This window comes from Balaenoptera ricei, chromosome 1 (assembly GCF_028023285.1).
Source record: "Balaenoptera ricei isolate mBalRic1 chromosome 1, mBalRic1.hap2, whole genome shotgun sequence".
Taxonomy (NCBI): domain Eukaryota; kingdom Metazoa; phylum Chordata; class Mammalia; order Artiodactyla; family Balaenopteridae; genus Balaenoptera; species Balaenoptera ricei.
In genome coordinates, this window is record NC_082639.1 from 133,693,686 (window position 1) to 134,847,118 (window position 1,153,433).

The window sequence follows — 1,153,433 nt, forward strand, 5'->3', positions numbered from 1 at the left end:
TGCTGATGTGGAAGTCAGGTTCCTTCCTGTGGTCTGCTGCCGCAGCAGTGAAGCAGGGGGAGCGTGCCTGGAGCACCTGTCATCGTCAGCTGGGGGCTCAACACACACATGACCTCATCCTCGGATGAGAGAACAAACCTGTACTGTCCAATAGGGTAGCCACTAGCCACATGTGGCTACTTAAACATAAATTCATCAAAATTAAATATAAAATTCAGTTCCTTGCACTAGCCACATGTCAAGTGCTCAATAGCTACATGTGGCTGGCGGCTACCATACTGGGTGTTACAGATACAGAGCATGACTGTCGTTACAGAAAATTCTATTACCGCTGGAACAGAGGTTAAGTGACTAGTCTAGGGTCACACAGCCAGTTAAGCATAGAATCAAGGAGGGAAAATGGTGGGAAGGGGTACCCCTTGAGGTAGTTTTATTTCTGATTGTTTCTGGGCAAGTTCCAGGATATTTTTTCTGTTTATTCATGTGTTCAAAATATTAAGTACCTACTGTGTGAGCTGGACACTGTTCTAGGGACATATTATTTTTTATTATCTTTTTATTTTTTTGGCTTTGTTAAATCTTGGTCATGAGTCAATTTATTTATTTATTTGTTTATTTTTAACATCTTTATTGGAGTATAATTGCTTTACAATGGTGTGTTAGTTTCTGCTTTATAACAAAGTGAATCAGTTATACATATACTTATGTCCCCATATCTCTTCCCTCTTGCATCTCCCTCCCTACCACCCTCCTTATCCCACCCCTCTAGGTGGTCACAAAGCCCCGAGCTGATCTCCCTGTGCTATGTGGCTGCTTCCCACTAGCTATCTATTTTACGTTTGGTAGTGTACATATGTCCATGCCACTCTCTCACTTTGTCCCAGCTTACCCTTCCCCCTCCCCGTATCCTCAAGTCCATTCTCTAGTAGGTCTGCATCTTTATTCCCATCTTGCCCCTAGATTCTTCTGATCTTTTTTTTCTTTTTTTTTAGATTCCATATATATGTGTTAGCATACGGTATTTATTTTTCTCTTTCTGATTTACTTCACTCTGTATGACAGTCTCTAGGTCCATCCACCTCACTACAAATAACTCAGTTTTGTTCCTTTTTATGGCTGAGTAATATTCCATTGTATATATGTGCCACATCTTCTTTATCCGTTCATCTGTTGATAGACACTTAGGTTGCTTCCATGTCCTGGCTACTGTAAATAGAGCTGCAATGAACATTTTTGTACATGACTCTTTTTGAATTATGGTTTTCTCAGGGTATATGCCCAGTAGTGGGATTGCTGGGTCGTATGGTAGTTCTATTTTTAGTTTTTTAAGGAACCTCCACACTGTTCTCCATAGTGGCTGTATCAATTTACATTCCCACCAACAGTGCAAGAGGGTTTAGGGACATATTACTGAACAAAACAATCGCTGCCCCCATGGAATTTACACTCCAGTGGGGGAAGACTGAGAAAAGGTGTATATAATTTAAAAACAACGAATTATATGTTAGGAGATGTTAAATGTAATGGAAAAGACATTTAAAAATAATAAGACAGGGTAAGAGAGATTAGAAGTGGCAGAGGAAGAAGCAGGTGAGTTGCAATTTTAAATAGGGTGGTCTGGGTAGACCTCATTAGGAAGGCGATATTTGAGTAAAACCTTGAAGACAGTGGTGGAGTTAGGTGTGTGGACATCAGAGCAGAGCGAAGAGCCAGTGCAAAGGCTTTAAGACAAAGGTGTATCCAGAGGAGGAGAAGGGGCCAGTGGGGCTTGGCTGGAGTAGAGTGAATCAGGGGCCATTAGTAGATGAAATCACAGGTGGTGGAGGAAGGAGGTAGATCACATGGGGCTGTGTAAGGACTTTGAATGAGCTGGGAAGGCCTGGAGGATGTCCAGAAAAGGAGACACGCGCTCTGCCTGTTTGTGTGGAGGACAGGCTGTACGAGGGGAGGGAACAGAATCATTTCAGAGGCTACTGTAGTAATCCAGGAAAAAGACAATGATAATTTGGACAAGTCATAGTTGGGATGGTGAGAAAGGTGGTCAGATTCTAGATATATATATTTGAAGATAGAACCAATAAAAGTTTCTGATGGATTGGATGAGGGGTTGTGAGAGAGAAGAGTAAAGGATGACCCCAAGATTTTTGGTCTGAGCAACTGGAGGGATGGAGTTTCCATCAGCTTCAAGACGAGTAGATTTGGAGTGTCTGAGGGGGTGGGATGGGAAGACTCAGAAATTCTATTCTTGCTCGCTTGATATGCCTAACAGACATTTAAATGGAGAAGTCAAGTGGGCAAATGAATGTATGAATCTGGAGTTCAGGAGCAGTCTGGGCTGGAGATATAAATTTGAGGCATTGTCAGCATAGAGATGGCATTTAAAGCCATGATGCTGGACGAGATCACCAGATGAATGAGTAGATAAACCCTAAAGTGAGCCCTGGGGTGCTACAATCTTAAGAGATTGGGGCTATGTGATGGTTAATTTTATGTGTCAACTTGGTTGGACCAAGGGGTGCCCAGATTAAACATTATTTCTAGATGCGTCTGTGAGGGTGTGTCTGGATGAGGTTAGCATTTGAATTGGTGGACTCAGTAAAGTAGATCACCCTCCGCAGTAGGGGTGGGCATCATACAATCCATTTAGGGCCTGAAAAGAACAAAAAGGTGGAGGAAGGAGGAGTTCACCCATTTTGCTCCCTGCTGGCCTGTTTGAACTGGGACATGGGTCTTCTACCCTGCTCTGAGATTTACACCATTGGTTCCCCTAGTTTTCAGCCCTTTGAACTTGGACCAGCTTTCCTGGGTCTCCAGCTTGCAGGTGGCAGACAGTGGGACTTCTCCACAATTGCATGAGCCAATTCCTCAAAATAAATCTCTTTTTATATCTGAATCTGTATTTATACTTATATATCTCCTATTGGTTCTATTTCTCTGGAGAACCCTGACTAATACAGACTAAAAGGAAGAACCAGCAGAACAAACAAAGAAAAACCAAGAAGGAGAAATCCATAATGGAGGAGGAGTTTAATGTCCTGGAAGCTAAGTGAAGAGTTTCCTTCTCCCTTCTGTTCCTCCTTCCGTCACCCTCTTCTTCCATCCTGAAGCCAGAAGCAGTAGCTGGCGGAGGGAAAGAAAAGGAAACATGGGCAGGGCTGTGCAAGCAGGGTTGGCCTTACCTATGTGTGTGCTGTGACCACTCATCTCACCACCCAAAAGTGTCTCCTCATCTTCCACTTTTCATTCAACACCTGGCAGCTACATGTCCTCAGAAGGGTGAATGACTTCATGTACTCTGACTTCTGGGTTTTCTAGTTTTTAAGAATTTGCTACCAGTGGAGTAGAGTGGTAATACCCAGTTATGGGCTGAACTGTCTCCCCGCCACTTCATATGTTAAAGTCCTAACCCCCAGTACCTTAGAATGTGACTGTCTTTGGAGCTAGACCTTTAAAGAGGTATTTAAATTTAGGTAAAGAGGTAATTAAATTCCTTAGGTCTGCTTACCTGAGGTTATGGCTTATGAAATTCATACTTGTGACAGCAAATAAGAACCAAAATAGAGCTAGGGTGAAAGAGGGTAAGTTGGAGAAAAGATGAAAAGATTGTTCCAGAAGGACTAAAATCACCAAGAGATGGGCGTAGGAAGGTATGGATTCCACTGTTTGCCTGCTGTCATCGTGGGCAACACCTCAAAACCAGGCATAATCCTCTCAGTTACACACACACACACACAACTTTAGCAGCCTATAATCATACCTCCCAACCCAAAGGAATTATCTGGTGGTTGGAATCTGTTCTCTTCAGCAAAGTATCCCACAAAGTTCAAGGAGAATATTGTGTAAGATTATTTTATTTCACGGGGCAAAGTTGCTGTAATATCCAACTGGATCCCACCTGAAGCATTAGAAGCCAACTATAGTAAACACATTTTATATATGTTCAGCGCTGCCGCAATAGCTGTTCCTCCGCCTTTAGGAGTGCTGCTTGTTATTATAGCTCATGGTAACCAGGCAACATGCAAGAGCAGGCGATGCATGGAACAGGTTCCACGTGGGGAAACATGCTTTTACCAAACTATTCTCCAAACATATGTTATTTAGCCATTGAGGGCCATTTATTAAAAGCTTTGTGGTTTTCATGAAGCAACTACTACGCATTATAGCTTTTGCCTCAAATCACCAGAAAACTTAAACTATTTTGGTTAAATATCCCTTTAAAAGCTGACAGAAGAAAAGAATATCTATTATAACGTGGAACCATCTAAATCCCCAGACTGTTATTCCTGCCCAGTTGGACATGGTGACCATGCACATTCTTCTGGGTTAATGCAAGCTTGGAAAGCCAGAAAAGCTGCATGGGCATGGGCTGGCTGGCTGGCTTTCCCCTCAGGAACCCTGAACATCATTTCCTTCTGCCTTTTCTGCTAGCGCTTGGCGGCTTTTCACATCTGGGAGAGCCTGATGTCATAGGTGACCATGTTGAAGTTGTCCCAGGCAAAGAGCTTCTTCTCCAGGGGGTTGTAGTCGATCATGCTGCTGTATTTGTAGCGGTTCTTGAACGGGACCGCCAGGGCCTTGCTGCTACCGGTGCCGGTGTCGTATGCGAAGTTGACGGTAGCATCAGGCAGTGAATAGCTGCTGATGGTATACAAGGTGCTGCAGATGATGAAGGCGTTGGCGACCGACTGCTTACGGATGTTAGTCTCCCAGGTTTGTTCCAGCTCCAGATTCTCTGGGTTCAGCTTGGAGAGGACAATGGCGCCTTTGGCCGCCTCGGTGCTGTAGATGACCCAGAGGCCTGTCTCATCTACTGCCAGGTCGATGTCTGTGTAGCCGCCCCAGGAATAGGGGAACTGCCCGTGGTAGCCGGCTCCAGGGATTTCCTTCTCAGCCTTCAGCGTCTCGGTGCGCAGCTCGTACCTGATCACCGTTCTGGACTCCTCCCCCTGGAAGTAGAGGCTGCCCCCGTACACCACGGCGCCTGTGCTTTCCAGCGGCCTGGGCAGCACATGCACCTTGGAAGGGTAGCCCCGCAGGAATTGGCTGATGAGGTCATACTCAAAAACCTGGCGGACGTCTGTGCCCACTGTGTCGATTCTCCACGTGGTCTCCTGGGTATAGGGGTAGGCGGCCTTGGGGTCTCTCATCCACACGCCGTACTTGCCCGTGAGTGTTTCAGCTGTTCTCAGAGTGACAGGTTCTCCTACCCAAATGAGTTCTCCACATCCTGGTGAATTAAAACAAACACCAGGTAGCCACCATCTTTCCACAATGTGGAATCATGGCAGAGCCGGTAGAAGTGAGAACCCCAGAGACAGACCGTCTGGGTTTAAACCGGGCTTTGCCACGCATCACCTTATTTTGTCACTTATTGTGACTTTCAATAAGTTACTTTGCTCTCTGAGAGATTCAGTTTTCTGATTTGTAAGGGGAGATAAGAGTAGTGTTTTGGGTAGTAGAGCTGTGGTAAGTTTTAAATGTAATTATACACGTTAAGTGCTCAGTATAGAGTAAATGCCCAGAAAATATTCTGTGATCACTATGTGATATCAAAGTACAGTTGACCCTTGAACAACATGGGTTTAACAGTATGGGTCCACTTATACGTGGATTTTTTTCAATAAATACTTCTACTCGGTATCGGTTGTACAGATGAAGGCTGCACAGGTGGTTTCACACTGTATTTGTAATATTTGACTTAAGCTGGGCATCGTCTCGTGATGTTCATTGCATTACTCTTTATGACTTTCATGTCTGATTTATTTCATTATTATAAAAAATGAGACAATAATCAAGTCATTATAATAATCTCTATAAAACAAGTTTTTCAAGCCCTTCCCCAATGGACCACATACTGCAGCCATCATTTTAATATAATAAAATCTGAATATGATTTTTTAAATGAAGAGTTGGTCGAAAACTTAAATTTGATTGAATCACAGTAAACCTCTGTATTTTAATGGTCATCTCAATTTCCTTACAGAAAGTGGGAACGCTTTGTTGCCCATATCTCAGAGAATCATATTTTGAATATCTCAAAACTCTCCATCCTCATGCCTGCCCTTCTGTACTAGCAATAAGTGTCAACAACATGGAGAGTCACTGTCTCTGAAAGACACAGTCTTTGTCTTAAAGTCAGGCTTTCAGGGAACACCTTACAGAGGGTCAATTGTGCTTTTCCTAAATACCCAAAATTCAGAAAAGATACCTTTAGTAACAGACGCTATGCTGGGATGGTCCATGGTGTCTGTCTGGCCCCAAGATAAAGATATGAAGGATCTACTGAAAAAGTGTTGTTTTTCAGGTGCAATCAATTCTATATGACAACCAAGTGGGTGAAACCAACACATCTCTCATCTTCCCTCGGTGCAGCCCCGTCCCCTTCCCAAGTGTAGGTGATAAGATACAGAGCTTTGCTAGAGAAAGGCTGACTTCCTGCCAGTGTGCCCTGGAAAGGGAGCAGAAAGGGGGTTCTGTTCCTCTTCCCCTTTCCTGCCTCTGCTCCCAGGGAGGTTATTTGTCCACCCCCCCCTCCCCCATAGTGGGCTGAGCAACTCTGAATGCAGAGCTAGACACAGATAAAGACCACCTTGGTACAGAAGAGGAGAAATTTAACTCCATACCAGTGCCTCCCTCTTCACTCCTGGGATGACCAGATGGACTCTCCTTCAAGATTCGGGAAGCAGGAACCTCAGTTAACTCTGACTTCAATTCCTGAAAGTCCACGTTCTCCAAATTCCATTTAGAAACTATAGTAAAAGAAAGAGGCAAAACTGTACTGTGAGGAAAAAGGCCTAAGGATAGACTACGTTGAGAATGGGATTTAAATAGGCTTCCAAAGATATTAGGGTGTTTGAGATTTGTTTTAAGATAATAAATGGGGTTCAGGGAGGGGGAGGGACAATGAAACAAGACTGGGCTGTGCTGACAACTGTTGGAGCTGGGTGATGGATATGTTAGGGTTTGTATTATTCTCTCTACTTCTGTGAATGTTTGAAAAATTCCATAATAAAAAGCTCACAAATAATAAATTGCATAGCAATGTGCCTAGCACAGAGTAGAGTATTCAAAATAAAGTAAGCTTGTACGAAATTAAAATAATTCCCACTAGAAGGTCTGATTTATGAGTAGGTGAGGTGTGATGCAGGGATATTGCGAAAATCCTTAGCATTTTCTGGGATGCCAGAAATTCAACAATTAACAATTCTCTGCCTGACTTAGGTGTGTTTTTCTCCTGTCATAATGCAAATGTTCCCATAAGAAGTAACATATTAAGATTTAACATGCTCAGCTGAAATATTGTCAGATCCCTTTCCAAGACCATTTTAGACAAGGAAGAGAATGTGCAGGATTCCTACAGGAATTTGGGGGACAGTTTGAGCCAAGGAGAAGGGAAGAGGTGCGGATGACATTGGTTAGACGTTAAGTCATCACAGTGTATCGCACATTGCTACTTTGACTTAGGATTATGGCATACAGCAGCCCTTGAATACAAGGAAAAAGCACAGCCACAGGAGCAGCTGTTTTAATAGGCAGGTTGGATTATGGTTCAGGTATGGTGAGGCCAACAGATCAGGAGACAATGGCCATTAAAAAGATAGCTCTTTATACTCACTGATCCCTAGAGGAGGGGGGACACCACCTCATAGAGGGCCACACGGTGAAGCACCAGGGTTCATCAGGAGGGAGGGGGAACATGGGTGAGAGCTTTATTTTGATTTCCAGGGGAAGGAATGAGTGAGGCAGGGTAAGCAGGTTTAGGATTGGCTACTTTGAATAATTTCTGCAGGCTCTGAAGCGTAGGAGCTGTCTCTAGTTGTCTGGTACCTGGCCCCCATTGATCAGGGCAGGGAAATAGTGGCCCTGAGCGTGAGACCCCGATGGAGGAGGGGGTGGGGTGTAGGCTCCGAATTGGTTCATTTGCATATGAAAGGTGTGCTTACAGGTGAGTCATTTACTATCTTTAAGAATTGGCTAACCCTCTGAGGGGCAGTCCCTCCTGTTATCAGCAAGACCCAGGTGTCAAAGCATCAGAATAAAAAGATATGCTTAAAACACTGGCCTTTTCTCTTGCTGAACTTCTCAGGCAGTCTGACCTGGCCCCCAGCCCAGCAGAATAGCAGGGAGGGCAGTCAGGGCAATGCCTGAGGCTGGGCTCCCACCCAGCCCAGAAAGTCAGGAAGACATTCTCTGTCTTTCATCACTTGTTAGCTTAACTCTTCTAAATTTACCTCTCAGGCTATGGAACTCTTAACCCTCCTGGACGTGCCACATTTCATCAATCTTAAGCCACACATTCTTTCACATTTTCACATGTCTGGAATCAAGGTACCCTCTTATAGTTGCTGGTATTCAGCTTAGATGAACTACAGTACTAGAAAAAGCTTCTCCCTGTAAGGAGGTAGGGAAAGCATCCAGCTAAGAAGCCCTAAGGCTTGGGCTGGGCCAGGGTGCTGGGGGGTGGCCTTCAGGTGTATCTCCTCCACCTCCGCTCCCGATCCCACAGTAGTCTCCACCCCTGCCTTTCATGCAGCTGTTCAGCTGGCCTCCAGGAGAGTGTGACTGCCCTGGAGGGGGTGCGTGCTCACACCCTGGGACGTTCCTCAGTCTAGACGGGGCCGGGTGACCAGTTATGAACTCTAAGCCAAAACGTGTAGCCAACTGAGGTCATCCTAGATATGCACTCCAAACTCCAGGGGTAATTGGGAGTACCCCTAGGGATGTGGAAGGTCTTCAGTGTCCGCAGCCTTGGGAAGCTGTTTATCCATCCTGTCAGCCAGCCCCTCTGGAACACCTATTAAGTGTAAGACTAGATGCGGAGAAAAAAAGGCGAATAAGTTACAGTTGGTCCATGGTTCCCTTTAGGAATGGATAATCTGGCAAAGTCCTCTTGGCCAGGAAGTAACATGGGTTCATTCCAGGCTACTTTGGGAACCAGGATCGGTTGGACCATCCAAATGGTTGCTGGAAAGTCCTGGGAAGTTAATTTGGTGCCTTGAATCTCCTTCTCCCTGTCTGGAGGGCTGTGGAGATGAGGAAACTCCTCTGTTCTTCCCTCTAAAAATTGCCTTGACCTAGGAGGGTACCCAAGGCAGAGGCCGATCTACTAGGTCAGAGGTAGGTTCCCTAGACCAGACCAGTCTGGGACCTGCGTGGGCAGCGTGGGAGAGGAACGGGGTGCCCAAGGTCCCCTGTTCTTCTGTGCTGCCAGGAATAGGTAAGTGTGAGGAAGCCCCTTCCTTTACGAGGGGCTGACAGAGCTGTCTTCAACCGTCCCTGCCTCCTGAAGCCAGGTCTCTGCCTTCTGTCTGCCTCTCCCAACCACTTGACGTGTCTCTTAGGCCTAAAACACAAGGAGAGAGCCCTGACTCCTGGCTGTCTGAAGGCAACCCCACCCACCCCCGCCTTGCCTACCCAACCTCTGACACTGAGCAGAGGCTCATGCAATGTGGCCGTTTCTCAAAGTCATGTCACTGAACGAGTTCCCTGAGGTGAGTTGTTTTCCTTTCCTTTGTACCTTTCCTTAGTTAGTTTCAGGGAACTAAGATGCCACATGCTGGTGTGGAAATGCCCTCTCGGGAATTCCCTGGTGGTCCAGTGGTTAAGACTCTGCACTTTCAATGCAGGAGGCCCAGGTTTGATCCCTGGTCGGGGAACTAAGATCCCCGCAAGCCACATGGTGCAGCCAAAAGAAAAAAGAAGAAAGAAAGGAAAGTGCCCTCTTTAGCCACAGGGAATAAAAAAAAAAGTGAGGGGGAAACAAACCCAAACAGGCATTTTCTCAGGTAACTTCATTGAAGACATCTAAAGTACTGGCACTGAAATACTGAAAAACAGCTTCTTTGTGAAAAGAGATGATTAACAGGTATTTATGGCTCTTTCTACATTTCAAAGCAGTTTTATATAAATTATTTATGTGATCTGGTGCCTTCACAAGTTTTAGAGAAATAGAATAAAACTTTAGAACTGCAGTCTGCCCCTAATTTAACTATTGCCACCACTTACTAAGTGCCTCCTGTGAGCCAGGTCCTGTGCTAGGCTTTTGCTATCATTACCTCTATTCCACATAACAGTCCTAAGAGGCAACGTTATGATCTTCGTTTTGCAGAAGAGGAAACCGAGGCTCAGAGAGGTTAAGTTACTTGCCCAAGGTCACACAGCTGGTAAGTGATGGGACTAGGACTTGAACCCACGTGTGCCACAGTCATGGCAGTTGTGAACCTTTCCACCCTGTGGTGGGGATGTGGGTGAGTTATAAATGTACTGCCCGTCAGTGCTGAATGCACCCTTCCATAGATGCTCTCTCAAAAAAAGAGACATTTCTCCTTTAAAGTGAGTATGATGTTAGGCTTTCTCAGTAGAGGGCGCTAGAGGGACAGAGTGGGGGGTGCCAGTCTCCTGCAGTGTCCCGCAGGGGCTGGGCTGGCAGCAGCAGTGTGAGGACATCTGGTGGAGCTCTGCCTCAGGCACTTGCCAAGGACGTGGTTCTTCTGTGACCTCGCAGCCTCAGCCTGGCCATGACGTTTCCACGACCCTCTCAACACCGCACCCAGAGTCCTTGCATGGGGACCCCCGTGCTCTGCAGACCTCTGCAAGCCCCTACGCTGGCTCTGCAGGGCTCCTGCAGCCTTTCCCAGACTCAAGAGGTGTCCATTCCACCTCCAGCCTGGGCTAACCGGCCAGCGTCTCTGCTGTCTGATGGGCTCAACCCCACCTTCCTCAATGATGTCGGAACCCATTCCAAGTTTGTCCTTCCTCTGTACCCTCCCTCAGCCCTAGGGTGCCATGTGGGGCTTATTTTATCTCATAGTTGCTATTTCATCAGTTAATTCTTTATATTGAACATCCCTGACTTAACCTGCTATGTGGTATCTGTCTCCTGCTTGAACTGAGACTGCTACCAGAGGCTCTACACTGCTCGGCACTTTAGGGGGTGACCCACTCCTGGAGCTGACTCCGATTCCAGTGGGTGGCTCATGCACACACAGCTCCCAGGCGGTTTACCCAGAGAGACGTCTTCCCGTCAGCTCTTCCTCCCCTACACGTGCCTGGCTGGTGCCCAGTTCCTTTCCTGGTCCCACCAAGGTCCTCAGGGCTCTAACCAGGGGGTCTTTCTCCCTGGCCCCCTAACCCCCAAACCCTTTGCAAGAACCACACCTCATGTGCTTTCTTTGGAGTAAACAAGAATCACAATAAAACATAAGGTCAGGGAATGGCTTCCGAATGACTGTAAGGCCAGTTCTCAGTTGGCAGGTGGGATGGTTAGATTGCAAATCTGCTGGGTGCTGCTTGGCTGTGTCAGCCAGGAACACCTGGCAACGGTCAGATTCCCAGAGTAGAGTCGCCTGGCGTGAGAAGCAAAGCCTGTGGGAGAGGATGCAGAGCCCAAAGGCAGGGAAGCCGTTGCGTGAAGGGGCCTGGCCGCGCCAGAAGTCATAGTTTCCTAATTCAGTCCTGCCATGTACCAGCTGTGTGACTTTGGGCAATTACTCAATTTCTCTGAGCCTCAGAATTCTTAGCTCAAACTATAAATGAAATGATCCTCAGTAAAAATGTAACAAAACTAAAATTTCTCTGGAATGTTTCAAAATCACTCAAATTTCATTCTGAACGTGGGAGAAAAACAAAAAGAGGTTATGAAAAGATTAAGGACTGTATTGTGTCAGACAGCTAAAAATTTTTAGGGCTTTTGTTTGTTTCTATGAAAATTCAGTCCTTCTGCGGTTGAGAAGTTCATGTCTATTACAAAATTTTGGAAATATTTTCTTCATGCTCTGTCCTATTTATATACTTATATTTAGATATATAAGCAAATGACATTGTAATGATTTTTGTAGTTATTTTCTATCACTGCCTGAAAAGTTAGGTCAGTATTATATACATGAAGAGGATGAAGAAAAAGAAGGGTGCCAACATAATCACAGGTTGTCATGAATACTCTAGAAGGTGAAGATTAGCTAGCAGACTACTGTCCTGGGTGCTGCTCTAACATATACTGAATCAATGCGTGTCACAGAAATGATATGTACACGTCGACATTTTGATCTATAAATGACTTTTTTTTTCTTTTTTTTTGGCTGCACTGGGTCTTCGTTGCTGTGCGCGGGCTTTCTCTAGTTGTGGTGAGCGGGGGCTACTCTTCATTGCAGTGCGCAGGCTTCTCATTGCAGTGGCTTCTCTTGTTGCAGAGCACAGGGGCTCTAGGCACGCAGGCTTCAGTAGTTGCAGCACGCGGGCTCAGTAGTTGCAGCACGCGGGCTCAGTAGTTGCGGCACGTGGGCCCAGTAGTTGTGGCGTGCAGGCTCTAGAGCACGCGGGCTTCAGTAGTTGTGGCGCACAGGCTTAGTTGCTCCACGGCATGTGGAATCTTCCCAGACCAGGGATCGAACCCCTGTCTCCTGCTTTGGCAGATGAATTCTTAACCACTGCGCCACCAGGGAAGTCCCTATAAATGACATTTTTAAACAATAGTGGAGCTCAAGCAAAAGAAGCCCTTCGTAGCTATAATCCATTTACTGGGTGGTCACTCTGTGCCAGGCACTGTGCTGGATGCTTTCCTGCGTTACTTCTAATTGGGGGGATTATTCTCCCCATCCTATGGGTGAGGAAGTGAAATCTGCAGCACTTGTGTTGAGCAACTCTGGTGCCCCTCCCTGCATATCTTGCCCACCTTTTTCTAGCCATTGGTGTGTCATCCTCTGTAAGAACCAGCCTGGTACTCACATCTGTGGATCAGGGAAGTGCGATATACCCCATGGGATGATCCTTGGCCAAAAGAGTATTGAATCTGGGAAGGAATGCTCCCTTTCTCTGTTGCATTCTACACAGCTTCTCAGAAGTCTTGGTGGGGTACAGCCTTTGCTGCCCACCATGGGGACCAGTTGGAGAAGGGCCCTCCCCCACTGCCCCGTGCTGGTTCTCTTTCCTTCCCTGTCACGCTCTCCCCTGTCCCCAATTCTCCTCCCTGGGATTGTGGTCCATACAAACACTGCACACAAGCCCTCATCCCAGGTTCTGTTCTTTGAGAGTCCAAAGCAGGTGAGAAATAAAGGGGAAGGTGGAATTTCTCTTGTGACTTATAAGCAACTCTAGTTTCTCTTTTGGTAATCTGTATTTCTATTTATTTAAAAGATTTAAAAGATTATTTAAAAGATTTCTAGACATTTCACTACAGAATTATTACTACAACATTTTATATGCATATATTATTTCAACTCACACACACATACACGTATAAACAAGTGACTTCCATGATTCTAAGGACATTTTTTTTCTATGTAATACTTACACAATAAAGAAGATGGTGGTGACAATTCGAATTACAGATGGAGTCAGGAAAAGTCCACCTCCTCAGGCCTTTCCTCTGCCAACTTGGCCTCACTAAGCCCTCAGTTCCACACCCTCCATCTCTCAGTTATTGCCTCTCCTGCCTAAAGTACACCCACACCTGAATCCCAGCCGCACCAAACACCCCTTTACTCTCAAATCTAGGACCTTGAAGCACATCTTTTGTTCTAAGCGTTCTTTCCCTGACATTTAAATGTAACTTTTCTGTCTTTCATCTTTAGGTTCTATAAACCAGAGGTCACGTCAGGGTCCTGAAGACCCACTGAACCTCGGGGGAGGGGCCTGAATTCTAGTCCCGGCTCTGCCACTAGAGGGCTGGTGACTGGGAACCTCTGAGCAACCTCTCTGGGCCTAAGTTCCACATCTGCACAAATGAGCCAGAGGCATCAGATGCTCTCGAGGCCCCCTTTCCAGCTATACATTCTTGTACTAATGTAATTTCCTGCTCACGATAAACCCACTGCTAGGAAAGAGCTTCCAAGTCTGTAGTTCACTATAATGGGCTGTTGTCTTTATTCCAAAAGTAGAGCAGCTGGAAAGGACAAAAAGAAATATAAAATCAGGGCTTCCCTGGTGGCACAGTGGTTAAGAATCCACCTTCCAGTGCAGGGGACACGGGTTCAAGCCCTGATCCGGGAAGATCCCACATGCCACGGAGCAACTTAGCCCGTGCGCCACAACTACTGAGCCTGCGCCCTAGAGCCCGCGAGCCACAACTACTGATCCCACGTGCCACAACTACTGAAGCCCGTGTGCCTAGAGCCTGTGCTCCGCAACAAGAGAAGCCACCGCAATGAGAAGCCCGCGCACTGCAATGAGAAGCCTGTGCACTGCAATGAGAAGCCCGCGCACCGCAATGAGAAGCCCGCGCACCGCAATGAAGATACAATGCAGCCAAAAATAAATAAATAAAACAAATAAATTTAAAAATATATATATATAAAATCAGAGAACATGTTGAATAAATTCCCAAAGACTTGTTAAGTGACCACAAGACAATAAAAAAAATGTTTCCTCTATTTTTTCTCACACACACACACACACACACACACACACACACTCTGTCTCTCTGTCTCTCTCTCTCTCTGTGTGTCTCTCTCTCAGGGGTTTTGTTCATTCAGTTAACAGTCTGAAATACGTAATGCCTCATAACAATTCTATTAATAATGATTCTTTCATTTGTGCTCAAAGACTCAAGTTCAACAAGTCTCAGCACCATCACTGATAAGCTGTTCAACCTGGGGTCCCTTGGCATCTTGTGACCTTACTTCCCTTCATTGTAAAATTTAGAATTGGATCTCTTCCAACTCTATCAATACAGGATTTTTAAAAATCCTTTATACCTTAGAGTCCTTTCATTTGAACCCTACAAAAATCGTTATTCACAACAGGAATTTTCATTGCCACGTTATGGATGAGAAACCAAGGTGCAGAGACTAAACGACTTGCCCGAGGTCACACCAGGCATGGACCCTTGGGTTTTCTGGTCTCACATCTGTGCAGATTTTGCCTTTCATGCAGAGAGCCTCTTTAGAAGATAATTTCCCTTCATTTTATTTTGAAGATTTTCAAAGCTTTTGAAAAGTTGACAGAACAGTACAATAAATCCCCCATGTGTCGTTCACTTAGATTCACCAACTGCTAATATTTTGTCACATTTGTATCATTTTTCTTTCTCTCACTCTTTATATATTCACAGTCTTTGCAAATCATTTGAAAGTAAATTGTGGACATTCTGATGCCTCATCCCTAAGTGCTTGAGTATGTATCTCCTTAGAACACGGATAGTCTTCATAACCACAATACCATAGCTCACCCAAGAAACTGAACACGAATCCAATAACACAACCTGATAAGAAGTCTATATTCAAATTTCCTCAAGGATCCCAAACCTGTCCCTGTAGCTTTGCCCCCCTGGATGCAGGGACCACTGCAGCATCATGTACTGCCTTTGGTCACTACATCTCTACAGTCTCCTCTAATCGAAAACAAGGCCCCCACCCCCAGCTCCCTTTATTTTTCTTTCTTGATGTTGACATCTTTGAAGAGCCCAGACTAATTGTCCCCTAACTGGATTTGCTTGCTTGTTCCCTCATGATTGGAAAACTTTTTAAACAGTGAATATTTGGGAGCAGAGTTTCACAAAAAGTGACACAAATACTGTCTTCCCAACTACTGGGAAGAGTGTCCCTCCTCCCCCAGTGTACACTTATGGACTCACCTGGCAGGGACCAGGATGAACAGAATGACATCTCAGGTAGCAAAAGCCACTTCAAAGTGACTTAAAAGCAGAGGTTCTCAGATTGGACCAAGAGCAGGAAAATTTCCAAAACAACATATTGAGGGAACCCACACTGGGTTGCTGCCTCTTTATTTTGCCAAGGAAGGACACTTAAAAAAAAAAACCCTACCACCTATCATCATTTCATAAATCTATTGTCATTTCATAAACAGAGGTCATTTTAACAACAAAAGGTAAGCGTCAACAATCTCTGAACAAAGATTCACAAAAGGACAGTTTTCTAAAAAGGATAGTTGGCAACTTTCTACTGATCCTATATATTTGCATCTCACCTGGTCCTTATATCTCTCATTTTGCTATGGATTGTCAAAACTGTCATGGGTAGGCACAAGACCTCAGAACCGGGGCTTCCCTGGTGGCGCAGTGGTTAAGAATCCGCCTGCCAATGCAGGGGACACGGGTTCGAGCCCTGGTCCGGGAAGATCCCACACGCCGCGGAGCAACTAAGCCCGTGCGCCACAACTACTGAGCCTGCACTCTAGAGCCTGCGAGCCACAACTACTGAAGCCCTTGTGCCACAACTACTGAAGCCTGCGCACCTAAAGCCCGTGGTCTGTAACAAGAGAAGCCACCGCAGTGAGAAGCCTGCCCACCACAACTAGAGAAAAACCCACATGCAGCAACGAAAACCCAACGCAGCCAAAAAATAAAAAATTAAAAAAAAAAGATCTCAGAACCACGAACCTCAACAGAACTCTTGGGACCTAACTCACTAGCAACATGTGAAAGTGATTGCTTTGCCCTCCTTAATTTGTCTGACTCACGCTAGATGCGTGGTCTCCAGGAGAAAGGAGAGGACAGGAAGGACAGGCCTGGCCACCTGTAACAGGTTTCCGTGAGCCGTGCCACCTTCACCCCACGGTGTTACCTTCCTTGGAGCCTGGTGGCACGTCCTCAGAGGTGCTGCGGGCCTGGGGACACTGGCCCCTCCTCAGGCGTGCTACCTCCTTGCTACTGCTTTCCAACCTCCTGGCCAGATCCCCGTTCTCTGCCTGCAGTCGTCTCTTCTCCTCCTCCAGAGCTGACTTGTCACGGACCAGGTCTCTGTAGGCTAACTCCAGCTCCCTCTGCAGCCCCTCCTGGGTGTCCCAGGGCGCGGCAGCCTGGCCCGAGGTCAGGCGGTGGAGGAGGGCCTCCAGGGAGCTGAGCCGGGCTTCGGTGGACTCCAGGGCCGCGCGCTGTTCGCTGCTGTCCCTCTGCAGGTCCTGGATGGCTGACATGGCCTGGCCCTGCTCGGGGCAGCTGGACTCATTGGGGCTGGCCACGCTGAAGGTGTACTGGCATCGGCCACTCCGGTCGTTGGCCTTCCGGAACTGGGCTGTCCTGGCACCCACACCCCATACCAGACAGGCCAGCAGCAGCAGCTGGACGGCTGGCATCTCGGGCCTGCAGTGGCAGCAAGGTGCACAGAAGCCCTCAGAGCAGCGGCTCCACGAGGCTCCCTCTGGAACTCTCCCCTGCGCTGAGAGGTGTCTGGCTGGGTGGCCCGGCTGATTCCTGCCCCGGCTGCACAGAGGTTTATATATACTGGGGGAGGCAGCCCTGCGTGGGGGGAGGATGATGTGGCCACGTGAGGCTGGGTGAGGCCGTGCACAAGGGGGGGCTGTTTTCACACTGCCAGCAAGAGTCTTAGAAAATGATCTTCCAGAAGTCTGTTTTGAATTTCTTTTGAAAAAGAATGTCCCACTTTATGCACCCCACATCCCCATAACAGTCTCTATATCCCCACCCTGTTTTCCCACATACGCTCACACATACCCACCTCATCCAGCATGACTACTCGTGTGGCAATTTCAACAAGGATTTATTTCTAGTTCCTATTTCCATTACTCTGCAAACTTTATTGAGAACCTGCTCTGTGTCAGGCACTGTTCTAGAAAACGGGGATACAGCCATACCTAAGACACAGTCCCTTTGTCCCTGTAGCAGTGACAGAGATGAATAACAGCCAGGTGGGATACAAGGGCAGCATGCCGCCAGGCTTAAGGGAGCAGCAATGCTTTAAAAGCAGTCAGAAGCAGAATTCTTCCCCTGCCCCTCCCTTTAAAACAAATGTGGGTGTATCTTTGGGAGGACGCTCTGATTCTAGTCTTGCATCTCAGGCACCAATGTCAGTGCTAGCCTCTAGACTAGTTCTCACCACGTGTGTGCACGTGCATGCAAATGCCATTGATCTCACTGATGAAATCTGTGGAAGCCTCCTCAGGAAGATGTTTTTAAATGTATAAAATATATAGGATTGCCAAGAAAATATATATTGAAATACTACTATCAAAAAAAATTTTTAATTGAAATATACATGTCCTTTTTATTAACGTCTTAAAAACAAGGTCTAGCAGGGGGGTATCTAATTTCAAAGTAGTTTTGCCCGTAAATACTATTGCATGCTAATTGCAACAACTGTAATGAAATGTAAAATGTCTGTGATCTCTATTGGTGGTGACAAACTCACCGGTACTGCTAACACAACTTTGGATTTATGGCTAGATCCATACGGAAGGAAATGTTAAACCCAAATTTTACTTCAAAAGTGGTAAAAATAAAGATGTAATTTTTTTCCATCCAAATTCATGAGCTTTCTGGACCCTAGGTTAATAATCCCTGCTTTACATTAATAAATCTAAAGAGGAAAAAAAACCCAGCAAATATGCCAAGAAGAGGTCCACGCAAATCAGAACGTGTGCAGCAGCCTCATAGATAACTTTTAAAATAACATTTGCATTTAAGCAATTGATGTTGTCTGATACCAATAACATCTTCAGTATTTCTGAAGTAAATATAATATTTCAGATGTGCCCTGGCAGACTCTGCTCGAGATTGAGAAAATACATTTTGCTCTAAAGATTCTATTCTTATTTGATTGGTTCTAAAGTTAGACTTGCACTTGAGACACTTACAAGTGGGTGTCTGTTTACTGCTGACTAAAGGGTACTAGTCTCAGTTCCTGAATCAGATAATAAACATTACCAAAATGATTTTTTAAAATATCTTATAGTCAGCAAGAACCGATTCAAATCTGTTTGGCTTTACTCTTAGGAATGTTCTCTTTCTGTTAAAAGGACTAAGATCGTTCCTGGGCTGCCGACTCCATGGAGGAAAAGAGTTCTGGATAAAGAGAAACGTAAGTAATTTTACTGCCTTCAGTTTGCTCAGGATAACTCTGCTTGTAAAGGAAGAACACAGGACTAGAAATCAGGTTTTCTGACTTCCCTTGAATTGATTTCCTTTTTGTGATACAGCACTCACTGCCTCAGATAATCCAGGAGCACACAATCTGTATCTCCCGGGGCTTTTCCAGTCAGTTCCCAATGCCCTTTAGTGAATTTTTGTCTTTTTTCACCCACACTTTATCCCTCTCTTTTGCTTTATCTCCCCTAAGCTGCAGGCCAGTCACTGTTGAGCTGTGTGGGTGCCGGTCAGGGGTGAAGAGTTTAACAATCCCTGGCATTTTTTGCTTGGACCAACCCAGTTTTTGATTGCCAGGCAAAAGCAATCATTCTCAACGTTCTTCATGGTTCCTGGCAAATGCCACTGTGCTTAGGGAAAGAAATGTGGCTGTTGGGTTCATTGACCTTTTCTCTATCACTGTGGTTCACTGTCCCGTCTTCCCCCTGGAGCCGGATATGATAAGGACTGACCAGGCCCTCACATTCTGCCTTCCTCCCCTGGCCCACCATCACGACCCCTACTGCACCTCACTGCCAGAGCTCTGTCTGCTTCCCATCTCCCTCTCAAAGCCCTCATGGAACACTCGAGCCACCAGGGCACTTACAGATGAGAAAGGAGAGGGACTTGCCCAAGGTCACACAGCCAATGAGTGGCAGAACCGGAAAGAAAACTGAGGTCTCCAGATTCCAAGGTTTTCCATCTTCTCGCCTAAGCCTAATCCACCCAAGGGCCCACTAATTGCCCAGAACACATGAAAGACTCTAGTCACTTCTTCAAGGAATCACCGCTCTAGGAAATGAGCTAGCTTCCTATATTCCCACTAAATAAAGGCCTTCAGTGAAGCAAACCCATGCATACCCTTGAGGTTTCACAGCTGATTTCACAAAACTGCATCCTTTCATGAAATAGAGTTATTTTCCTAAAAGCAGAGAAAAGGGCTCACTAGAAGACACAGGAAACTTTCCAGCCCCGTGAACAGCAATAAACATCTGGTCGGCTTCCTCCTGCCCTTTTCACCCTTCTGCCTTTCACCACCCTCTCTGCGCCAGCGCCCGACTCCCCGCAGTCTCCACCTCCTGGAGCCCTGGACGTGGAGACCCCTTTCCCTCTGACGAAACCCTGTTCACTCCAGATTCGCCGTTAGACTCTGTGTTCCAGTTGCATTTCCTTTCCGGAGCCTGGAGCCAGGGAGTCTCCAGCTCAGAGGCCGGAAAGGCGTGTGTCTGGCCATCCACAGAGCTAGGTTTGTGGCCGGAGCAGGCACGGAAGGTGCTGGCCTGGGGCCTCCGTGCAAGATGGGGGCAGCAGGGGGCACGAGGGAGCGGCATGCTTAAGGAGCATCTGTTACATAATTCTTTTCGAGGTTGTGTTTATTTCCGTTCTTTTAGCCTGGGGTTTAAGCTGGTTGGCTCCTGGTTTTCTTCTGCAGTTCTTCCACGAGAAACTGGAACCTTCATGAGGGTGGAGCTGGGACCGCTTGGCTCACCATCTTGTCCCCAGGGTCGGGCTGATATAAGCGCTCAATACATTTTCAATGGATTCGTGGATGGGTACATAATTCAAGCAGAAATAGAACACCAAAGAGCCCTCAGGCATGAGAGTAAAGCCATGGATGGTGCCATCTTCTGGGCTGCTCAGGACCCTCTGGGCGCCACCCTGGGGTCTGCCAGCAGGGCTCTCCCAGCTGGAGAGGAAGCCCTTGCTGGGGGCACACTCCTCTCTCCCAAACGCACACACATAGCCTCAACTGGGATTATTTTATGTATGCCTTTATTTCACTACGGATAAGGAGGCTTACTACAAAACCTCCTTGTTTACCATTAAAATGGTAACTTACTACCATGAAAATGAGGACCAGGGAAGGGACTGATGAGACGCAGTCTTAACCGGGGAGCTCAAGGCACCATTCTCCACCCCGCGGCTTTCCTCTGTTTCCCGGGTGGTTCATCATTGAAGTGATTCATTATTAAGCACCTATTGTGTGCTAAGGGCTGTGGTGCACACAGGAATATGTAGGAGGTGGACCCCATCCTCAAGACTCTCTCAGGCTGTAACGCTGGGTGAGGCTGGGGGAGTAACCTAAGTGCTGGAGAAGCCTAGGGGAGGTGGGTGTCCCTCGTGAACGGAGGTGCTTCACAGGGGAGATGCATCTGTAAAGGGACCTAAAGAGATGACATGTTAACAATCGCTCAGGCCCTCGGGTTGTGACTGGTTATAGGTCTGCCTTGGGTTCTTTCAGTGTACCTTGTGTCTAACGACAAGGCATGCGGAATCACTTTCAGATTAAACATGTCTATTTCCTCTCTGGCTGCCTCCCACCACCCTTTGACCCAGAGCAGGAAGCCAGGGGTGGGTGGGATCTTAAACCACTGAGCCCTGCACATTCTATTCCATCCAGCGCTTGTCCAGGGGTTGTCCAGTGCTGTCCGGATGGGAGCTGGTCCTGGGCACTGGGGCATCCTCTCCCTATTGAGAGAGAGAGAGACTTACAAGGGCAGGACCCAGCAGCTGCAGCTACAAAGTATAGCCCAGGAGCTTGTCCCTGCCTGGAGAGGAAGGCTTTATTGAGGCCTGAATGTGTATAGGGACAGCCCTCGTGGCAATTCTGAGAGCTCCAAATGTCATGCTAGCATCTAGATAGTGTCAAACCACACTTAAATTATCACAATAACATTGTTGGCAATTTTCATCCTACAGATTCTACCACTAGTGCCATGAACATCCCATGAAGCCTTATTATATGGCATGTTAAGCTGGTTTTCTTCCAGCTGTTGTTAATGGGTAGGATTTCTATAGGGGATTGGGGGGTGGGATATGGAGATATGAAAGGAAGGACAGAAAGAAAAAGTGAGACACTTTCGAAAGACCAAACAATAGCCCAGTTTGAAAAAGAGCATCAGGCCTGTGTTACAAGGGCTGTGATAGATCAGGGTAGAAGAACTAGGCTTGGGAAGACAGTGATTTCTAATGATTTCTAACCAATCAGAAGCTGGATACAGTATTCTTGTATGCCTGACTTTACAAAATTGTTAGCCTTGTCTAAATTAATTATATGCCACATATTTGTATTTATTTTTTATTTAGAATAATTAAAATTAGTTCTCTTTTGAGAGTTTCTTGAGATTTCTTAAGAAAACTGGACTTTTAAAAAAGATTTAGGGTCCCTGCCATCAGACCTTGCTGGTTTGAATACACTCAGTGTTCTAGGTGTCTATAAACAGTCTTTTGTTTTACTCTCTGCTCTTTTATCTTTCCCTTGAAAGCCTGACTTAACCCAGTCAATTGTTTGTGTCTCCTGATACAGGGAGATGTTATGACCATGTTTAACTACCTCATCACCTTCTGATATGAAAACCTATCCCGTCCCCATTTGCTTCCTGCATTTGGAGAATTTTGTTGTCCTTTTCTTGCCCTACATTCCTGAGCTCGCCTCCTCGCAGTGATACTGTCTGTGTTTGTTTTGTTTTGTTTTTTAAATAAGGATCCACTTTGGGATCTGATCAGATCATGCTTTTTATGTTTTTCCCATTTTTCCTTCAAGTTTCCATGGAAGTTCCTTCCTAAGGAACAGGTACTTAATTATCAATTTGGAAATGTCTTTTTCTGAGCTGTTTTCCTTACTCATTGACTATCGATTCTCATCATTTTTTTTTTCCTGAAGTTAAAAACAAGGGAAAACTTCATTTTCCATTATTATTTGCTCTCCTGGAATTTTCACATGGACAAGTCTCATAATGGGTCGTGTTTGGTTTCTTAGCTCCGCCTTAATGGACTTACCTTATGGAATCTCATTCTTCCTGAAGGTCAGCTTCTGTCAGGAGGAGCATCAGACACTAAAAACAAGAGCAGATATAGCCTGAGCACTTCCCTGGAGCTGACACTCCTTGTTCAATTCTTTATCACTCAGCCAAAGACATATACCTGAATAAGGGCCGAAAAGTTTACAGGACACTTTCACATACCTCGTTTTATTTAACCTCTCACAATAACCCTGAGGTAAGCTGGGCAGAGTTCATAATTCCTCTTTTACAAATGAAGAAACTGTGGATCAGAGTTAAACTGTGGATTAACTGATTCATTCAAGATCATAGAGCTGGTAAATGGGACTAGGACCTGAATACTAGCCTTCCCACTCCATCCAATTTCTAAATTTAATGGTGTTGCGGGGAAGACCTCAAGAATGAACTTTACAAACGCTCTTCAGATGTTTCCCCTCTACCCATTCTATTGACTGGCAACTTGAAGACTGGATTTGCCCAAACATATACGGGGACATCTGCTTTGGGTTCACTCCATAGAGTGGGATTGTGTGTCCTACACTGTGTAGGCCAGAGCGGAAGCATGAGCAGCTGGTCTGTGGCCTGCGATGTTCCCGGGGAGTGCTGGACTAACCCTGAGGGCAATCCAAGACTCCTCCAGAGGCTGCGTGAGGGCTGAGGGTATAACTCTTCCTGAGGTTGAGCACAGAAGTTCTCCTGTTTTAGTTTCAAGGTACAGATTCCCATTCAAGTTTCCTCAAGGAGAAAAGAAAAGGGTGTGTGTGAGGGGAGTGGTGGGTAGGAAAGCAGAATATGAGAAGTGTTCTCCTAAGTTGAAACTGAAACTGACCTTTTGAAAAATGACCAGGTGAACTATTTTCCCTGCTTCTCAAGAGCTGCGAAATCTTACTCATGGTGGCTCTGCTTCTCAATGTGTCAGCTCTGTTCTCTACTTTACCAGTATCTTCCTGCTGACTTCAGCTTTCATCTGGTCCCCCATGGTCAGCCCAGGCCTGAGCCTACCTCCTAGCACAGGGCCTTTCAGCTCTGCTTACTGACTCAGTCTGTTTCCCAGGCCACGTTCTTTATTTATTTATTTATTCATTTATAATTAATTAATTTATTTCTGGCTGCATTGGGTCTTCGTTGCTGCGTGCGGGCTTTCTCTAGTTGCGGCGAGCAAGGGCTTCTCTTGTTGCGGAGCGCGGGCTCTAGGTGCCCGGGCTTCAGTAGTTGTGGCATGCAGGCTCAGTAGTTGTGGTGCTCGGGCTCTAGAGCACAGGCTCAGTAGTTGTGGCCCACGGGCTTAGTTGCTCCGTGGCATGTGGGATCTTCCCTGAGCAGGACTCGAACCTGTGTCCCCTGCATTGGCAGGCGGATTCTTAACCACTGTGCCACCAGGAAAGTCCCCCAGACCATGTTCTTGAGAGATTTGATTGGCTGAGCTCATTCATTCAAGCCGACCACACCAGTTGGACGTTATCCAGTAGCCCATCGAAGTTCTGCCCTTGGGACAGAAACTCAACTTCAATCCATTTAATTATGTGTTTTTTCTTTTTTTTTTTTTTTGCGGGGGGTTGGGGATCAGGGGACTATTTAGAATAGAAAAGCCAGGGAGGGGGAAGGGTAAGCTGGGACGAAGTGAGAGAGTGGCATGGACATATATACTCTACCAAATGTAAAATAGATAGCTAGTGGGAAGCAGCCACATAGCACAGAGAGATCAGCTCCAGCTTTGTGACCACCTAGAGGGGTGGGATAAGGAGGGTGGGAGGGAGACGCAAGAGGGAGGAGATATGGGGATATATGTATATGTATAGCTGATTCACTTTGTTATACAGCAGAAACTAACACACCGTTGTAATGCAATTATACTCCAATAAAGATGTTAAAAAAAAAAAAAAGAAAAGCCTACTGGCAAAAAAAGATTCCCTTAGAAGGAGATGTGAGTTGGTGAGAGATAGCTAGCAACTCTAGTTCGGTGCCCCCAAAGTAATATCTTCCTCACCGTGTTTAGGCAACATTTATTACCATGGAAGGAAACATGGTGGGACATTCATCTAATAAATATTCTAGGGACTTCTAGTCCTGTGTGCGCAGGACTGTGCTAGGCATGGGACAGATATTTCAAAGTTAGGGGTTAAGGGGAAAACAGAGACAACTTCCTGATGACTTAGACTTCTCTTCTCACTCACATAGAGGGAAAAAAAACTGGGTACACAATAGCCAATAGTAAGAGTATAGGTAACAAACTTTTATGGGTTTTGGGGGCCTCTACTTATCATTTACATTTTTCTGTAGGAAAATGCTGAGTTCTCATGGCTGGCATCAAAGAAGAAAAACATGCTTCTTTTTTATTTTATTTTTAATTTTTATTTTATTGAAGTATAGTCGATTTATAATGTATTAGTTTCAGGTGCACAGCACAGTGATTCAGTTTTTTTATATATATAAAGCTATATATATATGGCTTCTCATACGCTAAAAGTTTATAAATTATTGATGGAGCATAATCCACTTGTGATCTTTGGGGTGGAGTCAAGGTGGTTCTTGATCTACTGTTAATTAAATAAATGGTCGGTACTCGGTGGAGGGGTGATGAGGGTTGCAGAGAGCCCCATGCCACAAGAGCAATACAATGGACTGAGCTTGGTGTGTAAAAACACATGAGCAGGGGGCTTCCCTGGTGGCAGCAGTGGTTAAGAATCCGCCTGCCAATGCAGGGGACACGGGTTCGAGCCCTGGTCCGGGAAGATCCCACATGCCGCGGGGCAACTAAGCCCATGTGTCACAACTACTGAGCCTGTGCTCTAGAGCCCGCGAGCCACAACTACTGAAGCCCGCGCACCTACAGCCCATGCTCTGCAACAAGAGAAGCCACCGCAACGAGAAGCCCGCGCACCGCAACGAAGAGTAGCCCCCGCTCGCCGCAACTAGAGAAAGTCTGTGTGCAGCAGCGAAGACCCAATGCAGCCAAAAATAAAATAATAATAATAATAATAAATTAATAAATTAAAAAACAAACACATGAGCAAAAACTGTGGGCTTTTGAGAACGTTTATAAATAGGTAAAATATTGCCTTATTTCTCTGAATAGTACCTCTGTATGTAAACATATTTTTACATTTACCAACTCATTTTTGTTTTGAACCTTATGACCATCCTGAGAGATAAGTGCCATTAACCCCATCTTACAAAGGAGGAAACTGTGGAAATTGACTTGTCAATCCATGAATGGGTTACAGAGTCTAACACCACCCTCCCCCCAGCACCACGGCATCTCCCATATTCTCCCATGCTTCTGCTCACCCCCTGTTCCACCTCATGGAAATCATATAAAAGTTAAACAAACAAACAAAAAAGTTAAACAATTTTAGCCCTGATCTATATTAAATTTATACTGATTTTTTTCCTGGCAGGTAATTAGCATAAACTTTACTTTCACAGAAAAGCAGAATGTTTTCAATAGACAATGATAAAAAGTTATTGAAATATTCCCATTGTATTGCTTTTAGTCTAAGAGTGGAAGATTAATAATCAACCTGAACTTGTTTTAAGTGATTATTAAATAACTTATCTTAAAATTTTTTTAAGCTTCTTCCAACCTTTTTATTTATTCCTTATATTTCTGCTCTTTAGGAGTCAGTATAGTACAGCAAAAAGAAGATGGGACCTAGATATCTCCACCTGGTCTGTTCACTCCTTGTGTCCCTGGGGCTCTGGTCAAATGGTCATACCTCAGTCTCTCTGGATTTAAAATGCTTCAGAAAAAGCTCTTGTGAAAATCAGATGCCAAATTAGACCGAGAACCTTTAGAGCATGGCATCAGGATTTTTAATGCTCGTTATTACTCATCTGTACCTCTAGTGGAGCAAAGGGACTCCATAAGGATGAAAGTTTCTCCTGAATTCTTGTTATGAGACTGGATGATACAAGGGTTAAGAATCATTTCCTGATAAAATGGCCCAGATCACACACTAGGTGCAATCATCCTTTCAACCACCCTATTAGATGCTTAGTAATTTCCCCACATGACTTTTGAATAAATTCAGTTTCTGAGTCTCAGAGAAAAACGCATTGGTAAGTATGGGAGCTGGAATGTGCACCCCACTCTTCCCCAGGGCCTGGGCTCCCTGAGTGACCGGTTTGTTCTGCCTTAGTTGAGTGAAGTTAAGTAAGCTTACCAGTCGATAATTTCTCAGTGTGACATGTATTAAAGAGAGGGATTTCATTACGGGAACGCTTTCAACCATTCATTTCCTTTCTGAATTCTTTTATTCCACTGGGAACAGAAAATATCTCTTCCCTGCCGATCCGTTAAATCCATGTAACAAATTTCAGTAAGCATGATTCAAAGGGTTTTTAATTAAGAAACTATTACAATATATTTTATTTTTAAAGATGGAACTGTGATCTGCCACCAGCAAAACTGAGTGATGAAAGAATGCCACGGAGGCAGACACACACATTCATTTAAAGTTGGCAGTTTGGGTTTAAGGGAGAACAGTTTGTCCTTTAAAAACCCAGTGCTGCTAGGTTATATCCAACGTTCCGGGGAGGGAGGAGGGGGATGCAAAAGAAAGAGCTATCTTCCTGTGGCTTTTTGCCCTAGGTAAAAGTGAAAAAATATCGAATGCGGCAAATCAGGAAAGGACCTTATGTCAAAGACCCCTGAGCATCCTGCTGGGAATTATGTGTCTTGCAGGTTATCTGTAGCTGTATTTCAGGTCCAGTGAGCTTCCTAAACAAGCTCCCAATCAGGCAACTTTTCCACAAAATCTAGCTAGCCCATGGTCAGGGAAGGCAGAATGATTTTACTATTAGCACCAGGAAGACTGAATAAAAAGGTAAATCTGCTAAAAACAAAAACAAAGAAAAAATAGAACCAAGAACATAGTGCAGCCAAGTCAAATATAACTTTGCTTTTCTTCTTTTTTTAAAGATTTTATATTCTTTTCTATCATTACAGCACTTAATGTTGATTCTGCACTCTTTCTGGAATATTGCTTCACTCTTATAGCAACACTGATCTTCCCTGGGTCTCCTGTGCCCCTCTGATTATTTCTCCTATATCTTAGCTGGGTTCTTTCCTTCCTTCTGCTCTATATCTATGGATATAGATTGCAAGTTATAACGCACTTTATATTTTAGGTAATAATTATATCTAACCACGCATTGAGTGCCTGCTACATTCCAGACATTGTGCTGTGTACTTTACGTGCATTATCTGTTTTTGTTTTTTTGTTTTTGTTTTGTTTTTGGGGCCACGTTGTGCAGCATGTGGGATCTTAGTTCCCTGACCGGAGATCGAACCCGCATCCCCCCATATTGGAAGCACGGAGTCTTAACCACTGGACCTCCGGGAAGTCCCTTTTTTGTTTTATTTTGTTTTGCATTATCTGTTTTAACCTCACTGAGTGCAGTCCTGCAAGGCAGGTGTTCACATCCCCAACTTATTGGCGAGGCAGCTGAGGTTCAGAGATGACAAGAAATTTGCCCAAGGTAGACACACCTAGAAAGTTGTGGAGCCAAGATTCAGAACAATGACCCTCTGGCTCTTAACCGCCTGTCCTTCCCCTATGCCTATTGCTCTGAGAACATCATTTCCTGAGCTAGGAATTCTCATTCCACTTCCCTAGATGAGAAGTGTTGGAAACAAATGCTGATTATGATTTGAGGAGGTAGAGCCCCACATTTATCATCATAAATGGCCCTGGGCTGTGGTCAGGTGGACGGGATTGACTCTGCCTTCACCTAGGCTCTGTGTATGCGGCTAGGGGCAAGGGGCGGGGGATATGAAGAGAAAAGAATTAACTGAACAGGTGAAGAAAATAAGAGGTAATATCTAAGGTCTTTTTTTTAAGATGGAAAAAAAGCTTGATGTGTTTATACGCTAAAGCGAAAGCGCCAACAGAGCAGAAGGGTAAGTACTGATGATAATAACAGCTGACACTTATTAAACATAGCCGTGTGCCAGGGACCACGCTAAGCACTTTAGCAGGATTACATCACGAATCTTTCACAACACGCTTATAAAGTAGGTACTATCATTATCATGACATTTTACAGCTGAGAAATGCGAGGCTTTGTCCAAGATCACCCAATGAGGGTGATTTAAATAAAGGGGATCTGAGCTGCGATGTTCAGGAATGCAGAGGTAAGCTGCCTTTCCTGGTATGCAAGCCAAGCTTCTGTTTAAGGAGCACCCAGTAAGTACCAAGACTTTATTTACATTACTATGACACTTAATGATATCCCTCAGCGTAGGTAGATAAATACCTCAACCGCAATCCCGTATTAAAGTGAGAAAGCTGAGTCTCTGTGGCTACAGACTTGTTCAAAGTCTTCATCTTTTCTCTTTAAACACCCTGTAAAGAATGATGGTAAATGTGGGGCTCTACCTCCTCAAATCATAATCAGCATTTGTTTCCAACACTTCTCATCTAGGGAAGTGGAATGAGAATTCCTAGCTCAGGAAATGATGTTCTCGGAGCAATAGTTTAGGATCGTTTGGCTATACCACCCTCCTAAAGAGGTTTGACTCAGCTGTTGGGATTGAGACGATACTGGCAATCGATCTTTGCTTTTGACAGTGGAATTCTTTTTTTTGTTTTAATTTATTGTAGCGAGGTATAGTTGATTTACACTGTTGCGTTAATTTCTACTGTACAGCAAAGTGATTCATTTATATATATATATATATATATATATATATATATGCTTTTTCATCTTCTTTTCCATTATGGTTTATCACAGGACATTGAATATAGGTCCCTGTGCTACACAGTAGGACCTTGTTGTTTATCCATCCTATATATACTAGTTTGCATCTGCTAATCCCAAACTCCCAGTCCTTTCTTCCCCCAAACCCCTCTCCCTTGGCAACCACAAGTCTGTTCTCTGTGTCTGTGAGTCTGTCTCTGTTTTGTAGACAGGTTCGTTTGTGTCATATTTTAGATTCCACATATAAGTGATACCATATGATATTTGTCTTTCTCTGACTGACTTACTTCACTTAGTTTGATAATCTCCAGGTCCATCCACATTGCTGCAAATGGCATTATTTCACTCTTTTTTATGGCTGAGTAGTATTCCATTGTATATATGTACCACATCTTCTTTATCCATTCATCTGACAATGGAATTCATAATCTTACTTTTAATGATACAGGTATGGTACTGTTTACAACACTCATTTCACTGAATAAGGCAACTGATTTTATTTCTTTTCTAAAAATTGCAATGCACAGTATACTTTGGTTTAATCATAAAAGGTTTCTGAAAATAATCAATCAGTAGTAAATAACTGAAAAAAGGTTGAAAGAGTATAAGAAATATAATATAAACTTTTGATGAGTGAGAAGCTTAGAGAGAGAAAAATGATCCCAAATAAAGACAGTCTGTATGCTATTAATTCTATATTTAATTGACCAGCAACTAGTATCTGAAATGTTTATGTTGGTTCCCATTTTCCAAAGCACAATCCCATATACACCTCATTTGTCCTTGGCAACAGTATAGTCAGTTAGAATACTTTTATTTACATGTAACAGGAAACTTGGCCTAAATAGATGGAGGTTGTTTTTCTCATTTAACGAGAGGCTGGGACGTGGCATTCTGGAACTGGTGTGGGGCCCAACAGTGTCATCAAGGACACATGTTCCTTCTACCTCCCACTTCACCATTCTGATAAGAATGTTGGCCTCTCACCCTCATAATGTGACAGTTGCTCCAGGCATCACATCATTGTTTAAGTCTGGAAGAAGGAGTAAGGAAAGGAGCAGGTACCAGGAACAACTTTGCTTTTATTAGAAAAGCAAAAACTTTCCCAAAGGACCTTTCATTGGCCAGAACTGTGTCACTCAGCCGTCCTTGCTGCAAAGGAGAGTGGGAAAGCAACTATTTAGCTTTTCCAGGTCGTCTATAGTGAAGGTGAGCAAGAGTGAAGCATTTTGACAAGGAAGTCTGGTTAGCTGACCAATAGTGTGGACCACATAGGATTCTTTACAGATGGGAAAGCTAGTGTGCATGCTAATCACTCAGTCACAAAGAGGCAGAGCTGGGGCACAAACTAAGGTGCCCTGATTCCAGCACCCATGTAATTTCCACTGTGCTATTCAGCCTCTCTAAATTCCTCTCAGGAAGAAGACAATACTTAAAAGTGTAGAGCAATGGGGATATATACGAAACAGATCAACTTTAAACCAGTAGCTTTATATCAGTATATCATATGATACCTTTATCATTGTTGTTTAATAAACATCATTATTATTCCATTTTTCTAAATGTGTATAACAACTAAGTTTTAAAGATATTGATTGGAGCATTGTTTGTAACAGCAAAACACTGCAGGGAAAGGCTTAATTTTCAACAATAGAGGATTGGTTGAAAAAAGCATATACCATAAAGTAGAACAGTCAGAAATAAAGTTTCAGAAGAATATTAGTATTTACAATATTTTATTAAATGAAATAAATAAATTATAAAACTGTATATACAATGTGACCCTAAGTTTATAAACCTATTTTTATATATAAAAGCTAGACATATATAGCAAAATGTTCATAGTGATTATATTTAGGTGATGAGATTACATGATACTGTGGTTTTCATCTTTGTATTTTTTTTAATATAATTTAATTTTTAAAAGTCAAGCTATTGAGTGTGACTCACTATGTTGTACACCTGAAACTTATATAATATTGTAAATCAACTATACCTCAATTTTAAAAAGATTTTAGACTTAAAAAAAAAGTCAGGCTGTTGAAGTATAATTTACATACAATAAAATTTACTCTTTTATGTGAGTTTTGACAAATATATTGTTATGTATCCAACACTACAATCAAAATATAGAATATTTCCTTTGCTCCCCAAAAGTCCCCTTGTGCCCTTTTGTGGTTAATCCCTTTTTCCTTTTCATTGGCTGTTGGCAACCACTGATCTGATTTGTGTCCCTATAGATTTGCCTTTTCAAGAATGTCATAAAAGTGAAAATATGTGACACACAGTCTTTTGTTTTTGGCTTCTATCAATTGGCATGAATGCTTTTGAGATCATCCATGTTGCTTCATGTATCAGAAGTTCATTCCTTGTTACTGCTGAGTAGTATTCCACAGTACAGATGTACCATTATATGTTTATCCTTTTACCACTTGATAGACACTTGGGTTGTTTTCAATTCTAGACTAATAGTAATGTATTAATTTACTAGAGCTGCCATAACAAAAGTACCACAAACTGGGTGGCTTAAACAACAGAAGTGTATTGTCTAACAGTGTAAGAATGACAAGAGAGAAAGAAATCTACCAACTCAAGGAAATGAAAGGAAGCTTGAGTCTGTTTCCTGAGAAGCCTTCTAAGAAACTGAAACTGTCTTTCACCTTGCACAGATCTGAGGGTTGAATTGATACTACCTGAATGGTCCAGAAACCCCCAAGGTGAGAAATAATATAAAAAATGGATCCCTGATAATACTCTTGGAATGCTTGGCAGAAATGTTGTGAAACCGGAAAGCAACTTCTATGGGGTTCCCACAGGAAAAAATATCCCTACTAAAGATAATTTACCAGTAGAAATGTATCAAACAAGGCAGACCCCATTAGGCCCACTGCAGGTGCCTGCCTAGGTTGTGTGTTGCACACAGCAGGGGCACATGCACGGTGATGAGAACGAAGCTCCTGGAGTTATGTGTTGTGGTGGCCCTGGAAGCCATCTACCACCAGCAAGAACCAGCAGGCACTGCAGCAGGGGCAGGAAAGCCCAAGAACTTCAGTTGTTGAACTTCAACTTCAACAACAAACGTCTTAACTAAAAATATGTCTTAAAAAAACAGGTATTGTAAAAATAATTAAAGGCTTGAAAGAAAGACTTGAAATCCTAAGAAAATAGCAAGATACTATTTTTTCAAAGAAGAGGCAGATTTGAAAAATAAATATAACTTCTAAAAATGACAAATATGGTTAAACTAAAACCTGAAATATATAGGTTAAACAGCAATTAGATATAGATGAAAAGAAAACTGATGAGCTGGAAAGCAAATTGGAAGATATTCCAAGATGGCACTGCAGAGAAATAAAGAGATAGAAAATAGGACAGAAATTAAGGGGCTTGGGAAGAGATGACGTGTTCTTTGAAGATGTGGCTTCTCAGTAATTTTTTCTTGATAGAGAAGAGACTATTACAAGGCAATGTTTCTTTAGTTTTCTCCATTTGGGGAACTAAGAAAAGAAAACACAGAGAAAAAGTCTTAAGAAAAAATCTGGACTTTAGGAATATCAGGATGCAACCCCATGAAAGAGTCTTTTATTAGAGGATTAGAATTAATAGCAAGGTGATTAAATGAAGAATATAGTTGCTGTGAAGGCAGACGTAATTAGGACAGGCAGAAGCTATGTTTAGGTATTTGATTTCCAAACTCTAAATGGAAGAAGTTTAAAAAAATCTTTATGGGAGAATGGGAGAAATAATAGTTAAATGGTGATATTTCATGCTTGGGTTTAATGTGAGAAGAGAGCCTAACTTGTACCTTGGTGAATATATTTCTGTGTCTTACTCCAAATATTTATTTATATTAGGCAAAATAGTTGTGCAGGAAGTGGGAAAGTTATGCTCATATTTGTACTTTTTGTTGTTAAATCACCCTGATTACTTCAATCACATCTGGAGCAAGTTTACAACTGGGGACCACTGCCAAATACAAGGATCCAATATTTCTGTGGAAATGTCAACTATAATCACAAGCAGAACACCAAGAAGGAAATCATCAATCTCTTTAGAGCTGACTTGTATTTTCAATTATTACAGTACAAGTATCTGATCACAATTTCCTTTAAGAAATAATATAAACTACTGATGAATGGACAAAGGCAGGAGATACTGAGGACTAGATAGAGGTTGAAGGTCTTTAGTAAGAAACAACCTGTTTACAAACATAGGACAGAGCTGCTTTTGGAAGTCATCAAGCAACAGTGGCCTTCAACTAGGCTTTCTTGGAAACTAAGGAAGGAAGAAATCATTCCAAATTTTAAAAGTAGATTGGTAAAAATTTTAGCGACATGTTTCTGGGAAAGCTATTTTCTCTTCCCCTAAACTCCCCTCTTAAGTAGGGCATACTGTTCAGAATTCAAAAGCTGCTGGCCAAGTTTCTAGGATAAACAAGACTTTGTGGCTCTAAAATGATCCCTAACTTGAAAGTTGATTTAATTTGGAAACAGGGGTGAAGGGAGAGGAAGAGGAGTTCTTAAATGAAAAGGAATATGGAATTTAAAAATAAGTAATGCTTCGATTTTGTTCCTGGCACCAGTATTTCTCCAGGCAATTTTGGGCATGTATTATAAAATCGAAGCCAATTTGGCTAAGCCCAGAGCTGGCTGTACACCTGAAGGAATCTCAAGTGTGAAAGCCATCAAGAAGTGGGACTCGGGCTATGGGTATAGAGATGAGTTTTAGAAGAGAACATAAGCTTTTCGGGAAAGCAGGATAATGTAAACTTTGGGGGAAATTAAGCTTTTTAGGAAAGCCAGGGGAAAACTGACCCTACTTAAGATAAAGAATAAGAAAAATGTTCCACAGAATAAGTTAGATCGACGAATATGAGCTTAAGTACCAGAAATGAGGGACTTCCCTGGCAGTCCAATGGTTGGGACTTCACCTTCCAGTGCGGGGAGTACGGGTTCGATCCCCGCTTGGGGAGCTAAGATCCCACATGCCTTGCGGCCCAAAAATCAAAACATGAAACAGAAGAATATTGTAACAAATTCAATAAAGACTTTAAAAATGGTCCACATCAAAAAAATCTTTAAAAAAAAGTACCAGAAATGAAAGAAAACGATTGGCTTTTTTGGTTGTTGTTATTGTTGGCTGATATTGTTGTTGTTGTTTGCCTGAAATAGAGGGTTTTAAAACTTTTCTTTTAATTCTGCCTTTACAATGATGAAAACGCCCTTTGATTAAAGAAAAGATGAGAAATAAGTGTTTCATCTTAAAGGATAGTAAACAGGTTCAGTTTAGTGCTTGTCAGCAAGATGGAAGGTTAAACAGAAAAAGTTACAAAACAATGATATTTTTCCAGTTTTTTTAAAAAAAATAAAAGAAGTCATTGTTCATTGAGCTAGTAACATTTTTTAATTAACAAAATTATATTTTTTATAAGGCTAAAAAACCTACTTTTTTTTGCTCTTCAGTTTATGGAGATATAAAGAACTTCGACTAGTTTTAAATGCTTTGAAATGTAGTTCTGATGATTGCAGCAAGGTGGAAAAATTGATGATGTTTTAAAAGTTGTATAATTTGATGTAAAAGAGTCAATGGTAACCTAAGATTTTCTTAATGGTGCATTGTTTCCAAACCCTATAAAAGATTAGTTTATCTTAGGGTTTATCAACCTCAGCACTCTTGACATTTTGAGCCAGATAATTCGTGGATGTGGGGGGCTGTTTGTGTATTCCAGAATATTTAGCAGCAACCCTGGCCTCCCCCAGCTAGACTCCAATAGCATCCCCCACCCCAAATTATGACAACCAAAAACGTCTCCAGATATTGACAAATGTCCTGGGGTTGGGGGAGGGTGTAAAATCACCTCCAGTTGTGAACCACTGGTTTGTTTTAATAGTGTTAGGATAATCCACTTAATATTCACCTTCTAATTACAGTAGAAATAATGTAGGCTTATTTTCTTAGTTGATATCCTCAACAATAGAGTGGTTTTTGGGGGTTTGCTTTTTTTTTTTGAATTTTAGAATTTTATTTATTTTTTTATACAGCAGGTTCTTATTAGTTATCCATTTTATACATATTAGTGTATATATGTCAATCCCAATCTCCCAATTCATCACACCATCACCCCCCTGCCACCACTTTCCCCCTTGGTGTCCATACGTTTGTTCTCTACATCTGTGTCTCTATTTCTGCCTTGCAAACCAGTTCATCTGTACCATTTTATTAGGTTCCACATATATGCGATACTATATGATATTTGTTTTTCTCTTTCTGACTTACTCTGTATGAAAGTCTCTAGATCCACCCACGTCTCTACAAATGACCAAATTTCGTTCCTCTTTATGGCTGAGTAATATTTTGCCCAATTCATCACACAACCACCACCACCCCCCGGTGGCTTTCCCCCCTTGGTGTCCATACATTTGTTCTCTACATCTGTGTCTCAATTTCTGCCCTGAAAACTGGTTCATCTGTACTATTTTTCTAGGTTCCACATATATGCGTTAATATACGATATTTGTTTATCTCTTTCTGACTTACTTCACTCTGTATGACAGTCTCTAGATCCATCCACGTCTCAACAAATGACCCAATTTCATTCCTTTTTATGGCTGAGTAATATTCCATTGTATATATGTACCACATCTTCTTTATCCATTCGTCTGTCGATGGGCATTTAGGTTGCTTCCATGACCTGGCTATTGTAAATAGTGCTGCAATGAACGTTGGGGTGCATGTGTCTTTTTGAATTATGGTTTTCTCTGGGTGTATGCTCAGTAGTGGGATTGCTGGATCATATGGTAATTCTAATTTTAGTTTTTAAAGGAATCTCCATACTGTTCTCCATAGAGGCTGTATCCATTTACATTTCCACCAACAGTGCAAGAGGGTTCCCTTTTCTCCACACCCTCTCCAGCATTTGTTGTTTGTAGATTTTCTGATGATGCCCGTTCTAACCGGTGTGAGGTGATACCTCATTGTAGTTTTAATTTGCATTTCTCGAATAATTAGTGATGTTGAGCAGCTTTTCATGTGCTTCTTGGACATCTGTATGTCTTCTTTGGAGAAATGTCTATTTAGGTCTTCTGTCCATTTTTGCGCTGGGTTGTTTGTTTTTTTAATATTGAGCTGCGTGAGCTGTTTATATATTTTGGAGATTAATCCTTTGTCTGTTGATTCGTTTGCAAATATTTTCTCCCATTCTGAGGGTTGTCTTTTTGTATTGTTTGTAGTTTCCTTTGCTTTGCAAAAGCTTTTAAGTTTCATTAGGTCCCATTTGCTTATTTTTGTTTTTATTTCCATTACTCTAGGAGGTGGATCAAAAAAGATCTTGCTGTGGCTTATGTCAAAGAGTGTTCTTCCTATGTTTTCCTCTAAGAGTTTTATAGTGTCTAGTCTTACATCTAGATCTCTAATCCATTTTGAGTTTATTTTTGTGTATGGTGTTAGGGAGTGTTCTAATTTCATTCTTTTACATGTAGCTGTCCAGTTTTCCCAGCACCACTTACTGAAGAGAATGTCTTTTCTCCATTGAATATCCTTGCCTCTTTTGTCACAGATTAGTTGACCATAGGTGTGTGGGTTTATCTCTGGGCTTTCTATCTTGTTCCATTGATCTATGTTTCTGTTTTTGTGCCAGTACCATATTGTCTTGATTACTGTAGCTTTGTAGTATAGTCTGAAGTCAGGGAGTCTGATTCCTCCAGCTCCGTTTTTTTCCCTCAAGACTGCTTTGGCTATTCGGGGTCTTTTGTGTCTCCATAAAAATTTCATGATTTTTTGTTCTAGTTCTGTAAAAAATGCCATTGGTAATTTGATAGGGATTGCATTGAATCTGTAGATTGCTTTGGGTAGTATAGTCATTTTCACAATATTGATTCTTCCAATCCAAGAACATGGTATATCTCTCCATCTGTTGGTATAATCTTTAATTTCTTTCATTAGTGTCTTATAGTTTTCTGCATACAGGTCTTTTGTCTCCCTAGGTAGGTTTATTCCTAGGTATTTTATTCTTTTTGTTGCAATGGTAAATGGGAGTGTTTCCTTAATTTCTCTTTCAGATTTTTCATCATTAGTGTATAGGAATGCAAGACATTTCTGTGCATTAATTTTGTATCCTGCAACTTTATAAAATTCACTGATTAGCTCTAGTAGTTTTCTGGTGGCATATTTAGGATTCTCTATCATGACATCTGCAAACAGTGACAGTTTTACTTCTTCTTTTCCAATTTGTATTCCTTTTATTTCTTTTTCTTCTCTGATTTCCGTGGCTAGGACTTCCAAAACTATGTTTAATAATAATGGTGAGAGTGGAAATCCTTGTCTTGTTCCTGATCTTAGAGGAAATGCTTTCAGTTTTTCACCATTGAGAATGATGTTTGCTGTGGGTTTGTCATACATGGCTTTTATTATGTTGAGGTAGGTTCCCTCTATGCCCACTTTCTGGAGAGTTTTTATCATAAATGAGTGTTGAATTTTATCAAAAGCTTTTCTGAATCTATTGAGATGATCATATGGTTTTTCTTCTTCAATTTGTTAATATGGTGTATCACATTGGTTTGTGTATATTGAAGAATCCTTGCATCCCTGGGATAAATCCCACTTGATCATGGTGTGTGATCCTTTTAGTATGTTGTTGGATTCTGTTTGCTAGTATTTTGTTGAGGATTTTTGCATCTATATTCATCAGTGATATTGGTCTGTAATTTTCTTTTTCTGTAGTGTCTTTGTCTGGTTTTGGCATCAGGGTGATGGTGGCCTCATAGAATGAGTTTGGGAGTGTTCCTTATTCCGCAGTTTTTTGGAAGAGTTTGAGAAAGATGGCTGTTAGCTCCTCTCTAAATGTTTGATAGAATTCACCTGTGAAGCCATCTGGTCCTGGACTTTTGTTTGTTGGAAGATTTTTAATCACAGTTTCAATTTCATGACTTGTGATTGGTCTGTTCATATTTTCTATTTCTTCCTGGTTCAGTCTTGGAAGGTTATACGTTTCTAAGAATTTGTCCATTTCTTCCAGGTTGTCCATTTTATTGGCATAGAGTTGCTTGTAGTAGTCTCTTAGGTTGCTGTGTATGTCTGTGGTTTCTGTTGTAACTTCTCCTTTTTCATTTCTAATTTTATTGATTTGAGTCCTCTCCCTCTTTTTTTTGATGAGTCTGGCAAATGGTGTATCAATTTTGTTTATCTTCTCAAGAACCAGCTTTTAGTTTTATTGATCTTGCTATTGTTTTCTTTGTTTCTATTTCATTTATTTCTGCTCTGATCTTTATGATTTCTTTCCTTCTGCTGACTTTGGGTTTTGTTTGTTCTTCTCTCTCTAGTTCCTTTAGGTGTAAGGTTAGATTGTTTATTTGAGATTTTTCTTGTTTCTTGAGGTACGCTTGTATAGCTATAAACTTCCCTCTTAGAACTGCTTTTGCTGCATCCCATAGGTTTTGGGTCATCATGTTTTCATTGTCATTTGTCTCTAGGTATTTTTTTATTACCTCTTTGTTTTCTTCAGTGATCTCTTGGTTATTTAGTAACGTATTGTTTAGCCTCCATGTGTTTGTGTTTTGTTTTGTTTTTCCCTGTAATTCATTTCTAATCTCATAGCATTGTGGTCAGAAAAGATGCTTGATATGATTTCAATTTTCTTAAATTTACTGAGGCTTGATTTGTGACCCAAGATGTGATCTATCCTGGAGAATATTCCGTGTGCACTTGAAAGAAAGTGTAATCTGCTGTTTTTGGATAGAATGTTCTATAAATATCAATTAAATCTATCTGGCCTATTGTGTCATTTAACGCTTCTGTTTCCTTATTTATTTTCATTTTGAATGATCTGTCCATTGGTGTAAGTGAGGTGTTAAAGTCCCCCACTATGATTGTGTTACTGTCAATTTCCTCTTTTATAGCTGTTAGCAGTTGCCTTATGTACTGAGGTGCTCCTATGTTGGGTGCATATATATTTATAATTGTTATATCTTCTTCTTGGATTGATCCCTTGATCATTACGTAGTGTCCCTCCTTGTCTCTTGTAACATTCTTTATTTTAAAGTCTATTTTATCTGATATGAGTATAGCTACTCCAGCTTTCTTTTGATTTCCATTTGCATGGAATATCTTTTTCCATCCCCTCACTTTCAGTCTGCATGTGTCCCTAGGTTTGAAGTGGGTCTCTTGTAGACAGCATATATATGGGTCTTGTTTTTGTATCCATTCAGTAAGCCTGTGTCTTCTGGTTGAAGCATTTAATCCATTCACTTTTAAGGTAATTATCGATATGTATATTCCTATGACCATTTTCTTAATTGTTTTGGGTTTGTTTTTGTCGGTCCTTTTCTTCTCTTGTGTTTCCCACTTAGAGAAGTTTCTTTAGCATTTGTTGTAGAGCTGGTTTGGTGGTGCTGAATTCTCTTAGCTTTTGCTTGTCTGTAAAGCTGTTGATTTCTCCATCTAATCCGAATGAGATCCTTGCTGGGTAGAGTAATCTTGGTTGTAGGTTCTTCCCTTTCATCACTTTAAGTATATCATGCCACTTCCTTCTGGCTTGTAGAGTTTCTGTTGAGAAATCAGCTGTTAACCTTATGGGAGTTCCCTTGTATGTTATTTGTCATTTTTCCCTTGCTGCTTTCAATAATTTTTGTTTGTCTTTAATTTTTGCCAATTTGATTACTATGTGTCTCAGCGTGCTTCTCCTTTGGTTTATCCTGTATGGGACTCTCTGCACTTCCTGGACTTGGGTGGCTATTTCCTTTCCCATGTTAGGGAAGTTTTCGACTATAATCTCTTCAAATATTTTCTCTGGTCCTTTCTCTCTCTCTCCTCCTTCTGGGACCCCTATAATGTGAATGTTGTTGCATTTAATGTTGTCCCAGAAGTTTCTTAGGCTGTCTTCATTTCTTTTCATCCCTTTTCTTTATTCTGTTCCATGGCAGTGAATTCCACAATTCTATCTTCCAGGTCACTTATCCATTCTTCTGCCTTAGTTATTCTATTGTTTCCTTTTAGTGTATTTTTCATTTCAGTTATTGTATTGTTCATCTCTGTTTGCTTGTTCTTTAATTCTTCTAGGTGTTTGTTCTTTAATTCTTCTAGGTCTTTGTTAAACATTTCTTGCATCTTCTCCATCTTTACCTCCATTCTTTTTCTGAGGTCCTGGATCATCTTCACTATTATTATTATTCTGAATTCTTTTTCTGGAATGTTTCCTATCTCCACTTCATTTAGTTGTTTTTCTGTGGTTTTGTCTTGTTCCTTCATCTGGTACATAGCCCTCTGCCTTTTCATCTTGTCTATCTTTCTGTGAATGTGGTTTTTGTTCCACAGGCTGCAGGATTTTAGTTCTTCTTGCTTCTGCTGTCTGCCCTCTGCAACAATAGAGTGTTTGTGACAAAGTGACTAATGTTGAGATGATGCATATAAAGCACCTAGATTGTGCCTGGCATTGCTTGAGTGTTTCAAAACATTAGTGATGATAATGATAGCTCTGAAGATGACAGAAAGAGAGAAGGGAGGGGAGGAGGGAGAAGGGGGGAGAAAAGGGAGAGTGAGAGGATGATGAAGACAGGGTATATGCTGTACTTTCCATGCTCGGAAATGTGTGACTCTCATGTGGCACTGGGTCAGAACCTGTTACCAGGAAGAAGATAGTGGAAAGTAGGGTAGTCAGGTGGGGATAAAAGGTTGTGTTTTTCATCAAAATATTGGTGTTCCTTTTTACAGTGATCTCTAAGGGTTATTCCTTTACACACAGGGCATTTTCTGGTCCCAATTAATATTGACTTGGCTTTGGGGTGGGGGTGGGAATCAGACAAGTCAGATTTATTTCCAGGACCGATTGAGGGAAAGTAGATGTTATTGGTCACTGAGTCAGTAACGCTTTAAACTTCCTCCTAGTGTACTTAGATCTATTGATGTCCACACCCATTTTGTAAATAGATTCAAAAAACATTTATTGGATGTAAAACACTCAATAAATGCTCATTGCATGCATTTTCATTAACTTTACTGCAGCGGAGAATCTTCTGACACAAACGTTGCCCTGTGGATTTAAAGCCAGGATAGGAGATTCAGAAAATGTAAGCGAGTTAAGTGAGTTAAGCTAGTTAAGTGAGTAGGTGAGTCTGGGATTAGCGTCACATGTGAGCACAGGCCTTCCTCGTCACAGGCCCACAGCTCTTTCTGCCACCCCACAGCTGCTCTTCATGACTGTGTGCTTAAAACTCAGCACAGGCAGCCACACAACTCCTGAGAGCCGGCGGAGGGCAAAATCTCTCCTCACGCCTCTCTGGTCTCTCTCCTTTCCTCTATCCCTCCTCTTCAGGCCCTGACGCCTCTAGGTAAAATCCTGCTGCTCACCTGTCCTGCTCGAGGGAGACAGAGGTCAAGAGTAGGTGTGGAGTTCCACTTGGGGTCACCGCTGCACTGAGGTACAGCCCTTCAGAGAGTTCTAATCGAGGTGGCTCCACCCTGCCTTTGCACCAATCACAGAGAGGAAAAGGGACCCTCCGGGTGGCAGTAGGACCTTGCTCTCTGGCCAGGCTGATATCAGCCGCTGCGTAGATGTGAGTACAACTGTATTGATTTGAAATTGTTGACATATTTCCTTCTCTTTGGTAAATAGCTGTTGCCCTGAGCCCTTGAGGGTCCCGCCCTGGTCCTGGGCTCAGTCTTCCTTAATATTTTAAAATATTTTGAATATTACCTTGCTGAGTCTAGTGCTTTTAATGTTTTTAGCTAATGACTGAGTTCTATTAAGAAATAATTTCATTGAGCTTACAGGTGGAAGCCAAGGTGAGTGGAGTATTAAGAGGACAAATTTGCCAATCCCATGGGATAAATGGCTAGTTTCTAATGGGTATTGATTTCAGAGGAGCTGGGTAGAAATATGGCAGTAAGTTCCCTGCACCTTGACATGATGATCATCACCACTTCTCATCCTTGTTCCAAAGGGAAAGGCGAGTGGAGAAACGAGAAAGAGGAAAGTGCTGGGCACAGAGTAGCATTGAACACATATTTGTGACTGAACAAATAATTGAATACAGGACTGCATGACAAGTAGAAGCACCATCTCAGGATACTTGTTTTTATGAGGGTTAAACAAGATAATCAATGCAACAAATGTGAAGCACTTGCTCTATGTCAGGTTTGGGCTAAAATACAAAGTTGAGTCCAACCAAAGACTATTAATTAAGAGGGGAAAGTAAGGTTGAGAAATGAGAAAATGTATGCAGCAAGGAATTGATGGGCCAGAGAAAGGTCTGGTATTTTAAAGGATATGAAAGATAATGAGCAGAGAATAAAATCAGCAACAGGGTTCAGACATTAAAAAAAAAAAAATTCACATGATGCTGGTATTAGCAGAACAACCCAGCTCTGTGAGATAATTCTCTCACTATACTCGATCTTACTAAACTTACACTACTGAGCTCAACTTGGGCCCCATATTTAGGATAGACATTGAGAACGTGTAAATGCTCCAAGGGAGAGTGGCCGATGAGCAGGGTCAGCTCGATGCGCATGTGACAAGTGCGCTCACACTGGGCGCTTTTAGGGCACTGCACTTGGTTAAAAGCCCTGTCACTGTCTTGAAATTCTAGTAATCTTATCTTTGAACTTGTGTTTTGTAAGTGAAGTCCGATGGGGCCGAGGAGGTAGGTGCGTGCTCACATCCCCGAGCCTTGCCGGGCCTCCACAGTCAGCATCTGTGGCCGCTACCTGGCAACTGTGACGCACTTACCTTGTACTTGCTTTGAGTATCGCCGAACTCCCATGAATCATGGGCCCCCTAGATCCTGTGCCGTGTTCCATATCAACACGTCCACAGCAGCAGGGGTGCCAGCAGCCACAAGAGCCCACCCTTTCCATCAAAACCAGACCTTGCTTCCAACGCAGAAAGAAGGTAATGGCATTCAAAGAAACAGGAACGACCTAGGAACCCTATCGTATCCTTTCTTTCTTGGGTAACTTCGCCGTATGAGCCAAGTGTTTATGCTGGAAATGATGATCTAGAAGAGAAGGGAAACATAGGGCAACTCATAGCTCCTTTTCCTTTCTTACTCATCATCAGGTAGAGAGTGTTGATAGAAAGTGCACATATCAAGAAGTGAAACAAAACGTTTTGTGCAGCATTTTCACTGTTCTGATAAAAATGAAACCTATGCACTGATGAGTTACAAAATACAAAATGTAATATTGGTGATTCTGCACACAAGATAAAAGCTCTTATCATTTGCATTTAAAACTGGCATTGCATAAATAGTAGGATTCGTTCTGACAGTTGAAATTTAAATTTTTCTTTCCCTAGAATGGTAATTACCCCTACTGGGCTTTTTAAAAAGTATTATTTTTTTAAATTGTGGTAAAACACACAACATAAAATTTACTGTCTTAACCATTTTTAAGTGCACGCTTCAGGGGCATTAAGTACTTTCACGCTGTGAACACCCACCACCATCCATCTCCAGAACACTTTTTGTCTCACAAAACTGAAATTCTCTGTCCACTGAACAATAACTCCCCATTGTTCCCTCCTTCTAGCCCCTGGCAACCACCATCTACTTTCTGACTGTATGAATTTTGCTACTATAGGCAATTCATATAAACAGAATCATACAATATCTGTTCTTTTGTGACTGGCTTATTTCACTTAACATAATGTCCCCAAGGTTCAGCCATATTGTAGCATATGACAAGATTTCCTTCCTTTTTAAGGCTGAATAGCTTTAATGGCTGAATGCCATTGTATGTACACACCACGTCATCTTTATCCACTCATCGGTTAACGGACACGTGGGTTGCTTCCACCTCTTGGCTATTGTGAATAATGCTGCTATGAACATGGGTGTACACAGACCAGTTCAAGTTCCTGCTTTCAATTTTTTTGGGTACATTCCAAGAAGTAGAATTGCTAGATCATATGCTAATTCTATTTTTAATTTTTTGAGGAACTGCCATAATATTTTCCGTGGTTGCTGTACCAATTTACATTCCCACCAACAGTGCACAATGTTTCCTTGCCAATACTTGTTATTTTCTCTTTTTTGATAGTAGCCATCCTAATAGGAGTAGGCTGGTGTCTCATTGGGGTTTTGGTTTTCATTTCCCTAATGGTTATTGACGCTGACCCTGTTATGTTTTATAAATAATAAAATATTTTTAAAGGAGGAAGTTTATGTATTAGTACTTTAATGTCACTTTCTCTCTGCTTTTTGAACACACATTTTCATTTTGCATTGGTTCTGAAAATTATGTAGATAAGAAATTATGCTGATAAGAAAGAAAATGAGCTGGGTAGAAACTTAATCTGAGTTTATGAAATCTCTTTGCAAGGAGATGTTGATCACCTGTTGCCCATCACTCTTGACTGTGGAAATAGAGAAAAAAGCCTTAGTGAAAGTTTTAGAGATTTATTCATAAAGGAAAACCGCCTAACACAGGTGATGCAGCTTGATGTAAAGGATCCAGTGGTTGGTTTCACGCTGGATTTCAGCTTTGGCTCTGTCACGCATCACCTGTGCAAGTGCTGGGTTAATTGTTAAATCTCTCTCTGTGCCTTGATCGGCCAGGCAGGGCAGTGGGGGCAGATCCTGAGATGGGCCAGCATTGTGTTGTACAGCACTTGCCTTGTCTGAGGCTCTTGCATAGCTTTCAAGCAAGCAAGAGTGAAGGAAGAAAGGGAGATTTATCTGTCAACAAGGGGGATTGGGCCATTTCTGCAGGCCCAGAAAGTTTGGGGATCTGAGGATTCAAGTTTCTCAAGTGCATCCAAGCAAGTATTCCCATCCCAAGTCTCTAGGCCCTATTCCTTCTCTACCAGGGCACTTCTTTGGTATAGACCTGCCTAGGCTAAGGAGTCATCCTTCTTTGAAGTTCTGTCACCTCTTATGGTTAAGTCCTGGGCCTGGTCTCCAGCTCTCTGTTCTTTAGGCTCAGGAAATGAAGATCTCTTTAAATACTTCCAAGGAGACTCTGATTCTCACATTTTGCTTTAAATTAATGATTGATTGCCCTGCACCTGTCGTTTTCCTTTTCAAAGCTATGGAGGGTTTTTGGCAGTAGGCACCCTATTCCAAGGTCCTTATAAATACTCCGTTCCTCTCAAATGCCAGAGATATTGCATGAATTTATGCATCCCCTCTACCTGTATCACTCCCTCTCCACCAGAGGGGAACATTTTAGCAATTGCACTGCTACTGCATGTCAGGAACTATCAATACCCCGCCTACCACCAGTGATGAGATCCATATTGCCCTCCAATCAGTGGGTGATCTAATTCCAGAATCTCATCCTTAGAACTTGTTTTCTAGGACCACTCCTGGTACCAACCATTTTAATTGGGTCCCTTAGAAACAGCTGGGCCCAGGGATTCAGGCCCATTTGTTTTGCTGAGGGAGTGCTTTTCAGGAGAAAAGCTGCACCATGATAAGGGATGCAGGATAAGGAAAGCTAAGCAAGGATGTAGTTCTGGGTAAAGTCTAGTCTCTGCTGAGCCAAAAGGGTGTGTGTGTGTGTGTGTGTATGTGTGTGTGTGTGTGTGTGTGTGTGTGTGTGTGTAGCTCTGAAGCATATATCACAACATAAAGTTTCTCACCTTCAGACACGGAGTCGGCCTTCTGAACCCCAGTATGAGTCAGTCATTGGCTCCAGGGTACCCTTAGGGATAGGGCATAACCTCCAGGTGAGGCAGTGCCCAGTGGCTGAGGCAGTTCTCCCAGAGAAGGGGGCAACTGTGAGCCATTAGCAGCTACCATTTACAATAGCTGAGGAATGGGATCTGGGCATCAGATGTACTTTCCACACTACTTTTGGATGGTGACCGGTATGGACTATATCACTAGGGCTCCTTGCCATCTGCTTTCTAGTTGGGTAAAAAAAAACCTGGGAGCCCTAGCACTGGATCCCACAGAAAATGGAATGAGGTCAAGGTATTTATGCACTTGGCTTCCTCCCTGTAAGATCATCTTAGGCTGGCTACATCCCTTGACCAAGTCAAGACAGCCCTGTCCATGTGACTTTTTCCTTCCAGGTTCCTTCCAGGTAACCTCTCCCTTCCCTCATCTCTTCAAACCTGGGTGTTGCCCTACCCCTTCTAGTTCCTTTAAGCCCCATCCATATTTTGTCAACAATCTCTTTATTAAACATTCCTTGAATTATTTTGAGTGTGTTGTGACCTGTGGAGACTAATGCAGTATGCCACCATGGCAGCAATTGATGGGATCAGGAAGATAAAAAGTTTACTTTTGACTCAGGTACACAGAGTATCTATCCAAGGTTTCTGAGTAGAAGAGTGAAATAATCTGATTTTTTTTGAACGTTCAATTTTCTCTTAGTTGCCTGTACCATGTAGGTTTTCCAGTAATTCTTTTCAAGAAAAGAGACAAGAATGTTATATTTTCTGAGCCCTCATATTTCTGAGTATGCATGTGTGTTTGTGGTTTTCATGCATAAGTGATAACTGACTGGGTATTAAAATTCTTGAGTCACAGTTCTAGCCTCCCAACTGTGTAGATGCCTTTCTAGGATTCTAGAATTTAGTGTAAGAGAAGACAGAGATGAGCTTTATTTTTGCTTCCTTGTAGGTATCCCATTTTTCCTGCCTCAATAGTTACAGGATTTTCCCCTTAAACTTATGGTTATATACTCTGCCACAGGTTATCTTAATGTGTCTTTTCTTATATTTGACAATACCTGTATGTCCTATAGGACTTTTTAAAAGTTTTTTTGATTGATTGATTTGATGATGGCTTCTGGTCCACTCTTTTTAGATTTCTTACACAAGAATATTATGTAATTATTAGTAATCTTCTTTTTTCCTCTCCAAGATCTATCATTACCCTCTCCATTTACATTTTTGGTCTTTTTCCTCTGTGTTCTGTGCCAGCTTTTTTGGCCTCTCTTCCATTCCTCTGATTTTCTTCAGTCAATTCTGCTCCTTACTGCTTCAGTGAAGGGTTTGATAACTGCATTGGAATTTGTTTCCTGGCACTCCTTACTTATTTAACTTGCTCCCCTTTTAGCTGATCTAACTGTCTTTATAACTCCTTAACTGTTTTATCTGTGACTTTCTGAATTATGGAGGCCATGATGCCTAGGTACGCTAAAAATTTAGTTCTTGCAGTACATCATTTTCAAAATTATGGTTGTCTTTTGCTTCAGGATAATTGACTCATTCATTCATCTATTGTAGTGAGTACCTTGGGATACATCAGAACAAAAGAGACAAAAATCTCTTTTCTCGTGAAGCTTACATTTGGATGAGAAGAGAAAGACAATAAACAAAAGGCATAATTAATTAGATAACTACAGAATGTTAGAAAGGCTAAATGTTCTGGGAAAATAGAGATGGTAAGTGGACTAGATAGTGCACTCGGGGAGACTTCATTGAGAAGGTGAAACTTGATCAAAGACTTGAAAGATGCCTGGGAATTGTTCATGCCGCTCTCTGAGGAAGAGCTTTTCAGATAGGCACACAGCAAGTGCAAGACCCTTAAGACAGGAGCATGCCTGGTGTGTCTGAGGAATAGTGAGGAGGCCAGTGAGGCTGCAGCACGGTGAATAAAGGAAAGAAGACAGGCAAAGAGGTCAGAAAGGTAACCTGGGGATACATCCTGAGAGTTTTTGGGTTTTACCCTAGAGGGTTTTGAATCTTACCCTAAAGAAGATAGAAAGTCTTTGGACAGCTTTGAGCAAAGGCATGATCTGATTACATTTTGAAAGAATCTTTTCCACCATTCTATTGAGAACAAGTTAAGGGGAGAAAAGGAAAAGTAGAATATGGAGAACAGTTAGAAAACCATTGCAGTATTCCAGGTGAGAGATGGCAGTAGCTAAGGACCAGATGGTCACAGTGGAGGTAATAGAACTGGTCAGATTTCAGATATATTTTATAGGTAGAACCAGAAGGATTTTCTGACAAATTAAATGTGAGTTGTGAAAGAAATTAAGGAGTCAATATAGCTCCATGATTTTGGGGCTAAGCAATTGGAGGGATTCAGTTGTCATCAACTAAAATGGGAGAAAATGCTTGTGGAGTAAGTCTGGGGGAGCAGATTGGAATTTTGTTTTAGATGTGCTAAATTTGAAATGAAGAATAATGAGAACGTCACATCGAATATTTATTTACTTTTCATTGAAATATAGTAGATTTACAACATATTCGTTTCAGGTGTACAACATAGTGATTCAAAATTTTTATAGATTACATTACATTAAAAGTTATTTTAAAATATTGGCTATATTCCTTGTGCCGTACAATATATCCTGGTACCTTATTTTATACACGGTAGTTTGTACCTCTTAATCTCCTACCCTATCTGTCCTTCCCCCATTCCCTTTCCCCACTGGTAACCACTAGTTTGTCTTTATATCTGTGAGTCTGTCTTCCTTTTTTGTTACATTCACTAGTTTGTTGTATTTTTTAGATTCCACATATAAGAATATCATACAGTATTTGTCTTTCTCTGTCTGACTTATTTCACTTAGCATAATGCTGTCCAGGTCCATCTATGTTGTTGCAAATGGGAAAATTTCTTTTTATGGCTGAGTAGTATTCCATTGTATATACATCACATCATCTTTATTCATTCATCTGTTGATAGACAGGTTGTTTTCATATCTTAGTTATTGTAAATAATGATGCTATGAACATTGGGGTGCATGTATCTTTTCAAATTAGTGTTTTTCTTTTCTTTGGATATATAACCAGGAGCAGAATTACTGGATAACATGGTAGTTCTATTTTTAGTTTTTTGAGAAACCTTCATACTGTTTTCCATAGTGACTGTACCAATTTACATTCTAACCAGCAGTGCACGAGGGTTCCATTTTCTCCACATCTTCTCCAACATTTGTTATTTGTAGTCATTTTGATAGCCATTCTGACAGGTGTGAGGTGATAGCTCATTTGGTTTTGATTTGCATTTCTCTGATTAGCGATGTTGAGCATATTTTCATGTGCCTGTTGGCCATTTGTATGTCTTCTTTGGAAAAATGTCTATTCAGGTCTTCTACTCATTTTGTAATCAGATTGTTTGTTTTTATGACATTGAGTTATGTGAGCTATATATTTATATATATATATATATATATATATATATATATATATATAAAATTTATTTTTCATGGAAAGGCATTTTATTTTAAATATAGCAGTGTGTACATGTCAATCCCAAACTCCCTCCCAATCTATTCCTCCCCCCACCCACCCTTCCCCCCTGGTAACCATAAGGTTGTTCTCTAAGTCTGTGAGTCTGTTTCTGTTTTGTAAATAAGTTCATTTGTATCATTTTTTTAGATTCCACATATAAGCAATATCATATGATATTTGTCTTTCTCTGTCTGACTTACTTCACTTAGTATGATAATCTCCAGGTCCATCCATGTTGCTGCAAATGACATTTCTTTCTTTTTAATGGCTGAGTAATATTCCATTGTATAGATGTACCACATCTTCTTTATCCATTCATCTGTTGATGGATGTTTACATTGCTTCCATGTCTTGGCTATTGTAAACAGTGCTGCAATGAACATTGGGGTGCATGTATCCTTTTGAACCATGTTTTTCTCTGGATATATGCCCAAGAGTGGGATTGCTGGATCATATGGTAGCTCTATTTTTAGTTTTTTAAGGAACCTCCATACTGTTCTCCATAGTGGCTGTATCAATTTACATTCCTACCAACAGTGTAGGAGGGTTCCCCTTTCTCCACAACCTCTCCAGCATTTATTGTTTGCAGATTTTTTGATGATGATCATTCTGACTGGTGTGAGGTGATATCTCATTGTACTTCTAATTTGCATTTCTCTAATAGCTAGTTAGCAATGTTGAGCATCTTTTCATGTGCCTCTTGGCCATCTGTATGTCTTCTTTGGAGAAATGTCTCTTTAGATCTTCTGCCAATTTTTTTGATTGGATTATTTGGTTTTTTTAAATATTGAGCTGAATGAGCTGTTTGTAAATTTTGGAGACTACTCCCTTGTCAATTGCATCGTTTGCAAATATTTTCTCCCATTCTGTGGGTTGTCTTTTTGTTTTGTTTATGGTTTCCTTTGCTGTGCAAAAGCTTTTGAGTTTAATTAGGTCCCATTTGTTTATTTTTGGGAGATGATCAAAAAAGATATTACTGCGTTTATGTCAAAGAGTGTTCTGCCTATGTTTTCCTCTAAGAGTTTTGTACTATCTGGTCTTACATTTAGGCTTTTAATCCATTTTGAGTTTATTTTTGTGTATGGTGTTAAAGAATGTTCTGATTTCATTTTTTTTACATGTAGCTGTCCAGTTTTCCCAGCCACTTATCGAAGAGACTGTCTTTCCTCCATTTCATAGTCTTGCCTCCTTTGTCATAGATTAATTGGCCATAGGTGCATGGGTTTATTTCTGGGCTTTCTATCCTGTACCATTGATCTATATTTCTGTTTTTGTGACAGTACCGTACTGTTTTTTTTTTTTTTAATTTATTTATTTATGGCTGTGTTGGGTCTTCGTTTCTGTGTGAGGGCTTTCTCTAGTTGTGGCAAGTGGGGTCCACTCTTCATCGCGGTGCGCGGGCCTCTCACTATCGCGGCCTCCCTTGTTGCGGAGCACAGGCTCCAGACGCACAGGCTCAGTAATTGTGGCTCATGGGCCCAGTTGCTCTGCGGCATGTGGGATCTTCCCAGACCAGGGCTCGAACCCGTGTCCCCTGCATTGGCAGGCATATTCTCAACCACTGCGCCACCAGGGAAGCCCCTACCGTACTGTTTTGATGACTGTAGCTTTGTAATATAGTCTAAAGTCAGGGTGCCTGATTCCTCCAGCTCCATTTTTCTTTCTCAAGATTTCTTTGGCTATTCAGGGTCTTTTGTGTCTCCATACAAATTTAAAAATTTTTTGTTACAGTTATGTGAAAAATGCCATTGGTAATTTGATAGGGATTGCACTCAATCTGTAGATTGCCTTGGGAATATGGTCATTTTAACCATATTAATTCTTCCAATCCATGAACACGATACATCTTTCCAACTGTCTGTGTCATCTTCAATTTCTTTCATCATTGTCTTATAGTTTTCCAAGGAGGTTTTTACCTCCTTAGATTTATTCCTAGGTATGTTACTCTTTTTGATGTGATGGTAAATGGAATTGTTTCTTAATTTCTTTCTAATAGTTTTTGTTAGTATATAGAAATGTGACAGATTTTTGTATGTTTATTTTGTATCCTTCAACTTTATTGAATTTATTGAGCTCTAGTAGTTTTTTGTGGCGTCTTTAGGATTTTCTATGTATGGGGTCATGTCATCTGCAAACAGTGACAACTTTACTTCTTCCTTTCCAATTTGGATTCCTTTTATTTCTTCTCTGACTGCTGTGGCTAGCGTTTCCAATTCTATGTTGAATAAAAGTGGCAAGAGTGGGCATCCTTGTCTTGTTCCTGATCTTAGAAGAAATGCTTTCAGCTTTTCATAATTGAGTATGTTTGTTCTGGGCTTATCATATATGGCCTTTATTATGTTGAGGTATGTTCCCTCTGTCCCACTTGTTGAGAGTATGAAAACTCTTTATAATTTATGTTTGTGATAAAACATAAATGGATGTTGAATTTTGTAAAAAGCTTTTTTTGCATCTATTGAAATGATCACATGGTTTTTCTTCTTCAGTTTGTTAATGTGGTTTATCACATTGATTTTGTGAATATTAAAAAATCCTTCAGGGGCTTCCCTGGTGGCGCAGTGGTTGAGAATCTGCCTGCCAATGCAGGGGACGCGGGTTCGAGCCCCGGTCTGGGAACATCCCACATGCCACGGAGCAACTAGGCCCGTGAGCCACAACTACTGAGCCTGCGCGTCTGGATCCTGTGCTCCCAACAAGAGAGGCCATGATAGTGAGAGGCCCGCGCACCATGATGAAGAGTGGCCCCTGCTTGCCACAACTAGAGAAAGCCCTTGCACAGAAACGAAGACCCAACACAGCCAAAAATAAATAAATTAAAAAAAAAAAAAATCCTTCAGATGTAGAGAACAAATGCATGGATACCAAGGGGGAAAGGCAGGGGGGTGGGATGAATTGGCAGATTGGGATTGATATATATACACAATTGATACTATGTATAAAATAGATAACTAATGAGAACCTACTGTATAGCACAGGAAACTCTACTCAATGCTCTGTGTTGACCTAAATGGGAAGGAAATCCAAAAAAGAGGGGATATATGTATACGTACTGCTGATTCACTTTGCTGTACAGTAGAAACTAACACAATATTGTAAAGCAACTATACTCCAATAAAAAATTTTTTTAAAAAGAAAAAAATTGGCCCATGGGGAAAAAAATTAAAAATAAATAAATAAATAAAATAAAAAATCCTTGCATCCCTGGGATAAATCTCACTTGATCATGGTTATGATCCTTTTAATATATTGTTGAATTTGGTTTGCTAATATTTGGTTGAGGATTCCTGCATCTATGTTCATGAGTGATATTGGCCTGAAATTGTGTGTGTGTGATATCTTTGTGTGGTTTTGGTATCAGGGTGATTCTGGCCTCAAAGAATGAGTTCAGAAGTGTTCCTTCCTCTGCAATTTTTTAAATAGTTTGAGAAGGATAGGTGTTAACTATTTTCTAAATGTTTGGTAGAATTCAGCTGTGAAGGTGTCTGGGCCTGGACTTTTGCTTGTTGGGAGTTTTAAAATTACTGATTCAATTTCATTACTGGTAATTGGTCTGTTCATATTTTCTATTTCTTCCTGGTTCAGTCTTGGGAGATTGTACCTTTCTAAGAATTTGTCCATTTCTTCTAGGTTGTCCATTTTACTGGCATATAATTGTTTGTAGTAATCTCTTATGATCCTTTTGTATTTCTGAAGTATATGTTGTAACTTCTCCTTTTTCACTTCCAATTTTATTGATTTGGGCCCTCCCTCTTTTTTTCTTGATGAGTCTGGCTAAAGGTTTATCAATTTTATCTTTTCAAAGAACCAACTCTTAGTTTCATTGATCTTTTCTATTGCTTTTTAAAATTTCTATTTCATTTATTTCTGCTCTGCTCTTTATGATTTCTTTCCTTTTACCAACTTTGGGTTTTGTTCTTCTTTTTCTAGTTCCTTTAGTTGTAAGGTTAGGTTTTTTACTTGAGGATTTTCTTGTTTCCTGAGGTATGCTTATATCACTATAAAATTCCCTCTTAGAACTGCTTTTGCTGTGTCCCATAGGTTTTGAATCATTGTGTTGTTCTATTTATCTCCAGGTATTTTTAAATTTTCTTCAATGATCCATTGGTTGTTTAGTAGAATATTGTTTAGCCTCCATGTGTTTGTGCTTTTTGCAGTTTTTATCTTGTAGTTGATTTCCAGTTTCATTGTGTTGTGATCAGTAAAGATGCTTGATATGATTTCAATTTTTAAAATTTACTAAGACTTGTTTTGTGGCCTAACATGTACTTTATCCTGGCGAATGTTCCATGTACATTGAAAAGAATGTGTGTTCTGCTGCTTTTGGATATAGTATTCTCTCTCTATATCTATTAAGTTCATTTAGTCTAATGTGTCATTTAAGACCAGTGTTTTCTTATTTTTGTCTAGATGATCTGTTCATTGATGTAAGTGGCGTGTTAAAGTCCCCTGCTGTTACTGTGTTTTACTGTCAATTTCCCCCTTTATGTCTGTTAATATTTGCTTTATGTATTTAGGTGCTCCTATGTTGAATGCATATATATTTACAATTGTTACATCTTCTTCTTGGATTGACCTTTGGTCATTATGTACTGTCCTTCTTTGTCTCTTGTTACAGTCTTTGTTTTAAAGTCTATTTTGTTTGGTATAAGTACTGCTACCTCAGCTTTCTTTTGATTTCCACTTGCATGGAATACCATTTTCCATCCCCTGACTTTCAGTCTGTATCTTTAGATCAGAAATGAGTCTCTTGTAGACAGCATATATATGGGTCTTTTTTTTTTTTTTCATCCGTTCAGCCACTCTGTCTTTTGATTGGAGCATTTAGTCCCTTTCCATTTACAGTAATTATTGATAGGTATGTACTTATTGCCATTTTGTTAATTGTTTTGGGGTTGTTTTTCTAGTTATTTTTGTTCCTTTCTTTTGTTCTCTTCCCTTTTGATTTGATGACTATTTTTAGGGTTTATGTTTTGATTCCTTCTTCTTTCTTGCATGTGTATGTAGTATAGATTTTTGGTGTGTCATTACCATGAGGTTTATATATAGCAACCTATATATATGTGATTATTTTAAGTTGTTGATATCTTAATTTTAAATGCATTTTAACAACCTTGCATTTTTATCCCCCTCCCCACCACGATTACTCTTTTTGATACCATATTTTACATCTTTTTGTTTTGTGTATCCCTTAACTATTTATTGCAGCCATAGATGATTTTACTAATTTTGTCTTTAACTTTCCTACTTAGCTTTGCACATGGTTGATTCACTCACTACCTTTACTGTATATTTGCTTTTACCAAAGAGTTTTCTCCTTCTGTAATTTTCAGGTTTCTAGCTGTAGCCTTTTCTTTTTTGCTCAGAGAAATCCCTTTAACATTTCTCGTAAAGCTGAGCTCTTTTAGCTTTTGTTTGTCTGTAAAACCTTTGCTCTCTTTATCAAATCCAAATGAAAGCCTTGATGGGTAGAGTATTCTTAGTTGTAGGTTTTTCCCTTTCATCACTTTAAATTTATTGTACCACTCCCTTCTGGCCTGCAGAGTTTCTGGTGAAAAGCCAGCTGATTGCCTAATAGGAGTTCCCTTGTATGTAACTTGTTGCTTTTCCCTTACTGCTTAATATTTTCTCTTTATATTTAATTTTGCCATTTTAATTACAATGTGTCCTGGCATTAATTTCTTTGGGTTGATCCTTTCGGGACTCTGTGCTTCCTATACTTGGATGTCTGTTTCCTTTCCCAGGTTAGGGAAGTTTTCAGCTATTATGTCTTCAAATATGTTCTCTGCCCCTTTCTCTCCCTTCTCCTCTGGGATCCTTATAATGCAAGTGTTAGTACACTTGATGCTGTCTCAGAGGTCTCTTAAATTATTCTCATTTCTTTTTATTCTTTTTTTTTTCCTTTGTTAAGCTTCAGTGGTTTCCACTACTCTATCTTCCAGCTCACTGGTCCGTTTCTCTATATCATCATCTAATCTGTTGATTCTGTCTAGTGTGTCTTTTACTTTGGATATTGTATTCTTCAGCTTTGCTTGGTTCTTCTTTATATCTTCTAAATCTGTTAAACTTCTTACTGTCTTCATCCATTCTTCTCCCAAGTTCTTTGATCATCTTTCCAGTCAATACCTTGAACTCTTTATCAGGTAGATTGCCTTTAAACTTCACTTAGTGCTTCTTCCGGGGTTTTATCCTCTTCCTTAGTTTGGAACATGTTCCTCTACTGCCTCATTTTGCCTAATTTGCTGTTATTTCTATGAGTTTGTATCACCTTGGATAAGTGGCCTTTTGTAGATGATGTCCTGTGCATTCCAGCAGCGGACTCCCCTCTGGTCACCAGAGCTGTATGCTCTGGAGGTGCCCCCTCTGTGGGCTGCATGGATCCTTTTATTGTGGCGGGCTGACTACTGTGGGTGGTCTGGTAGGCATGGCTGGCTCCCAGTCCAGTAGGTTGCAGGCCCTGCCTTGTGCAGAGGGTGCAGCTACTGGTTGGGCCAGGTCACAGGGTGGCTGGCTGTGGAACCCTGGGTGGTGGGCAGGGCTAGTGCTGGCCTGCTGGTGGACAGAGCTAGGTTCTGAAGTAGGTAGTTGCAGGGCCAGGGTTCCCAGATCTAGTGTCATCCTGCTGGTGGTTGGGGCTGGTTCCTGACATGGCTAGGTGTGGGTTCTGGTGTGTCTCAAAGCTGGTACTGGCCCACTGGTGAGTAGGGCTGGATCCTGGGGCAGCTGGCTGAGGGGTCCAATGTGTCTTGGAGCTGGTATTGGCCTGATGGTGGGTGGGGCTGCAGCCTAGGGAGTCCTCAGGCTGGTGCTGGTGATGGCGTTCCTGTGGCTAGTGACAGCTCACTGGTGGGCAGAACCAGGTCCCGGGGTCTCTGGCTGCGGGACCTTGGAAGTCCCGGTGGTACTGCCAATGCACTGTGTGTAGGGCTGGATCCTGGACCCTCTGGTGGACAGGACTGTGTCCTAGACAGGCTGTGGCCTCAGGGGTTCTTAAGGTTGTCTCCTGCTGGTAGGTGGGGCTGTGTCCCCACACGGCTAGTTGCTTGGCCTGAGGTGTCCCAGTACTGGTGCCAACAGGCTGGTGGGTAAGGCCAGGTCCCAGTGCTAATAAGCTAGAGGAAAGATACCAAAATGGTGCTTGCCAGCACCAGTGTCCACATGGTAGAACAAGCTGCCAAAAGTGGCTGCCACCAGCATCTCTGTCCCCAGGGTGAGCTCCAGTTGCCTCCTACCTCTCTAGGAGGTTCTCCAAGACCAGCAGTTGGGTCTGACCCAGACTCCTTTCAAATTACTTCTTCTGCCCTGGATCCCAGAGCATGTGAGATTTTTGTGTGTGCTCTTTAAGAGTGGAGCCTCTATTTCCCACAGCCCTCTGGTTCTCCCAAATGTAAGCCCTACTGACCTTCAAAGCCAAGAATCTAGAGGCTCATCTTCCTGGTGTAGGATGCCCAGGCTGGGGAGCCAATATGGGGCTCAGACCCATTACTCCTTGGGAAGAACCTCTACAATTGTAACTATCCTCTCATTTGTGGGTCACCTACCCAGGGGCGTGGGTCTTAACCATACTGCAACTCTACCTCTCCTACCCATCACATTGTGGTTCCTTCTTTATATCTTTAGTTGTAGATGATCTTTTCTGCTAGATCCATAGTTACTCTGTAAATAGTTGTGATTTTGGTGTGCCCATAAGTGGAGGTGAGCTCAGGGTCTTCCTACTCTGCCATCTTGGCCAAGGTCCTCTAGAATATTGAATAAAGTCCGTATTCAGAAGTCAAGCAGGAGACATAAACTTGGGATTTGTCAGCACATAAATGTTATTTCAAATTATAAGAAGATTAGATAAGATTACCAAAGGGGATGTGTGTGGAGATGTGTGATTCAGACCAAGACCTGAATCCCGGAGCAGTCCAATGTTGAGCTGGGGAGAAGAGGAGCAACCAATGAGGTAAGAACATCTTCTAAAGGCATCTTCTAAAGGCATTCATTCTCAACATGAAAAGACAATTTCTTGTGTATTTTCTAATTGTAGTATATACACATTTAGATGTAGGTAGTGTGGGCAACAATGCTGACAGGCCATTAAGCATGTTTAAGATTGTTCTGATGAGAAATTTCCTTTTTTTTTCTTCTCAGTTTGTACATGTATAATCATTTCCAGGATACTCACATGCTACACAGAATTGAAAGATGCCCAATTTTGCTATTAAAAAAATGAAGTTATAATTTTCTAGTGCAGAGTGACTGCACAGGAAGACTATCATAAGCAATATACCAAAGCGCTAACAGAAGGTATTTCTGTATTTGATGTGTACTAATTACCCTTCCTCCATTTTAGATAATGTTCCATTTTCAACATTGAACTTTTCTTTAGTTAAGAAATCCCCAAGTTTATAAAACCTGAGGGCAATTTCCAGTGAGCTTTATCAGGATAGAGGGGCCAAAAGAAAGACCACAGGTATTACTGGGTTATAATCAGCAGGAGGAACTAATTAATCAGCATTATCATGAAACTGCTGCAGGGCAATAGGTTTCAGTAATTAAACATAAATCACGAGGGTATCTTGCAGGCATTATAAAAATAGTGACCTGATTTCACTGGGTATCAACCAGTATTTACAAAGCTACTTGAATTTTTCTGTTGCTCTGCATTGCTGTTAAATAATGAGAGTTCTGATGGTGCCGAAACTTCATTTTTCAAGTGCAGGATGATCCGAGCTGAATAAGAAAAAGAATGATTAAGGGAGGGCAGGAAGGTAGGCCTGGCATCAATTTGAACAAATTTTTCTTTTTCTGAAGGCTCATGTCTCCAAGGTTATGATAATAAAGTCATAAACATGCCAGCCACTTTAAGGGTCTCAGGATTAATGAAGACCAAGAAAGATGAAATGATAAACTGTGAGCCAAGCCACCATTAGTGCAAAGCTCTAACAGAGTAACATATCCGCCACCAGTATTCTCAGCAGCAATATATTTAAATACAAAGAGAACTACGTATACATGATATTGTCATATAAATATTTCCTTTATTTTTCATGGTTAAAAATTTTTAAAATTTTATTTTCTTTCTTTATTTAAAAGCATACTTTATTAAAGAAACAAACACTGGAAATGTGGATTCTTTTTGAGAAATAATCTTCCTCTTCACTGATTGATAGATATGAAGAAACCAGATTTCTATACCAACTAATGGAAAATTAACCACTGGTGAGTCTAGTTCCAATCCCAAATCAAGGACACACATGTTTGTTAGTACTGATTCTGTCCACTCAGTTGAAACATTCCCATTCCTGAACTAGATTAGCTACTGAAATTCTAAAAATGCTCATTTTCCTGGGTATCCTCTTTTGTCAAAGGGTTTAGTATTTATTATGTTTGTTATTTACAGTAATTGACATTTACGAAAAGTGGAGAGACCAGAGAAAACACTCCATAGTATGTAAGACCTTTATCTCTTTCTTTTTAAATGTTCTTAGTAGACTGTAATACTAAGCAATTATATTTAGATCTTCATGACTTGAAGGTGTCTTGAATATCTCTTAATCTGCTTTTTCCCTTCAAATTTCTTTCCATTCTAAAGAGAACATTTTTTCATCTTAGTACTAATCCTGTAGAATTTAAAAAAAAAAACAAAAAATGAAGATTCTATGTTTCACACATTTTGAATTAAAATTACCAAAGCAATAAACCCTATAAGGATCATTTTTTTTCTTATTTAAATACTGGTACTTTCTATTAACCCTGTTTCAAATTTAGAGTTATATATACATTGTGAAGATGTCCATGTACACAAGTTTCTGCAGAACCTCCAATTTTATTATAAAACTTCTTCCTCACACACATTAGAGAACTATGTATGTTCACTTTCACATGGTTAAACAACCCAAGAAGGCTGGCATATTTTAAAGTTAACAACACTTTTTATCATTATAAAAACAGACTGAGATTAATGGTGACCCTAGCATTTGGTTACTCTGACTGACGGATTAGCTAGGCTCCTGACTTTTTATATTCATTACTGTTGGCTAATTTGACACTGGATTGTACATATCACATGCATTTTCCAGGAGATAAAGAGGGAATACAAAACCCACAAATTCTAAGCAGATGATTTTGCTACTTTTAGCACTTCTGGTAAAAGGGCTATTTGAAGTTAAAGAGGAAAGCTATTAACAAAAAGAAAAGTAGGGGACAAGTTACCTGTGGATTTCATTTACTCACATTTGGACTGGTCCTCCTTATTGGAGGCTAACTGAAAACAGACCAGACCATGACTTCTAGCTTTATGTTGGTCACTTTCAAATACTCCAATGACACTCTCCAATAATTTTATTATCTCCAGTTTTATGATGCCATACTAGGCCTTTCACACTGTTTATATTTCCCATTTCCATAATCCAAATGCCAAAAAATTACTACACGTTCCCTTATACAGTCAAAAATAGGTTTACTGGAATGTTGTTAGTTATAGCTGAAGGCAGCAACATTTACAACATTTAGCTTTTGTTACACCCATAAACGTGTGAAAATTGCTTGCAAAGCAATTGTAATATGAGAAGAATCTTGCAAATATCAATGGAATGGTTACACACGTGTTTCGGCATAATGATTTGGTACTCTACAGAGGCTCCCTGACCACCAGCCTGACCCCCACCTTGATGCAACAAATGCAAGTCCTTATGCCATTAAAATAACAGTATGAAATATCATTATCAGTGTTTAACTATATATACAAATAATGAACTGGCAAGTATCTAGTTTCAAATTAGACCCTTGGAATATGGCAAAATCGAGGCTGGTTATCTTTGCCTTAAACATAATTATTAAAAGCACACTTTGTTGGAAGGGAAGAAGATAATGGGACATTCTCAATGCTCCAATTTGAAGTGACACTTGCCTCTTAATTTCTTGAAAAAGAAGCTTTGAAAGTTATATACATGGGTTTCATTTAAATTATGCAGCAGTCTTTTATTATTATTGTCCCAGATTTTGTTTAATGAAGATCTGTCATCAAATCAAGTATGGTATTTCACAACTATAAGAACTGTAAGAGAAAAAAATGAAAAAGAAACATCAAAATCAGATTCATATGCTATGTTAGAAACAATACTCCTAAATGTAGCTGTGTCCATTTTGAAACTAGTGTCCATTTTGAAAATAGTTAATGAGGACAACTTTTATCTGAAATGATAGATAACAAATGGGAATAGAGAAGCAAAAATATGAAACAACCTAAATGTCTAACATTAGCATTTTGATCAAATAGATTAATACATAACCATAGCATAAAGCAGCTAAAATACTTTTTAAATATTTAATAACATGGGAAAATATTTACAATATATTTATTAGAAAATATACATATGATCTTAAGTTTTTGAAAAACATGTTTATATATTAATAGGAAAAGACTTAAAGTATATACAATAGTTATATTAATAGTAGCTATCTCTGTGTGGTAAGAGAACAGTTGGATTTTATTTTCTTCTTTATGTTATTCAACATTCCATTGGTTGATTCTTGGTACTGGCAGTAGTTATGTTCTATAAAGTCACCACAAACACTGAATGAGTAAACACTGAACCACTGCTCTGAGGGGAAACACAGGCTTAAATCCCTGCCAGCCTCTGGCTACAACATTTTTGACAACCAATCCATACATAATCTTGTTTTACATGTTTCTGTGTAAAGACACCTTATTTACTATACACTGTTGGCTTATTAACACTCAACTCCTGGCCAACAGTGCTGTCACTCACGCCTGAACAAAGCTCATCTAACACGTGTATTTCCTCCACAAGACACATCACAGCCTTGCTGTGCTCAGCAACACTAGCCAGCACTGCAGCACCAGTATACTTGGGGGCCTTTTTAAACAGAAAAAGCATCAACAAGACACACAAAAATGTGAGAAACTGTGCACTAACATTCGCTTCTCTGACCGCATCTGCCAATGACTCCGAAAGCATTGGGGTAACTGATCAATGTTAGCTAGTAGGTGAATTCACAAACACAGAATCCACAAATGATGAGAACTGACTTTTTCTTTAGAACAAAATCTTTTTTTCTGTTTAAAAAGAGTATCACCATGGAATTTTTCAAATGGTCATTCTGAGATACTTTCCAAATCTTTATAAAAATCCCTGTAAATATAGATAAAGAAGCTTTGGAGAAAAGGAGGTATTAAAAATGATCTGACCAGAGAAAGACAAATATATGATATCACTTGTATGTGGAATCTAAAAAGTAATACATATGAATCCATATACAAAACAGAAACAGACTCACAGTCATAGAAAACAAACTTCTGGTTATCAAAGAGGAAAGGGGAGGGGGGAGGGATAGATTAGGAATACGGGATTAACAGAAACAAACTACTATACATAAAATAGATAAGCAACAAGGACCTACTATATAGCACAGGGAACTGTATTCAATATCTTGTAATAACCTATAATGGAAAATAATCTGAAATAATATATAACTGAATCACTTTGCTATATACCTGAAACAAACACAACAATGTAAATCAACTACACTAAAAAAAATTTTTTTTGAATGATCTGACTTTAAAAAGAATATTAAGGGGAAAAAAAAGGAAGGGCAAGAGTTATGTTTCAATGACTGAAATGAAGCTCAAATCCAAAACAAAAATTATCATCTGGAGAATTTATCTGGATTTTCCTTCAAACACAATATTATGAAATGCAAGCTGCCATACCTAAAAGTTAGAAATAAATAGGAAATGAGTGTTATGGTCCTGAGCGTAACAGTAGCCATATTTGGCCTCAAACAAATCACTTAGCTCTGCCTTTGCAGGGGTAGGGGTGGAGGGTAGGACAGAGGTTCTCTTTGAGAATCTGATGAAAGATATACTCTCACCATAAAACTGTACATATGCATATTCACATAAAATTTTACATACAATTTATGTGCATTTTCAGAGAGCTACAGATTCTAGGTTAAGAGCTCCTTACTGGAGTCAGAAGTCATTACTCAATCCTGACATTAGTCATACTAGGTCAACTGAATATAAATTAAAAAGGAAATTTAAATGAACTTCAAAACAAATGACACCCCCTCCAAATTAATAATCCAGTAAATACTTACTGATAATCACAAACAAAACGATAACAGCAACCAAAGCCATGATAGCTTTTATCTACAACACACAAAAAGGCATAAGAAAGATTAATGTCTGACTTGTTAATAAAGACTATCTGTTGTGCTGTTTACCACATTACACTAACTCATCATTGGACAGGCTCATTCCTTGAAAGGTTTCCAAAATTTTTCTCATATGAACTTCTGACTATTTGCATCTTTTTGTAATAATCAGAGTTCCCCAAATTTGAGGGTTTTGGCTTGCCTAGATTTTATTGTTTAAGGCTGAAGAGTAAACAGTAATAATCAAAGCCTTTATGGGCCTGATCTTTTTTGTCTATGATTTCTCACACATTTCTAATCTAAAACCAGGAAAAGAACAATATTTTATCAACTCTGTTCAGAAGTGTCAGGATATTATGAATAAGATTGGCATCCAATACAGATGGTTCAATATATATAGTATAAGGCAGCATTTTTTATAGCACTTATTCTCAAAGTATATTAGAATTCTGTTAGTTTTTGCTCCCCTTACTTTCTTCTTAGCATTTTTATCTTCATTTTGAGGAATATAATTTAGATTTTTCGTGAAGAACCTCATTTAATAAATAACTTGCCTAAGAGCATTCTGTGTGTCAGTTTCACAGTTGAGAGGCGAAACCTTAAGATTAGTCCTTAGCTAGTTAATATTTTAGGTCTACATCACCTCTCTCCATAAAATTGTCACATTCCTCATCTAATCCTAAAATGCATAAATTATAAATTGATTTGATTTTCCTGATGAATTCAACTGAGTCTTGTTTTCACCAAACATTTTCATAGATAATTGATTAAAGATGGTTCATTCAGAAAAAAGATACCCAGTTATTATAAACACATAGAACCCTCTGATGAATATCACAAACAGCAACTAGAAGTAGCTAATGAAATGTTTCTAAAATAAAACTACTGGCTGCATTTTAGTGGCATTACATTCATGACAAGAACAAAGTGACCAAGAGAATACATGGATGCTTTCCAATTTGAATACCAGGTGCCTATTAAAATTATTAATTATGATAAACAAAAAATGTAGAAAGTACTTTACACTGTAAAGTAGTTTAGTGACCAAGTAATCCAGAGAATATATGGAAGCTCTGCATCTTTTTTTTAAGCTGAAAACATTTCTAAAGTAATTTGGAATTTTACAATAGCTTTTCAACTTTACCAAAAATATATCTTAATTTGCCCTGTTAATTTGTGCTAGGCTTAACATTTAGAAGATTTAAATGGAAATATCAATACCAATTTTAAAACACTTAAATAAACGGAGTTTCTAACACTGGCCAGGAAACGTTTACAACCAAAAATGGCAGTAACGTATTCATGCATGTCCAAAGCTCTCTTCTTCCAAACAACATGGACAAAAATCTGTTTCTCATTAAACACATAAGAGCCTCAGAGCCCCATAAGATACTTAAGAGAGGTCTCACTGATTCTCTCTCCCCACCCATTGGATAATTCTGTTCACTTACTTATTTTTAAAGTCAGGTTTATTAAAATATACTTTACATACAATAAAATTCACCCTCTTAAAGTTCATTTTGATGTGTTTTGACATACATACAGTTGTCAACCATCACCTTCATAGTCGAACATAAGACATTTTCATCACTCAAAAAGTTCCCTCATGCCCTGCTGTAGTCAATCTCCACCCCTCCATCCTTAGCCACTGGCAAGCTCTGATCTCTTTTCTGTCCCCATATCCCTTTCCTTAGCTCTTCCCAAATAATCATTATGAAGTTAATCCAGAAAATGGTAGTGATAATAGAGACTATTTAAAAATATAAATTAAAAATAGAATTCAATTTCTCCCCTTAAAAGCATACTATTCCTTTGATGTGGACCCCGTAAAGTACAAAACGAAACTCTAGATATAGCTAAAAAAAAGCTAGGCAAAATGCACATTATCATTTTGTTAATGGCCACATGAATGAGTCATGTGGGGAGAGGAGGTAGCTCATGGACCTTTTGTTCTTCCAAACTAGTCCGCAGGATAGAAAATTTCTATAGAAATAGAAAATTTATTCATTAAAGAAAAACAGAAAATTTAAATTCTACATAAAGGAGCAATGAAACTTGTTTCTTTCCCTAAGTTCTATTTCTGAAAGTAAGAGGATTCAACAGGTAAACAAAAATAAGCAAATCCAAGGCAACTCTTGAAAGAAATCCTTAGCATATGTCAACATCAAGTTTTGAAAGTTATTGCTAAACTTGAAAATGAGAGACTAAAAACAATGTGGTATATCTAAGGTTTTCAACAAAGCCAAAAATGATACACAGTATCAGGAGGAAAAAGTAAAGATCTGCTCATATGACATGAAATTTGCTATAAAATCTTAAGGGAAACATTTTTCTGTTTGATATATAGTAGCCATACTTGATTTAAGCAGTAAATTCATTTCCATAAAATGTTTTTCGGGAATATATTAGCATATAATGATTCCCATTTTTTTCCTTGTTACAAATTTTTCTTTTATATCTTATTTCTCCTATACAAGTACTAACCAGGTCTGACCCTGCTTAGCTTCTGAGATCAGGCAGGTTGAGGGTGGTATGGCATAAGACTGTATCTTATTTCTCTGGAATAATGAGGGACAGTGGGATTTTCTTTTTAGCCCCATTTGCCATATGGATTCTGACACATTAAACTGCTTTTATTTTTTTCCCCGTCCAACAGAAAATTATATTTTTCTCTGGCTTGCTTTCTGTCTTTTAAATATCTCTATGTAATGCTATAGGTTGCTCCAAAAAGGTAGTAAAAATAAATTACAAGTTAATATTTCTTACAAGATAAATCTAGAGGAAGCTAAATTATTAATAAAATGTGGATTACTCTCTACGAAGAAATCCATGAAAACATCCTTTTAGGCACTGCTTGATTCCTTTAGTTATTTCTGACCCATAAGATATTAATTCAACAAATATTTACTGAGTTCCACCATGTCCCAGCTTCAGAAGATATAATAATAAGCAAGACAGTTGTAGTCCCGTTCCCCACAGAGCTTATCACCTAGAGGCCCTTTTTTCTTCACGTCTTTGAATACCACTGGATATGCTGACGGACCTATCCAATATCTTCCAATTTACTTACTTTGCATCCACGCCACCACATTTGCCTTCGAAGTTGTTTGGATCTGTTGCTAAAAGCAGTTGCATTATCCGATAAGCTTTCTATATCACATAGAGGATGGAGAGAAGGATTAATCGACATAACAGCATTCTTTTATCTAGTCACACAAAGACAAGAAAACATTAATTTCTACTTCTGCAAATCTATTCCCTTTTAAGCATGAAAACAACATCTTTCCTTTCCTCTACCCACAAACTCTGGCATTCTGTATTCTAAAAAAAAAACCAAAAAGTAAAAAATGGCTGCAGGTCAGTTTGCTCAATCCACTTTTACAATAAGAGTAAGAGAAGTCTTCCCAGGGCCTCAATGCTTTCAACTAAACTTATGAATTCTGGTAGAAATACTCTTTAAAAATTCAAATACTTGGCACAACTATAGAAAAAAAAAATTTACACACGGAGAAGGCTAGATTCTTAGAAGATATCAAAAGTGACTGATTTTGAAGCAAAACAATATATTTTAAAAGTGTTTAAATAAGTTTTTTGGTTAAAAAAGTCTGTCAAGGATTAATCAGATATTCATTCAGCCATTCATCATCTAAAAAATATGTGAGTGCCTAATAAGTGCCATGAACTAAGAACAGAGACTAACATTTGTCAGTAAAAAAATGTTACTAAGTCATCAGAGAAAGCATAAGATAAAAATATTAGATATGTGTGAAATAAGTTTGAAAAGAAGTGATTAGACCTATCCTCCTTGAGATCAGGAGAAATACAAAGCACATCAACGTAACAGGACAAAAGAAAAAAATAATCTAACTCTTCAACAATGAATTTTTAATCTTCCCATTCTCAACTGATCAATTAAAGAAATAATACAACAATAAGATGATTCAAAGCAAAGGGAGCTACATACAACTCAGTAACAAAAAAGCCATCAACCCAATCGAAAACTGGGCAGAAGACTTAAATAGACATTTCTCCAAAGAAGACATACAGATGGCCAACAGGCACATGAAAAGATGGTCAACATTTCTAATGATTAGAGAAATGCAAATCAAAACTACAATGAGGTACCACCTTGTATTGGTCAGAATGGCCATCATTAAAAAGTCTACAAATGACAAATGCTTAAGAGGGTGTGAAGAAAAGGGAATCCTCCTACACTGTTGGTGGGAATGTAAATTGTGCAGCCACTGTGGAAAACAGTATGGACGTTCCTCAAAAAACTAAAAATAGAGTTGCCATATGATCCTGCAATCCCACTTCTGGGCATGTATCTGGAGAAAACTATAATTCAAAAAGATACATGCACCCCAATGTTCACTGCAGCACTATTTCCAATAGCCAAGACGTAGAAACTACTTAAATGTTCATCAACAGATGAATGGATAAAGAAGATGTGGAACATATTACAATGGAATACTACTCTGCCAGAAAAAAGAGTGAAATAAGGCCATTTAAAGCAACATGGATGGACCTAAAGATTATCATACTAAGTGAAGTAAGTCAGAAAGAGAAAGACAAATATCATAGGATATCACTTACATTTGGAATCTAAAATATGACACAAATGAACATATCTACAAAACAGAAACACTCACAGACACAGGGAACAGACTTGTGGTAGCCAAGGGTGGGGGGTGGTGGGGTGGGGGAAAGGATGGATTGGGAGTTTGGGATTAGCAGATGCAAACTATTATACACTGAATGAATAAACAACAAGGTCCTACTGTATAGCACAGGGAATTATATTCAATATCCTGTGATAAACCATAATGGAAAAGAATATGAAACAGAATATATATATATGTGTAACTGAATCACTTTGCTGTACAGTGGAAATGAACACAACATTGTAAATCAACTATACTTGAATAAAATAAATTGTATATTAAAAAAACAAAGTAAAGGGAGCTAAAGTTAAAAACATTAAAACCATAAATGCCATTTTTCCTAAGTCAAGATTCCTCAACTTTGGCTAGAAAAATGGGAGAACTATCAAAACACAGATTAATAACATCAAGAATTATATGAAGTATCTGTACCTGATTTGTCCTGTAGTTCATCTAGTCTCTCCCCTCTTTCTATTACCTTTGTAATATTTTCTTGCATGACATCAATGACTTCATCCACCTGATTCTGAACACTAGTTTAAAAAAAAAGATTAAAAAATAGTGCATTCTTCTTTTGAGAATTTTACAGTTTTTGAGACTTTCATTAGACATGATAGAAAACAGCAAGTTCTCAGAATTATTCAACTCTAAAATGTTTAAGTTTAAGGCTTGTAGCAACAGTCCTTCCATTTGTGGGCTTGATTACTCAGGCAATTAAAAGACAACATGATACAAATAAAGTAATATTTAACTCATAGTTTATTCTTAACCCTGTTTCTTCAAATTAAATATACTGTCAGAATGCTCAGTAACTACAGAACTTAGTCAAATAGCTTGACTCTAAATAATCCGTTTCATTTTCTTTTCAATAGGCCATTGAGGCATCACAGAGACACAGCTATAAGCTACTTTTGCTATACGTATAGTTCACACACTAAGGCTAACAAGAGTTTGCCCAGGTATGTTAGAAGCCTAGGAAAAATATTGAGTTTCCAAAATGGAAAGGTACAGTATGCTCTAGGACACGAAGGCTCAGTGGGTATAACTCTTCACAGCTCATCAGTTTCCTCTTAAACAGGGTTTAAAACAATGAGCAACACTTGGGAGGGTTTTGAAGCACCCACGAAGGAGCAAAGAGGAAACATTTTTGGTTGTTCTTCAAAATGAAAATATGATTTTCTTCTTTATATCAGGTGATGAGAGCCTGTTCCAACCAAACTTCAGACTGTTCAATGAAGATTTTTTTTTTAAATAAATTTATTTATTTATTTATTTATGGCTGCGTTGGGTCTCTGTTGGTGCGCGCGGGCTTTCTCTAGTTGCGGCGAGCGGGGGCTACTCTTCGTTGTGGTGCGCAGGCTTCTCATTGCAGTGGCTTCTCCTGTTGCAGAGCATGGGCTCTAGGTGCGTGGGCTCAGTAGTTGTGGCGCAGGGGCTTAGGTGCTCTGTGGCATGTGGGATCTTCCCGGACCAGGGCTCGAACCCATGTCCCCTGCATTGGCAGGCGGATTCTTAACCACTGCACCACCAGGGAAGTCCCATGTTCAATGAAGATTTAAACTAAATTCAAAAATGTAATAATTGGACCTCAGCTGCCTACTCTCACTCAGAAGTTACCCCCAGAGTACATAAACATAGAAATGATTAAATGTCTAGTTTTCCTCTGTTGCTTCATTTGACAAATGTCTAGTTTTCCCCTGTTGCTTCAATCATTTGACAAAATGTTACCTTAAATTAGTTTATGGAATAAGTCATGCCAGAGAAATATTTAAAAGGAGAAATAAAATGAACTCACAGTTCTTATAATTCAAAAACTGTTTAAAATATAAAAACTGTTTAAAGTGGATTACTAGCAACTATAAGTAGATATATGTTTTAATAAGGATATGCAAGTGTTCCTTCTAGTCGGGGAAGTGTATCATTTATCAAATATCACCTAGGAAGCTTTTAAAAAAATTTCACAATACACATCTCCTCACTGCCCCTCTACTCTATAGTGAGTTGGGAGTAAGGCAGGACATGTGTAATTTTGAAAAAGAGTTCTATCCCTTCCCTGTCACGAAGCTATATCTTCAAAAAGTTTGCTTTAAAAACAAAATGAAGGCCCATTTAGACACATACGGGTTCAGAAGAAGCATCCTCAGATTCAAGTAGAATTACTATGTTTGATGATAGTCACCCCCCCTCCCATGTTAAAAGCACCCACTGATTATCCACACATAGACTTCAGGGTTCATCACAGCTTCCTAGAGTTCTGTGCCTCTCACACAGTATTCTACTAAAGGGTATAAAACTGAAGCACAACTAAAGTGGGACATGGAGAATTGCCTTCTGCCCACACAGATCTGAAAGAGCCCCCACGTGTCTAAGAGGTCTTGTTGCAACTCCTAAGCAGACAGCTAAAGATGTAAAATCTTATACAAGAACAATGGCACAAATACTTAAGCAATTTATTCAATAAATAATTAAGAAGAGCTTACTATGTACTGTTCTAGGCACTAGGAAAACAATACTGAACGAAGCAGACAATAATTCCGGCTCTCATGGAACGTATGCTTAAATGTGCAATGAATGCACTTCATTAACCTTCAGAGTTGTTTTAACAGTCTGTGTCTAACCCATTACTCTATATTATTTACAGCATTTAACACTAAGTGAAAGTATTTATTTATTTACACGCTTATTTCCTGTCTCTCCCCACTAGAAGGTAAGTTCAACAAATGCAGAGACGTTGCCTACTTTGTTCACTTTTGTAGCCCCAGTACCTGTAACATTGCTTGGGAAAGAGTATGCACTTAATACTTAACAGCTGAATAAGGGAACAGTTTGGGTATAAGTCCTGCAAAGCACATCCAGCTACTTGAGAAAGAGTTATAAGGCAGATATAAGAATGTAGAGGTCTCCATTTAACTATAATGGAAGCAGAGCTATTGTTTATCAAGGGCCAATCTTGAAATTCCTAGGTAGTTACTTTCCATCGTATGCAAGAGATAATGGCCTAAAGTAAGGCGCAACACGGTGGACATGGACAGAATGTACGGCAGCTCCTACACATAATCAGATTATAGCTATTATGGATATTAACATACCTATACTACGTGTGATTTTAAAACAAAACCAAAATAACTGAAGGAATCGTTATGGTCCCAGAATCCCTATAAGCAAAAGACTCCATGGATAATACAGGCAGATTAATTGGAATAGAATTCATAAAATTCCAGATTAAGTCTTACTAGATTATGATAAACCTAGGGGTATTACCTCAACAACATGACACACATGTAATCTCTATGGCTAATGGAAACCACCCAACATTTTAATTTTTCCTGCCAAGTGATTAATAAATGATTGTTACTTTCTCCTTCACATATTACTATCCACTGGTATAACCCTCTTAATCCAGCTACTGTATAACTCTCATTCAATCTTAAAATAACGGAAAATCTCATGACTGTGCTTCTATATTTCAAGATATTTTCATGCCCAGAACACAACTCTTATGGAAAAAAAAAGAGAAGAAAATCATCTACTTATTTACTTTAATATAAAGGATAATTTTTAAAAAAACAAGTGGAAAGGGACCTCCCTGGTGGTCCAGTGGTTAAGACTCCACGCTCCCAATGCAGGGGGCCCGGGTTTGATCCCTGGTCAGGGAACTAGATCCCGCATGCCGCAACTAAGAGCCCGCATGCCACAACCAAAGATCCAGCAAGTTGCAACTAAAGATCCTGCATGCGACACTGAAGATCCCAAGTGACGCAACTGAGACCTGGCACAGCCAAATAAATAAATAAATAATTTTTTAAGAAGTGAAAACATATTTCCCCATGATTTTTTACATTTTCATAGCAGTTACAATACTTTGATTTCTATTTGTATTTTATGTTGGTCTTATCCTCACTATTATACTGTAAATGCCTTAAAAACAGAGATTGTCCCACTCATCTGTTTCCCAGGTCATGTGAAATGTGCCTGGTAGAAAATAGGCATTCAACAAATATTTTCTGATCTCAATTAAGTATTTCATTTATTCAAAAATATTTATTAAGGAGTTATTATTATGCTATGCATTGAGGATACTGATGTGAATGTTTTGACCCTCAGCAAGATTACAGTCTAGTGGGGAACACTGGTAGCTAGGATTGTATTACCATATGTCAAGTGCCATAATGGAAGGAAGCACATGGTATCAGTCGTGCAGCCTAGATGAATCCAGCCTGGACCAGAGATGGCATCAAGATCCTGGTGCTGAGTTTTGAGAGGTTAAGAGTGAATTGGGCAGAGTAAAAAAGGTGATGGATGGTGGGAAAGTTCTAGGCTAAAGGAATAAGAGGAGGGGATATTTCAGGAACCAATGATTACCTGGATATGGGTGATGGAGTTGGGGCAAGAAAAGGGCAGAGAACTTCTAGATTTATAATTTGAGCAACTGAGTAGATGTAGATGATGGTCATTAACTGAAAGAGAAAATTAAGGACTCAAAGAAAAAGCAAGTTTTTGAAGGAGGGGGTGGAGATTTATATCATTTCCTGTTAGAGTCATACAGTAGAAGAAAGGACACAAGAGAGAACATACCCAGGAAAATATCAAGACATGTAGAGAAAAGACATTTTAACATTGTTTTAAATCCTCCTTAGAGTCTGACAGCACTTGTGTTCCTGAGATGTCTCTATTCTAATTATCACCACTACAGGGAAGCCGCGTGGTGTAGTGTAGAGAGGCCAGGCTCTGGACACAGATCTGGGTTTGCAATTCAGTGTTATCACTTACTACGTATGTGGCTTTGCAAGTCATTTTGCAAGCCTCTTTGAGCCTCATATGTTCTCACCTTTGAAATGAAGATGATAATCTTTCCCTTATGAGAATTAGATGTGACAAGTGTGTTTTTTTTTTTAAAGGTTAATTCTTTTTTTTTTTTTATTAATTAATTAATTTATTTATTTATGGCTGTGTTGGGTCTTCGTTTCTGTGCGAGGGCTTTCCCTAGTTGCGGCAAGCGGGGGCCACTCTTCATCGTGGTGTGCGGGCCTCTCATTATCGCGGCCTCTCTTGTTGCGGAGCACAGGCTCCAGACGCGCAGGCTCAGTAATTGCGGCTCACGGGCCCAGTCGCTCCGCGGCATGTGCGATCTTCCCAGACCAGGGCTCGAACCCGTGTGCCCTGCACTGGCAGGCAGATTCTCAACCACTGCGCCACCAGGGAAGCCCGACAAGTGTGTTTTAAACACTTAGCACGGTTCCTAACGCTTAGCATGTGTTTAATGTCAGTGTTCTTCCATTAAGGAAAAAAGAAGCTCATGCTCTGCAACACACACTCATCCGTTATTTTATAAAGAAAATATTTATTTTCACTGTTAACACCCCCATCTTGTGGCCTCTTAAGGTACTGTTGACAAAAAAAGTTTTAAATGTATGCTGTATTTTTGCAAGTATATATAAATATATATATATGCACATATATATACATATATATGTAGTATATATGCTGTATTTTTATAATTATATATATATGTATATATGTACATATATACATATATATATGTATATATGTACATATATACATATGTATATATGTACATATATACATATATATATGTATATATGTGTATCTGTTCATCATGGAACATTCCTTGGGGGAATAAAGTTAAACTTGTTGGACCAAGGCTATAGATAGGAGATTTCCTACCTGGGGCAGAGAATGTCTACAATTCGCTGGAGTGGCATTTATAATGCTACTATTTAATTTAAAAGCAAAGGAAACATTCCAAAGAGAATCACAAATTTTTTATATAGGCATGTGACTATTTAAAATCTTTCCCAGGGCTTCCCTGGTGGTGCAGTGGTTGGGAATCTGCCTGCTAATGCGGGGGACACGGGTTCGAGCCCTGGTCTGGGAAGATCCCACATGCCGCGGAGCAGCTAGGCCCGTGAGCCACAATTACTGAGCCTGCGCGTCTGGAGCCTGTGCTCCGCAACAAGAGAGGCCGCGATAGTGAGAGGCCTGCGCGCCGCGATGAAGAGTGACCCCCACTTGCCACAACTAGAGAAAGCCCTCGCACAGAAACGAAGACCCAACACAGCCATAAATAAAATAAATAAATTAATAAAAAATAATAATAATAAAGAAAAAAATTAAAAAAAAAAAAATCTTTCCCAAAAATCTTCCCTGAAAAGTGACATTGGAATACTAAAGAACCCATTAAAAGGACCTACTGTATCAGCACAGGGAACTATATTCAATATCTTGTAACAACCTATAAAGGAAAAGAATCTGAAAAAGAATATATATGTGTATAACTGAATCACTCTGCTGTACACCTGAAATTAAACATTGTAAATCAACTTATACTTCGATTAAAAAAAAAAAAGTGACACTGGGCATTTCTGTGGGAGTAATGTTATCAACATGTCAATCAAATGCAGACAAAGCAACAATGTTGCTGATCCACACATCACAAAAACACCCTGTATGGAGACGTCACACACTAGGCGGTGACAGCACACCTTAAAGAAACTCACCAGTGCTCGCAGTTTTAGTTACTAAACAAATGCCAGGAATCTGTTCTTGGGCAAGTAGCGTGGCAGGTTGTGCTCCACCATTTGGGGCCACTTTGGGCACACGCCTGAGTCGTACCCTGGTTAGAGAAGCACTCATGGGGTTGTGCCAAGGGTTAATTTGTGTGTTTTGATGACTGACCACCTTCTGAGTATGTATAATAAGCCTTCAGCTCTAGAGTAAGAGCCATTACACTTCCTCAACAGTGCCTTAACTGTTCTAAAATTCTGTGATCACCAACGTTATTATGGTAATTTAATATGCACATATACACATTCACGTGCATGTGTGCTTGGCACTTACTAACACAGACATATCCTGCAATGCCCACTCTGTACAACTGGCACTGGTTTTGGGGTTCAGCTGGAAAGTCATACTCAAAAGACTCACTGGGCCACACTCAGTACCAGGCTCACTCTGCAGAAGGATGTCAGACAGGAAATGAAGCACATTGGCAGGGAAAAAACAGGTATGTCATCAGTGGAGTCCTCTTCTCCAGTGGCAGCTGAGGTATATATGTGGGTGGATAGAAAAGTCACTCTGGCTCAGAGAAGGGCAACGGCTCTGCCATGACATCCTCGCAACCTTGAATGCCTTGTGATCCTTCCAAAGATGAGGATGAGTGGCTTCTGAGGCCACCTCCCACTCACCTCCCCATCTCCCCTAGGAGACTGTCATGAGACAGTTTCTTATCACCTCCCAGGTTCTGATGACATATAAGACTTTCTGCAGGATATATCTGCAGACTATAAAACCACTTAGCTGCAGGCTAGAATTGGCTCCTTTGTAATAGGGCATCTCACTATTCATACTGCAGCCACCTGGACCCTTCTATTTTGGTATCATCATTTTTGGTGTTTAGGACAAGAACCCAGGGAGCTGGCACCTTTGGCTACTCTTCCTTTGACAATCTGTGTAAGTAATAAACTGTCTGAATCTAAGTGGCTCATTGTATCTTTACTGGCTGAATCAGACACTTGAAGCAGCAGAGACTCTCTCTTCTGCTGGCCCTGAAGCAGCAAGCACTGTGGGTTGTACAGCTGCAAGGAAGTGCATCCTGCCAACAACTACCTGAGCTTGGTCAGGAGCTTCAGATGAGATCAAAGCCCTGGCGACACCTCAATTTCGGCCTCGTGAGACCCTGCAGAGGGCCCACCTAAGCAGTGACTGAATGCCTGACCCAAGGAAAATGTGAGATGATGAATGTTTGCTGTTTCAGGCTGCTAGGTTCAGGGTAACTTGTTACACAGCAAAAGAAAATGAAAACATCCCATTTAGTACTCAAACCAATTTGGTGGTACCTTGATTCTGTATTACAGAATCCGTTAGCTAGGATCAGGCTAAGTGTGGACCTATTTCTTCACACCAACCACTACCTGACTAAAGCCCAAGTATCTAATCAATAACTTTTTTCTTTTTTAAACTGTGGTTTATTATTTATTTATTTATTTTTGCCACATCGCACAGCATGCGGGATCTTAGTTCCCCCAACAGGGATCGAACCCGTGCTTCCTGCAGTGGAAGCGTGGAGTCTTACTGGACCACCAGGAAAGTCCCTCATCAATAACTTGATACCCCATTACAGTACCCTTCCCACTATGTGCCATCTATATCCAGACTTAGGGTAGCAACTACCCCTCCTTAGATCCTGAACCTGGGCCATTCAGTTTATCTTCCAGTTTACCTTTTATAGCTCGGTAAGTTTCCAGGCCTATTTCACTGCTCCATTCATTCCTTCTCCCTTCTTGCCAGGACTCATATGATTGTAATATTAGATACATTCACTACAGCATTATCCACCATCTACCATCAACAATATATACAGAAAAGCTCTAAACTGAAAATTAATGAGCCATAAAACTTAGATCAATAAATGGATTAGGATAAGTAATAGATATGAACAAATTCTGGAAGTATATAAATAAGATACTGTACTTCAGAAAACTAAATCTATTATATTACTTTTATTATCATGCTGAAAATGGGAATCAAGCTATAGATTTAAAACCAAAATAGACCTTGAGATTATGCTAAATAAATGAATTTGATATATAATAATTAAATTAAGAAAACCAACAACCAGGAATTGCATCTCCTTAGCTATAAGAGGTAACTTTGTGAAAATGAAAAGAATGACTGGGTTTTTACAACCTAGTAGTATTAGTCTACATCAAGGCTCAGCAAATTTTTCTGTGAAGGGCCAAACAGATAATAGAGAGTTTAGATTTTGTGGGCCATAAGGTCTCTGTCACAACTACTCAAATCTGTCACTGTAGTTTGAAAGCAGCCAATAGATAACAGGAATGGCTGTGTTTCAATAAAACTTTACAAAAACAGGTGGCAGCCAGATTTGGCTCATATGCTGTAGTTTGCCAACCCCTGGTCCTTGTAGAAATATGATAATCATTTAAACAAATGAGTGTCTCACAAACTTACTGCTTGATTTTTTCATTTCTAGGTCCAAATCTTGGTCCAGATGGTCCCCTTCTGAAAACAAAACACCAAGTACATATTAATGAGAGTATTAAAACAAACACCAAAACAGAAAACACACACACTTGCTGAATTCTAAACATGGATCATTTATCATAAGGAACCACATATTACTGGTACTAATGGAACCTAATGATATTTAATCATGTCTGTACTGCATTGGTACTTAGTGCGGGCCATCACAACCTAATTCTTCTGAATGTTATCACTTTTAATATAATTCTTAGTTATACACAGGTAGTTTTAATCATTAAACTCTGAAATACCATAACAACTAAAGTGCCAGTGACTATGAATAACTTTATGATCAATTATAGAACACTAGAAGTCCAACTACCTTGAATTTAGGCTCTAATGAAATGCTGGTTTGGGGGATGGATGTAGAGAAAAATCCATTCAAAACACTAAAACTTTTCAAGTATGTTTTTTGATTACTCATCTTAAAACTTAGCAACATAACTAAAAGGAAATGTTAAGAGTCTACGAAAATATTAACATTTTTCAAATTATTATCTCTCCATTATAGTCGAGTGTTGTATTATTTAAACCAATCCATTTTAATACTCTGAAAATTAAAATTTTTGGATGTTTTAAGTAATTTTCCATCTTCTGATGATAGAAAATAAGGTATAAACCATAAAACTCAAAAAAGAATAGGTTCTGTACCAATTAAACACTAATTTCCCATTTCCCCCTCCTCCCAGCCCTTGGCAACCACCATTCTACTTTGTGTCTCTATGAATTTGATTACTCTAGGTGCCTCAGATAAGAAGACTCATGTAAAATGTATCCTTTTGTGACCAGCTTCTTTCACTTAGCATAATTAATGTCTTCAAGGTTCATCCATGTTGTAGCATGTGTCAGAATTTCCTTCCTTTTTAATACTGAGTACTATACCATTGTATGTACATACCATATTTTGTTTATCCATCTCTCCAACTGACGGACACTTGGGTTACTTCCACCTTTTGGCAGTTATGAATAATCCTGCTATGAACAGGATTATTGTTCATAATAATCAACAGGTGTTGATTAATTTTTAGAAAATTACTTCAGAAATTTTATTAGCTTTGTCTCCCTTTCGTAGAACCACAGGGTGTGGTAGTGTGCCGGTTTTGTCGTCAGGCCCTTTGGAAGATGTACAGCATTATTTGGGAGTGAACCTCCAGTGTACAGTTAGCCTGAAAAGTTTTTGTTTCTCACGTACATTCGGGTGATCACTTGTTTAGCCAAAGCATCTGACCTTTTCAATACTGAGTCCTTTGTTGACAGGTAGCTGTTGCTCTAGTCTAAGGCTTCTCAATGTAATTGGCACTATGAGCAATTAGCTTTTTGACTCTGGAAACCTTGTTACCTGTAGGAAATTAGCTTCCCACTTCATCTGACTTTCCTGCCAAAAATGATACTATTTCCTGTTATTGGATTGATTTCCATCCTGCAGGCTCTTTTTGCCAATTGCTTCATGGCTGTCAATTACTTTTTAAATGTTTTATACAATGTTTTTTATTTGGAAAAAAAAAAAGCCTCTATAAAAAACTCCACAACATTATAGCAAAGTGGGAGGTAAATGTTTCCTCCCAGGCATGCCCTTCAGGAGGCATGAGCCTCCAGAGAAAACTCCTGCAACAATATGTCATCCTTCCTGACTTTGAAAATAAAACCGAGGCCCTTTCTAATCAAAACTGCAAAGGATTGACCAGGTTAATTAATTCTGACAGAGCATCAAGGCAATCCAACAGGGAAAAGATAATCTTTCCATCAAATGGTGGTGGAACAGTTGGATAGCCATATGCTCCCCGGCCCCCCCAAAATGATCCTTCACCCTTAACTCAACCATATATAAAAAAATTAACTTATAATAGATTATAGACCTAAATGTTAAAAGTCAAAACAATAAAACTTTTGAAAGAAAACAAAGAAGAAAATCTTAGAACCTCTGGGTTTGGCAAAGATTTCTTAAATAAACAAAAACAATGAAAGGAAAAATTTAATAAACTAATTTCATCAAAATCAAAACTCTGCTCTTCAAAAGATACAGTTATGAAAATGAAAAGATTAAATTACAGACTGGGAGTAAATATCTGTAAAACATATATCTGACAAAGAACTTGTATCTTGAATATATAAAAAACTCACAACTTAATAGGAAGACAAACTTAGAAACGGGCAAAAGATTTTTAACATGTACATCATCAAAGAAGATATAAGGGGCTTCCCTGGTGGTGCAGTGGTTAAGAATCCGCCTGCCAATGCAGGGGACACGGGTTCAAGCCCTGGCCCGGGAAGATCCCACATGCCACGGAGCAACTAGGCCCCCGTGAGCCACAACTACTAAGCCTGTGCTCTAGAGCCCACGAGCCATAACTACTGAGCCCACATGCCACAACTACTGGATCCTGCAAGCCTAGTGCCCATGCTCCACAACAAGAGAAGCCACCGAAACAGCAAAGAGTAGCCTCCGCTCGCCGCAACTAGAGAATGCCCACGCACAGCAACGAAGACCCAACACAGCCAAAAATAAATAAATAAAATAAATAAATTTTTTAAAAAGAAGATATAAGGATGGCAAATACACACAAAAGAAGATGTTCAGCATAATTTGTAATTACGGAAATGCAAATTAAAACCATAATGGAATACCACTATACACCCACAAGAGTGGCTAAAGTTAAAAGACTGACCATATGCAGTGCTGATGAGGATCTGGAGCAACTAGAACCCCCATACAGTACTGGTAGGAGTATAAAGTGGTACACAACTTTGGGAAACAGCTGTAAACATACACCAGCCATTCCACTCCTATTTACCCAAGAGAAATGAAAGCATAAGTCCACACAAAACCTGTACATGCGTGTTTATAGCAGCTTTATTTGTAATAGCTAAAAACTAGAAACACCCAAATATCCATCAATAAGTGAATGGGTGAATGAATTGCAGTATGTTCATACGGTGGACCACTACTCAGAAATAAAAAGAAACAAACTATTCATGCATGCGACAACATGGGTGAATTTCAAAATAATTATGCAAAGTGAACGAAGCCAGTAAAAAAAAGAGGCATACTGTATGATTCCACTTCCAAAAAAAAATCTAGACAATACAAACTACAGTGATAGAAAGCAGATCAGTGGCTGCCTGGGACTGGGAGAGTGACAGATTACCAAGAGGTTTGAGGAAACTTTTGAGGTGATGGCTATGTTCATTATTTGAATTTCATGATGATTTCACAGGTGTACAGTGGATATGTCAAAACTCTTATTGTACACTTTATATGTATTTTATTGTATGTCAGTTACACCTCAATAAAGCTGTAAAAAAAAAAAACAAAAAACTTACAGAAAAAAGTCCTCTTCTTCATCTGAATCATCTTCCAAAAGATTTCTCTGTCAAAAAAAGAAAAAGACTTGAGTTTTTAGATTCCAAGGGGCTTACAAACTGTCAGGGGCAGAGTAATGAAACAAGTTCTATCCTGGTGAAATTTCTTAAGTCCAAGCTTCCAGACACAGGGAAGAGTAATTACAGGTGCTTCACTGGAAGCTAAAAGATATGGAACCACACTGCAGACTTTCCAAGAAAATGCTTATAAGCCCGGAATCCTTTGACTGACCACAAGGTAGAGAGGTCACCGAAGCTGGCGTGGGAGTGAGGGATGCAGGCAATCAGGGAGGGGCAAGTCCTTCCTCCTCCCCCTGCCTTCCAGTCTCTCTCTATCAGCAGAACCTAAGAAGCAGCTGGGGGCAAAGGAGAAGTGTAGCTGCAGAGTCCAACTGTAGCATCGGAGAGAAGAGTATAGAAGGTAGGTTTGGAGCTGACAGACAAGGGTTTATGAACTGGCACAGTCCACCTAACAGCTACTCGGCCTACGAATAGTCCTCTACACTTATTTGAACTTCCAAACAAAGACAACTTTATACTTTTCCCTTGTAAGATACAACTGTTTTTCTTAAAATGAGGAATGTCTCACCTTCTCCCCAAAAGGGGAAGATATAAAGTTCCAAAAGGAGGCTGAAGAAGAGCAAAAACCAGACCTTTTCAGCATGCAAGAACTCCAACAGTACACAACTTGTAGGCCGAATAACGGCTCCCCATAGATGTCGACATCCTAATCCCCGAAACCTGTGAATATGTTTCCTTGAATGGTAAAAGGAAGTTTGCAGAAATTATTAAATCAAGGATCTTGAGGTGGGAAGATCAATATAGTGGGCCCAAAGTCATCACAAGAGTACTTAAAAAAGAGAGAGGCAGAAGTGTGTGTGTGTGTGTGTGTGTGTGTGTGTGTGTGTGTGAGTGTGTGTGAGAGAGAGAGAGAGAGAGAGAGAGGTTGGAAGATGTCACCCTGCTGGATTTAAAGATATAGGAAGGGACATGAGCAAAGAGGTCAGGCAACCTCTAAAAGTTGGGAAAGGCAAGGAAAGAGGCTTCTTCCCTATAGCCTCCAGAAGGAACAAGGCCCTGCCAGTGCCTTGATTTTAGCCCAGCAAGATCCATTTTGGACTTCTGGTCACCAGAACTATAAGATAATAAATTTGTGTTGTTTTAAGTTTGTGGTAATTTGTTAAAGCAGGAAGCAAATACAACACCCATTTACCTTTTCTGAAGAAACTACTCAAGGAATTACACCAGCTAAAAAGAAAATTAAATCAGAACAAAGATCTTAAGATGGAGATTGATATACTCAGTACATCTAATAAAATGTGTGGTCAAATCTAAATGGAAGATGATTGTGAACTATAACTTACAGTTATGGAAAGAGAAAAATGCATAATATAAAGAAAAATTCTAAGAGAATCTAACACTTTTCTCACCAAGCCCACCAGCAGGAAGTGGAGAGTAAAGTGAGGGAGTTAGAAGCAAAGTAACACACTCATCTTGGTGGGGAGAGGAGTGGAGAAGTGGGAGGAGCCTGGAATGAAAAAGTAGTGTGGAGGGGCATCGTTTTGGGCATGTTGAGAGAGAACACAGATTTAAACATTATTGTTAACATATAAAGTTAATTAAAAAGAGAGAGGGAAAGAGGAAGAAAGGGAGGAAATTTTTAACTGCCTAGTGGTCCTGGGGGCAGGGAAAAAGTGAGGAAAAATAATCAATCTAGCTAAAGAAGTTAGGGAAAAGAGGGAACACATAAGAAATACAATGGATATCATTATCTCTATATATTATAATAAATAATACACAAAGAGTAAGAAAATGAAAAGAGGATGTGTTCAATATTCATTTAACAAATATGTTTGAGCATCTTCTATGTACTAGGCACTGTTCTAAGTACCAAGCATCAGCTTTGGACAAGACAGACAAGGTCTGAGCTCTTACAGAAAAACACCTGACGGTGATGAATGTTATGCAGAGAATTAAAACAGTGATGGGATAAAAAGTGACAGGGTGACTAAGTAAGATTAGGCTGTCAAGGAAAATCATTCTTAAAAGGTGAAATTTAGGCTGAGATCCAAACAATAACAAAGAGCCAACCAAAGATCAGGGTGAAGAGCATTCACTGCCAGCAGAGGGACTAGCAAGTGCAGAAAAAGTCCAAATATATCAGTTACCTTAATAAATGTGAATGGTTTGAATGCTCCTCCTAAAAGTAAAAACTATACATGATTAGAGTTCAAAAAAATTGCAGCCAGCCAATATCTGTTTATAAGAAATTTACCTAAGATAAATGTTAAATAAAGGATGAAAAAAAAAAGAGAGATGAAAGATATATCAGCACATTCTAACAAAAAGAATGTTAGAGTTAGCGAAAGTAATATAAAGAGATTATTTTAGGACAAGCATTAAACAATGAAATAAGATTTTACAATGACAAAATGCACAATCCACCAAGATTTAACAGCAATGAATGTTTATATGTAACAATATAGTTTCAAAACACATAAAGCAAAAGCTGCTCAAATTATAAGAAGAAATGGATACATTCAAAAATCATAGGAAAGCTTTAACATATCCTTCAGAAATGGAGAAACCAGGAAGACAAAAAAATAAATAATCTAGAACCGTGTACTCAGCAAATGTTATTTTCAAATATACAAGAAATGAATAAGCAATAAAAGAATTTTAATAAATAGCCCAAACTAGAAATTACACAGGTCACATTCTCTGGGCATAATGCAATGGAAATTAAAACAAATAAAAGGAAATTTTAAAACACTCTTCTGTTAAAATGTTAAAAGGTAAATGCAAACTTAACAAACTATTTAGAAATGAATGACACTGGGAACATTACAAAACAAAATCTGTAGAATGGTCACAGCAGTACTTAAAGGAAAATGTGACCTTAAATCCATTTATTTATGAAATTACAAAGACTGAAAACATATAAAATAAGTATTTAACTATTAAGATGAGTAAATTACTCCTAAGTCACAAACAACCCCAGAATCTGTAAAAAAAAAAAATTCATGAATTTGATTACATAAAAATTTAAAACATAAAGAACATACAACATCATACACAAGGTTAAATGGCAAGTAACAGGCTGGGAAAGAAATCTGCAACATACTTTCAGACTAAAGGGTCTGGTATATACAGAGACTAAAGGGTCTCTCTTATATAAAGATCGCTGACAAACTAGTAAGAAAAAGACACATTATAGAAAAATCATCAAAGCAGAGAAATAGACAATTCCTAACAGAAAAAGAAATGGCCAATGACCACATGAAAACGTGTTCACAGTCAATAATACTCAGGAAGATACTTCCTTCAACAAATATTTCTAGCTAATAAGTAACAATCATTACATTTACGATACAGTTTATTTGCCTTAGAGGATGATGATACTAAAGTGTGTTTATTATAGTTACCCAATGAGAAACACAATGAAAACAAAGGTCTTTATACTTATTCACTGAACAAACACAAGAGCTAGGGATACATTATCAAAAAAGGGTAATGAGATACAATGAGATGTCATTTCACACCCACTAGGCAGATAATAACAAGTGTTGGTGACGAGAAATTGGTGGTGAGGAGAAATGTGGAGAAATTAGAACTCTCATACACAGCTGGACAGGAATGTAAAAATTGTGCAGCCACTCTGGAAAACAGTTTGGCAATTCTTCAAAAGGTTGAACATAGAGTTACTATAATACCCAGTAATTCTACTCCTAGGTATTTACCCAAGAGAAATGAAAACATATGTAATGAAATGAAATGAAAATAAAAACCTGTATGTGAACATTCATAGCAGTGGTATTCATAATATCCAAAAAGTGTAAATAATCCTAAATGTCTATCAACTGATGAATGAATAAAGAAAGTGTAGTATATTCATATAATGTAATACTATTCAGCAATAAAAAAGAATGAAGTACTGATATATACTACAATATGGATGAACTTTGAAAACATTATGCTAAGAAGCCATTTACAAAAGACAACATAGTGTATGCTTCCATTTATATAAAATGTCCAGAATAGACAAAACTATAGATTTGTGGTTGCCTAGGGCTGAAGGGATGAGGAGAACGGGGGATGATTGCTAAAAAGTACAGAGTTTCTTCTTGGAATGATGAAAGTGTCCTAAAATTGATTGTGGTGATGGTTGCACAATTCGGTACTAAATACTAGTTACTAAAATCCACTGAATTGTACACTTTTAATGAGTGAATTGTATGGCATGTGAATTATATCTCAATAAAGCTGTTATCAAAAAAGTGTTATAGGAAAGAGGAACACAATTTTTTAAAGTTTTATAAAAGTAATTTATAAATTCTTAGAACCAGTTATCAAATTTCATGATCTGATAAACATTCAAAAGGAGGACTCTATTTAAACAGCCAATTTTTTTTTTCAATTCTGCTATCTAATATCCTATTTTTACAATAAATTGCAGTAGTATTCAACCAACAATGTAAAAAGAAAGTGCCATAGTTATGGTCTTAGAAGTAGAACTGATTGAAACTGTATATTTTATATTTTTGAGTAAATAAAGCTTATTTTAAAAAGTTTACTAGCAGTTAGTCTATTGGTGGATTGTATCCCCCGTCAAGCAAAACAAAAACAGACACTGCATAAAGAGTCAGAATAAAGGGATGACAAATGATTCCTGTACTGTATTTCAAGATACTTCTAAATCATAAGATGTTGGACAGAGGTTCTAAGGTTGTGTAAAAAAGGAGCATGTAAAATGAAGTCAAACAGACTATCTGCTGTTTAAGGGCAGAGACCATGCCCTCTAGTTTTTAGCACAATGCCTAGCACATAGTAGGTAGTCAATAAACATCTGTTGCATGAATCAGAAAACAAAGGAATGGCAAGAAGATAGGAAGTGAGGGAGGGCTTTAGGTTGCTGGATGAAAAAGAATAGCTCTAATTCCTTCCCTCAATAAATACTTATTGATTACTTATTCTAAAAGTAGCCTATCTACAATATTCATATCAATGCTATCTTCCAAAATGCTGCATAATTTCTATATTTATACAATCCTGCACAGAATGTTCTGAAATAAACTAAAAATTGAACATTATATAAAAGCTACTCTGGACTCTGTGGCAACTGCAGGACCAGAATCCTTTATCTGCAATTCCAAAATCTAAAAAGTCCTGAAAACCAAGAGATTTTACAAGCTTTGGAGTCAAAACTCATTTGGAGGAAAATCTTACCTGAATTGATGTTAGCTAATTTATATACTTAATTAGAATAATCAGACATTCCACTGAGAAATATTAATATGTTTGGAGGTGCTGCTCTAGACCCCCAAAAGGCTCTTGTATAATGTGCACTAACTAGCTTTGTAAAATCTGAAAAATTCTGAGGAACTCCAACCACATTTGGCTCCAGAGTCCTAAATAAGATATTGTGTATTTGTACAAAATTCCCTTTGAAAGACTAGAAAGAAGCTGGGAACATAATTTGGTCAATAATGGAAATAGAACTTGGTTGAGTCCCCATCTAAGTAACATATATTTTTTAATGTTTACTATGAAGAAAATAAATAGGACTCGAATATAGCCATAAATATTAGATTAGTCTAAAACAAATTATTTACAAAGGAAAGAAAAGATATTTTGAATCTTTCTTTTTTAAAGATTAAGATTCTGAACTTACCCTTTCACTTTTCACAGAACCAGTGACATCATCATCATTTAGATGGCGCTTAAACTTGGGAGGCATCTCTTTTAATGAAGAAGTACTCTTCTACTTCTCAGCAGAATAAGTCTTCACCACCTTAAAGAGAAAATAAATTTCATCAGATTTGAGACTTTGGGGTATAAGCTAAAGTACTGAAAACAGTGTACAAGGCCCTATATGGTGGGGCCCCTCCACTTCTCTGACTTCAACAGCTCCCTCTCACCTGCTCCACTCCAGTGACCCTGGCCTCCATGCTAGGCCTCAATACACAACAATTATTAAAAAGAGAAAATGGAGGTAACTTTTAGAGAACACGTGGGGGAAATTAGCAAAAATATTATAAAAGAGCAGCTTGTATAGGAGAGGGGGAAAATTAGGAGGTTGTCCCCTTGCAAATGAGACATCAAGTGCCTAAAGATTTTAACTTGGAGTCAGAAGACGGCAGAACACTTCGAATTCTCTCACTTTTAGGGAGTTGCTTAAACAATGATTCTGTTTCCTCATCTGTAAAACAGTGATTTCTAGGCTTCTGCATGGAGTTGGGATGGTCAAATCAGATTAATACATACATGCAAAAACATTCTGTCAATTACAACGCCCTGTTCTAACGCATAACACTAGGTGCTCCAAGAAAAGGGGTAAGTTTGGAAAGTACTGGGTTAAACAAAGCCAGGTTTTTTGGTTTTGTTTTTTTTGTTTGCTACAGAACGTCTCACAGTCTTTTACGTACTAATTTGCATTATGATTTTCCAGGAAAATGCTTGAATATGCAATATATTCAAAATTTTCTTGAGAAAAAGCTAACATGCAAATACGAGTTTTCAGTATCTTGGACTAGAAGATGGATGAAAAATAAGAATAGCTAAAGTGTACTGAATGTTTTACTATGTGTCAGGCACTATGCTCGGCGACTTACACACATTTTCTTTTACTCTTTACAACACTCCTTCGAAGTAAGCACAAAGAAACTAAGAGAAAACTAAGGCTTGGTAAAAGATAAGTAACTAATACTGTGAGTCACTCTACTGATTGAAATATCAGAAACATAGGCCTAAATTATTAATGGCTGTGCATGATCAATTTTAATATTTATCCAATTAGTTGTCTATCAGGTTATACAGTTCTGTTCTAGAAAGACCACTTTCCCTGTAACAACCCAGCAGTCCTCTTTCCCTTTCCACAAGAAGAACCTCTAAGATTTTTAAGTATAATTAGACATTTGTTGGTTAATATCATACACTTAAAAAAGAATAAACAAGCCCAGAGTCCAGTTTCATAAACAAAATAAAGTAAAATTTTAAGTTGACTTGCCATCAAAACAAATTGATACACTTTTCTTTGATAAGAAATAATTTTCCAAACCAGAAACTTAACCACTTGTAACAAAAACCAAATACTTGCTACCTAAGTAACAGCTCTAGAGCTCTTCATTCTACAATATTTCTGTCACGTATATCTGGCATCTGACCCATTTTACTCCTCATACTTTGATTTCAGAATAATTCATTCATGCAGAAATGTTACAGAATGCATGGAGAAACAGATGACAAAGGAAGCAACCGAAGAACTAGAGCTTTTAATTATACCTGTATTTTATTTATATTTTAAACCCTACAAAGGGGCTGCTTCAATATCCAAAAGCAAATAACAGGGCGACTTACATAACATCTTTAGGAAATATACAGTAAAGCTACAAGTTTAATGATGAGCAAACCCAAATTCAGGTCCCATAATCCAAGAATCAGCTTCATGAAGGCAAGAAATCACTGTCTGACAAACATAAAAGCCATCAGCAAAGCAGCAGGCAGATTAATTAACTGTGCTTCATCAAGCACAGGGTAAATGATGATATTTGCACCAAATGACTAGTAGAAATAAACAACGCTCAGAAATTAGATTTATACATATTCTACCTAAGAGTTCTCCTGTACAAAATACATATGAATTCAGGTGTTTGGGTCTAGGTATATATGTAAATAAGAGAACCTTCATGATGTAATTCAACATCACCAATACATTTTTAAAATGTCACATCACCATACGCTTCTTATGCCATCATACGTTTACAATTTCATATATGTATTTTTTGAAGAGGCAATACGTTCTGTATTCAATGGCTTTACAAGTAATAAACTTCTAACCTGTTGTTTAGCAAATGTTGGCTTCTTTTTTGCTTTATGCAAACAACAAGCACACCAAACCCCCTAGTATTTCATTTCACAAAAAGCTTGCATCTGGGCAGAGGCTTCCCTTTTCCCAGCCTGCGTTCCCTTTCTGACTCCTCTTCCTCATCTCTCATCAGCAGTCTTGGTTGGTGCAGTTTCACGGAAATAAGTGACTTGGATGGACACAGCCTGGAGATGTTATTCACAAAACCTGTCAAAGTGTAATGATTCACCTCACCTTCCGGTCATTATAAACACAGCAGGGTTGGTGCTCTCTCTCCCAAGCCTTTTAATGGTGAAACAAATCCATCCCTCCAGCAAGCAGCTCCGCTCACCGCCCCCCCCCCACCCCAACTGTCGCACCAGGCCACGTCCCCCGACATCTCCTAACTCTAGTCCTTTCTGCCCCAAGATCCCCACTCGCAGTCCGGGCTGCCTCCCACTCTTCTCCAATCTTCCCCAGCCCCGCCACTGTTCTCTTCCCATTTCCCCAGAGCACCCTACAGTTCCCATTCTTCTCCCCCTTAACCGCTCCCCATCGCACACCCCAGTCCTGGTCGCCCTTCCTCAGGGAACCCCCGGTCCGACCCCAGCCTTTTCCCACTCTGGGCTCCCTCCACTACCCCCGAGGCCGGTCCCCCTGCCCGACGCGGACGTTGGGGGCGGCGGGGCAGGGACTTCGTCTCCGTTTCCTTCCTCCGCACATCAGCCCTTCCCGTCGGGAACAGGCGGGCGGCCGTACCTGAGTCTCCCGGGGAGCTCCGGGCAGCTCTCCGGGGCGGGCAGCACTGGGCGGGCGGAGGAAGGAGTGGGAAGCGGAGGAAGAAAGCGGGGAGGGGGGAAAACAGTGGGCGCGGACCCGGCGCCTACCGCTCCGCCGCAGCTGCACCCCCGCTCATCGAGCCGATCGGCGCTCCGCAGCCTGGCGCCAGGCGGAGGGAGCGGGTCCAGGCCGCGGAGATCGTCGAGGGAGTCGATCCCCCCCTCCGCTCTCTACCTAGAGGCCCTAGCGGACGCGAACTTTGGATCTCCGGGATGATTTTGTGCTTTAAGGGAGGAACAACAGCCGCGGGCTCCCGAGGTCCCAAGCCGAGGTCGGAAGTTCAGGGGAGGTGGAGGAAGCCCTGAGAAGTCACGCAGGGTGGGGCGCCTCAGGGCTTGCTGGGGTTGATGAGGCCTTAATAAGGTAGTGCTTTGTGCCTGGTCTATCCCCCGGCCTAAGGAAGCCTAGCAGAAAAACGAGGATGGCTCGAAGCCTGACGACCGGCTTCGGCTCTTCTTGGGCCTTTCCTGAAGTAAGGAGATGTGTGTGATCCCTTGTTTATAGCATCAGAGTTAGACTTGGAGAGAGATCTTCAGGGTTACTAATCCAGTCTCTTTATTTTAGACATCAGGAATCTCTCGTCCAAAGAGATTTACTTGACGTTGCAAAGCTAGTTGGACAGGTTTGGGACGAGGACTCAGTGTTCTTTCCCCTGTATGCTGTAGAGTTCTAACCTAAAATAACTGGGTCCAGACACCAGGCAGACACCAGAGCCTTCAGGTTTCAGGCGGGAATTCACTCTTGCACGTCCATTCCACTGTTCTCTTGACGCCGCCTACCTCCCCTCCCCCCAAGTTAGTAGCATATTTAAGCCTGCAGTGGCTGGGCATAGTAATCCAAAACAATTCCAGTTTCGTTTTTGCTTTCTCTTGTTTGTCTTATTTATCCATTCCTCCCACACACGCCCCAGCTGGATTGTTTTATCATTTTTTTTCCTATCAATTTTTCTGCTACACGTCATTTTTACTAAATATCTTTGGGTCCTTTGTTTAATACAGTGTTTTGATTTAGTGCATATTTAAGCCAAACAAACACTAATTGAAAGATACATTGGCTAGGGCAATGACTCTCAAGTTAATTACGTAGAGTTGAACCACCTGGAAAGCTTTAGAAACGGATGCCCCGCCCTACTCTGAGATTCTGATTTAATTGGCCTGGGATGTTGAGAAACAGTAAGCCGTAGGTTGTCAATTGAAGCTTCTGAAAGCCTGATGTTAGACTCGCTCATCATCTGTGAGTCCACTACTCGGATCCAGGCTGACTTGGACTGAAATAGTCCACCTGGAAGGGAAGTTGCTTATAGTATGTTTCTCTGCTTGGGCATGATGATGAGACTACCCATCCACAGATAACCCAGAAGTTTTTTGGTTTTTGTTTTCCTGTCCACAGTTGACTTTATATCCGCATATCTGCTTGCTATGGGTGCTTCCCTGCATTGGTGCCTTAGCCAGTTAGAGCTTTAGCCAGTTACAGCCTCTGCCCTTCTTACAGAACAACTTAAGGCAATATGATTATTGACCTGTACTGGCATGTCATTGCATAGCTTGTATGAATGAACCATTCTTTTTGGGTTTTTTAACCATAGTTCTTTAGTTCTGCCAAATATTTTGGTATAATTGGTTTGGGGAGGGCTAATGCAAGCCCCACCCTTTAATCACCTGAACAAAGTCTCTTTGACTATCCCCAACATTTCTGAAAGCTTAGAAAATGACCTTTTACAGTTAATATGAATCAGATATACCAGTTATCCTGAAAGAATATAAATAGCACTGGACTTAAAGTCAGAATGGGGTTCCAGTCTCACCAATTTGAATTATTTGATTTTCTCCTACCCTATTTTCTCTCTTTTTTTTTTTTTTAATTTGTTTATTTATTTATTTTTGGCTGTGTTGGGTCTTCGTTTCTATGCAAGGGCTCTCTCTAGTTGCGGCAAGCGGGGGCCACTCTTCATCGCGGTGCGCGGGCCTCTCACTATCGCGGTCTCTCTTGTTGCGGAGCACGGGCTCCAGACGCGCAGGCTCAGTAGTTGTGGCTCACGGGCCTAGTTGCTCCACGGCATGTGGGATCTTCCCAGACCAGGGCTCTAACCCGTGTCCCCTGCATTGGCAGGCAGATTCTCAACCACTGCGCCACCAGGGAAGCCCCCTATTTTCTCTTTATTAAGCTCCAATTATTCAGCTGTTGGTCCTCTAATTTTCTTATTTCTCGTTCAATTTTAGACCTTCACCCTTAGTGGGGCCTAATATCCTCCTCGCCAGAGATCCTTTGTTCTTTCTTTTCCGAGATCCTTTCTTCAAGGACTAAATCTCTGGACTTCTTCTGGGATGCAGAAGGGAATCTGAGCATCTGATTGATTCTTAAATAGGCTTTCTATTATTCCTTCTGTTTTTAGCCCACACCATGCTCAGAGTTATCTGGTGCTTTCAATTCCCTTATGTGGGGTTTAGCTGTGTGAATTAGGTTGCTTCATGACCTGCTTAGAATTCCTGTTTCTCAAGTTGGCTAAGATAATTGCCACTAATTCATATACTTTGCAGGTTTCAATATTTTGTTGCTATTATCTTCTCTCCCATGAGGCAGAAAAAAAATACAAATCAGTTATAAGCCTGTGAACAATTGTTCAGCATCAGTCAAAATGTAAATCAAAATAAACAATGAAATGCCATTTTTAATCTGTCAATGACTGGGAAGGAAGGAGTTAAGCAGCAGATCTACAATCAGTTCTCTCCCTTTAGAGGGAAATACTCCTAGGAGAGCAGGCAAGCATGCAAATCTTAAAAGTATGGTAATAACAGACTTCCTGGCTACAAACTAGTATTTACTAGCAGGAGAGTTTGTATCTATGGAATTCCTTTAGCAAGATGTCCTTGGGCTGGGATTGATTATAGAGACCAATTGTTGATCAGTTAATTTAAAAAGTCAGTTAAAGCAATAGGTCATAAAAATGGCAGATATACTTTAACTTTTTAATTTTTAACTCAAATGTGTAATTATACATTCACTCACTAATCTTTGAAGTAGGGCCAAGACCTTTTATCTGAGCATGAATCTGTTTGTTGGAGCACCTCATTGTCTTTATTATAAATTACTTTGTTTAAATTTTCTTTTTCTTCAAAGCAGAGCAAGAACTTAAAGACACATTTGAAGCAATTTGAGTGCCAAGTCAATCTAGATTTTGTACAATTTTTTTCCAAAGTTTTACAGATTTTTCTTACCCATATCTAGTTCTATAGTAATTTATTTGTTGTTCACCTTCATCAATTTAGTTTTCATGGAAACAACTTTTTATTGGTATTTCATTGGTTTGAATATTTAAATTCCATAAGTATAAGAGGCATAAATATTTTAGGTTACAAATACAAATTGACTCTTTTTTTTTTTTTTAATTTTATTTATTTATTTATTTTTGGCTGCGTTGGGTCTTCGTTTCTGTGCGAGGGCTTTCTCCAGTTGCGGCAAGCGGGGGCCACTCTTCATCGCGGTGCGCGGGCCTCTCACTATCGCGGCCTCTCTTGTTGCGGAGCACAGGCTCCAGATGCGCAGGCTCAGTAGTCGTGGCCCACGGGCCCAGCTGATCCGCGGCATGTGGGATCCTCCCAGACGAGGGCTCGAACCCGTGTCGCCTGCATTGGCAGGCAGACTCTCAACCACTGCGCCACCAGGGAAGCCCCCAAATTGACTCTTGATAAGCATACAGCTCAACTGTTTTGGTGAGGAAGTACACAGGTGTATCATATAGCTAACCTGTTAGCCTCTAACCTGTTAGTGCTCAGAGGGCCTTGGTGTTATGTAAATATAGTTAGCTTGTTTTACTTTTGATTTTGAAAGAATCTCAAACTTACCAAAGAATACATACAAAGAACTCTTGCAAACACTTTATTCAGATTCACTGGTTAACATTTTCTGATGCCCTGCTCCACTCCTAATTGAATTTCATGGCTCACAGTGTGAATAATACTGAAAGAGTTCAGCCCAGTCTCTCTCTCCTAGTAGATGAAGGAACAGAGGGCCAGAGAGTATACTCGACTTAACTCAAGGGGGTTGTTAACATTTCACTTCATTTGCTTTATTCTCTCCCCGCCTAATTATTTAAAAGTTACATACATCATGCGTCCTTACCCCTAAATACTTCAGTGGCTATTCCTAAGAACAAGAATATTCTCTTCATAACTATGATTCAATTTTCAAATTCAGAAAATTTAACATTGTTACAATACGATTTTCTAATAAAGCTTCCATATTCAAAGTTTGCCAATAGTGCCAGTTGTGTCCTTTGTGGCAACAGTGAGTACAGTTCACAGAGAGGATGTACAGTAATGAGTAACAGAGCAAGTGGGTTAAGTGGAGTCTGGTTTTTAAAGATAGACTACTGTAGTTTAATTTTTGTTAAAAAATATGTAATAAAATGTCCCCTATGCTTTCCTCATGGAATATTAGATCTAACATTATAAGATGGACTCATAGTGATGCTTTGTTCCTCTCCTAACTTCTTGTTTATTGATGTGACATGTTATAAGCATTTTATCTCGGAGAAGTTGCCGCCCACAAAGATGGCAACGACAGAGACCTGTGTAGTAATATGCTCTAATTGTATTATAAATTTATTTGCTACTTCTCTGAAAGTTAAACATGGCTACCACTTATTAAATGCCCATTTTGTTAAACACTGTGTTCAGTGATTAGCAGATGTTATTTCAGCACAACAACCCTCTGATAACAAGTATCATTTTTCTCATTTTATCAATGTGGAAACCAAGGTTTTGAGATGAATTATGTAATTTGTCCAAGGTAAGAGTATGGTAAAATTGGGCACATCAGTAAATATTGCAGAACTATAAGTTTAAATTAAGATGAGATAAATATTTTATTGAAATGGGCTGCATGCTTTGCCCTTAAAATAGAAATTAGACAATTTATTCTTAAAGCATGGTAAAGGTGGAATCTGTCAGGCTTATTGTCTTGTGATGATCTTATATGACTAAGGAGGCTTTAGTCTGTTGAAGGTCAAACACAACTTTAATTTCTTGCTGAAGATAGTAATATTAATCTTGGGTGTTATGTCAAAGTGAATAAATTGGTCCATCAGCTATGTGACAAGTATTCTGTTAAAGTCTGGGGATATAAAGATGGTAAACAGTGTTTTCTGTCCTCCAAGAACTCACATTCTTACATAGAAACACAAGACTAAGCAACTATTGAAAATTGAGTAAAGTTAATTATAGATTCAAGTGAACAATGGAATATATACTTATATATACACACACATATATGGATATCTTAGCAAACAGAATTGCCTAAGGTGAACTGTAATATCAAAACTGAATTACTTGTAGGAGTTTAACAGTAAATTAAAACCACAAATGGAATCAAGTAGACATGCTGATACACCTCAGGACAAGCAAGAGGAGGAATCCATTACTATTCCCAGGTACGAAGAGGCAAGAGGAGGGTCAACAGAGCAAAGCAAGAGCCACAGTTGTAGGAGAGGGCCTATCTGGCAGGAGCCATGGTCCTAGATAGAGGAATCTTAGCCATTGCTAAGACAGCTCTGACCTATTCTCCTCCTACTTCTCTTGCCAACTAAGTGAACCCCATGGAAAGACAAAAGGAAGGTGATAAAGTCTGCCCTTTCCCTTAAATGCACTTTTCTTTGGGGAAAGTGTTTTAGCATTCCCAGAGCATGGGAATCCTCAACTTCAACTATTATCTCTATGAAGAAGAATCCAAAGAAGAGTGTATATAAGGAAAAAAAGCAGAATTTAGGAGAATGTCTGTGTTTAGGGGTGAGAGGATGAGGAGCAGTTAATAAGAAGTGGTCAGAGCAGTACACAGAAAAACAGTAGAGACAGGACAGTGTAAAAGAAGAAGGAGGAATGGTCATTAGCAACAAAAACTTCAGAGAAATTGGAGGTGGGGAGGGAGGGGGAGGGGGGAGGGGTGGGGGGAATGAAGGCTAGAAAAAGCCATCAGATTTGTTGACTCACAGAGCACTATTGATCTTCAGGAAGTGTTTCAGTAACATTGTGGAAGTGGAAGCCATATTGTAAGAGTTGATTTTTAAGGGAAATGCAGATTATATATTCCTCTTTCAAGAAATTCAGTTGTAAAGAGAAGTTGCAACTCAAAGCAGCAATAGGGTTAAGGTACCATCAGAAATAACCATGCTATATTTAGGAATGGGGAATAAGGAGCCAGTGTGAGAATGAGATTGAAAATGCAAATCAAAAAAAGAAAAAACGCCAACGGACATTGGAATGATATCTCTGAAGAGGTGGGGGATCAGGGTTGGAGAGTAGCAGAGGGGAGTTCTGGGCAAGATGGAGAGAGAATACCTTCTTGGAGGCAAGGGGGAAAGAAGTGACTGATGATGAAGATATAGAGATTTTGAAATGGAAAAGAGAGAATTTAAGGAAACTCATAGACTCAAAATGATCAGTAAAAGGCAAGCAAGGTCTTATGTGAAGGGTCAAGAAAGCAGTGTTGGAGTTGGAAGCTTAAAGAAAATGGAGACGGTTTGGAATAGCTGCTTTAACAATGGTGAAATGGTGAACAAAAGGAAATTCTCAGCAGCTGTGAAGATCCAGGCTAGAATCGCGATTTTGACTGCTCCTTTAAATCAAGGACTCTCTATCTTAGATTCCTTCTTATCCTCCGTGGTACCTTGCACAGAGCAAGCACACAATAAATATTTATTGATGATTCTAATTTTTAAAGTTTGCTTTTGAATGAGAAGAAAAGACAAGAGAAAAAAGAAAATAAGGGAAGTGAAAGCATGAGAGAATGTTTTATATTGCCAGTGTGTGGGAATCCTAGAAGCACTTTGCCTGCTTACTGACCTTCGCAAAAGTCACTTACTTTCAATAGTACTGGTTTCATTTCCCAGGCAGCAAAAGAATGAGTAATCTCTGCCTCCTTATTGTCTTCCAAGGATATCACAAGCTCTTAGTAAAATAATATTTACATATTCTTTTGTTCACCTTATAAACATGATAATATACAATTTCTCCATTTTTAAAGATTTCCTGCTCTTTTCTCTGTACTGTTTTATTATTATTAAAAGTTGGCTAGCGAGAGTTTGGCCTATTGCCGTTGATTTTCTTTTGGCATTTCAAGAAAATAGAAGTGAGAAAAAAGAGTATGAAAAATGAAAATTTGTGACTTACAAAAATAAAATGAAGAAATGAAAGGAAACAGGCAATTTGATTACAAGTCTTATTAGTCAATATCACAGTCTTTAAGTAAATAAATGTTTATGTTGGGATTCCATAGTCATTTCACCTTATCAGTTTACCTGAAGTGCACTTTAATTCCATAATCTGGACTTCCCTGGTGGCACAGTGGTTAAGAATCTGCCTGCCAATGCAGGGGACACGGGTTCAAGCCCTGGTCCGGGAAGATCCCACGTGCCGCGGAGCAACTAAGCCCGCGTGCCACAACTACTAAGCCTGGGCTCTAAAGCCTGCGAGCCACAACTACTGAAGCCCGCGTGCCTAGAGCCTGTGCTCCACAACAAGAGAAGTCACCGCAATGAGAGGCACGCGCACTGCAACAAAGAGTAGCCCCTGCTCTCTGCAACTAGAGAAAGCCAGCGTGCAGCAATGAAGACCCAGTGCAGCCAAAAATAAATTTTTTAAGAATTTCATAATCTATTTCTAGGAGGCACTCTCTCTTTGTATTTTACTCATAAAGTGTAAACAAGCAAAATGCTTTAATTTTAAAAAAACGTTAACTGGAAAACACCTAAGTCATCCATAGCTTGCTATATCATATTCAGTTTTTCCCTATGTTGTAGTAGATCATGTCTCTTTTAATAATTAATAATAGAACAGTTTTCCTTCTGGCTCTGGTTATGTTGTTGTTATTTTGAGTTTATTAAGCATCCAACTCTCCCCCACTTTAAAAGAAAAACAATGATTTAACCAGAAAACTTCATAGCATCTTTTCTGTGACTCTAAATTCATCATGTTAGCTTACATTACAGTGAATGCCTCAATGTCCGGCAGGTCCAGGTCTGAAACATGGCATATGAGATTAACTATGGGAAATCTATCTGGCCTCAAGCTCAATGACAATCATCCCTACGGAATAATTTTAAGAAAAGTTTTTGGCAATCACCGTGCTGCCTTTCTCCCTCAGTCCTTTATAGATAAATAACAAGTTTTGCAACTATTTTCTAAAATGTTGTGGTAGTAAATTTAATAATGGACCTGTGCTTAGAATTATTTTGAGAGAATTCTTGAGGAAGTTTTCGTGACCAAAGAACTCATCATTATGTTTTGAAACTTGTTTACTGCAGCACAGTTCTGAGAGTATACTCTTGAAGAAAAATGTGTGTTTACATTTTAAAACTTTTTCTTTTTTTTTAAATGTGTGCGCAAATCCTTTTGAGTCTGTACTAGATCTCAGGGTTCCGGCACTGACGCAGGGCTCCAGAGATGCGACTGAGTCACATCCCGAGCCAGTGTCAGCATCTATGTGCACAGACATATTTCCCTACCTGCTCTTGATTTCCAGGCTACTCTTGATTTCAGTTATTGTATTTTTTGGTTCCAGAATTTCCATTAAAAATAGATCCTAATTCTCTGGGGAAATTCTCTATCTTTTTATCATATTTTTAAAATATTTTAATCAAAGTCCTTGTCTGCTAATCTAATACCCAAATTACTGGTCTCTATTATCTATTTTTTTTTCTTGAATTTTGGTGATATGACTCTTATCTCTTGGTATACCTAATAGTTTTTGATATTCATTCGATATTGACTATTGAATATAAAATAACCAAGCATTAAAAATTGAGTAGAGGGAATTCCCTGGCCATCCAGTGGTTAGGACTGCGCTTTCACTGCCAAGGGTGTGGGTTCAATCCCTGATGGGAGAACTAAGATCCCACAAGCTGCACGGTGTAGCCAAAAAAAGCAAAAGAAAAAAAAATTGAGTATAAATTATTGAGTATAAGAAAGAACATCTAAATTGCTGTATATTGAAAGAAATAATATGTATATATCTAGTATTTAGAAGAAAAAGATATTTTTATTGATGACCAAGGGTTAACATTTTTATTAAGTACATAAATTAAATCTTCTCTATCTCTTCAACAGATAATTTTGGAATAAAAATACAAAATACTCAGGAAAAAAAAAAAAAGAAAGAACATCTATGTGATGTTATTCCTCTCCAAAGTGGAATCACTCTCATCTCTGCTGGATAGATAAAGATGCTAAGCAGAAAGCTTCTGATAAACAGTGATTTTCTCATCCTAACCTCCCACCCCAAGTAGCTTCAGAATTCAGCAAAATTTTGTGGGGAAGCCATCTGTGTCGCTCAGTTATTCACTCTTCCCTTCTCCCTGAAATCCTGGCTCTCCAAGATTTCAGCTTTGTCTCTTCAGTCCTGTGAGAACCTGTGAAAATGTAAGTGCTTTGTTTTGTCCCCCAGCAATGACCCTTGACCCAGGCAAAGCCCAGATGCTCAGCATCTTGCCTTGTACCTAGAATCTATAAGCACCTCCAGCTGGCAAAGGAAAAAGCTCACCATTTTGCAGTTCCTCCTCTGGAATCTTGGGCCCTCTAGTCTTGTTGCTCCAACAGCTCTTGGATTGCTTTATAGAGATGCTTTTGGTACTTATCTGGCTTTTCCATTTATTCCTAGAGGGAGAATTGGTGTGGCTCAATTTACTCCATCAGACCTGAAAGTAGAACTATATTCAAGCTACTCTTAAACTACTATAAAGAGATAGGCTCACTTGCCATGACTACACAAGAAAATGGGAGGGAGGGGTTTCTGAAAGGGAGAGTTTCTTAAGTCCTCCCACATACAAGCAGGTAGGTAGAGTGCATTACTTATTATAGGCTCAGGCTGGGAGATGAGCCAGAGTGAGAAGATCCTGGTTTCTTCAGGCAATGAAGGCACATTCAGTCAGCATTGTTTATTCAGAAACACTTGGGTCAGCTCCCCTTTGGCCACATATTACAGAGTTGGTAGAAAGAAAAGTAGGGTCTCCTTTTACTTTATATTTCTCTTTATATATAGGCTGTATCTAAACCTTTTTATGCATGATATATACACATTTATCATTCCTATTTTCCTTTATTATGGCAGTGAATTATTTTTCATTTTTAATCTCTTTTTTTAAGCAAAGAAATGATCACATCCTCTGTTCACACTCATTTCAAAGCCTATAACACAATCCATAAAGTTGGTCTCAGAGTCACAGTCACACTTCACTGACATCGCAAATCACAAGGGCTCCATTATCATAGTTCCCTGCTTTAGGTTCTATGGTCACAAGTGACATGTGAGCAGTTATTTAGAAGGAATGAAATTATGTCCTCAAAATACCTTGAATAGATACATTTCAAACTTTCTTCAGAGGATGAAAAAAAAGTGAAATAATAAATCTTTCCCTAACAACGTTTTTTAAAAATGTAGTCAAGTTTTCTCTGTGGACTAAGCCGGCCTCTCTGGTTTATCCTTTACATAATTATAGATTTAAGGCAGCACCAAAAGTACAGGAAAAATTCTCGTGACCATGAAGCATCCTTCATGGCCCTCCTATTAAGTGACAGGCACTGTGCATACACATTATGTACCAAGAACCTTGGCAATCTAGTGAAATCTAGGAACCTCTTATTAAAATAATATCTCTAAATGCATCAAAATACAATATACAGAATTACAAAGGAAGGAAATTTATAATGCTATAAAATAAAAGAAAATTTGTGATACACTAAGATATATGCTTCTTTATTAACTCATTAAATAAAATCTAGTGTCAGGCCTAACATCTACCATGATTTTGAATTAGTAATGAGCATAAACAATATTTCAGGATATCTATGGTTGTAATGTGATATGAAAATCTTAGTGATTCCTATCATTAGAACTGCTGAGGGTTTTGGGGGGATCTATTTATAGTTGAAGAAAATGCTAATATCTGTTAGAGATTACTGAAAATAAAGATGTAATTTCTTTCCCATCCAAGTTCACAGACCCTCTGAATTCTATCCATGGTCTTCAAGGGTCCCCTGATTTAAGTATTTCATCCTCTTCGCCAAAGAGTGGATGGCCCCAAGGATACTGGGAGGTTTCTTTCTTTTTTTTTTTTATTTATTTTTTGGTTGCTTTGGGTCTTCGTTGCTGTGTGCAGGCTTCCTCTAGTTGCAGTGAGCGGGGGCTACTCTTCGTTGTGGTGCGTGGGCTTCTCATTGCGGTGGCTCCTCTTGTTGCAGAGCATGGGCTCTAGGCGTGCAGGCTTCAGTAGTTGTGGCTTGCGGGCTCTACAGCGCAGGCTCAGTAGTTGTGGTGCACGGGCTTAGTTGCTCCGCGGCATGTGGGATCTTCCCGTACCAGGGCTTGAACCCGTGTCCCCTGCATTGGCAGGCGGATTCTTAACCACTGCACCACCAGGGAAGCCCTGGGAGGTTTCTGAGCAAAGAACAAATAATTGTTTCTCACCTATGTATCCTGGCATGGAAGTTTGCTCTTCCGGATTAGAATATTTTTGCTTATTAACACGCTCATAGCTCTGCCTTGCCCAAAGTCCTTGCACCATTCCTGAAAACCTTGGAGTTGGATTGAATTTTAAAGGTCATCTGGTACAATCAAAATGTCCTGCCCTAAAAATAAATGTTGAGTTCTTATTATGTATCAGGTCCTGTGCCATATATGTTACTGCACCTGATTCTCACAGCAACCCCATGGGGCAGATGTTATTAGTTCTAGTTTACATAGACTCATTTGTTTATTCAGAAAAAAGTATATTGAACATCTATTGTTTATCTGTTACTAAACTAGGTGTGTGATTTAAATACAGACACAGTTGCTGTCCTCAGACTATCATATAGCAGGAAAGAAAGGCAGAAATAAATTACATAATTACATAAGTGTTTTGTTAAAAGAACAAACAAGTGGCTGAGAATGAGATTCAAGGGGAACCTATTTCAAAAGATAGGGTTGTCAAGGGAGATCTCTCTGAGTAGGTAGCATTTAAGTTGAAACTAGACGTATGAGAGAAACCAGTCATGCAAAAAGCAAGAGAAAGAGTATTCCAGGCCGAGAGAATAGCAGGAGCAAAGGTTGTTAGGCAGGAATATTTGGCTTTTTTTTTTTTTAATTTTTGGCTGCGCCATGCATCATGCAGGATCTTATTTCCCCAACCAGGGGTCATACCCATACCCCCTGCAGTGGAAGCAAGGAATCTTATCCACTGGACTGCCAGGGAAGTCCCAAGTTTGGCATTTTTAAAAACAATTTTTAAATTGTGGTAGAAAATATATAACTTAAAATTTATCATCTTAACCATTTTAAAGTGCATAGTTCTGTAGTGTTAACTACATTCGCATTATTGTGCAACAGATCTCTAGAACTTTTTCATGTTGTAAAACTCAAACTCTGTACCCATTGAACAACTCCCCTGTTTCCATTCTCCCAAACCTCTGGCAGTGACAACTCGACTTTGTTTCTATGCATTTGACTACTTCAGATACCTTATATGAGTGGAATCATACAACATTTGTCTTTTTGTGACTGGCTTATTTCACGTAGCACAATATCATCAAGGTTCATCCATGTTGTAGCACATGTTAGAATTTCTTTTTTAAAAAGGCTAATATTCTATAGTGTATGTATACACCACATTTTCTTTATCCATTCATCCATCAGTGGATATTTGGTTTCCTCCACCTCCTCGCTATTGTGAATAGTGCTGCTATGAACATGAGTGTGCAAACCTTTTGGAGATATTGCTTTCAGTTCTTTGGGATATATACCCAGAAGTGGAATAGCTGGATCATATGGTAATTCTATCTTTAATTTTTTTCAAGGAACCTCCATACTGTCCTCCATAGTGGCTGCACCAATTTACATTCCCACCAACAGTGCACGAGGGTTCCAAAGTCTCCACATCCTCAGTAACACTTGTGAGGGCCCAGGCTGCTCAAGCCCTGCTGAAGAGGCACACACTGCACAGATACATGAGGCAAAGTTCAGGGTGACCAGGGATCTAGAACAGGGCAAGGGTCTAGAGATACCAGGTCATGGAAGCGGCATATGCCTAATCCCAAATCCTAATTTACCCGATGGGGAATATTCCCCCTGAAGACAGAGCTCGAGGTGACTTGACTGCCTTGGAAGGGAAGGAGGCCTGGGCTGACTGGCTAGAGTATCATCCAATAAGAGACACCTGGGAGTCCTGGTTGCTAGAGAGGCTCAGAACCCACCAGGCACCAAGTCCAAATGGGGACTGACTGTCGCCAGTTTAAAGCTGCCACGTCATAACGATTTTCAGGGGTTGGGCTCCTTCCACACTGGAGGCTATGCAGGTAGTGGGGACTGGCCAGAGAGAGCACCACAGACCTGGAAGGCCCTGCGGGCCCAAGGCCAGTTGGCTGAGTGCGTACTGGGCATGCTTGCGCCACCCAGGTCAGGGTAGCCGTGTTACCATGGCTGTTAGCCTTGAGCGCTAACCCTCCCCCTTCCTTGAGGTAACTAAGCTACGGAGCAGTGGTATCCTTGTCTTACAGAAAACCACCAGAAGAGAAAAACAAGAGCCTGCCAGAAGTGGTTAGAACCAGCTAGGCCCAAGATGGCAGAAAACCTGACCTGCAGAAGACCTTGAGCCTCATTATAATACATTAGCATGCTAAATAACACACCCATCAGCTCCATGACAGTTGCCATGGCAACTGCCAGAAGAGCCCATACAAGGACTGAAAAGGGGCGTTGTCCCAATTCCGAGCATACCCCACGCCTGTTCTCAGATAAGTCATGAATATTCCTCCCTCTCTTTACTCTATTCCCTTCCTTTTACCTTGATGCTCCTATATATCTGGTATCTCAACCCAAGTTGGGTTAAGAAGTTGATTTGTGAACTAGGTTCCCGCCTCTCCATTCTCTGGCCACTGAATAATGTTGTGCTTTTTCAGTCACACCACAGGTTTTGTTATTGGCCGTGCAAATCCGAATGGAAAAAGAACCTTCGAGGCAGGGGGCTTTGGCTGGGCTAGGGCCCAGGTGGAGCTCCATACGACCAGTTCGGTAACATCCAGGAATCTGGAACAAGGCAGGTGTCAGGAGAGGCAGGTCACAGGAGTAGAGTCTTGAGGGTACAAGTCATCTGCCTAATTCCAAGCCCTAAGCTACACAAATATGCATATCCCCCAAGGTAGAGCTAGAGGAATCTGGTCTTACCAGGGCGTGGTTGGGCTGGCTAGCCAGAGTATCCGCCAATAAGACACCCTTGGGAACTATGATTTCTGGAGAAGCCCAGGACCCTGTCAGGCAGCACATCCAAATGAGGACTGACTGTCACCAGTTTAAAGCTGCCACCTCAGAACGATTTTCAGGTGGTGGGCTCCCTTTACCCTGGGGGTTATGCATGTGGTTGAGAACTGGCCTGAGTTTTACAGGTCTGGAGGGCCCTGGCTGCCCAAGGCCAGCTGGAAGTGTACGTGCTGGGCATCATCATTCAGCAAGATCAGCTTGGCCAGGAGCCTGGAACAGGGCAAGTGACAGGAGAGGCCAGGATATTAACCTCTTATCAGACGTATAACTTGCAAATACTCACTCCCATCCCACAGGTTCCCTTTTCATTCTGTTTATTGTTTCCTTTGATGCACAGAAGTTTGATGTAGTCAAACTGATGTATATATTTGCTTTTATTTTCTTCTTCTGTCTGCGTTGGGTCCTCATTGCTGTGTGCGGGCTTTCTCTAGTTGTGGCGAGGGGGGGCTACTCTTTGTTGCGGTGTGCGGGCTTCTCATTGCGGTGGCCTCTCTTATTGCGGAGCACGGGCTCTAGGTGCCTGGGCTTGCAGGCTCAGTAGTTGTGGCTCGTGGCCTCTAGAGCGCAGGTTCAGTAGTTGTGGTGCACGGGCTTAGTTGCTCCGCGGCATGTGGGATCTTGCCAGATCAGGGCTAGAACCCGTGTCTCCTGCATTGACGGGCAGATTCTTAACCACTGCGCCACCAGGGAAGTCCTATATTTGCTTTTGTTGCCTGTGTTTTTGGTGTCATATCCAAGAAGTCATTGTCAAATCCAATGTCATGAAGCTTTCCTCCAATGTTTTCCTCCAGGAGCTTAATAGTATTAGGTCTTAACTCAAAATGGATTAAAGACGTAAACTTTATTTTTGTATTGATATATGGTGAGGATAGGGGTCCGATTTCATTCTTTTGCATATGGATATCCAGTTTTCCCAATACCAAGGAGTTTGGTATTTTTGAGGATGATGGAGTAGGCCAGTGTGTCTGGAGCTTGGTAAACAGAGAGTGGTAGAAGAGGAGATCGGAGATGTAGGCAGGGTCTGGGTCATGAAAGAACTTTATAGAACATGGGAAGAGTCTAGATTTCATCCTCAATGCATTGTGAATCCACTGAAGAGTAACATAAACAGATCTATGCTTTAAAATTCTTATTTTATTATTTTTTTAAATTTATTTTTTTGGCTGCTTTGCACGGCATGTGGGATCTTAGTTCCTTGACCAGGGATTGAACCTGTGCCCCCTGCAGTGGAAGCACAGAGTCTTAACCACTGGACTGCCAGGGAAGTCCCTATACTTTTAAATGATCATTGTTTTCCTCAAAAAGTTAAACATAGAGTTATCATATGATCCAGCAATTCCACTGCTAGATATATATCCTAGATAACTGAAAACACACATTCATACAAAAACTTGTACATGAATGTTCATAGCAACATTATTCATAATAGCCAAAACGTGTCAACAACACAAATGTTCATCTATCAATGAATAGATATACCACATTTTGTTTATCCATACAATGAAATATGATTCGGCAAGTAAATGGAATGAAGTACTGTTACATGCTACAACGTGGATGAACCTTGAAAACATACTAAGTGAAAGAAGCCAGTCATAAAAGACCACATACTATGTGATTCCTTTTTAATGAAATCTCCAGAATAGGAAATCTACTGAAACAGTAGATTAATGATTGCAAGATGGTGGAAATATTTTGGAATTAGTGGTGATGGTTGCATTGCATTGTGAGTGTACTAAAACACACTAAAGTATACATGTTTAAATGGTGAATTTTGTTATGTGAAATATGTCTCATTGGAAAAAAAGCTACATATTTTTATAAATCACTCTGGCTGCTGTGCAGTAAATGGATTAAGGCTGGGCGAGAGCAAAGGAGGCCATTAGGTGAAGGAACAGAAAGTTAGAAGTTTGACAAAATTCACATACTGAGAAACTGCTAGATCTTTCTGATTCCAAATCCCATGTTCTTAACCTCTCTACTACATAGTTTCCTATTAAATGACAGGGGTTTAAATTTAGCCAAGGGTTCCCTTTCCTGCCACCTCTCTCCAGAAGTGCCCACACCACATTTCCTGAGGACTTTTTTCTGTTGTTTTCACACATCAGAACCGCTGCTCGGATGAAATTTCCACATACTGGTGGAAACTTTTTCCTTCTTTGTATCAGACCAATGAGCATAAAAGTACACTGTTCAAAGATGAAGTGCATTAAGAACAGTAAAAAGTTTGGCACGATCATTTGAGATGCTTCTTAGGGGAAGACCTTCCTTGCATTCTCATGGCAAGAAAAGTGCTTTAGTTTTAGAGAAGGATTACATATAACTTTTTTGTTGGACTAAAGGGAATTTTGTTCTCCTGGTTTCTTTGAAGTTCTCTGGATCTGAATGTTAAAAAAATACCTTAGGTGGATCACTTAAGAACTTTTTATTTATTAAATGCTGTTTTAAAGATCCCTTTTTTTGGTGGTAGAAAAATATTTTGTTATGGACTGGGGACAGAGAGCATCCAATAAGATGGGATACGTGAGTTGTTCGTGGTAGATGTGCTGAGTACTACAGTTTGATTAAAAAAAAACAACTTGTTTTCCAAGCGTTTTTTCTTTTCCTGCAAAATAAATGAAATTTAGAATAACATTATGGAGAACATATTTTAATGGTTTAACCTTGTAATCTTTCCCAGTATCCAGGCTGCAAAATACAAAGATGGGATCCAAAAGGAGGGCTTTGTGAGCCTCCCCCTGTAGGGGTCCAATGCACCAGGCACAGGCCATTGTCTTTGACAGCATTCCCTCATCTTTCCTGGCTTTCTAGTTTTCCAAATGTTATTGCCAACTGGCCTTAAAGGTAAACAACTTGCCATGTATACTATGCCCTTTGCTTTCCCCCCATAAAAGTGGACATAAATCCTTTGTAGTCCGTGTATATCAGAAAACTAGTACACTTACAGAGGTCTTCAGTGATAGAGTAGGAAACTACCAAGCAAAGTAAGTCCTGGGAATCAAGTATAATACCCAGAGGCAGGCATGGCTGAATTCACTCAGTCATGTATAACTTTTTAATTTATTTTTAAACAATTGGAGTTTTGCCTTAGTTGTGTGTGTGTGTGTGTGTGTGTGTGTGTATGTCTCCATCCCATGAATTCAAAGTAATATATGAGAAAATTCTTGGCAAATTGCAAGTGATATACAAACTAAAAAAATACTATTATGATTATCCCAATCTTAGGAATCCAATGTCAGCTAAAGAATGACTTCAGGTCAACAAAGGTTGATGCCAGCTAATAAAATGGTACAACATTATCCTAGGATGTCATGTGTTTCTTCCACTGTTCCAAGACATAGGAGACCATTTATTTCTTAAGTTCTCAAAGGTGGAAAACAAACCCATTTGCAAAGGAGACTTCCAGTGTGAAATAGTTTCCAGCATTATACAAGCCACTCCCTGTACACCAAGGAGAGATTCCCTTTAAACAGTTTTATATCCCACTCATGAAGCCTTTTCATGTCTTGGACTACTAACTCCAACTGGATACCAGTGACAGAATTTGAGAAGGGTATGAGCCCTGGGATAGGCATGCAGGGTGAGGAGACTAGCTTTTAGCTCTGGCTCTGGGTTTTACTAGTGTGGTGACCTCTAAATTCCTCATAGCAACAGTTCTACAAATGACACCCTGTTTCTTTCTATAGATGATTTCCCCAGTCATCCAGAGGCCCAGGTGGAAGTCATCGTGTGCCCCTCAATCTTTTATACCCTATATACAATCAGTCAACAAATGCTTCAGTTCTTCCTAAGAACATCTCTCACATTATCAGTTCTTTTCAACTGTAACAAACCTGGTTCTCCATTGGCTTCTTGTGGCCGAACAAGTTTAATCCAAATGCTCGGAATAGAAGAATTCTATTCTTCTCAAAACCTGACCTTCACTTTAGTTTCTAGCTTTATCTTCTGTTGCTCCCCTCCCACTGTAACCTTCTGCCCAGCGATACAGTCCCTCTCCTGTTTATGCTGTGTATTAGTTTCCTGTTGCCACTGCAGCAAATTACCAAAAACTTATTAACTTAAACAATACCAATTTATTATCTTACAGTTCTGGAGGTCAGAAGCCTGACAGGATCAACTAAAATCAAGGTGTCCACAGGGCTGTGTTCCCTCACAGGCTCTAGAAAAGAATTCTTTCCCTTGACTTTTCCAGCCTCTAGAAGCACTTACCTTGGCTCATGGCCCCCTCCCCCATCATCAAAGCCAGCATCTCTGAGTCAGTCCTTCTCTTGCTGCCCCCTCTCTGGTTCTCCCTTTTCTGCCTCCCTCTTCTACTTTTAAGGACCCTTGTGATTATATTGGGCCCACCTGTATAAACTAGACTAATCTCCCTATTTTCTTTATTTTTTTCTTTTTTCTTTTGGCTGTGTCGAGTCTTAGTTGAGGCATGGGGGATCTTTCATTGCAGTGCGGGCTTTTCATCGTGGCGCGTGGGCTTCTCTCTAGTTGTGGTGTGTGGGTTTTCTCTCTCTAGTTGTGGCGCGTGGGTTTTCTCTCTCTAGTTGTGGCGCACAGGCTCCAGAGCGCATGGGCTCTGTAGTTTGCAGCACGCAGGCTCTCTCATTGGGGTACACGAGATCAGTAGTTGTGGTGCATGGGCTTTGTTGCCCCGCAGCATGTGGGATCTTAGTTCCCTGACCAGGGATTGAACCCATGTCCCCTGCATTGGAAGGCAGATTCTTTACCACTGGACCACCAGGGAAGTCCCTAATTTCCCTATTTTAATGTTAGCTGATTAACAACCTTAATTCGCCTTTGCCAAGCAACCTAACATATTGACAAATTCTGGCGATTAGGACATGGGCATTTTTGGGAGGACATTATTCTGCCTGCCACATGCTCTCTCCTATCCTCTGACCTCCAAGTTGTCAGAAATGCTTTTAATTATCTATTCCTCATTTTGCAGTCATCTTAGCAACAATAATTAATTGAATATTATTACCAAAAAACTTATGTTTCATTTAAGTAAGACTAACTGAAAATTATATATTCAGAGGTCTGGATTTATATTTTTAGGAAAAAAAACCTCACAATATTGAATGGCTTTATCTAAGCTCAGTTTGCACTTTAAATCATACTGGTTCAAAAAGATATATGCAACTCAGTGTTCATAGCTGCATTATTTACAATTGCCAAGATATGGAAGCAACCTAAGTGTCCATCAACAGATGAATGGATAAAGAAGATGTGGTATCCACATACAGTGGAATACTACTCAGCCATAAAAAGAATGAAATTTTGCCATTTGCAACAAAGTGGATGGACTTGGAGGGCATTATGCTAAGTGAAATAAGTCAGACAGAGAAAGATAGATACTGTATGATATCACTTATATGTGGAATCTAAAAAGTACAGCAAACTAGTGAATATATATAACAAAAAAGAAGCAGACTCACAGATAGAGAGAACAACCTAGTGGTTACCAGTCGAGAGAGGGAGGAAGGGCAATATAGGGGTAGGGGATTAAGAGGTACAAACTATTATGTATAAAATAAGCTACAGGGATATATTGTATAACACAGGGAATATAGGCAATATTTTACAATAACCATAAAAGGAGTATAACTTTAAAAAGTTGTGAATCACTGTATTTTACACCTGTAACATATAATATTGTACAACTATACTTCAATCTTAAAAAAATCATACTAGTAACCACTTGGAGGATCCTAATAAAACACAAAGGATTTTAATATTTAATTGGCTTAAATTAATGAATGATACTAATGATAACATACCTATTAATTATATTTCATAGGCAAAACTTGAGAGAAATGTTTCAATTATGGGTATTTTAAAAGACAGAGTCTAATGTTATATCTAAAGTATTTCTGCATTAGTCATTCATACACTTTTAGGAAACTTCCCTACATGTTTTATTTTAAAGTGCTCTGGTTGGTACTGCTTTCTTAGGCTTAGAGAAGCAAGCAGGCACAGATGGAGATAGGTGAGTTACTTACCCTCTTGGTCTGAGACATAGTGCAAACAATAATTGTATTTTTAGGGCATCACATAAGGGGCTGGAGCTTGGGCTGTGATCAAAATCACTTCTTACTACCTTTTCCAATATCACTTCCTTATCAGAAAGGACAATAAAGACAGAGGGAAAAGAAGCAGCCAAAGGTTCCTGAAGAGATCTCCAGAGGGAGAAAATACTTCTTGGTTCTTACCTATGTCATCCTGATGCTACTGAAACAAGTTCAGGTGTGCAGTATTTACTGAAGTAATCAGATTACAGAATCTTTTAAAATCTTTTTGTCCCTTCCTCAGGAAAGCCTTCTCTGGTGACCCCCCATATCAGAAGATGTCTCAAAGATATCTGCTCTTGTGGACTCTTATATTTCTCCTTCACAGCACTTATCACAAACCCTCATTACAGATTCTTTTTTGTAATTGTTTGCTGTGTGCTTTCCATATGATTGTCTTGCTTACCACTGCATTCTTAGCTTTCACCATAGTGATTGGCTCATACTAGTCCCTTTAAATGTTTGATGAATTGAATCAGTCCTTGAGGGGAGAAGGCAGAGGCTGTGTTGTTTTGTTTCTTTGGTATTGGGGAGCACTTCAAGCACAGTGTCCTCTGCTCTCAATAAGTGCTCTCTGAAAGAACACACATCACATCCATTAGGAATGCTGCGTAATGTCATAGCTGGAGCCACTCAGAGGCTCCTTCCAGCTCACCTTATCTTGGGTAGAGAGGAAATAATGTGAACTCAGCAAGTGGTACATGAAAATAGATTTTCTTTGAGGTTCTTGTAGAGGGCTTTTAGATTAACCTTTTAAAATTGTGGAGTTGGAACCATATCCATTTTGGCTTATCTCTTAATTATATTTTAAAACAGTAATTCTCAAAGTGTGGTCCCTGGGCCAACATCGTTGTTATCACCAGGGAACTTGTTAGAAATGCAAATCCTTGGGCTTCACTATAGACCTGGTGAATCAGAAACTCTGGGGCTAGAGCTCAGCAATCTGTGTTTTTATAAGTCTTCCAGGTGATTCTGATGCATGCCAAAGTTTGAGAACTACTGTTTTAAACCAAAGTTCAAGTTCAGTTTAATCGATTTAACTAGTAAGAGAGTGTGCTTGGCTATCTATGCCAGTGAGGTCTAAAATAGCCCAGACTACAGAAGCTCAATTCCAAGCCTACCTGCCTTCCTTCAGACAGGATGACAAGAGCACAGCCATTTTGGAAAAGGACCAGGGAACCGCCTTGGGCAAACAGAACTTGCAAGCTAAAGAACAAAGGCCCAGAGGGCCTGCGTCCCAAAGACAAAAACCAGGCTTGAAGGAATAAAAAATTAACTTTATCTCTGTTACACTAAGGAGTATACGTAGTTGCCACAAGACAAGAAGCTCAACTATAAATTTTAACCATATCTATTCCTGTGCTTTCTTACAGAAAATTCTCATGCATTTCTTTCTCCTCGGAGAAGCACTCTCTATTCCTGATAGCCACCATGGAGCCACCTGTTGCTGATCAAAGAAGTTTGATTATTTCTGAAAATTATCAGTGATCATGAGACAAACCCTCCGTTTTGTTATACGGTAGGTCCACTACATACGAACCTTCAAGTTGCGAACTTTCAGAGACGCAAACGTGCGTTCCATCAACGTCAGCTATGAGTGAAATTGCAGCTTTCCCTCCATCTCCTATTGCCGACGATCCTTCAGCTCTACCACCTCCCACCTCCTCCAGTCAGTAAATCTTCTTGCCTGTTCACTCGATGCCAGCCCCTGTATGACAGCTGTTGTACTGTACTACTGTACTTTTCAAGGTACTGTACTATAAGATTAAAAATGTTTTCTTTATTTTTGTTTGTTTTTTAATGTATCATTTGTGTGAAAAGTATTATAAACCTGTTACAGTAAGTACTATATAGCTGATTGCATTAGTTCGGTACCTAGGCTAACTTTGTTGGACTTAAACGAACAAATTGGACTTACAAACGCGTTCTCAGAATGGAACTCCTTCGTATGGAGGGGGCTTACTGTAAAATCAACTTGCCCCTTCTATTCTGAGAGCTGGTGCTTTTTTTTTTTGCGCCATCCTTCTTATGTTCAAGCTATCTCTTTAAATAAAAAGCTTTGCTTGCCTAAGAGTCTTGCGGAGGTGATATTCATTTCTATGGGCTGTCCAAGAATCTGGAAAGAGCCCATAACATCCTCAGTCTGTAAATTCCTCCTGCAGTTTATAATGCTGTGAAAAGCCCAATGATGCACATATTTTAAAACAGTGCCATTCACAGGAACTTCCTTAGGGTGTTTGGATAAGATGAGCATCTAAAAACATAGTACGTTCATTAAATACATAAAATAAGCTGTAGTAACTACTTTTAATGGTTTTTTATTTTATTTATTTATTTATTTTTGGCTGCATTGGGTCTTCGTTGCTGCACGCGGGCTTTCTCTAGTTGCGGTGAGCCGGGGCTACTCTTCGCTGCGGTGCACCGGCTTCTCATTGCACTGGCTTTTCTCTTGCTGCAGAGCACAGGCTCTAGGCCCTCCGGCTTTAGTAGTTGCAGCATGCAGGCTCAGTAGTCGTGGCGCACAGGTTTAGCTGCTCCTCGGCATGTGGGATCTTCCGGGACCAGGGCTCGAACCTGTCTCCCCTGCATTGGCAGACGGATTCTTAACCACTGCGCCACCAGGGAAGTCCCAAGTAACTACTTTTAGATGACATCCGAATGACAACCTGAGGAGGCCAATTACCAAAATGAGCCTTAAGTTTTGTGCACTGTGCTTTGAGGGAAGGAGAAAGAGGGAGAGGACGCACTTCTGAATAACTGATTGTTATTCTTTTCCCCTGAATTTCCATGTTGTTACATTATTAATAGTGAAACCCTGGGAATTCTCTGGCAGTCCACTGGTTAGGACTAGGCGCTCTCACTGCTGGGGCACCAGCTTCAATCCCTGTTTGGGAAACTAAGATCCTGCAAGCTGAGCACAGCCAAGTGCTACTTTCCTCCAAATTAAACCTGAATTGTACAAGTAAAGTGGTTAAAGTAACGCAGGGGTGGGGCGGGAGATGCAGAAGATACAGCTGGGTTGGGCAGTTTTCTTCTGCTATGCACTGGCTCTACTCATCCCTTGCCTCACTTCCTTCTAATCTACAAGTTTTTCTTTTCCGAGGCCCCCCTCCTCCAGTGTGCCCACCGCCGTCAGCGCTCAGCCCTTACGTGTCTCGTGATCAGAATGGGAGCTCAGAGACGAAAGGAACAAACAGCCTGGGACCCGGGAGCTCTCTTCCAAGGCTGGAAAGCCCAGAGCTGAGAAGGCTGCCCCCGCTCGGTGCTCCGACGCAAGCCTGGGACCGGGACACCCCGGCTCCCGCCCTGCCTCCGGCCCGTGGCCCCGCCCCGCGCCGCTCCGGCTCACGTAAATTAAAGCGCGGCGCCTGCGAAGAAGCCGCCGGCGTGAGGCGAGCGCGTTGCAGCCAATGACGTGCCAGGACGAAAATCACTGACCAATGAACTGCTGCGATGGGCTGGGCAGCCAACCAATCGCGAAGCCTCGCACCCGGATATGATTGCCGATTCTGAAACCGAGCTCTGAAGAAGTGTGAGGGCCTCCCCACATGGGTCTGGGGCTTTGGGGTGGAACAGGGGGTGAGCGTTTATTAGGTTCAGTGCCTTGCGTGTGCGGCGGGCGTGTAAAGGTCATCCCTTTGGGTTTTGAGTGGGGGACAAGTCAATGTGGCTGTTTGTCCGTTGTAAGAATTCCCGCTGCGGTGTCCCAGAACCAGCGCGTGGGGAAACCCCTCGGATGGTACCGCACAGGGAGTAGGAGAGTCTTGAAGACGCAGCTCGAGCAGTGGGAATATGGATCTCTTACCTAAAAGCCCTAAGGAGTTTGGCTCCATTGACTATTGGGAGAAGTTCTTCCAGCAGCGGGGAAAGATAGCTTTCGAGTGGTATGGAACCTACCTGGAACTGTGCGGGTTGCTGCACAAGTATATCAAGCCCAGGGAAAAGGTAAGCGCGGCCGGGCAGCCCTGTGTGTGCCCTGGAAGGTAGGAACTGATAACAGAAATCCTGCACTTGGTAGACGGTGACAGGCGTGGGGGCCCTAAACGGGCCCATGTTTTCAGGATTCCATACAACATTCTAGCTAAAACGTAATTACAAAGTATCCTTTTAAAGGTTTTCAGATAACAGAGCTTCCACCCCCAGATCATTCTTGAATTAATAACCTCACTGGAAGAATGACTTCTTTAGTAGTGCAAGCTAGACATCTCCTCCTAGTGAGGGAAGTGTGCTTTTCTGTCACTGTGCATCCCCGTGGAGCTGGCAGCACCCGTGGCTTTACTGATAAATGAATCTGTTAACAAATAGTTGTTGTGGGCCCACTGACTTTCAGGCACTGTGTTCAGCCCTTAAGCCACACAAGCATTAAGATATAAATCCTGGGCACATTCCAGAAGTGAAAAGTGCCAAGTACAGTAATAGGAGGTTTGATAGAGGTGGAAGTAGGGAAGGAAGAAGGGTAGAAAACGAAGATTGGAGGAGGAAGCTTTCAGAGCCAAACCTTATGCTGGGTGCTGTGTGTGTGTGTGTGTTTGCTCAGTCACTGAGTTCTCGAGATAAACCTTGAGGTGAGTGGTAATACACGAACTCTACAGATGAGGAAACTGAGGCTCTGAGAGCCAGTTTCTTGCCCAAGATCATACATGTAGTAAGTGGTCGTGTGGGGATTTAAACTTAGATCCACCTAGCTCCAAAGCTTATGCACTTGTCATTGTACAATGCTTTTCCAGAGATGGTGACATCAGGGCAGAATTTTGAAGGATCAATGGGAGATTCCTCCACAGAGAGGGAGGCAACAACCTGTGTTTTAAGTTTGGCTTCAGAAAATAGCACAATATCATGAGTTGGAGCCAAAGGCATGAGTGGAATAGGATTATGCCAGACCTAGGTTTTCAACAGTAAAACAAATAGGAGATTTCAGTTATAACTACTGTATTTGGATTCTGTGACTTCCTATCAATTCTTGAATAATAAATTCTTGATTCAGAGAAAAGAACAACCATGATTAGTTTGTTCCTGCAATTGATTAATAAACGCTTGATTCAGAGAAAAGAACAACGCCGGTTAGTTTGTTTCTGCATAACTTGCATTGTTATAGCGGAATGTGGTTTGTTACTACTGAGTTCTTCTAACCAGTGGTGTTTCAAGATGGAGCCTAGAATCAACTTTGTAGTGGTGCTTTCTCATGGCATAGCATCTTTGCCCTCTGAAGACATACAGCAGCCAGGGTGAGACTTGATTCCTTGAAGTGTCTGAAGCTCATTCCTTTGCCTTGATCACCTCCATCTTGTTTTCTTTCCCCCTAGGTGCTGGTGATTGGGTGTGGTAACTCAGAGCTAAGCGAGCAGCTGTATGATGTGGGCTATCAGGATATAGTGAACATTGACATCAGTGAGGTCGTCATCAAGCAAATGAAGGAACGCAATGCCAGCCGACGGCCCCAGATGAGCTTCTTGAAGATGGACATGACACAGATGGAGTTTCCCGATGCCTCATTCCAGGTGGTGTTGGACAAGGGCACCCTGGACGCCGTCCTGACAGATGAGGAGGAGAAGACCCTGCAGCAGGTGGACAGGATGCTGGCTGAGGTTGGCCGTGTCCTGCAGGTGGGCGGTCGCTACCTCTGCATCTCCCTGGCTCAGGCTCACGTCCTGAAGAAAGCAGTGGGTCACTTCTCTCGGGAGGGGTGGATGGTGAGGGTGCACCAGGTGGCCAACAGCCAAGACCAGCTGTTGGAAGCAGAGCCTCGGTTCTCCTTGCCTGTCTTTGCCTTCATCATGACCAAGTTCAGGCCGGTCCCTGGCTCTGCCCTTCAGATCTTTGAGCTGTGTGCTCAGGAGCAGGGCAAGCCTGTGCGGCTGGAGAGTGCCGAGCGGCTGGCTGAGGCGGTGCGGGAGCGGCAGCAGTATGTCTGGCTGTGCAGCCAGCTGTACCGCAAGGCCGGGCTGGGGAATGTGTCTCTGGACTTGTGCAGTGGGGACACGGGGGAGCCACGCTACACCCTCCACGTGGTGGACAGCCCCACTGTGAAACCATCGCGGGACAGTCATTTTGCCATTTTCATCAGTGAGTTGGGATTGCTCCCTCTCTTCCCTGGAGGGGGCTGGCTTACAGGGGCTGGGGCTGGGGCTTTGGTGGATGGGTATGCCTTGGCTGGTTTTATCTTGCAGGGGGCGGTGCTTGAAGAGGTTAGACTGGCCAGGGCATGAGGAAGGGGGAGCTGCCTGCTTGGATTTGAGGTTTATTTCTTCTCATCTTCCATTGCAAAGGTTTGAAGTAATATAGATGCATTTAGGCAGGTCACGCATTTGTAGAGATGTTAGTCACTTTGTAACAAGGAGTAGTGGAAGCAACGGGAGTCCCAGCCTTGTAGCCTGTAAGCTGTGTGACCTGGGGAAGTTTCTGTGCGTCTCTGCTGAATTCAGAGACAGTACAGAGTAGTAGCTAAAAAAGTGAGCTCTGGAACCAGACTATTTAGTTTCCAGTCCTGGCTCAGTCACTTCCTGGTGGTATTGGACAAGTTAGTGTTCTTTCTGTGCCTCAGTTTCTTCATCTATAAAGTGAGATCTTAACTGTGTAATTGTGAGGAGTGTAAAAGCTCTTTGAATGGTGCCTGGCACATGATAAGTTTTACAAATGTTAGTGTTATTATTGAAAGGGGTAAATGATACCAGATTCACCTTAGTAATGATCAAAAGAGATAGTATGAGGAAATGCTCTCAAAAGTAGAATATTCTAGACAAACGTGAGGTGGTGATACATCATGCTGGTAATTTGTTTCCTGACATCGAATCCATTTTTCCAAGTATTTCCTTATCCTAACTGTGCACCTGTGAGAACTAATAGCACAGCGGATACGAGCATGGAGTCTGGGGCTGGACTGCCTGGGGTTGAGCCCTAGCTTCGCCAGTTACGAGCTGTGTGAACTTGGGCAAATAATGTAACTTCTGTGTCTTAATTTCCTCATTTATAAAATGGGAATAATAATAATACTCCCTGCATCTTGGGCTATTGTGAGGATTTGATTAGTTTCTGTTTGTAAACTGCTTGGAATAATGCCTGGCATGTAAGAAGTGTTAGCATTATTGCTATTTTTCTTGCACTAGGTACTTGCCTCCCTCCCCTTACATACACGCTCACACTTCTTTTCCACGCTGGGTCCTGCCATGGGTCTGATGGCAGCTTTGCTGTGGACATTGTTGACTGGGGATTGATAGCCCCTCAGTAGGTCACAGTTGGAAGGGTTGCTGGGCTTGGGGTAGGGGCTGGCTCTCTGCCACGTGGGGCATATTGGTTGTGGGCTTGAACTTTTCCCAGGACTCCCTGTCAACAAATGCCTCTTTCCAGTCCCCCAGGGTCGGGAGACCGAGTGGCTCTTTGGCATGGAGGAGGGCCGGAAGCAGCTGGCAGCCAGTGCGGGCTTCAGGAGGCTGATCACAGTGGCCCTTCACCGAGGTCAGCAGTACGAAGGCATGGACAGCATCCAGGCCGAGCTGTCGGCCAGAGTCATGGAGCTGGCCCCGGCCGGGATGCCCGCCCAGCAGCAGGTAACAAAGCTTTGGTAGCAGCCTTCAGGGTCTCTGGGGAAGTCATATTAGTAGCCAGGAAGGCAGAGGTATCTTGGCAGAAGCTAGGACTAGGGTCTGTGACCCTAGTCTGTTCCTGGAGGGCATGTCAGCAGCTAAGAGCTAAGTGAGCAGAAGTTATGTTCCAGGCAGTGAGTGGAAGGTGAGCGGTTGCCCTTATTGAGACCCCCAGTAGCATCTGTGCCTGTGGGGCCACTCGGATGGCATGAAGGAAGTGCTCTCCACCTTGCAAGCTGCAGCTCTTCACACTGCAGCTTACTCAGGCTGTATTTCTCCTAACTCACTTTGCGCAGGATTTCCTTGGCCATTTTGCTTTTTAGAACCATCATTATGTGAGGTAGAATGGGAAAGGGCCAAAAGAGCTCAGCTTAATTTTCAGGATATTAACATTCCTGGTCTGATGTTCCACTGGGAAGGAAACTGAAGGTTTTTGCCAAAATGGTGATATGGTATTATCATTTGACGCTATCTTTCTTGTACTATCCTGGTCACAAGAGAGGGTAATTGATAGGTGACTTTATTGCAAGGACTTTATAGAAGGGAGTTTATCCTTCTTGATAGATGGGAAAGACAAGGTACCTGGAAGCTTGATGCTGTAGTAACAGAACTGAAAAGAAGAACCCAGGCTCCTGGGTTCCCAGCCTGTGGCTCTGCCCACTAGGCTGACTTGTGCTTACAGATGAATATGTATTTGATGCTTTCTGGAAGACTTTGGGGTTGGTGTCCCCTCAGAGAGACCCAGATCCTGTGGGGAGGTTCATTTGTGAATTTCTCTCAACAGTGCCTACATCTCCGCAAAGTCAGGAGTCCCTCATGATTATTAAATACTCTTCTAAGTCTTTAAAAAGAAATAAATGTGAAGATTGGGAAGGGAATGGAAAAGTTTAGGGGAAAAATGTATTTTTTCCTCCTAATTTTTTCTTCTGTTTAGAAGAATGCAGAAAAAAGTTGAGAATAACTGGGGGAAGAGAGACACTTCGCCAAATTTGGAGTGGTTGCTTTCCCCATGGATTTTGATATCTTTATCCCTATTCAGATTCCTTCTCTCATGACTCTAGTCCCTTTGTGAGGCTTCCTTTTAGCTTTCATTGTCTTGGACTATTGAAAGTCCTTTTAAGGATTACTGTTGAGAAACTCATATTTTTCTTGTGGAGAACCAACTGCATTTCACGAATGGTTTGGGGAATCTTTAGTTGTTCAGTTGGTTTTCAGAAAGAGAAAGGTCAGTTAAACCTTTTGAGATCTAGTCAAGTGCCCCAGAAGAGTACTTTAACAAAATGGCAAATCTTCGGAGTTGTTGCTGCTCAGAACCGTGGTGCGGGGATTCTTCACATACACACAAAGGGAAGGGATTATAATTTCTCGTATTTCTCAGTTGAGCTGGTGTTTTCACCACATCTCTGCTGTTCCTTCAGGTACCCTTCCTGTCTGTGGGTGGGGACATCGGGGTCCGGACTGTTCAGCACCAAGACTGCAGCCCTTTGAGTGGCGACTACGTCATCGAGGATGTGCAGGGGGATGACAAGCGCTACTTTCGGCGGCTGATCTTCCTCAGCAACAGGAACGTGGTGCAGTCAGAAGCCAGGCTGCTGAAGGATGTGTCTCACAGAGGTGAGGCGTCGTGGGCACAGTGGTGGGGCCCACGTGGACGTGGTATGGACAATTTGGGGTGGTCAGAAAGACCTGGGAGCTTGGCGGAGCTGTAGGACAGACCCGGATACCTGTGACCAGAGGAACACGGCTCTGTGGGTTGTCCTCTTATCATCTGGGCTCTTAGGGTGTGAGTGGCGATGAACAGAAGGGAGGTCAATGTTCTGTTCTTGAGCAAAGCCTGACTCTGCAGTGATAAGGAGCAGGGGTGGTGGTTTATCAGACAAATGTGATAATCACTTTAATGCCTGCAGTTCAAAGACCACGTGTTTTACAAGTTGCTCCATATACGTCTGTATATTAATTCAGTAATATTAATTCAGTAGGCCTGCCCTCGTCCATGGGGCCACCTCCTAGCACCTGTTTTAGAGGGTTGTACAGTTGGTGGGTGCCCTGGAGGTCACCTAGTCTGGTAGAACTTTCTGCAGTGAAGGAAATGTTTAATACCCAGTTAGCTGCCCAGGGTGGCAGCCATGAACCATATGTGGCTACCGAGCACTAGGAACATGGCCGGTGTGACTAAGGAACTGAATCTTTAATCTTTTTTCTGATGTAAGTTCTTAATTCTGATGAACTGACATTTAAGTTTAAATGGCCACAAGTGGCCCATGGCTACAGGCTTTGACAGGGTAGATCTCTACCATGTTCTCTCTTTTTAAAAAAATTAATTAATTAATTAATTAATATTTGGCTGCGTCGGGTCTTCGTTGCTGTGCATGGGCTTTCTCTAGCTGTGGCGAGCGGGGACTACTCTTTGTTGTGGTGCCTGGGCTTCTCATTGCGGTGGCCTCTCGTTGCAGAGCACGGGCTCTAGGTGCGTGGGCTTCAATAGTTGTGGCTCGCGGGCTCTAGAGCGCAGGCTCAGTAGTTGTGGCACACGGGCTTAGTTGCTCTGCAGCATGTGGGATCTTCCCGGACCAGGGATCAAACCCGTGTCCCCTGCATTGGCAGGCGGATTCTTAACCACTGCACCACCAGGGAAGCCCCCCACCATGTTCTCTTTTAAGTCGTCTCCCACGTGCTGCTCAGAAACACCCACTAATGGGGAGAGCAATCGTTTGTTTATTTTCTCGGGGCATTATATGTTTGTATTATAAAAGTAATACTTACTCATTGTAATCAATCACAGATCACACGTATAGAGTAGAAAAATGTTCTTCCCCACCCCTTCTCCAGTATAACTTCCCTTTAGAGGCACAGAGAGTCAGGCTTGGAATCTGAAATTGGCTCTCCTGATTGCCGGTCGTTCCCTTTGCCTGATGATGCTGTCCTGTTGGCAAGGCCATCTGGAAGGAGGGCAAAAAGAGAGAATTCAGAACCTCATGAGGTCATGGGTTTGCCCACAGCTCAGGATCAGGTTATTCTCAGCAGGATGGTCTCCTCTTGAGGGGTGTCCCCTGGTCATGTGCACCCATATTTGTTGGGTTCCTGTGCTGTCATTGGGTCACTTGGGCTGCAGGTTGGTTCAGTTTCATCTCACTGAAAGCTCAGTAAAAGTGCTTCAAAGAACGTTTTGCCCTCCGATTTGGGTTTTGGGTTTTTTCCCCACTGTTGTCAAGACTTCTTAGTATCACTTAATTCCTTTTTTTTTTTTTTTTAACTTTTTTTTTTTTTTAATTTATTTTATTTTTTATTTTTTTATGGCTGTGTTGGGTCTTCGTTTCTGTGCGAGGGCTTTCTCTAGTTGCGGCAAGTGGGGGCCACTCTTCATCGCGGTGCGCGGGCCTCTCATTACCACGGCCTCTCTTGTTGCAGAGCACAGGCTCCAGACGCGCAGGCTCAGTAACTGTGGCTCACGGGCCTAGTTGCCCCGCGGCATGTGGGATCTTCCCAGACCAGGGCTCGAACCTGTATCCCCTGCATTGGCAGGCAGATTCTCAACCACTGCGCCACCAGGGAAGCCCCTATCACTTAATTCTTATGGGAATGATTTCCCTCATGGAAGTATTGGTGAGCAAAGAGGAGAATGTGTTAAAAAGCAACTTAACATCTCTGAAAAGCACACTGCCACTTACACTTCAGTGCCCAACGGTACAGCTGGTCCCTAGGAAAACCCCAGAGCCATCTGTTCACTCTATCCTGGAGCAGTTGAGGGAGTAGGTAGAGGGAGAGTAGAGGGGCCTTTTGTATGATTTCCCCCCTTCTGTGAACATTTGTGATGTCCTTGTCCAGTGGGGTGGTATGAATTACTGTCTGTGTGATGTAGTAGAAAGATGATAGCTGCTGCAGACAGGTAGTCCCAGGTTCAAATCCTGGCTGCATTGCCTACTGATTTGGGCCTAATTAATAACTCTTCAGATCTTCAGTTTTTCCATCTGCCAAGAATTGGAATAAGAGCATTGATATAGGATTGTTTCAAAGCTACAAGAGTAAAAGTCCTAGTATAGTAATTGGCATAGAGGAGGTAGTTGGAAACTGAGTCCTTTTTCCCCTAAAAGAACTGATGAATAAACTTCTCACCTGTTAGTGGCTTTATATTTCCCAGAGGAGAGGTACTAGTACTCCTCACTTGAGTTTTCCCAGTGTTCTGAGTTTTGGGGTGTTTCTTTGCCACTTCCCTTTTCTGACTCTCTGGTGTATGTTAAATGTTTAACAACCATCTCTTTGGGGAAAAAAGCCATGATATGCACTGTTGCCAATTTCTGTGGCATAAAAATGGCCACCATGGCCAGATTTCAAGCCACCAACATGTCAACCAGTTCACAAAATGTCTGCATATTTCACAATTGGGTTCTCAAGTCTCATCAAACCAGTTGCAGCACACTGCTGCTGGTGTGCCTTACTTTCCAAGGAGTAGTGTACCACGCATGTGACTTTATTCATCTCTGTCTGTGATCTAGCCCAGAAGAAACGGAAAAAAGACAGGAAGAAGCAGCGGCCTGCTGATACTCCAGAGGACCCCCCTGCAGCCCCGGGGCAGGCCATTGATAAGAGTTACCTGTGCTGTGAACACCACAAAGCCATGATTGCCGGCCTTGCCCTGCTGAGAAACCCGGAGCTGCTCCTAGGTGAGGGGGTCGCCACTGCCTTCCACAGGAGGGAACATGTAAGATCACGGAGGTAATCAGTGTCAGCTGCCTTGCAGTTTAAGAACCATGATTATAGACCAACAGATGCACATATAGTCATGTCTGTCTTATTCCCAACCATCTTCTACATTCATGAACATCCAAATAACTTTTCCTTCAAACTCAAATTGTTTGAAACAGCTACATGTGCTGATACCTAAATTTTTTTCCTCTTCCTTTATTTTAAAAATCAGTGTAAAATAAACTATACTTCAGTTTAAAAAGTTAGTGTGTAAAATACATTCAGTGAGATCTGTAAAGTGTACAGATCTTAAGTTGTTCAGCTTGATGAATTTTTGCACATGCATTTACCCATGTAACCAGATGGAATATTTAAAAATCACATCTCTGGAGAAATATACCTGTGCACTTTAGGAGAATTTCTGGCTTTTCAGTGATGCATTATTTGAGTACTAGATGCAATTCTATGTTGAATTTCTACTTTAAAAAGAAAAACCATAGTATAGATAGTACAGTCATAGCCTTATCACTAATAATAGGTTTGGATCTGACCACAGTAGCAAAAAATGTCCATGATTCTGTCTACTCTTTTTTTTTTTTTTTAAACATCTTTATTGAAGTATAATTGCTTTACAATGGTGTGTTAGTTTCTGCTTTATAACAAAGTCTGTCTACTCTTGTAACTGTCTTCACCCAAAGTCCCTAAGTATGTCTTATTGGAACACGCTGTACATTTGATCTATCTTGGTGTTGATGTATGTCCCTAGAGTCTCAGTTCTTCCATTTAATCCTCAGGGTCTGTCTCCTTTTGGTGATTCTTTCTTGTTTCTTACCTTCCCTTCATCCCCTGTGGTTGCTGTGGTTTTTCTGTGCTTGTGTGTAGGATTTGGGCCTTTGTTTTCCTGTGGTTTCTGGAACTTGGGTGGATGGCCCTTGCTTGGTGGCTGTGTCTGAGAAGGCAGTGTGGCCTTTGAGTTGAAAGCTGAGCAGAGGGCATCACATCTACACTCCCTGTGATCGTAAACCAGATGTTGGCCATTGTCCCTCCCGTTTCCTAGAGGGGTTTAGTAATGCTTATGGTGGGGGTTATTGCTATAATGTCAGCTGAGTGCTTTGGGATCTTTAAGGGGCCATGATAATAATACACTGGTTCATTCTTCTGGATCTAGTAAAGGAAGGATTGTGAGGCCAGGGTTGAGTATTCAGATGTTAAATTGACTCCCGAGTTTCTAGAAAGAGACAAGGGAGGCCAGGTCTCTACTAAATCTTGTGTCCCCTGGGCAGCACCAACAATCTGACTCCCTCTTTTGCCCTCCCCAAGTGTGGTGCAAAGCTTTACAGTGAGCAGGTGGTAAAGCGATGCTTTTATTCTTTATTACAGAGACCCCACTGGGATTGTTGGTGGTAGGCCTGGGTGGGGGCAGCCTCCCCCTTTTTGTCCACGACCATTTCCCGAAGTCCTGCATCGATGCTGTGGAGATCGACCCCTCCATGTTGCAAGTGGCCACTCAGTGGTTTGGCTTCTCCCAGAGCGACCGTATGAAGGTCCACATCGCGGATGGCCTGGACTATATTAGCAGCCTGGAAGAAGAAGAAGGTACTGCTACTGGAGAATTTGGAGGGTTGTTGAGGGAGGATTGATCCCAGGTCGTCAGGCCTGCAGGAGCCTCTAGAACTCACCTCTGAGAGGGCAGCATCAGCATCATCCCAGTCTTTCACCAGTTCGTTTGTTCATTCATTTGTTGACAGCTATTCAATAAATATAGAGTGTCCACCACATGCTCAGTACTCTTAGGGGTTGGGCTGTGGCAACAAGCAAAACAGACCGTTTCCTGCACTAATGACACTAACAAACGAGTGGGCTTCCCTTCTGAATCTCTTCTGACCCTGTAACCTTGCCACTTTCTCATCATCCCAAGAAACCCAGAATCTGTATCTGAGTGAGGAAAAGGGGAAGAAACGTTGGGGGTGTGTGTTGGGAAGTTGTTTTGTAAATCTTTCAGCTAGAGGTGAAGCCAGAAACAGAGCAAAACAGCATTCATGTAGATGAGTGGTTCTAAACCTCAGGGACAATGTCCGCAGGCACTTTTTTGTTGTAACCATTAGGTACGGGTGTTTCTGGCATCTAGTGGGTAGAGACCCAGGAGGCTGCTCAACATCCTACAATGCACAGGACAGCCACTGATGATAAAGAATTATCTAGCCCAAATGTCAATAGTGCTGAGGTTAAACCATGATGCAGGTGTTAGTGGGAATTCCAGTAGCCCTGCTGCTACTGGAATTAAGGCTCAATTTTGCTATAATAATTTGTATCCCAGACTTGGACAAAAGGCATATTAATGTTTTACAATAGCTCCCCTGATCCTTCTGCAGCTTAATATATAGGCTTCTGATGACTGATGCTTTGCAGAACATGAGCCCCTCAGGGAGAAGTCAGTTAGGTTGGTTCAGTCCTACGTGAACCTGGGGAGCCCAGGCCACACACCCTTCCCGGTCTGCTCATTCTGTAATAGATGCTCTGGTTCTCGCTGGGTTAGAGTATCTTCCAGGAAGGGTGTGGCAAAACAGGATGCCTGGGGTAAGTGTTTTGGTGCTGGGATGGACAGATGCTGTCTTATGTAATTGCAAACTGAACTTAATTCTATCAGAGTTTCACAGGTTCACTCTGAGGCTGGGACCAGTCTGGGGGCCCAGGGCTGATACATGTGAAGCACTGAAAACAGTGCCAGGCATGTGGTAGGTACTCAATCCATGATGTGCTGCTGTTGTTATCACCTCAAGTCAGTTTTGAACAGCCCTGGCCTTCGTCTTAACAGCAACCTTTCGGATTGTTGGGGGGCTCAGTGCCACAAATGTGGGCCTTGGTTGTCCTTGGACTTTGATGAGCCAACATGTTCTGCTCTTGAAGAAACCAAAATCAGGTCTGTGCTATGAACAGTGATGGACATGTGTAGTCCTAAGTAAATATGTATTTATTAAATAATCATTAGCACTGTCTCAAAGTTTGCCCAAAACAAATCATTAGTATCGCAGGCCTACCCCTTGTAAAAACTAACATTATAGTAAGGAGTGGATCAGATTCATGGTCAGTTCTTTCTCACCCATTGAGCGAAATCAATTCTTTCTTGAGCCAGTAATTGTTCAAGCAACTAGAAAAGATATGCTAACTTTAATTTGAGAACATTTTCTCCTAGGAGGCAACATATGCTGTTTCCAGAGTTAAGTTAAAGTTACCATTTGCAGGGTCAGCCCTTAAAAGCAGAGGCAGCTCAGCTGTTTTGTCTAGATCAACGGTTCTCAACTCTGACTATATTTTGAATCACGTGGGGAGCTTAAGAAAAGTACACCAGAGGCTTCGCATCTCCCCTCCCATCTGTTCCTCGCCACCCCAGGGTTTTAACTCTGTTGATTAGGAGTGGAGCCCAGGTTCTCTGAATCTTCAGAATTTTCCCATTTGACTCTAATGTTCTGTCAGGATTGAAAATCACTGGTATAGATGGACCCTTAACCAAGCAGTAATCCTGCTAGAGTGGACCCCAGTAATGTGTGTGTGTGGAAAGGGCTTTAAGATGTGGAGGAAGAAGATGAGATGCAGGCCCCATCGTAGACGTGGAGTACTCACAGCAGGACGCTGATGACATGCCTCCTCTGGACTGTGACGCTAGTGCCCTCATAAGCAGACCACACCCTCCGTGTCATCCTTGTGACTTAGCCACCTGTGCCCACCACAGGTCACGGAGGAGATGTGGTGGAGGAATGTAAATGGCGTTATTGTATCCAGCAGAGACAGAGACTCGTTTGCTTCTCTTTCCCAGCACGACCTCACTACGATGTCATAATGTTTGATGTGGACAGTAAGGACCCAACCCTGGGAATGAGTTGTCCACCCCCAGCGTTTGTGGCCCAACCTTTCCTGCAGAAGGTCAAAAGCATCTTGACTCCTGAAGGTATGAAGAACAGAAGGTTGGGGAGGGAGAAGGGATGGGCCCTTTAAGGACATTTTTCTTTTTAATGAAAAATGCACGTATCATAAGTACCTTGTGCCTTGATCGGTTTCCCCAAATTGAACATATTCATTTACCAGCACCAAACACCGAACATTTCCAGTGCCCCAGAAGTCCACCTCTTACCTCCTTTCAGTAACTTGTCCTCTCAAGGATAACCACTATCTTCACTTCTATCAGCACAGCTTAGTTTTGCCCATACGGAATGTTCTCTGTTTCTTTCACTCAGCATGATGTTTGTGAAATTCACCCATTGTGTTGTGTTGACACTGGGTGATACACAATTTATTTCTCCATTCTGCTTTTGGCATTTGGGTTGTTTCCTGTTTGGGGCTTTTATAAGAAGTGTTGCCATTAACGTTCTAGTAGATGCCTTTTGGTGAAATGTGTGTGCAGGTCTGTTGGGCATAGATGTAGGGCTATAATTGCTGGATCACAGATTATGCATATGTTCAGTTTTTGTAGATGCTGCCACACAGTTACAAAGTAGTCGCAGCAATTCACATCCCCACCAGCATGGTGGTGCTAGTGACCATTTGAATTCTTCCCACATGCCCTGGACTGGGCAGTATGTGATTTCATCTTCATAGCAGCCTGTTTTCAGATGAGGAAACTGAGATAGAGACTTGCCAAGGTGACACAAGATAAGAGCTAAGGCTCCAACCCTGATCCTTGTGACTTGAAAGCTGGAGCTCTTAATGCTTATGTTCACTGCCTCCCAGGTATTTTGATTTGGCTGAGGTACTGTGGTGAACAGTTGATTTAGAACCCTGAATTGTCACAAGTGAAGGCATGTGATATATATGTCAAGAACATAATCTCTCTGTGGAATTGCTGCATTCTTACTTGGGGGTATTAATTACTTCTTTCTCAAAGCAATCCTTTGTGAAACTGGAGCATGGAGAATGGTAACATTTGTTAGCAGCACAAAAGAGCAAGAAGTTAGCTTGAAGCTTTCTCATGGTTCACACATCCCTCATGCTTTTCTCTTCCTGCCTTTGTATGCTGTGTGTTCTCTGCAAAGTCACTGCTGCTGTAGGTGTGTTCCTTGGTCCACCAGCCTCCCTGGGACAGGAATGGCTCTATTCTTCAGAGCTGAACCTTGTCTCCAACGTGTCCCCTGAACCACAGTCATTCTGACCCTTTCCTCCCCACCCTACAGGTGTCTTTATCCTCAACCTCGTGTGCCGAGACCTAGGGCTAAAGGACTCAGTGCTGGCTGGGCTCAAGGTGGTGTTCCCCCTCCTATATGTCCGGCGAATTGAGGGTGAAGTAAACGAGATCCTGTTCTGTCAGCCGCACCCTGAGCGGAAACTTGCCACGCCAGAGCTGCTGGAAATGGCCCAGGCCTTGGAGCAAACCCTGAGGAAGCCTGGAAAGGGCTGGGATGACACGTACGTCCTGTCAGACATGCTCAAAACTGTGAAGATTGTTTGATTGTCAGGACCAGGCAGTCCTCTCAGCTTCCTGCCAGACTGAGCTTGGGCTCCTGGCCTACCAGAGATTGAAGAAATATAATGCACAATACTTTTTAAGCCTTGTATTTTTCTTAGTTTCATACTCACCTGCATGCGACCTCCAGCTTGGTGAGGTTGCCTGAAGATCTGGGAAAATAAAAAAGTCCTTTCCATCGTGTCTTCTTCAGTACTGCTTGGGTTGATTGCCTTTGCTTCCTTTACTGTGTCCTTGAGTAGGAGTCCTTGCTGGAGCCCCCATCAGGTGTGATGCCTTAACAAGCATGCCCCAAGCTTCTTAGGACTGGAGACAATCAAATGTGATTGCTGGTTTGCTTTGCTTTCTCCTTCTCTTGGTCCTAAAGGAACAATCTCAAGTGAGATAGCAGAACATTCTGTGCCAAAAGACTATAAATAGAGTAGGATCATTTAAGAGAACATCTATGCTGTCTCCCTACAGGTGGAACAGCTGCTGACACGGTCCCAAGTTTTTTTGTTTTTGTTTTTGTTTTTTTTTTATTTTTGGCTGTGTTGGGTCTTCCTTGTGGCGAGCGGAGGCTACTCTTCGTTGCCGTGTGCGGGCTTCTCATTGCAGTGGCTTCTCCCGTTGTAGAGCGCGGGCTCTAGGCGTGTGGGCTTCAGTAGTTGTGGCACATGGGCTCAGTAGTTGTGGCTCGCGGGCTCTGGAGCGTAGGCTCAGTAGCTGTGGCACACAGGCTCAGTTGCTCCGTGGCATGTGAGATCTTCCTGGACCAGGGCTCGAACCCGTGACCCCTGCCTTGGCAGATGGATTCTCAACCACTGTGCCACCAGGGAAGCCCAATGGTCCCAAGTTTTAAGAATCTGCTAACCCACTCCTCTGCTTAACAACTTTCCTCGTAGGCTAAGCCATCTGTTCTGTTCCAGTGGAGGGAGTGGATGTAACTGGCCCCATGACTGCATGTGTCAGAGACTTAGCAGGCTGAAGTCTCCAGTATTGGTTTACTCACATTTACTGAGTGGCAGCTACATGCCAGACCCACTGTAAAGAGCTGTAGTGGAAGTAAAGATGTCTAAGAATTGCCCAAAACCACAAATTAGTGATAAAAATTAACATGTTCCAGGAACTTTTCTAAGTAATTCAATACACTGTCTCATTTGATCTGAGATAAAGGATAGTTAAACCAAAACTGCATCTAACCCCAAATCTCACTTGGCCAGAAGTATCAATCTTACCTACTGAAACTGTTATGCCAGCAGTTCGGAAATTGGCTGGAATTTCACCTCTCCTAATAGTAGTAAGCCAAGGCTGACTTAATGAGGAGCACCATGGAAAATCCACCACCCCATCGCCTCTCTCCACAGACCCTTAAAATGAACTCTAACCTCTTGAGGTGAAGCATATTTCAAAACTAGGTTGTCATCCTTCCAAAAGTTGCAGCCCATTGAGGAGAAGGCTGTGTGTGCAGAGTAATGATTTTAGATGGTATCCATTAGAAACACTAGGTCTTCTTCAGGGGAGGGCCTTCCCTGGAACTGTGTAGAGGGAAGGTTATCTCTTAGCATGCCCTGCACCCCAAGGACCTCAGCTTGGGAATCCTCCATTGTTTTCTAATTTGTTAACTTATAATGCAGTGTTAGGATAGGTTATAGAGGCACAGGGTCTGAGTTGGAGGATCTAGTGCTGTGCAGACTTTGAAACAGCATACGTGGTGGCATAGCCAAGCTAGAGAATTACCAGAATGCTGACAAGGTCTCAACTGTGTCCCTTACGAGGAGTAGTTGAAGGAATTAGGTTCACTGGAGAGAAGCCTTTGGATGTAGGAAGAGGCACTCAGGGGTGATGATAATTGTCTTAAAATTTTTGAAAGACTGTGGGTATGTAAGAAGAGTGAGGTTGGTCACACGTGCCTCCAAAGGCTGAAGAAAGACCAATGGGCAGAAATTACAGTTGGGCAGCTTTCAGCTTAATTTCCTACAAAGAGGTTTGTGCTGATGGAGACCATTGTGTTTACGAGGACACATGGCGATTCAGGCTTTTATACTCAAACCCTAGTCTAACTGCTCGGTGTGCTCACTTGTGAGGAAAGGGTTTTGTGTGTACATGGCAATGCCATTGGCCTGTATACTATCTTTCCTACTGGAGAACTATTAACTTTTTCTTTTTTTGGGGGGGGGTGGGGGATTTCATTTTATTTCATATTTTTAAAAACTGAGGTGTAGGGCTTCCCTGGTGGTGCAGTGGTTAAGAATCCGCCTGCCAATGCAGGGGACGTGGGTTCAAGCCCTGGTCTGGGAAGATCCCACATGCCCGCAGAGCAACTAAGCCCGTGCGCCACAACTACTGAGCCTCTGCCCTAGAACCCACGAGCCACAACTACTGAAGCCTGTGCACCTAGAGCCTGTGATCTGCAACGAGAGAAGCCACCACAATGAGAAGCCCGCGCACCGCAATGAAGTGTAGCCCCGGCTCACCGCAACTAGAGAAAGCCTGCATGCAGCAACAAAGACTTAACGCAGCCAAAAATAAAATAAAGTAAATAAATTAAAAAAAAAAAAAACTGAGGTGTAATTGACACAACATTATATTAGTTTCAGGTGTACAACACAGTGATTCAATTGTATATATTGTGAAATGATCACAGTATGCTATTCACTTTTGCATTGATGACAGGCAAATGGCTCTTCATGAGAATTTTGCCTGACTTCAGGCGTATGAACTCTGGAGGATAGGGGAGCTTGTAAAGTCATATTCCTTCCAGACCAGGCAAGTAACAAAAGTGTGAAGTGAGCCAGGTGTGAAACAGAAAGGCTAGGTTAAAGCCTGCCGTAAACCAGAGAATATATGCCCTGTAGAAAGGCAGCAGCTCTTCTTCCAGCGGAGAGTTGTTCTGCAGGAGTGCTAGATTTTTTTAAGAGAAGCCAGAAATCCCAAGTGGATGTGTGTGTGTGTGTGTGTGTGAATATTAAAGTGTTAGCCAATCAGAACACCTCTTCAAGCCATATTCAACCAGTTGGCCAGTCATCTTCCACTACAGGGCACAGCCTTCAGAGCACTTGAGAATCTGGCATACACCCAGGCTCCAAATGAGCATGAAACAAGGAACGAGCTGATAGCTACCAATCTCAAAAGTCTGGAAAAGTTCCATCTTGTGTTATGACTTAACATTTTCCGTAATGGCTACTCTTGAGTGGGGATTGTCCCACCACCTTTGGGATAGTGTACAATTTATCTTCCCAGGACTGTCAGAGAACTGAATGAAAATATATCACATGACCCACCCCCCACCACCAAGGCACATTCTGCAACAATGTAGAACTGGTGAGACTGGTTATTGCTCCTCCCCCTTCCCCCTAACACCAGTTTTTCACTGTGTGTCTCCAATCTGCCTTCATGGCTCAGCTCGCCAACTGGGCTGCTGCTTGAGTCCATCTTCTTACAGGTAGACCAGTAGTTCTCAGCTGCATGTTGGCGTCATCTGATATGATAGGCAAAATAATGGTCCCCAAAGATGTCCACATCCTAATCCCAGCAACCTGTGAATATGTTACATTACATGGCAGAGGGGAATTAAGGTAGCAGAAGGAGTTGAGGTTGCTAACCAGCTGACTCTAAGATATGGAGATTATCCTAGAGTATCCAGGTGGGCCCAACATAATCACGAGAGTCTTTAAATGTGGGAGAGAGGCAGAACAGCCAATGTCAGAGTGATGTGATGTGAGAAAGACTTGACTGGCTTTGAAGACGGAAGGAACTCAGGCAGCCTCTAAAAGCTGGAAAAGGTAAGAAAACCGTTTCTCCGATAGAGCCTCAGTAAGGCATGCACATCAGCCAATAACTTAATTGTAGCCCAGTGAAATTTCTGACTTCTGCACTATAGACATATATAATGTTTGTGTTTTTTGAGCTACTAAGTTTGTGGTAAATTGTGACAGCAGCAATAGAAAGCTAATATACAGGGGAAATATGTGTGTGATAAGAACTTTTAAAATCTCATTTGGCAACTTTCAAATATGCAATACAGTATTATTAACTCTGGTCACCATGTTGTACATTACATCCCCATGACCTGCTTTTTTTTTGGTTGCATTGGGTCTTCGTTGCTGTGCGCAGGCTTTCTCTAGTTGCTGTGAGCAGGAGCTACACTTTGTTGTGGTGGGCGGGCTTCTTATTGTGGTGACTTCTCTTGTTGTGGAGCACAGGCTCTAGGCGCGTGGGCTTCAGTAGTTGTGGCATGCAGGCTCAGTAGTCGTGGCTCGCGGGCTCTAGAGTGCAGGCTCAGTAGTTGTGGCTCACAGGCTTAGTTGCTCCTCAGCATGTGGGATCTTCCCGGACCAGGCTCGATCCCATGTCCCCTCATTGGCAGGTGGATTTTTAACCACTATACCACAAGTGAAGTCCCAAGACCTGCTTATTTTTTAACTGGAAGTTTACATCCTTTGACCCCCATTTTACCACCACTGCCACCAACCCCCCCTCTTCCCCTGTCCCTCTGCCTTTGGCATCCACCAGTCTGCCCTCTGTATCTACGAGTTAGGTTTTCCTTTTTTTTAGATTGCACATATAAGTGAGATTATATGGTGTTTATCTTTCTTTGCCTGACTTTTAGCTTGGCATAATGCCCTCAAGTTCCATCCTTGTTGCTGCAAATGGCACTACTTCATTCTTTTTTTTTTTTTAATGTCTGAATGATATTCAATTGTGTGTGTGTGTGTGTGTGTATGTATCTCACATCTTCTTTATCCATTCATTCATCTGTGAACACTTAGGTCGTTTCCATATTTTAGTTATTATAAATAACGCTGCAGTGGACATGGTGGTGCATATATTTTTGAGTTAGTGTTTTCATTTTCTTCAGATAAGTACCCAGAAGTGGAATTGCTGAATTGTATGGTAGTTCTATTTTAATTTTTTTGAGGAACCTCCATACTGTTTTCCATAATGGCTGAACCAATTCACATTCCCACCAACAGTGCACTACCTGGGAAATTTTAAAAAATACTTAGGCCTGGAAATTTCCTGGCAGTCCAGTGGTTAGGACTCGGCGCTTTCACTGCCGTGGCCCAGGTTCCATCCCCAGTCAGGGAACTAAGATCCTGAAAGCTGTGCGTTGCAGCCAAACAAAACAAAACAAACAAAAAACCAAAAAAACTTAGGCCTGGGCCTAAGTTAAATCAGAGATTCTGATTTAATTGGTCTGGGATTCAGCCTATGCATCAGAATTTTAAAAAGCTTTCTAGGTGATAATGTTGTGCAGCCAAAGTTGAGGCCCAATGAGGGAGAGGTTCTATGGTAGCTGTGTTATTGTAACTGAAAGTGGGGTCCGGCTGCTCACTGCTCAAAAGCCAGTAAAGAGGCAAGGTTGGTGGAAAGGAAAGTTTGCTTTATTTTGGATTCCGGCAACTGGGTGGCGGGGTGGGGATGGGGGTAGGGTGGACACCTGTCCAAAGGCCGACTCTCCCCCACTGACAATCAGTGGGCAGGGCTTTTATAGACGGAGGGAGGGAGCTATATGTAGAAATAGCACAGTCAGCTCTGACAGTCATCTTGAAATTGGTCATCGGTAGTCTGGCCAGTGTTGTCTTGATTGTTTTAGGTACAGTTAATCTTCAGTTCCAGGGTCAGTTTGTTCCCATTTCCTTGAGGCCAATTCTCAGAATTGTGGCAGCTTATGTCTTGGCTAAAGTATGGTCATCATGTAGTTAACTTCTTCCACCTAATGGGGGTTTCAGTATCTGCAAGACAGCTCACAGGATATGGCTCAGAATATTATCTATAGCCCTTGAGAAGGAGCTAAAGGTCCTTGACTTTACTTAATGACTAAACTATTATTATGTGGTCTCTTTTGACTGTTTTCCTTTGTTTCTGCATTTTCTCACTTCTCTGATTAAACTTATTCTTTGGCTAAAGTTTTTCCACAGACAAAAGGCAGGCGAAGGACATGGTTTGTGGGGTGGGACACCATAGGGTCCTGCTCTGTTTCATTATGAGATGGGGGGGGGGGGGAAGGAGCTGTTATTCCCATCAGTGAATATCAGTTTAGTTCTGAGATGCAAGCAGCAACAGTCGCTTGATAATTGGAATATGCCCTCCCACTTTGTCTAGGAAAAACACACTGTGTTTGCCTTTACTCACAGAATACTCTGATATCAGATGTGTGGGTTCTTTTTCCTCCACACTGAGCAATTCTCCAACTCTCTCTGGCACCAACTAGGGGTCATACAATTCAATTCAAATCTGACACTCTCTTTCTGGGGTTAGTGCAGACCACACAAGACTGCCCCCCAACCCAGCTTCAGACGCCAGTCTCCCCACTGCAAGTCCAGGTTGTTGCCTGTGCTTCTGACCAAGTGGCTGTAAATCCGAGGTTCCCATGACCCTCTCAGGTTTGATAATTTGTCAGAGTGGCTCACAGAACTCGGGAGAACAGTTTACTTAGATTACCAGTTTATTATAAAAGGATACAGCTCAGAACAGCCAGATAGAAGAAGTACATGGCAAGGTATGTGGGAAGGGGTGTGGAGCTTCCATGTCTTCTCTGGGCATGCCACCCTCCTTGTACCTCCATGTGTTCACCCACCCGAAAGCTCTCAAAACCCTGTGCTTGTGGGAGCTTTATGGAGGCTTTATCATGTAGACATGATTGATTATTAACTCAATGTCCAGCCCTTCTCCCTTCCCCAGAGAATGGGGGTGGGTGGTAGGGATGAAAGCCCCTAGATCCTAATCATGGTTTTGCGAGCGACCCAGGTTCTTGGACTCTTTAATCAATAGAAATTGATGAGAGGCCAGATGAGGAATTCAGGCAAGGCTTTACTGGGACTAGTGCTGCGGCATGAGGGAGAGAGAACAGGTAACAGGTGCCCTTGCTTGCTCCCTGTGGCGGGGCGCTGGGGCAAGTCGCTCCCTTAAAGGGGGCGAGGTCGGGGCAGATCCGTGGGTGGGGCCGGAGGGGTGGCTTAGGAGGTCTCCCCACCTCCTTGGTGGTGCTGTGTGCAGACATCATGTGCAGTACCCTGCTTTTGCTCCTGGCACCTCAGAAGTGGCAGCTGGGTTTTGGTCTTTTTTGTATCTTGTTAATAATTTGCCCCAACTGCTCATGCAAGCAGTTGTTTTTAGTCCCTTATAGTTTCTTTGTAGTCTGTTGCTTGAGGAGACGTTTGTCCAGGTGAAAGCACTGCAGTTAAGGGTCCCAGGTCTCAGCCTGTCTCAGCTTGGTCTTTCTGATGGCCAGCTTTCATCCAGGAGCCTACCAAGAGTGACCACTTAGAACAAAAGATGTTCTGCAGGAGTTTTAGGAGCTCTATGTCAGGAACTGGGGTCAGACACCCATACATACATAATTATTTCGCACACCTATGCGCTGGTGCACACACCAGCCACCTGCCCTTTGAGTGGACGGCAGCAGGGTGGGGAGGTCAGCTTGTGGTATGGGGTGATCTCCTCTGTGGAGCACAGTGGACACACTCTCGCCATAACTGGGCCCTGGTGTGCATCCTAAGGACTGCTCAGTGAAGGCCAAATACTTCAGCAGAGTAAATCACAGGTAATCCACTTTCCCTCTTGTGGCTTGGCTTGCCATTTCATTTCTACAAATTTGTCAATAAGTAATGGTCAGTACAAAGCAGAATTCTTTGTTTTTTTAAAAATATTCAACAGGCATTTTTTTGAGAGTGTGTTATGTGCCAGACACCATGCTTGTGTTGAGGATAGATGGAGGAAAGAGAGACAATTCCTGCTGTTACAGGACTCACTGACAAATTGCAACACCTGGATGAGTTCTGGAACCACCACCCCTCCCCCCATGTTAATTGTGAGGAATGCACAGAAGATGGTCAGGTGTTTGCTAAGAGTCTTCTTAGATCCTTGTTAGAACAGACAGGAAAGGGTCAAGTCTCAATAAAAAATGGCTCCCTTAAAGTGACTGAAGGTGTGACGAACTGTTTTGTTTTTCTGGCTCAGGTCTGAGCTGGTTCCTATGCTTCCCGGTAGATGGCACTAGAAAACGCATTTAAGTACTGGGGTGTCTACAAAATTTCCTTGGGAGAGGCAGAAAGAACTCTTTCAATGACTTGTTTCACCTGAACCATGTTTCCTGCTTTTTTCTCTCATGTCTGAGGACAGACTCCTTTTTTCTCTCTCTTTACCCAGTATCCTACCCCCTCTGCTCTTTCGTCATCATTATTTTGTCCTTCCCATGAATATAAAAAGAGTATACTTTTTCTCCAGTCGAGGACGTCTGTTTATAATGGTTTGCCTCACATCCCTGATTTTAGAAACAATGTCTGGAAGTAGAGCAATGGGATAATTCTAATAGAGCTTAAAGCTAGGAAGCATATAAGAAAGAAAAATGTAACAACATGCATCTGGGCCTGAGTCAAATTTTCTGTCAGATGTAAGTCATTTCTATCATAGTAAATTAGAAGATAAGAGAAAGGTTGGTAAAAGTAAAATTTGATTGCAATAATGGATTTTGATATTTTTTTCATGTAAGCCTGCCTGTAGTGGGTTGAACAGTGGCTCCCAAAAAGAAATATCCAAGTCTTAACCCCTGGAACCTACACATGTGATCTTATTCAGAAAAGGGTCTTTGCAGTTGTAGTTAAGAATCTCGAGATGAGATCATTCTGGATTGGGGCAGTTCTAAATCCTATGACAAGGCCTTAGAATAGATGGGGAAACAGACTGAGACGGGGGAGACACACAGGGTAGGAGGCCATGTGAGGACCGAGGCAGATTGGAGAGATGTAACCACAAACCAAGGGATGCCAAGGGTCACTAACAGCCACCAAAAGCAAGGAAAGAGGCATGAAACCATTCTCCCTCAGCCTCCAGAAGGAACCAACAATGCCGACACCTTGATTGAGGACGTCTGGCTCATAACTGTGAGAGGAAGAATTTCTGTAGTTTTAGCCACCTAGTTTGTGGTCATTTGTTTTGGCAGCCTCAGTAAATGCATACCACTGCCTTGTCCACGCCACCCCACAGAACCAGAGGTTGTATGGTCTCTGGGCAACGTGCTACCCACAGGTGTGTTTAGTTTAGCCCTCACAGGACAGTTTATATAAAATCTGGATTTCTGGCTTCTTTGGAAAACTTAGAAGCTCTGGCGATGCCAGGCTCACATTCACACTTGGCTAGAACTGGTAAACATCTGTCCATTTTAGATCAATCATATTTGCTGCAGTCCCCACTGCTCCCTATCTGCCTCCTTCATGCATTTGTTACACACCTGGTCCCGTAGGCATTTGAAGCTGTAGATTCTATATATGCATCAGGATTGGTAGGTTAAAAGACCCAATCCTCTCCTTTAGAATAAGAGGAAAGAAGCCCCTGATTTTGCAGTCAGTAGTTATGGAGGGTTTTTATAAAGCAGAACAGTGTAAGAGGTAGTTCTGAAATCTGGTTGCTTAATGAAACTACCTGGAGACCATTTTCCATATACAGATTCTGGACCGTATCCCAGACCAACTGCATCAGAATCTTGGATATATGTGTGGGGTGGTAGAGGAGGACAGGGGCGGAGACTAGGAATCTGCATTTTTAAAAGCTCCCAAGTGATTCTGATAATAAACAGGCCATAGAACGGCTGCTACAGGATATTATCTTCTAGGACTAAAAAATGGAGTGTGAATTTCTTATCCCACTGGAGATCTTTGAAGCATGTTGTTTTTAAAAAGTCTTTTCTCAATAAAATTGGAATGATTTGCAATATTTTGCAGAGCTAAGGGTTTGAATTTGTTAAATTCTTTGTATTTAAGTATCTACAAACGAAAAGTGGCCAAACAAGGTAGTTCCTTTTAATAAGAGCAGAGAAACAAACAGCTAATTAATATTATAGTGATATATTTTATCCAGGCAATATATTCATAAAACCTTTTTTCTCTCTGTTTTGGTCATGAGTGGGAACAAGCTGAGAAGATGCTCCACTGAAACAGGTATTTCCAGCTTCTCTTCTTTAATAAAAGGCCTGGATCTCTACGAGTCTCCTGGGGTGGCTCGTAGACCATCTGAAGGAATGAATAAGGAAATACCAGGGTATTTAAAGGAAGTCGTTACTACAGTTTTGATCAAGGAAGGTTACATGCATTTGGCGATTCTCCAAAGCATTGCATACAAATTCAACTCACAAATATCTTATTAAATGATTCTTTTATTCGATAAACATTGAGTGCCTACTATGTGCCAGGCACTGTTCTATTGCACTAGAAATACTGCAGTGAATAAAAGTAAAAATAAAAGTCCCTATTCTCACGAGCCTTATATTTGATGATGAAAACTAAAAAGAGAGCTTTGTTAATATGTGGCAGGTGCTTTTCATAGAAAGCATGTTTGTTATATGGATTATATTAATTTATTAATTTTAAAGGCACCTATGCCAACATGTCCTGCAGAGAACCCAAGCTGACCTCTCCCTGAATGACAATAGTTCACAGAAGCCACCAAGTGCAATTTTCAAGCTTAATTTCTCTCAGCAATGTTTTATAACTTTTAATCCACAATTATTGTACACCTTTTTCACATATCTGTCTAAATACTTTATAATTTTAATGCTATTGTAAATTGATCCTGTGCAGAAATGGGGAGGATGCCTGTCTTTCTCCTGTTCTCAGCTGTATTTCTTCATCTTCTTAAACAATGCTGCTGGGGTCCAGGCCAGGCCTTTCAGGGGCTCATCAGCTTCTGCCTGGAATGCCCTCAGGTGGCACCAGCTTCGCCCTCACAGACCTACTCTCCCCTCACAAGCAAAGCAATGTCTGCAGCCTTGAGCTCCACACCTTTATCAGCCGTACTCAGGTTCCTCAGTATCCTCTTTATTGACGTTATTCTGGGACCTATACTAGACTGGGGAGCCAGAAGTCACCACGCAGGCACACAAGAACAGAAATAGAAACTTTGATCTTTTCCTTAATATCTTCCTCCTTTCAGCGTTTATCAAGCACTAGCCACATACCAAACACTATGCTGGGGCAGTAGGGTACCAAAATCAAGAACTTTACATTTTGATAAGCTACCAAATTGGGTTAGATTGCCAAAGGTGATGGCCCTGGGAGGTGAGGGTGGAGAGGAATGAAGGTAGGCTGGCCTTTCTCACTGCCTGGCTCTCTGGGGGCATTGCAGATACAGAGCTGCCATCTTAGGAAGACTGAAAGCAAAGGTTACTGAGCAGTTTAGCTTTTCAGAAATTGTTTCTGCCCTTTTTCTGGTGAGAGAAGAGCTCCCCTAGCCAGGAATTAAGATCCTATTAGTTCATAGCTGTAAAACATAGTTAACATAAAGAAAACTAACATTTACTTATCACCTACTATGTGGAGGCTACCATACAAATATTGTATAATTTTTAAGAAGTAGCTTTATTGAGGTATGATTGACAAACAAACTGCACATGTGTAACTTATCATACACTGATAAGTTTTAAAATTTGTATATACCCATGAAACAATCAAGACATCACCGTCAAGAACTTCTGTCTCTTTGTAATCCCTTGGTCCTATTTCTTCCCACCCCAAGTCTCATCTTCAAGCAACCAATGGTCTGTTTTCTGTCACTATAGATTAGCTTACATTTTCTAGAATTTTATATTATCAGAGTCATGCAGTATGTACTCTTTTTTGTTTGACTACTTTCACTCAGCATACTTTGAGATTCATCATATTGTTGTGTGTATCAATAGTTAATTCATTTTCATTAGTGAAGGATATTCCACTGTTTGGATATACCACAATATCCGTTCATCTGTTGATTAATTTTTCTTTTTTTGGCTGTGCTGTGTGACTTGCGGGATCTTAGTTCCCCAACCAGGGCTTGAACCCGTGTCCCCTGCATTGGCAGGCAGATTCTTAACCACTGCGCCACCAGGGAAGTCTAGTGCTATTGTAAATAGTGTTTAAAATTTTCAATTTCAGATTGTTTGTTGCCAGCATATGGAAATACAAGGCCAATATACAAAAGTCAATGTATCCTGAAACTTTGCTAAACTCATTTACTCTAGTATCAATAGCTTTTTTCCCCCCCAGATTCCACAGGATTTTCTTCATAGACAGTCATGTCACCCTGAGTAAAGGGCTTTATTTCTTCCTTTCCAATTTTAAATTTTTATGTGTTTTTATTGCCTTATTGGACTGGCTAGAATCTCCAGTACAATACTGAACAGAATAAGAGCAGACGTCCTTACGTTGTTCATAGTTAGGGGAAAGCATTCTGTCTTTCACCATTATGTATGATGTTGGCTGTAAGTTTCTCATAGATACCCTTTATCAGGTTGAGGAATTTGCCTTCTACTCAAGTTTACTGAGATTTAAAAAAAAAATCATAAATGGATGTTGGATTTCATCAAATACTTTTTCATGATTTCTTTTCCTTTTTGGTCTGTTAATATGGTGAATTATATTAGTTGATTTAAAAAAAAAAAAAAAACCAACCTTGCATTTCTGGGATAAAGCCCACTTGATTGTGATGAATTATCCTCTTAAAATATTGTTTGACTGGTTTTGCTAAAATTTTCTTAAGAATTTTTACATTGCTGTTCATGAAAAATATGAGTTAATAATTTTCCTTTCTTGAAATGTCTTTGCTGGTTTTGGTTTCAGTGTAATGCTCATTTTGTAGAATGAATTAGGAAATACTCCCTCCTTTCTAATTATCTGGAAGCATTTGTGCAGAATTGGAATTCTTTCTTCCTTTAGTACACCTCACTGGTGAATTCGTCTGGGTCTGGAATTTCCTCTGTGGAAGGGTTTTTAACTACAAATTAATTCCATTTTTTGGATAGATACAGGGATATTCAGGCTTCAAAAAAAGTTCTTGAGTGAGCTTTGGTAGTTTCTGTCTTTAAAGGAATTTCTCTCCCCTACTTTGGTGACTCCAATTACATATATCTTAGGATTCTTGAGATTGTTCTACAGCTCAATGATGCTCTATTTATTTATTTTTTTCATTCTCTTTCTCTGTTTTATTTTTGATAATTTCTATTGCTAGATCTTCAAATTCACTTATTTTTTTTCTGCAATGTTTAATCTGCCATTAATCCCATCCATTGTATTTTTCATCTCAGATACTGTGGTTTTCATCTCTCAAAGTTTGATTTGGGTCTTTTTATATCACACGTATCTCAAACATATTTAATGTTCCTCTAAGTTCTTAAATGTGTGAAATGCAGTTATAATGATTGTTTTAATGTCCTTTTCTACTAATTGTATCAGCTGTCTTTTTTTGTGGTTGATTTTGGTTGACTTTTTTTCTCCTCATTATGGGTTGTGTTTCTTTGCTTCTCTGAGTGCTTGTTAATATTTGATTGGATGCTGCAGCTTGTGAATTTTATGTTTTTTGAGTGCTGGGTATATATGTATACTTATAAATATTCTTAAGCTTTGTTTCAGGACATAGTTAAGTTACTTGGGAACAGTGTGATACTTTTGTGTTGCTTTTAAGCTTTGTTAATCAGAAACACAGAAGTGTTTAGTGTAAGGTTGATTTTTGCCTTACTTTGAGGCAAAATCCTTCTGAATACTCTATCTAATGCCCCAGAAATTATGAAGTTTTCAACTCAGGATGAAAGAACTATTCCAGATCCTGTGTGTACTCTGGGTATTATTTTCCCTAATCTTTACAGTCCTTTACTGAATACTTGAAGGGACCCTCTGCCTTGCAAACTCTGGCCACTTGATCTCTCTGGAGTCTCATCTGTGTGTCTTCAGCTCAGAGTTGACTGGGCTTCATGTTGATTCCATGGCCTGGGAACTCTCTTATGGCAGTAAGCTGGCTCAGTCGTAGGACTCACATCACTTATTTACCATCAGTCTCGAGCAGATGAGCCGGCGGGCAGGCTGGCCCCAGCTGCGGCTGGAGTATTCCTTGGCAGGGACTTTGTCTTTTATTGCCTGATGTCCAATGTCTTGAAAATAGTTGTTTTATATATTTTGTCTTGTATTTCAGTTGTTGAAAGTGGGAGGTAAAATTTGGTCCCTATTACTCCATTTTAGCGGAAATGGAAATTACTTAATCCTAATAACTTCATTTTACAATGAGTATTTTTTTATCTCTATTTTTCATGCAAGAAAATTTTGGTTCAGAGAGATTTCATTCTAAGCTAATTAAAGGTAAACCAAGGGCTTAAATCCAGGTGTTTCTTTCCAAAGTCGGTTCTTTTCACTGTGTTAGGCTCATGGTGTTGTCTGAATGGCAGTCAGCGCTTGGTTTTAGCTCAGTTTCTGACTTCAATGATATACATGATCTTAGTCAAGTCAAGCAAATTTTCTATGTCAGGGAACTCAAGGGAACCTTTCGATTGCTTTGTTCCAAGGCTACTCTTTAGGCCCTGACTGACTTCTCTTCTTATAGGCCACATATTTTCAGCCTGGTTTTCTGTTCCTTTTAAAGCAATGACCCTACTTGTAAAGTTATTTTCCTTTAAAACTCCTTGCTCCCCCAAGTGCTTAGTGCAGAGCCTTGCACACAAAAAGGTCCTCAATTAATGCTTATTGAGTGAGTAAATAAATGGGTGCATGCATGATTGACTGAAGAGAAGGGTGCTGTCCCCTTCCTTGCCTTCTCCTAAAAACCACAGCAGGAGGGTCCCAGGCCCCTGCGCTTCCTGGACACCACTGGAATCACATTAACATCAGCAGTTCCCAGCGTCTGGTTCCACTTGGTCAAGCAGGCCCTTTAGCTCTCTTGAAACTCTTCCCCCCCACGCAGTAACAGTATTTCTGAATTTTTAAGAGTTCATGAAGGTATGACTACCAAGTATTTTGAACTGTTGGGGAAAAAAGGCACTAACTATAGTTACATAAACAGAAGGTGGTAATTTTTTTTGTTCCGTCAACTTAAAAACCAAAGTGAAATTCTGATTGTACTGGTTTCGGGCTGTAAATGTCACCTGTCAGCAAGAAAGTCATGAAATTCATAAAAGGACACTTTTCTTCCTAAGATCCCTCTGGCTTAAATAGCTCCTGCTGACCAGGTGATGGGATGAGTCAAAGCCCCTTTCTGTCACGCTTGGCCATTACCAGGAGCACTTGCCTCCTAGGAGGTCTTTTGCAGCCCAGTGGGCTATGGAACAAACAGGAGGGGCCAGAATACAAAATTCTGCTCAACAGCCCCACACGTGACTTCGTCCTTCAGGCATGGTGACATCCCCATGTATTGTTTGATTCCACAAAATGGTTAGTCTCAGACGCTGGCTTTTAGGACCCTTGGGAATCCAGTTAAATTTAACCGCTGTTTATGGAGCATATGCTGTGTGCCCAGCTCGGTGCTCTTTTTTTTTTTTTTTTTTTTTTTTTTTTTTTCACACACACACTGTATTTTATTTTTACAAGAGATAAATCGACTGACACCAAGCATTGTACATGGATGACCACAACAAAAGCAACAATGATTGCAATTACCAAACGTGAAACACACTCATACTATGTCATAGTATTGACATTCAGTCCAGTAATCCTCCACTGTAACAGCTCCTTTACTTTGCAGTGAAAATTGATTTGTATATTCTTTGCCTCTGAGTCCTTGTGGAATTTTTTTTTTTTTTTTTTTAAATTCAGACAGAAAGTCACAAAAATTATACTCATCCTCATCAGTTCACTCAGTCCCATGTAATTAATTTTTTTTTTCGTCTTGATCTTTTGTTAGCACTTTTATGAGTTCATCAGTTTTTCATTAGAGTTCTGAAAATGCTTATTCATTCAGTTCAGCAGTACAGTCCATTACCAGAAACCTGTACTTGTCAGAGTCTTTTCCATGTATTTCTTGAAGATGAAACCCTTTTATAGGAACATATTTGCAAAATCATCAGAGTACACCCAGAACTGTCTGTAAATGACAAAAGACTTAAAAATGACCACGGTTAAAGATTTGATGACAGTTCATAATAATGCAGTTGACAAGAAAATTAGTTATTTCTGAGATATACATTTTAAAGTAATAACTAGGATTATTACTTATAACATTATACCAGAACATATAAGATTTTTAGAAATTTCATGTAATGTCTGAAACATTTATATTAACATATTTCCATACATATTTCCATACAAGTACAAATATAAGATTTTTAGTAATTTCATGTAATGTCTGAAACATTTATATTAACATATTTCCATACATATTTCCATACAAATACAAATATGATTTTTACAAATTTCATGTAATGTCTGAAACATTTATATTAACATATTTCCATACATATTTCCATACAAATACAAATATAAGATTTTTAGAAATTTCATGTAATGTCTGAAACATTTATATTAACATATTTCCATACAAATAACCCAATGAAAGTTTAGTATTAGTTGTTTTGTTTGTTTTTTTATACTGCAGGTTCTTATTAGGCATCAGTTTTATACACATCAGTGTATACATGTCAATCCCAATCGCCCAATTCAGCACACCACCATCCCCACCCCACCGCAGTTTTCCCCCCTTGGTGTCCATATGTCCATTCTCTACATCTGTGTCTCAACTTCTGCCCTGCAAACTGGCTCATCTGTACCATTTTTCTAGGTTCCGCATACATGCATTAATATACGATATTTGTTTTTCTCTTTCTGACTTACCCCACTCCTTATGACAGTCTCTAGATCCATCCACGTCTCAACAAATGACTCAATTTCGTTCCTTTTTATGGCTGAGCAATATTCCATTGTATATATGTACCACATCTTCTCTATCCATTCGTCTGTCGATGGGCATTTAGGTTGCTTCCATGACCTGGCTATTGTAAATAGTGCTGCAATGAACATTCGGGTGCATGTGTCTTTTTGAATTACGGTTTTCTCTGGGTATATGCCCAGTAGTGGGACCGCTGGGCCACATGGCAATTCTATTTCTAGTCTCCTAAGGAACCTCCATATTGTTCTCCATAGTGGCTGTATCAATTCACATTCCCACCAACAGTGCAAGAGGGTTCCCTTTTCACCACACCCTCTCCAGCATTTGTTGTTTGTAGATTTTCTGATGATGCCCATTCTAACAGGAGTGAGGTGATACCTCATTGTAGTTTTGATCTGCATTTCTCTAATAATTAGTGATGTTGAGCATCTTTTCATGTGCTTCGTGGCCATCTGTATGTCTTCTTTGGAGAAATGTCTATCTAGGTCTTCTGCCCATTTTTGGATTGGGGTGTTTGTTTCTTTGATATTGAGCTGAATGAGCTGTTTATATATTTTGGAGATTAATCCTTTGTCCGTTGATTCATTTGCAAATATTTTCTCCCATTCTGAGCGTTGTCCTTTCGTCTTGTCTATGGTTTCCTTTGCTGTGCAAAAGCTTTGAAGTTTCATTAGGTCCCACTTGTTTATTTTTGTTTTTATTTCCATTACTCTAGGAGGTGGATCAAAAAAGATCTTGCTGTGATTTATGTCAAAGAGTGTTCTTCCCATGCTTTCCTCCAAGAGTTTTATAGTGTCCAGTCTTATATTTAGGTCTCTAATCCATTTTGAGTTCATTTTTGTGTATGGTGCCAGGGAGTATTCCAATTTCACTCTTTTACATGTAGCTGTCCAGTTTTCCCAGCACCACCCATTGAAGAGACTGTCTTTTCTCCATTGTATATCTTTGCCTCCTTTGTCATAGATTAGTTGACCATAGGTGCGTGGGTTAATGTCTGGGCTTTCTATCTTGTTCCATTGATCTATGTTTCTGTCTTTGTGCCAGTACCACACTGCCTTGATCACTGTAGCTTTGTAGTATAGTCTGAAGTCAGGGAGTCTGATTCCTCCAGCTCCATTTTTTTGCCTCAAGACTGCTTTGCCTATTCGGGGTCCCCCGTGTCTCCATACAAATTTTAAGATGATTTGTTCTAGCTCAGTAAAAAATGCCATTGGTAATTTGATAGGGATTGCACCGAATCTGTAGATTGCTTTGGGCAGTATACTCATTTCCACAATGTTGATTCTTCCAATCCAAGAACATGGTACATCTCTCCATCTGTTGGCACCATCCTCAATTTCTTTCATCAGTGTCCTACAGTCCTCCGCACACAGGTCTTTTGTCTCCCTAGGCAGGACCACTCCCAGGTATTTTACTCCCTCCGCTGCAATGGTAAACGGGAGTGTTTCCACAATTTCTCTTTCAGATCCTTCATCACCAGTGCATAGGAATGCAAGAGACCTCCGCGCACCAACCTTGCACCCTGCAACCTCACCACACTCATTAATCAGCTCCAGCAGTTCTCTGGCGGCAGTTCTAGGATTCTCTATGTATAGTACCATGTCATCCGCAAACAGCGACAGTTTTACTTCTTCTTTTCCAATTTGTATTCCCTTTATTTCTTTTTCTTCTCTGATTGCCGTGGCCAGGACTTCCAAAACTATGTTGAATAATAGTGGTGAGAGTGGACATCCCCGTCTCGTTCCCGATCCTAGAGGAAATGCTTCCAGTTCCTCACCATTGAGAATGATGTTTGCCGTGGGTTTGTCATATATGGCCTCCATTATGCCGAGGTAGGTTCCCTCCATGCCCACTTTCTGGAGAGTTTTTATCAGAAATGGGTGTTGAATTTTGTCAAAAGCTTTTTCTGCATCCATTGAGATGATCATATGGTTTTTATTCTTCAATTTGTTAATATGGTGTATCACATTGATTGATTTGCGTACATTGAAGAATCCCTGCATCCCCGGGATAAATCCCACCTGATCGTGGTGTACGACCCTTCCAATGTGTTGTTGGATTCCCCTTGCCAGTACCCTGCCGAGGATTCCTGCATCCATATTCATCAGTGACATTGGTCTGTAATTTTCTTTTTTTGTAGTGTCTTTGTCTGGTTTCGGTACCAGGGCGATGGTGGCCCCACAGAATGAGCCCGGGAGTGTTCCTTCCTCTGCAATTTTTTGGAAGAGTTTGAGAAGGATGGGTGTCAGCTCCTCTCCAAATGTTTGACAGAACTCACCTGTGAAGCCGTCCGGTCCTGGACTCCTGCCCGTTGGAAGACTTTCAATCACAGTTTCAATTTCACTACTTGTGACTGGTCTGTTCATATTTTCTACCTCTTCCTGGTTCAGTCCCGGAAGGTTATACCTCTCCAAGAATCTGTCCATTTCTTCCAGGTTGTCCACCCTACTGGCATAAAGTTGCTTGCAGTAGTCTCCCAGGATGCCTTGTATTTCTGCAGTGTCCGTTGTAACTTCTCCCCTTTCATTTCTGATTTTATTGATTTGAGTCCTCTCCCTCCCCTTCCTGATGAGTCTGGCCAATGGCCCATCAATTTTGCTTATCCTCTCAAAGAACCAACTCCCAGTCCCATTGATCTTTGCTATTGTTCTCTTTGTTTCTATCCCATTTATTTCTGCTCTGATCTTTATGATTTCCTTCCCTCCGCCAACCCTGGGTCTTGTTTGTTCTTCTTTCTCTAGTTTCTTTAAGTGTAAGGTTAGATTGTTTACTTGAGCTTTTTCTTGTTTCTTTAGGTAGGCTTGTATAGCCACAAACTTCCCTCCTAGAACTGCTTCTGCTGCATCCCATAGGCTCTGGGTCGTTGTGTTCTCACTGTCATCTGTCTCCAGGCACTTTTTGATTTCCTCTTTGATTTCTTCAGTGATCTCTTGGTTATTTAGTAACGTATTGTTTAGCCTCCATGTGTTTGTCCTTTCTACGTTTTTTTCCCTGTAATTCATTTCTAATCTCATAGCGTTGTGGTCAGAAAAGACGCTTGATATGATTTCAATTCTCTTAAACCCACCGAGGCTTGATTTGTGACCCAAGATGTGATCTATCTTGGAGAATGTTCCGTGCGCACTTGAGAAGAACGTGTAATCTGCTGTTTTTGGATGGAATGTCCGATATATATCAATTAAATCCATCTGGTCCACTGCGTCATTCAAAGCTTCTGTTTCCCCATTCATCCTCACCCTGGATGATCCGTCCATCGGTGTAAGTGAGGTGCCAAAGTCCCCCACTACTACTGTGTTACTGTCGATTTCCTCTTTTATAGCTGTTAGCAGTTGCCTTATGTATTGAGGTGCTCCCACGCTGGGTGCATATATATTTATAATTGTTATATCTTCTTCTTGGATTGACCCCCGGATCACCATGCAGTGTCCTTCCTTGTCTCCCGCAACATTCCCCATTCCAAAGTCTATTTTATCCGACATGAGTATAGCCACTCCAGCCTTCCCCTGATTCCCATCTGCATGGAACATCTCCCTCCATCCCCTCACTCTCAGTCTGCATGTGTCCCCAGGTCTAAAGTGGGTCTCCTGTAGACAGCATATACACGGGTCCCGTCTTTGTATCCATTCAGCCAGTCCACGTCCCTTGGCCGGGGCATTCAATCCATTCACGTTCAAGGTAATAATCGATATGCATGTTCCCATGACCACTTTCCTAATTGTTTTGGGTTTGTTTTTGTAGGTCCTTTTCTTCTCCTGTGTTTCCCACCCAGAGAAGTTCCCTTAGCATTTGTTGTAGAGCTGGTTTGGTGGTGCTGAATTCTCTTAGCTTTTGCTTGTCTGTAAAGCTTTTGATTTCTCCATCAAATCTAAACGAGATCCCTGCCGGGTAGAGCAATCTTGGTTGTAGGTTCTTCCCCCTCATCACTTCAAGTATATCCTGCCACTCCCTTCTGGCCTGCAGAGTTTCCGCTGAGAAATCAGCTGTTAACCCTATGGGAGTTCCCTTGCATGTCATTTGTCGTTCCTCCCCCGCTGCTTTCAATAATTTTTCTTTGTCTTTAATTTTTGCCACTTTGATTACTATGTGTCTCGGCGTGTTTCTCCTTGGGTTCATCCTGCATGGGACTCTCTGCGCTTCCCGGACCCGGGTGGCCATTTCCTTTCCCACGCTAGGGAAGTCTCCGACCATAATCTCCTCAAACATCTTCTCTGGTCCCTTCTCTCTCTCTTCTCCCTCTGGGACCCCTACAATGCGAACGTTGTTGCGTTTAATGTTGTCCCAGAGGTCCCCTAGGCTGTCCTCATTTCTTTCCATTCCTTTCTCTCCACTCTGTTCTGCAGCAGTGAACTCCATCATTCCGTCCTCCAGGTCACCCATCCGTTCCTCCGCCTCAGCTATTCTGCCATTGATTCCTTCCAGTGTAGTTTTCATTTCAGTTATTGTATTGGTCATCTCTGTTTGTTCGCTCCTTAATTCTCCCAGGTCCTTGTTAATCACCTCTTGCATCTTCTCAATCTTTGCCTCCATTCTTATTCCGAGGTCCTGGATCATCCTCACCATCATTACTCTGAACTCTTCCTCCGGAAGGTTGCCTATCTCCACTTCACTTAGTTGTTTTTCTGGGGTTTTATCTTGTTCCTTCATCTGGGACATAGCCCTCTGCCTTTTCATCTTCTCTATCTTTCTGTAACTGTGGTTTTTGGTCCACAGGCTGCAGGATTATAGCTTTCCCTGCTTCTGTTGTCTGCCCTCTGGTGGTTGAGGCTATCTAAGAGGCTTGATGGGAGGCTCTGGTGGTGGGTAGAGCTGACTGTTGCTGTGGCGGTCAGAGCTCAGTAAAACCTTAATCCACTTGACTGTTGATGGGTGGGGCTGGGTTCCCTCCCTGTTGCTGTGGCGGTCAGAGCTCAGTAAAACCTTAATCCACTTGACTGTTGATGGGTGGGGCTGGGTTCCCTCCCTGTTGGCTGTTTTGCCTGAGGCAACCCAACACTGGAGCCTACCCGTGCTCTTTGGTGGGGTTAATGGCAGACTCTGGGAGGGCTCACGCCAAGGAGAACTTCCCAGAACCTCTGCTGCCAGTGTCCTTATCCCCACGGTGAAACAGAGCCACCACTCGCCTCTGCAGGAGACCCCCCAACACCAGCAGGTAGGTCTGGTTCAGTCTCCCCCAGGCTCACTGCTCCTTCCCCTGGGTCCTGATGCACACATTACTTTGTGTGTGCCCTCCAAGAGTGGGATCTCTGTTTCCCCCAGTCCCGTCAAAGTCCTGCAATCCAATTCCCACTAGCCTTCAAAGTCTGATTCTCTAGGAATTCCTCCTCCCGTTGCCTGACCCCCAGGTTGGGAAGCCTGACGTGGGGCTCAGAACCTTTACTCCAGTGGGTGGACTTCTGTGGTATAAGTGTTCGCCAGTCTGTGAGTCACCCACCCAGCAGTTATGGGGTTTGATTTTACTCTGATTGCGCCCCTCCTACCGTCTCACTGTGGCTTCTCCTCTGTCCTTGGACGTGGGGTATCCTCCTTGGTGAAGTCCAGGGTCTTCCTGTCAATGATTGTCCAGCAGCCAGTTGTGATTCTGGTGCTCTCGCAAGAGGGAGTGACAGCACGTCCTTCTACTCCGCCATCTTGGTTAATCTCCCCAGCTCGGTGCTCTTATCGAAGTGATCTTGAGCTTTCTGTTTGGCAGATATCTCACTCCTTAATCCTTCACTCTGAAGAGAGAACACTGAGAAGTAACACGTTGGGGCCTGGGAGGATCAGCTCTGCAAAGAGACTGGTAGCTCTGATAGATTAAGGGTCTCTGATGGTTATAGAAATGCCCAGAAAATTCTCTGCCATTTCTGATCCCAGCCCCCTACTTATTCCCATCCCCTGCAAGGCTTGAATATGCTACAGTGTTTGGAAATTAGTTCAGGTAAGTCCAATGAAATATATACTATGATATAGGTGCTTCAATTTGTGTTTTAATTGCTTATTAAAATTCATACTTAAAAGTGGATATTTTATATATGTTAGTCATACCTACATGTTTATTCATTTTGTCTTTATAGTTATTTGAGATAGGTGCTAGCATTTTCTCCATTTTCCTCAGATGTGGAAACTGAAAAGGGTTAAGGTATTTACCAAACAAGTTAGAAACTGAAATTTAATTAAAATTTGATCAGCTGATTCTAGTTCCAATGCTCTTCTCGCTATACCCCTTCCTCTCAGAGGGACCTCTATGGGCCAATAACATTTGTTTTAGATCTTGAATTTACCTGTTAGTGCTTTTTCTTCTACCTATGCTGCTCACTACTGACTTTAGTGTTAGATAAACCTTATTTTAAATCCTGGATTTATCACTTAAAAGCTTTGTGACTTTGGGCAAACCACTTAACTTCTCTCAGTTTCTTTAGGATAAAAGCACCTGGCTTTCAGGGTGGTTGTTTGGAATATTCTGAGAGATTATGTATATAAATGCCTGGCACACTAAATACACTGGGAGTAACCATTACTAGCCATACAGCTCCCATTTCTTTCACAATGCATCCTCTCATTGCTCTTGAAGCTTCATTCCATAAAACCTTCCCTTATTATTTCAGACCTCATGAATCTATCTCTTCTGAGTTACTTCATCATTTACAACCTCTGTTGTTCAATTTGGCAATTAATTATTGTTTTATATTCTTAATCTTAGTCCCTGACTAGTTTGGAAGCTTTGGGGAGCCATTGGGCTAGGTCTGAGATCTCTGTATAGTCTATGGTATTGAATACATTCTAGGTGTGCAGTAAATACTTGATGGAGTGCGATGGCTTAGATTCTTTGGGGAGTAAGTGTTGTGGTCACAGTAGAAAGCAGAAGGCAGGCTATCCCAGTGCCACTGGCTTGTACTAACATGTCCAGCTCATATTGTTGTAGAGACTGAGAGGATAAAGGCAGCCTTCATATGTCCAAGCATACCTGTTTGTAGCAAGACTGGTGATTTTGGTTATGTATTGCCTCTCCAGGTTGCCCGACACATAGTGACCTATGAACTGAGTCAAGGTGGCAATGAGACCAAACCACAAGTCTCAGAGCATAGACTTTGAGTCTTACATCCATTCTGACTACCTTTGGGTCCTTGAGCAAGTTTTATCAGCCCTCTGAATCTGTTTGCTCATTTTAAAAATGGGGATAATGGTCCTTTGCAGGGCTGTTGTAAAGATAAAATGAGCTTTATTAAGTGCAAGGATTTAGTAAATGGTAATGTGCTATAAAATCTTTTAAAAATTATTTTTATTAAGAAGGATTTGGATCCTTGTTTTTACTATTTTAAAAAGGCAGAGAAGGGTAAAATGAAGTGAATAAAAGGAGACCTAACTTGTTTCCCAAATTGTGCTTATCTAGAGTCAAGGAAAAAAGGTGAGTGAGACAATTTTGGTGAAGGGCACCTGAGGATACTAGCAAGTTTATAAGCCAAGTGCAGAAAAGTGTCCTAATCAGAAAAAAGGCTTGCTTTTTCAGAGTCCTAGAATACTGAGGGAGCTAAGATGGTTTTGGGGATGTGGGATGGAAGAGCAAGAAACAGGTATGACCTTGAGGGTCAGAGCTAGAGAAAGAGCCCATGGAAGGAGTAGAATCTGTGCTAATTCAAGGGTCCACGTGCCAATGATTAGCTATTTACCTAGCATATATACACCAGGCACTGTGGTAAGTATTTTTCAGGCTGTATCTCATTTAATCTTCGCAACAACCTCTGGGTAGCCGATACTGCTATCCCTGCTTTACTGGTGAAGAAACAAAAGCTTTAGAGGAGTTAAATCATCACAAGATCAGCTCTTGTTCTGCCTGACTGCAGATCTTAACTCTCAACCAATATGTCCTACTCTCTTGAAACCTGTGAACTTACGTTTCCACTTAGTTTGTTTCCCTCCAAATATTTTACTTTGGAGTAAAAACTACTTCTGTATGTGAACACACCAGGGTATGTGGTATTGTGATCTGGGTTAGGAGGTTATTGCCCTGGAGAAGAGGAAGTGGAGAAAGACCACAATCCTAGCGACAGACAGACACACACACCTCATGTTCATTGATTCTCTGGTCATCATGGAAGCAAAAATTTACAAATTTACAAAGACAAAGGAAGCAAAAATTTACAAAGGTAATCTGATGGAAACCCAGATTAGCAGAGAGCAGGGGGAGGGTGGTAAATTTTGGATTGGGGACTGCCCTGCAAGAGCCCCATTTCTTCTCAGCTGTGTGGGTCAAGATCACAAGCTGTTCCCTAAAGCACATTCACCTCTTCCTGGAACAGTGCTTATTTCCAGAGCTCTGTAGGGCTTCTTATACATCCTGACCATCTCCTGGGATGTGACCCTAATAATTCATTCTTCATACTGCTTATTAACTGAACATGACAGCATAGTTGAATACGATGGGCCTGGGAGAGAAAAGATTTTTTTAATAGCTAAAAGAATCATTTAATCTCAATATGAAAAAGATTTCTCAATTTATGCCTCAAATCTTTTCTTTTTTTTTTTTTTTAATAAATGGAGAGGTATCTTTATTTATTTATTTTTGGCTGTGTTGGGTCTTCGTTTCTGTGCGAGGGCTTTCTCTAGTTGCGGCAAGCGGGGGCCTCTCTTCATCGCGGTGCGCGGGCCTCTCACTATCGTGGTCTCTCTCGTTGTGGAGCACAGGCTCCAGACGCGCAGGCTCAGTAGTTGTGGCTCACGGGCCTAGTTGCTCCGCGGCATATGGGATCCTCCTAGACCAGGGCTCGAACCCGCGTTCCCTGCATTAGCAGGCAAATTCTCAACCACTGTGCCACCAGGGAAGCCCACAAATCTTTTCTTGAGTCACCTCTTTATGGCTATCAACTGTACCAGGTACAGAGATGAATAAGAAACAGCCCCTAAGTCTAATATAAAAATGTAAATGTGATACACTGTGATTATTCCTAGAATAGAAGTTCCAGCAATTAAAGCCTCCCTCAATTAGAATAGATTACAAAGTAAAGTCATGAGCTTTCCTGTTTCTGGAAGTTTCATGCAGAGGCTGGATAACCACCTGGTCATGACTGGATTCTTGCATAGGATGGGGACATGGACTACATGACCTGAAAATATTCTCTTCCTGGGGTGCTAAGACTATTATTTCACGCAGCAGCTACAATGTTGTGGTAGTTCTGGCATTAAGGCAGAAGCAGCGTGGCAGATATTCCTGGTTGCCTCCCCCCAATTTATTCTCTCTTTCCTAACTAAGAGAAATCCAAGTTTGTCCCAATTATGCCCAGCTTAAGCTACTCAGTTTGCCACTAGGGGTGGCCTTGTTACATAGTTCTGACAGTGAGATGCAAGATCAAGTCACCAAGTGGGGCTTCTGAGAAACCTTGTTAAACGAGACTGAGTCATCTGATAAGAGCCTTTTCAGCTTTTACATTTTGCCTTTTGTCCCCTCTCCAACTTTTATTTTCTGCTAGCAACATGGCTATGATGTCTAGAGGTGGAATAGCCATTTTGTGACAAAAACCACTTTGCTAAAGATAGACAGAAAAAGAAGAGAAACCTGTGTCTCTGGTGCCATCCTATATACTCTTTACCAGCCTCGATTCCACACATGGGAAATTTTTGTCAAAGGAAAAAATAAACCACTATTTAGTTAAATCACTGTAATTGAATTTCTGCTAATTGCAGCCAAATACACTCTTAACTGATATATACAATATAGTGAAAAACATTATCTGGGTTCAAATTTCCTTTTCATCATTATTATCTATGAGACATAAGGCAAGTTACATGGATCTCATGAAATGTCAATCTTATCTTTAACTGACATGAATAATACATATCTTACAAGGCTTTTGGAAAGATTAAATGAGACAATATGAATGAAGTTGTCCAGCACATTGCCTGGTACACAGAAGGACCTCAATAGATGTTTCTTTGATTTTTGTAGTTGAATATCTCCCTAAATGTGGTCCTTGAGACCACTGAGAAAAGATGCTCATTTTATTGATGGGCAGAATCCATAGGGATGCACAAGATGATCCACTGATGTGTGAAAAGAAAATATTAGAAATTCTATTTAGATTTATTTGTATCTTTTTAACATTTCTATTTTGAGTGCATTTTATCTTATAAGTACAGAAACACATGATCTAACTTATAAATTAAAAAATTAAATGCCTGAAGTGCATAATAAAAAAAGGTTTGGAGACTACTGCAACATTACTTGGGTTGCTTGTTTAGAAAAGGAAAATTTCTGGGCCATTAATTACCATGAGGTGACTGCTTTCACGTGGTATGAACAAAAAGCAGTGGGAGCACAGGGGAAGAGTATCTAGGTCTGTTTGGGAGAGGCAAGGACAGCTTCCAGAAAAGGCATCACATGAGCCAAAGGATGAGGAATTTGCCAAGAAAGAAAAGTATGTTCTAGGCAGAAGATTCAGCTGGGCAAAACTTCAGAGCAGGAGAGAGCTGGAGGGTTCTAGAAACTTAGAGTGCTTTGGTTTTTTCTGTATCAATGTGGTGGGATGGTCAGGAGATGTGCCTGGGACCCAACCATGCCATGCAAATGTTTAGGTTTCATACTCTTAGCAATTGGGAGCCATGGAAGGATTTGAGGCAGAGAGACACCGTTAGATTTGTGTGTTAGATCACTCTAGGAGCAGAATGGAGAATAGATTTGAGGGGACATCAGCCTAGAGAGAAAAAGACCAGTGAGAAAGCCAGTGTTTTTGACCAGGTACGAGATGATGAGGGTCATTGAGGGAGCTGGTAATGGGAGTGGAGAGGAAGGGATGGATTTGAAAGATAATAAGAGGTTCACATGAATAAGACATGATATATCTTTGTGATATACTGGATATGAGCGGTGAGGGAGACATGTTTTTTGCTAAAGTAATTAGGTGAATGGAAGGGCCATATCCCCAAAATAGGATGTTGAAGGAGGAGGCATTCTGCTGCTTCTGCCACTAACTGTCTGAACTTCACAAGTTACTTGACCTTTTCAAGTCTCATTTCTCTTCATCCATAAAATGAAATTGTTATGACTATTAGATATAATGGTATGTAGGAGGTACTCCATCCATGAAGGCTAACAATAACATCTTTCAGATGTTAAGATGCATAATATTTTATTTTCCCAAGTAATACATATGCTTTAGCATAGTAAAAAAATGCATGCATGCATCTTCAGAAAGTCTTGAATTGTGTGTGTTTGTATAGTTGTATTCACTTATATTTGCATAAAGGAACAGAGAAAGGATATACAACAGACTTAAATACCTAAAGGATGGAGATGGGAGTATGGGATGGGGGGAGGGAGGATGGGAAGATGAACATAGACATGGGAACAAGATTTTAAAATGTGCACCCTTTTATATTGTCCTAATTTTGAACCATGACTGTATTTTAAAACATTAAATAAAAAAATTAGAATGATAAACAACAAGGTCTTAATGTATAGCACAGGGAACTATATTCAATATCCTGTGATAAACCATAATGGAAAAGAATATAAAAAAAGAATGTGTATATGTGTATAACTGAGTCACTTTGCTGTACAGTAGAGATTGGCACAGCATTGTAAATCAACTATACTTCAATAAAAAAAAAAATCCTGGGTGACTTAAACGGTGTGAATTTCAGGCATGTGTCCAATGGGTTCCATCAAAAGTCCTGGGGCTATTACACCTCTCTGCCTTTACAAAACCCACCTCTTTTCTGGAATTTTCCTCCTAACCTCCTCCCACCCCCAACTTCCCTTCTACCTTGGTTGACTTATTTTTTCCTTCCTTTCCTTACTTTCTGCTCCTCTTCCACCCTCCCCTCCTTCTTTCTTTCTAAAATATACACATATATCACCTATTCTGGTCTCTTAATCGCAATTATTAAGTAATAAGCAGAAATCCTTCAGCTATGAGGTTGACATAAACAAGGGCAAAAATTCACCTTTGCATAATACCAGAGCCAAAGGGAAACCAGAAGCCTTAAAAGAAATTCAGAAGCTGTTTCTCTAATTAGACTGTGAGCTCTTGGAAAGCAGAGACTCTTGTCTTTTCTACCTTTGTGGCTCCAGTACCTTGCACAGTGGCTGGTACACAGTAGGTGCTCAGTAAATGAGTGCTAAACTCAATTGAAAAAAATCTAATAGGGCATGTCCTTCCTTCTCTTAAGAATTTTTGTCTGGAGGTGAAGAACTCTGAATTTTGAAAATTAAATGATGCTATATACACAGAAGCAGGAAAATGGTTAAGAGCGCGAAACTGAGGGGCAGGTAGACCTGGGCTCAAATTCCTTTTTTACAAATAACTATGTGACCTTGGCTAAATCACTTAACTTCTCTGAACCTGTTTTCATCTGTAAAACGTGTACGCCTGGGTACGCACACACACGCACACCAGTTTCAGATGGTTAGTAAGGCAGTTGCATGGGATAACCAAAGTAAAGGCCTTAGCACAATGCCTGGCACCTAGTAATTGCTCAGTGTTGTTTCATTGAACGTGTTATTGCTGAACATGATATCTAGTTACTATAACAAAATTTCTGCAAGGTTAGATCAATGGTACAGGTCTCAAACTTACGAAAACTGAAAGAGCCTCAACTAAGAGGAGCTGAGGAGGAGAGATTGGATTAGAAGCCTGTCAGCAGAGGGTACTTGCATCCTTAAATTGAGTTCCTTGCTGAAGCTATAACTGGACGACAAGAGAGACCAGGCTTGGAGTCATGGATTTTGTGCACGACAAAATGATTAGAACAAAGTGCAGTGTTGGCTGGTGGCCTCATGCTTGTTATCTCAGAAGTGCAGACCTTGTGCACCTCTGATTCATTTACAGCAATGTGCTTTTTTTGTGGGTGGGGTGGAAAGAGGAGGGATGACAGAAGGATATTGGAGGAATCATGGGAGAGAATATTTGAGGACAGAACCAAATAGACCAAGATTCCTGTGCTTTTTAACTCATTGATTGCCAGGAACCTGGCTGAGGCAGAGCATTGGTTTATTCAGCTTTTATGCAGCTCAGCAGCCTGTTAACAATATGTGTCTGAGTCACAGGAGGTCAAGTGACTGCAGCTTCTCTGATGAGTCATTGTCTTGCTTCCACTAATGTCCTGGTGGCTGGGGCTGACTTGTTTACTGAGAGCAAGCTACAGCTGTCTGCAGGTACAGACTCACTTGTGCTCCAGACCTCACCAGAAGAGCCAACAGGCTTGATTCCAGAGCTTCTGCACTCCTGGAAGGTCCTGATGTGGAACAGGTGGTAGGGGCAACCCTATGTGATGTGATAATGCTCCTCCCTTTGATTTGATATTGTAGTGAGCAAGATTGGGAACCCAAAGGATGGAGCAAGAGGTAGAAGGTGTGAATAGCACCAATTACATCACTCAGGATCCTAGCAAGACAGATGACACGTTCACACTGGGCAATTGAGGAACACTTAATAGAAAGACTATTTACAAGGTGTGGGCTGGGTTCAGGGAAACAACAAGGGATGGTGCAGTGTCTCTTGGAAAGCAAGAGTGGGGAGCCATTACTAGGCTGAAGAAGCAAGGAGAGGGAGTGGTTACTGGAGTTGGGAGGGAGGAAAAGTATGGAGAGGGTCACCTGAGAGGAGCTGTGGCCATCATTTAAGGGTCACAGTCGACTTCTGGTCAACCAAGAGGAAGGGAGCAAGAGGAATAAATACCCAAACTTACTCTCTTTCCACTCTCCCTTCTTAGATCCTTCCACTGGCCAACTCTAACTGGAAGCCAGTGAGCAAGGGGGCTATTGATATAGGTCACAGAGGTCAGCCTCCTGGGGAAGGGGGTGGGTGGAAAAGGGAGATAGAGGATCTGGGGGGCAAACAGAAAATATTTAGTACAACTTCCTGCCTAGACATGTTACTTTCCTCTCTGGTTCTCAGTTTTGTTCATCAGTAAAATGGGGAAATCACTCTACCTACTGTGTTTTGAGAATGGAATGAAATAATGTGGGTAAAATGTTTTGAAAAACCCCAAAGCGTTTTTGTGAATGTTGAGCATGAAGCTGCTGAGTAGCTGCTACGTTTCAAGGAAGAAAATGTCATAGTGACCAGAGTAAATTCCTTGCTTCCAAGTTGGTTTACCAGCCCTTTAAAAAAAAATTTTGTGTTTTATATTGGAGAATAGCTGATTAACAATGTTGTGTTAGTTTTAATTGTACAGAAAAGTGATTCAGTTACACATATACATGTATGTATTCTTTTTTGAATTCTTTTCCCATTTAGGTTATTACAGAATATTGAGCAGAGTTCTCTGTGCTATATAGTAGGTCCTTGTTGGTTATCTATTTTAAATGCAGCAGTGTGTACATGTCAATCTCAAACTCCCAATCTATCCCTCCACCCTTCCCCCTGGTAACCGTAAGTTCGTCTCTAAGTCTGTGAGTCTGTTTCTATTTTGTAAATAAGATCATTTGTATAATTCTTTTTTGATTCCGCATATGTGATATCATATGATATTTGTCTTTCTCTGTCTGACTTACTTCACTTAGTATGATCATCTCCAGGTCCAACCCAGTTGCTGCAAATGGCATTGTTTCATTCTTTTTAATGGCACCAGCCCTTCTTGAGACCCTACTAAATATATAGCCCACACCTGAGGCTGAACATGGGAAAGATGGGTGCGCTATAAAAAAAGGTGATGACAGATACAAGGCATAGCCACTTCTCCCTCAAAAGCCTGTACTATAGTTAGAAAGATATGAAGGTGTGTGTTCATGTGTGTATACTCCTTTATCTACATATGAAATGTATAGAATAGAAAGACAGGATGATACTATGTCTATCACGTGAATACACACACATGCACAAAATAATACAGTCACTTATGCAAAATGAAGCAATACAGTTAGGAATGATTAGAGCTGGTTAGGGACAGTCAGGAAGGTATTCAGAAGAATGGAGTTTGAGTTGGAAACTGGATCTTGAGGTGCCAGCCTTTGGCCTGTCCAGGTTGGTGAGTTATTATTCTCCTTCCATGTTTAGAAATAGACCTTTTCAAAAAGAGGATGAAATATTTGAGTCCTTTCAACTTACATCTTTGTTTCCTCTTTTTATCTCCAATGTCAGGCATGGTATTCTGAAGGTCCTCAAGAAATGTTTGTTAACTGAACCAGTAAAAAAGATCTGGCACTTGTGCTGTTTTATTAAGTGAGAGAAGAGAATATATATGATAACAGTGTCTCTTTTCAGCACTGGTCTCTATGAGAATTCTTCCAAGGGTGTTTAAAAAAAACCACTGCATGCAAAAAGAAGCCACAGTGAGTGAGCTTAGCATATGCGTTTGATAAGTGATTTGCATATGATTACTGTGTGCATAGATTGCAATCTTGGAAATTTCCAGACAGAAAATGACTGCTCTCTGGGAGATGTTTAGTTTATTAAGAGCCTGTGACATGCCAGACATGTTTCTCTTCTTCATTTCTGGGACTCAGTAGAAAGAGATGAGTAAGGGTGGTGATAGTCTCCTCAAATAATTGTCAGGTTATTGCAAAGCTTAAAAACAGTGGTTAGCCCTCAAGCACTTGTCCCATAAATGTTACTAGTCAAGGACTCAGGATGTAGCAATGTGACAGAGTGTTAAAGTAACATTATACAAACTTCTTTGAGCAAATATCAATGGAAATGATACTGGTGTGGGACTGCTCAGAAACACTGCTATGAACTCAGAAATCACTGGCTCTGAGCCCATGGGGCACAACCCAGAGAACAGAGCCCTGGAGCCATGCCAAGGCTTCTTGAGCTTTGAGATGTGTCTGTAGCAGGTAGGAGCTCTTGAAACAGGCTGAATATTGTGGAATAAAAGCACAGCCTGCCCTTCCTATCATCTCCCTGAAGAAGAAAGAGGAGAACATCACCCACTCAGAAGCTTGAGGGCCACAGAGGATGTTTGTTTCAACCCCTGCTTTCCCCCAGGCTCAGGGCTGCGGGGGTGTGAGGCTGGTGTCAGGCTTCCGATGACCAAAGAACCACTTGTGCCACACCTCAACCTAAACACAAGACTGCCAAGCCCTGGTAAAGGACCACAAATGATGAGGAGTATATATGCCTAGGTGGGCCCTGTCTGTTGAATTTTTTTTCCATTTATTTTTATTGAGGTAAAACACACATAAGATAGAATTAACCATTTTAAATTGTACAGTTCAGTGGCTTTTCGTACATTCACATGCTGTGTAACCATCACCACAATCTAGTTTCAAGACATTTTCAACATCCTAAAAAAACACCCCATGCCCATTAAGCTGTCATTCCCCATTTCCCCCTTTGCCCAGTCCCTGATAACTGCCAATCTGGGTTTGGTCTCTATGGAGTTATCTATTCTGGATATTTCATATAAATGGAATCCACAATATGTGGCCTTTTATGTCTGGCTTCTTGTTCACTTAGCATAAAGTTTTCGAGGGTCATCCATGGTGTGGCATATATCAGTACCTCATTCATTTTTATGGCTAAATAATATTCCATTGTATGAAGATACCATATTGTGTTTATCCACTCATCAGCTGATGGAAATTTGGGTTGTTATTACCTTTTGGCTATTGTGAATAATGCTGCTATGAAATTCGTGTACCAGGTTTTTTTTGAATACCTATTTTCAGTTTTAGGGGGCTATATACCTAGCAGTAGAAATGCTTGCTGAGCAATATGATAATTCTGTGTTTAGCTTATTGAGGAAACAGCAAACTGTTTTCCATAGCAGCAGCACCATTTTATATTCCCACCAGCAGTGTAGGAGGGTTCCAGTTTCTCCACATCTTCACCAACACTTATTTCCCATTTAAAGAAAGGGCTTTAGCCATCTTAGTGTGTGGTTCTGATTTGCATTTCCGTAGTGACTCATAATACTGGGCATCTTTTCATTCCCGGTTTCGTTTTAACTCAATGGAAATAGTCTAAAGCTATAAGTTTCTGCCCTTGAGGGGATCTGTAGTATAATGTAGATGGTAAACTCTCATGTGTAGATTTGTTTAGCTATCTTTGAGTCATGTGGAGTAGGCTACTATGGATGAGTTGTAAGGTCTTTCCAGATATGACCATTATCTTTAGCAGAGCTAGAGATTTCTTCATTTCCACTTCTCTGTAGTTTCCTGCCTCTGTGTTTTAATAACTGGATCTTACCATTCCTCTGTGAGTCCTCAAATGCAATCTGCAATTGCACTGATTTTGAGTTGTTGTAACTGGTCTTGAGTATTCTGAGATTGGGACATATTTTTTTAAATTTTTATTTTATATCGGAGCATAGTTGATTAACAGTGTTGTGTTAGTTTCAGGTGTACAGCAAAGTGATTCAGTTACACATATACATGTATCTATTCTTTTAAAAATTTATTTCCCATTTAGGTTATTACAGAATATTGAGCGGAGTTCCCCATGCTATATAGTAGGTCCTTGTTGGTTATCTATTTTAAATATAGTAGTGTGTACATGTCAATCGAGACTGGGACATACTAAGAATATATAGTGAGATCACATTCCTCCTTCTTATTTGGGTATTATTTGTTCAACAGAAATGTTCTCTTCTTCCTAGTAGGACTGCAGATAAATACAGGATATCCTGTTTTGTTTTATAATTTACCTGAATCTGGCAACTCTACTTACTGGGCACTTAGTTGGACTACACTTCTCAGTGTTCCTTGCACTTGGGGGTGGCCATGGGACTGAGTTCTACCAGTGTAATGTTTGTAGAAGTGATGTGCCATTTCTAGGACCAGCCCATAAAAACCTCCCATGTGTGCTCCTGCATGATTTTTCCTTTTTGTAATTGGCTAGAATGGAGAAAACTTCTAGGGTGACTTTGGAAACTGCATGTTGAATTTAGGAGAGCTACTGTTAGACTGACTGCATAGAGGAAGACCACCCCATAACTTATTCACTTTTCTGCACTATGTGAGCAAAAAATAAATTTTTATTGTATTTGGACTATTATGCATTTTGGGATCTATTATATTTGTTATATGAATAGTTTACTTAACCAATAAATATATGCAGGGGATTAAGTAATTTTATTGGTGACTAAATTGCTAGAGAAAGAGAGAACTTAGTATGGAACAGCTAACTGAATAATATGGGAATTATTTATAACTTCCAAAAGCAGTGCCATAAAAGTGTGCCAGTAGGCTCTTGCTGTGTAATCATTGACTCTAGAACAGTGGCTTAAGAGAACAAGTCATTTTATTATCTCTCAGGTTCTGTGGGTCAGGAATTTGGGAAGGGCTCAGCTGATCAGGATATTATTTATACTGGAGTTCAATTCAATCGGTATTTAATGTGGAAACTCATCTTATGGAAGCCATGATTTGTGCTGTGGAGGGAAGTCAGAAAAGTAGATGGCATGATTCTGACCATCAGGAAGCTTGCAATACTATCAGACTTGCCCACATGGATAGGTACAAAATAATATAGAACGCCTAATTAACGTGTTAAAAATCATTCATTCAGCAAATTCTTGGGGGGCAGAGTCAAGATGGCATACTAGGAGGACACGGAATTGGCGTCTCCTCAAAACTAGGGCACCTACCATGCACCAATGTGAGACCGCGGACATCTAAGGGGACGGGAGGAACCCCCAGCGACTGGGTAGGATGTGGGGCGTGGGGGGAATGAAGGGGGAGGAGAAGTGGAGGTGGGACAGGACTGGTGCCCCTGAGGGGCAGCTGGGGGAGGGGAACGGATCCCACAGCCCGAAGGGGGAAATTGGGGAACCATTGGGAGGGCAGAGGATCAAAAGGGAGTGTGGCCAGGTTTCCCCTGCCCACTTGGGCCCCTGGAGCCTGCTGAGATCCCGGGCCTGATCCTCTGCCCACCTAGGCCCCCTCCAGCCACGTGGGTCCTGAGGGAGTGGGAAGGAGGGAAGGGGGAGCAAAAGTAAAGGCCGGACCTCCGGGACCCGGACCCCTGAGGGGTGGCTGGGGGAGGGGAGGAGTTCCTACACCCAGCGGGACCCACCCATGGTTAGGGGTCAAGAGGCAACACGGGAGACCCTGGGGGAGATGGTGGGGGAGGGGTGCGAAGGAACGGAAGGGAATGCGGCCAGCACTTTCCCTGTCTACATAGGCACCGGGGAGCCTGTTTGGCTCCAGGGCCTAATCCTCTGCCCTCGGAGCCTCCCTCCTGCCTGGCAGAGCCCAAGCCCCGCCCCTACACCCCCACCCAGGGCCCTACCTCCAAACTCCGGAACTCCACACTCCAGAGGCCCTCCTTTCCATGTGCTGCCTCTCCCCTTCCTCACAGGTCCTAAGTAGAGGCCCCGCCCCACACTTGAACGTCACCACCCCACCTGCCTAGATCCTGCCCCACGCTAAATCCGTCCCTGCCCAAGTTCCACCCCCACCTAAACTCTGCCCCCATAACTAAGGCTTTTTTTTTTTTTTCCTCTTTTAGATTGGGGTTCTGTTTTACCTTGTTGATTCATTGTTGATTCTTTTAGATTTTTATTTTTCCTAATCTTTTATTTTTCTAGTTTTATTTTATTCTTTATACTTTGTTATTGTTCTCTACTTTTGGTTTCCTCCCCCGCCCCCCCCCCTTTTTATTCTTTATTCTGTTGTGTTTTATTTTACCTTGTTGCAGTTGTTTCAATTATAGTTTTATTTTTCCTAATATATTTCTTATCTTTCTAATTTTATTTTGTTTTTTATTTGACATTGTACTGCTCCTTTTTTTCCTTACTTCCTTCCTTTTTTATTTTTCACTGCGCCACAAAGCTTGTGGGGTCTTGGTTCCCAGGATGGAGGTTGGGCCCGAGCTCCTGTGGTGGGAACTCCAAGTCCAAACTGCTGGACTAACAGAGAACCTCAGACCCCAGGGAATATCAATCGAAGTGAGGTCTCCTGGAGGTTCTCATCTCGGCACCAAACCCAGCTCTATCCACTGCCTGCAAACTCCAGTGCTGGACATCTCAGGCCAAACAACCAGTAAGACAGGAATACAGCACCACCCATCCAAAAAAAAAAATGAAATGACAAAAAAATGTCACAGATGAAGAAGCAAGGTAAAAAACTACATGACCAAATAAATGAACATGAAATAGGCAACCTACCTGAAAAAGAATTCAGAGTAATGATAGTAAAGATGATCCAAAATCTCAGAAACAGAATAGAGAAAATACAAGAAACATTTAACAAGGATCTAGAAGAACCAAAGAGCAAACAAACAGTGTTGAACAACACAATTAGTGAAATTAAAAATAGTCTAGAACGAATCAATAATAGAATAAATGAGGCAGAAGAACGGATAAGTGATGTGGAAGATAAAATGGTGGAATAACTGCCGGAGAGCACAATAAAGAAAAAAGCTTGAAAAGAATTGAGGACAGTCTCAGAGACCCCTGGGACAACATTAAACGCACCAACATTCGAATTATAGGGGTCCCAGAAGAAGAAGAGAAAAAGAAAGGGTCTGAGAAAATATTTGAGGAGATTAGAGTCAAACTTCCCTAACGTGGAAAAGAAAATAATCAAGTCCAGGAAGCACAGAGAGTACCATACGAGATAAACCCAAAGAGAAACATGCAAAGACACATATTAATCAAACTATCAAAAATTAAATACAAAGAAAAAATATTAAAAGCAGCAAGGGAAAAGCAACAAATAACATACAAGGGAATCCCCATAAGGTTAACGACTGATCTTTCAGCAGAAACTCTGCAAGCCAGAAGGGAGTGGCAGGACATATTTAAAGTGATGAAAGGGAAAAACCTACACCCAAGATTACTCTACCCAGCAAGGATCTCATTCAGATTCGACAGAGAAATTAAAACCTTTACAGAAAAGCAAAAGCTAAGAGAATTCAGCATCACCAAACCAGCTTTACAACAAATGCTAAAGGAGCTTCTTTAGGCAGGAAACACAAGAGAAGGAAAAGATCTACGAAAACAATTAAGAAAATGGTAATAGGAACATACATATCAATAATTACCTTAAATGTAAGTGGATTGAATGCTCCAACCAAAAGACATAGACTGGCTGAATGGATACAAAAACAAGACCTGTATATATGCTATCTACAAGAGACCCACTTCAGACCTAGGGACACATACAGATTGAAAGTGAGGGGATGGAAAAAGATATTCCATGCAAATGGAAATCAAAAGAAAGCTGGAGTAGCAATTCTTAAATCAGACAAAATGGACTTTAAAATAAAGACTATTACAAGAGACAAAGGAAACGACATAGTGATCAAGGGATCAATCCAAGAAGAAGATATAACAATTGTAAATATTTATGCACCCAACATAGGAGCACCTCAGTACATAAGCAAATGCTAACAGCCATAAAAGGGGAAACAGACAGTAACACAATCATAGTAGGGGACTTTAACACCCCACTTTCACCAATGGACAGATCATCCAAACAGAAAATTAATAAGGAAACACAAGCTTTAAATGACACATTAAACAAGATGGACTTAATTGATATTTATAGGACATTCCATCCCAAAACAACAGAATACACTTTAAGTGCTCATGGAACATTCTCCAGGATAGACTGTACCTTGGGTCACAAATCAAGCTATGGTAAATTTAAGAAAATTGAAATCATTTCAAGTATCTTTTCCAACCACAATGCTATGAGACTAGATATCAATTACAGGAAAAAATCTGTAAAAAATACAAACACATGGATGCTGAACAATACGCTACTAAATAACCAAGAGATCACTGAAGGAATCAAAGAGGAAATCAAAAAATACCTAGAAACAAATGAGGATGAAAACACAACAATCCAAAACACAACAATCCAAAACCTATGGGATGCAGCAAAAGCAGTTCTAAGAGGGAGGTTTATAGTAACATAATCCTACCTCAAGAAACAAGAAAAATCTCAAATAAACAACCTAACCTGACACCTAAAGCAATTAGAGAAAGAAAAACAAAAAAACCCCAAAGCTAGCAGAAGGAAAGAAATCATAAAGATCAGATCAGAAATAAATGAAAAAGAAATGAAGGAAACAATGCAAAGATGAATAAAACCTAAGGGCTAGTTCTTTGACAAGATAAACAAAATTGATAAACCATTAGCCAAACTCATCAAGAAAAAAAGGGAGAAGACTCAAATTAACAGACTTAGAAATGAAAAAGAAGTAACAACTGACATTGCAGAAATACAAAGGATCATGAGAGATTACTACAGGCAACTATATGCCAATAAAATGGGCAACCTGGAAGAAATGGACAGATTCTTAGAAAAGCACAACCTTCCAAGACTGACCGAGGAAGAAATAGAAAATATAAACAGACCAATCACAAGCACTGAAATTGAAACTGTGATTAAAAATCTTCCAACAAACAAAAGCCCAGGACCAGATGGCTTCACGGGAGAATTCTATCAAACATTTAGGAAGAGCTAACACCTATCCTTCTCAAACTCTTCCAAAATATAGCAGAGGGAGGATCACTCCCAAACTCATTCTATGAGGCCACCATCACCCTGATACCAAAACCAGACAAAGATGTCACAAAAAAAAACTACAGGCCAATATCTCTGATGAACATAGATGCAAAAATCCTCAACAAAATACTAGCAAATAGAATCCAACAGCACATTAAAAGGATCATATACCATGATCAAATGGAGTTTATCCCAGGAATGCAAAGATTCTTCAGTATACACAAATCAATCAATGTGATACACCATATTAACAAATTGAAGGATAAAAACCATATGATAATCTCAATAGATGCAGAAAAAACTTTTGACAAAATTCAACACCCATTTATGATAAAAACTCTCCAGAAAGTAGGCATAGAGAGAACCTACCTCAACATAATAAAGGCCATATATGACAAACCCAACAGCCAATGTCATTCTCAATGGTGAAAAACTGAAGCCATTTCCTCTAAGATCAGGAATAAGACAAGGTTGCCCCCTCTTGCCACTATTATTCAACACAGTTTTGGAAGTTTTAGCTTTGGCAATCGGAGAAGAAGAAATAGAAGATATCCAAATTGGAAAAGAAGAAGTAACACTCTCACTGTTCGCAAATGACGTGATACTATACATAGAGAATCCTAAAGATGCTACCAGAAATGTACTAGAGCCAATCAATGAATTTCGTAGAGTAGCAGGATACAAAATTAATGCACAGAATTCTCTTGCATTTCTATACACTAATGATGAAAAATCTGAAAGAGAAATTAAGGGAACACTCCCATTTACCACTGCAACAAAAAGAATAAAATACCTAGGAGTAAACCTACCTAGGGAGACAAAAGACCTGTTTGCAGAAAACTATAAGACACTGATGAAAGAAATTAAAGATGATACAAATAGATGGAGAGATATACCATGTTCTTGGATTGGAAGAATCAACACTGTGAAAATGACTATACTACCCAAAGTAATCTACAGATTCAGTGCAATCCCTATCAAACTACCAATGGCATTTTTCACAGAACTAGAACAAAAAATTTCACAATTTGTATGGAAACACAAAAGACCCCAAAAGTCAAAGCAATCTTAAGAAAGAGAAATGGAGCTGGAGGAATCAGGCTCCCTGATCAGACTATACTACAAAGCTACAGTAATCAAGATAGTATGGTACTGGTGCAAAGACAGAAATGTAGATCAATGGAACAGGATAGAAAGCCCAGAGGTAAACCCACGCACATATCATCACCTTATCTTTGATAAAGGAGGCAAGTGTATACAATGGAGAAAAGACAGCCTCTTCAGTAAGTGGTGCTGGGAAAACTGGTCAACTACATGTAAAAGAATGAAATTTAAAAAAAAAAAAAGAAATTAGAATACTCCCTAATACCATACAGAAAATAAACTCAAAATGGATTAAAGACTTAAATGTAAGGCCAGACACTATAAAACTCTTAGAGGAAAATATAAGCAGAACACTCTATGACATAAATCACAGCAAGATCCTTTTTGACCCATCTCCTAGAGAAATGGTAATTAAAAAAAAATAAACAAATAGGACCTAATGAAACTTCAAAGCTTTTGCACAGCAAAGGAAACCATAAGACGAAAAGACAACCCTCAGAATGGGAGAAAATCTTTGCAAATGAAGCAATTGACAAAGGATTAATCTCCAAAATATATAAGCAGCTCAATTATCAAAACAAACAACCCAATTCAAAAATGGGCAGAAGATCTAAATAGATATTTCTCCAAAGAAGATATACAGATTGCCAACAAACACATGAAAGGATGCTCAACATCTCTAATCATTAGAGAAATGCAAATCAAAACTACAATGAGGTATCACTTCACACCACTCAGAATGGCCATCATCAAAAAGTCTATAAACAATAAATCCCAGAGAGGGTGTGGAGAAAAGGGAACACTCTTGCACTGTTGGTGTGAATGTAAATTGATACAGCCACTATGGAAAACAGTATGGAGGTTCCTTAAAAAACTAAAAATAGAAGTACTGTACCACCCAGCAATCCCACTACTGGGCATATACCCTGAGAAAACCATAATTCAAAAAGAGTCATGTACCACAATGTTCATTGTAGCACTATTTACAATAGCCAGGACATGGAAGCAACCTAAGTGCCCATTGACAGATGATGGATAAAGAAGATGTGGCACATATATTCGATGGAATATTACTCAGCCATAAAAAGAAATGAAATTGAGTTATTTGTAGTGAGGTGGATGGACCTAGAGTCTGTCATACAGAGTGAAGTAAGTCAGAAAGAGAAAAACAAATACTGTATGGTGAGGCACATATATGGAATCTAAAAAGAAAAAAAGGTTCTGATGAACCTAGGGGCAGGGCAGGAATAAAGATGCAGACGTAGAGAATGGACTTGAGGACACGGGGAGGGGGGAGGGTAAGCTGGGACGAAGTGAGAGAGTAGCATTAACATATATATACGCTACCAAATGTAAAATAGATAGCTAGTGGGAAGCAGCCGCATAGCACAGGGACATGAGCTCTGTGCTTTGAGACCACCTAGGGGGGTGGGATAGGGAGCGTGGGAGGGAGACGCAAGAGGGAGGAGATATGGGGATATACATATGCATATAGCTGATTCACTTTGTTGTACAGCAGAAACTAACACAACACTGTAAAGCAATTATACTGCAATACAGATGTTAAAAAAATACTTAAGCATCTACTAAGCACAAGGCACTCTACTAGGAACTGGGTATATAACTGTGAACAAGATAGACAAATTCCTTTCTTCATGGAGCTTACTTTCAGCTGTGTGTGTGTGTAAAACAGCTAACAAACAACTTAAAAAGTTAGTTATGTAGGATATTAGAAGATACATGCGATGGAGAAAAATAAAAGAGGAAAGAATAGAAATTGTCTGTGAGGGAGTATAATTTTAGGTGCAATGGTCAGGTAAAGTAACATTTGAGCGCAGACTTAGAAAGAAGTGAGAGGATGAGCCTCGGGACCATTTGAATTAAGAGTGTTTCAAGCAGAGGGAAGAGCAAGTGAAAACCCCCACAAAGGAATGTTTTGGGTGTTTTCAAGGAGCAGCCAGGAAGTCTGTGGCTGTAGCAAAGTGGGTGAAGGGGATAGTTGGAGATAAAGGCAGCGGGGAAGCGGGATGGGGGTTGGGGATCAGTAACAAAGGGCCTTTTAGTATGAGTAAGATGGGAAACGGGTGGAGAGGTTTTTGACTAAAGGGGTGACATGATGGGATTTATGTTTAAAAAGCATCACTTTGGCTGCTACATTGGGAATAAGTAGGAGGGTCAGGATAGAAGTAAGGAGGCCAGATAGGAAGCTGTTGTAATAATCTAGGTACTAGATGGTGGTGGCTTAGACCAGGGTGTAACAGCAAAGACGGTGAGAAGTAGTCAGGTTCTAGATCTATTTTGAAGGTAGAGCCAATAGGATTTCTTGATGGACTGATTATATGGTGTGAGAGAAAGACAGAAGTCAAGAATAACCATGATTTTTTGGTGTACTCAGCTGGAAGGAGGGAGCTGCCACTAACTGAAATAGGTAAGAAAAAAATAATTATATGCTGATGGAATGATCCAATAGAGAACTTAATGATGCAGTAAAGAAGAGAGAATCGTTGTAACTGAATAAAAGAGTAGAATCTAGTGTGTATGTGGAGATTCTGTCTTAGGAGTTTCAATAGTCCATCTATTAAAAAAAAAAAAAAAGTAGGGAAGGCAGAATATATGGCCGAGAAATAGTATATAATTCATCATTTGAGAATGAGGGTGAGAAGAGACCTGGAGGTCTGAGGAGAAAGGAGAAAATATGAAGTTGTCATCTAGGAGAGTGAGAGAGTGAATGGACTATGGAAAGGCAATAGGATTGCCAGGTCTATTTGAGGTTCAGTGATATTAACTTAAAGTGGTTCCTTATCAACATGATGGTGCTTTTTTTTTTTCTAGCCACATTCTGCTTCTCAGGTGCAGGCACAGAATAGGAGGAGAGTTGGATTTTCCCAGGGCTGGGTTTTGCTATGTGTTATAAATTGAGAGAGAAGCAAGAGGGTGGAGGGCATAAGTAAGATAGTGTTTATAATGACAAATCACAGCATTTAAACAGGATGAGGGAAGTGAGGACATGATGGGGTGAGGAACAGTGAACAGATGGTAGAATTAATTGATTGTAGGCCCTAGTGGGGCTGACAGATTATTGCAGGTAGATACTATAGAGAGTGACCTGGAAAGAGAAGTGGATGGAGGTCTGACTGTGGGATGTTTGAATCTGAGATTATGGGTGACTGTAGATTTTGGTAATGATAAGGACTAGGGGTTGGCCCAGGGGAGATGGACTGAGATAGAATAGAAGACAAAATCATTGGAGGGGGGAGGATGGAAGAACAAAGAGAACAGTGTTGAAAGTATCATCAACATGGAACTGAAATTACTGAGAATTAAGACAAGCATGTTGTTAGAGTGGCAGTGGCAGTGGCCTTGAAACAGGGAGAATGACCAAGAAGTTGGTAGATGTCTACAGCAAGGTGGGGGGTGATAATATACTGAGATATAGATTCAAAACTGGAAAATTTTAGGGAAAGGGAAAGAGAATGATTTAGAAACAGCAATGAGGAGCACGGAGTATACCTACCTCACTTTTAGTCTTAAGAATTTAGGACACATGAAGGAGACAACAGCTACCACTAGAGACTACTCCAGTAGTCTGCAGACAGGGTCCTCAAGGAAGAACCAGGTTTCTGTTAGTAACTTTGGAGAAAAGTTGAGGATAGAAGAGAATTTACTGCTAATAGACTGTGGGGTGCAGAGGGCACAGTGGAGGGGGTTCAGCAGTAGGGGGGAAATGGAGATAGGAGAGATGACCAGACTGATGAAAATAACAGGCCCCATATTTAATGCAGAGATTATTAATGATAGTATGAGAAAGTTCTTTCCCTTGTCTGCTTCTGACTGACTGTTTCCATGAACTAGGGCTCTGCCTGCAGCAGGTAGTGTGTGTCCTAGTTCTCTCCTGTCTAAAATGGATCTAACTTTTGGAACAGAGAGGAGAAGCAGATAATAAAAGAGCCCTCAGCCAACAAGGCAAGATTAGACATAACTGTCCATCAACTCTCTAACTGATTGCCCTAAAAGAGACCTCTCTGATTTTCTTGTTCTGTTTGGATCAAGACATCTGGATAGGACAGAAAAATCTTTGAAGAGCCCATCCCGGTTGCATGAAAGACTTGGCAATGGGAAATTTTTCCATTCCATTGCGGTGTCTAGCCCCTTTGGATTGTGAGAGAAATTGTGTCAGTGGATGGAGGACCAACACTGCAGCCAGATCCTTCTCTAACTAGCCACTGTTGAAAATTGATTTTAAAAGGACAAAGAAGGAAAAAAGAAAAAAATTGTATTAGTATAGGTGATAAATGGCTCATCTGAAACATATGCACACTCATTCACAGAAAGCATAATTGTTTTCTTGCTGCTGCCATGGCCTCCTTGGCAGAGCTGTTGTTTTGCAGATGTCAGCAGCCTGAAGGGACTCTCTCAGTGTGAGTGTGTGTGTGAAAAATTCCTGTCCTGCAGTAAGATATAAGTAGAGCATGCCCTAATGGAATCAGAGGCATTGTACACTGAGTTTGGGATTCAGTCTTCCCAGTTGAATTTTTATTTTTCAGAACATATTTCTTCAGCAATAAGGTGTTTTCTGGAAATTTTTACCAATAAAAAGAGATAAATTGCATAAAAGGGAGATGGGGTCAAAACTGCCTATTACCTTTTATGTGATTTTCTTTCTATTCTCTCAGCACATATCAGCCAGCATTTATACTCCTAAAATGTATGAGAGAATGGAAGAAAAGAGAAAAAAAAAATTTCCTCCAGCTACTCTAAAAGGAGAAGTTTTTGAAGGTCTTATAGGGCTGTACAGAGAAGATTTTATCCTAGTGACTGGTGCATGGAATAGTGAAGTGGTGGTAAAATCAAGGGTCTACTGTTTTGAAGCTTTTTTCAGGTTCAGCTCTGAGACCTCAGGGTACTGACTTCTCACAATGAGTTGCTCTTTGGCAGACTTGATACAGGACTAATTCTTAGATCTGCAAATGTTTTTCAAAGACAAATGAGGGTGCTAGCTGGGAAGGAGGGTCAGCAGGCTGAGGGAAACAGTGTAGAGTGGGAGTCCTGCTTGAATGGTCACCAAGGAAAGTAAAAAGGAGGCTTCCACAGGGAGTGGGAATTTTTGGAGATCCTTGGTTCCAGAGATACTGGGTTCCTTTGCCTAATTTTGACTGAGAATCTGAAAATTATACTTGTGTCATTGGCTACCTTGATTCTATTAATACTTAAAGCTCTTTTCAGCTATACATGGAGTACACAAAAGTTGTAAAGGAATTAAGCTTAATTGTAATTGCTCCATCAAAGTCAATCTTGGCTCACTTTTGCCACCTCTTAACTCGCTGCTTCCTGGATGTTCTTACCTATTTGTGAAAACTCATTTTGCTTTCCATTACTTTGTCATGCTTGATTCCTAGTGAATTGTTACTTTCACCTACACTTTCTGTTTGGTTATTTCTGGGCTCTTCCTAAGAATGAACTCTTCAACAATTCTTATTTACTAGATGAAAGAATCCTAAAATTGATGAGATCCATGAATAGTAAGATTCTTGAAGATATTTTCTCACATAGATCTTTATCACATAAATCATTTAAAAATTAGTTAATTAAAAACCTTTTGGTTATTAATAAAACATATTACAATCCCTGTGTAGGTTTGGGTAAGTATAAATAAAACGTCTAATAGTCATTTGGTACTGTGCAGTTTCTAGAATGTTTTAGTGTTCATTATTTATTTGATTTCACAACGGTTCTGTGCATTAAGAGGAATGGACATAATATACCCATTTTATAGGTGAAATTAAGGGCTAGGATAGTGAATCACACAGCCAGCAGGAACTTGAATCCCAGTCTGCTGACTTAAGGTCACGGCAGTTGAAATAATTTATGTAAAGATAAAACCTGCTTTTGGTCACAAACAATACTGTGCATTTTAAAATATTTATTTTTAAATTTTTTATACAATTTTATTTTATTTTATTTATTTTTTATTTTTTTTTTGGCTGCACCCTGCAGCATGTGGGATCTTCCCTGACCAGGGAACGAACCTGCGCCCCCTGCAGTGGAAGCACAGAGTCTTAACCACTGGACCACCAGGGAAGTCCCTATATAATTTTAAAGGTTACACTCCATTTACAGTTATTACAAAATATTGCCTATATTCCCTGTGTTGTACAATACACACCCAGTAGTTTAGGCCTCCCATTCTCCCACCTCCTATATTGCCCCTGTCCTCCTCCCTACTGGTAACCATTAGTTTGTTCTCTAGGTCTGTGAGTCTGCTTCTTTTTTGTTATGTTCACTAGTTTGTTGCACTTTTAAGATTCCACATATAAGTTTACCATGTATTTTTCAATCTCAATATTAGGTTGGCAAATGCAGGCACTATGTTTTCCTGGGTTCAAGGTTTTCCCACAGGGATCCATGTATGGCCCCTTGAAGCATATCAGAGAGCATCTCTGGTAGTTCTTAGCTGTGTGGCATTGGCCAAGCCTCCTAATCTCTCCAATTTCTGTTTCCTTGATGGAAGAGGGAATGGTGTTGCTATCTGACTGTTGGTTATTACTTCAAAGGTAGCTGTGTTGATCTAATGAAATAACTGATGTGAAAATGGTTTGAGGCTATAAAGCAGTAATAAAAGCTCTCAGTGTTATTCGTCACCACCGTCTTTGGCCAAAGGTCCAGGAGGGAGGGGGTTCAGTTGGGTGTCAAGTGTATGATCATGGATGTACTTTTCTGAGATTTATACTTCTCCTGTAAAATAAAAGAGAGGAGACCCGGTGAATCAGGCAAAGCTGTCTTAGGGCACTCTCACTGTGGTGTGTGTATGAGGTCCTCCCCATTCTTGTCCCCTTGCCCCAGTCCCAGACCCCACTTTCTAAGCTGGCACTGCTGTAATGTAATCTTTTCTAAGAGATAGTTGATAATGGCTTAAGGTAATTTTTTCTCTTTTCCAAGTGATGTTTTCCCATTAACATAATACTCAGAGATCCCATAAGAATAACTCTACATTGGCAGAATTGTAGAGTCATTACAAGCTTCTTGGGGAAGGGATTAGGTATATTTTTATTTTGGATTGTGGCTGACTATTACTTAGGTTGTCCCCAGACTGAGACTATCATACTTTGTATTACCATTTTCATGTATTACCATTGCATAAATGCCAGAGGCCATTTATTTTTATTGCAGTATAATATTAAGTGTACAGTTTAATGAGTATTGACAAACATATACAACTACATAACTACCACCACAGTCAAGACATAGTTTCCATGTGCCCTAGTCCCCCATCCCCATCCTCAGCTCCAGACTGCCTTCTGTCAATGCAGATTGTCTAGAATGTCATATAAATGTATTCATATGAGATGTAATATTCTATGTCTGGCTTGTTGATTCCATAGATTATGGCCTATGCTTTAAGTAAACAAAATTCAGTACATGTAACTACTTTCCTACAGCTGTGAATAGTCTGCCGTTTTGTGTACTGAATGAACTCTTGGCTAATGATAGTCCATGTGATCATGGTGGCCTGGGCATCTCACATTTTTGCTGTTTAAATCAGACAGAAATATTTCCCAGTTAAAAATCTTAGTTATAGTTAGCTAGTTATCCACTGCCATTGAGTGGCAAAGTTTTGGGGATAGGGAAGCTTGAGGACTCTCCTGCTTCTATTTGCAAAGGTCTTTTAACCTTACATTATGCAACACTTTTGTCTTTGATAAGCTGGTGTGTATGTAAACCAATTACGGGTCAATCAAATGGCATTTATTCAACTTTTAATTTTTTTAACTCTTCTTAACATTTTTAAAATTTACTTTTGGCTGCGTTGGGTCTTCGTTGCTGTGCGCGCGCTTCCTCTAGTTGCGGTGAGCGGGGGCTACTCTTCCTCGCGGTGCAGAGGCTTCTCATTGAGGTGGCTTCTCTTCTTGTGGAGCACGGGCTGTAGGCGCTTGGGCGTCAGTAGTTGTGCCTCTCGGGCTCTAGAGCACAGGCTCAGTAGTTGTGGCGCATGGGCTTAGTTGCTTCTCGGCACCCTGGACCAGGGATCGAACCCGTGTTCCCTGCATTGGCAGGCGGATTCTTAACCACTGGGCCGCCAGGGATAGTCCCTATTCATCTTTTTAAATTGTAAGAGTAATACATGCTCATTGTAGAAAATTTGAGAAATAAAAGGAAAAGGACAGTAATTTTTTCCCCATACTTTCTCATAGGGAATAACATTAAATTTCTGGGTATATTTCTTTCCAGTTCTTTTTCTTAGACGTGGCCTTTTCTGTAGATATGGTAATGTTTTATATAAAAGTTTGTACCCTGCTCTTTAAATTTAATATTTCATTCTTAGCATTTCTTTGTGTCATTAAAAAGTCTTCATAAACATTTTAAATGGCCATTTATAGCTTACCAAATAGATATTATTTTATTATAATTCTATATATATACATATATGTGTGTGTGTATATACATATATATACAGAGAGAGATTTACAATTCAATAAATGAGAATTAAGAAGCATTAGAGGGACCTTCACCTTTAAAAGGAGTCCTATGTGATATCTAACTTTAGTATATATGGATTATGTTTACAGGAGAACACAGTATTATACCTACTTGATAGAAAGAAGCACAAACTGGCTGTTAAATCAGACTTAAGTGATATAGAGAGTTCTCCTTAACCCTTCTCTCTTAATACTTTACACTTGCCTACTGTTATTTCTGCTCTGCATGTGTGTAGATTTATCCATGCTTCCATGAGACTACTGGTGAGTTTCCATCTGTCGGATCTCAAATTGACAGAAGTCATACGGAGTGGTGCTTCCAGAGTTATTTTGCTTCTGATGACAGCTGATGAAAAATATGGACAATAAAACTGGGAGTCTTTGCCCTCTCACCACCACCCTCCCCCCTACCCCAGACTAAAGGAGAGAAGCCCTGAGAGGCATAAGTGTCAACTACAATGGCTACAGTATTGAAAGTCTGTATATCTATATTGGATGTTCACAGGGTTTACAGAATTCAAAAGATGCCCACAGACAAGATGATTTGCAGTAAGATCTAGAGTCTATCCACGAGATAACCTTTAGAGAAAGAACTGAAGGCCTTGAATAGGTCTTAAATAGTACACAGAGTAAGAATATTGTTTAGGCAGTGATGCTTACAATGGACAACATGACAAATGCTTAAGTTTTTTTTAAAGATTTTTTGATGTGGACCATTTAAAAAAATTTTGCATTGAATTTATTACAATATTGCTTCAGTTTTATGTTTTGGTTCTTTGGCCCCTAAGGCATGTGGGATCTTAGCTCCCTGACGGAGAATCGAACCCGCACCCCCTGTACTGGAAGGCAAAGTCTTAACCACTGGACCGCCAGGAAAGTCCCATTGCTTAAGTTTTTATTCAGTTCTGCTTCATAAATATTTATTGACCACCAAGCTAGGCACTGTGAGAAATATATGGAATATGACTTTGCAGTAATCTGACTGGTTTTAAAAAAATGAATTCTTGAATCCATATATTCAAGTATGTGCTGTTCTTTGAGAGGTTAAACATTTTTCTAGGGATGTTCTTACCACTTCAAAATTTTCTAACTCCTCTCTTAGAGCTTTCCTTCAAGCCTGTAGCATATTTAAAAAAAAAAAAAATCTAACTATCCATATAATATGTGTATACCTGTGTATATAGATATATATTCTTAAAATTAGCCAAAAGTTATTCGGTGCTAAGTCCTATGAATGAGGTAGGAGATCAATGTGGATAACATTCTGTTCATCTAAAACGATGTGTGACTGAGTTTGAACTTTGGGGTAAGGTTCATCAATTTCAAAGGAGTTCCTCTGATATTGTATGAAGTGTGGAGGTATTGCAGTAAGTTTGTTGCTTCTCAAAATGACCCTGAAGGAAAACATTCATTTAAATAGAAGAACTCTGAAGTGTTTATAAAAAGTTCTAATTTCTTAGCTAGAGAGCCACGCCTAAAAAAGGCTGTTAACCTTTGCAATCTTCTGCCTTGCTAGGAAGATGGTGTGGAAACAAGTGTAATAGTTAGAGAGCAAGAGTTGGCATTAATTACTGGTGTTGAAATAGGGCTGAGATGATCGTGTGATACAGTCAGGAAGCTGGGGTGCCTGACGAGGCTCCCCTTTTCAGCTTTGCATTCACTCTCAAAGGTGTAGGTTGTCTTCCTGTCAAAATTTTCCCCCTGCTTTTTGCTTTCAAGTTTTCCCTTGTTAGTTGTTTTATCCAAAGTAATTTATGAGCAAATGGTGTCAAGTGTGTCTCTGTGTGTTTAATTTGTCTTGATTCCATGTTACTGTAGGATTGATTCTGGAAATGGGAAGTAAAGAAGGAAAGCAATTAACAAGACTAGTTCAGGATGATTTCTTGAAGGAGGTGGGTGGGACTGACTTTTCCTAAGTTCTAGAGAATCGAGATGACAGGCATTGCTTCAGTGCACATGAAATTCAAATTTATCTAAGGATGATACATTCTCTAATGCATGGTAGCACTGTCTCCTAGAGTGGAGTGCAAGATACTCGAGGCAAGGATGAGTGCTTCTGAATCTTTTATATTCCTCACAGCACATAGCCGAGTGCAGGACAGACTCATTAAGGCTCACCTCAAGAGTCACCTCTTTTCTGAAACTTCCATGACCCTCTCCAGACAGAACTGTTACTCTCAGATTTCTATCTCGTGTTCCTTTAAACAAACCCTGTGTCTTAGCTTGGGCTGCCATAACAAAATACCATAGGCTGGGTGGCTTAAACAACAGAAATCTATTTTCTCAAAATTCTGGAGGTTGGAAGTCCAAGATTAAGGTGCTGACTGATTCAGTTCCTGGTGAGGATCCTCTTCCTGGCTTGTAGATGGCTGTCTTCTCACTGTGTCCTCACATGGCAGAAAGAGAAAGAGAGCAAGCTCTCTAGTGTCTCCTCTTAGAAGGACACTGATCCTATTGGATCAAGGCTCCACTCTTATGACCTTATTTAATTTTACTTACTTCTTTACTCCAAATACAGCTACACTGGGGGTTAGGGCTTCAACATATGGATTTTGAGCAGACAATTCAGTCCATCGCACCCTTAGAACACTTATTACATTGTGTTGTAATAATTTATGTCTGTCTGCAATAGACTATGGTCGTCTTAGGTGCCAAGCACTGTGCTAGGCACTGAGAATCACAAAGATGGATCTTGCCTTCAAGGAGCTTGTCATTAGTTGTATTAGCTTTCTATGGCTGCTATAACAAATTACCACAAACATGGTGGTTCAAAACAACACAAATTTATTATCTTACAGTTCTGTTGGTTAAAAGTCCAACACTAGTCTCACTGGGCTAAAACCAAGGTGTTGGCAGGGCTGTGGTCCTTTTGGAGGCTCTCGGGGATAAGGATTATCTGTTTCCTGCCTTTTCCAGCTCCTTGAGGCTGCATTCCTTGGCTTGTGGTCCCCGCTTTCTCCATCTTCAAAGCCAGCAAAGTTGCATCTCTATAACTACTCTTCTGTAGTCATGTCTCCCTCTGACATAGCTGGTAAAGGTTCTCTTTTCTTAAACTGGGCCCATCCAGATAATCCAGCATAATCTCCCCATTCAAAGCTATTTAATTTAATCACATCTGTAAAGTCTCATTTGCCATGTCAGGTAAGATGTTCATAGGTTCTAGGGATTAGAATGTGGACATAATTTGGGGGGGGGCATTATTCTGCCTACTATGTTAGTGGAAGAGAAAGATGTAAATTAGAGACTCAATGCAACATGTCAAGTGCAATGTGAAGATCTATTCAGGGTGCCTATACATGAGAAGCATAGAAGGTGGCTGTTCAACCAATCACAGTAAAAATGAGGCACTGACAGCAAAAATGAGGAGGAGGAGATGGGTTCCAGGGAGGTAGAAAGGGCATGATTTGGGAACCAACTTGAGGTAGGGGATGAGGGAGAAAGAGAGAAAGGGAGTTAGAATGACTTCCAGATTCTGGACTGGGACTGGGTGGGACTCTTTGTAGCTGAGCCTCAGAAATTAACTAGAATGAGGACACAAGTATCTTAGGACTTCTCTCTGCTCCTCTCTTTCTGTATTTTTAAAATTTTCTCTCTCTGAAGACCAGCATCTTTTGCATCTCCCTTCTGTAGATGAAAACATTACTAACCATAGTTCCATAGTTCTCTCTTTCTCTCTCTGAATTCTGTAGTACTTGGAAAGGGCTCTGATTGATACAGCTTGAGTCAGTGTTCCCCTAGTGCATGAGGCTGTGGCCACGGCACAGTTAGTTGCCCTAATGCCATTTTATTGTCATGACTGCTCTGGCTTCAACCATATGGTAGATGGAGGAGTGATTCTTAGAAAAAGCAGACATTGCTGTCTGTTGAGCAGACATCCCACTTACCTTGGAGAAGATGATGTGTTCTGTTTTGTCTTTCTCTTCTTTTTTTTTTTTAAAGTTGAAGTATAATTTACAGTGAAATGCACAGATCTTAAATGTTTAGTTTGATGAGTTTTGGTAAATGTATACTCACACTCAAATCAAGATATAGAACGTTTCCATCACCTCCACAAGTCTCTCATGCCTCTAGCAGTCAATCCCCACTCCTCAAAGGGAACCACTGCTCTGACTTCTGTCACTGTAGAATAGTTTTGCCTGTTCCAGAACTTCACATAAGTGGAATCATACAATACGTACTTTGGCTTCTTTCATTCAACATGATACATCTGAGATTCAACTAAGTTGTCGCTGTATCAGAATCCACTCCTCTTTGTTGCTGAGAATCTATCATTGAATGCACATATCACACTTGTTTATTCATTCACCTTTTGATGGACATTTGGGTTCTTGGTTTTTTGGTTATAATGGACATTTTTATACAAGTATTTTTATGGTTGGAAATTTATAGCATTAAGTGTTGAGACTAGAAAAGATGAGTTCAGATTTGAATAAATTAAGTCAGAAGTGAGGATAAATTAATTCAGACAGTGAGGTCTAGGACCAACGGGAATATAGTCTAAGGCCCAGAAGAGAGAGGTGGGCTAGTTATTTAGATTCTGTAGTCCCTAGCCATTATGTGTAGTTAAAGCCATGGGAAGTCCTCAGGTAGACTAAAAGGTCCATGAATTAAATCCTGAGGAGTATCAGTATTTGAAAAGAGGATCCCTCTAAGGAGGCTAAGGGAAGCATGCATTTATCCTTTGTGTCGCCATCACAAGGCACAGGACCCAACGTACAGTCTCTTCTCAGTTCGCTAAATTTAAGAGAATGGGTGCAGAGTGCATGGTTATTGATAGAGCCTGTAGAAGGAGATTAGGAGGAGAAATGGCATGAGGAGTCGCAAAGGACAGAATGAGCTTGGTAGATTGAAGAGGAGTGGTGCGGGGTAAGCACGACGGACTCCACCTTTCTTTAGATGGGGCCGGGAGGACCAAGCCGTTAAAGTTGAACGATTAAGCAGGGTCAGACTACGCAGGGCCTGTAAATGGATGTCAGATTGAAGAATTTAGACTCCAAAAGGCCGGCTACCCCAGGAAGAGCCAGGGTTCTGGAGTGGGGCGTGAGAACGAGATATTTCCTTCTGGGAGGTGCACTCTGGAGGCGGTGCACTGGTTGGAGGCAGCCGAGGTGCTGCCGCTGGCGACAGTGCTGTCTTGTTACCGGCGGTAGGGCTTTCCACTGGACTTTGGCTTTGTAGCCACTGAAAGGGAACAGTGCCGCCGGCTGCTGCTGATTCTATGCCATTCCCTGACCAAGTGCTGTAACTCTGCTCCTGAGCCTTGAAATCAGACGACAGAGGCGGTGGCATCTGGCCGCAGCTGGGAGGCAGTGCGTGCGCGCCGCTCTGGGATGTCAGGCTGGGAATACTAGGGCAAAGCAGACGCCCAGCGCGCCGCGGGCGGGGCGGTCGCGGGGCCAGGCCACGCCCCCGCTCGCCTGCGCAGGCGCGCTTTGGGGCCGTTGCTGTCAGGAGCGCACTAGAGGCCGGACGGTGGCGGGATCCGACGTCTGACTGGACCCGGCTGACTGAACTGAGCGCGGCAGCGGCGGCGAGGGCTGCGCGGCCCCGGCTCCCCGCCAGGTCGCAGAGACTAGCAGGGTCTAGCGGGCAGCCGGCGGCGCAGGCACAATGGGGAACCGGGAGATGGAGGAGCTGATCCCTCTGGTGAACCGTCTGCAGGACGCCTTCTCCTCGTTGGGACAGAGCTGTCTGCTGGAGCTGCCGCAGATCGCCGTGGTGGGCGGCCAGAGTGCCGGCAAGAGCTCGGTGCTCGAGAACTTCGTGGGCAGGTGAGCGTGCAGGGCGCGGGGGTGGGGCGGTGGGGGTGGGGGCGACCCCACTCCGGGCCGTTCGAGCGTGGATGGCGGGAGCGCGAGGCTGGACCAGGAGCTGCGGCGGAACGCAGGGAAGAGCAGAGGTGTCTGTGAGGCGGGCGGGGTCGTCCCGGCTCCGGGCATCCTCTGTCCCTCCCCGCCTGGCGGCCCCCCTGTCTGCCTTTCATCCTGCTATACAAAGCCATTTCCTCCTGGTCCTCCGGTCTGGGAGTCGGGGGAGGGGTCCGCCCCGGCATCGACTTCCCCCGCCCGATGTGCGCCAGCCCCGGGCAGCCTGGGTGCGTCGCGCGCCCGGGAGCTTCGCAGTCCCCCTCTCTGTTTTCCCAGCTCAATATCCTCCTCCTTTTCTAGTCAGCCTCCCGGAGGCTCTCGGCAAGGCTGTGGGGTTTATTTCCCCGCCCCTCCCCCCCTCCCCCCTTGGAGATGCTTTCCTTCTCGCCCTGATTCTCGGCTCCTGTCAGCTGTCTACTGTTCGAGACAGTCGTCGCCTGCCCCTAGCAGGGGAGGCGGGGTGCGAGGAGAAAGAAATCGTTTGTTGTGGTGAGGCTTTAAGCCGCGACGCTTCCCCACCATTCTCCTCTCTAGAAGTCGAAGAATAAAAGGTGGTGTGTTCGCGTGTGCGCCTATTCACAGATCCAGGCATATGTCAGAGAAACCGAGGCACAGACTCTGAGGGGGTGGGGTGGACGTGGACTTGTGTTGTCCAGGTGCCATGTCATTCCTGCATCATCTCGGAAGGGATGAGCATCTTTCTCGCACTCTCTCTGCGCCCCCTCCCCCAGCATCATCTTCGGTTCCCTAAGCTTTTATTTGTCCTGCCAGCCTTCAAGTTAACACGCTGAATCTAAATTATAGTTACGGGTTTCGTAGTTACTCTTTAATTCAGAAAAAGCTAAAGAATTAATTTTTAAATTGGGAATCAGCATTTTTTCCATTGAGCAATTCATGAGAGATTAAGTTACCTTAACGGCCTTGCCTGAGCAGTGTAGACATTTGCTAAGAAAAGCCCATTAGAAAGCATTATGAAAGCCGAAATCTGTTTCCTAGCAGTAAACCAGGTAGAAACGTACAACGGCCGAGAGAGTGGGCCAGAGAGGGTACAATACAGAGATTGTACTTTACTCTTTTTATTTGGGATTCAGGAAGTTCCTGTTTTTTGTTTTTTTTTTTGTTTTTTTCTTCTCTTTTTGTTAGTGTTTGGTGATGTGTAAAATTTAGATATTCCCATATCTCCTTTGGGAATGCTAGTATCCATAAAGTGTATATTCTTTTCTCTCAGATGATACTCTTAGGGTTTTTTTTGTTTTTTGTTTTTCCTGTTGAACTAGAAAGCTAAGAAACCTAACTAAAAAAAGTAAAATTGCTGATAGTTGGCTGGTATCTTTGACTAAGTCACTTAATCACTTTGCTTGGTTTTATCATTAATTTGAGTGATGAGAATAGTGATGGTAAAGCATTTTGCCTACGTCATCATAGACTTATGGTGAAGTGATGGATGAATATGTGATTCAAAACATGTACACAGAACAGCCACATACTTAAGGGTTTTACACTCTTTGATTTATTGCCAATGAAATTCACTAAATTTAAAGTATCTATAGGGAAGGTGAGGTTTGATGACAACGTATTTTTGGGTTTTCAAACTCCCGAGCATTTAACAGGATGCCTTACTTGTCATTTAGCTACTTTTGTTTTTTAAACAAATACTTAAAGATTAAAATTGTAAGTAATTCAAATGCAGTGGCCATATTTTATGCATCTTTCATATATTTAGTTGAATGAGTCTGTTTTATAAATGCACTTTTTGTGGCAAGAGCTTTTGAAGCTAATGTCAATTTTATGCATGTATCTTAATTCTGTTCTTCAGATTTTCAAATCCTGAATATATTCATTAATGCTGTAATAAAATTGTAAACATTTTTCCTCACTAGCTATCCTCTTTTCAAATGAGAATTTTAAAAAATCTGGAAGAGTAAAATATTGTAGCTTGAACATTTTTTATGATAGCATGAAAAATAGGGATGTCATTTACCAGAATACATTAGTAATTTATTATACTTTTTAAAGCTTTACCAATAATTAATTACTGTAAGAATGTCAAGTCAAAGAAAAGGATGGACATAAGGGGAAAAACTCATTTAGTAAATATAGCAATGCTTTATTATCTGTAGAGATGACACCTGCCAGCAGAGCTTATATATTAGGAGAAAATTAATTAAAAAGGTCATTTGACTTTAATAAAGGTTTTGGTCATTGAATTATTGAGGAATCTAATTTCTAATTATAAACCAACCTTAGGGAAAAAGGAGTTCTCTAATTTGTTAGGAGATTCATCCTAGGTGGAAAAAACTACTCATATTCTACTATAACCTTTTATTTTTTTATTATCCAGAAATTTTCCAATAAAGATAAGGTTCTTTTCTTTAAGAATGAAACGTTCCTCTTTTACATGTAGCTGTTTTCATTTTAAGACTCTGACCTCTGTGCAGTTATTGAACGCAGTCATAAAATAAGGGGTCATTACTTGTGTAAATTAAGCATTTGCTCATCATTTAAGCTGGTCTTCAAAATAATGATGCATTTTCTCCTTAATATTTAACATTCCATGTTTAGTGGACTAAACAGCTCTTCTCCTCTCAGTTTGTTTGTTTATATTGATTTTTTTGACACCACTGAGTGAAGTTGGATGTGAATGTGTTACTTCATTTAACTGTAGCTCTAAAATCCAATTTTGGGGGTGACAAGTTTGAGATTATTATGAATAAAATGAATCATGAATGAACTACTTGTTTGTGATTTTTCTTGCTGAAGTGATGAATTTACATATTAGTGTAATATAGTGTGAGTAACCAGATTGTTCTTTTGCGTGTTCAGATGAGATATAATGCTCTCAGTGAGAGGCAGCTTAAGGTCTAATGAATAGAAGCTGAGACTCATGGTCTGAATATAGGGGTTCACTAGATGGCTTGGGGTCTGCCCATTGGTCTGGTTTGTGTACAGAAGAATTTATTCAACTACTTTTACACCACCCCCCCTTTATTTTTTTAACAGTGCAGTGAGATGTTGATGATGATAATGGTCAACATTTATGGAGTACTTGTTATGCATCAGGTACTATTCTAGATGCTTTTACATGGAAAATCTTATTGAATTCTCATAAACCCCTGAAGAGGAGGGTACTCTTAAGAGTTCTGTTTTATAGAAGAGGAAATTGAGATTTAGAGACTTTGAGTAACTTGCTGAAGGCAAATTTAACATAAAAACAGTGGAGCTAGGATTCAACTTGAGGTATCTGGGCTCTATACTTGTGCTCTAAAACCTCTGTGCTGTATTGAACCCCCTCCATATTGAGATTTACCAGTTCCTCTGATAAATATTTTTAACTTTTTTCTTTGATCACACTTAAAATCACCACCTAAAATAATAAGAAACTGCTATGTTAATAATTTCATTCATATTTATTTATGTATGTCTATCTTGCCTCATTTCACGGAGGATTTGAGGCAACCCCTTAGGCAGAAGCAACATTAGTTAAAAGATAAGTTTTTTTCTTTACTATATTAGACATTCTTGAAGGGAGCTCTAGGATATAACTGGGTTATTTATTTAAGTGTGTGTTGATAGGGAATATAACTTGTTTATAGAGGTGTTAAGTGAGAACTGTACTAGTTGCTAAGGTGTAAATGTTTTTTAATGACATACTTGTTAGAAACATTAGTTCTTCAATGCTTATTATATAGGCAGAGGATTCACATTATTTTCTTCTAGCCTAAATGGTAAATAGACTTTCAATTTTGCACAAGTAGAATAGGTTTTTTGACTAACGGGGTCAAATAAAGGATAAAGTAACTATGTTGAGGGGAGTACATTTCAATGTGGAAATGTCATATAAGGTTTATTTACTTAGTTGTGAGGTTTCTGAAGATGGGTATGTTGATTATCAAATTAGAGTCGTTTCGCAGGAGAACCTTAAAAGTGAGCCATTTGATGCTATTGTTGAATGGACGTGACCAGATAATTTTTCAAAAATCCAAAGTCATTTATATGTCTTAGATGGATACTAATTTATTCTTAAATCCTTTGACTGATTTCAAGAGAGTATTAAAAATTGAGGAGGTAAGAGTTCTCTAATTGCAAATAAGATTAGGCACAGAGCATGCATATTAGTAAACTTCTTAATTCAGAAATAGGTTTGTATTGAGGGAAAAGATTTTTAAAAATATGCAAGCATCTGAATTAGTGAATATTTTTCAACAAATGACTTCCAAATATTAAAGTTATTAGATAAATGGGTGCTAACAATTAAAATGTGATAATTGTTGAAAATCATACTTCATGGTTCTCAAGGGTCTATTTAACTGAAGTGTCAGAAACATAAACTTTGTTTCATCCAACAATGAATTGCTAAAACCTGAAATTACAAAGATATTTTTGCTGAATTCACATTATGTAATATACTTTTAGGTTATCACAAATTCAATTGGTAGGATTTAATTATAACAATCAACTTAATTATTAATAATTCGTTAGAAGCAATATACCTAGGTGAACTGGACTTCATAGGATATCTCTGTTTTGAAATTTACTTATGATTAAGAGATATCAAAAAAATGCACTCCATTAACTTCTTTAAGAATGAAGTTGGGCAGGCATCATCCAAAACTTTGGAGGAATGGAAACTTAGTAGTTAGCTATTCTAGAAGGTAGGCTATTGGGTTCTTTACCAATGGGACATATATTTAGTATATTAATGTTTGTCTTAGGTAGTAAGTACTTGGTGCTAGGGCTAATAAGTGCAGTTAAATTATGCTGTTTTACTTATTATGACTAATTTTAAGAGAGGACTGCAAGCAGCTAAAAGAAATAGATGATTTTTTTTCTCTTCCACCAGAGCCAAGTCAAGAGAACTCTGAGCTAATGTACTATATAGAACAATTCAATTTATTTTCTATATGGCCAAAGTTTTGCCCATCTCTAAGTCTGCTTTGGTTTTTCTCACACTCAGCATTCATTTAAAAATACTAAAGGATTATGTTATAGTAAACACATTTTTATAAAGTGGAAGGAAGAAGGAGGCCAATATTTGCTTCGCCTTACTTTGTTGCAGGCATGGATTCTGTTATACACATTCCGTGTCTTCTGTAGCTTGTTTTCACATCCCCATGTTAATAAGGGAGGAAACTCAGGGTTAGAGAGACAAGTAATTTGTACAAGGTCACATGGCTAGCAAGTGCCAAGCTGGGATTTAGCCTTGGATATGACTCGTATTGATACTCTTGAGAAATGTGGGCAAGGAAAGTCAATGAGCATGTATTACTGAGTTCTAAGTATACTGGGTAAGAATGTAGAAGGAAGTATAAATGTATAGGAGCTGATGTATATATAAAAAGAGAACGGACAGCATAAGCTATGAGACCACAACTTTCAAAGAGTTTGTAAAATGAATGCAGTTGGGTATAATGCAAACTAAATGGGACAAAATAATTTATACTATGTCACTTTATTTTTGTGAAAAAGAAAACAACTCTGAAAAACTACAATTCTGAAAATGAATTGTGATATAGTGGAAAGTAGACAGTATTTGAGATTTTGGTGTCATTTGGCAGCCGGTATCATTTTAGCTCAAGGCTGCATGTACTGAAGTATCGATGTCAAAGCAGGGAGTTTGTGATCTGTGTCTCAGTGTCTGACTTGACAACAAGGCATTGAATTTAGACTGTCACTTAATCACAAAGAGACACTGTATGTTGGAGAGGGCCTGAGAGAAGAGTAGCAGGAAAGAAAAGAGTTTGGAGAGATTAAAAATATAACTGGATGCATTGAGATAGGTGGGATAGATCAGACTCACTAAGGATCTTTAAGGCACTAATACTTAAGGGAGATGGAATTCTATTCTTTAAGAATAAGGCATTTAGTTAAAGTAGTGGAGTAAGTGGAAGACAAAATGTCAGAGGAAATGTTCTAAAGGCAAACCTGAGAATAGAATGTATGTAGAAAGAGAGGAGGGTAAAGGCAAAGGGAAGGTTGATACTAAATGATTTGTATTATTGCATTAAACACTGTTCCAGAAAATTAGAAGGTTTATTAATACCAGGTTGGCAATTTGGGCGTTTTTTTGGTCATAGCTGGCTTAGCTTTTTTTAAATCAGTAGTGAGGACTGGCTTTTCACTAGGTTCTGTAAGAAACTTTCTCCTGGTTTAATTTTTGTCACTTCTTGGAGCTGCATTAGGATGCAGAGAAACAAGAGATTTGCCCAAGGTCAGAAATAGAATCACAGTTGAGTTTGGAACTTGGTGTTCAGAACTGGGAGCCCCATGGCAGTTCATCATTTTCTCTTCCTCCTCTTATTGTTTTAAAGTACCTCCCTCTCATCCTTGCCACCTCCTTTTCCCATTCCCTTCCATTGGACCACTCTTTCCTCCTCCTTGATACTCCCCTCCATTACTTTTCTTGATGGTGGACCAGCAATGATTTTTTCCCCCCCATACACAATAGGGTAAAGAGACAGGGAACAGGATTTTTCTCAGGCTTAGACCAGGTAATTTGGCTGAGATAATATATTCTAGAGTAAATTGTAACTTTTAGGAAACAGATGGGCCCAGGAAAAGACTACATGAAATAGTGGATGTTTTCACACAATATTAATATTTTCACACCAGGTGGGCATATCTAGAAAGTTGTGCCTGGGTTGGTCACTGATTGACCTTGCTTAAACCGAGGAAAGCTTCTGAAAAGTTGTGTATGAATAAGTAATATAAATGGAAAGGTTACTATTTAAAGAAATGGGTGAGATTTTTTGTAAATTAAAATATATATTTGGGGCTTCCCTGGTGGCACAGTGGTTAAGAATCTGCCTGCCAATGCAGGCGACATGGGTTTGAGCCCTGGTCCGGGAAGATCCCACATGCCACGGAGCAACTATGCCTGTGTGCCACAGCTACTGAGCCTGCACTCTAGAGCCCGTGAGCCACAACTGCTGAGCCCGTGTGCCACAACTACTGAAGCCCGCGTGCCTAGAGCCTGTGCTCTGCAACAAGAGAAGCCACCACAATGAGAAGCCCACGCACTGCAACAAAGAGTAGCCCCTGCTCGCCGCAACTAGAGAAAGCCCATGTGCAGCAACGAAGACCCAAAGCAGCCAAAAATAAAAATAAATAAATAAATTTATAAAAAACAAAACAAGTGAGCATGCTTTAAAAAAATAATAAATAAGATATATATTTGGGTAGCAAATCCTTACCTTTCAGTTTGCTGTTTCATATTCTTTGTGTTTGTATTCTTTGGGTGAGGCCCATCAATGTCATAGAAATTATTTTAACAGTTTCAACAAGTATTAACGTTGCGTTAAATTCTTAATGTTAATAAGAAAGGCAAGATAATTGTTGAGGAAAAGGATGACTTATTTGGTCCATGAATTTTATGAATGATACAGGATTGCTTTAGATTTTGTTTTTCTTCTAACATCCCTGCTGAAGATTCTCTATTTCCAGGAGTTTAAAGTGTGTGTGTCTCAGTGCTTCCTTGTGACAGTGTCTTATTTTCATTTCCCAGAGCTTCAAGGTCATGATATCCCCGGGAATAACACATACATACCTATTAGAATTTAGTAGGGCTTCTGAAGGACCTCATTGTCTATCATTTCCCTGGCTTGAAATTGAAAAGACTAATTCATTTAAATAAGTAATTTGATGGGTACCTAATCTTACTTAAGATATTTGTTTTCTTAGATCCTCAAAAAGCCAATATTTGAAAAGGAGTCATCATATTCTGGTGATAGAGTGCCGGCTTTGCTGATAGGTGTGTCCGTCCCACCGCTGACTCTATACTGGATACACACATGGCTCCTCAGCGAGGCATTGAACTTCACTGGGACTTAATTTCCTCATTTGCATTATAGGGACAATAATACAGACTTCATTGTTTTATGTGCGTGTGAATTCCAAGTAAGATGATGTAAAGCGTATGGTCCATAAGAAGCATTTAATAAATGATTGCTGTGATACTGTGATTTATAAGAAAAATATATATTTTGTCATTCACATGACCAAAATATCAATATAATTCTCAAATATATTTGGTCTTCATTCACAATTCCTGGCTCACAGCTCCAAAAACCCTTGGAATTTCCTAAGTGTTGAAGGTGATAAAGGTGTCTTTTGTTAGGTTAATGAGGTGACTTTTGGAAAGCACCCAAGGATAAGGGCCGGTTGCCAGTGGAACCAACCACATGATTAGAGGGTTGGAACTTTGTCTCCTGCCTCACCCCCAACCTCTAGGGAGGGGAGAGGGGCTTCAAGTTGAATCAGTTGCCAGTGGCTAATGATTTAATCAATCATAACTGTAATGAAGCCTCCATAAAAAACCCCAAAAGAACAGGGTTCAGAGAGCTTCTGGGTTGGCAAACACGTGGAGATTTGGGGAGAGTGGTGTACCTGGAGAAGGCATGGAAGCTCCTCACCCTTTCCCCGTACCTTGTCCTGTATGTCTCTTCCATATGGCTGTTCCTGATTTATATATATCTTTTTATAATAAACCAGTAGTATAATAAGTAAAATGCTTCTCTGAGTTCTCTGAACTGCTCTAGCAAGTTGACTGAGTCAAGGAGGAGGTCATGGGAACATCCAATCTATAGCTGGTGGGTTAGAAACACAGCTAACAACCGGGGCTTGTGATTGGTGCCTGAAGTTGCAGGAGAGGGCGGTCTTGTGGAACTGAGCTGTCAACCTGTGAAATCTGATGCTTTCTCCAGGTAGATAGTGTCAGAATTGAGTTGAGCTGTAGGATACCTGGCTGGTGTCCGGAGTACTGCTTATTGTCGGTGTGGAAAACCACCTCCCCATGCTGGAATTGCTACCAGAACCCCTTTAATGGTTATTAGCTTTAGTCTTTTATCTAGAATGGATGTTTTCTAACTATTTTAAAAATAACAGTAAATTTAGGAGACAGGATAGATAGTAGTGTGTAATGTGCCTGGTCTATGATAATGCAATCAATAAATGATAGCTATTAGTTTAAGTTTTTTATCTAGACTGGGCATTTTCTGAAACAAAAGCAAATTTAAGAGAGAATAGATAGTAATGTGTATTTGCAAATTCTTTTTTGTGCATGTGGGAAAAATCACAGCTGCATCAAAATACTAACTTTTAGATCAGACTAACTTAAAGTATATTTGGACCTTTTTAAAAGAAAGCATTTCCCACATTTTGCATCACCCGAGGGTATTTTTTTTTCTTTAAACAGATATATACAACATAAATCCCGTTTGTATACTCTTCCCTCCCAAGAGTTCCAAAGTACTTTTCATTTATTCTTTTATTAATCCTAACAATATCCCTGAGAGCATAGTAAAGGCATGTTTTATTAACTTCAATTTAGAAATGTGGAAGATTGAACTAGAAGTTAAGTGACATGCTAGGGTTTAAATGGCAAATACCAGAGATAATGAACATAGTAGAATTAATAACATAGAGATAATAGAATTAAAATGAATTTTGCTGAAATTATTTTCATATGTTCTCCTAGAGAATGAATTTTAAGCAAAGTATTTGATTCTGTGATATGGAATAAACCATTCTTAGCATATCTTTATCTTTTGGAAATGTTAGATGAAGTTGTAGGCAAAGATGGAAGTAGAAGTGGGAAAAACAACTGAGAGAGTCTGATTGGAGAAGCAGGACGACTTAGCAAGAATATGAGCTAAGGCCAAGGAACAGAAATGATCTACAGACAAGGGATCAGGAGGTAAGATAGAAAAATAATAGTGGCTGGTGCTATTAGACCTTAGAGAAGTATCAAAATTCTTGCAGTAGGTGTTGAACTAATACCCAGTGACTCTATTTTCTTTTTTTCTTTTCTTTTTTTTTTATAAATGGCAAATATAATTGGACTTCAGTAAGATGATTAACAGCAGGATTCGCAGTGTTTGAGAATCAATTGAAATATGACTTTATAGCTACTTTTTAAAATTTATTTTTATTTATTTATTTATTTTTAGCTGTGTTGGGTCTTTGTTTCGTGCGAGGGCTTTCTCTAGTTGCGGCAAGCGGGGGCCACTCTTCATCGCGGCGCGCGGGCCTCTCACTATCGCGGCCCCTCCCGTTGCGGGGCACAGGCTCCAGACGCGCAGGCTCAGTAGTTGTGGCTCACGGGACCAGTTGCTCCGCAGCATGTGGGATCTTCCCAGACCAGGGCTCGAACCCGTGTACCCTGCATTAGCAGGCGGATTCTCAACCACTGCACCACCAGGGAAGCCCTCTTTTTTTTTTTTTTTTAATGGCTCACGGGCTTAGTTGCTCCGTGGCATGTGGGATCTTCCCAGACTAGGGATTGAACCTGTGTCCCCTGCATTGGCAGGCAGATTCTTAACCACTGCACCACCAGGGAAGTCCCCCAATGACTCTGTTTTAAATGGAAAGTTTCATATCCTGACTTGATTGACATTTCCACAATTGTTAACCTCCAATTTTAGCTCTGAGCTAGTTAACTGATTCCATTTGGTATTACATTATCTTTGTGTTGCTAGCTTTGCCTCAGAAGCTTTGTGTAAGAATAGCTTTGGGTTATCCAGAGGAGGCTTAGAGCTTTGTGTGTATGTGTGTCTGTTTCTGTTACATAGTTAATAAAACTGAGGTCCATTCTTTTCATATATTTAAAGGAGGAGAAAAGATTTGAAGAAAGAACACAGTGGAATCTTACTGCTGAGGGAGTTAGGAGTATTTGTGAGTTATCTAGTTTGAGGTGGATTTGATTTACACCCACGGTGGGTGTCCCCTGGATGTTTGTTAAAGAAATACCGTGGATAAGCTGAGGCAACATGGCAGAAAGCAAGGAGAGCTAGGATTAGTTTGGTCTTTACTGTCACCCACTGGTCTTCCGCAACTCTCCCTGTCTGATTTAGAGCCCCTCTTCAGTGGTCCTCGTTCATACTTCACTGCACAGGGATCTTACTGTACAGTTGGTTGCCTTGTCTCTCTGTCCAAGTGTTTGCAGCTTCCATGAAGTCAGGAGCTGTGTTTCATTGGTCATTTTCCATAACACGATGCTGGCATATAGCAGGATCTAAATGAATGAACTAACTACGTGATTCTATACATTTATCCAAGCTGAAGCATACGTTCTTCATCAATAAATTGGTTGAGGATGGGGTGGATGTTGGACTGGATCCAAGGTTTTCAAACTGTGGGTGTGACCTACTAGTGGGATGTGATATCAGTTTAGTGGGTTGCAACAGCCTTAAAAAAGTATCAGAGTACCTTCCAGGCAGTGATGATAAGCACTGTATGGTGAATCTTTTGTATTAGTTGTATATTTGTATATGTTTACCATGCTGCAGTATAAAATGTATTTCTTACTATGGTTGTCCTCAAAATTGTTGAATGCCTCTGGACTAGATTAATGTTACCTCTAGTCATTTATTTAATTATTGTATATTTCAGTGGTAGGATGTATTATGGAAGGCAAAATTCACACTATACTATACTATTTCTCTAGGTGAGTTAAAATGAAGATAATTTTAATATTTTAATTTTGTTAAATTGACTGTCTTTTTTTGTTTTGACTATCTTTTAATTGAAAAAGGAATATGTTTATGTGATAAAAACTCAGACATTTCAAGAGTGCGTATAGTAGAAATAGTAAAAATTGTCTTTCTCTCACTGAGGTTTCTTATTTATTAAGATGTTTCGTTTAACCTGCATGTCTGACAAATTATTTCTGAGTTTATATTTTCTTTATATTACATTTATTTGATTTTTGAGGGCAGAGAGAGTTTAATAAACTTGTTTGGTTGTAGGTAGATGATTAAACCAGTTGTGAAAGAATACGTTTGAAAATTCTAATAGCAGGTGGATTTGTTCACTCACTGAGTCATTTACAGTCATATTTTGAGAGTCCACTCCATGCCAGAAACTGTGTGAGGCTCTATGTGTATAGCAGCTCCTTCAAAGAACTTGGTGACCCAGAAGGGTACAGGATTGATACGCACCATGCTGTTGTTATCAGGGTAACCAGGCTAACAATTTTTATGCAAGGCATTTGTTAGAAAGTAGTTGGCTGGGTCAGGATGATGTCTCTAAATATCTGAGGAGCTGTTAATTGGAGATTGACTGTATGTCCCTGGAAGACTGAATTAGAACAAATGGGTGAAAGTTATAGGCAGGCGGATTTAAACTTAACGTAAGGGAGACTGCTCAACAGAACAGTTAAGAAATGGAATGAATTGCCTGTGAAGCAGTAAGTATTCCATCACCAGAAGGATAGAGGCTGGGGATTAAAGACTGACTGGCTTCTTGGCATGGTGTAGAAGGGAGGCAGGTGGAGCCTCTGAAGGTTCTTGACTTTGAAGATTCTTGCTATCACATAACAACAGTTATGTGTTTATGATTATTATTGGAAATGGAAGTTTAGATAGAATTTGGGTGTCTTTAGAGGTACAGAGTGGTCTGAATGCTTAAAGGAAAATATCACATCTCTTTGGAGAGTCCAGGAAAGATTTCATCAGAGAGGTAGGGTTTGAGATGAGCAGGAGAGTATAAGAATTTGATAAGTTGAGATGGGGCCAAAAGTCACAGATTGCAGCCTTTTCTGACCTCTCGATGACTTAGGGATGGTTCCCTAAGTTTAGTTCCATGCTGTCTAGCTCTTCAAGGTTTCTGACTGACTTATTGTAGTTTGTGGTCCCTGAGGCAGACTGCAAACTCCTACTGGTATTCCCAGTATAATATAGTATCTTGCACAATTCTGTTTTATGTACTTAATTTTTATTGAATTTTCACTAAGAAAACTGTTGACCCGACTTAAGATGGGTTGGTACTGGGCATAAAGATCATGGCTTTTAGAAATACTTCTATTTGACACTTATGAGATAATATTGACTGTGTTTGAACTAATGCTCTTAGCTTGATAAACTAATACTTGTAGCCCATGTGCCTTAGTTTCTGAGTTATCCTTTCTCTCACCTGTACTTCTCTACAATTTTTACTTATTTAAAAAAATTTTTAATTAAAGTATAGTTGATTTACAGTGTTGCATTAGTTTCAGGTGTACAGCATAGTGATTCTTTTTTTTCAGGTTATATTCCATTATAGGTTATTATAAGATATTAGATGTAATTCCCTTCCATTTTTTTAATGATATAAATCTACTTATGATTCTCCTGTTTTAACGTCTGCCCTCTTCAGCTGTGTTAGCTTAGCTCTTTCCTTCTCTCACTATCTTTCCAACTTTTACTATCTGAACTCTTGTTCTCTGAACCCAGGAACCAAGTAGATTTGAATTACAAGGAATAATTAATACGTGAAAGAATGGTCCATCTCAACATTTCCCAAAGCAAGTATATAGATATGTGTGTGTATGATTTACCTGAGGAACTTGTCAAAATATGGGTTCCTGGGCTCCACTCATGGAGACTGACTCAGTGGGTCTGGAGTTAAACCAGAGTAATCAGTGTTTTTCCAAAAGCTCTTCTGGTCCTCCTGATAAGCAGCCAGATTTGGGAGCTACTAATCACTACTTTCACAGCTCCTATTATTTCTGCAGCTGTGGATAAGGAAAGAAATGTGTCTTCATTTCCCATCAGTACACTGAAACTGCCCTTGCCAAGGTCACTGATGATCTCCAAACAGCTTAATTTACTTTCTAAGTATTTCTGAAGTTAATCACCTATGTATGCTTAATTCCTACTACCAGTGATGCTTAATTACTACAACTGTTTACTGAGTTCAAGTTATCATCATTCATCTTCTGGACTATAGCAATATACTTAATGCCTTCCCCATCTGTAACCCTTCAATCTAACTTCCACACAGCCATGGCATGATTGATATGAAATTAAAATTAAATGGTGTCACTATCTTGGTGAAAACTTTTCAGCTTTTAATGCCAATAGCATAAAATTTAAGCTTCTTGGCATGGCATAAAAGGCCCTGAATGGCCCAGCTTCTCCAGGTTATCTGTTGTGCTTTAACTGAACTGTGATTCATGCCCTACACACATTTACCATGTGTTTCACATTTCTTTGCCTTTTTCATATGGACCCCTTTATAAGAATGGTATTATAATCTTGGAAGAGCAAAAACAAACACAACAAAGTTGGAGGACCCACACTTTCCAATTCTAGAACTTACTACAAAACTGCAGTAATCAAAACAGTATAGTACTGGCATAAGGATAGACATATAGATCAATGGAATAGAATTGAGGGTCTGGGAATAAACTATTACATTTATGGTCAATTGATTTCTGACAAGAATGCCAAGACAATTCAGTGCAGGGTGGGAAGAGTAGCCTTTTTAACAAATGGTGCTGGGGCAACAGGATACCCACATGCAAAAGAATTTGGAATGCTATCTCAAACCATATACAAAAACTAACTAAAAATGTATTGAAGACCTAAATGCAAAAGCTAAAACAATAAAACTCTTAGAGTTTTAGAGCAAAACACAAGTGTAGATCTTGATGACTTTAGATTCAGCAGTGGTTTCTTAGCTATGACACTGGAAGTACAAGTGACCAAAAAAAAAGATAACTTGGACTTCATCAAAATTAAAAACTATTGTGCTTTGAAGGACACTACTAAGAACATGAAAAGATAACCCAGAGAATGGGAGACTTTTTTTTTTTTTTTTTTTGCAAAGCATGCATCTGATAAAGGACTAGTATCCAGAATATATAAGGAACTCTTATAACTTAATAAAAAGACAAATAACCCAATTTAAAAATGGGCAAAGGATTTGAATAGATATTTCTCCAGTGAATATATACAAATTACCAATAAACACATGAAAAGATGCTCGGTGTCATTAACTATTAGGGAAATGCAAATCAAAACAGCGATGAGATATCACTTCACATGCACTAAGATGGGTATGATTAAAAGAAAAAGATGAACATTAACAAGTTTCAATGAGGATATGGAGAAATTGGATTCCTCATACATTTCTGATGGGAGTGTAAAATTGTGAAGCCACTTTGGAAAACAATTTTTCAGTTTCTTAAAAAGTTAAATATAGTTATAATATCCAGCAATTCCACTCCTATGCATACACTGACAAGAATGAAAACCTAAGTATACACAATAACCTGTACATGAATGTTTATAGCAGCATTATTCATAATAGCCAAAAGGTAGAAATAGCCCAAATACACATCAGTTGATGAATGGATAAACAAAATATGATATATCCATAAATGAAACTTTATTCAGCCATAAAAAGGAATAGAGTACTGATACATGCTACAATGTGGATGAACCTTGAAAACATTATGCTAAGTGAAAGAAGCCAGACACAAAAGACCACATATCATATTCCATTTATATGAAATGTCCGGAATAGGCAAATCCATAGGGACAGAAAGCAGATTAGTGGTTGCCAGGAGCTAAGGCAGGGTATGGAAATGGAGAATGACTGCTAGTGGGTATGGGGTTTCTTTTGGGGGTGATGAAAATGTTCTGGGATTAGATAGCATTGATGGTTGTAAAATATTGTGAATATGTTAAAAATGACTGAATTGTACACTTCCAAAGGGTGAATTTTATGGTACGTGAATTATATCTCAATTAAAAGAAAACCTTAGGGATTAGATTAAATCACTTCAGGAGAGGATATGTGAAAGAGGGGAAAAAGAAGAGAAGCAGAAGAAAGGCACCCTGCAAAGGGAGCCAAGGAGAGACCAAAGATGTAGCAGGTAAATCAAGAGGCTGTTTGCTAGCCTTAGGCGGTAATGCTAGCAATGGGGAGTGGCAGATGAAGTTTCGCTCGCTCACTGCTGCTCACCTCCTGCTGTGCGGTCCCGGTTGGGTACCCCTGTATTAGAGCATTTTTGTTTGCTAGTGGGAATGATCGAGGAGAAGACATAGATGATACAGGGAAGAAAGACAGGAGGGAGGGTCAGGAAAGCCTTGGGAAAATGCAGGGGGATGGAATCCAGAGGTTCTGTGGTGGAAAGCCTCTTATAAGAGGAGGAGGGGCACCTCATCCATTGGAACTAAAGGATAAAGAAGTTGGTGCATAGAGTTGATAGGGGGAGGATAGGGAAGTTCCAATTTGATAAGATGACAGCATTAGCTGATGGTAGAGTGGGAAGGAGAGGAAGGAATAGAAAGAAGAAAGGAAAACGTAGGCACAGAATATCTGAGGGAATGGGAGTGTGAATTCAGTAGAGAAGTATATTCAAAATGTATATGAAATTGTCCTTTTCATAAGTCAAAAACAAGTGGATTTTCTAAAATGCAAGTTTTGTCAAGTTACTCTACTGTTAAAATCTGTTACCGAGCTTTTTAGCATGATACACTGTTTGGCTCATGATCTGCCGGCTGCCTCTGTCCATTCTCCTCTCCTGCTGCTCCTCCCATTCACCGTGGTGTTTAGTCCTGCTGAACTACTTAGAGTTCCTAGAAAAAGCATCAAGGCCTTTCATGTCTCCATGGCTTAACACATATTCCTATCTACCTGGAAAGCTCTTTGGGTTCCCTTTTGCCTGCCTAACTCGACTTACCTTTCAAGATACAGCTTTCATCTCTTCTTGGAAGCCTTCACTAAACTCACAGGTAGAAGATATTCACTAAATGTATGTTGAAAGACTGGAGGTTCTTAGAGCTCTGTGGAACTGATGATGAGCTCTTTGAGTACAGAAGAATTATCCAGAAAGGCAGTGTTGTGTGTACAAAAAGCCAAGGGCTCTTGAACTTTTGTGGCTTTCTAACTTTGCATTTGCAAAGTCTTCATTTTCAAAGTCTAAAAAGTCTAAATGTCTAGGACATGGGACATAGACTCCTCAATAAATGAGCTTTAAAAATAGTGCTTAAGCAAAGAGTTACATGTAGCAAAACATGCCCAAGAGATGGTCTCCATGCAAGGATCACAAGGACATTTGCTTTATTTAAAATGCTGCATTTTTTGGCATAACATTTAAGACAGATTTTGAAAGACCTATGACTGAAAGCTGTTTTTCCAAAAGGTAATGTTTCTTCAGAATGACTTGTAGGTTCCCTGGTTTGGACCCATGGATGGGTGAATGGAGGAATACATTTGGCGTAGAAGGAAAATATGTATATTTGGACCTACCCTGCATATTTTCCATTAAGGTCTCCAGCTGCTTGAGCATTAAGGAGTTGTGCCAGTGAGGAGGACAGGACCTGGTAACTGGTTGAAAGGAGCTAACAGAGCTTATGATAAGGCTTGCCAGGGGAGAGGACAAACTCCTAGTTGTCCATAGAACAGACAGGACTTGTGGAAACATAGTGTTAAGTGGAGGCCCCTGAGCTTGGAAAAGGGACTTTTCTATTAGGCTGGAACCAAGAAAAGCACAAAGAGATCACAGCTAATATACATAATATACATGTATAAACACCTCCATTTGGAATGGGGTACAACATTTATTGTTGAGTCGTCACTGTGTGGCTTGTTTATTCAGTATCTTCTCTCTTTAAAAAATGGTATATAAATTGAATATTTGTAAATAGTGTTTTCTTAACACTTTGCATTACTATATTAGAGATGCTTTAATTTTCAGATTTTGCTTGCCAAAAGTTTCTAATTCTTGCTTGAAAAATGTTTCTTAGCATGTAGCTTGGATTTTTAGAGTGAGAATCTTTGCGAGGCTAAATTGTTTTATAATGAAATTGATCATTCCTTAATTTCCCTTTTAAAACACAGATGTTTAAAATCTAGCAAGTTTTCTTAATTGGAGAGAAACATTTCCTTAATTTATAAGAAGTTAGTTATCATCTCTGCAAATAAAACCATTTTATTTTTTTTTTATTTTTTAATTTAAAAAATTTTTTTTTATTTTTATTATTTTTTTTAGAAATTCACGTTCTTTTATTTATTTATTTATTTATTTATTTATTTATTTATTTATGACTGTGTTGAGTCTTCGTTTCTGTGCGAGGGCTTTCTCTAGTTGTGGCAAGTGGGGACCACTCTTCATCGCGGTGCGCGGGCCTCTCACCATCGCGGCCTCTCTTGTTGCGGAGCACAGGCTCCAGACGCGCAGGCTCAGTAGTTGTGGCTCACGGGCCCGTGGCATGTGGGATCTTCCCAGACCAGGGCTCGAACCCGTGTCCCCTGCATTGGCAGGCAGATTCTCAACCACTGCGCCACCAGGGAAGCCCTTTATTTTTTTAAAACATCTTTATTGAAGTATAATTGCCTTACAATGGTGTGTTAGCTTCTGCTTTATAACAAAGTGAATCAGTTATACACATACAATATGTTCCCATATCTCTTCCCTCTTGCATCTCCCTCCCTCCCACCCTCCCTATCCCACCCCTCTAGGTGGTCACAAAGCACCGAGCTGATCTCCCTGTGCTATGTGGCTGCTTCCCACTAGCTATCTATTTTACATTTGGTACTGTATATATGTCCATGACACTCTCTTATCCTGTCACATCTCACCCCACCCCCTCCCCATATCCTCAAGTCCATTCTCTAGTAGGTCTGTGTCTTTATTCCCATCTTGCCACTAGGTTCTTCATGGCCGTTTTTTTTTTTTTTTTCCTTAGATTCCGTATATATGTGTTAGCATACTGTATTTCTTTTTCTCTTTCTGACTTACTTCACTCTGTATGACAGACTCTAACTCCATCCACCTCACCACAGATAACTCAATTTCGTTTCTTTTCATGGTCGAGTAATATTCCATTGTATATATGTGCCACATCTTCTTTATCCATTCATCTGTCGATGGACATTTAGGTTGCTTCCATGTCCTGGCTATTGTAAATAGAGCTGCAATGAACATTTTGGTACATGACTCTTTTTGAACTATGGTTTTCTCAGGGTATATGCCCAGTAGTGGGATTGCTGGGTCATATGGTAGTTCTATTTGTAGTTTTTTAAGGAACCTCCATACTGTTCTCCATAGTGGCTGTATCAATTTACATTCCCACCAACAGTGCAAGAGTGTTCCCTTTCCTCCACACCCTCTCCAGCATTTATTGTTTCTAGATTTTTTGATGATGGCCATTCTGATCGGTGTGAGATGATATCTCATTGTAGTTTTGATTTGCATTTCTCTAATGATTAATGATGTTGAGCATTCTTTCATGTGTCTGTTGGCAATCTGTATATCTTCTTTGGAGAAATGTCTATTTAGGTCTTCTGCCCATTTTTGGATTGGGTTGTTCGTTTTTTTGTTATTGAGCTGCATGAGCTGCTTGTAGATCTTGGAGATTAATCCTTTGTCAGTTGCTTCATTTGCAAATATTTTCTCCCATTCTGAGGGTTGTGTTTTGGTCTTGTTTATGGTTTCCTTTGCTGTGCAAAAGCTTTTAAGTTTCATTAGGTCCCATTTGTTTATTTGTGTTCTTATTTCCATTTCTCTGGGAGCTGGGTCAAAAAGAATCTTGCTGTGATGTATGTCATAAAGTGTTCTGCCTATGTTTTCCTCTAAGAGTTTGATAGTGTCTGGCCTTACACTTAGGTCTTTAATCCATTTTGAGTTTATTTTTGTGCATGGTGTCAGGGAGTGTTCTAATTTCATACTTTTACATATATCTGTCCAATTTTCCCAGCACCACTTATTGAAGAGGCTGTCTTTTCTCCACTGTATATGCTTGCCTCCTTTATCAAAGATAAGGTGACCATATGTGTGTGGGTTTATCTCCGGGCTTTCTATCCTGTTCCATTGATCTATATTTCTGTTTTTGTGCCAGTACCAAACTGTCTTGATTACTGAAGCTTTGTAATATAGTCTGAAGTCAGGGAGCCTGATTCCCCCAGGTCCATTTTTCGTTCTCAAGATTGCTTTGGCTATTCGGGGTCTTTTGTGTTTCCATACAAATTGTGAAATTTTTTGTTCTAGTTCTGTGAAAAATGCCAGTGGTAGTTTGATAGGGATTGCATTGAATCTGTAGATTGCTTTGGGTAGTAGAGTCATTTTCACAATGTTGATTCTTCCAATCCAGGAACATGGTATATCTCTCCATCTATTTGTATCATCTTTAATTTCTTTCATCAGTGTCTTATAATTTTCTGCATACAGGTCTTTTGTCTCCTTAGGTAGGTTTATTCCTAGATATTTTATTCTTTTTGTTGCAATGGTAAACGGGAGTGTTTTCTTAATTTCACTTTCAGATTTTTCGTCATTAGTGTATAGAAATGCAAGAGATTTCTGTGCATTAATTTTGTATCCTGCTACTTTACCAAATTCATTGATTAGCTCTAGGAGTTTTCTGGTAGCATCTTTAGGATTCTCTATGTATAGTATCATGTCATCTGCAAATAGTGACAGCTTTACTTCTTCTTTTCCGATTTGGATTCCTTTTATTTCTTTGTCTTCTCTGATTGCTGTGGCTAACACTTCCAAAACTATGTTGAATAATAGTGGTGAGAGTGGGCAACCTTGTCTTGTTCCTGATCTTAGTGGAAATGGTTTCAGTTTTTCACCATTGAGGACAATGTTGGCTGTGGGTTGGTCATATATGGCCTTTATTATGTTGAGGGAAGTTCCCTCTATGCCTACTTTCTGCAGGGCTTTTATCATAAATGGGTGTTGAATTTTGTCGAAAGCTTTCTCTGCATCTATTGAGATGATCATATGGTTTTTCCCCTTCAATTTGTTAATATGGTGTATCACATTGATTGATTTGCGTATATTGAAGAATCCTTGCATTCCTGGGATAAACCCCACTTGATCATGGTGTATGATTCTTTTAATGTGCTGTCGGATTCTGTTTGCTAGTATTTTGTTGAGGATTTTTGCATCTATGTTCATCAGTGATATTGGCCTGTAGTTTTCTTTCTCTGTGACATCTTTGTCTGGTTTTGGTATCAGGGTGATGGTGGCCTCGTAGAATGAGTTTGGGAGTGTTCCTCCCTCTGCAATATTTTGGAAGAGTTTGAGAAGGATAGGTGTTAGCTCTTCTCTAAATGTTTGATAGAATTCACCTGTGAAGCCATCTGGTCCTGGGCTTTTGTTTGTTGGAAGGTTTTTAATCACAGTTTCAATTTCAGTGCTTGTGATTGGTCTGTTCATATTTTCTATTTCATCCTGGTTCAGTCTCAGCAGTTTGTGCATTTCTAAGAATCTGTCCATTTCTTCCAGGTTGTCCATTTTATTGGCATAGAGTTGCTTGTAGTAATCTCTCATGATCTTTTGTATTTCTGCAGTGTCAGTGGTTACTTCTCCTTTTTCATTTCTAATTCTATTGATCTGAGTCTTCTCCCTTTTTCTCTTGATGAGTCTGGCTAATGGTTTATCAATTTTGTTTATCTTCTCAAAGAACCAGCTTTTAGTTTCATTGATTTTTGCTATTGTTTCCTTCATTTCTTTTTCATTTATTTCTGACCTGATCTTTATAATTTCTTTCCTTCTGCTGGCTTTGGGGTTTTTTTGTTCTTCTTTCTCTAATTGCTTTAGGTGCAAGGTTAGGTTGTTTATTCGAGATGTTTCCTGTTTCTTGAGGTAGGCTTGTATTGCTATAAACTTCCCTCTTAGCACTGCTTTTGCTGTGTCCCATAGGTTTTGGGTCATCGTATCTCCATTGTCATTTGTTTCTAGGTATTTTTTGATTTCCCCTTTGATTTCTTCAGTGATCACTTCGTTATTAAGTAGTGTATTGTGTAGCCTCCATGTGTTTGTATTTTTTACAGATCTTTTCCTGTAATTGATATCTAGTCTCATAGCGTTGTGGTCGGAAAAGATACTTGATACGATTTCAATTTTCTTAAATTTACCAAGGCTTGATTTGTGACCCAAGATAAGATCTATCCTGGAGAATGTTCCATGAGCACTTGAGAAAAATGTGTATTCTGTTGTTTTTGGGTGGAATGTCCTATAAATATCAATTAAGTCCATCTTGTTTAATGTATCATTTAAAGCTTGTGTTTCCTTATTTATTTTCATTTTGGATGATCTGTCCATTGGTGAAAGTGGGGTGTTAAAGTCCCCTACTATGATTGTGTTGCTGTCGATTTCCCCTTTTATGGCTGTTAGTATTTGCCTTATGTATTGAGGTGCTCCTATGTTGGGTGCATAAATATTTACAATTGTTATACCTTCCTCTTGGATCGATCCCTTGATCATTATATAGTGTCCTTCTTTGTCTCTTGTAATAGTCTTTATTTTAAAGTCTATTTTGTCTGATATGAGAATTGCTACTCCAGCTTTCTTTTGATTTCCATTTGCATGGAATATCTTTTTCCATCCCCTCACCTTCAGTCTGTATGTGTCTCTAGGTCTGAAGTGGGTCTCTTGTAGACAGCATATATATGGGTCTTGTTTTTGTACCCATTCAGCCAGCCTGTGTCTTTTGGTGGGAGCATTTAATCCATTTACATTCAAGGTAATTATCGATATGTATGTTCCTATTCCCATTTTCTTAAATGTTTTGGGTTTGTTATTGTAGGTGTTTTCCTTCTCTTGTGTTTCTTGCCTAGAGAAGTTCCTTTAGCATTTGTTGTAAAGCTGGTTTGGTGGTGCTGAACTCTCTCAGCTTTTGCTTGTCTGTAAAGGTTTTAATTTCTCCATCGAATCTGAATGAGATCCTTGCTGGGTAGAGTAACCTTGGTTGTAGGTTTTTCTCCTTCATCACTTTAAGTATATCCTGCCACTCCCTTCTGGCTTGCAGAGTTTCTGCTGAAAGATCAGATGTTAACCTTATGGGGATTCCCTTGTGTGTTATTTGTTGTTTTTCCCTTGCTGCCTTTAATATGTTTTCCTTATATTTAATTTTTGACAGTTTGATTAATATGTGTCTTGGCGTGTTTCTCCTTGGGTTTATCCTGTATGGGACTCTCTGTGCTTCCAGGACTTGATTAACTATTTCCTTTCCCATATTAAGGAAGTTTTCAACTATAATCTCTTCAAATATTTTCTCAGTCCCTTTCTTTTTCTCTTCTTCTTCTGGGACCCCTATAATTCGAATGTTGGTGCGTTTAATGTTGTCCCAGAGGTCTCTGAGACTGTCCTCTGTTCTTTTCATTCTTTTTTCTTTATCCTGCTCTGTATTAGTTATTTCCACCATTTTATCTTCCAGGTCACTTATCCTTTCTTCTGCCTCAGTTATTCTGCTATTGATCCCATCTAGAGTATTTTTAATTTCATTTATTGTGTTTTTCATCATTGCTTGGTTCCTCTTTAGTTCTTCTACGTCCTTGTTAAATGTTTCTTGCATTTTGTCTATTCTGTTTCCAAGATTTTGGATCATCCTTACTATCATTATTCTGAATTCTTTTTCAGGTAGACTACCTATTTCCTCTTCATTTGTTAAGTCTAGTGTGTTTTGACCCTGCTCCTTCATCTGCTGTGTGTTTTTCTGTCGTCTCATTTTGCTTATCTTACTGTGTTTGGGGTCTCCTTTTCACAGGGTGCAGGTTTGTAGTTCCCGTTGTTTTTGGTATCTGTCCCCAGTGGCTAAGGTTGGTTCAGTGGGTTGTGTAGGCTTCCTGGTGGAGGGAACTAGTGCCTGAGCTCTGGTGGATGAGGCTGGATCTTGTCTTTCTGGTGGGCACGTCCACGTCTGGTGGTGTATTTTGGGGTGTCTGTGGCCTTATTATGATTTTAGGCAGCCTCTCTGCTAATGGATGGGGCTGTGTTCCTGTCTTGCTAGTTGTTTGGCATAGGGTGTTCAGCACTGTAGCTTGCTGGTCATTGAGTGATGCTGGGTCTTGATGTTGAGATGGAGATCTCTGAGAGATTTTTGCCGTTTGGTATTACGTGGAGCTGGGAGGTCTCTTGTGGACCAGTGTCCTGAAGTTGGCTCTCCCACCTCAGAGGCACGGCCCTGATGCCTGGCTGGAGCACCAAGAGCCTTTCGTCCACACGGCTCAGAGTAAAAGGGAGAAAAAATAGAAAGAAAGAAAGAAAGAGGCTATAATATAGTGAAGTAAAATAAAGCTATTATAAAGCAAAGCTATACAGACAAAATCTCACCCAGAAGCATACACATATACACTCACAAAAAAAGGAGAAGGGGAAAAATTAATATATCCTGCTCCCAAAGTCCACCTCCTGAATTTGGGATGATTCGTTGTCTCTTCAGGTATTCAACAGATGCAGGCACATCAAGTTGTTTATGGAGCTTTAATCCGCTGCTTCTGAGGCTGCTGGGAGAGATTTCCCTTTCTCTTCTTTGTTCATACAGCTCCCAGGGTTCAGCTTTGGATTTGGACCCGCCTCTGCATGTAGGTCGCCTGAGGGCGTCTGTTCCCCGCCCAGACAGGACGGGGTTAAAGGAGCAGCTGCTTCGGGGGCTCTGGCTCACCCAGGCCGCGGGGAGGGAGGGGTACAGAGGAGGCGGGGCGAGCCTGCGGCGGCAGAGGCCGGCGTGACGTTGCAGCAGCCTGAGGTGCGCAGTGCGTTCTCCCGGGGAAGTTGTCCCTGGATCACGGGAGCCTGGCCGTGGCGGGCTGCACAGGCTCCTGGGAGGGGCGGTGTGGAGAGTGACCTGTGCTCACACACAGGCTTTTTGGAGGCGGCAGCAGCAGCCCCAGCGTCTCACGCCCATCTCTGGGGTCCGCGCTGATGGCCGCGGCTCGCGCCCTTTTCTGGAGTTCGTTTAGGCGGCGCTCTGAATCCCCTCTCCTTGCGCGCCGCGAAACAAAGAGGCAAGAAAAAGTCTCTTGCCTCTTCGGCAGCTGCAGACCTTTTCCCGGTCTCCCTCCCAGCCAGCTGTGGTGCGCTAACCCCTTCAGGCTCTGTTCACGCCGCCAGCCCCAGTCCTTTCCCTGAGATCCAACCGAAGCCGAGCCTCAGCTCCCAGCCCCGCCCGCCCCGGCGGGGGAGCAGACAAGCCTCTCGGGCTGGTGAGCGCTGCTCGGCGCCGAGCCTCTGTGCGGGAATCTCTCCGTTTTTCCCTCTGCGCCCCTGTTGCTGTGGGGTCCGAGCTGATAGCTGCGGCTCGCGCCTGTCTCTGAAGTTCGTTTAGGCGGCGCTCTGAATCCCCTCTCCTCGCGCACCAGGAAACAGAGAGGGAAGAAAAAGTCTCTTGCCTCTTCGGCAGCTGCAGACTTTTTCCCCAGACTCCCTCCCTGCTAGCTGTGGTGCACTAACCCCTTCAGGCTGTGTTCACGCCGCCAACCCCAGTCCTCTCCCTGCGATCCAACCGAAGCCCGAGCCTCAGCTCCCAGCCCCGCCCGCCCCGGCGGGGGAGCAGACAAGCCTCTCGGGCTGGTGAGTGCTGGTCGGCACCGCTCCTCCGTGCGGGAACCTCTCCGCTTTGCCCTCCGCACCCCTGTGGCTGCGCTCTCCTCCGTGGCTCCGAAGCTTCCCCCCTCTGCCACCCGCAGTCTCTGCCCGCGAAGGGGCTTCCTAGTGCGTGGAAATCTTTCCTCCTTCACAGCTCCCTCCCACTGGTGCAGGTGCCGTCCCTATTCTTTTGTCTCTGTTATTTCTTTTTTCTTTTGCCCTACCCAAGTACGGGGGGAGTTTCTTGCCTTTTTGGAGGTCGGACGTTTTCTGCCAGCGTTCAGTGGGTGTTCTGTAGGAGCAGTTCCACGTGTAGATGTATTTCTACTGTATCTGTGGGAAGGAAGGTGATCTCCACGTCTTACTCTTCCGCCATCTTCTCTCCTCCTCCTCTAATATCTAAAACCATTTTAAATTTAGATTTATTTATATCCTGTTTTTCCACAGAGGATTTGAGGTGGCTTCCTATATTCATTCGTTTATTTCAACAAATATTTATAGAGATATTGGACACATAAAATGAAACAATAAAGATTAGAAGTGAAGAAGCAGGACAAAAAAAAAGTAACTACGGTAAGACCAAAGAATGGAGAATAGAAAATTTTCAAACATAAAAATTATCATAATAGTGGACTTGAACGCATGTAAACAGCCTGGTAGTCAGGGGCAAAAGCGAAATATGATCACTTAGTTTTATTACCAGAAAGGAGGAAGAAACATTCATATTCACAGAGTTTCCTCTAGAGCTAAGGCAAGAGCAATTTCTCATATTTTATAACAACCTGTAGTAGCTTCCTCCCTCTGTGATCTCATTCATTATCAGGGTTCAGCTTGGCAGGTGACTTTGGAATCTTGAGCCTGGATCCCATTCCCATATTGTGGATGCATGCTGAAATTTCAACTTAAATGCTCATACTTTCACTAATAGATTCATCATCTTCCCCGGATAGCTCATTTCTTATGTGTATTAATGGACTTCTCTTCTCTTAATCAACAAGCCTTAAATCTTTCATATTTTCTTAAACTCTCCACTCCCCACACCAACGAAATGTGGGGTTTCTACTTCAGGGTGCCTTTGTACTCTCTCGGTGCTTTTCCACTTCTGTTGCTGTTGTCTCAGTTCCGAACTTATTTTCCTCTTGCCTGCTCTGTTACAATAGCTTGTTTAATAGCCTCAGTTCTTCCAGTGTCAACCCCTGTCTATATCATCGTAAATACTCTTGCCAGAGTTCTCTTAAAGCACAACTCTAATCATCATCAGCTCCTTTTTTCCAACATAATAAAATCCTAACTCCTTGGCATGACATTTAAAGCTTTCCATGATCTGGTCACCAACTACTTTCCAGTATAATCTTCCATTCCTCTCACACACTGTAGGTACCATTCTCTGGAACATTCCTTGTGCAAATTTCTTTCCCTTGTGTCATTACCCATACTGTTTCCTCAATCGAGAGTGCTTTTGCTCTTCCTATTCCTCCCATTTTAATTCAATTTATAAAAGCTTTCCTGAGTCTTTGCCATAAACAAAGGATTGTGCTAGCTATTGTGGATTCAGAGATGAGAATGGTTACCCTTTCCCTCACAGATCTCACAACTGTATTCAGAGGAATTAGTAAATTGAAGTTTACATACTGTTTCCTCTATGAAGCCTTTCTAATTTCCTAGCTTAAATTGATTTTACTTTCTTTCATGTTTTTTTAAAGACCTTACTTACATTTTTTATTTTTCATTTTCATTTTCTTTTTAAAATTTTTCTACAGTTTTTAAAGATTACTTTCCATTTATAGTTATTACAAAATATTGGCTGTATTCCCTGTGTTGTATAATAGATCCTTGAACCTATCTTATACCCAATAGTTTGTTCCTCTCACTTCCCTACCCCTGTTGCCCGCCTCGCCCCCTCCTGCCCCTGCACTGGTAACCACTAATTCGTACCCTGTATCTCTCACTTATATATTTTAAATAGGCCTTATGGATATTCCAATTATTATTTTATATGCCCCATTATAAGCTCCTATGAATCACATTACCTGCATCCTTAGGTCCCTATGCATGCCATATTATAACTTTCACACAGTAAGTGTTCAGTAACTATTTTCAGGGCTGCATACATGGTCAATTGACTGAGATGTTACATAGATCCTAAGAAGTAGGTATCATTGTCTGTCAAAACACTCACAGAATGTATTTTAGGGGTCTGGTTTGAAAAGTTGCTTTTAGGCCTTATCTTAAAAGCTTTGGTGCGTGTAAGTTCTAATAAAGCCCAAACATTTAAAAAGTTTTCCGCTATGTGTGTAACCACACATGGAGCGCAGCCTTTGAAGTCAGCAGGAAATCTACACAGCATGTGGAGAAGAGCCTGAAATGGTTTGGGCAGGGATAGGAGTCAGACTTTCAGGGCAGGCCTCCCCAAAGGACAAATGAGCTGAAGATCAGGCTTGGAACAGATTTGAAGCAAACTTGTATTCACATGAGATGTGATGGCTTTTGAAATTTGATATAACTCTGATTAGTTTGCTGTGGAAATGGTTACTGGTTAAGTAATTGAAGAATACCCCTCTCCCTGCCCCTACCATGATTACTTTATTTCATTAAAAAAACCCCTATATTTTATTTTATTTTTTAAACATTTATTTTATTTTATTTTTTATGTAAAAAATTTTTTTGGCAGCACTGCACGGCATGCGAGATCTTAGTTCCCTGACCAGGGGTGGAACCCGTGCCCCCTGCAGTGCAAGCAAGGGGTCCTAACCACTGGACCGCCAGGGAAGTCCCCTAAAAAACCTATATTTTAATATGGCTGTTCATACTTTGAACCTCAAATATTTGGAATATAGAAGTCACATCTGTGCTAGGCTATAATAGGTCACATCCATGGTTCATCTAGTCCATGATTCTTCTGCTAATAGATACTCAAGTAACATGCCATGGAGGGACGCTGGGCACATGGTCTCACTTTCATATATTAATCTTAAACTAAGGTTAAATGCACCCAAAGTATTTTTCGTATCCTTGTCGTATTATATTTTTTCTGCATTTCCTTTGAATTTACTTTTATTTAAACCGAACTTCTTCTTGGAATAATGTATACTTCATATTTATAATCCACTTTGGAAATTATTAACAGGCCCCAAATTTACATGCTTGAGTGTTGAAAGGAATTCTTATCATCCCAGTATTTGGCATTTGTGGGTTCTACTTCAGTGGTACCTTTGATCATATATCGCATGTTTATATATTTACCATATCTTATCTATCAAAGATGCCACAATTTTAAGATGCATCATTATTTTATATAAGCTAAGAAAGAAAAAAAATCCACTGCCATTTAAATACATGCTTTCTTATATTTTATAGTTATTGGAAAAGCTCTCAGACTTTAGAAATAGATTTTTATCATATGCCATTCTTATGTACACTTAAGTTGTAAGATGTTAATAAAATAAATTGGTTAATTATTCCCCAAACTTCTTCACATTGGGTCCAACTCATGAATTACTCTTCAGTGCATGACCGATGATTGTGTTTTTCCACCCAATATCATCCCCTATACTGTTAAAGAGTGTTCGTGGTGAAGCGTTTCTGTAAAAAGTACTTCTTGATTGAATAAGAATAGTGTTATTTTCTAAGAGACAGGATCTTTTAGAGCTGATCAGTTTTAGAATTCTTTGGTTCACGACCTGGGACCCACCCTCCATGGTGAGAGTGTCAAGTGGCATCCTGAGCACAGCTCGTGGCATGCCAGGCGTCCGTCTTCTCTCTGGTCTGCCCAGGCCAAGGGGCAGAAACTGAAACGCCCTGAAGAACTTGGTGCCAAGCCAAGTGATTTTTCCTGTTTTCAACCCTGACACTGTAGTCTGCGCATTGCGTGAACGAGTGGAAAATTTTGAGCAAAAAATGGCTTCTTGCCAGATCTATTTGAAATACTCAAATCCACCTATTTAATGGCATCTTCATAGACATGCATAACTGAGTTAGAGATGTCACAACTTAGGCAATTCTTCAGGCAGAAAGAAAGGAGAATTAGCTCTCTTCTGGAGAATTAGCTCTCTTCTAAGTCAGTGCTTCTTGGCAACTCAGGCTTGCTTTATGAAGCAAGGAGTAGCCTCTGTCTATTGAAAAACATAATTTTTTGTTTTCTCTCTTTCATTGATAGAGCAATTGCCATATGAGAAGAAAGAAAAGAAGCTTCTTGGTGTCCTTTATATAATTTATCAGACTACAGTTGCAGGGGCTAATTATTCTTGCATGTGCTTTTTTTAAGGATGTGTATTTGAACATCATATGTTTGGTCTTTTGGAGAAAACCATTTTGTGAATGAATGCTTTTGGGCACAAGCTATTGCTTTCCCCTCTGAATTAAGGTATGTGAAAACACCTGGCACATAGCCCAAGTGCTATTTCCTTTGCACTCCCCCATCTGGTACTATCCTCCACATGCCCAAGGAACTGTCATCTGCTTACTCACTGCTTGGCCACGTAGGATCTTAGCAGAGTTCAAGTTTCCCAAGATCTACAGTGTGTGATTTTCACTCTTGCCCGAGTTTGTTTCTTCAGAGGCATTTCCTCATAAGGGAAGGCAGGTAGTTATATCTGTCATATGTAGTTAACTGTTGAATTCTGCTGCTTCATTCTAGAATTCCTCTTCTCTAGTTTATACTAACCACGTTTTTCCTGTACCCATATCCACAAAGAAACTTAAGCTCTTGACCTGAAATTTTCTGGTTGTTTATTTTCTCTTTTTCCATTTACTTAATTATAAATGGATTCATGTCATGACTGATAATCATTAGTTCTCACTGAGATATGATGCTGGGTTATTATCACTAAAATATTTTACTGCTGTACCTTATTTTTATTGTTTGAGAAATTAAAACTAATGCTTATAGGTGATAAATGTTTCATGCTACCTCAAGACAGAAATCAACTTATTACCAATTACTTTCAGTTTAATTTAACCTTCAGCTTGTTAAAGGTGGGAATTGGTAACTTTTACATGGACTCCAGTTAATTTTTTTTAATTGAAATATAGTTGATTTACAATGTTGTGTTAGTTTCTGATGTATAGCAAAGTGATTGTTATACATGTGTATATGTATTCTTTTTCATATTCTTTTCCATTATGGTTTATTACAGGACATTACAGTTCCCTGTGCTATATAGTAGGACCTTGTTGTTTATCTATTTTATATATAGTAGTTTTTATCTGCTAAATTCAAGTTAATTTTTTAATATGGGAAGTTCTGACGTGTCCTATAATTTTAGTTGCAGCAGCTCATATCTGATATTCAGCTTCCTTCACTAGTCATTTGGATCATAAAGCCGTAATTAGGCACCATTGGTGGGAGCTACTGGAAGTGCAGATGTAGTGCCTAGGAAGATATAAATATGCATTGAAGAACTAACCTTGCAGTCAGGGTTCTGATGGCTTGCTTTAGGACCTATTTCAATACTTTTACATTTGCTATTATTATGTTTTCCATTATTATGAAAATATTAAATAATAATATCTGTTTGAAATGAATTGCCCCTTGTATTCCTTACTGGTTTAAAGTAAAATTGGTGACACATATAATTTTTATGGACTCTTACTATATCCTCATTATTAAGAAGACATGACTGAAAATAAATATTAGGTGAGACCAGTTGAAAAATAATGTATTTATACTTTCATTGTGAACTAGCTGATGATCAGGGAGTCTTTTACTCATTTGGGACTTGTAAACTTTTGAAGTCTCTCATGCATTGTTCACTGTTCTGCAGAAGGTTGGTGCTAGTTGCCTGAAATGAGAAGTGAAGAATTGATCTTCAGCAAAATGATTTCTGTTGAACACTTGCTATATGCCAATTATTTTGCAGAACAGAATATGCATCAAAAAGAGATAAAGAATGGTAGCTGCACTCAAAATTATATGCTAAAAGTCAAAAGTTTGCACCGGATATTGTCATAAGTAGTGGGGCAGAGAGGGCTATTTGGGGTGGAGGGAGGTCAGGGAAGAACCAGTGTCCATTGTTTAGAAATGGAGTGATACAGTACACAATCATGTATGTGCTCACCACTTTGTGCTCAATGCCTAGAGTCACAAGAACAGACAGATACATTGCTGTTAGGGATCTGATTTTATCAAATGCTGAACAATTTTTCATAAATTTCCAAAAAACAAAGTATAATACAATCTTCTCTCAATTTACATGCTAGTTTTATTCTGAGAAAATTCCATGCGTTACCTAAATTCTTGTTTATATGTAAAACAGAATTAGGCTTCAGCTCAGATAACTTCACCTACATGGATGTGTAGCAAAAGATTAGAAAATTATGCAGGATGCCGGGTAGTTGTTCAGTGTACAGAACTCTCCCCAAAATTCAGGATGGTTAACATTCCTGGTTCTGCAGTCACTGTGAAACATCTTCATGAATTTCCAAATTGCACTCCCTTGACAACCAGTGCCCTAGTGTAGTATCAGTGACTATGTAACTTATATGTCCTAATTTCCCTTTTTTGTTTAAATATTTGGTTGTTGTTGTTTTGCTTGTTTTTATCTGCCGAAGAGAACGTTTAAACTGTAATCCTCTAGTAAGTCAGAGGTCATGTATTAATTAAATGTTTTCTCCAGAAAGATAGATTCTGTGGATTTTAGAAGTAGTAAATTCTTTATTCCATTGAATTTAGCCAACATTTGCTAAGCTAGGTACCATACAAGTCTGGGCTATGGCTTCTGCTCTCACATGGCTGGCTAATAGCCCATCAGGAAAGTCAGTGTGACACGGAGTGTGTGGAGAATTTGAGAAATGATAAAGCCTTGTAGAGGATTGAGGGAAGGTCAGGGGAAATGACAGAGACTGTCACATTTGAGTTAGGTCTTAAGGAATAAGTGTAATTTTAATAGGATTTTAGGAGTGTACTACTTTGTAACAGAAAGTTGAATTTGACATGACCTTTCAAGTCATATTACTTATACAGACTTTGCAATGAATTACCAAATGCCAAGTATTTCTTGAGGTGATAAAGTATCCCCCAGTTTCTACTTTTTTTTCTTTTTGCAGTTAACTTTTTTACTGTTTGTCTTTACATCTTTGTATCTTGATCTTCCCAGCTGTTTTTTGAGGATAGAAACTATGCCTTATACTTCACTGGATCTCCCATAGTGCTGAGGACAGAGTAGCCACTCAGTGAATATTGGAACTTAGATATTGTCAAAATAATTTATGTAGGAATGAAGGGATTATTCTTAGTTGGGAACTTTTTCGGTTTATTTTCCTATTAGCATTTCCTAGGAAAAGTGAAGTCAAGATGTTAATAATTGGGACAGTAGGAGGACAGCCTAGCCTCCACCAATCTTGGCATGCTGAGCAGGCCCCAGTTGTACTCTGTCTCAGTTTGTAGAACCATGTTGTTTTTATCCTAGTCTCTTTCTTCAGATAAGAGAAAATTTGGAAAACTAATATCTGCTCCGGAATTTTATAGAAATTGCCACTCAGGAGGTCTCTTTATGAATATTCATGTCTCATTCAGGTCTAATTTGGACAAGATGTTCTTTCTCACTTTGGAGTCAGTTGACGAGTAAGAATTATAGATATATTTTTTAATAGTTTAGATAAATTTGATAATATTTGTAAAGCATGTTATAAACTGGAAAGTGTTACAGAAATTCTGCTGCTGCTGTTATTAAGATTGAGGGAGGAATATAATCATAGCAAGAAGGAGCAAAATAGTTGTATAATTACTTTTAGAGTCTGAGTCTTGTGTTTGCCATAATTTGTGAAGACACTTGATAAACTTTGTTGACTCACGTTTTATTGTTGTACTTATTGGATGTATTTGGATATTTAAAGATATAATGGTGTAGTCCTTTAAGGAATCAAGTTGAATCATACTTCAAGATGAGGAGATCTTGAATGAGCTTCACTTGCTGTGAAGTTACTTAATCTCTGTAGGTGAAACATTTCTCATAAGTAAAATGGTATGTATTTCCCCAGCCTGTTATGAGTTTCTTTAATGGGTATGAAGGGCACAGCTTGGTGCCTGGCCTGTGATAGGTTCTCCATTTCCATAAATGTTTGCTATAGAATATTACTATTATTAAAAAGTTATTTAAAATCCCAAACTCAACAGATATTTGTTGAACACCTACTATGTGTCAGGCAGTATTTTAAGAACTAGAGAACAAAGCCAGTGAAGGAATCAAAGATTACTGTTCTCTAGGAACTCACATTCTAACTGCAGAGATGGATAAGCAACTGGCATAATAAATAAGTAAATTATATGGTATGTTATGGGATGGTTAGGACTATGGACCTAAGTAAAGGTAAAGCGTGGTACAGAGGATCAGTACTGTTCAGGGGGAAGAGACGAAGACTTGGAGATGACAGCATTAATTGTGTCTCCAGAGTCGAGAATTGGTATTGCAAATAACAAAATAACTTATTTAAGTTGGGAGAGATTGGTCCCAAGCAAAGAATAGGTAGTTTTGGGAGTGAGAAGCCGACATCTCTTGAAGAAGTATTCAGCCCCTTTGTTCTAAAGAACAGCTGTTACTCTCTAGAAGCTGTGGAAATGCCTGATGTTCTTAACTATTAGGCTTAAAACCTGTGAAAAGTTACATACTTTTTCTTTTCCTTTCTCCAGAAAGTAAAAAAAAAAAAAATTCTTTTATCTTTCCTTCAATGACAATAAAATAAGCATTCCTAATAGTATTATTAAATCTTTCCTTTAGGAGCTGTTTCCTTTACTTCCTAAAGGATTTTGCTCTAATCCAAACCAGAGGCACGTTTATGTTAAACCTCTCCTTATACGACATTATTACTGTGTTTTCAAAAGTAAGAATGTTTCTGTTTTTCTCCTGAATGTCACTTGACTACAGGAAAGAAATGTGAGAAGGCCTCTTACCGCAGCTAAAGTAGCTATTAAAGTACATTATTTAGTACTTTATGGTAGGCAGTTCTTTTTCTGGAACTCATTTGAAAACTTAATGTAATGTGAACTCAGTTTTTTCAATTCCTAATCAGATGTCAGTTTTTCTATTATATTTTAAAATTATATGTCACATCCATACACATATATGCAAACATATGTATTTTTCATATATCTAGATATGCAGGTATAAACTTAGATGCCATAAATATATGTGTATATATCGTGTATAGATATGTATATATACACATAAGCATATTTTAGTAATTAAGTGAATTTGATTAATCTCTTAATTGTTTGAAAGAATTGGGGAAACCATCAGTTTTTATAATTAAAAGTTCCTTAAAATTAAATTAATTGTGGAATTTGTACAAGTCAAAATAATTTAATGTTTCAGTGGTGTCTGTGATAGTTCTTACGTTTCGATGTTGCAATGAGAAGGTATACAGTGGTATAATAGATAATAGAGGATTTTCAAAAATAATTTAAGAACTCCATGCTTTTAGCATCAAAATATGCTACTCAAATAGTTCATTACTTGTCAAATGCACATATATAATTAGTGAGCCTGGATGACTTGCTACTCTTGCATTTATTCAGCAATTTCTAGAGTTCATGATTGCTTTTTCTAAATTGTATGTACTAAAGCTACTAAAAAAAGCAGTGTTATTCCATTGGAATAAGCATGCACTTGTACCTTTTCCTGCTTGGCTGAAGGACTAACAGTGTCTCTTTTTGAAGACAAGTTGGAACATAGGATGTAAAAATGACTCTTGTGTAAGTTATGGCTGGACTCTGAAGGAGTAAACCAAGTATTTACTGGCAGTATAGTGTTGTGTGGTGTTTAAGAGCATTGATCTGAACCTGAACACTGGATTTAAATCCTGTCTTGCCACTTACTAGGTGGCCAGTCTTGGTCAAGTTGCTTAACCTTCTGGGCTTTAGTGTCCTCATCTGTGAAATAAGAATAATAGTAACTACCTTCTAGGATCATTTTGAAGATTAAATGAGTTGGTATTTGTAAAGCACTTAGGATATTTTGTTACATAAATATAAAAATAGATATCACAGTAAGTAAAAAAAAACGAGTCTTCATCTTTTAAAGAAATATACTTAAATCTTTACTGATAAAATGGTGCGGTATCTGGGATTTGCTTCAAAGTAATCTGGTAGGAGAGTGGGACATGGGAGTGAGAGAGAAAAGGGATGAATCAAGATTGTTTATGTGTTGATAATTGTTGAAGTGGAATTTAGGTATGTGGATTTATTACACTACTCTTTCTAACATAAGCTTGGAATTTCCCAAATAAAAAGTCAAAACAACAAAAAAGTGCAGTTTGCCCCTTCCCATTTTCTTTTTCTTTCTTTCTTTTCTTTCCTCCCTTCCTCCCTACCTTCCTTCCTCCCTTCCTCCCTCCCTCCCTCCCTCCCTTCCTTCCTTCCTTCCTTCCTCTCTTTCTCTCTCCCCCTTTGCTTTTTTATTTTTTTCTGGAAATATATATATTTTTTAACATCTTTATTGGAGTATAATTGCTTTACAATGGTGTGTTAGTTTCTGCTGTATAACAAAGTGAATCAGCTATACATATACATATATCCCCATATCTCCTCCCTCTTGCATCTCCCTCCCACCCTCCCTATCCCACCCCTCTAAGTGGACACAAAGCACCGAGTTGATCTCCCTGTGCTATGCAGCTGCTTCCCACTAGCTATCTACTTTGTAATTGGTAGGGTATATATGTCCATGCCACGCTCTCACTTAACCTTCCCCCTCCCCGTGACCTCAAGTCCATTTTCTATGTCTGCGTCTTTATTCCTATCCTGCCCCTAGGTTCTTCAGAACCTTTTTTTTTTTTTTAAGATTTCATATATGTGTGTTAGCATATGGTATTTGTTTTTCTCTTTCTGACTTACTTCACTCTCCATGACAGTCTCTAGGTACATCCACCTCACTACAAATAACTCAATTTTGTTTCTTTTTATGGCTGAATAATATTCCGTTGTATATATGTGCCACATCTTCTTTATCCATTCATCTGTCGATGGGCATATAGGTTGCTTCCATGACCTGGCGATGGTAAATAGTGCTGCAATGAGCATTAAGGTGCATGACTCTTTTGGAATTATGGTTTTCTCAGAGTATATGCCCAGTAGTGGGATTGCTGGGTCGTATGGTAGTTCTATTTTTAGTTTTTTAAGGAACTTCCATACTGTTCTCCATAGTGGCTGTATCAATTTACATTCCCACCAACAGTGCAAGAGGGTTCCCTTTTCTCCACACCCTCTCCAGCATTTATTGTTTGTAGATTTTTTTGATGATGGCCATTCTGACCGGTGTGAGGTGATACCTCATTGTAGTTTTGATTTGCATTTCTCTAATGATTAGTGATGTTGAACGTCCTTTCATGTGTTTGTTGGCTACCTGTATATCTTCTTTGGAGAAATGTCTATTTAGGTCTTCTGCCCATTTTTGGATTGGGTTGCTTGTTTTTTTGATGTTGACCTGCATGAGCTGCTTGTATATTTTGGAGATTAATCCTTTGTCAATTGCTTCATTGGCAAATATTTTCTCCCATTCTGAGGGTTGTCTTTTCATCTTGTTTATGGTTTCCTTTGCTGTGCAAAAGCTTTTAAGTTTCATTAGATCCCATTTGTTTGTTTTTGTTTTTATTTCCATTTCTCTAGGAAGTGGGTCAAAAAGGATCTTGCTGTGATTTATGTCACAGAGTGTTTTGCCTATGTTTTCCTCTAAGAATTTGATAGTGTCTGGCCTTACATTTAGGTCTTTAATCCATTGAGTTTATTTTTGTGTATGGTGTTACGGAGTATTCTAATTTCATTCTTTTACATGTAGCTGTCCAGTTTTCCCAGTACCACTTATTGAAGAGGTTGTCTTTTCTCCATTGTATATTCTTGTCTCCTTTTTCAAAGATAAGGTGACTATATGTGCGTGGGTTTATCTCTGGGCTTTCTATCCTGTTCCATTGATCTATATTTCTGTTTTTGTGCCAGTACCATACTGTCTTGATTACTGTAGCTTTCTATATAGTCTGAAGTCAGGGAGCCTGATTCCTCAAGCTCCGTATTTCTTTCTCAAGTTTGCTTTGGCTATTCGGGATCTTTTGTGTTTCCATGCAAATTGTGAATTTTTTTGATCTAGTTCTGTGAAAAATGCCATTGGTAGTTTGATGGGGATTGCATTGAATCTGTAGATTGCTTTGGGTAGTACAGTCATTTTCACAATGTTGATTCTTCTAATCCAAGAACATGATATATCTCTCCATCTGTTTGTATCATCTTTAATTTCTTTCATCAGTGTCTTATAGTTTTCTGCATACAGGTCTTTTGTCTCCTTAGATAAGTTTATTCCTAGGTATTTTATTCTATTTGCTGCAATGGTAAATGGAAGTGTTTCCTTAATTTCTCTTTCAGATTTTTCATCATTAGTGTATAGGAATGCAAGAGATTTCTGTGCATTAATATTGTATCCTGCTACTTTACCAAATTCATTGATTAACTCCAGTAGTTTTCTGGTAGCATCTTTAGGATTCTCTATGTATATTATCATGTCATCTGCAAACAGTGATAGTTTTACTTCTTCTTTTCCGATTTGGATTCTTTTTATTTCTTTTTCTTCTCTGATTGCTGTGGCTAAAACTTCCAAAACTATGTTGAATAATAGTAGTGAGAGTGGACAGCCTTGTCTTCTTCCTGATCTTAGTGGCAATGGTTTCAGTTTTTCACCATTGAGAATGATGTTGGCTGTGGGTTTGTCATATATGGCCTTTATTATGTTGAGGTAGGTTCCCTCTGTGCCTACTTTCTGGAGAGTTTTATCATAAATGGGTGTTGAATTTTCTCAAAAGCTCTTTCTGCATCTATTGAGATGAAAATATAGTCTTTCTCCTTCAATTTGTTAATATGGATTATCACATTGATTTGCATATATTGAAGAATCCTTGCATTCCTGGGATATACCCCACTTGATCATGGTGTATGATCCTTTTAATGTGCTGTTGGATTATGTTTCCTAGTATTTTGTTGAGGATTTTTGCATCTATATTCATCAGTGATATTGGCCTGTAGTTTTCTTTATTTGTGACGTCTTTGTCTGGTTTTGGTGTCAGGGTGATGGCAGCCTCGTAGAATGAGTTTGGGAGTGTTCCTCCCTCTGCAATATTTTGGAAGAGTTTGAGAAGGATAGGTGTTAGCTCTTCTCTAAATGTTTGATAGAATTCTCCTGTGAAGCCATCTGGTCCTGGGCTTTTGTTTGTTGGAGGATTTTTAATCACAGTTTCAATTTCAGTGCTTGTGATTGGTCTGTTTATATTTCCTATTTCTTCCTCATTCAGTCTTGGAAGGTTGTGCTTTTCTAAGAATTTGTCCACTTCTTCCAGGTTGTCCGTTTTCTTGGCATAGAGTTGCTTGTAGTAATCTCTCATGATCCTTTGTATTTCTGCAGTGTCAGTTGTTACTTCTCATTTTTCATTTCTAGTTCTATTTTTTTTTTTTTTTTTAAAGTAGAGGGAAGGATTTTTTATTTATTTATTTTTGGCTGTGTTGGGTCTTCGTTTCTGTGTGAGGGCTTCCTCTAGTTGTGGCAAGCGGGGGCCACTCTTCATCATGGTGCGCGGGCCTCTCACTATCGTGACCTCTCTTGTTGCGGAGCACAAGCTCCAGATGCGCAGGCTCAGTAGTTGTGGCGCACGGGCCTAGTCGCTCCGCGGCATGTGGGATCTTCCCAGACCAGGGCTCAAACCCGTGTCCCCTGCATTGGCAGGCAGACTCTCATCCCCTGCGCCACCAGGGAAGCCCTCTAGTTCTATTGATTTGACTCTTCTCCCTTTTTTTCTTGATGAGTCTGGCTAATGTTTTATCAATTTTATTTATCTTCTCAAAGAACCAGCCCTTAGTTTTATTGATCTTTGCATTGTTTCCTTCGTTTCTTTTTCATTTATTTCTTATCTGATCTTTATTATTTCTTTCCTTCTGCTAACTTTTGGGTTTTTTTTGTTCTTCTTTCTCTAATTGCTTTAGGTTGTTTATTTGAGATTTTTCTTGTTTGTTGAGGTAGGATGGTGTTACTATAAACTTCCCTTTTAGAACTGCTTTTGCTGCATCCCATAGGTTATGGATTGTTGTGTTTTCATTGTCATTTGTTTCTAGGTAATTTTTGATTTCCTTTTAGATTTCTTCAGTGATCACTTGCTTATTTAGTAGTGTATGTTTAGCCTCCATGTGTTTGTATTTTTTACAGACTTTTTCCTGTAATTGATATCTAGTCTCATAGCGCTGCGGTCGGAAAAGATACTTGATATGATTTCAATTTCCTTAAATTTACCAATACTTGATTTATGACCCGAGATATGATCTATTCTGGAGAATGTTCCGTGAGCACTTGAGAAGAAAGTGTATTCTATGGTTTTTGGATGGAATGTCCTTTAAATATCAATTAAGTCCATCTTCTTTAATGTGTCATTTAAAGCTTATGTTTCCTTATTTATTTTCATTTTGGATGATCTGTCCATTGGTGAAAGTGAGGTGTTAAAGTCCCCTACTATGATTGTGTTACTGTCTATTTCCCCTTTTGTGGCTGTTAGCATTTGCCTTATGTATTGAGGTGCTTGTATGTTGGGTGCATAAATAATTACAATTGTTATATCTTCTTCTTGGCTTGATCCCTTGATCATTATGTAGTGTCCTTCTTTGTCTTGTAATCGTTTTTATTTTAAAGTCTATTTTGTCTGTTATGAGAATTGTTACTTCAGCTTTCTTTTGATTTCCATTTGCATGGAATATCTTTTTCCATCCCCTCACTTTCGGTCTGTATGTGTCCCTAGGTCTGAAGTGGGTCTCTTGTAGACAGCATATATACAGGTCTTGTTTTTGTATCCATTCAGCTGGTCTATGCCTTTTGGTTGGAGCATTTAATCTGTTTACATATAAGGTAATTATCAATATGTATGTTCCTATGACCATTTTCTCAATTGTTTTGGGTTTGTTATTGTAGGTCTTTTCCTTCTCTTGTGTTTCCTGCCTAGAGAAGTTCCTTTAGCATTTGTTGTAAAGCTGGTTTGGTGGTAGTAAATTCTCTTAGCTTTTGCTTGTCTGTAAATGTTTTAATTTCTCTGTCAAAGCTGAATGAGATCCTTGCTGGGTAGAGTAATCTTGGTTGTAGGTTTTTCCCTTTCATCACTTTAAATATGTCCTGCCACTCCCTTCTGGCTTGCAGAGTTTCTGCTGAAAGATCAGCTGTTAACCTTATGGGGATTCCCGTGTATGTCATTTGTTGCTCTTCCCTTGCTGCTTTTAGTATTTTTTCTTTGTATTTAATTTTTGATAGTTTGATTAATATTTGTCTTGGCTTGTTTCTCCTTGGATTTATCCTGTATGGGACTCTCTGTGCTTCCTGGACTTGGTTGACTATTTCCTTTCCCATATTAGGGAAGTTTTCAACTATAATGTCTTCAAATATTTTCTCAGTCCCTTTCTTTTTCTTTTCTTCTTCTGGGACCCCTATAATTTGAATGTTGGTGCATTTTATGTTGTCCCAGAGGTCTCTGAGACTGTCCTCAATTCTTTTCATTCTTTATTGTTTATTTTCCTCTGCGGTAGTTATTTCCACTATTTTATCTTCTAGGTCTCTTATCCCTTTTTCTGCATCAGTTATTCTGCTATTGATTCCTTCTAGAGAATTTTAAATTTCATTTATTGTGTGTTCATCTTTGTTTATTTGCTCTTTAGTTCTTCTAGGTCCCTGTTAAACGTTTCTTGTATTTTCTCCATTCTATTTCCAAGATTTTGGATCATCTTTACTATCATTACTCTGAATTCTTTTTCAGGTAGACTGCCTATTTCCTCTTCATCTTTGGTCTAGTGGGTTTTTACCTTGCTCCTTCATCTGCTGTGTATTTCTCTGTTCTTCTCATTTTGCTTAACTTACTGTGTTTGAGGTCTCCTTTTTTGCAGGCTGTAGGTTCGTAGTTCCCATTGTTTTTGGTGTTTTCCCCCAATGGGTAAGGTTTGTTCAGTGGGTTGTGTAGGCTTCCTGGTGGAGGGGAGTGGTGCCTGTGTTCTGGTGGATGAGGTTGAATCTTGTCCTTCTGGTGGGCAGTACTGCATCCGGTGATGTGTTTTGGTCTGTCTGTGAACTTATGATTTTAGGCAGCCTCTCTGCTAATGGGTGGGGTTGTGTTTCCGTCTTGCTAGTTTTTTGGCATAGAGTATCCAGCACTGTAGCTTGCTGGTCGTTGAGTGGAGATGGATCTTAGGGTTTAGATGGAGATCTCTGGGAGAGCTTTTGCAGTTTGATATTACCTGGGGCTGGGAGGTCTCTGGTGGACCAATGTCCTGAACTCGGCCCTCCCACCTCAGAAGCTCAGGCCTGACACCTGGCCGGAGCACCAAGACCCTGACAGCCACACGACCCAGAAGAAAAGGGAGAAAAAAGAAAGAAAGAAAGAGAGAGAGAGAGGGAGAGAAAGGAAGGAAGGAAGGAAGAAAGAGAGGAAGAAAGGAAATAAAATAATGTTATCAAAATTAAAAAAATATTATTAAAAATAAAAAAAGTAAAAAGTAATATAAAAAGAAAGAAAGAAGAGAGAAACCAAACCAAAACACAAATCCACAAATGATAACAAGTGCCAAAAAGTATACCAAAAAAACAAACAAAACAAACAAAACAAAAAGCAGGACAGACAGAATCCTAGGACAAATGGTAAAAGCAAAGCTATACTGACAAAATCACACAGAGAGGCCTACACATACAGTCAGAAAAAAGAGAATAAGGAAAAAAGAATATATCTATATATATAAAAAAAAGGAAGAGAGCAACCAAATCAATAAACACATCTACCAATGATAATAAGCTCTAAATACTAAACTAAGATAAACATAAAACCAGAAACCAATTAGATGCAGAAAGCAAACCCCAAGTCTACAGTTGCTCCCAACGTCCACTGCCTCAATTTTGGGATGATTCATTGTTCAGGTATTCCAGAGATGCAGGGTACATCAAGTTGATCGTGGAGATTTAATCTGCTGCTCCTGAGGCTGCTGGGAGAAATTTCCCTTTCTCTTCTTTGTTTGCACAGCTCCTGGGGCTCACCTTTGGATTTGGCCCCGCCTCTGCATGTAGGTCGCCTGAGGGTGTCTGTTCCCTGCCCAGACAGGACAGGGTTAAAGGAGAAGCTGATTAGGGAGCTCTGGCTCACTCAGGCCAAGGGTAGGGAGGGGTACGGAATGTGAGGCGAGCCTGTGGCGGCAGAGGCCAGCATGACGTTGCAGTAGCCTTGAGGTACGCCATGTGTTCTCCCGGAGAAGTTGTCCCTGGATAACAGGACCCTGGCAGTGGCAGGCTGCACAGGCTTCCAGGACGGGAGGTGTGAATAGTGACCTGTGCTTGCACACAGGCTTCTTGGTGGCTGCAGCAGCAGCCTTAGCATTTCATGCCCGTCTCTGGTGTCTGCGCTGATATCTGTGCTGATAGCCATGGCTCATGCCCATCTCTGGAGCTTGTTTAGGCGGTGCTCTGAATCCCCTCTCCTCATGCACCCGGAAACAATGGTCTCTTGCCACTTAGGCAGTTCCAGACTTTTTCCTGGACTTCCTCCCAGCTAGCTGTGGCGCACTAGTCCCCTTCAGGCTGTGTTCACAGAGCCAACCCCAGTCCTCTCCCTGAGATCTGACCTCAGAAGCCTGAGCCTCAGCTCCCAGCCCCCACCTGCCCTGGTGGGTGAGCAGACAAGCCTCTCAGGCTGGTGAGTGCTGGTCGGCACTGATCCTCTGTGTGGGAATCTCTCCGCTTTGCCCTCTGCACCCCTGTTGCTGCGCTCTCCTCCGTGGCTCTGAAGCTTCCCCCCTGTCTCCGCCAGTGAAGGGTCTTCCTAGTGTGGGGAAACTTTTCCTCCTTCAGAGTTCCCTCCCAGAAGTGCAGGTCTCATCCATATTCTTTTGTCTCTGTTTTTCCTTTTTTCTTTTGCCCTACCCATGTACGTGGGGAGTTTCTTGATTTGGGGGAAGTCTGAGGTCTTCCGCCAGCTTTCAGTAGGTGTTCTGTAGGAGTTGTTCCACATGTAGATGTATTTTTGATGTATTTGTGGGCAGGAAGGTGATCTCCACGTCTTACTCCTCCACCATCTTGAACGTCCCCTCTCTCCCCCTTTCTTTTTTTTTCTTCCTTCCTTTCCCTCCCTCCCTCCCTCCCTCCCTCCCTTCGTTCCTTCCTTCGTTCGTTCCTTCCTTCCTTCCTCCCTTCCCTCCCTCCCTCCATCCCTCCCTCCCTCCCTCCCTTTCTCCCTTCTTTCTTTCCTTCCTCCACCCCTCCTTGCCTCCCTATTCCTTATCACTCCTTGTCCAAATCTGGCATACTATTTCTGTCTTTTTTGGTGTAGTTCAAATGCCACCTAGTATGAAGCCCTCCTTGATAACCCCAGCCACATACCATCTCTTCTCTTCTTTCTAATGTAGCCCCTGGGCCTTTCTTAGGCCCTCCTGTATGCTGTATGGCTCTGGGATTATTCCCATGTGTGACTTTTTCTTCTTCTAGCCTTAAACTCCATGGGGGCTAGAATAATCATTTAATTCCCATAGCAAACACCTGACACTTCACACCTTGTAGAACAAATGGCCTTTGTTGACTGTAATTGAGAAGGAGTGTAAAAAACTTTGTGTCACTCTTGTTACTAAAATACTATGTTTCTGAATGAAAGATTATTATTAAGATTGGATAATGGTAGTTCTTAATAGAAATACTTGTGGCTTTATATTATTTTTACTGTTTGGGGTATTTCCTTTTATCTTTTCCAGGATTTCATTTGGAAAATTAATGTTGTTTTAGGTTATTAGCTAAGTTACAGAAATAAATATTCATCTAATTCTAGAATATTGGGATTCTGAATATGTGTGATACTTGTTTTCCATTTTATAGTTATGGAAAGTAAGATTTTCATTTGTGGACCCACATTATTTTTTCTGCTTATAGACTTTAATGATTCAAAGAAGAGTCTAGTACGAAATTGGAAAAAGTTAATGTTGAAAACCTAAATCACAGAACTTTGTTTTGCTTCTGGATAGGCCCTGCAATCATAGAAATAAAATAAGCATAATTTTAGTCACCCAACTCTTGCCTGTAACGCAGGTAAGGTTTTCTTTAGAGGTGTATTCCTGAAACACCATATGTAAAATACATTTTGCTAAATGGTATATTTTAACTTATATTTTAAACCCAAAGATTTTATGTCTATTAGACAGTTGTAACTAGAATCATTTTTATAAAGCAAAGACTGTTTTAAAGCAAAGAATTATAATTAATCTTATAAACAAGTTTGCTTGTTTGTAAGTTGAACTTACCCCAGGTGAAGATTCCATTCATCTTAGCCTTTTCTTTACAATAAATCTTTCTTGCTGAATATATTGCCACATAGTGAAATTGGGCTACCTTGAGTTTCACTTCAGTCTCCTTTCCATTTACATCCTCTATAGAGATGCTAATCAGTGAAATAGTTAAAAGATGATGCTAACAGCAAAAGGAAGCACTAAAGGACACGGGCAGTCCAAAAACTAAACAATCAAGTTTCTAAAAAAAAATGAAGTGAGGTTATATTGCCTAACAGCATTATTGCCTTGATTTTCTCACTTGCAGTGGAAATTAAAGAGTCTCTGACTTTGATTTTCTCCACTCCCTGCTGCATTGCCACCCCAGTGACATGTTCTCATTAACCCAGTTTCTTGACCTTTAGCTACTGCACTGAAGAATTCAAATTCGCAAGAATTGAATTGCCTCATTCATATCTGCAAGGTTCGAATCATGGTTAAGTTTTAGGCGGGGTGTCTGATGAACAGGCTGCAAGTGAGAGTGGGTGTTCTTTAGTGAGGATCTGTGCTTGCTAAGCTGTATTGTTTCATTCACTCATTTGCTCATTTAGCTTTTCCGTAGCACTAAGGACAGTGATTCTCAGTGTAGTCATTGTGACACATCATGCTATCTCTGGCTGACTAATGAGGTTCTGAGACAATTTAAAAATAGATTTTTCACTTAAAAATATGCCACATGAAGTTATTAAGAAGAATGAAGGAGTAGGTATTGAAGATAAGATGTCCAACAACTCCTACAAAGAAGGATTACTAACCGTTTGCCTAAGCTTTAATGAATTTTTTTCTTTTGCTTTTCACATAGATTAAACAAAAGAGGGTGAGAACTTTTCTCCCTCATACTTTCTTGGGAATAGGGACCTTGTTCCCTATTCTGCTGAATCCTTCGTTGTCAATTAATAAAATGCTTTGCACAAATTGAATAATCAGGAAATATTAATTTAAAATTCCTTTACTTTTTTTGGTAGTTGGGAAAAACTCAAATCTGTTGGCAAGTTGATAGGACTGTGGGAATTTATTTATGAAAAATGCTTGCAACTGAAGCGGACTTCTCTCCTATACTAAACGTGCTTCTGGTAAAAGGATCTGCTGAACCACCCGTTTCTCCCATGAACTGGAGAAGAGACTTGTGTTAAGTGACAGAGGTGAAAGTAAGCACCATTTATTCCACTGCTTTTCTGCATAGGTGTGAACCCAGACTGGACAATTCATCATCCAGGGGAGAGCCAGGTGGCCATGGCTTTATTTCTTTTATATTATAGTTTTGCATGGAAAGGCATGTCATTAGTACTTCAGGGGAAGAAGAGTATTGCATTGATCCCTAGAGGTACTTGGTACTGTTGGGACCTTTCATCAGGCAGATTCTGTCTACCTCAGTGAGTGTATTTCTGACCTTTGAGGTCAAGTTCTTTTTTTTTTTTTAATAGAAAAAACATTAATATGTGGAAAAACAGAAATAACCTGAGGAAATTATCCATCTGATCAGATCCTCTGTCATTCTGGGAAATTTTACTATTACAACCTTTATAGAAATTTGCTACGATTTTAACATGGAGCCTCCTATATTTTCTGTCAGGGTGTTTCTAGTTGTACAATAAGGTAAATAGATTTCTGGCTAATACATTTAATTTTATCTGTAACATTCTCATAGTTCAATCTGCTGCCCCCAAATCAAAACTAATGTACTTTTGGCTTATCTACTAGTTTGAATCACCTGTATCATTCTGCCCATACTCAGTTGCTAACATGCATTCAGGGTCTGATGTATGAAAGGCACCGTTTTAGTTGTTCAACAAAGCAAGAGTTGGAAGTAGTTAGAAAGTCCTTTCTTTACTACAGTTTTCAAACATCAAATCCTAATGAGTTTGAATGAAAAATGACTCACTGTGTTGAGTAGCTGTGTTTTTAAAATCTAGGGTTTTTTGTTGTTGTTGTTACTGCTCAGAGAAGAGAATGAAGAATTATATGATGTATGCAATTAGTGCTGTCCACTTTAGATTACTTTGGATATTTGAAAGCATGAAAGTGTTCAGACAGGTGTTGCAGTTGCAGGTAATGGAAACTACTAGCTATATAAGCAAAAAAAAAAAATAAAGTATCTGCCAAGGGAATTGCTACCTTTAATAAGTTTAGGAAGCTGGGGACACAGGAGGTCTCTATGCCAACTTCTGGTTTGACCACTTTAGTCACAACCAAGAGTCATGAAGCACCTGTTGTCTTCTGGGACATTCTACCTTAGCTGTGATTCACAATCAGATTGCTGCCTGAACTGTTAGCTTCAAAGCTGTCTGCTGCCTGCTAGATCTATACCAGCAAAAAAACACCTTGAGTGCTTCTTCTCTCCCACTTAACTTGATTCTGAATTCAGGTCTTACGGAAGTGCATCTAATGGTGAAACCTAACTTGCATTGAGAATGCTAGTTACAAGGGATTCTGGAAAACAAAAACTTTGGCATTCTAGCTTCTGTGATGTAGGAAGGCAGAGAAGGAGACTGGAACAGAAGTTGAGCTAGCTGGTTGCTGTCTCTACCATAAATGCTCTTGTGTTATTCCCTGTGACTTCTAGAAAATAATCTTAAATTTAGAATTTGACTGATTAAATAAGGGAAACGATTTTCAGATATAGACCTTGTATTTTGTATTTAGGTCTTCATGTAGATTTTTTAAATAGATTTTTTGTTTTTATAATCTAAGTCTTCAGAAGAGTATCTAGTAATCAGCAGTTACATGGTCAGATGTGTCAGCTGTAATCGTTCAAATATCTATAGGTGTAGTTATAGTTTGTATTCCATATGTCTTCTCTTTAGAACTTGGCTATTTTTTGAAATTGAACTTTTCCCACTGGTGCTCATGCTAGTGCATTTAATTGAGATTATTTTTTGCCATAGAGAGCATTAAGTAGAGCAAATGGAGCATAAACAGTGTTAGTTTACTAACTTCTTTAATTTTGTGATCATGATATTGAATATACATTAAGTATAGTGTAGAATATACTTAAGATAGAGCTCCTTCTTTCAGGAACTTAACATTTAAGGACATGGACAACGTATAATGCTTTTTAACCTGAAAATTCTTTCCAGTTTTGTCTTTTCACATAGAACTAAGCAGAGGGACTGAGGGGGTGTGGTTTTCAGCTCTACTTGGGAATATTTACATGACTGGTAAATTTTCAGATGAGATAATAGGAGATTCCAGGCAGAGGGCCAGGCCGAGCCAGAAGTGGCACCATAGAGCCAAGCAGGGCCTGAAAGAGCTGGAGAGTCTGGATGAAGGCCATGGGTGAATTATTATTCTGCGTATGTCGTTGAAATGGCAGCATTCTCCATACAGTATAGATATGCAAATACCAGCACCCAGAGAGCCCCACTTTGATGTGTTGCCAAGCTCCTTTGGCCTCTAGTGGGTGCTGAGTGGGAGAGATTCCAGCCTCAGTCAAAACATCTGTTAGGAGAACAACAGGATTAATTTCGGAATTTGTCCATCTCCTACCTCAGTTTCTCCAAGGAGACAGTTTTGTTATTTGACCTGAATGTTACATAATGTTTTAGGAACCAAATCTTAGAATTTTCTATGAAACAATAAATTTGCAATACCAATCAAATATTATTTCTCTTTAAATAGATTCTTTTCCGGGTCTAGAATTATTATTTTTGACTTTATTTTGAAATAATTTCAAACATAGAAAAATTGCAAGAATAATATAAAAAACTCCTGCATAACCTTCACCCAGATTGACCAATTTTTAATGTTTTGCACACACACACACACGTCTGTGTGTGTGTGTGTGTATGTCTTTTCCTGTACCATTTGAGAGTTAGTGGAGATATCATGCCCCTTTACTCCTAAACACTTCTGTGTATATTGCCTAAGAACAAGGACATTCTCTTATATAACCACGTGGATATATAGTCCCTATTCAAAATTTATCAACTGTCCCAATAATATTCTTTAGATCAGCGGTCCCTAACCTTTTTGGCACCAGGGACCGGTTTCGTGGAAGACAATTTTTACACAGACTGGGGCGGGGGATGGTTTCGGGATGATTCAAGTGCATTACATTTATTGTGCACTTTATTTCCATTATTATTACATTGTAATATATAATGAAATAATTCTACACCTCACCATAATGCAGAATCTGTGGGAGCCCTGAGCTTGTTTTCCTGCAACTAGATGGTCCCATCTGGGGCTGATTGATGGGAGACAGTGGCACCCGAGGTGTGTTGCTTAAGTCCAGTCTATTCCGTCATCTTGTTTTGGTGGCTGTCACTGCAGAAAACCCTGTTTCACAAAGATAGGATGTTGGAAATGGAAGCAGGCTTTTCAGTGCTTTTGTGGCAATCTCAGGATATCCTGCCTTGACTTTAATCCAGAACATATGGAGATTTGAAGTTGTCTCAAACATACATTTAAGGCCACCGTCATTTGCGATCTCAAGCAGTTGATCCTCTTCTAGCACAGACAAAGTCGATTCACCTGGCTTATTCACAAATGGGTCGCGGATCCATTCCTTCCCAGTTCTGGGGTCTTTTGTAGTTGGGAAGTAATGCTCAAACTCTTTTGAAAGCTGAGATAGGTGATCGTGCACCAGGTGGGAGAAAGAAGGCCCTGGCTCAGTCTCTTTCAAAATCTCTGCCAATGTTTGAAACGTGTCAGAAATCCCAATGTTCCCTCATCACCCCCATAATTCCAGTTTGGCTTTGAATGCAGCCACATTATCTGCCGACTTGAACACAGTTGTCGTTCTCCCCTGAAGTGACAGATTGAGTTTGTTGAGCAGGTTGAATATATCACACAAGTAAGCAAGTTTTGTGACCTATTCTGTGTCACTGAAATGTGCTGCCAGTGGTGACTGTTTTTCTAAAAGAAATCTCTGGAGCGGCTCGTGTAACTCAAAAACTCTGGCCAGTGATCTACGTTTAGAAAGACATCTCACTTCTGTGCATAAGAGAAGTGCGTGCTCTATGTCCATGAAGAGCTGCACGAACAGACTTTAGTTAAAGGGATGTACTTTAATGTGGTTGGTAATTTTAATCATGTCCTGCAAAACACTGTTAAGTTCAGGTGACATTTTTCAGCTAGCCAGCATTTCTTTATGGATGACACAGTGCATAGAAGCGACCTCTTTGACCCAAGTAGTGAAACCAGAAAGCCATCCAGTCATGGCAGCTGCTCTGTCCATGCATATACGACACAAAGTGACTAATTCAGTTTTCCTGATAAGTAATCATTCAAAGACTTGAATAGTTCTGCAGTTGTGGTGTTGGTTGGCAGCAAAAATGCACATAACATATCCCCATGCGCATCCTGAAAAATTTATCGCACAGAAACAAGCATTGTTGCCTTGCTGTCAACATCAGTAGACTCATCAACCTGGATTGCGTACCACAGTGACTCATTAATCCTCTCTAACAATTGTGCCTCAATATCCTCTGCTATTTCATCAATTCTCCTAGTTATGGTGCTAGCAGAAAGAGGAACACGTACCACCTTTAAACTGCAGCCTCTCCTAAAAGTTCACGATAACTATCCTTAATAGCAGGCAGGATCAACTCTTCGCCAATAGTAAAGGGCTTCTTACCTTTAACAATGCAGGTAGCCACTAAGAATTATACTCTCAGTGCAGACACATTTGATGAAATGGTAGCCTTCAATAATTGATTCTGTTCTTCGTGTTCACATTGTTTTCTTTTGAAAAACTCCAAAGGCTTGTCTTTTATTTTTATTTATTTATTTTATTTTTAAATTTTTTAAATTTTTATTTATTTATTTATTTATTTACTTATGGCTGTGTTGGGTCTTCGTTTCTGTGCGAGGGCTTTCTCTAGTTGTGGCAAGCGGGGGCCACTCTTCGTCGCGGTGCGCGGGCCTCTCACTATCGTGGCCTCTCTTGCTGCAGAGCACAGGCTCCAGACGCGCAGGCTCAGTAGTTGTGGCTCACGGGCCTAGTTGCTCCGCAGCATGTGGGATCTTCCCAGACCAGGGCTCGAGCCCGTGTCCCCTGCATTGGCAGGCAGATTCTCAACCACTGCGCCACCAGGGAAGCCCCTCAAAGGCTTGTCTTTTAATGCAGGATGCTTGGTCTCCATGTGGTGAAGCAGTTTTGAAGGTTTCATGGCTTCCTTGGATAGCCGGTCTCCACATATTGTATAAAGTGGGCTTGGAGAAGGTGAATCACCTGTTGCAATGAACCCTTAATTTAAGTAAGACTCTTGGTATTCTCTTTTAAATGCAGCTTTCTTTCTGTTGGCAGTCTTAGAGTCTTTTGCTGTCTCATCATTGGGTCTGTCCCCCTTTTCAAAGAAACTTTCCAGTGACGTTTGTTTTTTACTCATTTTGGCTAGGGTTAGCTTGTGGGCTTACCAAAACTGTGATTGAGACAAGTGCACAGTATGGGAGAGAGGCGCAGACAGAGGTGGTAAATAAAATAATGGGTGAAAATATAAAATAAAATAAAATAATGGGCGGGGCACGTGCAGACTAAAATAAGGGTTGGATTCTGGCTTAAAGCCTGCCACCAGATGCAGCTGTACAATTGAAGTACATCAACTCACTTGCCACTATAAAGCCTGCCATCAAATGCAGCTTAATTGTCACTTGCCTCTCACAGGTAGGGTTTTGATATGAGTCTGCAAGCAATTGATTTATTATGGTCTCTGGGCAGTCAGACCTCTCTGCTAATGATAATCTGTATTTGCAGCCACTCCCCAGTGCTAGCATCACTGACTCAGCTCCACCTCAGATCATCAGGCATTAGATTCTCATAAGCAGAGCGCAACCTAGATCCCTCGCTGCGCAGTTCACCGTAGGGTTCACGCTCCTATGAGAATCTAATGCCGCCGCTGATCTGACAGGAGGTGGAGCTCAGGGGTAATGCAAGTGATGGGGAGCAGCTGTAAATACAGATGAAGCTTCACTTGCTTACCCGCCGCTCACCTCCTGCTGTGTGGTCCGGTTCCTAACAGGCCATGGACTGGTACCGGTCCATGGCCCGGGGGTTGGGAACCCTGCTTTAGAGCGTATTTCCCCTTGACCAAGCATCCAAGTCAAGATCACATACTGCATTTAGTTGTCATGTCTTTCTAATCTCCTTTAATCTGGAACATTTCCCTAGCCTTTCCTTTTCTTTCATGACACATATTGCTGAAGAGTATAAGCCAGTTGTCTTATAGACTAACCATTAATTTTGGCTTGTATGATTCAATTTTTAAAAAATAAATGACTTTATATTTTAATTTGAAAAACATAGAAATATATGAGAAAGAAAACATTCACCTATGATCCTGCTATCCAAGGATACAGTTGACATTGACATATTTCCTTTCTTCCCCTATGAATATATTTTTCTGCGTTATTGAGATCATTCTGTATATGTGATTTTTGTAGCTGATTTTATGAGAATTTTCCACCTTATTAAATGCTCATTGAAAGCATAATTTTAGTAGCTTCCTTGTATTCCTTATTACAGATACACTAACATATATTTAAATATTCTTTTATTGTTGGACATTTAAATTGTTTCAGAAGCTCAGGGCATTCCCAGTCTGACTTTTGAGTAAGGTTTGCTTTCTCCCAATGTGCCAATGTACCTGTCTGTTCAGAGTGTCACACCATCTGCAGTGACAGTGTATTGTCATTTTCTCAGTCTGCCTGTTGGGAGATCACAGGGAGTTGAATATAGCTGAGTCAAACAAATGTTCAACTTGGATGCATCTTCAAGGTCTTGTCTTATTCCAGTCCTGAAGAAGCTTCTTGGGCTCTGAGAGACAGAGCTTCTGGCTAAAAGAAGACTCCAGTTTTTCAGTGGAAACAGCAGCCCATGGATTCCACTTTGGTTCTGGTGTTCCCTTTGGGGATTTGTATCAACGATGAAAGAAGCAGAGGTTGGTTGAGTCTGTCACCTCCTGAAACGTTTTTTTTTTTTTTCTTCAGAATAAAGAATATGCATCATCTCTTCTGTGATTCTTTTCTTGATGCTCCTGTCCAGCCTTCCACACTGGACCCAGCAGGGTTAATCACCCTCAGCTCTGAGTTATCCATGAATCTTGTCCTTAGGTCTGTTACTGTAGCCCTCATACTGTATTGTGTACAAGACTGGCTTCCCCACAAAGCTTTGAGTTTTTTATCAGTTAGACTTTGCCCTGCAATGAACTACCCTAAAACTTAGTGGCTTAGAACGGCAGCCATTAATGTAGCTCATGATTCTGTGGAATCAGCAGTTTGGGCTGTGCTCAGCAGGGCTCAGCTGATTTTTGCTAGGATGGACTCTTATGGATGGCCACTGGTTCAGCTGGGGGCTGGCTGATTGCTGACTGGAGCACCTCAGTTATTCTCTTGGGGTTTCTCATTCTTAAACAAGCTACTTGGGCTTGTTGACTCATGGCCACAGTGTTCCCAAGAGCATTAAGAGGGCAAACCCTGAGGTGCAAGAACTTTTCAAATTTCTGCTTCTGGTACATTTGCTACTGTCCCATTGTCCAAAGCAAGTCATATGGCTGACCCCAGAGTGACTGTGGGAGGGCACTATAAAAGGGTGTAGATATGTCAACAAATGGGGCCATTTCTACAGTCAATCCACTACAAGTTCCTTGATGTCAGGGTTGAATTTACACATCTTTCTACGCTTAGCTTGTATCATGCGTTTGGCACAAGTTAGGTGCTTGGGAAATGTTGAACTGATCTGTATAGTTACCTGACTCCTTTAGCATCTCCCCAAATTCTAGGGTACAGTGAGAGCATTAAGGCAATGCTCTGGGGTGCCAAGCTTTAGGAGATTCTGCTTCTGGCTATTGATCAGTTAGTTGATAAGGAAAGTCTAAGGAGAGAAGATGGGTAAACACTTGGTATTTTTTTTAAAAATCAGATTTTTAGTGGAATCCTAATAACCTTCTTTATCTCCTACACAAAACCTGCATACTTTTATAGTTATCTTGTACCCGTATCTTTCTTAAAAGAATGCCCTTGATGTTCATTTTAATCTGATTTTATTCTGTAAAACTATTAGGGAGAGAGCATACAGCTGTGTTTAGACTGTATCCTCTAGAGTCAAGGCCTATGAAGAATCCTTGAAATTTCAAATAACTAGGAAGAGTACCTCCCTTAGTTATATGCAGTGGGGACCTCTGTCATAGCCCTCAAACTTTAGAGGGTCTTACTGTCTTTCCTCTGGCTTTATGGGGCTAGGAGTTGGAGGGGTCAAGGATGTGCCAGGGGGGCACATGCTCACCTAGAGATTGTACCCTTCCTCCTTCTAAATTATGTTCCAGGTAACTCAGACTCCAAAATTTTCTGCCTAAATGGCCTTAAGTTGCTTTCAGGACCTGTGTGGGCCTCTTTGCTTTTCTCCTAAAGGCACACCACACCAATGTGTTCCCCTTAGGTGCAAGAGATGTCCAAGGAGTAGCATTTGCACAGCAGGGGTTAGGGAGAAGATGGATCTTGGACTTTGGGTTGGGGTACCCATAACCTTGCTTTGGAGGATTCTGAGGGTATGGGTTGGAACTGGGAGTATGATGAGATGTTGACAGGCCCTAGGCTAGGGGCCACTTTGCCTTGGACTGCAAAGGTTGTGGGTTGTCTGATCAGGAATCTTGAAAGGCTGTTTGTTGACAGTAGTGGAATATTCCAGGGGAGCAAGAGCTGGGCTGGTCTCTTTGGTTTGTTTGTTTTTTTTGTTTTAATTGAAGTATAGTTGATGTACAGTATTACATATTAGCAGTGTACAATATAGTGATTCATAATTTTTAAAGGTTATATTCTATTTATAGTTATTATAAAATATTGACTATATTCCCTGTGTTGTATAATATATCCTTATTACAACTTATTTTATACATAGTAGTTTGTACCTCTTAATCCCTTACCCCTATATAGCCCTTCCCCCCTTCCCTCTCCCCACTGGTAACCACTAGTTTGTTTTCTATATCTATTATTTGGCTTTTTTTTTTTTTAATATTCATTAGTTTGTTGTATTTTTTAGATTCCACATGTAAGTGATATACAGTATTTGCCTTTCTCTGACTTATTTCATTTAGCATAATGTCCTCCTAGTCCATCCATGTTGCTGGAAATGGCAAAATTTCATTGTTTTTTATGGCTGAGTAGTATTCCACCTGTTCTTTATCCATTCATCTGTTGATGGACACTTAGGTTGCTTTCATATCTTGGCAATTGTAAATAGTGCTACTATGACATCAGGGTGCATGTATCTTTTCAAATTAGTGTTTTCTTTTTTTTTTTTTTTTCTTTAGAATGCATACCCAGGAGTGGAATTGCTGGGTCAAATCACAGTTCTATTTTTAGTTTATTAAGAAACCTCCATACTGTTTTCCACAGTGGCTGCATAGACTTGTCTTTTTTGAATTCTGGGAGTTTTGCTAAAAATCAAATGACTTCTGGAATATAATGAGCTAAACACTGCTAAATAGCTGCTTAACCTACTACGTTTTATGGCAGTAAGTGAATTTGTTTCTTCTTTTGTGAGATTATGAGCTGAAAGTTTGGTTCCTGTTAATATATGACAAAATTATGAGATTATATTCTTTCTTTTAGGAAAACTGTCAAGTTGTTAAGCTACTTTTCCTTGATCAATAATAAAATCTTTTGAGGTCTAAGTGATTACTGTGTAAAGTAATCATTACATCATTACGGTAAAATGATGCCTTTTTTTGTCCTCCCCTCCCCCCTGCTCTTTTTTCTTTTTTTTTTTTCTTCAAAATCCCCATGCTCAGTCACTCCCTGCCTGGAAAATTACCTTTGCCTTTGTTATTTACCTTATGATTTTAGGAATTTAGAATGGTGTAGGAGTCTTAACAGAAGAGTTGGAATCAAAGCTCATTGTTTTCTGGCTATGGCTTGAATATGAAATAAGAAAGGGCAAACATAAAAGTTTTAATCTTTAAAATGTGAAGATTAGGTTAAGTCATTAGTGGTGAACATATGCCTAGTAATTTCATTTACAAGGCATTTGATTAATGACTCTACTATAAACATTTCTTCAGATTCACATAGCTCTCTTAAAGCCAAATTATTTTTGCAAGTTAGCACACAGAGTTATCATCTTTTCTGGCTTAATGTTTGAAAGAGTCATTATATACTTTCTTACTAGAAAGTTATTTCCTATTGGTTATAGTAGAATTATATTTTAGTGTGTTGTGATTGGATAGTAATGTATTATCATCAAATAAAAGGGCAAGAGAAGGTAGATTTATCAGACAATTGAATTACTGGAGATGTAATTGCTGTGAGGGAAAACCCAATTGCCTGTGGGTTGTAGACAGAGTGCTTCCTGTTTTCTGCTGGAGAACTAGAATTGATTAGATTCAGGCCAATAGACTTGTGCTGATATTCATAGAATCACAGAATTATAGAGATAGGATTTTAGAAATCATCTAATCCAATACCCTCATTTAAAAAATAAGGATATTGAGGTGAAAGTTCTCTTGTTCAAGGTCACACTGTAGTCAGAACCCAAGGACCATAACCCTGAGCTAGTGACCATTACTTCTAAATACAGAGATTGTCTGCTCTTTGTTCATATTAGGTATACATTCTGGAGGCGAAGTCTTTTTAAAAAATTGTTTATTATTTAAAAGATTTTCTATAATTTTCACAGATGCATGAACAATTAAGCCAGTTCTTAGCCTGTTTTTACAAGTTCTTTGGTTTGCCTTTATTATTGCCAGAGTTATTATTGCAAAAGCATTCCATTCTTTAAGGATCCTTTCCCAGTGATTTGTGGGACCCATAAAAAATGGTAAACCTTACATTTTTTGTTGTGTTTTATTTACTTTATTAAATAGGTAATTCTTTCACAAATCTCTGTTGTGTTTAAATATTTCTTTGATAATTTATAAACACATTTATGCAACCCACATATGTGTAAATGTGCATGCAACCCATCAATATTAGAAAAGATTTGGGATTTATTTCATTCACTGTTAATTTATTATAACCAAATAGTTAAGTTATTTTAAAGCATCATCTGATATATAGTTTTCTTTTCATTGTGTTTTATTTCTCAATAGGAACATATGGAACCTTCAGGATATGTGTAAAACAATCCTTAAAATCTGATTGAATTTTGGAAGTCAAAAAGGATTTTGATTCCATTATGCTCTCTGTAACCTGTCTTGTTTTATTCTTTACCCCAATCTCCCAGGTCATCCCACCATGCCCCCCCCCCCGCCCACTTTCCCCCCTTGGTGTCCATACGTTTGTTCTCTACATCTGTGTCTCTTTTTCTGCCTTGCAAACCGGTTCATCTGTACCATTTTTTCTAGATTCCACACATATGCGTTAATATACGATACTTGTTTTTCTCTTTCTGACTTACTTCATTCTGTATGACAGTCTCTAGATTCATCCACGTCTCTACAAATGACCCAATTTTGTTCCTTTTTATGGCTGAGTAATATTCCATTGTATACATGTACCACATCTTCTTTATCCATTCGTCGGTCGATGGGCATTTAGGTTGCTTCCGTGACCTGGCTATTGTAAATAGTGCTGCAATGAACATTGGGGTGCATGTGTCTTTTTGAATTATGGTTTTCTCTGGGTATATGCCCAGTAGTGGGATTGCTGGGTCACATGGTAATTCTATTTTTAGTTTTTTAAGGAACCTCCATACTGTTCTCCATAGTGGCTGTATCCATTTACATTCCCACCAACAGTGCAAGAGTGTTCCATTTTCTCCACACCCTCACCAGCATTTGTTGTTTGTAGATTTTCTGATGATGCCCATTCTAACTGGTGTGAGGTGATACCTCCTTATAGTTTTGATTTGCATTTCTCTAATAATAATTATGTTGAGCAGCTTTTCATGTGCCTCTTGGCCATCTGTATGTCTTCTTTGGAGAGATGTCTATTTAGGTCTTCTGCCCATTTTTTGATTGGGTTGTTTGTTTTTTTTAATATTGAGTTGCATGAGCTGTTTATATATTTTGGAGATTAAGCCTTTGTCCATTGATTCATTTGCAAATATTTTCTCCTATTCTGAGGGTTACCTTTTTGTCTTGTTTACAGTTTCCTTTGCTGTGCAAAAGCTTTTAAGTTTCATTAGGTCCCATTTGTTTATTTTTGTTTTTATTTCCATTACTCTAGGAGGTAGGTCAAAAAAGATCTTGCTGTGATTTATGTCAAAGTGTGTTCTTCCTATGTTTCCTCTAAGAGTTTTACAGTGTCTGGTCTTACATTTAGGTCTTTAATCCATTTTGAGTTTATTTTTGTGTATAATGTTAGGGAGTGTTCTAATTTCATTCTTTTACATATAGCTGTCCAAGTTTCCCAGCACCACTTATTGAAGAGACTGTCTTTTCTCCATTGTATATCCTTGCCTCCTTTGTCATAGATTAGTTGACCATAGGTGCGTGGGTTTCTCTCTGGGCTTTCTTTCCTGTTCCATTGATCTATATTTCTGTTTCTGTGCCAGTACCATATTGTCTTGATTACTGTAGCTTTGTAGTATAGTCTGAAGTCAGGGAACCTGATTCCTCCAGCTCCGTTTTTTTCCCTCAAGATTGCTTTGGCTATTTGGAATCTTTTGTGTCTCCATACAAATTTTAAGATTTTTTTTCTAGTTCTGTAAAAAATGCCATTGGTAGTTTGATAGGGATTGCATTGAATCTGTAGATTGCTTTGGGTAGTATAGTCATTGTCACAATATGGATTTTTCCAATTCAAGAACATGGTATATCTCTCCATCTGTTTGTGTCATCTTTGATTTCTTTGATCAGTGTCTTATAGTTTTCTGAGTACAGGGCTTTTACCTCTTTAGGTAGGTTTATTCCTAGGTATTTTATTCTTTTTGTTGCAGTAGTGAATGGAGTTGTTTCTTTAATTTCTCTTTCTGATCTTTTGTTGTTAGTGTATAGGAATGCAAGAGATTTCTGTGCATGAATTTTGTATCCTGCAACTTTACCAAATTCATTGATTAGCTCTAGTAGTTTTCTGGTGGCATCTTTAGGATTATCCATTTATAGTATCATGTCATCTGCAAACACTGATGGTTTTACTTCTTCTTTTCCAATTTGTATTCCTTTTATTTCTTTTTCTTCTCTGATTGCTGTGGCTAGGACTTCCAAAACTATGTTGAATAATAGTGGTGAGAGTGGACATCCTTGTCTTGTTCCTGATCTTAGAGGAAATGCTTTCAGTTTTTCACCATTGAGACTGATGTTTTCTGTGGGTTTCTCTTATATGGCCTTTATGATTTTGAGGGAGGTTCCCTCTATGCCTACTTCCTGGAGAGTTTTTATCATAAAGGGGTGTTGAAAGCTTTTTGTCAGAAGCTTTTTCTGCATCTATTGAGATGATCATATGGTTTTTATTCTTCAGTTTGTTAATATGGTGTATCACATTGATTGATTTGCATGTATTGAAGAATGCTTGCATTCCTGGGAAAAATTTCCCTTGATCATGGTGTATGATCCTTTTAATATGTTGTTGGATTCTGTTTGGTAGTATTTTGTTGAGGATTTTTGCATCTATATTCATCAGTGATATTGGTCTGTAATTTTCTTTTTTGTAGTGTCTCTGGTTTTGGTATCAGGGTGATGGTGGCCTTGTAGAATGAGTTTGGGAGTATTCCTTCCTCTGCAATTTTTTGGAAGAGTTTGAGAAGGATGGATGTTAGTTCTTCTCTAAATGTTTGGTAGAATTCACCTGTGAAGCCGTCTGGTCCTGGACTTTATTTGTTGGAAGATTTTTTTTTTTTAATTTTTATTTACTTAATTATTTATTTTTGGCTGCGTTTGGTCTTCATTGCTGCACGAGGGCTTTTCTCTAGTTGTGGCGAGCAGGGGCTACTGTTCGTTGTGGTGAGTGGGCTTCTCATTGTGATGGCTTCTCTTATTGTGGAGCACAGACTCTATGCTCATGGGCTTCAGTAGTTGTGGCACACGGGCTCAGTAGTTGTGGCTCATGGGCTCTAGAGCGCAGGTTCAGTAATTGTGGTGCACGGACTTAGTTGCTCCGCGGCATGTGGGATCTTCCTGGACCAGGGCTCAAACCCGTGTCCCCTGCATTGGCAGGCGGATTCTTAACCACTCCGCTGCCAGGGAAGCCCCTGTTGGAAGATTTTTAATCACAGTTTCAATTCCATTACTTGTGATTGGTCTGTTCGTATTTTCTATTTCATTTTGGTTCAGCCTTGGAAGGTTATACCTTTCTAAGAATTTGTCCATTTCTTCCAGGTTGTCTGTTTTATTGGCATAGAGTTACGTGTAGTAGTCTCTTATGATGCTTTGTATTTCTGCGGTGTCCGTTTTACGTTCTCCTTTTGCGTTTCTAATTTTATTGATTTGAGTCCTCTCCCTCTTTTTCTTGATGAGTCTGTCTAAAGGTTTATCAATTTTGTTTAACTTGTCAAAGAACCAGCTTTTAGTTTTATCGATCTTTGCTATTGTTTTCTTTGTTTCTATTTCATTTACTTCTGCTCTGATCTTTATGAGTTCTTTCCTTCTACTAACTTTGGGTTTTGTTTGTTCTTTTTTCTGTAGTTGCTTTAGGTGTAAGGTTAGATTGTTTGAGATGTTTCTTGTTTTCTGAGGTAGGATTGTATTGGTATAAACTTCCATCTTAGAACTGCTTTTGCTGCGTCCGTAGGTTTTGGATCATCGTGTTTTCATTGTCATTTGTCTCTAGGTGTCTTTTGATTTCCTCTTTGATTTCTTCAGTGATCTCTTGGTTATTTAGTAATGTATTGTTTATCTCCATGTGTTTGTGTTTTTTTGCGTTTTTTTCCCTGTAATTGATTTCTAATCTCATAGCGTTGTGGTTGGAAAAGATGCTTGATATGATTTCAATATTCTTAAATTTACCGAGGCTTGATTTGTGACCAAGATGTGATCTATCCTGGAGAATGTTCTGTGTGCACTTGAGAAGAAAGTGTAATCTGCTGTTTTTGGATGGAATGTCCTATAAATATTAATGAAATCTCTCTGGTCTATTGTGTCATTTAAAGCTTGTGTTTCCTTATTAATTTTCTGTCTGGATGATCTGTCCATTGGTTTAAGTGAGGTGTTAAAGTCCCTCACTATTATTTTGTTACTGGCGATTTCCTCCTCTATAGCTGTTAGCATTTGCCTTACATATTGAGGTGCTACTATGTTGGGTGAATATATATTTATAATTGTTATATCTTCTTGGATTGATCCCTTGATCATTCTGTAGTGTCCTTCCTTGTCTCTTGTAAGATTTTTTATTTTAAAGTCTATTTTATCTGATATGAGAATTGCTACTCCAGCTTTCTTTTGATTTCCATTTGCGTGGAATATCTTTTTCCATCCCCTCACTTTCAGTCTGTATGTGTCCCTAGGTCTGAAGTGTGTCTCTTGAAGACAGCATATATATGGGTCTTGTTTTTGTATTCATTCAGCGAGCCTTTGTCTTTTGTTTGGAGCATTTAATTCAGTCACATTTAAGGTAATTATCGATATGTATGTTCCTATGACCATTTTCTTAATTGTTTTGTATTTGTTTTCGTAGGTCCTTTTCTTCTCTTGTGCTTCCCACTTAGAGAAGTTCCTTTAGCCTTTGTTGTAGAGCTGGTTTGGTGCTACTGAGTTGTCTTAGCTTTTGCTTGTCTGTAAAGCTGTTGATTTCTCCATCGAATCTGAATGAGATCCTTGCCAGGTAGAGTAATCTTGGTTGTAGGTTCTTCCCTTTCATCACTTTAAATATATCGTGCCACTCCCTTCTGGCTTGTAGAGTTTCGCTGAGTAATCAGCTGTTAACCTTATGGTAGTTCCCTTTTATGTTATTTGTTTTTTTTCCTTTGTTGCTTTCTGTAATTTTTCTTTGTCTTTAATTTTTGTCAGTTTGCTTACTCTGTGTCTTGGTGTGTTTCTCCTTTGGTTTATCCTGCCTGGGACTCTCTGCCTTTCCTGGACTTGGGTGGCTATTTTCTTTCCCATGTTAGGGAAGTTTTTGACTATAATCTCTTCAGATATTTTCTTGGGTCGTTTCTCTCTTCTCCTTTGGGACCCCTATAATGCAAATGTTAGTGTGTTTAATTTTGTCTCAGAGGTCTCTTAAGCTGTCTTCATTTCTTTTCATTCTTTATTCTGTTCCATGGTAGTGAATTCCACCATTCTGTCTTCCAGGTCACTTATCCGTTCTTCTGCCTCAGTTATTCTGCTATTGATTCCTTCTAGTGTATTTTTCATTTCAGTTATTGTATTGTTCATCTCTGTTTGTTTGTTCTTTAATTCTTCTAGGTGTTCTTTAATTCTTCTAGGTGTTTATTCTTTAATTCTTCTATGTCTTTGTTAAACATTTCTTGCATCTTCTCGATCTTTGCCTCCCTTCTTTTTCTGAGGTCCTGGATCATCTTCATTATCATTATTCTGAATTCTTTTTCTGGAAGGTTGCCTGTCTCCACTTCATTTAGTTGTTTTTCTGTGGTTTTATCTTGTTCCTTCATCTGGTACCTAGTCCTCTGCCTTTTCATTTTGTCTATCTTTCTGTGAATGTCAACCTGTCTAGTATTTTAATACCCATATAGTCAAGAAGTTCTTGGTTATCTCCTACTTAAAGATTTTTCTTTTCTTCCTTAGTTTTCATTTTTTTCTTATTCTATTTCTATAGCTGGAAATCAACTAGTTATTGTTATGTATTAAGAATTTAGAGGAATTTTTGGTTCTCTTTATGAGTAGAAAAATCATTTGTTCGTGAAGTGTGAAAAATTAGTAACATTATATTTGCAATAGAGTTTTGAAGCCACTTCCCAGGGCTCTACAGTGAAATGATAGTGGAGCTGGGAATAAAACCAAGGTTGTATGAAATTCATTTTTTTTTTTTTTTTTAGAGAGAGGAGGAAATAATGTCATTTCCCCAGAGAACAAACTCTGTAGCTAGTAGAAACAATGAAAAGATTTCTTAATATAGGTTATAAAACTGGTATAGATGCAAGAAATAGTAGTGATGGGGAACTTCTAGCATCCTTATGTTGGCTGGAAGTCTAATTCTGCTAAATGAAGAGTAAGGCAGCATAATGGAAAGGACCCTGAAATAGGTTCCAATTTCCTTTTGCTTGGCTGAAGGACCTTGAGTAAATCATTTAACAGTTTCTGTCCTTGGAACGTTAACACCTTTCTTTCTAAACTTCTAAGGTTATTATGAACATCATATATGGTAAAGCTCGTGAAAGTAGTGAAAACATTACTGTACAGGTGTGAGTTAGCATAAAGCCAAAACATCTGATGCATTCGTCTCTCGTATTACCAACAGTGTCATCTCTTTGAAGGTGGAAGAAGCAGTGTAGAGAATTGCCATTCTGTGTCTTTTAATGACTGATAATGTATTGGTGATATGGCCTTAAAGGGAATTCTGGGAAAGATGACCTTATTAGACTTTATAATGTCAAGGCAAGACACTACTGGGTATAATTTTTTAAAAATAGATTTTAAGAAATTTATAGAAAAAGTAAATATTTTAGAAGGAACTGTGACTCATGAAGATGGTTCTTAATAAAAAATGAAATTCTAATGATTTATTTGTAAATGATTTAAACAAGAGAGGAAGGTGTATGGGCAAGATGGTTTATCTTAACAAAGCCAGTGATATAGACAACTCTCTGAGCACAAAGAGTATGGAAAATATACCAAATATTAAGGGAGGGGAATGTAACTAAGGAAAAATACAAGCATAGAATTTATTTAAAATGAAATTGGTTACTTTCCTGTAGTAGAATTGGCTTTAAAATATGCATTTAACAGAACATATTTCAAAGTTAAAACAATGGCTATTGGCTACTCCTTAACTCTCTGACTAGAAAAGAATTCATAAGAAGGTTTAGACAGGATAGTGTCATTTAAGCTTAAACTGAGAATTAGCTGAAGTTTATGAAAAGATTAGAGCAAACAAACAAAAATAGACTAAAGATAGGAAAATGGGCTCTTTGTTTTTTAAAGGTTAAAGCTCCTTCCAGATGATAGAGAAGGGGATAAGGCCACTTATTAGGGAGGCTGGAAAGCCTCCTTAAAGCTATTCTTTACTGCAAACATTTTAACAGAGACTGAGCATTTACCAGGGATAGTTGTAGAAGAAGGGGAAAGATTTGGGTTTAAATGTCTTTATTTCTAGCATTACTACTTAATGTGTTCAGTGTAGTTGCATGGATGTCTAGATGTGTTGTCATCATCCTGATCTGAGTTTAAGCCTCATTTTGTGTTCTTCTAATTAGGATTAACCAGTCATTTGTAGTGCAGATTTGTAGTGATATTGAGTGCTGAGAACTAGGGTATATGGAAAAATTGAGAAAAACTACAAGTGTACCAACCTCTATTATCCAAACCACCCCTGATTATTTACAGTAGGCTCAGTGAATCAAAGGATGCTCTTGGGTACAATTCTTCAAAAAACTATTCTCAAACAGTGTGGGATCTAACAAGTTGAGGGCCAAAGAAAGAACATTAAGGGTACTTTATAGCTTGCCTGGGGACCCCTAATCAAACCCCTCTTCCAAAGCTGATATGTAGTGCCTTAAAATGAGCTGTTTACTTGGCTGTGCTTCCTCGTTTACATTTTGTGTTCAAATTCTTTACAGCTCATGTCAAAAGAGAAGAATGGAGCCTGGGCAGCAACCCCTTTTGTGAGGACATATTTAAAACTTAGTTTGATATTGTACTGTAAGAAGGATGCTAAAAATAATGATCATAGTGGATCTGTTTTCCAGTTTTATTTTAAGATTTGGCTTTTTAAAACTATCTTCAGTCTTAAATGGAAGTACATATTCTGTGAATTTATATATAAGTAGCATTTCTAGCCAAGTAGAAAAAATGACTAGTTTGTTCATTTTCCTAGAAAACTAACAGATGCTTTCCTAGAGATAAAGTGTAATTAAATTTATTTATAGTTGAGTTGGTAACTTTTCTATAGTAAAATTGGCTTTACAATATGCATTTAACAGAACATATTTAAAAGTTAGAACAATGGCTACCAGCTACTCCCCGAGCCTCTCATATTAAAAAGAATTCATATGAAGTTTTAGATGTCAGTTGAATTAACTTATAAGCAACGTCCAGTGGGGAAAGAAATCATTAAACTGGCCCTTTTTTCTTTTGACACTGCTACTGCAAAATAAGTTTGAGAATTATAAAGGTGACATAGTTTATGCTAGAATAGTAATAATAACTTCCAATTCTGTATGTGTGTGTGGAGGGGAAGGGCGTGTATAACTCTATCTAGAAGGACATCTTTTTGGTCTTGATTTTTAGATACCAATCACATCAGCAAAAAATAAAGTCATTAATCTTGAATTGAAGGTAAAATAACAATGGATGTGGTTTCTAAGAGTCACTCCATGTGGTTATTATCAGAGAAGTCTGATTTTAAAAATTTATTGGGGGCTTCCCTGGTGGTGCAGTGGTTAAGAATCCGCCTGCCAATTCAGGGGACATGGGTTCGAGCCCTGGTCCGGGAAGATCCCACATGCTGTGGAGCAACTAAGCCCATGCTCCACAACTACTGAGCCTGCACTCTAGAGCCCTCGTGCCACAACTGCTGAGCTCACGTGCCACAACTACTGAAGCCCACACGCCTAGAGCCCATGCTCTGCAACAAGAGAAGCCACTGCAATGAGAAGCCTGTGCACCGCAACGAAGAGTAGCCCCTACTTGATGCAACTAAAGAAAGCCCACGTGCAGCAACGAAAACCTAATGAAGACAAAAATAATTAAATTAATTAATTAAAAAACCCCAGTAATTCTTTAAAAAAAAATAAAAATGTATTTCTGAAAATTTTCCCATATAATTGACTTTATATGGTTTTTGCAACCAAATTGTGCTGAGATGGCCAACAGCCCACAGAGAGGAAGAGCATCAAAGTGAAAAGGCCACAGTCGTCAAAACGTCAGATCTGAGTTTCCCATTTAGAAAGCTGGAAGTGGCTGATGTCAATGGATAGTATTAAAGATGGGGCTGGAGGCGTAAATTTGGTAATCATATGCAGTAAATATCTCATCTCTTCCCTAATTATTTTTAAATAAACTTTTAATTTTAGAATGGTTTTACATTTATAGAAATATTGCAGAGATAGTAAAGAGAATTCTCATATACCCCATACTCAGTTTCTCCTATTATTAAAATTTTACATTAGTATGGTATGTTATAATTAACAAACCAAGATTGATATAATTTTTATTATTTAAAGTCTGTATTCTATTCAGATTTCCTTGGTTTTTACCTCATGGTCTTTTCTATTCCAGGATCCCATGCAAGGTAGCATTCTGCATTTAGTCATCGTGTCTGTTTAGGCTCTTCTTGACTTTCACAGTTTATCAGACTTTCCTTGTTTTTGATGATATTGACAATTTTGAGGAGTACTGATCAAGTATTTGGTAGAATGTCTCTTAATTGGGATTTGTCTGATGTTTTTATCCTGGGGTTATGTGTTTTTGGGAGAAAGACTACAGAGGGAAATTGCCTTTTTCATCACATCATGTCAAGGGCACACACTATCAACATGACTTATTACCGTTGATGTTGACCATTATCACCTGAGGTAGTGTTTCCCTTTCCGTACTGTCCTCTTTGGAAAGAAGTCACTTTGTACAGCCTGCACTTAAGAAGTGGGAATTTTATTCCACTTCCCTGAGGGTGGATTCTTTACATAAATTACTAGGAATTCTCCTGCATGGCAGATTGGTTTGTTCTCTGTTTATTTCTTCACCCAACCATTTACTTATATCAGTTGGACTCATGGATATTTATTTTATACTTTGGGTTACAAGCCAATACTATCAATACTTTATTTTTCTGTTCAAACTGTTCCCTTGGGAGCTCTTTCAGTTGGTTTCAATGTCCCCTTTACCCATCATTTGTTCCATCTTGTGTGTGTGTGTGTGTGTGTGTGTGTGTGTGTGTGTTCTGAGCATTTCCTTACTTTCTGTCGCTGTAAAATGCTCCAGGATCATCTTTTATATTTCATGTGCTAGTCTCAGAATCAGCTATTTCTCCAAGGAACCCTGAAGAATGGTATTAGGAACCAAGATCTGATGTTAGTTGTGCTCATTGTTACTGGGATATAGTTGCTTCTAGGCCTTCTCAGCTGACAGAACAAGGAAATATATATGTGTATACTAACCCATGTATATACACATAAATATAAATATTTCTGTATGCGACCATCTGTACCTATGTTAAACTAAACATGAGTTCATACTCATGTCTTCACTCTAATCCATTACCATATGGATAATTTACCCTCTTCCTCTTGCTTATTTGTAACTTCCCCATTCCAACAGTGAGAACTTTGGCTCCCACCTTTCATTTATTTACTTATTTTAAGTTATCATGAATATATCCCCAAATCTTAAATATATAGTTATATTTTACATACTTGGTAAACACTGTGACAAAACTCCTGTAATTTTTCTGAAAAATGGCAATTTCCCTCTGTAGTCTTTCTCCCCAAAACACATAACCCCATGATAAAAACATCAGACAAATCCATTCTACCAAATACTTGACCAGTACTCCTCAAAATTGTTAATATCATCCAAAACAAGGAAAGTCTGATAAACTGTCATAGTTATATTATACATGTGTAAAAATATCAGAATTTTTAACTTGTACCCTCAGGGGTAACAGCTTTACCAGCCATAGTACAGTGGTTATATACAGTTCCTTTTGTCTTACGTCTTGCAGATATCACTCATTTCCAAAGTTATTTAGGTAAGTACCCTACCCTGTCAGTGAGTAGTTTCATACAGTTAGAACAATTTGTAAGAACAATTTGTAATACAGTTAGATTGTTTTGTCATACTCTTCATTCCATTTTGGAATCCTCTGATGTCTTTAATGATTTTTTTTTTAGTTGCATACATTAAGGTTCACTTTTTTGTGCTGTAAAGTTTTGTAAGTTTTTTTTTTTAATTTAATTAATTAATTAATTAATTAATTTTTTGGCTGTGTTGGGTCTTCATTGCTGCGCATGGGATTTCTCTAATTGCGGCAAGCAGGGGCTACTCTTTGTTGTGGTGTGCGGGCTTCTCATTGTGGTGGCTTCTCTTGTTGCAGAGCACAGGCTCTAGGTATGCGAGCTTCAGTAGTTGCAGCACACGGGCTCAGTGGTTGTGGCTCGTGGGCTCTAGAGCACAGGCTCAGTAGTTGTGGCGCATGGGCTTAGTTGCTTTGCGGCATGTGGGATCTTCCCGGACCAGGGCTTAAACCCATGTCCCCTGCATTGGCAGGCGGATTCTCAACCACTGCACCACCAGGGAAGCCCCAAAGTTTTGTAAGTTTTGACAGTACATAGTGTCATGTATTCACCACTGCAGTGTCGTATACCCCAAATTATTTTTAATTGTTTAATATTTGATCATTTTTGACTAAAAAATTCCAGCAATTTGGGGTGATTCAATAATCTAATATCACTTGAAATGTAAGCCAGTGATTATTTACAGTTACATGAAATAGCTGAAGCTTTCAATTAAGTTTTAAGTTATCATAAAGATATACCATAATCTTAAACATATAGTTATATTTTACATACTGGGTAAACACTATGATAAAACTCCTGTAATTTGTCTGATAAAAGTTATGTTAAATGGTTACATTCCTTAATTCTCTCCAAATATTTGCATTTTCAAAGAAGAGTACATACTACTTCAAATTTATCCTATTGAGTGTTAGACTTTTAGGCAGTGTTAACGACTTGACTTAAAAACTTGTAGGCAGGGCTTCCCTGGTGGTGCAGTGGTTGAGAATCCGCCTGCCAATGCAGGGGACACGGGTTCGAGTCCGGGTCTGGGAAGACCCCACATGCCGCGGAGCAACTGGGCCCGTGAGCCACAACTACTGAGCCTGCGCGTCCGGAGCCTGTGCTCCGCAACAAGAGAGGCCGCGATAGTGAGAGGCCCGCGCACCGCGGTGAAGAGTGGCCCCCGCTCGCCGCAACTAGAGAAAGCCCTTGCACAGAAACGAAGACCCAACACAGCCAAAAATAAATAAATAAATAAATAAAATTTTTAAAAAAAACAAAAAAACAAAAAAAACACTTGTAGGCAGGGTAGGGAAATCTTGCTCTCTAGTGCCAACCTCCCTTAATTATAACTTAATGTATTGCTTCTTACTTCATTTTTGAAACGTCCTAGAGTCGTAGATGTTTGGGACCATCTTAAAGTTATCCTCAAGCCACAACATCTGTGTGAAACAGGATTACATTTCTTCATTCAACAAATATGTTTTTGAGCATCTTTTATATGTGTGATATTGTGTTAGGGGCAGCGTTCCAAACTGTAGATCAGCCACCTTCTGGGTGGCTAAAATGCTCTTGGAACCAGTGGCTTCCAGACTGCTAAATTTCAAGAGACAGTTAAAGAAAAACGGCATGGATGTAGAGTTGCCATCTTTTTATTTTGTGAAGCTTGGACATTAAAAATGAACAAACAAACAAGACTTTGATCAGGCAGGATTTGTTTTGCCTCTTCTGAATGTCAAATTTAAATTTCATATTATGTTCTTTTCTCTAATTAATAAAAGCTTTTCACCCTAATCCACTTTTATTTGAAGGCTTTTTTCTTAAACAACTTCAGCTATTATACTACTCTACAGATGTCAACGGTAGACCTTCAATGAAAAGAACAGATGTCAGAAATTTGGCAGTTGTGAATAATCATGTCTATCTCTTGTCAATATTTTGATTCTAAGTAAGGGAAATGCTGTGGAGAACTGCTGCTTTGGTTAGAAACCTAGATTAGCACATGCTGTTCCATAGTGAATACTTAATAATATCTGCTAACTGAATGAAATAATGAACCTTCTCAAATCGTCTCATTCATTACGTGGAGATACAGAATCTAGCATCTGACAAGAACTTCCTTTGCTGTAACAATCTGGCATTTTCTACATTTTATAGGTGAACATAATAAAAACAAAATATTTGCCCTAATTGGCCTAATTCTATTTGGTAGAATTTAGCCTTGGTTTTTCTGACTTTGTCTTAATCTCTTGATAATAAGAAATCATTTTAAAATTAGTACATTTCTCATTCTCATTTTCATTTTGAACCTAGTTTCACAAGTAAACATTTCATGACATGACAAGACAGCATTCTGTGGATTTAGTGGTCCTACAAAATCTTGTACCATCACTTCCAAGACCTAATAAGGCTGAAATAAAAAAATTGTTTTAAGTCCATAGGATATAAATAAAAATTGAATATATTTATGAAGATATAAAGATTTATAAAATTTAATCAAGAGATGACCGCTTCATTCTCTGAAACTAGTTTTTCTCTCTTAAAGAAATATGTTCATTAAAGAATATTTAGAAAACACAGATTACATGATAAGAAAACAAAAATCACCTATAGTCAACTGAAAGTTAGCCATAACGTTTTGGCATAGACTTAGCTTATATTGTACTGTTATGTCATATGATTTAAAAATGTAATTTATATGTTTTTATTTTATGTAGAGAATGAATTTTTTTCATGTTATTAACTTCTGTTATTCTATAATAATTAATAGTATTCCGTTGTGTGATAGGTCCCTCTTTTTGGATGTTTGTATTATTTCCAATCACAGTTTCACGTTAATTCGACAGGAGATTATGCTGTTGACTTTTTAGGAGAAAGGGATGATGAGTTGTATTTGAAACTAAAGTGAAGTTGTGGGACAGCAATGCCCTTAAGTGCTTGGAATCACTGCTATGGAATTTGGTCTGCTTGCTTCCCTAGCTGGGCTGCAGGCCTGCTGAGGCCTGTTTGCTGTTAGCCAGCTGAGAGGGCAGTGGCCTCAGTTGTGTCAGCAGGAACAGAGCGGGCTTCATCTCTGCTCTTTGTCTCAGATTTGGTGCTGGTGTGTTGTCCCTGCTGCTGCCATGTGATGGCTCGTAAGCAGCACTATACACAGGATCTGTAACTCCTTTTGAAAGCTCTATTGTGAGATGCTGCTGAGTTTTAATGCAGAGGAGGTTTTTGCTAGCGTGTTGCTTTTGGTTTCTTTCAAATGTGAATGTGCCTTCCTCTAAAGAATCCTAAGTAAGGAAAGCACCTAAAAGATGAATTAAATTATCCTTCCCTTCAAGCCTCCTATGGTAGAATGGTAATGTAACAGAAAAGTAAGTACTCATATTTCTTTCTCTATTTTGCATTGCAGTTAATCACTATGAGAGAAGTGAGAAGAGAGTGGGGGTGGGAATCAGGGAAGGTTTCATAAATGAAATGATATTTGAATGGGGTGATGAAGAATGGGTACGGTTTTTGAGAGTAGAAACAGATAACAAGAAGCACAGAAATGTGGATAGTGAAAGTTACTCAGGGTTTTTTTTTTTTTTTAATTCATTCATAAAACATTAATTCAGGGCCTATGATGTACCAGGAATTATACTAAACGTTGGTTACACAAGGATGAATTAGATATGGTTTCTACTTTCTAGCAGTTGAAGTGTGGTTGGGAAGGTGGAAAATATATAAGCATATATAGTTGGCTCTATAATATAGGTTTCTACAAATAATATGGAGTTCAGAGTAGGGATATCATAGCCCAGCTTAGGCAAAGTAACAAAATGTCTTGGAGGGCTGATACCTGAGCTGAGTCTTGAAGGACCTATAGGCAAGGGGGGGAGGGTACTCCAGGTAGAGGAAACTGCATGTGCAAAAGCAAGGATGCAAGAAAGAAGATGGAATCTACAGGACACTACAAGAAGTCCCGTGTACAGCAAAAGAAGATACTGCAAAGTGGAGGAGGATTGGCAATAAGTAATTTATGAGGGCTTGAGTTAAGACAGATGGGGAGAGGGACTTCCCTGGTGGTCCAGTGGTTAAGACTTCGCCTTTCAATGCAGGGGATATGGGTTCGATCCCTTGTCGGGGAGCTAAGATCCCACATCCCTCACGGCCAAAAAACCAAAACATAAAACAGAAGCAATATTGTAACAAATTCAATAAAGACTTTAAAAATCAAAAAAAAAAGACAGATGGGGAGAAAATCAAGGATGACTTCCCAGTTTTTTACTTGGTTGATTGGTTGGTGGTGCCATTCACTGTTACAGGAGATAAACAAGGAGAAGTAGATTAGGACATCACTGTGCTTGGATTGGGACATGTTGAGTTTGGGGTGCTTGTGATATACAAGTAGAAGTCTGGAGCTCAGAAGAGAGATTGAGACGGCAGATACTTGACTGGGAACCATTAGTAGGGAGTGGATGAAACCACTGAGGGAGAACATGTAGAGTGAGAAGAGGGCTGATAAAAACCCAGAAAGGACTAGACAGTGGAAGACACTGAGATGGAGAAGAGGTTGGAGTAAAACCAGGAGGGAATGGAATGAGGGAAATTAGCTGAGAAAGCGTCAGGAAAGGAGAAGTGAGAAGAGGAGAGGATGAGAGGAGAAGAAAAGAGAGGAGAGGAGAGAGAGGTCAGCGATATCAAGTGTTCCTGAAAGAAGAAGGAAGATAAATTCTGGGAGTCCCATTGTTTTTAGAAATAAGAAGGTCATAGTGATCTTGATGAAGGCAGCTTTAAGGGTGAAGTAGAAGACTGACTTGAATTTCAGTGTTTGAGGCACACATTAGAGGTCAAGGAGGCATGCTTTTATTTTATTTTATTTATTTTTGGCTGCACTGGGTCTTCGTTGCTGTGCGTGGGCTTTCTCTAGTTGCAACGAGCGGGGGCTACTCTTCTTTGAGGTGCACGTGCTTCTCATTGCGGTAGCTTCTCTTGTTGTGGAGCACGGGCTCAAGGCGTGCGGGCTTCAGTAGTTGTGGTGCACAGGCTTAGTTGCTCTGTGGCATGTGGGATCTTCCCGGACCAGGGCTCGAACCCGTGTCCCCTACACTGGCAGGCGGATTCTTTTTTTATTATTATTTAGTTATTTATTTATTTTTGGCTGTGTTGGGTCTTCGTTTCTGTGCGAGGGCTTTCTCCAGTTGTGGCAAGCAGGGGCCACTCTTAATCGCGGTGCGCGGGCCTGTCACTATCGTGGCCTCCCTTGTTGCGGAGCACAGGCTCCAGACGCGCAGGCTCAGTAGTTGTGACTCATGGGCCTAGTTGCTCCGCGGCATGTGGGATCTTCCCAGACCAGGGCTCGAACCCGCGTCCCCTGCATCGGCAGGCAGATTCTCAACCACTGCGCCACCAGGGAAGCCAGAGGCATGATTTTAGAATCCTCTTTTAAGAAACTTGGTTGTAGAGGGAGTGGTAAGAGGTAAGAGCAGGTGGGAGGGGATGAGTGAAGCAAGGACGGAGAGAGATGGTGGTATTAGTTTGCTTGTTTTTTCCCCGAAGATGGAAAACTGGAATATTTTTATAAGAACCACTTGAGAGGGGAGGTTGAAAATGCAGGAGAGTCTGAGAGGATGTAAATTGCTGGAGAGAGGTCTCCAAGGAGGAAGGAGGGAAGGGGGTTATGAGCACAAATGCATAATTGTACGGAGATCTTTCTTTCAAAGATGTCTGAGTGATGTTAAAGGTACACATACTATCACACAGACTTTATTCTAAGTGGGCCTTAACTCTCTCTGTGTGTTTGTAGTGTTAGCCTATTTCAAAGGCTTTACTATTTTATGTCCCCCCCAACCAAAAAAGTATGAGATTAGCCATTTAGTCTTCCCTGTCATCCCGATATTCTTCCTCTCTCTAGTTTAACCTATGATCTAAACCATTTTCCCCCCTAATATCTACTGAGTGACCTCTGTAAAAAGTAAAGAATAAAATTTCTTGACATATTCCTCTCGACCTATTAGGGACATGCTCTTCTCAAGTGGTGGTGGTCCCTGGAGAGAGAACTTCATGGGTAAGCCAACTTCTTTGGGAGACAGTTCTTTTAGAAGAAGTACAGGACTGGAAATCATGTTCCAGCCCCAATTCTGTCATTAGTGAGCTCCTGTGATAGCGTATGAGTCCCTTAACCCCTCTTTGTCTCTTTTCTCACTTGTAACAGGTGAGTACTAAGTGCCATTGTACTTACCTCCTGTACTGTTGAGAGAACTAATATATGTATATTATTAATGCTTTGAAATGTATAGAACGCAGTGCATATGAAAGATGATATTATCATAGTTGTACCTTACCTGGCCAGAATTCAGAAATCCAAAAATTCATTGGTCCCTAGTAATGACAGTTTAACGACATCGTGCATTATGTGGTAGAAAGCATTTTCACATCCTTGGTTTTCCATGTAACCCTGAAAGAAGACAGCTGTAAAGGGACAAGAGGTGAATTAAATAGGCTCTGCGTAGCCATAGTGATGTAGCAATGTTCTTCTAGATTACCCTCAGGTGAGCAATGCAGGCTGTTGCCCAGAACCCACTCACTTCCACACAACTCTCACAGGCTGGGTTTTCTGACATCTACACTCATTATGGAGTAGGAGTGGCAGACTAGGAACTAGGAGGAAAGGAATGGTTAAGAGCAGGCAGACTTATGGCAGGGAGATGTGGTACCTACCCTAAAATACCTCTTAAGGGAACAGTAATAATAATAAAAGCTCACAATTTGTGCAGGATTATCAGGCCTTTTAAAGATTTAATGTAGGCATAGCTATGCTTTAGCATAATACAATTGTTGATGTTTAAAATGGGGACTTTATAAAAGAAATATTTAAATACTTGATATACTGTATGCTAAGAATGCCAAGAAGAAAATATCAACTATATGTATAGTTTTTCATTAAAATAAAATTTTGACAGTTAAAGTGCCAGCTGGGGCCTTTCCCAAAAGGTCTCACTCTTCTATTTGTAGGATGCCCATGAGTTACTGCTTCTTAAATAAATTGCTGAGAGATAGAGCTGGTATCTATCTCTCATGTAGATGGTAGATGGTGTACAAAACCTGATGATAGATGAAGGGAGCTTCATATCATCAGTTCAAGCTTATATTTCCATAGCACATTTTAAAAAACATTTTAAGTCTGTAGTGCTCCATGGGATCATAAAAAGGTTAATCCATACTCAGGATTTTTCAAGAATAAAATAACCTTACCCCAGACTATATTCTGACCCTGGAGAACACATTATCAGCTTTGGAGTAGCAATTATTCATCTTTCTAATTCTGAGATATAGTGTTCTTTTATTTAATATCTTTAATTGAAATAGTAACCTATAATAGAAATTATTAAACATCAAATATGAAAGTTTCATTATATTTCTTTTACCAGTTAAATGAGTATTTTAATTATCCTTTGAGAATTGCCAGTGATCAAAATCAGACTTCTGTAAAAGGAAAGTAAAAACATTTATTATTGAATTGTGGTAGCCCTGTTGACACTCAGGAAGGACAAACCTTGAAACCTTCTAAGATCCAAAATTCCTGCCGTGAGAAATGTTTTTGTCTTTTATAAGCAAGAGTCTGAAATCTGGACAATGGCCTAAAATCAAAGTAATGACCTGGAATGTTGTTGATTCAGAAGAAATGTGTTCAGGAGTGATAATCTTTGTTAAAAAGGAGAGACTATTTTTTAAATTGATCAAAGGCTTACATTTCTCATTATTTTACTAACAGTTGTTTCAGTGAACATTTGCTACTGTCTACACATTGAAGTTGACTTGTTGAACATTCGATAAGCTTGAGACAAAGTTGTTGTGTCAGAAGCAACATATTTTGGTGACTGACTTATCTACTGGTAGTGACAGGTTGTTAGGTGTTTGTCAGGGATTGGACATATAAAAGTACCTTTAGTGGTTAAAAACTACTTGTATTTTTCTGTTCTCTGAGTGGAAATTTTCTACAGCAGTTACGTTAAGAAAAGCCTTTTTAAAAAAATACTTTTGATTTTATTGAAAAAGTTTAAAAATCAGTAAATACGAAGACTTTTACAACAAATGCCAGTGTACTCATCACCCAAAATTAGTAAGTTATTAATATTTTGTCTTTACAGATATGAATGACATTACAAATATGATAGAAATAAATATTACATGTATGGTAATGTCTTCTTTGTTTCTTCAGCTCCATAGCCCAGAACTAATCACCAACTTAAATTTGGTGTTTATCCTTCAAGGCTGTCTTTACACTTTTACTCCATATATGTGTTTGTAAACAAAATATAGAATTGTTTTGTATGCTTAAAAAATCTACATAAAAGCTATCATTCTGCACCTTTTTTTTGACTGAACATTACTTTGTTGAAAGCTATCCATGTTGATTCTTACAAATCTTGTTTATTCATTTTAATTGCTGTGTATTGTATTCCACTGTATGAATAAACCACAACCTACTCTAAGAAAAGGGTTGAACTGGGGTGAAAATGGGGTGATACCATAAGGAGAAGTTCTAATTGAGAGAAACAAGATAAAAAAATTATTATTGATTTCTTCTTTGTACTTGATGCTATCTTTCTGAATTTAATTTTTCTGGAGGTAACTTTTTTCGTTTAAATTTATGCTCCAAGGTAGATGTTGACAATAATACTGACTTAATTTTTTTTACTTTTCATGCTATAGTTTTTAGAGATTTTTCCCAAGCGCTATCTTATATATTAATACATGACAGGACTAATTGGAGGAAGGCAAGTATACTATTGCTATTTAACTTGTTTAGTAACTTGTTTAAGGTAAAAGGGGTTTAGTAACTTGTTTAAGGCCCTAGAGCTAGTGTCAGGACAAAACACTTTCTTCCTTGTAACCCATTGTCCTTTTCTTTTTTTTTTTTTTAAATCAAATTAAATTAATTTATTTTTTATACAGCAGGTTCTTATTAGTTATCTATTTTATACATATTAGTGTATATATGTCAATCTCAAGCTCCCAATTCATTCCACCACCTCCATTGTCCTTTATTTGTAGCACATTGTTAATGTGGGGATTGATGAGGAAGGTATTTTGGTTGGAGGTTTTAATTGAGCTTGGAATTTGAAAATTTAACTTGTAGACTTGTCACTTTTGGAAAAGCGGGCTTAAGTAACCTTAAATTAAAAAGATAATAGCTAAAAATTCTACATTATGTCTTACACACTTTAAAATTTTGCTTAAAAACTATTTAAATGAAACTAAAAATAGAGCTACCATATGACCCAGCAGTTCCACTCCTGGGTATATAGCCAAAAAACCCCAAAAAACCCACCAATTCGAAAAGATATATGCACCCCAATGTTCATAGCAGCATTGTTTACAATTGCCAAGATATGGAAGCAACCTAAGTGTCCATCAACAGATGAATGGATAAAGAAGATGTGGTATATATATACAATGGAGTACTGCTCAGCCATAAAAAAGAGTGAAATAATGCCATTTGCAGCAACATGGATGGACTTGGAGGGTGTTATGCTAAGTAAAGTAAGTCAGAGAAAGACAAGTACTGTATGATATTACTTATATGTGGAATCTAAAAAAATACAACAAACTAGTGGATATAATAAAAAAGAAGCAGACTCACAGATATGGAGAACAAACTAGTGGTTATCAGTTGAGAGAGGGAAGAGGGAGGATTAAGTAGTACAAACTAGCATGTATAAGATAAGCTACGAGGATATATTGTACAACATGGGAATTATAGCCAATATTTTATAATAACTATAAATGGAGTATAAACTTTAAAAATTGTGAATCACTATATTGTGCACCTGTAACTTATATAATATTGTACATCAACTATTCTCCAATAAAAAAATTAAAAAAAACCAAACTATTTAAAATGGTCTATTAAGGGCAAAATCATCATAGAACTAGAATTCATTATCCACTAGATATGGGTTCATAGGCCCTGCATTTATTATAACTAACTAGTGCTTAGTAGAGGAATAATTCTGGAGAATATTTTATTGACCAAGTTTAGAATCTGTCAGAGACACAGATTTGATTTACACTTATAGATAATGTGACTATATTTTAATGCTGGGGTTAAAGGATAATCCTTATATCTATTCTATAAGTTTTGTAACATATGTTGCATCTAGCTATACTTTAAGGGACAGATTGGTTTGTGATATGTCAAAAATGTGGATTTATGTAATAGCTAAAATATATCCAGAATATATATGAGTGCGAACTGTGGCAATTATACTAGGTGCCTGTGATCTAGTTGGAGAAGGATGACAACGTTACTTATATATATGTTAATAGGGCAACTTATCAAGAATTCACTGTAGCATGGTAGAGAGAAACACAACTTCGTTGTTTGTTCTGCAGCATTAAGAGAAGCATGCATTCTATCCTTAGGAATGGGAGACTATTTACTCCATTCCTAAAGATGGAATTCTTATTCCCAAGGAAGGTAAACATGCTCTTGGATGGTCCTAGAATTCATGGTGCAGGCTTTTAGGACCATCTTGTGTCTAAAGTCTTTGAAAGGACAACTGAATCCTATTATTGTTGAAAGAGATTGGGAAAGAAATGCTAGTTGTCTTTAAAAGATTTGCTGATCCTCTTCCAGGGAAGAAAGAAATTTCCAGGGAGTGGGAATCAGAGGTGGTCCATTTTTGTGGGCAGTTGAAGCTGGTACTCTAGTTGAAGCAGTTCCTTGGAGGTTCCAAAGTGGGTATGGTTATGTGGGTGCTAGGGAGGACTGAGCACTGAGACAACTTTCACATCCATAGTGAAGGTCCTCGTGCCTAACGTGGCATAGAGTAAGCAATGGATGCTACCAACGGAGCTAAGTCACCTTTAACAGGACCATGAGGGTTTACAATGAGCATTTCCGGGAGGGGGTGTTCACCATGGGCCACTGACTACAGGCCTTGCCTTCATTTTTCTTCACTGCATCACCTTTCGGGTCTTTTGGCCTCACCGCTCGGCTTGTGGAATTTTAGTTCCCCCACCAGGGATCGAACCTAGCCCTGGCAGTGAAAGTGCTGAGTCCTAACCACTGGACTGCCAGGGAATTCCCAGCGTCACCTTTAGGGTCTGATACAACTTAAGGGGTGAGGGAAGAAAGAGCCTTTAAACATGTCAGATTTCTCACTGACATGGCTGAATCATGTCCTTGAAGTCTGAACTGATTTGAATATGAAAAAAACAAAAAGAGGGACTTCCCTGGTGGCGCAGTGGTTAAGAATCCGCCTGCCAATGTAAGGGACACGGGTTCGAGCCCTGTTCCGGGAAGATCCCACATGCTGCAGAGCAACTAAGCCATGCGCCACAACTACTGAGCCTGTGCTCTAGAGCCCACGAGCCACAACTACTGAGCCTGTGTGCTTAGGGCCCATGCTCCACACCAAGAGAAGCCACCGCAATGAGAAAACCTGCGCACTGCAACAAAGAGCAGCCCCCGCTCGCCACAACTAGAGAAAGCCCGCGCAGCAACGAAGACCCAGTGCAGCCAAAAATAAATAAATAAATTTATTAAAAACAAAAAGGTGATATTTCTTGCATCTCTAGTGTAGTGGAGCAGTTCATAGCTTTATATGCATATGAATGTGCACATGAATATATATATGCATCTGTTTCATACCTCCCTGGCATTTATGCATCCATTCTGAAAGGTCTTCTTCCCTTGTTTCACCACCTGGAAAATGCTTACTCATCATTCAAAATTCATGTCAAATACCACTTCTTTTTGAATAAGCAGAGAGTAGGGAGTCTAAAAATAATTCTTGGCTTCCTAATTTGCAATACAGAGATAATGCCTGCCTTGATTAAATCACAGACTGGTTGTGAGATTTTTATTAAATGACATAGTAAAGAGACAGAAGATATTAAAGACTGAGGGAGCCATACAAAAGCATGGAGTAGAGGAATTTGGTGTGCATAGAGGCAGGGCTCTAGGGAGACCTGTCTTGATGGAGCTGAAGATTTATTTTTAATTTTTTTTAATCTCTGGGTGTATGTGGTTGGGAGGAGAATAACCAAAAAAATACTTAGTGTGAGACTGGATTTAGGGGAGGATCTTGAAAATCAGGAAGAGGACTTTTAATACAATGAGGTGGTTATCAGGAAACATTTTCTTAATAGATGAGGGAGTATTTCAAGTCAATTTAGCTTGGGAGTGTTACACAAAATTTATTTTATTGAAGGATGAAGAGCCTGGAGAGACAAGAAAATCAATGTGGATACAAGTAGATTGTGAGGACAAAAATCATGAATAGGTTTAAAAGCACAACCTCAAGACTGAAAATATAATGGGCTGCTTTTGAAGTGGAGAGTTTTAAATTGTAGGAGGTGACTCACCTTCTAAATTTATTGGTAGAGTATGATTTCAGGGTGTGATGGTTTAATGAAGGATGGATGTACTAGACTGAATTCCCTGGGGGAAGGGACTGTTACTGGATTGTTCTATCTTTTCACAGTGCTGGCAACATCATAGCTTTCAAAGATTAGCTGAAGAAATGAAGTAACTTGTCAAACATTAGTAAGATATTTTTAGCTGTAGTTCAATTGTACTTTGTAAAAATAAATATCTTAATTCCTTCTTTAAGACAGTTTCTTTTTAAATAACCGTTCCCAATTTCAAAGACCAAGAAGCTACTCTTCGTGTTCCACCATTAGGTCAGTCTTATGAAATGATGAACCTGAGTGTCAAGAAACTTTTGCACAAAATCCAGGGTCTGACATGATTCTGAATCTACTATTTTGGTTTTTTAATAAAAATGCACTGTGTTATTATGATTTATAAGAAATATGCACTTGGTCATTCAGATAACCAAAATATATTTCTCATATATATTTTGTCATCATCCACAGTTTCTGGTTCACAGCTTCCAAAACCCTAGGAATTTCCTAAGTGATGAGAGCCTTAAAGGTACCTTTTGTTAGATTAATGAGGTGACTTTTGGACCCCACCTAAGGATGGGGGCTGATTGCTAGGGAAACTGACCAAGTCATAGGGGATTGGAAACTTTAGTTCTACCCACCTGACCTCTGGGGTGGGGAGGGAGCAGGAGATTGGATCAATCACCAGTGGCCAAGTATTTAATCAATCATGACTATATAATGAAGCCTCCACAAAAACCCAAAAGGACAGGGTTCAGAGAGCTTCCAGGTTGGTGAATACCTGGAGGTTTGGGGAGAGTAGTATACCTGGTGAGGGCATGGAAGCTCCGTGCCCTTTCTCCATACCTTGCCCTATGCATCTCTTCCATTTGGCTGTTCCTGAGTTATATCTTTTTATAACAAATCAGTAATCTAGTAAGTAAAATGTTTCTCTGAGTTCTGTGAGCCCCTGTAGCAAATTAATTGAACCCAAGGAGAAGGTTGCGGGAACCTCTAATTTATAGCCAGTTGGTCAGAAGTACAAGTAACAACTTGGACTTGTGACTGGCATCTGAAACCAATACCATGTTGCAATGTTAGAACCCCCAATCTCTAGCCCCATAAGTCAGAAGCGCAGGTAATAACCTGGGCTTGCAATTGGCATCTGAAGTGGTAGGGAGATGGGGGCAGTCTTATAGGACTGAACTCTTAACTTGTGGAATCTTATGTGATCTCTGGGTAGATAGTATCAGAATTCAGTTGAATTCTTGGGAACTCTGCTCATGTCAGAATTGTCATTAGTGTGGGGAGCCCCTCACCCATGCCATACACATTGGAAATTGAGTTTCAGAACACCAAAAGATGCACTAATCTTTCATATTTTATGGATATCCACTTTATTTTGGAAACTTATTTTTATTAAAAATTCTTCCAGGAAATGTCCATCAGATGTGACTTCCTGGGCCTTCTGTATTTTAAATATGTCTCTAACAAGTAATAATAATAGGAAGAAAAAGAGCTCACATTTATTGAAGTTCTGCTATGTGCTCTATGCATATTATTTAATCCTTTCAACAATGCTTTAGAGTATATGATTCTATTTTTATTTTATAGACCTCCACCCTGAGATTTAGAGAGCTGATAGCCAAGGTAATATAGACTTAATGAGCAGTAGAGCTGCTATTTGAACCCAAGTCTTTTTTGGAAACAAAGTTTGTCTGTGTCCCACCACATTGTGCTGCAAGGCAGAAATAATTCCAGGCAGGCTCTGTTTTAAACATACCCAGAATCTGACCACCTCTCACCACCTTCACTGTTACCATCCTGGTTGAATGCTCCATGATGTTTTGCTTCTTTTATTCTAACATTTTGTGTTTTCCATACTTCTCTCTATGGACTCTAGTTTATTCTTAATAGCTGAAGTGATCCTTTAAAATAAGTCAGATCAGTAGTTCCTGATTTCACATTTCTCCCTCTGACCTAATCTCTGATTCCTTTGCTCATTCCTTTCTAGCATGATCTGCACAGCTAATTCACTCCACCCCTTCAAGTCATTTTCTCATTGAGGCCTACCCTGACCGACTACTTAAAACTGCAACCCCAATGGGACTTAATATACAATAATCTAGGATTTTCAAGCTCTTGATAAAGTTCTTAAAACTCTAAAATTCTTTGCTTCAGTGTTAAACAATAACTTTTTTAATGTTGAAATACAGAATTGGAATGTATGTAAATTACCACAAACATACATAGTCTTAAGTAGAATAGTGAAGATGCACCTAGTGTTTTTCAAACATTGTCTATATCTCTTTGTAAGAGATACATTTTACATTGTGACCCAGTGGATGTTTATAAAATTGAAACAAAAGTATTATGAAATACTTAACATTTCTACATGTAATATACTGGGATATTTTCTATTGAATTATATTCCTTTCCATTATAAAAAGTATGTTGGTTATGATTTATAAAATTGATTTCATTACCTACTTATCGTCAGATCCCATAGTGTAAAAAATATTGGCTTATTGCATCTCAAATCTCATTGACTCAGGAGATAAGATATGAATCTTGAGCACTGACTTCATGAAAATATAAACTGTAGAGAGTGACAGCTGAAACTTCACTTTAGTTTTGAGTTATTGGCATGTGACTATTAGTGAATATTTATGATATTCACATTAACAAAAGTAATAGATTTAGTTGCATAAATATGTAATTAAATGATTTAAAGTGCTTCTATTTTGTTAATATTGTGTGCTAATGTTAGAACTCTTGTGCTACATGCTACTTTCCATCGAGTGAATCAAGAGATTTCGTTCTATCTTTTCTTCCCTCACTTCCAAATCTCAGTATTTTCATTTTCAGTTGATTGGCATTTATTTTTCTACCTATATTGATATTAAAAACTAACAATGAGGAAAAATATTAATAATGAAAAAATATTGATAATTTATGCTCCATTAAAGTATTACAACAATAATTCATAAATACATAACCCTACATAGCCTATCACACATTAAATTTTTTAGCATCTTATTTCTGAGGATAGAAAGCATTTAATAGGTATTATCTCTGTAATATTTTCTGATATAGTATATTCTCTAAATTTAAAATTTCCTAATATGATCTTTATTAAAAGTAAGAAACCCATATTCCAAGCTGTCTTTAATCATTGTCATCTTCCATGCAATGCTCCAGCCACAATAAATTATTTAGCCAATCCGTTTCTTCCTTTCTTTCTTCCTCTCTTCTTGCCTGCCTTCCTTCCTCCCTTTTGTCCTTTCCTCTAATAGTTTTGGGTACCTGCTATGTTCCATGCATGGTAGTAGGGAGAAAATAAAAGATATAATCCTTTGCCTTCGTTGGATTTAAACTGGATACAAATATCCCCAGTTGTGGAAGTGAAAACAGGAAGCCTTAGAAAGATTGCTTAGAAAGCCACTGATGGGATTAGATTCTGTGTATGTTGATTTACTTCTAACATCAGAGACTGATAGAGCATTGGAAGTGGCAGAGGTGTTCGCAGACATTAGTTCAGTCCTCACATTTTAAAGATGTTCTAGAAAACTGAGTCTCTTATAGATTAAATGATGTGTTGAAGTCACAGCTGGAACCTAAGCTGGGTTTTTGACCAGTGCTCTTTTATACCACCTCCTCTCTTTTTTGTGATATTGTCTACCCAGATCCCATGTTGTCATATACTTTTATATGTGGTTTGTGCTGTTAAAGATCTCTTTTCATAATGCACACACTGAACTATAGACTTTTACCATTATTGGTTTTGTTACTTGAAATTATAATTGGAACTATTAGAGATACATCTGTGGAAAGGCAATGAAAGGGGGCCATTAAGTGCTAATAAATGCCTCTCCTTATGAGAATGGAAATCTTTTCTAAGTATTTGAGCTCTTTTCACTGGTGCTCTTAAGTGGCTAGAAATAAAACTTGCAACACGCTTGTGGAATACTCTAGATGCCAGGGGATTCATTTCATTCTGTATTTGAATTGAGCACATTGTAGTTGGAGAATGTTTGTTGGTTTAAGCTTTCATTCCATGTTTTGCATTAACCTTTATTGTGGAAAACAGTAGAACAATATTGAGAGCTCTTAGAGAATAGTCTTTAGATAGCTGATGAGTTTCCAGGAAGCAGCTGAAAAGGTTAAAGTTATAGGTGTTTATTTTGATATATTTTCCTTTTCATATTACCCAAAACTTTTCAGTATGACAAACTGAATCTAGTTTACCCTAAATTCACATGCCTATGGCTAGCAAAAGATCATCAAAGATACTTGTTGCTATGGATATATATATATATATATATATATATATATATATATATATATATGTTCTGAAACAAATTTGGGTAATTAATTACTAAATAGATTTCAGGATAACTTACTACTACTATTTTTGCTAAAAATAATGATAATGATGATGATGGTTATAATGATAGCAGCTAACATTTTTGACCACTTACTATGTGCTAAGTGTTACTATAAGTACTTCAATCTTCCTGTCTATGATTTCAAAATGCAGAATCCTCTGAAAATTAAATATTTTTGTAATTCATTTGGCAAAACTTATATTGACCTAAACTCATTTACTGACAAACTTTACCTGACTGATGTGAGGTTTTTCACAGTTTGTCTTTATCTCTGTTAGTGTGAATATTCATTTGTTTTGCTATAGATATACTAGTAGCAAATATGTGTTAGATATATTAGCCTGTTTGATTTCAGGGTGCTGCTTCAGATTTCATTACACAATGTAAGTTTCATGCATGATTTTACCATTCTCAAATCAGAAAAAAATTAAAAAAAATTTTAAATTGAAGTATAGTTGAGTTACATTGTTGTGTTAGTTTCTGGTATACAGTGAAGTGATTCAGTTATACATATATATATTCTTTTTCATATTTTCCATTATGGTTTATTACAGGATATTGAATATAGTTCCCTGGGCTATACAGTAGGACCTTGTTTTTTTAATCTATTTTATATATAGTAGTTTGTATCTGCTTATCCCAAACTCCTACCACCCCCTTTCCCCTTTAGTAACCATAAATTTGTTTTCTGTGTCTGGGAGTCTGTTTCTCAAATCAGAAAAAAATTGAGTTGCATTATCATATTTGGCCAACAGCAGGTAAAGGGTTGTATTATCTCCACCCCCACCCCAACTTACAGATGAGGAAACTGAGCCAGTTAGCAGTGGATTTTGAATTTAAACCCAGGCATTTTAGTGCTAGAATCTGTGCTCTTAACCACCATGCTATACTGCCTTAAAAATAAGTCTTTAAAAGCATTTCACAGACATAATTATTATATTATTTATCTAATAAAACTCCAGTAAAGATAAATTCAGACTTGAAAATAATTACTCCATTTATATCTCTCTGTTCTGCTTCCTATGTTAAATGCTATCTTAAACATTTATTTTTTTAGTAGATTCTGTCAGATTTGATTGTTTTTTTTTTGTTTTTTGTTTTTTTTGATTGATTGATTAATTGATTGATTGCTATGTTGGGTCTTCGTTTCTGTGCGAGGGCTTTCTCTAGTTGCGGCAAGCGGGGGCCACTCTTCATCGCGGTGCGCGGGCCTCTCACTATCGTGGCTTCTGTTGTTGTGGAGCACAGGCTCCAGACGCGCAGGCTCAGTAGTTGTGGCTCATGGGCCTAGTTGCTCCGTGGCATGTGGGATCTTCCCAGACCAGGGCTCGAACCCGTGTGCCCTGCATTAGCAGGCAGATTCTCAACCACTGCACCACCAGGAAAGCCCAGATTTGATTGTTTTATCTTCAACCTAATGGTCTGTTCTCCTTTGGACTTCTTAAATTTTCAAAAGCGTGTGTGCTCGTTTTTTAAAGCATGCTGGAGGACTTCCGTGGTGGCGCAGTGGTTAAGAGTCTGCCTGCCAATGCAGGGGACATGGGTTCAAGCCCTGGTCCGGGAAGATCCCACATGCCACAGAGCAACTAAGCCCGTGTGCCACAACTACTGAGCCTGCGCTCTAGAGCCCGTGAGCCACAACTACTGAGCCCACGTGCCACAACTGCTGAAGCTTGTGCATATAGAGCCCGTGCTCCGCAACAAGAGAAACCACTGCAATGAGAAACACGTGCACTGCAACGAAGAGTAGCCCCCGCTCGCTTTCTCTGCAACTAGAGAAAGCCTGTGCGCAGCAACAAAGACCCAACGGAGCCAAAATTAATTAATTAATTAATTAAAAAATTAAGCTTGCTGGGTCTTACAAGAAAGAGGAAACATTGCTGCTGAGACAAATGATACTTTGAGGTGCTTTATACTCTAAATAAAGAAGGAAGCCACCAAGCAGTTTAGTATAGCAAATAATTTGGACAGTAAAAAAAGTGGTCACCTTAGTTACACACTCTCAGTTTACTGATTGTTGATGGACATGTAGTTTACATATTATTCTTGACATATACAAATGAACAATATGGTCTAATGGGTATACTCAGAGAAGAGTAGATAGAGAAAATAATTCTTAAGTTTATTCATTAATATGCCTTCTTTAGTCAGCAGAGTTTTTTGAATAGTAAGAAGGAATTTATTGAACTCTGTTAAGTGTTTCCACTGGCTACTTTTAGTACATTTCAGGACTTGGAGCTATTAAAAGTATTTTTCCTAAACTTTCATTGGGAATATAGTTTCAAAGGTAACTTCTAAGATAAGAAATAACTAAACATTTATTATGTGTGTATTTTAAATATATATATTCCTGTTTATATATATATAATCATCTATTAGATATTGAGTACTTTTCTTTTTCCTTAGTTCTTTGATCTTTAAAATTTTCGTAATCAATGATATAGGATGACAGGAAAAAGTCAATTAAACAGACAAGAAAAAACACATTTCAGGTAAGAAAATAAAACAATAGAACACATACATGATACCTATATCTTTAATTATGAATGTGTATTTATTTTTTAAAAGTCACCCCTTAAAATTTATCTTCCCAATAAATTTAATTTTCATTCCTAGAATGCTGACTTTATGTGTTTACCAAGTCACCACTGAGCACGTTCTTTGTGCCAGGTGCTATGCCAAACACTGGCGTTTAGAAATGAGGTTCCTGTCGTAGGGAGCTTGTCTAGGAGAGGGGATGTGACTGGGGTTCGTGGTACTTTGCAGTAAAGAGGAGGGGCATCTAAATATACTGTCATATCAGGAAATACTTGCCATGCATAGGAAGCTCTGCCAACATTCTATCTTTAAGGGTGAGATGGGTAAAGAAAGGTGCATTGGGTAAGGGCTTCTGTGGTAGAGGAGTCAACACAGGGGTCTGAAATCAGTGTGAAGTCACTTGAGAACCATATGTTCTGTTAATAAAAGATTTGTGAGGGAGAATAATGGATGAAGCTTCTAGAGTGTTAGGGAGGAACTGGATTCAAGGATCCACTTAAAGCTGTCCTTGACAATTGGAAATCTTGTTCCCATTGACAAAAACACTATATGGTGTGGCTGTGGCTCTCTGTTTTGTTTTAGTGGAGAAAATGACCTATACTTTTGGGATAATTTTTTCTTCCAGTGTCTCAGAAAAAGTGAAAACAGAGAGTACAGTATTGGCTAGGGAAGTTTCTACCCTAATTCATACTTTCCTTCCATCCCCCTGCCAAGGAACCTGTAATACACATTCAGGACCAAGGACAGTAATTGGGCCACATTTCTCCAAGTTATGCCTTAGTAGGGGAGGGGTTGTAGTGGGCTGCCTAGACCAGCCTTGCCCTAGTCATTGGATAAGTGTTCTCTCGCCCTTGTTTCTCACTGAGTGTGGTCTTCCACACATGGGCCTTTCCTAGCCATTGTGGTGTCAAAGTACAGAGGTCTGAGGTTCATGAATGGGCTTCATGGAAAAAGGGGCACGGGACGCCTTTCAGTTTCTTTGATAGCCAGGCTTTAGGCCTGCCTCTTAACTTAGCCAAATGAGGGTTACATATGATCCAGCCCATGTTTTCAGGGTTGTGAAGGGAATATATTGGGGTTTGAGGCAAAGGCTGTCTGACCTTGTCCTTTCCACACATCTCTCTTAAAAACCCTGCAGGAAGGGGTGCCAACAGAACTGAATGTTTAGCACCCTGGGTTCTCTTATTTTTCTTTGATCTGTAGTACATATTTTCAATGGGGGTGAGATTGCCCCTGAGGGGGCAAAAATTGATTCTTGGGGATCAAAAAAAACTTACTCTTTTTATGTATAAAGCATAGATGTACATGCAGTACATATACTATAGTACAGCTGTGGTATTAAATTTAATGGGAGGAAATTAATGCAGAAAGTGTCTAATAAGGCTTCTTGTGTGCACAGTAGTAAATAAGAAAGTTGAGAAACATGTCTAAACCATGCTGTCTCTCTTTTTCTTTCTCATTCTATTTGTTAGGCAGTACAAGGCTGGTTCAGTGACTCATAATGCCATCACTATTCTGGACTCTGTCTTTTTTTGCTCTGCCATTCTTAGTGCATAGCTTTCTTCTTCAAGGTTGCCTTGTGATGTAAGATGGTTGCTGCAGCTCTGCTATCATGTATAACTGAGAGGGAGAAGAAAGAGGAGGGTAGGGCCAAAGGTACACATCAGCTAAATTAGATCCTTTCAAAGGAACTATCTGTGATGTCACTCAGCAACCTCTAATTATATCTTACTGACTAAAATATAATTGTGTGGACACCCCATTTGTAAGGGAGGCTGTGAAGTGTAGGTTTATTTATTTATTTACCTATTTAAGTTGGGCACATTGCCATTCTCAACAAAATTGGGATTCTGTTAATGAGAAATAACTGGCAAATGGATATTGGGTAGGCAACTAACAGTCTCTTTAGTTATCCCTTTGTCATTCATTTGCACGGCAGCTACCCAGGGTAAGGTATAATCTGTGATTTGAAGTAGAATGACAGCTAAGTGCCTCTACTTGATGCTGGGACTTATTAATCTGGTGCTTTAAATTCTTGAACTGACTTTGTAAATAAGTAAATAAAGTGGATTACATATGAAGGCATTCAATTTTTGAGAGCATTTCCTAGTGGGAGAACACATGGTATTTGTAAACTGAGAACTGGCTTCTTCCTTCAGTTTACAGATCTCTGACTCAGAAACTTTTGCATTTTGAATATTGCAATGGGAACCATTAATTACTGGTTAATTATATTTAATGAAAACATATTGCTTAGAAATTCTGAGTTTTGTGAATGAAAGGTAAATATTGAAATTTCTTAGATGTTAGTAAAAAAAATAAAAGCACTGTGTTTCTTGCGTTTGGATTTGCAACTATGTTTTTCAAACAAAATGATGGTGGTATTTATTGAATACCACAAATTATAGAGTAAATGATAGCCCCAAAATGTGATCTTTTACAAATCAGTAAATGCTAATATTCTTACTGTGTGCCAAGAATTTAGGGGAAAAAGGAAACTCTGGTGGAAAATTTCCAGTTAAATGTGTGGATTTTGGCATAATTACTTCCTTCAGCAATTAAAGTGGCATTGTAATGACTGGCAAAGCTTGAGATTAGGGCATGCAAACACAAAGCCATTTTAACAGTGCCATTGTGTTCAGTGTGTGGAATACATGACCTCAGTCCTTCTTGGGGCAGGGAGTAAACAGTATTTGGCAGTGACCTGTCTATCTGTTTCTCTTTCCTGTTTCTCTCCGTCTTTTTCCTCTTTTTCTTTCTCTCTTTAAAATTGAGTTATCATTTTGAAGGACTGTGAGATAATAATCCTACAGGGACTGTTTTGGAACACATAAAATTACATTTTGAGGATAATTTTTAGAAGAGACTTCTCTGTTTTTAAGGAATGATTTTTAAAAGTATATTGGCTCTTGGATTTTAAAAAATATTGTTTCCTTCAAATTCTATTCTGTGTCTTCAGACATTCAGTAATATTTGCCTCCCTGATGTTCTGTATTGTGTACTTTGGTGAATACTGTTAGCTCTTAAACATTCATAATAAAAATATTAATTTCAGTGACCTCAGCAAATTACTGGTAAATCAGAAGTTATCTTGCCTGTTCTTTCTGCCCATGTAAAATGCCACTTAGTTGTCTGCCTGTTGAGAATCAGATATGGGCATGTTTTCCTTCCATGTTTTGAATATATGGGGCAATGAGAAAACATCCTGAGAGAGTAGGTGGCAAGTGTTAAAAATAATACCTGGGCACTGAAGGAGACACTGGGAGGAACACGGGGATGAGGGAGCAGATGTGTAAATAGACCAGTATGACAAGTGTGTGTTGAGAGTTTAGGTAGAGGCATGTACAGGGGGATTTCAAAGAAGGTATACAGGGGGATATTCTCAGAGAAGGTGATATGGAGCTGAGTATTGAAGATTAAGTAGGAGTTGACTAGATGGAGAAGTAGGGGGAGAGCATCCCATGAGGGAAGCATGGAATATGCCAAGGAATGTGCCTGAGAGCACAGGTGAACACTGAAACTTCCACTAGGAGACATACTTTTTTTGTTGTTGTTTACAGTTTGGATTTCATGCTAAAGACAGTGGGGAGTCATTTAATGATTTAGAGTCTGGGAATGATGTGATGGGACTTATGTTCCTCTTGAGGTTGGATTGGAGGGTGCTCAAATTGGATGCAGGGAAATTAATTGGGAGATTATTGTGGTAGTCTGTATGAGAGTTGGAGGCACCTGGAACGGGGATTGAAATAGAGAAGAGAGGATGCATTTAAGGGATATTAAGGTAGAATCAGCAGGACTTGGTGGCCATTGTGGAGCGTGAAGACAGAGGAAGATGGTGGATGGATGATTTCCATGTACTTGGTTTGGCTGACATGTATGGATGCTGATGATGTGGATTGTGATTGAGAATAAAGGAGGAGAAACATGTTGGATAGATGATAATGAGTTGAATTGTAGAGACTGGTTTTGAGACATCTAAGTGGAGATGTCTAAGAGGCTAGTGTGACTTTGGGATACCTCTGACTTCTGGTATTTAACTTATTGCTCTGGGGACTCCTTCTCAATCTCTTCGTTAGTGCTACTTCTTTCAGGTGCTCTTTAAGTATTGGTATTTTCCAGACTCCATATTCATCACTCTTCTCCACTCTGTTCCTACTCATCTGTTCTCTTGGCTTCAACAACCTGCTCCAATAAAGACTCACAAATTATTATCTCTACACAGGACCTTTATCCTAAGTTCCAGTTGCTCAGTCTAACTATGTACTTGTCTTAATCTAGATATTATCTAGGTATCTAAAGGTCAACATATCCTCATCTTCTCCCATTTTTTTTTTTACAGTGTAGCATAGTCTAATGCTCAAGAGCACAGATGCTAGAGTCACACTTTCTAGGTTTGAGTCCTAGATCTGTCACTAGCTTTGTGACTTTGAGAAAATTATGTAGCCTTTCTGTGCCTCAGTGTCCCCATCGGTGAAGTGAGAATAACAATAGTATCTACCTCATAGGGTTGTTATGAAGATCAAATGAAAATGATGCCTGGCACATGGTAGATACTATATATATATCAGCTATAATCAGATCTTTCTGTATTTCCTATTCTGGTCAGTGGCACCACTATTCAATCAGCTTCCCAAACCAGAAATATCCTGGTGGCTATTAACTCCTTCATATCATTTCATTCCACATCAAAGTGATCATTAAGTCCTGTCAGTTGTCCATTCTCTCTGTTGTCTTCTCTCCATCTTCACTATCACTGCCTTGAATAACCTTTATCATCTTCTTCCTCAGTGACCTAGACAGGTTAGTGACTAGTCTCCCTGTCTTTTGTTTTCCCTTTTCAACATTCTCTGTAGAGTCCGCCAGTGAACTGTAAATCTGATCACTGAAAACTCTTCAGTGCTCTCCTGTTTTCATAGGAAGAAAAAAATACAAGTGAAGCCTCTAAGGTCTCCTCCTGCCTCCTTCTCCAGAGACTTCTCCACCTCATTCTGACCTTTCTTTAATATTTACAGTTCCATAATGTTCTGTGTTACGTAGCTCTCCCATGTCTTTACACATTCCCTGTGGATCCCCTGTGGAATGCCTCCTTATCTCATGTCTCTCTGAAATTGTTTCTGGCTGGTCCCCCAAGCAGAATAGATTATTCCCTGCTTTGCATCGATACTTCAACTTGTGTGGAGCTTAACCATAGAGTCTGTCATGCTTACTGTAGTCATTTGCATTTCGTTTCCCACTCCCCTCCCCAAGACTAAGATGATTTGGCTTTGAATGGATCAGCTACATGAATTAACTTATTGGAGGGTATGAGTTATACCTCTTGGCTTCAGTCAAGGGCAGATGTTAGACATTTATTTACTGAACAGATCACCTGGTTAGTCATCATTACATCTATATTGAACAAAAGCGTGTCCATAGTTTATTTGCTGCTAAGGGGGAAAATTCCTTTTAGCTTTGCTGATACAGCCATTGCTCTCTTTTTAGGCTTCCAAAGATCAATCATTTCCTAATTGAGCAGTGATAATATTTCTTGATAACTAAGTTTCTGGAAAAGCCAATAAGAAATGTTATCAAGGTGGTTCTTAGACCATAGCATGGGAACTGTTCTCTCCTTTTTGTTCAGGAATCAGGAAACCATGAAAAAGCATTGACTTTTTTTCTGAAGACTAGCAGTTAAGACTGTGTAGATTAATGCTTTATTGAGGTGGGTTGAGAGAGAAGAAAGACATTTGAATCGTAGCTGCTATGTGGCATAGAGAGGGAAGCACTACTCCTGCCTTAAAATCTGTACAGTCCAATCATAAATGAGGCATTCAGGCTAAAGAAGGGAGTCAATTTAATACTGCTTAGTCTCCAGATTACTCTTCTCGCTCTACCTTGAAGGTCCATTTTTCAGGAAAATGGCACACAAATTTAAATCCACAGTAATACTAAAGGCACAGTCTTTTTTTCTGCATTAATTTAGCAAAGTAATTTTTCTGTAAGATGTACCTACAGGAGAACCAACCACCTATTGCACAGAAAATAATAAAATTCAAATGGATGGTTGTACTTAATGGCTAATGAATTATTCATGATTGTTTGTATCAGTGCCTTGGCTCCCTGTTGATGGAGGCAGGAAAAAGGAACTGAGCTTTCCAAACCAGTGCAGCTGGTCAATATCAAGGGGACAGTTCAGGTGGGATCTGAGCCTCCTCACCTCCAAATTTCATTCATGAAATGTTAAAAATTGTCAAGGCTTTTTTTTTTTTTTTAACACGAGAGGATGCTAAAATATCAGGGAAAACACCCTGTGGTTGTATTGTAGCAATAATAATAGTACTACTTTTTTTCTGTGGTGCTTTGGTTTTTAAAAATTTCCCATGTGTTGCATTTCCTTTAATTCATAGGATTTTCTCAATTTAGCAGAAAAAGAAACTGAGGTTTAGAGAATTTTGCCCATTCAGTGGCAGAACTGGGGTTCAATGAGAGGTCCTCTGTGTTTCCTTTGAGGGCTCACCCCCTTAGCTCTCACAGCAGGGGTGTGCTGGGCATATGGTTTTCATGCTGCTGGGTCATCAGAATGACATGAATCTTCCGGGTGCCAGATGAGTCACTCAGTCTTCAGAAGAGAGAAATTTCTCTCTTGTGCTTTGTGGCATTCAGATACTCCTGTGAAGTCAGAAGAGACTTCAAAATAGCAGGATTTGGTTACCAAATCTTTTGACTTTTGGTGAAAATGTATGTGTTGGAGGTAGGACTGGGGAGAGCCATGAAGGGGATACTTGAATACGTTTATTACTCTTAAAGCAAAGTTCTGTTTGCTTAATAAAAATGTAGAGAAAAGTGTTAGCTATATCTGTCGGCTTACATTTTAGCCAAACACATGATAATTATTTGTTATTTAAGATGTTTGATACCTTCTGTTTTGCTTTGATAATGTTCAAATGATTGTTACTAAATCTACATTATAAATATATGGTCACAAGCATGAGTTGAAGCAGATCCCAGCATGAAGGTATTAAGTAACTAAACCTCCTTTCTTCCTTCTTCCTTCTCTCCTTCTTTATTTTCTACATCTTTTTCTTAAAGAAGATATTTTATTGATTTGTTAAATGCCATTATTTAGACATTTAAGACATGTATATTTATCTTTGGCATCTATACATCCTAAAACCTCATTCAGTGGCCCTAATAACTCAAACAGATGGCCTCCAGCTCTTTGCTCTGGAGTTTTGTTTCATTTTCCCTTTACCTGTTTTGATTCTCAGATTAACTTTTCCTTTTTAGGTCTAGGCACAGAGTAGATGCTCTCCTTGTTTTTTTTTAAAGTGATTACTGAAAACATCCAAACTAACAAATATTCTAATACAGTTCCTGAAGAATATTAAGAGTATCTGATTGCATGTATTTGGATGTTTTTAAAAAGAGAGTGTTTGTCTCTCTCATTTCTGAACTCTAGTGTAATTTACCTGCTCCCTTCTTAATGGTTTTCTTTGTGCATGTATGTCTTTATCTTCCCATTAGATTTTGTACTCGTGGTGTCTAACTAGTGCAGGCCCATGCCCACAGCATCTTCTTAGCACTTCTTAGTTTTTCAGTGAATTTTTTTGATAAGTAAATAATATTATTTATTCAGGTGGCATTTTTTAAGAGCAAAAACAAGTCTGTAATTTCACTATTCTCTATTTTAGTTACATATAGTGACATTCCAAATGAAACTTAGTCCTTGGAGTCAAGGAGTAAAATCATTAACTTAGCTAAGAGGCTGTCAGAATTTACACTAGCACTTGCAAAATAAATTAGTTATAAGTAGGGAAATTTTGCTTAATTTTATCTCTGTAACTCTCTATTTCAAAGTATTAGTGGAGCTAAAGCCTTGGATTTTGCAGCATTCTCACTGACCTTTACCAATTGTATAAGCTGTTGTTTACTGAAATCCCATCTGTGTTGAAGCTGTGTTCTGTCAATTTTCCTACAAAACTCATAGTATATCCCATGCCATTATTATCCAGTAAATCGTTAAGTAACATTTCCTAACTTGAGGCCAGTGGTTCTCAAACTGTAACAGGGAAGAGCTAAATTGGACTCCATGTTTGATCTGTTTCTTTGACTTTAACCTTTGCTTTTCGTTGTTTTTGTTATTATAATCATACATAATGGGCTCCCTCAGGTAACCTTGCCCCTCTGCCTGAATGTTAAACCAAAGTGCCTTTGTACATCCTGACCGTGTCCACCTGTGGATGGCTGCAAGAAAGAAGAAATTAACACATCCACTCCGGGAGGCCGGCCATTCCAGGTGATATTTGCAAAACTTATGGCCATTTTACTTTACTTCCTCATCACCTCTCCCTCTCCGATTCTATGAAAGAAACTGGCATCCAGACCCAGATAAGATAGTTTTTCAGAGACACTAGTCCGCCATCTTCTTTGTCTGCAGGATTTCTGAATAAAGTTGCTATTCCTTGCCTCAACACCTCATCTGTTCACTAGCCTGTTGTGCGGCATGCAGAGCGAGCTTGGACTCGATAAAAAAACCATGGTGAACATCAGAATCCTCGGGAGTCTGTTAAGAGTATAGATGCCACATCTGTCCCCGAACATTTTGAATCTGTAGGTTCAGAATGGATCCTGGGTGTCTGTGGTTATAACACTTTCTGGTGGTCCTGGAAACACTTTTTGGGAAACATTGCCATTGAGTCAGAAATTTATTTTGAATGGAATTCTGTGATTTTTAAAATGATGATGCTTCTAAAAGTTGTGAGTCATTCTAAATGTCTTTAAAAACAGTGTTATAGGTATGTTTATGAATTCTCTTTGACATTGCAGAATCAGTACTGATTTATGTGGCATTATAGATGTAATTATAAAATACTTTCTTTGCAGTTTTATTGGTTTAGTGTATATTAACATGCCATTTTAAACACAATATTTATTTGAAAAATCTCCTTTTTTATAAGCTCCTATCTATCGGGAATGAGAAAAGACAAAAATCAAATTGCAGTATTTTTTCTGCTGTTAATTTCTACATATGCAATATTTATCTCCGCTTAATCCCACATTTTGTGTGTGACCTTTTATTGGAGAAAAAATTTAGGTATTTAGAAGATACAATCTAATGTGCCTTTATTACCTCTTATAATGGTCTGTATTTCATGGTGTTAATATTGATCTTGAAGCTGGATGGAGTGATGAATTTTTTAATTACCAAAGAGTTTAAGGATTAAGTTCCACAGCAAATATTTTTGTTAAGTCCTTGTTCTCTGAAAATAAAAATGAATTGACAATACACAGTAGTTTAATGCAAACTTTTATTAATTCCAGCTAAATGAATGAATTACATATTCCAGTGAGGTCATTATGATAATGCACGTGGGTTAATATTCAGTATAAGGACCCTTCCCCACCCCCCCTTTTTTATTTTGCAAATGTCTCTTTTATAAGATGGGTCTAGCATTCTTTAGATATGTGATGCATTGAAAGGTTGAGAATTAGAATTTCTGTGGAACTTCATTTGTAAATTTATAGGTGATCAGAATTCCTTAATATACCTTAATCTATTCCTTCTTTTTTTTTTAGGGACTTTCTCCCTCGAGGGTCCGGCATTGTAACGAGAAGGCCTCTTGTGCTGCAGCTTGTTACTTCCAAAGCAGGTAATGAATGAGGATGTTTGCCACATAGATGAGTGTATCCCATGGTACCTGTTGTCTCCACTCCTGGCTGTTGGATTGTAGCAACAGAAACGTTTTCGTGATCACTCTGCTATGGGTAGCTGCCTATATTTCTCTCCAAAATGCCCTCTTCTTCATTGCTTTTTAAATTCCCTTTATTACATTAAATGGAAAGTCTCATTTCTCATTGTAATATATTTATAATTTTACAGTGTGGCATAACCACTAATACCCCTGGTATACTTCCTTCCTTCCTGTGTGTGTGTGTGTGTGTGTGTGTGTCTGGGAATTTTTAAAAAGTAATTTAACATCCATCTAATACCTGTATGCATATTGTCGACTGAAAAAAAAAAACCCACGCAACCTAAAAGTTGAAAGTTGTGTTTTATTCGGTGGGAATTTTTAGGATTTAAAGCCCAGGAGGCAGCATCTCAGGTAACCCTGAGAGACCTGCTCCGAGGAGGCAATGGGGGAGCTAGGATATATAGGAGTTTTGCAACAAAGGGCAGGTAGTAGGAACAAAAGATTACTGTTAATAAAAGAAAACTAGATATCTCAAGGAATTTATCACTTTTCTGAGACTGGGAAGATGCAACAGTCTGGGCTCAATGAAATCATTTCTTTGATATGCACCTCGGCTATCTGGGGTCAGTATCTTGTATTTTCACATCCTGAGTTTCCATCTGGGCTCACCAGCTCACCCTCCCGTGGTGGCTGCAATCACTGATAACTGTGACATCCTTTGTTTACTGATATGGCAGGCAATATTCCATTTATCAATATGTATAGTGTATGTGTATCTATATCTATGTTTATATCCATATCTGGATCTATATCTAATGTGCTGTTTTTGGCCCTCTCCTTAACACCATGGTAATTTTTTAGGCAAATGAGCTTTATTTTCATTTTTGTTTCTCAGTAACTGGTGATGTGGAATTTTTTGTGTGCGTTTATTTGGTATTTGTATTTCTTCTTTTGTGAATTGGCTGTTTTTTTTTTTATCTTTGCCCATTGCTTTTTGAGGATTTTACTACTTTTCCTAACAATTTCTTTGAATGCTTAAGACTGAAACACTTGTAAAGTTCATGCTTCATAATTTGCAAAAACAATGTCATGGAGGTTTACCCTTATGTTTTCTTCTAATAATTTTACAGTTTTGATTTTACATTTAGACCTTTGATCCATTTTGAGTTAATTTTTATAAGTGGTACAAAGTAAGAGTTCAACTTCATTTTTTGCATGTGTATATCCAATTGTCCCAGCACCATTTTTAGAAAAGACTATTCTTTCTCCACTGTATGTTTTTTGGCACCTTCATTGAAAATCAATTGGCCATAGATACATGGGTTTATTTCTGGACTCCCAAGTCTATTCAGTTGTTCTATATCTCTGTATTTGTGCCTGTACCATACTCTCTTAATTACCCTTGCTTTGTACTTGAAATTCAGAAGTATGAGTTTTTCTACTTTGTTCTTCCTTTTCAAGGTTGTTTTGGCTATCCTGAGTCCTTTAAAATTCTATGTGAATTTGAGAATCAGTTTGTTTTATCCCAGGAATGCAAGATTGATTTAATATCTGAAAATCAAGTAACGTATCATATCAACAGAATGAAAACAAAAATCACAGGATTGTCTCAATAGACTTAGAATGAACATTTAAGAAAATCCCATACTCCATCATGAAACACTCAGCAAACTAGGAATAGAAGGGCACTTCCTCAACTTAATAAAGGACATGTATGAAAAACTCACAGCTAACAGCATACTTAATGGTGAAAGACGGAATGCTTTCCCTCTAATATTGGGAATAAGACAAGGATGTCCACTGTTGTCACTTCTATTCAGTGTTGTACTAGAGGTTCTAGCCAGCGCAGTTGGGCAAGAGAAAAAAAATAAAAGACATCCATATTGGAGAGGATAGAGTAAAATTATCTCTGTTTGCATATGATATGATCAAGTACATAAAAATTCCTAAGGAAGTCACTAAACAACTATTAGAATTAATAAATGAACTCCACAAGGTTACAGGATACCACATAAAGATACAAAAATCAATTGTAATTTTATACACTTGCAATGCACAATCAAAAACTTGCAGTAAGAAAACAATTCTATTTACAATAGCATCATAAAGAATACACTACTTAGGAATAAATTTAACAAGAAGAGCAAACCTTATACTATGAAAACTACAAACTATTATTTAGATAATTTGAAAAACATCCTATATTCACTGATTGGAAGACTTAATGTAAGTTGGCAATACTTCCCAAATTGATAGGTAGAGTCAATGCAATCCTTATCACAATTCAGCTCACTTTTTGGGTAGAAATTGTAGACATTTTAAACCATTTCTTAATGTAAAAAAATCGAAGTTTGATCCAAAGGAATGGACTTGAATAATGTCATTTGGAAAAAGTAAATTGCTTACAAATCTACAATGTACCAGATACTATTTGAAGCTCTGGAGATATAGCAGTGACTAGGACAAAGTCTCTGCCCTTCTGGTGATTTATAGTCTGGTTATATCATTTTTAATGTATAGAAGGTTTACTCTTTATGGTTATAAAGTCTATACATTTACATTTAACAAAAAGTAAATATTTAGCATAATTTTTTCCTTTCCATACTTTAAAAATTTTTTAGCGTTTAGGTCCGAAATTTATTTTCATATATGAAGAAATAATTTTTTCCCCAGTCTCCTTTATCTTATATTCCACTCTTAGTGCAATCTATTTCTGAATATCTTTTTTGTTTTAATGTGCCAACACTATAGTGTTGCACCATGCGGCATATGGGATCTTAGTTCCCTGACTCGCACCTCCTGCAGTGGAAGCGCAGAGTCTTAACCACTGGACTGCCAGGGAAGTCCCTACAGTGTTTTACTTTAAACAGGTTTATAATTTACTTTAATATCTATCTATCAGGGCTATAGTCCTCCCCCCATTATTTACTGATTTATTTATTTATTTATAATTTTAATTATTTTTTTTAATTTGAAGAGTTTGAATAACAAAATTTTATTTGCCCAAAACTGATACAGGCTTCTTCTACCTTTTAGGCATTCCCAGTTTGGGAGCTTTTTTTTTTAACATAATTATTGGAGTAAAATTGCTTTACAATGTTGAGTTAGTTTCTGCTGTATAACAAAGTGAATCAGCTATATGTATACATATATCCCCATATCTCCTCCCTCTTGCGTCTCCCTCCCACCCGCCCTATCCCACCACTTTAGGTGGTCACAAGGCACAGAGGTGATCTCCCTGTGCTATGCGGCTGCTTCCCACTAGCTATCTATTTTAAATTTGGTAGTGTGTATATGTCCATGCCACTCTCTCACGTCATCCCAGCTTACCCTTCCCTTTACCTGTGTCCTCAAGTCCATTCTCTACATCTGTGTCTTTATTCGTGTCCTGCCCCTACGTTCTTCAGAACCCCCCCTTTTTTTTTTTTTTTGATTCCATATATAGGTGTTAGTATACGGTATTTGTTTTTCTCTTTCTGACTTACTTCACACTGTATGACAGACTCTAGGTCCATCCACCTCACTACAAATAACTCAATTTCGTTTCCTTTTATGGCTGAGTAATATTCCATTGTATATATGTGCCACATCTTCTTTATCCATTCATCTGTCGATGGGCATATAGGTTGCTTCCATGTCCTGGCTATTGTAAATAGAGCTGGAATGAACATTGTGGTACATGACTCTTTTTGAATTATGGTTTTCTCAGGGTATATGCCCAGTAGTGGGATTGCTGGGTCGTATGGTAGTTCTATTTTTAGTTTTTTAAGGAACTTCCATACTGTTCTCCATAGTGGCTGTGTCAATTTACATTCCCCCCAACAGTGCAAGAGGGTTCCCTTTTCTCCACACCCTCTCCAGCATTTATTGTTTGTAGATTTTTGATGATGACCATTCTGACCAGTGTGAGGTGATACCTCATTGTAGTTTTGATTTGCATTTCTCTAATGATTAGAGATGTTGAGCATCCTTTCATGTGTTTGTTGGCAATCTGTATATCTTCTTTGGAGAAATGTCTATTTAGGTTTTCTGCCTATTTTTGGATTAGGTTGTTATTTTTTGATAATTGAGCTGCATGAGCTGCTTGTATATTTTGGAGATTAATCCTTTGTCAGTTGCTTCATTTGCAAATATTTTCTCCCATTCTGAGGGTTGTCGTTTCATCTTGTTTATGGTTTCCTTTGCTGTGCAAAAGCTTTTAAGTTTCATTAGGTCCCATTTGTTTATTTTTGTTTTTATTTCCATTACTCTAGGAGGTGGATCAAAAAAGATCTTGCTGTGATTGATGTCAAAGAGCGTTCTTCCTATGTTTTCCTCTAAGAGTTTTATAGTGTCCGGTCTTACATTTATGTCTCGAATCCATTTTGAGTTTATTTTTGTGTATGGTGTTAGAAAGTGTTCTAATTTCATTCTTTTACATGTAGCTGTTCAGTTTTCCCAGCACCACTTATTGAAGAGGCTGTCTTTTCTCCATTGTATATTCTTGCCTCCTTTATGAAACATAAGGTGACCATATGTGTGTGGGTTTATCTCTGGGCTTTCTACCCTGTTCCACTGATATATATTTCTGTTTTTGTGTCAGTACCATACTAACTTGATTACTGTAGCTTTGTAGTATAGTCTGAAGTCAGGGAGCCAAGATTGCTTTGGATATTTGGGGTCTTTTGTGTTTCCATACAAATTGTGAAGTTTTTTGTTCTAGTTCTGTGAAAAATACCATTGGTAATCTGATAGGGATTGCATTGAATCTGTAGATAACTTTGGGTAGTACAGTCATTTTCACAATGTTGATTCTTCCAATCCAAGAATGTGGTATATCTCTCCATCTGTTTGTATCATCTTTAATTTCTTTCATCAGTGTCTTATAGTTTTCTGCATACACGACTTTTGTCTCCTTAGGTAGGTTTATTCCTAGGTATTATATTCTTTTTGTTTCAGTGGTAAATGGGAGTGTTTCCTTAATTTCTCTTTCAGATTTTTCATCATTAGTGTATAGGAATGCAAGAGATTTCTGTGCATTAATTTTGTATCCTGCTACTTTACCAAATTTACTGATTAGCTCTAGTAGTTTTCTGGTAGCATCTTTAGGATCCTCTATGTGTAGCATCATGTCATCTGCAAACAGTGACAGTTTTACTTCTCCCTTTCCGAGTAGGATTCCTTTTATTTCTTTTTCTTCTCTGATTGCTGAGGCTAAAAGTTCCAAAACCATGTTGAATAATAGTGGTGAGAGTGGGCAACCTTGTCTTCTTCCTGATCTTAGTGAAAATGGTTTCAGTTTTTCACCATTGAGATCCATGTTGGCTGTGGGTTTGTCATATATGGCCTTTATAATGTTGAGGTAAATTTCCTCTATGCCTACTTTCTGGAGGATTTTTATCATAAATGGGTGTTGAATTTTGTTGAAAGCTTTTTCTGCATCTATTGAGATGATCATATGGTTTTTATCCTTCAGTTTGTTAATATGGTTTATCACATTGATTGATTTGCGTATATTGAAGAATCTTTGCATTCCTGGGATAAACCCCACTTGGTCATGGTGTATGACCCTTTTAATGTGATATTGGATTCTGTTTGCTAGTATTTTGTTGAGGATTTTTGCATCTCTGTTCCTCAGTGATATTGGCCTGTAGTTTTCTTTTTTTGTGACATCTTTGCCTGGTTTTGGTATCACGGTGATGGTGGCCTCGTAGAATGAGTTTGGGAGTGTTCCTCCCTCTGCTATATTTTGGAAGAGTTTGAGAAGGATGGGTGTTAGCTCTTCTCTAAATGTTTGATAGAATTCGCCTTTGAAGCCATCTGGTCCTGGGCTTTTGTTTGTTGGAAGATTTTTAATCACAGTTTCAATTTCAGTGCTTGTGATTGGTCTGTTTATATTTTCTATTTCTTCGTGTTTCAGTCTCGGAAGGTTATGCTTTTCTAAGAATTTGTCCATTTCTTCCAGGTTGTCCATTTTATTGGCATAGAGTTGCTTGTAGTAATCTCTAATGATCCTTTGTATTTCTGCAGTGTCAGTTGTTACTTCTTTTTCATTTCTCAGTCTGTTAATTTGAGTCTTCTCCCTTTTTTTCTTGATGAGTCTGGCTAATTGTTTATCAATTTTGTTTATCTTCTCAAAGAACCAACCCTTAGTTTTATTGATCTTTGCATTGTTTCCTTCATTTCTTTTTCATTTATTTCTGATCTGATCTGTATGATTTCTTTCCTTCTGCTAACTTTTGGGTATTTTTTGTTCTTCTTTCTCTAATTGCTTTAGGTGTCAGGTTAGGTTGTTTATTTGACATTTTTCTTGTTTCTTGAGGTAGGATTGTATTACTATAAACTACCTCTTAGAACTGCTTTTGCTGCATCCCATAGCTTTTGGATTGTTGTGTTTTCATTCTCATTTGTTTCTAGGTATTTTTTGATTTCCTCTTTGATTTCTTCAGTGATCTCTTGGTTACTTAGTAGCGTATTGTTTAACATTCATGTGTTTGTATTTTTTACAGATTTTTTCCTGTAATTGATATCTAGTCTCATAGCATTGTGGTTGGAAAAGATACTTGATATGATTTCAATTTTCTTAAATTTACCACGGCTTGATTTGTGACCCAAGATATGGTCTATCCTGGAGAATGTTCCATGAGCACTTGAGAAGAATGTGTATTCTATTGTTTTTGGATGGAATGTCCTATCAATATAAATTAAGTCCATCTTGTTTAATGTGTCATTTAAAGCTTGTGTTTCCTTATCAATTTTCATTTTGGATGATCTGTCCATTGGTGAAAGTGGGGTGTTACTGTCGATTTCCCCTTTTATGGCTGTTAACATTTGCCTTATGTATTGAGGTTCTCCTATGTTGGGTGCATAAATATTTACAATTGTTATATCTTCTTCTAGGATTCATCCCCTGATCATTATGTAGTGTCCTGTTTTGTCTCTTGTAATAGTCTTTATTTTAAAGTCTATTTTGTCTGAGATGAGAATTGCTACTCCAGCTTTCTTTTGATTTCCATTTTCATGGAATATCTTTTTCCATCCCCCCACTTTCAGTCTGTATGTGTCCCTAGGTCTGAAGTGGGTCTCTTGTAGACAGCACATATATGAGTCTTGTTTTTTTTTTTTAATTAATCAATTTATTTTGATTTTATATTTGGCTGTGTTGGGTCTTCGTTTCTGTGCGAGGGCTTTCTCCAGTTGCGGCTAGCGGGGACACTCTTCATCGCGGTGCGCGGGCCTCTCACCGTCGCGGCCTCTCCCATTGCGGAGCATAGGCTCCAGACGCGCAGGCTCAGTAGTTGTGGCTCACGGGCTTAGTCGCTCCGCGGCATGTGGGATATTCCCAAACCAGGGCTCGAACCCGTGTCCCCTGCATTGGCAGGCAGATTCTTAACCACTGCGCCACCAGGGAAGCCCCGGGTCTTGTTTTTGTATCTATGCAGCCAGTCTATGTCATTTGGTTGGAGCATTTAATCCATTTACATTTAAGGCAGTTATCAATATGTATGTACCTATTACCATTTTCTTAATTGTTTTGGGTTTGTTATTGTAGGTCTTTTCCTTCTCTTGTGTTTCCTGCCTAGAGAAGTTCCTTTAGCTTTTTTTGCAAAGCTGGTCTAGGTTTTGCTTGTCTGTAAAGGTTTTTATTTCTCCGTCGAATCTGAATGAGATCCTTGCTGGGTAGAGTAATCTTGGTTGTAGGTTTTTCCCTTTCATCACTTTAAATATGTCCTGCCACTCCCTTCTGGCTTGCAGAGTTTCTGCTGAGAAATCAGCTGTTATCCTTATGGGGATTCCCTTGTATGTTATTTGTTGCTTTTCCCTTGGTGCTTTTAATATTTTTTCTTTGTGTTTAATTTTTGATAGTTTGATTAATATGTGTCTTGCCATGTAAATCTCCTTGGATTTATCCTGTATGGGACTCTCTGTGCTTCCTGGACATGATTATCTATTCCCTTTCCCATATTAGGGAAGTTTTCAACTATAATCTCTTCAAATATTTTCTCAGTCCCTTTCTTTTTCTCTTCTTCTTCTGGGACCCCTATAATTCGAATGTTGGTGCATTTAATGTTGTCCCAGAAGTCTCTGAGACTGTCCTCAATTCTTTTCATTCTCTTTTCTTTATTCTGCTCTGAGGTAATTATTTCCACTATTTTATCTTCCAGGCCACTTATCCATTCTTCTGCCTCAGTTATTCTGCTATGGATTCCTTCTAGAGAATTTTTAATTTCATTTATTGTGTTATTCATCATTGTTTGTTTGCTCTTTAGTTCTTCTAGGTCCGACTAAAATGCCAGATCCTCAAATCTACACATGTATGGATGCACTGTTGATAGTTTTCTATTCCCATAATTTATTTTTATTTAGGGTTTCTTTTCTATTTGTGTCAAAGTTTAGAATAATTTTGTAAAGACAAAACCATTGCCACTAGAATTATTTTAACTTCAATAGATTCATTAGAGAATAATCAATATCTTTAAAATATTATTATTTTTTTCCAATACAGAGACCATGCTATATTCTTTCCTTTACTCACATTTTCTTTTACTTTGATAAAATTCTTGATGGTCTTTGTACAGTGTCCATACATTTCTAGTTAGGGTGTTCATATTTATTTTTGTTCTTGTAGTTTGAATATGTTTTTTTTTTTCCATTATATTGTCTGACTCCTAATTGCTGATCTATGTAAAAGCTGCTATTTTTAATTTTAATTCTTAAATTAACCATCTTACTCTATGTTTGACAGATTAAACTATTTTAAATTGATTCTCTTGGGTATATTAGTTATATAGTAATTTTATTTGCATTTCTTAATTTATTCAACAAATACTTATGCAAATATTGGGATGGCTGAGAGAAGAGACTTATTGACCAGAATATTAATAAGCTCTGTTGCAGTGGGGGCTTTTTGTTGAGTATTGACATGGGAAAGATGTTCTTACACATTGAGCTCCTTTGAGAAGGAACATCACATGCTTCTTCCTTATACCCTTTTGTCAACAGTCTCCCAATCTTGTCCCTTCTAAGCCCCTGACCGTTCTTTCACTACTTTCCATTAATCAGTGAGGATCATACCTCATGCCCCTCCTCTCTCTTCATGTGAAGTGGACTAGAAATTCTCCTCTCAGGGAAAACTTACTATCCCGACAGTCCTTCAGGAACCTCAAAATGGGGCTTTTGCATTTCAGTACTCTACTCTAATTGATGCCAGCTAAGAATTGCCACCCTCCTTTTTTTTTTACCCTAAAGGTACACTGTTCACAGGGAAGTCTGGGGTATGACTATAGGCTTGGGTTGATGGATAGCTAACAAAATGGCAAAAAGAAGCAAGGGGGGATATATGTCACTGTTCATGCAATTTACTTGTGCCTTCATTATCCTAACTGGGATAAGTTCCATAAATACTACTTTCTTTTGATAGATGCATTCATTCAACCAATGTTTATTGAGTGATTCCTGTGTACCAGGCAAATATCCCTGTCATCATGGAGGTTATGTTCTTGTGGAGAAACCAACAGGAAGTGTAAAAAAAAGCAAAACAAACACACAGCAGGTTAGGGGATGAAGAAGGTGGACATTCAAGCCGTGATGATATTTGTGTAGGCATAGGGACGTTAGATGATTCTAAGGTGGGAGCTGCTTATTTGTTTGAAGTTTAACAGGGAGACCAGTAGGTCTGGAGGTGGAGTGAGTGAGGAAGGGGAGTAGGAGATGGGGTAAGGAGAGACGATGTTCCTGAAACAGGGAAAAAGCTCATTTGGTAGGGTCTTGTGGGCTAGGGACCTCAAAAGGGGACATGATAGGAGGATTAGGACCTTAAAGTAGGTGTCATTGAATGTAAGAGAAAGAAATGATAGAGTGATTCAGAGATTGAAAAGTGGTAGGATAATTTCTTTACTCATGAAGAGGGTGAAGGGATACCTCTTTTGTTGCAACCAAATGGAAAGTGGAAAATATGGGGGAAACTGCAGATAAGTCTGTACTTGTAGTGGATTCCTTGTTTGATGACTTTATTTTCTCTAGGAGAAGTAGGAGACAAAGTATTTGCTGATAATGATTATCTTTTTATTTCCATTAGTATGTCTTTCATTTCTCTTTAATGCCCTATTACATTGATCAAGACTTCCAGAACCATGTTTTGCTCCTTTGATGAAAATGCCTCTTGTGTTAAATTATGCATATGCTATTTGCTATTTGTTTTTCCTGGTAAGGAACTATTTTATTCCTAATTTTGAAAAGATTTTAAAATCTAATAAATAGGTATATAATTTTATTGAATGCATTTAGGCATTTATTGAGATTATCTTTTAAAAAACTCAAATATGTTCACCCTTACCTTTATAGATTTCTTATTTAAGCATCCTTGCATTCCCAAGATATACTTGATTATAGTACCTTATTCTTTTACTGTACTGTTAAAGTAATTTCACTAATTTATTTAGGTTATTTACATTTCTTTCTATACACATCTATCTTGTAGGTGTTATAGAGTTATCAAGTGAAAGCTATACTAGTCAGCATAAAATAAATTGAGCAACACTCTCTCTGTCTTTTGACTTTCTTCTGTTAGCTTTGGATACTCTTAAAAATGCATTTTGGTTTCTGTTTCCGATTAAGGAGGGCTGCTAGCCTGGCTTATTACAAAGGATTATGCCTTCACCTCAGGAGTTCAGCAGCCATGAGTAGTAAGAGCCTGGGCAAGGTTAGACTTGAGGCTGTGGTTGCACTGGGTCCTGAGGCCTGGGTGTCATGCACATGGGGAATATTCAAAACCATGTAGATGCTTAGTGTTCTAATGCAGAGATTTTCCTGCCATAACTCTAGAAACTTTTATAAAAGGATTGCTAGCCCAGGACAGTGACTATGGAGAAAAGTATAATAATAATTTGCTGCCATTTTTTTGAGCATTAATTATGTATCAGCACTATGCACTTTGAAGATACTTTTTAAAAAATTTATTATTATTATTATGTTTCTTTAATTTTTTTTATGTTTGACTGCACTGGGTCTTTATTGCTGCGTGCGGGCTTTCTCTAGTTGTGGTGAGCGGGTTTCTCATTTCTGTGGCTTCTCTTGTTGTGGAGCACAGGCTCTAGGTGCGCAGGCTTCAGTAGTTGTGGCATGCAGCCTCAGTAGTTGTGGCTCGCGGGCTCTAGAGAGCAGGCTCAGTAGTTGTGGCACACGGGCTTAGTTGCTCCGTGACATGTGGGATCTTCCCGGACCAGGGCTCGAACCCGTGTCACTTGCATTGGCAGGTGGATTCTTAACCACTGCACCACTAGGGAAGTCCCTGAAGATACTTTTATTTAACCTTTACAAGAAACTTCTGAGATACATATCATGATTCCCATTTTAGAAAAAGAGCCCCAGCAAGGTTAATCTGTTTGTCCAAGGCTACACTGTTGGTAGGAGTGGGGGTTGTTATTAGTATCTTCCTGACCCTGTTAATATTGCATTTTTAAAATAAGAAACTCGAACTGCTTGATTTATATTTTCAGGACACACTTTATATTTTTATAGGGTATTTTTTAATGTAAAGGAGCATAAATATATGAATAATAAATATAGAAATTGGTTAATTCACAATTATCATCTAATTTCCAACATAACGCCCATATAGTAATATTTAACTGTTTGTCTCCACCTGCTGTTTTATTAGTTGCTAAACCAAGTCAAAAATTAATTATAGGCGCTATGCCTTATTCTACGTAATTTGTTTTAGGACATTTAGTACTTGTCACAGAGGGCATTCCAAGAAATCACTCAGTATTGTGAGAAAGGTGAGCAAAATCACCACCTCTATTTTATTAACAGTTTTAAGTGATATCATGGTAGTTTGGTTTCAGAGAGAGGTATTTCTGTAGGTATGGCTTGGAAGGGCAAGACTTGGACAAAGCATTGGTAAGGTGTTGGGTGAGGACTGCAGTGTCAAGAGCAAGGAAGTAGGGAGAAGGTCTTCATAACAGAAGAAGACAGTTTTCAGTGCCTGGGGGTTCCCTCTGGTGCCGTGCTGAAACTGGGTTACGCCAGCTCCCACAATCAGGCTGTGCACCTGTCTTCCCATCTCTGTAATCAGTGACATCATGGTGGTAGCTTGAAGTTGGTCATGGTGGGAATATTTACAGTACAGAAATGGTCAAATGCTACAAATCAGGACTTTTTCCTCCCTACGGTGCCAGCTATTAAACATTTACCAGCATACCACTGGTTTCCTTCTTTTCAACACCTGCTCTTACTGTTTACTGGTTAAATGACATGTCAGACTGAGAAAGCAAGTGTCTGAGTGTAATACTTTGATGAACTACTGAGTATACTGAAAGTGTCACTACTTTAAGAAATTATCCATTTGGAGTTTGATATGCCCTCTGAAGGAGAGGTGTTTTTTTAAGACATCAGAATCCAAGTCATTCTCTGCATTAAAAGTTACTGTTAAGGACTGATACAAGTAAAGCCTGTAGGTCATGGTTAAGGACGAGTGATTTTGTCTCCTGGAGAACTTTTCTGTTAAAATATTTCTCTAAATGCTGTTATATTCCCTCACTCTCCTTTATTTCAATGACAATAATGTAAGAAAAGAAGGTATTAAAAATCAGAAATTACAAAATGGATACATTAAAGGTAATTGTTCAAATTACTGAAGTATTCTTTTTTTTGTGGAAAATTTCCTTGGCACTTCTATGTGTGTCAAGTATAATAATTCATCAAAATTTGATTTACCACCTTTGTATTGCATCTGCTGCACAATATAACATGTGTCCTTGTTTTAAAAACTGCCCAAGACTTGTAATTTATTAAAAACTTATTACTATTCAGTATTTTGGGTCCTTGGTTAGAGTTGCTATAAATAAGCATTTTAATAAAGATGCTCAGTAACAGAAAATTTGTTTCCAAGGCACCACATAACTAACAGGATGAGGTGGAGACACAAAGTTCAGGCAGCAGGTCTGAGAAGCGTCAGGAAGGCTTGAAGGTGGAGAATCACTGTGTTCTGAGTGATGGGCTGCACAATGGAGTCCATCTTCAGGTCAGCATGGAGAGTACTGTGAGTCCCGGTGGAACTGAGCCAAAGGGTGTTTCAGGAGACTGTTTCCTACTACAATAGCCAGGGAATAATTAATTCTAGAGAAAAATGTCAACTTTTCACAGGTGAGGTATTTTAAAGAAGTTCATACATTAGTTCGACTTTAAATCCTGATTTATGTACAGTGACCAGGCCTTGTTTTCTAGTTTCATAAATTAGACTGACACATACTTAGTGGAAAAGTTCAAGTACTGTTTTGAATAACAACACTGAAAATATTTTAAAACTACCTCTCATTTTGTTTTGCATTTAAATATCTGTATTTAATTAAGGTTGATTATTTTAGCATAAGATAGTCTGTTTTTGCAGAGGGTGAAATGTTTATTTTTTTTTCATCATAACAAGTTAACCACATGGTGAAAACAAACGTGATTCTGAAAACATTCTTTCTTAACTACAGCTTTGACCTTGTTCTGCTCCAGTGCTGGTTCCCTGTTGCTTTCCATATAAAGTACAGGTTACCACAAAAAGTGCAGACTCATAGTTTAAAGTCCCTTGAATATAGTTACTCTTAAATTTTAATGTGCACAAAATACCGTGAGGATTGCTGAGCGTCACCCTCAGAGGTTTTGATTCAGTAGGTCTGGGGTGGGGCCCAGGGTTCTGCATTTTAAAGAACTACTGCAGAATGCTTCTAAAGCTGTTGGTCTTTGAGTTACACTTTGAGAAACAATTATAACAATTTCATCTACTTATTTTCCTGTTGTTATCTTTTGTTTCTCCAAATACCTTTCCTGCTTCCTTTTAATAGGATCTTTTTGTTGAGGAATTACCTACTGTTCTTTAAAAAGTTGTCTAAATATTTGGTCATGGAGTCTTTCTGTAGGTCTAAGCTCTGTGCTTTGAATATAACAGGCATTCATTCAATGCTGTATTGTATTCTCCTCCTGCTGTCTGGGCATCTAGCTCAGACACCAGCACATCTGGCCCTGGTATTTTAAGAGCCCCAGGATCTTCAAAGACTATCAGAGGTTGAGGTTCTAAGAACGCCAAGTTTTGTTGTTAACATAACTGACTTTCCTTCCAGGTGTAAATGTAGAAATGTAAGAACCATCCAGGAGAAATCTCCACTCATTCCTTGGAGCTGGGGTCCTCCTACTTGATTTCTGATAAGCCCAGGAATTCCCACTGACCCCATGGAATGTCACATAGTTATCAAGCACATAATCTTAATTCTGGAAAATGTAACTATCAAAAATAAATTAGAAATATTTGGTGGGGGAGTTGGACAGAGGGGGGTTGTTAAGTTTTCCAAGAAGTTTGAGGATCACTGGCATAGAGGGATCAAAGGGTTTCACCTTTCTGGAGGATGCTTTGGGTTACTATTCCATGAATATTGGACATAATATAATAAATGAGCTTCCAGAAGTCCTAGGTCGAAGAACATTCTTATTAAATGGATAGAGATGTAGAGGCTATAAACATGTATTAGAGTAGGGCTGTGTTGAAATATTCCCAAATTTATAACCTATTTCATAGGCCAGATGGTTCTCTTTCAGGGTTCCTATAAACTTTATTTTTGAGAAGGAAATAAGGTAGTTAGTGCTGTTTAGGACTTTCAACAAGACCTACTTTAAATCTGGTTTGGTTGTTCTTTCAATATTTGTGTAACTCAAGAAATCAAACTTGTCCTTATATGTGGTTATTGGAATTCCACTGTGAATTACTGGTTATATTCAAAATTTTTTTCTGTTTTCGTTTCTCTTTCTTTGCTGACAACACTCTGAAACTGTTATTTTCTACCAATTTTCTCATTACCCTTTTTTTCTCAGTTTAAATATTGGCTATATGTTTATTAATAGACTTAGAATTTCTAGTAGCTCAGTTATGTACCTTCCAAAACAAAGTTGAGAAATTTTCACTCAACTCTCAAAATTTAGAGAAAAGTCAAAGAGCTATTCTAAGCAAGCCTGACCCAAATTTTATTTCTACACGGTTAGATGACTGCCTTTTAACAACACATACATTTCCATTTATGAAGAAAATAAGTAAATAAAAGGTATTACATATTTCTCCTCAAAGAAAATGAAGGAATAATACATTTCAATAGAATTACTACTCCTGATTGTGAGGCTAAGAAGACTTTTGAGTTGGCAATAATTTGTTGTTTTTTAGGTCTCTATTCTATTTTAGAGAGAAGGTATTGAGGCTTTTATATGCCTTGAGTTTCCAAACCAAAAACTATAGTCCTCTAACCTTAGACTCTTTTGGTCCATTTAATATTTACTCTAGGCTTATGTCTGCTTAAAGTGTTTAGATAGAAGAGAGACATCAGGTTTCCTAATTTGGGGGCTTTTCTCTCTTTTTATTTCTCTCCTTGCTCCCATTTTTTAAAAAATGGGTTTTCTTGAAATAATTGACATTGAAGAGAACCAAGAGGTAAACTGTAGAGTTGTTAATACCTGTTTAAATCTGAGAGGAGGGGGTATGATGTTTTTTAATAGAAAGAAAACGAATAGACTTGTTTTACATCATGACCATGGCTATAGCCAACTAATAATTATTACTTATCCGCCCCTTCCTGCTCTCATTTTTTCCCTTTGGGTTTCTGACGATAGTAATCTTAGATCAAGGATGTCCTCTGTATTTGCATTTGTTAGGTGAGTCAAGTAGTTTAGAATGCATTTTCTCTGCCTTCTCCTCCTCCGTGGGGCTTGTTTTACCCTTCCTGCTGCCACAGCCTGCATCCTCCTCTCTGTGTAACATTGACTTCAGTAGTCACTTGACCCTGCTACTGTTGAATGGTATGGTCTCCAACTGGAAGAGACTGGTTGTTCTGTTGTCTGAACAGCATAGGAACAGATCATAGTTGAGCTACTCTGCTGGTTTATAAGATGCTTTTGTACTAACTGAAGGTGTTTATTTTGCAAAATGAACTAAATTCACATTAAGTACTTTTCAATTAATGGTGTTGGTTTAATTTTAACAATCTCCTGCAAGTCTGGTGGAATTTCTTCTCATTTTTTTCCCCAAAGTGTATTTGTTTTGTAAATTTTTATCTTCATGTTTTTGCAGTTATTCATTCATTCATGTGTTCATTAAACAGATTTTAATGGCCACAGTGTGCCACACAGAGAAGTTGCCAGTTTGTGTCCTGCACACGATGTTTCTTCAATTGTTTTACTGTTATTCTCGTCTTGATTACTGTTTAAAGAAACTGATTTTTTAATATCTGTATAAGTAATACAGTGGATGGAATTGTCTTTCTCACTTTAGTTTTTTTTTTTTTTTGGCTGCGTTGGGTCTTCGTTGCTGCACGGGCTTTCTCTAGTTGTGGCGAGCGGGAGCTACTCTTTGTTGTGGTGAGTGGGCTTCTCGTTGCGGTGGCTTCTCTTGATGCGGAGCATGGCCCTAGGTGCGTGGGCTTCAGTAGTTGTGGCGCGTGGGCTTCAGTAGTTGTGGCACGCAGGCTCAGTAGTGGCTTGCAGGCTCTAGAGCACAGGCTCAGTAGTGTGGTGCACCGGCTTAGTTGCTCCGCGGCATGTGGGCTCTTCCCGGATCAGGGCTTGAACCTGTGTCCCCTGCTTTGGCAGGCGGATTCTTAACCATTGCGCCACCAGGGAAGCTCTATTGCGTCTTTTTCAAAAAGGATGATGCAAAATTGGAAAAAAACATCCAATTATTTGCATTTTTTCGTTCATAGGGTTTTATTTAGGTAAGAATTTATTAAATAGATAATATACAGCAGAGATATATGGATGAAAGATAAACAGTTCAGAAATAGAAGAATTAACCATTAGAAAAAGTGTTAAAATTTGGTAAGGGGACAAATTCAAATGTTTCTTAAAGGAGGATTTCAGAAAATGAATTTTTTCAACCCATACTTTATTATTAAAGTCAATTTCTTAAAGATCTTAGTGAGTAATTATGAGAGGCTATTTCAAAGATTTAAAATTCATGGTATATATTTATTCAGCAATGGAGGAGTACAGGGAGTAGACAGTAGAAGCAAAGAGAATGAACTGGTAGAAGTTGGATCGGTGGCCTAAGAGTTTTTTTTTTTTTTTTTTCATGTTTAAAAACTACTAAAAAGTACATTTCTAAAATAATTTTCATTTTCATTTTGCTCTGAAACAAGGGGATAAGATTGGGAACAATGGGAGTTGGCAGTGGAATAGTCTGCTATTAAACTTTTCCAGTGTATTTTTCATTTGAGTTATTGTGTTTTTCATCTTTAGAAGCTCTTAAAAATATTTTCCATTTCTCTCCTCATCAACTTCATGGTTTCTTCACTCTTCTTGAACATATGGAATACCTCTTTGTAATTTCTGTTTCTGTTCCTCTTGATTGAATTTTATCCTGGTTATGCGTCATATTTTCATGCTTTGTTCATGCTTGGTAATCTTGACTAGATATTGGACATTGTGAATTTCATGTTGTGCTGGATATTGTTTTAGTAATTTTGGACTTTGTTCTCATGTGCAGTTAACAGGCATCCATTTGATCTTCTTGAGGCTTACTTTTAAAATTTGTTAGGATGGCTTCAGAGCAGCCTTTAGTCAAGGGCAAACTTGACCTCATTATTGACTCTATTTGAAGTCCCAGATATTAGTAGGCATTTCCACTCTTGCTCATTGGAACACCAACTACTCCATGCATTTTGTGAGCTCTGGATATCATTCCTTCTGCTCCTTTCTAGTGGTTCTTTCCTCCAGCCTAGGTACTGTCCTTACATGTGTTCACTGATCGGTACTTGGGGGACTCCTCTAAGGGTCTCTGGAACATTCTCTCTGTTTAGCCCCCTTCTCATCAGTATTTCACTCCACAAAATTCTAGCTGCCTTGGCCTCCTTGAAGTCTGAGTTCTGTCTTTTTATCTTAGTGAGACCATTGAAGTCTGTTTGGGTTCTTCCTCTCTGTGCTGTGGTCTCCAGGCAATGCCCTGGAGCAACTGAAGCACTCACCTTGTTGATTTCCCTACTCGCAGGAATTACTGTCTTGATTGCCTGTTGTCCAATGTCTGAACATTGTTCTTTCATATATTTGATCATATTTTCTAATTGTTTAAGGTGGGAGAGTAAATCTGAATCCTGATACTCTATCATGGCCGGAAGTGGAGGTGAGACTCAGTTAACCATTAACCCTGCTTGTTAACGATCAGCATTGAGATCACATTGGTTTTCACTGCTTATGAAAACATTGCCAGGGTTATTTTTGAGCATTCGTTTATGGCTCTGAGGTCATGAAGAAAATCTTACAATTATACCTCCCAGATAAAGAGTTTACCTCAAACTGTTTACTTCACCTGTCCTCTTTTTTGTTGTTGTTGTTGTAATATGTCTCCCAATTATGGAAGCTACCAAAGAAATACAGAATATCAAATGAGTGAAGCATTTTCTCCCAAGTTAAAAACACCAGTTTTGCTAGAATCTTGATGATGCCTCTGAGCTATTTATAAGGATGTAAAATCCATATATTTTTAGGTAACAGAGGGAATTTTTACCAGGCTGCAAGGTAGATGTGTTAGCAAGGGCTTTGAATTGAGAAAGGACTTGGATTTATAATTGTCATGTTTAGAACCTCACCTTAAAATTTACCTCCATTAGACTCTGAAGATGGTTACCACTAATATGGCTGTGTTTGTCAGGGGAGAGGTCAATCTTAGTAGAATATCATCAGGACTATTTATTGGTACTTGCTTTATCAGCTCTTGGCTGTTGAAAAGACGATCCCAAAGTTGGTCTCCTAAGGAATAATGGCATGACTAGTAGGGAAGCTAAATTAGTTCATGAGGCCTCTCCTCGCTCTAAGGATTATACATCTACCTAAAATAGGTGGCCTTGCTTCAATTATTCTAACTATAGTGGGAGTTAAATGTTAGATGATACCAAGACTAAGAACCTCACAAGGGTAGTTGTTTAAACACGTTACATAAATGTGTGGTGCACATCTATAATTTTAAGTTAAAATTAAATTATTTTAACTAAATACCTTTAGCTAATTAACCAAGAAAGAGATTATTAGAGAGATGAGAAAGCAAGTGAATAGCCCCTTACTTAAGGGCCATCTTGTGTAGGCTATTGATACCTGGGGTTCCCACCCGTGTATTTCCACAGGCTTGAGGGAGATTAGGGGCACTCTGCTAAACTAATGCTGATTGATAAGCATCCTTTCCGTGCTGACTTGTTGGCTAGATAATAAGGTAATTGTGAACTTGTGACAAATGTGTGAGTGAATATGAATACTGTGCAGTTCAGTGAACTATCCATTACATGTCCATTTCAGTTGGTGGCAGTGGTGGGATTACTCTGATGGCAGCATAGTGGTAGACAGGTGGGGTTTGTAGTTCTTGGGGTTTGTGGATCAGGGGGCTGCATTTGGATTGAGCCTTCATTTCTTCCCCTTATGCCTCCAGCCTTATTCTCAGCTCAAGAGTTGTAGTTGGTAGGAGTTTTGTGTGTGTGTCTGCTATACTGTCCTTAGGTTAATATCTTATGGCAAGTTTTGGGTATGTGTATGTTGGGGAAAGGGGTGTGCATTATCCATCAAGGTTTCTAATTTGACTGGGCCTACATATTTTTAAAAAGTACTACTCATAGCTTAAGTGTTTTTAATTTCATTATAACAGGCTGAGAAAAATCAGTTTTTCATAGCAAATACTGGAGCTTTTTTATTTGACTTAGAAGTTTTATCAATAATAATTTTAGGTATATTAATAATAATTACTTTCCTTACTGTTTATGTAGAATTTCAAAATTTATCTAAGATAAAATAATAAAGTATTTAAGCAAATTAAATTTGTTTCCTTTGGCTCCAAACTGCCATATCTACATTCATTTTTACTCCTTACATTCATTTTTACTCCTTATGTTATCTCATCTCTCCCAGATCCCTGAGGTTTCAAATCCTATTAGCACCTGGAAAGCCTTTCCAAGAGCATCTGATAAGTTCACTTACGCTCAGATACAAGTAACTGATACAGTTTAAAGTGTTAATATCCCAAAGGTCTTTGCATTTTAACAGAAAAAAAATGAGAAGCCTTACGTTATAGAAATTAATCTCTACCAGCGGAATTTTCTGTTGGGAAGGGTTTTTGTTTGTTTGTTTTTAATCTATAGGGGCTTTTTCAAGCTCTTAAAACCACACCAGTTAGGTGACTGTAGCTGTGCTTCTCCCCAAGGTTAGCACCCTAAGGTAATTCCATCTTCAGTTAGTTCGGAATGCTTTATAAATTATTTCTAATCTTTAAAACATTCCACTTGTAGTGAACAGACAGTATTTGAATATGCTTGACAGGTGATGAAACAAATACAACATTTCAGGGAAGTAAAATAGCGTATTTGAAAATACTTGGAAAAGTGTTAACACATTATACAGACATACATTTTTATTGGTAAAATGTTTCAGCCCTGACAATTTAAGCAGTGTCACTAAATTTTTAATCAAGGTACTAATTTATAATGGATAAGGAAAGTAGGAGAAGTAAATACTGAGATGTTTTAAGAGTGAGCTGGGTTAAGAACTCTTATATTTCTTTATTTGAGTGCCTAAGTTAAACCATCATTTTTGTTTTTTAGAGTTCTGGGTGTTTGGGCATGGAAGGGTAATATGATAGACTGTCAAATGACCAACGCCAAGATGAAAATGTCCACCTTATATATATATATAAGCTCACATCTGAATGAGCTTCTCATTGATCTGATTACTTTTAGAAAAGGGAAGGCAGCTCTTCTCTGATAACATGGGGAATTGAAAGAAGTGCTGCCAAGGAAAACAGCTACTACATGTTACTGGTTCTGCTGGAACTCCTGTTAACATACGTCCTAAAAAAGATGAGTTTCCTGAAGGAGCCAAATTCCTAAATGGTAATCCGACCAAACACTATAAGTAACTCTTGTGGTTAAAACAGAATCCAGATAGAGGAAGTACTAAGGTCAAGATTTGTAAACTACAACTAAATTATGAAAACTATTCTGCTTCCTAGTATTCAAGCATTCAAGAGCTCTGAAAAAATGCAGTATTATGTGACTTCCTCAATTATGTAATTTGTTTAGGCATATTGGTTAGGAAGTGAAAATATAGCTACCTCACTTAGATTTTATCTGTTTTTTTGTATTAAAGAGAATATTCTTATTTTATTTGCAAAAGAGAAAAGCATCAAAGTTACTAAAAACTCAAATCATGTTATTTTTGTAATTAAAGGGAAATCTCAAGAATTTACTATTTCATGAAATAAATAGCTGCTGCATTTATAAAATGATATTAATATGGGAAGTTGTAGAATATATTTTAAATATTGTAAGATATTACTAATTGTACTAGTAACGGAAGAACATTATCCTACCAATATTTGGTCCTAGTTTTAGCTAAATGTGTGAATAGAAATGTTAGATGTGCTTCTCCATCCAGCAACAAAGACCAGTAATTTACCAAGGGTTGGGTGGTGAGAGTGGAACTGCCAGTGAAAGCATAAGGAGGGATGGCAAATAAGCACATGAAAAGATGCTCAACATCATTAGTCACTAGGGAAATGGAAATTAAAACCAGATGGAGGTATCACTATTTTAGACACCTATTAGAATGTCTAAAATTAAAAAGACTGGCCATACGAAGTGTTGACTAGCATGTAAAGAATTGGAACTCTCGTGCTTTGTTGGTATCTAATGTAAAATGGTGCAACCACTTTGGAAAACAGTTTGGCACTTTCTTTAAAAGTTAAACACACACCTACCTGTATGATCAGCCAATCCACTCCTAGGTATTCACTCAAGAGAAACTGATGCATTTGTCTTTACAAAGACTTGTACACAAATAGCCAAATAATGGAAACAATCCAAGTTGGGTTCATCAACAGGTGAATGGATAAACAAATTGTGGAATGACCATACAATGGGATACAACTCAGCAATAAAAGGGAATAAACAATGGATACACTCAGCAACATGGATGAATCTCCAAATAATTATGCAGAGTGAAAAAAGCCAGACCAAAATAGTACATATTATATGATTCTACAATTCTAGAAAATGGAGACTAATCTATAGTGACAGAAAGCACAGCAGTGGTTTTGGGGGGAAAGTGGGCCGAAAGAAGGGATTACAATGAGGAAATTTGGGGGGAGATGGATATGTTCTTTATCTTGATTAAAGTGATGGTTTCATAGGCGTATACATGTGTCAAAACATTGAATTGTATACTGTAAATATATGTGGTTTATTGTTGTGATTGTTAATTTTATGTCATCCTTACTGGGCTAAGGGATGCCTAGATAGCTGGTAAAACATTATTTCTGGGTGTGTCTGTGAGAGTGTCTCCCGAAGAGAGAAGATTAGCTTTTGAACTGATAGACTGAGTAAAGAAAATCACCCTCACCAGTGTGGATGGGAATTCCCCCTTCCCCCGCATTTCTCAGGCCTTTGGGCTTGCACTGCAACTCAACTACCAGCTTTCCTGGCCTCCGGCTTGCAGATGGGTCTTTTCAGCCTACATAATTGTGTGAGCCAATCACTCAAAATGAATCTCTTTCTATGTATCTGTATCCTACTGGTTCTGTGTCTCTGGAGAACCTTGACTAATACAATTGTATATCAATTATACCTCAGTAAAGCTGTTAAAAATATTATATGTCCATCTACCCAACTGCTGTCAATCTGTGGCTTAGTCATGTACAGAAACTGCTGCTTATTTGGGGGATGGGGGACGGAGGGTATGCCATGCCATCCTACTCATGCTTGGGATTCTATACACGGTTTCCCAGAAATGCTAGGTAATAACACAATGTGACTAATCACATACATACTTTCCTAAGGTTAAATTTTCTTTAAGATATTGTAAACTCTACTAGTCCCATATTTGCTGAGTCCTTAGTTCAAACAATGAGACTTGGTGGTTGCTTTATTGGTTGTAATGATCCTGGTGATTGATCTTCTTTCTTGTTTTTGTTTTGTTTTTTTCACTTAAAACATGATAGCTACTTTGATAGAACTCACATTTTGACCTCAAGGCAGGCAAATCTTTGTATCTCTACCTCTTTTGATGAATGTAGGACTTGGTGCCTACTTGGTTATAAGTGGTGAAGTACCGAAATAGAAACCGAACCTGGAAATATTTTACATGCAATGCTTTGCATTATAAAAGCCTTCTTTGTCATCTGTTTGCATTTCTGTTCCCGAAGTATGCTTATATTTGGCAAAAGCATTCTGATTCTCTGAAGTTTTAATTTATTTTTAAAGAAATGTGCTTCTGAATAATCATATTTCTGAAGAGGCAGATTTTCTGCTAAGGCAGCAAAACTTGGTGCAAGAAAATGTATTGCTGATTTGTTGTGTGACCTTGGTCAATGCATAGCACTGTGGTCTTTAGTTTTCTGTTCTTTGAAATATACGTGGTGTTCAAAGCATAGTACTGTAAGCTGACATTGTGAATTTCTAAGCAGTAGTTTCCCAATGTAGTCTCTCTTTCATTGCTAGGTTGTGCATTTTTCACTCAGAAAGTGTCTTTTCTTTCTCATATACCATGTTGTACCATATAGAGATGACTTGGATGGTAATGGCAGTGATGACTAACTAGAAAGAGGACATTAAAATAATCAAAATGTTAATGTCCTCTGAAAGTTAGTATACAAAAATCAAGATTTCCATACTCATTTAAAAGATTAAAAAATATGTTCTGTGCTCCCCATGTCAACTAGAACTTTTGTTTGTTTGATACATCACCACATAATTCTTGTACAGTTTTCCCAGTACTTGCAAGGCCTCATGGACATATGATTCAAGTAAAGCCATAGCTTCTGTAGTGGGAGACACAGGGCAGAATTGACAATTCAGTGATAAGCTGTGCGGTTGTGACTCTCAATGCAAAAGGAGTTCAAACTGGTTTGAGTCATTAGAGAAGGTGCTTTGATCTGATGTATATTTCAGACAAATGGAGGGTAAGCTGGGGAGAGGCAGAATTAAAATTAGGCCTTGAGGGTGGATTACACAGGAGTCAGTGAGCAGACGTCTCCATTCATGATGGTAATGAGCCTGACTTGGCAGAGTGAGGCCAGGTTAGGGAGAACACTGAAAACTTGATAGAGGAGTTCGGAATTTCATGGTTAAAGACAAAGCCATTGTAGATTTCTGAGCAGGGAAATATAATATGTGAAAAAAAAAACATTGTAAGAATCTTATCTTGAAGACTGCAGCAATACAAGTTCAAGTGATAGAGGTGCTGACAAGGCAGTGGACAATTGTTTTACCTAAAATATAAATAGATTATTTAGAATTGTTTAGGTTCCTGGATATTGATCTTTCTCCCCAAAGCCTTCAGAGTTTGTTTCTATCTTTCCAGTCTCATTTTCTTCTGTGTTGTTCAGTCAATCCTCTATTTTAGCAACAGTGAGCACAGCATTTCTCAGGCTGTTCTTTCTGACTGGAATTCCTTCTGTCACCCTCTCTTTCTGATGCACTTTTGTCTCCTGGTAAGCTTCAGCTCTGATGCCACCTCTTCTATCACCCTTCTCTAACATCATCCTTCCCTTAATTATTTTTGCTTTTCCTTATGTGCCGTAGCACTTACAGAGTCTACTCTAACAATACTGATCACATTGTTCCGTAACTTAGTGTTTATCTGGCTCTCTTATCTAGTAATCAGTGAACTTCTTGAGGGCAGAGGCCACTATATTTGTATACCAAGCACCTAAGTGTAACTCCAGTAAAATGGTAGGCATTTGTTTAAATGCTTCTTGAATGAATGAATTGGTCCCTCTACATCTCCACTGAACGTTGAATTTGAGGTCTTGTGAGATCCTACCCAGTATAAACTTTAGTGGGTGAAAATACAGTGGAAGTTTATGTTCTATGAAAACTTAATGACATGAAATTTAGTACATGAAACTTAAATAGGTTGATCAGTAAATTTATTGGTTATTTTGAAGAGAGTTATTTTACAATGTGAATCACCAGATAACTTATTCGGTTACTACTTTGCTGCTATAGAAAGCAAAGGACTTTCTATGACTGGACTGTAATACATTTCTATATTTCAAATTATGATTCTTTTCTCTTAGGGAGTTATAATTTCTATTTCTCGTTATTAATAGCACTGATTTAACTGCCAGCATATGAATAAAACACTCTCCTTTTTACTTTGTTTTATTCTCTCATTCAGAGAGGTAGTTATTATGGCTTCTGGTAAGAAATGGCTGATGATTCTAGGCATTTACATAATGGTTCTTTTTTTGGAGAGAAGGTTTTCAGAGCTTTAAAACATTCAAATTCCAATTAAGTAAAAATTGCCATATAAGAAATGGTCTGCTTATTTAATTTGTATTATATGCGGATAGCTACAGGACTAACATATTTGTGCCTTCACACTCATATCTAGTTCCTGAAGATGTATTTCTTTCAAACATCACATCCTAGCTGACTGTTATAGTTGCTATTATCGACAGATCGCAAACTTGGCTGTTATTTTTTCCTTTGTAATTAATGCCATATTTACACCTTCAATTATAATAATTAGCTATGGTTTTAGAAGTTTAGGCAAATTATCTTGCCCTTTCAATGATACCAGTTATCTGAGCTTTAAATAGATGAGCCCCACCCCCACCCCTCCCGTGCCCACAGCCAGTGCTGCAGCCACAGCCACCCTGGTCCAGGCTCCGCACTGGGGATGACCTCGTCGATCGCCGTGGTGGAGCGTGCAGCTGGAGCATTTGGGGAATGTGGAGATGGAGACCCAACTGCCGCACGCCAGGACCTGCTGAGCTTCTGCCGCCGCTCAGTCCATACCTTCAATATGGCAGAGGAGTAAGACGTGGAGATCACCTCCCTCCCCACAAATACATCAGAAATACATCTACATGTGGAACAGCTCCTAAGAACACATACTGAACGCTGGCAGAAGACCTCAGACCTCCCAAAAGGCAAGAAACTCCCCACGTACCTGGGTAGGGCAAAAGAAAAAAGAAAAAACAGAGACAAAATAATAGGGACGGGACCTGCACCTCTGGGAGGGAGCTGTGAAGGAGGAAAAGCTTCCACACACTAGGAAAGCCCTTCATTGGCAGAGACGGGGGGATGGGCGGAGGGGGGAAGCTTTGGAGCCACGGAGGAGAGTGCAGCAACAGGGGTGCAGAGGGCAAAGCAGAGAGATTCCCGCACAGAGGATTGGTGCCGACCAGCACTCACCAGCCCGAGAGGCTTGTCTGCTCACCCGGCGGGGTGGGTGGGGGCTGGGAGCTGAAGCTCGGGCTTTGGAGGTCGGATCCCAGGGAGAGGACTGGGGTTGGCTGCGTGAACACAGCCTGAAGGGGGCTAGTGTGCCACAGTTAGCTGGGAGGGTGTCTGGGAAAATGTCTGGACCTGCCTAAGAGACAAGAGACCATTATTTCGGGGTGCGTGTGGAGAGGAGACTCAGAGCACTACCTAAACGAGATTCAGAGGTGGGCACAAGCCATGGCTATCAGCATGGACCCCAGAGACGGGCCTGAGATGCTAAGGCTGCTGCTGCAGCTACCAAGATGCCTGTGTGCAAGCACACGTCACTATCCACACCTCCCCTCCCGGGAGCCTGTGCAGCCCTCCACTGCCAGGGTCCCGTGATCCAGGGACAACCTCCCCGGGAGAACACACGGTGTACCTCAGGCTGGTGCAACATCACGCCGGGCTCTGCCGCCACAGGCTCGCCCCGCATTCCGTACCCCCCCCCCCCCCCCCCCCCCCGGCCTGAGTGAGCCAGAGTCCCTTAATCAGCTGCTCCTTTAACCCCATCCTATCTGGGCGGGGGAAAAAAGACTCCCTCAGGCGACCTACGCGCAGAGGTGGGGCCAAATCCAAAGCTCGACACCAGGAGCTGTGCGAACAGATAAGAGAAAGGGAAATTTCTCCCAGCAGCCTCTCAGGAGCAGTGGATTAAATCTCCACAATCAACTTGATGTACCCTACATCTGTGGAATACCTGAATAGACCACAAATCTTCCTAAAATTTAGGCGGTGGACTTTGGAAGCAACTGTAGACTTGGGGTTTGCTTTCTGCACCGAATTTCTTTCTGGTTTTATGTTTATCTTAGTTTAGTGTTTAGAGCTTATTACAATTGGTAGATTTGTTTATTGATATGGTTGCCCTCTTCCTTTTTAAAACTATATATATACATATATATTTTTTCCTTTTTCACTTTTTGTGAGTGTGTATGTGGAGGCTTCTTTGTGTGATCTTGTCTGTATAGCTTTGCTTTTGCCATTTGTCCTACGGTTCTGTCTGTCTGGTTTTTTTTTTTTTTAGTATAGTTTTTAGCACTTTTTATCATTGGTGGATTTGTTTATTGGTTTGGTTACTCTCTTCTTTCTTTCTTTAATGACTTTAAAATTTTTTTATTTTTAATAATTTTTTTAATTTTAATAACTTTATTTTATTATTTTTTTCTATCTTTCTTTCTTTTTCTCCCTTTTCTTCTGAGTTGTGTGGCTCACAGGGTTTTCGTGCTCCGGCCGGGTGTCAGGCCTGTGCCTCTGAGGTGGGAGAGCCAAGTTCAGGACATTGGTCCAGCAGAGACCTCCCAGATCCACGTAATATCAAATGGTGAAAGTTCTCCCAGAGGTCTCCATCTCAGTGCTTAACACAGCTCCACTCAACGACCAGCAAGCTACAGTGCTGGACACCCTATGACAAACAACTAGCAAGACAGGGACACAACCCCACCCATTAGCATATAGGGTGCCTAAAATCATAATAAGGTCACAGACACCCCAAAACACACCACCAGACGTGGTCCTGCCCACCAGAAAGACAAGATCCAACCTCATCCACCAGAACACAGGCACCAGTCCCCTCCACAACCCACTGAACCAACCTTACCCACTGGGGGAAGACACCAGAAAAAAACGGGACCTATGAACCTGCAGCCTGTGAAAAGGAGACCTCAAACACAGTAAGTTAAGCAAAATGAGAAGACAGAAAAATACACAGCAGATGAAGGAGCAAGGTAAAAACCCACTAGACCAAAGAAATGAAGAGGAAATAGGCAGTCTACCTGAAATATAATTCAGAGTAATTATAGTAAAGATGATCCAAAATCTTGGAAATAGAATGGAGAAAATACAAGAAACATTTAACAAGGACCTAGAAGAACTAAAGAGCAAACAAACAATGATGAACAACACAATTAATGAAATTAAAAATTCTCTAGAAGGAATCAATAGCAGAATAACTGAGGCAGAATAAGGGATAAGAGACCTAGAAGATAAAATAGTGGAAATAACTACCGCAGAGGAAAATAAACAATAAAGAATGAAAAGAATTGAGGACAGTCTCAGAGACTTCTGGGACAACATTAAATGCACCAACATTTGAATTATAGGGGTCCCAGAAGAAGAAGAGAAAAAGAAAGGGACTGAGAAAATATTTGAAGAGATTATAGTTGAAAACTTCCCTAATATGGGAAAGGAAATAGTCAATCAAGTCCAGGAAGTGCAGAGTCCCATACAGGATAAATCCAAGGAGAAACACGCCAAGACACATATTAATCAAACTATCAAAAACTAAATACAAAGAAAAAGTATTAAAAGCAGCAAGGGAAAACAAAAAATAACATACAAGGGAACCCCCATAAGGTTAACAGCTGATCTTTCAGCAGAAACTATGCAAGCCAGAAGGGAGTTGCAGGACATATTTAAAGTGATGAAAGGGAAAAACCTACAACCAAGATTACTCTACCCAGCAAGGATCTCATTCAGATTTGACAGAGAAATTAAAACCTTTACAGACAAGCAAAAGCTAAGAGAACTCAGCACCACCAAACCAGCTTTACAACAAATGCTAAAGGAACTTCTCTAGGCAGGAAATACAAGAGAAGGAAAAGACCTGCAATAACAAACCCAAAGCAGGTAAGAAAAGGGTAATAAGAACATACATATCGATAACTACCTTAAATGTAAATGGATTAAATGCTCCAATGAAAAGACATAGACTGGCTGAATGGGTACAAAAACAAGACCCGTATATATGCTGTCTACAAGAGACCCATTTCAGACCTAGGGACACATACAGACTGAAAGTGAGGGGATGGAAAAAGATATTCCATGCAAATGGAAATCAAAAGAAAGCTGGAGTAGCAATTCTCATCTCAGACCAAATAAACTTTAAAGACTATTACAAGAGACAAAGAAGGACACTGCATAATGATCAAGGGATCGATCCAAGAGAAGATATAACAATTGTAAATATTTATGCACCCAACATAGGAGCACCTTAATACATAAGGCAAATGCTAACAGCCATAAAGAGGGAAATGAACAGTAACACAATCATAGTAGGGGAGTTTAACACCCTGCTTTCACCAATGGACAGATCATCCAAAATGAAAATAAATAAGGAAACACAAGCTTTAAATGATACATTAAACAAGATGGACTTAATTGATATTGATAGAACATTCCATCCAAAAACAACAGAATACACTATCTTCTCAAGTGCTCATGGAACATTCTCCAGGATAGATCATATCTTGGGTCACAAATCAAGCCTCAGTAAATTTTAAAAAATTGAAATTGTATCAAGTATCCTTTCCGACCACAACGCTATGAGACTAGATATCAATTACCGGAAAAAATCTGTAAAAAATACAAACACATGGAGGCTAAATAATACACTACTAAATAACCAAGAGATCACTGAAGAAATCAGAGAGGAAATTAAAAATACCTTGAAACAAATCACAATGAAAACACGACCACCCAAAACTATGGGACGCAGCAAAAGCAGTTCCAAGAGGGAAGTTTATAGCAATACAATCCTACCTCAAGAAACAAGAAATATCTGAAATAAAAAAACCTAACCTTACACCTAAGGCAATTAGAGAAAGAAGAACAAAAAAACCCCAACGTTAGTGGAAGGAAAGAAATCATAAAGATCAGATCAGAAAAAATGAAAAAGAAATGAAGGAAACAATAACAAAGATCAATAAAACTAAAGGCTGTTTCTCTGAGAAGATAAACAGAATTGATACAACATTAGCCAGTGTCATCAATGAAAAAATGGAGAAGACTTAAATCAATAGAATTAGAAATGAAAAAGGAGAAGTAACAACTGACACTTCAGAAATACAAAGGCTCATGAGAGATTACTACAAGCAACTCTATGCCAATAAAATGGACAACCTGGAAGAAATGGACAAATTCTTAGGAAAGCACAACCTTCCAAGACTGAACCAGGAAGAAATAGAAAATATAAACAGACCAATCACAAGTACTGAAATTGAGATTGTGATTAAAAATCTTCCAATCAACAAAAGCCCAGGACCAGATGGCTTCACAGGCAAATTCTATCAAACATTTAGAGAAGAGCGAACACCTATCCCTCTCAAACTCTTCCAAAATATAGCAGAGGGAGGAACACTCCCAAACTCGTTCTACCAGGCCACCATCACCCTGACACCAAAACCAGACAAAAATGTCACAAAGAAAGAAAACCACAGGGCAATATCACTGATGATCATAGATGCAAAAATCCTCAACAAAATACTAGCAAACAGAATCCAACATCACATTAAAGGCATCATACACCATGATCAAGTGGGGTTTATCCCAGGAATGCAAGGATTCTTCAATATATGCAAATCAATCAATTTGATAAAACATATTAAGAAATTGAAGGATAAAAACCATATGATCATCTCAATAGGTGCAGAAAAAGCCTTTGACAAAATTCAACACCCATTTATGATAAAAACCCTCTAGAAAGTAGGCATAGAAGGAAGTTACCTCAACATAATAAAGGTCATATATGACAAACCCACAGCCAACAACGTTCTCAGTGGTGAGAAACTGAAATCATTTTCTCTAAGATCAGGAAAAAGACAAGGTTATCCACTCTCACCACTATTATTCAACATAGTTTTGGAAGTTTTAGCAATAGCAATCAGAGGCGAAAAAGAAATAAAAGGAATCCAAATCAAAAAGAGGAAGTAAGGCTGTCACTGTTTGTAGATGACATGATACTATACATAGAGAATACTAAAAATGCTACCAGAAAACTGCTAGAGCTAATCAATGAATTTGGTAAAGTAGCAGGATACAAAATTAATGCACAGAAATCTCTTGCATTCCTATACACTAATGATGAAAAATCTGAAAGAGAAATTAAGGAAACACTCCCATTTACCATTGCAACAAAAAGAATAAAATACCTAGGAACAAACCTACCTAAGGAGACGACCTGTATGCAGAAAACTATAAGACACTGATGAAAGAAATTAAAGATGATACAAAGGGATGGAGAGATATACCACATTCTTGGATTGCAAAAATCAACATTGTGAAAATGATGATACTACCCAGAGCAATCCACAGATTCAGTGCAATCCCTATCAAACTACCACTGGCATTTTTCACAGAACTAGAACAGAAAATTTCACGATTTGTATGTAAACAGAAAAGACCCAGAGTAGCCAAAGCAATCTTGAGAAAGAAAAACGGAGCTGGAGGAATCAGCCTCCCTGACAAAGCTACAGTAATCAAGACAGTATGGTACTGGCACAAAAACAGAAATATAGATCAATGGAACAGGATAGAAAGCCCAGAGATAAACCCACACACATATGGTCACCTTATGTTTGATAAAGGAGGCAAGAATATACAATGGAGAAAAGACAGCCTCTTCAATAAGTGGTGCTGGGAAAACTGGATAGCTACATGGGAAAGAATGAAATTAGAACACTCCCAAAGACCATACTCAAAAATAAACTCAAAATGGATTAAAGACCTAAATGTAAGGCCAGACACTATAAAACTCTTAGAGGAAAACATACGCAGAACACTCTATGAGTTAAATCACAGCAAGATCCTTTTTGCCCCACCTTCTAGAGAAATGGAAATAAAAACAAAAGTAAACAAATGGGACCTAATAAAACTTAAAAGCTTTTGCATAGCAAAGGAAAAAATAAACACAATTAAATGACAATCCTCAGAAAGGGAGAAAATATTTGCAAATGAAGCAACTGACAAAGGATTAATCTCCAAACTTTACAAGCAGCTTATGCACCTCAATATCAAAAAAACAAACAACCGAATCCAAAAATGGGCAGAACACCTAAATAAACATTTCTCCAAAGAAGAGATACATATTGCCAACAAACACATGAAAGGATGCTCAGCATCACTCATCATTAAAGAAATGCAAATCAAAACTACCATAAGGTAAAGACGCAGACCTAGTAGAGAGTGTGCTTGGGGACGTGGGGTGGGGGAAGGGTAAGTTGGGACAGAGTGAGAGAGTGGCATGGACATATATACACTACCAGGTGTAAAAGTGATAGCTGGTGGGAAGCAGCCGCATAGCTCAGGGAGATCACCTCGGTGCTTTGTGTCCACCTGGTGGGGTGAGATAGGGAGTGTGGGAGGGAGGGAGGCTCAAGAGGGAAGAGACATGGGGATATATGTATATGTATAGCTGATTCACTTTGTTTTAAAGCAGAAACTAAGATACCATTTTAAAGTGATTTTACTCCAATAAAGATGTAAGAAAAAAAAGTACATGAAAATTTAGGGAAGCATTCAGTACATCCTATGCTCAATTCTTTATTATTATTTACAATACCTTTCTGCTTCCTTATTTTTCTTAAATTTTAGCTAGAGGAATGCTAATAGCCAGCAATGATCCCAAGAATATGTAGCTTTGTAAGAAATGTATTTGGAATAAAAAGCATTGAATCCCCTTTAAGCTTTTAATTTTCTTTACGAAGGTATGGGATGTGGGGTTGGGTTTCCTCATTATTATGGACAGTATCCTTTTTCATATGTTCCAGTTTTCCAGGAAAGCTGATGAAGCATGACATCCCAAACTGCAGGCAATACTGCATGCAGGCTTTACCCAGCACATAACTCAGAGACAGTTGCCCCTCATGTTCTGGACATAAACCTGCAATTAATGCACTTTTAGATCACTTAAGTTTTGGGGCAGGGATATTTTATTATTGACTTATATTGAACTTGCAGTCCACTATAACTGCCAAATCTTTCGTTCTTGTACTTTGCTTGGATCCTCTTCTGGTGTTATTGATTTAAAAGGAGGATTTTACATTTATTATGATAGTAAATTTCTTTTGTTAAATTTCAGTGATGATTCCAGCCTACTGAGATAGTTTTGGGTTCTGATTCTCTTTTCCAATTTGGTTACAACTCCTCCTTTGTCATTGTAATAAACTTATCATCTAACCTTTCCCAAATCACTGGAGGGAACAATGCTTGTCAGAACAGGCTCTAGGACCTTATGAAGTAGCCAAAGACCTTGCTCCCCCTCACACATTTCTTAACCATCTTTGACTTCTGGGTGCCTACTAATATTCCTTGATGACAAAATGGAAAATGAAATCCTCTTAGGATAACAAAGTGACTGCCAACCCTAATGCTCTTAAATCACTTCGCTGCTTAGTACTCTCACCGTCGAAATGCAGTTCCCTCTGGAGGCAGTGACATTTTATATCTGATCACCTTTCATTTCAATTAGCATGCTTGCTCATTCCCACAAGGAGAGGTTTAGTCCTTAGTGACAAGTCCAGAAGATTCTAAATCACACCAGTGGAAAACACCACCAGAAGAAGAAGAATTTTTAATGAAAATGTATTTTCATACTGTGACATTTCAAGTAGGACAACCAGAACTGAGGAAACTGGGGCAACACTTTGTTATGTGATTTTTCCTGAGATCGCTAAAAATATGTTCTCGGTGGAGAATTAATGAATTATAGTGATTTGATGCCAAGCAGTTCTGTTTTAATTAGGGATATTTAGCTTACTAGTAAAATGTTACCACAATTTGAAGGTAGAGAAGTTCTGTTAGAACAGCTTAAATTGATATTCTCTTTTTTTAAAACACTGGCTCAGCATGTTAAAATAAAAATTTGAATACATATATGGATAGTACTACTATGTAATAGCAAACTTCAACTTGTAGTTGCAGCTGGGTGGGCTCTTAGCTCTACTCTCTTTTGAGTCAGTGAGTTGCTGAATAAGTGTTATATCTTAGCCAGGGAGAAGTTACCATAAATGTACTGTTTGCATGAATGAATGGCTTAATGGCATGAAAGTTATGCACAGCTGAACTTTAGAAAATTTGACAAATATCCATTTATATATAAAACATGATAAATCAGACCATTTCAAAAATAATATAATTTTCTAAAATAAGATCCTAACTTTCTTATACAGAACAATTATAAAATAAATCATTTTTTCAATATATGCTGAGTGTATTGTATGCTTCCGGCTCTGTGACAGATACAAAGGAGACACAGATGAATATGAGATAGTCTTGGACCCATAGGAGCTCAGAGACTTAAATAGCACAAATGGCCAATAAAATGATAAAGCTACTATCATAACCATAACAATAACCATAACTATAACTGTATCTCATGTGACACCACAAAGACATAATCTCATTTTATTGTGCTTCACAGATGTTGTGTTTTTTCAAATTGAAAGTTTGTGGTAACCCTGTGTCAAGCAAGTCTTTCAGGCCCGTTTTTCTAACAGCATTTGCTCATTTTGTGTCTCTGTGCTACATTTTGGTAATTCTCACAATATTTCAAACTTTTTCATTATTACTTATTTGTTATGGTGATCTATGATCAGTGATCTTTGATGTTACTATTATACTTGTTTTCGGGCACTACAAACAGTGCCCAAAGATGGTGAACTTAATAGATAAAAGTTGTGTGTGTTCTGACTGCTCTGCTGATTGGCCGTTCCCCCATCTCTCTCTCCTCGGACCTCTATATCCCCTGAGACACAAAAATATTGAAGTTAACCCAATTAATAACCCTACAGTGGCCTCTAAATGTTCAAGTGAAGGAAGAATTACATGTCTTTCATTTTAAATCAAAAGCTAGAAATGATTAAGTTTAGTGAGGAAGGTATGTTGAAAGCCAAGATAAGCCAAAAGCTAGGCTTCTTGTGCCAAACAGCAAAGGTGTGAATGCAAAGGAAAAGTTCTTGAAAGAAATTTAAAGTGTTACTCCATTGAACACACGAATACGAAAGTGAAACAGCCTTATTGCTGTTTGTATGGAGAAAGTTTCAGTGGTCTGGATAGAAGTTTAAACCAACCACAACATTCCCTTAAGCCAAATCCTAATCCAGAGAAAGACTCTAACTCTCTTTGATTCCGTGAAGACTGAGAGAGGTGAGGAAGCAGCAGAAGAAAAGTTTGAAGCTAGCAGAGGTTGGTTCATGAGGGTTAAGGAAAGAAGACATCTCCATGAAAGTGCAAGTTTAAGCAGTAAGTGCTGATGTAGAAGCTGCAGCAAGTTATTCAGAAGATCTATTTAAGACAATTAATGAAGGTGGCTACACTAAATGGATTTCAGTGTAGACAAAACAGCCTTCTATTAGAAAGAGATGCCATCTAAGACTTTCATAGCTCTTAGAGAGAAGTCAATGCCTGACTTCAAATCTTCAAAGGATAAGCTGACTCTATTGTTAGGGGCTAATGCATCTGGTGACTTTAAGTTGAAGCTAGTGAACCCATGGACAATGGAGAACCCCCAACATGTCAGAACCAGGGGATAGTGTAGTCAGCTTTACATACTAAATGGATAGCTTTGATGATGAGGAGGAGGGTGGATAGTACAGGACAAGACTCAGAGCATGACTCTGGAGTAAGCTGCCCAGGTGACACAAGACAAGAGCTTCCCTTACTTGGCATTGGTAAAAGGATTTAGAATGGAGTGAATAAATTTTTAGAAAGTAAAGTGTGATAGATATACCTATCTTACATATCTTTTAAGTTTGTTTGTAGGCAACATATAGTTTCTATTAATATTATAAATTATATATTTTCAAAATTATGTTTTCTGATTGACTCTCATGGTGAAATATTATGTAGGAATAAAACTAGTGAAATGTAGCCATATGCATTAACATGAATGAATCTTAGAAGCATAATGTTGAGTGAATAAAGCAAGTCCCAGGTCAAATGACCTCATTTTTATAAAGCTCAAAAACAAGCAAAACTAAATATTGAGGTGTTGTTTAGAGTTGCATATATGTGTTATCAATCAATATAGAAAAGGAAATATTAAAGACAAAATTAAGGATGATTGTTACCTCTTACAGAGGGGGAGGTGAGGGAAAGGATATGGAATGCGGAAGTACATACGTTGATGGAATGGTACTGGACAGTTCTGGTTCTTGTATGGGAGGTGGATTTAAGGATTCTGGTTTTATTACTATTAGTCATTATATGTATGCCATCCACTACCTATGTATTCTTTTGTATTATGAAATATTACATTACAAAATAATAAAGGAAAAAATAGATGTACAGGTAGAAATAAGAGCAAGAAATCCAAATTTCTAGCTTGGATTACTGGATCAATGATGGTGACATCAAGTAAACAGATAAAACTGACAGTTTATTCAGGGAAAATTGTAAGCTGAGGTGCTTGAAGCACATTCAAGCAGATGGATATTCAAGCCTGCAGTTTGGGGGAGAAATCTAGGCTAGAAATGTAGATTTAGAAGTCATACAGTTGTTTTTCAAACCAAAAAGTGGATAAAATTACCCAGGAGGAATGAGAAAAATAGTGAGTAAGAAGGGTGTACAAGGGAACACCAGCATTTAAGTGTCAGGAGGAAAAGAAACCCATGCAGAGAAGGAATGGTTAGAAAGACAGGAAGAAAACCTAGAGAGGACATCATGGAGGAAGCCAGTGGGGTAGAGTTTCATGAAAGAGGAGTGATTATCAGTGTCGGGTACAGCTGGGCTATTTATTAAAGTGAAGCCTGGAGTTGAGAGCCTCTGCTGACCTTAGTGAGTTCTGTTTCAGAGCAGTGGGGGCAAAAACCAACTGCAGTGGAGGGACATTGGGTACAGAGGGTATAGAGGAATGTTTGCAGAAATATGAGTGTACTCAGTGGAATTCTTTCTCCCCAAATTCACGTCAACCTCAGATTGTGATCATATTTCAAAATACGGTCTTTGCAGATGTAATCAAGTTAAGGTGAGGAATCAAACACTGGATTAGAATGGGTCCTAATCCAATGACTTGCGTCCTTACATGACGAGAGAAATTTGGTTACAGACACACAGGGAGAATGTCATGTGACAACAGCAGCAGAGATGGGAATGATGCAGCCACAAGCTAAGAATGCCAAGGACTAGGCAAGAAATGGTATACCTGATTTAGATAAAAAATAACTGTTTTTTCACCAGTTTACATGTCTGTTTTCAAAACGTTGTTGTGGGGACTTCATATATCACAATAATTAAGAAATATGTTGTATCTTTTCTTATAGTATGTTTCTGTATAACACCGTTAATGAGTCATATGTGCCTGTAAGAACCTGGAAAAATATATTTTTAGCTTCAAAAAAAAAGTTATGGAACAAATTCTCCTCTGGAGCCTTCAGAGAGAGCATAGCTGTGCTGACTTTTGGACTTATATACTACAGAACTGGAATCACAAAATTTTTCTTGTTTTAAGCCACCCAGTTTGTGATACTTTGTTACAGCAGCCTTAGGAAAGAAATACAATAAGTGATAGCTAGAGTGTTATCTAGCTAAGGGACCTCTGCTTTTTATAGGATGGATGAGACTTGCATATTTTCAGAATAAGTGGAGTCAGGAGAGTGGGAAAAGATACAGATAAAGGAGGGGTGGGAAATGCTTGGTGGAGCCCTGTCCTGGAGGCCTCAAGAGGACAAGGGGTCAAGGGTCCAGGTGAAGAGTTGACTCTGAAGTGTAAACTGTACTCTGTGACCAGAAGAATGAAGGCAGGGTTGAGTGAGGCAAAAATACACTGATAATACTAAATGCTGGTGAGGATGTGGAGCAACAAGAACTCTCATAATTGCTGGTGGGAGTACAAAATGGTACAGACACTTTGGAAGACAATTTAGCAGTTTCTTACATAACTAAACATACTTTTACCATACGATCTAGCAATTACAATATTTGGTATTTACTCAAAGGAGTAAAAAAATTATGTTCACACAAAACCCTGCACATTATATTTATAACAGCTTTATTCATAATTGCCAAAACTTGGAAGCAACCAAGATAGGTGAATGGATAAATAAACTGAGGCACATCCAGATGATGGATTATTCAGTGCTAAAAAGAAATGAGCTATCAAGTCATGAAAAAACATGGAGGAAACTTAAATGCATATTACTAAGTGAATGAAGCCAATCTGAAAAGGTTACATACTATCTGATTTTAACTATAACTTCCGGAAAAGGCAAAACTATGGAGACAGTAAAAAGATCAGTGATTGCCAAGCGTTGTGGGGAGGGGAGGGATGAATATAGGGAGAGCACAGAGGGTTTTTAGAGTGGTGAAACTATTCTGTGTGTTACTATAATGATGGATACATGTCATTGTACATTTGTCCAAATCCATAGAATGTACACATCAAGAGTGAATCCTAATGTAAACTATGGACTGTGGGTGATTATGATGTGCTAACGTAGGTTCATTGATTGTAATAAATTACCATTCTGTTGGGGGTGTCAATAGTGAAGGAAGTTGTGTGTTTGTGGGGATGGGAGGTATAGGGAAACACCTTGTATTTTCCATTTAATTTTTCTCTGAACATAAAACTGCTCTAAAAAATAAGGTTTCTTTTTAAAAAGTGGTTAAAATGATAAATTTTATGTTATGTATATTTCATCACACATAAACCAAACCTTAAAAGTACAAAAGAGATTTTTTTCAAAGCTGTTTACTTTATTAAGAATCCCTTGATTCATGGTATTTTATCACATAATTAAAAACTGTACTTTGTATTTTAGGGTATGTGTTATTTTAAGTGTAACCAGTAAGAGTTGAATAAGCAGGACACAAGAGGAGCCAAAAGGCCTCGTCTCGCTTGGTCCCCTCAATGATTTCTCTTCCTTGGGAACCTCCATTGTGGTGCCCTTTGGAGGAAGAAGTCTCTTGTTTTTCTGACCATCTGGTCCACACAGACACTCCCTGTTGGAGTCTTTGCCCTCTCAAGTGGCCCTCGTGAACAACAGTAAAATGTCTCTTGGGCTGCTACTTTCCCCCTGTGGCCACATGTGATCCATGGGAAACGTTAAAGCATCCTGTCCTTTGCCCTGTCACTGTGGCTGTGCAGTCTGGATAGTCTACTAACCACAGGCTTGAGCTTTCCCTGGCTTGGCCAGGCACTAGGTTCTTAAAATGTTCTTCACTAAGTGTGAGATATGGAAGAGGGCATCTTCCCACCCTGCCCCTCATGGCAAAAACGTGGGACATGGGGTGCTTGGCCATTAATTTCTTCAAAGAAATCTCTTCGCAAATGCACACTTATTCTCATCCTTTTATTGTTATATTTTTGGAGACATTAAGGGGACCCAAGAGGTATAAAAAAATCATATCTGAGTCATATCCTATGACATTTCTTCCTATGGTGTTGATCTCATACCTGAAGGTTTCCACTGTAACTAAAATACTCTTCCATGAGGTTGCAGCAACTTGGTATGGTGAAATGAACTAGAGACCAGGGATGAAATAACTTGAGGTCTCGTATATCCACCATTTTTTTGGTTTTGTGACTCTATAAGGAAATCATTTAAGCTTTTTGATGATCACTTTCCATAAAATGGTTTTGAAGATTGAATGACTTAATGCACCTGGAGGTGCTTTGAACATTATACATGTGCTAGACACATGCAAAATGCACTGTTGTTAGGTCAGAAGACTTTCTCTGCTATGGAGGCTTCTGATGAACATGATTCTGTGATCATGAAACTCAGAACTACGTTTTTTTCTTCTGATACTAAAAATGTTAGTCTCAAGGGACTCTTATAGTTGTAGTGGAAGTCCATTCTTATGTTACATTTGTTTACTAAGCTATGCTGAGGAAAAATGGGAGTTGATTTAAATATTGTTTTAATTTTTCTATTGGAACACATAAATGATTACTATATCAATGTAAATTTGAAGTACCAAATGCAAAATTATGTTGTATTGTCCAAGTGTGAACGTTGGTGTTTGCAACTGGTACTATTAGGGACATGTCTCAGATTCTGCCTGCATTTGGGTCATTTAGCTTTGATGGAGAAAAGTAGTATTTCTAGTTATACAGAAATAGTAATAACAATTATTATTATCATTATTTTACAACCTACATTTATATGGCACTTAGCATGTACATGCTTACCATGGCAATTATGTAAGTATGTACATGCTTACCAGGCACTTATGTAAGTGCTTTGCATATATGGACTTATGTTCACAACAGTCCTGTGGGGTAGCTGATATTATTATTAGTCCCATTTTACATAGTAGAAATTGAGGCACAAAGAAGTTACAGTTCACCCAGGATAATAGTACCTACTTTCAGTGTTGTTGTGGGTAGTTACATGAGATAATGTGTCTGTCTGTGAATAAAAGCTTGGTGTATGATACTCAGTCATTTTTAATTTATTCTAAGGGTCAAAAGTTACTAATTACACAAGTCCATGTGATTTTGAGACTTGCACTTGGGCAAAACCACAGATTTATGCTAAATAAATGAAAATAAGCAACTTGTCTTATTTACCCTATGTGGTTCCTTTCCATGGGAAACGTTCAAGCATCCTGTCCTTTGCCCTGTCACTGTGGCTGTGCAGTCTGGATCGTCTACTAACCACAGGCTTGAGCTTTCCCTGGCCTGGCCAGGCACTAGGCCTTATTTCTTATTTCTATTTTCACTTTATATATGGATTACTTTGAAGCCCAAACAACCCATTATATCTTGAAATAATTTTTTAAAGGAATCCAGTAACAAACTCAGAACTATTAAAGAATAATAAAGGTGAGATCATATATATTAAAAATTTTAAGGGTAACTCTTTTGGTAAACCTTGACCTGTTAGCTTTTATGAGATAGTATTATTAGTAGTATTAGTATTATCATTTTACTTGGGAGGAAACTGAGGCACAGAGAAGTTACAGTTTAGCTGGGATAATAATACCTATTTCCTAGGATTATTGTGGGTATTAACAGGAGTTAATGTGTGTTAATTTATGTCCTGACTTATGCAATAGATATGTCTTAAAATATGGGTATAAAATAAGTTTTTGCATTCAAATTCTATTTTAAATGTGATAAATGAAAAGATTTTTGGTAAGATGTATAATTACCCTCCAACTTATCTTTGAGGGTGAGTATGAATTTTTATATGCAATGCACTTCCATCTCATACAGGCACAGCATTCTAAATCAGCTTTTAAGACCATGATGTGTTATGGTCAAAAATCACCACTAGGACTACAAAGTACAGTGTATATATATATATATATATATATATATTGCCACAACTATCGTCTCTAACTTTTCACTGCTCAGTGCTTATCAGTGGCCTTCAATTAGTTCTTTAATATCTTCTTTGAGGATGTTAGCAAGAAAGAATCCAGTAGCTGTTTTCAGAATTATCAGTTTGTTTTCTGAGGAAACTTCTTTCCTCAACAGGTCATAAAAATCAAATGAAGAGCATGTCAAATTTCAGCTACTACTTTTATGTTGCTCATTTGGAAAAATAATAACCATAATAATAACCTACATTTTTTACATTCATAGTATGGAATGGACACTGTGCTAAATGCTTTATGTGCATCACCTCATTTAGCATTTACCCACAAAGAGGGGTGCATTCTGTCTCCTGCACTCCTCCATAAATGCTTTATGCTTTCATTCATTCATTTCTCAAATTATATATATATATATATATATATATATGTGTGTGTGTATATATATATATTTTTCTTTGCCGTGCATGCGGCATGCAGGATCTTAGTTCCCCGACCAGGGATCGAACCTGTGCCCCCTTCGGTGTAAGCATGGAGTCTTAACCACTGGACCACCAGGGAAGTCCCTCAAATATATTTTTTATTTTTTTATTTTATTTTTAAAATTTATTTATTTATTTGGCTGTGTTGGGTCTTAGTTGCGGCATGTGGGATCTTCGTTGTGGCACACGTGATGTTTCGTGTGGTGCGCCGGCTTCTCTCTAGTTGTGGTGTGTGGGCCCTAGAGCGCGCAGGCTCAGTAGTGCGGCACTAGGACTTAGTTGCCTGCAGCATGTGGGATCTTAGTTCCCCGACCAGGGATCAAACCCGCATCCCCTGCATTGGAAGGAGGATTCTTAACCACTGGACCACCAGGGAAGTCCCTCAAATATATTTTTTAAATTGGATATTTCTTGTTATTTTCCTGGCTGGTTCATCCTCAACTCCCTTTGCTTTTCCACCTTGGTGCTTTTGTTATCATTTGTTTGTAGTTTTAAATGTTCTCTTTGCTTTCCCTCAGTTCTATCTATTCTCCTAAATTTAGCTCATACTCAAGTCTTTCCATAAATCCACCCCAGCCTAAAAAGACCCCCACCCTTTCTAAATCCACATGACAACAAGGTGCACCATTTATTTGTCAGTTACTCATGATGGTGTTTTCTATTCTGGAATCTTATTTAAATCTTGTGCTTAATTTTCACAAGTTTGTCTTCTTTCTCCAACTTGGGTAAGTTCTTCAAGATTGTGAATTATAGCTTATCACTTTGTGTCTCCTGTAGTAGTAGTTGCTTAATAAGTAGATTTTCGCCAGAAACTCAACTCCCAGTTGAAAGGATATATTATATTATAGAATGGAAAACCATCTCAATTCTGTCACCTAAGAAGCACAGTGTGTAATTGAAGGCTTGCTCACTAAGGGAATAAAAAACCTTATCACAAAAGCACAGGTTTTTGGGAGACTGAAAATATAATATTTTTCTGGTGTTAAATTTCTCACTAAAATGAAGTCCAGAGAGCAATAACATACTCTCAAGAGTCTTATCCAGAGCTTGTCTCTATAACTGATTAGACTGGAAGGGGAGGAGATGGCTCATAAAAAGATTCTAAAGAGATGCTGAGAAAAAGATTTTGCTCCATAATGTCGATTCATACTGAATGAGAAAAAAAAAATACTGGAAGTTCTAAAATACTGAAAGAGACATTCTAGGCCTCATGTGTTTTTGAAAAATACTGAATAATAATTAAGGTTTAACTTGGAATTATTAATTCATTCACTCATTTATTTTTTTAATCATTCCTGTATCTTTAAGGAATGTTAAGTTGAAGAAGTAAGTGAAACAGTCCCTACTCTCTTAGCACTTTCATTATAGTATTGGAGATAAGACATATAAATAAATAGTTCCTGTGTTGTGGAATGTGTAATACATGTTATATGACTATTTTTAAATGTGTTACTTTGGATAGAGAATCTTTAAGTTTCTTTCTACCTGTAAAATTACATTCACAGAGGAGAAAAACATTCCTTACAGTCAGTGAAGTGATCAAAGGAAGTTTTTGGTGGAAATGATCTTTGAGCAGGACCTTGTTAGGTAATATTTTGATAGGCACATATTATAATCATGATACAAATCATCTATTGAGTGTTTGCTATGAAGGAGTCAGTATATTAGATGCTTTAAACACATATTCCTGTGAGGAAGAGGGTACTGCAGAGTTATCTATGAATATCCTGAAATTATACTGAAAATTCTGTGTATATGTAAGTTTGTACATTTTTATGGGGAAAGGTTCCAGAGCTTCCAGAAACACGAACCATGGTAGAGAGAGTAGCACATGTGATTCCTGGACTTTGAGAAATGCACACATAAGTGGGTGGCAGGTGGAAAGAAGGAACTACTGAGGACAAAGAAGCTGTGAAAGGCTAAGAATTGGATGCTCCTAGGAGGGGAGAGCTTGAAGTAGTAAGAAGCAGTTAGTCTGGGATGGTTAACAGATTGTCCTCAGGAGTCAGAATGTCTGGATTTAAATTCTGGACTGCCATCTCCTAGCTGTGTGACCTCAGGCAACCTATTTATCCTCTCTGAAACCAAGACCTCTGCTATTTAGATTAGCTGTTACATATTTACTTAAAATTTCTTTGGTTATTTTTTAAAAAAATTTTATTGGAGTATAGTTGATTTACCATGTTGTGTTACTTTTTGCTGTACAGCAAAGTGAATCAGTTATACATATACATATATCCACTCTTTTTTAGATTCTTTCCCCATATAGTTCCCTGTGCTATAAAGTAGGTCCTTATTAGTTATCTATTTTATAAATAGTACTGTGTATATGTCAGTCCCAATCTCCCAATTTATCCCTCCCACCCCCTTCTCCTCTAGTAACCATAAGATTGGTTTCTCATCTGTAACTCTATTTCCATTTTGTAAATAAGTTCATTTGTAGACTTTTTTTAAATTCTACATGTAAGCGATATCATGCGATATTTGTCCTTCTCTGACTTGCTTCATTCATTATGACAATCTCTAGATTCAGCCATGTTGCTGCAAATGGCATTATTTCATTCTTTTTATGGCTGAGTAATATTCTATTGCATATATGTACCACATATTCTTTAACCATTCTTCTGTCGATGGACATTTAGGTTGCTTCCATGTCCTGGCTATTGTAAATAGTGCTGCAGTGAACACTGGGGTGCATGTATCCTTTCGAATTATGGTTTTCTCCAGGTGTATGCCCAGTAGTGGTATTGCTGGATCATATGGTAGCTCTATTTTTAGTTTTTTAGGAGCCTCCATAGTGGCTGCACCAATTTACATTCCCACCAACAGTGCAGGAGGGTTCCCTTTTTTCCACACCCTTTCCAGCATTTATTGTTTGTAGATTACTTGATGATCTTTGGTTATTTTTTAAATTAAGGGCTTACTATGTGTTAAATGCCTTCATTCATTTATTCTTTGATATGTGTATGTAAATGTGTATGATGTATTCTTTGATGTATGTATTGAAAAATATAAATTTGTTGAGACCATGTAACTAGTCATTGGGAGAGTAGTCACTGGGAGAACTTTTATGAAAGAAGCAGACATGGCCATGCTCTTGTCCTCACAGCAACCTATGAATGAGATACCATTTACAGAGGAGGGAGCTGGGGATCGGGCAATGTAAATGACTTTCCAAGGCACGAGATAAAGAAATGGAGAACCTTCAAACTCAGGTCTGATTCCAAAGTTTTAAACACTCATGTTCTCAGCTATAGAATATTGCACAGTGTGGCTGACTTTGCAAGAATGTTAACAAGGGGAAACCTACCTTAAGGATGATTTACGTGTAGATTTTGTGGTTGAAAGAGGAAGGATGCAGATATTTTGCATGGGCTCATCTAATGTTATGAAACTACTAAGGGGGTTATCAAGTAATAGGCCATATTTTCAAATCAGTTTTTAGTATGATGACACATTTGGATGATCCAGTGGTTAATACATTGTTATTGAGATTACACTCTTCATTGTGATCCATGTGATATATTCATATCTGAGGACCCTCTAAAATGAGTTCACTTGCTTTCCAAGCAAGGTGATTTTTTTCTCATATGTTTTTTTACTGATCATCCTTTTTTCAACTGTTAGAATTTTATCTATTTTGCAAAAGTAATTGGTTGCTTCTATGTTTGAGCCCCTTTTCAAGGAGGTGAGTGTCCTTGTGAGAGAATTTTCTATTTATTAAGTTCCTACTGAGATAATTGATGACTACTGCAGCTAAGCATTAATTTACAAGCAAATTGAGTTGGCAAAAACCATAGTACTGAGTTTCAGATGAGAACTTTATTTTGTTTTTCTTTATAGGTACATTTCTTTTAGCATCATTTAAACTGAAACACATAATGCATTGGGTTTTGCTAAGTGTTGGGTGTTCTTATGAGAATCCCTTGGGATTAAATAAAAAATTATTTAAGGGGGGCCTTAAAAATATTTTAAATTTATTTATCTCCATTTAGATAATTCAAACACTAATTGACCAGTTCTATTAATTGAGTTTTCTTCATACTAGGGGCAATTTTTAGTTTTCTCCCTTCCTCCCTCCCTCTTTCCTTTCTCCCCTTTTTAAGTTTTCAAGAAGTGGTTAGATTGGCTCTATTGTCTGAGTCATAGAATAATTTTTGCAATTTATGATGCAAAGACCTTTTGTCAGAAGAGTGAGTTTGCATTTTAGTTTTTTTTTTTTTTAATAGTAACTTTTTTTTTTTTTTTTAGATATGGCAATTTATTATTTATTTTTATTTATTTATGGCTGTGTTGGGTCTTCGTTTCTGTGCGAGGGCTTTCTCTAGTTGTGGCAAGCGGGGGCCACTCTTCATCGCAGTGCGCGGGCCTCTCACTATCGCAGCCTCTCTTGTTGCGGAGCACAGGCTCCAGACGCACAGGCTCAGTAATTGTGGCACACGGGCCCAGTTGCTCCACGGCATGTGGGATCTTCCCAGACCAGGGCTCGAACCCGTGTCCCCTGCATTGGCAGGCAGATTCTCAACCACTGCGCCACCAGGGAAGCCCTGCATTTTAGTTTTATGCAATCAATTTTGAATATTATGCCCAAGAATTCTCATACATTCATAATTTTTCATGTATTCAGACTTTTGTTGCAAAAATATGTACTCTCATTACCAAGCTATCCCATACTGACTCTGACTGCTTAGTGATTGGGCCACAGTTGATAATAAATATTTTTGTATGACGCTCTGCAGCACTGAAGTGATTTGCTCTAATGAGACAATTTAGAGGAGACGTACCTCTCATTTATAAGAATATGTACTTTTGTTAAAATTTGTGCATTTAGCAGAGTAGGCATTCATGGGAAAATTCTTATGCTTTTAACTAAACATGCTGTGTGTGTGTGTATATGTGTGTGTATGTGCAAGCTTGAGCCAGAGGAGAAAATTATTCTTTAGTAATACTGTAAAGAATGCTGTAGATAAAGATGAAAAAAATTAAATTGTCTTGTAGAAATTGACAAGCTGATTCTAAAATTCCTAGGAAATGCAAAGGACCCAGAATAGCTAAAACAACTTTAAAATATAATAACAAAGTTGTTGAATGAACACTACCTGATTTTAAGACTTGTTACAAAGCTACAATAATCAAGATAGTGTGGCATTGATATAAATATAGTCAAATAGACCAATGGAACAGAACAGAGTTCAAAAATAGACCTACAGATATATAGACAACTGATTTTTGATAAAAGTGGAAAGACTATTCAATGGAGAAAGGGTAGTATTTTCAACAAACAGTTTTGGAAAAATTGAATATTCATGTGTAAAAAATGAACTTCTATTTATATCTTTCACCACCTACAGAAGTTAAGTTGGCTCTGTTTCTAACTGATAATGACCTTCATGAAGACATTTGAGGAGCTTACCAAATACATTAAGATATTGTTAAAATATTTAGATGGAATAGTGTTGCTGACAAATTGTGTGTAGAAGCTCACACTCATAGAAAAAAAATATTTTGTCCAGCTGCAAATATATCCAGCAATGAAGATTGTAATTTGATATTTTGAGAATTTTTTTAGTTACATATTTATACACTTGTAATTCTGATATGATTACTACTTAAATTTCATTTATAAACTTCATTTCTTGTGTATAAGATTCTATGGGAAAATATTTTCATTTTGCAAATTTTAGACTTTCTGTTATATTATTTATATAGCAGTCTGATTACTTGAACTTTCATGACAAAGTCTAGTGATTTCACTTTAATCACAGATTTTTACTTGGCATATCACCTTATTTTTGTCTTCTTAAAACAAGAAATAACATTGAAATGTTTGCTGTTTCTGAAATTGTACATTCATTACTCTTTAATAATACTGTAATAACTCACTTATTTGGAAACCTCTTTTCAGTTTCTAAACTTAGCTGATTATCAGGAGGAAGTAAAAAGAGTCTTGGGCAGCCAAAACTAATATTACAAAGACTATGACCTAAAGTTCATATTTTCAGGGTTGTGGCCTTACTCTGGGCAATTCCAGTCTTAATTTAGAGTCAGACCATACATACTAGGTTATTGAACTTCTCAGTCTAGAATAAAATATAACGCTGCAGGTTAGAATAGGAATATGTCTTAAAAACAGAAGAAGAGACACAATAAAAAAAAAGCATACAAAAGATAAAACAATTTTTAAGTTAGCAAAGTAATCGATAGCAAAACCTTTGAAATAACAAGAAATATTTAAATTATGTATAGAACATTGTTTAAGGATACAGGAAACTATATAATACATACTCAATTTCTAAAAATGCCAATAGTCACTTGCTAGTATTTACCTTGCCCTTTCAACAGCTTTTAACATTATTAATTATTCTCTCCTTAAAACATACACTATTCTTTTAGCTTCCATGATGCCAAATACTCCTAGTTTTTGTTCTATCTCTTTGGCCAACTCTCTCTGTCTCTTTTGCTGATGCATTATCTTCTACCTGGCCTTTAAAGTTTGCACCTACCCAAGGCTCCTTTCTGTGTCATTTCGTATTCTCCCTTAGGGAATCTCTTCTACGCCATGACTTCAGTTACAACTCATGCACCTATGAATCTCACATTTATAGCTCCCGGGCTAAACTCCAGACATGTATTTCCAGCTGACTGCTTGAATCTCTACCTGGATATTTCAATGATATCAAACTCAACATGTCAAAAGCCGTATATTTATGATCACTTTCTTCTCAATACCCACAAACCTCAAGTGTCCGCCAGTGTTTATTTGTTGATTCATTCACTCATTTACTCATTCGTTTATTTGCTCTTTAATTCAAAGTATATATATTGAATGCCCAGTAGGTGCAATTCATCGTTTTAGGTACTGGGAGTACAGCAGATAATGTTCCTGTTCTCATAGAGCTTATATTCCAGTAGGTGAAGACAGGCAATAAAAAACAAATAAAATCTTCACATAATGATTATGTGCACAGAAGAAAGTAAATTAGATGATGTGATAGAGTGTGACTGAGCTGCTACTTTTCTTTGCCTGATCGAGGAAGGCTTTCTAAATTAGAGAAGATATATTGGATGAGAAGTAAATGACAGGATGGAGCCACACATGCAGAGATCTGGATGAAGGACATTCCAGAAGAGGAGCACCTTGTAGGGGGACCCTGGGGTGGGGACGATGTTGCAGCTAAAGTGTTTTGAGCACAGAGGGTAGAAATAGTGTTACAGATAGAGGTACACAGGGTTCAGACTGTCTAGGACTTTGTAGGCTGGGGAGAGTAATTTGGATATTTCTGACTGATCTGGAAAATCAGTAAAATTTTTTAAAAAGGAAGAGACATGATCTGACATATGTTTTAGAAAGATCTCTCTAGCTGCCATGTGGAGAATGGATTCAGTGGAGCGAGAGTGGAATCAGGAAGACCAGTTGGGATGCTTTTACGGTAGTCCAGGTAACAGGTGGCGTCAGCTTAGAAGGAGGATGGCCACAGTGGAGGCAGTGAGAAGATGACTGGGAGAGAGCGGAGGAAAAGAATGATGCAGAAATAGCTGTTTTTTGATTTGAGGACCTGATTCAATGGTAGTATCAATAATTGAGATGTGGAAGACAGGAGGACGAGGAAGTGTGGATGATGAGAGGGGAAGGCAATGGGGGATTAAAAGTTTGGTTTTGGACATGTTAATATTGAGATCTATTAGACATCCAAGTGGAAATGTCAATTAAACATTAGAATGCTTGAGACATGAATTTGGGGATATATATATATGATATATATATATTTGATACATATATCACGTGTGTGTATATATATATACTTTTTTAAAGGCCAATAGATTATATAAGAGAGGATAGGATATCCACCTAGAGAGAGAGAGATGACAAAGAGAATAAGAAGGTCTAGGAGGAAGTCTAGCTGCACTCCAATATTTAGAAGTGGTGAAGAAAAGGAACAATGAGCAAAGGATATGGTGAAGGAGCCATAAGAGAGGAAGAAGAAAAAGTCAGGAAAGTTGGAATAATGGGAGTCAGTAGAAGAGAATGTTTCAAGGAAGAGGAGGAAAATCATGTCAGATGCTGCTGAGACTTAATTAACCACTTTGCAATTTTTGGCCAAGTGCTTGACCTGCTTCCTATTTGGTTTCAGTATTTGGAATATAGTTTATCTCTCAATTGTGGTTTTTTTTTTTTTTTTTTTTTTGGTGGAATGGTCTTTTTTTTTAAAACATCCTTATTGGAGTATAATTGCTTTACAATGTTGTGTTAGTTTCTGCTGTATAACAAAGTGAATCAGCTATGCGTAAACATATATCCCCATATCCCCTCCCTCTTGTGTCTCCCTCCCACCCTCCCTATCCCACCCCTCTAGGTGGTCACAAAGCACGGAGCTGATCTCCCTGTGCTATGCAGCTGCTTCCCGCTAGCTATCTATTTTACATTTGGTAGTGTATATAGAGAGAGTCCAGGCCACTCTCTCACTTCGTCCCAGCTTACCCTTCCCTCTCCCCATGACCTCAAGTCCATTCTCTACGTCTGCGTCTTTATTCCTGTCCTGCCCCTAGGTTCCTCAGAACACTTTTTAAAAAAATTAATTAATTAATCAATTAATTAATTTATGGCTGCATTGGGTCTTCGTTGCTGCGCCTGGCTTTTTCTTGTTGTGGTGAGTGCGGGCCACGCTTCGTTGTGCTGCGAGGGTTTCTCATCGTGGTGGTTTCTCTTGTTGCAGAGCATGGGCTCCAGCTCAGGGGCTTCAGTAGTTGTGGATCGTGGGCTCTAGAGAGCAGGCTCAGTAGTTTTGGCACACGGGCTTAGATGCTTCACTGAATGTGAGATCTTCCAGGACCAGGGATCGAACCTGTGTCCCCTGCATTAGCAGGCAGATTCTTAACTGCTGTGCCACCAGGGTAGTCCCAGTAGTGTATTGTTTAACCTCTATTTGTTTGTAGTTTTTACAGATTTTTTTCCTGTAATTGATATCTAGTCTCATAGCATTGTGGTCAGAAAAGATACTTGATACTATTTCAATTTTCTTAAATTTATGAAGGCTTGATTTGTGACCCAAGATATGATCTATCCTGCAGAATGTTCCATGAGCACTTGAGAAGAAAGTGTGTTCTGTTGATTTTGGATGGAATGTCCTATCAATATCAATTAAGTCCATCTTGTTTAATGTATCATTTAAAGCTTGTGTTTCCTTATTTATTTTTCATTTTGGATGATCTGTCCATTGGTGAAAGTGGGGTGTTAAAGTCCCCTACTATGATTGTGTTACTGTTGATTTCCCCTTTTATGGCTGTTAGCATTTACCTTATGTATTGAGGTGCTCCTATGTTGGGTGCATAAATGTTTACAATTGTTATACCTTCTTCCTGGATTGATCCCTTGATCATTATGTAGTCTCCTTCTTTGTCTCTTGTAATAATCTTTGTTTTAAGGTCTATTTTGTCTGATATGAGAATTGCTACTCCAGCTTTCTTTTGATTTCCATTTGCATGGAATATCTTTTTTCCATCCCCTCACTTTCAGTCTGTATGTGTCCCTAGGTCTGAAATGGGTCTCTTGTAGACAGCATATATACGGGTCTTGTTTTTGTATCCATTCAGCCAGTCTATGTCTTTTCACTGGAGCATTTAATCCATTTACATTTAAGGTAGTTATCAATATGTATGTTCCTACTACCCTTTTCTTACTTGTTTTGGGTTTGTTATTGTAGGTCTTTTCCTTCTCTTACGTTTCCTGCCTAGAGAAGTTCCTTTAACATTTGTTGTAAAGCTGGTTTGGTGGTGCTGAATTCTCTTAGCTTTTGCTTGTCTGTAAAGGTTTTAATTTCTCTGTCGAATCTGAATGAGATCCTTGCTGGCTAGAGTAATCTTGGGTGTAGATTTTTCCCTTTCATCACTTTAAATATGTCCTGCCACTCCCTCCTGGCTTGCAGAGTTTCTGCTGAAAGATCAGCTGTTAACGTTATGTGCATTCCCTTGTACGTTATTTGTTGTTTTTCCCTTGTGGCTTTTAATATTTTTTCTTTGTATTTAATTTTTCATAATTTGATTAATATGTGTCTTGGTGTGTTTCTCCTTGGATTTATCCTGTATGGGACTCTCTGTGCTTCCTGGACTTGATTGACTATTTCCTTTTCCATAATAGGGAAGTTTTCAACTATAATCTCTTCAAATATTTTCTCAGTCCCTTTCTATTTCTCTTCTTCTTCTGGGACCCCTATAATTCGAATGTTGGTGCATTTAATATTTTCCCAGAGGTCTCTGAGACTGTTCTCAATTCTTTTCATTCTTTTTTCTTTATTCTGCTCTGTGGTAGTTACTTCCACTATTTTATCTTCCAGGTCACTTATCCATTCTTCTGCCTCAGTTATCCTGCTATTGATTCCTTCTAGAGAATTTTTAATTTCATTTATTGTGTTGTTCATCATTGTTTGTTTGCTCTTTAGTTCTTCTAGGTCTTTGTTAAACGTTTCTTGTATTTTCTCCATTCTATTTCCAAGATTTTGGATCATCTTTACTATCATTACTGTGAATTCTTTTTCAGGTAGACTGCCTATTTCTTCTTCGTTTGTTTGGTCTGGTGGGTCTTTACGTTGCTCCTTCATCTGCTGTGTGTTTCTCTGTCTTCTCATTTTGCTTATCTTACAGTGTTTGGGGTCTCCTTTTCGCAGGCTGCAGGTTTGTAGTTCCCGTTGTTTTTGGTGTCTGCCCCCAGTGGGTAAGGTTTGTTCAGTGGGTTGTGTAGGCTTCCTGGTGCAGGGGACTGGTGCCTGTGTTCTGGTGGATGAGGCTGGATCTTGTCTTTCTTATAGGCAGGACCACGTCCAGTGGTGTGTTTTGGGGTGTCTGTGACCTTATTATGATTTTAGGCATCCTTTCTGCTAATGAGTGGGGTTGTGTTCCTGTCTTGCTTGTTGTTTGGCATAGGGTGTCCAGCACTGTAGTTTGCTGGTCATTGAGTGGAGCTGAGTCTTAGCATTGAGATGGAGATCTCTGGGAGAGCTTTTGCTGTTTGATATTATGTGGAGCCGGGAAGTCTCTGGTGGGCGAGACTCGTTCAGGAGATCCTGAACTCAGATCTCCCACCTCAGAGGCACACGCCTGGCACCCAGCTGGAGCACCAAGACCCTGTGAGCCACACAGCTCAGAAGAAACGGGAGAAAAAAGGAAAGAAAGAAAAAAAAATAAAATGAAATACAGTTATTAAAATAAAAAATAAAAAAAATTATTAAAACCTAAAAAAATTAAAAAGTAATAAATAAAAAAGAAAGAAGAGAGCAATGAAACCAAAAAACTAATCTACCAATAACAGACAGAACCCTGGAACAAATGGTAAAAGGAAAGCTATACAGACAAAATCACACAAAGAAGCATACACATACACACTCACAAAAAGGGAAAAAGGAAAATAATATATATATATATATATATATATACATAAAAAAAAAAGGAAGAGAGCAACCAAATCAATAAACAAATCTACCAATGGTAATAAACTCTAAATATTAAACTAAGATAAACATAAAACCAGAAACAAGTTAGATGTAGAAAGCAAACCCCAAGTCTACAGTTCCTTTCAAAGTCCACTGCCTAAATTCTGGGATGATTCATTGTCTATTCAAGTATTCCAGAGATGCAGGGTACATCAAGTTGATTGTGGAGATTTAATCTGCTGCTCCTGAGGCTGCTGGGAGAAATTTCCCTTTCCCTTTGCTCGCACAGCTCTTGGGGTTCAGTGTTGGATTTGGACCCGCCTCTACGTGTAGGTCGCCTGAGGGCGTCTGTTCTTCGCTCAGACAGGATGGGGTTAAAGTAGCAGCTGATTTGGGGTCTCTGGCTCACTCAGGCCGGGGGAGGGAGGGGTACGGAATGCGGGGTGAGCCTGTGGCGGCAGAGGCCGGTGTGATGTTGCACCAGCCTGAGGCGCGCCTTGTGTTTTCCTGGGGAAGTTGCCCCTGGATTATGGGACCCTGGCAGTGGCGGGCTGCACAGGCCCCCAGGAGGGGAGGTGTGTATAGTGACCTGTGCTCGCACACAGGCTTCTTGGTGGCTGCAGCAGCAGCCTTAGCGTCTCAGGCCTGTCTCTGGGGTCTGCACTGATAGCCGCGGCTCGTGCCCGTCTCTGGAGCTCCTTTAAGCTGCCCTCTAAATCCCCTCTCCTCACGCACCAGGAGACAAAGAGGCAAGAAAAAGTCTCTTGTCTCTTCGGCAGCTCCAGACCTTTTCCTGGACTCCCTCCTGGCTAGCTGTGGCGCACTAGCCCCTTCAGGCTGTGTTCACGCCGCTAACCCCAGTCCTCTCCCTGGGATCCGACCGAAGCCCGAGCCTCAGCTCCCAGCCCCCGCCCATCCCGGCGGGTGAGCAGACAAGCCTCTCAGGCTGGTGAGTGCTGGTCGGCACCGATCCTCTGTGCGAGAATCTCTCCGCTTTGCCCTCCGCACCCCTGTGGCTGCGCTCTCCTCCACGGCTCCGAAGCTTCCCCCCTCCGCCACCCGCAGTCTCCGCCCATGAAGGGGCTTCCTAGTGTGTGGAAACCTTTCCTCCTTCACAGCTCCCTCCCACTGGTGCAGGTCCCTTCGCTATTCTTTGTCTCTTTTTTTTTTTCTTTTGCCCTACCTAGGTATGTGGGGGAGTTTCTTGCCTTTTGGGAGGTCTGAGGTCTTCTGCCAGCATTCAGTAGGTGTTCTGTAGGAGCTGTTCCACATGTAGGTGTATTTCTGATGTATTTGTGGGGAGGAAGGTCCACATCTTACTCCTCTGCCATCTTGAAGGTCCTCTTTCTCAATTGTGTTTTATGTGGAAACAAAGGTTATGAAATAGAGTTAATTTTTGTTATACTTTTTGAGCTCCTTCTGAAAAAATATGGAACTAAATTGAGCTATGTAAGTATTAAAGCTGCTGATTCTCTGATTGTTATTTTGGGCACTTGTGGTAGAATTCCATACAATTTCCTATTGCTGGATGGATTTCTGCCAAATGTTAGTCCTGGTCTCATATGCCAGCACTGTTCTGTGGCCACTTAATCCTCACCTGTAGGGTTAGCCTCACCCAGGCTTTAGACCCAGCCCAACTCTTAGGCAAGCAACCTGTATAGGCCATTGTTGAGAAGTAAATATCAAGGAAGTACTATTATTAATCTCTCTTTGCCGAGGCGTATGTGGGTGGCTTTGGCTTTGTTTCCTGTGAAAAAGGCTCTACCCCCCATTTCATGACTGAATTTTCACCTTGTTTTTTTGCCTTGGACCATCTGGCTCACTTGGGTCCGGAGTTCTGTTTTGGCCTCCTCCTCTGCCTCAGGAGTACCAGAGCCCTGATGCTAACCCCTAGTTTCTGCAGCTGGTCTCTGATACCTGCCTAGCACCCACCTTTTGTCTGCTATGAAACCTTGGCCCTTCTTATCCCCACCCTATTGTTCTTTACCCTCTGACTGGGACCTCTACCTTTCACCCACTGTTGGACTCCCTCAGGTTAATTGTTTGTTTCTTTAGATTTCTTCTTTTTTTTTGATTACTAAACTTTCCCTGTTTACCTTAGGACACAGTTGACTTCTGCTGTATATCTGGGTCTGTATAATTCATATCTAACTTGCCTTGTTGCTTACTTAACCACCGTTCCAGGCTCTTGCCTTCAATTTGGAATGACTTGAAGGCTTTCTGGAAGCATTTTTCCAAATTGCTCAATGGTATGTAAAGAGGACTTCTTTAAAGACGAAGGAAGAAATCTACAGGTGTTCTTTTCTCTAAATATGATAGGCATTAGGGAAACACAGATGAGTAAAATGCAGCCTTTGCCTTTAAGGAAATATGTTTTTAAATGTAGTCATACTAGATCGTCTTTACAGCCAGTGGATTCAGCTAGTTGCATTGAAAACCATTCCCTGTTTATGTGTCCAATGTACTCCATTTTCATTGGAGCCCCGTGCTTAAAAACATTGCTATTAAAACATTTTAGAAATAAAACTCCAGCTAAAGTATTGAGGACCCTAGTTCTTAGAATTGACAGGGGGTTATATGCCTGTGCTCCATAATAATTCCTTTCTACTTAACCTTGATTAATTGAAACATATGAATGTTTTTCCCCATTGGAAGGGGCATATTGGAAATATTTAAATTCTTATGGTCATGCTGTGCTTTTCACAGATGATTGGAATTCTGCCCAGGCACAAACCATATCATCCTTCCCCCAAACAATTTGTCAGCTGTTTAACCTAGTGTAATTTGTTTTTCATGATCAGCAGAAATGACAGTGCTAAAATGCTTTATAGGGAAATAAAAATAAAATAGAATGATAGCTCTGATTTTTTTTAATATCCTCTTTTTTCTCCCAAATCATTCTTTGATATAAAAATGTATCTTAACCTTTGCTTTAATACTGGGAAAACAGGAAAGATTTTTTAAACTAGAGTCTTATTTTGTGAAACTGAAAACGTACTATGAATTTCAGCAAGATAGGTTATACTGACACACAAAAGAATTTCATGGACGCATTATTAGGATTTCATTGCTTATATACACATAGCCTTAACCTTTATATGAGCTTGTGGCTAAGAAATTTAATCACTCTCCATTCAGACTGAACTTGGGCTGAAGCCTGGAATTGTTTGAGAAAGAGATCATTCCATGTGCCCAACTACCAAGCATTTAGAATGAAAGGAACACTGAGAACATGCCAAGAGAGCTTGTGCCACTGGAAACTGTACTTTTCTATGAGAAAGAATTTATCTCAGGACCGTAGATGAGATTTGTTAGACCTTTAGACATATTAATTTACAACAGCATAAAAGTCTTAGAAGATACACACTTATAAGCTCTTAAAAAGTCTAACTATTGATTGGCTGGTGCAGCATGTTCTGTAGGGTTTGGCTTAGGTGTTAGAGTTTCCTTCATCCCCAAACTCATGTGAACATTCTTCAGACGTGAGTATAGTAAATGATTCATTGTTCTTGTGATAATCCTTTACAAGATTTTCATTTATAATTGTATTTTTGGACAGCAGGGAAGTAAAGCTGTGACCTTTAAATTCTGCACTGCTAATCAAGATTTATTCAGGGATTGTGTGATGATAAGCTGATTGATGATCCTCCTCAATAGCAATTAGGGGCAATTGTTCAAAAACATGTATGCCACCTCTGCTGTCCACCTCTTTATAGTCTGCTTGCTAGAGAGCTGGGATCCCATAACAGGAGTGGCTTATCTTGTTGCTAGGAGGACTCATCTTATTGACAATATAATCCTGTAGCTGTGAATTCTGAATTGTAGTTATGGTTGCCATGTTTTTCTAATAAGAAAGTAGGATATGTGGTCTGACAATTATCACTGTACTGTTAGAGATGAAGGGAACATAGACCTATGAGTCTCTGGACCTGGGTAGAGGACGGACTACAGGTAGCTCCCTTCTGACAATTTAGATTAGGTTTTCCCTGAATTTTATATCCTGTAGGATGAATTATTTCCCAGGAAGCTCTTTGAGACCCATAGAAATAGGGATTTTGTGGTTCCTGCCCATTAGTCCTTCTGATATGCTGGGCAGGTCTGAATCCCAGTGATGGACATAGTTGAGACCCAAGTTGACATTCCTGCTATGGTTACTCTTAGGTCATTTAGGATCACTCTATGTGTGTGCATGAGTGTGTGTGTGTGTGTGGTATTTTGTGGTAAAAATAATAGTCTTTGTAGGGTTTAAGCAGTGAGAATACAGAACTGGTTTTTACAGGCGTAAAATGACTCGACAAAATGATAAATCCCCACTCTCACCTGATGAATTTCACATGCTCCCACCACCATCAATTCTACCTACTTGTGTCGTCCGTCAGTACTCATTATTCTGTTTCCTTCCTGTTCCTGTGGATGAACTGGCATGTTCCTTTCTAGTGCTTCCTATCCCCTCTTCCTTGAGACATCACTTCAGCACTTGTCCCTTCTCACTTCTGCACCATCAGCTTTTTCTCAGGACTGGATTAATACCATCAGCCTATGAACAGGCTATTAGTTTGCCCATCTTTATAAACCCTCCCTTGACTTCATAACCCTCTCCAGATGCCCTCTCACTTCTTTCCTGTCCTTTACAACACAACTTTTTAAAAGAATTGTCTGCAGCCAGTCTCCACTTCCTCTCCTCCCATTCTCTCTAAAGTCTATTCCAATCAAACTATCACCCACCCTACTCCACTCTAACAGCCCTTTTCAACATCCTGAATGACCCTCAAGTTGCCCAATTTTATGATTTGTTCTTAGTTCTCATCTTACCTGACATGTTGACAGTATTTGATGGAGTGAAAAGTCTCCTTTCATGAAACATTCTCTTTAACTGGCTTTGGGTCACCTTTCTCTCTGCGTTTTTTCTCCTATCTTGTTGACCACTCGGGCTTACTCTCCATTTCCCGACCTCTAAACATTGGAAAACCTGGGGCCCAGTGCTCTGACCTCTTCCTTATCTGTCTCTCACTTAGTGATCTCATCTACTTGCCTAACTTTAATGAATTCCAAATATATATAAATCTAGCTTGGACTTCTCCCTAGATGAAAGACTCACAGATCCAGCCCCAAGGCATTCTTGTGCTAATTAGAAAAGGCTAACCTTTCCTCAAGCCCTTGACTGCCATCTTCTGTAAAAATTTCAGAATAGATATACACTTATCAGATGAGATGAATGCGAATTGTGTGTCTTTCAGCTGCGTGATTCTCAACCATTAGCGGCAGTTTTGTTTCTCCATGTGGGTGGTGTGTAGTAGGCATAACAAGCTTAATAGGTCCCAAACTGAACTTTTTAATTTAATTTTACTGGAGTATAGTTGATTTATAATGTTGTGTTAGTTTCAGGTGTACAGCAAAGTGATTCGGTTATACATATACATATATTCATTCTTTTTTTAGATTCTTTTCTCATATAGGTAATCACAGAATATTGAGTAGAGATCCCTGTGCTATACAGTAGGACCTTGTTGGTTATCTGTCTTATATATAGTAGTGTGTATATGTTCATCCCAAGCTTCTGATTTATCCCTCCCCCCTACCCACACGTTTTCCCTTTGGTAACCATAAGTTTGTTATCGATATCTGTAAGTCTGTTTCTGTTTTGTAAATAAGTTCATTTGTATCTTTTTAAAAGTTAGATTCCACATATGAGTGATATCATATGATATTTGTCTTTCTCTGTCTGACTTACTTCACTTAGTATGATAATAGGTCCATCCATGTTGCTGTAAATGGCATTATTTCATTCTTTTTTATGGCTGAGTAATATTCCATTGTATATATGTACCACATCTTCTTTATCCATTCCTCTGTCGATGGACATTTAGGTTGCTTCTGTGTCTTGGCTATTGGAAATAGTGCTGCAATGAACATTGGGATGCATGTATCTTTTCAAATTAAGGTTTTCTCCGGATATATGCCCAGGAGTGGGCTTGCTAGATCATATGGTAACTCTGTTTTTAGTTTCTTAAGGAACCTCCATACTGTTCTCCATAGTGGCTGTACCAATTTGCATTCCTACCAACAGTGTAGGAGGGTTCCCTTTTCTCCACACCCTCTCCAGCATTTATTGTTTGTAGATTTTTTGATGATGGCCATTCTGACTGGTGTAAGGTGATACCTCATTGAAGTTTTGATTTGCATTTCTCTGATAATTAGTGATGTTGAGCATGTTTTCATGTGCTTTTTAGCCATCTGTATGTCTTCTTTGGAGAAATGTCTATTAAGGTCTTCTGCCCATTTTTTATTGGGTTGCCAAACTGATCTCTTGATCCCCAACCCCATCTCCCCAACATCTTCCTTTCTGTCAGTCTTTTCTACTTCAAAATTCTTCTCATTGCTGAGGTCAGCCTCCTTGAAGTTATTCTTAACTCCTTTCTTTCTCCCATACCTCTCCTTTAATCCATCAGCAAATCCCGCTGGTTTTTCCTTCAAACTTAATTAGAATGTAACCACTTCTCACCACTCCCACCCAGGTCCAAGCCTCATCATCTCACCTTTATTATTCTGTTAGCCAGCTTCTTCTCTTATACCTCGCTTTCTGTTCTTAACACAACAGTACAGTTCTTTATTTAAAACCTAGGTCACCTCATGTTTTCCCTCTACCCAAAATGCTTCAAGTGCTCTACCATTCATTTAGAGTAAAAATCAAAGCCCTTAAAATGACCCACAGGCCCTGTACCATCCAGGTCTGTACCACAGCTCTGACCTCATCTCCTGCCTCTCTCCCCCACGCTCTGTGCTCCAGGCACGTTGGCCTCCTTGCTCTTCCTCCAATATGCCAAGCATAGTCTGCTTCAGGCAGTCTACTGGGATCCTCTTATGTAAAGCATGGCTTCTTGAGTCTTTGCTCAAATGTTACTTTATCACATCAGAGAAGCCTTCCTTGACTGACATATATAACAAAGCAACCTCCCTTCCCCAGTATTTAATATCCCCTGTATTCAATTTTCTCCATAGCATTTATAATCTGGCACACACACACTGTTTACTATTTTATCTCACTGGAATTTAAGCTTCATGAGGCTAGAGACTATTTTGTTCACTTTACTATATCCCCAACTTCTAAAACAGTGCCTGAGAAGTAGTAGAAGCTCAGTAAATACATCCCTAAATCTCTTTGTGGAACCCTATCCCTAAAAAGACACAGAGGTTTGAGATGGTACTGCACAATTCCAATCTCTCAATTCCAAGATAAAAGCATGTTCAGAAGTCCAGGAATGAATTTAAATCTAATTTGAAAATTGCATTGATTTTACAGCTTTCTGGAAGGGCATTGGTTTCCTACAGAGAAAGCAAGTAGGCGCCATCTAGTGGCAACAAGAGAAGTACACATTTGTGTTACTTGAATTATTGATTAGTAACATAATTGAAAATGTAGTCCCTGATCCAGAAGCTTTTTAATTCTATGAACGTAATAATTACGATAGCCAAAAGTTCTCAGATTTGCAATTTCCACAGAACATGTTGAATTGAAAAGTACTGTTTATTATAAATTATTTATGGCTCATGTTTACTTACTAAGTTTTGTTTGTTTATTTTTTAGGATCTGACATCCATTGTTCCTCTTTATTTTTCTTATTGTTTTATCCTCTACTTATCTTTAAACTCTTACATGGTACTGGCCTAGCCACTGAGTGGGTAAATAAAATAAAGGCTCTATCGTCTAAGAATTTATAATCTAATAAAAACAGCACCAATGAGGGTAAATATGTGAAAGAAAATGCCAAATGATGCAGTGGTCTCTTCAGGCCAGACTTCTGAAGCCTATTGAAGCTTAATTGCTGTGTATACTTCCACCATTGATGCATGAGCCACATCTTGTAGTTGTCTCCCTGTTGGCCTTGCCATATAGTGGGTGAAGGTTAAATATTTATGGTGGGGAATCATAGAAAGACTACCAATAATTGTCTCAGCTGCTACCTGGCCCAAGATATTTAGCCTTAGTCTACATTTGGTGGAGCAGTTCTTCAGCTAGTTGTTAGAGAAATTGAAGTATTTGTTAAGACTTGTTCCCTTGTTAAAATTATCATAAAATTTTTAGGTCTAATAGTATCAGTTTCCTTTTTTGAGTTGTGTTGTTTATCATATACTTGATATCTCTGGAAGCAGATATAGAAATTGGTAGCACAACAGTTTGAAGATGTTACTGAAATTTCGAAAAAAACTAATATTCTGTTATTATATAGTTACTTTAGAGTTTTTCCTTCTGCCTACAGATACTGATTATAATTATTATTATTTTTTAGATTGCAGGTAAATAGTTTCTTTGTAATATCCTATCTTTTTTTTTCTTGAGAAAATATCTTTTTAATTAAAGAAATTGGTGTGGTATTTTGAATAGTATATTTTAAAGCTAAAACATTCCATATATTATTTCTTTTTAAAGAATAAAGCAAACGTTGTTTCTAAATCTTCTTGCCTTCTGAAGCTATATTTATATAATTTAGCATTCCATCGTGATAAAGTGGTGATATTGAAAAAGGACATTCTAATAGGATTAGTAAGTAGGCTTTTTGTATACCCTACCTCTAATTTCTTTGACAATTGGTTGCTATTATTTGTTTCATCATTTGGAGAGCCAGAATTCTCTTTATTTAGTAGGCTAGGTGGTTTAAAGACTGCTTATAATACTTAATTGCTTATCTGAAAATTAGCAAATTTACCAGCCTTAGCATTTGAACTGTTTAATATTTCTAAAGTATTAACTGTGCTTTTTGGTAACTACTGTGTTCTCTCATTGTGATGGCTGAAGAGGCAATACTGGATACTTTGACTTGTAATTAAAGAGGCATTATTTCCTTATTATTGCAAGAGTACATGAATTTTAGGTTGTATTAATTTGTCTTTTGTAGAATATGCAGAATTTCTACATTGCAAAGGAAAAAAAATTACAGATTTTGATGAAGTTCGCCATGAGATTGAAGCAGAAACAGATCGAGTAACCGGAATGAATAAAGGAATTTCCTCCATACCCATTAATTTACGAGTCTATTCCCCACATGGTAAGTAAAATAACAAAATTCCAAATTCTTGTCCTCAAAAATTTTTACTATATTAATTAACATACAGTATTTATAGAAGATGGTTTTTTTCTCTGAAAAAATACCGAGTTTCTAGGATTGTGCTTAGATACTTCAGTAAATGGTATGATCCAAACAGCTCATAAAATTATTTATGGGGAGACAGGAGGAGATAACTTTTAAAAGAGAATTGAGTAAGTCATTTAAAAAAGTTTTCTTTATGTTTATCTTAAACTTTTAGAATTCCGAAGAGGTATGCATGAAAACTTCCGTTTTTAATATCTTCAGTTTTTGCAAAAATCTTAGAGGTGCATGGTACTATGGTTGAGTTATCCTTAATGAATTTTCTTTCAGTCCTATGTATTCCTCTTTAATCTCTTCCTGAGGAATCAACTGTGATTTTTTTTTTTTTTCCCCAGACTGTCAGCAGAAACTTGTCAGATAACCAGTTCTTGGTGTGTGATACAGAATAGCCTCCATTCTGACTAAGATTTTAGTGGGGCAGATTTTAATCTCCTATCTTCTACCCAGCTCTGTTGCTTTTGAAATGGACCATGAGTGACATAAGCTCAATTACGACTTCCCAAGAGGACTTGGTGCCAACAACGTAGCGTGCAGAGAGAACGATAGCCAGGTCGGGACTGGAGTCACTGACTCGGTAGTTTCCTGGGCTCCCAAAATGGTGCTCCATGAGTCTGGCTGTATAGCCTGCACACTAACCTCATGGCACCATGAATGGCTAACGGCTTTCCTATAGGTTAAGTGGCTAACACTCTGTAAATAATGTATGATGTTTTTAAAGGGAAGGGCAAACCTTACCCAGAGAATTTTTACACCATTTGAAGGCAATGTACAAGACTGGCAGACAGCATATTCACTTACTGTTCAGTGTTTGAATTATAGCCCCCAGTTACAAATGTGACAGCTCTCTGAGAAAACTATTAGGTATGCAAATCAGTGCTTCTTAAATTATGTTAAAATGATCATTTGGCCTAGCACAATCATATTATAAAAATAGAGAAAACTTGAAAAGCCATTTTGAATTCTATCCTTTTTATTCTATGCACATGAGTTGAAGTTCTTCAGATACACAATACGTAAAGCTCAGGTTGTTTTATTTCTACTAAAGTGACACATGAGTCTGCATTGCTGATATCTTTCAGCATTGACGGTATATGTAAAACCTTTTTTTTTTTTTTCCTTTCCACAGTGTTAAATCTAACCCTTATCGACCTGCCTGGAATTACTAAAGTGCCCGTGGGAGATCAGCCACCAGATATTGAGTACCAGATCAGAGAAATGATTATGCAGTTCATCACACGGGAGAACTGTCTGATTTTGGCTGTTACCCCAGCCAACACCGATCTTGCAAACTCAGATGCACTGAAACTAGCTAAAGAAGTTGATCCTCAAGGTGAGTGTATGACCCATAAGATGAAAGGGAATTAGTTTAAAATGTCAAGAGTTTGGGTATATTTCAAGGTAACACAAATTCTCACAAGTTGATTTTATTATTAATTAAATTAGCCATTATTAATATTGTTAGCTCTTTCATATTTAAGATGCTGAAATAAATATAACTGGGGAATATAGTCTAAACCTATATAAATAAATGTAAGATTAACTGCGATCTAGGAAAATAGACATTTCTAATTGTTATGAACTACTTATTTTAACAGCTAATAAAAGAAATTTCTGAAACAGAATTCAGATTTCCCCTTAGTTTTTATGAGTTATCTGAATATACTCCCAATAAAAGATCTTTCCTGTTTTTGTTTGTTTTTCATTAAAATAGGAAGCTCTTTTAATGCATGTAAGATATTATTTAGTTTATAATATTTGACTTAAATCTCTGCTTTCATAATATATATTTGTTACTGGCATTTCGGAATCCAAAAAAGTCCCTTATTTATACTGATGTTTGACTTTTTCTTTCTCTGAGCTGAGTAATAATTTATGTTCAGGGACCCCAATGATGGGTCTTTGTGTGTGTCTGTTTAAAGAAATTATGAATGGTGCTCAGTGATGTGTCCCTTCAAGATGCAGATGCGTCTTCTCCAATTCTAGGAATTCTTTTTTTTAAAAAATAATTAATTGCCCCATTTTCTCTGGTCTCTTTTTCTGGAATTCTTATTATTGACATCCTAGAACTCCTGGATTAATCCTCTTTTTTTTTAAAAAAAATCTCAGTTATCATCTGTTTGTCTCTTTGTTCTACTCTTTGCAATTTTTACTCAACTTTTAGCTCCTCTAATTAATTTTTCATTTCTGATATCATTTAAAAGTTCCAACAACATTTTCTTATTTTGTGAATTATATTTTTATTTTTTAAAATAGCATCATGCTCTTGGCTTCTCAAGTGCAGTACCTTCTCTAAAGATTTTAATGAGAGCTTTTTGAGGTTTCCTTTTTGTAATCTAGAATGTCTCTGAGTTCATTTTTTTCTGGTTGTTTGTTTTGGTCATTATCTTTGATGTTAGAGACCTTTTTCAAATGACTGGTGATCTTTTGCTGCTCTCGTAGATTTAAGAGTAGAGCACTAAAAAGATGATGGAAGGTCTGCCTGTGCTTGAAAGGGATTTATTGACTAATGGGCTTTTCCATAGGGTGATTGGGCTGGGACCTGGCCATTTTGTGGGGAGACTTCCTCAGCTGCTATTAGATTCTGCAAGTATTTTCTCTTGAGCTGACTTGGTATAAGCCTGATGTCCAGTGGTCTCAGAGCTACATGGAAGAATTGAGTTGGTGGGGGAAGGTGGTGTGATTCTCACTATTCAGCATGTAGACTTTTCATTAATCCCTCTGCTTTCATAATGGCATTCCTGAAGGTCTTCTTGAGTCCAAAGTCCCTCTAGTTCATCCTCTTCTGAAAGTAAATCTTCAGTATTCTGCTGAGGTCAAGGAGGAGTAACTGTGTGGGTGTGCAAGATGGGAAAAAGAGTCTGGCAGCCTAACAGTAAACCATATAAACTTTCAGCCAGTTCTTCTATTTTCAGCTCCTCTTAAACTAACTTTGGTGCCTTCAGTTCTTGAACCTTTTCAGAGTTCTGCAGTAGTGACTGGTTTTCTTCTTCTTGGCTTCTTCCAACATACCTGAGATTGGGGTTTGAAACAAAGCAGGTGGAAGTTCCAGATGGCTACATGGGGACCATCACCAGGACTCCTTCATCAGCATCAGTGGCTTGGGAGAGCCAGATTATGGATTGGGGCTGGAGTCTAGTTATAAAAATGATACTAAAACACCCCTGTCTCAGAAGCCTTCTTGTTCTGAAGGAGAAAAAAAACAGGTTATCTGATTGGAACAGAGATAACACTTCCATCAATGGATTCTAGTGAGTGCAGCACAATCACATCCCTGAGAAGTCCACACTTACTTTAGATGAAACTTCATGGAGGAGTACAAATGATATCCCCAGTCTGTCTGCCACAAATCTGTATCCAGAAAGTTAAATGAGACTTTTGTTTTTGCTATAGACCTGGCTTATTTTACAAGCTTATTTTTATTAGCTGCCACTTAGAAATTGCCATGTGAATGTTCATGAATTTACCCCAAATGAGCCTCATTTCTTGCGGCTCATTTTAACTCCTGCTTTGTCAAAGATAGGCCCTCGTTACCCCAATTTTTTATATCCTGTAAATGGTAGTCCTAAGAACAGATTTTTGAAAGTTTGCAGATAATTCACAGGGAACTTTGCAAATAATGGATAATTTTACAGAAATAGAGAAAATATTCAATGCCACTGTATGCTACTTTGTCTACTCTTGCATGGTGATCGCTAAGGAGGACAAATTCATTGCCTGAAGACTCATAAGTGCAATTCTTGGGTTAGTTACTAGAAGTTCCTGGCTAACCTCAGGGTTTATTATTTGTTTTTGAATCCTAGTTTCAATTCTGAAACTTCTGAACACTGTCGTACTTGAGAACCCTCAGGTTTGCATGGTGATTAGGTCTCCACCAGAGACCCACTTTTGTGTGCTGCTATCCTGAGGCTTTGTCTGGTCCTGGACATCACTGAAGCTCCAAAGGAAGAGGGTGAATTCTTGCCCAAACCAATAGGGTTCACATTTATAGTAAAAGAATTAAAATAGAGAAAAAAAGAAGCTGTAGGACTCAATGCAACTTGAGCTTAGAATATGAGATATAGAGACATGGTATATTGGGGTTGACAAATAGATACCTTTATTTACTCTCTGCACCCTCCCAGTCATTCTGTGGGAAGACTGAATCATTCTAATATCTGATTCAGAGGTCTAGTTTTTCTTATAATTACAGCTTTGGTAAAAAAGCAGTAACATCAACTTTGGTTAGTTAGGTATGTGTTGCTTAACTTCTACATGTTTGTGAGTTTCCCAAATTTCTTTCTGCTATTGATTTCTAATTTCATTCCATTGGATTGGAGAACATACTTTGCATTATTTTAATCCTTTCAAATTTATTGAGACTTGTTTTATGGCCTAACATGTGGTCTATCCTGGAGAATGTTCCATGTGCATTTGAGAAGAATGTATTTTTTGCTGTTGTTGAGTAGAGTGTTCTATAGATGCTTTTTAGTTCTATTTGGTTTATAATGCTGTTCAAATATCGCTGCCTTCTTGGTCCTCTGTCTGGTTCTTCTATTATTGAAAATGAGATATTGAAGTCTCCCATTATTTTTGATAAATTGTCTATTTCTCCCTTCAATTGTGTTGGGTTTTGCTTTATGTATTTTAGGACTCTGTTGTTAGGTATATTTATACTTGTTATGTCTTCTTGATGGTTTGACCTTTTGATCATTATAAAATGTTCTTTTTTGTCTCTAGTAACGATTTTTGTCTTAAATTCTATTTTGTTTGATATTGTGTAGCCACTGCAACTCTCTTTTTGTTACTATTTCCTTGGTATCTCTTTCCATTCTTTACTTTCAACCTATTTGTGTCTTTGAATATAAAATGTGTCTCCTGTAGATAGCACGTAGTTGGATCAATTTTTAAAAAGCCCTTTCTACCAATATCTGCCTTTTGATTGGAGTGTTAGTCCATTTCCATGTAATTACTGAAAGATAGAATTTATGACTTTCATTTTGCTATTTTATGTATGTAAGTCTTTTTGTTTCTCTATTTCTTTATTATTGCCTTGTTTTTTGTTAAAAATGTATTTTCTAGTGTACCATTTTAATTACCTTGTCATTTATTTTAATATTTTAAAGTTATTTTCTTAGTGGTTGCCATAGAATTACAATTAACCTCTTAATTTATAACCTCTTAATTTATAATCTGGTTCAGATCAATACCAACTTAATTTCAATAGTATACAAAATTTTTGCTTCCATATAGCTCCAGTTCCTCCCTTTCCTTTGTGCTATTATTGTTCTACAAATTACCTTTATACATCACAAGCCCATCAACACAGACATAATTACTGCTTTATGTAGTTCTCTTTTAAATCAGATAGGAGAAAAAAAGTTACACACAAACACAAATACATTATATTTTTTTACATTTACTTATGTACATTTGTCCCTTGGTATCTGTGGGGGATGGCTCTAGGACCCTCAGTGGATACACACCCAAATCTGCACATGCTCAAGTCCCTTATATAAAATGACATGATATTTTCATGTAACCTATGCACATCCTCCCATATACTTCAAATCATCTCTAGATTATTTATAATACCTAATACAATGTAAATGCTATGTAAATAGTTTCTGGTGTTTGGCAAATTCAAGTTTTGCTTTTGGCAACATTATGGGATTGTTTTGGGAATATTTTTGATCCACAGTTGGTTAACTCCATGGATGCAGAAACTGTGGATATGGAGGATCAACTGTAGTTACCTTTACCAGTGTTCTTTATTTCTTTGTGTGAATTTGAGTTACTGTCTAGTGTCCTTTCATTTCAGCCTGAAGGACTTCAGTTAGTATTTCTTGTAGGGTAAATTTGCTAGAAAGGGATTCTTTCAATTTTTATTTATCTGGGACTCTCTTAATTTCTCCTTAATTTTTGAAGGAAAATTCTTAGCTGATAGTCTTTATTTCACCACTTTGAGCATGCTATCTCAACTGCCTTCTGACCTCTGTAGTTTTCTGATGAGAAATCAGCTGTTAATCTCACTGAGGATCCCTTGAACATCATGAATCTCTTCTCTCTTGTTGCTTTATAGATTTTCTCTTTGTCTTTGTCTTTTGAAAGTTTGATTATGATGTTTATAGATGTGGATCTCTTTGATTTTTTTATCCTTCTTGGAGTTTGTTGAACTTTTTGGATGTGTAGATTGATAGTTTTCATCAAATTTTGGACATTTTCAGCCATTATTTCTTTAACTATTCTTTCTTCCCCTTTCTTTTCTTTCTGAGATTCCCATTAAATGTATGTTGGTACACTTGATATGCTCCTTTATTTTCTTTATTCTTTTTTCTTTCTGATTCTCAGATGAGAGGAACAGTCTCAACTGACCTGTCTTAAGATTTGCTGATTCTTTTTTCTGCTTGTTCAGATCTGCTGTTGAACATTTCTAGGGAATTTTTTATTCCTATTATTTTAATTTTCACCTCCAGAATTTATTTTTTAAAAATAATTTCTATATCTTTATTGACATTCTATAGTTGGTAAAAAATCATTCTCTTACTTTTTTAGTTATTTAGATATGGCTTCCTTTAGCTCTTTGAAGATATTTAAAATAGCTGATTTAAAGTCTTTGTCTAGTAAGTTCAATTTCTGGACTTTCTCAGAGACAGTTTCTACTGCATGCTTATTTTCCTGTGTATGAGGCATACTTTCTTCGCACATCTTGTAATATTTTGTTGAAAGCGGAAAATGTTAAGTAATATAATGTGGCACCACTCAAAATCAGATTCCTCTCCTCCCCCAGTGTTTGTTTTTGTTGTTGGTTGTTGTTGTTGTTGCTACTTGTTTGCTTAGTAATTTTCCTGAGCTAATTCTGTAAGGTCTGTATTCTTTGTTATTTGTGGTCATTAAAGTCTTTACTCAGTTTTCTCATTGATCAGCTAGTTATTAGACAGAGATTTTCTTAAATGCTCAGAGCCAAGTAGTCTCCCAGCATTTGCTGAAGGATTTGATGTGCATTTTGGAATATGCCTTCAGTGCTCAAGCAGTTTATAACTCTGCCTTAGTCTTCACTTCCTGCTTGTGTAGATCCTTAAGGATAGCTAGAGGTGAGAGTTTAGGGCCTTCTGAGATCTTTCCTGAGAATGTACACAGCCCCAGGCATGCATGTGGCCTTCTAGATTCTAGATTGTACAAAATTCACAGGCCCTTATGGCCATCTCATTCCCCCAATTTTTCTTTTTTTTGGTCGTCCTCTTTTTTTCCCCCAACTGTTATTGCTGCCTGAGGCAGCTGTTATGTTAAACAATTGCCACTGATTGTTTTCCACATGCTTCCTGGGGGAAAAGGCTATTTGCACTGAGTAAGCTCTGAGTTGGGCCAAATAAAGAAAGCTCTATGAATGGGTATTTTTAGAGAACTACTAGACAGGTTAAATAATTACAATTCTCTGGAAGTGGTACTTTTGGTGTATTCCAACCCCATTCTTTCCCTTCCAGTAGCTGCTGGCTGCTATTTTTTGCTGTGATTGTGGGATTTTTGGTTTTTAAGACTACTGCAGAGCTAAGGAGAGGGGAATGGGAATAGGGAAAGTCCAAACACCACAAATCTCTCTGTTATTCCTGAGATCCAGTGATTTTGTTGAATAAATGCCCCTCACATTGTTGTAAACCTTCGGTTAATTTTGAGAGTTCTGAAAAAGTTGATTTTGACAACTATTGCCAGTATTCTTGTTGCTTTTATGGAGGAATGGCCTTTTCAGAGGTTCTATTCCACCATTCCGTATTCCATTCCAATATTCTTTATCCTAATCCTATATAACTTTAATAATCAGGACATTTTCATATAAAAGACATCTGAATTGAGATGATGAGGATAATCTGGTTGTGATATCTGTCACCCTGTTAGTCTTCAGGATTGATTTGGCTGGCTTGAAAGTGACCTGTTCTCATCACTTCATGTACATTCTTCCTGAAGTTTTGCCCTTAGCTAAAGAGGATTACCTATTTAGATAATAGAGGACCATTCTTTATTCAAGGTATCTGGATTATAATCTTATCCACCAAGGTACATAATTATATAGTTTTCTGAGAAGTGGTCTATTTTAGGCAGTAGCTACTTTGCACTAAATTAAGCCTATTTGACATAGATGGGCCATTTTCACCTTAGCAGGACTTGGGTATATTCGAATATGTACTTGGGAAGGAAGTTTATGTTGATAAGTTAATTATAAATTATTTGCATAATGATCTTAAAAGTTAAAGCTTTTACAAAATAAATGTTACTAAAATGCTGGGATAGAGTTATACATTTTTTATATTAAAATAAGATTCATGATGAATTATTCTCCCAGTGTATGTAGAATGTCACAAATTTGTAGGTAGACAAAGGTTGAGCTTATCTTTTGAATTATTTGTGAAAAATGTTTTTCTGACTAAATGAGGATTTTCAGTAAAACTTCAAGGGGAATGGCTATGCAATTTAAAAGGTCAAACTCCTAATCATCAGAATTATTTAATGTTTTACAAATATTTTTCCCAGTATAGTGGTCTTAAATTTTCGAAGTACTCTTACGTACTTTGGTTTTAGTTTCACCAGAATACTTTGAGGTTGGCTGCGTTGAGGTCGTATTTTGGGATGAGGAAATTTGTTCAGGTGATGTACACAGTGTTGAATAACATGCCTGCAACCACACAGTGCATTTGTGATAGCCCCTTCCTCCTCATCTAGTGATTTTTCTACTTCATCAGACCATTCTTCAATTAATTGCTTTATTAAATGGTATAGATGAAAGAACACAGGATTTGGAAACTGATCTATCACTTCATGATTGTATATTCTTGGGCAAGTTATTTAACTTTTTCGAACTTTATTACCTCAATTCTAAAATGACATGAAATTATAATAAACTTCAAAATGTTGCTATGATAATTAAATAAGGTAAATTTGTCTGTAAAGACAACTCAAACTCTAAATGGCTAGCCAAATGCTAGCAATTATTTTCCTCTTGAAAATATTCACAGTATACTACTTTGTTATTTTATTTTTTGTACATCATTTATAGTATTAATAAACCTATAAAACAATCAGTAGCATTCTCTAATCCAAACTGCTGCCTACACTAATGTGAATTAATAAGGCTTGATAACAGAATTGTAATAGAATTATTTTGAATATTTTAATAGTGTGTCATAAAAATTAAAATAATTTCAGATTCACCTGCAAATTGCTAGATTAACTGTAGGTAAAAGAAGACCTTAGCTGGGTTGAGGCTGGGATAGGGTTGAAGGAGGGTTGTCCTTAGCTTGGCTTGATGTGTTTAAGGCATTGTGCCAGCTGCTACTCACAGATACAGATTAAGAGGGCCAGACTAGGATTCTTACCATGGAGACTGCATTGATTTCTCTAAGGAACATTTCCTCCAGCTATTTAGAAGTTCTAACCAGGTGCATTAAGAATTCAATCACTGCCTTTGTTAGTTAATCCACTAATTTGTTATTCAGCAGACATTTATCAGGCATCTATTGAGCCAGGCAAAGTGCTTGTGGTCCTTAGCGTTAATTCTATATGCTGGACCACCTAATAGGATCCTAGGCTAGGTAGATACACACTACATATTTCTGATTATTTTTGTGACTTTCCACTACTTAAAAAAAATATGCTGTTTGCATGGCATCTTGTCTTATGTGTGAAGTCATAAAAGTCCCCAGAAAAAGTTTTACAGAGCATCTGCTTTATGAAATGAACATTTTCATATTTTAGGGGATGTGATTTGGCTCACAACATATATTAATTCAAGTGAAATGCGTTGTGTAATAACACTGTGTGTCATAAGTTATAACCACAAGTATCCTGTCAGGTAGGTGGCATTGCCCAGTTTTATATAAGAGGAACTGAGCTCAGAGAAGCTATGGAACTTGCTCACGGTTAGACAGCTGGTGAGTAGCAGAAGCATGATATGAGCCTACCTATCTCTGAGACCAGTAGATGTAGTCTACCACTGTATCGTCTATCTTTCTCACACCAACTGTGTTTTAAACACTTTGTTCAGTGATAATCATGAACACATTAGATTTTTATAAAATTTGAGTAATACCTGCTTGATAAAGTAGTTTTATGGTACTAAGTATGGTGAAGCATTGTTAAAGTTATGTTGAATTAGGTTTTGCTTCATAATTCTTCTCTTTAAGGCAGAGATTTATTAAAATATCTCTGTATCAATCTGTATAAGAAACAGACTCATTGACAAACTTAAGGATTGAACGTTTAGAGGAAATATTGTAAATGCTGGCTAAATAATTGGTTTGGAAGAGTTCATGTTTACATTCTCACCTGAATGCTTCTTTATTATTTCACAAAAGCACTCAGTGAATATTATCTTCAACTGGTTTAATGTGATTTTTACTTTTCATATCAGTTTTCAATATGGCTACATTGCTTTAACTAATTTTAAAAGATCATTGTAGTTGCTTGTTCATTTATTCAACAAGTAGTTAATTAGCAACTACTATATGCTGGACACCACTTTGAGCAGCATGAATACAGTGGAACAAAGCAAATCTTGGTTACGCAATTCACATTCTAATGGGGGAAACAGCCAAGATGTCTGATAAATGATTATTTTAATGTCCAGTAGTGATAAGTGCTATGAAGAAAAATAAAATAGTATAAGGGAAGAGAGAGTGATGGTCCATGGCAGCAGCATATGAGCAGAGAACTGTTAAGTGAGGGAACAAGCCCTGTGACTATCTGGAGGTGCAGCATTCCAGGTAAAGGGGACAGGAAGCACAAAGGACTGGGAGAACTGGCTTGACCTGTTAAGGAAGAGCAAGGAGGCCATTGAGGATGGAGCTCAGTGAGAGGAAGAGAAGTACTTTCTGCAATCAGAGAGGTAGGCGGGCCCAGATCAAGTGGGGCCTTCTAGGCCGTGACAGAGACTTTGTATTTCGTTCAAAGTGTGATGAGCAGCCGCTGGAACATTTTGCGTGTAGAGAGACAAGATCTGATTTATGTTTTCATAGATCAGTCTGGCTGCTGTGAGAAGAAATGACTAAAAGAGGGGCATGAGTATAAACAAGGAGATCAGTTGGATTACTCCTTCAAAGAGGTCCAGTGGGGAGAGGGATGATGTGGCTTAGAATAAGAGAGTAATGGTGCAGAGGGAAGAAGCTGTCAGACTCAAGATATATTTTGAAAGTAGAGCTGATAGTTTACTGATGACTTGCTGTGAGTAAAAGAAAGGAGTCAAAGTTGACTCCAAGGGTTTTAATGGTGATGCCATTTACTGGGATTGGGAATATTAGGAGAGAAACATGGTTGGGGGAATCAAGTGTTCCCTTTTGGACATATAAAATTTGAGATGTTTATTAGTCACCTAAGTAGTGGTGTTAGAGACTGGAATTCAAGGGAGAGTTTTAAGCTGGAGTTATGAATCTGGGAGATATCAGCCTAGAGGTGGTGTACTGATTGCTGACCTTGATAAGAAGGGTTTGGTAGGAAAGTCTCCTAGGAGAAGGTTCAAAGGAGACTTGGATGTGAGGAAGTGGAGACAGAATACAGACAGCTTTCTCAGGATTCACAGTAGAGGGAAGCAGAAAAATGGGACACTAGTTGTTTAAGATCAGAGAACGTTTTTGAAGGATGGGCGATATTCATACCATGTTTGTGTGTTGATGAGAATGGACCAGAAGAGAGAGAAAATTGTTAAAGAAGAATAGAGATGGGATAAATATAGGAGAAGCAGGATAAAGACAGGATAAATATATGAGAAAAATCCTTGATTAAGGGGAGTGGGAATGTTACATGGGGCACCTGTGGGAGTCCTTGCAATAGATAGAAGCGAATTAGATTGTTCTCCATTTTAAGAGTACAAAAGGCAGAGGATATGGATACAGAAGAGGTTAGCTGGTTAGATTGATTGGTGGAGAGATAGCTTTCAACATATTGAGTTTATTTATGATGGTGTAATATCCACCTATCCTGATAGGTTCTAATGGTCATATAATAAAGACGCCATGTTTACACTGCTGTTCAACATGACTAGAAGTGACACTAGTATCTTTGTGTTTTATGGATACTGTTATACCCTCACTGAGCAGTTCATCATAAAGAGGCACTCACATTTTCTGTATAAAAGCAGAAGAGTCAGTCCCAGCAGTGGTATTGATTTATTACTTGAGCATGAGTTCATTACCCATGAAGACTCTCACTGTGCCTTTTATCTTCTAGGCACAGCAGTATTTTAGCATTACCCATTAAGCTTGTTGTCTACAATAGAGGGGTGTTTAAAAGCCTCACTAGGGAGGCAAATGTGTCTGGAAATTCCTTTCATGGTGATTTATTTCACAGCAAACAAATTTCATTTCTAAATCTAGCATGACCAGAGGTCTTCCGGAAGTATAAAAAACACTCCAAGAGGAGTGTTAGACCTCTGGTTGGGAAAAAGGGCACCATTTTCTCTTGAGATGAAATCTGTGAATTGGTGAGAATTTACCAGGAGGCTGGAGGCAGACTTCCTTATTTGTTTTGTGGAGGTGTGTCCAACCTACCTCCTCAAGGTTTTGCCTTTCCACAAGTCTCCATATTCAATCTGGAAAAAGTTAGTTCATATGTCATGTAAGCTGATGCTCATTGACCTTTGGCAACACTTAGCAGTTGCCAAAGCACTTTACTTTTCTATCTGGTCATGGAGGTGCTGGAGGTGCTGTTAAGTTAAACAGAAGCTTCAAGCATCCAGGCGTTAAGTCAGCATTCAGAATATGATGAATATGTTTATAAAATGCAAATGTAGGAGCAATCCATGGAGAAAACCTATTTTCCAGTCAGTGTCTCTTTCTCTGCAGCTATTCTTTTTTCCTAATTGGATTCTCGTTTTACCTTGAAATTCTTAGCTTAAATATTTGATCATATTAAAAACAATTAATACAGTTGTCCCTCAGTGCCCCTGGGGGATTGATTCCAAGAGGCCCTGCAGATACCAAAATCCATGGATGTTCAAGTTCCTTATATAAAATGGCATAATGCAATGAATACAGTTCACGCTCCTCACCTGCAGGTTTTGCATCAGCAGATACGGAGGGTCGACTGTAGATATTAAGTAATTAAATCAAGAGTGCAAATCCTACCTGATATTAATTGAATCAATTAATATTTGTGAAGCTATCTGATTCTTTAAGAAGAAATAACCTAGTGTGTTTACTCATACAAGGCATGTTTTGACTTCTTAAGGGATATGTTTTTGAGCTTATTTTTAGCATGAGTGAGACTCTTAAAATCAATTAGTTTTGGTTTTTTTTCAAATGGTGGAAATGCTAGGAACAAAGGCTAAAACCAAAATATTTCTGGTCTTTGAAAAAGTTGTTTTACATTCTTTCTGTTCAATCAATCATTCTTTTAAATTAAACATCTACTATGTACTAAGCTTGAACAAGGAATACATTAGATATCTGCTCTAAAGAAAGCAGGGACCACAGATATACATGACCTTACAATCCTGTGTGATCAGAACTTTGATAGGAGGTGTATGGAATATATCATCATAATATTATACTCTGAAGTCTGAGAATTACAGATGCATATTTAAAATTCATATTGCTATTTTACATTTGTACTTGAATTTCAAGAGTTTCATGTGTATACAATTCGAATAAGTTTGTTAAATCTTATGTTAGAAATCAGCCTCTTTGCAAAGAGAGTAGTTCGTCTGAAGATTGATTAATAGGCTTGCCCAAGTGTAGAGAAGAACTTCCATTTGAGCTTTAAAAAGTATGTTGAGTCTTAGAATTATATTTAAGATTATATCTAGATTTATATGTCATATATAAATCACATCTAGATTTATGTATGTCATATAAAGTATGTTGAATCTTAGAATTGGAAACATGACAACAAAAAAATTCATCTTAATAGGCTTTAAAAAGAATTTTTTAAAAAGTGTGTACTTCTTGATATGCTATTTTTGTTGGGAAAAATAAAATAACCTTGATTATGAAATTCACTGTGAAAGAGAGAAAGAGTATAGATTTAGGACTTGAATATGGATATAAATAAATAAATAAATTTAATTCTTTTAAAAAACAGGAATAAAAGAGAAAAACGTGAAGACGTTGGTAACAGTGAATGTTCTATTAAAATGGAACTTGTTATTGTCATCAAGATTGTATCAGTACGAAAGGCCACTAAGATGTGGATTACTAAAACTGATACGTTCATTCCTTTTGCCACTGGGGGTCACTGTAAAGACGTTGCTTGAACAAGTCTAAAATTTACTTTTGTGGCGTTTGAATGTAGAAATTTAAATGTGAAAAAGAAACACTATTTATTAGAAAGACTAAAAATATATATAAGAAAGAAATAAGACATATTCTCTTGTTCCCTAAATTGCATATTACTGATCTGAATCTTAAGACTTCTGTTTATATTGATATATGTATAAGTGTTGCATTGCTATTCAAAGTGGAAGTGTTTAAAGTTACTTTAGCATTATAGAATAATTGTATTCTCATGTGTTTCTTGTTTCAAAATTCAAAGATATTTAAAACACAAGTGATAGTTACCTATGCAATTAAATCTTACTCCTGAATTCTGATATGACCATAAGCTTCTAACATTCCCATTAACGTAGATAGAAACATATTCTATAATCCTTCTCCAGAATATCTGTACAAACCAAATCTATATATTTATTTCGTTGACATTATAAATAAAAATATCATTAAAACAAAACAAAACTCTTCTAAATTTCTATAAGACCCTCATTTTCCATGGCTTTCAGAATCTCTCTCTCCTTCCCTCCAGCTCTATCTTCCTTTCCTTTTTCTTCTCTCTGTTCTTCATCTAACATTTCTTGAGTGCTTGTTATGATCCTTGAATAGAAGGAGAATTATTTCTTCCACTGAGACGAGAGTGAAGTAGGAAATTTAGTACATGCAGATAGAGGTTCATCTGTAGATATCTGGAGAGGCATTTGAAGAATTTATTGACTATTGACATAGGTTTTTTTCTCTTAAGTAAGAAGCAAGGCTATAGGCTGAGAAGGAACTGGGAGTCAGGGTGAGGGTGGGGGGACAGTAAGGAGGATAGGAGAGAAGGGAGTTGTGTAAGATGTTTGAGGAGAAAAGTATTTTGGACAGCCACTGTGGGGAAAGAGAGAAGGAGAAAGTGGGCAACACTGAAGGACTCCATTGAGGCCAGAGCCATCTGCACCAAGGGTTCAGGATTTTATGATTCCCAGGAACACTCAGCAGCGAAGGATTTTGAGAGGAAAATACTTGGATTGCTTTTGGGTCAGAATTCTGTGGGATCCATTGGATGGAAGGCAAAAGAGTTGAGGATATTGGAAAAATAATAGTTAGAAAGATGAACTGTGAAATCCTTGGAGGAAGGGAAGAAAGGGAAGCCAAAAGGGACCCATAAGTTTTGGGGAAAATGGGATGGTTCAGGGATGAGGTTCCAGATAAGACTGAAGAATATCAATGCATTATTCATAGTAGGTGAGTAAAGGAATTGGAAGAATAGGAGTTTGTGGTTAGAGACTAGAATATTAGAGTTTATAATTTACAGTTGGAACAAGTTCAGATAATAAATGTCCAGGATGTGGTCATGGGAGGAAATTGCTAAAATGACATGCAGGTGAAAATCATTGAATAGAAGAGCTCAAGAAACTAAATACATGAAGAGAAATGAATACATCGTCCTCACATACACTGATGCTGCGTGGATAATGGTGGAACTAAGGGTGGTGAAGAAGACCCTGATGCTGAAACCTGCAATAAAGAGGGTGTGTCTGTGTGTGTGTGTTTGTGTCTGAGTGTTGAAGATGGGTGTCTGGGTATTTGGTAGATGACGGCAACAAGGAGGAACAGAAGGTGCTATAACCAGATGGTGTAAGGCTCCAAAGCAATATTTTATATGAAGGTGGAAGATTTTGGTTTGGAACAGAACTGAGGAGTAAGAACATTAACCTTCATTCTCTTTTCTTCCACCAGAGGGGCATGAAGGAAAGAACTAGATGAAGGCAAGGAGGTGAGAGCTATTGTTTAGACCAGAGCATGAGTGTGTTGGGAGTAATATGGTGACAATAAAGACAGTTCCAGGTGGCGTAGTGCAAAGGATTGGCAGAAAGGCAGCAAGGAGAGGAAGCGGGAAGCATGTTGAAATGAAAGTACAAGCTTTTCTGCTGAAATAACCAGGAAACATTCTAAAGAAATGTTGCCTTAATAAAGAAAGTACACTAATAAAAGCATAAGACATACAAAAATTACATTTTAAAACAGTACAGCCTAGTGGTTAATAGCACAAACTCTGGAGCCACACTGCCTGGGCTTGAATCCTGGCTCTACCACTTACTAGCTGTGTGATCTTGGGCAAATTTCTTAATCTTTACATACCTCAGTTTCCTCATCTGTAAAATGGGGATAATAATACTACCTTCCTTATAAGATTGTTATGAAATTAAATGAGTTAATATCTGCATAGTATTTAGAAAAGTGCCTGACACTTAATAAGCTCCGTAAAAGTACTACATAAAATTAACATACTTCGTTGGTTAGAAAGTAGGTTTGTGGCTGTTGAGTTTCAGACTAACAAAGTTATTTTTCCTGCAGGAATTTCTGTGATAAAAGCCAATAGTTGCTGTATTTTCAGGAAGTTTATAGCTGTTAAACTGAAGTCTTACTCAGCAAAGTTAACCCTTGCTTTCTACTTCCTTCTTGCTTGTCTCTTCTTAGGGTTGCCAACATTATCACTTGTCTAATGCTCCTTACACAGTCATGTGTTGTCACATTTATAACCCATGATGATGCACAAAGCCAGAGCCAGTTGGATTACCTATACAGTTGTGTGCATGGGGTGTGTGTGTGTGAAACAGTTTCTGGTGATGGTGCCTATAGTGATCTATATAATGCAAATCATGTTCCCTATTTAGTAGGTCCCAGTGGAGCTGATGGACTTAATAGAAACTTTTGCTGTAGGAGAAATTCCTGTTCAGATGAAGGACAGATGACCTGAGAAGCTTGGATTCGATTTGGGAGTGAAGGATGACATTAAAAGAGATCTGGTGCTATCAACTAGTTCCAAGTTAACCAACTGGAACTTCAGTTAAAAGTGTTTCCACGCTATTGCCAACAGAGTCCCAATGGTGTTCTGAACCAGACCATTTTGTAGTCAGCAGTCTGAGCTGTCTGTTCAGGATTTCAAATAGTTTGCTGAGGGCTATGAGTGGAGCATTATTAGTTACTGTCTGCAGTTAAAACCCCTGTATGAGAAAGGTAAGAGTGGGAAATATATAACAGTCCCAGGTCTACGACAGTGATGGAATCCTACTGGGCAGGCATTGTGAAGACTTCCTAGCCTGGCAGTGAAAGAAGTTTACTGATTAAATCCTAAGTGTACTTTCTGGGAGGAACTCCCTTGTCCGCTGTCCATTGTTCTCCCAGGGCTCCACCTTCTGGGAGTTTCTTCCTTGTCCATTATCCTCTAAGACATATCTGAAGTGGAAATGAGGGATTATAACCTTCTCGGGAGATGCATAGCTTTCACAGCCTGTTGTCTACTTGTAAAAACTTGGGGTCATAAAGGTTTTAAGACTCAAACTATCAAAGGCTTTTTCAGGGCAGGCTTTTTGTTTCTTTGGGAATACAATTTCTTAAAAAACTCATTAAGCCTTAACTATCTGCTTCTAGTTAATTCCATGTACAAACAACTACACCAAAAGCTTTTACCTAGACCTAGATCTTAAATCTGTTTTTTTGTTTCCTTGCCACCAATACTCTTTCCCCACCCGTCTTTTCTCTCTTTCAACTTATTACGGTTATCTTCAGGCTACCTGAGACTATTGGCTTGGGTAGGGAGGTATGTATTTTAAGTGTAAAGTCTGATGAGTTTTGATGAACATATACACTCATGCAACTACCGTTACAACCAAGATAAAGAACATTTCCATCACCTATAAAAGCTCCCTTGTGTTCCTTTCTAGTCAATCCCACCCTGGTCCCCTAGTCCTGGCACCAGGAAACCACTGATCTGCTTTTTGTCACCATCTGTTATATTTGTCTTTAGAGTTCTATGTAAAATAGAATCATCCAGTAAGTACTCTTGGTGCCTGGGTACTTCTGCTCAGCATAATGTTTTTGAGATTCATCCATGCTGCTGCATGTTTTGGTTCATTCTTTTAAATTGGTGAATAGTATTTCACTGTGTGGCTATGCCACATTTTGTTGATTCATTTACCTGTTGATGGAACTTTAGTTTTCTCCAGTTTTGGGTGATAACAGATAAAGCTGCCATAAATATTTATGTACAAGTTTTATATGTTTTCATTTCACTTGGAAAAATAAGAGTGGAATTGCTGGACTATTCACAATAGCCAAGACATGGAAACAACCTAAATGTCCATCGACAGCTGAATGCATAAAGAAGACGTGGTACATATATGCAATGGAACACTACTCAGCCATAAAAAGAATGAAATAATGCCATTTACAGCAACATGGATGGACCTAGAGATTATCATACTAAGTGAAGTAAGTCAGAAAGAGAAAGACAAATACCATATAATATCACTTATATGTGGAATCTAAAATATGACACAAATGAACCTACCTACAAAACAGAAACAGACTTACGGACATAACAGACTTGTGGTTGCCAAGGGGGAGGGGGTTGAGGGAAGGGTGGAGTGGGAGGTTGGGGTTAGCAGATGTAAGCTATTATATATAGAATGGATGAACAACAAGGTCCTACTGTAGAGCACAGGGAACTATATTCAATATCCTGTGATAAACCATGATGGAAAAGAATATTAAAAAGGAATGTATACATATATATAACTGAATCACTTTGCTGTACAGCAGAAATTAACACAACATTGTAAATCAATTATACTTCAATTAAAAAAAAAAGTGGAATTGCTGGGTAAGTGTACGTTTAATATTTTTAAGAAACCACTACAAATTTTATTCCCAGCGCCAATACGTGAGTGTTTCAGTTGCTCCACGTGCTCACCAACACTTGGTATTATTAGTTCTATTTTAATTGTAGTCATTGTAATGTCTGTGTAGTGGTATTGATTTGCATTTCCCTTATGACTCATGGTGCTGAGCACCATTTCATGTCCTAATAGGCCATTTGTAAATTTTCTTTTGTGAAGTGTCTGCCTATTTTAAACTGTCTTCTTAGTATTAAGTTCTGAAGCTTAAGAAAAATGCTGATGCAAATATTTTATTATGTAATGTAAATATTTTCTCTCAGTCTATATCCTTTCTATATCTTTTAAAGAGCAAGTTTTAATTTTGATGATGTATAATTTTAATTTTTAAAATATGATCCACATTTTTTTATCCTCTCTAAGAAATCTTTGCCTAATCCAAGTGTGCAAAGATTTTTGTCCTATGTTTTCTTCTAGAAGTTTTGTAGTTTCAGGTTTTTTTTTTTTTTAATTTTTATTACTATTCAGAAAAGCTTAATCTAAATGAGGCACCAATTAACTTTTGACCCAGTAAGAAAAGATGCAATAAAAAAATAGTAAAACTAGGACAAAATCAAATACACGAAGCACTTACATACATAAGTAACATTGAAAAGCAAGCTAATTGTAAAATGTCTCAATATTCTACTATTACATTATAAAGTCACAACTAATATAAATCTAAAAAATGTAGCTGGATCATTTTTCTTTTTTTTTAAAATTTTTGAATTTTATTTATTTTTTTATACAGCAGGTTCTTATTAGTCATCAATTTTATACACATCAGTGTATACATGTCAATCCCAATCACCCAATTCAGCACACCACCATCCCCACCCCACCGCAGTTTTCCCTGCTTGGTGTCCATATGTTTGTTCTCTACATCTGAGTCTCAATTTCTGCCCTGCAAACCGGTTCATCTGTACCATTTTTCTAGTTTCCACATATATGCGTTAATATACGATACTTGTTATTCTCTTTCTGACTTACTTCACGCTGTATGACAGTCTCTAAATCCACCCACGTCTCAACAAATGACCCAATTTCATTCCTTTTTATGGCTGAGTAATATTCCATTGTATATATGTACCATGCCTTCTTTATCCATTCGTCTGTCAATGGGCATTTAGGTTGCTTCCATGACCTGGCTATTGTAAATGGTGCTGCAATGAGCATTAAGGTGCATGACTCTTTTTGAATTACGGTTTTCTCTGGGTATATGCCCAGTAGTGGGATTGCTGGATCATATGGTAATTCTATTTTTAGTTTTTTAAGGAACCTCCATACTGTTCTCCGTAGTGGCTGTATCAATTTACATTCCCACCAACAGTGCAAGAGGGTTCCCTTTTCTCCACACCCTCTCCAGCATTTGTTGTTTGTAGATTTTCTGATAATGCCCATTCTAACTAGTGTGAGGTGATACCTCATTGTAGTTTTGATTTGCATTTCTCTAACAATTAGTGATGTTGAGCAGCTTTTCATGTGCTTCTTGGCCATCTGTGTGTCTTCTTTGGAGAAATGTCTATTTAGGTCTTCTGCCCATTTTTGGATTGGGTTGTTTATTTTTTTAATATTGAGCTGCATGAGCTGTTTATATATTTTGGAGATTAATCCTTTGTCTGTTGATTCATTTGCAAATATTTTCTCCCATTCTGAGGGTTGCCTTTTCGTCTTGTTTATGGTTTCCTTTGCTGTGCAAAAGCTTTTACGTTTCATTAGGTCCCATTTGTTTATTTTTGTTTTTATTTCCATTACTCTAGGAGGTGGATCAAAAAGATCTTGCCGTGATTTAGGTAAAAGAGTGTTCTTCCTATGTTTTCCTCTAAGAGTTTTATAGTGTCCGGTCTTACATTTAGGTCTCTAATCCATTTTGAGTTTATTTTTGTGTATGGTGTTAGAGAGTGTTCTAATTTCATTCTTTTACATGTAGCTGTCCAGTTTTCCCAGCACCACTTATTGAAGAGACTGTCTTTTCTCCATTGTATATCTTTGCCTCCTTTGTCATAGATTAGTTGACCATCGGTGTGTGGGTTTCTCTCTGGGCTTTCTATCTTGTTCCATTGATCTATGTTTCTGTTTTTGTGCCAGTACCATATTGTATTGATTACTGTGGCTTTGTAGTATAGTCTGAAGTCAGGGAGTCTGATTCCTCCAGCTCCGTTTTTTTCCCTCAAGACTGCTTTGGCTATTCGGGGTCTTTTGTTTCTCCATACAAATTTTAAGATTTTTTGTTCTAGTTCTGTAAAAAATGGCATTGGTAATTTGATAGGGATTGCATTGAATCTGTAGATTGCTTTGGGTAGTATAGTCATTTTCACAATATTGATTCTTCCAATCCAAGGACATGGTATATCTCTCCATCTGTTGGTATCATCTTTAATTTCTTTCATCAGTGTCTTATACTTTTCTGCATGCAGGTCTTTTGTCTCCCTAGGTAGGTTTATTCCTAGGTATTTTATTCTTTTTGTTGCAATGGTAAATGAGAGTGTTTCCTTAATTTCTCTTTCAGATTTTCATCATTAGTGTATTGGAAGGCAAGAGATTTCTGTGCATTAATTTTGTATCCTGCAACTTTACCAGATTCATTGATTAGCTCTAGTAGTTTTCAGGTGGCATCTTTAGGATTCTCTATGTATAATATCATGTCATCTGCAAACAGTGAGAGTTTTACTTCTTCTTTTCCAATTTGTATTCCTTTTATTTCTTTTTCTTCTCTGATTGCCGTGGGTAGGACTTCCAAAGCTGTGTTGAATAATAGTGGCAAGAGTGGACATTCTTGTCTTGTTCCTGATCTTAGAGGAAATTCTTTCAATTTTTCACCATTGAGAATGATGTTTGCTTTGCATTTGTCGTATATGGCCTTTATTATGTTGAGGTAGGTTCCCTCTATGCCCACTTTCTGGAGAGTTTTTATCATAAATGGGTGTTGAATTTTGTCAAAAGCTTTTCCTGCATCTGTTGAGATGATCATATGGTTTTTATTCTTCAATTTGTTAATATGGTGTATCACATTGATTGATTTGCGTATATTGAAGAATTCTTACATCCCTGGGATAAATCCCACTTGATCACGGTGTATGATCCTTTTAATGTGTTGTTGGATTCTGTTTGCTAGTATTTTGTTGAGGATTTTTGCATCTATATTTATCAGTGATATTGGTCTGTAATTTTCTTTTTTTGTAGTATCTTTGTCTGGTTTTGGTATCAGGGTGATGGTGGCCTCATAGAATGAGTTTGGGAGTGTTCCTTCCTCTGCAAGTTTTTGGAAGATTTTGAGAAGGATGGGTGTTAGCTCTTCTCTAAATGTTTGATGGAATTCACCTGTGAAGCCATCTGGTTCTGGACTTTTGTTTGTTGGAAGGTTTTTTTTTTTTTTAAATTTTATTTATTTATTTATTTATTTATGGCTGTGCTGTGTTGGGTCTTCGTTTCTGTGCGAGGGCTTTCTCTAGTTGCGGCGAGCGGGGGCCACTCTTCATCGCGGTGCGCGGGCCTCTCACTATCGTGGCCTCTCTTGTTGCGGAGCACAGGCTCCAGACGCACAGGCTCAGTAGTTGTGGCTCACGGGCCCAGTCGCTCCATGGCATGTGGGATCTTCCCAGACCAGGGCTCAAACCCGTGTCCCCTGCATTGGAAGGCAGATTCTCAACCACTGCGCCACCAGGGAAGCCCTGTTGGAAGGTTTTTAATCAGTTTCCGTTGCATTACTTGTGGTTAGTCTGTTCATATTTTCTATTTCTTCCTGGTTCAGTCTTGGAAGGTTATACCTTTCTAAGAATTTTTCCATTTTTTCCAGGTTGTCCATTTTATTGGCATAGAGGTGCTTGTAGTCTCTTAGGATGCTTTGTATTTTTGTGGTGTCTGTTGTAACTTCTCCTTTTTCATTTCTAATTGTATTGATTTGAGTCCTCTCCCTCTTTTTCTTGATGAGTCTGGCTAATGGCTTATCAATTTTTTTTTAACATCTTTATTGGAGTATAATTGCTTTACAATGGTGTGTTAGTTTCTGCTTTATAACAAAGTGAATCAGTTATACATATACATATGTCCCCATATCTCTTCCCTCTTGCATCTCCCTCCCTCCCACGCTCCCTATCCCACCCCTCTAGGTGGTCACAAAGCACCGAGCTGATCTCCCTGTGCTATGCGGCTGCTTCCCACTATCTAGCTATTTTACGTTTGGTAGAGTATATATGTCCATGCCACTCTCTCACTTTGTCCCAGCTTACCGTTCCCCCTCCCTGTATCCTCAACTCCATTCTCTAGTAGGTATTCATCTTTATCCCCATCTTGCCCCTAGGTTCTTCATGACCTGGCTTATCAATTTTGTTTATCTTCTCAAAAAACCAGCTTTTAGTTTTATTGATCTTTGCTATTGTTTTCTTTGTTTCTATTTTATTTATTTCTGCTTTGATCTTTATGATTTCTTTCCTTCTGCTAACTTTGGGTTTGTTTGTTCTGCTTTCTCTGTTTCCTTTAGGTGTAAGGTTATATTATTTATTTGAGATTTTTCTTGTTTCCTGAGGTAGGGTTTTATAACTATAAACTTCCCTCTTAGAACTGCTTTTGCTGCATCCCATAGGTTTTGGATCATCGTGTTTTCATTGTCATTTGTTACTCTAGGTATTTTTTGATTTCCTCTTTGATTTTTTCAGCAATCTCTTGGTTATTTAGTAACGTATTGTTTAGCCTCCATGTGTTTGTGTTTTGTTTTGTTTTTCCCTGTAATTCATTTCTAATCTCATAGCGTTGTGGCCAGAAAAGATGCTTGATATGATTTCAATTTTCTTAAATTTACTGAGGCTTGATTTGTGACCCAAGATGTGATCTATCCTGGAGAATATTCCGTGTGCACTTGAAAGAAAGTGTAATCTGCTGTTTTTGGATAGAATGTTCTATAAATATCAATTAAATCTATCTGGCCTATTGTGTCATTTAAAGCTTCTGTTTCCTTATTTATTTTCATTTTGAATGATCTGTCCATTGGTGTAAGTGAGGTGTTAAAGTCCCCCACTATGATTGTGTTACTGTCAATTTCCTCTTTTATAGCTGTTAGCAGTTGCCTTATGTACTGAGGTGCTCCTATGTTGGGTGCATATATATTTATAATTGTTATATCTTCTTCTTGGATTGATCCCTTGATCATTACGTAGTGTCCCTCCTTGTCTCTTGTAACATTCTTTATTTTAAAGTCTATTTTATCTGATATGAGTTTTGCTGCTCCAGCTTTCTTTTGATTTCCATTTGCATGCAATATCTTTTTCCATCCCCTCACTTTCAGTCTGTATGTGTCCCTAGGTCTGAAGTGGGTCTCTTGTAGACAGCATATATATGGGTCTTGTTTTTGTATCCATTCAGCAAGCCTGTGTCTTTTGGTTGGAGCATTTAACCCATTCACGTTTATGGTAATTATCGATATGTTTGTTCCCATGACCATTTTCTTAATTGTCTTGGGTTTGTTTTTGTAGGTCCTTTTCTTCTCTTGTGTTTCCCACTTAGAGAATTTCCTTTAGCATTTGTTGTAGAGCTGGTTTGGTGGTGCTGAATTCTCTTAGCTTTTGCTTGTCTGTAAAGCTTTTGATTTCTCCCTCGAATCTGAATGAGATCCTTGCCGGGTAGAGTAATCTTGGTAGTTTTAGGTTTTAATTTTAGTCTGTGATCCTTTTTTTGTGCGTGCGAAGATCATGTAAAGTAATGGAGGGTCAGAGTTCATTATTTCCCATGTGGATATGCAATTGTTCCTGCACCATTTATATTGGACAGGCTTTCCTTTCTCCACTGATTTTCATTGGCATCTTTGTCATAAATCCAGTTGCTTGTGTGTGTAATCTATAACACTGACTCTGTTCTGTCCCATCGATTTATTATGTCTATCCCTGTGCCGGTACTACACTATCTTATTTACTGTAGCTTTATAATAAGGCTTGAGATCAGATAATGCACGTTTTATTCATCATTGCTTTGGTTATAATAGGTACTTAGTCTTTTCATTTGAATTTTTTAATCAGCTTGTCAGTTTCTACAAAAAAAATTGGGAGTTTGTTTGGTATAACATTAAATCTAAGAGCTTGTGCTGTCTAATATGCTAGCCATACATGTGGCTATTAAAATTAAAGTTAAAATTAATTAAAACAAAATGAAATAAATTAATTTCTCAGTCACACCTCATTTTCAGTGCTCAATAATCACAAGTTGCTAATGGCCTCTGTTTTGGAAAGCTCACGTATAAGACATTTCCATTACTGCAAGATGTTCTATTGAATAATGCTGCTTTAGATCAATTTGCAGAGAACTGACTTAATAGTATTGAATGCCTCAGACAACGAACATGGCTCCCCCCCCCCCCCATTTATTTAGGTCTTCTCTGCAGTGTATTATAGTTTTCAGCATACATGTCTTGCATATATTTCATCAAACTTGTCCTTATGCATTTTATGATTTGGGATGCTTTTGTAAATATTATTAAGAATTTTTTTGTTTTCCAATTTTTTTATTGGCAGTATACAGATGTGTACAATTTATTTTTGTATTTTGACCTTATATTCTGTGATATCAATTAATCCCTTATTTGTTCTGATAGCGTTTTGTAGATTCTTTGAAATATTCTACATATACAATCTTGTTCTCTGTGAATAAAGACAGTTTTACTCTTTTCTTTATAACCTTATGCATTTGAATTATCATTCTTGCTTGGTTTCACTGGCTAGGATCTCCAGTAAAATGTTGAGTTAAAGAGTGAGAGTAGGTAATTTTATTGACCTTTTCAAAGAATCAGCATTTGGTTTAATTGATTTTCTGTATTCTATTTCATTTATTTCTACTCTGTTATTTCCTTACTTCTACTTACTTTGGATTTAATATTCTTTCTCTAGTTTCTTAAGGTTGTAGCTTAGATCATTGCTTTTAAAGCTTTCTTATTTAGTAATAGTAATATTTTAAAGCTATACATTTTCTTCTGAGTACTTAATTAGCTGTGTACTATAAATTTTGATAAGTTGTGTTTTTATTTTATTCAGTTTAAAATATTTTAAACCTTCCCTGTGACTTCCTTTTTGACCCAGTGTACTCTAGAAATATGTTTTAATTTCGTAATATGTTTGCATTTTCCAGATAACTTTCTGATATTAATTTTGCTGTGATTTTTTTAAATAAATTTATTTTTTAAAATTTATTTATTTTTGACTGCATTGGGTCTTTGTTGCTGTGCATGGGCTTTCTCTAGTTGTGGTGAGTGGGGACTGCTCTTCGTTGCAGTGTGTGGGCTTCTCAGTGAGGTGGCTTCTTTTATTGCGGAGCATGGGCTCTAGGTGCACAGGCTTCAGTAGTTGTGGCATGTGGGCTCTAGAGCGCAGCCTCAGTAGTTGTGGCGCACGGGCTTAGTTGCTCTGCGGTATGTGGGATCTTCCCGGACCAAGGATTGAACCAGTGTTCCCTGCATTGGCAGATGGATTCTTAATCACTGGGCCACCAGGGAAGTCCCTGGTATGATTTTATTCCTTGTAAATATTGAGATTTGTTTGTTGGTACCACATATGGTCCATTTTGATGTATGACCAGTGTGCATTTGGAAGGACTGTATTCTAATGTTGTTGAGTATCTTGTTCTATAGATGTCATATAGATATCTGCACATATTCTTATTTGCTTTTTACAGGCATATCTTGAGATATTGCGGATTCAGTTTCAGACCACTGCATAAAACAAATATTGCAATAAAGCAAGTGACACAATTCTTTAGTTTCCCAATGCATATAAGAGTTATGTTTATACTACACTGTAGTCTATTAAGTGTGCAGTAGCATGTCCAAAAATGTATATACCTTAATTTTAAAATTCTTTATTGCTTTATCATTCTAAGTGAAGTAAGTCAGACAGAGAAAGACAAATATCGTATGATATCACTTATATGTGAAATCTAAAATATATGATACAAATGAACTTTTTTACAAAACAGAAACAGACTTACAGACATCGGTAAGCATAAATTTGTTTTCAAAGGGGAAAGGTAGGGGGAGGGATAAATTAGGAGTTTGGGATTAACATATACACACTACTGTATATAAAATAGATAATCAACAAGGGCCTACTGTATAGCACAGGGAACCCTACTCAATATTCTATAATAACCTATATGGAAAAGAATCTGAAAAAGAATGAATATATGTATATGTATAACTGAATCACTTTACTGTACACCTGAAACTAACACATTATAAATCAACTATAATATAAAATAAAAATTAAATTTAAAAAAATACTCCATTGATAAAAATGCTAACCATCATCTGACAACACAGGGTTGCCACAAACCTTTAATTTGCAAAAAGTGCAATATCTGCAAAGTGCAATGAAGCAAAGCACAGTAATACGAGGTATGCCTGTATTTACACATTTTCTTTTATATCCTTGAACAGTTTGGGCATGTTTTTAATAGTTATTTTAATGTTAGCTGTGAATTCCAAGTTTCTAAGTGAGACACAATTGACTGCTTTCCCCCCTGCCCCCTGATTGTGGTCACATTTTCCATCTTTGTGTATCTGGTGATTATTGTTTGAATGCTGGATATTTTGAACTTTACTTTGCTGAGTTCTGAGTTTTACTGTATTATTTTAAAATGTGTTGGACTTTGTTTTAGCAGGTAGTTAAATTACTTGCAAATCCGTTAGGTTTTTTTGAGTCCCCTTTTTAGTTTTTTTTTTTTTAACAACTTTATTGGAGTATAATTACTTTAAAATGGTGTCCTAGTTTCTGCTGTATGACAAAGTGAATCAGCTGTACTTACACATATATACCATATTTCCTCCCTGTTGCATCTCCCTCCCAACAGCCCTATCCCACCCCTCTACGTGGACACAAAGAACCGATCTGATCTCCCTGTGCTATGGGGCTGCTTCGCACTACCTATCTGTTTTACATTTGGTAGTGTATATATGTCCATGCCACTCTCTCATTTCACCAGCTTAACCTTCCCCCTCTCCATGTCCTCAAGTCCATTCTGTACGTCTGTGTCTTTTTTCCTGTCCTGCCCCTAGGTTCTTCATGACTATTTTTTTGTTTGTTTTTTAGATTCCATATATATGTGTTAGAATACGGTATTTGTTTTACTTTTTCTGACTTACTTCACTCTGTATGACAGTCTCTAGGTCCATCCACCTCAATGCAAATAACTCAATTTCATTTCCTTTTATGGCTGAGTAATATTCCATTGTATATATGTGCCACATCTTCTTTATCCATTCATCTGTTGATGGACACTTAGGTTGCTTCCATGTCCTGGCTAGTGTAAATAGAGCTGCAGTGCACATTGTGGTACATGACTGTTTTTGAATTATGGTTTTCTCAGGGTATATGCCCAGTAGCGGGACTGCTGGGTTGTATGGTAGTTCTATTTTTAGTTTTTTAAGGAATCTCCATACTGTTCTCCATAGTAGCTATATCAGTTTACATTCCCACCAACAGTGCAAGAGTGTTCCCTTTTCTCCACACCCTTTCCACCATTTATTGTTTATAAACTTTTTGATGATGCCGATTCTAACCGGTGTGAGGTGATACCACATTGTAGTTTTGATTTGCATTTCTCTAATGATGAGTGATGTTGAGCATCCTTTCATGGGTTTGTTGGCAATTTGTATATCATCTTTGGAGAAATGTTTATTTAGGTCTTTTGCCTATTTTTGGACTGGGTTGTTTGCTTTTTTGATATTGAGCTGCATGAGCTGCTTGTATATTTTGGAGATTAATCCTTTGTCAATTGCTTCATTGGCAAATATTTTCTCCCATTCTGAGGGTTCTCTTTTCATCTTGTTTATGGTTTCCTTTGCTGTGCAGAAGCTTTTAAGTTTCATTAGGTCCCATTTGTTAATTTTTGGTTTTATTTCCATTACTCTAGGAGGTGGATCAAAAAGATCTTGCTGTGATTTGTGTCAAAGAGTGTTCTTCCTATGTTTTCCTCTAAGGGTTTGATAATGTCTGGCCTTACATTTAGGTCTTTAATCCATTTTGAGTTTATTTTTGTGTATGGTGTTAGGGAGTGTTCTAATTTCATTATTTTACATGTAGCTGTCCAGTTTTCCCAGCACCACTTATTGAAGAGGCTGTCTTTTCTCCACTGTATATTCTTGCCTCCTTTATCAAAGATAAGGTGACCATATGTGCATGGGTTTATCTCTGGGCTTTCTACCCTGTTCCATTGATCTGTACTTCTGTTTTTGTGCCAGTACCACACTGTCTTGATTACTGTAGTTTTGTAGTGTAGTCTGAAGTCAGGGAGCCTGATTCCTCCAGCTCTGTTTTTCTTTCTCAAGTTTCCTTTGGCTATTCGGGGTCTTTTGTGTTTCCATACAAATAGTGAAATTTTTTGTTCTAGTTCTGTGAAAAATGCCATTGGTAGTTTGATAGGGATTGCATTGAATCTGTAGATTGCTTTGGGAAGTATAGTTGTTTTCACAATGTTGATTCTTCCAATCCAAGAACATGGTATATCTCTCCATCTGTTTGTATCATCTTTAATTTCTTCCATCAGTGTCATAGTTTTCTACATACAGGTCTTTTGTCTCCTTAGGTACGTTTATTCCTAGGTATTTTATTCTTTATGTTGTTGTGGTTTATTCCTAGGTATTTTATTCTTTAGGTTGCCGTGGTAAATGGGAGTGTTTCCTTAATTTCTCTTTCAGATTTTTCATCATAAGTGTATAGGAATGCAAGAGATTTCTGTGCATTAATTTTGTATTCTGCTACTTTACCAAATTCATTGATTAGCTCTAGCAGTTTTCTGTTAGCATCTTTAGGATTCTCTATGTATAGTATCATGTCATCTGCAAACAGTGACAGCCTTACTTCTTCTTTTCCAATTTGGATTCCTTTTATTTCTTTTTCTTCTCTGATTGCTGTGGCTAAAACTTCCAAAGTTATGTTGAAAATAGTGGTGAGAGTGGACAACCTTGTCTTGCTCCTGATCTTAGAGAAAATGGTTGCAGTTTTTCAGCATTGAGAATGATGTTGGCTGTGGGTTTGTCATATATGGCCTTTATTATGTTGAGGTGAGTTCCCTCTATGCCTACTTTCTGGAGGGTTTTTCTGATAAATTGGTGTTGAATTTTGTCGAAAGCTTTTTCTGCATCTATTGAGATGATCATATGGTTTTTATCCTTCAATTTGTTAATATGGTGTATCACATTGATTGATTTGCATATATTGAAGAATCCTTGGATTCCTGGGATAATCCCCCCTTCATCATGGTGTATGATCCTTTTAATATGCTGTTGGATTCTGTTTGCTAGTATTTTGTTGAGGATTTTTACATTTATATTCATTAGTGATATTGGGCTGTAGTTTTCTTTCTTTGTGACATCTTTGTCTGGTTTTGGAATCAGGGTGATGGTGGCCTCGTAGAAAGAGTTTGGGAGGGTTCCTCCCTCTGCTATATTTTGGAAGAGTTTGAGAAGGATAAGTGTTAGCTCTTCTGTAAATGTTTGCTAGAATTCTCCTGTGAAGCCATCTGGTCCTGGACTTTTGTTTGTTGGAAGATTTTTAATCACAGTTTCAACTTAAGTGCTTGTGATTGGTCTGTTTATATTTTCTGTTTCTTCCTGGTTCAGTCTCAGAAGGTTGTGCTTTCTAAGAATTTGTCCAGGGCTTCCCTGGTGGCGCAGTGGTTGAGAATCTGCCTGCTAATGCAGGGGACACGGGTTCGAGCCCTGGTCTGGGAAGATCCCACATGCCACGGAGCAGCTGGGCCCGTGAGCCACAACTATTGAGCCTGCGCGTCTGGAGCCTGTGCCCCGCGGCGGGAGGGGCCGCGATAGTGAGAGGCCCGCGCACCGCGATGAAGAGCGGTCCCCGCACCGCGATGAAGAGTGGCCCCCACTTGCCTCAACTAGAGAAAGCCCTCGCATGAACCGAAGACCCAACACAGCCAAAAAAATAAAATAAAAATAAATAAAGTAGCTATAAAAAAGAAAAGTGCTTTAAGAATTTGTCCATTTCTTCCAGGTTGTCCATTTTATTGGCATATATTGCTTGTAGTAATCTCTCATGATCCTTTGTATTTTTGCAGTGTCAGTTGTTACTTTTTCATTTCTAATTCTATTGATTTGAGTCTTCTCCCTTTTTTTCTTCATGAGTCTGGCTAACAGTTGATCAATTTTGTTTTTCTTCTCAGAGAACTGGCCATTAGTTTTATTGATCTTTGTTATCCTTTTTTTCATTTATTTCTGATCTGATTTTATGATTTCTTTCCTTCTGCTAACTTTGGGTTGTTTTTTGTTCTTCTTTCTCTAATTGCTTTAGGTGTAAGGTTAGTTTGTTTATTTGAGATGTTTTATGTTTCTTTAGGTAGGATTGTATTGCTATATACTTCCCTCTTAGAACTGCTTTTGCTGCATCCCATAGGTTTTGGGCCATTGTGTTTACATTGTCATTTGTTTCTAGGTATTTTTTGATTTCCTCTTTGATTTCTTTAGTGATCTCTTGGTTATTTAGTAGCATATTGCTTAGCCTCCATGTGTTTGTATTGTTTACAGATTTTTTTTCCTGTAATTGATATCTAGTCTCATAGCATTGTGGTCGGAAAAGATACTTGATACAATATCAATATTATTAAATTTACAAATGCTTGATTTGTGACCCAAGATATGAGCTCTCCTGGAGAATGTTCCATGAGGACTTGAGAAGAAAGTGTATTCTGTTTTTTTGGGATGGAATGTCCTATAAATATCAATTAAGTCCATCTTGTTTAATGTGTCATTTAAAGCTTCTGTTTCCTTATTTATTTTCATTTTGGATGATCTGTCATTGGTGAAAGTGTGCTGTTAAACTTCCCATCTATTATTGTGTTACTGTCGATTTCCCCTTTTATGGCTGTTATCATTTGCCTTATGTATTGAGGTGCTCCTATGTTGGGTGCATAAATATTTGCAATTGTTATATCTTCTTCTTGGATTGATCCCTTGGTCATTATGTAGTGTCCTTCTTTGTCTCGTGTAATAACCTTTATTTTAAAGTCTATTTTGTGTGATATGAGAATTGCTACTCCAGCTTTCTTTTGATTTCCATTCGCATGGAATACCTTTTTCCATCCCCTCACTTTCAGTCTGTTTGTGTCCCTAGGTCTGAAGTGGATCTCTTGGAGAAAGCATATATACGTGTCTTGTTTTTGTATCCATTCAGCCAGTCTGTGTCTTTTGGTTGGAGCATTTAATCCATTAACATTTAAGGTAGTTATCAGTATGTATGTTCCTATTACCATTTTTGTAATTGTTTTGGGTTTTTTATTGTAGATCTTTTCCTTCTCTGTGTTTCCTGCCTAGAGAAGTTCCTTTAGCATTTGTTGTAGAGCTGGTTTGGTGGTGCTGAATTCTCTTAGCTTTTGCTGATTTGTAAAGGTTTTAATTTCTCTGTTGAATTTGAATGACATCCTTGCTGGGTAGAGTAATGTTGGGTGTAGCTTTTCCCCTTTCATCACTTTAAATATGTCCTGCCACTCCCTTCTGGCTTGCAGAGTTTCTGCTGAAAGATCAGCAGTTAACCTTATGGGGATTCCCTTGTATGTTATTTGTTGGTTTTCCATTGTTGCTTTTAATATTTTTTCATTGTATTATTTTTTGATAGTTTGATTAATATGTGTCTCAGTGTGTTTCTCCTTGGATTTATCCTGTATGGGACCCTCTGTACTTTCTGGACTTGATTAACTATTCCCTTTCCCATATTAGGGAAGTTTTCAACTATAGTCTCTTCAGATATTTTCTCAGTCCCTTCCTTTTTCTCTTCTTTTTCTGGGACCCCTATAGTTCGAATGTTCGTGCATTTAACGTTGTTCCAGAGGTCTCTGAGACTGTCCTCAATTCTTTTCATTCTTTTTTCTTTATTCTGGTCTGTGGTAGTTATTTCCACTATTTTATCTTCCTGGTCACTTATCCGTTCTTCTGCCTCAGTTATTCTGCTGTTGATTCCTTCTAGAGAATTTAAAATTTCATTTATTGTGTTGTTCATCATTGTTTGTTTGCTCTTTAGTTCTTCTAGGTCTTTGTTAAACGTTTCTTATATTTTCTCCATTCTATTTCCAAGATTTTGGATCATCTTTACTATCATTACTGTGAATTCTTTTTCATGTAGACTGCCTATTTCATCTTCATTTGTTTGGTCTGATGGGTTTTTACCTTGCTTCTTCATCTGCTGTGTGTTTCTCTGTCTTCTCATTTTGCTTAACTTACTGTGTTTGGGGTCTCCTTTTCACAGGCTGCAGGTTCATAGTTCCCATTGTTTTTGGTGTCTGCCACCAGTGGGTAAGGTTAATTCAGTGGGTTATGTAGGCTTCCTGGTAGAGGGGACTGGTGCCTGTGTTCTGGTGGATGAGACTGGATATTGTCTTTCTGGTGGGCAGGACAACCTCTGGTTTTGTGTTTTGGGGTGCCTGTGACCTTATTATGATTTTAGGCAGCCTCTCTGCTAATGAGTGGGCTTGTGTTCCTTTCTTGCTAGTTGTTTGGCATAGGGTGTCCAGCACTGTATCTTGCTGGTCGTTGAGTGGAGCTGGGTCTTAGCGTTGAGATGGAGACCTCTGGGAGAGCTTTTGCCATTTGATATTACATGGGTCTGGGAGGCCTCTGGTGGTCCAATGTCCTGAGCTCAGCTCTCCTACTTCAGAAGCTCAGGCCTGACACCAGCCGGAGCACGAAGACCCTGTCAGCCACACGGCTCAGAAGAGAAGGGTGAAAATAAAAGAAATAAAGAAAGGAAAATATAAAATTAAAAAGTTATTAAAATTAATAATATTATTAATAATTTAAAAAAATTAATAAAAAAAGAAAGAAAGAAAGAAGAGAGCAACCAAACCAAAAAACAAATCCACCAATCATAACAGGTGCTAAAAACTGTACAAAAAAAAAAAAAAAAAAATGGAGAGACCGAACCCTAGGACAAATGGTAAAAGCACAGCTATAAAGACAAAATCACACAAAGAAGCATACACATACACACTCACAAAAAGAGAAAAAGGAAAATAATATATTTATCTATATATAAAAAAAAAGGAAGAGAGCAACCAAATCAATAAACAAATCTATCAATGGTAATAAACTCTAAATATTAAACTAAGATAAATATAAAACCAGAAACAAATTAGATGAAGAAAGCAAACCCCAAGTCTACAGTTGCTTCCAAAGTCCACCACCTAAATTTTGGGAAGATTCATTGTCTATTCAGGTATTCCAGAGATACAGGGTACATCAATTTGATTGTGGAGATTTAATCCACTGCTCCTGAGGCTGCTGGGGGAGATTTCCCTTTCTCTTCTTTGTTCGCACAGCTCCCGGGGTTCAGCTTTGGATTTGGCCCCGCCTCTGTGTGTAGGTTGCCTGAGGGCATTTGTTCTTCGTTCAGACAGGATGAGGTTAAAGTAACAGCTGATTCAGGGGCTCTGGCTCACTCAGGCCAGGGGAGGAGGGAGGAGTACAGAATGTGGGACGAGCCTGTGGTGGCAGAGGTGGGCGTGACATTGCAGCAACCTGAGGCGCACTGTGTGTTCTCCCGGGGAAGTTGTCTCTGGATCATGGGACCCTGGCAGTGGCGGGTTGCACAGGATCCTGGGAGGGGAGGTGTGGATAGTGACCTGTGCTTGCACACAGGCTTCTTGGTGGCTGCAGTAGCAGCCTTAGCATCTCATGTCCGTCTCTGGTGTCCGCCCTGGTAGCTGCCACTTGCGCCCGTCTCTGGAGTTCGTTTAGGTGGTGCTCTGAATCCCCTCTCCTTGCACACCCCAAAACAATGGTCTCTTGACTTTTAGGCAATTCCAGACTTTTTCCAGGACTCTCTCCTGGCCAGCTGTGGTGCACTAGCCCCCTTCAGGCTGTGTTCACACAGCCAACCTTAGTCCTCTCCCTGCCATCTGAACTCCCAAGCCCAAGCCTCAACTCCCAGACCCCACCTGCTCCGGTGGATGAGCAGACAAACCTCTCAGGCTGGTGAGTGCTGGTCGGCACCGATCCTCTGTGCAGGAATCTCTCTGCCCTGCCCTCTGCACCCCTGTTGCTGCACTCTCCTCCATGGCTCTGAAGCTTCCCCCCCACCACTCCCTGTCTCCGCCAGTGAAGGGGCTTCCTAGTGTGTGGAAACTTTTCCTCCTTCACAGCTCCCTCCCAGAGGTGCAGGTCTTGTCCCTATTCTTTTGTCTCTGTTTCTCCTTTTTTCTTTTGCCTTACCCAGGTACTTGGGGAGTTTCTTGCCTTTTAGGAGGTCTGAGGTCTTCTGTCAGCATTCAGTAGTTGTTCTGTAGGAGTTGTTCCACATGTAGATGTATTTTTGATGTATTTGTGGGCAGGAAGGTGGTCTCCATGTCTTACTCCTCCACCATCTTGAAGGTACAACCCACTCCACCCCAGTTAGCTATTTACCAGTCCTGCTCCAAACTGTCAAGGGCTTGAAAAACAAGGAAAGCCTGAGAAACTGTCACAGCCAAGAGAACCCAAGGAGACAGGATGATCCACTGTAATGTGGCCTCCTGGAAGGGGTCAGTTCTGGAGGCTGCAAGTCCCCAGTCAGTGGGCCATCAGGGTTGGTTTCTGATAAAAGCTTTCTTCCTGGCGTTCAGATGGCTGCCTTGCTGTGTTCTCACATAGTGGAGAGGGCCTTTTTATGTTTTTTTAAAGGATGGGTCTGCTGTAACCTTTACTGAAGTTCGATCCTTTTGGTATCTTTAATTCAACAGGTTTCTCCCCTCTGGCTGGTGGGACTTAATGATTCCCAGTCCTACGTGAGCTCTGGGAATTGTTTGGTTTAGCGCTCCCTGGAAGTTGTTTTTTGCCTAGCCTTGTGGATTTTTACCTTAGCCATGCATGCATTCAAAGACTGGGGGAGACCCCTATGCACATTTGTAGACCTCTTTCTATTCATAGCTCCCTTTTATCTGGCACACGATCCTGTAAATTCTAGCAGCCTTGGCCTCCTTGAAATCCAATCTATGTCTCTTCAACTAAGCAGGACTGCTGGAATCTCTTTGGATTTTTCCTCCTTGCGTTGTTGTCCAGAAATTGCCTCCAAGTAGTAATTGAATGATTGTATGACTTATTTTGTTGTTTCTCTTCTTTCAAGCATCATAGTCCTGTACAACCTATGATTTCATGTCTGAAAACAATTGTTTTATATATTTTATCAGTTTTCTAGTTTACAGCAGAAATGTGTGTCTGAACCCTATTATGCTTTTAATCTAGAAAGAGAAATTACTGAGCTACTTTGCTTAACTGAAATTCTTAGTGGACGTTCGCTGCTCAGAGCCTTTTCAGTCTATTTTCTTACTTGAGTTACAAGAACAGTTGGCTTTTTCAACCATTAAAAGACCCAGATTTCTAGCTTCTCTCTAATCCTTTCTATTTCTGCTTGCAAAATGATAAGTTTCTTTTGTGAACTCATCTCTTTCTTAAATACCTTGCTTTAAGCAGCAAGGAACAATCAAGACAAATTAACATCCAGGCCCTTTTCAATAGCTTCTCCTTTCAGTAGGCACTTAGTCTGCCTTACAACTTATCACATGCGGTAGGTTTACAAAATACACAGCTACTGTATAACATGAATCTTCATCTTTCCATGTTGCAATACTTGTTTCCTTACTACCCAATCTTGCTAAGCCAGGTTTTCATTATGGCAGCTCTCTTCTTCAGAGTACCATTGTTTGTACTGATATACAGTAATAAATAGACTGAAACATGTAGTGGTGCAAACAGTAGAAATGTCTATGTTGAGTTGATTTTCAGGGTAGTGTGGGATAGTGTGGTGTTTCTTGTCTATGACATCATTCATAGATGCCCAGATACTTATATTTGTCACCCATAGCGACTTAAGGACTTATTATGGTTAGATCCAGCAAGTGGAAGGTGAAAGAGCTGGCAGGAGAACACGTGGGAAGTTATACAGACCAAGCCTAGAAGTGGCACATATCACTTCACCCACTTCCACTGTCTAGAACTCAGTACAGGCAGATTATAAGGGAGATTGTGACTCATTTGTAAGGGAGATTTGAAAATATAGTTAAGCTGTGTGCCAAGGAAGAGGAAGAAAATGGATTTGGGTGGAGAAAAAGCAGGGAGATTTAAGTATACAGGAGTCCCCCTAATACATGGGGTATATGTCCCAAGACCCCCAGGAGATGCCTGAAACCGTGGAAAGTACTAAACCCTATATATACTATGTTTTTTCCCTATACATACATACTCGAGGTGTGACAGGAAAACTAACAGGAATTTCTTTTTCCATCACAGTTTCAATAGAAGATTGATTTTTACCATTGATCTTTGCAACCTCAGCTTATGATTTTTTTCTTTCCTTATTAAGTTGAGAACTTGTGCCTTTTCAATTAAAGGAAGCACTTTACAGCTTCTCTTTGGCATATCCAAATTGCCCTCATCACTACTCTTATGCTTTGGGGTCATTATTAAGTGAAATAAAGGTTACTTGAACACAAGCATTAAGATACTGTGACAGTCGATCTGATAACCAAGAGGGCTACTAGGTAACTAATGGGTAGATACGCTGGACAAAGGGATGATTAACATCCAGGGTGATGGGGCAAGATGGTGGGAGATTTCATCACGTTACTCAGAATGGTGCTCAATTTAAAACTTATAAAGTGTTTAGTTCTGGAATTTTTCATTTAAGATTTTTGGACAACAGTTGACCTCTGGTAAATGAAATCATAGAAAGTGAAACTGCAGATGGGGGTGGGAACTACTGTATGTGGATTCTTTTTCTTTTGTTCCTTCATGCCTTAGTCTATTTTGGAGTACAGATTCTCAGTGAAAGAACCACTCTATACCTAAATTTTCTTATCTTTGGAGTAATTCTTTTTCCTTTCCCTTTCTTATATCCTGTCTCCCTTTGCCCTCTCTTTCTCCTCTCCCTTCCTTCCACAAATATTAAATCTTTCAAGCACTGCACTAGATTGTGGGTATAAATCGGTGAGCAAGATAGTCTCTGTTACCATAGCAACAGTAATTTTTATGTTTTCTATTATTTACTTAATATTTTACCTAGTACCACATGCAGTAATATTACCGGATGACTTTGAAAATGAGAACTGTGTTATTCAGAACTGTTGGAAAGTAACAAGAAAATAATGTTAATGGAAGACTTATAGGAAAAAAAGATGAAACTATTCCTATTCATCACTGATTGCTTTCAGAAGTAAAATATTCCATAATCTTTGCCAAACAGAAAGAACAGCATTTACTTCAAACCACCCCCCACTCAAATACCACCAAAGCCCAAAACAACAACAAAAAAGATGCATTAGCTGAAGGACATCTAATTTCCTAAGTCTGTTTTTAATTTTGCTGTATACATGTTTACACTAATTCTTCATTGATTTTGTTTTTCATTGCTGCCGTTTCAGTGTACACAGTGTTCCAGATTACCTTTCTGGCAACTGCTAATGTGGTTCGTGGCTTGGTTTTGTCCCATTTCTTAATTAGATGAAACAACACACTACTTACAATTCAGTTGCCTATATAAATGGAAGAAATGGCAGTGTTCTTATAGGAAAATCACTGTATTGACAACAAACCTAGGTAACATGGTAGAATGGTATCATATTTCTTTTTTGGAATTTGTATTTCAATTCTTGTCTAAACCTAAGAAAAGTAAACATGCTTTTTACTCATTTATTCATTTGATAAATAAACATTTGAGTTCCCACTCTGTGTTTGGCACCTATATGAATTGCTTGGAATACGTAGATTAGATGTTGTCCTTATTCTTGAAGAGATCATGGCTTAGACAGACAAATAAGCAGATTCCTAATGTCATATAAGCACTATGATTTCAGTGTATGCAGAGAGCTCTGAAGTCACAGAGAAAAGGTTCCAAACTTAAACTTGTGGGAGCCTGATTAAGGACCTGCAGGAGAGGCCTATAAAGTATTTTGAAGGATGAGTAGGAAATAACCAAAAAAAGAAGAGAGGGAAGGATATTTGAAACTGAGAGGGATAGCATTGTGAAGGTGAAGAGGCAAGAATGCATGATCACATGGAGAGCTACAACTTATTGAGTGTGACAGGAGCTTAGGACTGGAGTAGAGTGGAAGTAGTAGTGAGAAACAAAATTGGTGAGATCACAATTTTCATTTATTGAGTGGTTTTTATGTACCAAATACTTTACATGTGTTATGTTATTTAATTGTCTTTAATTCATAGACTTTAGTTTTTAGAGCAATTTTACATATTCACAGAAAAACTGAGTAGAAGGTACAGTTTCCATCTATGTCCTGTCCCCATACATGCATAACCTCTCCAACTATTAATATCCCCCACTAGACTGGTACATTTGTTACAATTGATGAACCTACATTGACGCTCAAAGTTCAGAGTTGACATTAGGGTTCACTCTTGGTGGTGTACACCCTATGGGTTTGGACAAATGTATAATGACATGTATCCATCATTGTAATATCATACAGAATAGTTTTCACTGCCCTAAGAACTTCTGTGCCCCACCTTTTCATTCCTGCCTCCCCTAACCACTGGCATCCACTAATCTTTTTATTGTCTCCATAGTTTTACCTTTTCCAGAATGTCATATTGTTGGAATCATACACCATAAAGCCTTTTCAGATTGTCTTCTTTCACTTAGTAATATGAATTTAAGGTTACTCCATGTTTTTTCATGGTTTGATAGCTCATTTCTTTTTCGCACTAAATAATATTCCATTGTCTGGATGTATCACAGTTCATTTATCCATTCACCTACTGATGGACATCTTGGTTGCTTTGAAGTTTGGCAATTATAAGTAAAGCTGCTATGAACATCTCTATGCAAGTTTTTGTATGGGCATGTTTTCAGCTCCTTTGGGTAAATATGAAAGAGTACAATTACTGAATCATATGGTAAGATTATGTTTAGTTTTGTAAGAAACTCCCAAACCATCTTCCAAAGTGGCTGTACCATTTTACATTCCCACCAGCAGTGAATGAGAGTTGCTCACATTCTCCCCATTCTTGCCTGCATTTGGTATTGTCAGTGTTTTGGATTTTGGCCATTCTAATAGGTGTGCAGTGATTTCTTACTGTTGTTTTAATTTGCAACTCCTTAATGCAGTTGCAGACCTGACTGCAACTGTAATGGACCTGAAGACCTGTTCAGGTCTTTCACCCATTTTTAAATCAAGTTGTTTCTTTCTCCCCCTGTCTAAAGCACAGAGAGATTTTTCTCAGATAGTCACTGTGAGAACCTGGTTGAGCTCCTAGAAGCAAAACTCACAAAAGTATGGGTACCCTCTATGACTGGGTCCCCCTGGAGTTTTTAACTCTTAGACTGCCCACACTGAGCTTCCAGCAACTCATCAATTACAGTTTAGGTTTTTCTGCCTAGGCCCTGGTTCCCGCAGAGTTTTCTGCTTTTGTGTTTCTGCTCCACTAAGTTGTGATTCTTTGTATTCACCTATCTGTCTTTCCAAATTTGGGGGACAGTGGTTTGCTCTGTGGCTTCACTTCTCTGATGAATCTCAGAAGCGTTGTTAATTTTTCAGTTGTTCACTTGTTAGGACACAGTGGTAACTTCCAAGCCCCTTACATGGTGGACCAGAAACCAGAAGTCCTATTATGTAATTTTAAAACATAGGTTTGTTATTTCCTCATTTTATTGATGAGTTAGAGTGAACATGTAACTTATTCTTCTGTTTGAAGTCATTCGAGAGTTAAAGGGAATGCTGTTAATAATTATCCCAGACATCAAATGTAAACTGTGATGATTACCTTTTTGACGTGGTTACACCTGATGAGGAAACTAATGTCTTGGAGCTAACAAGGGAAACCGATGGGACTTGAATCCAAACAGTCCAATCCTTGACTCAATGCTGTTAGATCTATGCTATATATAAGAATCAGATTTTTGAAGTGCCTTGTATGTTTTTTCTAGGTCTTTGTCAGGACTTGTCAGTACTCATCATTGTGGCTATTCTTTACTGAAGAGAAACATAATTGAAACACAGTATCACACATTATTTATTAGCTCTTAATGTATTATTTTATATTTTCCTTTTAGTTGGAGGGCAAGAATTTTATTACATTACTTTTTACTTTACATACTACTCTACATAACCTCTTCTGAATCTGGAAGTTGTTCTTCTTCCCAGAATTCTGGACTTGAAAGAGACATCTAGTTAAACCTTTAGTTCTGTAGATAAACAGGCCCAGATGATGTAAATAACTTGCCAAATAACACAGCTAATCACTTGTGGAATCTAGCTAAGAATTGAGAGGCAGAAAAATATAGTGATTAAAAATGGAATTAGGTTGCCTGCCTTCTACACCCTACAGCCTGCAAGCCTTTGGGCAAGTGTATTTTTCCTTTCCAAGTCTCACTTTGAGGAAAGTGTAATTGAGAAATAATAGTACCTATCTCACAGAGTTGTTTCAAGTCTATGTCTGGCACATAATCAGGACTCAACAAACGGTCTCTATTATTATTTTTATCTGAGTCTTTATATTTCCAGTGAAATGCTTTTAAAAACATGCTGCCTTTGAATCTCTTCAGGCAATGTCTTTTTGAGATCTAATAGCGTAGGTCTTGAGTCTGCCAGCAGGCATTCATTGATTATTTAAGTTGCCTACTTGTATAACTAAGAGTGAAAAAGAAAATAATTCCATTGGCCATTTCTGGGACACCACTAAGCATAGACTTTTCTGCCTTTTCAGAAATAGGGAGTAGTAAAGAAAATAGTTTTAAAATTTAACTCTTATTTTTATTAATGTTATAAATGTACATCACTTCAGAAAAACCAGTCTCTAAGGCTTTTAATAAAAACTTTTAGTCCCTTGCCCACTCCTCCTGACTCTGGATTACTGATTTCCAGAGACTACCACTTTCAACCCTTTTAACTTTCTTTTGTTATTTACCTCCATATTTAAGGATTTGGCTGTCTCCCATACCCACATATACTTACACACACATATATACACTTACCTCCCCAATTCTACTAATATAACTATATCATATTTTGCTAAATGAATATTTATGATTCTAAAAATATTATTGACAACTGAACCATGTGTTAAATTGTGATTAAATTTCCTTACTTGAGTGATACTGCTGTCTTTGAGGTTGATAGTTGTCTCTTTTTTTGTTTGCACCAGTGCATTCCCAGCCTCTCCTACAGAAGTCTAAATCTCTTAATACCTTCAAAAGCATTAGGCTTTAAGTATCCTATCACTTTCATTTTATTTTCTTGGTGGGGGAATATATCTCTTCAGTAATCTTTGTCCTCTTATTCTAAGAGATACTGACTGCTCTCCTGGCCTTAAACTGGGATCTACACCATCCTAAAAATTCCCTTCTTTTTCTGGTTAGATTGGATTCCCTGCTTCCTGGATTTCCTGTCTACGTCTTTGTTAGTTTGTTCCCATGTTTGATGGAACACATCTTTTAGTAATTGTCCCTCCCCCCCCCAACAAAGAAAAAAGGAGAAAGGGAGGTAAAATATTTTGAGATTTTGCATGTCTGAAAATATCTTTTCCTACTGTCATATTTATTGGTAGTTTAGAATTCTAGTCTAGAAATTATCTTTCTCTCAGAATTTTGAAAACATTGCTCTGCGGGTTTTTAGTTTCCAGTTTGCTGCTGGGAAGATTGATGCTGTAATGATTCTTAAAACTTTTTTTTTTTAATAGCTGTTTTTTAACTTCTACGGGAGCTCTTTAGGATATTTTATTTGTTCCCAGTATTATGAAATCTTATACTTATATGCCATATTGTGTGTGTGTATGTGTGTGTATGTTTTTCATATTGTGTTGGGCACTTGATGGGTTCATTCAATCCCTAAATTCGTCTTTCACTTATAGGACATCTTATTGAATAGTATGTCCCCACATCCCCAACTGTTTCTGTTTGTCATTCTCTCTCTTATTGGAATGCCAATCATTCAGATGTTGTATCTTCCGAATCATTTCTCTAGTTTTAAAAAAGTTTTTCCTTTCCAATTATTTACTTCTTTTTCTTTTGTTTTCTGGAGGGCTTCCTAACTTTGTATTCCAACATTATTATTTCTGCTCTCATATTTTTAATTATTGAAAATTCTTTTTGTTTGTTCAAAAATTTCCTTTTATGGCATTCTATTTTTGTCCCATGAATGCTATGAGCTCTCCTTTCTGTCTGAGGATATTAATACAAGTAATAGTTTTCTTCTGTATTTTGCATTATCTTTGTTTTCTTTAAGTTCAGCTTTATAATGTTTATTTGTTTTGGTCTCATATTATTGAATCTCCTTGGCTGTCCATTCATATTTAAAGGTGAAATATTATCAGGTGGTTGGAGTTCTGTGTAGGTGTTCTTGAATTATGGAATGATAGACTTCACAGCAGAATGATTTATTAGACTATTTTAATTATTGTTCTTTTGAGTATCAATATATATGTTTTTCTCTTGGAATGGTTAGTATCCCCAGACCATTGTTCCAGTCTCTTGCTTGGGGGGTTAAAGTCTGCCAGCCATCTCTTTCTTGAAGTCAAATTAAGGAACTGGCCTGGGGAGGGGGTCCCTGCCATTCTCTATGTAGAATTTTACTTAATCATCCTCTTTTAATACCAGATCCATCCAAACTGGGCCAGGTGCCCGTGAGTTCAGAGTTTTTTTTCTAGTTCAATCTTTCCAGAGAGTAAACCTGCACTGTCCTGCCAGGAAGGACCAGGGCAGCTCCTAGCTATGTTACCCAAGGAAATCTGACTGCTTCCATCCAGTACTTCTATTTTCAGCTTCAGCTGCTACCACTACTCTCCATAGTTTTCAGAGCTTTCTGTCCCCCAGGTCTTGAATCTTACTGAGATGCTGTGATGTAAATTATTTAGTTTCTGGGCATCTCCTGTTGTTGGCTTTCTTGGATGCAGTTTTCCTCTTTCTCTGATATGTTAAGTTGGTTAGCAGTCATACAGCTAGATTTACAATTTCAAAAATTTTCTGCATTCCTTTCCCATTTTCTTTGACTTTCTTGGTTTAAGCCTTTTAAATTAAAAAAAAAATTATTTTTTTACCACAATAAGCAGTATATTGGTTAAAAGCATGGACTCTGGAACAAAACTGCCCAGATCCACTTCTTATATGACCTTGGGAAAGTTATTTAATCTCTCTCTGCCTTAGTTTCCTCATCTTAAAAAATTAGTAGTTAGAGTACTTTTTAAGATTAAATAATTTCCAATGCTTTACTTTACAGATGAGGGAGCTGAGACCCAGAGAATTAATTGACTTGCCTTGAGACTAGAATCCAAGGCTCAGAATTCCTATTTCAGGCTTCTTTATATTAAGTCATATTTCCTTTTCTGTGAGTTTATTTTGGGGGATGATGGTATCCTATATGTAGTTTTCTTCTTTTTATGTTTTTGACCTCAGGTACTCAGAAATGGATCAATAATAAGCTCTGGTTTATGACACACCCATATCATTGGTCCATGTGTAGCGTATTTTTTTGTTTTTAATAATGTGATACATAAAAAATTAAAACATCCATATTGTGTGCAATCCCTGGGAGGAAAATTTAAATGTATCATTTCCATGTATGCAGAGTACAAAAATAAACTCATACATTTAAAAGTACTTTGGTGAAGCAGCTATTTGTTTTTTTCTCTCCTGAATCAAGAGTTATCTTATGGATGGGTGGTTTGCAACTCTCTGCCTCAACCCGTTGACATTCACCAGACTGGGGTAGTAGTGGATTAGAAAACAAAGTAAGATGGAGAGGAACAGGGAAAGAACCAGGATATGAGTGCTTTGCAATTAGCATTGAGACATATATGTCTCTGAAACTTGTTAGTATTCTGCAAATTGTGTAATGTGGGGTTTGTTTGTGATGCAGGTCTAAGAACCATTGGAGTCATCACCAAACTGGATCTTATGGATGAGGGAACGGATGCCAGGGATGTCCTAGAGAATAAGCTGCTGCCGCTTCGCAGGGGTAATGTACTGAGTCCTGTACAGGACTTCCTTTGATGATGTGGCAGAGAAACAACTGGGAAAACAATGGGAAGCTGGATTTTAGTGCCTCCACAGTTGTGAGGAATGGATTGATGATTAGTTAAACATTTTACGGAATGGCATGGTGTTCCCAAATGATGTATTAAAAATTATCCAAAGGGAGAAGTATTCCTTCAAATAATAAGAAAACGGGAAAAGGAAGATGTTTGAAGGGAGGGTATAAATATCCATCCTAGACTGCATACATGTATACTGTTTAAGTCTGAATTATTTACTTGCCTGCTATATGACAAAACTGCTTAGAGATTTACTCTATTTAAATGCACAGATCTTTTAAGGACAAAGGACATTATTTTGTTAATGCTAAAAAAATCAACATTAGCCAAATCATCCAGCCGTTGTTAAATACTGATATCTCAAACTGAGTTTTGTAAAGAGATCTATTCTTCAGGCCCTGAAATAATTTTGTTTTTCTTATTCAGCCTCTTCAAAGCTTTAAAATTTCCCCAGAATAAATCAAAGGTGTCCCAACTCCATAGGTGTGTGTTTTGTTTTAGGTTACGTGGGGGTGGTAAACAGGAGCCAGAAGGACATAGATGGGAAGAAGGATATAAAGGCTGCCACGTTGGCAGAAAGGAAATTTTTTCTCTCACACCCGGCTTACAGACATATTGCTGATCGGATGGGGACCCCACACCTTCAGAAGGTCCTTAATCAGGTAAAGATGTTTTCTTCAAGCAAAAAGAACAATGATAAAATATGTAAATGACTATTGGAATCCATATTCCTTACTTTTATACTCTTTTTCTAAACTAAGACATTTAGCATAATGATAGAAATTAAAAAGATGAATACTTGGATCCAGACTGTTACCATTCTAAGTGACCAGACTCCACCTTAATATTATTGAAAAAATAGCACACAAAGCAGAAATACATATTTATTTGGAACAGTGAGCAGGGGAATACATTTTAGCACATGTTTGCTCATAATATATAGTTATCTTAAGGAGTTAAACTTGTATATCTCTGAAAAGTCAGTCTCTTGGCATCTGTTTTTGAAATATCAGTCTGTGATGGTTAGGTTAAATTTTCTGTATGGTTTTGTTTAGGATTGATTTGTTCCTTAATTTACAATCTTGAAAATACATAAGCAATTATTGATCTACATTCCTCTAAGAAGCTTTTCCAGATAATCCCTTTCCCTGTGACAGATAGAATTAGGCCCTCTGCCTCCCCTCATCCCACGCACGTACACATTTCTTGCATAAAAATTCAGCAGGCTTGGCCACATATTTTCCTGCCCTTAGTAGAGTTAAGTGTCATTGTCATTGAGTGTAGAGCTCCCACCCCAAGTTTTGATCACATTGACTCAGTGAGCAGCTTTTCTCACAAGAAGCACTCTGGAGGGGAGCTTCAAGATAGTGGAAGAGTAAGACGTGGAGATCACCTTCCTCCCCACAAACACATCAGAAATACATCTACATGTGGAACAACTCCTACAGAACACCTACTGAATGCTGGCAGAAGACCTCAGGCCTCCCAAAAGGCAAGAAACTCCCCACATACCTGGGTAGGGCAAAAGAAAAAAGAAAAAACAGAGACAAAAGAATAGGGACAGGACCTGCCCCGGTCGGAGGGAGCTGTGAAGGAGGAAAGGTTTCCACACACTAGGAAGCCCCTTCGCGGGCGGAGATTGCAGGTGGCGGGGGGTGGGGGGAAGCTTTGGAGCCATGGAGGAGAGCGCACCAACAGGGGTGCGGAGGGCAAAGCGGAGAGATTCCCGCACAGAGGATCGGTGCCAACCAGCACTCAGCAGCCCAAGAGGCTTGTCTGCTCACCCGCTGGGACGGGCGGGGGTTGGGAGCCGAGGCTCGGGCTTCGGAGGTTGGATCCCAGGGAGCGGACTGGGGTTGGTGGCGTGAACACAGCCTGAAGGGGGCTAGTGCACCACAGCTAGCCGGGAGGGAGTCCGGGAAGAAGTCTGGACCTGCCGAAGAGGCAAGAGACTTTTTCTTGCCTCTTTGTTTCCTGGTGTGCGAGGAGAGGGGATTAAGAGCACAGCTTAAAGGAGCTCCAGAGAGGGGTGCGAGCCGTGGCTATCAGCGCGGACCCCAGAGACGAGCATGAGACGCTAAGGCTGCTGCTGCCACCACCAAGAAGCCTGTGTGCAAGCACAGGTCATTATCCACACTGCCCCTCCCGGGAGCCTGTGCCGCCTGCCACTGCCAGGGTCCCGTGATCCAGGGACAACTTCCCCGGGAGAACGCACAGCGCGCCTCAGGCTGGTGCAACGCCACGCTGGCCTCTGCCGCCACAGGCTTGCCCCACATCCGTACCCCTGCCTCCCCCCCGGCCTGAGTGAGCCAGAGCCCCCGAATCAGCTGCTACTTTAACCCCATCCTGTTTGAGTGAAGAACAGACGCCCTCAGGCGACCTACACACAGAGGCGGGTCCAAATCCATCGCTGAACCCCAAGATCTGTGCGAAAAAGAAGAGAAAGGGAAATTTTTCCCAGCAGCCTCAGGAGCAGCGGATTAAATCTCCACAATCAACTTGATGTACTCTGCATCTGTGGAATACCTGAATAGGCAACAAGTCATCCCAAACTGAGGAAGTGGAGTTTGGGAGCAACGATATTTATATTTTTTTTCCCTTTTTCTCTTTTTGGGAGTGTGTATGTGTATGCTTCTGTGTGTGATTTTGTCTGTATAGCTTTGCTTTTACCATTTATCCTAGGGTTCTGTCTGTCCGTTTATTTTGTGTGTTTTTTTTTTAGTATAGTTTTTAGCACTTGTTATCATTGGTGGATTTGTTTTTTGGTTTGGTTGCTCTCTTCTTTCTTTCTTTCTTTTTCTTTTTTATTATTACTTAAAAATTTTTTTTAATAATTATTTTTTATTTTTTATTTTAATACCTTTATTTTATTTTATTTTATCTTCTTCTTTCTTTCTTTCTTTTTTTCCTCCCTTTTATTCTGAGCCGTGTGGTTGACAGGCTCTTGGCGCTCCAGCCAGGTGTCAGGGCTGTGCCTCTGAGGTGGGAGAGCCAAGTTCAGGACATTGGTCCACAAGAGACCTCCCAACTCCACGTAATATCAAACGGGGAAAATCTCCCAGAGATCTCCATCGCAATGCCAAGACCCAGCTCCACTCAATGACCAGCAAGCTACAGTGCTGGACACCCTATGCCAAACAACTAGCAATACAGGAACACAACCCCATCCATTAGTAGAGAGGCTGCCTAAAATCATAATAAGGCCACACACACCCCAAAACACACCACCAGACGTGGACCTGCCCACCAGAAAGACAAGATCCAGGCTCATCCACCAGAACACAGGCACTACTCCCCTCCAACAGGAAGCTTACAGAACACACTGAACCAACCTTAGCCACTGGGGACAGACACCAAATACAATGGGGAACTACGAACCTGCAGCCTGTGAAAAGGAGACCCCAAACACAGTAAGATAAGCAAAATGAGACGACAGAAAAACACACAGCGGATGAAGGAGCAAGGCAAAAACCCACCAGACCTAACAAATGAAGAGGAAATAGGCAGTTTACCTGAAAAAGAATTCAGAATAATGGTAGTAAAGATGATCCAAAATCTTGGAAATAGAATGGAGAAAATACAAGAAACGTTTAACAAAGACCTTAAAGAACTAAAGAGCAAACAAACAGTGATGAACAACACAATAAATGAAATTAAAAATTCTCTAGAAGGAATTAATAGCTGAATAACTGAGCAGAAGAACGGATAAGTGACCAGGAAGATAAAATAGTGGAAATAACTACTGCAGAGCAGAATAAAGAAAAAAGAATGAAAAGAAATGAGGACAGTCTCAGACACCTCTGGGACAACATTAAATGCACCAATATTCGAATTATAGGGGTCCCAGAAAAAGAAGAGAAAAAGAAAGGAACTGGGAAAATATTTGAAGATTATAGTTGAAAACTTCCCTAATATGGGAAAGGAAATAGTTAATCGAGTCCAGGAAGCACAGAGAATCCCATACAGGCTAAATCCAAGGAGAAACACGCCAAGACACATATTAATCAAACTATCAAAAATTAAATACAAAGAAAAAATATTAAAAGCAGTGAGGGAAAAACAACAAATAACACACAAGGGAATCCCCATAAGGTTAACAGCTGATCTTTCAGCAGAAACACTGCAAGCCAGAAGGGAGTGGCAGGACATATTTAAAGTGATGAAGGAGAAAAACCTACAACCAAGATTACTCTACCCAGCAAGGATCTCATTCAGATTTGATGGAGAAATTAAAACTTTACAGACAAGCAAAGCTAAGAGAATTCAGCACCACCAAACCAGCTTTACAACAAATGCTAAAGGAACTTCTCTAGGCAGGAAACACAAGAGAAGGAAAAGACTTACAATAACAAACCCAAAACAATTAAGAATATGGTAATAGGAACATACATATCGATAACTACCTTAAATGTAAATGGATTAAATACTCCAACCAAAAGACATAGACAGGCTAAATGGATACAAAAACAAGACCCGTATATATGCTGTCTACAAGAGACCCACCTCAGACCTAGGGACACATACAGACTGAAAGTGAGGGGATGGAAAAAGATATTGCATGCAAATGGAAATCAAAAGAAAGCTGGAGTAGCAATTCTCATATCAGACAAAATAGACCTTAAAACAAAGATTATTACAAGAGACAAAGAAGGTCACTACATAATGATCAAGGGATCAATCCAAGAAGAAGATATAACAATTGTAAATATTTATGCACCCAACATAGGAGCACCTCAATACATAAGGCAAATGCTAACAGCCATAAAAGGGGAAATCAACAGTAACACAAAATAATACTAGGGGACTTTAACACCACACTTTCACCAACAGACAGATCATCCAAAATGAAAATAAATAAGGAAACACAAGCTTTAAATGATACATTAAACAAGATGGACTTAATTGATATTTATAGGACATTCCATCCAAAAAACAACAGAATACGCATTCTTCTCAAGTGCTCATGGAACATTCTCCAGGAGAGACCATATCTTGGGTCACAAATCAAGCCTTGGTAAATTTAAGAAAATTGAAATCATATCAAGTATCTTTTCCAACCACAACACTGTGAGACTAGACATCAATTAAAGGAAAAAATCTGTAAAAAATACAAACACATGGAGGCTAAACAATACACTACTTAATAACCAAGAGATCACTGAAGAAATCAGAGGAAATCAAAAAATACCTAGACACAAATGACAATGAAAACACGATGATCCAAAATGCAGCAAAAGCAGTTCTAAGAGGGAAGTTGTTAGCAATACATTTCTACCTCAAGAAACAAGAAACATCTCAAATAAACAACCTAACCTTACACCTAAAGCAATTAGAGAAAGAAGAACAAAAAAGCCCCAAAGTTAGCAGAGGAAAGAAATCATAAAGATCAGATCAGAAATAAATGAAAAAGAAATGAAGGAAATGATAGCAAAGATCAATAAAACTAAAGGCTGGTTCTTTGAGAAGATAAACCAGATTGATAAACCATTAGCCAGACTCATGAAGAAAAAAAGGGAGAAGACTCAAATCGATAGAATTAGAAATGAAAAAGAAGTAACAACTGACACTGCAGAAATACAAAAGATACTGAGAGATTACTACAGGCAACTCTATGCCAATAAAATGGACAACCTGGAAGAAATGGACAAATTCTTAGAAATGCACTACCTTCCGAGACTGAAAAAGGAAGAAATAGAAAACATGAACAGACCAATCACAAGCACTGAAATTGAAACTGTGATTAAAAATCGTCCTACAAACAAAAGCCCAGGACCAGATGGCTTGACAGGGAAATTCTATCAATCATTTAGAGAAGAGCTAACACCTATCCTTCTCAAACTCTTCCAAAATAAAGCAGGGGGAGAAACACTCCCAAACTCATTCTACGAGGCCACCATCACCCTGATACCAAAACCAGACAAAGATGTCACAAAGAAAGAAAACTATAGGCCAATATCACTAATGAAGATAGATGCAAAAATCCTCAACAAAATACTAGCAAACGGAATCCAGCAGCACACTAAAAGGATCATACACCATGATCAAGTGGGGTTTATCCCAGTAATACAAGGATTCTTCAATGTACGCAAATCAATCAATGTGATAAACCATATTAACAAATTGAAGGAGAAAAACCATATGATCATCTCAATAGATGCAGAGAAAGCTTTTGACAGAATTCAACACCCATTTATGATAAAAAACCCTCCAGAAAGTAGGCATAGAGGGAACTCACCTCAACATAATAAACGCCATATATGACAAACCCACAGCCAACATCGTCCTCAATGGTGCAAAACTGAAACCATTTCCACTAAGATCAGGAACAAGACAAGGTTGCCCACTCTCACCACTATTATTCAACATAGTTTTGGAAGTTTTACCCACAGCAATCAGAGAAGAAGAAGTAATATAAGGAATCCAAATGGGAAAAAAGGAAGTAAAGCTGTCACTGTTTGCAGATGCCTTGATACTATACATAGAGAATCCTAAAGATGCTACCAGAAAACTACTAGAGCTAATCAATGAATTTGGTAAAGTAGCAGGATACAAAATTAATGCACAGAAATCTCTTGCATTGCTATACACTAATGCTGAAAAATCTGAAAGTGAAATTAAGAAAACACTCCCATTTACCACTGCAACAAAAAGAATAAAATATCTAGGAATAAACCTCCTAAGGAGACAAAAGACCCGTATGCAGAAAATTATAAGACACTGTTGAAAGAAATTAAAGATGATAAAATAGATGGAGAGATATACCATGTTCTTGGATTGGAAGAATCAACATTGTGCAAATGACTGTACTACTCAAAGCAATCTACAGATTCAATGCAATCCCTATCAAACTACCACTGGCATTTTTCACAGAACTAGAACAAAAAATGTCACAATTTGTATGGAAACACAAAAGACCCCCAATAGCCAAAGGAATCTTGAGAAAGAAAAACGGAGCTGGAGGAATCAGGCTCCCTGACTTCAGACTATACTACAAAGCTACAGTAATCAAGACAGTATGGTACTGGCACAAAAACAGAAACATAGGTCAATGGAACAGGATAGTAAAGCCCAGAGATAAACCCACGCACATATGGTCACCTTATCTTTGATAAAAGAGGCAAGAATGTACAGTGGAGAAAAGACAGCCACTTCAATAAGTGGTGCTGGGAAAACTGGATAGCTACATGTAAAAGAATGAAATTAGAACACTCCCTAACACCATACACACAAAAAAACTCAAATTGGATTAAAGACCTAAATGTAAGGCCAGACACTATCAAAGTCTTAGAGGAAAACATAGGCAGAACACTGTATGACATAAATCACAGCAAGATCCTTTTTGACCCACCTCCTAGAGAAATGGAAATAAAAACAAAAATAAACAAATGGGACCTAATGAAACTTGAAAGCTTTTGCACACAAAGGAAACCATAAACAAGATGAAAAGAGAACCCTCAGAATGGGAGAAAATATTTGCAAATGAAGCAACTGACAAAGGATTAATCTCCAGAATTTACAAGCAGCTCATGCAGGTCAATATCAAAAACAAACAAACAAACAAACAACCCATTCCAAAAAAGGGCAGAAGACCTTAATAGACATTTCTCCAAAGAAGATATACAGATTGCCAACAAACACATGAAAGAATGCTCAACATCACTAATCATTAGAGAAATGCAACTCAAAACTACAAAGAGATATCATCTCACACCAGTGAGAATGGCCATCATCAAAAAATCTACAAACAATAAATGCTGGAGAGGGTGTGGAGAAAAGGGAACCCTCTTGCACTTTTGGTGGGAATGTAAATTGATACAGCCACTATGGAGAACAGTGTGGAGTTTCCTTAAAAAACTAAAAACAGAAATACCATACGACCTAGCAATCCCACTACTGGGCATATACCCTGAGAAAAATGTTCATTGCAGCTCTATTTACAATAGCCAGAACATGGAGGCAACCTAAGTGTCAATCAACAGATGAATGGATAAAGAAGATGTGGCACATATATACAATGGAATATTATTCAGCCATAAAAGGAAACGAAATTGAGTTATTTGTCGTGAGGTGGATGGACCTAGAGTCTGTTATACAGAGTGAAGTAAGTCAGAAAGAGAAAAACAAATACCATATGCTAACACATATATATGGAATCTAAAAAAAAAAAAAAAAAAAGGTCATGAAGAACCTAGGGGCAAGACGGGAATAAAGACACAGACGTACTAGAGAATGGACTTGAGGATACGGGGAGGGGGAACGGTAAGCTGGGACAAAGTGAGAGAGTGGAATGGACATATATACACTACCAAACGTAAAATAGATAGGTAGTGGAAAGCAGCCGCATAGCACAGGGAGATCAGCTCGGTGCTTTGTGACCATCTAGAGTGGTGGGATGGGGGGCTGGGAGGGAGGGAGGGAGGGAGACGCAATGGGGAAGAGATATGGGGACATATGTATATGTATAACTGATTCACTTTGTTATAAAGCAGAAACTAACACAGCATTGTAAAGCATTTATACTCCAATTAAGATTAAAAAAAAACACTCTGTAACTTTTATCTATGAACTTAAATCAGTCAAGTAATTATCGAAAGTTCTGATTGTTCCCTCCTAGAAGGTGTCAGTAGAGGCTATCGCAGTAATAGGCTGCTTGTTACATTATACCCGAACCATTTGGGCAAAACAATTGAAGAAGTTTTAGAAAATAAAAAACAGTGGTGCACTTCTATTTCAAGCGACATAGTACTTCTATTTTAATGTGAAATTTGTACTTTTAAATTAAGGGTAGATGAGTATTTGGAAGCCATGAAGCAGTGATAGTTGTGTCATTTAAAAATTATGAACATGTTTTAGAGAAGGAACACTGGTTTGTCATACAAGAACCATGATAGTCTATCAATATATTTAGCTCTGGTAAAATTCTTTTTTGATTACTGCTTTCATGCCTGTATTGGTTTAAGAAAAAAAATGTTAGAGAAATATCACTAAGATGATTAGAAAGATAAAGTTAGAAATAAATTAAGTTGTGAATACTGGATGGATATGATTGACCATTTGGTTACTACAGGTGACCCCTAAATTATGGCATAACTGATTCTGGTTGACTGAAAATTGAATAAATGTTATACTGAAGATCTTTCATTTCCTAGATAATCCGTTTCTCTGTTGCTTCAAGGACCTTCATACTGTGTTTGAAATTAAGATAATTTTATTGCTGATTTAATGTGCACCAACACCTCTGACCCTGAGCCAGTTACTATAGCAAAAACTGGAAGAGAACAGGACAGTTTTGAGGAATAGAAAGGAATATTATTATGGCTGGAGTGCAGAGAATGAGGGAATGAGTTGTAAGAGATGAATTTGGAGATGTAAGCAGTGGCTGGATCCTACAGTGTTTGTAGGCCAAGTTAAGGATTTTGGCTCTTATCCTAAGAGCAGTGGGGAGTCAGTTGCTTAAGGAATCTGAGAAGGTGAATAACACAGTCATATCTGTGGGTTAGAAAGGATTATGGTGGTTGCAGATAGGAAGATCAACAGTAGAGATGAGAGGACCACTTAGGAGTCAAAGTGAGAAACGATGGTAGCTTGGTCTCGGTTAGGGCCAGTGGAGATGGGAAAAGAAAGCAGATTTGAGAAATGTTTTGGAAAATTGAGAACTTGGTGGTAGATTAGCTCTGGTGGGTGATGGAGAGGTAAAGTCAAGGATAACTCCCAAGTTCCCAGGTTGTTATGAAGTCATCAAAATGGAGAACCCTGAAGGGAATATTAGGTACTTTTTTTCAGACATGCTGAGGTTGATGCTTCCAAGAGGAGAAGTCAGGCAGGTGGTCTAATACTTATACCCTCACCAAAGATAAGAAGTCTGGTCTTTAGATAACATGTCCATAGCCACAGGTGTTTGAATATTTATTGAAACCATGGATGAAATGATTGCCTTAGTAGAGAACAGACAGTGACCAAAGAAGAGGTGTAGGACCCACATTTGAGGAATATCAATATTTACAGGTCTGGCAGAGGAGAACAACTTGGCAAAGGAGATGGAGACGGTATTCAGAAAGGTTAGGAGAAAAATGACAGGAGCTGGGGTCATGAAAGCTAAGGAAAGAAGTGTTTTAGAAAGCTAGGAGTGGTCCACAGTATTGCTTTGCTATTGAGATATATGAGAAACAAATGGTAGAAACCAAGTATTTTGATTATTTACCACTCACATGGCAGTCAGGTGGCTATTGGTTTCTCGTGGTTACTGTTACTCTTAGATTTGGGGGTTTGTGTCTTGTGGAATTGCTACTGGGAATGCAGTCTTCTCCCTTCTTTTGTTTTCTGCTTCAGAGCCATAATGGCAGCACATGCCAGGGGAATAACATGATAAGTCATAACTGTGGACAAGGGTATAATATAGTATGAACTATTGACAATTAAATAACTATAGATTTGTTGAATAGATATATCCAGGTAACCTCAGATGAACATAAAAATGATTTAAAATGGTTCTTCAGTCAGTCTGGGTCTATTTATTCCCCTTACTTTAAATTTATTATTCTTTTTCCTACATTTCTATGAAGTTGATATTCTTTCTCTTGATTCTGAGTTTATTCCTTAAGCAGTTCAAGAAGATGATCTATTTTTTTTCCTTTTAATTCAGACTTTCCTTAATTACACTGTAATAGAAAGAACATCAGGCAGAGAGCTAACCAGCCTGGGTTTATATCCCACCTTTGTTCTCAATTAATTGTGTCCCTCTTAGAAAATCTCTGGGAGAATTTTTTATCAGACTGAGCTTGTGGTGCCAGCAGATGACTTCAGTGGAAATGCCAAGCAGGTGGTTAGGTAGAGATATCAACAAGAAAGCTTATGAGCAGCCTGTTGAGGGTGTAAGCCAGTGACTAACCACAGTTGGACTGGGGCCTAAAGGTGGAGGTGAGAGGAAACACCTGCCTGAGCTATAAAATGGAGAGGAACTTAACAGCTGACAGGTACCTCTGAGCTCCACCAGTGGTAAGACATTTGGTCCTGAGAACTCAGGCAGCACCTGTAACTCTCCATTTCCTTCATTTGTACCACATTCTAACTTAAGGTTCCTTTTGACAAGGTAGCTGATCTGACAAATCAATCCATGTTAAGGTGTTATTAGGCAGCTTCATTAGTAACATTAGCTGCCTTTTAACAGGGTATCCCAGACGTAAAAAGACTGTCCAAGCAAGTGACTTTAGCTGAAGGAATTTTGAGCTTCGCCGTAGGGCAGTGGATGAGAGTTGGAGTTATCTGTCTACACAGTCAGTCTCACATGTATGTATGGCTTTTTAAGGTTTTGAATGACCTGGAAAACAGTGAAGGGCGATTTTTGTCTTCTGAGTTGATCTTCAATCTGTTGTATGAGTGCATGATTTTGTTTGTTTTATTTAGCAACTTACCAACCACATTCGAGACACCCTACCTAACTTCAGGAACAAACTGCAGGGACAGTTGCTGTCCATAGAACACGAAGTAGAAGCCTATAAAAACTTCAAGCCAGAAGACCCCACCAGGAAGACCAAAGCATTGCTGCAGTGAGTTACCTTTCCCTTCTCTTGTTCAGCATTTTAAACTAACTCTTCAGTTTTCTTTTTCCTTAGTCTATTTGTCATGCCATTTTCTAGGTTTTTTCATAAAAGTAAAGTATATGAGTGAGGCTTTGTATATGTCATACAATGAGCCTTGAATCTTTGTTTTGTAAAAAAATAATTGTTGATATTAATTCTATTATTATAAATTTAACCAATGCCCAATCCTATGCCCAATTTTATATTGTGTTTTTATAATTGGATTCAGTAAATGAGCAAAACCAACAGTGATAACTCGGCAGGGTTTTTTTGCCCTTAGTCTTTAGAAGTGGGCTAAGTTCCTGTAGAAAAGCAACTGTTTCTATTGTTGTCACTTGTAGTTATTATCTTTTTATTTCAGTCATTTCATATCATCTATCTGTGTGTATTTTTCAATGCAATGAGAACCAAGGATTTAATTTTTAAAAAAGTACACACAGTAAGAACACATTTAAATTATTTTCCTTTTTGGTAATGATTTTAATGTAGCCCTTTAGAAACACAAATGTGAAAACTGCCAAGTATCTTTTTACTCCTTCATGATCTTGCTGTCTTGTCCTTGGGTTATTAGATTTATCCCTGAGGGTTCTTGGGTTAGGATAGCAGAGTTGTTGGAGAATTGCCAGCCCCTTATGTCTTTTATCCTCATTCCTTCTTTCAGCCCCTTTCAGCCTCATCTATTCTTTTATCCCTGTGCCGCAAATTGCCTCTCTCTCCACCAGAAGACCCCCACTGACCAGCTTACATTCCAAGACATCTGAAGTCCATCTCTAAAGATGATGCTTGTCACTTCTTATGGCCCCTTTCTCCCTCTGCAGTCCTGTAATCAAAATACCCTTAATCTGGCATTTAAAATGCACAACATAATTCCTTTTATTTGTGGGGAAATTTCTAAATGTTCAAATTAAGTAACATATTAAATGCATTATCTTATATTCCTCCATTTAAAAAAATAATAAGATCATATGGTGGAAAGAATTTTTTTTCTTGGATTCATCTCTTTCCTAGTTTATCTTTTCTTTTCATTCTTGGCTTTGGTTAAGCTCCTATAAAACTCTCTAAGTTACAGAGAAAGGAAAGCTATTTCTGTTTAGACCCTAGGTCATCATCCTAACACCCAACTGAAACTATTCTCTTTGCAAAGACTGGATCTTGCCTCTGTAATTCTGTTGGACTCAGGTTACAATTTTCCACAGCTGGATTCTTCCCTTGTTAGGGAGCTGATTCAGCTCTTTCTTTCCTTTTTTCCTTCTTTCCTTCCTTCCTGCCTTCCTCCCTTCCTCCCTCACCCCCTTTCTTCATTACTTCCTTCTTGCCTTGCTCTCATCTCTGTGTATCCTATTTGATGACTGGCTCTGTGCTAACTACTGGGAATTCAATAGTGAATAAGATTTTAACCCTCAAAAAGCGGCCACAGTAGAGCAGTGGAAACAGACATATAAACAACTGTGTTAAAATCTGATAAATGCTACATTTCTGGTAAGAATAAAATGTTAAGGGAACCCGGGTAAAGAGCACTTACATGTGAGGAAAAGTGTGAATTCACAGAGAAAAAGATACTTGAATGAGACCCTGAAGTATGGGAGGAGTTTGTCAGGTGGAAGAAGGAGGTCAAGAGAAGAGTGTGAACTTCGGTACGGCTTGTTCTAGTGGGCCAGGTGGCTGGGCTGTAGGATACAGGGAATGGAGGTGAATTTTCAAAAGTTTCCCAATGTTTCATACCTTTCCAGGTGTTTAAAGTTAGATTAATATTAGCATACACATGAACATAGCTACATCTAATTATATTCTAAGTTTTCTGGCCTAAATATTTGCAGTTACTTTTAATTCATCCATGATTTTGATGAAAGAGAATAAAAGATTCAAGTTTTAGGTGGTTTGGGTTTTTTTTCCTAATCTAACAGATTTTGAATTTGAAAGTGTTCCAGTATGTCAAAATTAGAGTTTCTAAACCTACTAATCACAAATACAAGTAGTCATTTTTTCTCTATAATATATTTCTTTGTTTTTTACCAACTGCCTTGAGGTAATTCATTCCTTCATTGAACTTATTGAGTACCTCTTGTATGACAGGCAGGGGGAAATAAATAAAATGCATGGTCCTTGCCCTTTGGAGAGAGACTGATAGATGCACGATGGTGATGTACTCTGCTAAGTGCTATGCTGAAAATATTCTGAGAAAGCCAAGGAGGGGCCCTTCATCTGGGTGGCAATGAGTGGTGGTGGGGAATAGGGCTGTGGATCATGGAAAGTTTCCTGTAAAAACTAATGCTTGAACTGAGTCTTGAAGGACAGATAAAAATTAGCCAGACAAAGAAGCACAAGGCAGAGCAGAAAGGAAAACAAGTATAAAAGCACAGAGATTTGGTACATGTGGGGAACTGCAAATAGCTTCTTTATGGTTGGCTTGGAAGGTGAGTGGGGATGAGAAGTAAGAGATGGGGCCTCCAGGGCCAGACCATGGAGAATCTTAGGTGATGGGGTAAGGTGTTTTAATTTTATTAAATTCTGAGGAGTCATTGGAAAACAAGGCTAGACCTAGTTGTAGAGGGGCATGGGTGGGGAGTCAGAAATTTATATTGTTCTGGCAGAATGAGGTCTGTGATGCTGGGCCCAGGGAAGAGAGTAGCTCATGAAGTATGAGGGGGCTCAGCTGGAGCAGTTGGAACACTAGGTGATTGTAATGTCACAGGAGTTGTGGCTCATTTGACCATTATATATAAGGTTTTATTGCTTAACTTTAATTCTTAATTTAAGTATTTTAAAATACCATTTTATGGTTGTAACTAAATGGGCGAATGCATTTAATGACACAGATATTTAAAATATATTTTATTTTATTTATTTTATTTTTTTATTTTTTTTTCTACTTGTGGGTATGTATTCAAAAGAGTTGAAAGCAAAGACTTGAACAGGTATTTGTACATTCATAGGAACATTATTCACAATAGCCAAAGATGGAAATAACACAAATGTTCACTGATGTATGAATGGATAAACAAAACATGAGGGGGTTTTTTGTATATGCATTCAATGGAGTATGCTTCAGCCCTAAAAATTAAGGAACTTCTGACACATGCTACAACATGATGAACCTTAAAGATATTACGCTGAGTGAAATAAGCCAGACACAAAAGGACAAATACTGTATGATTCCATTCATATGAGGCACCTAGAAGAGTCAAATTCGTAGAGACAGAAAGTAGAATGGTGGTTGCCAGGGGTAGGGGGAGAGGAGAATGGGGAGTTATTTTTTAATAGATACCGAATCTCACTTTAGGAAGGTGAAAAAGTTCTGGAGATGGATGGTGGTGATAGTTTCACAACAGTGTGAATGTCCTTAATGCCACTGAACTATACACCTAAAAGTAATTAAAATGTTAAATGTTATGTATATTTTACAAAAACAAACAAACCAACCAAAAATCCTTCCAAAGCAGAAACCTGATCTTCTCAATCCTCTGCTTAGGATCTTTTAATGATTTCTGTTTACAGTTAGCATGGGCTGCAAGGCCCTGCATTACCTGGCTGATGTTTACTTTGCCAGCCTCATTTTGGGAAGGAAGAAAGGGAGGTAGGGAGGGATAAAGGGAGGAATCAGAGCTGAGATTCAATCCAGGTCTCCTGACTCTCAATGATATAGTCTGTCTACTGTAATTACCTGCCTCTTATATTTGTAAGTTAAACTTTATCAGCTAATTAACACCTTAGACCAAATAATTTAGCAAATTGTTTTCCAATGTGATACCTTGCTGAGAATCCAGTCCTTACCTACATATGATAACTTTTTCATGAAGAAAGATATCCTGAGCAGGTAGCACTGGAAAGTAAAAGCAGAGAGGGGAACTGCAGTCAGTTCTGATTTGTTCTGACTGGGGAAGCAGGGAAAGCTTTACAGAGGAAGGGCTATTAGAACTCAGCAAAGCTTTAAGAAGAAGTAGAATTTCCATGGGTAAAGGATGGTAAAAAGGACACTGAAGGCAGAGGACAGCCAGAGCAAAGACAAGGAAAAATGCATGAGTGGAGAATGCCTGGGAACAGTCAGGTAGATGGAAGGGTGGAGCAGATGGAGTGTAGACTGGAGGGGTGGGAGATGAAGCTGGGGAGGCAGTTCAGGACCTAAAAGGGAGAAGGGAACTCAAAGCCATGATAAGGAAACTGGACTTTAAAAAGAAAAGGAGAGGGGGTCACTGCAGTGTAGAATCACAGCCAAGGAACCCCAGGAGTTTTTGGTGGAGAGAAAGGGAAAGGGCAACGTCATGGGCCAAGTACCTGCATCTGAGCATGTGGGGACTTAGGATGGGGAAGAAAGAGGAAGGTCTCTTCCGGACCTATGCTCAGACAGGGAAATTAAGAGGAGAGGACCAGAGACAGACGCTAGACAACTGTGGTACTGTTTGATGAACTCTAAAGAGTGTAGTTTGCACAGGAAACTATATTAAATATCTTGTGATAAACCATAATAGAAAAGAATGTGTATATATGTATAACTGAATCACTTTGCTGTACAGCAGAAATTAACACAACATTGTAAATCAACTATACTTCAATAGAACAATTTTTTTAAAAAAGAGTGTAGTTCAAACCTAGAATCAAGAGACCTTAATGAAAAAAGTAACAGAGGTGGGTGGATCCTAGAGGGTTTTTGGTTGTTGTTGTTGTTGTTGTTGTTTTTTTAGAAATTTCATGTAATGTCTGAAACATTTATATTAACATATTTCCATACAAATAACCCAAAGAAAATTTAGTATTAGTTGTTTTGTTTGTTTGTTTTTTTATACTGCAGGTTCTTATTAGTCATCAATTTTATACACATCAGTGTATGCATGTCAATCCCAATCGTCCAATTCAGCACACCACCATCCCCACCCCACCGCGGTTTTCCCCCCTTCGTGTCCACACGTTTGTTCTCTACATCTGTGTCTCAGCATCTGCCCTGCAAACCGGTTCATCTGTACCATTTTTCTAGGTTCCACATACATGCGTTAATATACGATATTTGCTTTTCTCTTTCTGACTTACTTCACTCTGTATGACAGTCTCTAGATCCATCCACGTCTCAAAAAATGACTCAATTTCATTCCTTTTTATGGCTGAGTAATACTCCACTGTATATATGTACCACAACTTCTTTATCCATTAGGCTGTCGATGGGCATTTAGGTTGCGTCCATGACACAGCTATTGTAAATAGTGCTGTAATGAACATTGGGGTGCATGTGTCTTTTTGAATTATGGTTTTCTCTGGGTATATGCCCAGTAGTGGGATTGCTGGATCATATGGTAATTCTATTTTTAGTTTTTTAAGGAACCTCCATACTGTTCTCAATAGTGGCTGTATCCATTTACATTCCCACCAACAGTGCAAGAGGGTTCCCTTTTCTCCACACCCTCTCCAGCATTTGTTGTTTTTCTGATGATGCCCATTCTAACTGGTGTGAGGTGATGCCTCATTGTAGTTTTGATTTGCATTTCTCTAATAATTAGTGATGTTGAGCAGCTTTTCATGTGCTTCTTGGCCATCTGTATGTCTTCTTTGGAGAAATGTCTATTTAGGTCTTCTGCCCATTTTTGGATTGGGTTGTTTGTTTCTTTAATGTTGAGCTGCATGAGCTGTTTATATATTTTGGAGATTAATCCTTTGTCCGTTGATTCGTTTGCGAATATTTTCTCCCATTCTGAGCGTTGTCTTTTCGTCTTGTTTATGGTTTCCTTTGCTGTGCAAAAGACTTTAAGTTTCATTAGGTCCCATTTGTTTATTTTTGTTTTTATTTCCATTACTCTAGGAGGTGGATCAAAAAAGATCTTGCTGTGGTTTATGTCATAGAGTGTTCTTCCTATGTTTTCCTCTAAGAGTTTTATAGTGTCCGGTCTTACATTTAGGTCTCGAATCCATTTTGAGTTTATTTTTGTGTATGGTGTTAGGGAGTGTTCTAATTTCATTCTCTTACATGTAGCTGCCCAGTTTTCCTAGCACCACTTATTGAAGAGACTGTCTTTTCTCCATTGTATATCTTTGCCTCCTCTGTCATAGATTAGTTGACCATAGGTGCGTGGGTTTATCTCTGGGCTTTCTATCTTGTTCCATTGATCTATGTTTCTGTTTTTGTGCCAGTACCATATTGTCTTGATTACTGTAGCTTTGTAGTATAGTCTGAAGTCAGGGAGTCTGATTCCTCCAGCTCCTTTTTTTCCCCTCAAGAGTGCTTTGGCTATTTGAGGTCTTTTGTGTCTCCATACAAATTTTGAGATGATTTGTTCTAGTTCTGTAAAAAATGCCATTGGTAGTTTGATACGGATTGCATTGAATCTGTAGATTGCTTTGGGTAGTATAGTCATTGTCATAATATGGATTTTTCCAATCCAAGAACATGGTATATTTCTCCATCTGTTTGTGTCATCTTTGATTACTTTGATCAGTGTCTTATTGTTTTCTGAGTACAGGGCTTTTACCTTTTTAGGTAGGTTTATTCCTAGGTATTTTATTCTTTTTGTTGCAGTGGTAAATGGGAGTGTTTCCATAATTTCTCTTTCAGATTTTTCATCATTAGTGTATAGGAATGCAAGAGATTTCTGTGCATTAATTTTGTGTCCTGCAACTTTACCAAATTCATTGATTAGCTCTAGTAGTTTTCTGGTGGCATCTTTAGGATTTTCTGTGTATAGTATCATGTCATCTGCAAACAGTGAGAGTTTTACTTCTTCTTTTCCAATTTGTATTCCTTTTATTTCTTTTTCTTCTCTGATTGCCATGGCTAGGACTTCCAAAACTATGTTGAATAATAGTGGTGAGAGTGGACATCGTTGTCTCATTCCTGATCTTAGGGGAAATGCTTTCGTTTTTCACCGTTGAGAATGAAGTTTGCTGTGGGTTTGTCATATATGGCCTTTATTATGTTGAGGAAAGTTCCCTCTATTCCCACTTTCTGGAGAGTTTTTATCATAAATGGGTGTTGAATTTTGTCAAAAGCTTTTTCTGCATCTGTTGAGATGATCATATGGTTTTTCTCCTTCAATTTGTTAATACAGTGTAGCACACTGATTGATTTGCGTATATTGAAGAATCCTTGCATCCCTGGGATAAATCCCACTTGATCATGGTGTATGATCCTTTTAATGTGTTGTTGGATTCTGTTTGCTAGTATTTTGTGGAGGATTTTTGCATCTATATTCATCAGTGATATTGGTCTGTAATTTTCTTTTTTTGTAGTATCTTTGTCTGGTTTTGGTATCAGGGTGATGGTGGCCTCGTAGAATGAGTTTGGGAGGGTTCCTCCCTCTGCTATAGTTTGGAAGAGTTTGAGAAGGATGGGTGTTAGCTCTTCTCTAAATGTTTGATAGAATTCACCTGTGAAACCATCTGGTCCTGGACTTTTGTTTGTTGGAAGATTTTTAATCACAGTTTCAATTTCATGACTTGTGATTGGTCTGTTTATATTTTCTGTTTCTTCCTGGTTCAGTCTTGGAAGGTTATACCTTTCTAAGAATTTGTCCATTTCTTCCAGGTTGTCCATTTTATTGGCATAGAGTTGCTTGTAGGTAGTCTCTTAGGATGCTTTGTATTTCTGCAGTGTCTGTTGTAACTTCTCCTTTTTCATTTCTAATTTTATTGATTTGAGTCCTCTCCCTCTTTTTCTTGATGAGTCTGGCTAATGGCTTATCAATTTTGTTTATCTTCTCAAAGAACCAGCTTTTAGTTTTATTGATCTTTGCTATTGTTTTCTTTGTTTCTATTTCATTTATTTCCGCTCTGATCTTTATGATGTCTTTCCTTCTGCTAACTTTGGGTTTTGTTTGTTCTTCTTTCTCTAGTTGCTTTAGGTGTAAGGTTAGATCGTTTACTTGAGATTTTTCTTGTTTCTTTAGGTAGGCTTGTATAGCTATAAACTTCCCTCTTAGAACTGCTATTGCTGCATCCCATAGGTTTTGGATCGTCGTGTTTTCATTGTCATTTGTCTGTAGGTATTTTTTGATTTCTTCAGTGATCTCTTGGTTATTTAGTAACGTATTGTTTAGCCTCCATGTGTTTGTGTTTTTTACGTTTTTTCCCCTGTAATTGATTTCTAATCTCATAGCATTGTGGTCAGAAAAGATGCTTGATATGATTTCAATTTTCTTAAATTTAATGAGGCTTGATTTGTGACCTAAGATGTGATCTATCCTGGAGAATGTTCCGTGCACACTTGAGAAGAAAGTGTAATCTGCTGTTTTTGGATGGAATGTCCTATAAATATCAATTAAATCTATCTGGTCCATTGTGTCATTTAAAGCTTCTGTTTCCTTATTTATTTTCATTTTGGATGATCTGTCCATTGGTGTAAGTGAGGTGTTAAAGTCCCCCACTATTATTGTGTTACTGTCGATTTCCTCTTTTATAGCTGTTAGCAGTTGCCTTATGTATTGAAGTGCTCCTATGTTGGGTGCATATATATTTATAATTGTTATATCTTCTTCTTGGATTGATCCCTTGATCATTCTGTAGTGTCCTTCCTTGTCTCTTGTAAGATTTTTTACTTTAAAGTCTATTTTATCTGATATGAGTATAGCTACTCCAGCTTTCTTTTGATTTCCATTTGCATGCAATATCTTTTTCCATCCCCTCACTTTCAGTCTGTATGTGTCCCTAGGTCTAAAGTGGGTCTCTTGTAGACAGCATATATATGGGTCTTGTTTTTGTATCCATTCAGCAAGCCTGTGTCTTTTGGTTGGAGCATTTAACCCATTCACGTTTAAGGTAATTATCGATATGTATGTTCCTATGACGATTTTCTTAATTGTTTTGGGTTTGTTTTTGTAGGTTCTTTTCTTCTCTTGTGTTTCCCACTTAGAGAAGTTCCTTTAGCATTTGTTGTAGAGCTGGTTTGGTGGTGCTGAATTCTCTTAGCTTTTGCTTGTCTGTAAAGCTTTTGATTTCTCCATCAAATCTAAATGAGATCCTTGCCAGGTAGAGTAATCTTGGTTGTAGGTTCTTCCCTTTTATCACTTTAAGTATATCATGCCACTCCCTTCTGGCTTGTAGAGTTTCAGCTGAGAAATCAGCTGTTAACCTTATGGGAGTTCCCTTGTATGTTATTTGTCGTTTTTCCCTTTCTGCTTTCAATAATTTTTCTTTGTCTTTAATTTTTGCCAATTTGATTACTATGTGTCTCGGCGTGTTTCTCCTTGGGTTTATCCTGCCTGGGACTCTCTGCGCTTCCTGGACTTGGGTGGCTATTTCCTTTCCCATGTTAGGGGGGTTTTCGACTATAATCTCTTCAAATATTTTCTCTGGTCCTTTCTCTCTCTCTTCTCCTTCTGGCACCCCTATAATGCAAATGTTGTTGCGTTTAATGTTGTCCCAGAGGTCTCTTAGGCTGTCTTCATTTCTTTTCATTCTTTTTTCTTTAGTCTGTTACGCAGCAGTGAATACCACCATTCTGTCTTCCAGGTCACTTATCTGTTCTTCTGCCTCAGTTATTCTGCTATTGATTCCTTCTAGTGTAGTTTTCATTTCAGTTATTATATTGGTCATCTCTGTTTGTTTGTTCTTTAATTCTTGTAGGTCTTTATTAATCATTTCTTGCATCTTCTAGATCTTTGCCTCCATTCTTTCTCTGAGGTCCTGGATCATCTTCACTATCATTATTCTGAATTCTTTTTCTGGAAGGTTGCCTATCTCCACTTCATTTAGTTGCTTTTCTGTGGTTTTATCTTGTTCCTTCCTCTGGTACATAGCTCTCTGTCTTTTCATCTTGTCTGTCTTTCTATGAATGTGGTTTTTGTTCCACAGGCTGCAGGATTGTATTCTTCTTGCTTCTGCTGTCTGCCCTCTGGTGGATGAGGCTATCTAAGAGGCTTGATGGGAGGGACTGGTGGTGGGTAGAGCTGACTGTTGCTCTGGTGGGCAGAGCTCAGTAAAACTTTAATCCACTTGACTGTTGCTGGGTGGGGCTGAGTTCCCTCCCTGTTGGTTGTTTGGCCTGAGGTGACCCAACACTGGAGCCTACCTGTGCTCTTTGGTGGGGCTAATGACAGACTCTGGGAGGGCTCACGCCAAGGAGTACTTCCCAGAACTTCTGCTGCCAGTGTCCTTCTCCCCATGATGAGCCACAGCCACCCCCCACCTCTGCAGGAGACCCTCCAATACTAGCAGGTAGGTCTGGTTCAGTCTCCCCTGGGGTCACTGCACCTTTCCCTGGGTCCCGATGCACACACTACTTTGTGTGTGCCCTCCAAGAGTGGAGTCTCTGTTTCCCCCAGTCCTGTCGAAGTCCTGCAATCAATTCCCACTAGGCTTCAAAGTCTGATTCTCTAGGAATTCCTCCTCCTGTTGCTGGACCCCCAGGTTGGGAAGCCTGATGTGGGGTTCAGAACCTTCACTCCAGTCGGTAGACTTCTGTGGTATAAGTGTTATCCAGTCTGTGAGTCACCCACCCAGCCATTATGGGATTTGATTTTACTGTGATTGTGCCCCTCCTACGGTCTCATTGTGGCTTCTCCTTGTCTTTACATGTGGGGTATGTTTTCTGCTGAGTTCCAGTGTCTTCCTGTCAATGATTGTCCAGCAGCTAGTTGTGATTCTGGTGTTCTCGCAAGAGGGAGTGAGAGCACATCCTTCTACTCCTCCATCTTGGTTCCTTACTTTTAAAATATATATTTTAAATTAAGTGTCTGAAATAAATCTTAATAACGTGTATTTCCTATAGTTATATTTTCAGTAATGAATAGAGTGCAATGTTAATTCTGCCAGTAGGTGCCGCTAAGAACACCAGGAAAAGAATTGCTAACCATAGCAAATTAAAATGAAAAATGTGAAACCTCGTAACTTTAACTTGAATTTATTTCTCTTTCACAATTATAGGATGGTTCAGCAATTTGCTGTGGACTTTGAGAAGAGAATTGAAGGGTCAGGGGATCAAGTAGATACCCTGGAGCTCTCAGGGGGTGCTAAAATCAATCGTATTTTCCATGAACGTTTTCCTTTTGAGATAGTAAAGGTTTGTACCAAATGTTATTTTTCCTTTTGTTTCATTTCATTTCTATATTCTGTTCTACATAACTTTTCATAAAATGTTATGTGAGTGGTAAGTGGTTTTCTTTAAACAAAAGCCTCCATACTCAGATAATGAGATTTAGGAGAGAAGTTATTTTCTTACTGATGGTTCTGATTTTATTTAATGGGATCTAATGACATTTCAATAATTCAACAATGACAAATTGGTTTATTTGTTGTCTAATTAATTTAAAAATATTTCTTGAGTACCTACTGTGTACCAGTGATCTACATGCCAGGGATCAAGACAGAGATACTGTCTGGTGGGGAAAGACAGAAAATTAACAAATAAAAAAGGAAAAAAATATCAGGTATTATTATGTAACATAATATGAGAGAGAGGGGAGTTGCATAAGCCACTTTTTTTTTGGTCAAGCATAAGAGCTAACATTTATTTAAAAATTTTTTATGGAATATCAATTTATTGGATTATATAAGGTGAAAAAAATTAAAGACTAAGAATCAGAAACTGTTCACATAAGAAAGGTAATTGAAAAAGTAGAATATAAGTGTAAGCACATTGGAATTAACATTTTGTGAAAAATACAAATGATAAAACTTGGTAGATAACTCAGGCACTACCGAGAAACAATTGTCCGTAGTCCCCCATTGGCTAAGCCAGTTTTGATGGAATATTCAGGCAAGGTCTCTCTGACTATGGGGCCTTTAAAGCATGACCTGAATGGCATGAAGAGGTCACCTGTAAGTATCTGGAGGAAGAAGGTTGTTCAAGGCAGGAAGCCAAGGACAAAGCCCTAGAGCAAGCACCTGTACAGCAGGTGAGGAACAGCTGAGGCTGGGGTAGAGCTGATGAACGGGTGGGGGGGAAGAAAATGAATTCAGAGGAAGGAAGTGCCCAGTTTATGCAGGGCTTTCTAGGTTGCTGTGAAGTGTTTACGTTTAACAATGGAAAGTTGGGGGAGAGTTTTAAGGATTTGGTTGGTGACCGGATTTGGTTGGTGATTTTAAAAGAACACTGTGTGGGTTGGATTGTAAAGGGGCAAGAGTGGACTGAGGGAGACAAGGTGAGTTAAAAAGTAGGCCAGAGCAGGGGTGGATCCACTTTCTGTAGGGCCTGAAGCCTATACAATTTTGGGGACCCCCTTGAAGAAGAAGAATATAAAATTATAAACTCAGACACGGGTCTTGGAAGGAGCTTATGCAAGGGAGAAGTCCTGAAACTTAAACTTCTTTAGCTTTATAGTAAAAATGCCTCAGAAGAGAGGCTTGAGAGAAGTGGATGGATTTGTGATTTTGGAGGTAGAGTCAATGGGGGTTGGATTGATATGGGAGATGCAAAAAAGAGAAGATTCAAGATGACTTCCAAGATTTTGGCTTGCACAATTGAGCAAATGTTAGTGCCCGTCAGATGAGGGGAACTGAGGAAAAGTTCAGTGTGGAAGTATGAATCAAGAGTTTTGTTTTGGATATGTTCAGCTTGAAATGCCCAATAGGCATCTAGGTAATTATAGGGACTATGTTACTCGCCTCACATACAGAGGTGGGTGCTTATTTCCTGATGTGGGAGGCAGATGGGTAAATAGACAGTTTCATTAAAATGTGCTAGGTAAAGTGACAAACTTCAGCGCAGGGTGCTATGGAAACAAGGCCCACGGACATGAATCCCAGCCCGACTGTGTAAAGGAGCCTGGCTTCTGAGCTGACTTAAGAAGGATGAGCAGCTAGTTAAGCAGGAAGAGGTGGGATTAGTCACGGGAGAGGTTGTTCCAGACAGAAAGGGAGGAATGGTAAAGGCTGAGCTGTAGAACTAAAGCAGTTCATTGCTCTATGGCATAAAGTGTGAGGGGGAAAATGGACAGATAATGAGGCTGGAGAGGCCAAATCTCAAAAGTTAGGGGCTGAATCAAATGTTCTCTTGATGTCCCTTCCAGGTCTAAGCTCTATGACACTTTGACCCTACTTCCAAATAAATTTAAGATACCTAAAACTTATGGGAAATTTTTATACAGTAGTCTATCCTGTGTTGGATTGGCAAAATATTATTAATTTCCTCTTTTAAAGAGGCTTTGAACTCAGGTGGTTAAAATGGCCAGGGAGAAAAGACAGCCATTGTTAATCTCAGCACAGCTGGACTGCCGTTGTACATCAGGTGACACTTATTTATGCATTCATATGTGAATACATTTACTATATTCATCAAAAGAATGAAGAATTATATATTCAAATGAATAGCCAGATTTATGTCCAGAAGTCATCCTTTATGTACAGCACTCCTTATCTATAATAGAGTTAAAATCCGCTGCACTAAATCTCCCAGAAATCCCTAATGTTCTGTGTTGCCTTGAACTTTATATAAACGGATGTTTTGACCATCTGGGTTTAGGTTAGGAAAGACATGAGTCTTTATTAATAACGGAGTCAAGTTATTCTCATATTTTAATATTCAACGATATTATTATTCAAAGGAATTAAGTGTCATAACTGTGGCTCATTTTGCATCTGCAGATGGAGTTCAATGAGAAAGAACTGCGAAGAGAAATAAGCTATGCAATCAAAAACATACATGGTATCAGGCAAGTGCTTCACATTTTCCTTGTCTTCAGTTCAAGCTACTAAAAAATGTTAATGTTTATGAATGGCTAGTGAAGTAGCCTTTTCATCATCTGAGCAGAGTAGAATATAGAGGTGGGAGTAAGAAATAGGAAATCCTCATTTGGATTCAATGGTAATTTCTACTATTGGCATACTGTCTGTTTACAATTAAAAAAACAAAAACCCTTTCTGCCCTCACAGCACTGTGCTCTGAACAATCAGGGATTTACTGATGAACAAGACCTTGTTCTTCAGGGCTCTGTATTTCAGGGACAGAGGCCAGACTTGCTCATAAGTGATCATTACTTACACAGAAACCAAATAGATTAATTTTGGCTGGATTTATGGAGCAAGATTGGGAAAGATTAATGAAGGTGGTTACTTTAGAGTCACACCTTGCCTATTTTGAGAACAAGAATGATTTCAACAAGCAAAGGTGTCTGTGTGGATACATGTGCTTGTGTGTGTGTGTGTGTGTGTGTGTCCGTTTGTGTGTGTATGGGGTAGGTGGCAATGCAATGAGATGTGAGAGGAGGGAGATTGTTGAGGCTGGAGGAGAAAAGAGGGGGCTTAAAGTAGAGGGAGTAATGTGAGCAAAGGCATGGAGGTGGCAAAGGGCAGCACGTATTCGTGGAGCAGGAAGCCATACATTTGGACTGGAGTTAGGAATGTAGACAGGAGAGCGGAGGGACATGAGGCTGGGAGGAGAACTTGTACCTGAATTCACCCTTGTATGAAGTGGGATTATTTTCATTTACTTTCATTACAGAAATAAATGATAAAAAAAAAATGAATTGATAAAAATAATTGATAAAAAAATAAATGGATTTAAAACAAACATTTCTTGAGTTCATGTATAGAGGGCTAAATACAATGTAATGGAGCATATGTTAAACTGAGGCGTCCTGAATTCAAGGTAAGAAGACAGGTTGCCTACTTCATGATCATCTTACATGAAGGAGGGGTCCCCAGTCCATTGGCCGGTTGTATCTCAGCTTTTGCCACAGGGCCAACTTTAGACTATTTTGGGAACAGAGGCTGAGAGAGCAAAACTTGACCCTGCGTGTATGTGTGATGGGTGATTTTCCAAAGGAGTTATGACATTTGAATTATCTATCCTTACAAAATTTAGAAAATCTCCTCTACAAGTCTCAAATAGTATGGGCAAATATGCATTCACACAGTGAAAAGGAGACAACATCTATAACCACATCCAATGTCTTTTTCTTAACCTTCAACAGGATTTCTAGTTCCCTATTAATTCTATTCCCTGTCCCTCAAATCCAGAATACATTTGGTACAGAAACTATGTCTTGCTCTTTAGCTGGGCAGAGCTAGTATGTGAACATACCGATTTGATAAATGCAGTAGAACCAAATTACGTTTTGCGGGGGGGTGGGTCATAAAGTATTTTACTTAATCAAATACAGTAGTTTTACTTGGCTTTTAAAACTCCTTACCAGTTACATTTTCGTTGAATGTAACTGCAAAAGCTCAGTAATTCAGGATTGTAGGTTTCTGATTTACGTGCATACCAACAGAAGAGATTGGTTGTTACTATTATTCTGGAATTCATTTGCCTATAAGATGATAAGAAGTGCACAGTGTCCTGAGTATAAGACATGTTAATGGTGTGATTATTTATGCCCTTAAATACACTTAATTTGAAGAGTTTTGTTCCCAACTGATTCTGTTAGATATTTGAATAATAGAAACCATCTTTGCCCACTGGGGACCCACCTGATGGTCCTTCTTCGTTCTGCTAACACTGAGTGCCAGTGATGAGCAAGGGATCCCTCCTTGTGGGGAAAACAAAGATAAAGACAATAACGACTCTCCCTACCAGTGTAGTAACAGGACTAAAATATGTGCTCAGACTACTGTAGTGCAAAGTAGGACGCTGGGATTCAGAGAAGGAAGACCTAGTCAGCGGCAGGACTGGAGGAGGAGAGCTGTAGGAAGTGGTTATTTTTGGTCCGGTCTTTGAAGCACAGGTGGGATTTGGACAGGCTGAAATTGTGGGAAAGGTGAACTGAACATCATAGATGAAGGAAAAGACATAAAATATTAGTATGAATATGTTTGTGGAAAAGCAAATGGTCTGGTTTGGCTGAAACATAGCGTGCATCAAAGAAAGGAGGAAAATAACCTCAAAGGAAGATTAGGGACAGACGGGAAAATTTTTAACGTCAGACTAAACAACGTGGATTTTATTCTGTATCCAAAGTGGAGAAATTACAATTACAATATAGTATGATTACTACAGTACAATTAGAAATGGAGGTGGGCACAGGGTGCTAAGTAAATAAGAAGGGACATAGAATAAGGCTGCTAAAATGGAAGTGTTAAAGAAATCTCCCAAAAGAGGTACCATAAAATTGAGTGTTTCAGGAAGAGAAGGTAACCAAATAAGGGGGAGGGAGGAGGGTCTAGGATGGGGAGGATCAACCACCAACATCTGGAGCCTGCACGTCTTTGGGCATGGCATATGTCAGAGTTCAGGATCCCTGTTATTGTAGCTTTTCTCCATTGACCTTTTGTTTAAATATGAGTAATCATTTTTTACTTTTTTATGAAACACACACACATGCACACACATACCTGCTTTCCTGAGCTTCTGTACAGCATGAGAAAAGCATTGTTATGACATCAGTTTTAATTAATTCCATCCAAATGAAAAGATACTTGCTACTTTGGTTATCAGTTTTCATTTTTGTAAATTCACAATTTAGGCATTCTGGGCTCCAAGATAGTTCCACTTAACTGCCTTCCTTTTCCTTCAGCACCCCAGGACCTCAAACTGGGAACCACTGAGCTCACTATAATACAGCTCTCCTGGAAATAATATGTTGTGTACTCCAGGAATGCTACTATTTCAGTGTTCAGAAAGTGAAGATCATTTTCTACTCCATGAAGAAGAAGAGAGGATTGCTTTTGGAATACTTTAGAAATAGAAATGTAAATTTAGGACACCATTTCTGTTGTAGCATTCCTTTGTATTGCTGTGAACCAGTGAGTTGAGACAAATGACAGTTAAATATTGAAGGTCACATTATGAGCCTTGAAAACGTTTTGGGAACTGTTTTTAGGTAATGTTAATCATCTATAGAATGTATTAAGGATATTATTACAAATGATACTGTGGATAGAATAAATCACTATGTAACTTTTAAACTAGGCTTTTTGTATGCTTTAAGTAGCATGTCAATTAAAACGTTTTTAAAAAGAGTATTGAATATCATTCAATTTAAAATATCTAACGTGCTGCTTTCTTTCTTACATTCAGGACAGGGTTGTTTACTCCAGACATGGCATTCGAAGCAATAGTCAAAAAACAAATTGTAAAGCTGAAAGGGCCTTCCTTGAAGAGTGTAGATCTGGTAATACAAGAATTAATCAACACTGTCAAGAAGTGTACCAAAAAAGTAAGTTTGAATTATGTAACTTTGCAACCAGTAACTACTTGGTTTACCCATCTTTCCTACCCTGCTACATGACTCTCTTTCCCTGACCCTCCACTTTGTCATAGAAGGTTGAGTGTTTGCTCAAGGGGAAGGATTGTGAAAAGTACTGAGTGGGAATTGGTTTCATGATAGATGGGCATATTGACTTCTATCACCCCATTCGAAATAGGGTTGTTCTCTTAATCAGGTAAACATCACTTTAGAACAATTAAGTGAATGCCCTAAACCAATTTTTCCTGTGGTTCATGGATGGGAGTAATTGTTAGGGGAAGGGAATCAGTAATATTGTTTGTAACAAAAAGGTAATTCTTCTAAATTTTAAATGAATTCCACTTGAACCTGGATGTTCTGGGAAGGGGCATTGTGGTATAGTAGTTAAGAGCCCAGCCTCTGAGGTCCAGTTATCTAGATTCAAATCCTGGCTCTGCTATTTACTTGCTGTGTGACCTTGAGCATCATACTTAATCTTTATATTTTTGTTAATTTCTATTTGAAATGGGGATGATGATGATGATGATGATGATATCACCTCAGTGAGGATTAAACAAGACGATGACTGAAACCCATGAGGCACTTAACACATTGATTAAACATAGTAAGTGCTCAGTAAATGGTGGCTAATCTATAAATGGCCATTTTTAGTAGCACCCAATATTCTCCACCTTGTAATATTTATTGTAATATTTATTGATGGAGAGTAGTGGGCAAGAGACTTCCCAATCTGGGGGCTCTTCACTGAGGAACATGGAGGAATTGTGCTGGATTCCATCCATTCCACAGGGACATGAAAGGGGTACCCTGTACTGGAAAATGTAAGAAGGGAATTACTGATGGTGTTAGGATAGGGTAGACCTAGCCCTATGGCAGTTACTATTGTTACTTTATTTCTTGAAAGTATATATACTTCCGATTTTGTTAATTTTGTTACCCTTCCCTTTCTGTATGGTTACTATGAGTAACATTCCTGAAAAACCAGTGAAAAGAAAGAGAGAATGAATATTAGTGTTGGTTCCCAGTTACCTTGCAGAAAAACTCAGATGAAGGAAAGATATAAGTAGTGAAAGAGGAAAGGAAGCTAAATTTAGGAATTCAGGATTGTCAATGCTAAAAGAAAAGGAGTTAAGTGGAACTAGCTTGGGGCCCAGAAGTGGCTCTGGAGCTTCAGATCCCTTCTCTAGACTTCTTACTATTCTTCTACCTTGTTCCTTAAAGTTCTATTTTCTCTTCTCTAAAACAGGAAAAGCCATAGGCATTAAGGGACTGAGGAAAGGGAAAAGAATGCACATGGGGAAGAAAAAAATGTCTTTATGCCAGCTCTTCATTTGGAAACTTGAAGCCATTTAATAATACTTCACGTCCCTCCTGTCCTTGCCTATACCTCAAAATACAGTTAGTCTTGTCACCTGTATATTGGCCTCCTCTTAAGTGACTTGCTGAACTAACTGAAACTGCATTCTCTATTTAATCACATGGATTGCCGCCCTCAGCATATAGATGTCTTCTTCAGCCAAAAGCTTTAGGTTGCCCATGCATTCCTGCTTCCACCAGTTAAGTGGTCTTCTTTCCAATGGCCAGTTGTGCTGTGTTTGTCCTCAAACCTGTTTAGCCAGTTTTCCTTCTTATTTTAATTATGTAGTTTAAGTGAAGAGTAAATAAATTGATCAAATGCAGGAAAGACTTTGAATTTTGTTTCCATAAAAATCCAGCTTTGGAATGACTTAATAAAGGTTAGCTACAAAAGCTTTGCAATTGATTAGGTGTAGGTAGGACAAGGCTAAAAGTATATGGGGGGTGGGCGGTGATAAAAATCTAGATGGGCTGTGCATTCAGATGATTTCCCGAGTGTCTTTATGTTTCCCCTCCACTTTAAAGAAAGCAAAACTGGAAATCACAGATGAAGGATGTGGTTTATGTAAGACAGAAGATGCATAACTCCAATCAGCAGATCCATATGCAGAGAACAGGCCTTGGCCTCACATCAAAAGATTGGCACATGTGTGTACATTTATGTTTTAAGTTATATAAAGTGTTTATGGTATGTATGAATCTTTTTTTTTTTTTTTTTATCACTTCCCATTGTATCCAGCTTACTGGAAAACCAACAGTTGGTGCCGATGGCATGGGACGAGACAGCTTCTTCCTGGACACTTTCTGGCTTTTATTCTTTGCTCTCCGCCCTTTGAACCTCCTTTTCCATTAAGCTCTCTAGACCAGTGGTGGTTGTATATTTGTACTATCGTCTCAAAACATTTTATATGTTGCCTTAAATATAACCTAGCTTTCTCCCTGAGATTATTGTTTACCCTTCAGCTCCCTTCACTGAAGGATATTTATTGGCCCAAACTCAAAGAATCTAAGGGCCTGGATCAGGCATGACATTTGTGTACTTCTCCATTTGTGACTTCCAAACATTATTCCTTCACCTTCCTATAAAAAGTCTTCCATTAAGGCCCGGGTGTTACCAGCTCTGCCACCCTTCTCTCTTCTATTCACTGTCACCATCAGGTCCTGGTCACTGCCTTGTATTCATCAAGATATTTAGAACTTGGCTTACATTTTTCCTCTCCATCCTAAGTTCACCTTCAACTTGGATGACTTTAGTAGAGGTCATGTCCAACACCCAGTAGCTGCCGCTCTTGGAGATCTTTGGCTGCAGTGGTTCTCCACTCATTCCACACTAGCATCACACTCCTTGTGACCGCTTCCAGCCCCTGTCATGGTGGACAAATGTTCTACCAAAAGATTCTTCAGAAATTTAAAACGCTAAATCTAGGATTTTCAGAACACTGATTACCCCCTTCTACCCTCTTTTAGCTTTTGAGTCAGTTGGAAAATTAGTAGGAAAGCGTAAAGGAGAATTGAAATTTAGTATCTGCTTTGCTGCTGATAAATCTAGATTGGAAAACATGGCTGGGATTTCCTGCTGAAGTGGGAGCCTCCCGTTACTTCCTCTTCCAGCCGTTAACCTCAGAGCCCACAGTGGCGGAGAGAGTGAGATGTGCACCCAGAAGGAGCACAGCGTGTTTTGGCTAAGCTCACACCTACGGGCCTCTGCAGTGAGCAGTGATGTAGTGCGCCTGCTCTACGAAGCAGGGAGCTGTGAGCCAACACAGGTCAGGGGCTCACAGGTCTCCTTTTGTCTTTTCTTTTTTTTTCTTTCCTGCGAGGTGACGAAAATGACAAGGGCTTCTCCCGTAGTACTTTCTCAAGAGAGAAGAAATGTTGGTGGAAGTTCCTACTTTATGAGTGAGGTGTGAAGGGTGCTGGGGAAGAGGAAGGGAGAGAGCAGTTCTTCTCTATACCTAAATTCTGCCACAGGTTCCAGCCCTTCCAGCTCTCTCAATCCTTTACTCTCCCTATAACCAGTCTTTAAACTCAAAGAGACCTTCAGAGCTTTGGCTTCTGGTTTTTTTTTTTTTTTTCCTTAGCTACCTGTCTCTTCCTGATTTTATTATATTTCCTGACCATTGTATCAGTCTGGGTCCAATCAGAAGAGAGAGAACAACTCTTAAGTTGTTAAGTTAAGAGTTGTTAAGTTAAGAGAACAACTGAATATAGGGGTAGAAGCTGTAAGGAGCAGATGCTAAGGTACCACCTTTAGGGGAACATCCAGGAAAGAGGGCCCCTGACCAAGGCTAAGACTGGGACTTCCTTGAAGTGGGCCTGGATGTGGCTCACCGGGTGGCAGAAAAGTTGCCGTAGTGTCATGCTGCGGTGAAATCTGCCCTCTGGAGCATGCTGGGAGGGAAAGGGTGTCCACGGGGAGGTGTCTCCTTGGAGACACTCTGCTGCAAACTGTTCACGGTAGGGGCAGTGGCTGCCTTGTACTGCAGTAGCCTGCTTCAGCCTGCCTTTTCCTCCCTCAGTGTCTCTCCAGGCCCCGCCTCTCCTGACAAAACTTCACTTGGTGTCAGCCAGCAAAGGAAAAATACTTAGAGGGCCCAGGATTATTTTCACAGAGGGGGCAAGAAGGTTGAATTTGGAGCTGAGAGGCAATAAATTGACAAGCAGTACATTTACCTTTAACTTTCTGATCTGTTACTTTAATTCCTCTTGGATTAACTTTGCCACCTGTTAAAACTCTAAGGCTGGTCAAATTTACTATTTGTCTTTTATCCCCCTTTCCCCCAGGTTGCTGAAGAGCTTGGAGACAACCTGTGTGGATTAGGGCCACATCATATACCCATTGTCTTCAGCATCTCATTAGTTAGTGACTTGCAGTGCTCTCCACCATAGTGATGTTAAACTTATAACACTGTTTTTAAGGTGCTTTGCGCATCACTTTCAGTAATGATTTCACAGAGAAAATAGAGGCCATAAATGGGAACATTAATTTCTAGCCCCCAAACCTATGTGTATTCCCAGCCATGCCCATCCTTCTCTCTGTCTCTGTTGAAGTATTAATCCTGACCAGGGCTGGGCTTCTACCTGTACTCTCACCTACTTAAGGAACTTACTCTTTGGATCCCTCTGTTTCCTGAATCATCACCTTCTCCATCACATTTTAAAATAAGTCAATGTATAAATATATTTATGTCTCTCCTGACTTATAAGTAACAAAAACCTGTCTTCTGCCCTATTCCTCTCCTTTTCTTCATAGCCAACCTTCTTGGGGAAAAAAGTAGTTTGTGCTTGCTATATCTTTACTGTCTCATCTCCAGTTAATTCCTTAACCCTCTGATGTTTGGCTTCCACCCACCAGTCTATTGAAATAATTATGGTAAAGGTTAACCAGAGACTCGATTGCCAAATTGAATGGACACTCTTATTCCCGATATTGAATTCCACTCTCTTTTTGAAGCTGACACCTCTCTTTCTTGGATTCTCCTCCATCTTTCTCATGATTCTTCTTCCATCTCCTTCAAGAGCTTATCCACATTTGCCTGCCTCTAAACACTGGAGTCCCCCAGAATTTGCTCCTGGTTTCCTTCTCTTCTCTCTCCTTTCTCCCTGGCAGATCATATCTCCCATAGTTCAACTATCACTTAAAACATTGTTGATTCCCAAATCTGTACCGCCAGCTCAAGCTTCTTAACTGAAACTGTCTACTCTACAGTCTACTGCAACTACCTTCTCTTCTTACTTAAGGCTCTAAACAGTTTTTTTTTTTCCCCCCAAACTAAATTACTACAGTGACCTCCTAACTGATCTTACTGCTTCTAGACTGGTCATCTTCAAATTCATCCTCCTCACTGTTGGCAAAATGGCCCTTCTATAATACGCACTCATATTTTTTGCCTGTTCCCTCAAAATTATTCAGTGGCTCCTTATACCTTAAGAAAGTTCAAATCATTTATGATTGTGTTTAGTTTTCACCATCTGATCCCTGAATAACTCTCCAGCTACATCCGTTGTCACTTTTTGCTTGCTTCAGCCCTTCTAAGTGATTTGCACTATTCACAAAGATTTTTTGTGCCTTTAATATTTGTATATGTGATTTTGTTTGTTTAGAGAGTCTCCTTAAGATACAGCTCAGTCATCGTTTTTCCTAAAGGGCCTCTGTAAGCCCTTTCTTGGTCTCCATTCTCACTCCCTTCTTAGTGCTTTAATTGTAACCCTGTGTTTACTTCTATCATAACAATTATGATACTGCATTGCAATTTGTTTGTAATTTATTTGTTTAGGTGAATGCCTCCTCTTGCTGATGATAAGCTCCTTTTAAAAAAGAGCTGTCTTTTATCTTCTTTGACATCTAACCCAGTGACTGACTTCTCTACGTGAGATATTCTATAAATACTTATTAATAATTTAGATATTTTAAAGTTATCCTGATGGTAAAGAAATCTGTACTTGGTTTAAAAAGAATATTTTAATCACTCCTTTTTAAAAAAATTTTTCTTTTATATTGGAGTATAGTTTCAGGTGTACAGCAGAGTGATTCAGTTGTACATATATATGTATCTATTCTTTTTCAAATTCTTTTCCCATTTAGGTTATTGTGGAATATTGAGCAGAGTTTCCTGTGCTATACAGTAGGTCCTTGTTTGTTATCTACTTTAAATATAGCGGTGTGTACATGTCAATCCCAAACTCCCAATCTATCCCTGCCCCCCATTCTTTTTCTGAGATCTTGGATCATCTTCACTATCATTACTCTGAATTCTTTTTCCAGTAGATTGCCTATCTCCACTTCACTTAGTTGTTCTTCTGGGGTTTTATCTTGTTCCTTTATCTGGGACATATTCCTCTGCCATCTCATTTTGTCTAACTTTCTGTGATTGCAGTTTCTTTTCCACAGGCTGCAAGATGGTAGTTCTTCTTGCTTCTGCTGTCTGCCCTCTGGTGGATGAAGCTGTCTAAGAGGCTTGTGCAGGCTTCCTGATAGGAGGGACTGGTTCCTGCCCACTGGTGCGTGGATCTGGGTCTTGTCCCTCTGGTGGGCAGGGCTGTGCTCAGGAAGACTTTAAGCAGCCTGTCTGCTGATAGGTGGGGCTGTGTTCCTGCCCTGTTGGTTGTTTGGCCTGAGGCATCCCAGCACTGTTGGGAGGGGATAGGTCTTGGGGAGGAAGTGGTGGCCTCCAATGAGTGTGAAGTGGGCTCACACCAATGAGTACTCACCAGAATTGCTGCTGCCAGTGTCTTTGTCCCTGCAGTGAGCCACAGCCACCCTCCACCTCCATAGGAGACCCTCCAATATTAGCGGGTAGGTCTGGCCCAGTCTCTTATGAGGTCACTGCTTTTTTCCCCTGGGTCCTGGTGCACATGAGACCTTGTGTGCACCCTCCAAGAGTGGAGTTTCTGTTTCCCCCAGTTCTGTGGAATTCCTGTGATCAAACCCTGCTGGCCTTCAAAGCCAGATTCTCTGGGGGCTCCTCCTCCCATTGCCAGACCCCCAGGCTGGGAAGCCTGACTTGGGGCTCAGGACTTTCACTCCTGTGGGAGAACTTCTGTGGTATAATTATTTTCCAGTTTGTGGGTCGCCCACCCTGCGGGTATGGAATTTGATTTTATTGCTATTGCGCCCCTCCTACCGTCTCATTGTGGCTTCTTCTTTGTCTTTGGATGTAGGATATCTTTTTTGGTAGTTTTCAGCTTTTTTTTTTTTTTTTTTGTCAAGGTTGTTCAGTAGTTAGTTGTGTTTTTGTAAGAAGGGGTGAGCTCACGTCCTTCTACACCACCACCTTGCCACTTCCTCTAGTCCCTCCTTTTAAAATGATAAAATTTGGACAGGTTTTCTTTCAGGTATCTATCCTTTTCCTTACTCCTCAATTTGATGTTCTTGATATTTGGCCTTATTATGTCTACCTTCAATTGTTTTTTTACCTTAAAACTGGTCTAATTAAAGTCTTTTGTAAAGCAAAATAATCCTAATTAAAGTTGAGTATGCCAGGACTTAATTACTTGACCCCTTTTGAACACAACCCATAGATAAGGTGACCATATAATTTATTGTCCAACACAGATTTGAGATTAAAAGGGGGAGCTATCAGTACTTTCACTGGAATAATATGAGTAAACCAAGACTGCTCCAGGCAATCTGAAGTGTATAGTTACTCTCACTGTATTGTGAATATATATATATATGTATATGTGAATATATATATATAAACTTAAAACAATATTTTCACTTACAGTTGCTCATGTTGAATTTCTTATGTGTAAAATACTTAACTTTTCTTTTCCTTAAGCCACATAAATAAACATCAATGAAACACATGGGATTTATATGTGTTCAGATAACAAGGCACAAAGCTAACCTGGGGGAATGCACTTCTTCTCGGATGTTTTCTCACTGTGGTCTCTGGGGCACTGGAGGACAAGACAGGGACATTAGAGTTTTATGAGCTATTTGGCTTCACTCCAGGGACATCTCAACTTTGGAAGTTTTCTGGTGGGCATCATCTTTCAGCTGCTTTTCTCTACTGCCTCTTCTCCAGTGCTTCATTGCAGGGTCCTGAGCTTTTTTGCAGGAAGCACTGAGAGGAACATCTTGTTTTTTTAAGCACAGTTTAGCAACTGTGCCATTTATTGGCCTCTTGGGAAGCCACATTCTTGGATCACCATCGTACCAATTAATTGATTTTTTTCCCCCTGCTTAGAAAAAAGAAAAAAACGCTTTGCAAGGAAATAAAAAAGATACATTAGTTGGTTATTAGAAACACCGGGAAAGATTTTTCATTAAAAAGAGCTGTTAGAAGAAATGCTGAGTTTTGTGGCATGTTAGGTAAGTAGATATCTGACCCTGAATACACGTAACTAAGCAGTGAATCCAAAGACCTTACCACAGCTTCCAAGGCCCTGCACGATCTTGCTCCTTTTCATTTCTAAACTCCTCCCCATCTCCCTCCCCACAGTCCACTCCAGCTACACTGGTTTCCTTGTTTCTTCAACAGGTCAAGGAGATGTGGTGCAGGGCCTTTGCATTTCTCATTCTCAGTGTTGGAAATGCTCTGCCTCGAGATATCTGCATGGGTCACATCCTAGCTTCTTTCAGGTCTTTGCTCAAATGCCACATAATCAGAGTCTTCCTCTGACTTTTCTGTCAGCAATTGCACATGCTTCCTTCGAACACACACACACACATATCATTCTTCATCTACTTACCAAATTTGTCTTTCTTTGTGGCACATACGACCACATGAATTATACTACATATGTCTTTTATTTTTGTTGTGATTGTTGGACAGTAGAGGGACTTGGAGAATGTAAGCTCCATGAGAGTAGGGACTTGGTTTGTTAAGCTCATTACTCTATTTATAACCCCTGAACATCCAGGTTTTCAATAATAATTACTGAATGAATAATTGAATACATGAATCATGTCTCATCGACTTGGCAGGTGATTTTCCGTTTGGCTAAAGTAGTCATTTCAGTAACTTCCATGAAAGCTTGTAGGATGAAAGAGAATATACAAAACATCATGCTCAAATAGGATTTTCTTTTAGGTCTGGATAGATCTGCTCTGGTTTTCACCCTGTACATAAAGACTTGCATTTCATCTCTTCTAATGGTTGGCTGTCCAGTCAAACACTCTGTGCTGTGCTTCGCATACAGCAGATGCCTCACGTAATGGGCCATGGTACTCAGGTTTCAAATCAGGCTGGGTATTAAAGTTTGAATCATTTGTTGGATTTTATATGAAATTCAGTCCTGGGACTTGACTAAAAGTCAAGAGATAGTAATCTCACCTTTTAATCTCACAATTCATTAAAGGATTCATGATCTTTGCAATTAATTCTTAATTTATAATTTACCCTGGCCCCTGCTTTTCCTCTTACTTTCTGCATGATTTTTCTTGTTCCATTTTAACTGCTTAATAATGTCTACCAGAGATAAATGTGGAAAGAGTGGTGATGAAAACCTGGTTATTGTCTTCAGGGATTGTTTTGACCCAGCACCAACGCCCTCCTGCCGTCCTGTTTGGATGTTTTCTGATTACTTAATGAGATTATGGCTCTTCTGACTACCTTTCAGCTTTATTTCACTTAAGGTTGGGCTTTTTGTTTTAATTCCTTAGCATCTGCTAAATAACACTAGCATTCTCTTCATTTCTTTGTTTAGAAGAAATAATAAGGTCAGATATGTAATGGAGAACATATCAACTTACCATATATGTTCTTCCTTCACAGAGCTCAACATTTCTCCCATCATTTGTAGAAAATATTTGAGGTTTGGGATTTGCCCACTTGGAGAAGGAGGGCTAACAGTATTTCTTTCTCTCTGACTACTTTACCCAAGGCCACCCGGGTGGGATCTGGCATCCTTCCCCTTTTTACCAACTTCACTTAGATCTTCCTAGACTTCCTATATGCCACTCCTAAAATATAGAATCCTCAATAAAGAATTTTCCCACTTACGCTTGTGAAGTTTCTTGACCTGTTTTACTAGAATTGTTTCTCATTTTTGATCACTTTTGTAAATATGAATACTTCTGTTTTTCCTTTTTTCATAACAAATGTGTTGTGCCCAAATAAATATTCTCTCATCTCCTGAATAAATCCACCATTATGCTACACACAAATTAAAAATCACTAAGGGTTTTAGGGGCAGATTTTAACTCACATAAATAGAATAAAATTATTGCATGCTTTTATAAGCAGTGAAATCATTATGGCTACCGAGTTTGTAGTGCGTGGCCAACACTGGACGGTTTATAGCATTTTGATCAAAATAGAGCCCATATCTTTAGGTCAGCCAAACCATCAACTCAAGTCATGCACATAAAAGAAATTTTATTCTGGTTTTAGTTCATTTTCTCAGTGGTGTTTGCAATGGAACTGTGAACAGGTGGTTACCTAAGAACCTGAGTCTTTGCTTAAGGCATTGAACTAGTTACTCTTGAAGGTATAGAGTCTTGCCTGGTCTTGTGCCTGTTCCAAGAGAAACCTAATAGTATGGCTCTCATGATCTGATTAATCAATGGTTAATGCATTTTGTAAGTGTATAATTTATTTTTATTGAGGAGAAATGTCTTTCAAGTGATTTTTTTTCCTCTAGGGAAAAATGTGCTCCATACTTAAAATTAAATTTTTATATTGACGTCCCATCAAAATAATTAAACACTACCCTAAATAATACTTAAAATATTGGATTTTATTAAAACATGTTTTTGTATTTAAAAAAATGATGGTGCTACTTTGTCTCAGAACAAGTATAAAGTTTTCTCTTAAAATTATATATTTAAAGTTTTGATTCCTAAATACATGTATATTGTATTATTACTCCATTTAATCTTCCTTATTATTTAAGAATATTCAACATAATTTTCACATAAGCTATTTAGAAGTAATTTATCATTTAGTAGATGTTCAGCTTTGTCTGGAAGTTTTGCTGTCATTGTTTAAGCATCAAATCTTCTGAGACCTTCTCAGAGCAGATTTAGCCACTTACTTCTTTGTGTTTCTCCTTGATTTTTGTGAAATATTTCTCTCGTATAACAATTTATCTGTATAGTCAACCTGCCATTCAAGACTGTGAGGTTTCCGATATCAGGTACTTTGACATAAACTGAGCTCAGAGCTGGCCTATAGTGGTGCCCAAAGAATGTTTGTTAAATGAATGACTGATTTGAAATAAATTTAAGAATATAAAATTATTATATCCAATAGCAAAGCCTTAATTCCTTAAGCCTGTATAAATCAATTTGCAGAATATTTAAATAATTAATAGAAGAATAAAAATCTAATGATGGTGATTTCTAGGTCAATATTATTTTGGCACACGTGATTAAAATTTTGATGACTTTGACAAAAAATTGTGTTCTTACCATGGTAAGCTTTTAGTTCAACATCCAGAGCAAAAGAGATTGAAAATTATAATGACTTAAGTGGTTGAGAAAACTGATTGCACCTTAAGTAAGAGACATAGAAGAGAGGCAAGGGATTGAAGTGAGCAATCAGCTGAGTATCTGTTAAAGCTAAGTAGAACATCATGCAAACTGAGCAGGGACTCTGCTGAATGAGGTAATGAAATGAGTGGCAGAAAGCCTACTCAGAAGTCATTCTGAATGTCAGTAGGACTTTTTTTTTTGCCTTCTTCCTATATGTATTATGAAGAATTGGGACTGGAGCATTACATTTGGGAGCCAGCAATTAAAACCATCATTTTGATTTTTATACCCCCACAACATTTTTTACACTCCTACAAACCTTTTAAGATCAACCAGTTGGAAACTGTACTGGCTTCATTACTGCCTTTCAGTAATGCCTAGATCTTTCCTGCTTACTGTCCCCTTCAATATTTCTCTGAGGGCAGTTCTTCTAGTGTGTTCTCTTTCTATTTTATCCCACTTACAATTTAGGCTCATTTACATCCAGTTTTCTCAGTTGTAGATACAAAATTATGGCTCTGGCGTGTTCCTTTCCTGATGAAGTTGAGCTTGGAAAGATCAGGAGGTACACACAAAAAAATCAATCCTCCTGCCAAGGGCAGTAGATTGGAGTGTTCTTAGATGTTTCTACTTCATGGGATACTCTTATCATTTTGGCCTTTCCTTGACTTATTGATGTCTGCATACTAGTCTGGGGTCCTTCAGCTATCAAGTATTTAGTTTCTGAATAAATATTTATATTGCCACTCTTTGGTGTTTTAGAAATAATCTGCTATAATCCATTTTGTAAATGCTATTGGCATTCCCATCCTATTTAGTAGACCGCTATTGCTTGTGTAGTCACTTGTCTGCAGGAGTGTGGTTCTATGTTATTGTGGCTATCATCAAAAGCAAGTATGCAATGATAGCTTGGGGTACACTGTGAGTGCAGAGGAGGAACAGTTGCTCTGGTGGCCTAGTGCAGGCTAGTGGTTTGTGCCAGATGTGCCACCTAGGTTTGCATTAGTCAAGAAGAAGGACAAGTATTCATCAGCTATCCCCTCCATACTTAGAAACTTTTTATAGGCCTCACAAAAATAACTTGCAGTATTCTCAGAGTATAAAAGCGCTTCCAGAATGATAGAACTGTCCCTGAAGAATGTTTCCGAAACTCAAAATGGAAGCTTCATTTGTGTCTTGAAGTTATTCATGAAGTAAGCCCCTAAATGAGCACAGATCTCAGAATTCAGCTAGGGGTCTCAGTAAAGGGGTGATGGTTTGGTGATCTCATGAACAGACACTGGGCTGTGAATTTTGAGGTGACCAAGGCCGCCAGGTTTCTATGCTCTAATGATGTTGTTATAAAAGTACTCTAGGACTTCCCTGGTGGCGCAGTGGTTAAGAATCTGCCTGCCAATGCAGGGGACACGGGTTTGAGCCCTGGTCCGGGGGGATCCCACATGCTGTAGAGCAACTAAGCCCGTGCGCCACAACTACGGAGCCTGCGCTCTAGAGCCCGTGAGCCACAAGTACTGAGCACGTGTGCCACAACTACCGAAGCCCGAGTGCCTAGAGCCTGTGCTCCGTAACAAGAGAAGCCACTGCAATGAGAAGCCTGCGCACCACAATGAAGAGTAGCCCCCTCTCGCCCCAACTAGAGAAAGCCCGTGCACAGCAACGAAGACCCAATGTAGCCAAAAATAAATTAATTAATTTAAAAAAAAAAGTATGTTCGTTGTGGAAAAATTTGGAAAATGCAGACGTATATAGAAAAAAATTAAAATTATGCATAAGCCCATCATTCAAAGAGGTTGTTGCTAATTAACATTTTGTAGTATTTGTGTAGATTCTTTTCTGTTCACAGACAGCAGACCTACAGCATTAGGTGATTTAACATTTATATGTGATTTGTAATCACAACGGTTCCATGAAGTAGTGCAGTTTGTTGTCTTGCTAAGACACTGATGTGCATCATGCATGCTATAAAGTAGGTGTGCACAGTGACCCCAATGACCATGGAGCAATCACACCTCAGGGAGGCCTAGCATACAAGGTAGGGGAAATATTATGTGCTACAGTATTACTCAAGAATTTTGGAGTTTTTAAGGTCTTTGGCTATATCCTCAAAGGCTATCAAGTGTTTATGGTGGCCTGTGGCTATGAGTGTGTGTGTATGCTTGTGTGTAATCACATTTTATATTTAGTAGCCTGATTTTCTTCACCCAGTGTCATATTATAGATACTTTAGCATGTTATTAGATATTATTTATAAATTAGTATTATATCAAATATTAGCTATTATTTGGAATGGCTTATTACATCCCATTAGTGGACCTACCTTAATTTATTTAACATCATTGGATACTTAGGTGGCTTATAGAGTTATGTCTATTTGTCTTATTGTTGCTATTACAAGTAACGCTGTGATGAATTTCCTTATTATTTTAGCTCAGAATCCCATGAAGTAATTAGACTGACGTGTGTGTGTCTTTAAAATTTTTGAAACATATTGCCAAATTGCTTAACAGACAGATTATTCTCATTGACGTCCCTTCAGCAAGTTTAAACTGTGCTAGTCTCAGTACACCTTCACCTGCATTAAGTCTTATAAAAATGATTACAGTAACTTGACAACATAGTAGTTACTATCTTTCTTGGCATTACTCTGTGAAGTTTAATATTTCTCTTATTGACCATTAAATTTCTTTTTAAATTAAATCACGTTTTTTGCCTGTTTTTATGTGAGATGTTAGTGTTAATCTTATTAATTTGCAAGTGCTTTATATAATAAATGGAATTAATCTTTGCCTGTCATAAACCATGAATTTGCCCACTTTTTTCCATTTCTATTGCTGCCGTCCCAGTCCAAGTCCCATTATTTTCCATCTGAATTGCTTCAGAAGCCAAAATTCCTAACAGGTCTACAAGGATCAAGCCCCTGTTTACCATTCTAGCTTTGCCTAAAGACCATCCCCTTGCTGTCTGCACTGACCTTCCTTTACTTCTTTGACCACTCATTGTCTCTGTCCTCCAGTGCCTTCCCACATGTTCCTGTGCTTGGCAAGCTCCCTTCTCCCCACAGCCGTTCCACACAACTTTACCCGACTAAGCCCCGTTTTTAGGTTAGGCTTCCTTGAACATTTGTATTGATAGCATCCTTTTCTTTTTCTTCCTTACACTGAAAACAACTATAATTCATTCATTTTTGCAAACTAAATTTTGGACAATTACCTGTATAATTGAGATGGGATAAGTGATTGACATGCATTATTTCTGCAGTTTTGCCAAAAATATATAAAAACACATCTGTTAGGGTGGAATTTTAAAAAATGATCTCTGTGGTTCATGGAATGTGAATCATCCTCAAAAAGTGATGGACAAGATCATGAACTCTGGAGTCTGAGGGCTTGGGTAGGAATCCTGGACCCACCGATTTTGAACTGTGCAGTCTGGGACAAGTTACTTAACCTCTCTGCGCTTTGCTTTCCTCCTCTGTAAAATGAGGTTAATAATCGGATCTGTCTTTTATGATTGTTGTGAATTTCGAATGAGGTAATTCATGTGGTGCTTAGCACACAACCTGGAACATGGTAAGCACTATATAAATATTAGTCATTATCCTCCTTTTCATCCTCATTTCTATCTTCTTCATCTTTGAACTTTATTAAGTGCTAACTCTGTACAGCATAGAGCTGGATGGTATCTGGGTTTCTGTTTTCTTTGCAGGGAATTTCTCTGCTGGTTTTGAAGTGTTTCTTCTCAGATAATGTAGTTACTTCTGATTGTAGTTTGTGCAGTCTTTTCTGTCACTCTGCCATTCTTCTTTAGGATATTTCACTTCTGCTTCCAGAATGGTACTGCATGTCTTCTGGAATACAACATAACTTATTTTTGTTTCTTTTTTGGCAGTATAAATATTTGAGTATTAACACTCAGATCTGTTTTTCTTGACAGCTGGCAAACTTCCCCAGACTCTGCGAGGAAACGGAAAGGATTGTTGCTAACCACATTCGTGAGCGAGAAGGGAAGACAAAGGACCAGGTGAGGAGAGGCCTTCCCTGGTGGGCAGGGTCCTTGTGGGAAGTGGAAGATCTCCCCAGGGTTGTTTGGTGGTCTCCAACAGTCGGCGTATCCCTGAATGGAAAAAAAAGAGCTGAGAACACCACCACATATGTTTATTTTTACTTATTTATGAATTTTATACATGTTGCTATATAAGTAGTGTAGTGTTGCTATACTAACATCTTGTGTATGTTAAAAATATAAACATATATAAAGACCTTAGAAGGATAACATTTAAAAAGCAATAATAGGAGTTCCATTATTTTTTTCAATACTTCATGAATCATCATGTGTACGCTTAGCATGTACACACCCCACTTTGAAAACCACTAATCCAGAAACATATCACATTTTTTCTTTAAGATAGGGCCCACAGATGGGCACCAGGATATTCATAAATTGCTAAAATGTTTTGCAAAATGTTTAGTTTTTTAATTTTTTTTCTTGAGGAGAATGGATAAAGCTATTCATCAGCTTATCCATGGAATCTATGACTAAAAAAATAAAAACATTTAAGAACAGCTCTTTTAAGCATTTCTAACTATTTTGTAAATACATATGGTTTGTAAGGAGTGGCTTTGAAATTGTCTTCGAATCTTGGCTAACTATGAATGAACGATTATTTTCAAGTGAGAATAATTCATTGAAAAAAGTTAAGGACTACATGAAAGTAATTAAAGCTTCTTAAATTTAGGTGGATGTTTTCTTAGTTACTTATAAAACATTATAATGGGAAACACAAAGGTTTTCAGATGCTCTTCAGTTCCAGGACACAGCTGCGAGTGTGACAGCATGGAGAGGACACTGGACTCAAGCCATGTGTTCACCACAGAATAACAGCATGTTCTTGAGCAAATCACTTCTCGGGACTGTTGTTTTCTCATGTACAACGTTGAAATGTTGGTCTGTATGATCTCTGAAGTCCTCTATAAGTTAGAATTCCAAGATTTTGTGGTTCTTAGGTGAATTGGGAAGAAGGAGAGAAAGAACTGGGGAAAAGGAGGAAGGCAGAATAGGAGAGAGAGAGGTAGAGACAAACCACAGGGAGAGAGACACATGCAACATGTGTCAGAGGGTATTGTAGGGTTGGGGTGGGCGTGGAAGGAGAAAGCGAAGAGACAGAGGAATGGAGGCCCAGCAGGTTGGGATATTTGTGAGTGACTCTGGTAACCACCTGCTGCTCTCTGCTCGAGCTTTGGGATTCATTGCTGCTACTTTTTATCATCGTGTTTTGAAAGTTAACAAACGATTATTCATAGTTTTCACTTATTTTGCAACTTTCTCACTCTTGGAGTAGTCACAATAGCCAAAAGTGGAGAAAGTAGGCTTTGTGACTTAGTAGAGATAAACAAATCAATGTTAACTCATGAGCCAGTGAAATCAAGCCTGGGTCCAGGTATACAACCCAAGACCAGAAGTTCCCCCACAAACCTAATGTCACAGCTCCTGCTGGACCAAGAAAACGAGTTCTGTTATCAACTGTACTCCTGACCTTAAGTAAATAAGATAACCATTTAAATTTGTGTCTTTATTCTATGCAGTTCAAATGATAATACATCCTACTTAACTCTTAGGGATCCTGTGTAAAAACAATATTGAGGAAAAAACTGTACAATTATTATCTTAATTATCTTTGTGTTCATATCTAAATCAGTTAACTTCTTCATGTTTCATGTTTCAGAGTTTTTGTTTTACTGAAATGACACACTCAAACTTTTCATTGTCATTAAGATTGTGGGCTCCAGGGACTTCCTGGTGGTCCAGTGGTAAAGAATCCGCCTTCCAATGCAGGGGACGCGGGTTCCACGCACCGTAATGAAAGATCCCACATGCGTCAACGAAGATCCCGTGTGCCACAACTAAGACCCGATGCAGCCAAAAAAAATAAGGAAAAAAATTATTAAAAAAGAAAAAAGAAAAAAGATTGTGGGCTCTGGGTTCAGACTGCCTGAGTTCGAATCCAAGCTCTATCATTTGCTTTCTGTGTAAATGAACAAGTTATTTATTACTTTTACTCTTCAGTTTCCTCATCGGAAAGTGGAATAATAATGGTAGTTAACTCACAGGTATTTTGTGAGGATGAAATGAAGTAATCCAGATATAGTTCTTAGTTCTTCATTAATTTTAGTTGTTTTTGTTATTCCTAAAGAGCTATGACACATAGTAGACATGAGAAAGAATTGCCTTTTCTGTTTTCAAGGGAGACTGTCTTCCATCTGTACCTCGGATGTAGTGATTAATTCATTCCCCAAGTGGGAGTTAAGGGAGGGAGCGAACATCTCTCTCCTAAGTGACCATCTCAGGTGGCCTGGTTTGACAGTTAATCAACTGCCCGAAGAAGCTGGTGCCTGCCACTGCTAATATGGACTTGTGTGGCATAGTAAAAACGTGCATGTTTTTGGTAACGTGAACATGTCAGTTTGCATAGATTTCACATTTGAGTTCTGAACTCCGTGCTGCTTTAGGCCATATGGTACTTCTGAAGTCACTGGTCAGAGAGTGACCCATTTCCTTAGACCTCTGTACCAGTACTGCTTTGAGGTATTCTTGCAGTTTTTTAAAAAAATGGAATTATTACCAACCTCTGCTCTGGAAACTTTGTGTGTAGGGGAAATTCTTCAGAATTAAAAATATGAAAAACCATAAATCTGTCTGAACTTTTTTCTAAAACAAAGGTTTTTTGAGCTTCGGTGTGTGCCTGCTGTTATTCCAGGTGCTTCCATACATGTAATTGCATGTTGAAATGGTTGGCTTTGTGGGTGATTACTGCTACCAGGGGTAGCTTTACATTTCTTCAACTAAATTTTTAATAACTGTGGGTGAGAAAGGCAGTGAGAAACTCTGAGAGAGTGAAAAAAAGAGAAAAAATGTACTATTTTCCTTTTCATCCCCCACATGCGACCTGGCTCTTTTCCTAGGATGAAAACAGACTCCCAGTTTCCAGGAATATGAATGAGAACAGCCATAGTTGTTATTTTTCTTCCACTTTTCCCCTGTACTGCAGTCCAAGTTAATGTGGGTGAACGTCCAAGATATTCATGACAACCTTTGGCAATGTTGAGAATTATGTAGATATTTTGTTCTTTATGGTGGCGACTACTAATTTGTGCTTGAATATTATGTTTATTGATCCAAGCTCCTAGCCAAATGGATTTGGGGTATAAAATTTAATAGAATCTGGATTTATTGTAGGGAGAATAGTGGCAATGCCACAGATAATCTAATAGTGATGACTCCTCCTAACTCTTCAGTTTTCTTCATTAAGAGAAGAAAAAATAATATTATCTGATGATATGAAAGTTTTCATACAAGTATGATATTGTTGACCCAGTTAGCACCTGGGCATTGACTTTATGTTGGTAGTGAGGATGGGTTTGGGGTGATTCATTTAGTCTTTTTTTCGGTAGGGCTCCTTGGGGCTCACAGCAAGATTTGGTCAGATGACCAACTGAGATTAGCCACAAAAGCAAAGCCTCAGAGACCATAGCATTGGGTAATGAGTGAGAAACAATAATACTTGGCCATGTACTAATTATATGGGAATAAATTTCTCCCTTTAAAATAAACTATTCTTCAAGACTGGTAGATCGTCATAGAATTTACAGCCACAAATATTTCTCAGGCACCTGTTGTGTGTATCATGCTAGGTTCTGGGGATAAAGTGGTGAACAAGATAAATATAATCTCTGCTTCCATGGAGCTTACAGTCTTGCAGGGAAGCAAAACATCAAACAAAATATAATATAAATAATTAATTACATTTGTGATAAACACCACAAAGAAAAAGTATAGGGTATAATACATAAAAATATAATCATGATTTATAGACTATATGAGAGTAATAGCATGATCCAACTTGGTCTTGGGTGAGGGTGTGGGGTGAGGATCAGGGAAGGCTTTCCTGAGGATGCACCTCCTGGGGGACATTATATAGACTGTGCCAATGAACTGTTAGCACGAATGCTTCGATGCACTCAGATGTCACCTTCAGTGAAGCCTATTGATCTCAAGGAGGCTTTCTATTTATTTGTATATTGCCTTTTTGAGTTGGTTGATGAGATACTTCTCCTACTTGCCTATAGGGAGCCTAAAGAGATAGAAGAGGAGAGGAAAAACAAGAGATGATATTGCTATTTTGTGGCTAACATATGGTGTCTACAGGAGCAGGAAGCTCTAAGCAGCTCCTGCATGGCCTTCTTGCCACATGTATTTTTATACATGTGTCCTTTTGAACATTACACCTACGTTTTAGAGGAATAGAATAATTCTAGGTTCTGTGTTAAGTTGGCTCTGTGTTAAGTAAGCATGTTAAGTACATGCTTATAAACTATAATGCTGTTGTCTTCATGTGGGACTCAGACTTTTCACATAGATCTTTTGTTTCTGAGTTTAGAGTAAAAATGAGAGTCTAATGAAAAAAGTTAATGCAACTTTTCATTCTAACTGAAGCATCCTTTTTAAAATTAAATAAAGATAAATGATTTGTAGGCTATTACCGAACTTAGTGTTTGAGAATATTTAAGATGGGTTTTCACTGAAGTGATTCTCTTGGACTTATAGGTATTGCTGTTGATCGACATCCAAGTCTCCTACATCAACACCAACCACGAAGATTTCATTGGCTTCGCAAAGTACGTGAAATCCTTGATTGTCACATGCATTCCTCCTGCTGATTTGTCTCAAATACACATGTGAATTTCTACAACAACCCCAGCATTCTGTGTCAGGATTAACTCTGAGTCAACCTACTGAGGAGATCTGAGCCTCGTGGCCATGGGGCCATGTTCTCTGAATAAAGGAGTTGGCTTCTTTATCGTACAGCATGGGAAATCATATGTAGCTCAGATACTCCTTGTTTTTGGATGATGATCTGCAGTTTGTACTTGAGCTCCCATAGATAAGCAGTAACAGATGCACATTTAAAATATGTTAGGGAACAATTTCTCACATAAATTTGAAATACCCAGTGCAATTCACAGGATACAAGCTATTTGGCCATCCCTAAATCAGACTATAGTGGCCTATTTTTTTTAAAAAAACTGTCCTTTGTGAACTTAGATGTAATCTTTTTGGATGAACATTCTCTTTTCTATGAAGTATATATACTTTATATAAGCTTGTCTATATATTGCTATTCTATCATACATGTGTTCTGTTATATTCTAATATTCTATTGCTATATTCACAGATATTGTCAGGTAAACATTATGCTTAAGTATTCAAGGTTGGTTATTTATTGTGTGACATTTTCAAGACCCTGAATTTACCATTTTTTCCTGCCCTTTAGTGGAATCAGTTTTTCATTGCTTTTAAAGAATTTTGATTCTAACTCTAAAATATACCTGTGGCATGTAAGTGGTTCCAACCTCAAGTATATAAAATATAGTTTATTTTATATAAAAAATAAAGTAAAGACGCCTATGTACTGTTACTTTACTATGTATTCAAGAATAGGGACAAATAAAAAATGAAACACAAGAAAATGTAAAACTAGACTGACTTAGTTTTACATTTTGACTTAGAAGAAACAGATATTTAGATCATGTGACCTAAACTAAACAGTGGCCTGAGGAATTTATAGGCATGTTTTAGAGAGGAAAGGCCCAATTATTCAACAGAAAATTGTCTCATTCTGAACATGGCCTAACAAATAGTGTATACACATTTTGCATCCAGCAGTTATTACTATTGTGTGGTACACTAGTTTTTGGTTTTGGTACATTAGTTTTTTCAACTGTTTCCTGTCTGTGACTTATGTGTAAAATTGTTAGAACTCAGTGATTAATATGTTCCTTTAGACAGTTGTCTTTTTTTAGCTGCATTGCCCGCTCCAACTTCTAGATAGGGATTTACTCCACAGCCACTTCACACAGACCTGCTCCCCTATCTTCTTGCCCCCATGGCTCTCATCATCTGTACTGCTCATTTCCCTCTGCAAAAGCACCAGTGGCAAGAAACCTAGACTCTGGTGTGTCTTCTTGTCCCTAGGCCTGGAAGGGTGGACCTGAGAATTTCTACCTGGTTTTCTGTGTAGTCAGTGAAATCCTTGTGACCTGTTCCAAGCTCTGCTCTAGTTGCTATGGGGGAAAGAAAAAGAAAAGGAAAAAAAAATTGTCTTTTAGGAGCTTGCCTAATAATTGAAAAGTATAGAGAAATGCAGGTAAAAATTTAAACTGATGCATTCTCCATTTACTTCACTTGCTTCTTTGAGGAATTTAAAAGAAAAAGAAATCCTTGAGTCATTTGAAATAACCAGGAATACTTCCTTTCATGCTGATTTTTATTGGTTACAAATGCCAGTTTGATTTTTATAAAAATGTAGCAGATGCAGATATAAACTTGACACCATAACTTAAAAGTGAAAAGGATATTGCAGCACTGTCCTGTTATGGTATCCTGATTCAAGGAGGAGACAGAGAAAAAAATCATAATCAGTTTGGAAGGATTCAAGTTTTGAACATGTTTTGTAACCAGCACTAAATTTAAATTTCACCCCTATACTCTGCTTGAAACATTTTCCCCCTAGATTATCCTTTTACTTATTTTTAAAGATAAATGGTCCAGAGTTTATGTTCTCCAGTAAATTTTAATATTTTCTACCTCAGAAGCTGTTGAACTAAAGTATTATGTTGACTAGATTTTCAAAGGCGTATAATTTTGCAAATGAAAATGCTTCAATTACAGCCTTTTGGTACAGTCTCTCTGTAATCCAGGTGACAGTCCCATTTTTCCAGCAGTGAGATAGATTGTGAACCTTTATGATGTTAGGGGACTAAAAAGAATCATTGTTCAAACTGCTTTAGAAACCCAGTAACTTTGCACATTTCTCATCTAATTTAAACTGCACACCTAAACTTCCTTTTGAAGGACTGGTCTGGGAGTCAGCAGCCTGAATTCTTTTTCCAGGGTTTGCCACTGATGAGGTTTGGGTTTTGGCCACTTAGTCTCTCTGTATCTCAGTTTATTGCTCTGTCAAATGGAATAATAAAAAATCCCTGTCTTGTATACTTTTCAGGATTGTCGGAAGATCAAATTAATGAAGTTATGTGACAGTGCCTTTGAAAATTGTGGTGCAGTCTGTAAAAGTGAGAAAGTACCATATGTACACACTCACACACACACTCACACACACACACACAGAGGAACTTGATTCTACGAGATGTACCATTTTACTTCATTTATGACGTTTTTAATGACTGGAGTATGATTGCCACTGAAAGACTTTTTTAGTTGCTGATGTTATCTCCAGATGTAATATTTTGCACTGAGACTCAGAGGTAAATGTTCTTTCTGTTTGTATGCTGAGTTGGAGTGCATTTCAATGTGACATGGGATAATTATGATGATGAAGAAGTGTTCATTTCAAAATTACTTTGAGGAGTTGTGGTATTTTTTGTGCTTTTAAAAATTAAAAAAATATGGTTGTAGCTATAAATTTTGAAGTTGGCAGGAATGCTGTTTCCATCAAGGAAGAAAAGCCATATTTGAAGACAATTATGTAAGTATTTTTAAGTTCTGAAGATAGAAAATTAAAGTCTAGAGTTGAGGAAAATAAGCATTAGTTTCATGAGATTTTTAGAGATTTACCAAAAGAGGAGGACCACCCCTCAGATTTATAGGATGGTGATGTATAGAGTATTTTACACATGTAGTTTGTTTTTCAACTGGGATGACTTTTTGTTCTAAAAATTACCAAAAAGAAAGGAAAACAAATTGCTAAAATTAGATTAATGGAAAGTGATGTCTCAGAGTAGTGTTCAGAACAACTCAAAATTCTTTCTGCTATAGAATTTATTCTGCCGTGTTGAATATGTGAAACTTTTTTTTCATCTCCCAGTTATTTGTTAAACATGGACCGTAAAATATGTACCATGTGTAATGTGTCCAAGTAAGCGCTGCTGTAGACTTGCTTTGGAATTTCTTAATTTCTGAAGGCTTGATTTTTCAATTGTAATATAGTTTCTGAACCTAAAAGTTTAGTATTTCAGAAGGAAATGTCAACTTTCCTCAGGACTTAAGGATTTTAATTTGTCATTCTTCCCTGGTGAAAAAAAAACCCCAACATTCTATTTTTCTTAACACAACATAATTAGTTTTTGTTATTTAAGAAAATGCGCTCTTCCAATTAATTATTCTTCATTCACTTCCTCTCTTTCTCAGTAATCCTGTTGTCTGAACAGAAAGGCAAGCTTGTTAGCTGAATGCCGTGGGGAGTGAACTTTCAAATTCTTGTGCTCTTCTCCATTTTCATGGGCACAGTTTGCCTTCTGAGTTACTAAGATTTTTGCAGTCCGGTGGTTTAAGAAACATGGGCTCCAGATACACACCGTTAGAATAACATCTCTATGCCACAAACAGCAGACCGAGGTCTGTTTTTCAATCTGCTGAGTAGGTCTCCCCACCTGTTTTCTCACAGTTGAAATGATAGTGTGCAGATTTCAGTTCTTGTTATGTGAGCACCATGAAAATTCTAAGGGTGGTAGCATTCATTATATCTCTTTCCTGATCCTCTGGAATGTCTCTGTTACCATTCATTTTACTAAAGGCAGTATATGTGAACCTTGGCACCAAATTCCAAAACAATCTTGGTCTTTACCTTTACATTCTTTTTTATGTGTCCCTAATACATAATCATATTCCATTGTAATGGTGTATCTAGTTCCTATTCTTACATGAGAATGTTCTCTTTCTTGCGGAATTAAAACTTAGGTATTAGATTATAGCAAGATCCTTATTTGCCAATTTAGGAATTAAATGCTTGGTTGCCTACCGGGACTGGTAGAAATATAGATTTGAACAACTTGCAAGGACATCGTTAGTATCATCTATTTAAATAAGTTATAAATTCTAATGTTTCAAGCACTGTTTTAAAAATAAGTGGACTTCCACTTTTCTCTTTCATTCTCAAATCTGTTATTTTGAACTTTATCTTCATCCTTAAAATGAGTCTTAGGAGATGAGTCATCTTTGTTTTATAGGCCCCCAAGTTCTCTAGGGTTTTCTTGCGTAATATTTAGCCTGAGACTTCACTAAAGATCCTGCAGGGGCAGTCGACATCATGTAGTTTTCTTCTTCCTTTGGCTTCAATCTGATTGGATGGAGCCAAGCCTACATGTGATAAGTTGCACTCTTGGGACTCTCAGCAACTGTTTATAATCTTCTTGGGGTAATATAAAAGAACATTCTAAAAGAGATTCTTTACTCCAGAGCAGTGCTGTCTAATAGAACTTTCTGAGATGATGGAAATATTTTATAACCTATGCTGTCCAATACAGTAGCCACTAGCTACATGTGACTATTGAGTAGCTGAAATGTGGCTAGTAAAGCAGAAGAAATGAAAATTAAATTTTAATTAATTAAAAATTTAATTTAAACAGCCACTTCTGGCTACCAGCGACTGTATTGGACAGCACAGTTCTAGAATATGGTGAATCCAGCTGATTGCTCTGGGTCCTTTAGCAGGCTATACTTTATTGACAGCTTGGTGGTAACCTACAGTGGTGGCTTCAAGAAGAGAAAAAAGAGGTAACTCTGTTAGCTGCTTCTAAACAAACCCCAGGGCTCAGGAATATACAGTCAGCTTTTTAAACGCTCTGTCACTAAAGTATAAAGGATAGACTTTTCCCTTCCACTGCCTTAGTCTGTATGTTGCCACTTTTCTAGTAATTCCTCCATCATAGCACAACTGACATTTCTTTTAATTTCAAGTCTCCTCTACAAACTAAACATAGTAGTAGAGGGAGAGGTACACTCTGACATTTGCCATGGAATCTGCATCTCTGAGGGACTCTATTTTCTTGATTCGTTTGAGCCCTCTTTGGTTTGACTTAGAGTCGGTACTCCTCTTTCTTCTTTCTCACTTCTCTTTTACTTTTTGGCTCACCTTAGTCTTGTTTCCACCACACCACTCTACTGAGACTGCTTTTGGCCAGGAGCGAACAGTTAATTCAATGGACAACTCTGAGTCCTTTGTTTGACATCATTAACCACTCCTTGTTGAAGAGACCTATCCTATCCCTTTGCTGAAATAACTCTCCATTGTCTCCTGGCTTTCCTCTTTCTGCTCTAGCCACTTCTTCTCATTTTTATTTTGGAGCTCTTTATCCTCTGATCATGGCTTAAGAACTGCTTTTTATCAGTATTCTTCTGTAGACCCTTTTCTTTTCTCACTCACTGCACTATCCCTGTCCAACAGTGTTACCCACTGCAGTGGTTTCAGTTACCAGCTTTATCTGATGCCTCTAAATCTAGATCTCCATTCCAGAACTTTTTCTTGGACTGTTACCATATTCAGCTACATACTGGGAATCTCTACTTGTATATCCTAGGGAAGCCTCAACCCAATATTCCCAAGTTAAACTCATCATCTGATTTTATAATTCATGCCTCCTCCATTGTTCCCACTCTCTGTGGGTGGTAACTCCCAGTTGCTCAAACCAGAAACCTGAGTGTCATTCTTTACTCCTTGTTCCCCTCACCTTTGTTTCTTTCCATCTTTAACAGGTCCATATGATTCTACCTCTATAATATTTTTGGAATTTTTTCTATTTCTTCCTATCATCATTGCTACTAATAAAGTTAGTCTTCTCTTGGGTGGGTTGCTACAGTGGTCTCCTTGCCCCCTTGTCATGTTCTTTCTAATTCCTTCTAGAATTCTTATTACTTTCAGAATAAAGTCTAAACTCATTAGCATGGTTTCCAAGGCCCTGTAGAATCTTGTCTTTTGCTTACCTCTTCAGCCTATTCTATTGTTACTATTCCTCTCTATCCCACCCCCTAGCTCTGTGCTGTAGCCAGACTGGCCACTTTTGGATTCCTAAATGTACCATACTCTTGCTGCAGCACATGTCTGTGGCACACTTCTTCAAATTATTTAAATTTCCTATTGCAGATAAACATTAAGAATCTGGTTGTATATAACCCTGGCATCAAAATACAATTCCATAAATATTTCTTAAGAAACTACTGTAAACTGTAAACACTGCGAGGTAATGTCAGTGGTGAGAGAGGTAGAGATAACTGATTAATGCCACACACCGTTGGCCATCAAGCAGCAGACCTTGTTGGAGGGGAGTTAGAGGCCTGCGTATAACACAGTCCTGTTTATAGAATACAGGCACAGACTAAGAGCTAGCGGAGTTCATGGGAAGGAGAGATAACTGGAGGTTTCTGAGAAGGCATAATTCAGAAATGGTACTTGCTTTGATTTTGAAGGCTGGGCAGGACTCCAACAGTCAGAGGGAGGGGATCAAGGCTGGCTGCTTCCTGTCTTCCCTGGTTCAGAGTTGATACTGCCTATTTCAGGGAGGTAATATTTAATAAAATACTTCTTTGATCATGCCATTTTCTGGCTTAGAATCTTTGAATACTTTCTGCTGCCTTCACTATAATGACCAAATTCTCCATAATTGGCCCTAACATAGAGTTATTGTACTAAGTGGCTTTTAAGGTCATTTATTGAATACAAACCTGAGTCTATGGTCATACAATTTTTCCCATAATAGTTTTACTTTCCACAACTTCCCTACATGCCCTAGCTTTCTACCTCCTGGCTTTGCTTATACTACCCCATTCTCTTGGAATGCAGTTGATTTTCTTCCTCTATTAAAATTTTACTTTTCTTCAAGTTTTCTATGAAAATCTCAGATCAAATCAAACCAAAATGATCTTTCTTTTCTCTGAACATTCAGAGTAATTACTATGTACAGGATTTGTCTGATAAATGGTCACACATACCCCTTGGCACATTCTTATGTTATTATAATCTTATTGCATATGCACATGGACATGGATAGACACAAATATGCAGAAAAAATTTTTGAGCTAAGAGGTAACATGGATTATTTTTCTTTGAATGTCATTCAATGTGCTCTTATTTTTATAAAAATTTAAACCTTTTGTTATATAATTTCAAAATCATTATGTCTCAGAGCATTAAACTAATTAAACCTAATTTGGTTTTATGTGTTTTAATGTTCTGGCGAACTCTTCAGCAGTGACTTGTGTGTAGTAGGAATTTTATATGATTAATAACGTACACACAGATAATAAGATATGGGGTTAATTATATCCCACATTTGAAACAGAAGCGCTTTTTTGGCTTTCTGTTACAACCTTAAATATTTATTCTTTTAGAGCTTATTCCTTTGTTATTTGTGTTTTGTGTATGTATGTCACTACCCACACTAGATAAATTGTAGGCTCTCTTTACAAGGACCATACCTTATACATGTTTATATGTTCCACAGAGTTTCTTTCAGATAGTTGGTGCCCTAACAGTTTTGACTTATGTCAAATTAAAACATTATATATAGGTGTGTTTTACAATATTGCAGAGATAACCAGTTAAGGACCTATTACCAAGAATACCTCCAAAGACTCAAATTAACTTGCAAGTCCTTACATGGTTTTCTGTGAATACATTTTTAAATAAGTATTTTGAAATACTTTCAGTTCAGTTATCATTGCATTCCTAAGAGTTATGATAAAGGATGTTTTCTATCTAGGCAGATTATTTTTTATTATGTTACTTATGGAGTAAATTTAAGTACCTAAATACGTCATTAAAAGCAGTATCTTTGGATTTATGGGGCCAGTTGCTGCAAAAAAGATTATTTTTTAGGTGAAAAGTAAAGGTAATTTAGTATTTGTTCTAACACTAATATTTGAGATTGGCTTATAAAATAAATCTATTTTTTCCCTGCATATTCTTACAAGTGGTAGATCCTAAATATGCATTATTTAGTAGATGAAAATTCTGTCAGTGGAAAATCTCTTCACCTAGTGGATTTCACAAGCATCTGAGAGTAACTTTGCATCTCAAGGAATCTTAGATGTAAAAGAAACTTAAGAAACAGTGCCCCAGCACTTGTCTCTGTCTCTCTGACTCTTAGCGCGCACACACACACACACACACACACACACACACACACACACACACACACACTTTATAGCCAAGAAAGCCAAGAAACTAAGGTCCATTTAGGTCATACTCTTTGCCTAAGGTAGCACAAGGAGTCATCAACAATCTCTGTGTTTTTTGCTTTATATTCAGTTTCTTTTCTCTTATATGATTTTAAGGGGACCTATACATAATTTGAGGGTCCCCAGTAGTTCACCTACTTAAAAGTAAACACCTGTAAGTCTGCCATAGTTCGAAGTTACCACTACTAGTCAGTGATTTATTTTAAAATAGCTCCTGTTAAAAAAAAAAAAAAACCTCTAAAACACAAGTATGATGCTTGGGAGAGATGGTCATATCCATGAAGAAGGCATGATCACATTATAATAGTAGTTTTCCCATTTCTTCCTAGAAGAGAGGAAAGCCTGGAGGACCCTGGAGAAAGAAAGCATGGGATCTGAAGCCCCAGGAAGAGTAGTACTTTAGGCACACTTTGTGCATCAGGGCATGGTGGGCAGCCAGAGGGCAGTGTGGTCTCATCAGACCCCTGGCCACAGACACAACCTTCACCTCATTCACAACCTCACCACAAAAACCTGAATAATGTAGATTTGGATTATACAGAGAAAAGGTTGGAGAGATGAATTTCATAGTAATTAAGGGAATTAAGCATTTAACTAAAGACTAGAAAAATAATAAGAACTGAGGAGAGAAGAAAAGCTAAACTCTGAGATTAGCAAATTGAAAAAGAAAGAGACACAAAATATCTTTAGTAATGAAATACAGTGTGGCCTTTCAACACCCACCTCTTCCCCATCCTCAGTTGAAGGTAGTATATAGTTTTTTTATGAGTTTGAAGGGAAGCAGCTTAAATACATCATGGGAGATTATAAAAGATTGCCATTTTGAGCAACTGTTCTAAGTGTGGCATTGATTTCTGATGTGCTGCTGAGCTATAATATCCCACTACTTTAAACAGTTGATTGATAACCTTAATCTGTCTTTTCTCTGTTTTAGACTATTTCATTAATCTCCAAAACAGCTTCTGTAAACAACTAAACAATCAGTTAGAGGGTTCAGTATTGCTAGTCTTTTCAGAATAACCAAAATGAGTTGTATTTTCTTATATTGATATATGTTTACTCATGGACTCACCAAAAGAAAGCCTTCAGTCTTTTGAGAGATAGAGTAACATATTGCCTAATCTTGAGATTTCTGGGGTTAAATTGTTGGGGTGATATCTGGCTCTTATCCCCTCTATGCTCGTGTTATAATGGTATCAGCCTCATTGGATTTCTCATTCAACAGATATTTGTTGAAGCCAACTATGTGCCAGGTAGTTTCTACGCACTGGGGTTATAGCAGCAAATGAAACAGGCAAAAACCCCTGCTCACAAGGAGCTTTCATTCTAATGGAGGGAGGCAGATAATAAACACACAAAAAATCAGTAAACTATATAGTCTGTTTGAAGGTGAAAAATGCCATAGAGAAAAGCAGAACAGTATAAAGGGGATGAGAATCCTGGAGGAAGGGAGGGATTCAATTTTGAATAGGGTGGTCGTGGTAGGTCTCACTGAAAAGATAAATTTGAATAAAGACTTGAAGGAGGTGATGTTGGGAACCATGCAGATATAGAGGAAGTGTATTTTTTAGGCTGATGGAGCAGCTGGCATAAAGGCTTTGAGGTGGGAGTGTGCATGGTGGGATCAAAAAAAAAGGAGATCAGTATGGCTGGACCTCTCGAATGAAAGAGGTGGAGAATAGGAGGAGATGAGTCAAAGAGGTGGAGAGTGGGATTTAAGGGCCTTGTGGACCATTGCAAGAATTTTGACTTTTACCCTGAGTGTAATTGTATTGCATAGCAGTAGAGGGTTTTGAGCAGAAGAGTGACAGGAACCCCCCTTTAAAAGGATCACTCTGGCTTCTGTGTTGAGAATAGACATTAGGGGGACAAGTGTGTAAGACCAAAGAGACCAAAGAGTAAGTGATGACGACAGTGCAAGTGAGAGATAATGGTGGCTTGGAACAAGGTAGTAGCAATGGAATAAAAAGATGTTGAATTTTAAAGACATTTTGAGAAGTAGAGTCAATAGCATTTGCTGATGATTTGATGTGGAAGTAAGAGAAAGAGGAACCAAGGACTTTGGCTTAAGCACTTGGCAATATGGAATTGCCATTAATTAAAAAGGGAAAGAATGTGGGTGGAACAGGATTTAGGGAGGATGTCACAAGTTCAGTTTTCACAGATTAAGTCTGAGATGCCCATTAGACATCCAAGTGGAAATGCTGAGTTGTTGAAAACATACTTGAGTCTAGAATTGATGAGATGGGTCCAAGCTGAAGATGCGCTATGGGAGTTGTCAGAATATAGTGGAATTCAAAGCAATGAGATTAGATGATATCATGAGTTTGGGATCTGGAATTAGACTACCTAGTACCAGCACTTGTTAGCTGAGTAATATGGGGGAAGCCACTCAGCTTCTCTGTGACTCAGTATCTCCATCTGTAAAATGAATGAATATTACCTCGCAGGGTTAAAATTAAAATAAAATCACTAATATCTGTAAACCACTTAGAACATGGCATATACTCAAAAAGTGCTATCAATTTTCAGTACAATCTTATATACCTGTGGGATATCACTAATACTTAACCTTGACTTATTAATGTAGCAATACAGGTTTTCTTCCTGTGGTGTATTATTTTTGATTTGTGATTACTAATTGGTTCTAGAAGTTCCATTGAGTTGGTTTTGCTTCCAGAATTAAACTGACCTGGATTTTTTATATTAGCTCTGCCTCAGTTGTTGATATATTTTTAATGCCTGTATTTATTTTAGTATCTGTTACTTGCTCAGAAAAAAATCTTATGATTTTCTTCAGTGCTTCTCTCCTTTGCTTTTCTCAGTGCTCAGCAGAGGAGCAGTCAGGTTCACAAGAAAAACACAATTGGAAATCAGGTAGGAATTGTTTAAAAGAATTAGAGCATGCATGTCCGAAAGAATTTGAACTAAATTGCTTGATTGACTTTTTTAAAATGCAAATTAATCATGTGCAAATTTTGCTGGAAATGCAACTTTTTGTTTTGTTTTTGCTTTTAAAGTTTTTGGAGTGAATTGCATTTTTTTTTTTGCTATTTTATGCAGTTAACCCTATTGATTTATTTTAAATAACTTTTCTGCTATTTGCTCTGCTTTTCAAATTTGACTCCTTGTGTCCTGCTTTGCTTGCTTACATTACCCCTAAATTTGATTTAACATTGAATCTGTGAGTCAGTTCAAGGTTAAAATATGGTGAGTAGTTGCATGAGCTTTCTGGTGCTGCTGACTAGTTCACACATTTGCACAGCTTGGTAACAGTGAAGGGACAGCTCATAAAGAAGGCAGTTTGGGATTTAAGATTTAATCTCTGCCACACCACATCCTGTTGGTTAATGAAGATGTTAATTCCTAAGAAGATCTGATCTTTTAAGTTTTTGTGTTTTGGGCTGGCCAGCTGTCTCTGACTAATAGCGCTCTGCAGAGATTGCATTAACTCTGACAGTTTGCTGTTTCTTTTATGTTTTATGTGATAATGAATATTTGCATTGTTATTTCTTTTCAAGTCAAAACAATGATGGTTTTATAGTTTTTTTAAAAATTCAGAGGTACAATTGTTGAATAAATTGAAACCTCTGCTCTAAAATTTTTTCCATTGTTTTGAAAGGAGAAGAGGTAATAATAGACTTTATTTTGAAAACTTTTTTTCTGAACTAAAGCATATAATTCTTTGCTATTTCAGGGAACCAATCTTCCGCCTTCAAGGCAAATTGTACGAGCTAAGTTCTGTAAGCTTTACTGTTGCTTTTTCATTTAGCATCCCAAGGGCACAGTTTGTCTTTAACTGATTAACTCAACTAGCGCTTGCTACTAATTTTTTTAAACTTAGATTGTCTTGTCCATAACACCCTATCATTGAAATAAAAATCCTCTTAAGAGGGTTCATCCCTTCACTGCTAATAACTTGCTGTGATTGAAAGGTATGAACTAGTAAATTCTAAAATGCTGTAATAATAAATGTTTAACACTGTGGGTGCTTTGATATTTCTCTAATTTTAATGGGCCTTAAAATAATTAAAATCATTAATGACCTTCATCTCTGTCCTTTTATGCTATGTTGTTATAAGGTGTAAGCCTTTCTCTTCCCCTTCTATGATAATATTTCCAATAAATGTAGGTGACACTTCTAAAAGGTGGGTGAATATTAAACAACTGATCTTGATATATCTGTTGATACTACCCAATAGCAATTATTTGTATTTATTTTTTTAAAAATAATAAAACAAAAAGTAAAATTACACTGATTGACATTTTATATGGCTTTAGAGTTGAAGCTTTTAAAACCAGATGCTTTATCTTCACTTAATGGAAGTATAAAGATATTGTCAAATTACTAGCATTAAAAGAAAAAACCAATTATACTCATTTCTACCATGGGCGAGGCAGCCCTAAAATCTTTCTTCCAGCTATGCACAACTTGAGAATGAGATCGGAAGATGGGTCAATTATTTTCCTCATGATGCTTTGGCAGAAACAAACTGTGGAGCGAGATATTCCTGGGTTCAAATTCTCCTCTGTCACGTAGTAGCCATGTGGCCTTGGACAAACTGAACCTGAGTTTGCCCAATTGTGTGATGGGAAGAATAGAAAATATCTCTGCCCAGTGATTGTGAGAATCAGAAATAACCTACATCATGAGGTTTGCATCTGGGTACTAGATACGTGCCCTATAAAGAGTAGACGGTAGGTAGGTGCTGCTTCTTGGAACTTTGGGGAGAAAAAAAATATGGAGTATAAGAAAATTATAAAAGCTATTAAATGAGAACAATGAAACATTTGGGAAAATTAGAAGCTATGGCAATTATTCTGTAGATTACAATGGCCAGATTAAGCCTGGATGTGGTGTAATGGATTTACCTATAAAACTTTCCTCATGGTCAGAACTCTAGCTCATAGAAGTTTATACTTATTGGAAAAGCAATAGTATAGTGGCATAAATGTATACTTTAAATCAGATCTGGATGGAAACTCAGAACAGTTTTCAATTATGTTGCCTCCAAATGCTAAAATCATGCTAATTATGTTTCTGTGCCTTTACTTTCACTGAGTACTTCAAAGCCCATACATTATGGAAGTTTTATAACTCAAGATAATAGAATTGGGGTGAGTGTTATAATAGAATACAGATCCCTTATCCAAAACCTCTGGGACCAGATGTGCCTTGAAGGTCAGAACTTTCTGGATTTTAGAAAAATATTGCATATATTATATATTACCCAGTATTCCTGTGGGGTCAGAGGCAACACATATTGTAATTAAACATGTTGTATTTCTGCAGTGAAACAAATGATAATCACACCAAGTAGATTAAATGAAAGACATAAATATTTTCACATCAAGTCAGGTTTTGCTGCCAAATTTGTTGCTGTTGTTGCTGTTGTTCTAACCTTTCACTTTGCAAGTAAGAGGTTATGAACCTGAATATCTTATTTTTCAGAACCAAATCCAATAATTAAACACGATACAGTATATTTTAAAGAATCCTTTATTGTTTTTTTCTGCTTAGCGGAAATGAACCATAATTACTTGAAACCCCTTTCTTTATGAAGCTGAATAGCTGAGGTTGATTTGGGTTTGTATTCAAAAATCAAGAAGCTCAAAGACAGGGAGCCTTGGAGCTCAGCCTGCTAACTGATGTCAGCTTTAATGGTTGGTGGGGCTAAGATACTCTGCACTATCCTAGCAAATGCTTCATCCATTCTGATATCCTCTTAGCGCTCCTGATTATAAGAGATGGCTGTGCAGAATCTATTCTGAATACTTTAGAAGAATTTGAAGAAAGAAAAATTCCTCCTTAAAGTCTAAATCCCCATTTGTTTTCACCTGCCTAGAAATTTGTCTGCTTAGAAGTTCTACATGCTGGTGTCAACAAATGTATGAAAAAAATGTGAGCACACAATTAGCCTAAAGTTGCACTGCCCAGAAATTTCAACGTAAATTTCATTCATCCCTTCACTCAATCACTTGTGTATTTGAAACTTTTGAGAGTCAAAAACTGTGGTAGATGTTAGAATGATGAATAAATCATGGGCCCTGCTGTCAGGGAGCTCACATCCCAGTGGGGATTGTGGTAAGCAACTGAAGTCTGTCACCTTTTTCAAGGTTAGCTCCTTCTGATACTTCAGGCCTCACTGAAACATCACTTCAGTGAGAGGCTGGCCCTGACTGTTGAATCTAAAGTCACCTTTCCTCCCCCAAATCTTGTCATTGTTATCTATCATGTTTATTTATTATTTTTTGTTTTCTTTCACTAGGACAGTAAGCTCCATTAAAGCTATTTCTTTTAAATTTTATTTATTTATTTTTTTGGCTGTGCTGGGTCTTTGTTGCTGCATGTGGGCTTTCTCTAGTTGGGGTGAGCCTGGGCTACTCTTTGTTGTGCTGCATGGGCTTCTCATTGCAGTGGCTTCTCTTGTTGCGGAGCACGGGCTCTAGGCACGTGGGTTCCAGTAGTTGCAACATGTGGGCTCAGTAATTGCGGCACTTGAGCCCTAGAGCGTGTGGGCTTCAGTAGTTGCGGCTTGCGGGCTCTAGAGCGCAGACTCAGTAGTTGTGGCACACGGGCTTAGTTGCTCCGCGGCATATGGGATCTTCCCAGCCAAGGGCTCGAACCCGTGTCCCCTGCATTGGCAGGCAGATTCTTAACCACTGTGCCACTAGGGAAGTCCCAAAGCTATTTTTTGTGTGTGTGTGATGGTGAAAGCAGTGGAGTATCATTGTAAGGTTGTAAGTGCAATCATAATAATAGTTTAGAAAGATCATTTTGCCTGTAGTGTGGAGAAAGATTTTGAAGGGAGGACGAGATTAGAAAAAGTAGACTAGCTAGGAGTCTAGTCTAGAAGTCTAGCCTCCTAACAGTTAGGAGGCTGTTGGAGACAAAAGATTATGATTATTTGGGCTAGCTAAGCTCTCTGTACTAGATTTGAGGAGAAGCTGATGAATTCAGGAGATATTAAGTAGAAAAAGAATCTAAAGGATTGTGATGAATTAGATGTTGAGGAGAGTGCTGGGGATTGTCAGCAATGCAGTGTGGACATCTGATTTAGGCACAGTTGAGATGGTGGTGCTCTTCATGGAGAAAGGAACATAGTGAGGAAGGGTAGATATGTTGAATATAGCCACTGTGGAAGATTGGAGTAAAAATATCCAGTGGGAAGTTGGATAAAAATGCCTAGACTTCAGAAGAGACAGAGAAACATTTATTCCAAAAGTAGGGAACCACTGAAAGATTTCCAGTAGGGAAGGGGTATCATCTGATTTATATGTTGGAAAGATCTGTGTATTAGCCATATGAAATGATTTGGAAGAATAAAGCTAGATATATGGAAATTGGTGAAGACATTTCTGAAATAATTCAGGTAAGAAAATACAAATGTCAATAGCAGGAGGTATCTAGGAGAAGGACAGGTTCAAAAATATATTTAGAGGCTGGAAAGAGTTATAAATAGTTGTGGAGTTGGGTGGGGGGTGTTAAGTCATTCTCCCAAGCTATGGCTAGGGAGGTCTACTGACAAAGGGAGTACAGATGAAGGAGGACCAGATTTCAGTGGAGGTGGGAGAAGAAGTGGTGATTTCAGTTTCAGATATATTTTTTGTGCCTATTGGAGATGTCAGTAGAGTTTGAGGTTCAAGACTTGTCTAGACTGGAGATATAAGTTTTACAGTTGTCAATGTGTACATTGTAGTTGAAGCCATGGGAGTAGATGAGATCACCTCCAGAGGATGAAAGCATAGAAGGAAATGTGAGATTTAAAGGATAAAAGAGAAAGAAGAGTTGGGACAGAACGAGGAACTGAAAAGGAGTCTAAGAAGTGATAAGAGAAGTAGGAAAACTTGGAGAGTAGTAGAATGAGAGCTCAGGGAAGAGAATGTTTCAAAGAGGGAATGGTCAAGTAGTATTAGCTATTTCCAAGAGCTCAAGAAGCACAGGGGAAGTTGTCAAATGGGTGGACTCATAGAAGGTCCTGCACATTGTTTGGACCACCGAGGTAGTACCAGTCCTCTTGGTCTTGTGAATTGCTTTTCTACTCCACAGCTGGAAGGTAGAACAAAGCTAAGAAAGCAGGCAATGGAATTAATACCCTGAGCTGAAGTTTTTCCAGGGAAACAGCATGTAAGGTCAAAAGAGCAGATGAGTTAAAGTTTTGAAGAAAGACAGTTTGAAATAAAGGATTGGTATGAATGGTTCTGATTAGTGTACTAGTCATGACATTAGTCAGGAGAGGTTAACCAAGTAACAATCCCAGAATTTCAGTAGCTTAATATAATAACAATTTAATTCACCCTGCTATGCAATTCAATCAAGTCATCTAGATGGAGCTGGGGTGAGGCAACCCTGCTTCACGTGGTCAGTCATGGACTTTCGAACTCTTCATTCTTCCAAAAGATGAGAAAGAACAAAGCCTGAGTGTCTTTTTGAATTACAGTTTTCTCAGGGTATATGCCCAGGAGTGGGATTGCTGGGTCATATGGTAGTTCTATTTTTAGTTTTTTAAGGAACCTCCATACTGTTCTCCATAGTGGCTGTATCAATTTACATTCCCACCAACAGTGCAAGAGGGTTCCCTTTTCTCCACACCCTCTCCAGCATTTATTGTTTCTAGATTTTTTGATGATGACCATTCTGACCAGTGTGAGGTGATACCTCATTGTGGTTTTGATTTGCATTTCTCTAATTATTAGTGATGTTGAGCATCACAGGGAGAGGAAGGGGAAGCTGGGATGAAGTGAGAGAGTAGCACTGACATATATACACTAACAAATGTAAAATGGATGGCTAGTGGGAAGCTGCTGCATAGCACAGGGAGATCAGCTCGATGCTTTGTGACGACCTAGAGGGGTGGGATAGGGAGGGGGTGGGAAGGAGGCTCAAGACACAGGGGATATGGGGATATATGTATACATATACCTGATTCACTTTGTTGTACAGCGGAAACTAACACAACATTGTAAAGCAATTATACTCCAATAAAGATATAAAAAAAATAAAGAAAAAGAAAGAAGCCTGAGTGAGGGAGGTTTGTAAGGACCAGCCTGGAAGTGGCACACATCTTTTCCACTTCCATTCCATTGACCAGAACTCAGTTGTGGCCTCACCTAACTGCAAAGGAAACAGGAAAATATAATCTGAGATTGCACCCAGAAAAAAAAGAAAAGACAAAGATGATGTTGACTGAAAATTGAAAGGAAATGGGGAAACAAGGGCACTGGGTTTTTTCTGAAATTAGAGAAAATGTGTACCAGGATTAAGGGGAAAAATGGTAGGGTTGGAGGTTGAAGTCAGTGAGTGGGATGTTGTATCTCAAGGTTTAAGAGGGAAGAGAATGCCGCCTTAAAGTCATGGATGTTATTGGAATAAGAAGGAACAGACACTGGAGGAGGGAAATGACAAATGATGCTACAGATATTTGTGGAACATTGTCTTCAGAAGGTCTGGGTAGTAAAGAGAAATAGGGATGAAGTTTTATGGAGTTGAATGTGTTAAGGGCCAGGATATATTGAGACCAGGAAGATTGATGTGGCTTTTACGTGACTGATAATCCATTCCTTTAGCTGTAAAAATCTAGAGCAGGAAGTGCTGACGTGCTCTTTGGCCCAGACTGCATCCAACTGCAATTGTGTAACTAGGAAGACCTTTTCCTTTGGCAGGGAGCAGAGCAGGTGCTTGCAGGATACCTCCTAGTTCCGGGCTATCAGGGTACCTTCTAGTACTGGGCTTATTGTCCATTTTGTTTCCCACCAATGTGCCTTCTGTTGCTCTAACTTTAGAATCAAGTGTGAAATTTGGCTTTCCCAAACCTACAAGTCTCCAGATAACTGGATTCTCAACCTTCTTGAATTGTAGGCTGTAAGGTAAAAAGACCTTTCTTATCAACACAGGGTCTCTTCCCTCCCTACTTTCTGAAAGCTAGTTTCAGTAGACAGTAGTCTCTTTTCCTTAGGACCCCGTACAGGTCTAAAAAGATCAACACACTCCAATATTCTAAAATTTTCCTACCAAGTTCCCTAGTTCTTCCATCTCCGTAAGTAATAGTTCAAGACCACTGTTAAAAGAGGTGAGAGTTTAATCAGCTATTTTACAGCTGGATAGCAAAGACTGCCAACTTCCTAGGCTACAATAGAGGGCTCCTAACAGCCCTCCCTCCTTCTTTGTCCACTCAGCTAATTCCACCTTTCAGGGTCTGTCACTTTTAATTCCCACACTCATGTGACTTCCTGGTACCAATATCTATATCAGGATTCTTTCAGATATAAATTTCATAAGAACTCAATTTAAATGACCTTGGAAGAAAGTGAATTAATTAGTTTACATGATTGAACATTTCATAGATAGAGTTAAGTACTATTTATCCATGGCTCAAACAGTATCAAGATGAACTGATTTGGTAAACCATGATGAACTAGACAAATTCTTTCCAGTTTTTGCTTCTGCTTCTTTGCTATTGGCTCTATTCTTCGGCCCCAAAGAATTGCAATATGGCAGCCAGGGGGTTTGCTTCCTGGTTTGACTCCCACAGAAATAAATGAGTCTTTCCTCCAGAATTCTCAGAAAAGCTCCTGAGGTGCACTCTGATTGGACAGGCTTGGATCATGTGCTCATTCCTGAACCAATCACTGTGGCCAGAGAAAGAGATGTACTGATTGGCTTAAGCCAGATCACGTGGACTGGAAGTGGAGGTGGTTTCCTCTCCACTTGAAGTCAGAGCTATTGTTAGAAGAAGAGAGAATAGGGGCTGGAGGAGGTGCATCAGGGATGATGGCTACAGGTACCTGTTGAGCGTTGTTTGTCTTCAGAACAATTTAATTTGGGTAATAGGATTCTTGTATGTTTTGTCTTCTTGAAGGAATATAAGATTTGTAATACCTCATTATTAAAACTCTATTTTCATTTATTGATTAAATTTAATAATTTTCCCAATTCATCCTCTGACTTTCTATCTCCTTCCTCCTTCTCTATCTTTCTTTTTAAAAAATAATTCTATTGACTATACAAAGTTGAGAAGTAATATAGTGCAGTTGTTCTTCAGAGCTGGAATTGTGAAGCCACTCTGTGAACAGGAACAAATTATTTAACCTTCCTTTTCCTCAGGTTTCTAATTTATAATAAGCTGATAAGAATTGGAACTGCTTCATAAGGTTTTTGTAAGTATTATATGAGATAATACAAGTTAGGTACCTAGAACAGGGACTGGCTGATAGTAAGTGCTATGTAAAGTACTTCCTATTATTATCATTGCTGTTGTTATCTATTTGTATTATTCTGTTAGTCTTCAAGAAAGATAGTAAAATAATTGCTTTTATTTTCAAATTGAACCTTTTCTCCCTTGGAAGTGGGAAGACTGTTACAAAGCAACAGTGAAATCTGCATTTCCAGTAATGGTTCATGGATTAATTCTTTTAAGGTTGTATTCCATTTATAGTTATTATAAAATATTGACTATAGTCTGTGTATTGTACAATATATCCTTGCAGCTTATTTTATATGTAATAGTTTGTACCTCTTAATTCCCTACCCCTAGATTGCCCCTCTCCCCAGTGGTAACCACTAGTTTGTTCTCTATATCTGTGAGTCTGTTTCTTTTTGTTATATTGACTAGTTTGTTGTACTTTTCAGATTCTACATATAAGTATTATCATATAGTAGTAGTCTTTCTCTGTCTGACTTATTTCACTTAGCAAAATACCCTCCAAGTCCATCAGTGTTGTTGCAAATGGCAAAATTTCATTCTTTTTTATGCCTGAATAGTATTCCACTGTGTATGTATAGCACATCTTCTTAATCCGTTCATCTGTTGATGGACACTTAGGTTGCTTCCATATCTTGGCAATTGTAAATAATGCTGCTGTGAACATTGGGGTACATGTACCTTTTCAAATTAGTGCTTTTGTTTTTTTTCAGATATATGCCCAGGAGTGGAATTGCTGGGTCATATGGTAGTTCTATTTTTAGTTTTTTGAGAAATCTCCATACTGTTTTCAAGTATTGGTGGCTGCACCAATTTACATTCCCACCAACAGTGTACAAATGTTCCCTTTTCTCCACATCCTTGCCAACATTTGTTATTTGTGTTCTTTTTGATGATTGCCATTCTGACAGGTATGAGGTGATATCTCATTGTGGTTTTGACTTGCATTTCCCTGCTGATTAGCCATGTTGAGCATCTTTTCATGTCCCTGTTGGCCATCTGTATTTCCTTATTGGAGAAATGTCTATTCAGGTCTTCTGCCCATTTTTTAATCAGGTTTTTTGTTTTTTTAATGTTGAGTTGTAGGATCTGTTCATATATTTCAGATATTAACCCCTTACTGGTCATATCATTTGCAAATATTTTCTCCCATTCAAATAGGTTGTCTTTTCATTTTGTCGATGGTTTCCTTTGCTGTGCAAAAGCTTTTAAGTTTAATTAGGTTGCATGTATTTATTTTTGCTTTTATTTCCTTTGCTTTAGGAGATAAATCCAAAGAAATATTGCTACGATTTATATCAAAGAGTGTTCTGCCTACATTTTCTCCTAGAAATTTTATGGTTTCCAGTTTTACATTTAGGTCTTTAATCCATTTTGAGTTTATTTTCATATATGGTGTTAGAGAAAATTCTAATTTCATTCTTTTATGTGTAACTGTCCAATTTTCCCAGCACCACTTATTGAAGAGACTGTCTTTTTTCCCTTGTATATTCTTTCTTCCTTTGTTGTAGATTAATTGACCATGAGTATGTGTTTTTTTCTGGGCTCTCTATTCTGTTCCATTGATCTATGCATCTGTTTTTGTGCCAGTACCATACTGTTTTGATTACTGTAGCCTTGTAGTATATTCTGAAGTCAGGGAGCGTGAATCCTCCAGCTCTGTTCTTCTCTTTCAAGATTGCTTTGGCTATTTGGGGTCTTTTGTGTTTTCATACCAATTTTAGAATTTTTCTAGTTCTGTGAAAAATACCATTGGTATTTTGATAGAGATTGCATTGAACCTGTAGATTTCCTTTGCTGGTGTGGTCATTTTAACAGTATTAACTCTTCCAATCCAGGAACACAGTATATCTTTCTATCTCTTTGTGTTGTCTTCAATTTCTTCCATCAGTGTCTTATACTTTTCCAAGTACAGGTCTTTTACTTCCTTAGGTAGGTTTATTCCTCAGTATTTTATTCTTTTTGATGTGATGGTAAATGGGATTGTTTCCTTAATTTCTCTTTCTGATAGTTCATTGTTAGTATATAGAAATGCAACAGATTTTTGTATATTAATTTTGTATCCTGTGACTTTACTGAATTCATTGATGAGCTCTAGTTTTCTGGTGGTGTCTTTAGGATTTTCTATGTATAGTATCATGCCATCTGTAAATAGTGACAGTTTTACTTCTTCACTTCCAATTTGGATTCCTCTTATTTCTTCTCTGACTGCTGTGGCTAAGACTTTCAATACTATGTTGAATAAAAGTGGAGAGAGTGGGCATCCTTGTCTTTTTCCTGATGTTAGAGGAAATGCTTTCAGCTTTTCACCGTTGAGTATGATGTTAGCTGTGGGTTTGTCATATATGGCCTTTATTATGTTGAGGTACATTCCCTCTATGCCCACTTTCTGGAGAGTTTTTATCATAAATGGATGTTGAATTTTGTCAAAAGCTTTTTCTGCATCTACTCAGGTGATAATATGGTTTTTATTCTTTGGTTTGTTAATATGGTGTATCACATTGATTTGTGGATATTGAAAAATCCTTGCATTCTTGGGATAAATTCCACTTGATCATGGTGTATGATCCTTTTAATTTATTGTTGGGTTTAGTTTGCTAATATTTTTTTGAGGATTTTTGTGTCTATGTTCACTGGTGATATTGGTCTGTAATATTCTTTTTTTGTAATATCTTTGTCTAGTTTTGGTAACAGGGCGATGCTGGCCTCATAGAATGTGTTTGAGAGTGTTCCTTCCTCTGCATCATGGACTAATTTTTGAGGGCAGCTTTCTGAGTACAGAACAAGAAAAATGGCTTCACTCCAATATTCTAATAAGCAATTTATAGCATGTATTTTTTTTTAAATAAATTTATTTATTTATTTAGTTTTGGCTGTGTCGGGTCTTCACTGCTGCTCACAGGCTTTCTCCAGTTGCGGCAAGCGGGAGCTACTCTTCGTTGCAGTGCATAGGCTTCTCATTGCGGTGGCTTCTCATTGCAGAGCACAGGCTCTAGGCATGCAGGCTTCAGTAGTTGTGGCACGTGGGCTCAGTAGTTGTGGCTCGCGGGCTCTAGAGCACAGGCTCAGTAGTTGTGGCGCACGGCATGTGGGATCTTCCCGGACCAGGGCTCCAACCCGTGTCCCCTGCATTGGCAGGCGGATTCTTAACCACTGCGCCACCAGGGAAGTCCCTATAGCATGTATTTTTAAATAGATGTTATAAATTTTTAGAACCAATCAGCAGTTTCTTTATCAAGTTCTTTTAATTAAAAGTACTTTAAAAAACATTTTTGTAGGAAGAATTGTATAAATTTTTGCTCCATCTCTCTGTTGATCTACAAGGTAGCCAATTTTAATGAAACCTCTATCAATGCTCTAACAGGTGTTTGTGCTTTTTATTAAGAAATAACTGAATATTTAAAAATTCTTAAAGATTTGTGGCAAGGTATTATATATACCTTTAAGAATATATAATGATTATCTGTATTCATGACACATTAAATAGATGTCCCTTATCAGCAAAGAAGTGTAAATGTAAATTTTATTAGACGTATTGGATTGCATTTTAAGGAACACATTTCTAAAATTTTGCAGTTCAAGTTTGTGGGAATATAATTTGTCATGCGAATACATGCATATATCACAACTGTTCTAGCATGTACCTTATCTGTAAAATGAGATCTATTGTTCTTAGCTGAGTTTCTTACCCGTTAGGATAATATAGCGTTGCTTGTTACTACTTAGTCTGACAGGGAAGTCTTTAAGTTTATAAACTAATTCTGAGACTTCCATTTTCCTTGGTGTATTAGTTTCCTAGGGTGCTGTAACAAAGTATTACAAACTGGAGTAGCTTAACACAACAGAAATTTATTCTCTCAAAATTCTGGAGACTAGAAGTCTGAAATCAAGGTGTGGTTGGGGTTATACTCTCTATGAAGGCTCTAGGGAAGCAGCTTTCCTTGCCTCTTCCTGGCTTCTGGTAGCTCCTAGCATTCCTTGACTTGTAGCTGCCTGACTCTAATCTCTGCCCCCAGCTTCACATGGCTTTCTTCCAATGTGTGTCTGCCCATGTGTCCTCTCTTCTTCTTTAAGGACACCAGTCATTGGATTTGGAGCTCACTCTAATGCAGTATGACCTCATCTTAACTAATTACATCTGCAAAGACACTGTTTCCAAATAAAGTTACATTCTGAGGTTCCATGGACATTGTGGGAGACACTATTCAACTCACTACACTTTGGATACTTGCAGATTTTCTTTTTCTTCTTTTTTTTAAAATGGCTTATTATAATAAACTTTACCTAAGATTTAGCTTTACAATTTATCACTGCACTTTAATTGTTTATTAAACTAAATTTATAATTTGGACCATTGGAACTTTAAAAGGTATTTTCTTTATTATTCTGTTTTGAGAAAATACTAATACCTTCTGTTACTGAGATAAATCACAGCTATTCTCTCCTTCTGCATGGTACCATTATTAAAATATTATTTTGATTAGTTTTTTGAGGGTTACTTCCTGAGAATTTTTCTATTTTCTTGAAAACTCTGTAGCTTACAAGATAATTTATCATGAGGAAAAAATGAAACGTTTAACACTTTTTTTAATGGTAATACACACACTCTCTTTTTCCTTATTCATTTTCTATGTCATCTACTCTTCTCTCCAGCCTCACCCCACCCTCAAGAAAGGGCAGGAGTGGGAGGGAAGAGGACGGCAGAGAGAAAAAACTGACAGAGAAATGGACCCATGAAGTTCCACAGACATGTTGTGGAACTATAAATCCATATAAGATTTGGGAATTTACATTTTCAAAACCTACCAAGTAGGAAAGTTTTATTTACTAAAAAAGATGTAACAGAGTGAAAGGCTCTCTACTCCCACCAATTCTGTAGAAATCACAACAGTTAACACTGATTACTTATAAGTGTTTCAGGTGTAGTTATAGGTACTTACACACGTTAATTCATTACTCCTCCCAACAACCTTAAGAGGCAGGTAACCTAATTATTTCAATTTTACAGATAAGGAAAGTGAGGCATGGAGAGGCCAAATCATGTGTCCAGTCATAAAGATGATAACTGACAGCACCAGTATTCAAATCCAGGCAGTTTGATTCTAGACCTTTTTCTCTTAATTACGGTGTTAACCACTGCTTCTAATAGTTCGTAAATTGCACAAAGAATTTTATTTAATAGTCTCAATTATGGCAAGTCACATCATTTCAGTCATTCACTATTATTTTTATTTATTACTTACATTTTTTTCTTAATCTAAAATGGATTGATCCTGAATAGAATGAACTTGGGTTTGTATAAATTAACCTGATTTGGTCATTGTGGGCTGCTATAACAGAGTAACATAGACCAGGTGACTTAAACAACAAACATTTATTTTTTGTGGTTCTGGAGGCTGGAAGTCCAAGATCAGGGTGCCAGCCTGGCTGGATTCTTGGTGAGGGCCCTCTTCCTGTTTATGTCCTCACATGGCCTTCCATGGTATATGAAGAGAGAGAGATCCCATGTCTCCTTCTCTTTTTATAAGGTATTAACTCCATCGTGGGGTCTCCATCCTCATGATCTCACCTAACCCTCATTACCTCCCAAAGGCCCCACCTCTTAATACCATGCCATTGGGGGTTAGGGTTTCAGCATATAAATTTTCGGGGATCATAAACATTCAGTCCACTGCACTGATCAACAATGAAAAACTATAATAGCTGTTAGAATGTGTTTCCTTTTTTATCCCTTAATTCTGTGAAAGTATCTCCAGAGGGGCCAATCAATAGCTTATAAAATACAACCAACTTTATTTTAATAAAATCAACAGAGGATGGAGTCCATGAAAGCCACACTTAGTGAAATGTATGGACTGCTAATTTGTTCTGTATCTTTTAAATCTAGACTTCTACTTGAAATAGCACTTAATGTATGTCTCGTGATTTTTTTCCAGAAAATACACAGATGTGCTTACTGTAATTTTAACAGCGAAGTTACATCTTAATTGAGGGTTTAGGACTAAAAATCAGTGAGGAGAAAAACCCTGTGTATTCAGAATTACCTTGAAAAATCCCTTCAATAGGCATAATCTAGCCCTACCTTTCAGCTGTGATCTTTCCTCTGGGCAGTTGAGGCCTGGTCTTGTTTCACCAGGGGAAATGGACACCTGGGCAAACTAAGGGTTTCCCCTCTTGCCTCTCTCCTGCTATCTCACAGCTACGCTTCCTCCCTCCCTGCTTCCCTCTTTTCTTCTTTCTGTCTCTTTTGTCCTAGTTGCCTGTCTCTCTCTCTCTCTCTCTCTTTTTAACATGATATATTTCATTCAAAGTAAATTAAATGCCTGTGTGACTTGAATTCCCTGGAATTTTTGTAACATGTAAAATTTTATTTTCTCCCACTATTATTTTATTAACCACTGTAATTTCAGACCTGAATGTTCCTCTGAATTATGAGATAAATGACATCTTAGTGTCTTCCTGTTTATGACTATTTTCAGTGTTCATGGACATCGGGATTGTATCATTTCCTTGTTCCTGGATACTTAGCTCTCACTGTTTTAATTTTCACTTCTTTAATCTCCACTCCATATCTTAGAGAAGAGGTTTCCATTTTATTCCTACACAGCCACCCAGGTGGTGGAGGAACTCCACATGGGTTGCTACTATTTGGCCCAATACCAAAAGTTGCTGGTTTTCTCCCTCAGGCAGGTCTATCATAAGCCAAACCTGTGATAGACCCACCCAGGCCCCTCCCTCTTGCAACACTGCCCACTCCACCCCTTACTGCTCCTGATTGCAAGCCTGGGGAATGCCAGTGATTAGCTGCTGGATGTCTCACTCAAGTCTCCTACAGCTTCATTGTAGTAGAGTTTCTCCCATTTCCATCCCTTACCAGCTAGCTCATCATCTAATCCTTTGGCCACAGTGACTTTTTAAGTAGTTAGTCAAGGATAGAGCTGGTACTCTAAAAAAGCAGAAATCTCTGCTCAAATTTTCTTTAGTTCTTGCTTCAACCCTTCCCTTATGTGCACTGTATAGCTTATTTAGCACAGAGTTTCAGTGTAATGTGTGATTTTGAAGCTTAATTTTTGTTTGTTACACAAGAAATACATAAACACATTTTCACTGTGAAAAAAGTAATGCGGATCAAGTAAATATACCCTTGACCCTTACCCAGTCTCATTCACCTTCATAGCTATAGCTACTGTTATCATTTTGGAGCATATGTACACATATACATACATGCCCAAACACATATGTACATACACACATGATTTGTGATTTTAAAAAATAAAAGGTTTGTACATATTTTACACTATAGTTGTTAGCTCCATAAAGGCAACGACTTTTCTCTCTTGTTCATTGATGTATCTGTAACTAGAACCTGGTATACAGTAGATGCTCAGTAAATATATGTGAAGATGAACTAACTTTATCTACTTAATGATATGTCTTGGAGATCTTTTCATGTAAGTACACAGACAGAAGACAAGACTTCTTTTACTGGCACATAGTATTATTGTATATTCCACAGTGCAGATGTGCCAAAGTAAATTTAACCATTCCCCTAAGGATAGGTATTTGTGTTGTTTCCAGTTTTTCCAAAACAGTTGAACCAGTTTATAAACCCAACAACTATTTATGCGAGTACCTGAATCCTCAGTACTGGATAATTATATTTTATATAATTTTGAATAATCTGATGGGAAGAATAATATATTATTTTGAGTTACATTTCACTTATTGCAAGTTATAGAGCAGCCTTTCAAATATTTAATAGACATTCGTATCCTCTCTCCTATAAAATGTCTGATTATGTCCTTTGTCCATCTTGAGGGGACTGTCGTGTTATTTTCTCATTGACTTTTTAGGATTTTTTATAGTTTTGATATTAATTTTATGTGTATTCTATATAGTACAAATATTTTCTGCTTATCGATCACTTGACTTTATTGTATATTATAAAACAAAAGTTATAATTTTGATTTAGACAAATTTAAAAAATTTTGTGGCATTTATATTTTATCTCATATTTTCTTCTAATAAGATTTTTATATATAGCTATATGAAAAAGAAAATTATTTTCTTGCTGATCACATGCTTCTATTCTTTAAACCTCAGTCACTTATGTCTATAACTTACTAGAGACAGAAATTCTTTTCATGCTTATTGACCAGTAGTATTCTTCTTTTCTGAATAAGCTGTTCATGCCTTTGCTTATATACTCTTTGAAATTTTTCTTTTACTTTTTTGACTTATAATAGAATTTTTATATAATGATATTTCTCTTTTGCCATATTTATTAACAAGCATTTTTCTCATTTTCTTGTGTATGTTTTAATTTTACTTAACAGGTATTTGAGGTAAAAGCTTAAAAGTTTTTGTAGTAAAATCTGTTACTCTTTTTTCCTGTCATTTCTTCCACTGCTTTTATGTTTAGAAAGGTAGTATTCACCTCAAAAGCAATTAAATATTCACCCATGTACTTACAGCATTTTTATGAAGCCATTATTGACATTTGTCTCTGTAATCCATTTAGGATTTATTTAGGATAAATCCATTTATCATGGCACGTGGTAGAAGGTAAGGCACTAGCTTGGGGAGCAGAGTGTAGGGATTAAGGGCATGGATTCTGAAGCCTGATGGCCAGGCTTTAATATCTGGCTCTGCCACTCATCAGCTACGGGCAAATTACTTAACATCTTTGTGCCGCAGTTTCCTCATTTGCAAAAGGGATGTGACTGTTGTATCTGCCTGTTAGGGTTAATGGGATTAAACACATTGGTTCATGTAAAGCACTGAGATCAGTCATTGCACATTGTAACAACTCAATGATTATTGACAATGACAATAATAATATAATAATTATTATTAAAATTTTATTCCACAGGAGCGAATGTCTAAATATAATTTTTTAATGATTCATACCATCACAATTGGTTTGCAATACTTCTGTGATCATATAATAATGGCAACAATAATAGTAATAATTATAGCCGCTTACCTTTCTTGAAAGCTCAGTCTATGGCTGGGTATTGCACTGTGTTCCTTACATCAATGTATGCAGTTCTACAACAACCCTATGAAGTTGGTTCCATTATTTCTCCTATTTTATAAATGATATAACTGAAGTTTAGAAAAGTTAAATAGTTCACCATAGGTCATAGAATGGATAAGTGGCAGAATTCTAGCCTCAGTCCAGGCCATGGATGAGTTCTTATCCTAGGATCTGGATTAGTTATCCCTCCATCTGTTGATTTTTGTACAATGACATACTTTTTAATTATTGCAGATGTCTAATATATTTTAATATCTGCTTGGTCATTTTCTTTCATTACTTTTTTAAAAAATACATTTTGCTTTTGTAGATTATTCATTCTTTCATTTGAAGATTAAAATCTTTTCATATTCCAACTACAGTTCTGTTTGAATTTTGATGAGATACTTGTAAAGTTTATAAATTAATATGGGAAAAAGTCACATTTTTCATACCCTTTTATCCCATCCAACCAGATGATGATTCCTTCTGTTTACTATAATTTCCTGGGTTTTTTCTCTTAGTATAAGTAAATTCACATTTCTTGTTAAAATATAAAATAACTGGAATACCCTTATGTTGTAATTATAAATAGAATGTTTTTCAATTATATTTTCTAATTATTTAGTGCTATAAAATGAAAACTATTGATTTTTAAGCATTTATTTTGGTTTTGTGGAATTTACTGTATTATCTAGTAGTTTTTAATTTAATTATAATTTTTATCTCGTCTGTGGAGTTGTACCTTTTATTTCTATTTTCATATATTATTCCTTTCAGAACATTATAAAATTATAGTAGATTTTCTTAGCTTTTCTTTTTATCTTGATGGGAATGTTTACAACCATTTGATGTTGGCTTTTGGTTTAAAATATATTTACTGTGATAAAGAAAGAAATACCTCTATTTTTCTGCAACTGATATACTCAGAAATGAGAAGTGAGTTTTGTTGAGATGATCATGGCCTTACATATTGAACAAATTATGTAATTTGTTATACTGATAGATTTACTAACCATCCTTGCTTTCCTAGTATAAGCCCTATTTGGTCATTAGTGGGTGGTTCTTTTACCATTGAATTAGTTTTCCTATTATTTAGCTTAATATTAATATATTTTACCTATGAAATAAAGTTATTCCTTATAAAAAAAATGAATATATTTATAAATAAAAAATGAATGATTTTGCAATACTATTAAAATTCCTAGTGAAAGAGAAATGTCACAGAAACTGAGGAGAAAAGAATATTGTATGCCTCATTATTTCAGTTTACTTGATAAGACAGGAAGCTGGGCTGTTTGTTGAGAGCTAGGGAAGTGGGAGTTAAATGTTACATGGGAGTCTTAAGAAGATGGTGAAACTCAGTATAGGTACCAAGTAGAATGTAAAGAGCAGCAAAAGGGCTTTCAGCTGTTGGCCATGCTGGGGTCTCACCACCAGTTCACATGCTGAGACTCCAGTGTAGAGATGCTAATTTCTTTATTTGTTATACTGAGAGAACCCCAGTCCTTTCAATTTAGCAAATTAAGGGATTAGCAGAGAACAAATCATAAAACCTCACTGACAACAAAGGTGCCATGGGATCTTTTGTTAGTGATGATATCCATGTCCTATATCAGAAGGTCCTTTTGAAAGGGTGCCACTGATTCACCATCACAGTGAAAATAGAAGTAAATGGAAGCTGAGAAATTCTTGTATGTATTTCCAATAGAGCTCTTTTGTTATTTTTGTTCATTGTTTCCCATATCGAAATCAAATCCACCCAACGTTAAGTATGTCCCCAATTCGCCATGACCAAGGCAAATTGCGGTTTCTGTCCCTTGAGCACAAATCATTTCATACTCAGTGCAGTAACATTACAGAACTTTTCCTGAGTCATAATGTTCAGCCCAGGAGCCTCAAAATACAGAGACATCTTTACATTCTTAAGACTGAGAGAGAGTCAACTTTCATTGAGAGTCCTGAGATGTATGTTCATAGAAAAGAATGCTCATGCTGACCATGTCAGTTAGACAGGGAAGGACCTGGTCATCAGCCTTGTGGGCTCCATTCTCAGCATCACTCCCAACTCACTGCTTTATTTTGAGTCTCATTGTCAGGTACCTAAATGTCGGAGCATTTATCCCGGCATTAGTGTAAATTGCTGGGATAATTTATCATAATTTAAAAAAATTTTGTTTTGTAATGGGATAATTCCTTTTGAGAATAATCTTATTTTTTCCCTCAAAAATTTAAATATATTTTCTTATCTTAGGGTCTCAGATTTCCCAGATAGTAGCTTTATATGTCAGTTCAAAATTTTATTTGCCCTAAATTCCCCACCCCTTTGTGAAGTACCTCCTTTTCTTCTCTCTCCAGGCAGCTCAATGAACAGGTCTCTAATAGCTTCTGCAGAATCATATTAACTTTTCCTCAGGAGTAGTTTGAGTGGTACAAGAAGATTGTGATTTAATCACAGTAGTCCTAGTAGATTGAAAGAGTTAATGCTGGTCTCAGATTTATCTGAAAAATCGTGGAAAGACCAATGTGGTTTATTTTCCTAGTAACATATATTTCCTAATTATGTAAGTGCAGAAAATAAAACTTATCAGAGATGATCTCTTGAGCAAAACATAAACTTGTAGAGCTTTAAACTAAGGAATAAACTGTCTTGCCCCCAAAGTAACTATGAAATCTCTTTGACTCAGCAGCCAATCCATTCCCACCTCAGGGAATTCCATTAGGCTGAATTCTATGGGATGAGTATTCCCACTCCAAGAAATGAGTGTCCTGGCTTCATAATTGAACCTAAGTTCCTTGAAGCTTTGTACGGTGCTCTTGCCTCACCAAATAATTGGCTGAAGTTTTTGTCCTGATTCCTGGTGAGGTTATTTTCACTCTTGGCCTGTGATGGATGGTCCCTGCGGGTAGACTGTGTTATGTGCTGCCATTTATATTGCCTGGATGGAGCACTACTTGGGAATACGGTACATAAATAAAAATGAGTTTTAGAAATACAAATATGAATAGGAAATTCAGTCATCATCATAATTTGTTTCTAATGCCTATGATTATTCTTTGTTTGCAGTATAGTATGAATTCTTTATATATGGAGTTCTACCACTCCCAGCTCCTTTTCTGAGTTTTAATTCAAGTCTCTATTGACTTTTTATAAATGTCTTTTATGAGAATGCACTATCATAACTAAAACATGAGTTTAATAGCAAGTCATTTGTTTCCTGCCCCAGTCTACTAAATATAATCTTAATTAAGGTAAGACATTTTTAACGTACGTTTGTGTTCAGTTTTTTTTTCTCTTCAAAAGCCTTTTCCTTCTCCAGCAACTCTGGTCTTCCTGTTGACCTGCTGTAAAGTGGAGGCGGGGAAAAGGAAAAGGAGGATTTGTTTTTCAGAACTCAACTATCTATAAATGACTTCCTTTTGTTTGGTACATCCATTTGCAGGGTTTCATTTTCAAATGCCTGGTTACAGGATCCATGTCTTGGAGGAAGGAACCGTGTCATCCTTCACTCATCCTGTGCACATAGCTCAATGACTGCTCCAAATATTATCTTCTATCACTTCTGGCATTTTTTGTACTTCTCCTCTTCCTGAAGTTCATAATTCATGTCACTGATTTCCGGTGCATACGGAGTCAGGTTTTAGAAATATGAGACAATTTTAAAATTACAGATGCAAAGCCTAGTGTTTGAGCCAACATCTGCAACTAGTTTACAGGATTAAGCAAAATAGCTGCTCTGGATGACTGATATTTACCAGGGCCTCTCCATTTCCCATCAGAAATTAGAATGCCTGTTATTTATATGTTCTTCAGTTTTCAACAGAAATCAGGATTTCATCTGTTACATACCTCATTTTATTAAGTTTCCTCACAGAGTATCTTAAGTTACAGCCAATTTTCAATTAGCCATGATTAAGGAAGTCAGAAAGAACATGGGTGATTAAAATCCACAAATAATTAAAAGACTTATTTAACCAGAATTCAACACTTTCTCCTAAAACTTTTTGCTGAAATTACAAGCAAGTAAAACATGTGATGTGATTTTCTTTTGTTTTGTTTTGGTGCAAACAAAAAAATCTGAACGTGCCACTCCCTTGCTTACAACCACTCAAAAGTACTTCTTTCCAATTAGGATAAAGTCTAAACTTTAACATCCATTATTCATTCCGTGCCTGCTTCTAGTTCCTTCTCTTGCCACTAGCACTCTTGAATTCTGTGCTCCGGCAATAGTGACCTTCAGTCAGTGCCCTCAGTGGTCCAAACTGTTTCCCTGCTGGGGCTTTAGATGTGCTCTTTCCTGTGCTTTAGAATAGCTTCTTTTTCATTTTTGCCTGAGTAACAGCTTCTCATTTTCCTTAGTTTATCACTTCCTTAGGAGCACTTTCCCTATACTCTATAGTATTTTCAGTCCTCTGCTGTATGGTCCCATAATAGTCTGTCCCTTTCTCATTGAATGTTTGTGTATTTTCTTGTTTAATATTGTTCTTCCCTGTTTGCCTGTAAGCTCTGTGAAATCAGAGACAGTAGTTGCCATGCTCACTGCTATGTTCTCTGTGTCTAACGTAGCACCTGCTCATGATAGGTGTCCAAAAAACTGTCGAATGAGAGTTACGTATTTTAAAATCTGGAGGTAAATGACCAAATATGTAAATGACCTCTAAAATATTGTGAGGTTAACATTCAGAAAGGAACATCTAGAATATATTATAGCAACTTATTAACTTTGAACGTTACTTTTTGTCATCCAGAGGAAAAAATTGGGTCTTAATTTATAATTGTTACTCAGAGTTGTCATTTCAGGCTTGCTTATGGTGATTATTCAAGTTTTCCACCTAAATACGTCACTCAAAAAATAATTACATATAGCTCTAAAGTGTGATTCTGATTGTAATAAATTCCAATTTTATAAAGAAACAGTTAGAGCTAACCACCCGATTATGAATTGTATTTGGACTCCAGCAGATGCTGTTGTCATTTTAGATAGGTGAGTTCTTCATTTATCATCTTTGATCTTTACGTGTAGATATCTCCTAGGCATTGTGACAGTACAGTATGCCTGCTACACATTTACAAAAAGCCCTTGGTGGTGGTGTTCCCCCTGGTTTAGAGCCATTATACCGGTAATTTATTACTAATCTGTGATCTAGGGAAAGTATAACTATTTCAAAGGAGCATAAAGTACAGTTTCTACTTTGATAATATCTACCATTTATTGAACATTTACCAGATGCCAGACTTCATCTCACTTAATAGTCACAACATCTACTTGAAATTGGGACTATTAGCTCCAATTCTCAGATCAAAAAATGAGGCTTGATTAGACTAAGTAACTTGCCCAAGTTCATACATCTAGTAAATGGCAGAACTGACAAACAAATCCCAAAAGTCCATGCTTTCAACTAAGCTATAATCTTATTGTGATAATGGGAGCAAGGCAAACACAATTGCTAGTAATTCAAAACAAGATGATGTAAGTGCTAAATTCAGATAATGAACAAAATAAATGTTCAGAGAAGGAAGAGATCCATATGGACTACTGGAGCTTCTTTATTATTTATTAAAGTAGTATCACAGATTAATTCCTTTTTTTCCTTAGAGTGTTATATTACCCAGAAACTGCTACATGTATTTGTACTTCTACCTATTACTCTTTGGTATATTTGAATTTTAAATAATCATATCATAAAATTAGCTACCACTTTTTTAGTGGCTGTTTTGTATAAGGTAGTGTGTTAAGTGCTTTGTTCTTCAACACACTTTAACCTGGATCCTTGAAGGACAGCACATCTTCTTGCTTCTCATTATGGGCCAGAATTTCCAGGAACTTTTTAAAAACAGGTTCTCTGTTTGATATATATTTTCTTCATTGACCAATTATAACTTTAAAAAATTTTTTTTAATTGTTTTTTTTTTTTTTTTTGGCCACACTGCACGGCTTGCAGGCTCTTAGTTCCCCGACCAGGGATTGAAATCGTGCCCCCTGCAGTGGAAGCACAGAGTCCTACCCCTGGACCGCCAGGGAATTCCCTGGCCAATTATTTACTTAAAAAAAATGTTTTGGAAGAAATTTTTTCTGCATCTAGAAGATGTTGTGCAGGTATTGATTCATTACATGAAATCAGAGTTGCATGGGAGACCTTCAACTCTGTTCCCCATCCATTCCAATCTGGCTGCTTCCCCTCTCCATCAAGCCACAGAAATAATGCTTGGTAAGGTTGTACCTCCAGCTTGTATCTGTGGAGCCACAGTGGTTTTTCAAATATTGAATGCTTTTCAGGGGACCTCTACCTAATGCACTGTGGTAACCTAAATGGGAGGGAAGTCCAAAAGGGAGGGGATATCTGTATGTGTATGGCTGATTCATTTTGTTGTGCAGTGGAGGCTAACACAACATTGTAAAGCAACCATACGCCAATAAAAATTAATAAAAAAAAATCAACTGATGAGAATACTTAATTTAAGGAAAACTTTAAAAAAATATATCAACAGATAAAATTCTGTTGCTGTTTTTCTGAAACTAGAGTGATCTAACACACTTTCTGAAAAACATATAACTGATATCCCTTTTGAGCATATCTTTAAACTAAATGTTCCAGCCATTAAAAAAAAAAGGTAACTAAAAAAAAAAACCAAAAACAAATATTGAATGCTTTCATACCGGTTCTAACTGGCTGCTCCCCCAAGTGCCTGCCTATCATCAGAGATGCTGAAGTTCCTCTCTCAGAATCCCTACAACTTCCCCCTTATCCAGACATTGAAGGCAAAGTTCTGGTACAGAAGGGGAACCTTTAGTACCCTACCCTAGTACTTTGACCCCCACACCCCTTCAGATTGGTCATACTAGTATAATGCCATACTAGTTGTTAAGTATTTTTAATATTTTCTCTTCAATAACCCCCATGTTACCCAAACCAGTGAATAATTTTTTACTTTGAATAGTACTTTCCCTCGTAGTATCATATGACTTTTTCAATCCTTTTGCCTTATTAAAACATTCTCTTCTACTGACTTCTGTTTTTTCTCCCACCTTCTAGCCACTCTTCTCTCTCCGTTGTAGGTTCATTCTCTCCTCCCAGCCATTATATATTGGCTTTCCTCAAGGTTCAGTCCTTAGTCCTCTTTTCTTCTCACTCAAACTCTCACTTCACGTCATTTTTTTCATACCTGTGGTTTTAATCACACTGATAATCAACAATTCACAAATCTGTGTATCTTATGATGACTTCTGTATAGCCAGTAGTTTATTTTGCATGTTCACATCTTTACATGTTCAGACTGAACTCATGACTTATCCCTTAACTAAGCATATTCCTCCTACTCTCTGTTAGAGAATTGGCCTCCACAGTCTGTCCAGTTTCCAGAAACTTAAACCTTGGGAGTTGTCCTTGACACCTCATTCTCTCTTATCTTTTACCTCCAATTTATCATTTGTCATTTAAATTTTTCTTTCTAAACAATTCTCAAATGTGTCCACTTCTCCCTCTGCCCATTTTTACCACTCTTGTCAAAGTTATCATTGTCTATGACTTAGGATTCTATCTGATCTCCCTGCATTCTCTCTCCCCTCTCTCTCTCCTCTCTCTAACCTCTTTATCAGACCAGAGATAGAAAAGCAAATGTTTCATGATGCAAGTCTTATGTTGCTGCCCTACTTTAAACACTTCAAAGGCTTCCCATTCCTCTCAGGATAAAGACCAAATTTCTTACCATAAATTACATGGCTAAGCATGATTCACCTCCTCTCCAGGCTTATCTTGCGTAAGGCCCATTCTTGCTTTCTGTGCTATGACCATCCCATCCCTACTCCCGGCCCACACCCTTCATGTTAGTGCAAGTGCTAAAGTCTTCAAGGAGGCCTCCTCACGTACCCCATGCAGGTCAGAACTCTATTAACGCACTGAACCACTTCTTGGCAGCTGCACCAGCCACAGCAGTAATTCTGTATTTATCTGTGTGAGTCTTTGCTTAGTGTCTATTCCCCCATTTGTCCATAAGCTACATGAAGTTCAGGGACTGGGCCCCTTTTTGTTTTGGTTTTTGTTTGTCCTTGTATTTTTAGTGTGCTGCCTGACATATATCAGGTACTCACTAATTTTATAATAAATAATGACTAAGGTGCTTTTTCTTTCTCTCTTAAAGAAGCTCTCTGGATTATTTTTAGTAAAATATCCAGATTCTACTCAGAGCTTGCTAATTATGTGGTATCTTTTCTTTTGTATGTGTGTGTATTTTTGTCCTTGAATGTGAGAAATAGATGACGAGCTTAGTTCTCATTCTGTTTTGTATCATTTGGAATCTCTTCCACATGGAGGGTTCCCATTAACTTCAAAGGAAGCTCTGCACATGGAAAAGATACACAGGAAAAAAGTGAAAAAAGTAGAGCCCTGATTTTCATCATGGTTAATGGCCTGGATCTTGTAGAGGTTTAGGTGAGTAAATTCTGAGAATAAACAGCTCACTCTTAGTGAATTCTTCAGAAATAGCTGTGCATGTGGCAGAAATAATGCATAAACAGGCAGTTGGGAAAATTCTGGGGAACAAGGAGAGGGGAAGAAATTCCTCAGGAGTAATTTTGAGAATCAAGATAATATAATAGCTTAGTGAGCCATAGAGGCATGAAAAACGTACTCATTATGTGAGCATGGGCTAATGTTCTGGAAGAGAATCGATGGAAAGGGTTTCAGGTGCTTTTATGGGGCAGAATGAATGGAAGCTGATGGAGGCACCATAGAGGTAGTCCTTGTAGATTGGGGTGGTCCAAAAAAAAGTGGGAGGGAAGCTCCTTGTGTTACCTGGTGAGGTTATTTTATGAAAAAATAACTTGGAGTTCTACTTAACCTATAAAATTTTATTTATATGGTTATGATTTAAACTTATACCAGTGTTTTTAGGTAAAGGTTGATTTTTACAGACAAACCAGAAAGTTATTATCTTTTTGGCAGCTGTATCTTCAAATAAAAAGGGGATTTGATATGAATATTAAGCGTCAGTTTCTTATTTTCAGTCAGTTTTTATTGCACACTGTTAATATGTTTTCAGTCAATCAAATCAGCTCCTTATTTAAAATAGTCAAGCATCTTTCATCATGATCATTTCCCACGTTATATTCCATAACTATTTCTTTTTCTGTTGTGCTGTGGAGTTATTTCACTACCCGACTATTTGTAATCTGCCTCAGTTTTCCAACATGCTGTGTTCATTACACATTAAAGGGAATCTTAAGAAATTGCCTGTTCAAAGCAAGCAATAATGTGATGGCAATTTGCATTTTTAATACCATGAAAATTGTAGGAAAATATGGAAAATACAGGAAAATTGAAGGAGGAAATAAATATAACTTTATATCTTGCCTCTAATTTTCAATCACAGTTGACATTTTGGTATAACAGTCTTTTTTCTATCCTTATGTTAACACATATAACCAAAATAATACCATATTTAATAATACTAATACTGATCTAAGTATTAGTACTAGTACTGATCTAAGTCCTTTACATATATTAACTCATATTTTTCACAACAACTGTTACAGGTGTTATTATCCATGTTATGTATGAGGAAATTGAGGCAAAGAGACTTACCCAGTGTCATCCAGCTAGCAAGTGTTGGAACTAGGAGGCAGTCCCAGATGGTCTGACTCCAGAGTCCTGCCCAGTGTTAGCACTCCCTTGCAAAAATGTTATCTCACATCATAGAGTAGGTGTTTTTCCTCAGCTTAATTTAACATCAGATGAGTATATCATAATCTATTAACCAGTTTCCAGTTTGGCAGATAGGTTGTTTCCAATTGCTTGCTGTTAAAAACAGTACGGTAGCCAACATCCTTGTATGTGTTGTGAATTAAGGGCTAGGGCTCTGAAGTTGACCACCAGAGAGACTCTATTTTATTCAGGTGCTAAGGTGCTGAATCCTCTGAGTGTGCTCTGCACAGCAGAGCAAGATGTAAGAAAGCCTGCTAGCAGTGCAATAGGAGCCTGACTGTATGTAGTTCCTTTACCTGTCACATAGGGAAATCCCCCCTCAAAGGATTACTATGTGGATTAAAAGAAATAATGCACATGGAGCTCTTAGCACAACTCCTGGTACAGAGTAGTGTTAGTAAATGTTAGCTATTGTTATTTTTCTTGAATTCCTAGAAATGGAGTCAAACTGTGTTCTTTGCCTATTTCAGATACTTACAAAACTCTGTGCTCTGATTTCCTAGAAAGTTAAATCCATGAAAGGAACATCCAAACATAAAAATGTCGTTTAGCCAATTCATTTGTAGTAGTATTTTATAGAGTCTTGAGAACAAAACAAACAATATTTCATCAAATATTTGATTATTTTGTATCTTAATTTGATTATTCTGTTTTACCTGATTTGTTTGTTTTCACAGCTTCTTTATCCCAATCGTAAGTTCATTGGATATGAAAATCTATTTTTCACATTATGTCAGCCCACTGTGCATAGTTATGGTTGCTCTCATTTGTCATAAAATGGGCAGAGCACCTAGCACAGTGCCTGGTCCATCATAGGCGTTCAGTATATATCGGTTGGCTGACTTATCAAGTGTCTTAGGGGAGAAAAACCTTTGAACACTTTCCTGAATTAAACTTATCTCTTAAAACTGCAGGCATGAACCCCTTTCTTCCTCAGAGTGTGTGCTGTCTGTGGGCAGGCTAGCTCCCAAGTTGAATAGGGGAGAGGATGGGGGAGGGAATGGCCCTGGACTACACTTCTCTATTTATCCTTCTAGATTTACTAGTCTGAGAAGTCACTTTCCTGTTCCACGAGTGGAACAAGTGAGGAAGCAACAGGAGGGCCTCTTCATCCCCCACCCCTTGACAGTACTCCTCAGCCTTCCTCCACTTTTTATTCCATTGAGTTTAATCATTAAGTTAGTGGTTAACTAGGGGTGCAGCTAGCCCACTTTGGGGGAAGAGATTAACAGTCTATCAGTCCTGCTCCTACCGTCTAGAAGCCTCTCCTCCAAAGCTAATCATGGCTCCTTTGGAAATCCTGCTAGGACCACTAGTGGATAGAGGGCTCTCAAATGGGTCCGAATAGTGCATCGATTAAATTCACTCCAAGGCTGGTTTGTTCCCTAGTCATGTTTCCTCCCTATTTTATTTCCTGTTTCAAATTACATGCAGCCATTTTGTTCCTCTAGCCTATCAGAGATTCTGCAATGATCACATGACATCATTAAGATAGTCTAATACATTACACCCAGTAATAAAATGTCAAGAAAATAGATGTGTCCTCAATGTGACTATGAACCCCCTCATACTATGGAATTCTCAGAAATTAAAGTCCAAAGATTACATTTCCAAAGGAATTTGCAAAGTCTAAGATACTTGTGGAACATCAGATTGAAGTCCTCCCCCAATTCTTACTTTCTGGGTTTCAGTCAAAGAGGTTCTCTTGCCCAGGTGGAGTTGGGGTTCTTTTAGCAGCTATATACCCTGAGCTGGCCTCCATAAGAATGGGTTGTTCCTTCTGGGCTTTGGAAGTTGAAATAATCTCTTGTGTTCCTTACTTCATGAATAAAGCAAAGAGTGGGACACAAAAGATAATCCCAGCACCAGCTCCACAGCAACCAAATTTAAAAAGACAAATAGACTCCCTGGTCTTTAGGCTACACTATGTTCCCAGACCCTTTTCCTAGATATAGCCACCGACTATAGCAAACATTCAGAGGTATGAATGAGAGAGGGTAGACAGAGCCTGGTTTTAGCCCTACCTGGCTGTCAAGCAGTTTTTTCTAGTTTGTGAACCTATAAATTTATTGGGGGAAATCTCTCCCTAAGAGGTTAATTTTGCCACTTTGCACTTACCGTAAAGGGGGAAAGCCATCCATCCATACAGTCTTGGAGAAAAACACTTGAAACATTGCTATTGCAAAGTTTAGGACTTTGCAGCCATGGCAGCCCCAGTCACCAGGTCTTGTCTGAGTTACCTTCCTCTCCTGTGCAGCATATTCAAAACCTTGTAATTTTTACTTCCCTTTTGCTTTTGTGTTTCTCTTTCTGTCTCTTGTTACATCATTTCTTCATCTAGAAGCCTGGGCCTCCTAAGGAGACTTTCTCCTGCTTATATAATCCAGAGAGAGTTTGAAAACATGTGCTGGGGTGGGAGGTGGGATTGACTCTTGAGTCTGTCAGTAAGCAGCACAAGTTAAGTATAGCTCTCCACAGTTCCCTTCTTGCCCTGATCCAGGGTAAAGTATGGCACTAAGGGCAGCTAATCTAACCCTTCCTACTTCCCACCTAATAAAATAAACCTGGAACCTCAAGAGTGCTCTGTGGTATACATATGGACCTCAGTTGCCTTACAGTTTAAACGTAGTAAATCTAATTCTCCCTCCTGAGGCCTATCAGGCCTGTATTTAGAAAGACTTTTCTCCCTATAGTTGAATTCTTGCCCCAGGCACACCTGTTTAGGAAAATCTCTGCCGGCCAAATTCAAGGATAAGCAGCCTATTTCCTGTGGATGCCTGTGCTCAAAAAGGTAGGTCCCTCCCAACCAGCTGAGTGACCTGCCTGGCCTGTGGCCTTGCTGAGCCTATGCAGCTCTGCAGATCCACCAACGTCAGCCCTGCGGTGTGTGAACTACCTTTATAGAAGCAGCTACTCCGCTATGGTTGAAGCCTTTTGTAATCTACCAAGATCAAAATGTCAAATAGTCTGTGGTTACAAACTCCACACACAGGCTGCAACAGTTAAAAGCCAACTGCAAACCTGAGAAAAACTTGGATGGTCTACCATAAATAAGGCCAAGGTCAAAATGCCCTGCTCACAAAGTTCAAGGCCCAAAGCTTTGGCCACATTAGAACTTTTCCACATGTACTGTTTTCTTCCCATAATTTTATTCCTTGTCTGTGTATTAATTTTATGATCCAGTGTGCTGGCCAGATGTTGAACTCTGAACTTGTCCCTAACATACAGGTTTTGCCAAGCCTGAGAAGGCCTGACTTTTCATTGTGTGGAGGACCTAACTAGAACATATACTCTCTAGAATAGGCTTGCCTTTAAGAGGAGAGGCTGAGCTACTCCACTCTCCCTATTCCACTTTCAAAGTATCTGTATCTGGCAAAAGAAGCTTGGGTGATATTTACAGCAATACATGTTAAAAAATGATTTGCCTCAAGCCTTACAAATAAGACATGGCCTTTCAGCTCTCAAGGTCCCTTCCAGTCATATAATTATGTTCTTGTTTACTTGGACACTCAAGACAGAATTTGACATTCAAACACTAAGGCTGTAAATGGTTATTGTACTAAATGTTGATGGATTTATTTTGGGAATTTTGGATTTGAATATAAAATTAACCTATCTTTCTCTATGAAGAGACTATAATCAATCACATTTGGCTTAACATTCTTTTCAAATTTTATTATTTAGTCTTTGCCTTCTCTTTCTCCCTACTTTCCTTTGTTTCGTTATATTAATTTCCCCTTAGTATTCTTTCTTCTTTGTTTTTAAAATATTCATTTATTTATTTATTTATTTGGCCGTGCTGGTTCTTAGTTGTGTCACGCAGGATCTTCGTTGCTGTGTGTGGGATGTTTGTTGCGGCATGTGGGATGCTTGTTGCGGCATGTGGGATCTAGTTCTCTGACCAGGGATCAAACCCTGGCCCCCTGCATTGGGAGCGCAGAGTCTTAGCCACTGAACCACCAGGGAAGTCCCCCCCTTTAGTTTTGTTATCTCTTGGGTTCTGATCATTTTTCCTTAATGCTTGCCTTTTCTTATTTTGTTCCACTGTTTCTCCTTGGTTTTGTGATTTCTCTCTCCCTCAATTCTTCTGTGAAAAACTACATTAGGAATTACTTTTTCTTAATTCTTATTTTGAGCTGTTTGTCATTGGGGAAAAAAGTCCATTTTTGGCAAATATGCTTCTTTTTTTCCCCCAGGAGGGGTTGGGATTGGACCAGAGCTTCTTAAACTTTTTTATGACAGCTACTTGCTGACAGCTTTCAGTGCTGAACACACTTCCATGGATTCCTATGAAGGGATCTAGGCCATGTGTACTCACAGCACGGCAGCTGTAATCCTCTTTTTCTCTCCAAGTGAGAAAGCCTATTGCAATTAAAATGACTAATGTCATAGAATGTAATAATCTCTTCTAATTACTTTTTATGTCAATTCTTTGCAAATTTCATTTTAACTGTTATTAGTAGCTCATAATTTCCATATAGCTTAATTGACTATATTCGCTGGACTAAATGATATTTAATAAATATCTGTTTTGGCTATAACGTTCAATACTTCTAGAAATAGTGGTGCATCTTTGAGAGGTGAATCCAATGGTGCCAATTAGATCAGGCAATTTATTGCTTCACATCCTCTTAAATTCCCCAAACTCTATTCTTGCCTTTATCTACATAGTAGCTGACTTTTTTTTTTCTTGCATTTTCTGCCTCTCTATTAGCCCCCTCCTGGCCTCATTTCTCTGCCTGGCCTAGATTAAATGGATGATCACCCAAATTACTCTCTTGCCCCAAACCTTCAACATCTTTACACCTAGGTACTTAGGTCACTTGGGTCCAGAGCCCTGGATCAGTTCCCACTTACCTTCTCTTTTTCTACGTCGAGTGTGCAGAATGTTGCTAGAGACAGTAATGCAACTATGTTGATTGTGTCCCTGCAAGTTATGGTCTTCATTCTCAGCTTCCAGCCATTATTTTTAAGACCTTTTGTTTTTAGAGCAGTTTTAGGTTTACGACAAAATTGAGAGGCAGGTACAGAGATTTTTCAACTTCCCCCTGCCCCCACACATGCATAACCTCCCCTGTTATGAACATTACTCACCAGAGTGGTATATTTTTTTTTAAAACCAAAGATGAACCTATGTTGACACATCATAATCACCAAAGTCCATAGTTTACCTTAGGGTTCACTCTTGGTATTGTACGTTCTTTAGGTTGGAAAAAAGTATAATGTATCCATATAATATCAGAGTATTTTCAGTGCCCTAAAAATCCTATATGCTCTGCCTACTTATCTCTCCCTTTCCCTACCCAACCCTTGACAACTACTGATCTAAAGTCTCCATAGTTTTGCCTTTTCCAGAATGTCATATAGTTGGAATCACACAGAATGTAGGCTTTTCAGATTGGCTTCTTTCACTTAGTAATATGCATTTAAGATTCCACCATGTCTTTTTATGGCTTGATAGCTAATTTCTTTTTAGTGCTGAATAATATTCCATTATCTGGATGAACCATGGTTTACTTATCCATTCATCTACTGAAGAACATCTCAGTTGCTACCAAGTTTTGGAAATTATGAATGAAGCTGTTATAAACATGCATATATGTACCTAAGTTTTCAGCTCCTTTAGGTGAATACCAAGGATCGTGATTGTGAATACCAAGGATCACATGGGAAGTGTACATTTAGTTTGTACTAAATAAGGAAGCACCAAACTGTCTTCCAAAGTGTTTGTGCCATTTTGTATTCCCACCAGCAATGTTTGAAAGTTCCTGTTGTCCTACATCCTCACCAGCATTTGGTGTTGTCAGTGTTTCAGATTTTGGCCATTCTAATAGGTGTGTAGTGATATCTCATAGTTTTAGTTTTCATTTCCCTGATGACATGTGATATTGAGCATCTTTTCATATGCTTATTTGCTATCTGTGTATCTTTGGTGAGGTGTGTTAAAGTCTTTGGCCCATTTTTTAATTGGGTTGTTTGTTTTCTCACTATTGAGTTTTAAGAGTTCTTTGTATGTTTTGGATAACAGTCCTTTATCAATTGTGTCTTTTGCAAGTATTTTCCCTTAATCTGTGGCTTGTCTTCTAATTCTCTTGACACTGTTTCTTACAGAGAAGAAGTTTTTAATTTTAATGAAGTTCAGATTACTAATTATTTCTTTCATAGATAGTGTCTTTGGTATTGTATCTAGAGAGGCGTCATCATACCCAAGGTCATCTAGATTTTCTCCTATATTATCTTCTAGGAGTTTTTAGTGTTGTGTTTTGTCAACCTTTTTTTTTTTTTACTTATTCCAGTTATGTTGTCTCATTCAATTACTGATTGTCCCAATGCTTAACACTATCCTCAAACCTTCTTTCCAACTTCTCAGCCTCACTTTCCTGCAGATAATTATCTATTCTCTTATCCAGTGAAATGGAAAGATCAACTATGACCTTTCTAAACTTTCTACCCTTTTCCATTCAGAGAACCTACATCTACCCTCATTCTTCCAACCTCCCAGGCTCACATTTCTGTTCAAAGACAGCCCCCTCCCTGTGCTCTTCATCTCATTCATTCCCATCTTCGTTGTCCTTGTATCATTTTTCTATATCACCAACCTCTTACTCTGTACTATTAGTTCTCCTCAAGCAATAAATATGCTCGATTCTTGCCTATACTAAAAAAAAAAAAAAAAAAAAAAAAAAAAAATCCCCAAACCAAAAAACAACAGTAGCAGCAGCAGCAACAAAAGCAATGACAAAAGCACCTCTTTTGACCCTGTGTCTCTTCTGGTTTTAACTGCCTTTCATCCGCCTCTGGAAAGAGCTCTCTTTAGTCATTGTCTCCATTTTTCATTTCCCATTCACTTTTCAACCCAGTGAACTCTGACTTATCGCACCACCTCACTTCAACTTGCATAGATAAAGACACTATGATGTCTGCATTGCACTTTATATGTCCCTTTCTGTGCTGAATCTGACACTCCCAATGGCACATTCCTTGAAATTCCCCTTGCCTTTGGCTTCCATAACCTCACTGCTCTTATTTTTCTGACATTCCTGACCACCTCTTAAAAGTCGGTATTCTCCCCAGGATTTCCACTGTGAGCCACTGCTATTTCACACAGTTTTAACCGCCACCTATGTATATATGCTGATGACTTGCAAGTCTGCATGTCCAGTCCTAACATTTCCATTTTGCTTCAGAGGTCAGGTCACGTCTATGTGTGTCTCCCACAGGTACCTCAGATTCAACATGGCCTTGGCTGAATTCATCATCAACTCCCCTACTTCCAAAACTTGGTTCTCTTTCTCTATTCCTTCTGATTTGGTAGCCCCATGAGTTTCAGAATCATTCTAGAACAGCACAATGTCCAATAAAAATATAATGTAAGTCACATGTGTAATATAAAAATTTTCTGGTAACCACATTAAGAAATAAAATGAGTCAAGTGAAATGAACATTAAGAATAGATTTTACTTAACCCAGTATATCTAAAATATTATCATTTTAACATGTGATACATTTTAAAACATTTAATGAGATATTTTACATTTCTTTTGTACCAAGTTTTCAAAATCCAGTGTGCATTTTACACTTACCACACATCAGAGTTTAAACTAGTTACTAGGGCTCAATAACCATATGTGGCTAGTGGCTACTGTACAATGCAGTTCTAGTCTTTACCTTCACTAATCTCCCTTTCATCCAGTCATAAGTCCTGTTGATTTTGTCTCCTAGGTGTTTCTCCAGTAGGTTTATTTATTTTCATGCTTTCTGCATCGTGGCTTTACTTCACACCTTGGTCATGTCTCACTTGGTTTATTGCAATAGCTTACATAACCTAGTGTGTCTCAGGGAGCATGCAAAATTCGCTGGAATGCAGGAGGATATAGTAGAACATCTACATACATATTTTTATCTAGAAAATAAGGAAACAGTTAAGATTTATTAGTATTGAATATATATATATATATTGATGCCAGTACCCTCGCTTTGTATCACAGAGAAGTCAATAATAAAGTTATAAATATAACAAATAAAATACATTTCCCCCACAAAATAAAAAAATTAAAATATTTATTTCATCTTCATATAATACTTTAGAATTTCTTTGGGTATTTCTAAAGATGTACCCAGTTTAGTAATACATTGGTCATATCTACTTAATAAATTTACATGTGTACTTGAAATTTATTTTGGTACTGCCAAATTTTATCACTAAAATTGGTGGTCTATTGAACTGGATCAACTCTGGCTTTACCCCACTTGCCTCTCCAGCCTCAATTTCTTCATCCCACCTCACATTTTCTGCATGAAGTGGCTCTTTCATATTTTGTTCTTGTTTGTCCTTCTTCATGGAAAACAAATAAATAGGCAAACGAACTACTTCCTGACCTAACTCTAATTCTCTGCCAGGCTCTTTCAAGCTATCATGTCTCCAAGGAAAGTCTATTAACATTACCTAAGTTGTGTCCAGTCCTCCTTCTCTTGCTAAGGATACATCTCTTACTACACTGTTATGTTGTAATTATCTCCTTATGGATCTTCATTCCCTACAAAACTAAAATTCTTGAGGACAGGGGTGTGGCATCATCATGCTTTTTCATCTTGACGTATGATAGGTTCTTAACAAATGTTTGTTGAACTAAATTCATGGCTCTCCTTGATGAAGCCAGCCTGTTCTATCAATGGGTGAAATAGTGATTTTCTTACTGCAATTTGTGGAGTATCTGGAAGGCTTCCTCTTTGTCCAAAGATGCCTGATAAAATGAAATAGTAAATACACTTTCATTAAGTACTATAATTAATATGCTATTTGTAAGCCCTGGTAGTGTGGGTAACAATCTTATTGGGAAATAACCAGTTCCTTCTTACTAAAAAATTAAATGAGATTATTTGCTCTAAGACGAATGAAGTTTTGATTGTATGTGTACATGCAACGGCTTTCAAACTTCAGTATGAAGAAGAATCACTTTGGGACATGTTAAAGTGTAGATTCCTGGGTTTCATATGTACGTATTCTAATTCATTTGGACTTATAGGTATCCCAAGAATCTGTACTGTTAGAAAGCATCCCAATGGTTATTTATTATAACCATTTTATTTTATTAACTGGTAGAAACCATATTTTGAGAAGTATTTTTTCCTTCTTTCTGAAGCAGAGGGTTAAGAAGGAGTTAAGTTTGAACAATGGAGAGAACTGCCTTAATCTGGGCCTGAATGGGCTTCTATCTGGGGGTCTGTAAAAGTTAAAGAGTTAAAAAGGAAAATGGGCGATGCTGGGAGATACTGAAACAGGGAATCAAGGGTGACAGAGACTGGGATTGTGGAAAGAGGCTTGGAAGATCAATAATGACCTTGGCTTATTTCACAATTTTTCCTAAGATTGACTTTCTTCAACTAGAAAGCTGAAAAATAAAATATAAAAATATAAACATAAAATCTGATTATTATTAGGTTATTTTCATTTTCCTTTAGGAAGTGACACTCAATCATTCAATAAGTAATTTAAAAAAAAAATTTCAGGATGTTTAGGATAATGGACATTGTAGGTATAGGGTGATTTTTGACATTTAGAACAATATCATACAATTCCATATATATCTCATTTCTATGACAACAAAAGTTATCTAGCATAGAGGAGATGGTAAACTATGCCGTATGGAAAATAGAATTTAACTTTATAAAAGCTGTGAGAAAAAATAGATTTTCACTTAAATGCCATTTATAGGTAATTTCTATCCAAGTTGTTAATGTTTAAAAATTTAAATGCCATTTAAATATTTTTATGAAGACTCTATGTATTTTAGTTTGGCAAATAACAACCAGAAGTAGATGGATAAACCTAGACCATTAAAAACCTCCAAACTTTTAATTTTAGCTTATTGTTTCAGCTTTCTCCCCCATTCAGCTTATTGAGAGCTGTTAATAAGGAACTAATTGGTTGGCTTGTTTTTTCTTTTCACCATTCGGTGGCCAGTCTCTGGTAGAAATCCTAATGAGATGCAAACCAGGCAAACAAATGGGCCAGTGGGCTGGAAGGGCATAAGAGACAGTGGGCATGGAGAGTCTATTGTTGTTTGTCCAATCAACTAAATATTTTTTAATTGTAGCAGCAATGCCATAAATAGGCCTGGCACAAGCCTATTAGTCTGCCTTATTTTATTCCTGTTTCAGTCTCTCTGCTTCCACCATCCATACAAGTCTGCGATTTTGATTTTTGTTCATTTGATGGGAGAGACTTCCCTTTGGTTATCTGTGCTTTTGGAAGATATATTATTTTGGGTTTGTTTTTTTTTTTTTAAATAAATTTATTTATTTTTGGCTGCATTTGGTCTTCGTTGCTGCGCGTGGGCTTTCTTTTTAGTTGCAGCGAGCGGGGCTTACTCTCCGTTGTGGTGTGCAGGCCTCTCATTAAGGTGGCTTCTCTTGTTGCGGAGCACGGGCTCTAGGTGCGCGGGCTTCAGTAGTTGTGGCTCTCCGGCTCTAGAGCGCAGGCTCAGTAGTTGCAGTACATGGGCTTAGCTGCTCTGTGACATGTGGGATCTTCCCGGACCAGGGCTTGAACCTGTGTCCCCTGCATTGTCAGGTGGATTCTTAACCACTGCACCACCAGGGAAGCATGAAGATATATTATTCTGAATAGTTTAATAGAAGGTGAGCTTTGAGGGAACAATGCTATTCTTATTGTAACTTGTATCTTGTTTTTAACTTCGTGCAAACCTGCGTTCCCCATGGGCTCATGTTAAACTAAACATCTCTGCCAATCTGTGCTCTCTTGAAGGTGATTCGCAAGGGATGGCTAACCATCAGCAACATTGGCATCATGAAAGGAGGCTCTAAGGGATACTGGTTCGTCCTTACTGCTGAAAGCTTATCCTGGTACAAAGATGATGAGGTGAGCCACAGAAGTGACAGAATTTTTAAAATTAAAATGTTTCTATTTCAAATTAATTGATAGTATTGTGATATACAATTTTAAGACACCAGTGGTTTTCTTTCAGTAAGACTTAGCTTGGGATGTTTGAAGAAGCACTGTTTTTTCCTTATAGATTTTAAATTTTACGATAGTCCCCTCAAATATCTTTTATTTCTTTAATGTAGTCACGTTTGTTTTCCTGAAGAAATGGAGTTAGGGATTAGTAGTTGAAAACTTCCTTCTTTGTAATAACGGCAAGGTAGTGATATAGTGAAAGCGATTTTCATTAAATAATGTGTTGAAAATACTCAACGTAATAGAGCATCGTAAGAGCAAAGTTAATAGCATTGATGCAGAGTTAATAAAGCATTTTGGAATTGTTGCTGTGACATCTGTCTCAAATGACAGGCTTTTGAAAATGTCCAAATCACTAGCCTTCAAGTGAGTACTAGATAATTGTTTATACAAATTTTTTCTTTGAGAATTTGATATCTATGTAAAAGCATGAATTATGATAATTATGGTGTTCTGGTTCATGTTAGATGTTAATAATATTGGGCCTGTGACTTATTACTCATTTAAATCTGATAGAAAAGCACACACAAAAAAATCAGTCTTACAGTGCCATTAAAGTGCTATAAAGTGATACTGGTAAATTTGGGAGGGCATGGATGGAAATTAAGCAGTGTTTTGGAAATTTTAATAGCTCTGGTCTGACTTGAGAAAATTTTGGTGCTTATAATGCAGCATGCAAACATTGGCTAAGAATACTCTGTGATAGCAAAACTATATACAGGTGAGATTGTGTCAGTTGTATTTGGTTATAAAAGGCACGCGTTTCAGAGTTAAAAGTCCTTCCGCTCTTGGCTTGATATCTTCTGAAAGCACTGCAAGGTGCTTTTGTAAATTGTTGGAGGAAAAACTTCATGTCCTATGTAGTTCTTTCTTTTTCCTAAGTGCTTAGTGCAAATAATATGTTTAATAAATATCAGATGATCAGTTGATGGCCACTAAATTTTCTGCAGTAAAGGAAATCAGATCTTATAGAAAGGTCCAAAGAAAATTTCTACTCAAAAGCTTTATTTCAAATTTTTGTCACATGTTTTAATGACTTCAGTCAAACATGGAATTTGTTGTTGTGAGTCTGAGAATTAACATTGGTTTCTTTCCTGTGCTGGCTGCTTAGATATCTCTCTCATTCTGTGGAAGCTCCAGTGTTTAAAGGCAACAGCCTCAGGAGCTCTGAGATGCCTTTCTAGATATAAACATCAGTAATTACATAATCTTCTTTTGTGTTCAGTTGCCCTACTAGATCTTCTCTTAGATACATTTTGTTTACAAGTACTTGTTTACAAATGTTCACAAGTAGGTGATCATTTATGTACACTTAAATACATATTGGTCTATGGGCCATTCTCAGTTATTCTAGGCAAAGCAAAAGATTTTGCTGAGGAATCATGATAGTAATAGCTAGTGTTTTATATTTATTAATTAAGTCATTTAATCCACATTACAACCATAAGGATAGGTACTATTATTATCCCCATTTTTCAGGTGAGTAAATGAAGAAAAAACACAACCTTTTGAAAAGTCATTTCTATAGGACTCAGTTTCCCTTATGGTAGAACACTTGGTGTTGGTGAGGATAACTAAGTTGCCAAGGTCTCATAGCTACTTGGTAGCAAAGCAGAAATTTGAACACACGCTGTCTGGCTCCAGAGCTTATGACTTCAACCACAAATGGAGGCAAGAATCTCCGAGGTGCTGGAGTTTTCCAAGTCAACCTCATCCCACAGAGGATTTATTAAGATGAGTTCCAGGCATCCCAGCACTGACCTCTCCCTGAGTGTTACTATCAGGGGCCCTGAAGACTCTGGGATTAGCCACTGCTGTTGGAGTATGGCTTTAGGGTTTCTGAAACAAGCCTGTTGGAAGGCACATGATGCTCCCTGTAGGGAAAGAAGAGGCTTTGAGAGAGCTTGGTGACCTCATGGTCACCAGTGAGCCCCTTCTCTCTGCTATAAATTCAGAATAAATTTTTACAAAATCTCTGCTGCCGAAGCTCCCTCATGAGCACTTGGTTACAATAGATAGAAAATACATGTGTGCAGTTATAATATTAACCAAGTGCCAGAGAACATTTTATTAAAGGTATGTGTGTGGAAGGTTGACTGTGTGTGTGTTTTGGGTGGGAAGGGTAGGTCATAATGACCCTTAAAATAGATTGGACTGATTTAGATGAAGAAAGTTTAGAAAAGGGTTGTTTTCTTAATTTAGATCATTTTAAGAAAGAGAAAACGACAGATGAGGATGCTGCTCTCTGGAGCTAACAAGTAGACTAACAATACAATATCGGATGGTAAGTGCCCTGAAGAAAATAGGTCAGTGAGCTAAAAACTGATGCGGGAGGGACCTTTAGGTTGAGTGTTTGCGAAGAAGTAACATTGGAGCGGAAACTGGAATGACGACATTCCAGGGTGGGCTGAGATGGAGGAGGAGTAGGAGAGAGAAGTAGGAAATATAGAATCAGAGGTACCTTGTCAGGCCCCACCCAATGATTTGGATTTTATTCCAAGGATAATTGAAAACCATTGGCCTGTGTCAACAGGATGTGACCTGATTGGATTTATGTTTTAGAAGGATCAGTCTGGCTGCTGGCTTGGGCATGATTTGTGGGATGGAATGTGTGTGTGGATGGAGTTGGGGTGGCAAGAATAGAAGAAGGGAGACCAGCTAGGAGACTGTATCAGTGGTTCAGGCAAGAGAAGATGGTGGCTTGTACTGGCTGGAGAGGAGAGCTCAAGTTCAGGGTAAAGCAAACTGATGGGCCACATACAGCTACACTGTAGTCATTAGCTACTGTTTCTCATGAAAAACTCTGCTCAAGAAACCAGATAGGAAATTTTCCAAATAGTAATGCCCAACTCATGACCCCTGTCTTCAAAGTATGTGTCAGTGGGGCAGAGCCTTTACTCCCCGAAGCCATCCTCATTCATCCCCACCTTACCACCCTTTGGTAACCACCACTCTGGTTCACCATCCTGCTCCATTTCTATTGCCAGCACTTCCTACCACCATAGACCACCTCTGAGCCTGCTGGCAGGGCAGAAGGGAGGGGTCAGCACTGTTCCTTGCTCTTTACCAGTATTCAACTAATAGTTATTAGTGTCTGCTGGGAGCCAAGGCTGGAAGGGAGGGTATGGGGAAAGGAGGTCAGGAGAAATGTCAGGAGGGTGGGGCTTAGAGGTAGTGATCTGTCTCTGGCCTCTTGAATTTGTACCCTGAATACCCATCCTTTATTAGCAGTGTTTTAAATGATACTTAGATTTCATACATGCCTTGCTGTCATAGTTTAACTATGCTTCTGGATATGGATTAAAGATGCTTCTGTGGGCAGCCTTGAAAACCCCAAATTTAGAATTTTCCTTTGTGAAAATAAACATGAGTTCTTACCCAACTTTTGGAGTCAGTTTGTTGGTAAGTTGAGTGCTTGTACTTTGTTCCCATGGTATCTGTCACATCAGCATCTACACACTTTGGAAATCCTGTTACATGGCAATTTATCTCTCTTAGTCAAGCAAGTGTGACACCATAAATATTATTTAGTTATAGATTTATCATTTATTTAATAATTTATATTCAAATTTTCATAGAGAATTGTTATTTGTTTCTATGTTCTTTCATCTTCCTGCTTTCTTGTGTAATTAGACTGGTATGTTTTCATTATAATCTAATTGGCTGTTGAATAAGTAGCATATTATGGCATATGAATAGATATGGTTTTATTTAACTTTTGACAGGTTTGTAATAAATATAAATGACTTATGAAATGTATTTGTGATTAAAGAACAATGGTTCAAACTGTTTTCAGGATGCGATTAATTGAACAAAAGACCCTGTAGACCATATGCTTGGTGCAATGAAAAGGGTAAGGTGCTGGAGGATGTGAATTTGCTATGACTAACTGCCAGTGTTGGAACAAGTCAGACTTCTCTGAGCCTCGGTTTTAGCTTATCAAATGGGGACTGTTGCTGACCAAATCACCTCAAAGGGAGTTTGTAGGACTCTAAGAAATCATATATTAACAAGTGCATTTATAAACTTTTAGGCATCACATTTATATATTTATTCTTGTCATCTCAAGTAATACTATGCCCTCCTACAATAATGTCATTCTTTCACTCACATGTCTTCTTATTTCCAATTTGGTCATTTCATTTTGTGAGATAGGATGTATGGAATCTGGGATTTTTCAGCAGAGAATGGTAAGATTCAGACAGTAAAATGGAACTCAGATCCTATTCCTTCAGTGGGACTTTTCCATGCTGCCTCCTCTCCAGCCTATGGGTTAGAGATGATAATATCAAACTATGTGATTTCCTATCCAAACTGGCAGAGGCAATAGCATGATAACCCTGTGTAATAATTTTAAGCTAGAGTTGGCATGATGGTAATAGTAGGTCCCCAGCATTTTTCCTGCTTTCTCCCCATCCTTAATATAACTATCCTCCCTACCCTTAAATCTTAGATGGGTTCGTGAACACGCTCAGACATCTGTGGACCTCATGTTTTGAACCATTATTCTACTTTACAATAAAGTTATTTGTAATGTTACTGACAGATGATCTTAATAGAAAGGTTTCCACCTGTGTCCCAGGCAGTGTTATTTCCATGTGTTATCTTCAGAGAATCTATATAATACAAAGTGGTTATGGAAAACATAATTAATCTATGTACTTGACTATATGTTATCCTTTAGCATTACTCAAAAATTGGGGCTTTCTGCAACACGAAAAGAAATAGACCATCTTGTACAGGGTTAGATAGTTTATAACCAATCACCAAGGGGATTTACCCAAACCTGGCTGTCCTTCCAAATCATACTCCAGTACCCCAGACTCTGAAATTCTGTACAAGAGTGGCTCTGAATGCATTTCTAGGAATTGCATAGACCTCTTCCTGGGTCCATCCTCTCCAGAGCATTCTGTCATTGTGCATACCCCAAGTCAAGGGGGAGCTGTGTATGGGGGTGAGGACAGAGCTTGGACATGCAGGATTGTGTGTCCACATATATCCCTTGGGATCTTGGATAAATGATACTCAGCTCCTTTGATTTCTATCAAAATAATAATATAAAGATATTTGTAGTACTTATATTTACTAAGGATTTGAGGAAGCAATACAGCAATTCAAACAACCTCAAATAGCATATTAGATAACCCTCTGCACAGCAGTTTTTAACTAGTGGACACCCTACTTGGGTGTGTCACTGGCAGCTCTAGCCTTGTGCTGGCAGCCCAAGGAGAGTACATTAGCTTCTCTCTTTCTCTTCCCCTTCACATCTCTCCCCTCAGTGCTGTCAGTCTGGATTGCCCCAAACTCAAGGTGTTTCCTCATTCTTTTATGTACATCCACTCAGCTCTTCTTAGCATCTAGTCCAGCCTTCGTTTCAGGCTCACCTTTGTATATCCAAATTAGTCAAAATGCTCAACCAAGCCAAATGGACTTTCAGTTAACAAGATGCTCCCTAGTTCTAAAGTAATTGTGGTTGTAAAAAATATCTCTGCTATTCATTCTACCTGCTTAAGCTCATGAAGGCCAGCTTTCAATCTGAATGATGATCTTGATGAAGATCATCATGACGATGGTTAACATTTATTATTTATAATAAAGTTTATCAGGCACTGAACTAAGTCAATACTTTATTTACATTCTCCATTTTAGAAATGAAGATTGAGACTCAAAGAGACTAATTCAGCCAGCTACTAAGTACCAGTGCTGTGCTCTTAATCACCTGAACATTTCCCAACAAATATATTCTGAGCACCTGTTATGCACCAGACACTATCCTAATCACTAAGGATAAAGTGGTTAGCAAGGTACCCACCCTTATGAAGGATATTTCCTGATAAAGAAAACATAAACAGTCAGGAACACCTATGAGATTCAGATTACAAACTGTGAATAAGATAAATCCAGTGATGTGTTTGACTTAAGGAGTATCTGGGATGGGAATCACAGCATGGGGGGGACATTAAACTGAGTGGTCAGAGAAGGTTTGTGTTAATGCCTAAGGCAAGATAGAGCCTGATGAATATAAGAAACTGAATTTAGGCCACTGTGACTGGAACAAAGAGAGAAAAGGACTCTATAAAGATTAAGGATTTTGATCCAAAGAATGATGAGAAGGCTTTGAAGTTTTTAAGCGGAAGAGTCACATAATAGGATTTGAAATTTTTATAGATATTTGTGATTGCTTTGTAGAGAGTAGATTGGAGGAGGACAAAACTGAATTGGGGAGTTGTAGAAAGCTATTGCTGTAGTATACATAAGAGATAATCCAGCTTGGGCTGGATGGGTTGAGGGAAATTGATAGAAATGGATGAATTTAAGAGATTTTTTAAAAGTGAAAATTGACAAAACTCATCACACGTGCTAAGTATTGGTTGAATGCTTTTAAGTTCCTGCTGAACTGTAAGCTTCTTGAGACCAGGAGCCACTGTCTTGTTCCATGTTCTACCACCAGTAGACATGGCGCTGAGAGGTGGTGCTAAGTAAATATTGGCCGAGTGAAGATGTGATTGAGCAAATAAATAATTAAGTGCAGCATAGTAATTCATCATGTCCTGGTATCACAAGTGGCTAAACCAAATTATTGAATTACAGGGTAAAATTACCCTTAGATGTAGATTGTCTTAAAATTTTCTTAAGTTTCATCATTGAAGGTTAATAGATTTTTTTTTTCCCTCTGACTATATAACTTCCTGGATTGAAGATAATTTAAGCAGAAAATAAATTTCCCAGTGTCATTTTCATACATTATAAATATATTTTGCACAGTTCTTTTTTTTTTTTTTTACATCTTTATTGGAGTATAATTGCTTTACAATGTTGTGTTAGTTTCTGCTGTATAACAAAGTGAATCAGCTATATGTATACATGTATCCCCCTATCCCCTCCCTCTTGAGCCTCCCTCCCACCCCTCTAAGTGGTCACAAAGCACAAGCTGATCTCCCTGTTGCACAGTTCTTTGGAGGGATTTAGAAAAGGGGAAGGCATTGGAATAAAATAGAAACTATCATTTCAAAAAGATTTTGGATTTAGATAGTTTTACATTAATCTTTAAAATCAGATTTGAAAAAAAAATGTGATGACTTTTATTTAAATTATTCCAAAATAAAAAATTTAAAAGAATAGAATATTCTGATTCAAGGAGAAAAGAGTCTTATTTTTCTTAGTATCAATGAGAAATGTGTAAATGGTAGTTGAAATCTCTGAAAAAAAAGGGATTGCTAGTTTATAAATAATGATAGTACATAGCCAATATTTATTCCATTTAGGTAGTCCAACATGAAGATTAAAATCATAATGGAATACTCCTAGGAAAGTAGGGTAATTCAACAGAAGCATTTCCAGTGGAAATGTACTAACCTTACAGTATTGAAGAAAATCCAAAATCTGCATTGAAATAAGGACATTCTTTGGACTCAAAAAATTACAGGCCTCATTTTTGTGGGTTGATGTGTTTGGAAAGCTTGATAAGGAGATTATATAATTCCCTTATAGGGATATTTACTTAGTATTGTTTTTATTATGTAACTGTAACAGATGACACATGTAACTTTGGTAATAGGAAGCGGAGTGACAGCTATGTCCCTGGACGACAAAAGTTGTGAGACGGAGAAGTTATAGAAATCTTCAGCTCTTTCCATTTGCACTTAGACTTTCAAGATTCTGTTTCCTGCTAGGTCCGCACGCTCCCTGTGATGAGGTCAGGATTGACCCTGTGAACACTAGTCACACTCCTTGCTGAGTTGTTTTAGTTAGCCAAAATTTAGATATTTTTTATTTTAAAAAAGTCACAATAAATATTAAACTTTAAAACATTTATATTACTTTAAATTCTTCATGATCATAGTTGTGCATGTGCTTTTTCATATACATAAGCTATCTTATATTATGCTTTTTAATGTGGGATTATTTCATGTAAACATTTCCAAGTTCTGGAATTATCCAAAGGTTTATAATTTTGAAAAAATATATTCAACAAACCATAATGGTAAATGCTATTTCAAATTTATTAAAAATAGTTATAAACCCACACCCATTCCCTCATATGTATTATTTGTTGTACTCAAAAGTTTATATTGGAAGAAAAATATTACCCTTTATATTACCGTTTCCTGGAAGAGTAAAATTTTTAAATGTACCTCATTTAATGAATTTATATATATATATGTATGTGTATATATATATATATATATATATATATATATATATACATACACATATATATATGACATTCTTTCAAGCTAAGTAAAAAAAAAATGTAATACCAATATGTTAACCTCATGTTTTAAGGGAAAATTATTTGAAACGTCATCCTGGAGTGGTTCACTACAGGATAACTGCGCTGGCCTGGCCTCCTTAGCTCTCCCTTTGGAGTTTGGTGGAATGGAACAGTCTCCTTTATGTTATGACCCAGCTATCGTGTCAGCCAGAGAGCTCTCAAGCACTGTCCTGGCACTGCCTTGCAGGGTCCAGTAGGATGATCCACATGTGGACTCCTGTCGGAGGCGTTTGCTACAGGTTATATAAAGCATTTACAACTGGGTGATTCTATGCAAATATTGTGAGACATTTTTATATTGTCTTCCTGTTTATATTTTACATTTTGTGAACTATTGTTTAGGACTTTATTTGCTAGTCATGGGACTCTTCTTTAAGGTAAAACCTTCATTGCACAATGTGTTTTACAGTAGCATGTTTTAGCAGATGTCGTATTTCCTTAGGCCAGATTGTAAATGCAAGAATTTAGCCTTAATCATATTTTTACTTATTAGTTTTACCCAATCGCTCTTTTTGTTTTTGTTGTTGTTTTTAAGAAACTATGGTGTCAGGTTTGGTAAAATATCAAATAATAATAAAAATTTTGAACCTCGGGCAGCTTTTATCCTTATGACTAAATCTTTCATTTTAAAAATGAAATATCTGAATAAAAATAATTTGCTTTAATCCAAAATATACACTTGAAATGTTTAGTTAGATTAAAAAAAGCAAAAATTTTGGGTAGCCTTGTGCAACATGTTTTAAAGTTTGACCAGAATCTTTCTAAGAAAGATGAAAATTAATTTTAAATACTGAAGTTAAGACATGTTAGTGAACCAAATGAAAGTTGACAAATTTTAAATTTTAACCCATCTCCCCACCTTTTACCCTTGAATATTTGAAATATTCATATAAACAAGCCAACCCTGATCATTTCACTCTAGTTCACAGTGTATAAACTGAAGTTTTGACATATCTTCAAAAGATATGGCAAAATTATACACTGCATATCCATTAATAGCTTTCCTTGTTCTTTTTGAAAATAATTGAATTGCCTGAACATTTCAGGAGTTTGAAAGTTTACAGTGAATGGGAGCATGTATTCCAAGTGAATGCATTGGCCCTGTAAATTCCACCCTTAGAACTGTACTTCCTTCTTAATTTCTTAATTTAACGATGACAGTAATAAATCATGTACATCATGACATTTGGAACTATCAAAGCTTCAATTTCAGCTTTGTATATATCAAAAGAAGAGAGGCAAATATTTTAATACATTTGAAAATTATGTTGGAAATAAATACTCTTTTCACTGTGTTTTACCCAGGCCCAAACTGGCAGAGTTTGTTAACTCAAAATACATTATCCCCTGGAATATTATCTCTTCACTCTTTTTCTTTTCTTGCTCTCTGTGTCTTAAAAAGTCATGGTGATATAGAAAACTAAGCTTAGTTTTTGGAGTAGAATTGTTAGAATCACTTATTCTGTCAAACATCAGACTGAGGTTATATTGTTTTGTTACGTTCATTTTGGGGGTGCTGCTCAAAAGCTGTGTGCAATAAATGTCAAGGGTAGTAATTTGCTGACAACGATTAGGAAAAGAGAACTATAGAAAGCACAGGAACATTTTCAGAAATGGGTTTTATTATATTTCATAAGCACCACTCACTTTACTTTTGGTGGGTTTCAATATTTGAATCAAAAATAATAATAATACATAAGAGTTAAGAAACCAACAAATTAAAACCCCAGGCCCCCGCGCCCCTCATTTTGGTTGTAGCTCTTGGTGTAGATGCTATGGTGTGAGGGCTGCTTTCTTTCAATGGCTGGTTGTCATTCAGGCTGGGTTGTCATGTGACTGCCTGTCTGTGCCTGCTGTACAGGTGAGCGGATGTTCTGCACAGCAAGTGTAGACAGGCAGACACATGACAACTCCGTCCAGCCAGGCCCTTGGTTCCTTCAGGTTTCCTTTGCTCATGGGCAGATACAATCAGTCTGTTTTCCAGATTTGGTGATTTTGGAGGGTCAGGGGAAAGGGAGAAAAACACACAATAGAATTAAACATTAAAACATTATGGAACTAAAAACAAGTTAGACTTTTGACTTTATTCAGAAAGTGCACTTATACATTCATTGCAAATGTGCTAACATGGGTAATTGACAGAGCAGAAAACTCACATTGAAATTTTAAGGGTAAAACAACAACAAAAAAGACTAAACACAAGGTTTATTCTTAAATCCAGCTCATATTACTACTGGCCCACATGCAGTCAGAGTTCAGAGTAATTGAACCAGATGTTTTTCCTCTTCACAAAACTCTGCATATTTTAAAACTGAAGTTAAAGATAAAGACTATTTATACATGCTTCTTGTAATAGGTAAGTACCATAATCTTGCCCATGAAAAAGAAACTTGTCATTTACATGGAAATGGCAGCCATTTTCAAAATAATTAATGAGCCTAATGTATTCGACAATGCAACACACGGACTTTGGTATCTGATGCTTTGTTAGTGGGATTTTGACAAGGGGATGTATTTTTATTAATATTTTTTTAAGCAACAGGAACTTATTTAAATTTCTCATTTTTTTTTTAATGCAAAGTTTTAAAGTATGGATGTGAAAACCAAATAAAAAGCAGTTGTGAGCTTAAGTTTTCCTCCTCTTAATTAACTACAGGGCTGTGCCATGAATCAAAAGGGTATAAACTAAAAAGTTGTTACCCACAGTGATGCTCACAATGTGTATTGGACATTGTTAGTGCAGTGCAGTTAGAAAATAATACCTTATACACAGAAAAGGAAACTTCATTTCGTATCTAAAAAGTAAAACCAGACACTTTGGAAAATTTCCTTAAAATTCATATAAGAAAGAATTAATGGTGTTAAATATACAGTTAGAAAATTTAATTCTGGTGACTTGAGAATAATTCTATTGGTTATTTTAATATAAATGATCAGTTCACTTCCGTAGAGGTATTTAACAAATTCCCCTGCTCTTTAAAAAATAAAATATTCAGATAGTCAAAATTCCAATAAATAGAATTTTAAAAAACAAAACAAAACCTTATTGTCCAAGGAATGTGTACTTAGGGATTTTTTCAAAGAATTTTAAGGAAAACAAGTAGTTTGTTATTTCCCTTTAATTGTAAAATTCTGAGAAAATAGCAAATAGAAAGTTTATGGAGAGCAAAATAGTTTTTAGAGACTGAAAAAAATGACAGTATTCTACACATCTGAAATTTTATGCAGTGATTAGATATGGTACAGTTTTAACAAAGAGTTGATAAGTGCAACTTTCCATTTATTTATTTAATTTCAAAAAATAAATGTCAGATTCTGTTTCTGGTCATCACTTCTGAGTAGAGGACTTATTTTTTTTTCTTGACAGAATCAAAAACATCACTAAACTTGGCTGCTATTTAAATAATTACAAGGCCAGAGTATGCAAAAACAAATACCTTAAGAAACTATTTTGTTATTGTTGCTGCATTCAGTGCAACAGAAAATATTTATGGAGTGATTCACTTACAAAGAGTATATTGGTGGAAATATAAAATTATTGTAATTCTGTATAGCTTTCCCTCTCTCTCCCATAAATAATTTGATCCAGTTAACTCTGCTCAATTAAAGGAATGATGCATGCAACCTGAAAAAATAGAAAGAAATATTTGTGAGTTCATGTTATCCTTTAATATGAAGCAGTTCTATTAAACCAAGATACCCAATGTATTTGAGCCTGAAAAACCATAACTGTTTTTCAGGGGGAAAAAAATCTTGCTGAGAAATGATTTTATTCTACTCATGAGACTTTTGGACAATTTATGTTTCTAGTAGATTTTAAAAACACAATTTTAGTAAGTATGTGGCATATGCACACTTTTTGGTTATGTTGAACCTGATGGAAGACTGAAAAAACATTTAAGATTTTTTTCTGTCTTCTAAACTGTACAGTAAATATTAATTCATTATCACTTAATATACTAGGTAAAATATAAAAAAGCTATTTATATTATTATCATACCATGTAATTTTTAATATGGTTATTACGCCTCCTTTTTGTCTTTTGTTTATTATCTTAAGAAAGAAATGCAAAAATAGAATCATATTCTAAGTCTTCTACAGCAAAATTAAACCAAAGAAACTCCAGAAAACTGGCTGTCACAGTAAGTCAGGAAATTCAAAATTAAGATTTAATTATTTTCCTTAATTTACTTCTTTATCTCTATTTATTAAAACTGATAAAAATTCTTAATAAGAGATCTTCAAAAAATTGATAAATATTTCTACCTAAATAATTTGTAGCACACCGAGGTTAAAAAGGTAGAAGAAACCAAGTAAGAAAGTTTCAATCTTTACTCAGGAATTTCCTGTCTTTTCTTAGGTTAAATCCTGACTTCTAGTTATTTTAAGCTGGGATTTATGAGTGATGGTCTCTTAGCTATTATTTAGACATTATTGAGATGGGTGGGATAGTCTCCTCAGAGAAGAGGAAAATGGGTTGTTTTTAAAGAGCAAATCTCTTGCAGAGTAGTCAAAAGCTTTGGCTTCTCTTTAGTAAGGATGGACTCTGGTGGGTGAGTGAACTTTTCTACATTACCAAGTTGTATTTTCTTTTTATGTCCTATAACAGCTTTAAGACTTCAACCGGGAAAAAAAAAGGGGGTGGGGGGAGAAAATTCCTTCATTAGGAGTTTTGTGCCTGAACTCTTTCCCACAAAGTGAAAAACTTGGGTGGTCTGTAGGGTGAGAGGTGGGGGTAGATAGTATATTTTGGTTTTTAAAAAATATAAACACATTATCTTGGCCGAAAACTCAAATACCAAGCAGGAAGGACATTAAACCTATTAATTGCAAGAAAGTGATCAGTGTGAAATTTTGTCCCACTGTAAATAAATTTTCTTTGGTTTTCAGATCTATGGCTTAAAAAAGCAGTGGGAGTTGAAAATGTAAATAAACTGTTTTATGTTGATCCTTTTCCAATTAAGAAATGATGGTGTTGAAGCTAAGGCTCTGAATTTCCTTCTCTTAGCGCAAAAAATTTTCCTTTTAACTCAGTACCTAGTCTAACTTATCAATCACCATGCGCTAAAATGCAAAATAACTACTAAGTTTCTATGAAGTACAGTTTGGACAGGCCTTGCAATTTTCTCTTTCTGACGATGTACAATATTTAATTTTAATACTTACACTTACCATCACATCCAGGGGTAGTTTTAGTAGAAGTTGTTCATTGTTGGTTAGTTTCCTCTGGAATAGATCCCATGATCCCTAAAACATTTGTATATTTCCTTACAAAGTAATATCAAAAGAAAGTTAAACATTATTCTAATTACCCTGGAAATAGATAAGGTTATTTTACGATATGTGTATGTATACATGTTAGTATGTATACCAGCGCATAAACTACCATCCTTCCTTCAGTCAGCAGTGGTTTATAAAGTGAGCTTTTACTTTTGATTTTTAACTTAGTTCATGCAATTTAAAAAGACGTACTATTCCTTCCCATTTGTTAAAAGTTTGCATTAAAAATGGGTTGCCAGAGCTCACTGAGCACGTGCAGGGGCTCCTCGGCTATCCCTTTTGCAAATTAATTCTTATGTTCCTACTCCTGTACTTATGCCAAGGACACCATCGGGTCCCCTCTGTCTCCAGACTAAAAGTAATCCTGAGGGAGAAAATAGGTGAGGAACCAGCAGGGTTTGTTTCATTAAAACAAAAAGACCACTTAATATGAAGAAAGACATTTAAATTAAATAAACATGAAATTAAAGCAAGTTAGGAAATTCAGTTATTTCTATGGAGTAAAAAAACAAACAAACAAACCCCTCAAATTTGAGAAATCTTAAATATTGCCAGAGTACCTTATAGCTATCTTCTTTAGTAACTATATCAATTAGTAAAAATATATTTCTTAAAAAAATAAGCTCCCATAAAGTTACCTAATAGATTTTTTTTTTCAATTCTCCTATGTAAAAAAAACTATATAGAGTTTTAAAATCTTACTTGTTTTATTAAAAATAATTAATCTGGAAGCCTCCAAGATACAATAGAAGAAAAAAAAAAGGATGACACTATTGTATCATCTAACTGGAGAAAATAGCTAAAATAAATCCTTGCTTTTTATATTTTAACTAAAAACCATGAATAAAAGAGAAAACTTTTGTACCAGTTTTGGAATGATCAAAGGGGTGATTTTTAAAATAAATTGTTTTGACCAAAGATAACTTGGGGAATCTTTGGTAATAAAACGTTTTGCCAAAGAGAACTTGTGACAATGTTTGAATTGTTGCAAAATGTATGATTTAGAAAAGGATTTGTTAAGGAACCAATGTAACTTTACAGAATTTAAAGGAGGACAAAAGGGGTTAGATTCACACAAAAGCCTAAAGAACAGATGTTTTCATTATATAGAATTGTTTGGGGGTAGATATAAATGGGGGTTGAGGCAGTAACATTTTTTTCCAGAACGTTCTTTAAGGAACCCATCTCTAAAGTTCAGCATGGATCGTATTGCAACCCAGACTTTCTCTATTATTCTCTCTATTGGGATTTCATTCAGCTTGAGGGTTTTCCTCCCTCCCACCTTCCTCCCCCTCTCCCACCCTCCTTCACCCCCAGGACAGCTGGAAACTGACCAAAGAAAACTTTGCTTTCGTTTACAAATTCCTTTTTTATCAGTGGGTTTCTAGACAAAGTACCTTATCATTTTAAGTGCTCAGAGAAGTAGAAGCGTTGTAAAATATAGCCACGAGGGCTCAGCTGACCAGCAGTTATCAACCATTCTTGGATTTTTTAAAAAATGCAATACAGAGATATACATTGTGATATCTGAACATAGAGGTTTTTATTCTCCGATTTATTTGGTTGCTGACTCAATAAGTTCTGGGTTGGTGCTCTTTTCTGGACCAGTCCCATCTGCATTGTCTGGTAGGCAAAAACTTGGCAGCCTCTTCTTTTATTGTTAGATACTATTATTTCTGATGTTTATATTATATAAAATTTAAGAAAAGCACTGTTCATATAGCATTTTAATAATAGCAAGTATTCTTTACTTTGGGGCAAAATGGATTCAATCCTGGGATGCTAAAAGTTATACTACAGCCCTCATTCGAATAAGTTTTTAGGTCTCTGGATTATCAATTTCAACAATTCAAAACCAGCCTCATTAAATTATTCTTAAGTGTTTGGGGTGTGTTTCATATTTCATTTTGAAGTGGGAAAACCTTTAAACTTAAGAAAATAGTTAAAGTCTTCAGAAATTGAATAACATCTAGTAAATCACTATGTACCACACATTGTTGCTCTTTTAAAATTAAATGCAGACCTATCTGTCATGCAGATACCTCAGTTTCTCTCACATGTGAAAGCAAATCATTGGCTCCCCACCTAGGCTCTCCTGGTCATAGCCCAGGTGAGCAGTCAAGAAGGCCTTACCCACAGGTCTTCCCTCGAGCAGTCCTTTCTCGGCAGTGTCCCGAGGGCTTCCTGGTCCCTACTGTGCAAAACCTGTGAAGAAAAACACTGGATATGAGATTCAAAAAAGGAGCAAACAAATGTCTTCTCCTCGGAAACAGCAACTTTTGTCCCCAGCTGTCCATGGCGTTGCTCTCCCTTGCCCAGTCTAACCAATGTGCAGACTACTGTACAACGGCATTGTCCTGAACAGGTAGTCTGAACACTGGGGCGACGGAGCAGGATCTCCAGAAGCTTCCATCTATGTACTTAAAATCCTCTCCGGTCTTTGGGAAAAAGGGGCTGCATTCGGCTTCCCCCCCTGAATTCTGCTGCCCCGACTGAGACTCAAGGGCTGTGATTTCCAGTCTTGACGTGGCACATTTGCTGCAGACTGGGGAACTGGCAATGAATTTAGGACCAGGAAAAGGGGGAGGGCTGGGCTGGAGAGTCCATATATGGGATGATGTCACCCTGGGGAGGTTTGGGTATGCGCTGTGCCGCTGGAGAGACCGCTAGAATCGCCTGCTCTCAGACATGGGTCTGTGCATAAAATGGTACCAGATGTTTTAGTGTAATGTTAAGCAGTCATTTCATCTTCAGGCCAGATTTTTTTCCTCAACTGGGCAGGAAGTGGGCCCCAGTATGGAAAAGCTGAAAAAAAAGAGTCGAGATGTACAGTTCTGCTGTGGCCAACTGAAAGTGAGTTAGTGTAGAAGTACAAATTTGCTGTCCGATCCAGGCTAGAAAAGTAATTTGAAGATAGAGGGTAGATAAAAAAGTAAACAGAAAGTTGAACTCTGGAAGCCAGAGCTCATTTGGAAACCTTTTTTGAGCTTTCCTGTGGTACTTTATTTTCTGGTAATTCACTCGTCAGAAAGGGCAGATAAGTTCATTTTTTTTTTTTTTTTTCTCTCTCTCTCTCTCTCTCTCTTTCCCTCCTCCTCCTGTCTGTTGGATCTGTCAGCGGCTTGCAGGCTGATCTAGACTTGAACAGTAATTATAGCAACTTCCTGAAAGTGAAGCCCCCATGAAAAGTCTGGAGAAATGTTCTTTGTCATGGCCTCTCCATGAGTAATTAGTTCCACATGTGGCCTTCCTCAGCTATTTTGGCTGGCTCTCTGAATGCTGTGCTATAGCTTGACCTAAAGAAACTTAAAAGTTTTGATTTCAAGCCTCCACTATGAAATAATGACTCTGGTCTCCTAACAAATTGCCTCTGGTAGATCCATGCTACTAGGTGCAGCACCGTTTTTCACTGGTAATTCCTGATTCTGTGTTAATACTTTTGTTTTAATGGTATTCTACTGCTTAGTTTCATCGCTGGTTAATTAAATCTGTTGAAATTTGCCAAGCACTGCTTGACAACATGTTATAACATAGATGCCAGTCTGCTGGCATCTACTTTTCTTCTTTTGGTGATGTTTTCAATTATATATACTGTTGCATATTCTGATTATACAGCTCTCTGACTTCCCCTCAATAGTATTCTGACTGAAGTTCGAGTTGCCTCAAACAAGAGCTTGATTAATAGCCCTTCTAGAGATCAAAATGTGAAAAAATTTCTAGGTAGCTTCCAAATTTAATTTGAGTAGCCAAACTAAGAAACTTAGAATTCTTTAAAGAATTACAGCCAAAGCAATTCATTTCTACTGACCTTCTGCAATACTTTTTAGAAGCAGAAAAATCTCTCTCTTTAAAATGTGTTGGGCTGAATATTTCAAAAGGCTTCAAGTGAGAAATGTCTTAAAGCATTTGCTTTTCATTAAATGTCTTCTTTTGAATTAACATACTATTAAAGTGTTCAAAAGTTATTATAAGCCCTGCTCACCTGGGGAGGAAGATTAAATAAGATAAAAATGAATTACCCAGCAGTTTAGGATGGAACTAAGAGATTAGCATTAGGTATATCATTCATAGAGAGATTTAAATCATCAATGGAAATTCAGAAGAATTACTTGATATCACTGTACTTCTGCCTCCATACTTGTGTTTTCAGGGCCTATTCCATAGTGGTTGAGCAAGCCCAGTGTGCCTCAACTCCTTTTTTCCCTGTCACTGCTTTACGGTATTACATAATACTGGAAATATGCAAGTGTGACTATATACTACCTAATAGTCTTATTACATGTGGATACCAACTCTGTCTTTTTTGAGTATCTATATGTTTATTCAGGAATCATCACAGAGGAGCCATGAGCCAGTGGGACAATAGTCAGCCAGGAATCCAGCATTCCAGGTGTGGGCTTGTTCCTGCCACAAATAGTGAAAGCCTTTCCTCTGCCCTCTTCTATTTATATTGATGAAACATGCCTTGGGAATTTTTGTAAGGCAGATGAAAGGTGATTCTGATCAGCCTGCTCCATGATTTCATCTTAGTTCACACATCTATACTTTTTCAAATATAGGAGAGATCTGTTTCTCAAATAGGGGTTTTTATGACATTTTATTCAAGGAACTCAATTTTATACTTACCTTTACTGTTTTTGAAGCATTTTAAGTGATTTTCCTACAGAAACAACTGTAAAGGTGGTGTTCCCCTTAGCATATATGCCCATCTCATTGGGCTTCCAAGTGAGGAAAATGTTTTGGAGTTATCTTTCTTCCAAATAGTTCAACAAATATTTATTCTTGCCTGCTCATGGGCTAGTCACAAGGCCAGGGACGGACATTAAGGTGAAAAAGATATGATTCCTGCCCTCAAAGAGCTCACACTTACTTCTAATGTTAGGAATGCTAATCTGTGATCAAGTTCAATCTAAAAAGTCTGCCATGCCTTTATGGAAAGCCCTTGGCATTCACTTGGAAATGGCCTAAGGACTTTTCTGTGTCTGTAAAATTACCAGTTAAATATCTAAAATGTGATGGGCTCTAAAAAGCAAAGTTAGACATGACAAAGACTTGCCTTTGAGAACTAATGTTATTTACCTTGATTATTTCAAAATATATTGACCGAAGTGATTGTTTGAATCAATGGATGGTTTTGGGTGACTACAGAATTTGCTCTCTTTGAAAATGTCATGGATAGGAAACACTGTTTCAGTTGGTTATCATTCCCAAGCTTGGCAAATTTTTATAATTTTAGAAATTCTCAAATTGAAACCAGGACTGAGTCTCGTTTCTATGTATTTATAAAGGAACAGTGTTACTAGTGTTTACAGTTAGAATATTTTGTGACATCCAGGTATGCGTACTTCAGATAGTATTTATATAGCTTTAATTTTTTTGTTACAGGATTAGTTCATGAGCATTATAAAAGTTCAAATAATAGAAAGTATGTAAAGAAAAAGTTAATAATCTTTCCCTCCAACATCCTGACCCTCTCTGCTTTTTCAAATTAATGGTAACAGTTTGATGTGATTCCTTTTACCACCTTCTCAATGGTCATTTTATAGCTTCTTTATAGATGCCCAAATCCTTTCATATACAATGTATCCATTTCTTATAATAACCTTATGGGGTAAATATTACCATCATTCCCATTTTATTGGTGGTGAAATTGAGGCTCAGAGAGGTTAAGCATATTGCTTCGTGGAATTACAGTAAGTGGAAGAACTCAAATTTTTCTAAGTCAAAGGCCTGTGCTCAGAAGCATATTGTCAGCCCACATAGATAAATTTTTTCCTCTACTGAATTTGTATAGCACTTACATTTCCTGTTAATAACTTGTCAATTATCTGCTGCCTTCTTTTAGTTTTATACTGAAATGTTGTTATTATTTCACATATTTGGATTTTTTTCCCCCAAATAGAATGTGTTAATTGAAGGTAGGAATGGTGTCTTTATACTTTCTTTAACTAGCCTAAAGTAGGCCATTTAGTAAACTATCAAAGAATGAGTAAAAGCTACATAGTATGCGTGTGTTTTCTGATCAAACATTTGTCATGATAATAATTCAAGAATTAAAGCTGTCTTATTTTTTATCTTAAATGGAAAACATGGTACAATTTTAACATATATGTGTACTGCAGTTATGTATCAGATTGCACTGTTCTTTTAGAAATAGTTGTGAACATTGGGCCAGCCATATTTCCTTGCTTATTTTTGGCCTTCTAATCTTCTGGACGCATCCTGTGTAACTATCGGTCATACCATCTTGTGTGAAAAGCAGGATCTAACCAAGATGTAGTGTTTCCTCTCTTGTTGTTTTCTCCTTCCCAGTTTGTATTTGAGATAAAAATCTAGTTGACCCCAGTTCATTGCAAATTAGGGAAGATAGCCCCACTTAGTTTGGCTTTATGTTGTGTGGATTAGCACTTTTTTTTTTTTTTTAATTGGAGGCAATGCTGTCTTCTAATTGCCAGCATTTCCTATTTTGTCAGGGCCCGAAAGGACTGGGAGATTTGTTGTAGCAAAGCTTTCCCCTTTTCTCTCCTTCCCTGACTCTCAAACAAATGGCTGCCTTCAGATCACTGCAGAGAAGTGCCTTCTTAGCCAGAGATGCAACATCAGAGGCTGTAAAATAGAGGAGAAATAGTCCAGAAGAGTTAACAGATTTTCTTTCAACAACTGAAAAAGAAGTTAAATTAGAACAGCTATAAATCATAAGCTTAATGCAACTGATTTTACAGTCTTCAAAAAGCTTGCAAAAAGGCAAAGATTGTGAGAGAGTTGATTTTAAAACATACATTTACTAATGCATGTTTTGTTTTGCCCGTCTCTAGAATTTCCATTGCTGAGTCTGTTTATTTAGAAATCAGCCCCTAACCAAAAGCAGTATATATTTTATGAACATTCTTTCCTCAAATCAATTGAGAAAGATAATGTTACGTCTTTGAGTTTTACTAACCACTGGCGTGCACAGCAGCCATTTCTATATTCCAGTAACATAATACATCCGGCAGACAAACCTTACAAACTCTGGCTCTATTGAAAACCAGTTGCATGAAGGTAAATATATGATTTATGACTCCAGTAAAATTTGAAGTACTGTCTTGAAATCTTTAGGGGGAAGCAAGATAAAGGGGTTGGAAAATTGGTGCTGGCCTTTTCAGGCGGATTTTAAGTGAGAGCGTACTAGGAATGCAGTCTGCTGCCTGCTTCAGCCCCCAAAAGCTGACGAGCATCATCTGAATGCTATGTGCTATGGACTCTTATTGAATTCCACGTTACAATCAGACTTTAAAATGAGTACTGGCTCACTTGGACAAGAGAAATATGGTGTACTCGGGTCGCTGACAATTTTAGAATATTGACTCCTGATGTCTTTTGGCATCACCAATAGTTTATTTCCTTAGTACGACTCAGAAACAAGCATGCATGGTTTCAAAAAGGGAAAGAAAACCTGCATGTGCATCACATAAATACTCAGAAAGCACGTTTTTGCAGGGGTAGAAAAAGTATCCTTTCTGTGGCTAGGGGTGCAAGTGAAGCATATTGGCTACAAGGAGACGTGTGTGTGAAGAGACCTTTCTGCTTTATCCAGAATACCTGCAATTATGCAGTAGATTGTTACAGAGGCTCCAAGTCTTTAAGTGATGATACGCATACCTGCATAATACATGGCACAGTATCTTTATTTTAGGATTTATAATCTTTTGCTATATTCAGAAGGGAAACATAAATTATATGAATTGCTAAAAGGGTTAAATCCAACATAAATCTATTCAGTTGAGAATATTATAGTTACCTTAACTGGCTTCCCAATTCTGTTCATTCTCCAGAGAATTTATTTAAGGGATATATGAGACCATATTAAAATACTTCTATTCATGCCACCATGAGAATTTGCTTTACTTTTATAGACAAATGAAAGCACTTGGGGTATAAATTAGTTCATGTTGAAAGGTTATTTCCATGTTGCAAGTGACTATTAATCACATATCTTTATGAAAGCACTTATTTGCATATTAACCAAAAGTTGCTTCAATTTGCCATGCAGAATCAGATTATGTAACTTCATTGACTCCCAGGACTACAGTGCAAAAGTTGTAGAGAAAGGAAAGTGTACTGTTTTCCATTTTTAAAGGTTTCTTTTGTTTCTTTCTAATATTTTTTTTTTGAGACTTATTTTATACCAGGCCTCCATGCTAGTTTTTCACATGTGATGTAATTTCATCCAACAACCCCGAAAGGTAGGATTTCTCCAAGGTTGCAGATGAAGTGGAAGCAGGAGGCAGTGCAGCGTGAGGGTTTTGGAGCTGGAGGGCGTGGGTTTGAATCCTGTCTTCACAACTCATTATTTGGTGACCTTGGCAATCGTTTAACTACAGTATTCTGAGCTCCAGTTTCCTCATCTGTAAAATAGGGTTTCTCTGAGGACTAAAAGGGGTAATGTGTGAGGAAAGGTTGGATCAGGGCCTGGCGCAGAGGAGGGCTTCATGCAGCTTAGGTACTGCTGGGAGGGCACAGGCAGGCCCCCACCTTGATTCAGTTACTGATCCTCTATTCAAAACCAGGTCCTGTGACGCCAAAGCACAAGCAACAGCAAGTACTGTTCAGGAAGAAAGTGTTATTTTCCTCAAGGTGTTTACAATCTCATTGGGTAAATAAATCATCTGTGTGTAAAACAAGTAAAAATAGAAGAAAATGCTTGATTCTGAAAGAAAGACAACAGGGTTTTTAAAAAACACTGTAGTGGGAGAGGCTCCTTAAGATAACCTTTTGGAGAATCTCCTTGAAAAGTCAGTAATGACCTTCCTCTCCTTTGAGTGTATCTGCTTTTATTATAGTTTTGCATGTATATATTAAAACACATGTGTTTACACAAGCGTAAACATGTGTAAGTGCATCTATGTATATGGGTGTATATATACTTTGTAAATATTTATATAATTTATAAATATTTTTATATATCTATATCTATATATACTTTTAAACTAAACCAGATCTCTATATGAGAATTACCAACATCAAAATCAATTCTTTTCCCTTTTTAAAAGCTAAAGCACGTGAATGTTTTTTGTAATCTTAGACGTTAGTTTTAGCGTGTGCACATTTCATTCTTTTTTTAAAAAATTGTGCCTGCCAGAGCTTTATAGCACCAGTTGAAGGTTAACAAGTGAAAATTAGGTAGGAAATGCCTTTGTAATTTTGCAAATGCAACATTTTAAGGGGATTGATTCCTCTACAGGTGGAGCTATCACTGACTGCATTTAAAAACTGCACACACACTTTGTGTAGTATTGGTTTGGTTTTGTTTAGGAACAGTTTACTCCCAACCTTCTGCCTTGTAACAAACTGTTTTCCTCGAGTGCGTGCTACTTCATTTGCATTTCACCTTAGTCTTTTCAAGAAAGAACTAGTCTTGGATTTTATTGGCTAGAATGGATTATGATTGCTTTTGAAATATTGGCTTGTTTTGTTGGGGAACTAGTAGTTTTTTAAATAGTTTGTTTTCTTCAAGGGATCTGGACTCCACTGAAAGTGTCTGAGGGTATAGCCTCAGGTGCTGTCCGGCCCAGTGTATGCATCAACTCACTGGAGATGATGCTTAGAATTCACTCTGCATTTTCAGGGCCTCATGAAATTATTACTGAGAAGCTCATCAAAGAACTAAAAGAACTTAAAGTTCTTTTTTTTTTTTTCCTTCAAGTTTTCTAAACAGAGAAAACAAGAACCAGAATAAGCTGTATAAGAGGAATCTTTTGATTTTTCTAAAAGTAAGTGCCTTCTGCCAGTAGTGAAGCCAGTGTGAAGATAGTTGTACTTACCTCCCTTATTTCATGATTTCAGTCCATGAAATTTTCAGTACTACATTTCAATTGGTTAAGTTTTAGAAAGTTGACTCCCTCATTTTTTTAAGCATTAAAAAGGACAAGAAAGCTAATGGAAGTTTATTTTCCAGTAAATTTTGCCCTGCCTGTTTTCTAAATCAATCTTAATTTTAGTTCCACCTTTGCCTTCAGATCATAAAATAATTGGTGTTAGTCCCCCAATAATGCTCATACTGGTTATGAGCAGTTATGTTGGATCCAACTTGTTAAAGTCAATTCCAACTTCATTTTTTTATTGTTTAATTTTATTTTGCTTTGACAGTATTTTGTATATTCAGACTCATTTAGATGAATGCCACCTCTGTTGCATTCCTATACTGTATCATTTTCAGTGCATTTGTCTGTTGTATGTATATGCAGGGTTTTCTGAATGTATCAAATTCCCCACTTTTTTTTTTTTTTTGGCTTGGCTTGGCTGTGCAGCTTGCAGGATCTTAGTTCCTGACCAGGGATCGAACCCGTACCCCCTGCAATGGAAGCACAGAGTCCTAACCACTGGACTGCCAGGGAATTCCCCAAATTCCCCACTTAAAAACTATCATTCCCATGGTACATATTTCCTTCACATTAAGTATAGGAGACTTTTAGTGAGTTTTTTGTGTATGTGTATACTGATGGAAACTGTTTGGAAAGACCCTGTTAAAAACTGTTCTTTGTAAGATTATTTCCATAATACAGTTCCCTTTGCTTACCTACATCAGTAGAAGTTTCAAATTAACATTTATAGTGAAACTACTATAGCCAACTATAGCCAAGTTGCTCAGTGCCTAGAGCAGAAGATGTTTGGTGATTTAGTATTCATAGAGATTAAATTAATTGTATTTGATTTCAAAATTTCATCTTTCTTGTACAAATTCCCCTTCTTTGAAGTTAATTTAAACCTTTGCCTTCTTGGATACAACTGAGGTATAAGAGAAGGAGTACCAAAATTGACTGATTCTAGTTCAGCTCTGCCATTTTCTCATTTGTCAAATGAGAGGTGGTTGGGAGGGGGTGGTTGGGAGCAGGTCTGATTTAGATAATAATGACAAAATAAATTGGGATGTTTTTGAAGACTTTTTCAACAATTCATATAGCAACAGCTTGGAGAATTGTCATGGCACTGCCTTGGGGCCGGTGGTTGTGGCGCTTTAGCAGATACCATTTCCACCCTTGGTAACTTCTGTGGTGTTGCTGAATGTCTAAGGAGAGGAAGATCTGAGAATATTAGTTAAACTAGTTATTGTGTCAGAAGGCAGTGGTATGTGTTATTGTACCATACTGTATCTCTACCAAAGTGATCAGAGGGCATTCAGGAGAATAAGCTTATTATTAACTTTTGTTCCTTTCTTCTCCTCCTCTTTCCTACTGTTCTGTCTTCCCTCTCTGCCCCTCCTCTGCTCAGTCTGAGACTTTCTGTAGCTCTTCCCTCTCCTCTCCAGCCACAGTTCTTCCTGATTCTTCTTTAGGAAACAGAGTTGGAATTGAGCTACCAGTAAAAATATGTATTAGACTGTTTAACGAGATTTTGTTTTTTCTCCTTGAATTTTCAATCAGATAAATTTAATCCTGTGTATGCATTGCTTAAAAACAAATAGCTCCAGAACTAAACTAAATTGTTTTTATACTTCCTTGTGGCCTTTAAAATAATCTTCTTCAGAGGCAGTGATTTTTTATTTTTTGGCCTCACCTCACGGCTTGCAGGATCTCAGTTCCCTGACCAGGGATTGAACCTGGGCCACGGAAGTGAAAGTGCCGAGTCCTAACCACTGGACTGCCAGAAAGTTCCCCGTACCGTTTTGCTTTAAATCGGCTTTCTCATGGCTCCAGAGAATATTGCATATTAGGTATTTCCAGATAACCTTATAGACCTCATTGTCCATTCCATTCATTCATCCATTTGTTGTTTGTGCTCTGCTGATTCTTCTCAGACTGTTGCTTGACTTGTTCTGGCATTTATGTCTCATCTTTTTCACTTGATTATAAACTTTTTGAGGGCAGGGGCCACACCTGTAGCTGCTATGTATGCTGCACAATGGCTGCCCAAATGGAATCAGGTTAATAAACATATATTGATCAATCTGAGATTTTCCTGAACGTGAAGAGTCAAAGAAAGGAGATTCCTTCTTAAGTAGGAATCAAGGCCACCCAAAATCACCTTCCTAATTACATTTTTAACGTCTTTATTTACCTTTACAAAGACTTTAAATGTAAACTGCAATGCAGAATGCTATAACGCACAGGCCATTTGTAGTGCATTTGAGAGTGTGCTTAGAATGTGCCACAAAATGCTACAGATGCCATCTTACTTAAAAATCACTCAAGGAAGAATTTTTTAGATGAATGTCTGCTGGGAAACGACTGCCAGGAGAAATGTGGAAACCACATGAAATTCACTACATAAAGAAATCTGGTTTCCATTTCTGCACCACATTTTGTGCTAGCAGGAAGAAGATAAACAAGCTGTTTAAAACTAAAGTGAATAGCAAAGGGATTAAATTTTAAAATCCTGTATCGTAAATGTATTTTGGAATTTGTGAAATTTAATCCCATCACATAGGATCCTTTAAGAAGGGAGAAAATATGTTGAGTCTTCTAGTCTTAGATATCTCAGTGGAATGGATGAGTAATTTTGCTTCCTGTTGATGAGTAGTAATACTCTAACATTTGTCTTAGTTGAAATTAAAACGAAAGTCTCATTCTGGTTTTTGGTAGGCAGACATTCTTTTGAGAGAGAGAAAGGGAAGAAAGCAGAAAAACCCTCTTTTTTTGGTTAGCTTTAGATCATCCCTTTTAGGGATAGGGGAATTTTACTGTAGTGTTTTAATTTAGCTATGTAAAACTTGATATGAATAGGTGTATGGATGGGCTAGTTGGGAGTAGGAGGGTTCAACTGTTTTAATTTTCAGAAAAATATTCTGGAGATTCTTTTTTAGTTTTCTATTTAGTAGCCCTTATATATTTATAATTTAAATAATAAATATAAATAATTTATAATTTATATAATTTAAATATATTTGAAGTTGGCATTTAAGGAAGAATAAACATGATTAAGATAAAGTAGATTGTGAATAATAAAAATGTTAACATTTAAAATATAAAGACCAATCATTCAAATTGTCATTTCCCTTTAATAAATGTGACCAGATCATACATACCCATGTTTAGGAGTAACACACCTGCATTTCTGAATTCAGTGGGCCTTGTGCTTTGAAAAAAAAAAAACAACTTGAGCTCAGGATTACGAAATCAAGTTGATTATATACTTGAATAGATTAAAACTTTTCCTTCCACAACTTAATTTCCCACTTTATGTTGGAAAGGGAGGCTGAGTTGTTTAAGGTTTATTTTATATACTCTTATTTAACATGGTGTTTTTTGGGGGTTTGTTTTGTTTTGCTTTTTACTATTTTAACTTCCAATCTGAAAACTTTTAGCTGGCTACACTTAATAACTAATACATTATTTGTCTAAGCCTACATTTATAGCCAAGGTGTCTTGTGTCCTTGGAAAGTGCTGTTTTTTTAGATAAGATGTAAAAATAAACTTCCAGTCACTCCATTCATTTGTTCTCTCATTCACTCATTTACTCCGTAAACATTTATCAAACTTCTACTATGTTACAGACATTGTGCTGGAGATAGAAGGATAAATAACACAAAACTCATGCCTTCTAGGAGTTTGTTTGAGATTACTTAAAGGGCAAAAACCGTTGTTAAGACGAAAGAATGGTTTCAATCTTTTGGATAAATATATAGTTACAAAAATGCTCAGGTTTATCTAACAGTATGCTGTTATCTGTTTAAACACTGCAGAACTAGATTTTCTTTGTTTTTTGTTTTTGGGTAAGCAGTAGAATAGTGGTTGAGTGTACAAACTATGGAGCTCGATGGCCTGGGTATGTATCCGGCTCTACCACTTACTTTGCTGTGTGACCTTGGGGATATTACTTGCCGTTCTTGTGATTTGGGGATGAAAGCTCTTTACATAGTGCCTGGTGTTTATTAAGCACTTTAATAAATGTTAGCTTCAGGGATGATTTTCAAGATATTTAACAAGCAGTATAGTAGAAGCACCAAACACTTAGAGCTGCTATTGGCTATAAAATCTGATATGACCACACCAGTGTGTATGGTCCAGATCAGCTCATTTAGCCTCTATTGTTATTATTGTTTCTACTTAAAACTTCTGAACCAAGCTTTATGCCTCACCCCCATCCCATCCTATGGACCATGACCCTGGGCCAGGCTCTGTGGAGCACACAGTCCTGGAGTTTCTAGGTGCCTGCAATTCATATTTTTAAAATCTTTTTATTTTTAAGTAGCTAGACTTAGTGTAGACTTATTTTCATGTTCCAGACAATTTGGGATGCTTTTCTTAGCTAATAACTTTGAGAAAGACACCAGAGCCAAGCCTTGGATTCTCTGTTTCTTTCCCCTAATGTTGATTGGTAATTGTGATAGTGTAGGTCTTATTCTTTTTTTTTTTTCCTTCCTTCTTCTTTTTCTCCACTTCTCCTCTCCATTCCTCGTTTCCTCTTCCTCCACCTCTTTCCTCTCCCCCCAACTCCTTCTTATTATAAGAAGAAAATAATATCTAAAGCTAGTTGCCTCACATTCTTTTTTAGAAAGACATGTATACCATACATAAATTTACTCTTTACAGTAACTGGTCAGTAGTTTGTGGTAAGGGTAGAATGGATATAAGAGCATTTGCGGAAAGTTAAAAGACATATGAGGTGCAAAAGACTGTCATTTTCTCATTTGTCAAAGGAGAGGTGGTTGGGAGAAGGTCTGACTTAGATGATAATGACAAAATAAACTGGGTTGTTTTTGAAGACATTCTTCAACAATTCATACAGCAGCAGTCTGGAGAATTGTTTCAACTGACACTAGTTGCTTAACTGTAATTAATTCACTTGATCTGTCTGTTACATTTTCTCCATCTGTTAAAGTGGCATGCTAATAGAACCTTTCTCATAGGATGTTGTGAGGATTAAACAAGGAAATACATATTAGGCACTTAGAACATAAATTTCAATAGTCATTTAATTTATTGTGCTTATCATGCACTTAGAATATAGCTAGGATTCAATAATTTTATTTAATTTATTCAGCAGATATTTAGAGTACTTACTATGTGCCAGATACTATTCTAGGCAGTGGAGATACAACAGACAAAAATCCCTGCCCTCCTGACAGACCAGTGCTTTGGAAAAAAAATTAAAGCAGGAAAAGGGAGCAGAGAATCTAGGAAATGGGTTGCAATGTAAAATAGGGTGGTTAGGAAACATGATGTTGGAGAAAATATGTGCAAGTGGTGAGGGTATGAATACACAGCTCTTGCTGGGGAAAGAGCCTTTCAGGTAGAGAGAACAGTATATGCAAAGACACCAAGGCAAGAGTATGCCTGGAGGCCAGTGGGCCTGGAATAGAATGAGAGAGAGTAGGAAGAGGTGAAGTTGGTACTAGAGACCTGCTTAAGATCTGAATGATACAATGACAGGCATAGAGAAGGGGGAACAGGAACATACCAGAGAAGGCTTCTTAGAGGGGAAGGTAGACCTAGGAAATGAATAGACTATGAAGTGCATGGAAAAAGGAGAACATTCCTGTTAAGGGAAAGAACAAGAATGAGAGTGAAGGCACAGACAGTGGAGGAGGTACGTTTTGATTGCATCCGAGTAGTCTGTCCAGAACAGAGGGTGAACAGTGGGGGAGGGAGGGACACAAGATTGGATAAATAGAGTGGTATTGGATGATGGAGCACCCCAAAAGTTAGGCAGAGGACTTTTAGTTTCTGCTGATTTAAAAAAAAAATGTTTCTAGTCAATAGATGCAAACTACTGATAAAATCTTTTTTTTTAACATCTTTATTAGAGTATAATTGCTTTACAGTGGTGTGTTAGTTTCTGCTTTATAACAAAGTGAATCAGTTATACATATACATATGTCCCCATATCTCTTCCCTCTTGCATCTCCCTCCCTCCCACTCTCCCTATCCCACCCCTCTAGGTGGTCACAAAGCACTGAGCTGATCTCCCTGTGCTCGGCGGCTGCTTCCTACTAGCTATTAGTTTTACATTTGGTAGTGTATATATGTCCATGCCACTCTCTCACTTTGTCCCAGCTTATCCTTCCCCCTCCCCGTGTCCTCAAGTCCATTCTCTAGTAGGTCTGCATCTTTATTCCTGTCCTGCCCCTAGGTTCTTCATGACCATTTTTTTTTAGATTCCATATATATGTGGCAGCATATGGTATTTGATTTTCTCTTTCTGACTTACTTCACTCTGTATGACAGACACTAGGGCCATCCACCTCACTACAAATAACTCAATTTCGTTTCTTTTTATGGCTGAGTAATATTCCATTGTATATATGTGCCACATCTTCTGTATCCATTCATCTGTCGATGGACATTTAGGTTGCTTCCATGTTCTGGCTATTGTAAATAGAGCTGCAGTGAACATTGTGGTACATGACTCTTTTTGAATTATGGTTTTCTCAGGGTACATGCCCAGTAGTAGGATTGCTGGGTCATATGGTAGTTCTATTTTTAGTTTTATAAGGAACTTCCACACTGTTCTCCATAGTGGCTGTATCAATTTACAGTCCCACCAACAGTGCAAGAGGGTTCCCTTTTCTCCACACCTTCTCCAGCATTTATTGTTTGTAGATTTTTTGATGATGACCATTCTGACTGGTGTGAGATGATATCTCATTGTAGTTTTGATTTGCATTTCTCTAGTGATTAATGATGTTGAGCATTCTTTCATGTGTTCGTTAGCAATCTGTATATCTTCTTTGGAGAAACGTCTATTTAGGCCTTCTGCCCATTTTTGGATTGGGTTGTTTGTTTCTTTGATATTGAGCTGCATGAGCTGCTTGTAAATTTTGGAGATTAATCCTTTGTCAGTGCTTCATTTGCAAATATTTTCTCCCATTCTGAGGGTTGTCTTTTGGTCTTGTTTATGGTTTCCTTTGCTGTGCAAAAGCTTTTAAGTTTCATTAGGTCCCATTTGTTTATTTTTGTTTTTATTTCCATTTCTGTAAGAGGTGGGTCAAAAAGGATCTTGCTGTGATTTATGTCATAGAGTGTTCTGCCTATGTTTTCCTCTAAGAGTTTTATAGTGTCTGGCCTTACATTTAGGTCTTTAGTCCATTTTGAGGTTATTTTTGTGTATGGTGTTAGGGAGTGTTCTAATTTCATTCTTTTACATGTAGCTGTCTAGTTTTCCCAGGACCACTTATTGAAGAGGCTGTCTTTTCTCCATTGTATATTCTTGCCTCCTTTATCAAAAATAAGGTGACCATATGTGCATGAGTTTATCTCTGGGCTTTCTATCCTGTTCCATTGATCTATATTTCTGTTTTTGTGCCAGTACCATTACTGTCTTGATTACTGTAGCTTTGTAGTATAGTCTGAAGTCAGGGAGCCTGACTCCTCCAGCTCCGTTTTTCTTTCTCAAGATTCCTTTGGCTATTGGGGTTCTTTTGTGTTTCCATACAAATTGTGACATTTTTTGTTCTAGTTCTGTGAAAAATGCCAGTGGTAGTTTGATAGGGATTGCATTGGATCTGTAGATTGCTTTGGGTAGTATAGTCATTTTCACGATGTTGATTCTTCCAATCCAAGAACATGGTATATTTCTCCATCTGTTTTGTGTCATCTTTAATTTCTTTCATCAGTGTCTTATAGTTTTCTGCATACAGGTCTTTTGTCTCCTTAGGTAGTTTTATTCTTAGGTATTTTATTCTTTTTGTTACAGTGGCAAGTGGGAGTGTTTCCTTAATTTCACTTTCAGATTTTTCATCATTAGTGTATAGGAATGCAAGGGATTTCTGTGCATTAATTTTGTATCCTGCTACTTTACCAAATTCATTGATTAGCTCTGGTAGTTTTCTGGTAGCATCTTTAGGATTCTCTATGTATATTATAATGTCATCTGCAAACAGTGACAGCTTTACTTCTTCTTTTCTGATTTGTATTCCTTTTATTTCTTTTTCTTCTCTGATTGCTGTGATTAAAACTTCCCAAACAATGTTGAATAATAGTGGTGAGAGTGGGCAACCTGGTCTTGTTCCTGATCTTAGTGGCAATGGTTTCAGTTTTTCACCATTGAGGATGATGTTGGCTGCAAACCACTGATAAAATCTTAAAGTCCAAATTTTAAATCCATCTAAACTCTATATACATAAAATTCTGTGAAGTTTGTTTTCAGAGGCAAATAAAAAATATAAAATTAAAATAATAGTTTTGATGTATAATAAATAAAAAAATATTGATACTTTTTAAAAAAGTACTTACTATTTAATAAAAGATTCCCAAACACTCTTTTGTGTGAATTACAGTTATACACATCATGGCTTGATAAACTATCAATAGATGTTGCTTCAAATATTAAAGTCATAATCCTTTATATGAGTAATCTTGGTGTTCTAATGGTTCTCTTCTTTATGCCCATAATCGAGCTTTAAACATAAGTTGTTTTGCTGGCTACTGTGTCTACCTGATTTCATATTCACAAATAATGGTACAAAATGAGAGAGTCACATGAGCCAAGTCATTTTAATGGTCATGTGCTTCCTTTGGAAAATTATCTTGCAGTTTGAGACCCATTGGCCTTATTAATTAATTTCTACCTCTTTTAGTTTTCTATTCAATGCCAAGCTATGCAAAAAGGTGATAGGATGGACAAAAAGGGCATCTATAGATGGGAAAGAACAAGCAGCCTGTTAGGTTCATCAGACTTTCAGATGTCCTCATTGGCTCATTTTTTGTTTTTTTTTTTTTTTTAGGTAGCTTTTTTTTTTTTTTTAAACATCTTTATTGAAGTATAATTGCTTCACAGTGGTGTGTTAGTTTCTGCTTTATAACAAAGTGAATCAGCTACACATATACACACGTTCCCATATCTCCTCCCTCCCGAATCTCCCTCCCTCCCATCCTCCCCATCCCACCCCCCAAGGCGGTCACAAAGCACCGTGGCTCATGTTTTTTCCCACCTAATCTCGTTAGAAGAACAGCTTTTACTTGAAAATGTCTCCATCATCAAATGACTTCTGCTATTTTGTTTCAGCTACAGTAAGTTCATCTCACAGTCCAAGACCGCCATGGTGAATATGCCCTGACTCACACAGAACTAAACTTATTTTTCCCATAAATTGATCCTCCTTAGAAATTTAGCATTACGTATAAATATGTTACTTGATCTTCCAAAAGTGAATGAGATTCAGTTCTAACTTGATTTTCATGAAATCTATTTTAAGAAATAGATGATGTGCTCATCAGTTGAGTGACACAGCGTAGAATATTAGGAGATTTTTGATTCTATTCCTGACTTTACTCTGATCCTGCAGCAAGGAATTTGGCTGCATGTGTGCTCCCTGTTAATGAGTCACCTGAGTGTCTCTGTGCAGTCAGTGCAAAATATCAGCTAATACCCTTAATAGATTTTTACTGAAGGACTGTGCAAACTTATTAGTCCGGTATGTGCTGTAAAATGTGAATAACTTTCAAAAATCGTAACAATTACTCTATTATAATAGGTTGAAATACACTCTTTAAAACAGTATGGATTCATTAACTTTGGTTTGGACTGGATTATTTACTCTTTTCATCAGTGATTTTGATGACAGAACTCAGAATAAGTTCATTAGTCTTTGGATAACAATTAGGCAATGATGTTGACCTCCTGTGTGCTCTAAATACAAAGTGGCACTTGCTGTTCAGTCAAACAATGAATAAAAGGTAGAATGCAGTTCAGGAGAAACAAATGAATGACACGGGGCTAAAGAGAAAAACCACGACCTCTTTGTTGTCATGGCCCATTTCTTAGCTTAACTTCAGCATTACAGGACTCTTATTAAGAGTTTTTAAGAAGTTTACCACAACATTAGAATGAAATAGTAGGGATGTGAACAGAATCAATAAAGTATTGCTGGAATGGTGTGGAGAGAAGTTATGCTATGTATCAATCAAGAATAATGCTTCCCCTCTGTTCGGCGTTGGTCATATTTATTTGAGATATGATCCCATTTAATGTCCATATTCTAAGAGAGGTATGAAAAATTTGAGGAAGGTACCATAGATGAGCAACTAAAGTGATTCAGGGTTGGAATCTGGCAAGATGGAGGGAGGTCCAGGGGTGTAAGTTTAAGAAAGAAGGTGTTGTTTTGACTGGGTAAGAAGCTTAAAATTGACTTAACTGCCTTTAAGTAAATTAGATTTCAGTGTAAGAAGGGTTTTCACCCACACTTCATCTTCTAAGGGAAAGTAAACAAAATAAATTAGTGTAAATTGCTACCAGAGACTTAGATTGAGCAAAAGAAAGAACTCCATGGAATCTATTGCTGTTAAACTCCAGGAGGTACTGATAAATTATGGATTTTTTTCTCTGTGATTATCTTTTAAAATGAGATTTATCCATCTTGCTTGGATGATTGCTTACCCTGTTTCCTAAGAGCGTGATTCTCTAAGGCAATATTTTGGCTGAAGTGTATTAGCAAAGGAATTGAAAAATTAGTTCTGTCCCCATCATTTTGTTAAATTTCTTGCTATTCATGTACTTCAAAGCATTCATTTGACAACTACATATTGGGCATGGACTTATGTTAGCAAATGTTTTTATAATGGTAGGAAACAGCAATACATGCAATTATTGTCCCTGAAAAACAATACATAATATCTTGCCTAAACTTTGCTTCTGATTATTTATATGGAGTTTTATGTAAAGAAAATACTTCAAAGCTTGTATAATATAATGGCATATCTGTTGTTGCTTGCTTATCAGCTTTCAGATTTCCCTAAGAGAATTCATGATTTGTAAGTTCAAAAAATATCATTTTGGGTCACATAATAGACATAAGGGCTGCTTTCCAAACATTTGGCAACAAATTCTGACCTCCTGTTTAATGTTAGGTAGCTTAATGTAAGATGCTGTTATAGTAACAATTACTCAGAAACACAAACAAATATGCAAAACAGATAAAAGATGGCTTTCTAATGTATTTCTCCTGCTTTAAAAATACTCCAGTCAGGAGTGAGAAAGATACTTTTTAAAAAATATCTTTATATTTTTTGAATTTTGAACTGCATGAGTATATTGCCCATTTAAAATGTTACCTTATAATATTAAAAAATATATTTTTAAATACTTCAGTTTTTGTCTTAAAATTTCTTATAAATTCTTCTTTGAAACTGAAAAAAAATATCAAGATCCACAGAATAATTTAATCTATTTTAACCTATACTCAGATCATTGCATTAGAGTGTTACTCTTTTCATTGTTTTCAGGGCTTCAAGTAAGGTGGCCTGAATAATAGACATAGAGGACATTCTGAGAATGAATACCTGTCAAAGCTTTTAAATATTACTTTGATGGAGAAGCATGTATCTTTTTCAAGGCACTTAACATAAGCAAGCATCTGGTAGGATTCTGTCTCTTCATGCAAACAGGTGTCCTTGAGACTTTATATTGAATTAACCACTTTTTCAAATAAGAAAAGAAAATACAGTTAGAAACAATTGAACAGTACCTCTACTTTCTCTTATCATGATAAAGTGACAAGGGAGAGAACTAGCATTCTTTTTTCTTTTCTTTAATTTTTTTTTTTTTTGAGAACTTTCTATGTACCAAGATAATAAAATACAAGTTAAAGCAATAGGCAGTGTTAAGGGCTGTGTTCAGCTTAGGGTGCTATTACTTGGTATTATGACTAGAGGACCAGAAATACCCAAATCCTCTGGAGACCACAGCAACCACTCCCCCCGTGGTTTCTGAAGAAGGAATAATGGCAAAGAAAAGCAAAATAACACCTCATTATTTCCTGGGGATTTGGCCCCAAACCTCAGCACAAAGAATGCTGGCCAGATGGGCCAGACCACCTATCTGGAGCAACCACTTGAGGTGGTGAGGCCTAGTAGCTTCAAACCAAAGGAGGCCTCTTCTGTCCTAAAGTCCATATTGCATTTTTGCCCCTTATCACACTCCAACCACTTGTAAGAAGGAATCAAGGGAGAGTGATGTGTTTGGGCCTGGGGGAAATGAACCTTGACCCTAAAGATGCCAAGCACAGGGGGAGGATGTAAACCACTGAGAAAGCCACAACTGTGTATGCTGCTGGGTTCCTGTTCAGCCTTTAGCAAAAGTAGCCCAGTCTATCAAACCACAGCAACTTCTCCTCCTGGGGGTGGTGTGGGACAAGTGATGTGTGAGGAAGGTGGTGGGGAGAGTGGTCTTAAAGGGCACATTCTCCTAAGGGCAACAGGCTTGGCAACGCTGTTTGTGGTGGAAAGTAAATGAGCCACACTGCTGCTTTTGTTTCAAAGTCCAAGACACACATCCCTCATGTTTATGCTAATGGCACATGCAACTCTTTGTCCTGAGGCTGAGGACTTGGAGCAAATGCAACCTTGTCATTTCAATCAAGTTTACAATGTAGGCTCATGATCTAGTTTCAGTGACTGGCCGTTTTCAGTCTATCCAAGAAGCAATCTTAGTTAAGTCTGGTTATATGTAGGTATGTGTTAAAGACCTAACTGGTCTTTAACCAGATTAATCTTTCAAAAATACAGCTTTATTGGGTGAAGAATGGACGGGAAGTTTCTGAACTGTTTTTCCAGCTCTTAGGTAAGTCTAAAGTTATCTCAATATAAAAAGTTTTTTAAAAAGTAGAAAACGAAAGACCAAGACAATAATGTGTTTAAGGAAAAAAAAAAATAGATGAAAGTTTATGTCTTTAAGGAAGTAAAGATATTCGTATATGTTTAATATACAAAAAAATAGCTTTTATGTTAACACACTGCTCAGAAACTTTCAGTGACTTCCTGTAGTTTATAGAATGCAATTCAAACTCTTTAGCCTTGGAATTCAAAATCTCTTAACCTAAGCCCCAGTCTACCGTCCCTGTAAAATAAGTTACTATCACCTACCCTAATCCAAATCTCTAGCCAAATTGGTCTCCTTGCTGACCTTCAGTGAGGATTTCCCTATAGGATGCCCTCCATCCTTCTGGCTCATGAAATCTACAACAACCCTGCAAGGTACCTAAAATCTCCCTTCTTCCAGGAAGCCTTCCCTAAATACTCTCAGCCCATGGTAATACCTTGTTCTTCTGTACTCTTAAACCAAATAGTGCATTTAAAACTTTAACGCTTCTATTTATTAAAACTCCTTATTTTTAATGTCAATTTTATGTGTATATGTCTCATCTCTCTACTAGAATTTTTAAGCTGCTCAAAGTCAGGGCTTTATATATTTTTGGAATTCCCCACATTGCTTAGAATATTTATTCATTCAATAAACTTTTATCAATTACCTTTTATGTGCCAGGCACTGTGCTGGGTGCTGGGAAAACAAAGCAAAGTTTAAATATTTAAATATTTCTTAAGGAAGCCTTTCTTGTTTCCCCCAGCCGGCTTAATCAGAGGGTCTCTCTTTTGGGCTCCCATTGCATCTTGCCTTTACTACTATCTTACTTAGAGGTATCATGCAGGGTGGTTTGTTAGATGGTGTGGCTGTCTCTTCCTCTAGACTGCGAGCACTTTAAGGATAGGCGCTCAGTCTGTTTTCACTGTGTCCCTCATGCTAAGAATAGTGCACGTACTAGTGCTCAGTATATGCGCACTGAATGAGACAATTACACAGAAACTGCAGCTGAAGGTCGTGGTGGGATAATTATGACTGAGGCCCTCACTTAAATAGGTCATTAGCTTTTAGGCAAGCTGTCTGAGAATCACATTCTTAGGATTTTTTTTTGATACTTTCTTCAATCAATGTATAATTTTAGTCATGTTGTATGCATCATTACTAGCATGCCTTATGACACAGAATTTACACACACAGTTATGTGGATACATCAGCCATCATAGTGGTCACTTTACAAATCTGCAGATATACAAACTTTTTGAACTCCAGGAATGTGTGCTACCAACTCTATAATAATCTCTAGCAACAGGTATCAAGTCAGCATTAGACCTGAATTCCTTGAAGGCAAGGAATCCAATTTGGGTTTTAATCCATATTTGTATCACAAATGTCTAACACAAGCCAGGTACCTAGAACAGAGTATGTGCTTAATAAATGTTTGTGGAAGCAATAATTTGAATAATTACAGTTCTTCTCCCCACCCTACATCATTTTTTCACTAGCCTTTTTAATCTCTTATGGTTTTATCAGAGCTGCTAAGAATGGAACTTACTGACTTGAATTTCCTTCTACTCTCCCTACTTTTGTGCTCTAAAATCCTGAAATGACTAAAAGTGGCAGCTCCGAGAATGAAAAGGAGCAAAAAATACTTTTGTGATCTGAGAATTCATTTTCAGATCTATATGAATGCCGAAGGATTGAGTTTTTAATTAGATTTTAAACTGAAAATTGCTCATTACTTACTAACAAAGAAAAACCTCATGATTCTTTTACATAATTGGGGTCCTCAATTATTTCTAGGAATAAACAGGCACATAGTTTAGAAGAATTTATCAAAGTCAATGTACTGAAAATTTAAATCCAGCTACAGTTATTTAGCTCACACTGCTCCAAAATACCTCAAAAGAAGTTGAAGTAGAGAGACTCCAAGTTTTTAAACTTGTCTTGATAACTCATATTACCACAGTAAGATTTTTTTTCTTAAGTGCAGTTTCCTGCAAAGTGGAGATTAATTCCTGATGCTTTGAGGGTTTGGGTTCTTCAGATAAAAGACTACAAAGGGAAAACATGAACATGCCATCTCCGGGAATAATTATACTCTTTAGATTTCATGGATGTTATACTGTTCCCCTGCACATTAGAACAGCTTTGCTCTATTTCAGTATAAAACAAACATTTCCTTATGGTATTAACCACCTATATGTTATAATTCACTCTGCGATACCTTGCAGTGGATGCTAGGTGAATACTTATTGAATAAATGAATGTCTTTCCTGATTATTAGGTGTCGAATATGGTCTCCCTATCATTTTTTCCCAGTCTTTTCTTGAAAGGTTAACTATACTATAAAGGAAAAATAAGGAAGCACACCTTCTGTTTCCTCGTTATAGTCCATCACAGCTTCCTGTATGTGTTAACACAGATGATAGAAGGAACCTTGCATATTTTTAACAAAAAGTTTCAGTGATCATGGCAGGATGGATGCTTTAAACAGGGCTGAGTATACAGTTGTTCTATTATCAAGACAACTGCCTGATTGAGAACAGCTCTCTGGAAGAACTCCAAGTATGTGTCTGGATTACCACAGGGTGCTGGAGTAATTAGAATTGCTAATGAGCAACCAATGACCTGGCTGATCTCCACAAAGTAGTTGAAGTGTATGGGATCCCTGAGACATGACTTAGTTGAAAGTGTTCTCTTCCTGTTCTAGCCTTCTTTGCCTCATTGGAAGTATTAAATGCACAGCAGATCTCTGCACAGGAAGCCCTAATGCAGACAGTAGGTTTGCAAGGTGTCCCCAGCCAACTCCATATGGGACAAGCCCTTCTCACAGTCTTATTGCTTGTAGAGACCTGCCATGATGACCACTTATAGACATTTTAAAATCAGGTATCATTTATCAAGTTCTACAAGCCAAATTGCAATAAATGCAGGTGGATAAATCCACAAGTAAGGGGCTGATGCTACTGCCCCAAGAGATGAAACTTGGCGTACATTTTGGGATGAATATGGTTTTTTGCATTTGAATTTCAAAAGGCTAGTGGCTCAAATGTTTTTAAGTGACTGATAAAAAGTCAGGGATGGTGAAAACAGTAGTAGTCTTTGCCTCTCTTTTCTTTTAAATGATTATTCCCTTAGTTCAGGTTTCACCTAACTGACAAGGTTTCACCATATTATGTCTTGCTCAGTTATCGTCACCATGCGACTTCTGTTACAAGACAGACTCCTTCCCTGTTTCTGCACTTTGTCTGGGGTGAGATTCTTTATCAAGTGGCATTTCCCTCACTCCAAATACTTTTAAGAAAAAGAGTCTCTTTCAATTCTCCATCAACCTGAGCGGGCTGAGGTTAGGCACTCCCAGCGCTGAATGGGTCAAACACTCCTTTTTGCCCCTTGGCTCTTCGTTACTCAAAGTCCTATCTTCCCAACTACATTTCCGTGACTGCTGTTTCTCAGAAGAAAAATACGCTCTATGTTATTTTCACGAAATCATGAAGAATCATATAATCTTTTTGCTCTCTCATTTGAGCTTAAATCTTAGGAAAAACAACTATTGCCTAAGGGTATTTAGTTTTCAAGTGGTTTAACTATTCGCTGACTTTTTGGCTTGTAAACTCTCTAAATGACCACTAATGCCAATAAGCTTTGTCCAAGCTGTCCTTTAAAATATTCCAGTTAACTTGAGTCTTGGGGATAGAAAGTTAATCTGGAGATTTTTACCTTGAATTTTGGGATAAGAAGAAACTTAAGAAAGGTCTTATGTGACTTGAGAGAAAACTTCACGAATAAGCCTGACTTAGTAGAAACAGAGTATTTGCAGCTATGGACATAGACTCATGTTATTCCATTTACTGACTGGGTGGCATTGGACTAGTTGTTATTTGATATGAACATCAGTTTCCATAACTGTGAAATTATTTGTTGTGATATTTAAATAAAATACCTGTAATTTCTTTTCCTCTTTTAAAGAAATTTGACTTTCAGTTTTTATAACATCAAAGAACTGAGAGCAAAATCCAGTAATACGTTGTTTTGTAGTGTGAGAAGAAAATTCCCTTGCAGCTCTGTTTATAAACTTAGTTGCATTTTTTTCTAAGTATGTTTAGGAAGCAGGTTTGGAAGGAGCTAGAAATCTGTGTACTGCAAATTAGCTTCTGCATAAATGTTTTCAGAGAGGAAGGATTAGACAGCAGAAGAGTATCACATGAAGAGAAACTAGAGAGCTTTTTAGTTTTGTTCTATTTATGTTTAAATTCATATACATCAAGCATTTGATATATGTTAAATGCATTTTTTTTATGTCGTCATAATAAGTGTCTCAAGAGGAGGTACCATTAATATTCTCACTTGATAGATGAGGAAACAGACTTGGGAGGTCAGGCACCTCACAGCTAATAAAATGGCAAAGCTCCTTTTTGAAAAGAGGTGTGTTGGACTTGAGCTTTTAACAACTAACGGGGAGGGTAGAGGTGAATGGGGCTGACTCTGGAGCTAGGCTGCCATTACTAACTGTGAGACCTAGGGCCTTAATCTCTCTGCACCTCCTAAGTTTCATATCTGTAATGTAAATGAAAATAGGATTAAATTAGTTAATATATGTAAAGCTCATAACATAGCACCTGGAATATGATAAGGACTTCATTGTTAATTGGTGGTTTCATTGTCAGTGTTATTATAATTATTTTCTAAAGATGGTCTCGTTGGGGTGATTTGTTTAGAATTCATTAATGGAACATCATAATGTTCTTGTTTGCTTTGGTTTTCTGGCAGAAAGAGCTAGGGAATATTTGAGTCTGGCCATCTACCCTCACATGAATTAATTCTTAGAGTCTGCATTTGAAGAAGGCTGGTGCAGTATACCTTTTTTGTAACCAAATCATAAAAAAGGAAAATTGAATTTTGAGTTACGAGGGATCATGTCAGATCTGTCTTCGTTTCATGCTAAACTAAAATTAGAAAAAGATCTAACAGGTGATATTTCTATACTGTTGGGAATATAGTAATGTTATTATTCATCTGGAATTTTAACTTCTGCCCATCTCTGAATTCACAGTCTCTTTCTATATCCTGGTCTGGTATTTCTGTTCCTTTTCAACATAACTTCTGAGAAATAGAGGTTGATTAGTTTTGTGCCTCAAAGGACACACCTCCAATTGCTCTAATGAGTCCAAAAGACGTTGTGAGGAACAGCACATAATTTCAAAGAAAAGAGAGTTTGTAAGTGGTAATGATTAACTAGTGATATTGATTCTTTCCCCTCATACTTATTCTGGATTATCTTCTTTTTTTTTTTTTTTAAATGGAGTTTATTGAACAACTCTAAATATTTCATGGAAGGGAAATTCAAGCACTTAGCACCGTGGTAGCACAGCAAACACTGTAGAGGTCAATTTTTTTTTTTTAAATTAATTAATTTATTTTTGGCTGCGTTGGGTCTTCATTGCTGCGCGTGGGCTTTCTCTAGTTGCGGCGAGCGGGGGCTACTCTTTGTTGTGGTGCGCGGGCTTCTCATTGCGGTGGCTTGTCTTTGTTGCAGAGCGCAGGCTCTAGGCGCGCGGGCTCTAGAGCGCAGGCTCAGTAGTTGTGATGCACAGGCTTAGTTACTGTGCAGCATGGGGAATCTTCCCGGACCAGAGCTCAAACCCTTGTTCCCTGCATTGGCAGGTGGATTCTTAACCACTGCGCCACCAGGGAAGTCCCTGTTATTATCTTCTTAATTCAAGTTAAGCTATTTTGGCTTTCTGGAAACATAAACAATAGAACGATTTTTTTCAGGTCAGTATGATCATGGTAGTGAATAATTTATTACTTTTTATTTAAACATAGAATTTAATGTTATATGATAAAGGTTTATGAGTAGAATATAAGACTGAGGTTACCTGAGTCAAAATTTACCACTTGGGGTGGGGTGTGACTATGTACAAGGAAGAGAAATAAATTGGATATATATTTTTTCTGAAATTCTTATTTATATGTCATTCTCCATTTAAAATGGTTGGGTAGAGGAGCTATATACTGTCTGTCAGTGCTCTGCAAGACCTCAGTACCAGCTTCTCCTCGGCGGCAAGTGAGGAGATGCGAACATATTTTGGAAAATGTACTCATTTCAACCTTAGACAGAAGAGTTAGGCTGATGACAATATTGAACAGTGTTTGTTAAATTGACTTAACCAATATTTATTATATAGTCATCTTGAGTTGTGCTGATTTCTGTATCCAGATGATAGATATAAATAAATAGGGTAGTGCACCCCCCCAAAAAAATCCTGTAAATAACAGTACTTGAGTCTTTATTCTCTCCATTGTAGAGGAAGGTTAAGAAGAGGGGATGTGGATTTGTATTCCAGACATAAGAAATAATCTCAAGTGTAGAGGCTTGGGAGCATGAAAGAATGATATGTTCAGGGAACTTTACATGTGACTGCAGAACAGCACCTGGGGCCTGGCGAATAAGAGGTGCTTGCTATTTATGAATGAATAAATATTTGTTGAAGAAATAAACAAGGTGCCTTGAGAAGAATGATGGGAAACGTGTGTGGAATGTAAAGGGGAACAGGGTAGGGAGCCTGCTAAAGAGCTGAAACTCATTCCTTCTGGTAAGTGGTTCATAGCTGGCGTGCTCCTGCTTCTCAGTGAGGAAGACCACCTTCATAGGTGGGCTTCTAAGACTTCATTTATTCATTTTTCTACATCTGTGAATACATGCTATTCTACTGCTATCTGTCAGCCTTAAGCTGAGTTGTGGACTGTGTGATTCAGTATAGAGAAGGATACAGCTATGCATGTAAAAAGATGGTGAGCCACGGTTACAGGTAGTGGAGAGCTCTTGAAGGGGTTGAGCAAGGAAACAATTTGGTCAGGCTTGTGTGTTACAGACATTATTCTAGTAGATATGTAGAGGATGGACTGAAATGGGGGAAAAACTGGACATAAAGAGAACATTTAAGAAGTGAGTGTTATTTGTGTGAAAGATGATGGATCCCAGAACTAAGGCACTGAGAGTGATGACAGAGAGATAGGGAAGCAAGAGAGGTATTAAAGTGGTAGAATTGACAAACTTTTGATTTAGCCATTGGATGAGGGAACTGAGAGAGAGAAGGGTCAGGGCTGATTCCAAGGTTTTTGCTTAAGAAAATGGGCAGAATGGCAGTATCAGTAACCACACAGAGAATCGAGGAAGTGGTAGGAATGTTAGGGATAATAATTACTTTAGTTTGGGATAAATTGAGATTCACAGATGTGTGAGCCATCCAGGCAAAGATGTCCAATTGGAAATGCAGAATTTAGTCTCAAAAGAGAGCTTTTAATCCTGAAGCTGGCCAGGGAGAAGTATTATACCAAGGAATGATTTCAAGATAAATTAAAAAGGAATAAAACTATGGTTAGATTTACTTGTGATTAAAAGTATTAAAGTTGAGAGTTTACTGTTAAGATAATTCATAGCATTCATGTTTGTCTTTCAAAGGTTTAATATTCATTAAATTTGCTAGGCCTACACTTTGATATTTGCTAAATGAATATAAAAAAGTATTCATCTTTAAGTGGAGATATGTACAGTTTAAGTCTTCTGGATCATATGTCCAGGACCAAGCCAGCATGACGGTATTTAGAGTCCACATACCTCAGAGGAAATTAGCGTCTTAAATGCTGAACTTGAAATCATGATGAGGCAATAGTGGTGCCATAACCTTATGTTCTAAGAAAAACTAGATCTATTGATTTTACTGACTAGAAATATTTAAAATGATACAATTCTTTATAATGTATGCTCTATGGAAAATGAAGGGAAACTATTATGCTTTCAAATATTAGAGAATATTTCTTATAAGTACTATAGTTGAACCTTAAACAAATTTGATGATTGAGTATAAAATGAGGGGTTTTTTTTTTTTCTTTTTTTCTGGGCTTGAGTCCACCAACTCAGGAAGGAAATATAAATTAATGGAGCGTAAGTTTAAGTTTTCAATACAAGGTTTTAAGACCTTTCCTGCTTAACTGTGGGTCCGTTGTTAAATGAATATGCTCTATTTTGAAATAAATATGTCCATAAGTGAATGGAGAAGATTTGAGGCTGAAAACACTTTTTTCCTTGGCAGCAGCTGAGACTTGGATACTAACTCTTGATTTTCACTGTTTGGTTTAGAAGGGACTGACAAGTTACACCTTGGTGATTTATCTTCCTTGGCTGACATTTTTGAACAAATTCCTTAGTGTGTTATACTTAGAGTTGGTGTTGTGCTTAATGTTTCCTTTTCGTAGTGTTTAATATTACTTGTTAATTTACCTTATATCAGAGAAAGTGTGCTAAGGTATCTGGAAAGAGCAATGTCTGATGATGAAGGGTTGGTAGACTATCCTATGGATAGCTCATAGACTGCAAGTAGATAATTTATTTTTTTATTTTGTTTTGTGTTTTCATAAATGGGTGAAAGATATTGCTGAGTTCCAGGTTTATTCTCTGATAGTAAAGGTACTTATGATAAGCATTCATTATGGATATTAATAAGCATTTTTTCTTTTTTTATCGGGGTATAATTGCTTTATAGTGTTGTGTTAGTTTCTGCTGTACAACAAAGTGAATCAACTATATGTATACATGTATCCCCTCCCTCTTGGACCTCCCTCCGACCCATTCCCCCCCCACATCCCACCCATCTAGGTCATCACAGAGCAGTGAGCTGAGCTCACTGTGCTATACCATTTTCTTAATGAGATATCACAACAAGGCTCAGAAAGGGACCACTTATCTAAATTGCTTTATTTCTTTCAAAAAGAGGCACATTGGGCTTCCCTGGTGGTGCAGTGGTTAAGAATCCACCTGCCAATGCAGGGGACACGGGTTCGAGCCCTTGTCCGGGAAGATCCCACATGCCGTGGAGCAGCTAAGCCCATGCGCCACAACTACTGAGCCTGTGTTTTAGAACGCGTGGGCCACAACTACTGAAGCCTACGTGCCTAGAGCCCGTGCTCCACCGCAAAGAGAAGCCACCGCAATGAGAAGCCTGAGCACCACAACGAAGAGTAGCCCCCACTCACCGCAGCTAGAGAAAGCCCGTGCGCAGCAACAGAGACCCAATGCAGCCAAAAATAAATAAATAAAATAAATAAATTTTAAAAACGAAAAAAAAAAGAAGAAGAAGAGACACATTAATAGCGAGATCAGCATCCAGTTGTGGAAGTACTGATTTTTAAAAAATTATTATCTTTTTCCACATGGAGTAAATGCAGTTCATTAAAGCATGCTGCATTCTGATAAGACAACTGCCAGGGAATTATATTCACAATAACAATCTATCTGTTTCGTTGCCATACACTCTCTCCTGACTTTGCTCAGATATCTTCCAAATTGCTGTCATTGCTTATGCAGGAGATATGGTAAAGATTATGACTGGATCAGCACAAATGTATTCCCACTTTTGGAAAAACAACAATATTCTGACTGTGAAACAGTACTATCTTTATTTGCAAACAACAATCCTCTTACCCATTGTGTGTATACCTTGATTTTCCTCTTTAATTTTAAAAGTGATAAAAACTAAACATAGCAGGTAACTCATATATTTGGTTACTCAAATCTTATTCATAATGATTTACTCATTAATAATTATTGAGTACTTAACTATAGTTACAGGTTGTGCCTTGGGAAAAACTGAGTCAATATGTAAGGTGTAGACCTTATTTCCTGAAGATCTAACAGTATCATATGGAAGTTTCCATTCATATATATAATTTCAGTGATGTTAGAAAATCCATGTTATTTGAAACCAAGGGAGTAATATACATAATAAGTACAAATAAGAGACTGGAGGAAAGAAAATCCTCTGAGAACTAATAGTGGTAAAGAAGATTGCATGAATGAGATGGGAGCTGAGGTGTACTTTTCTCCTGTTTTATTACGAAAATTTTCAAACATTCAAAAGGTAAAAGAATTTTACAGTGAGTACCAGTATGCCCTTTACCACTACCGTTGACTTTTTTTCAATATTTGCTTTATCACCCATAAGATATATTTTAATGATAAGCAAAAAAGACAGGTCCCGCTGAAAGGATCAAAGTGTGTTCAAGGGGACTTCCCTGGTGGCGCAGTGGTTAAGAATCTGCCTGCCAATGCAGGGGACATGGGTTCGAGCCCTGGTCCGGGAAGATCCCACATGCTGCAGAGCAACTAAGCCCGTGTGTCACAACTACTGAGCCTGCGCTCTAGAGCCCGCGAGCCACAACTACTGAGCCCGCGTGCCTTAGAGCCCACGCACCACAACTACTGAAGCCCACGCACTCTAAGGCCCGTGTGCCGCAACTACTGAACCCACGTTCTGCAACTACTGAAGCCCATGTGCCTAGAGCCCGTGCTCCGCAACAAGAGAAGCCACCGCAATGAGAAGCCCACACACAGCAACGAAGACCCAATGCAGCCAAATTAAATAAATAAATAAAATAAAAGATAAAAGTGTGTTCAAGGTGGGGAAAAAGTAGCAGACAGGTTTTGCGATACAGTCCCCAATGATCTCTCTACACACCCTTGTATAATCCCCTCCCACACTGTAGCAGGGTTGATCTGTGTGACTATGGTAGGTTCAATAAACTCCCTCCCCTACCCTCCCAGCCCAAAGATGTGCATGCCCCAATCTCTAGAACCTGTATATATGTTATCTTATATGGCAGAAGGGACTTTGCATATGTGATTTGTGCATAAGTTAAGGATTTTGAGATGGGGAAAGTATCTTCGATTATCTGGGTGAACTCAATATAATTACAGGTCCCTATAAAAGGGAGGCAGTAGACTTATTGTTAGAAAGAAGATATAAGGATGGAAGCAGAGGTCAGAGAGGAGAGAGGATTGTACCTTACTTACTGGATTTGGAGGAAGATGGAGGAAAGGACCACAAGCCAAGGAATACGGGTGGCCTATAGAAGCTGGAAAAGAAAGGAAATGGATTCTCCCCTAGGGCCTCCAAAAGGAATGCAGTCCTGCTGACTCATTTTAGACTTCTGATCTCCAGAACTATAAATTTGTGTCACATAAAGCCACCAAGTTTGTGGTAATTTGTTATAGCAGTGATTGGAAACCAATACAGTGACCAGCAGAATATGGCAAAAGTGAAGGTATATCACTTCTGAGGCAATTTGATTATAAAAGACTGCAGCTTCAGTCTTGGGCTCTCTCTTTCTTGGATCACTCACTGTGGGAGAGGTCAGCTGCCATGTCATGAGGACACACAGCAGGCAGCCTATGAAGAGGCCCACATGTCAAGGAACTGAGGATTCCAGCCAGTGGCCAGCAAGGAAATGAGAGGTGTCATTCACCATGTGAGTGATCTTGAAAGCAGATCTTCCCCTAGTTGAACCTTCTGATGACTGCAGCTCCAGCCAGCAGCTTGATTGCAATCCATGGGAGACCCTGAGCCAGAATCACCTAGCTAAGCCAATCACAGATTCCTGACCCACAGAAACTATGAGATAATAAATATATATTATTTTAAGGTGCTTAGATTGGGGGCAATTCTCTATGCACCAAAGGACAACTATACAGAGTTGAAATGGTGGGTTGAGGAGAGATTGTTGAAGGTTTGAATGCTATCCTAATTGACTGCTCAGTAGGGAACCCTTGAAAGTTTTTGATCTGGGAAGTGACCAACTCAAAGCAATAGCAAAATTTGTGGGGTTGGATATGTTAGAGAAAGGGGAGACTGGAGGGAAGAAAAATAGATATAGTAATATTAGGGATAGTAAAATTAGATATAGCAATGAAAGCCTGTTCCAGGGCTATGAATTTAAGAAGGAAAAGGAAAGAACACAGGTAAAACTTCAAAAGAAACTCAGTAGTACTTGGTGACTGAACGGACTCAAGGGAAAGGGAAATTGAGAAGTGGAAGATGGTGTGTTTTGAGTTTAAGAGAACAATGGTATAATTCTGAAACTGGGATATTTAAAATAAGAACCAGTTTTTGAAAGTTTCTTATTCTCTCTGAAATTAAGTTGGATTGGTGAAAATGCTCAAAAAGAAATTTAAGATAAAGGATTTCATTACCTGCCTTGTGGGGGCTTAGAAATGTAGGATAAGTGAGAGATGAAACTGGGACATGAGACAGTAAGAGCAAGGGATATAATGTTACAAGATACACAGTGGCATGTATAGAGACCTAAGCAATTTGACTCTTAAGTGTTCTTACAGCCACCCCAGAGGAAATGCTGACGATAGCATGGTTTCAGTACCGACAGGACTAAAACAGACTGAGAGGAATGTCTTCCTTGGCTCATCCTAAAAGGTACATGCATCCTCAGCGTTGCCCTATGGTAAACATCATTATTTTCATAGGATTTTTTCCTTGATATGTTTCTTAATGTACTCACTGAGTGTAACGGTCAGATAAAAATAAAAACAATTTGATTTTGGGTCCAAAACATTAGTGATAAAAAATAAATCTAAATCTTGAGAAGGTGTCCAGAGATTGAGAGTCATTTACTCCAAAATATTTATTGAGTATTTACTGTGTGTTAGGGTCTGTGTGAAATTCTGAGAGTACCACAGGAATTTTATATATATAGTACTAGTGAAGATGACAGGAGAGAAGAGAAGGAGGTTGATCAGTAAGTTGTGGAGAATTCACAAGGACTGGGAATGAACAAAGATGAACAGAGATGAAGCAGCTAGAGAAACAAGATAGTAAATAGTGCCAGTCATAATGGTGGCAAGAGAGAGAGAGAGAAAGAAACATCCTGGTTTACTGTAGCATCAAATTGATGTTTAGGAGATATCAATGAGAAGTAAGAATAGGTCACTGGGTTTGATCATTAGTTGATCATCAGTGATATTTAGGATTTCATTGTCAATATGATGGTAAGGATAGGAGCCAGATTGCAGAGGGTTAAGGGGGGACCTTCTGGAGATGAAATGGAATCAGCAGACTCTAAGTCATTCTTCCAGCTCCCTGGGCATGGCTACATCACTTTATGTCTCAGTCCATAAAACAGAACAAAAGTAGCAATCTCCTTCTAGCCCAAGATATAAGGAGTGTTTTGAGTGCTGGGTGATATACGGTAAATACAGGACATTGATAGTAGTTATCAGTGTGTACTTTGAATAAAACTAGACTTGAGGATTGATTACTGAAATAGTTGGTTTGTGGAGTCTACTTTTAGATTGTCACCTCTAATTTTGCATTAATATAAAGCATCCCCTGTCTGGACTGGAATTTGGAATTTTTGTTTATTACTAGTGGTGCCTGTGTCATCTGTGACCTTTGGTTTATGTGTTATGAGGTGGAATTTGGTAATTGGTGGTCTTGCAAAGCTTTTCTGACTAGTCCTGCTGGGTCTCAATTTTGACAGGTTGTTATTCCCACTAGGTTTTAATCAGATGTAGAATTTAGTGTGATATTAATACTCTCACTGTGTCATTCAGGAAACCAAAATAGAATAATAGATATGACCATGCTTTGAAAAAGTAAAGGATCATTTAAGTATTAATTATGTTTACCATCATTATGAAAACAATTGTAAGTATTATTCTATTAAAATAATGTTTAATTATTATTAATTAATAATGAAAGGAGACAGAGAAGTTTTTGTTGTGGTTTATTTCAGCTTCTGTATAAATTACATGAACTGTCTAAGAAAAATATGTGTATGGGCAATATTTATAAATATATATATTTTAATGATGCTCTGTTTAATCATTTGCATTTGGATTGTTTGCAGCCTTATTTAATTCTGGACTTATTTTCCCAACATAGTTTTGGAAATATGGATTCAATAATTTTTTAGATATAACTAGTAAGTATTGGGTTACTATGTGAGAAATACTTCTTCATATCTCACCTCTAAATCTTCACAGTAACCTTTCAGGAGGTGTTATTACCTTTTTATATATAAGGAAACTAAGGCTCTGAGAGATTCATTAGCTTTTTGCCCATGGTGTATGTAGCAGAGATTTGAATCTGCAACTAGAGCACCACAGTTGTTTAGATATAAACTTAGGCAATGAAAATCAGTTTACTTAGTTAAAACATAATTGTATCTGTAAATATTGTATCAATATCATATCATGTCTCTGAGTCTAATTTGCATTGTTTTCAAAGCGGCATTGTCTCTTTCACCAGATCTCTCTCACCTTCAGCATGAACACATGACAGTTTGCCATGCAGGAATTTTATTAGTAACCTAATATATGTAAAGGATAAGCTATTATATATTTGGGGTTTTTAATATAGAGCCATGAGTAAAGGATAAGATGGTAGTGATGTTTTGTGGAATCCAACATCTGTTTATGCTTCATGATTTACTGATTTTCTTGCTATCCTTTATCTCATTCATTTGATCCTCATCATCACCCTGTGAAAAAGATAGGCCTAATTTTTTTCACCTCATTTTACTGCAGAGGAAATGGAGGGTAAAGGAGGGGGTGTGATTTTCTCAGCAAACTTCAAATACATCTACATAAAAAGGATTCTGATAGATAAATAGTCTAAGGACAACTGGATCCAATGCAATAACTGCAATACATCTTATTGCTTGTGTATCTGAGTTTATTGTGGATTATAGTTTGGTTTAGATAAAACTTCTCATCATATAGCATAACTGAGGAAAGCAGGAGAGTATAAAAAGTTTCCTTCCTTTTTCTGCAGGGAAATCATACTGCTTATTTGAGCCCTAATTATTACCCAGAGGAATGCTGCATACTTCTCCAGTGGTTGTGTGTTTTTGTGGAGAGTTAAAAGAGAAGCTGCCCATATGCTTCCCATAGTGATATTACCAATCCTAGAACTGTGACCCAGAATACTCTGCTGGGTTGTGTACGTGCATGGAAATTTGTCCACCTGTGGCATGTGTTGTTTACTTGTGAAAAGATCATAATGTCTGATAGGTTTGTTTCCTAGTCATGAATGTAATGTAAGATTACATCAAACAAGGATAAGTTATCCAGTTGCCAACATTTAAAAATCATTTTTTCATTGTCAACCAGCTGCAACGCCAGGCTCTAAGGAGCACAGATCTTCCTTCATTTGGCTCATAATCTAGATTGTGAAGTCCAAACATCAGGACAAGTGGTTTCAAGTTTCATTTTTCATATAGTAGTTGTTTTAGTGTGTTTGGTCTGCTATAACAAAACCCAAAGCCTGGGTGGCTTATAAATAACAGAAGTTTATTTCTCAGAGTTCTGGAGGCTAGAAGTCCAAGATCAAGACACAGAAAGTTCAGTGTCTGGTAAGGCCTGTTTCCTGGTTCATAGACAGCTGTCTTCCCTCTGTGTCCTTACATGGCAGAAGGGGTGAGGGAGTTCCCTGGGATCTCTTTTATAAGGGCACTAATCCCATTCAGTGGGGCTCTACCCTCATGACCTAATCACCTCCCAAAGACCCCACCTCCTAATACCATCACACTGGGGATTAGATTTCAATATATGGATTCTGGGGAACACAAACATTTAGTCTCTAACAGTAGTTTTGAAAGCATGTGAGATTTCTCAAAATACAGCTTTTTAAAAGGTGATTTTCCATCATTTCTAAGATAAATTTGTTCTTTTGGCAAAGGTGATTTTAATTGTTGGCGCATTTCCAAGACAAGGAACACACTCTGTTGACACTCCTTTCAAAACGATCAGATGAAAACAAGGCACACAATGCCAAGCCACAGACTCTCCATTGTACTCTTGTTGAATCCATTCTTATGCTTTAGAACAGTTGAGTTTATATATACATCTTGCTAGTAGGGCAGTTCTCTGAAAGATTATACTACTTTCTTTATGCACAATGTCAGTGCCACAGTATTAAACAGAAATGAAATATGTGTCTGTGCTTTCCTTCTTAAAAATGTGAATGTATTTCTCTATAGAGTTGTTTTGTAGCTGTCTTGCTATTAAAGTAGTGCCCAGCTCCAGGCCTGCAGACTGCTGACACACAGTCTCACAAATTTATGAATGCCAAAGCATGGAGCAAAATGAAAACAACTGGGGGAATGTTTAAGGGAAATAATTGGACTGTATCCAGATGTGCATGTGTAAAACATCACCCCTTAACTCCTCCCCCATATCCTGTCCAAAGACAGGATTTTTTTTTTTTCTTTTTCTTTTTTCAAAAATAAACTGAGGTTATTTGAAAGAAGTCATGGTCCCTGACTGAAACTGAGTAGGCAAAGCCAGGCTGAACATAATCGTGTATGTTCTTGGTGTCTTTGTGTTTTAATTAACTCGTTGGATGCTATGAATCAGTCTGCCTTATGGCTGTTCTTCATAGCTATGGCCACAATTTCATGTACTCCATCTGAGGATAATATGTAAGAGTTTTCAGGAATGTTAATTTTCTTGAATTTGGGGTTGTCATAAACGATAACTTTTTACTATTAGAAATGGGCAACATTAAATTGTCTAGTGTGGAGGAGGTCGTTAGGATAGGCAGTGAAATCTGGTTACAAGGGAAAAGAAGTGTGAGAGCATTTATGGATTTGTTTGTTTGTTTGTTTGTTTATTAGTCCAAGACCAGCCAGAGGAACTAAAGGGAAAATAAAAAAGAAGTTGTCTGTATGGTGCTTAGCTCACTAGATAAAACATAAAAATGGAGGTAATAGTGACCTTGCATACATGAAATTAATTTAGGACCAGTCATCACTGGGACAAAAAAAAACTAGAGAACAGGGGTGCTCTGAGTAAGAACCTTTGCATGTTGGTATCTGACCATCATATGTATCTTAATGTACCAGAGGTGAAGCAATAAGATACACTTTTAGCTTAAATGTCAAGAAATAGTTCCTTGAAAGCAATAACCAAATCCAATAATAAATCCAACTAATTTCAATAAAGGAGTTTTCTCATTGCCTTGCTTTTCTCTTGTTCTGCATAAGAACAAAAATAAAGATGAAATTAAATTGTAATGAACTTGCTTAGAAGTATTCATTAAGACAGAGCATATAAAGACCTCCTGCCTGCATGCCCCTCCCTGTGCGGTCTCAGAGACTCTCCCAGGGGATTAGAATTCCCAGCCTCATTAGGCAGAATCTTGAGACTGGATTTCTGTTTTATTCAGAAAGAGAAAACAAAGTAGAGATATTAGAGACATTTTAAATACCCAATTTTTTATCCTATTTTAGAAAGGATTAAAGACCCCAATTCTCAATGTTTCTGCAGTGGGTGGCAGATTTTTATCATAAAACTTCAATATTAGAACAGTATCAGCACTTCATTTTGAGGATAAGCATTGATTATCTAATATCATTCCAATTGTGCAGATAATTATCCAATATAAAGCCTAATTTTAATATCTTAATTACTGGAAATGATTTCCACAAACAAGGAATTAGTCCATATTCTCAGCTCCTTTACCAAAGGGAACTGAGTGCAGAAAGGCATTGTCCTGTGCCAGATGCCAGGAAATAAGTGGGAAACGATGGACCCAGAGAGGGAAAGTAGATGAGAAGATCACTTGTTTAATATATGTATACAGGGCTTCCCTGGTGGCGCAGTGGTTGAGAGTCCGCCTGCCAGTGCAGGGGACACGGGTTCGAGCCCTGGTCCGGGAGGATCCCACATGCTGTGGAGCAACTAGGCCCGTGCGCCACAACTACTGAGCCTGCGCTCTAGAGCCTGCGAGCCACAACTACTGAAGCCTGTGCCTAGAGCCCGTGCTCCCCAGAGGGAGGGGCCACCTCAATGAGAAGCCTGCGCGCCGCAACAAAGAGTGGCCCCCGCTCGCCGCAACTGGAGAAAGCCCGCATGCAGCAATGAAGATCCAACACAGCCATAAATAAATAAATAAACAAACAAACCAACCAACCAAAGCTGAGATTATAAAAAAAAATAATTATATGTATACATATAGCACCTATCCCTATACCATGCCTATTATTCCCCTCCAGATCGTCTCCACCTACTTCCTGATTGTGATATATTTCAGTTATTCAGTTTGGGTTTCAAAAGCAAATAATTTCTGGGAGAGCCAGATATATTGATTTTATACACCTTATGAATATATAATTTCATGATGTTGAAAATATTCTATATTATCTACAGTTTTTTTTAAAAACAGTTAAATTAACATAAAGTTTGATGTCTTAAGTGAAAACTTGGTGAATAAATGCTCTAGAACTATTTCTGTGGCAGTTTAAGGACAAAAACAGTGATTCTGGGTTTTAAAACTCAAATACAGTAAACATTATGGACTTATTTAGTAAGGGTTGTACTTGGTCTGGCAGATGATAAAATCTTCAATTACTAGAATGGCAAAACACATCAGTGGCTTAAAATCATTGACAATTATTTGACATCGCATTCAAACATTTTTCTTGCTAGAGAACCCGAGAGCAGTGTAGTAGGAATGACTAGATTAGTGCTCAAAACAAGAACAACCACAACAGTGACAGCAAAATCTGGGTTCTTGACTCAGTTGTACCACTTAGGGCAGTTTGACCTTGGATTAGTTGCTTGACTTCTATGAGCCTGTTTTCCCTCTCTATAATGAGACTGGGATCTCTATCCTGCTCACTTCACATGTTGTGAAGGTCATTACATTTATTGTCGTATCCCTGCAAAGTTCCCTACCCCTCCCTACCACTCACCTAAATCAGCTCCTGCTCTGGTCTTCATCTGGAAAACACCACCTTTATCCGTTTTTTATTTAGGTCAAAAAGCCAGGAGTAATCTTCCATCCTCTCCTCATTCCACCCTTTCCAATTCATCCCCAAGTCCTGCTGATTCTATCTCAAAATATATCTCAAATCCACCTCCTTCTTTTTAGCCACACTGCCACTAGCCTCGTCCCAGCCTTGGTCATTGCTCATCTGGATGGCCACAGTGCCCTGTCAGTGTCTCCTTCTACTCTTTCCCTCTGCACCTCATCACATCCCAGAGTAATATTTTAAAAGCAAAAATCAGATCTTTTCACTTTTTTTTTTTGCTTAAAACATTCCAGTGGCCTCAGTTGCCCTTAGGACACAATATAAAATCTTTCATTTGACCCCCACACCCTGGTCCCTTCCTGCCTCTTTGCCTTCATCAGCACTTCCTTGCCCCTCCCTCTCCCCACATTCAGGGGCTGCACTCTTGCCACACCAACCCCTTTTCATTTTTCCTTTGAGTAGCACTCCTTCCCACTCTAGGGCCTATATCCTTTCAGCTTTAATATTCCACATAGGGGCTTTCCTGATGGTGCAGTGGTTAAGAATCTGCCTGCCAATAGAGGGGACACGGGTTCGAGCCCTGGTCCGGGAAGATCCCACATGCTGCGGAGCAACTAAGCCAGTGCGCCACAACTACTGAGCCTGCGCTCTAGAGCCCAGGAGCTACAACTACTGAAGCCAGTGCACCTAGAGCCCGTGCTCCGCAACAAGGAGAAACCACTGCAATGAGAAGCCCGCGCACCGCAACGAAGAGTAGCCTCCACTCACCGCAACTAGAGAAAGCCTGCGCGCAGCAACGAAGACCCAACGCAGCCAAAAGAAGAAAAAAAAAAAAAAGATTCCACATAAATGTGGCCTTTTTTAGAGAAGCTTTCTCTGACTTCGCCTTCTAGTCTAAATTAGATTTCCCTTGTCATACTCTCTCATGGCACCTTCTTTTTCCTTGGAGCACTTATTCCAATATATAATTACATATTTATTTGTGTATTTGTTCCCTGGTGCTAAACCCAGGGGGCCAAGAGCCTTGTCTCTAGTGTTCACTGCTGAATCCTGAAGGCAGACATATTGCCTGCATACAGAGGCTCTTGAATGGCACTCTGCCAAGTGCTGGGAATGCAAAGTTCATTTTGCCACAGTCCCTGGCCTCGAGAAACTCACCATCACTTCATGAGAAAGAAAGATGAACAGGAATTATTTGTCATCATTCTGTAGCTCAGAGAAATTCTTAAAAATGAGTTTTAAGATCAGAGAAAAGAGTATATTTCAAGCAATCATACAGAAGCATTCTCATGACAAGAGAAGTCTCTTCTCAGTTGGAAGGGGCATTAACAGTTCAGGCCATTAAATAGTTACTACTGGTTTAGACAGGAGTGTCATTATATATTTAGAGTGGAATCTACCACTAAACCAGAAAAGTTGCTAGCTTGTATTAAGCATTTCTTGCTATTCATTCTTTTTTATGTGCATTTGTGTATGAATCTGTATGTGTATCCATGTGTGTATGAACTTTCTATCCATAAGGTTCTGTTCTATGAGTGGGAAAACATCCTTTTTGGTGAATGTTGCTCTGGCTTCCAGAATCCCTGAAGAGGACAAAAGGAGAATGCAGAATGTAGAGGGGGAGATGTTGCAATCTAATATGGATATAGAAATAGATATAAAGAATAGGTTGAAAGAATCGTCTCTTCCAATACAGAGTATGTATAAAGTGAGCTGGGTGAACGTACACAACTCTGTGCAATCTTTTAAAATCCTCCCACTATAAAAGGATGTTAAAAATGCCTAAGAACCCAAATGATCCCAAGCACACTGATGCGGGATTTAGATACGTAGTCCAAATTTAGCATCAGACAACGTCAATTATTAAACAAATAAAGAAAATGGTCACAAAACAAATATGGAAAATATTACCTTTATAACAGTTTAAATTGTACAGCTTTTCTAAAACATACTTACTGCATAAAATAAAACCTATCTACAGAGGCACAGCAGTTTTCTTCCATGACTGGGAAGCTAGTCATTGAAAAATAGAAACTTAGAATTAATTTTGTTTAGAAGTTGAGAAATTTGGAAATGTTTATTCTCCCTTCTGAACATCACCCTCAGCACAGTATCGAACAGCATGATGGGGAAAGCATGGTGATACCCCAGAACATCTCCCCAGGCTAGGTGCTGAGGACCAAATCCCTCTTTTGGAAATTCCTTGTCTCCGGTTAATACTTGCTCTCTTCATATTGTCTACTTTATAAGACAGATCCTTCTGAGAGGTGTAAGTCTGGATGTAGGAAAGGAGGAGAATATCTTAGAATTTACTGAATGCTGAATCTGGGCCATGCACTTGGCATGCGCATTCCCCTTGCAATCTTGTGTTTTCCCCATTTTACAAATGCAGAATCCAAGCCTCAGAGAGATTGAGGAACCTTCTTGAGTACTCTTTTTCATGAGTGAATTGTAGAGCTGAGATCTGAGCCCCTAGTTGGTCTGCCTGTAAACCCACATTCTCTCCTTTGCATGCTCGACACCTTCTAGTAAATTAATTCATGAGATGCTTTCCTCAACAGATGAAAATTAGAGCAGCAAGAGTGTACTAAACATCTGGAATAGAAGTAGCCGTGATAAAAAAGAAGGGGCTGGGGACAAGAGAGCAGAAAATGAGGCTGGAGAGTCTTGTCATTCAGTCCATAAGGAGCAGCTCCCCTGGGCCCTGCCTATCAGTGGGTTTTGCTGTGTGCCTCAAGGGGCTCAGATGGACTCGGGGAACCAAAGGTAATATGACATTTAAGGAAGCTCCTGATGTGTCCTTCTTTATTTGCATCAGCAGTGAGATTGAAAGGCCCCCTTGGTGTGCGAATACCTGGAATTAAAAGACTACAAATAGGCATTTAGGCTGTTTACTTTAGGTTTCCTGTTTACTTTATTCTCTCACTGGGAAGTAAAATTGGACTGAAGAGAAAAAAAGGCAAATAGACTCAAAAGGGAAGTGAAACTCAAGTTTGAAAGCAGAACCATTTTTACATTTAAGTTAAACTGTGGGTTTTAAAACTTGCAGCTCTCTATGGGAAACCATTGTGGGTGGAGTGCGTTTGTAACAGAGCTTCACCTAATTCATTCTATATGCTTGGCAGAGAAAAAGCAGAAATAAGAGCCAAATTCCAGAGGGTCTCTAAGGGAAGCAAGGTCACACTGTATTCAGAGTTTAGAATATAGCAACCTGGCCTGAACAGAGGATTTTTAATGTGTTTGTGCACTTAGGAATCATTCTTCTAGAGTATTGTAATTGTTTAACCATTTTGTGAAGTTCTATTATACGTGTATTGCAAACACTGCTTCAGAGCCAGATAAAAAAGACTACTAAATAATTAAATCGAGTTTAACTCAGTTGATTTTATAATTGGTTTTGAAACTAAAAATAGGTAATGTAGAAGGGTTTATTCATTAGTTCCACCATCATAATAAACTTGTAGAAATGTCTAAGAAGCCACATTTTGATTTTTTTTTGGTCTGAGGAATTTGGCCCATTCTCAAATAAAAATTGTGCTTTAATTCCAAGTGGTCTTATTATGAACAGTTGTTGAATTTTACATTGTTTTATAATTGGCTCTGGTGCTTAATAAAACTCATTTGCAAGGTAAAAGGACAAAGATGTGAGAAGCAAGGAAACCAAAAGTTGTTAATCAGTAACTACAGTGAAAACGGGAATAAACAAAAATGTCACTTTAACTCACTTTCTGGGAAGACGTTCCAGGGTTTGGGGGATGACAGAACATCTTTTGGGTGGTTAGGGACCAAAAGGGAGTAAGAACTTCAGACTTTTGAAGTTATTTTTGCTTACAATCAAATTTACCTCAAAGTGCAGAGTCCATAAGAATTAATTTAAATGTCGGTTACAAATTCCAAGAAATGTGGGGATATAAACCAGAAAGACAGTATGACCTAGAGAGCTGAACTCTGATGTTGACCTTGTGTCAGTTTTTTTTGTTTTTGTTTTTTTTAACTTCGAAGTGTTGAAATACAGCTCTTTTCTGGTGACCCCCCCCCCCCTTAAGGAAGTCCCAAATGGAGATAAAATAGAGCATACTTATTTCTGTTTTTCTGGGGAATAATATGGAAGGACAATACCTCCTTTTTTTGAAGATGATAAGGGGTTAGAGCAAAGTTTCAGCCATTTCTGAGAGATCTAGGATCCGGGCACTTGCCTACTGATGCAAATGTTGCTACCTCCTGCCTCTCTGAGGTACTTCTTGTCCTCTAGTGATGGTCAACCCAGCTGAAGAAATCAGACTCAGTTAATAAAAGTTTTGGGGGCAACCTTTGCCAACGTCAAAGTATACTCTATCTATACCAGTGGTTCTTAAACTTTTGGGGTCACATACCTATTTGAGAACATCATAAGAGTTATGGTCCTTTTCCTTGGAGTATTGCACACAGTCATAAAATGACTTCCAAAAGTTCTCCAGCCTGGAGGCCCAACCACGAACCACAGGTTATAAGCCCTATCTCTACAGGGTTAATTTCCCTAAGCTCTGAAAACATCACCATCCAGATTATCTTCTCTAAACGAGGAGCTTCTCCTCTTGGCCATTAAGTCACCTTAATGGAGAGAGCAAACATCTGTGCATTGTAACCTATTCTCTTCATATTCTGTCCATCACTGCCTCTCCTCTGGGGTATCAGAAGACCTCCCCAGAGGGACCTAAGAGTTATATGTCATCATTTCTTCTGAGCTCTGAGCAGGTCTCCTTTTTTTCCTCCTTTCTTTGCATCAGACTCCTACCCATCTTCTGACCTGCTGTATTCTCCTCTCCCACCTGCCTTCCCTCACCAGCAGCCCAGAGTGACCACTCTCCCAGTGATTTCTAATACCATTCACACTTGGTACCAGCCATATGATGTTCATTCACTATTCTCTCTCTTATTTTTAAAGTAATTTTACTAAATATATACAAATGAATGGAGAATAGAAATGCTACCTGTTTTAATAAAATCTTAGCATTATGACATATTGCATCAGATCCTTGAAAATCATAATTACAGTTATAATGAAGATCTACTACACTGCCTTTGGAAACCCTTCCTCTTTTTCCCTCCCCAGCATTAACCACTGTCATAGCCAGGCATGGTTCATCCTTTACTCTTCCCCCCAAATTTTTTTTCCTGGGTATAGGTCTGATCTCTCCAATGAGACTATAATTCCTGAGAACAGATAATAACCTTATTCTTTTTTTGGTTTGTCCCACAATGTTTGGCTCAGTACTCAGGGTCCTTAATAAATGACTATAAATGCATGCATGTTGGATTACTTGGCTTCACTTTAAGGTTCTCTTCCATATTCTTGGCCCTCAAAGATAGTTTGCATCTTTTTATCAGGAATTTAAGAAGACTACTTTCTGTTCTTTCCTATTTTTTCTCTTCTTTCCAGAGAAGAAAACTCATATTATGCTAAATTTAATATTCCTCTTGGTATTCTGTTGCTCTTCACTTTTCCCATTTCCTTATAACAGGCATGATTCTTATCCTTGTGTCTCAGTTTATTTATTTGTAGGTGTGGGGGAAATACTCTTGCTTTAAATTACCTTGAACTTTACAGATAGTATAAAATATATGTAATATGTGATTAAATACACAAATTCATTTTATTTCCCCAAATATTGTTGCTTTACCTTCTATGTTTATACACTTCTAAAATACATCAGTTTGTCCCTCTTAGCAGTCTCGATTTACTCCCATCTGACAGATAAGAAAACCAAGGCCAGTAAGGCTAAACGACATCTCAAGTAGCAGAGCTAAGGATGAGACTGAGGTCTCCAGATTTCTATTCTTTTCACCTCACCATTATGCATTATTATAGTAGAATATTGAGAATAGCAGCTATTAATCTTATTGAATTATTTGACATTGTTTGGGGCACTTTACACCTCAAGCTAGATGGTTTATCATCCTAGGTTACAGTTATACAGACTGAGGCTCAGAAAGGTGAAAGGAATTGCTTAAAGACATAGCTAGTAATTAGTACTGGTAATAATGAATGATAACAACTCACACTTTTATAGCACTTACCATGTTCCAAGCACTGGTCTATGGACTTTATGTAAGGTAATTACGATTACATTTTGAGGCACAAACTAGTATCTTTACTTTACAGATGAGGAAAATGAGACATAAAGAGGCTAAGTAACTTGCCTAAAATCACTCAGCTAGTAAATGTTGGAAGGAACTTAAAATCCCAGTAGCCTGGTACCAGAATCATTGTGTTACCTCCCAACAGCAGAAATAAGATTCTAATCTCAAAAGTGAGTGTGCTTGTCATTATGCCTCCAGATTCTTCTGCAGTATAACTCTTCCTAATTTGTTGTAAATATAGAAATATTTACTCAACTTTAGAGTCTTATTCTAGTTTCTTATTCTTTTGGCCTGGAATGTCCTTTACCAAATGAATAGCAAACTCCAGTGAACTCTTCAAGACCCTACTCACCGTCTCTGTTACTGTCCCTGTGTCCTGGAGCTCTTTCCTCCCTCTCCCCAAGAGTTAACCACTCTGTTAAATAGTCTACTTTTGAACCATAAAATTACATTTAAGAAATTAATAGACTTTTTAGAATAGTTTGAAGTCTACAGAAAGATTGAGCTGACAGCACAGGGTTCCCATATATCCACTTTACTCACTCACAGTTTTCCATATTTTTAACATCTTTCATTAGTGTGGAACATTTGTTACAGTTGATGAACCAATATTGGTACATTATCAGCTATATTATTAATAGCTATTATTATTAACTAAAGTGTATAGTCTACATTATGGTTCAGTCTTGTGTTGTACATTCTATGGGTTTGACAAATATATAATATCATGTATCCACCATTACAGTTTCAGTGTTATAAAAATCCCCTGTGTGGACATATATACACTACCAAATGTAAAATAGATAGCTAGTGGGAAGCAGCCGCATAGCACAGGGAGATCAGCTCAGTGCTTTGTGACCGCCTGGGGGGGTGGGATGGGGAGGGTGGGAGGGAGGGAGATGCAGGAGGGAGGAGATATGGGAACGTGTGTATATGTGTAGCTGATTCACTTTGTTATAAAGCAGAAACTAACACACCATTGTGAAGCAATTATACTTCAATAAAGATGTTTAAAAAAAAAAAAAGAACAAAAGATTGACTTTGAGTGGAAACATTGGACATTAATAAATCGTTTCCCGGGGGGGGGGGGGAATCCCCTGTGTTTCAACAATTTATCCTTCTCCCATTTCCCTCCTCCAAACCACTGGCAACCACTGATCTTTTTGCTGTCTTTATAGTTTTGCCTTTTCAGAATGTCATATAGTTGGAATCATACAGTATGTAGCCTTTTCAGACATGCTTCTTTCACTTAACAATATGCATTTAAGGTTCCACCATGTCTTTTTGTGGCTTAATTAATAGCTTATTTCTTTTTATCATGAATAACATTCCATTGTGTGGACGTGGCACATTTTGTTTATATATTCACCTATAAAGGAATATCTTGGATGTTTCCTAATTTTGTCAATTGTGAAAAAAGATTCTATAAACGTTTGTGTGCAGGTTTTAGTATGAAAATAAGTTTTCAACTCATTTGAGTACATGCCAAAGAGCATGATTGCTGGATCATATGATAAGGGTATGTTTAGTTTTGTAAGAAACTGTCAAACTGTCTTCCAAAGGGTCTGTACCATTTTGCATTCCCACCAGTAATGAATGTGAGTTCCTATTGCTTCACATCCTCACCACTATTTGATATTGTCAAGTTTTTTTTGGGGGGGGGTGGAGTTTGGCCATTCTAAAAGGTGTGGAGTGGTATCTCATTGTTTTAATATGCAATTCCCTAATGACATGTGATGTTGAGCTCTTTCATATGCCTATTTGCCATCTGTATTATTTTCTTTGGTGAGACTGTTTAGATCTTTCACCTACTTTTATTTATTTTATTTATTTATTTTTTACCTCTGCAATTGCTGTGCCTGGATCACTACACTCGTTTTATTTGCTTAATAGTTGCCACTTGGGCCAGGCCAACCCCAAATTCTCCCAACACTATAGTTACCAATAATTCTATTTTGGTTTCTGCCTCCATATCAGTTGGTATGGAAAGTTAGCTTCCAAAGCCTATTCTCAAAATGGTTCACCTATTTTTAAATTTAGTTGTTTGTTTTCTTATTGTTAATTTTTAGGAGTTATTTATATATTTTGGATACCAGTCCTTTATCAGATTTGTATTTTGCAAATATTTTCTCCCAGTCTGTTCCTTGTCCTTTCATTCTCTTAACAGTGTCTTTCACATAGCAGAAAGTTTTTAATTTAATGAAGTCCAATTTAGTATCTTTTTCTTTCATGGATTGTGTTTTGGGTGTTATATCTAAAAACTCATCACTCAATCCAAGGTCACCTATATTATTTTCTAAATGTTTTATAGTCTTGTGTTTTTCATTTAATTCTATGATCCATTTTGAGTTAATTTTTGTGAAAAATGTAAGATTAGTGTATAGATGCAGTTTTTTTTCATGTGTATGTCCAGTCATTTCAGCACCATTTGTTGAAAAGATCATCCATTCTCCATTGAATTGCCTTTGGTCCTTTGTCAAAGTTCAGTTAAATGTATTTGTTTGAGTCCTTTACTCGGCTTTCTATCTGTTCCACTGATCTATTTGTCTATTCTTTCACTAATACCATACTCTCTTGTTTACTGTAGCTTTATGGTAAGTCTTGAAGTCGAGTAGTGTCAGCCCTCTGACTTTGTTCTTCTTCAGTATCATGTTGGCTATTCTGGGTTTTTTGCTTTTCCACATAGATTTTAGAATCAGTTTGTCAAAATCCACATAATAACTTGATGAGATTTTGACTGGGACTGCATTGAACATATAGATCAAATTGGGAAGAGCTGACATCTTAATAATTTTGAGTTTTCCTATCTATGAACTGGAACATCTTTCCATTTATTTATGTTTTTTAATTGATTCCATCATAGTTTCATAGTTTTCCTCATATAGATCTTGTACATATTTTGTTAAATTTATATCTAAGTATTTCTTTCTTTTGTTGGTGTTAATGTAAATGATGTATTTGTAATTTCAAACTCCAGTTATTCATTACTGGTGTCTGGGAAGGCAATTGACTTTTGTATATTAATCTTGTATCTTACAACCTTGCTTTTATCACTTATTAGTTCCAGGAGTTTTATTTTGGTCAATTCTTTGGGATTTTCTACATAGACCATCATGTTATCTGCAAACAAAGACAGTTTTATTTCTTCCTTTACAATCTATATACTTTTAATTTCCTTTTCTTGTCTTATTGCATTACCTAGGAATTCCAGCATGATATGGAATAGGGAGTTATAAAAGGGAATATTGTTGCCTGGTCCAGATATTAGGAGGAGGCATCTAGTTTCTCATCACTAAGTATGATGTTGGCTGTATGTTTTTGTAGATGTTTGTTGTCAAGTTGCAGAAGTTCCCCCCCATTCCTAGTTTGCTGAGAGTTTTGATCATGAATGAGAGTTGGATTTTGTCAAATGTTTTTTTCTGAATTTATTGATATGATCATAGGATAATTTTTCTCTTTAACCTGTGGATGTAAGGGATTACATTAATTGATGTTTGAGTGTTGAACCAACCTTGCATACCTGGTATAAATCCCACTTGGTCATGGTGCATAATTCTTTTTAAACATTGTTGGATTTGTTTTACTAATATTGTGTTGAGGATTTTTGCATCTATGTTAGTGAGTGATATTAGTCTTTAGTTTTCCTTTCTTATAATGGCTTTATCTGGTTTTGATTTTAGAATAATACTGTCCTCACAGAATAAGTTAGGAAGTGTTCCCTCTCTCTATGTTTAGCAAGAGATTGTAGGGAACAGATATCATTTCTTCCTTAAATGTTTGGTAGAATTCACCAGTGAAACCATCTAGGCCTAGCGCTTTAATTTTGGGGAGAGGTTATTAATTATTGACTTAATTTACTTAACAGATATAAGCTATTCAGATTATCCAGTTCTCTTTGTGTGAGTTTTGGTAGGTTGTGTCTTTCAAGGAATTTGATAACCACTCAAATATTCTATTTCTAAACCATGTATTTTTATATGGCATATTTTATACTTTATTAGTTTATATATGTGTTTTCTTCTGCTAAAGTGTGGGGTTCTTGAGAATACAGACCATGTTTTTAAATTTTGCATCCCTAAGACTTGGTACAGTGACTGGGCCATTTCACTGAAGGTTGAATGAGATGACCTGAAATTCTCTAAGATATCAAATGGATATAAGAAATACATATAAGAACACCATAGCTGTAAGAAGAAGAACATGAGATTATTTTTAATGTCATAAACATTTTCACTTTAAAAAAGACTAATCTAACAGGTCCTTTTAACTGGTTTGGTTCTGTGGTGAATTTTAATGTTAATCTATAGCCAATTTACTGTTTGAGAGAAGGCTGACTGATAGAGAAATCTAAAGTTAAAGGAGTTTAATCCAAAATGATGACATTTGTCGTTGGAGGAAGTATTAATAGAATTATAAGAATGTGATTCACCCCTTTCCCTATTTCTAGAAGTTATCTACTCCATAAAACAGAACACACCTGAATAGACACAATAACCATATAACCTGAGCCCCACTGGGGAGAACTGAAGACTAAAAATTACAAAACAAGAAGTTAGACTTATAGTTTAAACTTCTGCTTAGTCTTTGGCTATGATTAAATGTTCAGGACAAAAAGTGAGCTGGAGAGTTTCTTTAATCTCTGCTCTGATGTGCTAACTACTATTGTGTAACTGAGGTACCTTGTGTTCCCCAAAGGGTGAGCCACAGGCCGTTTTCTCCAGACCCCATGTTTAGATTGCTTGCAAGCCCTCAAGTGCTACATCCGCTGAGACTCAGTGTTGCATTTCATTGATGTGTTCAGGCTCTTTTGGTCAGAGAAACCGAAGCATAAACATAGCACTGACAAGTCCAGGTCATGGAGTGGTTTTTGGTCACTGAACTGCCCAAGCAGGTTATTAGAGAACAACATTTTAGCAGTAGCAGCAAGTTGTTTATATGATATCTGATCCCAGACATTTTGCATGTGTTTAACACTGTATGAATCTATTTTTTGAGACTTGGGATGATTATGGTAAACAACCAGGTTTCCTGGTGAAGTTGACTCGTGTTATTTCTCATAGAATTTATCACATTATTTTTTTTTATATATATATACATTTATTTATTTATTTATTTATTTATTTATTTATTTATTTATTTTTGGCTGTGTTGGGTCTTCGTTTCTCTGAGAGGGCTTTCTCCGGTTGCGGCAAGCGGGGGCCACTCTTCATCGCGGTGCGCGGGCCTCTCACCGTCGCGGCCTCTCTTGTTGCGGAGCACAAGCTCCAGACGCGCAGGCTCAGTAGTTGTGGCTCAGGGTCCCAATTGCTCCGTGGCATGTGGGATCTTCCCAGACCAGGGCTCGAACCCGTGTCCCCTGCATTGGCAGGCAGACTCTCAACCACTGCGCCACCAGGGAAGCCCCCTATCACATTATTTATATGTATTTCTTCTCTATAGCCTGTGAAGTTTGCTTTTGTATAACATGTTTTTAAAAATAATCCACGTGTGTTAAAAAAATACTTAGTCCCAGCATTTTATTAAATAATAGTGTTCTATATGGGTTGGTACCAGAATATAATGTATGCAGTTCCTCAGTTGCAAAGCTATGTGGTATAATGGATAAATTCTGATATAAGTTTGATTGCTAAATTGGTTATTTATATAGTGTGTGGTGTTTGTAAGGCTGCTTAACCAGTTTGAGTCTTGATTTCCACCCCTATAAACTGGATCAAACTGTGTGCCACATTCTTTAATGGTCATAAAGATCTTTGATATTTTTCAAGTAAAATGTCTTATACCAAGGATTTGTTGCCATTAAACACATATTTAGTAATAAGTAAGCTTGACATGAGACATCTAAAAGGAAACTAATTGAATTGGGGTTCGTGCCCTAAATTTTGAATGCTTATGAATTTAACATTTCTCCACTCATATGATATTTGTGTCCTTCCTCCTTAGATCTCTACAAAAAAATGAGTGTAGCACTCTCTTACAGTTGGCTCATAAAGTGTTTATATCCTTCTGCATGCTGAGGTTTTATTGTCATGAAAAAGATTTTCTTAGCAGTATGTAACATCTCCCAGTGCTATGGCACATTTTGACAAGGACCATATGTGCTGCCTTTCTTTTGTATAATTGAGCCATGTTGAGGAAATTTCACAATATAATGGCCTCTGCAAATTTATTTTGAAACTTGAAACTGGTGTTTTTTTTGTTTTATTGTTTTTAATGACACTGTGTCTTCTAGGACCATAACTACTTTGCATAAACTGATACAAACGGTGTGTTATTTATGCTCAAAAAGAACATACCTAATAGTGTTAATACAAGACTGAGGGGACTAATACAGTGTTCCTAAAATGACAGTATGGAGACCCAAGGTCAATTATTTCTGTATTTTCAGACTTGAATTCTTTCCACTTCACTATAATCAAATTTCTATTCCTTTCTTGGGCATCGCTACTTGAGTGACTTGCAGGCATCTGAAATCCAGCCCATCCAAAACTCAATTTGTTTATTTCTGCCTTTACTTACATGCCCTGCGAACCTGTCACTTTCCTGCATGTTCTATCTTAGCTAATAGCCTCAGCAGCTGCACAGTTCTCCCAAATTACAAACTTCCTCAGAGTCATCATGGATATATCTTCTTCTACAGGACCTACATCAACTTGTCTTCAAATCCTGACAGTCCTTTCTAAATCAAATACTGCCCCTCCTCTCAGTCCTCTGGCTCAGGTCATATTCTTACCATAACTCCCCTGGATAAACAGAACAGTCTCCTGAATGTTCCATCTTTCATACCACATTGTGATTCTTCAAACACAAATGTGATCGTGTCACTTCCCTGGGTAAAACCTCTGTTGCCCCTTGATTCTCCATAATATAGAGCAGTGTTTTACAAATTATAGGTTGCAAGATATTAATGAGTAGTGAATTAATGTTAGTGACTTACATTGAACTTTTAAAAATGTCATAAAGAAAATAGCAGAGTGCATCACACTTTGTAACGATATTGTTCTGTGAAACTCTGCTCTAGTTGTATTTATCTATATAAACACGTATGTGTCTGGGTACTGTTTTAAGATGTAAAATGTATATCTGATTGTGGGTTATAGTCATGAAAGTTTGAAAGCCATCAGTATAGAGAATAAAGTTCAAGCTTTTCATCAGGGCTTATAGTTACTTTTATAATCTGCTCAGTTTACCTTCCTACTATCAACTCCAGCCAACTCTTCAGAGAAGCCTATGCCTATTTCTACTTAGGAACTCACCATATTTCCTTTGCATGAACTTTGCCATTATACAAACTAGTTCCTTTAAATGAAGTAGCAGTTCTAAAAGGTTTTGGTGTCAGCATCTCTTTAAACTCTGAAGTATTCCCAAAAAACCTTTGTATATGTGGACTATAGACTGTATCTCTTGATATGTACCACAATAGAAATTAAAATGGAGAATTTTTAAAAATATTAATTTATTTAAAATAATAGTAAACCCATTACGTGTTGCCCTAAGTAATATATTTTTGTAAAAAATAACTGTATTTTCCAAAACAAATACAATTAGAAGAATGACATTGTTTTGCAATTTTGAAAATCTCTTTAATGTTTGGCTTAATAGAAAACAGATGTATTCTCATATCTGCTTCTGCATTCAATCTGTTGTTGTGTGTTATTTAGTTCAGGGATATGAAGAAAATTCAGACTCTATAACAGATATGTAGTTAGAAAAAGTTTGAGTATTTTAATAACCTTTTCAGATAATTGTGTACATATTCTTCTTTAATACTACACTGAAACTCAACAAGCAGTAATTTCTTAAGGTTGGTTGCAATGTAGATATGAAATCATACCAATTAACTTTTCATCATCTATGACATTAAAATCCATTGCTTTGTCTCATTTTCACTTTGAATGAATCTTTTACCCATGCATGATTTTGCAATACTATGCACTGGCCATTTGGGAAATATTGTTTTTTTGAATGATGTATAGATCTTCCAAATGTTCATCTACTTTATTATACAATGTCAAAAAGTCACATTGGTTAATATCACCATGGATTGCACCAAATAAGTCTTTAAGTATTGGGAAGCTGGCAAGTTCACTGTGGCAGATACAAGTTTTCTAAAGTTTAAATTTTCACATAAAAGCACTAATATTATGATTGGCAACTAATATTATTACTTGTTTTTCCTGAAATGTCGTACAACTGAATCAAAGTTTCACAGAACAGTAACCTTACTGCCTGTGATACACTTGAATTACTGTAGTTTGGCAGTGATTCTTTCAAGTAAAAATGATGTTCCATGAAAAAAGCACAACTCCAGCATCACACAAGTGCTTTTCCTTGAAATACCCGTTGAACTGCAGAATGCAGAAGGGTTTTATGTATACTTCCTCATTTCATCACAGAGAACATTAAAAAGCCACATACCTAATGGTCAAAATTTTAGAAATAATTTTTACTGCTTTATCAAGGATACTCCTAAGTAAATCTGACTCTTTTTTAACTGTAAGTGCCTGGCATTGAAGAATATGACTACTAGTGAAGTTTGGTGTCCCAACCTTGATTTGTGCTAAGACATCATCAGTTTTAGAATCGTTACTTCTGTGTCATCAGTGCAAATATCCATATGGTGAAAAAGACAAATAATGCACTAATGTTACTATAAAAATAATTTTGACCATGTGGGCCTCCTGAAAGGGGTCCTGCTTACTCCAAGGTCCATACTTTGAGAACTGTTGTCTCGAAATCTTCCCTAAGCTCATAATTTGCTTGGAAAATTTGTCTTAAAATCTTAAGATAAGGTTCAAAAGTCATGTCCTTGGTGAAGCCTCCTGAAGCACCCCAGGTTAATTTGTCACTTCTTCTGAGTTCCTATTATAGCCCTTACTCCATTTCCCTTTGTCCATGAAGTACTTCCGGTAGGGACTGAGTCTTATTTCTTTACCACCCTACAATGACTGGTATGCGCTCTGGATTTATTAACGAGTAGCAATCCTGCTCACCCTATTACACAGGCTGGAGGCTGGTTTTTGTTATTCTCCCTCAAGTCTGGCATCGAGTCAGAAGGGGAATAGTTACCTGCCTTCTATTTTCTGAGGCAAGCAGGAACATTTTGCCAACATATCCGTTAGGAAAAACTGATACAATGCTTAGGGTTCCAGGGCCATGTTATAGTATTGATATCGTGACACTGATGTAGATAACACCAAAATCATCTCTGTTCAGTAAGGGCGTAAAAGATTTCCTTGTGTCCTTTGGTCCAAACCTTGATACAGATCAAGGGATAATTTTTAGTAACTCAACCCTAACTTAAGCTATCCTTGGATCTGTTAGTCTCCTATTAGATCATTTTGATGGGACTTTATTTGAATATTTTCGTAAACTTCTATTGCTTACGTTTATTCAGCAAACATTTATTCAGCATCTACTATGTGCCATGTACTAAGCTAGGTGCTTAGGATACAAAGATGAGCAGGACATAACCTTGCTCTTAAGGTCATATAATAGAGGGATGGGAGAAAGCCGTCTGGATTTGGTTCTCAGATTATAGTGCTTTTATTTTCTGTAATTTGAGAGTTAAGGGATTTTTAAAAGTATGTTTTGTGAATAAAAGCTAAATTGTAAAGGTTGTCTTAGATGTTTCAGTTGTAGATGTCCTTCTCTCCCTGTATTTAAAATAGTTTTGAGTTTGTTATTTGGAAATTCGAGGTTCAGGGTAAGGCTTCTAGAATAAAGAAAATCACATTCCTTAACATATCATTTACAAAGATATATCACAGTACCTCAGCATTAAATTTAAACTTTGTATTGGATTCAGTCTTTTTAGCAAAACAAAGAAAGTATGCACTTCTTTAAGTGTAATATCCCTTTAAAAAAATCCTACATTTATTTTCACTAAGAATTATATAGTAATATTGCTCAGAATATATAGCTTTATGCAGAAAGTAGAAAACAAAATCCTAGCTTGTCCAAAGACTATTACTATTTATTTAGTGAGGAGATATACCAAGTTAAAAAAAAAAAAAAAAGTTTCTACAAATCCAAATGAGAATTATGATTGAGAATGGCTCAACTACAAATTGCAGTTCTTCCCCAAGGTTGGGCAGAGAGGAAGCCAAAAGTAGTGGAGGCTGCAAAGTAGACACAGTGTGGCTGCTGGCTTTCCTCTTTGAGTTTAAGGACCGAATTCCAAAGTTAGTCCCTATGTATTGTTATCTAGATCATGTTTTGCTGATGTGATGCCTTATTTTATGTGTCCACTTGGCTGGGCCACAGTACTCAGATATTTGCTCAAATACCAGTCTAAATGTTGTGTTGAAAGTATTTTTTTAGAGATTAATATTTAAATCAGTAGATCTAAAAAAGCAGATTATCTTCCATAATGTGGGTGGGCCCCATCCAAACAGTAGAAGGCCTTAAGGAAAAGATTGACTTCCCCTGAGGACAAGGGAATTCTGCCCCCAGACTACCTTTGGACTTGAGCTGCAACATCAGCCCTTCTGTGGGCCTCCAGCCTGACACCCTGCTCTGCAGATTTTGGACTTGCCAGCCTCCACAATGGTGTGGACCAATTCCTTAAAATAAATCTCTCTTTCTCTGTCTCTATCTCTCCCTGTCTCTGTCTCCCTGTCTGTCTCTGTCTCCCTGTCTCTCTCTCTCTCCCCCTCTCTCTCTCCACACGTGCACACACACACACATACTCAGAGCCTATTGGTTCTGTCTACAGAACCCTAACCAATACAGCTGGCTTGTCCACATTGTTGGTCTTATTTTAGTCTAAGGAATAAGATCCTGCCCTGCATACTCTCTAGTCCTTGACACTGCAAATCTTAGGCTTAGAAATCATAATAATATAATGTTTCAGATCACAGTACAGATTTCAAAGAACTTGAACATTTGTGCATAATAAACTGTTTCTATAGAAGTATTCAGAAATGATGAGCGCTAGGGATCCTTAGAGAAAAGAGAATGTGTTGAACTACATGGACCTTGGTAGAAAGGAAACATTGATACTGGTGGGAGAAGTAACAGGAGGAAAGACCTTATTATAAGATGAATTGTGTCCCCTCCCCCTAAACTCATATGTTGACGCTCTAACCCTCAGTACCTCAGAAAATGACTATATTTGGAGAGAAGGCCTTTAAAGACATGATTAAGTTAAAATGAGGCCATTTGGGTGGACCCTAATCCAATATGAGTGGTGTGCTTATAAAAAGAGGAAGTTTGGCCATAGAAAGATACACCAAGAGTGCACACAGAGGAAAGACCATGTGAGGACATAGCAAGAAGGCAGTGATCTGCAAGTCAAAGAGAGCCTCAGGAGAAATCAATCCTGTTGACACCTTGAACTTGGCCTTACAGCTTCCAGAACCGTGAGAAAATACATTTCTGTTGTTTCAGCCACCCAGTCTGTGGTATTTTGTTACGGCAGCCCTAGCAAACTAATACAGGTCCCAAGGGTGAACGTTAATGATTTTCAACTTTGCCTAGGGCAGGGCATGATCCTGGTGTGTTAGATATTTCTGTCCATCCAGAGGCCAAGTCAGTGGATCTCAAGAACTGTCTTGGCTGGGCTGGAAGTGTTGGTCTCTGACTGGCTTAAGAAAGGCCAGGCTGCTTGTTGCTATTTGCATTGAAGCAGGGAGGGGACTCCAGTACCTCTCCTAAGAGCCCTACAGAAACATAGTCCTGAGTCTGCAGTGCTCCTGCCTGGGTCCTTGCCCATCTATAGCTGCAGCTCCAGAAAAGTCGTGTCAGCTCAGGCCACAGGCATCTCCAACAGCCCAGTGATTTTTTCAGCTTAATATTTCTGAGGCCATTTTTTACCACCTTGAACATGTATCTACTGAAGTCTCAGTTTAGCTAGATTCATAAAATTAAAATTATTTTATTAAAAACATTACTAATTATGAGATAGTATAATACAGTCATCAAAAATGCACTAGTCAGTGATCACTTATTTGGTGCTTTGCAGTTTTAATATTAATTATAAAATACTTAGCAGTATTTTGACATACACTATCTCATTTGATCCTCGAAATAAAGCTGTGAGTTAGACAAGACAGGTATGATTCCCATTTTGTAGATGAGAAAATTGAGACTCAGGAAAGTTCAATGGTTTCCTCAAGGTCACCCTGCTGGTAAATAGCAAAGCTTGAAGTATAATCCAGTTCTTCAGATTCCTAAATTAGTGCTTTTTCCAAACCACTTTTCTGTAAATAATCTCAAATATTTTATAAACATAATCAAGAGCTTGCAAGCATGCCTTTCTTTGCCTTCTTAGGTTATGAACAAAGAAATGTGAGAATCAGTAAGATAAGGAAAATGACATTTGCCTCCCTAAAGGACTACTAACTTTCAGGCCTTGCAGGAAGGACGGGGAGTGAAGAACAGAGTCCAAGAAGCACACTGTCTTGCACACCAGGAGCTGTATGGATTGGAGGACAGAATGAAACTAAGCTGGAACTAAAGCAAAGTGGAATATTAAGCCAATACGAGAATAATTAATTATAAAGTTACATCTGAACAAATCAGAAAAACTATAAAGGAAATCGATAAAACGTGAAATAAAAAGACTAGGAAAACTTTGTTTCACTTATTTATTTCATTTGTAAGTTGAATTTGATTTACAGGAGACAGAATATGTCCCCCCAAAAGTTATGCCTTTGAGAGAGAGAAGAAAGAGGATAACATATGTCTGGGCAAAATCTGAGTCTCTAACATACATCAGTATGTCCTTAACAATATAAACTATTTGTCAGTTTCTATACTCAGGTTTCACTCATAGCCACAGCAATAGACCCTCGTGAGGGAAGAGTTTAAAGCTAGACTAGATAGAAAAAGAAATGGTTAAAGAGCACTTGTTAAATCCAGTGATTTCAGCTGCCCTCCCTTAAGTCATAACTCCTGAGCAAATTTAAGATTGCTATTGCAGTAAAAGGGCAGTTGTGTAAACAGAGCTACATCTTATTGTTTCCAAAAATTAAAAAATATTATCATAATACCTTTTGGTGATTTCAGTATCTGGGGTAGGATAGACTCTACCCTGCCTGTAGAGATACTTAGGAAGCAAAGTAGCATTATTGCTTAACTAATACCTTGATTAACTAATTAAGGCTTGAGACAAAAAAAAAAAAAGAGGGGGAAACTTTTCTTATTATCGTCACTCGATAATTACTAGTATTTTCCATAACCTAGGCAATTCGGTGTCTAAGAAACAAAATCCAGCTGAAACTGAACCTTCAAAAGTTTTCCTTCTACCTTTTTTTTTAAGACCCAGAGCAGGATCTCTGTCATACTAAATAAAGTCCCTCCTGGATGTCTGGAAAAAGTCTTAGAGTCTGGGAGACATTCCAAAATATGTGCAGTGACCATTGCCACAGGCGTGAACTTCTTAATGCATTTTGCAGAAATCTCCACCACGATGAAATTGATTACTGTCTGAAAGGATTTTTTTTCCTTATTTTAAAATAGCAAGCAGTTAGAATATGCTTTTTAATATTTTATTACATCCTTAAGTATCTCATGTGGACTGAGTATGACTGCAGAAAGTTGCTGCTCTGAGTTTGATATACAATGTCTAGTTTAAATGTTTTTTTTTTTAATTGATAGGTTTAGGTGAATGGAAAAAAGAAAGACTCTAGGATTTATGAAGACTACACATCCAAAGTTGTATATTGATTACTAAAACTTGAGTTTCTATCCAGTTCTCCTGCTGCAGATACTGAAATAAGGTCAGAGAATAAATGTGAAGAAATGGCTTTTCAAGGAATAGATGGAAATTGAAAAGAAAATGGAACCTGGAGTTTTGTGAGTCTGTTTTGTAAGGATAGTATTTATGAGGATGGAAGAGGGGGTGGGAGGGCTTGTTGTAATGTTTTTACATAATCAGGATCGAATTGTTCAAGTTGTTTTATGCTATCTATTCATTGCAGTGAAGCAAAAGAGTGAATTTGTAGCTAACAGGCAATAATTTGGGTTTTCTTCACCTAATGCAAATAATTGCAGCAGAACTGTCGTCAGGCTTATTCTAATGTCACATAGAAAAAGTCTGATGAATCAAGAGAAGGGAAAGTGCAGGGAAGATACTGGAATGGTAATAAAGAATGGACAGAAGGGACATCAATAATGAGATTTCTAATTCTTGTTTTCATGGCAGTTTCCATATTCTTGTGAGAAGTTGGAAGGTTGCTTTGTCTCTGGTATGAATCATACCTTAGCCAGACAGCAAACTAAGGCTAGTCACTGTTGCTGGAAGATTTCTTCCTGACAATGATTCATGTGAGCCAATTGTCAGAAGTTTTGAAGTTCTTAAATAAAAGCTGATGTATGTCTTTTACTGTTGTGCAGTCACTGAAAATATTTCATATGATACAAAATAGCTTTGCAGAAAGATTAATCTACTCCTTATCTTTGAACAAGGCTTAGCTCAAAAATCATCTGCCCATTCATGAGCGTCACATTTTCTGAGTATTTCATGTTTCACGTATATGTGTGATGAAATTCTTATTCTTATGGTACACAGGTTACCACAAGAGGTGTGAGATGCTATTTAAGAAGCCCAAATTTTATTTTATATCGTCATGAGAGACTAAAAAGGCAGCAAAAAATTATACATTTAACTTGTGGTCTTAGAAATTATATTTTAACATCACAGACTGATTTTAGTACATAAGAAGGGCAGATCAAATAATTCTAATTTAGGCTAAACACACGATTCCAGAAATAGGAAAGATAAAGGGTGGAAGTCCCCCTAGTCAGATCAGTACTGAAGAGGAGAGAATTTACTTCTTTATACCTCACCTGTGTATCCAACCATCCTTCCATATGAAATGATAATCTTTTAACCTTGGAACAAACCTTAAAGATCGTATAGTCAAACATCTTTTTTGATGGATAGAGGAAATTAAGGCCTAGAAAGGTTAATTAGCTTAGTTGCCCCAGGTCAAATAACCACTTTGAGGAGGAAAATCTGAATTTCAAGCAGTGGATTTGCAGCCTGACAAGTCCAGGGTTCTTTCTTCTCTTCCCACACACTGTCCCCTGCACCTAACTTTTCCCCCTGAACGACAAGAGAGCAGCAGCAGTATCTCCATCATCACCATCATCCAGGCAGGTAAATGTCAACTTTTAGAGGGAGCCCCTTGCCCACAAACCAACTATACTTCAGGCCAACAGAACTAAAAATGACAGGCTAGCCTTGCTTTACTCTATATCTGCCTCAGAAATTGCTTTTTGGAGAAAATGCTTTGACAAGGTGAGTTAAAAGGCATTGTTAGAGGAGGTTACAAGGACGGTGACATTTAGGGTGCTGATAATGTTGTTTCTTGATCTGGTGCTGGTTACATGGGAACATTCAGTTTGTGAAAATTCTGTGAGCTATGCATTTCTGGATACTTCAACAAAAAGTTAAAAATTTTTATAGAACAATTAAAATTCATTGTTAAGGAAAGCATGTTGGCATCAAAGAAATTAAATATCACTGGAAATTATTTACACACATATTTTAAAAAGTTAAAACAAAAATTTCAACAAAAACAGTCATCGTTGTTTGGCATGACCAGAGTTGTTGTTGTAAAGCAAATTTAATTTATTTTTTCAGGTAGAAACTTTTTCTGGATGCTGGATCTTTCCTTCATAATGTGTTAACTGCTAAAAATGTCATTTAAAAACAAAAATCTATTAGATGCTTACTATATCTTCTCACTATTCTAAATTACAGCTAACGCAAAGCTTTTTTGCTCACCTTCATTTGAACTTGTAATTTATGTCTAAATAGTTGGGAAATTGATTTCAAAATTTCATTGTATCCCATTATAATTCCTATGGAGAAAAAGAAAACTTAGAAGTTGTCCTGGTTGGATAAAATATTGTTCTAGTTATTTAACTATTGTCATTAACAAAGCAATGTTTATATACATATACAGACATATATGTGTACACACACACACACACACAACACAAAGAATTGGAATATGATAAATATACTTTACCACTAAAGCTGCACTGGACATAAATGAATGTGTTTGTGATGAGTCAGAAGCATTTCAGGATCTTATAGTACTTTAAATATTGTATACTACAGTTAATATCCTGCGGATATGAAAAATGGCCGGGAACATGCTGGAATGTAAATTTTAAAGTAAATGCATAACAGTGTAGATGTAGAGAGATTGCTGAGTAAATTAGAACTTATGATTTATTGAAAATCAGCCATTCTTTTCAGTAGTATAAAAGAGAAAATGAAAGAATACCTGAAATCAGTACATTTTCAAATTAGTCTTCTTTTCTGTTTTCAGCTTCCCGTGGAGGGCATATTAATCAGAAAAAGGACCAAATAGACAAAAATGCAGAAAGGAGATCTATGGCATAAGGTGCCTGAGTAGTCAGTTCCTGCCTAATAAAGATTCACCTATGTTGAGAGGAATTAAATACTATTAAGAAACTGATACCAATTTCATAAACAATATACAAATATTTTTATGTTTCAAATGTAGCTACTCAGCAGATATCAAGTAACAAGCACATTTAAGATTGATCCTATGTGTCTGGTAACTGGTTAATATGAGTAGACTCTTTTAGTAGTAATTATTTCCAAGCTGATTGGGCAGGGACCATTTCTACCACAGTTTTGAATAGCAGCTTGAATCCTGTTAGCTTTTAGAACATGTTAAATAACAATGCTCTCTGGAAATGTTGTCATCTGGTAACTTTTCTTTGAAGTGCACACTTAAATTCTTGGTTACAGTAGTTTGTTCATTTGTCCCTGTGTCTACATGCACAGATCTCTACGTGCATCAAATAAATCACACTTACTGGAAGATAGAATGATTTCTGAATGTACATGAACCCAAAGGGGAAGACATAGACTTAGGGAAGTTTTCAAGCTCCAGTCTTTATTAAGTATGTGTGTTTTAGATTAAGAAGCAACCCAAAAGTTAAAAATCAGGGACACTTAAGTTTACCAGAGCAGGGAATTCCCTGGCAGTCCAGTGGTTAGGACTTTGGACTTTTCAGTGCCGAGGGCTCAGGTTCAATCCCTGGTCATGGAACTAAGATCCCGCAAGTTGCGCGGCCAAAAATATATATATGTATGTGCGTGTGTGTGTGTGTGTGTATATATATATATATATATATATATATATATATATATATATATATAAATATTATACATATTTTATATATTTTTATATATATATATATATATATATATATATATATATATATATATATATATGATGGATTCTAGAGTCCTTCCAAAGTATTTATTTGCAGAGGTAATTCTTGTACTGTCTGCCACAGAAGTATTTAGAGTATGTAATATGTATTATAAGCACAAATAACTGTATTGGTTTGCTGATTTAGTGACGATTATAAGAGTGTCATATATACAGCTGGGAAAAAAATGTTCACTCTGCTTATCCAAGGAAATTAAAATGAGGCAGTGAGAAAAATTTGAAAGATTAACGAATGAACTAAATAAAACCAAATGGGATGGAATAATAGCTAAAATAATACAACATTTTAAGAAGGATAAAACTGAAAATTTCCCCTTCAAACTGTACATATCTACTAGTTGGGCTTAATAGTTGGTTATCTTTTCTTAATGGAAACTAGGAGTTAATCCTTATGACTGTTTGTGAAACAGAGCCAGGGTGACTGGCTCATCGGAAACCTAACCATAAAACCACTGTGAGAATTGTTACTCCTATGACTTAATTCCAGTTTTGAACAGCATTGGCTCTTATAAATCCTGAAGAGTTATAAAACCTTGAGCCATTTTTTTCTAAAATACCTGATAATTCAATTGGTAATTTGCACTTAATACTACAGAAATGAAGGAAGGGGCAAGAGCCACATCTATACAAAATTGCAGATATAAATATACTTTTCAAGCTCTCTGTCAAAGAAATCAAAGAATCATAGGAGGACCTGAATAAAATCAAGAAATTTAGCCAGTTAGTTGTATAATAAGATTCAGAATTCTAGATCTCATCCAAATATAGTCTCTTAAGTATATTGGGAAATCATTCCAGAATGGCTTCTCCATTCAAAGGCATAATTCCCTTGGAAGATTCATGTATATCTTATGCAATTTGGCCCTAAAAATGTTTTTTAGAGATTTTAGAGTCAACTCCATGATAAAATTTAAAGTAGTTTGATGCCCTTATCAGTGTTTTATCTCAGACATGTTCTCCCATAGCAATGATTATCTGGCGTATTTACCCGGGACATTGATCTGCTTATTCCTGAAAAATCCCAATCTTCTCCCCACCCCAATTCTAAAAAACAAGGCAAAAACCTGGCTTCTTCATTGGTAATGGATGTTTTAGTCATGATCAGCCAAAAGGCTTCAACTCATCAGATTACATGTGAAGCCGCAAATTTATCTTGTTGGTCTCCAAGTTCAAAAGGTTAAAATGACTCATAGACACGCTAAGCCAAATTAGAGAAAAATTATTAATTCCTGTCAAATGTTTCTTTCTTATAAATGGGGTTTAACTCCTTGGGCAAATGTAACATCCTTTTCACTTCTATGATCACCAAAGTTTCTTTAGAGAAGAAATAAGGGAAACAATATATATATATGTACACACACACATATTTGTGTGTATTTTTCTTTTTTTTAATCTCACGCTCCAACCACACAAAGCAGTTATTGAATATGTCTGTGAACTTGGTTTATGCTCAGATTTCAAGTCCAAAGTAAGTCAAATTTTTCACTTAAATATTTTCCCTCTGTAATTAGATATGTACCTAGATATTTTCCATAACAATGGATTCTTAACATGACATTAAAATTTCATTTCACTATTAGAAAATCATAGTTTATTGTTTTTTTCACCATATCCTTTTCAAACTTCACAAGAATATTACTTTATTAATTGAGGTGACACATCTATGATTATTTGTTCCAATGGAAATGGAATCCTTCCTAGAAAAAAAGAAATGTTCTGATTAGAATTACAGCCTACAAGCAGTGTCACCCATACAGTGATACTTATAGACATTCTGACTTTACTTGTCTTCTTACACCCATCCTTATAACATCACCACTATTCCCTGAAATGTGGAGAGGCAGAAACTTCTTTCTAAGCTTGAGTGCTTTCTCTGACTCTCTATTTGCTGCTGCCACCCTTTCTTACAGGAGCAGCAGTGCTAAGGGGCTACTTTCAGAAGTCCAAATCCAATACGGTGGTTGGGAAGCTATGTGTTAGGTGTGGTTAGGGCCTGTCAACCAACTATGCTCAGTCCTTTACCCTCTGAGACATTTGAAAGCTCCTGGTGGCTCTTTTGGTGTAGAAGTGAGTGAAGCTTCAATAGGACAAAACTTTAAATGTGCTGGAGGCCTCTTTTCCTTTAGAGATGTGTTGCCTTGTTGAATTTTGGCTTCACACTTTATTTTCTTCTTCTCACTGCCTCTGATTACATCACTTGTTTATTTTGTTTTCATTCTTTCTTTTTTCTTCTCCTTCTCCTGACTAATTTTGTCTCTGAAAATTCAACTCATTTTAGAATATACTATATGTCAGGCAATGTTCTATTTTCCCTGTGCTTTTATCCCCACAACCTAACAACCAAACTTTATTCTGTAGTTGACTTCCCCTTGGAAAAAAGGAGACAAATCATATATATATATATATATATATATATATATATATATATATATATATATACATACATACATACATACATGATTTCAGAATATTTTAGATAATTGGGTAGGGAAAATTTCTAGAGTATTTTTAATATTACTGAAAGAGACTATGGACTATAATGATAACATCTGGTCATCTGCTAATTGAAATGGTTCCTGCATGTTTGAAGGCATCAGAGGTATCCTTTAACTTGTAAAATTTCTTTTTATTCTATAGACATAATCACCGTGGCATATCATTACAGAGAGATACTGTGGTCAGCAATGATGTAAGAGAGTAAAAGGAGGACAGTAGCGTATTGAGTCAGCCTCTTACTTAAGAGAAGCAATTACTAAGAAAATAGCTGTGTAGCTGAATCATAATTAAATATTGAAACTGATAGAAACTAATTAATTGGATGGTTTGGGTTTGGATTAAGTGCATGAAGAAATTTTTTTTTAACGTGAGAGATCTATGCATTTTGTTACTCTAGTAAGATTAAAATTAATCTGAGTACGTGTAAAGAGGACTGGGCGATTAATGCAACTTGTGGGTTCATTGTCACAAGCTAAAGAAGATAAATTTTGACAAATTTTTGTTGGAAAAACCTGATTTGCACCTAATGTGAAGCTATTTATAATCTTTATATATCCCACTTAATGTGACTGTTCATATATTTTACTGTGGAAACACTTATGTGTGGGTTTTGCTGCATATGATATATATATATACAATATTACCTTTGTAAATTCTGAAAAAATCTGAATTCTGAAACATATGTGGTTCCAAGAACTTCAGATACGGAATTATGAACTTTTGTATAATTATCAACTATTGGGAGGAGAACTGGAAGGGGAATTGTGAGTGAGCTAAAAACTCCTCTTTAATAGGCAGAGTCAGTAGCTCGGGTGTAAAATGGTTAAATCAAGAAATAAAAGTATATGCTTATTATATAGGGTTATGGACCAGATGATTTAGATAGAAATTCAAAGAAATTTCCCTTTGAAGTGGAGAGGGATGGAGTGGGAGACTTGCTTCTCATCACATGCTCTCCAGAACTTTTTGAACTGTTAGCACATGCATGTATTATCTAGGTTTAAACAAATCAAATTAATTATTACAACAAACTTGCTCTGACAACCCTCAGAATGGGAGAAAATATTTGCAAACGAAGCAACTGACAAAGGATTAATCTCCAAAATATACAAGCAGCTCATGCAGCTCAATATCAACAAAACAAACAACCCAATCCAAAAATGGGCAGAAGACCTAAATAGACATTTCTCCAAAGAAGATATACAGATTGCCAACAAACACATGAAAGGATGCTCAACATCACTCATCATTAGAGAAATGCAAATCAAAGCTACAATGAGGTATCACCTCACACCGGTCAGAACGGCCATCATCAAAAAATCTACAAACAATAAATGCTGAAGAGGGTGTGGAGAAAAGGGAACCCTCCTACACTGTTGGTGGGAATGTAAATTGATACAGCCACTACAGAGAACAGTATGGAGGTGTCTTAAAAAACTAAAAATAGAACTACCATATGACCCAGCAATCCCACTACTGGGTATATACCCTGAGATAACCATAAATCAAAAAGAGTCTTGTACCACAATGTTCATTGCAGCACTATTTACAATAGCCAGGACATGGAAGCAACCTAAGTGTCCGTTGACAGATGAACAGATAAAGAAGATGTGGCACATATATACAATAGAATATTACTCAGCCATAAAAAGAAACGAAATTGAGTTATTTGTAGTGAGGTGGATGGACCTAGAATCTGTCATAGAGAGTGAAGTAAGTCAGAAAGAGAAAAACAAATACCATATGCTAACACATATATATGGAATCTAAAAAAATATATGGTTCTGAAGAACCTAGGGGCAGGACAGGAATAAAGACACAGATGTAGAGAATGGACTTAAGGGCACGGGGAGGGGGAAGGGTAAGCTGGGATGAAGTGAGAGAGTGGCATGGACATATATACACTACCAAATGTAAAATAGCTAGCTAGTGGGAAGCAGCCGCATAGCACAGGGAGATCAGCTCTGTGTTTTGTGTCCACCTAGAGGGGTGGGATAGGGAGGGTGGGAGGGAGATGCAAGAGGGAGGGGATATGGGGATATAAGTATACGTATAGCTGATTCACTTTGTTATACAGCAGAAACTAACACAACAGTGTAAAGAAATTACACTCCAATAAACATGTTAAAAAAATAGAAACTTGCTCTGAGTTTGCACAATGTGCTAGGCACTATATTTGAAAATGTAAAAATTAAAACCTTCAAGAATTGTAATATGCAAAATAGACTATAAACAATGAAGCATAATACAAAAAAGTAAGTGATAATCTAACTATACAGAGAAGAGAGCGACTACTGTTTCTAGAACTAAGAGAGAGTGTAAATAGATGTAAGGGACTGTGTGCATCTATGTGTGTATGAAGGTGATGAGCCTGGTGAACTGTGGGTGAAGGCAGAGGGAAGTCAGGCAGAGAAGTCGTCACAGTGACGACTTGTTAGAACCCAAAGGTCTCAATGCAAGAGAGGTAAGAGGGAGATGGAAATGGGGGAGAAGATGTGGGAAAGTTTATAATGGAGAGCACTTTTCCATGCCTTCCCTGTAGCCAGGGAAAACCAACCTGCAGCTCCTTGATTTAGACCTGTCTTCCCTGGCAAAGAGGAAGTTGTTCAGATAGTTTGTTGTTGTTGTTGTTTTCCTGGGGGGTGAAGGTGGGGGGGAGAAAGGTGCATTTTACGTAGGAAACCTATGTCTTAATTTTACTCTCAAAATAGAAAACCCTGAGACATAAGCAGGAAAATTTTTCAAGAAACTCAGTATAAAGTCAACTTTTTCTAGATTGCAAATTAAATGTATGACGGAAGTGAATACATCCTGGCTCATCTGACCAGGATCCTAAAGTAGGCGAACTAACTAAATCTCCCAGGTGGTCTTTAACGACAGCCCTAAACCCAGAATTCATTGCACTAATCCAGCTTAAATATTTTAAGGGCGTGAACAAATATGATGAGGTCATTGATGAGAAAGGGTTGTTTGCTTCCATACCCATCTTGGCAGCTGTAGCAGCTGTGGTATCTCTTCAAACACCCAGATTATAGGTTAAACCCTCAAGTTGAGCCATTGAGTTTTAGAACTAGGTAGAAGTTTCTTGAAATATCAGGCTTTTGATGCAGCAGAAACAATGGCATGGGAGCTGTACGCAAAATGATTACAGTGGGGAGTGATCAGATACATTGTGAATAAATACAATATACAAAAACTTAATTTAAAAATGGAGAATGAGGACAACTCTCCAAAGAGAGCTCAACAAAAAATGCTTCAAGTCCATGTAGAGTTAAGAGTGCACATGGGAGTGGCAGTGAGGCCTCTGACAGGTGGCAGGGGAAGTAAGTTGACAGATGAGCTTTACATTTCTTGAAACTTTGTCTTTATCTCAGAGTTCACAGAGGCGGATGGGAAGGCAACAGATGTCAGAAACAGCAGTGCTTCTCAGGGAAGATTAAATAGTAGAGGAAATGCAGATCACATTACCAAATAAGATGAGAAAGGAAAGCAGTGTGTCTAAACGGCACTGGATGGAATGACCAGGTGGAATGTGAAACAGAATTTTGATGAGATATCATATTATAGAAGTAAACATCAATCTATCACAATGTAGCTGGTTGGGATTCCATTAATTGATGACAATTATGGGTGCTTCCTTTATTTGTTAATAAAATAGCTCCATAGAGGATAAGAAAATTAAATTATTTATTATTTTTTTTAATTGAAGTATAGTTGATTTACAGTGTGTTAGTTTCTGGTGTATAGCAAAGTGATTCAGTTTTATATATATACATATTTTTTCATATTCTTTTCCATTATGGTTTATTACAGGATATTGAATGTATTGATAGTTCCCTGTGCTATACAGTAGGACCTTGTTGTTTATCTATTTTGTATATAGTAGTTTGTATCTGCTAATCCCAAACTCCTATTTTATTCTTCCCCCACCCTCTTTCCCCTTTGATACCCCCCATACCATAGAAAAGTTTGTTTTCTATGTCTGTAAGTCTGTTTCTGTTTTGTAAATAAGTTCATTTCTCTCATATTTAGATTCCACATGTAAGTGATATCATATATTTGTCTTTCTCTTTCTGACTTACTTCACTTAGTATGATAATCTCTAGGTCCATCCATGTTGCTGCAAATGGCATTAAGGAAAATAAAATTTTCAATTTTTAGATATATGTATATTGCTCCATTTCAGAATTGGTGGAAATTGAAAGTGTTTTTGCAATTTGTTGGAAAGAACTAGGGTTTAGGAAGATTTGGGGTTGAGAGCTGATTGGATCACATGTTACTTTTCGTTCATTTTTTTCCCCTCATTTCACTTCCCTTCTCTTCCTTTATTTCTTCATCTTTTCTCCTTATTGCGACATGTGGAAGTGGGAACTCCCATGTGGGAACTCACAAGCGGTATTCGAAGAAAGAAAATTTATTACTAAGGATATTGCCCAGGTTATTCTTATATGAGTATATATTCACTAAGAAAACATTTATATAAGAAATGTAATCAATTAGATTTCTGATCCACATATTAAAGATCTTTTCAACTGAAAGAACTTGAGGCTGGAATTTGAAAGACCTGACCCCTAGTTCTAGCTTACTCCTAGTTAGCACTGTGACTTCAGGCAAGTCATATGCCCTCTTTGGCTGTCAGTTTCTTCAGCTGTAGAGAGAAACCTGAGATAATGTCAGTAATGAATGTTCTTGGTGGATCAAATACCAGAGTCTAAGTGGTGATTCTAGTTAAAGCAAATGGCATTCACTGTAATAACAGCAAGGGAAAGGGTGGCTCCAAGGGCAGAAAATTAGCTTGATAAAGGAGTTCCTACATTTTTTATCCATTCATTCTACTAATGCTAATCAAACATTACTGTGATTTTCTATGCCAGGAAATGTTTTTCTTCCAGATATCCACATTGCTTATTCTCTTGCCTCCTTTAGGTCTTCACTTAATGGTTCTCTTCTCATGAGACTTTCCTTCTTCCCTATTTAAAATTGTGCACACACATGAATACGCACACCACACACACACACACACACACACACACACACACACACCCTTTCTGTGGAATTCCCTATTCCCCATTTTAAGCTTTATTTTTCTCCATAGCACTCCTCATTTTCTAATATTCTAAAAAATTGCACTTGTTTATTTTATTATTTATATCTCCCACTAGAAAGTAAGATGAAGGCAAGGAATCTGTCTGTTTTGTTCAATGCTGTGTATTTAACACATAAAATAGAGCTTATCACATATTCGGCCCTCATTAAAGTCAAATTCTTGATCATCAAGTGGCTGAGGGACTCTAGACTGGTTGTGAGTATATTGCTGAAGTGGGAATGGATGGGGAGACTAGGAAGGTCAGAGGTTGCAATGGATCCATGACTGTAATTTTCAGGTGTTTTTAGCAATAAGATCTTTGCTTCAGATGGAAACTTATGTAGAGCCTCTTATAAAAAGAGTAAGCACAGACCTAGTCTGAGTGAAGCAGGTGAAAGGAATATGGCTCAGCCTGCATTTCTCCTGCATCCTCAAGGTGGTCCCTGAAGAGACTCTGTACAGATTTTCTCAAATTTACCTAAGCTCAAAAATCACTTGGGTTACTTGTTAAAAATAGGAAGGAATGAGAGTATAGCAGGAAGTTGATAAAGGGGCAGAGGTTTATATCAAGTAGGTGACAGTTGGTAACAGAGAAGGGCAAGAATTTAAGAGGCTGAGCAGAGAGATAGGTTAGCAAAAGGGCAGTGGGGTCTAGTGAGTAAAGTAATTTTAATGGTGGTCAGTCACTTATACTTGTCTCCCACATGAGAAGAAAAAATTGGATCTTGGTTTGGGTTGAGAATCAGATATGTTTAAAAAGAGAAAAACAAAGCCATACTTAGGGGTTTGTTTTGTTGAATTTTATTATTGACAATGACGCCAAGGAACCAACATACAACCACTTGAACTAAATAGAACATGAACAGAGAGTTCTAAACATTCAATCATGTGATGGAAAGAAAATTCCATTGGTCAGAAATCTCATAGGAGACATAACTCACTCATTCATTAAACTAGTACACAAACAAAATCCAGAAAAAGATGTAGTCATACTCCTTGTTTTTTCATATTAAGTATAAATTTCTTTTTCTATCAGCAGATCATAATCAGATTATCTAAGTTGTGCAACCTCTCCAGACACATCTGCAGATCCCATTGTATACCCATTCTTTTGTGAAAATTCCCATATATCCTTTAACTTTTCACCCATCAATTCTTACAGTTCTTTGCATTCATCGAAATCAAAATTTCTTCTGAGAATATCACATCCTCAAAACTATATCAAATAGAGAATTCTCTTTTTCCCATTACCCTAGCTCCTCTTGGATGTCTCAGACTCCTCAGCATCAAAATATGCAAAATGGAACTCATGGCCCCACTGAACCCATGAGTTATCTCCATCTATTATTTCCTATCTAGTGAACATCACCTCCATGTCCAATCTATTACTTAAGCCCTGTTAGTCTTCTAAATAGTTTTCAAATATATATGTACTTCCTCTACTCTCCAACTTTAGCCCAAGCTACTGTTGTCTTCTTCCTTGACTCTTGTAACAGCTTCCTACCTGTTCTACTGTGTACTTCTCGTAGACATTCTCTAAATTCTTGGGAGTCTGCTCAAGGTGTCGCTCCATCAGTCACTTCTTTGCTGTTTTCACTGCCATTATCTCATTCCATCACCTTTTTATCTGGGCCATTGGAGCATCTAGCATCCCAGTTGCTGTCCCAACTTTTAGTCTCTGCCTTCTTCTATTTACAGTATATTCTGATACCAGTTTAATCTTCATAGAGCATACGTATTTCCCAACTGCCCTGTTGCTTGTTGAATTAGATCCAGACCTACTAGTTTAGCATTCTCTTCACCAGATATACCCTTTTCTTATACTTGTGCCTATCAAAATCCTGCCCACCCTTTGAGACTCTTGAAGCTTTTCCTGACCTCCCTTAAGCCTGATGAGACAAGTCTGTCCTTTGAACTCACATAGACCTGATGTCCTCTCTTACTATAGATTACAGACTTCCCTGAGAGCAGAGTTCCACATTTATATCCCCAGACAACCTTGCACTGTCCCTTGCGTATGGTAAATACTCAATACATTTAATTAATTTTAGTACATTTTATTTGAATAGCTTTTAGACCTTGAGTCTCAGAAAAGAACTAAATTACTTTATTCATTTTAGTATTCTAGAGTTCCATAATAATCAAATGGAAACCACCCTGCATATGAAAGCATAGCTTCACTCTGTTTCATTTCAAAGTGAGCCAGGTCCTTTTACCAACAGAGAGGAAAAAAGGGGATTAAGCTGAAATTAATGTTTTAATGAAGATGAGGCAGATGGTAAATTGACCCGAGGGAAGCAAAAAAAAAAAAAAAAAAAAAAATCAACTTGCCACATGTTAGCAACAGAGACTCTTCATGATTGATGTTCAGTGACTTGGAAATTCTCTTCAGGGCAAACTGCATTTTCACTGCTTACTCACATACATTCTGAGGCATAGATTAATTTCAAAACAGGAACTTAAAGCTATAAGGAACCTCAGACATCAGCTTAGTTTGTGGTTTTCAAACTTTTCTCTCTCCTTTTTGTTTTTAAGCATTGGAACCCTTTATTCAATCAAAATCTTCTGTGAAATCCCATTATATGAAATAAATAAAAATAGAGTTGTTTTGGTTAAAGTAGGGTGGGAGACCAGGATCCAGCCCTCTTGCCTCAGGGCTCTCCAACTTCCATGGTGGCCCCCGAAGCACATCCAGAGAAGCCACAGAATACTGGTGATCTAAGTTTGAAAACGAAGGATCTGGTCTCCCCTTTCATTCCTTACCTGAGGAAACAGGTTCAGAGAGATTACATGACATGCCCAGAATTACAGTATTGGGCTATGGTAGAGCCAGGACTAGAACTTGGTTTCTTGCCATCCAATCCAATATTCTCCTCCCATTTCACCATGCTATTTTCTTTAGTGGCACATACCTCCTTCTAGTTATCTCAGTTTAGTCTTTATTTTTCCCAGTGGCAGCACATTTGAACAAAGAGCTTTGGAGTTCTTCTTTGAGTGCTTTGATAACTTCTGCTCAACACCTTAACTAGCAACTATTACCAAATGGCCAAGTACCATATTTTTATATAAAGATGCATTAAGTCGGTAGCATGTTGACAGGCAATTCTAAGAACTCTGTTTCATCCCAGTATTCAGGGGAACTTGGGATAATAAAGGTAAATAAGGGTAAAGGGCTAATAATTCAATTTTTAGGCCAGAATAGACAGGATTAAAAAGAGGGGAAATATACAGGACTTTTTAAATAGGAAGACCAACTGGAACTTAGAAAAAGTTTTATTAACTCCACATTTCCCCAAATGAAAAATACTTCATTTTTTAAAAATTTGGTTTTATTGTTGTAAGAACATCTTACATGAGATCTACCCTTTTAATAAATTTTAAGTGTACAACAGAATTGTAAACTATAGGCACACTGTTGTACAGCAGATCTCTATAACTTATTTATCCTGCATAATTGAAACTTTATGCCTGTTTGTTAGCGATTTCCCATTTCCCCCACCCCTAGCCCCTGGCAACTACCATTCTACTCTCTCATTCTATGAGTTTGACTATTTTACATACTTCATAAAGTTGATCCAGCAATCCCAATTCTGGGTATTATCCAAAAGAACTGAAGTCAAGATTTCAAAGAGATATTATCATCCTGATGATAGCTATTCACAATAGCCAAAATGTGGAAACAACCTAAATGTTCATCAATAGATGAATGGATAAAGAAAATGTTGTGTATATGTATACAATAGAATATTATTCAGCCTTAAAAAAGAAGGAAATCCTGCAATATGCAGCAACATGGATAAACCCTGAAGACATTATGCTAATTGAAATAAGCCAGATACAGAAGGACAGATACCACATGATTCCACTTATGTGAGGTTTCTAAAATGGTCAAAATACTTTATTTTAAGAACTTTTTTTTGAAAAAGTTCAAGAATAGAAAGTTTTAAATAATTCAACATCTCACCATCTAGGATAAAAACCACTATTAACCCTTCCTTTAGACACCTCTCTTTTGAATATAAATGCATGAATTTATAGAATTTAATATAAATATAATTATACTATCATGCTATTCTATAACCTGCTTCTCTCAGCCAAGAAAAATCTAGGTGCTCTTTCCAATGAATATAGATATGTCATTTTATTTCATAGTCACACAGTGTTCTTTTGTATGGATTTATCAACCATACTCTGCTCACTTTTAAACTGTAATGATAACAGTACCTACTTTATAATATTGTTGGAAGGATTAAATTACTAAATATATGGTAAAATGCTTAGAACACTAAGCACTTGACAACTGTTAGCTGTTATTAATATGTACCGTAATTTTTTAGCTAGTCCCCAGTTGATGGACAACTCAGCTTTTCAACAGTAACAAAGCAAATAACATTTCATATATGTCCACTTGTGCAAGTACTTTTTAGGCTCTATTCCTAAAACAGAAAATGGAGTTACTGGGTCAAAGGACAGATACATTTAAAATTTTGGTCTTTTCACATCTCCCCTCTTCTAAGAGACTGTACCAATTAATATTCCAACCAAGAGTGTTTAAAATATCTATCTCAGTATAGGATATTATCAGTCTGATGTGCAAATATTTACACACATGTAGTTTTAATGTGCATTTCTTTGATCATTAGTGAGGTTTGGTGTCATGTTTTTTTGACCATTTGTCTTTCGTCATCTGAGAACTGCTAAAACTATCCTTGATCACTTTTCTGTTAGTGTTGTGTTTTTTTTTAAACAGATTTTTTGAAGCTCTCTGAATATTAATTTTTAGTCGTATATGTTCCCAGTACCTTTTCTCAAATTGTCATCTGTTTTTCAGTTTTGTCCATTATTTTGCCATGAAGAAGTATCTCATATCCATAAGACATTTTACAGCTTCAGGTTTTGCGTCACATATCAAAAGTTGGGTTTTTTTTGTTTTTGTTTTTAACTCCAATCTTACCAGAATTATCACTTAAACTGTGCTATTGGACTTTGAGTTCGACCCATCTAAAAATTTTTTGGGGGGAGTGGGGAACGGAGGCCAGTTCTTCTGAAGTCATTTATCCAACAGTCTGATTTGTACACAGATGTAGAGAACAAATGTATGGATACCAAGGGGGAAAGGGGTGGGGTGGGAGGAATTGGGAGATTGGGATTGACACATATACACTATTGATACTGTGTATAAAATAGACAACTGATGGGACCATACTGGATAGCAGTGGTCCCCAACCTTTTTGGCACCAGGGACTGATTTTGTGGAAGACAATTTTTCCATGGAAGTGGGGGGATGGTTCAGGCGGTAATGTGAGCAATGGGGAGCGATGGGGAGCAGCAGATGAAGCTTCACTTGCTCACCCACCGCTCACCTCCTGCTGTGCGGCCTGGTTCCTAATAGGCCACGGACTTGGTATCGGTCTGAGGCCTGGGGGTTGGGGACCCCTGCTGTATAGCACAGGGAACTCTGCTTAATGCACTGTGGTATCCTAAATGGGAGGGAAATCCAAAAGGGAGGGGATATATGTATATGTATGGCTGATTCATTTTGCTGTGCAAAAGAAGCTAACACAACACTGTGAACAACTATACTCCAATAAAAATTAATTTAAAAAAAAATACCCAGAAGTCTGATTTGTAATGCCACCTTTATCACAAAGTAAATTCTCATATATTTCACTCTTTCTATGCTCTTTTCTATTCAACTCATCTGCCAGTGGACTTTTACAACAGGCATGTGATGTTTATCATTGTAATTTTTATATTAAATTAAAATTTTAATATTTGAAGGGTATATGACTTCTGATTACATTTTTTATTTTTTAGAAATCTCCTGTTTATTCAACTGTTTATTCTGCCAAATGAAATTTAGAATCATTTTTTCAAGTTACCTCTTGCAAAATTATATTGAAAAATTTCTCTAAGATTACATTATAGGTATTTAATTTTAAGAGAATTTACAACTTTAAATATTAGAGTTTCCTATTCAAGATCTGTTTCTCATTTTATTTTAGCTTTGTCCCTCAGCATAATTTTATAAATTTATTCATAACGCACTGCACATTTCCTGTTAAACTTATTCCTGGGTATTTTCTAGTGAATACCCTACATTTATTTAATGATTGATTTGGAGTACCATCTGACAAAGAGAGTTTGCAGTGTGAATAAAAATTTTTTAAAAATTTCCATCACACTTTTAATGTTTGAAAATCCTGTGTTGTAGGATAAAGCAAAGAAGTAAATTTGTTAATGCTGTTAGAAACAACATTATTCAGTGAATAAAATTATAAACATAAAAAAAAATTTCCATCAACAGTTGTCACCAAAAACCTCTCCTTTTGCCATTTTCCAATATGGAGCACAGTTTTCCAAAGGAGCTCAAACTGTATTTCAGAATCCTTTAAACAATAGGTCATTTCTGAATAACATGTCTCACCTACATGCAGTTTCCATTAAAAAAAAAAAACCAAAACTTATTTGGCGAAGATTTTACTATAAATTATTCAAAGAGTTATGTTTTCATTATTTTTCTAGTCTTACCTAAAGAAGAAACACAACTGGAAAGTCCTTGAGTTTGCAAACTCACTAGGATTAAAAAATACATACTCTAAATTCAGCCAAACAGCCATTATGCTTAATTCCCATTCATCTAGCAAACAATTATTGAGACCTATTATGTTCAAAGTTAGAAGCAGAAAACTTTCCCTACTCTACAGAGACTCATTGTCTAGTAGGAAAGACAGAGATGAAACAAATAATTGAAATACATATTCTGAACGATTAAATCTGATAAAATCAATAAGAGCTCAAAATCAAATGACAATTAAATACCTAATGAATAATGTATATGCATGTGTGTGCGCACACACGTGCATTAGTAGCACTTATTTGTAGTGAATAGCGCACTCAGGCAGAAATATGCCTGGCTAAGGAAGGTTTCTGTAAGGTGTAACTGTTATCTCTTTTTCCCACTCTGCATACAAAAATGTTGTCAATAATAATCAGGTTAGGCATACCCTATTTATAAGTCCTAACTCTAGCAATAACTTTTTGAATTTTAAAACTCAAGTGTTTAATAAAAAGATGTGGGGAGAATGATCGAGTTCATGGTACAGAATAAGAACTATATCCTTTTTTTCGGCTGCACTGGGTCTTGGTTGCTGTGCGTGGGCTTTCTCTAATTGCGGTGAGCCGGGGCTACTCTTTGTTGCGGTGCATGGGCTTCTCATTGCGGTGGCTTCTCTTGTTGCAGAGCACAGGCTCTAGGCAAGCGGGCTTCAGTAGTTGTGGCACAGGGCACTAGAGCACGTGGGCTTCAGTAGTTGTGGCACGCAGGCTCAGTAGTTGTGGCTCATGGGCTTAGTTGCTCCATGGCATGTGGGATCTTCCGGACCAAGGATCGAACCCACGTCCCCTGCATTGGCAGGCGGATTCTTAACCACTGCACCACCAGGGAAGTCCCAGAACTGTATCCTTCTTATTACATAGATATGTAGGTATATTACAATAAAGTAGAGTATAATAAAATATACCGACTCAGGCATGCATGTTGGGGTTCTTACAGGTAAACTTCCTGCTTCTCCTCACTAAGAAACTGGTTAGGAGAATGCTTCTTTCATTGTCTAAGTTGTGCTGATTCTTCTCTGTATGCGCCAGTGTTCTCATCCTGTGCTGATCTGTGCTAGGACATCACATTCTTGTATAAGTTCATTATCTATGTACAGAAAACGCTCATCCTTTGCTTTTGCACTTGTTCAAAAATCCATCTCCAGTGTTACTAGAGTTCTGTTTTGTTCTTTACTTCCTTCACTGGGGGAGTCAAAACTATGAGCCTGCTTAACCTGTCATGCTGGTGATGGCTCTGCCATGTTGTGATGTTTCTTGGTCAGCCTCTCTTCTGAGAACACTGTGTATGCTGAGCTCTGCCCCCTGTGAGAATGAGCTAGATTTTTTAGTTTATGGGAACAAAGCACTTGTTTGGCATCCAAGCTAAAAAACTGCCTTTTCTCCATTGGACAAAATTGTGCATGGGATAACACGCCTATGGAATTCCATTGAATTATAGTCCTGCCTTCCTCATCACGGCAGAAGCTCATTACTGTTTAACCCAGTTGATCTTTGAGAATTCGACTAAAGCTATGTCTTCCCCTCCTCCCCACAATATGTGTGCATATACAAAAGTTTGCATATTGTTTCAGGCAATTGATTGCTTTGCCAGGAACCCCCAGCCCTCTGGTGCTCTCTTGACTCCAGGAAAGAACGCTTTGTTAAACCACTTCACACCTACTATCATATAGGACACATGCTATTTGAAAAGTAGGAAAAATATACATACTAATATAATGTTTTAATAAAGTTAAAATGTTCTTTTAAGTGAATGTTATTTTCTTATGTTCAGTTTCTTCTTTTTTTTTTTTTTTTTTTACAGCTTGAAGGTTAAATGTCCATGGGAATATCTCTCCTAGACATGTCTGTAATATTTCCTCTACTTCTTCATTCTCTCTTTAACCCACTTCAATCCAGTTCAAGAAGGTTCTGTTCCCACCCTCCCCCAAAACAGCACTTCTCATGGTTATCAATTTCCTATATCTTGACACATGTAATGGTTACTTTTCTATCCACATCTTACATATTTCTTAGAAAGACTAAATATAATTCACTTCCCCCTCCATCTTAGAACACGTTCTCCTCTTTTCCTGATTTTTCTTACTAGCTATTTAATATCTTTTAACTGGTTCTTTCTCCTCTCTTCCACCTCTAAATGTTGGAGTGGCCTGGGCCCTGTCCTCTTCTCTGTCTACACACACACTCTAGCTGAACTCATCTAGTTTTTTGGCTTTAAATACCATCTGTATGCCCTATTTTTATGACTACCATAATTACATCTCTAACTCTGAACTCCAAATTTGGATATCTACCTACCTTCTGGACATATATAGTTGAATGTCTAATCAGCATTTTAAATTTAACTTTCCAAGACAGGACTCAACTTACATGTCCCATAGTCCTCTTTATCTTAGCAACAGGAAAACATACATGTCCACCTTTGATTCCTTTTTTTTTCTCACCACCCTCCTTACACCTAATTCAGCTGCCCTGATGGTCATTCTAATACCTGGATTTTCCTTCTTGCCCCTTTATTTTTCTTTTCTTTTTTTTTAATTTTTAATTTTCATTTTATTTAATTTTTTATACAGCACGTTCTTATTAGTCATCCATTTTATACATATCAGTGTATACATGTCAATCCCAATCTCCCAGTTCATCCCACCACCACCACCACCGCCCACCGCTTTCCCTCCTTGGTGTCCATACGTTTGTTCTCTACATCTGTGTCTCAGTTTCTGCCCTGCAAACCGTTTCATCTGTACCATTTTTCTAGATTCCACATATATGCATTAATATACGATATTTCTTTTTCTCTTTCTGACTTCGTTCACTCTGTATGACAGTCTCTAGATGCATCCACGTCTCTACAAATGACCCAATCTCGTTCCTTTTTATGGCTGAGTAATATTCCATTGTATATATGTACCATGCCTTCTTTATCCATTAGTCTGTCGATGGGCATTTAGGATGCTTCCATGACCTGGCTATTGTAAATAGTGTTGCAATGAACCTGGCTATTGTAAATAGTGCTGCAATGAACACTTGTGTGCATGTGTCTTTTTGAATTATGGTTTTCTCTGGGTATATGCCCAGTAGTGGGATTGCTGGGTCATATGGTAGTTCTATTTTTAGTTTTTTAAGGAAGCTCCATACTGTTCTCCATAGTGGGCTGTATCAATTTACATTCCCACCAGCAGTGCAAGAGGGTTCCCTTTTCTCCACACCCTCTCCAGCATTTGTTGTTTGTAGATTTTCTGATGATGCCCATTCTAACTGGTGTGAGGTGATACCTCATTGCAGTTTTGATTTGCATTTCTCTAATAATTACTGATGTTGAGCACCTTTACATGTGCCTCCTGGCCACATGTATGTCTTCTTTGTAGAAATGTCTATTTAGGTCTTCTGCCTATTTTTGGATTACGTTGTGTGTTTTTTAACATTGAGCTGCATGAGCTGTTTATATATTTTGGAGATTAATCCTTTGTCTCTTGATTCATTTGCAAATATTTTCTCCCATTTTGAGGGTTGTCTTTTCGTCTTGTTTATGGTTTCCTTTGCTGTGCAAAAGCTTTTAAGTTTCATTAGGTCCCATTTGTTTATTTTTGTTTTTATTTCCATTACTCTAGGAGATGGCTCAAAAAAGATCTTGCTATGATTTATGTCAGAGTGTTCTTCCTATGTTTTCCTCGAAGAGTTTTATAGTGTCCAGTCTTACATTTAGGTCTCGAATCCATTTTGAGTTTATTTTTGTGTATGGTGTTAGGGAGTGTTCTAATTTCATTCTTTTACATATAGCTGTCCAGTTTCCCAGCACCACTTATTGAAGAGACTGTCTTTTCACCATTGTATAGCCTCGCCTCCTTTGTCATAGATTAGTTGACCATAGGTGCGTGGGTTTATCTCTGGGCTTTATGTCCTGTTCCATTGATCTATATTTCTGTTTTTGTGCCAGTACCATACTGCCTTGACTACTGTAGCTTTGTAGTATAGTCTGAAGTCAGAGAGTCTGATTCCTCCAGCTCTGTTTTTTCCCTCAAGACTGCTTTTGCTATTCGGGGTCTTTTGTGTCTCCATACAAATTTTAAGATTTTTTTATTCTAGTTCCTTAAAAAATGCCATTGGTAATTTGATAGGGATTGCATTATATCTGTAGATTGCTTTAGGTAGTATCGTCATTTTCACAATACTGATTCTTCCAATCCAAGAACATGGTATATCTCTCCATCTGTTGGTATCATCTTTAATTTCTTTCATCAGTGTCTTATAGTTTTCTGCATACAGGTCTTTTGTCTCCCTAGGTAGGTTTATTCCTAGGTATTTTATTCTTTTTGTTGCAATGGTAAATGGGAGTGTTTCCTTAATTTCTCTTTCAGATTTTTCATCATTAGTGTATAGGAATGCAAGAGATTTCTGCATTAATTTTGTATCCTGCAACTTTACCAAATTCATTGATTAACTCTAGTAGTTTTCTGGTGGCATCTTTACAATTCTCTATGTATAGTATCATGTCATCTGCAAACAGTGACACTTTTACTTCTTCGTTTCCAATTTGTGTTCCTTTTATTTCTTTTTCTTCTGATTGCCGTGGCTAGGACTTCCAAAACTATGTTGAATAATAGTGGTGAGAGTGGACATCCTTGTCTTGTTCCTGATCTTAGAGGAAATGCTTTCAGTTTTTCACCATTGAGAATGATGTTTGCTGTGGGTTTGTCGTATATGCCTTTATTATGTTGAAGTAGGTTCCCTCTATGCCCACTCTCTGGAGAGTATATATATATACTATATATACTAGTATATATATATATATATATATCTCATAAATGGGTGTTGAATTTCGTCAAAAGCTTTTTCTTCATCTATTGAGATGATCATGGTTTTTATTCTTCAATTTGTTAATATGGTGTATCACACTGATTTGCGTATATTGAAGAACTCTTGCATCTCTGGGATAAATCCCACTTGATCATGGTGTATGATCCTTTTAATGTGTTGTTGGATTCTGTTTGCTAGTATTTTTTTGAGGATTTTTGCATCTATATTCATCAGTGATATTGGTCTGTAATTTTCTTTTTTTGTAGTATCTTTGTCTGGTTTTGGTATCAGGGTGATGGTGGCCTCATAGAATGAGTTTGGGAGTGTTCCTTATTCCGCAGTTTTTTGGAAGAGTTTGAGAAAGATGGCTGTTAGCTCCTCTCTAAATGTTTGATAGAATTCACCTGTGAAGCCATCTGGTCCTGGACTTTTGTTTGTTGGAAGATTTTTAATCACAGTTTCAATTTCATGACTTGTGATTGGTCTGTTCATATTTTCTATTTCTTCCTGGTTCAGTCTTGGAAGGTTATACGTTTCTAAGAATTTGTCCATTTCTTCCAGGTTGTCCATTTTATTGGCATAGAGTTGCTTGTAGTAGTCTCTTAGGATGCTTTGTATTTCTGTGGTGTCTGTTGTAACTTCTCCTTTTTCATTTCTAATTTTATTGATTTGAGTCCTCTCCCTCTTTTTCTTCATGAGTCTTGCTAATGGTTTATCAATTTTGTTTATCTTCTCAAAGAACGAGCTTTTAGTTTTATTGATCTTTGCTATTGTTTTCTTTGTTTCTATTTCATTTATTTCTGCTGATCTTTATGATTTCTTTACTTCTGCTAACTTTGTATTTTGCTTGTTCTTCTTTTTCCAGTTCCTTTAGGTGTAAGGTTAGATTGTTTACTTGAGATTTTTCTTGTTTCTTGAGGTAGGCTTGTATAGCTACAAACTTCCCTCTTAGAACTGCTTTTGCTGCATCCCATAGGTTTTGGATCATCGTGTTTTCATTGTCATTTGTCTCTAGGTATTTTTTGATTTCCTCTTTGACTTCTTCAGTCATCTCTTGGTTATATAGTAACATACTGTTTAGCCTCCATGTGTTTGTGTTTTTTACGTTTTTTTCCCTATAATTCATTTCTAATCTCATAGCGTTGTGGTCAGGAAAGATGCTTGATATGATTTCAATTTTTTAAAATTTACTGAGGCTTGATTTGTGACCCAAGATTTAATCTATCCTGGAGAATGTTCCATGCGCACTTGAGAAGAAAGTGTAATCTGCTGTTTTTGGATGGAATGTCCTATAAATATCAATTAAATCTATCTGGTCTATTGTGTCATTTAAAGCTTCTGTCTCCTTATTTATTTTCATTTTGGATGATCTGTCCATTGGTGTAAGTGAGGTGTTAAAGTCCCCCACTATTATTGTGTTACTGTCGATTTCCTCTTTTATAGCTGTTAGCAGTTGCCTTATGTATTGAGGTGCTCCTATGTTGGCTGCATATATATTTATAATTGTTATATCTTCTTCTTGGATTGATCCCTTGATCATTATGTAGTGTCCTTCCTTGTCTCTTGTAACATTCTTTATTTTAAAGTCTACGTTATCTGATATGAGTATAGCTACTCCAGCTTTCTTTTGATTTCCGTTTGCATGGAATATCTTTTTCCATTCCCTCACTTTCAGTCTGTACGTGTCCCTAGGTTGGAAGGGGGTCTCTTGTAGACAGCATATATATGAGTCTTGTTTTTGTATCCATTCATCAAGCCCGTGTCTTTTGGTTGGAACATTTAATCCATTCACGTTTAAGGTAATTATCGATATGTATGTTCCTATTACCATTTTCTTAATTCTTTTGGGTTTGTTTTTATAGGTCCTTTTTTTCTCTTGTGTTTCCCACTTCAAGAAGTTCCTTTAGCATTTGCTGTAGGGCTGGTTTGGTGGTGCTGAATTCTCTCAGCTTTTGCTTTTCTGTAAAGCTTTTGATTTCTCCATTGAATCAGAATGAGATCCTTGCTGGGTAGAGTAATCTAGGTTGTAGGTTCTTCCCTTTCATCACTTTAAGTATATCATGCCACTCCCTTCTGGCTTCTAGAATTTCTACTGAGAAATCATCCGTTAACCTTATGGGAGTTCCCTTGTATGTTATTTGTTTTTTTTCCCTTGCTGCTTTCAATAATTTTTCTTTGTCTTTAATTTTTGCCAATTTGATTACTATGTGTCTCAGCATGTTTCTCCTTGGGTTTATCCTTTATGGGACTCTCTGAGCTTCCTGGACTTGGGTGGCTATTTCCTTTCTCATATTAGGGGGGTTTTTGACTATAATCTCTTCAAATATTTTCTCGGGTCCTTTCTCTCTCTCTTCTCCTTCTGGCACCCCTATAATATGAATGTTGTTGCGTTTAATGATGTCCCAGAGGTCTCTTAGGCTGTCTTCATTTCTTTTCATTCTTTTTTCTTTTTTCTGTTCTGCAGCAGTGAATTCCACCATTCTGTCTTCCAGGTCACTTATCCGTTCTTCTGCCTCCGTTATTCTGCTATTGATTCCTTCTAGTGTATTTTTTGTTTCAGTTATTGTATTGTTCATCTCTGTTTGTTTGTTCTTTAATTCTTCTAGATCTTTGTTAAACAGTTCTTGCATCTTCTCGATCTTTGCCTCCATTCTTTCTCTGAGGTCCTGGATCATCTTCAGTATCATTATTCTGAATTCTTTTTCTGGAAGGTTGCCTATCTCCACTTCATTTAGTCATTTTTCTGGGGTTTTATCTTGTTCCTTCATCTGGTACATAGCCCTCTGCCTTTTCATCTTGTCTGTCTTTCTATGAATGTGGTTTTTGTTCCACAGGCTGCAGGATTGTAGTTCTTCTTGCTTCTGCTTTCTGCCCTCTGGTGGGTGAGGCTATCTGAGAGGCTTGTGCAATTTTCCTGATGGGAGGGACTGGTGGTGGGTTGAGCTGGCTGTTGCTCTGGTGGGCACAGCTCAGTAAAACTTTAATCTGCTTGTCTGCTGATGGGTGGGGCTGGGTCCCCTCCCTGTTGGTTGTTTTGCCTGAGGCAACCCAACCCTGGAGCCTACCTGGGCTCTTTGGTGTGGCTAATGGCAGACTCTGGGAGGGCTCAGGCCAAGGAGTGCTTCCCAGAACTTCTGCTGCCAGTATCCTTGTCCTCATGGTGAGACAGAGCCACCCCCCAACTCTGCAGGAGACCCTCCAACACTAGCAGGTAGGTCTGGTTCAGTCTCTATGGGGTCACTGCTCCTTCCCCTGGGTCCTGATGCACATACTACTTTGTGTGTGCCCCCCAAGAGTGGAGTCTCTGTTTCCCCCAGTCCTAAGTCCTGCAATCAAATCCCGCTAGCCTTCAAAGTCTGAATCTCTAGGAATTCCTCCTCCCGTTGCCAGACCCCCAGGTTCGGATACCTAACATGGGGCTCAGAACCTTCACTCCTGTGGGTGGACTTCTGTGGTGTAAGTGTTCTCCGGTTTGTGAGTCACCCACCCAGCAGTTATGGGATCTGATTTTATTGTGATTGCGCCCCTCCTACCATCTCATTGTGGCTTCTCCTTTGTCTTTGGTTGTGGGATGTCTTTTTTGGTGAGTTCCAGTGTCTTCCTGTCGATGATTGTTCAACAGTTAGTTGTAATTCCGGTGTTCTCGCAAGAGGGAGTCCCCCCTTTATTTTTCATAATACTCCATCACTAAGTTTTTTTTCAGCCTGTTCTTCTTTTTCTAATCATTCCTTCCAAAGTCATGGATTTTAATTCACATTAAAAGATGCTTATAGTTCCTAAAATTTTAAATATAAGTAAATAAATATAAAATATAATTTCTTGTAAGGAGAACTTATCATTGAGGCCTACTGTAATACCAATGTATAACGTTGTAGTAAGGAACAGAGAGGTTGCAAAAATGGTTTATAAACTCTTACACACTAAAAAAAAAATTGTAATGTTTTATTAATTAAGAAGTTGATATTATTAGCACTACTGAAAATGAAGCTAATGTATCAGTTAAATTCAATAATTATGGAACATGTGTCTTCTACAAAGCTGTGTGCTGTAAATACTGAGAAAAATTAGAGTTACTTAAATAAGTCACTGCCAAGGAGGGTAGGCAGACAGATAAGTAAATAAATATGATAGTGAAAGAAGTACAACAACAAAGACATGTAGAAGATAAAGTGGAGGCAGCCAGGAGGATGTGATTGACTGCAATGGAGAGGGCGTGTCCATCACCCAACTGCTTAAGCTAAAAACCGAGGTGCTTTCCTTCATTCCTATCTTTACCTCATTCCTCTTTCTATCTGATTCAGGTTCAAGATTTGCTGACTCTACTCCAGGGACTGTCAAACCTTGTCTGTAAGAGTCAGATAGCATATATTTTAGGCTTCGTAGGCCACATGTGTTTTCTGTCACGTATTTTTCTTCTCTTTCTTTTTTTCATAACCATTTAACGTAGTAAAAATCATTCTTAGCTATTAGGGCCATATGAACATAAGCTAAGGCCAGATTTAGCCCTCTGGGCTGTAGTTTACCAAGAACTGCTCTCCTCTAAAACCTTTTCCCAAACCCAGTCAGTTCTCTCTTCCACTGCTATCCTAGCTGTAAAGACCACTGTCTCTTTCCTGCACTACTGCATTAGTCTCCTATTTGGTTTCCTGCTCCTACTCTTGACCCTCCCTAATTCACACTCCACAAAGTGACCAAATGATCTTTTAAATCATACGTATCACTTCCCATGTCAAGGAAGGCTTCCCTGATGAACCTATAAAAAAATAATGTCTTGCAACATTTCTGTTATACTTAAAGAACTGAGGTTGCTTTTTTTCTTTTTTGGGGGGAGGGGGCGTGGATCCTGGTATTTTTAGAAAAGCAATATAGTTTTCATCACTCTAATTTTATTTTAAATATGTTAACACAGTTAAAATAAGAAGGGATCTGAGATTTATCTTTTTATATATTGAAATATAATTATTCTGAATAATAAAAGAGTAATTAATTAAATTTAATTATAAGTAACCATTAAATCTAATTGTAAATAACTCAATAAGTATTTAAGTTTAGCAAGAGTAAGAAAAGGAGGAGGAGTGGGAGGAGGGGGGTAGGGAGCATGGGGCAGGAAAGAGGATGACACACTGTCACCTAAAGTTGGATAAAACTCAGTATTTGTGTTTATGTTGTTTATCTCTCTTTGGGTTGCTCTGGGTCTTTATTTGTCTGGTCCTGTCTGTGTAAAACTTTTTCTATGTTATTAATGAGGTCTAGGTGTGAAAATCTCCATAACCCCCACTTACTTCTATTACTTTCTACCAGCTTTTTGATGATGTCTTTTCTTATCCTTAGCACCAGATTTTTCTGCTGTGTTCTCCCTTCCTCTTCCTTTGATTCACCCATTCTTCTTTTGTTAAGGGCCCAACCTTATTTTGTCTTTCCCAGGTATCCCTAATTCTTCCACAGCTCTATTTTTGAACCATACAACTCAACATTTTACCAACCGGGCTTCTTAAAGGAAGCAGATAATTTGCAGCAAAAATTAAACATAGGTTCAATTACACATGTCAGTATGAATTAGACACATATTATTGAGATATTTTCAAGAGTTACTCTTTTAAATAGTACCTTCTTTTTCTCAAAAGATGAAAATGCTTTTTTCATCTATTGCCTCTTTGTTCCCATAACGTTAAGTTTATTTGTTTTCATTTTTCAATTTAAGGATTGATTTTGTGTATTATTATCCCTGCTTTACATATAGTGAAAGTGAAGTACAGAGCAGGAAAACAGTCCCCCCAAGGACCCTCAGTGTATGCTCCAGCCAAGGCTGGGCCTCCCAGGTTCTGAGGGCCAGAGTGTTTTTTCTCCTGGTCCTGCTGAGGGCAATTAGAAATTAAAGCAATTCCTAAGCTATGCTCCAAGTTATTTATAAGTCAGGGTCATTTGTTTGTACCTGTTTTGACCATGTCAACCCTTTTAAGAGAATTCCAAATACCCTTTCCCTAAATCAGTGTTTCTCAAACTTGGGTAATGTCCAAACACCCTTTAAAGAAAAAGAATCCTTATCAGTTATAAACATATGCAAACTATTTTTATTTGTAATATTATTTATGTATGAACACAAAATTATTTTATTTTAAATATCTACAAATATATAAGTACCTTATGCTTATCATTCTACTTTAAAAAAGCGAAGAAAGTCAAATTCAAACAGAACTATACCAAAAAACTTCGATTGATCAACAACATTAATGGGAGAGATGGGGGTCAGGAGACTCTAATTGCAGAAACACTACTCTAAGCATACTGCTTTAAGATATGGAGAAGCAGTCAGGGTTTTCTGGTCCAGCCTTGGACTAGACAGCTACATACTGGGATGATTTAAGGGCAACCCAAGGATCTCAGGCCTACCACGTGGCTAAAGCACTTGAATGACTCAGTCCTTTCAGGTGAAAGGATTGAAGTACCCAATTTAAATGCAAAAATATTACCTGGGAGGGACTTCCCTGGCAGTCCAGTTGTTCAGACTTTGCCTTCCAATGCAGGGGGTACGGGTTCGATCCCTGGGCGGGGAGCTAAGGTCCCACATGCCTCGTGGCCAAAAAAAAACGCAAAACATAAAACGGAAGCAATATTGTAACAAATTCAATAAAGACTTTAAAAATGGTCCACATCAAAAAAATCCTTGGGCTTCCCTAGTGGCGCAGTGGTTGAGAATCTGCCTGCCAATGCAGGGGACATGGGTTCGAGCCCTGGTCTGGGAAGATCCCACATGCCACAGAGCAACTAGGCCCGTGAGCCACAATTACTGAGCCTGCGCGTCTGGAGCCTGTGCTCCGCAACAAGAGAGGCCGCAATAGTGAGAGGCCCGCGCACCGAGATGAAGAGTGGCCCCCGCTTGCCACAACTAGAGAAAGCCCTCACGCAGAAATGAAGACCCAACACAGCCATAAATAAATAAATTAATTAATTAAATAAATTTTAAAAAAATCCTTAAAAAACGTTTCTAAAAAAAATATTTCCTGGGAAGAATAATTAATAACAATTGATTTCCTAGCGACATTAATTTATTATAAATGTAATTATGCATGAAACAAAGCCTAGCAGAAGGAGGCATAGTAGAGGTGAGTTTGATATCATCATAAATCAGCGTGTATTAAGTATCTACTAGTATCAGCGATCTACGGAGATAAACAGATTCCCTACTCTTGGCTTTTAAAATCTAGTTGGTAATATACAGGACAAATGTAGTGAGAGGGGGAGCTTTCTTGGGACATAGCAGGGGGAGAAATTTACAAACTAAGCAGCAGCAAAGCAGCCAGCCCAGGCCATCTTGGTGTGGAATCCACAGAGAAGAGAAACTGCCTAAATGGAAGATGTTTGGAGAAAGAAAACAAGCCTTTCCTACTTTTTAGTTTCCTAGTCAGTCTTGAGACTCCTGCTTATTTTTTTTTAAGTATCATAATATATCTGTAATAAAAAGTAGATGATTCTTCAATATTGAATTTCATTTTCGTATTTCCTTCAGAACTTGTACTCCCTCTAAGTAATTTCCTTGACCTATTTGGTACAATCCATCGTGGGAGTGAAGGAGAGGAATTAGTATCACCCCTTAGCCTGTAGTCACATTTCCTCTCTCTGGATATGGACATAGTCCGACAGTTTTGGGTTTCTTACAAACCTTCCTTGAATAAGAACGCAGAGTTGAAAGTTGTTGATATTGTTTCACTGCTTGTCACCCTCCTGGCTTGATATTGTTCATGTGATAAATACAGTGTTTAATGTGTGTTTATCTGCTGGGCATGTAATTATCTCATTTCCCTCATAGTTCTATAACTTACAAGTGTAAAAGCTTACTATTGTAAGTATGTTGACGAAACACCCACCTTACTGTTTTTATTGGTGGGAAGATGATGGCTAATAAAGTGTCCCCCAAGGAAAGGTAAACAGACATTAGGAATCCCTAAATGCACAGACCTCTGCATGATCTCATTTAATCATCACACCCCCTATGAAGCAAGAATTATCACCTCTATATAGAGATAAAATAAGGCTTAGAGAAATCAAGTAATTTGCCTGGGTTCACATGGCTAGTGACAGAGCTCATATGTGAACCCTTATGTCTTAATTCCAAACCATGTGCGTCCTTGTCCTTGACTCACTGGTCGTTGTTTCTCAGAGACTGGGGATAGGGCCACCTGTGCATGCAGTGAAAGCAGAGAGCACTTCTAGCTTAGGTAGCTTTTGGTTTCTTTTGGTTCCTTCTACATGTCACTTCACTCTCCCTTTCTCTGTCTTCCCTCCACCTGCTCCTTTCTCTTTCTCTGTGCTACTTTTGTTCTTCATCACCCTTCCCCAAGAAAGCAGTGGGCAAGCTAGGATTAGGATTGATGGAGAAGAACTATTGCACTTCTTTTTCCCTTGTCCAAAGCTTGTTTCTGGGTGGACATGTGTTTGAGCCAATAGCAGTACACAGACCACCAGCTGTGCTCAGAGCAATCCAGCCAAATGTCATTTTAAGTCCAGGGCTGCATCTCAGAAGGCACATGGAAGGGGCCCCTTTTTCCCTGTTCCCATCTTGAGCCCACACTCCCTGGAACACAGGGAGAAGGGCTCTCAGTAAAGTACAGAGGGCATGACACTCAGGTCTCCTTTTCAAACAGTTGTTTCCCTCTCAGAAGGAACCTTATTGAATTATGTTAATATCAGCAGAGGAGTGGGAGGGGTAGCTTAAAGGTCAATTCAGAGGACTTCAGAAAAGCTCACTAGTTTGGTTGAATGCTCACTCCTGTTGCTTTTTTCCTTAGTGCTGCCTCTTTTTGAATGTTTCTTTGCTGAAATGATAGGGGAGAGAGGGAAAAATTGAGCCTTGATTTTTGTCTGAAGCTTGGTGACAAATGATGGGAGTAAAATTTAAACCGTTCATCTACTGAGTTCTGGGAATTGTCAGAGGATTTTATTTGTACATGCCTTCCTGACCCCCACTTTTCTAAGATAAGTAAAAATTATGCTGAATTTGTAAACAAGTTACTTTTATTGAGTTGAACTTTTACAAATGTATGGTGCATTTAGCCAAAATAACACTTTTATTTAATACAATTATACTCAAAGGGCTATGCATGTAGAATTTTGTATGATTAATATGCACTTGAAAGCGTTACAAAGTAAGCATAATTTCAGAGTTTGTGGGATCTCTTAAATTCACTTTGTAATTTAATGTGCAGCCACAGAAGTCAAAATTGAGGGATATTACCACCAGGAATTCGTATTATATCACATACCTTTTCATGTAAACTAGTCACCATTCCAAACTTGAAACTTTCTCTGTTAAAAAAATATAAATTGTGTTGCCTTGGAACACAGAAAGAAGTGAAGAAATGAGACCATTAAACATTTGAAATATGCTAATTTTAAAGTGCTTGCAGTATGTTTTGCCATGCTAAGTAAAGTCCCTATACTTAGCTTACTAGTAGAGAAAATTTAACCCATGAAGTTCACTGTGATTATAGAGGTAGTTGGTAATAGTTTATGAACATACATGCCACCAGGAATTTTTCTTTCTGTTTTATTCACATCATTTGCCTTATTTTGTTTCTTATAAATCTGCTCAAATGCTGCCACCTACCCCTTGAATTTTCAATTTAAAATTTCTCATACAGGTTATTTCTCATATGTATATAATTTTTCCTAGCTAAAGACTCTTTCCTTGAGTGAAAAGCCCTGGAAATTCATAACTGCATAGCTTTCTCACTCTCTCTCACTCACACACACACACACACACACTCACACTCACACTCATGCTCACGTTCACATACTTGTTAATAATCAGTTCATGTAGTTTTTTTTAAACGACTATTAAAATGGGAAATGTTTATTCTTCTGCTTTACTGGCTATTCATTTTTGCTAAGACATAATAGTACATGATGACTAGATATTGCTACTGTATTTTCAGAGTTCTTAATTATCAACAACAGAATCTACTCTAGCTACTTTAAGTAGCAAAACATTAATTAAGGGAGATATACTGTTCAAAGAACCTTTAGGAGGGAAAAATTACAGAAATAGGCTGAGTTTCCAGGAATGGTTCTCCAAATTAAATTTCAGAACCTGGGTTGCCAGGGAGCTGTTTCCTCCACCAATCTGGAGGCAACACAATCAGGAAGCCACCCTATATTATATAGCCTCTGGATCCAGAGCCATACCACCTCTGCCATGATCCAGGCCAACAAAACAGGTGCCACATCCTCTGTCTCTTTTCAGTGTGTCTCACTTCTGAACCAAAGTCTGGCATGAGCACATCAGATTGGCTGAAACTATGTCTCCTCTGGAGCCCTCACTGTAAGAGCAAGATTGGGAAGGGAAGGGGAGTTTTGAATTGAACTCAAACTTTACAAGGAGGTTGGAATGGGTGTTGAGATAATCCATCCTCAGAATCCACTTCAGTTAATAGCTGTGATATATATAATCAATGGTGATTCTGTGCCATTCAGCTACTTGGAAATTCTATGTGTGAGTGGGGCTTGTGAAATATAGGATCTCCTTGTAAGGTGATCAGGTAGAAAGCTGGCTTTTTCCTTGAAATGTTAGGATATGGGGCATTTTCTCTGAATCTGTTTAGCCTCCCAGAGAACAACAGTCCAATATCCTGCCTGACAGAGGAATAGAAATCCATCTGGTTGCTGGCATTCTGGGGGAGGGCAGGAAAGGGGGCTGAGGGACAGCATTTCAGTATAAAGGCTTTCACTAAGTTCTCTTGTTTTTAACCCATGTTTGCTGTCCACCCTGCCTGGTATCTCTGGGTCCAAAACTTCTTTTGTATAATCTTTTCTCTAGGGAAAAGCCTCTGGTCTCCTGCTGGGGTTAAGGAATGGGCTGCCATACTTAGAGGGAAGGACCCTATGTCATCAGTTGCTCTGTGTACTTCTGTGTATGGCTCTATCTCATCCTGCCCTTTCACTCCCACAACTGTATCCCTTCATGTGAGGTACCAGGTGCCTCCAAGGGGAAGACAGGACCCAAGTGGGGTGGCTTCTCCTCCATTCTCTCCCCGTGTAGGTGTTAGGAGGTGATAACTCCTATCTGTATGCTAAGTTAATGAATGTTCCTCTGTCTGCTTTCCCTCTTCCAAAGCTTTTGGGAAATCTCTTGTCCACTGTTTTCTCCCCTCCCATTTTCTTTGTCCTTGTGAATCAATATCTTTTTATTCCTTCACTGTTATCATAGTGGGTTTGGAGGAGGGAAAGGCTATATATGCATGCAATCAATCTACCATGCTTAACCATAAGTCCTTTAAATTTATTCTTTAGTGCACTTATTATATCTGTCTTTTACATTGTCAGTGTATGTAAAAATATTCATGACTATTGCTTTAAATATAAGGATTAATATAGAGATTAAATATAAACATTTAAGAATAAAATCATTACTATTCTCACTTTCAAATTATAAAAGTACCTTTTTAATCGGGGGTAAGAGGAGTCCACATTTTGAGGGTATCAGATGTACCTGAAATTATAGGGCAATATATATATACTAAATGAAAAAAAAAAAAAAGTGGTATTGCCCAAGAATGCCATGAGAAGGGAGGAGGGAGCCCTCCAGTGGGCTCTTATGGCCAGACAGGCTTCCTGGAGGAGGTGGAGATTTAACTGGACTCTGAAGAGAGAGAAGGAGCCAGGAAAAGAGCAGTGTCTCCGGTTGGGTAATGACAAGTGTGACTGTATTTCCCTTACCCAGTAAAGATATGCCAGTGTGTAGCTCCATTTAAGGATCTGAGTGAGTGCAGAGGGGGTAGCCATGAAGCCAATAGCATATAAACCATGGAGTTTTCTTGGGCCTACTAGGACAGCCCATCAAAGGCACACATAGACAGTTTCTTCAGTGCCCAAGAGGAAAATCTAAAGAAGTACTATTTACTAGCAGTGTGCTGGCTCACAGATGCTATTTACTACTCAAAATGTAATTCTGATTAAAGCAGGGTATTAAAGCCCAACTAAAAAGATGGGTAGTTTATGAGTTTCATACTTGTACATCTCTATAGTTATAACTTTTTAATAGCAATAAACACCAGATTTTAGTTTTCAACAGCATGTGGAACTAGTAATCTGGTATTCTCAATATTTATATAGGCTCTTTTTTCTTTGATATTTTGATTATTTTATAAGTCAGTCATCATCTCTGAGTCCTTAATCTAGGCAAAGCACCATGCCAGCCTATGAGGGAACTCAGGCATATGTGCATTCAACACTTTGTAGAATGTCAACTATGCAACCAAAAGTAAGAAGGAAGCAGTTGCTTCCCTCAAAGACTTGACGCTTTGATGGGGAAGTCAGGACATAGTTATAGTGTAGCAAGGGAGCAAGATACATCAAATAAAAATAATTTAAAAAGGTAATAATAGTAATGGATTCGCTCTTTCCCTTAGGAGTTTACCTGGTAGTTGGAAAGGCAGAGCATACACACACTTAGATGAAACATTTGGACACTTAGAAAATAAGGCAAAAGTACAAAGTAATGTAGTACAAACCAAGCACACAAGTTCTGTCAAGGGATCAGACTTGGGTGGGAGGAATCCCGGAAATGATAGACGAGGCCTGAGTGCCATGCCTGGCCATAGCAGGAGCTTGTGGTGGTTCAGGAGCACTGCATACTTGGGTGAGTTTTTGGTGGGCACATCAAAGTGCCCAATCAGGCCGGCAGAGCATGGCAGGAGTGGTTTGAACTGGAAAGATTTGCTAGATTGTATCCATGGTTCTGAGAGATGCGTTTGCTCAGTTAGAAGTCACAGGGAGCTAGATGGAGCTGCTTGGTGTAGTGGACTTAAAGGGGTGAGGCACATCAAGTTCCAGGCAGACTGGAGGTGAGAGCAGAGCCCTGGCACTGTGGGAACATCTGGAGAATAAGACTAGCAGGTGAACCAGACTCTGGAAGAGGGATCCGGAGATCCAGGCCTGTGTACTAGAGTCCTTAGTCATTGCAACTGCATTTCTTAGGGCGAGAGGATGAGTCTTAATGGGCAGGTTTCTCATATCCCCACTCTTGCTTCAATTGAGGACCTACACTTTTTAATCTACTTAATGTAATGGGCTTCGGTGTCAGAATTTTTTTAAAGGATCCCACTGATTTGAAAATATAAGTCTACGAATAGGGTGGGGAAGGAAAAGAAGACAGAAAAATGAGACCTATAATACTTGAAGAAAAAATGTACATTGAGCTAGATGGAGTAATCTTTTGCAGGAATTTTGAGGGAAGAGAAACAGAGTGGCAAATAGGCAGCAGTATTTCTAGTGGAGGAAATAGTATAGATGAAGACAAGATATGATTGGATGTGTTCTGTGTGGAAAGTGAAAATGCATTGACTTCCGGGAAAGCAGGAGTCCCGTGGTTGGTGCAGTGGGTATGTGGAAGAATTAGAATTTACTCTAAAGGGCAATACAGTGTCATCTTGGAAAATGAGGTGAGGTGAGGGTGGAAGCATGATGAGTATGTATGCTTTCATAATTCTTGTGTCAGTTATTCAAAGCATGAAAGGCTTATATTAATTTATGAGGGCATCACATTTTTCTTGGCCCTGATCCCCACCCAGAAACCCAGGATAAAGTCTCCAGTTTCCCTGTTTGCAAACATTCTGATCATAGTGTATCAAGGAAAAAAGAAAACATTGTCAGGGAAAAAATATTGATCAACATCATTGTCTCTTGAGCAGCAAGCAAATTATAATAATTGAGTGTCCCACAGTATCTCATGAGTTTTCAGGATTCTGCAAAAGCATTTATAGCCCCTGGACGAGGGATCTTTTCAGCTTGGACTGATCTGTGGGCTACTGCCCTGTTTTTGGACCAGGTTCTCAGTCGCTTCATCATATTGTCTCCTCCTGTAGCTGGCAATGCCGTACCCCCTCTGTGCCCTACACACATCGTCGGTGCTGTTGTGTCCTACAAATGCCGCATTCATTGCTAGCAGAATGGTGCAGCACTGAGGGAGGACAAATAAATGTCAGGTTCTCAATAGGAGAAGAGACATTTAACAGATTAGGAGTATACAATATGGCAAATGTGATAATAGAGAATGCACATGAAATATTATTGAGTATGAGAAGAGGAGTGGTCAAAACCAGGAATCTTTGCTCTTGTGAAGCACAGCTATTCTCAGCAACATGGTATATTCTGTTAGTCTGTCATGGAGTCTGTTTCTAATCTGATTATTTATTAGCCTGAGGAATTGCCATGATGTTTTAAAATGTTAGAGCAAGGCAGTGAAGAATTATAACAAATCTCACATATTTAAAAAATAAATTTGGAACCATTATTACATATTTCAAAGATATATTTGGTGCCTTTACTGGCTTTTTAAAATAATTTTCTCTTGTCTTTTATAATCTAGTCTCTTTTATGTTCTGTCAATTTTTAAAACTTTATAGCAGTTCTTACCTCTTAAGAGTAGCGTATCTGCTGCATTTTGTTTTTTGTACTGTTTTGAAGTGTATTGGATTGTCACAGTATATTTATATGTTTAGGCCATGAGATTTTTTTATTAATCAAATCAAGTATGTTGGTCTAGGTTAGTAAAATTTCACTTAATAAACCATATAATACTAAGCAAAACACTTAAATTAATTCAAAATCAATCTTTGAGGAATTTAAAATAAATTTTCATATCACATCTGGTTAGATCATTTTTAACATAATAGTATAGGTAGACATAATAGTAAAAATAGTATAGGTACACCATAAGAGTAAAATTCCATCATGTTGGTATTTTATTTGTAATGTATCATCAACAATCAAAGGTTTGATAAGCAACATCTGTGTATGCAGCAGTGTAATAACTGTTAAATGTAAACACAAAAGAATTATAACACAGTCCTTGCCCTCAAGGAGCTTCCAATTTGCTTGAAGAGGCAAACTGAACATAAATAAGAAATGGCATTGTATATAGCCTATGACAAAAATTATGGGAAATTTGAGAGCTATACAGAGGTCTATGATTTGCTGTAATCAGAGTAGACTTCATGGAGGAGGTGGCAATTGACATAAATTTCAAGGCCACTAGTATTTGCCTTCTTGCTGAGAAGAGGCATTCCTAGCAAGTAGAAGCAATACAAACAAAGGCAGAGGTAAAAATAAACATGGCAGTCAGCCTAAACTTTATAAAAGTTTAATGATCAAAAGCAATGCCAATCAGTTAAGTATCTTATACAGGTTTTTTTTCCCATAGAATTTTTATTTGATTCTCAAAATATATGTGACTATCAACATTTTTATGCAGTATTTGGCTTTGGTCATCAGACATTCTAAAGTCAATTCAACAAATATCTATAATATATGCTATGTAAATTTCAATGACCACTATGCTAGGTATTATAATATGTGGAAATGAGGAAGGATTTGTGATCTTATCCTTGAAGATTTTGTTGCCTTATTAGTGAGAATGATGCAGAAATAAAATGATTCAATATAGTCATCAAACCAAGGCCACTCAAATATTCCCCAAGTTGTAAAACTCTCTACCTATGAGTCACCAATTGTTTGAAAGACTTTCCAATCCTTTGCATATGCAGGAGCTATTCCTCCACACACCAAACCCTCTCCTCATACCCACTGTAGCTCCTTCCAGCAACCAAGTTTTATTGATGGTGCTCTGCCAGCTAAAGGTTATCATTGGGCACTTGCTGACCCCACATCTGTCCCTCATTGATCCTTTTGTTTCCTTTCAAGGTCAGTGAACACATACTGTGGGGCTATATCTTAATTCCTGCCTCCCTCCAACTTGATTCCTCTGCTTTTACCACTCATAGTTTAGTTACTTCCACCTCAGACCACACTCTTTCACACATTAATGCCTCCTTATTTTGGCCTATTCTATTTCTCCTCTTTCTTCTAACTCTTACCAAGTTATTGCAAGGAAAAAACACACTCTCTCTCATATTCCCTCTCTCTTTGAACAAAGAATCCCTGTCGTCTTTGATGCCTCCCATACAAATAGTGCTGGTAAAAACCTTATATTGAGAAAAGGAAAGGTACCATGTTTCAAAATGAAGAAAATAATGGTGTTGAATGAGTGACATCAGCTTCTGAAGCTTTTGAAAATACACAGAAATTTCTTTCTGAATCTCCATTAAAAAATCTTTCTCTAGAATTTTGCAAATGCTTCCTCCAAAATGTCTACTAAAGATAAAATGTTTAAAATATTAAATTCTATTTCTTGTTTATTTACAAATATTACAAAAAACATTCTCTACTTTTCTCTTTTCTTTGCAAATGTAACCTACTTGAACAATAAAATTTACTGAACATTCTGAGTTCCAAATGAACAACTTTGACAGAAATTTTTTAATGTAGTGCATTTACAAGATGAGGGTGTCTCATATAAGGTATACAGGCATACCTCATTTTATTGTGCTTCACTTTATTGCTCTTCTCAGATAATGTGTTTTTTTACAAATTGAAGTTTTGTAACAACCCTACCTTGTCAGATGATGGTTAGTGTTTTTAAGCAACAAAGTACTTTTAAATTAAGGTAAGTTCGTTGTTTTTTAAGACATAATGCTATTCCACATTTAATAGACTACCGTATAGTGTAAACATAACTTTTATAGCATTGGGAAACCAAAAAAAATCATTTGACTTGCTTTATTGTGATATTTGCTTTATTGCGGTGGTCTGGATCTAAACCTGTAACATCTCCAAGGTATGCCTATAATTTAAAAATTAATAGAATAAACAATACCTATTGTATGAATTGAAAGGAGAGAGATGGGGAAGTGACACAGACAGACAAATAATTAAAAACCTGGGAAAACTTTTTGCACAGAATATAGAAACTTGAGCTGGACTCTAAATAGTGAACTGGTATGACAGGGAGAAGTTGACAGGGTGTCTCAAGCTGAGAAAAGACTGTTGGCAAATGTGTATTTGGTTGAAATGGAGACTTCCTATGGAAGAGTAAAGGAGATATTGACAAATAAGGATCGGACCAATTTGTAGGTGTTTTTCAATTTCACATTAAGGAGTTTCATGGAATTTCTTCCGTAAGTAATGGAGAGCTATGAACGTTTTGAAGGACTGTAATGAATTTGACAGGGTGGTTTAAGAAAATTGCCCTCCCTGGTGATGTTAGAGGAATTGGAAGACTAGAAGACTAGATAGGAAGCCATTTATAACTGCATGCTTGTGAGATGCCAAGGACCTGGATTAATGTAGTGGGAATGTCAAACAATGGGAGCTCTGACAAATGCTTCAAACACAATGCAGCGTAGTCTTGATGTTATAAAGGAGGTGAAGGAAGACAATACATCATAAATGGCAGTGAGGTTTCAGACTGGGTGACTGGGAGAATGATAAATACACCTGATGGCAGAAAGGTGTATTTATCAATTTTCAAGAGGAAAATTGAATGGATGAGAGGAAGGAAAGTGATGATAGGTACATGGGCTCATCACTGTCAATAGAAAGTTAATGTGAGTCACGTATGCCATTTAAAATTGTCTAGCAGCCACATTCAAAACAGTAAAAATAAACAGATGAAATTATGTTTAATAATACTTTATTTACCCCAATATATTCAAAGTATTATCATTTCAACATATAATCCATATAAAAGTATTGATGATATAGTTTGCATTCTTTTTTCATACTAAATCTTTGAAATCTGGTTTGTAGTTAACACTTAAAGTACATCCCAATTTGACTAGCTACATTTCAAATACTTGGTACTCCCCTTAGCTAGAGGCTACCATATTGAACACTGCATTATGTTTAGGCAGTTTAATGGAGTTAAAAAGAATATGTAGCAAAAAAAAAAAAAAAAAAAGAATATGTAGCAAATGTCTCAGTTAAGCTGGTGCTCAGATTCACTATATTTTGGAAATTATAATTCTATTTTTCCTTTCTCCTCCTCTATTTCTTTTGTTTATTTTAGCTATTTCATATTCAAGATGTTCTTTTAGCAGAATGTCATACTTTCCCCAAAACACCAAGAATTTTAGAAATATCCACGATATGTCATTTCATTGCTCTCTCATTTAATTCTCCATTTGACTTATAACTTTAATTAAGCAAATCAGTCTGAATCTTCTTTTTCTTCTATTTTTGTCAGTCTTAAAACTCTTCTAGTGGGAAGCAGCCGCATAGCACAGGGAGATCAGCTCAGTGCTTTGTGACCACCTAGAGGGGTGAGATAGGGAGGGTGGGAGGGAGACGCAAGAGGGAGGAGATATGGGGATATATGTATATGTATAGCTGATTCACTTTGTTATAAAGCAGAAACTAACACACCATTGTAAAGCAATTATACTCCAATAAAGATGTTAAAAAAAAATACAGTAGTGTACAGACATTTTTCCAAATAAGACATACAGATGGCCAACAAGTACATGAAAAGGTGTTCAACATCACTAATTATCAGGGAAATGCAAATCAAAACCACAAGGAGATATCACCTCACACCTGTTAGAATGGCTATCATCAAGAAGACAAGATAACAAGTGTTGGCAAGAATGTGGAGAAAAGGAACACTTATGTACTATTGATGGGAATATAAATTATGGAAAACAGTATGGAGGTTCCTTAAGAAATTAAAAATAGAACTACCTTGGGGCTTCGCTGGTGGCGCAGTGGTTGAGAATCTGACTGCCAATGCAGGGGACATGGGTTCGAGCCCTGGTCTGGGAAGATCCCACGTGCCGCGGAGCAGCTGGGCCCGTGAGCCACAATTGCTGAGCCTGCGCGTCTGGAGCCTGTGCTCCACAACAAGAGAGGCCGCGATAGTGAGAGGCCCACGCACCGCGATGAAGAGTGGCCCCCACTTGCCACAACTAGAGAAAGCCCTCGCACAGAAACAAAGACCCAACACAGCCATAAATAAATAAATAAACAAATACTTTAAAAAAAAGAAATAGAACTACCTTATGATCCAGTAGTCCCACTTCCGGGTATATATCCAAAGAAATGAAAACAGAATCTTGAAGAGATACCTGCACTCCCATGTTTATTGCAGCATTATTCACAATAGCCAAGATACGGAAACAACCTAAGTGACAGCTGATGGGTGAATGGATAAAACAGATATGGTATACACAGACAATGGAATATTATTCAACCATGAGAAAGAAGGAAATCCTGCCATTTGCAACAACATGGATGGACTTTAAGGGCATTATGCTAAGTGAAATAAGTCAGAGTAAGAGAAAATAATATAGGATATCACTTACTTGTATAATCTTAAAGAGCGAAACTCAGAAACAGAGAGTAGAATGGTGGTTAACAGGGATGGGGGTGTGGAAAAAATAGGGAGACATTGGTCAGAGGGCACAAACTTCCACTTACAAGACAAATAAGTTCTAGTAATCTAATGTACAGCATGGTGATTATAGTTAATAATACTGTATTCTTAACTTGAAAGATGCTAAGACAGTAAATCTTATATATTCCCACCACAAAAAAAATGGTAATTATGTGAGATGATGAAGGCATTGGCTAAAGCTATGGTAGTAATCATTTTGCAATATATGTTTATCAAATCAACATGTTGTATACCTTAAAGGTACACAATGTTGTACGTCAATTACATCTCAATAAAACTGGGAAAATAAAATATAAAAATAACTCTTGATTATGAAATAATTTAGCAATATGTCCTCAGAACTCTTAGATAAATGACATTTAGTCCTTTGGAAATGAAACTGCATTTTTAGTATTTCTCTCTCTGCATATGTGTGTATTTCTCCAGTGTTTAATATCTGATGTAAACTTGCTGGAGTTTTGGTCTTCACTATATGCTAAAGAATGCAGTACAAAAGGGAGCCTACTTCTATAGAAAACATGCCAAGGACATTGTATTCCATCTTTACAATGAGATGCAGATTTTCCATTAAAGGCGAATCCATCATTTCAAAAGGTTGAATAGGATAATGCATTAAAAAAATCCAGCTGCTTAAATTTAGGGCATTGAAAAACAACCAGTAAAAAAAAATGTTCCCTGCGTCTCAAACATTTTCATTTGATTATGTATTGGGTAGCTTTTCATTCAGTCTATGATCTTGCCTCTTAGAATGCTATCCTAAAATAGTCTGACAAGTCTTTCAAACAAGTTAGACCCAACTATAATGCTTCATTTATGTAAATTATGTATTTTGCTATTTAGAATATCGTGTTTGCTAATATACTGTTAATTTTTGTACAAGAAACATTGGAATCTTCTTACAGTGCTTTGCTTTTTCATGTTTATTCTTGGGCTCCTCTCACTGCCATTCAGTTTCTTTTATGTTTTTGTTTTGTTTTGTTTTGCTATCTTCTTTGAAGACCTTGTCTGCCAGGACAGCCATTTTGTTCTCCAACCAGCTTCCTTCAACTTCTCGAGTCATCTATTTCTCTCTGCCTCACTATTCTAAAGTGCTCTGCCCAACTTTCCCTGATTAATTTAGGAGTGAGAAGTGGCAAAGCCAGTGATAGTTCTTGCAATAATACTTTCTGATGTCTGCAGAGAGTGTGGTCCCCACAAGCAGGCTAGAGGCATGGAAGAGTTCTGCCCCACACAGCTGAGCCTAGACCAATTCTCAAGCGAGAGCTGGAGGAGCTTCAGGAACAAAAAGGCTTATGTCAAACATATCTGTACGTTACATGTATTTCCCACAGACATTAATAGTTGTTTATTAAAAGTCATGGCTAGATCTCCATGCTCTCCTCCTCTGGGGTCTAGGCCTGGTTTTTCTCAGGACTGTCACCCGAGATATACAGAGGACTACTGTTTAACAAGGACTGTGCTAAAGTGCCCCAGGTAATAGATATCGACTAGGTTTCTTAAACTGAGTATTTGGCTCTCTTCTATTATACTGGTTGTTAGGCATTTATGCATATGATAATATTGTCCCTGGGCCAATCCTTAAAAGTAAATGTTTCTAATAATTCTTTGGTATCCAGTATGTTTTGTTTTACCAAGATTAGTTTGGTCCCATTTGCAGACCTCCCCTCTCAAATGTGCATTTTCTTCCTAAAGTGTTGTTAATTTTAAGAGAATTTGTTCTAGTTAATATTAGTTCACTTCTAATGGGTTCTTTTTTCCTCAAAGAGTTTGACAATTTAATGGAATCATTTCTTTCTGGACCCACATTTTATTCTAGACTCAAAGGAAGGAAGTATTTTCTGTGCTTTATCATAGTTTATAGGGGGTATTTCATACTAGGGTCCTTGTGCTTCCAGTCTCTTGCCAGCTCTGGCTATCAAAACTGCTTAGGCTGCAAATAAAATATGAAATGAAATCCATCTGGCATTTCTCATTGAATTAGGACCAGAACATTTTTGTTAAATATTAACAGATGGCTAAATTTTTAATATCAAACTAACATTTTAAAACATCTAAGGGGACCCACATGAGGAAGAAAGGATAGAGGACCATGTGTTTTCTCCATCCCTGAGCCCTTCCTTCCTCTGCACTTTCCCTCCCCTCATTCTTCTGACCCACGTGTTGAGAACCATTGGAGTCTCCTATCTCAGATAATTTTTGTTCCTTGGTAGCTGGTATCAAAGTAGTGTGTGATGGTATCAAAATATTCTAATTAAATGTTGACCAACTCAGGTGATGTGTTGCTATGGGCATGCTTCAAGATCTTTTATTAAAGCCAATTCTCTCTCTCTTTCTCTCTTTCTCTCTCTCTCTCTCTCTAGGAAAAAGAAAAGAAGTATATGCTTCCCTTGGACAACCTGAAAGTTCGGGATGTGGAAAAAAGCTTTATGTCTAGCAAGCACATCTTTGCACTCTTTAATACAGAACAAAGGTAAGAAAATGAAGCAACTTTTGTCTTCACATTTTCTTTCCTTGAATTTCTACATGATCCAGAGACCATATTTACAAGATTTCTTTTGCTCCCACCTTGAAATTTGTCAACTCTTCAGTTTTCCTTTCATTTATTTTGTATTTTTAGCTTTTACCATAGGTTGTGGATTCAGAAGATTTAAACTTAGAATAAGGAGGATCTTAAAGTATTAATTAATTTATTTCCTGCTTTTCCAACAGGCACCCATGTCATGCTGCTTCCATTCTTAAATTACATTTTGTTACTTTAAAGTCTTCCTTGTCCTGAATGTATTGTTTACATACTTATAAATAAATTGCTCAGCTATAATTTTTAATAGTCTCTGTCTAGCATGGATGAATATCACTTAAGACCTTCTCCTATGTATTATGACTCAATTCTTACATTGGTGAATAGAATTATTCAGTTAATGTGAATATAAATATATTGTTCTTTACAGTTGTTCAAAGCACTCTTTACTTTCATTGCCTGGTTTTTGTAACAATTGTCTGTGAGCTAAAAGATAGAGTACTGTGGTTACCATTTCCTAAATTAGAAATGTAGCTCGGAGACTTTCTTAAGATCACAAAATTAGCCCTGAATTTTGGGCTGATTTTCATGGAGTGCCATGGTTGTTCACTGAAAGTAAGCAGTAAAGTTAAGTAAACAAATGGGGAGGCGACAGAGAATTGGATAGAGAGATGTAAAAAGGCTCCAACTAGGCAAAAATAATAAAGGAGATCTTTTCCAAATGGAATTGTTATAGGAACAAGCTAATTAATTTCTATGAGTCAGTTATTAAGAGACTGAGTCAGTAGGTGGCAGGATCTAATTTTAACCCATCTCTCAAAGCCTTTTATCTTTATTTAGCAATGAGTGAAGTTCCTTGATTAGGTTCAATGACTGGTCCAGGGTCAATCACACAGTAAATCAAAATAGCAAAAAAAAAAAAAAAAAAGCCCTTCTTCCTACATTCCCAGTCAGTTGCTCAGAGTGACTCATTATACAAAAATACTTAGAAAAACCACAAGAGCAAGCATTTAAAGAATCAAGGGAAAAGAAAATTAAATACAACTCCCTACCAGATACTGTGATGGGATTTTATTAAAGACCTAGTATTGTTTTTGAGAGCAGCTTGTAAAAAGACACTGAAAATGATAAAGAATAAAAAGGTTTCCTGGAGAGAGCAGTAGTGTGTCTTCCACTAGGGCAAAACTCAGTACTGTTTACATACCTTCCTCAGAGCAGCAGGGAGTTGGGAGGTCCTAAAGGAATCTTCAGGGGTATGCTCAGCCTTCTTGTCTGGCTGCAGAGTTGGAAGTATGATTACCACACAGGAGGTCAAACTAAATTTGAATCCTTGATCAACCTAGAAAGTTCAGGTTATAAAAGGGCTGAGTACAAAGTAAAAAAATCAGACAACGGTAAAGCATCTATTTAGACAAATACAACTATGGATTTTAAAGACAGCAAAAAACACAAATATAAGAAAACTCTGGGCTTCTAAAAATCTAGGTATCCTGGAATTCTAGACTTGTCAGAAGGTATTGAACTCTTCAACCACTTCTCAAGACCTCTGTGTGTGCAAGAATGTCCCACCTACAGGCACATTTGCCATTTGTCTTTTCCTCTGAAATCTTGATTATTTTCAATTATTTTTGTACTGGCTAGGCCCTCCAGTACAATGTTAAGTACAATTGGGCATCTTTGTTTTGTTTCTGATTTTAAGGAAAATTATTTCACAACTTTATGGTTAAGCCCTTTCTTATAGGTACCTGATATCAGGTAAAGATGATCCCCTGGGTTCCTAGTTGCTAAGGTTTCTGTTTTAATCATGGATGGGTGTTTAACTCTTTTAAGTGCTTTTTTTGCCTCTTTGATTTTCTTCTTTAATCCATTCATGTGGTGAAATACATTAATAGACCTTCTTATTGTAAACCATCCTTGATCTCCTGGGATTAAACCTAAATTAAATTATGATGTATTATTATCTATTATGTGTTCCTGGCTTAAGTTTGCCAGCATTTTATTTAGACTTTTGCATCTATGTTCAAAAATGAAATTGGCCCATAAATGTTCTTTTCTGTACTTTCCCTGCCTGGTTTTCATATCAAGGGTTCTGTTAGCTTCATAATTGAAGTGGAAATAAGTTCTTATTTTTCTTTGAAACACTTTGTGTAAGGTAGGGATTAACTGTTAACTGATTGGTAGATCCCACCTGTAAAATCATCCAACCCTGTGGACAGTTTTGATAAGTAGACTTTTGACTAGTGATTTAATAATTACAGATTTGTTCAGGTTTTCTGTTTTTTTCCATGAGTCAGTTTAGACAAATTATATAATTTTTTAGGAAATTGTCCATTCTGTTCATTTTAACATATATTAGCATCAAGTATTTCTTAATGTTCTATTTTTACAAATCTCTGCTGTATCTGAAATATGACCCCTTTTTATTTCTGATATTAAGCCTCATTTTTTTTAACTTGATCACTCTTTCCAGAGTTGTATCTATTTCCAGAGAACCAGATTTTGATTTTGATCCTCAATTGTATATATTTTGTCTATTTCAAGAATTTCTGCTCCCTTCTTCATTTCCTAACTTGTATTTTGTGTTTACTTTGTAGCTCTTTTTTTCTAACTTCTTAATTTAGATGTGTAGCTCATCAATTTTTATCCTGTTTTTTCCTATATATGCATATAAATGTATAGATTACCCTCTACATATTTTTTTGCTGCTCATCACAAACTTTGTAATGTAATACTTTTGTTATCATTAAGTTCTGTTTGCTCCGATCTTCTGTTTCCATAATCTTCATTATGATTTTTTCTTTGAGTTGTTTAGGACTGTGTTTTATATTTTATAGTGCATGGAATTTTATTGTTTTGTTGTTGATTTCTAACTTAATTGTATTGTAGTCAGAGAATATGGTCTGAGGGCTGTCTTTTCGTCTTGTTTAAGGTTTCCTTTGTTATGAAAAAGCTTTTAAGTTTCATTAGGTCCCATTTGTTTATTTTTGTTTTTATTTTCATTTCTCTAGGAGGTGGGTAATAAAAGACCTTGCTGTGGTTTATTGTCAAAGAGTGTTTTTCCTATGTTTTCTTCTAAGAGTTTTATAGTGTCCAATCTTACATTCAGGTCTTTAATCCATTTTGAGTTTGTGTTTGTGTATAGTGTTAGGAAGTGTTCTAATTTCATTCTTTTGCATATAGCTCTCCAGTTTTACCAGCACCACTTATTGAAGAGGGTGTCTTTGCTCCATTGTATGTACTTGCCTTCTTTGTCATAAATTAGGTGACCATACGTCTGTGGGTTTATCTCTGGGCTTTCTATCCTGTTCCATTGATCTATATTTCTGTTTTTGTGCCAGTACCATACTGTCTTGATTACTATAGTTTTGTAGTATAGTCTGAAGTCAGGGAGCCTGATTCCTCCAGCTCCGTTTTTCTTTCACAAGATTGCTTTGGCTATTCGGAGTCTTTTGTGTTTCCATACAAATTGTGACTTTTTTTGTTCTAGTTCTGTGAAAAATGCCATTGGTAGTTTGAAAGGGATTGTACTGAATCTGTAGATTGCTTTGGGTAATATAGTCATTTTCACAATCTTGATTCTTCTAATCCAAGAACATGGTATATCTCTCCATCTGTTTGTATGATCTTTAATTTCTTTCATCAGTGTCTTATAGTTTTCTGCATACAGGTCTTTTGTCTCCTTAGGTAGGTTTATTCCTAGGTATTTTATTCCTTTTGTTGCAATGGTAAATGGGATTGTTTCATTAATTTCTCTTTCTGATATTTCATTGTTATTTTATAGGAATGCAAGAGATTTCTGTGAATTAATTTTGTATTCTTACCAAATTCATTGATTAGTTCTAGGAGTTTTCTGGTGGCATCTTAGGATTTTCTATGTATAGTATCATGTCATCTGCAAACAGCAACAGTTTTACGTCTTCTTTTCCAATTTGTATTCCTTTTGTTTCTTTTTCTTCTCTGATTGCCATGGCTAGGACTTCCAAAACTATGTTGAATAAGAGTGGCGAGAGTGGACATCCTTGTTTTGTTCCTGATCTTGTGGAAATGCTTTCAGTTTTTCACCACTGTGAATGATGTTCGCTGTGGGTTTGTTATATATGGCCTTTATTATGTTGAGGTAGGTTCCCTCTATGTCCATTTTCTGGCAAGTTCCCTCTGCCCATAAATGGGTGTTGAATTTTGTCAGAAGCTTTTTCTGCATCTATTGACGTGATCATACAGTTTTTATTCCTTAATTTGTTAATATGGTGTATCACATTGATTGATTTGCATATATTGAAGAATCCTTGCATTCCTGGGATAAATCCCACTTGATCATGGTGTATGATCCTTTTAATATATTTTTGGATTCTGTTTGCTAGTATTTTGGTGAGGATTTTTGCATCTATGTTCATCAGTGATACTGGTGTGTAATTTTCTTTTTTTGTGATATCTTTGTCTGGTTTTGGTACCATGGTGATGGTGGCCTCAAGGAACGAATTTAGGAGTGTTTCTCCCTCTGCAATTTTTTGGAAGAGTTTGAGAAGGATATGTGTTAGCCATTCTCTAAATGTTTGATATAATTCACCTGTGAAGCCATCTGGTCCTGGACTTTTGTTTGTTGGAATACTTTTAATTACAGTTTCAATATCATTACTTGTGTAGGTCTGTTTATATTTTCTAATTCTTCCTGGTTCAGTCTTGGAAAATTGTACCATTCCAAGAATTTGTCCATTTCATTATGGTTGTCCATTTTATTGACATATAGTTGTTTGTAGTAGTCTCTTATAATCCTTTGTATTTCTGGGGTGTCAGTTGTGATTTCTCCTTTTTCATTTCTAATTTTATTGATTTGCGTCCTCTCCCTTTTTTTCTTGATGAGTCTGGCTAAAGGTTTATCAGTTTTGTTTATCTTCTCAAAGAACCAACTTTTTGAGCAACTGCATTGCTGTGCGCAGTTTTATTGATCTTTACTATTGTTTTCTTCATTTCTATTTCATTTATTTCTGCTCTGATCTTTATGATTTCTTTCCTTCTACTGACTTTGGGTTTTGTTTGTTCTTCTTTCTCTAGTTGCTTTAGGTTTAAGCTTACATTGTTTATTTGAGATTTTTCTTGTTTCTTGAGGTGAGATTGAATTGCTATAAACTTCCCTCTTAGAACTGCTTTTGCTGTGTCCCATAGGTTTTGGGTCATCGTTTTTTCATTGTCATTTCTTTCTATGTATTTTTTTATTTCTTCTTTGATTTCTTCAGTGATCTCTTGGTTATTTAGTAGTGCACTGTTTAGCTTCCATGTATTTGTGTTTTTAACAGTATTTTTCCTGTAATTTATTTCTAATCTCATTGTGGTCAGAAAATATGCTTGATACGATTTCAATTTTCTTAAATATTCTGAGGCTTGATTTGTGACCCAAGATGTGATCTATCCTGGAGAATGTTCCGTGTGCGCTTGAGAAGATAGTGTATTCTGCCACTTTCTGGTGGAATGTCCTATAAATATCAGTTAACTCTATCTGGTCTGTTGTGTCATTTATTTTTTTTTTTTCTTTTTCTTTTTCTTTTTTTTTTAAATTTTTATTGGAGTATAGTTGATTTACAACGTTTTGTTAATTTCAGGTGTACACCAAAGTGAATCAGTTATACATATACATACATGCACTCTTTTTTAGATTCTTTTCCCATATAGGCCATTACAGAGTATTGAGTAGAGTTCCCTGTGCTATATAGCAGGTTCTTATTAGTTATCTATTTTATATATAGCAGTGTGTATATGTCCATCCCAATCTCTCAGTTTATTCCTCCCCACGAGCCCCTTTGTAAGTTTGTTTTCGATATCTGTAAATCTGTTCCTGTTTTGTAGATAAGTTCATTTGTATTGTTTTGTTTTTTATAAATTTATTTATTTGTTTATTTTTGGCTGTGTCAGGTGTTCATTGCTGTGCGCAGGCCTTCTCTAGTTGCAGCGAGCAGGGGTTACTCTTTGTTGAGGTACCCAGGCTTCTCATTGTGGTGGCTTCTCTTGTTGTGGAGCATGGGCTCTAGGCACGTGGGCTTCAGTAGTTTTGGCACACAGGCTTCATTGCTCTGCAGCATGTGGGATCTTCCTGGTCCAAGGCTGGAACCTGTGTCCCCTGCATTGGCAGGCGGATTCTTAACCACTGCACCACCACGGAAGCACTTGTATTGTTTTTTAAAATTAGATTCCACTTATGATCGATATCATATAATGTTTGTCTTTCTGTGTCTGACTTACTTCACTCAGCATGACAATCTCTAGGTCCATCCATATTGCTGCAAATGACATTATTTTGTTCTTTTTTATGGCTGAGTAATATTCCATTGTATATATGTATATATATATATATATATATATATATCACATCTTCTTTATCCATTTCTCTGTCTATGGACATTTAGGTTGCTTTCATGTTGCTGGCTGTTGTAAATAGTGCTGCAATGAACATTAGGGTGCATGTATCTTTTCAAATTATGGTTTTCTCTGGGTATATGCCCAGTAGCCGGATTGCTGGGTCATATGGTAGTTCTGTTTTTAGCTTTTTAAGGAACCTTCATACTCTTCTCCATAGTGGCTGTACCAATTTACATTCCCACCACTGTTGTGTCATTTAAAGCTTGTGTTTCCTTACTTATTTTCTGTTGGGATGATCTGTCCATTGGTGAAAGTGGGGTGTTCAAGTCCCCTACTATTATTGTGTTACTGTTGATTTCCCCTTTTATGGTTGTTAGCATTTGCCTTATATATTGAGGTGCTCCTATGTTGGGTGCATAAATATTTATAATTGTTATATCTTCTTCTTGAATTGATCCCTTGATCATTATGTAGTGTCCTCCCTTGTCTCTTTTAACAGTCTTTATTTTAAAGTCTATTTTATCTGATATGAGTATTGCTACTCCAGCTTTCTTTTGATTTCCATTTGCATGGAATATCTTTTTCCATCCCTTCGCTTTCAGTCTGTATGTGTCCCTATGTCTGAAGTGGGTCTCTTCTAGACAGCATATATATGGGTCTTGTTTTTGTATGCATTCAGCAAGTCTGTGTCTTTTGGTTGGAGCATTTAATCCTTTTGCATTTAAGGTTATTATCAATATGTATGTTCCTATTACCATTTTCTTAATTGTTTTGGGTTTGTTTTTGTGGGTCTTTTTCTTCTCTTGCGTTTCCTGCCTAGAGAAGTTCCTTTAACATTTGTTGTAAAGCTGGTTGGTGGTGCTGAATTCTCTTAGCTTTTGCTTGTTTGTAAAGCTTTTAATTTCTCTGTCAAATCTGAATGAGATCCTTCCTGGGTAGAGTAATCTTGGTTGTAGGTTTTTCTCTTTCATCGCTTTAAGTATATCCTGCCACTCCCTTCTGGCCTGCAGAGTTTCTGCTGAAAAATCAGCAGATAACCTTATTAGGGATCCCTTCTTATGTTATTTTTTGCTTTTCCCTTGCTGCTTTTAGTATTTTTTCTTTGAATTTAATTTTTGTTAGTTTGATTAAAATGTGTCTTGGTGTGTTTCTTCTAGGGTTTATCCTGTATGGAATTCTCTGTGCTTCCTGGACTTGATTGACTCTTTCCTTTCCCATTTTAGGGAAGTTTTCCATTATAGTCTCTTCGAGTATTTTCTCAGACACTTTCTTTTTCTCTTCTTCTTCTGAGACACCTATAATTCAAATGTTGGTGAGTTTAGTGTTGTCCCAGAGGACTCTGAGATTGTCTTCAATTCTTTTCATTCTTTTTTCCTTATTCTACTCCTCAGCTGTTACTTCCACCATTTTGTCTGCCAGCTCACTTATTCGTTCTTCTGCCTCAGTTATTCTGTTATTGATTCCTTCTAGTGTATTTTTCATTTCAGCTATTGTGTTGTTCATCTCTGTTTGTTTGTTCTTTAGTTATTCTAGATCTTTGTTGAACATTTCTTGTATTTTCTCGATCTGTGCCTCCATTCTATTTCCGAGATTCTGGATCACCTGTACTATCATTACTCTGAATTCTTTTCCAGGTAGGTTGCCTATTTCCTCTTCATTTATTTGTTCTTTTAGGTTTTTACCTTGCTCCTTCATCTGTGACATACTTTTTTGTCATCTCATTTTTTTTTTTTTTTGATGGGTGGTATTGTGTTCCTGTCTTACTGGTTGTTTAGCTTGAGGCTTCCGGCACTGGAGTTTGTAGGCTATTGGGTAGAGGTGGTCTTGGAGCTGAGATGAGGACCTCTAGGAGACCTCACTCTGATGAATATTCCCTGGGGTCTGAGGTTCTCTGTTAGTCCAGTGGTTCGGACTCAGAGCTCCTACCACAGGAGCTCAGGCCTGACCCCCAGCTCATGAACCAAGATCCCACAGGCCGTGTGGGGTGGCAAAAAGAAGGAAAAAGAAAAAAAAAAAAAAGCAGAACAATAACAAAGAGTAAAAAATAAAATAATATTAGAAAACTAACAGATATGTTAGAGAGAATTAAAAAAATAAAAATAAAAATGAAACAACAACCGGAAGGTAAAATAGAACTACAATAGGAAAAAAGAGGAGAAAAAAAGAAAAAGAAAAAGCCAGAAAATGCCTTGGCTGTGGGGGACGGGGCTTAGGCAGAGGCGGGGTTTAGGCAGTGGGCAGGGCCTATGCTTAGGACCCAGAGGGCCGGAAAAGGCCCTGGCGGGGTGGGAGGGGGAACTTAGGCTCAATGCAGCAGGATGGGCCCTGGAGTGCCTCTGGCCTTGGAAGCTGGAGGACCGGGTCCAGGAGCTCAGCAAGTTCCCTGGGTCTAGTGGGCAGGGGAAATGCTAGACGCATTCCTCCTGATCCTCCATTCCTGGAGGGTTCCTCCCCCTTGGCCTCTCTTCTTCCCCCTCTCCATCCCTCCTATGCCCCTAGGACCCATGCGGCCAGAGGGGGCTCCAGAGAGCAGGGGACCAGACCTGGAAGCCCAAAAGGCTTCACTGGGCCCGATTGGGTGGGACAAACACCCTTTGCACCTCCCCTGATCCTCTGATCTCAGAGGGCCCCTCCCATCTGCCTCTCCTCTTCTCTCCCCCTACCTCCCTCCTATGCACGTAGGACCCATATGACCAGGAGGGTCCTCAGAGGGCAGAGGACCGGGCCCAGGAGCCCAGCAGGCTTCCTGGGGCCCGATATGGTGGGGGAAATGCCCTCTGCACCTCCCCTGATCTTCAGAACCCCCAAGGGTCCTTCCAGGTGTAGGAACCCCTCCCCTCTCCCAGCCACCCCTCAGGGGCACTGGTCCTGTCTGGCCTCCACTTCTCCTCCTACCCCCTCACTTCCCCACACATCCTACCCGGTCGCTCAGAGGTTCCTCCTGTCTCCTTGGGCATCAAGGTTCCCCACCAGCATCCAAAAGTTGCCCTAGTTGTGGGGAGACGCAAGCTCCACATCCTCCCTTGCCGCCATCTTCTACCCTGCCTTTTGTATACTTGTTTTAGCCCCTTCTTTCCAGACTCATTTTTCTTCATTTCAGGTTAACTTATTTTTTTCCTTGGCTTGGAATTTACAATATACACCTTATTTTTATTCTTTTTGGCATCCCTTTAATATTTTTGACTTAAAGCGTGAAGTTAATCATTCTACTCTTTTTTCATAATGACTTCAAAACACTTTAGCTCCACTAATTCTTTCCTGATTTCCATGTTACTTTTACCTGGTATTGGAGTTCCACCTTACTTTTTACCACCTTACTCAATATTATAATTGATTCACAAAGTCAGTGCTTGTTTAGATTTATTGATGTGATCTCCAATTTCTTTGTTTACTTTTCTTCTTGCATCCCAGTGTTTAATTTTGTTTCATTCTCTGTCACACTAAAGTATACCCTTTAGAAATCCCTTCAGTGGGTGCTACTTGATTGTAACTCAGTTTGGTGGTTGTTTTTATTTTGCCCTCAATTTTGAATAATACTTTAGTTGGATATTAAATTACAGATTGATAGTTCTTTCAACTCATAAATTTGAAGTCATTATTTCCTTATCTTCTGACTTCAGCTCTGCTTTTGAGAAGTCAACTGCCAGTCTAATTATTGTTCCTTTCATAAGTTAATCTGTATTTTCTCACTGGTTGATTTTTTTTTTTTTTAATTTATTTATTTATTTATTTATTTATTTATTTATTTATTTATGGCTGTGTTGGGTCTTCGTTTCTGTGCGAGGACTTTCTCTAGTTGTGGCAAGCGGGGGCCACTCTTCATCGCGGTGCGCGGGCCTCTCACTATCACGGCCTCTCTTGTTGCGGAGCACAGGCTCCAGACGCGCAGGCTCAGTAATTGTGGCTCACGGGCCCAGTTGCTCCGCGGCACGTGGGATCTTCCCAGACCAGGGCTCGAACCCATGTCCCCTGCATCGGCAGGCAGATTCTCAACCACTGCGCCACCAGGGAAGCCCTCACTGGTTGATTTTAAGATCACTTTTCTCATTGATATATTGAAATTTTGATACAATGTGTTTATGTATGTGTGTTGCTTTATATTTGCTTCTTGGGATTCATTGTGTTTAGTAAACCTTATGATTCATGACTTTCATAAAATCTGAAAATCTGTATATCATCTCTTTGACAGTTTTTTTAAATTGAAGTATAGTTGATTTACAATATTGTGTTAGTTTCCGATGTATAGCAAAGCGATTTGAATATATAGATGTATACACACACATACACTTTTTTTTCTATTCTTTTCCATTATAGGTTGTTGCAAGATATTGAATATAGTTCCCTATGCTATACAGTAAATCCTTGTTGTTTATCTATTTTATTTATGGTACTCTGTGTCTGTTAACCCCATACTCCTGATTTATCCCTCCCCGAAGTCTGCTTCGGTAACCATAAGTTTGTTTTCTATGTCTGTGTGTCTGTTTCTGTTTTGTAAATAAGTTCATTTGTACTATTTTTTACAATCCATATATAAATGTGTCATATAATATTCGTTGTTCTCTGTCTGACTTACTTCACTTAGTATGATAATCTCTAGGTCCATCCATATTGTTGCAAATGGCATTATTTCATTCTTTTTTTATGACTGAGTAACATTTCATTGTGTGTGTGTGTGTGTGTGTGTGTGTGTATATTATATACACATACACCACACATTCTTTATCCTTTCGTCTGTTGATGGACGTTTAGATTGTTTCCAAGTCTTGGCTATTGTAAATAGTGCTGCAGTGAAAATTGAGGTGCATCTATCTTTTCAAATTCTCATCTTTTCTGGGTATATGCCCAGGAATGGGATTGCTGTATCATATGGTAACTATTTTTAGTTTTTTAAGGAACCTCTATACTGTTTTTCATAGTGGCTGCACCAATTTACATTCCCACCAACAGGGTAGGAGAATTCCCTTTCTGCACACCCTCTCCAACATTTATTATTTGTAGACTTTTTGATGATGGCTATTCTGACCAGTGTGAGGTGATACCTCATTAAAGTTTTGATTTACATTTCTCTAATAATTAGTGATGTTGAGTGTGTTTTCATGTGCTTGTTGGCCTTTTGTATGTCTTCTTTGGAGAAATGTCTATTTAGGTCTTCTGCCCCTTTTTTGATGAGGTTGTTTGTTCTTTTGATATAGAGTTGTATGAGCTGTTTGTACATTTTGGAAGTTAAGCCCTTGTTGGTAACATCATTTGCAAATATTTTTTCCCATTCTGTAGGCAATTTTTTCATTTTGTTTATAGTTTCCTTTACTGTGCAAAAGCTTAGAAGTTTGATTGGGTCCCATTTGTTTATTTTTGCTTTTATTTCTTTTGCCTTGGGAGACTGACCTAAGAAAACATTGCTACAATTTGTGTCAGAGAATGTTTTGCCTATGTTGTCTTCTAGGAATTTTATGGTGTCCTGACTTATATTTAAGTCTTTAAGCCATTTTGAGTTTATTTTTGTGTATAGTGTGAGAGAGTGTTCAAACTTCATTGGTTTACATGTGGCTGTCCAGCTTTCCCAACACCACTTGCTAAAGAGACTGTCTTTTCTCCATTGTATATTCTTGCTTCCTTTGTCAAAGATTAATTGAACATATGTATGTGGGTTTATTTCTGGGCTTTCTATTCTGTTCCATTGATCTATATGTCTGTTTCTGTGCCAGTGTCATGATGTTTTGATTACTGTAGCTTTGTAGTATTGTCTGAAGCCTGGAAGGGTTATGCCTCCAACTTTGTTCTTTTTCCTCAGGATTGCTTTGGCAATTATGGGTCTTTTGTGGTTCCATATAAATTTTAGGATTCTTTGTTTTAGATCTGTGAAAAATGTGATGGGGAAATCAATAGGGGTTGCATTAAATCTGTAGCTTGCTTTGGGTAGTAATGCCATTTTAACAATATTAATTCTACCAATCCAAGAGCATGGGATATCTTTCCATTTTCTCGAATCATCTACAATTTCCTTTATCAGTGTTTTGTACTTCTCAGCATATAACTCTTTCACCTCCTTGGTTAGATTTGTTTCTAGATATTTTTCTGATGTGATTTTAAAGAAGATTGTTTTTTTCACTTCCTCTTTTTGATATTTCATTGTTAGTGTACAGAAATGCAACAGAAATGTGTGTATTAATCTTGTATTTGGTTACCTTGCTGAATTTATTTATCAGTTCTAATAGTTTTATTGTGGAGTCTTTAGGGTTTTCGGTATATATTATCATGTCATCTGCATATAATGACAATTTTATGTCTTTCTTTCTGATTTGGATACCACTTATTTCTTTTTCTTGTCTAATTGCTGTGGCTAGGACCTGCAATACTATGTTGAATAGAAGTGGTGAGAGTGAACATCTTGTCTTGTTCCAGATTTTAGCTGAAAAGTAAGGCTTTCAGCTTTTCACTGTTGAGCTTTATGTTGGCTGGCGGTATATCATAAATGGCTTTTGTTATGTTGAGATATGTTCCTTCTATACCCACTTTGGTGGGAGTTTTTATCATGAATGGATGTTGAATTTTATCAAATGCTTCTTCTTCATCTATTGAGATGATCATGTGGTGTTTGTCTTTTCTTTTGTTGATGTTGTGTATTGTATTGATTGGTTTGGGTATGTTGAACTATCCTTGTGACCCTGAGATGAATTCACCTGGATTATGGTGTATGATCCTTTTTATGTGTTGTTGGATTCAGTTTGCTCAGATTTTATTGAGAATTTTTGCATCTATATTCATCAGAGATATTGGCCTGTAATTTTCTTTTTTGGTAGTGTCTTTGCCTGGTTTTGGTATCAGGGTAGTTGTGGCTTCATAGAATGACTTTGTGAGTGTTTCCTCCTCTTCAATCTTTTGGAGGAGTTTGAGAAGGATTAGTGTAAGTTCTTTGTATGTTTGGTAGAATTCCCCAGTGAAGCCATCCTGGACTTCTGTTACCAGGGAGTTTTTTTAATTAAAAGTTCTATTTACTTCTAGTGATTGGTCTGTTCAAATTATCTATTTCTTCTTCTTTCTTTTTTTTAATATTTTTTAATTTATTTGGTTGGACCGGGTCTTAGTTGAAGCAGGCAGGCTCCTTAGTTGCAGCTTGTGGGCTCCTTATTTGTGGCAGGCGAGCTCCTTAGTTGTGGCTCAAGGGTTCCTTAGTTGCGGCTTACTGGCTCCTTAGTTGTTGCACATGGACTCTTTAGTTGCAGCATGCAGGCTCCTTAGTTGTGGCTTGAGGGCTCCTTAGTTGTGGCAGGCAAACTGTTGGTTGCAGCATGCATGTGGGATCTAGTTCCCTGACCAGGGATAGAACCCGGGCCCCCTGTATTGGGAGTGCTTAGTCTTAACCACTGTGCCACCCGGGAAGTCCCTCCATTTCTTCTTGATTCAGTTTTGGTAGGGTGTATGTTTCTAGAAATTTGTCCATTTCTTCTAGGTTGTCCAGTTTGTTGGCATATAACTGTTCATAGTATTCTCCCATGTTTTTTTGTTTTTCTGTGGTATTGGTTGTTATTTCTTCTCTTTCCTTTCTTATTCTGCTTATTTGGGTCCTTTCTCTTTTCTTCTTGGTGAGCCTGACCAGAGATTTGTTGATTTTGTTTATCCTTTCAAAAAACCAACTCTTGGTTTTATTGATTTTTTTCTATTTTTTAATCTTTTTTTATTATTTCCTCTCTGATCTTTATTATTTCCTTCCTTCTGCTCACTTTGTTTTGTTTGTTCTTTTTCTAATTCTCTTAGATGGTAGGTTAGGTTGTTTATCTGAGATTTTTCTTATGTTTTGAGGAAGGCCTGTATCACTATGAACTTCCCTTTTATGACTGCTTTTGCTGCATCCCTTAGATTTTGTATGGGTGTGTTTTTATTGTCATTTGTTGCAAGGTATTTTTTTATCTCCTCTTTGATTTCATCATTGACACATTTTTTTTTTCTTTTAGTAGCATGTTGTTTAGTCTCCATGTTATCGTTTTTTCCTTGTTTCTCTTTCTGTGGTTGATTTCTAGTTTCATGCTGTTGTGGTCAGAAAAGATGCTTGAAATAAGTTCTATCCTCTTAAATTAGTTGAGGCTTGTTTTGTGTCCTAGTATGTGATCTATCCTAGAGAATGTTCCTCATGCACTTGAACGCAATGTATGGTCTGGGTTTTTTTGGATATAATGTCTTGTAGATATCAATTAAGTCTAACTATGGTGTCATTTAGAATCTCTGTTGCCTTACTGATTTTATGTATGGAAGATCTGTCCATTGATGTCAGTAGGGTGTTTGTTTCCTACTATTATTTTATTCCCATCAATTTCTCCCTTTAAGTCTGTTAGTATTTGTTTTATGTATTTGGGTGCTCCTATATTGGGGGCATATATGTTAATGAGTGTAACATTCTCTTCTTATATTGATCCTTTTATCATTATATGGTGTCCTTCTTTATCTTTCTTTATGGACTTTGTTTTAAAGTCAGTTTTGTCTGATGTGAGTATTGCTACCCCAGCTTTTTTGTCATCTCCATTTGCATGAAATATCTTTTTCCATACTCCCTCACTTTCAGTCTATGCTTCCTTTACCCTAAAGTGGTTCTCTTGTAGGCAGCATATTGTAGGCTCTTATTTTTTTTTTTAACATCTTTATTGGAGTATAATTGCTTTACAATGGTGTGTTACTTTCTGCTGTATAACAAAGTGAATCAGCTATACATATACATACATCCCCATATCTCCTCCCTCTTGCGTCTCCCTCCCACCCTCCCTATCTCACCCCTCTAGGTGGTCACAAAGCACCGAGCTGATCTCCCTGTGCTACGCGGCTGCTTCCCACTAGCTATCTATTTTACATTTGGTAGGGTATATGTGTCCATGCCACTCTCTCACTTTGTCCCAGCTTACCCTCCCCCCGCTGTGTCCTCAAGTCCATTCTCTATGTCTGCGTCTTTATTCCTGTCCTACCCCTAGGTTCTTCAGAATCTTTTTTTTTTTTTTAGATTCCATATATATGGGTTAGCATACAGTATTTGTTTTACTCTTTCTGACTTACTTCACTCTGTATGACAGTCTCTAGGTCCATCCACCTCACTACAAATAACTCAATTTTGTTTCTTTTTATGGCTGAGTAATATTCCATTGTATATATGTTCCACATCTTCTTTATCCATTCATTTGTCGATGGACACTTAGGTTGCTTCCATGTCCTGGCTATTGTAAACAGAGCTGCAGTGAACATTGTGGTACATGACTCTTTTTGAATTATGGTTTTCTCAGGGTATATGCCCAGTAGTGGGATTGCTGGGTCGTATGGTATTTCTATTTTTAGTTTTTTAAGACACCTCCATACTGTTCTCCATAGTAGCTGTGTCAATTTACATTCCCACCAACAGTGCAAGAGGGTTCCCTTTTCTCCACACCCTCTCCAGCATTTATTGTTTGTAGATTTTTTGATGATGGCCATTCTGACTGGTGTGAGGTGATACCTCATTGTAGTTTTGATTTGCATTTCTCTAATGATTAGTGATGTTGAGCATTCTTTCATGTGTTTGTTGGCAATCTGTATATCTTCTTTGGAGAAATGTCTATGTAGTTCTTCTGCCCATTTTTGGATTGGTTTTTTTTTTTTTATATTGAGCTGCATGAGCTGTTTATATATTCTGAAGATTAATCCTTTGTCAGTTGCTTCGCTTGCAAATATTTTCTCCCATTCTGAGGATTGTCTTTTTGCTTTGTTTATGGTTTCCTTTGCTGTGCAAAATCTTTTAAGTTTCATTAGGTCCCATTTGTTTATTTTTGTTTTTATTTCCCTTTCTCTAGGAGGTGGGTCAAAAAGGATCTTTCTGTGATTTTTGTCATGGAGTGTTCTGTTTAGACTCTTATTCTATTGTCCAATCTGCCACTTTATGTCTTTGATCCATTGATCCATTTAGTCCATTGACATTTAAGTTTATTATTGATAGATATGTATTTATTGCAGTTTTAAGCCTTGTTTTCCAGTTGACTTTGTATTTCTTCTTTGTTCCTTTCTTTTTTGTTTTGTTTTTTCTTTTGTGGTTCGATGATTTTCTTTTGTATCATGCTTGAGCTCTCTTCTTTTTGGTTTTTGTGAATCTATTGTATGTTTTTGATTTGTGGTTACCCTGGGTTTCAAGTATCTTAACCCATTACTAGATCTACTTGCTTTCGACTGGTAGTCATATAAGCTTAAACACATTCTTAAAAACCTGTATTTTTTTACTCCACTCCCCCACATTTTATGATTTTGATGTCCTCCTTTACATCTTCATATTTATCGTTTTGCTGTCCATTGTAGTTATAATTGCTTTCAAAAAGTTTTTTGATTTTTTGTTAAATCTGTGTACTGGTTTATTTAAGTTATTTACTTTCCTATTGTGAGTTTCTCTTTCCTATAAATTCTTGCTTCTTTTTTATTTAGAGAAGCCCTTTCAGTATTTCTTTTTGGATAGGTTGAGTATTGCTGTATTCTTTTTGTTTTTGTTTGTCTGAGAAATTCTTTATCTCTCCTTCTGTTCTAAATGGTACTCCTGCTGGATAGAGTATGTAAGTTTGCAGATATTTCTCTTTCAAGACTTTGAATATATTTTGCCACTCCCTTCTTACCTGCAACATTTCTGTAGAGAAATCAGCTAATAGCCCTATGGAGTGTCCTTGTAATTAACTCTTTGTTTTTCTCCTGCTGCCTTTAGGATCCTCTCTTTATCTTTAACTTTTGTCATTTTTATTATAATATGTCTTGGTGTAGGTCCGTTTGGGCTCATCTTCTTTGGGACCCTTTGTGCTTTCTGTACGTGGACATCTGTTTCCTTCTTTAGGTTTGGGAAGTTTTCAGCCATAATTTCTTCAAATATATTTTCAATCCTCTTTTCTCTTTCTTCTCCTTCTGGGATTCCTATATGCATAGATTGGCACGCTTTATGTTATCCCATAGATCTTGTATGCTGCTTTCACTTCTCATTTGTCTTTCTGTCTGCTCTTCTGATTAGGTGATTTCCATTATTCTATCTTCCAGATCATGTATTTGTTTTTCCTGCATTATTTAATGTGCTATTTATTGCCTTTAGCTTGGTTTTCATCTCTGCAGTTGAGTTGTCTAATTTTGATTGGCTCCGCTTTATAGTTTCTGGTTCCGTGTTACAGTGATCTGCATTTCTTTGATAGTCTTTCTTAATGCCTTTAGATGTTTTATTACCTTCTTTTTGAACTCGTGGCCTGGTAGAATGGAAAGGTCTGTTTCATTGTTTGTTCTTTCAGGAGATTTCTCTTGTTCTTTTAATTGGGAGTAGCTCCTCTGCTTTTTCATTTTACTTATATTTCTCTGACCCTATGAATTTAAGAGAAACAGTTATCTGCTGTGGTCTTGAAGGGCTGTTTTTTTTTTATGGGAGCGACCCTGTGTAGTCTGTGTGAGTCCAGAATTTTTGGTGCAAAAGTTGCTTTTGGTATGGATGCTTGCCACATCTTTCCTCAGGGTGTGCTGGCCCTTGTCCACTTAATAGGGCGTGTGTTTGGTGTTGTGGTGTCCAGAGCCCATACTGGTTGTTAGGCAGGGCCTCCTCTTTGCTCTGTGGTTATCACAGCCCTGTCTGGGGCAGGTCTGCTCTGCAGTTGTTGGTGTAGAAGACCCCAGATCCATTTTCAAGCTGTGGTGTGAGGTAGGCAGAACTGGAGCGCTCCCTTTGCGGAAGGAGCTGCTTCGTGTTCTTCCCCAGGAGCTGTCTGCTATGATTCTGTGACACCACCGTCCACAAAGATCACTGTTAATGGTGCTCCTCTCGGGGGCCAGGTCCTCTGTGGGAGTGCTGGTAATTGACTCGGAAAACCCTCAGGTGTGTATGCAGGTCCACAAACCTGCTGGCACAAAAATCCACTAAAGCCATGTCTCCACACCCACTGTGAGAGAGCAGGCAATTGGCTCAAATTTCAGCCCCACCTATGCATGTGTGCACCCACAAAGTTTTATGCTGCTGGTGCCTGGACCCATATCTGCTGTGGGAGCACCTATAACTTGCTCAGATGTCCCTCAGGTATGTGTGTGCTCACAAAGCTGCCAGTGTGGAAAACCCACTGAAGCCACACCTCCAGGCCCACTGTGAGAGCCCAGGTAATTGACTCAGATTTCAGCCCTGCCTCTGCACGTGTGTGCCCACAAAGTTTGCAAACCTGTGGCGGCCGGAAACTTGCCCCGCTGTAAGCATGCTGATGATGCGCCTTCTATGGCAGATCCACATCCCTCCCTTCCCATGTTGACAATGGGTCTCCTATGGCGGATCCCCGCTCTGTCCTGCAGGCACCCCCAGTTGTGACCCAGACCACAGTCCAGGCTCTTCAGGCTGTTTCTGCACAGCCAAACCAAGTCCTCTCTCTGGGTCTGTGTGCTGAAGCCCAAGTTTCACACCCAGTCACTGCACGCATCTGCAGGCACACGCCTCAGGCTGGGAAGTGCAACGGGGTCACAAGAACTGTCTGTGCTGGTGTCTCTCTGTCCTGCCTACTGCAAACTGGGTATTGTACTCTCCTCTTGAGCTTCTAAAGCTCCCTCTCTGTCCCGGCGGACATCCCAGCTGGTGAAGGAAGTTCCCAGGATGAGGGAACCTTTCCTTTTTCACAGTTCCCTCCCAGGGCACAGGTCCTATCCCAATTCTTCTCCCTTTTCCCTTTGTTCTACCTGGTTACATAGAGATCTTTCTTGTAGCTTTGGTTTATGAGATCTCCTGCATGCTTTCAGTAGGTATTCTGTGAGAATTGTTCCACATGCAGATGTATTTTTGATGTATTTGTAGGGAGAGGTGAGCTCCACATCCCTCTTCTCCACCATCTTGATCTCTCTCCATTATCTCTTTGACTTTTGTCTCTTCTCTGTTCTTTCTTGTTTCTCCTTCTAGAATTCCTATTAGACATATACATACTAAAACATTTACTCCTGGCCTTCATGTGTTTAACTCTCAATCTTATATTTATCTCTTTGTGACTTGTTTTGGGACATTTTTTTAGTTCTGTCTTCTAGTTTCTCATACCTTCTTCATCTGTGACTAGGCCAGAACAAACTTGCCTGTCATCTTTCTTTTCTAGTGGACAGATTTCTTTTTTTCAATCTATTCTTTTTCTGAGGATGAGGCCTTTGAAGAGTCCTAGTTCTCACATAAATCCCAAGATTGTGTTTCCTATTCTTTTGTGGCCACTGAAATCCAAGCCTTTTGGTCACTAAAACTGACCCAGTGGCCAAAGAGATAAAAGATGTAGTTCCTCTTGGCTTGTTTTTCAGCACTTCTAGCTGCCTTGTAGGAACGAATTTTGAAAGTTTCCATTCTGCCATTTTCGTTGAAATGAAAAGGTTTTTTATTACCATTAGATTATTGAAACAAAAAGCTATGTCCCTGACTTCCCCTAGAAAGGAGGATTGTGATAAAAGTGAACCAGGAAGGTCAACCTAGGAGTTCTCTGTGTTTTCAAGCATGAATGTTTTATAAACCAAGTAGGGAAAAACAACTGTCATCCGCCTATTCTCTCATTCATTTTCTCAATAAATAAATGTTTATTCTGTTATTCATTCCAAAATGTTTATTAGACATTTCAGCATTATTAGCCCTGCATATCAGTATCGGTACTCTAAATGAAATATAAGGTGTGATCTTGTTGTGATCTTGTTTTGCATGACTTTTGTAATCAGCGACTGTATATAACATTTGTTTTCCCAATCTTAAGATATAAAATTTAACAAATCAATGAAGAGATTAAAAAGGAAGAAAAGGTAATCTAGTTGACAGGATATTATACATGAAACAAATGGGTTATAGTGTAAAAGGTAACATTTAAACAGACTATATGATAGTGTATTCCATTCCAGTACTTAAGTGCTGGAGCAGCAGAGAGCATAGGATCTAGCCACAGCAATAGTTAGCATCGTAGAAGATGACTCTCATTGGGTTTGGCACAGATTGATGGAGAGGAAACAGAAAGGAATATCCCAAAGAGGGAATAGTATTAGTCAAAGCAAATGGGTGGAAAATGTTGCTTAATCTTTTGCCAGCCTTTTCTGGATGAGAAGTTAGTTTCAAAGGCAAGATGGCCCTAGTTAAAAAAAATAAAAACATTCCTTTGTCTTCCATAGGGTTTAATGAACTGTACTTACCCGTGTAAGTTTATGTATTTAATATTTCAGGTAAAGGGAAAATCATGCATCTATCAAAATCCCATATACTTAGCATAATTCTTTTAACTGCACGTGAATGATATTCTTTTCACCATTTACATTGATTCTGAGGTTATGTTTCTATATTCTTTCTTCTGAGACAAGATCTTAAAAGAAGTGTTCTCTTTCCTTGCCTTTAGATGAATTTATCCTTGATTAATTTAGAAGAGATTTTGTAAATGCTTGTGTTGCTTTGTGTTCCTCATCCCTGTGTCCTGCTGCAGTGTTTCAGATCAATTTATTTAGCCATTCAGCTGACCCATGTAAGGTGCACTGGCCTAGGACTTAGAGTTTCTATGTGAACATCAGGGTTGGCACTAATGTAAATGTAAAATATCATGGCTTTTTAGGGTTCTCTGAGACCTTAGAGATAATCTTGTCTGCCCTCCTCACTTCACAGATTAAGGAGTTGAGAGCTATAACAGTTCAATGCTTTCCTCATGTCAAAAAAAGTAGGTATGACCGAGCCAGAACTGGAACCCAGGTCTAATGTCTCCTTGATCCAGGGCTCTTTCTGATACTGTAGTTTTGATATTAACTATGGAAAGGAAATTCCACCTAATAATTTAATTGGAATTGTTCCTAAAAGAGCAACAGTGAAAAGATTTTTACTTTCTTGTGAAGGTATTTCAATTTGCTGTTAGGTCTTACAGATTTCCATGGAACACTTTTGAGTCTCATTTGCATAGCCTGACATGGAACTGACCAGTACCCTTGCTACAGTTCTTGAAAAAATATATTAGCCACTGCTACTTGTATCACAGCATTATTCCTAAGAGTTCATTCAGTTGCTATTTCAACTTTCCACCATAAAGTTTAAAACAGTTATTCTGTAGTTCCCAATCATCAGGTGTGTGGGAATTGATACATTTAACATCCTTCTTTAAAAAGCCTTCAGTGTCCTGGTGAATTAATATGATCTTTATGAGTCTGGTGACCAGATTTTTGAGCCATTCTAAACAGAGTTTTAGCGCTAAGATTTTTATAAATGGAAGGAATTGTTACTAGTTGCAGTAACTTCAGTGCTTGAAGAGAGTAAATTTCACACCTAGACTGATTTAGCCTACAAAAACTCCAGGTAAGAATATGCACCCTCAGCCCTCCTCTGAGCCTTTCAAAGAGGGCATCTTAGATACCTGGGGAGACTGATAAGTTACAATATTTAGATCTCACATTCATTGCATCACCATATCATTTACAAAATCTAAGTTAAAAGATTCCTTAACTTCTTTGTGGCAAGGTCTAAACTGAAGATTGGAATATTCCCCCAGGTTTTTGTTCCATTTGATTTTGTTAGAAATGCCATGTTTTCTCTGGTAGAAACACCTCTAGATAATGGCTCACTGTGCTGGTCTTTGCTCTCCCCAGGCAGGCATTGGCTTTTAAGGTCATGCTAAGGCCCATTTGGTCCCAGGTATGTCAGCTCTGGTAGCCAGCAGAGATCTGTGCCTGTCCAGGGGGTTTGTAGAGCAGCCACATGGTATTTTCAGAGCACCCCTTGGGGTTGTCCAGCTCTGTTTTCTTTTAAATTAAGGCATTCTTTCTTTGACACTGCTTTGTAGCTTCAATTCAGGATATGGTTTATCAGTATTACCAAGTGTTCCAATTCACCGCTCCCTCCTTTTTCCTACAGAAAGTGATTTCAGGATGTTTCACTACTCTGCTCAGTCCCCAGCACATTGTCGACACTCAATAAATGTCAAATAATGCTGCACTATAGTGAGTGTGGGCTCTTCAGGCATTCTGAAAAGAATGGCTCTTTATTCTCATTGTTGAGTGGTGTATTTTTCCAATTGTTAGCTGGAAAGGAATTGGAGTCAGGTTTTCCATTTATATACCTTTATGGCTATATTTCTATATTCAGACATGCTTGGAGTTTAAGTTGTTTGGATTAAACAAATATGCTGGGCAAGAGGGAGTATGCAATGCATTGCCTAAAAGGTTATGTCTAACTTGGGTGTGGTGGTCAAATCTATATTAAAAGGGAAGCAATTACTCTTCCATAAATATGGATGGCAGAGGCTCATATTTATTGGAAATCCAATAGAGTAAAAAACATATAGTGTTTGGTACTAGGAAATGACATATTGTGTAAAGAATACAATGAAATTAAGCTTGTGTTTGGAACATAAACAAGACACCTGGAGAAGTTATTTTATTTCATTTTATCCTCCACTGTTGTCAAAAGAATGTTTAAGACATTTCTTCTTGCTTCATAGAATACTGAGGATTGTTTATCTTCTGAATATTCTGGTTCAAGAAGATTTTTCTTCATCAGATGAAGATTCAGGTAGTAACCAGTCTTTCAATCCAAGCTGAGTAATGAAGTATGTGTCATCCTTCACTTTCTCATGGAGTGTAGGTGGGTTATCTTTCCACAGAAGGGGTCTTTATAATACCCTCTAACTATGAGTACCTGGTGGAGGAAAAAAATCAGTTTGAGAGTAAAAACTTTTTATCACTCTCAATTGACTTATCCATTTCATTGTACCCATTCTGTAACTTCTATAAGGTCTGATATAAAGATGTGGTTTTCCCCATACTTTATTCTTGGTATAAAAAAATTTCTGCTAGGTATGAGATCAACCGGAGTCTGATGCGTTGTCCTGAGGAACACATAAGTAAATTGGTATTAATCAGGTGTCAGTGGTATCGCTGTGAGAAACACTTAAACAATGTGTTTAAGTAACAGAATGTGTTTCAGTAACAGAATGTGTTAAGTCAACATTTTAATACCTTGTACTTCCTTCTAGTTTTAACACAATGGTAAATTAATTAATTAATTAATTAAAAATGTAATTCATATCATCAGTGTTTATCTCCACTGCTAGATTACTTTCCATGGGGCAGAGGCTGTTTTTTTTTTTTTTAAACTTTTATTGGACTATAGTTGATTTACAGTGTTGTGTTAGTTTTAGGTGTAAAGCAAAGTGAATCAGTTATACATATACATACATGCACTCTTTTTTAGATTCTTTTCCCATATAGGCCATGACAGAGTATTGAGTAGAGTTCCCTGTGCTGTACAGTAGGTCCTTATTAGTTTTTGGTCCTTCTTGTTTCTGCCAGAACTATTAAGTTCATGGAGTCAGACAGAGATTTGAGGACTTTTGCAGAGTTATTGATTATAAGTTCACACTATGACAGTAATGTTTATTTCCCTTTACAAGTCTATAAAGATAAACCCTGTGCTTTCCCTGTCAAGGAGTTGGATAGGAGTACATGTTTAGCAAGTCAATAAAAGGACACTTTATATCTTGAAAGCTGTTAAATCCATATCTTTGAATCAGAGAACTCTGTTTTTGTTTCCACTATCTTCTTTGTTCGAGACTCTCACTGCAAAGATATTTGTTGTCATATGGTTCTGATCTTGCATATTATAGTGGTTTCTCAATTCTTGCTACTGCATCTTTTCCCTTTAAGAGTGTCTCTTTGGTTGTGAAATAGCATCATTAGGAAATCCTAGGTACATCAAAGAGGAGGGGTAAAAATATTTTCAAAGGGGAGCCTGGAGGGAGATGGAATGGAGAACCAAAATTGTCTGCCCATTTGATTTATGTGATTCACCAACCACACCAAGACAGACATCAAATATAATTTGGTAATATTTTTGTGGACTAAGTCTGTGACAATTGATTTCACAGCTAAGATAAATTCTCATGAAAGTCAACATGATTGCTTGGGTATGAAATGTCTGTGGCTTGAAGCAATCAATTTAAATTCTTCTCTTACTGGTTTTCAAATTAAACTCTGAAATGAAATAGGAGTCTGATGCCCTACTTGGATGACTGTTTCTGCCTTTTCTGAAGGAAAAAATAGCAAGTTAGTGCTTTTCAGCTTTTTCAAATGTCATTAAAAGGCTTTGGAGAAATTCTTCATGCTTAAAACACCTGTGTGTAGTCCGTATCCATTTTTTTAGGGGAATTAGGCATTGTGCTCTCTGGGAGCCCTTGCGTATTTCAAACAAATAGATTGATAGGATAGACTCAGCAACTTAGATTCAGTTCCTTTCTTCACTAGAATTTCAACTGGAGTTTATCTTAAGCCAATGGGAGCGCCAGGAAGGATTTTGGTCAGTTTTTGAGGCATTCATGTTCAGGAGGTTTCCGTTCAAGGGCTATCTTGATGAATGAGCCCAGCACGGCTGTGTAAAGTTCAAGAACAAAAAGAAATTATGTCCTTCACAGCAAGTTTACTTTTCTTCTAAGATTTCATAACAAACACATTGCCTGCTCCCCACCTACTTCCCAGAACAACTATTTGCTGATGGTCAGTCCTCTCCCCCTACCACCCCCTGCAGACAAACACTGTGGCTTGGGACAGACGTGCTCCTCCATTTGGGGACCGTAAAACGGCCCCAACTGTGTTTATTAATGCTAGTTGCAAACATACTATGGAAAAATATATGCTTGGTTCAAAGATACAGTCTTTAAAAGAGATGCTGTATATACCCTGAGAAAACCATAATTCAAAAAGAGTCATGTACCAAAATGTTCATTGCAGCTCTATTTACAATAGCCAGGACATGGAAGCAACCTAAGTGTCCATCATCTGATGAATGGATAAAGAAGATGTGGCACATATATACAATGGAATATTACTCAGCCATAAAAAGAAACGAAATTGAGTTATTTGTAGTGAGGTGGATGGAGTTAGAGTCTGTCATACAGAGTGAAGTAAGTTAGAAAGAGAAAAACAAATACAGTATGCTAACACATATATATGGAATCTAAGGAAAAAAAAAAAAAAAAAAAGGTCATGAAGAACCTAGTGGCAAGACGGGAATAAAGACACAGACCTACTAGAGAATGGACTTGAGGATATGGGGAGGGGGAAGGGTAAGCTGTGACAAAGTGAGAGAGTGGCATGGACATATATACACTACCAAACGTAAAATAGATAGCTAGTGGGAAGCAACCACATAGCACAAGGAGATCAGCTCGGTGCTTTGTGACCACCTAGAGGGGTGGGAGAGGGAGGGTGGGAGGGAGGGAGATGCAAGAGGGAAGAGATATGGGAACTTATGTATATGTATAACTGATTCACTTTGTTATAAAGCAGAAACTAACACACCACTGTAAAGCAATTATACTCCAATAAAGATGTTAAAAAAAAAAAAAAAGAGATGTTGTAGTGGTTAAGTTGCAAGTGAAAGTAACAGATCATCATTATAAGAGACTGGTACCAATGACCCGATATCTTTAAATATGTGATTGTTTATAAATAAGATTGTATTGCTAGTTTTTATTAAAAAATTAATATTCCCTTTTGAAAACTAGTTAGTCATGCTAAGGAACTGGATTCAAGATATTAACTAGCTTGTCTCAGGCTTTTATTTTTAAAGGATGAGTGAGTTTACCTTCTGGTTATTCATGATAAGGGTGGAAATAAAGTGAGTTGTGTGCTACGGCTTATGCAGTGTGGTGGTGATTTTGTGATGGCTGGGCACCCCCAATAAAGTCAGCAGGGGGATAGCCAAGTGTGCAGGTATTTCAGTCAGCAACCTGCGGGGAGAGCTCTTAAGAAATGAATAAGCAGGGGTGTGAAAATTTCCCTAGCTGGGTCTAGCCTGAAGGAAACTTCTAAACACTTAAATTTCTTTGGCAGTCTTAGAGGCCTCCCAAGAACAAAAAGAAAACTATGGGCATGTTTTACTATTGCAATAGTCAGGTTTTTAGCGATGACCTGTAGAATATTGTATAACAATCTACCTGTTGAAAAAGAAACTTATATCAAATAGAAGAATAAACAGAAAAAGTCCAAAACGGTTATTATTCAAACCTGTTGCTGTTGAAATCCAGTTACACTGAACAATGTATCCATGGTTCTCATTGGCAGACATAGTGTTTTCCATTATTACCAGTGTTACCATATACTATCCTGATTATTAAAGCATTTACTAAGCAGTAACACCTTGCCTACTTCTTGAGTTTGAAGGGGAAAAAAATCCTTTAAATAAAAGTAACACACATATATATAAAGCTCTCTAAAGATCACTGAGCTCCCTCAACTCATGCACTTAAGAATATTAATTATAAGCCTGTTTTTTTATAATATCAATTTATCAATCAGAAATCTTTTTGTGACCTAACATTTCATGTTTAATATACTTTTATTTTTCCTCAGTTGATTTACTGTGAAACCAACTTATCCATAAAGAATGTCCTTAGTGACTATACCTCCTGAGAGAAAATATTGTGAAGGTTTTAATTATATACCTTGCATATAAATTATATTATTCTGCTTCAATTTGCTGCATTCAGAGGGAAACTATTTACTGGCATGTGTAATTAACTTTAATTAACACACATAGGCTTAGTAAAGGAAACTGACACGGCACAAGCCTTGGTAGGAAATGTTAGTCACACGCTGCAACTAATTCTGAGTAGATGCATGGTTTCATAAAGAAAATATTTGCAAAGCCTAACTGGAGCAAGTTTTTTCCATTTCTTTTCTTCTCCTAATTTTGAAACTGCCTATGTTTATTTCTTAGAACCTGAGGGAAATACTGTTCACTTAAAGGAACTGTCTCAAAAAATGCAATTGCAGAGAGTAGTTTTGAGTATTCAAACACAGAATCTGCTTTTTCTATCCGTGTGTTTGTTAAATCCATACACATTTATTAGCACACTGCCAATTATATCCATTGTTAGAAATTAAAAATGAAACATTAGAAAAAATTAACTTATTATATCAATTAAAAATAATAGTAATGAATCAATTTCATATTAACATAAATAGTAGGTTTTTATGGGAAAATATTTTTTTAAATATCAGTGAGAAGAGTGGCATTTTTTTTTTTGCAATTTTATAAATTTCTTTAATGTGTAGCTTAATAGAAGGTGGCTGGATTCTCATATCTGCTTCTGCTTTCAATCTGTTGGAATATGTTGTTTTGGTTGAAGTATATGAAGAAAATCTTGTCTCACACAGATATGTAGTTAGAAAGGGAAGAATATTTTAACAGCTTTTTCGCATTCTGTGGGTTTTCTTCTTTGATACCTCAGCAAAACACAACAAGTGATAGTTTCCAAAAAGTTAGTCGCAGTGTGGAATCTGAAATCATGTCAATGAACTTTTTATATTCTGTTACATTAATCCACTGGTCTACCATGCACTTTAAATGGATCTTTTACTTATGAGTGATTCTGTAGCATCACACATTTTGTCATTTGGAAAATATTGGTTCATTTATTCGTACAGATCTTCTCAATGTTTCACATTTCATTATACAGTATTTTCATTATATTCATTAATATCACCACCAATGTCATCAGAAACAGGGGAGCTGTCAAGCCCATGGTGGGAGATACAAGGTTTCCAAAATTTGAGGCTCAATTTTATCATTGGTTATAAATGCTGTCAGTTGTCTTCCTCTAAGTGATAGGCTCATTTTGTTCATTTTGAGAAAATTTCTGCCAAAACTCAAGTTTGTTAACCATAGATTGACTGTTGGACTTTCAAGTAAAAATGGCATCCCATGAAAAAACTAAGTACTTTAGCTTACAGTTTAATTGCACCCTTTGCTTGAGAAAATCGCTTCAGTATGCAGCAGAAGTGCTTATGCAGACCTCCCATTTTTGACATAGAATATTAGAAAGATGTATACTCAGGGTCTAGATTTTTAAAAATTAATGTTTTTACTACTTCATCAGGATATCCTTAAGTGAAACTGGCTTTTTTTTTAAACTGTAAGTTCTTGGCAATGAAGACTACAATGACTCTCAGTGCAGCTTCATGACATTGTCTTGACTGGTGCTAAGTCACCCATTCTTGCTCTTGCACCATCAGTGCAAATGTTAACACATTTGTTGCAAGATGAATCATGAAATTCAAAAAAATTTGTACTTTGACTATTTCAGCAACACTTATTAATTAATAAGTATTTCTATTAAAATAAAGGTCTTTAAGGATTAGTTGGTACTGATACCGGACAAATATAACGAAAACAAGTGTAGTCATTCTTTAGATTTGTCCATTTTAAGGCAAAAGTATAATTCTGCAGATGAGATTTTTAATTCATGCTCCATGTTAGCAACCAAATCTTTAATTGGACAAGTTACTCTATCATTGGAAAATGACAGTAATTTCTTTTTACTCACTTTTTATCCAGCAGGTATTCACCAATATCAAGTGCAAAATTTTTATTTATTAGCCTCTCAGCTACAGTGTGCACTTCTCTAGCTGTTGCAGTACAGTGACTTATCTTGTAAGATGCTTCAAGGGCTTTTTCACTGCTACTTTGAAAAACTCTTACAAACAATATTTGGATTTCAAAGAATATATCATATCTCTGTTTAAATTACGTGATTTCTTTTTTTAAAATGTCCAATAATTGGTCTTAACATGATGCTGTAACTTAACTGGCATTATAATGCTATTCAAAAGTGTTTAATTGCATAAAACAGTAAGGTAAATGATAAACGTTTATAAAGCCAAGGAAAAGGAATAGCTTTAATTCTATTTTTATTTCATATTTATACAAGACAAAAATGTATACATATAGGTTTGTGTGTCTCCACATAGGCATGAAGGAAACTTTAGGATTTCAAAATAACAATTTACTGGATCATAATGAGGTCACAAAGATTATAGCAGGTATAAATAAAAAATAGCTGTTAAGAGCACATTAGAAATACTGAGAACACATGAGTTAATCTCTGGAAAAGCACATACTTCCTCTGAAAATTCTAGATAACATGAGAGTACACCAGCTCATCTTCCATTAACTGCCAGAGTGATGACATCATCCCGTGTCATCACAGCTTCTAGCAAACTCCTCTGTACATTCATAGCAAATGAAAGTGAAGAAAATTAACTAATATTATTATAAAAATTGTTTTGACCTTGAAAACCCCCTGAAAGTGTCTTGGGGACCACAGAAGTCCCCAGGCAATACTTTGAGAACTGTGGCAGTTAGGCAATACGTGATATAATGATTTAGTGGTATGACATCAATTTAAGGTTTATTTCATGCTGTGATGGAGGTACTTGCTGCATAAATATCTCTATTAGTTGCTTCAAAACTAAGAGTTTTGAAGAACCAAGAATCCACTGATTACCAGATTAGACTTTTACATGTCCCCTACACACTGTATTAAAACAGTGTGAAAACATAACACGTATGGAAAGTCAAACTCATTTCAGGCCAAGTTGATAGAGAGATCTATTTTAGCAATCAAAGTCATGCCATTCAGTCTCCTCCCACTCACCCCCTAAGATAAAATCCAAAACAGTTATGACATTTCCAGAACATTTGTTTACTCCCCTTATCTGTCATTGATCTTTTACCAGTGATGACACTGAGGAAGATGGGTGACGAGAGAAATCATCAAATAGCTTTGGGTTGAAAAGGAGGTGAAGATGTTGGAAATGTGTTGATTTCCGAGAAGCATATGTGGAAATGCAGTGTGACTAAAGAGAGTAGCCCTATCACCAAGAACATAGACATTTCCCCTGATCTCTAATTCTGTCCAAAAGTGAAAGGATCCAGGGCCTCAGTCTCAAATGAGAGAACTCCTCTGGTAATCTGGGGAAAGATATCAAATATATCCTTTTTCCTTCCCTTCCACTGTGATAGGTTTGAGAAGTGATGAAAGATAGGAAATATTGAGCTACTGTTAGGTGGGTTTTTACTAAATGTTGTATATGTAAAGGATTATTTGGTCAATATCCTTCATCTTAAATCAAAACAGTCAGAAATTTAAAGTAGAGAATTTTCTCCTAAAGCACAGCTTTTCAAGCTTTCTGTGGTAAAGAACTTTTAAAAAGTTTTTTTTCAGTCTCTTCAGAACAATACATAGTCCCATTGCACAGCGAATATTCAACTTAAACTGCATGTGACTCCCCTCATGAGTTTAACAACACCCAAACTGGTCTAAACCCTACTCAATAAGGCTCATCCACTGATCATGGCTTGGATGTCATGCAGTGTCAGACAACTACAAAAGCTTCCAGCTGCTTTTTCTCAGGTTCTGTACTTTAGATGTATTGTAGACCAGTAACAAGCAGTTCTCAGACCTCAAGTACTGCTCTGCTGTTGACCATCACAAACAGGGGGTTGAATTTGCCAAACACACTCCCTAGTAGAGATTAATTATTTCTAGACAGTTATGGCCTGTAATTTGTGTAGCTGTTGCTAGACACACAGTGGAGCTAGTTACAGTAATGTGGGCTCATCAGGTAGAATCATTCAAAGTGTATGTCATTTATATCTCGGATTAGTGCCCATGGTCCAGATACTGATTTTGGCTTTTCCTATAAAACACAAAATGATGTTAAATTACTGGATAGGTCAAATTAACTCATCTCTATTTAAAAAAAATTTTTATTGAAGTACAGTTGATGTACAATATTACATAAGTTACAGGTGTACAATATAGTGATACACAATTTTTAAAAATTGTACTCCATTTATAGTTATTATAAAATATTGGTTATATTCCCTGTGTTGTACAATATATCCTTGTAGCTTATTTTATGCATAATAGTTTGTACTCTTAATTCCCTACCTCTATATTTCCCCTTCCCCCTCCCCTCTCCCTGCTGGTAACCACTAATTTGTTCTCATGTGGCTTCTTCTTATACCTGAATTGTTAATGAGGAGAAAGCAACCTGAGAAAGATGCACTTACTGATACTTCAACTTTCCTGTTCTTTTTTATGCTGTTAATACTTTGTCCTGCTGACTTCTTTTGCCCCTCTCCACAGAGCTGTTTATTTTTTCTTCCACATGACTTGACTGGTGTAAAACTCTGAGAACAAATACTCGTTTCCAGCCCTTGGAAATCCAGATAGTGCATTCGAGCCAGAGGCCTGAGAAGGGAAACTGTCAACTGCTGTTAGTCCTTTAGATTTCCTGGCTCCATGAGAACACCTATAATATAGTTCCTTAAAAATCATATATTGTTATAAGATAATTTTCTTTTCCCAACAAACTTCTTCCCAAAGGCTATTTCCTTACTGAATCATTTTATGTTTAACCTGGCATTTTATGGTTAACCTTTTATGTTTAAGAAAAGCATGAAAGTTGTCTTATAGAGTTGAAGGATTCACGTTCTGTATTGCCTTTCCAAGAGTGTCAAATTAGTAATGGGTAAAAGTGACTCTGAAAAAAGATATAAGCTCATCATTAGAAAGAGATGTCTAGTATTTTTAATATTTTTATATATTGCATATATTTTTTATATTTTTATTATAGCCTTTTAAAAATAGAATGGGCAAGTTGTGAATTAGCAAGCCTCCCCCATCGCCAGAGCACTTTGAGCAGAAGCTAGATTAAAAACATATTGGTAGGGTGATCATAATGTGTCCTCACTTTTGGGAGTAAAAGGGGGCACTGTTAATAATTATGCTAGAATAATAGCTACCAATAAACCGACATGGTCTGGGGGAAAAAAAAAGGATAAATGGTCAAGCCTACATGTTGATGATGTCATAGAGGAGAGTCCTGCCTTATCTATGGGGGAATTTGGCTTAGGTGACCTCTATGGTACATGCCAACTTAACTACATAAACCCATTTTATGCACAATTATTTTCCTATAGTTTTTTATGATTACTTATTTTGTTAGTATTCCCTAAATAGGATGGAGTCTGAAGTACACTATTAAGCATTAAAGTTTAAACTATGCTTGGCAAGATTTTTGTGTAAATTGTGTTGTACTTTTAAATCTTGTAACAGAAATTATACACACACATATTCTAATTTATATATAAATTAAATTACTTAGTATAATGGCCCATTCCCTAATTGTCCTTTATGAGTAAGAGTTCATGCTAATTATAATTTTCCAGTCTCGAAAGTGATATTTATAACTGATGCCTTCAACCTGCCCCTGGGATTCTTCTTATGAATTGGAGGATCAAAGTATTTCCAGAATCAAAAATGGGGATTCTCACTTTCATATTAGGTAAACTGGTATAAATTATAATAAATGGTGTGAGAACTAAAAGTTAAGACAAAAAGCAAGATAGTTTCTTTGAGAAGAAAGCATGCCTAACTATTCTATGAGCTCTTTGAGAAGCTAAATATATGGCAATAAAGAATAATCAATGGATGTACAATGTGGGGAGTATAGCCAGTATTTTGTAATAACTATAAATGGAGTGTAACCTTTAAAAATTGTATAAAAAATTAAAAAATAGAATTTTTCAAAAAGAATAATCAATGAATAACTACACATTTAAGTTTTCAAATAACCATTAGCAAAGTTTTACTATAAAGTTTATGAAATTGAGGGGTTTTTGTTTTTGTTTTTTTAATGTGGCTAGGAAGCTCTTCAAGAAAGTAAGTTGAGGGTGGAAATTAGCCAACTTATCAGCACTTTATTGAACACTTATAATGTGCTGGGATCTGTGGTAGGGGCTAGAAGAAACAAAAATGGTCCTTGTTCTCTGCATTCATGACTTTCATAGTGTATTGGGACGAGATGGGTATTTCTGTCAATGGCATAGTATAATAACTGAGATTTCCCAGCATCCTAATTTCCTACATTTCCAATGCACAAACTAGTCTTAACATCTGTGTAAATAATCTGAAATACATTGCGAAAAACTCAAATTCTGTAGATCCATCTCCCTTGGGCAGTGAAAAAACAATCTTTAGGAGACCTCACAGGGCTTTCGTAGTGAGTAAGGAAATGGCAGACTAATTGCAATGTGAGAAAACATGAGGTGTCATGTATTAGAGGAAAATTATACAAACTCTGTCTAAGACTCTTGGAATCTGGTTAAGTGCAGTGAGTGAAAAGGACCTAGGAATCTCTGTAGACTAGCCCTGAAAGTATCTAGCAACATGTTGATATGGTCAGGTGGATATCATCAAGAATTGAAAATGTCCTGCTTTTATACAAAACCATGGTGTTTTATAACCTAAAACATTACATTAAAAACTTTTCAGTCAATTGCAAGAAAAGGTATAATATAAAAAGATAAGATCCTGTGAGTGAAAATTAAAATAATTGATGAGATTAGGAGAATTACCTTGCATATCATAGCAAGAGGATTAGGGTGCTTTATTCTGTAAAAATGAGAAATGTTTTTAAAGTGTTGATGTCATTAGATTATGTTACTATGATTTTCCCCCATGAAATTTTAAACTACTAGAATTTGGATGGATCTTTGGATAAAAATATAGGCTGCACTACAGTCCTGTCAATTATAGACCTTAATAGATTACATTAGCCCCAAAAGGTGGTGCAGGTACATCTCAAGCAATTTATATAAAATTATGGCTGCATTAAAAATTAGCCTGTTCCTGAGGAAAAGCATCTCTGAGCTCAGAAACTGACGGCAAGGGAGACCTCTTTGCCTTTTCTGATATGTTTCCTACTTTCTCTCTCACATATGGAATACTCTTGTGGTGGATCCTAGATTTGACCCAGAGTTATGCTTTTCTTTTACTCTGTCCAAAGTACAGTAGACTTAAAATGGCAAAGTGCTTATAAAAATATTCTACGGTCTATTTTCCTTAGATGCATAAATGGCTCTTTTCCTTGCCCAGGGTCAATATTTCCTAAATTTTTATCACAATTTATAATTTATGGCCACTTTGCAGGAATGCATGTTACCATTACTGTTTCATAACAAGCAGCACATACAGTTGACTTCAGGGAAACGTTCACTACTCATTCTTTGACATGCTGTGGAGGAGAAGGCAAGTTTCTGTGATTCATTAGCCCTTTTCTTCATAAACATCCCTGCTTTATCCTGCCTTCAGTTACAAATCAGGAGCATCAGCATGTGAGTTATTGCATAAGTATACAAACTCAGCCTGTGTCACATTGCACCATTGGCTTCACTGCCTTTCGTGTTCTGCTGTGTTTCCATAGTGAACCCCAGCATATGCTGACTAGAGAAGAACCCCAGCAGCTCGGAGCACTTGATTTAATTTGGAGGTTAGAATGTTCTTTCTCTGGTAGTTTGTATTATCACTGTGGTTTTTCTGGGCTATGAGGTCAGTCTCCCCATGCTTCACCTGGGGAGGCAGGCCAGTTTTCTTGTTGCTGAAATTTGTTTTGCTTATTTTAACTAGCAATCTGGTTTTATAAACATAATCCTGCCAGACTGTGTATCATTTTTCTCCTCTCAGTATAGGAAATGAATGAGTGTGCATGTTGAGAGAAGGATTGATGCTTCATCACCTTTGGAGGGTGCAATTCATTTATGAGAAAGCTTGAGAATAATAATTTTACGCTGGATTGAAAACTAATGTGGGACATTTTAAATTACTTTCAATACACTGATGTTGATAGTAAAAGCTATTCATTTGAAATACACAAGTTAAAAAAAAAAAGTTTAATTGATTAACTTTGGGTAGTAGAATAGTATAATACCCAGTGCAGGGGCTTTTATTTCTCTGCCTAGGCTCAGTATAGCATGTGAGTATTTGCACTTGAATAATTTCTAAATCAGCACAAAACCACTAGCAAACTCATGACCTTGGTGCATTTGCATTGCTGTTGTCCTCCTTACTGTTTCTAGAGTATGTTGAGCTTTATGCTGTCTGAGGGCCTTTGCATTTGTCTGGAATGTTCTTCCCCCAGAAATTCTCATGAGTCACATCCCCCTCTTCAATTCTTGGTTCTTTTCAAATGACATCACCTCATTTTCTGACTACCCTCTCTAAAAAGGCACTCTATCATTCTGTCCCCTTCTCCTGCTCTATTTTGTTCATAACACATTACTTTTTGATATTTTTACTCTTTTTTGTTTTCTATGTTCCCCATTTGAGTGTAAGTTCTGTGAAAGCAAGAATTTAATCTCATTTGTTCATTACTATATCCTCAGTGCCCAGAACAGTGCCTGGCATAGAGTAGTTATTCTGCAGTGAGTGAGTGAGTGAGTGGATGAGTGACTGAATAGATTTTGGTATTGCTTATTATTATCCTTGAGCTGCTGCTTGCTGGGTTTTTTCCTCAGTTTTAAGCATTAGTCAACATTTATTTAATGGTAACTGTATGTTCTGTGAGGATATAAAAAAACGGTACTGAATAATTATATAGAACTTTATACTTTACAATTCATTTTCACATATATTCCTTTATTTTGTTAAACATTTAGGTAGCCATCCAAAAGAGATTCCAGATTAATAATCGAAGGAAATAAAACATTCATGAAAAGTTTGTAAGGAGAGACACTAAAACCAAAATTATTGAAATTAATAGTATCCAAGTTTTGGATACACACACATGCACACACACATGCACACGCACACGCACAAACACAGTGAGATATGAAAGGAATAGTTCAAACCAAGCATTATTAATTAAGTTTTCATGAAATACTTTTGTGAATGAGGTAAAAGGACGGACTGAAATAGAATTCCACATACAAAGACTGGAATATGGGAGTCTTGGTCAAAGATAGAAAATTGTGTTCTGAGAACAGCAAGTTTTGCTTTGATAGGAAGAGATATTTATAACTGGCAGTTATGAAAACTGAATATGTTAAGATTTTCTGTGTATGTGATGATGGAGAGGAACAATGTGTTAGCAGAATTAAATTATAGGAAGTTTTGAAGCTGATCTGAAAAAGTTTTGAAGCTAGGGAACAAGGGACTCCAGATTTTTAGAAGGGAGTTGACAGTAGTATGGAGAGGAATATATTTCTGATGAACCACAGTGTGGGCTGAAAGGAAGTAAGTTGAAATACACGGAAAGGAGCCTGGGATGTTGTTGGAATGTTCCAAGAGATGGTAAAATGACAGAGTTCCAGATGGACTATCCACTTGGAATTGGTTTCTTTTCTCCAAGGTCCACAAATTAATCATCATAACGGCAATGTCTCAAGAGGAGAGTTACCAGAAAAATGGTATCCCAAATAGAGATTAGGTAACCTGTGAGCCAACATCCCCGTTTTCCTCAGTGTAAGCATGCTTAAAACTTTGCTTCCACAAAGTGTTTTAGAGCCCAAAGTATTGATGCCTATTGTTTAGCACTGTAAATTACTTTGTAAATAGCTATTGCGCTCAATATAAGTAATTATTACTCAGTTTTAAAGCATATTAACAAACTGGATCTTAGTATTTTCTTTATGAGTCAAGCTGATTTGCAGACCTAACTGTAATTTACTACAGTTCTGTTCTTGAATGTTAGCTTCTTTGTTTGGCAGTATTGTACTTGTTTCTTCTTCAGTGATACTTTGAAAAATATGATGTACTTTTGTTCATTCCATTTTTTTGCTCTGAAATTTTAGAATCATATAACATCGAGATTGAAAGGGACCAAGAGATGTCATATTTCATCTCTAGGCAAGACCATGTCTAAAATATATTAGCAAGATGAAAATCTATTATACTTCCTTCCATGACTGTTTTTTTAAATTAATTTTTATTGGAGTATAGTTGCTTTACAATGTTGTGTTAGTTTTTGCTGGAGAGCAAAGTGAATCAGCTATACGTATACATATATCCCCTCTTTTTTGGATTTCCTTCCCATTTAGGTCACCACAGAGCAATGAGTAGAGTTCCCTGTGCTATACAGTAGGTTCTCGTTAGTTATCTATTTTATACATAGTAGTGTATATATGTCAATCTCAATCTCCCAATTCATCCCACCCTCCTTCCCCCACCCCCATATCCATACCTCTGTTCTCTACATCTGTGTCTCTATTTCTGCTTTGCAAGTAAGTTCACCTGTATCATTTTTCTAGAAACCACATATAAGCGATATTATACGATATTTGTTATTCTCTTTCTGACTTACTTCACTCTATATGACAGTCTCTAGGTCCATCCACGTCTCTGCAAATTGCACAGTTTTGTTCCTTTTTATGGCCGAGTAATATTCCATTGTATATATGTAACCACATCTTCTTTATCCATTCTTCTGTTGATGGACATTTAGGTTGCTTCCATGTCCTGGCTATTGTAAATTTCATGACTGTTTATCCCAGTGTTTTTACCAAGCTCAGGACAGAGAGCTATGGAGGAGCTGGAATTTGTGATTGATCTTGTCCATTGCTCATCCTCACTGCTCATTCTGTCTACCTTCTTCTTCAGTCTTTCTTTCTCAGTTAGCTACATCATTTAGATATTGCCTTGTGAGCTAATAGCTTTCTCCAGGAACATTTGCATTTTAATGATAATTACTGCCAGGCACCATGCTAAATGCTTTGCATACATTATTTCAAATCCTTTAAAACCCTCTTAGATAGTACTATCCTCAGTTATCAACAAGGAAATCGAGACTCTGAGAACTTGAGTAATTTGCCCAAAGTCACAAAACTAACATATGATTAACAAGTTCCAGAGTTAGAATTTCTCTGATTCCAAAGTCTGTGCTCTTTCTGTCACATCACACAATGATTCGTGCAGAAACCTAAAGATCTCAAGACTCAAAAGAATGAAACTGCCAGAAACAAAACTGGTTGGTGAAAGTTTTGATATGGGATAAGGATGTTATGGGTAGGATAAAACTGTTCACCTACTCCACATATTGAAAAGCCACTTTATTTATTTCTATCAGGAAGCATATTTTGTTAGACCATTGGAATGTTAGGCTTAAGTCTACTTGGAGATAGTCTCAGATTCCTTATTTGCAGATACAGTTCATTATTCTTGTCTGGTAACTTTTACAGCCAGTAGAAACCCATATGTGTTCCTCATATGGAGGAAGAAGAAAAGGACAGTCCTCCAGCCCAGGTACCTGCACAGCTTATGGGGCATCTCAGGCAGGTTTCACCTTTGGGTCAGACCTGTTTTTATGTCCACACAGCTCCAGCCACATGGCATCAACTTGCACCTGTTTACTGCAGATCTTCTTCCTTCCCAGGTATCAACCACCTTATATCCTTCTAGCTACAGAGGGAGACCTGATTATCAGAGGTTCACTTGAATTACTGGAAAATTCTTCCTCATATCTCTGTGCCACATTTTCTCTCAGTATTTCCATCAGTGGCAATGGCTAATTAAATGCAAGGGGCTTCAGAGTGCTGCAAAGAGTGCTTTGCCTGCTAGTTGCATCTTGAAAACATCTTCCCCTAGCCTTTTAACCTCATCTGTCTCCTCTTAATCACCTTGGAGGCTCTCTCCACCTCCCTCATGGATGGACTCCATTGCTTTAGTTGGGTTCCAAAACTGGGCACAGTGGTTGGCGGGACTTGACCAATGAAGTATACAAGGCAGCAATTACTTATATTCTTTGTTTGTGACTGATTCTCCATTGCTACTTCCTGCAGTTGTTTTAGTTATTCCTTTCCATTCTTATAGAAAACCAACTTAACCTTGATTTTATTGAGATTTAGAGGGGTAATTTTCTAAGGTTAGCAGGGAAAGAGGTGAACTTCACCAGGAAAGGGCTGTGTTTTCTTCTTCCTCAGCTAAAAAGAGATTTGGGGTTGCCTTTATGTTTTCCTTGTGGTTAAAAAGGAGCAATTGCTTGTTTTGCAATAGGTTTTCTTCTGTGTTGTATGCAATTTTCTCTTTTATACCTGTTTTTCCCCTTAAAATTAAATCCAGTAAAATGTGAAAGAAAGAGAAGTGAAATAATCGCCACAGCTGCTGAGTTTTCCTGGGAGGCAAAGACATCTCAATTTTAAAGTTACTCTTAAAACATGAAATCATTGTTCTTTCAAACAGCTGTCTGGTCAAAAACTCCTTTGTAGTGTTCATTTTTAAACAGCAATTTTTCAAAACCACTAGGAGCTTTGTAAAGATTTCCTTTATCTGGTTATGAATTATTTTCAGTCTTTTGAGTAATTGTTAAATGATGAAACTTACTGGAATAAAACAGATGTCTGTTTTTTCTTTTGTTGTTTAGGCAGAAGAGGGAAATGTCATTGGGATATTGGGACTTACTTGGTACCTTGACAGTGAAGTCTAAATAAATGATTGTTAGTATCTTAGCATTCCATTCACCATCAATTTTTATATGTACTGCCAGAATATAAGCTTCATGAGAATAGGGACCTTGTCTGTCTTATTCACCATGTGTCCCTCAGGGCCTAGCACAATACCTGGCACATAGCTTCTCAACAAATGTTTATTAAACAAGTAAATCAATAAATGAATGCCACAAGAACCATTATACAGAATGACATGTCATGTAACCAGTTACATAATTCATCCATCCGTCTGTTATATTTTACGGAGACACTGGGTGTGGAAATCTTCCTTAATAGAAACTTGGAGGTTGAAGATGTACCTCACAATCTCTACTGTTTTTATTAGTCCTTTATGGATCTTTTACCCAGGATTTTTATGTAAATCATCTCTGACATTGTTTATATTTCTACCACCTCTAGAAGTAATAAATTCCTTAAACAGAAGATGTAGTTCAACTCAAATGATGTATAAGTAAGACATTAGGGAAACATAGAGAAGAGGATAATTTATGTAATTAATGCTACGTGGGGAAGATTCAGAGGAAGGAATATATGAGTTGAGGCTCTAAGGATGAGCAGAAGTTTGCCAGGTGGTAAAGAAGGTAGGAGGACATAGGCAACATTGAATGAAAAGGCCTGAAGGATGAAAAGGCATGCCGTGGGACCCCTGGTCATAGAACCACCATCATCATCATCAACACATTCTGCATAAATATTGCATTGCAACAACGACTTTTTTAAATGATATTGTAATATTGGCTAATTTGCCTGCTATTGGTTATGCCCAAGTAGACACATGACCTGTGGTTGTTTGGCTTGTCCTCCTATGGGAAATACTTAATGAGGCTAATAAGCTGTATTAAAATAAAATAAACAAATTCACATGGTACATAGCATCACAGCCACATGTAGTATGGTCATTATTTATTATCTTGAGACACCAGTCCCACATCTCCAGCTGCCTACTGGGCATTTTCACTCAGAAGGCCTACTTTCACTTCCTGTTTAACCCATCTGAAACCAAAACTATTAACCTCTCTTCAATGCTACCCCTCACTGTTGGAGTTTTAGGGGGCCAATAAATCACACTCTTTTCTCCCCTTCTCCAGTTCATATTTGTTGTTGTTGTTGCTGTTTTTGGAAGCACAGGAAACAAACAGATAAGTCATGAAACAAATGGATCTAGATCTGTGGCCAAGTGTCTTGCTAATACTTCAGCCCCCAATAATCATAGCCAAAGCTGAGCAACCACAGGCCTCTCCCACAAGGCAGAACTCACCAGAGCATCTTGGAATGAGAGAGAAATGCATGTGTCCTATGGACACAGGCTTGCTCAATTTATCTTTTATAACCCATCAATCAAATCAATCAGTCCTCCTCCTCTTTTGCAGGAGAAACAATGAAGTCCAGGGAAAAGGGGCCAGGAGCAGAAGGTCTTTCAAGAAACCAGGTCTTTCCAGTTCCTACTAAGGAATCCAAACTTTCTATTTTTATTTAGATTACCTTCTTAAATTGTGTGACATCAGATTATTTTAGCATTTGGATATGAGGAAGAATATTTAGATATAAAATATTCTATATTTTTAGAATTTCCACCACTTAAATTGTAATCTGCCTTCTTTATGACCTTTCTCATCATAAATAAGACCCCACAGTTATAACCAAAATTCATGCTTTCAGCTCTTTTATTGTGTCAGTGATTAACACTGACATGGACTTGGCACCATGGCCGTTGGCAGCCAGAGAAAGTCAGGAGTGGTGGTGACTCAGCTGATTCTGCAGCTGCACTTACAGTAAATGTGTTTTGCAATGCTCTTATATTTTAAAATATTTTTTATAAAAATTAAATTTTTTTTCATTAAAAATTTTTATTTCTTCACCTTTTCCTCTTCACTGTGTTAAGGAAAGGAAATAACTAAAGACTGACTATCAAAATTGGTGATCTTTATCCTAATACAGTGGGGAGCCATTGATGGGGTTGCGTTTGGCTGCAGAATGGAGGGTAGGAGAGAAGCAGGTCTAGGAGTTAGGAGTTTTGTGTAGCAATCCAGGTGAAAGATGATGGTGTCCTGGACTAGAATGGAGGCAGTGGAGATGAAATAAAGAAGATTCATTAGGGGGCTGTGTTGACAGACGGACTGATTGAAACTGAAGTGCGGGAAAAAGAGACGTCCAGAATGACACGTATCTAGCACAAGCAACTAGTTGGAAGGGGGCACCATTTACTAATACGAGGAAACTTTGGAGGAAGAGAAGATTTGAGAGTAAATCAAGATTTTGAAAGTGGAAATATCCAGAATTTAACTGTAGCTTGGAGGAGAAATTTGGGATTTGTGAGTGGTCAATTTATACATGGTACTGAATGCAAGTGGTCTCTTTACAGTATTCCTCACAAAAACTTCTCTTAGGAAAAACCCTACTTGGTAGTGGTGGCTGGATCTTTTTTTCTATTATTGAGGTATAATTGATGTATAACTTTATATTAGTTTCAGGTGTGCAACATAATGATTCGATATCTGTATATATTGTGAAACGGTCTCCACAAGTCTAGCTAACATCCGTCACCACACATAGTTAAAAATTTTTTTCTTGTGGTGAGAACTTTTAAGATTTACTCTCTTAGCAACTTTCACATATGCAATGCAGTATTATTAACTATGATCACCATGCTCTGATCACCATTACATCGCCATGATTTATTTCTTTTTTAACTGGAAGTTTGTACCTCTTGCCCACCATGCCACGCGCTGCTTTTGGCAACCAACAATCTGTTCTTTGTATCTATGAGCTCAGTTTTTTGTTTTGTGCTTTATAAGATTTGACATATAAGAGAGATCATACAATATTTGTCTTAGTCTGTGAGACTTATTTTACCTAGCATTATACACACACACACACACACACACACACACACACACACACGCATATAAATAACATTTTCTTTATCCACTCATCCTTTGATGGACACTTAGGTTGTTTCCATGTCTTTTGAGTTAATGTCTTACTTTTCTTTGGATAAATACCCAGAAGTGAATTGCTAGATCGTACTGTAGTTCTATTTTTAATTTCTTGAGGAAACTCCATACTCTTCCATAGTGAGTGCTCCAGTTTACATTCCCACCAACCGTGTACAAGGGTTACCTTTTCTCCACGTCCTCACCAACATTTCTTTCTTGTCTTTTTGATAATAGCCATTCTAACAAGTGTGAGGTGATATCTCATTATGGTTTTGATTTGCATTTCTCTGATGATCAGTGATATTGAGCACTTTTTCATGTACCTGTTGGCCATCTGTATCTCTTCTTTGGAAAAATGTCTATTCTGCCCATTTTTAAAATCAGATTTTTTTGTTGTTGAGTTATGTGCATTCTTTTTATGTTTGGATATTAACCCTTTACCAGATATATGATTTGCAAATATATTCTCCTTTCATTTTGTTGATGGTTTGCCTTTTAATTTTGTTGATGGTTTCCTTTGCTGTGCAAAATCTTTTTAGTTTGATGTAGTTTTGTTGCCTTTGTATTTGTTGTCAAATCTAAAAAATCATCACCAAGACCCATGTTAAGGATATCACTGCTTATGTTTTCTTCTAGGAGGTTTATGGTTTCAGGTTTAAATTGAAGTCATTAATCCATTTTATATTTGTTTTTGTGTATGGTGTAAGATAGTGGTCCAGATTTATTCTTTTGCATGTGACTGTCTAGTTTCCTCAACACCATTTATTGAAGAGACTGTCCTTTCCCCAATGTATATTCTTGGCTCCTTTGTTGGAAATTAATTGACTATGTATATATGGGTTTATTTCTGGGCTCTCTATTCTGTTCTGTTGATCTATGTGACTGTTTTTATGTCAATACTATACTGTTTTTGATTACTATAGCTTTGTACTATAGTCTGAAATCAGGGAGCGTGATGCCTCCAGCTTTGTTCTTCTTCCTCAAGATTGCTTTGACTATTCAAGGTCATACTTTTAAACATTTTATGACTCTTAATTTCCTAACATATTTTTTAGGAGTTCTACATCTTTATTCATAGGTGAGATTGGTTTATAGAGAAATATCCCGAAGTTTGGTCCTTAAAGTACACACTAGCCCTGTGAGAAGTTCAAGGAAAAAAGAATCTAGGGTCAAATAAATGGGGAATTCTGCTTCGCATGTTCTTTTCTTGGAGATTTACAGTGTGTATTGGCCTATTAATGTTTCTGAGATGCCCTGCATAAAAGAACCTTTCCCTTAAAATTTGGAAAGAAAGACCTATAAACTCTCTGAGATCAGAACTATTTTGAAGAAAAGTTTTGTTTTCCAGTTTATCCTGTGGATATTGGTCAGTTGGGATTTTATGATTCTTATTTCATAATTTCCTAGAAATTGTATCCATCATTGATACTTATAAATTTGCTATCATAAAAGTATACTTAGCATCTCTTAAAATAATTTAATCTTCTCCCTGTTAAATCATGTCTCATTTCTGATTTTGATTATTTTTCTCATCTTTTATTTACTAGATATTACAGAGCTGTTTCATTATTTGATTCATCAAAGAACAGACTCTTAAATTTGTCAATGATAATTCAGTTTTCCATAATTAGTTCCTAATTTATTATATCCTGTATTTTGCTCTGCTAAGTTTTATCATTTTCCAACTTGTTAAATGCTGACAATGTATTTTTGCTTCTTTTTTTTTAAATAATAAGATGTACATGACTGTGATTTTGCCTCTGAATAGAATTTTGGCTGCATATCCTGAGTTTCAATCTGGTGTGTGGTATTGTTTTGTCTATTTAGCAAATAGTGTGTAATTACACCTTTAAGTTGCTATTTGACACAAAATTTGGCGGGGGTGGGGGGTTACTTTAAGTGGTTTTATGGTTCTTTTCTGTTTAACTTTTATCATAATTTCTAGTTTTATTGCACTGCTTCTTATTATTACAAGTACATGAAATCAGGAATATTCTCTGTAAGATATAAGAATAATTCATAGTCCTAGCTTATTAAATTCATATTGTTGAAATCACAGGTTTGGTTCTCAATTTATAATAATGTAACATCTTGGTATCATTGGTTCATTGTCAATAGTCTTTGAAGAATTTTGGATGCTGAGAAAAGACCGAAAGAGTAGTTAGTTAGCCAACAAATATTATTGAGCACCAAGCATATAATGTAAATGCTAGAAATACATTGATCAACATTTAGCACTCCATCAATGAACTTATGTTGCAGTTGGAAGAACATAAATGGAAAACGAGGTTGGAAAGGTAGATCATTCATGGCAAGAAGTTTGAATTTTTTTCCTGCTCATGGTGGGAAGTCACTGGAGGATTTTAAACAGGGTGGTGATATAATATATGATCACTGTGGCTTCTTTGTGGAGAGTGGATCAAGAGAGGTGTCAAGGAGGTGTTAGGAAGCTGTAACAATCAACCAGATGAGAGAAGATGGTGGCTTGGATATGGGAGTCTGTAGTTCAGTGTAGAGGTCTGGAGTTATCTGCATTTAAATGGTATTTAAGGCCACCAGACAGAGATCACCTTGGAGAAAGCACAGACCATGGAAGGAGCTTGGGGCACTCCCAAATTTAAAAGTCTAACAAAGGAAGAGGAGACAGCAAAGGAGATTAAGAAGCTGTAGTCAGTAGGGTAGAAGTGTGGAAAGCAGGAGAGTGTGATATTGCAAAAGTCTTGAGAAGACAGTGACTGAAGAGAGGGAGTGGTCAACAATGTCAAATGCTGCAGTGAAGGCATGTCACATGAAGGCTAGGAATTGAGCATTTTCTGTGGCAACCTGTAGATCACATAAACTTGATAAGACCAGTATCTATAGAGTAGCAGGATCACAAATCTCACTGGGGTGGATTGACAAAAGAATGAGAGGAGAGAGAATGGAGAAAATTATTCAAGATAACTCAAGGAATTTCACTGTAAAAGCAAATAGAAATGAGGCAGTTCTTAAGGGGTGAAAGTGAAAGTGTGTGTGTGTGTGTGTGTGTGTGTGTGTGTGTGTGTGTGTGTTTTAAGATGGTTGCTTTTGAGGCATGCTAGTATGCCATATGAATGATCCAATAGTAGAAAGGAAGAAATTGTTGACATGGAAGAGAAAAGAAATAATTGCAGGAAGTTCAGGAAGACATTAGAAGAGATGGGACCCAGTGTATAAGTTGAGGGTTTGGTCTTCCATGGTACAAGAGGAAGGCAGAACCTGTGGTTGCTAATGCAGGTAGTCTGGTGGATTTGGTGGAAAGAAGATAGATCATTCTCATCAGATTGTATTTGTTTTTCCTGTGTAGTATGAAGCAGAATTATCTGTTAAGTATGAGTGGCAGGTGGTGTATTAGAGATTTGAGGGAAAAAAAGGTATGAAGTAATCCTCTAGTACAGTGAGAAAGCATATTGACTGAAGACTTATAGTAGGGAAGTCTGGAAAAGTTAGGTGCCCATTTGATATTTGAAGTGAGTATAGTCATCACAATTGTATAGTTTTTCTCTTGGATTCTTTAGCAACTTGGATATATGAGCTGAGTAAGAAAGTAATTCAGTTGGAGTTTTATTAGGTAAATAAAATGGTGAAGGAAAAGACAGGAAAGGGACTCAAAAGTTTACAAGGTAGTAGTTATATTGCTAAACTGACTGTGCACAGAAGTGAAGACATAAACAGGGTGATGATGAGTGGGAATGTGGTAGGATCAGTGGATCAGTAAAAACAAAGTCCACAGAGGAGGCTGTTGTCCAGGTTTTCAAAAGGGAAAACAAAATGGAAATTTGATTGATTATTTTATCATCAATGCCCTGCTATATACATCTATAATTAATTATGAAATTGATATTTATAATTATTTAGAAAGGATATCAGTGATCAATAGGAACTTTCTTTGAATCTTGAAAAACAAGTTGAACCAAACTGACTCCAAATTTTTAATAGAGTGGAGTAGATATAATATACTTAGACCTTGATATAGTCTTTTGAAATATGCGTGAGGGGAAATAGAGAGACATAACTTGATAGTCCATTTATGATGGACTTATGATTAAATCTTAAGTCTTATTGTTGATAGCCAATGGGTAAAAGTTAATGGAACATGTAACTCTGGTATGGGATCCTTTGAGGTCTGTTTTAGGTCTATAATATGATTACCAATGACTCTGATAATGATATGGGAATATTATGTAATAAATATGCAGATAATGCAAAACAGGAAGAATTGTGAATATATTGTTTGCCAGAATTTGAATTCAGAACATCTGAGCAAACTGGTAAATGGGCCAAAACTAACCAGATGAAATGTAATAATGCTAAGTATAAATTTTACTCATGTTTTAAAAAGTCTATATGCATTCAGTCCAGGAGAGGTCTGGTTTTATAGGACGTCAAATGTAAGGGACCTAAATGCAGTGAAAGTAATGCATAATAATAATTTTTGTACTTTATATATTTTACTTGTGCATTTAGCCAATGCTGGGCATGGTGTGAAATAAGCTCTTCACGCATATAACCTTATTTTATTATCATAGTAAGCCTGAGATAGATAATGCTATTATCCCCATTTTATAGATGAGTAAACTGAAATTCAAAGAGGTTGCCCTCTCCAATGTCATATAAGATAATAAATGATAATAATAGCCAGGATTTCAATAGGTGTTTATGGTCTTTACTATATTCTACTGTGCTTTACTTAAACTTACATTAGTAAAAGTTTTCTGTCCAGAAAGCAGGCAAAAATTCTGCCAAACTTCTTCCTTACATATGAATAATATCGCATCTGGAGATTTGTGATCAGTTGCTGGCATCTCATTTTCAGAAAATCCATTTAAAATAGAGCAAATTCACAAGAATGCAAGAAGGATGCAGTGTTATCTAGAAACCTCTTCATATGAGAAACATTTGGAAGAGTTGGCAGAAGTGTTGGCTTGGGGACTAGAAGACTTGTGGGACACGTAATATCTGGTCTCAGATGTTTGAAGAACTGTCATAGGCAAAGAAATTAAACTTCACATTTTTAACACCCAAAGACATTCTTATGACGTGAATGAAAGTTATGTATATAATCAAAACATGGGCTCATCATGTGGTCATGTTCTCTACAGTGTAACACTTAAAAGCCTTTTACTTATGGGATAAAATTTCTTATGGTCATTTTTAATACTGAGATGAATTTCATTTTTTCAAACTGCAAAACATATAGTTCAGCTTGATTTCATAGTGAAATCATTCAGAAGCCCGTATCTGTGTGATTGCAGCTGACATAGACTAAACAACAACAAAAAATGCAGTCAGTACAAATTGCTGTGGGTTATCTATATAGCTACGGCATGTGGTGAGAACCTGGAAGCTGCATCCACAGAATTTATGAGACTTCCAGTAAATCAGCTCAGTTTAGTGTTTTAGACCTGTATCCAACTCTCCTTGGATGTCTAGACACAGCCTAAGACAAGGCTTCAAAAATGGGTAAAAATGAAGCAGCCAAAGCCACCAGAAGCCTTTGACCCTCTTCTAATGTTTCAACCAGATAATTATTTTCCCTCTCAAGAATTTGGCTATCCTTTGCAGGAAAAAAATCAAGATTTTCCATTTGAAGAGCCCCTGAAAGAAAATACTCTGGAGAAAGGTCAGTAAGAGTGGGCCAAAGCTGAATTCTTCAGATCTGCTTAGAGAGTGTGGAAAGTCTGTACCCTCTACTTTTCGTGCTTTCCAGCTGGCCAAGAGCTCCCATGGCATTTGTCCAGCTTTGCCTTCCCCATACCTTTACATCTTAAAGGAACTCATACTGTGCAGTGGAAATGCCTCAGATGGAAACCTAAGTGATAGTTAAAAGCTATTGTAGAGAGGTAATTAGAAAATTAAAAACTGATGAATTTTGATTCCATCAAGATAATCCATTACCCTTTCTGCTCTGTAGCAAAGATATGACCTTTCAAATTTTCCAACAATAAACTGTCATACTAGGAAAATATATTTCCTTTAAATATGTCCCACTTTAATTAAAATTACTCATTCTACTTATTATGGTTTGTCTCTTCAAACTTTTTAAATCTTAGGTTTTCTGTAGAAAGTTAAAGGTCCAGTCAAAAATGAAAAAGGTGGTTTTAAAAATAAGCACAGTCCAAGTTCATTCCATAGTTCATTTATTCATTGATTCCTTGGTTCGTTCATTCAACTAGTATTTGTTTTACAGAGGCAATATGCCGAGGAATGTGGTAGGCCCAGGTTGTGCTGTTAATTAGCTATGTGATTTGGGGAAAGTCACCTAATCTCTCTGAATCTCAGCTTCCTCAACTGTAAAACAGCTCTATAACCAACTTTGCAGGGTTGCTATGAAGGTTAAATAAGATGACCTCTTATAAGATGGTGAAAAATTAGAAGCTTCTCTTTTGCCCTTCTCCATCCATTGCTATATCCAAAAACTCATATACAACAGAGACGGAAAGTCTCAAAATCACTGGAAAGTGGAAATGTCAGTCAACTATTTGCAAGACTCACAGAGTGAACTAGATTGAAATCCTTTGAGTGACCATTGCGTGCATTACCCTGAATAAGAAAAACTGGGCTAAACAGTAAAAAACAATAAGAAATTTCTTCACTTACTCACTGAATCAATGTGAGAAATGTGGAGACTGCCCCAACCAGAAATTTAGATAGCTAACTCTAGTTTGAGCCAGCTCACAAAATGAATCCAAGTAAGAGTTTACAAATTGAGAAGTCCAGGTAGAAGATGCCTGATGATAAATCTTTATTAAAGTTAAACATGTAGAGTTCCATCTAAATAATTGCTTAAGTGTAACAAAATTGAATACAAAAGTAAAAAAAGAAAAAAGGAGCCTCAAAGACATGTGAAAACAATAATTCAGAAATAATATTCTAGGTTAATATTTCTAGACAGATTTGCAAATGTCATGAGATAATGTGGAAAGTAAAAGCTTCTAAATCCCCCAAGAAGCCAAAAATTATTATTTTATTCCTAAAGTTTATATACAGGAATTTTATATACAAAAATGAATTCAAGAATGATTTGGGAAACTTTAAGATGGTCATTTACCTGTAGAACTGAAAACCACTAAAATAATATAGAAACCAAAAAGGCGAGAAATAAACATGATTAAAACTTTCCTAATTGTAGGAGGTGATTTTCAAATTGGGATGAAAAATAAAAGCCTACTTTACAGTTAGCATTTATAACAGATATTTCTTTTTAAAAACTAAAACAAATGGATAAAAGCAAAAAAGTAAAAGAGACAAAGATATGTCAGGCAAAAGCAAATAAAAAATGAAAAATTATTACAGTAATATACAAAAAGTATGTAATGAAATCAGAACAGAGAACATCATTTCCATAAATATATAAAAATGCTCATCCTCCTTTGCAAAAATATTAAAGCTTTGATGGAGAATCACTTTTTTAAAATTTGTTTATTTTACTTATTAATTTTTGGCTGCGTTGGGTCTTCGTTGCTGAGCGTGGGCTTTCTCTAGTTGTGGTGAGTGGGGGCTACTCGTCATTGTGGTGCGCAGGTTTCTCATTGCGGTGGCTTCCCTCGTTGCGGAGCATGGGCTCTAGGTTCGTGGGCTTCAGTAGTTGCAGCACATGGGCTCAGTAGCTGTGGCTCATGGGCTCTAGAGTGCAGGCTCAGTAGCTGTGGCACATGGGCTTAGTTGCTCCTCGGCATGCGGGATCTTCCCAGACCAGGGCTCGAACCCGTGTCCCCTGCATTGGCAAGCAGACTCTTAACCACTGCGCCACCAGGGAAGCCCCAAGAATCATTTAAATTATAAAATTTGCAAAGATGTTTTAAAGATGATAGTCAATATTTTTAAGGGTGTGATGGTAGTCATTATTCAGTAAGTATTTATTGAATACCTAGTAGTGCTAGTCACTTAGTAAGACCTAGCAGTATAGTGTAATCAAATGAACACATCCAAATATGCCTTCCCATTTATGAAGATCTTATAATTTTCTTAATTTAAAAAAATTTATTTTTATGTATTTTATAGCCTTTCTCCTAGTGTGAATGGAGTGTTTTTTCCATTTCAAAGTTATTGGGAGTATTGAGGAAAGTCATTGATTTGTATTTCTTTAAACATCTTTATTGGAGTATAATTGCTTTACAATGGTGTGTTAGTTTCTGCTGTATAACAAAGTGAATCAGCTATACATATACATACATTCCCATATCTTCTCCCTCTTGTGTCTCCCTCCCACCCTCCCTATCCCACCCCTCTAGGTGGACACAAAGCACCGAGCTGATCTCCCTGTGCTATGTGGCTGCTTCCCACTAGCTATCTATTTCACATTTGGTAGTGTATACATGTCCATGCCACCCTCTCACTTCGTCCCAGCTTACCCTTCCCCCTCCCCGTGTCCTCAAGTCCATTCTCTACATCTGTGTCTTTATTCCTGTCCTGCCCCTAGGTTCTTCAGAACCATTTTTTTTTTTAGATTCCATATATATGTGTTAGCATACAGTATTTGTTTTTCTCTTTCTGACTTACTTCACCCTGTATGACAGTGTCTAGGTCCATCCACCTCACTACAAATAACTCAATTTCGTTTATTTTTATGGCTAATATTCCATTGTATATATGTGCCACATCTTCTTTATCCATTCATCTGTTAATGGACACTTAGTTTGCTTCCATGTCCTGGCTATTGTAAATAGAGCTGCAATGAACATTGTGGTACACGACTCTTTTTGAATTATGGTTTTCTCAGGGTATGTGCCCAGTAGTGGGATTGCTGGATCATATGGTAATTCTATTTTTAGTTTTTTAAGGAACCTCCATGCTGTTCTCCATTGTGGCTGAATCAATTTCCATTCCCACCAACAGTGCAAGAGGGTTCCCTTTTCTCCAGACCCTCTCCAGCATTTATTGTTTGTAGATATTTTGATGATGGCCGTTCTGACCTCTGAAGACCTTCGAGCCTCAGCTCCCAGCCCCCACCCGCCCCAGTGGGTGAGCAGACAAGCCTCTCAGGCTGGTGAGTGCTGGTTGGCACCGATCCTCTGTGCGGGAATCTCTCTGCTTTGCCCTCCGCACCCCTGTGGCTGCGCTCTCCTCCGTGGCTCCGAAGCTTCCCCCCTCTGCCTCCCACAGTCTCTGCCCGCGAAGGGGCTTCCTAGTGTGTGGAAACCTTTCCTCCTTCACAGCTCCCTCCCTGTGGTGCAGGTCCTGTCCCTATTCTTTTGTCTTTGTTTTTTCTTTTTTCTTTTGCCCTACCCAGGTACGTGGGGAGTTTATTGCCTTTTGGGAAGTCTGAGGTCTTCTGCCAGCGTTCAGTAGGTGTTCTGTAGGAGTTGTTCCACATGTAGATGTATTTCTGATGTACTTGTGGGGAGGAAGGTGATCTCCACGGCTTACTCCTCCGCCATCTTGAAGGTCCCTCCATGATTTTTGTATATTTGTCTTGCAGTCAGTGTTAGTCTTTTAAGCAAGTATCTTAATACTAGCAGTGTTTTGTAAAAGCAACTTGGGTTTTCCAATTCTTTCTGAGTTAATTTTGTTGATTTATATTTTTTAGGATATTAGTAATTACCTCTAGGTTCTTAGTTTTGACATAAGATTGCATAAAGTATTTGATTGTAATTTTCTCAATCACCTATATATTTGTGGGTATGTATTCTATCCTTTCTCATTTGTGATCTTGTATACTTTTGTTTTCTCCCCTAATTAGGATTATAAGTTTATTATCTATTACTAAAGGGAAGATACTCATGGATGTCTTTATCCTTTATGTTATCTTAATATTTCCTATTTCATTAGTTTTGGCTTTAATCTATGTTAATTTCCTTTCTTGGCTTATTTTGTTTTTTTATCCTAATTTAATACTTTCCATAGATGAATATTAATTTTTTCTCTAAGTGATGAACATATTTAAAACCATAAGTTTTCCTACAGCCTTTGCTGTGCTCCACTGGTTGGATATGATGTGTTTATATATTTTTTATTGCTTTCTAAATAATTTACAATTTTGTTTTGGTTTCTTCTGTAATACAAGGATTATCGAGGAGTGTGCTTGCTTTTTATTTTCTTTCTGAGTCTTTTGTTTAGAAATTCATTTTTTCTTTTTCTTTTTTTTTTTTTTGTTTTGTGACCAAAGAATGGGATTCATAAAATCTCTCTTTTTTTAAATTTCTTAAAGCTGATATTGTGTATGTGTGCAGATCCAAGTATATGACAGATTTTTGTAAATGGTTTGTTGATGATGAAAACATCTTTATCTTCTATTTAAGCGATAAAGGAATCTATTAAATTTACTTAATCTGTTGTACTATTTATTTCTTTTATGTGCTTACTTATTTTTTGTCCACTATATCTAATTTGAAAAATGCCATATTAAAAACTTTCCATATTTATATTTTAATTAATTATATGCAGTAGTTATGTCAAGTTTATCCTACATTTTTAAGTAACATTTGCTTCATTTACTTGTCTATTATATTATTTGGTACAAACAGGTTTATAAGTATTTTCCAGTCTTCATAAATTGTACTTTATATCATTATATAATATTTCTCTTTGTTCTATTTAGTGCTTTTAAATTGTTTATCCTGTTCAGTACTTTTAAATTCTATCTTGCCTATATTAATATTGCCATTCATGCATTTTTTTTTTTTTTAGATTTTTTAAAATTAATTAATTGATTTATTTATGGCTGTGTTGGGTCTTCGTTTCTGTGCGAGGGCTTTCTCTAGTTGCGGCAAGTGGGGGGCACTCTTCATCGCGGTGCGCGGGCCTCTTACTATCGCGGCCTCTCCTATTGAGGAGCACAGGCTCCAGACGTGCAGGCTCAGTAGTTGTGGCTCACGGGCCCAGTTGCCCCGCGGCATGTGGGATCTTCCCAGACCAGGGCTCGAACCCGTGTCCCCTGCATTGGCAGGCAGACTCTCAACCACTGCGCCACCAGGGAAACCCCATTCATACATTTTTATTTCTTTGTTTTGTGTTCATCTGATATATCTTTACCTGTTCCTTTATTTTTGCAAATAACATATAACTGGGTTTTATTTTTTTAACCTAAATTAACTGTTTAGCTGAGAGAATTCAGTTCACTTTTATTAATTTAATAATTAATATACTTGATTTTATTCCTATCGTTAAAATTTCCTATTTTATTTTGTTGTTTCTTTTCTTAATTTTTTGTTGATTTGATCAAGAGGCTATTAATTTTCTTTATTTTTTCTTTTTTAATTTGGGAGTTCTGTACTTTTTATTTTATTAATATTTACACTCATCAGTACATAACCCTATTATTCCATGCGGCAAATTATCAAATATTTCTCTCCCAAGACACTTTCTTCTCCTACTTCTCTCCTCGCCCACTTCTTCCAACAATATGAGAACTCTGGGATCCCTTTGCTTCCCTACTCTTTGCTCGTATACCCATCAGAGGAGAACTTGTGAGCATCATTTTTTCCTTCCACCCTCCCCTGAGTCTTAGACTATTTGAATTTCTGTTGCAATGTGTCTCTTCTTCTTTAAGAGTTCTTATTTAGTACCTATATTGCAATTCTTAGATGATCTATCATTATTTATTTTGATTTGACTCTATGGATACAGCAAATTTTGTTGCTCACCACTGTTTTCTCTTCTCTTAGTTTTTCTTCAACCTTGAACACTCTCTGCAGGTTCATTCAGTGTTGTTGTAATCCTAATACTGCCTTAGCATCTCCCTCAGATTGGGTATATGGTGATAACCTGGCTGGATGTGGGACTCTGAGTCTGCAGTCCTCTTAAGAATCCATGAATACTATTTCATTGCCTTCTACCTTTTGAATGTTCAGTCCAGTGCCAGTCTAATTCTTTTTCCTTTGTAAGCAACTTTCTCTTTCTTTACAGAAGACTTTTCTTTATCTCAGAGCTCAAGATTTATACTAGCATGTGTGTATGTCATAATTTTTCTCATCAGTTCTACCTGAAACAGCACTTTCAATGTAAAGATTTGGATCTTTCTAAAAATCAGGATAAGTTTCTTTTTTAAAAAATAGTTTCTTTTTTATAATTATTTTTCTCCTCCCATCTTCCTTTTCTTTTTCTGGAACTCCTATTATTTACAGGTTAGATGTTCTGGGTCTTTCCTCCACACTTCTCTCTTTATATTTTTCTAATTCTCCTACTGGATCTTAACATCTACTAATTCTAATCTCAAGATTGATCATCCTTTCCTTCAACTTATCTACTCAATATATTAACTTAAAAATCTTATTTTTCTTAGTTCTATAAGTCTTTTTTAATGCCCTTTTGTACCTCTTCAAATACTTATTATTCTTTTGCTACCCCCAGCCTTTCTCTTTTGTTGATAGACTGCTCTGATTGCCTTCTTTATTCTTTGTCTCTCTGGCTGTTAGACCTCTTTGGGTGTCCTTTTATTTTCCTTTGTTCATTGTGGCACAGGTGCAACTGCTGGGTACTTTAAGTGGACTGGTCCCATGAGTGTGGGAAGGCACAGGAGTTAACTGTGCGATGAGGGAAGGACAGATAGCTGCAGACAGAGAGAGAGCAGTATATTCAAAGACTTTGGGAGTAAGCATGGCATATATGAGGAAGTAAAAGGCCAGTGTGGCTTAAAAATCAAGGGAGAACAGAGTATGAAAAGAAGCTAGAAAGTAAGGTAATGTTGGGCCAGACTGTGCAGGGCTTTGTAGGCCATCATAGTGAGTGTGGTCTTTTCCTAAAAGCATGTAGTATTGCAGTGTTTTATACCAGGGGTTTTAACTGGTATAACCAGGTATATTTATGTGAATATCTGATTCACATTTTCAGAAGATAATAAGGATTCCGTGTAGAGAGCAAATTTAAAGTGGTCGTGTGATGCTGCGAGACTAGTGAAGAGATGTAGTAATAACCCAAAAGAGAGATGATAATAACATGATGGTCAATATACAGGAAGTACACTTTTAAGTGGTAAAATGTAAGGAGGTGTATGAGAGTGTGGAAGATGTCTAAGATACCTCCAGAGTATCTGCATTACACTGATGCTGCATGAAATGGGAACATCAAGTTGGAAATCACCAATTCAGTCATCCATGTCACAGTGCCTTTGAGATACTCAAGTGGAGAAGTCAATAAGCAGTATGAATCGAGAAGGTCTGGACAGGGGATGTAAATATGTAAGCCATCTGAGTTAGGTGTAAATTGAAACTCTTAGCCATGAATGAGAACACCTTGGGAGAGATAAAGAAGAGAAAAAGGTTGTTAATCTTGTACACTGCTAGTATCTGTCTAAATTGGATTATCTTTTCTGGAAAGATGATTGGAACGTGTATCATTGTCTTCAAAAGTGATTATAACTTTGATTCTGTAACTCTATCTGTAAGAATCTATCCTCAGAAAATAATAGTAGTAAATGAAAGTAGAAAGGCAAAGGCTTATGGATAAAAATATTTATTTGAGCATTATTTATGATGGCAAATAAAGTAAATTACTTATCTAATGTTAGGAGGAGGTCAAGTAAATTATCATACATTTATATTAATGAATATTATACCATTATAATTTGATGTTTATGAAGATGTAATAGCATAAGTATATGACCATGATATAATAGTAAGTGAAAAGGACACAAAATTGAGAGAGAGAGAGAGAGTGAGTGAGAAAGAGAGAGAAACTCAACTGTGGAAAAATGCATAGAACAAAAGAATATAAAGAAATAGGTTTATCTGTAAATAGTAGAAAATGGTTGATTGTATCCATTTTTATACTTTTATCTAGTTTCTAAATTATTCTAAATGGGCATTATTACATTTTGTGTATTGTTTTATTATTAAGAAAGGAAATACAAAATTATAGTATTATCCAGTTGTCAATATGCACTTCATAGGCACTTTACTCTGTTAAATATTAGTTAATGTTCTTTCCTTTTCACAATATTGATGAGCATTTGTGATTTGAATCCAGCACAATATTTTAGTTTTGTGAGATTATTGCCATAATTTTAAAGTTTTATGAGCCATTTAGACTTGTAAATTAGTTTCAAAAATTCATCTAATTACTAGACAATAGCAAATCCATTCCCCTCAGAACAACTCCCTGTCAGTTGGCACTCAGTGTGTCATACTGAGAACATTTGTTATTTCCTTCCCTTCTTATTGCTTAGCAGTACAGATAACTGTAAATTCTTTAATGTGAGGGTTTTTTAATTGTATAATACATACATATAGGAATGTGCTAATTATTTTAAATGCAATAGATTGTTTTTGTTTTTCTTCAGTGACTGTCAGATAACCCTTTATTTGGATTGTCGTTTGTATCATCATCTGCAGGGATATGAAATCATTTTGAATTTGGTTCAAAACTAAAAGCACGATTTTTTTTTTTTTTTTGACTCCAGGAATGTATACAAAGACTATCGCTTTCTCGAGCTGGCATGTGATTCACAGGAGGATGTAGACAGCTGGAAGGCTTCTCTACTAAGAGCTGGGGTTTATCCAGATAAATCTTTAGTAAGTTGGATATATCTCTTATTTTAAAATTATTAACCATGTTTAAGAAAGCATAATTCTACATACTATATGCTGGAGAATCTAGTTCTTGTTTGACTTAATTAATTTGCCATAGTTTTAACTGCTACTTTGCTTATATATTTTTTTATCCATTAGATTTCTATTATAAGAAGTTTATCAGTATATTTTTAAAGAAAATGCCCAACTTTGCCATAAAACATAACATATGTAATCTCAAAGCAAGAGAGTTTCTTTGTTTTAATTTAAAATTTTATTTTCCTTTATATGCTGTTCTACAGTATACTATTCTATAGTATTCATATAAGCAGCTTATAACATTCTTCATATAGTCATAGTATATATATCATCAATCATAACACTATTTCATATTCTTTAAAATGTACTTATTTTTATAAAAATCTACCTCCTTTCATTATGTCTGTAGTACCTATATCCAAAATTAAACTCTGGTTAATGTCATAGTGAGTATAAAAGAACAAAAAAATATTGCATTGCTATATTAATAAAGATAAGTTATTCCCACTTATCTTTATTAATATACTTCAAGGGTCTTAGAGACACTTCTCTCATTCAAGTTAATAAACAGACCTTCTATTTATGTTCTTTGGAAAATGTAATATTACACAGACTAGTCTGGATTTAAACTTCAGAATTCCCACCCAACATATATACACACATCATTAAACAGACTCTGCAGATGAGTGGCTCTCACTGCTTACTTGCTACCCCCGAGACATTGTACTATCTGGGTTCCCCCCCAGAAGTTAAGCAATGAGACTGAGCTTTAAGGATTTACTCCAGCTTGACCTTTGTGGTGCTTAGATTGGCTGTAGATTGTTTATAGGACTGACCGTGTATAAGTTGGGTTATTTCTATGCCCCAAATAGGGATAGAGTCTTCTCAAGGGAAAGTCTGAGATGTGAGCACATTGTGGGACAATTGAAGCATCTTGGGGTGGATTTCAGACCTGACCATATCCCTGAGGTTACACTGGAATTTAACAAAGTTCCAGGGGTAAAGGATAGAGGATTTGTGCCAAAACATTCTCCTTGTTGCTGTTATTTTAGTTCTCACGTAGACCTCTTAACCCTATATCAACCTCCACTTGTCTGGTTAACACCTAAAACAGTGAACCCCCATGACACACCCTGTGCCTTCCAAATGAGGTGAAACCAGACTCTTTCCAGGTGATATGCAGTACAGAGGTATCTTCTGTACCACTTCTATTTTTGTTGTTAATTCTAATCATTACTTATTACTCTTTCCTATCCATTGATGGTAGTGTGTTTAATTTCTATATTAAACATTCTATATTAAAAATGCACATATACTTAATGTTTTATTCATTCATTCCACAAAAGCCTGTTGAGCACGTGGTTTTTGCCAGCTACCTTTCCAGGCACTAGTGATGCAGAGGTGAACAGTGAGGTCCTGCCCCCCTCAAGGAACAGACGTTAAATAAATGAATGGATACAGTATAATTGTAGAGTGTGATTTGTTAGAGTGATAAGTTCTATAAAAAATTAAATTAAAGGGACAGATAGTGAGAATGAGGGACAAGTGAGCTTTATTTTAGTAAGGTGATTAGGGAAGGCCCCTTTGAAGAGTTGACATTTGAGTAGGCTCCTGAAAGAAGCGGGGAATAAGTAATATGAACGTCTGATGGAGAGTGTTCATAGCAGAGGGCTAGCAGGTACAAAGCAGCTCAGTGTCTTAGAAGAGCAGCAAAAAAAGTCAAGAGTGTCTAGACACAATGAAGGAGAACAAAAGTAGTTGATGATTTCCAAAAGTGGTCAGTAGCCAGATTATGTAGGCCTTGAAGGAGGTGGCCAGAATTTGAGTTTTATTCTGGGTGAGATGGGAAGCCATTGGAGGGTTTCAAGCCAGTTAGTGACATGATAAGATTTATATTTTTAAAAGATTGTTATGGCTGGATTGTTACGAGAACCAGCACAGCCTGTGGGTTAAATCACAGGCTTTAGCATCAAACTACATAGACTGAAATTCCTGAAGCTCACATACAAGCTGTGAGATCTCGGGAAGGTTTTCTAGCCCTTTTATCTTTCAAGATTCCCACATCTAAAATGGAGATAACAAGAGTCTGCTATAGCGTGGTTGACAGGATTAAATGAGATAATGCAGGGAAAGCACTGGACAGGTTAAACACAAGTAAGCACTCTATTTTTATTTATAATGATGATGACGATAATAATAATTATCATTTTCATCACAGACTACTTACTTAAGCAAGTAGAAGAGAGTTTAAAACATTGTGGATATTTATAATACAGCCCAATGAGATTGTAAATACTTTATGATATTTTTTGTCTTCCAAGTAAGTTTGGTTATATAAAATGTCAGTGTGTTTGTGTGTGTGTGTGTGTGTGTGTGTGTGTGTGTCTTCCTTCCAAGGAACTGTAATGTTTGTGAAAATGTTTTCTTACATCATGATTTTGTCAACTAAACTTATTTTAAATGCACTACACAAGTTTGCTATTTTTAAAAAAATTATGTAATGCATCTCTTGTGAGCAAAAAACTGTCTTGGAAAAGCAAAATTACCCATCCCTCTGTGAACTCTTTTTATAAATCTGAATTTTCATGTATCCATAGCTCTACACAAAAGAAGATGCTCAATGAGATATTTGCTATTTTTTTTTTATTAGGCTGCTCAATTTGAAGCAAATCTAGAGTTGTCCTACACAAACTGTTTTGATTCTTTTCACATCATTTTTATTTGCTTATTAACATACATTTGGTACAGTTGCTTGGAAAATCGAGACAAAGGGGCTTTTTACTACATGCCAAAGACATGACAGGAAATTAAACTTGGCAGTGTGCCATGAGCATCGCTTTTCTCAGTTTTCATCATAAACAATATTTGCATTTCTTATGCACCATGTAGTTCTGCAGGTTATATTACACTATTACTTGACTTTCAGATGTTTAAATGGAAGCTAATTACTGAAAGCAATCTAAGTAGAATGCTTATCTAAACATTGCATTTCGTGAATACTCTTAAGTTTGGGGGAAGCGATACTTTTAGGTAGAGTTATTCCTAATTTAGAAAGATTTGATGAAGAAGTCAGAGTAACCTAATAACAGATGTCTCTTTCTAAGTAAATTTTTAGGACTTCTGGTGTTTTTGTTTTTGTATCAATAAACCATTGAGTCAACAGCAAATCAGTCAATCCCTACACTAATAATGAAACATTTATGTGTCATACATGGATATGAGTCTAGATAAAGTTCTGCTTTCTACATGAGACATCTCTATTTTAACTGGAAAAAATTCTACATAGGTCATTTTTCTAAATTGTATAAGTTTGGCTTCATTTAGATAAATAGCCATCACCCAGATTTGAATGAATTGACGTTTGGGATAATTTTTTTGTCCAAACTAAGGTTGCATACTTTTTTATAACATGTTTATCCTCATCATATCTTTTTCTATCGTGTCCACGTGGTGGAATGTTTTTATGTCACTCATATAACAGTGTTCTGCTACCTTGTTCCTTCTGTCTCTTAGGTCATTTCTCTTGGAGTATTCTACAAATTTTTCTTCTTTCCTTCCCTTCCACCATCTTCTCCCACTTCCTTCCTTCCCTTCATCTATCACTATTATGGTGGACTCTAAAGATTCAAAGATTAAAAAGGAGGCAATTCTTACTTTATAGGAGTTCCAAGTCTAGTGGAAGAGAGAGATGCAAATAAATAACCACTCTACAGTGTGATTTAAAAAACTATAGTAGATATCTATATAAAGTACAACAACCCAACTATATTCCCATGTGCATTTTCTAATTACCTTCATTCCCTTAAACTTTCTGGATCTAATGCTAAATGTAGACTTCTTATCTGAGCATTGTATTGTAATAGTATGTGGCCCTAAAATGGAAATGAGGAGTCCTGAATTTTGTTTCCCACTATGCCACTGACTTACTCAGTGAAATTAGACATAACATCTCTGAGCCACAACTCTGGCACTCTACCATCACCTGAGCTTTCTGAGCAGCCAGAATATTTTTAAAATATATTTACATCTGAATTTGGATTAGGCAGAATTTTATTTTTTATTTCTATTTCCTTTGGCCATTAAATTGAAATTATAGTCAGTATAAAATTGTTAAATAAGTGTGTAGGATTTTACACAGTTTCAAAGTAAAGATGTTTCTAATGGAATTAATTAATAGTTTTCTGGTTTTGTTTTTTACTGATGAGATATTCCCTCAAGGATTTGGGGAAAGTTGAAACAGGAGTGGGGACTGAAACCGAGTCCCCCTGAAACTGAGTTCCTCTGCTAAGTTTATAACTAACCTCTCTACCCAAAACTTTATTCCCTTTCTTGCTCCACACCATTTCCCCCTCAAGATTAAGGAGCATCAAAAAGTGTGTGTGTGTGTGTGTGTGTGTGTGTGTGTGTGTGTGTGTGTGTGTATCAATAGCTAGGCAGGTCATAATTTTAAAACTTTTAAAATATTATTTTATGACACATGTACATAAATTTTTCCTCTAAGTGTGAACACAAATAAGTGCAAATTTAATTAAATATCTAAAGAATGTGGTATAACAAATGACTGATTTTTCTGACACAGTTTTGTCAGCTCACAGTATGACTTAATTTATATATAAACATGAAGGAATTCCAAATTCTTTGGAACATTCTGTGTGCATTGAAGTTACGTAGACTTTAAGTCAAATCCACTCGCGTTGGAATCCCGACCCTTCCATTTATGTGCAGTGTGGCTCAGGCAACTTACTTCACTCTCTAGTTGTTTATTCTTTTTTAAACACAAAATAATAATCTCTTCCTCTGAGTGATTTTATGGGACTAAATGAATGCTGTTGCACATCACATCTAGCTCAGTGCCTGCAACTGGATGAAAGCATTCAATGCCATGTAACCTTTATTATTGTTATTGACTATCATTAATGCGTCCATGAAGCTGTACTTCTCAGTTTAGTAGTTCCCTTTTCTTTGGAAACTATCAGTGAGACCTGGGGAGAGTTTCCCCAACTGTTGTCTCAAGATACCAAATTGCTGCCCTGTGGACAGGCGGGCCTCAAAGGCTCCATCAGTTAGTCAGGAGTGAGCCATAGAGGCTGTCAGGGGAAGTGAGAATCCACAAGCCTACCCTCAGCTGCTGGTTGACTGGCTATCTGAAAAAAGCAGCTTGCAAATCTGTGCATGCCCTGAAATAAATTTGGTGCAAATTCAGTTTTGCATATTTGTTAAGTCGTATACCTCAGAACTTTTCACAAGGGTTTTTTTTAGCTATCTAGATAGATGGTCCTCCCCTCTAGTATATGATTTAAGAGATGAAACATGACAGTAGAAAGTGAAGCACCCTGGAACTTCACTGTACCTCTGAATTCAGGACTCTCCCAGGACTCTCCCACTCATAATTCATGCTTTTAAGGACTGCCTTGGAGGTTGAAACCATCCAGTAATGAAATCTTTTGGGGACATCAGAAAGTCCTTTTGGATAGACCCTGCAACTGAACTTTTCTCTGTGGCAAATGACAAATAGGGGAGAAGAGGGATGGACACAGACCCCCATAAATATTTATTAATATGGTGATGACCACTCCCATGCGTTTACTCAGCAGTCTTTTATACAAGACAGAAAATGCCCATGTTAGTCCAGCTGTACATAACTTTATTCTTAGCCTATCCAACAGTGCTTCCCACAGAAATTAGAGCAGCTCCATGACCAATTTTGAAGAGTTTAGTTTTTCTTCAGTGGAGGTACTTTCTAAATATAAATGCTGCCATACAGAGTGGTGGAGGAATTATAGAGAATTCACAATTCACCAGTCATGACTGTTATGCCTCTCTCAGAATAGACAATTGGGAAATGATTGAAGGAAACAAGAAATCGCAAAGCCACACCACGTCCTCCACTTGTATGTTTCTCATATTTAAGGATTAAGACCCCCTACTCTGTGACATCACTGTTGCCACTACAAACAGAACCATCTGCCACCGAGCAGGGAAGCCAGTCATTCCCTAATGTGCAAAAATACTTGGTTGAACTCCTGAAACTTATTTGGTAGATCAAAAGCTGCACTGCTGTGGAATGCAATAAACCCCATCTGTTTGAGGTATTTTCAGCAATACTGCACTTCTTTGGAGAACCGAGGTCCCATTATTCTCTAAAAAATATTTTACTCCTGATAAAATTCTCTTTGGGGATCTTTATTGCCTTATTGAACCACTGGCATATTCTTTTACAAAAGACTCTTTTTCTCCCCCAATTTCATTCATTCTTGTACCGTTATTTATGTCTCACATAAGCCAGTGATGTTAACGGTTATATCACGGCAACTCACAATGTCAAGAAGCTTCTCTACACTATTTTACCAGTGTCTTTAAATTTATGCTTTTATTAAATATGATGGCCTCGATGGTCCTTGAATTAGACATTTCCCCAGTAACAAATTGGCATTGTTTTCCAGAAAATATACTCTCCTGTGATGGTTCCCTTACTGCTCTCCAGAAAATTTTTGTATGTATTACTTCCCCGCACACACTTCCTCTCTTAAAACTAAATGCCAGATCTCCAGCTCAACCTGTTACTCCACCCGTGCTCAGGCTCCTCCACAGATGCACACACTTCACTTGCAGCTCTCTTCCACTCTGCATCTCAGCAGAGAGAGAAATTCCTTCTGGGCCCCTTGTGAGAAGAGTTCAGATCTGTTCCCTGCCCATATCCCATCACGTCTCCCTCACAGGATCTGACCTTGCAAGGACTTGGGCTGCCCTGGGAGTAATGAATCACCGTTTTATTTTTTTAAGCCATATGTGAGTTAAATTGTTTGATATAAATCATACTCCTGCAGCTCCAGTTTGAAACAGGAGAGCCATTTGCCTGCCGCCTGTGGCTGGCGGCTCTCTGTGTCTCTATCCAGAGTGTCCCTTTTAGAAATGACTACATTTTTGTGACTAACCTTTCCAGACCCATTTTCTTGAATGTGGACCAGTGTTTATTTTGGCTGCATCCCCACTATACAGTTTTCGCTTCCCATGCCAACCCAAGACAAAAGTCATAATTTACGAAGTAAAGGAATGGTACAGATGGAGGTCGTAACTTGGTCTGCTTACCCTGTCTCCCCAGAGCCACCCACTCTTTTCCTCTACTCATTTTTTTTTCCCCCACCTTCTTTGAAACCAAGGATGCAGTGTTTGTTTAAAAATGCATTGGCTGATGAAATTTTCCACTGCTTGGCACGTTGGAGGAGGGGCTGTCAGGAAAGGGCAAGCTGACATACTAAATACTTTGCCTTTCATGCTAACAGTTCACTTATTACCAATTCAAACCAATGCTTTTTGGCCAGGTTCCCATACTTCAAGTATTTCAAGTAGAAAGAAAGGGGGAAATCTCTGTCATAATTTTCTACAGTTATAAATGTATGATTTCACTTAATATAAGCAGAATCTCTGACTTGTCCATGAGCTTTGGGCGCTGTATGTGTATGAATGGGATGTCAGTGAAGAGCTAAGTTATTTGTTTGGATTTTGCTCTAGCATGAAAAATCTCATGATTTTAAAATAAATTTATGTTTAACATATTTCTTTTTTGTTTCTTTTTCCTTGCGGCTACATGCACAGGGGAACAACAAAGTAAGTTCTTTGTCCTACTGCAGCTCCTCTCTCTCCAGCCCCCACTCCCCTCCCTCATGTGCCTTGGCGAGAGTGTTTCTGTGCACTTTGAAATGACCGATGTCTGTGACAGTGCACAAATGATAGAGGGTGTGCAAATGTCAGAGAAAACAGAGCTTGGACTACCATCATGGCTGTTCATTTTTGACCTTTTGGAAGGGAAATATTATGTTCCTCAGGGTTGGTTATTGGACAGTTCAGAGAGGTTGTTATTATAAGGAAAGAGAGCAACACTGAGAGCAAAGATTATGAAGATTTAATAATGAGGACTCTTCTGCAGAAAGGGGAAGACAGTCTGATGAAACTCAGTGCAGCTGAAGTTTCTGACCAAAAATCAAAGCTCTCATGTTAATGTGTAGTTATAAAAACCCCAAACTGGTGTCTTAAATAGCAGGATGGCTGGCTTTGCTGGTGAAACTGAGCTAGATCAGTGCTCTGGCTTTGAAGGTGCCTTAAAATGGATGGAGGAGGGTGGGGTCAACATTTGCCTTGGCTTCTGCACCCTTGATGTATTCCAGCTGGATGGAAACAGGAGGGTGTGGGGAATGGAGGGGGAGACTGAAATGTGTATGATAGATTTGTGAAACCAGGCAACGCACACAAATGGTGGAAATTATTTTAATGTTGTTATAATAGGTAAATGAGTAATTTAGTAGTTCATAGGGTGGCTAGATTGTTAAAACTTTAATTCAACTTTTCCAGAAGATTAGAACTACTTCTCACTTATATTAGGTATGTAATAGTAATGTAGTTGGGGAAGATGGTCTTAAGTTTAGCAGGGTGATTTGTTTTTCTTTTTTTTTCTGTGGAGAATTATTAGTGCTTTATCCTACCAGGTGGCCCACTTAAAATAGGCCTCATTGAATACAATAAGAATTGAAAGGATTCTGTTATAAAGGGTCTGCCTGCATATTTAAACCAGCTGGAATTCATCAAAATTGCTATTCATAAGCCATACATATAGAATTTAAAACAAATGTGGGAAACCTTGGAGTTTAATTTGATGGAATGTGCTATTATGGAATAAGGTGATAGAGATGGTTGGTATTGAAAATGTGTCACTTTATAAATTTATATCTTGCTATAATTGCTTATGACCCAAGTAATAATATTTAATAAAGTTAAAAATAATATAAGAAAAGTACAAGATAGACATTTGTGAAGGACCAGAGGGGCGAACTCAGCCCACTAATAGTTTACTTTTTAAAACAGAAGGTAACTTATGAAATCAGTTAAAGATTTCTTCTACAAAGTAAAAGATAATATTTCTAACTAATATACCACTATTGGAAAAAACATTTTTACAAAATTTTAGTTCTTATACCATATAATGTATTTTGATTCTTGAATAGTAAGTATCTCTGATCCTGGTCACTTACGTTACACTGAGTCGCTGTCTAGAATTGCATGTGCTGCATCTCTTAATCGTTTAAATAGCCTGAGCTATGTGAGTGCACTAATAGCAAGCCTGTACATGCTGAGGATGAGGGAATCAGCTGCTGACATTTTAGGGAGGTGCTAACCCTTAGGCCATTCAAAAAGCATTTATGATTTGCCTCTTTCACTAGTGATTCATTGATGACTTAAAAGCATTTGTAAAATTCCCCAAAGAAAACTCTTCTTCATAATAGGAGTCATCCGTTTGTTGTGTCTTGCTTGGTCAAGTTCTTCTGGGTAATAAAATGTTCAGTTTAACAGAATTTACTGATTTTTCAAATAATTATACAATGAGCAATAAAACTCAAACATTCTAAGCTGCTACTCCTCAAGGCTACCTCTCGGATGATGCAGAAGGCCTTCCAGGGTCTCCTGGCACCTGGAGCCCCCGTCTGCAGTGTAAACACTTGCTACAATGCTGTGGGAGATATTTGGGTGCCAGTTAGAGTGTTGGTTGAAGAGTGCCAAAGATGCAAGCACTTAACTGCTTTGATTTTTAATTAAAGAGCAGCTGCTTTGGAGGGGCTGATGTTTATTGCCCCTATGCCTTAATTCTTAGTTGCTTATATTATGAATAAGTAATAGTTTGTGAAAAAATAGAAGGCTAATACTTTTAAAATATGATCATTATACTGACCATGGACTCTGGCACAAAAGAGCCTCTTCAAATCACAAGCAGCACATCTGCATGCTATTTTCCTTTAGCTTAGAATTTCAGTATAAATGGAAAACACTGGAATACAAGCTGTGCTGTCTCCAGAGTATAGATCTGGAGTCTTCAAAAGGATAATATGAGATTCGCTTTTCCCTCTCATGCTAGAATGCTTGTCTGAGTTGTCCCCAAGGCAACATACCTGACTTGTTGCCTGCCATATACATGAGCCAGCTATAAAAGGTGACTCATTTCAGACTCACGAAAGCTAATTGTTTATTTAGTGAATGGTATTTCATTATTTATGATAACTAACCAGACACTAAAGAGAATGAAGCCTGCTCAATTAATGTTTCTTTAGATGAGCAGGATGAATGAATTCATCTTCCTACATACATTAAGTATAGTGCACATACACACATATACATACACACACGTATATTATAAGGTGTATGGAGCAACCCTACTATTCATGTTCTCAATGACAGCTAAATTGATCTGCTTCATTCACTTTAGATTATGCTTAGAGTGTGGGAGCTAATTCTCTAAACTCCCAGAAAGAAAAAACTTCTACAAGAGACACACAGATTTATATTATAACTGCATGATGGGGCAAAACACCAAGGGTCACATTCTTCCTTGAACAATTATATGTATTTTATTTGTCCTTAAAAAGCAAATTTTCCTTTTGTGAGGAGATCACAGTTGCTCAGGAAGATTTTTTTTTCCTTCCAGGCCCATTACTTATTTTTCCTTTGCAAATGTTTTTCTATTGGCATAGTGATATCCTAAGTTGCTTCGGGTAGAGTCTGTCTCCTCCTTAGAGGGGTTTCCCTCGACCTTGTTTGGTTGGCTGGTTAAACACAAATGTAAATCAGAATGTCATTTTCAGAACTGAGGCCTTCAGGTAAAAAGTAATCTCCATGCTTTGTCCTAGAGAGAAGACATTTAATTTCCTTCTTTAATTTGATGCCCTTGCTTGGTAGGCATGTCTAGAAATTTAATAAACATTTAGTGTTATTTTTTTGTTAAAGACTTTGAGTTTCGGTTAAGTATCTTTGATATATTAGGCAAATTGAAGGTAGAAAAAGCCCTTAAAATATAAAGAATAAAATACTATAATAAAAACTCTCAAATTTCTTAATGATGTTGGTACAGAAACACAAATGAAAACTGAAAAGAACCCTAGGTTCAGAAATGAATACTTCAAAAACTTTTAAGTTATACAGAAACGCTACATTTACTCTCTTATGAATCTTTTATTACATTTAAAAGAGAAATTTACTATCACCTTACTTAATTTTAGTCTAAAAACTTTAGTTTTAAAAACTAAAGGATTCTTGTATGCCCCCCAGCAAAAATATGAAGTTGACTGCCTTGATTGGAGAGGAGCATTTGAAAAGGAGAAATAGAACTGAAACATGCTAAAACATGTTAAAAACATGCCATGTTAAAAATAACTAAGCTTGGGCTTCCCTGGTGGTGCAGTGGTTGAGAATCTGCCTGCCAATGCAGGGGACGCGGGTTCGAGCCCTGGTCTGGGAAGATCCCACATGCCGCGGAGCAACTGGGCCCGTGAGCCACAACTACTGAGCCTGCGCGTCTGGAGCCCGTGCTCCGCAACAAGAGAGGTCGCGATAGTGAGAGGCCAGCACACCGCGATGAAGAGTGGCCCCCGCTCGCTACAACTAGAAAAAGCCCTCGCACACAAACAAAGCCCTAACACAGCCTAAAATAAATAAATAAATAAATAAATAAATAAATAAATAAATAAATAAATAAATAAATAAATTTATTTATTTTTAAAAAAAAGAGTGACTTTTGAGGAAAAAAAAAAAAAAAAACAACTAAGCTTTTACTAAATTCCAGTTAGGTTAAATGCAGTAATTTATAGAGAGTAGAGGGCTTTGATATTTAAGAAAAGAAGAAGGAAAGAAAATCTGATTTGAACACCTGTTTTAACAACATTTAAAAAACACTTTGTCTAGTAATTTTCTAACACATTCAGCAAGACAAGTGTACATTGTCAGTCTCCATTAGTGGGAAAAATAATTATTACCTAAAGTACTGATTTGGTAATCCATTGGATTCTGGCCATCATTTGCAAAGACAGAGTGTGCCAAATCGAATGTCACCAAAATATATTACACTGAAGAACACAGATGTTAAATCCATGTTAATTTGTTTTGCCTCTTATGCCAGATCTTTAACCCTAAATTGGTCATATGTGAGAGAGTATAAGTAGGCACTGAATATCCATTATCAAACCTGGAAATGTCTTATTGATGTTGTGTGTTAAAATCTTGGTAGATGAAGGAGCAGACAGTACAGTGTCAGAAGGTATAACATCTTACAGAAAAACCCGAACGAGCTTTTTGCTCAACCCAATATATTTCCTCTCTAGTATTTAAAATGACTGAAAGAACATTGTATGTAGTTTAGGTATAGTCAACTCCATTAGGGTTATTTATTTTCTTTGAATAATGTACATTCTTTCCTTGATTTTCCTAAAGAAGTTTAGTGAATGTATTTCCCTGGGATTTAAGGAGAGCCCATCTGGTTCCCTTAATATATGCATAAACTAATAAGAATACCATTAAAATTAAAAGAAAAGATGAAAACTCACTGGCCTCAAAGTGTTATTTTAGTTCTATGTGCATATAAAAATGAATTGTCTGTTTCAATCACTGCAACACCAATAAGCCTTTGGTTCTTTTTTGGCAAACCAGTCTTAAAAGAGCGTTGCTAATGAATGCTTAGTTTTTGAACCCCCAACTTTAATTTTAAACAGTCGGAAAAAAGGATAGTTCAATTGAAGGCAAAAAGCTTTGATAAATGAGGTGGAATCTATATTGTGTTCCCAAATTTATGAATCTTGCCAAATAGACTCTATAAGGAAGCAAGAATTGATCTGCTGTTTAGAAAGCTCACAGTGGGTGATAGGACAGGGACCTCTGAAGGATGTTTGGGGCTTGTTTTATATTTTTATTTTCCCTATTGTATCTAAAAAGAAGTGACTTCTCTCTAGTTAATGAGAAATAAGAGAATAATGATGTCTTATGTCGTAGCTTTTTTGACATATTTTTTCTCACAATATTTTAGACATCTTTTTGTATGCCCTATGATATTTTTCAAAGGAATTGGTTTAAGACTGCCCCAAAATAAAAGGAATTCTTTATGATTCTGTTTTGAAAACATGTTGTCATCAAGTATGATTTTAGAAGTTTCATTGTGATAAGTTTTATTTTGAAATTTAAGCCCTCACAGAAGCATTTTTAATCAAAAAAGTAGAAATTTATTTCTTTTGCTAATTTATCGTAATGTGTTTATCACACTGTACAGTGAAATCATACAGAATCACTGTAGTTATGAGAGTTTAAAATCCTTCTCCCTATCTTTACCAGATCAGCTGGGCAAAAAACAAAATGAAAAAAAAAATGTGATTGGTATAAGAAAAAAGGTGGATTCAAAAGATATGTATGTGTATATTTAAAATATATATAAATACTGGATATCTAATAAGCTTTAGAAAACTAGAGACACATAGCAAACTTTATTTTTTTAATTTTTTTTTATAAATTTATTTATTTGTTTTTGTCTGCCTTGGGCCTTCGCTGCTGCACGCCGGCTTTCTCTAGTTGCAGTGAGTGGGGGCTACTCTTCCTTGCGGTGCACGGGTTTCTCATTGCAGTGGCTTCTCTTGTTGTGAAGCACGGGCTCTAGGCATGCGGGCTTCAGTAGCTGTGGCTTGCGGGCTCATTAGTTGTGGCTCACAGGCTCTAGAGCGCAGGGTCAGTAGCTGTGGCGTGCGGGCTTAGTTGCTCCACGGCATGTGGCATCTTCCCAGACCAGGGCTCAAACCCGTGTCCCCTGCATTGACAGGCAGATTCTTAACCACTGCGCCACCAGGGAAGCCCTACATAGCAAACTTTAAATGTGAAAACCTATCTACTTAGAAATGAAAAAATACACTCCAAGAATGGATCCAAATGGAAATCAATGCTTAATTTACAGACTATTTGAAATATAATAACAATGAAAATACTATACAGGAATTATTATAAAATATACCCAGTGTTATTCACAGAGAAAAATTAATAACATTAAATAGAATTCTTATTTTAATAGAAGTAAATAAACTTAAAAGGTCGGAAGGAGAGAAAAAAACTAAGGAAAGAAAGAAATTAATGATTAAAGTAAAAATTAATGAATTAGAAAATAGGAAAAGAAACGCGAGCTTAAACTACATGCAAATTTAAAGCTTTTGTATGGGACAAAAGTTAGTAAACAGTTAAAAGGCAAATGACAAATTCATAAAATATTTGCAGTATGTATGGCATACAAAGGATTAAATGTCCTCAAAATAGAATTGTTTCTATTCAGTTCATTTAAAACATAACAAAAACCAGCCAATCAATAAACATAATCATTTAAGACCAAAAAACAGAAAGTAAAAAGACTGATAACTAGATGAGAAAAAGTTTCAATTTCACTAGCAACCAGGAATTGTAAATTAAAATAGCTGTCCAGACATCCTTTTTTTAAAAATAATTATTTATTTATTTATTTATTTTTGGCTGCATTGGGTCTTCGTTGCGGTGTGCGGGCTTCTCATTGCAGTGGCTTCTCTTGTTGCAGAACACAGGCTCTAGGCACGTGGGCTTCAGTAGTTGTGGCACGTGGGCTCAGTAGTTGTGGCTCACAGGCTCTAGAGCGCAGGCTCAGTAGTTGTGGCACACGGGCTTAGTTGTTCCTCGGCATGTGGGATCTTCCTGGACCAGGGCTCGAACCCATGTCCCCTGCATTGGCAGGCAGATTCTTAACCACTGCACCACCAGGGAAGCCCCAAACATCATTTTTGAGCTTCAGATCATGAGAAATGTGAAAGAATGGTCATGATAGGTGGTAATGAGGAAGCTGTCCTTCTTATGTACTGCTACATGTGGCAGAGTATACACACAGCCTTCCTGGAGGGCGACCAGTTTGGTGATGTGCATCAGATGCCTTGGTTATGTGCCAACCTTTTGGTCAAGCCATTCCACTTCTAAAAATTTATTTTTATCAAATAATTTGATAGTTGTGCAAAGGTATTTGTTCAAAAATTATTTGGAAACATTTTTCATAATTACCAATGTTTAAAAACTGTATCAATATCCATCATAGATAACTGGTTGAGTAATGTGTGGTACATCAATGAAATGCTATGAAGCAAATTTTTTAAAATAAAGATATATATATTTTATATATGTATATAAAGATATAAATATATCAATTGCAATGGAAATTTTCATGATAAATTAACTGAAAAAAATCACCATGAATAACATAATCCCATTTTTGCTTTAAAATTTTGTAGAGGATGATATTTATATGTATATATTTACACACAGAAATCCTGAGAAGATACACACCAAAATGTTAATTGTATGGGCAATTTTAAATTTTGTTCCCATGTCATTTTCTCATTTTCTTAATAACTGTCTTTTGTGCAATTTTCAAAAAAAGATTTTAAAACACACAGAAAAATGAAAAAGAGGAAGATATTTAAATGGAGGAAGGTGAGAAAGAAACAAATATAAAATGATGAAAATAGTATTCAGAAGGAGAGATATATTACATAAATGGATTAAACTTTACAGGAAAGTAAAAGATAATATAAGTAAATAGTGGAAATTAATCATCTGAGATTATAAACTTGGCATAATTATATAATCTTGTTTATTATTATTTTTTTAATTAATACACAGATTTTGTCAACTCCTTTCCCTTTACCCTGCCTGTGCAAATATGTTGTTTTCCTCACTGAATTACATATTGTTGAAGGACCATGTTATGAGTCTCTGAACGCTCACATTCCCCCCGTTGCCTATGAGTCTCAAATAGTGTCATTGTTTCAAATGCTCAAATTCCATAGTATCCAGCCTCCCCATCTTCCTGGACCAATCATTCTTCCTGAAGTTGCAGTTTTGTAACTGTCAGCACTATCGCCCTCTATGACTGAGTTGTGCATAATGTACAAATAATGTATATTATCTAAGGATTATCAGCCATTCCATGGCCTAATATCTGGCCCTTGATCTTCCGCTATTTAAAAAAATCTAATTGAGATTTAAAGATGAAAACATATAATATTAGGCTAATGAAAAGAATTCTGTAAATTTTAAATTTAAAAGTTGATTCATTTGCCTTGACTCCATTCATTTATGTAACAAAATGTATAATCTGAAAGTTGAAAAACAGATGACAGTTGAAGTACTAGGATTAGCATTAGAGTCCCTACTAAGAAATACTCCCCTTGAGGGGAAAAATCATCCTTTTGGTTTCAGAGAGTTATGTTGACCTTTGAATATTTACTCTGTGTTGCTAGCTCCCTACCAGACACCTCCAGTTTGAACAAGAACTGAAAGGTTTAGAGGTATAAAGTATCTGGTCCCTCTGTACCATACTTAAGCACAAAGAGACTAAGGCTGATGGTAATAAAAGCCAGTGACTTAATCTGACTCTAAAAAATAAACAGGGTAAAAAAAAAAAGTTAAAATTGGAGGAAACATTTGCAACACATATGGAAGGTAAAGAATTAATATCTTTGCCAAAATTAAAGAGTTCTAAGAAATCAATAAGAAAAAACAGTAATAAAGATGAAAGAGAGAATTGGTGTTTAGAGGGAAAATGGGGAGGCTGCTGAGTCAGTGCAGAGGAGAGATGATGATGGCTTGGGTTAGGGTCACAGTAGTGGCAATAGTGAGAAGTAGTTGGATTCGGGATATATTTTGGTAGTAGAGCCACACCTTTAAGATTTACTGATGGATTGGATTTGGAAAGTGAGAGAAAGAGTAAAATAAAAAAAGATTATTGGATCTTGGATGATGGGTGTGTGTTAGTGCCATTTAATAAAATGAGTAAGATGGGGAAAGGAGAAAATGGAGTGGGTCGTTTCCTTCTGACCATGTTAAATTTGGGATCCTAGTACACATTGGTGGTTAGTCAGGATAGGTTAAGTTATACTGCTGCAACAAACACTCCACAAAGTCTGGTGGCTGCAAACTACAAAATTTATTTCTTGCTCATGCTGCATGTGTATCTCAAGCTGCCTGGGACTCTGTTCCTTGTTATTCCCACTTCAGGACTCAAGCTGATAGGATTATTACTGATCACCATGGCAGAGGAAATGGGTGGAGAGTCATACACTGACTGTTAATGCTTCTATCTGAATGTGACATGTAATTTCTGTACCCTTTTCATTGTCCAAAGCAAGCCACATGGCCACACCTAAATTCAAATGGACAGGAAGTACCATCTTACCAGGTACCTTGGAGGGCAGAATCAAATATTTGAATGTTTGTTTAAACATCCCAATGGAGATGTCTTCTAGGCAGTTAAATATATAAATCTAAGCTCAGAGGAGAGGCCTTTAGACAGAGATTTAGAAGTTGTTAGATATTTAAAATCTTGGCACCTAAGGAGAAAGAAGCAAAGTATAGAAGCAAAAAGAAGAGAGCTGAGGACAGAATTATCTATTCTTAGAAAGATAACAGAAGAGGAGAAATCAGTAAAGGAGACTGAGAAAGAACAGGTGTGTGTGTGTGTGTGTGTGTGTGTGTATACACGTACATACGTACACATACATGTTTCTGTATGTGTTTATAAGAGCATAGAGAAAGGTGTAGGAAATGGGTTTGAAGAAAAGTTAAGAATTATTTTTAACCTCTTTAGACATCCATATGTTAACTTGTTACAACACTCATGTATTATCTTTATAAACTTAGAAATACAATAAGATAAGAAAAAAATTTATACAGAAAGTGTATGGGGGGAAGTTGAGGAGAGAGCAGTAACTTTTAGGTAGACTGAGCAAGTGAGTATGAGGCAATTTGTAGGAAGCTAGAAGAAGGCCAGGTGAGCATATGCCTGAACCCAGTTGGTAATGATAATTACTACATGGAAGCCATACACTTGCATATTAAAAATTAAGCATTCTGAATGGATGGAGCAGGTAGGCAAGTATCCCAGAACAAAACCTAAAATAAGTCACTCAGGACTCTAGTTTTTAAGAAAGGATAAAAAGGACTAACATATTTTAACTTAAAACCATGTTCTTTTTCTAAAGCATTTGCATTTTGTTTGCCTCAACTTGATACATGCTATTTTAGTCCAGAATTAGGAATGCATTTCCCTTCATTATTGGGATAAGCAGAATCTAGTAAAAGTTCTAAAATGAAAACAAAATAGTATTTAAATAAGAATTTAGAAGATGTATTCAATTACATGCCAACTGATTGAATCAGCCCTAAAATAGAAAAGGCTAGTGTTATTTGGGGATTTAACGCAAAATGGAACACTAAAGACCACCTTTACATAGCGACAACACACATTCTTCAGCAAAAATTATTATTATTGACCAAGTTTTAATTGAAGAAAGGTTCTAATTTGGACATTTTCATTTTCCTCTTTGAAGTAATTAGCCATTAGTCTCAAATTTTCTCATTTTGTGTCACATGGCTTCAAAGGAAGAATTAGTGACACTTAAAGGAATTGGGCAAAAAAAAAAAATGACAATTTGATACAAAGAGCAAAATAGAGCTTTAAAAAAGGATCAGCTTGTTGAAATTTTTCTATCACTGCAATTATTCCCTCAAGTAAGAAATTGGAAAAAAGTACTGTTTCCACTTAGATCAGTCATTCTCAACTAGGGGTGATTTTGCTCCCCAGGTACATTTGACAATGTCTGGAGACATTTTTGATTGTTGGACTGGGGAGATACTTCTGAAATCTAGTGGGTGGAAGCCAATATCCTATTATTTACAGGATAGCCTCCTCAATAAAGAATTATTTAGTCATATGTGTCAATAGTGTTGAAGTTGATAAACCCTGACCTAGCTTGAAATAAGTATGCAAGGACCTCTCATACCCAATTTAGCCTATGAAGATTTGGACCTATAACCTTCATTAACTGAGTCAAATTCACCTAAAATTGGTTGAAGAACTGGAATCTGTTCAGACTACAAACTCTGGTTTATAAGCACTTTACACTTCCCATTATGCTTCAGCAGTATCTGCTTCACATGAAAAATATTCCTTACCCTTTGATTTGATAGGTTGCCTTAGAAAGTGTGACAATAACTGAAAAGATTTTCAAACTTGAGCTTATATACCTAGACAAGTGGTATGAGGTCAAGGACTGTGAGTGTTACAAAGAATTGCCTTCACCAACACTTTTTTGTGAACATATGTCTTTCATTAAATAAGAAAAGCCCGGGACGTCCCCACTGGCTCAGTGGTTAAGAGTCTGCCTGCCAATGCAGGGGACACGGGTTCGAGCCCTGGTCCGGGAAGATCCCACATGCCGCGGAGCAACTAAGCCTGTGCGCCACAACTACTGAGCCAGTGCTCTAGAACCCATGTGCCACAACTACTGAAGCCCGTACTGCTAGAGTCTGTGCTCCACAACAAGAGAAGCTACCACAATAAGAAGCCCACACACCGCAACAAAGCGTAGCCCCCAGCTCACCGCAACTAGAGAAAGCCCACGTGCAGCAATGAAGACCCAAAACAGCCGATAAATAAATGAATGAAATTTAAAGAACAAACAAAAAGAAAAGCCCAATTTTTATAAATTTGGGTAACTTTTATGTGCTACCACTAAAAGCCTATTTCAAAATTGGAATTCCATGAAAACAGAAAAAAAAGTCAAAATCTTTCTATATTTGAGCATTAGAACGAGACATAAAAAGAGACTCAGTAATGTATGGTTAAAATCTGAGTCTTTATCAAGAAAAACGTTTCTAATGTTCTAACCTAAGCTTATTGTTCCCTTTCCATGTGGTCCAACAATCCAACTCATGGATTGTAAGCAGAAACTTTTTTTGGGTAAGGTATGGAATGTATTGTCTGCCAATAAAGATTTTTTTAAGTCACTTTAAGATGGCAACATCCAGACCCAAAGATAAAGCCAGTCATATAAATTTGCTCAGCCCATATAAAGGTAGAGTTTGTCAAGCATTGAAGCATAACTTTGATACTTTGATTTTCTTAAAATGTGACAAAATTACTGAAGTCGGTTATAGAAGCCAAGTTTTATGAAGGCTATTAACAGTTTTACATTTCCAATTCATGTGAAGTGCTGAGAGGGTTATAGTTATAATGAATTACAGAGGGACAGAAGTATAAAGATTATAGTATTATGGATTTGTAGGATACAAATGTCACATCAGAGAGTGGCAGACATCTAAATTTCAGCTTGGGGACTTCCCTGGCGGTCCAGTGGTTAAGACTACGTGCTTCCAATGCAGAGGGGCAGGTTCGATCCCTGGTCGGGGAACTAAGATCCCACATGCCTCGTGGCATGACCAAAAAGTAAAATTAATTAATTAATTTCAGCTTGGATTCTATAAAATGACATAATGACATGGTGGTTGTGGTCCAGGAATAGTTCTTTAACAAAGACAGTGTATTACAACTGCTACTAAATAGAAAGGCCTCCCAAATCGTGAAAAAGCAGTATTTAAATTTTAAGTACTAGACAGGGAACATTAGGCAGAAATTTGGCAGAACAGCATTTTGTATATTGGTTGATTTGTGTGATATTCTTCTGTGTTACATTTATTGGTTTATTATTTGTTTACTGTCTGTCTTCTTAACTATACTTCAGACTCTATGAAGACAAGATCCCCTCTCTGGTTCTGTTAACTTATTATATCCCTAGAACTTGGGACATAATAGGTAGTGAGTAAATATTTGTGCAATGAGTCAATGAATGGACATAAATGATGGAAGAAACAAGTCACACACTGTGACCTTAGACATAGGGTTTTGAGGGAAGAAGTAGGTGAAAGTGCAAAGGAGGGAAATCAGGGGAAAAGTAAGAATAGATAAGGAAAGTTAGTGACACAGGCAGAAGTAGCTTCCAAAACCTCTAGCCATTAGCTTGGTCACCATGATTCATTCACCTGAAATTACTCCCATGTACGTTAAATTTTTTACTTTGCCAGACTATTTACACACCTCATTCTTTAGGGCTAGGCACAATAAAATGCTAATGAAATAAATTACTAGGGGTTTTTTTTTTTCCAGTATGTATAAGTTAATTGTGTTTTATTCCCAACTCTATCAACATATTTTGTACCCTGAGAAAGAGAACTTTTTTTGTCTTAATTTTTCTCAAAATGGGGATAATAGCATTACTATAAAAAGGAAAATCCTCAGAATTCTTTCATTTCTTCATCCTTTCTTTCTGTACTCCCAGGTCAGAGGATGTTCCTCTTCTTTGACAAGGCCATCCCTTCAGCATATATTTGGGGCTTTGCTTTATCAGTTATTTCCATGTCTTGGATTTTTATTCTCTCTCCTACTGGCCTTTTCTTCTCTAGATAGATAGATAGATAGATAGATAGATAGATAGATAGATAGATAGATAGATAATCTCTATCTATGTCTTTGTCTATAGATATATAGACTTTTCTTTCTTCTACCTGGTTCCCCATTCAAAAACTGTGTATTTCTCTCTTTCCCTTCGCCACTAGATGTCTTTAAATTAGCTCATTTAATCCTCACAACAGTCCTGTAAGGCAGTGCTTCTCAGCTGGGGGCATTTGGCAATGTCTAGAGACATTTGTGACTGTCACAGCTGGGTTGGGGTGTGCTACTGGCATCTAGTGGGTAGAGGCCAGGGATGCTACTAAACATCCTATAAGGCACAGGACAGCCCTGTACAGCAAAGAATTATCCTGCTTAAAATGTCAATAGTACTGCTGTTGAGAATCCCTGCTGTAAAGTAAACACTATCTTCTCCATTCTAGAGATGAAGAACATGAGGCTTAGTAAAGTTTGCAAACTAACCAAAGATCACATATCTAATAAGTGAAGGAGTCAGGATTTAATTCAAACCCAGTTTTGAATTTAGAGTTCATGAACTTTCTGATGTACATACTCAATTTCAATATAATTTTTATTATTGTATGTAAATTTAGAGTAAACATCTTAGTGCATGATTCCTCGTATTCATTTCTGATTATTTCCTTAGGGTAGACTTGTAGAAGTGGAATTGGTATCAAAGGGAATGAATAATTACAGAGTTTTTGATTACTTGCCTCAAAGCTAGAGTGATTCACATTCCTAACATCTCACTTAACCGTAACCTACAATGAGTATTACAATTTTCTTTTACCTTCATATTTAATCCTTGCCAATTTGATCATCTGCCTTTCGCTTAAAAAAAAAAAAAATCCCTTCTTCTCAAATAGTTTCCTTTAACTGAAACCTATTGACCCTCCTGATTAGGGCAACAAAGAAGTGCAGAGTTTTAAAGCTCCAGTGTGAGCTGAAATCCCAGCTCTGCCACTTAATAGTGGGGTGACTTTGTGCAAGCTGCTCAGAGCCTCTCTCTTCATTTGTTAAATGGAGCTTGATGACAGTCTCTACCTCACAACGACCAAGTGAGCTAATAATACTTGTGATGTATGTAGAACAGTGCCAGGAATAAAGTCAATTCTCAAAAGGTGTCGGCTGTCTTCAATATTGTTTTTTGTACTCACATGGTTTTTTAAGCTTTGTTAAAGTGCTATGGTTCTGGACCCAGTAGTTGCGCTGACTCCCAATACCATCCTCTTTCTCCAAATATCATCCCTTTTCTGAGCTTACTATTTACCAAAGGCTTGCTATTGCTAACGCCCTGAAAAGCATCAGCTGGGCTACTATTGCTGAGCTACAGCTTGGCTTTTACCTTGAGAATTTGTTCATAGCCTCATCTTTGCTCCAGGGTATTCTCATATGCCCGACTATAAACCATCTCCGTCTAGGTATTACGGATTATCCTACTCAGTAGTTCTCTGCTTTTATGTATTCTTACATGAAAGTTCTATATATTGAATAGCAGCATTTCCCAAAGTACGCTCAGCCTATTTAAAGGAGAAGGAAGTGTTTTGATGATCAAAAATGTTTTGGTTACATTGTATTCTTTGTCTCTCTTCTGGTGAGACACAGAGTACATTCGCATTTTTTAAAATTTGAGAGTCCTGGCATAAAGAAACACGTAAATGCGTTTCACTGCAATTCTTGAACTTATCAAGTAACCTCCCCACCCCACCCCCATTTTTTAAAACATCATCTTGTTTGATGGGGAATGCTGTTGCAGAGTAGGCAGCAGGACGAGGAGCAGCCTCTGACTCAGGGTTTCTCAGCATGGTCCGTCTGACCTGCACCAGACACCCCCAAGTTTCTTATTAAAAATGCAAACTCCTGGGCCACTCCCAAGTCTTCTGAATTTGAATATTTGAGGATGTCACCTGGGAATATGCATTTTTAAATAAGCTGCCAGGGTAATTTTATAGCATCTAAAGTTTTAGAATTACTACTGTAGGTACTAACAGCAGCCATTGTGCAAGGTGCAAACGCTATTGATATTTCCCTTCTGTCACATCGAGGAAGATTTTTTACACTCATAGCCTTTGATTCTACTGTGAGGTATATTGATGTAATGTTAAGAATCGTGCCCTAAGCCCAGGTTTACCAGAAATTTCAGCTTTCTCATCACACCCCATCCCAAGTCCCTGTCAGCTGTGAGCAATAGCAAATCAGTTTGCCAGTAGCTAGAGAGGCTGTGAACGGATTCTGTTCACAGCTCTGACACTGATGGTGAGGAATCATTACTTTTCCTCGTTGAAAATGACCGTTGGCAGTCCCCAGACTGGAAGGAAGATCTAGAGAGGCCCAATACATTTCTTCATGGCGCAGGATCAGAGCCTCCACCGGGTGTGCCTGAGAGCTCAAACTAGCTCACTCTTTTCTGTATATTTGTTTGTTCAGGGAAGTCATTACCATATCTCTTTGTACTTCTGTGCTAAGAAGCTCTGAAAATTTCCAGGGAGTTTTCCAGATGAGCCGAAGTGTATAACTAGTACTTCATTTTGGTTTTAAGTCCAGAGTGAAAGTGGATCTGAACTTGACACACATAAACAGCAGAAAGTTTATTTGTACAGGTTTATAGTTTTCGTTTTTTCTTTCTTTCTTTTACCTTTTGCTTATTAGAACTGTTCTGCTAAATAATATTAACTTGTTAAAAGGTATGTCCACATTTTCCCTCTTTTGGTGATTTCCACACTTTGTACCCTGCCAAGTTTGCCCATGATGTTCATTGACACTTGTTTTTCTAAATAGAAAACAAAGTTTGATTGATTTCAAAGGAGAGTTGAGATAACCTCTGGTTATGAAATATTTTGGTTGTTAAGTTGTTCCTTTTCAATGTGTAAAAGACTATTCCATTCTTGGTATCACTTTGGAGTCTACCTTTAACTAAATTTCCTTCCTGACTTCTGACAGTATTGAAAGTTTGCATTTGCTGCCCTTGTAAGACAAGGACAGGGTGATGCTATTCTTGAAAATGTTAACTCAAACTGTATTATCTGTTTCCATCTATGTTTCCACCAGTCTGTTTCTAGACATTTGCAGTGGCTTATATTGCCTTAGAACTTCACCTCTGTCAATCACTCTTGCCCTTGACCTGTTGTTAGCATTAGATTGTCATCTGCTGAGAAACGAATGGTGCCCTGGCCTGGCAGGTTATCTGCTCCATCAAAGTACTGCAGTCTGAAGTAGTCTTTGCATGCTACGCTTAGGGGTCAAAGCACCCAGAGGTACAGCAAACACTTGGTGTTCAGCCATATTTCAAGGCAATAGCTTCCTGAATCTTCCCCCTAACTTTAGGGAGCCAGTGTACTTGCCTAGACTTCCCCAGGTAACTTCCTAGTCTCCGATAGGTGAGGGCAACCTGAGAGCCAGCCTTCTTTTATACATCATTCCTGCTTGTCCTGTCTGTTGTAGTTTGATGTGATTTATTGTTTCTCTCATTTCACATCAGTTCAGTTCACTAAACCTTTATCGAGCACTTGCCAGATGTCAAGAATACAAAAATTACTAGGTCCATGAGTTCTCTCCTTAAGGAGCTCACCACCTGACAGAAACTTACAATAGAGGGTGATAAAAGGTATATTCAGGGTTCAGTGGCTCCTAAGGAGCACCCAGTAACCTGTGGGAAGGGAGGGGAAGGCATGCTAATGGGCAACACCTAACTGTTGAGGTCAGGCGTGGCAGGACTGATGCCCTCACAGCAGGCAGGGGATCAAGTCACTGAGGATAGTGTACTTCATCCTGTGCCATCGAGAAACTATGAAAGGTCAGAGTGGTGTTTTAGACTGTTTAGTCTAGCAGCAGTGTGAAGGATAAATTTAATGGGAGCCAGGAGACCCGTCAGGAGATTCTCATAGTAGTCAAGGAGAGAGGATGTGAGGGCCTGAACCAAGAAGAGTTTTAAGGAATAGATGATGATGTAAATGAAAAATATGCCCCTTCCAAATCTTTGGGGTTAGATTTATTCTGGGAATTTAGTATGTCATCAGAATCAGATATAGGTTAACACATTTCCTTATAAGTTGTGGGTTGACAGCCTCCTCTTCTCAGAGGAAGCACCACTCTGTCCCCATTGCTGGTCCCAACTTCTGTTTGTTTGTTCCCATCTCCCATACAGGTCCCCGGCCCAACTCTCACTGGGCTTCTCTGCAGCTTTGACCATTAAGGCTTATGCTGACCACTCTTAGGAGCTTTTCCTAATTACAGTCTCTGACAAACATTGAGCACTCGGCATGAGTTCTACCATCTGTATGACAAAAAGTGAAAAATAAATTAGAATATATAGTATTAACCATTGCTCATTGTTTGGGCGGGTAGGGTTTCCTCTCACTCAATCAATGCATTGCAACATTTCTCTAGTTAAAAATAAAAGCAAGCATGTTGTAGAAGTTGTGATCTGTTACAGTCTTGTTCTGTGCTTCATTTGTTGCCGCTCAGTAATCTGTAAAGCTGTTTGGTTTTTTTTTTTTCCTGATATGAGCCAATTCCTTTGTTCTTTTCCATTTACATTTCTTCTTCTTTTCTGCCCCTTTTCCTCTTTTGAGATCCTGAGAGAGTGGTTTCAAAGGAAATTCTTTAAGAGACCTGCAAAATGTATTTTCTACATTGAGTTAAAAAACTCCATAGCAATAAACTTGGTTTAATGTGGTCAGTTTTATCACAGATCAGGCCTGCCCAAGGCAAGGGAGCTCAGCCAGTAATTTGGGAAGCCTTTGAAGCCACATGTACATGTATGCATTAACCTCCGAAACTAACCATAATTTTAATTAACATAAAATAATCTAAAGACATGCTGATTAGACACCATGTGGCTTGAACAAAGCATTCTGGGCAGGGGGTTGGGGAATAGAGAACTTTGACCATTCCTATTCCCAACAGACAGGGTTTTCTTTAATCATTTAGAAACACATTTTATTTTGTTCAACCTTGTTTTTTTCCTTGCACGATGTTCTTAGAGACCAAAAACAACAAAATTCCAAAAGCTTTTGCTAATTAAAAAGAGAGGAACTGAAACTGTTATAGATTATGTCAGTTAAACCCCACATTAGAAAAGAAAAAAGTAGAACTCCAGATCTCTTTTAAAGCACAGGATTTACACCATATTCCAGGAAATTGAAGCAGGCCGAGAATTTTTCATTCATTTCTCTTGTGTGTCATGTGGGCCACACTTCGAGCTTTTGGTTCTCCTAGGGACAAAGCAGGAAGAATTAACTCGAGCCAGTGCTGCTTTTTATGATATGTGGTTTTGAGTTTCAGAGCAGTGGAGTGCAGTGTGAATCATGGAAGCAACCAACTGAAAAATCCTCAACCCTATAACAAAAAGCAGATTTTTTTCCACATTTCTTCCAAGTTTTTATTTCACATGTAAGTCTGAGATACAAAATATTCTGTAAAACTGTAAGGAAGCCACAGTAGTTCTTGCTGTTTAGGGGTTTCCCAGAGAGAATCGGGTTCAGAATGTTCCTTTTTTTGCCAAAAGGTTTGTTATGTGGACTGAACGGCCCAACAAAACAGACAACACCATCTCCATTTTATTACACATGTTATTTACTGGGGTTTCCCTGAAGAAAGCTTAAGAATTCTTTCCCCATGAGTCACTGACCAAGTGATTGTTTTTTTAAAATATAAACTTTCCTTCAGCTGGTCAATTTGGAACACAGTCTTCCGATCTTCTGTTCACTTCAGGGCTGCTTCGCCTTCATCTGTAAATAATCACGTCTATAGCCAAATCGAGTGGCTTGAACGTAGCCAATTTCTTTCCGTTTAACACTCAGGTTTAAGAAATCAACAGCCTGATCAGGCAAGATTCAGAGGACTCTATCCTCTGAATGTGACCTGCATAATTATATTTTCATTGCTTTGGCAAAATGCCTCTCCTTGGTTTAATTTCTGCTGGAATTAATGAAATGGGGAATTGCACCCCTTTTCACCAAGAATTGGTGGTGGTCGCTATGCCCAGGTGACCTTACCTTTTTACCTTTGTGTGTGGGTTAGATGATGTTGACTTCTACTGTCGTGTTCTTATTGTATATGACACTGTAATGATTGTCCTTGCTAGTAGTTGAACTTTCTAATTAAATACTGACACCTTAACAAATGTGTCAATATGAACGTTAATCAAAGTTAACTTTTTCTCCATAAAAATAGCCCTATAATTGCAATCATGTATTCTAAAGGAACAATATTATTTTAGAGAATATTTCTGAACCCCTTCCCACCCACTTTCCCAGTGGCTATAAGAAGCCTGCTGATGCCAGCTGAGTGGTCTAGAGTGCCTGCTAATTACCTCCTTCCACAGCTTTTGATTTTGAGCCCAACTGATGGCGCCAGAGGCTGAACCACAGTCAGATCTACAGGCCCCTGATTTGCCAAATGGAATCTATGCAGTTTGTTTCCTTTCTCACAGTGTTTTTATGATGGACTCAGCTCAAACTAGAAATAGACTAGGAATTGCTTCAAAATATTAATGGATGATGGTTTAAATTTTGAGAAAAATAGCCATCAGAATTCTAATTCCATTGCCTGTGTGTGTGTGTGTGTCTGTGTGTACACAAAAGGATACATGTAAACATATCACGAAATTTATTTTTATGAAAACATTGACATTCTTTTAATTATTTTCCTCTAAATACACTAATACCAAAGGCTTTCAGAATACTTCACATTTTATAGCCCGATAAAGGTTTTAATCCATTGTCTGTTGATGACTAACAGGTAAGGTCTCATGTCCAAATCAGATGTGCCTAGAGTTTTTGCTAAACTGGCATCCTTTTAAAATATACCTTAGAAAAAAAAAACATTATTGTATGCATAGAGGGAATAAGGATTCCCTTTCTGGGAGTTTCAGAGGAGTTAGCCTGAGACCCTAACAGTTATCTCTCCATTTCATAGAAAAAAATTCAACACAAAGCTTTAGTTTCATGACCTTTAAAAATGTTTGTTTCTCTAAAAGTACTTTTTCAGCTGTATATTGCTTTCTTATTTGAGGTTCCTTTGGAAAGGGAAATTGATTATGCTAAAGAAAATAATGTTTGAAGCCAAGCAGTTCTCTGACACTTGGGAGTTAAAGGTTTCCTAAGTGAACTAATGGCTTTTCTCCCTATTAATTTAGCCCCAAACACATTTGGGGTACGATGGCAATAAGTCAAGTATTTCAAACTCTGTAGGGCAGAGTGAATGGAAAGTTAGCTCTCAGTTTTCTTTATTGATGGGAAGTTGGAAATTATGCAGATAATTTTAAAGAGCAGATAATCTAAATCGCACAGCAAGCGCGCACATGCGCGCGCGCACCCACACACACACACACATACACACACACACACACACACACCCTGTTATCCATTAGAATAAGTCTTCCTCATCACATTTACCAAACTTGTAAGTGTAGCTGTACCCACTTGGTTCACTGATTCATCCCACAGACATTTAGTTAGCCCCTTCCACGCATCCGGCTATGTTTGGTGCTGGGTATAAAGCATGAAAGTATTCCTCTTCTCAAAGAGCTCCCAGCCTCGTAAGGGAGGCTGATAAGAAAATCATTTATCATCACCTTTTATGATCATCACGGTAATATTTCTGTTAGAGAGCATAGGTGAGAGGTGCCTAATTATGTTTTCCTGACAAGCAAGGATGTGGATCAGAAAATGCTTTGAAAAGAAAGTGACTTTTGAGATGAGTTTTGAAGGGTACAAGTAAGAATCTGGGAGAAGGCTGGGGAAAAGGGAGTAGATCCCGGACAGAGGAACAGTATAAGTAAAAATTCAGAGGAATGAGAATATACTGGGGGAACCGAAGGTAGATGGCTATGACTGCATGAAGTTTGAATGACGAGGTACAAAGGAGGCTGAGAGGCAGGGGAAGTAGACAGAGGACAAATCTTGCTGGGTTTTGTATGCCATGGGCAGGAGTTTGGACTTTATCCTAAGAGCACTATGCAGTCATTAAAGAAATTTAAACATGGGATCATCTTTATATTTAATAAGAGTGTTATACTAGGAGTGAGTATTAGTATATCTAATCTATTAAGATATAGGACTAGAGACTAAGAAACTGTTGCAATAGAAAATGAATGTTGAAATGGGGACAGACAGACTTCTATTTTAAACAGAATGACAAACAGACCAGATACCCTGATGGACACCCCAACACAATTATAGTTAAAATGCTGAATGTAATACATAAAATTTGTTTTTAAATGCATTGCCAAATGGATTGAAGGAAAGAATTCACAAAGACCATAAAATAAGGTAAAAGCAAGAAACCTGGGAGGTGAGCAAATACTAGAACTGGTTTTCATTCTGAGGGTTTCACCCAAACTAGAGATCCTGAGCCTTCATCATGGTGGCCAAAGAAGGCCTGGGGAACAGGTGTAAAGCTTAGGACATTACCATTTCTAAGGAATCTAACAGGAGACTGTCATACAGGCTGGTATTACAAAAAAAACCCCGGCAACCTTAGTATAAGAGCATAACTAGAAATAGACCCAGTGTCCAGAAGGGTGAAGCAAGGAAATGATCCTTTATTGACCTTGGCACTAAATGGAAGGACAGTGGTGGTGGTGATCTGCCTTTAGACTGTACAGCACCAAATCTGCCCTCATTTGGGTGTAAGGTCTGAATTGACATTACATGTGTGTTGTGGAAAACCTCAAATACAGAATTTAATTTTCCTGGGTTAGTAGTACCCCAGAGAAATTAGCAGAAGCAAACATAAATCATCTCTGGAAAAATGCAAGTTTAACCCAGCTCTTAAATAACTCCCTCAGATAGAGTTCCAAGGAAAATGAATAGTTCACAAGGAACAAAGAAAGGAATGACATAAGGAAACAAGCCACTGCTGAGAACCAAGAGAAACAACAGACAGGGAAATCAGACCATTAAGTAAAGAGATTGGAGTTATTAGGCACAGAAATAAATTTAAATGTTTAATATGTTTAAGAAGTAAAAGAGAAGCTTGTAAGTATAAGCAAGAAAGAGCAAGCAGATTGGTGGGGTGGAAGGAGTAACTTCTAGAAATGAAACACAATCATTGAAATGAAAAATTCAATCAAAAGATTCAAAGAAACAAATTAGATATAACTGAATAAAGAATTAGTGAACTGGAAAATCTGTAGTGACATGAATACACTGACCAAAATAAAGTTCAGACCAGAATAAAACCCACAAAGAAAAAAACTGCGATCATAGATTGAGTAGGTCTAACATGTGTCTAATCAGAGTTCTAGAAGGAAGCAGAGAATGGAGAAAAGGCAGTATTCAAAAAAGGAATAGCAGAATATTCACAATAGCACTGTTTATAATAATGAAAATCTGGAACAATCTAAATGGCCATCAATAGAAGGGGAAATGAATAAATTGTAGTATATTTTCACAGTGGAGTACTATACAGCATCCCAAACAAGTGAACTACTAGTACATGTAATAGTATGCATGAATTAGCAATGTAAATTTTAAAAATTATGTATAGTGTATTCCTTTTATGAAATTAAAATAACTGATAAAAAGAACTCTTTAAAACCACATATAGATGCAATAAAACAATAATGAAAGGAAAGTAAGGGAATGATGATTGTTTTCACAGATGGTTAACTTGGGTGACAGAGACAGGGAGATGAGTTGGTGGAATGTCCCCTATGAGTAGATGCAGTTATTTAAAAAGTACTAGCTTTTGTTTTGGGTAATGAATTCACAGGTGCTAATTACATTATAAAAATAACTAATTTAAAATCTAAGTAAATAAATAAAATTGATTCATACATTGACCAATGATGAAAGTGTGCCATGAACCAAGAATTATGGTTAATCCAATTCGGTATACTAGAAGTATATTGAGGGAGATGGGAGGAGAGAGAGAGAAAAAGAGAGAGAGGAGAAAGAGAAAGGCAGGAAGACAGAGAATTTCCTAAAATTGTTGAAGTCCACCAATTCTCAGATTCAGAAAGCACAGCAAGTCCTAAATAGAATTAAATAATAATGATAATAAATATACACTTAGGTGCATCATAATGAAACTATAAGACAAAGAGATCTTAAAAGAAGCCAGAATAGATCACCTACAAAGACAATGGAATTAGCTTGACTGTTGATGAATTAACATGTAAATATCATTGGTTAGGTAAATGGTAGAGCCAAGACTCAAGTCCAGAGTCTACCAAAATTTGTCACACATCTATGTATAGAATATTTTGTTTACCATAACGAATGCAAACCAGAAAAATAACAGAAAATAGAAACCCCAAAATTTGAAAAGCTGGGGAAAAGCTTAGTAATAATCAGTTTAACATATGAAAATGTCTGTAAAACTTATGTAAGTACAAGAGAGAAGAGGGAAGTAACATTTGTTTAATGCCTAGATATGTGTCAGGCATTGTGCTGGTGTTTTAAAAATCTCATTCAGTCCTCTCAACAAATATTTATGGGTTGCAGTTCTTATTTCCATTTTGTGGTAGAAGAGACCACTACTTGGAGAGATTAAATAACTTACCCAATTTCACAGAGCTGGCAAATGGTAAATTCAAATTCTGGAGAGGTGCCATCAGCCCTACCCAACCTCCCCATCTTCCCAGTAGCATTTTCAATAAATGAATAATGTAATTTGTATTAGCTAAGGTGTCACACTTTCTGGGTAACCTTCCAATACTCCACTCCCAATATCAAGGGTTCCTGACCCCAGAGACATGCCTGGGAAGATCAGTTCTCCCTTCTCACTTCTCTAGAGTTTTTTCCTTCTTGGATACTCTACCAATTGCTCCACTACATATTTGGTCATCCATTTAAAAGTGTATTCACTATTTTCTAATGGTGCAAGCATTTTGAATCCTGGCTTACACACTTAGACAAATTATTGAATCTGTGTGAGCCTCAGTTTCCTCATATGCAAATTCAGAAACACACACCCCTCAAGGATTATTGTAATGACTAAATGAGAAGATAAAATCAGTAAAGCCCTTAGTTCAGTTCCTGGCACTTAGAAGTTCTCAGTAAGTGATTGCTGCTGCTATTATTATGTTCTGTGCAGGTACAGAAATGGCTTTTATGGTCAGTGGTACTCATTTTCCTTTCCTAGTTTGCTTCAGAGTAAGTGATCCATCTTTAGTCAACTGGTTGTGGTCTGATATAGTCTTGACCTAGTTGTCATTAATTTTATATCATTTTAATAAGAAAATAATTATGAAATATTCTGTTCTGAATTTCACATTGAGGTAATATTTATACAGTGATATATTACAAATAGCTATTTTCTAAATTAAGATTTTTTTTAAATCCCAAAGTTTCATCCCCTGAGTTGAATTCACTAGAATGGAATAAATGAAAACAGTGTTCACTAAGCTTCTAAAGAATATACATGTTATTTAATTTAGTCTGGCCAAAGAGTAATTTTGCCTCCAGGATTTATTTTTCTGAATTAAGTGGTTATGCACAATCATTTTAATGATACAGTGATTTATGAAGAGGATTGCTATACTGTGGAGAGTTAGAAACAGAAAAGCACCAAATCCACATGTATATAAATAACTCATCCTGAGGCCAGAAGGAGGAGGAGAGGCAGGAAAAAGAACATTAAAATGAATCAGTAAATATGTACATTGTGTGATGCATGTCTGTGATACATACAAAATGCTAAATTGGTGTCAATTTCTGGAAATAAAATGCCTATTGTTTTTTTCAAATTGTGCAAATTTGATAAACCTAACAGGCAGAGAGTGTTATATTTTACCTTTCAACTAACCATTCTATCATTTTTTTCAAAGAGGATAATAAATGCTATTATAGAATATCTTCTTTCTACTTGATTAGTGTCAGTTGACTTGGCATTTCTGTTCTCCTTTATGACTTTTTGGTATGGTAATAACATCATAAAGTTGCTTACATTTTTCATACCATTCCATTTTATCTCGTTAGTATATTTCTTGTAGGTGGACTCTTCCTCCTGCTAATGACTTAATATGCTCGTGAATCCAGAGAGGTGGACTTTTTTCCTTTGCAAAACAGCATTCTGTGCCACTTTATGTAGTATTCAGACTTTTAGAAGATTGCTTAAGTATCATGGTATAACTCAAGAGGATGAAAGGATGTACTTAGCTTTGGAGAAAAATTAGTGTAAAAACAGTTCTCCAAAGAGCACAGTAATACAATAAAATATCTAGATAATCTATTAGGCTATCAGAGACCAGGGTATGCTAGAGGACCAATAGGAGAAGAAAAAAGCTTCGGTTCTTACTCATGTTATACTTACTTTGTAAAAAGAATTTTGCTCTCTTTTACACAAGATGTAATTCATAAGACCTTTTTATATCAGCAGGGAACTCATCTATCTGCATGGCCATGGAACCTGACGGCTGTTAACAGCATGACAAAACACTGCTGAACAGTTCAGGATGCAGGGATAAGGAATATCATTCTATCATTCCCAACTGAAACAACATCCGAAAATGTAGGCAGGCTAAATAGAATTATCCAAAATGGAGCCTGTCTGAAATTCCAAGTCTCCCGGAGACAAAAGTACTATTCACCTCTTCTCCCTTCTTACGGCTGAAATTCATTTGCATCCACTGACATCTTTTAAATTATTACCCTCCTGGGAAAGTCTGAACCCCCTGTAGAGTACTTATAAACATTCAGTTGTTTCTGATCAGACCTGTGTTGTTTGTAGTTCCCCTGACTCATATTTTAGTGTCCCAGCAAAGAAAAATCACTGCCAGAAATATAGCAAATGTTTACCATCTAGATTCTCTTGGTTTTAGGGACTTCCTGCAGCAATTTTAAAATTTTAGATATCTACTTTATGCTTTAAAGGTCATAATTCTAGAAGTCTGGCTTTTATCTGACCCTTGAGAATGATAAATCTAATAGAATTTCTTGTGCCCTGAGAAATGCAAAATGGGAGCTAGCAGGTTCCAAAAATTCAGCTACAGAGTAATGGATGGCTTTCTTCAAATATCTGTTAAAATCTTACTATAAGAAATGCTAGGATTTTTTTAAGTAAAATTGTTTGGCAACAAGAATTTAGCACTTTCAAAGCAGCCACATGGTCTGTTACCCAGGACTCCCTTAAAGATTGCTTTGCTGAGGCTGTTCGACATCTGTCAGCATTTTCAGCATAAACCATCGGCTCAAAAAAATGCTTCAGGCTGAAACTTGATATATCAGATCCCAGCTCAGGAGTTTTTATGTGTATTCAGGAAAATAAGTTCAGCTGTTTTTAAGTTAGAGCTATAGAAAAAAAAAAAAATCTAATATACCATTTCAAGATACACTTTTAGTTTATACATAGGTAAAAAGAAAACGGACTTCTGCCCAACTAAAATGAATGGGAAACATCTAAACAATTTGATAGTCGTGAATTTTTCTTCACACTGTATTGCTGAAACAGGATGTCTTTACTGGAGCTTGGTGACCGCATTCTTAGTAGGGTGGTATATGGAACTCTGCCCAACATTAATTCCAGAGGTCAGAATATGCCCACCTCTTGGCAGCTGAGGATGAATGGCCTAAGGGACAAATTCCAATCTTTCAGTTTCCCAGATCATTGTACAGCCAGAGACTAATACAATAAACAGCAGTTTGCCAAAAGGGATCCACTGGTGGATTGTGCTTTTGCACAGCTTCAACATACATTATCTTGACATCTAAAATTACTTCTCAGAGTACAGCTGTGTGTGTGATACTGGACTTCATTCCACTGAATGATCCCATGCAGTCCATTTACAACAGGAATGCACTTTTGAACCAAAAACTGTCACCACAAATCTCACCGTGAGTGCAAGGATTCATGAAGAGTTCCAGTTTATTGGTTTGCAAGGATTTGCCTATGAAGTTAAAGAGATTGTGTCTTAAAATTGTTATCGCGTACAACATGAAAAAAATCATTTCAGTGAATGAACTCCTGATATTGATATTTTTTAGTTGACTCTTTGTAATGTGAACATTTTTTTTCTTTCTATATGAATGTTAATTGGAAATAGAAAGGCAAGGAATGAGCAGTCCTTCAATGTACCAGTCCTCTGCACCAGGGTCTATATTGCAGAACTTTTTTGAATTAAATGTTCCTTAAATTTCTACAGCATAACCCTCAGGAAAAGAAAAAAAAAAATCTCAAAAACATAAACAATTAAAACTGTACTAAAATTGAGACACTCTTTTATGTATATATATCCCTCTGCCCTGATCACAGAGTCTTCTATTCCAATAGGATTTTCTTCCCCGTGGCAATGGGAAAATGCCCCTGTTTTTCTGATTGATTTGTGCTTATTGAACACTGAACTTAGAGCTTCGAAAGCTGCATTTCAATTCTAGCTCTTCAACTGATATTGTATGGCCTTGGAAAAGTTGTGCATCTTTTTGACTCTTAGTTTCTGAAAAAGGAGATAAGTCTACCTATGTTACAAGTTTGATCAAAAGCTCAAAACAAATTACGTAAGTAAAACAATTTCAAAATTGTGTACCTCACATTTATACAAAGTACATATTCATATTTCTACAAATAGTACATAGTATTGTTACTAACATCAAAGGAAACTAGAAGTCTAAATCATGTGGACGCCAAATAAAATTTGACAAACAAATGGTGGTTAGGATTTAAACTGCTTTTAGTATCAACCTTTGATTCCACTTATTCATGGTTTACAAAATGTTTTGTAAGGATCAATAGCTATTCTGAAATAGCTAATAACAGTCAACACATAGTAGTAGTAATACGTAATATGTTGATGTGTGTGTCTTTGTATCTGTGGTATATAAAACATTTTTGCTATAGAATATTCTGAAGAAAAAGTGAAGACTTAGCACTAATCAGAGCTCTCAAATGGTTATTATTTTAAACTATACTAATCTTAAGATCTTTTTGAAAGACATGTGGCCTTTATTTCCAGCAGTTTTTTAGACTAGTTATCTTGACTTCAAAACATCCAGAAATATTGAGGACAGTGTGAGAATTGCTCTTTTTATTCCTGATTGAGCTCACAAGAAAGAGGAGAAAACCTGGGGTGCAGAAATAAAGAGGAGGCTGGGAAGCAGAGGGTTAAGCCTGTGGTGAAGCTACAGCTGTCTGTGGGGCATTTGCCATCACTGCACCCAAGAGCTTTGGGTTTACATACGTATAGGGGGATAGGAGAAAAGACTTCAGCCAGAACAAATTGGAAAATTGAAACCAAGACCCTGGCAGTAAGCAGGGTACTCAAAGAGATACACCTTCAATGAAATGGTAGATCAAGAAAAATTTACCTGCCAATAATGGAAGAAAACAAAGAAAATTATTTGTCTCAGCCTGGGTTCTGGGTAGAAGAAAAGTCTTCCCTGAGAATCCTTTTTATCACTGTCATGTGATTTGGGGTTCAAATTTGTACCACTCGCATGGTCAAGCAGATCGAAAGCTGAGAAATTAACTTAAAGTGGACCCTGGTTAAAAGCAGTTCTGGGAGCCTGTAGAAACATGAATATCCTCTGGAGGAACACAGCCTCATATCAGACCTAATAGGATTAACATGAATAAAAAAATATATAAATGCACAATCCAACATTTAAAAGGAAGCCATCATGAGTGAGTCAAGGGAATAGCAAACAACAGAAAAGTTGTTGGGCTATGTTTAAAATGTTTACAGAAATAAAAAAGCAAATCACAAACTTGATAAAGGAACACCTTTTTTTTTTTTAAAGACAATGCCATATTTTTAAAAAGAACCAAATAGAACTTTTAGAAATGAAAAATGCAATTATTGAAATTAAAACTTTCTGAGTGAATTAAACAGCTGAAGAAAGACTAAGTAAAATGGACTGTATACAGTGGTGTGCTGATAAATGTTTAATAAGTGGCTCTCCAGGGGGTGGAAGAAAACCCTTTTATGTAGTATTTGCCAATTCCTATGGTACACCTACTCCCCCCATGGCCCATTTTAAGCTACCAATGTGATGACAGTGAACACAGACTTGGGAAAAGATATGCCCAATTTGTTATTGTAAGCTTGTACAAGCCAGTTCCTACACACGACTGGATGTATAACTGAATAAGTTACCTGGAATACAGCATAGAGAGGTAGAGAGATAGGAAATGTGTATGAGACGTAAAGGATAGCATGAGAAAGTCTGACATAAGTTAATCATTAATATGCGTCATGAATTCTAAGATCTTGGAACACTACAGATAACATGCAGAAGCACATTGTAATGAAATTGCAGAACACCAAAGACAATCTCAAAAGCATCCAGAGAAAAAAGAGAGATTAACTTCCAAGGAACAAGAATTAAGACTTCTTCTTAAGAGCAACAATGGAAAAAACAAATAATGGAATAATCTTCAAAGTACAGAGAGAAACACTGTTAACTAGAACTAGTTAACCTAATTATGTTATATAAATTTATTATTATTTAATATTAAAGTGAAGGTATAATAAAGGCATTTCAAACAACAAAAGCAGAGAGTTTATCACCAATAGATGCACACAAAAGGAACTTCTTAAAGAAGTACTTTAGGAAGAACTAAAATGATCTGAAAGGAATATGGACAAAGAAATAGGTAAACATTTAGGTAAGTCTAAGCTGACATAAAAACAATAATAATTAAAGGCCATGTGAACAGTGAGTTTTATTTTCCCACAAATACTAAGCAGCTTTTTATGCATTTAATTTAATTATATTACCACTTAGAAGTTTTAATCATCTTTCGTTCACTTTGACTTATTAAAAAATCAGGAAAAAATGTTAAACATTGTGGTAAAAAATTTACTTGTTTTAGTCCCAGTTGCACTTTGCTAAACATACTGTTTAGGTAGGTTTTTAATATGTAATGAAAGATCCATCAATATCTGTAGGAAGAGAACACTCTCTTTTGTGTGTTTCTTGTACTCTCACAATATTCTGTAGACGGTCCCCAACTTATGATGATTCACTTATGATTTCTCGACTTCAGGATGGTGGGAAAGCGATACACATTCAGTAGAAACCGTATTTTGAGTTTTGATCTTTTCCTGGGTTAGCGATATGCTTTATGATCCTCTCTCATGATGCTGGCAGCAGCCACAGCTCCGCATCAGCCCCAGGATCATGAGGGTAAACAACCAACACACTTACAACCATTCTGCACCCACACAGCCTTTCTGTTTTTCACTTTCAATACAGTATTCAATAAATTACATGAGATATTCAACACTTTATTATAAAATAGGCTTTGTGTTAGATGATTTTGCCCAACCGCAGGCTAATGTAAGTGTTCCGAGCAAATCAAAACTACAATGAGGTATCACACCGGTCAGAATGGCCATCATCAAAAAATCTACAAACAATAAATGCTGGAGAGGGTCTGGAGAAAAGGGAACCCTCTTGCACTGTTGGTGGGAATGGAAATTGATACAGCCACTATGGAGAACAGTATGGAGGTTCCTTAAAAAACTAAAAATAGTACTACCATATGATCCAGCAATCCCACTACTGGGCATATACCCTGAGAAAACCATAATTCAAAGAGAGTCATGTACCACAATGTTCATTGCAGCTCTATTTACAATAGCCAGGACATGGAAGCAACCTAAGTGTCCATCAACAGATAAATGGATAAAGAAGATGTGGCACATATATACAATGGAATATTAACCATAGAAAGAAATGAAATTGAGTTATTTGTAGTGAGGTGGATGGACCTAGAGACTGTCATACAGAGTGAAGTAAGTCAGAAAGAGAAAAACAAATACCATATGCTAACAAATATATATGGAATCTAAAAAAAAAAAAAAAAAATGGTTCTGATGAACCTAGGGGCAGGACAGGAATAAAGACACAGACGTAGAGAATGGACTTGAGGACATGGGGAGGGGGAAGGGTAAGCTGGGACGAAGTGAGAGAGTAGCATTGACATATATACACTACCAAATGTAAAATAGATAGCTAGTGGGAAGCAGCCACATAGCACAGGGAGATGAGCTCAGTGCTTTGCGAACACCTAGAGGGGTCAGATAGGGAGGGTGGGAGGGAGACGCAAGAAGGAGAGGATATGGGGATATACGTATGCATATAACTGATTCACTTTGTTATACAGCAGAAATTAACACAACACCATAAGGCAATTATACTCCAATAAAGATGTTAAAATATATATATATATGTGTGTATTTATATCTTGTTGATCTATAGCAATCAGTTTTGTGAGTCCTATGTCATTATCTAGCAAGGATTTCCAATTTAGAGTGAACTGGGAAAAGCATATTTTACTGAAGTTTATGGCTGTGAAAAAGTTTATCCCCAGAACACTGGAAGTTCAGAGCCTTTGTTTCTTCCTACCCGTGTGCTGGTGACTTTTTACCACTAGGAGAGTTATGTACTCACTCCAACTCACCAAAAAAGGGTTATTTTATACTAGTCTCCAATAAAAGGACCAGGACTCCTTGGAGAAATTCTAGGACTGGAGCATAGAAAGTACAAAACGAGCCTGGAATACGTATGGTGCCAGAAAGTAAGTACTCAAAAAATGATGGGGGACATCTTAAGGATACAGGAGGCAACTTGAAGGAGGCTTCCAATGACTAAATTTGGGACAATTACAGCAAAAGAATAATGGTAGTAATGGATTATATCCTGTACAATCCATATTTATATAAATAAATATTTGACTAAATAATTAAATGAAGGGGAAGGGAAAGTTGTTCCTTACAATATAATTCCAATTAATACATTTAGAAGAGAAAGTAGAAATAGAAAATCACCATTTGCAAAACACCACAGTAATATTTGTTTCTCTCAAGAATCATCAATGGATGCTGAAGTTAGTTGGTGAAAATGTGATGAGAGACAGGATATTTACATACCCTCAACATATCACCCATAAGATACTTACTAATTCCAAAAAGGCAAAACTGGAAACTTTACAGTGGAGAAACCCGGTAGACACCATCTTAACCAAGTGCTCAGAGTTAACCTCACTAGTTAACGGGATAGATCGACAACATGTGTCTCCTGATGTAATTCACTGAGGCCGACATCTCATTTATGTGGTTTGCTTGACAAAAATGTACAACCTGGAATAATAATGAAGAAACCTCAGATAAACTCAAACTGAGAGACACTTTGCAAAATAACTGGTCAATACTCTTCAAAATTTCCTGACTGATTTTCAAGATGAAAATTTATTTAAAAATCAAAGATAAGGTTACTTTTTTAATTTTATTTTTTAATTTTTATTGGAGTATGGTTGCTTTACAATATTATGTTAGTTTATACTGTACAGCAAAGTGAATCAGCTATATGTACATATATCCCCTCTTTTTTAGATTTCCTTCCCATTTAGGTCACCACAGAGCACTGAGTAGAGTTCCCTGTGCTATACAGTAGGTTCTCATCAGTTATCTATTTTATACATAGTATCAATAGTGTATATATGTCAATCCCAATCTCGCAATTCATCCCCCCCCTTCCCCCTTGGTATCCATACGTTTGCTCTCTACGTCTGTGTTTCTATTTCTGCTTTGTAAATAAGATAGTCTATACCAGTTTTTTCAGATTCCACATATATGTGTTAATATACGATCTTTGTTTTTCACTTTCTGACTTACTTCACTCTGTATGACAGTCTCTAGGTCCATCCATGTCACTACAAATAACCCAGTTTCGTTCTTTTTTATGGCTGAGTAATATTCCATTGTATATATGTACCACATCTTCTTTATCCATTCCTCTGTTGATGGACATTTAGGTTGCTTCCATGTCCTGGTTATTGTAAATAGTGCTGCAGTGAACATTATGGTACAGGTATCTTTTTGGATTATGGTTTTCTCAGGGTATATGCTCAGTAGTGGGATTACTGGGTCACATGGTAATTCTATTTTTAGTTTTTTAAGGAATCTCCATACTGTTCTCCATAGTGGCTGCATCAATTTACATTCCCACCAACAGTGCAAGAGGGTTCCCTTTTCTCCACACCCTCTCCGGCATTTATTGTTTGTAGATTGTTTTGATGATGGCCATTCAGACTGCTGTGAGGTGATACCTTATTGCAGTTTTGATTTGCATTTCTCTAATAATTAGTGATGTTGAGCATCTTTTCATGTGTTTGTTGGCCATCTGTATGTCTTCTTTGGAGAAAAGTCTATTTAGGTCTTCTGCCCATCTTTTGATTGGGTTGTTTGTTTTTTTGATACTGAGCTTCATGAGCTGTTTGTATATTTTGGAGATTAATCCTTTGTCAGTTGCTTCGTTTGCAAATATTTTCTCCCATTCTGAGGGTTGTCTTTTTGTCTTGTTTATGGTTTCCTTTGCTGTGCAAAAGCTTTTAAGTTTCATTAGGTCCCATTTGTTTATTTTTGTTTTTATTCTCATTACTCTAGGAGGTGGGTCAAAAAAGATCTTGCTGAGGTTTATGTCAGAGTGTTCTGCCTGTGTTTTCCTCTAAGAGTTTTATAGTATCTGGCCTTACTTTTAGGTCTTTAATCCATTTTGAGTTTATTTTTGTGTATTGTGTTAGGGAGTGTTCTAATTTCATTCTTTTACATGTAGCTGTCCAGTTTTCCGAGCACCACTTATTGAAGAGGCTGTCTTTCTCCATTGTATATTCTTGCCTCCTTTATCAAAGATAAGGTGACCTATGTGTGTGGATTTATCTCTGGGCTTTCTATCCTGTTCCATTGATCTATATTTCTGTTTTGTGCCAGTACCATACTGTCTTGATTACTGTAGCTTTGTAGTATAGTCTGAAGTCAGGGAGCCTGATTCCTCCAGCTCCATTTCCGTTTTTCAAGATTGCTTTTGCTATTTGAGGTCTTTTGTGTTTCCATACAAAATGTGAAATTTTTTGTTCTAGTTCTGTGAAAAATGCCATTGGTAATTTGATAGGGATTGCATTGAATCTGTAGATTGCTTTGGGTAGTATAGTCATTGTCACAATATTGATTATTCCAATCCAAGAACATGGTATATCTCTCCATCTGTCTGTGTCGTCTTTGAAATAAAAAAAAAAAATCAAAGATAAGGTTATGATAGTTTCCTAGGCCTCTCCAACCTCCCTCATTCTCAGAAGGCCCATCTATTAGGTGTCTCCCCTCCCAGCTCTATCCAGAGAAATCAATGCATGGCTTCAGTAGAACGGGGCCAAGTGCAAGGCTAAGAAGGAAGGAAGCAGTTTGAGTATGAAGCACAAGGTCACTACTGTGTTGAGTCAGCATGGTCGAGGCTATTAAAATGCCATCTTTTTCTCCCTCCCACTCCTCTCTCTCTTCCTCTACCTCAATACTCCACATCCCAGACTGCTTTTAATCCTATTGGGAGGATATACAGCGAGAAAGAAAGGAAAAATAATGAACGGCTGTATTCCTTGGCACATGAATAACACTTTCCCTTTTGGGGCTTCAAGAATAAAAAATGAGAGGCTTTTAATCTTGCTAACTTGTGCAAGTGTGTGTGTGTCCATGTGTGTATGTGTGTGTATAAAAATGTAAACTACCACTGTGGGAAGAATAATGCTGATTTTGAAAATCTACTAAGGCAAAAGAAAGCATTATTCCAGAATAAGGTGTGTTAGAGGCCAGTGGGAAAAAGAACAGCAGATGATTTTGTTTAGGGCTGGGTGAATTAGGAAATACCCTTTTCAGAGCTAACTCTAAAGAGATGAGATGTTGTTGCCAAGATGTGTTTATCAAATGTCTAAGCCGTCTCACAGGATGTGAAATTTGGTTCAGCTGTGTAAAATAGCTCTGTATTTTTATTTTAGCCAAAACTCGGCCAGACTCACAGTCAGTTCCCTCCCCAACAGAGTAAAACAGCAACAAGGACAACAACAAAACACACTGAAACAGCAGAGTAAATGTTGGCAGGAAGCCTGTTGTGATCCAGCCTTGCTTTTTAGAAGGAGTCTCTCAGTTTGATGCATTGCTTCTCATAACTCCTGATGGCTTTTCTTATGATAAAATAAATTGAAGTGAAAAGAGAATATTGCCATTGGTAATTCCTTCTACTTTAAAAAAAAAAAAACAGGAAAAATTTCCATGCTCCTGTCGACTTTCTCGTGGCTCTAACAGGCTATGGAAATGGTGCAAAGCAAAGCCACAGTTAGAATAGTCGGGTGTGAATACAGACCACATGCCTCGCTACTTGTGCTTCTTTCTGGAGCAGTCTGTTTTGAGTGAGCCGGCCTCCCTCTGGTTAATCATTTGGCCTGGTGAGATTCCACCAGGTTGCATCTCTGGTGACTCAGACAGAGCCTGGGGCATCACTGAATTTACATTAAAAATCAGATTGGCGTCTGGACACCCCCCCCCCACCCCCCACCCCCCCCACACACACACACTTAATAAGCATCAAGTTGTGCACTTCCCTCTATACTGATGGCGCTGCTGGCTGTTTGTGTTGTTTTTGGCTTTGAGGTCTTATAGACCAGCCAGCTATTGTGTAAGCATGGTCTGTCTGAGCTGCTTCGGGGCTAGCTGCCTTCTTAGAAGTCCGCTTGCTGTTCATTATTTTGCCAGCAAGCTGTTACTATTGTGAATTTAAAATTCCTCAGTCTATAAGATGGTTAAGTGTAGAAAACAGAAGTGCTTTAAATCTTCAAGATTTTTTGGGATCTTCATTTCTATAATTTGGGATAGGGGTTTTAAGCCAGTGTAGAACTTGTAAATTTGCTGAATGTAATACAGAATTTGGGGATGGGGGTTAATACTAAACTATTCTGCTCATGTTGTTTTAAAAACTTCTGGTGTGTGTGCCTTTTTATTTTTGTTCATCATACAGTCTATTCAGAAAAATTAAAAAAAAAAAAAACATTAAGTAGCTCTTGGCAGAAGGTCAAAAACCAGCATTGCAGGGAAGGTATTTAAAAGTCTTTTAAGTGTGGCTATTTGTATAAGCAATAACCGAACATTTCTTATGACTAGGGAGGACTATTTTCACAGTCTTTCATGGAAATATTTCTAGACGATTTCTGTGGCTCTTTTCCTTGAGCTCATTTATTTGCTTTTGCTGTAGAACAGAGCATTTTAATGAGCAGTTTTATGAGCCTAACCTGCGTTCTGCAAGCTCCACATGACTGGATTCCTGTTACACATAACCTTTGCCCTATTTTCCATTAAAACACAAGACTTTCCTATAATCAACTTTGTACTAAGACCTTAAAGGAAAGAATGCAACAAATACTTTGGTCTACTATTCAGCCCACTAAATATGTTTTTTAATTATTTGTTGTTTCCTTGTTGTTTTAAAAATTATACATATTAATATTTTAATCACAAATTCCTTTCTTTTCTAAGATGCTTATATCCTCATTGGTTTCATACCTTTACCTAATCCAATATTGCCATATCCCTCTGAGTAAAAACCTATTTAGCTGTCTTTATAATCCATTGAGGCAGGTATAAAGGCAAGATGAACCCCAAATCATTTTGGAAATAGGAACTTTCAAGAAAAATAAACCACACAGTTTTTTTAATCTTATGTATAATTGCCGGTGCCAGAACGTTCCTTCTTATGGCAAAGCTAGATAACCATCTGATGCACCTTGACTCCTTCTCTTTGTCTTTTAATTGAAAGGTCAGACAACTATTTTCCATTTTATACATAGTATCCTAGATACTTTGGTATAGACTGACTTTTTTTCTCTAACCTGAAAAATCCAAATTTGTTTAATTTTTCTTCCAAGTCCACTTTCAGTGTTTTAATCCGTTTTATTGATGTCTGCTAAACATTCAAGTTCTCCCTTTCATTTGAGCAGGCTGCAGAACCCCTGGAAGGGTCTAACCATACTAAGAACAATGGAGCCGTTGTTGTTTGGCACACTCAGCTCCCCTCTTGGTCATGCATTCCAGCCACGTTTTGCCTTTTAAAACTATACTAAGAATTTAAGGTAGTCTGCGGTTCCTTATAACACCTAGCTCTTTTTCTCCCCTGCTTACTTCAGTCAATCTGTCCTCATCTTACAGTCTTATTTACTTTTTCTTTTTAGAACAAGGAGGGCACTCTTTAAAACAGAGTGAAGTAAGTTTAGGGTAAACGAAAGGAAATCTACTTCACATAGCGGGTTATAAACTTATGGAACTCGTTAGTTCCCAAAGGTGGTGCTGGCAGGAAAGGTAAATGAATTTAAAAACCTCTTAGCCAAATTTATGAATGAGAGCCACAAATGGCTACTTAGAAAACCAGGGCTCTGCCTGATTTTTACAGTTGAAGTCAGAGAGTTGCTCCAAGCCTGCCCACAGGAGGTCACTTGAGATCTGTTGAGTCGGCTGACCTTGGGTCTGGCCCATGATGGGATTTCCCAAGCATCCCGTGTCCTCTCAGTACTTGTCTCTCCTTGGTCTCACTGAGGCTCAGAAGGACCCTACAGGCCTGTTCTGGGATCGGCAACTTTCTTTTTGAAATAACTTTTTTTTGGTAACTTTTCCTTTACCGTCCACCCTCTGTCTACCACAGTGCCAATTATGACTGTCAGGGAATGGTGACGTCTGTCCAGTGGAAACTAGCTGAGATCACATTTGGATCTTAAAACATAGATACTTTCTTTTATGTAAAGTCAGACCTTTCTTTTTCCTGGGAATTTTCAGGCATCAGACCATAAATAGCATTTTTACTTCATCCTGTACTCTATCCTCCATAGAACCTTCAATCCCCTCACCCCTTCTGCTTTTCCCAGATCTATATCTGCAGGGGTTCTCAACCTAGGACAATTAAAAAAATCACAGGTGCTCCAGGCCTCATCCCAGACCGAGTAAGTCACAATCTCTGTGGGTGGGGCCCAGTCAAGGATATTCTTCAAAATCATCCCAGGCTATTCTCAGCAGCCAGATTGAAAGCCTGGACTGACGGGTTGCTTTAGGTTTTCTCCTCCACCTGCACACCCTGCTCATCATCTCAGTGCCATCTGAGGCATCATTCGGCCACACCCCCCACCTCCCCACCCCACCCCAACCCCCCTGCCACCCTCCCATGTTAAATGTTCGTTAGTGATTTTGGTGAAGCTCACTGCACCAGTCAACAACGCTGGACCTTTATGCTGTCTGCTTTCTTTGTCCTTCCAACTGTGAACTCCTAGGAAAAGAAAACTTGCTGCAAAAATATGGTCCTTTGCAAATTTATGATACCCAACACGTATAGGACCTTCACCTCCTTTTACTCATCTCTTTGTTGACTGATGTGGTACCTGCTCCAAATATGATCTTTCTTCACATCAGTCCCTCACATGCCTCTAGGCAGGCATGTCTCCTCTGTTTTTGGGAGAACGTTGAGACCAACCAGATGAAGCTGCCCAATACCCTTATTTCATCCTTCCCCCCATTCTATTCTTACCCTTCCCTTCAATCTACGAGAAGAAAAATTCCATTTCCATTTATTAAACACTATAGAGTACTAACCATGTGCAATGAATTATAATACAGTGGAAAAGACCTACTAGAAAGCAATTAATAATAATTCATAGGAAAAAATGTAAATTATTAAGAAGAAGAAACATTTAAATAAGCAATAAATGTGTAGGAGGGAGAGATAAATTCTGATGGTCGAGGGAAGGTTATCATATAGATAACCATCTCACAGTCTTCTACGCTGGATATAAACTTAAAAAAATTTTTTTCAAAGACAACTGGGGAAATGTAATGTGAACACTGAATATTTGTAATGTTGAGAAATTATTAGTATTTTTAGGTGTGATAACAGTATTGTGGTTATGATTGTTAAGGGTCCTTTTCTTTTAGGAATACACACTGACATATTTACAGATAAAATTATATGATGTTGGAGTTTGCCTCAAAGTAGTTGAGGAAGATAGAACAAGGATGTCCATGTGGTGAATTACTGAAGCTGAGTAATGAGCACCTCCAGGTTAATTTATATTATTCTCTCTACTCTCTCTACTTTTACACATATTTAAAATTTCCCAAATAAATAGATTTTTTTAAGAGTCACTGATGTTAAGAAATTCTTGTTAAATATTTTTGAGGTGACAATGGTACTTTGGTTATGTTTTTTTGAAAAGGAGTCCTTAATCTTTTAGAAATACCAATTGAAATATTAATGCATGAAATGGTAAAAAAACAAATGGAGTCATTGAGATCATTGCAGTTTTTTTAATTATAGTAAAGCAAAAACACAAAATTTTTACTTTGTCATTGAAAAAAATTTCTCCTCAGGAATATATCCACAAACCGCAAGTTGAAAAACAATGCTTTAGAAAGTTATGTAAATCCTGCTCTGTATTTTACCTGTTTTTACCTAAAGATTATGCCAGTTTCCAAGTACAACTGTGAGTTGTACATTCTGTAGATGAGTGCGTACAGAAGAATAAAAACCACCAAACACCGGGTGTGAGCAGTTACAGTCCTTAGCGATGTAGCGTTTATCACAAGAGTAGTAGCTTTAAAAACCATTTGGTTATATTCCAGTTAACATCAGCCTTCAGTAGATATGCATTGAGATGTACGAAAACAGTCCTGGATGAAAACAAAATTCCACAGGCTTTCCCCATTATCAGTTTAATTAGTAAATTCAATCTTAGCTCTCTGACAAATTTTTCAGTGAAACACTGATGATTAACAAATTTCTCTGATTTGGGGAAGAAGGAGAGTCTTGGCTCTGAGATTAGGATATTCATGAGCAACAAAATGGTCATTAAACTAAAATCAGATCCCAACTGACTATCTGGAAAATCCACAGATTAGAAAATTCTCATTCATGGATGAATGAGAATTGAGTGTGATACCAATACCTTCATGATTTCAAGTGGATATCTGTAAAGCATATTATTCTCTATTCTTGTTACCTTAAAGCGGTAAATGCTCATTAAACTCCATCCCCATACTGACGGTATCTCAATAAAAGTTAAAATTAAGTGCACAACTGATTACCTTAATGAGATCATTTTATGCTCTCTCAAAGTCTCACTTGACACTATAACCAAAAGGAAATAAAACTTTTGTACACTTAACCAGGAAACATAGGATTTATCAGGGAGCCATTCTGAGAATATCAGTCTAATGTGAATATTTTTAGCAGCATGAGTCAGCAATATTGTTTAACAGTGGAACTGGAACTTAAAGAACAGGATTGTTACTGTGTAACCATTTATAAAGTTTTCTAAATGAGTAGAATTTCTTTAGAACTTAAAAAGAAACCTTTATTTAGAAAAATATAATACCATGTACCTACACTTGTGTCTACACTGTCCAATGAGGTAGCCACTATGGTTACTGAGCACTTGAACTGTGCCTAGTCCAAATTGAGATGTGCTGTAAGTGTAAAATACACACTGGATTTCAAAGACATGGTGGAAAAAAAACAGAAAAAGAACTAAAGAAGGAAGGAAAGAAAGAAGTAAGGAAGGACGGAAGGGAGGGAGGGAGGGAAGAAGGGAGGGAGGAAACTATCTAATGATGTTTATATTAATTATACATTGTATCAGTTTTCTGGGGCTGCCATAACAAACTACCACATACTAGGTGGCCTAAACAACAGAAATTTATTTTCTCACAATTCTGGAAGGTAGAAATCTGAGCTCAATGTGTCAGCAGAATTGGTTTCGTCTGAGGCCTTTCTTACTGGCTTATAGGTGGCCATCTTCCCTCTGTTATCATCTGGTCTTCCTTCTGTGTGTGCCTATGTCCAAATTTTCTCTCCTTAGAAAGACACCAGTCATATTGGATGAAGCATACCCTAATGGTCTCATTTTAACTTAATTACCTCTTTAAAGACTCTATCTCCAAATGCAGTCCCATTCTGAGATACTGGGAGTTAGGACTTCAACAAAGGAATTTTGAGGAGATCCAACTTAGCCCATAAACATATGTCAAAATGATAATATTTTGGATGTATTTTGTTAAATAAAACATTGTTCAAATGCACTTCACTTATTTTGCTTTACTTTTTTTAATGTGGCCACAGAAATGTGGCTTGCATTATATTTCTATTGGTCCGCACTGTATTTTATATCTTTGGAGTGTTAAAACACTGTATCCATCACCTGTTGGTGGAGTAAGAAAAAGTTCTAATTATGAATAAATTTCTCACTTTCTATTTAATTCCACTTTTAATACTCAGTTTTTTGTTTTGTTTTTTTTTAATTTTATTTATTTATTTATTTATTTATTTATTTATTTATGGCTGTGTTGGGTCTTCGTTTCTGTGCGAGGGCTTTCTCCAGTTACGGCAAGTGGGGGCCACTCTTCATCACGGTGCGCGGGCCCCTCATTATCGCGGCCTCTCTTGTTGCGGAGCACAGACTCCAGACGCGCAGGCTCAGTAATTGTGGCTCACGGGCCTAGTTGCTCCGCGCATGTGGGATCTTCCCAGACTAGGGCTCGAACCCACGTCCCCTGCATTGGCAGGCAGATTCTCAACCACTGTGCCACCAGGGAGGCCCAATACTCAGTTTTACTGAGGTATTGCTAATGAGCAAAAGCAGTGAGATGGTATATAAAGATCATGAAATGCACACAAGGAAAATTAGGTCAGAGTTCCATTTGGATCTTCCTCTCTTTATGATCTCAGGTACATCTTTTTCCCTCTCTGTGCTTTAATTTCTTCTTCCTTAGTGAATAATAATGGCTAAAATTTATTGAGGGTTTATTATGTGCCAGGCACTCTTCTGAATTCTACCCTAGTAATTTATTTAATCCACACAACAACCCTTTGAAAGGTAATAATGATAATAGGTACCATTATTACTCTATTTGACAGAAAACTGAAGGACCCAGAGATTAATTAACCTGCCCAAGGACACAGAATTAGTAAGTGGTAGAACCAAGTGGTCTAACTTGATCACCTCCTTTATTCCTTCCCATGCTTCTCTCTCATAAGATTGTTTTGGGAATCAACTGAGATGGTGTCTGTGAATGCATTTAAAAATTATTGACAGTTATTTTTTTGGTCTGTTTTCCTAGAAATGATGCAGATAAAGCTATTGTGTTTCTCTTTTGATCAGCAAATGTGTATATCTTCCTTGACTGCCTGGTCATTTCAGAGCTAAAAGAAGTGACTGTGTCTGTGTTTTTAATACATTATTGAACCACAACTCTTTAATTCAGAAATCATTATATCTATTTTACTTTGAAAGTGTTTATATGGATTGAGTAGACGTAAACAATTGGCAGAGGGAATATCATAGTACTCACTAATAGTAACATTTCTGGGAATTTTGAAGCCATGTTTAGGAAAAAGGGAAATTCGGGGGAAACTGTGAATACATGCATTAGTACATTTTCTTAGCAATATTTACATCTCTAATCTAAAGTTACCTTGTTATTCTGTAAAGGAACAACTTGATCTGGTCATAAAAAACATTATTTGGAACTGTAGATTGATTGATCAACATCTGTTAGTGGTTGTAGTCTGATATCTGCTCCTAAACTACTTTTAAAACAGTCTAGGGGAAGAAAGATTTTAAGAAACCACATCAATTTTTCTCTTATACTTCAAGTCATGTTTACAAATTTTATTAACACAACCCTCAGTACAATCTCATGTATACAAACTTTAAAATACTATAGAATTTTTCTAATAGTAATTGCACCTTTTCATAAATTTACCTTAGAAGAGTTTTAATTTTTATTATAAATGAAACCGTAAGTTGCTGATCTTTAAGTCATCTTGTTTCTCTTAACTTTCACCACTCTGTGAAAAGTAGACAGAATTTGATAGCTGAAGCAAGTATCAGTATTAAGGTGAAGCAAAGTAAGTTTTGTTTTAAATATATGTTCCATCCTCCATATTGGTAAGCAGGCAACACACACACACACACACACACACACACACACACACACACACAGAGTTTCAGAAGAGGGATGGAGAGAAGTAACAAAAGACAAACTCCAGACTCAATGGTTATAACTTCTGGTATATAGCTCTTTGTCCAATCAATCTTACTTTCAATATCAGTAGTTTCAGCATCTACAGTATATTTTATTTTTATCATCTTCATGAATTTCTATTTTCTGCAAACTGAAGTTTTGCCTAAATTGAGACAAACTTCCTTACATTTTAGAGTATTTGTTAATTGGGAACGACTATCTACAGAGACAGGAGTTCTGTTTTTGGCAACTTTGGAAGTAACTTTCCAATTCCAATGTATGTGCTGTCTATTTTATGACCCAGACAGATGGGGTCCAGTGCTGTCACCAGAAATGTTCTACCTTTGAACGTTGGAAACAAGAAATTTGCAATATCTCAACATGGCGAATTTCTTCTGATTTTACTTTCATCTCTCATATTAACAGAAACTAATCTAAATTGTCTAAAACAGCTTTTAGATGTTTTATCTGGATCATCTGGTAAGGCTGTTGGGCCCTTAAGGTGTATTCACTAATTCATTTGTAGGGATGGATGAAAAAGTTATCTTGAGGCCTTTGGGAATTCTGCAGTAGAATTCTGTGGTTGACAGCTTTATCAACTACAGTGTTCAGTGGATCTTGGAGAAATTTAAAACCCTTGACTGTAGCTGCTTCTTTAAAGGCTTCGTTTTTTTCCCTACACTCTTGAAAGAAGTAACGATTCTACCTAAAGCGTTTTACCATTGTGTGTTTTTAATCCACTGCATTCTTTTTCGTTTGTTTTTTACATGTTTTTGCATGTAAAGCAAGTGATACTGTATTTATATTGAACTTTTAAGATTATTTACCTCATAATATAAGGAAGAACTAAATTAATGCTTTCATAATACTTGAATTTTATTGCCCCTGCTTTCTCTAGGGCTTTATTAACTTTACTGTGATGCATCAGTACTCATCCATGTAAACATTTCTGAAGAACGAAACAATAGATAGATTTTGTTTTATAATATTTATGATTTTTCTTTCACATCTTTGTCCATCTTTCAGTCTTTATAACAAGACCCAATGTTTCATTGCATAGACCTTATAATCCCTTAATACCCTGATTCTAAAATGAATGAGCTTTAAGAATATCTGTTAAACAAATGGTATGATGGATGTAATAACTTGAAATTTCCCTGCAGTTATGCATTTTAGATAAGAAAAGTAGAATTCCAAAAGCATAGATTACTCTTTTGTGATGGTCATTTTTGTTCCTAGTCTTCAGGTATTATCTTCTTACAAATGAAACCACTAAGATTTTTCTTGTGATCATAATATTTGGTTACTTGAGTATGAAACATTTGTGATGATAGTGATGTTATAGAATTAGCAGCACCAAAAGAATCACTCTGAATCACAGAAGGGCTTTCATTGTGACCAACATCATGAAGAATTGTTTTACGTCTATAAGGCATTTCTCACAGGACTATATTTGGTCATCCTAGTAGCATTTGGAAGTACATCTTTCATTTCAAGGTATTTGTAGATCACTTTTGTTGGTGGGGTGAGTATCAACCCCACCCTAATCAAGAATGGATAAGAGGTAATATTATATAGCAGTTAAGAGAATACATTCTGCAATTGGAATATCTGTATGGAATCCCCACTCTACCACTTATTAACTAAGTGACTTTAAGCAAGTGAGTTTGCTTCTCAGTCTCCTCATCTGTAAAATGCAAATAACAACAATAGCAACAATAATAATAATATCTACTTCATAAGGTTGCTGTAGGATTAAATGGGTCAGTGAATGTAAATCAGTTTGAAAACTATCTGACATTTTACTGTCATTTAGTGAGATTTTTTTTTCATCATAACTTTCAATGTAGAAATGTTTCCATATGGTAGAAGTCAGTCTACCAATTTGGTTGAAGAAAAAAAGAAAAATATAGCCCATTAACTAGTATATGTAGTAATGTAACACGAATGCATCAATGTAGTAATGGTATCCTCTAAGGATTGTCTGAACATCATTTTAGCCCTATAACTTTCACCTTTTTCTTGTGGATTTGCCATCAACCATTATGATCCCTGCCTTCAGGAAACTTTCATTTTGGCTAGGGAAATGGACATTTACATACCTAACAAAGATACAAGACAAAGGATAAAAAATCTAAACTGGATGTTCAGAGGGTGTTGTGCTTTACCTGCAGCATTCAAAGATGTGTTACATTCGCGCTAAACCGTGAAGGACGAACAGGTGGAGGTGTAAGAAAAAAGTTTTAGGCTGAGAGAACATCATGAATATCTAAGTGTTTTATTCATTTGGACTCTTTAGGGCATAAGTAACAGAAATTAAATTCAAGTGTACTCAACTTTTTAAAAATAACAAAACCGTTTACTGACTGGTGTAACTACATAATCCAGAGGTAGATAGAGCTGTCCCAGCTGGATCCAGACATTCCAATAATGTCTTTAAATATCTGCCCCTCTCCATGTCTCAGCTATGCAGTTCTCTCTGTTGACTTCATTCACTGGCAGGTTTGACCCCTCTTCTCTCTGAGGCAGGCTAGCCCTCAGGCTTACATCTTAAAAAGTTTTCATCCTAACTGAAAAGGAACGTCTCCTTCCTAACAGTTCTGACAAATGTGCTGTGATTGGCTTTGCTTGGTCACGTTGCCATCTGTCATCGCAGAGGCCAGGCCAGATGGGTATCTGGGGGGACCTGGCCCTATCAATGAGGTCCCATCTAACCACCAGAACTGAAAGTGGAGGAGAGGAGGCTTCCCAAATTTATATTTGGTCTACCAAAAGAGGAGGGATGGCAAGACCTGTGATAGAATAGAGAGGATGAAGATGGATTATTTTTTGACTCATCTCTCTCTCCCTTAATCTAATTGCATTAGATTTCTCAATTATTAGAGAATGTTGTGAAGTAAAGTTAAATCATTAGAGTGGGACCATTGTAACTCCCCATCCCAGCCTCCCTGATCTTCTGCTTCTCTGAATTCTTACAGCACCTATAAACTCCACTAAGCAACGTAACACTGAATCACATACTATTTTATAATCTTTAGTGAGACTGTGTATTAGCATTCTCCAGAGAACAGATAAGTTCATAAATATGAACTTATTATGTTGAAATAATAATGAAATACGTGCCTCAAAGTACCAGACTGTAGCCTAGACTATCCTCAAAGGCTTCCTGGAACATGTTTCTCCCATTTTTTTTTTTTTTTTACAAGTTTCATTGCCTGCCTTTCTGGCCTCTGCAAATTAGAAGTGAATGACTGGGAGTGGGGAAAGGTTCTTAGTGAAACATTCTCCATATTGTGGGGCTAGAAAATTCAAAGCAGCATTACCATGGAAACAGTATTTTCAGAATGACAACCTGCTTCACTAAGAAAAGTTAAATGATATTTTTTACCCTTTTTTTAAAGGGAGTGGAGAATTGTATAACAATAATAAGATGCTTTAAAAGGGGCAAGCATTGGTTATCTGGAAAAATCACTTGTGTAGATCTGTAGATTAACTCCCAAAGTTCTCCACTGCTGAGAAGAGATGCAGCAAACTCCCCTTTAGCTCAATAGTATGTTTATGTGCATATTATTGCCAGGATACTTCAGATTTCTATTATTCTACTTTTAAAGAGTTGCAGTCACCAGCCTTATTTAGATAGTTTCAATGATCCTCAAAGAAGCCTGTGACATAATTAAGTAAGAGCTTTAAGGAAAGGAAGGAGACAGAAACAGAACATATGAAAAATAGATATCCTGATCAAGCCCAGAGCTTCTATAGTGGATGCTTTGAGGTATCGTGGGAATTATTTCTGATTTGGCTCTATCATTCTTTCACCTGTTAAAGTTTCAAGTCTTTAGGAGAAAGCTTTTAAATTAAAATTTTGTAAAGCAGCCTGTTTCTTGAATACTGTGAAATTAATATTAATTTTTATAAACAAGTTTACATTTATAGTGCTAAGTTGCTATTTTTGATTGTTTAAATTGCATTAGATTTCTCAAAAGCTATTTAGAAAAAATTTACAATAGGAAGGCTGTCCATTGTTATTTTTCAGAAGAAAGCTGGTTTTCACAATATTATTCACATTTTGTAAACAGCATCAATGAACCTGCACATAAAAGGTTAAATGTTTGCAGACCATTCTTTTTTGCCTCAAAGATCAGAGACAAATTACTATTTTTATTTTACATTCCCTTGATGAGGATAATGATAAACAGCTGTCACTTCAGTGCTTAGACTGCAAAGAATCCTATTGCAATCCTATAGTTTAAACAAAGAAAATAATACATAGTCATACTCAGTATTCATACAGAAAAGAGAATGAAAGAGAATTTGCTTAAGACTGGAGTTAGAGAAAAGGGAGTATTTGCTCTCTGCAGTTACTCAGTTAAAAGAAAAGTTCCACATATGTACATTGTCCCCATTCATCTTAGACATACTGGAAGGGGAAGTTACTCCTTCTTTCTTTCTAAAATGAGAAAAGAAATTAAATTTGCATTTTGAATTCTATGAGTCCCCATCATGCCCATGGTATTATCAGAGTAGTTAAGATTTGCATGTGACTACATGCCTACTAGTATTTCCAAAAACTAAAGAGAATTTCTAATTGTTTTACTGGTTATTCTGGAACGTTTCTTTTTTTTTAATGTTGAGAATTAAACCGTTCAGTGTTCTCCATTCACTCCAATGCTTTGTTTATTATTTGCATCTGATTTCAAAAAGTGAATGTCAATGTCTTTTGCATATTTTTATATGCAGAAATTAAAGCAAGGCTAAATGTTAAGAATAGTGTGAAGTGGGAAAATTCAGTGTTTCTATATGAAAATAAGAATGGTGGTATAATTTTCCTGGTGTTTCATGTTCCTAGAGGTTCTTTTAATAAATGCTGTTTATTCTGGTTTTCTCTTCTGGCTCAATCATTTTTTTTTTTTTAACAAATATCAGTATTTAAAATGACATCTTTTTCCTAGAAACTCTTTCTACATTTATTATTTTATCTGTGAAACTAACTTGATATATTATAGATTTTCCCCTGTTTCATAATACTTCTTGATTTTTTTATACCTAAGGAAAAACAGAAATTGGATTCACATTATATTCATCTTACACTTATTGAACACGTTTCAGCTCTCAGAGCCTCAGCATGCTCTTAGGTTGACAATAACAATGGTACCCACCTCCTAAGGTTGTGGTGTGGATCTTCTATGTAAAGTGCTTATCACAGTATCTAGAACACAGTAAGTGCTCAATAAATGTTCCTAGGAGAGGTAGTATGTTGATGTTGAAATGCCATCACCCCCTTTTGTTAAATACAACAGCAAAATCCCAGTATGTTTCAGATCAGAGAGACAAACTGAATTGTACTTTATCCATTATGGAGGTTTATATTGCTTTATGTAAAAGATGTTTTCATCACAAAGCTGTAGGTCATGTGGTCTCACTTATATACATAATTTCATCATCATTTTATCATCCTCACTATGATCAAGTAGTAGTGGATCCTAACTCATCAACTTGAGGTTTCTCTCATCTCCAATTTTTGTAACAAGTAGGCACTCTTGGAGATCCTGAAATGCACTGAGGCAGCTTTCTTGATTTAGGTAAACCCTTTTGTAGTGTCAGCTCCTCCTCCTTCTCCTCTTTCTCTGGTGCATCAAGCTCTGTTCTAGGTGCTGAGAAGGGAGAGATAAACAAGACCTCAGAGTCTAATAGGGGAGAAGTATAAAACTAGGCTGGATAAAATAATAAACAGTAGTACAAGAAAACAGATGAAGTACAGTATGGGGAGCGGTGGAGGGTCTGAGGGCCATCGGGAGTTTGTCTAGAAGAGGTGATGGTGGAGCTGGGTTTTGAAAGATGAAAGATCTTCACAGATGGGAGGAGGGGATTCCAGGCAAAGGGACTAGCTTGCAGTAAACATGGTGGTATAAAAAAATACAGTTTGCCATTTTTATATGGTTGGAATTGAAAATGTCTTGTGCTCAAATTTTTCAACTTAAATTTCCATAATGTGTGTTGAGAGTCAAGCGGCTCTCTAACTCATTCCATGAATATTCAGAAAGGAAAGAAAGAAACTAACGTTATTGAGCACCCACAAGGCCCTTGGCTAGGTTGCTTCATATGCATTATCTCATTTAACTTCCACAAGTTTTCCAGAGAAGTGTATTCCCATTTTAAAGATGGGGAAGCTGAGTCTCAGTTACATTAAATAAGTGAGGTGTGGCCACACAACTACTACATGATAAAGCCTGAATTTGAACCTAAAGTTTTTACTTTCAAATACAATACCCTTAAAACAACATCGCAGTTACAACTGATTCTTAGAATTTGGGCTCAGCATGGAACACAATCTGCAGTGGTTTTTATGCCCTGGAAAGATGTTTGGGAAAACAATTGGTTTTTCACTGCCATGGCTGACTTTCCCTCTATCACTTTACCACTCTATGGCCTTAGCTTTTTACCTATTTATCCCAGATCCTATTGTGCTTATATTACAAATTAATAATAAAAGTAAGAAACTACTTGATTTAATTCTTTCAGTGACCAAAGACCATTTAAAAAGAAATGGTATAGGGAAACAACTTTCATTTTTGAAACTTCCAATCCTCTCTCTTGCTGTAGTAGCAGTAAGATGCCACAGAAATGCCCTCCACAGTATGGTACTGGCACAAAAACAGAAATATAGATCAGTGGAGCAGTATAGAAAGTCCAGAGATAAACCCACACACATATGGTCACCTTAGTTTTGATAAAGGAGGCAAGAATATACTATGGAGAAAAGGCAGCCTCTTCAGTAAGTGGTGCTGGGAAAGCTGGACAGCTACATGTAAAAGAATGAAATTAGAACACTCCCTAACACCACACACAAAAATAAACTCAAAATGGATTAAAGACCTAAATGTAAGCCCAGACACTATAAAACTCTTAGAGGAAAACATAGGCGGAACACTCTGATATAAATCACAGCAAGATCCTTTTTGACCCACCTCCTAGAGAAATGGAAATAAAAACAAAAATAAACAAATGGGACCTAATGAAACTTAAAAGCTTTTGCACAGTGAAGGAAACCATAAACAAGACAAAAAGACAACCCTCAGAATGGGAGAAAATATTTGCAAATGAAGCAACTGACAAAGGATTAATCTCCAAAATTTACAAGCAGCTCATGCAGCTCAATATCAAAAAAAAAAACCCAATCCAAAAATGGGCAGAAGAACTAAATAGACATTTCTCCAAAGAAGATATACAGATTGCCAACAAACACATGAAAGAATGCTCAACATCACTAATCATTAGAGAAATGCAAATCAAAACTACAATGAGGTATCACCTCACACCAGTCAGAATGGCCATCATCAAAAAATCTACAAACAATAAATGCTGGAGAGGGTGTGGAGAAAAGGGAACCCTCTTGCACTGTTGGTGGGAATGTAAATTGATACAGCCACTATAGAGAACAGTATGGAGGTTCCTTAAAAAACTAAAAATAGAACTACCATACAACCCAGCAGTCCCACTGCTGGGCATATACCCTGAGAAAACCATAATTCAAAAAGAGTCATGTACCACAATGTTCATTGCAGCTCTATTTACAATAGCCAGGACATGGAAGCAACCTAAGTGTCCACTGACAGATGAATGGATAAAGAAGATGTGGCACATATATACAATGGAATATTACTCAGCCATATAAAGAAACGAAATTGAGTTATTTGTAGTGAGGTGGATGGACCTAGAGTCTGTCATACAGAGTGAAGTAAGTCAGAAAGAGAAAAACAAATACCAAATGCTAACACATATATATGGAATCTAAAAAAAAAAAAGGGGGGGTGTTCTGAAGAACCTAGGGGCAGCACAGGAATAAAGATGCACACATAGAGAATGGACTTGAGGATATGGAGAGGGGGAAGGGTAAGCTGGGATGAAGTGAGAGAGTGGCATGGACTTATATATACTACCAAATGTAAAATAGATAAGCTAGTGGGAAGCAGCCGCACAGGGAGATCAGCTCGGTGCTTTGTGTCCACCTAGAGGGGTGGGATAAGGAGGGTGGGAGGGAGACGCAAGAGGGAGGAGATACAGGGATATATGTATAAGTATAGCTGATTCACTTTGTTATAAAGCAGAAACTAACACACCATTGTAAAGCAATTATACTCTAATAAAGATGTTAAAAAAAAAAAAAAGAAATGTCCTCCAGTTATCACCCTGAAGTATGGGGCCAGACTCTCAGGATTGGAAAGTGACCATTGTGTTTTAGAGTGAGCACATATTATTTTAATATTTTTAAGGTGTTAGAAGAGCAACAGAAGCCTTTATAAATGTTTAGAATTTCTACCTTTGTTATTGTTGATTTTTGTGGCCTACAAATATGCCTTTCACCCATGCATATTGATCGAAAGTTAACGGTTATTTATAGATCTCTTTAAGCGATTCAGCACAGTGCTTTGCCGAGAACTGATTGGATGATTAAAAACCCAGCAGATCAAAGTATGTACATTTCCAAAGAAAAGTACTTCATGTCCACATTGGAAGCAATAAATTATTTCCCCCTTTTATTTTTTGCATTCATAATTAAATCTTTCCAAAGCTAGAAAGTAGCCAGACCACTAACAATATTTGTATCATGTTCTGGGGCTTAGATGGTTCAACCTGACTTGAAATGGAGACCATTTGTTCTAAGTTGATTTCAATGCCAAGCCAATAGGTCAGTCCTTAATGATGAAGATGCCATTCCAGCCCAGCCTCTGGTGGATAAGCCAAAATTAATTAACTCAAGTCACATAGTATAGAAAACAGATGCTTCTCTCGTGTTGCAGAAATAAATGCTTTGTGTATGGATGTGTTCTGTTTTATTCAAAGAATAACAAGTTAGAAGTTAAAATTGTAAGTTTTTCACAGTTGAGCCAGCCTTTAGTAGTGATGACAGAAGCATGAATTTATATAACAAATTCCAGCAAGAGCATGGAAAAATGAATTATCCCCTATATCTCTTACTTTGGCTCCAGGCCAGGCCTAGGAGATTTAGTTTTAAATCTGGACTGATCCAAGTGCTGATCCATTCCAATGCAGACCTAGGAGTTCCAGAACAACACCAAGGTTATTTCTAATCTATAGGATCCCTGGAGACGCCTCCCAGAAGTGTACATCTGCATCATATGTTTGGATTCAGTTCTTTGGCCAGCTTGCAAATGGCTTAAGATTAGATTGTTCTCTAGAGGTATGTTGTTAGGTGCACTGTTTATCTGGTCATCCATCTAAACATTCATTCAGAATTACAATCCTTGCTTTTCCTCAATTGTGGCAGGCTAAAGGTAGAATAATTGCATGGTTCTGATCTCTTTTCAGAATTAATGGCTGTTTGATAAGATAAAGATGTTACCATCTAGTAGTACAACTACAAATTCAGTAAACAGAAGTCTTTCATCTGATAATGTCTGGTATTTTTCTCTTCTGAATAAATGTGAAATAATCCATGTTTGGCTTTCCTTTCTGTTAGACTGAAAATGATGAGAATGGCCAAGCAGAAAACTTTTCCATGGACCCACAGTTGGAGAGGCAAGTGGAGACCATTCGCAACCTCGTAGACTCCTACATGTCTATTATCAACAAATGTATCCGAGACCTAATTCCAAAAACGATAATGCATCTTATGATCAATAATGTAAGTGATTATAAACTGTCTCATTTTAACCTCTAACCCATCCTAGTGTGGAAATTGCTCACATTCTCTTCAGCTTCTTTGTGATATTTTCTGGATGGTCGAAATACCTATCACCTAGGCTTATCAATTTCCATTACAAGTGGTAAGTGAATGACGAGTGTAAGAGAAGTTAAGAAAGAAAACATAAAACTTCTAGCTACAGTACAGTGGTATTCCCTATTGGCTGTCTCCTCTAGAAGGGTGCGAATTTGCTTACAATAAAGCAGAGCAAAAATACTCTAGTCAGGGTATAAATTAGTTGCAAAGCCAGCAATAAAACCAGATACCCTGGCTCCTAGACTTTGAGATTAAAGGCAAAAGATATTTATTCTCTTCTACATATACACACATACTGAATATGGTAATATGATTATTTTCACCTTCTAAAAACTATGGAATGCTATTTTAACCTGGGAAAGGGCTTTTTGCCCTGTCTGCTTGGCTACAAAGTCAGTTACCTTTTCTAAGGTAAAGATGATAGAGCCACGGATCTCAAAGTGCCTGCTAGACTAGCCATCAGTTGATCTATATTGCATAGAGTCTCTCCCTTTTCATGGTTATTTTTATAGCAGTCAGAAAATGATACTTAAATTACATGGTCTGGTTTGGTCCTTTTGGTAGCTACTTTGTTAAAGCATAAATAACATCACAATTTGTTTGAGAACTTATCTTTTAGATAAGATAGGCTATAATGAGGTGTTTTATAGCAGGCTTTTCTGACTCTTGAAAAGTGAGACACCAACGATTTTATTCCTAGTTATCTTCTAAGGACACCTTCTTATTTAAATCAATGATATATTATGAGCATTTGCTTGTAACAAATAAAAATTAGATGGTAAAGTACTGAAAAGAGCCCCACACTAGAATTTAGGAGAAACCTGGATTCTATGCTTGGCTCTGCTACAGACTCTGTTAACCTAAGACAAATCCTTAACTTCTTTCTACCTATTTCCTCCATATGTGAAATATGAATCATAGAAAAAGTACCTGGCTTAGGGATTTGTTCCCCAAGACAGTATATATGGAAGTACAATGAAAAGTATAATTGTAAGAAACTAATATGGCTGCCTACTTAAGAATTGTAAATAGCCATTATCCATATATAAAGATTCCTTTCAAAATTCTAAGTATGACAGTCCATTTGTTGTTCATGATCTATGAGTTTCTTGACTTTAAGAAGCCCCAAACAGTCACGGGAGCAATCTTGTTTTTAACTCACTGTATTTTTGTACACATTTCATTTATTCAAACAAGGTTAGTAGGATGCCTTGAAGCATCAGCAGCAGGTAAGGAATGTATTGCAAATATATTGGAAACTATAAATTATATACTTAAGCTTGGTCAATGGCCTACTGTGTGACCTGAAGCAAATCATTTGGCCCCTCTGAGTTGAACTCAGTCACTTCTAAAACTACAGTAAGAACCCTGAACTACCCCACAGGGTTGTCAGAGAACATCATAAGTGTGACTATATGCCATTTTGAAAAATATAAAGTACTAAGCAAATAGTCTATTTTTTAAATTACCCTCTTAACTTCACTTAAATGAGTTCAGGTTGTTCTGCCATGGAATCCAGGCACTTGCTTATTTAAACATTTTCCTGATTAAGTATCATTTATCTTTTCACTGTTTTACTGAGAGTCATTAGTGCTGCCATCAGTTCAAACGCTGCTCTGCTCTGCACTGTATTAAATCATCAGCACAGGAAATAGCACTTCCTGTCTATAGCTGTGAGGAGTGGCTTGACATAAATTAGTTAAAAGGAAAAAAAAACCTGTTGCAGATCTAACCTACTTTCACCTTCTCAAGAAACACACACACACACGCACGTGCGCGCGCGCGCGCGAGGGTAATTGCCCTCACTCCTCACTGGTGTGCTCACTTGCTTCATGAAATGGCGAAAGCCCCACCTACAGGGTATTACCCATGGAAGTAAAGTTCTGCTAATTGTCTCCAGGGAGACCTCACATAAGAGTCATGAGAAAGAAGACTTCAATTAAGATCTGATCTCCAAGGTCAAACCTTGAAGTAGAGATTAATAGGAATAAGGAGAAAGCAAAAACATTATGTAATGCTGGATTCTTATGAAGTTATGGTTATCTTTGTTTGAATTTAACTTTTCATATCTACCAGAAAATAGTTTTACACATCTAGGATGACTGCTTTTCTTTGGGTATTATTTTATCCACTTTTTTACTATATATATAAGAGTATATAGTTTTATATATATAATATATATTTTAATTTTATATATGTAATTATGTATATGTAAAAATACAAATCCCTTTTTAAAAATGTACTCATATTCTCATGGCATGTTATTGTACAGAACATCTGAGCCCTTTTTGTTCATTCCAGAAGAATTTGTTCATTCCCGTTGAGTACAAGGAACAGAAACACAGTGAACACCCAGCACTGTGTCATGCATATGTGTTGACTTTTTTTTTTATTTAAAGTGAAGAGATCTTCAAGTGAGAGAATTAATCATAGAATCACAACAAGAAAACAAATACTTTGACTCCTTATTCTGAATTCCATCCACTTAACCCTGCTGTTTCTATAAATGGTTGTGGGTGAGAAAGCTAGCTGTTCCTCTAGAACCAATAAATGCCTAAAACCGGGTCCTCTATTTGTTGACTATCACTACTGAAAGTGGTGCTGTGGCCTTTCCTCTTTGAAATGGGAGTGACTACTCTGCCTTCTGAAAAAGAATATGTTTCAGCCAACTTTCATAAAGTTCAGAATTTGGTGGGCAGTTTCCTTTGAAAGTTTACATTAAGCGTTCTGCCACTCAAGTCTCCATATGGAATTGTTTAAGAAATTTAAAGCCAGCAATAAATGCCTCCCCTCAGACATACTGTAAGCCTTTGTCTATTGAAATGCAGCAGCTGTTTCATTGCTTAAACATACCAGGTAACAGCAGCACAAAGAAATAGCAAGTTTACGACAGGCGGTTGTTCTAGACAGGCTACGGGCAAAGAAACAGAGTTTTGTTCGGTACATTAAAGAAAACACACATATAACGCCCCACAGCAAGCATATTTTGATGGCCTCTTCTCTGTAGCTCACACCACCAGAAGTTCTCCATCAGAGAATCAAGAAAGTGGATCCAGTTTTATTTGAAAAGTATTACTGGCTAAGTGGCACACACTTCTGTGTTTGAACAGAATAGCCACCTGCTGGGTACTCATGATTTTGTCCAGTTTCTAAATGAAGAAATTGAGGCCCCAAGAGGTTTAAGTGACTCACCCAGAGGGTTCATTTTACTTGAAGATTTAATTAGGGTTTGTTTGAATATGAGAAACAATGTTTTGTATCTTAACTAGTAAGTAGTTTAAAACATCTTTCCTCATATTCAAACAAACCCAGATAATACAAAATAGAATGTAAAGTTTTTTATGAAACATTTTAAGAACCAAACTTGAAACCTAGAAGCATTTCACACTTGGAGCCTGTGCCCCTGGACCCCTGGAGGTCCATGTTCACTCTCCTTGGCCATTGATGCTTTGGTGGAAAATTAGTAACATGTGCCCTAGTTTCAAAACTTACTGTAACTTTAATGTGTGTGAAGTAGAGTGTTATTTTAAATTTCGTTATTTGAGGGAAAAGTGCATCTTAAATGCCAGAGCACTGATTTGTTTCCACGGGTCAAGAATTCTGCATCCTGCTCAAGAAACAGATCCTGACTAGGACCCAGAAGCCCCACTCTTGCTCCCCCTCCCCTATCACTCCCCACCAAGGGTAACACTCCTGCTTTCTTACACTGTAGATGAGTTCTAACTGTTCTTGAACTTTGGAATCATACAGTACGTACTTTTTTGTGTGTCTCTCTTCTTTTCTCGACCTTTGTGAGTCAAAGGATGTTACTTTAAAAAAAAAAAAAAAGAAGGAAAACTTCGTTGGGCTTTAGCAAAATGAAATCCCTCGGAAATGTAAAGCAGCCTTAAGCGGAAATGAGAGAATTGTGAGATCTCAAAGAATCACAAAATTCTACCCAAGTCCCTCTCTAAAACTAAACAAAATTAAACTTCTCAATTAAATTTTTATGTGCGTATTCATGTGAATGAGAGTTAATCACCGTCCCATTCTGTAGTTCCTACTGTCTCAAAACAAAGATTTTAAGGAAATGGTCTCCTTAGTAAACTGAATGGTATGAAAACTCTATAAATGCGTCTTCTATTTGTGAAGGCTTTAAAATGGTTTTAGTAATAAAGACAAAGAAAGTTAAAGATCCAAAAATACTGCAGGTTGCTAGAGAAGGGTTAAAGTAAGAAAGAGAGGAAAACATGTGGAACGTTTTTAATGACCTCACATTCCTTTACACTGAGCAGAACGACATGGTGCAGTAATGCCTGTTTATCTAGCCTGTAGAGTTTGAACTGGAATGAGGTTTTGTGTGTGAGAATTTTTTGGTGAACCACACAAAGATGTATAGGTTATAAGGTGTTATAATTAAAGGCATAAATATTATTTCAAATCTCACATCCAAGTATAATTAGTTTATGTCATGTTCTGTGAGGTATTTTCTAAATGCTATCATGTAAAAGGGATCCACTTGCCCTCCAACTGTGCAGAATCCTTGGTTTAAATATTTGTACCATTGACATACAAACTGCTCAGAAAGTCCCTGAAGTGTCTGGAAACTCCCCGAAGTCCCCCACCTTTGTTCCAGTTGTAGCATTAGAAAGGGAGGCTAGCAGGAGGAGAAGAGTCTTTCTAGAAGTTTTCTTAAGTGCAAAATAAAACGTTAACTTATGCTTTATGTTGAACTATGTCACTTGACGCCAGCACTGTTGCACTAGCTTCCTACCTCTTCATACCTAACGCCAAGTTAGACTATGTACTGTAAAAAGAATAGCTTTTGTTGATGGAGCACTGACTAAATGCTAGGCATCATGCTAGGCAATTTATATGCACTCTTTCACTGAATCCTTGTACCAACTCTTTTATTTTTTTTCCTTCCACCAACTCTTGAGGCAGCTCCTACCTTTAACCTCATTTTACAGATCAGGAATCTGAAACTCAAAGAGGTTAAGTTATTTGTCCAAGAACAATAAGTGTTAGAGCTAGGACTCAAATTCAGAACTGTCTGATTCCAAAGAATATGCCCTTAACCACTGTGCTATATTGCCATTTTCTCTCATGCTAAAATTATTCATATTATTTCAGAACATTGCCAAATCTTTTGGATAGTAGGCAACTATCCAACTATCCATCTATGTTACAGTTTTAGTGTGTAACATTTTGATGTGGAAGAGTTGATTCAAGGCAGATCTTTGATCAAAATGCTGAAGCAGGCTCTTACTATTTTATTTCGTGGTTTGTTTGACAGTTGCTTCTTAATTCAGATCTGCTTTAAATCTATTCTTGGAAGGATCTTCTTTTAAATTGTGTTTAATAGATTCTAAGTGATACTCCAGGAAGATGTAAAGCTTCAAAAGAGCTTAACCCAACTGATGGTCAATGCCAGGAAACTTGTCTGGTTTTGAGTTTGGAGTTGCACCATCTCTCCAAGTGGATACACACACCTCACAGTGGAAGATTTGTGCAAGCGTGCATGACTCCTTGGGTACCTGCAAGTGTGTTTGGCAGTAAATAAATCTTCAAGGAGGGGAATGAAATATTTCTTAAGCCAAATTTACTATCTTCTCTAAATCTGACTTTCCTTGACTTCCCCTCACCCAAACCTCAATGCCTGAGGTGTCTTTGTTCCTTTCTTTGTTGCCCTTCACATCCAAACAGCACGAAGTCCAGTTGGTTTTTCCTTTATAATGTCATTTCTATCTGCCCATATTTTCTATGCCACTTACTAAATTAAACCCTTATCATCTCATAAATGATCTGCAATGGCCTTCTGACAGATTTCTTTATCTCTACTACCACACTTGCAAATTATTTTCCAATCACAGCCAGATTGATATTCCTAAAACTCTCTTTTATTATTTCACTTACTTGTTTTAAAAGCCTTCCATGGCTTCCCATTGCCAAGTGGATAAAGTTCAAACACTTTTCCTTGACATTCAAGGCCTTGACATCTGGCCCAGGGTTATCTGGCCAAATTTACCTTCCACAGCTATCACACATAAACCTTCCCTTCCACCAGACAGTTGCCCAAATACGTCTTGTGTATTAGATTGCTTCCACATTTAAATCACTCCTGGTTTACAGAACATGTGCAGGGAACACTTTTTATTTCACCACAACAAAGCTGTGATTTAGCTGAATTTTCTGATTAGTAGAATTATCTACATGGTTTGATACCTTTAAAAAATAGTGAAGCTATGTGTTTTAGAGTCTTGTCATCTCTGAGTTACAAATGGAACTACAACCCAGGAATTTTGAGCATCTGACAGGTGTTCTGTTGTCTGCTTGAATTAGTAACAATTAAATGTACTGGACTTTGGCCTTTCTTAGAGCCAGTGACTCTAGATAAGCACTAGCTTTCTCATTTAACAGAGAAACTGAAAAATCCAAGTTGCTTTATTTTTCTAGGCTTAAGTTAATTGGCATACTTGTGCACCACACTAAAATAATGATGCTTAAACATAAATTATCTTTTCTAAGCACTCAAAGTAAGGTAAGGGGGTGAATGGAAAGAGCACTGGACTTCAAGTCAGAAGATTTGGGGTTCAACTTAATGTTGCGTGACCTTGGGCAAGTTACTTAAACTCTCTGAAGTCCATTCAGTTCCTTCATCTGTAAAATTGGGATAATATACATTTCATAAGTATGCAGTGAGAATTAAATCAGATAACTTGTGAAGGCACATTGGATTTCATTGATTCTCACATTCACTTTTTTTCACATTTAACATTTCTAACATGAAGATGCATGTTACACTCAATGACATCTCGGCATTCTGTTGTAGTTTAGTTGATGGTGTTTTTTTCTTTCTTAGTGGCACATAAAAGACTGGTGTGTCTTAAGATCAGTGGTGTCTTAGACTTGACGAAATATAACGATTGGTTCTCTCTCCCTCAGGGCTGCACAACATATGCATCGTCTCCATTCTTATCCTGCCAAAAAATGCCCCTCCCCTGAGACTCACACGAATTGTTCATATTTTAGTTTGTTTTCATATATCTGTTAACTATGGAACCTTATGTCAGTCCTCATCACTGTTAAGCTCTAGAAAGCAGAGAATATATCGCTTTTTCTTTTTGTAAATCAACTTGCATAATTATATACGATTCTGTATTTAATAATAAATATTCACTTATTGGTGCTAATTCCACTTTTGAGACAACACTGAAACCTGGGGTCTTAATAGTATTCCAGTGATTTTGGTAAAAGCTAGGTAAAGGGCTGGGAATACCAAGGAAGGCATAACTTGTGTTATTACATAGTTTTCTGTGTGTCGTTGTTTCCTGTTGAAAATACCACTGCTTACCTCCTGGTACCTTCCCTTGTCTATATATAAGCCAAGCAGCCTCAGACAACATTGCAGAAATGCTTGTACAGCCAACAGGCCCTGTTCTGGCGATGGTGAGGTTTGGCCCTCTTTTCAGCTAATCTATGTTTTTCTTTACTGTCAACAGCCATAAAACAGAGAGGAAAACTGTTATTGGCATTGGGAGGATAATGAAGAAAATAAGCGTAAACAGATGCACGATGCATCCCTTTCCCCAGAGTGGACTTTTGTGGCCTTTGTCCACAGGCTCTGAACCAGTTTATCATTCAATCGCTCATTCATTCCCATTTTTTACTTTTCTGTGGTGACCTGGCAGGTTAAAGATTTCATAAATTCTGAGCTCCTAGCACAGTTATACTCTTCAGAGGACCAAAATACTCTGATGGAGGAATCTGCCGAGCAGGCTCAGCGCCGGGATGAGATGCTTCGAATGTACCAAGCCCTTAAAGAAGCCCTCGTGGTCATCGGCGACATCAACACAGCCACGACGTTCACGCCCGCACCGCCGCCGGTGGACGACTCCTGGATCCAGCATTCCCGCAGGTAAGAAGATGGCTCCACATCACCGGAGGCCTCCCAGCTTGTCCAGTGTCATTTTCTGAATGTGCTCCCCTAAACCAGTATGAACCTAAAGAAAGAGGAAAAAAGATATTTAAGTCCAGGAGCGAGAGAGAAGGTCAGATGATCCCAACCGCTTTCAAAATCAAGCACAAAATCGTTGGAGACGCCTCATAGATTAACTGTGTGGTTTCCTTTACTCATAGAACTACCTGTTAGATCTGTGGCAAAGAACTACAAGACAGAGCTGCCAAGTAAACTATGAAAAACCTAACAAACTTTTTATCTTAGGTATTGGCATATCCCAATGATCTGTACTGTTCTAGGGTGTGATGGCTTAGGAGTGAATATGATTTGAACCTAATACATTTTTAGAAGGTGTCAAATTCAGAACCAGGCAGATCCATCTCCTGACCCTAAACATGGTCCTAAAGTAAATCGCTTGAGGAAATTGGATCCCAAAGATTACAGGTGGGGAATTCTGAAGTGTGTCCATATTCCATTGGAGATCAAAGAAGCCCAACTAAGAGAATTGGGGGCTGACTCACATGATAACTTCTTTTTGAAAGGGCTATTTTATCTTGAAGATTATGAGTTTGGAGGAACTAAGTGATTGGCAGTGGAAAGAATCAGAACATGAGAAATTCCTTAAAAATTTATTGACTTAAATAACTTTGTGTTACACATAATTAAAAAAAAACCTTTACACTTAAAAAAAAAAAAAATCAAGCGCAATATATCCTTACATTGGAACGTTATACAGCCATTAAAAAGAGTAAGTTCTTTAAGTAGTGAAATGAAAACACAGGCCAGTTAATGTGAAGCTTAAAAAAAAAATGTTAAGTTGTAGAACGCTGTGTACAAAAAAGCAATGTATGTATATATATATGGGGGGGGGGGAGAGAGAGAGAGGAAAGGTATTGCAGAATATAGTTAAAAAGGATACCCGGGAAAATATGTTGGTTGTCTCCACAGAGCAAGGGGGGAGGGGAGGGAAACTTTCTTTTCACTATTTACCCTTCTATACCATTTAACATCCCTAACGCGTGTCTGAGTTAGTCAGAAAATACTTTTTAAAAAGCAGTCAGTTATGAAATATTTTTTAAGGATGAATTCCAGCGGAAAGGAGGATGGGCAAACTGCTGTCGGTCTCTGCCCCCAGGTCCCCGCCTCCAAGCCCCACCACCCAGCGGAGGCCGACGCTGAGCGCGCCCCTCCCGCGGCCCACGTCCGGCCGGGGGCCCGCACCCGCCATCCCCTCCCCGGGACCCCACTCGGCGGCGCCTCCAGTGCCCTTCCGGCCTGGCCCGTTGCCTCCTTTCCCCAACAGCAGCGACTCGTTCGGGGCGCCTCCACAGGTTCCGTCTCGGCCCACCAGGGCCCCTCCGAGCGTCCCAAGGTGAGTGTTCTGCGCGAGGCCGAAATCAGGGCCACGCTCGTCGGTTCTCTTCTCATAGCCTGACAGACAAAATTGATTTGGAAAAGAAAATGGTAAAGATACTGTCATACACGTTTTCAGCTTTCCCTCCGGGAGGGGGATCATGGAAAGATTGCTGAGCCCGTGACACCATTTAGAAACCAGTATATGGCCTAAACCTCTCCTTTCTCAACTGGCACAAACTAAATGGGACCAAAGAAACCTGGGTCCAGATGAATGACGTTTTGGCAGCTGTTTGTAGAATTTGACGGAGACCTTTGAAATGAAGGAGCCGTGGCTGGGTCGCTGCAAGCTGTGTGCTCCCTAGGTCACTGGGGCATCACCAGCTAAGGCCTGGCCTTCTCTATTACCAGAGGAGTTCTAGAACACCACTGACTTCAAGGAATATTATCTATCTGCCCTCTGAACTTTGACCCTTAAACCCAATATTATTAACTTTAATGTAGGCTGAGTAACATTCTGGCTGGTTAATCTGTGATTGTTTTTTAAAAAGCTATGCATAGAAATTTTAACACAGGCATATAATTGCTGTGCGCAGTCACTGATAATATATATAAGATAGAACACTGTACATTTGAATAATACATTTGGCATTTGTAAGCAGATTGTCAGGCTTAACTGTGAAACAAAATAGCTAATAAATAAGTAGAACTTGAAATATGTATACATATAGTTGAAGCTATATTCTAACCTTCATACATTTATGGTCAATATACTAATAAGAGATTTTGAAAATAGAGGGAATTAGGGTTTTTTCCCTCAACATCAGAAATTTAAAAATGAAAGAAAATAGCCCATACAGAAAGTTAGTTTTTTAGAAGTTCAATTCAGAGGATTAAAATATTTGTATACTCCATGAAGGAAAACCTTACTATGCAGGTACCATAAAAAGAGAAGTGAGTTCTGCCCACCCATGAAGCCTGAGTCACCTCACCCTCTGATTTCAGTACTTACATTTATTTTGATCTTCAGGCTGTTGGGTGTAATGAAGAGAAGAAGGGGCATCTTAACCCACTAAACAAAGGGAAGTGTAGAAGGAATAGAAGGAGATGTGGAATCAGAAGACCTGGTTTGCCACAGGCATTGGGCCACTCATTTAACTGAGCCAGGAGTTCCTCATCTATGAAATAAAGACATAACAAGGATGTGGCCCAAATCATATGAGATGAGGTATTTGAAAGAGTCTCACGAACTGTAAAGCGCTGTGGTTGTTACTGCCATCATGATTTTGGTCCCCATCAAAGAGGATATATGTACTCTCAAACCTTTGTATTTTTTTTTTTTCTAACCTCAATAGGTTTGGCTTATAATTTATTTGGAACTGAGCTGAATTTCTCGTAATAACAGTAACAACAGCTAGTATTTGTTGAGCTCTCAACGTATGCTAGGCACTGTCCTAAGAGCTTTGCAGGTACATTTTTGTTTAATGCTCACAACAACCCCATGAGATAGGTTATTATCCGTTTTACAGACGAGGCACAGAGGTTAAGCACCTTGCCCAAGGCTGCTCAACCAGGCCCGAATCGAGCTGGGCTTTAATCCCAAGCAGTCTCCTAACCATGTCGGGGTTTCTCCACCTCAGCACTACTGACATTTTTGTTGTGGACGTTGTGCTGTGCGTTTTAGGATGTTCAGCAGCATCCTGGCATCTACCTAGTGGATGTCAGCTGCACTCCCCCAGTTGTGACCACTAAGAATGTCTCTAGACATTGACACTGGGGGTGGGGGGAGGGGCGGGTGGATAAGGGGAGAGGTTAGGGTTAGGGTTGAAAAGGCTTGAGAACCCTCCCCTGGAGAACCACTGCACTGCAGTATTCAAAAGACTGTCCCTTCCATGTAAACAAGCATAAAGGTCAGCATTGAGCTTCACTACACACAAGATTAAATTATTGTTTTAGGAAACTTAAAACTGACTGGGAAAGGGTCTGCCGTTGTGCCAAGAAGGTGTGGAGGCCATTGGTGGGGCTGGTGGGGGCGGTGGCGGGGGTGTTGAGCGTGGGAAGATGGGAGTCCCATACAGGGGCCTTAAAGTCGGCTATTTTGTCTGTTTAGCTATAAGAAGGAACTAGAGCAACCTGGTGGTGCCTGCCTTCAAGAATGAAAGTGCATGTCTTTGCCTGCTCGCTTGGCTGCTTTACCTCTCGGTTTCAGATAAGCTGGCTTGCCAATACCCTTCAGAGATAACTGTTGAATGCTAAATTGATTTGTTAAGCCAGGTGGAGTCGCCCTTGGTATTTCCCAGCTCACACGCACACAAGGTAGCCAGCAGGAATCGGGCTCTGGAGCCTCTGCTGGAGAAGGGAAACTGCCAGGTTTCAGGCACCTGCTTTGGGGAATTTATAGGACAACAGCGTGTTATTCAAAATTTCTGGATTATTCTCAGGTTAGAGCCAGAGTTAACTTGATCTGGCCTTGCAAAGAGTCTCAAAAGTAAAACAGAAATGAGGGTTCAGAGTAAAAGAGGAAAATTGGTGGTTTTTGCTGAGCCTTCCAGTTTCAGCGCCGGTTCAGCGCACTGGGAGGGAAATCCTTGGGGGGACCGGGGGGGGGGGGTCACCTGAGAGAGAGCAAGAAAGACTTTGTTAGGATCCTTATGCCTATTAAAGTTTAGCTTTAGATGGAGAATTCTGACCACGTAAAGTCTGTTTTTAATAAAAGCCAGGGCAGGAATCCTACCAAATGCAAGCCAGAAATGGGGTTTAAGATTTCAAAAAAAGAAAGAGACAGAAGGAAAGGGAGACAAAGATAGAAAGAAAGAAAGAAAAAGTTGAGGGAAGCTCTTGTTGAAACTTCACCTTGTTCCATTTATTTATATACTCTCTTTTCCCTCCATGACTTGCCTCCATTTTCTCTATTAAAAACTAAAATAACTCGAAATGCCATTATCCATCATCTCCAGAAAAACAACCCTTAGGTTTCCGAGAAGGAAGTTTAATTTTTTCTCCAGTTTTTTGCTTTCTTAAAGGCCCTTTCTCCCCTTTTATCTGAAACCAGAAACTCATAACGTGACAAGACAGCACAAGCAGTGTCCTGCCGGCTCCCTGTTGGGCTTTAATATTACAAAGGCAAAAACTGAACTTTTAGAGGCAAAAGATTCTGCCACTCAGCGTGTGCCTGCGCATAGTTTTCTTCTGGATAATTTGTGATTTCATTAGCAAGTTGTGATCTTCACTTTTAAGAGCATAGATTTATTGTAACCCTATTCAGATGTAATGAAAGCACCTGCGATTGTACAGAAACCATGAGTGTTCTGCTTTTTTTAAAAAAATGATTATTATTGTATCTTTCCATTCCAATGTAAAGGAAGAGGAAGGAGAGAGGCTGGTCGAGTGGTTTTTGGCCCAGTTTTTCTCAGCTGCTCAAGCTGTTCTGGTTTATGTGCATGGAGACTTTCAGTGAGGGCTAGAAATATCGCACACTGCATGCCTGTTTTAATTAACTCCTCCTGAACTAGGGGAGCACCTCTATCCCAAAGAGCCTCACCAGCATGGATGCTTCTGCCATTAGAAAGTTAACTGTACACAAATCTGATTTGTGGAACACTTTCTGTTGCCAGAATGTTTGGTGTGTCCCCTCCCCTCTCACCTCTATCAACTTCTCTGAAGCGGCTGAAACCCAGTTGGAAAATCCCAGCCAGTCGTGTCCTTGTTGAGCAACATGATGTTAAACAGACATCAGTACCTCTTTAGGGACCCTATTCTCTTACTTGAAGATTCTAATCTTCACCAAACACTAACTTTAGGGCTGATGTAGCTATTTTCGGTTACAGCTTCTTAAAATTAGCTAATTGGGAATCACAGCCTTTGACATTAACAGAACAAATTAACTGAATCAGAGTGTGTTTTTCCTGGCAACAGCCCGACTCTGGCATTATTTCACTCATTTGTCTTCTCCCCTTTCCTTGGACTAGGCTATTTTGCAACGGTCAAAAGGGGATAAGGGTGGGAGGAAGGGTCTCTATCCAAGGAAAAGCAAACTTCATTTACCTCATCATCCAGTCTCCTATTTAAAAAAAATTTTTTTTCTGAAAAATAGAAGTCCTTTCTTTTAACCAGCCCTGTCACCAAGTCTGATGGTGTCTTTTAAAAATGACAAAAGTGAATCAGAGGAAAGGACTTAGCTTTTACTCCAGCTCATTCACATGACAGAAACACAGCATGGAAACCAAGAAATGCTCCACAGAAAGAGTCTCTGGTGAGGCCCATGGTGAAACTGGGGTCCCTGCACTGCAGAGACAGCCCTGGAATAGCATCAAGGTTATCCCAGGGCCTCCCACTTATGCTCCTTCCATGACTTATAAAGTTTCCCTGACTTGACATGCACACTTTGAGAGTCTCATCACAGCCCCACATTCTCAGTAATTTACTACTCAGCCAACCATGGCAAAAGGTACATCAGTTTCTCTACATGAAGAGACAATCCATGCACTCATGTTCTTTTCTTTACAGAGGTAAAAGCCATTTGGTTCTCTTTACAATTTAGTTTAATCTGGTTTTAAATGTTTGACCCTGATGCTCTTCTGTACCATATCTCTTTTACGTATTTTATATGTTGATTTAATTGGCAGCTAACACAGAATCCCTTTCACCTAGGGATAAGGTCTCCCTGTTTTGTTTTGTTTTGTTTTGTTTTGTTTCATTTTGCTTTGTTTTCAGCCAGTCCCCCGAATTTTGAGTAAGAGCAAACCCATGATTCTTATGAGTGTGTCTTTGCATCCCTAATATCAAGGTTTGGTGCCATGAAGGATGAAGCTGCCGAGCCTTGAAGTTGTGGGCTCAGGGTTCACGGACAGTTAAGCGATTTGTGGGACTAACCTGTCTGACTCCCCAGCAGTCGTGTACTGGAAACACCCTGACTTACTTCCTCCTCAACAGCCCTCTAAAAGTACGACTTCTTTTAGCAGCTGAGTGTCTTTGGACAAGTGATGAATTCATCTTGTGATTTCTGATTTCAGCCATGAGCTTTCTATTTTCCTCGACATCCTTCTCCTTTAAAGAATAAACAAATAAAAATATGATTAGGTGTTCTGATTTTTCAGGGAACAGTTTTTATATTTAGCAACTGGATTTAAAAGTCAAGCAAGGATTTTTACAAAGTATAATCGCTGAGAATAGAAACAACTTTGAGGCGTTCTTTCTGATTCTTAATATTTAAGGCATCTCATGAGGCTACTATGTAACAAAATTAGTTACAGAAATCCCAAATGTAATTAATAATTTGTTGCAGGTTTAACATGAGTTGTCACGATGCTTAACATATTGTAATGAAAATGGGAATTTGGCCACAAGCTGCTCACTAAAGAAAAACGTGCAATTTAATCTGAGCCCCACAATTAGATATTTCATCAAAATCATTCAAATGCCACAGTGATTCTGGTTGTAACATAATAATTCACTGAAGTGAATCAATGGTTAATGTCAAAGGTTTTCATTCTTCAGGTCTTGGTTTCACTCTGGTTCAAGTGGAAGTAAAATTAGCCTGGTGGTTTCCTTCTTGGGTATAGCAAACTTGAGTCTACTTTACACAAACATCTCCATCCCGCCACAGTCCACAATGACTGGCAGTCTGTTTAGGCAAGGCCCAGGAATTTGGGAGCTTTGCAGATGTGTCAAGGTAGATTTCAGATTGCCTTTCAGTTTTCAATGTGCCCCTTATCTTACTTTTCCAAACATCTGATGGTGCGGGAGGGTTACAAGAACATGGAAAGTAAGAAAGGATCTACATGAGGCAAAGTACAAACAGCAGAAATGCAGACAGGCAGCAGGGCAGTAAATATAACAATATACCATATACCATACCAGCCCCATGCTAACTGGCATTGAGTTAAGGGAACAACTGCTTCCATGTCCCACGACCAATAATAGCAAATAGCTCTGTCATTGTTCTCGTTTGGCGCTCTAAATTGCTAAACTTCAACAGTGTAGGGAAAGCCTTTCTGAGTTTCAGGGTACCTAATCCTGCCCCTGGTTTCACCTGATTGAGGAAGACAGCCAAGACGGGAGTCTGGCACAAGAGCCACTGACCAGTGAAAAACGCACAGCCAATAATTATTATTCTTCCTGTAGCCGGTCAGCAGCAAACTGTCACCAGTTGGAATCTGCTGAATGTTCCTATATACGAGTTGATGTCAGCTCAGAGAAAAGAATTCTGCCCAGTGTAAGCAGACCCACAGTCTTGTAGACGCACACAAGCTAGTACTTCTGTTTCATCACTGCCCTCTTTTGTCTCCCTCACTGTAAGAAAAGAATGATATTACAGGGAAAATCTTCATTTTCAGGCAGTTGTGGTCAGATGGCATGTTTTTCAATGACTTGAGAGATTCGTGGCACAACATGATCCATGGCTCTTTCACCTCTAAATTTTATATAAGCAGCAAACTCCAAGAATGAGCTGCTGGACACCTCTTCCTCCCTGTGACTTATCAGCTACGAGGAAAAATTAGAAGTGAAATTTAGCTTACTAGAGCTGCTTTAGCCGATAAATAGCCAGGAAATTAAACATGAAAATGTAAATGCTGCATCTTTCACTCAGAATGTGCTTTACATGCCTCCCTCCAGCAGAATGAGAAAGGAGTTGAGGATTTAACTGAGGGTTTGATGGCTTTTGTCTGCTTGTCATAACTTTATTGCTGCTTAAACATAGAATTTTTAAATGCCCAATGTTAAAACCTTTAGCTTACTCTAGCCAACGTATTGTAACCGTTGTCTAGGGGAACCTCTGAATCTAAACATATATTTACACCCTTTAGTTGCCAAATGAAATCCACCTGGCTTACCAAATGCTGTTTCCAAAAGAATATTACACTTTTGGTCTGGCCAGTATTTTTAAATGCAGGGGATGGGGGGCGGGGTGTTGGAAATGCATTGGGTTTGCAAGAATCTGCATGTGTACTGATGCCGCATTACCGGTATTTAGGTGAAGTTTAGATCGTGTGGCAACTCTGACCAGAAATACAATTCCTACAGAGGCCAAAGTCCAAAGGCACAAGGAACTGAGGCAGCCTCAGCATGGCACAGTACTTTCTTTTCTTTCTGGCTACTTTTCAGGCATCAGAGCCACATGATAGGCAAACCTGCAAATAACAAGTGCTCTAATTTCTGAAATTATTTTTTAACCATTCCCATAAACACCAGGAAATGTCCACTCCTGTTTTCCAGTCAAAATTATCTGCTCACGTGAATTGTAGAAAGAACACATTCTGTCCAAGGATCAGGAAAAAAATCCTTAATCAAAATGGCAAACAGCAAAATTCTCAATCATTCATGGTCAATGACAAGGCCAGGCCTTCTTGATTTTAATTGCTCAGACACATGGAGAATTCCAGATCTTTATGAAGTCAACATTTTCCCCATTGGGATTAGTTTAAACACTGAAAAACAGGATAATACTGTTCTTGCTGCTATTATGGGAACCCAGTAAATATGCAAGTTAATACAAAATTTAGAAATATGCTTCATCCCTTTCCTATTTTTTTTGTTTGTTTTGTTTTGTTTTTGTAGAAAGGCTAATGAACCAACTGAGACAGAGAATAAGCTAAAGACTAGATAACCACCAGCTAGATATACCACCACAAGTGAATCCCCAAGCTTCTATGGCAATGTTGAAAACCAAGAGAAAGGAGACCTCAGGTGGCTTTGAATATGATTTGGAAAATAATCTTATTTTACAATCAAATATACCAGTTGCCTCCACCATGTAAATACTACCTGTATTAGGTTTCAGATTTTCATGATCAGCCTTATCTAAATTTCATTATATTTTGCATTCATCTAGAATGAGACCTTTTATGAGAGTAGGAGATAGGAAAGCCTTTTTAAAGGTATTTTGCAGCCCAAGAACCTAAAATGGAATTATTCCACTTGGGAATGGGTAATTATGTAAGATATATTCTGTACCACGTGTTATTTTTTTAACTTTATATTAGGATTACTCTCAAAGCCAGTTTTAAAAGTGAATGAAGTTTTTCCCTCAAATAAATCTCCTCCTAGTCTCGTGTTCAAGGGTCTCCGCCAGAAAGTCTGCACACTGCTTTGCCTTTAGACCACCATTCATGGAGGAAAGCTATAAAAACTGAGGAAAACGTCTACTTATTTTTAAAACAACTAGAATTTCTTCTTGCTTCTTAGTAGTATTGGAAAATATTTTAATAACTAAAATAATAAAACTTCATGTGAGGCCAATTCTACATTAATTATTGCCTCTTGGGGTGGAAAATTAAGGAAACATGAGTAAATGTGTTAACTAGAGAAACCACTGCAGTAATTTCCCTGCACGTATCTGGGTCTAAGGTCACAATAAAATCCATACTGTACATAGCCCTTGAAAGAAAGCAAACTCACAGTTTTAGCTCTAACAGTAGTAGTATCAGAACACTCAGGACTGAAATTAATGGACCATAAAAATCCCTGTGATTCATCAGTAGAATTTGATTAACCTACTTAAATGCTCTACAGTTCAGTTTAGGGATCTGTAATGAGGATTGTTGATATGATTGCTTGATTTGTTTTAATATTTCAAACACTCTACCCCATTACCATCTTAATACTCGAAAACTAATGAGTATTTGAAAACTCATTTTAAAGCACCGTATCTTTGAATAAACATGTTGAAATCGTGTTTCTTGCTTTTGCTTAAAACTTTGGTGTGTGATTGATGCCACCTTGTAGATTTCCCTCTTTTTTTTTTTTTACTGTACTCGCCTCCTTCCACCCGGGACCTTTTCTATTTGATACATAGTGTTTATCCAGTCTTCTAGGTGTCCGAACAACACATGGGGCACTCATACCAATGACCATTGTTACTGTGTTGTTCCCTTCCCTGTAGAGCAAGAAATTTCAGCAAAATATTCTTGACAGTCACAAGGGATCTTTGCAATTTACAAATACTTTCACAGTCTCCAGAGACTCTTCAGGTTTCTGTCAAAATGATGTCATTTTTATCATTAGAGTTAACTTTTCTGTTTTTTTCTATAGATTTCATACCACTTATTAAAGTGCATTTTGAGGTACAAAAATATGAAGCTAGAATAAGGAAGGTAGCACTGAATGTTGTCTCCAGTCCAGAAAGCAATGTTAAATCCGAAAGGCAAGGTTTTAGGACGTTTCTCTTTACTGCATTCTCACTGCACTCCTGCATTGTACCCCAGTCCTTCTGATTCCCCTTGTCTGTCAGTTGGGCCCTACACCCAGTTATACAGGACAGTCTTCCTTTGGTTGCTTCTGTCTGACACCTGCCTTCTAGCTGTGTTTGGCAGGCCAGCAGGATGAGGTAATAATCAGAAGAAAATGTTCTGGTTCTTTGGCCTCATCCATGTACAACATTATTCAAAACAGTTTTCTGTGAGTGAGAATAGAGTTGCTTTGAGGTCCCTTGGTCTAACATTCTGTGGGGATGTGGAGGAACAAAACTGTAAACTTTTTTGATCCCTTCTAGAGTAGTGGAAATATAAATTATACCTGCCTTTGTCCATCCTCTCAGTGATGTTTACAGACAGATATATGGAGAAATGAGAGCCTTTCATTTGTAAACATTCTGGCTTTACTCTCTCTAAGTCCAGCCATCTTCTTAAGCACAGCTCCCATGGTTGTTACAGTAGTGTTTTCCTAAAAGCATATTTTGTGAACTATTTCTCCAAGATGATGGCAGTTTTTGTAAGACAGATGCCTAAAAGACATATGGTTTTCATAGATTTTTCCGTCTAGACTAGCTTTATTTAGTGACTTTTGGTCTGAATTGGTCTAGTTAAATTTTCTGTAGGAGCTTATATAAAATTTTTAAATGTGGGCATACCACTAAGGTGTAAAACAAAAAGTTTGACTTCTTGTTGGCGAGCGATTAAAAGGGATTGGTTGAAACTTTCCTTCAGGTTAAGTAATTCTGATCGTACTGTACGCCCACTCATCCATTCTTCTCCCACAACACTGTCCAAAATGGAAAGGCTTACCCTAAAAATCCGGTAACTGTTAAATTCATATACTTCTCACTGTTTTCCTGAGTAAATTCTTTGTATTCCAGTTGATGTATGTGAGTGTGTTAGAAAGCTCTAATTCTTTCTGCAGACTCCTTACATGGCCCAGGGGACATATGATTCCTTGCCCTTTTAGCACCAGTTTTTACAAACACAGCATTTCCCTCATTTTAAAAAAACACCCAACAAGCCACTGAGTAAAGGAGACGAACATACAGGAGTTTTCGTAGTGCCTTCAGACACCAATGAAAATTACATTTTAAAATGCGGTTTTTGAGCCGGCATCAAAGACTCATTTAGCAACAATATGACACTTCAAGAGAAAAAGAATAACTTCTAGACTTGCCCAGAAAGCAGCCTTTCGCTCCCTCTTTTGTAAGAGCTAACACCGCAGATCCGTTCCCAGTTTAACTGCATCAGAACGAGGAGACTCGTGGAAGGGAGAAAATGTGGGCCGTTCTCTCTCCACCAGTGTCATCACTTGGCTTCGCACTAAGCATTTAATTGGACTCGGTCACATATTTGTTCACTGACATGGCAGCTTGCAAGGCACACCGCCTCTCTGTTTTTCTGTTTGCTTTCAACATTTTTGTTTTTAAAATTTGAACTCTAAGGCATGTTAGAGCTCCTCCTGCTGGAATTTTTTTTTTTTAATCACTGGGATTCTAATTAGTAAACGGTAACTCGTCTCCATTTTTTCCACTCGGACTGATATGAGTGACTGGAAAAATACCACGTGGTGCATTTAAAACTGGCCTTTTAATTCACCGGGTATCACAGTCAGGCAGAAATGAAATGCTGGCACAATGTAAATCTTCTGTAAGTCTTCAAATTCCCTGTGCTCAGTTTTCCCTTGTTGTTGTTCTTACAAAAATAAGAGGAATTGGAAAGTTAACTTTTGCATCAGTATTCCTAATTACATATTTACCCTCTTTGAGATAAGGCCCCAAGTCAGATATCATGCCCGAAAGCTTCTTGCTCTCTATCAGAAAGGGGCAAAAGGTCTTTTCCACCTTTCCAAAGCAGAGATGAATTTTACACTTTCTTATAGAGATCCAGTGTTGCCTTTTCCCTCCCCATCCTTGTTTGTTTTGCTTCTTCTCCCTGACTTGAGATGACAAAGGAATGTGCATCTCAGAAGTAGACGTTTGCCTCTCCCAGTAGCTAGTTCTTAGCACCTCCTTCCCAGCTTCTCCTCCTTCCCCCAAATGTCTGAGTTGGCCAACCCCTTCCCCTGGTGCCTGGGGTGGGAGTGAGGGGAAGGGCAGGGAGAAGAGGACAGAAGAAGATGAAGAGGGTTAGAAATAGTTTTACCCCAGCTACCATCAATGGGAGTAGGTTTCTACATACAGCATGTAAGTTCTTAGATCTCTTTGGGCATTTCTTGAAAAAGAGAGAGAGGGAGAGAGAAGGGAGGAAGGGAAGGAGGGGGAGAGAGAGAGAGAGAGAGAGAGAAAGTCTTCCGAGGGGACACTGCCTAACTTCATTCAATAGCCATGTGCGTGTAAATCTCTTTAAAAACCACATCCTCTCTCTCTATGTAGTTTTCTCATCACTATATTCCTCTTAACCGTCTGCTTCTTTGCATACCTTTTAGTCTTTTTCTCTACCCAACTTATCTGTCGTCAGTGATACAGTACAGAGGCTAAAATATAAAAATTAATCTCAGAAGTAATGCTTTTTAGGAATCATATTTTAAAACAACTAAAAGCCCTCCAGAAGTTATTTGTTTTATGAATTAGGACTTGGAGCAAAACAAGTAATTTTGCCACTTGTGCTAAAGAATAAGATAATACTTGATTTCTCAAACTGACAGTACGTTTTCTAGCTTTTTTTCCCTTCATACATACTATCTCCTATTCCTGGAATGCCAGTCCCCTCCACTTGTTTTGTTTTCTTCAAGTCCTTCCAACCCTCCAACCTCTTTCCATCCCCAGGCTAAGACTCCAGGTGTCCCTGAAACTCTTGAGGCATAATCCTGCCGTAGCACTTACCCAACTGTGGACACTGTTTACTTGTCTCTCTTCCCAGCTCAAGTAGAAACTCCTGGGCAGCGACTGTCTTTATTTCTGTACGTCTAACTCTTAATACAGCACCTAGCACATAAACAGGGCTTATTGAGGTAATGAAAGAAAACAAAATGTGTTGATGCTTGGTGTTTAATCAAAGTTTATTTTTAGAATTAGCCCAATATTTAGTGTATTTTAAGAAGCAATTTAAACACACTTTCTCTCTTGTTCTGTTTTGTTGAAAACCTTGCCTGGCTAATTCTTTTTACAGCTCATAAACTGAGCAGATTTAATGTGGGCAAATCATCCCTTAAGCTGCCTTTTTGCTGCAGCCACAGAAGTGGGTTTATCAGTACCATCCTTACGGGTGAAATCCAAGTCAGATATGTAAAATAAAGTAAGGAAAGTGTGGCAAGGTAGGTTATATTAGCACTTATCTCAGAGACTAAGTTATACTGTATATTATATGTTTGCATCATCAAATAAAAACTGTGGACTGTTTTTCTCCTTATGTTCTTATTTCAAAGTCTATCAATTGATTCATACTTTCCCAATAGCATACATTATAAAATCGTGGGTTCATTTTCACAGGGGAAAGAAATGCTGGCTCTAAAATGTAGCAAGAATCATATTAGAGAATTTTTTGAATCCTTTAAATGGACTCCAAGTTCTCTGTTCTCTCCAACATCTACTGTAAACTATTCTTGGACAGTATCGGCTTACTCTGTTACTAAAGCTAAAAGGCCAAAAATATGCTGGATAGCATCCTATAGTATTTTTGATAATAAATTACAAAATATTATCTTCCATGTGGACAAAATCATGACTGTTTATAGCATTTTTCTGAACTTATTAGCCTTAGATTTTTTAGACGTGTAAAACCTGTTTTTTGAATAAATGCTCAAATCAAGAAGCAAAGCACAACACAATGCTGAAATTTAAAATGCTGTGTCCCATAATCTGTTCTCTTAGAGCAGACATTAGCAAGAGGAAGTCCTGGGTCATAGTTAGTTGCCTTTCCATTTCACCGGGAGGTGTGCTCCTGTCTGATTTATCCTTGGGGATGTTAACTCATTCATGTTCTTGAACTTCTGGTTGGGACACTGCCCCCTGCAGGTGCTGTGGAAGGCTGAGGCAGGGTAAGGAGTAATCTCAGGTTTTAAGAAAGTTTATAACGTTGTTCAGATGCCTTAAACTTTGAAAAATGATGCAAGGATTAAGTAATTCAAGAGGGTCGTGGAGAAGTGAGGCGTTTCAGTTCCTGGGAAGGAGATAACTATGGGCATCTCCCAACTCAACTGATTCTAACGCCACCAGAGCCATTTTTGCCTGGAGCCACTCTAGAGCCGAATGCAGCGGAGTGCACTGTGGGAGGCGCTCTTCACAATTTTAGAAAACTCAGAAGCAGTTTTTGCTTTTGTTCTCTTTTGTTTTCTAAGAAATTCATCCAATGTAGCCCTCAAAAAGGAGGTGCCTTACTTCTTGTGCTTAGGTAGAGAAAACCCTTCATTTTTTTTTTTGATCTGTTTCATCAATAAGATTAAAAAGTTGTGCAAGTTGATATTAGATTCTCATGGCTCCTAGAAACCTGAGATGTATAACTCTCTCATGATCCTAAATGCAATTATCTGTAAATTAAATTTTGAGACAGTTATATCTTAAAGCTTCACCTATATCTAATAAGTAGAACTTACGGTATAAATGAAGCCTATTGCATATCCTTTTTTTATGCAAATAACTATCCTCTTAGGCAGATAGCATTCCCCTAGAAGTATCAATCTTTGAATATTTTTTTGAGGGTGTTCCTTTTTTTTTTTAAATTTGGGTCCACCTAGCTAACTAGGTTGGATTTCAATCATACCCTCTCCAAAGATGAGAGTTTGGAATGCATGGTTAGATGTGCTTAGTTTCTATACCTACTGCCATTTTCATGAGCAAATACAAGCTTCCCTAAACAAGTAGTTATTCTTCTGATGATGACTAACAAGAAAACTACCATAGCATAATATCTTTGTCTTTATAAAATAAACCTAAAACTGACCCATGCTTGAGTCTAATTTCCAAAGGTATCAAAGTATCTTTCTCTTTTTGCTTTTACTTTATCTGGCAAGTGAAATGAATTGCTAATGAAGCAAGGACAAAATCATTTATTATGTTTTAGAACAGTTTTCAAAGCACAATCCCAGGACCAGCAGCATCAGTATAATCTGGGAACTTGCTAGAAATATCTCACCCCTTTAAAAATTCCGTGTGGGACCTAGAAACCGGTGTTTTAACAAGTCCTCTGGGGAATTCTGAGGCACTGTCCAGTTTGAGGACCATAGCCTTAGAACATGCCAACGTAACTGCCCAATAGAAAGAATCCTGGCCTGGGAGTCATGATATCTTGTTTTAAGCACAGGAAAGGACAGAGCCTGAGCTACATAGACCCAGTCTGGCTCACATACTTGCCAGACAGATAAATCCCACTTCCCATCCTGAAGAGGAATAAGGGCAGGGGCAGAAAAACCAAGACATTTCAGTAATCAGTGTTATGCTGATTACCAGGAAGCAGGGAGCTAGAGGAAAGGTAGCTTCCATCCTCACCCCCATGCTGATGCACCCCTGTTCAGATTGTCTCTCATCATGAATACCTAGAACCAGTTAACCCAAAGAAGAGCAGATGAAAATTTAGTTCTTCCATTCTTAGAAGAGAATCGAACAAGACAATAAGACAGCTGACGCATTCTTCTCTCGTATCAGTGTAGACAGTTTCTCCCCCACCATGGCTCCCACCCCAAGTGACCGTTTGACTTTCTTACAAAATTTGTCATTGTCCAAAATACTGCAAACGGTCCATCCCTGCAGTTACAAATGCAACTTCAAGTATTACATCTTTCCCTTTGACTTGGAAGCAGAAACACAGCTTTTCTATTGTAACCATAAACCGCCCACACACAACACAGTGTTTCAATAAACACTAAGTGATGCAAGATGCTCCATTGCAATATAATGGGTAACTTAATGAAGCCCATCACTGCACAAAGTAACAGAGGAAAATTTGGTACAAAACAAATAACTCTGCTTGGCCCAAAACAAACTGTCTTATGAGGTGAATGTCTTTGGAAACTCTTTGAATGGTTAGGAACTAGACCAATGAAGTGAACCTTAACAGTAAACCTTAAATGTTTTTCTGGTGTTGAAGTTGGCAAACATCTTAGCATTACTTATTAAGAAAATTCACACTGAACAACTTCATGCTTCTCTTGAATTGCTTTCTTTAGAGATTATTGGGGGGTTATTGTTTTAGAAATAAGATGATGCTCATTTCTTACAGTAGGGTTGACAGACTCTTTTTTTTTTATAAGTAAAATTATTTTATATATAAATAGTGAAGAAGTTAGTAATCATAAGCTTTCATAATCTATGACACTGACACATTAAAAAAACAAAAACAAAAAAAACACCAAAACACTGTAATCTTTACTTAAACATTCTAAGACCGAGACAGTGAAGCACTGGAACACACTTTTTAGGGGTTTTTTTTTTCCCCTGCAATAATGGCCAATTATGCTATTGTAATTACCTAACCAAGCTATTGTAATTACCATCAGTCAAGGGTTGACAGACTCTAGGAATTTTAATTACTCAGTACATATACGGGTTACTTTAACCTGAAACCAAGCATATTTTAAAGATGTTATAATTGTTTTAAGAGAACATGATGGAAATTTTATCTTTCTTTTTTTTTTTAATCATTAATTCACCACACAGGTGTGCAATGCCTTAGGGACTCCGTTAAAGTGCTCATAATGGGGGGGCTTCCCTGGTGGCGCAGTGGTTGGGAGTCCGCCTGCCAACGCAGGGGACGCGGGTTCCGGCCCTGGTCCGGGAAGATCCCACGTGCTGCGGAGCAACTGCGCCCGTGCGCCAGAACTGCTGAGCCTGCGCTCTGCGGCCCGCGAGAGGCCCGAGCACCGTAGCGGGGAGTGGCCCCTGCTCGCCGAAGCTAGGGAGAGACCGCTCGCAGCAACGAGGACCCAACGCAGCCAAAAATAAATAAAACAGAAAATAAATAAATTTATTTTTTTTAAAAAGTGCTCATAATGGATAGGTTCTCCTGATTTATTTATTTGAAAAAAAATATTATGAGCCAAAGGCGACGCTGAGTTCTGGGATACAGTGGTAAACAAGACAAAAGACCTGGCACATAGCAGAAAGTTATATTTTTCTGGCCTCCTGCCTTGCCTTCTATGTGCAGTTGCCCATTACCGTGGACCTTGTTGTGTCCCATCAACATGGTCCAAAGATTGGGGTGGAGATTAATGAGAAGTTTCTGTTCCATCAGAGTATTTCAGTCTTTCTATTCTCTGTCTCCATCAGTGAACTCCTCCATTCCACCTCATCACTTAATTTCTAGTTTCTTTAACCCCATTATAGACCTTCATTCTCTTATGACTTCCACATTTTATGTGCCACAGTTAAAATCATATTTGCCCCTGCTTTGACCACATTATTGTATTTTCAAGCTCTGAGAATATATTCTCAGAGTCTGACTTACAAAATTTTGCCTCAATTTTTCCACTTAAATGGGGTGCCATAGTAAAACCACTTGCATACTTCTCTTATCCCATTCATCTTCCACTATGAATAGGTTTTGAGTTTTTAAAAATCATGCAACATAATACAGTCCACATAGTACATGCTCAATAAATAATACATGCAATGCATAACTGGAAAGCATGTTATAGATCACCTAGTCTGAGTCTCCTGTGTCATAGATGAGAAAACTGAGGCTTAGAGAAGTTTAGTGATTAATGATTATACATACTGGCAATTGGAGCTGAAATCCACATCCTTTGACTTCTGTGTAAACTTGCTGCCTCAAATATAAACCTCTGACAAATGCCTCAAAAGATTGTATTTCTGGCCTCATTGGACCCGCTCACCTTGACCTGGTCTGTACTCTAACCTGGCTAAACATCCTTGTATAGGTACTTTTCAGTCATTCGTTTGTTTGTCTACTATTTAATAAATATTTATTCACTGCCTTCTAATCGCATTATACAATGATGAATATATGTAATAAATACAGAATATGTGGTCTCTGCACTCAAGAAATTTGCAATCTGTTGGAGGACACAGGCAATAATCTAGTAAATAAATACATAATGGCAAGCAGAGTTAAGTGCTATGAAATACATAAAACTATGAAGCCATGAGGAGTGGTGGTTGGAAACTATAGGATGGTCAGGAAGTGCTGAGGAATGACATTTAAGCCAAGAACAAAAGGATCAGAAGAGAACTCAGTTTGCATTCCTTTCTCTCTTGGCTACAACCCTTGGTCAAAGCTATCACATATGCATGAAACAATTTCCAACCCACCATGCCACACTGTGCTCTGCCCCTCACTGCGTTTGTCGTTTAAGATCCACTTTTTTCAAATAAAATCCCCTAATTAAGTCCATCCCATTATTAAGCCTCTGGTAGAGTTTCCCTTTTTCAAGTTCAAATTCTGGCCAACTCTCTTGCCCCTCCTGTAACTGCTTAAATGCTAAGAATATATTTCTATAGGTTATGTGACTAATTGTCAAACTCCCTGAGGAAGAGCCTGTGATTTACTATTTATTCCAAACATCTGCTGAACAACTGAGCAGTCAAATACCCTGTAGGTAGAGTTTCCAAGAGTCTAAATCCTACATGCCATTGTAGCTTCTTTTTTTTTTTTTTGCAAGAGCAACGATTTACTAAAAAAGCAAAAAAACCCTCTTAATATAATGTAAAGATCAATGGTTATCACAAGTATTCATAAGTTGTTTCTTACTTCTAGGAGTAACTTTCATTTATTCATTTTGTCAAACATTCAGTGGCTGAATGACAAGCCCTGAGCTAGACACCACAAGAAAATGAAGATGAGTAAGACACAGCCCATTTCTAATCAGTCACAATAAGCATATAAACCTAATTCTAGAAATATGTTGAGATTCTACAGAAGCATCAAGATAGGGAAAGGTAGGTCAGAGAAGACTTCACCAAGGTGAGTCTTGCGGGAGGAATAGCAGGTTCCAGCAGATAAACAAAAGAACATTGAGAACATAATTGAAGGCAACACCCTGCTAAACACTCTATGAAACAACTCAAGTGGACATGACCTCTGGCCTCTGGAAACGTCACATCAAAGGAGAAAATGATGTAGGTTCAAATCCAGGACATAAGTTAAACAAATATGGCCATTTCAAATGAAAATGAGCAGTATGCTAGTGAAAGCGCAGGTGTTTTTGCATGGTCATAAGTGAAAAGGAAATTATAGGAGGATTTTTCTCAGCAGGAAATTGCTGAAACCTTTCAGGTGGTCATGGTAGCAGGTAGCCTTTCTGCAGGAAAAGGACTGACTTGTTTACTCAAATTAAAGAGCTAGTAGGGATTGGTTTAGTTTCATAACTGTGCCTATAAAGTATCTCTAATTACACTTTCAAAAACTGAGCGCCTGCTTAGTAATGAGACTTAGTATAAGAGGTTAAACTGGAATGCACCTTCCCAAGGAAACCTTTCCTCTAAAGCCTCCTGGACATTTTTCAAGTACAGGAGGCAAAAGAAACTCTACTAAGATCTATGAGTTTGTGCTTAAGTGGTCAGTATTTGTACCATTAATCAACAATATCTCTTTTGCTTTGATCTTTCCTTGACCATCTAATTTTATCTTATAGCTCTGTAATTTTTTAACATTTCATAACCATTTTCTTTAACTTTTCTAACTTCACTCCTTCATCCTGAGAAAAAATATTTGATTTGATCAATTTAGTGTGTCCAATACAGAAGAAAATTTCATGACATGACTGTAATTCCAGAAGGGTTCTTTCTGAAAAAAATCAATGGGAGAGTTTTATCAAGAAGAAAGGTTTCAATTTGCAGAATTTGTTGAATTTTGTTGGCTATAAACATTACTCTCCAAGATATGACATATAAAGTCAAGTACACACCCAAAAAAGCTTATTAATACATTTAGGAAATAAATGTATGGGTTCAGGGAAGAAAGAGTATTAGTTGGTAAAGCTGAGATTCTCAGATATAGTAATATTTCGTTATCTGGAGTTTATTCAGCAACCTCAGCTATTAGAAACACCATTACCAACCAGAAAGTGAGCAATACTGCTGCTAAGAATAAAACTTTTAGGACTCAGGCGCTCACCCTGAGCCTGTTTACACTTATTGTGGAGAACTCTAAAAGCCTTAATCTTTCTGACTTTCTACTGCCTAGCAAATTAGAAGTAAAATACAGAATAAATTGGAGAAAGCTACTGCTAAAGACAATGAGAAGTGATAATTAACATGCAGACAGGGAGAAAAAATAGGAAGAATATTACTTAAAGGGAAATAAAAATTCAAACCCCATCAGTCTCTGAGGCCTAAATACCTTATTAGTTCCTGGAGTGGGCATAACATAGTACGCTTCATACTCTGTTGACTGAGAAATATGCCGTGTATTTCAGATGGCTTTTAAGTGACATAATATTTTTATTAGTATTGGGAGGGACGACTTCAGTTTTTAGCAAGATTTGTATGTGAAAAAATACCTCATTTAAAAAAAAAAAAATGCTAGGTGAATGAAAGGTGACAGTATTAAATTATTACAAATGGCAGCCACTCCTGCTGACCTGTCTGTGCATGAGCATGTGCGTGACGGCTCTTTCTCAGTGTCTTTGGGATAACCTTCTGCTAGATATTCTACTTGTGTCTTTACCTGTCTCTTTCTCTCTTTCTAGCCGGAGACCACCCCCATCACCAACTCGTCCCACTATAATCCGTCCACTAGAATCCTCCCTGTTAGACTAAACGAAGTGTCTGGCATGGCAATTAATTACTAATGAATTATGCGAAAGCAAAATATTTGATAACCGTTGCAGTAAATCATGAGTACTCGCATGTGTGGACATCAGTAGGCAAGTAACCAGTTTTACTAATGCATTCATCACTCACCTTCATTGCTCATGATATGTCAAACTTTTGGGGTTTGACTCTTGAAAACTGCTGACTCTTTGAGGCTTTATATGTTGTATCAACCAAAGTAGATTGTATAGTAGCCCGCTACTTTGTGGACCATTGGCCTACCCTGGCATATATTTGGAATTGCTTTGACAACTTTCCCAGGTTATACCTACCAGATAGCCCATTCAATATAATTCTTAAGAAATAAGAGATGGTGGGCTTAGACCTAAATGATACATATTTATTTTCCCACATTCTGTTTTGACTGACGGAAATTATGTTGTCTATTATACATGTTTCCGCCTACTCCGTGATTACCTATTTAGATCCTCTCTCCTTCCTCTTTATTTCATAAAACTGCTAAGAAGTGATTTTTTAAAAATTAGGATTCCTTAAAAATAAAACTTTTCCAGAAGCATGAGGTAGTTTGCCAAGGAAAAGTTAATGCATTGCTTGCTCTAGAGGGCTTCTCATGGCAATGTGTTTTGCTTCAAGGTAGAAGCATATTCAACAGTGAATTAAAGCTTGTTTTTTGGTAGTCAGTCAGTAAATTGGGCTAGTTTCAGAGTTCAAGGAAGAAGCAAAATATCACATCTCTAGAAGTGTCTGCACAAATGTAATTTCTTTATTCACGTATATACTTACCTCCTCACAAGTTACAGTGAAGGCTGACATGGAAAATATTTAATTTTTTATATTGATCTAATTTTAAGCATGGCTAATTATACTTTGACACTAATTCCAGTTGATTTAGTTAGTTAGCGCAAAAATGTCTCCCTTTCCATGCTAATATGTAATTTCCTAATGTAAAAATTTAGCCTACCTTTAAAACAGTTTAATGTAACTTTTTAATCTGTTCTAGGCTTTCTTAATAAATCCTGAGCCTTACTATGGGATAGCCATATTTAAAGAATGGGACCTGGAATGGAAAGAAAAGTTGCCCTAGTTTGAGAGCAGAGCTCACACTCCTACAGTCGGACAACTTCAGAGTCTCTCTCTTTCCAGGTCATTCCAGAAAATAGTATTAAGACATCGAGATTTAAAGCAAATTGGCAAATTCTAACATTTCTAAAATTTATAAGAGCAGCTTAGCCTGGGGGTTAATAGTTCAGTCTTGAGGCTGACTTTTGGACTACCTAGAACTAGATCATTAGCATGTAGGAAACAGCCAGAAGCCAACCGGAATTTTGTCTGCTAACTGTTCCCAGACAGCAGACCAAGTATTCACTGCATAGTTGTGTCCCACGACACCATTTCATATTCTACAGAAGTAAATCAGGTTTAACCAACTGAAATGCCTCCCTTTGAAAGCAGCAAACATGATTTGTATGTTAACTTTAATTTCCTGTGTAGTTTATACCCAAAGCAGACGCCCATAAAGTATGAAGTAAAACTTTTAACCATTATTAAAAAGAGAACTTGCCAAGTTGAATGGCATTGTTTTGAACTTATTCTAAAGGGTTAAAACTAGTCCACTTAGGCAAAAATCAGAGAATACAAGATTTACAAAAAGGGCATTTCAACTTTTAAATTGCAAGTGATTGTATAAAGAACGCCACCCTAAATCACCACCCTAAATCTTCTCATATCTTTTTTTTTCTCATGGAAAAAAATTAACTCTTTGTGAATGGAACAGATGTGCAAGATACATACTGTATTTTTAAAATAGTGTTGCAGCTAAGTGGAAATAAGTAAACATCCATAGTAAAATTAATAGTCTAAAGTGATATCTCTTCACAAAATTCCCTCTTTTTTAGGATCCCCTTTGCTCCTTCTTTTGAATTCTCTAAGATAGGCATCTAACAGATTATATACTTCAGGGTTTGGCTTTGTGCTGTATGTGGTTTTGCGTTTTGCTGTATTTCAAAAATTTCCTTTGGTTAAAGGAAAATGTTGTGGATAACCACTGATGTGTTCTTAGATCAGCACAAACCATGTCAAAGAAAACTGGGGATTTTTTTCCCAAGTTTCTTTGCACCGATTTTATGCATCATAAACAATGGCGTTTGTCACCTTTGGCTTTTGCTCTCAGATTATCACCCCACAGTTTCACTGTCCCAGTTATCTCTTCTTGTGTGTACATTTTTGTTTTATTTTACTTCTAAGTTATTTCTAATAGAACCCAGCCTCCCCTGGAATTTCAGCAGTCATGTTGGAGAATATTTTCAGTTTACTGCAGTACTGTGTCATATGATTAGTATTAATCCCATTTCCCAAAGGGTTTGTATCCTGCTAAAAGGAGATGTCAATGTAAATGAAGTCAGAAGCTCTAGGATGTGCGGAGTGTGAAGTACAGCGTTCATATCAGGCCTTAAGATGGGAATGTCGCTAATGAGCTTTCTAAGTATTTCCCACACACTTGAGATCTTTTGTGTAACTTCATCCTGATTGCTCTGATGTTGTCTACACAACAGATGTAGCTCCATCATGTCTAGTATAATAAAACATAGTGTTTTTAGGATTTGGAAAAGTAAACTGTATATGTTTATTTGATGGGTAAATCTATTTTATTGTCACATGCTAAATCTTGCATGCTTATTGACTAAACTGGAATAGCCATTTACTCAATTGTGGACAGATGATTGAAATAGTATTGAATTAGAGCAGATATATTGCATTTCCAGAAATCATCTACCAAGATTACTCCTCTGAATATTGCTTTTAGCTGTGTTTTGTAACATAGAAGAGCAGTAGGGTCTGTTTAGTTAGCAAATTGCCTACTTGTTCAGATACAAACTCACTCTATTCCAAAACATTATAATAAAACCAAGTTCCTGTGATATAACTATAAGCCTTCTGACCTTAGAATCAAAGAGTAGTCATATAGATGCATTTTATGACTTTTTAGAATAGACTGTAGCCATAATTCTCAAATATGAAATGGGACCTAATACCAGTATGTGATAAACGTTGATGTTTTCTGTGTACACACATATTTTCTAAGCATGTGTCCCTATGTATACAGTATATACATAGTAAATTTGTGTAAGTACATGTATTTTGTGCCCCTTTGGGTAAGTAGCTTTAAAAATCACTTGTTAAAACGCCATAAGCATGAGTGTGATTGTGTGTGTATTGTATATATATGTATATGTTTGGGTGTAAATATTTATACATGTGTGTATGTGTGGGTATGAATATATTTTTTAAACTGTGCTAATACAAGAGTTAGCTTTAGAGTATTTGCCATAATATGTGATAAAAGTGGTTCATTTCTCATAACATACATGAGGTGTACAAAATTTTCTCCAGATTACATTCATTCTGAGAGGCACAAGGCTCAGAACTTCCATGACAACATGGTAGAATAACATCTACAGGCATTTGCATCTAGATTCACAGCATTGCTATCGAAGAAGAAATTATCTTTGCCAATATAGCTAGCTCATAGTAACTGTAAGATCTGGAAACCTACCTTTAAGATCTCTGATTAGAATTATAAATTATTCTTAGATTGCTGAGGTGAATCTTAAAAAGCTAAGTTTGTCTACATAGTCATTTTTTTTTTCTCTACGGTAACTGTCAAAAAATTAAAATAGAGGGATACAGCAGTATAACACAAGTAGTGGATTTTCTGAGTAAGTTTGCTTAAAATTCAGGGAAGAAGTTATGTAACACCTCAGCGGCAGGTCATCCATCCACTTTTTCAGGTAAACATTTTTCATTTGTCAAACAATGTAATTATTTGAAATGGACAGGAATCTCCTTAAGAATAAAGCTTAAATAGTAGGTCTCTAAACTATGGAACTCGATGAAAGAAGATAATATTTGAGACTCAAGCCATGAGTTTTATATCATTTCACTAAGAGGACTGCAAGCTGTGAGCTCAGAGTTTAATGTGAATGAAGCTAGATGGTTTCTAAGAAACAGTTATTCGTTCACTAGATCCCTCATTCCTTTCTTAAAAGCTCAAATGTGTCTTCTAGAACCTTCAGTCATCCTGTCTAGTTGGTATGTTTAACATTACGTGGTGCTCTGTATGGTGAAATTTTAAAAGTATTTTGAAGCATATGTAGTATATGCATTGCTATTTGTATATATGTGTAAGAATGTATGTATGTATGAGAGCAAGAGGGAGGAAACTCAAGGAAGAGTCTCCTGTTTGTCTTAAGACCTGTTCATACTGGTATTATTGGTGAGACTTTTCACCTCTCTGGTCTGGGGTTTCACACATGGCTCAGCTCAAGGCTTCATTCCTTTTTAATTTGTACCCTCAAATTCCTTAATGTAATGTTTTTTAAATTACGATAAAATTACTCTGTCTAATCTCTTGCATTGTATGTTGCCAATTTGCTAAAAATGATTCCTTCCAATCAGAAATTCCACCATTACTTGATTTGTGTTTAATTTCACATGTACAGCCTTTGTTTTGCTTGCCTGTATGTTTCTTTTCTCTCCCTTTTCTGAATCAAACTCCTCTTTTGCTTTTTTATATTAAGAAGCAGTGTACAGAAGCAAAGTCTTGCCTTCTCTGTTGATTCTTTAATTAATTGGAGCCAGAGTACTTTCCACTGTCTTCTTGGCACTTTCAGGCTTTCTTAATGCTGATATATGGATGGACTCTATGAATGGAATTTTTGAAGCAAGTTCCTAAAGCCTGTATCATTCTTGAAGGTCATGTGTACCTATTGTGAAAATGTGAAGCTGTATTTCTGAACCTGAAATAAATGATAACATTTGAAGGACTCCCCCCTTCCTCATTCTTGTATATATTTGAGTCATGTCTATGCTTATCAGTAAGATCTGAGACTTGTAAATATTTATAACTCTTTCGATCACGTTGATCCAGAATTACCAATGTGGAGAATGATAGCATTTGGCATTACTGTCATTAATTTGGGGAAGGATGAGATTTTTAAAGGGAGCAAACTGGACAAATCAAAGGCAGGAGAGTGGGAAACATTTTATTCCTGATTTGAAGTCATTGTTGTACTAAGTTAAAGAAGAACACAAACCTTAGGCAGCTGGAGGGTACAAAGTGACACTTGCCAAGAAGCACCGTGACATTTTGCTATTGAAAAGGAAGTGATCCCGAAAAGCTAGGAAACAGAAGGATGAAGAATACTCTGCCCAAATGGTAGGTCTACAGAAGGCATTTCTGACAAAAAGTAATTAAGTTCCTGACTCAACAGCTGGCCTCCATTGTTTATTCATTGGGCATTGAGGGGAGAAGTTACCCCTTTCAGTTTCCCCAGTATTAAGAGAACAGAAGAGTGTTCAGTCTTACACAAGTCCTTATTCCTGAGTTTCCAGAGAATAGAGAAAGATTCCTTGTTACAAGAGTTTTGATGATAGGTCCCTTATCAACATACATAGACTCAGATTGTGCCGTCTAAAAGCAGGAGACAAGAAGGGAGTGGGAGGGGAGAAATGTTGGTTTACTTTCCCTTTGTGTTCAGGGTGTGCTCTTTGTGAAAAGATGAATTGGAAAGACTGTTGGGTTAATTCACACTTTCTGTTGTGATTTCTTTCTCATGTCTATACATCTTCCATGAGTGGAGCCATCTATGCCTTCAAAGGAAGCTTTTTAATGGAAGAAAGAGTCAGGATGCAAATCATGCTGTGCACTGTGCTGTGAGTGTGTGTCTTACCACATGATTCTGTATTCAGAATAGTTCCTGGTAGAAATTACCAAAACCAAAGGACCTTATTGTAACTATCTGGCAAATTTCCATTTGTATTTTAAAAATAGTTCTGACATCAATATAAGTATCTGCTCAATTAGTTTTCAAGATTCTTGTTTTTCAGCTGGAACCTTTAAATTTCATACTGAGAAGTACTAATTTCATCACACACCTGGCATTGCCACTTTTAAGACCATTTCTTGGTGTTCTTTCACACTGAGGCAGACTGATACTTAGAGTAACATGCAAGAGATGTTGGCTAAAACTACAACCTTAATTTGAAGTTTCCCAGAGTCCATTCCATGAGATTTTAATAAGTTTTACACACACATACACCAAGGATTTCTTGATTGACTATGCTTGGGAAATGATGACTAAAAATTAGATGTTTCTTTACTGGAAGACTCTATAGAAGCTTTAATATCAGATGGCAGGGCTAGTGTCTCCATGTTTCTCAGATTTATTTGACCATCAATGCTTTGTTCATAGAGCATCTCACAGGACTAGCGTTCTGAGGTACATGCCTTAGGAAACACTGCTTTAGTGGCTTTAGGCCAGAGGGGAAAGGCATTGAGTGAGATTGTCCCAGTACAGACTGTCACTAACACGAAGTTGGGTGATAAAATCAAATGTCATGGCAACTGGAGCTCCCAGCTTAGGACCACCCTCCTGGAGCTCTGATGCTTGGGGAGATCCAAGGAGGTAGGTCACATAGGAACAGGGGGCGTGAAAGCAGATAGAGACAGACATGCAATGAGTCCTAGGGGGGCCTTGTGGAGGACTCAGATCATTTTCAATATTACCTTTTCTCTCTCACTCGCCAAAAAAAAAGCTCCTTTAAATTAATTACATTACCCCCATAGTATTCTTGTAAAGGGAGGGATCTAGGTTGACTTAAAAGTGAAGATAAGCAGAAAAGCATTGAGAAGAACGCTTATTCTTACTGCCTTTCTTGTCTCACTTTCCCAAGCCTTCAGGCTCACCAGCTGCTCCGGGATATTAAGTTATCTAAGTGATGGGCAAAGAAAACAAGCAGGGAATGTTTTGTGAGATTGTAACAGAAAAGAAAAAAGTTTTAAGGAAGGCCTTCCCAGGGCTCTTGCCAGAGGAATGTCACCCTAGGAACAGCTTGCAGCACTGAGGTAGATCCAAGAGAATGTGGGTAATTCATCATTCTTCTTATTACTGGAGACTTTTATATATGAATTATGCCCATGTTCCACACACAGCTTTTACTACCACCTTACCTTCCTGTTTCAGCCAAACGATTCTCCGAAGTTATTTTTCAGAAAGCTTATGGAGGTATAACCTGAAATTATAATCTTGAGTAGGTAGAATTTGCTTGTATGGTGAATGCTAGTATGATGAGCTTTAATATGTGTTAGCAACTCAGTATCCCAACTCAGTGTTCCAAACTCAATACTTCAAGTTTTGTATTAGAAGTGGCAATGGTATAAGGTAACTTTGTAGCCCTTCATATAAAAAGCCCCAGTATTTTCAGCACGTGACCTTCAAGCACTTCAGCACTGTGTTAAGTAATATGGAAAATTCTGGAAAAGAAATAGTAAAAACCCAAACTGCCAAGATCCATAATAGAAGTCACTCTCAGCCAGTGTACGGTGTCATCACCAGCAATGCTTTTTTGGCAACGAGAGGAAAGTTAGATACAGGATGAGTGAAGAGGGAAAGAAAAGAGCTAAGGGGATAGATGTCACTCTAGCTGTCCATGAAATATATTCCAAGACATAAAGTTTCTGATCCTGTTTCTAGACTAGAACACCAAACTAGCTCAAACAGAAAAGTGCTTTGGCATATGCTGACAAAATGTCCCTTTTGCACTGTGGACTTGCTGTTCAGTTTAATGGCTCACCTCCCCACCCTGCTGAGGTAATTAAAGTGTTCTAAAGCCCCTTCAGAACTCAGAAATAGTTTCTGTTTGCTGGGCAGGTGATAAATCTCATTGAGCCTGACAGGAATTTAATTACACTTTCTTCATGAAATCACCAGGGATAACCATTACCTGGATCTCTAAAGCTAAAGGCTTGCAGACCCCCCCGCAGTTGAAAGGTTGCAGACCAATAACAGGTTCTTCATCATTTAAATGGATAGGAGGCCTCCTTAAGTTCAGCCAGCTTAAATTGGCCCAAAGAAAAATTGGTCTTGGACTTTGGGGAAGGTAAGGTTGTTTTTTACTGCTGCTCAGAAATAGCCCAGTCAGTATGTCTCCATTAACATCTCATAGAAGATGAAACAGAAGTTTGCTTTCGTTTTTGCTTTTGTTTTTTTTGTAGACTTCATTGCTCCACTCACTGAAGTGTTACAGAAGTAAGATGGAAGTGAGTATGTTGTTGAACACCTGGCTGAGTAGCCAAAAAGAAGTCCCACAGGGAGTAGGGTACTGAACTAACCTGCCGTTCTATGGCTTGCTGTAATGTTGAGCTCATTACCAGTTGGGTTAGAAAGAGGAAATTAAATGTAGACTTCTGCTGGAAACCCGTGGGAAAGCTTCATTGGGCCTGCTGTTTTCCTACTTACAGAGCTGTCCATTGCCATGTAGCGTTTACTGTATCTTCCCTAGCAGCCCATCATCCAGAGAGGCTGATGTCAAAACGAAGCAAAACTCTGGATCCTTCTTTCACCACCAGTGGGCCTGACAAGATGCAGGCCAGGCTAGGGATATGGAGAAAGAGCCAGCAAACCAAATTTCATTTACCCTGGACCTGGTTCAGAATAAAAAAGAACTTCAGTTGCACCTAACTCTAAGACAGAGGGAAACCTTACCCAAAGTCTTTGGGGTCACCATGGAACAGACATAGCCTCATAGTTTGCCTGGGCCTGGAAAGGCTATCACATCAGGATTTCACCTGAAGGAAATTCTTATTTACAAATCCTTTTCCTCCAAGATCGACCCCAGATATTTTCTGCATTGTGATTACACTGCTCATTTGATCCCTTGCCGCCTTCTACTTTCCCTCATCTTAAAGAAATCTCACCTGTCATATTTCTATATCAACTCCCTCTCCCCCTATGGAGATTTCACAACATTTACGGAAATCTTTGGAAATAACCAAATGTCACAAAATCAGGGTTGGGAAACAAATACTCAAGTTATAAAGGTATGCGGCTCTTGTACTGTTCCCAGTTCTCCTGAATACGATTGCATGGATTTATCATTCCATGGTACAAAATAACAAGGTTTTGGCGTGGGCTCAAATGGCTCATACCTAGCACATGGCTGGAAGCAAGGAAACATCCTAGGAGCTGCTCACTATGCCATGTGATATTCTCTCATTTCCCCTGCATGTCTGCATGTTTTCTGTCTGATTTGAGTTTGATTTTTGTGGGATATTTATGCATGCTCTTATTCGGATTTATTTTCTAATTTAAACATTGTTTTCTTCCTCTGCATCTGTGTTTTTCTTTTTCTTTTGTTTTGTTTTCTGTTTTGTTTTCACTAGGCGACCCCCTCCTGCAGTTCCCGGACGACCATCCTAACCCCCATCATTCATCTCCTTTTGTTTCCGACAATATGTCTATACTTGGTATTTAAAAGCCTTTCATTTGCACTATATGTCATATGTACATAAAAACTTTTATTTTTGATCCATGTCTATAATAAAAACAAAGTTTATTCTATATAAAAAATGAAATGTGTTGTTTCTTTTTCTAAAGAAGATCCGAGTTAAAATAGGAGTTTGTTTCAACTAAAACCATGTAAGGTGAAAAATACATAATTTGACCTTTTAAGGTGCTTAAATTGAAAATGATTGATTTTAAGTTCTTAAAGCATTGTGATTGGGGATGCTATTTGGTGGAGAAAAATAATCTATCTTCAGTTGAAATGTCTGTCCAATAGAAGAGTGAAACAAGTAAAAATCCTGGGTGTCTAGAAAAGACACATAGGACTGAATAATTTCAATCTGCCCCCAGGAATCCCATTAATAATTATTATTGCACCAAGACCTTTTTTCTATTTTCATTATTTTTCTAGGAGATAAAATATGTATGATTATGGGAGAAATTGTCGGTCTGAAACACATCAATCTCATACATTCTATTTGGCAAATTCAGGGGAAAAAACACATCATTTGAATAAAAGTACAAGACAAGGAAATGTTGCCACCTTGAGAAGATTCTTAATGATGTCAGTAAAGTACTGGAAGAATAGAATCTATATGAGCTTTGGGGAAAAGATAACTTTTTATACTTTAATCCTCAAATGGTAATTCCAACACTGAAATTCTAAGCTATTGTTAAAAACAAATCCCAAAGATTTATCCAAGTAAAATGTTTATTATTAAGGTAATGTAGTCCATCCTGCCAAATATGAGATCTGAAGGCTCCCTAAAGGTTTGAGATTTAATTCAGAGTTTTCTTTTTGAAGATTTACTTGGTCTAAATTAAAATTTTAAAGGATCTCATCTTGGATGAGATCACTTCTGAATGTGCCTCACTTTAGCATATGAAGAAAAAAACTATAGGACAGGAAAGTAAAGTCCTGTTGATCAGGACTTGGTGGTCCACTCACTTCCTGGCTGACTTAGACAAGCCCTGGCAAAGAGAGGCGGCGGGGGGGTGGGGGTGGGGGTGGGGGTGGGGGGGCGGTGCTTCCCTGGTGGCGCAGTGGTTGAGAGTCTGCCTGCCAATGCAGCGGACACGGGTTCGAGCCCTGGTCTGGGAAGATCCCACATGCCGCGGAGCAACTAGGCCCGTGAGCCACAACTACTGAGCCTGCGCGTCTGGAGCCTGTGCTCCGCAACAAGAGAGGCCGCGATAGTGAGAGGCCCGCGCACCGCGATGAAGAGTGGCCCCCGCTCGCCGCAACTAGAGGAAGCCCTCGCACAGAAACGAAGACCCAACACAGCCAAAACTAACTAACTAACTAAATAATAATTAAAAATGAATATCTGCTTATAAAAAAAAAATGGGGTACCCTCACTACCAGTGCCCTTTCTCTGGGCTGTAAAAATCTTTTTTAAGGACTATTTTCTCCTCCCCAAAATGCAGAAGCAGTTTATTTCTCAGGTGAAAATTTTCATATGGCACGTTACGTTGGTGTGTACTTGCATCTCAAGTTCAGTGACTGTGAGTTAGAAGCGCTCGTGACTAAGGAAATTCAAAGGCGCCAAAGCTGGGGATCAACAGAAGCTCAAGTTCACCTGGAGGCGGCTGAATTGACGCAAAATATCACACAGCACGCAGTTTGTTGCCCTTCCCTTCACCTTCAGTCCAGGCATTTAATTCCTTTTCATCAGTATTCTTATCGGGTAGCATTCTCATCTGATAGCATTGCTCATCCCAACAGACCCAGTTTTCCTGGATTACATCACACCACCTACGCAAACACAGAGGTTGTCAACAGGAAGGTTTTCGCCAATTCATCTTTTTTAAGTGTTCGGTACTTTTCCACTTTGTCTTAAACTTGAACGTATTTTTATGTGCAGTGTTACACCATTTAGATGTTTAAAACTTAGACTGACCTGATGACCATGAGAAAGTAAGGCTTGAGTCAGAGCAGAATGAAATGATTCCCTGGCAATCTTACTCGGTCTCCTCAACAACTAGGTATGGCCCCTTCCTCACATTCGATAGGCGAGAAGAAAGGGGGCCTCCTCTTCGAATGGGAGGGGGAAGGAAGCAGCCTGGAGTAAAATTAAACTATGCTGAGGTTTGTTCATATTTACTGCTCATAGTGTATCTGTGTTTCATAACATCCCCTTCCTCAGCTCTCCCACCTCCACCCTCAATATTGGATAGAGAGCTGAAGAAGTATAGTTGAACTGTACTGACTCAGGATCTTCAGGAGAAACAAACCATTATATCTTTAGTAAACATAATATTTCTTAAGTATTCTCATCCCTTTATTTATGCATCAAACATTTCTTGAATTCATAAGAATGTTCTAGTTACTGGGAACACCAGATAAGAAACAGGAAAAAAGTAGCTGACAAAATAGCTAAATAAGCAATTCCAGTATAAGCTATAACAGGAGAAAATTTGGGTCCTTTTTTCCAGAGAGAACTGTTACCGACTTCCATGCTGACGCAGTTATTTGAGTCCTAGAACCAGATTATCTGCTTGACCCAAAGCCTGCTAACATTCCAGAATGTGGTGATTTTGACCTCTGACAAAGAAGGGAACAATAGAACTTATTTCAGCCAATCAGAAACCAAACTTTTCATTTCTAATGGAATAGTATAAGACTGAATCACATAAGTGTTGGTTGAGAAAGAGAGAGTGCTATTGAAAATGAAGTAGTCTGTTAACTTTGCTTTGGCTTCCAACAAACAGGCTTTCGATTTAGAAGATACCCTGTAGCAGTCTCCCACTGGATGCAGTGAGGGGAATGAGAATCCCCCCCGTCTCCAGCTAGAAACACCCAGGACACCTAGGAGATGGAGAAAAGAGAACTAAAGGTAGGAAAAAATAAAACGTCCCATGCTTTCCTTGGGGAGTTCCACTGTTAAATAAGTGTCTGTAAGCCTTGAGAGCCACGTATACACGGAAAGGTGTTTCAACAAACATCCTAGAAGTTGAAATCCAAGAGGAGATAAGGAAATAACCTCAGCTGTTCATGTACAAACATGGATACCTTCGGTGGGTTCAGACCCTGTACCCTTCAGTACTCTTTATCCCAGAGTTTGAAAAAGACTGTACTTGCCAACATCTGTTTTATAACTCAGCACTAAGTATGATTCTTGAAAAAAAACTCAGAAAATGGATGTTGGAATCTTTAGTCCAGTTCCATGAGATTCACAGTCTTCACAGCTGTGAGTCCATCTTAAAGACATGAACCTCATCCACAGAAAGAAAAGATTGCTGAAAAAGAAAAAAAACTTCTATAGCTTCTTTTATAATACTACAGAGTCTATATCTGAATAAATCAAATGGAGCTTATGCTACCACATCACTGTATGTCCCCCATTTAAAGAGACATATCAGCTGCCTCCACTACCATAATATATACCTATTTTTGTTTGTTTTTTTAATACTACAAGTTTCTATCGAATTGCAATACTGTCAACATTTAAGATCGGATGGCAGGTTTGTTGGATGAGTCAAGACTATAAACTGCTACTCTCGAAGTGTTCTTAATCTAATCACATTTTACAATACTTTATATCAGGTTTTGATTCTCACTGCAGTTCACATCTTCAGTGATCCTCTTGAACACAAGCCATGAGCAGGCACAGAATAAAGAAAGCCTTAGCCTCTGGCCCCCAGGAGCCAAAGAGACTTAAGGATCCTCAAGACAGTAACAGAGAAGTCACTGAAGTGGGTCCTCCCTCTCAAAACAGCTGCTAACAGACTAACAGAGGATATTTTTTTTTTTTTAAACATCTTTATTGAAGTATAATTGCTTCACAATGGTGTGTTAGTTTCTGCTTTATAACAAAGTGAATCAGCTACAGATATACACACGTTCCCATATCTCCTCCCTCCCGCATCTCCCTCCCTCCCACCCTCCCCATCCCACCCTCCAGGCGGTCACAAAGCACCGAGCTGATCTCCCTGTGCTATGCGGCTGCTTCCCACTAGCTATCTATTTTACATTTGGTAGTGTATATATGTCCATGATACTCTCTCATCCTGTCACATCTCACCCCTCCCCCTCCCCATATCCTCAAGTCCATTCTTTAGTAGGTCTGTGTCTTTATTCCCATCTTGCCACTAGGTTCTTCATGGCCTTTTTTTTTTTTTTTTTTTTTTCCTTACAGAGGATATTTTTGAAGCTCCATATAACACAGTGGAAAAACTAGCCTTTCAGATTCTTTTTTAATTATTATTATTTTATTATTATAATAATTATTATTATTATTATTTTCTTCCCCCAGTCCTCCTCTCTGTGGCTGTATTTCAGTTAGAGCCAAGGAGATACTTACCTCTGCCTGCTGCTTTTTTCTCTTTTAAAGACAAAAATACTCTCAGCCTTATACACAATAGCTGCCTGGGGCCTAAAGATCTGTTTATTCTGCAATTTAGAAAGAGTGGGAGGCCCACGGTGTTCTCACCGACCAGAGTCCAAATGTTCCTTGGGCCCTGCACAAGGCCACGGGGCTGTCCTGGAGCGTGAGCCGTGTGCCAGCGGAGCTTGAGAAAGTAGAAGCAACTCCTCAAGCCAGCTCTCTCAGGGGCCCGAGGGGACAGTATCCCTGACCTCAGCACTGGTAAAATCAATGTGCTCCAACACCCCAGCAAAAGTATGGTCAAGAGAGTGGAGAGCTAGTCTGTTTAGGGCACAAGACCTCACTCAGGCTGATCCTGGGTGTCATTTGAAACCCAGGTGCCAATTGGCACTGGATGGTGACAGAAAATGCCATTTGCCTTTCTAAGCCCCTTCCTCTGGCACTCTTAGCCCTGCGGCACCTGACGGGCGCGAGGAGGCACCAGTACCGTGGAGTTGCCAGGCCCCAGGTGCCGAGCAAATGTTGGGCTGTTGGGAAACAGACTACCTTATCTCTGGGGAGTCCTCCTGTTAATCACAGTAATATATCTGGGAAGAAAAGGGTGTTTTGATTTGGCTGGTGATTGCCACTGTTCCCAAGGTAAACAAGCCAATGTTAATTGCACCTGTGAGTTGTAAAAGAAGAAAGACACCAAAAGCAGTGGCATGGTCTAAGCTAGCTCACTCCTACAGAACTTCAGCTGTTTCTACTCTGCCTCTCGCCTGCAGCTGAGCTCGCCAGCGCCCTCTCAGTGGTCAGAGGAGCGTCCCTCCTCAGGCCTGATGGTTCCCAGGACCTTGGTCAAACCCTGGCTCTCACTTCAGCTCTGATCACTTTCCCCAGAATCCAACTTTCTAGAACACTACAAATGGCACTGCCCCACTGTTGGAAGTTTGCGTGGTTCTCGGGAAATTAGTCATTAGCCCCACAAGGCTCTTGTCAATATGTCCATTACCCAGAGAATCAGCACATGAATTCCATTAGGGAACAATTAAAAACATGTTCGTGATGACATGAGGATGCCTGCACACTAAGACCGCACCTCCTCTGAGGTAAAAAGGAGGCCCCCAGAAATCTCCGCAGCCCTACCCACCAACTCTCATATTCTCATCTCCAGTTCATTCTCTCTTATTTCTTGATGATTTTAGCTCTGTTTCCCTGTCATTCTTTCCAGTACCACTCTTGTCTTAATTCTTGGGGATTTCTACCTAAGTGTAGGTATTCCTTCCAACACCGTCCCCCATCTCACTTCTCATTTCCTTGGACTTCGCTCCTCCAATGACGTTGCCCTCCACCCTACTTCAGCTGCTCACTCCCAAAGTCATAACCTTGTCTTTATCTATTCTCTGACCTTTACTTCCTGTCTTGCAAACCCTTTGAACCTCCAATCCATTGACCTTTGCCCTGTCCCTCACCTCCCTGTCCTTCACCCTTCTTGAGGTTCACTCTCCTTCTTACCCAACTTAAATTCCACGGTCAACCATTATAATCAGGCCCATGCATAGCTACCGTTCTCCCTTGCCCTTCTCTCAATCTGATTAATCACCACCCTGGGTAAATTCAACTCTCCGTCTACTCTAGTTTGCACTCACGTAGCTGTACGTGGTTAGGAAAATACACCCACACCCACACACAACCAAGCTTCACTTTAAATTCATGACTACCATTCTCAAGAGAGCCCTTACTACTGCTGGGCAATTATACTAGGCATCCCTAGTTCATTCACTCTCCCAATGTCCTGAACTGTTTCATACCTCCTCACTTCATCACTTCCCCCTTACTCTCACATCTCAGCTGATTCTTTGCCTCCTACTTCCCTGAGAAAATTGAAGCAATCAGAAAAGAATTTCCAAAGATTCCCATCACCTCATTTATCCACTAACCATCTACCCACTTACCAGCATCTGTATCTATATTCTCTGCCTTCCCACTATACTACCATAGATCAACTATCCCGTCCCATCCTAAAGCCAGCCCCTCCACTTGTGCAATAGATCCCATCACCTCTCACCTGCTCAAGAATATGCCCCAGCAATTAATTCTTCCCTTTCTCACATCAACTATTAATTTCTACTGTTTCATTTCCATCAATATACAAACATGCTGTCATTTCTCCTATCTTAAAAAAAAAAAGTTTCTTGCCCTCACCTCCCCTTTCAGTTTTTGTCCTATTTCCTGTTTCCCCTTTGACGTAAAACTTCCAGAGAGTTGCCTGTACTTGCTGCTCCAATTTCTCTTCTCTTATTCTCTCTTAAATCCACTTCATATAGGTTTTTATTCCCACAACTCCACAAAAAAATGTTCTTTTAAGGGACACCAATCACCTCCTCCTTGCTAAATCCGATGGTCAATGCTCAGTCCTTGCTTTCTTGATTTTTCAGATTTTGATCTGATTACAGTTGATCACCCCTTCTTCCTTGAGTCATCTGCACTTGGTTTCCAGGACGCGAAACTCTTGAATTTCCTCCTGCCTCAGTGGTTGTGCTTTCCAAATCTTTTTGCTTATTCTTCTCTCCAACCTTTTACTTTGGATTTCTTAGTCCTCTGTATATATAAACTTCCTTGGTGATGTCATCCAGTCACAAAGCATTAAATGCCATTTATATACCAACAAGTCTTAAATTTATATCTCAATCCCATACATTGCTCCTACAACCCAAACTCATATCTCCAACTCCCTACTCAACATTTCAGCTTGGATGTCTACATTTCACACCCTACATGCCCCAAAGTGAACTCCTGATCCTCCTCCCCAAAATCTTTATCCATATCCCCTTGGCCCCCGTCTCAATTGATGGCATCTCCATCTTTCAATTTGTTCAGGCCAAAAACCATAAGAGTCACTTACGATTCTTCTCTTGCATCCATACCCTACATCTAATATGTCAGGAAGACCTTGACTCTACTTTCAAGTTATATCTAGAATGTGACTATTTTTCACCACTTCCTCTGCTATCACTCTGCTCTGAGGCACTGTCATCCCCCGCGTGGATTAATATCAGAGCCTCCTGATGCTTATTTCTGCTCTACTCTTCCCCACAGCAACCAGAATGAGCCTGTTAAAATTTATGTCAGATCATGTCCCTCTTTTTCTCCAAGACCCTCCAGTGTTTCCCATCTCAGAGTAAAAGCCAGAGTCCTTTTAATAGCCTACAATGTCTAGGTGACCCAGCCTCCCACTTTCCCTCTCTGTCCTCCTCTTCTGCTCTCCTTTATCACCCCACCTTGGCCACTCCTGGCTATTCCCCAAACATGCCATGCGGTCTTCTGCCAGGGCCTTTGCAGCAGCTCTTCCCTCTGCCTGGAACTCCCTTCCCCTGAGAATCTGGATAACTCCCTCACCTCCTTCCAATCTTTGGTTAAATGTTACCTTTTCCATAAGACCTACCCTGACCCCCTTACTGAATACCATTGCTGCTTTTTTCTTTTTTCAATAGCATTTGTTACCTTCTGCTTATGTTTGTTGTCTCTCTCCTCCTGCTAGAATGTAAGCTCCACTAGGTCAAGGAAATTTGTCCCTTTTACTCGTAGGTGTATCTCAAGCACGCAGGACAAACAGTATCTGTCATGTAGTTAATGTTCAGTAAGTATTTGTTGAATGAATAAATTTCTGAGGCTAAACATCATAAAATGCGAATGGTAGAAGTGAGTAGCGGTGGTCCTAGGTGGACAATACATTTTTAAATAAATAGATGTTGGGGGAAGAGAATAAGGGATAAAGGGGATGATGAGGGGCTTGATAAAGCATTAAAAGCGACTGCCTAGCAGTTAGCCTTTAGCCCTAGGTGCAATTCAAGACACATTGAATTTCATTGTAAAAGGGAACATCAGTAACTTCCACAAGATGGCACTGTGTCCAGTCCTGTTTTCCCGCATTCGAAGGGTTTGAAATATTGTAAAATTGTGTGACTGATGCCCTCTGCTGGCTTGTTTTTGTTTTTCTTGACCTTGAGCCTTTGGCTTAACGATGTAAATGATGGCTCCATATGCTTCCTTGAACATGCTCTATGTGATTCTTACATCCATAATTTAAGCCAGCTGGCCAAAAGCACACTCAAAAGTTTATAGTACTGACACAGCATACAGGCATAACACCGACACCGATTTGATTGCCACACAGAACCACCGTGGTGTGGCGACACTCAGATCCCTGCACGGCATTCTAGCCGCGTGCCAGTCATGCATCACGCCAAAAAATCAAGCACACGTGCTGCCTTGTGTCTCTGCCTGTCATGCATCCTTCCGTCTCAGCTGCAATCCCTGGTACCATTTTGGAAAGATGGGCAAAACTGCCTTCCCATCCCTCCCTTCTTGCTCTCAATTGCCACCACCACCCTCCAGCCTTCCTTATAACTTAGGGTGACAAGAAACAGAGCTGGGAGGAAGGGGTACATCTTCTTATACAGGCAAGTATTTGACAAGTTGGGATTTTAATTCCAAAGCTACCCTAACCCTCTCCCCTTCCCTGCCCTCCCCCACCTGCCCACATACACACGCCATAATACTCTCTGGAAATTTAGATCATTAATATCCTGCTTGCACCCTTTCGGTGTGGTTTAAATTTAAAAGACTGACTGGATTACTATACTTAAGTGACAGGTAACTTTCCCAAGAACTGTCACATTAGGTCATCCCAATTGTTAAGTAGGCCTGCATCCCTATGCCAGCAGCAACCCAGAGAAGAAGCATGCCGTAAGTGAGCCTCATCATCCTTCAGGCAGCAACACCTAAAGGCTTGGGATTTCTTAACATTTATCTATTTGTTTGTTTGGCTGTGCTGGGTCTTAGTTGCGGCATGCGGGCTTCTCTCTAGTTGTGGCACGTGGACTCTAAAGCACGCAGGCTTACTTGCCCCTCAGCATGTGGGATCTTAGTTCCAAGACCAGGGATCGAACCCACATCCCCTGCATTGGAAGGCGGATTCTTAACCACTGGACCACCAGGGAAGTCCCTTAACACTTTCTTACAAGACAGTTATGGCTTTTTTATGTGCATTTTTTCCCAAAAATTTTTGGAACCCATTTATATCCCTGGCTTGTGAAACTTCTTAGACTTACATGTAGACAGTGTATAAAATTATTTTTTCAGGGGCTTCCCTGGTGGCGCAGTGGTTGAGAATCTGCCTGCTAATGCAGGGGACACGGGTTCGAGCCCTGGTCTGGGAGGATCCCACATGCCGCAGAGCAACTAGGCCCGTGGGCCACAACTGCTGAGCCTGCGCGTCTGGAGCCTGTGCTCCGCAACAAGAGAGGCCGCGATAGTGAGAGGCCCGCGCACCGCGATGAAGAGTGGCCCCCGCTTGCTGCAACTAGAGAAAGCCCTCACAGAAACAAAGACCCAACACAGCCAAAAATAAATTAATTAATTAATTAATTAATTTTTTTAAAAAAGCACTAGGCTTCTACTTTCTAAAAAAAAAAAAAAAAAATTATTTTTTCATTTGTCTTAAATTTCTCTGTTCAAATTTCAAAGGGTGTCTCCTCCTATAAGTCATGATTTGGTAGGCAAATAACATCCACTTTCACCCTTAATAGTTTTATAGAAATGACTGTATCTCTTTCGAGGCTTCCTTCCAGGCTGTGGTGTTCTATTCTCTAATCCGTTTTTGTAGGCCAGCTTCCTTTCCCTCTGATTCCTACCATTTTGGTTGTTCCAGTTATCCTTCTGTGATCTAATTCCACTATAGCCTGGTTGTGAGGCAACCAACTCTGTACAAAGAATTCCAAACACAAAAGCACTGGATTCTGTTCTCAATAACCTTCTAGATAATGCCCAGAATTCTGAACCAATGTCCTTCAGATACTACACATGGAACACCTTAGCTTGGGTGTACCATCTCAGGTACCTCGAACTTAACATGCTTCTTATTTTCTTATCTACTTTACTTCCAAACCTGTTCTCACTTCTGTTTTCTCATGGTATAGTTACTAGAAAGAAGAATCCACTCAAGGCAGAAGCCTCCCCCCACCCCACCAGTTCTCTTCCCCTTCCATTGTCCAACATGAATTTACTAAGTTCTGAAAATCTCTCTAATCAGAACCGTCACCTCCTTGGCACAGTCACCACCCTTAGTCTAGACCCTCATTTTTCACTATTACCACAAGAGCTCCCCATGCTCAGCCTCTGTAGTTTAGCCTGAATCCTGCTACCAGAATTTTATAAACACACACACACACACACACAAAAGTGTGTTTGGTGGGAGCCCTATATCCCTTTTCAAAAGCTCCTTAATTTGCCATTGACTCCAGGATCCAGTAATTCAAGGTATTCACCACACTCACACCTCAGCCTCTCACCGCAGCCCGTCCATTCTGCACTCCCCTCTCCTGCCAGGATGAGTCAGGCCCTGTGCACCTGGACATACACACTGTTCACTCTGGTTGGAATATTCTTCTCCCCACAGTCACCTCTTTTCTCTTTGAACTGGATCTGCTGCCCCACCCTGCACCCTCACATCCAGCCCGTAACACCCCATCCCCTGCCACCTCCACGGTGAACTTCTACAACCATCAGACTGAAGAGGATCAGGCCTCGGGGTAATTCCAAATACTATTGTGTGAAAGAGCTGAACATGACAGCACAGGCACATTCATTCATCCCACTGAGGAAGTATTTTTGAAAGTGATTCAAATGTGGGCAACTCTCTGCTCACCAACGTGGACGCAGTTGCTATGTGAGTTCCCTAAAGTTGATCATCGGAAATCCATTCAAATAAGGGAAGTGTATAAAACATTAAAAAACAAAAGCTATTTTATACAACTCTTTACTATATTCAACCACTAAGCCCTGGCCCTTTTTCTGATGTGGACTAAATAATAATTATAAGCCAATTCTGGTCAGTCAAGGCATGCAGAATAGTGGTTACCCTCTTGGGACAGGGCATGTTCTCCCCATAGTTCTAGCTGCCATTAGTCACACAAGGCATGCCAGCTTCACCTGCTCGGATTGCTGACCTGGCTCCTAAAGGTCTCTGCCACCTTGGCCCCAAAACCGTCTTTCACTTGCTTGAATCCCATCTGACCTCTAAGACTAAGCTCAAGTGCCATCTCCTCTAATAAGTATTTCCTCATTACTCCAGCTAATTTGACCTCCAGCCTCTTTGAATTCCCCCAACACTTTGCTTGTGTATTATGACACATCATACGCCCCTTGTAGCTAGTTGCATCCATGCTTCATTAAGAACTAAGTGGAAACTGTGAGTCAAGGTTAAGTGACCAATTCTGTGACCTCAGGCCACAAAACTGGACACAGCATCCAGGGTTCTAGGATTTGAGCTGTAGATAAATAACAGAGCCTGCATTTAGTTCACTGAAATAGGTAAAAGTGACTTTATAGGCACACACATACTCTTACTCTCTCTTCATGTCCCTTCTTTCTGCCTTCTGCTCACAGAAAAATCATAAGACAACTTGATGGATGTGTTGTTATTTTTTTAATAAACAGAAACCACATCACTTCATTTGTTACAGAGAATAATAATGAGAGGCAATAATTCAAAAGGGCCCCAGGAAGCTTTTTCATCGACAAAGTAACAGAAAGGATAAGCACCTTCACTGCCCAAGTCTATGGGTAATTTTTTTCTTTTGATCTCTGATCTCCCACCCACATCATTATGCCACTTCCAGAATAGAACTCTGCCTTCAAATCTCCTACTAGTTGGAAGGCTGGTCTATCAGCTTGTCTCAGTTACGGAATGGAGGTCCCTAACTCAGCTGAGGAACCTCGACAAGTCTTCTTTGATTTCAGCCTCATCCCAAGGCCCATGAATGTTTTCTTTAAAAAGCTGCAGGCGAATGAGGTAGAAAGGGCAGAGACATGAGATGGAAACCAGCAGAAGGGCAAAGAGTATGGCTGCCACAGCACTAATGGACAGCAGGCCTCCCAAGGCTGAAAATGCAAAAAGCACTGTGACTCCCACATAGCTGCGGGGAGTACATGCCTTCAGTTTCTTCTGTAACATGGGCCATAGGGCAAAAATTTGGATGGCAAATGTCACCATGACAAAGGCATGTAGGGACCGGGGCAGGCGTGAGGCAAGGCAGACAGAAGCAAAGATGGCCATGTTCAAGGACAGTGTGCTGGATACAATGGCAGCATTGGCACCATAGTCAAAGAAGATGAGGTGGCCTAACAGCATGAAGACTGACATGGCATAGATGGTGTCAGTGCTGACGGACTCTGTCAGAGTCTTCAGCACCGGTGAAAAGCCATACGTGAAAGTTATGAAGACTAGGGCACTCTTCAAGTCAGCCCACCGGGTCCGCCCACTCTTCTTCCGTCCTTCACCTCCATCAATGAGATCAAACAAAACATAGCCAATCAGTGAAGAAGCCAGGCCGGTCCCAAAAAGCCAATGGGGAGCCAGAAGACCCTCATCCATATACCACCAGATAACCACAAAAACACAGACACTGCACAGCTGCTGTATCACCACACTGGACTCAAATACCACAGCCCAATATTGGTATTTCCGGGCATAGACGTTCTTCCGGAGCTCTTCCAGGAAGCTCTGATCCACGTAGTTATCAGGAAAAGGCTGTCGCTCATACAAGACCTTCTGCCACCTGGCCTCTTTGGTGTTAGTTACAGGCTGGGCACACATTATCCTTTCGCTCAAACTCAGGCCAGTTCAATCTCCCTTGCAGAAGTCCATGTGGTTCTCGATCTTTATAAAGTTTTGAAATAAAACCTCTCTGGAAATTCCATGCTGAGCTGTGGTTGATATTGTACCGACCTTCCCTTGCTTTCAAAGGTAGCAACCCAGGCTAGGCCTACAGTAGATGAGTTTGTTCTCTGAGGCAGAACAATACAGCTAAGTTCCTAGAAGAAGAGAGACTATGAATCTATGGAAGTTGTGAAAGGTCAAGGGTAGGACTGAGTTAAAATCAAACCAACTTATTGCTTTATTAGAAGTTTATTAGCAGTCTGAACAGAATACACATGGTGGCCATCTTATAATTATGGATATTAAAATTTCATTTCAGATTTTACATTATAATCCCTTGTCAGCTATCACTTATGGAGTGCTTACTATGTGCTAAGACTGTTACGTAGCTTCTTTCATTTAACCTCCACTACCTTGCAAATTAGTATTAACCTCACTGTAACTAGTAAAAAAGCTGAGATTCAAAGTGCTTAGGTAACTTTAGCCCAAGTTAACAGTGGTAAATAGTGGATCCAGATTCAAATGAAAATTCTGCCCCAAAGCCTGTGCCTCTAAACCAGTTAACTCAGGAGTTCACATCCTTGAGGTCTATAGATGGGCTTCAGACCGTTCAAAAACCCTATCAATGCATATTTGTAGTTGTAATTCATGCAAATTTCTAGGGTTAGGTTCCAAGCTTTTATTGGGCTCTCAAAGGCATCTGTTACTTAAAATAAAAACAAAAAAGTTACCGGTCTAAAGACAAAAGTAAACCTCACGATACAGAAAGATAGGAGCTTTTTGGTTTATCTAACCAAAACCAAGGACTCAAGATTCTTAATCCCTTAACTGAGCTTAACATCCTTTAAAGAGCTATCATCCTGCTTATTAACGGCGAAACTCGGGAGGATCAAAGATAATGATACCCTTTTCACAATGGGAAAACTATGAGTCAGAAATACCAAGGTCATGCAGCAAGTCTGCGAGGAAAATTCTTACTGCCCGACCTTATTTCTTCCATGGAGAGCACGACAGGTTTTGCATCACAAGCCAGACACCCTGAGAGCCCCCCTCACTACAGCAGGGACCCCAGCCCGGGGATCTCACGGCCGCCGCGGGGGCTGGAGGGTCAGAGGCGCCGAAAAGGGCAACGCCCGCCCGCAGGGCGGGGGACGGGGCGGGGGTGGGACAGGGTAGGGTGTCCCCGCGGGAGCCCTACTCCCCCTCCCGGGCCTCCCCCGCCCGCCGCCGCCCCTCACCCAGCCTCGGGCCTGCGGGGGGTGGCGGAGGAGGTCCGGAGACACTGACTCCCACTCGGAACCCACCTGCCCGCGAGCTCGTAGGGGTGCGCGGCCCGGGGGAGAGCGGCCACCCGCCTCCTTCCCCATCCGGGGCGCCGGGGTCATGTCGGCGGCCGACCACTTCCGGGGCCGCCACAACCTCCGCGGCTAGAGCGCCCTTCCTCGGCCTTCGCGGCCACGAGGTCGCTGCTGCCCCCTCCTGGCCGCTCAGAGGAACTCCCGGCTCCTGTCCCGGAAAGAACGCTCTGAGCCAGGAAAGCCGATCCTCAACGGGGAGACTGGGACGTGGCGTCCGAAGGGCAAGGGAGAGAGGCTGGGCTGGGAGAAGAGAGATTATAATGGCTACTTTGATGGAGCTCCTATTATGAACTCAGGCCCTCAGCTAGGGACTTCCCATGCATCCGTGCATCCACTGGACACATATTCACTAAATATCTACAAGTATCAAGCACTGTTTTAGGTGCTAGTGATACAGCGGTGAACAGAACAGACAAAAATCCCTCCCCTCATGAAGCTTTCTGTCTTGTGCATTGACCTGTAAAGTGATGATGTCGTCCTCCTTTCACGGAAGACAAAACTGAAGCTCAGAGAGGTTGTGATTTTTCCAAGGCCACACAGTTGGGAAGTGGATTAACCAAGATTAATATCCAATTGTCTATAGCTTCAAAGTGCAGTTCTTTCCTCTGCCTCCTAGAAGGGATGAGGGTGGAGGGCCCCATGACTGAAAACAGCCAGACACGTTGAATAGGTGGCTGTTAATGTTCAGCTGAGGTCATGGAAATACAAGCAGATGCATGAACAGATGGGAGTAATGAAGAAGCAAAGGGACATAGTAGAACACAAGATGTAGTGGACACAAAAGTCAGAAAACCTAAATCCACTCACTAGCTGTGTGACTCAGCAAATCGCACTGTCTAAGTTTTGATTTCTTCATCTGTAAAATGGTGATAACACTATTTCCTCTTGGCTACTTAATGGGAGAGTCAACAGGGTCAAATATGGAACATAAAAATGCTTTGTAAAGTGTTGACTGCTGTGTAGCCGCTATTAGCTTACTTTGATCATCCTAATGACGGAAATAGCCAAGTGCAATAAACCCTGCAAAATGATCTCTTTCCATTTCCTTCCAGGTTTCTGTTCCAAGATTTGACAAGATTCCGTGGTTTAGTGAGGCCAGCCTCGTAAACAAGCCATTAGTGCTCAGCCTCCCGAAAAGGTAATAGCTCAGCCACTGAGGGCAAAGGTTTCAAGCAAAGTCTCATGGAAGATGATTTCTTAAGGGTTAGGGGCAATCATCTGAGGGGCACAGCTGATCGGTTGAGAGACATAAGTCAAGTGCTCAAAACCCAGAAAGGGCCAGGGTTTCTAAGACAAAAGTGAGCCCTGAGAATTGGCCTGGCTGGAGGAGATAAGACCTCAATTAACCTCCCTCTGTACCACCACCACTTAACAATGCAAGAGAATTTTGCCCATGGACACTGCCTTTCAAAAGACTTCTGTCCTCTTCATCATCTTTTCTCCCTGCTTTAGTCTGAAGTTTTCAAATTTTAACCATCAGAAGTCTAGAACCATAAATTCCTGTCTTTACAGAGTAGCAACTTCCTATATTTAAACTTTGAGACCATCTCCTCCAATCTCACCAGTCCTGCCCTTTCAAACCAACTGCTATGGAACACGTTTCTATTTTTCAAAATTGGGGAAATTCATGTGTAGGGAGCTGCCACTTGAAATAACTGGGTTTCTTCATTCCTCCCCCCTTTTTGATCCCCAGGTGTAGTGATACACCCCAAGGGGGGATGAAAGGAAGGGTGAGTGTGAAAGCTAGAAAGATTATGCTCTCTGAAAACAGTCCTTCCTCCTGTTGGTAACTGTCACGTACCCTCCTGCCCATGGATAAATGACTCTCCATGAGGGATATCCCCTCCACATCCCCACTTCAATAACATGTACCTTTGCCTTGTCTGCTGCAGTTTAAAACACCACATTCTCAGTAAGCAGCTAAACAGTTTTGTGTATTTTCAGAGCACCTATGAAGTGTTTGTTGTTCGATTCTGGGTTTTTTTTTTTTTTTCCATAACTTTGAATATATCTAAACTCTAGCTAATATCTTAGTATAAAGCAGGCAATCAGAGATTGAATAAACCCAAAGGCTTATTTACTAAATAAAAACACAGGTAACATAGTTCTTATTAAAAGTTGTTAGCAGGTCAAGGATCACCATGAGTAATGACAATTTAGCACCTTTTAATTGGGGGCAGGGTACAAACTCACGTAACAGTGGTAGTCAGATGGTCGGCATAAATGAATAGAGCTGGCCAAAGGGAACTGTATTGAAGGGGAGGTCACCTCCCTTAAGGACTGGGACTGCCTGCAGGTATGTGACCCCAGTGGCCAGATCTGCTGGGTTTTCCAACAATAGCAGAAATCTGGATTTTCGTGTGAAATGGCTCCTGTCTGACATCGAAATAGGGTAACATCCCACTATCCCATCCCACCCCAGCCCCTTAGACTTGCCCCTGCAGCCAGGAGCAAAGCATCCCCATGCATGGCTCTCTCACCCCCAGCTCCCTTTTTCCTTGATTGTACAAACCTCTGGTAGGAGGTGGGGAGGGGACTCAGGGTGGGGGGCTTGAAAAAGTCAGGCCCAGAACACAACTGATCACCCTTAGAACTTGCTCACTTTCATAGCCAGGTCCCCGAGTGTCAGAGGGGACGGCCAGCTGAGAAGGGAAAGAGTAGTTTTTCCTGCAGCCAGACATGCTTGAGCTAGTTGCAAGGAGAAATTACCTCACATGGTCTGCTGAAGCTCTACTCATGTCTGTACTGGGAGGATTTGGGCAGCAATCTCAACTCTTGTTAAGAGACATGGTGCTTATCTACCTCGCAAGAATTCTAAAACGACTGGACAGCACCCGTGAGGTGCCCTGAGCTTTCAGAAGGACAAGATAGGAATGGAAAGTCTTTTGCAACGATGCTTCAGGTATCAACAATTCCTAAGGATTGGAAACTCTTCATGCGGCCAAAGCTCTGAGTTCCAAGCTGTTTATTTTTGGCAAAACCCTTTTTTGAGAACTTGGTTAGAAAGTTCTGAATGTGCTTTAAGTATTACCTAGCTTTGGACAAGCAATTCCAACACAGAGCAGTCTGAAAAAGAGAAAGGAACATTTAGCGAAATGTGCTCAGAGCACCCCTAATTGTGAGCTCTGGAAACACACCTCCAGGCTTGGAGGAGGTGAGACCTGGGTCTGAAGATCACTGCCTACAGACCACTTCCTTCCAGGAGGTCTCTCTCAGGTTGGCCTGACTGTGAAGCCACAACCATCATCAGTCTCGAAAGCCCTCAGGTCACACCGGGTCCTGTTTGTTTGAGATTATTGTGTGCTGAAGCAGTTCTAAAGTGGCCTCTGGCCTCTCCTGGTCAGCATTTGGATGTCAAGTCCAAGGCCAGCTGTTCACATATCAAAGACAAAGGCAGTGAAGGAGCTGGGTCAGACCTGCCTCCCAGCTCTCCCAGGGCCCAGGAAAATGGTGGGAGAAATAAAACAATAAATGCCTCATGAACACCGAACTCCCTGCGCATGCCTTTGTTATAAATGAACAAGGGACAATGAAATCTTTCCTCTTAAGAGAGGAGAGGTGTTGTCGGCAGAACTACCAGCGTTCCGAGTGAGTTTCCATTTCTAGGGAGGCCGGGGCAGGCACAGGGCTGTACACACAGGCTGTTTACAATGCTCAGGCCCCCTGCACACCCTGGCTCCTTACGCTGTAATAAAATGAACCACAGCAGCCAGCAGGGCCTGTCACCCTGGGAAGAGAACTGATGTTATCTCTGCAGCATCTCTGCCTCACCTTCTGCCTGGAAAGAAGGAATGTTCCAGAGGAAAAGTGTAGTTGGAAGGAGATGTTTCATGGGAGGAAATGGATGGATTGTTTCAGGGTGCAGGGACAGAAACTGAGAAAGCAGGGCAGGCAGGAGAGGACTGCTTTTGTTAAATATCAGTTAAATATCCATCTGCTTTTCTGAACAATTATTTTCTTGCCTTGTCTGCACACTATCTCTGACAATCTAGAACTGGCATTGGTTAGTTCAAAACCAAAGGGACAGAGAAGCCAGAGTGACTAAAGAGGGAAAATCTTGTGGCAGCTCCAAAATGACCTGGGCCCTCCAGGATCAGAGTGGGGAGCAACTCCTTGGGTGTCCCTAGGGTTCTCTCTGAAACAGCCAAGAGCCTGGTTCTTCAAACCGGGGACTACGGTTCTAACTTGCTCTTGTTTTGATTCCTCAGATATCCTCATTCGTCTGCCACTTTTCTGGTTTCATCCAAGAAGGATATGAAATTGCCAATTTTGTTCCAAGCTCCAGATGTCTTATCTAAGGTACTCAATTTTTTTTTTAATTGAAAAGAAACCTGGAACTTTCCTGGTGGTCCAGTGGTTGGGAATCCGCCTTCCAATGCAGGGGACGTGGGTTCGAGCCCTGGTCGGGGAACTAAGATCCCACATGCCGCGGAGCAACTAAGCCCACGCGCTGCAACCTACTGAGCTCGCACTCTGGAGCCCACGCCCCGCGACGAAGACCCAGTGCAGCCAAAATAAAAATTTTAAAAAAAGAAAAAATAACCATAGCTAGTTCTAGAATGACAGAAAATTTGGGTACAAAGCCATTTCCTATCTCCTTAACACAGCCCTGAGTCTGGATCATCGTCAGTGTTTAACAGAGATTTGTTGAAAGATGTGAATGAACCCCTCTCCTGCACCCTGTCTTGAGTGTCTTAGCGCTCCGTCCACTAGAACTAAGAATCGGGTTAGAATCATCAAAAAGGGAACCCCCAGGGCTTCCCTGGTGGCGCAGTGGTTGAGAATCTGCCTGCCAGTGCAGGGCACGCGGGTTCGAGCCCTGGTCTGGGAAGATCGCACATGCCGCGGAGCGACTGGGCCCGTGAGCCACAACTACTGAGCCTGCGCGTCTGGAGCCTGTGCTCCGCAACAAGAGAGGCCGCGATAGTGAGAGGCCCGCGCACCGCGATGAAGAGTGGCCCCTGCTTGCCGCAACTAGAGAAAGCCCTAGCACAGAAACGAAGACCCAACATAGCAATCAATCAACAAATAAAAACCTTTAAAAGAAAAAAAAAAGGGAACCCCCAAAAATTCATATTGAGGGATCTTCCCTGAGACCTTCAGAGACTGCTTCTAGCCTGTGTCCAGAACGAACCCTTTTCTGCAGTCTCTAACCCCCTACCCCACCCACCATGAACCCCTCTGTCTCCCACCTACAACCCCCTAAACCCATGGAATTTCGCGTTAAGAGCTCGTGATCTCCCCTTCACCTCACGGAAACCTGCCACGACTGGCTGCCGAGTGACACTCCGGGACGCTGCGCTCCAGGGGGCGGGGGGGGGGGTACCCACATCAGGGGTGCTTGTGCAGCGAGCATCTGCCCCAGGTGGAGGCAGACAGAGGACTCTCGGGGATGAGAGCAGTTTCTCCACCCGAAAGATCACAAGTCACACAGCCAGGGCCACTGAAGGCAGCGCGCGAAGCGGCGTTCCGAGAGCCCCTGGCGCAGTGCCCACTCGCAGCCAGAGCCAAGTGTGAGCCGCGGTGGGGACGAGCCCCCGTGTCAGGGGATAAACGCTTACAGAGCCCTCGTGTCGCTTGGCTGAACGCAGATACAGAATAAGTCAGATGCCACCCACACAAATGAGTGTGCGGACGGCCAGGTACGCAACCGCGGAATAAGAGAGAGAGGGGCAAAGTACTGGCGAGAGGAGGTGGGAGGAAAGGTCACCTGCGGCCTGGGGGAGGGGCGAGCGGAGACGGGGCGAGGGAATGATTCAAGAGGAAGCGGCATCTGCACTGGATCTGGAAGATATTCTTTCCACAAGCGGAGGAACAGCCGGGGGAGCAGAGACAGGGAGACTGAGCGTGCGGGCAGAACATCAAGGCATCAGGCCGGCAGGAGCCCTGGCTGAAGTGGGAGGGACCTAAGGAGGGGGGTGGACCCCGCCCGGGCACGGAGGGGACGTGCCAACGTTCCCGGTTTACAAGCACAGAAGTGGCGGAGTCAGGGCTGTGCTTGAGAGTCAAGCACGAATCCCCCTAACACCCTAGACTGGACGGGCAAGTGGGTAAGAAATGCACGGAGGGGCCTGAGCGGAGACAGGGCTGACCCCTCTGTTGCTGCAGAGCCAGCAAGAAGCCTTCTAGTCACTCGTCTCTGAACTTCTTACTGAGACAGGCTCTCCCCTGCTACCGAGCGCCTCCTCGTCCGAGTCTGCTCTGGGTCTCAGTACACCGTGCCATCCTAGGCACTAAGGTTCTGAGGCGGGGGAGGAAAGCGGGTCGAGCGAGAGGCACCCCCTTCAGCAGAGCTTAGAATTTCACGGCTGCAATACTCACATGCGGCCACTAGATGGAAGCCAAGAGCAACAGCTTCCTCGGCCTGGCCAATAGGCTGAGCCCGCGGGGACTGGTCTCTAGGCGGACCCAGGAGGTCGCAAGTCCATCGCTTCTGCTGGGACAGGAGACTCCGGTACCTCATGAACCCCTAACCCTCACCATTACCCTGTCGGGGGCTGACCCTCCACCAGAGAAAGAGAGAGAGAGTCGCTCTTGCTGATTGGAAGGGCTAACAGGTGTAGGGGAGACAAAAGTTTACTGTACCTTTGCCGTCTTAGGGTTTGGGGCTGGGCCTGAGATTAAATTGACAGAGTAACAGGAGAAAAGCATGTAAATTTATTTACTAGAAGTTTTATGTGACACAGGACCCTTTATAAGGAAATGAAGACCCAAAGTGGCAAGACCTGAATGTTTTTATAGTAGGTTAAAAAAAGAGGGGCAATTGTGGAAAAGTAACTAAACTGTGGGGAGGCTAAAGGAGGATAAGAATTATTTCGAAAAGGTCTGTTTGTACAGAATTCTCTTGGCTTCAACTTCTTGTCCTTGAAGATAAGAATGATGCTTTCCTCCCGGTATTAGGACATCTCCCGTTTGGGGTTTTTTCTCCTGATTTTCGGAAGAAAAGGAGGAGGGTCAGAGCACCCTTCTTGCACCTGCTGTTTTTTCCAAGTGTCTTAGCTCAAAATGATGCTGAGGCCAAAGTGGCAGATTTGGGGGAGGCATATTCTGCCACCCTTCATAGGGACCTGGGATCCCTGTTCCGTTGGGGCACCTGGCAGCTGCCTCACGTCAGATCCTTGCCTGCCACACAGACCTCCTTAGATCTGAATGCAGCCCCCAGAGTCGGCTGCGAGCACGAGGCCTGCATGTGTGCGCTGCTCCTTTCTAGAGAGAAACTGTGTTGTACCTTGTGGGAGTGGAATGCACCATCTCTTATCTCTTCCTACTCCTCCAAATCAGGGACCTGTCTGGAAGCTGTGGTAGCCCCGCAGCCAACTAGAGGTCCTGGCCCCAGGGCACAGGTGCAAAGGTCCTGCCACCTGGCTCCCTTCCTCCTCACCATCACAGGTCAAAAGGCAGAACTTCGAACATCCACATTCCAAATGGCCTTTCTGTCCTGCCCAGGAGCACTCCCAGGGCAGGGGCAAGTCTCTGTGTGACTGGAGCAGGATGCCTTAGTGAATAGCCAGAGAGACAGAGAAGAAACAGAGGCTCAGAGACAGAGAAGAAACAGAGGCTCAGAGACAGAAAGACAGGGAGAGGGAGACAAAGAGCAAGACAGCAGAAGCCAGAGACACATAGAGAGGTCAGGGGACAACAGACACCAAAAAGGAAACAGAAGAGGAGAGTCGGAGCTACCAAAGAAGAAAAACAGCAAATGAAGACAGAGAAATGAGGCCTAAACACTTCCCCATTTAAACACCTGTGGAGCAGCTTCTTTACTAGGCAGGGCTTTCACCTGCCTTTTCCAGGCCTTGACTCAGGACTCCTCCAGATGCCGTGAAAGAAGAAAGCGAACCATGATAATTGGATACCTGAGGTCGGGAGGTGACTTAGAGCTCACGGACAGGCAGAGCCGACGTGGGGCTGATCGGGGAACTGCAGCTGGAGCCCCTGGAGCCTCTTTGCCTGCTTGCAGGGTTGGCTGTGACCAATTCTTTGAGGAGAATAAAGTGCCCGCCACTCCCTCCATTCCTGCCCCCAGCCCCGGCTACTCTCCTTGACTGGCTTTGTTGTTCCAGCCTTAACGAGTCAGGGGAAAGAGGAGAGCATTGTTTATGTTGCTTTTGGCAGACCTGCGACAAAAAGCCCTGGGTGACAACACTGCAGTGGAGATGTGGCTGGGAACACATATGGGAGGCGACTTCCAGTTTCCTCACCACTGAGAACTCTATTATTATTTTCTCTCATTGACTCTCAGTTTTTGAAAATTCACGACCACCAGGGAAACATCCTCACATACTCCCCATCCCTCCTCCTGTTGATCAAACACATACAACAACAAGTACAACGTTTAAAGGGAAGTACTGATGCGTACCACTGACCTGAAATAATGATCTAAATGTAAATAATGATATAAATAATGAAATAAAAACCAAGTTTAACAAGTCTGGATGGTAAGTACACGGCTGTCGATCATTTCGCGTATGTTGGAAATTTTTCCTAGTGAACAGCAAGAGTATCTTTAAAACTATGTTCAGCTTTGTTCTTTAATTGAGATGGTTGGTGTTGTCAGAGAGCAGGAAAATGTGTAATTATGATAGGGGTTTTTTTGTTTGAATATTGAAAACAGTTCTCCGACCACTACTTTTTGGATCCTCAGGGATGAAGGAATCATTATGTCCTGATATGGACCCTAAGAGTCCACTCTCTTCCTGAGAAAAGGTAGTCTTTCTTTGACCCTTTATGCAAAGAATTTTCTGGCTGATGGAAACTAAATGTACGTGCTATTGGACAAATCTCTTAACCTTTCTGGGCCAGTTTCCTCACCGTGTTCAATGAAAGAGTTGAAGTAGGTGACTGACGAGGTGCCTCCCAGTTAAGGCAGGAGAGGGAAGGAGGAAAGGAACAGAGGCGTTGGGCGAGACCAGAGGCAGATTTGTTGGTGCCCCTCGACTCATGCTTGTGATGGCTATTTTTTAAATTACCATCTGGTGCTTACATTTTTCAGTTTTTGTTATGTGGACAGGTGTGTGTGTGAGAGAGAGACAGAGACAGAGGAGAGGAAGAGGGAGGGAGAGGGAGAAACAATTCTGTTTCTTTCCCAAAGATTCCAGGAGGCCAAGGACTTGGGCCACGAGCCGGAGCTTAGGCACCTGAGCAGACATGCAGCTCAGGTATGAAGGTGTTTCCAGGTGTGAAGTGTGGAGAGCAGGCTTCGGCTTCTGGGGCCCAGCTGAGCTCTGCGACATGCCTTGGCCTGGCTCTCCTGTCACACTGCCATCTGCTCTCCTGGGGACAGCTGCTCGGGAAACATTTGAGCCCCATGAACGTTTCCGAGCCTCCTTTCTTGGTGGCTCTGACTGTACAGATGATAACAGCTGGGGGCCTGTGCTCAGAACCACCGGCCAGTTCACTCTCCATTCCTGCTAGTGTGCTGAGCGGGCCCGAGGGAAACCGGGAGTGAGAAGGACGTGCTGCGGAAGGAAAAGGCCTTGATTCCAGGGCTGAGGAAGGAAGCTGAGGCCCAGGGAGAACACAGAATCCCAAACTGTCTGCGTCGGCTGCTTTGTAGACCGGCCAGGCAGGATCGCCCGTCACGGCTGCCTAACAAACACATTGCACAGACAGCCCCAGGGCCTTTGCCCGCCTCTCCAAGTGAGGAGGGACGCACTGGCTCTTCTCAGGGTTGAGGCTTTGGCTGACGGCGAGTCTCAAGTGAAGTCACTGCCACTTTCCTGGCAGAGGTGACTGAAGCCACACATCAAAGACTCTTTCTTCTCACCATAGACAGCGTGGGCAGGATTAGAGTTGGCCTCTGGCCTATTGGCCGCAGAAACCAGCAGCACCAGGGGGATGGGAGGCCCAGGGCGTTTCTGTGACTGACCACAGCCAAGTCTCTCATCGCCAGGTCTGGAGCCGAGCAATTTGCCTCCAGCCTCTGCGTTTCCTAAGAATTCGGTACAGATGACTTTGTTGGACACAAATGTCCTGTAATGTTTCCCTGAGGACAGTGCTGTTATAATAGTGATCTTCACACATGTGTGTCTTGTAGGGATTTATGGACATACATGTATGCTGGTCATGTCTCTGTTTATACCTGATGGCTTAAAACGCTCACACTGATTCATTCATTCGGCCAACACGTGTTGAATGCCTACTGTGTGCCGATTCTGAGACGGGTTCTAGATTCCTGTCCTATTTCAGGTCAGTGGTGTTCATCAGTACTTCCCTTGGAAACTTGTACTTGTCGTTATACATGTTTGGTCAACATAAACAGGAGAAGGACTTAGGAGTACGCAGGGTAGTTCCCGTGGTGATCACGAGCTTTCAAAACTTGAGTCAAGGGGAAAGAAATAATAAAAAGAGTTCTCGGTGGTGAGAAAATTGGAAGTCAGCCTCTTATACATCCAAAGATGTGTGAGATACATTCTTGTTCTTAAAGAACTCTCAGCCTGGGGCTTCCCTGGTGGCGCAGTGGTTGAGAATCTGCCTGCCAATGCAGGGGACATGGGTTCGAGCCCTGGTCTGGGAAGATCCCACATGCCGCGGAGCAACTAGGCCCGTGAGCCACAACTACTGAGCCTGCGTGTCTGGAACCTGTGCTCCGCAACAAGAGAGGCCGCGATGGTGAGAGGCCCGTGCACCGCGATGAAGAGTGGCCCCTGCTCGCCGCAACTAGAGAAAGCCCTCGCACAGAAACGAAGACCCAACACAGCCAAAAATAAATAAATAAATAAATTAATTAATTAATTAATTAAAAAAAAAAAAAAGAACTCTCAGCCTGGCGGAGGAAACAAACACATTAAAAAAATAAAAGAATAACAGTACAAATCGCTACAAGAGTTATACCAAATCTGTGATGGACCCCGAGAGGCGGGCACCCAGGTAAGGGGGTCAGGAGAAAGATTTTCTGAGAAAGAAACATCTAAGCTATATCATTAAAGGGTAAGGAGTTAACAAGGCCAGATAAGGCAATATATATGGCATTTTTTCCCTCGGATTCCAAAGGATGACAGTCATCGTGGTGGGGGACTCTGGAGTCACAGGCTCAGCTGTCATTCACCTAGCAAGCTCCTGCCGTGCACCATGCGTGTTTGTTGCTTGGTTTGCCATGAACCCCGTGATTCCAGTCCCTGTGGGGTCTGGTGTATTCTTATGCAGAAACCAGAAGTCTGGAAAAGGTGGCAGAATCAACTGCAGGAAAGACAAGCATCTGCTTCTAACTCGACTAAAACCAAACCTGCCTGAGAACCCTCCCACCCCACCTCCAGCATCCAGACCTTCCTCATCCTTTCAAACCAAACAAAGATGCTGCTTCCAGAAGCCCTTCCTGATTCCTCACGTGGGACGCAGTCACTCTCTTTGCTGAAGGCCCAGAAGCATCCTCGCTTCTTCAGTGTTACCTTGTGCATCCAGCCTTGAATCGCAGTTTCAGAACAGTGTCTTAGTCTCAGAACTGAAAGATGTGAGGGACAGAGGGAAAAGCCTGGGCCCCAGGAGATCCCACCCCCAGGGTACAGGGAAGATAAGGTAGGAGGTTGAATCAGCCCAGAAGAGTAAAGGAGTCAGCCCTGGGGGGTGGGAGTGGGGGCTTGATGGGCTTGATGGTGGGCAGGGTATGGGGGGGTCCTCTCCAGCCTCCCTCTTCCCTCCTCCCACGGACAACTGGCCGTTCCAGGCTGTCCTCACTTACCTGGAGCGGGTTGGCCAGGTCTTTCTTCCATGTTGTTGCACAGCGTTCCTAGGTTGGAATGCCGCCCCCCTCCTTGCTCACCACCTCCAACACCTACCTGAGCACCGCCTGTTCTTTCAACCCTCCTCAGACCCTTTCCTTGACGCCCCACTCCCACCAGATGAGCTCAGCGCCTCCCTTCCGCTCCCCTGTGGCCTCAGTATATTTCTGCCCTTCAACACCAGCACACTTCTTGGTACCCAGGCTGCTGGGTGGTGAGCAGCTTGCAGTCAGAAGCCGTGTCTTCTTTATCTTGGTGTCCCCAGTACGTAGCAAATGGACAAATACATAAGTCTGTATTCATCCCTGGTCTTCCTTTGGGCCAGAAACCTTCTTATTCATCTTTGTGACTCCATCACAGCGCCCTCTACGTGGTGGCCTCACGATGAAGGTTTGTTGCCGAGTGATAAATCTAGCCGTTCCCACTCATGCTTTCACATGCCAGCCCACGGCGTGGGGATACTGAGTTGCTTCTTTGAAAATGGCCTGTAAATTTGAAATGTATTTTAAATATTTGTCAAAGGCATCAAACGTGGTACATCGTTTACAGTCCTCAATCCCCAATAATGCCGCACGCAAGCAACACGTGTCTCTCACGAGACAATCCAGCAAAAGTCACCTTAGGAGCCCAGCCCAGGCACTCACTGCCCACGCTACACAGACACATTCCTCCTCCTCCCGTTCCGCACACCTCGCAGGGCAGCCCAGGAGCAGGTCAGGGCACAGGCGTGCACACCTGCAGTGATAGGTCGCCAACTCGACCACGTGGAAGAGGAGCCTTCAGTTCCTGGAGACTGTCTGCTTGTCCCTGTGGCCCTCCTCTCCCCTGAATTCTATGCTTCCTAAGAACCTATCTCACGACTCTGGTGTCAGTGTGAATGGGGAAGGGTAAGAGAATCCCCAGACAGAATGTTAACCTCAAGCTGCCATTTGCTCCCTAACCAAGCTTTCATCAGTCATGCGAATGAGAAGCCTGTGTTTCAGGTGGAAACGCCCCGAAGCCCACTCTTCCACCCTTTGGCACAAGTGGAGTCAGAAAGAAAGCAGGGGTTCCAGTGAGCAGAAGGGGTGCCCCACTCTCCCTGCGCTGGTGGTTTCTTTGCCTCCCTCCTCTAGGGGAGAGAGGGGGCTCAGGACCCACACACCAGCTCCGGTTCTGCCTAGGGCTTGATCGGCGGCTCCGGGGAGGTGCAGAAGGGCCACGTGGTGCTGGGCAGTGCAGGCTTGAGAGCTGATGTCAGGCCAAAGTGAAGGCGTGAGAAAAGAGGGTAGGATTTCAGAGGGACCAGAGAAAGGAGGTTTGCAGAAGTCTCCTATTCATTCTTCTCAGGCCGTCAGAGGTCTTCAACTAGTCCAGATGGTGGAACTTTTGTATGAAATGTAGGAAGTGTGTCGCCCACGAGAGAGCGCAGCCCCTCAGACTGGGTGCTCGGGTTGGAAAGAGGGACCTAGCTGGATTTCAGCCCCCAGCCCCACCCCCGCTGCCAGCTGTCTTATTCCTGTTCCACTGTACGCAGGGGCCCAAGGTCACCGTTTAGTCTGTGGCTCAACCCCTCCTGCCTAAACCCTCTCTGAATTTACCAGCCACAGACAAGCCTGGGTTTCATATCCACCGGGGTGGGGCTGAGACCGAAGTGTCCATCTCTGTTTCATGGAAGAAATAACGGTTACTTCTCTCACCCCTCCACCCATTACCCAGTTCTTTGCTGCCCCAGATTCCCCACCATTTCCTCACCTCTCTCTGTCTCTCTCTCTCCGCACAGGCCGGGGGGAACCAGAGAGACCCCACGCTGATCAGAAACAAGCAGCTGTGCTCCACGTGTCGAGCAATGAAAATGGTAGTCGAGGAGAATGGCAGACGTGGGCGTGAGCATCCCCAGGGCACAGCCCTACCGCTTCCCCACCAAAGCCCAGCAGAGGGACCATGACGGGGCCTTGCAGGAAGGGCTGCAGATGAGCAGCTGCTGGTCCTGGGGACACCGTCTCCTGACACGATATGCTAAATCTCCCCATTTGCAACAAACCAAATGATAAATGAACCAAGGCAGCTTGGGCCAGAGGGGAAGAGCCGAGATGAGCCACGCTGCTTTGGGCTCCTCGGGTAACCGCACCTTACAGAGGTGCCGGAGGTTATGGAGGCTCTTCTCCCCATTACCACGTCTCCAACACAACACTCCAGCATCACACCCATGAAACAAGCAGCTTCATCTTGGGGTTTGTCATAAATTCAGCCATGACCGCAGTGGTGGTGGAGCTGGGGAGAGATTCTCTGGTTCTTCCTGGCTATAGGGGTCATTTGTAACTGGTGGGGGGGGATGGTGGGTAGGGGGAGTTCTAGGAAAAGAAAGGCTATCAAAGGGATGTGGGCGCCACAAGGACGTAGCTCTGCCATCAGAGCTGCTGAAGAAAGAGGCGTGGTTTGGGGGGTGCTGTACGTGTTGGAGCTAGGTCTTGGGTCAGTTTAGGGGGTAGGGTTAGGGACCTTCAGAGCGAGCACCAGGCTGGGTGGAAGGTTAATTTAGCTAAACGGTTAGGTTAGGGTTTGGGAAGGGTCTCTCCAATTCTAATAGCCTGTGATTCTCCTTTGACTCGGGGAGGAAGGTGGGGCGAGATGTGCAGAAAGAGGAAGGATAAGGAGTGGAAGACAAACGGGAGACACGAGAGAGGCTCCTTTGATGAGTTCATGGCAAAACTGCTTCCAGCCAGCAAGCACTTCTCTGGGTTGTCACGTGGGATTTGGAAATGTAACTGAAGCTACCAGCAAAGCTGTACCTGGATGTCCCGATCTCTGTTCATGTCCTGCATAATTAGGATCACGGTGTTCAGTATTAGCACTGACTGGGATCTGAGAAGCTGGGATTGGGATTTCTCCTGGTCTCATTCCTGGAATCACTGTGTCCACATTTAGAATGTGGCCTGACCCCAGGCCTAAGCGGGCCCTGGCCAGCTGGCTCACTTGGGACCTTGACAACTGTTCTCTTTCTCAAGACCTCTTTTCTGACCTTTGCTCTTGCCCAAACCTGCCCCAAGTGGAAGCACACACCGTGGTTTTACCATTCCTGCAGATGCCCAAAGGAAGGGCCTCAGACACAAAAGTGCCCAAGGGCCCTTCCCTACCATTGTCAGAACTGGGGCGCACACACCCTGGTGGGAAGTGATAGAAAATGAGCGTGAAATACCCGTGTCTCTCTATGTGCAGTAGCAGCTCCCCTTCCTTCTGGGGCGGGGACTGGGGAGGGGAGGGGCTGTCTGTCTGCTGTTGTCACTGAGACCCCTCCATTCTCTGCAGGGGGTTGAGCGGAGATATTGGGAAAGCATAAAAAGACTCCTAAAAATAGAAGGGACTTCCTCAACTTGATATAGGGTGTCTACAAAAAACCCACAGCTAACATCGGACTTAGTGAGGAAAGACTGGATATTTTCCCCTAAGATCAGGGACAAGACCAGGATGTGTGCTCTTGCCACTGCTGTTCGCCATTGTACTGTACCTTCTAGTCAGGACAGTTAAGGCAAGAAAAAGAAATTAAAGGTATCCTGATTAGAAAGGAAAGCATAAAACTGTATTTGCAGATGATGTGATTTTATATATAGAAAGTCCTAAGGGTTCCATAAAAAATCTACTAGAGCTAATAAATGAGTACGGCAGAGTCACAAGACACAAGATCAATATACAGAAAATAATTTTATTCCTAGGTATTCGCAGTGGACAATCCAAAACTGAAATTAAGAAAACAATTCCATTTATAAAAGCATCAAAAAATTAAAATACTTAGGAATAAATTTAACAAGAGAAAGGAGAAAGCAGAAAATGATGTTTTGTTTTTTTTTTAATTAACTTATTTATTTATTTTTGGCTGTGTTGGGTCTTCGTTTCTGTGCGAGGGCTTTCTCTAGTTGTGGCAAGCGGGGGCCACTCCTCATCGCGGTGCGCGGGCCTCTCACTGTCGCGGCTTCTCTTGTTGTGGAGCACAGGCTCCAGACGCGCAGGCTCAGTAGTTGTGGCTCACGGGCCTAGTTGCTCCGCGGCATGTGGGATCTTCCCAGACCAGGGCTCAAACCCGTGTCCCCTGCATTGGCAGGCAGGTTCTCAACCACTGCGCCACCAGGGAAGCCCAGAAAATGATGTATTAATAACTCATATTAAATACAACTTGAGTTTGCTAAGGCAGTACGTTATTTCTTTAAATTAGAATGCAGTTTGGGGCATTGTTCTACATGGGACTTTCTTCCATTGGTGCAACCAAGAACTATGATAATCCCAGATGATCTGAAACTATCCTTTAGCAACTATCCATAGCAAATACTATGAGTCATAGGTAAATCAAAGATTTAAATTAGGACACAGCTTTGTATCTGGTTATATCGGTTGTGGATTGAGAAATATAATAAGTAAAATGCTTAGGGAATGCTTTAGGGATGAGCTTCTTGAGTGGTTTCATTTTCTGGTTATAGTACATAGTTAGACAAAAAAAGTTGTTTTTAACCTCTTTGCCTGAACAGCTATGGAAACTACTGTAGAAACTATAATCTTCCTTTGTACCTTCATAAGAATAGTACAAGGCAGAGGATAGGAGATTTCTTCGATAACTTAGGCAGAACTAAATACAAATTCTCCATGTGGATGACATATCTAATTCATAAAGTATGGGAGATTGCACATAAATTTTCTTGAGTCTAAGACAGCCTCTGCTACTTTATAGTGACTAAAATTACTGTTATCAGTTTGTTGTCATTTGCTGCTTTCTTATCAAGATCAAGTATATCAAAAATAAAATCCAGTCAAAGTTGGCTTAGTTGGATTTCAGGGTTTTTTCTGCATTTAACTACCAGACCGGGAAGAAGGACTAAGTTTTCACTTTATTAAAAAACTCAAAACATGGAGTCACCCCAGATAAGGCACCAAGATTGGTGGACTTGCCTTGCGGTAGATGGTTGAAATGTAAACATACAGTCACCCTTCCATATGACTAAACAAAAAAGTTATATGTGATCTAATGGCAATCTTTAATTTGTTTCCTCTACAGAGAGCAGTAACGTGAGAAAATAAATAGGTCTTTTTGTAACCTTAGATGACAGCAGGAGTTGTTATATTTCCCTGTATGAGCTCAGAGCCATTTGTACAAACTAAAGTATAGACTCAGATGCACCAAGACCACGTCCTGGCCCAAGCAGACAGGGCCATGGAAGAAATGTGTATTTGAGCAGTACAGACTCCAGCACTAGTGACATTTACCGCCCCCAACTCTATACTTTTTAAGTGCTCTTCTATTGGATCACAATAAAAGTCATTCTAAAAAATATTCCTTACAGACTTTAAATGGAAAACTGGAATTTCTGAGCCAAAGGTACTCTTCTATGAAAGAGACTTTTGAAATGTTTTGTTCCAATTTATTTATCTTGCAAGTTTGGTACTTTAAAGAAAGTCTCAAATCCTGAGTCATTAATTGTGTGTGTTTTTTTAAAACAAGCTCTTATTCCTTTAAAGCTAAGACCGAAGATTGAACCAATCCTAAAATCATGTCAATCCCAGACAGAAGTATCATTAGATTAGTCTTTTTTTTTTTTTTCAGTGTAGTGAAGGACAACATCCTACTTCTGTTTGAGATTTAGCTAGTGTGACTCTGAAGTCAGGTCCTTGTTCTGTTTGTAGCTTATAAAATCTGTCCTCACAGTTTTTAAGCCTCACTACATATATAAGCATATTGGAATTGTCCTTACTGAAATAATTTTTTAAACTGACTTTAATTATAGCCATTGTAGGAATTAAATGATGTTTGTTGACTGGAAGGAATGAAGGAAAAAAGGGAGGGAAGGAGGAAAAGAGAGAGGAAATAAGTATGAGCAGATAGACATATATTTGTTGAATTATGGTGTAGGTAGATCTTAAACTATTCAGTCTTACAAATACCACCTTCTTGTTTGCCCAAAATGGGTAATAGAAGGGATTTTTCTTTTTCTTAGTCCCAGTGAGTCCTCCAATGGCAATTTAATAAAATTAACTGACTGGACTGACCATATTTTTAGTAGCAAAGTAAAAATAATCCTGGAAAATCTCTGTGGAAGTAGATACCAGGAAATGAATGTAGAGACGTAGATTGCCCATACAAGTTTACAGATTGGTCAGTCTTTAGAAATAAAACAATTTAAAATAATGTAGAAACGGTTTGAGCTTATATACCTTTTGGTTGAGGGTCACTTCCACGGTCTCAGCCACCAGGAGAAATAGGGAGTGATCAAGACATTTTTCTCGAGAATTGGAAGGTTCTAAACAAAATATTCTCAGTTTTGCACTGATCTGGAAGTGTTGTTACTTTTTTTTCTGAGAACTGGAGGATTCTCTCCTTAATCCCTTCTACTTTCAGACCATATATTATCTGACAGTGGAATAAAACATTTTTTTAAATGAAGCTTTTATCAAAATCCATGAAAATACTACTAAAGTAAAGGGACCTTCGGAAGTGGTGGTCTTTGGCCAGTCATCTCACACTGCTCCCAAGTGGTCTGAACACCAGGTTAACAGGTGCTGGGGTCGAGAGACCACCTGTGTTTTAAAATGTACAATGACACATTCCTTTCCACCAAGCCCTAGCCAAATCACTGATGTGTATTCTTGCTTCTTCCAGTCAGAATGATGAGTCTTCATCCACCAAAAGCCCAGACTGTACCCAAACGTCCTCGTGATGACATCCCAACAGGTTTGCTTTCTTTTGGAGTACTTGTAGTGGGAGACATACCACCCCCAGAGTAATACCTAAGATAATTTCTAAATTTTCTGAACAAATTTCCATTCTCCATCCCTTCTCTTTCACATACTGCTTCTTGACCTGTTTCGACTGGTCCACAGCCCTCCCTTCACTCCAGCCATACCTGTCCCCTCTTCAGGCCTCACTTGCCTTTATCCATGGCGTGTTCCTTCCCAGGTCCTCTCCACGCCACAGGGCTCTGCCCCATTCTTCCTAAAGAGCCCCATAATCCACTTGCTGAAGAATGTCCATAGGGACGGGGCACAAAGTAGTTAATTCCCTTCTCAGGTAGTCTTGATAGTACCAATTAAGGTGGGAAGGGAGATGTGTCCCCACACCCATGGCATGGCCTCGCCAAGCCCTGAGCCTTCCCTTCCACAGGCTCCCTAGAACTCCTGCCTTCTCCTGGCAGCTGGCCAGCGCTATTCTTATGTTCATGTGCTGGTATGGAAAAAAAGGACAGCGCGACTCTGTCTCCAGCTTCAGCATTGACCTAAGTCTTATCTTTTAGAAAAGCCAACACTGGGCTGGCAAAGAGGGGGTGGGTCATTCTTGGGAGTGATATGATTCAAGGGTTTGATGTAGTATAGGCTGTCACTTTAGTAACTTTGTCCATCTTCTCATTTGCTCCCAGATTAACTGAAGCCACTTTCAGTTTTTCTCTTATTTGATACACACAGTAAGGAAAAATCAAGTTCACTGTGTACTGATGGGAAAGTCTAAGTTCTATCCTGGGAGGTTGCAGAGGAGCTTGAGCCAGAACTGAACTGAGAGGACATCAAGAAAGGAAATTTGAGGGTAGAAGGGATATCTTGAAGGGATGTCAAAAGGGAGGACCAGAGACGCAGGCGACAGCTGAGGTTAGGAGATAAGCACTCTAGCGGAGTGAAAGACTGCTGGTCCCAATCCCTTCTTATGTATCCAAAAATATTGGCCTCGCTCGTGACTTTCATTTAGCCAAAGTGGACTGAAGATCCAAGAGCTAAGAGCATCCTGCCAATGACAGCTGCCCCCCATCTGCCTGCAACCACTTCATTCTCTTGAAGCCTAGGGAACACTGGGTGACAGGCATGTGCAGTTGGTTTCAGGGTTCTCCGTACCAGCCATACATTCAATCTGAGTTCCCCTTAAACCTGAATTTTTTCAGATCTGCCTCACAAAGGATAAAACACACATACACGTGCACACACACTCACACACAATTACATGCCCTTCCCTCAGCAGGAATGTTTATTTTCTGATTCTACAGGACAGTGTGATAAGATGCCTTTCATCAATTTATTAACCCTGGGAGTGTATTTCAATTACCAGTATAAGAACTAGACTCAGTGTACATAGATCAGCACATGATGTTCTGGACAGACCTCGTTCTTGCCCACAGAGTTCATCCAAGGACAGCAGTGTTGGAGGTGGGACTTCAGAGAGAGTGCTTATGGAGCTGAAGCTTGGTAGATCTGCAGTTGATTCCAGTCGCAACCCTTCTGAGCTGAGCTTTGCTCTTGTATGTGCTCTCTGAGGTCAAAGAAAAATCCTAGGAGCAAAGAGACCTGCATTCAGACCCTAGTCTTGCTAGACAGGTTTGGCCGTATTGTTGAAACTATCCGGGTCTCTGTGTTCCCACCTTTAAAACCAGAGAAACATTTTGCCCTCCCCCACCCCCAAGAGCCAGACACTCAATACAAGCAGCCTTCACCTTTGACTGACCCAGAAAACCTGCTGACACTGCCCCAGCCCCACTGGTTTATACAGTTTAGACACGTCCCTGTGCTGCGTAGCCTGTGGACATGCTGCAAATACCAAATGGCTGACTCATCCCAGCGAACATCACTGCCAGTGACTCTAACTCATTCTGTTGGTCATGACAGTAATCTCTAGTATTTTTCTGGATTCAGCTAAACTTGATATGTCCTCGATAATTATTAGTGAGAACTAAGTAAATGGAGAGAGCCTATCTCTATTAAGTGATGGGGTTTCTTCTGGATTTGTTTATCTTGACTTTGGCCTTGAGTCCAGCGTTCCATGAAACTCACAGGCTCTTGTCCATAAACACTGGTAGAGCTGCTAACCACCTGACTTAGGTCTACCACCTGGCCCGGTGCTGAGATATGGCACAGAGGGTTAGGATTAAGGAGATCTGGGTTCTGGTCCTCAGTCCATCATGACCCTGGACCTGTTTCCTCTTCATTACAGCAATGACACTGAACTGGGTCCTAGGTTTGTGATCTTGTGACATCTCTTAGCTCTCATTCAGCTGGACTAAAGAGCTTCTTCCAGAGAATTCAGGACTCCAGTTCCCTTAGTCATTCAGTGATTTCCAATGGGAAGATGCTATTTTATGCACTGATTTACTCTCCTTCACAATGAGTATTCTCGAAGAGTTGAATATTAACCAACTTTTTGTATATAAACTCATATTCAAAGAAGAAGTCAGGATGGTAAGGATTTTAAGGAGCCCTAAAATAAATTATTTCATAAAATGAAGGTTCCTTTTGAAATACAAGTACTTTTCCACTACTGCAGCCTTTCATAAGATCATGTTTGTTTGAAGAGCAGAACCACATACGTGTCCCTGAAAAGTCTTCTGAGAATTGAATCCTCTTTTCCCTTTGACCCATGTTACAACTCCAGACACACTTTATCTTCATTTATAATTTACTTGGCAATGTCTCCAAATATTTGAGTTATGTTTCTAAGCACTCCTTTCTGGCCTCTTTGACAAGATTTGTAAAAGCTTAAGTTGGTGGGGGCTAAGATGGTTCTAGTAAAAGGGATTCTCATGTGAATTTTGAAGCTGTTTTATAAGGTTAAAGAAGTCTTTGGTGACATTGGTTATTTTGAGTAGATTTAAAAAATAGACTCTAAGGAGCCCTTGTCCTTCCTTCTTACACTGTCCTCCAGATAGCGTTCGCTACAGACTGCCCATTCTGGGCCCCAGAACAGCTGTCTTCCGTGGACTGCTGTCAGGTGCCTACAAAACTCTGCAGGAGATGCAACTCTCTTCCTTGCCCAGAAAGGAACCAGTGGGCAAGACAATGAGGCAGTGAGTGGTCGGAGCTCATCACCTTCCAGACTCTCAGAGAGAAAGCATCCTCACCAAGCCAGTTTCTGACACTAGTGTCTTCTCATCACTTCCTCTTAGCATGAAAAAGATGACTCAGTTTTGCCTTCCTAACTGTTGCTAGAATTCTAGCTCTTGCCATTGTCTTATCACTCATTTCTCCTAAAAACAAAATGGTTTAACATCCATGATTATAAAGATGTGTTGATTAAAATGGAACATATTGAGTGTCATTCATTTTATTTTGCTAAAGATTCTTTATAATAGACAACATCTTTCTGTTTCTAAGACATGAATTTTCTGTGAAAATTATTTCTTCCTTCAGGGCAGGGGGCCAGAGATGGCCCCAGGAGGTCCCTCATGAATTCAGCCTAATAAGAATAAAAGAGAGAAATGGAGGTCACCCTTCTGTCCTTATCTCTGTCAGTTAACTCTGATAGATGGCAGAGGATACTGGGATGCAGTAACTGGAAAATGACAGGTGATTAGCTGTTGCCACCCTTGAGGACAGGAACCGTGTCTGTCTTGCCTTCCTCATGTCGCCTTCTTTAGTGCCTTGCATATAACAGATGTTCGTCTAATCTGTGTTCAGTTGAATTCAAAACAAATACTTGTATTTTGTAGTTTGGTTACTTTAGTTTGAGGATATATATCTCCAACTTTGTTGTAGTCCATGTGTGTGAGGGAGACAAAGGAAGAGTCTGGGCTTGTAACTATTATATTTATGGGGACACATGCTCCATGCCCAGCTTTAGGAGGGCTCGTGTTAAAAAAAAAGGTCCAGGACTTCCCTGGTGGCGCAGTGGTTAAGAATCTGCCTGCCAATGCAGGGGACACAGGTTCGAGCCCTGGTCCGGGAAGATCCCACATGCTGCAGAGCAACTAAGCCCATGCGTCACAACTACTGATCCCGCGTGCCACAATTACTGAAGCCCGCGCGCCCAGAGCCTGAGCTCCGCAGAAAGAGAAGTTACCGCAATGAGAAGCCCGCGCACCTCAACAGAAGAGTAGCCCCCTTTTGCTGCAGGTAGAGAAAGCCTGCACACAGCAACAAAGACCCAACGCAGCCAAAAATACATAAATAAATTTATTAAAAAAACAAAAAGGTCCCTTCCATTGCTTAGGAGGCAGTGGCCTTATGGAATCTCTAGTTCCTGACTAAATGGGCACTGGGCCAACATGTGAGAACCAACCTCTGTGCTGACTGTGTTTGAAGAATGGGATTCAGAAATATCTAACAAATGGCCTGGCGACCAAATTGACCTCATTTCTTGTGCGCACGTGGGCACACACAGGCACACAGACACACACACAAACTCCCAAACCAGAAAAACTTGCTTGATTGCCCTATATTCCTGGTAGGCTATGGATTCTTGGTTTCAGTTCATTTAGAGTTCAAGAATTCCAAAAATAGCACGCACTGCCTTTCAAGGTGAAGGCTATATGCATGAATTATGATCCCATTTCAGATGATTGTCAAAGGACAGACAAATCACAGATAAAAATGTTTCCTTCTCTTTTTTTTTTTTTGCAAATTAACATATCCAGTAAAAGGATTTGGGGCACCTATACCCATATGTTAGGGGAGGATACAAGCCCCCGGCACAATTATTTAGAGCTTTTGAGGTAATCTGAATATTATGTACCTAGACAGATAGAATGCTTCCTAAATCTCCTTAAGAAGTCTTCATCTAGAATATTTGGGTGTTTCCAAACTCTCATCAAAAAGCATAACATTATGGTGTTTCCTAGTGTTCTAGCATGGTGACTGAGAATGATGGTCTATATCAGCAGTCCCCAACCTTTTTGGCACCAGGGACCAGTCTTGTGGAAGGCAATTTTTCCACGGACCGGGGCAGTGGGGCGGAGGGAGGGATGGTTCAGGCGGTAATGTGAGGGATGGGGAGCGGCAGATGACGCTTTGCTCGCTAGCCTGCCACTCACCTCCTGCTGTGCGACCCTGTTCCGAACAGGACACAGACCGGTACCAGTCCACATCCTGGGGGCTGGGGACTCCTGGTCTGTATCATGGTTCTTAAAATTTTTGATCTTAGGAACATTTTGCACTCCTAAATAGTGGGTTATATCCACTGACAATTATCATATTATAAATTAAAATGGAGAAATTTTAAAACACAGAAATACACAAGTACACCTTCCAGTTTCTGTCAGAGTGATAACATCATCACATGTCATGTAGCCTCTGGAAAACTCCACCATACCCTTGGGAGGCAAGAAAAGTAAGAAAGGTAAATAACATCTCAGTGTTATTATGAAAATAATTTTGCCCTCACAGAAATCCCAAAAAGGATTTCAGAGACTCCAGGGGTCCCCAGACCATGCTTTGAGAACATCTAGTATACAGCATATACCCTTGCATCTTCAGCCTTCCAGGGAAAGGGATGCCAGGATGCTTTAACTCACCTACCTGAGAAATCTGGTCCCTTGGCAGAGATTAGAGAGAAGGCAGCAGCAGGTTTTCAAAATTTCGTGGTATTGACTTTTTTTTTTAATTAATTAATTAATTAATTAATTAATTTGGCTGCATTGGGTCTTTGTTGCTGCACACAGGCTTTTTCTCTAGTTGCGGCGAGCAGGGGCTACTGTTCCTTGTGTTGTGCGGGCTTCTCATTGCGGTAGGCTTCTCTTGTCGTGGAGCACAGGCTCTAGGTGCGTGGGCTTCAGTAGTTGTGGCACGCTGGCTCAGTAGTTGTGGCTCACGGGCTCTAGAGCACAGGTTCAGTAGTTGTGGCGCATGGGCTTAGTTGCTCTGCAGTGTGTGCGATCTTCCTGCACCAGGGCTCGAACCTGTGTCCCCTGCATTGGCAGGCAGATTCTTAACCACTGCACCATCAGGGAAGCCCTTCAGATTTATTTTTTAACATGGATAATCTTGGGTAGACTTGTTTATTTCAAGGCTAAAGCCAGATTTTGCTGTTATAAAAATAAATGACGCTTGTTATAATAAAAATCTACAGACATGAGTCAGACTTACTCCTACTTTTTAACTTCTTTCACCCCAACAGGGAACTTAAAAAGCAAACAATCAGCACAGTTCTTTTACTGCCAGAAATGGAGAGAAATTCTGTATTTAGGAGAATCCATGCAAAAAATCAAGTATGTAACACAAAGCCATTGTCACCTCCAGTCCCCAGTTTAACCTTGGGAAATCCCACAGGCCTTTACTGCCTCTGCCCTCATCAGGGTCCCTCATCTTTTCCCTGGCCCCTGACTGTCAAAGCTCATGGGAGGCCTGTCAAGGGTCTGTTGGCTCCTGGGCCCTGTGGTATTACACATTAGAGCTGCCCATCTACCTGAAAATGTGCAAGAATCATATAACTCCAAGGAGCAGAATTGTAACAGGGTTGGAAGAATGACCTTGTCTCCTCCTAAGGAAGCCCTGTCTAGAATGTCCCGTGTGGATGTAGCTACTCCAGTTGGAGGAGGTCTGAAGGATGAGGATGGCCCTGCCCAACAGAATACAGAAGATTTCCAAGAAGAAGAGGAAGCACAGACTTGTTTCTGTTAATAAATCTATAAGCTACAGTCTTAAGAATCAAGATTGAAGACATGGATAAAACTTAACTAATCTCTAGAAAAAACTGAAATGATCCATCACGTTTCAACCATGTGCCCCTCAAGCCCATCTTAATTTCGTACCTTAGTAAGTACTGTCCCTGTTTCATACGTATAATTCTTGCCTCTCTAGAAGAATGTGTCACTTCATGAGGATGAGGACAATATCTCATGCTCCCACCATATCCCCATGGGAGCTACCCAGCCACATACGCAAGAGATACTTCGAAGGAAGAAAAGTCCATTTCTCAGTTGCTAAGCAATATGAAAAAATAAGAGGTGAGATCCTTGTATTTGGGGATCTGAGGATACAAAGGGTTTAGGTATTAGGACCCTGTCTTTGACTAACTTATCATTGGAGACATAGCACACATATACACAAATGAAGAGCATGTGTACAGGCCAGTATGGGAATAAGCATGAGTTACTCTCCACTATAAACTGAACCCTGGTGATTGCAGCAATAACGTTCTCATAGCACCAACCGTCCAGCCCTCTGGACAGGAACAAAGTTGCAATTGTGTGACCTCGTCAGGAAAGTTGGTCAAAGGAGAAATAGACATATTCACCCAGGCACGATGTTACCTCTTGTTCTTTGCAGAGTCTTTGGCAAGAGGTTTAACTGCCTGGCCAGTGGAGTGCAGAATGGTGAAATAAGGTATTGGCAAATGTTTGCAGTTTCGAGGAAAACTTGTTCCGAAACCTCTTGGGATTGGCCTCCCCTGGGTCCTGTGTAACAGTGAGTATCCTATGGGATGTCACATGGCCAGAGAGTCAGTGACTTTCAGATCCCTTGCTGAGAGTCTGAGAGGAGCAAGGAGGAGGACGGAGAGGAAGACTCTCTCCTTGCTTCCCAGATTCTCACATGGAGAAAATTACATGAAGAGTAAGAGTGTCTAAAAAACAAGAAAGATGCTGGGTAACATTAGTTGGCTCTTAGGAGTGGAACTGAACGGCTAGAGGACACAAATTGGCAGAAGGAGATTTTTCATAGTACACCCTTCTTTACTCTTTGAGTTTTAAACCACATGAATGTTTCATTGACGCAAAAACAAAAATAAGAGGAAATGAGAAAAAGAAAAAAAAAAATCCCTTCAAAAGTTGCCAGGGGGATTTCTAGCTTTGGAATTGGAAATCTGATAAACTATCAACATAATTACTCATCTTCCTGACAAACAGACAAAGGAGTCCTACAAGGTTCAGGCAAGCATCCAGGTCAAAGATAAATTTTATCTCTGGCCCTTGGAAGTTTTGCTACTGAAATGCTAGTTCTGGCAAGTAGTAACAAATGTCTCAAGCTTATGTAGCATTTTAAGCTTTTCAAAGCACTTTCACTTATTTTTCCTCTCTCTTTGCATCAGTTCCCCAGTGTTCTCCTTACATTAAACAGGAGCAGTAATGATCCACCCAAGCTGTCCATTTAACAAACACAGTCCTTTCCTGGGCACTGCTACTAAAATGCTTCATTTTATTGTAACAAGTGCACCTGCTTCTTTTTTATGGCACTGCCTACATGGGACTAGTCTCTTGCACAAAACCCTTGAAATATTTGGTGGCATGACCATGTTCTCCTTAGTCTTTTTTAAAGTAAATGAATAATTAATTATGTAATTGAAGTATAGTTGATTTACAGCATTTTGTTAGTTTCAGGTGTACAGCAAAGTGATTCAGTTATGTATACACTTTTTTCCCGATTCTTTTCCTTCATAGGTTACTACTGTGCTATACAGTAGGTCCTTGTTGTTTACTTATTTTACATACAGTAGTGTGTACCTGTTAATCCCAAACTCCTAGTTTATCCCTTCCCCCACCTCCCCCTTGGTAACCTTAGGTTTGTTTTCTATGTCTGTGAGTCTATTTCTGTTTTGTAAATAAGTTCATTTGTATCATTTTTTTAGATTCCACATATAAGTGATATATAATATTTGTCTTTGTCTGTCTGACCTACTTCACTTAGTATTATAATCTAGGTCCATCCATGTTGCTGCAGATGGCATTATTTCATTCCTTTTTAATGGGTGAGTAGTATTCCATTGTACATTTGTACCACATCTTCTTTATCCATTCATCTGTCAATGGAGATTCACTTTGCTTCCATGACCTGACTATTGTAAATAGTGCTACAGTGAACATTGGGGTGCATGTGTCTTTTCGAATTAGAGTTTTTGTCTTTTCCAGATATATGCCTAGGAATGGAATTGTTGGGTCATATGGTAGTTCTATTTTTAGTTTTTTAAGGAAACTCCATACTGTTTTCCATAGCAGTACACCAATTTACATTCACACCAACAGCATACAAATGTTCCCTTTTCTCCACATCCTCTCTAGAGTTTATTATTTGTGGACTTTTTGACCCTTAGTCTTTTTTAAACTTATGATCCCCAGGTTCTTTGGCTAGTATGATGTGGCCCAGTCTTCCTCTCTGGACCTACCCCAGTGCCACTCAAAACAAGGGACCTGGAGTGGAATCTAAAACTCCAGATGTGACCTGGCCGGATGTGGCTGTGTGACCATCACTCTCCCTTGTTCTGGATCTCCTGCTTCCAGAAATGAGACTAAAAGGGCATTAGTTGTCCTAGCAGCTGCATCACTTCATTCTCTCACATTGACTTGCCACCAACTAAAGCCTTTTTGTCCTTTTAGTGAGAATAGCTGTTCTGACTGCTTTCCTCAGGCTGCTAATATTTAAAAAACCTATATACATGACTGTATTCTTCCTTATTAAGGTTCCCCTGGCTAGATTCCAGCCATTTTCAAATCTAGATTCCATCAATCATTAGTCCTCCCAAGTTTGACTCTCTGGTCCTGTGTCTTCCTCTCAGTCTTTGATACAAGCCTTGTCAGGAGCCAAACCCCATGGCATGACTCTAAAGCCCTCCCTTTAGACCAGTGATTTTCAAGGGCCTTTTCTTAAATCTCTATTCTATTATGAAAACATTAAAATATACAGAGAAGTAGGACTCGTAGCACAAAGAACACCTATGTATCCTCACCTAGGGTCTACAATTGTCAATATTTTGTCACATTTCCTCTACTTACATATTGTTTAGCTCAATCATTTAAAAATAAAGACACAGGACATTTTACCACTAATAGTTCATTTTACCACTTGCAGTTCTGTACCCCACCCCCGCAAAATTCTCCTTCAAAGGATAACACCTTCATCAAAAGTAACAAAAAATGAACAATAATTCCTGCTTGTTTTCTCCACTTCATCCATATTCAAATTCCCCAATTTGTTGCCAACATGTCTATCATGGCTTTGAACAAAGCCAAATCAAATCAAGGTGACACATTGCATTTTGGGCTCTTTTAATCTAAAAAAAAGATACCTCAACTTCTTTTTTTCAATGAATTGCCTGTCAAAGAGACCAAGATAATTGTGTTTTAGAATGCCAAAGACCTCTTTAAATACTGTTTGTCTTCATGTTGGTAATCTCAAATGCTTGCTACCAAGTACGGGCCATTTATTGAAAAATTACTAATTTTTCTTGTCTATTAATCAAATCCCTATGTAACTACCAATAAGAACTTCTGATAAGCATGAGATAACACTCTGACCATATCAGGTTGATAGAATCACAGGGATAAACTCGGAATTGTGATACTTTATAATTGTGTAACTTTGGCCGAGTTACTTAACCCCTGCGAATCTTGGTCTCCTGTGTTCTATAATGAAGATAAAAGTATCTGTCTCAATAATAAGAGCAGCATGTACACTAAAATTGGAAGGATACAGAGAAGATTAGCATGGCCCCTGCACAAGAGTGACATGCAAATTTGCGAAGCGTTCCATATTTTTTAAGCTAAGCTCATATGTGTATTTATTAGATATTGCAAAATATCCCTGTATGAGAGTTTTCTAATTTATATTATCACCAGAAATGTATGCAAGTGCCTGTTTCCCTCAGCTTCGACAACAGTGGTAGTAGTTTTTATTTTTAAATCAATTTTAGAGAAATTATGTAATTTCTCTGTGTAATTGAAATTTGTATTTCTCAAATTATGAGATCAGACGTGTTTGCAATATGTTTAAGGGTCATTTTTATATATTTTTTTGGTAAATTGTTCAGCTTTTAAACTTATTTTACTATCATGACCCATTAATTTTTTTTAATTAATTAATTTATTTTTATTTATTTTTGGCTGCATTGGATCTTTGTTGAGTATGTGGGCTTCTCATTGGGGTGGCTTATCTTGTTGCGGAGCATGGGCTCTAGGCGCACGGGCTTCGTTGTGGCGCACAGGCTCTAGAGCGCAGGCTCAGTAGTTGTGGCGCACGGGCTTAGTTGCTCTGCAGCACTTGGGATCTTCCCGGACCAGGGATTGAACCCGTGTCCCCTGCATTGCAGGCAGGTTCTTAACCAATGCACCACAAGGGAAGTCCATGACCCATTAATTTTTAAAGAATAAAATATTTAATTAGCCAAATGGCACAAAAGAAAAAATCCTGCAAGGATTGATGCAATAGCACTCATGGTTTCCATTTAGAGTCTCTGACCGCAGGAGCAAACAAATTTTCATTTAACATTTGGAAAGCTGACTTTTTAAACTAACATTTATCAAACTCTTACTGTGTGCTCATAAATGATCAGCTGAGCACTTATTGTGTCCCCTACTACATGCTGGACACTGTGAATTCACATTTCATCTTTACAGCAACCCTACAAAATAGGTAGAGTTATTATCCCCATTATATGAATGAGGAAATTGAACTCACAAATGTTAATAAGTTTGCCAAGTTCACACCAAGCTGGGAATTGAACTGAGGTCTTTCTGAGCATGTAGTTGGAGCTCTTTCCACTACCCTACTCTGCCTCTTTGATTGTAAGCAGTGCCCAGTTCTTATTCAACACAGTATATCTAATATTTCCTTGCAATCAATCACATCAACCTTGTTAGAGTTAAGTTCAAAGTAGCAATTCCTCTGTGGAATCTTCTACCTTCTGAGGGATAAAAATGGCTCCAAGCCAAGCCAAGCCAAGCCTCATCTTGGGTTTTCCCAGGGTAGGGAATGCCATGTGCTTGCTCCAGGCAGAGACCTCTGTTCTCTCAGCCTGTTGTTGGCGTGTGTCATGTGCTTGGAATGGGAAGCAGGCCCTGGCATGAAACTCGCCCACAAGGATAGACAAGGCTTGGGCGGTGGATGGTAGAGGGTAGGAAGGCAGACTAGACCCAAGAGTGTGGCAAAGTCAGTGAACGAGTCTTACAGCAGTCAGCCCTGGTGTTCTAGTCCGCAGCTGGAGCCCAAAGTGGAGCACAGCAGCCGTGGGGAGGGAGGCGGAGGAGTGTGTGTGGAGGGGAAAGGAGGCACTTGAAAATGTCAAGGGCAGGAGTTCATCATCTTGGAAGTCTGGTTACCTATGGCAAAGCCCCATAGTGGAACAAGGTTTGAAGGGCTGCCCATAGAAGGGAGTCTGGCTAGAGCAAACCTAGAAAGCCCAGGGATTCCCAGGAGGAACATATCATGATCTATGGGGGAGGAGTGCAGTTAGAAAGTGCATGCAATATTTCAATATTTTGCATATACACATATTTAAAATAAAATATTCTTATTGTGTTAAAATAGAACATAATGAAAGTAAATCTGAACAAAGTCTTTTTAGCTGGTGAGGATATTCAGAAACTTAGACTCTAGCCAAAAACTATTAGTTAACTTTTGCATATTAGTGACTTTCGAGGAGGTTGTGAAATTTTTATGCTAAAAGAGAGGGCATCAGTTTCAATATTGAGAAACCTTTGGAAAGTAGAAGAGAAATAAGGAGTCCAGTTCTGGGGGCAGGCTTTGTTGTCCCCAACGGCAATGAGTTAGCCTAGGGCTTCCCTGCATTTGCTTTATTTAATTAATTTATTTATTTTTTTATTCTACCTACTTTTTGGTGCAGTGATAATTTCTTCTTACACCCATTCCAAAGTGGAATTAAAGGAATATGTGTGTATGGCCAAATAATCTTACTAATAATCAGACCTGATCTTTAAAATCTTGTTATTGTAATTAAACCTCTTGGTCTAGGATCCAGGGGGAATTGACAATGCTGTTCTTTGATGCCCTTTGTGAAGTTCCTGGAAGGGAGTTATTCTTTTAATATGCATATTAAAATTTATTCTCTAACTTGTGTTCTCTAACTTGGCTGAGAACCAAACAAAAGAAAATAAGCTTGCTTCTATTTTAGCAGAGACATTTGAGTTACAAGAAATGTAAAAATCATTTTTCTCACTAGGAAAAGAAAGACGATTTTCTCCACTCAGTGGACTATTAAATTTTAGAATCTTATTCCCTGAAGAGGTTTAAGAATCTTGTAGATGGGCTAGATCTGTGCAGTCCATGAGTTCAGTGGGGACCAGATGATCTTTGGTAACAGGGAACAGTTGGGGTCACTCTTTCAGTCTTTGGGTTCCACACTGAAATGAAGATTCACCAGCACTATTTCTAGATTATTTAAAACTAACAATACATAAATTATTATAATATATAAATATAAAAACTCCTATAAAGGTAAATGTGCAACATTTTGAGCATTTTATATTATATTAAGACTTTATTGCTTAAAGGACTTTAAATAAGGTAAAATGAGATTTTTTTCCTTAAATTGAAAGAAAAAGGAAAAAGTGAGAAAGGAGTGAGGAAATGGAGGTAGAAAAGACCCAGCAATCCCACTACTGGGAATATACCCTGAGAAAACCATAATTCAAAAAGAGTCATGTACCACAATGTTCATTGCAGCTCTATTTACAATAGCTAGGACATGGAAGCAACCTAAGTGTCCATCAACAGATGAATAGATAAAGAAGATGTGGCACATATATACAATGGAATATTACTCAGCCATAAAAATGAACGGAATTGAGTTGTTTTGTAGTGAGGTGGATGGACCTAGAGTCTGTCATACAGAGTGAAGTAAGTCAGAAAGAGAAAAACAAATACAGTATGCTAATACATATATATGGAATCTTAAAAAAGAAAAAATGGTTCTGAAGAACCTAGGGGCAGGACAGGAATAAAGACGCAGACGTAGAGAATAGACTTGAGGACACGGGTAGGGGGAAGGGTAAGCTGGGACAAAGTGAGAGAGTGGCATGGACATATATACACTACCAAATGTAAAATAGATAGCTAGTGGGAAGCAGCTGCATAGCACAGGGAGATCAGCTCTGTGCTTTGTGTCCACTTAGAGGGGTGGGATAGGGAGGGTGGGAGGGAGACACAAGAGAGAGGGGATATAGGGATATATGTATACATATAGCTGATTCACTTTGTTATACAGCAGAAACTAACACAACAAAGTAAAGCAATTATACTTCAATAAAGATGTTAAAAAAAAGAAGTGAGGGGTTCTCTGCTTATATAGCTGCACAAAGGACAGGAGCAATTTTTCCATTGATTTAAAACATTTCTTTTTGATTTTGTTCATTCTAGCAGTCATTACCGATTATGAAGATAACCCAAATGAATGAATCTGTAACCAGTTCATAGATATGGTCATTTAAAAATTTTTAAATCCAATTTATTTAAGCTGAAATAAAATTCACCTATTTTTTCTACTCCTCATCACCCCTTGCCTCTTTTAGCCATCAATCTGTTCTCTGTATCTATGAGTTTGAGTTTTGTTTTGTTTTGTTTTTTCAGATTCCACTTAAAAAAATGAGATCATATGGTATTTGTCTTTGTCTGATTTATTTCACATAGCATAATTGCCTTGTGGTCCATCCATGTTGTTGGCAAGATTTCATTCTTTTCATGGCCGAATAATATTTGTGTGTGTGTGTGTATGTAATTTCTTTATCCATTCATCCATTGGTGGACACTTAGGTTGTTTCCATATCTTGGCTATTGTAAATAATGCTGCAATGAACATGGCTGTGCAGATATATTTTCAAGTTGGTGTTTTTATTTTCTTCAGATCAATATCCAAAAGTAGAATTACTGGATCTTATGGTAGTTCTATTTTCAGTTTTTTGAGGAAACTCCATACTGTTTTTCATAGTGTTTGCACCAATTTACATTTCTACTAAGAGTGCACAAGAGTTTCCTTTTCTTCACATCCTTGCCAACACTTGTTATTTCTTGTTTTTTTGACAGTAGCCATTCTGACAGGTGTGAGGTTTATCACATTGTGGTTTTGATTTGCATTTCCCTGGTGATTAATGATGTTGAACATCTTTTCATCTACCTGTTAGTCATCTGTATGTCTTCTTAGGAAAAATGTCTTCTCAGACACAGATTTTTAATTGGGTTGTTGGGATTTTTTTTTTTTTTTTGAGTTGTATGAGTTTTGTTTTGTTTTGTTTTTTTTAACATATTTTGGGTATTAGCTCCTTATTGAATATATGATTTGCAATTATTTCTCCTATTCAGTAGGTTGCCTTTCCGTTTTGATTATGGTTTCCTTTGCTGTGCAGAAGCTTTTTAGTTTGATGTAATCCCACTTGTTTAATTTGCTTTTGTTACTTTTGCTTTTGGTATCAGATTCAAAAAATCATCACCAAGCCAGGTGTCAAGGAGCTCACTGCCTATGTTTTCTTCCAGGAGTTTTATGGTTTCAGGCCTTACGTTCAAATCTTAGTTAATGTTTGGTATGGTGTAAGATAGTGGTCCAAGTGTCATTCTTTTGCATGTGGCTGCCCAGTTTTCTCAGTACCAATTCTTGAAGAGGCTGTCCTTTTCCCATTGTATATTCTTGGCTCCTTTGTTGTAAATTAATTGACCATGTATGCGTGGATTTTTTTCTGGGCTCTCTGTTCTGTTCCATTGACCTGTGTCATTTACTTTAATTTAATTAAATGAACATTCTGTGAAAACCTACTGAGCAATAGGCATCGTGTTGGGTGCTGTAGATCCAACAGTGAAGTTTTCTGCTCCTGAGAAGTTTGTGATCTAATTGGGCAGTAGAGGTAGGTTGATAGATAATCACAATGAAACGTTAGAAGTGCTGTGATAGAGGTATGCACAGGGTAGTAGGAGGGGTGGGGAAGGGAAGAAAGAGTTTCCTAGGAGAATTGTCCATAAGCTAATTTTAAAGAGCACTCGATATTGGATCTAGTGCAAAAGGACAGCCTCTAAGGGGGTGAGGAACAATAGTGGATATATGCTTGGGCTCTGTACTCACGCTGGCTGAGTTTCCTCATCTGTAACACCAAGATAGTAATATACCTTATAGGGTTACCATACATTTAAAGGAAGTAATTATGTACAGCACCTTAGCACCTAGCTCTCAGTAAACATAAATTATTAATTCACTTTAAATGCAGTATTACCTGATGGATCTGAAATTGTGTTTGGAGGGCTCTTATTTTAGGGTTAATTATGTGCTTAGAAGTTTTTTTTTTTTCCTTGTAGAATATTACACAAGAGTCAACAGGGGTGATGTATTAAGGAATTGATAAATTAATTAGAAATGTGGCAGTGTTGGGTTTTTTTTTTGGCTGCTTTGGGTCTTTGTTGCTGCGCGTGGGCTTTCTCTAGTTGCATAAGCGGAGGCTACTCTTTGTTGCGGTCCACGGGCTTCTCATTGCGGTGGCTTCTCTTGTTGCAGAGCACGGGCTCTAGGGCGTGTAGGCTTCAGTAGTTGTGGCACACAGGCTCAGTAGTTGTGGTGCATGGGCTTAGTTGCTCCACAGCATGTGGGATCTTCCCAAACCAGGGATCGAACTCGTGTCCCCTGCGTTGGTAGGCAGATTCCTAACCACTGCACCACCAGGGAAGTCCCACAGTGTTGGTTTTAAAAGGAGTTAATAATGTTTAACAAGAAGGTACCTCAGCCCAATCCAACATTTGCTCTCATTCATTCATTCAGTACTTGAGTTCCTATTGTGTACTCTATGGAAGGCTTACAAAAAGCTTCCAACATAATACTTTTCTGTAGAAACTCACAGTCCAATGAGAAAGACAACATGGAAACAAAGCATTAAAACACCATATGATAAGTGTGATCATAAAGTCATGTGCAAAATACTGGTTATGACATTATTTGGATTATTTGGCTGTGTAGTACTTAACTGAATAAGCTGGAGAAAAGCATTGTCAGAACTGGGTCTGAGAAAGAACAAACAATGGCAGCTGAGTGGAAGGAGGAAACACCAGTTGGAAAGAGATCAGTTAGAGGCTTTTGCAATAATCCGGCAAGGTTGGTAAACCTTGGTAGTTTCTAACTGAATATATGGTCTGGCCCTAGGAAGAGAGATCTGGACTGGGGGGTCATGTCTAGGAGTCATCACTCTAAAGATGGTATTTGAAGCTACAGGTACCAATGAGATAATTCAAGGACATGGTGTTGTGGTGTAGTGTGAAAAGAGAGGGATTCCAAGCGGGCAGGCCTGGAGAATGTTAATAAAGGACAAGAAAGAGAAAGAAGAAAGTTAAATTGAGAAGAAACTGGGAGTAGGTGTCCCAGAAACCAAGGGCAGAAAATTTTAGCAAACAGAAGGTTATCAATGGTTGCAAATGCCACAGGGAAGTCAAGCAGGAAAGGAATGAAAAGAAGTCACCAGATTCCATAATTAAGGTATTGGGGATAACCTTAGTTCATGTATTACTTGTTCAACTGGATTGCAGTGAGTCAAAGAAAACAGGAGTTTGGTGATGAGGATGAGAGTTACAAAACACTCTACTGCTTTGTTTCTATGAGTTGCTCTGAAGATAAGAAATTTTGTAAAATATTGTTATGGTTTAGGGATCTCACTGATAGCATTTTTCAAAATGCATCTCTTAGTGTTATCTGAACCCTCTGGGCTCACTCCAGGAAGGCTCTCCTCCCTGCCCTCAGCGCACCCACACCAGAAGCTCAGGACTGCAAAGAGAAATGAAGAGGAACCTGCTCTCCAGCTCAGGGCCCTCCTCAAGCATCCGGCCCTCTGCCTGCTTCCAGTCCTCTTCACTGGAGATGATGTCATCTCCCCTCCTCGCTGACCCATCTGCCTTCCCAACTTTGCTCCCACCTCTAGTATCTCTGAACCTCAGACTGTTTGCTCTGGGCCTGGTAACTGGACCTCCTCAGCGCTGCAAACTCAGGCCTGAGCCCCGAGAACACCCCTGGCAGTGCCAATAGTGGCCCATCCCCTATTTATTCATTGCAGATATATTTGTTAAGCCCCTGGTAGGAGTCAGGTACTATGCTAGGTACTGGAAGACATTGCTGAAGAAGGAAGGCAAAGTTCCTGCCCTTAGTGAAATTTACATTTAGTAGGGGAGATAAAGAATAAAGAAATGTTGGGCAAGGGCCCTCCGGGCCCCCTCCCTTCCAGGGAAAGAACTTGGACCTACACATATTGAACTGTAGTTACACTTTGTAAACTCTTGGAGCCACTCTCCTAGCTATGCTTGGGCCTTTGACATCTATCCTAAAGTACAAGGTCTCACTAGTATCATATCTCTTCCCCAAGCATTTAGTCTCCCAGTCAATAGTTATAATAATGGTACTGTATCAGTCAAGTCAGATTCTTATTCTTTTCTGACTGACTGTAGAAAATGAAGTACTATTTTCATTTGTTCCTGCATCCCTTTTCAGTGGCTTTCTCCCCTGCTGTGGCACCCTCATTCCGCATACCATCTCACATTCCATTTACAAAGTGCTAGACTTTCTAATTAATCACTGTATGTTACCCTATCTAAGATGCCATCAATGAAAAGATGCACCATTATTTTATATACCAATAAAGAAGGGACTTCCCTGGTGGTCCAGTGGTTAAGAATCTGCCTTCCAATGCAGGGGATGTGGGTTCCATCCCTGGTCGGGAAACTAAGATCCCACGTGCCATGGGGCAACTAAGCCCGTGTGCCGCAACTACTGAGTCCGTGTGACGCAACTAAGACGCAACACAGCCAAATAAATACATAATTTTTTTTTTTAATGCACAAGATGAAGAATCTAATGGGAGACCCCTACATAAAGCTGAGACACCAAAGGGCCACACTTTCCATACAGAAGTAAACAAGAAGTAAACTCACCACACAGAGAGAGAGCAAAATATCTTGCGTGCCTCGGTCTCGGCACCAATGGAGACAGGGTGAATAACATCTCATCTGAGAAATGAAACTACAAGCTGGCACTCATACAAGTGGTCTAAGTTCACACTGCTAGTGTGGCCCAAATAGTCTCAACCTCAGAATTTAATTTGTAGTCGTGTCACAGTGACCAGCAGAAGAAAAAGTAAATCCTCACAACCAAGGTTCTCAATGCCCATATGATGGTCCACCAACTCTAGCAGTAATCAAAATCAGTACATTCTACTGAAACCAAAGGACACTGAGCATCTGGTAGACTTCCTTGTGTAAGGATTTGGACTATAGTCTCTTTCCTGTGAGTTTAAATTATGAAGGTAATATTTCATCTATTGTGACCACTCCAAAATTACAGATGGAGAAACCAAGGTTTATATATAACCGTGGCACTGGGGCACTCATTTAGTGCTCCCCAAAGCTACTTCTTTTTCTCTGAAAGATCATAACTTGTCCATGTCTGGAATCTTAGGCTCTTCCTGGAATGAGGGGGGGCTAGATGGTAGCTTTTAATAAGTATCATGTTGGCATTTACAGACATGAACATAAGTTGCTGGAGCCATGAGTCGTAATGTTGACAGAACCTCACTAGAGACTAATTCTGGGCTCCACATCTGGAAGTTACAGATGCTGGTAAAGGTTTTGAGAGGAAACATAAAAACTGTTGTAAAACAGGAACTAGGTAGGAAGGGTAAAATTCTGGGCTTTTTTTTTTTTTAACCAGAAGGAATTCCAGAGACCATCTAGTGCAGTTCCTCAGGCCATCTGGCAAGGCTGCTATGTAGATCAGATTTTTGCATGGCTCAACCTTTTTCATAAACTCTGTTTAAATGCCACCTTTTCAGAGAAAACCCCTTTGATTATCTCATCTATAATAGCCTACCTACAATCCAGGACGCTTAATACTTTATTCTGCCTTTTTTAATCACGGCAGTTATCACTATCTGATACTGTCTGAAATGATTAGTTAATTGTTAACTTGCTTTTTTTCTCTCTTCTCCCACTAGAATGTAGAAACCTGGTTCAACCAACTCCGTAAACCCAGAGCCAGAACAATACCCCTAAAATAGAAACTCAGAAATATTTGTTGAATCACTGAACAGTGAATGAATCAATGAAGAAAATAAGGACAGAAGCTGTGATTACTTTAGTCAGACAGATAAAATTCCATATCAGGTTTAGACTAGGTTTTAAGTGATTCATTTTCTATGAGGAACTAGCTATAATGTTTCTGTATCACAGCTCTTAGCATAGTGCCTGCCACATACAAGGCTCTCAGGAAATATTTGCTGGATACAAGAATGTGTATCGTATACCCCTTAATGGTGAGCTGCTATAATTACCAGGAAGAGTAATCAGGGAACAACATATAATCTTATTAACCAAAAAAAATATTGGGAAATACAAATAGATTTTATATGACATGAAGATTGAAAGAGATGAAAGATTTAAAGATTTAAAGTAACATTTTTAGAATAAGAAGTGGAAAATCATTAAGACTGAGAATGGAATGCAGGGGACTTTTAAGGAAGAAGGAGAAATTCAAGATGTCATGATTGTCCATGTTCCTCTCATCTCCTTTGTTAAGTAACCCGGGGAGGTTATAAAATCTTCTTCCAGGAGGGCTTTAAAAATAAGAGCACTTTCTCCTTGACTGGAGTGCCCCCAGAATGAGGGATAAACCAAGCAGCCTTTCCAACATCTTCCAGCCTCATATACTCTGAATTTGGACACTGAGAAACTACTCATTTGTAATCCAGCAAACACTTACAAAGTGCCTCTAAGTGCCAGAGAAGAGTCAGGATCCTTTGGCTGCAAGTGACAGAAACTCAATTCATACAATTTAAAGAAAAAAAAAAAAAAGGACGTACGCTTGAAGGATACTGGATTTTCTCCCAGAGCCATAAACCCACGAAAAGGGCAGGGATGTAGCAGACCCTAGGAACCATTGCAGCCAGGAACTTAATATGGTGTGGATTCTTTCTCTACCTTTTCCCTTCTTCCTGGTGTTAGCTTTTTCCTTCCCCTGCTGCAGACTGCCTGTTTCCCAGTGGCGGAAAACCTGACAACAGGCATCTTTTAAGATTTATGCCTTATAGCTTTTGGCCACTGTGGTTCCAAGCTGAAAAATCTAAAAGAAGGCACATAGCCCAACTTGAAAACGCACCCTATCAAATCAAGCAATCAATTATGACCATTGCAATGGGATTAGATTAGAAGTCCATAAAGATAAAGTGGTGGGGAGAGAGAGACAGTTTCTAAAGGAAGTGGGTGGGGCTGAGCAGGCAATACCACATACACTCATTATGATCTGGCACCGTGCTGGACACTGGTTAAAGGTGACTGAGGCTTTATACCCGTAAAACCAAGGTGTCATCAACTACTGAATCACACAAAAATGCTGGCAACGATATCACCGGGAAGTCTGACGCGGTGCTGTGTTTGGGAGCAGCTGAGTCTGGTATCTCTCTCTGAGAAGGCAGCCTCCAATTTCTTTGTAAAAGGTGCATCCTTGTGTCTCCAGCTCAGAAGTTTGACCTGTCCCTTGGAGCTAGTGATGACCGTGGAGGTACAGGTGATGGTTAAGGAACTGGTTTGTCAACACTTGGGAACCTGCAAAAGAGGTCACTATGACACTCTTGGGGGTGAGCATGATGATCAAGTAGAGTAGATGGAGAGAAAGAGAGAGAGAAAACAGGAGAAGAGTGTTGTTAATGGGGTTAATGTCAAATTAACCCCAAACCTCACTTCCTCATAGCTCTGCAAAATCTTCCTCCATTGAGGAATGAGAAAGTTAGGCTCTCCTGGAAAATATTAAGAGGGTAAAGCTTTCTGATCTGGGAATCTCTGATCACAGACTGTCCCTTCTACTCTGTGGCTGTGTCTCCTCAGCTCCTCCCCCCTCCCACTCCCCCCCCTGCCCCCCCAGCAGTGCCTAGTTGGAAAGGGGGTATGGGACTGAATGAGCTATTTATGTCCTAGCTTTGTTTCCATGACAACTGATCCTCAAGCATTGCATTTAGGCCCTTATAAGTCACACCTTCCCAAGGAGGACACTGTAGGTTTGCGGAAGGGATGGAGTTGGCTTCTGGTCACATAGCTGGGCTTTTCAGAGATTCTCCAAAGGGCTGATGTATCTTTTAGAAATATTTCTGTTTTCAATGCTTAAAGTAATAGTAATTCTTTCCTAAATGACTTGAAATCAAAATTCTTCACTTTTCCCTTTAGACAATGGCCGCAGCCCACTAACTCCCAAATAGGCCTATAAGAACAGCACGGGCTAGAGGATGCCTGCTCATTTGTCAGTCAAATGGGAAAGTAGGAGGAAGTAATGCATTGGTGACAATTGACTCAGCCAGTCAGCCCAAGTCAGGAAGCACCTCTCTTTTCCCTGAACTAGAGTGACTGTCCAGAACTGGAGCATTTCAGGGGAAGAAGTGTGTTAAGATTTCTTGCAAGTTAAGAGACACATGTGGCAAGCATCACAGAGGAGATGGAGGTGTTCAGGGAGATGAAGCTGATAAATATCCGTATTGTAAGAATTTCAGTGACTAACTCTGAGTTCCTCCTTTAGGCTTGAAGGAAGAAACCATGACTTAACCATTTCCCTGTATCTAGCCAGCATGGTGCCTGGTTCTGAGCCGGTACTCAGTAAGTTTTGGTTGATGGATTGATTAAAAGTAACATTTGATATTTGCAAGCATATCTCAGGAACTATGCAGAATCTGGGGCTTCCTAAAAGCACCAAACTTGCTCTCTAGAAGTGAAAGTCATCCTTTTTAAATTTTTAAATTATCACTCATTTAACTCTGATTGATTTTTCTTAATCGTGCTCCATGTTAACTAGGAATTTGATTCCCAAAAACTGGTTCCGAGTGAAATAGAGGAAATTAATTTTCTCTCTCATAATCCTCTAAAGGAGGAGCAACTCATTCTGAGATCCAGAAACTGAGCTGAGGATAAGAATGCCTGTGGATTCCCAGCAAAACTCAAGATTGAAATAAAGTGAAATGCCTTGCGGAGTTATCTTCACTGAGGGACCACGAAACCACCACAGAAACGTAGAAACAGAGTCTAGTCAGCATGGAATTCTCTTTGGTTTCCTTTCAATTTGTAACCCCCCTAGACCTTAGATAATTGAAATCTGGAGTTTTTCACAGTTAGACCTCTTCTTTGTGCATGAGAATTGCTGAAGTAAACTGACTTAAAATTGAAAAACAACAAGGAAAAGATAAGCAATGAGAATTGACATTTGTTAATGAAGAACAACCACGTAAGATGTTTATATTTTAGTGGCTGAGAGCAGGGCCGCTGGTGGCAGCCTGTCTGGGTCTGTGTCCTGACACTACACTTTCTTGCTGCCATGTGGCTTTGGGCAAGACTGTTGTGAGACTGAAATGTATTATATCAAGAAAAGTGCTCAAAATATGCCTGGCACATAATAAGTGCTCAATAAATATCAACGAATCTTACCATTTTGATATTATTTTTAAATGCTTTCTAAGCCACAATTTTAATAAGGCTATTCTCCTGCTTAAAATACTTCAATGGTTTCTTGTTTTCCCCCTAAACTGCAAGTTCTTGAGCATGGCCAACAGATTATTCCAGGGCTGGCCTCTACCTTCTCATCCCCTGCCTCTCCTCTCTGATCAAATCCTAAGCTCTGTTCTTAGGATTCGAGTTCTTTGAGGTGTCTTGTCCTCTTATGTCTCTACACATGTTCTCTTTCTTCTGCTTGAAACACCGTCTCCCTACTGCTCACCTGGCTAATAGCTATTTGTCCTTAAACTAGCCTAGATATCTCCTCTTCCAGGAAGCTCCCTCTAACATAACTAGTTTGGCTTAAGGACCCCTCCCACAAGCTCTTCCATCCCCTTGTTCTACTGCTTTGCATTCCCTAACATACTCTGCTCACATCTTTCCTTCTCTTTCTCTCCCATGTGCTCCTTTGTGGAAAGAAACGACATCTTGTTGTCCAGTGTATCCTCAGCATGTATCACAGAGCAGGTGTTCCAAAAAATGCTTGGTCTCTTAAGAATAGAGGAGGCTTACAAATGAAATCTTCTAGAAAAATCAGCAAGGGTAAAGAACTGAAGCCCACAAGAAAGAGAAATAGAGAAAATCTGTAATTCCCTCACATCTCAACCCACTCCTTCACCCTCACATTTGCAGGCCTGGGATTTGCTCCTTTACTGTCTTCCGTTCTCAAGTTGCCCTGAAGAGAATGCCAGGAGTTACATTCTCATGACCCATGCCTTTGAGGGCTACCTGATCCTGCTTTATTTCCTGTTGTGCAACCACAACAGGCTGTGCACGGGAATTAGGGGGGTTACAAATTGAAAGGAAAGCACAGAGAATTCCATGCTGACTGCACTCTGTTTCTACCTTTCTGTGGTGGTTTCGTGGTCCCTCAGTGAAGATAACTCCGCAAGGCATTTCACTTTATTTTCTTGATCCTCAATGGAAAATCCGAGCAGCCACGGTTTCAGATCCTTCTAAGCTGATTATGGTTCTTAGAAGTAAGGGAACCAAGGCTTTCCATAATCTAGACAATGCAGAGCTTGTCTTTTGGACTACCAGCACTGGATAAATACTAATCAACTGCTTTTCCCTTTTCTAAGAATCCTAGAGGGCCACAGTTAATCCTTTAAAGGCTCCTGTGGGTGGAAACACCACTCTGTTACACATTGATTAGGCAAGTGATAGCTCAAGGTCATTCAGCAGTTAAGTGGCAGAACTAGGTGGTACTGGGGGTCATATAACGCAAGTCAGTTTCTTTTTCCCTTTGGCATTTTCAATTCTGGACACAGAGCTACAGAATTAAAACCAGAGCAGGGGGCAGGCTAATGAGAAAATTACATATTTGAACAAGATTTAAAAATAAATAAATGATCAATAGAATTTATGGAATCCCTATGAACCTATTCCCAGCAATCTGGAAAGCATTAGCAAAAGCAAATACCCCAAGTTATCCCAGGGAATTACCCTACTATATTCATTTCTTTGGCATGAAAAAACCCCCAAGGATCTGGAGTAAGGGTTAGAAGAGAAAGAGGAAGAAAAATATTTCTAAAGAATCAGGGGTTTGATTTTTCTGCCATTTAGTAAAGATTTTATTTTGAGAAGAATTGGTTACAAGCTTCTGAAATCTCTTTCTTGGGATATTTGATCATGGAAAGTGGAAGAGACTTCAGACTATTTCAATCTCAAGTGTGAATAGATCCAAAGCTTTTCACCTGTCTCTGAAGTAGACAGGAAAATAGTCGGGGAGCTTCTCCAAGTTAATGAAGTCTCTTCTGGCCCAGAGATCATATATCACCTATCATTATGGCTCTTATTCTAGTAATTCTAGTATAAGGTCTGTCATTTAGCAGATGTGCAACAAATTTTGCTGAAAACAATTGTGAATGCATAGCATGTTTGGTGAAGGGATAGTGGTCTCTTATTTTTAGTTCTCAAAGAAAGAAAAGCCCTGATTTATAGCATTTGCCAATTACTGTGGTATAAATACTCCCAGCCAGGCCACTTTCAAGTTACCCATGGCTTAACAACAAGCTCACAAAGTTTCTAGAAATTTAACAACTGGCTCTCGTGATGGGCAGGAGTCAATCCAGCACACCCATGCTTGTGGCAGTATATTCTTGGCTCCCCATGTATACAAAGGCAGAGCAGTACCAAATGTTTTCAGTATATTTAGCCTTCAGAAGGAAAAGGGGGTTCTAGATAAAGCCAGAGGTAGCTTGGGAACAGAAATTCTGCAGCATGATGAGGCCTCCCACGTAGAAAAGCACATCAGTCGTGTCCTGGGGGGACTGCCAAGGACCAGAATAATTTTCTGTCTTTAGCTTAGTGTGAAACATTGAAGAAGTGCATGTCAAACACGCCTCTGCATTCTGCATGCCTCTTCCTCTAAGCAAAGAACAAAAAAAAAAAACCCTCGGAATTCCCAAACCCTCTTTAATAGAGCTGAGGTTTGTGTGAACAATTAAAAAACACTAATCCAGGTCTGAGTGTACTCAAATCACAGTTACCAATGTAAGATGTCTTTGTAATGTGGGGATTAGACCAAAGAGGGTTATTTCTAATTATCGAAACCAGGAATATTTTTTGTGTGTGATTGGCAATAAGCATTCTTCATCACGATAAATAGATCATTATTTCCATTCTTTCACAGTTTACATCATTCATATAGTTTTTGTTCAAAGTTTCTCCATTTGTCATGCTGCTGAATTAACAGGGTTTCCAGCTCATGAGTGCTTAGGATGAGTGCTTGGTGACAGGTGTTTCTCAGAAACACGTGTATGTAGCCAGTATGACTTCTTTCAGCCAATTCATCCTCTCCACTCTAAGCTCTGGACAGATCTGTAGCCTGACACGGGGGTTCTGGTTATGGATCTCAGGAAAGTAGCTGGGACCAGGTCCCACATGAAGCACACGTCCCTCCTCCCCAGTTCTGCCCTGTCCGTGAGGTGGGAGCCTTGAGTAGAGCCCGGGAAGGTGAGAGCCAGGCCGGCAGGGCTCTTTCAAAACACACACTTCCCTCACCACCTAAACGGGCATTATGTGAAAGATGAGCCCCAGCCTGCTCTCCTATACACAGATTCAGTTAAACATCACTCACCGCAATCTACTTTTTACTCGTCCCTTGATCCTACTCTTGGTCTTTCTGACGTTCACTCTGCTATTGTTCTCTTCCTCCTTTCCTAAGATCATTCTTTGGAATTACCCTGTGTGCTTGGGTTGGCTCCACTCGGTTTAGCCTAAGAGATAACACAGAATCTGAGAAGTCAAGTGGTCTGGGTTTGTGCCTTGACCCCTTCACTTGCTGGCGGTGTGACCTTGGGAAAGTGACTTGACCTCTTTAAGCCTCAGCTTCCCCATACGCAAAACCAGGTCACTACAAGTCCCTATTTTATGAGTGTCGTGAGGTGAAAATGAGGACATACGTGCCAAATTCCCATCAAATATCTCGGTGGTAGACACTTAAATAGGTTAGCTCTCGTGAACATTACTTCCGTCCTTGTTATTATTGTTGTCATCAGTAGAAGTGATGTTTCCATGGCACAACGCTGCCCCAAGTGCCTTGTGGGAGGCCCACACTGCAGCCCCAGAGGTTCCCATGGCCAAGGTCCCCGAGCAAAGTCTTTTTTATTTATTTATTTATTTATTGGCTTCATTGGGTCTTCGTAGCTGTGCGCGGGCTTTCTCTAGTTGCGGCCAGCGGGGGCTACTCTTTGTTGCGGTGCGCGGGCTTCTCACTGTGGTGGCTTCTCTTGTTGCGGAGCACAGGCTCTAGGCGTGCGGGCTCAGTAGCTGTGGCTCGCGGGCTCTAGAGCTCAGGCTCAGTAGTTGTGGGGCACGGGCTTAGCTGCTCCGCAGCATGTGGGATCTTCCCGGACCAGGGCTCGAACCCGTGTCCCCTGCATTGGCAGACGGATTCTTAACCACTGCGCCACCAGGGAAGTCCCCTGAGAGAAGTCTTGATAAACGCTTACTGTGGAGAGATGCTTGTGAAAGTGATGCCTACCTCCAAGCACAGAGCCGGGTGATAATCTGTCCCTTGACATGCCCTGCAAGTTTGTCTTGGATAAGAAAATCCTTAATGACTTTTTGATTTTACTTGCCATGTGCTTTGTTATTGCTGACACAAAATTACGTCTAGAAAACATACATCTTTTCAAAAATTTAATTTGATAAACACTGACTTCTTAACCTTTAAAATGAATAATGACCAGTGTAACAATGTCAGCAATGAAATGGTTTTATTGTTTGTTCCCCCTCTAAGAAGCTGAACCAGGGATGCGTAAGATGGCCTCTTATACCTCCTGTAATTAAAGATCAGTCTGGAGTCCTGCTTGAAAGCCCCACCTTTTTTCACTTCCCTCCATTTATTCTGGGGAAATAGCCAAGCTCCTGAAATAGGACAGATGCTGCCTGGATTTGTCAGGTCTGGAAGCCCTTGAAACTGCAGTTGAACTCATCTGTCAGGATCAGCGGTTTGAGCTTACCTTCAAGGTCAAAAGTACCTTTGAATTTTCCAAGATACATGAAAAGAGATTCCATATATGCAGTCATGTGCCACCCTATATGTCAGGGAATGAAACCATGCCTTCTAGATACTCCAACAACAGACTTTACAAGAGTCTGAGAAACCTGGAGAAGGCAGGAGATGGCCGGGAATAAAGGCCAAGAGGAGCACTTGGGCTTTTCCAATGGGCAGGAAAGGTCACTGCCCAGGGTCGGCAGTGTTAGGACTCCCAGCGTTTCCTGACAGCACCATGACCATTGCATTCCACTCTACCCGAAGCCTGTCTCCACCCTCCCCCCCAAACCCCTTCCTCTAATTCTTGGCCTCCTCCCCACCAGCCTGCAGTCCTGTTCCAATCTTCAGTTTCAAAATGGTGGTGGTGGGGGGAGCTACATTTGACAAAAAGGTTCCTACAAGCTTTGCACAGGGGTCTATATTCCATTTCCCTCAGAGAGTTCTTTTATCACATATTGGAACCTGCCTGTTGCCGTAAGGGGGGCTCAGAGCCCATCCAATACTTCCACTGTCAAGTCGCAAGTCCTCAGCCCTGTCCTTGAGCAGTGAATTTGTATTTTACAAATTCAAATTCAATTTTCTGAAGAACCTTATGTATTATGACCAGCAAATCTAAGAGACGGAAGGTCGTCAGAGGTCATCTTGCCCAATGCCAGAAACTACAGCCCATTTACAGTGTTCCTCACAGAGTTGTCTGGCCTTTGATTAAACACCAGATGACAGAGGTTGCCTCTTGAGAAGAAAAAGGAATGTCTGAGAAACAGGGGTGGGAAGGGGACTAACTTTTCATAATATATTTTTTTGTTCCTTTAAAATTTCGTCCTGTTGCATTGGTTGCCTATTCAAAAAAAGTAAGCTAGGTATTTTGAAAATACCTTTAGTGTGAGGAAACTCATTACACCACAAAGCAGATAGATCATTCCATTTCAGATGGTTGGAATTGGCAGACAGTTGTTTCTCCTGCTGAGCTGAAATTACTCTTTGTGTGGCTTCTACTTTTCTACCCATCCCTCATAGTGAGTCGTACAGAACCCGCCAACCCCTCTTTCGCATCAAAAATAAAAAAGTCAAATATATGAAGACAATCATTCTACTTTCTTTTAGTCATTTCTTCTTGAAGGACAGAAAGGTCACCCACTTTGCTACATCAGATCTCTCAGCTAGAAGGACTGGAGGAAAAGAAAACTAATTTTAGTATTTATGGGAAAAAAAAAGAAATTGGTCCAGGGATGAGTTTCCCTCATGCTGTCTTGTTGAATCTGCCTCCACTGCTCACTGAAGGGTAAGGATTGGTAGAGCCAAATTTTACTCCACAATAAAGAGGTAGCTCTGGCTTTACCTTTGCAGCCTGAGGGGAGGGAAAGAGAGGCTCCCTTTGACAGTGGACATTTCCTAGCAGCCTCAGAAAAGTTTCATGAGCTTCTGTAATAGATTGCAAAGCATTTGGGGGCAGGGGAATGCCCGTTTCCACAACACAGAAGTTTTGCACAGGATTTCATCCAGAAGTTTATAAAGCCAATACAATCAGGGGACTAAATTTAAGGGCACTGTTCTTGGATTGGAAAGACAATGGATAGACCTGGAGCTTTGTACCCAATGCCTTTCTTGATTTTTATTATCATTTCAACAAGTATTGTCTCTCCTCCCCACTCCATCCCAAGTCCCCAGAACTGTGCTAAAATACAAAGGAAGCACCAGGATATGTACCCTGCCCTCCAAGAGCATATATTCGTCCTGAGAAGGCTATATGCACACAAAAGTAATGAAGTAAGAATACAAGACCGATTAGACTTGGCCAGAGAGGAACTAGTCACTGGGGCAGCATTCAGCCCATGGAGTCTTTCTGTAGGAAAGGAACCCCTCACAGATTATATGCCTTCCCAGACCTGAATACTGTTCTCATTTCCTCTCTCCTACAGAAAAAGGACCCTACTCACCTATTAGGAAATGACCTTCGAGGTATCTGTCCAGTTGCAAAAGAGGTACGCCCCCCACCTACCCAAATACCTTTTCATCCTGGTTTCCCTTATGGCCAAGGGTACACATTGGGGACCTCCTGACTGGAGTAGAAGAGAAAGTCTGCAATTATGAGGTTTGAGGAGTAGGCACAGAGAGATTTGTCTGCCAGAGGGATATCTTTAAGGCTCAGATTCAGGCCAGAATAATGTTCACCCCTGTGAGATGGCAAATCCTATAATGTCTCCCTTAGCCCACCTGTGGCACTCCTGAGCCCCTCAACAGCACGGTAAAGCCTCTCTGGAAAGCTGGTGTTCCAGAGCCTTGGCTTACCTTATCAGCCCTGTAACCACGGGAGGAACTAGGTATCTAGAAAGGCATGAAACTGGACAGTGAGGGCTTCTGTTTAAGCCCGTGTTCTTTCGTCTCAGTGCAGGCACACGTCTCGTTCATCTGTCTGCTCTGGCCCGGTTCACACGCTGGCAACATCTCTCTTTGCCCAGCTCAGTCAATTCAGCCCGGCTTTAAGCTGGAGCAGGTCAAATGTGTTCTCACCCCAGTGTTTACCACTAACCAAGCTGAACGACTCAGCAAGTGTTTCCTGCCTTTTATTGTTCTCTTTGAGGGTAGGAATCAGGCCTTCCCCTTGAGGAGGGCCCACAGCAGGCACGGAGCCTGGCGAGGAGAGGGTGGGCATGCCCAAAACACCACTCAGTGAATATTCAGTGATTACCCCCCATCAGCCTGGTGCTGTGCTTGGCACTGGGAGATCAGGGATGAATGAGATGCTTCTGCCTTCACGTTGAGAGAGGGAAGCAGACAAGCTAGCAAGCCGCGTGCGGTACCAAGAACCGCGATGAGAACCGGGGCCGGGAGGGCACTGAGATGGGCACCGAATCCAGCCTTGGTGAGCAGAGGGGCTGGGGAAGGGAGTCTAGGAACCGTCGAGGGGAGTCAGGTCCCACCTGTTGAGTAGGCGCTAGGTGACCCAAAGACAGGGCCGGGTGTGCGCTCAGAGAGGAAGTTCAGGAGCCAGTGGAGCCACTGGGAGGTGAGAGAGAGCATAGGTGAGAACTGAATGATGAATCCTTGTATCTCAGAATAGCTTCTTATAGCTGGAAAGTTCTGAAGGTTTAATCATCCGCTTTTCACCCAGTTTAGTGATGGTGATTGATACCAATTCATATTCATATTCAGCCTAGGTTTAACAAAAGCCCTCTGTCCTGATCTGTGAAAGGACAGCTTAAAATGTGCGGAGGTCAGGAAAAGCAAAGGCCCGGTCTCTAACCCCGCCCCTCGAGCTCTGGTAGAAAAACAAAGGCCACTAGCAAGTGTCTGTCATGCTGGAATGCGCTGGCACAGCTCAGGGTTTGGGGAGCTCTTTCTCCTCTCTCTTTCTCTCCTCTTTTGGTCTGGTGAGCTTGAAAACAGTCTGCATTCTCAGAGCTGCCCCGTCAGGTCGCATACATGACTCCCTGCTTAATCAGGCGCACACACCCGACTGCTTTCCTGCACACATCCTCTTGCAGCCCTCCCCATGCCCACCTCCCCACCGCGCGTGCCCTGGGGCCCTCAGAACTGTGACCGCTCTCGCTCTCCGGAGACAGAAGGTCTGCAAGAGGGGAGCCCGATCTCCTGTGGGAGGACCTAAACACGGGAGGAGATGTGCACGTGATCTGTAGGTCTTCTCCTTAGGACCCAGGAGGAAGTGGGATGGTTCATCCTCTTAGGCAAATCCTTAAAAATCTCAAAAGAAGGAAAAGGACCTTCAAATCTTTGTTTACACATTACAAGTAATTAACATTCTTACATCTTCAAATGAAAGCTTAACATGGATTATCTCACTCAATCCAAATAATAATCTTATTAATTAATTAATTAATTAATTAATTAATTTATGGCTGTGTTGGGTCTTCGTTTCTGTGCGAGGGCTTTCTCTAGTTGCGGCAGGCGGGGGCCACTCTTCATCGCGGTGCACGGGCCTCTCACTATCGCGGCCTCTCTTGTTGCGGAGCACAGGCTCCAGACGCGCAGGCTCAGTAGCCGTGGCTCACGGGTCTAGTCGCTCCGCGGCATGTGGGATCTTCCCAGACCAGGGCTCGAACCCGTGTCCCCTGCATTGGCAGGCAGATTCTCAACCACTGCGCCACCAGGGAAGACCCCAAATGATAATCTTACGAGTGTTTGCTATTATTATCTCTCTCTGTGCCTCAGTGTCTTCATTAGGGATACAATGGCACCTACCTCATAGTCTTGGAAGAATTTAACAAACAAATAATAAATACATTAGAACTGTGCCAACTCTCAGAAAATGTGAGTATTTATCATTGTGAGGTATCTGGGGCACAGAGGCTAAGTACTTTGGCCAGGATCACACAGCTGATAAAATGAGGCCAAGATTCAAATCCAGCCCGTCTGACCCCCAAGCCTGACCTCCTAATGGCAGCACTATCCACCCAGCGGCTCTGCTCCAAAGAAGGATTAAGGATGACAAGGAACCGGTGACTCTGGGTTTTGCTAGAGAGAAGCTGGAAAACCCCCTTGGTTGGGTAAATCAGTGGTTCTCAGAATCTGTTCCCAAGCGGCGTCCTCAGCATTTCCTAGGGACTTGTTAGAGATGCATGTTCTCAGGCCCCATCCCAGCTACTGAATCTGAAGCTCTGGGGTGAGACCAGCATGCTCTGCTTTCAGGAGCTCTCCCGGTGATTCCGCGGCACACTAGAACCCCAGAAGCACCGGTGTGGACTCTCAACTCTCAGTTATCTCATACGTAACGTGCTCTTAGGCTCCACAGATGCACGTGGCCCTCAACCACATTATGATGAACTGTCCCTCACCCAACTCCAGGCGGAGGTTTAGAAAAGGCTTAGTGAGGGCTGGCCACAGAGGGCTCGTGAAGCCCCAGCTGCCCTCGGTCTTTTGTCAGAGAGCAGATGGCAGTGGGACTTTCTCACCTTCTCTGATATTCCCTCCAGCAGTTAAAGAAACAATCCTCTGAAGAAACAGACCTCTAAAAATGTGGATTAATTTGGCCCCATGGCCACAGCACATGGAGGCCTCAGTTTTGGGAAACACTAGGTCTCGCAGTGGAGAAAACAGATTTGGTACCGAGGTTTTGGTGGTGGTTATTGATTTCCCCCCAAAATTGACTGAAAGTGGAATTTAAGGGCCAGAAAGGCTAAAAAGTGACCAAATGAATTCTTCCCCTTGGGGAGTGTATCTATGGGGCGTAAGGGTGGGCAGAGGTATAACCGAGCTCTAGGCTCTATAGCATTAAAATCTGGGTGAGAGTTCATAAAATTTACAAAAGTAGCACAATTTCCCCAAGGATCAGGGCAGGAGAAGGGTTGGCCCATGGGTGGGCATGGGGGTCAGGCTCCATCACGTTCTTTGGCAACTTAATATTCTTGAATGTCTTCTACCTGGCTTAGTCTGCAGCAGCAGCTTCTAGAGGGCTGTAAGGAGCATTATCGTGATTCCTTAATACTGTCCTTTTCGAGCACGTACCCTGTGGCAGGCACTATTCATTTCGCATGTGTTAACTCTTTTAATTCTCGTAAGTCTTGAAGTAGGTATCATTTTTTCATCCCGCTATTACAGATGGATTTAAATACTGAAGCACAGAGATATAAAGTAATTTACCTAGGGACAAACAGCTACCCAGTGGTGGAGTTCAGGTTAGAACCCAGGCACTGTTGGAATAGAGCAGGCCCTGCGATGTGATTCCTCCTCTGCAGGAGAGTTTGTGCCCATGCCAGGGGACAAGGTAAAGAAGGAGAGTGGGGAGGAGAGCAGGTCAGAAACACGAGGCCCTCAGCTGATCCCTGAGCCAGATTCCCTCCCTGACACTGCCTCAGCCAACCGCTGCCAAACCAGTCCTCCGGACTGGAGTATGACACCCACACCCTGTTCATCAGAGTCAGGTGGCAATGACACATGCAGTCCTTTGCCGGGGAGCCTCCCGAGACAGGTGTCAAAGTCCACCTCCAGCGCTGGAATACACCTACCCCCACTGAGACCAGAGCTCAGGAGGGCACCCGGCAGGGCTTCCCTGGCCCTGGGGAGTTTTGCTCAGGCCCTGCCTGCCTCTCTGCTCAATAGGAAATGGGCTCCGCGCAGGATGTCCTGGCCCAAGGGAAAGGCCTGTCACTCCATGGCGGCTATTTCAGCTGAGGAAGCCGGGCTGACAGACGTAACCAGGTGTTCCCTCACCTGCCCAACTTTCCTAGAAGACAGTTACAGGTTTCTCACTGTGAGTCTTTCTTCCTGGGCATTTTCACAGGGAGGGAGGACTGCCTGCAGGTTTTCTCTGGGGGAAAGGAATTCAAAGCCGACAGGCCTCTCCCTGGGAGACTGCAGCCACATGCCAAGGTTCCCAGGAAATGGCCAGCTCACCAGGTCTGACAAGTGACCTCTCCTGACAAGTGGCCAATCGAGTTTCAAAAGAGCAGTGCCACTGACTAAGAGCAAATTGCCTCTTTTTAAGGAACACAAGGTGTTTTTGATAGGTGGGAGCAGACCCCCTTCACTCCTCAGATGGAGGACCACGGAGGACTCTCAAGCCTACTTCTCAGAGCAGGGTATTTGGATCACCCCTTCACAGAGGGGCTGACACATTAAATGGCCCTGCTGACGCGTGAGGGGATTGGCAGCTGGAGGTGGGCGCAGACCCGTGATACTGCTGATGCTTTCTGAACACGGGAATGCCTACCATGGACCACTCCATCTCCGGGCAATGAGTGCTCAGACTTGTAACTCCTGGCCTCCGAACAGTGTGTGTTTTGTTTCCTTGTTTGAAGCCAATTTTAAACTTAAATTGTAGGTAGGGGAAAAAAATCATGTTTTTGCTATTGGACAGTCTAAAAAAACTGGCAAGGATACAAGGAGCCCTTGTTACCTGGACCAGGATCTGAGGAAATGCTTCTTACCCAGAAGAGGACTCTGGAATAAACTGTTCCTTTCACCAGGGCTGGCACAGCCCCCAGTGAGAACTGAGGGAACAGATGAATAAAACCTGAGGGCTGGAAGAGCCAGTGGGGCCTCCCAAAGTTGTCAAGCTCCACCAGGGCCCTCATCTTCCTGCCTAAACCATTCTGGATCATTTAGCCTAAAATCCATCAGTCCTTAAATATCTTTTCCCACTTCCTCAGGGAAGATGTCTTCCTCCGTCCCCAGTTCCCAGAAGTTTCTGCCTTTCATTTTTGAGAGCTTGCTTTTCACCTGGTGTTAAAGATCATCCGTTCGAGAAGCAGGCTGGCAGGCTTCCCTCCACAGTCCGGCTGTGGGCCCAGGGATCCCTGAGCCTACACTGGAAGCACCCCACGTTAACCCTGAAACTGCTGGTGGACTCATTCACTGAGCAAATCTTTAGGGAGCACCTTCTACACACCAGGCCTGATCTAGGCCCTAGAGATAAAGCAATGAACCACACCCTTATCCCTGCTCTCACAGAGCCTACGTTCTATTGGGCGGGCCAAAAAGTTTGTTCGGGTTTTCCATAACATCTTATGAACTTTTTGGCCAATCCAGTAGTACATATAAATAAATAAAACACAAATTTTAAATATGATATATTAGGAAGTGATGATGGCTGTAGAAAAAAGCACAACGGGGTAGGAAATAACCAAGGAGACTGAGAGAGACATGAAGACCCAAGGGGACCCAAATCAGGAGTAAGTCACTGGGTAGGGTTGTCTTTTGGCCTGAATGCCACTGCTCCCCTCACCCCAGCTTCTGCCCTTTTACCAAGAGCTCCTTCTAATGCCTGCCTCTCTTCTTTTGATCCTTCTGTCCCTATCCCTTCCTCCACCACCAAATACCTTGGCTCTTCCTCTATCTTTCAAATTCTCCTGGTTTTCAAGGTCCAGCTCAAGTCCAGCCTTATCGCAGCTCCTCTGAAGTGTACAGATCTGTCCCTTCTCTGAGCTCTGTAAAAACAGTAAGCCATGCAAGTGCTACTTTTTTTTTTTGGCTGTGTTGGGTCTTTGCCGACTTTCTCTAGTTGTGGCGAGCGGGGGCTACTCTTTGTTGCGGTGCGCATGCTTCTCATTGCGGTGGCTTCTCTAGGTGCGCAGGCTTCAGTAGTTGTGGCACGTGGGCTCAGTTGTTGTGGCTCGCAGGCTCCAGAGCGCAGGCTCAGTAGTTGTGGCTCACGGGCTTAGTTGCCCCGCGGCATGTGAGATCTTCCCAGACCAGGGATCGAACCCTTGTTTCCTGCATTAGTAGGCGTATTCTTAACCACTGCGCCACCAGGGAAGTCCCAAGTGCTACTTGATCTTATCTTGTCTTCTGTAAGTGTCTCTCTCTCTTTTTTTTTTTTTTAATAATTTTAGCAATTTCATGTATCTTTATTTATTTATTTAATTTATTTATGGCTGTGCTGGGTCTTCGTTTCTGTGCGAGGGCTAGCTCTAGCCGCGGCAAGCGGGTGCCACTCCTCATCGCGGTGCGCGGGCCTCTCACTATCGCGGCCTCTCTTGTTGCGGAGCACAGGCTCCAGACGCGCAGGCTCAGTTGTTGTGGCTCACGGGCCTAGTTGCTCCGCGGCATGTGGGATCCTCCCAGACCAGGGCTCGAACCCATGTCCCCTGCACCGGCAGGCAGATTCTCAACCACTGCGCCACCAGGGAAGCCCTGTAAGTGTCTCTTTAGTAGCATTCTCAACTTGTGCAAAGCTATAAAAGAAGGAGGCTGAGCTCTCAGCATATGGCCTTGAATATAGGATGCCTTTAGTCATCATACTAAGTGGCTTCAGTGCAGTTTGCTAGGAGAGAACTTCTCTCTCCCTTCCAGGAAGCTGCAGCTTTTTCTCCTCAAGCCGTAACCACTCCCCAAGCTCTCTCAGCAGAATCTCCATCTGATATGAATTCGCTCAGTTTTCCCTCTCCTCAAAATGTAATTTATATTTTCATCATCTTCCTATTTAAGAAGAATTAGTGCTGACTTTGTTCAAGACTAACAGTTTCATCTACACTTTCCCACCGTGGCTGCTCATGACTCTGGCATCTTGTTCTTTTCATTATCCAGAAATTCTTGTTCATTCCCTTAAAGAACTGGCTCCTTCTTGGCATCCCAGCGAGTTGAAGTCTTCCCCATGAAAAATAAGAAAAAATCCTGATACCTCTTGCTCAAGCTACTACCAAATCATTCCAGAGGGAAAAGTGACTTAGAACATGGACTCTTGAACCAGATTGCCTATAGTTTAAATAATACCAGTTCTATTGTTGCTAACTGTGGGTTTTGGGCAACTTACTTAACCATTCCATGCCTCAGTCTCCTCATCTGTAAGAATGGGGATAATCATAGTAACAGCTATCTCATCATGCAGAGTTGACAATAAAATAAATTAATTGTCAACCGCTTAGAACAGCGTCTGACACATTATAAATGCTATGCAATTGTTAATTAAAATATATAATTGTTAAGCACTAGCTATTACTACTTCTTTCATTTCTTTGGTCTTATTTCTTCCTAAAGCTACCATCCAATCTCTCTGTTGCCTTTCATCACCAAATTTCTCAAAAGGATGGCTTACATTGCAGATTCCCCACTAATTGCCTCCTTTTCCTCATGTCTTTCATTCCTCGACCCACTCCCATACTGAAACCACCCTCTTCAAAGACGCCAATGGCCTCTTAAGGTGCGAATCCAAAGTCTCTTTTCCTTCCATTTGCCTTCTAATATCTGACTTAGAATCTCTTCCTCCCTTTGGAGAAGGCACTCCAGCTTCCCCTCAGCCATCACCTCTCCATACACTCCAGCCCTTAATGCAGGCCTTCCCAAAGGTTCTTCTTGGCCTCTTGTGCTACCCTCCCTACCTGGTGATGTAATCCACACTGCTGTCTTCAGTTACTGCCTACATGCCATTGCCTCTTACACCTACTAGGCCTGACATTTCCCCCTGGGCACCAGCCCAGAAGCCCGACTGGCCAGACAGATAGATAGCCTATCAAATATTCAGTTACAACATGTAAATCTTCTCCCTCTCAGGTGTTGCTGCAAGTCTTTGTTTTGATATTTAGTCTCAAAAGCTTGAAATCTTAGAGTCTTTGCTGTTCTCTACCCCTACATGCCTTTGCATTTTACAAATCAGTTGTCACCTCCCTTAGCTCAGTTGCTCCCCACAATGACCCTAAGAGCATTATTTGATTAGTGATTTAGTAAGTCTTACTTTAGATGAGTCTTCTTTTCCCAGACCGACAAAATGAGCGTATTTGCCAATTCTTTTAAGAAAGGCTGGTATAACTCTGATTTACAAAGGAAGAAAATGAGGCTCATAAAGGTTAGGTAACTTGTTCAAGGTGTTGGAAGGGTCAAGTACAATAGTATGTGTAAAGGAAGCTTCATAGACCATAAAACATCATGTAAATACAAGGGTTTCATAATTACTAATAAAATATTAAATTATTCCTGATACAACAAATTTGGTAAATGTCATAAGAGAAGTACTAAGTGTACAGAACTACAGAGGGGAGGGAAATCCATTTAGTTCGGGGTAATAAGGATCTTAGAAAAAGATCTGTCAAAATCAGGTGAAGAACATATGGGTTAGATTTCAGTTTGATTATCTTCTAAATGACCAGAGGTGACGTCTAGCAGTTGCCAACCTAATTAGGTCTGGATGGGATGCATTCAGAGACTTTGTCCCTTTCTCCTCAATCTTCCAAGTACTACACTGTCACTAATGATGACCCCCCATTATTTAAGTGATTGAGACAGTCTTAACTTGCAATACTCCTTTCCCCAGACTGGCAAAATGGACATTTTGCCAATTCTTTTAAAGGACTCCTGTGAGGATTAGTGCGATTATGCTTGTACAGGGCTTGAGTTCCTACTAAGTAGAATGCTGAACAAATACTGAACACAGTCATTATTTAACCCAACTGACATTTCTTTTAATAGTTACCGATGAATAGTGATATCTTGAGAACTAGGCCTGAAACTGGACCAGCTATGAGCTGTCTAGCCACAAAAATCAGGGGGTGCACCTTTACCTAAAAAGGTAGTCACAGAATGAGATATTGCCAGTCTGCTCTGACAGCTGTAAATAAGTTATGTCACATTTATGTTCAGATCACTAAGAGGTCCTGTTCCTGGTGGGCTGGGGAGAGGCCACTTTCTCTGCCTGAGTGGTCATCAGATGGTGTTCAGTCAGTGCCCCAGCCAGGGCCGCTTTGTCCCAAGATGGGGGACAAAAAAACTAGAAAGAATAGAGCCAATCCCAGCTCACCAACAACTTCACAATCTGTTGAAGATGTAAGAAAGCTTTGTTTCACAAATTGCAGTGCCTGAATTAAAAAGTGAGGATAGGCCTCTCCTAGGTCCCAAAATCTTCCCTGTGGGTTGCAGTGGATGTAAAGGACAGGGAGTGGAGGAAGAGAACTGAGTCACTAACCAGGGAATAATTCATTTAAGTCTCTGGGTTTGGGGCTGTAAGTACTCACTGGTGCCGGCAGCTTTTCTCAAGGTTCTCCTGTTACCTACTTTCTTGAGGACCCCACCCCTGAGGAACACTAACCTGGAACGACAGTATCAAAAGAAACTCCTAAAGCTTAGCCCATAGCAGGACAGCTAGATGGTGGGAGGGCCAGCTGGAGAGGGCCTCATCTCTACAGACAAAGGGGGTGTGAGGAAAGAACCTACAACAAAGTACAGTTGTAAAGTGACATGCTTAACTAGAATTTTTTACTACTTGCTTCCAGTTGAAAAGGAAAACCTAGCCTATGATGTCAAAACTAATGTCACTCACACAAGTATGTAGGCAGCATAACTGACTGACAACCTCACTGCTCCTCTGGACCCTCCACCGTGGTCCTGCTGAGGCCACACTTCCTACGGGTTGCTCCCAGCCGCTGACAAAGCACACAGGGCATAATGAGGCAGGCCCTTTCCTGCAAGACTCTGCCAGTAGGTGACTCTGGCTCAGGGACATCCTATCAGGTTGGCCAAACCCTTCTTGTAACTGTGCTGTAGTCCATGATTCTTCCTACCCATTTCCCCTTCCTTCCGCCTCCCCTTCACAGTTGCCGGAGCTGCCTCCTGGTCTGAAAGCTCTTCCCAGCTTCTCTTCCTTCCCCCTTTAACCTTCACAGGCACCGACCCTGTGAATCTCCTTCACATCTAATCCTCTCTTGGCTCTGTTAAGAGGACCTGAATTAGCACAATCATTAACAATAATATATCTATTGCATTCTCTGTGGAGGGCACTCTACCAACTGACTGAGGGATGCAGGAAGCATACAAAGAGATACAGGCCACAGTCCCTACTCTCAGGGAGCCTTTCACTGAATAGGTATCCCACAGATAACAATGGTGAACAGTAAAAAGAAGTATATGCTTCTAACACAATACTGTAGTCACCTATTTACATGACTGTTTCCCTTTCTATATCTCAGTGGGACCAGTGTTTTTTAAACTGTAAGTCAAGACTTATTAGGGGGCTATAAAATCATAACAGCGGGTCACAACCAGCATCGTTTAAAACAAAATAGAAGATACAGAAGGCAGCATACATAATAAATATTATATTGTGAAACTCTTGTGTCTATATATGTATGTGTACACACAAATATATGTGTGTAATGGGCTGTGATGTAAAATATATTTCTTACTGGAACACCATTAAGAAATTTTGGAAGTGAGTAAACTGGACCATAAGCTTCCTGAGGACAAGGACAGTGTCCTTACTCAGGGCCACAGTCCCAGGGTCTGAGCACTCAATATTATATGTAGGCATTCAATAAATATTTGTTGACTGTGTGTGCTTTTTTTTTTTTTTTTTTTTTTTTTTAGAAATAAAAATTTTTTTTATTGAAGTATGGTTGATTTACAATATTGCTTTAGTTTCAGGTGTACAGCATAATGATTCAGTTTTGTTTTTCATTTTTTGCAGATTATATTCCATTATAGGTTAGTACAAGATATTGGGTGTAATTCCCTGTACTATACAGTAAATCCTTATTGCTTGTCTATTTTATGCATAGTAGTTTGTATCTGTTAATCCCATACTTCTAATTTGTCCCTCCCCCCTCATTCCTTTCCCCTTTGGCAATCATAAGTTTGTTTTCTATGTCTGTGAGTCTGTTTGTTTTGTATATAGGTTCATTTGTATTATATTTTAGATTCCATATATAAGTGATGTCAAACAGTATTTGTTTTTCTCTGTAAGACTTATTTCACCCAGCATAATATTCTCTAGGTCCATCCATGTTGCTGAAAATGGCAATATTTCATTCTTTTTTATGGATGAGTAATGTTCCATTGTGTGTATATACACATACAATCTTCTTAAGACCATTGTCTGTTGGAGTGCACTTGGGTTGCTTCCATGTCTTCATTATTGTAAACAATGCTGCTATGAACACTGGGGTCCATGTATCTTTCGAAACTAGAGTTTTCATAGTTTCTGGATATATACCAAGGAGTGATATCGCTGGATCACATGGTAGCTCTATTTTCAGTTTTTCAAGGAACCACCATACTGTTTTCCATAGTGGCTGCACCAATTTACATTCCCACCAGCAGTGTAGGAGGGTTCTCTTTTCTCCACATGCTGCCCTGCATTTATTATTTGTAGACTTTTTGATGATAGCCATTCTGACTGGTGTGAGGTGATACCTCATTTGCTATGAACCACTTAGTACAGGTACTTTTAATTTATTTACTTACAGCATATGCACGAGTTTTTCTTCAATATGTTTAGTTATAATATCTGTCAAGCAGTTTTTGAATGAGCGTGTAGCAGTCTGCATTCCCACAACCAGTATATGAGAGTTTGGTTGCTCCATATTCTTGACAACACATAGTTTTGTCCATCTTTTTAATTTTAACCATTCTAATGGATAGTCATGTCTCACTGTGGTTTTAATTTTAATTTTCCTTTATGTCACATTAATTTTCTTATAGTTTACATGTTATTATCCATCATTTAACTTTCAATCTATATACGTTCTTAAGTGAGTCTCTTATAAAAAGTATAAGAGACTTATACTCGACTCACACTCGCAGGAGTTCCTCACCTCGCAGCTGCACAACCTGGAGGAGTGGCTGCACCTGGGCCTGGGCTAGTGCGAGCAGAGCAAGAAACTCCTCACCAAGCGGGCCAGTGAGATCAAGTTACTCAAGGAAGAGTGTAAACGCAGGAAAAAGTTGATTTCCACCCAGCAGCTGATGATTGAGGCCAAAGCCAGCTATTACCAGTGCCGTTTTTGTGACAAGGTCTTTATGAACCAAGGTTTTCTACAAAGTCATATTCAGTGCTGCCACCCTGCAGATTCTCATCTTGCAGAGTATAAGACAAGAGTACAGACTGACAAGCTCCAGAATGAGACCGACATGTTGAAGGAGCTCACCAAGTCTCAGCTAGAGGCTGTACAGCAGGCCCATGCAGTCAGATTCTCTAAGGAATATGAAATGCAGAAAACAAAAGAGGAAGAATTTCTGAAGTTATTCGATAGATAGAAAGAAGAAAAGGAGAAACTAGTTGATGAAATGGAAAAAGTCAAGGAAATGTTTATGAAGGAGTTTAAAGAACTAACTTCTAAGAATTCAGCATTAGAATATCAATTGTCAGAAGTCCAGAAATCCAATATGCAAATCAAGTCAGGCACAGGCACATTAAAAGATGCACAAGAGTTTAAAGAAGAATGTCCTCAGCATCCCCAGGATTTCCAAAATGTGATGCAACTTCTTGATAGTCAGGAAAGCAAGTGGACAGCTTCAGTTCAGGTTCTTCATCAAGAACACAAGAAAGAGAAGAGCCGGCTCCTGTCACATACAGAGAAACTTCGAAGCCTAATGATAGATGATCTAAATGCAAGTCATGTATTCTACAAGAAAAGGATAGAAGAGCTAGGGCAGAGGCTCCAGGAGCAGAAAGAGCTGATCATCACTCAGAGACAACAGGTTAAAGAGTTTACCAGGAAACCATCAAACAGTGTCAGTGAGGCCAGAGGGAATCCTTTCACCTGGCAAACTTTTGAATCTAAGCCAACTACCCCAACTGGACCTATGAATACCCCAGCACCACAGACTTTGGATGCTAAGTCAAGTCTAACAATGGCACATGAACAGGCATTCTCATTGCACATACTGGAACCAACAGAAGAACTTTCAGAGGAAGAAAAAGGAAAGGAAAATGAACAGAAATTAAATAACGACAAGATACATTGAAGGAAAACTTTGAAGAATAACCCTTCCCTCGCTAAGGAAATAAGAACAGTCTTGGAGGAGAGTTTGGTGGAGTAACTGGAAATCTTGGGGATTAATGCAGATATGACTGTGTGTGCTTTTGATGGTGAACTTTAGAAGTCAGCTTGACAGGGCTTAGTGGTGCCCAGATAGCTGGTAAAACATTATTTCTGGATGTGTCTGTGAGGGTGTTTCTGGAAGGGATTAGCATTTGAATCAGTAAAGCTGAGTAAAGAAGATCACCCTCACCAATGCAAGTGGGTACCATCCCATCCCTTGAGGGTTTGAATAGAATAAAAAGGATGAGGAAGGGTGAATTTGATTTCTCATTGAGCTAGAACATCCATTTTCTCCTACCTTCAGACTTTGGTGCTCTGGTTCTCGGGCCTTTGGACTTGGACTTGGAATTATACCATTGGCTCCCCTGGTTCACAGGCCTTTGGCTGTGACTCCACCCCTTGCTTTCCTGGGCACCCAACTGGCAGATGATAGATTGTGGGACTTCTCAGCCTCTATAATCACATGAGCCAATCCCTTATAATAAATCTCTTTTACAATATCTATGTGTATATCCTATTGGTTCTATTTCTCTGGAGAAGCCTGCCTAATACAGTGCTGAATAAGACAAAGAGAGTCACTTCACAGAGGAGAGGAAACCTGAGTTAGACGTTGAAAAAAACGACTGGATTTAGAAAACTGGAGAGGAAAAGCAAGAATAGGCAGGGGGCATGATATGAGCAGAGAATCAAAGGTCAAGATGCTCATAATATACTGGGGAGATTGAGTAGACCAGTTATTTTGGCTTAATGCCCATTAGTGTGGAAAGAAATAAGGGAGGAAAAAGAAGTTGGCCTGAAATTTATGTCAAAATGGCCAACACAGTTCTCCAAGTATGTGTTTTTGCAACGATAAGGTGATAAAGTAATCATGATAATGACAAAATCATACCCAGAACTTATACAAGGCATCTTTCAAAGGTCTCAAAGCATGTTACTATGCTGCATTATTCATCTTCTTGATAATTCTGTGAGACAGGTTCAGGGAAGTTATCAATCACCTCTATTAAACAGGTAGGGAAACGCGGATAGAGGCAGTGAGAGTGTCTTAATTCCACATCCCTCTAGTGAGCCGGCTGGAGTTCTTTGAAATGCAGTCGCCCCATTTCAGCTACATTTTCTAGGGCCAATCTCCCTTGTTAATGTGTGTCCCAATTCCCATTCTGTATAAGTCTGTAGATGTTTATCTCTTCCAGGCAATTAACTGAACTTAAAGCCACTTCTCCACCTTGTCGCTTGGAAAGGTGGACTGGTTACATCTTCTCTTTTAGTGGCATACAGATATTTCTCACTGACACGTAAAATGAAATCTTTGTGTCTAAAGCTAATAGAGCCAAATGACACATGGGTTTTAGAGTGAATTTCCAGTCTAATATACATTCATTCTGTTAGTCTACTGGAGTCTTCTGCCTTTGAATTCCATCAATTTCTCTCTCTTTAGGCTGTTCCTTTGCCCCTCTCCCCTCTTTCACCAGCGATAAGACATGATACATAATCTCAGATACTGATTACCAAATCTAGTGAAAAAATTGAATGGTCCACAACCTCCTCAGCCTCCAGTTACTGCCTTTTATTCTTCATGGCCCACAGTAACTGATTGAATCTCCGACCCAAGAGCTCCTAGAGACTATTTTACTTACCCTAGGGCAGATGCAAGGGTCAGTTATGGCTTCTCCTGGTTTTCCTGGAACTCTGTTGAATAGCAGCCTACCTTTGACCTCTTCAAGGTCACCTGAGCTTGCCAAGAGTTTCCCAGTAAAATTTTACTTCTTCCTGCTTTACAAAGCCAATCAATATTCCTCCCATTGATTGAATGTAGACCTCTATTGTGTCAGGCTCATTCAGGTTATGTCAACAAGATGTGCAATGACATGATTGGCCATGGCTTGTACTTTATTTCCTAGCTGTCCCCAAGCTAAATTGGCCATACTTAATGCCAAAAGAGCAGCAGAATGTATCAGGAAGGTCATGAACTCTGGAGTCCTGCTAGGTTTCCGGTTCTGCTGCACCTACTTGCTTGTAACCTTTAGATAACCCCTTTGAGTCTCCGTACACTGCTTTAGTCTTTCTCTTCAGTGCCTAGCAGAGTCCTAGACACAAAGTACATCCTTTGTTAGTTCCTGTGGACTTGGTGTAACTGACCTGCCTATAGGACATCGTAGCAAGTTTAAAGCTTCACCTCCCAAACTGTAGCTAGGTCAAAGTCATCAGGGAGCAAAAGAGACAGTGGTCATAAGAATGGTTTTGGCAGCAGCTGAACACTAGTTGATACTTTCTTTCCTCTTCCAGTTCTCCCAGAACTTCTTCCTACCTGATGGAGAACTCTCTGTTCTGGTATTGGAGGGTGGGTCACTCTCAGGGAAACTCCTGAAGATTATACCAGAGCCCTGTTGCTCCCTTATGACATCAACATTGACTGGAATAGGAAGAAATGGAAAACTGAAAGAAACACTCCTATCTCTAAAGCTAAGGCCATGTGAGAAGGCTGCTAAGGGACGGCACCATCTGGTATTTATATGGGGGCAGTGATGGAAGAGCAGCAAAGATGTTGCAAGGATAATGGCATGGCCCCTCCCTTCCTTACTAGCTCTCCCACAACTTCCCCACATATGTGCCAAGATCCAGGCATACTGAACTACTTGCAATTTCCTGAAAGTGCCTTTTTTTTTTTTTGCCTCTAGGCTTTTCTTTATGCTATTATTCTGTCTTCCTAGATGCCCTTCCCATGTCTGACTTCCTGCTACTTATCTTTCTGGGTGCAGCTAGGTATTAATTTCCCTTCTCTTGTTAGCCTTCTTTCTCATCACCATCCCAGACTATGCTCTTGTAAGACCTCCTCCCTATCTTCATATGTCACAAGGGATGTTGTAATTGTTAATTTAAGATCATAATTGACCGTCCCCAGGATGATGATGACAGTGAAATCATAGATGCCATCTACTGCGCTCTGTCCATATTCCAGGTACTATATTTTAAGCCACTAATTCTCACTCCAACCTCATGAAGTAGGACTGTTATTCCCACTTTAGAGATGGGGAAAAGAAGCTTAGAAAGGCTTTGTCTGCCTTTGTACAGTTAATAAGAGGCAGGGTCAGGACGAGAACATGTCTGGTTTTCACCTGTTGGGCTGTGTACAACCTGAAGGCGGGGCCACACCCTTCATCTCTGTATCCTCAGCGTCCAGCACAGTGCCTGGAACAAAGCAGCTGCTAGTAGGCACCCAATAATGTGTTTGATAAATCAGTGAATGAATGGTGATGAACTGCCGTCACAGTCAGCCTTGGCTCAGACCTGATAATCTCGATATGTATTTCTTGGCCCTGGATACCCATCTTAGAGAAACAGTTAAGTCCGAAGTAAAAAGATACTTCAAGGACAGCAGCAAGGGAGTATTTTGTAACTTGGCTCTGAGTACATTAGGCATGATTAGACTGGGTTGAGTTACTGGGCTCGATAGCTACACAAAGCAGGTCAAGTATCCAATGAGGAAATGAATATAGATAAACTGTATTTACTCCTAGGAACTCCTACAAAGGGTTTAACAGAGTCTAACATTCTGCTGAGGCAGGGCTTTGGGCAAATAGCTTGGCTTTATTTGCACAATAAACAAGTGGTCCCCTGTATGAGCTAAATTTCTCAGCCAGGAAGGCTGCTTGGAAAGCAGATCTGGGCTCAGAACAAGTTTGAAGCGGCTTCTTTTTGTAGGAGAATGAAAGAACAGGTCACTTTTGGTGGAAATAATACACCTGAAGAGAAGAGGCTTAGAAAGGCTTTGTCCACATTCATACATTTAATAAGAGGCAGGGTCAGGATGAGAACACAGGTCTGCCTGACACTAAGCCCGATTTTCACCACTATGTCATTCGGCCGTCCCTGGTTAACCCATCCTTGGCCACCAGCTGATTAGTGGCAGAATGTGGGCTAAAATCTGCCAACTCCTCAGAATTCTTGCTTCTCAAGCAATGGTCCTCCTCTGTAGAGGGCAGACCTCGAGTAACCAGTATATTCTTTAAGCTTCCTTGCGGAACAGTCAAATACAAGCAATTTTCTTCTTCCCTCGGGAAATTCCTCCTATAAAAAAGAAATATATCTTTGTCGATTTTTCATGGAATTTGAATTTCCCATCCTGGCTGGGTCCCAAGCCTCCTTTTTAGAACTGACTTCCAACAAAATTAAGCACAAATGGGTCCTAATACAACAAATAAAAATGCACTTTTCCCCACTTGGGCAAAATAAGAGGTAATATACCAACTGAAACTTCCTATTCTTATCAAGCAGAAAATAAATAGCAATCTCAGAGCATACCATTTGCCATAATGCTTGTCTTTTCTTTCCAGTCTTCCATGACAGTGGGAATTTCATGTGATTGGATATGAATCTGGAGACCTGACCAATCAGCCACTAAGAATAATAATTTGGAATATTCTTGACCTTTTTAAGCTTTAGACTTTTTTGCTTATGAAATATGGTTATAGCTAATCTACCTACATCACTGGTTGGAACTGATGAACAAATGAGATCATGAGAATTAAAGATGTAGACACCATCTTTTCCCCTTACCCAGTAATCAGCATCACAAGTCCACTTTCAAGGGAAGGAAGTGAAGGAACGGGGACTGCTTTTTCCTGGTGAAACCCTGTGAAGAGAGAGGAAGAAGAGGTATATAATGTGGTTTCTTGGCTCACCATCTCCCTGAGTATGAGTCTCAGTGAATCACTAGCCTTTGATACAAGAGAAGCAGGTTTTTTCGGAAACCCTGTAGCATATTTCCCTGCTTCTGCCTGGAACATCAAACATTTATTGTGTCTACCTCATGAAAGACAATGAGCTTCAAAGATGAAAAAGATATAGTCCCTGCTCTCAGAGAAAATTGAAATGGGAAGTGACCCCTAGAAGCTTCAGGGCAGAATTGTTCACAAACAGACAATGGAAAGGGAGATCTTTATTAGTTAATTTTATCAGGGTCAAGATTAATTCTGAAACTTTAGAAGATATGCTTAAACAAAAGCTGAATAATTATTCTCATAACTGGACAAGATGCATCAGATCTCATTTGCTTGAGTGAAACAACAGATCACCCAGATAATGGAGCTTCTTGCTTGCTTTGGAGGTACCTTCGATTTCATTCCCAAACTTTCTCAGATGTGAGGTTTTGAGAATAATCAAGGTGGAGTAAGACATTGAAAAGCAACAAAATGGGGCTTCCCTGGTGGCGCAGTGGTTGAGAGTCTGCCTGCCAATGCAGGGGACACGGGTTCGAGCCCTGGTCTGGGAAGATCCCACATGCCGCGGAGCAACTAGGCCCGTGAGCCACAGCTGCTGAGCCTGCGCGTCTGGAGCCTGTGCTCCACAACAAGAGAGGCCGCGATAGTGAGAGGCCCGCGCACCGCGATGAAGAGTGGCCCCCGCTTGCCACAACTGGAGAAAGCCCTCGCACAGAAACGAAGACCCAACACACCCAAAAATAAATAAATAAATTTAAAAAAAAAATAAAAAAAAAAGAAAAGCAACAAAATGATAGAACACTGGAAAATAACAGAAATGAGTAGGCAGCTTCAGGGGAATTTGTAATGGAAGAGGGATGGCAGATCATGGCATGAACTCAACAAACTGTGTATTCACTTTGCAGCAATTATGTTACTAATTAGTGTAAAGGTAATCTAAATGAAAGATTTTAAAAAGCTGACATCTAGATTCATTTCAAGTTTTTTATTAATGTGTTATTAAGTTTGTTTAAATCTTCTTTTATAGTGTCTAAGTATAACCTGGGCCAAGACTAAATCTGGTAACATTGAATATTGAATGGATAAAGACTTGTCCTTGATCTTCTTCTTCTAAAACCCCTTTTAGTCCTTTATTTCCCTGCATCTTGGGGCACCAGACAAAACCTGCCTACCTAGGTGAGAACCCTGCTGTCTAAACCTCTCCCTGACCTACACACACCATCAGCACTTGCGTTCTGGATCTAATTTCAACATGACCCTACTCTCCACTGAGGAAAAAAACCAGTGAATCAATAGGAGTGTAGAGCCTCCATTAAAGGAGAAAATGGAGCTGGTCCAGAGACAGAGATGGATTTAGAGAGCTAGGAAGGGAAGCAGGGAAGCCAAAGGAGGAATGAGATTAAAAAAGGGGATGGTGAACCATTAGGCCAAATGCTGAAGAGCGGTCTTGGACAACTGAGAAGAGTTGGATTTAGCGATTAGAACTGATGAGCTGAGTAGAATGAGAGGAGAAAAGACAGAATGCAACATGTTAAGGAAAAAAATCAGCCCGTGAAGAAATGGAGACAGGGTTATAAAAACAATGATGATAACCAATGTTTATTGGGGAGCTTAGCTGTGTGTCTAGAATTCCACAAAACACTTGGCATGTATTATCTCCTTACAGAGACCCTATTAAGTAGGCACTATCATTATCCCCATTTTAGATGAGCAAATTGCAACACAGACTGGACAGTAATTTATGCAAGTTAATTTACTATGATACACTACCCATAATCTGGAGCTGATGAAGCTCAGATCAAACTCAGAACTGTTCAACTCTTGACTGCCAGCTTACTGTACCTCTCAGTCTAGATTTGTTTGATTCAGAGGAAGGAAATAGTTTTATCTGTATCTCATGAGGAGAATGTGCTTTGGGGGAACTTTTTGTTAAGACAGGGAAGCTGTAAGGATATGTGTGAGCAGATGGGAGAGGAGCACTGGAGATGGAGGTTGAAGATATAAAAAGATGAGTCTACTAAATGGAAACTTGCAATTGATGGGATAGAATTTCCCAAGGATAGAAAGGGCTCTGATTACAAACACAGCTGGAAAAGTTAACTTACGACATAAGAAAAGGAAGAAAATGCTTACTGGGTTTGATGATCAGGAAATAATTTTGTTTGCAAGAGCTTTAAAACTTAAATTTTACAGAGGAAGTCAGTTGTTAACAAATATTCAGTTATTTCTCAGATGAGTTATGCACCCTGTCAAGTAGAGTCAACAACAGCATTGCCCGTCATTTCTAATTATTTTCTAGACACTGATTATGATGATGTAAAATAATTTATCAGTACTCCATCGTGTAAAATATTTACGTTGCTCCATTCATCTGAGAAATTATATTCCTCAGGTAGTCTCTGGATAGGTAGGGCATGTCAATTGGAATTCCTTTGATTTCAAGGGTCAGGAACCCAACTGGAACTAACTTAGGTAAAAGAGGATTGCCTTGTCTCACACAGCCAGACCGCAGGAAGGACAGGGATGTAGCCAGCCTTGGGAGAACGGGAACATGGGGCTTGAATAGCAGCAGGATTCTCTATGCCTTATCTCTGTTTCTCTCTGCTGCTGACTTCATTCACTCCTACTCCAGGCTACAAGCTGTCTCTGGGTTCAATCTCCATCCCTTCCCTACCAGAAAGAAAGAAAGGCACTTTTCCCAAACTCCAGTGCGAAAATCCCAGGGAAAGGCTCAGAGTGCATTAACCTGGGTCATGTTCCCAACTCATGGGGCCAATCACTGACCAGAGGAGTGAGGTCAGCTCCCATCCAGACCACTTGAGGCCAGGTGCAAGGTGGGGAAGTTCAGTTCTTCTAAAATAAGGAAATGCTGTTTCCAGAAGAAAGAAAGGGTGATGGTCAGAAACAAATAATAAAAATCTACTGCCTAAGTGTAGTCAGTTCTTTTACTGATGGGGAAAGTGAAGCACAGAGGCATTAGAAAATCAACTCAGAGTCTTCTTGAGTAAGAACGGACAATAGATGCGGTTCTTTTTATTAATCTTGCTGCTAAATTATTCTGGCTATCGTGTTAAAAGTTGGATTTGGTTTTGGTCGTAATGATTGCTGTTCCCCAGTTGTATTCTTTGTAAGCAAAGAGCAGTATGTGACTAGGAGTACGTATTTCTGGATATATCCTCAAGAATCAGCTTCCCTCTTCTCCACAGAAAGTAGTAGGAAAATACTGATAAAAAATTTACCTTGGGCCACCAAGACTCTGCTTGATTCAGGCCTGTCTTCACCTGAGTTATTCATGGTGCTCTCAGAAAGAGCCTCACCTGCAGAGTCATAATGAATGAGCTAAGAAATAGGAAACTTCAGCTCCATCTGGTCTGCTGACATGAGCCTTTGAGCTATCATTTCATTTGTCACAGTTCATTTAAAGTGAGGACTTGCTTCCTTCCCAGTCCTGAGAATATAGACATTTAGGCATTCTAGAATATGGACGACATATGTCCAATTTGTATCTCTTCACTTTAAATATTTTAAAGGAATTGGCATATTTCACACAGCTTAAGGATAGTTTTCTCCTCATTAATGAAAGGAATTTGCAAAAGTAATTATTGAATACTTAGAAGTAAAGCAGAACATAAGGATTATCATTGTAGGCAGAGCTCTTGGAAATATATATACATGAAAAGAAGGCAACGTGAACTTGAATAATGCTTATGCCTAATTTATTGTGTGCAGATCTTTGGCTGGAATGCTGAAAGATTCACTGAGAAAAACTCAATTCATTGTTTCATTGTTGAGAAAATAAAAGGGACTTTTCTATTAACCTCCAGATTAGTAAGTACAATACACAAAACATGTTTCTTAACTAGCAGAATGGCTTTTAGGACTAAAATTAGTCCTAATGGATATTTTTCAAGTATTTCCTGTTCTCTGCCACCCACTCATTCAGATTCAGATTCAACTAACTGTTCGTGATTGACTGCTCTGTTCTGGCACTTTGCTACATGCTCCTATTACCTCGTTTGATTCTCACTTCAACGTCGGAGGAGTCTCAGAATTCTCATTTTACAGAGACTTAGGGAAATTAAGAGCCTTAAGTAAGGCCTGATCAGTGTTGAGTGAGGAGCTGGGGTTCTGGCATCAGAATCTGGTTTTTTCCAGATACCATGACCTGTGCTCCTTCCTCTGACCCTTGTCTCCATTTTATCAGAGTCAGTGAGTTGTATCAACATTTAGATATCAAACAGCAAAAGGAATGGGAGTGAGAAGAAAAATATTCTTTCTTTGCTAATTTCAATTTTATGAACAAAAAAATCAAGCCGTTTGCAGATAAATAACAAAGAATAGAGCAACCATAGTTTGAGTAGTCATGAGGCATGATCTAAAACCATCTGTTCTTTCCCATGTCTTTTGCGCGTGTGTCTGTTTGCTTTCTGTAGTGTCAACAAGTTCTCTGTGTGGCAGAAAGGCGTGAAAGATGAAACACAGCAGGTTTGAATTACAGGGTTGTATGGGTAGGGGCTATCCCCCCAACTCATGGAATTTTATTTACTGATTAAAAGCCTTGTGTAGCATGTGTTCAAAGACAGCTGTGTCTTGGAAGAAGCGATATCACACTGGTGTTATCAGAGGGTCATGTAGCCATGTGGGACCTTAAGATAAACAGTCCTGCACAGTCTGTCCCAGTCAATACACAATTTGCCAACTTCACATGAAATGTCCTTTGGCAAATAAAAAGGTTCTCTTAGGGAAACGTAGGATGGATACATGCTGGTATTTTTACCTCAAATTAAAATAGAGTTATCAAGTGGATTATTAAGGAACAAAAATTAATTATTCCTGAACACATCACCCTAATAATAAAACTAATTTCATATTCTGTGTATTCCCTTCCTGGGGACATCACTGTCTTTAGGATGCATCACTTTGGCTCCTGTAATCTCTTTTGAAGAATGACAATTTGCAAGAGTTGGAATGCCTGACCTTGTGTTTTATTGTGCAAGGTCATGGCCCTCAGCAGTATGGTTGCATGGTGTTTGTTTGTCTTTTTGTGCATTCCCTGGTGGTGTCTAGATGTTCAAACCAACATACTAAGAACAAAATAAGTGTGCTAAGGAAGACCCATTTCTCTGCAGCTGGCTCTCCCCAGTCATTTCTGGTACAAAAGGCAGACCCCAGGGACTGCTTCCTGATCATGCATTTTCAGTTTCTTAAGTAACTGCAACAGGAAGCCATGAGGCTAGGCGTTATTTCCTCAGATGCATTGTTTTTGTCAGCCCATTGCTCCTATCACTATTCAGCTTCTAGCTTTTTACATTTTTAAATAAATCCCTTTTTTTTCTTTAAAAAAAAAAGAAAGGTCATGCTCAAAACGCAACACTCATTGCTGCCAGTAAAAGCAATGAAAAATGAAAAAGATATAGGAGCTCTTCCACTGTTCACTAGGCTTCCTTCGACTGTAGGTCAACCCTTCCGAGCTTGTTTTTCTGGGAACAAGCAGGAGGACAGAGAAATAGCTTCAGGAGGGTCACCTCGATGCACACAAGGTTGCATGACTCACCCCATTTTAATCACTCTTCTCTCCCCCAGCTCCCCGCTCTCTCCTCTTTTTCTCTCTCCCTGTCCCTTGTCCATATTCTCCCTCCTCCCTTTTCTCCCTTATATCATTTTATCTGGTCAGGTTTTTAATATTGTTAGAATATTAAGATTAATGAAATAATACTTGAGTGTTCTGATGACCTCCGAGGAAGGTTCTTTGGATTTCCTCGTTCTCTCATAACTAATGTCTTCTCTGGGAGTAAACTGTTCATCCATCAAGCATATTAGCTCTTCTCCAGCAAGTTAACCATTCATTAGGCGATTTTTTTTTTTTTTCAAGATTAAGGCCAAGGATCTGTATTGGCTCCTCGCGGGAAGGAAATGGAAACAATTCCAAGGGCTGCTGTCCTTGGGTAAAGAGGAGAGCAGTACCATTGCGGGGAGGTTGGGGGGGCATTCAAGGCCATCTATAATCTGCCCCAAACTACCTTTTCAGCCTTGCCTCCTACAATCCCCTGACAAGTCTGTAGCCTTCTCTCAAGGTAAACTGAACTTCTTTCTTTTCCCTTAGTATATGAAGCAGGCCCCAGACCTTAGCTTATATGCTCTTCCCACTGCCTGGAAAGCACCATCCCATACCTGAAACATGACAGGCACACACGCAGTGCCTCACATGCTCCTTCTGTCAGGGAAAGTGCATCTATCCTTGAAGGCCCAGTCCTAGGCCCATCTCTTCCTCTGCCTTCCTTGAGTAGCTCACCTTGCTCCATCCCTTCTTTTTTTCTCTGAACACCTACAGCACTTACCTGTGTCAGGCAAAAGTTAATCTCCATGATGAAAACACGCTGGCACTGAAACTGAATATGATGTTCTTGATAAAATTTATCAGGCTTTGAAAAAGTGATGTGTGTGTGTGTGTGTGTGTGTGTGTGTGTGTGTGTGTGTGTGCATGTGTGTGTCTTAGTGAAGAAGCTGAAGGCTGAGAGGGTGAGAAGAAGAGATGATGAATACAGAGAGAATAACTAGAGAGAAGTGATGAAAATAAAATATCACCTCCTGGTCCTGATCACTTATCTTACAGAACCCATTTTTGCTAGTCCTCTCCCATAGCTGTGCTAATTCTCTCTCTCTCTCTCTCTACTTTGGCCTTCATCCTGCAGCTGCCAGTCTTATAGATGGTAGAAACTCACCAAGGCTTCTCAAACACCAGTTCAATATTTAAAAAAACATCTTTTCAATTTGGAGAGACCACTACACACACAACAACACACACACACACACACACACACACTCCATACCCCAAATGCCAAAATGTCCACTAAATTGCACTTAACCTCCTAAGTGCTGCTCCTTCTGCATCCTGTTGGCCAAAACTAAAAACTGAATAGTTTATATTCTTCTCCCTTCCCTTCTCCAGCCTTTTCCTGAAAGTTCTAATGGTATTAGACCAGCTTCAGGTAGTCTCCATCTCGCCCTGTAGTCTAGTCTGCACATACGCTGAAGCCTTTGACACGTCAAACAAAACCTCCTGGTACTTTTGTTTTCTAGTGTGTACACACATACCCTTATAATGTCGGAATAACATGCTCTGTAAATAAAATGTGAACATTAAAACGTGTTTTTAAGTACCCAATTTTGCTTCTATACTAAAGACATATTTGTGAAAGGTAATGGAAAAGTTGTAGACTTTGTAATACCTTTTTCAGATAAAATCCTAAAGGTATTCATATATATTCATATATATATATATATATATATATATATATATATATATATATATATATATATATACACACATAGCCGTAGCCATACACATGTCAAACTTATGATAATTAATAACTCATGTGGTTTTGAGATGAAAGAACAATGAAACAAACATGGAAAGTATTAGAGATGAAACTTTCCTTCCTTCCTTCCTTTCTCCCCATCTTTTCCTTTCTTTCAATAAATATTTAGTATCTGCTACATATGTGTTTGGTGCTGTAGGGAATAGAAAGATTAAAACACTGACCTTTGCCCTGAAGTCACTTTCAGTCTTGTTAGGAAGATAAGGTATGATGGAAAAGATTATATGATATAGACATTAAAAGATTAATACAGGGCTTCCCTGGTGGCGCAGCGGTTGAGAATCTGCCTGCTAATGCAGGGGACACGGGTTCGAGCCCTGGTCTGGGAAGATCCCACATGCCGCGGAGCAACTAGGCCCGTGAGCCACAACTACTGAGCCTGCGCGTCTGGAGCCTGTGCTCCGCAACAAGAGAGGCCACGATAGTGAGAGGCCCATGCACCGCGATCAAGAGTGGCCCCCGCTTGCTGCAACTAGAGAAAGCCCTCGCACAGAAACGAAGACCCAACACAGCCATAAATAAATAAATAAGTAAATAAAGTGAAACCTTTAACAAAACAAAACAAAAAACAAATACGAGACCTTTACTTGAAGCAGCCTTCATTTAAAAAAAAAAAAGATTAATACATAAAATGTCATGAAGTAATATGTGATTATATAGCAAATAAGTGGTGTTGGCAATTAGTGCTACAGTTTTGAGGTAGACATCTTTGTGGGTTGGGTGGTCCCAGCAGACTTCCTAGACGAGGAAGAGCTTCAGATGGGCAGAAAAGAGAAGCACAGGACAATTCTGATGGAGGGAACTAAACTAAGCGGTGGATTAAAAGACTGTACGTGGGATTAAAATGTTGTATTGATAATATGATCTCTATGATGTTTTAAAAACAGATGCTTAGAAAAAGAAAAGACAAGAAATATGGAAAAATACAGTGGTTGACTTTGAGCGGTGGGACTATGGTTTTCTTGGTATCTGTCTATTTTCCAAATTATCTATCATGAACCTAAAAAAAAGAAAATAGCGTAATGGAACCTTAGAAAAGTCATGCATCAATTTCTGTTGACCTTTTGCTCACAAATCTTCTAGTGACAATACAGGATTATCTCTCCTAGCTCATGTTTATAACAGGCTATTCAATTATTTTTCTCACAGAAATGTAGGGGCAATTTCCATGATTAATGTTTTATTTGATGTGTTAGGTAACTTTCGTGTTCTCTTCCGTTCAGCATATTAGCCATTGTTCCAGTTATCTTCTGTGTAATAAAATCACCCCAAAACTTAGTGGAGTAAAACAAGGTTTTATTGTGCTTATGGATTCCATGGATCAGATATAAGGACAGGGCACACAGGGAGAATTTGTCTTTGCTCCATGATGTCTGGGCCCTCCACTGGAAGATTAAAAAGTTTGGGGTGATGACTGCCGGAGGCTGGAATTATCTGAAGGCTCATTCACTCAGACATCTGGCAGGGGATGCTGGCTGTTGACTGGAATATAAGCTGAGGCTATTGGCCAGAACACATACATGTGACCTCTTTGTGTCACTGGGCTTCCTTATAATATGGAGGTTGTTTTCTAAGGGTGTGTCCAAGTAAGAGAGAGAACCAGGCAGAATCCATATCCCCTTTTACGATCTTCTATGACATAGCCTTGGAAATCACACGGCCTCACTTTCACCACAGTCTATTGGTCGAGGCAGTCACAAAGCCCACCTCCCCCTCTCATTTCAAGGGGAGGAGAGACAGTCTCTGCCTCTTGATGGAGAAGTAACAAGGTTCCAGAAGAACATGGGGAACTAGACAAATTTCTGTGACAATTTTTAGAGAATATAATCTACCACAGTCATTGTCATGCTTTCTCTTGCAGTTAAGTCAGTTGTACCCAATTATTGCTGAAAAAGCCAGATGAGCCACAGATTTTCAGGCCCAGAGCTATGTTCAATGGCAGAGAGACTCCTTAGTTCAGTGATACCAAGTATCTGTTGCAAGTTGCCTTTCCACTGGAGAAAGGAAGGTCCCACCTTCATCACTGAAATGGTTTCGTTTATAGTCCTGGAAATGCTGTTTATGTTATTAATATGCTGACCAAGACCAGAAAGTTCTGCTGAGAGAGTCCCTGTCTCATTGAAGTTTACATTCTATGTTATATTTACATTCTATGTTATATTTATAAATACATAAAGCCATTACTTGAGTGTGGAAGGACAAAACAGACTCAACGGAGGGAGTTTGGAAAAAGAGCAGAGAAAGAAGGAAAGTGAGTACATGAGAGAGAGAGGACCGGTGGAAGGAGATTTTCTTAATATCTTCCATTCATCGTTGCCAAGTGGGAAATCTTAGTTGATAGCAGTTGGGTCTTGGTCGGCAGAAGATTAGCAGAATGATCTCCAAATCATTCTGCTTAGGCCTGTGAGAAGCATAGGTAAAATAAAAAATGAGACTCTAGCCTTAGGAAGTTTATTTGTCAGGGTGAGGGGTGTCAAAGGAAAATCACATACATATATATTTCACTTTTTCACTCTACAGTGAGAATGTGAGTTGTCATTTAATCAGAGTGGTGCAACTTAAAAACTGAATGAAATTAGAATAGAAATAAAATTTACCAAGTTTCCCTGCAGCCACACTTTTAGTCCAATACAACAGAGATGCTTTATTTAGTCCTGTAAAGGTAATGGCTCAAGGAGCCAAGGGAAGAATGTCTTAGAACAGTGTTTCCAAACTTATTTGACAACAAAAGCCACGGATTAGGTACAGATTTCAGGGCCAGCCTCCTGGAGATTCTGATTGTGTTTCTCGGGTGGGCTTAGGAAACTACATTTTTTATAGAAGATTCTATTATAAGGAAAATTTGGAAAATGGAGATCTAGAAAAAATTGCAATTGACCAAAGAGGAGTGAAAACACAAAGAACTGCTTGTGCAAATAAAAAAAACAGAAGCACAGTTAATTAAATGCTTTGTGCACCTTTCACAAGTTGACTGAATCTATGTCGGCAACACTATAGATAAATACAATAAAAATAAATTCATAATACATTTGTCAAGATATTTCCAGCAAATGTGAGTCTCTAAAAAGTAAGTATAGTTACTCACAATTGTGCAAATAAATGCATCACATTGATGTTTTTAGCCTATAAGTAGGTTCTGAATAAAGGTAAAATTAAAAACATACAATGTTTAAAATTAATCAAAATCATTTTAAAGGATTCAAATTTTAAATCCTCCTCATAATGATCAAAAGTCCCTTTCAGGACTTCCCTGGTGGCACAGTGGTTAGGAATCCACCTGCCAATGCAGGGGACAGAGGTTCAAGCCCTGGTCCAGGAAGATCCTACATGCCAAAGAAGCAGCAGCAAGTGGAGTGAAGACAAACAGTAAGAAATTTCTGTACTGTATCTATATGTAGTTAAAAATTTAAGTGCTGATCACCACATTCACCCTTCTTTCCATCTGGTTTAGTCCCTTTTCTTGTCTCTGTATACGTCTTTTCTCAGTTCTCTGGCCTTTCTTTCACTGATTTCAGGGAACTTTTGTCCTAAATGGCTTTTACTCTAGAAGCATCTAATTTCATTGAGCCTCAGCTGTTCCTCTCTAAGACACATAGTATCTCAGTGTTTTATAATATTGAAAAGAACAAATAACTTTTCAACAAATTCAAAATAAGTCAGAGCTTGCTCATCAAATATCACCAACTTAAATTAGACAAATATTTCTTCTCTTGTGCTTTGAAAGTATGATTTATATATGAGATAAATGACAAAGGAGATGGCCAGAGGGGTTGGCTTCTTTTCTGAGATCTGCTTCTTCTTCTTCACCATCAGCAAACAGAGTATCTGATCTCTATCAGGGCAGGGACAACCTGTCCAGAGTTTCTGTGTCTTTAACCTTTTAGGAATGGGAGAGCTCCTCTTCATCATGCATTTTAGTCCTTGGTGACTTCCTAAATAATCCAAGGATCTGCAAGTCACGTGAGTTATCATGTGCGTTGTCAGTGCTTTATAGATTTTATTGAATTGTGAGATTCTGCTATAGCACGGTTTCTCAAGCTGGGTACTTTCAGCTTTTCAGGCCAAATAATTTTTTTGTTATGTAAAGCTGTCTTCTGCATTGTAGGATGTAGCATCCTTGAACTCTACCCACTAGATGTAGCATTACCTCAGTTGTGACAACCAAAAAATTTCCAGACATTGCCAATTTTCCCCCAAGGGAAAAAAAATTGTCCCTGGTTGAGAATCACTGTAGTGTAGTTAAGAGGTGGTAAATGGTGATTACTTAGTGTGAGCCTTAAAGATTATACACACATTTTGATTTTTCTATATATTTTCTTGCCATTCTTTGGCATATGTTATACTTTTGAGTATGGTGGCATTTATCTATACTCTATTTTATATAATTCTTATTCATTTTCTTTTTTATCTATTTCATTATAATATAATTTTTTCCATTATTTTTTCTCATTATATTTACCAACCAAGCAGAAAAATGTCTACCAGTTTTTCAAACGTCACCTCCATGGAACTTCTCTTATTCTCACTATCTGAAGCCTTAAAACAAAGAAGAATTAACACAAATAGAAACTCAAGTGAAGAAGTTAATTTATGGGGAAACAAGTTCTATTTTATGCAGGTAAAATTTGAAGTGATGGTAGAATTAGTGTTATGTCCAGCACCTACTTGAAGAGAAGTTGGGATATAGACCTGGGAGTCAACAGTATAGATGAGAACTGAAATTATGAAATATCGCAAGGAGCGGCGAGGCGCGAACTGGGCGGCGGGCCGGGTCTGCTCGAGCATGTATTCTAACAGAACTTTCTTTGCTGTGATCTACTGAGGATCAGCTCAGGAGCACCTGTTCCTTGCCCTGAATAACCTATTTCCTGGAGTGAAAGGAAAAGGGTGCCTCACATGGGGAAGAATGTAAAATAGTCCCCATCCTTCTGTTGCCCCTACCTTCCTTTTAATTTACGTATTAATCATTTGATACTGCTCTTGGGCGAGTTAAGTGCTTGCCTACTGCAGTGAGAGAGATGAAGTGATTTTATTGTCATATACTAAAAGTGCCATGAACAGATCATTAGAACTGTTACCTAATTATTGCCAGAAAAATTAGTTTAGGATGAATTCTTCTAAAACCAAATCATCCTATGTAGAATTTTTCTAATATCCAGTTGACTTATAGTAAGAATTTTAGAATGAGTCAAAACATTCTGTTCCCTGGGAATACAATTAACAACTAATTCAACTTAGAAGGTTTACAAGGAAATTACGTGGTTCAAAATTGTGTTAGATGGGCACTTTACTGAGTCCTTTTTCCTTCGACCACATGAGTACCAAGTGGCCCACGCTTTAATAACACCTGCTTTGAACATTTCTTACACTAGACATTGTGCCATGTTCCAAGGCACAGACAACTGGAGTCTCCATTCTCCCATATGTCTGGCTGCTTTCTGGAGAAGGTAGTTCTGAGTTTCTGACAGCCAAGACAAAAAGGGAAACACCATTGAGTTATACTTTTATATTTCTTATTTTATAAAAGAAATATCCCTCCGTAGAGACTAACTTCCCTCTTAGTGTCAAGAGTCAAATACATCACCAGAGACAGAAGAAGGAACACATGAGGCCAGAGGCCAGACGTCTCCCGAGCAAAAGCTCGTGCGTCTTCCTCTATACCACCTCATAGAAGAGAACTACGTCAAGAGGCGCTTGGGAAGAAAAGCGGTCAAGCATTGTGGACTTTCAGGCAGAGGGTCCCTAAACTAGCTTCTGAGACATCTTTAGGGGCATCAGTGGCATAAAAATCTCGAGGGGGGCACACTGCTCGTTTTAAAGATTGAGAAGCGGTCACTTTTTGTCTCAGACTGTAGCAACAGACTTGTGTACACGACCACCTTCCCCGCTTTCGGTGAACCTCAGAACTTGGAGCTCCCCCATAAGGAGCCGCAGTTTTCCCTTCCGGCCCCACCGCAGCGAACCCAAAGCACGAATCCAAGAGACTGAAGACCAATCGAGCCGATCCCAGTGGAGGAGTCTGGCGGGGAGCGAAATTATCCCAGAGGCGGAAAAGATGCGGAAGACTTCTCATTCCAACCAATCAGATGAGAGGAACTCTTGGCACACCCCTTTCCGCTAACCAATCAGCACCTAGCTCGATGGGCCCGGCCCACTGACACCCGGAAAACGTCTTTTAAATTTTATTAGTATAGCTTTTCCCCCACCGTCGTTCTAGGCCTTCCCACAAACTGTGGTCAAAAAAGGAAAACTGGATGTAACAATTCCAAAGCTGGCCAGTCTTGCAGTGAGAAGCGAAACCACAGACCTCTTCATCAAAACAGTGATACTGGGAAGGATAGGGAAAGGGAAGGGTTCCGGAGAGAAAACTACAGCTCCCAAGGGCCCTTGCACGGACTCGGCGCGCCCTGGGCTAGAGGGCGGGACATCGTACGAAGAAGGCTGAGGGTCACGAGGCTCCTCTCGGACTTCCTGAAGTGGGCGGGACTTGAGATGGGCGGGGCGGTGGCCACCCCCGCCTCTCTCGCTTTGTGTCCTCCTCCCTCTGGCTCAGCTGCCTGAGACGTCGGAGGGGGCGTGGCCCGCGCGGAGGCTCGTGGGGGGTGCGAGCGCCGCGGGACGTGGGTGACGCGTCTTCTTCCAGCTCAGCGGTGTGTGAGGTGTCGCGGCCCCGCCGGTGATTGGTTGTTGAGAGGCTAGTACGCAGCGGCCGTTGGTCGCCGGCAGCACGGAGCGAGAACCGGGGAGGGCGGGGGGGATATGGGGCGGCAGCGGCGGCGGCGGCTGGAGGAGGCGGGCGCGGACGAGCCGGCGGCTGCGGCAGCAACGGCGGTCCCCGGAAGCCCCCTGTGAAGCGCACCCGTCGGCGCCGCTGTGGGCCCCTGGGAGAGAGCGGCCAGCGCGCGAGCCGCTCAGGAGCCGCTCCTCCAGCGCCGCAGCCCTTCGGACTCTCGGTCTCATCCTCGCTCTCCTGCTCCGGCTCCTCCATCTTGGCCTCGGCGGTAGCAGCTGCCGAGAGGATGTGCCGCCTTCTGGCAGGGGGAAGAAGGAGGAGAAGATGAAGAAGTACCGGCGGGCCTTGGCCCTAGTCTCCTGCCTGTCTCTGTGTTCCCTGGTCTGGTGAGTAGCCGCGACCACACGGGAGTTTCCCGTGAGGGGAGAGGGGGGCAGGGAGCGGCCCAGGTCACACCCCCAAATCATCCCGGCTTTTAGGGTGCGGGTCTCCAAGGCTCCGATGAAGCGACAAACCGATTACTCCGTGACTCTCCGGCGGGCTGGCCTGGTAACCCTCTCTGCGGAGGTTTTCGTGGTGCGTTTTGGAATTTACAGAGACTAAGTGGGAGAGGGAGGCGCCTGGGTGCCTTTGTACCCGGTTACCCTGGCCCTTGGTGATGGTGGGATGTGTGGGAAGTGTTCACATAGAGGCTGGGTAAGTTGCTCGGGCTTAGTAGCAGCCACTTGTTTTCATGGTTTGGGAAGGGCATAAGGTATGTCGGATGTGATGTGTTCCCGACAGGCGATTTTAAAAACGTGACTTGTCGTGAAGGTGACTAATGTACGAGCACTGGTTCTCCTGGCCCTTTCTCTCCTAGTCTTTGGCCTCGGGTACACTTGGGGTTGCTGTTCTTGGAGACTTTCGGGAGGCGTTATGAAGCACTTTTTCAAGGGGTAGATGATAAGCTGTTTAGCAGAGAGTGTCTTAGGGTGTAGTGTGTACAGGGGTTTCTGGAAGTGTGGCTTGGATAATGTCCCGTAGTAATGGAAGGATAAGTCCTGCATTTTGGAGGCGGGAAGAGTGCTTTGTCTATAAGTTTGTGGAGTTTCTGTTAGTCCCTGGCACATTTGGGGTTTTTTGAAGGGGAAGAGAAAGCTTGTCAGTCAAAGGATCGCTACCACTGTACTTGGAAAATCCATTCTGCCCTCCGAGGGAGTTTGTTCAGAGATGTGTGACATTTGCTGACTGTAAAGATGCTTCTTCAGTCAGAGTGATTTGCTGTTATATTAAAATCTAGACAAACTAAGTTTCTTGTTTAGCTTATTTCTGCAAAACACCAACAATTTTTTTCATTTATGTGGGTGCCTAATGGATTCCAAAGACACTGAAGTTGTAGAGTTGTTGCTCACAGAAAATAATACGTAAATAAGAAAAGAAAACACTTGCCTGGCTGAAGAATTTTGATTGGCAGGTTGATAGACGTTTTAGAGAACAAGAAATTTGGCCTCTTGACGTTCATTCCGAACCCTTTAATGAGACCAATGTTATCTCACCTTCTGCTTTTTAGTAGCATGTTGGTTACCAAGAAATGCATGTAGGAGATGAGTCCGCTCACCTCATTTTAAATTTAAATTTGTACATGAGATACGGAAACCTTGTGTGTTCATATACACTTCTTTCTGGGGGCTGTTTAGTTGTTTGTAGGTTATATATGTTTTTTCTTTCCTCTTTCTACTTGATCTTGCCCATCTTTAGGCCGTGTATTCTTCATCACTTTCTGAAATGGTTGAGAGGGCAAAGAGGTTACACTTTTCATTCAAGTTTAAAACACACCAGGATCTCTGGTTTTTTTTTTTTTTTAGTTGAAATATACTTGACATATAACATTGTGTAAATTTCAGGTGTACAACATGTTGAATTGATACATTTACATAATGTAATATGGTTACCATTGTAGCAATAGTTAGCATCTCTATCACATCACATAATCATTTCTTTTTGTGGTGGGAATAGTTAAGATCTGGTCTCTTAGCAAGTTGATAATTATAGTACAATAGTGTTGTCTACACCCACTATACTGTGATCTCCAGGACTAACTTATCTACCAGCTGCAAGTTTCTACCCTTAAACATGATTTTAAAAAAATTAATTGGCTGGTGGCAGTGAAATCAAGCATTACGGTGTGGTTTTTAAAATCATTTGCAGATTTAAATTATCCATGCTTCTATTACTTTGTTTAATTTTGGGTTGTCTTTTGCTTAAGCTGACCTCAATATGGTTTCTCAACTTTATTCATTGGAGGTAGTGAGGAGATCATGACCTGTTAGGGGAAAAAAAAAAAATCAGTTAGCTTAGTATTGAAAATAATAGTCATAAAGTTCTGTAAAGTTTGTTGACTTTCACAGTGAAAAATGGTTGTTGAGGGATTAAGTAAATAGTGCAAAATTTAAGAAACTTTTGTTTAAGAAACAGTTGGGTTTGTTTTGAGATTTGTTTGCACTGCCAAATTTTAAGATATTTTAATTGTTCTTTACTGAGGCCGTGGAAAGGCATTATAGGATATTAAGGCTTGAGAATTTTTTGGAAGGGTGGTGATGACATCAGGGAAGAGAAGTGATGTGTAGTGTGATTGGCAAAGGGTATGTTGTGTCTTTTGAGGCTGTTCTTCCTTGGGAAATTGGAATAATGAAATTATGTCACTGACTCAGCTGGAGATCTAACTCTTGCTACAAGATGGTCTGTTAGGTCATTTCTCGACATCTCCATTCTCCCTTATCGTAATGCTCTTGTAGGGTTTGACAAGTTTTGCAAGAGTCATTTTTGTTTCTGTCATTTATAAAGTGTTCCAAGATTTTGTGATCCATTTCTTTTTTAAGCCATACCATTTTGTAGATTTATGAGTGCTATATGTTTATACTACAATACTCTATAGTTTCTAAGTTCCTAAACTCCTCATCCTACCAAAATTACTGAATCTTATAATCACTTTATTTATACTGTCACATATTTATAGATCTTGCTTATGTCTCCCCTCTCCTTTTGTCTTTCCAGCCTGGAGTCCTAACCTTAGATTACTTTCACAAAAGACTCATCCTATCCTTCTTATTATTTATTCTGGTTGCTATTTTTTCCTTTTGCATACTTCATATGATTCTTTATCAAATAGTACAGTGTATTTTAGGCATAAATGTACTATAGCTGTGGCAAGAATAATTATGATAGCTATTATTTATTGTCAACTATCTCTGACAAACCTGTGGTGTGTACTTTGCACATTTTAGCACCTTTAATCTTCACAACAACCCTATTAGTATTATTGATAATTTACTTTTACATTTTATAGTTAAGGAAGTAGAGAAGTTAAATAACTTGGCTAAAGTAAAGCAGCTATTAAGTTTTGGAGCTTGGATTTGAACCTAGGCCGCCTGATTCATGGGATCCTGACTGCTGTAATCCTTTGTAGGTCAGGAAAACTATATTGTAGATACGGCTCCATCACTTACTAGATCTGCATCCTTGGACATGTTTTGTAATTTCTTTGAACCTTAGTCCTTATATCCTAAAAGTGGGAAAACTAATTCATTCACACCCCACAGGGTTGTTAGGAGGATAACATGAGATAATATATATGGTACATCTTTGTAAAATAGTAAGGGTACATTATCTATATGTTTTATCATAAAATCATTCAACAAAGGTTTTTCTCTTGTTCATTAAGTACCAGATGTTGTTATGGGCATTGAAAATATGAAAATAGGGTGACCAACTTATCCTGGTTTTAGCAGTGAAAGTCCTAAGTCCCAGGAATCCCTATGTTAGTTTCCTATTGCTGCTGTAACAAGTTACCAAAAATTTAGTGACTTAAAACAACACACATTTATTATCTTACAGTTTTGGGGGTCAGAAGTCCAAAATAAGTCTTAACTGGGCTAAAGTCAGGGTGTCAGCAGGCCTGGTTCCTTCTTGAGACTAAGGGAAGAATCTGCTTCTTGACTTTTTCACCTTCTAGGGGCTGCTTATATTCTGTGGCTCCTTCCTCGGATTATTCCAACCTCTTGCTTCAGTCTTCACATCTACTAATGAGAGATCCTCCTGCCTCCTTTTACAAGGACTCTTGTGATTACATTGGGCCCACCCAGACAATCCAGGATTATCTCCCCATCTCAAATTCCTTAACTTAATCACTTCTGCAAAGACCTTTTTACCATGTAAGGCAATATATTCAGGGATTAGGACTCAGACATCTCTGGAGGGGCCATTATGCAGCCTAGCCTACCCACCTTGGTCCTGGCAAACTAGGAAGATTGATGACCACCCTAAAGAGGAAAAAAAAAGACTTGGTCAGTGCCTTAAGTGGTGGATATTCAAATTTTTTTGTATTCCCCCCATCAGAAAAGCATTGTGCATGAACCTTTAATATGTAATTAATTGTTTATAAGATTTATACATGTGTAAATATGGTATTAGTATATTAGTATACTAATAGCATATTGGTATACATAATAAATTACACAAATTAGATGGTTAAGAAAGATGAGAAAGAAAATAAACAGTCTAATACTTTGTTAACAGACCTTTTTGTTCTTATTTAAAAAGTAGTATGGTGAGAGGTGTGTGATTGACTGACTAGATTATTTTACATCATAATGTGGATGAATAATAGCTTGTACTTAGCGGTGCTATTTTCTTGTTGGCTTGTGCTTGCATTATTATTATCTTTGCAGTCTTTGCAGGAATTTTTTCAAAGCTACTTCTCCATGTTGTGAGAGTCAGTTTAGTTAAAACTAAATAATATAATCCCTAAATTTGGTTCATTGAGCACACATAAACTGCAGTGCCTCACAATGTGCTGGAAGTAAAGCCCCACTGTCTGTGGAACTTCTGTTCTTTCCTCAGATTTCTGACTATATAGTCTCTGCTGTTAATGACCAGCTGACCTTCAGATCAAGTGTGAATCCTTATATTAATCTTGATAAAGCTAAATTAATTAAAAAATAGCCTTTATTTTTTAGAGCAGTTTTAGGTTCATGGCAGAATTGAGTGGAAGGTACAGTTTACCTTTAGTACTTGCTCTCTGCGCCCACACGTGCACGGCTTCCTCCATTATCAGCATCCCCCACCAGAGTGGTTTAATTTATTTTTTACGACTAAAAAAATCTAGTTTTTTCTCCCTGAACCCGAAAGGATCATCTTGGAGAAGCTCATATATAGAGCTAATGAGAAGAGCCTGACATTCAAACAATTCTCATACATTTGACAAATAGTTACCAAAAATAGTTTAAAAGGTCTTTAGAAACTCGAAGGGAAGACTTTGTATTCTAGATAACGGTCTATTATCACTAGCTGTGTGTCCTTGGACAGATTATTTCTATGAGCCTCAGTTCTAATCCATAAAATGCTTTGCAGAATCAAGATGGGAGAATTTTGTTTCAGGCAGAGGAAAGATTCCTGTTGGTGGAGAGAGATGGGAAGGGAGGTTAGAGCCAGCTTTTGAAGGGACTTGATTATTGTGCAGGTGAACTCTGATTTTAACCTGACTGAGAGGATGAGCCAATGAATTAGTTTAAATAGGAGAAACCGGAGAGTGAGGTCAGATTGATCTTTTAGTTAGATCACTAGGGGGATAGAGTGGATTGGAAAGGACAGACTTTGGAGACAGGGAGCCCTAAAGTGGCAGTCATACTAGGAGAGAGTTGATAGATATCCACAATATCTTGTGGATAGATATCCACAAACATTTTGTTAGGTAGAAACGTTTATATGTTTAAAATACTTTAGTAAGAAACTAAATACTCTTTTTTGAAAACGTACATGTTGCAGATTGTACTTTAGTGCCAGGTGTGTGTTAACCTGTTTTGTTTTCAAGACCATATTTTAAAGTAGATTCAAAAAATAAAATTGTACCTGTCTCAGGGGAATGGAAATTGCTTTTGAGTATTTGTAGTATTGGAATGTCAATCCTTTGCGACAGACTAGTTTCATAAATGCCGAGTTTTTTGAAAGAAAATTTGATTTTATTTTAGGACTTTGTTTTTGTAATGAATCACTAGTTAAAATTATTTTATATTTTCCGTAAAAGTAACGCCTAGCTTTGGTAGAAAATGTTTTGTCGCATTAACATGGCTCATAAGTACTAAGCTCATTTTATATTTCTTGTTATGGAGTATTTGAAATCGATAACAGGAGAAAATGTGAAAAGTGCTTAAAACAGTGCTTTGCTCATAGTAAGCCCTATTATGTAAGTTCTTATTATTCATTCATCCTGGATACTTTGGCAGAAGTAGGATCCTAGGCTGAGGTATCAGAGTTCAGAAGTAGGAATCCATACATCTGTTCAAAATACCAATATTATTTTGTTGCCAACAATGTATTTGGTGTGGTGGGGGTGGCTGAAGAAGCAGGAGACTTGAGCTCTGCCCTCAGGAGTATACAAGCTGCTTGTCAAAATATAGGTAGGTACTGGTGTAGTGGTGTAGGTACATGAAACTTAAGTTAGAGCTTGGCTGTAATCCTTTATTTCCAGTATTAACAGTGAACATTTATTGGGCACTTATTTCTTTTTTTAAATTTTTTTGTACAGCAGGTTCTTATTAGTTATCCATTTTATACACATCAGTGTATACATGTCAATCCCAATTGCCCAATTCATCCCACCACCACCCCCACCCCTGGCCACTTTCCCCCCTTGGTGTCCATACGTTTGTTCTCTACATCTGTGTCTCTATTTCTGCCCTGCAAACCGGTTCATCTGTACCATTCTTCTAGGTTCCACATACATGCGTTAATATACGGTATTTGTTTTTCTCTTTCTGACTTATTTCGCTCTGTATGACAGTCTCCAGATCCATCCATGTCTCTACAAATGAGCCAATTTCGTTTCTCTTTATGGCTGAGTAATATTCCATCGTATATATGTACCACATCTTCTTTATCCATTCGTCTGTCGATGGGCATTTAGGTTGCTCCCATGACCTGGCTGTTGTAAATTGTGCTGCAATGAACATTGGGGTGCGTGTGTCTTTTTGAATTATGGTTTTCTCAGGGTGTATGCCCAGTAGTGGGACTGCTGGGTCGTATGGTAGTTATATTTTTAGTTTTTTAGGGAACCTCCATACTGTTCTCCATAGTGGCTGTATCAATTGACATTCCCACCAGCAGTGCAAGAGAGTTCCCTTTTCTCCACACCCTCTCCAGCATTTGTTGTTTGTAGATTTTCTGATGATGCCCATTCTAACCAGTGTGAGGTGATACCTCATTGTAGTTTTGATTTGCATTTCTCTAATAATTAGTGATGTTGAGCGGCTTTTCTGGGCACTTATTTCTGTTCTAAGTGCTTTATATACACTAACTCATTTTGTTCTAATTAAACTCTTTTGAGATAGACATACCATTTTAAAGAGATTAAGAAAGATACAAAGAAATTAACCAACTTGCCTAAATTCTCAGTAAGCAGTGAGCTGGAATTTAAGTAGCCTGAGTCTGAGCCTGTGCTCTTAACCACTACTCTCTGCTGCCTGTAGGCTGGGAGGTGGCCTTAGGCAAGTTTCTCTACCTTTTCTTTGTTTGTCAATTTTCTTATCTAAAAAATGGGGCTGACTGGATTGGCTCTGCAAGGAATGAATAATAGAATTATTCATGAAGCTTTAAAAAAAAAATACATGCCTACTGCACTTACCTTGGACTTGTGGTTAAGTTTGGGATACTCTTGTGCATTCCAGTCATTACTGCTAAATTAAATGAATTCTGAGATTTTTCTTTTGCACTTTTAACATTCTAAGATATCTGATTTGAACATTAGTGAACAATACAAAGAGCTGAATTGTTTAGTAGTTGCTTAAAAAAGGGAAAAAACTGGACTGGAGTTGTCAAGGAAGACTTGGTTTTAAGAGAAATGACGTGTGGTTCATATACTTTACTTCTGTGGAATACAGGTGCTTCATGAACTGAAATAAGATACACTGGTGCTGCTAATATGAATAGTGACCTTTCCCTAGTTTGTGTGTGTGTGTCTGCTTGCCTGCCTGCGGTGGGCAGATAGTACTTAATTGTCAGGAGAAATGAGAAAGGTTATGAGTAAAAGAAGACGATGTACTTGATATGGGTGGAAGTGATAGTAAGCAGCCAAGCCTGAGTAGAAAATAAAAGCTAAAGTCATCCCTTGGTATCCGTGGGGGATTGGTTCCAGGACCCAACCTTGGATGCTCAAGTCTGTTATGTAAAATGGCATAGTACACTCAGCCCTCCCTCTACCCAGATGTGGAACCCGTGGATGCGGAGGGCTGAGTGTATTCTGGAAATTGTGATGGGTTTTGCAAGCTAAACCAAGGAGTAAGGCAGTAAAGATCAGCAAGAGAAGTGGTGTTTGGAGAGTGTTATTTTGACATCATTGTGTTACAGGAGAAAGGCTGGAGGGATGAATACTAAATGAAAAGCAATTGGAATAGTTGAAGTTTTTCATAACAAGGACTTAACTTGGCAGTAGAAATGAAGAGGGTTCATTGAGCAGAGATTTTCAGGAAGTAAATGATCTGGTTTGGTGATAGGTTGGCAAGTTGGCAATGCAGTACAGAAGAACTGGGTTTTAGTTTGCCTCTAACCAGCTCTTGGTCTTCAACACCGCCTTTCTGTTGTCCATCTCAATGTCAAGAGATGTTTACTGAGGCTTTTCTGTGTGCTGCTTTCTGTGCAAGATTCTGGTGGACAAAATAGAAAAAGTAGCTGCTTTCTTGGAGCCTACTGTGGTTGAGAAAATAAATTCTAGGATCTAAAATGATGAATCTGTGAAGTAAAGTTCAAAGAGAGAAGAGGAGTTAATTTTTTTTCTTTTAACTTGGGCAACTAGAGGAATTGGAGGTGTTAAAAAAGAACTGGAAGAGTTGCAAAGAGTTTTAAAGGAGAAGGAGATGTTAGTTGAGGCGAATAGAATATCCTAGTGGAAACGTTATATAGGCACTTAAATGCAGGCTTCAGTGAAAATGAGATTTGGCTGGAGCTGTCCTCATAGAGGGGATCATTTTTGAAACAGAACCTTTGAACATGGAGTTTCTGCAGATACTTAGAACAAACAAAGGTGACAAGCAAAGTAAAGCTCTGAGAGCGGAAACTAGGGAAGGTGGAAAGAGGTTTAAGGAGGTCATTTGAATGGTCAGCAATATAAAAGTCTCAGATAGCCTGAAAAGCTTGAAAATTGAGAAAAAGGCCTTGTTTTCAAAAGAGAGAGGTGATTGATAAGTTTTTGTGAGTGGAAATAGAAGGTATTTGGAGAGTGGTAAGTGTGAGCTCGTACACATTTGTTTCGCAGCCAGAAGGGATACAGGAAGCTGGAGTAGCCTCATACTTGCATGTTTCAAACCATTCAACCCATTTTGATTTGAGGAGGGATACTGAGGGCCTACTGCAAGGGACTTGAGCATCTGTGGATTTTGCTATCTGCAGGGGGTCCTGGAACCAAGATACCTAGGGACAACTGTTTACACTACTCTGGAATTTGATAAATGAAAGAAGATAAAGATAGTAGCTGATAACAACTGCTAACATTTGAGTGCATATTCTATGCCAGGCTAAGCATTGCACATGCATTATTTCATTTTCCCATTTTACAGTGGAGACATACAGGTTTTGTAATTTGTCCAAGAGAATGCACCTGGGATTAACACTTGGGTCTTTTGACTCTGAAGTCCATGCCCTAGCCACTACACTACAAAGCTTTGTATTTATCTCTTGTGGCTGCTTTCTAAATCAAGAGGTAAATATTGCCCCTCCCTTGTAATAGTTCTTATATTTTTATGTTCTGCTGTAACTAGCCATGACTAACATCATCAGTTCTTAAGGGAATGGATTAGTGTTATTTTCTCACCTTTCTTTTCATTTATCTATTGACCAGAGAGTATTAAATAAGAAATGTAGCACTACAGAAAGATCATAGGCTTTGGAGAGGTAGATCTAGATTTGTAGTCACAAATTGAGTGACTTTGGGCCAGTTAACTTCTGAGCTTTAGTTTACTTGTAAAAGTTAGATTAATATTTTAATCTAAACTGCCTGGCACACTAAAAAAAAGACTGTGTTTTCTTCTAGAGACATCAGATATTTAGGATTGGATTGATCATACTCTGTTTATGCTACCTTCTGTATGGATCCCCCTTTTTCCTCCATTTTACATCATTACTCTTTTATCTTCTATCTTCATTTTCACTCCTATCTCCCCCATGTTGGGCATTTACCCTAGAGTATATTTGATGTGTTTTTCCAGTCGACCTTCATGTATTTACCTCGTATACTTGTGTTTTCTTCCAAAATAATGTTTTGTTTATATGTTTTAAAATTTACATACAGGGTATAATGCTATTAATCTCATTCTTTTTCCTACTTTTTTCCACTGAACAGTTTTTTAGAAGCTTGTTTTAGTTACTAGAATCATCATTAAGTGAATTCTACGTAGTTAATGATGTGGCAGATGCCTCAGGAAGGCCTGATGTCGTTTATTCATTCATTCAATGGGTATTTATTGAGCCCTTTGTGTGCAGGCTGCTTCTAATGAGAGACTTTATGCCAACAAATGCATTTGGGAGTATTTGTTCCAGTTGCTTGTCTTTTGCGATCCCAGTACTATAGACGAATTAGGGTGGTTTTGTAGTAAATCTTAATTATCTGGCAAGGTGAAACACTTGTCTTTGCTTTTTTTGTTAATATAGTTATTCTTAGACTGGTTTTTCCATATCATATTTAGAACATTAGGAGCCTTCAGGTTTTTTTGTTTGTTTGTTTTTGTCTTTAGGATTCTCTTTTAATTTTTATTTTATATTGGAGTATAGTAGATTTACAATGTTGCGTTAGTTTCAGGTGTACAGCAAAGTGATTCAGTTATACATATACATATATCTATTCTTTTTCAGATTCTTTTCCCATATGGGTTATTTCAGAGTGTTGAGTAGAGTTTCCTGTCCTATACAGTAAGGATCCTTCAGGTTTTTTTGTTGTTGTTTTTTTTTTTTTTTTTTTTTTTGGCTGCGTTGGGTCTTAGTTGCAGCACGCAGGATCTTTAGTTCCAGCGTGCGGGCTCAGTAGTTGCAGCATGCGGGCTTAGTTGCCCCGTGGCATGTAGGATCTTAGTTCCCCGACCAGGGATTGAACCCGCGTCTCCTTCATTGGAAGGCGGATTCTCAACCACTGGACCACCAGGGAAGTCCCCCTTCAGGTATTTTGATAGGAGTTATATTTGAGTGATGAATTACTTTGGGGAGAATTGCTGTCTTTACTCTGCTGTCAGTAGCATTCCATCCATGAACATATTAGATCTTCATTTATTTGTCTCTTCATTTTATGGTCATTATTAGAGTTAACATTTTTTCTCTATAAGTGGTTGTGTAATTTTTAAGGTTAATTTCTGTAAATTATTTTATAATTTTTGTTATTGCTAATAGTTTATTTTCTATTTTGTTATTGCTGGGGAGGAAAATATTGACTTTTTTGCTTCTTATATTTTTAAATTGAAATAATTGACATACAGTGAAATGCACATATGGTATCAACTGTATAGTTGGATCAGTTTTGGCAAATGTATACATCTGTATAACTCACACCCCATCAAGGTATCGAACATTTCCATCACTCCAGAATGTTTTTTCATGTCCCATTCTACAGAATTCCCTGAAGCAACCAGTGATTTGATTTCTATCACCACGGATAGTTTTGCTAATTCTGGAACTTTATTTAAATGGAATTATACAGTATTTATTCTGGTGTCTGGCTTCTTTCACTCAGTGTAATGCTTCCAAGATTTATCTATCTTTTTTCATTCATTAGTAATTCATTCCTTTTTATTCTGAGAAGTAGTACATTGTATGAATGTACTACAGTTTGTTTACATTTTCCTGTTGAACATCTGGGCTGCTTCCAGTTTTTGGCTATTAGGAGTGAAAGCTACAGGGGACATTTTTGTACACATAGTTTTAATTTCCCTTAAGAAGTACCTAAAAGTGGAATTGCAAGTGCCGAAACAGATGGATATCGTATGCTTCTGGATATAATACCCTGAGAAAGATACAACATCGCTTATGAAGGCTTCCAGCCAGGAATACATAACCTGAATCTGCTCATGATGAAACATCAGACAAACCTCAAAAAAGGACCATATTATTTCAAAATAAAAGGACTATGTCCTTCAAAATGTCAGTGCCACATAAGGTAAAAGCCAAGAACTATTACAGGTTAAAGGAGGCTGAAGGCACATGAAAAATGCAGGATATGATCTTACACTCGATTCTGTACTTGAGGTGGGGAGAGGGGGAATGCTGTAAGGACACTACTGGGGACATAGATTATTGTGTCAATGTAACATTTACTGAGGTTGATAATTGTGGCATGGTTGTGTAAGAGAATATCCTTATTCTGAAGAAATACATACAGAAGATATTTAGAGATAAATTACGTGGAGTGGGGAGAGAGGGAGGGCTATGTGCTTGCCAGGAGCAAATGGCAAATGATGGAACCAGTGGGTCAAAATGTTAACAATAGGTTGATATGGGCAAAGGGTTTGTGGATGTTCTTTGTGCTATGTTGGCATTTCTTCTGAAAGTTTGAAATTATTTCCCAATAAAAAGTGGGAAAAGAAAGAGTGAGATTTCCTTTTTCTCTGTGTATGGTGTTGATTAATCCACTCAAATTTCTTTAATTATCATCAATTAATTCCAATTTTTGTATACTTTGTGCCAATTTTGTTATTTTTCTAGAAACATCTATTTTTTCTGAGTTTTCAAATATATTAGTATATATAGCTGGTAATATTTTATAATTTTAAAAAATCTGTTTTGTTTGTGGTTATTTCATGCTTTTAGAACATATTTTGTTAATTCACATCACCAACTCTCCTTTATCGGTTTTTCCAGAGGTTTATCTTTTTAATATTTTCGTCGAAAGACTAACTTTTGGTTTTCTTAATCTTCTTTGCTTTTTTTGGTTTTGTTTTTTATTTCAGTGATTTCTGTCCTTATAGTCTTCCATTTTTCTTTAGATTTACAGTTCTTTATCTTCTTGAGTTGAAAGATTAGCTCTTTTGTATTCAGTGTCTCCAAATGTGCTCAGAAGCATAGTTTTCCTGCTGCTGTCTTACCGGCATCCCACCAATTTCGACCTGTAGTCTTCTGCTATGTTTTGTAATGTTCCCTATTATTTCCTCTTTTACCAAAGGATTATTCTGCTGCATAATTTTGTTTCCAGGCTTTAGAATGTTGTTAGCTGTTGCTATCCTAAATGACACTCAAATGTGAATTTTACAAGACTTTTAATTACATTTACTCTGAAAGTTAATACCTTTCTGTATGAATGGTGAATCCATGCCACGTTATTGGGGAGGAATTGGCAAAAAGGGATAAATGTCCTCTTAGTTTCCAGATTCTGTTTTTTGAGTTTGTTTGTGTGTGAGGGGGTGGTGGGTGGGTGGGTGAGTTGGGGAGTAGTAGTGGTGGAGGTGATGGGGCTGATGGGAAGAGGAATGAAAAGTGACCTAATTTCCTATCTGCTACTTGCTACAAAACAGTTCCCCTCAGAACCCTTATTCATTTAATAAATATTTATTAAGCACATAATGTTTGCAGGTTTGGGCTTTGTAGGGAGGGGCTAAAGTATCAATAGTTAGGAATATGGAATTGATTCTCAAAGAGTTTAAGTGTAAGAGAGGATATACATGGCACAGAATCAACTTACAAATAGTAGTGGGGAGTACTCATTTTGAACTGAGGGAGAGTGTCAGGCTCACAGACTGCCAATTATCTTGATGTGATTTGTGGTGCTGAACTTCTTAAAAGTTTTGAAAATCATCAGGCTTGGGGTTTTCATAGTACAGTTTTTGAAACTTGCTTAAGTAGTATGGAATGAGACCCATTTAATCATGCAACAAAGTGCCCTCAGCCATTGTAATGTGACCCACTGATTCTTAATGAGGGGGCATGCATATCTAATTCACCTGGGGGAACTTGTTGAAAGTAAAGACCCCATTATAGTGATTCATTCTTCTTCAGTAGAGTTGGAGTGGGTTTGGGGTATTTCATTTTACTTTGGTGATTTAAAATTTCTTTCTTTTTTAAAAAAATTAATTAATTAATTAATTTATGGCTGTGTTGGGTCTTCGTTTCTGTGCGAGGGCTTTCTCCAGTTGCGGCAAGCGGGGGCCACTCTTCATCGCGGTGCGCGGGCCTCTTACTATCGCGGCCTCTCTTGTTGCGGAGCACAGACTCCAGATGCGCAGGCTCAGTAATTGCGGCTCATGGGCCTAGTGGCTCCGTGGCATGTGGGATCTTCCCAGACCAGGGCTCGAACCTGTGTCCCCTGCATTGGCAGGCAGATTCTCAACCACTGCGCCACCAGGGAAGCCCTAAAATTTCTTGACAGTTATTACTTGGTGATAAATTTTATCTATTTTAGGCTTTTTTTATACACAAAATTAAGGTTATCTTTACAGGTCTGTCCTTAATTAATATCTGTCCTTAAATAGGGACTGATATGTTAGAGGTATTTAAGTGATACTGTTGATAAAGCTGTAATTAAGAGGAATAGGGTAGATAGGTAAAGAATGTAGTCTATATTAATGTCAGGTGTATTCACGTTCTTCAGAGAAATAGAACCAACCATATATATATATATATATATATATATATATAAAATGAGGCGTTGGGTCACCCGATTATGGGAGCTGAGAAGACCCACAGTCTGCGATCTGAAAGCTGGAGACCGAGGAAAACCAGTGGTTAATTCAGGCCAAGTCTGAAGGCCTATTAACCAGTAGAGCTGAAGATATAAATCCCAGTTAAAGGGCAGGAGAAGATGAGATGCCTCAGCTCAAATAGTGAGGCAGAGGAAAAAAGGGCAAATTCTTCTGATTTTTGTTCAGTTCAGGCCCTCAGAGGATTAGATGATGCCCACTCACATTGGGGAGGGCAGTCTACTGAGTCCACTGATTCAAATGCCAGTCTCACCCAAAAACTCCTAACTTTGGATAATGGGATTTGATTATATGATAGTAAAAATTAGGATCATGAGATTTAATGTCTTTTGGCCATCTTCACATTAACTGTGAATATTAGGATTTATACACACATATACACATACACATGCAGAATTCTTGATGATAAAACTAGTATGTGCTCATGGTAGAAATTTAGAAAGTATAGAAAGGAATATAGAAAATAAGGGGGCATAATCTCCAAAATTCTAACACCCACAGTTTTGAATATCTGAAACTTTTTGCCGTCCCAAATATGTGTATATATACACTCACAAATGCACCTACAAACACACATGTGTACACACACACAGCTGAGAAACAATGCAAAAGTCTATCAATAAAGAAATATTTAATAAATAGTGATATATCTATATGAAATTTTGAATAAGTAATATATTCTTGTGGTTCAAAAGACATAGAGTATTGTAGAGTGAAGAATATCCACCTATTATCCTGTCACCCAGTCAGTCACTCAGTTTTCCACCCTGGAGGCAACCAAGGTGGTGCTTTTTTTTCTTTTCTTTTTAATTCTTCCAGAGAAATTTATGCACATACAGGTGCCTTTAGTACACATATGCACACATGGTAGCATACTATATGTATATATTATTATGTACTTTGCTCTTCTCTTTTTGTTTTTTTTTGGTTTTAATTTTTATCAAAATGATGTATTCATATCAAAAAGTCAGATAGCTCTAAAAGGATTTTGTTTGCTTTTGCAAATAAGCCATTCCCTCATCCCTCTTTCCCCATTATATCTTTCAAGGAAACCACTTTCACCTCTTAGCTGATGAATTTTATGCTTACCTCTTTGTCTCTAAAATAATTGCTTTAATGTCAGTTTTAGGTATTTTACTACAGATGATCAGATTCTCTTAAGCACATGCTAGTAATACAGTTTAGTCATAATTTGGGTTAGATCAGTATTCAGTGTTTATATTATTACTATAAATGATACAACTGAGCTGTGTAGTAAAACATGATTACTTTTCCCTTTTCTGTTCTGCTTTTCCTTTTTCATGGTACTAATATTTGACTTGTTATATTTGCTTATTTTTCTATTTAATTACAAATTATCTACCAGTTATGTAAATCTGTTCTTGAGATTTTCAGACTCATCAGTTGTGCTGTTAATTTCATCCTCCTAAAGAAGACCTCTTCCAGAGCTTCTGATGACCTCCCATTTAGTGTGGTTGCCCTCTGTTCTTTGTGTACGTACAGCTGTCATCCTAGGAATTCTCTTTCCAGTCACCCTGGGGATTCCCTTTTCCTCTCTCATCTCACTACCATATTGTTGTGATTATTGTGGTTTCTTAGATGTCTAGTTTCCCCACATTAAAATCTTCTTGACTATTCTATTTATATAAAGTTTAGAGTCAGTCTGTCTAATTTTTTAAGTTTCCTTTTTTGCCACTTCAGTATGTGGTTTTCAGATCTACCATACATATTACCTTAAATTACCTTAAATGTTTTGAAATATCAATAGTTTAGGTAGCTTTACAGTTATCTGTTCTTAAATATTTGGTAGAATTTAGAATATCATTGGCATCTGATGCTTTCTGAGGAGGTTAGCTCTTTGACAACTTTCTCTGTTCCTTTTGTGATAATTATCAGATACTCCTTTTGTGAAGTTTTTCCTGTTTTACCTTCATGAGATTCATGATGCCTTAACTTGGAGTGCTGATAACACTGTTTATGGTTTTCTTAGGGCATTAAATAAAAAATCTTTGTCTTACGTACATTTGTCTTCATCATTAAATTGTTAAGTTCTCAAGAGCATTAGGATAAGAACCATCTGTTTGTTTATTGCCTCAAATTCTAGTCCAGGTATGGAATATGTTGGCTTAACAACTTTTTTTTCTTCTTTCTTTCTTCTTTTTTTTTTTTGGTGGTGGTGACGGTGGATGTTTTACAGGCTTCCCAGTTGGCATGTATGTTGCAAAGAGAGTTCTTCAGCTTCATCATACTACTCTCAAGATGACAATTGTGCACTAGAAAATGAAGATGTACAATTCCAGAAAAAGGTACCTTAAATGAAGTTGAAGTTGTAATTTGTGTATTAGCTTTCTAAGACTTCCTCAAAACATTTGGAATAAAAGTATTTCAAAAATACTATGACATAATTTTTGGTGGAGATTTGTAATTTTCTTTGCTATAATATGAGGAGTTACTCAGGTAATTCTGAAATTAATGTGACTCTGAGATATTTATATATTTATTCTTATTGCTTATATTTGGAATGTTGTAATAACATCCTTAGTCCTACAGTAAGGAGAAAAAATAGTGCCTATTCAGAGAGAAAACCAGGGTTCTCTTTTTAATGCTTTAACTAGTTAAAGGGTTTCTAAAGAAACCCCAGTCTTATGAATTAAAAACTATTAGAAATGAGTATTATAGGGAAAGTCTGCAATTAGTGGCTATGTACTTTGTTTTATATAATTGTGTGGAGTGAATAGACAGAGTCCAAAAAATCTGATGGTGTCTAAATAATTTATTATTTTATCATTTTAAATGATGAAAGGTGAGCTATCATTTTAAATGATGAAAGGTGAGTATTGACTTTAGCTAGATTTGGCTCCCCCCTGCCCCCAAATCAATATACTTATTTTAAATTACAGATGTAATTTATACCCACTATAAGATATTCATATTTATATCTCATTCCCCTCCTCAAAGGAACCACAATTTACTGTTTCTTGTGAAAACATTCAGACCGTTTTCTGTGGTTATAGATATATCATTTTGTAGCATACAAATTAATGTTTTAATTTTTATTAAAAAAATATTGTACAAATTTATTTCCCCTCTTCCCCAGTAATATCTCATGGATACCTTTGCATGTTACTGTATTCTTCTGAATAGCTACATTTTTATTCTGTCATATGGGTGTATCACAATTTATTAAGCATTTATTTATTGACAGACTTTTGCATTGTTTCTCAGCTGTGTGTGTGCATGCATGTTTGTGTGTACGTTTGTGTGTGTGTGTGAATGCACAAACTTATAATTACATGCTTGGGCTGTTTTTTTTTTTTTGGCATGATATTGTGTTTAGAGTAGATTATTTAAATTTCTAAGTTATACAGGATATATTTCTGGGATGGAGCAGTTAAAATTTTGAAGACTATTGCTGGGTATCTCTCCGAATAAAGTATAATTGTGTGCTTCTATCTACAGTCTATAAGATTTAGAGTTGATATCTTCTTTGATGAGAAATTTGAAAACTTAAATGTTGTAAGAATGAGTTTAAGCAAAGCATTAAGGAAGGGGAAACATTCTTTCAGCAAACATTCGGGTACCTAGTATATGCTATACAGGCTTAGATAATGATGAATATGAACTTTGCTTTTATGAAGCTTATATGCCAGAAGATAAATTTAAGGACAATATATCTGAAATTCTAATTTGAAAGTGAGTGTCAAGAGAGGTGACACAAAAACTATAAGTACATTCATTTATCAAGTACTTACTGACACATAGTGCTGGGTAGTAGGACTAAAGTGTTTATTAAGAAATCAGATGTAGTGTATATTTGGAAGGCAGCTATGCTCATTATACCACCAGCGTACACATGTAGTATACATTTGAAGTGAAGCAGTAAGGAGGGTAATGCTGGAAGGTAGACAATAAGCATGGAAACAAAAGACATTAAAGTCACAGTAAAGTGTTTTGGTTGTAAAGTATAGAAAGATGGTTTTTAATGTTGCTTCAGGACTGTTTTGTGAAACAATTTTATCAGTTGGCCTTTTCTTTGTTGCAATATAGGATGAAAGAGAGGGACCTATCAATGCCGAATTATCGGGAAAGGTGGGTTCAAGCTTACCTGTTCCTCCAGAAGAACACAAAGTAAAAGATGACTACGTTGTGAATGTACAAGTAAGCTTTGTTGCTTTGATTTTTAATGATATGCCTTTTCAAACCACTTCACAAAATAGAAAACCTGTTTGGTCACCATATTGTGTATTTTTATTTTTTTCTTTTTGTAGTACCATGCAGCTGGCCTTAATACTAGTCACCTGCTAAGAGTACTACTTTTGAGAAAATTCGGAATTACAGGTTTAATAGTAAATGTGACTGTTTTCTCTGTGGTATAGGTTTGGTTGTAAGTCCTCCTTTCTTCTAGATTCCATTTTGACTCTCTATAGTTTATCTTGTCTCTTCAGTTTTTCAGATGTCAGGGGAAATTATTTTCTGACTTAATGTATTTATATGTAGAACACAGAGCATTTTGATACCAAAATTTTACCACTTAGTGTGGAATACGGATTAATAAATAATAGGTTGAGTGTATTTTTTCCTTTTAATCTCATATTACATCCTAAATGTTATTTACCATTTTGTATACCAGATTTTATGAAAGATATTAAAAACTAGACCAGAATGTAAGCTGATCAGAATGCTGAAGCATTTGGAAACCATTTAGTATCAGGAATGACTGAAGGAACTGGGGATATTTGATCTGGAGGGAAGAAGGACTAAGGAAAAACTAAATATCTCAAATATTAACAAAAACAAATTTCAGCTTAAAAGGAGGGAGAATTCTCTTAAAAAAATGCAGCCAGTGTTATTTTATGAGTTAATTGGGTTATCTAAGGAGATATAGTAAGTTTCATTTTATTGGATTCTGGAGGACATTTGGAAAAGATTTGTGCATAAGAGTAAGAAAAGTGATCTCTGTAACCCTTCAATTTTATGAGTATCCTGAACAGTCCAGCCTTTGTTCATTTTCCTGAATTTTTATTACGGTATTCTCTTGTTCAAATACTTTGAAGTGCTTACTGCATCTTAGAGACCTGTGCTGTTCAATATAGTAGCCACTAGCTACCTGTGGAAATGTGGATAGTCCAAGTTGAGATTTGCTGTAAGTATAAGATACACATCGATTTTGGAGACTTAGTAACTAAGAAAAAAAAAGTGTAAAATATCTTACTAATTTTTTTATATTGCATGCATATTGAATGATAATGCAGTATTTGATAATATTGTAATGGTTCTTTTCTCAAAGCCTCCATCATAAAATGTAAAGTATTTGTATTCTTTTGTGAATTTTTCGTTCCAGTGTAAATAATTCCCCAGACGATCACATTCTATTTTGTACTCTTCTGACTCTGCCTCATGTTTTCTTTCTGCTGCTGTCCTGGCTGCCCTGTTCTTCAGAGTCCTAGTTCTTCTAGTCCAGAGTAGTCCTTCGCTTCTCTTTACCTTGAACTGAGCACGAGTACCTCTCACTTGATATTCATTTAGTAACTATTAAATGTCTACTGTGTGCTAGATACTGTGCTAGGCACTAGGAACATGAAGATCAGGAAAATATAGTCCTTACTCAAGACATTTATAGTGTAGTTGAAGAAGAGAAAGAAATAAATAAGGGCAATTGAGGTGTTATAGATCCTGTGATTAAAGTCTGTACAGAGAACAGTGGAGGCATAGAGGAAGGGGAATGGCTCATTCTATTTAGGGTTAGTTGTGGGGGAGGAGGTACTGATAAGAGGTTTTCAAACATGAGTAGGTATTAAGTACGTTTCAGTTTGTGTTTTGGAGGAGTGAATGGCCCAGAGCATACGGGCCTTGAAGGAGCAGCAAGAATCATGTATTGCTTTGTAATGTTATTTATACATGCCTTGTGTTGTTATTTGTTGATACACGTTGTCTTCTTAACTGCTCAGGGGCAAAAACTATGCTTTGTACTATTTTATATATTTATATAGGATTTCTGTGTTGCTATTAGCATTAATTAATTACAGTAAGAGGGAGATTTTGTGGGTCCTGATATAAAATAGGAAATAGGAAAGAAGAAAGACAAGCTGCTTTGTCCTAGTTTATGAAATGCCATGAAAAATGTGTAGAGCCTGTATTTTAATATGAAATATATTCCTTAGGGTGGTAATGTTGGAAGAAAGGATTTTTATAAAACTACTTTTTTAGTGAACATTATTTATTTATATTGTTACTTTTGAGACATAGTTTTTATAATACCCTTTTCAGCTAAAGACATAGTTTATTAATCCCAACATTAAATATAACTGACTTTTTTAAAAACAGAATACGGAGTCAAAAAAGTTAAGTCCATCTGTGATTGAAACACTCTCTACAGTTGATCTGCCTGAAGATCCTTCCAGTGTAGTTGTGGACAGTGAAAACGTGGAAAATACTTCCAGCTCATCTACCTCAGAGATCACTCCAATCTCAAAGCTTGAGTAAGTCATTACAAAGAGAAAAAAATATGATTAGATAATGACAGAAAAATTTCTTTGATACTCAAATTCGACATTAAGGCTTTATAGCAGACCTAAGTAATAATGTCTGTTTTATTTTTATATATTGTTTAAAGTTTACTTTCCATTTATAGTTATTACAAAATATTGGCTATATTCCCCATGTTGTACAATACATCCTTGAGCCTGTCTTACACCCAGTACTTTGTACCTTCCACCCTGCCACCCCTATATTGCCCCTTCCCACCCTCCCCATTGGTAACCACTAGTTTGGTCTCTGTATCTGTGAGTCTGCTACTTTTATTATATTTACTAGTTTGTTGTATTTTTTAGATTCCACATATTAGCTATATCATACAGTATTTATCTTTCTCTGACTTATTTCACTTAGCATAATGCCCTCCAAGTCCATCCATGTTGCTGCAAATGGCATATCCATATATATATATATATATATATATATATATATATATATATATATATACACACACACCACAGCTTCTTTATCCATTTATCTGTTGATGGACACTTAAGTTGTTTCCATGTCTTAGAAATTGTAAATAATGCTGCTGTGAACATTGGGTACATGTATCTTTCCAAATTAGTGTTTTTGTTTTTTTCAGGTATATACCCAGGAGTGGAATTGCTGGGTCATAGTTTTAGTTTTTTGAGAAACCTCCCTACTGTTTTCCACAGTGGCTGCACTAATATACATTCCCACCAACAGTCTACAAGGGTTCCCTTTTCTCCACATCCTTGCCAACATTTGTTATTTGTAAACTTTTTGATAATAGCCATTCTGACAGGTGTGAGGTGGTATCTCATTGTGGTTTTGATTTGTGTTTCCCTGATGATTAGTGATGTTGAAGGTTTCCTTAATTTAGAAAATCTCTTTTATACTCCTAGCTCCAGCAACACTACAAAGAACAAAACAAAATTCCCTTCTCTTAATACTACATTAAACATATCTATCAAATGAGTTAATTTATATAAAATGTATAGGACAATATCTGGCACATAGTAAGAATATATGTGTCAGTTAATATCATCATTTTTATCATCACTACTTTTTTTTTTTTTTTTTTACCACAAGCACTTTTTAGACACCTATTCTCTTCAAGAATGTAAGGGACTGGGTTGAAGGAGTTGTACACAAAGATGTTACAGTTACCATTTAGGAGTTTGCCCTGGTAAGGGACAAGGTAACAGAAGACATGCTTAGAAATAATGATAGTATTTAAAATTTTTAAATATTAAATTCTTAGAAAGAATTTAAGGTTAGATACTATGTATCTGAACAGTATATCTTATTTTCTCATTATATTGAACATGACTGACTAGTGAAATGGGAGTGAGGTAAAGAAAAATATTAAGGTATATATTTTTTAAATGAAATTACAGAAGTGCTTTAAGAATTTTAGTGAAGCGTTTTGAGATAATAGATGATTTCTTGATACTATAGGCAACAATTCTAATATTGGTAGAATGTACTAATAGAAATGAAACATTAGAGAAGATGCATTTAGAATAAATAATTTAAAAATCTTATTTTTGGCAAGATCAGGTATTAACCTATAATATTTTGTTTTAAAATTTGGTAATTAGCTATTGGGTTGGCCAAAAGGTTCGTTCATTTTTTTCCGTAAGATGACTCTAGTAGCACTTAGTTGTCTTTAACTTCATTTGAAGCAGTTTTGTTAGATTGTATGTGACCGCTGTCATATCAGCATGCATTTAAAAAAAGACATCAAAATTGGTGAATTTTTGTGTAGCCATTTTAATATTGAAGATGGAAGAAAAAAAGCAACATTTTTGGTCTGTTATGCTTTATTATTTCAAGAAAGGTAAAAACACAACTGAAATGCACAAAAAGATTTGTGCAGTGTATGGAGAAGGTGCTGTGACTGATCGAACATGTCAAAAGTGGTTTGTGAAGTTTCATGCTGGAGATTTCTCGCTGGACGATGCTCCATGGTCGGGTAGACCAGCTGAAGTTGATAACGATCAAATTGAGACATTAACTGAGAACAATCAACATTATATACCACGAGGGAGATAGCCAACATACTCAAAATATCCAAATCAAGCACTGAAAATCATTTGCACCAGCTTGGTTATGTTAATCGCTTTGATGTTTGGGTTCCATATAAATTAAGCGGAAAAAACCTTCTTGACTGTATTTCCGTATGCGATTCTCTACTTAAATGTAATGAAAACATTCTGTTTTTAAAACAAATTGTGACGGGCGATGAAAAGTGGATACTTGTACAATAATGTGGAATGGAAGAGATCATGGGGCAAGCGAAATGAACCAGCACCAACCACACCAAAGGCCGGTCTTCATCCAAAGAAGGTGATGTTGTGTATATGTGTATATGGTGGGATTGGAAGTGAGCCCTCTATTATGAGCTCCTTCCAGAAAACCAAATGATTAATTCCAACAAGTACTGCTCCCAGTTAGACCAACTGAAAGCAGCACTCGACAAAAAGCATCCAGAATTAGTCAACAGAAAACACATAATCTTCTATCAGGATAGCGCAAGACTGCATGTTTCTTTGATGACCAGGCAAAAACTGTTACAGCTTGGCTGGGAAGTTCTGATTCATCTGCCGTATTCACCAGGCGTTGCACCTTTGGATTTCCATTTACTTCGGTCTTCACAAAATTCTCTTAATGGAAAAAATTTCAATTCCCTGGAAGACTGTAAAAGGTACCTGAACAGTTCTTTGCTCAAAAAGCTAAAAAGTTTTGGGAAAATGGAATTATGAAGTTGCCTGAAAAATGGCAGAAGGTAGTGGAACAAAAGGGTGAATATGTTGTTCAATAACGTTCTTGGTGAAAATGAAAAATGTGTCTTTTATTTTTACTTAAAAACCCAAGGCACTTTTTGGCCAACCCAATATTTAAAGGCCAAGCAAGGGCACTAACAGATCGAGTCAATGGTTTACATAATTTAAATCTTTACACGATTTAAAATATCTGAATTCTTGAAAATCGTCTGCAGAGCTGTAAAGCATTCTTTTCTGGCTTAGATTTGTTTTGGAAATCAGTAATATCACTTTTAACTTATGGTTCATTATATCCATTAAATTGTCAGATTGTCTTTTTTGTTTCTATTTTAGTGAAATAGAAAAATCTGGTACTGTTCCTATAGCCAAGCCAAGTGAAACTGAGCAATCTGAAACTGATTGTGATGTTGGTGAGGCCCTTGATGCAAATGCTCCAGTTGACCAGCCTTCCTTTGTCAGTCCACCTGAAAGGTGGGTGTGAGCACTTGTTTGCCCTTTGTATGGTTCTGTAATAAACAGCAGTGTCACGTTTGAGTAGACTTTGGTGCATGCTTAATTCCACTTTATGACTAAGAGAAAACTGATCCCTTTGTACTCCGTTCTTGGTTTGCTTTGTACTCATGTACACTTACAATAGTTTAGATTGCATATACTCGTTATTCAGCTAAAATTTGTTTATTTAATATGCCTTTTGCTTTCAAATAGCCTTGTTGGCCAGCATATAGAAAATGTGTCATCTTCGCATGGCAAAGGAAAGATAACAAAATCGGAATTTGAATCAAAAGTTTCATCAAGTGATCAGGGTGGTGGTGATCCAAAATCTGCATTGAATGCTTCAGATAATTTAAAAAGTGAGGTAGGTAAATAACTTGCACTGTTTCCTACTTTATTATACAATGCATTTTTGTTATTAGCTAATCTTGTAATTTGCTATCCGTATTTGCCATAAAGCCAGGGGATTAGTAGTTAGTGATGAACGTGGAACTGAGGTGAACTGTGCTCCCAGAGAGCAAGTGGTTGCTTCACAGAACTATTGCCAGGATACTGTTTATACATAGTGTTGTCCCAAGTATGAACTCTCTTGGGTTATATTTAATTATAAATGTTTTTTTGCCACCATTGATTATTTGATAACCAGATACATAAAGTCCTTATTTAAGCAGGTAAGAGAGCTATATAGAAGAAGTTATGATTGTTAAATTTAAGTATCTTCAGAATAAAAATTTAACTCAATAATACAAGATTAAATTTAGTCTCTTCAACCAGAATTATGTTAAAGGGACATTTTACCCTTTGTTATTTGTGTGCAGAATACAACTAGACTAGCTTATATTAAAGAATATGATTCTTAAAATAAAGACAGGGCTCATTCCTGTGTAGCAGTTTTACTTTCTTTTCTTCTTTTGAGTTCTACTTTGACTTCATGTAGAGGCCAGTACAGAATTTCCTGAAGAAATGTTGACAGAGAAGTGTGCTCCCTTCAGCTAAGAAATAGCTGAATAAAAGAGATGAAGGCCACTCTGTGCACTTCAGAACACTTGGAATCAGAGTATTTTAAAATACTGAGTACCACATCCACATTTGTTTCTTTATAATTTGGATCTTCTGTTCTCCACCTTTTCTTTCACATATTTTCTGTGAATCTGCACTCATAACTAACTAAACTTCATTCTGGAGACTTTAGTGTCGTTGGGCCAGCTGTTTATCTGATGCTTTTTATAAATATAGGAGGTCCCCATTTCATAGTCCAACATCTTGAAGGAACTAATTTTCCCAGTGAAACCAAATCAAGCATATGTTACAGTTCAGTTGTCAAATACCACAGGCATAAATAAAATTAGACAAACATTACAAAAATGTCTTCTTTGAGCTATTTAAGTATCAAATGTAAAATTCAACCATGGCAGCCAGTTTTGTCCAAGATTTGCTTGTTCTCCTTAACCATTTGCAGCAATGTCTTGCAGATCCTTGAGATAACGGGGATAAACTCTCTCCCACTCACACAAACTTAACAGGGCAGAATTATCCTGAACTGGATAGTATACAAAACTACTGGACACTTTATAATATGCTCATTATCTGACAATTTTTCTGGAATATTAAGTTATTTAGGAGGTAATTAATACAGTTAAAAATTCCACTCTTCTGCCTGTTATAATGCTTTACAAAGTAATTTTATTGTATTGTTTAGTTCTCTTATTTGTTGCTAAGAGGCAATAGTGATTGCTCTGCCTGGGTCTCAAAGAGTGTGTGTATGTTCTTACTTCTTATGTATTTCTTTTAGTATTTGGGCTTTACTCTTAAATATCTCAACTATATTAATTTTTATAAATATTTGTTTATTTTCTCATTCAAACTAGATTTTTGTTATTTAATTTTTAAATTAAATTAGTATAATGCTACTTCTTTAATTTTATTTTCTGCTATGTATTTTTTTAATAGCCACATACTTTATTTGATAAATTAGTGTGTTCTGCAAAACACTCCGACGTGGAGGTTGTATAGGAACCAATTTGCTAATAAGTCTTCCTAAAAGGAGGTAATAGGTATTTGTATTGATGTATTACACTAATACACTAATTAGTATTAGTACTCGAAAATGTGCCCTAATATAGCAAATATATACTGTATGAGATTTGTGCTATTTACCAAAGTAAGCTGTCTAAATAGATGTTTTGTACACTTCTCAAGGTACTGTTAATAAGTATGTGTTGTTTTAGGAATACAGAAGTAATTTAAAAATGGAATGAACATCCTTGCATACATTCTTCCAATTAAGAAAAAAATTACAGATTGAATTGTATGCCCTTCCCAGTTACATTTCTTCTCTCCACTTCAGATATAACCACTATCTTGAATTTGGTGTTTTTTACATTGGTAGAGCATGTTTTTTAACTTTTACCAAATATGCATTGCTACAAACAATACATACTATTATTTGGCATATTTTGAAACAATGTAAAATGGTATCATTCTTGTCTTAAGTATCATTTTACTCAACATTGTTTATGAGTTTTGTCTATGCATTGTTCGAGTCTACCACAATTTATTCTTCAATTAATGGATATTTAGATTGTTCCTAATTTTTTGATGTTATCAATAGTGCTGCAGTAAGTATCCTTATGCATATTTTCTTACGCACATATGTGTGTTTTCACTGATATTTATACATAGGAGTGGAATTATTGGGTCATAGGGTATGCATATCTTTATTTAATATTCCTAAATGTCAAACTCACTTTAGCAGTCTAATAGATGTTGCATGGCTCAATAGGCTGTCACACTTTAACCTCAATCAGATTGGTATAATTTATTTAGTATCTTTAGTTTTCGTTTGCATTCCCTGATTATACTGAGAGTGAACATTTTGTATTTTCTCTTTGCTTAGTTTATTGTTCCTCCTTTACTCTCCCCCATTATTGATTTGTAGGCAGTCTTTATAGTTGGTAATAATTCTTTGTTGGCTGAATGTGTTGCAGATATTTATTTCTGTCTCTGGCTATTTGAACCATGTGGTTTATGGTCTTTTGATATATTTAATTTTTAAATTATAATCTATCCAAATGTATCATTTTTAAAAATGATCTCTTTCTTCGTCTTGTTGAATCCTTTTATAGCCTGAATCATGAAGATGTTTTTCTGTACTTTTCTTTAAGCTTTGCTTTTCACATTTAGGTTTTTACATCCACCGTAAAATTTTTATATAAATGGTACTTCTTTTTTTTTTAAATTTTTATTGGAGTATAATTGACTTACAATGTTGTATTACATTCTGCTGTACAGCAAAGTGAATCAATTATACATATATCAACTCTTTTTTAGATTCTTTTCCCATATAGGTCATTACAGAGTATTTAGATTTCCCTCTGCTATACACTAGGTCGTTATTCATTATGTAAATGGCACTTCTTGTTAAGGATTTTGTAGAAACAATATACGACATCTAAAATTAGTTAGCTTCCTTTAATGTGTATATTATTTTAATGTAGGTTTTAAGATGGATGCATTAAAATTATAGTATTTATTTGTACAGTTTTTGTATGGGTAATTTTTGGCTTACGATATTATATAGGTTTTTTTACAACCTATGCTAATATTGCTAACATGTGAAGGGATTCATCCTGTGGTGCTTAGGTAGAAGATTTTAATTCTTCGAAGAGAAACTCAACTTTTAAGTTAAACCAGAACTTTTCTTTTTACATTTTTTGGTTTTTTTTTCAAAATACTATCATTCCTTATAAAATTGGACTTTTATTTAATTTGACAGGAACATTTGTATTTACTATTATAATTTATTAATCTGTTTTCTCTATATTCTTTGAAATCTGAAATCTGTTTATTTTTGACATTTCTGTCAGAGTTCTGATTATACAAAACCAGGAGAAATTGACCCTGCATCTATAACAAATCCCAAAGATCCAGAAGATATACCAACATTTGATGAATGGAAGAAGAAAGTTATGGAAGTAGAAAAAGAAAAAAGTAAGGAAGCACTGTGATTCTTTTTTCTTTTTTTTAAAGGGCCTGGTTTAAATATGTAGTTCTCTTTTTAATTGGTAAAACAAAGTAACAGTTCTGAAAACTTTTTAAAGGTGAAACTTACCAAGATGCTTTTGATTACCCACATGCAATTTAGCTGTGCATATGCCTTAATCTTGATTAAAATCCATTATTGTAAATTATTAAATGAGGCTAAAATAAAGTAGGCAGAGCAGTGATTTTTCATCTCAGTTTATGAGGAAAGTTGAGGCATGGAAAGTTCTGAGTCATAAAGCTTTAAACTGTAAACAGAATTGGACTAAATTATCATACTTTCTTTTTGTTGTTGTAAAATAACTCTCAGAGTTAAAAATTATGATTAGGATTAGAGATAGAAGGATAGCATTCATCCTTAATAGAATAAAATGTGTATGCAGAAGTTTTGATTTTCATGGATAAGCTTCATTTTGTGACTTGTACTAGGCATAAATCAAGTAATGTGGATTTTTGTAGTTAATTTGTTTATTAGGGATATTTTAAAGTTATTGAGCTGAAGCATTTTGATTTTCATGTGGGTTTTTAAAATATTCTCTTAAGCATTAAAACCTGTTCTCTAGATGGCAGCCTGTTGCTCTTGAGATTGTTTGCTCTGGGTATTTTCAGTCGTAATCATCATATATATATGTTCATAATAAGGTTTGTCTGCAGGTCAGTCAATGCATCCATCTTCTAATGGAGGTCTGCATGCCACAAAAAAGGTCCAGAAAAATCGAAATAATTATGCTTCAGTAGAATGTGGTGCCAAAATTTTGGCAGCTAACCCAGAAGCCAAGGTACTGCAGTGTAAAATTCTTCTGTGCATATAGAAAACTAGTGACTTTATTAAATATAAGCAGTGGTTTCCTGGGAACTGTATTTTAACATGAGCTATTTTCCTAATCCACTAATAAATGCAGGATTATGCTTTTAAAGACATTTTCTTGCATGAATTCTTAGTGTATTGGTTGATACATTGCACCTTATTTTTGTTTTTTCTTTTTAAAGACAATTTTTTTAGAGCAGTTAGAGGTTCACAGCAAAATTGAGAGGAAGGTACAGAGATTTCTCATATACCCCCTGTCCCCACGCGTGTTAGCCTCCTCCATTATCAACATCTCCCACCAGAATGGTACATTTGTTACAGTTAATGAACTTATATTGACACATTGTTATCACCTGAAGTCCGTAGTTTACATTAGAGTTCACTCTTAAACATTCTGTGGTTTTGGACAAATGTATAATGACATGGATCTGCCATTATAGTATCATACAGAGTATTTTTACTGCTCTAAAAATCCTCTGCGCTCTACCTATTCACTGCTTCCTTCCCCCAACTTTTGGGAACCACTGATCTTTTTACTATCTCCCTAGTGTTATCTGAATGTCATATAGCTGGAATCATACCATACGCAGCTTTTTCAGATTGGCTTCTTTCACTTAGTAATATGCATTTAAGATTCATCCATGTCTTTTCATGGCTTGATACCTCATTTCTTTTTAGTGTTGAATAATATTCCATTGTCTGGATGTACCACAGTTTATCCATTCACCTACTGAAGGGCATACACTCTGTTTTTAAACTTTTAAAACCTGTGTGAAATTTACAGAAGGAAATAGCTAATAGAAAAATAATTTTTCCCCTATAGTAACAGACATTTAATTTTAAATGTCTTGTTATAAGGCTAACTTAGCACAGTATAGACAAAACTTGTAAATTTTAGCCACTTTTATGCTTTCTTCCCAAAGTGAATGTTTCAGAGTCTTAGGTGTATTTTAAGATCTAAAAATATAGAAAACCTAGAAAGCTTGATAGTTGAAATAAAATCTTTTTCTTTAAGTAATTTATTCCCTTCCCCCTTTCTAAAAATAGAGCACATCTGCTATTCTTATAGAAAATATGGATCTTTATATGTTGAATCCTTGCAGCACTAAAATTTGGTAAGTAATATAAAATTTAATAAAGTGTACTCTATACATGTATTATATTAAGCTTTTATTTTGGGATTAGATTGATTTGTTCATATAGTCACTTAATAAGCATTTATGATTGGTTGGTGGTGGTACTGTACTTACCTTAGGTCCTGGGGTACAGAATTGAAGACAAAAATGCCTTTCCTTTTAAGGACATCACACAAAAAAATTGACAGATCTAGTTAAACAGTTACCAAATGGTATAAAAAGTACTGCTGAAAAGGTATTATAGGATAAGGGATGATATATAACTGCAGAAGAGGATGAGCTTGCTAGAAGAGGTAGTTCATGAGCTGAATCTTGAAGGATGAATTCCTTTAATTCATAGGAAGTCACAGATGAGGGAGGCAGAGGTATTCAGGAACTATAAGAATAAGGGGATAGCGCTAAAAGGAGCATATTTATCTTCTGGGCAACTATAAGTAGAAGCAACCTGAAGAAGTTATTTTAGTGATTACAAGAATAGAGGTACAATTAGAGTCATCATGGAAGATGAGACAGCAGAGTCAGTTTAGCAATAACCAGGCCATTCCATGCTACGCATACCCAGCTTAAAAGTTTCTGAAGTTTATCTTAAAGACCGTGGAGGGTAGTGTTTGTTTTAAGTAAGGAAATGACATGACCTCACTGGCGTTTTAGGAAGGCTTATCCTTAAAAGGTGGCCTACAGCATAATGCAGTTGGAAGCAGGGAAACCAGTTAGGAACCTGTTGTCATAGATCAGGTGAGAAATGAGGGCTTTAATTAAGACATTGGCAATTTGGATAAAGAAGAGAGGGGAATCTGAAAAATGTGTATAGCAGACAAAATTGACAGCTCTGGGTTAGTAACTGGATGTGAAGAAGAGAGAGGCATCTGTTAATCTCCCTTGATTTTGGCTTCCCTGCTTGCATCTGTGATTCTGCCACTAACTAAGAATATAGGCAAAGGAACCGATTTACGTGGGAAATCAATTGATATACCAACAATTTTATTAGATTACTTGATTTCATTGATCAAAAGCAGCTGTTTTAAAAAAGAATTGAGATAAATCACCACCATCAAATTAATACATATATATAATTTTTTTAATTTAAAGAGAAACTCTTTAAAGATAATGCTTATTCTTTTCTACTTTTGGTTTTCACTCCTTTTGTTAATATACATATTTAAGTTCAGTTTGAAAATTAACACCAAGCTATTTAAGGGCATTAAGGGATAATATTAAAAAACTTAATTTTCCCATATGCCATTTGGTCTGGAAACTGAATTTGAGGAAATAGTTATCTGAGATCATAATCAAAATGTTATTTTGGGATTTTTGTTTTTGTTTGTAAAAGCCCCTGTAGTCAGTAACAACTCAGTTTTTATGCTCTAAAATTTTGTATTTTAAGCAAAGACATGCTGGGATGAAGTTATATGAAGCAATCCTTTTGTTTTATTCTGGTTTACAGAATAAGTGATCATAGCTACCCGTTTGTATTTTAACGTTTTTGCAGACAGCATGTATTCACGTATGTGTGTTTACTGTATATTTTACTTTTTGCTCATCCATTTATGCATCTTTTCATTGTATAATTAAAGAACCTCAGAACACCTTTACTGATTTAACCTGATTTGATTGGGTTGACCCACCTAAGGTATATTAAGATCACACAGTCTCATTATAGCTTTATAAATCCTAATATCTGGTAGAATAAGTTTATACCTCATCTTCAGATGTATCTTCACTACTTTTGTCCCTTTGTTTTTTCTTTTAAATTTTAGAATCTTGTTGAATTCTAAAAAAAAAATCATGCTGGCATTTTTATTGAAATTGTATCAAATGTCTAGATGAATTTCAGGATAATTGACATTTTAGGATTTTGAGCCTTCTTGTTCATTTGATAGTTTGTCCATTTGTTCATTCATTCGTTTGTTCCTTCTTTCATTCTTTCTATGTTTATTGAGCACCTGTTATGTGAGGTTGCTGATACTAGAAATAACATTGTTTCACAAATTAGGCTGAGATCCTAGGAAGGTGTCAATCCCTAATCACTAATGAGACTGAACATATTTTCATGCACCAGTTTTTCCTGTAAATAATGGTGCTATGAACATTGGGGTGCACGTATTGTATCTTTACAAATTCATGTTCTCATTTTCTTCAGTTTTATACCCAGCAGTGGAATTGCTGGATCGTATGGTAGTTTTATTTTTAGTGTTTTGAAGAACCTCCATACTGTTTTACATAGTGGCTGCACCATTTCACAGTGTACTAGGGTTCCCACCAACAGTGTACTAGGGTTCCCTTTTATCCACATCCTTGCCAACGTTATTTGTAGACTTTTCAGGGGTGGCCATTCTGACATATGTGAGGTGATATCTCATCGTGGTTTTGATCTGCATTTTTTGATGATTAGCTATGTTGATCATTTTTCATCTGCCTGTTGGCCATCTGTATATCTTCTTGGAAAAATGTCTATTCAAGTCTTCTGCCCATTTTTAACACATTTTTGACCAGAGATGTATTATGGCCACAGGCATTAGTTTCTGCAAAAATCCCCCAGTCAGTAATGTGTTGGGCTTCCCTGGTGGCACAGTGGTTAAGAGTCCACGTGCCAATGCAGGGGACACAGGTTCGAGCCCTGGTCCGGGAAGATCCCACCTGCCACGGAGCAACTGAGCCCTTGCTCCACAACTACTGAGCCTGAGCTCTAGAGCCCATGCTCTGCAACAAGAGAAGCCACCGCAATGAGAAGCCTGCGCACCACAACGAGGAGTAGCCCCCACTCACCACAACTAGAGAAAGCCTGCTCGCAGCAACAAAGACCCAACACAGCCAAAAAATAAAAATAAAAATAAATAAATAAAATAATGTGTTAAACTGGGTTCTTTGTTTTCTTTGATATTGAGTGGTATGAATTGTTTATAAATTCTGGATATTAACCCCTTATCAGTCATCATTTGCAAATGTTTTCTCCCATTTAGTAGGTTGTCTTTTTGTTTTGTTGATGGTTTCCTTTGCTGTGCTAAAGCTTTTAAGTTTACTTTTGCTTTTATTTCTTTTGCCTTAGGAGACAGATCCAAAAAAATAGTGCTATGATTTGTCAGAGTGTTCTGCCTATGCTCTTTTCTAGGAGGTCTGTGGTTTCAGGTCTTACATTTAGGTCTTTAATCCATTTTGAGTTTACTTTTGTATATGGTGTGAGGAAATGTTCTGATCTCATTTTTTTTACATTTAGCTGTCCAGTTTTTCCAGCACCACTTATTGAAGAGACTGTCTTTTCTCCATTGTATATTCTTGTCTTCATTGTCATGGATTAACTGACCATAAGTACATGGGTTTATTTCTGGGCTCTCCATCCTGTTCCATTGATCTGTTGTCTGTTTTTGTGTCAGTACCATGCTGTTTTGATTACTGTTGGTTTGTAGTATAATCTGAAGTCAGGGAGCATGATATCTCCAGCTTTGTTCGTTTTTCTCAAGATTCAATGTTCTAAATTTGGAACTCAACTGTAAAACCTTCCAGGCCTCTGGGAAGATGTTAATTTTAAATTAAGTATGTGATTTCAAAAATAAATATTTAGTATAGTCACATGGCTCAAACCCAAAAAGGTATTTAAAAGAGGTAGGGGAGTTACAGTGAGAAATATACTTCCAATCTGTCATCTATCTTCCTATTCAGTGTTAAATTTTTAGGTATCTTTTTAGTTTCTTTATGCAAAAAATTAGAGATTTTTATTTCTCTCTCACTTTTCACAGTAGTATATTATACTTACTATGTCACCTTGAATTAAGTTTTAACTTAAAAATATCTGGTCATGTTTCTGTTTCACTCATATAAAACTTTCTCATTTTTTTTTTTGATAGCTGCATGAAAATCCATTATATGATTGTACCAAGATTTAACTAGTCTTCTGTTGATGGTGTTTGGGTTGTTTATAATCTTTTGCCATGACAGCCAGTTATTATAAATAAGCTTGTGCATACACTGTTTTATACTTGTGTGAATAGATGGGAAGTTTTAAAAATTATATTTAAAAGAAATAATTATGAGACTATATAGGTTTTCTATTTCTTCTTTTTTTTTTTTTAATTAATTAATTTATTTATTTATGGCTGTGTTGGGTCTTCGTTTCTGTGCGAGGGCTTTCTCTAGTTGTGGCAAGCGGGGGCCAATCTTCATCGCGGTGCGCGGGCCTCTAACTATCGCGGCCTCTCTTGTTGCGGAGCACAGGCTCCAGACGCGCAGCCTCAGTAATTGTGGCTCACGGGCCTAGTTGCTCCACGGCATGTGGGATCTTCCCAGACCAGGGCTCGAACCCGTGTCCCCTGCGTTGGCAGTCAGACTCCCAACCACTGCGCCACCAGGGAAGCCCTCTATTTCTTCTTGAGTTAGTTTTGGTAAATTACATTTTTCTAGGAATTTGTCTTTAATCCATTTTGAAAGTTTTTGTAGTAAAGCTGTTTATGGTATTCTCTTATTGTTTAAAGATCTTTTCTTTGTAGCTTTGCAGTATAGTCTGAAGTCAGGGAATGTGATTCCACCAGCTCTGTTCTTTCTCAAGATTGTTTTGACTATTCGGGGTATTTTGTGTTTCCATATAAATTTTAAAGTTATGTGTTCTTGTTTTGTGAAAAATGCCATTGGATTGCATTGAATTTGTAGATTGCCTTGGGTAGTATGTTCATATCATCTGAATTTTGACACATGGTATTTTATCAAACTATTCTTATGTTTAGATCTGCTACTTTACTGATCTTTTAAAATTCCTGACCTATAAATATTTAAGGGAAGTATGTTGAAATTAGATTTGTCAGCTTTTTATGTAGTTCTATTAATTTACAAAGTGTTGTCTGCTTCTAAGAAAATATAAAAGATGAGGCAGTAAGATAAGAAAGCATTTTAAAATCAACTTTCATGTGAAATAATTACATATGTACTAATGTTTTATGAGTCTGTTAGTTTCATACAAGTTTTAGAATTGTTAAATCTGCCCGGTGAATTGACTCTTTACACCTGGAAATACATTTGTCCAAAAGTTTATTTTAACTGTTAGTAATATAGCTCCTATTTTCTTAGAAATTGAGAACATTGTATGCAAAAAAAGGAGGTAGAGGAGAATTTGCTTTTTCTTCTTAGTGCTCTTTTAGATTTATTTTCTCCGTTGTAAATAAAAAGCAAAGTCTTGAGTCTGATTTTCTTTAGTTTCCTCTCCCCAGGGTGTTGTGGTGGTATGGACAATGTTTAGGCTTTGGAGCCAGATAGATGTTTATTTTGACTTTTAGCTTTACTATTTATTGGCTAAATGACTATTAGTTAGGGCTCTTGATTCTGCTGCTTTAACAGAGACCAGGTAACTGTGGTTTAAAAAAGATAGATATTTAATTTTCTCTGACATAAAAACCTCAAGCTGGTAGGTGGTGCAGGGAACAGAGAACAATTAAAGGACCCACACACCTTCTGTCATGTTTTTCTACCACCCCTGAGATGTTGTCTCTGCTTGCATTGCTGAGATGATTTCTTCCTACCATATCCTCATTCTAGCCTGCAAGGTAGGAAAAAGCAAATGGAGAGGTAGCAGCTTCTTTTTAAAGCCTTGACCTGGAAGTTGCACTGGACATGCCGCTCACATCCCATGACCCATAACTAAGCAACATTGCCAAGACTGGGAAAAACAGTCTTTGATGGGTGGCCGTATGGTTGGCTACATCTTTGGAGGGGGGGACAGGTTCTGTTACTAAAAAGGCAGAAAGGACAAATGTAAAGTAACCAATTAGTGATTATTGAATGGTTCTATAAAATGGAGATAGTGTCCTATGCAGTTTGGTTGTAAGAATTAAATCAAAGGATGGATATAAATCATCTACCATGGTATCTGACCCAGAGTAAGCATTCAGCTAATGTTAGTTTCCTTTTTTTCATGAGCTTTTCTCTGAATCATGGCTGTTTTTACCATCTCCTGGAACTCAGTTCTGTTGCTTTCCAGGATTAACACAATATGTTAATTTCAATGCCTTTAATTTATTTAACATTTAATTGTCAGTGTATGTAATCTCATTTGATATAATAATTAGTTTATTAAAGTATTGGAGTGCTAGATGTCATGAGTATTTCTTTTCCCGAAGTGCCATGCTTTATGCAGTTTTATTTTACACATGTAGAACCATACTTTTAATTTTTTCCTAAACAGCAATATTTTGTGGCATCTTTTCCATGTCCATAAATATATATATCTCAATTATCATTTTTTTCAAAAAGTTTCATACACATGATTTCATATAATCCTATAATAACCCTTTTTTTCCCCTTCCCTACCCCTATTTCCCCTCCTCCTTTCCCTCTCCCTCTCCCCACTGGTAACCACCAGTTTGTTCTCTATATCTGTGAGTCTGCTTCTTTTGTGTTTTATATACTAGTTTGTTGTATTTTTAAAAACAGCTTTATTGAGGAATAATTGGCATAAAAAACTGCATGTAAAATAAATTGCAAAATGTTAAAGTGTACGATTTGATAAGTTTTGACATTTATACATCTATGAAACCATCACCACAATGAAGATAACAAGCATGTCTATCTCCCCCAAAAGTCCTCATGCCCCTTTATAATTTTTCCCTCCCAGCCTTAACCCCATAGCAATTAAAGATCTGTTTTCTATCACTATACATTAGTTTATATTTTCTAGATTTTTATATAAATGGAATGTATAGTTTTTAATACCATTTTTAATAGCTGTTTGGTATTTCATTGTCTGGGTGGGGCCATAATTTGTTAATCAATGCTCTGTGCTAAACATTTAGGTTGACTTCTCCCCCCCCCCCCGCCCCCGCTCTTATAAACTGTGCTTTGTTATGTTTATTAAGATGTATATTCAAGGGTGATCATTTGGAGACGTGTATCCATAGATTAAATTTCTAAAAGTATATTGCTGAATCAAAGGCTGTGGTACCTTTTGAGACAATATGGCCAAACTGCCCTCTAGACTGGTCAGGTTACACTCTTACTAGCTGTTCTTAGTCAAGTCATTCCTTCTCCAAGAATGAGGTTTGTCATTAGAAAAGAATCTTCTAAAAAAATATTATAGGACAAAATCAGTATCTTTTTTTCCCACTAATGATATGCTTGGGAAATACTTAAGGGTGTTCCTTATTTATAACCAAGGTTGCAAATCCTCTTCCTTCCTTACATTTTTTTAATGAGTAACTTCATGGAGGTCTAGTTTATGTAAGCCATTAATGTCATGTTTAATATGAACTGTTATTTTGATTGGTTTATCTAAATAATTGTCTTGTGTTCTTTTTAAAGGTTTGTTATTGAACTCTGTGAACCAATTCAAGTAAAACAGTTTGATATTGCAAATTATGAATTATTTTCTTCTACTCCTAAAGACTTTCTGGTTTCTATCAGTGACAGGTAAATTCTAAAGCTGGTTTCTACAGAGTTTATATTGGATTTTCAGAATAAAAATTTAAAAACAGGTCACATTTTAAAACTTTAATTATTTTATTTTTTATTTTAATCAACTTGTATCAATTTGTAAGAACAGTAGTAATACTATTGTAGGAAAGGCACTTGTTAGTTTACTTTCATTAACTTATATAGTGCGTATAACAACCCTCTGATATTATTCCCTTATGAGATGAGGAAACAGACAAGGAGAGATTAAGTAGCTTGCCTAGGTCGCATGACTTGTGGCTTGGACAACCAAGATTCAAATGTAGATCTGTATGACTTTAAAGTCCTTACTTTTAATATATTATGCCCTATTGCTTCCAGATATTCTTTAAAAAGTTATTAAAAACATACATGAGCATTTTATATCATGAGGTATATTTTTGTTAAAGTATATTTTAAAAACTTTGGTATATATGTGTGATTATAAGAGAAATAAACATACATTGTAAGGAATTTGGTAGAGAACCCCAATCCTATCAACCATAGATAACTGTATTAGCATTTTAATACATTCCTTCCAGTCTTTTCTACACATTTATTCTACCAAAAAAGTCAGTTTTTAATGCTTACATCTTGAGAATATCCTTTTGTGTTTTAAACACATCATTTTTAATGAATACTTGATATTTTCCTCCCAGTGGAGGTGTTTATTCCTTCCATAAATCCTTTTTCAGTGCCCATAATATACCATGTAGGATGCTGTTTTTTATTTTACCATTCTTTTATCATTGATCATTAAGGGTTTTCTGTGGTGTTTCTTCCCCCACCCCACACTTAGCATTGCCTAATACAGTTTTTGAAATGAATTCTCAAGATCTCTCATTCATTTTTCTTTTACTAATCTTGCTCAAATCATTTCCTTTTCTCTAAGCTGTAATTTTCTTATATGTCAAATGAATATTCAGCTTTGACAACTAAAGTGTTTTTTTTTAATGTGATGAGAGAACACTCGTTACTTTGAGGGATTCTTTAAATGCTGTAGTAAACAAAAATAATAGTTTTGGGCTATTACATTAGATTTCCTTTTAAAGGGGGAAAAGCTATATAAGCTGTGAAATTCAAATATTATAGTAAAGGATTTTTTCTTTTTCCCTTTCCACCAGTACTTATACTTCATATCATCACACACTTATTGGTACATGAAGAGTAGTACCTCTTTCTTCCAAAACAATCTCTTGGCTACTTTCTGTTTTAAAACCTCCAGTTTACTTGGAAGCCCTCCCAAACCCCAAGAAGCAGTCCTGGTCCTACTTTTGTCTTCCTCTGTCTTCTATTTGATAATGGTGTAATTTTTCAAGACCATCTTTCCTCATAAGGAGGAACCTGTCAGAGTTTAGCTGGAAGAAAAAATGTATTTATTCAACTCGATGCTTAACTCATATTTAAACTATGTTAAGTGAGTATGTTTACCTGGAGAGGGGGAAAATAATGCATAGGATCTCTTTTGAAAATGTGATGGAACCTCTCAATATGTGATTTATGATTTTCTAAAAAGGAATATTTATATTTTATATTTTCTAGATACCCCACAAATAAATGGATTAAGCTGGGCACTTTCCATGGTAGAGATGAGAGGACTGTCCAGAGTTTCCCTTTAGATGAACAGATGTATGCAAAATATGTGAAGGTATGTTTATATTTGCAGAACTATGTTCTATAATGAAACATACCTGTTATTCATACTTTGTACCTCACCTGTTTAGAAATAAGAAAAATTAAGAGGAAATTTACTGCAATATTCCTTTTAATAAAACAATTCTTACTTGGATATATTATTTTATGGGACAAATACTAATAAAGTCCCTTTTGTATAACTGGAAACCTAGGCTAGTTTTTTGATATCTGTGGCTCTGATGAAATTCCAAATTATAACTCGTAATATTTTTGGAGTCTTGATATAAAATGTCATCTTTATAGTATTATATTTCTTTATATTTTAAAACCCAAATCAGTCAGTCACTGCAGTCTTTAAAGCAGGTCTGATTATTGGAATCTAAGATCATTTCCATTTTCATATCTAGTTATTTATCATTATGGCTTTTTGCCTTTTGTATACTCAAATGAAATATTATGTCTAAGTAACAATTTCAAATAAAGTTTTAACCATTTAAATTCCTGCTGCAACCTAAATGTCCATCAACAGAGGAATTGATAAAGAAGTTGTAGTACATATATACAAAGGAATATTACTCAGCCATAAAAAAGAATGAAATAATGCCATTTGCAGCAACATGGATGGACCTCCAGATTGTCACACTGAGTGAAATAAGTCAGACAGAGAAAGATAAATATCATATGATATCACTTATATGTGGAATCTAAAAAAAAAAAATGGTACAGATGAACTTATTTACAAAACAGAAATGCTACAGATGAAATTATTTACAAAACGGAAACAAAACACAAACTTTTGGTTACTGGGGAGAAAGTGGAGGGTGGGGGGAGGGAAAAATTGGGAGACTGGAATTGACACATATACATTACTATATATAAAATAGATAACTAATAAGGACCTACTGTATAGCATAGGGAACTCTTCTATAATACTCTGTAATGACCGATATGGGAAAAGAATCTAAAAAAGAACGGATGTATGTATAACTGATAACACTTTGCTGTACAGCAGAAACTAACGCAACATTGTAAATCAACTATACTCCAATAAAAATAAAAAATAAATTAATAAATAAATTCCTGCTGCTTCCTCCCCCAATGTAGAGGTGGAATTATCTACCAAAGTAGAATTAATCACTCTTGAATTGAATTTAGACAAAATATGGGAATTTCTTACTCCTCTTATTTCTTCTTTTTTTTCTTTAAAATAATACAGCCATACCTTAAAGTACAACTGTGTTAATAATAAGACCTTTTGGAATGACAGCAGCTCTAATTTTCTTTCTAATCTTTTCTTCTTTAAATGTGAAAACTTATAGCTACCTACTTGTCTTTTGGGATTTTACTGTCTATGTCTTTTTTAAGCATGTATTAAATTGGCTTCTGTAAATGGGTAAACTTGTAGTATTCCTAGTCTCCGTATAAAAATGCTTTTATAAAAATGCTGTTTTTAAAGTACAGTTGATACTCTCAGTTAATGATTCAGCTGTGTTCAGAAAGGTCGAAGGTACATTTTTAGTTTCTTTTAAAGTGAATACTGAAACAGTTGTTTAATGACTTTTTTATATAACACAGTTTCTACACTGTGATGAGGAAAAAAAATTAAAAATAATTTGGCAGGTGATAACAAGTATACCTAATTTTACAATTAAGACAACTGACATGTTATGAAATAGTTCCAAGAATCATTCTTTATATCATCTACCTTGTTAATAATGGAAGAACATTTTATTGGTGATACAAAAAATGCCATATAAAACTCCCTACTTTGTCCTTTTTATGATGGGAGACTATAGAGCATTTTGATGATTGGTTTTCTTAAAAGCCCTTTTTGGTAGAATTAAGTCTAAAAGCAAAAAATATTTACTTCTGATTCTCATTTTATACTGGTAAATGTTATATAAGTTTACCTGGGTTTTCCTCATCCCAAAAGAGCTAAATCCAAATTTACAAAATACTTTTTAATAATTTATATTTTAAAAATTTATTGATAAATATCTTCTACTTCTATAAGTTATACTTGAAATAGCATAGCATATCAAAAATTCATGTTTTCCCTAAAACAATTTGTATACAGTACTGTGCAAGAATAAATATTTCATATTATGCTAGTTAATTTTTTTATCAATATGAATGTTCATAGATATGTGTAGCTGCATATGTATCAATATATAAATTCATATGTGGGTATATACATGATAACATATCTATAATATTTAAAGTAATATAAAACAGGTTATTTCTAGATACTCTTTACTAATTACTTTTAGAGTGCTTTCATATCTAATGGATAAATAAAACAGCAGCAATGAATTTTAGGTTAAAGTTAATTTATTTCATTACAGTTAGACTATACTTTCTAGTTGTGTTGGTAAAAATTTAAATCATTGCTTTGGTTTCTGCAAAGAAATAAGAGTACTACAATGTTATCCATCACAGTACATTGCTTTCTATTCCTTAATTATACAATAATTTACAAATATTAAATGTTGCTTATGGTATGTTATCCAGACTTTGGAACTGATTTCTTTTTCTTTTCCTTTCTCTTGCTTCAGATGTTCATCAAGTACATAAAGGTTAGCAACCTTCTCTTTTGCAATATTGAATAACAGGGCATGGCATATTATTCATGGCAAAAAGCAAAACTTTACAAGTATTGATTTTTGGGGAAACGAGGACTTTATTTTTAGAAATGTTATAATGAAAAAATGAATATATTGTTAGATAATCTCACATGCACTGTACTGGCTTCCCATTTCATGTGCTTTTATTCTTTAGGTGGAGTTGGTATCACATTTTGGATCAGAGCACTTTTGTCCATTAAGCCTTATAAGGTAATACAGAACAAAAAAATTTACTGAGTGGTTTAAAAAGAAAAAAAGGGATACATAAAAATCCCACTATATTTAAAGTGGAGAAATAATGTTCTACTATGTGAAGATAACACCATAGAAATATAAGCTACTATACCTTTCTTACTCTTGAATACCGTTTAGAAAAATGTAAAAATTTCCTTTAAGAAAAAAGAACCTTCATTTTATGTGTTCGATTTAGCTTGCTTGATATGATGACAATATATGGAAACATTTTAGACCGATACAAAACTTAGTCATTGTATTTTTAAATGCCTTAAATAGATCAACATTTTAATGGAAACAGTGGATTGAGAAACAGTGGTCATTATTTTTGAGTCCAGAAGTTAATGGCCCTCAAAACATAACCAAAGTTATTATATTTTGTCATTTATTATGAAGAGGTGAGTCTTAACAACTGTTTAGTTTTGAAAGACTTTAATGAAATTGTTGTTAATAGGGTATTTGGCACTAGCATGGTGGAAGAATATGAAGAGATTGCTGATTCCCAGTACCAGTCAGAACGTCAAGAACTATTTGATGAAGACTATGGTAAGTGACTTTAAAACAGTGACTATTTATGTATTATTTTTTGCTTTTTAAAATCTAATGGTAATGGGTAAATGTAGGTCACTTAAAAAAATCAATATGATGGTTGTCTTTAGTTTTTTCCTTGTTTTTAACCCTAGTAACTAATTTTTTCTTAAACGTATTTTCTAAAATAATTTTCTGCTTTGTAAATTGAGCTGTTTTCCAAGCTTAACAATCAGTTATTTGTGACTGGAACTCCCTTCAATAACATCAGTGCTATAAATTATGGTTATATCCCTATGCCAGCCCCAAAAACCTGTTACTCATAAGGCAACTGAAATAGTAGAATTGAAAATTAATTTCTTTGATTTGCCTTTAGCCTCAGAGCAAGCATATTGAGGCCTGAGTTTTTGAGAAACTCCCATGAACTTGCAGAGGTCGGAGAAGGTTTTATGATACCCTCCGTTTCTACTTTATCCAGTTCTTGTTTTAAGATGTCTTAAACTGTAGTCTGAAAAATCTAATTTTTCCCTTCCCTAGTTTTCCCATAAGTGAAGTGAAGACATTTACTAGGGGTTGGTAAACTACATTGAAAGCTTGAATAAAAGTCTTATAAATGTGATTAAAATTTTGGTAAGCAGTAGAAATATTTTCCTTGGTTTATATCTGTTTGATAAATGGCTTGTGAATTTCATTTTCTTTTTGTGAATGTGTTTTAGATGTATAATAAAAATTATAAAATTGTTTTAAATGTCAGCTGACTTTGACGGGATATAATTTGAGCTTTTAAACATATTGGAGATAGTTCTTAGCATAAGTACCTTCATTTTCTCTTTGAACAGATTACCCACTGGATTATAATACTGGGGAGGATAAATCCTCAAAAAATCTTCTTGGTTCTGCTACAAGTGAGTATTTTGGGTTTTGCTAGTCACTACAATTAAAGTATTTCTCAACTTTTTTTTCCTGGCATATGTGAACATTTTGTTGTGGTATAGTTTAGGGGGCTCCTACTCTCCCAGTGTTAAACTTTGAGTTGAAATCAAAGAAAATACTTTTGAAAAGTATTTCCATGGAAATAAAACAGGAAGAATATATGAAAACAAAGAAGAGAGGGAAAAATGCGAGCACAAGTTGGTTCTTCTACTAAAATTAAGCAGCTATATTTTTAGGCAAATTCCTTACAGTGAAGAATGGGCTATGAATTTACTTGGGGAAAGAATTATTAAAGAGGTCCTAGACCATATGAGTAAGAGCGTCTGGGTAATCATACTGGATGGGAAAGGAATTAGTTTTAGAGGTGGTACTCATCAGTGAAATCCTACCAAATGAGGATTTGTTAATATATGGGTATGGTTTCCTACTTAATTATAAAACATAAAGGCTGTTTCTTATTCATAATAATGATGATTCCCAACCAGTAACAATAATAGCAATAACAATATACTCTTTGTAAACTAAAAAGAACAATGACTAACATACTAGTTGTTTAATTTCTTGTCATGCCAACCTATTATCCGAACTTAGTGGTAGGCTAACTAAGTAGACTCCTTGAAAGACCATTACCGACTGACACTTTAGCTTTACTGTTAGAATGCAGGTAGGTATATTTAATGTTTGTTATCTTTGGTTATTCCTGAATAATATGGAACTTACTGGAAGGAGTTTTCTTTTTATTTGGAGATTAATAATTGAATTTAATGAAAGTAAGTCTTAGTAAAATAGAAAACTATTTGTGCATTTCTCTTTTAGTGAGTTGAATTGCTTGAATCCCAATCTCACTGTGTACATTGTCCTTATACCTTTTTAAGATACTCAACCAGTAGTACATATACTTTAGGTAGATATTTGGGTGGCTACAGTATATGGAGTTGAGTCACTTCTCTTTCTTTTCATCTTTTTTTCCCTTTCTTCTCTTCGTGTCCTCTTCCTCTCCACAGAAGACTATAGATTTCAGTGGGCTTTTTAGGGAATAGGAAGAAGAGTGTTAAAAATACCTGCATAAAGGGAATGCTTTTATGTTATATTTAGCCTTGTTACAGATTAGCTCAATATATTTTGTTTTACTCTATTGCCAGTCAACTGACATTTTAGATATTATAGACTACTTTTAAGTAGGTTCCTTAGCTATATCTAGCTGATGATAGCATTAAAACAGGTGCCTCATTCACTGCTATGGTGTATAGTTTTTTAGGAGTGCAAAAATGATGCTATTTTATTTATCTGGATATTGATATTATTGTTCATGTCCTTAAATTTGTAATAAAAAACTATGTTATATAATAGTCATCATATCATAGCTCAGTAATGCTGACTTAGCTGTGAGGAGGAATTATTATTTTATGGGGTCAGAAAATAGCCCCAGACTAAAAGCTCTCTAGTATCCAATGGTTACTGGGAAGGAAGAGGCACCTTCCAGAAGTAATGACTTAGAAGTTTTAGATAAGGGAAAACTCTGTTGATATTCTTGCTTTCTTTTTCTACCTTCCTATGGAATTAACTCCAAGACACCATTAAAACGTTTTCAGTGGAGGACATTTCCCTATTTGTAATCACTTCTCTGACTAATGTATTATTTTAATTAATGAGACATAGAATTTTTTTAGATCCTACTCTTTGGATCTTTTTCCTTGAAGGTGTGTTTCTTGGTAACACATCATTTTTCTTTTTTGTGGCTTTCTGGAAGGACAGTCCATTTACCTTCCAGTGTTTAGATGTTGAAAGATTTTGTGTAGTGAGACAAGATGGGTGGGAGGATGTCAGCTGAGCCTAAGCATGAAAAATGGGGTTTGAAAAGATCTCTATTTCTTGAAGTTTCAGAACAAGAGAGGCAGTAGTAACCGAGTGATAAGACTGCTGTCATAAAGTTTATAGGCATGACCTAACACTGCTGCCTTCTATACCTGTATCCTTCTAGTTTTCTCTGAACAGTCTAGGACTGGTTTTGAGCCTGACCTAGTTACTGCCTCCAATGTAGTATAACTTTAAGGCGTAAATAACAATGTGGAATCAGGCCAAAGAGCTAGTCTCTGGCACTGCAATGTCTGAATTTGACTATAATCATCACCACTTTCTAAATTAGCTTGAAATTGGCCAATTTTGCACCTAATTTATTTTCAATATTTATGTAATGTCTTCAAAACAGAATCCTGTGGCTTTAATCTAAAGAGAAACTCTTTTTTTCTTTTTGTTGTTGAGCAATTAGTAGTCATAGGAAATATATGTCACCAGAGTATGTTGCTTCTGATGGGACTTGGTTGTCAAAGAGCATGCATGCTGCATATTTAGACATATTTGATACTACATAATTTACTGAGCTGCCAGAAAGGGAGAAACTACTATTTTAGAGCAGCATTCTTGGCTTTTACATATGCCAGTTCTGGCAACTCTTCTGCCTGAATCTTTTGTTTACATTCTTGAACCAGAACATTTAAATATTTTATATCACCAGAAATTCTTTGTATCACTCTGCTCTACTTGTGCTTGGTCATGTGGATCTTCCTGACCACTCTCTACTTTGATATTCTTGCAAGTCTGCCTTTACTCCTATATATGGTCTGCATTTTATTAGAATCATCAGATTTGCTAAAGTCCAGGTTTCTGTTTACGTTTCTGTATATGTTTAAGACAAAGTATAGTTTTTGTTTTAAGTCAGAGTATTTTTTATATTTTAAGGTCCTAGAAGGAAAAGAGGATGAAGGTAGGCATGCTCAGTACACATGGGAGGAAGCAGTTTCTTCGTTGGTTTGTCTTGTGTTGTAGCATAGGCAGTTTGTTTTCTGTCTCAAAAAGAGCCATTGGTGTGCTGGAGACTGAGTATAACATGTTGATATTTGGTCCCTAGGGAATTTCATCCCTAAAGAAATGGGATGGGATGAATAGTTGCCCAACTCAAAGAGAAAGGAGTTGGCTAATCCATAAGAAATTAAGGACGGGTATCTCGTTTGGCACTATATTCCAAATTATACTTTTACCCTTTAGCCTTTCTGAAGGCTTTTTAGTGGCCAGATTATCATCATGACAAGCAGTTGGACGCAAAGTGAGAATGGTTAAGAAAATTCACAAAGCTGCTTTCTCTCAAAAGACAAAAGAAAAACATTATATTTGTCAGTGTCCTGTGAACATAGGAAGATTCTTTCTTACAGGTTAGATGGGCTGAGAAAGAAGAAATTTGCCAGGTTTTGCTTTTGTTACCAAGTGGCCCCCTGAAATGATGATAATAATATTTTTAAATGATGGGTAGTATAAATCTTCCTTATTGTAGGTACTAGTATTAAAATTTAGGTTAAAAAGTAATACTCTAAAGCTTCTTTCTCTACACAGATTAATAGATAACAGATTTTTTTTAATTGTTAATAATAATACCAGAAAATTTAAAGGCAGAAAGTTTGAAATCTGTGGTACGATTGCCCTTTGAAGCACAAGGGTCTTAGAATATAGACTTGGTTACAAAATTTGGGTTCTGTGAAGCCGTCAGTTTTGACTGAACTTCAGCTGTCAGGCTAAGTAGAGGATCACATACTACTATTGCAGTATTGGGTGACATTGTATTTATGAGGAAATGACAGAGTTTCCTTTGCTACTCTATCTTAGTTTGTAAGAAAATAGAGTTTCCATTCCTGTTTTTATCTCATGCTGAGGCATCTCTTTAGCCTAAGATCCAAGACTGCTTCTCTGTTTAACAATTTGCCAGGTCAAAGGGCAAGGTTGACCTGTAATCCTAGATATTTAAAAAGCAAATATAAAGCTTTTGTGTGTCTAACTGATGATTGGAAACAAAGTACCACTGCTTGTTGTCTTTCAGAATATAGAATCATAGTTAATGTAAAGATTAAAATTAATAACTGTCTACCAGATATCACTTTTAAAAGTCTAAAATATACCATTTTTACCTGCCATAAAGCATATCTTTACAGTATCAGCGCCAGGTGACAGTGCTTGGCTTGTTCCCAGCCTTCCTGATGTGCTAGCTTTTCCTTCTTTAGATCCTTTCGTACTTCTCACTTCTATGGTTTTCATGAAAGTGTGATGAAAACTCTATGGATCTCTTTTAGGAAAGGAAACTAAAATGGAAAAAACTGATGAGGCTTAATATGTAGCCCCTGCCAGATCTTAGTATTTTAATAGGATAAATACCTGGTGAATTAACTTCTAATAGAATTTCAGAGATTAGATTGGAGTTGGAAGTTAATTTCCCTTGAAATTACATTATATTACTAGAAGGAAGTCTTCTGTTCCCAGCCAGCTAAGTTTTATGACTTTGACTTTCAATTCATCTGCCCTTGCCCATGCTCATCCAGTTCACTAAAGAATTTATGTCATTTATTGGCCATAAAACATTGTTAAAAGTCATCAAATACATGATTCTATGCAGTGTCATTTTGGATTTAAGCATATTACCTAGGTATTTTATGTTCATAGTTGAAAATAAAGTCGTTCTGCTGCTCTTTGGATAATAATCTTCCCATTTCATTTATTTTTACCTATGATGGTCACATGTTTAGGAAAAACTTTTATTTCTTCAGGCTTTTTTGTTTTTGATTTAAACTGTAGAACCCCTTTCTAAAGAAAAAAAGACTTTTCTATAAAATACAAATTTTGGTTATCACATTTCTTTCCTATCTCAGTACAGGCTATATGTTGAATTATACTTGAATTTTATAATATGCTGAAGGTAGTGTTTGCTAAAAGGTTTGGGGAAGTTTTACAAAAAAGTGTAATTAAATTTTATGAACATAAAAATTCAGATTTATGCTTAATACTTTTTGCCTGAAATTTGTGTCCTATATTGGACTTACATAGTAAGGCGAGCAAAAAGGTAATTAGTCCAAAAAATGAAAAAAGACCATTACAAATGGTTTTTGACTATCTGATATTGAGTTATATGAAAATATTTAGGTGTATTGTTATTTTTCTCTGATTGAATTTTGTTTTAGATGCCATTCTAAATATGGTGAATATTGCCGCTAATATTCTGGGAGCAAAAACTGAAGACCTGACAGAAGGTACCTAATCATTTTATGGGTCTTTTAAATATATGATACTCCAGGGATCTTCCTAGTTAGTAAAATTAATTAATAAGCCAAGCAATTTGATTTTTCATTTAGAAATACAGAAACCATTCAAAGGAACTTACCAGTCTTCTATTATTCATTGTTTATTTGAATTTCACAAGTTCTCTTTAGTAAATAGGATCCTGTCTATATAAAATCATGAATTTGTTTTTTAATTCTTCCCTGCCGTAGAAGTAATGATTTTATCCCTTATCTCTTTCCTGAGGTTTTGGTGCTCTAGAGGTACTTAAAGTGTATGCTTTTATTTATCAAACAGCTGTTCAATTAAGAAAGCAATTATTTCCTTAAAGAATGTCAAATAAGAATATTATTAGCAAGGAGAAACAATCTTGCCTTTTTTGTTTTCAAAAATACTTCGTCCCAGTTATAAAATAAGTAAGTCATGGGGTTGTAATGTACAACATGTGGAGTACAATATGGTGACAGATGGTAACTAGACTTATTGTGGTGGTCATTTTGCAGTGTATACAAATGTCAAATCACTGTGTTGTACACATGAAATGAATATAATATTGTATGTCAAATATACTTCAATAAAAAAAATTCAGTTCCAAGTGCAAACTTAAAATGACCCATTTATTTCTTTTCATTCTCTTTTAGTAACTCAGGTGTCTTATTAATCATGTAAGATTACACAAAATTCATAGTCATCTTACTTGCTTTAATTATCTGAGAAGCTGAGAAAGAATATGCACTACTTGTAGTTGTGACTTTCTACGATTATTTCTTTCCAAAAGAACTTTGATGAAAAAAACCCACGAAGTCTGCAGTAGTAAACCTATTTGACTTTTTTCTTCTCTCCTGACAAACTAAAGTCCTTTATTCGTTATAGTGAAATATTTTCATGGTATAGCTTTTTAAAATTAAACTCAATATGGACATCTTTCTTAAAATAGGAAATAAAAGTATATCTGAGAATGCCACTGCCTCAACTGCACCTAAAATGCCTGAATCAGCTCCTGTTTCAACTCCTGTTCCATCACATGAGTAAGTTATATTGTGATATTAGAGTTCTATTAAAATGGAAAGCTAAGTATACTTGTACATAAAAAGGTACTTGTAACTTGTGGGAAATTATTGTCTATAGAAAGCTCTGGATCATGGGACAGACATTCCACAGCCACTTAAAACATCTTTGAGTTGCTTTTTGGGTACTAGGAATTCACTTCACTCCAGACCAAATGTTTGTTGTTTTGATTTTGTGTGTTACTTTTATTATTTACAATACTTAATCTTTTCTTTGTTGCACATAATTAACCTAACTCTGCAGGTATAAGTTTGAGGACAAATATTAAAGGTCTGTTTTTATTAAGTTCAAATTTAAAAGCATTGATTAACTATCTGTGCTATGCCTAGAAAGCTATAAAGGGTACCTGAAATACTTAGAGCAGTGATTTTTAAATGATTTGTTTGCCACACAGCATACTCTTACAGTGTTCAGTTTCTGAAATCGAATGATATAGGTCTTTTCCCAGGTTGCAGTGGGTATTTTGGGCAGGGATGTATATATGTAGGTAACATATGAAATAACCTCATTTGGTCCTTTCTACCAGAGGTGATTAAGGTTTGTCGGTACCTCAACTTCTGATCTATAATAGATAGGCTCATTAATGATTTGGGTTATTGGGACAATAATTGGGATAATTTGGATATAGTTATTACAAATGTAGCTTCCGTATATTTCGTTGGATATACTCCCTATAAACTTTGACAGCCCTTTCTCTCAGAGGAACTCTACTTAATGGGATAAGATATTTGAACAAGAAGCAGTTAGTTCAAGGTTATAACTAATGAAACCTCCAGTGGGTGTGCTTCAAGCTGTAATTCCTAAGTACAATCTTAATTAAAAAATGAGATTTTTGTGCTTTGAAGCGCACAGTGTCAAATTTGTATTTTCCTGTATTAATCCTGAAAGTGACTAAAGATATTTATTGGGTGATCTGAGTGAAATATATAACATTATGTGCTATTGATCCCTAGAAGGTCCTGAGAAATCTCTTTGGGATAGAGATTCTTGTTGTTTCTAATTATGTGGAGCTGTCCCGGTTTTGTAACTAAATTCTTTAGTTAATAACATATATCAATAGTATGTCTTATTTTTCAAAACTAAATGAAATTAATTTCATTTTGCACATATATACACACACGCACATATATACATATACACATTCACCCCTCATACATATGTATGAATATTTGTTGAAAGGTATCACATCAGGCTAATGTAGCAGTTTTTACTTTTCTATATTAGAGTTTGTTTTTTAGTAGATATTCTTGCATAATTGTTTGTTTCTTTACTTAATGTTTCTTCATGTATGTTTGTCTTAAATTCTTTTTGATGGTTATATGGCAGTCCTCTGAAGAAAATAAAAGAATCCATGATAGGGTATCACTCTTAAAGTTATTATGAAAAGATGACTTACTTTCTTTTCCCAGGTTTGAGTTTTTTAAAGTGTAACTGATTAGGGTGTATATATATATGGTATATAACTTAATTTTTACCAAATTAATTCAGTTTAGTTTTTTTCCCTCCCCTTCTTCAGACATTCCTCCTTTTTACTGTTATAATTTATTTGGTAGATAATAAACAGTATACCACCTGAGTATGTAAGAAATGTTGTATAGTGACTATATATTGATATCTGTATCTATATCATCTACTTAGGGAAGCATAGCCTAATTATGTTTTAGTTTAGTTCATTTACTATTTTATTATCAACAAGATGAAAGTCCAGCTTTTAGATATTGTCTTTTTTATTCCTACTTTTGCTGTTGTGATATTAGGCTTTCTTTGAAGACATTTCCTGGCATTCTTAGTAGTGTTTCACAGTAGGAAAATTTGCATATGAAGGGTTTTTTTTGGTATTGAAATTACTTTGTTTTCTCAAATTATACCTTTGGTGCTGCAAGGGCTGCACCCAGAAAATCATTATCTTTATCTTGGAAGGGACCACAGATATTATAATTTATAACACTGTTCCCACCAGCTCCATTTCCCACTCTCCCTACCCTACACACATACTCCAGAGCCCAAAGATAGGACTGAGTTAGTGGCACTACTAGTTTATTATTAGGCAGGATTTTCATTAAAATGGTTAAGTATTTAGCTTTCAACAATTGAAAATTAGCCAAGGTGATACTGAGATTATTTGGGGGGAGTGGGGATATGTTTCTTCTTCCTTGGCAGATAATCGTTTGTGTGTGTGTGTGTGTAATGCCATGTTGAAATTCCTCAAATCATCCATAGATGATTTCCTCAATAATAATATATAAATTTATAAATTTATAAATATATTATAAATATAAATTTATAAATTTATGTTTATAAATTTATAAACATAAATTCCTCAAATAATAATCCATAGAGAAATTTCAACTGAGAAATCTGCAGTTGACCCTTGAATAACATGGGTTTGAACTGCACGGATCCACTTATACATGGCATTTTTTCATTAGTAAATACTACAGTACAGATGATCTTGGTTGGTTGAATCTGTGGATGAGGAACCATGGATATAGAGGAACTGTGGATATGGAGGGCTGACTATAAGTTATACCGCATGGAGGCCGGCAATTCTAACTCCCCACGTACGGTTCAAGGGTCAACAGTAGTTGCCTTTTGAAAGTAGGATATTCAAGCACAAAGTGCATTCATAATAAGAGTCCTGCCTTCTGGTTCTAGCTCTGGGACTAGCTCTGGGTAGCTCAATTTCTGATATAAGGGGTGATGAGGCTTGTAATATTGGTGAATATTTATGGGAGGAAAGTTACATGAAACGTTCAGTAAATGGAAATATTCACATACAAACAACTCTTAAACAGAGTTTAAAGAAAAATTTGATTTGGTAAATATGGTGATTTGAATTATCTGGCTGGTCACTTGATAAATTATCTTTCTGTTACCATTTCTGAATAATACTGTTTTTATAATGAAAGTGATTTGAAGCGAAATAACTCATCCAAAGTAAATTGAGTGTTTTCTGTATTTCCAGCCTTCCTTTTATCTTATGTATGATACATTTATTTTCCTTAAACATAATTATGGATATGTATTTCTAGGTTTGTAACTACTGAAGGACTTGTACATGACACAGAGCCATCATCACCAGATACTACAAAAGAGGGTCCCATTGTACAGCTAGTTCAAGAAGAGGAAGAGGAGGCAAGTCCTTCTACAGTGACCCTTCTGGGTAGTGGTGAACAAGAGGATGAAACGTCACCTTGGTTTGAGTCAGAGACACACATATTTTGCAGTGAACTGACCACAATTTGTTGTATTTCTAGTTTTTCGGAGTACATATATAAATGGTGTTCAGTTAGAGTTGCTCATTATCGGCAACGCAGCAGAACTGCTATGAGCAAAGAAAAGGAGTATCTTGTGTCAGCTCAATCACCATTAGTACTTCCTGAAGAATCAGTAGATGTTTCAGTATTGCAACCTCCAGGTGGAGAACCAGACAGTAAGAGTAAGGAAAAGAAAGCTGAAACTATTGTTCTAGGTGACTTAAGTAGTGTGCACCAGGGAGGTTTGATTAATCACACTTTAGATGCAATTAAACTTGAACCAAGCCATCCTCAAACTCTTTCTCAGTCTCTTCTCTTAGATGTTACTCCAGAAATCAATTCATTATCTAAAATAGAAGTATCTGAGCCTATTAAATATGAGGCAGGGCGTACGCCATCACAAGTGATTCCCCAAGAGAGTTCTGTTGAGGTTGATAATGAAACAGAAAAAAGGTCTGAGAGTTTTAGTTCTATAGAGAAACCAACTGTGACCTATGAAACAAAAAACCTTGATGAAGTAATGGATAATATTGTAAAAGAAGACTCCATGCAAATTATCACAAAGCTATCCGAAACAATAGTGTCACCTGTAAACACAGCTACTGTGCCAGACAGTGAAGATGGGGAAGCCAAAATGAACATAGCTGACACACCAAAGCAAATTTTGACTCCTGTTGTGGATTCTTCTTCATTACCTGAAGCAAAAGAGGAAGAACAGTCTCCAGAAGATGCCCTTTTAAGAGGGTTACAGAGGACAGCTACAGATTTTTATGCTGAATTGCAAAATTCTTCAGATCTAGGATATGCTAATGGAAATCTTGTACATGGATCAAACCAAAAGGAATCAGTATTTATGAGACTTAATAACCGTATTAAAGCCTTAGAAGTTAACATGTCTCTCAGTGGTCGCTATCTGGAGGAACTTAGCCAAAGGTAAGCTTTATTATGAATTAGCACAATCCACTTTGCACAGTGAGTTAAGTAGTAAAGTATAATCTGTGACTAGAGAAGGAGAGGATTTAATTATCTCATGGTATAATAGTAATAAGCACCATTTTAACTGGAGAGAGAAAGAAAGTTATTTGGCTGTTGATCAGTGATCTTAAGAATTGATTTCCTTTTCTAGAAGTATTACTAAGTGACTATTATTAGGCTGATAAGTTTGAATTATCTATAATCAGGTTCTCCTTTCTTCTGTTGCTTAACTTTAGCCACTTTTGCTGTTTGATTCCCAGCGCACTCATGGGAAAAATTAGTCTGTAGACTTTAAAGCTCTATGTGGAACTTGACCAGATATTATTTAAGAGTTTAAATAAGTGAAGATTAGAAAAATGCCAGAGGCCACATCCCAGTTTGCTTATGCAGTGATGAAGGTCTCAGGCACAGTTCTCCACTTTTTAAGCCTATTTACTTTTTTTTTTTATTCCTTAAGTATCCAGCATCCTTAGGGCTTTTCCAACATTTTGTAACCACCTAGGCACTCAATGCCCAGAATTTCTGAAACGGCTACCTTTTCGTAATCTTCTTAAATTAAAATGCTGCTAATGAAATGTCACTAAGGTCGTCATTATATCCTGAAAGGGGTTTCTTCTTAATTCATACATATAATTTATTGGCAAATTTTCTGTGGGTGTGTGTGCATGCCTACATCATACCTGTTCTTGCCTCTCCCCACCCCCACCCTATTTGCCCCACTAAAGGAACCACAGAAATCACTAATAAGTCTTTAATTGAGATGTAATTGACATATAACATTGTATTAGTTTCAGGCATATAACATAATGATTTGATATTTGTATATATTGCTAAATGATTACCACAATAAGTCTGGTTAATATTATCACCACATACAACTTTTCTTTTTTCCTTGTGGTAAGAAATTTGAAGATCTACTCTGTTAGCAACTTTCAAATATACAATCCAATATTATCAACTATAGTCAACATGCTGTACATTATATTCCTGTTACTTATTCATTTAAAGTTTTACCTTTTGACCTGCTTCATCAGTTTTGCCCACCCCCACCCCCCGCCTTGGCAATCACCAATCTGTTCTCTGTATCTATGAGTTCAAGATTTTTTTTCCTTTTATTTAGATTGCACATGTAAGTGAGATCATATGATATTTGTCCTTCTCTGTCTAACTTATTTCAGTTAGAGTAATGCCCTCAAGGTCCATCCATGTTGTTGCGAATGGCAAGACTTTCTTCTTTTTTATGGCTGAATAATGTTCCTTGGTATACACATACCACATTTTCTTTATCTATTCTTCTATTGATGGATACTTAGTTTGCTTCCAGGTCATGACTATTGTATATAATGCTGCACTGAACATGGGGGTGCAGATATCTTTTCAAGTTAGTGGTTTTTTTCCTTCAGATAAATACTCAAAAGTGGAATTGCTAAATCATATGGCAGTTCTATTTTTGATTTTTTGAGAAACCTCCATACTGTTTTTCATAGTGGCTGCACCAATTTACATTCCCACCAACAGTGTACAAGGGTTCCCTTTTCTCTGTATCCTCGCCAACATGTTATTTTTTCTCTTTTTGATAATAGCAATTTTAACAGATGTGAGGTGATAACTCATTGTGATTTTGATTTGCATGTCCCTGATGATTAATGATGTTGAGCATCTTTTCATCTTTCACCTGTTAGCCATCTATCTGTTTTCTTTGGAAAAATATCTATTGAGATTCTCTGCCAATGTTCTTTTTTTAATGTTTTATTTATTTTTGGCTGCATTGGGTCTTTGTTGCTGCACGTGGGCTTGCTCTAGTTGTGGCAAGCGGGGCTACTCTTCGTTGCGGTGCGCGGGCTTCTCGTTGCAGTGGCTTCTCTTGTTGCGGAGCACGGGCTCTAGGTGTGCGGCCTCAGTAGTTGCAAGCGCGCGGGCTTCAGTAGTTGCGGTGCGTGGGCTCTAGAGCGCAGGTCTCTAGGTAACCTTTTCATTAAGTTGATGGTTTCTTTTGCTTTGTAAGAAGTTTTTCAGTTTGATGTAGTCCCACTTGGTTTTTTTGCATTTATTGCCTTTGCTTTTGGTGTTAAATCCAAAAAACATTTCCAAGACTCATGTCAAGGAGCTTACCGCCTGTGTTTTCTTTTAGGAGTTCTGTTGTTTCAGGTTTTACGTTCAAGTCTTTAATACATTTTGAGTTAATTTTTGTGTATGGTATAAGATAGGGGTCCAGTTTCATTTTGTTGCATGTGGCTGTTCAGTTTTCCCAGCACCATTTATTGAAGTGACTGTCCTTTCCCCATTGTATATTCATGGGTCCTTTGTCATAAATTATTGACTATATATGCGACTAGTAAATCTTTTATAGCAGTGAGGAACATAGAATTGATTTTGAGGTAGCAAATACCTCAAGGGACCTCTTTATTTTACCTTTGTAAGTTTTCCTGTGTTGCACAGGGTTCAGTAAGAGTCATTTTCAGAAATATGGATTTATCTTACATATTGAAATCAGAAGTGTGTTTCCAGTAATAAGTTAATAAATAAGAAATTAAAACCAATTTAAATCAATTCTTACTCCATAGGTACCGAAAACAAATGGAAGAAATGCAAAAGGCTTTCAATAAGACAATAGTAAAACTTCAGAATACTTCAAGAATAGCAGAGGAGCAGGTTGGTCATCTTCATATCTTATTTACTTTTTATATAAATTTCCATTGAATTTTGTAAGATCTCTCTGGTAAGAAGGATAAGTAGTGTTGGTTCACTTTTTCCCTGATGGCTGATGATTAAGCTGTAATATGATGTTTTCTAGCTGTTAGCATCCGTATCTCCTCAAGAGAAAATTTTCTTGAGCATTATTTGTATTACATTTCAAGATCTGTATGTATCTGTATGTGTGTAGAAGTGCAGTGGACTTTTTGGCAACTTTGTTAAACTCTAAAATCATTTGTGGTTTTCTGTGTAGACAGTTTTATTGGTTGCAAATAAACAGCTCTATTTCTTTTTAATCCTTATACCTTTTTATTTCTTCTTTTTTCCTCTTATCTCTTGCCTAGAGCTGTACAGTGATGCAATAGGACTGATAGTGGCCATTCCCCTGTCTTGTTGATTTTAAGGGATTGATTTCAGTATTGCAGCATTAAATGTGATGTTCATTAATAAGTTTTTATAGTGTGTTACCATCATGAAGAAATTTTATATTTAACTTTTTTAAAAGGTTATTTGGGACTAAGGGAAGGTAAGGTGAGGTGAGGAGGCCTCAGGTTGCAGAGTTTAGTTGCATCTTACTCCCAGTTTGTGACACGTTATAATTGTGGTTCCACACAAAGTTTTTCCCCACCCCTCTTTTTTTTTTTTTTTTTCTAAAATTGAGGTTTGAAAGTTGTTTACATATTCTTAGTATGAGTCCTTTATCAGAGACAGGCTTTGCAAATATTTTCTCCCAATCCATTACTTGTTTTGTCATTCTCTTAAACATATCTTTTGAAGAGCCGAATTTAATTCATTGAAGCCCAATTTACCTGTTTTCTCTTTGCCTAACCCAAAGTCACAAAGATTGTTTTCCTGTTTTCTTTTAGAATTTGCATAGTTTTAGTTTTACATTTGGTTTATGATCCATTTTAATTTTTACATGTTACAGACTATGGATCAAAGTTCTTTTTTTGTGAGGGAGGGGATTGAGAAACATGAATATTCCTTTCTTCCAGCATCATTTGTGGAAAGGACTATCTTTTCTCCACTGGATTTCCTTTGCACTTTTGATGAAAATCAATTCACCATATACATGTGGATTTGTTTCTGGAATTCTCTTCTGCTTTGTTCATCTATGTCTGTCTTTTTGCTTATACTGCACTGTTGTGATTACTGTAGCTTTATAGGAACTCTTGAAATCAGGTAGAGTGAATCCTCCAACTTTGCACTTGTCCAAAATTGTTTCGGCTAATCTGGATTTGACTAATACAGATTTTAGAATCAGCTTGTCAGTTGCTACCAAAAACAAACAAACAAACAAAAACCTGTTTGGATCTTGATTGGGTTTGTGTTGAACTTATAGATCAGTTTGGAGAATTGACATGTTAATAGTATTAAGTCCTCTGACCCATGAACACAGTATTTATTTAGTTCTTCATTAACATTTTCCCTCTATATTTTCCCTTTATATTTAACATCTATGCTTTATGAAAGACTTGTTTAAGTACTTTTAAATAATCTTGTGTATCATTAACACTATTGGAAGTAAATCTTGATTAGAAGTGTTAACCAATTTAATAACTGTAATAACTTGTCCTTTAAAACTGTCTAGAATTTCTCAGTGTTTGTCAAAAGTGAGTCAAAAGAAACAGTTTAATGAATCACATTCAGCATTTTAAAAAGATGAAGTAGGATAGAAAGTACCACAGTGGATCACAGTGAGGGAAGTAAGTGAAACTTCTTGTTACAGTTTTATACATCCGCCTACTCACCCCCACATACACAGTGGAGACTTAAAGATTATTTAAATCTAAATTTCAAAAACTTAGGTTTAGAATAATAAATGGTTATGTAGCTATTTCATAGAGGGTCCTAAATTAGAGTGTTAGATTTCCTTGACTTCTTTCTGCCCTCTTTTCCTTCTTCCTAAATTCACTAGTTAGTTGAAATTTTCAGTATAGTCTACCTAACGTAGGTTCATGACCATGAGTATATTGCATAAGTCTCTAAAATATGCATGCAAGTGATATTTTAAATAAAGACATGTCTGTTGATTATAAAAGTTTCTGAAATTCAGAGCTGGAAAGATGGGTGTTTTTGATGAATTTCTTTTCACTGGTTGACTAGAGGATCTGTTGTAGTTTTTTGACTGTGACATCCTAAGTTCCATCCTAATATGCTGTGAAATAGAACTTTTAAAACCTTCTTGGTATGAGCCTGCTTGATATCCAGAAACATTCTTCAACAATTTTTCAACATGTCTTTGTATTGACTGCTTTGGTTTAAAAAAAAAAAAAAGCATGCTTGACAAAGTGACTATTTTGTGTATAGCTGGTTATATACTGGTTTATACATATGGAGCCCATATTAACTTGAAAAGCAGTTTATTAGCGTCTGTTAGACAATATTCTACATGGTAGCAGTGAATGGCAAAAGGTTTTTTGGTTTTTGGGTTTTGGGTTTTTTTGGCTTGGGGCAGGGGAGGAAGGTTGAATAGTCTTAGATTCTTGAAGTGTTTTATGTCTTTTTTAAAAATTTCTGGTCCAAGTTTACAGTATTCATTCATTAAGAGCTTCCTATTAATATGTCCCCCCCCCGCCCTGAGGAATTTAACAGTTTTTCCAGATTTTTTATTTGAATTTATAATGTAGTTAAAGTACACATGAAACACAAAGGAAAATAATATTTATTTCCTCCTTTATTATAGGATCAGCGGCAAACTGAAGCCATCCAGTTGCTACAAGCACAACTGACCAACATGACACAGCTTGTTTCAAATTTATCAACAACAGTAGCAGAATTAAAACATGAGGTAATTGTTATTGATGGTATTGTAGGAAACGGTGTCATAAAGGCAGGCTTCATATCTAAGAACTTTAATCGAAGAAGATTGTCATTTATAAAGAACTTTTTCAGAACACCAGAATGTGGCATTTTAAAGTTTTGAAAATATATTAATTGTCATAATCTTTTGGAAAACACAGCTTTCATAGTTTAGGTCTTAACCTAAATTACAGTTATAAAGCAATTCTGTTAGGCCTTTTGTAAACCATTGGTAGTTGCAATATATACTTCATTTTCAGTTCAAATAGGCTTATTAATTGCTTAATGAAACAATTTTTTCATTGATTTAAGCAGTATTTATTGAGCTACCAGTGTGTGTGAAGCATGAGCTGTCCAGTTCTAGGTTGAGGCATACAGCAGTGAAGAGTCCCTAGCCTCAACAGGGCCCTCTCACCTGGGGGAGAGAGGGAATACATACAGTAAATATATATGAAGGACAGTGGGGTAGAGAGTGAAACTTGTGTGTGTGGACTGGTGGTGCTTTAAGTGTTGCTGCTTTAGCTACGGTGATGTTGGAAGGCTTGCCTGAGGAGGTGGCATTAGAACTGAGTGCTCAAGAGGAGTTAGCGTCCACACAGAGCCTGGGGTCAGAACAAATCTGTTAGTAGCAGAAGTAGGGCAAAGGGCCTGTGACTAGAAACAGTGTGGTGTGGCTGGAGCAGAGTGAATGAGAGAAGTAAGGGTAAGAAATGAGTTTAGGAAATTGGCAGAGACCTGGTCATGTAGGCCTTTGTAGGCAATATAGAGTTTGAATTTTATTCTAATCACTGCAAGTCATTGGAAAGTATTCAGTAAAGAAGTAACATGGATCATCTCATTGAAAACACTTTGAGAAACTCCCTGTCTGTTGCTCTATAGAGAATTGCCTCTTAGAGACCAGCAAGAGTGGAAGTGGGGAGGAAACCAATTAAGGAGGCAATTGCAGTAGCCTGGGTGAGGTGATGTTGGCTTGGACTAGCATTTTAGAAGTGGAGAACATTGTGAAGTTGCTGAATTCAGGATATATTTTAGAGGTAGAAAGACAAGCCTTGCTGAAAGATTGGATGTGGGACGTGAGGAATTAAGGGTGATCCCCAGGCTTAAATCACTGGGCCATTGGTGGTTTAGTTTTATAAGATGGGAAAGATAGGTAAGCATGGTTTTTTTTTTTCTCACCAAGGAGAAGATAGTACAAATGAAAAAATGGAACATATGTGGCAAAATGATTGGAGAACATGTTAATGATTGGTGAAAGGCATATTATGTTATATTCATTGTATTATACTATTTTTAAAACTTTTCCATAGGTTTGAAAATTTTTAAAGAATGGAGCGGGGGAGAAGAAAAAGTAAAACATCGCCTTCGTAGTACATTTTCAAAGAGCAGGCCCTGCATTTACAGTTTTGAAGCACTCTGAAAAAAAATGTTTAAAATGATTTGTCCTTTGAACTTTAGATCCCATTGTATTTTTTTCTAATATAGTTTTCAAATTATTATTATTATTAAGCCCTCTTCTCATCTCAGGTTTCAGATCGACAAAGCTATCTTGTCATATCTTTGGTTCTCTGTGTTGTCTTGGGACTGATGCTTTGTATGCAGCGTTGTCGAAACACTTCTCAATTTGATGGAGATTATATTTCAAAACTTCCTAAAAGTAATCAGTATCCAAGCCCTAAAAGGTAAGGCAGCATTATATTTCAGTTTTCCTCTTATTTTTATTTTTTATTTTTTGGCCACACTGCGCAGCATGTGGGATCTTACTTCCCCGATCAGGGATTGAACCCATGCCCCTTGCATTGGAAGCACGCTGTCTTAACCACTGGACTGCCAGGGAAGTCCAGTTCCTCTTATACCTTTGAGAAATTTGAGCAAATAAAGGATACTGAGATAATTTCTTTCCCCGTATGATTATCTTGAAACCAAAATGTTAACATCATTGGAACTAGTGAGATGGTCCTATGCCTGGAAGGTTCTATAGACTCTAATAGAGAAAACACTGATAGTAAGTGCATAAAAACCCTTGAAATGGTTGTGAAAGATGCTTCAATGTGGAATTTAAAGGGGGAGAAGGAGAATAGGTATTCTAATACAACACCTTTTAGAGAATGATCCTTAAATTTTTTTTACATGTGTTATCAATAACTGGAGTGTTACTTTAGAGATTAGTCCTATGTGGCATGAACAGTTCTCTAACGTCTGTCTAGCCCCAACTACAGAGTAAATTACATGTATTTTACTCATTGTGCCCAATGTTGTTTTTTCTTAATGTTAGGTGTTTCTCTTCCTATGATGATATGAGTTTGAAAAGGAGAACGTCATTCCCACTCATCAGATCCAAGTCTCTACAATTAACTGGGAAAGAAGGTAGATTTTTGTGGATATGTAATACGTGTATAGAAACATGAATCTAGCTTCCTTCTAGCAGAAGCATAATGTCAATGTTGTGTTCGAGACCATCTGCAACAGAACAGTGGGTATAAGTAGGCTTTGTTTGTGCAGTGTCAAAGCCACTTTACCATTTCCACACTTTAAATCTATCTTTGTTCCTAAAAGCCCAGAGGGTGGGGTGGGGGGCTTAGTGAAATTAGCCACTGGTAGCCTTATTTGCACATGCTCCTGTTTAGAAGTATTTCTTTTTAGAAAGGGGTGTTTGAGAAAGTTCAGCAGATATGGAAAACCTGAATGTGCTCCTATAGTATCCTGTGCTTATCTGCCTTCTCTTCCTGTACAGGTAGGACCCCTTTTGTCTCTAGTTTAGGTCTGTGAGGCACTTTCTGAAAAATAAATCAGGTCTTTCTCCTTTTCATAGCCCAGGGTCTATAATAGTATTCCATTGTCTAACACTTAATGAATACTTAAATTTAAATGAATGGGTGTGTGCTGAGTGGTTGTTTTCCTGTATCAGTACTTTTTATAATTAGTACTGTAATTAGTGCTTATCTTCATAGCAATATTAAAGTAGCCAAATTAATGATATATTTCAACTAGTGCTTTCTTAATAATCATTGGATTCTCTTTCTTTAGGATTTAGTAACTGAGCAGCATGTTTCAATTGATTCAATCATTTAAGCAATCATTCCTGAGAGTCTCTGGTTTACTGTTATCACAAAACTTTACAGACTTAATCCATTACATGTGTGTTTACTTACGACTAGTAAATTTCATCCGAGTTCCTGCCTTTTTCTCTTTCTTTCTTCTTTTGGCTGATGTATCTTTTTATAACTGAGTTTTTTAAGTGAAGTATAACTTGTACAGGAAAGTGTACTTATCGTATGTGAAGCTTGGTGGATTTTCACAAACTGAACATACCTGTGTGACCAACACCCAGATTAAGAAGCAGAACATTATCCAGCACCCCAGAAACTTCCTGTGCTCTACACTGCCCATCCCCTCTCAGTACAGCCACTACATATTTTGATATTGTGAGATTCACCATGTCATTGAGTATAGTTGTAGTTTGTTTACTCTTATTCCTGTATAGTATTCCATTATACAAACATACTATACATTATTCATTTACGTTGGATTATTTCAGTTTGAGGCTATTACATATCTTTTGGCGAACACATGAACACACATCTGTTGGGTATATACCTAGAAATGGGATTGCTCTATCATAAGATTGTGTATATTCCACCTTAGTAAATACTGCCACACAGTTTTGCAGAGTGTTGTATGAATTTGCCCTCCCATCAGCTCTTTTTGAGAGTTCCATTTGTTCCATATCCCTATTAACATTTAGTATTGTTGGTCTTTTAGCCGTTGTGGTGGGTGTATGTACATTACTTATTTGAGCTGCGTTCGTGTGATTAGGAAATATGTTGAGATGTTTTTCCTTCTCAGCATTTCTAGTCTCATTTTAAGTTAGTTGAAATCCTATTTTACTATTTCTTTTCTCTATGTAACTCTTCAAAGCCAGATAGAATAGCCTTTTGTACCTGATAATAGAAATACTTCTGTTTTAAACAACTGTGTCATCTTGGTTCATCTTTACAGTTAAAACAGTTGAGTACAGTAGGCAGGAAGCTGGCTTTAATTCTGATTCCGCTGTTTGTTAATTCATTTATTTATTCTCCTGTTTGAATTAAATCTCTTCTTAAGGCATTTATTATAGCCTACTTTGATTTTAGCCATCCTGTACTTGCCTTATTTTTAATTCTAAGCTCAGTGAGAAGGGTCCATGTCTTATTTTGTTTTCTTGCTGTAGTAAAAGACATGTAAAATTTACCATCTTGAAATTTAATTTGCTCTTAAAAATTTACTTTTTAAGTGTATAGTTCAGTAATGTTAAGTATATTCACAGTCATGTGAAACAGATCTCCAGAACTTTTCCATTTTGTAAATCTGAAACTCTATATCCATTAAACCAATCCCTTTTTTCCTCTCCTCCCAGCCCCTGATAACCTTCGCTGTGTTTTCTGTTTCTGTGAATTTGAATATTTTAGATAAATAATATAAGATTCCTCTTACATGAGTTGTCTTTCTCTGACTGACTTATTTCACTTAGCTTAGTGTCCTCAAGTTTCATCCATGTTGTAGCATGTGACAGGATTTTCTTCTTTTTTAAGACTGAATATCCTGTTGTACAGATATAATCATGTTTTGTTTATTCATCTGTTGATGGGCATTTGGGTTGCTTCTACCTCTTGGCTATTGTGAAATAACGCTGCTGTGAACATGAGTGTGCAAATATATCTTTAAGACCTTGCTTTCAGTTCTTCTGGATATATAGTTGACCCTTGAACAGTGCTGGAGTTAGGGGCACTGAGTCTCTGTGCAGTTGAAAATCCATGTATAATTTATAGTTGGCCCTCCATATCTGGTTCCTCCGTATCTGAGGTTCTGGATCCGCAGATTCAGCCAACCACATATTGTGTAGTACTGTAGTATTTACTGTTGAAAAAAATCCATGTTTAAGTTGACTCATGCAGTTCAAATCCATGTTTTTCAAGGGTCAACTATGTACTCAAATGGGATTGCTGGATCATATGGTAGTTCTTTTTTTGAAGAAACTTTACAGTGTCATAGTGGTTGCACCATTTTACAGTTCCACCAACAGTGCACAGTGGTTCCAGATTTCTCCACATCCTCACCAGTCCTTGTTTTCTATTTTGATAGTAGCCATCCTAATGGATGTGAGGTGACATCTCATTTTGCTTTTGATTTGTGTTTCTCTGATGATTAGTGATGTTGAGCATCTTTTCATGTGCTTGTTGGCCATTTGTAAATCATCTTTGAAGAAATGTCTATTCAAGTCCTTTGCTCATTTTTAAATCAGGTTATTTTTTATTGTTTAATTGTAAGAGTTCTATATATTCTGGATATCAATCCCTTATCAGATATATGATTTGCAGCTATATTCTCCCATTTTGTAGGTTGAGTTTTCACTCTGTTGATTGTGTCCTTTGATGGACAAAAATTTTTTAAGTTTGATGTAGTCCCATTTGTCTATTTTTGCTTTTGTTGCTTGTACTTTAAATGTCACATCCAAGAAATCACTGCCAAGGCCAATGTCATGAAGTTTTCCTTCTGTGTTTTCTTCTAGGAATTTTATAGTTTAAGGTTTTATGTTTAGGTTCTTAATCCATTTTCAGTTAATTTTTGTATGATGTATGTTTTCAGTTAATTATGTATGATGTAAGATAAGGGTTCAACTTCATTCTTTTGCATGTGGATATCCAGTTTTCCCAGCACTATTTGTTGAAGAGACTGTTCATTCCCCATTGAGTGGTCTTGCCACCCTTGTTGAAGATTATTTGACCATTTGTGAGAGGATTTATTTCTGGGCTTTTTTTTTATTCCATTGGTCTGTATGCCTCTTTATACCAGTACCACACTGTTTTGATTACTGTAGCTTTGTGATGTGTTTTGAAATCAGGCAGTGTGAGTCCTCTATTTTTATTTTTTAAAAATTGTTTTGCATATTTAAGATCACTTGGAATTTGATATGAATTTTAGGATGCATTTCAGCAAAAGAATGCTATTAGGATTTTGATAGGGATTATGCTTAATCTATAGATCGTTTTGGTAGTATGGACATCTTGACAATATGAAGTCTTCCAGTCATGAACGTGAGATGTCTTTACATTTTTTTGTACCTTCTTTAATTTCTTTCATCAGTGTTTTGTAGTTTATACTTTGATTTGCGTCTCTCACTTTTGTTGACCAGCCAGGTGGACCAAAATTGTTTTGATTTTTGTAAGACATTTTTATTATAAAATAAGTGAAATACAAAAAAGTGCACAAAACTGAAATGCACAACATGCAAAGTAATTATAAAGTGAACACCTGTGTAACTAACACCCAGATCAAGAAATAGAACAAGGCCAGCACTTTTGGTATTGCTCCTGTAGAGGTAGCTGTCTTGACTTTTGAAATAGTCATATTCTTCATTTTCTTAATAGTTTTACCATTAGTGTTTGGATTCCTCAACAATATAATTTGATTTTTGCCTGGTTTTGAGCTTTTGATAAATGGAATCATACCATATATATTCTTTTTTGTCTTCTTTCTTTCAGCTTTCTATATGTAAGGTTCATATACATGATTATACTTCATTTTCAATATTGTATAGTATTTCAGTAACTGACTAAATCACAATGTAGTTATCCATTCTACTGTGTTGTTTACAGTTTGGGGCTATTACAGATAATGCTGCTGTAAACATTCCCTTTGTTTGTATACCGGCACATAGTTGCATGAGTTTCTCTAGGAATATTACCTAGATGTAAAATTGCTGGGTTGTAGGGTATGCTTATCTACAAGTTATAAGATAATGGCAAACTTTTCCAAAGCGGTCATATCAGTTTATCCTTCCACCAGTACCATGAGAATTCCCATTATTCTATGTTTTTACCAGCACGCACTTAGAATTGTCAAATTTTAAAGTGTTTAACCTCATTGCAATTGTAATTTGCATTACCTGATTACTAGTGGGGTTGAGCATGTTTACTTATGCCTTTTATTCATTTGACGTTCCTGGGCATTAAAGGTTTTTGCCTGTTCTTTTACTGAGTGAGTTGTTTCTCTCTTTCGTACTGGTTTATAGTTATTTTTAAGATTTGGATTCTAATTATTGGTTGGTTAAATGTTGCAGATATCTTATTTCATGCAGGTAATCTATTTCACTCTTGAGACAACCTATTTTACATGGAGTCTTTTTTTTTAAATATTTATTTACTTCTGGCTGCATTGGGTCTTAGTTGTGGCATGTGGGATCTTTTGTGGCTGCGCATAGGCTTTGTCTAGTTGCAGCAAGCGGGGGCTGCTCTTCGTTGTGGTGTGCGGGCTTCTCATTGCGGTGGCTTCTCGTTGCAGAGCACGGGCTCTAGGCACGCGGGCTTCAGTAGTTGCAGCATGCGGGCTCAGTAGTTGTGGCTCACGGGGTTAGTTGCTCCGCGGCCTGTGGGATCTTCCCGGACCAGGGATCAAACCCATGTCCCCTGCATTGGCAGGAGGATTCTTAACCACTGCGCCACCAGGGAAGTCCCACAAGTCCCCTTTCAAATCACACTGTACTACTTTACAGGTAATATGAATATTTTATAATAACAAAATATTCCTAATTCCTCCCTTCAATCCCTTATATCATTTCTGTCATTCTTTTTACTTCTATATAAGCATGTATAGTTACATAAGCATACTCAAATACGTTGTTGCTATTATTGTTTTGAACAAGTTGTTACGTTATGGGTTAAGAATAAGAAAAGTTTTTATCTTACCTTCACTTACTCGTTCTCTGATACTCTTCCTTTTTTTATGCAGATCGGAGTTTCTGACCTGTATTATTTTCCTTTCTGAAGAACTACTTTTAACATTTCTTGCAAAAGCAGGTCTATTGGCAACAATTCCTCAGTTTTAGCTTGTATCTTTGATTTTTTGAAGTTTGTATATGAAATGCCTGGGTGTAGTAATTTTGGCACTTGTCCTTCTTGGTATTCTGAGTTTCCTGGATCTGTGGTTGCTGTCAGACATTAATTTGGGGAAATTCTGTCATTATTACTTACAATATTGCTTCTGTTCCATTCTCCCACTCTTGTCTTTCTGTATTCTCGTTACTCGTATGTTACACCTTTTGTAGTTGTCCCGCAGTTTTTCGGTATTCTGTTCATTTTTTTAAAATTCGTTTTTCTCTTTACTTTTTAGTTTTGGAAATTTCTATTGTCATATCCTCAGCCTCAGTTATTCTTTGCTCAGCTGTGTTCAGTCTACAAATGAACCCATCAGAGGCATTCTTCATTTCTGTTACTGTGTTTGATCTCTAGCATTTCTTTTTAATTCCTTTTTAGAATTTTTCTGCTTACATTATCCACCTGTTCTTGCATGTTGTCTACTTTTTTCCACTTAAGTCCTTAGTATATTAATCATGGTTTTTAAAAATTCCTGGTCTAATAATTTCAGCATTCCTTCCATATCTAACTCTGGTTCTAATGCACGTTTAGTCTTTTCAAACTGTGTTTGCCCCGTTTTAAATGCCTTGTAATTTTTTGTTGAAAGGGGACTATAATGTACAGGTGGTCCCCAGCTTATGATGGTTTGACTTAATTTTTCAACTTCACGACAGACTTAATTTTTCAACTTCATGACGTGTGAAAGCAATATGCATTCAGTTAAAATTGTACTTTGAATTTTGACCTTTCCCAGGCTAGTAATATGTAGTATGATTCTCTCTCATGATGCTGGGCAGTGGCAGCAAGCTCTCAGGACAAAAATGACTTTTGTGTTCCACTTGACTGTCTGGGTTCCTACTTTTCCTTCAATTGTGGCCTGGGATTACTTACTTAGTCTTGACAGCCCTTCAGTGCTGTTAGTGATTTTTTTTAAAATTCATACTTAATTGCTTGTGGTTGATCTGAAAACCATTAACAACCATTCCTAGAAGTAGACATCATGTTTTTTAAAAAAGCAATTTGAATGAGATTAGTAATCTGATAGAAATGACTAGTTAAAGGAATCTTGGATACTTTTATGTATTTGGTGACTTTCTCAACAAATTTCTAAGACAATGAAAAAATTATAATTCGTTGAATCATGTTGTTAGTAAATTTCCGGTACATGAACTTTTATAGTGAGTTTACTACTTATAAACTTCTGCCTGCATCAGACTATAAATCATTTACTTTTAGTGGATTGAATAGGACTGAAGTCTCAGAGCGCCTCTTTTATATACGTGTTTATCTTGTCAGGGTGGGGGTGGCATAGAGCTGTCGTGAATGTGCTAAAGTAATGAAATCTCAGCAACCTAAGACTAGTATTTCTAATTTACTCACCACGCCAGAGTGTTTATTCATTATTGCTTGATCGCTGATATTGCATATTCAAGCTATTTTAAGATTTTGGAGTTCATAGTTTTGATCACAATAAATCATAGTTTTGATCACAGTAAATCATAGTAATAAACAATTAGAAAAAACTTCTTAGACCTCTTTTTGTATGTTCCTTTAACTGGCTTTCATACACAGTCACAACTGCTTGTTGCACATAGTTAACCCATATTTGCAACACAGTATAGAGTTTAGTCTTCTGGAAAAATATTCAGATGATCTGTAGGTTTGGTATTAGCTTACCTGGAATGTGATTTTTCTCACCACGTAAGAGGGTAGAGCTGGCCCAAACAAGGATCCTTACTGTGTTGGCTGATAGCTGATAGCCAACACACAGTAAGTTAAAAACTTAAGTTATTTGATGATGATCAATCAAGCCCAAAATAAGAATGGTGCCCTCTCCTAACTTATTGCTTTTGGCTTACTAATTTCAAGTGCATAAATATATGATATAAATATAAATTCACTGGTTCTGTTAAGAAAATAATCATAAAGGGATAATATATTTATAGTATTTAATCATAGTATAATCTGCATTTTACGTCTGCTTTTTTTCTTACTTACAGTAGACCCAAATGATCTGTACATTGTAGAACCCCTCAAGTTCTCTCCAGAAAAAAAGGTAATGTTTTGTTTCCTTTTAAGTATATTGGTGTGTTATGTGGGTGTAGATGAAAAAATAGGTTGAAAGTTTTAATATAACCTTTAAGTGGTCCTTAAACTTACTGTTTATTTTCAATCATGATGATAATGATGTAAATGTTTACAGGGGTCAGCAAACTATGACCCATAGGCTATATATGGCCTGTGGCCTGTTTTATACGGGCCTGAAGCCATTTTTAAAGGGTTGTAAAATAAAAAAGAATATGCAAGAGAGAATGTGACCTGAAAAGCCTAAAATATTTACTACCTGGCTTTTACAGAAAAAACTTGCTGACCCCTGGCTGCTTGCCTGACATGCAGTGATAATAAAGAATGACTCAGTGTGTGCACTATTCCTGTAATCCTCACATCAACCTGAAGACGATACTCTCCCCAGTTTTTAAGTGAGAAAACTGAAACTCAGAGTTTGTATCTTCTTTAAATGACTCATTAAATAGGTGCCAAAAATCAGACTGTACTTAGGCTTTTTTGGTTACAAAGTGTGTGCTTTTTCCATTTTGCCTCTTAAAGTAAGTTGTACTCATTTTGATTAGAGGTAATTGTCTCTAGGTGAAAGAACTTGGCCATTAGAACTTACTACCTTGTAACTTGGCCCAAAAGGTAGTATGTGGCGAAGTTAGGATTGAAATAGCCTAGGATTCAATCCTAACTTCACCACATACTACCTTGTAACTTGGGCAGGGAATCAAACCTGTGAACCTTGGTTTTCTCATTTGGTAACCAGGGACAGAATATTGATACTCACCTTTCAGGGTTAGCAAGTAAGATACACATGAAAGCAACTAGAATGATGTCTGGCACATAATAGGCATTCAGATTTTAGTTATCGCCCCCTAATCTATATTCAGAGGTGGCAGATAAGTAAAGAGTTTGATTGAGTAGTATTTACAAAATGAAAAGGTAATTATGGTATCTGTACAGAACATAACAGTATGTTTTGCTATTTATAATACTCTTTTACTTTCTGCCAGGAGATGGCACTTTACTCCAGTAGCTCAGCTCTCTGAATTTGGTTAGGTAACTATTGGAGGTCTAATTCCTACCCTTTCTTTTCCTTGTGTTATAGAAGAAACGCTGCAAGTACAAAACTGAAAAAATTGAGACCATAAAGCCAGCACATCCATTGCACCCTATAGCCAATGGCGACATAAAAGGAAGAAAGCCTTTTACGAACCAGAGAGATTTTTCTAATATGGGCGAAGTTTATCACTCTTCTTATAAGGGTCCTCCGTCTGAAGGAAGCTCAGAAACTTCATCACAGTCAGAAGAGTCTTATTTTTGTGGCATTTCAGCTTGCACAAGTCTGTGCAATGGACAGTCCCAAAAGACAAAAACTGAGAAGAGGGCTTTGAAACGAAGGCGGTCTAAAGTCCAAGACCAAGGAAAATTGATAAAAACTCTCATACAGACTAAGTCAGGATCATTGCCAAGCCTGCATGACATAATCAAAGGAAACAAAGAGATCACCGTGGGAACACTTGGTGTTACAGCAGTCTCGGGACATATTTAAAATTAATCAACTTTTCATACTGGAGACTTTTGTTGTTCTTTGAAGAACGGTCTGTGGTATTTGAAGGGTTTGGGGAAGGGAGAAAATATTAATGGGAAAAGTATTCAGAAATTATTATTTCTGCCTTTTTAAAAAGTAGGTGGGATTGTGTCAATCTTGGTTAATGAGCTGCAGTTTTACAAGGCTGATCACTTCCTACAAGGACAATGTAGACATTTTATAAAGATTTTTTTCACAGATTAATTACTGGGACAAAAGTAATTCGGAAGCCCAGTTCCTTGGGTGGGATAGGAATGAAAGCCTAAACCTCTTCCTTTAGCTTTGTTCCTATTTCTTGCACCTTCCCATATTTATGTGCCTTTTGTCTATTTATAATGCCACTGGAAGAGGAGGGAGAACTTTTCCTGTCATTTGATTTCTTTTATAACTTTGTTAGTTTTTTGAAGCTGCAAACACTACAAGGCTTTAATGTGATCTGCGCCTGGAGTTCAGTAAAGATCAGTAAAGACAGTGTAAAGATCCTAAAAACTTGGCCAACTAGACCTCTGTTTAGCAAACTCACTTGAAACAGACACTTGATGGAATTTTTACGTCTGTTCTTTTAGGTAAGTGGTGATGCTTTTGATGTTATTTTCATTTAACTTATTCACACTAGTTTTCTTTGGTTACCAATTCAATGAGAAGGGGAAGAAAAAAAAACCGACAGGATCTTTTCTTGCAAATGATTAGTATTTGCAAATAATTGTTTTATAAACTCACCCTTTAAACTCATTTAGCCACTTTTAAGGGTTTTCCTTAGCTACATTACATTTTAAACATTCACAATAAGCACTAGTCCTCCCAACTTTCAGATCACTGTTTTCTCTTACAAATGGAAAATTCAAAGGTTTGTCAAATGAGTCCAGGTCTCATAATCACTGCCTATGTATGTATGCACAGAACCAGCTCGTGAGTTTGTCAAGCCTTGTCTAATTGGTCAAGTCTAAAGGGATTATTATTCCTTGATGTTTGCTTTGTATTGGCTACAAATGTGCAGAGATATACATGTGTGACGTCAATGTGTTTGTCTTCGTCTTTTTTCTTTAAAAATAATTGGCAGTGACTGTATTTGAATCAAATGATTTCTAAGTATGTGTTTGTACAGTAATGAGTGAAAGTGGAAAGTTTCTTTTTGAAAGGGAGAGAATTGACCGTTTTGTGTTGTAAGATTTAAGTTATTGAGCACTTTTAGTAATAACTGTTTTTAAACTTGTCTAATACCTTTCTGGGGGTATTGGTTGTAATGTGACTTATTTAAAGCCTCTTTTGTTTACGTTGCTGCTTTAGGTTAACAGTATGTTTTAGATGATTTAAAATTTTTTCCAGTCTGTACAATTAGCCATTCAGAGCAAGAGGGCCTGATTGTATAGAAACCCATTGAAAAGAGGTCCAGATGAGAGCAGAGGTGGAGCAGGAAGTTACCCCGTCTGTGTGCAGCATCCACGGCTGTGGAAAGAAGACTTTCAATATGTAACTACGGAGCTCTAGTGCCATTAGAAACTGTGAATTTCCAAATAAATCTGAACACGTGTCTTTATTAATTACTGGCTCTTCTGTTCTTTGAAGGAGAACTTTTTTACAAACTTGTTACTCTGGACACAGATTTGTTTTTGCCACTTTTAACATTAAATACAGCAGCATCCTGTTAAATAACTGATCACATTTCAGCCAACTACAAACTGATTGATTGAACTGTGACAGAAACATTTTGTTCCCTATACAGTCAGAATTTCACCATTTCAAACACTGAAATGAGAATTTTGAATATTTAATAGACTATGTTTATGTGCTTTTCTCTTATTAGGTGCCATCTTTAAGACTACTAATTGTTAATTTTTTCCATATATAAACATAGCATAACATTTTACAATTTGGGGTTTATTTTTCCTCTCTGAGATTATACTTACATGAGGGGGAAAAAAAATGAAAATTCTTGCCAATAATAGATTTGTGCCTGGTGAGAAGCAAAGCTATACATATATGTGTATGTGTGTGTGTGTGTGTGTGTGTGTGTGTGTGTGTATATGTGTATATATATATATTTGTAATAGGCTTTCAATGTTCCTTGGTAGTCAACTTTATTTCTTCTAATATTAAGTAAAGCATTAAAACAGTAAGAAATAAGAAGAAACGAAGGGATCCGTAAGAGCAAGAACACAAAGTAAAGCAGTTCTTTTAATTGGATTTTTAAAAATAGAGTTATATAATTTGAGGAATGAAATTGTTTTATAAGGTAAGGTTTGCACAGAAAGACAGCTCTTCTCTATTCTCTGCCACTACACGTCCCCCACACCCCAGCCTTCCCCCCATCAAGGGTTTCTTGCTCCCCAGCAGCAACCATTTTCAACTCTGTATCTCCAGTTACTGTGCTTATTTTGCCACTTACTGATTTGCCGGTTTTTGATGTGTCACCAGTGTGAATATATAAACTTGTTGGCATGAATATGAAGTAGATATAAACTTATATTTGTTAACCTGGTTGAACAAATTTAAGATCACAGTATAATAAGCAACATGTCTATTTAGAAATATGTTTTAACTCTCTATTTCATAGAACAAAGTTACTTAAAAACCTCATGCTTTTCCCCAACTTTTTAACTTGAGAAATTTCAAATCCATAAAAAAGGTGAATTCCCATGCACCGTTACCCAGGTTCAACAGTTAGCATTTGTAGTTTTCTTTTTATACATACATACACATGTATTAAACATATTTTTTGGGTGAGCCGTTTGAAAGTTAAAAGATATCGTGCCCCCTTAACCCCTAAGTACTTACGCATGTGTTTTCTAAGAATAAGAACATTCACCTACATGACCATAATACTAGTATCACACCAGAGAAAGTCAGTAATTCCCTAATATCTAATACACACTCCATGGTCAGATTTCTCCACAGGTCCACATGCATACTCTTTCCTTCCTTTTCCTTTCCTTCTTTCTTTACCAAGGGCCAGTCAAGTTTCATTTGGTTTCATTGTCTAGTTTCTTTTAAAATGTACAGATTGCTTTATGACTCTGCATGTCTTCCTTGTGTAAGGGCCATACTTATTTTCTCGGAGTCATTCCAGTTTTAGTGTCTGGGCTACCAAAGTGGCTGTTAAGAGCTTTTCTAGTGACGTATCAACACTGTCACTATAAATTTTATCCCAACCCACAAGTGTTCATTTATACGACATGAAGACATTAAAAAAAAAAATCCTATTGGAACATGTATTATACTCCACTGCACTATACCCCACTTAGTCTACTACTTCCAAAATTAATCTTTAGAATATTTGTTTACAACAGAGTTCATCACTTGCATTTGTAAGATCATACACCCTAGACTACCAACTTTGCATTCCATTTTTTTGACAAATCAGATATTGAAAACCCAAATAAATACCTTCTGTTATAAAACTTGTAAAATAAGTCTTTTTGAGCAAACAGAAGCATTTGTGATTTTTATGTTTATAAGGGATAAAAACCAAGTTTTACACCCAGAATGGTTTAAAATAGTTCCCCATGTAGGTGGTGTACTATCCCACTTAAGAGCAGGTGTTTAAATCAGACTGCCTAGTTTCATATTTGTTCTCTATCTCTTGAGTTTGGCATTAGACAAAAATCACAATCAGTCATAATCTCATTAAGCATCAGATTTCTCACCTGTAAATATGTGTAACAGCACCTATTTCAGATAATTGTTCTGAAGATCAGTCATGCTTATACATGTAAAACTATCATGTGCCTAGCACGTAGTACACACAACGTTAGCTATTAATGTTTTGATGCTCAGAGTGAGATCTCATCCCTTTGTCTCTGAGCATCAACCAGCAGGTGTAAGACTGTCATCTCCAGCCTCAGTCAACAACCACCATCCATTAGCAGGGTCAGCAGGGAGCTTTGAGCCGGATGTGCTCTGTGTAAGATTCCACCCTCAGTGCTTCCATCGCAGGCGTCAGTAAGTCACTCCAGAGCTCTGCAGGGCCCCTGGAAACACCTTGCTACCCCTTGTTATAAGGCCTTGCCACAATTTTATGCCTCAAAACCATTAAGGCCAATTTCATATGCCTTTGATTCCTATTAATTTTATCACCACAAGAAACCCCATATGGCTCTTCACATCCTTCTTTCTGGACCCATATTCCTTCACCAACGCCTAAAAACACTTCCCCTGTGCCCTCTGGAACTCAGAAATCAGTCATCAGTAAAATTTCCTAAATCTTTAACGTCTTTCAACCTTCTCTTCACCTCCTTATTCTAATTGAAACTACTTTCCTTGAATCCTTTCCAGGAGGTCACTTTTTTTCTTCCTGACTGCCTCATACCACTCGACCTAGAGCTAGAATAGATGGTCTCCTTAATCTTCAGTGCCTAAAACGCCTCACTTTGTATCTTATATTGACAAACTCTAGCATCTACTCTTTCTCCTTGTTGCAAGTGAACCCCTGTGTTCTCTCACCCTCTCTCATCCTCATTCATGGGGTCACTGTCATTCTAATACTGCTTCTGTCATAATCCTTGATTTCAATGTCTACATTATTTTTTCTAGTTTCTCACTTCTTTCCCCTAAGATCTTGTTCTCCAGCCAGTATCAGCCACTTACTCCCCTGATTAAACCCTAGTGTTTGCCACTGTCAGTATCCATAATCCTTAATACCAATTTCAAGCACCCAACTCTGACCACCACCATGCCCCCTCACACCCTAACTCTAACAATTCTTCGATTTCACCGAATCCTACAGTCCATTGGTCATACTGATAAGAACAGAGTAAAGGGACAAAGTAGGTGATTAAATAGATAATCCCACTAAGGGAACATAAGTAAAGAAAAAAGTATGGGAGACCCCTGTTAGTTAATGATCACTCAAGAAAGCAGGTTTGCCTAACCACAAAACCAAACAGGCTTCCTTAAAAACAAAACCATGCAACAGTCATGAGACATGCCCTAAAACAATAAAACAATGATGGCTTTCTTAAGCTCCCTTTACACCCTGGTCTTTCTTGTCCCACTCCCAAATCACTTTTCTTTCACTCAAAAGAAAGTTCTCTTTCCTATAGGGGAGGGAAAAAAATGACACTCTCAAAATATTTTCAAATGAAGCTTATTCTTCATTAGGGCAAAGGCAATGCTTCCTATCTTTATCCTTGACTTCCAAGAATGGCTGAAAGATGGACTTCCCTTTTACCATTTCAACTCAACACCCTTAAAAGTCAACAGCAATGGAAGAGGAATCAAGATGGTGGGTCAGTAGGATGTGGAGCTTACCTCCTCCCACAGATACAGCAAAAACACATCTACAAGTGGAACGATTCACACACAACATCTACTGAATGCTGGCAGAAGACCTCAGACTTCCAAAAGTGCAAGAAAACCTCCATGTAACCGGGTAGGACAAAAGAAAAAAGAAAAAAGAAAAAAAAAAAAAAGGAATTGGGACAGGACCTGCACCCCAGGGAGGGAGATGTGAAGGAGGAAAGGTTCCCCCACCATGGGAAATCCCCTCAGTGGTGGGGAGATCAGCCTGGATGGAGGGGGAGCCTTAGAGCCTCGGAGGAGAGTGCGGCAACCAGTTTGTGGAAGGACCTGCACAGGTGGTCAGTACCTCTGCCCTGTGCTCCCCAGCCTGGGACGCTTGTCTGCTGGTGTGGGCGGGGCTGGGTGCTGAAGCTCGAGCTTCAGATGCCAGACCCAGGGATAGAACCAGGGTTAGCTGCATGGAGACAGCCTGAAAAGGTTGGAGAGTGACAACTGAGTGTGCACTCAGAAGAGGCCTGGGCCCGCCAGAGAGGCAAAACACCACTGTTGGGGGGCACCTGAGAAGACGGGCAGGACCACCATAGGAGCTTCTGTTCCTACCTGTGGGCTCTCAGGCAACAAGACACCACGTACATGAGTTCTGGGGGCAGGTGCAAGCTGCTGCCACCATCATGGGCTCCAGAGAGAGACACGGGCCACTGCCACAGCTAGGGGACCTGCAAGCAGGTGCCACTTGCTGTCCTGGCGGGGGGGGGGGGGTGTTGCACAGCCCACCACCACCACTGTGAGGCCCACGGGTGGGTGCCAATTGCTGCCCCCACCATATGAGGAGCATGCACAGGCCATGAGCAGGCACTAATTGCTGTTCCTACTGTCCTGCAAGTAGGTGGGTTGTTGCTGCCACTAAGAGACACAAGAGCAGGCGCCATCTGCTGCCCCTACTGTCCTGGGACTACATGGGCCACTGCTGCCGCTGGGAGACCCGAGAGCAGGTGCCAATCAATGCCCCCGCCATACCAGTAGTGTGCACAGGCCACCGTGCCTGCACACCTCATATCAAGAGGATAAGAGCCAGCACACACTGTGGAAAGAGGCAACAATCACCCAAACTAAAAGCAGCCCCTCGATTCCAGACAAGATGGCAGGGGTAGAAGGACGTGAACTCACCTCCTCTCACGAAAACACCAAATTCACAACTAACAACTTAATAACCATTGACAAAAAAGACTGGAACCCACCAAAAAAGATACTTCACATCCAAAGACAAAGAAGAAGCCACAACAAGATGGTAGGAGGGGCACTTTCATGATATAAGACAGATTCCATACCCGCCAGCTGGGCAACCCACAAACTGGAAAATAATTATATTGCAGAGGTTCTCCCACAGGAGTGAGTTCTGAGCCCCATGTCAGGCTCCCCAGCCTGAGGGGTCTGGCCACAGTAGGAGGAGCCCCCAAAGCATTTGGCTTTGAAGGCCACTGGGGCTTGAGTGCAGGAGCTCCACAGGACTGGGGGAAACGGAGATTCCACTTTTGGAGGGTGCACACAAGATTTTACGTGCACGGGACCCAACACAAAGCAGTGACTCCATAGGAGCTTGGGCTAGACCTACCTGTGGGTCTTGCAGGGTCTCCTGGTGAGGCGTGGGTCAGCTGTGGCTCACTGAGGGGCAAGGACACTGGTGGTGGAAGTCCCAAGGAATATTAATCAGCATGAGATTTCCTGGAGGTCTCCATTTTGGCACTGAGACCTGACCCCACCCAACAGCCTGCAGGCTCAAGTGCTGGGATGACTACAGGCCAAACAAACAGCAGGGGGGAACACAGCCCCACCCATCCACTGACAGGCACCTAAAGTTGTACTGAGCTCACAGCCACCTCTAAATACACCCTTTGACATGGCTCTGCCCACCAGAGGGACAAAACCCAGCACCACCCACCAGCGGGCAGGCACCAGTCCTTCCCACCAGGAATCCTGCACAAGCCTCTGGATGAACCTCACCCACCAGGGGACAGACACCAGAAGCAAGAGGAAATACAATCCTGCAGCCTGCAGAAAGGAGACCACAAACAGAAAATTAGACAAAGTGAGATGGCAGAGAAATATGTTCCAGACAAAGAAACAAGATAAAACCCCAGAAGAACAACTAAGTGAAGTTGAGATAGGCAATCTACCTGAAAAAGAATTCAGAGTAATGATAGTAAAGATATCCAGTATCTCGGAAAAAGAATGGAGGCACAGACTGAGAAGATACAAGAAATGTATAACAAAGATCTAGAAGATTTAAAGAATAAACAAACAGAGTTGAATAATACAATAATTGAAATGGAAAACACACTGGAAGCAACCAATACCAGAATAAATGAAGCAGAAGAAGGAATAAGTGAGCTGAAAAACATAGTGGTGGAAATCACTGCTGCAGAACAGAAAAAAGAAACTAGAATGAAAAGAAATAAGGACAGTCTTAGAGACCACTGGGACAACATTGAACACACCAACATTAACATTATAGGGGTCCCAGAAGGAAGAGAGAGAGAAAGGGCCCGAGAATATTTGAAGAGATTATAGCCAGAAACTTACCTAACAAACATGAGAAAGGAAACACTCGAGTCTACGAAGGAGAGAGAGTCCCATGCAGGATAAACCCAAGGAGGAACATATCAAGACACGTATTAATCAAACTGACAAAAATTAAAGACAAAAAATATTGAAAGCAACAAGGGAAAAGCAACAAATTACAAGGGAATCCCCATAACGTTATCAGCTGAATTTTCAGCAGAAACTCTGCAGGCCAGAAAGGAGTGGCACAATATATTTAATGTGATGAAAGGGAAAAACCTAAAACCAAGAATACTCTACCCAGCAAGGCTCTCATTCAGATTTGACGGAGAAATCAAAAGCTTTACAGAAAAGCAAAAGCTAAGAGAATTCAGCACCACCAAACCAGCTTTACAACAAATGCTAAAGGAACTTCTCTAGGAGGAAAAGAAAGGGCTACAACTAGAAACAAGAAAATTACAAATGAAAAAGCTCACCAGTAAAAGCAAACAAAGTAAAGATATGAAGTCATCCCCACACAGATATGATATCGAAACCAGCGATCATGAGAAGAGGAGAGTACAAATGCAGGATATTGGAAATACATTTGAAATTAAGAGACAAGCAACTTAAAACTGTCTTGTATCTATACAGACTGCTATATCAAAACTTTATGGGAACTGCAAACCAAAACTCTACAATAGATACACACACAAAAAAGAAAAACCCATCCAAACACAACACTAGAGATAGTCATCAAATCAAGAGAGTAAGGGAAGAAAAAAGACCTACAAAACACATCTAAAACAATTAACAAAATGGCAATAAGAACATACATATTGATAATTACCTTAAATGTAAATGGATCAAGTGCTCCAACCAAAAGACATAGAATGGCTGAATGGATACAAAAACAAGACCCGTATATTTACTGTCTACAAGAGACCCACTTCAGATCTTAGGGACACATACGGACTGAAAGTATGGGGATGGAAAAAATGTGTTCCATGAAAATGGAAATCAAAAGAAAGCTGGAGTAGCAATACTCATATGTTTACTCATAAAGTAAACAATATTTATTTTTTAAAAATAAAGACTGTTACAAGAGAAAAAGAATAATGATTAAGGGATCAATCCAAGAAGAAGATATAACAAATGTAAATATATATGCACCCAACATAGGAGCACTTCAACGTAAGGCAAATGCTAACAGCCATAAAAGGAGAAAATTGATAGTAACACAATAATAGTGGGGGATTTAACACCCCACTTTCATCAATAGACAGGTCATCCAGACAGAAAAATCAATAAGGAAACACAGGCCTTAAATGACACATAAGACCAGATGGGCTTAATTGATATTTATAGAACATTCCACCTGAAAGCAGCAGAATATGCATTCTTCGCAAGTGCACATGGAACATTCTCCAGAATAGGTCACATCTGGGCTACAAATCAAGCCTCAGTAAACGTAAGAAAATTGAAACCATATCAACTCTCTTTTCCGACAACAACACTGAGATTAGAAATCAATCAGAAGAAAAAAAAATGTAAAAACCACAGATACATGGAGGCTAAACAATATGTTACTAAACAAGCAATGGATCACTGAAGAAATCAAAGAGGAAATCACAAAATACCTAGAGACAAATGGCAATGAAAACATAACAAACCAAAACCTATGGGATGCAGCAAAAGCATTTCTAAGAAGGAAGATTATAGCAGTACAATCTTACCTCAGGAAACAAGAAAAATTTCAAATAAACAACCTAATCTTACACCTAAACCAACCAGAGAAATAAGAACAAACAAAACCCAAAGTTAGTTAAGGAAAGAAATCATAAAGATCAGAGCAGAAATAAATGAAATAGAGACATAGCAAAGATCAATGAAACTAAAAGCTGGTTCTTTGAAAAGATAAACAAAATTGATAAACCTTTAGCCAGACTCATCAAGAAGAAACAGGGGAGAGCTCAAATCAATAAAATTAGAAATGAAAAAGAAGTTACAACTGACACCACAGAAATACAAAGTATCATAAGAGACTTTTACAAACAACTATATGCCAATAAAATGGACAACCTAGAAGAAATGGACAAATTCTTAGAAAGGTACAACTTTCCAAGACTGAACCAGGAAGAAATAGAAAACATGAACAGACCAATCACAAATACTGAAATTAAAACTGATTAAAAAACTTCCAACAAACCAAAGTCCAGGACCAGATGGCTTCACAGGCAAATTCTATCAAACATTTAGAGAACACCTATCCATTTGGAACTCCTCCAAAAGTTGCACAGGAAGGAACACTCCCATTCTATGAGGCCACCAATACCCTGATATCAAAACAAAACAAATATACCACAAAAAAAGAGAATTACAGGCCAATATCACTGACGAACATAGAGGCAAACATCTTCAACTAAATGCCAGCAAACCGACTCCAACAATTTGGTGAAAGGATCATACACCACACTCAACTGGGATTTTTCCCAGTGATGTAAGGATTCTTCAGTATCTGCAAATCAATCAGCGTGATATACCACATTAACAAACTGAAGAATAAAAACCATACGATCATGTCAATTGAGGCAGAAAAAGCTTTTGACAAAATTCAGCATCCATTTATAATAAAAAGTCTCTGGAAAGTGGGCATAGAGGGAATCTAACTCTATGTAATAAAAGGCCATATATGACAAACCCATAGCTAACATCATTCTCAATGTTGAAAAGCTGAATGCATTTTCTCTAAGATCAGGAATGAGACAAGGATGTCCACTCTCACCACTTTTATTCATAGTTTTGGAAGTCCTAGCCATGGAAATTGACAAGAAATAAAAGGAAACCAAATTGGGAAAGAAGAAGTAACACTTTCACTGTTTGCAAATGACATGATACTATACAGAGAAAATCCTAAAGACACTACCATAAAACTACTAGCGCTCAATGAATTTGGTAAAGTTGCAGGATACAAAATTAATACACAGAAATCTCTTGCATTCCTATACATTAACAAGAAAAGATCAGAAAGAGAAATTAAGGAAACAACCCTATTTACCATCACATCAAAAAGAATCAAATACCTAGGAATAAACCTACCTAAGGAGGCAAAAAACCTGTACTTCTGAAACTATAAGACATTGATGAAAGGAACTGAAGGTGACAGAAACAGATGGAAAGATATACCATATTCTTGGATTGGAAGAATCAATATTGTCAAAATGACTATACTACCCAAGGCAATCCATAGATACAATGTTATCCCTATCAAATTACCAATAGCATTTTTCACAGAACTAGAACAAAATTTTAAAATTTGCATGGGAACACAAAAGACCACAAATAGCCAAAACAATCTTAAGCAGAACAGAGTTGGAGGAATCACTCTGACTTCAGGCTATACTACAAAGCTACAGTCATGAGAACAGTATGGTACTGGCACAAAAACAGACACATAGGTTAATGGAATAGGATAGAAAGCCCAGAAATAACCCCCTGCACTTATGGTCAATCAATCTATTACAAAGCCAGCAAGAATATACAGCGGAGAAAAGACAGTCCCTTCAATAAGTGGTGCTGGGAAAACTGGACAGCTACATATAAAAGAATGAATTTAGAATGTTGTCTAACACCATACACAAAACTAAACTCAAAATGGATTGAAGACCTAAATGTAAGACCAGATACTATAAAACTTCTAGAGGAAAACATAGGCAGAACACTCTGACATAAATCACAGCAATATATTTTGAATCCGTCTCCTAGGGTAATGGAAACAAACACAAAAAAACTAATGGGACCTAATTACACTTAAGATCTTTTGCATAGCAAAGGAAACCATAAACAAAATTAAAAGACAACCTAAGGAATGGGAGAAAATATTTGCAAATGTTGCCACCAACACAGGATTAATTTCCAAAATATACAAAACAGCTCATACAGCTCAATATCAAAGAACAAAACGACCTAGTCAAAAAATGGGCAGAAGACCTAAGTAGACATTTTCCAAAGAAGACTCACAGATGGCCAACAGGCACCTGAAAAGATACTCAATATTGCTAATTATTAGAGAAATGTAAATCAAAACCACAATGAGGTATCACCTCACACTGGTCAGAATGGCCATCATTAAACAGTCAATAAATAATCAATGCTGGAGAGGGTGTGGAGAAATAGGAACCCTCCTACACTGTTGGTGGGACTGTAAATATTTATATATATAATATATATATAATGAAATATTACTCAGCCATAAAGGAGAATGAAATAATGCCATTTGCAGCAACAAGGATGGACCTAGAGATTATCATACTAAGTGAAGGAAGTCAAACAGAGAAAGGCACATGTCATATGATATCACTTAAATGTGAAATGTAAAAAATGATACAAATAAACCTATAGAAAACATAAATAGACTCACAGACGTAGAGAGAGGGATAAACTGTGAATTTGGGATTAAGAGATACACACTACTATACATAAAATAGATCAACAAGGACCTACTTATAACACAGGGAACTATATTCAATATCTTGTAATAACCTATAATGGAAAAGAGTCTGAAAAAGAATATATGTATAACTGAATCACTGGGCTGTACACCTGAAACTAACATAACATTGTAAATCAACTATACTTCAATAAAAAGAAAAAAAAAGGATATATGAGTCCTTTCAAAGAGGTATTTTATTCAACGTGGTAAGATAAGTATTTTGTGATCATCATGTATTAGGGATGGACTGCCACAACCCTTAACTTTAAGGCATAAGGAAGTTTACACAGTCTAATTCTAAGAACCATGCAGCCATTTAGGAGAAATGAACAGTATTTTTATCACTGGTAAAGAAAAGTCTGCTCTCCCCAGAAGCAGGCAATCAGAATTCTTATTTATTGGGGTTTATGGAACTTTAAAAGAGCAAGTACAAAAATGACTCAAAATCCCCACATGAAAAAGAATATTGATTTGAGGGGGCATGAAATGCTAATGTGTATCACATCAAAGAGGCTCTGCTTAAAAATAACAACTAGTAGCACAGCGGAGAACGGAAATTGTGGCTCTTCTTTTCTCCCCCAAGAGTCTCTGATCTCCCCCTACATCCCCATAGCACCCTTCACATGTATTGCATGAGCCCCACTAGGGTTTTGTTAGCTCTGATCTGCATGTTTCTGTGAATCCCAGAGTGACCAAGTTTATCAAGTCACTCAGAAATACCTTAAATATTTACCACAGGGCCATATTGCCTATCCCAGGCTAGACCTGGCCATTGTTTGCCTAATTATAGTTATAGCAAATAAAATAATCCTGGGCATTTCAGAGTATTTACTCTTTTTTTTTTTTTTTCTGTAGTAAAGATCAGTTTAGAGCTATCTCTAACAGCTGTTTGATTGTAAAAATAGGTAAGCCTCTTTGTATGTTATCAGGAATGAGAGTCTGAACCTGGTACTAACGAGATCACTTTTAGTCAATTCTAGGGTGACTCTGTAAACTAATTCAGAGACTATTATTTACAGTAAAGAAATGATCAATTCATCTGTCTTTGAAAAGTGGCTGTGGGTTTGTATTTCCATTCTGCGATATTCATGAAAGAGGAGTCATAACTAAAAGACAATTAAATGAAATTTAAGGAAATGATTTGCCCTCAAGATTTCTACTGAGGAACATTAATTGCTAATATATTTCATACTTCTTACAAGAGGAATTACAGATGCACAAACTTCCACTGGTAATTAGATGGACTAATTTCCCCCACACCTGTAATCTGCTGACTTTCATCACAAGTTTTATGGGTCTAGGGCTCTTTCTGTGGAATCAAGTAACTTAACTGATTTATTACCCTTAGCTCAAAAAGGACCCATCAGAGGATCCTTTATTGCCTGACCCATTTCAAAGCTTTTCCTGACTAGCACAGCATCCAGTTCTTTAAAATCCTCAGAGTCCAAGAATACACTCTCCTAACATAAGGAACCCTTTGGAAGGGCCAAGCAGACCCTATCCAGGTGCTGCTGGGCTGTGTCAAGTCTTGTTTCATTTTCTTTCATGGTGTGGCCTGAGAAGAAGAGAAGGTCAGGTCTACCTGACCTCCTGCCTTAGTCTGGGCCTGCTCCAGTCTCCCATGGGCACGGCTTGGACAAGTTCACGTGGGTATCCACACACTTGCTTGTGCACATACATGTACCTTCCAGGAATCAAACCTCATAACTTTCAGATGAAGGTTAAGTACACATTTAGAAAAAGACGTTCTAACAACCTTCATCCCTCCACTTATCCCTCTATTCTAACATTTGATCATAATAGCATAATGACAACAATTTACTTAGACATCTATGTCTCCTCTTCCTCACTAGAACTGTGAGGTTTCTGCGATTGAAGTCTTAGAGTAATGCCAAAGGATATGCCTAGTTCAGTTACAGGTCTTAACTAATGTTTTCCTGATTAAGATCTCTGTCTGAAACATCTTCATTTGGGTTACTTTGCAATTATGAAGCTCCCCCAAGAATAAATGCAGAGGCTTCAGGCAGGGCTGTTTTAACACAGCCCCTAATCTTAGGAACCTCATAGTCTAGTGAGCAAGGATAGACAGAGAAATGCAAACAAACAGCCATTAATGTAATATCATGTTTAAGTGCTCTAGGAGTGGCATGATGAAAAGCTACAGGAACACGGAGGGTATACCACTGCCTGGGCAGAGCAGATTTCAGAGAGAAATTGCATTGCCTTTTGAGCTGTGTCTGGAAGAATGAGTAGGAGTTTACCAGGCAACGGAAGCAGTGGCGGTAGACACTGTCGGGGAAGGGTAGGAATTAAGACTGGCCGTCAGGAGGGCATTTCATCCACAAAAAGCCCTAAAAAGCCCAGAGGCATAAAGTGCAATGAGCTTCATAACCACAGCTGGTCACTAATCAGATGGATTTCAATTTCTCTCCCAGGGCAAAGATAATCAGATTCTTACCTCTACTCTTGGCTTTCCTTCATGATATGAAGATGTCTTTACTGAACCATCATTATGAGCTTTTCTGCTCATGGAGATTAATTAGTAGGTGTGGGACCTCCAAATACTGTCTCTCCTCTGTTGTTACCAAACCAAACTTGGGTCCGCTTGCCTGTCACAGTAAAGCCAATCTCCAGACCACAGGTTGCGGTGAAGGAAAATGCAATGTTAATTGCAGGGTGCCACGCAAGGAGTTCAGGGCAGCTAGTGCTCAAAAAGCCCAAACTCCCGGATGGGTTTCAGCAAGACAGTTTTAAAGGCAAGTTGAGGGAGTGGCGTCGCGGACATGTGATCAGCTCATGCACAGTTCTCTGATTGCTTGATGGTGAGGTAACAGGGCAGAGTCAAAGGGGTTAACATCATTAATCCTTAGGTGCCAGTAGGTCTGGGGCCTACGTGCTTACGATCATTGAGTAGTTAATTTCTTCCATTTGGTGGTGGATTTGGCATCTATAAAACAACTCAGGAAATGTGCGTCAGATACTGTTATCCAGGTACGTCAGAGAGGAGCTAAAGCAGAGGATATGGGGGAGGGGGTCTGTCCTGGGAAGGCCCCATAGGGTCCTGCTCAGTTACATTGTGGCTGTAGGCTTATGTTTGAGATGATGACCAGCTGAGATTAAGAAAGTAGGCTTTGCTGTGATAGTGGATCCTTATGGGTCCTTATTGGTTCTCTTCTGGGCTAATCAACTGAATTAACATATATCTATAACCTATGGGCAACCTAGGAATTTTTAATCCCTTTCAGGCAAGGGGTGGGGAAAAGCGAGTCACTTCCTCATATTCTTCATTGCTTTTCTCCATGGAGGCCAAAGAAAAAAAATTCCAAAGTAAAATAAGAGAAAATCTTAATTTTTAAATAGTAATTGGCATGGAAAAAACTAAAGACACCAAATGACCAGGAAGATTGAGTTCAGAAGTCTGGATCAAGGACCAGATCAATCCTGATAGGTATTTATTTCAGGAAAATTTCCCTCTCCCATAATGACACTCCCTTGCAGAAAAAATACTTCACATCAAAAAGGTGACCCACCTGGAGGAATTATTTTTCTTGAGTAGCTCAAGATTGAGGACACATGTGGGACCCATTTCCCATTATTCCAAAGGTTTCTTCAATGGTGGCTCCAGGTGAGTAAGGGGATATGTGGTGTCGAATTTGAACCTCTCTGCCCAGGGATCTGAGGGACCTCCCAGGGCCCCTAGCCTTTAGGAAGCACTGGTCTTGGATGGAAGTTCTTCATCTGGGCTTAGAGAAGGAGTCTGAGGAACCTGAAATTCTGTGCAAAATTTTGAGTTTATTCTTATTTGTCTTTGTCTTTTGTCAATTTCTCAAAGGAGTCTGTCACTCTCAAGCAGGTTTAAAACCCCAAGTTTGATACAATATGTTTTAAGTCCTTCCTTCTCCCCACCACCACCTTTTTTGGGGGGGAGTTGGTGGTGGGAACAAAAACTGGTGGAGCTTCCCTTTGATGTTACATCACATCTCCCTAAAGAGAGATCTGAAGGACCCAGGAAAAATCACTTCAGAACCCTTTTAACCTGGCTGCTTTCAAAATTCTGGCAATAACTCACGAATTATCCTAATGAGGAAGAAATGGGGAGACAACATCTACAGAGGCCCATATTTCTATACTAGCTTGGATACAAACTGAACCTGTACAGAAGCGGGAGGTTTTATGCATGAACACAGAAGAGTAGCACAAATAAGTATGACTCTGAAAAGAAAGGCCAAAACAAAGAGGAAACCATGAGGCAAAGCTTGCAAAAACGCAACATCAAACTGCAATGACCTCTTTTTTTTTCCTAAAGGACGATAAACAACCAAGAGAACAGGACACCAGCAACAAGTGACATAGCTCACTGGTGGCACAGAGCCGGCAGAAAAACCGTGTCTCGTCTCAGCCTGGGGAGGTAAGAAAAGACGTCCCTACACACGGGAGAGTATGGCTCTCAAACTGGTTCAGTGGGCAAAATACCTCGATGATTTTTATCAGCAAGAAAGATGATGATCTAGGTTATAATTTCTGATTCAGATCTGTAAGGCCAAAAGTATTTCAAAATTTAAAAATGTTTTCATTTTAGAAAGGTAACATAGTACGTATTTTGCTATGAGGTGACACCCCCAGTCTGGATCACGTTTCCATGATCAAACTAATATTTGATCAAAATTCACATTTTGACAGTTCTATGAATATTCACACTAGTGGGAAAAGAGACTCTATACTCTAAAGACTCTAAATAGCCTCATGGCAGTTCAGGTCAAATACTGTCACCGAATGAATTCAATTTAGGGCCCACTGCCAAGTGAGTTATGAAAAACTTCCAGTTTTCAGGCCTTTATGGAAGAAGGATTGTAGATCTGTATTTTATATATATATATATATATATATATATATATATATATATATATATATATATATATATATATATACATATATAGATATCTATCTCCACACATATATATACACAGATCTCCGCAACTCAACAAATAAAGTATTTTCTAGAAACCATGCACACACCACCTATTCATAAAATCATATCATCCAGATATTGAAATATAGTTTCAGTAATATCCAGAATAAATTCAATTGAACAATTTTTAAAATATTGAGGACATGTGTTTCTCTCAGATGTCTCCCAGTCCTAGTTTCCATTTCTTGAGAGTTACAAATTGTCTCCACATTCAAAGCTGCAAGTTTTGACTATTCTAGAATGGAATTAGTCTGAGCATGGTGAATGTGATATAATAAAAAAATAAATGTTTGGTCTTATCCCAGGTTCCTGGCACACAGCTCCTAAACCTTTGGAATCTCTGGAATGATAAGAGTATCTTTTGTATGCTGATGAGGTGACTCTGGCTAGGGTCCCCTTGGTAGCTTCAGGATGGGGGCTGGTGCCAGAAAGACAACCCCCCAATCTCTGGGGAGGGTAGAGGGGCTGGAGATTGAATTAATCACCAGTGGGCAATGATTTACTTAATCACACCTGTGTAATGAAACCTCCATAAAAACCCCTAAACAACGGAGTTTGGAGAGCTTGCAGGTTGGTAAACACATCAAGGTGCTAGGAGGGTGGTGTGACCTGACACGGCATGGAAGCTTGAGTCTCTGATTTATAGCCAGTCAGTCAGAAGTATGGGAGACCCAGGACTTTTGACTGGCACCTGAAGTGGGGGGCAGTCTGTGGGATGGAGACCTTAAACTGTGAGGCACTCTGGGAAATTAGTGTCAGAATTTGAATGAATTGAACACCCAGTTGGTGTCTGGAGATTCAGAGAATTGGCTGTTGGTGTTAGAAAATACCCCAGAGTGAGACTTTCATCATAGTGATTCTCAAACCATGTTCCCATGGGACAGTAGTGTTTGTGGAGCTGACTGAGGTCCTTTGTGGTGGTTATTGAATAATGATAGTCTTGAAAATTTGCTGGAATAAAGTGCAGAGGTTCTCAAATTGTGCCTCATGAAAGCAAAATTCAGAGGTACATTTAACGCCCAGTCAGAGAGGCACATTCAGTGCCTGACCTGATATGAAATAACATCTGACTCTATACCAAAGGACTCTGCTCAGCACCAGAGATCCAGGTAGTCTGTCTCCAAGACCAGTATGAAACCCAGGTAGATTTTAGTTCCAATCTTGACTTGGCTATTTACAGACTTTTTCACTGTGGGCAAATGATTGACCATTTCTAAGCCTCGGTTTTCTTTTCTTTTATCTACTTTATCTATCTATCTACCTATCTATCTTTCTCTTTCTCTCTCTGTCTTTCTCTTTCTTTCACCAATTATTACCTGCTATCATCTGTCATTTCCATCTATCTATCTATGGTAGACAAACTATTCATCAATATCTATTTCCTTTTACTTCTATGCATTTAGGACGATCACACACACACTCATACACAGCTACACATGACCTGCTCTGGCCAGTGAAAAATGAGGAGAGGTGATGACTTGTGTCCCTTCCAGCAGAAGCACTGAAGAGCTGGTGCCAGTGTTCCATCTTTCCTTCTCCCTGGCGCTGTGATTGACAGTGTAGATGGTGATGCCTCAGCTGACCAAAGTCCCTGAATGAAGACATGATGGAGGCCAGCCACTGTGGACTCATGCTGTTGTGTGAGGCCAGTGAGATTTGGGGATTGTTTGTTGCCGAACCTAACTTAACGTGACTAATACATCATCTTGGCCTTGCTCCAAAAAGAAGTTAAAGTAGCTTAAAGAGAAATAGAGCACAACAGGATAAAAAAGTAACTGAGTAAATTAAGGATAACATATATTAACATTTGCCTCACAGAATTATTGGGAGAAGACATATATATTCATCAGTGTGATTGATAGTAGATGTAACAATATGAGACTTCAGCTCTTTTTTTTTTTTTTAAATATATTTTATTTTTATTTTTGTTTTTGGCTGTGTTGGGTCTTCGTTTCTGTGCGAGGGCTTTCTCTAGTTGCGGCAAGTGGGGGCCACTCTTCATCGCGGTGCGCGGGCCTCTCACTATCGCGGCCTCTCTTGTTGCGGAGCACAGGCTCCAGACGCGCAGGCTCAGTAGTTGTGGCTCCTGGGCCTAGTTGCTCTGCAGCATGTGGGATCTTCCCAGACCAGGGCTTGAACCCGTGTCCCCTGCAGTGGCAGGCAGATTCTCAACCACTGCGCCACCAGGGAAGTCCCCAGCTCATTTTTATGTATGGATCTTTCTGTATGATAGTCCCTCCCCACCCCAGATACCTCTTTCACTTTCTACTATGCTCAGGGAGCCCTTCCTTGACCCACTTACTTACAATTACAACCCAGTTCCTCCATCCCACACTCATTATCACCTTAGCTTACTTATTTTTTTCCATTGTACTTATCACCATCTGCCGTACTACATCTTTTATTTATTTGTCTGAGATCTTCTCCTACACTAGAATGGAAGCTCCATGAGGGCAGGGGCCTTTATCTGTTTTGTTCACTGCTGTATGCTCAGTACCTAGCTTGACATATAGAGTCAGTGCTCAGTAAACTTTTTGAATGAGTTATGAATTAATAAATTGACTTGATAGGAGGTTCCATAATCCTTACTGCAGATACCCAAATGGGGAAAATAGCCAATTTCCTGGCACTCTAGACTTTGGGAGAGCAAGACATACATACCACATTGAGAAATGTCTTCTCCATGATCCTCTCCTTGACCCTGATCTGCCCATCTATACCTTCCCTGTCTCCTCCCTTTTCAGTATTCTGGTTTTGAAATATGCTACCCACTAGGCAGACTTCAACAACAGTAAAAATGAGAAGTAAAATTACATAATCGTTCGTATTTATTGAGTGCTTCTGATGTGCTAGCTTCAAGGCTGAGTACATCCCATTCATAATATAATTCGAATTTCAAAAACTCTGAAGTCAGTACTATTATTTTCCTTATTTTAAGGATGAAGAGATTGAGGCTTAAAGATGCTAAATAATATGCTTAAGGCCACATTCTGAGTAAGTGGTAGTGAATGTGATTCAGTTACCTTTTGCTCTGCAACAAGCCACCCAAAACACAGTGGCTTAAAACAATTTACTAATATTTATCATGGTTCTGTGGGTCGAAAGGGTTCAGCTGGATGGTTCTCTCTTGGAGCCTCTCATACGATGGACATGTTTGTATGTAGCTAGATGGGTTCTGGCCTGGGTGTCAAGATGGCTTTCACATGTCTGGCATCTCAGATGGGATATCTAGAACACTTGGGGTCTCTCTGTGTGTACATGGTCTCTCCCCATTGTTAGCTTGGGCTTCCTCACAGCACTGAAGCCTCAGAGTAGTCCGACTTTTTGTGTGGTGACTAGCTTCTTATGAATTGTCCTTAGACGCCACAGTGTTGCTTCCGTCACATTCTACTCGTTACACAGGACCAGCTCAGATTCACTGTGGGAGGTCATAAATACTGGGAGGCATGGGCCATTGGGAGATTATTTTGGAGACTTGCTATCATGTTGGGATTTTTAAGCCAGACATTCTGAACTCAGGCTAGAGGCTGCAAACTCATTTATCTAGATGGAACAGCAGGTGACATGTGAGGAAGGAAGCCCTTGCAAGACAATTGAGACTGGAGAAGACCCTGGTGAACTTGAGAGCATAGGTCTTATTAAGAGGCTACCTGCTATCAGCACAAGCTGACTTTGCCTGGAAAGACTACAGGCCCCATATTACTGCACCCTCTGATTTTTAAAGGGAAGCTAGAAATCTAGGTTTTATTTTTAAACTTAATTTAGATACTTTTCCCATATAGGCCATTACAGAGTATTGAGTAGAGTTCCCTATTCTATACAGTAGGTCCTTATTAGTTATCTATTTTATATATAGTAGTATGTATATGTCCAAGAGTAGATATATGTATGTGTATAACTGATTCACTTTGCTGTACACCTGAAACTAACACAACATTGTAAATCAACTATACTCCAATAAAAATTTTTTAAAATACCCTAATTTAAAAAGCACAGTATAGGTCAAGCAAAACACTCCTGTTTTTGGCTCAAGGGCTGCCAGTTTTTTTAAAACTGACATACAGTAGGTCCTTGTTGGTCATCTATTTTAAATATAGTAGTGTGTATATGTCAATCTCAAACTCCCAATTTATCCCTCCCCCCCATCTTTCTCCTTTGGTAACCATAAGTTTGTTTTCTAAGTCCGTGACTCTGTTTCTGTTTTGTAAGTAAGTTCATTTTTATCATGTTTTTAGATTCCATATATAAGCAATATCATATGATATTTTTCTTTCTCTGTTGACTTACTTCACTTAGTATGATAATCTCCAGGTCTATCTATGTTGCTGCAAATGGCATTATTTCATTCTTTTTAATGGCTGGGTAATATTCCATTATATATATATATATATATATATATATATATATATATATATATATATACACATACACACACACACATATACCACACCTTCTTTATTCATTAATCTGTCAATGGGCATTTATTTAGGTAGCTTCCATGTCTTGGTTATTGTAAACAGCGCTGCAGTGAACATTGGGGTGCATGGATCCTTTTGAACCATGGTTTTCTCAGGATATATGCCCAGGAGTGGGATTGCTGGATCATATGCTAGCTCTATTTTTAGTTTTTTAAGGAACCTCTATACTGTTCTCCATAGTAGCTGCACCAATTTACATTCTCACGAAGAGTGTAGGAGGGTTTTCTTTTCTCCCCACTCTCTCCAGAATGTATTGTTTGTAGACTTTTTGATGACGGCCATTCTGACTGGTGTGAGGTGATATCTCTTTGTAGTGTTGATTTGCATTTCTCTAATAATTAGCAATGTTGAGCATCTTTTCATGTGCCTCTTGGCCATCTGTATGTCTTCTTTGGAGAAATGTCTATTTAGGTCTTCTGCCCATTTTTTTTTTTAAATTAATTAATTTATTTATTTTTGGCTGTGTTGGGTCTTCGTTTCTGTGCGAGGGCTTTCTCTAGTTGCGGCAAGCGGGGGCCACTCTTCATCACAGTGCGCGGGCCTCTCACTATCGTGGCCTCTCTTGTTGCGGAGCACAGGCTCCAGACGTGCAGGCTCAGTAGTTGTGGCTCACGGGCTTAGTTGCTCTGCAGCATGTGGGATCTTCCCAGACCAGGGCTCGAACCCGTGTCCCCTGCATTGGCAGGCAGATTCTCAACCACTGCCCCACCAGGGAAGCCCCTGCCCATTTTTTGATTGGGTTGTTTGTTTTTTGATATTCAGCTGCATGAGCTGTTTGTAAATTATGGGCTGCCAGTTTGTAAATATTGCACCAAGTCTCCAAGTTCATGTCCACACTCGCTAGCAGAGCACACAAGACCCTCATGATGGCGAGGCTACCCTACCTGACTGTCCAGCTTCATTTCTCACTCCTGCCAACATCCATGCATTCAGCAAGTATTTGATTCCTACTACATGCTAAACATGTTTAGGTGCAGGGATTATAGCAGAGAACAGAACGAAGTCCCTGCCCTCGGGAGAATTATGTTCTAGTTGCTGGTGACAGACAATACACAAATAAAGGTATAAAATGGCAGATGGCACTAAGTACCACAGAGAAAAACAAAGCAGGGCGAGCTCTTGCGAGGCGGGTGCAGAACATGCCTTGCTTTCCTGTCCTGCTCTTTTGTCTGCTGGGAGTGATGCTTCCTCCCTTGCGGCTTAGCTGCTTGAGACGTAGCTTGAGCATCACAACCTCTGAAATATTTTCTCTGACCCCCACCCTGCCTGTGGAAGATTGGTGACCCTTCTCCTGGCTTCCATGGCACTGTGCCTACTCTAACCATGAGGTTATAACTGTTTTTTTTATTTTATTTATTTATTTATGGCTGTGTTGGGTCTTCATTTCTGTACGAGGGCTTTCTCTAGTTGTGGCAAGTGGGGGCCACTCTTCATCGCGGTGCGCGGGCCTCTCACTGTTGCGGCCTCTGGAGCACAGGCTCCAGATGCGCAGGCTCAGTAGTTGTGGCTCACGGGCCCAGTTGCTCCGCGACATGTGGGATCTTCCCAGACCAGGGCTCGAACCCGTGTCCCCTGCATTGGCAGGCAGATTCTCAACCACTGCGCCCCCAGGGAAGCCCCAAGGTTATAACTGTTTTTTAAGTTTATATTTACTTTTCAATATCTCCCACCAGATAGTGTGTAGTGAATCGAGGGCTTCTGTATTTCCTTAAAATTTTATAAATCTGTGATGATCAAAGGAACATCTTTGTGAAGATCTTTAGTGAGGGAGCCACTGGGTGGGAGGGGAATTCTCCTGCTCTGTTTTCTTCATGCCCTTTCCCGGTAAGAAAAGCACTTTCCTCTGTTGTCAAAACACAGAACAGTGCATGTGATTACTTGGAAAACCAACTTAAAGGGCATTGTTTGTGTCCTTTGGTTTAGGGACAGCTTATGAATGAGTGTAAAATATTGTCTTGTATTATCAGTGGGTCAAAAGAGCCAAAGGTGACTTTACCTGGTTGTGAAACAGATGCTGATATACCCATCCTATTTGCATATTCACGTATTCATGCACACATCAGAAGATGAGGACTATATCTCCTGTGCCTACAGGCTGGGACTTAACCATGTGAACTTACACTACACAACTTAGGTAAACAGGATGCATATTTATGATTGACAAGCATCAAACACGAAAAGCTGCTCCTGGCACAGCCCCATCACTGACCAGCGTCTCTGACTTGCTGTGCCGCTGTGGTTCCATACGGCTCCTGCCGCCTGAGTTTCCGTGGTTAAAGCCTCCTTTGTCTAACATTCTGAGAACCCTGGCCCGTGTGCCTGGAGGCTGGCTCATTTTCTAGAGGACGCAGGGCTGGGGCTCCCTCTGCCCATGTGTTGCCACCCCCTGGAACAAGATGAGGGCTGACTTTCTGTTTCTCGGGCGGAGCACACACTTGTTCCACTGCACTCTGGAACGCTTGAGATCTGGAGTTCAGACCACAGAGGGCTGTGGGCAGAGCAGCCTCTGCTGTGTCTCATCTCTGGAAACCCTGACTTTCAAGCTGTGTCAGAGCCGCTCCAGAAGAAAGTGACCAGGCTTGAACCGTGCGTGACAGTAGGAGGGAGGAGCAGCCTTGGGCAACAGGTGGCTGTCTGGGAAGCTTGTGCCCTGGAAGGGCGGCTGTGGGGAAAGGCCCACTGACGGGCATCACTCGTGTGTGCCTCGCCTCGGAGGAGGAGGGCTGGTCGTGGACAGGACGGGCAGAGATGCACCTGCAGCTGCCCTCACTGCTCAGGAGAGCCAGGCTGAGCCAGGCTGGCAGGAATGCCTGGGGGATTCGGATCACACGGAGCAAGGAGGATTCAGGTCACAGATCAGATTTGCAATTTCTCTTGAATTGTTTACTTGCTTCATATGAGCTTTCGGTTGAATGGACCCAAACTTTTTTTTCTAAAGACATCAAATTAAAATAAATGAGTGGCGGTAATTCTTCAAGTCCCGTCTCACAGTCAACCTCCTCAATGAAGTGTTTCCTCTGCTCCCACCTCTGTCCATTCCTCCACCCTCAGTCCAAGGATGATTTCTCTCCTTTTTAACGCAATACTAATGTGGAGGTGTCTAGAATGTTTATCACACTTGTAATGCAGTTTCTGTTCCATGAGGACTTCTCTGCGTCAACGCTGCCTTTCTAACCGCGGGCCACCTGAGTTTGAGGACTGGCTTGCTCCTCTTTGCTTCCCAGAGGTGGGTAGTGAGGGCGTGGCACTCAGGAGCTCAGTGATCGGTGGCAGAACACAGGGGCTCCCAGACTCGCTCCTGTCCCTTGCCCACTTCTGGTGACTGACTACCAGCGTTGGCCACATCCTGGGAAGGAGATGGCCAGGAGGTGTTCTAAATATGGTTTAAATAAATCAGGTTGGTAGAACAGACAGCATGGCATGAGCTTCAGAAACGTGTTATGTCTTTTGACTGCTCATAGCTTTAATAGCCATTTTATAATCTGAGAGCTACAAACAAGATCCCCACTGGTGGTTTGCTGTGTAAATTCCCTGAGGACAGGGGATATCCTGTCTTCCACTGTACGCCCACAGTGGTAGGTGCTGCCTGGTGCTCAGGGGTGTTGGTGGAATGACTGATCAGCTCCTGGCTTTGTGGTGGCGCCTCAGTCTGTAATTTACCTCTTCTCTCCGACTCCAGATGCTGGGGTGTGGGGGAGGAGGGACTGATGATTAGCAGGAAATCAACCAGGAAAGGCAACGAGAAATCAAGGCAACTGCTCAAGAAGTAGGATTGCAATAAATCATGAAGGTCTAATGCTGTGCTTTTGTTAAAGGACTAATGTCCGCCTTGTTTGTTCTGGTGAACACAGGGAGGGACAGAAGTCACAGAAAAGGAAGGCCTTTGAGGTTAGGAAATCTATCGATATGATCAAAAACAAACAAAAAACAACCAAAAATACTTGGGTTTGAGCAATAGAGAAAATGTGGCTGGTGATTTTGTGTGCTGCAGTGACTCATCTTTCTGTAACAAGCTTTAGAGACTTGGCCCTTCTTTGCCCTGTTCCATTGTTCATTCAGCCCTTTCCTAGACTCCTGCTGCCTCAAAAGACTGAGCCATCTTTCCCCAGCACTGTCCCAGCCCTGACACCTACTCAGCTGCACGTGTTGATGTTTCAACACCTTAACCCACCAGATAGATGCCTTCTCCTTCCCACCACCCTTGGTGCTCTTTCTTTCTCAGATTCCTATCGCCTTCCTTTTGTCTCGGCTTTCTCTTCCCTCCCCCCGCACCCCCATCATTGGCTGGCATATAGCAAACTCTGCCTTCCTGTCTTCAACAAATATTTCCTGATTGCTAAACTCTCTAATTAGGTGCTGATGATATAACAGTGAATAAGGTAGACCTGACCCCTGCCCTCCATATGTCTTCAGTTTAGCGGTTCCTTTACTGCCAGTCTGACCAGGGTCACGAGAGCTGCAGCATCTTGCCCCCCTCTTATCCATGGAACTTAGGGTTGGGAGGGATTCCTTCACCACCACCCTCATTTTACACAGACACAGACACACACACACACACACACACACACACACGAGTACTCTTTCTCAGTCTTTCCCCCTTTCCACTGTTTAGCTTTTTTCCTAATAAATCAGACATCTTTGGGTGCCTCTAAAATAAAAATTATGTTCTGGGGACCTGGAAAGCATTGTGGGTGTTAGAGGAGGCGAACCTCATCGAGAGCAGTTTCATATTCTCACATTGAATCTCACTGGAAGGTTAGGTGGGTGGAGGTCTAGATGTCAGCCCAGGATGAGCTCTTCTCTCCTGGTGAGCTCTGCTCTTCCACCCAGCAGCCCTGATTATTTGAGTGGGGTTGACCTTTCCTCTTCTCAGGGGCTGGCAAGACTCAGGCCAGTTGCCCCAAACATTGTCAGTGCCCGTTCGTTAAAACTCTTATTCTCTTTAAGCATCCCCTCAGTATCCTTGTTGTGGGTTTATTAGGTCTCTTTCGGTTTCAGGTGACAGAAACCCAACTCAAATAGGCTTACACTAAAAAAAGAAAGAAAGAAAATGTTCTGATCCCCACAGTTTATAAAATTTAGGCCCCGCTGGAATCGGATACTCAGGTGATATCGTCAAGTACCTATCTTTGCTCATCTCTCAGCTGTGCTATCTTAGACACTCCCATGTAGATGACTAGACAAGCAGGGCCAGGCCTCCCTTCTGTGTTATTAACAAGCCCCGCAGAACAAGAGCGCTTCTTTCCCACCAGCGCCAGCAAAGTTTCCAGAGATGCTCAGTAATGGCCCAGATTGGGGCCCTTGGCCAGCTCTGACCCAGTCACTGAGGCCAGCGAGACTCATGGTTTTATTGACCGAGTCTGAGTCCTGGAGCACGATGGCATCTAGATGAGATCAGCTGCAACTGAACCACATGCACAGAGAGGGAGGAAAACTTCTCAGAGAAAATTGGACCATTGTTACCAAAAATGGGGTGATGGTTGCAGGGCAAATTTACTTTACAATGAACAAGCGCAGTCACTCTATAAGGATTTCTGCATCCTTCCTACAAGCAAGAGTGTTCATATAGAAACATTTCTCTCCATCTAAGCTTTAAGGGCTGGGCTCCTACAATTGGGTCTCCCCGTCCTCCTCAATACCCTCCTGGTTCCATATAGGAGCTGGTTTTTTTCTTTCTTTTCTTTTTTTTTAGATAGTTGAATATTTTCTTGTGGAGGGCATTCATCAAGAGGAAAAATAACATTTAATTATTTTTTTCAATCCAGTGAAACAATCAAGAAGCACAATCTCTGCTCCTTAATGAGGACAAACACAAAGTTTCTAAAACCAATTATCTGGGGACAAAAGAGCATCATAGATTTATCTGAAAGGGACCCATATGTCATGTGGTTTGAACCCTATCTCCAGGGCGATCAGAGTGTTTGGAGCCAGCAGTGGGATGCACCTGGCCTTGACGGATGTTGGAAGACTGGAGATTTTGGCCCTGGCTCTGTCACTCATAACCTGGGTGAGACTGAGTAACTCACTTTTTTCCTGGGTTTCAGTTTTCTCATCTTTAATGTTAGGTTTGGACAACTAGATGTTTTCTCTCTAGTGTACTCCATTTTATTTCTAAAGTATCTGATTTTTGGCTGACACTCAAAATCCATAATATTCTGGGTTGCACATCCCCCATATTTGTAGATGGCAAAACTTAGGCACTGTAGGATTAAATTTAAAAAAGACCTTTCTGCTTGATTCAAGAAGAGGAGTGTGGGGCTTCCCTGGTGGCACAGTGGTTGAGAATCTGCCTGCCAATGCAGGGGACACGGGTTCGAGCCCTGGTCTGGGAAGATCCTACATGCCGCGGAGCAACTGGGCCCGTGAGCCACAACTACTGAGCCTGCGCGTCTGGAGCCTGTGCTCCGCAACGAGAGAGGCCGCGATAGTGAGAGGCCCGTGCACCGCAATGAAGAGTGGCCCCCGCTTGCCGCAACTAGAGAAAGCCCTCGCACAGAAACGAAGACCCAACACAGCTAAAAATAAATAAATAAATTTATAAACCTATAGCTTTGACTTTCATTTAAAAAAAAAAAAAAAAGAAGAGGAGTGTGAGTGACAATAATGTTCAGCGCTTCTTTCAGGACAAGAGATGTCACTAGGTCATGGATATCTTCAGATCCAGTGTGGACTAGACTTAGTTTCTGGGACACAGTCAACCAACTCTTAATTTTCCACTGACCTTGTGACATGAAGTTGCCCACAAAAATAAGCAGATGCCTCCTGTGTGCCTGAAGCATGGAGGACATGAAGCAGGGGAGGAGAGAGACATCTGTGCACAGGAAACCTCTGATTTCAACATATATCATATTTAAGCGCTCTGAGATATTTCATTAATGTAAATGATATGCTGCCAACCATGATGCTCATTTCACTTTGGGAAGGTCTTTCATCTCAGATTTCCAACTGGACAATGAAGAAGTTATACTGGATGATCACACTGTGTTGAAACCCAAGGCAGGGTCCATGCCTGGCACAGGGGCACATGGTAGACGCAGAGTAAAAGAAAGAATGAATGAATGAACTGATGGCTGAGTGCTAAGATGAATTTCAGTGGCAACTCTGTGACCATGAACACAGGGGTCTCTCTTCAGGAGGGAAGACAGTACATAGGTCCAGGAAAATGTGAAGAAATGGAGAACACAGAAAATATGTGTCTATAAGCTGGAGAAAGGGGCTGTGGGGCAGGAGAAGAGATTTTTTGAACCAGGAGGTCATGATGCTTAGCTTCTGCCCCCAACGCCTGTGAAAGGAAATGCTTGCTGCTGCTCTGACCACTTCCTCAGTGTCCCACCCGCCCCACTGCTCCCCACTCTTCACTCTATGGAGTTGGAGCTGCAACAGAATCAACTGAAGGAATGTCGTGGAAATGAAACTGCTTTAGTGGCCATAGTCACTGGGTCTTTGTCAGTGTCTTTATTCTCTGCCCGACCCTCTCTGGGCCCTCCCTCTGTCCTGTGTGGTGGTGTGGGTTACATGAGCCCAGGGAGAGTGAGCAGTGCCTTTGCAGGCTGTTGCACACACACACATGTCAGGATGTAGGTTGCACACACAGGTTAGGATGCAGGTGTGAGAGCAGTACTTGCTGTGCAAGAATAAGGAAGGTGCAGAGCTGCGAGATGAAGGAAACCCCAACACGTTTGCTCTCTCAGCCAAAATCCCCACCCTCAGAGGATTGGAACCTGAGGAGTGCCAGGCCCAGGGCTGAGATCTCCCCTTCCTTACAGTCAAATTACCTTGATGTGTGAGCAATGAGATGTGTAAGGAGGATGTGCATTGCAGGATCGGGGTCCTCGTGGGTTAGAAATCTGCAGAGAGGAAGCTGATTCAGCCGGCTGTCAATCACTGTCCTGGGGATGCATTGAGGTGTCTCAGTGTGTGTGAAAACCACTTCTGTCAGAGGAAGGACAGACCCGCTGTGGACAGAAAAATGCAGAGATTAACCTCTGTAGTGGTGATGGGGGCGGGTTTCTGAAGCTGGCAATAAAAAGGCAGGCAGGCTGGCCTCCACTGCAGTGAGGCATGGGACAGGAGACAGCCGGGGAGGTGCCTCGGTAGGTTGATGGGGCATCTGTCATGGGGCTGCGTCAGGAGACTCAAGCACAGGTGCCAGGCTCATGGCCCAGGGAGGAGAGTCTGGGGCAGGGGAGCAGGCCTGGGGAAGACAGTAGTGAGCAAAGCAGGGCCCGAGTATGAGAGGAACAGGCACATGGGCAGGGCCTCAGGGATAGAGGAACAAAATCCTATTGCTGGATGCAGTTTGTTATGGACACAGGAGCTCAACAGCCTGGGTTTGAATCCAGGCTCTGCCACTTAATAATTGTGTGTATAACTTTGGAAAAATTATTTAACCTTTCTGAGCTTTGGTGTCCTTATCTGCCAATGGGGATATTTAACCTCACTGGGTTATTTTGAGGAATTGACATGATAATCCACATAAAGGATCTGATTCAGTATCTGGACGGGATGAGTATTCTGTAAATATTGACGCTCATGATACTTGGTAAACATTCCTGGGGGCACCAGATGGTTGCTTGTTGATAAGAACCAGGTTATGAAGTTAGAGCAGGACCTTCAGCCCCAAGGTGACCAGAGGGCAGGGCACCTGTTATCTCCTGTTCAGAAATCGGTCTGGTCCCAGAGCTCGGCCTGCAGTGTCACCATTTGTAACGTGCAATAAGTTTTGGGCAAAGGGGGTGGATGGGTCATGGAGCCAGTGGGTCACCAGAGCTGGCGGGGTGGGCTGCCCTCCCTGCGGCCTTGTTGCTTGAGGACTGGTGTTCCCGGCATGCTGACTCAGGGCTGGCCAGGCTGCGACACATGGAGAAGGGCCAGATGGCGCAGGGCAGTAAGTGCTTTAACTGTGTTCCCGTGCGGCTTGGTTTTTGTCAATTGAAGCTGATTTTCTTAGGACTTAGCTTCTCGTTTGGGTGGGAGAGACATTAAGTCCATTTCAGACTGATTTCCAAGTGCAGCAGCTTTCAGCATTTCAGCTCTTCTCTATGACTTTGTGCCTATGGGCAATGGGATCTCGGGAACCTGATCACGCCCAGTGTGCAAGCACCTACCTGCGGTTAGTGAGGCCCCACTCCCTCGTTTTGTCCTCCTTCTTGCCTGGCCCCTCCGGTCCCCTCTCTTTCTCCGGTTTTCAGCCTCCCTTTCCTCACCGACCCTTATTTTCTGCCTTGTGCCTCTTTCACCTCCACCTTCCTCTGTCCACCACTTTTCTTATCTGTCTTTTGATCTTTTAACCGACCTCTCCCTCATCATGGAACCATGGATTTGGAGCTCGAAGGGACCTCAGAACATTTAGTGCAGCCCTTGCCCCAAATCTCTGCCGATGCATCATTATCCTGAGCTTAGGCATCTCCTGAACTGGGAACCGACCCCAGCCCAGGGCGGCTCGCGCTGTGTTTGCAGCGCTGTGGCTGTACACACAGCAGGGACCCACTGATGGAAGAAGATTTCCCCCGCTGCCCCTGAGGAGTTCGGAGTCTAGTGGAGCAGAACCTTCCACTGTTTGTTTGGCTCTAGTTCTACTCCACAGGGTCTATCGAGACAAGCAATACTCGGGATATTTATTGAACATTTCCGTGTACCAGCCTCTGGGCTAGAGATTACAGATTGTGAAGTTGACATGAAAGTGTCCCAGGAGTTAAGATGCTTGAGTTTAGGAAATAGAAGAGATTTCTAATGACTTGGTATGTGAAGGGCTGTAATAAACAGGCTACAGGAGCCTTGAAGAAGGAGGGATTTGCTGTGCCTGGGAAGGCTTCACAGAGGAGGTGATGTCTGAGCTGACTTGGGAAGGAAGAGTTCACCGGGCATAACTCGGGATATTGGGCTAACCCAGGCTGCTAGACTAAGATAAAATAGAGTTAACTGTGGATAGAGGGAATGAAGAAATGGGCTGGAATGATAGAGAGATCCCCAGGAGCTGGAAAAAAAAATCACATGCAACATGACATGGGACCCTTCCCCACAGGGTGGGGCAGGGAGGTCTGGGAGCAGGAATCCTGAGGAGTAGAGGTGTAGGGGTCCAGGAGTTCCTGCTGTGGAAGGACACAGCCTTGCTGGGCTCCCGTTAGCTCTTCTGTTGATAGAGGAAGTGACAATACTGGGCTGCCTGTCCTGTGGTGGTGGGTAGGGAGGGTAAGGGGTAGAGTCTGAGTAGCTCAGTCCAGGTCTCAGTCCTAGAATACAGTGCATTTAGGGAGGTAAGTAGAGCTAGGAGTTGAGAGTGTGGCTTCAGAGGCAGGTAGACCTTATAAACCCAGGAGGCATGGAGGAGTGTGGGCTGGGAGCGCAGGGGTTTGAAAGTGAGAATGAGAAGCTTCCACGTGGAATTCAGTTTCCCTAGAATGATAAGTAGGGATTTTGATGGCATGTGTTTGGGGAGGGGAACTTATTTGTTGAAGGAGTTCTAAAGGCACGTGAGAATTTGCAGGGACGAGGAGACAGCTGTGAGGTGAAGTAAAAGCCAGAGAGGCAGTGTGGTCTGGTGGGAAGACCTGAATTCAAATTCAAGCTCAGCCTCCTCGTGGGTTCTTCAGCTTCTCCAAATCACTTGTAAAATGGAGATAAGAATCATGGAAGGCTGCTTGAGGGTCAAATAAGGTAATGTATAGTGTTCCTATCTCAGTGTAGTTGCTAAGTAAATGTTTCTTTCCTTCCCCTTTTCCTTCCCAACAGAACATTAGTTAGTGATTGACCAGGGTGGGACAGAAAAGACTGGATGAATTTCAGGGGATGTGAAGACGACACCAGGGACAGGACCCACCAAACTAAGAGCTCCTAGAGGAGTTGTGTGTGACCATGACTGTGTCCTTGTACCTTCTATGCTGCGTGGCACCTGTTAGGTGCTCAAGACATGTATGGATGGAATTGAACAGAAACAAATGTTTACAGTGTTTCATTTCCAGATGTGAAAGTTGTGGTGGAGAAGCACTAGGAGACAGGGCAGGATCTCTTCCCAACTCTTCCGCACACTGGCTGTGGCCTTGGGAGAATCCTCTCACCTCTCTGGAGCCCAGGTCCGAATCTGTAAAATTAGGGACACGACAGAGTGATCTCTTCCCTATTCCAGCGCTGAGATTCTAGAGCCCTGCAAGGTTTTAGGTTGGTAAGACAGCACTGCAGCTAGTTTGCAAATAAAGCTCAGCGGGGAGCACTTCATTTGTCAAATAACAAACTGGTACAAGGCCTAGGGCTCTTCACTCCCTGGGCTGGGGCTGCCTCAAGGTCCGTAACAGACAGTGAACCACATCCCAGCCTCAGAGGCTGTGTGCTCAAAAGTTTCTTCTCATGAGACCCTGAGGATGGAAGGCTCTGGAGACATCCAGCTGCATAGACCTGACTCACATCTGCTAGACACTCAAAGGAAACAGTGGGTGACAAAAACAACGACTTTGACATTTAAGTCAGTCCTTAGTGCATGTGACTTTCCCACAAACCCACCATGACACATGTTTTTGCAAAGAAGCATTTCAAACATTAATAAGGGGTTCATAAAAGAGCCCACAAGACCCAGGCCTTTCCAGGCTTTTTTTCTTCCAGTTTTACTGAGTTATAATTGACACACAGCACTTTATATGTTTAAGGTGTACAGCATAATGATCTGACTTACACACCCCACGAAATGATTATCACAGTAAGTTTAGTGAGCATCTGTCATCTCATATAGATGCAAAATTAAAGAGATAGAAAAGCTCTTTTCCTTGCGATGAGAACTCTTAGGATTTACTCTCTTAACTTTCATATATAACATATAGCAGTGTTCATTATATTTATCATGTTGTACATCACATCCCTCATACTTATTTATAACTGGAAGTTTGTACCTTTTGACTGCGTTCATCCAATTCCACTCCCAACCTCCCCTGCCTCTGGTAACCAGAAATCTGATCTCTTTTTCTATGAGTTGGTTTGTTTTTAAAGTATAATTGACCCACAACATTATGAGAGTGCCTGTTATTCGATCGCCATGGTAAGTCTAGTTACAATATGTCACCATACAAAGATATTGCATAATTCTTGACTATATTCTCCACACCGTGCATTTCATACCCGTGACTCATTTATTTTGCAACTGAGTTTGTACTTCTTAATCTCCCTCACCTATTTCTTCCCCCGTGGCCCCCAACTGACTTCTTCTCTGGCGACCACCTGTTTTTTTCTCTGTATCTATGACTCTGTTTCTGTTTTGTTATGTTTGTTCATTTACTTTGTTTTTTAGATTTCACATAATAAGTAAAATCAGACAGCATTTGTCTTTCCCTGTCTGACTTATATCACTTATCACAATACCCTCCAGGTTCATCCATGTTGTCACAAATGGCAAGATTTCATTCTTTTTTATGGCTGAGTAATATTCCATTATATACATCTTCTTTATCCATTCATCTATTGCTGGGCACTTAGGTTGCTTCCATATCTTGGCTATTGTAAATAAAGCTGCAATGGACATAGGGGTACATATATCTTTTCAAATTAGTCTTTTCCTTTTCTTCAGATAAATACCCAGGAGTGGAATTGCTGGATCATATGGTAGTTCTATTTTTAACTTTTTGAGGAGCCTCCATACTGTTTTCCATAGGAGCTGCACCAATTTACATTTCTGTCCACAGTGCATGGTGGGGGGTTCCTTTTTCTCTACATCCTTGCAAGAACTTGTTATTTGTTGTCTTTTTTTTTTTACATATTTAATTATATCTGCTTTATTTTTCTTCTTTATTTTTTTATATTTTATTTATTTTTTTAACATTGTTATTGGAGTATAATTGCTTTACAATGGTATGTTAGTTTCTGCTTTATAACAAAGTGAATCAGTTATACATACACATATATCCCCATATCTCCTCCCTCTTGGGTCTCCCTCCCACCCTCCCTTTCCCACCCCTCTAGGTGGTCACAAAGCACCGAGCTGATCTCCCTGTGCTATGCGGCTGCTTCCCACTAGCTATCTATTTTACATTTGGTAGTGTATATATGTCCATGCTACTCTCTCACTTCGTCCCAGCTTACCCTTCCCCCTCCCCATGTCCTCAAGTCCATTCTCTATGTCTGCATCTTTATTCCTGTCCTGTCCCTAGGTTCTTCAGAACCTTTTTTTTTTTTTTCAGATTTCATATATATGTGTTAACATACAGTATTTGTTTTTCTCTTTCTGACTTACTTCACTCTGTATGACAGACTCTAGGTCCATCCACCTCACTACAAATAACTCAATTTCGTTCCTTTTTATGGCTGAGTAATATTCCATTGTATATATGTGCCACATCTTCTTTATCCATTCATCTGTTGATGGACACTTCGGTTGCTTCCATGTCCTGACTATTGTAAACAGAGCTGCAATGAACATTGTGGTACATGACTCTTTTTGAATTATGGTTTTCTCAGGGTATATGCCCAGTAGTGGGACTGCTGGGTCATATGGTAGTTCTATTTTGTTTTTTAAGGAACCTCCATACTGTTCTCCATAGTGACTGTATCAATTTACATTCCCACCAACAGTGTAAGAGGGTTCCCTTTTCTCCACACCCTCTCCAGCATTTATTGTTTGTAGATTTTTTGATGATGGCCATTCTGATTGGTGTGAGGTGATACCTCATTGTAGTTTTGATTTGCATTTCTCTAATGATTAATGATGTTGAGCATTCTTTCATGTGTTTGTTGGCAATCTGTATATCTTCTTTGGAGAAATGTCTATTTAGGTCTTCTGCCCATTTTGGATTGGGTTGTTTGTTTTTTTGATATTGAGCTGCATGAGCTGCTTGTAAATTTTGGAGATTAATCCTTTGTCAGTTGCTTCGTTTGCAAATATTTTCTCCCATTCTGAGAGTCGTCTTTATGTCTTGTTTATGGTTTCCTTTGCTGTGCAAAAGCTTTTAAGTTTCATTAGGTCCCATTTGTTTATTTGTGTTTTTAGTTCCATTTCTCTAGGAGGTGGGTCAAAAAGGATCTTGCTGTGATTTATGTCATAGAGTGTTCTGCCTATGTTTTCCTCTAAGAGTTTGGTGGTGTCTGGCCTTACATTTAGGTCTTTAATCCATTTTGAGTTTATTTTTGTGTATGGTGTTAGGGAGTGTTCAAATTTCATTCTTTTACATGTAGCTGTCCAGTTTTCCCAGCACCACTTATTGAAGAGGCTGTCCTTTCTCCATTGTATATTCTTGCCTCCTTTATCAAAAATAAGGTGACCATATATGCGTGGGTTTATCTCTGGGCTTTCTATACTGTTCCATTGATCTATATTTCTACTTTTGTGCCAGTTCCATACTGTCTTGATTACTGTAGCTTTGTAGTATAGTCTGAAGTCTGGGAGCCTGATTCCTCCAGCTCTGTTTTTCTTTCTCAAGATTGCTTTGGATATCTGAGATCTTTCATGTTTCCATACAAATTGTGCAATTTTTTGTTCTAGTTCTGTAAAAAATGCCATTGGTAGTTTGATAGGGATTGCATTGAATCTGTAGATTGCTTTGGGTAGTATAGTCATTTTCACAATGTTGATTCTTCCAATCCAAGAACATGGTATATCTCTCCATTATTGTCTTTTTGATAATAGTCATTCTGACAAGTGTGAGATGATATCTCATTGTGGTTTTGATTTGCATTTCCCTGATGATTAGTGATGTTGAGCATATTTTCATGTGCCTGTTGGCCATCTGTATGTATTCTTTGGAAAAATGTCTGTTTAGATCTTCTGTCCATTTTCAGTTGGGTTGTTTGTGTTTTTGATGTTGAGTTGTATGAGTTTTTAAAAAAAATATATTTTACATATTAACCCCTTATTGGATATATTGTTTGCAAATACCTTCTCCCCTTCACTCCCATTTAGTAGGTTGACTTTTTGTTTTGTCGATAGTTTCTTCCACTGTGCAAAAGCTTTTTAGTTTGGTGTAATCCATCCTGTTTTTTTTTTTTTTTTTTTGCTTTTTTTCCCTTGCCTGAGGGGACACATCCAAAAATATATTACTAAGACTGATGCCAAAGAGCTTAGTGCTTTATGTTTTTTTCTAGATGTTTTATGGTTTCAGGTCTTATTTTTAAGTCTTTAATCCATTTAGAATTTATTTTTGTGCATGATGTGAGAGAGTAGTCCCATTTGATTCTTTTGCATGTAGCTGTACAGTTTTCCCAACATCATTCATTGAAGAGGCTGTCTTTTCTCTATCATATATTCTTGCCTCCTTTGTCATAGATTGATTACCCATAATAGTGTGGTTTCATTTCTAGGATCTCTATCTTGTTCCACTGAATTATGTGTCTATTTTTGTGCCAGTACATACTGTTTTGATTACTCTAACTTTGAGGTATAGTTTGAAATCAGGGAGCATGATACCTCCAGCTTTGTTCTTTCTTAAGATCATTTTGGCTGTTTAGGGTCTTTTGTGTTTCCATAAAAAGTTTAGAATTATTTGTTCTAGTTCTGTGAAAAATACCATTGATATTTTGATAGGGATTGTATTGAATCTGTAGATTACATTGGGTAGTATGCTCTTTTTAACAATATTAATTCTTCCAATCTACGAACATGGGATATCTTTCCATCTGTTTTTCTTGCCTTCAGTTTCTTTTATCAGTGTCTTATAGTTTTTTGAGTACAGTTCTTTTATCTCCTTAGTTAGATTTATTTTTATTTTTTTGATGTGGTTGTAAATGGGATTGTTTTCTTAATTTCTCTTTTTGATAGTTTGTTGTTAGTATATAGAAATGCAACAGATTTCTGTATATTAATTTTATCAAATTCATTGATGAGTTCTAGTAGTTTTTTGGTGGTGTCTAGTATCATGTTATCTGCAAACAGTAGCAGTTTTACTTCTTCCTTTCCAATTTGGATTCCTTTTATTTCTTTTTCTTGTCTGATTGCTGTGCCTAGGACTTCCAGTAGTACGTTGAATAAAAGTGGTGGGAGTGGGCATCCTTATCTTGTTCCCAATCTTAAAGGAAATGCTTTCAGCTTTTCACTGTTGAGTGTGATTTTGGTCATGGGCTTGTCATACATGGCCTTTATTATGTTCAGGTAGGTTCCCTCTATACCTACTTTGTGAGAGTTTTTATCATAAATAGATGTTGAATTTTATCAAAAGCTTTATCTGCATCTATTGAGATGATCATATGATTTTTATTCTTTAATAAGTTAATGTGGTGTATCACATTGATTGGTTTGTGGCTATTGAACCATCCTTGTATCCCTGGGATTAATCCCACTTGATCATGGTGTATGATTCTTTTAATGTATTGTTGAATTTGTTTTGAAGTATTGTTGAATTATGTTGAGGATTTTTGCATCTATGTTCATCAGTGATATTGGCCTGTAATTTTTTGTGTGTGTGATAGCTTTGTCTAGTTTTGGTATTAAGGTGACGCTGGCCTCATAGAATGAGTTAAAAAGCATTCCTTCCTCTGCAACTTTTTGGAATAGTTTGAGAAGGATCGGCATTAACTCTTCTCTAAACGTTTGGTAAATTTAATCTGTGAAACCATCACATCCAGGTTTTAAAAAAATTCCTAATTCAGTTTTATTACTGGTAGTTGATCTGTTCATATTTTCTATTTCTTCCTGGTTCCATCTTGGGAGATTGCCCATTTTATTGGTGTCTAACTGTTTGTAGTAATCTCTTATGATCCTTTGTATTTCTGTGGTATTGGTTGTAACTTCTCCTTTTTTATTTCTGATTTTATTGATTTGGGCCCTCTCTCTTTTTTTCTTGATGTCTGGCTAAAGATTTATAAATTTTGTTTATCTTTTCAAAAAACCAGCTCTTAGTTTAATTAATATTTCTATTGTTTTATCAGTCTCTATTTCATTTATTTCTGCTCTGATCTTTATATTTCTTCAGACATTTCCATTCTTAATAGATATTGTCTCTATCCTGCCTACTTACTGCCCTATAGGCAGTGGGTTCCCAGCCCTATATACTTGGGAACACTGCTCACAGTGTAGTCTTGAGCATTCTTTTTTCATAATCCCTCTCACATTGTGTCCTTTTTGGATTAGAATTTTGGCTCAAACACCCACAGTCTGTGTGACTTTAGGCAAGTCACTTAACCTATTTAAGTGTCAGTTTCTTCACCTATATTCATATAATCAATAGATATTTATTGAATGCCTCTAATACAAGGCACTATTCTAGGCTTGGAATTCATGTTTAGCCATTTCTCTTCAAGAAATTAAAACAATTAGTCACTGACAAAATTTAGGTAACCAATGTATGACCTCTGACACTGTTCCCTGTTGTGCACAATGTATTATCATGCTCGCATACAAGGACTGAGAATAAAAGATGGTCAATCTGCAAGGCCATACATAACTTACCATGTCAAGGTCAGCCACCCGGGTTCTAACTGCAGGAGAACATGATGAACCTCCTGAGAGAAATAGTAATGCACTGAATGATATTAAAACCTTTGAGCCAAGAGGGAGGACAGAGTATCTCCCTGGTTTCTTGGGACATACTTTGGGTGTGAAGAAGGTCATCTGGAGGCAGGAAAGACCAAAGGATGCTTGGGATCCAGCTGGATTATTAATGGTAGTAGATGACTTTAGGAGTAAGTCTGTGTTTCCTTTCAAATGCCTTCTGACTTGTCTCAGGGTTTAAAAGCCAACAATTGAAGAGAAATTGAGGAAGTAAATTGTAACTTGAGCGTTCTGTAAAATTACTTTATGAGGAGCCTGCAAAGAGTTTCAACATTTATTTATTGAGTGCATATTAGTTGTCAGGCACTGTGCTGGGCTGGGTATATAATCAAGTGCAGAGTACAGACAGGATTTTATATCTACACCTATGATATTGTGATAAGCACCAGAAGAGGAAAAAAAAACCCCAGAGTATTATGAAGAAAATAGTAATTTTCTCATTTAGATGGAGTGACAAGTGAAGGCCTCTTTGAGGAAGTGATATTTAGTTTAGGATTGAAGCGTTCTAGCACCTGGTCAAATATAAGTGGGGCAAAGAACTTTCCAGGCAGCATCGCAGGCAAAGGTCCTGAGGTAGGAAAGAACTGGCCATATTTGATGAACTGAAAGGCCAGTGTGGCCTTAGTGTGGTGAGAGAAGAAGAAAGTAGAAAGAGCTAAGTTGGAGAGTTAGGAAGAGCCCAGATAATGCAAGGGCTTGGAAGTCCTGATAAAGAGTTCAGATTTTATTCTAAAGACAATGGGCAGCCACTGAAGTGATACTTTTAAACAGCAAATTGACATGATCAGATTTACATTTGCATCAGTGACAATTGAAGGAGTGACTTGGCCCACCTCAGTGGAAGGTGAAGAAATACAATGTTGCCATGCTTCTACAATAAGTCAGCAGCAGGCCAATAGCACGTGCAGAGTATCATCAGGAGGTGAAGCACATAGCATCACTGAATGAGGTGGCAGAAGAAACTCAGTTCCCACCAAAGAGTGCTTTTCCTGACCTGGGACCCTCCTGCATTTATTAATTCAGCCAGTATATGTTCGTTGAGTTTTTACCCAGTGATGTTGAACAAGATAGACACAGTGTACCACATGTAAGTTTTTAATACTCAGTACTATCCCTGTCTTTTTACCCTCTTTTCTGTTCCCAGGAGCATAAAGCCTAGAAATTACAATTCCTACACTCCATTGCAAGTGGGATCCCAATTAGATTCCACCAATGAGAACAATTGCATGAGATTTGGAAGGTGGTAAAGGAGAAGCCATTAGTTGTCACAGTACCTACTGATGTGTGGTGTGGTGTGGGGACAACAGAGGTCGTGTGGGGTTTCCCTACAGCTTTCTGCTGTCCTCCTAAGAATCACCAACTTCAGTGTTGCTGGAAGCTGAAACTATTGGTTGTAGCATAGGTTTTGCACTTCAAATTTTCCTAAAAGTGTCCTTCCCGACCTTTGCTTGTCCAGTCTTTAATTCCTGTATTAATCCTTTCCCCACTTTGTATACTTAGAGTGGCTTCTGTTTTCCTGACCAGACTCCAACTGATACACAAAGGACAGGGAAAGGATGAGAGTAGTCTTGACATCCAATAATACTGTTGCATGGGGTGGCAGGGCTGAAGGATAATTTTAGCCCCATTGCTGCTGTCATCCACAGCTTCCTGATTTTCCCCCTTCAACTTGCTGTGGCCTGGAGAAACAAGAGTTCCCCTTGATAGCTTATCCCCCAACCCATTCTTTTATACTAGAAAAGAACATCAAAGTTGCCTTTCTCTTGGAGACAAGAGATCAAATTGAAGCACAAAGAAAGTTGTGGTCATCTACCTAGTAAAGTGAATTAAAAAGCCTTCAACATCTTGCAAATTTTCCTGAGCCAATCAGATCTTGTGAGGTGGGAGTAGAAAAGGGCCATCTATAAAAAGAACAGTAGGAAGAGCACACTCTTTGGAGATCCAATGGACTTGGATGTGACTGAACCCTGGTTCAAACTCTTATCAGGGTTACTTTTCTCCTCTGAATCCAATTACTCATCTATGAAGATAATATACTCATTTTCATAGACTTATTATGTATATTAATAATGATGATGATAAATAATAATTGCAGCTAACAGGTATAGAGCATGTACTATATTCCAAACACTCTCCTAAAGTGCCTCACAAGAATTAGCTCATTTAATTAATCCCCATAGTAACGCTAGAGGCAACGGATGCAAAGAACATAGCAGGGCTGACAAGTTGACATATGAACATGAGTTTCTGACTCTGTCCCTTGAAACAACTCCAAGAAACAGGATGTGTCTTGATGGGCCTGAGAAATGGACATAAGCATGAGAAACTCGTGAGGGGAAAAGGGTGGTAGTTGGGTCTCGGTGTACATGTGGGTATATGTTTACAGCAGCACACGGGAGAAGAGGGTCAGATGCCATAGGAAGATAGATTGGGCCAGAGGTTTATGGTTCTGTTTGTTTCTCTTTCCTATCTTGCTTTGTTGTCATTTTGAGGGAGATAAACAGCAGTGATTGCCCAGCAGCACTGGGGGGGGGGGGGGATATCAAGATAATGCTGGAATCTGGCTGAGATGGGGAAGAGTCAACAGCAGGTATAGGCAGGTGACTGCAACTGAGGAAGAAATCTCTTGAAAAAGAGCAATGCCAGGCAGAAACTAGGGAAGATTTACTTGGTAAGGTAGGTGACAAACAGGGGATGATTGATTGAGCCCAGAGTATAATGCCAGAGGCTCTTCCTCCAAAGGAGTGACCACCTGCCAACTCCCTAAGCTCTCTAGGAAGGGCACAAGGTACTCCTGGATCCCTGGGCTTTAGCCACCTTCACTTCTCCCAACCTCCAACTCCCACATACCTGCTGCACGTTATCCTCTATGATAGCTGACGTTCCCAGGAGAGTGAGTACAGGCTCGCAAGAAAAAGTGATCAGACACACGAGGAACACACTGCTCTATAAGAAAGACAACATACTGAACAAAATACACCAGGCAGAGAAAATGAACAGACCAGAGAAAATAAGTTTAAAATAAGCAGGAGAAATACCCTCAAAAAATATAAAGGTGAAATACTGATAACATTAGTCAAGAAAAACAATTCAAGGAAGAACTAACTGGAAATATTGGGTTTGAAAAATGTAATAGTTGAAATAAAAATCTTAATGGATATGTTAAGTTGTGGAAACGATAGAGCTGAAGAATGTATTACTGAGCTGGAAGATTTCTGAAAGCTGCAAAGCATCAAAAAAGTAGAAAAGTATTTTGAAAGAAAAGCTTAGAGGTGAGGAGAGTAGAAATTGAAATGTCAGCATCCTTGTAATAGGAGTTCCAGAAGAAAACAAAATAAATGTAGAGAAAGAAATATTTAAACAATTTCCCCAAATAAAAGAAAGGTAAAAGACCTTAGTCTGAAAAGGCTTGTAAAGTACCACATAGGCTATATTGGAAAAAGAAGTGATATATATTCATTTTAGTGAAATTAATAATGCAAAGAGAATATTCTGAAACTTTCTAGAGGGGAAAAAGAAAAATGCCTAAAAAGAATAGGAGGTGGTTTGACCACACACTTCTCACTAATCTGGATGTGAGAAGACAAAGAGTAATATTTGCAAAATTTTGAAAAAAAGAGAGATAAAGAACATTAGATTTGGAAATGTATATCCAACTAAATTGCCATTTAAATATTGGTACAAAGGAACCATAAGACTCCATCACAAGCCAGAATTAAAATTCTAGGCAGTACGAACATGATGAAGGTGATGGTGGGGAAGGGGACTATATTTTGCTCTCTCTCCTGTGAATTTATCCTGTATGGACTACATCAATGGACTTCCTCACCTTCTGGCTTCGGGTTGAATTTGCCTAGTGTGGAACCCCAGCAGGAGGGAAGGGGGAAGGTGGTAGGACAGGGTATTTATTCTCCAGGCTCATCTAGGGCTGGCTGCAAGTCTTGACTGGAAGTCACAATTCCTGTTTAGGCTGTCTTCTCCACACAATTCTCTCCTTAGGTTCCAATAACTTACCTTTCCCCTTGACTAGTGGTCATAACAACCCTGTTCCTTATAATATTGCTAGAATATTATACTATCCTTTTTGATTTCCCTACACTTTACCTCTATGTTTGTAAACAGTCCTTTTTATTAAGCCCTTCTCAAGCTATCCTAATTTGTGTTTCATCTGTGTGCTGATAAGATGCTGATGATACAATAGGAACCTTTTATTGACAAAAGTGATATATAAAAAACAAAAACCTTCGGAAAACATCATACTTACTGTGAGAAACTTTAGATGCAGTCTCTTTGTGATTAGGGACAAGACATAGATACCCACAATCACAGTTACTGTTTTACGTAGTTCTTCTTGAGGTTTGAGACAATACAAAAACAAAAGTAAAAAAATGAGGCATAAGGATTGGAAGGGAAGATTAAAACTTCTCATTTTGTCCACTGATAATGTATATCTTTATAGAAAAAAACGCAGAAATCAATAGACACACTATCAGAAATAAAAAGAGAGTTCCACAAGTTTGTAAGATTCAAGATTATTTGTTACAAAGTGAAGAACATTTATTTAAACCAGTTATAGTTATCTGTATTAGTTATCTATTGCTGCATAACAAATGACCCCAAAATGTAATGGCTTAAAATAAAAAATATTTATCTTAAAATTTCTGTGGTCAGGAATTCAAGGTTGGTTTAGGTGGGTGTTATGGAACTGAATGTTCGTGTCCCTCCCAAATTCATAACTTAAAATTCTGTGTCCCAATGTGATGGTATTAGGAGGTGGGGCTTTTTGAAAATAACTAGGATTAGATGACGTCACGAAGGTGGGGCCCTCATGAATGGGATTATTACCCTTGTAAGAGCCAGGAGAGAGCTTGCTTCCTCTCTCTTTCCGCCACGTGAGGATACAATGAGAAGTCAGCCATCTGCAATGCAGAAGCTGCAGTCTTTTTATAACTTAATCTGGGAAGTGCTATCCCAACACTTCTGCTGTATTCTATTAGTTAGAAGTGAGTCAGTAGGTCCAACCCACACTCAAGAGGAGGAAACTATGAAAGGGCATGAATACCAGGTGGTGGGGGGTCATTGGGGTCATCTTAGAGGTTGCTTACCGCAGAATCTAAAAATGCCACAGAAAATTACAACATTTATAATCACAACAAAATTACAAAGTATCAAGCAATTTATCTAAGAAAGAATGGATAAGACCATCCCAAAGAAAAATTTTAAAAGTCATAAAGAACACATGGAAAACTGTGGATAGGGCAAAAACATTGTAAAGAAAACACTTCCCCTAAATTAGTGCAATTACTGTTAATAGTCCAGTAGAACATTTTAAGACCATGATAGTTTTTCTTTTCCTAATACATATAGGAGAGATTAAATATACTCAAATAGTTACATCAATTTTGAAAAAGAAAATCAAAGAGGGAAAATTTTACCATTCTAGCTCTCAAGACATTTTAGAAAGCCATAATTGTGAAAACTGTGTGACCCTAGTACCAGAATAGAGAAATAAATCAATGAAACAGAGATAAGAACCCAGAAAAAGACCCGACTACATGTATAGACTTCATATATGATAAATATACCACTGTAATTCAGCTGGGGAAAATATAGATTGTGTTGGGAAAACTGGTTCATACATGGAGAAAAACAAAGATGAACTCTTTTATACCACAAACAAAGATGAACTCCAGAGAGGTGAAAGCCTATACATGAAATCTGTGGTGGTGTGAGATATTTTCAATGTCTAAAAGTAACAATAGATTAATATCTAGAATATCAAGTACAAGGAAATCCTGTGAATAAACACAAAGAAATAAGAAACCCAATTGAAAAATGGGCATGGTGTACAAAACAGGATATATACACGAAAGGGAAGATATTTGTATAACAAAAATATGACAAGATGTTCAACCTCACAAGAAATCAGAAAAAAAATTAATAGTATGATATGACTTTATATCCATAGCACTTGGTAAAAATTAGAAAAGTGGATAATACCAAGTAGAGGTGAGGACATAGGGTAAGATCATCATGGTGTCATGGGATTCAACCACTTAGATACTGATGTCAGACATTGACTTGTACTTTTCCCTGCAACATCTCTCCCCCATCTCCACCCCCTCTACCTTCTTTTATCCTTAGTGAAAGAAGGTAAATTACATTAAGTCTACAGATGAATCATTTGTGGGAAGATACACTGTATTTACAACAACAAGAACAGCAACGTTTTTTGAGTGCTTACTTTGATGTTGAGGACTATTTTAAGTGTATCAAATGTTTTGACTCGTTTAATTTTCATAAATTTCACAATAGTACCTATGAAATAGGTACTGTCGTGATCATGCCCATTTTTATAGATGAGAAAACTGTGGCATAGAGGAGGGAAAGTGACCTGTCCAGTTCACATAGCTAATAAATGGAAGAACTGGGATTTGAACCCAGGCAGTTTAACTCCCTAACCATCATGTGACACTTTCTTTCTATCTTTCCCATCCAGGATATGGTGTATTTTTTCCATTTATTTGAATATTTGTCATTTTCAGGAAAATTTTTATAGTTTAAAAAATATGATTCTATTCAATTGTTATTAAGAGTTATTTCAGGATACTTTAAGAGTTGTGTTTTTGGTTGTACATATGGTGGAATTCTTAAAATTATATTTTCTGATTATTAATTATAAACATCATTTTTCATGACTATGAAGAAAGCCGTATGTGAGTTCTAAAGCACGTTACCTCTGCCCATCTGTAAAAGAGAGTGAGAACATTGTGCCGTCATTCTGATTTCATCTGTCTCCCTGTTTCATGCATGGAGACTGGGATGTGGGCAGAAGTGCCTGGAGAGGGGGCAGTGCCAGCTGTTGGAGTCTGATTTCAACAGACTGCCTTGTGTGTCACACTAAGGCATTTGGGCCACTCCCAGAATCAAACTTTCTGACAGAAGGTTTTAGGCAAGGAAGTGAGAACTGAATTTGTTTTTAAAAACATCATTCTTGCAGCATTATGCAGGGTGACTTGGGCTTGGGAAAGGCTGGTGGCCGGGAAACAAGTTAGAGGATCACTGCAATATTTCAGGTGAGATAATAAAAGCCTGACCTCAGGCAATGACAGTAGGGAGGCAGCGTGCTCATGTGACAAGCATGGCTCAGGTAATATCGACAGTCCTGGGTGACTAGTTCAATGCTGGAGGAGGGGAAGAGAGTGGAGTGGAATTTGTCACCAGAAAGAGTGACCTCAGGTGAAACAGGTTGTATTGTGAACGGGGGTGGGCAGAATGGAGCAGGGAAATAAGTTTGGTGTCGGTTTGGTTCAGGTGGAGAGCCAGAATGATAGCCATAGAAATGCCAAAACATGATATAACAACTAATGAAACTTCAAAGGCAGAACCCTTTGATAAAATGGAAAATAGGGATTTATGAGAGGTTTATATGATTTATGTGGAGCTGAGCACTTGGAAATTACTGTAAATGGTATTTGAAGCCAGAGAAAATGTGAAATAAGTTTAGGTAGAGTCCCATCTTTAGTTAAAAAAAAAAAAAAATTAGGATAACCAGTTAAATTTGAACTTCAGATAAAAAACGAGTAATTTTTACTATAGTCCATGCAATGTTTAAGACATACTTATCCTAAAAACTAGTTATTATTTGAGATCCAAATTTAACTGGGTGCCATCTGACAACCATAACAGATATGGCAAACAGAAAGGCCTACAGGGACCAGGAAAGCCGTTTCACACGGTGAGGTGCGTGAGAAATACAGTGGAGGGTGTGCGGGCTGGGCAGCCTGGAACACCTGTGTCCCATCCCCAAGAGCAGCTGCTGCCCAGCTCCAGCTGGTGGGGTGTGCAGAGAGGGTCTCCAGACGGTCCAATATTCTAGTGGTTCAAAACATAATATAAAGATAATACAGGGCTTCCCTGGTGGCGCAGTGGTTGAGAATCTGCCTGCCAATGTTAGAGACACGGGTTCGAGCCCTGGTCTGGGAGGATCCCACATGCCGCGGAGCAACTGGGCCCGTGAGCCACAACTACTGAGCCTGCGCGTCTGGAGCCTGTGCTCCGCAACGAGAGAGGCCGCGATAGTGAGAGGCCCGCGCACCGCGATGAAGAGTGACCCCCGCTCGCCGCAACTGGAGAAAGTCCTCGCGCAGAAATGAAGACCCAACACAGCCAAAAATAAATTAAAAAAAAAAAAAAAGATAATATAAATTAAAAAACATATGGAATATCCCAATTTTTAAAGGGGACAGTCTGTAGAAAGAAAGAACACTGTGAGGCACAAGCAAAGCAGGTCTGTGGGCTCCGTAAGGCATATGGGCGATGGGTTTGTAACCTCTGATCTGATCTCTACAGAGTGGGCGGAGCAGGTTTGTAAGCTGTAAATTATGTTGCTTTGCTATGTCAGGGTGAATAGTATTTGGGTGTGGGGAAGGGATGGCGGCAGGGGGACGATTCCCTCCTGCCAAAGGTGAGACATAGAAGCGGCTTCTCTGGCCATGACTCCGTGCTCTCGCCCCTCAGTGCCTGAATGTGCCCCACTGGCCACTCTCCCCATGGCCGGGCAATGGCCAAAGTCCTCAGGGCGGTGCTGCGGCTACCTGCTCTCGCGGGGCCTGAGGTGAGGAACCCGCCCTACCAGCCTTTCAGGCAGCAAGGCAGCAGCAATTGGGGTTTTGAAAGCTTTCATCAGAAGATTGTGGGCGGAAACTTCCCTGGGTTTGCTCTGAGCTTCTTGAGGCTTCTCAGCTTCAGATGCAAAGCGAGTGGGTGTCTCTTTGAGAAGCAGAAAGAGGGAAAGAAAGAACGAAAGAGAGGTGTTTCCCTGGGTTCTGGAAACTCTATAAAGAGAGAGCCGGCTCCTTTCTCTCGAGCACTCAGAAGAAACAGGAGTCCCGTCCTTGACACCCGGGACTCCCCAGGACTGAGAAGGAGGAAAGCCCTTGGCTGGGGGCTGGCCCGAGGCACTTGCTGCCATGCAACGGCCCCTGAATTACCCGTACCCCCAGATTTTCTGGGTGGACAGCAGTGCCAGCTCTCCCTGGGCCCCTCCAGGGTCAGTCTTCCCCTGTCCGTCCTCTGTGCCAGGAAGGCCCGGGCAAAGGAGGCCACCGCCACTACCACCACCTCTGAAGAAGAGGAGGGACCACAACACAGGCCTGTGTCTCCTCGTGATGTTTTTCATGGTTCTGGTGGCCCTGGTTGGATTGGGGATGGGACTATTTCAGCTCTTCCATCTGCAGAAGGAACTGGCCGAACTCAGAGAGGTAAGCGGCCCCGTGAATTGCTGTGCCCTGAAGGCACGGGTGTGAGACAGCCCCGCTGTAGTGGAGGGAGGAAGGTGACAGGGACCCATGTGGACCACAGTCTTGCTTGCAAAGTACTTGGCAATCCTTTTCTCCTGTCTCAGGAATGAATCATTCTAGCCATCCTGTTCTATACGCAGAGAAATGGGGGCTCAAATGAGTGAAAGGAATTTTATCTATGTTGGGAAGGATCAGGGCCAAATTAGGACTGGTAATGAGAGTTCTTCTTTTCTCAGTTGGCTGCTACCTACCTTATACTCAGTGATTCAAGAAAGAAAAGGAACTTGGAATCTTGCTTACAAGTGAATTTGTTCAAATGGACAAACTAAAGTTCCTTGAAAATACTTAAAAATATTGGAACTATTTCAGATCACAAAACTGAGGCATGGAGAGGCACAACTTGGCCGGAGTCTGAGTTAGCAGAAGTTTTAAGGTGTTTAGATTCCCTTTCCAGTGTTTAGTTTATTTGACAATTCTGCCTCCTTTGCTTAAAGAACTTCATATTTATTATATACCTTTTCTCTTTTGGTTTCACCAGTCCACCAGCCAAAGGCATACAGAATCATCTTTGGAGAAGCAAATAGGTGAGTCCTTTCATGCGTGTACATGAGTTAGAAAGATAGTCCTTAGCGCTGAACCATGTTGGGGGCATGCCTTGAATTCCATCTCATTCTTGGGCATATGTATACTATGGAAGAGGAATCCTAAGCAATTCTGAATCTCTGGTCATTTTGGTTCTTTGAGCTGGCCTAAAATACGAAGTGAATTTAATTGTTCAAAATTAGTGTAGCTGAGTATCGCACAAAAGTCAAAATAATTTCTGCCTGAATTTGGAAAGGGCAACACACATATACAGCCCTGGACCTTTGCCCCTTAGCAGTTGGCTCCAGGCCTGTCCCCTTCCTCATGCCTCCTGGTTCCCGTGCACAGGGCTGTGGCTATAACTTCTCGGGAGAGAAGGGGAGGTAAAGGCAGAGATAGCTGCTGCTGGGAAAGATCCATGCTCTCCTATTTAATCTCTATAAGAGATTACTTGAGTCAGACCTTATTTAAAATTTTTTCATAGGATATATTTAAGCTTTTAAAAAGTGGGCAACCAATCATCCACATTAGGATGGTTCTTTTGCAGCCACTGGAAAGCTTGGAGGAAGACTTTTGCCATTATTCAAAGGGTAGTCCCACTTCACTCACAGAGGCAATCGTGAGCTACCTTTGATAATAAAGGAAAAGCCTTTGTATGAGATCCAGGACAGGAAGAAGATGAAAATGTTGAACATTGACCTTCTAAAGTTTCAGGACATAGTTTTGGAAACTGTGGACAGATAGATTTAGAATACTGCAACTCATTAAACTAAGATTCACTGAACTTTAGATTTGGTAAGAGTTGGAAGGGAGCTTAGAGAACATCTGGTCCAGTCATCTCATTTTTCAGAAGAGAAACAAAACACCAGATAGATTAGGTGATGTGCCCAAGACCGCTGCTGTGAAACTGGAGTGAGAAGGAACATAGGCTCCTAATGCCTTGTCACTTATAGTGCTTCCCAGTACATGCTCTGGTGCCTCATGACATAGGGAAACTCCTGTCTCGTTCTGATGGCCATGGAATGAGAATAAAGATGACAAGCAAGATGCCTCTGCAAAGACAATAGTTAAATCTCATCCTTAGAAATTGGGAAGAAAACAGAAGACAGCACTGGCCACCCAGTAAGGGGAGCCTATTCCAATTTCTCAGGATATGCCTGAGAAACCCAAGTCACCCTATTGCCCTAGCAGGTAGGCTCTTGTAGGAGCCATCCATAGGGTCCTCTGGTTTCTAGTTCTGGGTCTGAGTCCCTAAAGAGTTAGAAATTCCAGACGTACCCAAGCAGAGTAAAAACATTTGTTAGAAAAATAAAGCCTCTGGAGGATTTCTAAAATAAGATAGCTTTGAAAATCAGTGGAATGTGGCTGATAAAATGGGTACCTAATTACTCATCTTTCACCCACTTTCTGGAGTCATTTTAGTAATTAAAAGTCAAGTGAACAGATGAGTCAGGTCTACCTGTCCCACTAAACAAGTATCAAGTATCTTTCCTAGATCAACCCAGATGGACCAGAAATTGGTGAATTATCACATGGAAATCAAATTAGCAACTTTACTAATGAGCTAAGAGATGCAAATTTAAAAAGGGGGATACCCAGGTTTATCCAGCAAATTAGTGAAGTTTAAAAAAAAAAAAAACCCCGGATTGGCAAAAACGTGAGAGAAAAGGGTCTGCTTCAACAGTTGAGAGTCAGTGGGCATGTAAATTGCTACACCTTTTCTAAAGAGCAGTTGGGAAAAAGATATCAAAGGATTAAAACTGTTAATTTACCTTGTAATCTCATCACTAAGGCTTTATTAAGAAAATAATCAAAATGTGCCTGAAAATTTATAATAAGGATGTTCATCACTTCCTTATAAGGCTATTTATAATAAACCAGTCAGAAGAAAGTTAAATGCCTCTTAATAGGAAATTAGTTAAATACATTACGGTGTATTCAGACGAGAGCATAATACACAGCAACTAAAAGCTATATGTTAGGGCTTCCCTGGTGGTGCAGTGGTTGAGAATCTGCCTGCCAATGCAGGGGACACGGGTTCGAGCCCAGGTCTGGGAAGGTCCCACATGCCGCGGAGCAACTGGGCCCGTGAGCCACAATTACTGAGCCTGCACGTCTGGAGCCTGTGCTCCGCAACAAGAGAGGCCGCAATAGTGAGAGGCCCATGCACCGCGATGAAGAGTGGCCCCCACTTGCCACAACTAGAGAAAGCCCTCGCACAGAAACGAAGACCCAACGCAGCCAAATAAATAAATAAATAAATAAATAAATAAATAAATAAATAAAAGAAAAAAAGCTATATGTTAGAAGGACATTTAATGCCATAGAGATTGTGTATTCTATATTGTTGGATAAAAGACAAGTTATAAAGAAGTGTGTTTAGTTTAATATTGACATATGCATATTTTTATAGTCTTAGTAAACATCTAGAAGGATTTATACTCCAACAGGTTAACTGTGATTTTTCTCTGGAAGGTACTATTGTAGGTTATTTAACCTTTCTTATTTGGTTCACTTTCATTTTTCCACAGTTAACTCATTAAATCTTTTATTCATTCACAAATGTTCTTGGAGTGTTTCCTGTGCTCCAGGCTGGGTGTTGGGTAGTGGGTGATGACAGAACGAGAGACAAGCGGCTTGCCCTCATGGAGCTCTTAGCGTGCGAGAGAAGATAAACAAAAGCAAGCAAACAGACAACATACTTTTAAGTTGTACTAAGTGTGACCTAAGATTGAGTGGTCTGGAAAGTCCCCTCTAAGGAGGTGTTGTTAATGTGGATGTGTGGATGTGTGTGGGTGGGTAGGAGGCTGGGAACATCATTCCAGCACTGAGAATGGCATGTGCAAAGACCCTGGAGCAGGATACAGTCATCACCAAAATATAGGATATATTTCTACTTTATTCCAGCATTTATCCAGCAGATATTTTTATTGAGCACCTTCTATGAGAATAACACTGCGAGGGATATACAACATGTGATTCTCTGTTCCATTTCCTGTCAGTTCATGGCTGAATGCCAGATCAGCTGCACAGATGGTTTGTGGTGTAGGAATATAGAAGAGACTCAGTTTTGCCTTTCCTGTTCACTAACACCTCATTCATGGTGGGTGGTCCTGGGTGGCTACAGAGGTAATAATTGCTTACATCATATTCTCAGCTGATTGGAGCATTCTCACGCCATATAGAGTTTTACAGGCTAATCATGAGAAGCCTGATGTGGATGAGCGCCTTTCTATGAAACTTTCTTGAACGTCTTAGCTAAATTCATTAAGTGGTAGAGCTATTCCACTGAAATATCTAAAGTCAGAGAAATAGTACCTATTTTGAGAACTGTTGTCTATTTTAAATCTTTCAATTTAATTTAGCAAACATGTACTGATCACATGCCCTGGGGTAGAAACTGAGCTAATTACTCTGGTGGATTAAACATATAGTAAGGAATTTGCCATTTATTTGGGGAGTAAGATGAATTATACAGTTACCACAGAAAAAGGGGAGTCAAAACTGACAAGAGAGGTGAAGACAGAGTGCTTCTAGGTTTCAAAGGCAGGAACAATCATATTTGATTAGAAAGGCTTGGGAAGGTTTTGCAAGAAAAGAGGTATTTTAGATGGTATTTGCAGGGTTGATAGGAATTTAGGACAGAGATCTGTTTGGGAGGGCATCCCAGGCAGAAGGAACAGCATGGGCAAAGGCACAGAGGCAGGGAAGCTGGGTGGGTTCAGAACTGTTGTGCAGCTATGTCTAGTGTGGGTGAGTAAGCAAGATAAGGCTGGACAGATAGGCAGAGATCACATGGTGGGGGACACTTGTACATAATTACACATTCAGTGAGGAGCATTCAAGGTGTTTGAGATCTTAGGATAATTTATTTGGGGCAGATTGTAGAATGCTATTGGGGAAGACCTAGTGGCCTGGAGAATAGCAGTCTTCTTCAGCCTTTGTCCTGCAGAGTCCTAAGGGCAGCTGAGTCAGAGAGGAGAGAGCCTTGGATTTGAACTCAGGAGACATGTCAGTCCCACTCTGACACTGAGTAACCAGGTCTTCTTGGATAAGTCACCCAACTTTTTTTTTCAGGAAATAACTTTTTATTTTATATTGGAGTATAGTTGATTAACAACTTTGTGTTAGTTTCAGGTGTACAGCAAAGTGATTCAGTTATACGTATACAAGCCACCCAACTTTTAAGCTCATTTTGCCATCTATAAGATGGGACAGTAATCTCTACCTCAAAGAGTTGTGGCCAGTTATAAATGCAATAACTTATATGACACATCTTTATAAACTAACCTTTCTATTATTTTATTGTAACATTATAATTTATGCATGTGTCTATTTTAATTTAGTTTCTTTTTACCTCTCTGTTTCTGAAATACAGGCTGTTGTAATTCCTACAATTTGGACTTGAATGAGTTGGTTATGTTAGACTGTTGCCATTTATGCTTATAAAACCTCTTTTATTTAAATGCCCTGCTTAGAGTCCCACAAAAAGAATAGTTGTTATGTCATTTTTTACATATATCTTTCATCTCTCTATGAAACAGGTCACCCCAATCCACCCTCTGAGAAAAAGGAGCTGAGAAAGGCAGCCCATTTAACAGGTCTGTATCTGGAAGATGGGCTTGGGAAAGCCTTTGGCAGAAAGCAGAAGAGCTGGTTGGTCTCCATGACTGTGCTCTGCAGGAATTGATACTTTCCAGTGACAGTATTTGAAACCCAAGAGTAGTTACATCTTTCTAGTCAGGTCAACCTCACACACACATTGAGCCCCTACTCTGGGCAAGGCCTTGTTCTAAACTGGAGAAATGGAGCTGCTTATGACGTGATCCTTGCCCATAAGGAGCTCACTCTTTTCACTCATTTCAATGACCCTTAGGGAATTTGGGCCACAGGTCCAAGAGGTGAGAGCTGGGGAGATGGGGAATGATGAATTATTTTAGTACGTGTTTCCCTGGTTTTCTGTAGGAGCTTTACTCTTCTTTGTCCATGAGTAGAAAAAGGAGAGGGGAAGCCCAGTCCTGGCACTAATGGTCATGTAGTGGAGTGAAATGATTTGATAGCAAGGTGGTATGGGCACTCCCAGTGTAAAGTCCACAAATATCTGAAAAGTGGATAAGTATCACGGAAAGTGGTATGCTGCTGTCCCTGAAATTATTTCAGCAGAGGCTGTAAAATGATCCAATTTAGATAAACAGACATTTCTTGAGCACATGCTGTGTGCCAAGCCTGGGGGACATGGAGATGAACCACACATGGCTCCTGCCTTCAAGGAGCTTACAATCTAACAGGGAAAGACAGGTGCATAAGCAATAATTCCAGCATTCTCTGCTTAAGAATGTACATAATGCTGTGGAGATACAAATGAAAGGGGATTTTTGCCCACACTGAAGAATCCTTAGTGCGGTAAAGATTGGACTAGATGATCCCTAAGGTCCTTCCCAACTTTAGAACTTCAGAGTTCCTTGGATTTGACTTTTCACCTCATGAATGCACCTCAAACCCTAGTAGTTTTGGTACTAGTTCTGAAACTTTGTTCCAGAGAGCTAAAATCATCCCAATCATTTCTCACTGCAGTTGATTAGGGGTATATGCTATTGTCCCAGATGTGTGGATGATAAAATTGAAGACGTCAATTTGATAAAGGTGTGAAGAAATTCAGTAACAGGTCAGGCCTGATCCATCACCTGGTTCAATATGGGCTATGTCATTTGGGGTAAAAAGCATTTGCTCAAGGAACGGTCCACAATTTTGCCTTGGAAGCTTGGTTGGTTGATACATGAGCATTCCTGGCTGAAAGCTCCTCTCTGGTTTGGTTTCAGGCAAGCCCAACTCAAGATCCATCCCTCTGGAATGGGAAGACACTTATGGAATTGCCCTGGTCTCTGGGGTGAAGTATAAGAAGGGCAGCCTTGTGATCAATGAAACTGGGCTGTATTTTGTGTATTCCAAAGTGTACTTCCGGGGTCAGTCCTGCAACAACCAGCCCCTGAACCACAAGGTCTACACGAGGAACTTTAGGTACCCCCAGGACCTGGTGCTCATGGAGGGGAAGATGATGAACTACTGCACTACTGGCCAGATGTGGGCCCGCAGCAGCTACCTGGGGGCTGTGTTCAATCTCACCAATGCTGACCATTTATATGTCAATGTATCTGAGCTCTCTCTGGTCAATTTTGAGGAATCTAAGACATTTTTTGGCTTATATAAGCTCTAAGAAAAGCACTTTGGGATTCTCTCCATTATGGTTTCTTGTTATAGGCACTGAGAATGTTGTCTTGAATGAGGGTCTTCTTAAGTCCACTTGAGGTCAAGAGAGAAGACATGAACCAAGAGGATCTTGAGACCACAGGGTCCAGCAGTTCTACAGTTCCTCATCTCACCTAAGGTCCGCGAGCCAGACAGGAGGAAGACTATGAGTAACGAACATGAAACTCTGGGCTGCCATGTGAAGATGCAGAGTCAGGGAGAAGCAGCTCCCAGGGTGTTCTACACTCATCTTAAGTGGCCTAGCACATTTTGGTACACTGAAAATGACACCTTTTAACTCACCTCTTGGGGTGGGTCTACTGTCTACCTCAGGGGAGGCTGTCTTTCACGTCTATGGATGCAACATGAATGTATAAGGGATCGGAAAAGAGGACTAGGCTTACATGATAAGCTAAAGAGACTAAAAGGCCAGTGTCCCACTGGCAGCATCTTTACTTCTAAATGCATAGCCTGAGCCATCAGGTGATGCTAACAGAGAAGCAAGAGAGATCTTTTGAGGACTCAGTCCATTCCCTATACAGCATGTATATTTCCAGTGCAATTGTAGGGGTGTGTGTGTGTGTGCGTGTGTGACTAGAAGAGTTACATAAGTAGAGAAAACGTGGAGATTGGGAAGGACGTGTTAGGAAAATATGGGTTGCATTTGGTGGTAGATTTTGAATGCTTTTTGGGCAACCAACTCTAATAGTCCTCAAAACTCTTTGATTGTCAGTTATTAAAGCTGTTTTCCCATAATATAACTAATATTTATATATTTTTTGTGCATTTTTAATGAACAGAATACATGTAACAAAAACTGTATTTTAGAATACAGATAAACATTATGAGTGTCCTTTTTGGAAATCACTAAGATCTGGATTTTTTCCTTATTATTTCTTTCTTCCATGGCCTACTCATTCATTATGACTTAAGCCCACTTTAAGAAGAATTTACTAGGGTAAGAAGAGCCGTGAGGCAAATCTTTGCATCTTCGCCAGGCTCTCCTCTCCTCACTATATTCTCTTTCCCCTCCATCTCCCACTATCCAGAGTTTCCATTACCAATATTATTGCCAGTGTTAAGCGCACCCAACTTCCCATAGATCTGATGACAGTTTGTCTTTTCCTGGGGACAGAGATGTGGCATAGTGGAAAGGGCACAGACTTTGGACTAAAAAACCTGAATTTGAATCTTTGTTCCTCTACTTACTAACTATGCAATCACTGGGCAGATCACTTGACTTTTTTGGGCAAAAAGGGGCTGATACGTACTTATAGTATCTAACACATCATAGAATGTCAAACAATAGTGTCTGCCATTATTAATAAGCCACTCTATGGGAGGCACTTCATTCTCCAGAAGAAACCACTGATCTGAGGGATCCATTCAAACACCTGGTTTCTTGCCTTCTCACCTTGGTCTCACAATAACCTTTTCCTATTTTCTCCAAATGCTCATTACCATGACTTCTCCCTAGACTTTGTCATCATTAAAAATAACAACATCTCCTCTAGAATTTGATTTCAGACACCTTATTTTCACAACATCATGTCCTTTTTCCAACTCAGTTGGTCCAACATTTTCTCTCCTAAAAATATGTATATATATTTTACTGTGTTGTGACATCTACTTAATAAATGCTATCATTTTCTTATATATCCATCAGCTCCTTCTCTATCTTCACTCTTTTCTCTATCCAGCTTAGGTTCCACAATCTGTCGTTACAATCAGTATCTTGGAAAGACCCTGAATTCCAAAATACTCTGTTACCGTCCCTGTTTTCCTCTTGTAAAAATCCCATTCTCTTTATACTGGCATCCTAACAGCTGGATGTTGCTGGAGAAAAATGACACAAACTGATTGACTATTTTCATTTTATTTTTATCTATCAGCTACTTAAGTCATCCAATCAATTATTTATCAGTGAATTATTTCTGTCTTTTGATAGGTTTGACTAGGTAATTCATGCACATAGCACAAATTTTAAAAGGTACACAAAGATATAGGATGAAAATAAGTCCTCTTCTCATCCTGTCCTGTGGCTCCATCTCTGCCCACAGGGAGGATCACTGTCTCCTTCTGTAGCTTTTCTGAGATGATCTATACATAAATATGACATCACTTTACATCAGGGTTTTCCAACCTCGGTTCTATTGACGTTATGAGCTGGACAAGTCTTTGTTGTGAGGGCTGTCCTGCCCATGCATTGTCGTATGTTTAGCAGTAACCCTGCCCTCTACCGACTAGATGCCAGTACCATGCCCCTCCCCCCATGTGTGATAACCAAAAATATCACCAAATATTGCCAAATGTCCCCAGGCTGAAGGTGGGGAGGCAAAATCACTCCTGGCTGAGAACCACTGCTTTACATTAGTGATCACAGATTTGAAATAGGCATTCAACATATCCCAGCACTTTTTCTTCAGTTCCCTGGTAAGCATGTTATTTTCACTGTTTGAGACAACTACATCATGTCTTTTCCTTTTATAAACCAACCTCATCCCCTCCTCCCACCATGGAACCTCACTTTTACCACCAAAACACAAACCCACTTGTATCTGAATGATCTCTTTCTTCCATCTGATACAGTGGAGGAAGAGGACCTTCTGTGTGCACTAATTTCCTCTTCCCTACTTTACCTGTTTAAAAATTTTCTTCTTCCTTCTAAATCTTCAAACTAGCTCTATGAAATAATTTCCACCAGTATGTACATATATTCAAGTATCCCCTGTCACTGAAAGATAAACCAAACCAAACTAAACCAAAAAAACCCCCAAACCTTTCTTTAGCCTTCTTCTTCCTCCAGAAATGGCTGCATTTCTCATTTTCCCCATAGAGACAAACATCTGAGAAGGTTTTCTCCACACACATGGGCTCCAGTTTTTTGGGGTTTTTTTGTTTTTTTGTTTTTTTAATTTTTATTTATTTATTTATTTATGGCTGTGTTGGGTCTTCGTTTCTGTGCGAGGGCTTTCTCTAGTTGCGGCAAGTGGGGACCACTCTTCATCGCGGTGCGCGGGCCTCTCACTGTCGCGGCCTCTCTTGTTGCGGAGCACAGGCTCCAGACGCGCAGGCTCAGCAATTGTGGCTCACGGGCCCAGCCGCTCTGCGGCATGTGGGATCTTCCCAGACCAGGGCTCGAACCCGTGTCCCCTGCATTGGCAGGCAGACTCTCAACCACTGCGCCACCAGGGAAGCCCTGGGCTCCAGTTTTTAAGCCAGGAATCTGCCTGTTATTTATTTAACCACTTAAAAATATCTGGGTTTTTGTGGGGTTTTTTTTCTGCTAGAAAAAAAAATTCCAAAAGCAAGACCTTTTCTGCCTTGTTTACCACTGTATCCACATTACCTAACCCAGTGCCTGGCACATATTAAGTGCTCAATAAATATTTGTTGACTAAATAACTTTCATTATAAGGCAAAAGTCTTTCAATGGGTATGTTTTTCAGAGTAGTGAATCTATAGTTGTGTTGCCTCAAGGACGTGTGTGCTTGTTTATCCAGCTTTGACTAGATTATTCAATGGGAGTTTGAGGCTACAGATGAAAAAAAAAAAATAGTGAACCCTAATTCATAGAATTAGAAAACAAGAAAGATCTATTTGGTCGTTGGCATTACCAGGAGCTTTTGGGAGACTGTTGAGGAAATATTCTAGGTAATTAAAGCTGAAACTGTCGTTTAGGAGGTACACAATACATATTTGTTGAATAAATTAATGAACAAAACTAAAAGTCTGGGTTGGAATGTGTCACCTGCTCTCCTTGAAACTCTTCTGTTGATTAATCTGCTCTGTATGGTCAGGTTTCTGACCAGGTACCTCATGGAGAAAGTCAGAGAGGTAGTCACCCTTCTTTTGGCTGATGATCTGTATTCCCAACCCTCACAATGAAATTCTCCTCATCCATTTCTTCTTCATATGACTCCATCCATCCAAGTACACCAGTTCTAAAGGTCACAGGAAGTTTGCTGGACCATTTTTTTGGGTCAGTGGGCCCTCCTAGATAATGGTATTAGAGCAAAGAGGAGTAGGAATGGTGCTGGGCGTCCTGAGATGACTGATGCCATTAGCTAGTTGTGGTACTACTGGTACTTTTATCTATCTACGTCTGAGCTCTGCTAGGATGCCTTCGGGATTTTCTGAAGACAGGGTTGTAGCTTACTATGCTTTAAGCACTGGTTTCAGGGAAGAGATATTAACAGTTCCTTTAGTTATTTTTCTTTAAGCAGGAACACAAGGAATGTCAAAACCCCAAAACCTTTTGAATGTGCTCATCAAAAGTAGAGTCAATCATTGTTCCTTTATGAAATGCTAAACCCAAAGTAGACTACTTAAAAAAAAAAAGGTCACTTCTGGTTTAGTAGTTTGAGGTTTTCTTTCTTTTCAAACAACTGAAAACGCAGAAAACCATGTTTTTTTCTTAGCCCCCCCACCCCCAGAGTGGTGACTTTGTATTCTCTGATGTAGGTTTTGACTTACCACAGCTTAACAGAAAAAAAGCTTTACTGGAATCATCATTGTGAGAATGACTAATTTGAAACAACAGGTCATTGGAAGAGGTTGAACTGGGGGAAGAAGGCTGGTTCCTCAAAGCCAGACTATAAGATTTCCTTAAGGAGGTTAAGCCATAGGCATTCCCTGGTCCTTATCTAAGAAAGTGTGCTGTTAAATTACATGTTAAATAACATTTTTTCATAGGAGTTTGGTTAAGTTGTGATGTTAGTAGAGATAAATTTTTTACTTTGTGTGTGTGTGTGTGTGTGTGTGTGTGTGTGTGTGTATGTTTCTTTCCCCGGGTTTTGGATCATCCAGAGGTAGAATGAGGTGATCCTAGGAGAGCCAAATTAAAGCCAATTCCTTAGGGTCTTCAAACTCAAAAATGGACCTTATTCAGAAATAATATAACTATTGAGAGTAGCCAGGAATCTTTGGGATTCATCTAGAAGCCAACCAGCCTTGGAAATATAGACAGCTAAGTGGGTATTTTGCTCTTTACAGTTCACACAGAGGGTAGAAAAGCATCACCTCAGTGATGATTTTCTTACTTTTGCTAAAGCTTTCCCTTTGCTGGGAGACATTTATTCACCATTCTGACGGATACATCTTCAGAGGAAAGTGCAATGCACATGTCTCTCCTCTCTCATTCGGAGGCTCCTTCAACTCTACGGAGTCACCCTTTTTTCTCCTTCTCAGTAAAATGACATGAACCTCAATCGCATTCTGTTGAAAGTTGTCTTCTCTCTAAGTTTTCTGAAAATTTCAGGAAATACCTCCATTCTTTGGGCAGTCCACATGATAACGAGTTTCCTGGCTCTCACCTGGCTTCTGGCAGTGGATGTTCTCTAAGTTACTCCCATTGTGGAATACCTGTACTTCCCTCAAGGCACTACTACCACAACTTGCTGGGTGTAGACAAATTTTACTGATGGTTTGGGGGTAATGGATAGAGATGACATTACACACACAGTGTAAGTTATACCTAAAACTGAGTGTTAGACATGACTATCATCCCCCAAATTTGCCACAATTATCTCCTTAAGTGTGTCACCCAAAACCCTACTACTTGAAAGGAAGCATAAGCTCATTCATTCAAAAATGGTTTATTTAATATCTACCATATACCAGAAACTACCCTAGATACTGTGAATACAATGAAAAATAAAGCCTCATATGGAGTTATATTTTAATGGAGAGATGGTAAATAGACAACAAAAAAGAAGCAAATAAATACCTAATTAGTCATATGGTAGTAAGTGTTAATGAAGAAAATTTAAGCAAGGTAAGGTGGTAGAGAGTGGTGAAGAAGGAGGGGATTATTTGATAAGTGGTGAGGGCACACCACTTAGAGCACATCAAGTAGAGAAATTAAAATGCAAAGATGTGGTTGGTATGTTTGGTATATGGTTAGAGTGGAATGAGCTTGATAAAAACTGATTGAAAAGATAGCCAGAGGCCAGATGATGTAGGGCCTTGGAAGCTTCGGAGAGGAGTGTGGATTTTCTTCCAAGTGTCATAGAAAGTTGTTAGAGGGCTGGGAACAGAGAACAGAGAGTGATGTGACCTCATTTACAATTTAAAAGGAACACTCTAGTTGTTTATGGAGAACAGCCTCTGAGTTGGGAGATCAGTAGAAGGCTGCTTCAGCACTCCAGATGAGAGATGGCAATGGCTTGAACCAGGGTATTGAGAGTCATTTTGATGTTAGAGTTAAACGGATTTGCTGATGGATTGGATGTGTGACACGAGAGAAATGATGATTCTCTCATTTTTGGTCTGAGCAATTGGGGGGCTGGTGGTGCCATTTACTGTATTATAGTTTTGCTGCTGTCATGTAAGAGGCACAGTCTGTGACGGAGGAAGAAAACTCTTGTTTCCTGCTGCACATCCTTGGGTTTGTACCAACAAGGGCCAACTCTTCACTAATAGCCAAAGGCACAGAGACCAACCAGCCTTAGAGTTCTGCTTGAGTTCGTCTCATGGATAGAAGTTCTCTATACCAGCCTTAAGAAGGAAGGAAACTGTGTGTATTAAGATTGCCATATATAAACCTGAAACTGCCCCAGTTGCCAAAAATTACTCATCACAGATCTTGGGTTATAAGTAATCTTAGAAATAACATAAGGCATCCTCTCTTCTAAGGTAGAAGTCCTCTTTGCCATATTTCCAACAAGTGGAACCTATTTCCAACATATTCTCTATTTGAAAATGTTCAGAAGAGAGGGCTCCCTGAACTGTGAGGGAACCCATTTCTGTACTGGCCTATATTACATTGTAGATAGTTCTTTCTTAGATTTAATTGAAATCCTCTACACATTTGCCATAAGTCTTTGGTGCTTAATACGCCTATAGAATTTTATGGCTTGTCAAGCTCTCTCATGTACCTTATCTTGTTTAACTTTCACTAAACCCTGTAAGGTAGATTGTTATCCTCATTTTATACACAAAAACAACTGAAACACTGAAAAGTTGTGAGCCTTGCTTAAGGTGATGCGGTAAGAAATGGTGGATGGGACTTAACTCTAGTTGTCTAACCCTATGTCTTACGTTCTTTCCACATGGAAAGAGACTTCTTAGAACTGTATCTTATATAATGGCGCTCAAAATGAGCCTCATCCCATTAATTTTCAGTGTTTCCTTAGCTCCTTGCTTTTCAGTGTGAGTCTCACTTTGCCTATTACCAATACTCTGCATTATATTTATTGTTATATTATATATAACATATGTATATATTGATGTAATTCTATAGATAGAGGTCACAGATTTTCAGTGTTGAGACTTTCTCTTAGATTCTTCTTTTGTTTCTTCTCTCTACTGCATTCCATCTGAATTGCCCTTATTGTCCCTCTACCAGCAAATAGCATCCTGGTTTTAATAAGGTGAGAAGGAAAGAGATTGAGCTTAGGGTCAGAAAGCCTGGGTTGAGTTCAGCCTCTGTTACTCAACTAGCTATATGTGGGCCCTTAAGTAAGTGACATGAATATCTTGAGATTCAGTTGTCTCCTCTGTAAAATAAGGATGCCAATTCCTTTTCCTATGGTTTTTTGGGAATATTGTTAATGGCAAATGGAGTGAGGCTACTTTGTGACTTGGAAAATCACTCCTGACGGTAAGTCAGTGGAACTGTTATATCCCTCAGCAACTTTCTTGATAAAGTCACTGTTAAAAAAATCCTTATGTGCTTACAAAATCGATTATTCATAATCCTACTATATTTTGTATGAATCCCATCACACATAAAAATACTAATGAGGAAAAACATGTAGGTAAATCTCATTCTGAGGTATAAAAATGAAATAATATCTTACATTTTCATAGCCTTTAAAACATTTTCTCATTGCTTTTATTGTTTTTAAAAAATATATGACGTAATACACATAAAAGCAGTTGGCATGTGTCAGATTCTCTATAAAAGTTAGTTGAATATATTGAATATAGTCTGTGCTCATTATATTCACAGCCTAGTGTGATCCATTTTGATGCCTATTTTTTAAATCCTGAAATATAATGAAATAGAGTGATGTGTAAACATTTGTAAACATTTGACTGGTGAGATACAACACTTTAAGCTCTTTGCTATCCTTCTCTATAGCTAAAACCCTCTGCTTAACTCAGGGTTGCCTCAGGAGATGTGAGCTGCTAAGGAAATCCACCTTCTCTGGCTGCTCATCACAGAAGGGATAGAACCTCTTGGTTCTTCTGTCGTAGCCCTGGCTTTCTGTGGGTGAACCACTTCAAAGACTCTGAGCTGGTAAGAAACACCCTTGACGTTATCGAACTCTGCAAGTGTCCGCACATGTAAGACACCATATGTAAGACAGAAACCTTTGCAAAGGAGACTGGAGGGTTGAGGAGGCATCAATGGTGTCTCAAAAGTGCCTCTGGGCACAGGATCTTTTAGTTTCACTTGGTTTAGCTCTCAGTTTTCTCACACACCCCACCCTAACAGCAGCACGCCTGCACTACGTCCAGTCTGTGGAAGGGAACTTGGTACACATTTTCTGGAAGGGAAGCTTCTATAAATTGTTCCTGATTGGAAGAGAAGGCAGGTGGAAGATTCAGGAAGCTACAAAGGTCTCTGACCTTAAGTAAATGAACTAAGATTCTAGACCTTCGTAACAGATTAAAGACTGTAGCTTGAAGAAACTGGGGATTCCGATAACATGCAATGCGTCTTTTTCTCCTCACCCCGTGTCTTCATTGAGAAGAGAAAACAGCCTTGGCTCAGATGGTGAGAAAGAGACACGAAGGTGTTAAACAGAACTCTAAAGTGTGAGCTGCAGGGAAGACAGCTCAAACCTCAGCATCCTTTTTGCATCATTTGGTAGGTTGTGTTCTGGCTTCTAAGAAATTCCGGAGGCTTCTGCAGGGGTCTGGGAGGGTGGCAAAGAGAAGAACACCATGCAGGGGGCTGAGGTGGTTCATACTTCCTTTAAGATGGCAAATTGGCTCTTTCTAACTTTCCAGAAGAACACGGAAAGACTGCTCTGCTCTGGGAAGGAAGCGGGAATACAGTCAGTGGCCAGGTAGCTGGAAGAACATTTGAAGAGGAGATGAATATGTTTTTTTCTGCTCTACAGCCAAGTCCACACTGTCATACCTTATGGCTCACAAGGTGGATGCCCATCTTGGGTAAGAATACCCAACTTTTTATTTAAAAAGAATGGGATGCTTGTCACAGGACTTATTCTTGCCCTAAGCCAAACCATGAAGTACATAAATAGCCATAGTACTTGTAATTTATTGACTCCTTTTTGTGAGGATTATGCAAAGCACCCGACATTTATGTTTACTAATCCCCACAACAACTCCACAAATCCATTTGGAAAGCGACCAAAAACTGATTTAGTTTCAGAGAGGTTAAGTAACTTTCCCAAAGTCACAGGGTAACAGAGCTAGGATTCAAGACCAGGCTTTTATGATCCAAGGAATCTTACCTAAAGCAAAAAGTCATGCTACCCCATTATAATACCAATACCCTTCATTCATTCAACAAACATTTATTAAGCACCTACTAGGTGCCAAGCATTGTTTAGGGGATAGAGTGGTGAACATGACAGACAAGTTCCTTGCTTCTTTTAAACTTACATCCTAATTGGGGGTGTGGGTGGTGGAGAAAATAAACAGACAAGCAAACAAATAAATATATAAATTATCAGATAAACACCATGTAGAGAATTAAAATAAGGTGATAAGGTAAAGAGAGACTAGAAAACTACATCAGAGGGAAGGCCTTTCTGAGGAGGTACCATTTAAAATAACAAGAGCCAGGAATGCAGAGATCAAGCTAAAGAGCGTTGCAAGCAGAGGCAACAACTTTTTACGGCTTGCTTATGGTATTTTGAAACCATAATGCACCTAGCAATATGCTGAGCTTTCTTAAGAGCTTAAATGCCAGTAGGTCCACTAGTCACTGTGACGACTGTCAACCTAAGTAAAGAGGTAAACTGAGGCAAGCTCAAGTTACCAGAAATCGGGTTGATTTGAGAATAGTGGAGGAATTGCTATTCAGGAAACACGTGCTGTAGCAAGTTACAGGCAAGTCTGTTGAGGGTTTGTGGTGGGCTGTATTTATGAGCAAGCAGTGCAAAGAGGGGGAAGTTCAGGCAGAGTCCAAGCAATAAGTTTTTTGGCTTGAGGATGGAGAGAGATTCTTGGCAGATGTTCATTGGTCAGGAGACAAGACTCAGTCTTCCATAAACCAGGCATTTATAGGAAATCAGTCTCTCGGTTCTTAAGTTCCATTCCTTTGAGGGCGTATATGCGAGGTTCTTCATTGCATACCCTCCAGTTCCATTTTAGATTGAAATCCTTTCACACAACCAAATATAGCCCCCAAACATTTCCAAACTTCCCTCTGTGGTGGCGCCTTCCTCCCTGCTTGTTGAAAACCACCATCAAAAGCGATGGCTCTAAAACAGGAATGGGCTTGGCATGTAGCAGGAATAGCGTGAAAGACCATAGGGCTGGAGTCTAGGGATGGCAAGAGATAATGCTAGAGAGGTTGATAGAGACTCAGATCACGTAGGGCTTTCTAAACTGCAGTGAGGGCTTTAGATTTCATTGTTAGTTCTAGTGGAAGCCACTGAAAAGCATAGTAGAAGGAGAATTGGAGAGAAGTGGAAAATTTTGATCTATTACTTTTGGTAGTAGAATTTTCAGGTCTGTTGATTGGGTGTTGGGTGCATGGAAAAGAGATGAATCAAGGATTACACCTACTATTTTCTACTCTGTTTCCTTTACAGCACCTATTGTAATGATTTCCTAGACTTTTTTTCCTTTGTGTATTTTTTCAATTAGATCCATGTCTACTTTTTTTCTGGCACTCAATAAAAGTGTGCTGAAAAAATGATTTAATAGAACAATATGAACATCTCTTCCTCCATACATACAGACCTACCTCTTTCTTTTTAATGGCTGGGTGCATAGACCATCAGCACATCTTCAGTCATTTCTCTATGAAGGAACATTTAATTTGTTCCCAAAGTTTTGCTGTTTCAAAAAAAAATGCTATAATGACTATGTTTATATACATGTTTGTGTATTTCTGCTAGTATTTCTCTAGGATAGAAAAATAGAATTGGAAGGTCTAGGTATAAGCTATATATTATGACTTTCAATGGGTATTATCAAATTGCTCCGTGAACAGTTGTACTGATTTTCACTCCTACCCACACCAGGTGAGAGTGCCTTTTCTCTATACTATAAGCCCTGTTTATATGATCATTTGTAAAAATTTTTACAACACCAGCAGGCAAAAAACGGTCTCCATAGTTTGCATTAAAATATTTTTGAAGTTGAAACTCTTTTATTTTTGGTTTTATTTACTGCCATTTGTGGTTCTTCTTCAGTGAATTACCTAATATAATTTACTCTTAAAAATTAAGCTGTTGTCTTTTTATTACTGGTTTATAGCAGCTCTTTATGTGGTATGAATGTAACTCTTTGTCAGTTACATATATTACAAAGATCTCTTCCTATTGTGTCATCTGTTTGTTAACTTTTTCCATGCAGAAATATTTAACTTTTAAAAGCAAATCTATTGTTTCCTGTATAGCTCTTGTCACACTTAGACTTCCCTCACCCTATGCTTATCGGTATATATTTCTCTATTTTCTTAGAATATAAAACTTTCATTGTGCTTTAACTCCATAATGTATTTAAAAATCTACTTTTATATAGTGTGAGATAAGTATTAAACAACTTTTTCAAAATAGATAGTGGATTACATAAGCAACACCATCTTTTAATTTCACATTTATTTGAAAGGACAGCACAATCTTAGACAAAGCTCCCTTTATGCTTGGGTTTGTTTCTGTGAAAAAAAAATAAAAAGGAAGAAAAAAGAATCAATAGGCCCAAGGTGGAACCACTTGTCCCCAGAACAGCAAACCAAGACTTAATTGCAGTTTCCACTTCTCCCAGGAGTGGAATTTCTGGAAATTTTTGGTCAGTACTAGCGAGGTAACCTTGCCTGAAACTTTCTTTTCATTTGCTAATAACCTCCTTGTACTGCTCTGTTTCTGTAAAAGCCTTCCATTTTGTACAGCTTCTTGGAGAATCCTTCTGTTTATTAGATGGTATGCTGCCCGATTCATGAGTTGTTGTATAAAGCTAATTAGAAAGCAAATTTACTCAGTTGAATTTTATTTTTTAACAGTTCTAAACTCTCTCTTCTGTTCCCTTGATCTTTTTCTCTGTTACTGGACTAGTCACTCTATTTTAATAACTGCATATTTATGACTTTTTGTGTTGGCACTTTATATATATATATATATATATATATATATACACTCTTCATATAGAGTTTATAATCAACTCCTCCAATGCCTCTCCCCCCACCCACTTCCCTGCCAAATCCTACTGGACTTTTGATTGGAATTACATAAAATTTATTATAATTTAATTTTGGGGGGAATATGACTGCTTTACACTATGAAGTGTACCCTTCTAGGAAAATATGCTGACCTCTATGGCAGGCAATTTACACATTAGTTTCATTTTATCCTCATACCAACCTATGAGGTGGATATTTATTATCTCTTTTTATAGATGAAGAAACTAAGTCTTAGGTTAATTTACTTGTCCAAGTTCATATAGGCAGAGAGTGGGTAAAATGAAAATTAAAACCTAGGTCAATAGACCAACAGGTTTCCAAAATTGGTTTTTCTTTCCACTCTAATATTTGTCTCCAGTGTCAGACCAGGAAAGAGTTGCTGAAGGCCTGAATTAGAGTAATAACAGTGGAGGAGATGATAAGAAGCCTGACTTGAGAGTTGTTTAGGACTCAGTGATTTATTGGATTTGGGGTAAATGGAGAGATAAAGCTGGGGCATATAGGGTAGTTGGATGGGTGGTAGAGACATTCACCAAGAGATACAGTACAGGAGTGGAGCCAGGGTCTCTGGGGAAAGTTATGAGTTCAGTTTTGGATACATAGCTTTTGGTGTCATTCATGAAACAAAGAACAGAGGTGACTGGAAGTCTGCATGAATTGTGGTGGAAGGATAAAAGGGCAAGGGGAGATGAAGATCCTAGTAAAGGAGTTGTTTAAATTATCCCCCAGGCCACTAGACCCCTACAATTTTTTACTGATGAGACAGGCCTCTGAATCATCATGGGATACATCTCCCACCCTCTGGAGTGCATGTATCTTACCAAGGCCTTCAAAATACTTGCCATTTCTTGCTCATCTTGGCTGATTAATATGGTGCCATCTGTAGAATACACTAATGTGTGTTCAGATGGTCCAAGTCTCTTTAGACTATATTATGGCAGAGGGAGAGAGTTAATATAGCCTTAGAGGAAAACCATAAATGCATACTATTGTCTCTTCCGTGGGAACGTGAACTGTTTCTGCTCTGTTGTCTTGATAAGATGGAAAAGAATTCATTGACCAGATCAATGGTATGTACTTTGCAGCTGAGACAGTGCTAATGTGCTCTAACAAAGATAGCATATCTGTCACGACAGCTGCACTTAGAGGTAGTACTGATGGAGTTTGTAGCAGTCCATTGTCATTCTCTAGGCTCCATATGGTTTCTTTATGAGTCAGACTCGTGAATTCAGTGGAAACATGATGAGGACTACCACCCCTGCCATTCCACCCCCTAGCACGCAAGATTGTTTTGATTTACTATCTTGGCTGAAGGGTGATGGTGGTAGAGTTTGGTCTTCCCACCATAATATGCCATGTTGTGAATGACCCTAGTTGTTGATGGTGGCTAAGAGGTGGAGGTGGAAGTAAATTTTGATTTTTGAAAGTATGTTTTTCTTGCAAGGCAGAGGATTCTGTGTCATCTTCAAGCAAGGCGGAATGTTAACCTTTAATACAGAGGAGCGGGCCACTTCTGCAGGCCCAGAAAGGTCAAGGGAATCTGATGTTTCAAGGCTTTTGAGTGCATTGACCCAAATGTCCCATTTCCCAGTCTCAAGGTACCATTCCTTTTTAACCGGCATCCTTCCTCTGGCATAGTGGACTTGCCAGAGATTTTAAACTGCTCTGGGGCTTCCCTGGTGGCGCAGTGGTTGAGAATCTGCCTGCCAATGCAGGGGACACGGGTTCGATCCCTGGTCTGGGAAGATCCCACATGCCGCGGAGCAACTGGGCCCGTGAGCCACGATTACTGAGCCTGCGCGTCTGGAGCCTGTGCTCCGCAACAAGCGAGGCCGCGATAATGAGAGGCCCGCGCACCGCGATGAGGAGTGGCCCCCGCTCGCCACAACTAGAGAAAGCCCTCGCACAGAAACGAAGACCCAACATGGCCAGAAATAAATAAATAAATAAATTTAAACTGCTCTGCAACATACTAATTAAATCTGGGACCCAATTCTCAGATTTTTCTGTCCTGCAGCTTCCGGGGTTAGAGTCTCTCTGATGTTGCCCAGGAGGTCCTCTGACTTTCTCACTCCTTAGCACTAGTGACATTTTGAGCGTAATAAATCTTTGTTGGGGATGGTGTTGTGCTGTTTACCGTTGGGTGGTTAGCAGCACTGTATCAGAGGCCAGTAGCAACCTCCACTCCCACGCTCCCAGTTGTGGTAACCAAAAATGTCTCCAGACATTGCCAAATGTTCCCTGGTGGGGGCAAAATTGACTGTAGAGAACCAGTGCATGAGATATAAGGTTTTTAGGGTGGGACAAGCAGATATTATGTGCCTCAGCTGTACTGATGTAATATGCCCTTCACCCCCACCCCCCAAAACATGCTGAATCTGATTCTGTCCAAACCTTTGAGCATGCTTACACGTGTAGTGGATAATGCAGTGCACTGCCCACATTTCCCTTCAGGACCGAGGCACTCATTTCCCAGCAGTGAGAATGTTGGCCACTGAGGGTTCACAGCTGAAGGAAACTGCCCTCAGCTGAAAGCAGCTGCCTTTTGCAAGGTTTCACACCCTCCCTGTAGGCGCCTACATACAGTGACTGGCTGATGTGATGGTACAATGTCACTGCCACAATTTAGAACAACTTTGAAGGGCCATCCTACTTCCAGAGCTTCCCATGGGATAGGTAGTGGCCTTTGTTGCAACTTCATTGCAGTTCGATTTCTCCCTTTGTCTAGTCCTGCTTCTTTCAATCCCACAAATGTGGTGTTCCTGAGAGCTAACCCTAATAAATAGATCTTCCACAGATCTCTCTCTCGGTGTCTATTCCCAGAGAACCCAACCTAAGAAAGTCGGTCTGAGGAAGCAGACTACAAAATAGGATTTTAGAGTTGGACAGCCCACCGACCAGCTGGCAATAAGGATCCCGTCGCTAGTGCTCTGATAGACTCTGGCATGTGGTGAGTAGTGCAATTGTTAAAACTTTTGCTGGGAACTGGGGTGGGATACAGGTGAAGGGAATGTGCTGGCAGGTGCAGTATCTCAAGCATTTGAGAAGTCCAAGGGATGTGAAATTATAAGAACAATGAACTCAGATGGCTGAGTGCTGTCAGTTAATTGAAAAAAGACAATAAGAAGTCTGATGATGAGAAATGTTAGTAGTGCTGAGGTTGAGAACCCCTGATCTAATGGCTTCAACTATTGATGATCTTTCCTTGAGTCAATAGCTCATTAGGATTTATAAATTTATCATTTCTTCCACATTTATTAGATGGAATTCTCTAAAAAAGAGCTTTTAATGATCATCTAGGTTTATTTGCTTTCTCTAATATTTTTCATTTTAGGATAATAGAACAACCAGCTATGGAATGAGACAGTAGGAATAATCAGAAAAATCATTATAGTTTTCACTACAGGCCTAAATTAAGTACAGATAATTTAAAAATGTAAAAATGAGAATCAATAAGATTTGATAAACAGTTACTAAGGGTCAGCAGAAGTTAGAATGACTCTTGGTTTTCTTTTTTTTTTTTTTTAAAGAATTTGTTTATTTATTTATGGCTGAGTTGGGTCTTCGTTGCTGCACGTGGGCTTTCTCTAGTTGCAGCGAGTGGGGGCTACTCTTCGTTGTGGTGTGTGGGTTTCTCATTGTGGTGGCTTCTCTTGTTGGGGAGCGTGGGCTCTAGGCACACGGGATTCAGTAGTTGTGGCACAGGGGCTCAGTAGTTGTGGCTCACGGGCTCTAGAGCACAGGCTTAGTAATTGTGGCGCATGAGTTTAGCTGCTCTGCGGCTTGTGCGATCTTCCCGGACCAGGGCTTGAACCCCTGTCCCCTGCACTGGCAGGCAGATTCTTAACCACTGTGCCACCAGGGAAGTCTGACTCTTGGTTTTCTAACTGGGTGGATGGATAATGGTGCCAGTCATTAGATAAAAGAGAACAACAAGGAGGATGAGAGATTTGGAGACACTGAGTTTGAGAAGTTTAGCAGATTAAATATCATTCAGCAAATATTCACTTCCTCTTTCTCAGCGTCTGTGAGAAAACTGCTCTTCTCTGAGCCTTTGATGGTGTGCTTGGGTGCATGGCTTGTTTTGACGGACAGAATGTGGATGAAAATGATAGCTGCCCTTTCAAAGCCTAAGCCATGAGAGGCATTGTATATTTCCACTCAGAGAAGGAGCTTCTAATGCCTGCCATGAAAATAAAAACCCCCTTCATTCTGGGTCCCAGAACAAAACACATATGGAGCAGATCTGAGCCTAACCCTCAGCTTGGAGCAGAGCTGCCTAGCCAAGCCCCTTCTAGATCAGCTGAACTGCAGTCAATCTGCAGATTCATGAGCCTGAGAATCAATGTTTCTTTACCATTGAATGTATGGTAGTTTGTTATGTGGCAATATGATGGAAACAAAAACCCTGAGGGACACACACATGAAAATACACAGTATGGATGTAGATATGCAGTTCTCAAAATGAGGAGAAGATCACAAAGCGAAAAAGAATAGAATAAAAGAAGGACCAAAGACAGAACCCTGGGAATTATTAACATACTGACAGTTTGTCATTTGGACATGCTTGGTTCTGAGTATTGAAGATATTTTGCTCTGTGATGATATTATCTAATTTAAAACATACATGAGGATATATATTACAATAAGAATTATCTGTATATGCTATCCAATCACTTAGAGCTGTAATATACACATGGACTCTGGATTACCCAGATAAGATAAAATACCAATCTGTAATTTTTTTTTTTTCTGAATAAGACACTTTCTCTCCCAGGGTAGGTCTCATATTTTGATTTTAAAGGTAAATTGCTCTTGCTGCTTTTTTTTTTTTTTTAATATTTATTTATTTATTTATCTTTGGCTGCATTGGGTCTTCGTTGCTGTGTGCAGGCCTTCTCTAGTTGTGGTGAGCGGGGGCTACTCTTCATTGCGGTGCACAGGCTTCTCATTGTGGTGGCTTCTCTTGTTGTGGAGCACGGGCTCTAGACACGCGGGCTTCAGTAGTTGTGGCACGTGGGCTCTAGAGCACAGGCTCGGTAGTTGTGGCGCATGGGCTTAGTTGCTCTGCGGCATGTGGGATCTTCCTGGACCAGGGCTCGAACCCGTGTTCCCTGCATTGGCAGGCAGATTCTTAACCACCGTGCCACCAGGGAGACCCCGCTCTTGCTTCTTTTGATTTTACATTCCAGCTTCTTTGCTTGGCTGGATTTTGCCTCTATAACAAAACATCTCTCCAGACTTCCAGGTCAGTTTCCATTAGAAACCATTCTGTATGTCAATTTTTGATATTGATTAGTCACTTTCTATTTCTCTTTCCTCAATATTCAGTTGAGAAGATTTTATTTTTTTTTTTGCTCTAGGGCACTGAAAAATCAATTTTATTCTGCAAAGGTTGGAGATTCCTGTTTTATTTTAGCGTTCTCTCTTTTCCTCTTCTCCCTCCTCCCCACTCCCTCTCCTCTCCTTTTCTTCTTCCTCTCTCTTCTCCTTGAACTCTCCTGCCTGAACTCCACCATTCTGCTCCTTTTTGTAATGACACTTTCTAATTCCTTGAGGTACTAAGAAGAGGGTTAACAGCTGTTTTTGCTCTTGTGTCCCAACTCCACAAGTATAAAGGCATGTTTTTTGCTCCTTAGTTTGTGTTTATAGTGATACAGTGTTCATCTTTTAAATGCCATGGTTCCTGTTAACTGCCAGAATCACAGTAGCATCACTGACCACAAAAATGCTTTCATTCTACTGGGGCCTGGAACCTCTGCTCTAAGTCTAGGTAGAGACAGACACAGAATTGCATGTAAACCAAACTTCATGAAATGGTTGCAGACACTCTCTCTCCCAACCAACACTTCAGAGCAACTTCCTGTTCTCATGAGGAACAAACCAGCATGAATTACTTTATGCAGAAAATATAGGAGAAAGATAGTGTCATTTCCTTTGCTGAGATTATGACTTGACACTCATCCACTTAGTTCAGACCTTTAACAGAAAGGGGGAAGTTCTGATAAATAGCTAGTTATGAGGGAAGATGATGTATTTAATTTTAGAAATACTGAATTTCAGAGTCTAGTGAGTTTTGGGGGCACAGAATCCAGTTTTGAAGTGCATGTAATTAGTTTGGCTTTGAGCACGTTGAGTTTGAGGTTCAGGGAGACTTTCCTATGGAGATGTCCAATTGACAGGACTGACACACAGGAGAGGTGTCAGGGCCAGAGTTACAGATCTGGGCATTACTTGTATGTTTGAAGCTTTGAGAGGCTATGGGGAAGCTCGTGGACTGCCAAAAGCAAGGGCTGAGATTGAGCTTGGGTTATACCCAATTTGGTGCAGGGAAGGAGGAAGTAAAACCAATGAAGAAAAAGATGAGCACATATGGTAGGGAAACTGTGACAATATAGCCTTGTGCATGCCAAGGCAGATAGAATTCTGAGAAGGCAGGTGTGGTTGTGTAACTGGGCAAGGACTTGTGTGTCTGTGGTGCAGAAAGCCAAACTCTGATAGCAGGTATCTGCAGCAAAGTCAGGGTTTATTTGTGGGGTGCCAAGCAAGGGAGTGGAAGACAAGTCTCAGATCCATTCCATCTTGGTCTTTGAGTTAGGGATGTTTTAAAGGGGAAAAACAAAGAAACTGGGATCAATCATCCTCTTGTGACATTTCTGTGACATTTCTTGATCATAGTTTCAGGAGTCAGGATGTCTCCGGTTTATGATTCTCTGGCCAGGCAGTCCATGGCTCAGGGGTCTGTGAGCTCACCTTGTCCTGGAGAAGCAACTTGAGTTTGTACGTTAATGATGAAATCTACAGCAGCAACTTTAGTACGTTAACAATGTTAGGGACAACAGCAATCTTAGTCCTCTGACTCTGGTTGATTAGTGTTCAGTTAGCACAGGATTGAGGTCAGAGTGTATAAGAAAGGGAATAAAGTTTTGGAGGGAAAGATTAATCATAAACTCAGTAAGGGAATTCGGGTTTAGGGGGAGTTGGTTTCAGTTTTGAGACTCTACCACCATAAAGAGACCGGGAGCACAAAGGCTGAGCAAAAGCCATCTGATTTGGTGACGAAGAGCCACTGGGGACATTTGAGGAGATAGTTTCAGTGGAGTGGTGTGGACTGGAATGAAGTGCCTGTGATTAGGGAGGGATTCATTGGTGAGGAAATGGAAGAGGGGAAGACAGACAACCTTTCAAAAGATGTTGGCAGGAAACAAAGAAGAAAAAGAACTCCAGGATTAAAGTCAGAGTTACTAACCCTGGTGGAACAAACTCCAGGGCTCCTCATTGCTCTGGCCCTGGGATGCTTTGGATTTTACGATATTTGTGATATTTATCACCTTTTAAAAAATGTGCAATTTGTTACGATTTCTCTTCTCATTCTAAAGAAATGCTCACTTTTGGACCTAATTTTATATTTGTCATTTTGTATATTATATAAGCTTCTGGTTGCGCGAACTTGGATCTTCTCCAGCAAGGATCAAAGTTCATGTAACAGATTCAACAATAAGAGAATTTCTTCTCTCCCATCTTCTTGGACCCAAGAACAGTTTTGGTAGAGGTGAAATCTTCCAGTGAACGTGCTAGCATGGTGGTCATGACCAAGCAGATGCAGCAGTTAACTTATCCTGATTCTTGAAATCTTACTTAATTTTGGCTCCTCTCAGTGCTGGCCTATTTTTCTTTCCCTTTAACCGCCCATGAACACAAACTGGTTGATCAGATTAGCTGCTATTACTTTGGAAGGTGCCTTAGTAGGTGGGATTGGATGACCCTTGAGTTCTTTGTCAACTTGAGGTTCTACATTTGTTTCAAAGAGCAGGACTTCAAGGGTAAGGGAGGCAGAGCTGGAAGATCCAATTAGTATTTGTGACCAGGTAGGGGAAGGGGTGGCAGGGAGGGAATGGTGCGAGGGAGGACGTGAGCAGCTCTGAGGCAGGATAGGGGGCCAGCATAGGACGTTTTGTCCAGGTGAGGAGTCTGGAGTGGGCGTGGCTGGGTTTTCTGGGGTTGGCCAGGGACACAGGCCCAGACTGACAGGACAAGGGAAGAGTTGAAGCTATGTCTGGGAGGAGACACAGGAGAGAAAGCAGTGCAGAGAGGTGAGGGTGATGTCAGGGATGAGTGTGGCCGCCTCAGAGATACCTCCAAAGCACCCCGCTCACAGGAAGTGCTCGTTTGATCACTGATTCATTGCGCGGCCTGCTCTTCCTGTGCTTCAGTTTCCCCTTCTGTAAGATGAGAAGAACCACAAAGGGCCATGGGGAGGAAAAACTAAAAAAAATAGACCCAGACACTGGTGGTGGATATGTTCTTCTATGGTTTCTATGGCAATAATTCTTGTCTGAATTAAAAAAAAAACTGCAAGGTGAGGAAAATACACATCCACGTATTAGTAAAATGCATTTCAAATTGAGATTTTCCTCTTGCAGGGGATTGTCACTAAAAGAGGTAATTCTCCTCAAGAAAACCCCCAGTCTAGGGGTCTCTGGTTTGTCATTAAAATGCAGAAGCTGAATTTGGCACACATTTTTTTGCAGTAAAGAAAGAAATGGCAGACAAATGTTAGCTCTTTTATTCACAGTAACATTTATCGCTTACCGACCATGTGCCAGCGTGCTGACATTATAATAGGTAGTAAGACTGCAAAACTGGAAAGCGTAGATTTAGCCTTAAGTAAATATAGAAAGGAATGCAGCTAATTACAACCACATGAGATAGAGGCTCTATTCCACAGGTGTGTGCCAGGTGCTCTGAGAGATGAGACGAAGGAACCAGGGGTGCAGGGGACAGAGGTCAGCACAAGTTCCAGAAAGGAGCTGAAGTGTGAGCTGGTCCCTGGACATGTTCAATGACGAGGGGCTCAGGAGCAAAAGGCAGGGTGGGAGGACATGAGAGGAGGAGTCTTTGGCATTAAGTCTCAAGTCAGACTATTAGAATGACAGTTCCTTAGAAGCTGACCCCATGTTTGATTCATCTTCATATGTCCCAGGGACTTTTCCCAGACCTTTGCCCCCAGTGGCACCCCAATATACATTTATGTTTATTTAATTCACTCCTTTGTCTGAAAGGATTCAGTAGCTTTCCACTGATGATGAATAAATTCCAACCCCCTCTTCTGGACTCTGAAGCCCTGTATGATCTGTACCTATCTTGAACTGCTCTTCCCTTCCCCGGCTTGACTCTATGACTCATAATGTGACTGGCTATTTCTTATCCTCCAGGTTTCCATGTAAACCCTCTTTCCCCAGAGAGGTCTCGTTTAATCAGCTAATCTAAGTAGGCTCCTTGTACTCCATCCTGATTGTCTCTATTACTGTATCTTATTCCTAAAATATTTATCGAATAAATGTTGATCAGAATAACAAAATAATAATAATAATGAAAGCTAAAATTTATTGAGTGCTTGTTATATGCTTAGCATTATGCTTCTTTCTTTTTTCTTTTCTTTACCTTTTTTTTTTGTGGTGAGAACACTTTAGATCTACTCGTTCCAAGTATACAATACATTATTAAGTATAGTTACCATGCTGTACATTAGACCTCTAGAAATTATTCATCTTATAACTGAAAGTTTGTATGTATGTTGCATGCTTACTTCGTTATGTGCATTACCTTATGGAGTCCTCATAATAAATGTAGAAGGTAAGTTATTATTTCTAATTTATAGAAGAGGAAACTGAAACTTAAGAGAAGCTAAGCAAATTGGCCCAGGAAACACAACTAATGACAGAGTGACAGCTTAGAGATCAGGGTGTCTGGCTTCAGAACCTCTACTCAAACATATTTACTTAAGACTTTTAAATACTGCCTCTTGAACGTGTCTGAAAGCTCAAAGTGTTAGCAAATGATTTTCATGTATTTATTTCAGATCAGCTTTGTGTGCTGTGGATTTTTAAATAATCCAGGACATTAATCTAGAATCTTCTACTACAATTCCTACTATCATCCATGGCATCAAGTGATAGTCCTTGTTTATTAGCAAAAGGGAAAATGAACTGAATTCTCTCCTTTCTCTGCCTCAAATTTCCCTTGGCCACAATTCACGTGATACCAATGGGCTCGTAGTCAGTGGAGAGCTCCAAGGCAGTGCATCTCAAACATTTCTGTGCATAAGAATTACCTGGGGCTCTTATTCAAATGCAGTTTCTGATTCATAGGCCTGGGATAGGGTCTGTGAGTCTGCATTTCTAACAAGCTCCCAGGTGAGCCGATGCTGCTAGGTGGGGACCACACTATGAGCCGCGTGTTCTAAGGGGTGAATGTAACGTAGAATACCTAGGTTTTTCTTCTCTCCCCAAAAAGGGAAATAAGTTCTATAACTGGCATCTGGGCACAGACCTTGGTATGGATATGTAATTACACTAGAATCTAATATCCAGGAGATTAGGGTCCTTTCCTGCCCTTCTCACCAACATGTTTCCAGTTCCTGGCACAGAGTTGAGCTCAATGATTATCGAAGGAAGAGAATTGGTCCTTGCTTGGGAGAGTAGGTAAGAATTCATAGTCTCAGTCTTCCATTCCTTCCCAGTTCTGGGGTAAGTGAGTGGAATCCATATTCCAGGAAAGTGAAAATTCTTTCCTGTATAGTTACCCACATGAAGAGAGTGATAGGCAACCTATGTGGGAGAAGGAAAGGGAAAATGAAATCCTAAGACTTGAACTTCTACTTTGATTAACAGTCAAGTCTCTTTTGGGTTTGACTTTTCTCATTTAGGGCCATATGCAGCAGACAGTTCTTTACTGTTCTGGAATGGAGGGGGTTCCTGAACACATTCATCCATTCATTCAGCATATTTGTGGAAGCATCATTCCAGGGACTTGAGATACATTGGTGAACAAACAAAGAAGACCTCTATCCTCATAGAGCTTTTATTGCAGCTGGTGGAGACAAATAGTAAATTAAATAAATAAGTATATTATATGCTACAAGTTTATAAGGGCTCAGGAAAAAGGAGATGTAGAATGAGGTAGGGGAAATATGGGACTATGAGGTGGAAGCAGGTTATAATATTAAATAGGGTGGTCAGAGCAAGTCTCATTGAAAAAGTGACATTTGGGGAGAGACTTGACAGGAGTAAGGGAGTAAACCAGGCAGATTTGGGGGGCATGCATGTTGCCAGACAGAGGCGACAGCTGGTGTAAAGGACCTGAGGCAGTAGAGTGGCTGGAATACACCAGGGACCACAAGGAGGTCAGTGTGTCTAGAGTGAAATAAAGGATGAGGAAAGAAAGTCATAGGAAGTGAGGTCAGATAGGTAAGGGAGTAGGTGAAGAACTATTCAGGTAGGTCCTTGTGGACTCTGTAAGCACTTTGGCTTATGCTCTGAGTGAAATAGGGGCCATTGTAGACTTTTGATCATAGGGTGATATGATCTGATTTGTGTTTTAAAAGTATCTCTCTGTCTTCAGTGTTGTGAATAGGCTGTGAATGGGCAAGGGCAAAAGCAGAGAGACCAGTCAAGAACTATGGCAATAATCCAAGTGACCAGGACCAGGGTGTTAGGGATACACTTGGTGAGAAGTAGTCAGATCTTGGACATATTTTGAAGGTAGAGGTGACAGGATTCCCAGACTGGTAGGATGTGGGTTGTGAGAGAAAGAGGGGGGTCAAAAAATGCTTCCAAGGTTTTTGACCTGAACAACTGAAGGGATCAAGTAACAATTAACTAAGGTGGAAACATCTGAGGGGAAGGATCAGGGGTTCAGGTTTGAGAGGTGATGCAGAGTTCTGTTTCTGTTGAATTCCAAGTGAAAATATGAAGTAGGCAGTTGTGGATGTGTGATTCTAGAGTTCAGGAGAGAGGTCTGTGCTGGATATAGAAATCTGAGAGGCCTGGCATTTAGGAGGTATTTAAAGTTATGACACTGGATGAGTGACTGTTGATAGAGAAGGACAGAGGACCAAGGACTCAATCTTGGGACAGATACTCCAGCATTAAGAGGCTGGGAAGGAGAGAAGGAACCAGTAAAGGAGATGGAGAAGGAGTGACCCATGATGTAGGAGGAAAACAGAATGTGGGATCCTAGAAACCAGGTGAGGAAAATGTATCAAGGAGTAGGGAATGACCTAGTAGGTCAAATGCTTCGGATAGGTCAAATATGATGAGAACTGTGAATTGCTGAGAACTGATCAAGGGAGCCAGCAAAGTGGCGGTCACTGGGGACCTTGATGAGAGCAGATTTGGGGAGCTATGAGGACTAATGTCTAATTGGAATGAGTTTAAGAAAGAAAAAGAGAAGAAAAATTAGAGATAGTATACAGAGACTTGCTTGAGGACTTTTGTAGTAAAGTATAGCATGTTATCGAAAGACACTGTCATGTGAGAAAATTTGAGAGAGAAGTAGAAAAGAAATCAATGCCATAAGGCAAGATGAAGAGTAAAGAGGAATACGAAATTGATGAAATTTATTTATTGGCAGAAAAATAATAGGTAGCCAAGGTGATATTTGCATCATTTTACTGAGCTTTCAGTGTGTAATTCCAAACACCAAAACAAAATTTCCTACCCAAACCTCTGCACACCTCCAAGGAGTGTTAAAGCACCTTTAAATGTTTACACTTGATCAAAAATGACAAAAATGGTATTGGATGGAAGTCATTTCTTTTCCTGTAAATGGAGTAACTATATGACAGGACACAGCCAACCTAAGACAGCTGTTTCTGACTGAGGGAAGTGAGCTCCTCAGCCCCTTTCTTTAAACTGTCTTGGTTATTCAGGACCTTGTTCTTCTCCACATTTACTTGGAACTGATGGTCAACTAGTCACTTTTACAAATATGGGATCCTGACTGGCTTGAATCACAGCTTTCTTTATACCTGCATTCTAGAGTGTTTGTTCTTTGTAATGGAGTACAAGGATAGAAAAGGACTCAATTCACTCAACAATTTAGAATGGAGACATGGATTGGTAAAGGGGGAGGCTTAAGATTATCTTCTGGTTGTCACTGTGACCTTGGGAAAATCACCTCATTTTACATTTTATTTGTAAAATGAGATGACTGGATTTGATAATCTCTAAAGATCCTCCTCATAGTAACATTTCCTTCTAAATATTACCCAAACACCCTTATTAGAACAATAGCACTGTGCTAGGTGCTGCCTTTCAATTCTTAAGTAGTTTACAGCCAAGTTGGTAGGACAGAATTTACATATAAAAAGTTAGATGACCGCAAAAGGGTTGGAACCAAGGCAGTCCCAGGCTTGCTAAGGGCCATGTAAAAGTAGAAATTTTAGATCAGCCCTGCTCTGAATTACAGGAAGGGGAAATCATAACGGGATGAGGTGGTAAAAGCCATTTCCAGAGAAGGTATAAGTCAAGAGCTGTACCCATATCCCTTAAAAGATGGACAGGAGTGGACCTGGCAGAGAGACATGGCCAAAGGCAAGGGACAGTAATGGTCTTGGTGTGTGCAAGGACCAATAATCCATCCCTCTCTCACTATGGCTGAGCCAATATTTCACAGTTAGGGAAAGGTTAGGACACAGGTTAACAGGTGAGGCTGACAGATCCTTTTAAGATCTCATATTAGTCAGTAGTTGTGATATTTCCCCTCATTGAATCCTTAACTGAGTCACAAAAGAAACTGAGTTTAAGACAGTGCTCCTTGGTCCTGGGCCGTGTCTTACAGCCTGCCTTGCATGCAGAGGGAAGGGGTTTTTGTAGGTCAGTCAAATGTATAAATGCCCCTATTAATTAAGGTAGCCATGGCGTAACCAATATATGCACCTTCTCTCCACTTCTGTAACTTTGATAACTCGTATAAGGAGAAGGGAGTTTGCTGGCTCACCCAGCTCAGAGCCAGCCAGGTGATTCACAGGCAAAGCTCTTGTGCCCTGGGAGAGTCTGAGGAACAAGCATGGGGGTGTGTAGGTGCTGAAGGAAAGGAACATGGGCACAGTGTCCAGAATAAAAATGCAAAGAGAGGACCTTGGCTTTGCCCCTTTCCACTGCCACTTTCCCAGCCTGGACGGCACTCTTTGTGATCTCTTCATGCCCCTTACCCTGGCCCCTTCCAAGTCCACTTTCAGTTACCCTTCAGGACTTCACTTCAGGAAACTAGCCTCTGCTTCTCTAACGTAGCATGAGCAGATTGTCAAAACCAACCCTCTAGTTCCTGACCGCTCCTTCTCCTGCTAGCTTACCTGTCTGAGCTCTCATTCTGACTGACCAAATGCACTTTTCCTTCCAGAGCAAAGGAAAAGTGCTTTGGTGTGAGCCCCCTCCTGTGAAAATGCATTTCCTGGCAGTGTGCTGTGGTCTCGTCAGAAGATAGGTTTTGGTTGAGGTTTCAAAAATTTTTGTAACGAACAAGGGCTGTAAGTAGATAGGCTTAGATCAGAGTTGGTTCTGGTAACTTCTGCCAACTCCTAAATAGACATTTAGGGGGATGGATGATTCATCTTGACCGCTCTGGTGCTGTTTTACCATAATTGCAAGAGATTAAACAGAAAGAGGAAAATAGTGAGTATTATTGGAGAAATCAAACAGTCAGACAACCTTCTCTGTCTTATAATGCTATGGTTATAGCTACTGGACAAAAGAGAGTATTTTTTAATGAATCATTTTTTAAAATTGAGAATAGTTGATTTACAATATTGTATTAGTTTCATGTGTACAGCAAAGTGATTTGGATATGTATATGTATACATATATATGTGTGTATATACATACACACACACATATGTATACATATGGATATATTCTTTTTCAGATTCTTTTCCATTATAGGTTATTACAAGATATTGAATGTAGTTCCCTGGGCTATACAGTAAGTCCTTTTTGTTTATCTATTTTATATGTAGTAGTGTGAACAGAGGTTTTTATGTTTGTTTGCTTTTCATTTGATAGATTTCTCCTCCCACGAAGACAACTACCATTGTGTGCCCCTCATCTACTTCAAAAGAATAAAAAAGGACAAAAGAAAAACCAAAACCCAGAACCTCCTTCCCTCCCCTACCAACATCACATTAAAAACCCAATTAGATTCCAAGTAACATACGCCATAAATAAGGACACTGCTTTCAGATGGCTAGATTAGAGGAATTTTGTAACACTTTAACATGGTTGATGGTTGTTTTCAATTTTTTCCTTCTCAAGGAAAACATAATTCAGGTCATTTGCGTGTCCCTGTGCCTTGTGTATAGTGATCAATAGTTATTAAATATATACAGCAGCTAATATAAATGACAGGTTTTCCCCAGCTGAGAGTATAGACATGTTTTTTGTTTGTTTTGTTTTGTTTTATGCATGAAGATGCTTTGAATGGTTGTATAAGATAATACTTCTGGAAACACACAGGAAAAAAAATCTAAGTGTTGATTTGCGAATAAAATTAATGATTTGTCTTGATAATTTTATTTTTAATAAATCCCGGTAAACTGACCTGCTATTAAAACACAAAGTCTGTTAAAACTAGATGAGGTTTAATCTATACTTCCTTTTCTCAGCCAGAATAGATGTGGCAACTCTAGTTACTAGAAACTGAACATTTATCTTTGAAATAGTAATTTTTATGCTTTCATTTCTTTAGAGAAACTAATTATAGAAATTGGGTGTAAATCTTTTAATCTTAGAAATCATTTTTTTGAAAAACTATGTATAATTATGTGAGTAATGAAAATCTAGCATGGTCAAATATTACAATTTTGCTTCTTTTATTTGATAAACAAACTTTCTTTTTAAATTTGGGAAATTTTTTTTTCTAGAAACTGAATTTCTTTGGTGCAATGGACATGTTCTTTAATTGTGCCAGTGAACACTCCCAAGAGAAAATGTGAAGTATTCACATCATTTTCTGTGTCTGCTCTGTCTTCCTGTGTGGACCTGAACAGTGGGACCAATGAAAGGTAACATGCTGAGATGGCCTGTGATGCCCTCTGGAACAGAATAAACAATGATTGGCAAGATGATGTGACTTTCATGGAGGGAGATAACCTGTATTGAACATGAGAAGCTCAGGCAGTGGGATAGAGTCCTTTTTAGGTTCATTTTTAATTTTTGACCTCATTGAAGATCACTTGCAGTCATCTCAGCAGTGCAGAGTCCCTGTACTATGGTCATTTCCATGATCTTCAGGAAAGAGGTCGTGCAGCACGCTACGGGTCCCCACACCCAGCTGAGTTGCTGCGTCAGCTGGAAATGCACAAGGGTCAGGTGGGTGTGTTGATCTTGGGGATCAGTTCTGTGTCTAACTAACCCAAGTACCCAGATTCACGGTTGTAATTTAGGTCCCCAGATTTCTGAGCCCCCTTAATCTTTGATCAACGTAGTTTTCTACACAGAGAGTAAACTTTACTGTCTCTCATGCACCTCTAACTGAGCTTATGGTCCTCCTCCCCCTGCTTGTCACCTGCTCTACTTTCCCTGTCCTGAGTTTCAGTAAATGGTCTTGCCCTCTCCCTTCTTGCCCAGGCCAGAGATCTTGGGGTCATTTCTGATGACTACTTCTCCATCACCCCTACATCCAACCCATTATCAAGTCCACCATTACTATGCTTTCCATCCCTTTAGATACTTTCCCCTCCTGGTCCTTTTTCCCCTGCTCTTCTGCTGCACTCTTTTATTTATTTCTTTCTTTACTTACTTACTTAATTCTGACTGAGTTGGGTCTTCGTCGCTGCACGCGGGCTTCCTCTAGTTGAGGCAAGCGGGGGCTACTCTTCGTTGCGGTGCGTGGGCTTCTCATTGCGGTGGCTTCTCTTGTTGCGGAGCATGGGCTCTAGGCGTGCAGGCTTCAGTAGTTGTGGCACACGGGCTCAGTAGCTGTGGCTCATGGGCTCTAGAGCGCAGGCTCAGTAGTTGTGGTGCATGGGCTAAGTTGCTCCGTGGCATGTGGGATCTTCCCCGACCAGGGCTCGAACCCGTGTCCCCTGCATTGGCAGGTGGATTCTTAACCACTGCGCCACCAGGGAAGTCCTTCTGTTGCACTCTTGAACTCCAGCAAGCCATTCATCACCCTGCTATTGAAACATTCTATTAAAATCACACACCTGGTTGTGCCACTCAACTCCTTTACTATGGCTTTTCACTGACTTAGAGTTTAGCTTCAAATTCTTAACACGGCTTACCTACTGCTCTGGTCTTCAGCTCCCTGTGTAGCTACACTGACTATTACCCTCCAGCCCCAGGTGAATCTCCCAGGCTCTCTGCTCCAAGCAGTACCTGATGGTTATCAATTCCTTAAATATGACAGATGACAGATAGTTTCTCACTGCCTCCAGGCCTCCCTTTACCTGGAAATTATCAACCATTACTCCCTCCCCCTCAGTTTCACACACGTACACTCTCAGCTTAAATAACTCCCATTTGCTATTTAGGGCTCAGCTTAAACATCACTTTCTTCAGGAAGGCCTTCTCTGATTCCTCAGACTGTTAGGCCCCCCAGTTATTAACTCCTCTAGTCCCCAGTATTTGCACATTAGAACTTTCTGAATTGTGTTTGTGTATTTAGACTGTGTCTTCTCCACTGGACTGTATACTCCATAAGGGGGAGTTCCTTTTCTTTTCACTGCTGTGGACCCAGTGCCTGGGGTTGTGCCTGACACATAGGAGGAACCAAAACAACATCTTCTGCTTAATGCTGACACCCTGTATCTGGATGGTTTGCCAGCAAGTAGCAGCATTCCCAGACTCAAATGTCTCTTTAAAATATGGTTTGTAATTGTTTCACATATTAGAAAGTTCAGAGTCAGGGCAGACTTCAGACTTTTTTTGATTTAGCAGCCCAAATGGGTCGTAAGTGACCTCTCCACTCTGCTTCCTATCTTGTGGGGCTTCTTCTTGGGTCACTTGCCGTGTGTGGTTGTCAGATACTTCCCAGAGTCTGCCTCGCTGCTCAGCCAGGCTGAGAAGGAAGTGACCACAATCATGGACACTTTACAGGGAACCCAGGCTTAGGACCTCCAGAGCAGAAATAGCCCCAAACGTTGACCATGGAGCTCCCTGCCTCCTGTGCTGCTAATTCAGCTATGGTTTCAAAGACCCCCCCAAGATTCCATAAAAACTAGCACTTAGGTGTTGTCCTTTATCTTTTAAATAAAGTGTTGACCATCACTTTCTCAGTTCAGTGAGGACTTCTCAGTCCTCCTTTAAAAAACCCCCCCAAAACAAAAAAACCCAAGCTAATAGATACAGAGAACAGATTTGTGGTTGCCAGAGGGGGCGGGGTGGGGGGATAGGGAATGGATGAAATAGATGAAGGGGGTCACAAAGTTCAAAATTCCCTGTTATAAAATAAATAATTCATGGAGATCATTTCACAATACATACAAGTATCAAATCATTGTGTTGTATACCTGAAACCAATATAATATTGTATGTCAATTATACCTCAATAAAAATAATTAAATTTTTTAAAGTGAAAGAAAATGAGTGTGACAGCAAAATCTCCCCTCAGGCTGCTCCCATTCTTCCCAAGGATTCAAATTCAAGCACTTTTGAGAAACTCCTCTTTTCAAGGAGAGCTATTAATGAACTGCTCGTTTATAAACAGGCCCCCTACACGTTGGAAAAGGAGAGACGGAGGAAAGAGGCAGACCACTCCAGGTTGGTAGGCGGTAGGTTTAATTTAATAAGCAAGGGAACTTGCAAGGCTTGTCTTGGACGGCCGCAACTGAGTAGCTCTCTCGCCTCCCTGCCAGGTGCTATAAAAGTTGTTATAAAGCAGAAACTAACACACCATTGTAAAGCAATTATACTCCAATAAAGATGTTAAAAAAAAAAAGTTTATGAGGCTTAATGAGGTGCAGTCACGTATTCAATCCAGATGGTCTCAATAACACCTTACCCTTTCAGGGCTGCGTCCTTGAAAACTGTTCCAGCTGTGGGAACTGTGGGCGGATATAGGCTTCAGGGGCAGGGGAGGGGGTGAGAAGCCTTGGATTGCCCGGATCTACCTCCCAGATCAGCCGATGGTTAAGTCCCCTCCGTGACCTCCGTCACTGGCCTGCTTCACCTTTCCTGAAAGAGGTACGGAGGCTTCCTGAATGTTTGGCTGCTCTAGACACTTAAAATACTATGGTGTGTTCGTTTTAGAATCATACGGAGATGCTTAGGTTCTAAATCGAAACAAGCAGTACTTAACATTTATTTTCTCCGTTAGGTAAATTCAAAATACTTTGAATTTAAGTATACTGAGTTTAAACATCATATTTTAAGTAAGAAGAGACTTAATGCTCTTCCAAGAGTCTGTTGGAACCAATAGCTAACGTACAGATCCTTTACTTCGGCAAAACATTTAAATTAAAAAAGAGTTGTATATGAGGTGAGAAAGGGGGGTGGGGAGATCTCAATAGTAAATCAGCAATTGGCTTTAGGGATAAAAGAGTGGCAAGTACTGTGTCTAGGACTTAATTCTCATTGAATGACTTACTCTCAGACAGTAACAGGCGAGTAAATGAAGATCCTTGGTTGGTGGCTTATCGGAAAAAAAAAAGTATTCCTGGCCAGAGATATGGGAATCAGGTTTCGAATATATCTATAATTAGAGCTTATTCTCTCTGACTTGTCAATTTTTAAATTTTCCTGCGTGTAACTCGATTAGACCGCATCTTCTTTTTTACCTGTGTTTATTTTGTTGTTTTTAAAACAATTCAGCGCTTTAAAGATATTGGGGAAATTTGTTTCTTCTCAAGTAAAACTTTTCTCTCCGAGTGGGAGGAAGAGGCGGGGGTCACCATGGGTATTCCCTGCTCTACTGATTTCTGAGTGAGAAGACACCTGCTTCAGCTGACAGGCTGAAAACAAAGTAAACCGCTGGAGCTTTTTCTTTTGATCGCTCCCATTATGAAGTATTTCCCCACCTCGTTTGCTGAGCATTGATTTCCACTGCAGATAGAAGGTATCTGAGTGTGTCACTCCTTCCCTCTATTTGTCAACTTTTACTTTTTGTTTAATCAGGCAACCCCATGGGGGTGGAATCTTATTCATTGTTCCAAGTAGCGCATAATCAGATAACTTGAGAATGTTTGGAGAGTCCTTGGTGAATAAAGTAACTGTGTCTCCGGGGCTCCTTGGCTGCAGATCTGATGGGTATTTTTCATGTTAGTTTTGCAGGTTGAGCTGTCTCCTCTTTACCAGGTTGAAGGTCGAGGTGCGGGGGAGAAGAGATAAGAAAATTGCTTTTTTATTTTCTGCTAACCTAGCCTTTAAAAGATAGCTGCGGAATGCCTGAGAGGGTGATCTGGCTTTGAAGTCTGTGCCTCTCCCCACATGCATACTCATTGATTCTGAGACTCATTGATTCAGCAGGTGGGACTGGCTGATAGGGGTAACTTCTTTGTTTATGGTTGCTCTTTGTATCCCCCTCCTGAAGCTTCAACCTCAACAGCTGGGGCTGCATTTTCCCAATAGATAAGCTTCATTCTGTAGTCAAGAGTATTTGAGTACTTTTCCCTTCAGGTTGAAGGATAAAATGAAAGGATAAAAAAAAGGCAAACCCGTTTCATTTAGTAGAGAACTATCCTTCTTTTACACTTGACACTCAAGCCTTGAAAATTGATATGATAGAGTAAAATTGCTCTATATTATATAATTGAACAAAATTCATTCTGAAAGAGGTTAATAGCTTTTAAGAGAGAAATTGGTCTACATAGTTCATGTTCTCGATTTTCACCCTAGCAATCAGAGTGATATTTTAAAAACATAAATTAGATCACACCATTCACCTGTATTAAATCCTTCAATAACTTTCCAGTGCTCTAAAGTTAAAAATCCACTCTTGCCCATGGCCTTCCTGACCGGTATCTTCTGGCCCCTGCTTACCTCCCCATGCTAGCTCCCCCAGCATCCACTATGTTTCAGCCAAACTGGCCCCTCCATTTCCTGGAACCACCACCCTCTCTTACCTCAGGGCCCTTGCACACACCATTTCTTCTACTTGAAATGCTTCTCTTGTGGGCTCTTTACACGGCTGTTTCTTTTCACCCTTTGGCTCTTAGGCTATCTTCTCTTCCACAGCCACACTAATGAGGTCCTTCTATTATTTACTATTACTGCATCCTGTTCCTGTACTTATCAATTTGCTTATTTGCTCGTGCATTGTCAGTCTCTCCCTATTGTACCACAAGGGCTATGCCTATTCTTTTTTCTTCTTTCTTTTTTTTTGAGATGGACAGATGATCGAGAAGAAATAATTCATTATAGATTATTTATTTACATAAAACGAGGAAAGATTTTAAATGTTCAGTATGATGACTTTGACAATTATGTATGCCCATGTAACCATCACTCATAATAAGATGGTGTCTTTTCATAATCCATGAAAGTTCCCTCCATGCTCCTCTCTCGTTAGTTCTTCACCAAAGGTAACCATTTTCTGATCTACATTACTATAGTTCAGTTTTGCCTATTCTTGGGCTTCTTTTAACGTAATGCCTATGAGATTCATTCATGTTGCTGCAGATATCAGTTCACTCCTTCTATTGCTGACTAACATTCTACTGTATGAAGATACTAAAAGTTGTTTCTCCATTTTCTTGTTGATGGCATTGAGTTGTTTCCAGATTTTGGAATAAGGCTGTTATAAACATTCTCGTACAAGTATTTTTATGCTCATATGTATTCGTTTCTCTTGGGCAGGTACCTCGAAGGGGAATTACTGAGTCACAGGGTAGATGTATATTTAACCTTCTAAAAAGTGACCAAAAAGTTGTCCATGTTTTATTTACTAAAATATACCTGATTTCTATTTCAGGGCTTGACACACAGTAGCTATTTATTATCTCTTTGTTGAAGGATTTAATGTTCTTTTTCTCTGTTCTGAATGTCTGAGAGCCATCTGTCAATTACTCAAGGATGGCATTTTTATTGAGAAATTATGCCTCTAAAGTACAACTCAAATCATTATGATAAATAGACTTCAGCAAACACAATATGCAAGGACAATTTTGAAATTAAGCCTCAGCCTTAGCATTTTTATTTGTTTTGCCTTTTTCCCCCTTCTTCTTCTTCTTTTTTTTTTTTGTTCAGTTGACCACTACTCCCTAAGCAGAAAATCATTCCTATGCTTTGCTACCATAAGTCAAGCCCTTACGTGGGTTGTGATTATGGTTTTTCTTCTCAAGAGGTCAGGCTACTTTCAAAGGAGAGCTCAGTCATTTAACATCTGTTGGGAAACTGATGCCTAAAATAGTTTAGGGTCTTCAGAGGGTCAAGGGCAGAATTGAGGTTACAGCGCTCAGCTCTCTTTATTCTTTATCAGGAACTCACTAAGAAAACTCGTTTCTTCCTCTCAGTAACAGTGAGTCAGGCCAAAGTCCACATTTAGTGCGTGGAGAGAATGGGTGCTTCATTTAGAGCGAAGTCTCAAGGAATCTCATGCCTGATTTGAAGTGACCCAAATAGGTTCACACTTCTCTCTCAGAACCTTTATTCCTTTGACTTTTCTGGAAGCTTGGGAAGTCTCTGGGAGGTTCCATGAGTAGGTGAGTGAACCTGGGCTATGGGGGGATGGGAGTGAGGATGGGAGAGGGAGGAATAGTATAGTGGGTGGGTGGCAATTACATTGATTTAAAAAATCAGATGCTGCTTTCATGAGTAACTCCTTATAAGACAGAGTCTTTCTGCAGTTCATGAGTATTTGCATAACAGCTCATTAATGCTTGGGAGAACTGAATCACTGGAATGTCATGGGGGCAGTTTATTTCTATCAAGACTGGTGGAATCTTTCTGTGGTGGGCCTGGCCTGCTGAGCCCCCGTAACATAACAACTTATATCATCCGGTACAGAAGCGCCTTTGTTTCTGGCAGTTGATTAGGGGTTGTAGAGCTCACGAACACTGACTCAGAATGCATCTAGAAGTTAAATGAGGGAAGTAAAGTCCCTATTAAAAAAATCTTCCTTTCCCCAGGATAAGAGAGAACTCAGAAAATATCTAGATGGAAGGACTTAAAATATTTCTTCGAAGCCATTGTTCATAATTCTCATCTTTCCTGCTTCAAAAAATGTTTTATGTCAACTTATAATTAAAAAAAGACCTTACAGCATAGGCCAGCTAAAACAGTATAGCAAACTATTTTAAGTGAAGGGAGGTAATTTTACACCAAAACAGGGATGATATTGTCAGTAAAATCAGATATTAAATTTGGTTCTGATCTTTTTAGCAGCCTTAGCAAAACAGAACAACTAAAAAACAGAGACATAGTTCTTGTTATTTGATAAAGGGAATCATAAAAATCCATTTGGAGTATTTTTTTTTTGGTATTGAATTCCTAAGAGAAATTAACTTAGTGGGTTTCTTTATAAACGATAGTGAATAAAGAAATGGGCATGTCTGCAGAAATGTCCTGAGTAAATGTCTCTTACATTCAAGATCCTTCAGAATCCAAGGGCATAATATTAAGTTGTGCTCACTTAAGGAATCTGTATGGAGTCCTAACCTAATATGTTTTGTTTAAAGATTATTTAATTTGACACAGAATAAGAGTATTGAGAGTTTATTGCTGGAGTTCTTAACTTTCTTGCGCTATAGACCTCTTTTAAAAGTACTGTTTTATATACATGAAATGAAGTACATAGGATTATAATGAAATCAATTATACTGAAGTACAGATAGATATGTTCAAAAAATTGTGATGCATTAATAATATTAAGTAACACAATATATCAGCAGGTCAGCAAACTACTGTAGTTTAATATAGTGATGAGTGTAAACACTATTTTAACATTTGTACAACTGTAATGTGATAAGAAAAATCTGTGATCTCTATTAATAGTCACAGATACTGCTAATATTACTGTGGCTTATTTCCTACATTCATGAAAGATATGTTAAATACCAGTTCAAAGTTGGTGAAAATCAAGATGCCTTTTTTTTCTCATCCAAGTTCATGAATCCCCTGTATTCTGTCTATGGGCTCCTTGGGATCTAAGGACACCATGTTAATGACCAATGATTTAGAAGAATTGAAAATAGGGAAAGTACTCATCTTCATTTGTTTTTGTCAGGAGCTTAATGAGTCAATCCAAGATTGATTGAGTGACTTAAGTAAAGATATTCTTTGTAAATGAAGGGAGATCCATCAGTTTTAGATAATGAGAAACAAAGTTGATGTTATATTATGAAAGCATTTTTCAGTCTTCTGTTTGATTTTCTTTGATTTCTTTATTTTTAATTATTTCCTGAACAGCTCTTTAACAACAATGAAAACTATTTTATTTAATTTTCTTATGCCCTGGCAAAAGATAGATGTTAGAATAAATAAAAGAATGAGTGAACAAATTTGTTCTTGATATTTTTGTTCTCTAGCTTCAATTCTTTCAGTAAATCTTTTTCTGAGCTGCTAACAAGTATTATAATAAATAAAATGTATTAGATGGAATTTCCTTTCCTTTTACCTCTCAATTTATTGGCTTGTGGAGATTCCAAAGCTTGTAGCAGTGGAAAAAGAAAGGAGAAATCATGGATCTGAAAGATAAGGAAGTTGTGTCATCAGTACCAGACTCATGGACAATTCTTGAATTTAAGAAGGACACCAACAAATGACAGTCTGGTGCTCAGAAAATCAAGAGGAGTGAGGCCTTTTTTCTGCTTACCCTTTCTTCTTCACCCTTTCTTCTGCTTTTCCATGATTCATACATAGCTGAGAATGCAAAGACAGAGGGGAAGGAAACAAAGGGGAAAGCAGAAAGGGTGGTGAGAAGGAGGAGTGGGAGGAGAAAAAGGAAAGTAATCTCTATTTGTGCTGAACATTCACTGTCAAGCTGTCATTCATGGACCACTTGGAGCTGTTTTGTGTATATCTGTGGAGTGGTGGGGTTTCTAGAATGGGTTATTGTAAAGTACGGACCAAGGACCATCTGTGGTATTTGTTTCAAGTACGGTCTTCTGGGCGTCTCTCCCAACTTACTCCGTCAAAATCCCTGTGGGACCCAGGACTGTGCATTGTAACTAGCTTTCCAAGTGGTTCTAATGCCCCTTAAAGTTGGAGAACCACTGATTTTGATGAGAGAGCAAAACTTGCTTGACTCTTGCTAAGGCAAGGTAAATCTAATTCCATTCCCCCCACGTTAGAAAGAAAATCTGCTGTTTCACTCACAAATATACTTACTGCACTGGAATTCAGGAATCTTAACATTTGGCCAAGCAATAGGTTAAATGTTTTCTTCCTTTCAGGCAATTATTAGCAAGGAAGCATGGTAGGCAGCACTCTTGAGTTAATTTGCAGGGGCCTCATGCTCTTCTCTTCAGCTTATAAGAAAGAGAATGGGTAGAAGCAAGCTCTCCTGCTGATCCTGAGTATGGGAGTGTGTTGGGGGAGCTTTTTATCCACAGCTATATATCATCATTCTTAGATGATAAGAAGTAGAGCCAGAATCTATATATTAAAGTACATTTATATTATCCAGAGAGAAAGAACTATAAAACCAACTCCCAAATAATTTATATTGGCTTTCAAAAAGCAAGGTCTCTATGATATTGCCTTTTTTTTTGTCAGCAAAATTTACTTTGGCCATTGTAAAAATCCATTTTTCCATTTTATGAAGACATTCTGTAAAGCTTGAGTTGAGCAGTCCAAAACAGTTTCACTCACCTAGATAGTTTCTAGAGCACTTTTCCATGCTATTTTTCAGTCTGTGAGACTTTTGTTAATTCCCAGGTCATACCGAACTACACTAAAAGATCCCTCCCTATCCATCCATCTCTCTAGTCATATTCCACACACCATGATCAGAAATGAAGCTTCCTTAAATGTAAACATAAAAGTAAAACAAAATTAGATAGATATGACTCCATTTTGAACACACAATGAAATTCATGAGATAGAAGTAAACTAAAAACCTCCCCCTAATAATAAATAAAATAAAAATTTAAAAACACAACAGTAGACTTTGAAATTTTTATTTATTTATTTATTTAAAAATTTATTTATTTTTATGGCTGTGTTGGGTCTTTGTTTCTGTGCAAGGGCTTTCTCTAGTTGCGGCAAGCGGGGGCCACTCACTATCGCGGCCTCTCTTGTTGTAGAGCACGGGCTCCAGATGCGCAGGCTCAGTAATTGTGGCTCATGGGCCTAGTTGCTCCGCGGCATGTGGGATCGTCCCAGACCAGGGCTCGAACCCGCGTCCCCTGCATTGGCAGGCAGATTCTCAACCACTGCGCCACCAGGGAAGCCCTGAAAGTTTTATTTTGAAGCCCAAATAGTTGATGGCTTTAGAGTTCCTCTTTGGTCTCCCTTTTACCTACAAAGTCAACATTTAAAACCACACAGGGCTGAACTTTTTCACCACCATTCAGGTTATCTTTTAGACACGTGGTATGAATTTGTCACATGAAAAGCATTTCGTTTGACATTTCAGCAATTTAAAAACTGTCTATAGAGCATTTAATTCAGGCACTGACCATTTTCTTGGAACCATTGGGATTTAAAGGGATGAGACCTAAATACTAGAGAAACCATCTGTTTCAGAATGATAATTCCTTTCTATCAATCATCTGAATGGTCTGCTTTCATGTTTTTACAGGTTAGACTCTTCGTCCTAAGAATTAGTCAATTTACATTATCCTTAAACCTTTGTCAATTTTTTTGGACTTAATGTTGTAGCATCACTTCAAAGTATAGTGTCTTGAAGTATGACTTACCAATTTGACATTTGTAAACTGGCTGGAAGAGACTTTGAGAAGTATAACAGCATCCATCCTCTTACACATACAGCCTCAGTGATGATGCATAGATGGGTATCAGTTCATATTTTAATAAATCCCCAGAAACTGATAACATCACTCCTAGTTGCTTCTTTTATTTCGTGATGTTCAAGGTTTCTTTGATAAATTCCTTCATTTATCAATTGCCTTTTAACCATGCAAAACTGAAGAAAGTCTGTCTTAACTGGCTGTTGACTGGCTTCCCCTTTTTTCTTATAATCTCCATAGACTGCCGGTTCTGCTGGATTTGGTTGGTCTAGAATTGAAAGATGACTAAGGACAACTGGATATTAGTTCAGTGGATGATAACATTTAGATATTTTACGCTTTTGTGGGAGAAGGCTGTGGAGGGAAGTTAGAAAGAGCAGCTGTATATTGCTGACCCAAATGTGGTTCCAGGGGCTGCTCTGTTGACCCGAACAAGGGAAGTGGTCTTCTCCTTTTTGTACTAGTTAGACTGTACTTGGAGCTCACATTTATTTCAGTAAGTCCCATGTGGGAGTGTCCTGGACAAACTAGCATGTCCAGTGGAGAACGATCAGGATACATGATGAGATTTGGAACCCTTAGGCAGGTAGAGTGTTTAAATTAGAGCTAGAGTGTAGAGCCTGGAGAAGAGTAGAGTAATGGGAGACATTATAGGCATCTTCAAGTAACTAAAGGACTGTGATGTAAGAAGGTTTAGTTTTGCCCCCATGTAACCCCAGAAACAAAACTAAGGCTCACAGGGGGAAGTTGCAAGGAGTCAGATTTCTCTTCAGTGTAAGAAAGAATTTTTTTAACCAATCCAAAGTCTCTGTATACAGAATATTTTGCTTTGGGATGGATGTAATAAGTTCCCCATCCCTGAGAGTATACAAGCACAAACAGGACAGCAATTAAGAGTTATGTTATAGAATAGACTCCAGCAAGGAAGGTTTGATCAGTTGACCTTAAGTTCTTTTCCAAACCTTCAGATTATATTTTAGGAAATTCAGTCTTGTAATCTGATTTATAGAAATTTGCCAAAACTGATAAAAAGAAGCAAGGCATGGTGGGAAAAAGGTGGGTTTAGGTTCTGCTCTTGGTCTTGAATATATTAGGGTTGTGACCATAGGCATGTCACTTTAACCTCTGGGTCTTCATTTCTTTAACTGGAAAATAAGGGTTTTGTGATTCTAAGAAGGGGTCCACCCTTATCTTGCTCTTCTATTTGAGGTCTGTCTCCATATTACCACTTCTTCATGGCTCATCTAGGGGCTTAGAGGCTCAGCAGTGACCTCTCCTGATGGACTCCTCTATGTGCCTCCAGGGAGACACCTGGGCAGTGCGTCTGAAACAAAATCCAGTTGCTGCTTCACCAGAGTAGGGCTCTGGAAAGAGGTAGAGTCAGAACAGTCCTGAAGGTCATCTGGCAGACACGGACTACATCCAGTGTTTGTCACAAAAGTTACGTTAGAGTCAACTGACTTGCCCATGGTTCAGCATTTGAACTTCTTAATATACTGTAGTAACTGTTCTTATAGAGTATCCCTTAGCCTACTGAGGGTTAAGTTACTGATTTGTAGACTTTTGGATTTACTCCAGAGAGCCATATAAAAACCCCTAAGAGGCATTATTTCTTTCCCTCTTGGCATAAGCTGTGTTGGTGCCATTTAGAGCCTTATCTTTCATCTTCCTCCACTCATGCCTCTGCAGGGTTTCCTATCCTCGCCTCCTCTTCTCCCTCCCTGCGACCTGCTGTCACGTGGTGGAAAAATGCAGACTCGTCTTGTTTTGCCACTCTCTGGGGAAACCGATTCTAAAGTACAAACAGAAAGCCAGATATAATGATTGAAAAAAATAGCTGAAATTATTTTGAATAGTCAATAAGAAAACCATGTAGCAAAACCCACCTCAAAAGCCCAGTTGTTGGGGTATCCTTTCAAATTCTATTAACCGGGGAGGCCGTGTACAGGGAGGAGGCTATAGAGGTGGAGATCGTTACAGAAAGATAGAAAAGGTCAGATTGGTAGTGAAAAAAAAGCAACTTGAATAACAAGTTTGAGAGAGTGAGACAGAGTATTTCCATCACAGAGAATGAAGAGTTCAGCTGCCAAGAGGCATATGTGACCTCTTATTGTCATTTTACTTTGTGAGAAGATACTTCTGGAATGTCTTTCTGGTGGATCCCACTGGAAAGTGTTTTGATGAGCTTCCCTTCCACAGGCTTTTTTTTTTTTTTTTTTTTTGGTACCACTGAAAAGGCTGATTTTATAGGTTTGGTTAAGTGGGCAAAGACCAATTTGAGCATAGTTGGGGGGTGGGGACATTTGGGAACATTTTCTAGGCGGAATCTGAGTGGAGACAGAAGTTCCAAACTGGCATCACACAGGTGTTTCAATGATGCTGTGGGTTTGTTTGTGATCACCTTCTCACCCTCTGGGGAAGTGTACTATGAGCAGTAGTATGTTTACACGGCCACTGCCACAATGTTTTCTTTGACTCTGCTTTGCCCAGCAATGTCAATGACTAGACAAATATTTCTGCAGTGTCACCAGAAATGACTGTGTCTAGGTATAGGAAACAATCAGAAATCCACAGTGAAGACACATGATCAATTCCTGGGCTGGGAGTCATTCTAATAGCTCACCTCTGAAATCAAATAGAACAATCTTATTTGCTCTTGTGAGTTCACATTATCAATCTAGTAACATCTTAGTCCAGTGAATGTGTGACTAGTTGAGGCTATTTAACGAGGTTCCATAGAAAGTGAGGATTAAGGAGAAAGACTAAGGAAGAGCTCCTAGCTAAAGACAGAGGGGAAGAGGCATTTTCCTCCCTTTGGAATGTTAGCATGTGAAAGCTGTAATTTGTGATTAATAGCTAAGGTTTTCAGTTCACAAAGTTCTGGGTCAAATCTTACAAACGGTATAATATTGGGCAATTTTCTAAGTCCCCATTTTCTTAGTCTTAAAACAGGGATAATACTAGTACTTATGCAAATCAGTTAAGATGCCTTTGGTTGTGAATAATAGAAAACTCAAGGTAGTTTAAGGGAAATGTATTGGCCTGTGTATCTGTGAAGTCTTGAAGTATGTCAGCTTCAGGTGTGGTTTGGTCCAGATACAATTTCATTGGGCCTCTAATTGCATTTCTTTACAGTTCTCTTGCTGTGTCTTCCTTCTTGCATCAGCTGTGCCCTCAGGCTGTCTTACCTCAGGGGAGCAGCAGTGGTTGTGGCAGTTCTAGACCTTACATCCTCATATCCCACTATCTAAAAGAAGAGAGTTTCTCTTCTGGTAGTTCCCATGGAACGAAGAAGAACCTTCTTTCCAAAAAGCCCTCAACAGATGTCTCCTTATGTCTCAAAGGCCTGAATTAGCTCATGAATACACTCTGAACAATCACTGGGCAAAAGGGGTGGGATGATAGATACAAGGGTCACTTACAGAGCTGAGGGTGAGGTCAAACCCACATAAACCACCACACAAAGGCTATAGCAGAGGCCATTCCCCAAAGGAAAATATGCCTGTTGTTCCAGGAAAAGGGGAGAAAATGATTCTAGGATAGGCAACCAACAACAGTATCTAGATGGTGGTTATAAAGGTCTTAGCAGAATTCCTGACCATTGGAAGGAATAGATAAATATAAGCAATGATTATTATGTTGGTGTCGTACTAAAATCACTTTCTGCCTAGAAGTGCTGCCTCACCTTTTCTTCTTTCACCTGTAATGCCTGCCTCTCCTATTTAGCAAGACTAGAGACCTGGATTGCAGCTGTAGCTCTGTGTCTGACTTGCTGGGTGGTCTCGGCCAAGTCACTCATTTCCTATGTGTCAGAAATGAATTTCAGATGAAATATGAGCTGAGGTACCTTTCTAGAAATAAAATGGCCTTTTTCTTTCTTTGGCCCCCTCCACCAGGAAACCTTACATAAAGTTAGTCGTGATTCAGGAACCCTGTCCCCCAGTTTCATGGTTTAATTTAAAGACAAAAGGCTTTGAAGTCAGACAGATCTGGATTTGAATTCCAGCTCTGCTAGTGCTATGATTGTGGGCAACTTTATTCTTCAAGCCTCAACCCCCTTTACTATACAAGGGAAGGAGTGGTAAATAATATCTGACTTTCAAGCTTGACTTACATAAATGTGATAGAATTGGAGTGAGGCACAAGTTAAAGTTTATACAGTGGTAGAATCAATAGAACAGTGACTTGTATTTAGAAATCTATGTTGGTGATTTCATCTGCTCTCATTTTTAATGTCTATCACTTGTCTGATGACTACATATATTTCTCCTTCAGAGATAGTGAGAGATTAAATTGAGGGCTTTGAAAGTTAAATTAGGAGGATGTGCATGGATATATCATAATGTGAAATCAGAGGGCATTTCCCCCTCCCCTACCAGATTGATTCTATCTCATATAGGTCTGTTATAAATAATTTGTAAATATTCAACTAATTTTGTTATATCCATTCATCCTTTTCTTCTGTTTCTTTTCATTTTTTTTCTGCTCCTGCATACATGTTTGGCTTGCTGGTACTACCTAGTGGCAATTGCAGGTACTGCTTAAGCTTGATAGTGGCATTAGTTTTTTTTTTTTTAAACCATTTTATTACGGTATGATTGACATATAAAAAGCTGTACATATATAATGTATATAATCTGAGTTTGGAGAAAAGTATATACTTACTTGTGATAGCATCACCACAATTAATGCCATAAAAATATCCAGCACTTCCAAAAGTTTCCTGTCTTTATTTGTTTTTTTGTTTCTTTTTATGATTAACAACATTTAACATAATATCTACCCTCTTAGCAAATTAAGTATACAATACAATGTTGTTAACTAGAGGTACTATGCTGTACAGCAGATCTCTAGGACTTATTCATCTTGCATAACTGAAACTTTAACTAATAGTTCCCCATTTTCCTCTCCCCACCAGCCCATAGCTCCCCACCACCATTCTACTCTCTGCTTCTATGAATTTGACTATTTTAGATTCCTCTTGTAAGTGGGATCATGTGGTATTTTGTTCTTCTGTGTTTGGCTTATTTCACTTGGCATATTGTCCTCCAGGTTCATCCATGTTGTCACAAAATGGCAGTATTTCCTTCTTAAGGCTGAATAATATTCCATTGTATGTAAAAGCCACAAGTTTTATTTATCCATCTGTCTATTCATCTGTCAACGAATGTTCAGGTTGCTTCCACATCTTGGCTATTGTGAATAGTGCTACAGTGAACATGGGAATGCAGATATCTCTTCAAGATAATGATTTTGTTTCCTTTGGATATGTAACCAGAAGTGGGATACTTAGGAATAAACTTAACCAAGGAGGTGAAAGACTGGTACACTTAAAACTATAAAACATTGATGAAAGAAATTTAAAAAGACACAGGTAAATGGAAAGACATCCCATGTTCATGGATTGGAAGAATTACTATTGTTAAAATGTTTACAGTACCCAATGTAATCTACAGTTTCAATCCAATCCCAATCAAAATCCAAATAACTTTTTATTACAGAAGGAGAAAAAAATCTAAAATTCATATAGAATCTCAAGGACCCAAATAGCCAAAGCAGTTTTGAGCAAGAAGAACAAAGATGGAGGCATTGCACTTCCTGATTTCAAAATACAGTACAAAGCTACAATAATCAAAATGGGGTGGCACCAGTTTTTAAAGGAAGTGTCCGATCCCTGAAACCAAACTGAGTCCTGGAAGTTGAAATTCTGCCTCAATCCAGCTCTAGAGCATCAGGAGTGAAGCTCAATGCTGAGGGAGCTCAGAAGAAACCTGAACTGATAGTGCTTTAATTCTCTTGCCTCCTGGAAGCTTAATGGGCAAAACCAGGTTCCAGGGACTGGAATTTTATAACAAATTAGTAATTATTAACTTAACAAGCTAAAATGAGCTGGTCAGATGAGCCTGAAAAACTGAGTGGAACTTAAGATGGAGAGTGGGGGTTATTGAGCTGATAGATGAGATTGACAAATAAGACAGGTCCCCAGCTCTTCAAGAACAGGGACCATTATTGGTCAGATCCTCAGGTGCAAAAATGTGTCCAAAGAAGTATCTCAGTGCTTGCATGAATGTAGAAGTTTGATAATATACCGAAGCGCCAAAGACTTTGAAATAGTACTTGTTTATAGCATTCCTATCAATTTTTGGAACAGGAATAAATCCTTTCCCAAGTCCAAGCACTTTGATAATAGAAAGGCTAGAATGCAGGATTGCTCTAGTTTTCCAAGACAGTCAGCATTTCTTTTCGCCCTCTAGGTGGCAAATACAACAGAGGGATGTGTGCTCTGAGGGTTATTTCCAGCAGGCCTGGAATTAGCCTGAGCTGTTTTGCTAAAAGGTTTCTGTGAGACACTAACCTGATGGAGGCATGGAACACACTGATTACTGGTGTTGCTCTGAGGAGTTCTGGGTTAGTTTGTACTGGCCTATCAGCATTTGATAAGAGTGAGATTGATTATTTGCACTTGTAACTTGGGCTGGTTACATAGCAGGAATATGTCCAAGTGATCAGCAAAATATAAAAAAAAACTCTCAGTTGAGATTATTTCCAAGTTTTTCTGTGCATTTGTCATTGGAGAGAGAAAGTGCATCCGGCCACAGCCCTTAGGGAGGGAGGACAGTGAGAGCCGACATGTGGCCTCTCCAGGCCCCTTTCTGTGAGACCCTGTGGCTGTGATGTTGATCAGACACTACTACTGTGTCCTTTGTCTGCTTAAGCTTTGTCATTTGAATTTTCTTTAACAATCCAGCTCTATTTAACTGCCACTGGTGGGGAAGGAGTAACTCTTTGTTGTGCAAAAAACCTGGGACTTGGTGCAGTGGCACTTCTTATTAGCTTTGTAACTTGGGTGATTTATCCAATCTCTCTAGCTGAGGGTTTTTAGGCAGTGAAATCAAGAAAGTAATATTACCTACTATATCCCTCTAACATACTGCTTCTAAGAATCAAAAGAGATATGTGTGAAAGATCACTAACTTTAAAGCATCATGTAAATATTATCTCAGTTATTATTAAAAGTACTATTGTTAGTAGTCTTAGTAATACTTTGAAGTGATTGTAGAATAATTAGCCAATGTAGAGTATAGAAACACCTAGAGTTAAGGGGAAGGTCAAGAAAAGTCACCACTGGAAAAAGAAAATAATGAAAGTCAACTGATAAGTGGTACACTTTGCTAAGCCATTTGTAAAAGTAGCCCACTCTGAGGAATAATTTCTGTGTTGCTGATGTGACTTTAGGAAATATACAAGTACAAATAAGAAAAGTTAAATGTAACTCATTTTTACAGATTAAAATGTACATTTTAGTGTCAAAAAGTATATCAAGTTAGTAAGCATTTTTCTCTTTGCTATCATGATTCCTGGTGGCAAATATCAGATATGAGTATCAAATGTTAGAGCCTGAAGGGGCCGTAAAGGACATGATCCATTCCATTCCTTTACTGTGAAGATGTTTTAAAGATGAGGAAACTGAGATCCAGACAGGTGATGAGACTTCTCTGAGATCAGATACAAGTTATTAACAGAGTAAGGAGTAAAATCCAGATCTTCTTACTCCCCACCCCATGTTCTTTCAGATATATGGCTTGGTTGGCCCTATTCAAGTCCCTCGGCAGTTCAGGGGTGAAGAGTAGGGAAGGTCTTTTCCAGTAAGAATTTTATAGTCTAGTGGAGGAAACAGGAAAGTAACCAGCTATACTAAACAAATATGATGAGAGATGTAATAAACATGTAAGCAGTATACATTCTTTGGGAAACATTTGAAGAGACAATTTATTCTTCCTAAAGGGGGTTAAGGAAAACTTTATAGAAAACCTTTTCATGTATATATACAGCAGTGATCATTTTCAGAGCTCTGAAATAACAGGGAAAGCTCCCAGGAATCCTCCTGGTATGGTGGCCCCAGGCCCCTCGGGTAACAAATGTAAAGAGATCACGGTTCTTGGGGCATAAAGATGGAAATTCTGAGAAACAAACTTGAGACAAAGGATATCTTTGTCCATCTCTGAGGTTGGTGGGGAATTCCCCAGGATGGTAAGAAAATCACACCAAGGTTGTGTGGAAAGAGGACACGTGTTTTATCTTGGGACACTTTTTATCTGTTGGTAATCAGTGCCTTCCAGGATGGTCCTGGGGTACCTTAATCCCCTCCAGCCCCAAACCCAGGAATTTAAAAACTTCCACATGCTAGGATGAAAGAAAAGTATAGTAGGCACTGAAAAAAAGAATCAGGAAGGAAACTGACATTTATTGAACTTCTAATGTAGCTAAACATTGTGCTAGATGCTTTGTATATGTAATCTTATTTATTACTCACAAAAAAGCTTGAGGTAGAGTTAGGTCTGGTTTTAATAAATTTCAGCCTTCCTTAAATTCCTCCTCACCATTTACTCATTTCATGAGTGTTTTGTGTGTGCTTTCAAGCACCTCCTTTCAGGAGGAGGCTTCTCTCATTCCTCTTCCTGAGCTAGAACCTTGTTAGGAACCTTTAGGAACCTCTTCCTTAGCCAGAACCTTTAGTTAGGAGGTTGGAAATGACCTGTGTGTCTATCAATGGAGAAATGACTGAATAAATTATGAAATACTAGGAACTGCTAAAAATAAATACTGACCTGAAAACATGACTATGATATGTTTTTAGCAGTTTCAGTTCAATAGCATAACATGATTTCATTAAAACTCTGTGTGTGTGTGTGTGTGTGTGTGTGTGTGTGTGTGTCTAAAGTTACACAATGAACTGTTAACCATGGTTTCCTCAAGGAATGTACTTGGAACAAGTAGGGATAGAGGTAGGCTGAAAGGGTGTTGGGAATGGGAGGAACACAACACGTCTTTTAATTATTTATATAATTTTCATGTGATGAAATTATGAGTGGCTTTTACTTTATTGTATTTTTCAATTGAAAAAGGATTATGAAAGTCCCCTTTATCCTTGTTTTGTTCCATGGGTTTCAAATCAGAATCTTTTGTACTCTCAATGAAACAGCAGAGATTTGGGGGAAATGATTCATTTTTTAACCCTCTCTTTATTAGAGCCCTCCCTCAAAGACTCTGGCATGACCTGTCACCCGACCAGCAGACACACAGTTCTGTCTCTCCAATCCTGCCCTTGCACCAGGCTCAGGCACATGGAGTCATTCTGTGTTTGGATAACTTCCTTCCCTTGTATTTGAGGTTACTTGGTAGATTCTACAGATATATTCAGACAGAAGTGACTTTCAGCATGAATACAACTGAGACTATTAATCTGTGACCTCGGTACGTAGGAATTATTATCTCCATCATATGAATGAGGCAGCTCAGAGAAATTGAAGAGAGCACTGAAATTAAAGAGAGCATTAAAAACAACTGGACATATGAGTTTAATTACCTGCTAGATCACCAGATGAAAATATGTGGTAAATGGATGAAACAAAGAGTTAAAGTGAAATAAGGTCACACAGAATCTTGTTTTTGATCATTTTAATGTGATCATTAAAGTTCTGAGTGATTTTGTCTGATTTATACTTATGATGATGAAGAAGGGCAGTTGTTAGATATTGTTGGTGATTTGACTTTAAAATCAAAAATTAAGACTAATAATTTCGAAGTGCCTTGGTCAATTTAATTGAAGCTGTCTTGATATTCCTATGTTGAGCTGTTAAAATTTGCAAGCGCTCGTCTGTTTGATTTGATTTCTAAAGTTCTGGTGCCATCAATGTGTAAGTTGTGTAAGCTTGACAAAACAGTCATTTTCCTTCTCTGGGCTTCAGTTTTCTGATCTGTAAATTGAAGCGTTTGAACCAGATAATCATCAAGGATGGCATGATTCTCTGTGGTTCTCTTTGGTTCACAGCTCATTTACACAGTTAAATTTATTTTGGGGAACTCTTCTGCACATCCTCTGAATACTAATGTCAAAACTGCATAAATGTCTTATGTAAAATAATCAAGTGGCTTATAATCACAAGTAGATTAAATGTTTTCTTGTATTTTATACTGAGTTCTTACTGAGGTTACAATTTGTCAAGAATTATGTAGAAGCTATGTTTGTTGGTCTAATTTATCTCTACACCCAGTATTTCAAAAATATTATATAGGAGTCTTAGACTAATATAATGCTTACCCAGAAAAAAAAGTGATACCCTTTCCAAATTATATTTATTTAGATAAAAGAAGGAAATTCTTAAATAAAAACTATTGGAAAAATTCTACAGAACGACCCAAAAATGTGGAGTAGAATAATTGTGCAGGTTCTAAGCCGCTCTGAATAATAAAGATTTTGATCTATTAAGAGTTGCTGTACTTATTTTACCCAAAGAGAGAATATGTCATCTTCATCATCATTATCAGTAAAAATAAAATTAATGATCTCCTTGATTTGTCCTCCTTCATGGTAGGGGGAGGGTGTCACTATACAATATCAAATTATAGAATAATTGAATTTCAGAGCTAAAATGGACATTAAAGACTATGTATTCAAACCAGCTCATTTTATTTCGTAAAGATTGTTCAAATCCTAGTGATGTTTCTTTCTAATATTGAAGAAACTCAATGATACAATTATATCTGCTCCCTTTTCCCCTATTTTATTTATATGTACAAACATTAACATTCACCCTATTTAGTATATACTTTTGAGTTTTCACAGATGCATGAAGTCATATCATTACCATCACAATCAATATACAGAATGCTTTCCTCGCCTCCCAAATTCCTCATACAGCTCATGTCTTGTCAACTGTTCCTCCCACCGTCAACCCCTAGCAACCACTCTGTTCCCAGTTTTACCTCTTCCAGAAAGTCATAGGAACGGAATCAGGCAGTACGTAGCCTTTTCAGCCTGGCATTTTTTTCACTTAGCGTAATTCATTTTTTGGAGATTTATCCATGTTGTTGTGTGTATCAGTAATATGTACCTTTTTGTTGCAGAATAGAATAATGGTATTCTATTATATGGATGTATCGCAATCTGTTTATCCATTCACCTGTTGAAGGACATTTGTTTTTTCCTAGTTTTTAGTGATTGTGAATAAAGCTGCTATAAACATTTGCAAATAGGTTTTTCTGTAAACATGTTTTTATTTTGGGGGGGCGGGTAAAGTCAGTAGGTTATCTTTTTAAATTTTTCATTGGAATATAGTTGATTTACAATGTGTTTTTTTTTTTAATGAAGTGTCAGATAGTAAGTATTTTTGGCTTTTAGGACCATATAGTTTCTCTTGCAGCTACTCATTTCTGCCTTTGTGGCACAAAAACAGCCACAGATAATATGCAAACAAATAGGCATGACTGTGTTCCAATTAGACTTTATTTATAAAAACCGATGGTGGGCTGAATTTGGCCTGCAGGTCATAGTTTGCTGATCCTTGATCTACCTTGGTGAATGTTCCATGTGCACTTGAAAAAACTGTATATTCTGTTGTTGGGTAGAATACTTTATGAATATTAATTAGGTCAAACTGAGCGCTAATGTTGTTCAGGTCTTCTCAGTTCTTGCTGATTTTCTACTGTGCTGTTGATTACTGAGGGGTTTTGATGTCTCCAAGAATAATTGTGGATTTGTGTACTTTTTCCTTTTGGTTCTATCAGTTTTTGCTTCATGTATTTGCAGCTCTGTTGTTTGGAGCATACATATCTGGATTGTTATGTGTGCTAGGTGTATTGACCCCCTCCTTCTTCCCCCATAATATTCCTTGCTTTGACATCTACTTGGATATTAACATAGTCATTCTCACTTTCTTTAGTTATGTGATATCATGGTTTATCATTCTCCATCCTTTAACCTATATATCATTATATTTAAAGTGAGTTTCTTAGACAGCATATAGTTGAGACTTTTTGCTCTTCCAATCTGACAATTTTTGTCTTTTAATTGGTATCTTGAGACCACTTACTTTAAATGGAATTATTGATATGGTTGGATTTAGGTCTACCCTCTAATTACTTATTTTAGATTTTCCTTTCTCTGGTTTTTATTCCCCTATTCACCATTTTCTGTCGTATTTTAGATTATTTCAATGTTTTTAATATTATATTTTAATTTATCTCTTGGATTTATGTTTTTGTATTTTTTAGTTGCTGTTCTAGGTGTTACAATATACATATCTAACCTTCACAGCCTACTTAGTGTTATTATTTTACCACCTAAAATAAGGCTTGACGTTTTAATCATGTAGTTTCCTTTATTCTTCCCCTCACTTTATTTTAGAGTTGTTATATGTATTACATTTACATGCATTGAAAATCCCATCAAACAATATTATAATTTTTGCTTTTAATAGTCATACCTACTTTAATGAATCTAAGAGGAAAAAATAAGCTATTCTATTTATCTAGATATTTATCATTATTATTTATTATATCATTGCTCTTCCTTAAATCCTGAAGTTCCAAATTTCCCTGTTGTATTATTTTCAGTTAGGCTGAAGAACTTCCTTAGCATTTTTCTTAGAGCAGTTTTGCTACGAACTGTCTTAGTTTTCTTTCGTCTTAAAATGTCTTCATTTCACCATAATTCCTGATAGGTATTTTGTTAGCTAGATACAGAATTCTGGTTTGCTAGTTATTTTATTATAGTACTTTAAAGATGTTGTTCCACTATCTTCTGGCCTCCATGTTTTCATTATCCACAGTAATTTGTATAATTTTGCCTCTCATGGTAATGTGTCATTTTCCTCTGGTAACTTTCAAAACTTTTTTTTAATCTTTGATTTCCTGAAAATTTATTATGATGTATGCAGGTATGATTTTCTTTGAATTTGATATATTTGGGTTTTTCTGAGCCTTTTGAATTTATAAATTTATTTCTTTCACCAAGTCTAGGAAGTTTTCAGCCATCATTTCTTCAAATAATTTTTCTGTGCCAATCCCTTTCTCAGATTTTTCTGTGATTCCAATGACATAAATGTTAAACTTTTGATATTTTCCTATAGGTTCCTGGAGCTCTGTTTATTTTTTTTCAATGTTTTCCCTCTCGATTCTTCAGATTGAATAGTTTCTGTTGATCTGTACTAACTTTCTGACTCTTTCCTCTTTTATGTCCCTTGAGACCACCCAGTGAATTTTGTATTTCAGATAATTTTCAGTTCTAAAATTTCCTCTTTTTTTGGTAGTTTCTGTTTCTCTGCTGAGAGCTTCTATCTCTACATTTATTTCAAGAGTATTTGCTTCTCGGAATCTGGTTATAATAGCCGGTCTAAGGTTTTTGTCTGATTCCAGTATCTGTATCATCTCAGGATTGACATCCATTGATTCTTTTCCTATAAGAAGTTGTCAGATTTCTCTGGTTCCTTGTTTGTCAGTAGTTTTTTATTGTATCCAGACATTTTGGATATCATATTTAGACTTTAGGTCCTATTAAAATCCTCTGGAAAAGGTTGATTTTTTTTTTGTTATTGTTTTATTTTTTGTAGTTAATCAATATTATTAAGTTTAGATTGCGAGTTTTCTTTCATCTTCTCTGGATGGCCTTTCAAGGTTTTTGCTATCCTGCTTCAGGTCTGTCCTGAGCTTGTGTGCTCAGAGATGAATTCAGGACATGTTGCTTTATCCACAGAATTCAGAGGTCTCCCTCTCTGGCTCTTTCTCCCCAGTATATCCCCTAAACTCTCTGGCTTCCAGGAACTCCTTTTCCTGATCATCTGGCTAGAAAGATAAGGTTTAACTCGAAGTTCTATTGACTGTATTACCCATAATTCTGTATGACTGGGGCAACCCTCAGTACAAAGTGGTGAGAGTAAAGAGAGAGAGAAGGAGAGAGTAAAGAGAGAGAGAAGGAGAGAGGAAAACATAAGTGATTTCTCCACTCTTTGTACCACAAGGTTCCTTTTTTTTGGGTTACTCTGGCCAGAAACATGGATTTTCTCTCAGGGATTTTGGTGCTGGAGTAATGGTTATTACATTACAGATTCATAATTTGGGCTGCCCTTGGTGCAGGACTGGAAGAAAAAATAGAAGAAACCAGTGGGAATCCCTTGGGTCAAAGTGGGAAAACAAAAGAGGAAAAATGCTGAGGAAACTCACCCCTAAATGAGTTTTTCAAGTTTAGGTTCTCCTCCCTAATCTGTTTGCATTCTTAACTTTCCAGAGCTGTCAGGTAGTTGCTTTTGTGCATTTTGTCCACAGTTTTTATGTAATCAGTGGGAGATACAGGCTGCAGTGGGCATGCTCCACCTTGGCTGGCAATGGAAGTCCTTCACATCTATTCACATTTGCACTGATTCTTTTTTTTAAAATTTATTTATTTTTGGCTGTGTCAGGTCTTCGTTGCTGTGCGTGGGCTTTCTCTAGTTGTGTTGAGTGGGGGCTACTCTTCGTTGCGGTGCACGGGCTTCTCAATGTGGTGGCTTATTTTGTTGCGGAGCCCGGGCTCTAGGCGCGTGGGCTCAGTAGTTGTGGCTCGCAGGCTCTAGAGCACAGGCTCAGTCGTTGTGGTGCACGGGCTTAGTTGCTCTGCGGCATGTGGGATCTTCCCAGACCAGGGCTCGAACCCGTGTCCCCTGCTTCAGCAGGCGGATTCTTAACCACTGCACCAGCAGGGAAGTCCTGCACTGATTCTTATTTGCTCAGTGTCTGTCACCTAGAAGATGATCAAAGTGTATTTGTTCAATGAAAGGATAAATGAATAAAAAATGAAAGAGAAAAGGAGAAAAGGAAAGGAGAAAAAGGAAGGAAGGAAGAAGAAATATAGGAAAGAAAGAAAACGGATGGATGGATTTGGAATGTTTGGTTCCTATAAAATGGAAATGGTTTTAGGCATAATTCTACATTATGGTCACTAGATGGCAGTAGAAACCAATGCCTACTTCGTGATCTTTTAAAAACATATTCAACAATTATTGACAATATACTATAGATGAGGTACTTTGTTAGGAACTGAGAGGAGTTGTTATGGAGAGGGGGTGGGCACAAAGATACGTAAGAGGCAATTTCTGCCTTTCAGGAGTTTACAAGTTAAGGCTATCATAGAAGTCAGATTATGGTAATCCTACAGTAGAAACATAAACTAGTATTAAAGTCAGACAAGAGGGAGGGATTAATTCTGACTACAAAATTGAAGACGCCTTCACAGGACAACTTTTGAGCTGTACCCAGAAGCGGGGGGTAGAGAGGTGGAGATGTTCTAAGTAGAGGGTACAAATTTGGGAAGAATATCTAGAGAACAGGAAATATTGAGGTGCGGCTGCAGCATAGGGTATGTGAAGGAAATCACGGGAATTTAAGTTGGGAAGCTAAGTAGTCATCACATTATGGGAGTTCTTATACACGGCTGAAGGGCGTTGTCTCTAAGTCCTGTGTTCACGCCCCGTCTGCGGGCTGAGTGCTGAGTGGGCTGGCTTTAGCCGCAATCCTCTGTGGTGGAGCACCCTGTCCCAGGGCCCTGGGCAGCCACTGCCGGATCAGAAGTTAAAGACTCAAATGCTCTAGGGTCCCAGAGGGAGGCTACATGAGTGTTTTGGCTGGGTGGGCACCCTGCCAGACTTGGCCTCTCTGAAGGGCCTGGATGAACTCAGCTTGTTACCATGTGGGGATGCGGGCCCAGTATTACTAAATCTTCCAATTTTTAAAGAGAGGTCGGAAATCCAAGTTTATGTGAAATTTCATGATCTGTAAATGCTGGTACTGACTCATGGCTTAGAAAGCACCGAGTGAGCCAATCAAAACATATCTGTGGGCTGGAGTGGGCCCTTGGGCAGTCACTTCGTGACCTCTATTCCGGAGAGTCGGCTTGCGGGTTCCTTTCCTGGTCTCTGGCATGGCTGAGATCCAGACCTAAGTGTCTATGGAGGGAGTTCCTCTTTCCTAATTTCCCCCTCCGTGTGTAGAATGGTTTCCTAACAGTGTCTCTCAGAGCGACTCCGCCCACCCCACCCTTCTACCTCCTCCTCTGTGTTAAAGCCATCAGGCTGGCCACCCAGGGGAGGCGGCCGGCATGCAAAGCACTCTATTCCTGGTGTCCTTCTTATGTCTCAGATGCATCAGTACAAGTTTTAACGATAACCCTGATGGTTCATTTGTGCTCAGGAAATATCATTCAGAAGTTACTCTGGTCTTCAAAATTAATTTTCTTTTTCAATCTATTGCTTCTTTAAGCTTTTAGGTTACATTTAAAATAGTCTAAGTATAGTCTACTTACATATCTACATACAGATTTTTAATCACTTATTCTTATTAGAACTAGGGAAGAATTGGGATTTTGCGCTTCTCTTGCTGATGCCTTGTTATAGCTATCTGAATCACAAAGGGTGATTAGTATTCCATGTTCCTTGAGTTCACAGAAGCTGGGAATCTGGTTCAAGGGCACTAAGGTGCCTGAGAAATGGAGGATGGAGGGGCACAGGATGTCGGCTCAGGAAGGGGATAGGAAGTTTCTTTCCCTCCCTTTCTCTCTTCTCCAGTGATCAGAGCTCCAGGAGGCGTAGTAAGAGTCAGAAAAGTACAGCAGAAACGAACAGTTTCTGAAGCCAGACTCTCCAAGGTTCCATCTCAATTCTTCTCCTAACAAGCGAGGTGACTTTGGGGACATTGCTTAGCCTTTCTGTGCCTTAGTTTCCTCACCTGTGAAGTGGGGATATTAATACATTATCTCATAGAGCAATTTTGAAGATTAAATAAAATGGACCAATGTAAGCAGAAGGTAAACAGATGGGTATTTGTTTCATGTGTGTGTGTTTCTTTAATATGAATGTTGCCACAGCATTTATTTTTAAAGACCAGTTATAGACAAAACTGAAGAATCAACAAGATGTCCTCAGGAATTCCAGCTTCACTTACACCACAGCGGTAAATACTTCCCGTGTGTGTCTGTGTGAGCGTGTGTAGAGGTTGAAAGTCAATGGTGACTCGTGTCCTGTTCAGCTATGAGTTTTCACCAGGTGGCAGCAGAATATTATGACGAGAAATCACAGGATTCAATGTCCTACTCAGCCGGCAGAGTAGAGGAAAGACAGGCAAGAGAGGGTGGCTTGAAGATCTGTCCATTGATGTCAGTGGGGTGTTAACGTCTCCTACTATTATTGTATTCCCATCGATTTCTCCCTTTATGTCTGTTAGTATTTGTTTTATGTATTTGGGTGCTCCTATATTAGGTGCATATATGTTGCCGAGTGTAAAATCCTCTTCTTGTATTGATACTTTTATCATTATATAGTGTCCTCTTTTATCTTTCTTTATGGCCCTTGTTTTAAAGTCTATTTTGTCTGACATGAGTATTTCGACAGGGTTAGCTGATGCAAACTATTACATATAGAATGGAAAAACACTGTAGTAGGCTATACAGTGCCTACTGTATAGCACAGGGAACTATATTCAGTATCCTGAGATAAACCATAATGGAAAAAAATATAAAAAAGAATGTATATGTATGTATCACTGAATCACTTTGCTGTACAGCAGAAATTAACACAACATTGTAAATCAACTATATGTCAATAAAAAAAGAGGAAGGTAAATAAAAAAAGAGAGAGAGGGTGGGTTATTCAGAACAGTCATTATCATTCTGAAAGCAACTCATTAGAGCTGTCAAGTCAAGCTCCAATATGAGTTCAAAAAAAACCATCTCCATATAAAAACTAGCAGAGTCTGGTCAGCCGGACAAGAGGAGATTCAGTATGAGGGGAGAGATGCTTGGAGAAATCAACACGGGAGTGACATGAAGGCGCCTCACTGAGTTGGTTATGCGGAAGTTCAACCATGGGAATGAAATGCAAGGCCAGCTCTGTATGTTGGCAGAGGAACCAGTTGCCTGTCTGATTTACCTGGTGAAGTCGTGAAGGGGTTCTCTTCTACAGTTTAGCCCAGTCTCATCGTTATGGCTTATCTGGGTCAGCTTTTGTCTCTAAAAGGTCACTGTTGTAATGTAAGTACAGGACATCTCTCCAACCCCTTTGGGACAAAAATTTAACTCTTGTTAACTGAGATTTATCCTTCCCTCCACCTTTGGCTTAAAACTATTCTGTTTCCCATTCCCTCCTTGGGACAATTCACTCTTTCAAAGTGGCATAAACTAATCAGAAGAATTAAGAGTCTATACCACAGGATCGGGATTTAGGGCAAACTCTCACTCATCATTTTGACTGACAGCCAGGAGCTGGCTTGGCTCTATCGGCTAGGCCTTGGTGTTGCTGGGACTGACCCTGTGCTCTTGGCTAGGCCTTGGTATTCTCTGGTTGAACAGAAACAATTGGACAAAACTCCCGACATCTGACAAGGCCAGTTTGCAACCACAGTGTAGCAAGGCAAAATAACATTACTCCATAATCACATCTGAACACAGATAAAAATGAGAGCAGTGTCTAAAAGTGACCATAAAAATGACCAAACATGCCACTATTCTGATTAATATGAGTGAGTGATTGCCGTTTCTTTGCCAGTTAAAACTTTGGCCATATTTCATTCCTCATATCTTCTAGGTAAGAATTATTAGGATATCCAATCATAGAATCCTGACAGCATCCCATCCAGACCAAGGGCCTGCTTCCTTAAATCCTCCCCATAAATCACCTAACACAAGGTTTGGTGAGATAACACCGGATGCTTAGGAAGAGGATAGAATAGGAGAAGAGCATGCCTAAGGAAAGGGAAAGAAGAATGAGGCCAAACCCTCACTGCTTCACAACAGGGCTTTGGGAGGGCCCTTGTTTCCCTATGTTCAGTAACCAGAAGCCAAGGACCCTGACTGCATTTGCTGGTGACATTTGTCCCCTGCTCCAAGTCTTAGCAAAAGAGCCTATGGGTCGTCCAGAAGCCTGGCTGTCTGGAATGGGGGATGAGTTTGTTCAGCTCACTGCCTCTTCTCCTTCCTAAGCAGCTGACTACTTCTTCTGATGTGGTTTTGTGGTTATACAGTAAGCAGCACCACTCATGTGGACATGGTGTACTTTCAGTTTCTGAAAGTGAGTCATGTTGACTTTCCTCTTGGGAGTAAGAGTGACCCTTGCTCAAAAGGACTATATGACTAGAAAGAAGAAACACCAGAGGCCACCAGGGCCAGAGTGTTTACCACCGTAGGTAGTCACTAGTTTCTGGGAGTGGTATGTGTCATCTCTGTAAGCAAGGTAAGCTAGGAGGAGACATTTGGTTGTGAATCTTCGAATATTTGCCAATGTTTGAAGTCTTTCTTTATTCTCACTCATCAATTGGAGTGATGCTGATGGCTAAAGAGCTCTGGATCTCTAGATGGACTCAAATAAATTTACATTTGATCAGCTGGTACATGATGGGGAATTTTCCAAGAGGGTTATTCGCTATTATTACATCTTTAATTCTTGTGTTTACTAACAAGCTCATGATATTGGACCACTCGTGAAGGTCCTAGGAAATCTTGGCACACCTGTTGAGAATCGAAATTGAACTCGTGAAGAATCAACCAAGAGACAGAAGAAGGGCTTTCTTCTAGGCTAACTCTGCTTTGTGGTTCCTTTTGGTTAAGTTTTCATGAAAATATGTAAAGTCAGGATGGAAGATATGAAGCAATCATGTCACCACTTCTGTGCCCTCGATAAGCATTCTTTCATGCTGAGCCAGGATGTAGCCTCAAGATACTTCTCATCACTGTGCTCCAGACATTCACCACCACCAGATCCCAGTGGGCATGTGAGATGAAGCCTATTTGCCACGTCTGTTTTAGAATCTCAATTTAACTTTGCTCTTGGGTATCCAAGTTATGGGAGTGCCTCATTGAGGAGATTGCCTTTCTTTCCTTGATAAGTAAATCCTTCTCGGTTGAAGAAAGAGCAATAGAATTATTCTTGAATTCTGCATCACTGACCCATCAATCACTACCTATTGCCTTGCTAAGTTATTTGGGTGATAGTAAGAGGATAATAAAAGAAGTCCAATAGTGGAGAAAGATACATTAAATAATTAGCGAGGCATTCCAAACAGTTTGTATTTTATAAGTATGTAAAAGTGGTGGCCACTTCATGGGGCTGAATTTTCATGGCAATCCCACGTTCAATTCTTTTTAGGTACAAGGCCCATCATTTGGTAATTGCTATGAGGTAGGTGGTAGCATCTATTAGGGCAGATTAGGTTCAATAAGGAGAGTTATTAAACTGCTAATATTTTAGAAGATTTAGCATATGATAGCTATTTATGTATTTTCCATAAAATATACTTATTAAAATCATAGTATATAAATACCAATTAAATACTGTACCAGCTGAGAGTCTTGGTTGCTCTTAATAAACTCTAGATTACATAAGCATAAAAGGGACTTATTGGAAGGCAGTTGCTTCAGAAAAACAATAAGAAGGCTGGCAACCAAACTTCGTCAAAAGACAGTCACCACACTTATGCCAGGCTGATACAGGAGCTGTGTGCCTGTCTAACTTCTCTTCAGACCGGGAGTCCTTAATCTTCTGTAACATGAACCCCTTTGGCCATCAAATGAAGTCTATGAACCTCTTCTCAGAATGTTTTAAAATTTGTAAAATAAAGTAGACAGGCTTACAAAGGAAACCAATTATATTGAAATATAGTTATCAAAATATAAAAATATCCCAAGTGTGTGCTATAGCAATATATGTGCTTCTTTATTAATGCATTAGATAAAATTAACTGCTGACTCTAATTGCCAATGTAACTTCAGCAGTGATGAGCATAATTGTATCTTGGGTATCCACTAGTAGCTTACACTATCTGTAAGGATTGTAAAGAAGATGAAACTATGTGTGAGTTCAGTTGGAGATGAGGTCACAATTACTGCTAATACTATTGAAGTTTATTACCTACATTCTTTTTTTTTTTTAAAGATTTATTGATTGATTGATTGATTGCTATGTTGGGTCTTCACTTCTGTGCTAGGGCTTTCTATAGTTGCGGCAAGCGGGGGCCACTCTTCACCGCGGTGCGCGGGCCTCTCACTATCGTGGCCTCTCTTGTTGCGGAGCACAGGCTCCAGATGTGCAGGCTCAGTAGTTGTGGCTCAGGGGCCTAGTTGCTCCGCGGCATGTGGGATCTTCCCAGACCAGGGCTCGAACCCGTGTCCCCTGCATTAGCAGGCTGATTCTCAACCACTGCGCCACCAGGGAAGCCCCGCCTACATTCTTAATTGACCAAAATGCTAAATTTTAGTTAGAAGTTAGAGGAAATAATAGTGTATATATTTTCAATTCAATTTCATGCATTTCCCATAATCCTATTTATAGACTTCAGGTTAAGAACTCCTATTTTAGACTGTGAACTACTTGAAGGAAGGATTTGTACCTTATTCAGCTTTGAGTGTATGTGATCTCCTTTCATGAAAATCCATATGTGTTCCTCTAGGTAGGTAGTTTCTTTGACTGTAATGAGTGGAGCATTTTTTTCCCCAAGCACTCATGGAAATACCTGGAAAACGGAGCAACAGATCCCAACCATTGTACAGATCACCATTCAAGACTGATGATTCTTGGCTTACTTTTGTCTGGAGAATCCCACTCAGCTCCTTCTGCAGTCATTACACTCTATTTGTTTTCACAGTCACACCAGCCAAACTCTGTGGAGCAATCTCTCCTGTGGTTCCACTATGGGACCTGGACGCTGTCCTGGATGGAATGGATAGTGATACCCTAATATTGTCCTCTGGAAGGACACAGATTTTACACTAGTGATTATCCACCTAACCCTCTCTGAGGAAAGGAAATTAACTCCTTTCCAGACAGTCATAATGATTTTCTGTCATCATATTTCTATCATCTTCCTTGATTTATCAGAGGGTCTCTTTCTATCCCCTGTTGGCCTATCTTCAGCTTTTCAGCCTTCCAGCTGCCTATTATTTCTCGTTTTACAATCCTGTTAAGTTTGGAGGGAGCAACTTGTACTTTGTTCAATAAAAGTTTATTATGACAATATTATTGAAGAATTTTTTAATGAATTAAAGTGTTCATTGTCCTGTTAATAACCCAAATACCTATTACTTACTTGGATTTTTTTTTTTTAAAGATTTTTTTGATGTGAACCATTTTTAAAGTCTTTATTGAATTTGTTACAATATTGCTTCTGTTTTTATGTTTTGGTTTTTGGCCACAAGGCATGTGGGATCTTAGCTCCCTGACAGGGATCCAACTTGCACCCCCTGCATTGGAAGGCGAAGTCTTAACCACTGGACCTCCAGTGAAGTCCCCTTACTTGGATCTTTTTTTTTTTTTGTTACTTGCCTTTCATTCATTCATTCATTCATTCATTTATTTATTTATTTATTTATTTATGGCTGTGTTGGGTCTTCGTTTCTGTGTGAGGGCTTTCTCTAGTTGTGGCAAGCGGGGGCCACTCTTCATCGCGGTGCGCGGGCCTCTCACTATCGCGGCCTCTCTTGTTGCGGAGCACAGGCTCCAGACGCGCAGGCTCAGTAATTGTGGCTCACGGGCCCAGTTGCTCCGTGGCATGTGGGATCTTCCCAGACCAGGGCTCGAACCCGTATCCCCTGCATTGGCAGGCAGATTCTCAACCACTGCGCCACCAGGGAAGCCCCACTTGGATCTTTATATCTGCATCTGTGGTGCTTTTGCTCCAATGCCCCATTTTACAGTTCAGTGACCTCCTCTGAAAGGAAAAAATAAGAACTGGAAATGACTTCCAGACTGAGCACTTCTTTTCTGTTTGTCTCCTTCCTGCCATCTCTATCTGATCATGAAATATGGAAATAAAAACAATGTCAAATATGAAAGCATGCCATAGGGAAAAACTCTTTGAAATATCTGGTTGATAAAAACAGTAAAAACAAGGAAAAGCTCTCACAATGACCTGAGCATTGAAAAGCTATTAGGGATTGCTAAATACTTTTCATCTCACTGATCAAAATATCTACCTCAAATAATGACAAAGTTGCTTTGAACTCAGAAAATTAAGGCAGAAAATTCATTCTGACCCACTCCACTCCATTTATTCCACAAACACTTTTAGGGGAATTTTCTGTTTACCAAGAACTGTTGTTAGAGAAATTTTAGGAGAAGATACCAATGAGAAGTAGATCACACACCAGTTTGGAATTACAACAACCCTGAGAAATAGCAGAGACTATTATCCTTCTTGAAGAGATGAGGAAACTGAGGCACAGAAAATGGAAATGACTTGGCTAAAGTCGGCCATCTATATTCTATCAACAACAGAACTAGAATTCTAAATTTCTGAACTTCTATCCAGTTGTCTTTCAGAAGCTCAGATACAAGTTCATGTTCATAACTTTTGAAGATCACTCTCTTCCAAAACCATTTTTTCAGGTCTGCTAAAAACAGCTATTTATTCACTGTGAATTCATTTTTTTCCTGGGAAGAGCATCAGCCAGAAGTTCTGACTTGAGGAGCTGGGTCCAGGCTTACCTTCAGTCATTCTAGACCAGTTGCTATGCATTTTTTTTTTTTTTTTTTTACGCAAGAGAAAATATAATTCCCTGCAGCATAATTTTCTCTTTCTTCAAGGCATTCCTATGTGACACTAGTAAGTATTGAGCAGGTGCTAAATGTAGAGTTTTGTACTACTATTCACTTGGATGCCCATTCCTCAGGGCTTTTAGGCTGGAAAAGGAGAGAATTACAAAATTACCAGATATGGTGATCTGAGGCATTTCTAAGACAGAAACTACTACTGGGGTATGGCCTCAAGGGAAGAAAAGTTGACCTAATCTTTCTCCTATATTGTGTGAAAGTGTATTTTGATTCATTCCAGTAACTATTTGTGTGAGTACAAAGTGAACTGAATTTTTGTCATCTAGAAATAATTGTTTGAATATAAGATAAAGAAGTAATTTCCTTTTTCTTCATTTTTCTTCCTCCCCTCCTTGCTCCCTTTTTCTATCACATTTTATTTTTCCCAAGAAATGTTTATTGAGCTTAGAACCAACCAAGGAATAGAGATGTTATATGAATAAAACCTGACTTTTGCCTCAAGGGGATAGACATAAGTTTCAATGTAGTGTTTTTTTTTTTTCTGTAATGAAGATACGCATAAATTCAATGGCCTAGCTACTGGGGGTAGTTAGAGGAAGCTTTAAACTGTGGGTGAAACCTGAACAGAGTCCTAGAGAATTGAATAAAAGTCTGACATCTGGGTTATTTGTACTTATAAATTAAAAACTCAACATACTCCGAGAAATAAGTGTTAGACGTCGCAGAGACTAAACTATTTTTCTGATTACCTTGATTAGACTTGGGGGAGAAGAAAACTTAGGTTGAGAACTAGAAAACATTAGACAAGCCTGACTCCGGCTGCAACATGTGGCCTTTAAGAAATTGGCCAGAGACTCTTAGGTGCCAACGTTTCTACCAGAGCATTTCCTGCTTCTAGGTGATCTGAGGGTTCTGGTGGGAGGTCTTCAGAACTAATGCCTGGCAGACTCTCTCCCCCAAGTATAGTTTTTCTAGTGCTCAGGGGGTGCCCAGCAACTCAAAACTGAAATTGTTAGTTAAACCACAGCTTTAACTCCTCAGCCCCCCAAGTCTCCAGTTATACTTGACAATTACCCCTCGACTCCCACACAGAAACTGCCTTTTTTGTCTGGGTGATGCCAGTAAATTCACCTCTGACTAGGATCAGACCATATAGGAGGCTTAAAGCCCTATGGGATTTTCAGAATGTTTAACAGGGTGTCAAAACATCTATGGGGGCAGCCCCTATAGACGTTGTGCCAGCTGACTTCTACTCACCCGCAGTCCTCACATATATATGGCAGCTTTCCTCTAAAGTTCATTTGCAGTAAATACTCATGAATAAGTATGCAACTTAAAAGAATGATCAGTTAACTCATTTTTGGAGACATTTCATTTTTAGGAGAAAAAGCCTACTGACAAAATTAAACTTCCAGGGGATCGATCCAGATTCAGTTCAATCTCCAAACCTTCTTTTCCTACATGTATGCTCAATATATGAGATCATTAATATTCGACTGATAACCCTGAAAAAAGTTGATTGTTGGTTGTTTTATACTTCTGAATGCCAGAAATATTAGAGCAATAAAAATTTAAACGAAGAGGAGTTAACTGTAGATCAACTGTAGAATTAACTTGGTAATTCTCTTCTCTATGTGTTTGGGTTAATTGATTTTTTAATGTAAAACTTCATGTATTCTCATATTTTCTTAAATTAAAAAGAAAGTTTTAGAAGCACTGTTTTACTGAACCAAAAAGAAAATGTGTTAAAAAATACACAGGAGTGGTAGTTTATTGCATCATATGCATTGAATAACTTCTTTTTCTTTGTACCTGATTACTTCACACCTTATTTCCAAATGAACACAAAGAAAATAGCTGCAAAAATAAATGCTCTGGCTCAGTTACAAATTCTGTCTGTATTTAAACACGGTTGCAAATCAAAATCACTTGTGGAGCTTTTTAAAAATTACACTCCTCTCTCCACCCCCTGCCATTTTTATTCACTGGACCTGGGATGATGTCTGAACAGATTTATTTTAGAGATGCTTTTCCATTTTGAGAACTACCAGTTTAGATTATTTTTTTTAGCCCTTGCATTCTTTATTTTACTCCTCCCAATTTGCTGCTTAATATTTATTGAGTTACTTTTCTTTCCATGTACTTGATTACTTCACACTTCCTTTTTTCAGAATGAACACAAATAATTTGGAGGCGATGCCTGGCAGTACCTAGGCATCCAATAGATCCTAGTCAGCTGGCTAGAATACAGCATAGAGTTCCCTAGGGGAGACAGAGGTCTGAGACAGGAGGAGAAAATGGAGAAACCTTGGGTACCCAGAGACCTGAGTGGGAGGCAGATAGGCTGGCTACCTGATGGGGATGTAGGAGCTGAGTCAAGGGCATTGCTGAAAGGCTGAGGAGGGCCAGTTGTCATCTAGCTCCTCCTGTTCACAGGAACAATGCAGAGGTTTATGATTCTTAGGGTGGAGCTCTTGATATTTTGCCTAGTTGGCTTCTTGGTTCCAGAGAGGAGTGGATCATCTCACTGGGACCTGCTAGAATGGATTAGAATTATAAAAGGGATTGACAGTCTCAATTCAAATGGTCTCGCAGAGCTTTAACTCTCAGTGGAATATTGAATTGCAATCTCTCTATGTTTATCACTTAACTACATACAGCTGAGAACACCACCGTGAACCAGGAAGTAAACATCTATCATTAGTGGAAAACTGTCCAAAGGAGTGAATTGTGAGAGAGGACTCCTGAACGCAAATATTTCACTGCCCTACCAGCACTCTTTTCTACTTCTAACTTAAACTTCTAACTTGAATGTGCTGTTAACCATGAATATGAAATCTGGTGTCCTCTCAGTTTTTTGCTTTCCAGACTTGGAGGAATTTCCCCAGCATCCCAGCCCCCCCTGAGTTTCACTCCCCACTTGGGCTGTAGCTTCCAGGAGCTCTGTTGCTTCCTCTTCTTTCTTCCCTGTTTTTACAAACACTGCGACACAAGGACTCTCCCTTGCCTCTTATGAAACCACATAAAGTCATAACAAGCCAATGATAATTCTCCAGTGTGGACATTAGAAATATGTTCTTTCTGTGTGTCTTGGGAAAGGGTGTAGTGGAATTTGTCTCAAGTTTACTGTATTTCTAATGGAGCTATGTAATCACTATTCATTTTTTCATTTTTCTTTGTCTTGGTACTGCAAAGGTAATTAGTTCCTGAACCTTATTGACAAATTTGATGGATAAGGATGAAATGAGATGATTTTCCAAAGAGGTATTTGTCTTTTAAACAAGAACAAAATGAATTCTCTTCAGAGAGGAACAGCCCTTTATTCACGTGATTGTGAAATAGAATGTGGTTTCTGTCTTAAAACAACTTGAAGCACTAAAATTAAACTTCTACTAATCTGGAGTAAGACGAAAGTTAATTTTGGTAGATTCGCTATGTATAAAAAAGAAGATGCATTCATCATAAGCAGCATTTTAAAGTGACAGATAGCCTTAAGATTTGTTTCAAGTGTAAAACACAACCTCAAAGGACAAAGGAAAATTTAAATTTGCCAAAGTTTACCAAAATGTCCATGTATACAAGTTTACAGGTTCAATTTTCACACCATTAGCTGTTGAGCCTAGTAGACATCCATGTTTAGGTATCATTTTTTCTTTTCTTAAATTAATAGACTTTAGTTTTAGTATAATTATAGGTTTACAGAAAAATTGAGAGTTGCCATACTACTCCCTCTTCCCACATGCACACATATGCATAGTTTCCCCTGTTCTTAACATCTTGCATTAGTGTGGTATATTTGTTACAATTGATAAACCCATATTGATATATTACTATTAATTAAAGTCCATAGTTCACTTTAGGGTTCACTCTTTATGTTGTACGGTTCTCTAACTTTTGACAAATGCATAATGTCCTATATCCACCATTATAGTATCATACTGAATAGTTCCATCATCTTAAAAGTCCCCTGTGTTCCACCTAGTCATCCCTCCTTCCTTCTCCCTGAATTCCTGGCAACCTGGCAATACAGTAAAGATGGTGTTTTTACTGTCTCTATAGTTTTGCATTTTTCTGGAATATCATGTAATTGGAATGATATAGTATGCAGTCTTTTCAGACTGGCTTCTTTCACTTAGCAATATGCACTTAAGGTCTTTTCATGGCTTAATAGCTTGTTTTTTTTTATTGCTGAATAATTTTCTATTTTATGAATGTACTGCAGTTTGTTTATCCATTCACCTATTGATGGACATCTTGGTTGTTTCCAATATTTGGCAATTATAAGGAAAACTGCTATAAATATTCATGTGCAGGTTTTTGTGTGGACACAAGATTTCAGCTCATTTGGATAAATACCAAGGAGCACAATTTCTGGATTGCATGGTAAGACTATATTTAGTTTTGTAAGAACCTGCCAAGCTGTATTCCTATCAGCAGTGAATGAGAGTTCTTGTTCCTCCACATCCTAATCAGCATTTGATGTTGTCAGTGTTTTGGATTTTTGCCATTCTAATTGTTGTGTAGTGGTATCTCATTGTTGTTTCAATTTGCAATTTTCTAATGATTTTCATATGATTTTTTCATTTTTTCATATGATGTTGAGCATCTTTTCATATACTTACTTGCCATCTGTATATCTTCTTTAGTAAAATGTTCAGAGCTTCAGCCCATTTTTGAATGGGATTGTTTGTTTCCTTATTGCTGAGTTTTAAGAGTTCTTCATAAATTTTGGATATAATTCCTTTGCCAGATATCCATTTTGCAGACATTTTCTTTTCATCTGTGGCTTGTCTTTTCAATCTCTTAAGGGATTGTCTTTTTAAAGCTAGGTGTGTTACACAAATAAGTAGATTTTTTCATTTTCTGGGAGTGCCCAGTTACAAAGTTATGAAAGAGGAAGACAGAGACATTTTATTTTGGTAATAAAAGTTAAGTTCTTTTAACTATGAGAACTGAAAGAGAATTATCACAGGGACTAAAAGGAACATTATGTGAATATGAAATTTCATGGAATAAAGTGGACATCATAGGGGTGATTGGTGTCTTCTAAGAAGTAGCCCCATACTAGTGGGACATGTATATTCTTGCACAGGTCTGGTGCTCATGACTTTTTATCCTGAAACTTCTGCCTTGCACTTCACTACTTTCTTTTAATATCCTTCTCTCTTGACTTATTGATCTCCTACCATTTACATCTCTGTCTGAACCCCTCATGTCTAATGCCCAATGTACAGTACTGAATCATGAGCTTGGGCTTTCTTATAGGTTGAGCCCCAGCTCTCAGCTCTGTAACTTACAAGCTGTGTGACTTTAGGGGAGTTGTTATCTTCCTGTAGCCTGTTTCCTTATGTGCCTACCTCACATGCTAGTTGAGAAGATTAAATAGTATATGTAAAACATTTAGCATGGTACCTGGCTCTGGTGCTCCGTTAATGTGTGTTTTCTCCCCATCCTTTTTGTTTTTCATGTATGTTCTCCCTACCTTTATAGGCTATGACTTTTTTTTGACTTCCAGTTTTCCTTGTTTGAGGCTGAATATTTCTCCAAATAGCATTGAAAGCGATAACTCCCTTCCTTTCTCCCACGTGATTCCTTTCTCTTAAGTGTCCTGTGGTCAGCCCCACTCAGTCTGTTCTGGTCTCATGGCAAAGACCCCAAACAGACACAGTTAACTGAGGGTATTTCTTGGACCTGCAGCTTCCCTTTCTCCTTTTGCTGTTGCTATTCCTACCCTTTTTAGAGGCACTGAATTCATTTATACTAACAAGTGTTTAGTGATGAACTACTGTATACTTAGCACTGTGATGTAGTTGAGGGGCTTACAAAAAGTAAGATGAGTCTTTCCTTCAAATTGATGATCCACTTGGAGAGACAAGATATAATCATAAAACAGACCCTAACATTAGACAGTATGTTTCTAAAGGTTAGGTATAGTCAGAATGTGAGCTGGTGGTTTCTTAGTATTCACTGGAATGTCACCCAAGTGACCACTGCCAGGGTTTAGGCCCTAGGCTCTGACCAAGAGAGATACATCCTGGCTAAAGGAATCCAGAAAAATGAGCACAGGGTTGATAGTGAGGGGCAATGAAGAGAGGAAATGATTTAGCATGTAAATGGAGTTAGTAGTTGGGGATCATTGGAGGATTATAGAAACCACCTGCTCTGGGGAGTGGGGAAGAATCTGACCATTAGACATAGGCTCTAAGAATAGGAGAATCTCCTCTTTTTCCTCTCTCTCACTTTCTTCCTGTCAATTTACTGTTAGTTGTATGGCTATGGATAAATATCTAGTGAGAACTGAAGTTTGCAAGACTTCTATTATGGAATAAAATTATTAAATTTAATGTCAGGTTTTGCCATTGTTTTTAATTCAAAATTTATTTAAAAAAAAATATCCAACCTTGGTGCAAAGACTATTTAAGAAAGCTTACAAAACTTACAAAATGAAAAAAAAAAGTAAATGAATAAGACAAATGAGACACTGGGAAAAGAAGGTTGGAAATACTAGATGAAGCCAGGAGTAAAGTTAGAACATAAAATTTATGCTACAAAGTTCACTACATTCATTGGAATTGGGCCTGTCTAGGAACTAATCAGAAAAGCGAACATGATTGTTGACAAAATTTATAGGATTCCTTAGGTAACAATCAATCTGTGGTGTGGGAGGAAAGTAACCATTCCTAATACTAAGGCCATGGAAAGTTTTTTCCTCAGTGTCTTCATAGATAAAGATTCAGAATTTAAAAATTTGACTTCAGCTTTTGTAAGAATTTCAACGTAGGAGGGAAGCAGGAGAAGGTTTACTAATCAGAAACCAGTGTCTTCAATTTCCTTACATTAGAATTATACGGTTTCTTTCCTACTTGAATATACCCAAGACCCCTCCAAGATTTCTTTATGATCAACAAGGGAAGAGGGGGCCTCATGACACCAAGAAAGGAAAGATGAGAAACCCTGACACTCAGTTCCCCAGATTATTCTCTCTCCTCCCTTACCTTCTCTTATGGACTGAATTGTTTCTCCCTTAAAATTTATATGTTGAGGTCCTAATGCCCAGAGCCTAAGAATGTGACTGTATTTGGAAACAGGACCTTTAAGGAAGTGATTAACTTAAAATGAGTTCATTAGGGTGGGCCCTAATCTAGTGGGACTGATGTCCTAATAAGAGGAGATTAGAACACACAGAAAGCGGCCCATCCCCTGCATGCATAGAGAGACAACCATGTGAGGAAATGGCAAGAAGGCAGTCAAACCTGCCAAAACCTTGGCCTTGGACTTCTAGCTTCCAAAACTCTGAAAAAACAAATTTCTGTTTGCCATGAAAAAGTACCACCTACCATTCAGTAGGTGGTACTTTTTGGTGGTACTTTTCTATGGCAGCTCCAGTAAATGAATATACCTTCCAGTTGGTTTTATATGCCACTGCAAGATTCCCTTTGCTTAAATTTACTTTGATCATGTCAATATCCTCTTGAAAAACTGAAGGTTTAAAGTTCTTATTCTGGTATTCATGACCTTCAAAAATCTGGCCCCAGTCTGCCTTTCCCCACTTAACCCACACTACACAAGTGTGCTTTGTACTTTATGTATTCGCGTCTTTGCTCATGCTGCCTGGAATATTGCAATTTGCATCCTGTGAGATCTTACCCATCCCTCAGTACCCATCATCTCAACTACCCACTCATCCACAAAGCCTTTGGTTATCTTAGCTAGCATTTCTTCCTCTTCTGAGTTCTTAAAACATTTTGTCATTATTTAATCACAAGTCTTATTCCTCCTGTTTGAGGGTAAGATCCTAAAATGTGCAAGTCATATTTTTATGCCTATATGTAAAGTTCCTAGCACAACAACTTCCAAAGAGAAGGTGATTCATCCATTCATTTATTCATCCATACATTGCTCTTAGCCACGTTATATTAGTTTGTAGAGGATACAGCAGAGAACAAAACAAACGTGGTCTCTACCCCATGGGACTTGCCTTCCATTGGAGGTACAGATAAATGAGTAGTCAAGTAGTTAGAGGTTGTTATTAGTACCTCAGTAGAGAATAACATCATGACTTATTTCAGATAGTGTACTTAGGGAGGGCCTACTGAGGAGGTGCTATTGAAGCTAAGACATGTAAAGAAGAAACCAGCCCCATGAAGCAGGATAAGCAAGGAATGCGTTTGATGTGCTCCAACTAGTGTGCTTAGAGCACAGTGGAAAAGAGGGAGCATGGCTGGATGTGAGGGCAGAGAGGAGGTGACGACCAGGTCCTGCAGCACCTTGGGAAGGGGTTTGGGTTTTCTTGGGAAGCCTCCAAAGAATTTTAAGTAGAGAGGTGTCATGGCATGTTTTAAAAATCTCTCTGCTATGCAGAGAATGAATTGTAAGAGTGAAAGCGTGCACTCATTAGGAGGCTATTGTGGCATCCAAGTTAGAAGTAGTGGGTTGTAGAGCGTGTCATACAGAGTGAAGTAAGTCAGAAAGAGAAAAGCAGATATTGTATAATAATGCATATATATGGTATCTAGAAAAATGGTATAGATGATCTTATTTGAAAAGCAGAAATAGAGACACAGACGTAGAGAACAAATGTATGGATACCAAGGGGGAAAGGGGTGGGGTAGGAGGAACTGGGAGACTGAGATTGACACATATACATTATTGATACCATGTATAAAATAGACAACTGATGAGAACATACTGTATAGCACAGGAAACTCTACCTGAGGCACTGTGATAACCTAAATGGGTGGGAAGTCCAAAAGGGAGGGGATATCTGTATGTGTATGGCTGATTCATTTTGTTGTGCAGTGGAGGCTAACACGATATTGTAAAGCAAACATACTCCAATAAAAATTAAAAAAAAGAAAAAAAGAAGTGGTGGGTCGTAAACGAGGGTAACAGTGGAGAAAGAGAGAAGTGGATGGGGTGTGACATTTTGGAGGTGGGCCTTACAGATGGAGAGGATGTGGGGAAACAGAAGAAGAAGGATTAGTCCCAGATTTCTGTTTCCATTAACAATGTTTTTTTCTTTTTTAATTGTAAAGTAGAACTTAATCATTAAAAACAGTCTTATACAACATACACAGACACACAGTGTAGGGAAAAAAAAAGCTCCTCACTTTGTTAAATTCCACTTGTCAAGGACAATATCTTTAATAGCTGAATATATGTTTAATAGTTGAATATATATGTATACATACATATTTTTTAATGCTTGTGTATGTAGTAAAAAAGAAAAAGAATGTTATTCAAAACAAAACCCAACTACAGCCACTTCTACCTTCCCTGGCATAGCAAAAGTCCATCTTAGGTAAATAGTGTCTTGCTTAAAAAAATTACCTTGGTGGGCCTTTTTGGTGAGTGTCCTGGGGAGAGAGGGGAAAACAAAGGGAGAGGTGAATTACTCTGAATAACAAAGTGAGAGGATAGCCTGATCTGTGGATAGCCTGGGAGAGAGGTTCAGAAAATAAAAGGTGGGGGGACATACCTGGAAGGGGCATCCAATAGGGGGCTGAGGAAATCCTTGGTGTGTGGAATATTATCTGTGACGGAGGTGGTCAAGGAACACTTGAGAACAGCAATGAGTCATATTTCTGTATGGTTCTCGGCTTTGCTGTACTCCTTCCTAATTTTTCATTAAACTTCTGTTACACACAACAGCTTCTAGTGGTACTTTAGCTTAAAGCTAAATAAAAATAAGTTAGTATTTAGTGTGGGCAAGGCAGTGTTGGAGGAGGAACACAAGCTCTAGAGTTGAGAGTCAGGTAGTGATGGAGAATCAGGCTGCAGAGTGGATGAATGGAGGGGAAATAGACATTATTTCTTCTCTCTGTACTAAGAGTGAGGAATTCCCTCAGTTTGAAATTTAGGTACTCATGCCATTTTGTTTGAGTAGTTAAAAAAACTTTTATCCCTAAAGGGTGGGCAGCAGAATCTGTGTGTGTGTGTGTGTGTGTGTGTGTGTGTGTGTGTGTGTATAATATACAAAATGTGTTCAGCTGTAGATGCAGTTATCTGGCTATAGTTCTTTCATTATTTGAAATGTATCAGCATCCCTGGCAAGGTATGGCAATGCCAGTAGCAGGCAGGGAATCTCTGAAACGTCAGGGTCTTGTATGCCCCATAAATAAGAGTTGGCAAAATTGTTAGATGGCTTTTAACTTTAGGTTTTTCAATTATAACAACTTCAGCATTTAATTATTCTGTATTTGAAAGGTCACCAGAAACCAAGAGTTTAAAAAAAAAAAATAGTGTTGAAACTGGAAAAAAAAGTTTAATCAATTTCCATTCAAACCAAGCTCCCTTCTTGCATTTTTTTCCCTTTGGGGAGGTTATGGGGTAGATAGAGGTTGTGGGGAACAAGGCAGTTATTGTTTTTGTGAAACTTTTTGGTTTTGACTCTGACCTTTATCTTATAGTAGAAGGTAGAGTGTTCTGTATTAAATGGAAGAAACCTGTGGTGAGGTAGCGGAGAAACTGTAATAGGGGAAGCTTAGATATGGTCTAACAGAGACCCCATATTGTCTAGGGAGAATCATTTAGTAGCCATGTATAAACTCTAAGCAGGACAATAGGGTGACCTGCAGTTCAATTCCAGAGATCAGTAGTCCAAGGACATTTCATAGGCTTGAGAAATCTATTTGTTTTGCCAGTCTTGATCAATACCAACGTCTCTCCTCCTAGCTATAGTCATAGCTCCTCTTGCTTCCCACTCAGTTTAGGAAAACACTGGCATATTCAGATGCCTTCAGAAAAACAAACAAGACCTTCAGCGTTACTCAAGTCCATCCACTGCCACGTCCTTCCAAACATGCTTATTTCCATAAGACCTACATCTTAAGAAGGTGGGAGGAAGGAAGAGATGTGAAAGGTTTTTGATCCAGTATTTCCCAGATTTATCATATGCATAAATGATAAAAGTGAGGTTTTTTTCTTGGTTCTGCCATTGACCTTGGGAAATTTCTAAAGAACCTAGGTGTTTTCTTGTAATAGAGTACCCTGGGGCATTGTCAGGACGAAACTACTTCAAAGCTTTTCCATGTTATTAACTTAATATATTATTTTACTTTTGACCTTTACTGTTCTAGGTTATAAACTTGCTTGCTGATACAATGTGATTATTTCAGGTAATTTTTTGCTTTTTTTTCCATGAAGATTCTTGTTTTGTTTGCAGTTAGCCTTATCACTCTCTAGGGTTCTACACAGAAAGCATAGTTGCCTTGGGACAGCAAATGCTTCATGAAAGTAATGATCTGGCAGCTTGTCAGAAGGGAAAACCAAATAACCAAATGAACAGTCTGTTTTTCCCTTCCCTTTAAGCTCAATCAAAAGAATCCACAGTAAGGCTTTAGGAGGTGTTACCCCTAATCCCAGCTGGGGAATTCCTTGGTTCTTTCCAACAATTATGGTTTACCAAAAACTGTCCTTACTTTGTGCTGTAATCTAGAGCATCTATAACACCACGCTTGCTCAAGAAGTTGCCTGCTCATTGGCATGAATGCCTACCACTTTTAGACAAGAGTAGAACAATGCCTGGTACAATGTAAAGGAAGACTGTTTACCTAGGGTGTCCGGGAGGATCACTTTGGGGTTGATCTCAAGACGGTGTTACTTTCTGCATTCTGGCCTGGCCTTGGGAAACATTTCCCTGGTTCTTTGGTAAAGAACACTGTGAATTACAATACCAGGCCTTCTTTGGGGATTGACTCTGAGCTGGGGCAGGGGATCAGCAATGACAGGGGTCGGGAAGTAGAAGTCATAATGGCCAGGCTTGCAGCTGCCAAGGGCTGGTTTCTTAGTTCTGGTGGGAGCAAGGGCTCACTGTCAAGTGGTCACACTTGTGTTGAACAGAGCAACAACTATAAGGATAGAGTTTTTTGACCTCTCTCAGTGAGAGAGGTCAGCATCCATTCAGTGGAACAGGAGACCCTGGGGTACCAGGGAAAGGGTAAGACTTGAGGGCTTGGAGCCCATGTCGACAAAGTTCAGGGGCTGAAGAGATCAAAGGCACTCTTAACTGCTATCCATCATGGGCAGACGGGGGCCTGGAGTACAATAGGATGATCACAATACTCATAGATCCCTTGGGTCAAACAGTTGACTTAATGAGTAGATAGAGATGGCTGTCAGCTTTCTAAACAAGTCCATGATTCCATCGTTGTAGTGAGAGCAGACAATTTGAGAGTTCCCAAGAGAAAATCACGCTCTTGAGCAGAGATGCCATTTTCCCATGAGGGAGGTGTGCTTGAGCAAGCGTGCTCTCTATATGAAAGGCCCTCTGCAGATTAGATCAGATGTGCAGTTGGGGTTTGTGTAGTGGCAGCCCACAGGTGAGAGGCACCTCACTTAGGTTTGTGTCTGAGTGGGCTGAGCGAATGGGGGAAGTTGCAAGGAGCCCCATAGGCTTCAGAACATCATCAGTTCCAGTCCTGTGTGAGTGGTTGGCTGGCTGCCCACCTGCTGCTCTGTCTCTAGCGCAGCTCCACATGCAAGCTTTGAAAGTGTTCTCACATGTAGATCCTGTTTATCTAAGAAGTTTGATCAAACACCCCCACGGTGCTTTAATTACGTACTGGAAGGGTATCCTCTCACCCCCGCCCGTGACTCAGTACACAGAGCAGAAATGCTGCTCTGTTCTCCAGGCTCTGAATTTCTAAAGTGGAATCACGTCACAGAAAACCATCTATCTCTCAGTGGTTGCTCTCCTGGCCAGCTGACCTAACTGGCTTGCATTGCTGCAGGGCTGGGGGTTATTGATTAAAGAAAAATCAAAATGTGCATAAATGAATCGTTTACTTTTTCATGTTAGATTTCTTCCATTCTGAAGCTCTCCTTCCTCTCCTCTGTCCATTATCTTCCTACTATCTTTCTCTTCAGTTAATGAGTTACTCAACACACTTTGTATTGAAACATGGGACATATTTTTGCTTTTTAATTATTTGCTTGAACTGCTACACATTTTCTCAGCAAGAAGACCAAAATTTTTCTTTTGAGGTTCTCCTACTTAAATTGCCTAGGAACTTCAGGGTGAGCTCGGTGCAAAGAGGGACTCAGCCCATTTCCAATGCTAGATGTAGAGAGAACTAGGGTCTGGTCAGTTCCTTGCCCACGACTACTCAGGACTGCTGTGGAAGACCAGTCCTGCACACCTCTCCAGTGGTGCTTGTCCACTGCAGCAGTGATGCCCTTGGTGGTCCAGACACCTCCGTTTTCTGCAGCGGTTCTTCATCTATACTTGGTCTCTGTGGATATGGCTCTAGCAGAAAGCTCTTTTGGTTCACATACACAGACATCCTGGGGCACATCCTGACCAACACTGAGAGGTTTAGTTGGGTTCCAGTGGGCTTAAGGTTGGTTGAGTAACTTTCTTGCACCGTATCAGTTTTCTCCTGTTGCCATAACAAATTATCACAAATTTAGCAGCTTAGCACCCACTTATTATCTCATAGTTCTGTAGCACAGAGATCCAGTCACAGCATCCAAGACTGCTTTGAGTCTCTCAGGGCTGAGACAAGGCATCAGCAAGCATCTGGAGGCTCTGGGCATGAGCTTGCTTCCAGGCTCATTCAGGATTTGGCCAGGTCCAGTTGCAGGTAGTTGTTGGCCTGAGGTATCTGTTTCCTTGTTGGCAGTCGGAAAGAGTGTGTACTAGTTTCTAGGGGCCACCTGCATTCTCCGACTCATGGTGCCCCTCCTCCATCTTCAAAGCCAGCAACCATGGGTCAAGTCCTTCTCATGTTTCTAATCTCTCTGACCTTCCCTTCTGCCTCATCTGGTCTCTGCTTACCTCTTCTGCCACACCTCTCTGACTCTCCTACCTCCACTTCTGCTTTTAAGGGCTCATGTGATTACATTTGGCCTACCCAGATAATCCAGGATAATCTTCCTATTTTAAGGTCAGCTGATGAATAAACTTAATTCCATCTGCAAAATCTCTTCATAGCAGTGCCTAAGTTAATGTCAAATAGCCAGGGGATGGATCTTGGGGTGGGAGGAGGCACATCTTTAGAATTCTACCTACCATGTGGATTTCAGTTATATCTGTGCACCAGATAATTTCTTAGAAAATTTCCTTACACCCTTTCATCTTGTAGTAAAGGCCAGTAGGTTTGCTGGTATAAAAAACTACTTCCTAAAAGAGAAGAATCTATAAACAAGGCAGATTCCGAGCACAGTGATTTCCCTGACTAGACTTTGAAGTTGGGGACAGAACTTTACACTCTTTTCTCCCCAGCACCCTACAACTTGTGCCCAGTAGATGGTCCATAAACGTTTACTGCTGCTTCTGCTGCTGTTGCTATTCTGGCGATGGTTGCTGATGAACCAAATAGGCACAAGTCTATGTAAGTTTCAAGCAAATTCTGAGGGCCTGTGGTGTTCTATGTGCAGCAGAGTCTTTTAAAATAGCCAATTTCACCTAGCTCCTAGAAAGAGCCCTTCAGGATGGCTCACAACCTTTTCCCACCCATCAGCCTCAACCTACCAGGTAACGGCAGCTTTGTGGAGGAGTGGGCTGAATGTGCCTGCATGTTTATTTATTAGTATAAAACCTGAAAGTGTGATCATTTCTGAAATTAATAACAGAAAATTTAGGTGGATTCTAGCAGAAGACCCTTTTACTCCCCACTCCATATTCTTCTGTGGCCCCTCTGAAAAGGAAGTGCCACCAACCCTTCCATCCTTTCTGGGAAGTACCTGAGAGGGGGTTTCTGTGTTTCTTTCCATCCCTTACATGCTTATCTCCAAGGGAGGAGGAGTAGCTAATCTTATGGGTAAGAGTCTGAGGTCCTCCGGACTGGGTCCTCACTCCTGCACTGACTACAACATGGGTAGGTAAGGACAGTGTGCTCCCTCCTCTTCCTCCTTTTGTATAACAGTTGTAGCTGGGTCAGTGCTGGAGTTTGCTTTCTGGAGCAGACCCAGAGGTACCTTCACTCTCCTGGGCTTTCTTGGCCTCTGTGTCCTACTGTTGATGGGCCTGTGGAGCAGCTGGCAGCTGGGTAAGAATTTATGTCATCTTCTTAACAGACTTGATTGACTCTCCCAAGCTCTGGACTTAGAAAAGCCCCATTTTGGCTTCAGGTCCAAGATGAGTGTTTTGGCAGGGAGCTCAGTACTATGGGAGTTATTGGGCATTCATTAATAAATATTTGCTCCTGATTTGGCTCACCATGAATTTACTCAATGATTACAACCCAGAGAAGAGTTGGGGACAGGGATTAGCCCATTCTGGTCACCAGCATTATGGATATGTCTATAATCTTAGGGTAACAAAGAGGACTTCTTAAGCCTGGCACTAAATTCAGAATCCATAGAGAAAAAGATGGCTGGGTTTGACTGTCATAACAGTTAGACAATTAATACAATTAATATTCAAATCATCCTAAAAGCAATACAAAAAAGATGAAAACCTTAAGTAGAAAAATAGGCAAAAAAGCCTTTTGGGATCTGGTCCTGCCTCTCTCTCTGACCTCATCTCCTGCCATCTTGACCTTATATCCCAATTTTTTCTTCCCCCCTAGAATGTGCTAGGCTGGTCCCTGTCTCTGAGCTTTTGTCCTTGCTATCAAATCTCTTGGTTTTATTTCCTGCATAGCAATTTTCACCATCTAAATTTTCCTTTTTAAAAACTTGTTTACATGATATGTTAATATGCTAGGGCTGCCAAAACAGAGTACTAGAGATTGGTGGCTTAAACAACAAAAATTTATTTTCTCACAATTCTGTAGGCTGAAAGTCCAAGATCAAGGTGTCAGTAGGGTTGATTTCTTCTGATGCTTCTCTCCTTGACTTGTAGATGGCCATCTTCTCCATGTTTCTTTACATGGTCTTCCCTCTGTACATGTCTGTGTCCTAAACTCCTCCTCTTATAGGGACACCAGTCAGATTAGGGCCCACACTAATGACCTAATTTTAACTGAATTACCTCTTTAAAGATCTTATCTCCAAATACAGTCACATTCTGAGATACTGGGGGTAAAGACTTCAACATATGAATTTGGAGTGGGGGACATATTCAGCCTATAACGCAGATATATGGTTTATGTTCTCACTACCAAAATGTAAGTCCTATGGTAGAAGGGATCTAATCTACTTTGTTAGACGCGGTGTCCAAAGCACTTAGACTTGTGCCTAGTATGTAGATAGTACTCAATATGTAAATATTTGCTCAATAAATGAAGAAACTTGAATAGTTTATATATATATAGGATTAAGATAGTTTGGATATCTATGGGATTTGATGACTGGTAACATGTGAAGAGCAAGGCAGGAAAAGGCTTAGATGATTTCTAGCTTAGATGATTGCATGTTTAGTGGTGCCCCTCAGTATAATAGGAAACAAAAGAAAAGGATCAGGGTTTGGGGAAAAACTTTAGACATAGAGTTAGAGATACTTGGAATATATTCAAGTGGAAAAGTTAAGGAGACCTTAAGATATACGGCATGTGGAGAATGCAGTGGAGAGATCTTTGTTAAAAATATAGATTTGGGGATCATCAGTTCATAGTAAGTACTAAAATCAGGATGGCAAATGAGATCATCCAAAAAGAACGTACATAGGAAGAAACCTAGTACAAAAGCAAGGAAAATACTAATGTTTAAAGGTTGAATAGAGAAAGCAAATTTGATAACAGAAAGAAGAGAGCAGAAACAGGGTATCATAGAATCAAAGGAGGAAAAAATATTGAAAGTAATGGTCACCTGTGTCAAAAATAAGAAGTGTTTCTCCAAGGCCGTTCCAAGGAATAATCCTCCCATGAAATACTATCTGGAAAAAGATCCTGTGGTCAACTAAGTGGGAGAAATGTTGAAATCTATATACTTCTCTTGCAGAATCACAAAACAATTTAGCATATTAATGTCTCTGAGAAGTCTTGCTATAAAGAAGCCTATAACTTTTAATTTCTAATGTAAAGTTTCCAAAGCTTATTTGACCTTAAATCTCTCCCTGTTCTTCTTACATAACTACTCTTAATAATAGCACACAGAACTGGAGTCACAAGGAACACTCTTTGGGAAACTATGCAATAGCATAATCAATTAGATAAGCATTGAAAATATCCCTTTGCATTTGACAATTAGGGGTTTTGTTGGCATTGCTGGAGTGGTTTCTGCTGAGTGATGGGGCTGAGGACAGAAAACTAAAACAGGAGGCATAATCTGCTCCTTCTATAAGCTTGACCTCAAAGAAGAGGAAAAATGATAGGGCAGTGTCTTGCTTGGATGCTGTGTAATGTTAAGTATGTTTTGGATGGGAAGGACATGGCCAAGTTTATAGACAATAGAGACATTGGGGAATGGTAGCAAGAGAAGTTGAATCATCAGCAGAACAAGGTCTACAAGGAGATAGGAGGAACTGAGATCAGAAGAAAGTTCTCCCTGGTCCTAAAGACTGGAGGAAAGAAAAGGAAAAGATGTAGTTGTCCAAGTAGGATAAGAGGTTGAAAAAGCCCACGATAACCTCAGTTCCTCAGACAAGAACACGTGCTCAGAGCTTGTCTTTGGTGCTGAAACAAAAGGTGCCCTCCCCCAAATCCCCCTCCCTGAAAAAGCTCATGTCTGATCTTGCTCATGTAAAAGTCCTTTCCAAATGTTATCATTATTACTGCTATGGTCAGGGAGTCACTTCTACTTTGGAGTCTTAGGTAGGCATCATTTTCCTTGCCTTTTAATCATATAGTTTCCTTTAGGTCTCTGCCTCTGGCGCAGAGGCTTGTCCCATGCATTTCTGTCTTCCCATTACCTTTCACAAAGTGGGTGCTATAGACGTTGCAGAATGATTAATGAGCAACAGGAAGCACCACAGTTTGCCCACAATTGAGAATTCAATGAATTGCATTACTATAGCCCAAAGAATCCTAGTACCAGGGTGTAGTTACATAATTTAGTTTTGTACGCTTTCAGTCGTAAGTCTTATATTGGGAATTCTCCAGATCTGGTTTCTCTCCATTCAGTTGTCATTATTCGTGCCCTCGTTGATATCATCCCAGATTTCTTTGCCTGGTTGTCCCAAGTGTGTTTTCTTTGTAGTTCTGTGTGCAAAGCATTTATCAGAGTGTAAGGTGCATAATTAAAGCTCACTAAATGATAGCTGAAATTATAATAGGTTCAAGCCCCAACCAAGGAGAGCTTCATTATCAAGATGCAGAGTTTTATATTTCTTAATTACCTAGGTACTGTTCTAGTTCCTGACCTTCTTCTCCTCATTTTCTTTCACAAACCTTTTTTCTTACTACTTAGTTCTTTTCATGTTCCCTACCTTAAAGTTTTTCACCATCAAATCTCTTATTTATACTTATGTATTCAGTATACTTATTTGCTTGCTATACATATTTACACTTTGACTTTTTTCCTCCTCAGTATTTCTTATTTTCATCTTTCTTAATTTTAGGCTGTTAAAAGTCTAAAGTAACATCCTTTTATTCATTTCTTCTCTAACCATCAGTTGCCAATTACAAGCCTGAAAGCCATCTTTTTTTTTTTTTTCCCATGTACTCAACAAATATTTACTTGTTGGCCACTTACTATGCACCAACTACTGTTCCAGGCACTGAAGATACAAACATGGTAAATAAAAATGTTATTGTCTTTATGGAACTTATATTCTATTGAAGGACCCAGGCAATGAATAAGTAAAGATTAGGTAATTAATAATTTGCAACCATTGGTTTCTTAGGTGGGTCACCAGACAATAGAAAATAACTTATAAGGAATGTGTGGCTTGGGCTGGATGATTGAACAGAAACTACTCCAGGAGCAAAGATTATAGGCAAGCTGTATCTGAAATGCTAGACTAAAGAGGTGAAGGAAGTTTATCAGGTCATATGAGAGAGCAAGTCTACCAGGATTCACAGTGGAAAGACCCAAAATGTGGTTAACCAGACAATGTGTGCATGACAGTGGGTAGCTTTTACAGCTGCAATCTTTTTGGTTAATTCTATCACTATTGTCTGAAAGCAGCCCTACTTAAGAGGTATTGTGATAACTGTCTAAGGATCTGAGTCTGTGCATTCTTGAGGTATGAGCAGCAGTGGAAGGCAGTCATGAAGCATACTTTATGATTTGGATTTTCTATTTACGTTATTCAACAGGCAGGCAGTTGTCATTGTATTGATGAAAGCAGTTTTCTCCCTATTGGATGCCAGAACCTCACTCTATTTCAGGAAAACAAGTCTATTAGGGAAATACTTGGTTCAGTTATGGAGACGTTGAATTTTTGGTGTCTATGAAATCTTCAGCAAGAAAAGGCCAGTTAGTTTAATGCATCAACCTAGAGTTTAAGAGGGATATCTGTGCTGGAGACAAAATATTTGATATTGTCTCATCCAATAGGAATGGATGGAATTGCCCAGGAATGGTGGGCTGCACTTTTTTTTTTTTTTTTTTTTTAGAGCAATGTGCCAGATAGGGAAGGACATGAGACTGAAAGGGCTAACCGGGAGAAAGCTGAGAGGGTCTTTAGATAGGGGGATCTGGTTAGGATAAAAAGCAGGTATAGGGAGGGTAGCTGAGTGAGAGAAATGGAAGGAAGCGTAAAAGAGACTGGGGTGACTGACTTTAATCTTTTGAATCTGGAGCAATTCTGAGGGACACAGTTGTGGATGTGCCTAGGGAGTGACTGAAAATGAGGAGAGGTCCTGTGGAAAGGGTTGTTAGGGAAGGCACAAAGGAGGGGAAGCACAGAGCAGTTCCAATGATGGAGGTATAGAAGAGATTAAATCATGAAGGGGCTTAGGACATGAGAGAGGATACCAAAAATGCGAGGTATGGTGGGCTGCAGTGTGGTGAAGACAACTGGTCCCAAGATGCCTTCTGGAGAGACACCTGTGGGGAGGAGGCACTTGCGTTCTTTTAGAGTCAGTCACAGCTTGGGATAGGTTACATTTTTGAGGGAATATTTGTTGAGGGTGTGGCAACTCAGATTTTTGTGCGTCTCCATTGCATTGGTTCTGGGGTCAGAGTTGTTGGTGTACGAACTTACACTAGGACTTCTGGGTAGAGGTCCTTGTTATGAGGGGTCTGTAATCCAGGAGTTGTTCCCAGTGCAAGGAATCCATGCTGATCATTATCTCCCTGAATCCTTTCAAATGTAGCGCCCATCCTATGAGGTTTTCTGCAAGCTCAGACAGAGATTGGGAGAGAAGCAGGGCTCTACCTAACTTATTTCTGAGTGCCCCAGGAGATGAATGGAGAAACAAAGTTGGAGATGGAAAATGGAAGCTATTTGGGGCATTGTATGCCGAGCTGATAGATTAAGCAGAGAGTGAATGAATAACAGGGACAAGGTCAGAGCCCAGTGTGGGGCCAGAAGTCACTTCCAAATTCATTAAACCAAGGAGATGAAATGAGAAGATTAGGAGGTCACATGTATTCCAGATAAAAGAGAGAAGGGTAAGATACGAAGTGGGTCGAAAACAAGGTCTAGTTATTAGAGTAAAAGAAAAAGGAATTTGGTTATATGGTATATAGCATATGGTTGGTGTGGTATTAATAGTATGACTTTTTTTTTTTTGCAAAAGTAATATAATTTAAAAATAAGCCTAAATATTGCTGCATTGGAGAATTAACTCTTGGCAACTTCTTTTTTTTAATTAATTTTTATTGGAGTATAGTTGCTTTACAGTGTTGTGTTAGCTTCTGCTGTACAGTTGGCAACTTCTAACCAGCAAGGTGATCTTGAACAATCTCTTAAAGTCTATGGCACTCTGTCTTCTCATCTGTAAAAATTAAGCAGTTGGGTCAGGTGATCTCTGAAGTTTCTAGTAGCTCTGTGATTCTACATTATTTATTCTTCCATTTTTCAGATCCCTGACATCCTCCCTCAATCCCCACCATCCCTTTTAGGGCCCCAAATCACACTGAAGGGGTCCACTGCTTTCATGCAAGGCCCGCCCTAAAGATTTGTTTTCTTTCTAACATTTAAGATCGAAGTAACTGCAGACGTTTGGAGAGGCATAGCTCATATCCTGCTGAAATTCAATGAATGACCTAACTTCTCTAGAATGGAGAAGGTTACCAGAATGGTTTTTGTTACCAGGCAATCAGTATGGACTTCATTGAAATATTGGGTGTCAGTTGGGTTTTGTGCTTTATCACACTGGCAGAGAGAAGAGGGTAGTGGCTGCTTTGGCTGCAAAGTGTGCTTTGGAGGTGGTGATGAGAACCAGGGAAGAGAGAACGTCGGAGTGGTGCTGGGAAGGAATAGACTTTTCTTCTTGTTAAGGGCGGCAGAGGGCAAGAATCCAGCTGATCACTACGCAGGGCTTTTGGCTCCAGGAATAACAGACCATCTGGTGTCCAACTCCTTCAAAATGATAAGCTTCATTAACATTCTCATTTATCTGATGTGGACATTGCATACCCAGCAGATGTATTCCGTGAGCATTTCTTGGTGGAAACAGGCCTAATCAAAGTGAGGTATTCCAAAATAGTCTTTGAAAGGACTGTGTACTTTTATTTGAGAAGCTGAGATGAGAGGATTTGGATGAGGTATTGAAAGTTATATTTTTTATTTTCCTTTTGAAATATGAGAGTTGGCTTGGGCTATGTAAACTATTTTCTTCTCATTTCTATATTACCACACATTGGACAGGTGTCAGCAAGCTGCTTTTTTTCATTGACTGGATCAATACAGAAACAGTATCCTACAGAAAGGGGGAGCAGAGCCAAAAGCAAACTTAAAACATTACTTATAGCCATGAAGTCTCTTAATGGCCATTTTATAATAGGTATCTCTCTATATGACGCACACATCTCCCCTCCTTCAGTACTTTATAGTAACTCACGACATGTAAGGAAATTATGGATATGCTACTTTCCCTTCCCTTTATCTCATCCCTTTACTTCTAACAAGCTGAATTTACATGTGAGGGTTTTCAGAGGGATTCTTGATTCACTCTTATTTGCCATCTCTGAATTATACCTTATTTAAAAAAAGAAAATTCGAATCCCAACTTTGCAAATGTTGCAACAAATAGCTATCACTGCTACCTTTATATGCATCATGGAAGCAGATAACATCTCAGAGGTCCCTTTTGACTCAAAATTATTAGATTCTGTGATTCTTTTGTGATTTTTAATTGGAAGTGGGGGTGAAATGACTGAGAAGTAACTATAATATGCAGGGGTAGAGAAATCAGACAAAAGATGTGATGCGGGCACAACAGCCTTGAAAGATGCATCAATGCAGTAAAGAGAACATAGCTTTAGAGTGTAGTTTGAGTTGGATCTTTCATAATCTGGCTATCTTCTCTCCAATTTTTCTTATTTTCCTTCTATTCAGCACCATATCTAGTAAATTGTTAATATTCAGTGATGCTTTCTATCATTAAAAATAACCAGAAGAAAAATTTTCTTCACGTGGAAATGATTAAAGAAATGGAAGAAATTAGGGGCAACTATAAAAGAAATGATTCTCAGCCAAGTCTGGTTACTTGACATTATCAAAGTAGGCTTCAGAGAGCTTAATTTAACTTCAACCTGTACTCATCCAAGAGTGAGAAGAATTACTTAATTCCAGGCAAACTTAGTACAGTTCTACAAGTATATGATGATCTAAATTTCTTACTGTCTAAATATTTTTCCACTTAAGAATTGATACCAGTTACTTCCTGATTGGTGTACCGGGTTAGAAATGGAAAGATCTGAAATTTGAATAAATAAGACAGATAAAGACAATGAAGTATGTAGAACTATTACAAAGAAAGTTTTTAAGAAAATTGCTATTATCTTTAATTCAACTTTTTAGAAACCATTAATCACTGTTCTTAAACTTAAAAAAATCCCTTCTGCCACATTGCTCCCTCTTCTACTCTTTTTCTTCCGTTTCTTGTGCCCGTATTTCAAATTATTCAGTCACAACTTGAGCAGTAGTCTGCTTACATCTGTCTGGACACAAAGGAATTGTGCCCTCATGTGTGGAAACCAGTCCTAGTTCAGTGGGAAGGGAATTCAATTTGGATCTCAAGATCCCAGAGGAAGTTCCAGATTTTCCTTTTACAGGCTGTGTGACTTTAGGTGAATCATCTAACTTTTTTGAACTTCATCTTATCATTTGTAAAATCAAGGCAATAAAATTTACTCCATGCAGTTCTTATGAGGATTATATAAGGTATTTATTAAAAATACCTTACCCAGTAGATTGCTACTCAGTTTGTAATTAATCAGATTTAGAGACTGAAACAGACCTGTGGTAGCTCATGTAGGGTCCTCTAAGGCAGAGCTCACACTTACATATTTTCCTGAAATGCCTTGGATTACATCAGATGGCAAAGTTCTTTTTTGTGTAAATGCTACCTGTGGGTATAATCACTTGTTAGCATCTGGTTACTTTCTTTGTTACTATTTTCTGGTTAATTCTGGGAGGGAAATGGTTTTTGTCCTGGCAGCATTTTTCTTTTATTTTGATGCTTTTTGTCAGATACCTGTGAGATACCTTTCCCCCTAAGTGCTGACCTTTATGTTAATGTGGCAGTGAGATATTATAGTAAGATTAGAGCTCCATAGGGGGTAAATAAATGTCACTTTTCAAATAGAAACTAGCATAAGTTCTAGAAAAGAAATCCAAGATTCTCAGCTGGTCCTGTCATTAGAAACAATAGGCTGTCTAACAGAACGGGCTTCACATAAGCATCTATAGGTGATGCAGAATAAAACTTAACTACTGAAAAACCTAACAAGGCAATATTTCCCAAGATTATACATTATCTGCAAAAGGTACTAGGAACAACTAAATTTATCACTCCATATCATCCTCAGGATCTCAGATGTCAGGAAAAAGATCAAGGTCAGAAACTCAGATGGTGCTCATATTAGTCAGGTATAAGCTCTAGCACCAGCTAATAGGTATCAAGAAAACATTGCCCAGGTTGGGATGAGTCAAGCTATTTTCCTTAAAGTCAAACATCTTAAAGATGACTTTGCTAAGTTCACTGTTAGGTTTTTCTACTGTGAGTTTATTTTTATTTTATTTTACTTTTTTAAATTTTTAAAACTTTTATTTTTTTAACATCTTTATTGGAGTATAATTGCTTCACAATGGTGTGTTAGTTTCTGCTTTATAACAAAGTGAATCAGTTATACATATACATATGTGCCCATATCTGTTCCCTCTTGCATCTCCCTCCCTCCCACCCTCCCTATCCCACCCCTCTAGGTGGTCACAAAGCACCAAGCTGATCTCCCTGTGCTACGCGGCTGCTTCCCACTAGCTATCTATTTTACGTTTGGTAGTGTATATATGTCCATGCCACTGTCTCACTTTGTACCAGCTTACCCTTCCCCCTCCCCGTATCCTCAAGTCCATTCTCTGGTAGGTCTGCATCTTTATTCCCGTCTTGCCCCTAGGTTCTTCTGATCATTTTTTTTTCTTTCTTTCTTTTTTTTTTTTTAGATTCCATATATATGTGTTAGCATATGGTATTTGTTTTTCTCTTTCTGACTTGCTTCACTCTGTATGACAGTCTCTAGGTCCATCCACCTCACTACAAATAACTCAGTTTCATTCCTTTTTATGGCTGAGTAATATTCCATTGTATATATGTGCCACGTCTTCTTTATCCATTTATCTGTTGATGGACACTTAGGTTGCTTCCATGTCCTGGCTATTGTAAATAGAGCTGCAATGAACATTTTGGTACATGACTCTTTTTTTTTTTTTTTTGGGTTGTATATTCTTTTAATTATGTGTCTTTAGAAATATGTTTTTTTTTTTCACACACACACACTGTATTTTATTTTTACAAGAGATAAATAGACTGACACCAAGCATTGTACATGGATGACCACAACAAAAGCAACAATGATTGCAATTACCAAACATGAAACACACTCATACTATGTCATAATATTGACATTGGTTTTCTCAGGGTATATGCCCAGTAGTGGGATTGCTGGGTCATATGGTAGTTCTATTTTTAGTTTTTTAAGGAAACTCCACACTGTTCTCCATAGTGGCTGTATCAATTTACATTCCCACCAACAGTGCAAGAGGGTTCCCTTTTCTCCACACCCTCTTCAGCATTTATTGTTTGTAGATTTTTTGATGATGACCATTCTGACTGGTGTGAGATGATATCTCATTGTAGTTTTGATTTGCGTTTCTCTAATAATTAATGATGTTGAGCATTCTTTCATGTGTTTGTTGGCAATCTGTATACCTTCTTTGGAGAAATGTCTATTTAGGTCTTCTGCCCATTATTGGATTGGGATGTTTGTTTTTTTGATATTGAGCTGCATGAGTTGCTTGTATGTTTTGGAGATTAATCCTTTGTCAGTTGCTTCGTTTGCAAATATTTTCTCCCATTCTGAGGGTTGTCTTTTCATCTTGTTTATGGTTTCCTTTGCTGTGCAAAAGCTTTTAAGTTTCATTAGGTCCCATTTGTTTATTTTTGTTTTTATTTCCATTTCTCTAGGAGGTGGGTCAAAAAGGATCTTGCTGTGATGTATGTCATAGAGTGTTCTGCCTATGTTTTCCTCTAAGAGTTTGGTGGTGTCTGGCCTTACATTTAGGTCTTTAATCCATTTTGAGTTTATTTTTGTGTATGGTGTTAGGGAGTGTTCAAATTTCATTCTTTTACATGTAGCTGTCCAGTTTTCCCAGCACCACTTATTGAAGAGGCTGTCTTTTCTCCATTGTATACTCTTCCCTCCTTATCAAAGATAAGGTGACCATATGTGCATGGGTTTATCTCTGGGCTTTCTATCCTGTTCCATTGATCTATATTTCTACTTTAGTGCCAGTACGATACCATCTTGATTACTGTGGCTTTGTAGTATAGTCTGAAGTCAGGGAGCCTGATTCCTCCAGCTCCATTTTTCTTTCTCAAGATTGCTTTGGCTATTCGGGGTCTTTTGTGTTTCCATACAAATTGTGACATTTTTTGTTCCAGTTCTGTGAAAAATGCAGTGGTAGTTTGATAGGGATTGCATTGAATCTGTAGATTGCTTTGGGTAGTAGAGTCATTTTCACAATATTGATTCTTCCAATCCAAGAAAATGGTATATCTCTCCATCTATATGTATCATCTTTAATTTCTTTCATCAGTGTCTTATAATTTTCTGCATACAGGTCTTTTGTCTCCTTAGGTAGGTTTATTCCTAGATATTTTATTCTTTTGGTTGCAGTGGTAAATGGGAGTGTTTTCTTAATTTCACTTTCAGATTTTTCACCATTAGTGTATAGGAATGCAAGAGATTTCTGTGCATTAATTTTGTATCCTGCTGCTTTACCAAATTCATTGATTACCTCTAGTAGTTTTCTGGTAGCATCTTTAGGATTCTCTATGTATAGTATCATGTCATTTTCAAACAGTGACAGCTTTACTTCTTCTTTTCCGATTTTGATTCCTTTTATTTCTTTTTCTTCTCTGATTGCTGTGGGTAAAACTTCCAAAACTATGTTGAATGATAGTGGTGAGAGTGGGCAACCTTGTCTTGTTCCTGATCTTAGTGGAAATGGTTCCAGTTTTTCACCATTGAGGACGATGTTGGCTGTCGGTTTGTCATATATGGCCTTTATTATGTTGAGGAATGTTCCCTCTACTTTCCCTCTACAGAAAGTTCCCTGCCTACTTTCTGCAGGGTTTTTATCATAAATGGGTGTTGAATTTTGTCAAAAGCTTTCTCTGCGTCTATTGAGATGATCATATGGTTTTTCTCCTTCAATTTGTTAATATGGTGTATCACATTGATTGATTTGCGTATATTGAAGAATCCTGGCATTCCTGGGATAAACCCCACTTGATCATAGTGTATGATCCTTTTAATGTGCTGTTGGATTCTGTTTGCTAGTATTTTGTTGAGGATTTTTGCATCTATGTTCATCAGTGATATTGGCCTGTAGTTTTCTTTCTTTGTGACATCTTTGTCTGGTTTTGGTATCAGAGTGATGGTGGCCTCATAGAATGTGTTTGGGAGTGTTCCTCCCTCTGCTATATTTTGGAAGAGTTTCAGAAGGATAGGTGTTAGCTCTTCTCTAAATGTTTGGTAGAATTCGCCTGTGAAGCCATCTGGTCCTGGGCTTTTGTTTGTTGGAAGACTTTTAATCACAGTTTGAATTTCAGTGTTTGTGATTGGTCTGTTTCTATTTTCTATTTCTTCCTGGTTCAGTCTCGGGAGCTTTTTCTTTTCTAAGAATTTGTCCATTTCTTCCAGGTTGTCCATTTTATTGGCATATAGTTGCTTGTAGTAATCTCTCATGATCCTTTGTATTTCTGCAGTGTCAGTTGTTACTTCTCCTTTTTCATTTCTAATTCTATTGATTTGAGTCTTCTCCCTTTTTTGCTTCGTAAGTCTGGCTAATGGTTTATGAATTTTGTTTATCTTCTCAAAGAACCAGCTTTTAGTTTTATTGATCGTAGCTATCATTTCCTTCATGTCTTTTTCATTTATTTCTGATCTGATCTTTATGATTTCTTTCCTTCTGCTAACTTTGGGGATTTTTTGTTCTTCTTTCTCTAATTGCTTTAGCTGAAAGGTTAGGTTGTTTATTTGAGATGTTTCTTGTTTCTTAAGGTAGGCTTGTATAGCTATAAATTTCCCTCTTAGAACTGCTTTTGCTGCATCCCATAGGTTTTGGGTCATTGTGTTTTCATTGTCATTTGTTTCTAGGTATTTTTTGATTTCCTCTTTGATTTCTTCAGTGATCTCTTGGTTATTAAGTAGTGTGTTGTTTAGCCTCCATGTGTTTGTATTTCTTACAGATTTTTTCCTGTAATTGATATCTGGTCTCATAGCGTTGTGGTCAGAAAAGATACTTGATACGATTTCAATTTTCTTAAATTTACCAAGGCTTGATTTGTGACCCAAGATATGATCTATCCTGGAGAATGTTCCATGAGCACTTGAGAAGAATGTGTATTCTGTTGTTTTTGGATGGAATGTCCTATAAATATCAATCAGGTCCATCTTGTTTAATGTATCATTTAAAGCTTGTGTTTCCTTATTTATTTTCATTTTGGATGATCTGTCCATTGGTGAAAGTGGGGTGTTAAAGTCCCCTACTATGATTGTGTTGCTGTCAATTTCCCCTTTTATGGCTGTTAGTATTTGCCTTATATACTGAGGTGCTCCTATGTTGGGTGCATAAATATTTACAATTGTTATATCTTCTTCTTGGATTGATCCCTTGATCATTATGTAGTGTTCTTCTTTGTCTCTTGTAATAGTCTTTGTTTTAAAGTCAATTTTGTCTGATATGAGAATTGCTACTCCAGCTTTCTTTTGATTTCCATTTCAATGGAATATCTTTTTCCATCCCCTCACTTTCAGTCTGTTTGTGTCCCTAAGTCTGAAGTGGGTCTCTTGTAGACAGCATATATACGGGTCTTGTTTTTTTTGTATCCATTCAGCCAGTCTATATCTTTTGGTTGGATCATTTAATCCATTTACATTTAAGGTAATTATCGATATGTATGTTCCTATTACCATTTTCTTAATTGTTTTGGGTTTATTATTGTAGGTCTTTCCCTTCTCTTGTGTTTCCTGCCTAGAGAAGTTCCTTTAGCATTTGTTGTAAAGCTGGTTTGGTGGTGCTGAATTCTCTTAGGTTTTGCTTGTCTGTAAAGGTTTTAATTTCTCCGTCAAATCTGAATGAGATCCTTGCTGGGTAGAGTAATCTTGGTTGTAGGTTTTTCTCTTTCATCACTTTAAATATGTCCTGCCACTCCCTTCTGGCTTGCAGAGTTTCTGCTGAAAGATCAGCTGTTAACCTTATGGGGATTCCCTTATGTGTTACTTGTTTTTCCCTTGCTGCTTTTAATATTTGTTCTTTGTATTTAATTTTTGATAGTTTGATTAAGATGTGTCTTGGCGTGTTTCTCCTTGGATTTATCCTGTATGGGACTCTCCATGCTTCCTGGTGTTGATTAACTGTTTCCTTTCCCATATTAGGGAAGTTTTCAACTATAATCTCTTCAAATATTTTCAGTGCCTTTCTTTTTCTCTTCTTCTTCTGGGACCCCTATAATTTGAATGTTGGTGCGTTTAATGTTGTCCCAGAGGTCTCTGAGACTGTCCTCAATTCTTTTCATTCTTTTTTCTTTATTCTGCTCTGCAGTAGTTATTTTCACTATTTTATCTTCCAGGTCAGTTATCCTTTCTTCTGCCTCAGTTATTCTGCTATTGATCCCTTCTAGAGAATTTTTAATTTCATTTATTGTGTTGTTCATCTGTGTTTGTTTGCTGTTTAGTTCTTCTAGGTCCTTGTTAAACGTTTCTTGTATTTTCTCCATTCTATTTCCAAGATTTTGGATCATCTTTACTATCATTATTTGGAATTCTTTTTCAGGTAGACTGCCTATTTCCTCTTCATTTGTTAGGTCTGGTGGGTTTTTGCCTTGCTCCTTCATCTGCTTTGTGTTTCTCTGTCTTCTCATTTTGCTTAACTTACTGTGTTTGGGGTCTCCTTTTCACAGGCTGCAGGGTCATAGTTTCTGTTGTTTTTGGTGTCTGCCCCAAGTGCCTAAGGTTGGTTCAGTGGGTTGTGTAGGCTTCCTGGTGGAGGGGCCTCGTGCCTGTGTTCTGGTGGATGAGGCTGGATCTTCTCTTTCTGGTGGGCAGGTCCACGTTTGGTGGTGTGTTTTGGGGTGTCTGTGGCCTTATTATGATTTTAGGCAGCCTCTGTGCTAATGGATGGTGTTGTGTTCCTGTCTTGCTAGTTGTTTGGCGTATGGTGTCCTGCACTGTATCTTGCTGGTCATTGAGTGAAGCTGGGTCTTGATGTTGAGATGGAGATCTCTGGGAGATTTTCACCATTTGATATTACGTGGAGCTGGGAGGTCTCTTGTGGACCAGTGTCCTGAACTTGGCTCTCCCACCTCAGTGGCATAGCCCTGATGCCTGGCTGGAGCACTAAGAACCTGTCCTCCACATGGCTCAGAATAAAAGGGAGAAAAGAAAGAAAGAAAGAAAGAAGAAAATAAAATAAAATAATATAAAATAAAATAAAGTTATTAAAATAAAAAATGAGTATTAAGAAAAAAAATTTTTTTAAGTAAAAAAAAAAAAAAAAAAAGACAGACAGAACCCTAGGATAAATGGTAGAAGCAAAGCTACACAGACAAAATCACACACAGAAGAATACACATACACACTCACAAAAAGTGAAAAAGGGAAAAAAATATATATTGTTGCTCCCAAAGTCCACCTCCTCAATTTCAGATGATTCATTGTCTATTCAGGTATTCCACAGATGCAGGGTATATCAAGTTGATTGTGGAGATTTAATCCGGTGCTTCTGAGGCTGGTGGGAGAAGTTTCCCTTTCTCTTCTCTGTTCGCACAGCTCCTGGGGTTCAGCTTTGGATTTGGACCCGCCTCTGCATGTAGGTCTCCTGAGGGCATCTGTTCTTTGCTCAGACAGGATGGGGTTAAAGGAGCAGTTGATTCGGGGGCTCTGGCTCACTCAGGCCGGGGGGGGGGGCGGGCAGGAGGGAACGGTACAGATGCGGGGCGAGCCTGCAGCGGCAGAGGCCGGCGTGACATTGCAGCAGCCTGAGGTGTGCCGTGCGTTCTCCAGGGGAAGTTGTCCCCGGATCACGGGACCCTGGCAGTGGTGGGCTGCACAGGCTCCCGGGAGGGGCGGTGTGGAGAGTGACCTGTGCTCGCACACAGGCTTCTTGGTGGCGGCAGCAGCAGCCTTAGCGTCTCATGCCCGTCTCTGGGGTCTGCGCTGATAGCCACGGCTCACGCCTGTCTCTGGAGCTCCTTTAAGCGGTTCTCTTATTCCCCTCTCCTCGCGCACCAGGAAACAAAGAGGCGAGAAAACGTCTCTTGTCTCTTCAGCAGCTTCAGACCTTTTCCCTTACTCTCTCCTGGCTGGCTGTGGCGCGCTAACCCCTTCAGGCTGTGTTCACGCCGCCAGCCCCAGTCCTCTCCCTGCGATCCGACCGAAGCCCGAGCCTCAGCTCCCAGCCCCCGCCCGCCCCGGCGGGTGAGCAGACAAGCCTCTGGGGCTGGTGAGTGCTGGTCGGCGCCGAGCCTCTGTGCGGGAATCTCTCCGCTTTGCCCTCCGCACCCCTGTGGCTGCGCTCTCCTCCGTGGCTCCGAAGCTTCCCCCCCTCTGCCACGCGCAGTCTCTGCCCACGAAGGGGCTTCCTAGTGTGTGGAAACCTTTCCTCCTTCACAGCTCCCTCCCACTGGTGCAGGTCCCGTCCCTATTCTTTTGTCTCTGTGTTTTCTTTTTTCTTTTGCCCTACCCAGGTACATAGGGAGTTTCTTGCCTTTTGGGAGGTCTGAGGTCTTCTGCCAGAGTTCAGTAGGTGTTCTGTAGGGGTTGTTCCACATGTAGATGTATTTCTGATGTATTTGTGGGGAGGAAGGTGATCTCCGCGTCTTACTCTTCCGCCATCTTGAAGCTTCTCCTCTCTACTGTGAGTTTATTTTTAAATGGTATTGTGCTCAGTTTGGCTTTAAGTAGTTCTTAATAATTCTTTGATCTTGATTTTGGCTTACCACTTGAAGATTGAGTCTGAGAATGGGCAGATTTCTGTTCATGAGTCATAAAACAGCATTGAGTATTTCTATCACCATGTAAGACATTTTAGGCTTTGAGGGAAGAAGCAGACATGTTCCAGTTCTGGTAAAGTTTTCTTTATACCTATTAGCTCATACTGGAACTTCTTCTTTGACAAATATGAGCACCATCTGGATTCCTGACTTTGGCCTTTTTCCTTATCTCTGAGCTCATTTTCACAGAAAACAAGTGCTACCTAGAGGTGTGTGTGTATGTGTGGGTGTGTGCACGTGCATGTGTGTATGTGTCTAGGGAAAGGCATATGATTCTGAGATGCATTCCATGTTTTCTCAGAAAGTCCTCAGGGGGATCAGCCCCAGTTGCTCACACTGATAACCCAGTTGTTAACACGTTCTTTATTGGCTTTTCTCCTTTTCTTGTCTTATTTTCCTCACTTTCTCTGGGATCACTTCTCAAATAAACTACCTGTACCCAAGTGCTTCTGCTTTCACGTAACCCAAACTAAGACAGAACCATTTAAAAAAAAAGCTCCTTGGGGCATGAAAATCTAATGCAAAAATGTGTTCATACTATTTGAAAACAAAAAAATCCATATTTTTGTAAGAGGAGAAACCATAAATAAGCCAAAAACCAAATTAAAAATCCTAGATAGCTGTCAAGTCACACACACGCAAACACCACATACACATACGAACACACATATCCCACACTCAGATTGGTCTAAACAAGTGGAAAATAACTTGAGTAAAAGCACAGAACTTACTGAAACATAAAGCCAGAAAATAGAAATTATAAGTAAGATGGGAGATGGTAAATTAGAAGTTATTGTGAACTACAGTCAAGAATAAGAAGAAAAGAAATAAGATGCATTGGGATCTGGGGAGATTAATGCAATAAGAATGAATCAACACAATTCTACTTTGGAATGTACAATGAAATGTATGTGCTTTGTAAACTATTAAATATTGAAATTCATACTCAAAGCATTATTGTCAACAGGTTGCGTAAAAGAATGGTTGTCAATGAAGTGGATGACCATGGAGGAAAAATACTGACCTAGAAGCCCTCTGGGTTTTTTATCCTAGTTTCCCTGAACTTTCTGACATTTGGCAAGTTAATTTCTCTGGATGTGTGTTTCCTTGCCCTAGCCCATTGGATCAACATGAACTCAAATTTTATTTTGTTTTTAAAAATTTTATTCAATTTAAAATATTTTATTTAATTTAAAATATTTTATTTTTATGTATTTATTTATTTATTTGGCCATGCCACGCAGCATGCAGGACCTTAGTTCCCTGACAAGGGATCAAACCTGTACCCCCTGCAGTGGAAGCATGGAGTCCTAACCACTGGACTGCCAGGGAATTCCCCATGAACTCAAATTTTATAATGGATATGAAAACACTTTGAAAAATAGAAAATTGTATGCAAATATAAGAGTTTATAATTTTATAAAAAGGTAGGATGTGACATTTAACGTTTACTTCTCTTAAATTCATTTGGGCCCCAAGGATGTAGAGTACACCTCAAGAGAACAGAACTTTGCCAAATCCAAGGTTCTCTGGGTGATATTTCCCTTTTAAAGGGTACACATACTTAAGTTTCTTTATTCACTTATAATTCATATACAGTTAAATGTCTGATTTGAAGAACCTAATGTGTGATTTCCTTTTCTTACAGTAAACCCCAAACACAGCATTGTTCCGTCTCAAGATGGCTTAGCAAACTAGTAGTTTGTACCCCTGGAAATCTGAAAAAGTTCTGTTATCCTAAGTGCTTCGAGGAAGGATGTTCTCTTAGTGAAATCTATTTCTCCTAGATTTTTCTTGGATATCTTTGATTGTGGGTTTCTGTAATATGCTCAGAATTGTGAAATGTGTAACTAACTGTGCAACAGAATTATGAAAGTGTTCCTCCCCTTAAGGAGCTTATAGTCTAGCTGGGGAGGTAGGGAGAAAAAGTCCATCTATGAAATTAATATAAACAAATACAAGTCGGTACTAATTCAGACACTTATCGAGAAACTTCTTTAGGCTTTTTGCAGGAAAATACTCTAGGTGTTTTGCAGGAAAAGTAATCCAACCTTGTTTTTGAATACTACATTATAGCAGTTCAGTCCATTCAGGGCATCAGAACTCTTAATATTATTGAACGGTGTCCTTTGAAATTATTTTACGAAATCATCTGATAGAGTGGGAAGGTTAATGTCACAAGTAATTCCCCTTCTTCATTCTTCTTTCTCCTCCATACCCAGTCAGGGAAAAACCCCTCCTATCTCTAGAACTTGCATGAAAAACCAGTGAAATAATCCAGCGATACTGCTAAGATTAGTGACCCAACCCCTGCTTAACTAGCGCATTTCAAAACCACATATGTCAAGGTCTTCTCTACGTATAGGTCAGTGTGTGGTTTCCTCCACTGTGGCTACTCTGGGGAGAGAAATCAACACCGTTTTCTGGTTTAAAAAGGTGCTCGCTGAAGAAAAGACTAAGTAGAGAGGGTGGGCTGAGAAAACACAGGAGGACCTGAAGGTCATCTTATTCATCTGGAAATTCTCCCATTGGCCACTGTTCTTCCAGGCTCTTGTTCTGAGTAAGCTGGACCTGTTCTAGCTGAGCAGGTCCCAGGCTGAGGAAGGGTGGTATGGCTTGGTGGCAGGAAGTGAGGAGATGGCCATCAACATATGTGGGCTGGATACCCATTTTCTTGTGTCTCTTATATTAACAGAGCCAAGTATTGCTGCTAAGAGACCCTTGAAGACTGAGGGAGAAGGGAAAAAGGCATATCTTCATGGAATAGTACAGGAAATCTGGAGGGGAATTGGTGAGATAAAGACATGGTGACTGCTTGTGGGGGGAGGTATGCTGATTGTCAGCCTCTGAGTGGTGGGTCCTGGGAAATACATCAGGACATTCTTATGTCAGAATACTATATCCCTTAGTCAATTTAGGAAAAGGGCTGATTTTAAGCGAAGAACCTGGTAATTTTTCCATACTTCTTTATGATCAGGAGAGAACTTGGGTTATATTCTATTAGGTAATTTCTCCTACTTTGAGGCAGAATAAGGTAGTGGTTAAAAGTTCAGAATCTAGAGCCAGAAATTGTGATTTAAAACATCCATTTCCAGCACTTACTAGCAGTGTGATCTTTGACCATTTACTTAACCTCTCTGTGCCTCAGTTTCCTCATCTGTATAAAAGCATTACTCACAGAATAGTGCAAGGATTAAGTGAGTTCATAGATACAAAATGCTTGGCACATCATCAGCACTTGATAATTATTTCCCATGGAAATCACATGCAAACTACCCCGCAGCCCAGGCTGCACAGCCTAGTGATGGAGCACGTGGGATTTACAGTTAGACTGGATCTACAGTCAGCCCAGCTGTGCTCCTTGCCTGCAGTGTGATCTCGGGCAAGTTATTTAATCTTTCTAAGCATCATTTACTCCATCTGTAAGTTGTGATAATAGTGGTATTTACTTCATAGTTTGTTCGGAGGAATGAATGAGATGATTTACATACATTTCCTGATGCAAGGTGTGTCTGGCACACAGTAAATGCTACTTCTTTAATACATGTACACACATCACACCACACACACACACACACACACACGCAAACACACATGTCCTTGCATCTTACATGATTGTCTCTTCCCTCCTTAAAAAGAAAACCTGAAAAACCTTCATCTTTCCTAGGGAAGTGCAGAATAATGACCCTGAACCAATTACTTATGTACTTGGGAAAAATAATCCTTTTCAATTCTCCCTTACATTTTCCCTTTCTATCCCCCATGTCAGGAGCAGAAGACAAGGGAAATTGATTGCCAGACAGGAAGGGAAGGAAAAGATGACCAAAGCTGACTTGGCACATGTCCACTCTTCTCATGGGTAACTGCCTGCCAGGACTGCCTACATAACTTGTAGGGCTCAGTGCAAAATGAAAATTCACGACCCCTTGTTCATTAAGAATTTCAAGACAGCGACATCAGAGCATTAAACCAAGCACATGGCTCTCTGCAACTTCACAGTAAAGCTGTAAAGCTGGCCCTGCTGCCAGCCCTAGGGCAGCGGGAGAGAGGAAGTGTTAAAGCCCCTTCTGTTGTTGGTTTGACACTAACTTGTCTGTTCTTTCCACCTCTGAGCCTAATTGAGCCATGTGGGTTTACTTCCAGGGCTCCCTGGGAGCCTAGAGACTGGGAATGTGAAGTGTCAGACAGCCCCACCTCTGAAGGGAGGTGAAGAGAAATTGGGTTAGAACTGTCTAACCCAGTCAATCAATTTGATCAGTTCGTAGGAAATCCTCATAATTGTAGGAGGGAAGGTCACCCGCAGTGGGGAAAAAGTATAGTAATACTAGTCATTAGAGAATATTTGTGAGTATGGGTGTGGTCGGTAATGATGCAAAATGTTCACTTTCATGGTCTAAGTATCAGTTAATTTCTTCTGCTTAACAAACTTCTAAGCTCTTAAGAGGATTTATCTACCTCTTTTATTCACTTACCTGGAGAAGCGAAAGCTTGACCTTCCTTCTTCCCTTGTTAGATACTGCTCGTATTAGCTTGAGGGCATTAGGAGGAAGATGAGGAGTGTGCCGGCAATACAGATGTTTCAGTCTTCAGGAGCTAACAATGCATATTATCCATTATATCCATTGTATCCAGACCCTTTTATCGATTTTATATCTTGCAGGGAAATTTGGTGATGGACTTTAATTCTTTGAGAGACTACCACATGGCTCAAATGGCCTATATATTCTTGCTCTGTGACCAGATTTGGGAGGCTGGGCCCTGGGGATGCAGCAGCAGAGACACTGGGAATGGATGGGGGGGCGGGTAAATGGGGCAGAGAAGCAGTTTCAAGGAAAGCTGCCAGAGTTAGAAGACGGAGAAAGGAGGTGAGAAAGGGTGAAGGGGAGAGGAGAGGTTTGGGGAGAAGGGGGGATTGAAATGGGGGGCTGGAGAGAGGAAGAGGGAGCCCAGGAATAAGGAAGTCTAGGTTGAAAGGTTCTGAAGTTAACTTGTGGGTTAGGAAGTCCCAGAAGGAGGGGAATAGAAGGACCTTTCCTCTCTTAGCTGAATAGAAAGCCCCAAGGGGCCATGCAGAGAGCACTGTTCGTTGTAGAGTCCCTGGCACTGTCACTCCTTAACTCCTTGGGTTGTTCACTACTCCTCCCAGCAATTCAGTCCTCATATGCCAAGCAAGGGTGTGCAGCCGGGGACCTTCTAATCCCAGTCTGAGCCAGACCACAAATTCCAGGGGAGTGAGTGAGTGAGATGGAAGGGACAGGTCAGAGAGAGAGGAAGGAAAGCACAGATGGAGAGCAAAGAAGTGTGAAAAGGAGGGAGCTCAGGGGAATGCAGGGGACTGGGTGGGGGAGAGTGAAGTGTGGACATTTTTACCTGTTATGTCTTTCCTAATATTTTTTTTAATAACAGTTTTAAAGTGATATTTACACACCATAAATCTCACCCTTTTAAAGTGTATAATTCAGTGGTTTTTAGTATGGTTACAGAGTTGTGCAACAATCACAACTGTCTAATTCAAGAACATTTTTATCACCACCCCTGCCCAAAGAAATTACCCATTAGCAGTCATTCCCCATTCTCCCCTGTCCTTATTCCCTGGAAACCACACATCTCTTTTCAGTTCCTATAAATTTGCCTGTTCTAGACATTTCATGTAAGTGGAATCATACAGTATATAGTCTTTTGTGACTGGCTTCTTTCACTTAGCATCATGTTCTTAAAGTTCATCCATGTTATAGCATGTATCAGTACTTCATTTCTTCTGCTGAATAATATTCCATTGCACAGATAAATCACATTTTGTCTATCCATTCATCAGTAATACACATATGGGTTGTTTTCACTTCTTTGGCTATAATGAATAATGGTGCTAGGAACATTCTTATACAAGTTTTTATGAGAACATACGTTTTCATTTCTCTTGAGTATGTAATTAGGAATAGAATTGTTGGGCCATGTGTAATTCTGTGTTTAATATTTTGAGGAACTGCCAAACAGTTTTCCAAAATGACTGAACCATTTTAGAACCTCACCAGCCATGAGTGAGAGTTCCAATTTCTCCACATTCTTGCTGACACTTGTTACTTTCTGTCTTTTTGCTTTTAGTCATCCTAGTGGGAATGAAATGTTATCTCATTGGATTTTTTTTTTTTTTTTTTGGCCATACCACGCGGAATGCAGGATCTTAGTTCCCCATCCAGGGATTGATCCCACGCCTCCTGCAGTGGAAGTATGGAATCTTATCCACTGGACCACCAGGGAAGTCCCTCATTGTTTTTTTTTAATTGAAGTGTAGTTGATTTACAATATTATATTAGTTTCAGGTATACAGCAAAATGATTCAGTTATATATATATATTTTTTTCAGACTATTTTCCATTATTGATTATTATAAGATATTGAACATAGTTCCCTGTGCTGTACAGTAACTCCTTGTTCCTTATCTATTTTACATATAGTAGTTTGTATCTGTTAATTCCATATGCCTACTTTATCCCCCCCTTTCCCCTTTGGTAACCATAAGTTTGTTTGCTATGTGAGCCTGTTTCTGTTTTGTATATGGATTCATTTGTATTATTTTTTTAGATTCCATATATAAGTGACTTTCATCTTTCTCTAACTTCACTAAATATAATATTCTCTGGGTTCATCCATGTTGCTGCAAATGGCAATATTTCATTCTATTTTATGGCGGAGTACTATTCCATTGTGTGTGTGTATATATATGTATCACATCTTCTTAAGCCAGTCATCAGTTCATGGGCACTTGGGTTGTTTCCATGCCTTGGCTATTGTAAATAGTGCTGCTATGAACGTTGGGGTGTATGTATCTTTTTAAATTGGAGTTTTTGTCTTTTCTGGATATATACTCAGGAGTGGGATCAGTGAATCACATAGTAGGTCTATTTTTAATTTTTAAGGAAGCTTCATACTGTTTTCCATGGTGGCTCCACCAATTTACATCCCCACCAACAATACACAAGGGTTCCCTTTTCTCTACACCCTCTCTAGCATTTATTATCTGTAGACTTTTTTTTTGGATTCTTTGTACATTTATTTGTCTTCAGAATGTATTCCAAAAATGGATTTATATTTAAAATATTGTGTTCTTAAGTCACTTAGGATAATTACTTTTACAAACAATAAGCAATTAGTAAAATTGGCTTCTGTTTTTAAATTCTTAGGAATTGCTGGGATTATTTTTCTATTTGATTTAATTTTATTTTTAATTTTTTAAATTGAAGTATAGTTGTACAATATTACATAAGTTACAGGTGTACAACATATAGATTCACAATTTTTAAAGGTTATATTCCATTTATAGTTACTACAAAATATTGGCTATATTCCCTATGTTGTAGCTTATTTATTTTATACATAATAGTTTGTACCTCTTTATGCAGTACCCCTATCTTGCCCCTCCCCACTTCCCTCTCCCCACTGCTAATCACTAGTTTGTTCTCTACATCTGTGAGGCTGTATCTTTTTTGTTATATTCATTAGTTTGTTTTATTTTTTAGATTCCACATATAAGTGATATCATACAGTATTTGTCTTTCTCTGTCTGTCTTATTTCACTTAGCATAATACCCTCCAAGTCCATCCATGTTGTTGCAAATGGCAAAATTTTACTCTTTTTTTATAGCTGAGTAGTATTCCATTGTGTGTGTGTGTGTGTGTGTGTGTCTCACATCTTCTTTATTCATTCTTCTGTTGATGGAAATCTAAATAATGATGCTATGATAATTGGGGTGCATGTATCTTTTTGAATTAGTGTTTTTGCTTTTTTCAGATATATAACCAGGAGTGGAATTGCTGGGTCATACGGTAGTTCTATTTTAAGTTTTTTGAGAAAGCTCCCTACTGCTTTTCACAGTGGCTGCACCAATTTACATTCCCACCAACAGTGTATGAGTGTTCCCTTTTCTCCACATGCTCACCAACATTTGTTGTGTTCTGCTGGCCATCTACATGTCCTCTTTGGAAACATGTCTATTTAACTCTTCTACCCATTTTGTAATCAGGTTGTTTGTTTATTTTTGATGTTGAGTTGTATGAACTGTTTATATATTTTAGGTATTAACCCCATACTGGTCTTATCATTTGCAAATATTTTCTCCTATTCAGTAGGTTGTCTTTTCATTTTGTTGATGGTTTCCTTTGCTGTGCAAAAGCTTTTAAACCTAATTAGGTCCCATGTGTTTATTTTTGCTTTTATTTCCTTTGCTTTAGGAGATAGTTCCAAAAAAATATTACTACAATTTATGTCAAGGAGTGTTCTGCCTATGTTTTCTTCTAGGAGTTTTATGGTTTCTGGTTTTACATTTAGGTCTTTAATCCATTTTGTGTTTATTTTTGTGTACGTTAGAGAATGTTCTAATTTCATTGTTTTACATGTATGTAGCTGTCCAGTTTTCCCAACACCACTTATTGAAGAGACTGTCTTTTCTCCATTGTGTATTTTTGCCTCCTTTGTTGTCGATTAGTTGACCATAAGTGCATGGCTTTATTTCTGAGCTCTCTATTTTGTTCCATTGATCTATGCGTCTGTTTTTGTGCCATTACCATATTGCTTTTTTTTAAAAATTTATTTATTTATTTATTTATGGCTGTGCTGGATCTTTGTTTCTGTGCGAGGGCTTTCTCTAGTTGTGGCAAGCGGGAGCCACTCTTCATCGCGGTGCGTGGGCCTCTCACTATTGCGGCCTCTCTTGTTGCGGAGCACAGGTTCCAGACGTGCAGGCTCGGTAATTGTGGTTCACGGGCCCAGTTGCTCCGCGGCATGTGGGATCTTCCCAGACCAGGGCTCGAACCCATGTCCCCTGCATTGGCAGGCAGATTCTCAACCACTGCGCCACCAGGGAAGCCCCATACTGTTTTGATTACTGTAATTTTGAAGTATACTCTGAAGTCAGGGAGTGTGATTCCTCCACCTTTGTTTTTTTTCTCAATATTGTTTTGGCTATCCAACCTCTTTTGTCTTTTTATACAAATTTTAAAGTTATTCTAGTTCTGTGAAAAGACCTTTGGTATTTTGATAGGGATTGCATTGAATCTGCAGATTGCTTTGGGTAGTTAGTCTTGGGTAGCATAGTCATTTTAACAATATTAATTCTTCTAATCTGAGAACATGGTATATCTTTCCATCTGTTGGTGTCATCTTCAATTTCTTTCATCATTGTGTTATAGTTGTCTGGGTACAGGTCTTTTACCTCCTTAGATAAGTTTATTCCTAGGTATTTTATTCTTTTTGATGCAATGGTAAATGGGATTGTTTCCTTAATTTCTCTTTCTGATAATTTGTTGTTAGTGTATAGAAGTGCAACATATTTCTCTATATTAATTTTGTAACCTGCAACGATACCAAATTCATTGATAAGCTCTAGTAGTTTTCTGATGGCGTCTTTAGGGTATTCTATGTGTGGTATTATGTAATCTGCAAATAATAAGTTTTACCTCTTCTCTTTCAATTTGTATAACTTTTCTTCCTCCTTCCCTCCCTCTCTCTCTCCCTCCCTTCCTTTCTTTCTTTCTTTCTTTTTGTCTGATTGCTGTGGCTGATTTCTAATATTATATTGGATAGAAGTGGTGGGAGGGGGAATCCTTGTCTTGTTCCTGAATTTAGTGGGAAGGCTTTCAACATTTTACTGTTGAGTATTATGTTGGCTGTGGGTTTGTCATAAATATCTTTAATTATGTTGAGATATGTTCCCTTTATACCCACTTTGGTGACAGTTTTTATCATAAATGGATGTTGAATTTTGTCAAATGCTCTTTCTGTGTCTGTTGAGGTGATCATGTGGTTTTTTCCTTTCCTTTTGTTAATATGGTACATCACATTGATTGATTTGTGTATGTTGAACCATCCTGTAACCCTGCAATGAATCCAACTTGATCATGGTATATGATCCTTTTTATGTATTGTTGGATTTTGTTTGCTAATATTTTGTTCAGGATTTTCACATCTATATTCATCAAATATATTGGCTTGTAATTTTCTTTTTTTTTTGTAGTGTCTTTGTCTGGTTTTGGTATTAGGGTGATGGTAGCTTCACAGAATGAATTTTGGAGTGTTTCCTCCTCTTCAGTTTTTTGAAATAATTTGAAACGAATGTGTATAAATTCTTTGTATGTTTGGTAGAATTCTCCAGTGAAGCCATCCAGTCCTTGACTTCTGTTTGACGGGAGTTTTTGTTTGTTTGTTTGTTTGTTGCTTGTGTTTTAATTACAGAGTATATTTCACTTCTAGTGATCAGTCTATTCAAATTGTCTGCTTCTTATTGACTCAGTTTTGGCAGGCTGTATGTTTCTAGAAATTTGTCCATTTCTTCTAGGTTGTCCAATGTGTTGGCATATAACTGTTCATAGTATTCTGTTGTAATTTTTTGTATTTCTGTAGTGTCAATTGTTATTTCTCTTCTTTCATTTCTTATTTTGTTTATTTGGGTCCTTTCTGTTTTCTTCTTGGTAAGCTTGGCTAGAGGTTTGTCAATTTTGTTTATCTTTTCAAAAAACCAACTCTTGGTTTTATTGATCTTTTCTATTATTTTTTGATCTCTGCTTTTTTGTTTTCTCAATTGTCTTTATTATTTCCTTCCATCTGATGACTTTGTGCTTTGTGCGTTCTTCTTTTTCTCATTCTTTTAAGTAGTAGGTTAGGTTGATTATTTGAGATTTTTCTTGTTTCTTGAGTTTCTTGCTATGTACTTCCCTCTTAGAACTGCTTTTGCTGCATTCCATAGATTCTGTAATGTTATGTTTTCATTTTCATTTACCTCTAGGTATTTTCTGATTTATTCTTTGATTTCATCATTGACTCTTTTTTTATCTCTTTAGCGTGTTATTTGGTCTTTCTGTGTTTGTTCTTTTCCCATTTTTCTTTATGTGGTTGATTTCCAGTTTCATACCATTGTGGTCAGAAAAGATGCTTGAAAAAATGTGTATCCTCTTAAATTTGTTGAGGCTTGTTTTGTGACCTAGTATGGGTCTATCCTAGAAAATATTCCATGCATGCTTGAAAAGAATGTGTAGTCTGTTTTTTTGGATGTTGTTGACCATAGATATCAAATAAGTCCAACTGGTCTATTGTGTTATTTAAGACCTCTGTTGCATTACTTATTTTCTGTCTGGATGATATGTCCATTGATGTCAGTAGGGTGTTAGTCTTCTATTATTGTATTCCTGTCAATTTCTCCCTTTATGTCTATTAATATTTGTTTTATATATTTAGGTGCTCCGCATTGGGTACATGTATGTTAATGAGTGTAATATCCTCTTCTTGACTGATCCCTTTACCATTGTATAATGTCCTTTTTTGTCTGTCTTTATGGCCTTTGTTTTAAAGTCTATTTTGTCTGATGTGAGTATTGCTACACCTGCCTTCTTGTTATTTCCATTTACATGAAATATCTTTTTCCAACCCCTTACTTTCAGTCTGCGTGTGTCTTTCACACTGAGTGAGTTTCTTGTAGGCGGCATATTGTAGGTTCTTGTTTTTTTTTAATATAGTCTGCCACTCTGTTTAGAGCAGTTAGTTCATTGCCATTTAAAGTAATTATTGATAGGTATGTACTTATTGCCATTTTAAACCTTGTTTTCCAGTTGTTTTTGTAGTTCTTCTCTGCTCATTTCTTCTTTTTGTTTTTCCTTTTGTAGTTTGCTGGTTTTCTTTTGTAGTATGCTTGAGTTCCTTTCTTTTTTTCTGTGTGAATCTATTTTATGTCTTTGATTTGTGGTTACCTTGGAGTTCAAATATGGTTCACCCATAACTATATCTACTTGCTTTAAACTGATAGTCATACAGTTTCAAACACACAAAAAAATCTACATTTTTCTGCTCCTCTCCCCATTTTCTGATTTTGATGTCCTATTTTACATCTTCATGCTTATTCTTTTGCTGTTAATTGTAGTTATAATCACTTTTACAAACTTTTTTTATTGTTTTAAATCTTTGTACTGGCTTATTTAAGTGATCTTCAATCCTTTTGTATGGTTGCCTTTCCTATTATGATTTTCCCTTTCCTATAGATTCTTGCTTCTTTTCTATTTAGAAAAGACCTTTCAATATTTCTTTTAGGTTAAGTTTAGTATTACTGAATTCTTTTATAGTTTTTTTTCTTGAGAAATTTTTTATCTCTCCTATTCTAAATGATAATCTTGCTGGGTAGAGAATCCTAGGTTGCAGGTTTTTCACTTTCAGGACTTTGAATATATCAAAATCTGAATAGGACTGCAAAGTTTCTGCAGAGAAATCAGCTGATAGTCTTATGGAGATTCCCTTGTAACTGACTTCTTGTTTTTCTCTTGCTGCCTTTAAAATCCTCTCTCTATTTTTAACTTTTGCCATTTTAATTATAATATGTCTTGGGTGGGTCTGTTTGTGTTCATCTTGTTTGAGGCCCTCTGTGTTTTCTGTACCTGGATATCTGTTTCCTTCATTAGGTTTGAGAAATTTTCAGTCATAATTTCTTCAAATACACTTTTGATCTCCTTTCCTCTCCTCTTCTTGGAACCCCTATTATCCTAATGCCAATACACTGTCTTGGTTACTGTAGCTTTGTAGTAAGTTTTGAAATTGTGAAACATGAGTCCTCAAACTTTGTTTTTCTTTGTCTTTTTCTTTTTCATGATAGTTTTTGATAATTGTCTATTCTGATTTATTTTTACTTCCACATGAATTTCTTTGAATCAATTTGTTAATTCATGCCCCCAAAAGCTGTGTTTGATATGATAGACATTGTGTTCAATCTGTAGATTAATGTAGGGATTATTACCATCTCAACAATATTAAGTTTTCCAATCCATTAACATGGGTTGTTTTTCCATTTATTTATGTTTTTAAATAATATTTTTCAACAATGTTTTGTAGTGTCAGTGTAAAAGTCTTACATTTCTTCTGTTAAATATATTCCTAATGTTTTGTTTTTGATGCTATTGTAAATGAAATTATTTCTAATTTGTTTTTCAGATTGTTTATTGTTAGTGTTTAAAAATTCAATTGATTTTTGTATATTTATTTTGTCTCTTACAAGTTTTCTGAATTTGTTTATAAATTTTAATAGCTTTTTCAGGGACTCCTTAGGATTATCTATATGCAAGATTATATAATCTGCAAATAGAGATAGATTTACTTCTTCCTCTCCAATCTGGATTTCTGTTACTTCTTTTTCTTTCTCAATTGCCTTGATAGAACCTCTAGTGTGCTGTAGGATAGAAGTGGTGAGTGCAGATATTTTTGTTCCAGATCATAAGGGTAAAGCATTCAGCCTTTCACTGTTAAAATGTAACCTGTGGGTTTTTCGTAGGTGGCCTTTATCAGATCTAGAAACATCTCTTCTATGCATAGTATATTGAATGTTTTGAATATGAATGGATGTTGAATTTTCAAATGTTTTTTTTGCATCAATTGAGATGATCATCTGGTTTTTGTCTTATATTCTATTAATATGATGTATTACATTGATTTTTTTGTATGCTAAACCAACCTTGCATTCCTAGGATAGATCCAACATTGTTGTGGTGTGTACTTCTTTTTATTTGTTGCTGGATTTGGTTTGCTAGTATTATGCTGAGTACTTTTGATTCTGTATTACTGAGGGACATTGGTCTTCTTTTCTAGTGATATATTTGTCTAGTTTTTGTTTTAGTGTAACACAGGCCTCATACAATAATTTGGAAAGTGTTCCCTTCTTTTCTATCTTTTGGAAGTATTTATGAATGATTGGTATTAATTATTTCTTAAAACTTTTATAGATTTCACCAGTGAAGCCCTCTGAACATGGGCTTTTTTGTGGAGAGAAGTTTTAAAATTACTAATTTGATACCGTTACTTGATATAGTGCATTCAGATTTTCAATTTCTCTTTGAGTCACTTTCCGTAGTTTGTATCTTTCTAAGAGTTTGTTCATTTCATTTAAGTTATTTAATGTGTAGGTGTACAGTTGTTCCCAGTAATCCCTTAGAATCCTTTTATTTTTGTAAAGTTGGTAGTGATGTTTTCTTTTTAATTCCTGATATAGTATTGTCTTTTTTTCCCCCTTTGTCAGTCTAGCTAAATGTTTGTCAATTTTGTTGGTCTTTTCAAAGAACCAGCTTTGGGTTTCATTGAATTTTCCCATTCTGTATTTCATTTATTTTCATTCTAATCCTTACTATTTTGTTTCTTCTGTTTGCTTTGCATCTAATTTGCTCTTTTTTCCCCTAGTTTCTTAAGATGGAAGGTTAGATTAGGGAAAGATTTTTTCTTTTTTAATATAGGTATTTACAACTATTAATTTCCAGCAGGCACTGCTTCAGCTTCATCCCATAAGTGTTGGTATGTTGCGTTTCATTATCATTCCATCTCAAAGTATTTTCAAATTGACTTTGTGATTGACCTATTAATTATTTAGGAAATCATTGTTTAATTCCCACATATTGTCATTTTCTCAAATCTCCTTCTGCTATTGATTTCTATTTTTATTCCTTTATGGTATGAAAACATACTTTGTATAATTTCAAATTACCTATCTCAATTTACCATACTTTCCTGTTTCTTTGCATGTATTTTTTTTTTTTTTTTTTTGGTGAATATTGGACATTAAAAATAATATAATGTGACAATTCTGGAAATCAGACTCCCCTCTTCCCTAGTTTTTTTTTTGTTGTTGTTCTTGTTCATTTTTTCTTTTCCTGCTATTTGCTTATTAACTTTCCCGGATGAATTCTATAAAGTCTGTATTCTTTGTTGTGTGAAGTCATTGATGTTTATCTATTTATTTAGCTTAATGATCAGCTAAGATTTCGGTGAAAATGTCCTTAAATTCCTTGAATCAATAAGTCTCCTACACTTTACTGTGAGGTTCTTTGTGTGTGTTGGGACAGGCCTTCAACACTGAAAGTTTATGACTGCCTTAGCCCTTTCTTCCTTCTTGTGCAGAGCTTCTAGTTTGAACAGCTGAGGTATTAGAGCCATTTTCATATCTTTCTTAGGTATGCACATCGTCCTCAAATGTGAGCATCCTTCTAGACCCCCAGGAACATGTTGGAGGTTTTCTAAGCCCCCTATAGAGATTTCATTCCCCAGATTTTCTGACCAGCATCTTGTTTGCCCCAGCTGGTATCACTGCCACAGGCCACTTCAATGTTAAACAACTACCAGATTGTTTTCAGCAGATGCCCTGAGGATAGGACTTTTGTTAAGGAGTGAGCTCTGAGGTCAAAAAACAACAAACCTTGTGAATAGGACTTATCCGAGGAATTGCCATACAGGTCAAATAATGATGATTCTCTGGGGTTGCGGCTTTCTGGGGAACTTCAAAACCATTCTGCTCCCTCCAGTGGTCACTGGGCTGCTGGTTCTCACAGCTACCATGATTCTAGGGTTGCTGGATTTCAAGGCTAGCTTGGTGCTGAGGAGAGGGCCATGGGAATAGAATAAGTTAAAATGTCACAAAGCTCACTGTTCTTACTGAGATTCAGCTTTTTTTTTTTTTTTTTTAATAAATGCCCCTCTGATAACCAACAAATTTGGTTAATTTCCAAAGTTCCAAAAAATTTGATTTTCACATTTTCCACCCAAAGTCTCATTGCTTTTATGGAGAACCAGATTTTTGGATGCCCTTACAATGCCATCCTGGAAATGTTCCCTTTTCCTAACATTTCAAACTCTCTTTTTCTCCTGATTATAGAATAAAATTTAGAAAGTACATAAAAGCATGAAGAAATTAAAAAGTCACCTATAAATATAAGTTCATCACCACTTTAAGCATATTTCCTTCTAGATTTTATTTTCTATATTTCCATAAATTTATTAATTTTTTTTCCCCGAATGAGGTAGTCATGAAGGGTGAGGAGTAGAAAAGAGGTTTGAGGAGAGGAGAATATTGTACTTGGTGGCTGGAGAGAAGGTAGGGTTGAGGAAGAAGTAAATTCAAGTTGAAAAATGCAGAATAATGTAAGGAAAAAAATTAGAACGACTAATAATTCCACCCTCCAGAAATAAATATTGGTGATATATTGGGGTGTTTTATTTTCTGTTGTTTCTATGAAGATGTCTATAAAATATACACCTTATAGCTATACATTCACATACACACTTATATGGACACACACAGACATACATTGTCTGTGCGTGAGTGTATTTTTAAACAAATTGCTATCATATGGTGGATTTATGCTTTTTCCTTATATAATGAACATTTTCTGAATGTCTTTAAGTTAATTTGGAAGCCCATTTTTCCATCAAGTAGATATATTTTAGTAAGACACAGTTCTGTCATATTGGACAGCTGCACAATTTCCAATTTTTCAGTATTATAAAAATATTGCCAGGGACTTCCCTTGTGGTCCAATGGTTAAGACTCCATGCTTCCAGTTCAGGGGGCACAGTTTAGATGCCTGGTCGGAAAACTAAGATCACACATGCTGTGGGGCGCAGCCAAAAACTTAAAAAATTAAAAAAATATTGCCTCAAATTTCCTTGTGCATCCTTAACCTGCATCTCTGATTAGTTCATTAGGATAAAGTCCTAAAAGTTTCCTTTTATACATTTTAGTATTAAAACCTGTTAACACATGTTTTCAGTTTTACATGAGTGTGAATGCTGAGTTGAACAGGGTGTCCAAACATATCCTCTATTCTTAATATTTTACGTAAATTTTTTTAATAGAACTATCTGTTAGATACAGAAAAGCACACACATCAAAGTGAACACACCAGTGTAACCATCAATGATGACAACAATAATGATGAAAATGCAGTACAGTACTATGCTAGATGCAGTGGGAGAAACAAGGGACACAGAAGAGATTCTCCTTTCATGTGCACATGTATAAAATATTAGTTGTATGGCCCCCAAGGAGGCCCAGATATCCTAAGGTCAAGGGATGCTGGGAAGAGAATTTTCAAGTGAGGACTGTTGCACAAGGGAAGCAAGGGAATACCAAGCCCTAGTGCCAGTTGTAAGAGGGGCAGTACAAGTAGTAATAAAAAGTAGTAAGCTTTGAGGCAGTCCTAAAATATGAGATGAGGAGAGAGACCTTTTGCTTGGCTTTACTGCTATTACCTTAAATGTTGGGGATCATTCTCTGAATACCTACCATATGACTCGAAGTGAGATAGAGACTATGCAGGTAGGAAGACTAGGATAGTAGAGAGATTAATCTGGGTTTGAATCTCAGTCTCTCCACTTTCTGTCCACGTGATCTGGGACAAGATATTTAAATTTTCTGTAGCCCAAAGTTCCTCTTTTGTAAAGTGGGAACAGCAGTATGTACTTCACAAGATGATTGTCAGTGTAAAATGAGCCAACTCAATGTTACAGCATGCAGCTTAGTGCCTGAAATATAGTAAACACTTAATAAATGATTATTATTCCTTTTTCCCTCCCACATGATACAGACTGTTTTCTCAAGAACTATATAGTTAATGTCAGGGCAAGAGAAGAAGGAATGCAATAATTAGAGATCATATGTAGTAAAGTATGAAGTGATGTGGTCAGATAATAAGAGAAACAATGGTATGGAGAAGGAAAGCATAGGTTATCCTTCATTTGCTGTACTTCCCTATCTTTCAAAAATAGTTATTCACATGCCAGTCTGCACAGTGTACTCTAATTAACCATAGGTGTCAAGATCTATGAGACTACATAATATTTTACAAATTAGGTAAGTTGTTCAGCTTTGGCCCATTTAAGAGACAAGTATTGGGTTCCCCTAAACATGGAATAAAAAATTGAAATTATCTTGTTCTGGAAACTTGGACAGCTTGCTCCATATCTTCTCTGGATTCCCAAGAAAATGTTTTACTCTTTTAATTTATAATTTTATTCTATAGCTTCCTCGAGTTGATATCATGGTATCATTTTTCTATTCATTTTCAGTACCATTTACTGAGTATTAGATAGGAGTAGTAGTCTTTTTTTTCCTTTTAATTATTTGTTTTTTGTTTCTACACTTGATTTTCCAAAGCTCCACTTATTGGTCACTGGGACCTATATACATAAGTATATACAAATACAAATACAGGTACACATAGGGAAAAGGAAAGTAAAAAAAATGTATATATTTAATCAACACATAGTCATTAAGGAATATAGACTTTTATAATAGTCACCAGTTATCAGAATTCACGTAGATAAAATGTGGGCACAATTTGCCAGAGAAGAAACTGTGAGGAAGGGGGAGATAGAAGAGGAAGAAAAAGGTGACTCTTCTATAATTTTGCCAACTTTGCCCCTCCTAACCTGTTAAGGCTTATGTGTATTCCTTTATTATAGTGAAAAAAAAGGTTACAGGTGAAGGGAAGAAGCTTGAAACAAGGAGATCTTGCTACACATCAGTGTTGGTCTATAAAAACTCTAAAAGAAACCAAAAGGGTATGAGAGAAAATCTGAGGATACAAGTAATGGACATTTAAGAATTATAAAATTTTCCTTCTAAATAAGAATGCAGAAGCCAAACTTTATATAATTTGAGAGGGGTAGTAACCTAGACAGAAGAGCAAGGAAGTGGAACTTTAGACAAAAAAAAAAAGGTTTAAAAAAAGGGGGGGGGAGGTTGGAAGAGGATGGAAAGAAGAAAGTAAGAGAAAATATGAATAATCCCACAAGGAAAACAAACACAAAAGTAAAACTGAGTGAGTAAGAATGAGTGTGTGAAATAAAGAAGGGATGAACAAATGGGGCTGTGGAATGCACAGGGTAGGAGCAAAAGGTGGGGACCTTGAAAAAGTGAAAAGAAAGGAGAAAAGTGTAATATTATGCAGCTATGAAGGAATGGTTGAGGAAGTGACCAAAAGTCAATGATGCAAAAGGGTGAAGATTGGGAGAAAAATGGCCACTGGGTTATGGTGACATAAAAGTAAAAAATGAGGCTATGCCTTTGGCTCCTGATCTGTGTGAAGACAAGCTAAAAGCACAGACTTGTTAGCTTATGAAGTGAAGTAAAGGATTATCAAGGGAGAGAGACTAAGGGCACCTAGTATCTCTTCCTATAACAACTCTTCCAAGAATTCTGTTCTATCCAAGGACCTCACTCCCTTCCCACTTTGTTCTGTTATGTAGTAGTATTCTAATACTCGTGTGCAGCAAGGTGCTGTGGGAATGAATACCTGGTAAGAATAACATATACAACCTATGGATTCCTAGTTAATGGCACATAAGGATTAATTAAAAACACACCAAAAATAACAAAGCAAGAAAACTTATAGACCCATCCTGAAGCACATTCATAGGACCCATCTCTTCATCTCATTTATTTACATAAATGTAAAAACTGTGACCACATTTTCAAGTGATTTGTTACCCATCTTACCTCCTAGGGAAAGGTGACTGTTTTTGTTTAGCAACAAATTTATTTAACAGATATTTAATTTACCATATGCCAGATATGTCCTTTAGGCATTGGGGATCTAGTCAGTGAACAATAGGAGAATAGAATGTATCTTTTTCCTCTAACTTGTGTCTCTTTGTTTGAGGACAAGAAGGGAATTGTGGCAGTGCAGATGGTAGTAAAGATGGAAGCATTATCACAGGGATAGCCTTATTAATCCCGTATTATAATGAAGCCCTGACCTGACAAAATTCTTTTGTAGTTGCTACAACTTTGCTTCCCCTGGTGCCCCATGTTTGGTTTTGCCACATTCAGGGTCGTGTGATCAGAGCTGTGCAGTGACTCGGAGCGGCAGCAGAAGGGGAAATGAGAAGGTGGTATCATCCGTGGGGGGATGAGGATAACGTTAGAAGAGACCTATTTGCTTATCTGTTTTCAGCATATCCTTTCTGCTTCTACTGGTATTCAGGCAAGGCAGGCTGGCTTGAACTGGCTACCTGTTCTAAATTTCCTCTTTATTTATAATACAGTAGATTGGGAAGGGAGGTGTGTGTGTGTGTGTGAGGTTTCTGATGTTTACATTATTAACAAAGTTGATTGTGGCTGCCCTGGATATTCATTTAAATGCAATAAAATATTTTTAAGAAAACTTAGCATGACCGTGGCACATAGGGATGCTCAATTATGTTGCCTGTGAATAAAAGCACTACAGGGGCTTCATAGTGTGACTTTTCACCACCTCTGTGTTCTCAGCTGGCCTCCTCCCTTCCAAGCCTCAGCTGAGGGGGGGGACCCAAAAGCAAGAGGTTTGTTTTCTGTGACATTTGCTATTTGTTGCTGGCTCACTGTTTCGGTGGGGGAGGTGTCATGCTGAAGTCTCTAGGGGCAGTAGACCATGCACTATTTTGACACTATTACTCATTTCTCTCATGGAGAATGTCACCCAGTGTCACTTCCCCCATTTTTTTTTTTTTTTTTTTTGGTGTATTGGAGCTGCCCAGGTTCATGTTGCCACTCATGCGGCAAGTGGCAGACTTCACGGCCTCAGAGAAAGTGGGAGAGGAGGTGGCTCGCCTTGTCTCCCCTTCTCTGTTCAAATGTTCCTGTGTTGATGTGAGCCCTTTAGGCTGCCGTGTCCGTTGAAGGGTCTGGCAGACTTGTTTTGCCCTCTGGCTTTGTGGCGGGAAACCTCTTGCTTATTTTAGATAATATGAGGTCGTTGCTGGGTTGCAGGGCTCCAGAATGTGAACCCTTTAACAGAAATGTCTGTTGGTTTCAGTTTCTGCTCTTTGTGAAACCAAGGCATGGTGTAAAATTTCTCAGTTTTGTTTTCTCGTGTTCCAAGGCCTTTCTCTCTTCCCTCCAACATTTTAATGCATGAGAGGGCTTGCTTTCTGAGCATAGATTTGAACTTAAGTTTAAACTATATTTTCTCATTAGCTTGAGAGGAATCTTGAAAACACCACTGGTTTCCTCTCCATGTGCAGGGCATGCCTCAGAGCAGCAGACCAGCTTTCCCACGGGTCAGGTGGCTTCTGTAATCAACTGTGTCTGAGGAGCACTGGATTAACCCAATTGCACAGCTTCCTCTGGAGTCAGTCAACACATGTGCATCATTGAGTCTTCCCATGACCACACCCTGGGTGGGTGCTGCAGACGAGGGGCCTCATGCCTACTGGACTACCAATTATTCTTTTATTGTGGAGCATCTTTGGGGCCTGGGCTGCTAAGAAGCACACTTTGGGAGAGGCCGTCTAGCTTGAAGAAGTTCTTATCTATTATTTAAAAACCCCCCAATTAGGTGGTTCCACAGTGTCTTTCCCTGTTCTATTCAGGGAGGATTGTTGTCTAGCAGACTTTCTAAATTATATGGTATTAGTGCTCAGCCAAGCAGCTCATCCAGTGCAGATGAAGAGAGCGACGTAGTCCTGACCCTGTCGCTCCATACATGCCTCCGTTTCTTGCTTGTGACCCACGCTTCCACTGGTCTCACTGGTGCCTGAGAACAAACCTGGGAAGCAGAGCATTAAGGGGACCAAGAGTGCCAGTAGCAGAAGCACCTGGCCAAGGTTCTGACGACCTCTAATTTACTGCCGGCTAGCTGTGTGACCTTGAGCCAATGATTTATTTCTGTCAGCCTCAATTTGCCTTCATAGGGCTACTTACAAGTATTAGATGAGAAAAAATATTTTAAAATTTAGCACTATGCTTAGCACATAGGCAAATTTTGATAAGTAATAGTTACTATTATTAAAGAGTGTCATCTTCACAAGAATAGTCCATATGTTACATCCTGCTGTCCCACTCATCTGCCCACTTGGAACCTTGATCTCTTGCCATTCCTCTTTCTCCTTTTCCTCCCAACATCACCAGCATAATTCGCTGAGCACCTGCTATGCCAGGAGAGGTGTACGGTAAGAGCATTTAATTGCGCTGTGTCGCGTAATCCCTACATTACTCTCTTAAGTCTTTGCTCAATTGTTTTCTTCTTGTTGAAGCTTACTTTAAACCTCTTATTTAAAACCCCCCAAACTTCCAGTTCCCTGCTTTTTCTCCTCCTTGGACTTACCTTCTAATATACTGCATATTTACTACGTTTACTTAGTGTTTATTTTTTGTTTATATCCTCCTTTAGAATATAAGTACTGTAAGGGCAGGGAATGGTTTGATAAATCTCTCTCTCTTTTTAACTGATGCATCCTAAGTGCCAGTAGAGTGCCTGGCACAGAATAAATGCGCAAAAAGTATTTCTTCACCAAATGTGTGAATGGTATTGATTTAACAAAAAAATGTGTGACCATAACAACCCTTATTTTACAGATAAAGAGATTGAATTCTGATAAGTTATGTAAATTGACTAAGGTGAGAGCTAGTAGGTTCTGGAGTCTGGGTTTGAATTCATCTGAGAGCCCAATCTCTTGACCATTTTTCTCTACCACTCTTGTCACCTAAGTACACTTGACAATTTTTAAGGGATGTTTCCTATATGCTCCCACACAGAAATCCCGTTCTTGTCAAGTAGCAACACAACTAGGACCCTGAAGCCCTTAGGTGGCAGAGCTGGGTGGTCTTTGTCAATGTGGAAGAGAAGGCCTCTGTTTTCTTTATATTCCTCTCTTTTAGAAGCACCCCAGAGAGGTATTGCTTGTGCCCTCATGCTTCCCAGAGGGTTAGCTAAGTCTTTGGTGTGACTTACAGCCATGAGTGCATGGGCTCGACCAGGTGTGATCTCAGTGGCAGCCGCCATGATGCACTCATTCATATCTTTACTTTCCTGTGACAACTAAGGTTTATAGTTCACAATGGTGTGTGAATCCATAAAGAGTGCATCGTGTAGTTTTTGAAAATCTGAGTGGTACGCATAAATCTATTTGTGTATAAAAAGAGCGATATTGCCAGTATTGTGACTGTTCCCAGGAGATGAAAAGCTCAATAGAGTCTCTGGATCATGGTTTGGTTTTAGTTTTTCTGAGAGTTTATAAGATCCCCTTGGGGAAGTCAATCAACAAGATCGTGAGTGAGAAACGTAGGAGTCACCACATAGCTGACCCCATAGTCACCACAATCTGCAGGGCTGTCGTGTGGACCAGGCTTTGGGCATCTGATAGAAATGTGGTCAAATGGAATAGCTGCTTTGTATCTTCTGCTTTGCATCTCACCACCTACGTGCAGCCCTCCGGAATAGGGCAATGCAGGGGGATTCTTTGGTATGAAAGAAGCATCCTCAGCTGGCTAAAGTTGAAGGAGTAGAGGAGATCGTAGGAACTTCGATCAGCTCAAGGTCACAACAAGCCAGGGACAGATACGAATGAATGTGGACCTGGCTCCCTAACATATTCTCTACTCAATTTAAAAAGATGATTCAATTGAGATGAGAGATGTAGTGAAGATAGTCCTCATCATGTCTGTGTCTTGCACCACATTGCTTGAATTAGACTAGTTGGCTGGATTCCAACTTCCTGCCAGGAGTGTAAGTGTCTTTCTGCTAGAGTTTTCAAAGCGGAGCCGGGGGAAGATGCCAAGAGTTTGTCGCATTCAGCATTCACTATGCACAGCCCCTCACTCGATATTTTGGATCAGGTACCTACACCAGCAACTGCACCTGTGTCCTCCAGATCCAGAATTCCTCTATTACCCTTTTCAGAGAACGAATCTTCAGACTTCTGTCAAACTGGGAAAAGGGAAACAGAGAAGACGAGGCAATCTAGGAACTCTAACTGCTTCTGAAATAGTGTTCACTCGGGCCTTCTTATTTCAGAGGCCCTTCAAGTTCCAGAGATCTTGGGACTTGCAGTTCCCGAGACCTTTGAAGGTTTTGTGATGTTAATTGGGTTGGTTCTCTGCAGCTACTGTCAGGCAGGGATTCAGCTTTCTCAGACCTAGTGAGTTTAGTTGTCACTTTCCCATCTCTTTCCAGTTTCCAGAATGTGCTGCTGGGGTCTCTTCTGTTCTCCCATTCTTGTGGATTTGTGTCTCTTCAAAGCTTCCTTTACTGCAGTTCTGATTTTAGGAAGGAGTGAAAATAGATGTGTGTGTTAAATCATCCACCTTAGCCCTTAACCCGGATCCTCCCCGGATATTATTTCTTTCTTTTGCCTAGAGCTCATCTGATCTTTAGCGGGACTCATCTGCTGGCTATCAGGGGGGCAAAAAAGTTGATAATTTAATCAGTTCCTTTAGGTAATGCTCAGTCTCTCTGGGGGGGTGGGGGCGGGAAATGCATTCTCTCTGATTGCTCCCCTCTCCTGTGTTTCTCCCAGAGCTGATATCTATACCTGTGAGGAAGAAGGTCTGAGAGGAAGACTTTGTGTCTTTGGGTCCCGTGTTCTCTGGAACCCAGGTGATGTTCCTGTTTACCTGGCTGCTCTTTGCTTTGCTGGCATTTTCCTGTGAAGTCAGTGACTGGTATCTTGCTGCCCCATTTCTCTCCTGGCTGCTCAGAACCTGGCCGTGCCCCTTTGGTTGGGCTTGGTTCCCACTGGCTGCAAGCCTGGGTCTCCACCATGTCCTCCTGCTGGTCCAATGGCCCACAGGTCCACGTCAGTCTCTGTAATAAGGTCACTGTCCGCTGTGGAATCAGTTTCTGATCTGTGGATCTTGCCTCAGCCCCCCACAGCCCATGAGAACCAAGGATTGCTTTGGAAAGCTGAACTTTTGAGATTCCCTCCACTCTGGGCTTCCTAATGGATACGGTTGTGTGCCAGGTTGGTGCAAGAGGTAGTTATTCTCCAAGTCTTGAGTGGGGAACAGGCAATAAGCAATTCCTCCTGCCCACAGTGTTCCCCAACTGTACCTCCCCCTCTAGGGGACAAAGCCTGGAACGGGGGCATTCGGGACACACATGGTTAACAGTCTTGGCTCTCCTACATCCCCAACTTTCTTTCTTTTATTAAAAAATGAAGCAGGGGGTGACTTTGTCTTTTACCTCCCAAGTCATATATTCCTTTTATCTTTGAACATCAAGCCTCACAGGGGCCTTGCCCATCATAAGTCCAGGGCTCTATCATTCCCATACTACAGGCAACCTCTGTAGATGTTGGGTCTTAAGGTGGGGAATAAAGGAGTTCTATTTTCTCAGGAAAATAAAAATTGTCTTCTGAATAAATCTATTTTGTATATCAGAAGCTGAATATTTGCTCAGTTTTTCCCTTTGCATTCCTTTTGTAAAATATTCTAGTATTCCCCCAGACAAATGGACTCCTTGGGCTGACCTATTAAAAAAATCAAGAGAGAAGCAGGTATTTTTTCAAAATGTTAGTCACTGCACTTGTGATATAATTACATTAATGTAGGTTGAAAAGAATCAGAAAATCTGGGGTTGGTTAAGCATTGAGTCCCTGGAAAACGTCTTGAACTATGGGATTCTGGTTACTGAAATAGGGTTTGGGGCAGAGGCTGACCACCTGAATATTAGCTTGTGAGGCAAGGCCATTTCTTAACAACCCTTCATTGTAAAATCGGGGTGATTAAATGAGAGTTTCGTAAAGCACTTATAAGAGCTTCATATATTGTTCTCACCATTACTAATACTACTTTTATTAATATTGCATTCAGGAGGAGTCCATTGCTTTGATCTGAAGCATTTCAAATGTTGTAGTTTGCTAATATAGGGTGTTCCCTTTCCAAATGATCCAGAATCAGTGGAAAAATCTTTGGACTGGCAGATAAAAAGATGCAGGGAGAAGCCAACACAGTAAGGAATTTAAGAAATAATTAAGGGCAACACATTGATGAACAAGTGAGTGGTTTGGCTAAAGATGCCACCTTGGACAAAGTTTGCCCAAACCTTGTCAGTGTTGCTCTGTTTTAACTCTTTGACATTTGTTTAAAGTCTCCAAGTTGACTCCAAGTTTGACATTTGTTTAAAGTCTCCAAGTGACTATTTTGGTTAGGTGGGCTTAAAATAAAGAGTGAAAGAACTTCTGTAAATATGAGAAAGTTTTTTAACTCTTAGCTAATTCCATGGAATAAATAAAATGACTATGTTTTTCCAATTTATATATATATATATATGTGTGTGTGTGTGTGTGTGTGTGTGTGTGTGTGTATGTATGTATGTATATATTCTTTTTTAGATTCTTTTCCATTATAGATTATAAAAAAATATTGAGTATAGTTCCCTGTGCTATACTAAAATGGCTAGTTTGATATGTTTAACTTAAAACATATAGAAGATATTGAAAGTGCCAAAATCTTAAGAAAGATTATTGTTTGGTTATGGAATTTTGAGTTATTTTTAATACCGTTTTTCCCCTCTGAAATCTCCAAGCTTTCTTTATGACATCTGTTACTCATATTATCAGAGAAAATCATAAATAGAAAAGCAAAATGATAACATAGAAATGAGTTTTGTATCTTAAGATAATTGATCCTAAGTAGGCTTGTTTCCTATTTCACCATTCCATTTGAGCTCACATACATTTTTAAAATATAATTTGAAATGGCTTAATTTATACAAAATATCATAATAATCTCTTGGCAATATGATTGTTGCTAAAGATTAGTTTAGGAACAAGGATCGGTGCAAATTGCTGCATCTCATCACTGTGTTAGACTTAAAACAAGGGAGTCTGATAGGGATGCTATTCTTGGGTTTAAATGAGTATTTAAAGATTGGGTATATGTTTTTTTGTTGTTGTCTGCCTTATATATATATATATATATATATATAATCGCTCATATATGCACAAGATATACAAGTTAAAATAAAAAGATTTTGAAAAATTAGGCAAATCCTCATCTGTACAATAAGGAGAGGGCCCCTGAGGTCTCTTCCAGCTGCAGAATTCTCCTTTTCTGTGATTCAAACCAGAACTACTTGTGGGAGAAAGTTGAGAAAAACTCGGCCACATGGTGGTGCAGTGACTCCTCACAGAAATGGTGGTGCCCAGCTTCCCTGAAAGCAAATGATTACACCCTAAGGTTGAGTTATTCCAGGAGATGCCTGACCAGTTTGACATGCATCTGATTCCTGGCAAGAGCAGAAACTTCATCATTTTCCTGTACACAAAGATGTGGTTAGAATTCTGCCAAAGTCAGTGCCAGTGCATGTGACTTTATTCTTTTCTGGTCTTGTGACTGAAAGAGGTATTTGGGTATTGAACTGTATGTTTGTAGACTGCTTTCTTGTTTTCTCCTTAAAGCAATGAATTATGGGGCTTCCCTGGTGGCGCAGTGGTTACGAATCCACCTGCCAATGCAGGAGACACGGGTTCAAGCCCTGGTCTGGGAAGATCCCACATGCCACGGAGCAATTAAGCCCGAGTGCCACAACTACTGAGCCTGTGCTCTAGAGCCCATGAGCCATAACTATTGAGCCCACGTGCTGCAACTACTGAAGCCCGTGCACCCTAGAGTCCGTCCTCCACAACAAGAGAAGCCACCACAATGAGAAGCCCATGCACCGCAACAAAGAGTAGCCCCCACTCGCCACAACCAGAGAAAGCCTGTACACAGCAACAAAGACCCAACACAGCCAAAAGTTAATAAAATAAATACATTTTTGAAAAAAGTAATGAATTAAATAATGACCACTAGTTTTCTGTCTGCCTCTGTAATCATTTTTCCTTTAGCCTTAGTCAGCTGTCTCTTGGCCCTGCATCCCCGCTAGTTGTATTCTAACTCCTCTGCTTTCCTTCTCGGCAGAGTTCCACTGCATGACTGTAATTCATCTACTCTTTAACTCATCACAGTTTGGAGTCCACACTCACTTATACAGGTCACCAGTGAACTTCATATTGCCAAGCCCAAGGATGCTTTCTTGGTTCTTATCTTACACCCCATGCTAAAAATCTCTGGCTTTTACTTCCTGACTCCAACTTGTCCTGGTATCCTCCTGCTTCCTTGGTTATTCCTTTCTGGTCTTTATGGATTCTTCCTCTCCTCTGTATCCATTGACCACCGGTGTACCCCAGGGTTCTAAAGTCTTCATTTCTGTCTCTACACACTTTGCTTGGGGAATCTCAGCACTATCATTGTTTTATCCATCAGAGGAATAATGATCAATGCCAAATTTTTAGCTTTGACCTCATATATCCTATAGGAATTGCAAATTCAATGTATCCAACAACTGTCCTCATTGTCATTCTCTGCTCACCATCTCCAGTCCTCACCACCAATCCCCCACACCCCACAATGTAGTATGGCTCCTTTATTTCTAGTTTAATTACTGGCACCACCATCTAGATGCTCAAACCAGAGACTTAAGAGGTCATGTGAGACTTCTCATTTCCCCTAACCTTCCATGTCTAGACAATCAGCATGTTCTAACAGTTTTAGCTCTTAAATACTTTTTCAAGTCTATATTTTGAGCCCCATCCCTAATACCAATGACCTTTTGCAGGCCCTTATCCTCTCTTGCTTGGCACCTTGCAATACGTAGTCAGTCTGCTTTCTCCTGTCTTGCTTCCCTTCAATTTGGCTTCTACAATATACAGAGAATACTCTACGAAACCCCATCATTTAACCTCCTTCTTTTTTTTTTGTCTGTGCTGGGTCTTCGTTTCTGTGCAAGGACTTTCTCCAGTTGTGGCAAGCGGGGGCCACTCTTCATCGCGGTGCGTGGGCCTCTTCACTAATGCAGCCTCTCTTGTTGCAGAGCACAGGCTCCAGGAGCGCAGGCTCAGTAGTTGTGGCTCACGGGCCTAGTTGCTCCGCGGCATGTGGGATCTTCCCAGACCGGGGCTCGAACCCGTGTCCCCTGCATTGGCAGGCAGATTCTCAAGCACTGCGCCACCAGGGAAGCCCTAACCTCCTTCTTTAAGCAATTTTAATGGCTCCTCATCATTTACGGATCAGAGTGCAAAGCTCTTAATATAGTTTACGTAGCCCTACAGGCCTGGCTTACTCCCTCTGGTTGCTTCCCGTCTTATCTCTCAACAGTTCTTGCTTCAACATTACAGTCTAATAATACTGCCACTAGTTCCTCATTCCCTTCCCACCGTTTATGTCTCTGGCTTTATTTATTTTGTTCCCTTTGCTTCAAACTCTCTTCCCATTTTTCTTTGTCTTAATAGCTCTTGCTCATCTTTTAACATTCTTGTCACATGATATCGCTTCTGGGAAGCTTTCCCTGAACCCCTAGTTGGATTAAATGCCCCCTCTTCTCACTCTCACAGCACTGTTTACCTCCAACTTAGAACTTCCCATATTTTAATAAAATATGTTTATGTACTTGTCCACTCCAGTGGTCATAAGCTCCTTGAAAGGAGGGATCACATCTATTTATTTTCCTCATCTCCAGTTCCTAGCACAGGGCTTTGTGCATAACGAGTGTTTCAGAAATTTTTATTGAACAGAATTTAAGATTTTTGAGGCTCAGAGTCCTTGAGGGCACTCTGTGAAGTCTGCTCCAGTTCTAAGAAAACCAAACTATGGTTTTAGTTGGGGCCAACTTCCTGGAAGAGAGAAGACTTGAGCTGTGCTGTGAAGAGTTGGGTGGATGGTGTTTGAATGATAGAGAGAAGTGAAGGATAAATCAGACAGAATTGATGAGCAAAGGTGAGAAGAAATGTGTGGAGGACAGTGCAGAAACAATGCTAACGTTGTGTTTCTGACACAGAGTAGTGGGAGATGAGTTAAGCTCAGTAGAATCAGCTTATTAGAAACTTCTAATGAGGGTCAGGTGGATTTGGGCTCGTTTACATAGGCAGAGGAAGCACTTGAGATTCTTGAACAGAGCAGTGACATTTTCAGAGCCATCCTGCAGGAAGAACAGTCCAGCTCAAGATACAAAATCAACTGAAGTGGGAAACAGGTGGGAATCAGTGAGGACAATGGGAAGTTAAGGCAGTTCAACAGGTGCCAAATGATGAGGGCATGGACCGGAGTGGCAGTTGTGTGAAAAAAAAGAGAGTTAATTTTTGAGCCATTAGAGGAAAAATGAACAGAGATTGATTGCATGTGGTAACAACAGAGAGCAAAGAGTAATGACATTTTTAGATAAAACAGCAGAAAGTTGGGGATATATTTAACAGTTGGAGAGGAAGGATAGTTTGTGGGGCAGCGGCTGACTTTGGTTGGAAATCTTTGAATTTAAAATAATGAAATGTCACTTTACTTCATAGGTACTAGGTCTGCTTAAGAGATGCTGTATGCATTTGAGTGGGTAAATAAATGAATGGAATCTTAATGAAAGGGTTCATCAGGCAGATGAATCCATACTACTGGCTTTTATGGTAGACTGCATCAGGAACTGTGACATAGATTTAGGAATTATCAGCTCAGAGTTGTGAAAACTACTCGAGTACATGAACTTCTGAAGGAAGATATAGGGGGAGAGAAAGACAGAGGACCCAGGTGTGAGCCTGGGAAGCCATCTATCTTTGAGGTAAACAGAAGACTCATTGAAAGCCAATGAGTGTGTAAGGTCAGCTAGATACAGACCTGTTGCTCTGAGCCTAAATAGTCTATAACTCAGTTACATGCCTCTCAAATAGAGCAGAGTTGTTTAAACAAATCAGAGAGCAAATTTGCAATCATGAAAACTATTTTTAACATATATGGTATATAAATAGTCAGAATATTTGAAAGCTTTTGTAGGTCAATAAGAGAAAAATGAATATTCCAACAGAAAATTGGGCAAGAGGCATAAGCAGGAAATTTCTAAAACAAATATAAAAGTTCTAGAAACATGCAAAAAATGTGTTCAACTTCACTGGAAATAAAAAATAAAGACAATGTTGTATGATTTTGCTGCTTAGCAATTAGGAAAATTTTTAATTAAAAAACAATACCCAGAGTTAGCAATGGTATGGGAATCAGACACTTGGTGAAAAAGTAAACTCATAAAAACCTTCTGGATGCCAGTTTGGTGATATTGATCATACTTAATGCAGTGATTTGGTTTAGTGAGTTCTTGAAACTTGAACGAATAATTGCTTGGCACCAATATAAATGTAAAAGTGTTCATTTCAGCTTTGCTTATAGTTACACAAGGTATAACATAAATTCTTTCATGCTGATCTTAGTAGTTATTAAAATGAATGTATGCATTGAATTGTTTTTAACTTTTGTCCTGAATATCTGGCATTGCAGCTCTCATAATTGTAACTTATTTCTTATTTTACGCTCTGAAACATTGATTATTTTCATCTGGTATTTAAATTGATTTATTTGTGACATTTAGCTTTTCTAGTTTACAATTGCACTTTCCCTCCTTCAAAATTCTCTACCAACTTCATTCTTGTTGAATCTCATTTTGATGTGGTGAACTATCTGGTCTCCTCTTTTCTTTTCTTGATTGAACTATAGTTGATTTACAATGTTGTGTTAGTTTCAGATGTACAGCAAAGTGATTCAGTTTATCTATCTATCTATCTGTTCTTTTTCAGATTTGTTTCCATTATAGGTTATTACAAGATATTGAATATAGTTCCCTGTGTTATAAGTAGGTCTTTGTTGTTTATTTTACGTGTATATCTATTAATCCCAAACGCCTAAATTATCCCTTTCCCCTTTGGTAACAATAAGTTTGTTTTCCATGTCTACGAGTCTGTTTTGTAAATAAGTTCACTCGTATCATTTTTTTTTAGATTCCACATATAAGTGATATCATATGATATTTGTCTTTCTCTGTCTGACTTACTTCACTTAGTATGATAATCTCTAGGCCCATCCATGTTGCTGCAAATGGCATTATTTCATTCTTCTTTATGGCTGAGTAATATTCCATTGTATATGTGTACCACATCTTCTTTATCAATTCATCTGTTGATGGACACTTAGGTTGCTTCCATGTCTTGGCTACTGTAAATTTTCTGGTCTCCTCTTAATGTTTCCTTTTACACTTCATCACAGTGTCTTGCACTCTAATTTAATGCACAGAAATCAGTAATTTTTATGCTTCTTAAACTATTAAATCTTTGAAAAAGTAAAGCAGTGGTTCATAAATGCAGAAAATACTTTAAACTGTCAGAAATGTGTGCATTTTTTGCCAATATTTTTAAACTCCAGATTGAGTTAAAAATAGGTGACTTGTTTAACTTTACGTTTTTGAGAATTCTAAATCTAGTTTCTAAAAAATATTAAGTAAATACACACTTAGAGGCTTGTACAATCCCTTGTAAAGAGTGAATGAACCCATCAATTGCCATGATCAATACCTATAAAGAATTTAGTTAACACTAAATGTTACTATTTTTATTTGCTGGGGTGATCATGTGGAAACCACTCCCTCCTGACTCTTGGGAAGTTATCCTAATATTTTCTAGATAATGATAGATAGATAGATAGGTTGATATAGGTAGATAGACAAATAGATGGCAAATATTTGGAAACATTGGGAGATTTGTTAAATAAATTATAAATATATAACAAACTAAATTATTTTACTTTTCTAACAAGCATAGAATGAGGTAAGTCGCTGCAGTTATTAGTTACTGCTTGTTGATCAGTCTCTGTCTCTTTGATATTGCTAAGAATAAGGAGGGAAAAAAAGCCCAGTTATTAGTCACTAGACATGTTAGAACTAGTTACATGTTCAAGTTCAGTTTAAGTTTATACTGAAGTCTCACACTGCTGCTTATTTTCACTAAACTGTTTTTTTCTCCCTGGGGCAATGACATGTATTTGGCACATTTCCAAATGCATCTTAAAAGTTCTGAGAAACATGACTTCATTATTTTGTACTGAAGGGAGCAGGAACACGTACAGGCGGTCCTCAGTTTACGATGGCTCAACTTAGAATTTTTCGACTTTACAACGGTGCAAAAGTGATATGAATTCAGTAGAAACCTTACTTCAGATTTTGAATTTGGATCTTTTCTTCACCAGCAATATGCAGTACGATACACTCTCATGATGCTGGGCAGTGGGAATGAGCCACAGCTCCCCGTTAGCCACACGATCAAGAGGGTAAACAACCGATGCACTTATGACCATTGTACACCCAGACAACCATTCTGTTTTTCACTTCCAGTACAGTATTCAATAAATTACATGAGATATTCAACACTTTATTATAAAGTAGGCTTTGTGCTAGATGATTTTGCCAACTGTAGGCTAATGTAAGTGTTCTGAGTACATTTAAGGTAGACTGGGCTAAGCTACGATGTTCAGTAGGTTAGGTGTATTAAATGCATTTTTCACTTAGGATATTTTCAACTTATGATGGGTTTATGGGGATGTTACCCCATTGAAGTTGAGGAAGATGTGTAATTTTATACAAATCTCATTTGAAGTATTACTGTAACCTATGGAAATGTGTACTGGGCAGGCAGAGAAAAGGTTGCAAATCACTTACTGATGTCATGAGGACAAGTCACTGGACAATCCTAGTCATCTGTAGCAGAGGACTACAAAGGTTCTAAGAGAGACCTTAGAGAACTTGGTCCAGGTTCATTCTGCCCATCTCACAGGAATGGAGGTAAAGGTCTTTATTCTACAGTTTACCAGTTTTTTTTTTTTTAATCTGTAAAATGACATGCTATTTCTGTTGTGCTTGTCCTGTGGATAATACTGGTATTTGGCCAGAGATCGAGGGTTGCAAATCCTTGAGTTCTTTGTGGCCACAGCCACTTCCCTAAATGGTCCCAAGAGAAATATATCCATAGAGGTCCAAGTAAGGCAAAGCACGTTTAGTATTTCTATAGAACTGTTGGCTCAAACCCCAATACTGTTACTTGTTAAGGAGTTACAGACTCCTCTTTGCCTAAGCCCCCACCAAAGTCACCTCTGTCTCCTGCCCCTTCCCTGGCCCTATCCAGCCTTGCCTTCTGTACCATTCCATTCTGAATACCAGGGGAAGAAAATCCAAGGAGGTGCAAAGTAGAGAATATCTTTTTAGGATCTAGCATATCTGTGGTTTAACCTGTAAGCCCCAGGGGAGCTTCCTCAGCCACATAGGTGAAAGAGTTACTTAATGAGGCTTGGAGCTTTAATCTCTTGGTTATACCAAGACCTCTAGTTCCTGATACTTTAGGTCTGTTAATGTTTTTGAATTTAATCCAAAATGATGGGTGGGGGAAATAGAGAGGAAGTGGCTAATATGTAACAATTATTGAGAGACAGGGTGGAAGAAATATAGCAAGGTGGTGAAGAGAGGTGGCTTTTCGTGCCAGACTGCCTGGATTAAAACCCTATTTCTGTCACCTCATTACTTAGTCAAGTTACTTAATGCCTTTGTGCCTCCGTTCTCTCATCTGTGAAGTGAGAATAATAATATGACTTATGAGAATTAAATTACTTCATAGAGACAAACATTTATTTGCTCTAAGTGCTTAATAAGTGTTTGTTACCATTATCCAGACATATCATGTTGCCATTCCACCATAACCTCACAGTCATGTTTCTAGGAAGTGGTCATCAGTGTCCAGAAAAACAAAGTTTATTATTGGATTCATAGTGGACTCAGGTATATTTATTTGTCCTAACCACTCAAATCAACTGATTTTAAAAATAGGCAGCCAATATATTAAGTTATAATGGAAGGTACAATTGCTGGTGAGCTAGAATGTTTTGGTCTGTTTGTTTGGTCAGTTCTCTCTATGTCAAAAAAACTACATGAGATGGGTAGTAAAATTATAATCAGAAAGTTGAAAGAAAAACATAAAATTAGATTATGAAGATATTATGTAGGGCATTCAACTTTGATGATGAAATGCACCCATCATCTCTCAGAACAAACATGTGGATTGGTAGGTGGGAGCTATCTTTATCAAATGGTACAGAAGACTGGTAGGTGAGAGCTATCTTTATCAAATGGTATAGAAGACATAGGCAAAACTGTTGCTTTTTAGGCTTCTTATTTCTGGACTCCAAGTAATCTTGTCTCCCGTGCCATTAATAGTTTTCACTTTCAGGTAGAATACACTAAAATGGTTGAGTTTTCAGATTAATTAGTTGCAATCATATTTTAGTCTTGTTTTCCTGAGTCTACATGCTATTTTCCCTCTTCAATTCAGAGGTTCCCAAATCTCAGGCACACAGTTAGAAACATTATTTTAGGGTTTTGCTTCTCAAATGGTAATGAGTGTAGGAAGCACCTGGACATCTTGTTGAAAAGCAGAATCTGACTCAGCAGGTCTGGAATGGGACCTGAGATTCTGAGCTTCTAACAAACTTCAGGTGATATCAATGGTGTTAGTCCATAGATGTACTGTGAGTAGCAAGTTTGTAGGTTACTTGTATGGATCCTAATGCCACCCATTGCCTCTAACTTTTTCCTGACTGTTAGAAGAAAGATACAATTTTTAAGTTCTGGAAGTAGCATATGAAGTGGGCAGTTGTACACAGGTGACTTCTCTTTTGTATACTAATAGCATATAACTTCTCTGATCACTTCATATGGCTCTTATTAGAATGTTTGTGAGAGTGTTTTGTAAACTGTAAAGAGTTATACAAACTAAGTGGCCTCCTATGCATCATTAACTACCTCTTAATAAATAAATTGTCCTGGCTATGTAGGTTGTCCATGTAAGAAAAAAACTGCATAGCAAAGCAATGCCTGTTATTTATAACATCTGCCTTTGTATTTTGATATGGGTTTTCGTTTGAATTCATTGTTGTTTTCTGTCTGTGATGTCTAGCACAGGGAGTGCCCCTCCCAAGGAATGAGTCTTTTGTTCGTCTGTTCATGTTTCCAGTTTCTGAGGAGGGTGTCTCCCTATCTCTTTGAACAAACTGCCAAAGTGTATTTTTTGGTACACCACAATCCCTGTTGTGAGTCAATATTTCAATCGTATGCTCCACATTTGGTGAAAAGCTGTTTTGCTATTTTCACTTGATGGAGTAATAAGCAGATCATACTTGCTTTATTTTCATACATTACTTTTTGACATTGTTGTTGAGTCATCATCATAACTAGCATTTTTTGAGTTCCTACTTTGTACCATCAACTGTTACATAGTGTACATATATTTATTTTTTCATAATCATTGAAAGACACTTGGAATGTGAGGATTTTGTATTGGTCAGGACAGGTTCAATTAAGCTGTAGTAACAAATCACCCCTAAAATTGCAGTGCTTTAGCAAAACAAACATTTATCACCCAGTCATGTAAAATCCAATGCTAGTCAGGAAGGATTCTTCATCTTATGAGACCATCATCTTGATTTCTGCCTGGGTCTTAATTTATAAATGTGACTGAGTGACAACATAAGAGATCAATGCCATTGAAAGAAAAGTTTTTCATTATTCCCAGTTCCCCTAGAAATAAGAGGCATGACTTACCATGCAGGGCCACATGGGGAGGCGCCAGAGTTAGGAGGCAGAAGTAGGAATAAGGGAAAAAGCATAGGTCCAGACCCTTTAGGGTATTTTCTGTGGGGAGGGCAAGGCAGGGCAGGGAAACTGCTTAGGACTGGTTTGAATAATGTTGGTGGGCTCTGGGCTATAGGGGTGGCCTCTAGTTATCTGGTACCTGGCCCTGAGTGCTTTAGGGCAGGGGAAATATTGGCTTGGTATGTGAGAGTTAGATAAAGAAGGCAGTTGGGGATATGGATTTGGGATTGACTGGAGGGTCTGTAATATGATTTTTGTGCACTCACAAAAGCTGGGTCACAGGGGAGATGTAAACAACTTTGGCCATTCGTTTGGTTCTGATTAATGGATACCACATAGACAAATACAGACTCTAAGAAAGCATAGAATACATCTTAACACATGGCCTCTGAGTTTACCATAGCATGAGAAGAGAGAGCCAGATGTACCCATGAGATGTTTTTAAAGTTCAAATTTCCCGGTCCACGTCCGACTTCTAATGACCTCTAGGTCACTCCCTGGAAGACTGAGAAATACAATCTTTCTGTTGATTAGGAAGAGCAAAATAAGATAGGGTTTGGGGAACACATGTGTTGGCTCTGCCATACTATAATTACCTCCAATTTATAAAAGAGTAAACTGAGGTTCTGGTAGATTATGATTTATCCAAACTACTCATCGTGCAAATAGAAAAGCCAGGGGTTGAGTCTAGGCATTCCAAAGTCCTCATCTTTCCCTGTATTACATGACCTTGGAATTGAATATAATAATCCTGACCGTAAAATGGGCTGACTGATCATATTTTACACATTTATAATTGAGAAGGCACTGGGGTTTTTAAAGTTTATTTTTATTTATTTTTATTTTATTTTTAAGCCATTTTTAAAATTGAAGTATAGTTAATTTACAGTGTTGTGTTAGTTTCAGGTGTACAGCAAAGTGATTCAGTTATATATATATATATATATATATATATATATATATATATATATATATATATATATATATATATGTTCTTTTTCAGATTCTTTTCCAGTATTGGTTATTACAAGGTATTGAATATAGTTCCCTGTGCTGTAGAGTAGGTCCTAGTTGTTTACCAGGCAGTGGGGTTATAATTAGTGTAAAAGTCATAACATAATTGAACTAAGAGTTTAGGAACCAGCGGGGTCTTAGTCTGCCATTCAGAGCATTAAATACAAAGAAAAGTACCTGACTTTTCAGTTGCATTATCAAATTTGGAAGATCAACAGCTGGGGGCTTAAATGAACCTGGTAAATAACAGTTAACATAGACCTTCAATTTTTCTCTGAAGAGAGAGAGATGAAGAGCACAGTCTTATCACGAGCAGGTGCTTTTTGGTGAAGTAGAATGCTGAGAGTCTGGCCACGATTCCGGGGGTCACCATACCACATTCTTGCCAGTGCTACCTTGATAACACAACTGGGGAGAGTCATCTTTAATATCGCTGATGGTGAAGTCAAGGAGGGTACAGTCCAACACACTGGTGCAGAAAGTCCCCAGTTTTCACCACAATGAGTTCCTGGAAATTATGTCATAAAGCAGACGTAAAGCATATGAAGTGGATCTTATTTTGCCAAATAAACAATGCTACACATTGAGGAGTGAATGTTGTCCTACTGATCAAGTACTAATTATCAACTAAGTCAAACATATTACTAGATGATTTTTGAAAATAGGGGTATATAAACTATAAAGTTCTATTATAATTAAAAAATAGTGAGGCCACATTCTAGACTGTATAAAATGGACCCAAAGTCGGGTTCACATTGAATCTGAAAAAGATTGCAATAGAGTACAAAGTGTCTCTATAGCACATAAATTATATCTCTACTGTTTCTTACATTTGACCTAAAACAATCTGCTGATTATAATAATTAGTAATTTTATTTAAAATTTAGAATGTAGAGTTTTCTTGAGATTATCCAGGTGGCTCAAATCTCTTTAAGAACCTGTTTCAGGAAGTGTGAGGTGAGATAGATAGATAGATAGATAGATAGGTAGGTAGGTAGATAGATAGGTAGATAAACAGAGATTTTTTTCCTTCCATGAAGTTCCCCATATCAAATATGCATTTTCAGAATCATTCCTTGGATTTACTGAGTAGAGGGAGAGGTGTACCAGGGAAATGTGGGGAGGTCTACAACAGGAAAATGACAAGGACTGGCCCTGGACTTAAAGCCAGTTCAACCAAGATTGATAAATTCCTCCTTGGAGGAATTGGCAACAATTTACATGAGACAGATCTTGTTTCAATTAGTGTGTCTCATTTCCTGAATAAATCATAACAAATGTCCTGCAAGGGAAAATATTTCCATATATAAATCCCATCTGCCAATGATCCAGCAGTTTCACTTCTAGATATACACTCAATAGAAATGAAAACTATGTCCTGAAAAAATATGTTCATGAATGTTCATATTAGTATTATGTGTAATAGTCAAAAAGTGGGAACAACCCAAATGTCCATCGACTGATGAATGGATAAACAAAATGTGTTGTTTCCGTATAATGGGATATTATTTGGCTATAAAAGGGAATGAAGTACTGATACATGCTACAACATGAATGAACCTTGAAAACATTATACTAAGTGAAAGAAATCAGACACAGAGGACTGCATATTGTGTGATTCCATTTATATGAAAAGTTCAGAATAGGCAAATCTACAGAGACAGGAAGTAGATTAGCAGTTGCCAAGGGCTGGGGGCTGAGAGCTGGGGTGGGGGTGGAGGTGATAACTAAGGGATGTGAGGTTTCTTTTTGGGGTGATGTGCAACCATCACCCCAATAAATTTTAGAACAACATGGTGGAGTCACTGAACTGTACACTTTAAATGAGTGAAGTATATGGTATGTGAATTACATCTCAACAAAACTATTAACAACAACAACAAAATTTCATCTGCCAGAGAGCTTATCACCCCCAAGAAGCAGTACAAAAATAATTTTACATATTCTATCCTCTGATATCAGGATCAAAAATATGGCCATTGTAACAACATTCCTTGCGCTATGGTTTGGGGAGGTAAAATAAACAAATGATACAATCCAGCACATACAGAGTTTAAAATATTGTTCAGGAGATAAGACTTATATCAAGGAACACTTAGAGAAATCTTACTTGTTCTTGTCCTTGTGATTTTTTTTTTTTTTTTTTTGCTGTGTTGTTCGGTGAGAATTTTTTTGTCCAGTATGATGTACTTTTTGATATATTCCACAGATATTTATAAGTGCCTGCTACATTCTAGTTACTATACTTTAAAAGGAGGACTGCTGTTTCATCTTCTCTTTTCAAAATGTCATGATCCAGGGGGATAAAGGTTAAGAATGCCGAGACCATCACTTCCAGAGGCATCAGGGGTGCTGAAAAGGGCTTTGTGATGAGATTCTGGAGACACTGACTCATTTGGGCATATTCATTGGCTCTGTTGTCCTGAGCAAGTCATTTATCTTTGAACTATAGTTTGCTTCTTTTATAACATGAGGAGGCTGGATTTTCTCAGGTTCCTTCCACCTCTGTATCCTTGTTATGTTGTGTAGGATTTGGGTCATTTTAGGAAGCATTTTCCCTTTTGGGCTACTTTTAAGGCAAGAAAATGAATGCATTTTGAAATACAAGCTCATTTTATAGTTTGTTACATAAATAATGTTCATTTGCCATGGTGATCTGAAACACTAAGTTTTTGTGGTAAACAGTTATTACCTCATCTGTTACTTGCATGTGTGTAAGTTACACATGTAGCTGAAAAGTGCAACTTCTCTCTCCTCCCAGAAAGTGTTAGGATTGTAACCTTTGTCTATTGTACAACATTTATTTACAAATTTAGGAAGAAGAAAATTAATAATGAAACTTGAATAATCACCCATAATGTTACTGGTTTCCATATAGCCCATTATTAAAGACTCATTTATTTCTCTCTTGCCATCTGTTGGCATTTGATCAAAAACCAAAAGATGCAAAAATGAGTCATGGCTTCGTGAGTCTTACTCTCTCTCTGTACCCTTTACCTTTATGGCTATGAGTGAGAAAGAAGGTGTGTCATACCCAAACCCACTGATAGCCAGTAACAGAGGAAATGAAGGGAGCTCTTCAAAGCCCAAGGCAAGAATGTGTGTTTGTTGTGGTGACTAGCTTGGAAAATGAAAGTTTGATGTTGTTTTTCTGTGATAATTATTTTGATCTTCCTATGTTATACTCCTGAGAGAGGAGGAAAAGCAGGAAACAGAGAATTTTGTGTAGTGCACATTTCCTGAGATAATGAGGATTCCATAGCTCTTGGGAATGTTTTGACTTTTGGTGCCATTGGACAAAAACACTCCTATGGGTTAAATGTTTGTGTCCCTCCAAAATTCATATGTTGAAGCTCTAAGTCCCAGTGTGATGGTATTTGGAGGTGGGCCTTTGGAAGATAATTAGGTTTAGAGGAAATAGTGAGGGTGGGACCCTCATGGTAGGATTACTGCCTTTATGAGAAGAGGAAGAGAGCTGCCTCTCGTGTACCCAGGAAAGACTGCGTGAGCACAGAGTGAGAAGGTGGCTGTCTGCAAACCAGGAAGAGGGCCTTCACCAAGAACTGAATCTGCTGTTACCTTGACCCTGGACTTTTCAACCTCTAGAACTATGAGAAGTAAATGTCTGTAGTTTAAGCCACCCAGTCTATGGTATTTTGTTATAGCAGCTGCTGAAGATGGTGTTTGCTATTTGTGAATGAGCTGCTTTGGCATTTAAACTCCCCAGGATATATAGACTCATAGTAAACAATATTACTTTCTGACTCTGGAACTGGTATAACAATATTATCCCTCTTCTCACCATACACCTCCTGTGCTGAGATAACCCACTAGCAGCTGAGCTGACCAAGACAGACACCTTGTATTGAATGAAGTGTACCTGTCATGAAGGGGAAATCAGAGGACTTTTCCTCCTGTAAGGGTGGCTCCAACCTAGAACAGCCGATAAGACTTCTCTGCTGGAACCAGAATCAAATAGCTATTTCAGGTGAGGGTAGCTATACCATAGCACATGTATATAGTATCACAAAAGCACTTTTTAAATCTTGAATCATAGATACTCAAATTTGGGAGGAAACCTAGCAGTTATCTAGGGTAATCCCTCGTTATGGATGAAGAGACCCAAGAAGGTTAAGTGACTTCTCCTGGTCCCATAGTCATTAACGATTATTTTTAGCACCTTGATCTCCTGAAGCCAAATCTGGTGTTGCTTCCATGGGGTTACTTAGAATACATCAGATAACAGTTCCTCATATCTCTGTCTACATCTATCTATCTACCTATCTGTCTGTCTATCTATCTATCTATCCATCCATCCAGTACAGGTTTGCTTTTATTTAAGAATATACCAATGTGTGGTATATATTTATGTGAATATATAATCTCATAAAGAAAATTAGTATTATACAGTACATATTTGTTATTACCTATATACCTCTTCTTCTTCTTCTCCTTTTTTTTTGAAAATGTCTTCTTTTTTATTATGGTAGGAACACTTAACATGAGATCTACCTCCTTAATAAACGTGTAAGTGCACAGTACAGTATTGTTAACTATAGTCACAATGTTGCACAGCAGATCTCTAGAACTTATTCATGTTGTAGAACTGAAACTTTATACCCGTTGAATAACTCTTCATTTCCCTCTTCCCACAGCACCTGGCAGCCACCATTCTACTCTCTGTTTCTATGAGTTTGACTATTTTAGATTCTTCAGATAAGTGGATTCATGCAGTATTTTCCTTTTGTGACTGGATTATTTCACTCAGCACAGTGTCCCCCAGGTTCATCCATGTTGTTGCATATGGCAGGATTTCCTTCTTTTTTAAGGATGACTAATGTTCAATTATATGTATATACCACATTTTCTTTATTCATTCATTCATCAGTGTATATTATGGTTTTTTATTTTCAAATAATTTTCACATATAGAACAAGAAACTGGGGTTTTTATTCCTCTTTTTCCCTCTTACAGTGGTGAGCACAGTGTTTGGTACATGATTGTTACTCAATGGTCATCACTATTCTGCTCTGTAAAACATAGTTACGAAAGGTGTTAACTATCCCTGCTTAACCAGTGTACAATAGAAATTAAGGCAGAGTCCTGTCTGGGCCTACCAACTCTCTGTGCCTCAGTAGTCTTAGCTGAAGATTGGAGATGATGGTACCCTTTCTTCATAGGGTTATTATATCAGATGGAAGATGGTTACAAAGTTTTTGCTACTTTTCCCATCAACAGCTGGTGGTTATTTCTCCTTCCCTTAAATCTGGGCTGGTCTGTGACTGCTTTAACCAATAGAGTAGATTGGAAGTGATGGCATGTCAACTCTGACCCTAGCCTTTTAGACAACTGACATGTTCTTCCAAGTTTCTGAATCCGGAGCTTCCACGTAGAAAGTTCGACTACCCTCTGGAGACACCACGTGGGGAGGGAGGAGGTAAAGGGTCTGCAGAGCCCAGCCTCCCAGCCATCACTGCCAAGGCACCAATCATGAGTGAGGCTGTCCTAGACCCTCCAACAATCAAACCACCAGTTGAACAAGCCATGTGAAACAGACAAATGCCCAAACTCCTGACCTAAATAATTGTAAGATATAACCAAATGCTATTTGTTTTAAGCCACTAAGTTTGGGGATAGCTAATTATGCTGCAATAGAGAACCTGCATAGTTGTTATGAGAACTAAGTGAGTTTATACATAAAAAGCATTTAGAACAGGGCCTAATTAATAAATGTTAGCATATCTTTCCCTTCTTCTGCACATTCACCTTCTCCTTCCTCTTCATTTTCCTATTATTATTTGTTATAGCTTCTAAAATAAGTCAATGACCGAGCAAATCCTGAAGCTCTAGGTCTCCAACATTCATTTTACCTTTTGTTCCATGACAACACTATGCAACACAGTCTAGAAGCATCTGTGAGACTGCTGCATATCTTGTCTTTTCACCTTGTTTATTTTATATTATATTATATTATATTATATTATATTATATTATATTATATTACATTATATTAATCTGCGGCAGTCACAAGCCACTTGGGCACCTGAGATTTCAATTTGGCATATTATTTATGGATTTCTACTCTTCATTCATTCATTCATTTAACAAATATTGTTTGAGCATTGAATCTGTGCCAGGAGCTGTGTGAGTTGCTGAGAAAACAGGAATGAATAAGCAGACAAGCATCTTGTCCTCAGGGTACTTTTAGTTTCATGGGGGCAATTTATTAATAAGTGAAGAGATAAATATTTTTCAGAGAAAAGTGCTATGGAGGAAATAAATATGATGTTGTGAGAGTGGAAAACAGAGAAGCATTTCTAATTGGGAGGTCAGGGAAGGTCTATTAGAGATGGGACAGTTAAGCTGAGGCCTGGAGGGTGAAAAGGAGCCTGTCAGGTGAAGAATCTGGGGAATATTACTCCAGGCAGAGAGGAGCAAGAGCAAAGTCCCTGAGGACGGAAAGTTCTGGAAGAGAAAGGGAGACAAAGTGCCTGGAGCCTAGTGTGAGATGAGGTGCGAAAGCTGAGTAGGGGCCTGATCACTCAGGGCTTTGTTCACTCTATCTTGGCAGGAACTTTGGGTATTACTCTAGGTGAGGAGGGAGACCTGATTTATATTTTAGAAAGATCACTCAGGACAATGTCGGGAGAATGGATTCACAGAGGGAGAAAGTAGAAGAGCATTTAGGAGGCCATTGCAGAAGTCCACAGAAAATGATGGGGCTTCATCTAGAGCAGAGGGAGCGGATTTGAGGAGAAGCAGAGGGTTCTGAGTGATGGGAGCAGGGTGGCATAGTGATTGATGCAGGTTCTGGAATCAAGACTCCCTGGGTTCATCATCCTGGCCCGAACACTTACCAGTTGTGGGAACTCTGGTAACAACTTCATTGTGCCTCAGTTCTTTTCTCTATACATTTAGACTACTAATATCTACTTATAGGGATATTGTGAGTACTAAATAAAGAATAGAGATGCAGACGTAGAGAACAGACATGTGGACACGGGGGATGGTGGGTTGGGGAGGTGGGAAGAATTGGGAGATTGGGATTGACATATATACACTACCATGTGTAAAACAGATAGCTATCAGAACCTGCTGTATAGTGCAAGGAGCTCAGCTTGGTGCTCTCTCGTGACCTAGATGTGTGGGATTAGGGGGAAGAGGGAGGGGATATATACATATAGCCGATTCACTTCATTGTACAGCAGAAACTAACACAACATTGTAAAGCAATTCTACCCCAATTAAAAAAAAAGAAAAAGAAAAAGAAAGTCTCTGGTACGTAGTAAGCACTCAGTAAGTGTTCTCTATTGTCAGATTTTGGAGGTGGTACCTATAGATCTTGCTGATGACTTGGATGTCAGATGAAGTAAAAGGACAAGGCAAAGACTATGTTTTCCTTAAAATGAATTTCAGAATTCCCAAGCATAAATCGTCTTCCTTCTCTGTGTAACCTCCTAGTACTTTTGTTTTTTTATGGCATGATTTTATTGCACCTCCAGCCTTATGTTAGAGTTTATTTTATGTGTGTATGTGTGTGTGTGCACGTGTAACTGATGATTTTTGGTAAGCCTCTTAAGGATTAGAACTGTGTCTAATTCACAGGGTCTAAGACAATGATTTCCAACAAGGACAGAGGTGGGGAGGGCCAATGAAAATCATGGATGAATTTCTTCACAATTACAACCTTCCGCACCTCAATCCCCCTCTCCCGGAAGATTCTGAAACAGTCACCAAAATGAGCCATAATTGCTGATGAGAATGTATTTTATCCCTGAGATGTTTTTACATAAGAAAAATGTTGAGAACCCCAGATCTGAAACAGTAATATTGCACATTTGTTTAATTGAATTGAATTGAATTGGTTGTGTGCTCCATGGTATTTCAAAATTTTAGATATATAATTATCTATATCAGATGATAATGTCAACTGTGTCAATTATTGGAAATAATGGGGATAATGTGAAGTAAGTAACGCAGTATAAAATAATATGTATACAATGACTATATTTATGTAAAATATTAAGGACCAAAGGACAGAACTGAATAATGCAATTCGCTTTTGTTTAAAGTTTTATAGGATGTTTTTCTTAAAAAAGTTAATTAAAAACAAACCTCAATGTTCCCTTACATGTCTTCTATCAAAATTAACTCTCCAGATGCTTCTAGCAAACAGGATTTCTTTATCAAATTAGTTTATGAACGGCTTCTGTAGAAATTCCCCTCTCGGAAATGTACAGAACATAAAATCCTATGGGATAAAACCTTTTTTCCTTTGTACTTCTCAGCTTTCTTCAGACTAATTTGATCCCCAGATCCTTTCCCCAAGAGACACCTGTTAACATTTCCCAGAACTATTGTCTGCATAACAACCTCAGGAAAAATACGGGTTCAGGGTTCATTTCCACATGTGCATAGCCTTGGCGACTCTCACCATGAGCTGTTATAACAGGATGAGGAGCCCCTGTATAGGATCCTAAAACCCTATTTTCTCTTTACCTTGTCAGTCATTTAAAAGAACTTCGACTGTTATATCTGGTGACATTTCAGTAGGTATTTCTGTAGACTCTTTTCTTGAAATATATAGGTCAAAATGAGAAGACTAAATCATAAGATAAGACAAATCCTACAGCTCTTATTATGTACCGCCAGATGACTCTCCAAAGTGATTGAACTACTTCATTATTTTTTGAAATATAAATGTATTTTTACATTAATTTGGTAAACATACAGTAGTGCCTTGTACTTGTTTTAAATTATATTCTTTAATTATTACAAAGGCTGAAACTTTCCCACATGTTTTGTCACTATGTTTACTAATCTATAAACTACTTATATCATGTTAATTCTTGTCAGACTTAGCTATCTTTATGAAAAGTTAGAAATAGACTCAGGAAATAGAAATGGAAACTGAATACAAACCACTCGATTTCTTTTTACTCGGGACAAAAGAGTCAGGCCCAGTTCACTGAACCAGAGCAAGGCAGCCTTGCCCCTTCCATCTCCCCAGATCCCACCCTCTCACCTCTCCCCACAGAATGTAAGATCCATGAAAGCAAGGATCATGTCAGTCATGTTCATTTACACTGTGCTTGGCATACAGTTGGTATTTAGTAAGAAGTAATGGAAAGAAGGAGGAAGGCAGGAAGATAGCCAAGCATGCAGGAAGGGAGGGGTGGAGGGAGGCCTTATACTTCTCAAAAATGTCCTGGTAATAAATTGCATTATCCTTGAATTTATTTAGCATTTAACAACAGAAAATGTGCTGTCGGTCTTATTTTTTCATACTTCCTCGATCAATTTACATAAACCCACTGGTTCCATTTTACAGGGGGGTCTGTGAGGAGGTTCTCTGGTCTTAAAATGATGCTGTGATCTGAAAGATATATTCCAAGCAGAACTTCAGTCCAGACTTAACTAGAGAAAAAAATATATATATCCAATCCTGTCTCCTTTTATTTCCCAGTACAAGCAGGGTGACGCTTTATTGGGCCTCCCCACCCCTTGCACAAATGCACGCACACACACAATAGCATGCCAATTCCTGCCTGAGAGTCTTTGTTCAGGGAGTCTCCCCTCCTAAAATACCCTCTCCTTCCCTCTCTGCTCACCTACATCTTTCCTTCCCTTCAAAGCTTTGCTTAAGTTGTATTTGAAGCCATAGAATCATAAAGCTGCTGCCTATACGTCACCTTCACTTTCTATTTTTCCTCTTACAAGCTCCTTCACCATTCCAGTGAGTCCCTCCAAACTTCTCAAGTAAAGATGGCCAGCAGCTCCAGCTGATTGCCCCCACAGGGACCCTGTCACGGCCTGCTTCTGATGAAACTCTCAAACCATGGAGAGGTCCTTGGCTGTGCCCCAGGGCAATCCCCCCGGGCCTGGAGCTGACGTGGTTTGAACTCCCACGCAGAGCTATTCTTCTGCCCTACTTCTGGATTTTACTGTAACTCGCTTAGCAGCCGGAGGTGCTGAAGATGCAGAAAGGCCCTGTGGGTTTGCTTTTGATAATGTTCAAATTGTTTCCAAAACTGTTTAGCATTTCCTGCCCTGGTTTAATAGTCTCCTTGAACTCTTTTTTTTTTTTTTTTTTTTGGTCATTGCCTGTCCTTCCTGGGCTCCATTCCCTTATTCCTTATTATTCATTGTGATTATTTACAGTCCTCTTTCTCAATGTTACTCATCAGTATGCTATGACTTTCCCCATTCCATTTCTATGTCTCCTTTCCGCCATACTACGTCTCTGCCCAAATACCCAGATCTCCCCTGACTTTCTTCCTTTTGTCATCACTGTCACATCTTTCCTCTGGCATCCAGTTATTGGCATTGTCCCTTACTTCTATTATTTAAGTAACAAGCTTCTTAAGGGAAAAAAAAAATCGAAGCCATTTAATAGAATGTTTGATATCAGACCAACCTTAGTTCATATGTGACTTCTGACCCTAGTTGTTTGCCTTGGGTGAATTACTTCAACTGATTTGAGTCTCAGCTTTATCCTCTCTTTAAAGAGGGATGATACATTCCAAGTTTCACATATTGTGAGGTTCAATGAGATAATTTTAGACAGTGCTTGATGTCACAAGAGGTAATATTTCTCTTCCATTTCTATTTCCTACCTCTTTATGATGAAGCTACTCTATTTCTCTGTTGATTGTTAGCTTTCTACTTGTTCATTTATCCAGCAAACACTTGAGCACTGCATACGGGGCAGGCACTGGGGTACGATTGGAGATACAGTGATGAAACGTGATAGACAATATCACTGCTCTCACAGAATTTATCATCTAGTGGGAGATTCAGGCAAGCAAACTGGCATCTCACTCTCCATTTTTCTCCCCCCACTTAGGAAGAGCTCAATGAACATGTTCTTCCATGTGTCAGATACTGTGCTTCATGTTAGAGTTCCAGGCGAGTACCACTTCCCCTCCAGGAGCTGTAGCTCCTCTGACACACAACTGGTTTATGTGTCAGATAAGATGATAACTCAGAGAAAGAATTGACCATTTACGGAGGGGGTGGGAGAGAGAGGAGGGGTGTAGGGAGGGCTTCACTGAAGAGGTGAGTCTGGAAGGGATTGCTGGTTATGTTCACAGTGGTAAAGGTGGGTTCCAGAGCAAGCCACATATCTGAACAATAACAATGTGAAATCATATGCCTGTCCTGGGCATTTGGAGAGCTGCAAGGGATTTAGTTCTGCTGGAGTATAGCAGCAAGGGGGGAAATGGTAGGAAATGTGCTGAACTATCATGAGGGACTTGACTTGAATGCCATGACTGAAAGTTTGAATGGTTTTTGAAAGAACAGGAGAGCCAGTGAAGTACATACAAAAATCCATTTAAGAAATCCAACTCTACTGGCTCTGTGAAGTAGGGATGGAGAGGGAAGAGGCAGAAGGCAGGGCTCCTAGGAACTAGGATGCTGTCTCCCTTTAACAAATGAGGAACCTAAGGTGTAGTGAGGTAAACGAATGTTGTTAAGGTCATAAAAGGGTAGAGGTGGGATTTAGACCTAGGTAGTCTGACTCTAGAGCCTACATTCTAGCATATTTGATTAAGTGAAAGTGAAATAATGCAGATAATGTAGACCTTAAACTTTAGTCACTCTTAAACTTTATTTAAAAAAATTTTTTTTAAGTATTTATTTATTTTTTTATTTTACATTGAAGTATAGTTGATTTACAATGTTGTGTTAGCTTCAGCTGTACAGCAAAGTGATTCAGATATATATATTCTTTTTCAGATTCTTTTCCCTTATAGGTTATTACAAAATATTGAGGATAGTTCCCTGGGCTATAGAGTAGGTCCTTGTTGGTTACCTATTTTATACATAGTAGTGTGTATATGTTAATCCCAAACTCTTAATTTATCCCTCCTCCCCCACATTTCCCCTTTGGTAACCATAAGCTTGTTTTCGAAATCTGTGAGTCTGTTTCTGTTTTGTAAATAAGTTCATTTATATTATTTTTAAAAATTAGATTCCACATATGAGTGATATCATATGATATTTTGTCTTTCTCTGTCAGACTTAACTTCACTTAGTGTGATAATCTCTAGATTCATCCATGTTGCTGCAAATGGCATTATTTCATTCTTTTTTATGGTTGAGTAATATTCCACTGTATATATGTACCACATCTTCTTTATCCATTCACTGATGGACTTTTAGGTTGCTTAGATGTCTTGGCTATTGTAAAAAGTGTTGCAATGAATATTGGGGTACATGTATCTTTGTGAATTATGGTTTTCTCCAGCTATATGCCCAGGAGTGGGATTGCTGGATCATATGGTAGCTCTATTTTTAGTTTTTTAAGGAACCTCCATACTGTTCTCCATAGTGGCTGTACCAATTTACATTCCCAACAACAGTGTAGGAGGGTCCCCTTTTCTCCACACTGTCTCCAGCATTTATTTGTTGTCAACTTTTTGATGACGGCCATTCTGACAAGTGTGAGGTGATACCTCATTGTAGTTTTGATTTGCATTTCTTTAATAATTAGTGACGTTGAGCATCCTTTCATGTGCTTTTTGGCCATCTGTATGTATTCTTTGGAGAAATGTCCATTTAGACATTTAGATCTTCTGCCAATTTTTTGATTGGATTGCTTGTTTTTTTGATATTGAGCTGCATGAGCTTTTTCCCTTGTCGGTTGCATTGTTTGCAAATATTTTTTTCCCATTCTATGGATTGTCTTTTTGTTTTGTTTATGATTTCCTTTGCTGTGCAAAAGCTTTTAAGTTTAATTAGGTCCCATTTGTTTACTTTTGTTTTTATTTTCATTACTCTAGGAGGTGGATCCAAAAAGATTGCTGCGATTTATGTCAAAGAGTGTTCTGCCTATGTTTTCCTCTAAGAGTATTATAGTGTCCAGTCTTACATTTAGGTCTTTAATTCATTTTGAGTTTATTTTTGTGTATGGTGTTAAAGAATGTTCTAATTTCATTCTTTTACATGTTGCTGTCCAGTTTTCCCAGCACCACTTATTGAAGAGACTGTCTTTTCTCCATTGTATATTCTTGCCTCCTTTATCATAGATTAATTGACCATAGGTGTGTGGGTTTATTTCTGGGCTTTCTATCCTGTTCCACTGATCTATAAGTCTATCTTTGTGCCACTACCACACTGTTTTGGTTACTGTAGCTTTATAGTATAGTCTGAAGTCAGGGAGCCTGATTCCTCTAGTTCCGTTTTTCTTAAGATTGCATTGGCTATTTGGGGTCTTTTGTGTTTCCATACAAATTTTAAGATTTCTTGTTCTAGATCTGTGAAGAATGCCATTGGTAATTTGATAGGGATTGCATTGAATCTATAGATTGCCTTGGGTAGTATAGTCATTTTGACAATATTGATACTTCCAACCCAGGAACATAGTATATCTTTCCATCTGTTTGTGTCATCTTCGATTTCTTTCATCAGCATCATATAGTTTTCAGAGTACAGGTCTTTGACGTCCTTAGGTAGGTTTATTCCTAGGTAATTTATTCTTATTGATGCAGTGGTAAATGGGATTGTTTCCTTAATTTCTCTTTCTGATCTTTCATTGTTAGTGTGTAGAAATGCAACAGATTTCTGTGCATTAATTTTGTATCCTGCAACTTTACCAAATTCATTGATGAGCTCTAGTAGTTTTCTGGTAGCATCTTTAGGATTTTCTATGTATAGTATCATGTCATCTGCAAACAGTGACAGTTTTACTCCCTCTTTCCCAATTTGTATTCCTTTTATTTCTTTTTCTTCTCTGATTGCCATGGCTAAGACTTCCAAAACTATGTTGAATAAAAGTGGCAACAGTGGACATCCTTGTCTTGTTCCTGATGTTAGCGGAAATGCTTTCAGTTTTGCACTGTTGAGTATGATGTTAGCTGTGGGTTTGTCATATATGGCCTTTATTATGTTGAGGTACATTCCCTCTATGCCCACTTTCTGGAGTTTTTATCATAAATGGGTGTTGAATTTTGTCAAAAGCCTTTTCTGCATTTATTGAGATGATCATATGTTAATATCTTCAGTTTCTTAATGTGGTGTATCACATTGATTGATTTGTGGATATTGAAAAATCCTTGCATCCCTGGGATACATCCCACTTGATCATGGTGTATGATCCTTTTAATGTATTGTTGGATTCAGGTTGTTAGTATTTTGTTGAGGATTTTTACATCTATGTTCATCAGAGATATTGGCCTGTAGTTTTTCTTTTTTGTGGTATCTTTGTCTGTTTTGGTATCGGGATGATGGTGGCCTCATAGAATGAGTTTGGGAGTGTTCCTTCCTCTGCAATTTGTTTGGAAGAGTTTCAGAAAGATAAGTGTTAGCTCTTCTCTAAATGTTTGATAGAATTCACCTGTGAAGCCATCTGGTCCTGGACTTTTGTTTGTTGGGAGTTTTTTAATCATAGTTTCAATTTCAGTACTTGTGACTGGTCTGTTCATACTTTCTATTTCTTCCTGGTTCAGTCTTGGGAGAGTGTTCCTTTCTAAGAATTTGTCCATTTCTTCTAGGTTGTCCATTTTATTGGCATGTAGTTGCTTGTAGTAGTCTCTTTTGATCCTTTGTATTTCTGTGGTGTCAGCTGTAACGTAATTTCTCCTTTTTCATTGCTAATTTTACTGATTTGAACCCTCTTCCTTTTTTTCTTACTGAGTTGGGCTAAAGGTTTATCAATTATGTTTATCTTTTCGAAGAACAAGCTCTTAGTTTCATTGATCTTGTCTGTTGTTTTCTTCATCTCTATTTCATTTATTTCTGCTCTGATTTTTATGGTTTCTTTCCTTCTCCTATGGGTTTTGTTTGTTCTTTTTTTCTCTGTTTGGTTTAGGTGTAAGTTTATATTGTTTATTTGAGATTTTTCTTGTTTCCTGAGGTAAGATTGAATTGCTATAAGCTTCTCTCTTAGAACTTCTTTTGCTGCACCCCATAGGTTTTGTTTTCATTTGTCTGTAGGCAGTTTTTTATTTCCTCTTTGATTTCTTTGGTGATCCATTGGTTGTTTAGTAGCAAATTGTTTAGCCTCCTCATGTTTGTGTTTTTCACAGTTTTTTTTCCTGTAGTTGATTTCTAATCTCATAGTGTTGTGATCAGAAAAGATGCTTGATATGATTTACGTTTTCTTAAATTTACCGAGGCTTGATTTATGGCCCAGCATGTGATCTATCCTGGAGAAAGTTCCATGTGCACTTGAAAAGAATGTGTATTCTGCTGCTTTTGGATGGAATGCTCTATAAATATCAATTACGTCCATCTGGTCTAATGTGTCATTTAAAACCTGTGTTTCCTTATTGATTTTCTGTCTGGCTGATCTGTCTAAAGATGAAAGTGGGATGTAAAATTCCCCCACTGTTATTGTGTTACTGTCAATTTCTCCTTTTATGGCTGTTAGCATTTGCCTTATATATTGAAGTGCTCCTATGTTGGGCACATATATATTTACAATTGTTATATCTTCTTCTTGGATTGATCCCTTGATCGTTATGTAGTGTCCTTCTTTGTCACTTTTAATAGTCTTTATTTTCAAGTCTATTTTGTCTGATATGAGTATTGCTACTCCAGCTTTCTTTTGATTTCCATTCACATGGAGTACCTTTTTCCATCACCTCACTTTCAGTCTGTGTGTGTCCCTGGATCTGAAGTGGGTCTCTTGTGGACAGCATATATGTGGGTCTTGTTTTTGTATCCATTCAGCCAGTTTATGTCTTTTGGTTGGAGCATTTAATCTGTTTACCTTTAAGGTAATTATCAATATGTATGTTCTTATTGCCATTTTGTTGGCTTTGTTTTTGTACATCTTTTTTCTTTCCTTCCTCTTTTCTTCTCTTCTCTTGTGATTTGAGGACTATCTTTAGTGTTGTGTTTGGATTCCTTTTTTGCTGCTGCTGAATTCTCTTAGCTTTTGCTCCTCTGTAAAGCTTTTGATTTCTCTGTCAACTCTTAATGAGAGCCTTGCTGGGTAGAGTATTCTTGGTTGTAGGCTTTTCCCTTTCATCACTTTAAATATACCCTGCCACTCCCTTCTGGCCTGCAGAGGTACTGCTGACAAATCAGCTGATAACCTTATTGGGATTCTTTTGCATGTTATTTGTTGCTTTTCCCTTGTTGCTTTTAATGTTTTCTCTTTGTCTTTAATTTTTGTCAGTTTGATTAACATGTGTCTCACTGTGTTCCTCCTTGGGTTTATCCTGTGTGGGACTCTCTGCATTTCCTGGACTATGGTGACTGTTTCCTTTCCTATGTTAGGGAAGTTTTCAGCTGTTATGTCTTCAAACATTTTCTCAGGCCCTTTCTCTGTCTCTTCTCCTTTTGGAACCCCTATAATGTGAATGTTGGTGTGGTTAATGTTGTCCCAGAGGTCTCTTAAACTGTTCTCATTTCTTTTCATTATTCTGTTCCATGGCAGTGATTTCCATCATTCTGTCTTCCAGTTCACTTATCCACTCTTCTGCCTCATTTATTCTGCTATTGATTCCCTCTAGTGTATTTTTCATTTCAGTTATTGTATTGTTCATCCCTGTTGTTTGTTCTTTATATCTTCTAGCTCTTTGTTAAACATTTCTTGTATCTTCTTGGTCTCTGCCTCCATTCTTTTTCTGAGATATTGGATCACCTTTACTATCATTACTCTGAATTCTTTACTGGGTAGATTGCCTATCCCCACTTCACTTAGTTGTTCTTCTAGGGGTTTATCTTGTTCCTTCATCTGGGACATGTGCTATGCCATCTCATTTTGTCTAACTTTCTGTGTTTGTGGTCTCCATTCTGCAGGCTGCAGGATTATAATTCCTCTTGCTTCTGGTGTCTGCCCCTGGTGGGTGAGGCTGTTCTATAGGCTTTTGCAGGCTTCCAGGTGGGAGGGGCTGGTGCCTGCCCACTGGGGGTTCTTGTCCCTCTGGTGGGCAGGGCCATGTCAAGGGCTGTGTTTAGAGGTGGCTGTGGGCTCAGGAAGACTTTAGGCAGCCTGTCTGCTGATCAGCGGGGCTGTGTTCCTGCCCTGTTGATTGTTTGGTCTGAGGCATCCCAGCACTGGAGCCTACAGGCCGTTGGGTGGGGCCAGGTCTTGGTGTCAAAATAGCAGCCTCTTGGAGAGCTCATGCCAATGAGTACTCCCTGGTACCTCTGCCACCAGTGTCCTTGTCCCCACAGTGAGCCACAGTCACCCCCCTACCTCCCCAGTAGTCCTTCCAAGGACAACAGGTAGGTCTGGCCCAAGGTCCTATGAAGTGGCTGCTTTTTCACTGGGTCCCGGTGGGCACAAGACCTTGTGTGCACCTTCCTTTCTGTTTCTTCCAGTCCTGAGGAATTCCTGCGATCCAGCTGTGCTGACCTTCAAAGCCAAGTGCTCTGGGAGCTCTGCCTCCCGATGACCCCCAGACTGGGGAGCCTGACGTGGGGCTCAGAACTCTTACTCCTGTCAGAGGAGCTCTGTGATATAATTATTTTCCAGTTTGTGGGTCACTCACCTGGAGGGTATGGGATTGATGATATCACTAGTGCACCCCTCCTACAGTCTGGTTGTGGCTTCTTCTTTGTCTTTTGATGTAGAATATCTTTTTTTGGTAGGTTCTAGTCTTTGTTGATGGTTGTTTAGCAGTTAGTTGTGATTTTTTTTGTTGTTGTTGTTAGAGGAGGTGAGTTCAAGTCCTTCTACTCTACCATCTTGTCTCCCTCCTCTTCTGTTTTAAAAACCTAAAATTTAGCATCATCAAAATCCTCTGAAGGTTTGTTAGTGCACAGATTGCTGAGCCCCACCCACAGACTGATTCAGTAGGTCTGAGTGAGGCCTGAGAATTTGCATTGCTAATGAGTTCCCAGGTGATGCTGAAACTATAGGAGTTGAAAAGATGGTGAAATGAGAGCACTGGAGTACTCAAGAAAAGAGAGTGGTGTAGTTAGTAAAAATATGCCGTGATGCAAAAGTTGTCCATGGATAGGAGGCACGTCCCTCAGAGTCACTTTCTGTAGCCTTGTAACTGCAGTAGCAAACATGGATACTGAGGGCAGTGGAGGAACAAGTTCATCAGGAAATTATTGGGAAGAGTATAGAGTCTATTCCATGCAGGGGAGGCGATGTGAGCACGACATGGCTGTGGGAATGTGATGAGAAATTAAAGCCTCACAGAGAGGAGGGTTTGTGTTGGGAAGACATGGAAGATAGGACTGGAGATAAGATTAGAAAGACAGTCCTATCTCAAGACAGATTCCAGAGGGTCTTGAATGTCCAGCTATTGAGCTTTGGATCTTATCATGTAGATAATTTAAAGCTTAATGGAACTGGTTTATTCAGAATGTTTATTTGGGGGTGGTATAAATTATGAATTGGAGAAAGGAGATAAGTTAGAGGGAGACCCCAGCTCCCACTCTCATTGCTTGAGCTGAAGACAAGTCTCAAGGAAACCTTAGACCTTCACTCCTGACAGTTTCCATCTGGCTTCCTCTTCCTCCTTCACCTAGATTTCTAAACTTTAAGCGTTCTGTTCATATTTACTTTCCATTTTTTAATCTAACCTGTTTTTCTTATTTAATTCCTTTGTTAGTCTTCAATTTTGTTTAATTTGTAAAATCACTTTTTCACCTTTTAAATCTTTTACATTATTGACGGAATGTTTTTAATCATAATCTTTTATCTTTTCCTGTATCATTTTAAGCTTCTTATCTCTTTAAGCTTTGGCTTCTTATTTATTTAAAAGATACAGATTTTATTTTTTTAAATCAACTATTAATAGGATCTTTTGTAAGAAGGTTTTTTTGGTACTATCTTTCACGTTTAATTCTTATAGCTATTTTTGTTGTTATATTTATTTTGTTTGCAGGTTCAGACTTTTATTTATTTTCAAAAGTTAATACTTATTCTTGTTTTAAATTTTAACCATTTTTGTAAGACTTTGAGATTCTTATTTCTCTTCCCTTTATTCTCATTCATTTATTCATTTTTTCTACAAAGATGTAGAACATCTTTGATTTCCTATAAGTTGTATACTGACATCTCATTTTTCACTCCTTTATGAATAAATATAAGTCTTAAAAATCTAAACCTTCTGATACGTATAGTTTATATTTGTTTTGGAGAAAAGAAAAATAGGAAAACAGGGATGGTGAGTAGAGGGAGCCTGTCTGTAAAGTGACATTTAAATAGAGGCCTGAATACAATGAAAGATTCAGACTTGTAGGTTTTTGGTGTAAGAACCTTTGAGATAAATTGAATAACATGGGCCAAGACCCTGAGGTAGAAGAATGTCTAGTAAGTTCAAACTTCAAAGAGACAGTGGCTGAAGGGGAAAAACAGTGAGAAGAGTGGTATTCAGTAAGGTCAGAGAGGAGTGAGGTATAGACATTCTTGTATGGCCTTGTAGTCATCGTAACAACATTGGATTTTATTTTCACAAGATTGAGAAGTCCTAAGGGGTTTTAAGTTAGAGAAGGGATATGCTCTCCTTTATACTTGTACAGGATCACTTTGGTTGGTCTTTTGAAAATAGACTGGAGAAGGGCAAGGGAAGAAGAAGGAAGCTAGTACAATAATCTGGACAAGATATCAGGGTACATTTGGGCTAGGATGAAGGCCATGAAGGTCATGAGAAGTAGTAAGATTCTTGATATCTGTAGAAGTTTGAGTTGACAGAATTTGATGATGCATTAAATGTGGAGTATGAGAGAAAGAGAGAAGTTGAGGATGACTGCAAGATTTTTAGTTTGAGGAACCAGAAAGAATAAATTGCCTTATTTTGAGACCACAAGAGAAACAGGCAGGGCACACAGAGGGTGTGGGGGTTGGTACCAGGTTTTCAGATTTGATCATTTAGTTTGCAACACTTGATAGACATCCCAATTGAAATATCAAGTAAATGACTGAATAGATGAGTCTGGAGTTTAGCACTCAAGTTCCATTGAAGATATAAGTTTGTATTTCTGAAACATTTGCATAGAGATGGTATTTAAAACTATGACACTGGATCAGATCACCTAAAACAGTGCTTTTCACACTTTTTGGACCACAGCTACAGTAAGAAATGTGTGTCACTTTACAATGTGGTACACATGCACACACACACTGATTCAAAAGCCGACGAAACAAAACTGATCCTTACCACGGATGTTGTACTCTGACATTTTCAATGATATTTTCTTTTATTTCATTAAAAGTACTGGTCGTGGCCCTCAAAACTGACCTCACCATCCACTAATGGGTGGCAACCCACATTTTGAAAAGCCCTGACTTAAGAAATGAATATAAGCAGAGAAGAAAAGAGGTTTGAGGACTGACTTCTGGTGCCCAGTGAAACGTTTAGTGTTAAAAAATAAGGAGGGGCCAGCACAGCAGCCTGAGAAGGCATGGCCAGTGGAGAACCAGTTCTCTTGGACACCATGTGGTCTGAATCTCTGCTCCCAACCCCCCTGGTTCTGGTTCTCTCTCATCTCACCTTCCCTGGACACTCTCCTCTCTCTACCACTTCATTCCATGGATGGGCATGGAAGCATCCCCTTCACTGTCCAGAGGCTAGTGTGTTTAATTGACCTAGATTGTATGTTTGGGACTATCACCGTGGGATTACAGCACACACAGAAGTGAGCTACAAATCAGTGTTACATATTTTCCTTTCTTTTTTTTTAATTGAAATATAGTTGATTTACAATGTTTCAGGTATACAGCAAAGTGATTCAGTTTTTATTTAGTTATTTTAATTTTAATTTTTTAAACCATTTTTTAAATTGAAGTATAGTTAATTTACAATGTTGTATTAGTTTCAGGTGTACAGCAAAGTGATTCAGTTATACACATATGCATATATCTATTCTTTTTTGGATTCTTTTCCATTATAAGTTATTATAAGATATTGAATATAGTTCCCTGTGTTATATAGTAGGTCCTCGTTGTTTATCTATTTTATATATAGTAGTGTGTATCTGTTAATCTCAAATTCCCAATTTATCCATATTTTCTTTTCTTAACATTTCTTAGCAATCTGCAGCAGAGTAGACTTCTCACTGGCCCTGTTTCTTGTTTAGGCCTCAGGTAATCACTGACGACAATTCCTCTCAGGTCTGCCCACCCCCTCTTTCCCCAGGCTTTGTTTTAGTCTCCTTTTCCACGTCTCACCAGGAGAGCATGCCAAAATTCTGTTTGTCTATTAAATGGAGAAATGTAGCTTCACTTTGAGCCATCTTTCTCTTCCAGACTAAACATGTGGTCTATTTTTATGTAAGTAAAGGCTTATTAAAACGTTTTTACAAACAAAAAAGAAGTTATCTTCCCCAAAATAACTCTGCACCCCTGTTATGGAAACCAACCTGAATACGTAGAGCTTTCAAAACACCATTTTCCCACTCCTGGCTTCATATGTCTATTGCTGTGTACCATATATTGCTTTTCTAGTTCTTGGACCCCAAGAATAAAACTTAAAAAAAAAGAGGAGTCCTAGCAATTGCAACAGTTTGATGGATTGCTTAGTTGCTGATAATAATGCTATTTCTATCATACTTGGTGATTTTAATTTTGAGATAGCTAATTATATAATTTTATTTTGGTATCAAAATGAGTGTATAGACAAAGTGCACTTATAACCAAATATTGAAAAATATACTTAAAAATACAAACCCACTAAAAATTTAAAAATCCAATGTGGTAAACTATATTTAAAGCAGGAACTCTGACATCACGTCAGTATTCAATTAAGGAGACACAAGTTTGTTGTCAGAGGTACAGCTCCCAGTGCTACAGTGAAGAAACTTGTTATACAAGCTACAATGAGGTATCACCTCACACGCATCAGAATGGCCATCATCAAAAAAATCTACAAACAAAAAATGCTGGAGAGGGTGTAGAGAAAAGGGAACCCTCTTGCACTGTTGGTGGGAATGTAAATTGATACAACCACTATGGAGAACAGTATGGAGGTTCCTTAAAAAATTAAAAATAGAACTACCATATGACCCAGCAATCCCACTACTGGGCATATACCCTGAGAAAACCATAATTCAAAAAGAGTCATGTACCACAATGTTCATTGCAGCTCTATTTACAATAGCCAGGACATGGAAGCAACCTAAGTGTCCATCAACAGATGAATGGATAAAGAAGATGTGGCACATATAGGCAATGGAATATTACTCATCCATAAAAAGAAATGAAACTGAGTTATTTGTAGTGAGGTGGATGGACCTAGAGACTGTCATACAGAGTGAAGTAAGAAAGAGAAAAACAAATACCGTATGCTAACATATATATGGTATCTAAAAAAAAAAAAAAGGTTCTGATGAACCTAGGGGCAGGACAGGAATAAAGACACAGACGTAGAGAATGGACTTGAGGACATGGGGAGGGGTAAGGGTAAGCTGAGACGAAGTGAGAGAGTAGCATTGACATGTATACACTACCAAATGTAAAATAGATAGCTAGTGGGAAGCAGCTGCATAACACAGGGAAATCAGCTCAGTGCTCTGTGACCACCTAGAGGGGTGGGATAGGGCGGGTGTGAGGGGATATGGGGATATATGTATGCATATGGCTGATTCACTTTGTTATACAGCAGAAACTAACACAACATTGTAAAGCAATTATATTCCAATAAAGATGTTAAAAAAAAAAACTTTCTTCTGTAAAAGACTATAAAATGACTGCTATCATAGAGCATGTGCCAAAGGAATCAGTAGTTGCACAGGACATTATGAAATAAAGTCAAAGTTTAGGGCTGTACATCTAAGCTAATTTACACATTGTTTGACTCTAGGGTTGCATCAGCATAAAAAAGTGAAGTGATTGTGGAAAATATTCTTGTTTAGAACATAGGTTGGCCTGCCCTGCTGCCTGTTTTGTAAATAAAAGTTTAATGGAACGCAGCCAAGCCCATTTATTTAGTATTGTTTACAGCTGTTTATAATTGCAGAGTTGCGCAGTCAGACAGAAACTTTATGGTCCACCCACTGCCCCTCAAGACTAAAATATTTACTACCCGCCCCTTTATAGACAATGCCTGCTGATGGCTTTTGAAGGTCAAAAACTGTTGCTCAAAGTTTTCAGTCTCACCATTATGATGTCTTCACCCAGCTACAAATATGAAATTTTAATTCTGATTGAATTAAGATATTTTGATGAGAGAAATAGAATTATTGTGAGTCTTGAATTTGATGTTCTGTGAATGTATATGATAATTTTTTTCTTTTTCTATAATGTGGCATACTTGGGAAGTTATTTTGGCAAACCACTCAGACACAAAATGTATGGATTTTTAAAAGCTTTCTGTAAAAAACTGGGAAACTAACAGTAAGTGCTAGATATGATTGAATGAGATACATTTGCCATAAATCAGTTTACATAGTTTGATAGTCTGCTTGACATGTAAGTTATAATAAAATATTTGTTTACATAATATGAGGAGATATCAAAATAATTATGTAATGATTAGCCAAAGAGTGTACAAATAAATTTATTCTACTCCAATATAAGATTTCTGAGATTAATGCCAGCTCTCAAAAGAATATTAATAAACTTAATATACCATTATTTTAAAGAGATATTTTAGAAACTCTTAACTCAGAAATTCACTATCGTTTTTATTTAGCACCTACTATGAGTCATTTTCCTATAGGAGGAAAATGTCAGGACTCCCTCAACTTCCTTTTCTTCTACCTCCAAGCTTACCTATAGAGTCCTTTTTTCCTGTCTCAGGGAAAGGTGTATCTTCTCCGAGGCTAAACTCCCATCTGTGACTACAAGCCATGCCTTCTGTTTCTGCTGAGATCTTGCTCATTCATCAAGCCCCATTGCCACCTGTATCTTTGGTCTATTCATCTTTACTAGGTTTTTCCTCTCAGCCTACCAGCCTCTCAATTTCTGCCCCTCCTTAGATAGACTCTACCTCAAAACTACCTGCTTTTCATTTTTTTTCCTTTGTATTTTATTTTATTTATTTATTAACTTTTTATTTTACATTGGAGTACAGTTGATTAACAATGTTGTGTTAGTTTCAGGTGTACAACAAAGTGATTCAGTTATACATATACATGTATCTATTCTTGAGGGAGGGATAGTTAGGGAGTTTGGGATTGACATGTACACACTGCTATATTTAAAATGGATAACCAACAAGGACCTACTATATAGGTTCTCTATAGGGAACTTTGCTCAATATTCTGTAACAACCTAATTGGGAAAATAATTTGAAAAAGAATTTGAAAACTACCTGCTTTTCAATATATGACACTTCCATTCTTTCACATTTCACCAGGAACCTTCTTGAACCAGTCGCTTATCGAACCCTTACTGATCTGATTTCTACTCTCCCATGTTGCTGAAATCGCTATTCCTTCAATTACTAATACCCAAATTGCCAAATCCAGGTTTCCATTTTCATTCTTCAAACTGTTGACCATTCTCTTCTCTTCCTTTGACTTTTGTGACTTCATTTCTCCTTGATTCGTTTTCTATGACTTTGTTTCTTTCTTGATCTGCCTCTGGCTGCTCTGCTCCTTGCATTTTGGTGTACCTCAGGATTTTCTTTCCCTTAGTTTTTCACAACTTCCCCTTTCCTTTCATGTTTCTAAACTTTACAGAGATCCCAGCATTCAGGGCCTAACGAATTCCTGTTCTCAAATTGTCTCCTTCCGACTTGGCCTAGACCCCAGGATGCAGCACCTCAGTTGCTCTCTTGCCAGAAAACCCATCATCCTCATTGCCCTGTCCTTTTTCCATTGTTTTTCAAAACTCCTTGACATTGGATCTATCCACCACTCTTTATCTCACTTTCCCCTGGGCTATTGCATTCAGCTGGAGAAAAAATCACAGCTGTTGTTCTTCACACCGAGCTGAGTGTGGCTTAGCAATCCTCTTTTGTGGACTTGATCCCCTCCTTCTTTGTATTGCTCTAAAGGAATTTATTTCATATCTTTTTCATTTAAATTTCTTAACCCTCACTCATCAGTCTTACTCAGAGCTGATGGCCTTGGCTGTAGGAAAGTGATAATCTGATATTTATTCAATTTTCATTATCCCTTCAACCTGAAACTTTATTACTTCTATTCACATCTTTGACTCCATTCCTACTACTCTGAGTAGGAGATATCTGTCTAAAAATTTGCCTAATGGTAATCTTGCTGCTATACTCTAAATCCCCTCTTCTGTCTCCTCCAGGACTTGGATCTTTTATTCATCAGTCACGTCCTCCCCATCATGCATTTTCAATCTCTCCTTCTCTGTGAGTTAAATCTTTAAAGCCTACAAACGTTCAAATCTCTCCAATGTGTAGCAACAACTACAGCTACAACCATAACCAACTCCCTCTCACTGAATTGCAACACCCGCTTATAAATGGCCATGGGGGTCACCTTCCTGGAAGGTAATTTGACAATATGTAAATATTCTTAAAATATTCTTTTAGCCCCCAACTTTCCTCTATCTAGAAATATAACTTAGGGGGGAAAATTGGAAATTTTACTATTAAAAAACAATTGTGTCTCTTTCCAAACCTAAATGTCAATGTGTGATTCTTTTAGTAAATGATAGTAATTCATGTTTAAGGAGGTTCTCAGTCAGCTAGAGAAAGTAAAGTCAGATGGAAATGTCTCATCCAAATCCTCCCTAAATCATTGATATTAGGTATTATTTCATTGTTTGGGTCAGAAAATCCAACCTTAAACTTGCTTAAAAGTTTAAAGATACTTGTTCACATAATGGAAAACATCAAAACTTGTTTCAGCTGAGGCCTGATACAGTGGCTCAAATTGTGTCTCTACAGACTTTGTTTCTTTCTGTTTTTCTGTTCTGTTTTCCATGGTGTCAGCTTTTTTTCTGAGAAATCACAGTGGTTCCCCATCCAGCATATCCATGGTGCATATTTCATATCTTCACACTATAGAACCAGAGAACAAGGGAGAACCTCTTCTGAGAGCTACTTCATAAATTCTAAATTAATTCCTTAGCTTAACAAAATGAAGTGCTGATTGGCTTAAGCCAATTAGGACCCACTTCTGGACCTGGGCTAGAGTCAATCTTATCTAAGTAGTATGACTAAGAATGGGGAGGACTGAATTCTCCAAAGAAAAATGAGGATATTCTTTGAGAGAAATGGGGGAATAGATGAACAAATGTCTACCCTTTCCATCTGCGTGAGCCAATTTCAAATTGAACGCAGACTCCTGGGAAAAGGAAAGATTCTATGTATTGGGTGTGGCAAAACAAAGAAGGAAGCAGTAATACCAAAAGCCCACCATCCTTAATACCTATTCCTCAGTTCTAAGTAGGAGGGTCTCCTGGTTTGGGTCATTAACTTTTGAGGTGGATGTGGCTGATACCACATGTGATATTAGTGACCTTTCCTGCACTATGTTTGGTCTCCATTAAAAATTTGGGTTCCCAACAATATCAAAGAGTTCATGCATATCTGAATGCAGAGCAAGAAGGATATGTACCTCAGCAGTCCAACCGTATGACCACAGCTTGATACTCTCATAAGTATCTCCTCTCCCCTGACCCATTTCCGCCATCAAAGGGCAGGGCCCATCTCCCCCGACACTGTTACATTAAAATAAGAGGTGATTTTTTTGTCTTACACTAAAAATGCTAACAGTAGGTATCTCTCAGTGCTGACATTATTGGGGGGGGGGTTCTATTTTCATTTTCATAGTTTTGTATGGGTAATGGGCACAAATCTCAGTCCATAAACAGAGGGAAGAAAAAAAAATACAACTTTCTTTAGTTTTTCTACAAATAAACCTAAGTTCTATTTCAAGCCCTCAATTGAACTGGGAGGTAGAAATTTATTCATAGTGTTCCTGGATCTGCGACTAAGTTCCAGGGGTATTCAGCAGGCCAAGGGTGTGGACTCTGGGGACCAATTAGCTCTCTGCCATCATCTGACTGTACTGGCAGAAGGTCGGCTATCATTTCCTGTCTAGCTTCCAGATGTTAGTTCACACAGCTCATGGCTCTGCTTCCTTGCTGCAAGGCCTCTTCTTGGGTGTTCCTGTGCCACCCAGAGCACAAGAAATTTGATAAGGTTGTGTAAATCCCAAATATCCATGTAGCCAGGTCTCCTCCACTGCCCCCATGCCATGCTAGGCCCAGGGAAACTCCAAAAAACTTACCATTTTTTCAGGTTACATGTAGAAAACCAGGCACAGGTTTCCTCTTCTCTGGGATCTCTCACACTCACCTGGATTTTCTGTCATGTCCCCCTCCCTCAATTCTCAACTAGATGCAGCTCCTGGGGAGGGCCCTGTCTCAGGGATATATAAAGGTAGAAAGTTCTTTAATTTTTCCTTTCCTTTCTGCAAGTCTGGAGGCTTATCTGTTGTGGGGATTGGAAAAAAATTTATTCTTATATATCACATATTTTCCCAAATTTTTTAGTTATGGCACAAGGTAGATGCATTGAATTCTGTAAGGCAAAATGTTCTTGAATCTCAAAATATTCGGCACTTTAAAAAATCTTGCAAAATCTTTACTTTTGAAACCCCAAATAATTTTCTCTCCATTTCTAAAGTATTTTATTTCTCTTGAGAAAATGTGTATGTTCCCTTTTAGTTTAAATGAGGAAAAAGACATAGTTAACAAGGAGTGGAAGTGAAAAATATATTGATAATATGTATATCAAAATATGACCTCTGCATTTATTTCTAAATTTTTGTCTTTTTCTATTTTTGAATAAATTTAACATATAACATTGTGTAAGTTTAAGGTGTACAACATGTTTCTTTGATATATTTGTGTATTGTAACATGATTGCCCTTGTAGTGACATTTATCACGTTACATAGTTACAGTACACTATTGTTGCCAACATTGATTATACTGTGCATTAGATCTCTATGGCTTTGTTTGTTACAAGTTTATAGCCTTAAACAACATCCATTTTGTCCCCTTAGCCCCCATCCCCTGGTAACCACCATTTACTGTCTGTTTTTTATGAGTTTGACTTTTTTTTAGATTCCACATAAGTGATATCATACAGCGCTTGTCTTTCTCTGTCTCCCTTATCTCACTTATCATAATGTGCTCGAGGCCCATCTGTGTTGTTGCAAATGGCAGGTTATCCTCCTTTCTCATGGCTGAATAACATTCCAGAATTTCTTTATAAAGCACATTTTACTTTTGTAATCAGATAAAAAAGACATTAAGTGAACATACAAACAACCCTCCTTTGACTCTTTTCCCCATGTGGGTTCTGCCACTTCTCTTGCCTTCCCTTCATAGTTACTTTCTTCAACAGAATGTTACTTTTAACTTCCCATTATGTTTAAACCACTTCTGCCAAATATAACACCCTTTAATGTTTTTTTTACTAACTTCTCTTTCACGCTGATGTTGCAGATTCGTCTCATGTTGACACTCTTCTTCCTGCTGGACTCTGAGACATCACTGTATTTCGGCATCTGCATCTCCTTCTATCTCTATTCATTCTCTTGTGCAGTGTCTCTTCTTTCTTTGCTCTTGAATGTTGGCATTCACCAGAGTTGAGTTGTTGACTTTCTTATCACTCTGCAAGCTCTATCCTGAGCAATCTTTACTGTGTCAACCTTGGCATTAATTATTTAACACTGATATTCTGCTCTTGGCAAATCTAGATCCACACCTATAATCTCTCTTCTGGGCTCTAGAAGTCAGCTTCTCATATCCATGACATCCAAAACTGATCTCATTATCTTTCTTTTTAATTTGTTCTTGCTCCTACATTTCCTCTCTCTAAGAATGGCACTGCCATAGATGCAGTTATAAAAGATAAAAATGTTGCAGCTATTACATGTTCCTCTCTTACTTTTATTTCTTCCCTAATTGATTTGTGACCATGTTATATCTGTCCTTTTTCCTCTGTTCTCACTGAAACTGCATTCATTCAGTACGGATTATCTCTTTTCCTGAACTGCTGCTGTAGGCTTTTAACTAGTCTCTCTGCCTTCCATCTCCTATGATTTCAATCTGTTCTCCTTTCTGGATATCTGTAGGGTGATATTGTGTAGGTAAGTTTTCAAAAATAAATTTATTTTCATGTCAATCAAAGTTACCCATATAACATAGTTTAAAAGACATAAACATTCTAGAAAACTGCTTATAAAATAAAGTAGGCTCTGCCACTCCCTCCTTTATCTAACCCCATTCCTGCATTTCACAGGCTATTCCTTTTGCATTACCTTCATATTTCTGAAAGCATTCATATATGGCTATGTCTTGTTCGTTTCAGTTTCAGGCATTATCTATTGACTTTCTGCCTTGGAAGATGAGGATTTAGTGCTTTCTTACTGAGACTCCACTCCAACACAAACAGACATACACATACACACACACACACACACACACAAATTCTCTTTCAATTATTTTTGTATTATAATTGTATTTATATATTTACATTGTAATTTTGGTAAATCAATATTCAGTTTATGTTATTATAATTATTTGAATACTGTTCAAAGCCAAGCTGTGTCTGGTGTTCTGTCCTTCCTGACATCAGCCAAATCTGACACCAACTCCTGGAGTTAGGATTGGATTCCACAGTACTGGCCTCACTTCAGACATTAGTCTCAAGTATTAGGTTCCTCAAGTTACCTCTACTTCTGTCCAACTTGGCTACAGATCCAGGGGTTCCTACAATCCCCTCCTCAGGCTTGATAATTGGCTAGAATAATTCAAAGAACTCAGGAGAGTGCTTTCCTTACCCTTACTGGATTATTAAAAAGGATGGCGCTCAGGAACAGCCAAATGGGAGAAATGCATAGTGCAAGGTATGTGAGAGGAGTGGAGGAGCAGAGCTTCCATGCCCCCTCTGGGAGCACCACCCTCCCAGCACCTCAATGTGTTCATCAACCCAGAAGCTTTCTAAACCCTGTTGTTCAGGGAATTTTATGGCAGTTTTATTACCTAGGCACAAATGATTAATTCATTGGCCATTGGCGATTAAACCCAACCTCCAGCCCCTCTTCCCTCCCTGGAGGTTGGGAGGTACAGCTGAAAAGTCTAACCTTCTAATCAAATGGTTGGATCTTATGGCTACCAGCCGCCATCCTGAAGCTCTCTAGAGACTCCCCAATAGTCACCTCATTAGTGTAAACTCATGTATGGTTAAAAGGGAATTATTATGAATGACAAAAAAATACTCCTATCACTAAGGAAATTCTCAGGAAGCTCTGTGCCAGGAACCATGGACAAAGATCAAATGTATTTCTTATTATATCACTCCATGTAGGAAACTGCAACTAAATACATCTCTTTTCCTGTACAACTTTTTGGTTTCTGTTTTCCCTAGAGTTAGTAATTGTCTTTTTCTGGTATGTTAGTTTGGTTTTCTAAGATTCTCCACCATAAATATATATCCTCCCCATAACTGTAAACCATCACATGTTCTATTAGTTTTATCTTCTTGGAACTCTCTTTCTTGGAGCCCTCTGAATGCCTGCCCAAATCTGTACTAGTTGTTCTCTAAGCCTACTGCACACCTGCAACCCTGGATTCTCCCTTTCCTATTACCCTGGGGATTTTCTTCACCTCTCTTCTGCATTAAATCCCTGATTACCATTCATGTCTTCATTTCCTTCCTCTGTTGGAGTAGCTCTATAAGGAGCTTCCTGAGTACACAGAAGAAAGGTTATTTGAGACCTCATATGTCTAAACAATATTTTTATTCTTTTACGTTCAACTGATATTTTGGCTGTTGTAGCAGAAATGGCTGGCTGTCCACCAGGAATATGTGCTCTTCCTTTCATTGTGAAGATTCACTGATGGAAGTTCTTGGCTACCCAGGAGGTATATTTTCTTGACTCCTGACATCTAGAAGGTGGCAGATGACTAGTTCTCACCTACAGTATGTGAAGAAAAGTGGCGTGAATCACTTCCAGGTCAATGAGCTTAATATGTCTGTGTTCTCCTCCAACCCCTCTTCTTCCCTCTTCCCATCCACAGTCTGAAGGCAGAGGACTGCAAAGTCCATGAGGAGGGAAAAAATCATAAAATTTTAGGAAGATGGGTCTCTGAATCAACAAATGGAAGGCCATTTTCCAAACAGGAACACTTATATTGCTCTGTTACATAAATAAGAAGTAAACTTTTATTGCATTAAGCCACTGTAATTTGGAGGTTTATTTGTTACAATAGCTAGTACTACCCTTACAAATTTTATTTATACTGGATATAAAATTTCAGGTTACAAATCATTTTCCCTCAAAAACTTGAGATTACTACTCTATTGTCTTCTAGCTTTCAGCTTTGTTGTTGAGAAATGCAATGTTGTTTTAATATCAAATTACTGTATGTGACCTTTGGTTTTCTTCTCTTTGGAAGATTTTAGAGTGTTCTCTTTATGGCCAGAGTTTGAAGTTTCATGGTGATGCATCTTAATTTGGAGTATTTCTTCTGAAATGTTTGCTGAGTAGTTGGTAGGACTGGTCAAACTGAAAACATATAACTTACTGGGAAATTTTATTGAATTATTTCTTTGATAATACTCCCACTCCACTCTTTTCTCATTTTGCCTTTACTAGAATTCAAGCTACTCAGATTTTAGGCATCTTTTACTTTTCTCCTAACTCTAAATTTTTCTCTGTGTTTTCTTAATTTATCCTGTAAACTTTCTATTGCACTTTTTGTTTCTGCTATTGTTTTTAATTTTCAAAGAGCTCTCTTCCCCCCCAAATGTTTCTTTATTTTGGAGCATCATTTCATGTTTCTTGTATATAATTTCTTTTATATCTCAGAGAATATTAGTGATGATTTGAAATGGATTTCTTCCAAATTATTTGATGTCTGTTTTGGAGGTTGAAGGCTTTCTTTAAATATCTGATAATTCTTGGATGTCTAGTGTCTTGAATAGGATACTAGAAAGCTGATTGGAAGCTCTGTGGACATTGGTGGTGTTTGTTGACAGTTCAGTTTCACTTCATGGTGACTTGACCTGATTGTGTTTTGGGGGACCCACCAACTGTCAGTACTTTTAGATCTTTTTTATTGGGTTGGGTTGAATATTCAGTTAAGAATCTTCTCCTCTTATACATAGAGCATACACTAAGTCCCCTACATACGAATGAGTTCCATTCTGAGAGCAAGTTCATAAGTCCAACTTGTTTGTAAGTCCAACAAAGTTAGCCTAGGTACCCAACTAACACAACCAGCTAGATAGTACTGTACCGTAATAGGTTTATAATACTTTTCACACAAATAATACATAAAAAACAAACACACAAAAAATAAAAAAAAAATTTTTAATCTTACAGTATAGTACCTTGAAAAGTACAGTACAACAGCTGGCATACAGGAGCTGGCATCGAGTGAACAGACAAGAAGAGTTACTGACTGGAGGAGGGAGAGGAGGTGGGAGATTGTAGAGCTGAAGGATCGTCAGCAACAGGAGACAAAGGGCAAGCTGCAATTTCACTCACACCTGACATTGATGGCACAGGTTCTGGTTCCTCTTTGGATCCAATTCTATTTACCCTCTTGAAAAAACGATCCAGTGATGTCTGGGTAGTAGCTCTTTTTTTTCTCATCGTAGATGACACAGTAGCACTGGATTGCATTCTGAACGGCTGCTGCAACCTTCGTGTACCATTCTACATTCAGATCCTATGCCTCAAAAACTAACAGTGCCTCCTCAAATAAAAAAAATTCCCTTGCCATTTCCTGTGTCGTGAATCTCTTTGGTTCTTCAGTTACTTCTTCCTCTTGTCTCTCTTCGTCCTTCCTCTGGACCTCCAATTCCATCAGGTCTTCATTAGTAAGCCTCTTGTGTTGCACAGCAAGGAAGTTCAATGAAGTTGTCCTCTTGCAGATCTAGCTTGAAATAAAGATACATACTACCATACTCTATACAGTACTGTACAGTAAAGTACACAAAAGCACAACCACTTGTAGAGGATGCACGCACATGACAATGTATGCGAGACACATGAACTAACACGATTGGACATGCAGACGCGCATTCACATCTTTGAAAGTTTGCAACTTGAAGGTTCATATGTAGGGGACTTACTGTATAAGCCTGGCTGTTAGCATTTGGGGAGATGTATGGAAAACCAGGATGGGGATTCATCATTCAGGATGTAGACCTTTACTCAACTCTGAGTTAGCACAGAACACTCAGTCATGTCTATTATCCATCATCCATCTTTTCTGTTAAACTTTTTACAGAGAATAAACATCTACTTTTCTTCTGGAAGAGACAAGGGGCTGGCTCCCATCCATGTGCAGTATGAGAGGGTACCTGGACTTTACTGCTTCTTGAACAGATTTTTCAGCCAGTCCTCTTATTTTCAGCCCTATCCGCATCCCCAGTTTCAGAGATAACTAATAACACGAATTTCTGAACCAGTTTGCCCACTGCTGGTTTAAGCTCCTTGTCTACCATAGATTAAGACTCACTCATCTAATTTTCAGCTTCCAAAATTTTGTTCTGCTTTCTCCTCTCACTTATCTTTGTCCTTTTGATATGTCTTTTAAAATGTATTTGTTGCAGAACTTGGGCCATGGACCTGCAGAATTTCCTATAGATGAGATTTTGCTGATTACACACTGATGGTGTATTTCCACGTTGCTCTTCTTTTGTATTTTCTGAAATTTGGTTGTTGGATCCAGAGACTTGATAAAACTCAGGTTTGTTTAGTTTGGCAAGATTATAGATAATGTTATATTCTTTCATCAGGATGAACCTAACCTTTATTTTTATTCTCTTCCAGTATTAGCAGCTGTTAATGGTCAGATACCTATATTCACTAGTACACTGAAGGTTGTAAAATGATGCTCTAATTATATCATTTTGTTTTCATTTTTAGCTGGATTTTTTAAAATTTAATTTTATTTATTTATTTTTATACAGCAGGTTCTTATTATTTATCTATTTTATAGATATTAGTGTATACATGTCAATCCAAATCTCCCAATTCATCCCACCCCCCACCCCCCCCCACCCCTGCTTTCCTCCCTTGGGGTCCATACATTTGTTCTCTATATCTGTGTCTCTATTTCTGCCTTGCAAACCAGTTCCTCTGTACCATTTTTCTAGAGTCCACATATATGTGTTAGCATACAGTATTTGTTTTTCTTTTTCTGACTTACTTCACTCTGTATGACAGTCTCTAGGTCCATCCATGTCTCTATAAATGACCCAATTTCGTTCCTTTTTATGGCTGAGTAATATTCCATTGTATATATGTACCACATCTTCTTTATCCATTAATCTGTCGATGGACATTTATGTTGCTTCCATGACCTGGCTATTGTAAATAGTGCTGCAATGAACATTGTGGCACATGACTCTTTTTGAATTATGGTTTTCTCTGAGTATATGCCCAGTAGTGGGATTGCTGGGTCATATGGTAACTCTATTTTTAGTCTTCTAAAGAACCTCCATGCTGTTCTCCATAGTGGCGGTATCAATTTACATTCCCACCAACAGTGCAAGGGGGTCCCCTTTTCTCCACATCCTCTCCAGCATTTGTTGTTTGTAGATTTTCTGATGATGGCCATTCTAACTGGTGTGAGGTGATACCTCATTGTAGTTTTGATTTGCATTTCTCTAATAATTAGTGATGTTGAGCAGCTTTACATGTGCCTCTTGGCCATCTGTATGTCTTCTTTGAAGAAATGTCTATTTAGGTCTTCTGCCCGTTTTTTGATTGGGTTGTTTGTTTTTTTAATATTGAGCTGCATGAGCTGTTTATATATTTTGGAGATTAATCCTTTGTCTGTTGATTCATTTGCAAATATTTTCTCCTATTCTGGGGGTTGTCTTTTCATCTTCTTTACAATTTCCTTTGCCGTGCAAAACCTTTTAAGTTTCATTAGGTCCCATTTGTTTATTTTTGTTTTTATTTCCATTTCTCTAGGAGGTGGGTCAAAAAGATCTTGCTGTGATTTATGTCAAAGAGTGTTCTTCCTATGTTTTCCTCTAAGAGTTTTATAGTGTCCAGTCTTACATTTAGGTCTTTAATCCATTTTGAGCTTATTGTTGTGTATGGTGTTAGGGAGTGATCTAATTTCATTCATTTACATGTAGCTGTCCAGTTTTCCTAGCACCACTTATTGAAGAGACGGTCTTTTCTCCATTGTATATCCTTGCCTCCTTTGTCATAGATTAGTTGACCATAGGTGCGTGGGTTTATCTCCGGACTTTCTATCTTGTTCCATTGATCTATATTTCTGTTTCTGTGCCAGTACCATATTGTCTTGATTACTGTAGCTTTGTAGTATAGTCTGAAGTCAGGGAGTCTGATTCCTCCAGCTCTGTTTTTTTCCCTCAAGATTGTTTGGCTGTTCCATGTCTTTTCTGTCTCTATACAAATTTTAAGATTTTTTTGTTCTAGTTATGTAAAAAATGCCATTGGTAATTTGATAGGGATTGCATTGAACCTGTAGATTGCTTTGGGTAGTACATTCATTTTCACAATATTGATTCTTCCGATCCAAGAACATGGTATATCTCTCCATCTGTTTGTGTCATTTTTGATTTCTTTCATCAGTGTCTTATAGTTTTCTAAGTACAGGTCTTTTACCTCCTTAGGTAGGTTTATTCCTAGGTATTTTATTCTTTTTGTTGCAATGGTGAATGGGAGTGTTTCCTTAATTTCTCTTTCTCATCTTTCATGGTTAGTGAATAGGAATGCAAGATTTCTGTGCATTAATTTTGTATCTTGCAAGCTTACCAAATTCATTGATTACCTCTAGTAGTTTTCTGGTGGCATCTTTAGTAATATCTATGTGTAGTATCATGTCATCTGCAAACAGTGACAGTTTTACTTCTTCTTTTCCAATTCATGTTCCTTTTATTTCTTTTTCTTCTCTGATTGCTGTGGCTAGGACTTCCAAAACTATGTTGAATAATAGTGGCGAGAGTGGACATCCTTGTCTTTTCCTGATCTTAGAGGAAATACTTTCAGTTTTTCACCCTTGAGAATGATGTTTGCTGTGGGTTTGTCATATATGGTCTTTATTATGTTGAGGTAGGTTCCCTCTATGCCCACTTTCTGGAGAGTTTTTATCAGGAATGGGTGTTGAATTTTGTCACAAGGTTTTTCTGCATCTATTGAGATGATCATATTGTTTTTATTCTTCAATTTGTTAATATGGTGTATCACATTGATTTGCATATATTGAAGAATCCTTGCATCACTGGGATAAATCCCACTTGATCATGATGTATGATCCCTTTAATGTGTTGTTGGATTCTGTTTGCTAGTATTTTGTTGAAGATTTTTGCATCTATATTCATCAGTGATATTGGTCTGTAATTTTCTTTTTTTGTAGTGTTTTTGTCTGATTTTGGTATCAGGGTGATGGTGGCCTCATAGAATGTGTTTGGGAATGTTCCTCCCTCTGCAATTTTTTGGAAGAGTTTGAGAAGGATGGGTGTTAGCTCTTCTCTAAATGTTTGATAGAATTCACCTGTGAAGCCATCTGGTCTTGGACTTTTGTTTGTTGGAAAATTCTTAATCACAGTTTCCATTTCATTACTTGTGATTGGTGTGTTCATATTTTCTATTTCTTCCTGGTTCAGTCTTGGAAGGTTATACCTTTCTAAGAATTTGTCCATTTCTTCCAGGTTGTCCATTTTATTGGCATAGAGTTGCCTGTAGTAGTCTCTTATGATGCTTTGTATTTCTACGGTGTCCATTGTATTTTCTCCTTTTTCATTTCTAATTTTATTGATTTGAGTCCTCTCCCTCTTTTTCTTGATGAGTCTGGCTAAAGGTTTATCAATTTTGCTTATCTTCTCAAAGAACCAGCTTTTAGTTTTATTGATCTTTTCTGTTGTTTCCTTCATATCTTTTTCATTTATTTCTGCTCTGATGTTTATGATTTCTTTCCTTCTACTAACTTTGGGTTTTGTTTGTTTTTCTTTTAGGTGTAAGGTTAGATTGTTTATTTGAGATTTTTCTTGTTTCTTGAGGTAGGATTGTATTGCTATAATATTCCCTCTTAGAACTGCTTTTGCTGCATCCCATAGGTTTTGGATTGTCGTGTTTTCATTGTCATTTGTCTCTAGGTATGTTTTGATTTCCTCTTTGATTTCTTCAGTGATCTCTTGTTTATTTAGTAGCATATTGTTTAGCCTCCATGTCTTGTGTTTTTTACGTTTTTTTCCCTGTAGTTTATTTCTAATCTCATAGCGTTGTGGTCAGAAAAAATGCTTGATATAATTTCAATTTTCTTAAATTTTCCAAGGCTTGATTTGTGACCCAAGATGTGATCTATCCTTGAGAACGTTCCATGTGCACTTGAGAAGAAAGTGTAATCTGCTGTTTTCGCATGGAATGTCCAATAAATATCAATTAAATCTATCTGGTCTATTGTGTTGTTTAAAGCTTGTGTTTCCTTATTAATTTTCTGTCTGGATGATCTGTCCATTAGTGTAAGTGAGGTGTTAAAGTCCCCCACTATTATTGTGTTACTGTCAATTTACTCTTTTATAGCTGTTAACATTTGCCTTCTGTATTGTGGTGCTCCTATGTTGGGTGCATATATATTTATAATTGTTATGTCTTCCTCTTAGATTGAACACTTCATCATTATGTAGTGTCCTTTCTTGTCTCTTATAACATTCTTTATTTTAAAGTCTATTTTATCTTGGATTAATTTTCTATGGAGACATTGACATTCATTTATTATCGGGTCATGCAGTGGTTCAATTCTCCTAGACTGTGAATTACCTTTTCACTTGCTTACAAGTGCTCTTCACAGAGCAAATTTTTAAATTTTGATAAAGTTCAGTTATTTAAATTGTACTTGTGAAAGAACATCTATAGTAGTTTCCATGTAGTAGAAGTTTAATTTGGGTTTTTTTCTTTTAATAACTATAAAATTACTTATTAGCAATTCCATTTCTGAGAAGATGGAGTAGACATAATTTTCCCTCTTCCTTCCTCTAAGTATAACTAAAACCCATGGGCAGTATATATAGAGCAAACATAAGAAAGATTTGAAAGATAGAGAAAAGAAGGCAGATTAGTAGAAACCTCGGGTCTGTGGAAGGTCAGTCACAATGGTAAGTTTCCAGGGTTTTTTCCCTTGCCTTATATATCCCAGACTTGGAATTGAAGAAGGCAGTAACCTGGAAATGCTGAGGGGCACAGACAAAAAGCCCCAAGAAAAGCCTGTTATCTTTAGCCAAAGGAATAGAAAGGGACAACCTAGTGATATAGGAAACTTTTGTACAATAACTGCTATGTTCCAGCCAAACATCACAGAAAAAACTGTGGCCTTCCCCCAAACAACAATAACAAAAAAAAAAAACGCTGAATGGGGAGCCTAGGCTGAAACACTCATCAGGCTCTAGCAAGGTTTCCTTACTACTGCCACATCACACCACCCTCACACACCATCCTCTCCCTGGGGAGTGGGGGTAAGGAGACTGAGTTGTAGGTGTAGTAGGGATTAATAGGTGCAGTAGGGAGGCTGAGTAGTAGATATAGTAGGAAAGCTGAGTAGGGAGCCAAGACTTTTTATCAGGCAGAAGTAAGACCATATTCTACCGTGTGGTGTTATTGGAGACCACAAGAAAAGCTGTAATAAGGCACTTTACAACTTCTAGCAAGGGAAATATCAGTCAAGGCCACTGAGGAACAAGACTCCTAGCCCTCCCATCAGTAATGAGGAGTTCCCTGCTTGTGTGTCAACAGAGGCCTTGTGAACAACCTGAACTTCTATTCCCACCTGGCAATAGTAAAGTGGAATATTCCTCCTCCCTTGCTAGACTAGTATCAATGGAAGCCAGCTACACCAGGTTTAAATGTGATTTAGAGTCTTATAATTACCCAAATGGCCATGTTTATAAAAAATCCCTCATTATAATAAGAACCAGGAAGATCTCAAACTGAACAATAAATAATGTAGATGCAAACACTGAGATGACAGATATTAGAATTATCTGACAAAGATTTTAAAACAACTATCATAAAAATGCTTCAGTGAAAGTTTTAAACATGCTTGAACCAAATGAAAACATAGGGAGCTTTAGCAAAAAAGAAAGAAAGAAAAAAAAAAAGCTCTCAACAAAGAATTAGAAAACATAAAGAAGAACCAAATGGAAACTTTAGATTTAAAAATACAATAACCAAAAACAAAAAAAAAAAACAAAAAAATACACAAAACAAAACTCAATGGATGGGCTCAGTAACATAATGCAAGGAACAGAGGAAAGAATCAGGGAATTTGAAGACAGAACAATAGAAATCACCCAAATCTGAAAAAATGGGAGAAAAAAGTCTGAAAGCAACAAACAAAACCTTAGATACCTGTAGGACTATAACAAAATATCTAACATTCATGTCATTAGAGCCCCAGGAGAAGTAAGATTACAGATGCAAGAAATTAAGGGAACACCAAACAGGATGAACCCTCTAAAAATTCACTTCAACACACATTATAGTAAAACTTATGAAAACTAAAGACAAAGAAAAAGTTTAAAAGCAGAAAGAAAGAAATAACACCTTAACCTTAGGGGAAAAGAATTGAATGATGATGGATTTCTCATCAGAAACCACATAGGCTAGAAGGAAGTGGTACATTTTTCAACTGGTGATAGAAAAGAGCCATAAACCTGGTATCCTATATCCAGTGAAAATATTCTTCAGGAAATAGCAGATAATCAAGATATTCTCAGATGAAGGAAAGCTAAGAGAATTTGTTTTCAGTAGATCTACTGTACAAAAAAGGCTAGGAAATAATTTCACAATATATATGTATAGGAAATAATCACATTGTACACTTTAACTGTGTTCCAATTTTTTTGTCAATTATACCTCGGTAAAGCAAGAAAAAAATTTTAAAAAGATTATTTTATAAACCTCAAAAAAAGAAGAAAGAAAGGCTAAGTGAAGTTCGCTAAATATAAAAGCAACAGCACAAAAAGAAATCTTGGAATATCAAGAAGGAAGAAAGAGCACAGTAAACAAAAATATGGGTAAATACATTAGACATTTATTCTCCTCTTGAATTTTGTAACTTATATTGAAAATTGAAGCCAAGAATGTAACATTTTAAATGTATGGAGAGAAAATATTTAAGACAACTAAACTATAAACTAGGGAGGATAATGGAACATAAAGGGAGATAAGAATTGTGACAGTTAATTTCATGTGTTAATTTGACTGGGCTGGGGTATGCCCAGATAGCTGGTAAACATTATTTCTGGGTGTGCCTATGAGGGTATTTCTGGAAGAGATTAACATGTGATTCAGTAGATTGAGTAGAGATATTCACTCTTCACAATTCCCATGTTTGGTCAGGTATCATCCAAACTCTTGAGGACTTGAATGGAACAAAAAGGTGAAGGAAGGGCAAATTCTCTCTCTTCTTTAAGCTGGAACATCTATCCTTGCCTACCATTGGACATTGGAGCCCCTGGTTCTTGGGCCTTTGGACTCCAGGAGTTACACCAGTGGCCCCCTTTTTCTCAAACCTCCAGATTCAGACTGAATTATACCACCAGTTCCTGGTTCCCAAGCTTGCTGACAACAGATTGTGGGACTTCTTGGCTTCCATAACTGCATAAGCCAATTCCTATAATAAATCCTCTTATATATCTATGTCTATATCTATATATCCTGTTCTGTTTCTCTGGAGAACTCTAACACAAGGTTTCTACCCTTCATTTGAACTGGTAAATGACTATGCCAGTATAGTCATTTATTACACTGTATGCCAGTGTAATAAATTATGTATGTATAATGTAATACCTAGAGAAACTACTAAAAAGCTATACAAAAAGATACAATAAAAAACTATATAGATAATCAAAATGGAAATGTAAAAAATTCTGAAGCAACTTGCAGGGAGATAAAAACAGAGAGGAAAACAGAAAACAAAAATTAAACTGTCAGACATAAAGCCCTAAATATACATGATTATTTTAAATGTAAATATCTAAATGGACCAATTAAAAGTCAGAAATTCCCAGAGTGTATTAAAAATTATAACCCAACTATATGCTGTCTATAAGAAACTCATACAGGAAATTTAGATATAATGATATAGGCAAGTTAAAAGTAAAAGAATGAAAAAAATTCTTGCACATATTAAGCAAAAGAAAGCAGGAGTGGCTATGTTAATATCAGATAAATTAGACTTCTAAGAAAAAATTACCAGAGAAAGGGTGTGTAGTTAAAGAGTCAATCCATCAGTAAGACATAAAAACACTAAATATATATGTGCCCAACAACAGAGCTGCAAAATATGTGTAGCAAGAACTGATAGGACTGAAGGAAGAAATAGACACATCCACAGTTATAAGTTGGAAACTTCAACATCCTTTTCTCAAAAATCTATATGACAAAGCAGAAAATCAGCAAAGGTACAGAACTCAACACCATCAACAAACAGGCTGTAATGGACATTTGTAGCACAATTTACTCAACATAGCTTCATTACAAGTACCCAGGAAACATATACCAAGACAGACCATATCGTGGGCCAGAAAGCAAATTCAATACATTAAGAAAAATTTAAATCATCCACAATGTGTTCTCTGATCACAAAGCAAACAAAATAGAAATCAGTTACAGAAAGATAAAAGGAAAGTCTTCAAACACTTGCAAAGTAAACATCACATTTCTAAATAACCCATGGGTCAGAAAGAAGTCTCAAGGGAAATTTTAAAAAACACACTAAAGTGAGTGAGACATAAATGACAACATATCAAAATTTGTAAGACACAACTAAAGCAGTTCTGAGAGAAAAATTTATAGCACTAAATGAATACCTCAGAAAAGTTAAAAAAAAAAAAAAAGATCTCAAATAAATAATCTAAGCTTCCATCTTGTGGTAGACAAAATAATGGCTCCGTAGAGCCTGTGAACATGTTATCTTAGATGGCAAATGTAACTTTGTAGAAGTGATTAAGTTAAGGATATCGAGATGGGAAAATTATCCTGATAGTCCCAATGTAATCACAAGGGTCCTTATAAAAGAGAGTCAGAAGTGTCAGTGAGAAAGACTTGAAGATACTATGCTGTTGACTTTGAAGATGGAGGAAGGAATCATGAGCCAAGGAATGCAGGTGCCTCTAGAAGCCAGAAAAGGCAAGGAAATATATTCTCCCCTAGAGCCTCCAGAAAGAAAGCAGCCCTAGTGACACTTTGATTTTAGCCCATGAAACTTCTGACCTACAGAACAGTGAGAAAATCAATTTGTCTTGTTTTAAGTCATTAAGTTTGTGATAATTTTGTTTACGGCTGTAATAGGAAACGAACACAGATTTTGATACCAAAACTGGGATCCTGATGTAGCAAATACTTTAAAACGTGGAAGTGGCTTTAATATTGGGCAATTGCAGAGGCTGGAAGAATTTTGAGAAACATAACAGAAAAAACCTATATTGCCTTGAACAGACTGTTAGTAGAAATATGGATTTTAATGACTCTGCTAATGAGAACTCAGAAAGAAGTGAGGAGCATGGTAGAAAAAACATAAATTGTCTTAGAGAATACCTAAATCATCATGAACAGACTTTTCATAGAAATATGCATATTACAAGTGCTACTGGTGAGGCTCAGATGAAAATGAGGAACATGTTATTGAAAATGGGAGAAAAGGGGATCCTTGTTATATAATGACAGAAGGATTAGCTGAATTGTGTCCTTGCAGTTATGTGGGAAGCAGAATTTGTAAGTGATGAACTTGGAAATTTAGCTGGGATTTCCAAGCAGTGTTGAAGGTACAGCCTCTTTTCTTCTGGCTTCTTATAGTAAAATGGGTGAGGATAGAGATAAATTAAGGGAAGAACTGTTAATTGAAAAGGAAATAAGACTTGATGATTTGGGAAATTCTCAGTCTGTCCAAACTGACAAATGTGCTAAAATTAGAAGAGTCACTGTCAGGAAAACCTACTCTGGTGAGAAAGCCAAGCATTTGGCTAGGCAACCTTTTGTTAGTGCCTTGGAAGGAATCAGGTATCACAGTATTCAGTCATACAGGGGTCATTGAAGAAATTAGAGGGGTGACTTTTGGAGCTCCTCAACCTCCTCAGCAGAAGCCAAAAATTAAAATAGGATTATCTAGGGAAGACCTATGGAGAGGTCTCTTGTGTAATGGAGTAGATCCCCTGCCATACAGAGGAGATAACACGAGTTTCCAGAAAGGTTTATACCAACAGAAACACTGTCCACTTGGACTGAAATGAATAGGTAGAGAATAAAATGAAAGACAGTTGGACTTCTAAAACGCTACAGGCAGGAAACAGGCTGATTAAAGTATTTACCTACAAACACATGGTACTTCATGAAAAAGCAAGGAGAATCCAAAGGCAGAGCCTCAAGGCCAGACAGAAGAGCCTCAAACCCAGAGGTTGGAGCCATGAACCACGAAGGATTATTCCCAGGCCTGGAAACCTAATATTGTTTGCCCAGCTAGATGAATAAAACTCAGCCACATCTTAAGTAGTAATGGGGGAAACAGACAAATTATAAATCCTTTTCATATGAAATGACAGTACTAAAAGGAAACTATAAACCTACACAAATAACATATAAAAATAAGAAAAATACTTTATTTTTTATAGCATAGGCTGCTGTGCTGTAAAGGGATACAACAAAACAAAAGACCAAAAAGAGCGTAGGATAATCTCAATTTATTAAACCATTTGTAAGTATAATTTTCTAACAGTTGCCAATATGACTTTATAATTTATAAGGTTCTAAGATTAATTACTAAATACCCAGTTCAGGTAACTTCAACACCACAACATGATTTCTTGTAGATTCATAGGAAAATAATTTTTTATTCAAAAAGAAACTTTCAAGTAGTCCGAAGAAAGATAACCTCGTGTAAAAGACATTTAGATGTATCTATCTCTGTAGGGCTCACCAAAATTTCAAAGAGCTGTTAAAATGATCTTTTAAAATTAAAATATTTCCACGGTTTCTAAAGCTTCATGCATAAACATAAAAACAGGCTGTTTTTTCACTGAAGTTGAGTACTTGCTCTGACAACATCCATGTAATGGACCACTGTAAAATATTGTGGAAGGAAAAAGTGATCAAGATCACTGAAAACTAAATTATGAAGTAGGGCTGGCGAATTGATACATCTCTGAGGTAGGATAGTGAAGGTGTATTGCTTGCCTTGTTAGCTGAAAGCAAACTGCTTCTGGTGGTCGTAACTAACACGTATCAAGAAAAAAGCACTTGCCAGAGCAATAACTGTACCCCAGGTACCAGGGGATATGTTATGTTGGTCAAGCATTGAAACCACATCTGGTGCAGAAGGTGCAGTTGGAGTCACCACATGGTTAAGCTTATGATAATCCACTCTCACTCTCCAAGATCCATCTGCCTTCTGCACAGGCCACGTAGGGGAGTTGAATGGGGATGTCGTGGGACTCACCATGCCTGAATCCCTCAAGTCCTTGATGGTGGCACTAATCTTTGCAATCCTTCCAGCAGTGTGGTAGTGCTTTTTGTTTACGATTTTCCTAGGTAGAGGCAGTTCTAGTGGCTTCCATTTTGCCTTTCCCACCATAATAGCCCTCACTCCACAAGTCAGGGAACTAATGTGGGGATTCTGCTAAATGCTGATTCTGCTAAATGCTGAGCATTTCTCCATTCTTGAAAAGGAGAAATAACCACAGAATAGGTTTGGTGACCTACTACACCCTCTCTGAGATGGATCTGAGCTAAAACTCCATTGATCACCTAACCTCTGTAAGCCCCTATTCTGCCTGGTGGACCACAGTGATGTTTTGGGTCTCCTGGAATTTGTGTCAGTTCAGTCAGTGGCCAGTAGTCCCTGGAAGGTCTGATTATCTCATTTTCTCCAGTGCACAGTAACTCTGGTAAAAGGCTGTAAGTCCCTTTGGGGAAGGCTGGGAAAAAGACTAACAATATAAATTTTATATATCCCAAGAGGTTTATTGTGAGGAATTGGCTCATAGGAT

General features: G+C 38.7%; 8 protein-coding genes, 3 long non-coding RNA genes, 3 other non-coding genes and 1 pseudogene across 27 annotated transcripts; 8 read left to right on the plus strand and 7 right to left on the minus strand.

Annotated features, from left to right (window-relative positions):
- Nucleotides 1-4,187: 4,187 nt before the first annotated feature.
- MYOC (myocilin) lies at nt 4,188-17,115 on the minus strand. The gene is made up of 3 exons (XM_059903507.1): nt 16,518-17,115; nt 6,624-6,749; nt 4,188-5,227 (listed from the first exon to the last, which is right to left on the minus strand). The coding sequence occupies exons 1-3, from the start codon at nt 17,026-17,028 to the stop codon at nt 4,443-4,445; spliced, it is 1,422 nt and encodes a 473-aa protein (XP_059759490.1). The 5' UTR covers nt 17,029-17,115; the 3' UTR covers nt 4,188-4,442.
- Nucleotides 17,116-58,426: 41,311 nt separating this feature from the next.
- VAMP4 (vesicle associated membrane protein 4) lies at nt 58,427-88,450 on the minus strand. Of its 4 annotated transcripts, none has more exons than XM_059936354.1 (9): nt 88,405-88,446; nt 87,511-87,745; nt 85,346-85,465; nt 79,636-79,682; nt 76,243-76,293; nt 67,684-67,784; nt 65,658-65,737; nt 62,531-62,582; nt 58,427-60,464 (listed from the first exon to the last, which is right to left on the minus strand). In XM_059936354.1, exons 3-9 carry the CDS (start codon nt 85,409-85,411, stop codon nt 60,436-60,438), a joined length of 426 nt encoding a protein of 141 aa, XP_059792337.1. In that variant the 5' UTR covers nt 85,412-85,465; nt 87,511-87,745; nt 88,405-88,446; the 3' UTR covers nt 58,427-60,435. The 4 variants fall into 4 exon arrangements, with proteins under 4 accessions (XP_059792337.1, XP_059792326.1, XP_059792347.1 ...); XM_059936343.1 differs by having other exon boundaries at nt 88,277-88,442; XM_059936364.1 differs by lacking the exon at nt 87,511-87,745 and having other exon boundaries at nt 88,405-88,450.
- A 9,156-nt stretch (nt 88,451-97,606) lies between these two features.
- On the minus strand, nt 97,607-110,320 carry LOC132373360 (uncharacterized). The gene is made up of 3 exons (XR_009505413.1): nt 110,243-110,320; nt 97,889-98,001; nt 97,607-97,757 (listed from the first exon to the last, which is right to left on the minus strand). It is a non-coding gene; the product is annotated as an uncharacterized LOC132373360 (long non-coding RNA).
- A 684-nt stretch (nt 110,321-111,004) lies between these two features.
- Nucleotides 111,005-112,032, minus strand: LOC132373359 (uncharacterized). The gene is made up of 2 exons (XR_009505412.1): nt 111,853-112,032; nt 111,005-111,368 (listed from the first exon to the last, which is right to left on the minus strand). It is a non-coding gene; the product is annotated as an uncharacterized LOC132373359 (long non-coding RNA).
- Nucleotides 112,033-112,218: 186 nt separating this feature from the next.
- METTL13 (methyltransferase 13, eEF1A N-terminus and K55) lies at nt 112,219-126,612 on the plus strand. Its single transcript, XM_059903522.1, has 8 exons — nt 112,219-112,647; nt 114,006-114,765; nt 116,047-116,246; nt 117,701-117,896; nt 120,776-120,943; nt 122,346-122,561; nt 124,780-124,911; nt 126,131-126,612. Exons 1-8 carry the CDS (start codon nt 112,495-112,497, stop codon nt 126,403-126,405), a joined length of 2,100 nt encoding a protein of 699 aa, XP_059759505.1. The 5' UTR covers nt 112,219-112,494; the 3' UTR covers nt 126,406-126,612.
- A 53,811-nt stretch (nt 126,613-180,423) lies between these two features.
- On the plus strand, nt 180,424-756,732 carry DNM3 (dynamin 3). 9 transcript variants are annotated; one of them, XM_059936430.1, is made up of 21 exons: nt 180,424-180,737; nt 276,746-276,819; nt 338,934-339,083; nt 340,312-340,515; nt 383,932-384,030; nt 384,608-384,768; nt 395,510-395,652; nt 406,525-406,660; nt 409,183-409,250; nt 412,556-412,694; nt 427,936-428,022; nt 432,604-432,674; nt 443,853-443,904; nt 444,725-444,754; nt 481,718-481,831; nt 600,564-600,673; nt 657,408-657,519; nt 717,907-718,071; nt 725,838-726,064; nt 727,242-727,478; nt 756,541-756,732. In XM_059936430.1, exons 1-21 carry the CDS (start codon nt 180,577-180,579, stop codon nt 756,575-756,577), a joined length of 2,577 nt encoding a protein of 858 aa, XP_059792413.1. In that variant the 5' UTR covers nt 180,424-180,576; the 3' UTR covers nt 756,578-756,732. The 9 variants fall into 9 exon arrangements, with proteins under 9 accessions (XP_059792413.1, XP_059792384.1, XP_059792375.1 ...); XM_059936401.1 differs by lacking the exon at nt 756,541-756,732 and adding an exon at nt 749,678-749,943; XM_059936392.1 differs by lacking the exon at nt 756,541-756,732 and adding an exon at nt 747,236-747,776.
- LOC132352843 (uncharacterized) lies at nt 492,100-497,788 on the minus strand. Its single transcript, XR_009498892.1, has 4 exons — nt 497,616-497,788; nt 495,375-495,449; nt 493,711-493,827; nt 492,100-492,175 (listed from the first exon to the last, which is right to left on the minus strand). It is a non-coding gene; the product is annotated as an uncharacterized LOC132352843 (long non-coding RNA).
- LOC132354930 (small nucleolar RNA SNORA18) lies at nt 726,192-726,326 on the plus strand. Its single transcript, XR_009499468.1, has one exon. It is a non-coding gene; the product is annotated as a small nucleolar RNA SNORA18 (small nucleolar RNA).
- An 11,709-nt stretch (nt 756,733-768,441) lies between the features above and the next one.
- On the minus strand, nt 768,442-771,104 carry PIGC (phosphatidylinositol glycan anchor biosynthesis class C). The gene is made up of 2 exons (XM_059903541.1): nt 770,998-771,104; nt 768,442-769,848 (listed from the first exon to the last, which is right to left on the minus strand). Exon 2 carries the CDS (start codon nt 769,628-769,630, stop codon nt 768,737-768,739), a length of 894 nt encoding a protein of 297 aa, XP_059759524.1. The 5' UTR covers nt 769,631-769,848; nt 770,998-771,104; the 3' UTR covers nt 768,442-768,736.
- On the plus strand, nt 770,620-792,644 carry C1H1orf105 (chromosome 1 C1orf105 homolog). The gene is given in 7 exon segments (XM_059929985.1): nt 770,620-770,865; nt 772,104-772,189; nt 775,260-775,350; nt 784,531-784,603; nt 787,000-787,083; nt 789,391-789,462; nt 792,409-792,644. Coding segments are annotated over 7 exon segments (798 nt in total). The 3' UTR covers nt 792,555-792,644.
- Nucleotides 792,645-799,842: 7,198 nt separating this feature from the next.
- On the plus strand, nt 799,843-799,946 carry LOC132354531 (U6 spliceosomal RNA). The gene has a single exon (XR_009499333.1). It is a non-coding gene; the product is annotated as a U6 spliceosomal RNA (small nuclear RNA).
- Nucleotides 799,947-823,291: 23,345 nt separating this feature from the next.
- On the plus strand, nt 823,292-832,443 carry LOC132370294 (cilium assembly protein DZIP1-like; annotated as a pseudogene).
- Nucleotides 832,444-851,451: 19,008 nt separating this feature from the next.
- SUCO (SUN domain containing ossification factor) lies at nt 851,452-924,011 on the plus strand. Of its 2 annotated transcripts, XM_059936474.1 has the most exons (24): nt 851,452-851,604; nt 868,115-868,223; nt 869,965-870,075; nt 872,242-872,396; nt 875,538-875,675; nt 875,910-876,060; nt 879,563-879,686; nt 880,392-880,516; nt 881,593-881,660; nt 888,960-889,067; nt 890,631-890,736; nt 893,279-893,299; nt 893,502-893,557; nt 894,036-894,127; nt 894,949-895,014; nt 900,043-900,111; nt 901,077-901,167; nt 904,240-905,397; nt 908,004-908,091; nt 910,820-910,924; nt 912,460-912,614; nt 913,208-913,299; nt 920,825-920,880; nt 921,988-924,011. In XM_059936474.1, the coding sequence occupies exons 1-24, from the start codon at nt 851,543-851,545 to the stop codon at nt 922,429-922,431; spliced, it is 3,750 nt and encodes a 1,249-aa protein (XP_059792457.1). In that variant the 5' UTR covers nt 851,452-851,542; the 3' UTR covers nt 922,432-924,011. The 2 variants fall into 2 exon arrangements, with proteins under 2 accessions (XP_059792457.1, XP_059792465.1); XM_059936482.1 differs by lacking the exon at nt 893,279-893,299 and having other exon boundaries at nt 880,380-880,516.
- A 1,449-nt stretch (nt 924,012-925,460) lies between these two features.
- On the minus strand, nt 925,461-925,565 carry LOC132354699 (U6 spliceosomal RNA). Its single transcript, XR_009499371.1, has one exon. It is a non-coding gene; the product is annotated as a U6 spliceosomal RNA (small nuclear RNA).
- Nucleotides 925,566-970,615: 45,050 nt separating this feature from the next.
- On the plus strand, nt 970,616-977,741 carry FASLG (Fas ligand). Of its 2 annotated transcripts, XM_059903554.1 has the most exons (4): nt 970,616-970,906; nt 971,484-971,529; nt 976,072-976,128; nt 977,347-977,741. In XM_059903554.1, exons 1-4 carry the CDS (start codon nt 970,616-970,618, stop codon nt 977,739-977,741), a joined length of 789 nt encoding a protein of 262 aa, XP_059759537.1. The 2 variants fall into 2 exon arrangements, with proteins under 2 accessions (XP_059759537.1, XP_059759547.1); XM_059903564.1 differs by lacking the exons at nt 971,484-971,529; nt 977,347-977,741 and having other exon boundaries at nt 976,072-976,107.
- The last annotated feature ends 175,692 nt before the right edge of the window (nt 977,742-1,153,433 follow it).

Coding starts and splice junctions, on each gene's coding strand:
- MYOC (XM_059903507.1), bottom strand. CDS start 17,028: ATGCCAGCCGTCCAGCTGCTGCTGCTGGCCTGTCTGGTATGGGGTGTG. Junction 6,750..16,517: donor GCCACCAGGCTCCAAGGAAG/GTAACACCGTGG, acceptor CTTTTACTATAG/TTTCTAAATGGAATTTGGAG. Junction 5,228..6,623: donor GAGTGAAGAGGGAGGCACTG/GTATGGAGTTAA, acceptor TTAATTCACCAG/GATGTGGAGAACTCATTTGG.
- VAMP4 (XM_059936364.1), bottom strand. CDS start 85,411: ATGCCTCCCAAGTTTAAGCGCCATCTAAATGATGATGATGTCACTGGT. Junction 65,738..67,683: donor TGAACTACAGGACAAATCAG/GTACAGATACTT, acceptor TATGTGATATAG/AAAGCTTATCGGATAATGCA. Junction 60,465..62,530: donor CGTTTTGTTTGTGATTATCA/GTAAGTATTTAC, acceptor TTTCTCTTACAG/TTCTTATAGTTGTGAAATAC.
- METTL13 (XM_059903522.1), top strand. CDS start 112,495: ATGGATCTCTTACCTAAAAGCCCTAAGGAGTTTGGCTCCATTGACTAT. Junction 120,944..122,345: donor AAACCCGGAGCTGCTCCTAG/GTGAGGGGGTCG, acceptor TCTTTATTACAG/AGACCCCACTGGGATTGTTG. Junction 124,912..126,130: donor AAGCATCTTGACTCCTGAAG/GTATGAAGAACA, acceptor CCCACCCTACAG/GTGTCTTTATCCTCAACCTC.
- DNM3 (XM_059936401.1), top strand. CDS start 180,577: ATGGGGAACCGGGAGATGGAGGAGCTGATCCCTCTGGTGAACCGTCTG. Junction 180,738..276,745: donor CTCGAGAACTTCGTGGGCAG/GTGAGCGTGCAG, acceptor TTTTTTTTTTAG/GGACTTTCTCCCTCGAGGGT. Junction 276,820..338,933: donor GCTTGTTACTTCCAAAGCAG/GTAATGAATGAG, acceptor TGTCTTTTGTAG/AATATGCAGAATTTCTACAT.
- PIGC (XM_059903541.1), bottom strand. CDS start 769,630: ATGTGTGCCCAGCCTGTAACTAACACCAAAGAGGCCAGGTGGCAGAAG.
- SUCO (XM_059936474.1), top strand. CDS start 851,543: ATGAAGAAGTACCGGCGGGCCTTGGCCCTAGTCTCCTGCCTGTCTCTG. Junction 893,300..893,501: donor TGTTCATCAAGTACATAAAG/GTTAGCAACCTT, acceptor TTTATTCTTTAG/GTGGAGTTGGTATCACATTT. Junction 920,881..921,987: donor AGTTCTCTCCAGAAAAAAAG/GTAATGTTTTGT, acceptor CTTGTGTTATAG/AAGAAACGCTGCAAGTACAA.
- FASLG (XM_059903554.1), top strand. CDS start 970,616: ATGCAACGGCCCCTGAATTACCCGTACCCCCAGATTTTCTGGGTGGAC. Junction 970,907..971,483: donor AACTGGCCGAACTCAGAGAG/GTAAGCGGCCCC, acceptor TGGTTTCACCAG/TCCACCAGCCAAAGGCATAC. Junction 976,129..977,346: donor AAAGGCAGCCCATTTAACAG/GTCTGTATCTGG, acceptor GTTTGGTTTCAG/GCAAGCCCAACTCAAGATCC.